The sequence below is a fragment of the Kogia breviceps genome, chromosome 11 (genome assembly GCF_026419965.1).
Source record: "Kogia breviceps isolate mKogBre1 chromosome 11, mKogBre1 haplotype 1, whole genome shotgun sequence".
NCBI lineage: Eukaryota > Metazoa > Chordata > Mammalia > Artiodactyla > Physeteridae > Kogia > Kogia breviceps.
Genome location: NC_081320.1, coordinates 81602911 through 82707981, shown reverse-complemented (window position 1 = coordinate 82707981; position 1105071 = coordinate 81602911). Strand labels below are relative to the sequence as shown.

The window sequence follows — 1105071 nt, the reverse complement described above, 5'->3', positions numbered from 1 at the left end:
CCCCACCACAGAGCAACACTTTTTCAAATTTCTCTCCATCACCCTTCCTCACTCACTCGCTCCAACAAGGTGTTTACCTCCACCACTAAAACTGCCCCCCTTTTGCCAAATTTGATGTTCATTTCTATGGCCTCGTCTTAGTTTCTGTTTGGCTTTGCATCATTTGACCCTTTAGACAACTCTGTCCTTCTTGAAACACTTTTCTTCTCCAGATTCTTTAACCAGCTGTTTCTTCTCAGTCGTCTTCCTGGCTCCTCCTCTGTTCTACTTATAAATATAAAAGTAGCATGGAGAAAACTAGCAAGGCAAAAGTCACTATAAGTAAAGTTAGAAGGCAAATGACAAACTGGACAAAGAATATTTATAGCTCAGGTCATAGACATAGTGATAACATCAGTAATATTCAAAAAGCTCCTAGAAATTTTTAAGAAAAAGACCAACAACCCAACAGAAAAATGGAGAAAGAGTATGAACAGACAGATCTCAGGAGAGCGAATCAAATGCCCTTTAACATACAAAGAGATAGACACACTCATTAATAATAAAGAGAAATAAAGATTAAAACTACAATGAGGGCTTCCCTGGCGGCGCAGTGGTTGAGAATCCGCCTGCCGATGCAGGGGACACGGGTTCGTGCCCCGGTCCGGGAGGATCCCACATGCCGCGGAGCGGCTGGGCCCGTGAGCCATGGTCACTGAGCCTGCGCGTCTGGAGCCTGTGCTCCGCAACGGGAGAGGCCACAACAGTGAGAGGCCCGCGTACCACAAAAAAAAAAAAAAAAAAAAAAAAAAAAACCCTACAATGAAATACCATTTTCAACCATCATACTAACAAAAATCCAAAAGTTTGACAACATGCTCTATGGAAAAACAGATCTCATGTATTTCTGTAACATTAGTGTGAAAAGATCTTTGAGATAGAAATAAATGAAGACAAAGAAAAGTACAAAGCAGCATGTATTTTACTCTCCCAGAATATATATGATTTGTTTGTATTTGCATGAGGAAACACACACACACACACACACACACACACAACAATGAAAAGCAATTACTTGTTGGAGGGGGGACTGAAGTGGATGGGGGACAAGGTGAGAGTGAGTCTTTTAAGGCTACTCCTTTTTAGGTTGTTTGGCTTTTGAACTATATGAATGTATTATTTAATTTTTAAAAAGAGAAACAAAGAACAGTGGTCCGAAGAGTGTCTCAGTGAAATGTTTCTATGCATTGGCTTAAGGAACACAAACAAATGTGTTTCATCTTCAGAGGGAGATAGGGCATTATTATAAGCATGCTGTGTGGATGCTGAGTTGTACTTCAGTCCTGTACCTTTCAGACATAGTCATAATGGCCTGAAATGACATTTATGATGACAGGCAAGAGCATCACCAGGCATATGTTAATCTATTTGAATACTCTGCACTGGCTCCATGACTTTGGCTATGTACAGACTCAAATTTTTACCAGAGCACCATCTAAACACTTATCTTCTTCGATTACCACCTTCACCAGAAGCACTGGCATTCATTGGGTGATCTAGATGCTACAAAGAAAGTGTTCAAACCAAATACCCAAACAATAACTAACATCATTAGTCATTAGGGAAATGCAAATCAATACCACTTCACACCTACTTAGGCCGGCCATAATTAGAAAAAAAGACAAAACAGAAAATAACAAATGTTAATGAGGAAGTGGGGAACACCTGTACATTGCTGGTGGAGATGTAAAATGGTGCAGTCACTGTGAAAAACAGTTTGGTGGTTCCTCAAAAAGTTAAACAGAATTACAATATAACCCAACAATTCCACTCCTTGGTATGTACCCAAAAGAATTAGAAACACGTGTTTAAATAAAAACTTATGAATGAACGTCCATAGCAGCCCTATTCAAAATGGCCCCAAAGTGGAAATGACCCATATGTCCCATCAAATGATGAGTGGGTAAACACAATGTGGTATGTCTACACAATAGAATGTTATTTGGCAACAAAAAAGAATGAAGTAGTGGTACATGCTACCACACAAATGAACCTTGAAAACATGATACAAAGTGAAAGAAGGCAGACACAAAGGCCACATGTTGTATGATACCATTTATATGCTCCCAGCCTTAATCACTGTGTGGTCTTACAGAAAATACAGACCACTTCATCACCCCAGAAATTATGTTGACTATATATCTAGCCAGGGTGAACTGTGCAGACCTACATTCAGGAAGGAGATTCTGTTGTGAAATTTTTACCTGTTTACCTGTTCAATATCTCCTTTCTTCTTGTTCTTTTTGTGTAATCATAAAAATGTCTTTCACTGTTACTGATAAGAACTTTCTTGTAGACATTAGGTATCCAAAAATTTTGTATTATCCATTATAGAGTGCAACTATCAATCTCCTAGACTTGCTAATGAATTATCTTGTAAAATAGCAGTCAGTGTTGGATCTGTACCTCAGCTACTTAGGTTTCTGGATTTTGCTGTTTGCCAGAAAGGTTTTTAGTTTTATTTTGCTGGCTTCTTCTTCCTTTTGCCAAATAAGTATTAATATAATCACTAATGTAGCATATTTGTTGCCTTAGAATGGTGTGTTAAGAAGTTTTTTGTCTATTCGAATATAAAGAGATGCATGGGAGGAAGCACTGCATTTTCCTTTTTGCTGGATGAAGTCATGTCTTCCTGCATTGTCTGCAATTGCTGCAGCCATCTTGAAACCCCAAAGTGGAAGCATCACCAACATGCTGAGGATGGCAAGGCAGAAAGATGGACTTGTTGGTCTATTGGCATCTGCAATGACCTTCTCGAGGCTCTGAGCTGACCTTGGACCACCTAGCCCCCAGACATCTTGTTATGTGAGAAAAATGACTGTCCTTATGGCTGGTCTGTAGTTTTTTGTTTGTTTGTTTTTTAATCTTTTTGGCCACACCACACAGGCTGTGGGATTTTAGTTCCCTGACCAAGGATCCAACCTGCACCCCATGCAGCAGAAGTGTGGAGTCTTAACCACTGGACCCCCAGGGAAGTCCTGGTCTGTAGTTTTATTTTCTTGTGATGTATTTGTTTGAAGGGGACTCACAAACAAACTCTAGACAGGGAAACACTTTCATATTTATTTCTGCTGCCCCAAGTCACAGAAGTATGAAATTAAAGGTGGTAAGAATGTGATCAGAGTACAAGGATTCTTATCTGAATGTTGGATATGGCACCAAAGGTCAGTTTTGACACCTTAAAAGACCCTGTGCTTTTAACCACTGCTCAGTTTGGGAAGCTGAACCAAGCAAAGATAGTTGTGCAACAAAGCAGCATTAGATATGACAAAAGGCAAATTATTATTTATGCTAAAGAGAGAAACTTAAAAAAAAAAAGTATCCAAAAGTTTTGAAATGCACCCTTATGGCTACTGAGTCCTATATGTCCAACTGCAAAAATATTTTGTGTGTCTGTATCCTGTCGTGACCTCCTATTTTAGAGAAAAACTTATTGACAGATAATTTTTTTTTTTACATGAAAAGGGTGATTAAAGAGTCTCTAAGGTGCCAGAAAAAAATCATATGGTGCAATGGCTGTTTGGCAGCCCTTGTATAGGATGTTACAACACATTTCCCAAACATTCTGTTGATGGGAATCCTCCTGACAACACAGAATGACAGTGAGTTTATTTCGTGTGAAATGTGTGAACACAGTGGTTATGGATGACCTGAGAGGCAGAGCAGGGCGTGGAGTTTAAAGTGAAATGCTGTCACTAAACATTTATAGCAGCAGAACTTGTCATCCTTCTCATCCTTCACCATAAACTATGACAGGGCAAGAGAAGCCACACGATCAATTGATTTGCGATGTGGAAATCCCGCAGAAGAGAGAGCTGGAGAAGGGTATCTCTGATTTTGTCTATAAACTGACACAAGTCTGAGGCTCACCCCAGGCTGTTCATGTGCAAGACACACCCAAAGAAGCGTGCAAAGCTTTAGGTATGGAACTACAACATAAACATATTGATAAATCAACATCCAAGTCCCAGACCAACTCCAGAGTAAGACATGAAAGGGTAGATCCAAACAGTATAGCAAGGTCTTTGAAAACTGCACTGAGGCGGGAACTACTTCCCAAGGAAGGTGAACCAGAACTTGCAGTCTGAAACTCGCTGGATTGGTTGCTTGTTAAAACAACAACAAAGTAATCAGCATCATTCAGAGGACTTACCAGGACCCAGAACCTCACTTCTAGGTATTTACCCAAGTGAAATGAAAACCTATGTTGACAGAAAAACTGAGAAACCACTACACAAATGTTTATAGCAGAACCTGGAACCAATCCAACACATTGTGGCACATTTATAAAATGGATCGCTAGGGCTTCCCTGGTGGCGCAGTGGTTGAGAGTCAGCCTGCCGATGCAGGGGACGCGGGTTCGTGCCCCGGTCCGGGAAGATCCCACATGCCACGGAGCGGCTGGGCCTGTGAGCCATGGCCGCTGAGCAGCGTGTCCGGAGCCTGTGCTCCGCAACGGGAGAAGCCACAACAGTGAGAGGGCCCGCGTACCGCAAAAAAAAAAAAAAAATGGATCGCTAGTTAGCAATTAAAAGGAAAAAAGTATTGATACTACAACACAGATGACTTTTAAATATATTATGCTAAATGAAAGAAGCGAGGTTCCAAAGACTACATAATTCCATTTAAGAAAACCCTGGAAAAGGCAAAAATAGAGAGATGAGGAACCGATCAGTGGTTGCGCCTTTCGTTCCTCACACTTTCCTGTGTTCTGCTGAGCCAACTGACTTTCTCTTTATTGCTGCCCTCCACTGCCCCTCTCTATCTGCTGCACCCCTTTCACCAGCTCCCTTCTGTTTAAGTCTCTCCATTCGGCTAAATCAGGTATCAATCGTCCATCTGCTTTCATTTTCCAATATTGTGTTGACGTCTCTTAACTCCTGTCATCATTTCTCCTTTCTCTTTAACCCTATGGGTTTACGGTCTTTTTACTTCTTTACTGTTATTATAGTGGGGATTTAGGAAGAAAAAGATAAAACATATTCAATCTTTCATGTTTGCCCAAGCTCTCCTTTAAGCAAGTCTGCAACATATGGTCTAGGAAAATGATATTATTTTTTTCACCAAAAAATATATATACATATGAAGTTTATTTCTGGCCAACCTCAGAAAACTTAGGTGTTTATCAGACATGATTCCAGTAAGTATCTTGAGGCAAGCCATTGGATTTTTGTATCCCAGAAGAGACACTCTATTTATTTATTTTTTTAGAAATAAATTTCATTTATTTATTTATTTTTTGGCCGTGTTGGGTCTTCGTTTCTGTGCGAGGGCTTTGTCTAGTTGTGGCGAGCGGGGGCCACTCTTCATAGCGGTGCGCGGGCCTCTCACTATCGCGCCTCTCTTGTTGCAGAGCACAGGCTCCAGACGCGCAGGCTCACGGGCCCAGTTGCTCCGCGGCATGTGGGATCTTCCCGGACCAGGGCTCGAACCCGTGTCCCCCGCATCGGCAGGGAGATTCTCCACCACTGCGCCACCAGGGAAGCCCAGAAGGAACACTTTAAAAAGGTTGTCACACTGTTTCCGGTCTGACAGCCAGAATTTCTGAGCTGCCTGGGCTGTAGGCCAGAGTTCACAGGGGTCTGACAAACCAATGGTTTTACACAGGGCTGGGGGAGCTGGGCAGCTGCTAACAGTGTGAAGCTGGTGACTTGCAGAGGAGTTGTGGGTCCATGTTTGTCTTTGTGCGGCCTCCCAGTAGTCACACTTATAATCAGGACCCAGAAATGCCTTTTCATTACTGACATCATAATCACCTCCTTACATAAAAGCATAAAAATAGTGTGGAATGGGCACTGACTCCCATGGGAAACACTCTTGTTCACTCTCATCATTTCTATGGCACCTTGATCTTCAATCCCAAGTGGTCTTTGAAAAAGCAGTGATACTCAAGTCTTCCACACAGAAAACTCCAGGGTCTCAGGAAGCATCTGGGCTGGTGTTTCCTTTTCTTTAGATGCCACAGCAAAGCTGAAGAACACTGAGTGGTGGCTTTTAAAACTCTGGCTCACACAAATGTAAGTTACATGTGGTAACATGCCCTACACACATATTATTTTTAACAAATCTGTCACTCTTCATCTGACCATGCCACCTGACCCTGAAATTTTGGATTTTATTCTGTAATATTATAAAACTATGATCTTGGATCTCCCCCTGCCCAACCCACTCCCCCAACCCTCCAAAACACACACACACACACACACACACACACACACACACACACACATATACACACACAAAAACCCTGGGCTGCATAAACCAGGACTTTCTTTTTATTGATGGTACATGACAAGGTAGAACTCCCTGAGCCCCTCCCCTCCTTCAGGGAGTCTGGGATGGAAACTGTGTCATGAACAGGAGATTCACATTGTGTTGGGGGATAGGACTGGGGCAAGGACTCCCCAGCAGCTAAGACCCTCTCTCTCCCTCTTGTTCTCTCACTGGGGCTGGTGGTCCAGGGGACTTTCACTCCTTGGATGCCATGTGGACCATAAGGTCCACCACCCTGTTGCTATAGGCAAATTCATTGTCATACCAGGAAATGAACTTGACAAAGCAGTCATTGAAGGCAATGCCAGCCCCAGAATTGAAAGTGGCTGTTGGGAATTCCCTGGCGGTCCAGTGGTTAGGACTCCTCGCTTCCAATACAGGGGGCCCAGGTTCAATCCCTGGTTGGGGAACTAAGACCCCACAAACCACAGGGCGTGGCCAAAAAAGAAAAAAAAAGTGGGTGTAACTGTTAAGGTCCAGGAGAAAACCTGGTCCTCAGCACAGCCAATGGGTCACAATGACCCAATACTCCCTTTGTGTGTGCAGATCTGGATTGTGTAAACTGTTTCAAAAACTTATATAATTGTGCTTAGACCTCTAACGGGGGGAGTCGCCCTTAGAGCTTTCCGAAAGACCATCTCTCAGGTTATAATCCTCACATTGGCTTGAATAAAATTATTCCATTTCTTTCTTAGATCAACTATTGATTAATTTTTGGGGTCAACATTAGCATGGCATAGTGGGCAGGATATCAGTGATACCCACCGGAGGACACCTAGAATCTACCCCAAACTGGCACTCAGTACCAGCACAGGCCCAATGAGCCCCACTAGCCTCTCAGTACTCCTCAGGTGTTCTGGTGAATTCTCCTCATATCTGGATCTCATTGTTTCATTTATTTTTTATTTTTTAAAAAACTTTTATTACCAGGCTTCATTTCCTATAAATCCTACTTGATGCTTTTCTCCTGTTTCCCACTCTGTTTTAAATTTATTTATTTATTTATTTATCTATTTATTTGTTTATTTATGGCTGTGTTGGGTCTTCGTTTCTGTGCGAGGGCTTTCTCCAGTTGTGGCAAGCGGGGGCCACTCTTCATTGCAGTGTGCGGGCCTCTCACTAACGGGCCCAGTTGCTCTGCGGCATGTGGGATCTTCCCAGACCAGGGCTTGAACCCCTGTCCCCTGCATTGGCAGGAAGATTCTCAACCACTGGGCAACCAGGGAAGCCCCTGGATCTCATTGTTTTTAAGTGATCATCCTAAAAATGTTATTCAAGCTGTTTTTACTGAAGACTTGGACTCTTAAGGGGTACCAGTACATGTCCTAAGTGGGGACCTAGGGGAATCTGGGCCGTAGGCTTAGGAAAAATATAGGTGGCTGGGTTTTTCTTAAATTTGGCCTAAGTGGAAAAAAAAGGTCAGTGTATGATCTGAACAAACCATTTGCTAGTGAAATGAGAGACAATTATTCATCTCCTAAGAACAAGGGACATTTGCTTCTCTGGCCACAAGGGGTCCTCAGGTGACTGAGAACCCAGCAGAAGTATCTGAGGCTCAATCCTCATGACTGCAGCGGTCCTTCAGAGGAGCCCCACTACAACCGTTAAGTAAACACTGGTACATCAATCCTTTGATATCCTTGAGGTGGCCACCCAATTCTTTGAGGAATTAAAACCAGATGTTTTAATTCCTTAGTCAGCCGAGAGCCCTGACTATAAGACTTCTCCCTATTCCCCAGGGAGGAGTGCACAGTTCTTGAGGCGCTAGCCTGCTATGTTAAGCCACCCTTTCTTTCTCTTCCAAAACCATGTCTCCGTATCTCATTTCAGCATCAGTGTACAGGGAGCCAATATTTTGGCATCAGTATTGTCAAAATTAGTTTGTAAAATATCTCTATATAATAGACCTAGAGGAAATTAGGTGCTTATATAAATACTCAGAAATATAAATGAAACTAACCCAAATGAATTTCAGGATCACATGATTTAGGATTAATTTTTAATGAATGAAAACAAGTTTAAGTTTGTTGGTTTAAATAATACAGACATGTCTTTACAGTCATCAGCATTAAGTGTGATACTTTTATTGTACCTAGGTTTACCAGAAGTCAAATAAGATCTTATTATTCCTGTTACGAAATTTGTCTGCAAGAAAAATAACTTGCTACGATGAAATTTTTAAGTTACATGTAAGTGAGATAAGAGTTTTTTAGGTGAACTCTTTAGGAATAATTACATTTTATTGTGTTTCTACTCAAAAATAATAACTGGGTAAGAAATTAGAGAATTTTAATGGAAAACCTGGTGGCTTCATAAAACTGTTAACAGAAGATTAAGATCAAGCATTAGTCACATAGGACTGAGTGAACTGATGAATATGGTTGTAATTTGGCAAGGGGAGGGGTGCCTGAAATATCGCTGGTTTTTAATCTGTGTTTTCCAGGTATAAAGAAACTCTTCCCCTCAAGCTAAGTATGACTTACAGAAATTTAATAAATTAAAACTTTTGTGTGTGTGTGTGGTACGCAGGCCTCTCACTGTTGTGGCCTCTCCAGTTGCAGAGCACAGGCTCCGGACGCGCAGGCTCAGCGGCCATGGCTCATGGGCCCAGCCGCTCCGTGGCATGTGGGATCTTCCCGGACCGGCGCACGAACCCGTGTCCCCTGCATCGGCAGGCGGACTCTCAACCACTGCGCCACCAGGGAAGCCCTAAATTATAACTTTGTAAGTAGAATTGAAACATTTATCTTTTCTCTACCTGCTCCTTCCAGAAACTAGAAATTCTTAGGTTCCCAAAAGCCTTATCAGGTGAATAAGAAGACCACCTCCTGCCGGTTGCAGGAATTTCAATATATTTCGGGACCTTGAGAAGAGAGGAATCCACCCACATCTATAGATACCTCAGGCAGAATCTGATGGCAGGCCCTTGATGTGGCTTTCCTAGCCTTGAGAGGCCTTTTGAAAGTTCAATTTGAGATTCCTTATAAAAAGTCCCATCATAGCCAATTTTTAAAAGCCTGAAGGATCAATTACACTTATGTAAATAGTCAGGCCAACTTTATTGAAATCAGAATTATTTTTAGACAAATTAGTATTAATTTGGCTATATTTGGTAGATATAAGGGTAATTTTAGAGAGGAAAGAATTATGTTTCAGTGGATATTAAGTTCTAGTGTTGTCTTTGAGGTTTTTAAAATTTACTGCCTAAGACTCACTTCCCTGATGGCTCCTTGTTGCTATGTTACTTTATTGTAAAGTTTAATTGGATTATTAAAAGGACATTCTGAGTTTGTTTCTGAAGTTTATGATAGTAATCTATCTCTGGACAAAGAGCAGCTGCCTCATGACCTATTACCAGGAGATTATGCATAATGACAAGACATTAGATAAAGGACTCTACAGCCACTATGGAAGGGGCCATATCAGTCCTCCTGTCCTGAATGAACTGCAACTCGTGTTTCTGACACCAGACTTCAGCTAAGACCAGCACTACCAGACCAGGACAAGAAGACATAAGAAGTAGACAGTTGACTTGGAGCAGGAATAATTACTTTGATAATTGCCCACACTTTTGCTAACAACAAAATGTATCTCTTCCTTGGGCTCAATTATATGTAAGTTTCAAAAAAAAAAAAAAAAATCAATCCAGTTGCTGGGTTTGTGGTCAATGACCTATGTCCAGTACTCTTCGGTTACCTTGGTGGATTTCTCCTCTCCAAGGCTCTGATTGTTTGGCCCTTAAAAATGTAATTTTAGAAGAAAGAACTTTTAGTACTATGCAAGCTACTGCCAATATAACTAAGTGGAACCCTCTTACCTGGTCAACTAAGAACACCTGTTCAGAACATGGCCATAAATACCCCCTTTGACTAGATGTTAAATATTGGACCACAGTGGATTTATAGAACGTGTTTATGACCTTGGCTCTCCCCAGGTTGTTCAGGAAGATGCACAATTGGTTTCCCTTGGGCTCAAGGTCACCTATGGGTAGCCTTGGAATCAGCCCCGCCAATCTGCCTTTAACGTAAGCACGCTGGGTTCTGTCAGTTTTGCAATGGTATGATCATTTGGCTGTGATATTTGTCCCTTCACTTGGAATACAAGATATCATTACTCGCATAGAGAGTTTAACAAAATTTACTCAGCAAGCCTTGAATGATAGTAGTCAAGCCATTAGCTTGCTCAATTCAGAAGTCTGTCTCCATGAGAAGAAAAGTCATCCTGCAGAATCTCATGGCCCTTGATATTCTAACTGCTTCCCAAGGGGGAACTTGTGCCATAATACATACTGAATGTTGGGGTTTTATACCTGATGTGTCTTCTGATGTAACTCATCTTATGACATATATAAAGAATCAGACTTCTGCTCTGAATGATCCTCTTCCCAGTTAAGGGGAAATACTAGGAAAATGGTTTGGTTTAGCAGGATCTTGGTTTAAACCTTTACTAATGACATTGTCACTCCTATTGGCAATTTTGATTATAATTTGTGTAACTTATAAAGTGATAGTTTCTTGCCTTTTGTGCTGTGTATTACCTACTATTACTAAGATAATATCTAAACAATTGAAACTATTGATCACATTTACAGTTCTCTATAAATTAATGAACATGAACAATACACATGCAAGGTAAAATTGGCATGAGTCCTATTGGACAGTTTGAAATTGATAGTTAGTCCTTGCCAGATATCTTACTAGTACAGTCCCCTAAAAGGAAAAAAAAGAACTGGGCTATTTAAGACCCAACATCGAGGGACATGATGGACCCAGGATAGTTAAGCAACCACCCCCTTGCTTTCTATCAAAAGATTAATAATTAAAAAGGGGGGGGGAGATACTGTCTCCCAGGTTATAATCCTTAGGTTGGCTCATATAAAATTTTCTGGGACTTCCCTTGTGGTCCAGTGGTTAAGAATCTGCCTTTCAATGCAGGGGAAGAGGGTTCAATCCCTGGTCGGGGAACTAAGATCCCACATGCCGTGGGGCAACTAAGCCCGTGCGTCACAACTACTGAGCCTGCACGCTCTGGAGCCCGTACCGCCACAACTAGAGAGGAGCCTGTGCGCCACAACGAAGAGTCCATGCACTGCAATGAAAGATCCCGCATGCCGCAACGAAGATCCCACAACTAAGAGCTGACACAAGGGCTTCCCTGAGGCTTACCTGGTGGTGCAGTGGTTGAGAGTCTGCCTGCCAATGCAGGGGACACGGGTTCGAGCCCTGGTCTGGGAGGATCCCACATGCCGCGGAGCAACTGGGCCCGTGAGCCACAACTACTGAGCCTGCGCGTGTGGAGCCTGTGCTCCGCAACAAGAGAGGCCACGACAGTGAGAGTCCCGGGCACCGCGATGAAGAGTGGCTCCCGCTCGCTGCAACTGGAGAAAGCCCTCGCGCAGAAACGAAGACCCAACACAGCCAAAAATAATAAATTCATTAATTAATTTTTTTAAAAAAAGCTGACACAGCCCCAGATAAAATAAATTTTCCATTTCTTTCTTTGTTCGATTATTAATTTTTTTCAACACTACTTTTAGGCACTACCCTTTTCTTCTTGTTAATGGAACTCTGATTTTAAGTATGGGCTGGCAACATACTCAGGAAAGGTGGGGTTGTCACCCAGTAGGGCTGCCAGATTTGGCAAGTAAAGAGATAGGACATTCAGTTAAAACGTAATCTCAGACAAACAACCAATAGGCAATCCTATCCCCCGTGTTCTGAAGATGAACTGTGATTGGTTAAGCCAAAACATGGCCATCCCTTCCCCCATGCCAGTGATTGGTTTGGGTGGGCATATAACAGAGTTCGACCACAGTTTTCCTCCCTGATTAAAAAAAGAGAGAGAGAGAGAGAGAGAGAAAATGTGGGAAGTCCTTCAAGCTTCCTGCCTTCAACAATCTCCTGTGAAGATGTGGTCCTGGGAACAGCAGCAGTCACTTTGTCACTGTGGAGGAAAAGTCATGAGAAAGTCAGAAAGACTGAGCCAGAGCTCTGATATTGTTGAACTTCTGAATTAGGCAGCTCTGGAATTCTTTTCTCCAGACTTCCTGTTTTGTAAAATAATGAATGTCCTCACTGTTTGAGCCTCATTTAGTTGGGCATTCTGTTTAAGCTGCTTTTCCAGCAGCATTTTGTCACTTTATGTCTGTCACATTTGGGTAATTCTTGCAATATTACACACATTTTCATTATTATTATATTTGTTATGGTGATCCATGATCAGTGATCTTTGATGTTACTATTTTAATTATTTTGGGTTACCACAAACGGAGGCCATAAAAGCGAACTTACTGCATCTATAAATGTGTGTTTTGATTGCTCCACTAACTGGCCATTCTCTTGTCTCACTCCCTTTCCTCAGGCCTATTCCCTGAGACACAACGAAATTGAAATCAGACCAATTAATAACCTTACAGTGGCTCCTAAGGGGTCAAGTGAAAGGAAGAGTTGCATGTCTCTCACTTTAAATCAACAGCTAGGCCTCTTTTCCATAAATGAGATTGCATATAAATTTTTTTTCAATGAAATATTTGATATGTACAAAAGAATATTAGTAACATATATGCAAGCTAAGCATACAACAAAAACTCAAGAAGCCACTGCCCACCCAAAAAGCATGAACCTAAGATCCAAGGAATAGAACATGAAACAATACTGCTGAGATTCTGTATGCTCCTCCTCCTCCCCTTACTTCCACAGGGGCTCTGTGGGGAACCTGGGCTTCTGCTCCCTTCTGACATGGTGATTGTATTTAATTACAATATCAAGTACAACTGGTGAATACACGTTTGAGAAAAAACACAGCTGATTCTTGGCAATTCTACAACCCAACCAATGGGAGCCATGTGCTAGTAGCTTACTAGCTCTGGGATTTTAATGGGTTTTGGCCACTGGTCAATATGTTTTGCAGAGTAAATGGAGGGTATTTCTCAGTCGCTGAGGTGGTTAAGTAGACTAGTTAGGATTACTAGTGCACTTCTGCATGGAAATATTGCAAGTTAAGTGGGCCCTTTGCGTCTAACCCTGCTTGCCACTTTGAACTTACAGTGTCTACCCAGAGACGGAGAGCAGAGCCCACTGTAAGCACCATCCACCGTGTGGATTTTGAAGGCCCCTTGTGGACAATTCAGACAGAGTGATGGCTCCTTGGAATTGCCTGTCAGAATCAAATAAAAATTCACAAGGACACTGCATGGAAACCGCTCGGATCTGGTACTTACACCATCCAGGTAAAGATATTTCTATGCTGCAGGCATCCAGGACAATCAAACTAATCCATAAATTTAATGCAATCCCAACCAAATCTTAACAGGATTTTTAAATTGGAACTTAAGAATTCTGATTCTCTTCTGAAAGATGAAATATTCAATAGAAGCCAAAAGAAGTTGAAAAAGATTATTTCATGGGAATTTTCCCTAAAATATGTGAAAATGTAAATATAAAAATGCATAAAGCTATATTAACATTTTAGAAATAGATCTAGCAGTATAAAATTAAAGGGATAAAAATAGATCAGTGGAATAGAATAAAATGCAGAAACAGCTCCATATGAAGCTTACAACAGAGGCGACCTTTAAAATCTGTGAAGGGGTCAGAATGGCCATCATCAAAAAATCTACAAACAATAAATGCGGGAGAGGGTGTGGAGAAAAGGGAACCCTCTTGCACTGTTGGTGGGAATGTAAATTGATACAGCCACTATGGAAAACAGTATGGAGGTTCCTCAAAAAACTAAAAATACAACTACCGTAGGACCCAGCAATCCCACTACTGGGCATATACCCTGAGAAAACCATAATTCAAAAAGAGCCATGTACCACAATGTTCACTGCAGCTCTACTGACAATAGCCAGGACATGGAAGCAACCTAAGTGTCCATCGACAAATAAATAGATAAAGAAGATATACCACATATACACAATGGAATAATACTCAGCCATAAAAGGAAATGAAACTGAGTTATTTGTTGTGAGGTGGATGGACCTAGAGACTGTCATACAGAGTGAAGTAAGTCAGAAAGAGAAAAACAAATACCGTAAGCTAACACATATATATGGAATCTAAAAAAAAAAAAGGTTCTGAAGAACCTAGAGGCAGGACAGGAATAAAGACATAGACATAGAGAATGGACTTGAGGACACAGGGAGGGAGAAGGGTAAGCTGGGACGAAGTGAGAGAGTGGCATGGACATATATACACTACCAAATGTAAGATAGATAGCTAGTGGGAAACAGCCACATAGCACAGGGAGATCAGCTCGGTGCTTTGTGACCACCTAGAGGGGTGGGATAGGGAAGGTGGGAGGGAGACGCAAGAGGGAGGAGATATGGGGATGTATGTATATGTATAGTTGATTCACTTTGTTATACAGCAGAAACTAACACACCACTGTAAAGCAATTATACTCCAATAAAGATGTTAAAAAAAAAAATAGGGGCTTCCCTGGTGGTGCAGTGCTTAAGAATCCCCCTGCCAGTGCAGGGGACACGGGTTCATGCCCCGGTCCGGGAAGATCCCACATGCTGCGGCCCGTGAGCCACAACTACTGAGCCTGCGCGTCTGGAGCCTGTGCTCCACAACGACAGTGAGAGGCCCGGGCACCCCGATGAAGAGTGGCCCCCGCTCGCCGCAACTGGAGAAAGCCCACACACAGAAACGAAGACCCAACACAGCCAAAAATAAATAAATAAATTTATTTAAAAAAAAAAACCACGAAGAAAGGGTGGCTTTTTTCAATAAATCATGTGAGATAATTGGCTATCCACTGAAGGAAAAATAATTTTAGATTGAACCTCCTGGCCCTGCTGGCCCATCACATCAAACACAGAGGGTACAAATAGTTAAACATTTGGGGGAAAAAGTTAAAATACTTTAAAGGATTTTAAACTATATCTTTAATAATATTGGGGTAGAGAAAGCCTTCCTAAACAAGATACAAAATCCAGAAGCCATAAAAAACTGAGAGATCTGTTCTCACAACATTTAAAATTTCTGTTAAAAGAAATGCTATAATAAAAGTTGAAAGAAAACAGAAAGTGTAGGAGGAAAAAATGTTGCATTAAATGAATATCCAGAATATATACAGAATTTTGACAACAATAATTTAAATTGACAGAGGATATGACCAGGAAATTCACAGAAAAATGCAAATCAAAGAAGAAGAAGAAAGAGGAGAGGAAGGAAAGGAGAAGGGGGAGGAGGAGGAAGAGAAAAGAAAGAGAAAAAAGAAAAGGTGCTCAAACTCAATCAAGAAAAGCAAATTAAATTAGATGTATTTGCCCATCAGATTGTTTAACATTTAAAAGATTTCTTAAAGCCACAGTTTTTGCTATGTAATGCTTGAGTTGCAGTAAGTTTCTAAATGGTTTATAATTTCCAGTACAATTTGTCTTTAATGCAGGTGTTATTTAGAAATATTTTTAAACTTCCAGATGTACAGGGCTTTAAAAATATTTTAGTATAAGTAATTCATGAATTGTTCAAAATCAAAATGTATAAAAAGGTGCAGAAAAATGAAAGAAAAGGCTCCCCTTCCAGCCCGGTCTCCTTATCATCGCGGCCCCTCTCACAGGAGTTCATCACTGTTAGTTTCCTCCATACCCTTCCAGAGATAGTTTGTGCATATACGAACAAGCATTAATATATTCTTTTCCTCATCCTTTTTCCTACAAAAGGTGGCATATTATGTATTATTCTGCATCTTGCTTTTCTTCTTAAGAATATATTGGAAATGAGAGCTATGTTGATGACGATTATACATTAGATTTTTTTTACTTATTGAGAAATATACCTAGAGCATATATTTGTAATGTTTAGAGTGAATCTTTATGATATTCCCATGCAGCGAGGAACTAGAACACAGCTGGTACCTGCAAAGCCCCTCCCTGATTACATCATCCACCCTTTTCCCTCAAGGTAAACAGTCTCCTGGGTTTGAGGTTAATCATTCCCTTGCTTTTCTTTATGGTTTTGCAACCTTTGTATGGGTCCATAAACAATGGGGCTTAAGTTTTCTTCTGCTTTGAACTTTGACAAATGGAATCACAGTGTTTTCTTCTATGACTTGCTTTTTTCTAAAAATCAACACTAGCTTGTTTATGTGTATGGTTGTGGTTAATTTTTTGTCATTGCTGCAAAGCATTCCTGTATGAATGTAACACTAGTTTTTATGAACTTTTGGATTGTCCCCAGTTTGAGGTTATTATGTTGCTATGAAAGTTCTTGTGTGTCTCCTGGTTTAGGGCAACAATTCTCACCCTGTGGTCCATGAACCCCTAGGGGTCCCAGGGACTTTATCAAGGAGTCACTGAAGTTAGAGCTATTTTCTTCTATCATAATACTAAGATGTAATATGCCCTTTTCACTCTGTGGACATTCTCACTTATGGTACAAAAGCAGTGGTGAGTAAAACTGTAGCCATCTTAACACATATCAAGTCAATGTTTCCAATCTATACTTGGATTCATTTTTTGCCAACCTGTTAAGTGTGTAATTGTATCTTGTTTTAATTGGCATATCCCTGATCACTAGTAAGACTGAATTCCTTATAGACCATTTGGATTTCCTTTTTTATAAAATATCATTTCAAATATTTTCCCCATTTTTAATTGGGTGATTTGTCTTTTTCATGTCAATGTTCTTTAAGTCAGTTGTATATGTCACAAATACAGCAGATTTTCTCTCCTTTTTGTATGTTTTCTTTTTCGCTCTTTTAATGGTGTCTTTCATTGAAAAGAATTTTTTAAAAAAATGGTCATGAAGAACCTATGGGCAAGACGGGAATAAAGACGCAGACCTACTAGAGAATGGACTTGAGGATAAGGGAGGGGGAAGGGTAAGCTGGGACGAAGTGAGAGAGTGGCATGGACATATATACACTACCTAAGGTAGGGTGGATAGCTAGTGGGAAGCAGCCGCATAGCACAGGGAGATCAGCTGGGTGCTTTGTGACCACCTAGAGGGGTGGGATATGGAGGGTGGGAGGGAGACACAAGAGGGAGGAGATATGGGAACATGTGTATATGTATAACAGATTCACTTTGTTGTAAAGCAGAAACTAACACACCACTGTAAAGCAATTATACTCCAATAAAGGTGTTAAAAAAAAGAAAAGAAGTTTTTAATTGTAATATGGTCAAATTCATCACTTTTCCTTTCTTTTGAGCTTTTGTGTGACTGCTGACTACAATATTAATTCAATGGTAAGATGAAATTGTAATAGCAGGCATGCTTCTCTTGTTTCCGATTTCAAAGAGAGAGTGTTCAACTTTTACCACTAAATTTTTTTCAGCTGTTTCCCTTTAAAAAAAAATTTGATTACAGTTAAAAGAATTAGTTAAATTATTTTACCTTTAACTTTTTTTGTGGTACGCAGACCTCTCACTGCTGTGTCCTCTCCTGTTGTGGAGCACAGGCTCCGGACGGGCAGGCTCAGCGGCCAGAGCAGCCGGGGTACGAACCCGTGTCCCCTGCATTGGCAGGCAGATTCTTAACCACTGTACCACCAGGGAAGCCCTATACATTCTTTTTCATATTCTTTTCCATTATGGTTTATCACAGGATATTAAATATAGTTCCTTGTGCTACATAGTAGGACCATGTTGTTTGTGCATTCTATATATAATAGCTTGCATCTGCTAATCCCAAACTCCCAATCCATCCCTCTCTCACCATGCCCCTCCCCCTTGGCAACCACAAGTCTATTCTCCGTCCCTGATTCTGTTTCTGTTTCATAGATAGGTTCATTTGTGTCATATTTTAGATTCCACATATAAGTGATATCATATGGTATTTGTCTTTCTCTTTCTGACTTACTTCACTTAGTATGATAATCTCTAGTTGTAATACCTTACCAATTTTCTTGATCATATTTGCCAGAGTTGGTGAATTTTATTATTCTTTTCAAAGTCCCAAATTTTGACTTGTTGAGCAATGTGAAATTGGACCGCAAATCCACAAGTGTTGATTTGTGATTTTACAGAGATTTTTTTTCACGGCTCTGCTTGGCTCTAGAGCAACTATTCCTGGGGCCTGAGGGTATCACCGTTCTGGGCTCCAGCTTCAAGGAGGGAAAGTATCCTTTTAGTCTCCACATGCTGGGCGTCCCCTGGGCTAGACTTCTGTCAAAGCTGAAGCTGTCTAAACTAAAGCTCAATTTCACGGAAATCTGCCAATGCCGCTGGGGACAATAGCAGCCTCAGGGTTCTGCCTACGTCTCTGGATTCCTGCCCTCACTTAGCCTTCAGCCCAATGAAGTCTTACCCTTACCAGCTGTATGATGATTTTCAGAAGTTTTTAAAAACATTTTATCCAGCATTACCACGGCTTTCAACAGGAACATTGGTCCAGATATTTAACCTGCTTTACTATCAGATAAGCAAATTCAGTAATGCTCTTTGTTATAAACAATATGAAACATCATTTTGGATCTGTTTTAATGCCTTATGCCTTGATTCTACTGACATACTATTGTTATTCTATTAAATTCTATTGATGTCTGATATTACTGCTACTACTTCTGCTTTTGTTTTATCATTTGCATGGCAAATTTTTTTCCATACCTTTATTTTCAATTATTTCATGCTGTTTCCTTTTAAGTATATGTTTTATAATAGCAAAAGCTGGATTTCTTTCCTTATTGCCAAATGTATAAATCTATGTCTTTGTTTTCCTTCCATATATTCATAAATATTGAGATGAGTGATATATTTGGACTTATTTTTACCACGTCATTCAGCATTTTTATTTAGAAAAATCCCCCCCCCCAACTCCACCTATGCTTGGAATAATCAGGGGTGTTTTGTTCCATCTGATGTTTTGCTTTAATGGTATGGGAGTGATATATCATATTTCTTTTATTCTATTAGTTACCTTTAAATGTATAACTCATACTTTAATTTTTCTATTATCCAGTGTTGGTCTACATCCTGTTCTCTAAAAAAGAGAAAAGAGAATCTTAGTTCAATTAGCTTAGAGAATCTTAGCTCCTGGATTTTAGTTCCAGATTATATTAATTGTTTGAAAAATAATCCCTGCTTATTTAGATGTAACAATAAATGTTATTGGTTAATTTGGTCATCGTTCTCTCTAACAGTTGACGCCTGTTGATTTTATGTTCCCTTGTATATATGAAAATGTCTTTATTTCATGCTCTTATTTGTATTATGCTTTGATTAAGTGTAAAATTCTAGGTTGGTAAAAATGTTTCTCATATGATAAATCCGAAGAGTTTATTGCTTGGGAGCTAGAACCTCTGCCAATAGCTTAGTGAACACACAGGAATGGTTGGAAGGATTTTTCTCTAAGTGGCAAAAACGGTTAAATGGACCGAAGACCCCACCCACCCACCACCAGCCCTGCCAAGAAGTCATCTGTTTTCTGCTTTGTCAGATGAAGGGGAGCCAAGGCTGGCTCTTGGGACTGGAGGCTGACAGCCCTTTTGCTTCTCACAGGAAGGGGAACAGCCAGAAACGGCTTCTCAGAGGATATGACCACTTTAGGAAAATAGAAAATGCATGGAGGCCTTGGAATTCTGGGACCATCGGTGGTGGGAAGTGCGAAAGAAACCCATTCCGTGTCTGAAAGCTGGGAAGGAAGCCTAGCACTACAGTGTTTTTAGCAGATTGCAACACATCAGTAGATCATGCATGAAGTTAAATTTACTGTGTACTTCCTACTAACGGGAACATTATCCTACATGACCACAACAGAAGCATCAAAGTCAGGAAGTTAATGTTACTTCCATCTAATACTCAGATCCTACTTAATTTTCTGCTATGGTCCCAATAATTACAAGCCAGTTATTTTATAGAATGTCTCTCAATTTTATCTTGTCTGATGTTTTCTTACGATTAGATTCAGGTTATACATTTCTGGCAAGAGAATCACAGAAGTGATTACATGTTCTTCCCTTTGCATCTTATCAGGTGATGCATGACTGATTTATCTCATTACAGATGATTATTTTGATCACTTAAGATGGTGTCTGCCAGGCTTCTCCACTACAGTTCTTCTTCCCTTGTAACTAAGTATTTTGTGCAGAGAGAAGTATTTGAAACTATATAAATATACCATACCCTATCTAATTTCCAACTTACTACTTTTATCAGTATGAATTCATGATTTCCTTTTTTCATTCAATAGCTTATAATCCATTACTAATATTTTAATGCTCAGAATGTTCCAGATTTGGCTAGTGAGAGTCCCTTCAAGCTGACTTCTGTGTCCTTTGATATGATCTTATCTTTCCTTGATAAGTTCTTTGCTTTCTGGCACAAGATGTTCCATGCCTATCTTGTACTTTGGTCCCAGCCCTAGAATCAACTATTTCTCCAAGAAGCCTTGGGTTGTTGTCATTGTTTTTAGTGGAAAATGGTATTTAGAATCCAAGATCTAGGCACAAAGCACTTATTGCTGTCACACTACTCCTGCTCCCAAACCCTCAGCAGACAGAGCTCCTTCCCTCCCTGCTTATTTCTGTATTTACGGAGATCTGTTGAAAACCGTGAACACATGCCAATATCCCTTTCTCCGATCCACCACCAGAGTTCATTCTTGCTTTCTCCCTTTCCATGCATGTAACGCCCTTCTCCACTAGTGAGAAACATGGCTCAGGTTATTCCTAATATACTTATTTGATTAATCTCTCAGCGTGTAGTCAAAGCCCCAACACTCTCTCTCTGGTATATATGCCCTCCTCATCCTACTCAGGCTCTGAGACTGTAATGGGCTGGCCCCTGTGTGGATGTCTTCATCTCCCCACCACTGGCTGCCTCCATGGCAGGTGACCCCCTCACCCTACCTGGACTCCCACCTGAGGACAGATCTTCCTCCTGTATAGATGCCCTCCTCACTGCACTCACACTCTAACAGCCCAGGTTGAGCTACTTGCATGTGTTGCTCGCACGTGTAGATGCCTTCTTCATTCTTTTATTTGGCCGCACAGCATGTAGGATCTTAGTTCCCCGAACAGGGATCGAACCCGCGTCCCCTGCCTTGGAAGCGCGGAATCTAAACCTCTGGACTGCCAGGGAAGTCCTGCCTTCTTCATTCTGATAGGGTTCTGATTCTCCATGTGGGACACACACACACACACCCATATGCACACTGGCTCTGACAAGCCATGCTGAGCCACCTACCTTGTGGATGCCCTCCTCATGCTGACACCCCATGGCAAGCTGTCCCCCCTGATAGGCTCCCACCTCACTCACTCCAGCTGACAACCCACACGTCTTCTTTCCTGTGAGGACTCCTTTCTCTTCCTCCAACCCCACACCAGGCTCCCGACCCCCATGGACACTCTCCTCATGCAGCTTGGGCTCTAACACCGCACAGCGGGCTGCCCTCCGTGTTGTTGCCCCCCTCATCCTGCTCAGGCTCTGACGTTCAAGCTGGGCCACTCCTATGCATGGCCTCCCTCCTTTCACTTGAGCCCTGACACCCAGAACGCTCAGCTCCCAGCATGAATGCCTACCTTGCTCTGCTCCACCTAATGGCTTAAGGACTGAATTATTCAAGGAGGGAAGGGAAAGGGAAAGCTCCAGAAATATTAACTATACCCAGAGACATTTTTTCATGAAATGTTTTAGTAACACAATGCAATATATCAGTGTACTGGGTCATGCTGTGAAAGACATTCTCACCGTGGGTGTCAAGAAAGGTTTGAAGGCCACTGACCTAGAAAGATTCTAGAACGATGGTACAGTAGCATCCCATTTAGTACATCGTTGTTCTCTGGACTGCTATCTCAGGAGAGACCCTGTCACCTGTGTGAGCACCCTATCAAAAAGGACACTGCTTCCAGGCAAGAGATGTGACATTGGTGGGCTAATGGGAGTCACAGACCCGGGTTCTAGCTCTGCTTCAACCCTTCACTAGGCAAGCAATCCAGTTACCTTATACATTAAATATGCAGATGATATGGAATGTACGTCTCTCCCAAAGTATAAAATTAGGTAGCACATGCAAAGTGCTTTGAAAACTACAATAATTATCACAAAAACTGGCATTTAAGGAATGCATCAGTCCTTCACACACAATATAATTCTGAATCTTTAACTCTGACATTCACACCTAATAGATGAAGTAACTGAAGTCAGTATTTGAACCCAGGTCTGGCCATTAGACTGCACCCTCAATCATTAAATGGTACTTTTAAAACACTGCATGGGGCTTCCCTGGTGCAGTGGTTGAGAGTCCGCCTGCCGATGCAGGGGACACGGGTTCGTGCCCCGGTCCGGGAAGATCCCACATGCCGCGGAGCTGCTGGGCCCGTGAGCCACGGCCGCTGAGCCTGCGCGTCCGGAGCCTGTGCTCCGCAGCGGGAGAGGCCGCGACGGTGAGGTGCCCGCGTACCGCAAAAAAAAAATAAATAAATAAAATAAAATAAAATAAAATAAAACACTGCATGAAGATAAAAGTTACTGCATTCGAGACAAAGGAACATCTATGTTCTGTTACAGTTTGAATTATATGGAGAATGAATTTTTTTTTACCATTCCCCTTAAATATAATTCTTGCAAGTTCTGAGTCCTATAGGGTCTCCCCTTTTTCTATGTAAATATAGCCAAAATGCAAGAATTTGAGACAAAAGGGAGCAACTCAAAGGCCAACGGTGGCCCCTGATGCAGAGTCCCTGGGTGGCACAGTCATTTCCTTAGCTCTAAGATGGCAGCCAAGGTGAGGCCCTTGAATGAAGTGGGTGATGGATAAATATGTTGAAGAATGAATAAATGAGAGCCCGCCTAGGTCTACAACTCTGGCAGCTGGCTGGGCTGGGGACGTGGGCTGAGCAGTGGCCCTCAGCCCCAAGGTGGGGGGCTGTCAAGAGGAGGGCAGACCTCAGGGCAGCGTCAACCTGGCATTTTCTGGGACTGGCCACGGATGTGTGCGGGACTTAGTCTCTGCTGAGGGGCCTGGAGAGCTTTGCCCAGAGCTGCTTCTGGGCAGTTGGATGGGGCCAAGCAGAGCTGGAGACCAGGTGTGGGTGGGTATGAGCAAAGTGTTCTTCACAAGACCATTAAAGTCCACCTCGAATGTTCTATTTTTAAAAGCCAAATAGCAGCATTCTTCCTCCTGTCCCAAAGCGAACATTCTCAGAGCGGCAGTGACTGTATTGGTCGAGGATGTGGTGGGTGGGGCGGGGAACAGACTGAGCCGCAGGGGAGCAGGAGCAGCAGAGGGAAAGTGTGCACCTTCCACCCCTAAGCCCAATGCTACCCCTGTAGACACATCAGCCACAGAGACCAGAAACCTCACCGAGCCATCACTGGTCCCCTGTGCCTCTCTCCTCGGCAGAGGAAGACCTGGGCATGGGAAGAGGGGCTCTTTATCTTTGCCAGGGATAGCACTAAGGTGGACAAGAGCAGGTGCAGACAGTACAGGAGCCCAAATTCTAGCCCAACAGCAGTTTTTATTCCTTAGGAACAAAGATATGTGGGGAAGAAACTCCAAAAGGAAACAGCATGAATGACCAAATGTCACTAGGGTGGTGTGGCTCGGGAGTCAGACGGATGGCACGCTCCACAGTGGACATGGTCATGCCCTAGTTTTTTGTTTTTTTGCGGTATGCGGGCCTCTCACCGCTGTGGCCTCTCCCGTTGCGGAGCACAGGCTCCGGACGCGCAGGCTCAGCGGCCATGGCTCACGGGCCCAGCCGCTCCGCGGCATGTGGGATCCTCCCGGACCGGGGCACGAACCTGCGTCCCCTGCACCGGCAGGCGGACTCCCAACCACTGCGCCACCAGGGAAGCCCCCCCTAGTTTCTTAAATTAACATTTTCCCCGTCCCCAAGTACCCATTACAGAGGTGGAAGGTGGGGCAGCGAGGGAAAGGGAAAGCTTCCCTACTCTACACGAGGGAGATGAATATACCTGTATGCTCCGTGACGCCTCTCAGGGACACCAAAACCTCCCTCTCAAGAATGGAGGTTAAAAAAAAAAAAAAAAAAAGAATGGAGGTAGACAGATAATGAGGGGCTTGGGTATCACAGATAACCTGAAAGTAGTGCTACAAGGGCCCTTTGTGGCTGACAGAATGTGTGCTCCGAGAGGACCGCGAGGGAAGCAACAGCTGGCCAAGGCAGCTGAGTTTTAGGGGGAGATGGTCAATCTTGACAAAGTGGGTCCAGCACTGCTATGTCTATTCACTTCAAAGGAGCCTGATGATGCGGAATCAGGGGCCATTATCCTTTTGCCGGAGGATTCACCTGTATCCCTTTCTCTGGCAAAATCCTACCCTCTGCAAGTCTGGTTCTCTAGAGAACAGACTGGCAAGGAACAAGGAAAAACCCTGTCCTATTCTCACACCTCCCGTGACATGACAGCTTCTACCGCAGCACAAACTCCCAAGAACAAGGTCCTCTGGTGTGGGCGAGATCACCCAGTCCTCGATCACCCCTGAGGGTCACCAAGGAACTCATCCCTGTGCTACAGGGTGGTCTCTGGGGCTGGGTCCCGAGTCCAGATCACAGTGAGGTCTCCTGAACGATGAAGGTGGGGCCGACGCCCTGGCCGGCTGGGCCTTCCTCAGGCACATCCATGGCCTCCTCGTCTCTGCTGCCCCTTAGCATACCATTGTTCATCTTCTCCGGAAACACAGCGGTGTCCACAGACAGATCCTGGGGAACACAGAGCAAAGGGGGGGGGGGGCGCGGGGAGTGAACGTAAGGCAAAGGGGAGATGGAGGAACCTCCCCTTTCTCTTGTAGGAAAGGTGACCCTGCTTTGATCCCGGCTACAAAGGAGACCCACGAGGAGCAGGCCCGGGCATGAGCGCGGGGCTGGGAGGAGACAAAAGGCCCGCAGCTGTGGCCTCTCGGGGCCGAGACCCTGCTGCCCACCGAGCCCCCGCTCCCCCGTGGGAAGGAGCCAGGCAGCTGCTGCGGGACAGTCCAGCTCAGGCCCGTCACCAGAGAAAGGGGGGCTGCGAGGAGAAAGAAAAGGGAGGCACAGGAACCCAGGAGGCCCGACAGTAGCCTGAGAGGGAAGGGAGGGGCGATCTGACAACAGAGGTGCTACCGGGCTGTGGGTCTTGCAGTGAAGTCGCTTCTGACAGGACACGGGCAGGAGGGCGACGAGTTTCGGCAACACTGGGTAAATGGTCCGAGGGTTCAGGGTCCGGCCCCGCATTCCGCCTGAAGACAAAGCGCTCCTGAGGCTCCTCCCGTGTAACCAGGGCACACCCACGGCCCCCTGCTCTCCCCCTGCTCTCAGGGCTCCAAACCCCCAGTCCCTGCCCACCTCCTCGAGCTCCACCAGGAAGCGTGACTGTTCCAGGCACCCAGGAGCCCAGGATTGCCTGAGCTCCAGACTCCAGACCCCTGAGCGCCCTCCCTCGGCCGGTCCTTGTTTCCCTGCGCCCCCGTGCCACACCCCCTCACCACTGAGCAGACTGACAGCCAGGCCCACCACAATGACCGTGGTGGAGTTGTGGGCGCTGTACCATAAATACGACAGGGAATAGAGCCGCTGTAGCCCTGTGGGTCTGGGGAGAGCAGAGGGTGAGGACAATTAGCAATTCAGTGACAGGCATTCCTCAGGCACCTGGCTCCACCCTCCTACACGGTCCTAGAATCCTGGGACCCGACACCCGACACCTGGCCCAAGTCCTCTGGTGGCCACCCCTGAGCAAGGCCCCTGGAAAACCCCTCAGAAATGAGCTGTTCTCCACGAGGAGGCGAGTGAGCTCCGACTCACCTGGAGACAGTAGTCGAGGGCATCAGTGTGGCCACGGTGACGGCAGTCAGATTGCTGGGCAGGGACAAGCCGGGCCCATCAGGGGGGGTGGGCACTCTGCCAGAGCCCATGCTGGCCACTGTGCTCCCAACGCCGATCCAGAAGGCCATGGTCAGCCCAGCCAGCAGGCCCATGATGGCGCCCTGCCCAGAGACATGGCACGCTCTCCTGTCTCAGTGCCAGCCCCACCAAGCCCTCACGTAAGTTCCCAGCAGTCACGGTGAGAGCCCTGCCAAGCCGTTCCCCAGGTCCACCCCCGCACATGACCGGGGAGCCAGACGGGTCACTCACAGGAGGATTGGCACAAGGAAAGAACATCCCAAGGCAGAAGAGTCCGAGCAGCGGGCCCCCAACCATACCAAAGATGCTGATTGCTGCCTGTGGAGGACAGGGTTGAGAAAAAGAAAAGCACGCTCAGCCTCAGACATCTCCAGCCTCACCAATGTGGCACCGCTACCACCACTGCCTCAGAGCCCCGCCTGTCAGATCTGTCTGTCTGTTCTACCTGGAATCATCAGAACGCAGGATTTCAGAGGGCAGAAATGGTTAAGGGAATGTGCTCGGGGTTCTCCTGAGGCTGATCCTTAGACATCTCTCAGCCAACGATGACCCTGGGGCTTCTGGCTACTTGAGAATCTGTCACAGCTAAAGGCAGCTCATCAAAGGGGAATTTCTGACACCTGCCCCCTATGTCATTCCTTTCACAATAGCTGTCTTCTTCAATTTCTGGTTTCAATCAGCTCCTTTTCTCCCTTAAAAATTGCTTTCTTCCCTCCACAGTCATTACCTGCAGCACAGGTCCCATCTGGGAGGAAATATAGGCCATTCCCAGACAAAGTAGCCCATAGCCAAAGGCTGGGGAAAAAGAAAGGAGGAAACAAGCAGATGTGAGTTAACAATAAAAGTGGGAAAAGCAGAGCAAAGCTCCTTCCCCAGCCAAACTACTACCCCTGTGTCCCTGGAAACAGGGCATATTACCTCAGGCCCCACCTCCAGGTCTCTCCCATCCCGTCCTCACTCTTATGTGACTCAGAGACCTCCCCAGGAAACTCCCTGACATGTAAACAAGGTTGGTGCTTCATTGGGCAAGTACTAAGCCCAGGCTAAAACTGGCGCTTCAAAGCAGATGGACAACAGTTCTTAGGGTGCATCTTAGAAAGAACACGGCCGAAGAGATGAGGAAGCATGATCCCACCGATGATTCTGGAAAGCATGGTGGCCCGGACTTCAGAGAAATGAGGGAACCAGGGTCGAATCAAGTCTTCCATTGTAACAGTTGCCAGTGAATTAAAAGCAGAGGATATGGTGCTGAAAGAAGAAAGAGAAAGACAAGCCCAGAAGCTGAGAAACGCAAAACAAGGGACCCCACTGAGGGACTAGCACCCTGAAGGCAGGAGAGGACGTGTGCAGCCCCAACGCCATCCTGACAGTTGGCAGACGAGGAGGAGGCCCGGGCGGCAGGGACACCTGGCCTTCTCTGAGTGGGGTACAGGTTTGGTTCAAGTAGATCAATTCCTGGTATCATAAAAGAAGAATCCTTCATCAAAAAGGGGCCTCTCCCAAGAGAGGATACGCTCTGTGCCACACAGATGAGCTGCCCCTTGTCATTCACACGTGAACGAACACGATGAGAGACTTAGAGGGACCCCCGCTCCACCCATCACCTTGTACCAAGGAGGGGTCAGCTGTGTCAAGCCTGATGGAAAAGGTCAAAGAGTGTACCTTAGGGAGCCACTGAAGAGGCAGGCAACAAAGAGCCCAGGCAGGCCTGGCAGGCCTCTCAGGAGATCCATCACAAAGTACAGGACGAACTGCAGGTGGAGCAGAAGCGCACAGCTTTCCTCAGAGAAGCGCATCCCCAGGGCACGCCGCCTTTCCCCAGGGCACGCCGCCCTTCCCCTGCGTAGGTCAGGAAGTGTCTGGAGACTGCGGGCTTTAGGAAGTGGGCCAGGCACTGAGGGCAACCACACAGTAAGTGGAGAGAAAGCAGGCTCTGGAGAGAGAAGGACTCAGTGCCAGGCACTGAGGGCAACCCCACAGTAAGTGGAGAGAAAGCAGGCTCTGGAGAGAGAAGGACTCAGTGCCAGGCACTGAGGGCAACCCCACAGTAAGTGGAGAGAAAGCAGGCTCTGGAGAGAGAAGGACTCAGTGCCAGGCACTGAGGGCAACCCCACAGTAAGTGGAGAGAAAGCAGGCTCTGGAGAGAGAAGGACGCAGCCCACACCCCAGCTCTGCCTTGGCGAGCGGTGTGACTTGAGCATGCTGGCCACCCCGTTGTGCGTCCTTTTCTCCTCTGTAAAATGAGGCTGTGGGGAGGGTTAGATGAGACCAGGCATGTGACGGCTCTCCAAAGGGCGCTGAGTCAGTGAAGGTAGGTCCCCGCCCCAGCAGGGTGGGCACTGTGATTAGCTGGGGGCTGGGATCCTCACATGCTGGATTGTAGATTTCCAGAACAGGAAGGACTTTGCATCCATTTCCCCCCCAGGGTGGGAGTCCCTCCTGCAGCCACCCAGACACTCCCCTTGGGGGGGTCCAGGAGCGGGGGCAGGGAGGCCTTCTCACCTGGTCAGGGGCTGCTTGAGTCTGCTGGGTGCTCATGGGATACTCCTGGTAGTAGGCAAACATGACCAGGCCAATGAGGCAGCCCATGCAGAGGACCACCTGCTGGCAAGGGAAGACGGCGTAGCAGGAGCTGCAAAAGAGACCAGTGCCAAGCAGGGAGACGGCGCTAGCAGGCACGTCCCCAAGCCCCAGAAAGCAGCTCCACGTCCTGCCCAATGGATGCACGTGCGCTCCGGCATCCTGTCCCATCCCAACAGCCTCAGGGGAGCCGGGGCCCACTCTTCCCCCAGCCTGTGCTCCCCGGTCTTCCTGGCCCTGCACTCACAGCACCGCAGCCTTCTCCGTGCGGGAACTGAGGTAGCGCTGCACCTGAGCCTGGTTCACTCCATACAAGGAGAGCATCATGAAGACACCCCCGAAGGCCAGCGTCCAGAAAGTGTGCCGCACAAAAGGGTCCGGATCCAGGCTGCCAGAGACACCAACATGTCACTGTTGCCCCAAAGACTCAGCCTTTCCCACCCTCCTACTACAGGGGGCAGGGCAGAGAGGTGGCTGCCAGGGCAAAGCGGGACTCAAGACAGGGCAGCAGGTTGGGTGGGGAGGGGGTGGCTTCATCCCTCCAACCATAGCCTCATCCCAGGTGCTGAAAACATCCTGACACTCAAACACCGGCCAGAACGCTGTGCTCACCCTCCATCTCCGCAGTGCCAGCCTCCCACTGGCCTCAGTGCTGCACTTCAACTTCCACAGCTTGCCCTCTGCTTACTACAGCCCTAAGCGCAGGCTCTAGATGGGCTCAGCTGTCAGGCACTACAGACCCCAGCCGGGGAAGGGGTGTACTTACTCGATTCCAGAGATAAGTTCATGCTGGGAAGCCACATCCCACACGTGCCCCAAACCGCCCACCTTGGCCGACCCCACAATGATAACCACCAGCTGCCCTAGGAACATAACCAGTGTCTGGAACACATCTGTCCAGATGACTGCCTTCAGTCCACCCTGCAGGGAAAAGACAGCACACCTGCCACAGATGTCTACGAAACCATACCACCAGCGAGGGCACCAGACAGCCGCCAGCAGTGTACAGCTGCTGAGATCCTGCTGACGTCACTCCCAGCCCACCCCCACCTTCATCCCCCACCCCCCACCAGAAGCCCATCCCATTTCCTACATCTCATTTCACAGCACCCTAGAAGGTCATGCCCTCTCCTCACCTATATTCTTATCCCATCTACCACCCACTTATTGATCTTATCCCATCTTTTCCCTTTTCTCCCATCTCCCTCCCAATTTCACCTCTTCTCCTCCCTCCCCTAAGACTAACTGCACTTACCAGAGCAGTGTAGACCGTACAGACAATGCCTAGGGTCAGCACTGACAGCCAGAGATCAAAGCCAGTCACTGTAAACAGATTAAAGTCACATTCCTGTCTCCCGAGGAGGGTTTCCCAGCAGAGAAGCCAGAGAAGCCAGAGAAGCCTTGCTAAGATATGAAGCACTTAGTCATTAAGGATGCTATAAATCATTTACCACAATGGAAAAAAAAAGTTTGCAAAGCTCCACCAAAAGGTGTTGATTAACCAATTCAGATGGGGCATGGTAATGTTTGATTAGCTTTCCACCTCTAGCAGAGACCAGCCAAGGGCCCAGGCAGTGAAATAATACCCTGGTCAAGGTTGGATTCTTTTCTGCACACTCTCCTTTACCTGCCCCTCCCAAAGGTTTTTCCCAGCCTGCTGGGGCTGGGAGTCAGGAGCTGTGACTCCTCACCTGCATTGAGGGCCAATGACGGTGCGTAGAGGACAACCCCCATGTAGATTACCTGTCGGGTATGGAAAAGAGAATGTGAGGGGAAGAGGAGATGAGGGTGTGCAGAGAGAGGAGGAAAGATGGACCTCAGCTCCAATATCACAATGGCCTCCCTTCACCTAGGCTCACCTCCCTCTCCCTTCTTCCAAAGTTTGGCCTGCTGCCACCACAGTATCTGTGCCGGAACTGGCAGGAATGGCTAGCAGGAATTTCAGTCTTGCTAGTCTGAGAGCAAGGAAGACTCCAGCTGCCTCAGCAAGCCTGAGTCCAGTTCCCCCTACCATGCATCAGGCTCAATTTCTATCCTCATTCCACTTACCATCTGAAAGATGAAGGTCACAGTCCCACAAACCCGCACAGCTTTATTGAACCGGAGCTCCAGGTACTAGGTAGGAGTAGATATATATATATTTTTTTTTTTAAAAAGCTAATTCTCTCCACTCCACCCCCAACAATTCACACACAACTTCCCTCAAGAAACCTAGGAGCAGAGGAAATATCCAACTCGTATCCACTCTGGGCCCCACTCTGTACAGTACCCTTCTTCTCCCCCAACTCCCACCCCGCCCAGCTTCAACCAGAGAGAACTTATAAACACACAATGCGTTCCCTGTCCCTCTCATTAGGCAAAGGAGTCCCAGGGGCCCAGATCCCTATGTGGCCTCTTCCTCCCCTCCACCCCGACCCTGGGGGTCCTATGTGCTCCTCCCTCCCTACCTCATAGGCACTGGTGAGATGCAGGCGGTAGAAGACTGGGATGAAGACATGCGCTGGGATCAGCAGCCCCAGGAAATAGGAGCAGCCCAGGAACCAATACTGGGTCCCAAATCGGTAGATCTCGGATGGCACGCCCAGGATGGCCACGGCTGACTGGAAGGTGGCCAGCAAGGACAGCGCCACAGGGAAGCAGCCCATTTTGCGGTCCGCCAACAGCAGCTGTCCAATGGTATGTCGCCCCCAGCCACGATAGGCATGGTAGAGCCCGATGGCGAGGGAGAGAACCAGCAGCAGGACAAAGACCACATAGTCCACCAGGGAGAAGGTGGACGTGAGCATGTTGGTGTCTGAGGCTGGGGGGAGGGGAGCGGAGGTGGTCACCGCCACACTCATAGCCTCTCTGTGGCTGTGACCTGCAGCCACTTGCTGCTCCTGGGCTCTGGGCTGCCCCTCGGCTGGGCAGTGGCAGGCAAGTGGCTACAACCTGACTCCCAGCCACCGTCTCACTGTCCTCCTCTACCACCAGGTGACATCGTCCGGGTGAGCTGCAAAGAAATCGGCTCTTAGTCAGGCCTATCCTGCCTTCATGGCCACCCACCCTTGGGCCTGTGCATCCCACACCCACCAGATTTGGGCCAGCCAGCTCCGTGGCAGCCCTTGAAGGTCTGGAGGTACCGATATGGGTTTGGTAGGGCAGAGAGGGGAAGGAGGAAGCAGCAGACTGAGACGGCCAGGAGACACCTACTTGGCCAAGTCCTTTTTGGGTGTACACAGCTGTGAAACTTAAGAACCTTCTTAGGTCTCCACCCTAGCAGTGAAAGAAAAATCAACTCTAGCCCATGTTTCTTCTCAGAATTCCCGGCCCCCACCTGCAGGCACAGACCCAGTCACTACAATGTACTAAGCCAGCAGAGCCCAGCCTGGTGCTACAAGCCAGCCGGGAGGAAGAAACAGAGACGAATGATAGCATGGCCTCCTCCACTCTCCCAGCCTCAGTACCCACACCCCCGTGACCCTCAGTGTCACCGTCCGAACAGCAGCCCTTCTCAACACTGATCACCAGGGAGGCCACCTCCACGGCAGCGCCAAATTCCATTTCAGGCAACCCCAGGCCAACCACTCTGTTCTCCCAACACTACTAAATAAGGCCGGCCACCCACCTCTCAGCTCCTCCACCTATGATACCGCAGTCAGTAGGAGATCCAGGAAGAGTGGTGCGATTCAAAAGTGAGACGGCAACATGTTGGAGCCAGGGGTTCAGAGTTACAATTGCAGGGGCACTTTGGAAACAAGCAAACCAGCCAGGGAGCTGCGGGCAACAGAAACAGTCAGGGAAAGTGGTACTATCCCACGGGTGCAGACACCTACCTCAAGAAGCAATCCCTGTTCTGAATCAAAGCTGCCTGGAGAAGCTGTGTGTCTGGAGCTGGGCAGAGGCTGAGGATCTGGTCTGTAAGTGGCTCAGGTGAGATGAGGAACTGGGGGTAGAGGGAAGCTCAGCAGCTATTTGTTCTGGACCCTTCAGGGAACCAATCGCTGTGGACCAAATGGCCCTATCACCCTACAGCCCCCAAACTCCAGCTCGGCCCTAGAGGCTCCAGAATGGGGAGCAGGGAGCTCATATTCAATAGCATTCTTAGATGGATTAGGCTTTCACTGTAAGTCACACTTGGCACTGTGTGCAAGGGGGAACTGGAAAAGAGTTGCTGAGAGACGGGAAAGTTACTTTTCTAACTCCTGCACAAGAAATACTAATTCTCAAAGAATACACCTACATTATCGTCAGAACAAGGACAAGATCACAGTATGTCAAAACTTAAAGGAATCTTAAGAGATCACTATTACAACCCCCTCATTCACCAACAAACGCACTGAGGCCCATAAATTTAGATAACCTATTATGATGTTAGTTAACATTTTTTGATCACCTGTTACATAATCCAGCAGTGTGTCACGTACTTTATAAACATTAACAATAAAAGATAAGTAACCATATCTATCACTTTCAAAACACCGTGTCTCAGGTTATGCACTTTATATGAACACTCTCTAGTTCCCTAGGGTTATACAGCACGATATAAAACAAGGGAGAAAAAACAATGCTGTCAGTAGGTATGACAGGTAATTCACCAGGAGCCCCTCCTTCACTACTCCCAGAACCAGGGCTGGAGCAGAGTGTTAACTGTTGTCAGTCACTCCTGAAGCAAAGATTAGATTTTAACTAATCTTTTTTTTGTGTGTATGGTACACGGACCTCTCACTGCTGTGGTCTCTCCCGTAGCGGAGAACAGGCTCCGGACGCACAGGCCCAGCGGCCATGGCTCACGGGCCCAGCCGCTCCGTGACACGCGGGATCCTCCCGGACCGGGGCACGAACCCGCGTCCCCCGCATCAGCAGGCGGACTCTCAATCACTGCGCCACCAGGGAAGCCCTCACTAATCTTAAGAGAGATTAATATAAACTATGTCTTTTGTCCTTGCCCACTAGGAGAAAGATCAGCCTAGCTGTCTTGCGGCTCTCCTACACTGTGTTCTTGGACAGATGTTGCTTGGCTGGCAAGATATGACCTCATGCAAACCAGTCCTGAACTCTGAACCTCCTGGAGCCAATGAAGAGAGGAAGTCAGAGTTGGCAACTCTTGAATCACATGTTCTACTGAGTCACAAATGTTAGTCCCCAGAACAATGTTCCCAACAGGCCGCTCGGGTTTAACCTAAAGAGGCCCTGGGCCTTTGTGCATTGCAACATCTTGAGTTTTCTCACTTCTCTTTGGCAAGTTTTTATTACTGTGAAAGAGGTGACGGGAACTACCAGAGAGTAAGAGGAGAAAAGATGTCTGCTGTGTGCACATAACACTGTGTAGACGTAAAGCGTTAATGATACAGCTAGGCAGGTAGTTGGAGAAAGGAAAAAAGGACCAAGTATAGACAGGAAAACAGATGTACAGAAATGGAGACACTCTACTGCTGGGGTAAACTGGCAGGGTTCCTGTGGATTCTATTTGCATGAGATGCAGAGAACTCTCGTGGATGGCTGAAGAGCCAGGCAAGACAGGAAAAACCTGACCCAGTAACAAAGGCTTCATTAGACATGATTCTAAGAACAGGACAGTGGCCTTCTAAAACTGCTATAGTGGGGACTTCCCTGGCAATCCAGTGGTAAGACTCTGTGCTTCCACTGCAGGGGGCATGGGTCGGATCCCAGGTGGGGGAACTAAGATCCCACGTGCTGTGCGGTGTGGCCAAACAACCACAACAACAACAACAGCAACAACTGTACACTGATCTAAACCCCATGGATTTGCATCTGAGGGGAGTCAAAAGTAAGAGATAACTTGTTTCACTAAAACTCTAACACACAGGGCACAGATAGCTGGCTGTGGGACTCTTTTAAAAAGTCCAAGATACACACAGACAAGAAAGAGAATCATCCTTCACCACCCAAACTCCACTCTCACTTTGGTCACAAAGGGAATTGCTTTGACTCCTACAAAAGGCAAAGGTGCCACTGAAGGATAAACCTTCCCAAAAAGATGCCTTCAAAATCCGTCTTTGTGGACTTCCCTGGTGGTGCAGTGGTTAAGAATCCGCCTGCCAGTGCAGGGGATGTGGGTTCGAGTCCTAGGCCAGGAAGATCCCACATGCCACGGAGCCACGAAGCCCGTGCACCACAACTACTGAGCCTGTGCTCTAGAGCCCGCGAGCCACAACTACCGAGCCCATGCGCCACAACTACTGAAGCCCGTGTGCCTAGAGCCTGTGCTCTGCAATAAGAGAAGTCACTGCAATGAGAAGCCCCTGCTCTCCGCAATTAGAGAAAGCCCGCGCGCAGCAACAGAGACCCAATGCAGCCAAAAATAAATAAAATTAAATTAATTAATTTTTTAAAAAAGATTGCATAGCTCCCAGGGAAATTACTAAAAAAAAAAAAAAAATCTGTCTCTGTGCCTAGAATTCCTCAAGTTCTGAAAGGCTTTAGGGGCCCTCATTAAAACGCTAGTAACAAAAAAAAAAAAAAACAAAAAAACAAAAAAACAACGCTAGTAACTACTAATGCCTTAGAAAATGTGCCAGCCCTCTGAAGGTAAATCCTTTCAGGAGATTCCAGACACCTGGGGGTAGATGGACGGGAACCCAGGCTACTGAAGACAAGCTTTGGTTAGCTTTGATGAGCTTTTGCTAACCCTAACCAAAGCCAACACTCAGTCCCTCCCGGCACGGGGCTCGCTTGGCGCCCTTCGGTCAGGGAGCCGGGCCACCACGGGACAGCGCTCGTCTTTCCCTTACCTCCGCGGCCCAGCCAAGGCTAAGACGGTCCCGTGGTTCTTCCCGAAATCTGCATCGCTCCCTTTTTCTGGGAAGGCAAAGAAATGAGGAGTTAGGAAAGCATCTATCCCGCCCCTACCTCCTCGCCAGAACACAGGACGCCGCGTGGTTTCAGGACTGAGCTGAAGGAGATAGGGTGCTCCGGCTCGTCTCTTCCCGACAGGGCTTTGCCCTTCGCCCTTCACTCCTCCATCACCCTTACCCTCTTTATTTCCTGGCTTCTCTCCTTCCCTCCACACGCGAGGTGGCAGGACCACTACCACCTCGTCGCCGGCACCTCCGATCTTCCCGGGCCCCAATTCTAGGGGCCGGCCCATTCCGCCCCTCACCTCTCTGCTCCTCCCCTCCCCTCCTCGTCCTTTCCCACCCTGACGCCACGCTCCCGAGCCTCTGTGTTCCGGCCCACCCCCTGTCGGCCCGCCCCCGTCCGGCCCTCCTGCCGGGTCTCCACACGTGGGTCCGGCCGCCGCCGGAGAGCCGGCCCCGCAGCGCCAAACCGGTGACAGCGGGGTCCCGCCCCCTGCCCGCCCACGCCGCCGCGCCGCCATGTTTACTGAGGGCAAATGGATTAACCCCTGCCGTGGCAGATACGCGATCCCGGCTCCAAGCGCAAGGAACGCGGGGCTGAGGAAGCAGTGGCGGGGAGGCCTTCGCTTAAGGGGAAAAATGAGAGGCAGGTGGTCAGTCCCCCCGAACGAGGACTGGAGCACATAGAGAATAGCGTTGACCTCCGCGACTAGCAGCAACCCCTAGCCCTCCCCGGACCGACGGGCCCAGCGGACAAGCCTGGCAGACTAGGCCACGCCCCGGCGAGGGCGTGACACGGTGGAAGGCGGGGCCACACGCTCAAGTCTCGCGATCAGCCGAGAAGGATAGAGGGAGCGGAAAATGGCCCCTTGCGGGCTCGACAGTCCTTTGAGCGTGGTGCCCTGGGCTGCAGCCCTACTCCTTGTTCTGAGCGTGGAAAGGGCTTTGGCGCTACCCGAGGTACTGAAGCAAATTAAAGGTTGGGTTGAAACAGAGTTGCTTGCCGGCCCTCGGCTCTCCCCATTCCTCTGCCTCCGCGCAGCCCCGATTTCGTCCCTGGGGCCTCCCTAGACATAGCCCAGCCAGCTCCCACTCCGGGTACTGACGCCGCTGTCTCCCAGCGCCTTCTCCTTGCCGACGTCCAAAGACCTTCTGAATTTGACCTCCTTGCTCCTTAATCGTTGAATAACTTTAAGTCGTTCTTTCTACAAACGAGACCTCTGGCCATTCTGCAAGCTTAACAGCGTACGAATGTCGTGTATCGTGCGTTGGCAGGACTGTATGTTCTGTAATGCTTGATGAGTTCTTTGTGTACCTGCAGTCCTTTTACACCCGCCAAATCGGGGCTGGCAGATTGAGAAGTCATTGGAGAGGGCATAATATATATGTTCGAATAGTAATTCTCAAAGATGAGGTCCTTCCCTGGACAAGATTTGGTACAGAAATTCTCTGGTGCGCTGTTTTGGCGCCTGGTTCCAAGGGGAAGAAATGCGTCTTCTAGTAAACTTGACATAAAGGTAGGACACGTCCATGCCCTGTGTTGGAGGAATTCTGGAGAGTGTACTGGCAGTTAACTTTTGACCTTGTTTTTTTCTTGGCTTTTCTTTCTGGAGTCCTAATAGTTTTCTCTCTTCTGCAGATATGCATCCAGTGTCCAGGGAGTGTGCAAAATTTGTCAGAAGTGGCTCTTTATTGTAACCAGACACCAGGGCTCATGATGCACGCCCGCTGCTGCCTGAATTGGAAGGGCACCGTCGTGGGGTGAGGGAGGAGAAGACATCCCTGGGTACTGGAAAAGAGTTCCCAAACTAAATTCTTCAAGGCTTGCCTGATTGGCTTTTGAGATAAATACTCGTGCCTGTTTTGGAGGCATCTAAACCATGAGTGTCAGACTTTTAAATCTGTTATAGCATTTTTGGCTAAGTAAACAACCCTGTGGTGCTTCCTGGTTGAAATGCATAAAAGTCATAATTTTTAGCATTTTTTAAAGTTTGTTTCTTTTGTTTACTGTCAACTCTTTGGCTTATTTACTGTGTGTCTCCATGAAATGACTCCTTTGGCCTGAAGGACACTATGGAATATGGTTTTCTTCCCCTTCTCATTAATTCATGTTTGTCTTTGAGGCAAATTTATTTTCTTGTCCCCTTATGCAGATTAGTCTCTGCATTGTTTTCCTCTTAAACTCTTGAGAATCCACCTCTTCTTATGGCTTCAACCATTATGCAGGTGTCTCCCAAAACTAGATCTCTTTTAGTTTCCTTTGACCTCTCTCCAAGCTCCAGATACATGTGGGTACCTCTAGATTCCTGTTAAATATTTCCTCTTTCAGAGCACCCTCACTTCAGACTCAAAATGTCACATGCCTTGCTTCCATTCTTCTCTTTCCCTCATCTGCCTAAATACTTCTTTATGTTAAACTTTCTGAAAACCAATTTTTTTCCTTTATTACTCTCTGGCTTTAAAATTATAATTGTCTGTTGCCCTAGGATAAAGTCCAAACCAGAAACTACCATAGACTGGCTCAACCCACCTTTTCAACATTACTTTCAATTATTTGTCCACCCAAACCCTTCATGAGGGTCTGGCAGCAGCCAGACTCTCCTACCTCCAAAAGCATTACACCTTTCTTTCTTTGTTCAAACCTCACTCTTTACCTAAAATTGCCTTCCTCCACCAAATTAGAACATATCTGTCCTTTAATTCCAACATCTTTTGTGAATGTTCCCTACTACTAAAAACCAGAATAATATCTTTTTATTTTTTACTTCCTCTAATCCTTAGTGTCTGTACCAGTGAAATTAATTTTATATACTGTTTATATTGTAATTTAATGTTTACATTGTTTTTATTTTGGGTGATGGTCTTGTTCCCCTACTACATTGTAAGCCACTTGCAAAGTAAGATACTGAATGTTATTTTTAATTCTCCGAAATTTTGCAGTTAGTAGGCAAACAGTAAATATTTGTAGAATAAAGGAACAGACAGCAATAGATATTGAAGAAAAAGCAGTGTGGCATGGACCATAATATCCAGTAATTTACATCCATCCAATCTGTGGTAGAAAATGCACTTGGAAAAAACTTTCATTCATGTGACTTGAATTTTTTTCCCATATGATGGCCTTTTGCGGATCTGAGAATCATAATATTTCAATGTGAATGAGTTTCACTAATCCTGACAAGAAACAGATTTCTTTCAATATATGCATAGATATACGGATAAGAACGGTACTGTCCGGTGGAACTTTCTGCCACGATGAAAATGTTCTGTATCTGTACCTTCCAATACAGTAGCCACTAACCTCCTTAGTGGTTACTGAACACTTGAAATGTGGCTAGTGTAAATGAAAGACTGAATTTTTTAAATTAAGTAGCTGCATGTTGCTAGTGGTGACTTAATTGGACAATGCAGGATTAAAACATCTACCAGAGTACCTAGGTTGTGGCCCCGACACAGCTATGTTCAATTAATATTAGCTGATAAGGGGGTTGTATTAGCTTACCTTGGATGAAGGGGAGAGACACACAGTTTTGCTGATTACCTTATTTCCTCAGGCTGGATCTCCAGAACTGCTCTCTGAAGGACCCTGGTCCATACTTTCCTCAGGCACATACTGCTGTCATCATGTAAGTCGTTAATTATGCTCCTTCCCAAAAGGTGATTATGGCAAAGGGTTGATGGGAAAGTCTTTGAGGATGGACTCCTAAGAGGATGTTTAAATATTGTCTACATTTGGACAACTCAGAATGAGAACTGGATTACCAATCCAGAAACACACTGGATTACCAGTCACACACATTCATGTGTGAATGGAAGTAAGGTGTTTTCCTAGAGCACAGTGCTAACAGTGTGTGCTTTGCAGAGACCTGCAGGCAAACTCCCTCCAGGGTGACTTGGCCAACACCTTCCGTGGCTTTACCCAGCTCCAGACTTTGTAAGTAAGGGGTGTGGGGTGTGGGAGAGAACCAAAGAGAGGCAGTGCTGTGAACCCAGCAACTTCAGGCTGCATATTATGACTGCCTGTTTTGTGTTCAGGATACTGCCACAAGATGTCAACTGTCCTGGAGGTATTAATGCTTGGGATACTGTCACTTTTTATATAAACAACCAAACCTGCCAAGAACAAAGGAACCTTTGCAACAGCACTGGGGACCCAGGTATGCTGTCTCACCTCCACCCCTCCAGAAACTGCCCTTCCTCCCTTGTATTTTCCGATTTAGATCAGAAAGACAGTAAAGTTGCTTAAGTGCCTTTTGTTTGGGTTTCTGAAGCTTTAACCCCTCGGAAAGAAAAGGTCTTAACCTTCTGTTAATATTTTAAAAATAATTTCATGATGATGACAATGTTCTGGTTATCTGTAATCTTTCCACTCGACCTTTAACCTAGAAATAGTTGAGAGAATCTAAGTTGAAGGAGATATTTGGGAAACATACCTAATGAAATCCAGCGATGTTCTTTCTCTCTTTTTCTCTGGCTCCCAGAAATGTGTCCTGAGAATGGATCTTGTGCACCTGTTGGTCCAGGTCTCTTGCAGTGTGTTTGTGCTGAAGGCTTCCATGGCTACAAGTGTATGCGCCAGGTGAGGAATTAGGTCTTCTAATTAGGGATAAGAGAAATGCATAGAGTAAGTACCTCTCTGAAAGAAGAGCCATAAGACCAGGAGCTGATGCAAATCACCAAGAGAAGGAAACTATAAGAGAATTGCCCTGGGTGAGGGGACAGGTATGCTAGGAAAGAACTGGGTGTTAGGTTGTAAGCCCTTGATGTAACCCTGTGTGAAGTTTTTTTGGTCTGTTATTCACAGGGCTCCTTCTCACTGCTCATGTTCTTTGGTATTCTGGGATCCACCACATTATTCATCTCCACCCTCCTTTGGGGGACTCAACGCCGAAAAGCCAAGGCTTCATGAACCACATAGGTCTTCCTACTGACTAAAGATCATCCCCATCTTAGTTCAGCCAGGGAGATTTGCTTCCTAGACATCATTGGTCAGCGGATCCTCCCTCCCAAGGCAGAGGCCGCCGTCGCAAGGAGGATGGAAATTTGCACAACCCTGGGTGTTGTAGTAGACCCAGCCCAGGAGTGGACTAGTACCGGTTCCCATTTGTGCTGTTGACCATAATAAACAGTTTTTCTTTTTTTCTTCTTCGTCTCTTGGTTGGCGTGGGAAAGGCTACTTTGGGAGAACGGGTTTTCTCAGGTATCCCATCACTTCGTGCAGAGTAGAGGAGGTGACCCAACCCTGTCGCTACCCTGGCCCCGCCCCTCACGTTCCTGGCCCCGCCCCTCACGCCGCCAGCTGCCCGCGCCGCCGCAGTTTGCCGCCGCCCAGAGCGCCTGGGCTCCTGCGCGGTCCACGCCGCCCTTGATCCAGACACCGGCGCGGCTAGCCACGTGGACCGACTACGGGCGCGCCGTCCTCACGTGGTTCTAGCATCCGCTGGGGCTTGCTGCGTTTCTCGCTTCTCTGTAATCACCCCGGCCTCTGAGCTCCGCTCCCATGGCGGCCCTGGTGTTGGAGGACGGGTCGGTCCTGCGGGGCCAGCCCTTTGGGGCCGCTGTGTCGACTGCCGGGGAAGTGGGTAAGCAAGTCCGGGCTGGCTGCCGACCTCATCCCACTCTCTGCTGCCCCTCTCTGCCCAGCCTGCCCTGCCCAGACCCCGCCATTTTCCCGCCTGCACACCCCCTCCCCCGCCATTCCCCAGCCCGGCCCCTTGTATCCCCCCTGATGGTCAGGGCAGTCAGCCTCCACTGGGGCATTCTCCTCGCTCGGGGCAGTGCTCCGAAGAGTGCCCAGCCTAAGCCCCAGCTCTGCCTCTTTCTTGCAGTGTTTCAAACCGGTATGGTCGGCTACCCCGAGGCCCTCACTGACCCTTCCTACAAAGCACAGATCTTAGTGCTGACATATCCTCTGATTGGTAACTACGGCATTCCCCCAGATGAAGTGGATGAGTTCGGGCTCAGCAAGGTAGCCACATGCAATGCTTTCTCTACATTCCTTTTCAAATCAGTAATTGTTAACTGTTAGTGAAGACACTGACATTTCGCTAGGCATTCTGGAGGAAGCAGGTACACACTAAAGTGATAGACAAGCACTCTGCAGGGTTTGTTAGGTAACACCTTGAGAAGCACAGAGTGCTGGAGGCGAAGGCAAAGAGTCTGGGATCTAGTAAGGAACCAGTGAAAATTATTTAGCAGCAGAGTGATGTGATGGGAGCAGTGCTTTAAGAGTGCATAAATTAATGGGAAAGAGACTGGAAACTAGGGTCACACCCTTCTCAGTGATGGCGGGTCACAGTTCACCTACCAAACCAATGAAGTTGATTATCATCTTCTAAATCTGCTTTCCTTACCTTGCCTCATTCTTTACCACTTTTCAGTAGAGTTCTTACACGTAGATAAGAAACTCAGTTTCCTTCTCAGTGAGGTTTCTCCTATTCCTCCTCGTCTGGAATTTGGAAACTAAGTTGCCCTCTGAGAGTTGAAGTAATAAAAAAAAAAAAATCAACACAGGTTAATTGTAGAGTAGCCATAGCCACCGGTGCAGTATTCCTCAAAACTCACTTTGTCCTAATTCTAGGGTTACTGAGCCTTTAATTCTTAATATGCTTTCCCAATCACCTTGATACTTGGAAAAGGAAATTCTAGGAAAGAGAGGTGCTTGGTATTCCTGGAAGAACCATTCCTCATCACATAAATTCACTGTATTCTGTATAAATTCACTGCATTCTAGTTTATAATGCACTATCTTGGTTAATTGATGTAAGTCTTCAGCTTTGTCGACTCTAGATACAATGTCAAAGTTGAGTTTATACACTTGCAAAATTGAGGCCCTGACAGAACCAAGGTGAGTAAGGCCTCCTAGAGCCACCAGCCCAACATGGATGCTTCTGCAGCACATATGCTGTAAATGCACTTGTCCGTGTGCAGACACCTAGCCATGGAGGTCTCTGCCAAACTAGCCTTCAGATCCCATTCATCTTTCTTTAAACCTTCCACCACTAAGCAGATGTAGTTTAAATATGCCACTTTCTCCTAGATAAACAATCTGTTTCTCTACTTAATTATTATAAGCTTATCTATCGAGTAGCAAATTTACACTGAGTAGCAAATTTACATTACCTTTTTTTTATATTTTATTTTCGGCTGTGTTGGGTCTTCGTTGTTGCATGCGGGCTTTCTCTAGTTGCGGCGAGCGGGGGCTACTCTTCATTGCGGTGCGCAGGCATCTCATTGTGGTGGCTTCTCTTGTTGCGGAGCACGGGCTCTAGGCGCTCGGGCTTCAGTAGTTGTGGCTCACGGGCTTAGTTGCTCCGTGGCATGTGGAATCTTCCCGGACCAGGGATCGAACCCTTGTCCCCTGCATTGGCAGGTGGATTATTAACCACTGCGCCACCAGGGAAGCCGTACATTACCTTTTTTAAAATGATAATCCCTTATGAAGTGTGTGTGGGGGGTGGGGGGGTGGGGGGGTGGTAGTATAATGCCTAGTATTGCACCCTGAAGCTTTGTTTTTATTTAGTAAGGTATTGTGCCCCTGCCTATTCTACACTATGTTTTTATCGAATCCTGTGATTATGATCTTGTTTTATTTATGTTACTTTGTTAATTTTCTGGTTCCTTAGCTAGCAAATTAACATTCTGAAGGCAGGACCTTGTCTTTTTTTATGCTCATGCTCCTCCCCCAGCATCTATTATAACGCCTGGCACCAAGTGGGCCCTCAGTAAACACTGACTACTATCGTGTGTCAGGTACCTTGCTCTTGAGTTCATAGTTCTCTGATGAAGACATCTGGACACATTTGTGATACAATGGAAATAGCAAGTCAAGTAGAAGCAAAGCAAACTTAGGTGAGCTCTAAGGAGGAGACACAAGCTGCAGTGGGTGAGAATGGGGGTGACTTCATGGACAAGGGGACAGAAGAAAAGGAAGGGAAAAGGAAAATGTCATTTCAATTACTAATCAGGCACCCCAGGCCCATGTGTTCAGTGTTTCATGCGGGGGACAGCATTGCTGATAAAAGGCAAAAGCATATGAGGTGCTTGGCACGTTAAAGGAGTGACAGGTCATTGAGTGTGGCTGGAGTACAGGGCCCATGGCCCTGCAGGGAGGTGTGTGGCCCTGGGCTCCTCACAGTCTCCCCCTCCCATCGACAGTGGTTTGAATCCTCGGGGATCCACGTGGCAGGACTGGTGGTAGGAGAGTGCTGCCCCACACCCAGCCACTGGAGTGCCACCCGTACCCTGCATGAGTGGCTGCAACAGCATGGCATACCCGGCCTGCAAGGTATGGTGCAAGCACAGGGGTGTCTGAGTGGAGCACAGATACCCAGATGGAAAGAATCAAGGACTCTGTGGACTCTTGGGACTTGAGTCCACGACTGTGATACAATGTACCTGATACGAAAGCTTTAGACTGGGGGCCGGAGCTGGGGGAAGGAACTGAGTTCTCACTCAGATGGAAAATTTCAAACGTACAAAAGGAGAGAATAGGACAATGAATCCTCAGCTTCATCAACTCAGGGCTAAAGTTATTTCATCACCACTACTACAACTCCCAGATTATTTTGAAGCAAATCTCAGACATAATATCATTTCATCCACAGATGGTTCAATAGCTATGAAAAAAAAAATCCTTGTAAAAACATGATCACAGTAACATTACCGTAACCTTTAAAAAATTAACAGTAATTCCTTAATATCAAATATACAAGGAATGTTTAAAATTTCTCCAATTTTCTGATTTTTTAAAAACTTTGTTTATTTGAATCTGGGTCTACACAAGGTCTGTACCTTGCATTTGGTTGATAATCTTTACTCTATGGGCCTTGTAACCTATTTGACACAAACAGTTGATTTTCCTTTAGAGTACCCCACGGTCTGCATTTTATTGATTACATTCCTGTATTGTCATTTAGCGTGTTCTTTTGTTCCTTGGTATTATTTTCTGTAAACAGACCTGGAGTGGTGGTTCAATTCATATGTGATATTTGGGGGCAAGAGTACTTCACGGTAGGGTACTTCTAGCAGGATAGCCTGGGATTTTTGATGCCCATAGAACAGTCACAGTGTGTGAGTCAGGCTCTGAAATGGAAGTCTAACGTCATGCGTGACTGCGTTGGGGGAGTGATCTCTCAAGAGTCTGCTGTTTGGGCAGGAGTGGACACTCGGGAGCTGACTAAGAAGTTGCGAGAGCAAGGGTCTCTGCTGGGAAAGCTGGTCCAGGATGGGACGGAGCCTTCAACCCTGCCCTTCTTGGACCCCAATGCCCGCGCCCTGGTGCCGGAGGTCTCCATTAAGGTACATAGGTAGAGTGGGAGAGTATTCCAGACTAAGTACAGTAGTTATATTCTGCCCATACTGGGAGGTGAGCACTTGAGGGAGAACCAGAAGAGGCCTCCAAGGTAGGGATTGGTGTGTGCATATTATATGTACTAATCACAGCTGTCAGCCATTGCCCTTTATTCCTCAGGTTCCACGGGTATTCAATTCAGGGGGTACCCCTCGGATCCTTGCTTTGGACTGTGGCCTCAAGTATAACCAGATCCGATGCTTGTGCCAGCGTGGGGCAGAGGTCACTGTGGTACCCTGGGATCACGCATTAGACAGCCAGGGTGAGTAGCTTAGGTCTGTCTGTACAAGGTCACAGACAAACAGCATGGGTGGAAGATCTGGCCCTTGGTCCAGTTGCTGAAAGTCAACACGAGCTGCAGGGAAGAAGGTGGAGATAAGGGCTTTTGCTCTAGCGGTGTTTCTCTCTAGTTGAACCACGGGTTTTGACATCATCTTTTCTGCCCACTCAGAGTATGAGGGTCTCTTTCTGAGTAATGGCCCTGGCGACCCCGCCTCCTATCCCAGCGTGGTATCCACACTGAGCTGTGTCCTGTCTGAACCGAACCCCCGACCTGTCTTTGGGATCTGCCTGGGACACCAGCTGTTGGCCTTAGCCATTGGGGCCAAGACTTACAAGATGAGGTGGGACTTGTGGGGAGAGGAAGTGCCCGCGCCTCTGACGTGAGGTGTGGGGGGCCTTGGGGATGGGAGCAGAGTCGGTGTTCTTTAGTGTTGAAACTGGAGTGGGGGTTGGTGAGCGTCGTGAGATCAGCAAGAGCTGGGTTTGGTACAGTAGTGAAGGGAGGGTGGAAGGGGCCTGTTGACTCGGTACGTTTCCATCTCCAGATATGGGAACCGAGGCCATAACCAGCCATGCTTGCTGGTGGGCTCTGGGCGCTGCTTTCTAACATCCCAGAACCATGGGTTTGCTGTGGAAACAGACTCACTGCCGGCAAGCTGGCTTCCTCTTTTCACCAACGCCAATGATCACTCCAATGAAGGCATTGTCCATGAGAGCCTGCCCTTCTTCAGGTGAGCCTGGGTGGTTCTGACATGATGACTGGATCTGTACAGCTTTGAAGCCCACTGGGACTGGAAGATCAAAAAGTAAAGCGCAGCAGTGGCCCCCGCCATCTTTCCCACTACCTACCTCCAAGGCTGCCGGTGATGCCGGCCATTTTCGTGATCTACTCTCTTCAACAGTGTCCAGTTTCACCCAGAGCACCAAGCTGGCCCTTCAGATATGGAACTCCTTTTTGATATTTTTCTGGACACTGTGAAAGAAGCCACCACCGGGAACCCTGGGCGCCAGACAGGTAACCACTCAAGTAGAACTGGGTTGTGGATCCAAGAATGGGCTCCAGGAGAGGCATAAGATGGACCTGTCTCGGGAAACTGATAGGTGTTTGGGAGGTTAGGCGGGAGGGGTGGGAAGGCAGTCAGGCCAAGATGATTCATTTATGCTTCTATTCAAAGGAACCCAGAATCACACGTCCTGGCTTCTGGTCCTGCCTCCGCCACTCCTTAGAGGGGCATGCCTTGTTCTTGATTCTTCTGTAAAGTGAGGGGTTAATCTAGATGACCTCTCGGGTCTCATTCAGCTCTAACGTTCTATGACTTTCTTTGCCTCCATAGTTCGAGAGCGGCTGGCTGAGCGCCTCTGTCTCCCTGGGATTCCCACCCCAGGCTCTGGGCTTCCACCACCACGAAAGGTCCTGATTCTGGGCTCAGGGGGCCTCTCCATTGGCCAAGCCGGAGAGTTTGACTACTCAGGCTCTCAGGTAAAGCACGTGTGTCCCTGACCCTCTGGGTGTGTGGCCCTCAGGAGCAGATAGGGCTGAGGCATGCACATTAGTTGTAGGGAGCAGTGACCCAGGAGATCTGGGGAACGTGCAGAAAGGTGAGGTGGTGAGGAACAGACGTGGGTTTTTAGGGACTGAGAGTCCAGGGAGGGGAGAAGAGGAAGAGAAATACTGGTCTAAGACTGAAAATCTTGCTTCTGCATTCAAGGCCGATATGCCCTTTTTGTCCCCCTAGGCGATCAAGGCCCTGAAGGAGGAAAACATCCAGACGTTGCTGATCAACCCCAACATTGCCACCGTGCAGACCTCCCAGGGGCTGGCTGACAAGGTCTATTTCCTCCCAATAACACCTCACTACGTAACCCAGGTATGACTTGGGTGAGGCTAGACTGAGGAGGGGACCCACGTGGGCGGGGGGATCCTGTGTCACTCTGGGTTTTTCCAACTTCTTTGATCCCCTCCCTAACCCCAGGGTCTTAATGCCTATTACTCCTCTCTCCTCCCTCAGGTGATACGCAATGAGCGCCCAGATGGCGTGTTACTGACTTTTGGGGGCCAAACAGCTCTGAACTGTGGTGTGGAGCTGACCAAGGCTGGGGTGCTCGCTCGGTATGGGGTCCGGGTCCTGGGCACACCCGTGGAGACCATTGAGCTGACTGAGGATCGGCGCGCCTTCGCCTCCAGGATGGCCGAGATCGGAGAGCACGTGGCCCCCAGTGAGGCAGCAAGCTCTCTTGAGCAGGTCCGAGGCACGGTTGGGGTGGACGGGTGTCGTCTCCTTGACGTCGTATTCTCTCCGGGTCCAGGAGCCCTCTGTGCGGCACGCAGTCAAGGCCTGATCCGTTTGTTCGTCTCTGCTCATTGCAGGCCCAGGCGGCTGCCGAGAGACTGGAGTACCCCGTGCTGGTGCGTGCAGCCTTTGCCCTGGGGGGCCTGGGCTCTGGCTTTGCCTCGAACAAAGAGGAGCTCTCTGCTCTCGTGGCCCCAGCTTTTGCCCATACCAGCCAAGTGCTGGTAGACAAGTCCCTGAAAGGATGGAAGGAGATTGAGTATGAGGTGGTGAGAGACACCTATGGCAACTGTGTCACGGTGAGTGACGGAGGAGGGGCATAGCATCAGGCGGTATGAGCTCTTGTAAGAGCCGGGGTCCGGCTGGTATCTTTGAGAGTTCAGTGTCCCTCAGACCCAGGGTGGGTGCGTCTCCAGAGGCAACAGAACCCTGGGATGCAGCCTCCTACCTCTCCTGACTCCCTTTGGCAGTGACCACTTTGGGACTGTCCCTTCACAGGTGTGTAACATGGAGAACCTAGATCCACTGGGCATCCACACTGGGGAGTCCATAGTGGTGGCTCCAAGCCAGACGCTGAATGACAGGGAGTACCAGCTACTGCGGCAGACGGCCATCAAGGTGACTCAGCACCTTGGAATTGTTGGGGAGTGCAACGTGCAGTATGCCTTGAATCCTGAGTCTGAGCAGGTGAGACTCTAGGCCGTGGAGCTGATACTGTAGTCATTGGACCACCTTCCATAATTTGGGGGCCTCTAGGCCAAGAGGCCCTTTTACCCTCCAGACCCTGGAGTAGAAGCTGGGATTATCTTCGGTAGGGTTGGGCCTTGGGTTGGAGGATGCTGCTTTATTTTCCTGCCTTTCTGAGACCTTTCCTAGGCGGGCCTTCTAGGCCAGTTATCTCATAACTCTTTCTCTGTTCTCTCTCTTTGCAGTATTACATCATTGAAGTGAATGCCAGGCTCTCTCGCAGCTCTGCCCTGGCCAGTAAGGCCACAGGCTATCCACTGGCCTACGTGGCAGCCAAGCTGGCTTTGGGCATCCCTCTGCCTGAACTCAGGTACAAGGGTTGGGGAGAGATCAGGAAGGAAAGGTGGTGGGGAGCTGAAAAAAAAACATTTATGGGACAGGGAACGTGGAAAGGACATTGGCCGGGATGTGTGGTATGGAGAGAACTACCTGGAAGCTCACCATTTACATCTCCTGCTCTGTCCTTCTGGCACCCTCACCTGATGGCTCCCAGGAACTCGGTGACAGGGGGAACAGCAGCCTTTGAGCCCAGCCTGGATTATTGTGTGGTGAAGATTCCTCGCTGGGACCTCAGCAAGTTCCTCCGCGTCAGCACGAAGATTGGGAGCTGCATGAAGAGTGTCGGTGAGAGACACAGCCCAAGAGACCCCCTCCCCAGATCACCTCATGGGGTCCCACATGTCCCAAGAAGCTAGAATGTCATAGAGTCAGTTCCCTGGCATGATCTTTCAGCTCCTATATGAGCAGCTTCTTGGGAACACGGTTCCTCAGAGCTAACAGGGATATTTCCAACTAAGATAGCAGTCCTCCTCAGGGGCGGGAATTAAAGGCATCTGGAAATCTGTCAGAATACACATGCTACCTCCACCCCCGAGATGGCATGTCAAAAATCTTGGGATGGGGTGATAGCCATTGGACTATCTCATTTCTCTCATGTTACAAATGAGTAAACAGGTGCCCACAGAAGGAAAGTGTGTGCCTGAGTAAAGGGCGGAGCCAAGAACTGAAAACTAGATCTGTTGCTAGTTGCATCTGTTCCTCTGTTTACAGTACATCGCCTGTCACGGGTGAGACCAGTTCCATGAAACTCCATCCAAGGCATTTCATGGCATTGTGCCCATGGCCTCGTCACTGGGCTGTTAATACCAGTGACAGTTTGTTCTCCATGCCCGTTTAAATACTGATTGCTTCAGGGAAACGATGGCTGCTGTTTTCCTATAAACGCTTGTAAGGCCAAGTCAGCGCAGTGGGAGCCATGCTGAGCGTATCTCCTTCTCTGGGCACTTCCTGCCATGGTCACTAAGTGAAATGTCTTTTAATACAATGTCTAAGATCAGAGCAGGACATCAGACACTTTTCTGTAAAAACAGGGACATTTAGTAATGAATAGTGAATGGGCAGGATGGTCAGCCTCCAAGCAGTGGAGAGCATGCTGGGATTGAGTTAGTTTGCTTCCTTTTACTGACCCTTTAAATTGCCTTAGTTTGTCCTGCAAAGCGTTTCCATTAAAACAAGCATGTGCCTGTACCAGAGTGCCACCAGGTAAGGATAATAGCATTGTACTGTGCTCCAGATTTCCATTAAGAGCAAGAGTAGCCTTTAAACACGTAAGTCTAAGCTCAGATATGATTTCAGAAATTTTAGAAATCTTACAAGACTGCCAAGTTGTTCCTTCTGGAGATGAATTTCTGTTATGTAAAAATTATAATAAACATGGGAATGAAGCCATAAATTGTGGCTAAAAGAAGTGGATTGAAAATAGGACAATCAAAAATTGATTTCTAGATGAGACATTTAAGTATCTTACATCTATTTGAGTGTTCTTGGAGTGTGATCTGCCATGGTAACTTTTTGTAACTTTTATTATATAAGTAAGATACATGAATCATTGAGAAATTAGAAAAGATAGTTTAACCAAAGAAGAGTAATCACCTTTAATCTTGTCATACAGAGATTAATTTGGGGATATATATAATTCAAGGATTTTTCTAGGCTTGCATGTCTGAGTGCATTGGGTTTCTCTTTTAACCAAGATAAAAACTTTTGTAATATAACCACATTACAAAGGAATTGAACAAAATCACTCATCCACCTACTTAACATTACTGGTACCATCTTGACGTTTTTAAAAATTTTTTAAAGAAACAAATATTAGGATTGTAAACAGAAAAATACATTTGGTAAGGAATATATGAAGACCTTAGGGTAAATTGTCAGAGGACATGAACAAAACTTTATAGAATAGGAAATCAATAAGCAGAGCTGGGGGCTGGGGGAAGTTCCCTCTTTTTAGTAGTTAGAAATCTAGTTAAAATGAGATAATTATTTTTGCTTACTAGCAAAAATTGTTTTAAATGATTATACACACTTCTTAGAAGATTGGTTAAATTTATACTTTGTATTATAAAGCTCAAACTTCTATAAAGCCACTAGTACTTATCAAGGGCCAGAAAGTTTATCTTACCTATTGCCCATGCACTTCTGGAAATGTATCCTAGGGAGATAACCTAAAGTATGGAAAACATCACAGCCTCACTTAGAATGATAAACACATCAAAGCTAAATGGCTTACAGTAAGTGAGCAGTTACATTATGGTAAATCATACAGGAGTTAAACTGCTGGCAATAAAGTGACATAGAATGTGGGAACAAGCTTACCATGAGGGAAAAAGCAGGATAGAAGTTGTATGTATACTATAATCATGTATAAAACATATTTGACAAAAGTCCAGCAGGAAGTACTCTAAAGTGATAGTTGTAAATGTGATTAGCTCTGGATGGATTCATAGAGTAATGGGATCATCTTCCTGTTATCCAGACTTTTAAAAAGTTTTAAAGGATGAGCCAGATCCCAGATGGTATCATCACAATATGGATAAAGCAAACCGAATAACTGCATAACCCAACAGGGATGGGTGGGGCCTCGGTGATAAAACTGCAACATGTTCCAGTATCCACATGTGCATTGTAGGCATTTTAGTTTCATTTCACTGATAAACACAAAACATGAAAATGGTAGGGAGAAGAGGTGCAAAGTGTAAGATTCTCGATGAAACACCATAAATCCCACCACAGTGGGACTTGACTGTAAACTACAGAAATTCTGGGGACTTCCCTGGCCGTCCAGTGGTTAAGACTCCAAGCTTCCACTGCAGAGGGTGTGGGTTTGATCCCTGGTTAGGCAACTAAGATCCTGCATGCCACAAGCTGAGGCCAAAAAAAAAAACCCAAAACAAACAACTATAGACATTCTGGGCAGCATGCTCCCAGCTGCCTCTGCCCTCTGGCCCTCAGTTCCTCACATGGTATCCCTCCAGGTGAGGTCATGGGCATTGGACGTTCTTTTGAGGAGGCTTTCCAGAAGGCTCTGCGCATGGTGGATGAGAACTGCGTGGGCTTTGATCACACAGTCAAGCCCGTCAGTGATGTGGTAAGCGGCTCCCTTCCCCTGGCAGTACCCTCAGAACGGACCCCGCTTCTCTCTGTCCCCAGCCCCTGAGCTTGTTACCAGTAATACTAGCACCACTCACTTGTGGACCTTTGCTGTGTTTCCACTTTGCTGAGAATTCGGTGACTTCATTTCTCATTTTTCATTATTATGAGGACGTATCACTAGATTTGTTTGTACAGATGAGGAAACGGAGGCTTAGCTTGTCTGCCCTCTCCCCGGTAGGAGTTGGAGACTCCAACAGACAAGCGCATCTTTGTGGTGGCAGCTGCCCTGTGGGCTGGCTACTCGGTGGATCGCCTGTATGAACTTACTCGCATCGACCGCTGGTTTTTGCACCGAATGAAGCGGATCGTAGCACACACCCAGCTGCTGGAGCAACACCGTGGACAGTCTCTGCCCCTACACCTGCTGCAGCAGGCCAAGCGCCTCGGCTTCTCAGACAAGCAGATTGCCCTCGCAGTTCTCAGGTCAGGGATGGCGGGGAGGGTCTCGGGCTGAGAAGTATCGGGCAGAGAACCTTCGTACCAGTGAGGGGTCCTCGGAGGGGAGGGTGTGGGGAGCTTTGGAGGCCTCTGACCTTCATCCCTGGGAATTTTCCTCTCTGATCCCTACCTGGGATCTCCGCCCTCTCCTTGGTCCATACCCCACTCCCAGGGCCTCTGTTTCTGACCCTTCTTCTTTAGCACAGAGCTGGCTGTTCGCAAGCTGCGTCAGGAACTGGGGATCTGCCCAGCGGTGAAGCAGATTGACACAGTTGCAGCTGAATGGCCGGCCCAGACAAATTACTTGTACCTGACATACTGGGGCACCACCCATGACCTCAGCTTTCGAACGCCTCATGTCCTGGTCCTGGGCTCTGGCGTCTACCGTATCGGCTCCAGCGTCGAGTTTGACTGGTGTGCTGTGGGCTGCATCCAGCAGCTCCGAAAGGTCCAAGAGCTAGTCTTTCATATGGTTTCCTCTGCTCTTCTAATCAGCTTTGGCACTGCCTTCCACCCACACTCAGTCCTGGCACCTTCTAGTCATTGCTGCACCTTACATCTGTCACAGGGCTTTGGGTTGGGGGGGGTCCCCTTAGGCCATCCTGTGCCTCACATGTGGTTCCTCTCCAGAACTCTGTATCTGCTTTTCCGATACCTTCGTTGCTGGTCTTACTTCCCCCGCAAGGCAGCCGTCCTGTACAGCAGCTTCAGAGACAGCTGAGGCGGTACTCTCTGAAGTACTGCTTTGGCGTTACTTGCTCGGTGCTCTTCTTCCCGCCTAACTGCTGAATGTCATTCCCCTCGCCGCCACAGATGGGGTATAAAACCATCATGGTGAACTACAACCCAGAAACAGTCAGCACCGACTATGACATGTGTGACCGACTCTACTTCGATGAGATCTCTTTTGAGGTAAGACGGGTGAAGGCTGCCTGTTAGCCTGGGAGGCCAGGCAAGTAGGAGTGGCTGATGGACCTAAGACTCTTTGGGACTTGTGGGGTTTGAGGGGAAGTGGGTGAAGGATGAAGAGCAGTGAGCAGGAAGGCTCAGACCCCTGACCCTGTCTGCCGCCGCCACCTGTTTCTCCTCCTGCACCGTAGGTGGTGATGGACATCTATGAGCTAGAGAACCCTGAAGGCGTGATCCTGTCCATGGGCGGGCAGCTGCCCAACAACATGGCCATGGCTTTGCATCGGCAGCAGTGCCGGGTGCTGGGCACCTCCCCTGAAGCCATTGACTCGGCTGAGAACCGTTTTAAGTTCTCCCGGCTCCTGGACACCATTGGTATCAGCCAGCCTCAGTGGAGGGAGCTCAGTGACCTAGAGGTGGGCTGGGGCCTGGTGGGGGACTGGAGGCTGGATGATGCCACGGGTGAGTGAGCAACCCAGCTAAGCTCCCTTTGCCCTTAGTCTGCTCGCCAGTTCTGCCAGACCGTGGGGTACCCCTGTGTCGTGCGCCCCTCCTATGTGCTGAGTGGTGCTGCTATGAATGTGGCTTACACCGACGGGGACCTGGAGCGCTTCCTGAGCAGCGCGGCAGCTGTCTCCAAGGAGCACCCCGTGGTCATCTCCAAGTTCATCCAGGAGGCCAAGGTGGGAGGCTGCAGACAAGTCTCTGCAGGCAGGCTCCCAGCCTCGGAGGCGACTCCCTTCTCTGGTCCCACAGAAGTTTGTAGGCACAGGGGGCTGGATAGGATGGGTTGTGCCAGGGCTCTTAAAGGAAGGGAAGCTTCCTGCAGGGGCAAGCGGGAGAAGAAAACGGCCCTTGCTCTACATCACATTGCCCTGCACGCCGCCCGCCCCCCCCCATGCCCCCCACTAGGAGATTGATGTGGACGCTGTGGCCTGTGATGGTGTGGTGGCAGCCATCGCCATCTCCGAGCACGTGGAGAACGCAGGTGTGCATTCAGGTGATGCCACGCTGGTGACCCCACCGCAGGACATCACTGCCAAAACCCTGGAGCGGATCAAAGCTATCGTGCACGCCGTGGGCCAGGAGCTGCAGGTCACAGGACCCTTCAATCTGCAGCTCATTGCCAAGGTAGTAAGAGGGGGCTAAAGGCAGGGACCAGAGGTCCGTGGTGCCCCCTTGTTCTGTGCCGGCCCTGGTGCCAGGGAGCCCTCATCGGAGGAGGAGGAAAGCTGGAGGGGCAGGGTCACAGCTCGAGCCCACAGTATTGTCAGGGTTTATAACAGTCACCCTGCCCCCTGTCCCGGGTTGATGACCCACAGAACGAGGAGTGAGGGGAAGAGCCAAGGTCACTGGGGTGGTGTCACTAGCCCACCTGTGGAAGGCCCGACCAATCCCTCTCTGCCCAGGACGACCAGCTGAAGGTCATTGAATGCAACGTGCGTGTCTCTCGCTCCTTCCCCTTCGTCTCCAAGACACTGGGTGTGGACCTAGTAGCCTTGGCCACACGGGTCATCATGGGGGAAGAAGTGGAGCCTGTGGGGCTCATGACTGGCTCTGGAGTCGTGGGGGTAAAGGTAAGGAGGACTGAAGCCCGAGGTTAGCAGTCAGCGGGGAGGCAAATAGCGGAGGGAGTTCATCTCCTGCACAAGCTGTACGTCAGTCGACGTATAAACCAAGCACCTCCTGTGGGCCAGGCCTTCCTGGGCCGTCAGGGCAATAAGATGGTCTTTGTCCCTTAGGAGCTTCCATTCTAGTGATGGGAGGCAAGAGAAGTCAGGTCCAAAAACAGCTTGTTTCTAGAACAGTGTGTGATAAACTTGCACAGTAGAGATAAAAACAAAATGCTAAAGGAGGTGCGACTTCCAGAGAGGGTGGTGACCGTCAAGAAGGCTCAAGAAAAGAAGTGGTATTTGGAATGAGCCTTGGAGGACGGTCAGGATGTGAGATTTGAGATTGGCCAAGCTTGTTGAGGAAGTGTTCCAAAGGCCAGGGAGTAGCCTCGTGGAGCCCGAGGGGAGCCTGAGCATGTTTGGGAAGCAGCCGATGATTGGCAGGTTCACGTGGAGCAGCAAAGGGAAGGCTCACCCCGCTGTCTGGAGGAGGCCAAGAGGGGGGATTGAGGCCACCCCGCTGGTGCAGGATATGGGCCGCTCACACCTGGGCCTCACTCACCTCCTGCTCTCTCAGGTGCCCCAGTTCTCGTTCTCCCGCCTGGCGGGTGCCGACGTGGTGCTGGGTGTGGAGATGACCAGTACCGGGGAAGTGGCTGGCTTTGGGGAGAGCCGCTGTGAGGCCTACCTCAAGGCCATGCTAAGCACTGGCTTTAAGATCCCTAAGAAGAACATCTTGCTTACCATTGGCAGCTATAAGGTACAGAATCTGGCGGGGTGGGGGGGTGCCTGAAGATTGGGGGACAGACGGCCTTGGTTCCCTGGGCCAGGGCTGACCTTAAAGTGGAAGACGGGAGAAACACAGCCTCGTCGTCCTCCTTGGTTCAGAACAAAAGTGAGCTGCTCCCAACTGTGCGACTGCTGGAGAGCCTGGGCTACAGCCTCTACGCCAGTCTGGGCACTGCTGACTTCTATACAGAGCACGGTGTCAAGGTATGGGCTGCTCCCGCCCTCCCCCACGCTGCGCCCTCTCCAAGGCTGTGAGAGCACCCGGGAATTCTCTCCCTGTTCCCCTGCTCTCCTGGTCATTGTACAAATTATATATTCCACGTAGAGCAGTAGAACATACAGAGAAGCAAAGAGAGAGAAAAAATTCCCTCATGATCTCCCCACCATTGTTAACATTTTGGCATGTTTCCTTCCAGAATTTTATCTTTCTGTGTGATGTGTGGGCTCATACCACAGAGTCCTTGGTAACCGTAGCGTAGATACCTTTCCTGTCAAGAAAAATGCTTTGCCTATAGCAAAGAGAGGTAGCCCGGTCCCCATCCTCCTCATGGGCTCCTGGGCCACCTCTCCTCCCTTCAGGCTGGCCTTCCTGGCCCCTACCAGGCTCGGGTTGGCCCCTACCTTGTCTCTGGGCCACAGGTAACAGCTGTGGACTGGCACTTTGAAGAAGCAGTGGATGGAGAGAGTCCGCCACAGCGAAGTATCCTGGAGCAGCTCGCTGAGAAGAACTTCGAGCTAGTGATTAACCTGTCCATGCGTGGGGCCGGGGGCCGGCGGCTCTCTTCCTTCGTCACCAAGGGCTACCGCACCCGGCGCCTGGCCGCTGACTTCTCCGTGCCCCTCATCATCGACATCAAGTGCACCAAACTGTTTGTGGAGGTAACTGACACCTGGGTGCCGAGAAGGGGGCAGCCAGCGTCAGTGGGGGAAGAGGGGGAAGTGAGCGTGCCCTGGGGCTGGGAAATCTCAGTACGAAACAGCCATGCTAATAATCAAGCTTTGTGGCTGCGGAGAGAGAAGGTGGGTATAGAGAGGCAGAAGGCTGGTTTATGGGAAAACCCAATCCCTATCTGCACCTCCCAGGCTGCCCTTAAGTCAAAGCTGACCGTGGTTTCCACCTTGCAGGCCCTAGGACAGATTGGGCCAGCCCCTCCTTTGAAGGTGCATGTTGACTGCATGACCTCCCAGAAGCTCGTGCGGCTACCTGGTAAGTGCATCTCTTGAGAGAACCTGGCTTCTGGACACTGGTAGAAGCTGGCATGGACCCTGGGCGTAGCAAAGGATGGCCGTGGGGCCCACTCTGCCCTGGAGTGTACGGAGTGGGGAGGGCCCAGAATCTTCCTCACCCTAAGCTCTTTTATTTCTCCATCCACGGTGCCCTTGACGAACCTCGCCACCTCTCGCTTATATCAGTCGCTGTTTATTTTCCTGCCACCCCCGTTCACCTCCCTGATGGCCTTCGTGTCTCGGAATCTTCCTCTAACCTGCCGCCTCCGTGTTCTCCCAGGATTGATCGATGTCCACGTGCACCTGCGGGAACCAGGGGGGACACACAAGGAGGACTTTGCCTCAGGCACAGCGGCTGCCCTGGCCGGGGGCATCACCATGGTGTGTGCCATGCCTAATACCCGGCCCCCCATCGTCGATGCCCCTGCTCTGGCCCTGGCACAGAAGGTACGCCCTTGTCCCTGCTTCCTGGTGACCGCCTGCCCCCACCTGCCTCCCCACCTGCCTGAGCCCTGCTCCCTCTGTCCCTCCCCAGGGGCCCAGGCCACTCATGGGTGCCAGGCTGGCACCGGTGCTGAGGGGCCTAATCTCAAATGTACCTCCTCCAGCTGGCAGAGGCCGGCGCCCGCTGTGACTACGCCTTATTCCTCGGAGCTTCGTCGGAAAACGCAGGGACCCTGGGGGCTGTGGCTGGGTCCGCGGCAGGGCTGAAGCTCTACCTCAATGAGACCTTCTCTGAGCTGCGGCTGGACAGTGTGGCGCAGTGGATGGAGGTAGGGGTGGGCAGGTGGGAGGAGGCAGCCAACCGCTACCTCCTGGCTTGAGGGCCCCGCACAGTGGGCTGGCAGCGGTGAATCAGGAGCTCCCTGAGGTCTTGGGCTCTGCATGGTCCCAGAATGTTCTTCGTGCCCCCAGCACTTCGAGACGTGGCCGTCCCACCTCCCCATCGTGGCCCACGCAGAGCGGCAGAGTGTCGCCGCCGTCCTCATGGTGGCCCAGCTGACCCAGCGCTCGGTACACATCTGTCACGTGGCGCGGAAGGAAGAGGTGAGAGCCCAGCAGAGGTGCCCCTCTTGCTTTCCCAGTAACTCCAGGTGACCAGGGTAGTCCTTGGGGGCAGGGGACGAGCAGGGGAGCCTGGAGCCCGTACCCAGCACGTCTGTCCCAGGACTCTCCGAGAGGGGAGGTTGGCTGCGGGGACTTTGCAGGGTGGGGCCTGGAGGGAGGCCTCCTCGAGGTCTCTCTGCTCTCCCCCAGATCCTGCTGATTAAAGCTGCAAAGGCACGGGGGCTGCCGGTGACCTGTGAGGTGGCACCCCACCATCTGTTCCTGAGCCGCGATGACCTGGCGCATCTGGGGCCCGGGAAGGGGGAGGTCCGGCCTGAGCTTGGCTCCCGGCAGGACGTGGAAGCCCTGTGGGAGAACATGGCCATCATCGACTGCTTCGCCTCCGACCATGGTGAGCGGGCCCGGGCCGAACCCCCTCTGCCCAGGCGGGCTCGTGCCCCATCCTCACGGGCAAGGACCTTGGGCTCCATGAAGATTGGGCCTTGATCTGGGTAGGATCCCAGCCTCTAATACGGTTCCTAGTCTGTCACAGGTGCTTGATAAATATTTCCTGAAAGAACGAATGAGCAAATGGGTAAACTGTAAAGGGGAGAATGTGGGTGAAAGGTGCGGGCCCCCAAAGATGACAGCAGTCCCAGTTGCCCTACCTTCTGATTCCCAGAAAAAGCTAGCATCGGGGTTGGTTAGTGAGGCGTCATCCTGGTGGCGTGCGTGACCTCTCGTGTGTGGAGGCGATTGGTCCTGAGGGCCATGCTCTCTCCTCCCAGCCCCCCACGCCGTGGAGGAGAAGTGTGGGCCCCAGCCGCCCCCCGGCTTCCCGGGGCTGGAGACCATGCTGCCCCTACTGCTGACGGCGGTGAGCGAGGGCCGGCTCAGCCTGGATGACCTGCTGCAGCGACTGCACCACAACCCTCGGCGCATCTTCCACCTGCCCCCTCAGGAGGACACCTACGTGGAGGTGTGGGGATGTGGGCCGGGCGGCGGGGGCTCCCCAGCCCTGGGAGCTGTTGCACGCTGCGGCCCGGGCCCGGCATAACCCGTGACTCTGGCAGGTGGATCTGGAGCATGAATGGACGGTCCCCAACCACACGCCCTTCTCCAAGGCCCACTGGACACCCTTTGAAGGGCAGAAGGTGAAGGGCACCGTCCGCCGTGTGGTCCTGCGAGGAGAGGTTGCCTACATTGACGGGCAGGTGTGTGTGTGGCCCGGGCCCGGGCCGGTCGTGACCCGCTCACGCTGTTCTCCTCCCACCCCAGCACGTCTCTGTGGTCCCGCTACCCGTCCAGCTGCCCTGGGTGCGGGTGGGAGCAGGTCCCCGGGGCGTTTTTGTCTTCTTGCTGGCTTCCACCCCTTTAGGACCCCAGTCTGGCTCACTTGCCCGCCCCTGCCTTCCGTCCGCAGGTGCTGGTGCCGCCGGGCTATGGACAGGACGTACGCAAGTGGCCACAGGGGGCAGTTCCCCAGCTCACACCCTCGGCCCCCGCCGCCAGTGAGCTAACAACGGTATCCGTGCTGCTTCGGGCTGGGGGGCGGGGTTGGGGGTGCAGTCAGGGGCGGGGCTGACAGCATAAACATCTCCATTGGTGGTTCGGGGCGGTGGAACGTTCCTCACTTAACACTTAAAATCCTCACCACCTACCCCCTCTACTGCAAAACATAGAATTAACTCTCAGTTTAGGAGTCTTCCCACAGGAAACACAAACCCGTTATTAACCCAAGCAGAGAGACGTCTCGGAGAGGCCAGTGGGCCCGCACCTGTTGAGGGCAGCCCAGTGGGAGGCGGGGCTGAGGGGACATGATGGAGGTAGAATCCTAGCGGACAGGGAGCAGTTTGGCTTTTCTTGAGGGATTGAATTTGAGGAGGGTCAGGTCAGCAGCCAGTGTTGTCTCTCCAGACCCCAGAGAGGCCCCGCCGGGGCATCCCAGCACTTCCCGACGGCCGCTTCCACCTGCCGCCCCGAATCCACCGAGCCTCTGACCCAGGTTTGCCAGGTAAGAGGAATATCCTATGACGTGGAGGGTGGGGCCACCTGGACTTAGAGACGTGTCGGGATGGGCTCCTCTCCCCCGCAGTGTCCCAGGTGGGCTGAGGTTGGGGGGCTCTGTGGCCTAGGAACTGTCCCAGGGCCCCCCAGCACCTCACCTCTGTCCACTTACCTTGTCCTTCCTGCTGCCCTCATCTGACCTGCTGTGTCCCCCTTTGCCTAAATCAGCCCACCCCGCATGAGGGAGGCAGCATCCCACAGCTTCTTCTCACAGGCCCTTTTTTGTTGTGGGCAGCTGTGTTCCTCCGCCTGGGAGCTGGGATCCCATGGCGCAGCAGAGCATGGGGTAAATCCAGGTTGTTGGTTGCTGTGAGCCTGGCCGTTCCCCCTGCCTAGGATCCTTTTGCCAACTGGGAGGGTCCCGGGAGGGCACCACTGATCACACACAGCAGCCCCTGTGGGAAGTCACGTGTCCGTGCCCAGAGCTGCCAGTCCTTCCTGCCCTCACCTAACCTGCTGTAGCTACTGTGGTGTGAGTTGGTCTAACACAGACATTGTGATCCGGAGTCCTTGGGAAGCGGGGGCTCTGCACACACCTCAGCCACAGCTTGCATCTGTCCTGTTGCCCTCTTCGTAGCTGAGGAGCCAAAGGAGAAGACCTCCCGGAAGGCAGCTGAGCCAGGTGAGAGACGCCCCGGGACACGCGCTCACCTTGGGGACCTCTCTGATCTGGCCTGGGTAGGAGGAACCCTCTGACCAGCCTCTTCTGCCCCGTCCCTCACTCTGCAGAGCTGATGGGAACCCTTGATGGCACCTGCTACCCTCCACCACCAGTACCTAGACAGGCGTCGCCCCAGAACCTGGGGACCCCTGGCCTGCTGCACCCCCAGACCTCACCCCTGCTGCACTCATTAGTGGGCCAACATATCCTGTCTGTCCAGCAGTTCACCAAGGATCAGGTGCCTGTGGGAGGGAGGAGGGGGATACCCAGAGCTTTGAGGACCTGGAGAGTCGGGGCTAGGGCCCCTGGGGGCCACCGCCTTTCCAGCTGAGTTGGGATCTTTCTTAGATGTCTCACCTGTTCAACGTGGCACACACGCTGCGCATGATGGTGCAAAAGGAGCGGAGCCTCGACATCCTCAAGGTCAGGGTCAGGGTCAGGGCTGTGGGCTGGGGATCCAGGCCCATGTCAGCAGGGCTGTGCAGTGGTCAGAGGGGTCTCCCTCCCCTGCCATAGGTCCCCTCGTGTGAGTCCACACCCTCCATAGGTAAGCCCTGCTCTGGGAGGTCCTGCTTCTCTAGGCCGCCCCCGTGTTTGCCCTCCGATCAGTATTCAGCTGACTTGCGAGGTCCTGAGCACCAGCACACAGGCCCGCGAATCTGGTCACTTGGTTGGTGCTGACGTATTCGTGGGAGAGAAGTCTAGGGTATTTTCTTCTCTCCCAGAGAATGAATGTCTCGTTCAGACTCTTAACAATGGCTTTTTGGAGGCAGACCTTTAGCTCAGAGTGACACTGTGGTGGAAATGTCAAGGCTACAACAGGTCATGGGAAGGTTTGAGGGACGGGGTTCTCGCGCCCCTCTTGCGTAAGTCGGGGAGGCGGGCATCAGCCCACGCACTCCCCAAGATGAACACGTGTGTGCACGCATGACTCTCACCTCCCCCAGGGGAAGGTGATGGCCTCCATGTTCTACGAGGTGAGCACGCGGACCAGCAGCTCCTTTGCAGCGGCCATGGCCCGGCTCGGGGGCGCCGTGCTCAGCTTCTCAGAAGCCACGTCCTCCGTCCAGAAGGGTGAATCCCTGGCTGACTCGGTGCAGACCATGAGCTGCTACGCCGACGTCGTGGTGCTGCGGCACCCCCAGCCCGGAGCAGTGGAGGTGAGGCCGGCCTGAGTGCCGGGTCAGGATTGATTTGGCTGGACCCGGGGACACGAGGGCCCCCCTGCCCACACTTCCTGTGACTGCAGGTCTCAGTCGGGCCAGATGGGTGCGGGGACGCGGGAGGAGTGGGGGTCCCTGAGACGCAGAAGACAGGATTCTCCTTCCTTGTGCCCGTGTTCACAGCTGGCAGCCAAGCACTGCCGGAGGCCGGTGATCAATGCGGGGGACGGGGTCGGAGAGCATCCCACCCAGGCCTTGCTGGACATCTTCACCATCCGGGAGGAGCTTGGGACAGTCAACGGCATGACGGTGAGGGTGGTGGCAGGGCTTGGAGGCCTGCCTGGGAGGTGGTTTCTGCATTTCAGCACACGTCGCCCGCATTCTGAGGCCTACGTTCTGGTCCTGAGGCCCAGAGCTTTAAAATGGGGGTGGGGGTGGGGGTGTGCTCAGTCTGGGGGCCCTCTTGGTGACCGGCTTCCTCCCCAGATCACAATGGTTGGGGACCTGAAGCACGGACGCACGGTGCATTCACTGGCCTGCCTGCTCACCCAGTATCGCGTCAGCCTGCGCTACGTGGCGCCTCCCAGCCTGCGCATGCCCCCCGACGTGCGGGCTTTCGTGGCGTCCCGCGGCACCAAGCAGGTCAGGCCCTGGGAGCCTGTGGGGGACCTGGGTTGGGCGGTCAGTGCCGTCACCACACTCACCCTGGCCGGGCCTCACCCTCCAGGAGGAATTTGAGAGCATCGAGGAGGCGCTGCCCGACACTGACGTGCTCTACATGACTCGCATCCAGAAGGAGCGCTTCGGCTCTAGCCAGGAGTATGAAGCTGTGAGCACGAGGGCTGAGGAGAACCCCGGTCTGGAGCTGCTGGGCACGCAGACTAGCAGCCAGGAAGGCTGGGTCCCTTGCTTGCGATAACTGAGTGCGAGGACCGGGGGGGTGGAACCCAGGCTCGCGGGCTCATAGCCACCCCTGCCCGGACGTGCTAATGGGGCCCCTCTCTGCCCCACAGTGCTTTGGCCAGTTCATCCTCACTCCCCACATCATGACCCGGGCCAAGAAGAAGATGGTGGTGATGCACCCAATGCCGCGAGTCAACGAGATAAGGTGACATGGCATCAAAATTGAGGACATGCTTGGGGGCGGGGGTCTGGCTCTGGGAGTGCACTCAGTCCTGTTCAGGCTGTCTTGGGCCACATGGTGACTCTTGCTTCTCTTGCAGTGTGGAGGTGGACTCGGACCCCCGAGCAGCCTACTTCCGGCAGGCGGAGAATGGCATGTACATCCGCATGGCTCTGTTAGCCACTGTGCTCGGCCGCTTCTAGGGCCCGACTCCTCAGCCTCTTCTCAGGCCCAGCTGCTGGGCACGGAATCCGGTGCCCTCCACGGAGGCAGCACACTTAAGTAGATGCTCTGGGGCATCCAGATAGGTCATGTGCTTATACGCACACACATGTGGACCACGCTTCAGACGCTGGACTGGACTGGAGCTGTCTCGCATGGGGATGGGGTCTCAGGTGCTGGGGCCCGGTCGGCCCCGTCTCCCTTATTGCACCTGAAATCTGTACTGTTACTTTTCCACTGACTTAGTAAAACAGCTGAGCTGCCTCTGGTTCTTGCTTCCTTGCATGTATCCTGGCTTCAGCAGAGGATGTTGAGTGTAATAGGCAGAGCTTTCTTCTAGAAAACGGGAATAGTTTCCCAAATACGAGAGCAGCCTTGCCGGGCAGGCTCATGTTCTGGCCAGGGGAGCAGCCAGTCCCCCATTTTCAGAGTGGTGGCTCTTTGGGGTTCTGGGCAGGAACGTGCCATTCTGTGGGTGCTCTCTGCGGCCTGCACTACACCGATACGTGTCCAGCCCTCGTTCCTCAATTCAGGTGCATGAGTCGTGGTGAAGGGAGGGCTGAGCATCTGTGTCCTGCCAGTGGTGTCCGTTATCCCGTAGGCCTTTTCTCTCCTCTGGTTAGTCCTCTCCTCGGTGGCTGAGGTGGCCACTGCGTCCTCAAAACCTCGCTTGGAGTTCTCCAGCTGCTGCTGCTGGGAGGAGCCCCTCCTACCTGCTCTCCCTGGGAGACTGCCGCACTGGAGTTTTCAGCCTGGACTAGGGTCAGGGGGGCTGAGGTGGAGCAGCTCAGGTGTCTGCACATTAGCGCTTCTGTGGGTCGTTCAGTGTGTGAGCTATTCCATTTCGTGAACTTCAGCAGCGTTACATTTCTGGATCCAGCAGGCCAACTTACACCCTCTGCGTACAAAGCACCACATGCAGTGGGAGTATAAGGATGAACAAGGTAATTCTCATCCGCAGCTTTGAGGCCTCTTAGGTGGTGAGACATCCAGCGACTTCTGCAGATTAAATTGGCACACGATGGTCCAAACTACTCCAACGTCGTTCAGGAAGAACCTGCTTTGTGCAAAGAGCTGTTAGCTATCGGCAAGTTGCAGGGATGGGAGAAGGAGATGGAGCTCGTTTTTTTTTGAAAACTTAGCGTGAGCGGGCACTTTCCACATATATGTAATCCTATGCCAAACGTCCAACCGTTTTACAGACGCGAAACACTCGGAAGATTACCAGGTGGCTTAACCAGAGTCACATCGCTAGGATTCAAATATCAGGACCGCTTGACTTCACACTCACCTTTCTGTTAAAAAGGAAAAAGTTATTTCAGGCTTCAAGGGCGTTCAAAATCAGTGGGAGAGGCAAGCCACACAAATCTAAACAACCAGAGAACAAGTCTAAGGTGTGTGGGGGGAGCTGGTTCTCAGAAGAGACCAGCATGGGTCTCCTGGTGCCAGAAGGATCCACGGGGTTGGGGTTTGGGCTGGTTCCTGAGGAAAGGGCGAGCTGTGCCAGGTGGATGGGAGGAGGGTGAAGAATCTTGCCTTCCAGCTTGAACATAGGAGTGGTAGTTCTGTGTCTGCAGCACAGTGAGGACATACGCCTAGACCCAGCAGGACCTTTCTGCTCCATATCGTTAGGCATATTGTTAGGCTTGAGAGTCTGATGAGCCAGACCAAGAGGTCTGGATGTAGATTCCAACAGAAATAGGAGTTTATAACCACAGGCACTGTTTGAAGAAGGGTGGGACTAGGTATAACATCATCTGCTCAAATAGGAGTTTATAACCACAGGCACTGTTTGAAGAAGGGTGGGACTAGGTATAACATCATCTGCTCATCGGGGTCGCTGAGCCGTCTCCAACCCCCCTAATGTTAATCCTTTCCAGGCTTTTCAAACCCCTGACCCTGACGAGTTCTCCCTCAGGTACCTGGAGGACCTAGTTGGTTGGAAAGGAGAGTATCATTTCTAGAATGTTTCTACTCCTTTCTAGGACTTCGTTTACCCTTCTTAACGCTATTCAAACAAATCAGATTATTTTCCCAAGCACTAGGAATCTGTCACGCACAGATTCCCACAGAACTCAGGGAGGCTTGTCCTCAGCAGAAGCCGCTTTTGCCACCAAGCGGCACACACATTCCACTCAGCTGCTAAGTGGTGGGAGGTGTCCCCGCCCTGACCCTTTCTTTGGCTCTCCTAATTGTAACACAGCTCTAAGTTGAATAAACTTCTTTCTCCTACAACCAGAAGGGAGATCTCATGACACTGGGAAGTAAAAAGAGACTATCAGCAAGAAATGAAAACAGACCTTTAAAAAAAACACCCGTGTCTGAGACTGTTCCACATTCATTAAGAAGCAACTTCATGTGTGCCATGTGACTATCATTAACCACATACAGTTAAAAAAAATAAAGTTTCCTGGTCTCCCTTCCTCCTGAGATACTTAAGAGATTTGATCTATATTTTTTTTAAGTTAACATGGCTCTAATTACGTGCCAAGCACTGTTCTAGCACTTGTACACATATTAACATTCTTTTTTACTTACTCTTGGATGAACTCTTTAAATATATTCCCCTGTGAAAAGAGGTCTGACCGGGCTTCCCTGGTGGCGCAGTGGTTGAGAGTCCGCCTGCCGATGCACGGGACACGGGTTCGTGCCCCGGTCCGGGAAGATCTCACATGCCGCGGAGCAGCTGGGCCCGTGAGCCATGGCCGCTGAGCCTGTGCGTCCGGGGCCTGCTCTCTGCAACGGGAGAGGCCACAACAGTGAGAGCCCCACGTACCGCAAAAAAAAAAAAAAAAAAAAAGAGGTCTGACCTAATGTATTTTCTTATTTCCTTGCAAAATCATTTCCCCCAACTCTTCACTGCCTATCCTAGTGAAGAAGAAAATCCCCTCAAGATAGGTATTCCAGCCGTGGGCCGGTAAGTCAGTGCACCTGAGGGCTTTAAGTTGAAAGGGTCGAGTTGGAAGTTGCCAGTGTAGCCTCGGTTGGCGTGTATGATTCTGCGATGATATCCTGTAGACTGTGGGCGACCTTGCTGGTGATGGTGCGGGGTCGAGAATGACTGCCAGAAGAGCTGGGGCCAGAAGAGCTGGGGGTAGCAGCCATCCCACCATTAGGGAAGCCACGTTGGATGTTGTTGCACTAAAAGCAGATGATGGCTGAAGAGAAGAGACAAGAATGAATGTTATAAAACACTAAGGATAGGAAAGTGAAGCGTGGCTCTGTGGGGTGGGCTCTTGAGATGAGGAGACGGGGATGGGTACAGACCAGCTGGGGGTGGGAAAGGATGGATTGTTTGGGCAGGATACTGTTCAGCTGCTGTGGGACATCTCTATGGAGACGTCTCGTCGATAACAAAGCTGGGGAATTGAAACAAGTGCAACAGAGGTCAATGTGATATTTATATGTGATAACGGTAAGTGCCATGAGAACAGAGACGTTATTCACTGATGTATCCCAAGCACCTAGAAAAGTATTGAGCACAGAGTTGGTGCTTAATAAGCATCTGTTGACTGAATCATCAATGTAAAGGTAATGAAAGCTCTTTAAAATTCTGCCTCTGTATTATTCACCGAGAGATTGGGAGCAAAAGCAGTCAGCTAAAACCTGAAACTCAGAAAGGGTTGGAGAAGAGTTCAGAAGAAAGCCCTCAGAGAGGCCCAGAATTTCAGATATGTGAGATATGGGGGGAGGTGTGGACAGGCTCAGACCCTGCAGGAGGCCACAGAGAATGCAGTCTGAGGCACAGACTCAGTCTGATGCTTTGTGAGTGGGAAGGTGGACCCCAGGTTCATGGGCTTAGTGAGGTATTGGCTTAGAAGCTGAGGGTTGTTTGCCAAGGAAAAAAGAGGTGTAGGGATTAGAACCTGAAAGTCTAGAAAAGGCTGGGAAAGCTGTGATGGATCCTCAGGAGATTAATAAAAGGATCGCCAAGCAGGGCTCAAAGGGGAAGCTAGACATCATGAGTTTGTGGTAGGGTTAGGCAGGCAATGCCCAGGCAGGGCCATGGCACCTCACCCACCTTGGAGGACCCTCTCTAGAAATATCAATTACTTCCTCCTTGACAGACTCCTGATTAGCTACCACCAAAGGGCGGTGCAGGTTTGCCCTGGGGATTTAGCCCTTAAGGCACTGGCTTGCTGGCCCATGGCTGGGGGCCTGGGGACTAAGATGGCACCTTATGGGCTTGTATTGACCCCACGCCTATTCCTTCCCCATCTTTCCATCCATTCATTCCTTCACCAGCAGTCGTTACTGAGAGTCTGCTAAGTGCCAGGCTGTGAGCTTGGTGCTGGGGAGGCAAACATGAGGAGAGCAGTGCCTTCCTTCACGGGGCATAAGCAATCTGCAGGACCACCTCACCCACTTGCTGTGCCTCCCAGAAGTCTTGTGTGACTGGGTCCTGATCTGAACCCTGCTCTGGTGCAGCAGGTGGGTGAGGTGGACCAGAGCCAGGAGGTGATCTCTGGGCAGACTCCACAGTCAGGGAAAAGGCAAGTTTGCTCTTGTAACGTCTGAGACCTGCTTAGTTTGGTAAGCTTTAAGCTGTCTTTTATTTCCTGGATTTGGTTCCCTTTTGTTTCTCCGTAGGCTTTTTGGCTACAGTCCTTTAAAAATTTATAGCCTATCTTGGTTGAGCCAAAGGGAAGGAGAGAATGGAAATGGATGTTCAGACTGGGTCAGAGAGAAAGGCAGTAAACCCTGCCACCAGGTGCCACGGGCACAGCACCAAACTGGATAGGAAAACTCAAAAGGGGTGCACCTGGAGACCCACCTACACAGAGCTTTCCTGTTCTATTCTGGGAAGATTTTGTTTTCTTTTAAGAATGGAAACTATTCTGTATCAGCAGCCTGCAGCCTTCCCTAGGATCATAGCTCTAGGCTAGGATGGGGGAGGCTATGGATGGCTGCGCGTTTCTTCTCTCCAGTAATGAGGCTTCCACTTAGGAACTGACCATAAAATCTTCCAGAAATGTAATAGGGAAGAACAAATCTGACTCCACATTGGATCTAGCTTTTTAAAAGTTATTTGTTGTTGTTTTTACTTTCTTTTGCTACAAGTTAAGAATGTTGCCTACAGCCTGAAATATACAGGATAGCCCCAGGGCTCTGACCTTTAAAGGTGTAACACTTTTCCATTCATATAGAGATAAAGAGCTGCAGAACAGAGAATAACATTGGTCTTGTTGGAGCTTTGTAGGAACATTGTGACCAGACCTACCTAAACAGCTGCAAGAACAAAGCATTCCCTCACCAAAAAGTTTGCAGCAAACAACCACACCTCCTCTCCTTTTAGTATATAAAAGAAGCCTGAGGGACTTCCCTGGTGATCCAGTGGTGAAGAATCCGCCTTCCAGTACAGGGGGTTTGATCCCTGGTCAGGGAACTAAGATCCCGTATCTTGCATGCCAGCAGTGTAGCCAAATAAGTAAGTAAGTAAAGAAAGAAAGAAGAAAGCCTGAATTCTAACTCCGTTAAGATGGTTCTTTGGGACACCAGTCCACCATCTTCTCAGTATGCTGGCTTTCCAAATAAAGTCACTATTCCTTGACCCAACGACTCATCTCTTGATTTTATCGGCCTGTTGTGCAGTGAGCAGTATCAGCTTGGTAACAGAGGGAGTGGGAGTTCTGGCTCAGGAGGAGAGGTTGGGAATAGCTCATGAGCGGGCTGTGGCGTGCCCTCTGAGTGAGCATCGCCCAGGCCTGGGGCTGCTTCCGGGGGCTTCAGGATGCTATAGCCAGACAGCAGCAGAAGGAGGGTGGGGAATGGGGCACAGGCTCTGGCAACCTTGGGCCCCTCCTCCTCCCCATGCTCCCCACCCACTTTCTCTCATCAGTCCTGGCAACAGGGTCCACTTTGTGGGATCATTTGCGATCGTGGCTGCACGTGCAGCCTCAGGCTCTGCCCCACAGGCATCTGGGAACTGCCCAGCACTCTTTGGAAGGTGTTGACCAGGTGCTGATGGGATGGCTGGGGGGCTCAGAGCAGGGACAGGGAGGCCCAGGGAACTCCCAGAGTTGGGGAGGAAGAGTCCTTCAAGTATAAAAGAAGCTCTAGGGGATTCCCTACCAGTCTAGTGGTGAGGACCTTCACTGCTGGGGCCCAGGTTCAATCCCTGGTAAGGGAACTAAGATCCCACAAGCTGAGCAGCAAGGCCAATCAATCAGTCAATCAATCAATAAATAAAAGAAACTCCTTGGGGCTTCCCTGGTGGCGCAGTGGTTGAGAGTCCGCCTGCCGATGCAGGGGACACGGGTTCGTGCCCCGGTCTGGGAAGATCCCACATGCCGCGGAGCGGCTGGGCCCGTGAGCCATGGCCGCTGAGCCTGCGTGTCCGGAGTCTGTGCTCCGCAACGGGAGAGGCCACAACAGTGAGAGGCCCACGTACGGCAAAAAAAAAAAAAAAAGAAAGAAACTCCCTAAATGCAGTTCTCCGCAGAGGTGGGGGAATCTGCCAGGAATAGGGGCAGGGGTCTTCCCAGCCTGACTCAGGGTCCTGTGATTCCCTCCAGTCTTCCAGCTGCCTGGGCTGCTAGCACGGCACAGCCCTCAGGGGGGCGCTGCTCCCCCTCTGATAGCATGGCTCAAGGCAGCCAGGATGGGCCCACAGCTTAGGGAAGTCCCCAAGGGGTGGCAGGGTCACTGGAGGGAGGAGAACACCGCTTCATCACTCTGAACTTGCTCTTGACCACAGACAGGCTGCTTCCCTGGTCTGCCAGGTCCTCAGCCCTCGCCCCTCAAACAGGAAGGCACGGCCCCCCACCCATGGCCAGCTGGCCCAGCGGCCCCCAGGGTGAGCAGCTCCCTGAGGAGGGCAGGACCTGCCCAGCTGCCCAGATTTTCCCCTTCAGCACCTGCCCTGTCTCCGCAGCATGAGGCCCTCCAATCCACAACCTCCCATTCTGGCTTTTCCGTCTGACTCATCGGTCTCTCTCAAGCACTCCTACAACTGCACTGAGCCCTCCCTCCTGTCCACCTCATCTTCCTCTGGCTTTCCCTTTTTTCTGGTACATCTCCACCTCGAGAGCGGCCCTGTCCCCTCTCCTCCCCTGGTTAACCAGCTGTGTAAAGAGCTGCCAGGGCTGGGCTGATGGATGGGCCCTTCCCCCGCTCTGCTCTTCCTCCGGCCTCCCCTTGTCCCCACGACTCCCAGCCCTTTCTCCTCACCTCTGCCTCCACCACTCATTTTTACCATCAAGGAAGGACACCAAGAGGAAAGGGCCTTCTGGATAAGGAAGTGGAGAGGTGGGTCAGGGAGATAACAGGGGTGTGCAGGCAGCTCCTGCAGATAAGGGTTTCCTGGACTCCCTCGGGAATGCCCTATGAATGGGGGAGAATGCTCCCGATTCTTCTGGGCTTCCCTGTCCCTGACAGAGCAATGCCCAGAGGTGGGGGGGGAAACAGGGTGGTGTTGAAAAGGGCTGGGGACTTAGTGCAGCCAGAACTGAATTTGGATCTCAACTCTGACGGTTACTAGCTGCATGATCTGGGGCAGGTAAGCCTCAGTTTCTCCATCTGTAAAGCACAGACAATACTGTCTGCCTCACAGCGCCTGGCACCAAGTGTAAGCTCAATAAATGTCGGTTCCTGTCCCTGCTCTCAGGGTGCTGGGTCACCCTTTTCCCTCAAATCCCTCACAGATTCCACCCAAAAGGTAACCCTTTCCTACATGCCCTCTGTATACCAGGCACACTTGTACCCACAACGTCATGTAACCCCTGTTTATAATTAGGAAAGCTGGAATGCAGAGGGGTTACCAGTGACCAGAGTATTAGCAGAAGGTGGAGGCAGAGCCAAGGCGCCTGAGCGCAGGGCCCCAGCATGGGCTAGCCAGTAGCAGCAGGTTGCTGGGAAGGAGCCGAGAAGAGTTTTGCTGAGAAACTCAGCTGTGCAAGAGCCTCCCAGGGCCTGGGTGGGAATGAGAGCCCAGGCTCTGCACCTGCCCCTGTCACTTGCTGGGTGACCTTGGGGAAGTTCTTTTCCCTCTCTGAGCCTCATCTTCCTCTTCATTTTGCAGGGGTATGGGACAGAGAGGGACTGCATGCTTTGTGAGGTCTCTCCCTGCCCTGAACCTTCTGTTCCCTCTCCTGCAAAGGGATCCAGCCTTGTGCATATAGGGCAGGGCTGCAGCTTAAGGCTGTTCATAGGGTAAAAATCTAGTCCTCGTTTTCCCCACTCTCTATTTCCTCACTCTTCCCCACCCCCATCCTGTCACTTGAGGCCTGTAATCAATGAGTCGTAAAATGAGAAAGTAGCAGGAACTAGCAAAGCATGGAGAGCAGCTGGGAAAGCCTCGGTGCCAAGCGTGAGGGACTGCAGCCCTTCGCCTGCGCCCAGCCTCCCGTGCTAGACTCAGGCCAGCAGCGACTCACCCATCCTGGTTGAGGGGCCCCCAGCTGAAGATCAGAATGGGGAGGCCTATCTTCAACGGTCCGAAGACCACACCTTAAAACAAGTAATGAAATCTATGTGTATTGACGTGGAAAGACGCACCCAGGATGAATGGCTGAATCATAAAAGCAGGTTACATGTTATCGCCTATAAAATAATCCTCTTATGTTGTTACGTAGAAGTCTTTGTACAGACAAGAAAATATGAGCAGAGAGACTGTGAATAGCAGTTCTCTCTGGGAGTAAGAGTATAGGGGAATTGTTCACTTTCTACTTTATACACTTTCCTTTGATAGGTTTTTATTTATTTATTTTTAGCTTTGGCCACACTGCACAGCTTGTGGGATCTTAGTTCCCCAGCCTGGGATCAAACCCATGCCCTGGCAGTGGAAGCACAGAGTCCTAACCAGTGGACCGCCAGGGAATTCCCTCCTTTGATAGGTTTTTAAAGCGAACATACATTGTCTTTATAATTTTTAAAAAATCAACACAATTTAATAATAAAGATATTTCCATTGTAGGGGAGAAGGCTTGCAGAAATATGCACAAGCTAATGAAAATGCTCCGGGTCTTTGCTTCCTGCTGGAGTTATATCAACCTAGGATGGGAAGGCCAGTGGACTCCTGCACTATATCCAAAACGAAAGCACAAAGGGTTTGATGTTTTCTTAAGAGAAAATGAACAGGGCTTCCCTGGTGGCGCAGTGGTTGAGAGTCCGCCTGCCGATGCAGGGGACACGGGTTCGTGCCCCGGTCTGGGAAGATCCCACATGCCGCGGAGCGGCTGGGCCCGTGAGCCATGGCCGCTGAGCCTGCGCGTCCGGAGCCTGTGCTCCGCGACAGTGAGAGGACCGCGTACCGCAAGAGAAAATGAACAATCCCTTAATGAGATTTGTAAGGTCAATCTGTTGAAATATATGATTCAATGTATATGAGGCAAAGGGAGGATAATTGTAAAAGAGGTCCTTGGTGTCCACAGCTCAAAGCTGGCCTTGGGGTTGGCTGCTGTGAGGCAGGGTTGGGGCAGTCGGGACTGAGGGCTGCTCCCCAGCACCTCACACTGCTTGAGAACAAAGCCAAATCAGCACCGTGATGCAACCCCTCTCTCCCAAAGGACTGCAGCTTCCCGCCAACCAGCCCAAGGCCACCCTGGCCTGCGAGAGCCTTTCAGAATGACTCCAGTATCCCTCAGCTCCTTGCCATCCAGCTTTCTCCTATAACCAAGCCCAGAACGAATGGGCATCTCCCTGCTCGAGCACACTGCGCAGTAGGGGAAGGCAGTAAAGGGACTGGCGGGTTTCAGCCTACATCAGAATGGATATTTGAGGGTGGAGAAGATGGAGAGGCTGGGAAGGGGGTAAGGGAGCTGTGCAAGGTCACTCTGGCTGAGGGATTCTATCCATTCCCAGATGACCGATTCTGTGTCCCCCTCCTGAGGAGTCAGCACAGGGGCTGAAAAGTGCAGTTAGATACAAGTTTATTGGCAGAGCTGCGGCGGAGTCCTCCCTCTCTCTGGGAGAGCCGAGGGCACAGCACCAACAGAGGGATGGCCAGACAGGTCCCCAAACAGACACATGGATGGTGCAGACTCATAGAGACCATAGCACAGCCACACAGGCACAGAGACACACAGGCCACAGCACCAAGACACACACAGACACAAAACCACAGGCTAGAACACACGGACAAAGTGCGGGCTTTGGGGCCCCTGCATAGACAGAGAGAGAGCCATGTGGGGAGGGGGCCCCTGCTGACCTCCCCCAGGCTTAGGCACACCAACAGCACAAAGACAGGCAGATTCCCCCAGCCAGCCAGCCAGCCTGCCACACAGACAAACGAACCGCACGGAAAGGAGGCTGGCGGCCCCCGCGAGCACGGGGAGCAGGGACCGCAGAACTTCTCCACAGCCCGCCTGCCCTGACCTCCCTGTTCAGCCCGACCCTGGCCCCACTCCCCACACACACTTTGGTCTTGCCCATTGGGGCTGGGGGGGTGGGGGGTTGGCAGGTGGAAGCGGGCAGAGAGGAAGGGTACGGACCCAGCTCCGTCCCTTCTCCGTGAGCAGGGAGGCAGTTGCTGAGAGTCCAGGGCTGAGCCTGGGCCTGGCAGTGGGGTGAGGGTGCGGCCGTGGCTCAGGCTTGGGGGGGCTCCCGGCAGCGCAGGCACTGGGCCATCTCAGGCTGGTACTGCTCGACCTGCAGGGTAGAGCTGGAGAATCCAAACCGGGAGTGGAGCCGGGATGTGGCTTCAGCCAGGACGGCTTCAGGGTCAGCCGCGGAGTCTGCCGGGCAGTGATAAGAGGCAGCAGGTTTCCAGGGGAATTGGGAACCAGCCAGGGGCCCAGATAAGGATGCGTGAAGGGGACCCAGCGGTCTGCATGGCATGAAAGCCAAGATTGAAAGGGAAGCTTTATTTTTTCTATCTATTGTATGAACAGTGTAAAACTGTCAAGAAGGTCGGAGAGACTCATCCCTAATCGACTAGGCTAACACACTAGACCGTTGTTTTTCTATTCTCTTCTGCTCTTTGAGTATCAGTATACAGCTGTGTATTTCAGCAGCCATACCACCCGATTTTCCACGACATTCCAGATGTTAAATATTCTGTTCTCATTGTCCCTCTAGAGTTACCATCAAATATCCTACAAAGTATAATATTTTTGGCATCCAAATTGCATGTCTCTGATTGCTTCTTGCATCTGGAAGAAACTCAAAAATTCTTTGTCAGCTTGTGAGTCACCATATATATTTTAAATAGTTGAACCATAATGTAGCTAAAATTTTATATTCCGCTTTCTCTCTTAGCATTATACCATAAACATTTTTCCTAGTTGCCCCACAGTCTTCATAATCATCAATTTTTAAAACTTACATGATACCCCACTGAGTGGAGTAGCCATAATTTACCTAACTGTGCCCCATCACGAGACCTGTAGATACCAGTGACCTTTTAAAGGGTTGCTGGCTCCCCGCACTACTTCAGAGAGAGTGAAACCTCCCCGAGAACACCCTGTCCAGCCAGAGATCCTTGCCTCCAACATACGAGAGAAAGAGAGAGAGGGGGGGAGAGAGGGAGAGAGAGAGAGAGAGAGAGAGAGAGAGAGAGAGAGAGAGAGAGAGAGAGAGAGAGAGAAAGAGAGATAAAAGACAGAGAGGTGGAAACCATTCGCAGTTAATTCAGACCATTTCCTATGTTTGGATGGTGGTACGGGAAGGGAGAAATGTTTTCTGGAAAGTAACTGGCTGGGGTCGGTGTGGACTCACCAATGGCCAGGTGTGCGGAGGCAACATGGTAAGTAAGCGTAAGGGACCACAGGTGCAGCTCGTGGGTTGCCCGAACTCCTGGCACTGACAACAGGGTATCCCGCACAGGTTCAAACCCCACATTTCGGGGGGTACCTGCAAGCAGCACCCACCGTGCCTTATTGCCAGGGCCACTCCTGCCCAGAGGCCAGGACCCCACCTCCCCCACCCTGTACCACTCACCCTGTTGATCCCCACAGTTTACCCCACCCCTGAATCCTCCTTCCACCGATAGGCCTTCTCCCCACACTTTCTCCAGAGAAAACAGAGGCGCCTAGTCCTGGGGTGAGGTCAGAGAGGGCCCCGGGGGGCGGGGAGCAGTGGCGTCTGACTCACCTTCCATGAGGACGCGGAGAACATCTCGGAGGGTGGGAGCGGTGGATCCAAGAGCACAGATGGAGAAGAGAAAGGTGCTGATGGGGTCAGCTGCCTTGTATTGAGGCTGTAGAGAAACAGAGCCCTAAGCCTGGCAATCAGGGACCTTTCAAAGGAAGACCTAGGGGCAACCTGGACAAACAGGACCTGCGAGGCCCCTGAGAACCGTACTGGGGTGAAAGGGACAGTAACTCTGGGCCGGGAGTCCTGGGGAGCTGGGAGGCGGAGTGGGGTGGGTGGGGGTCCAGGGAAGGAGGGGCTGGGGGGTAGAATTGGGGGAGGGAGGCTGGGGCAGGCTTGCACAGACGGTACCTTGAAGTAGATGAGGATGGAGGCGGCCAGCACCCCAAGGCTCTGCAGAAGGTCCCCCAGCACGTGGACAAAGGCCGCCCGGACGCTGGTGTTCCCCAGGGGCAGGGGCTCCCCAGGCCCCTCCTCCAGCGGTGCATACTCTGCCCCCCTGGACCCGTGGCTGTGGTGGGGCCCGGCCTGGTGCAGCACAAAGGCCATTCTGAGGGGGAAGCAGAGCAGCTCAGCCCAGGTGGCCTGCTCCCAGCCTCCTCTGCCCACTTCCACACCTTCTCCTCTCATCTCCCCAGGAGCCCTCTCTCCATCTCTTTTCTCCCTATTTTCCCAGTCCCAGGAAAAAGACAATACGGTCCAAGAGAGACAAGTGATGCAGCCTGGGGGCAAGAATACGTGGTGCCAGAGACGTGGATTCAGATCCTGGCCCTGCTACTAAGGTACCTATGTGGCCTGGGCAAGTCCCCTGGTCACCTCTTGGGATCTCTCTGATTAACTGTATACCAGGAGCGATCCTACCTACCTCATGGGGTGGTTGTGAGCTTTAAATGAGACAGTGCTGATGACAGCCCCCAGCAGGGCGGCCAGTACACAGCAGGCCTTTAACAAAGGTCTTTTGACTCTGAATTTTAGGCCTCTACCCCAGTCCCTTCTCAGGCATCCCTAGAGCGGAGAGATGAGAAGAGCATGTGCGTGCTGCGAGTCCGTCCGGGACAGGAGAGGCTGCTCTCCCGCCCTGGAGGAGGAGTCCTCGCCCTGAACCCCACACGGCGCCTGCTCCACACTGGAACGTACAGCAGATTGGCACAGACTGCGATGCTGGCGGTCAGCAGCATGGCACCCCCCTCGATGTGGTAGTCGCTGTGCAGCAGGCGGATGAAGGCCAGGTACAGGAGGATGCCAGTGACCATCCAGAGGGAGACCACGGAGGCCAAAGCCCCCAGAGTCTCTGCAGGGGAAGACAAGCTATCAGAGAGCTGCCCAGGACCCTGAGAGGTACCTTCTGGCAAGACTGGGGGGGTGGTCATCAGACCATGCGGGGGCCCTACCTGAGCGGTGCCAGCCAAAGGTCATGGTGCGGGTGGCTGGACGGGTAGAGAGCCAGAGGGAGAAGAGGCTGCCCATCATGCTGCCCACATCTGCCAACAGGTGGGCTGCGTCAGTCATAATGGCCAGGCTGTGCGCCAAATACCCTCCTGTAAGGGTAAAGCGATATACGGTCTGGTCCATATAGAAAATATCATGCAGCGTGTGTAGAGGCATGCAAAAGAGACGGGGGGGACGTACACCAAAATGTGAACGGCAATTTTTCTCTGGTAATGGGATTACATGTGGGCTTTTCTTTTTTCCTTTTCATTCATTCATTCACATTTTCTAGTTTTCCTACAATAACATTTTTTTGACCACGCCACGCAGCTTGTGGGATGTTAGCTCCCCGGGCAGGGATTGAACCTGCACCCTCAGCAGTGAAAGCGCAGAGTCCTAACCACTAGACCACTAGGGAATTCCCTACAATAACATATTTTAAGAAGAAGAAAATAGGGCTTTGACAAGACCAGTTCATACTGATGAGACAGCCCTGAATCCCCTTGGTGCTGTCCCTCGCCCTCTCCCACTTCCTGAGTCCTGGGCACCCACCTCCCCCGTCCCAGCCATCCCCACCTTCCCTGCATCTCTACCCAGGAACATTCCTGGGACTCCGGGTGGGCCCGGAGGATGGTGTTGGAGGAACTGCTTTCCGACTTACCGACTACTTCCCCGGCCATGAAGACGCAGCACACAGCACAGGCGGCACACAGCTGCCTCTGCGCCTGCAGCCTCTCAGGGGTGAGACCTGGCTGTGGCAGAGGGTCCCTGTGGCAGTGGTGGAAGGACATCTCCACAGGTTTGGGCTCCTCGGGGAGGGGCTCGGAGGGCTCTGTGAAGAGACTGAGGCAGGCAGCCCAGTTCAAGCTGAGGCCTGATTCAAGGGCTAACCTGCTCCTCACTCCCAGGTCCTGGGTCCCCCAGACTGGCTTCATCAGATATCCCACCTTTCTATCCTTTCCCGAGGCCTTGTGGACAGAGGGCCACAGGAAAGATGGGGCTAAATGGACAACTCAGATTCCAGCCTCCCTTTTCTTTTCACGTACAGAGCCATAGAATCTCAGAGCACACATGGAAAGCACCTTACAGACGTCTAGTCTACCACTTATTAAAGAATTAGAGGGCTTCCCTGGTGGCGCAGTGGTTGGGAGTCCGCCTGACAATGCAGGGGACACAGGCTCGTGCCCCCGGTCTGGGAGGATCCCACATGCCGCGGAGCAGCTAGGCCCATGACCCATGGCCACTGAGCCTGCGCGTCCGGAGCCGGTGCTCCGCAACGGGAGAGGCCACAACAGTGAGAGGCACACGTACCGCCAAAACAAACAAACAAACAAACAAAAAACCAACAAAAAAAAGAATTATAAGTATGAGGTTCAAAGCGGGAGAGGACTTATGGAGGCCACACAGCTAGTTAGTGGTCGAGCTGAAATTAAACTGCAACCAAATCAATTCATTATGATAGGCACCACGAAGAATACAAGATGAGCAGGATATCCTTTCTGATCTCTGGGAGCCTCTGGTGAACAAGACAAATGTGTACCTAAATACTATGAGATGTAGCAAAACGGAGCTATTGCCTTAAGAGCAGTTAAAGTGCTATCAGGGCTCAGAGGGACAGACTGACTCTAATGAGGAAATCAGGGAACCAACTGCAGGAGGCACCTGAGAAGGGCCTAGAAGGATGGGAAGGATTTTGATAAAGAGGAGGTGCACGTGCCCGGGCGAAGGCAATATGAAGGGGAAGTGGTGTGAAAGTGTGGGGTGGGGCTCAGCACGTGGTCCTGGCCTTAGCGCCTCCCTGCTGGCCCTACCTCCTGGTGCCTCCACTCCCAGGTCCTTCACCTTCCCTCTCTAAGACATTCAGCTAGACGTGGCCCTTTAAGAGGAGAGTAGAATGCTGGGACCCAAAAAGCCTGAAGTTCCTGGCACAGAGAGCTGATGGCCAGATTCCAGAGCTGGGTTGTCATGGGGAGGAGAGAGCGCAGACTGGTGTGGCTGGGACTGGTGGCAGTAGGAGAGCTGGGTGTGGAGTCCGCCACACGTTAGCTGGACCTCAGCGCGACCATAAGCACCCAGCAGAAGCCACTTTAACTGCGCAGTGCAGTAAGCCTCCCTGGACAAGTGAATGGGGATGGAGGCCTCACCTGGGGATGCCAGAGGCTGAGCTCAAGCTGACTGAGTTTTCAGTCCGTTCTGGCTTAATTCTCACCCCCATTACTACCCAACCTGAACCCCAGCGAAAACAGAACCTTCCACAGCATAAAGGACCTAAATAGAAAAGTACAGTTCTAGAAATACTCATGGGGGTGTCACAAGAATACCCTTGAGAGAAAATGAAGGCTCCAGATAGAAATGTGATCACAGCAGTAAAGTGGGGAAGGGTGCCTGGGGCCTTGTGGCTGAGGACAGCTCTGCCCAATGGGCGAATTCAGCTGTGAGGGAGATGGGGGCACATTTGGTGCTTCTAGGGAAAATTCAAGTGCTGGCAGGTAGATTAACTTCTTGGAATGCCCTTCCAAGACTTAGAATCTGGGTGTGTATGATTCCAGGTGTGTTTCCAGAGGAGATGGGAGATGAGGGTGGCTTTGAAATCCATCCTCATTCTTCAATGAGACTACCAAGCAGCGTACACGTACTGAAGCTCAGTCGAGTGGGAGAGACAGAAGTGTGGCAAATGACTGACTGTGCAAGGAGAAGCTGAGGCCAGGAGGGTTATGAACAAAGGACTTTGGAGCACAGGGAAAGGAGTGACCAACTCTAAAGGGGATGAGGAGACCCTCACAGAGGAGGAGATGTTTAAGAGAAGCCCTAGGTTGAGAAAGGAGCTCCAGATACATGGGATGACAATGATGAGATATGCAGCTTGGAGCTTAAGTGTGAGGAACCAGGGGCAGGGCTGAGGAGGAAAGTGATGGGCTCAAAGTAACATAAAGGGAGATACACTGATTGATTTCATCTTTCCTGAGCCGTGAGATGGATGACCTTGACGATGTACTAGTCTGGGAGGAAGAGAAGAGAGGAGATGGAGGGGTCCAGAACAGACAAGGCCAGAGGCTCCCTGCGCAGAATCTTAGAGACAGGCAGGCAGGTAGGGAAGAGCCTCTTCCAGAAAATACTGCAGGATTTGGTGACTAATGGTCATATGAGAATGAGGATAAGCTGGGAGTCAGAGATGCAGGTCTGAAGAGCAAACAGAGGGTGAGCGGCCTTGAGGCATTGGGCAAGATGCCTTGCCTGGCCCTGTAGGACACAGCGCGGTCAGGCATCAAGGTATTCACCCATCAACAGGCTGCTCCCTTTTGTTTTGCATTAACTGGGCACTAAAGAAGGCCTCATTGTTGGTGTGTAGGGGTGCGGGGAGCTACCTGCTGTGTGCAGAGAAGGAAAGACGACTTGCTCTCCCTGGCCCTCTGAAACCCCCGACAAACAACAAATAGTACTGAGCGGGGTAGAAGGGAGACTGGCCTGAAGCAGGGTCGAAAGGTACGTGAAGAGATGCCAGGGCCACAGCTGGCCCGTCTGCAGTCCTCCGCGGGAGAGCTCCCGACGGAAGTCTCCCTCCCTTCTCCTCATCCACTCCCCCATCCACCCAGGTTTACGGCCCCCATCCAGGGAAGGAGCGAGAAACCCACAGAGGCACCACATCCGAGACAAAGGGAGAGGGGTTGGGAGGGAAAAGGAAAGATAGGGAGAGATGAGGAAAGAGAAAAAGCCGGAGACCCTGTCAAATTCCCGAGATAAACGGAACGGTGGGCAAACAGACAAAATGGCCAGCGGAGGTGGCCAGGGAGGGCCTGGAGCGGCCGCTCGGAGGGACAAGGCGGGCGCCGGGCGCGGGAGGCCGGCGGGACGCGGAGGCGGTTCTCCGGCCGCCCCCGGCCCGCTGTCCCGACCGCTCCGAGCGCCTCATTTCACACCTCGCCGCCCCCGGCCCCGTCTGTGCGTAGCCGGGAATACCCCCGCCGCCCGGACCGCACCTGCTCCTTCCTCACCGCCCCCTCGCTTCCCAGCGGCCGCCCGCCCCACGGGAGCCCGGAAGACCCGCTGCGGAGCCCGGGCCCATCGTCGGCCCGGGTGCCCACAGCTGGCCGCTCTGGAGGGGGCGCCCCGAGCCCGGGAGCGCGGAGGGTAGGGCCGGGGGCCCGGGCGGCGAGGGGCTCCCACGACCCCGGAGCAATGCGCACATCGGGGCACCTGGCGCGGACTCCGGCCAGACGGAGGGGCGGTCGCTCGCGGGGGAGTCAGACGCGGCGGGGGCGGCGGACGGGTCGGGAAGCTTGGGGGGCGGGCCGAGGAGCGGTTTCCCGGGACCGGGAGAAAGAAGGTAGCCGGGAGGAGGCACATCGGGCTGTTGAGCGGCGGGGGTCGGGGCTGGCTGGGCGGGCCGGGGCTCTCTGTGCAGCCGGAGGGGACAGGACGCAGCGCCACGAAGCCGAGGGGGTCGCGGTGCGCTGGGCCGGCCGGCCGAGAGAGACAACGAAGTGGACGGAAGGCGGAAGGTTGGCGCTCCCCCCCAGCCGAGGGCCGACCCAGGTCAATCCTACCTCTTCAAACGCAGGCCGCCACCAGCGCCGCCGCGGTCTCGGGGGCTCACCAGGCGAGTGGTCTCAGAGCCCCCCGTGGCGGGAGAGGGCTCCATTTCCCCGCGGCCCCGACCGTCTAGGCCGCGCCGAGGTAGGGAGAGGCGTGGCCAACCCCGCGCCAAGTCCGAGCGGCCAGTCGACCCCCAGACTCCCCGCAGGGCCTCGGGGCCACCACAGTGGAGGGAACTGCGGCGACTGTGGCGCCGTCAGTCCGAACTGCAGATCCCGCGGCTGCTGGAGCCCCGCCCCGCGTGGGGCGAGCTCCCCAAGCCCCGCCTCCAGGCTCCCCAGCCTCTCCCCACACGCCCAAGCCCCGCTCCCGGAGCCCCGTCCCCGTAGGCATAGCCCTATTTCCCGGTGCCGGAGCCAGGTGGGGCGGTGGGAGCTCTCTGCGCCCCCGCCGGGTTCTAGAGAACGCCTCATCTCCCTAGCCCACCCCTAGGCAGACCAGCCCCGCCCCTGCCCGAGCCCCGCCTACCAGTTCCCAGCCGAGCTCCTCAAGCCTAGGGACCTACCAACCAATCTTCGCCCAAGGGACGCCGCCCCGTGCAGACCCGCGCCAGGGCATCCCACCCCCTCTCCCCAGCACTCGTCACCTCGTGGCCCCAGCCTCCCCACACGGAGGCAGAAACAGGTGTGGAGGAGAGAACCAGGAAGAGAATGTGGGTAAGCAGTGTGACAAGTCCGGGAGAACTCTAGGGACTCCGGCCAGAAGCCCCTCTGTGGCGGATGTGGGGTCGGAATTCGCGAGCCAAGTCTGCTGCCGAGCACGGTACCGCTCATGATTATTTATTTTTATAGAGACATGGGGCGACAAAAAGCTTCCAACTCTCCTTCAGTCCATTATTATCCCTATTTTTCGGACGAGTAACAGTCCCAGAGGAAGAAGTGTCCGGGGTCATGCGACCAGTGAATAAAGGACTGGGACTGGAACCCCATCCTCTCTCCCTCCCCGGTTCAGGACGCCACAAGGCGACTGGAGAGAGCGCACAGCCGCAGTTTTGTCACTTAGAGGCTTCACTTCTCTGGGGTCACAAGCCCCAGGTTCATGGAGGGAGGCTGCGGTCAGCTTGTCCTTACCTCCAAACCTGTAGCACCTTCCCGGGCATTACTTCATCTTGCCTCATTTAAACTGAAGCCCAGGGGAAGGAGTGACTTACTGCAAAGTCTGTGGCTGAGCCTGGAGCCGAAGCTTCAAATGCTCAATGTTCTGTGCCCCTCACACCTGCCACCAGTGTACAATGAAAAGGGGTGGTGACTGGACTGTGCACTCCAAGCTGTGACACTCTGTGAAGAGAAGGGTCCGTAGGAGGAGGGGAAGGAGTGAGCATGAATGGGGAAGGTGGGTGAGAGTCGTTAGCTAGCCCAGGCAAGAAACCCATCAAACGCACCCTCCAGAATACCCTGGGCTTCAGAATACCCGTCAGAATGAATTTAGGGTTCTGGTGACAGTCATCTAACCCCAACGTTGCTTTTTTCAGACAATGAGACTGCGTGTGTACTTCTAAAAACAGAAAAAAAAAAAACTGGAGGACGTGCCAGCTAAAGTGGTTGGAAGTGATGGGGTTAACCTGGGAGAGCTTCGCGGAGGAGGTGAGGCTTGAACGGATTAGGCAAGCTGGGCGGCGGGCTGGCTGTTCCGGCGGGGAGAGTGCGGCTTGTGCCAAGGTTTGCGGGCGGCGTGTGCTAAGAGACCGTACAGCGCCGGGAGCGCTGCGGCACGGAAGGACGAAAAGGGTCTGCGCGCGCCCTCGGCGCCGCCTCCACCCACGCCCTGCACGGGGCCCGCGCCAGCCTCTTCTCCACACTCTTCCCGCAAGGCCCAGCCCATAGTCCACGCGGGGCAAGGGAGCGAGGGTAGGGGTGGCTTTCGTCCCCCAACCTCCCCTAGAGGCATGGGGCCTCAGCTTCCTCCGTGGGTTATAGCAAGGCGAGAGGGGAAGCCACCAGCAAGGTCACCTTGTTGGTCCGTGTCAGAGCTGGGGTGGAATTCATGTCCCGCTCGCCTATGCCAGGGCCCCGAGCACGTCCCGCCTGGCGCCGTCGGTTTTCGAAGCTCCGTCCGCACTGGGCCTGGGGCATTGCCAATTCGGAGAGCCTTGGAGCTGGGACGTGAGGGCCACTGCTCACTCCAGGGCTCAGATGCGGTAGCCTCGCCCAAAGTGGCGCGGGGCGGGCGGGCGGGCGAGCTCGAAAATGGACAGAAACCGCGGGACCCTATGCGGGATGGAGTGTGGGGGGCGGGCTTCTAGGCACGCCTCGGCGATGACGACAGCAGGGGGACGCGGTAATAACAATGGCTTCCTCCGGGATTTCCTTTCCTGGGCAGCCCGTGGCGCAGGGACAGCAGCCCCGGGTGCCCGGGAGGGGGCGCAGACGCCGGCACGTGCCCGCCCCGCCACCGCCACCCGGCGGGGAGCGAGAAGGCAGGACGGGAAAGGGGCGTCGGAGCAGACGGATAACAGGGCTGCCCTTCGCCTCACCTCCCTGGCCTTGGAACGTGCTGCCGCCAGAAGTCGAGTGCGCAGGGAGAATACCAACAGTTTCTTTTGCTTGGAAAGTTATGCACGAAAAGCCTGGCAGTGAAACAGACAGCTTGCACCTGTTTCTCAAAGAACCATCAAGTGGCCCTATGAAAAGGGCCAAAGGGTCCTCTTGAATTCCAGGTCTGAGGAAGGCATTCTGCACCTGGACAGGAGCTAGGAAAACTGTGCAGGAGTTAGAAGGACAGCTGAGGGCTGGTGCCCTGTATGGAACTCTAGTCTTCATTCAACATTTACTGAACACTTATTCCTGCCATGCGCCCTGCTATCCTAGCTGCGGATTCCTGGTGAACAAGATAGACGTGTTCTCTCCCATCCTGGCTTTAACTTGATTGCAAGAGATTTCTATTCTGTAGATTTTGGTTACTGATTTACCCACATGCTCTTACGCCTTCCTCAGATACCAATTTTCCCTAAGGTGAGTCCTTAGTCTACTCTTAGTTGTGGAGGCAGGAAGGCCTGGATGTTCCCAAGAGGACAAGTCAGTGCCAGCTTCCAGAGCAGAGGGCAACAGAGCAGCTCAGAAGGAGGCTTCAGGGAGACCCAGGCTGGAACAGTTCATATTGAGAGAGAAGGAGAGCAAAGCCCAGTTCTGAGGTCAGGATTTTTTAGGCTGGGCCAGGGATCTCAGGCAAGATTTGGAATCCAAGGCTGTGGGCGAGGGTTAACACTTGAAAGGGCCAAGCCAAGCTGAAGGGTATGCACAGAGGTGTTACCCCTAGAAAGCCTTTCCTGACCCCTCCCACCCCTGGGTGGGTTACGTGCCCTTCCCTGGTGATCTCAAGGCCCACTGTGCCTCGGTGATGTTAGCACTCACCACATTTTAACAAAATCGTTTACTTGTCAGTCTCTTCACTAGAGTACAAGCTCTCTGAAGACAGCTGTTGTCTTTCTCAACACTGTGTCCTCAGCACACCATAGTGCCTGACACATAGTCCTCGATAAGGCCATCCCAGAAAGGAGGAGCTGATTGTCAGAGTGGAAGCAGGATGGAGGAAGCAGGATTTTAGCTGGAGATGTGGAAGATGAGGGAAGGCTGCAGCTTAAGTGTCACATCCTCAGAGAAGCCTTCCTGAACCCCCAAATCAGCCTAGTGCATGTTATGCATTCTCACTGAACACTTCTTTTTCTGCCTTAGCACTTATCCTACTGTAATTAAATTGTTATTTGGAGATTATTTCTTTTTTCACTTGGCTTCCAGGATACCATAATCTAGTTTTCCTCCTATTTCATTGACTGCTTATTTTCAGTCTCCTTTGCTGGTTCCTCCTCATCTTCCCAACCTTTTAATGCTGGAATGTTCTAGGACTTGGTCACCCTCTTCTCTTACCTTCCTACACTTAGTCCCATGGAGATATCATCCAGCCTCAAGCCTTTAAATACTACCTAGAAACAGCAAGAAGCAATGATTGTTGAAGCTGGGTGATGGGTACATGGAGGATCATTGTACTATTCTGTTTCTATATGTGTTTGAAAGTTTCTATTTAAAAAAAACTTAAAAAATAAATGGCAGCTTATATGATGATTCCCAGATCTCTCACTTGAACTCTGAACTCATATACCCAAATGTCAGCTCGACCTCTCCTCTTTAATGTCTAACAGGCATCTCAAGCTTCATCAAAAACTGAGCTCCTGATCACCACCCTTATCCCAAACCTTCTCTTCCAGCAGTCCTCCCATGTCAGAACATGCGAACTCCCATCTTTCCACTTGCTCAGACCAGAAGCCTTAAAGTCATCCTTGACTTCTCTATTTTTACCCCACATCCAATCTGTCAACAAATCCTGCTCCGATCCTTGTCTAAACCACCATCGTCTGCCTTCTTGATTACTGCAGTAGCCTCCTACGTTGTCTTCCTTTTTCTACCTTTGTTGCCCTATAGTCTATCCTCAATCCGGGCTAGGCAACGAGGCCAGATTTCATCAGTCTCTGTCTCAGCATCAGCCAAAGGCCTTCCACTGGCCTGCAAAGCCCTATGCAATCTAGTCCCCTCTTATCTCTTTTTATACTACTCCCACTTCACTCCCCAGCCACTCTGGCCTTTGTGCAAGTGGGTCCTACGACATACCTGGTGTGTTCCACCCCAGGGCCTTTGCATTTACTCATCTCTTTACCTATAATACACTCTGCCAGATGTCTTCACGACTCACCTGAGCATCTGCTTCAGGTCTTGAATCAAATATCACTTTTTACAGGGACTTCCCTGGTGGTCCAGTGGTTAAGAATCTGCCTTCCAATGAAGGGGACACGGGTTTGATCCCTGGTCAGGGAACTAAGATCCCACATGCCACGGGGCAACTAAGCCCGTGCTCCGCAGCTACTGAGCACACGGGCCACAACTAGAGAGCCTGTGAACCACAACTAGAGAGAGAAGCCCGTGCACCGCAATGGGTGCAACTAAGACCCGATGCAGCCATAAATAAATAAATTAATTAAATAAATATTACAAAATATACATATATTTATAACTTTTACAGGCCCTCTCTGCTTATCCTTTTTTTTTTTTTTTGGTGGTATGTGGGCCTCTCACTGTTGTGGCCTCTCCCGTTGCAGAGCACAGGCTCCAGACGCACAGGCTCAGCGGCCATGGCTCATGGGCCCAGCCGCTCCACGGCATGTGGGATCTTCCCAGACCGGGGCACGAAACCGTGTCCCCTACATTGGCAGGCGGATTCTCAACCACTGCGCCACCAGGGAAGCCCGGGAAGCCCTCTGCTTATCCTTTTAAAAAGTGCAGTCGTCCCTCAAATTCTTTCCATCTCCGTCCCTGCTTTATGTTTCTCCATAACAACTATTACCACCTAACATACTGAATATTTTACTTATCTTGTTTACTGTCTATCTCCTCTCACCAGAATTTAAGCTACAGGATGACAGAAGTTTTTGTCTGTTCTGTATGCTGCTATATCCCCAGTACCTAGAACAGAATCTGGCAGAGGATAGCACCTAATAAATATGTGTTGAAAGTATAAATGAATGTCTATCTTCCACACTAAGCTATAATCTATGAGAGCCAATTATCACTGTATCCAAGGTACTAGGCATAGAGCAACGATTAATAGATATTTGTTGAGTAAGCGAACTGATTAATTAAAAGGACAGTTCATGAGGGGAATTGGTGTGAGGGCAATGGTATAGAGGTGAGAAAGAACAGGAATATTTGGGAGGAAAAAAAGACCGATGGTTATGGAAGGTTTACTTCAGGGCAATAGCAGACAAGGCATTTGGAGGGATAACATGGTATCAGATTGTAGATTTCATTGCCATATTTAAAGGGTTGTTTTGCACCCCATAGGCTGTGAGCAAAGGAGTGGTAACGATGGAAACCATGCTTTGCTCTAGGAACATTGATCTGGTAACCAGTATCCAGGATGAGACTGGCTGTAGGGAGAACAGTTAGAAGGCTAGGACAACAGTCAGTGTGACATGGAAATCCTTTCACTGAGGTGCTTCAAAGCTGTGGGAGCTGAAAAGAAGGGGACAATGAAAGAGCAATTTTGAAAAAAGAGATTAGTAAGATTTTTTGGCCCGAATTTGGGGGAAATCATGGTCCACAGCCCACTGATGTTGGGGTTTTGAGCAGCATTATCTTGGAAAGAGTCATAACATTAACGTAAATAGGAGAAGCAAGAGGAAGAACCAGTCTGGGGGCAAGGTCACAAGCTCAGATTTCAGAGTGTGGCTTTGAGGCAATGGGAGATGGCATGCGGATGACACTAAGCTGAGCTAAAGCAGAGTAGGGCCAGCTGAAGCCACGCCCATAGACTGCATCTCCGAAAGACCAAGCCGTATAGAATATCCACAGTGAGGAAAGGAAAGAAGGGAGAGGAGCCAGCAAGGCACAGGAAACTTATCAGAGACGTAGGAGGAGACACAGAATAATGCAGAGCCCCAGAACTGAAAAGACATGAAGTTGGTGGAGCTGAACAGAAAGGAAAGGAGAGATTTAAGGCCCAAAGTCTCTTCCCCAAACAGAGCCTGATATTTTTTCACTTCATTCAGTCACACTGCCCGAAATGCTGCCAGTTATTCCTTTTTTTTTTTTTTTTTTTTTTTTTTTTGTGGTACGCGGGCCTCTCACTGTCGTGGCCTCTCCCGTTGCAGAGCACAGGCTCCGGACGCGCAGGCTCAGCGGCCATGGCTCACGGGCCCAGCCGCTCCGCGGCAGGTGGGATCTTCCCGGACCGGGACACGAACCCGTGTCCCCTGCATCGGCAGGCGGATTCTCAACCACTGCGCCACCAGGGAAGCCCCAGTTATTCCTTTTGTGTTGGTTAAGAATTAAGAGGGTGAAGTATTAATCGTTGTTCTCACTATAAGGTGAATTATAGGGTTTTAATTAGATTGCTTTCCACCTAACCCGTAGGGATGAGATAATTTTATGGAGGTAATCATTTTTATTAGAACTGTTTAAAGGAGAGGAAGTGAGAGAGGTAATTTTGGAGTTTTGACTGCTTGGGGAACACTATGGATATTTTGGAAGGCGGAGGGCACTGGGTAGAGGAATGAGAAAATAGGGTTCTAAGGGGCTGAGAAAAGAATGTAGAGAGGGGATGGAAGGATTCCAATGACAATTTCCAAATCTTCTTAGAGGGAGGACCCTGCTTTACCCCCTTCCTCCCAGAGACAGAATGAAAGCAGTTTCTCTCTTTACAAAATTGGGGGGAGACAGGATAGAAAGAATGATGAGGATGAGGATGCCAATGACATAGCACTTACCACATGCCAAGCACTGTTCAGATTAAATATTTAATCCTCTTAACAACCCTAAAACAACCCTAAGAGGCAGAGACTTAAATTATCTCCATTTTACAGGTAAGGCAGGCGTGCCCTGGTAGCCTGCCCTTAGGTCTGCAGAGTCTGGGGTTGCAGGGCAGAGAGGACAGGGGTATAAAGCAGCTTCTCTAACTGGAAGCCCTCCACCTCCCATCACGAGACGTCTGCCCTGGGGAGGACAGGCAAACAAACGGGGCCAGAGGTATTTTTAGTCACATGTAGTATGTATGCCTTCAGCTGGGGGGAGGGAAAGCAGGATATTACCTGACATCACCATGAAAGGAGGTGAACGTCAACTGCGGATTTGGTCTGTTTCTACACTTAGATTTTAAAGTGGAAAGGGAGCTGGTGTGTTTAAGGGGCAGACACAGTATGGGCACTGAACTTGGAGTTAGAAGACAGGTCTGGACCTCACAGGTTGACCTTGGGCAGGTTAATCCCTTTCTCTGGGCCACACTTTTCTCAATTACAAAAGGAAGACACTGTATGAGAGTTAAGTTTCTGAGGTCCCTTCCAGCTCAAAATCTGTAGGATTCTAGAACCTGGGGGTTGGGTGTGACAAATTATGATCTCTCTCTCCCACTGCATATGTTCGAGAGCATGATATTTTGGGTATAAATATGCGGATGTCTGCCGTCTGTATGTGTATATTCCAGCTATATGACTAAAACTTCAGTTGTTTGTGGATAAATAAGGGATGCTTCTTGGTTTTCGCCAGGAGAGACCAAATGGCTCTGTGACATAGTAAACTTCTAAGATCACTGACTCAAGGTATGACGGGAGGGCAAATGATTCCAGAAAAGGTTTGAGTCTGTCATCATTCTTTAGCATGGTTTTTAAAATTTTTTTCCACTTTTTTTTTACAACCAAATTTAATTGAGTCTTGACCTCAACCCTGTGAAACAGCACAGGATTTTACAGAAGACGAAAGAGACTCCGAGATTAAGTGACTTGTCCAAGATCACACAGCCCGTTAGAGCCAGAGCCAAAACAAAGATCTAGGGCTTCTGACTCCTGGCTTGTATGTTCTTCCTAGTTCTGTGCTGGATGTGAGAAGAGACCCTGTGCATGGAAAATGGAGTCAAAAAGGGTCTGCTTCTAGGTAAAGGCCAAGTGGAGGCCCCTGGCCAGAGGATGCCAGCTGACCTGCTTGCTCTATTCCCATCTCTGCAGCTGCTGGCTGCAGTGTCCTCTCATTCAGAGCAGAGGCACTGGAGGCTTAAAGATAATGGCTATTTCAAGAGTCACTATGATTAGAATTAATTAGAATGTCAGAGGGCTGTGATAAGAAGTAATAACATTCTGGAGCCTCTGGCAAGATGTGAAAGCTGTTTACTAACTCTTCTCGGAGCCTAATTTGCCATCTTTCTTCTTGGGCTCACTTCGGTAAAGCAGGGATGGGCTCATACCACCTCCCAGGGTTGTTGTGAGGACCAAAGGAGACAATGAGGTCAAAAGGCTTCAGAAAAGGTCCACAAAAGCGTGCTTGTTCATTCTATTTAACCAACATTTATTGAGTACCTCCAATATTCCAGATACTGTGTTAGGAACTGGAGGAAAGCTAAGACAAACAAGAAACAAGGAGCCCAGAATCACCATTACTATCTCTCCTAGTGCCTTCTGTCGCTTTACCCCTCATGTCTCTTCTTGTCTCAGATCATATGAGGAAAAGTGGGCTCTGCAGTCCTGTCCAATTCCCCAGCTAACTGCTTCTGTCCCAGGTGATTCTTGCTATGGCCCAAACTCTGAGCCTCCACTGGACCACAGAGGGCTCCCTCTGCTATAGCTCATTCAGCAAATCATTAATTCACTTATCATAAGCCAGGCATGGTTCTAGATGCTGGGGATACGATGGTGAGCAAACATACAAGGTCCCTGCCCTCATGGAGTTCACTGTCTACCGGTGAAGGCAGACCTTCAACAAATCAACGTGAGATAAATATATATTCACAAATCAGGGTGAGGGTGTTAACGAGATGGGGAGAGAGAAGTGGAACTCAATTTAGAAGGACTCTCCGAGGAGGCACGGAGCTGAGAGCCACAAAGGATGAGAAGTCAGCTATGCACGTAGCCTGGGGAGGAGCCCTCCAGGCAGAGGAGTGGGAGGGAACACGTGTCTTCAAAGAACTGACAGAAAAGCAGTGCAGCAGAGACCAGAGCACGCAAGACAGTGGTACTCCGTAGAGCTGGAGTGAGAGGCAGGGGCGGGCCACACTGGGCCTGTAGACTGAGGTGAGACGTTCCCTGTAAACGCACTGCACTTCCAGTGCCTTCTGTTCTCTTCCCAGTGCTGGTAAAGAAATGACTCGGGCTGTTCTAGTTCTGTCCTTCCATGATGGTGACGAAAGGCTGGAGGTTAGTTAGAGAAATTTGGCATAGTACCAACCATCAAAAAATTGTTAGCTTTATCTCCTTTACTTTAGGCGACTAGCGTCTAAACTCACCTAACCCAGAACCTAGGAACTCAGTCAGGGATGCCAAAGATTTTTCACCTCCACCCCTACACTGATCACGGATCTACAGAAATAAACTAGTTCAGAGGTCGTTGTGCCTGTTGTACGTGGACTCTAGTTTGCTCAGATGGCTCACATCTTTGGGGTGCAGTATTTACAACTTAAGACCTAGAAGGGAAGGTATATGTACACAGGTAACAGTAATAAAAGGAAGAGATAATAAGTCACAAGACAGGTAACAGAGAGATAGGATTGAAACAATAAAGTTCTTTCAATTCCATGTTACAGGAGCCACTGAGTGCTCCTTTGTTACGAAAACCAACATCATGAAGTGGTAAATTATAAGGGATGCAAACCTGTAGGAGATCACAGGAATTGAGTAGAAATAGGTGCTCTTATGTCCTGCAAGTAGCATGTAAATTAGGGAAGTAAATTGGTACTTTTGGTAACTTTCTGGAAAGAAAGTTAGCAATATGGATCAAAAGCCTCAAAAAATTCGCTTTGACCCAATAATTCCACTTCCAGGAATCTACTCTAAAGGAAAAAAAGATTTATTTGTAGATTTAAAGATAAGAATTTTCATAATAAGGTCATTATACTATCAAATGATTAGAAACAATTATCCAATCTGGATTATATAATTACATTATGGTACATCCTCGTGATGTAATAGTATTTAAAGGAAGTTTCTGAAGAACAGTAATGACTTTTGGAAATGTTCAAGACATCAATTTAAAGGAAATCTAAATTAAAATATGATAGGATAAATGCTTTTACAGAGGAAGGTGAGAACACTTGAGGGAATGAAGGAAAGTTTCCTAGGAATACTGACATTTGATGTAAGTCTTAAAGCATGTGTAGGAGTTTCCCGGCAGAAGGGAAAAAAAGGACCAAGTGGAGACCCCTAAATTCCGTAAAAGAAGACTGAGAAGGTAATATACCTCTTGAGAAAGGTTTGTAGCAAACTTACCTCTCATACAGCCACGGTCTGCAAGCCCCGTTATCTTTCCTTAGCTGAGTCAATGAGCCACGTCCCTGATCAGAATGAATGAGTCCCCTCCCACCCGAGAAGGGACGGGCCTGCAGGCTGCACCCGCGGGTGGGGCTGGAACTGACACGCCGCAGCCCTTGGCCGCCGGTGCCAGGCAGATTCCCTACGCTCAGGCTCCCGGCGAGAGAAATAAGTCCCTCCCAGACGCACCTGCCGCGCCAAAAAGGGACCCCTAGTGTTGACGCAGCGCGCAGGCGCAGTCCGCCACGGGCCCGCTGCCGTGTGAAGTTTCACACCTTGATGGAGATTGCGTGAGGCCTCCCCGGCTGAAGAGAGTGACTCCGAGGTAGACGCCAGGCCGTGTTGGGGGTCCACACAGAGCCAGAGGGGACCTGGGGAACCAGAGGGTTCCCTCTGAGCTTGTTGCCTTGGTTCTCCCAAGCCACAGCCTCCCAAGCGCTCCCCCGACGCTCTGGGGTCCTGCTCACTGCTACCTCTCTGGTCTGCCCCACAGCTCTTCCTTTATCCCTTGACTCACCCCTCTGTTCTCCCTGAGGGACAGAGGTGGGAGGGTTTGAGAGGGGAGGTTAGGAGGAAGAAAGTCTCTGGCCTAGGTGCAAGCACTGCCTTCTGGCCTGGCTTTTGGACGCCTGACTTCTCTTAGGCAGTGCAGGGCTTGGTCTGACTTGTTTCTCCCTTGGGAATTGGGGATCTCCATGATTCCCCACCCCAGCGGTTCAGGGGCTGGGGCCCTGCTGGTCTTTCAAACCCAGTAATGAGCTTGGACAGGCTTGGGGCTGTTTACTTAAGGTACCACTAGCTCTGGACAAAATCGATCTTTATGCAGGGTTTAGACCTCCCTTGGCTTCACCTCTGTAGAATGTGGGGTGTCTGGAGGTCTGTGTATCTGAAGGACACTGGGAAATGTGAGGAGGAGATGTTTCCTCTTTAAAATTTGAAGGTCTTGTCACCTGCACTCCCCTGCTAGTCACAGATGCTAGTCACTGTTGTCTTACACTTGTCCCATTGTAGCCACTTACCTGCCTGGCCTCTGAAGGCGATGAGCTTCCTGTTACTGGAAGTTCACTTCTCTGTGGCCTCACCTGTGGAAGTTCTCACAAAGGCTGCTTCTCCTCTGACCCAGATCATGGCTCATGTGGACAAAGCAGCCCGCCGGTTGTCCAGAACTGGATCAGCCTTCTATGAAGCTTAAGAGGGGTGCTTCACCTGAAGACGTCAAAAAGGCCTACAGGTTCAGACATCAGCCCCTTATTAAATCCTTCAATTCTCCCCCTTGAACCCTTTTCCCTCTACCTTGCTTTCTGACCCATTTTAAAATCCCCAAGCCTTCACTTTGGGGCCAGGTGGGGCTATCATCCTCTTCAGTGTGACACGGGAAGGAATGTAGACTTGGGCTGCTTGCCTCCATCCTTTGTACCACATCTCATGCGTTCTTTCTTCACCATCTAGAGACCTATCCCTGTCATTCGTCCTAACCCTCCCTCCCCAGCCATTCCCATCCTCTCCCCACCCTCCTTTGGGTATTGCTTGGGTAGGAGACTGGCCTTGAAGTATCATCCAGACAGGCATCCAGGGGACCCTCAAGAAGCAGAAATAGTCAAGGAGATCAACACAGCCCACTCCGTACTGAGTGACCCTAAGAAGCGGCAAATTTACGACCCGCATGGCTCATTGAGAATATATATATACGACCACTTTGGCGAAGAAGGCATCACATACTATTTTACGCTGAATAGTTGTTGGTTCAAGGTACACAATTCTTCCTAGTCTCCTAAGAATAAGGAAGGAGGGGCACCCCTCCTCTCTTAGGACAGCTAATCCTCCTCTCCTAGGACAAATGCTTCTGTTGTTTCATATAGCAGGTGCTGGAAGGATTGAGGGAAGGGAGCTTGAATGGAAATACACAAGAACTGCCGGACTGAAGCCATTCTTTCCCACCTTTTAGATGCTTGTCCTCCTGTGTGCTCTGCTTAGCTGTTGCTGTTGCTGCTGCTGCTTTTGCTGTGGAACACTTTAAGTCCCCACCCGAGGAAGCAGCTAGGAAAAAATATGCGCCGAATGTCCAGAATCAGCCTCCAAGGTCAGGTGAGAACCACAGGCAGGGACTGGGATAAGAGCTGGAATAGGGATGAAGGAAATGGTTGGGGGTGAAACTATGAACTCCCAACTATGGGAGTCTCAAGTCAATATTGGGGCAAAGTGAAGAAAGAGAAGGGGATACACTTGGTTTCTGAGTTTGTTTATGGCGCACACTGACAGTTTGAATGTGATGTTGGCTTCCCATGACTGTTAAGCTTAACGAATGGGGTGGGAGTTAAGGAAAAGAATGGGGTGGGGGACTGTGCCTAGAAAAGGCAGCAGTCGAAGACAAGTTAGAGGATGCAGTTCATTGCATTTACTCAAAAGAAAGGTAAAGTGCCTGAGATTATCCCCTAAAGTGTGGGTTGACTGACGTTCACACCAGTGCCACCTAGTGATGTGAATGCATAACTGCAAGGTAACCGTATTTTTCACCAGTGGACTAAAAACTTGTTACTAAATGTTTACATACGTGTTTTTCAAATTCCATCACAGGACACAGAGAACATTTTAGAAGAGGGGAAGATAATTCTAGTGATGATAATTATTAAAAGATGAAGAAGACTGAGGTATGAAAACTGAAATGCAGCAATAATTAAAGGGTAAGAAAAGGTTAGACACTAACTTCAGATGAGTCATTAGTGAAAAGTGTATATCTTTATAGTATGGACTACAGGTATTTGTATCCTTACCTATAGGGGGTTGGCTTTAAATTCTGGGTGATCGATCATTCCTTCTGGTTAATAAGATGCCATCTTCTTCTGCCCTTAGGTGCCGACCCAGTGAGGGTGCTTTCGGCTGCCCAGTCTGCTGGACTCGGTGAAGAGAAGAGCAAGTAGCCCTGTCCTGACATTGACCCTGATTTTCCCCTCTACTTGTAAGATTCCCATCTTCAGAAGCATCGATGGCATCCATCCCAGTGAGGATGCCATCTTTGTCCTTGATGGCATAACTGACCCTGGCCATACAGGGTCACCCAGCTATTCTTCTTTTTAGCTGCAGTCCCAGTTTTAATCTGTTAGAGAGCAGCCCTCATATCCCTACCCTTGTGAGGTCTTAGGCAGTGATGACAGTCTTTTCCTGAGCATTCTTTTTCCTGCGCTTTCCTTGGGATTTGAGCCAATGTCAGCTGGTAGGGTCAGCCACTTGCGATATCTCCATCAGGATCCTGATAACCAAGCGGGATGGATCCTGTCCTGGAGCTGCTATACCAGCTAACCCTTCTTTGTTGCAGTTCTGTGTACCAGGAACTCTTAGTGTCAGTCACATTCCTAAGCGAGTACACCTTTCTGGGGGTTGGTCTCATCTTCTTCGGTGCCCGTACCTTTGGCCTTGCCAGCCTCATTCCATACCACCATGAGACAACTCAGGAAAAGTATCAATGCATTTGAGGCTTAGGGGTACTTATCCCACCTTTGGATTCTCCCTGGACTGTGGCTGCCAGCATAGCACCTCTTAGCAGGGCGCCTGTGGGTTGACTGAAGTTCACACCTCAGTGCCTGCCTGCCTCCGTCCTTTTGACCACATCTTACGCAAGCTGATCACTCTATGTTTTGTTCTTAAAACTGGGGCATGAAACGTGTGCTTGGGTAAAGACTGCACTTTTACAGACCCTTTCTCCATGTGTGCCTCGTTGCACTGTCTGTTTGGTATCCTCATCACACCATTTCCCGTCTACGCAGGGTCAGAGTCTAGTAACTCCTCAAACTTCTCTCTCCTGACTGGGAGAGGGGCTAAGGGATGTCAGTGAATAAAAGAGCTTTTGTCCAATCCCAGTGCATATGTTGGGCCCCAAAAAGAAAAATTGGGCCTGGGATAGAGACGAAGTAGGAGAAAAAGATAGAGGACCAGTGTGCGTACCTGAGAGCAGCCTGACTTGGGAGAGCAGGTGTCCAGGACAGCTGTGGAGCTGGACCCGAGGCTTCCCAGAGCCTTGTGATGATGATTTTGTCTGTGCTCTACAATTTCCCTGGAGACTGATTCCCCTGGTGCCCGAAATAGGTCCCTGGCATTCCGGTCCTTTCTGCCCAGCTCAGCTACTCTCCATTTCCTAACAAATTTAAAGTCCTTGGAGTGGCTCCCGTGATGTGTTCATGGACCAGAATCCCACACTTTCTCAGGGGCGTGCTCATGAGGTAGTTCCAGGCCCTGGCACACCTGCCAGCTCCAGCCTCCTGGGCTTCTTTTCCTAGGGGGGATATAAGAAAGGTCTGGGCAAAACCAAAAATGGGTCCAGAAATGTTGAACCAGAGCCTCTCTCTCATCTCTGGTGTCCTTGTTCTGAATCGCAGGGTTCAGAGGAAGAGGGCCAAGGTCACTGGCTGAGCCTCGGAGGCAGAAACTTTCGCTGACTGTAGGTCTGGCAGGATCTTTCCTCCCACCCTGAGCCATGGATGGTGCCCCTCATATAGGCCGATTCAGATTCTGTGTCACTGCCCTGGGAAGAGGGGCCCAGGCCAGAGCATGGGGGTCAGGGGCTCACAGGAGGCCCCCGAGTGAGAGCCCGTTTGCTGTCCTACCTTCCACCATAAGCGGTGAAGCTCACCCCGCCTCTTGCTCAAGGGAGTCACCGTTCCTGAGTGAGTCAGGGTCACTCGGTGACAGCTGTGGCTCGCCTTACATGAGCTAAATTGGGAGCTGGAATGTCACACACACATGCCCCTCGTTCCCCACCCCCACGTTAAAAAATAATCTCCTCTCTGGGGAGTGAGAGACAAACCGTGCCGCCCATAGAGTGGACAAGAGTGGTCTGGGAAACAAAAGGAGAAATTTCCAGGGCCAGAGCCATTCAGGGAGGGAGGGATAGAAAAAGCTACGTGTGCCTGGCTGGGGTACAGAGCAGAGACTCAAGAGAGACACAGAAGTGTCTGAAAACAGCTATCTGAGACAAGGCAAATTGTTAGAGGAAGGGACGGAAGAGCTAGCAGAGCTATCTCGGCAGAGAGCAGCTCCCGAAGGGAACGCAAGAATCGCAGGCTGTCAAGTAAACGAGGAAGGGTCCGTGCGGAGGCAGTGAGGGAAGGCCAGGGCCAGGGTCAAGGCCAGGCTAGGCACGATTGCTGAGGGGATGAACTTCACGGTGGGTTTCAAGCCGCTGCTAGGGGATGCGCACAGCATGGACAGCCTGGAGAAGCAGCTCATCTGCCCCATCTGCCTGGAGATGTTCTCCAAACCGGTGGTGATCCTCCCGTGTCAGCACAACCTGTGCCGCAAGTGTGCCAATGACGTCTTCCAGGTGGGCCGGGGCAGGGGCGGGGCCCGGTAAAGCAGTGCAGACTCGTGGGAGACTTCTAATCGGGTCAGCGCTGAGACCCCAGAAGGTGATGGGAGGAGAGTTCCATGAGGTGGGTGGGGGCTGTCCTGGCTGAAGAGCAGAAGAAGAGCCAGGGGTCCTAGCAGACCCCAAAGTACGCGTGAGTCAGCAGCTGCTCTGCAGGCTGGCGAGTACAGCCTGTGCGTGGACAGCCGCTGGGGTGCTGGTATCTACAGAGGAAAGGAGACCCCCTTAGAAACTGGGAGGGACGTGATCCTCCAGCAGGCTGTGGGACAGTCGGTGCTAGACTCTGCATTCCAGTTTGGAGTTTGAGATTTCGAGAACAATATGGAAAATCTGGAGAAAATAGCAGTGAGATAATGAAACATTAAAGACCAAACTCTGTGAGAAAGGTCCATGATGACAGTGAAACTCCTTGTATTCAAAGCAAAGCTGAACGCATCCATCTTTGGGGGGAGGCAGAGTTAGACAGTGGGCAGGAGACTGGGAATCCTCCCCAGCTGAAGTTCACACCTGTGTCCCACCTCAGACTGGTCAGTTAAGGGACCTGCTGGTTAAAATGGATTGAGGTCACTTAAGCAGGGAAAAGGCAGAGAATACATTTTACTTCCCCAAAATGTAACCAGTCTTGGCTTATGTGTGGTCATGGAGCAAAGCATAGTTAATCAAATTCACAGATATCATTTTAGCTCCTGGTTTCAAAAATAAAAGCACATTTCAGAATGGTTTATATAAATGGGTTTTCTTTCTTGCCCCGTGCCCTGGTGTAGGTTCTAGTAACCTATAAAATGAACAAAGATCAGGGAGAGTGAGGGATAAAGGCATGTACACACACACACACACACACACACACACACACACACACACCCTTGCAAATGAAGTAAAGACTCAGAATAGACCAGAGCTGGCTGGCTTAGTAGGCATGGCAGCGATAAGAAACATCACGAGCACATATTCTTCATCTGTATCAGAAATTATGAGGAAATGTGTTGAACACAGTGATTTTCAACTTAACCAAGAAAATGTTTCCCTTTTAAGTTCTTTAGGGGCAGCATGTTTGGGGGAAAATAATGGGCTGGCTAATTGAAGTCATTCCACAGCTATGCCCTGTGACGCACCCTTTGCTGTCTGCAGTTCATCTTCACTGACCTCCATGGTCTCTCCTGCCATCTTCTCATTAAGGCTCGTTCCCATCTCCTGTTCCTCTTCGCGTCCAAACCTGCCATTATTTGGCTCCAGAGAACCTCAGAGCCAGTGATTTTCCCTCTCTGGGATCTGCTTATCCTGGGCACTAAGTCACGTACCAGAGGCTATGCCTTGCCCACTATCTTGGGTTTTCCCTCGGTCTTAGTAACGCTGAACATCCTTCAGGCTGAGATGCCTAGGAGGGAATGACAAAACGATTTTGCCATCCCTTCTCATGAATTTGTGGTGAAATGTCTTTCCATTAGAGCCTGAAATATGTGAAAGCAGAACAGAGTTTTGAAAGTGAAGGTAACGTGTTCTGTAAAAAATTGGTCAGAATATTAGAGTGCATAGCGCACGGTGTCATTGGGTAGAGGACCCAGGGACGGTCCTACATAAGGAGGCTAGAAGATGTTCCAGTCCATCCTCTGTATCTAGACACACTGTTTTGGTTCCTTGAAGCTCTGGAATACTGATCTGGGCCCTGAGAGACTTGGGAATTGTTTGGTACAGAATATTTGGGAGAGAACACGATTCCCAGAGCTTTGGGATGGTTCTGTGCGTCTGGACTACTGTGTATCCTTTAAAGTGCCGGGCACCCCTGGGCCCTCCAAGGAGAGAAGTCGAACAGCTCATTTCCTTGCTGCTTTATTTGGGGTGGCCTGGTGGGAGGCTGACCCAGTTCTTCAGCTGCACTATGTATACACATCTCAGTAGACCTCCCTCTGAAAGATGAGCGTATTTAGTTTCTTCGCACATTGCCTCCACATTTTGACAACTCTCAGCATAATCAGATTGTCTGTTTTCTAAGTCTGGGGACAAGAATAGGACTTGTGGTTTCTCTCTCTTAAAACTACTTAGGAAGAACACCCTTAGAACATTGCCTAGAAAGTTAATAGGACTTAGGAAAGTGATACCAGTATATTATACACCCACCCCCACACACTTTTTTTTTCAAACGCTATAGGAATTTATATCATGAGAAGTGAATCTTCACCTCAGGCCCTATGTAATTCCCTTCTCCAGATGGAGGTAGCCATTACCAACTATCTTGGGTATCCTTCCAGAAATTTTCCATGGGCCGGTACATGTTTCTCTGTGTGTGTGTGTGTGTATACACACATGTTTAAACTAAATTCATCCCATACCTGCCTTTGTTCACTCTCTTGGCCATTGTTTCATATCCACACATTCTGATATGCACCTTCGTTTGGGGGACTTCCCCAGCGGTCCAGTGGTTAAGGCTCTGCACTTCCACTGCAGGGGGCACGGGTTCGACCCCTGGTCAGGGAACTAAGATCCCTCAGGCCTTGTGGCACAGCCAAAAAAAAAAAAAAAAAAGTTAATGCACCTTCCTTTTTCATGGCTGTGCAGTGGTCCAGTGTTGTAGCTGGGCCATAGTCTGTTTAATCTGCGCTCTGCAACATTTAGATGGTGCCAAGTGTCCTGCTATCCTAAAAACTGCTGTGATGGGCAACAAACAAGAATTTGGAGGGCTTATGATCTTATAACATCAGGTTAACAAAAGAGCCAGGAAGCAAAATTTTAGAAGTTAAAATATTTCATTGAGGTAATTCCCTGGCAGTCCAGTGGTTAGGACTCCGAGCTCTCACTGCTGAGGGTCCAGGTTCAATCCCTGGTCGGGGAGCTAAGATCCCACATGCCACACGACATGGCCAAAAAAGAAAAAACAATTTTTTTTCCATTGAAAATGTTGAACTGTATTAAGGGTTTGGGAGGGAAATCATCCATAATCCCACGTCCTCCAACACAATCATTTTCACGTTTGCATATTACTTTCATGTGCTTGTGTCTCATACATATTTTTACATAGTTGCCGTCACAATTTAACTAGTTTTCTTCAGAGCTGTGATACAGCTCTCTCGCTCGCTCGTTCTCTGAATTTAAACAGAATAAAACACCACATTAACCCCCTCTAATTTCTCTCTCTCTCTTTCCCCTCACTTGCACCCACTCAGCTACCAAGCATTTTGACTAGAGGAAAGCTGTCGGTGTGGGAATTTGACACAAACATCTTCCCATGTGTTTCTGAATTTGTAAACTCTATTCACTCCTAAACTACTTTAAAACTGCCTTTGGTTTATTTTTATACCTGCCCCCACTTCACTGTGGGCACTTGTTTATGCGCTGCAACCTGTTGTAATTTAACAGGCAACCAGAAGGCCTTGTTAGAGGTTGATCAGAAAGAGCTTTTCTGGAGGGTGTCCATGTAGGGAGAGATCTACAGAGATGGGAATAGCAAGAAAGGGGCTTCCTTCTCCCATAAAGCGCAGTCAGGGAAGGAGATGACCTCTTTTACTTCATCCCGAATTCCACTTCTTTACTGGCTAATTGTTAGGACCTGCTGTCATCAAGTACAGGCCAGCTGGTGAAAACCCTACACAGCCTGTCTCCTCGGCCACGTCTACCTGCTACTGAGGGCACCAAGACACCCCCTCCCCAGCCCAGCCTTGGGCAGGTCTCCTTTCTGAGAGAGGGAAGAAACTGGGTTGAGTGGGAAACAAAATCATAGACAGAGACTCAGCGTTCCTGGGCTCACGTCCCACCAGCTTCTTCCTTAATTTGTCACGTGATGTAAAGCAGGCTATTTCACCTCTTCAAGCCTGTTTACACATGTATGGATGAAACGGAGGTTTTAAACTGATCTTTAACATCCTTGTAATTCTAACAATCTGATTTCACAAATTCAAGAAATATCATTACGGATTTCCATTTTTTCAGGACTTTGCATTCTGTTACTAGCGTCCTACCTTGGCTCACTCTTCTGCTTACCAGCCCTCCTTTCCGCCAGCCTCCATTCACAAACTCCTGTGCCACACTCATTGCTAGGTTCTGTCGGGCAGAGCTAGCTCACCACCCCAAACCCCTTCTCCACCCACAGCTCAGCTCTTGCTGCCAACACCTGTATTCTTCTAAAGCTCAGAGGAAGAGGGCCAAGGTCACCAGACCAAATGTCTGGTCTTCTGCCACCATTTTCTCAGTGTCTCCAGTGTATTCTGAGGGTCTGGCCCAGAGGATCTGCGTGGTCCACTACTCATCATTGGCCAGGCCAACAGTTTAGGGGAGGTAGCCTCCAACAACCCCTCTTCCATCCTGGGCCAGTATCCCCAATCAGCATCACTCTGGATAGCCAGGAAAGTGGGAAAACATTCTGAGATAAGAATAGATTTGAGAGAGAAACTGCATTCACAGAGCATCTTTCTAGATGGAACATTTCTGTTGGATGCCATGGACCATCACAAAAGAAACAGAAGGCACCATATAGCTCTTATGCCACACAAAACCCCTGACCATGGCCTAGAATTCCATGTATTTATTCCATTCCATTTTATCCTTCACAGTGAAGGAAGAACAGTTATTTCATGTCCTGTGGTTCTATGTGGTCATATATTTTTAAGGTCTAGATTAGGATTTTAAATAACCATTTGTACAGTGCTTTATAATTTATAGAGTACCTTCACATGTGTGATTCCATTTGAGTTAGAATCAATATTATTTCCATTTTACAGGGGAGAACACAGGAAACAGGTTACAGTCACACAAACAAAGGGACAGAGTAGGGACGTAAATCTAGGTGTTCTGCTTCCTAGAGTGATGGAATTTTCTCTACACATCACATTATTGGCCCGTGAAATTTTACTTTATGGGGCTGGCTCCCTTGGGTAAATGTAAGATTCAAGCAAAGTTATTTCTTCGTCTTGAAAGAGAAAGATAAACAGAAGCAGAAGATAGCTTATGCTAACTGGATATTGGTCAGCTGAGAGATCTTTAGCCCAAGGTGGAGACTGTCAGCTATGGAGACGTATTAAGGAAGTTGCCATGCGCACCTCAGAGTGTAAAGTTCCTGTTTGTGATGAGACCATCTGGGGACTCACGATCAGGGCAGAAAGTAATCTCTTTTTGTGCTATAGATCCCTTTTTAGTTTGTGAAGCCTATGGATCCTAAGGACAATGTATGTGTTTTTTTTTTAAGAACAGGGTTTTTAAGTGCATAAATTATAACATATATGATTATAAAGAAAACCAATTGCGTTAGAACACAGCATGCAGTCTCAGTGGGGGTGATATTGCTCTAATTATATCTGTGGTATTAAAAAAGTTTATTGCAATTTTACATTTTATTTTCTGCTCTTATGTAAAACTTTATTCCCCAGCTCTGTTGAGGTATAATTGACAAAGTTATATATATTTAAGGTATACAACATGATAATGTGATATGTCTATACATTGTAAAGTGATTACCGCAATCAAGGTAGGTAATACATTCACCACCTCACAGTTTCCATTTTTGTATGTGAGGGGTCTAGACTCTCTCAGCAGATGCCAAGTACACAATACAGTGTCATTAACTACAGTCACCACGCTGTACATTAGCTCCCAGGAACTTCATTTTATAACTGAAAGCTTGTGCCCTTTGACCAACAGCTACCCATTTCCCCACCTCAAGCCTCTGGCAACTGACTTTCTAATCTCTGCTTCTAGGAGTTTGACATTTTTAAGATTTGTGGTGTTAAAATTTAATTGCGGGGGATAGCAATTGGGGGGAAATGTCTTAAAAAGCTCTTAGAAGAGGCAGGAGTGAAAAAAAGCTTGAGAAACGCTGGAATATAATTACCAAAATAATTAGAACATGTTTTTTGATAGAGTAATATATGTGCTTCTCGGTTAACACATTAAATACTGAGATGGGGGAATTCCCTGGCGGGCCAGTGGTTAGGACTCTGCGCTCCCACTGCACGGGGCACGGGTTCGATCCCTGGTCAGGGAAATAAGATCCCGCATGCCTCGCGGTGCAACCAAAAAAAAAAAAAAGAGAGAGAGAGAAGGAACAGTGGGCCTAATAACTACTATAGTTTAGAAGTAGTGATAAGCATAAATTGTTTTTGGAGATTTGATCAACAACTGTAATGTGATATGAAAATACCCTTGATTTCTGTTGGTGACAAAGTCACAGGTACTGCTAAACCCACGTGGTTTGTCGCTTACCTTCATAATCGAAGAAAGCGCTCAAGTTCTGCTAGGCACGTTAGTGAAAATGAAGATGTAATTGTTTTCCCATCGAGGCTCACAGACCCCGTAAGTTGTAGTTATGGATCTTTTGCGGGCTGTGGCCCCCAGGTTAAGTTCTCCAGCATTTATTCTCCAGCTCTGTTGAGGTATAATTGACAAAATTATACATTTTGTTATACAAAATGTATACAGCATACAGCTTCCGGTGTCTTCCCAAACATCCAGGCTTGAAATGCCCGAATTGTCTTACTCCCTCCTTTCCCCACAGCCCACCCACAGCCAAGTGATTGGCCATATTCCACCTCTGGCATCCCTAGTCTTTGCAGGATTACTGCCACTATCTGAGGGCAAGCCTGTGACCTGCACTGACTATGGCTCTTGCTTCTGATCTGTGCCTTTAGATCAGAAGCAAAAGCCATAGTCTCCTCTCCCATGTATCCAAATCACCTCTGTTAGATTAATATTCTCTCCAATTTTCTCTTGCAGTTTAGAAACCTTGCCTATAAAGTTAAGTTCAGATCTTTACCCTTGGATTCAAAGCCCTCCATTTTTTTAACCACAATTATTTTTAGAAAGCCCTTCTTGGGGGCTTCCCTGGTGGCGCAGTGGTTAAGAATCCGCCTGCCAATGTAGGGGACACGGGTGAGAGCCCTGGTCCGGGAAGATCCCACATGCCGCGGAGCAACTAAGTCCATGCGCCACAACTACTGAGCCCACGTGCCACAACTGCTGAAGCCCACGCGCCTACAGCCCGTGCTCCGCAACAAGAGAAGCCACCGCAACAGAGAGTAGCCCCTGCTCGCCATAACTAGAGAAAGCCCGCGTGCAGCAACGAAGACCCAACGCAGCCAAAAAAAAAAAAAGCCCTTCTTGGTAAAACCTACCTTTTCTAGCTCCTCCCCCACCCCTCAACCCCCCGCCCGTCTCAGGAGTCCGCTGTCTGTAACCTAAACTCCTATAGTATCTCTGGTCTCCTGAAACTCTTTCCTAACGACCATCTCCTGCTTCCTGTCTACCCTGTCTTCAAATGGTATCTTCTTAAACACCTCCTCCCTCGAACTAACATAGTTCCTTACGGTCTCCTAAATAGCGTTTTCACTTGTTAACTAGTCTGGCAGTCTAGCGCCCCCTTTTCATTTACGGCAGGATTGAGCATTGCACTTTTTAAAAGTAAAGGGTTTATTTCTTCCCCCAAACCCAAAGTCCCTGTACAAAATTTGGAAATTATATTAAAAAAGGAATCACCGGGCTTCCCTGGTGGCGCAGTGGTTGAGACTCCGCCTGCCGATGCAGGGGACACGGGTTCGTGCCCCGGTCCGGGAGGATCCCACATGCCGCGGAGCGGCTGGGCCCGTGAGCCATGGCTGCTGAGCCTGCGTGTCCGGAGCCTGTGTTCCGCAACGGGAGAGACCACAACAGTGAGAGGCCCGCGTACGGCAAAAAAAAAAAAAAAAGGAATCACCCACAATTCTATCACTCAATGGAAATGATTACCAAAATGTTTAAGTTTTATTTTATGTATTTTATAAAGTAATTTCATGGTCTATACAAAGATATTTGGTAAATGTAGATGACTACAAAGAAGAAATTTTAAAATCCTGTAAATCCCATCACCCATTTCAAAATTGGGATCCTACTGTCTATATAGACTTATATCCTGCTTTTTTCATGGGTCTCTCCCCATGTTAAGAACTGTTAAAGATAGTTGCATAATAATTCCTCTATAACGCATTTAATCTTTACTATTAAATAACCAGCATGTTAACTATCTGAAAAAGCAATTTTACTGTTCATTCTGGTTACAAAAATAATACAGGTGTATTACGTAAAATTTAAACCTTACAGATAATACAAACTGTAGAATGTATAAATCCATCTAAATACACTAGGGCTGTTTCAGAGGAGATGGGATTTCAGGAAGTGCTGACATCAGGCAGGAAGAGGGCAATCCAGAGACAGCGAGGAACTGGCAAAAACAAGTGAGATACCGGATCACAGGAGCCAAAAGGTTAAACAGGGTGGAATATGGTGGCCTGCAAGGTGTGAGAGGAGAAGGCTGTTATAACCAACAACTCCCTTCCCCCACACCGGTCAGTATTCTTACCATAAATATATCCATTAAGGCTCATTGCTCAGAAAACATCAGCCTTTGAAAGGAGCTAGTGCTAAGTACAAATCCTCTTTTTAGATCGGAGGAAATTTGAGCCCTAAGAGAAATTATTTTCCCAAGGTCATAAATGGCAAATCCCAAACCAGATCTTCAGATCAGTGTTACTTTCCCTACATCATCCTGCATTGAATGCCCTCTGTTAAAATGTTGCCAAGAATGGGTAACAATTGTATCTACAGATCCAGTACAGGTGACTTTCTCAAGGTAGCCACCTAGCATTTGCAAAAGGTTTGGGACACAAGACACACAAGTTTTGATAAGGGGAGGGAGTCAGAAAAGGGTTAGAGCAAACATCCCAAACTTCATTCTCGTTTCACCTTCCTGATGTTTGCCAAAGCTGTGTACCACCTATGCTATGCTTGAGTATTTCTATCTAAAAGAACTCATATTTTAAAAAACTTTTTATTTTACAATATATTGGAGTATAGTTGATTAACAATGTTGTGGAAAAGAACTTTTTTAAAAAAATAAATTTATTTATTTTTGGCTGCATTGGGTCTTCGTTGCTTCACACGGGCTTTCTCCAGTTGCGGCGAGCAGGGTCTACTCTTCGTTGCGGTGAGCGGGCTTCTCATTGCGGTGGCTTCTCTTGCTGAGGAGCACAGGCTCTAGGCACGCGGGCTTCAGTAGTTTTGGCACACATGCTCAGTAGTTGTGGCTCACGGGCTCAGTAGTTGTGGCACGTGGGCTCTAGAGCGCAGGCTCAGTAGTTGTGGCGCACTGGCTTCGTTGCTCCGCGGCACGTGGGATCTTCCCGGACCAGGGCTCGAACCTGTGTCCCCTACATTGGCAGGCGGATTCTTAACCACTGCGCCACCAGGGAAGTCCCAGAACTCACTTTTAAAGCTGAAATATTTATCATTCTAAATGACAAAATCCATGAAAAATCACCAGTGTTATAGGCTGGTTATTTTTTCTAATATGCATTGAGATAAACACATAAAAAATTTAAATGTCCATCCTCGTATCACCTGAAATCTTCACACCTGTCCTCAGTATGTATGCCGTATTTGGGGAAGTACTGAGCACATGGGTAGCACAGTGAGGCCTCTAAGCAACATGTGTGTTGGGCCATAAGCTCGAGGGCCTGGAAAATGCCAAAGAAAAACTTTACTATTTTATTACCAGTCAAATTTAGCCCCAGTACCGAAGGGCATATATATATACACATATATATATATGCTTCAGGGTCTAGCAAAGGAAGTGGGGCGGTGTGGAGTCGGGTGGGGGAAACATTGCCAAAGCCATCACAGAAAGGAAGGGGTGCCCTCGAGGTTAGGAGGAAAGCCAACCAGAGGTATGATATGGCAGGAGGAGTTGAGCTGTGGAAGAGGGAGGGACTCTGGTACCCAGGAATGAATGGCAAAGCTGTGCTCAGCTGTGGCATCTGCTCCAGGGAGCAGCACCACCCTGTGGCCAAAGAGGTGCAACCCTCCTCCTTGCCTGCCCTGTGTGCTCTCCAGCTCCCAAGAAAGGTGGTGTTCTTCAAACAAGGGATTGACGGTTGACTGCCTGAGTACTGATTGCCTCTCAGAGCCTCTGGTCCCAGGAGAATGGTCACGATTAGCCAGTGGGATGAGCTACCACAGAAATTTCTTTGGCAGGTGGGGAAGCGGTGAAGAGGTAGAGTGCCTCGCCAGCCCACCTCAGGCCAATCCCTGAGGTCAGTCCTCATGTTGGGAGTCTGAAGTAGGACCCCTGGCCAAGATAACCCAACAAATCCTAATGACTTTTTCTTTTCTTTTATAATACTGTGGTAAAATCCACATGATATAAATTTACTATTTTGACCAGTCTTTTTTTTGTGTGTGTGTGTGTGTGGTACGCGGGCCTCTCACTGCTGTGGCCTCTCCCGTTGCAGAGCACAGGCTCCGGACGCGCAGGCTCAGTGGCCATGGCTCACGGGCCCAGCCGCTCCGCGGCATGTGGGATCCTCCCGGACCGGGGCATGAACCTGCATCCCCCGCATCGGCAGGCAGACTCTCAACCACTGCGCCACCAGGGAAGCCTGACCAGTCTTCTTAAAAAATTATTTATTTATTTATTTGGCTGGGTCTTAGTTGTGGCATGTGGGATCTTTAGTTGCAGCATGTGGGATCTAGTTCCCTGACCAGGGATTGAACTCGGGCCCCCTGCATTGGAAGCGTGGAGTCTTAACCACTGGACCACCAGGGAAGTCCCTTAACCAGTCTTAAGTGTGCAGTTCAGTGGCATTAAGAACATTCACATTGTCGTTCAGTCATCACCACTATCCATCGCCAGAACTTTCATCGTCCCAAACCGAAACTGTACCCATTAAATAATAACTCCCCATTTCCCCTCGCCCAACCCCTGGCAACCACCCTTCTATTTTCCGTCTCTGTAAATTTGACTATTCTAGGTGCCTCATATAAGAGGGATTATACAGTATTTGTCCTTTTGTGACTGGCTTATTTCACTTAGCACAGCATTTTCAAGGTTGATCCATGTTGTAGCATGTAGTTCTGGTTACTTGTGTCTCTGTTATTTTCTACTAAAATCTATGTGACTTTTTATCAGTATCATATATTCTACTTCTTACTGTGTCAAATGTGAATTTTCTTTCTACGTTGATAACATATTTTACTTTCCTTAATTCTGCCAGCTCACTTTTTTCTTCCAGCTTTGCTCCCTTATATCTCTTCTTTAATTAAGGAGACTATGTTTTCTTCGTTTCTTTAAAAATGTTAGATTGAAATTGAATTGTTTGCTGGAGCAATTCTTCTTCCAGAGGGTTTTCTTCATCTGTCCTTTGCTCATCTTGCTTTCTTTTCCCTTTTCTTTTTGTATTATCTTGGCTTGTATCTCCTGTTAGATCTCTTCTGCTTATCACTCCTCTTTGTATAGGGGTAGCTTTATCTGGTGCTGAGGGTGAATTCTTCACTCAACCCTGTTTACCTTGGCTTCCTTCCTCTGTCCTCTTAAATGCAGACTGGCTAACTGGATGTTGTCATTGGTTTGTAATCTCTGTTTAGCTCTTTGGCTTCTTTGGAGAACAGAGGGTTATGACCTGGATTAGTAGGCAGTTGAGTGTCCCAATTTGGTTATGTTGCCTCAGAATATTTTTCACACAGAATCTGATGAATTATCTACCGTGGGGGCATGTGTAGATCCATCTCCCTTGAGATTTGCGCTATTTCTTCTTTTCACAGACAAGCAGATCATTCTGGTTGCCAGCTGGGCCCTCATAGCGCTCTGTGGCAACGGGATTTTGGTTTGATGGGTCATCTTTTGTTTATTTCTGCTCAAATAACTTCAATCCACAGTTGCAAAGTTGATTTTTAGGCTGTCCTCTCTTTCCTGTGTGACAGGTTGTTGTTTGGTCCTTCATGACTCTTTTACTAAAATGTTTCACCTGAGGCTCAGAGAGACAAATGTTAGCTCTGGGCATCATTCTTCAATTGACCTAAATTTTACTGTATCTGACAATGCAGTATAATGATTATTAGGATGGGCTCTGGGGTCCAAGTGCCTGAGTTCAAATATTGATTCTGCCACCTATTAGCTGATGACCATGTGCAAATTTATTTAACTTTTCTGGGCTACAATTTCCCATGCTTGAAATGGGGCTAATGATATGAGGATGAAATGAGTTAATACAAATAAAAGGACTTAGAGCAAAGCCTGGCATAAACTAAATGTTCAATAGGTGTTAGCCTTGTGGTTCTATTTCTTGTAGTCCAAGTTAGGGGGTAAATGTTCATTTCCTCCACCATCTTTACAAGAAATTCTTGAGGGTTAATTCGGTAATGTCTGGAAAGCCCATAGCACAGTGCTTGACACATAATAGGCCCTCAAAACATGTGTTGACTGTTAAATAATGAGTATAGAGGAAGAGTGCAGTGAGAGAGGGAGGTTAGGAGAGGCTTCTTAGCAATTTGTCTTTGCTCTGGGTCAAGACTTTAGAATATGCCCCCTTTCCTCCCATTCAGACATTTACTGAGTACCTTTATATGCTTGCCACCAGCAAAACAAAGAGAAGTAAGATCCTTCCAGGAGTAAGTCTGCAGGCTTAGAGCTCTCCTAACACCATTTTGCTCACTTGGATTCTAAATATTGAAAGATTATTGTATTAAGCAAACAAAAGCCCAGTGATCTCACACTTTCACCCAGTCTTTAAACTAAACTCAACAATATTCATACAATTCCAGTTATTGAGAAGGACAGATGCACAAACACAGCCTTGAATAATCTCAAGCTAATCCGTTCTAGCTTTATGATGGGCTAAAGTGTTAACTTCTTATAATTCTAAAGAAATTCCCGGACTTCCCTGGTGGCGCAGTGGCTAAGAATCCGCCTGCCAATGCAGGGGACACAGGTTCGAGCCCTGGTCTGGGAAGATCCCACATGCCAGGGAGCAGCTAAGCCCGTGTGCCACAACTACTGAGCCTGCGCTCTAGAGCCTGCGAGCCACAACTACTGAGCCCACATGCCACAGCTACTGAAGCCCACGTGCCTAGAGCCCATGCTCTGCAACAAGAGAAGCCACCGCAATGAAAAGCCTGCATACCGCAATGAAGAGTAGCCCCTGCTTGCCGCAACTAGAGAAAGTCTGCACGCAGCAATGAAGATCCAATGCAGCCAAAAAAAAAAAAAAATCCCCCCAAATGTAATATTTATGATATGCCTGTCACTCTCCCCAAGATAAGTCACCCAATTCATAGTGGGGCCACATTTCCTGCCTTGCCTACATCTCTTGCTACCAAAGGATCAAATAAGACTCTGGACTTGGATATCCTCTATGTGCTATAGGTGCTGCTGCACATCCTTCTGGTTGATGTATAGCATAAGGATTTGGAGAATTTTATGGAATCCAATTGCGGGAAATACATCTGAACATACAAAGTCACAGGTGACTGCTCTCTCCATTACCCTCTAGGAGTGCATGGTGTTCCAGCCAATTAGGATTAGGTTTGGCTATAAAAGACAGAAAACCAAAAATAACAATGGCTTCAAGTAGGTAATACTTTGTTTTTCCTCTCCAGTGAAAGTATGGGTAGGCAGTCCAGGACGGCCTCATAAGAGACTCACTCCTTTTATCTTGTTGCCATTCTCGACATGTGGCTACTTCATGGCTCAAGATTGCTGCTTCAACCTACGCCAGTCCATATCCTTTTTTTAAAAATTTACTTTATTTATTTATTTTTAGCCCTGTTGGGTCTTCGTTGTTGTGTGCAGGCTTTCTCTAGTTGCGGTGAGCGGGGGCTACTCTTCGTTGCAGTGCGCGTGTTTCTCATTGCGGTGGCTTCTCTTGTGGAGCACGGGCTCTAGGCACACAGGCTTCAGTTGTGTGGCACAAGGGCTCAGTAGTTGTGGCTTGCAGGCTCTAGAGCACAGGCTCAGTTGTTGTGGCACACGGGCTTAGTTGCTCTGTGGCATGTGGGATCTTCCGGACCAGGGATGGAACCTGTGTCCCCTGCATTGGCAGGCGGATTCTTAACCCCTGCGCCACCGGGGAAGTCCTGCCAGTTCACCTTTATTCCAGCCAGCAGGAAGGAGAGAAGAGGAGGAGGAGGGCATGCCCTTCCCATTAAAGACACTTCCTAGAAATTGCACAAAACATTTCTATTTATATACCATTGGCCAGAACGCAGTCACCTAGTCACACCCAGCTGGAAGGGAGGCTTGGTCACATGGTCTTAGTTCCATGTGTCTTGCTAAAAACTCAGGGGCTCTATTATTGAAGAAGAAGGGATGAATATCAAGCAACAATAAGCAGTATTTACCAGTCTTTCATCTCTGCTGCTCTCCCCAGATCGACTGTTTCTCTTCCTTGCAGACCAGCCTTCTCTGTTCACAGTGTCTAACCCCTCACACTGTCCACTTGCACAGATTTTGGGGTGGCCACAATGTCAGGTTTTAGCCCAACTTCACAAGTCATTTTTCAGTTCGAAAGCTGCACATGGTGTAGTCACTTCAGCCTCTGTGACTCGATTCCAAGTTCCTAGAGAGAAAATTTGATTGGTCCTGTTGGGTCAGGTGACCACCTCCTCAATTCTCAGCCAAGCATCCGTGGCCTGGGCCATGGCAGGGCTCTCCCTTTTAGGATGGGATGGAGCAAGTTCCCTAAGAGGTGTAAGCAGGAGGAAGTGGTGAGCAGCTCTGGTAAACCCTTCTTCTGAGCTTCCTCCTGTCATAACACGCAGCCCGTTGGATATGGTTGTCGGTTTGCTCTCCCTGAGGGTAATGTGATGTACCTGTTCATGTTTTATCCCCAGAGCCTAGCAATTACCTGACACACTCAATGTTTACGGTAGAATGAATAATCCAATCTTGTCCTTAATTGTACAGAGGTTGAGTGCTTGCCCAAATATGCATAGTAGGGCAGTGTCGGGGCAGCACAAGAACCCAGGACTACTGATTCCCAGTCCCTGGAGTGATTTTCCCCAATTACCCAGCTTGATATGTCTGCCCCATTGTTCAGCACTTGTCTCCGTGCCCCTGACCATGGCTGCAGAGAACGTCCCCCAGATGTGGCCCGTGAGAGCCCCAGGCTGGAGGACTGCAACACTCAGAGTCCATTTCCTACTTTGGCCTTCCTGCTGAGGTCAATGTCTCCCCTCAGCTCCAAGATGGGCCCCTTTGAGGAGAGCCTGCCCTAACTAGGCTTGATCAAGCTAGGCTCTGGATGCAGGGACACTCAAGGAGGTGGGCTGAGTAACAAGGCAAAGGTGGGAAAGTCTCCATGGCCACCCACTGGGAGAGGAGCGCCCAGCCATAGAAAAGAGCTGATGCTTCCTCTTCACCACTCTCCTACTCCCCAGTACCCGTGATATTCCCCCTGCCTCCTCCCAGTTCCCCCATGACTCACTGTGCCTTTCTCTCACGTTCCCCGTCCCCACAGGCCTCAAACCCTCTGTGGCAATCCCGGGGCTCCACCACTGTGTCTTCAGGAGGCCGTTTCCGCTGCCCGTCTTGCAGGCATGAGGTTGTCCTGGACCGACATGGTGTCTACGGCCTGCAGCGGAACCTGCTAGTGGAGAACATTATCGACATTTACAAGCAGGAGTCCTCCCGGTGAGTTGTTAGGGTCTCTTGTTTCTCTAAAGTGCAGGGCCTGGGACACAGGCAGGGAACCCATCAGGTCCAGAAGAGAGGAGCTGAAACGATCAACCTGCCTCTTCAGTTTAATGATGAGAGGACTGGACCTGAGAAGAGGAGGGACTTGCCCCCAGCTCGTCAGGTCACCCAGGTCAGGCAGCCTCTGATTCCTAGTTAGTGCTTCCCCCTCTTCACCTGGCGAGGGGCTGGCCGTCCACCAGCAAGATCCTTGCCAACCGTCCATGACGTCCCGCCCCACGGGACTTCCCTGCCCTGGAATAGAAACTACTCTTGGATCTAGGTCTCCGCTACGCCATAGCTGTATTCCTCAAAGGAAGAGCCCCGTGGAAGTCACTCGCCTGCCCAGCCACAGCACCAGCTGCAGGGGCAGAGAAGGTGGCACTGGGTGGTGGAGGCTGAAGAGAAGGTGTTCATGGAGCCTCACACTCTTGCCCCCCACCCAGCCTGGCCCCTGACCCTCCTACCACCCTGCCCGCTCCCCTCCAGGCCGCTGCATTCCAAGGCTGAGCAGCACCTCATGTGCGAGGAGCATGAAGATGAGAAGATCAATATCTACTGCCTGAGCTGTGAAGTGCCCACTTGCTCTCTCTGCAAGGTCTTCGGTGCCCACAAGGACTGTGAGGTGGCCCCACTGCCCACCATTTACAAACGCCAGAAGGTATCAAGCAGCAGAGGGAGCAGGTGTGTGGGGGTGGGGACATAGGACAGGGTCTCAAACCATAGCCTCTTAGTCCACTTGGTTTCAAAGGCAGGCAGATCAGGGCTGAAGTCCCAAGTCTATGCGTGACTCAGTGTGTGACCTTGGGTAAGTCACTTGACCTCTCTGGCACTCACGTTCCTCACTTGTAAAATGGGGATGAAAATGCTTACCCCTGAGAGCTGTAAGGATAAAATGAGAAGTGGATGCAGTATGGTGGACTCTCAAGGCCATCTCACTGTCACACATCTAGATTCTACATGAAACATAATTTAAAAATTAAATTGGTAGACACGTAGGAAGTAAAGGAAAGCTCCAAGTGCCAGTGAGGTGGGGAGAGGAGGAGGGGAAGTGGGATGAGAAGAGAATCCTGAGTGATAAGCATGGAAAAGGCAGGATTTCCCACAGGGCAAATTATTACTGAATTAGAGAGATGAGATTATGCCTCCAAACTCCTAAAAGGTGGGGGGCCTGCAGTGAGGACCCCCAAGGATCCCAGGTTAAACTGGAATCCCAGGAATCCCTAAAGTGGTCAGTTGTGCCACCTGGCTTTTGACAAAAGCAAATGCAAATTCTGCCTGGAGGAAAAACCCTCAATTTAAGCCTTGGGTTTTTCTCAGTTTAAGTACAACAAAAGATTAGCTCATGATTGAGGATACACAAAGAAATTCAGATACTGGAATTACTGAAGAATGAAAAGTCACTTTGCATAAAATGCTTTAAAATGAAATTTTAAAATAAGCAATAGGGACTTCCCTGCTGGTCCAGTGGTTGAGAATCTGCCTTCCAATGCAGGGACCAGAGTTTGATCCCCGGCCAGGGAACTAGGAGCCTACGTGCTGTGGGGCAACTAAGCCTGCACACCACAATGAAGAGCCCGTGTGCTGCAACAAAGATCCTGCATGCTGTAACTAAGGCCCAATGCAGCCAAAAATAAATAAATAAATATTTTTTAAAAGCAATAATAGACTATCAAAAATGCAGATTTGACAAAGAACCAAATAGAGCTTTTAGAAATGAAAATATAATTGTTGAAATAAAACATTCAAAGGATGAATTAAATGACAGATTTCTCTCAAGAAGAGAGGACTGGGGAATTCCCTGGTGGTGCAGTGGTTAGGACTCCACACTTTCACTGTTGAGGGCCCACGTTCAATCCCTGGTCAGGGAACTAAGATCCCACAAGCCATGGGGCATGGCAAAAACTTTTTTTTTAATTAAAAAAAAAAAGGTGGGGAAGAGGGGACTGAAAAAACAACTTAGAATACAGCACTGGGAGATGAGGAGATTGAGAATGAGAAGGTCTAACATATATCTAATCAGAGTCACAGAACGAGAGAATAAAGAGAATGGAAAAGAGGCTATATTATCCTAATGGATAATCATGAAGAATTTTTCAAAATTGATGGAAGACATGAATCTACAGATAAGGCATCTAGGCCAGTGCCTGGCATTTGGTGGATATTTGGTGAATGTCTCTTCCTTTCTCATTTGGTGGTGGAGGACTTCCTCTCTCCACCTCCTTCCAGAATCCATAGAGTGTGCTTCCACACTTCTTGAATGGCTCCAAACTCTCTAGATCTCTGTCAGAGCTGCCCTGAAGATGCCCTGATGGTGGAAAGGAGGGGGCAGTCCTTTCCTGGGCAGCCTGGCCAGGGTGGGAGGGGCACAGCTCTTGACTAGGTCCTCCAGCCCTAAATGCTGGCCTGTGTGTGTGGCAGAGTGAGCTCAGTGATGGCATCTCGATGCTGGTGGCAGGCAATGACCGTGTGCAAGCAGTGATCACACAGATGGAAGAGGTGTGCCAGACCATTGAGGTGAGCCTGGGATGGGAAGGAGGGAAAGTTTCTGGACTCCTGGAGGTGGATCACAAGTAGTGGGATGTGCTTACCAGGCTGCTGGTTTGAATCCCAGCTCTGTCCCTGACTAGCTCTGTGACTTTGGTCCAGTAACTTAACTTCTTTGTGTTCAGTTTTCCTTGTTTTTAACTATATAAAATAGTGATGAGAGAATATGTTAGCTACCTCATTGGATCTTTCTGAGAATTAAATGAGATAATACAAGTAATATAGACAGCATTCATGAAGCTCCTTTAAAATATAGTGTTATCTGCTGAGAGAGTAGATCTTAAAAGTTCTCATCACAGGAAAAAAAAATTTGTAATCTATGTATGGTGCTGGATGTTAACTAGACATATTGTGGTGATCATTTCACAATATATACAAATATTGAATCATCATGTTGTACACCTGAAGCTAATATAATGTTATATGTCAATTAAACCTTAACAAACTATATATCATTATTATTACTGAAAAGATCTGGGAATCAGCAGCCCTTGGCTGGAGTTCTGTCTCTGCCACTAATTCGTGGTGTAATCGACAGGTCACTTTTCTTCTTGGCTGTCTGTGACTTCCATTAAGTCGGGAGTGCGACAAGTAGCCCCGTGCGCTCCCAGTTATGAGGTCTCATCCTTGCTTCCGGTCTTTTAGGACAACAGCCGGAGGCAGAAGCAGTTGCTCAACCAGAGGTTTGAGGCCCTGTGCGCAGTTCTGGAGGAGCGTAAGGGTGATCTGCTGCAGGCGCTGGCCCGGAAGCAGGAGGAGAAGCTGCAGCGCGTCAGGGGCCTCATCCGCCAGTACGGAGACCACCTGGAGGCCTCCTCTAAGCTGGTGGAGTCCGCCATCCAGTCCATGGAGGAACCGCAGATGGCGCTCTATCTGCAGGTGGGCTTTGTGGGGTGGTGTCAGGCTGCCTAGTGGCTGCAGTGGGGGCCTTGGTACGGGGAGACCGGGTTCAAGTCTTATCTCTGGCACCTACTTGCCCCACGGCCTTGGGCAAATCACCCCCTCTGAGTCCATTATTTCCTTAACGAATTGGGACGCGCATCCCCACCGACCCCGCAGGACTGTGTTGGGCATCAGAAATGGGACTTTGCCAGGGGTTGGCACAATGCTTACTCTCACCCTCTTTTCTTCCCTGCAGCAGGCCAAGGAGCTGATCAATAAGTGAGTAGGTGGAGTGGGAAGGGAAAGGAAGGGGCCGCGGGGGCTCCGCTGCCACCGGGAGTGGGTGAGGGTGCTGGGTGTTTCCAAATGAGCTGCTGCCGCTGCGGTTGCCGCAGGGTCGGGACAATGTCAAAGGTGGAGCTGGCTGGACGGCCGGAGCCGGGCTATGAAAGCATGGAGGAATTCACCGTGAGCGTGGAGCATGTGGCCGAAATGCTGAGGACCATTGACTTCCAGCCAGGTGAGGGAGCGAGGATGGGAGGGGGCGCCGTGCCGCTAGGACTAGGCGTCCAGACCCTCCAGGTTGGGGGTCGGGGGATGAGTGCAGGATGGCCAGAGAATCGGGGACTCTAGCTCACCCAGCCTTCCTTCTGCCCAGGCGCTTCTGGGGAGGAAGAGGAAGAGGAGGTAGCGTTGGACGGGGAAGAGGGCAGCGCAGGGCCAGAGGAAGAGCGACTGGAGGGGCCGGAAGGTGAGTGTGGGCGTCGGCAGGGTCTGGCTGGTACCGCCCCTGCCCAGGCGATCTCCCTCTCTGCTGCATCAGGGATCGCTTGGGGCCCCTACTCCCAACCTCAACCAGGAGGGGTGCGCCCCCTAGCGCGCGTGCTTAAGTACAACTTTCTCTCCCACCATCCATTCCTCTGCGGGGTTGGGAGTCCGAGTTGGGTGGGGAAGTGGAGGAGAAACCCTCCTGGCTGGGGAGAGGGAGTGAGCTGGGCTTCGGAGTTGCCTTGTCTCTTTGGAGCGCCCGCCCACCGAGCTTTCTTTCCCGGGGACAGGCCTGCACTGACTCGCCCCTGTTGGGGAGGCTGCGCACCCGCGTCATGGCGCTCGGGTGGTGAAGGACCTGAGCAGGGACCACCCGCCACCCAGCTCGGAGCGCCGCCGCGGGGGAGGGGCTCAATAAAGGGCTAATGCGTCCCGACCCGCAGCTCCTTTCACTGCTCACTCTCTCAGCCTCGGCTTCGGCGACGATCGCATCACCATCCATCCCAACCTTCTCCTAACCTGGGACCATTTCGGGGGCGGAAGTGGAATGAACCCCTATTGGGCACCTCCTCGATATCAGGCACGGATTCGCAAGCCCAGGGCCAAGAGGGTCGGGCGTGGTGCGGCGGCACCTGGGCTTGAGTTCCTGGGAGGCTTGGGGACGATGGGGACCGCAGGACCCTGGCTGGAAGCCGTTCTCGCGGAGCCCTCCCGCAGCATCTGGTCCCCTCTCGCCGACCTGGGAGCCCCACTTTCCCACGGGTTTACACCGTGCTGTGGTTCCCCGCGCCCCGCAGCAGAGGCCAACGGCTCTTCGGCACTTTTATTAAAAACTAGTAACGCGGAGAGTGCTCAGGGTATCCCTAGGCCGCTCTAGCCCCGCGGGACCGGGTCAGTTCCTGTCGCGCACGTCTCAGCCCGGGGGTGGGGGATGGGGGTCGAGATTTTCGGGGCCCCAGACCCCGCCGATCACTTGCCCACCGAGTCGAATATGATGCGGTTCTGCTCGGCGCGCTCCCTCTGGCTCTGCGTCCGCGCCAGCTCCAGCAGGGTCCGTAGCAGGTGGAAGGTGAGGTCAATGGACAGCGGAGGGTCGTCCCGTCGCGGCCGCTCGCCCGGGATCGCGGATCTCCATCGGCCCTGCCCCGCGCGGCGCGGGAAGCGCTCCGCCAGCAGCAAGAGGAGCGCGCGGGCCCCGCCGCCGTGGCTCCGTGTCCCGGGGCTCCAGCGCAGACTTGGGTCCTGGACCCCGGCCGCCGCCGCCTCCGGGCTCCACTGGCTGCTCCCCGGGCGCAGCTGTGCCAGGAGCAGCAGCGCCGCCAGCAGCGCCGCGCGTCCCGCCGGCCTCATGGTACCACCGGCCCTGGACACACAGGCGCAGCGCAGGGTGAGGTGCGCCAGGGGCAGTCGCAGGGGGAGCCACTCCCCTTCCCGCGCACTTCCAGCGCCCCTGTCGGGCCCCTGCGACTGCTGCCCGGTGCCCACAGCCTTCCCTCCAGCCCCAGCCGCTGCCCAGTCCTGTGCCACCCTTTTCTCCCTCCCTCTCTCCCTCTTGGCGGGTCTCGGTGGGTGAGCTGAGCGCAGTCCTGGTGCTGAGGGAGTCTGGGCGGACGCTGAGAGCCACTCACAGTTTGCCGGAGAGCGTCTGTCCCCTGCAGGAAGGAGCTCCTGTCTCGGTCCCTCGGGGCGGGCTGAGGGCGCCTTGGGGAACACGGGGTCTGTCCCGGGACTGCCGCCAGCCTTATATAGCGCCAGGACAGCTCCGGCTGACGTCAGCGAGGAACATGCACTGATTGTAGAGCAATGACGGCCGCAGCTTCGAGTCCGACCCTTGCGGCTGCAAGACCCCGTGGGGCGCGTCTCTGGAAGTGACACCTGGCTCAAGAGAGGGAGAAGCCTGTTGGGGAGTAAAGATTGCTCCAGCCATGAGAGTCCTTCACCTGCTTAGAACGGCCAGCAGTGACCAGGGGGCTTGTCCCCAGACCAGACTAGTCCAGATCTGCAGTCTTTTCTGGCACATGGAAAGGAAGACTGGACCGTGGGGCTGTCCGTGGTGCTGACCTTGTCCTCCAGCCTCTAGAAGGGGCCAGAGGCCTCTGGAGAAGGCTGTCCGGCTCAGACCCAGTCCCTTGCCCCAGCTATCAGTTCTGTAAACGGAGGCAATCAGGACAGCACTGCTGGCACGCAGCTACCATCATGGTACCCACCCAAGAGGTGTCTGAGGCAGCTTGAGCTGCCAGGATTTTTGATGTCATTCTAGCTCCAGGATCTAAATTCTAGGGCTGTCTGACTGAGGCACCATAAAAAAGAGGGCCTCTGGTCAGGGTGCTTTCAGACAACAAAAGGCTGGTCCATCTGCTCCTAGGTTTGCCCCAAAGCAGGAGTTTAGCCAAGTTAATTTTTCTCCTGGGAATCACAGCAGCAGTATTACTTTATCTTTGACCTCCAGGTTAAGATCACTGCATAGGAAGGAAACTTGGTGTCTTAAGGGTTTGGGCTGCTATAACAAAAATACCATAAACTGGGTGGCTTATAAACAACAAACATTTATTTCTCACAGTTCTGGAGGCTGGGAAGTCCAAGATCATGGTGCCAGTAGGTTTGGTGTCTGGTGAGGACCTGCTTTCTGGTTCACAGATGGCACCTTCCTGCTGTCTCATCACATGGCCTCTTTCGTAAGTGTACTGATCCCATGAGTGCTCTGCCCTCATGACCTAATCACTTCCCAAAGGCCCCACCTCCTAATACCATCACCTTGGGCATTAGGTTTTCATCATATAAATTGGGGAGTATACAAACATTCAAACTATAGCACGTGGGTTCAAGTTTCTACTCTGCCCGTAACTCATGGTGTGGACAGGTCACCTCACTTCTGTCGACCTCAGTGTCCTCATCTGTAAAAGATTGGGCTTAGTGGGCTCCAGGTTCTTTCCAAACTCTAGAAAATGGGACTCCCCAGTCGGTTTCTGCTGGGTCTTATTCATTGCCTCTGCAAGTTCCAGATTACCTACTTAGAAATATATTTATGGAGGCACCATATAAAGAGCTTGAGGGGCTCCCCCAAAATTGGAGCTAGACTAGGGCTGGAAGGGTTAGAAAAACAGATGTGTCTATGTAGAGTGGGGATGAGTGGTACTTGCTGGGATATGGGTGTAAACTGAAGGTGACAAAGTCATATGGTTCAACAAGTATTTATGGAGTGCCTACTATGTGGTGGGTATAAGACCATTACAAAGGCTTTAGTGATTTCAGTAGGAGTCAGGATACATTTGAGAGTGAAACAGCCCACCTCAGAGTGCTAACCCCATTAAGTTCTGACCGGCCACCAAACCCTGTGAAAAGCAGTGTGCCCACTTTGAGGAGGTGGTTTGACCTTTCCAGGGTCAAGCTGCATCACTGCAAGCTTGAAATGATGGAGTGAGGCAGACTTAGAGCCGATGTGCCTTCCAGGACAGGTAGGAGTTCCAGATAACGGCAACACACTGGACGACAGCCAACCTAAGGAACAGGGAGAGCACCATGAAGCAGCAGCAGACTAGGAGCAAGCAAGCGGGGAGAGATGGGAAAGTACAGTGGGAAAAGAGGGATTATTTCCAAGAACGTCCAGATTTAGCTCTCCTTCCTTCAGCCCCCACGGAGGGATGTGTGGCTCAGACGAGAGGAAAACCAGCTCGGGTTCCGGGTTCCGGTGCCGGCCCAGAGCTCTGTCTCCTGGACAAAAGCCCCAAAGTTAAACCACCCCCCCAGCCGCCATCTCGCCATGCGTGGCTCCATTATTCGTACTCCTGCCCAGACTCCTTCTAAATACACATCTGTCCATCTTGTCCAGCTGAGATCTCATCTTCCGAAAAATGTGCCACCTGCCATATAAAGTAGCACCTCCTTCTCTTTATTTTAAATATACCTTGCTGCTCTCGTTTCAAAGAGCACTGCAAGGACCCTAAAGTTTCACTTAGTTCATAAGTCTATACTCCTTTTAGCTATGCTACTCAGGTCCATTTTGACCCTGTCCCCTCTGAAGAGTTTCATGTTTTTTCCCTGTTCCCAAAGCCCCCACACCTCCAATCATTTTAACCACTCATCTTGGTTCCACTATATTTTTTTACTGAGATTTCAGCAACTACCTTTATTATCTAGGATAAAATAATATTTTGCAGTGGACTAACCTGACCACATTCCTACTTGTCTCTTTGGTCGAACTTTCTGCCTAACCTAGGCTGTAGCACTGCCCCTGCAGACATGCCATCAAAGGTAGAGAGCCCAGGTGGGATGGAGACAAGGACTGTGGAGCAAGATCCTCCCTAGGAAGATGAAAGAAGTCAGTGGGCAGACACTCTGGGATGTTCTGTAATAAAATGCTCAGGAGTCTGAGGAGCTCTGACCAGGGCAGAGTGTTCTGGGGGGCCTAAGGTAGTTCAAGGTTAAACTGAGAATCACTTTGTCTCCAACCATTCATAATGTGCATCTTCCTTAAAGTGGGGGTGGGGTGGGGATCTGTCATACCTGTAATGAAGAGGGACCACGTAGAAGTTGGCTAACTGCACAGCAGGCCAGAGCTACAAGAGAGAGAAGGTAAAGGTTGGTGGGCTGTCTCCATCACCTGACCCCAGATTCCCTGCCTTGCCTGGTCTGACTCTAGCTTCTACAGACAAAAATCTGTTGCACAACTGGGTGAGTGCTTCCCCGAGTATGGTGCCCATGTGGGGATGAGAGAGTAATCCCAACTGAGGGACTTCTGTGTCAAGAGGACCCCCAGTCCCTGGCACTTCTGGACTCAGGAAAGAAGAGGCAGCTGAGGTGTCAGCTCTTACATAGTAGTTGGTGATGAGAGCATCAGGATAATCCTGAGGAGACAAGAGAAGGAACACGTGAACATTTGCATTTCTAGGCAGCTCAGACCTCCCGATCAATCTGAGTAGCACATAGAGACTTCTGTTCAGAAGACACCCCTGTACCACTGCCCCTCAGCTCCTCTCCTCCAGAGCTGGGGCCCTGCCTGCACCTGCACCCTTCCCGTCCTCATGAAGCCTGCCTCATTTCCCTGGGCCTGCCGGCCTGCCATCCAGAAATCATCCCCTCACCTGCCCAGCTCACCTGCTGGAGTTTGGCCCAATTGTCCTGGGCTGACAGTCCATTGAGTGTCCCTACCAGTGAGAGGAAACAGCCCAGAAAGCATGGGGCAAAGCCCCCCTGGGGAAGAGAAATGAAAGCACTGTGAGCACCTAAACCCCTGCCCTCTCTCCACACAGCTCGCCCTCCCCAACTCCCTTTTCCTTGCGCTCACCTGATCCAACAGCATCTTCTTTAGTGCGTCCACCTTGGTGGTGCCAGGGATGAGCCGGTCCAAAACCCTGTACCAGCCTCCTACTACAGGGCCCTGAAAGTAACCCCCAAAGAGCGGAGCAGGGATGCAGAGGGGAGCATTAGGCCTTTACATCACAAAGCTCCTCCCCCGAATATTAGAAATCAAACCCCAGGGGGAGCAGACACTCAAGGCTGGCTTAGATGTGGGTCCAAGGGAAACTAAATGATGGCAGGGAACTGAAACCACTGTCCAATCCACCGGCAGCCCTGCTGTGGGCAGAACTTACCACAAAGCCACAGCCCAGGGAGACCATGGTCAGGGTCCGGCCAGTCTTGTGTGCCTGCAGACCTCGCCTCTCCACCAGCTGCTGTGAGATAACATCACCCAGGCCCATCAGAGACCCTGTGCAGGGGACACAGGTGTTGTCAGGACACCTCCCAGGGACAAGCTGCCATCCCAAGGAGGGAGGTAAGTCTGCTCACTGAATGAGGCTCTGGCACTCTGAGGCCAGGGGTTTCATTCTGGGGCAAATGGCCAGTCCTTTCCGGCTGTTTCAAGAATGGTAACACCTCCCCAAGGATGGTGATATTTCATATGTGTCCTGTTAGAAACTGGGATGAGCTGCCTTAAGCAAGCCAGGGCCCAAGAACGCTGCACTGAGCAGTGAAGCAAAGTTGGACTCAGAAACCGCAGGTAGGGGAAGGAGAATCTGTGGTGCCAGGGGCTGAGACGACGCACTGACTGTCGGAATTGGAAAGGCCTTCCAGACGTTTTCGTGCAAACCCCTTACTCTAGAGTTATGGATGGAAATGAAGGTCCGGGACCTCACATAACCAGTAAGTGGTAGAGTCAAGGCCAAGAACCAGGTGGCTTGATTTCCTAGACAGTGTTCTTTCCAGGACGCCTTACTATGAATAGATCATGTGCAGAATGCTAAGGAATCCTGGGGTTGTTCTTCCCCCCAGCCGAAGGCAAGACCCTGGCCAATGTCCTTCACCTTGGTTTTGGGGTCTCTGTTTGTGGAGAACAGCAAGAATAACTCTAAAACATAAGTGTTCAAATGGTTCCAGGCAGGAGGATGACTGGCTGAGCTGGTAAAAGTCCCTGCGAGGAAGGATCCTGTCTCCTCCCAGCACAGTCAGGTACACCCAGACTTCCCATTCACAGCCTCCAACTGAGCTGCCAACAGGTATTAAGGCCATTTCTCCCCCAGGTCTTTACACCCGTTTCCCTTCCCCTCACTTGCACAGACACCCAGCTCCAAGCAGCACTAGTAGGACACCCACACTCAGAAACCAAGACAGAAACCATCACTGTTTGGGCTTTCCTGGTGGTGCAGTGGTTAAGAATCTGCCTGCCGATGCAGGGGGCACGGGTTCGAGCCCTGGTCCGGGAAGATCCCACATGCCACGGAGCAGCTAAGCCCGTGCACCACAACTACTGAGCCTGCGCTCTAGAGCCCGCGTGCCACAACTACTGAGCCCACGTGCCACAACTACTGAAGCCCGTGTGCCTAGAGCCTGTGCTCCGCAGCAAGAGAAGCCACTGCAATGAGAAGCCCGCGCACCGCAATGAAGAGTAGCCCCTGCTCGCCGCAACTAGAGAAAGCCCACGTGCAGCAACGAAGACCCAACGCAGCCAAAAAAAAAAAAAAAAAAAAAAAGAAAGAAACCATCACTGTTTACAGAGCCCCGTCAGTGATGGTGATGTGATGGTTTCTAGCAAACACACACTTCTACTAGGGCCACTTGGGAGTGACCGTATGACCTTCAACTTGCCTGTCCATCACAGTGAGTAATGAGAGTCCCCTCCAGCCCCATAGCCACCACCGTCCCTGTGGCCTCAATTAGCCCTGGGCAAACACATCCTCATCCTTGGCCCGGAGCCGGCTCTGACGTCCGTGCTGGCTGCACACTCATTGCTCTTCGCCCGCGCCCCTGCACAGCCCTGCCCCTGTGCTGCCTCGTCAGAGGCAGCTGAGTAAGGCTGAGAGCTGAGGTTGGGCTGGGGCACCCACAGGTGACCTAGGCTGCTGGCCTCAGCTGCTGGGACCCCCAGCACACCCACCAAGGAAGCCCTGCCTCTCCTCTCCCTGAAACTCCCGAAGTGGTGGAGGTCCTTCCCAGAACACGGCTAGACACGGCCTCTCAGAGGGCAAGGACAGAATCCTAGACGTCTTTGTTCTCTTATCCCCCACCCTACCGAGCCTGGCAGGTGCTCAGAAAATAAACCGGGAGAAATGTCAGAGGTACCAGCCAGACAAGACTGCCCCGGGAAGGGCACAGAGGACGCCAAGTGTAGCCCAAAGGATGCACCCCCAGGCTCAAGGTGTGAGAAGCAGTGGGGCTGAAGGCTTGCCCTCCCTCCACGCAATCAGCACCTAACACCCTATCCCCTCTCCCTAACAACTTGGGGTCACCAGCTGCGTGCCCAGGGAGGGGAGGGAGCTGCTGTGGCCACGCATAACGGGAAGAGTGACCCTGACGAGGCCAGGGGAAGGGGGAACAGAAACACAGTCACTGCTTAAATGAAGGGACTATACAAAAGGGCTCTCACACATTTAATCCTCACAAAAGGTCTGAAAGGTAGAAGTCACACCTCCATTTAATGTCTTTGAGAGATGAGGTGACTTGGTAAGGAGTGGAGCTGGAGCCTGAAACCAGGCCTTCTCTCAAGGGGGTACAGGAGGCCAGGGAATCCCCAGCAGAGGCTGAGACCTGGGCTCAGGGGCCAGTGGGCACCAAGAGGCTCCTGTGGCTGCTACTCACGGGCGGAGGGGTGGGGGCGCGTCCTGCTCAAACAAGGCCCCAAAGGCCCGCATGTCAAAGACACTTCCTGGACTAACGCACTTCCTCTGTCTTTTACTCCCCAGAATGTGACGACCTCTGTTCCTTATCACCTTGTGGGGAGAGCAAGCAGCAGTATTCTTGGGAAGGAAACAGTCACAAAGAGAGGGGTGTTTCCACTCTTCACGGCTTACCGACAGTCACACAACAAGCTAAAGGCAGAGCAGGAGTGAAAACCAAAGTCCCTGACGTGTAGTCCCACAGTCCTGGAAGCCTGCAGCCTTTGAGAAAGATGGATTCCAGGCCCCCAAACCATGCCCATCAGGCCTGAGAGACAACAAAGCAGCAGGAGTGAGCAGGTGGTGAGTAGCCTGTAGCCCTGCCCGTGCTGTCCGTTTCAGACAGAACCACGCCCAGTTCCTCCTCTGGAGGAACACAGATCATCAGGCCCCGTGGGCCTGCAGCAGCTCCAGGGAGCTCGAAGGCTTTGGTCTAAGCACAGAGCAAGGCCTTTTTTGGTCAGAGTGATTGTTTGAGCGGGAAGGGCTGACATCCAGATTCCTCATCCCACCTTCCCCAACCCAGAGCCCAAACAGACCCCAACCACCCTAGGCTCTGGGCGTCCTCTTGGACATATTTGGTTGGCCTGGACCCTCCAGTGCTCTGGGTCCTCTTTCCTCGGACTTGTTTCCAGGGGGCTGGGACTAGAGGCCTGCCGAGACATACTGCGTGAGCCCCGATGGGGCAGGACAAGGGGCTGCTGGGCAGTGATGCCCCAATGCCAGGCTGGGCGCAGAGCCCAGCGGGCAGTCGCTGGCGTGGGTGTGACATCATGCCCCTGGGTAGGTGCCAGTTCTCATGCCGTCACTCGCCACCAGATTCAGCAGAGTGGCGCGGGGGGGTAGGGGTTGGGGAGCGCCTGCATCTGAGCACAGATCTATTTGGGACCACCTTCTGCCCACTAGTGGAAAAGCCCCAACTGCCATGCCCTCATCCTAGGCATGGGTGGGGGTAAGCTCTCTACTTCCCCTATTTTGTTCCTCTCCTGGCTTTTGTGTGTCGAGTCTTAGATGCAAGAAACCAAAGTATTAATGGAAGATGAGAAAACCGAGGGGCAGGAAGTTGCAATGAGGAGCAGGAAACTGTCCTTGACTATGGGAGGCCTGGGTTGGCAGGTATAGCCGCTGGCAGGGGGCCAGGGTGCTGTCTCATTCCTCTCCAGAAGTCTCCAATAATTAAATAGCTGCCTGGGATAGGGGCTTGGTCTGGCAGAGCGTGGAGGGAGCTGAAGCCAGCAGTGAGAGGGGAGCGCCTCCTCTGGGATCAGTCAGCGTGCTCTCCCCACTCCTGGCCTGAACGCTTCCCACTGCTAGAAAGTAAGACAAAACCGGAGGGTTTTGCAGCTTGTCAGGTACCTAAGCCCAGACCAGCTGGAACTATACTCAGCATTCTGAGGTTCCAGGTGTCTCGATTGCAGGGCGGTGCACTGGGAAGTGCCCCAGGTTCTAATGCCAGCTCCACCACTGACCATGAAACCTCATGCACATCACTTCTCCCTCGTGCCTCGGTCTCCTTCTCTGTAGTATCAGGGGCTGGACTGGATGGTCTCTAATGCCTGTTGAGCTCTCACATTCAGACTGCAGGGAAACCAGTGTCTGCAGAAGCTCGGCTGCCTCCACAGCAGGACCAGAGTGGCCTAAGACGGATGGAGCTGGGCCCCCTGGAGACTGGAAGGGCCCTCAAGAAAGGGTGGGAGAAGGCTGACTCAGACTCTGCAGAACACACAGCAGACCTCTGCCCAGGCTGCCCTGTTCCTGATTCTGGCTTGGCCCAAACTGGGCGTACCAGACACTTCTTTTGAACCATATCAGATCTTTTTGATTCACTTATCTCTTACTCCAGCCACCACTGCAGTTCACCTGATGGGTCCTTGTCTCAGGCCTATGCCTTACCTGGGGCTGAGCTACTAATGCTTTACCTGGGGATGATGCATGTGCAGCCTGGTAGAGCACAGAGCACGGGTATCAACATCCCATATGGCAAAAACCTCTGACCAACGTGGGATGGAGCCGGTGGGTAAAGGTTTCTCCTTTTCTCCAGAAAAGACTATTCACACATAAAGTCCTAAGAGGCATTTCAAAGAGCTTCTCAGTCAGTTTTAAGGGATGTTTAAGGGAAGTTTTAAGCCATGTGCCCTAAACAGTGTCCATCTGATAATGCATCCTTCTATTGGCTGTCCCTCTTTCCTCTCTCCCCACCATGGGATTACTTCCTAACAAAGTACCTGCAAAGAAGCTTCAGACTCTACTTTTTGGAGAACCGAGGCTAGATGGTTATCCATGTTCCAAATTTATGGCAAGTGGAACAAACCCAACCCAAACACCACTATAAAAATAAGAGCTTGTTCTTGGGTTGCCAACACTCATATAAAGGGCCAACTCCTGGAGCCTTTAAGTTTCTTGAGCATTTTTTTTTTTGATTTCTAAAGCCTTTGCAGAGATAATCCCTACACTGACTCTGCGAGGTCATGTAACTAAACTCAAATTCCAAATGAGGAAACTGAGGCTCAAAGAGGTTTATTTTCTTGTCCTGATTCACACAGCTACTAAGTGCTATGGCTCTGAGATTCAAACCTTGGTCTTCTAACTCCAAGTCTGAAATCTCTATTCTGTTTTCCAGTGTGATGAGCTATGCCATGGGACCTTAGGAACTACTGTGCTGGGATCTAAAAACAGCTCAGTGAGCTAAGTCCATTTCCCCCCTTTATTTGTAGTTTGATTCGAGTACACTGAGCAGGAGGGAAGGAAAAGTCTGAGAAAAGTGCTACCTAGAGGTTGCTTCAGGGCTGAGATACTGGCACAGCCTCAGGAAGACTGCAGGTGTGGAGCCACAGGGCTCTAGCACTGACAGACCAGCACCCCAGTTCAGCTATGTATCTGCACTTGGACCCCTTGGAGCTCTAGCTCCTTTCTTCATCAGCTGCAGATCCCTTGGGTAAGGAAACACAAGGACCATCCTTCCCTCCCTATTCTTGATGGCCACGAGAGGGAGAGGGGGAAACTTCCTTCCGGCAGTTAGGGTCCCTGAGGGAATCTGAGGCTGGGCAAAGGGCCCAGCGTGTCAGTTCCCATCACAGCCACCCAGTACAGCATGAGTCACCACACACGCAGCCAGGTGAGTCATGCAGGCTGACAGACACTCTGAGGACAGGATGGGGGATAGCTGGGCACAGGAGGCTGGAGAGGGGCCCAGGGAGGGGCAAAAGACTCCTTGGCCAGTTGCTCAATGAAGTTTCTAGTGCTGATGTGGGGCTATTCCACTAACAGGACTACTGTTGCATCCTGGCTTTCAGTAGCATCCCCCCCCCACCCCCTTTTAACAGTCTTCCTCTCAGAAGCCCATGGTCCTCATTAGAATCCTGTTCCCTTCCTCTAAACACAGGCAAGACCTTATCTTAACCGGTCACCCTCTCACTGCCCCAATAGTCATAGGCCTTCCAATCCTTCCCCCTGTAAAACTTATCTCTGTGCCATCTCCTCTCGTATTACCTAATCTGCAAAATGAGATGATAACAAATACAGGTAAGTCACTGGGTTGCCTTTGTGAGGTTGCTACTCAATCACTGGATTTAGAGTAAAAATAAATCCTTGATTAGTATATTGTCTGAGGATACATCCATAGATAGTAAACTATAAGAAAAGTAAAAGAATGATATAGACAAAACTCAGGAAAGTGGTTATTTCTTAGTGTGTATGAATTAGGGACAGGCATTCAAGGGGTCTCAAAGCTGGGTACTGATACAGGAGTATTCAGTTTACTTTTATTTCAATGGTACATACATATCTTAATCATTATTTTGTGTATTAAGATATATTTCACAATAATAACAATACTAAGAAAAATAAACTGGGGTAAGAATCTGATTCCAGCACTTATTAGGTGTGTGATCTAATGTGGACCCAAGTAATCTTAGCCCACTTTGTGTCCCCACCTTTGTGGGACCCTATGAGATAATGTGTGTTGAAAGTGTTTTGCACACTGTGAAATGTTAAAGGAGCCTTCGTTATTCTTCATTTTCTAAGTTAAGGCCTCCTCGAGGCAATGCCTTTCTTATCCTAAGGGGATGACTCCTCAGATTTGTGAGGACTTTCAGATCCTACTTTATAGCCAGCTCATCTATGCATACCCCTTTCCTTAAGAACAGCCTTGGGGACCCTCCCTCCAAAACAGACTGGGGTGAGAGCCAATCCTTCAAGGGGTCTGAATAAAAGCAAAAAATGAGGGCGGGGGGGTGCAGCGAGCTTCTGCCTCCCAGATCAGCCTGCTCTGGTACCACTAGGTCCCACAGGGACACTTACCAGCTGTCAGGACCTGTACTTTCCACGGGTGAGCAGTCAGAGCCCGCTGGTATGCCCGCCAAAGTGCCATGCTTTCTGTCAAGGCGAGAGGAGAGGGGTGTCACCCCCACTGCCCCTCTCCACAGTTAAAGAGATTTTGTCCTCCTTCCCTTGTGCCCACTCCCTCTCCCCCTCCCTATTCTAAATGCGCAGAGGCTTCCTGGACAGCTTCCCGTCACAGGGATCGCCTTAGGTAATCAGGGAAGAGAGGAAGGCCGTGGGCGGCTATGGCATACCGGTGGCCGCCACCCGCCACCCCACCCCCAGCCCTGAAGCAGGTCTATCTGGGGGCCTCTGTCCCGACCGAGACACACAGGAGGACAGGTTTGCTCTGGCTTTCACCCAGAGCCTGGTCGCTCCCCAGATTCAGACTGTCAGATGGAACCAGCCCGCATCCTTCCTGAGCCCAACTCCACCCCAGAAAAGCGGCCTCTGACTCCCTGGGCCTGGAACGGTCACACGCGCTGCTGCCGCTACGGGATCGCTGCGCTTTGAGCCGGTGACCGCGAAGCTCTCACTACTCCGCAGCGCGCGAACTCAGCCCCTCCCACGTGACCTGAGCGGCGGAGGGACTTCCGCCCCAAATCCCGTCCCTTCCGCTAGGCTGACCGCTAGGCTTTCCCTTGCATCCAGGGCGGGAATGGGAGTGGTTTCAGCCACTAATACAGCGGAGAAGGGCTCGGCTCGGTCTGCGCTGAGTCTTGGTGCGGGGCCCGCTTGCCCACCTGGGTCCGACCTCTGTCTGCTTCTGCCCCTTCTCTCCCCGGTGCACGGGCCTCTTAACCTGGATACACTCTCACTGTTCCCGCGTCCCGGAACTGGCCAAGGTCCAGACGCCGTTCTCGGTCTCAGGAATCATAGTTTGGAAACTATTAGCCATAGTTAAATGCGTGCTTGTGTGTTACTTAAAAAAAAAAAAAAAGTCTGTAAGTTCTTCACTAGCCTCAACTGTGAGCTCCTGAATGGGTGGAACTGGGTCTTGTTCGTATTTGTCGTCCTCGTAGCAACTAGTTCAATGCTTTGTCCACAGTAGCCTTTAGAAATGCTGCGTAAAGATGACTGCTCCATGGAAATCATTCGGATTACAGATCCTCTAGTTTAGATACTGGTTTCATAACTAGCGGGTTTGCAGCCTTGGTCATCAGTAGACTTGAAGTTCCTCATCTGTGAAATTAGGGAGTTGAACTTTTTCAAACTGGGCTCCTCAGTTTTAGGGCTTTATAGATGTTTGGGGAAGGGGTATCACAGGTTCTTCTTTACCTAAGCTTTTAAAAAACACATGTACACTTCTAGAAAAAGCCACATTTAAACAAGGGCCCACAACTAAAACTGTTAGGAAACCAATAGATAAGGTGATTTCCTAATCCCTTTCCAGCTCGAACATTCTAAAATTTTGTGAATATACTGCAAATCCTTTCTAGGGTAGTGGAAACATTCACAAGGCTGACAGCCTTTGCTTCATCATCCCTAGGGAGCTCACCCTTCAGGAGGCAACCATATCTGACTCTTTCAGGGTCTTTACCTGGCTAGCTCCAGCCACAGTCTACTCAATTCCTATATGATTAAGGCAGGGAGAATCCTGTAACAGATGACTGGAGAAACACAGTAAGGAAGCAAAGAGAATTCGATGTCACAAACATTTAACTAAAGCTTTCTATATGCAAAACACCATGCTAGAGGAGTGAATTTACACTAGTAATAGGAGACCAAATGTGCTAAGTTGGAAAGTTGTATTCTGAAGTCAGACTGTCTACCACCACTCAGTAGTTATGTGACCTTATTCAGACTGCTTAACCTCTCAGAATCTTTGTCAAGTAAAATGGGGCAATACCAACCTCAAAGGGTTAAATTAAGTAACATATGCTAAAGTACTTGAAATAGATCAAGTGCCTAATAAACTCTCATTTAACCTCTTCTCCTTCCTTTTCTCTTGGGAGCACACGGGAGAATAATTTTTACTGGAGAAATCTGGGAAGCTCCTTGGTGGAGGTGGAATTTGAGCCGGGGCCTTGAACAATGAATAGGACTTAGGTGGAGATGGTGGAAAAGGACACTCCAGGAAGAGGGAAGAGTGTGAGCAAAGGCACAAAGGAAGAAAAGTACAGGAACCCATGGATAGTATAAAGTATATATCAGGAGGAAAGTTTGGAAGGGGAGTGGCCTGGGGCAAAAAGGGCTTACGGCAGAGAAAGAGAGCAAGGGCTGAAAGCATTTTCCTGCTTTTCTTTTGGAGGATGAGATTAGGGCAGAGACCCAGCAGCAGGAGCAGGGCTGCCAACACCAACCTACAGCCTCAATGACATGGGTCCCCAGGCCCCATCTTTTTTTTTTTTTTTTTGTGGTATGCGGGCCTCTCACTGTTGTGGCCTCTCCCGTTGCGGAGCACAGGCTCCGGACGCGCAGGCCTAGCGGCCATGGCTCACGGGCTTAGTTGCTCCGCGGCATGTGGGATCTTCCCGGACCAGGGCATGAACCCGTGTCTCCTGCATCGGCAGGCGGATTCTCAACCACTGCGCCACCAGGGAAGCCCCCCAGGCCCCATCTTTTCTACCATTGCAAGTGGGATTTCCTGAGGCAGTGTCAAGCGGCTGTTGTGTAGAATGAGCAAAGCTCCTCTGCAATGGAAAGCACTTCCCTACCAGTCCTCGCAAAAAGAAAACTGGCATAACCTGAGCTGGCACAATAGGATGGTGCATACTTGGCTGCTTTGCGTTGACATGAGTTGTGGTCTCTCTGCTGCTAATGGTCTGGGTTGCCTCCAAATCTGTTTCCTCTTCTGTACAGGGCAGAAACTGAACTACTTGATTCCTTTCCTCTTAAAGGAGATTTTCTCACATAATGCTAAATTCCCTACACTGAACGGGCAGAAAGCTGTTCCCAGATATTTGGCCAATCAGTCTACAGTGTCAAAGTGTTCTGTTCCAGGTAGGCGCTGAACTAATCTCCACTCCCTTAAATAGGAGCTGGCTTTGTGTTTTTCCGTATTTCCTGAAGTCATCGGACTATACTCCCTGCCCCAAACCTCAGGTTGTACTCTTATACATTCCAAGACTGTTTGCTTATTTCTCCTTGTGGGGACTATCCTTGCTTAAGAGGCAATACTGCAGTCACTGTGAGTCTGCAACATCCCACAAGAGGACTCTAACAAGATGAGCTATAATACACTACTGTGCTTGGGTTTGAAATACCTCCTATAGAGCTGAAATAAAGTGGCTAAATACGTTTAATAAGTCAACAGTGTGACAGTATAATGAAGGATCAAAAATCATGACGTGTAAAAGAATGGTTAAAGTAACTGAAGATATTTAATCTAGAGAAGAAAAAAACTTGGGAAACACATGATAGCTATTTTTAAATACTTAAAAGGGCAATCATAGGGAAGAGTGACTAGATTTCCTAACACCCATGGTAAAATTTATAGAGGTATACTGTTTGACTTGCTATAAAGGAAGATTTTTAAAAAAAGGACTGTCTAGGAGTGCTCAAGAAGGGTCAGATGACCAGTGATTGGGAATATTTCATAAGCCGGAGCAAGTAAGATCTGAGCCACTGTTCTGTTGGCAGGGTGTCTGTGGTGTGTTCCTCAGTTAAGTAAGTACTATAAGCAGCTTCAGTGCAATGAATTACCATCACCCCCTTGTGGGCCTATGTGTTGGGTACTCTAAAGAGGAAGTTAGGAAGGCAGTAATATTGGATCCTGGAATACAGTCAGACAGGAGCCTTCATGCAGATACCCTTTCCAGTTCTCCAAACACCCACTCACATGTGGTCTCAAAAACACCCAGTACCTTTACTTAGTTTTACCCACTTCACAATATGCTCAATATGAGCAATTTGACTCCCAAGCCTAGGTCAGGCCTGAGTGTTTCTCGTGAGTCATAGTTCTATGCTGAGGAGACTTGAGAGTTTGTGGAGGGAGAACCCCCCTGCCCGCGGGGGGCTGTGATGACAGAAGAAGTCTGTGGAAAGAGAGGGATCTAAGGAGTCCTGGGGAGGCAGGTCTAAAGGTCCAGGCCTGGCAGCTTCACTGTCCAGAAAAGCCCCAGTTCCTATGGCTGTGTGCACGGGGCCAGTTGTTCTCGGCAGATTTCATCCTGAGTGTTCTGTGGGGACCACGACTAGGGACCAGGCAGAAGGCGATGGCTGGTTGGAGGGAAGCCAGGCCCTTGAGTGGGGGAGGCCGGCTGGAACATAGCATTGAAGTGGGCTCGGCTTTCAAGCTGCATACGGTGGCCCAGTGGACAGGTGAGTGCCCGGACAAAATGGATCCGAACCAGCCCTGACTGCCCCCCGGAGACCAGCCATCCGTAGGAGTCCAGGTTTGGGCTGAAACGTACCTGTGAAGAGAAAAGAAAACAAAAGAGATGCTCACAGTTGTTGCTTTAGGGTGAGTCTTAGCTGTAAGAGCAGAAAGGAAAAAAAAAAAAAAAAAAAGAGCCACAAACTGAAAGGATAGGAGGACCACGATGGGGTGAGAGGTAGGAATGAGAAGACGATGAATGAGGTATGTCTATCATGCTCTGGAGGATGAGAGTGCCGGAGCTGTTTCCCCCTCTTCACCGTCTCCGTTACCTTTTCATATCCCATTTCACTGCTCACAGGCCCAGAGTTGGGAGGAAATGAGATGAAGGATGGCAAAGATGAGAGATAAGGTTCCTACCTTATGAATAGCTTCCAGCTGTAGCCGGTCCAGGCAGAGCCGCGTTTGCCCCTCGCCCTCCTGCATGCGCAGCATTGGTTCTCTGTGGGGCAGACCGTGGAATGAACCCTGGGGAGGAGGATGTAATAGGAGAGAGAAAGCGAGCAGCATCTTAGTTTTGCATCTTTCTCCTGGAACTCCTTAGGATTCCCTACTATACAAGGACTCAAGTTTTTAACTTTTTCTAATGCCACACCCATTCTCTTGGCCTCAATTTACCAAATCTGTGTCTTGAAACAGCAAGTAGTGATGGTTGACGGTTTCAGCATAAGTTCGAGCCTTGGGAGGGTTGGGGGCCCCGGATGAAGCAGAAGAGTGGTCCTGACCTTGAGGACTGTCCTGGTATGGCATCAGATCTGCTTTATATATAGGCTAGAAAGAAGAATGTTAGATTAGGTTCTATAATACTGAAGACTGAATAAAAGTAAAAGAGAGAAAATTGGTTTGGAGCAGGAAAAGACTGTAAGTAGTATGTTTAAACATATGTTCAGATGCACGAGGGTAGGGGAGATGATGTACAGCTCTATTCTAAGACTACCAGGGAGAATATCAGGGCTGGGAGACCCAGTACTAATTTGTACTCTGCTGCTAATTGGTAGCACTAATTTGAGAGGTCATGTGGATTAGGACGCAACAGATGGTGCTGCTATTAAATATTCATATACGTACGAATCTTCGGTCTACAGGTCGTTTGACATTTATTGGGTTCAGTGCCATATCAGGCAATATAGCTGCAATGAGCTCCCCAGATATATCTCCTGCAGCTATTGTCCCGAGCCAGTCGGATCCAGAAAGACTCTAACAGGAAGAGAGAGATATTTTTCATTCATTCATTCACTCATATTTATTCAGTTCTGTGAACTGGTAACAACTTCACAGTCTGAGGGGGGAGAGACATGTTCGCACAAACAAATATGAGTTTATCATAACCCATATCCCTGAAGATATAATTACCACACACCTATCTTCTCCTTTTATCCAAAACTACTGCCTCTGGGACTTCCCCAGTGGTCCAGTGGTAAAGAATCCGCCTACCAATGCAGGGGATGTGGGTTCGATCTCTGGTCAGGGTACTAAGATCCCACATGGCGCGGGGCAACTAAGCCAACGTGCCACAACTACTGAGCTCGCGCGCCTCAACTAGAGCTCATTTGCCACAAACTACAGAGCTCACGTGCCCTGGAGCCTGCGCACCACAATTAGAGAAGAGAAAACCTGCATGCCAGAACTAGAGAGAAGCGCACGCGCCACAACGAGAAAGATCCCACATGCCTCAGTGAAGATCCTGTGTGTCGCAACTAAGACCTGATGCAGCCAAAAAGAATAAAATAAATTTAAAAATATTAAAACAAAACAAAACAAACAAACAAACCAAAAAACCCACTACTGCCTCTTTCTAACCACCACTAGGTGAGTAAAGGAAACGTTTTCCTGTGTAATGAAGGTTTGGAAGAAAGGGGCTCACCCAGACAGTGCCTTTTCGAGGAGCAGTGAAGTAGGCCTTGAAACCAAGGTAACCAGCATCAATATAATGAATTCCACAGAGTCCATAACTGTAAGAGAAAGAGAAAAGAAAACCTTCCTTTTTCTAAGATTAGATTCATTTATTCCCCCACAATTCAAACTCTCAGTGAAACAACCCTCAACCCTCCTCTCCCCACAACCATCTGGCACAGTGCACCCCAACCCTTAGGGCCTGTCCCCAGAGCTCCTCCTCTCTCCATTCTGCCGTACGAGGCATAGCAGTTGTCCTGAGCCACAGTGACACCATTGTAGGGAAGCAGCCAGGCCAGCTCTGTACTCAAGAAGCGCTTGATAGAGTTTATTGGTTCATAAGGTCGTCGAAGGTCCCAGAATTTGATTTTCCGGTCGCTCCCTGCAGAGACTAGGAAATGACTGTGGAAAGATGGGAGAAGAGGGAGAGGATCAAATCTGAACAAGCCTGGAAGAATCAGGCTGTCCCAGTCTTCACTTCCCACCTCCACAACTCTCCTACTCCATACCTGTTAGCTTTGCACCATTGAAGGGTACGCACAGCCTGGTCATGGGCTAGGAAACACTGGAAGGGGTAGAGCTTCAGGGAGCCATCAGAGAGCCGTATCCGCTGCAGAGGCGAGTTCGTGGGAAGGTTCCAGAAAACCACCATGCCTGAGGTAGGGACAGAATGCGTAGGTATTAGAGCCAGGTTCTCCCTTCTTGTTCTAATTCCTTTCTCTGGCTCCTAGGATCTATGTCTTCTACTCTCAGACCTCTATAGCCTTACGAAAGGCTATAGAGATCATGATTAGCTAGCCAACATTCCCTCCATGGTTTAAAGACTCAACCTGATATTTTTAGTTCCAATTCTCATCAACATAAAAGTAATAGCTTAGTCTGAGATCTGCAGTTGAAAGATAGGTTGGATGAACCCAGTGTCCTCTACTCCCTACTAAATAAAAATAAAGGGATTTTTTTAAAAGCATAAACTTTCCAGGACAAGGGTTGGCAAACTACAGCCCATGGGCCAAATACAGCTTGCTGCCTATTTTGGCAAATAAGTTTGACTGGAACACAATCACACCCATTTGCTTACCTAAGGTCTGTGGCTGCTTTCACTTTATAATTGCAACAATGGCCAAACAGCCCACAAAGCATAAAATACTCACTATCTGAACCTTAAGAGAAATGTTTGCCAACTCTGCTCTAAGGCAAAGAGAACAGGCTAGGAGCCAAAAGCAACAAAATGTAGAGGAATAGAAAACAAATGGACAAATAGAAACTAACTCAGCTGATCCAAAACAAGCTGACCCCTGACCAGGCTGGCAGAGGACAAGGTAATCAAAAGTATAACTTTGATAAAAGTGAAAGACAAATTAAAGAACAATAAGAATTTAATAAACAAAAGTGGGGGGAAGCAGGACTTCCCTGGTGGTGCAGTGGTTAAGAATCCACCTGCCAATGCAGGGCACACGGGTTCGAGCCCTGGTCCGGGAAGATCCCACATGCCGCGGAGCAACGAAGCCCGTGCACCACAACTACTGAGCCTGCGCTCTAGAGCCCGTGAGCCACAGCTACTGAGCCCACATGCCTAGAGTCTGTGCTCCATAATAAGAGAAGCCACCGAAATGAGAAGCCTGCGCACCGAAAGAGTAGCCCCCGCTTGCCACAACTAGAGAAAGCCCGCGCACAGCAATGAAGACCCAATGCAGGCAAAAAATAAATAAATTAATTAATTTTTAAAAAAAAGTTGGGGGAAGCATGTGCAGCTAAAACCCCATTTATACATAAACTCAGGAAATGTAGCATCTATGAGCCTTTTTGAAAAAACTTGACAGTGAATTACAACTAAGCAATATAAGTAATTCGGCAATGGAGGGGGAGACTGAGATGAAAGGACTGGTGGAGACAGGCAATCATTTTCAATACAGAGTTAAGATTAAGTAACTCTGGGAATTAAGATAGCAAAACAGCACTGAGTATCACATACCTTGACAGTGTAAGAACAAGACCACCAAAAGAAACACAATTAGGAGACGGTGAGAAGGACGACAGGAAGTAGGGTTAAGAGTGCTAATTTCCTTATCACCCTAGCAGGAAGTCTACTGGTGTGTCTAAAAGTGAAAGTGTCATTTAAAAACAACAACCTAATAATGCCAATCACTTAAATGTTATTTAGAATTTTTTACTTTTTTCCTTTTTAATCTTAAAAGTATCTTTATGGAACTAATCTCTCTGTGGTGAAGGAACATTTATTGGGAGCTTAGCTAATTTTTCAGTTTCACTTGCCTTTTCCTTCCATAAAGTTAAAGTATAATTAAACTTAATACCTTTTAATTTAAAATAGTATCTAGAGTATGATCCCATTTTTACAGAATTCTTTATCTCTTCATCTAATCTTTTTATCTTTATACATGCATAGAGAGCAGCATGAAATGATGTTTATCTACTCAATTATTTCTTTCTGAGTAGAAAAATTCTAGTGACTTTTTTTCTCTTCTTTGTATTTTTTTACATTTCATGAATAGTTATATAATGTCGAACACTGAATCAAAAAGGAAACAACAACAGAAAAACAAGCATATATAAAAGTTTAAAGAGCGGAAGCTCCTTATGTTCTGCTTTGCTTTTCACCATTGTAATATCCAGCAGCCAGGTGGTGGTGGGGTCGGGTGGGCATCCAAGCCAGGCTAAGGCACTGACCACACTCAGAGGGCTCTGACACTTGCATAGACCCCACCTGAAGGGTTGCCACACATTGGACCTGCAGGGACAGGAGAGACAAGGCTAGGGTTAGGGATAACTACTGTTTGGAACAAAGGCTCCAATCCTCGTTTAATCCAGCAGGAGGTGGGAGATTTTTCAGGTGGAAGGAGACTCGCTGTGGAATCGGTAAGGGAGGCTCAAGAAGATGGAGCCTTGGCTAAGGCAGCAGATTCCTCACTCACCTTATAGATGGCAGGCTTCACTGCATCTGTGAGGGAAGAAGAGCAGTAACTGACACTCTGCATCCAGAGGACTGAGGTCCTAATCAGGCCTTGCTCTTAGACCAGCACCCCCGGCCCTTTGAACCATGCCCTTCCCTCACACTCTCTCTCTCCACCATCAAATGTATGAACCTGGGCTTCCCTGGTGGCGCAGTGGTTGAGAGTCCGCCTGCCAATGCAGAGGACACAGGTTCGTGCCCCGGTCCGGGAAGATCCCACATGCCGCGGAGCGGCTGGGCCCGTGAGCCATGGCCGCTGGGCCTGCGCGTCCGGAGCCTGTGCTCCGCAATGGGAGAGGCCACAGCAGTGAGAGGCCCGCGTACAGCAAAAAAAAAAAAAAAAAAAAAAAAAAAAGTATGAACCTGCCTCTATCTGCCCCCAGATTCTCCTTTCCTCCTGTTCTAGCTGATATTGCCCTTCCTCCTATCAGAATGGCTAATCCCTCCACTCAGCTCTCTTCTCATCCCCTCCTTTTCATGGCTCACTTGGTTACCCTCCCCTTCTCCTGCCCTGTCCACTTTCTCTCTCCCTATTGCGTCACTCTCATACGCACATGTAAACACGCACTCTTGTCTTCTATCTAAATCAAACGAACAAACCAAAGCCTTCCTTTACTCATTTTTCTTTTTTTTTTTTTTTGTGGCCACGCCACACAGCATGTGGGATCTCAGTTCCCTGACCAGGGATTGAACCCACGCCCCTGCATTGGAAGCGTGGAGTCTTAACCACTGGACTACCAGGAAAGTACCCCTTTACCCCTTTTTCACCTCCAGCCACCGCTCTCATTTATATGATCCCCTTCACAACCAAACTTCCTGAAAGAATTGTCTATACATTTCTGTCTTCACTTTCTCACCTCCCACTCCCTCCTCAGCCCACTCCTAACACCAGACCACCGAACAGGGGATTTCTCAGGGTTCAAACCTAGGTGCCCTCTTCTTTAATTACTCAGTGCTGTTGAAAAACAAATAAATTCAATCAAATAGGAGCTGCATTTCCCTGCCCCTTCCTCTTTGTGTTCACCTTCACAAAGGTGAATATAGAGGGAGAACTCTATATTCTCTCCCTCTCTTCACAACAAAGAGAGTGTGTTTACGTGTATGTGTGGTGGTGAGGGCAGGAGAGGTGGAGGACAGGATCTGGGGAGGAAGAGGAATATGGCAGGGGAGACAAGCCCCAGGCGCAAGCCTCAGACTTCAGCAGCTCTTTACACAGCCAATTAACTGTGGTAGCAAGAGGGGGAAGACCTGAGAGCACAGGAGAGCAAGGAAGGCGGGGAGATAAAAGGTAATGTGCTCAAAGAGGGCAGTTACAAGACTGCAAAAGAGAGGACTGCATGCAGGCTGCCAAAGAGAGAGGTTAACAACAACACGTGTGAAGTCAGGATGGGAGGAGCGACTCAGTAAGGCTTTGTACTGGAGAGACTGGGCCTGGAGGAGTTTCAGGCGAGACAGACAGGCCCTGCTAAGCTCTGGCCACAACGCCAGCAGCCACATTCTCCTTGCTGTGCTACTCACCTAGGGGCTGCTGAGCCAGCAGGGCCTCGGGATGGGGCAGACTGAACAGCAGCACCTTCCCGTCTGAGCAGGCAAGAGCCAGGAGACCCAACCGGGGCAAGAGAGGAGCCTAGAGGGTGAGAGCAGATCTGCACTGAGGCTTGCTGCCTTCAGGCACCTTTCAGAAAACTTTTCAGGTTCTGGTCCCTGAAAATATGATATGGAGTTGCTAGAAAAACTCCACCCACCACTCTCTAACCTACCTCCCTCCAACTCTGGGAAGACCCAGGGCCCCTTGGTCCTGGCTCTGAGTCCTAAGGCCATCCCACAATCAACTGGGAGGTACCTTCCGAGGGGTGCCTGGAAGTTCCCATGCTCCACTGGGGCAGAACTTGAGGTCCCAGATGCAGCCGTGGTCACAAGCAATCCCATAGACAAAGTGGGCTCTGTTGCCAGGACTGAGGAGAGAAAGCATGCGGGGAGAATGGGTGGGAAGGAGGGGCCTGGAGCTGCCAGAGCCTGCGCTCCCCTTATCTCAACCCAATCCGAGCCTTGCCCCTTCCCCTGCCCAGCCCCATCCTTCTCTCCTCCTCAACCACCCTCCAATGGTAGTGTCCCAGCCCCACCTCACCAGCTTTCTTGCTGCAAGGTCCCAAGGTCCCAGAGCTGGAGCAGCCCAGGGCCTGAATAAAGCTGGCTCAGTGGGTGTGTCTCATTCATGTCAGGGCTGGAGAAAAGAGCCACATACTGCGAGGCTGCTGCCCCCTCTGGCACTGGGCACCAGTCCAGAGCCCAGAGCGGTCCCCCCGTAAAGAAAGACACATCCAAGCGCTCTGGGTGTGCTGTGATAGAGCTAAATCTAGAGAAAAGTAAAAGATGGGATGAAAAAAAGAGTTAATAAAAGGTAGTAAGGACTTCAGTAGGTGAATGGATAAATAAACTGTAATATACCCAGACAATGGAGTATTATTTCACACTAAAAAGAAATGAGCCATCAAGCCATGAAAAGACATGGAGGAACCTTAAATGCACATTACTAAGTGAAAGAAGCCCACCTGAAAAGGCTATATACTGTATGATTCCAACTATAAAATATTCTGGAAAAGGTAAAACTATGGAGATAGTAAAATGATCAGTGATAACCAGAGGTGGGGGAGGTGGAGGATGAATAGGCAGAACTGAGTGTCTTCAGGGCAGTGAAAATACTCTGTATGATACCATATTGATGGACACATGTCATTATACATTTGTCCAAACCCACAGAATGTACAACACTAAGAGTGCACCCAAAGGTAAACTATGGACTTTGAGCTATTATGATGTGTCAGTGTAGGTTCATCAACTGTAACCAACGTGCCACTCCGGTGAGGGATGTTGATAATGGGGGAGGCTGTGCATGTGGGGGGGCAGGGAGTATATGGGAAAAAAACTCTCAATCTTGTTGTGAACCTAAAACTGCTCTTAAAAAGTGATGCGAACAGAATGGAAGCTCCACCTGGAGCTCCTGTGAACTGTCTTGAGCAAGCACCAGAACATCAGTCACAGTCTCTAAGTGAAACCAGTCCTAGCCCCCATTTGTATTTTCCTCCTTTCCTTCCCAAAGTCTGTCTAGTCCTAGGCTTACCTTCAAAGATGACAGGTTGTGCATTCTGGTTTACTACAGTGTTCTCTCTAGGGCCAGTTTGTTTAGGTCTATCGGAGTAGATGTGACCTTGAAAACTGGTTTTACCTCAACCTCCCTAGGCTCCCTCAGTCTGGCCAGCAGCGATAAGCACTGCAAATCGAGGGGGCCAGCGCTCCTACCCTTGGGACCAACTGGACCAGCATTAAGGGAAGAACAGGGCCAATCTATCATCCCTTTCAACATCCATTTTTCATTTTTCTGTCTCCCAGAATCAGAAAAAGAGGTGTAATCATCACCTGTTTATTCGGTAGAGTGTGCCATCTTCAGGAAGTCCTTCACGTTGTACAGAAAACAGTGGCGACTTCTCCTCCTGGGGCAGATAGTGAGCTGCCTCACTGGGGGAGGGCAAAGGGAAGAGCCTACATTTGGAAAAGTTTCAACCATCCTGGGATTCCCATTACAAATCTAGAGTCCTCGGTTACCCTTCTGTCTCCAGTGGTGTCACCCCCTCCCAGATTTCAAAGCTGTTTCTTCAACTTACAGTTCAGATAACAATTGCCACTTCCAGGCTAAAGGAATCCATTCCGCAAACTCCCAGTATGAATGTTTCTGTTCTCGGCTGAAGAAACAGAAGCATCATGAATGAAGGAAGAGAGAAATTCTAGAGCAGCGCTGCCCAATAGAAGCAGCGCTGCCCAGTAGCAGCTCCCAATGATGGGAGCGATCTGTTATCTGTGTTGTGTAACACTAGCTGCCAGCTGCAAGTAGCTACTGGGCACTTGAAATGTGGCTAATGCAACTGAGAAACTGGACTTTTAATTATATGTAATTAATTGAAAATGAAATTTAAATGGCTTCATGCAGCTAGTGGCTACCATATTGGACAGCATAGCTCAAGGGCTCTTGCCTTGGACTTCCTTGGTGGCACAGTGGTAAAGAATCCGCCTGCCAATGCAGGGGACACGGGTTCGATCCCTGGCCCGGGAAGATCCCAAATGCCGCGAAGCAACAAAGCCCATGTGCCACAACTACTGAGCCTATGTTCTAGAGCCCGCGAGCCACAACTAATGAGCCTGTGTGCTACAACTACTGAAGCCCACGTGTCTACAGCCCGTGCTCCACAAGAGGAGCCACTGCAAGAGAAGCCCGCGCACCGCAACGAAGAGTAGCCCCTGCTCGCCACAACTAGGGAAAGCCTGTGCAGCAACGAAGACCCAAGGCAACCAAAAAATAAAATACAATAAAATTTTTTTAAAAAAGAGCTCTTGCCTTTGGAGCAGTGCCTTTTAGTTATGAATGTCTTCACAGTGTTCTACCCTGTGAGTGCCTTCCGCCCTTCCCACAGCCCCACTGCTAGATGGTCCTTTGCACTCCTCCACCACCCTTTCATCCCCAGCCCCCATTCCCCAAGTCTCACAGGTCCTTGGTGAGATGAAGGCACTTCCAAACAGGAGCCATGATGTGATTTGGTAAGCCATTGGGAGCCACTCCCCGGCAGTGTGGCTTCTGCTTCTGAGGATCAAATTGAAGAAAGTGTAAGGGAGAGAATCTTATAAGCTGGAGAAAGTCCCCAGGAGACCGCTTTCCCAACTTTCACTTTTCTTGGCATTACTTCCTCTCCAACCTTTTACCTATCAGCATCTTAAAAGATTTGGATTTCAACCATTACAATGACTTCTTCACCTTCTGCTCTTATTCCTCCATCAAAACCGCAAAACCTGCTGTTTTCTGTTCATCTTCCTTGGCGTGCCCCCATGGCACTTGATTCAGAGGACTCCTTTTGCTTCTTGAAACTCCCTCCCTATGGGGTAGTCTCTCCTTATTCCTCCCACGTCTCTAATATTCCTTTGCAGGCTCTCCCTCCTCTGATCCATTTGGTCAGTGACAGTATTTCCCAGAGTCCCTCTGTCTCCTCAGCCCTCAATACACGTACTCCTGGTAATTTCATCCTATGTCTCATGGTTTTGACCACCATTTTAATGCCTGATTATCAAGTCTGCATCTTAGTAAATGTAAACTTTACTCAGTCTCAACTTTTCTACCAATTCTAGACTCAGTGTGGTGCTGAACCATATTAGAGCCTGAGGCAAAAGGGAATATCAATTATACAGTTCCTATCTTTATTTAAATTTTTGATATTTTCTTCACCATAGATTTGTTGCATTAATTTTGATTTTTAAAATGTTGCATCGAGATATTTATCTTGATTACTGGGGGTTTTGGTGTTCCCTTAAATGTTGCATCTGGGAGAAGTAAGGCACTGGTCCCATATATCTGACTGGCAAAGAGACGTCTCCAGAAGGATGGCCCTTGATCTACCAGCACCTCCAACTCGACACGTCAGAAAGTAAACTCATCACCTCGCCTTCCCACCTTCCCCCCCCGTGTCCCCCCACTCTTTCTGTGTTCTCAAGTTGAGTGTATGAGAGCACCATCAAAGTTGGAAACTCTTACTCCTTCCTCTCCTTCAACTCCCAACTGCTATTAATTCTCTTATATTATCTCTTTTATCTGCCTCCCCGTCTTCTCTTCCTTCACTGCTTAATTTAGGCCCTTACTAACTCTGGAGAACTGGAGAACTGAAGCTGTCTTCTTTATTGTCGACTGCAAATTAATCTATTTTCCTAACTGATCATGTTATTTTTCTACCTAAAAACCTATGTTGGGGCTTCCCTGGTGGCGCAGTGGTTGAGAGTCCGCCTGCCGATGCAGGGGACACGGGTTCGTGCCCCGGTCCGGGAAGATCCCACATACCGCGGAGCGGTTGGGCCCGTGAGCCATGGCCGCTGAGCCTGCGCGTCTGGAGCCCGTGCTCCGCAACGGGAGAGGCCACAACAGTGAGAGGCCCGCGTACCACACATACACATACAAAAAAACCCCAAAAAACGTCTGTTGTATAGAATTTCTGTTTGGGAATGACAAAAGTTTTGGAAATGGATAGTGGTGATGGTTACACTACATTGTGAATGCACTGAATGCCAATGAATTACACATTTTAAAATGATAAATTTTGTTTTATCTATTTTACCATAATTAAACACACACACACACACACACACACACACACACACACACACACACACACACACACACACACACACACACACACACACCCTTTTGTTGGCTCCTATCAATTTTAGTCCTTTCATCCTCTCTAGTGTAATCTTCCCCATCACTTTACCCCAGGCCCTATTCTGCAGCCACAACCAATTTCTGGGAAAACAATCCTCTCTGGCAAACTCCTATTCCTTTCAAGACCTATAGCTCAAGTATCATTTCTCCATGAAGTCCAAGCAGTTAATTATCCTTCCTCTATATGCCTAAAGCATATTGTTCACTCCTGATGCAGCACTTACTACACTGTGAGCTTTGTAAAGCAGGACCTTGTCTTATTCATGCCTGTGTTTCCTAGCACAGAGTAGATGCTCAATATATGAACGAATAATCTTGTTCAGTTACACCCGCAGCCCCTACAATCTCAACTGTGTCTGAAGTTGCTCTTTTTTCCTTTTACCTGTTTTGGCCATCCTAGTTACTAGGCCAAAGCTTTCCTTCTAGGCATCCTGCTGACCCTCTAATAATCCTGCTATCCCCATTCACTTTGTCTATTCAGGTTACCCCTGAGGTGGATCCTCGTGCGGTGCTTCGGGGCACTGTAGGCTCAGGGTCAGATGAGCTCTCGCTTGGGGCCTCACTTTCTTCTCCATCTTCAGCCTCAACCTGGAGAACAAAGTCTTCGTCCCGTGCGGTGTCATCCTCTTCTTCTCCATAGTGACAGGCTGCTTGCTGCTGGCTCTTCTTGGGTTTGGTGGGGCTGCTCACCTTGGGGCTCTCAGGACAGGTCACTGGAGCAGGCAGGGCTGTTGAGAGCTCTTCAGCCAGTTCCTGAAGATACAGAAGTGCCCTGTAGGATAGGGCAGAGTCAGAGCAATACTCACAGACACTTAACTGAGAGCCCACTTTGCCCGACACTCGGCTGATTCTTATCTCACTAGATCCTCCCAGTGACCATGTGAAGTGGCTATTAATTTCCCTTCCCCTTTGATAGATGTAGAAACAGAAATCCAGGAAAGTTAAGTGACTTGGCCAAGATGATTCAGATCACATATGTGGAATCTGAACCCAGGTCTTCTGACTCCAAGTCTAAAGCACTTTTTACTCTACCACAGTCAGAGATCATTGAGGGCAAAGGGAAAGGATGGAAGGGCACATATATACTGACACATACTGGGCAGTAAAATTGCAATGAAGACTTGGAGGACATTGTGAAAAATGTGATAGGATATGAGGTACAGAAAGGAATCTCCCAGATAGACAAATTTAACCACAGATCAAATTGCTGTGGTGAGAGCCAGAAGATTCCTCAAGTCCCCAGAACCCAGACACCACCCCTGCTTACCTGACACCTCATCACAGTCCACTCATCTCTCCAGCATCTGCCCCACCCTCATCCCTTCACCCAGCCCCCCTCCACCAAGCTGTGCCCCGAAATCCTTACACTTGGGCAGCCCTTCGGCGGGGTCGTTCCCCAGGAGGGGTCTCAAAGTCCTCAGGGGGCCTCTTTGGATGTGGAGACTCTGGCTGATCTAGGCCTTTTGACAACTTCAGCAGTAGCAGATCTGCCTTGGACTTTCGACCTCGTTTCTTAGGCATGGGGGTGGACAGAGGGTTGGATTGATCTAAGAGACCAGGAACCCGAGGGGCTGATGGAGAATTAGGCTGCTGGGGCCTTTTGGGGCCTTTCCGTGTCCTACCACCTCTCTTCGGGCCAGGCTTTGAGGCCCTAGGCTTTGGGACCTTTGACATCTCTGAAGAAAGATCTGTAGAGAAGAATATGGGTCTGTGAGATGGGACCAGAGCTCAAGCCTCTTTGGAACAGATTACACCATACCCAGGTTTGTAAGGTCCTATGAGCTCAACCTGTTCTCGTTCATCTTAAGCTGAGCATAGGGAGATAAAAGGCTGAAAGGTCAGGGACATACCTTGCTGTTCCAGTCTGGAGAGGGTTTCCTGTTCTGGAGGGAGCCTCCTCTCATCAAGAGAATCCTCAAATCCAGGCAAAGGGGTAGGTAATGACGTCTCTATGGAAGCCTCCACACCGGTTGTTTCTGAAGAGGCCTTGACATCAAGCTGGTTTAGCACCTCTTGTCCAGGAGAGTCTACCACAGTCATGTTCCCCACGGGGCCGGCCTCCTCCAGAGCAACACAGCCGACCCCGTAGGGATCCATCAGCACCCCCTAAAATGGCTGTGCCTGCATATAAGAAACATACAAGTGAGTAGAAGGTAAAAGCTATTTGCACTGCCTCAGATTTTTCTACTTTCCTGTCTTTCTCTTCTCACAACCATTTCTCCAACCTCCCCCTACCTTCCCCACCAACCAGAAACCCAAGCTCTCTGATCATTCATTCATTCAGCAATAATTACTAAGCATCTTCTATATGTCAGGCACTATTCTAGGAACTGGTAACATGACTATAAGCAAGACAGACAAGGTCTCTGACCTCATGGAACTCACATGTTAGTGGAGCTGACAATAAACAAACAAACAACAATAAAGTTACCATTTATTAAATGCTTACTATGTGCCAAGTATTGTACTAAGTGCTTTACTTAGATGATTTAAAGTGAGTGAACAATTATTTAACTCCTCTCCCTGAAACCCAATGAAATGAATCATCCCCTCCCCTTCAAAAAAAGAAAGAGAGAGAGAGAGAAAATTACCTGTTATGAATGTAGGAAAGGGCCACAGGTTTCTAGAATAGACTACAAAGAATAGCTGCCAGATAATATAAAGTTTACATCAAATTGAAGGAGGACAGGATGACTAGATCTGACATCCATCTTCGTGAATATTAGTCAAGGTACAGATTTATTTAAGAATAAGTAATTCTCTAGTGTCCTGCTAGCAATCTTTCAGCTGGATGGGGGAGGTGGTAGCCTAAGAGACAATTAAGGAACATCCTACTACATTAAGAGACCATTTCCACACTGAAGAATAGACTAAAAAATGGTCATGAATCTTCATTTTCTTCAAACCCAGGAAACCAGCTGTGCAACCATGGACCAAAGTAAACTGACAGAGATAAACAATACACTGACTACCAAACCAAAAACCTGAGCAGCATAGAACTCTGCAAGGGCCCAGTTTTTGGCCAGAATAACCTACTTGTCTGTAACAAAAGGGAAGAAATAGCTCAGATCCCAGGAGGAACCCCTCCATAGGTCTATATATGTCTTAAGGATAAAGAACTCATTAGCCTCAGTGGAAAAGTGTGCTAATATAAATACCACAAGAAATATCATACAAATTAAAGTTTCCAACTGTCTCTCTTGAGGAAGCTACAGTCTATCATTATAAACTATAACAATAGCCAACTCTTTAACTCAGGTGCGAAGGATACATTATAACATCATATGCTAGGGATATAATATAACACTATCAAGGTAAATAGAGGTCAGTGAGAATCCACCTACATTGTTCTCTGGTAAACAGCAAACCCTGAGAGAACTACTCCATTCAAAATTAGTAATAAGCAAAAAGGATCCAATGGGACCTATGCATAGTTACTATGGAAAGAATAAAAAGGACACAAATGAAAAAGGTGAAAAGTACCCTTTCAAAGAAAGTCTCCAGAAAACAAGAAATTTTCCAACAAAAGCTTCTATTCTTTCAAAAAAGCCAAAGAGACTGTGGAATCCAAGATTTAAGAGACCAAAGAAGAGATAAAACAATGGCAAGGCAAAAAAAAAAATGAGCTGGCAGTCATAAGGAAAGAAACGGAGTAAAAGAATAAAATCAAAGAAATGAAAACCAGAGAAGCAAAATGCTGAAACTATACGTACTACTGAAAAGACAATCAGTGATATGAAAGACATGTTTGAAAAAAAACCACACAGGTTGTAAAGAGATAAAAGTGATTAGTGAGAAGATGATATGGATGAAAAGAGAAAGTGGGAAGCCAACATATGAATAATTGATGTTCCTGAAGAAGAGAGAAGAAAAATGTGAACAGGAAAAAAAATGTTCAAAGACCTAACAAAAGAAAATTTCCTGAAATGAAAACTTAGAAATGTGTACTTTCCTAACATAAAGGAAGATCTCAGTCTACAGATCAAAAGGGCTTATGGTGCAAAAGGGAGACAAAAATCAATAAATACTCATCAAGACCAAGAAATGCAAGTGAAGATACTAAATTTCTCCTACAAAGAGAAAAAAAAAATCAGGTCAGCTTCAGAGTTCTCAGAAACATTTGATGCCAGAAGATAAAGAAACATTAAAAGGATCAAGAGAATTCTTTACTTAACTGTCATTCATGTAAAGGTAATGGGATGACATTCTAAATATGCAAGTTTCTAAAAAGATCCACTTGAAGACCTAATTTAGCCAATGAAAGATAAATCAATATAAAGCACTTTCTAATGGAGAAGTTGTGTTATTAAAAGGCTGGCAATAAGGATTTAACCCAGTGACACATAATTAACTGTGGTAACTACAGGTATAAAACAGACTATATATTAAAAATTTCAATGCCCCACAATGTAAAAATACCAATATTCTGATTGTAGTAGATTGGGGCAAAAGAAGCAGTTCTTAATTTTGCTTCTAAGGTTGACAAATTGAAAAATATAGGTTTACTAATACCATTTTTATGCGGGGGATGGCACCATGTGGCTTACGGGATCTCAGTTCCTGGACCAGGGATTGAACCCCAGCCATGGCAGTGAAAACCTGGAATCCTAACAACTAGGCCACCAGGGAACTCGCTACTAATACCATTTAGATGTTTAATAGAACTAAAAACAGTATACTATATTGCTTCCAAAATACCCAATAGGGCTAAGAAATGGAAGGAATTTTTTAAAAGACCACATAATAAAAGATCATTAAAAATAGTGGAAAACACACACACACAAAGAAAAAAGAAAAAAAACAACACAAGGGTGACAGAAACAAGATAAATAAAAGGGATTTATTACAGGGTATTAAATGGTTCACATAAGTGGTTCTCAAAGGGTGGTCCCAGAACTGGCACATCACTTGTTAGTCAGTTAAGTGCAAACTTCCAGTCCTATCCCAGACCTGCTGAATCAGAAACTCTGGGATGGGGCCAGCACTTCATGTTATAGCAAGCCTTTTAGGTGATTCTGATGCGTACTCAAGTTTGAAAACGACTTGCATAGAAGGGTTGGGGAAAAAACGTTTAGGAACAAGTACTTGTCAAATTGAGAAGTTGCTTACAGCTGCAGGTTCAAGAACCACATGGCTTCTCCTCTGCCATGGTGGGGAGCCAGAAGCTGGATCAAGAAGCCCCTTGTTTATGGAGCTACTCCTGGATGGCTCCATAAACAAGCTGCCTCTGCAATAATCAGAAAATGACCTACTGAGGAAGACTCTTCTCTGGCTCCCAGATCCAGAACCATATGACTGCCACAATCTGCAACAGCAAAATGCATGCCTTTTGGCCTGCCTCCTCTCTAAACTCAAGTCCAAATTTGAGTTCTTCAAGAGCACATTTGATTGGCAAGGCCTAAATCATACTCAGAATCTTGGATGGAAAAATTCCAGGTACTTCTAGCTTTCCAGGCTCTCAAAGGGAGGGTGCTCATTCTCTCACATCCCACTTACCCCAGCGTAGAAAGTAGAATCAGAGTTTTCTCAATTCCTCTCCAGTGCCAATTCTTGACCAATAGTCCTCCCCATCTTGTAAAAAACTTGTTCCTTCCAAGCTCATAACATTTAGCTAAATCACTGCTAGTCACTCCACTGTCACACCTGAACCTTGTCAGCATATAAAACCTTTTAATCTCTAAATCACTAAGACATCCAATCACAACCTCCCATCGTTACAGCTAGATTGCTCAACTACTATCATTACAACTATTCTTTAGCCATATTAATTAATCCATTGATCTCTCCAATTTCTCCCTATGTCAGCCACATACCATCTAGTTTAGACTCCTTTATTTTAATCAGACTCTTGTTGATATTACAAACTTCCTTTCTTTTTGTCTTTTTGTTCCATAGGCCTGGCAAAATTCAAGCCTGGATGAACCAATCACCCATCTTCTCCATGGCAGCATCTAAGCTAGTTGAGCGCTAGCAATCACACGTTCTCTCTAAGCAGCTCCCATATCCTCTCTCCTCCAGTGTCTGATCCCCTCGTCCTCAGCAGATAACTTAGCCTCAGATTTCTGAAACAATCAAAAACCATACTTCAATTTCTTGTCAGATAACCTAACACTCCCTGCCTCTGAGCCCCTCATCCACTTTCTAAGGCCAAACTTTCCACTTGTGTTCTAGCCCCATGCCCCCTCCTGCCCCACCCAAAGAAACTGAAGATGTTTATCCTTTTCGTTTTCATTGACTCCTTCTAAACCCTTTTCCTTTCCATTGACTCCTTCTAAACAGAATTTAAGGGGAATTCCCTAGTGGTCCAGTGGTTAGGGCTCTGCACTTTCACTGCAGGGGGCACAGGTTCAACCCCTAGTGGAGGAACTAAGATCCCACATGATGTATGGTATGCCACACACCCCCGCCAAAATAAATAAATAAAATAAAAATTTAAAAATAAACAACATTTAACTATTTTTAAATTTTCATCTTAACACAAATATAACTATCCTTCAACCCACAGTTCTCCAACTAATATCCTCCTGCCCCTCACAGTAACTTTAACAGTTGTCTGCCCTTGATGTTTTAATTACCCTGCTGCATCCTAACTAGGATATTGCCCTCAACTCATCACTGAAGCTAAAGCGATCAATAACTGTTGTGTCAATTAGTGCAATAAACTCTTCTCAGTCTTGTTTAACTTGACCTCTCAGAAGCACCAAGGCTCCTTACCACTTGTCTCTTGACACATTCTCTTTTCTTGAGAAGCAATTCAAGTCCAGTAACCTTCCAGATGTTTACAAAATTTCCTGTCTTTTACAGTTGTCTTACACCTATTTGGTAGCTTTTTTGCTTGTTTGCAAACTCACCACTTTTGTCTCTCCAAAGTATTCAGTTTAGCTTGCTTTCTTTTCTTTTTTAGAATTGTTTTTATAAAATCTTTAGTTGATACAAAATACTTATAAATAAGTGTAAAATATAAAGAATAACAATAAAACACCTGTATATCTGCCATGTTTCAACTTACTTTAATAGAAACAGTAACTCTTACATACCCAAACTTCCTTAAAATTTAAATGTCATAATTATATAAACATAGTGACAAATCAACTGGTATTAAAAATGTTCGAACCAATAAAATGACTCTTGGCAAGCATTCAGTTCAACTAGTTAGAGTGACCAGGCCTACAGGAAGAAAACCTACAGGCTTCGAGAATTCAGTGTGCCATGGGCATCAGTAAAGTATGCGTTACATAGGAAATGGAGAATGTCAGTTCACGGAGGGAGCTAGTTAAATGGAATCAGTTAAAAGAATTTCTACATGTCTTAAAGATTTTTCCATATCATTTTTCCACATACATCTTTTTCATTCTTCTTAGTTACTATATGGTGTTCCATAGGATTATAGTTTATTTGGATATTTCCCATTTAATGGACAATTGGATTATAATACTATTACAAATAATATTGCAGTGAATATTCTAGTATAGATCTCTTCATTAATGAGAAATTATTTTTCTAGAATAATCATCTGAAGTGGAATTACTGTACTGGGTTAAAGGGTATACACATTTCAAAATTTAATAGATACTGCCAAACAGGTCACCAAGGTGAAAATCAATTTATACTCTTACTAACTGTAAAACTGGGTACACCCATTTTACCACCCCTTGTCAATCTTTGATTTTTGCCAGTCTGATGGGTGAAAGAAATCTTCCCTACTGTATTTATTTGCGTCGTCCTGATAATAATTGAGATTAGCAACTTCTTTTTACATGTTGGACATCTATGTCTTTTATGAATTGCCGATACACATAATTTGCCCATATTTCTATAGGACAAATGTATCATTCCTTATTGATCTGTGCAGTTATTTATGTTGCAAATATTTTCTCGCTGTATCCACCTTTAAAAAAACTTTGCTTATGTTTCTTGCTAAACTGAAGTTAAATTTTATGAGTTAAATTTCTGTCTTCTCCTTTATGGCTTCTGTGTCTTTTTTGTTTTGGCCATGTTGCATGATGCGGGGATCTTGGTTCCCTGACCAGGGATCGAACCTGTGCCCCCTGCCATGGAAGTGCAGAGTCCTAACCACTGGACCACCAGGGAATTCCCCTGTTTGTGTCTTAAAAAGGCATTTCCTACCCCACTGATATAATATCAGAATATAAAATGTCTTCTTTTATTTTCTTCTAATAATTTTTCTAGTTTTGGATTTTACATGTAGCTCTTTAGTCCATCTGGAATTTTCTTATCATAAGAGTTACAGGTATTTACTTATTCCATATCTATCTTCCTTAAAAGTTTCATGAGATAGGGATCTTGTCTATCTGACTCACTATTGTATCTAGAACCTGGTACGTGGTAAGCACAATAATTAACCTTTGTTGATTGAACAACTAACTTCTCAAGGTACAAAAATCTCTATAAGGATTCACTTCTCATAGAAGGCAGAGCATTGGTGGTTAATTTCCATTTTTGACTTCACAATGCAAATTCTGGACACAAGTAAAGGATGTTTAGTAAATGTGTACCAGAGTTTATAAAATTTTACATCTGCACCCCAACTTGTCTGGTTCCCATGCTCCTCCAAGGCTGCCAGCCTGATCTCCCCAGATGTGGAAAATGATTAGATAACACTGCTCCTCAAGTATGGAGTTACTTTACACACACTGTTTGATCTAATACATTGTTTCCCAAAGTGTTCCTATGGTACAACTCGTTGTATGCAAGGTGATTTCTGAGATACAAAAATGAACGATTTTATTTGACTGTTTTTGTTTTAACTTGTATATATATATATAAAACTATAGTCCATGAAACCCATGGTTTCATCTACATTGTTTAGATCAAGACTAAAGCACTTAAATCTTAAAATTAAATCAATTTAAAGAAAATTACTAAGAAAACAATACTACAGTTGATAAGGAGTGGCCAAAAGAGACGAAGGCACAGGAATGACAGGTTTGTGTAACAATATGTCCCTGGGGCTATAAGGCTTGGCCATACCCTGCACCCCTCTAACAAAGTGAGTTACCACGGGTGAAGCTGAAGTTACCACCTCTGCCTTCCCCAACAGAAAGCCAAGTTGCTGCGGGATAAAAGGACTAGATTGGGAAACATAACTGGCCCCTGCCTGCGCCAATGAGGTTGCAGCGCGCGGGGCACAACCCCCAGGGCTAGAAGAGCCTCACCGAGGAAGAGGCTGGAACGCAGCAGAATGAGAAGACCGACCCGCTACCTCTCTAGGGGTGACCGCCTGCCCTTTCTCAGTCCTGGGCGTGGGGTAGCTTTCACCACTAGCCTGTTCGGGAAGCAAGCCCTGAGTTTCGTAAGGCTGAGAACTACGGTAGGTTCGCAGAGTCCGAGGGTTGCAATGTAGGCAGCGCCGCGGCCGGGAAACAGGATGAGGTGTTACGGACGCCGCGTGGGGAAAGAAGGCGAGACCCGAGGAGAGCAGAGATGGGGGATGCACGGTTGCCACCGTGGGTTAGGGAGGTGGGGACCACGACGGTTTCCGGAGGAGTTCAGGGGCTGGAGGTCGCGATGCTGTGCAGAGGCGGAAAAGCGGAGCCGGAGTTGGTTCCCAATATCTTAGTGCTACCGAAAAAGAAGTGGGGTGGGGGGTAGAAATCGTGGGGCCCCGCACATCCCGCTGTGGTACACTCACCCTCACCAAAGTCCTTCCGGAAGTCCAAGTTCGAAGATGGCGCCGCCTGTTTGGTCGCCGTTTTATGACGAAATCTGGTAGCTACTCTTCATTGACGTCCCCCCAGTGCACAAGGTAAACACGTGGGCTTGGTTGGGAGTTTGTGCCCCAGGACGTTTTCTATTAAACTATGTATTCCATAATGCAGTGCGGCGAGCGTCCCCGAGCCCTGTCGCAGCGGGCGCAGCTCCCGGGCCTTAGCGGCGCAGGGGACGCCGCTGCACGGCCTTATGGGAGTTGCAGTGCCCCGAAGGGAAGACTGACGCCTGCGCGGTGACAGTCGTCGCGCCCCCGCCGGTTCCCACGCGGCTTCTACTCGAGCCTCGAGAGTGCGAGTGCCCAGGCCCGAGTTTTACTCCCGAGCGCGGAATCCTGGCTTTCTGTCGAGACTACCGGCCTGTGACGGGCAGCCGGGCTGACGTGAGAGTATTGACCAGCAGCCCCGCCGTCGAGCCGAAGACTGGGAGACAAAGGAATCCTTGCCTCGCGGACGACTCCGGCTTCCCCCTCAGGGCAGCCCCCAGCAGATCCAGCCACTAGTGAAGTCAAGGATGGACCCGACACAGAAACACTGAAAGGGAAGAGCAGTAGAAAAGCCTGGCATGGGGACGCTCTACTCAAGTGATCCTCGGGCTTGGACCCTCCCCTTGGTCGTAGGCCTTGCCCCACTCCCTCCCTGGGAGGTAGGATGCTGATGGAGAAAGAATGTAACAAACTTCCACCCTTTCCTGAGGCATTTAAAGCTGTGTAAATCTCACAGGTCTCCATACACCGAATAGTGGAGCTCAGGATGTATAAACAAACAGGAAAGGGTGGAGTAAACCAATCTTTCTCTTCCCAGGTAATCTCATCTATTAAATTTCCTTGGTTACACAAAATATTTAAGAAAAGCATGGGAGAAGCTAGCTAAGATTTAAAATCTGGAGCAAGGGAACTCCCATCCCATTTGCCCTAAGTGGCCTAAAGACGAGCTAAGGCTGCGCTGTGGCTTAGGACTGACTCCTTTCTGAGAGTGCAAAATCGGGTGCAGTCGAGGCTGCAGTTCCTCTGATACGGGGTATCTACAATGCTTGTCCGATGGACAGGTCTCAACTTGACAACTTCAAGCATTTATTTATTTTTCTATTAAAATTTTTTTTCAAGCATTTATTTCTGTAATGAACAAGTCTGACTCTTCTCCATTCCTGTTGCCTCAGATTAGACTATCTTTGACTTCAACTAAAGCAAAGTCTTTTTTTATACTAATAATTGTATTTATTTTGGGGATAAGACATTCACATGGCTGAAAAGTCAAGATACATAGGGTATAAAGTGAAGAGTACCTTTCACCTCTTGTCTCCAGCCTCCCAGACCACATCCACCCAGGCAGTTTTCTTGTTACAGGTCCAAGATATTTTCTGTATTTATACACATGCAAATACATATATATCTCTCCCCCCCCCCCTTTTTTAAACCTTTTGGCTGTGCTGCGCATGTGGGATCTAGTTCCCCAGCCAGGGAATCTTTCCCGTTTTTAATTCAAACAGCAACTACACACACTGTCCTGCACCTTACTTCTGAGTGCACCTTGGAGACTATTCCATTTCTCTATATAAAAACCTTCCTTATTCTTTGTTATGACTGCTTACTATGTAATTATATGAATGTAGTATAATTAGCCCTTATTATTAATGGATATCCAGGTGGTTTCCAGTCTTTTGCTATTATAAACAATGCTGCTATAAATAACTCTGTATCTGAGCTACTTCAAATGTGCGACTATATGGCTAGCATCAGTTCCTAGAAGCAGAATTGCTGGACCAAAGTTTAGGTGCATTTGTGATTTTGATTGATAGGCAATCTTTTTTTAACTGATCTGGTTCTCTGCCTCTAATCTCTACCAGCTACCTTTCTAAAGCACAAGCTGACCCTGTTGAACCTCTGCTTAATTTTGTTGATTGAGTGGTATGCTCAATATGTAAAAAAAACATGAATTCATCATGATCTTTATAGAGAGAAAGCCCAAAATGCAACAACTTCTCATTGTGTGCCACTGGAAGTAACCAGTGATCAATCCTGAAAACTGGCAATTAAAAGGAAAGAATTAAACATTTATCTTGCCTTTCCAGTATGAATTGTAATTCAGAATAGTAACTGGTGAGAAGGAGTTCTTTATAGAAGATTATCAGCTAGTACATATGGAATGATGTAATTAGGAAAAAAAATTTACCATGTTGCATCCTCTAATGAAATAATTCAGGCAACAGTAAAAGTGGATGAAACCACTAAATGAAAGTTTGTTGGGAAACTTTAAAACACCTGGACCCATTCATCACTGAAAATGGATCAACCAACCTGATGGCAAGGCAGTATGAAACATACTCAACCTGGTTCCTGGCACAAGTCTATGTCATGAGAAAAGAAGGGGGGTTGGAGAGACTGCTTTTGATTACAAAAAATTTAAGACAAAATAACAACATGTAATATATGGATTTGTTTGGATCCTGATTCAACAGTAAAAAGCTGCTTTTGAGACAATCAAGGAAATTGGATTATGGACTGGACAATAAGGAAGAGTTTAATAAGTGTAATGACATGGTAAGCTTCCATATTTTTTAGAGACATACTGATGCTTGGAGGAGTAAAACGATATAATGTCTGGGATTTGCTCTAATACAACTTCAGCAAGGAAAAAAAAGGGAAACAGAAAGCATATGTGGCAAATCTTGATAATTAGTACATTTGGTGATGGGGATTCTTTGTATAGTTCACTGTACTTCTGTGCTGCTTGAAATTTTTCAATAAAACACACACACACACACACACACAATGGATGATTCTAACATTTTTTTTAGGCTAACCACAATGGTTAGACGCTCACAATCTGGACCCAATCCAACCTACGTTAGCAGCTGTATCACTAATTGTCCACATAAGCCGCGGTTCTAGCTTTACCACACTACCTGACACTTTGAAATTGGCCCGTCATTTTAAGGCCTATTCTGTAGTCTAAGTTATTTCCTCTGTTGATCTGCATTCTCATTCTTTCCAACTGGGAAACTTCTTATCCTTCAAGGACTAGGTCAGATGTTACCTGTAAAGTCTTCCCCAACCTCACTAGATCTCCTGGCAACATCCTGGGGTGCTTCCAATGAACTCTGTTCATACTACTAGTAGAATGTATCTCATACTGTAGATATCATCTGTCTTCCTCCGTCATGATGAGTACCCCTTAATGGCAAATAGCGTAAAAATTACAGGCACAGTCTCTAGATCCAGAATGCCGGAGATCACATGCCGGTTTACTTAGTATTACCTTGGGCAAGTAACTTAACCTTTCTGTGCCCCAGTTATCTCATCTATAAAATCGCACTTCATAGAGTGGTATTAACCTTCCTAAATGGATAAGGAAGGGACAGTTTATGACACACAGTAAATACTCAATACTAAGGATACAAAATATTAATATATTAGTGTGTAACTATTTCATATAAATATCAATATATTGGTTTAACTTAAATATTAATGTAATAATAATACTAAAATACTAAGGATAGGACTCTTATTTGTCCTTATTATACTTTTCCTCATATCTAGCTCAGTGTCTGGCACAGAGATGCTCAATAAATGGTTGATGACTTGGATAGTTTTTGGTCTCCATACTGACCTTCACTTTGGCCCCAAAGCACTGGCATGGAGGTTGGTAGCAGGTGCTAAGAGGGGCTGGAGAGTCTGCACTCCTAACCTAAGCGGTGGCGATGCTAAAAGAGATAAAAGGCAGCAGAGTTGCTAAGTGTAGGGAGTATGTCATTTATTGACCCTGTGTTCCCCCACTCACTGGTCACTACTCTTGACTCGCAGCACAACAGGTACAGAACTGCAAGGGATCATGCCCAGCTCCGTGATCACCAGATCCACCAGTTCTGGGGGGGTCACATCATAGACCAGATTCAACAACCGTAGGGACGAGTGGTTCTGCCAGTCAGCCAGGGCCACACGTTCTCCTCGCTCACACAGCAGATCGTCAGGGTCATCTGCAATGGGAGGTGTACCCTTTTACGTACTTTAAAAAACTAAGCTGTGGGCTTCCCTTGTGACACAGTGGTTAAGAATCCACCTGCCAACGCAGGGGACACAGGTTCGAGCCTTGGTCCGGGAAGATCCCACATGCTGCAGAGCAACTAAGCCCGTGCGCTACAACTACTGCGCCTGCGCCCTAGAGCCCGTGAGCCACAACTACTGAAGTCTGCACACCTAGAGCCCGTGTCCGCAGTGAGAAGCCCGCGCACCGCAATGAAGAGTAACCCCCACTCGCCGCAACTAGAGAAAGCCCGCGCACAGCAACGAAGACCCAACGCAGCCAAAAATAAATAAAAGAAATTTATAAAAGAAATAAAAATAAAAAATAAGTTGTACTTCAACCTCCCCTCTCCCTCCCAAATCTTCTCAGGTCCCTGGAACCTTCTCTCCTGCCCTCCTGGGCCTCCTTACCTAGCTCATTAGAGACAAAGGCATCAGTCTGCACACGCTCACAAAACTTGTATGTTTCACAGCAGACCAGCACTGGCACGTTATGGGCCCGTGCCACCAGGGCCAGCTGTGCTGTCCCTACCCGTGACATCACAGACCCGTTGGCCAGGAGTGCATGAGCTCCCAACAGCACCTTAGAAACCTATTTTGGAGAGTAGAGAGGATGAAAAAAAATGTCATGTGTGACCAATGCAGAATAAGATTCCCAGCTCTTACCCAGGACAGCAATATTAAGGCAATGGGTAACAAATCTTAGTAAAGGCTCTTGGAAAACACCTGACCATTGACTCACCACACCACCCACAGGAAAACTAAACTTTTGCCCTGTTCCCTCTCAGCGGCTACTAGTTTTATATAAGGTTCTTGCAATAGTTAGACATGCTGTATAACATGCTGTAGATGCTTCGCCTACTAAATATAAACACAGCTGTGTAATTCTAGTATTTCTAGACAATTGCAATGTTGGGAAGGCGAGACTATGTCTATACTACTATACCCTTTTACTCCAAGTTTGGAGTCCTTTTCCTCTGCCCTCACCTCTGGGAGCACATAGGAAGCTGCAGGAATCAGCAGGTAGGAGGCAGGGACCCCAGCACGGACCAGAAATCGTAGCATGTGCTTTCCCTCCAGCCGTGGCCGGCTGTCCACCACTACCACCCGAAACCGCCGGCCCTTAGCCCAAGCCTCCTGAAGAATTCGTGATACCAGAGATGAGCTGGAGTGAATGGAGAGGAGGATTCAGTTATAAATATCACTGACTGATGGTCAGCTCATTCCTAAAGGGCAAAGGGGCAGTTCCTTCTTCAAATCATTTCACTCCCCAATTTTCTCAGTCATAGGGTCTGGCCCATACCATCCATATACCAGGATCACATCTCCATTACTGATCTTCTCATAAGCAAAGCGTGAGATTGCCTGAGCTGCAAGCACAATCTTCTCTTGCACATATCGATCAATGGCTGCTCGAAGTTCTGACTTGGCCTAAACGGAGCAAGATACTTATGGAACAAGAAATGGATACAACTTACCCTTTGATTATCATGCTGGATGCTTGAATATGCATATAATGACAGGCCTAAAGGGGGCCCAGGTCAGACAGACCCACCACCTCCTTAACCCTTGACCAGGCAGACCAGAGAGTTGCCCCTTCTGGGAGCCCCGAACATGTTTCCAGCTCTATCCCCCAGGTGCATGCCTTGCTCATTCCTCATACTCATCACCTCCTCTTCCCGCTTGGAGCTGCTCACACCCGTGATCTCCTTGTTAAGGAACTTGATGGCGTTGTACATGCTCGCTGACAAGGGACGGCACTGAGTCAGGAAGCTACAACAACAACACCTCGCATCTGTGCAACTCTTCACAGCTCACAAAGCTTTCACATTTAAAAACATTTTTTAAAGAGAAGACAAAGGGCTTCCCTGGTGGCGCAATGGTTGAGAATCTGCCTGCCAATGCAGGGGACATGGGTTCGAGCCCTGGTCTGGGAAGATCCCACATGCCGCGGAGCAACTGGGCCCGTGAGCCACAACTACTGAGCCTGCGCGTCTGGCGCCTGTGCTCCACAACAAGAGAGGCCGCGACAGTGAGAGGCCCGCGCACCATGATGAAGAGTGGCCCCCGCTCACCGCAACTAGAGAAAGCCCTCGCACAGAAACGAAAACCCAACACAGCCAAAAATAAATAAATAAAATTTAAAAAAAAAAAAAAAAGAGAAGACAGAAAAATGAAAATAGAGGTAGAAGAGCAAGAAAAATGATCCAAGAAAAGGACTGAGCAAGGTGGGGTGGGAGTGGATGTGCAGTGGTCATCCTTACCTGAAGTAGGGCTTTAGTTTATTCACTAGGTCCCTTGATAGTTCTTCATTGGGAGGTGTGGTATAATCCTGAATCACCTGTAGGGTACACAAGTTGATCAGCAAAATGCACCCCAACAAAAGTCTCTGGAAGGGGGATAGTGTAAGCTTCTGAGGAAAGTCTTCTGAGGGTGGAGTCATTCCCTCTTCCCCCCAGAGATGACTCTGGGTTGGAGAAGCTGGGGTAGTGCTGGGGAAGGAGAGGCTGGATCATAAGAGCTAACAAGATGGGACATACCTGCTGCAAGGCACGAAGCAAGGCAATGCACCGGGCGTTGGAGCCACTGACCAGGCCCTGGGAGTACTGCAGGCCAAGTCGCACCATGGCTGGGTGGATCACAGAGGATGGGATGCTGATGGGATGGCGGTGTCACACACTTTGCAAGGGAACTTGAGCACCTGCCACCCACCTGCCCTTGATGAAAAGGAACCTCCTTCACTCGCACAGACACCCCCATTTCCTCTGAGTTCTGCCTTGTGTTCATGCTTCTTTCCACAGATCCAACCTCAAGTTTCCAGTCACTTTCAAAACAGAATTACTAAAACTCCCCATGCTTAAAAGTTATGACAATTTCATAAGCTCCTACCTCATAAACTGGGTCAGAGAGTTTTGTCTGCTGTACTGGGGCAGGTGGGAGAAGAGACTGACTTTGGATCCATAATCCTTTCGTGTAGGAACCTTGACAAAACAGGGGAACAGGACCAAGGGCCCAGAGTTTAAAACTGTGAGATAATGCTGGGAAGGAAGAAGATGGTGAGCCAAATACCCATCCTTTTCCAGGGTCTCACTTTGCCCAAAGCACCTTTCCTCCCTCTATTCCATCTCCCTAGGCTCTTTCTGGCCACACACCAAACCCACTTCCTACCTGCTGTCGTTCTGGTTTTTTAACAAGCCTCCTCAGAAGTGTGGGGTCATCAACCTGACTATGCTCGGGTAGACGCTTCACTCCTAGAAGATAACAATCGTGTTTTTCAAGACACTGTAGGTGATAATGAGAAATCTGCTTTCAAGGCATAAGGGACATCGAGAAAGATTTGAGAGAGAGAGAGATGGAAAAAAACAGGAAAAAAGAGTAGAAAAAGAAACAGGGGTAGGATGAGGCTAAGGAGAGAATTGTGAACTCTAGGAACCAAGGTGAAAATTGGGAGCTGTTTTACTGTGGGGAAGCCTGAGCTAACATAGGCATTTGAATCAACAGACGTCTTGAAGTGAAGATACCTGAGGGGGTTTCTCCAGCTGTGCTGGGGCAGGCCTGAGGAGGTGGCCCTCCTTGGTCCCCTTTTCTTGCCTGCTTCAGGGCCCGCTCAGCCTCCTGCTTGGCCCGCCTTTCAGCTCGAAGTTCAGCCTTACTCCGACCTGCTGGAACCTTCTCCTTGGCACTGCCCAACTGACTGTCCAGTCCAGGAAGGTCTTTGGTCGGGCCTACTAAAGGTAGAAGGAAGAGGTGCCCAAGCCCCAGGTAGGTAATAGCTATGCCCCAACCAAAGTTTCTTTTCCTGTTTATCTAAACTTTTTCCCTTTTCACTTGTTCAAACCAACTTTGTCCTGTCTCCCCCTCTTCTCTCCCACCACATCCCTTTACTGGCTCCACACCCTGGCCCTTTTAAGCCCCCGCACCTTGACAATGAGCTGCAGATACAGCAGAGCCAGCTTCTGGTTCTGCCCCCTTTTCCTCTTTCCGTTTCTTCTTCTGCTGTTTCTTTTCCTTCCGAAGCTGCAGCTTTTCTTCTTGGGTCATCTCCCTCCCCCTTGCCTAAGACACAGACATAAAACACTGCTCTTCCCCAACAATTCCCAAAATGAATAAACACCACTGGATACTTACTAGTCTCCCACAGTATCCCTAACCCTTCCTAAGTCTCAGCAGCTACCTGTTACGAGCTTAGAGCCCACAGGGATCGAAGTTTCTCCTGCAGGTCACAGTCACATTACCGTTAGGGCTGAAAAAGCTCTGTAAAATCTCCTGGCTTTACCAAGAAATAAAGTGAAACGGGGATGAAGATTGGGTCGGAATGAAGTTGACACGGCCTCCTGCGTACCGCCTGACAGGCGGCTAGGGAGGGCACCCGCACTTACCCCAGGCCGAGGAACAAGCTCCGCCTTCATCCCAGATCCCGAGTCTGCATCAGAAAACAGGGCACAAAGTGAACCAGAGAGGCTCCGGGAGGGTTTGCGGGGACACGTACTCGGCGCTGCTGGCTGCTGGGTCTGCATGACTACGGGTCCGCCACCAGGCGGGAGGTGAGCCGGGGATCATTGTGGGGGACGCAGTGCGCGGCAGGATCAAAGGGAAGGGGGGCGGGGGGAAGAAGGGAGCACGCACACCTCCCGGAGGAACAAGCCGGTACGCGGAACGGAGTGTGCCCGAGGCAGTGCGGGCCAGAGTCCGGCGTGGCGCGGGAACCGAACGACAGGGCCCAGAGGTACTCAGGGCCCATCAGTAGCCGTCCGGCGCCCGTCCGCTCGCATACCTGTTTGTGCGCTCGGCCCTTCACTCACCCTCACGAACAGCCACGGCCACGGCAGCCATCATCCTCTGTCCTAGGCTCCGCCCGCCTGGGTCACAGGGACTACAGCGCCCCTGGGCCGACAGCCTCGGCGCGCAGCTCCAACCGGACTACAAGTCCCGAAGTGCTCTGGGGCTCTGCCCCTGGCTACGGGTCGCGATAAGGGCCTTCTCAGCTTTGGGCTCCCAATCCCGGCTGTCGGCTCTTGCCCTTTAGACTACAGTTCCCAGGATGCCGGGGGCGCTGCGCCCCAGAGCGGACGTCCCCAGCCCTTCCCACCTCTGATCGCAAGTATCCCCCAAAATGGCGAGCGAGGCTTCGGGGACGCGCTGAGGAGCGGAGGCGAGCGTGCAAAGCCGCTGTGGCCCTCACAGTCCGGACCCGGCCGGGCCCTGCCGCAGGGAACATGCACTTTTCCATTCCTGAAACCGAGTCCCGCAGCGGGGACAGCGGCGGCTCCGCCTACGTGGTGAGGAGCGGCCGGAGCCTGGCAGGGCAGGGGCGGGGATAACGGGCCGGAGCCCTCTCCGAGCGGCCTCCGAAGTCTGGCCGCCACCTTTCGGGCCTGGTCACAGGCCGCCGAGTCCCGACGGCCTCGCTGGGAGCTTATATTACGTCTCAGATTCATCCAAAGGTCGCCCCAGCTCCTGTAGGTCCTTTGTTCGGCCGCATCGCCTCCCCCGGCCGGGCCGCGGCTACTCTTGTGGGCGTCCCTGGCCTCTTGGGGAGGAAGACTGCAGCCTGAGCGCCCGGGTTTCCCCCGACTGGCCCTTCTGCTTTGGGACCTGGCTCTGGGGAAAATCGACTGGCCACCTTTGGAAGATCTCGGCGCGTTGCTCAGGCGGAGCTGTGGCAGGCAACTTCCGGCCAGGGTTCTCAAGCCCCGCCAAAATGGCGAGCGAGGCGAGCAACCCTAAACAAGACCGCGACCCTAAACTGCTTGCCTGCTTTTGTGTCCTCAGGCCTATAACATTCACGTGAATGGAGTCCTGCACTGTCGGGTGCGCTACAGCCAACTCCTGGGGCTGCACGAGCAGGTGGGACTAGCACCCCTGCCTTGAGGCAGCTTCAAGCCCTTTTCTACACCTGGGCATCAGTGTCTCCATTTCCCTCCTCGTCGCTTTCCCGTAGGCTGTAGTTCCCCTTTAGTCACTGCCATAGGGAAGGATTTGGTGCTTTTATCTTATCGTCTGACATTTCCGGGGAACTCCCAGGAAGCTTAATGTCTGCCACTAACTGCTTCTGCCTATACGCACATACTCCCTCCTTTCTTCTCTGTTCCCATCTTACACAGCCTGTACACTGCCTGTGCCTGTGCATGGAGAAAACAACAACCCTTCCCCCTAAGCTGCCAAAGCACTGTCCTTCTGTCTTCTGAGCTGCAACTTGAAATTCTTTTCCCTGCTCATATTGATACAAACCATTCACCAGCTTCTGTCTGTGTTCCTTGACTCACCTGAGCGGGTGTAGCTGTTCCTGTTATCCTTATGTCTCTGTGATGTAATGTTTCTCTGTTCCCCTCACCAAATTCTGAGCTCTGTATTTAACTCGGTACAGAGTCCTGGTTTTACTGATAACTAGTTGTGCAACCCTGAGCAAGTTACCTGATTTCTTTGGGCCTCAGCTTCTACAACTGAAAAATGGAGTCATTGATCTGCAAAGTCCCTTTAAGTCCTAAAGTACTTCGTGAATATATTTAGCTATTACTTAACTGTTTACATAAACTTTCCTTACAAAGCCCTTTGCTTCCTGTGAGGGTTCAGTGAACACAGCCTTGCTAGATAATCAAGGGTCTCCCTAGGCCCTGGCCCTATACAAACCCTTCCCACACTGTGGAGGGACTGACTTGTATATTGTAAGATTGGAAAGAACATATATCTAGGACAGAGGAACGGCTCCCTTGGGATATTGCCCCTGCCAAAGGAATGATTTCCTGGATGACCAGGGGAGCAGGGACTAAAGAAAGGGAAGGGGGGGAGCCCAAGAGAACATTATGAATGTGGATTGCCTCTTCTCATTTGCTGTGTTTATGTGAAGAGTTGTATCTCTTTCTCCAAATAGCTTCGGAAGGAATATGGGGCCAATGTGCTTCCTGCATTTCCCCCAAAGAAGCTTTTCTCCCTGACACCCGCAGAGGTAGAACAGAGGAGAGAGCAGTTAGAGAAGTACATGCAAGCTGGTGAGTGGTTGGAGGGAACTTTAGGCTGACTCTGTTGAGGACTATGGAGAGAGACTCAAAACAGCTGATTTTGTAGAAGGTCCTGAAGGAATCTGTAGATCTGGGAAGCCTATTGTTTTATCCATTATTTAATTAACAAAAGTAAGTAGCATGCAAGGATGCTCTGATATCTAGGTACCAGCAAAGCAATTTGGGCACTGACATCTATGAGAAATACTAATATAGCACTGACTAGTCTTAAAGCAGTTTCGATCGGCAGGGAGAACTTAATTTGTATCTGATGTGCTTTAGATGAACATTATTTTCCCCTAGTTCTATAGACTGGACTCAACTAGATGGTAGCCCAGGGTGGGGAAGGTGAAGAATTTATGCAAACAGTGAGTGAGGTGAGGCCAGTAGGGAGATGTGACAAGCCACCATCAGCCCAGGAAAGGGGACCTGGGGGGCCTGCCAAAAAGAGAACTGGGGGATCCAAGAGGGAATCATAAGTTATTAGAACATCATTCTCTTGTCCCCACAGTTCGACAAGACCCATTGCTTGGGAGCAGTGAGACCTTCAATAGTTTCCTGCGTCGGGCGCAACAGGTAAGGCTTTGGATGGGACCAAGATTTAAGGGAAGCATCTTTCTGCAGGGCCACATCATTTTAATGAGGTGGGTACAGAGGAGCCATCCTGGCACCTTTCTGTACGGAATGGGGCTTCTGCTGTACCAGTGAAATGAAGGAAACCCAGTCTATAATTAAACAGCTGAGAATAAAGTCACCAGAGGGACCTACAGTACAACATAGTTGGGAAGGGTCAGAGCTGGACGCTGGGCATGTTGTTAACAAGGCGCTTCCCATTCCCGTGTATGCTCACAACCAGGAGACACAGCAGGTCCCAACAGAAGAGGTCTCCTTGGAAGTGCTGCTTAGCAACGGGCAGAAAGTTCTGGTCAATGTGCTAACTTCAGATCAGACTGAGGATGTCCTGGAGGTGAGGCGCTTGTTCTGCACTGCCCCTCCTCCCCCTGCACCCCAGGTTCCCAGGCTTGGGGTGATTGGAACGATCCAGCCTGATGAGCTGTATTTCCTTCCCTATTCCTAGGCTGTGGCTGCAAAGCTGGATCTTCCAGATGACTTGATCGGATACTTTAGTCTCTTTCTAGTTCGAGAAAAAGAGGATGGAGCCTTTTCGTGTGAGTTTGTCTGGACTTTACAGCTTCCCTCTGTTTCCACTTGTGAATTTGCCTGTCTCCCCCAAGAATGTGGTATTTCCCCAGGGCTTCTCTCTTGATTTCCCTCCCCTGAGTTTCATGACATTTTCTTTCTTTCTTTTTTTTTTTTTTAAACCCCATAGTTGTACGGAAGTTGCAAGAGTTTGAGCTGCCTTATGTGTCTGTTGCCAGTCTTCGGAGTCAAGAGTATAAGATTGTGCTAAGGAAGAGGTCAGGGCTGGGCTTGGAGGAGGGAGAGGGTGCTGGACTGGATTATGGGGCCACGTTTTGAGACAGAATAATCTGGACAAGGGGGTAGTGCTGTTTCTACCAGGCCTCCCAAGCTTCTTCCAACTGTATCACCATTAGCCCCATAGTTCCAGATTGCTCCGGTTTTGCCCCTTTTCCATTCTGCCTCTTGCCTTCCCCCAGCTTAGCCCCATTACCCCTTTCCACCCCTTGGCCTCACAGTTATTGGGACTCTGCCTATGATGACGATGTCATGGAGAACCGGGTTGGCCTGAACCTGCTTTATGCTCAGGTGAGCTTGGAGCTGCCTCAGAACCCTTCCCCTGAAAATGGCTCTGGTGTCCCTCTGCCAAGAAAACTCCTTTCGTATCTTTACTGCCAGTTCATGGGGAAGTTTCTAGAATACTCTCAGGGCATCTGGCACAACCTCTACTCTTCCTGCTTTGTAAGCTGATATGGTCAAGGACTCAACTGCGAAGAGCTTGCTCAAATGTGGGGCTAGGGGTCAGGCTGGACAGAGGTAACTGGACACTCTTTGGGTCTCTGACTGGGAGCCCCGAACACCCCACCCCTTGTCTCCGCTGTAGACAGTATCAGACATTGAGCGTGGGTGGATCCTAGTTACCAAGGAGCAGCACCGGCAGCTCAAATCACTGCAAGAGAAGGTCTCCAAGAAGGAGGTGAGCCCCGCCTCCCTGTCTCCCTCCAAGGGGTTGCTTCCTCTGGGCTGTCCCACTTCCCCTCCTGACCCGTCCCGCGTGCTGACTGGGTTTCAGTTCCTGCGGCTGGCCCAGACACTGCGGCACTATGGCTACCTGCGTTTCGATGCCTGTGTGGCTGACTTCCCGGAGAAGGACTGTCCCGTGGTGGTGAGCGCAGGCAACAGTGAGCTCAGCCTCCAGCTCCGCCTGCCTGGCCAGCAACTCCGTGAAGGCTCCTTCCGGGTCACCCGCATGCGGTGCTGGCGGGTCACCTCCTCTGTGAGTTGTGGTAGAAGGGGGAGACCTTTGGGATGGAGGCCCAGCAAGCCTTCAGCTTCGGGAATGGGCTGGAGTGGGTCAGGGAGAGGCATATCGGTCAGAATGAGCTCAGCCTAATTCTTACCCTTCCTCTCCCAGGTGCCACTACCCAGTGGAGGCACAAGCAGCCCAGGTCGGGGCCGGGGTGAGGTGCGCCTGGAACTGGCTTTTGAATACCTCATGAGCAAGGACCGGCTACAGTGGGTCACCATCACCAGCCCCCAGGTGTGAGCCCACCCTCAGGCCTCCTCTGGAGCCCATGGCACCGTCTCTCTTAGATACCCAAGTCTAGGGCTTCCAGGACTCCATGTGAGTGGGAGCCCTTGTCTTAGGGGTGCTGGGCTCAGGGTGACCACTCTAGTCAGGCTGAGCTCTCTCCTTGCCCTCAGGCTATCATGATGAGCATCTGCTTGCAGTCCATGGTAGATGAACTGATGGTGAAGAAATCCGGCGGCAGTATCAGGAAGGTAAGCAGCAAGCACAGACCAAGCAGCTGAGTGGTGGGCTCTCCCTGCTTTCTGTCCTAGGGGTGACGCCTCTCCTGAGAGGGAGGGGAAGGGATTGGGATTCCAAAGGGAGTGATCAGCCCTTATCGGCACCTCATGTCTCCATCCCCAGATGCTACGCCGGCGGGTGGGGGGCACCCTGAGACGCTCAGACAGCCAGCAAGCCGTGAAATCCCCACCGCTGCTTGTAAGTACCACTCCCTAGTCAGTCCCCCAGCCCCCAGGCCTTGTGTCACCTCCCCAGTGAGGTCTCTGACACCTCTGCCTCCTCCTCCCCAGGAGTCACCTGATGCCAGCCGGGAGTCCATGGTCAAACTCTCAGTGAGTTTCCCACGAGGGTCGGTGAGGTTGGTGTTTGTAGGGGACCTTAGGGAGGCTTGAGCCCTCTGACTCCGACCCTGCCTTTATTACAGAGCAAGCTGAGTGCCGTGAGCTTGCGGGGGATTGGCACTCCCAGCACAGATGCCAGTGCCAGTGATGTCCACGGCAATTTCGCCTTTGAGGGCATTGGAGACGAGGATCTGTGACCTCCAGAGCTCGGATGTCTGCCCTCTACCCTGGAGGAGTGTTCAGAAACTTGCCCTGTGCCTGTATCCCCCAAACTGGGGTATTTTTCTTCGTATTGTCCCCTTTTCTCCTCGGCCAGGGGCCTCCTAACCTGCCTTCCCTTCCCCTCCCAGGGGCTGGCTATACAAAGGATCGCTCAGAGCTGGCCTTCAATGCCAAATTAGCATTTAGTATTTTGCACAAAGTCCACGGGACCATGGCTACCTGCCTGGGGAGGAACCACAACTCCCCCCAGGCTGCTTCTGGCTTCTCGGGGCCATGAGCCAAGGGGATGGGCAGAGGTCTGTGTATGGTCTGGCCCAGCTCCCCGTCATTAAACTCAGCCTGATTGCTGCCTACCTCTGGTTCCCTCTCACTGCCCCTGCTCCCCCCAGCACAGCATGGACTGCTGTGCTAAGGGTGAGGCCAAGTCGTGCTTGCCACTGCCAACTCAGCATAGTCGTGGCTTTGTTAGTGTTTCCTTTATTATAAAGCACTGAAATAAGTTAAATAAACAGGTGCGAGGCTGGACAGTCCCCCAGCCAGTTCATCCACCGCCCCTGGGAGCAGTGGAGGTGGATACAGGGCCCTTCTCACTGAGCTTATGAAGTCGCATCAGTCAAGGCAAGGCCCCCCTGGTCCATATGGGCCCCCCGCCCATGGGGTTTGGACTGGTCCATATAGTGCCTAGGTTAGTCTGTGTGGAGCCCCTGGCCAGCGGGGGAGGAAGGTAAAGGTGGCTTCTGGTCCATCTGTATAAAACATACAGGAGGGTCAGGGCTAATCCATAGAGCCCTAGGGGAGAAGGACCTAGTTCAGGGTGAGTCTGTATGGAGAGCTCGGCTACCAGTGGCACCCAGGGCTGTTGGGCCCCGAGAGCTCAAAACAGAGGGGGGACTGTGAGGTGGGGCCCAGCCCTCGGACGCAGAGAGGCCAGGCCCTCCTGCCCCACCATGGCCGTGCACCTTTTGGTGGCGTTTGTAGTTGTCCCAGTGGCCCGTGGTATAGGCGCAAGTGGCACAGCGGAAGGGCTTCTCGCCTGTGTGCCGCAGCATGTGGCGTTTGAGGTTCATGCTCTGGTTGCAGCTGTAGTTGCAAAGACTACACCGAAAAGGTTTGTCCCCAGAGTGGATTCGACCGTGACGCTTGAGGTTGGCCAGGTTGCCACAGGCATAGGGGCAGAGGGGGCACTTGTAGGGCTTCTCTCCTGTGTGGACGCGCTGGTGCCGTTTCAGGTTGTCCAGATGAGCAGAGGCGTAAGGACAGCGGGCACAGCGGAAGGGCTTCTCGCCACTGTGCGTCTTCATGTGGCGAGCCAAGTGGTTGGGATAGTGAGTGGCAAAGGGGCAGAGGCTACAGGCAAAGCCTTTGTCACTGGGGCCCTGGGGTCCACCACTGGCACCGCTTCCAGTCTCTCCTCGCATGCAGCGCCCACACGTGGCCGCTCCCAGCCGACTACCCTCCCCCTCTTCCAGCTCTTGTCCACAGTTCCGGCAGGTCCAAGGGAACAGCAGCTCTGGCAGTGGTTCTGATCCAGTCCCACATAGGCCTTCCCCTTCACCCCTCAGCTGCCCACAGTCCGGCAGGAAACTGGCACCACCTGGTGGCACATGGAGGCTCAGATCTGGAAGCAGCAGGGCATCTGTGGAGACAGACCTGGGCTATGAATCCAAGTACCCCTAAGGCCACCCACTCACGTCCCAGGTTCTTTGGTCCCTGGCTTTTTACCTTCAGGTTGCCGGGGCACTGCCCCCTCCTGCTCTGTGGGACTGGGAGGCCGGGCAGGACGTGGAGCACAGCAGCGGAAGCCACAGGTCGGGCAGGGAGGAGTGGGGGGCCCCGCATGGGTGCGCTGATGCCGCCTCAGGTTGCCCAGGCTGCTGCAGGCAAAGGGGCAGTGGGGACAGCGGTAGGGCTTCTCGCCAGTGTGGGTGCGAGTATGTCGCGTCAGGTTGACGAGCTGGGCTGAGGCGTAGGGGCAGCGGCCACAGCGGAACGGCTTCTCCCCGCTGTGTGTCTGCATGTGCCGCTTCAGGTGGCTCGAGTAGTGGGACACGAAGGCGCAGAGGCGGCATGAGTATAGTAGCCGTGGGGGCAGCGGGGGCCCCCCACCCGGCCCTCCTGCCCCACAACACGGCCCCTCACCTGTGGGCCCCCCACACAGCTGGCAGGCTGGGCCTGGCCTCTCACCCCTGGCCTCCCCTGGACCCCTGGCTGGCTCCTCAACTTCACTCTCCGCACTTAGTGCCCGGCCGCCCCCAGACTCGTCGTCGCTCAGCCCATAGGGAAGCCCAGGCCTGGCCCCCAGAGAGTCTCCTGGTGAGACAGACATGAGAAGAGACATCAACACAGGCTAGGAACAGACTCCAAACTCCCTTTCTCACTTGCAGTCTCCCCACTTGCTGGCCTCCACCCTTCTCTTCAATGATCCTAAAAATTCAACACAAATCATCTACCTCCAAGGCTTGACTAACCTAGTGATGACAGAATTGTACATAGGACCAATGAATGGAAAAAGATCAAGGGCTCACAGTGGACCACATACTGAAATGAATTAATAATTAAATAATTAACTGATTCTTGGGATAAGAAAGTAAAAATACACAAGGCAGAGGCCTGATACCTTTTTCCAGTGCCTCCATCAGTAAGGACTCTTAGTTTTTATTTTATAATCACCTCTATACTATCTCAAGAGGCAAAATTTGGAGGGAAGAGGAAACAAAGTAATGCATGTAATACCACTTGTAAACCTAAAAGATGGATTCTCTTTTACATGGATTCCCTCAGTGACTTTTCAAAATCATCCTTCAGAAGTGGCGTTAGTGGATAGGTAGTGCAGCAAACTAGGATGGGGTGATGCTAAGATCACAGGAAAGAGGAATGTGGAAGGATATTTGAGGGCAGAGACTAATACCTCCATACAAGAGGAGTTTGTTCTGCAGGTGAAAGGGAGTTAGATTAGATATAAGTACTAGCTTGAATGAGGTTGCTTCCCTGAACCTCTTAAAAATAAATTCATATAAGGAATGGGCTAGGGAGCGGGATTAAGTTATTAAAAGGGCATTTACTTTTAACCAGCTGTTCTGATTCTTCTACTGTCCTATTCATACCACCTTTGAACCAGGCCCCAGAACTTGACCTCAACAAAGTGATGGACCATCAGGCAAATGAAGAAATCTAGCTCAAATCTTAACTAAAGCAGCCCCAGTGGCAGGAAACGGTGTTTTGCTCACTGGCACTATACTCTAACCCGCCTCCTAAAGGCCGGGGTTCCAGCGGTCACTTCCTTAAGTCCCCCAAACCCACCTTCAGAGTCTCTCTCGAAGCCCATGAGCTGGTCGCTGTTGCCGTCACCTTCCTCCTCTTCCTCTTCTTCCTCAAACTCCAGATCCTGGCCTAGTAGCAAATCACTCTCCAATACCAGGGCCCCGGGTCCTTCATCGAGGGAGTCTTCGGTATCCACTGATGAGGGGAAGAGGCTTGTAGATCCTCCCTCAGGAACCGTGCCCATCATTCGCACCCGGGGAGCCAGCCCTCGCAGACCGTACTTCCCGCACTCATAGACCCTCTCGGGTTCCGTTAGTACCTCGATGGTAAGCTAGGAGTCCAGATCGCCCACCCCATCCCTCAAGAGTCCCCCTCCACCCAGACCTGAACCCACACCACTGACCCCACCCCCGCTCCTCCCCACCTCGCAGCCCCTGACCCCTGACCCCTGACCTTTGACCCCCTCGCATTTCACGGGCTGCGGGTGGCTTTGCTTCCTTCGGGGCATCGTGACCGGCTCCAGCCCGACGCGCCTCCGGCCTGCGGCCGCCCGGCCCCGCCCCTCCCAATCCGGCCTGCCCGCCCTTCCTCTCAGGGCCCGCGGGCCGCCCCCATGCAGCGGCGCGGGCCCCGGGCAGCCCCCGGCCCTGGCCCCGGCGCCCAGCTCAGGCCGCTCCCGCCGCCGCCGCCGCCGCGTCCATTCATGGAGCCCCCTACCCCCGCCCTACGGAGACCAGCTGGTACCTCCGTACTCGCTTCCGCTTCCGCTGTCGCAGAGCCACACGGGACTCGTAGTCCGTGGAAAGCAGAAGCCCCGAAAGCGTCCACAGCGTGACCAGGAAGTGATTGTGACGGAAGCAAGCGGGCGAGCCAATCAGGGATCAGATGAAACCTGGCCGGCAAGGAGGGCAGGTTAAACCATGACCCTGGTTTTAGTCTTAAGGGTCACCTGGCCGGTCCTGACCCCTCCCTGGAGAAACAAGGAAATCGTTCCTAACCCTAGGAGGAGGTGAGGATGCGCCGTGACGCCAACCCAGGCTGCCAGAGGCTCAGGGAGTTACCACACCCGGCCCCCCTCTCCCTGAGTCTCACACATCACAGGCAGGTAGGTGGGCAGGTGCGCGCGCGCGCACCCCCCCCCCGCCACAAACACACACACCCCCACACACACCCCCACACACACCCCACACACACCACCACACCACCCACACACCACCTCACACACCACCCACATACAGGGAAGGGCTAGGTCGATGCTACTGGTGGGGGCCAACTATGGCGCCAGGGCATCCTGGGTGGGTGGTCTGGACAGGATGGCAGCAGAGAAAAAAGGACACCATGGGCACGATTAGGTTTTGGCCTTTAGTCTGAAAAAGTGTTGACTGAAAGTGTACAACAGAGAGCAGGTACAAGCGGCTGGGGGCCATGGAGCCGCCAATAAAAAAGAATGTCCTTAAATAAAGTTCACAGAGTAAAAACCAGAACCACCAGTCCTTCCCTCCAACACAACAGAGCACAGGCACAGAACCGGTGATGAGCCCCAAGGAGCAAGGAGGCGGCTGGGGAGGACAGCAGAGGCTCCCAGGCTGCTGTGTGGAGGGAGAGCCCTCTTTGGAATAGGCTGAGCAAAGCCACCCAGCTCCCCCTGCACACCTCATAACCACTGCTAAGGCTAAAGGAAAAAGACAAAACTCAGTCTCAGTCTGGAGGGCTCAGAAAACAGTCTAGGTGGGCAGGGGTCTGGACAACCGCTAGTCCCGCTTGGCCTTCTTCTTGTCACTGTTGCCATTTTCTTCAGCCTCCTCAGTAGAGAGCACCTCCTCCAGTTTCCGCTTGCCAATCTCTGGCTGAAGTGCTGCTGTGTTTCGGGGCTTGAAGCAAATGATGATGCAGGTCATGTTGTCACATCCTGTACCATCCCCAGAAGTGTCTGGTGCCAGGCACTGATCCAGCAGCTACAAAAGGGATGGGGTAGCTCAGCTTCAGGGTTTGAAAACCTTCCTGGGAACCTAAAGTCTCAAAGGGCTGGCCTTGCTGAGACAGGGTGGCAGAAGGAGGGGAACGGGCAACAGGTGTCACAAAACTGGCCACTTGCTAGTATATGAGGCATAAGGATAAGTCAGGGAAATGAGGGAAAGTGAAACTTTCTCATCAGAGTTTAGGATCTGTCAGTAATTAGTGATACTCACAGGCTCTGGTCTTAACTCAGGCCAAAAGAGAAAACCTTGGATACACAGACCAGACACCCTCTCTCCTCTACCCTGGGACTTACCTCTTCCACGATAGATGACAATAACCGAAGCTCCCCATTTTCATCACGCTGGCTGATCTTTGATTGAATAAAGTCTATAACTTCCTGGCTGCTCATTACATTCCTGGGGTCAAAAACAACAGTAAGAATCTTCTTTAGTCCCAGCAAGGCAGAGTAAAGGATAGAGGTCACAGATGGCTCAGGCCAACGTAAACACCCACAGAGATTTTTCTCAGCTTTGCCTTAGGCTTGGGGGTCTTGACACCAAGCTCCTGCCTATCTAGGCTCTAATTCTAGAGCAGCCTGAGAAAAGGGGCTGACTACAACCATTAGAAGGAAGATAAAGAAGCTCAGAGCCCTAGAAGAGAAGTAATGCTGCAAGGGAAAAAAGGGAATTTTAGGGTGTTCCGCCAGTGCTTACCAGATGCCATCACAGGCAATGACCATGAATTCATGATCGTCAGTGAGAGTCAGCACCTTGATGTCAGGAAGGGCTGAAATCATCTGTTCCTCAGGTGGCAAGTTCTTGTTTCTCTTGTAGAAGTGGTCTCCTGAAGTAAAGGAATGGATGGTTGATGAGTAAGTAGTTTGAGCACTTCGCACAGATTTGTGTTTGAGGCCTGTCAAACCCTGCCATTTATTTCCCTTCTTTACAAAGTTCCATAATCTAGTGGAATGGAGAAGTGAGTTCTAGTTTTTCTGGTTTCAGCCCTGTCTTTGGGTTGCTGAACCTTAGGTCAGTCACTAACCTGTTTTTTCATCATCTAGAAATGATACCTACTTTACCTATTTCATAGAGATGATTGAAGGACATAGGTAGTAGATACAAAAATACTTGGAAAGATAAAAAGGTCGTGAAGATTAAAGTTTGCTATAGGTAGTCTGGAACAGAGAACAAGACCCCAGAAGTTTTCCCCATAGTTTCTTGGCCCTTACCAATGGCTCTGGAGAGGTTGAGGCCACCATTGACTCGCCCATCCATGGTGACCTTGCCACCAGCATTCTTGATGCGTGCTAGCTCCACTTCATCCTCCGGTTTGTGGTCATAGGACATGTCTAAAGCTTTGCCAGCCTCAGACACCACACAGCGGGAGTCTCCTGCATTGGCTACAATCAACTGCTTCCCTCGTATCAGAGCCACCACTGCTGTTGTACCACTGTCAGAGCCAGGCTTAAAAGAAAGAAAGGGACCATCATCGGAGCTTCTGGACACCGGCTCTAATCATTCCCCTATGTCTTCTCATCTCACTAGGACCACCAAGGGCACTTTAACAGACAAGAGGAGCATGGCTTTTAATCTTTCCAGATATAACATGCTGTCCCCCTTTTCTGAGATAACTTCTACCCGAAAGGCCTAATTCCCCTTGCAGAGTAAATCCCTCCATGACTATGACTTCAGTGCTAAGATCGGAAGGGGACCCTTCTCACAAAATCAAAATCAGAGAATTCACACTTGGCCTCTTGGCTTTCCAGACTCATTGCCCTCCTTTCCCCACACACCTCCTCTTTGCCTTCCATCCCAGGCACCATCATCTCCTCTTCTTCCTCATCCTCTTCAGCCTCCTCAGTGTCATCCTCGTCTTCCTCATTCTCTGCCTCTTCACTGCTGTAGCCATCTTCTTCCTCACTGCATTCCTGCCAGAGGGACAATCCCAGGCTACTGAGACTGAGATGACCTCCTTGCTCCTTGCCCCCTCCCCCCAACTCATGCTCAGAACCAAGAGGCCCTGACTGAACACAGATCCTTAGAACACTGAAAGATGTAAATATATGATCATGATGGAAAAATGTGGAGGACGGGAGAGAGGACTAGGATGGATATAACTAATATCCTGAACTAGGTTCAGCGCTCACTAGCAGGAAACCTCGGGGAAGGCCAGAGCTGCTAGCCAAAAGCACCTTCCAGGCAACATGACCAGAAAATAAGTTGCCCAGAAAAAGAAACACCCAAATATCCAAAGTAACAACCACGAACTTCTTGTTCTCTCTCTAGGAGACAGACTCTGAAAGGCCAGAACTAGATCTGTTTGTTATAATGTCAACAAAGGAAGAGGTTAAGAGGACTAATGGTACCTGTGTTGGTGGAGATAATGAATTTTTAAAAAGCTTAGACTGTAGTTGGGGGATGATGTCAAAATAGGAGACAGAAAAGAGCAGAAAGCTATGCACAGTGACCAACCAGGCCCTCTCTACAACATCAACGTCTATCTGCCCCCATTGGGCCCTTACCTCGCTGTCTTCCTCCTCCTCCTCCGCCTCATCTGACTCATCCTCACTGTCCTCAAAGAACTTGGACTTAGCAACTCGAGGCAGCTTGTCGGAGGCTGATGAGCAGGAAGGCCCAGCCTCACCAGTGGGAGTGCCAGGCTCCCCACCTTGGCCTGCCTCAGTCCCACATTCCGAGTTGGAGGAAAGGCCCGTGTGAGCCTTGGCTGTGGGGCCATTTTCCTCTGAAGAAGTTTCCCTAGATGGGTCCCCAGGTCCTGCCTCCCCATTGAGGCCCTGGGACCCTGGTTCCTCGCCTGTCCCAGCTCCAGATTTGCTGTGGGGAGCACCCTTGTGACAGTTCTGCCCGTAGCGTGTCAGCAGCTCTTCAATAGTCATGGTAGCCTCTTCATGTAGCAGTGCAGCCTCCTCATTGTCCACTGCAGGGGAGAGGCTAAATCAGCACCCCATGCCAGACTCCTCATGGAATCAGTCAGTCCCTTACTACCTCCACAGCCCTTGCAACCCGAGTTCCAACTACCCCACCACCTCCCACTCCTAAGGCTCCTCTCACTTATCAAATCTCAGAAGAACAGCCCTTTGCTCCCTTTTCCTCAAGTAACATCAGCCTCCAGAGACTTCCTTTGGACTTTGTCTTGCACTCCCTTCTTAGTCAAAGGAATACTAGTTACTATATGTGTTCCCTATCACCTCTCATTTTTTATTGGTAAGTTGGAAACTCTAATCTGGCTGAGGACCCAGGAAGTCCACAATGCTACTAGTCCAGGCCTAGGGCTCAGGCTTATTGACTGGCTGCTATGGCTAAAGGCAGCTCCAGTCTTAAAAAAAAAAAAAAGATCACATAAACATTAAATGAACCAGAAAGACCCAATCGTAATGACAAAAGATGATGTATATAAAAATGCTTACAACTACAACACTATGAACTCAACAAAGGTTAATCCTCTCCTTTTCATAACCACCTGTAGTACAGGAGATTATTTGACATGAGGATTTCCCAGGTCCCTAGGAAGCCATCTTTCAGAACTGACACACAACTAATATGTATTAAAGAACAGTTCTTTAATATGCTGATTTCCTCTCAAACAAAAGATGCCACACTCACCATCATCTTCATCAGCTACTTTTTCTTTTTCATCCTCATCCTCAGTAGGTCGCCCTGCAATCTGCGCCAGTTCCTTAATGACTTCCTCAGTGGTCAGTTTGGCATCGATAGCCAGGAAGGCATCTTCCAAAGCCTGAATATAATCAAACTAGTATGAGGCAAGTGTAGGAAGAAGTACGCGGATACAAAATGAACTGCCTATACACAAGCCTGAGCATGAGGATGAGATGCAAATTAGAGTGTGATCCACCAAGCTGTGAGACACTCACAGGCAAATAAAAAACAGTTTAGAGACTTAGGAATCAATAAGATAGCTCTAAAAAGGATCAAGTGGGAATAAGCTCATTTTAGGTACAGAATTCTTTAAGAAATACAGTGAGAAGAAGGCTGGGTGGCAATGAAAAAGGAAAAGCCAAGGACTGGGAAAAAAGGGAAAGTCTGCAGAAATGGAGAATGAACAGTGTGGGAAGACAGACCTTCTGTAGCTTGCCTTCTTTGTAGGCCTTCTGATCTTTGATGATATCAGGAAGATATTTGGCACAGTACAAGGCAACTTCCTCCCCTAGAACAAAGGTAAAGTCACCCAGAGCATAGCTTCGCACACATAGAAAGTGATATAATATCAGCACACCAGTCTAGAGTGAATCCCAAGGATTGAGGAGATGAATATCTTAGCACAACTGAAACCTATTTAAAAGACAATGTTTTCGGAAGTTCTAACCAAGAAAATGGATTTCACCATCACCTCTCTCAGGGCTATATTAATATATCCCATGTCTTTTCTCACCTGTATACTTAGTTTTCAGTGAAAAAGAGATAAATGCTAATGTAAGGAAGAGGCTTCTTGGATTAAAACAAGGCCTGGTGAGATTAAGAACCAATACACTATCCTCCTGGGAAGGAAGAATGTCAGAACAGAGAAAAACAGCACTAGGCAGGAAATTATATCCGAGGACCAGAACCCTGGAAAGTAAAAGAACAAAGGACCTGGAAGTGGGGTCCTAGAATGTTACCATATGATCTGCTAAAGTTACCTCCATGTCCATCGTAGACAGAAAACATAGCTGTCTCACTGTCCAGCTCAGGAATACAGTTGTGAGCATCCTAGGAAAAAGAACATAATCAGCATTTCTTAAGGTCAAAGGGTATTCTTCCTTGTGCATCTCAGGTCATTAAGGATTGCCTTCACACCTTAATCTCACTAACCCTTCCCTGGCTGACCTACATGGCCTACAAATAAGAAAGGAAGATGGGATGATAAATAACAGTACACAGGAGGGAGAAAGGAAGGGAGGGGGAAAAAGGAAAAGGAAGGAGGGAGGGAAGAAGGGAAAGAGATGAATCAGGTCACTACCTCTGCAGTCTAGCAGCCTCAGCCTAGGAGATCTCAGTCCAGATGGCAGAATGTTTGGCTGTTGGAACTCTAGACCTGACCCTTTTGGATTTGTGGCAACTATGGGAAGAACCAGAATAAAGGATCTTTAAAGTCACTTCCAGACCCATTCTATGAATCAGTGAACTAGAAGAAAATGTTAGGGAAGATAGCAAAAAGCAACCTGAAGGCATTACCAACCTAAAAAGTTTCTAGGAGAATCCTAAGACAGCCTGAGTGAAAGCACTAGAAATTGGTAAAGCTACATACACCTAATACTCCCCACCCCCCAAAAACCACCATCTAAACAAATTACTCCCCTTTTCTCTTAAAGTTTAACTCATTTAAGAAGTTACCCCCAAGGCTAGGCAGAGGATATATTTACAAAAGAATATCTTTCCAACAAATAGTCATTAAACTACACTTGTGTGTAGTATTTGTTAACTGGAATTTACAATGCCCCATTAAATCAGCAGTCCCATCTCCTATCCCCAGCTGGAACTGAGTTACCATTTAACTCTGAAGGCACAGCACACCTGAAGAGAAATTTGCAATGGTCCTGCTACACTAACATTTTATTTGGAGGCTGGGCTTGATCAAATTCTTCTATTAATAAAACTGCCACCCCAAACTAATATTACTGGCTAAACCAAAGTACAGGCAAGACTGTCACACATAGATAAAAGGGAACCGCTGCTTACCCTGCCCCATCTTGGAAAACAACCCAACCTTCCTTTCAGGTATTCTCTACAGACAAAAAGGATATAATTAGCTACTTACTTTGATTAATTAGTAAAGTTAATAGTTCTCCTTTGTCTTTCAGGTATTAGTATTTAAAAATTTCTAATTATTTTGATAGTCAGGAGACCTGAGTGTAGTATTTCTGTTGTCACTAAAGTAAGACTATTCCTTCATTATACAAGTCTAGAATAGAAAACTTAGGGGGCTTCCCTAGTGGCGCAGTAGCTGAGAATCTGCCTGCCAAGGCAGGGGACACGGGTTTGATCCCTGGGCCAGGAAGATCCCACATGCCGTGGAGCAGCTAAGCCCGTGCACCACAACTACTGAGCCTGTGTGCCGCAACTAGTGAAGTCCACACACCTAGAGACCCTGTTCTGCAACAAGAGAAGCCACCGCAACGAGAAGCCTGTGCACCGCAACTACAGAGAGCCCACGCACAGCAAAGAAGACCCAACTCAGCCAAAAATAAATTAAAAAAACAAAAAACCAAAAAAACATAAAACCAAAAACTTAGGGTTTTAAAGTAGGGAAGGAGAGCACTGAAAAGGAGCTACTCTTTCTTGTATTTCCCTCTGATTGTCTCCAGGAGAAAGTGCCCCAGAAGCTAATGGGCATCCACAGAAGACCTTTGATGGCCTATCTATGGTCACTGATACAACTGCCTCTTAGCCTCATCCCCAGGATCTAGAAGAACACCACACACCAAAGGTCATCTTCTTCCTCTCTCCCTCTTCCAACTGCTCTACCACCAGCTACACTGACCTCCCATCCCTCTAGACCAGGGTTTATCTTACTGGGCCTTCCTCTCCTATCACCAACATCTTAGCACTTTCTTGCCTTTTATGATTGTCTTTTACCACAGCATCCTCTACAGTGGTTCTCAGACTTTAATGTGCCTAAGAATTCATTTGTTCATTCATTCATTCATCAAATATCTGAGTATCTATTATGTGCTACTATGTGTTCTGGGTGCTCAGGATATATCAGTGAACAAAATAAAGAGCCACACTTCACAAAACACTCATATTCTAGTGAGGGATATAGACAACAAACACAATAAATAAGTAAATCATATAGAATGATGGCATAATTCACAGAGAAAGATGGTAGTGCTATGAAATAAAGAAAAAGTGAGAAGGGATGGGTTGGATGACAAAAGCAGTGAGAGAATTGGCATGAGACACAGTATAGCACAGGTATGCTAAACCCATAAGAAACTGTACCTCAGCTATCACTACCTTGGTCATGCTGTGAGTGTGATTAGTTTCAGCAAAATAGTTGTGTCACATTAATGTTGATTTTAATTCTGTTGATTTTGTAGTTTGGTTTGTTGGCATGTAATTTATGTCCAGTTCTGTTTGTACACATATAAGTAACATTACATTAAAATCATTTTAGTGAATACTGGAGATCCACAAATATTGCTTTCCTTAAAAAAAAAAAAAAAAAAAATCCATGGAAGATCTCCAAGATATTTTGTTAACTAAAACAAAGTGCATAATGATATATTTAGTAAGCTGCTTTCTGTATAGGAGGGAGCATAGGAATAGACATTTGTCTTCTCATACTTTAATACTACAAGGACACACAGAAAACTAATAAAAGTAAACTGTGGGAGGGCATGAGGGTGCAGACAGACTGACGGGAGCAAGACTTAACCATGGGAATGTTTAGCTTTTTCAAAAGTAAATGAAATGTCTTTTTAAAAAGACTCAATATATGCTAAAATTTAAGAGGCTGTTCCAACTAATTTCACTTTTTTGGTAGATGAGCGAGGAGCACTCTTCCTGTCCACTGCTTCACAGTGGAACAAGAGTCAATTGGTCTTTCTCTGTCCTGCAACATACTCTAAATCACAGCTGTATCATCTTTTTAAAATAAATCTTTATTGGAGTATAATTGCTTCACAATACTGTGTTAGTTTCTGTTGCACAACAAAGTGAATCAGCCATATGCATACACATGTCCCCATATCCCATCCCTCTTGAGCCTCCCTCCAATCCTCCCTATCCCACCCCTCTAGGTCATCGCAAAGCACCAAGCTGATCCCCCTGTGCTATGCTGCTGCTTACCACCAGCCAACTATTTTACATTCGGTAGTATGTATATGTCGATGCTACTCTCACTTTGCCCCAGCTTCCCCCTCCCACCCCATGTTCCCAAGTCCATTCTCTATGTCTACCTCTTTATTCCTGCCCTGTAACTAGGTTCATCAGTACCGTTTTTTCGTTTTGTTTAGTTTTAGATTCCATATATATATGCATTAGCATACCATATTTGTTTTTCTCTTTCTGACTTACTTCACTCTGTAAGACAGACTCTAGGTCCATCCACCTCACTACAAATAACTCAATTTCGTTTCTTTTCATGGCTGAGTAATATTCCATTGTATATGCGTCACATCTTCTTTATCCATTCATCTGTTGATGGACATTTAGGTTGGTGTACTATTTCTTTTGAACCCACACCTCTATTTAAAAAAATCTTTTTGACTTCTCATCTGTTCCTCACAAGATCATGTGACTTTGAAGCAGATCTAGCAACAGTGAACACAGGAAAAAATATTTAACCTCAATAGTAATCAAAGAAATGAACATTAAAAAAACAAGGAATCATCTTTTTCTAAAATCAGAATGATGAAAAAGATTAATAGTATCCAGTAATAATAAGAGTGAAGATAAAAACACATTCTCATGTACTCTGATCAAACAGGAATATAAATTACTAGTTTTCCCGGAGGACAATTTGGTAATATGTACCACAATGTGCATGTCTTTTGATCTAGTAATTTGACTTCTAAAAGTTTATTTTATGGGACTACTGACACAAGGAAAGAAAGATATGAAGAATGTTCATTACAGCATTACTTATAATAAAAAACAATTATAACCATCTAAATTTCCATGAATAGATTAGATTACAAACAGTACATCCCTCCAATGGAATATATGCAGCTGCTAGAAATGATGAATATGTATTCATTTAGAAATGAGTTCACAATATATTGTGATAAAAAGCAAAAATTAGGGCTTCCCTGGTGGCGCAGTGGTTGGGAGTCCGCCTGCCGGTGCGGAGAGCGCGGGTCCGTGCCCCGGTCAGGGAGGATCCCACATGCCGCGGAGTGGCTGGGCCCGTGAGCCATGGCCAATGAGCCTGTGCGTCCGGAGTCTGTGCTCCGCAATGGGAGAGGCCACAACAGTGAGAGGCCCGCGTACCGCAAAAAATAAAAAAATAAAAATCTTGAAAAGTAGGATATAATTATTACTCAGATTTCACCCTCCACTAAGTTTGATGTGTGATCTTACAGACTTCTAACATATACATAGATACTTTATTTTTTGCTTTATTTATTTATTTATTTATTGTGGTATGCGGGCCTCTCACTGTTGTGGCCTCTCCCTCTGCGGAGCACAGGCTCCAGACGCGCAGGCTCAGCGGCCATGGCTCACAGGCCTAGCCGCTCCACGGCATGTGGGATCTTCCCAGACCACGGCATGAATCCGTGTCCCCTGCATTGGCAGGCGGACTCTCAACCACTGCGCCACCAGGGAAGCCCAAGATTTTTATTTTTATACAATTAGCCATATTGTTCCATTCTGAATAATGACCACAACAAAATAAACCTGTGATTGTCCTTAAGCTGCCAAGCTACCATATACTGTGTGATCTGTGGCCAGCTCTCTATTGGTGTGCCTCAATTTTACCCTCTATAGTATGGAATAAGAATATCTACATTACTCATATCATCACAGGACTATCATGATGGTGATGTAAAACATGTAAATATTCTTTGTAAACTGGAACGTAATATATAAGTATATATATTCTGCTCTGAAATTTAGTACCTGTTTCACATTTGTCTTCTCTACCCTTTTTCTCAAAGAGGAATGCCCACAATAAAGACTCATTGTATGCCTTGAGGTCTCAGTTCCTAGAACCACTCCACATTACCTTCTCCTCCACTTCTTGGTGAGGTTTTGGATCTATGTCACTTGGAACTGCTCTACCTTCTCTAAGCACTTCAATTTTCCCCTTGTATCTTCAATCACAGCTTCCATACCTTTACCGTTGGCTGTCTCTCTGTCCTTTTCTGAGTCAGAGCTAAGTATTGCATATTTCAACTCTGTCTCTTAGCAATCTAGAAAAACTCATCCAACCTTGTATAACCCGACCAAATGCTTTCTTCACACTTGAATCAGAGCCACTAAGTATCGCTAGTCATAAAATGTCATGAAATCATGTTTATTGTGGTGACTACTTCCATTTAGCACTTTTTTCTCTATTCTCCATTGACTCTTAAATATATTAACCAGTCAGTCACAAACCGTTCCCACATTATTCAAGCTCTCAATGTTATTTTCCTTTCACTCACAGCAGGTGAGCTAACCTCTTACTTAGATCAAGGTCTTATTTCAAGATCTACCTCATCTTCCCTATTCTAACTCAAAATTTCTCTATAGCTGTATCTAACATCTCCTTCACTTCTGCCTCAGAAGCAATATTTCTCTCTCTTTTAAAAATAAATAAATTTATTTATTTATGGATACGTTAGGTCTTCGCTGCTGTGCGCAGGCTTTCTCCAGCTGTGTCGAGTGGGCTTCTCACTGTGGTGGCTTCTCTTGCTGCGGAGCACTGGCTCTATGTGTGCAGGCTTCAGTAGCTGTGGCACGTGGGCTCAGTAGTTGTGGCTCACGAGCTCTAGAGTGCAGGATTAGTAGTTGTGGCACACAGGCTTAGCTGCTCCGCGGCATGTGGGATCTTCCTGGCTCAGGGTTTGAACCCGTGTCCCCTGCACTGGCAGGCGGATTCTTAACCACTGCGCCATCAGGGAAGTCCCTCTCCTCTCTTTCTAAATTAACATTTCCTCTTAAACTCAAATGCTTCTCCTCAAAGATCATACTTCACGAAGCAGGCAATCACTATAACAGCAATCCAAATACCCATTTTACAGGCTTCATTCTCCCCAACGGCTGTATGTAATTAAATAGTACAAACCATGTCAGCTTTCTCAAAAGTTCTCTTGGGTTCTGTGAAGAACTGTAGTTCTATACCCCCCAATGCCTGTTTCTACAGGATATCCCTTCTCCACCTCAAACTTAACGTATGTAAACAGGAACTTAGCAGTCTCCAAAAAAATCAGAGCTTCCCCTTCATGTCTTATTTCTGTCAATGGAATCTTAACTCTCCTGGCAACACCTAATATCAGTCCTCCTTGACTTCCTGGCTGTCTTGCACCAACCATTACTGAGTCCTGCTGACTTTTCCCTCATAACTGTGATCCTGGATTACTTTATTCTTTTTTTTTTTTTTTTTTTTTGGTGGTATGCGGGCCTCACTGTTGTGGCCTCTCCCGTTGCGGAGCACAGGCTCCGGACGCACAGGCTCAGCGGCCATGGCTCACGGGCCCAGCCGCTCCGCGGCATGTGGGATTCTCCCAGACCGGGGCACGAACCCGTGTCCCCTGCATTGGCAGGCGGATTCTCAACCACTGCGCCACCAGGGAAGCCCTTACTTTATTCTTAATGGTATTTTAACTCCTCTCCTGTCTCTACTCTCTGCCCCCTGTAATCCAGCCTACATACATCCAGCTGCCAGATTAATCTCCCTAATATAACATTTTATTGCTAGGCCCTTCAATGGACTCTACTGCATTCGATTAATTCCATACAACTTACTGGCAATTTAAGGCACTCAGTAATCATTCCTATTCATCTCCATAACCTAATCTCTTTAACTCATACCATTCCCCCAAAGAAACTACTCTTGACACTCTTGATACTGAACACCCTACCCCAGCAAAGTAGTAAGCATGCCTGCTTCAGTCTTTCCTATCCTTTCTTCTAATACTTTTTCTTCTCCCACTTTCCTCCTCCCCATTTGTTACCATTTATACTCTTTCGTAAAGGTCCAGTTAGTCTCACCATCTCCAAGAGATCTTTCTTCATCACACCAATACTCTGTGATCACTCCCCACCCGAACTCTTTTAATATTTATTGCTTCTACCAATAATTTGGCATTCAGCATATGCTATCTTGTATTGTTATCCAACATTGCATAGGGGAAAAGGGAGTCCTAGGTCCAAAACAGCATGAAAACAGACTGTCTTAAATTTCTTTACAGCGCTGGGGCCTAACAGCCTCCTCCTTCATTTACTACCCAAAACCTAAAGTTGTATCATAACACAATAACCACTGAGATGGTATGAAAGAAATGATGCAGAATACACAGGTCACCTGAATGAGGGCTCTTAGGTCTTGCCTTACTAAATTATGTATCACACAGCGCCTTCTGACCTTCTAGACACCAGTGGATCTGCTATTAATAAAGACCTGGTTATTTTTCCTGATCAATTTCCTAAGGTTACAAATACATCCACAAAGGCTCCTGTGTCACTTGATCAATCATTTAGGTTTATGATACTTAAATGTATCTAAATCTTTGCAATTCAAGATAAAAATTTTGAAGGTGGTTGGAAAGGGAACTACATTTTTGGTTTTAAAAAGTCATGTATTACTGTCTGACTTTTAAAATTATATGCATGTATTACCACTGTGCTTTAGACTGAATGTTTTGTGTCTCCCTAACATTCCTATGTTGAAATTTCATGGCCAAAGTGATGGTATTTGGAGGTAGGGCCTTTGGGAGGTAATTAAGTCATGAGGGAGGAGCCCTCATGAATGAAATTAGTGTCCTTATTATAAAAGACCCCAGAGAGGTCCTCTGCCTTGTGAGGACACAGCTAAAACACAGCCACTATGAACCAAGAAGTGGGCCCTCTCCAGACACCTTGATCTTAAGCTTCCTATTAGGGTCTCAAAGAGATATTTACACACCCATGTTCATAGCAGCTTTGTTCACAAGAGCCAAAAAGTAGAAAAACCCATGTGTTCATCAACAGATGAATGGATAAACAAAATGTGATATATACATACAAAGGAATGTCATTAAGCCTTAAAAAGAAAGGAAATTCTGACACATGCTATAACATGGATGAACGTTGAGGACATTATGCTATGTGAAATAAGCCAGTCGTAAAGACAAATCTGTCTTTATATGAGCTACCCAGAGTAGTCAAATTCATAGAGACAGAGAGTAGAACAGTGGTTGTCAGGGGCTGGGGGAAGGGGGAACGGGGAGTGGTTTAATGGGTATAGAGTTTCAGTTTTGCAAGATGAAAAGAATTCTGGAGACTGGTTGCACAACAATGTGAATTTACTTTACGCTATTGAACTGTATGTTTTAAATGGTTAAGATGGTAAATTTTATGTTATGTGTATTTTACCAAACAAACAAACTTCCTACAAAGAAAAGCCCAGTCTCAGATGGCATCACTGGTGAGTTCTACCAAATATTTAAAGACTAATTAATAGCAATTCTTCACAAACTCTTCCAAAATACAGAAGACGGCGTGACATTTCCCAACTCATTCTATGAGGCCAGTATTATCCAGATACCAAAACCAGACAGACATCACAAGAAAACTATAGACTTAATATCATTAAGATAATAATACTCATCAATACATCTACAAATTCAGAACAATTCCTATCAAAATCCCAGATGCCTTTTGTACTGAAACTGACAAGCTGATCCTAAAGTTCATATAGAAATACGAGGGACCCAGAAAAGAAGAAACAAGAAAAAGAACAAAGCTGGAAGACTCCTACTTCCCAACTTCAAAACCACAAAGCTATAGTAACCAGGACAGTGTGGTACATAGATCAATGGAATGGAATTAAGAGTCCAGAAATAAACCCTCATATTTATGGTCAACTGATCTTAAACAATGATGCCAAGATAATTCAGAAATGGAAAAGAATACGCTTCTTAACAAACGATGGGAACTTCCCTGGTGGTCCAGTGGTTACAAATCTGCCTTCCAATGAAGGGGATGCAGGTTTGATCCCTGGTCAGGGAACTAAGATCCCACACGCCGCAGGACAACTAAGACCTGAGCTGCAACGCCCTCGCACTCTAGAGCCCATGCGCCACAACTAAAGAGAAGCCCGCACACTGCAATGAAGATCCTGCGTGCCGCAACTAAGACCCGATGCAGCCAAATAAATAAATACCTAAAAAAACAAAAATAAACGACGCTGGGACAAACACATATCCAGATGTAAAAGTTTGAACTTGGACCCCTTCTTTACGCTATACACAAAAATTAACTCAAAATGGATCACAGACCTAAATGCAAGAGCCAAAACTATGAAACTCTTAACAGATAAATTGGACTTCATCAAAATTAATAACTTTTGTGCTTCAAAGGACACCAACAGGGGCTTCCCTGGCAGTCCAGTGGTTAAGACTCTGCACTTCTACTACAGCAGAGCACGGGTTCGATCCCTGGTTGGGGAACTAAGATCCCACATGCTGCTCAGCATGCTCCCCCCCCCCCCAAAAAAAGGACAAAGGATCTGAACAGCCATTTCTCCAAGGACACAGAAATGACCAATAAGCACAAAGAAAAATGCTCAAACATAATTAGCCATCACGGAAATACAATAAAAACCACAATGAAACACCATTCCACACCCATCAGAATGGCTATAATGGAAGGGGAAAAAAAAAAGATAACAGGTATAGGGAGGACGTAGAGAAACTGACACCCTCATATACTGCTGGTAGAAATGTAAAATGGCGCAACCGCTTTGGAAAATAGTTAGGCAGTTCCTCAAAATGTTAAACGTGCAGTTACTATATGACCCAGCAATTCTACTCCTAGGAATATACTCAAGAGAATTAAAACATATTTCCACACAAAAATTTGAACATGAATATTCATAGCACCATTATTCATAATATCCAAAAGGTGGAAATCCAAACCATCATCAACTGATGGATGAATAAACAAAATGTGCATACAATGGAAGATTATTCAGCCATAAAAAGGAATGAAGTACGGATTGATTCATGATACAACCTGGATGATCCTTAAAAATGATGCCTTAAAAATGTTGTTTAGGGGTTTCCCTGGCGGTGCAGTGGTTAAGAATCCGCCTGTCAATGCAGGGGACACGGGTTCGAGCCCTGGTCCAGGAAGATCCCACAGGCCATGGAGCAACTAAGCCCACGTGCCACAACTACTGAGCCTGCGGTCTAGAGCCCACGAGCCACAACTATTGAGCCTGCACGCCACAACTACTGAAGCCTGCATGCCTAGAGTCCGTGCTCCGCAACAAGAGAAGCCACCGCAATGAGAAGCCTGTGCACTGCAATAAAGAGTAGCCCCAGCTCACCGCAACTAGAGAAAGCCGGTGCGCAGCAACGAAGACCCAACGCAGCTAAAAATAAATAAATAAATTTAAAAAATATATATAGTTTAGTAAAAAGCAACCAGACATAAAAGGTGACATATTTATATGAAATGTTCAGAATAAACAAATCCATAAGACATTATGTAAATTAGTGGTTGCCAGGGGTTAGAGGAGGGGGGATAGGGAGTGACTAATAATGGCTACAAGATTTCTTTTTTGGGTGATGAAAATATTCTGAAATTAATAGTGGTGATGGCTGCACAACTCTGTGAGTATATTAACTATTGAAATGTACATTTTAAGTGGATATGGTACCTGAATTATATCTCGATACAGTTGTTTAAAAAGGGACCTGTATATACATTTTCAAGTACTATGCATGATTAAAAGTTGACACTCCATCTGTGAACTAGACTTAGAGGGAAACAGAAAACAACTCCACTGGAGCTGGTACTCACTTTACAGTGTGTAATTAAACATCAGTGATGCTTTCAGTTCTAAAGATTTGTGCTTCCAGACAGCACAATTTTAATGGCAGCTAACAGCAGCAAGAACTACTGATCAGATCTGTCAAATTTCTACACTCAAATTCAAGCCCTTACCTCTCAAAGTATAATTCCAAGATGGTAACCCAATAGAGGGTCAGGGGTTCAGAAGCAGTATTAACTGTGAGGGGATTGGGCAACAGAAATAATGTAAAATAATCTTGAAATCTTGAGAAGTAAGTTCTGACTGTAACTTACAGTTGCTTGAAAACTTATAAACAAATAGTATAGTAGAAAACAATTTCTCCATATTAATGGACATACATTTGATATCATTTCATGCTAATTTTGAATTGTAAAGAATAGGAACTGCATGCTGATCAAAAAGAATGCCCTTCTATAAAAGTTGCTTAACTGTATCCTAGACAAAGGAATTCTGATCTGGTTCAGTAAGTAAAAAGTGCTTTAAGCTACAGATGAGACACTAATTTGAGATACAAACAATAAATGCTCTTCAGCCTCAGAGGCCCTCTCTCAAGTGGAACCCCACAGCATGCTTGTGGTATCTCATTTTATATTTCCCCTATTAATATAATGATTGAAACTGTCATGCATGTATCTTTAAGAACCATCTGCTCAACATTATCTACATTCAATTCTAGATGACTCTCTGTGACCACTAATAAGCCAGCTTCTATATGGCAATAAACAGCTAACCTACTCAAATTTATACTTTAGGTATTGATGCTGCCTTTAAAAGGGACAAAGATATATATATGTATATATATATATACACATATACATATACATATATATCTCTCCTAATCCCCCACAGGAAGCAATTTTGTCGCTTCCAGAGAACCTCATAACCCCAAACTAAAAGTACTCTAGTCTCTTTGAGACTACATCAACTAAAACTGTTTTCAGATTGGACTTCTCATTAGACATCAGAAACTCAGAGCCTTTCCATATATATTTCTCAGGCACCCTTCCACAACCTACCTGTTAACCCCCAAAATACATACCTCAACCAGCTTGAGGGTCCCTCCAAACCATGGAGAAGGAAGAAGGGAAGGGAACATCAACTGTGGTATTTTGATTACCCCTCCTCAAAACACCCTGGTTCCACAGCAAGAGGGGCTGGAGAGAGGCAGAAAGTATAAAATGCCAGCTATTGATAGTTGCCATTCTTGCCTCAGGAGAAGGGATAAAACAGTACTCTCTAAGGCTGACTATACATCAGTCAGGATTTCAGCAACCTTTATAATGTGTATGGGTGTGATAAACTTACCTCAACTAAATCATTAGGACCAGGCAAATAAGGTGAATAGAATTAATAAACTGGTGAAATTCAGCCCTAAAGGTTAAGAGGAAAAGGAGTACACTTTCTGAAAAGGTAAGATTCACTCAAGAAGCTAGAAGTCAGTTCTTTTCTTGCCATAGCAAAGAAACTATGTTATACTTCAGGGATAAAGGAAACAAAGCCAGAAGCAAAAGTATCAATGCAGCAGAACAGGATCCCAAACAGGACTTCAAGAAGGTTTGATTGGGTCTACTTAACTATTCAAACAAAGGGAAATTCAGAAACCGCATAATAAGATTTTAAAACTCTAAGTGGTTATCTCTCAGGAGGAAGATTAGGATCTAAGGAATAGTCTGGCAAGATCTCTAAAAACCAAACAGCCCCTGATGAAAACAGTTATGTTCTAATTACCAGAGGAGATACCAAAAATAAAGGGAAATGCCCTGCAGAGAAGAAGCAAACAGTACAGAATCACTGGGCAAAAGAGTTGGAAAATTGATTATCCAAGCAACTCAATTCATAAAGAAAATTAGAAAGAGTAACAAAGAAGTGGAACAACCACAGCAGAGAGGGAAGTGGAAAATATGGAATGAGAAATCCAAAGGAAAAGCCTTATTGTGACCTGAGATAGTCACCTCAAATCTTACAATATTAACAGAAAATGCCATAGAACTGGAACCTCCAAATTACCAACTAACCCAAACCCCAGATTGACAATGAAGCTACATACAGATATTTCTATCAGCTAGACAATTACATTTACCAAGCACCCAGTAAACTCAATACTGTGCACCATAGAGAAATATAAACGCTTTATTTCAGGTTGACACAGATGAGAACAGTGTGTAGTATAGGTCTTGAACAATTTTCATCCTACAGATTCTTTCCACCAACGCACAAGTATCCTAATCTCTCTGGGCGTAGGTTTTTGAGCTGTAAAATGTGGTGAGATGAACTATATAGGATCCTCTCCATTCCTGAGATTTTAAGCATATGATAAAGTCTGCCGTGGGTATAGAATTTGAGTCTGAGAACAAACCATTTAAGTTTATACTGTCATTCCAGAGCTAACCACAGGGAGGAGTGAGGGATTTGAAGAAATTCCCAAGGGAGACTTTTGGCTGTTACCTGAAGCCCACCTAGTCAGTGCATAAACCTTCAATCCCAGACATAATTAGAGCATTTCCCTGGCTCATCTGCCTAGACCTCACAACTCTTCACAAAACCACGTCTTACACGTCTTTCTTTCTTTCCCGCCTACCATAGTTTTCTCTGTTCTCCTTTGTAGTTTCACACCCATTTGCCCAACACTACTCCTTTTTATCCAGAATTTTTCCATTTTTCCCTTTTATCGATAGTAAATTTTTCTATAAAAGAAAAATCAGTTCTCTGCAGGTTAAGAAAAAAAAAGGTTGATGAAATGATTGAAAATCAAGGAAACTATAAGCTACAACAAGCACAGGCAAAATGACAATTACTAAGTTTTAGAGAAATTCCGAGTGAGAAAAAAAATCAGGCATAATTTAAAAAGAAATTATAGTGACTGACACAGTTCAAGGTTTTCAAAGGCCAAGAAAGGCCCTGAAAGAATACAAACGAGTGACAATTCTTGGAGGTCAAGTCAAACCTCTGAAATTAACATGGGGTGCCCAGGGCCAGGCATCTAGGTGTTAAGATTTTGAAGCGGATTATATGCCTGGCTTCCTTTCCTGTCAAACTCCTCGTCAAAAGACGCCTCACGCATCACCTTTTTTTTTAAGTACAGTCATTCACATCTATCCGCCCCTCTCTAGCAAAAGTCAATGGATAAACAGTCCCTCTCTTCATCTTTACTCTCACATTAAACCTCACACCGTTTACGAGCCTGGAGGCTTGGTTTGTCACGAGAGGATGGCGCGAAGGCACGAGGAGGTCGGTCAGTGGGCGGAAGGTGCCTCTCCCCACATGGCCGAGCCCTCGCCGCCAAGCTGGCCACCGTCACACGGTCTCCTAGCACCGGCAGCTCCCTCTCGGCCCCGGCCCCGGCCCCGCTCTCGCTGTCGCCCCCCAATTTGCCGCTGAGGTCACAGGCTCTCGATTCGGACCCTTCCCCAGGGATGACCCCATCCCCCCCAGCTCCCTTTCTCCGTCGGGTTCCCGCCCTACAGCCTATGGGCCCCTCCCGCCTCACCTCCATGGAGACGCGCCAGCCTTGCATGGCGGAGAAGCCGTAGGGCAGCGGCAGCCGCGAGGCGCCGACGCCGTCCCCGGAGCACTTCACCGTGTTGGGCTGGGAGAGGTAGGCACCCATGGCGGCGGCTGACCGGCGGCCTCAGGGGCAGGCGAACGGAGCGCGACCCGTGCCGGCGCCGGAGCCGGAACCCCGGGTGCGCGCGTGGCAGGAGCGGGCCCGGCTGCGCGGCCGACGCAAGGTGCAGGTGAAAGGCGCGAGGCGGCCCAGTAGGCGGTAACGGGACCGGAGCAAGAGGGAGCGGAAGCGGAAACGGCGCCGCTTCAGACCCCGCCCGGCCGGAGCGGCGCTGCGCTGCGGGCAGTCATTTCCTTAGCAACTCGCCCCGCCCACGGGGACAACGGCCCGCCCAACCGCCCTCCCGCGAGATTGGAGCGGCCACGCCCACCAACGGCCGCGGCTTCCCTGGGGCAGCCTGGCAGGTTATTCCTCTGCAGTATCTCTTCCCAGCTGTACCCCACTGTCCCCCGCCTCCGCTCCCCTACCGCGGCCTCTCGCGTTTTGTCTGAAGCTCTTTTGTGCGGGACCTGGCACTTCCGGTTTATCCTCCAGCGTGTCAGCTCACTCTCCATCGCGCCCTCAGACTCCCTCAAACCCCGCCCCGTACGGTTCAATTAAAGTTGACTAGTGTTCTGAGCGCAAGAAGTACCCTGGCCAGGCTTTGTGAGGCCTATGCGAGTAGGATGTGAGAGAGTCTTTCTGACAAAAGAAAATGAAGACCTCGATCTGTGACCCAGTCTATGCTGGTCGAGAAATCTTAAAAGGAGAGTGGAAGAGCTGTTACTTGAGGTCCTCAGGATGCCCCAGGCGTGCGTTATACCAGGGGGAGAAGGGAATAATGTTACAAGGTTGCAGGGGTGAAGAATGAAAGTAAACTGCTTTGGTGAGGGTTTTTGAGGAAGCGATCTGGCCTCGTTGGAAATTGATTTTAAGTGGTAATATTAGGATAGGGATGGTCGCAAGCGCCAAAATGGGTGACTTGGACTTCACTGCTATCCTGGTGTAGCACTTGGAGATTGTTGGTCTAGTCTTCGTGTACAGTGTAGACTGGAGAGAGAGTCTGGAAACTAACTGGTTAAAGGGCTCTTAATCTAAGCATGGGACGAGAAGGGCAAGGACTAAGGTGGGTGGCAATGGGAACAGAGATAAAGGAACAAATTAGACAATAAGAAATGGACAGGATTTAGTAACAGGTTGGATTCAGGGGGTGGAAGAGAAAGGGCAAATTCTCAAAGGATAAGCAGATTAATTCTTTTAAAATACAAAGATCATGGCTTCTTCTTACTCTTCAGATAGTCCAAATTCCTTAACGTAGTTTACCAGACCCTTCATGCTTGAAAGGCTTCTTCCGTGTCTCTCCCATTCCTCTCCGTTTCCGCTACCCAGTGCTTCAGCAATATGTCTTTGGGTTCCTCCATGCTTTCTCTTCCTATGCTTTCACCCATGGAACATACCTCCTCACCCACCCACCCTCATCATTACTACCTTCAGGAAGTCTTCTCTAATATCCCTACAATGGTTTGGGTCCCCACTTGTGTGTCTTTCCTGACAGACTATAAGCCTTTAGGAAGTCGGAAACTCTGTCAAACTTACTGTTGTATACCCCAGCATCCCTAGCACAATTCTTACCTGTGCTCAATAGTATTTAAATACTTGTTGAATGAATGAATATCACCAAGGTTTTGACTCTGAATGACAAAAATGGGCAGAGCCGGCAACAGAAAATGGTGTGATGGGGGTGGGGGGCGGTGGTGAATGCTAGTTTGGGGAGAAAATGGTGCCGTTTGGTTTAAGGTGACAACTAGATATACAAACATTGCAAATATTGGCTTGAAGTTAGGCTATGAAGGTAGGAGGTGTTAAATAGGCCTGTTGGTTATCACGAACCTGGATAAGATCTCTTACCAAGGCAGTGTTAAAGGAGCATGAAATTACTCGGCCTCTTTTTAAATTTTTTTAAAATTTATTTATTTATGTTTTGGCTGTGTTGGGTATTTGTTGCTGTACGCGGGCTTTCTCTCGTTGCGGCGAGCGGGGGCTACTCTTCCTTGCGGTGCGCGGACTTCTCATTGCGGTGGCTTCTCTTGTGGCGGAGCACGAGCTCTAGGTGCGCGGGCTTCACTGGTTGTGGTACATGGGCTCAGTAGTTGTGGCTCGCAGGCTCTAGAACGCAGGCTCGGTAGTTGTGGTGCACGGGCTTAGCTGCCCTGCAGCATGTGGGATCTTCCCATACCAGGGCTCTCACCCGTGTCCCCTGCACTGGCAGGCGGATTCTTAACCATTGTGCCACCAGGGAAGCCCTCAGCCTCTTTTTTTGTTTTCCTTCTAAGAGTGGAATGTGATGTTGTGGAAAAAAAGTGAGAGTTTTGATACATATATATTACCTATGTGGTTTTCACCAAGTTACTTATTCTCTCTCAGACTCAGTTCCTCATCTATAAAACAGACATACAGTATCTACGTTTTTGGATTGCTTTAAGGCTAAGAGGAGCTGAATATAAAATGCCAAGTTTACATAAATGTATTATTATTCTACCAAAAATCTACCATTCACTAGGTATACATATATACAAGCTAAATATGGAATGGAAATAACATTATGTTCACAAAAAATAGAAGAAGGCCTGAAACAAAATGGGAGAAAAACAGATAAGGAAAAAAGTGGGAAATAAAATATTATTCAAAAAAAGAAGTGAGGCACTGGGAGGGCAGTGGTGCCTCTGAGAGAAGAAATGGAGATACTAAGGGGCTTATGGAAAGAGGTGGGTAAGAGACAAAGAATATGAAGGTTATCCTCTCCCTATTCCATCTCCATTTCCCCCAAACCACTACATTACACTTCTGAGGACACAAAGGTTTCATGCTTGGAGCAAAAAAAAAAAATTTTAACTAAAAATACTCTAAAACACTGTTCACAGATTGATTTTCATGAGTCTTTCTGTAAACTATGAGCTTCAGAAATCTGACCTATCACACATAGAAGCAGCTTCTGAACATGTACTTTAGGGGCTGGCCTGAATATAAAAAGGGTCTCTAAAATATATACCAAGTTCACACAACAACTAGGGTTAAAGGCATGGAACTGGTTTGTTGTGGGTAGAAAATAACTAATTCTAAGCATTTGGCGATTCCTATGCATATTCACAATATTGAGGTATTGCCTTTGCCTTATTTTTAAAAATAATATTTATTTATTTGCTGCGCCGCTTACAGGATCTTAGTTCCTGGACCAGGGATAGAACCCGGGTGTCAGTGGTGAAAGCACCAAATCCTTAACCACTGGACTACCAGGGAATTCCTGATTTTTATATTTAAAATTAGATTGCTTATATTTTCTTGTTGCTCAAATTGATCGAATATTGAAAATAAACTGACAAATACTTGTCATTTTTAAAACTTTTTTTGTCTGTTTCAATTAGCCTCTCATGAGTTTCTTTCCAGTTATCTCTCATAAGAGAAAGAAGAAAAGAGAAGAAGGTGGCTTAAGCCAGTGTTTTTCGAGTGTGAGTAATTGTGTACCACTGAGACATACCTGTAGATCCCAAGGGATTTAAGGGACCCTCCTCTGCCCCCCGCCCGGCCCCCCGGGCTGGGCAACATTGCCTAAAAGTTAAATGCTAACTTCAGAGTATAATGTGACACCAGTTAAATTATAAACTTAAACATAAATTCAGGATCACTCAAAAATGTAAAATGTTAATCTAGATGATCCAAAATATGCTGACATGCTTATATTATAAAACTTAAAGCACAATGTTTTAAAATTCTCATAGAAGTGCTCATTTCGGCAGCACATATACTGATCCAGCAATCCCACCCCTGGGCATATATCCAGAGAAAACCACAATCCAAAAGGTTACATGCACCCCACTGTTCATTGCAGCGCTGTTTAAAATAGCCAAAGATATGGAAGCAACCTAAATGTCCATTGACAGAAATGGATAAAGAAGTTGTGTCGGGCTTCCCTGGTGGCGCAGTGGTTGAGAATCCGCCTGCCGATGCAGGGGACACGGGTTCGTGCCCCGGTCCGGGAGGATCCCACATGCCGTGGAGCGGCTGGGCCCATGAGCCATGGCCGCTGAGCCTGCGCGTCCGGAGCCTGTGCTCCGCAACGCGAGAGGCCACAACAGTGAGGCCCGCATACCACAAAAAAAAAAAAAAAAAAAAAGTTGTGGTACATATATACAATGGAATATTACTCCATAAAAAAAACAATGAAATAATGCTATTTGCAGCAACATGGATGGACCTAGAGATTATCATACTAAGTGAAGTCAGAGAAAGACAAATATATGATATCGCTTATATGTGGAATCTAAAAGAGGTACAAATGAACTTATTTACAAAACAGAAACAGAGTCATAGATGTAGAAAACAAACTATGGTTACCCGGGGGTGGGGGGAAGGAGGGGAGGGATAAATTGGGAGATTGGGACTGACATATATACACAATAGGAAACTATTAAGGGGCTTCCCTGGTGGCGCAGTTGTTAATAATCTGCCTGCTAATACAGGGGTCACGGGTACGAGCCCTGGTCCGGGAAGATCCCACATGCCGTGGAGCAACTAAGCCCGTGCACCACAACTACTGAGTCTGCACTCTAGAGCCCATGTGCCACAGCTACTGAAGCCCACGCGCCCAGAGCCCGTGCTCCACAACAAGAGAAGCCATCGCAATGAGAAGCCGGCACACTACAACGAAGAGTAGCCCCTGCTCGCTGCAACTAGAGAAAGCCCTCGAGCAGCAACAAAGACCTAACGCAGCCAAAAATAAATTTTTTAAAAAATGAAAATTAATAAGGACTATTGTATAGCACAAGGAACTCTACTCAATACTCCGTAATGATCTATATGGGAAAAGAATCTAAAAAAGGGTGGACATATGTATGTGTATAACTGATTCACTTTGCTGTACAGCAGAAACTAACACAACATTGTAAATCAACTATACTCCAATAAAAATTTTAAAAAAACAAACAAACAAAAATTCTCATAGAAGACTCAGAGTGCCTTGGAAGTTCAAGACCCCCAGAGGGTAACAGACCGTAGATTGAGAAACCTAACCTGCATGTGGAAGATGTTAAGTGAGGAGAGAATGAGAAAAAGGCAAGAAGTTGAGATGTAAGTCCTCCCAGGCTAACCCCCACCCAGGCTTTTCCTGGGGTTCCTAATTCTGTTTTTGACCATATCCAGTTTCTGATGACATTTTACTATTCATAAAAGATTACCTTTGGAAGCTCAGCAGTTTTTATGCTACATTCCATTCTGTGTGTGATTAAAAGTGAAAGATCGGTCCAGGGAGGGAAAAAAAAGTGGGGGCAAGATTTAGTGCTAAGAAAGAAGGAATATAGATATTTTGAAGTTACTAGAAAAGGGAAGGAGTCCATTTCTGAGGTTCTGTTCTAGCCCCTACTCCTCTTTGTACTCATAAGTTTTAAAGGGTGCCCAATAAATGAAACATTTTCTAAAGTCAGAGAAGTGTTATATTTTACAGTCACAGTTTTATATTTCTAGAAGGCAAGATGGAAATTCATTTTGAAGCAGTCTGCCTTTACTTAGGAAAATCACCAGGATGGACCCACTACACATACATGAAGCAAATACCCACCTTTATCCTAAAGAAAATCATGAAATGACCATTAACCAAAATCCAGATATTTCAGACTGAGATGCTGAGGTTAATTTATTTATTAGTGTTATAAATTGTGTCTTTCACAGGATTGTGCCCTTGCAGGGAGAGAGAGATCCATTTTGCCCCCTAAATAAGAATATAGACTGGAATGTTTCTTAAAATCCTTATTGTTCTTAGGAGACCAATGTTTGTTTGTTTTAATTAATTTATTTTTGGCTGCATTGGGTCTTCGTTGCTGTGCACGGCCTTTCTCTAGTTGCAGCGAGTGGGGGCTGCTCTTCGTTGTGGTGCATGGGCTCCTCATTGCAGTGGCTTCTCTTGTCGTGGAGCACGGGCTCTAGGCACGCGGGCTTCAGTAGTTGTGGAACACGGGCTCAGTAGTTGTGGCTCGCGGGCTCTAGAGCGCAGGCTTAGTAGTTGTGGTGCACGGGCTTAGTTGCTCCACAGCATGTGGGATCTTCCCGGACCAGGGCTCGAACCCATGTCCCCTGCATTGGCAGGCGGATTCTTAACCACTGCGCCACCAGGGAAGCCCCAATGTTTGTTTTCAGTTCAAGTGTTTGCTCACAGGTGATCACAAAACTGGAGCCACCCTGAGATGTGTGCCAGTCTTTTCTCCATACCTCACACCGGACAGACTGGTCTGAACAACTGGTATCTCACAAAGCGGAGTTAGAGCCAGATTATCTGAAGCCTGGAAAGTGTCCACAATTCCTGGGATTGCATCAACCAGGTCAAGGTGGAGGTGAGTTTTCCCCCTAAGGAAAGGGATAGATGTTCTAGAGTGAAAATAAGCAGGCCTTGAACTGGGAAAGAAAGATTCTCTTTGGACTCATGCCTGTTGCTGGCATCAAGACTCCAAGACGTGGCACAGTCTGGAGATTCCTGTTGGGGAAAGTGGGTGGGCTGAGCTGGCTCTGCCTTACCAGGAATCTGAAGAAGAGCCACTTCTAGTGGCAGTTGTGGGCTACTCTTTGTTTTTCATGTCTGTGCCTCTGTGTCTTGTTAAATAGCCTGGACTGAACTGAGCTTTGGGGAATCGAGTGAGGAGATCTATGTCCATTGGGATGGGGCCATGTGGGGAGCCTGAAGGAGGTGGTGACAAAGTTCAAGAGCCACAGTGGTTTGGAGCAGGGACAGCTGGCAAAAGTGATAGTAATTTCCTGCGAGGATCTGTGGCACACTTAACCATTCCTTAGAGATTTCTCAGAATCCTTTAGTAAGAGAACTTTGCTCTGTTAGCTGCTGAGGACACACAAGTTGAGTCTGAGAGATTGGCCCAAGAGAACCAGAGTGTTACTTAGAAGAATCCTGCTGGTTCTTGTAGTCACCAGGTGGGCAAAAGTTCTTAACTGAGGCTCACATTCCAAGTAACAAATGATCTCACATTTGTAATCTCTTGGCTCTTTGATTTGCTAAGGAATAAAGAGCAAACAGTAGTAATAGGAAAACTGCCAGCTGAAATCCTGCTGCCCTGTCCACCAAAATGGCTTTCTTACCACTGGAAGATTGTGCCAACTCCTCCTCTCAAACGGTTCTTTCCTCAACCTTGATAGTTTCATCATGAGTATGTTTAGTCGAGATCTTGAGAGGATCCTTCTGCAGAGCTCCATAGTTCTCTCTGTGTGTATCTCCATCCTTTCTGGCACTCTTCCCTGAAAATGTTAGCCACCTTGGCCTCCCTGAACTCCAAACTCTGTCTTCCCAATGCAGTGAGATTGTCAGGCTCTGTTTAGGTTTTCTCTTTCTACAAGGTGGCCTGAAAACACTTTCTAGGCTGTAAGCTGGGGTGCTCATAGGATTCACTTACTTCATTTGTTTACCTTCTCTCAGGGATCACTATCCTGTGCTGCCTGTTGTCCAATGTCTGAAAATTTTTTCTTCATATATTTTGTCCAGTTTTCTAGATGATTAAGTCAGGAGGGTAAACGTGGTCCCTGTTATACCATCATGGCCAGAAATCGAAGTTTTCCCAAGCAGTTTTATAAATTGTTATTTATAACTATGTTTTTCAGTGAGATTGTATGGGTGGTTTAAACAAATTCCTTAATTGTTTCTGGTATATCAAAATGTACTTTGCCCTCACTCTTTAATGATATTTTGGCTGGGGATAAAATTCTAGGTTTATAGGGAAGTCTTTTATGAGTCTTCACTGTTGTTTCATAGGTAATCTGTTTTTTTCTCTCATCTCTGGTAGCTTTTTACAATTTTCTCTTTATCTTTAATGTTGTGTAAATATTCCAATAATGTGCCTCAGCATGTGTTTATTTTATTAGTACTAAAGGCTTATTTTTAAAATTTGGTGTCTAATGTCTTTCATCAATATTTTAAAATTTTATCTCTTGCATTTTCAAACACTGTTTCACTGTCATTCTGTTTATTTTCTTCTAGAACTCTCATTATACATGTTGGAGCTCTCCATCTATCCTCTCTCTCTCAACTATATATATCCTTGTGTTACTGTGCTGCATTCTGAGTAATTTATTCTCTCTTCAGTTATACCCAGTTTAGAGCTCTTGCTAACATCTTATTTTCACTGTCTTGTTTCTCTTAGTCCCAAACAAAACAGGCAAGGAGTTCCTTTACTTGTTTTTGGAGAGTGTTTTGTCACTTTCTTCCCAAGCTTTCTCCAGTAATAAACAAGTGTCCTTATCAGACTCTCTAGTTTTTGTCACTTGCTCTCTTAAGAATGTTTTTCCTAGAGAGTCTCTTCTCTCCCAGATGTAAAAAACTTTGTGAAAACAAAGATTTCAATTCAGGGAGTTCCCTGTTGGTCCAGTGGTTAAGAATCTGCCTTCGAATGTAGGGGGCGCAGGTTCGATCCCTGGTTGGAGAACTAAGATCCCATATGCTGTGGGGCAACTAAGCCCGCACTCCACAGCTTCAGAGCCCACTTGCCACAACAAAGATCCCGTGTGCCAACTAAGACCTGATGCAGCCAAGTAAATAAATAAACAAACAAATAAAATTTTAAAAATAAAATAAATTCAAACTAAAAAGCCGGAGGTGAAGTGAAGGGAAGAAAAATAACACCTATTTTGGAAATCTTCGACTCTTACTGCTAAAAAATGAGGCATATGTCACAAAACTTGGGGTGCAAAATCATGTTTTAGGTCCAACTTCCTATCTTTTGAGACTGGAGAGTCAGAGAAAAGGAGGGTTCAGTCTTCTTTGGATTGCTCTTGCCTCCCTTAACATTCCTATTCATCCTTTATTTACTTATTTATTTTTATAAATTTATTTATTTTGGCTTCATTGGGTCTTCATTGCTGCGTGCAGGCTTTCTCTTGTTGTGGCGAGCAGGGGTTACTCTTCGTTGAGGTGCGCGGCCTTCTCATTGCAATGGCTTCTCTTGCTGCGAAGCACGGGCTCTAGGCGCACTGGCTTCAGTAGTTGCAGCACATGGGCTCAGTAGTTGTGGCTCGCGGGCTCTAGAGCGCAGGCTCAGTAGTTGTGGCGCACAGGCTTAGTTGCTCCGCGGCATGTGGGATCTTCCCGGACCAGGGCTTGAACCCATGTCTCCTGCGTTGGCAGGTGGATTCTTAACCACTGTGCCAAGCCCCCATTCATCCTTTAAAACCCAGGTCAGGCAGACATCACTCTTGTTCTCTGGGAAGCTTTATGTACTAGTTTCCTATGGGTGCTGTAACAAGTTACCACAAACTTGGTGGATTAAAACCCCACAAATTTATTTTCTTACAGTTCTGGGGGCCAGATGTCTGAAACTGGTTTCACTGGTTTAAAGTTAAGGTGCCAGCAGTCCTGGTTCCTTCTAGGGGCTCTAGGGAAGAATTCCTTTCCTTTCCTTTTCTAGCTACTGGAGGCTGCTTGCATTCCTCGGCATAAAGACAATCTCTTGCTTCAGTGGTTACATTTCTTTCTCTTCTGTAGTCAAATTTCCTTCTGCCTCCCTCTTTTATGTGCACTTGTAATTACATTTAGGGCCTATCCTAATAATCCAGGATAATTTCTCCATCTCAAAATGTTTAATCGCATCTGTAAAGTACCTTTTGCCATAGGAGGTGATATTCACAAATTCCAGGGATTAGGACATGGGTATCTTTGGGACCATTATTCAGCCTATGACAGCTTCCTCTGTATCTTTCTTCTATGAAGTCAATCAGGTCCTTCTCTATTCAGCCTATGGAACTTTATACATACTTCTGTTGTACTTGTTAAGTATTGTCACTCTTTTGTTTACACAGATATCTTCCTAAATAAATATGAGCTCTTTAAGGACAGGAACTTTGTCTTATTGATTTGTCTGCTTAGCATGGTACCTAGCAGGTACTCTTACAAGCCAATAAATATTTGTTTAGTTAAATTGAATTTTGTTCTCTGATTCCAGCCTGGCTGTGAGCTGTGAAATAATGAAATGTTAGACTACTAATGCTACAAGGGATCTCCAAAGGCCTTTCCTTAAAGTCTGAATCTATGTTTTTTCAGGAAATAATTTTAGATTTAGGAAAGTTCTCTCTATTACCTACAACAAAGGTAAATTAAGTAAATGAAGAGAAACAAAAGGTTTACAGTAAGGGGTTTTAGCCCAGAAAAAGCTGTGGAATTACCTGATAATAATTTTAAACTCACAACATCCCTGTGAAATAAAATGGTATTAACTCTATGCCAGTAAAACACAGAGCAAAATAAATAATAAATAAGTTTGATTTGAACATAATTGAATACAGTTGTGGAAATCTAATAATCTAAAAATTAATAAATCTAATTCTTAATTTAGATGAGCTGCTTTTTTTCTTAATTTCCCAGTGCCACTATTTATCTATCATGTTTATTTTAGAAGTTGACTCAATTTCTTATGACATGACATAGAGGTGTAGGGCAAATCATGTTCCCATTTCATAACTTAAACAAAGAAGCTCAGAGGCCTAAGTTATGAGGCAATGTCTGGACAGGAATAAGCATGAGCTATGATGATGGTTACCACCCTTCAGCCTAATGATGAGCCAGGCTACCTGCATCAGCATCACCTGGGCAGAATCTTAGGCATACAGATACTCAAGTCCTCCTCGGCCCCCAGATTCAGATTCAGTTGATTCAGGTAGGATCCTGGGAAGGTGTATGTTTTAAAAGCACCTCTCAGATGATTCACAATTATCACGAAATCTAGGTTTCTCTTAGTTTGAGGTCCTATAGAAATGTAAGTGCCAAGCTTGAGACAAAGCAACATTTTTGTTCCTTTGATTATGTATTCATTCTGAAAAGAGGCTCTTTTGGAAGAAAGAATCCACATCACATCCCTAGAAGAATGATCAGATTGGAGGTGTGACTAGTGAGTCACACACTGAGGAAGAAGAGCTTTGAGCAAAAACCCAATTGATTTTCTAATTGCCCTGATTTATGGAAACCAAGATTTGAAAGATTCTGGACAGTTTTATTGAGGTATGATTTTCACATCATAAGATTCACTCACTGTTAATTCAGTGATTCTTAGTAAATGTATAGAGTTGGGCAACCAGCATGTCACAGTCCAAGCTACAGTCCACTTGGGAGATGAGGTCAGCAGGTCACTTGGGAAGCTTAGAAATTAGTCATATATATATGGGTATTCTAAAAGCATTGCCTTTCTTTATTCTACAATTATTTAATAAATTGTTTCTTTGTTAAATATTGTTTCTTTTTTGAATAAAAAATACGTACATGTGGCACAAAGTACAAAAGGCATAAATGGGCATACAAATAGTTTCCCTTCCACTCTGTCACCCAGCCACCTGGCTTCTATTCCCAATAAATTAGTTCTCAAGGTGGATTACCAACCTGAAATGAAAATCTTCAGGCAAATTAAGTTTGAAGTGAGAGTGGAGCGCCCAATATTATCTTGGAGCTTGGGCAAGAAGTGCTAGAGATAAATATAACTGTCATCCTGGTGATGTATTGGAAGCTCATCAATGGACATATTTTCTAAAGGATGGTGTAGGGAAAACAAAGAATATAACTTTGGACACATTGACAGGCACATTAATAGTTAGGAGGGGGAAATTTCCTGGCTGTCCAGTGGTTAGGACTCGGCGCTCTCACTGCCGGGGCCTCGGGTTTAATTACTGGTCAGGGAACTAATATCTCACAAGCAGCGTGGTGCAGCAAAAAAAAAAAAAAAAAAAAAAAAAAAAAAGGAGGGAAGAACAACATAAAGGAGAAAAAATTAGGAATTGAGAGAAAAATGAAATAAATTTGTATAAGGGAGGAATTTTAAGAACGTGCTGTTCAGTGGTCCCAAATGCTAAAGAGGTCATGGAGAATGGGAAATGAGAAAGGGCTTTTGGAATAGAGGTTTATAATAAACTGAGTGTAAAGTTTCAATAGAAATAGAGATAGGATGGGATTCACAGTGTAGGAGATTGGGAAGACAAAGGGATTTTCCGAATATACAAAGAGCTCTTACAAGCCAATAAGAAAAAGATGATCAACCTAGTTCAAAATATGCAAAGAACATGTACAGGCAAGAAACTGAAGAGGAAATGCAATTGGGCAGTAAACATATGAAAACAATGGTATTGGAGCAACTGGACATCCACATACAAAAAAAAAAAGAATCTAGTCACAGGCTGTATACACTTCACAAAAATTAACTCACAGTGGATCATAGACCTAAATATGAAATGTGGAACTATAAAACTAGAAGGTAACATAGGAGAAAATCTAGATGACCTTGGGTATGGTGATGCCTCTTTAGATGGAACACCACAGACATGATCCATCAAAGAAATAATTGATAAGCTGAACTTCAGTAAAATTAAAAACTTCTGCTCTGTGAAAGACAATGTCAAGAGAATAAGAAGACAGCACAAACTGGGAGAAAATACTTGGTAAACACACATATGATAAAGGACTGTTACCCAAAATACATTAAAAAACCCTTGAAACTCAACAATAAGAAAACAACCCAACTAAAAAATGGGCCAAAGACCTTAACAGACACCTTAGCAAAGAAGATATACAGATGGCAAATAAGCATACGAAAAGATACTCCACATCATATGTCCCAAGGTAATGAAAATTAAAACAATGGGATACCACTATACACCTAGTAGAATGGCCAAAAACAGAAAAAAAAGACAAATGCTGGTGAGAATGTGGAGCAATAGGAACACTCATCCATTGCTGGTGGAAGTGCAAAATGGTACATCCACTTTGGAAGACTGTTCGGTGGTTTCTTATAAAACTAAACATACTGGGCTTCCCTGGTGGCGCAGTGGTTGAGAATCCGCCTGCGGATGCAGGAGACACGGGTTCGTGCCCTGGTCCGGGAAGATCCCACATGCCGCGGAGCAACTAAGCCCGTGAGCCATGGCCGCGGAGCCTGTGCGTCCGGAGCCTGTGCTCCGCAACGGGAGAGGCCACAACAGTGAGAGGCCCGCATACTACAAAAAAAAAAAAAAAAAAAAAAAAAAAAAAAAAAAACTAAACATACTCATAATGTATGATCCAGAAATTGCACTCCTTAGTATTTACCCAAGGTAGATGAAAACTTATGTCCACACAAAAACCTGCACATGGATCTATGTAGGAGCTTTATTCATAATTGCCAGAACTTGGAAGCAACCAAGATGTCTTTCAATAGGTAAATGGGGGCTTCCCTGGTGGCACAGTGGTTGAGAATCCGCCTGCCGATGCAGGGGACACGGGTTCGTGCCCCGGTCCGGGAAGATCCCACATGCCGCGGAGCAACTAAGCCCGTGAGCCATGGCCGCTAGGCCTGCGCGTCCCGAGCCTGTGCTCCACAACGGGAGAGGCCACAACAGTGAGAGGCCCGCATACCGCAAAAAAAAAAAAAAAAAAAAACAAATAGGTAAATGGATAAACTATGGTACATCCAGACAATGGAATATTATTCAGCACTAAAAAGAAATGCTCTATCAAGCCATAAAAAGACATGGAGGAAACTTAAAGGCATATTACTAAGTGAAAGAAGCAAATCTGTAAAGGCTACATACTGTATGATTCTGACATTCTGGAAAAGGCAAAACTATGGAGACAATAACAAGAGTAGTGTTTGCCAGGGATGGGTAGGCAGAGCACAGAGGATTTTTAGGGCAGTAAAAACACTCTGTATGATATTATAATGATGGATATATGCCATTATGCATTTGTCTAAACCCATAGAATGTACGACACCAAGAACCTTAAGGTAAACTATGGACTTGTGTGATTATGATGGGTCAATGTAAGTTCATCCTTGGTAAAACCTATACCATTCCAGTGATTTGGTAATGGGGGAGGCTGTGCAAATGTGGGGGCAGGGGTATGTGGGAAGTCTCTGTACTTTCCTCTCAATTTTGTTGTAAATGTAAAACTGTTCTAAAAAAGTCTTTTTAAAAAAGGATGTTTAACTTCACTACTAATTAAATATATGTAAATTAAAACAGTAGAATATCTTTTTTTCCCTTAATATATCACCCAAAGTGAAAAGATTGGTAATATTCTATGTTGGTAAGGATGTTGGGAAGCAGGAACCCTAACATACTCATGGTGATATGGTTATTTGATATCTTTTTGAAGAGAAATCTGGCAATATCTACTCAAAATGTTCTTAGTCAAAAAAAAAAAAATGTTCTTAGTCTTTGACTTAGCAATTCCACTTTTAAGAATGAGTAAAATCATTTTCACAAGTAGGCAAAGGTGTATGTAGCAGAATGTTCATTACAGCTTTATCTATAATAAATAATGTTGGAAATAACCTCAAAGTTCCCTGGTAGTTATTAAACATTGGCACATTTGGATAATGGAATACTCTACAGTAGTTAAAAAATTATAGTGCTGTATGTGCTGCCGTGGAAAAAAGTGAAAGGAGTAAATTGAAAGATTATGTGGTATACGCTTGCCTTTATTTTAAATTATATATACATATATTAATATATACATAGAAAAAATAAATATGGAGAAATATATATCAAAGTCTTAGTTATTTTGGTGAACTAAGGTAAGAGATTTTCACTTTCTATAGCAATTGTTAATTCACAATATTCGTAGGATTGTTGTGAGGATTAAATGAATTAATATGTCATAAGGCAATTAAAACAGTGGAATATAGCACATACAAGCTACTATATAAAGTTACATTATACTATGTTATTTTTGAAATAGTTTGATTTGTTACAATAGTATGTATTATTTTTAAAGCAGAAAAAAAAATGATGTGGTGAAAATGTAGGCAGTATTTGAGCATTTTATTTTGTTATTTTTTGGCTGCACCGCTGCAGCATGTGGGATCTTAGTTCCCCCACCAGGATTCGAATACACGCCCCCTGCATTGGAAGGGCAGAGTCTTAACCACTAGACTGGCTGGGAAGCCCCTTGAGCATTTTCAACATGAATGAAAAAGGACTTCCCTGGAGATCCAGTGGTTAATACTCCACGCTTCCAGGGCAGGGGGCACGGGGGGGTGGTGGTGGAGGGAACGCGGTGCAGCCAAAAAAACAAACAAAAAACATACAAAAAACCCCCAACCAACCAACTAAACAAACAAAACCCCCAAAAAACATGAATGAAAGGTTATAAACAAAACGAGAACTTGAAGATGTCAATGGGTCCTCTGTGCAGATTTGAAAGGAGCTAGTTGAAAGGTAAAGGTTGATAATACTAAGAACCAGACAGAAGAGAATGGGAAACTGTAATAGTAGTATCAACTGATACTTAATGAATGTTTACCATGCGCCAGGTGTTCAGTTGCTTTGGAGTCTACCTGGTGAAGAGATTAATCTGGACAGGAGGAGGAGCGTCCTTTCCTTGAGATTAGAACAAAGATTCTTAACCTCAACTCCCTGAAATTGTATGCTAAATTTGGTGGGCAAATGCCTTTTTAAAATATCCAAAACAAGGTCCAGATTTCTATAAGAGTGTTTGAGCCCTCTCTTTCAAAGGTGAAAGAATCAAGGAACGATAAGTTTGATTTTAAAAATTTTAAGGTGAAGAGATGGAAAATGAGGGAACTTTTGCCAGATAGCCTTCTATCAGTTAAATAGGATTAGAGATTCCCTTTAAGGACAGTGAGATTTGGTGATTATGACATTTCCAAGTACTGATGATTGATTCATCCTCCTCCCTCCACAATACGTGTCTAGCAGCAGAGTTAACTTCTTCTGGGCTCCGGGTTTGGTTTTCGAAGATCAATGGGCTCACCCACAATCTATCATTTTTTCTTTTCACCTCCTCGCAGTCAACCTAAATTCTTTCCAAACATCTTTTCAAGGAAGTCTTCTTTGATAAATCTTAACTGTTTCGGATTCTAGATATAGTTCTTACCAACTTTCGGTGAATAGTTTAATGCCTCTGATTCAGTATTTTTCCATTTGGCAACTATTACTGAAAGAAAATTTCAATTTCTTACGCGGATCAAAAGATATCTGTGAAAACCTCTTGCAAAGTTTTGGCTAACATCAGTACTATCCAATTACGAAGGGTTAACTATTCATTTTCAGTGTTAATGTGTCCAGTAATTTTTTAAAAGTTTTCTGAAGAATTGGTGTCCTGCGCAGTCTCACCCCCAAATACTGAAAGTGGGTGGGCGCTCCTCTCAGATTGAGGCTACGTCTTTCGCTCCTTTTGTCTTTGAGTCGGACTAGAACTGTCATGGCGCCTTCAAGAAGAGGGGGAAGGCCTTCCCTTCGCCCAGCAGAATCATCGGGGGCACCAGGACCGGACAGAGGGGTGGACAGAGAGACAGGCCCCAGTTGAGACCGAAAACACCGAACCCTCCAAGAGGTCTCAGCCGGACAGGCTCTACGGGAGGAAACCGGGTTGAAGACTACCCCTGCGAGCGACCGTCTGCCCGGGGCACCGCCCACCCTGGCCGCCCTGTCCAATGGAAACCCAACGGCACTGCGGCACCGCCCATCTGTTGGTCCGGACGCCGCGAGGGCGGGGCCCGCAGTTCGGTTGCGCCGCGGAGCGCAGCTGTGAGCGAGTCTTTCTGATCCGGGGCCCCGGAACCCGAGCTGGAGCTGAAGCGCAGACTGCGGGGAGTGGAGTCGGGAGGTGAGCCCCGAGGGGACTGAGAGGGAGGGAAGGTTTCGGCTAAAGGACGAGAGGATAGGCCTCCGCGGCCAGGACGGTGGGACCCCGGCAGGCGGGTGTCTGGAGGCGGCCCTGCTCACTCGGCAGCCAAGGCCCGGCCCGCCGGAGCCGAGAGTACACCTCGGCCCCACAGTCCCTGCCCGGCCCTCCCCGACCGTCCCCGAGCGGCGGCGACAGCGCCCGGAATTTTGCGGGCGCGGGGCGCGAGGCCCCGGCGTTCGTGTCGAACTCGGGCTGACGAGAGGCGGGGCCGGCGGCGGGGGCGGGGGCGGCGGTCGCGGGCCCGGCGGCCTGCGGAAGCGCAGCGTCGGGGCCGCGCCTGCTCGCGGGGTCGGCGCGCCGACTGCGCGGGGGCGTGGCCTGCGCCCCTGACTGCGCCGCGGGGCTGGCCTTTGGTGAGGTGGCTGCGGCTCGCTGCGGGCTGGCCCCGGGGCCCGACGGGTCCCTCGCCGACAGCAGGCTAGGCGACCTGTTGGAGTGTGAAATTCCCCCCGGAGCTTTCTTGTTCTGCAGGTCTCAGGCCTTCTTTGGTCCGCTGAGGGTGAGGGCGGGCGAGAGGCCTGTGAGCTGTTGCTGAGGAGTTGAAATGCTGAGATGCTGCAGTCCAAAAAATGAAAAACTTTGCAGGAAAAAACTTTGCAACGATTTACCTACACTGCACGGAAGTGAACACTAGGCATCTCGGGGTGGTGAGGAGATTCCCTTGAGGGGCGTCAATGGCCTTTTCCATATGTGATGTCATTTAAACCTCTGAACGACCGACCCTGAGAGAAAAACTCCAGTTTTGCCATCAGCGGTGGGAGTGCTGGGAGATCTTGGGCATTGCTTTCAAATTGCGTACGGGGGAGAGATTGGGGAGGGAGAAGACAAGCACATTCGAAGAGCATCTATGACTGGTGAAGGTTTGGCATCTCTTGCGGTGCCTTGCTGTGGATTAATTGTGCCCTGGGCCCAGAAATTTCTTTAGAGCCCATTGGCTACAGGCTTCCTGTATTAGAATTCCACTGGTATTTCTTATAATGTGGCTGGAAACTTTACTTAGCTGTTAGATTCAGGATGCATTCTATAAATAAAGTAACCCATATGAACTTTCTTACCGTTTTTTTAAAGCTACTTTTCAGGTAGATTACTAAGACTGGTTGATTGAAATCTATGCTAGGCAAGGACCGAGAAAAAAACATAGGCGAAATAACATCTTGCCAGATTTTCTCTGTAGTGCTTTGTTTGCCCTCTGATATTTACTGGAATGTCATCTAATAAAATCTCCTGGCTTGGGTTAAACACAGTGTAAGTTGGGGGCAGAGATGGGCAGAAGGGGGCATCTGAGAGTTCTAAAAAGAAATGAGGGCTTTTCAGAAGGTTGGTGTTGATCAGAAGCGTCTGTATTTTGAACTGACTTACAGGAGCAAATGTACTTTACAGGATATCATTTTCATCCTGGTGAGCACTCCCTTGAGCCCAGCACACATCAGGTTCCAGCTCCTTCACGGCCTTCGTTCTTAGAGATATGGGATAACATTCAGGGATTGTCCTGTGATTCTGAAGTTAGTGACACTTAGCTTTTGACGATTCTTTTTCTTTAAGTAGCCATGTCAGTGTATATTACTATACACTAGTTAGTATAAAATGTTATATACTGTATAGTGCTTTTTCCTATAATGGCTGTGTCTTGAGTTATTTGTACTTGAAAGGAATACCTATGTCAGAGGATGGAGGCTTTGAGCCATGTGAGTGAAATGAAAAATGGAAGCTTAAAGTCTTAGCTCTGCCTTAAATTAGCGGCTTTATGAGTGTGGGCATCTTATTTATTTTGTTCACTGTTGTATCTCAAGCACCTAGCTCAGTGCTTGGCCCGCAGTAAGTGCTTAATGAACATTTGTTGAATGAGTGAATGAAAAAAAATGTTGCTAACCAATACCCACCCATTTGCCACACTCACATCACAGGGAGGGTGAGGTCATCAGGGATGAAGTCACTAGCCACTGCCAGTCACCTGGCCCAAGGGTAGCTTCATCATGGACTGGCAGGCTTGTTCTGTGCATAGGAGAGATGGACAATGAATGCCAAGGTTAGTTCAAGTAGAATAAATCAGCTGAGGGTTTCAGCTGAATAAATTGGTTGAGAGTGCTACAGCTCTAGATCTAGAGCTGGTTCAGTGGAACATTTGGGGGTCCGGAGCCATCTGTTCCGAATAGTGCCCATGTACCTTGGTTCTTGAACACAGTGTAAGAGGTAGGTGAGGATTCACAGAGAAGGCTATCGGGTAAGTGTTTGCTGAGAAAGAATGAGGCCCCTGATTTTGCTGTTCATTTGGACCTTATTAAACACGGGTTGTACTACCGTAAATCTTGTGCTTGCCACTCCAGGGTGAGTCATTTTTTTTTAAGTGATAATATATGTTTATTAACAGAATTAAGCATAACAGCATATTCTTTAAGCTTAAAATATACTTCAGTTGCTCACTGACCTGGGTGAGTCATCTTCAACCAAGATAGCTCCCCTTCTCTAGACTAGGAGAGTAGTTAATGTTTAGGGTTCATACAGGACTAATTCTGATTTTGGATTTAAAGGAAACAAGGGAGGTATATGTTTTGTTTTCTTTTTAACACCAGATTACATTATTAGGATGGAATCTGTATAGAATCTATCCCAACCCTCTCTGCCTTCTCCCGTCACCCTTGCTCCAACCAATGCAGGCCTGAGTGTTTGTTCCAGCATGTCGGAGGGGGAGTCCCAGACAGTACTCAGCAGTGGCTCAGACCCAAAGGTAGAATCCTCATCCTCAGCTCCTGGCCTGACGTCAGTGTCACCTCCTGTGACCTCCACGACCTCAGCAGCTTCCCCAGAGGAAGAAGAAGAAAGTGAAGATGAGTCTGAGATCTTGGAAGAGTCACCCTGTGGGCGCTGGCAGAAGAGGCGAGAAGAGGTGAGCTAGTGGTAGTGTTACTCTTGAGAGTGAATCTAAGAGGTAAATAGTGGAGGGGCAGAGTCTCAACGGGGCAGACCAAACTTGAACAGGTCAGAGCCTGGGAGAAGATGATTGTATGGAGTATTAAAATAGAGAGTTCGTATGGTAACTTTAATTCCCTTTCATTTGAATTTCTTCTCAGGTGAATCAGCGGAATGTACCAGGTATTGATAGTGCATACCTGGCCATGGATACAGAGGAGGGTGTAGAGGTTGTGTGGAATGAGGTACAGTTCTCTGAGCGAAAGAACTACAAGCTGCAGGAGGTAAGTAATGGTGAAAGAATGCAGCCTGTGGGATGTTAGAATGCTGGTGTAAAGAGGAATTGGGGTTGGGAAGCTGCTATGAGAAGAGTACATTGGGATTAGATCATTTCTAGGGGGGATAGGGAATGGCTTTTAAGGATGATAATGCTTTCTGAACCCTGTTATCCCAATGTCTCCCTTGCTTCCAGGAAAAGGTCCGTGCTGTGTTTGATAATCTGATTCAGTTGGAACATCTCAACATTGTCAAGTTTCACAAGTATTGGGCTGACATTAAGGAGAACAAGGCCAGGGTAAGAACTTTTTCCTGAGCTTACTGCAAAAAGACTAGCTACACTTATTATTCACTCTATATTCAGAAAAAGATAGTTTTGAAACAGAGCTGGAATCAGCTGCTGTTGAGATGAGAGTAGGGCTATGACCACCACCTGTGCCTTTTGTCTGGTTATAGTCGGGACAGAAATGAGTGAATTTTTGTTTCTTCCTTCCCGTAGCTCATATTGCTCAGTAGTTTTCATTGCCCTATTAAATCTAAGGAAGTGATGCTAAGAACGAAATTTTATGTATATGTTGTATATGTGTTACCTAGATAAGGGATCATTTCTACTATAAGGCTTTATTTGTGTGCTTTGCCTCTCCAGGTCATTTTTATCACAGAATACATGTCATCTGGGAGTCTTAAGCAATTTCTCAAGAAGACCAAAAAGAACCACAAGACTATGAATGAAAAGGTATGGAGGGAGAGCAGAAAAAGCTTTAGGCTGATTTGGAGGTTTAAAAATGATTATGTTAATTATGAAGCTGATCAGGATGGGATGGAGGGAACTGGTTGGAGGGTTAAGAGAGGGGATTACTGCTGACCCTTGGATCAAACTCTGTTCCAGGCTTGGAAGCGTTGGTGCACACAAATCCTCTCTGCCCTAAGGTAAGTAGGATCTGGTTAGTGTCTTTCCCATATTTATTCCTGATTTAGTTCCTCCAAACAGATTTCAGGGCACTACTCTGCCGTTCTTTTCTGCCTCTCCCCACTTTCTTTGAGTCATATACTTCAAGATTAGGCCCCTATCGGTCTTTTAAAGGGTTCATCCTAGTGCCTTGACCACGATGCTGTCTCCCACCTCTTTCTCCTAGCGCTTATCCAGCTATTTAACTCATCAGGCATAATGGAGATTCAGAGTGTGGGAATTATCTTTGTGGTGACCAGCAGGAGACCAGGCCCTTGTTCCTCTTAGCCCTTGGGATCCCCCTGCCCTGATTTCCCAGTGGCCCCTCTAACAGCCCAGTGCCCCCACAGCTACCTGCACTCCTGTGACCCCCCCATCATCCATGGGAACCTGACCTGTGACACCATCTTCATCCAGCACAACGGACTCATCAAGATTGGCTCTGGTGAGGGGAGGGAGAGGTTCTGGGCAGGGGAGCCTCGGGAATTTGGGAACCATGGGGTAAGATGAAAGGAATGGGGGAAGACAGAGCAAAGTTCTGAGGTGTGGGCTGGTGATAAGAAAAAGGACCTTACCGGGGGTAATTTATAGAGAGAGACCAGTCAATTAGTGGAGAAGGCGTAGGGTCTAATCTTGTACCTTTTTGGAGGGAAACTGGGGTTAATACAGAGATCTTGACAGGAGGTTGGGAAAGGGCAAGGGTTGGGTGTAAGGTATGATTTGAGCCCCTGGGGCCAGACCCAACCAAAGGAGGTTCCAGGCTGTGCCTGCTGTGAGTGCTTTCATTTGCTGTGTATACGTGTGCAGTGTTTAACATTTCTGTGTGCCGTGTCTGTGTGTTGTGTGTCCATTTGTCTGGGGCTTGGCTGCTCCATCGCTCACAACTTTTCTCTTGTTTTCCTCCCTCCTGCTTACGGGCTGCTCTGTTCCCAACAGTCTTTCATAGGATTTTTGCTAATGGTGAGAGCTCCCTCTGCCCTACTTGGGGCTCTGTTTGTGCTTCCTTTGCTCCCCTTTGCGGCTGCCCAGTGCATGCAGTCGTGGGAGCAAACACCGTTCCCCTGCCTAATTATGCCTGCTTGGCTTCTGCGCTACCAGCCCTCCACCTGCTTGCCTTTCCATAACCTGCTTGTTTCCTGTGGATTCCGCCTGGCTGGCCACTTACGTCCTGGATTCTTAATCGTCCTCATCATCAGGCTGGTTCCCTAAGTCAGACTGTGCTCCCAGACTCTCTGTGACTTGTAGTCATTGTTTATGATCCGAGTGAGTCCATATTGGGCCTGGCCCTGGTTCCTCGTTCAGCTCTGTGACGGGCAATGTTGAGGAATAGGAGAGTAGAGCAGGGGTCTAAACATTTTGGTGGATTACAAGTGAAACTGATGTAAGGGTATTGGTTCAGTTTTGAGCTGTTTTTGAGTTTCAGTCAGTAAAGGTGGGTAAGAAGGAGGCTGTCTACTTGGTTGTATGTTAATCCTTCTTGTCCATCTTCATCCAAGTTTCTGAGGTCTCTTAATTGTTCCAGATTAGGAAGGGCTGCCTGTGTTTTTACACTGTTTGCAGGGTGGATGAAACAACTAGACCAAACGTTTTCATGTGATCTGGGGTCAGGTGTACCTGGGCTTTGGGGAAGGTTAAGCAGGTCACAAGTGAGTTTTTCCTTAGACTGTGTTGTTCCTTGCCAGCCCAAAGCCCCTGTGTACCTGTTAGTGTAGTGCGGAGCCTTTGCCGCTACTGAGTTAGGGATGTTAGATGAGAAGCGGTAGGCCTGAGAAAGGGGAGATAGGTGGTGTTCATGTTTAGTCTGGAGTTCATGATGGGAAAGGGATAGGTTTGCACCTGTTGAGGGTTAGAGACTTCAGGAGAGAATTTGTCTTTGGGGGGCCTCTGTCTGGAGTGAGGCTGTGCTTTGTTGATGGTGGTCAGATTGTGGGTATCTCCCCTACTCCCAGTGGCTCCTGACACTATCAACAATCATGTGAAGACTTGTCGGGAAGAGCAGAAGAATCTCCACTTCTTTGCACCAGAATATGGAGGTGAGGCATCCCAGTTTCTTTGCCCTGTACCCATACCCCAGGTTTTCCACTTTACAACCTGAGGGTCAGAGGTAACATAACTGAAACTTTCGTCCTTCTCTACTGGCATGCAGAACGTTTTAAGACACCTCTGCCATGCCCTGCCCAGATCCTCTGATTCACCAAAGCTTCTCTGTTTTCCCTAGAAGTCACTAATGTGACAACGGCAGTAGACATCTACTCCTTTGGCATGTGTGCACTGGAGGTGAGGAGACCAGAAGGGTGGGTAGTGGAAAGGGGTCAAATTAGAAGATAGAAGGGAAATGGAGGGTTGACAAGTAAGGTACTGGTCTTGAGGGAGTGATTGTGGGAGCATTGAGGTTCTTAGGTCTCTATTTTTCCTTTTTATTACCCCTCGCTGCAGATGGCAGTGCTAGAGATTCAGGGCAATGGAGAGTCCTCATATGTGCCACAGGAAGCCATCAGCAGTGCCATTCAGCTTCTAGAAGACCCATTACAGAGGGTAAGAATCTTCAGGCTCACTCCTCCTTAACAGACTTTGAAATGTCTTCAGATTTTTCTTCCTTTTACCTACTCTTCTAAGAGTAAGAAAACATAAAGCAGAAAGGGCACTCAAAGTAGTGAACATTTCCCTAGGTGTTTTTGGTACACACACACACACACACACACACACACACACACATTCTCTCTCTCTGTCTTTCTCTCTCTCTCACAGGTTAGGGATTTAAGATGGGTAATGTTGGGACTAAAGTTTGTGTGGTAACTTAGGTTTGTCTATGTGAAGGCAAACTAATTTGATGGTTACCTCGGGTAATTGGTATACACTCTCAGACAACCATCTTGGTATGTATTTTTCTTTCATATAGGCATGACCATTATTGGCACACACCCATTTATTTATTTATTTATTTATTTGGCTGTGCTGGGTCTTAGTTTCAGCACATGGGAATCTTCGTTGCCGCCTGTGGGATCTTTGTTGCATCATGCAGGATCTTTAGTTGCGGCACGTGAACTCTTAGTTGTGGCCTATGGGATCCAGTTCCCTGACCAGGGATCAAACCGGGCTCCCTGCATTGGGAGCGCAGAGCCTTAGCCACTGGACCACCAGGGAAGTCCCAACCATCTTGTTATTTTTGAACAAATCAATCAGTTTGAATTACTCAAACCAGTCATTTGGGGTTTTATATTTATATAGTTTTAGTTAGGGAAAGTGCCCTGAAATAAATGAGCTAAGATTTAAAGGATATAGGGGGGGACTTCGCTGGTGGTGCAGTGGTTAAGATTCTGTGCTCCCAATGCAGGGGGCCTGGGTTCGATCCCTGGTCAGGGAACTAGATCCCACGTGCATGCCGCAACTAAGAGTTCGCATGCTGCAACTAAGACCTGGCACAACCAAATAAAACACAAAACAAAAAATGGAAAAAAAAATTAAAAAAAAAGGATATAGGGGTTATGAATCAGGAAGTAAACTATAGTAAGTAGGGTCTGGACAGGAAGGTCCAAACAAGGTTAGTTTGTAACTCATTAGATGCTTATGAAAGGGAGGAGGATAATATGTATAAAATGGATAACTAATAAGAACCTGCTGTATAAAAAAATAAATAAAATAAAATTCAAAAATTCAAAAAAAAAGTGGGGGGAGGAGAGAAAAGAAGGAAGATTAGTGGGAATTCTTGAGGCTAGTGTGGAATAAGTTTCTATTCAGTGTCAGGGTGGGCTGTTCAAGTAAGATATTAGGTATATGGCCTTGTTGGCCTTCCAGATTGAAAGGAGGAGAGCAGGTTAACTGTCCTGGGACCTGTGGGGTTAGAGGGAGCATGGGGCAATCCAGTGAATTTAATAAATGATGTAGTGGACAAAGGAAATTGTGGTGGTAGGCTTGGGAAATAAAAAGATGGTAACTATTATTGACCACAGTGGGTGAATTTGGAAAGAGAGGTAAATTTGGTGAGGGTTGGAGAAGGTAGGCAGTGAGTGGGCTAATAAAGCAGAGAGATAGAAAAATAAGGAAAAAGAAATCATAAGTTTGAACAGTAAAGAAAAAAAGCTTGCGGTTGGGGAGCAGAAAAATAATTAAAAGCAGAAAGACAATAAATGATACCTTTCATATAATACCTTAACAGTTTTCAAAGTCCTTTCAAATACATTAGCAATTTGTTCCCTCAGCCAGTGCTGAGCACCTAGTATGCACACAGCCTTGTGCTAGATATAATGTGAGAGAGAGAGACGAACACAGTGGAGAGCTTGGCAGATGCCTGCTCCACTCCCTTGTTCCCTTTTCTAGGAGTTCATTCAAAAGTGCCTGCAGTCTGAACCCGCTCGCAGACCAACAGCCAGAGAACTTCTGTTCCACCCAGCACTGTTTGAAGTGCCCTCGCTCAAACTCCTTGCTGCCCACTGCATTGTGGGACACCAGCGTGAGTCCTTTTGACCCTCCTAGGAATTTTTTTTCCAGTCTGGAGCCTTGTAACTCTCACTGGCATGTTTCCTTTCCTCTTCTACTTCCAAAGGGATTCTTTCCGTTCCTCCCCCACCCTCCCCCAGGACCCCTTGTGCCTTCTGTGATATTAATCTGAACTATCCTTCTATAACTTCCCATTCCATCATGCCCTCCAGACATGATCCCAGAGAATGCTCTGGAGGAGATCACCAAAAACATGGATACCAGTGCTGTACTGGCTGAAATCCCTGCAGGACCAGGAAGAGAACCAGTTCAGACGTTGTGAGTAACTAACTGAGAGGTTCTGAAAGGGACAGATTGGTCACTCCCACCCTGAGGTTTCTGTAAACTGTCCATTCTCTGGGAGTGGTCGAATCTGCTGTTTTGCTCATTTCCTTCCTTCCATCTTCCTTCTCGTTTCTTCTCCAGGTACTCTCAGTCACCAGCGCTGGAACTGGATAAATTCCTTGAAGATGTCAGGTGAGAGAAGAATGAGAAAAAAAGCTTCCTTGAGGAGGCAGGGATGGGTGTCCTAAGGCATCCACGGAGCCCATCCGACCTGTCTGATCTCCACTTAGGAACGGGATCTACCCCCTGACGGCCTTTGGGCTGCCTCGGCCCCAGCAGCCACAGCAGGAGGAGGTGACATCACCTGTGGTGCCGCCATCTGTCAAGACTCCAACACCTGAACCGGCTGAGGTGGAGACCCGCAAGGTGGGGTTGTGTGGGTGTGGCTGTCTCTGTGGTCGTGGTGGAAGGGAGAGAGGACATCTCAGATAAGGCTTTGTCCTTTGGAGAGAAGAATGTGTTTCTGCTCCGTGGTGGCGTTCATGTCCCGTGGGCTGGAAAGGCTTCCAGCTCTTGGGGGTTTTTTGCTCACTGGTCCCTACTCTAGTGACCCATTCTGTCCCCTCCTCCCTAGGTGGTGCTGATGCAGTGCAACATCGAGTCGGTGGAGGAGGGCGTCAAACACCATGTAAGGCTCAGGGCCAGGGCTGCATAGGGCTGGGTGGCCAGAGGGTGGGGAAGGGGAGCCTCATTTTCTGACTGTCCTACTCTCCAGCTGACGCTTCTGCTGAAGCTGGAGGACAAACTGAACCGGCACCTGAGCTGTGACCTGATGCCAAGTGAGTCTCTCCTTTCCCTCAGCGGATGGAGAGTCTATGAGCCTTATCTGTGAGGGACACATTCAGGGGTGGGGAAGGTGACAGGGCAGTAACACATTGACTCACATAGAATGAATATCTTCGCCCCTAAAATTGGAGGGTGGATTTGACAGTTTTGCTTGTGTCATTCTTTCCCAGCCAGGCTCACCTGACTGGGGCTGTTCCAAGGGCTCTGTGCCCCTCACTGCTGCACTGTACTCACCCTCTCCCGTTTCTCTGTCAGATGAGAACATCCCCGAGTTGGCGGCCGAGCTGGTGCAGCTGGGCTTCATTAGCGAGGTGAGGTTTCTGCCTCCAGCCACCCCCGCTGCCCCCGCTCTCCTCTGTTGGGTCTCACTGAGCTCCTCCCCTCTAGGCGGACCAGAGCCGACTGACTTCTCTGCTGGAGGAGACCCTGAGCAAGTTCAATTTTGCGAGGAACAGCGCTCTCAACTCAGCCGCTGTCACCGTCTCCTCTTAGAGCTCACTCGGGCCCAGCCCCTAATCTGAGCTGTGGCTGTCACGACTTGTGCTACAGCCTTCCTGCCCCTTCCCCCCAGACAGTATTACCCTGTGAAGCTCCTCTCTCCTTTATTATTCAGGAGGGCTTTGGGGCTCCCTGGTTCTGAGCATCACCCTACCCACCCCTCCCCTTCTCTTCCATCCCTCTGCACTTTGTTTACTTGTTTTGCACAGACGTGGGCCTGGGCCTTCTCAGCAGCCGCCTTCTAGTCGGGGGCTAGTAGCTGATCTGCTGGCTCCCGCCCAGCCTGTGTGGAAAGGAAGCCCACGGGCGCTGGGAGCTGAATTCTACAATCCCGCTGGGGCGGTCGGGGCGGGAGAGAAGGGTGGTGCTGCAGGGGTGGCCCCGGGGGGCCATTCGATTCGCCTCAGTTGCTGCTGTAATAAAAGTCTACTTTTTGCTACGCGCGTCGTGTGGGTATGTGGGTGTGTGGGGGGGGAGGGGGTTGGGGGGCGCCCGCGCCTGCCTCTCCCGCCAGGGGGCGCGGAGGTTGGGCTGCAGGTGCGCAGGGGAGCGAGGGCGGGGCCAGGGCAGGTAGAGCTGTGCCAGGGCAGGTAGAGCTGCCCCGCGGCCCGCGCTGAGGGACCGATGAAGTGCCGCTGCCGCCTCTGCGTTTTCGGTAATTTCTGGCCCCTCCGGTCGCGTTCTCCCCTGAGCGCCCACCCTGGACCCGCCCTACGCCCCGTGGCCGACTGGGGGCGGCAGTGAGGGGCCTCCGCCGCCTCGGCCGGCCGTTTCCTCTCCCGCTCAGGCCTGCCCCTCCCCACCGTGCTTTGCAGACGCGGCCCGGGGGCCCCGGCGGCTCATGCGTGTGGGCCTGGCGCTGATCCTGGTGGGCCACGTGAACCTGCTGCTGGGGGCCGTGCTGCACGGCACTGTCCTGCGGCACGTGGCCAATCCCCGCGGCGCCGTCACCTCGGAGTACACCACCGCCAATGTCATCTCCGTGGGCTCCGGGCTGCTGGTGAGCGGGGCTGGGCCGTGGGGCGGGCGGTTGGCGCTGGAGAGCGGCGCGGGCCTCAGGTTTTGTTTCTTCCAGAGCGTTTCCGTGGGACTTGTGGCCCTTTTGGCATCCAAGAACCTTCTTCAACCACTACTGGTGAGGGGATTTCTGGAGCTTTAATGAGGAGGCCCGGAGTCAGGGAAATGGGTGCTGACTCAGCTTGATCTCTAGTGGGAGGAGGAGCCTCAGATGGAGTAACCGAGGTGTCACTGGGAGAGGCAGCCACCCCCAGGCTGCTCACCCTGACCTTCTGTCCCTGCCAGCACTGGGCCCTGCTGGCACTAGCTCTGGTGAACCTTCTCTTGTCTGCTGCCTGCTCCCTGGGCCTCCTCCTTGCTGTGTCATTCACTGTGGCCAACGGCGGCCGCCGTCTTATTGCTGACTGCCATCCAGGACTGCTGGATCCTTTGTTACCACTGGACCAGGGGCCTGGACACACTGACTGCCCCTTTGACCCCACAAGAATCTATGTGAGTCCTTTCTCTTCCCAGCCTTTTTGTGGTCCACAAAGCCTTGGTCCTGCCCTTTAATCGCCCCTACTTGCCACTCCTGCCCTGCTTCCTCTAGCCTCCCACCCTTCCTTCACCTTTTAGGATACAGCCTTGGCTCTCTGGATCCCTTCTTTGCTCATGTCTGCAGCTGAGGCTGCTCTATCTGGTTACTGCTGTGTGGCTGCGCTCACCCTACGTGGGGTTGGGCCCTGTAGGAACGAAGGGCTACAGGAGCAGGTAAGGAAAGATGCACAGGAAGGGTTCATTCAACACAGATCGTGTTGAAAAGATGCTGAATTATCTACAGGGCTGGAGTACTAACCCCACCCTCTTCTGTAGCTGGAGGAACTGACAGAGCTTGAACTTCCTAAGTTTAAGAGGCAGGAAAATGAGCAGCTACTGGATCAAACTCGAGAAGTCCTAATATCACAGAAAAGTTGTGTTTAGGGACAGGTAATGGGCCAGGAGGATTGTGGCCTGGGAAAGGGTGGTGGCAGGGACCACTCTTAGAACTGGCTTGGGTCGTTTGCTATGCTGCTTGCCCTCTGACGCAAGCTCTTCCCTCTATCAAGCAGGTGCTGATCCGGAGGCTCAGTCCACAAGGATCTTCCACTGACCCCTAGGATATGTTTATATAATAACAGTTGTAATAAAAGAACTTCTACTTGATTATGATTCCTTTTGGGGGAAAGGGGCGCTGGGCTGGTGTTGGGGGTGAACTTGATCAAAGAATACAGTGGTCTCCGTTACTTACAAGACTTTAATGAGGGATGGAACCTACTAACTCTACCAGTTACTGAAAGGAGAAGCTGGTGCTGGGCAGTCCCCCACACCACTGACTGATGAACTTCAGCACATCTTGGCACACAGGGCTGTGGGAGGTCTGTGAGGAAACAGAGAACACGAGAGGAACTCAGCAGCACTGGGAAAAACATTCCTGAGACAAAGAAAACTTGCTCCATCTCAGTGTGGGGAGTAGGGTTCAGGCCAGCACCTCCCCCACCCGGCACGGTTACTAGTGGGTTCTTCAGTGCTGTTCTCCCTACCCCCATCTCTCAAGCCTTCCTCTCTAACCTTGATGGCCATAAGGAACTTATTCCAGTTGTCCTTGTTAGCTGCCTTCCCTGGCCGCTTAAATTCAATTTTGTTCCTCAGAATGGGGTATCCTGGAGGGGTCGGGGGAGAAAAAAAGATGAACTGGAGTTTGCGATGGATTGAGGGAAAGAATGAAGATCAGTTTAGGGGTAGAAAGTAGCATGTTCTTGTCGTCTGCATCCTTCACTAAATCACAGTAAAAGAGTTTCTTGATCCTGCTGTTTTTCCCTCCTTTCCACCCACCACAGAATATGGGGTGCTGTAGGGTTCTGTACCTGTAATGAGGCAGGGCAGTGCCCGAACTCCAGTGCTGGCCGCCACCAGGGAAGCCTCGTAGGCACCGCGCTCATCCTGAGGCAGAACCTGCTCCAACCGCTGGTCCATTGAGATTGTGAGCACCCAGTCTCGAACTTCTTCTCTCTGAGCCTCCTGGGAAGGACAGAGCAGCTTCACGCAGGGCAGGGCAAGTGGAAGGTGGTGGGTAGAGGGTTTGCTGACCCGTCATCCCGTGCGCCACCTTTCACCCACAAACGGCCCTCCTTGGATTGGCGGTCACAGTCACAGCCTTAGCTTTTTCCTCTGCTTCTACTTTCATTGAACGAACAATGAGGGCTGAAGCCCTTCTAGAGACGTTGCTGGCTGATGCCATTACAAAGTGTTGGGAGGACCATCCTAAAGTGTCCTCCCTTTCCAGTGTACTCACACTCGTGAGGCCCCCTGTTCTCCAATCCTGTGCCCTTACCGGGACATGCTGCTTGGCTGGGAGTGGCACCTCAAAGGGAATGTCTGTATCCTGAAAGTCAGAGTGGTCAAGGGCATCCAGAGTCCCTTCTTCGATTGCCTGCGGCAGAGTGGGCAGCCATGAGATAGGCACGGCTTGTGAGAGGCAAAACCTCCCAACCTCTGGGCACAGCTGCCCTACTTACATCGGTCAGATCCAAAAAGCGGTTGAGGAAGATGAAGGCCATGTTCTCCCAGCCAACTGCCTGCACCAGAGAAAAGGTGCAAGTGGGAGTGAGCAGCTGAGTGTGGCTGTGTTTCTCCAGGACGCAGGGGGGAGAACCCAGGAAGATAACAGGAAAATGATCTCCTCCTTAACGTCAGCCCCACGCTCAGCTCTGCTCTACCTGAGCAGCTGGGATTTCCTACTTTCCAACTTTTGATTTCCTTCTCTCCTGGGCCCCGCCCTTGCTTGGCCCCATTGCTCACCTTGGCAGCAATGCCTGCTTCATAGAAGGCCTTGTCTGCAGGTAGTAGCTGGGTGTGACGTAAGAGTGAAACAGAAAGCCTGGCAGCCACGGTTTCCTATGGATTAAAGTCAAAGCATTATGATCCTGGCACTATGTGACTGAGCTGCCAGACCAATGATCTTATAACTAAGGCAGCCATGGAACCAGAAGACCAACAATCAGTATTAAATCGCTCTGGGTCATGCAGTTTGGGGTCTTAGTTTGTTTTTCATCTGCACAAGAGAACTGGACCTAGGTTATTTCTAAATTTCCTCCCACCTCTAGAATTCTATTGTCCAACTCCAGGAAATAAATATACAATATACTATCATGAATAAGCCAAAGGTATGTATATATTATGAGAGGTCAATGCAGAAATCATGGAATTTGAATGTCTGAGCATAATGAGGCTGGAGTTGTGTGGGCAAAGAGCCCTAAGAAGGTCAGAGGAATACAAAGAAAACCATCTCAGCAAGGGTAAAGAGAAACTAGGAGAGCAGTGGGCCAAGCTAGAGACCGTCCAGAACTTGAATTCATTCAACTTCATGCATTTGAAGATGTGTCTGCAAGACTGAGTGCTCCTCCCCACTCTGTCTCACCAGCTGTTTGATGCTCTGGGCCGCAGAGCGAGTGGCGTAGTAATGAGCGATCAGCAGCATGGTCTCGAACTCCTCGTGGGCTGGAGAGTTTGCCTCACTGGACTTCACCAAGTTTTCACACTAGAGCAGGGAGAGTGCACAGCCTGGGTCAGGGGTCAGAGGAGTGCCAGGGCCAGAGTGGTCAACTGATGGCCACCTGGACAGAGGAAGGTAGAGTCCGAGGGTGAAGGTTTATGTGTGTGAAAGAAAAGACGAGGACAGGGACAGGTGGAGTAGCCTTTTCTGCTCTGCTGTCCACCCGACTTCCTCACCAGGTTGAAGAGGACGTCCCGAAGGTCAGCCCAATTGTGATAGGCCTCGGCACTGTTGGTCCCAGGGGAGCTCACCATGTCAGTGAAGATCCTTCTGTAGATGTTGAAGTTCTGGAGGTGGAGGGGGAAGGAGAGCTGAGTGAGAAGAGCACAACTAGAAGAGAAAGTAAAGTCGGGAAGTGGGGCCAAAGAGGAAAACAGGCCGTAAACGTGCGTGCGCGTGGAGGAGCTATGGGACGCTGCTGGAGAAAGTTATTTTAAGAGAAGAAGAAGAAGAAGAAGGGCAAGAAAAAGCGATTTCTTCCTATCTGGCGCTCTGTGGGCATGGGCAAATGTGGGACTGTGAATGTGCAGTCACACTGTTAACGGGGTGACAGTGTCCGGAGAGCTGTGATGCTCAGATAGGAGAGCGGTGCTCACTCTCTGGAGGAAGTTAGTAAGGCCCTAGAGGTGTGTGCGGTTCACCTCTGAAAGACTGCTCCCTGCGTGTTAGCTAAGAGCATGGGGAGGTTGTTGGGTGTTCCTTCAAAGGGTAAATCCTCTAGAGAGGCTGTACATTTCTGAAGAGGCTGGGTGGGGGTCTCTGGGGACAATGCTCTCTAATGAAAGAATCCTTTGAGCAGACAGATCCTGAGGGCGTGACTGGTTCTTGAGGAGAAGGTAAGAATATCCTTGAGAAAAACGTTCACCCCAAGGAGCAGGCTGATACCTGTGGGTTAGCAGGGGCTCCGTGTTGCACATACAGGGCCAGTGCCTGGGCATAGCCACCCTCTCGGATCAGGTGAGTCGCATACAAAGCCACGTACTTGTGCAGAATCTTGTAGTTCTGTCCCAGGGGTGCAGGAAAAAGCAAGGGGAGGTTGGGGTCAGTAAGACCAAGCAGTGAGGGTGGGGTGGTGACTTGAGGCCATGGATTTGTTTAGGCGGCCAACGGCATATGCACACCAGGCCCAGCTAGACTTCTGACCCCACTGTCAGAGTGTGAAGACTGAGCTCTCTTGACGCTGATTAGGGATCTCTGGGGTTTGGGCTTTGGAGGAAGTAAGAGAGACAGCTCTGGGACAGGTGGGGAGTCAGAAAAATACACAGAAGAGCTGGGAGTGGATTGAAGAGAGGAGTACCTGCTTGGTGGCTGTTTCAATGCACTTGTCCCACTGGCCCTGCTCCACATATAGGTCCAAAGCAGCCACCACATCCACACCCACCAGCTACGGATCAGTTGAAAAGACAGAGTTACACGAGGAGAAGGAGAGAGAGAGAATCTCTTGAGCTTGCCTCCTGCTGACTCTGCCAATCTCACCGAGTCCACTTTGCCCTGGTTCTTGAGGAACTCTTTATAATGCTGGTCCACATAGTCTTCATACCTGTGAAGATGTGCAGAGATCTCACACTTCATGGTCCTGGGATGCACACCCTTCCCATGAGAACTTTCTCCCAATCTTTACAAAAGGAAGTAAAAGAATTCCTAGTGAGAAAGGGTCATGAGCTTACCGGGGATCTAACTCCTTAGCCACACGCTTGGCCTTGTTCCATTCCTCACCCTCAATGAAAGCATCGATCGCTTCCTTGACTAGGTCCAGGTTCAGATAGAGCTCTGCAGCCTGCACAGTGGAAAGTCAGAGACTGGAGATCATCTTTCCCCTCCCTCCCCAGTCTCCCCTCTGGGAACTCTCGGGAAACAGAAATGCATGCCATGCCTGCCAGGAGACCCACCTCATACAGCTTCCTGAGTGCAGGTGTCACCTTTCCACCCATCTCTGTGCAATCTATTTCTATTCAGTCCCAGCACGCTACTTACTGCACTGTGCTTTCCAATTCCAATCAGCTGAGGTCCCACAGCCCGAACTACTTCCAGACTGCGTTGGGGAGATAGAAACTTGATGGAGAGTTCAGCTGCCTGAGTGGTTGAACAGAAGATAGAGATGGGTAGGAGAGAGAAATATTGCTGGGGGTCCTCGACCTGCTCTGTTTTTTTCCCTCCAGTTGCCAACTTTCTTGCACTCTCCCTCACTTTCTGCCCTCTTGGGCAAATCCTGCCTCATGGTCCATCAGAGCCTTTAAATAGAGGACCTATCTGTTCCTCTCAACTCATCCTCTTTCAGACACTCATTGCTGTCTGAGATCACTGCATGTGGTCCTGTCACCTTTGACAAACTGGCTTCTCAAGTTCTTTGTCACAAGCATGGTACAGAGAAAGAACCCTTAAAATCGGAGCCCAGGGCATTCTGCAACTATTTGTTTTAGGCTTTTCTGAGCTTCCGTTTCTTCACCCATAAGAGTGATGGTCAGGGCTTCCCTGGTGGCACAGTGGTTAAGAATCCGCCTGCCAATGCAGGGAACACGGGTTCGAGCCCTGTTCCGGGAAGATCCCACATGCCGCGAAGCAACTAAGCCCGTGCGCCACAACTACTGAGCCTATGCTCTAGAGCCTGCAAGCCACAACTACTGAGCCCGCGAGCCACAACTACTGAAGCCTGCGTGCCTAGAGCCCATGCTCCGCAACGAGAAGCCACTGCAGTGAGAATCCCATGCACCGCATCAAAGAGTAGCCCCCACTCGCTGCAATTAGAGGAAGCTCGCGTACGGCAATGAAGACTCAATGCAGCCAAAAATAAATAAATAAAAAATAAAGTATAGAATCTTTAAAAAAAAAAAAAAAAAAGAGTGACGGTCAGTCTAGGTTTGTACTGTCCAGAACAGTAGCCACTAGTCACATGTGGCCTGTCCCAACTGCGATGTGCTGTAACCTTAAATGTTTCAAAGACTTTAGTATAAAAAAGGAATGTAGAATACCTTGATAAATTTTTATATTGATTGCAGTTGAAATAGTAGTTTCTATATATTGGGTTAAATAGAATATAATTTTCACCTGTTTCTTTATACTTATTTGAATGTGGGGCTACTAGAAATTTTTAAATTACATGTATGACTTAAACCTTTGTGACCTGCATTATATTTCTACTGGACAGTGTTGGTCTAGATGACCTTGGAGACCTCTTCTAACCCTAAAACTCAGGAATTCTACAAACCCAAGTGTTCCATGAGTTCACTCTGTTTGCACTGCGATGCTGACATCCTCACCAGATTTTAATTTCCACATGGTCCAGTTTAGCTATAGTCTATGCTAATCCTCCTGGTCTTCCCCCACCTATTCTTGCCTCTCTTTTTTTTTTTAAAGTTTTTTGCCACACCCCACGGCATGTGGGATCTTAGTTCCCCGACCAGGGATCGAACCCATGCCTCCTGCACTGGAAGGCAGAGTCTTAACCATTGGACCGCCAGGGAAGTCCCTTGCCTCTCTTTCTTTATCTGCCAAACCCTTCAAGGCTTAAAATGCTCTCATACAGGAAGCCACCCTCTGACTAATCTGAAAAAGGTGTAGTCATGAACAGACCCGAGTAAACAATGCCCCAGAGTAAGATACAGAAGATGCTTAATACTTGATTAAAACCTGCTAAGCTCTCTTAAACAATCCTCAGTCCTTTCTACTTCCCTCCCCTATAACTTCTAGGGGCTATTCAATTACAAGGCCTCACAAACCTAAGGGAAATTCTGCAGGGGCATCAGCACACCAACATTTTATTCAGGGGCCGATCCATCTCACCCCTTCATAACTCCTAATACCATATTTCCCTGCATCTAAGGCACTTCATTAAAATATACCTGTATCCCCATCTCAAAGACACCAAGAATCTACCATAGAATTGATGAAACATACTAGCTTGGCTTAGTCTGCTAGAGGCTTCTTTTCCGGAGCTGCTGGGTAGAGGAGGGGCCTCTGCTTTTTTCATGGCCTCCATCCGGCCCAGCCCCAGGGTCTGGATTTGCCCTTCCAGCTCTGACCCCAGGCCTACCTCCTCCCTCACAAGGGCTCCCCTACCCCAGCCCACAGAGATCTCACCCTTCTCTGAACTCCACTTGAATCACGCACTCCAGTCTTCACTAAGTTGCGATATTAACTAATTGAGCCACATGTTAGTCTACCTTCCCCCAATTTCTGGCTCTCCAGGTTCTGTGTTATATCCCTTTTTATAGCCTTCATAGGTTCTGGATCTAGCATCTAGCAAGCACTCAGAAGATACCTGCTACCTGACTGAAAACAAAAAGACACAGGAGGAAAAGGATGAATGCCTGAGGAGGAATGCTGGATGTGAATGGAGGCCGGGAAGCATAGGGCCAGGCAGGTGGGGCAGCCTCACCTTCATCCAGCACTTCTCCACCAGGCTGCTGCTTCCTGCATCCCGCACTTTGAGGTAACAGTCGACCGCACGGCTGTATTCTCCAGCCTGCTCCCACTGTCGAGCTTGTTCCACCAGTCCTTCCATGCCCCTGTGCAGATGAGTGCGCTCGTGACCAGGAATGGGGAGGGGCGGCGTGGCCGATTCTGTGCACTCCTTCTCACCACCCGCCCCCAGCCCTGCCGACATTTCCGGGTCCCCTGGCTTCATACCTGGCCCCCTTCTTGGTAGCTTCCCGCTCATACTCTTCCTGCAGTGCCTCCAGCTGGCCAGGTATGTAGTCCTTGCAGATCCGCAGGGCATCGCTCCATAGTCCAGCCTCCTGCTCAGATTTCCAGGTTATCAGGACGGTTAGCGGCAGGCGTGACAGCTTTCCAGTGCCGCTCAGGTGCCATGGCCCACTGATCCCTAGGTCCTTGGACTTCTCTTCCCCTTCCTCTTCGTCTCCTTCCCCCTCCCCAGTGTTAACCTCCTGTATCATTCTCAGTACCAGGGCTCAGTGTAGCGCTCTGTGGGCTCTCACATCCTCTCACCCTCCCCTCATGGCCCTGAATCCACTGACCCACCTTATAGTAATTGAGGGCCAGGCCTGGTCTCTGGGCCCGAAGCAGCAGCCCTTCTGCTTTCTGGAAGTCCTTCTCCTCCAAGGCCCCCCGGGCCTGCCCCACGAGCACCTCAGCGACGCTGTCAGGGTCGTGGGCCTCGGCCACACGCTGAGCTGCCTCCCAATCCTGGTTATGGACAAACCTGCTCCCAGATGAGGACAGAGAGGAGGCCGAGTATAGGAATGAGGCCTCCACGATGAGAGGCAAAAAGCCATGTCACTGAGGGGGTATGAGATTTATTGGTACTAGGTTTAGATGAAGGTGAAGATGACAATGAAAGATCCTGGGGCTGAGTCTGGGAGGACAGGATTAAGGAATTTATGGGGTAACTCACATGAGGACTGCTTCCTTCGGTTTACCAGCCCTGATGAATTCAGCTTCAGCCTCTTCAAACTTTCCCTAGAGGGAGAGAAAGGCAGCCATACATGATGAGACAGAGACTGGCATCACAGGCAGCCATGAGACAGGAGGTTTGAATGCCTGGCAGCAGTGGGCTAGGGAATGGGAAGGAGGGCTCTGTGGTCAGAGTCAAAAGCAATGGAGAAGAATCACATCCATACCTCATCCTCCAGGTACATAGCGTTTCTGAGATGAATCTCAGGGGTTTTGTGCTTGAGGGCCAGCCGAGAGAGTTCAAAAGCAAATTCAAAGGAGCTGAAATGGAAGGTGCAGATAAGGTTTGCCTACTCTATACTTCCTTTTTTTTTTTTTTTTTTTGCGGTACGCGGGCCTCTCACTGCTGTGGCCTCTCCCGTTGAGGAGCACAGGCTCCGGACGCGCAGGCTCAGCGGCCATGGCTCACGGGCCCAGCCGCTCCGCGGCATGTGGGATCCTCCCGGACCGGGGCACGAAGCCGTGTCCCCTGCATCGGCAGGCGGACTCCCAACCACTGCGCCACCAGGGAAGCCCTATACTTCCTTTTATAAGAGGAAAAGAAAAACAGAGGGCAAGGATTGAGGGGAGGAAATGGCACAGATTAAGAAAGACAATCAATATGAAATGATAGAGAAGCACAGAGAGCACAGCACTGACAGGGAGGAAGGACTCCTGGTGCTCTGACCACCTCCTCCTGAGCCACATCTACACTAGCAGAAAAATAATCTTCCCCAAACAAGTAAAACTACCCACAGCAATCTGACTCGATGCAGGATTACTACTGGTGTTCTTAACATTTACTTAAGAAAAGCTCACTTTGGGCAGAAGACCTGAATAGACGTTTTTCAAAAGAGGATACCCAGATGGTCAACATGAAAAGATGCTCTAATCATCAGAGAAACGCAAGTCAAAACCACAATGAGATAACAACTCGCACCTGTAAGAATGGCCATCATCAAAAAAGGTCTACAAATAGCAAATGTGGGTGAGGAAGTGAAGAAAACGGAACCCTCGTACACTGTTGGTGGGAATGGAATTTGGTGCAGCCAATAGGGAAAAGAGTATGGAGCTTCCTCAAAAAATTAAAAAACAGAACTACCATATGATCCAACAATTCCACTCCTGGGTATATATCTGAAGAAAACAAAAACACTAATTAGAAAAGATACATGCACCCCAATGTTCAGAGCAGCACTATTTTCAACAGCCAAGATATGGAAGCAACCTAAGTGTCCATCAACAGATAAATGAATAAGGAAGATGTGGTGCATATATACAATGGAATACTACTCAGCCATAAAAAATGAAATTTTGCCATTTCCAACAACACGGATGGACCTGGAGGGTATTATGCTTAGTGAAATAAGTCAGACAGAGAAAGACAAATACTGTACGTTGTCACTTATATGTGAAATCTAAAAAAAACAAAACAAACAAATGAATATAACAAAACAGAAACAAACTCACAGATATAGAGAACAAACTAGTGGTTACCAGTGGGGAGAGGAAAGGGAGGAAGGTCAAGACAGGGCTAGGAGATTAAGAGGTACAGACTACTATGTATAAAGTAAATAAGCTACAAGAATATGCTATACAGCACAGGGAATATAGCCAATATTTTACAATAACTTTAAATGGAGTATAATTTATAAAAATATTGAATCACCATGTTGGACACCTGAAACTAATATTATAAATCAACTACACTTCAAAAAATTAATAATTTAATTTAACTTAATTTTAAAAAACAAAGAAAAGCTCATTTTAAATTTAATGGAATCACACTTCCATTACTCAGAAGTAAGTTACTGGCTTAGTGCATTTTAGCTTTAAAAGCTGTTCTTAGGCTTCCCTGGTGGTGCAGTGGTTGAGAGTCCGCCTGCCGATGCAGGGGACACGGGTTCGTGCCCCGGTCCGGGTAGATCCCACATGCCGCGGGGCAGCTGGGCCCGTGAGCCACGGCTGCTGGGCCTGCACGCACATCCGGAACCTGTGCTCCGCAACGGGAGAGGCCACAACAGTGAGAGGCCTGTGTACCGCAAAAAAAAAGCTGTTCTCTTTCCACCTTTCTCCTTAGAACAGCCAAAGATTAAACACCATTCTGAGCCTCCTGGGAAACAGGAGCAGAGTTACTAATTCATTCTTGCCTCTCTATCAGGTTCTTCCAAGGATCTCTCCTTACCACATTTCTTCACTCTTGCTTCAGCCTCTAGAAATGTTTTTCAGTTATACATCAATTTGCTTTCTCTATATAGAGGCTCTGTCTGGAATGGGGCCAGCAGAGAGAAGGCTTGGGGCCTCACCAGTTGTCAGCAGCATGGTCAATAGCAGCTTCCAGGAGTCCCAGCTTATTGAGCAGTCTAACTGCAGCCTCACCTCCCAGGCTCTTTGCCCACAGATAGGCCACGTGTTTGTGGGCATTAGCTCCTCCGTGAGCCTTGGCCACCTGAAAAGCAAAGCCACTTGGCAATCCTCCAATACAGGGGTGCATGGCTGCTCCCTTCTCATCTCTGACCTGACCTCAGCTTGGAAAAAGATCAGGTGCCTCTCCTAGAACAGTAGGAAGAGGGCTAAGTTTCAGGGTCTATTAACCTGATTAGGGTCCCAGGATGGATTTCAGGTTGTTCACAAACCATTAAAATTGTATGTGAAATTTTGTGCGTAGGTGTGGACTTCTTTCAAAGACACCCATGACCAGTTTAGAATTAGACAGTTACTTGAGAGTGGGAAAGAGGGATGGATGAACCCTGTACATCCTTACCCAGTAAGGGTAAGAACTCCTTACCCGGTAGGCCTCTTCCCAAAGCCCACTGGACCGGTACATATTCACTGTTGCCTTCCACTCCTGGGCCTCGAGGTAGTGATATTCAGCCTCCTGCAGTCGGCCTTCAGCCTCCAGCTCCTGGGGAGAGGTGGATCAGGATGGAGAGAGGGGGGGATGGAGCCTGTCTGGGGGAGAGATGGGCAGGGGCAGGAGAAGGGCTCACCTTGCCCAGGTGTAGGTGTGTGTCGCTGAGGAGATCTGGGTGGTGCTTCCCTACTAGGCGGATCATATCATCATACAACTTGTGCTTTTTGAACATGGTGATGGCAAGATCAGGCTCTTCCACTGTCACATATAGCCTGGGGATAGGAGATACACCTGCGGCCTCCTAGACCCAGATTCCTGCTGCTAGAGTCGTTCCTAAGGGATTCTGTCACTGCCTTCTGGGCAGAGGGCACATATCAGCAGACCCCATCCCTCCCCCTAGCCCTGAAGCCCCATCTCCTGCTACACCTCCCCTGGGGCCACGGCTCACCTTTCAGCCTCTCGGTACTTGCCCTGCTTCTCCATCTCCTGAGCCTGGGTGATGTACAGCACCGACACATCTTCTGGTCTCATGCACTTCATTGCCAGCTGTGCGGACACACAGAGCCAGGGTAGCCTCAGGCACCAATTCCCAAGGGAAGCAGAGGGAAATGCCGAGCGGACAAGGAAGTGGGGCTTCAAGGGAGCCGGTTTTCTCACGAACTCTGAGCCTTCCCAACAACCACAGGCGTTTGGTTAGCGTCACTCTCCTAGTCAGTTCAGGGAATCCCAAGGCCATAATGAGCACAGAAAGAACTACATTCTGCTAAGGCAGGAGGGTCAGAGACACCCTGCGCTGGGGGCACCTGTTCCCACTACCTTACTCCTACTGTACCCACTGGGCTCTGGGAGCAGGAGCGAGAACGGTTACCAGTGTGGCTAGAGCTTCAGCAGAGGTATTTCAGATTCCCTAGCCCCCAAGCCCATCTGCTGTCTTCAGAATCGCAGGTTTGGGAATGAGAGCCTCTCTTCATCCTTGCCTTTCCCTATGGCTAGGGATCAAAGTTACCCAGACTGTATTTTGGTACTCTTCCTCAGCTTTCAGGGAACCCAGCGAAGTGGGGAGATCACAGACTAAGGAAAGTGGCAACATAACCACAAAGGTGGAATTCCCTTCTCATGAACTCCGCCCATTCCCTACCTTGTGGGCTTGCTCCCAGCGGCCAGCCTGGGTGTACATGTCTATGGCATCTTTCGTCCGGTCTCCCTTAGTGTAGAGCTCCTCAGCAATCTGTGGTTGAGACAGGCAGAGGCAAAAGGTCAGAGCATCAGAGTGAAAGCAGCCTGTAGGAGGAAAGAACCAACCTCAGTTGGGATGGGGCAGAGCCTGGGATACCATTATCCTACAGTCACAGAGAAGACAAGATGACTACAGGTGTTTCAGACTTTCTACTGTTTTGAAAAAAGACAAGCCTGAAACAATATGAGGACAATACAGTGGGAGTTTGAGAGGGACTCACGTTTCTGCAATGCAAGGCAATTCTATACTGTTAACTATGTTGGAGTTATTCTTTTTTTTAAATTAATTAATTTATTTTTGGCTGCGTTAGGTCTTCATTGCTGCACGCGGGCTTCTCGTTGCGGTGGCTTCCTTTGTTGCAGAGCGTGGGCTCTACGTACAGGGGCTTCAGTAGTTGTGGCTCGTGGGCTCTAGAGCGCAGGCTCAGTGGTTGTGGCGCACAGGCTTAGTTGCTCCGCGGCATGTGGGATCTTCCCGGACCAGGGATCGAACCCGTGTCCCCTGCATTGGCAGGTGCATTCTTAACCACTGCACCACCAGGGAAGTGCCTATTCTTTTTTCTTAATTTTAATTAAAAAAAAAATTTTTATTGAAGTATGGCTGATTTACAATGTTGTGTTAATTTCTGCTGTACAGCAAAGTGATTCAGTTATGTGTGTGTATATATATTCTTTTCCATTATGGTTTATCACAGGAAATTGAATATAGTTCCCTGTGCTCTACAGTAGGACCCTGCTGTTTATCCATCCTGTATATACTAGTTTGCACCTGCTAATGCTGGAGTTATCCATGAAGCATCACTCATGCTTGCACAGGAAGACAGCTAGAGACTTGCTTTATATGTCTGGGAGAGGGGTCTACGTTATGTTAGAATGAAATGGGTCTATGTTATGTTAGGAAGAGTAAACCTCTTTCTTCCCATTCAGGGTGGTGACACTGTTGGGTCCCAGGAAGAAGGACTTGGAACACTTCTTGTTCTGGGTTCCCTCCTCCTCATCCTGTACTGCATTGCTTCAGGCTGCAGAAAGGGGCTCTCCCTCACCTCATACTCCTGCAGAGACGCGTAGTGCTGGGCCACACGAGGATAGTATTTGGATGCAGTGTCCTGGTCCTGTAGATCTAATATATAAATTGCCTTCTTCCACTGGCGGGCACCCAGGGCAGCCTCAATTGCCTTAATGGAGCACCTGGCATAGTTGGGAAAGGTGTAAATATGTATGAGGACAGAGGAAAATAGATGGAGGTAAAGGGAAACCTCAGGCATACTCCAGCTTACATTTTGAGATCTCTCTTATTTTAGTAAGGCCCTGGCACCCTTACTTTCCTCACCACCTCTCATCTCATGCCCAGATGTCCTTTGCACCCCCGGACCACCACACCTGGCTTCAATGTAGTGATTAATGGCCGCATCAAGCTGCTTCTGCTGCACCAAGTGGTCCCCCCACGCCTCCTCTAGTCTCACCACCTCCGCTGGGAATGCCAATCGAGCCAGCTCCACCGCTGCCAGAGACAGAGAGGGCACTCAGCTCAGACTTCAGGAAAAGTGAGATAGAGAAATGAGGCGTGGAATACAGGAGAGAAGTGGAGAGACAGAGGAGCACTGAAGCCAGTCAGCCCGAGCAGAGGCACAGAACACATCAGGGGGCTGTTTGGGCCGCAGTCCACAACGCCGAGGGGTGGGCTGTGGGTGGCTAGTACCTTTCATGAATGCGTTGCCTTTACAGTAGCACTCCAGGGCCCGCTGTGGATTTCGAATCTTCTCAAAGAGATCACCTGCCTGTTAACACATTCCATATTACTACAAAGATACCCTTACTACACAAAAATCAAGTATCAGCCCCCAATGGAGGCGAATCAGCCACCAGTCAGGGAGGGCTATGCGCTCCAAGACCCCTCTGGGTAGGAAAGGGGCACTGAGCCCTGGGGGTAAGGGACAGAAATAGGAAGCCAGCCATACCCTTTCGTACAGTTCGCTCTTGATAAGGGCTGCAGTGATGTGCTCTACCAGCTCTGTGGTGGCCAGCAGTTCCTCTCGGGTCAGCACCAGCCGAGCAGCTTTGGCAGGGAGCCCAGCTTTGAGGTAGAGGCTGATGGCTGCTAGCCCATCCCCTTGGCTCTCCTGAAGTTCGCCTGCTCGCTCCTCTTGCTGTGTGTCCATCAGCCACTGGTAGTAACCCCGGCGCAGCTTCTCTAGGGCCGGGTGCCCCTGGACACGCAACAGAGAAGACTAGGAGTCACATCCCTCCTGCCCTGCTGCTTCCCAGGCTTCTCCAATCCCACTGTAACAACAGAAACCCTCCCAGTCACCAACGTCCTAACTCCTCACCACATCAGGTCCTGGCCCCCGCCCTGTTGCAGTTCCTCCAGTCTCCTTGACAAGAGGAGGTTTCTGATATTGGTGGGAATGAGTTCTGAACAACTGTGGGGAAGACAGAACTGGTACCTTGGCCTCAGCCACCGCGATACATTCGTCCCAACGGTGTAGCTCCTGGTACATGTTCATGGCCTCCTCAACAGCGTTCTAGGGGAACCCGGGCAGAGGAAAGAGGGACACCAGGAAGATACGAGAATCAGAAAGCAGCAAGCTCTCCTCAGCCCAGCTAAGATGCCAGCCTATGTGGACTGAAAGCCTCATCCTTTACGTACACACAAGCAGAGGTGAATTTAGTACGAAACTGAAAGAAACTTAAGCTTCAGGGTACCTTATTTGCACAGGTTCCTTCCAAAGCAACTTTTCTTAAAGGGGGCTCCTCGAATTGTATAAGCTTTGGGCCTCACAAAATCTGGATCTACCTCCACACACAAGAATTGCAAAGACAGGCTCTGGAGTATACAGGGAGACAGTAGACTTTTTATGAAAGAAAGAAGTAATTGTAAGAACTAACACAGAGGAGGAAATTATGGAGGAGTGAAATAAACTGTAGAGACCTTCCTGAAAGTTCTCCCCAGACCTTTGGCAGCGCAGCTGACCAGTGCTCATTCTTCCTGAGTTTGCCTATTTCCCCCCTCTGATCCCCTCTTCCGTCCATTTCTTCTGTCCCTATTACCTGTTCTAAGAAGATCATTTCGGCCAGCTTGTAGTTCTTCTCCAGCATGGCTAGACGTGCTCGGACCTGATAAAAGTCTGTTCCTTCTCCACCCTGTGGGCAAAAAGGAGGTTCTGGTTATCCTGCTGGTGCCACAGCAGCCATTCTGTCTGTGTGGCCAGAGAGACATGGAGGCTAAAAGGCTTAGGAAGCTGAAAACCTTCATGGGGCTTAGAGGCTCGAGGTTTGGCAAGCAATTCCAAACTGGTCTGACTTGAAGGTAGAGGTGGAGGGGGCAGGGTAGAGGAAATTACATGGCTGGAAAGCTAAGAGTCGTGGGGCTGAGTACCAGGAGAAATCTCAGCTTGAAAGGCTGAATGAATCAGGAGGAGAATACTTGCATATTCCCGAGACACTTGATCTGCAATCTCATTGGTCTCATGTAGGAATCGAGCTTTTGCTACATGGCCCAAAGCAGAAAAGCACCTGTAGTATGGAAGCAATAACAGTAATATTATTATAGAATCTTCATTAAATTCATTGGTTCAGTAGATATACTGAGCATCTATTATGTGCCAGAAACTGTTCTTGCCACTGGGGACACAAAAGGGATAAGACAGATGAGGGCCCAGCTCTTAGGGAACTTACTTTCTAGTGGAAACAAATAATTAGTAAACAAATAAACACAGATTATTTGAAAGAATGGAAAATAAAACTAAGGGGACTCCTTAAGTTGGCAGTCAGAGAAGACCTGTTTGAGGAGCTGACATCTGAGCTGAGACCTTAATACAAGAAAGAGCCAATCATGACAAGATGGAGAAAAATTATTCCAGGCAGAGAGAAAAGCTAGTGTAAAGGCCCTAAGGCAGGAGTGAGCTTGGCACGTTCAAAGGGACAAAAGGATGCCAGTGCTGCTGGAGACTAATGGGCAAGTACCTGATATGAGAAGAAAGCAGAGGTCAAATCTTGTGGGGCCTTAGGACATGCAAGGAGTTTGGGTTTTATACGAAGTAAGTTACTGGAAGGTTCTGAGCAAGAAAATGATATAATCTAATTTATGTTTTTAAAAAATTACCTCAGCTGCTATGGGGTGAATGGATGGGTATAAGGGGTATAAGAACCATATCAGTGAGACTAATTAAGAGGCTTTGCAACACAGCATGTAGATGGTGGTGGTCTATTCCAAGGTGGACACAGTAGACTTGAAGACATTCAGGATACTTTTTTTTTTTTTTTTTTACAATCACATGGATCACTTTTTATTTTTAACATATAGAATTTGACTTTGTGTTCATATATATATATATATATATGCATTTACACATGTACAAAATACTTGTATCTGTTAGCATTTTCTTTTTTTTATCTTTATTGGAGTATAATTGCTTTACAATGCAGTATTAGTTTATTCTGTACAACAAAGTGAATCAGCTCTATGTATACATGTCTCCATATCCCCTCCCTTTTGAGCCTCCCTCCCGTCCTCCCTATCCCACCCCTCTAGGTAGTCACAAAGCATCAAGCTGATCTCCCTGTGCTATGCAGCAGCTTCCCACTAGCCATCCATTTTACATTTAGTAGTGTATCTATGTCAATGCTACTCTCTCACTTCGCCCCAGCTTCCCCTTCCCCCACCCCTGGGTCCTCAAGTCCATTCTCTGCATATTTATTCCTGCCCTGCCACTAGGTTCATCAGTACGGTTTTTTTTTAGATTCCAAATATGTACGTTAGCATATGGTATTTGTTTTTCTCTTTCTGACTTACTTCACTCTGCATGACAGACTCTATGTCCATCCACCTCATTATAGGTAACTCAGTTTCTTTCCTTTTTATGGCTGAGTAATATTCCATTGTATATAAGTGCCACATCTTCTTTATCCATTCATCTGTCGATGGACATTTAGGTTGCTTCCACATCCTGGCTATTGTAAATAGAGCTGCAATGAACATTGTGGTACATTCATCTTTTTGAATTATGGTTTTCTCAGGGTATATGCCCAATAGTGGGATTGCTGGGTCATATGGTAGTACTATTTTTAGTTTTTAAGGAACCTCCACAGTGACTGTATCAATTTATATTCCCACTAACAGTGCAGGAGGGTTCCCTTTTCTCCATACCTTCTCCAGCATTTACTGTTTCTAGATTTTTTGATGATAGCCATTCTGACCAGTGTGAGGTGATAATACCTCACTGTGGTTTTGATTTGCATTTCTCTAATGATTAGTGATGTTGAGCGTCTTTTCATATGTTTGTTGGCAATCAGTATGTCTTCTTTGGAGAAATGTCTACTTAGGACTTCCACCATTTTTGGATTGGGTTGTTTGTTTTTTTCATATTGAGCTTTATGAGCTACTTGTATATCTTGGAGATTAATCCTTTGTCAGTTGCTTTGTTCACAAATATTTTCTTTCGTGAGGGTTGTCTTTTTGTCTTGTTTACGGTTTCCCCTGCTGTGAAAAAACTTTTAAGTTTCATTAGGTCCCATTTGTTTATTTTTGTTTTTATTTCCATTGCTCTAGGAGGTGGGTCAAAAAGGATCTTGCTGTGATTTATGTCATAGAGTGTTCTGCCTAAGTTTTCCTCTAAGAGTTTTATAGTGTCTGGCCTTACATTTAGGCCTTTAATCTACCTTGAGTTTATTTTTGTGTATGGTGTTAGGAGGTGTTCTAATTTCATTCTTTTACATGTAGCTGTCCAGTTTTCCCAGCACCACTTACTGAAGAGACTGTCTTTTCTCCACTGTATATTCTTGCCTCCTTTGTCAAAGATAAGGTGACCATATGTACGTGGGTTTATCTCTGGGCTTTCTATCCTGTTCCAGTGATCTATGTTTCTGTTTTTGTGCCAGTACCATACTGTCTCGATTACTGTAACTTTGTAGTATAGTCTGAGGTCAGGGAGCCTGATTCCTCCAGCTCCATTTTTCTTTCTGAAGATTGCTTTGGCTATTTGGGGTCTTTTGTGTTCCCATACAAACTGTAAAATTTTTTGTTCTAGCTCTGTGAAAAATGCCATTGGTAGTTTGATATGGATTATATTGAATCTGTAGATTGCTCTGGGTAGTACAGTCATTTTCACAATGTTGATTCTTCCAATTCAGGAACATGGTATATCTCTCCATCTGTCTGTATACTCTTTGATTTCTTTCATCAGTGTCTTACAGTTTTCTGCATACAAGTCTTTCACCTCCTTAGGTAGGTTTACTCCTAAGTATTTTATTCTTTTTGTTGCAGTGGTAAATGGGAGTGTTTCCTTAATTTCTCTTTCTGATTTTTCCCTATCAGTGTATAGGAGTGCAAGAGATTTCTGTGCATTAATTTTCAGGATATGTTTTGAAGACCCTGGATCAGTGTCCCTAGGACTTGCTGAGAGTCTAGCTGTGAGGGAATGGGAAAAAAGGGACCAAGGATGACTCCTCGGCAAAATAGCAGCAGCTGACCTTTAAAGAGCACTCCCAACCTGTGCTCTTCGCACAGGTCCTCTCATTTGCTCTCCACGACCACTGCCATTTTTCTTTACCATCCTGCAAGGTAAATTCTGTTATCATCCCCATTTCATAGAGCAAATGGAGAAACTAAGGCTTGGGAAGGTTAAGTTAACCTCTCTCAAGTTACACAGTTGGTAAATGGAGCCAAGATTTGAAGTCAGAGAGTCTGGAGTCCCATGTTTGTCCTATAAATTACACTCCTATACAACATCTGGAATATACACATCAACATGCGGATTGTAGGGTATGAGTATTAAAAACTATGAAGGGGCACCTGTTACAAGATTGGGGAATGACAACAATAAAAGACACACTCTTATGTGAAGTAACTCAGAAAGAGAAAAACAAATATCGTACAATATCGCTTATATGTGGAATCTAGAAAAATGGTAGAGATGAAATTACTTGCAAAAAAGAAATAGAGTCACAGATGTAGAGAACAAACTTATGATTACCAAGTGGGGAAGGAAGGGTGGGATGAACTGGGAGATTGGGACTGACATATATACACTACTATGTGTAAAATAGATAACTAATGAGAACTTACTGCATAGCACAGGGAACTCTACTCAATGTTCTGTGGTGACCTAAATGGGAAAGAAATCTAAAAGAGTATATATATATGACTGATTCACTTTGCTGTACAGCAAGAAACTAATACAACATTGTAAAGCAACTATACTCCAATAAAAATTAAAAATAAATAAATAAAAGACATACTCATAATCTAGGATAGGAGGATGTTTGGAATAACTGTACCACGGAAGGGTTCTATGACATCTGTTGGCATGGGAAGGGAAGTGCTGCCTTAACACTGGGGAGCAGCAGCCCACGGGGAAGGTACCCGTATGGCCATCCCTCCCTCCTAGCTGCCTGGCACCTTGGTTCTACTGCCCAACTCACCTCTCAGCAATGTGTAGCTGCCTTGCTTCCAGCGACAGCTTACTCAAGGTTTTCCACATTGCCTCTGTTTCTGGGGTCATTTCCAGAGTCTCCAAGAAGGCTACTGCCCTGGAGAGGGAAGGAAGCAAAGCACAAGGAATGAGTCCAGGGTCAGGAAGATACCGAGGAATACTAGCAATGGGGCAGGGGAGGAGGGGGGCAGGCAATTATTTGTCCTCTCTGTCTAATCTCCTCCCAGGATACCACGTTCTTTTTAGACATGGCCAGTTTTACTACCCATCCCAGGTCCTCAGAACCAGAATTTCCCACCACCTTGCTGGTTACCAGTCTAGCCCCTCACCTGGTGTAGTTGCCGTCATCAATAGCTGTTCCAAACTCAATAAGGCCCTCATCCAGTGTGTAGGCAACTGTAGTCACACCTTCAGTCACCATCACCTCGGTCTTTCCCCCGCCCCGCTCCAGACCTACAACATCACCCTGTAAAAATTCAACACCCCCATCCCACCAGAATTCCAAGTTAGCATTTCCACTGACTCAACTGCAAAAAAGACCCACCCTCATTCAACCCTACTGCTCATACACTGAGGGAATTACAGTGGCCCCTGTTTCTCTAACATTTAGTTTCTCTCAGGCACATAAAAATTCCCTATCTGTGGTAAAGTCCTTGGGTTAAAGTACACTCATAGCTATGATGAGTGACAAAGTGTGACATCCACTTCTCCTACTGCCAGCAGTACTGCCAGCAGTACTATGACTATGACTATGACTATACCGGGTACTATGACTCGGTATTCTTAAAGGCCCTCCTGTTAAAATTCAACTTGAACATGCTTCTTAATGTATTGCTGAGTTCAACTGAAGAAGCCACTAGGAATGCTTCCTACTCCCTCCCCCTGTCCCCACAAAAAGAAAGCAAGAGAGAAAGAGGTCAATAAGCTAAAACCGAAAAAACATGAGCAGGAAAAAATGGAAGGTGAGCAAGTAGGAAGAATACAATTGCCCTGAAGGCAAACACAGTATTAGGAGAGTAAATGTTGGGTCCTCCAGCAGGATGGGGAGGCCAAATCTAAGCTTCCCTCATTAAACTGGGGATCCTCTCTTCAGTAAAGGGAACCAAGGGGGTACAGGTCATTAATATGCCTGATTCCTGCAGAGGCAAACACAAATCATCTCTGGAGGAAAACATGCCTATTTGAGGCCCTCAGGATTCCAAAAGATTACATTCAATGTAACATAATAAAAAACTACCTCACAATAAAAAACTACCAAAATATAAGTTAACAAACATTTAATCAAAAAGTTAAATGAGTAAACAATACCTATAAACAACAGTTTTAGAACTCCATGGGTCTCAGATATCAAAAATAATAGTTATGAAAAAAGACAGTTATGAAATATAAAATAATTATGTGTGAGATGTTTAAAGACCTAAAAGATGAAATGGAAAATTAAGCAAGGGACAAAAGACTATCAAAAATGGTCAGTCACTTTGGAGAAAGAACCAAATAAAACCTTATGAAAAATTTAATTTTTGAAGTAAAAAACTCAATAGATGGTTTAAATAGCAGATTAGACAATGATGAAAATGAATTAATGAACTAAAAGATGTATCTTAAGAAATTATCCACAATGTAGCATGGAGTGAGAAGGAGAAAGGAAATATGAAAGACAGGTTAAAAAGGTACAGAAGACAGAACAAGAAATCTAACATATACCTAATTAGAGTTTCGATGGAGAGACTGGAGAATATGATAGAAGAAGCAATGTTTAAAGAGATTATGGTTGGGAAATTTCCAAGACTGATAGAAATATGTGTACTCACAATTACAGGTAGCACAATATATACCAAGCAGGATAGATAAAAAGAAATTTATAGCTAGACACAGTGTAGTAAAATTTCAACACGCCTAAAAAAAGCTTTTAAAAGCAACCAGAGAGAAAAGACAGATCACCTATACAAAAAGGGTTATTAATAAACTTGTCAGAACAAAAGAAGTCAATCAATGGGACAATATTTGCAAAAGGCTAAGAAAAATTAATGGTCAGTCTAGAATTGGGGGGACTTCCCAGTGGCAGAGTGGTTAAGACTCCACTTGCCAATGCAGGGGACATGGGTTCAAGGCCTGGTCTGGGAAGATTTCACATGCCGTGGAGCAACTAAGCCCGTGAGCCACAGCTACTGAGCCCGTCTGCCGCAACTACTGAAGCCCACGTGCCACAACTACTGAAGCCCACGTGTCACAACTACTGCAGCCCACGCACCTAGAGCCCATGCTCCACAACAAATAGAAGCCACTGCAATGAGAGGCCCGCGCATTGCAACGAAGAGTAGCCCCCACTTGCCGGAACTTGAGAAAGCCCGCATGCAGCAACGAAGACCCAACACAGTAAAAAAAAAAAAAAAAAATCTAGAGTTAAGTACTGAGTCCAAGTATCTTTCAAGAGCAAAGCTCTAAATAAAAACATTTTCAGATAATCAAAACCTGAACGTTTATCATCAAAAGACTTTCACTAAAGAAACTTCTAGGATAGCCTCATCCACCAGAGGGCAGACAGTAGAAGCAAGAAGAACTATAATTCCGCAGGAAACTAGAATTTCCTCCTGTGGGAGGAAAACCACATTCACAGAAAGATAGACAAAATGAAAAGGCAGAGGACTTTGTACCAGATGAAGGAACAAGATAAAACCCCAGAAAAACAACTAAATGAAGTGGAGATAGGCAACCTTCCAGAAAAAGGATTCAGAATAATGACAGTGAAATGATCCAGGACCTCAGAAAAAGAATGGAGGCAAAGATCGAGAACATGAAAGAAATGTTTAACAAAGACCTAGAAGAATTAAAGAACAAACAAACAGAGATGAACAATACAATAACTGAAATGAAAAATACACTAGAAGGAAACAATAGTAGAATAACTGAGGCAGAAGAATGGATAAGTGACCTGGAAGACAGAAGGGTGGAATTCACTGCCGCAGAACAGAATAAAGAAAAAAAGAATGAAAAGAAATGAATACAGCCTAAGAGACTTCTGGGACAACATTAAATGCAACAACATTCGCATTATAGGGGTCCCAGAAAGAGAAAAGAGAGAGAAAGGACCCAAGAAAATATTTGAAGAGATTATAGTTGAAAACTTCCCTAACATGGGAAAGGAAATAGCCACCCAAGTCCAGGAAGCGCAGGGAGTCCCAGGCAGATTAAACCCAAGGAGAAACATGCTGAGACACATACTAATCAAACTGACAAAAATTAAAGACAAAGAAAAATTATTGAAAGCAACAAGGGAAAAATGACAAACAACATACAAGGCAACTCCCATAAGGTTAACAGCTGATTTCTCAGCAGAAACTCTACAAGCCAGAAGGGAGTGGCATGATATATTTAAAGTGATGAAAGGGAAGAACCTACAACCAAGATTACTCTACCCAGCAAGGATCTCATTCAGATTTGATGGAGAAATCAAAAGCTTTACAGACAAGCAAAAGCTAAGAGAATTCAGCAACACCAAACCAGCTCTACAACAAATGCTAAAGGAACTTCTCTAAGTGGGACACACAAGAGAAGAAAAGGACCTACAGAAACAAACCCATAACAATTAAGAAAATGGTAATAGGAACATACATATCGATAATTACCTTAAATGTGAATGGTTTAAATGCTCCAACCAAAAGACACAGGCGTGCTGGATGGATACAAAAACAAGACCCATATATTATGCTGTCTACAAGAGACCCACACTTCAGACCTAGGGACACATACAGACTGAAAGTGAGGGGATGGAAAAAGATATTCCACGCAAATGGAAATCAAAAGAAAGCTGGAGTAGCAATACTCATATCAGATAAAATAGACTTTAAAATAAAGAATGTTACAAGAGACAAGGAAGGACACTACATAATGATCAAGGAATCAATCCAAGAAGAAGATATAACAATTATATATGCACCCAACATAGGAGCACCTCAATACATAAGGCAACTGCTAACAGCTATAAAAGAGGACATCAACAGTAACACAGTAACAGTGGGGGACTTTAACAGCTCACTTACACCAATGGACAGATCATACAGACAGAAAATTAACAAGGAAACACAAGCTTTAAATGACACAAGAGACCGATAGATGTAATTAATATTTATAGGACATTACATCCGAAAACAGCAGATGTATGACAAAGGAGGCAAGCATATACAATGGAGAAAAGACAGTCTCTTCAATAAGTGGTGCTGGGAAAACTAGACAGCTACATGTAAAAGAATGAAATTAGAACACTCCCTAACACCATACACAAAAATAAACTCAAAATGGATTAGAGACCTAAATGTAAGACTGGACACTATAAAACTCTTAGAGGAAAACTTAGGAAGAACACTCTTTGATATAAATCACAGCAAGATCTTTTTTGATACATCTCCTAGAGTACTGGAAATAAAACCAAAAAATAAACAAATGGGACCTAATGAAACTTAAAAGCTTTTGCACAGCAAAGGAAAACACAAACAAGATGAAAAGACAACCCTCAGAATGGGAGAAAATATTTGCAAACGAATCAACGGACAAAGGATTAATCTCCAAAATATATAAACAGCTCATGCAGCTCAATATTAAAAAAACAAACAACCCAATCAAAAAATGGGCAGAAGACCTAAATAGACATTTCTCCAAAGAAGACATACAGATGGCCAAAAAGCACATGAAAAGCTGCTCAACATCACTAATTATTAGAGAAATGCAAATCAAAACTACAATGAGGTATCACCTCACACTGGTTAGAATGGGCATCATCAGAAAATCTACAAACAGCAAATGCTGGAGAGGGTGTGGAGAAAAGGGAACCCTCTTGCACTGTTGGTGGGAATGTAAATTGATACAACCACTATGGAGAACAGTATGGAGGTTCTGTAAAAAACTAAAAACAGAATTACCATATAACCCAGCAATCCCACTACTGGGCATATACCCAGAGAAAACAGTAATTCAAAAAGACACATGCACCCCAGTGTTCATTGCAGCACTATTTACAATAGTCAGGTCACGGAAGCAACCCAAACGCCCATCGACAGATGAATGGATAAAGAAGATGTGGTATATATATACAATGGAATATTACTCAGCCATAAAAAGGAATGAAACTGGGTCATTTGTAGAGATGTGGATGGATCTAGAGACTCATACAGAGTGAAGTAAGTCAGAAAGAGAAAAACAAATATTGTACATTGACACATATATGTGGAACCTAGAAAAATGGCACAGATGAACCGGTTTGCAGGGCAGAAACAGACACAGATGTAGAGAAAAAACGTATGGACACCAAGGGGGGAAAGTGTCGGGGTGTGTGTGTGATTAATTGGGAGATTGGGATTGACATGTATACACTAATATGTATAAAATGGATGACTAATAAGAACGTGCTGTATAAAAAATAAAATAAAATTCAAAAAGAAAAAAAATAGAAACTTCTAAATGATATTCTTCAAGAAGAGGAAGAAAAGTAACTCCAGGGGGAAGATCAGCAATGAAAAAGGAAAAGGTGAACAGAGAAACTGGCACTATGACGGTAAGTCTATACAAATTCTGTCTGTATAAAATAATAATGTCTAACTTTGGAGATAACAGAAGGGAACCAAAATACTAGACAACAGTGGCAAAGGGGAGGTAATCCCATTTAATCTTTTATGGTCCTTGTATTGTTTGCATTGCAGGGAGGGGGTTAGATACTGATTAACTTCAGACTTTGCTAATTTAAATACATGGTGAACTTTTCAGGGTAACTGCTATAGAAATAGGATGTATAACATTCAAACCAAAAAAAAGTGAAAAAAAGAGTATTTAGAAAAGGACAACCCCCCTACCCCCCACAGAGACTCAACCTTAATCAGTCTAAAATGAGGCAAAAAAGGAGAAAAAAAGAGATACAGAAAGAACAAAAAGGAAGTATCAAATGCTCTACCCACACCCACACCAGTCATCCTAGCCTACCATAGGGGTCTCTTTTCTCTGTTTGCATAGGCTCTTCCCAGATTTTGGAATATTACTTGTGTGTGTGATGTTGTCATGGGATAGGAGAGAGGGTCTGATCAGCGGTCTTAAAAAAATGGAACTCTGAATGGCTTGTAACAGAGAATCAGCACACAAGGAGGTGATATGGAACTCCTCCTCTTGGGGAATCTTCCAGCCTAAGGGAACTCCATGTTATGACTTGGTGAATTCCCACTATAATAGAGACCCATACTCCAAGGGTCTAATATAATGTCAGGAATCTGAACAAGGATGGCTCTGGGGTCTGGTCCACTGTGGGAAGGAGTCTAAGAGTCACCTGCCAACTCCATTAAAGAGATCATGGGTGGTGGGCAGAGAACCCAAGCAGACTTCAGAGCCTACTCAGCGTTCTAATTCATCAGCGCAACACTATGTCTGAGGTGCCCTGATGTCAACATACCCTGATAGAGGACATGGTGACTCTCTCAGGTGCCTCAACGTTGTACCATACACACAAGTTGTTTCGGTTCTGAGCTACCAGCACATCACTTCCTGGGACCCACTGCACGTAGGAGCAGAAGTTGAGGATCATGGTCTTAGAGCAGCTTTCAATATCGTACAGGTGCAACTGAAGGAGGAAGAAGTAGATAGAACAATTAAAAGGGGATATGGGTGTCTTGCCATCTTGACAATTTTCCTAATGGTGAAATGTGGTGAGCTAACCCACCAGTCAGGTACATGCTGAATTTCAAAGCTTACTGATCTTCAACCATAAACCCTTCAAGTGTATGCGGAGTTGGCATATTCTGACTGGCCAAATAAGAGGTGATCAAAAGAGCAAAGATCTACACCCTAGGAATTTAAGTTAGGTGAAGGTCAGACTTTTTTTTGGCTGCGCTGCAAGGCATGTGGGATCTTAGTTCCTGACCAGGGATCGAACCTGCACCCCCTGCAGTGGAAGTGCGGAGTCTTGCCCAGTGGACCGCCAGGGAAGTCCCAGACTTTCAGCCAGAGTTGCCAGCCTGGATTACAAAAGGGCACCAGACAAATGAAATGGTCTGGAAATGTGTGATGGCTTTCACATCACCATGAAAATGAAACAAAAAGTCACCAGAGAGTCCCTTTTGCCCCCGAGGTTGAACTCTTTGGCGATACCATATTGAGATCAGAATCAATAAGGGCCTGGGGGAGACTGTCCTCAGGCCAGCTTCAGTGCCGTCAGATAAGTGTAGCTGAAGAGCACTGGAGCAGTAGGTGTGGGTTAAGGTCAGCTAGGTGTGAGGAAGAGGAATGCAGCCGTAAGGATGTTTCACGAGGGCACAGATTTGTGAATAGTAAGAGAGACATCAACTCCCAAATTCCTCTCTTGACTTTGGTGCCATCATGACACAGTCTCCTGAAGGGTAAAGTGGGATGGGTGGTGATAGCAGATACAAAGAATGTTGATTCTTCTGTGCCTTTTGCTATGCTAATGGCATAGCTCCAAGAAATTATGTCCTATCCTGCCTCCCACAGTCCCTGCTGGCAGCTAGTACCACATCCTTTATGGACCAGTCCATGGCTAAGGCCTTAGTAACCCTCCTCACACGAAGTTTCCGGTCCCTGAAGAGAAGCTTGTGCCCAGTCTCATTAAGTTCCAGCCAATCCACACGGCTCTCATGGTTGATGGTGCCGATGTTGTAGCCACCAATCAGGTCCACTAGAGAGTAAAGGAAACAGGGTTAATCACATACAAGGCATGAGGTGGCCTGTGAAAGTCTGGCTTTCAGAATGTTGCATTAGTCTAGAGAATGTCACTCAGGAATGGAAATGGGCAGTACACCATAACTTTGCTAAGATGCTGTAGTTCTTCTAAAATTACAGAGGTTTTGTTTAACTCTGCAGTTATTAACTCAAAAGATCCAGACTCATCAAGAAATGTGATTCCTCTCTGGGACTCTTGGAGTTGTCTCAGAGCAGGTCAGAACTATGGAGCAACTGGCTTCTGTTCTCATGATGAACCACAATTAGAGCAAACACACCAGCGAGAGAAGGCTGATGAACGAAATGATCCTGGTGATCATACGTGCTCCAAGGAGTTACGTGCATATTTGAGTGGCAGGGATAGAAGAACACTTAGGGACAAAGAGTGGTGAAGGCACATAGACAAAATAGGAGGAACCTCTAACTAAAGTTAGGCTGGTCAGTGCAGAGGATGAATATTAGTTTGGTCTGAATTTCGTAGGCAATATAAGAAACAATCATGTTTAGAACAGACCACTCAGGGTTGGCTAGGGTGCTTTCAGGGAGTCTCTTGAACAAAGCCCATTCACAGGTCTTATTGATGATATACATTATCAACAAGCAATGTGCCTGCTTTTGTTACCTATGCTTAAGCTAAAGACCAAATGCCAGCGGATGTCCACTACTTGGAAGACCAACTTAAAAATGAATTTTCCTTTAATTAAAAAGCAAAATGATAAATCCAGGTTTTAATGCCCTGATTATAAGTACAACCATAGAATGCTAGAGCTGTGGGGACCCTATTTCTGTGAGCACCCTGAAATTACATACAAAATTATGCGTGTCGATATTTTTCTGGGAAAGGAGCTATGCTTTTAACTAGATACTCAAAGGGGTCGATTATCCAAAATGGTTAAGAGAAAAACTCTGTCAATGTACATTGAAGACAAGACCTACAGAGTGAGGTGACTTGTCCAAAATCTCACAGCTCATTACTGCTGAGAGAACTTAGGCCACTGGAACTTAGAACTTAGGCCACTGGACAGTATTATTATTTCTATTATAGATACTTACATTTCTGAGCTCAGCAACTTCATGTGAAATAGAAAATTCATGAAATGTAAAAATATCTTAAGAACAGACCCATATGTATATGGAAACTTGATTTATGAGAGGTGACATTACATACTAGTGAGTGAAGAATGGACTTCCGAACAACGGTTAAACATATGGAAAAAAAAAAAAATTAGATTCCTACCCACATTATGAACAAAGATAAATTCCAGGTAAAAAGCAAAATTTTAAATGCCAAAATACAGGAGGGAGTAGGGAGGGATTTCTTAAATAAGACCTCAAAACCCACAAACTATTTATTAAAAAGTGATATACAACACTGTAAATTGAACTATACTTCAGTTAAAAAAAAAGTGATGAAATGGACTACATTAAACTTAAAAATGTCTAAATACTAAGAAATGCTGAAAAGGAGAGAAAAGACAAGCCACAAGCTGAGACAATAGCTGCAATGCAAATAACCATCAAAGCCTACACACACACACACACACACACACACACAGAACTCCTTCACGTAAATAAAGAAAAGACAATCTAATTTTAAAAATAGGCAATGGATATGAACTGGCAATTCACAGAAGAAATCCAAATGGCCAATAAACAAATGAACAAAAAAATTAAAACAATGAAATATATTTTCATATACATCAGACTGAGCCAAATAATGAAGTCAGGCAATTTCAAGCATTGGCGAGGAAGTGGAACTGTAACTGCTGGTGGGAATGTAAATTGGTACAATCTCTTCAGAGAGCAATTTGGAAATATTTAGTGAAATTGAAGATGTACCTCTTTTACGATTCAGCAATTCCATGCCGGGTATAAACCTTAGAGAACTGAAATACTGTATCAGTGAAAAACCAACAAATGTCCATCAATAGAGAAGAGAGAAAAGATCCAAGGTAAAATGAAATGTAAGGATTTGACAGAACTGGGTATGGGTATACAAGTAATAATAATATTATTATTATGAATAGCTAACATTTATTAAACACTTATTATATACTAGGTACTAGTCTAAGTGCTTTTCATATGAAGTAGGTCCTATTTTTATCCCCATTTTGTAGATGAGGAAATTGAGATACAGAAAGGTGAAGTAATTTACCTAAGATTACACAGGTAGTAAGTAGAGAAGTGGGGAGGTTTGACTCCAGAGCCCTGTTCTTAATACCTACACTACCTGGATATGTTATTCTCTAAACTTTTTAGAGAATACCATGCTATTCTTTATACTTTTTTCCTATGCTTAAAACATTTCATGATAAAAAATTAACTATTAATATATTCAGTACGATTTATAAATGTGAACATTTGTGAAATGCACATAAAGTTTGTCATCACTACTTATTAAGGACAAACGATACAGAAAGTAAGGCCCCTTCCAGTTCTAAGAATCTGTGATCCTATGAAGTCTAAACAGGAAAATTCTTAAATTTGCTAATGGTTCTTTTCTACAATTCATCATTTTCCAGCCCTGAGATATATACCTAGAGAACATGAATAATTATATGGGCAGGCCTATACATACCAATGCATCTGTATCTAGACTTCTAGATATAGACATACACATATGGATTTAAACATTCACATATCCACTGTAAGAATGAGGTCACACATTTACCCGATGCCTCTCAGATTCCTGGATTCTCCACTGCACACAATCCTGTGACATGCAAGTGCTTTATAAACATCTACTTTATTATTACATTTATGAGAGAGTCTTACTCACCTATAGCAATAGTCTTAATATCAACAAGATAAGCCAATTTCTTATTATCCTCCATTCCTCGCTGGCGCCTCTCATTAATACGGACACTGAAACATGAAGGGTCAGGTGAGGCAAAATGGGCTTAGGTAGCTGGGATGTTTAATGGGAGCTCTGAAATACTATATGGGATGAAGATTTTAGATTAACCTGAGGATATGGGAGTTAGAAGTCAAAAGGAATTCTTTTGTGTTTCAAAAATTTAGGGTTACCTGATGAGATGGGGGTTCATGAATTCAGTACGTACAGAACCCAGGGTATCATTACTCCCATATTCCACCAGGGTTAGCTCTCCAGCATTGAAGATCATGCACACCTGGGGATGAGTGGAATTGTAATACAGTGGAAAGAGTACATGAAGAAAGAGAAAAGCAGTCGAGGGAGGTGTACCATGAGTTCAAAGTGACACCCACCTTTCTGTTTATTCTGTTCCTCTGCCTGTTTCACCCTCCCGCTTTATCTGCTGTTTTCTCAACCCCTTGCCACTTGCCGTCCCGCTACACAGAAGCTAGAAGCAGGCTTATCAGGACAGTGATGGTGAATCAAGCTCTACTCACATTTTCATTTTCAAAGAAATACTTCTCATTGCCACCAGATCCCTGCCAAGCGACCTGTTAAGGGGGGGAAAGACATAAGGAACAATATGGATGACTATCCAAGATGATGCTGAAAGAACAACAGGGTGGGATGCAGAGAGATAGAATTGGGGGAGGCTTTGACTTTGCACAAAAGAGATGCTATGTCAGATTTTACCCTAGTCCCTATGCTTCTGGGAGATGGCGTAAAAACAGTCCAGCAACGGTGATTCATATTCTGGGATTCTAAGTCTCCCGGGTCTCACTCCCTGAAGCCAGGTCCCCAACACCAGAATGTTAGAGCTTCCTATGGAGATCTTCCCCCAGGGACCCTGGCTTGCCTGAGTAGCACCTCAGGGTGCCCCATTCCCCACCTCTCCATTTTTGGTTCCTACCTCACTAAGGCGATTAGTGTTCAGGTCCCCCAGCAACAGTGTGTCTGACGTGTGGGCCACCAGGTAGCGTTCCTTTCCCAGGATTTTCACCTCTTCCACCTCATAGCCATAGTGTGACTTGAGCACCACTCGGGTCCCCGATGAGAGGTTCTTCACGATCACCTTGGTAGGAGATGAGTCTGAGCTCCCCGGGCTTCCCCCAATCAGAAAGAGGGGTGAACGTGCTGTGCCCTTCACCCACCTTCATAGGGCTAAACGAAGTAACATCTTTTTTCCTTGACTGGCCTAGGATATTCTTGGTAAAAGGGACACCTCACATTTACATAATGCTTTACTATTTATGAAATGCTTTAATATATTATCTCTTTTGATGTTTATAATACATATGATTCTGAAAGTTCCACTGGATTAAACCAATCACTCTCCCTATATTCCTGTAGCTCTTTGTATAAACTTTTATGATAACCTTACCACAGTGTGCTGTATTATTTTCTGATATTTCTGTCTCCTTTGCTAGAACGATCTTCTCAAATAAGGGACAATGTATTACAGATAACTATCTTTGAATTCTCAATGCTCAACAGTGCTGACACATAAAGAATGGATAAATATTTCTGGAGAAAATGGAAGACTAAAGGAATCAATGAATACTAAATGAAGGAAAGGAGGGTGGAGGTAGAGAAAAGAGAAAAGTGGGCTCAGAAACTAAGAAATGAGCTTGCAACATCATACACAGTGAGTTCAGACGCCTTAAAACAAAAGAATTCAGAACTATAATCCTATTTATCACCTTCCCCAGTTGCCATCCTACAGGCAGTGAAGTTTTAAACCAGGAAGATGTAAATGGCAATCTCTGTACCCCTTAAACCTGGTGGTTAATCCTTTTCTTACAATAAGCTGTAAGAACTATAGCAGGAAAGTTGCCAGAGCGTTGCCCTGACACATTCTGTTCCTCAGAACAGCTCTGCCAGAGGTTAATTTGACTCTGTGCTGTGGCCAGACGGCAAGGAGGTACTTAAAAGGATGAGTGAGCCATGGCAAAATCTCAGTGTGGCAGGCTATCAGCCGCTTACCTGGCTAGGTCCCACATATGTCAACTCAAACTTATTCTTGTAAATGCTCCTTCGGAGGCAGCAGTCAAACTGTTCCACTCCACCACAGAGTGTGCCCTGGAAGGGAAAGTGACAGCATAAAGGGTAACAAACACAATACGGAGGCATGTAGAGGGTATTTAGAGACACTCTCAAATCCTAGGTTCTAGAATCTACAGAAGAGTTGGCAGTAAAAGGTCTGGTAGTTTTTGGAAGTACCAGCAGGAAAGAGGTGTCAATTGCAGGACTCAAGAGCATCATATAGTGATGTGATATAAGGAGAAATCATCCCTACCTATAATACTCTTGTCCCATTTGGCCTCCAATAAGGTATGCATTTCTCTTTCCTGCCTGTAATGTCAGAGTTTTAGGTTGTGGTCAAAAGGGAAGAGGAGATTCTCTAGTGTCAGGAGAGAGTGCTTTAGGATAAGGTGGGATTTTTCTTAATTGGAAGAAAGTCATCAAAGCAGAAAGGGGTTACTAGTCACACACCGCACAGAGTCGTGAGCCATCCCGCTTCCAGGCCAAGGCAGTGATGGTGTATAAGTTGGCAATCTCCTTGGGCTTTGCCTCCTCCCAGACGCTTCTTCGAGGGCTCCAGTTGAGTACCCGAAGTCTGAAATTAAGTATGTGGCTTTTAGAAGAGTTGGAGGCTGAGAAAAACTGAAAATGGGCCTGTAACAGAAGGAAATTAGTCTTGCTACATCAGAGAACAGAGGAAATAAAAGAGAACAGACAAGTTGGGAGGTCTAGTAGGAGAGGGCAAAAGTGTTCAAAGGAAGTAAATTGGGAAAATCAAGTCAAAAGTAAAATGGAGTAAGAGAGATAGGAGTGGAGAAAATAAAAAGAGATTGTGGCTGGTGAGAAAAATGAGCTGTTAGCAATAGAGAAATATGGAAAAAGAAAAGAGAAATGGTAGGAGTCAGAGAAGAAAGAAAGGAAGAGACACACATGAGACTGAAGGGGACTGAAAGACAGGACTGACAAAGCTGGGATTAAAAGTGCTCCAATGGCCTTCCCTGGTGGCGCAGTGGTTGAGAGTCCGCCTGCTGATGCAGGGGACGCGCGTTCGCGCCCTGGTCCGGGAAGATCCCACGTGCCGCGGAGCGGCTGGGCCCGTGAGCCATGGCCGCTGAGCCTGCGCGTCCGGAGCCTGTGCTCCGCAATGGGAGAGGCCACGGCAGTGAGAGGCCCGCCTACTGCTAAAAAAAAAAAAAAAAAAAAAAAAAAAAGTGCTCCAAGGAAGAGATGGGACCCAGACCCTAGCTATTTATTCACCGTTCCATCATTCATTCATTCATTCATTCATTTACCAAACACTTGAGCATGTATTATATACTAGATGCTAATCTAGGCCCTGGAGACTTAAAAAAAAAAAAAGAATAATAGGCCCTCTTCTCAAGGGCTCTTCAATTTAACCAGTTATATACGAACACCAAACTATAATATAATGTGATAAACACTAAGCCACTGGTCTGAAAAGGGGCAAAGGGAACACAAAGAAAGTGGAGATGAATTCTGCTGTGGAATCCCGGGGAGAGGCAGAGACACAACAGAGCATGGTGCATTTTGGAACTGCCGACATGCCAACGGACTGTGGGAGCAGGAAGAGGAAAGTGCATGAATTAAAACTTAAGAGTCACTTGATTCTGATCTAGTCTCCCGCTCTGGTTGAGAAGCAAAACTGGACTAAAGAAGAGTGTACACAGGGAAAGCAGGCAGAAGCTGCAACTGGAAAGGAGACCCACCTGTCATAACTTCCCAGCACAACAGACTGGCCCCCAGGACTTGCTGCAGCTGTGGTAAACTCCCGTTCCTGAGGGTCACGGCTATAGTCAAAAGTCTGCAGCACGTGGCCTTCCTTTCCGTAGGCCACAATCCTCCGATCACAGCCTGCAGCCACAATGCTGTTGGTTGCCCAAGCCAAGGCATAGGGTGGGCATGGGTGGTTCACCAACTTCCCCTAAGACAGAAGTACAGGGTTTCAATCACTCTGACTCTGAGGACTCCACCTCAGAAATTTCTCATTCCTAGCATCTGACACACTCATTCTGACAATCCTACCCTGCAGAAATCTTTCTCCCAACATTTTCCCACCCTAACACATCTTAATCCAAAGACTTCACAAATTATCTTTCTGTCTGACACTCACACACACATCTTTTATGACATATATACACACTTATTGATCTTGTGTTCAAGAGGGAACCTCAAAATACTTGTGTCTGAAGATCTTTAATATTCACCTACTAAGGCCCCCCAAAGGAAGCTGTCCTACACATTAACCAATACCGTATAGGCCCACAGGGAGCATATGGCCGCTTTATTTCAGGAGGGATACATTTAATGATTACACAAGTAATTCTTAACGTAAATGATTCAAACAATAGAGAATTACATAGATTAAAACACGAACCTTCCTTTAATCCCCCATATTTTCCCTCTTAAGAGTAAACAAGCCTTTTTTTCTATGAATTTATATACATAAATATATATTTTATATAAATGAGAATAATTTTCACTTTTCATTACTCTCGGAGTCTTTATTTCTCTCTGCCTCAAGGTCCCTTCCACCTGATTCATCCTTTCCCATAAATATTAAGCTCTGGGGCTTCCCTGGTGGTGCAGTGGTTGAGAGTTCGCCTGCTGATGCAGGGGACATGGGTTCGTACCCCGGTCCCGGAAGATCCCACATGCCGCGGAGCAGCTGGGCCCGTGAGCCAGGCCACTGAGCCTGCGCATCCGGAGCTCGTGCTCCGCAACGGGGAGAGGCCACAACAGTGAGAGGCCCGTGTACCGCAAAAAAAAAAAAAAAAAATTAAGCTCTGGCCTCCAAAAAACAAATCCTCTCTGTGGCCGCATCCAAGTGTCTCTCTGCCTGAGGTCTCATTCCTCTAGCCTCCTCTCCCAGCACCATGATCTAAATTCCTTAGATGTCCAACCTCCTCTCGGAGAGTTCTTGGGATTTCCTTCTCCCCTATTCCAGAGCATCCTTCATTCATACCTGTGACTCTCCAGAGCCTTCATCATCAAAGAAATACCTAACAATGGTGCCATCTGCATGACCAGAGAGAATTCCTTTCCCAGAGCAACTAAAAAAGGGCAAAAGGAGAAAAGGAGAGAAATACAGGAAGACATTAGAGCATCCTGTCTCACCAAGAAAGTCCCCTTTCTCTGTCAAACACTACCCTGCCTGCGGTTCCTGCTACCAGCCCTCTCCATCTTTCATACTATGGTCCCCCAGTCCACAGTCCCCTAGAGCTTTTCCTACCATTTCCAAGCTTTGGGGATACCGCTCTTCCTTACTCACTTCGTTGTCAGGGACACCATGTAAGAATCTGTCCCATAGATGGTAGATGATTTATTAGTTTTGGTGTTTGCTAAACGAACCTGAAAGTGGGAGAATGGACAAAAGTCTAGTTAGGCTACTTTCCATTTCACCCAGGTCCTAAGGAAAGAAAAAGAAAAAAACAAAAACTGTTCCCTGGGTAGTCTCCCCAGTATACGACTTGACCCTAAGGGAGAAGATAAACCATATACCTCTTTCCAGAACCATTATCCCCATGCACAACCTCTCCTGTGTTTCTCTTCCCTCCTTTACCTTCCCTTCAGCCAGTCCAAAGACAATGATGTATTCTGCTGGCCACTGCAGACAAGTAACAGCACTCTGCAAGAAAGGAAGAATGAAAAAGGATAAAGCTGTCTGTGTATGTTAGCACACTGACAACAACCTGAGCCTGAACAGCCCACGGCATGCCACCACTCCAGCCGCCTGTAGGGAAGGAGAGGAGGGGACACAGCTGGGCCCTAAGGAGGACAGCACAGGGGGATGAGCAGCCAGGCAGTACCACCCATGCAGTAGGAAAAGTCAGAGCCAGATGTTGACAAATGCAACTTCTGGTTGTATTTATGAGCGGATATACTGATACATGCTTGTTCATCCTAATCTCCCAGGGACGGGTTTGAACTTTACCGTCTGGATGAACTTGTTACAGATGACTTTCTTGTCACCCCTGTCAAAAAAAAGGAGGGAGGCATATTACAAAACACTTCCACGAATGAACGGCCACAAATGATGCTGGGGGAGTAGAGGAATTGTAGATACCTTCCCTGGCCCGCTAGTGTTTTCTACCACTCCACAGAAGCCCTCAAAAGAGCCTGAGTAGCTTTGGAAGAATAACAAAGACAAAACATCACTCGGGGCTCCTCAGGATCTCACAGGGCCTCCTTGTTGATCTAAGACTGACTCTTCCAGGGATGGGATCATAGGACACGTGGTGCACGCAAAGGTAGGGAAGCTACAACAACAGACTCCAGAAGGCCTCTGCCTTCCAAGCCCCACTGGCTCCTCATCCTCTCTATTCCCCCTTCCCAGTGAGGCATTTCTTCCTGCCTTTCCCTTCTTCTCTGGGACACCCCATCTCCCAATCTCTATCCTCACCAATCTTCTCCAATCTTGTAGACATAGATGATGTTGTCAGTCTGTCCTATGGCAATCTTGGTGGAATCAGGAGAAAAAGCCATGCCCTTCACCATATAGCTCTTCCTGCCATACTAAGAGTCAAAAAGAAAAAAGGAAAGAAAAAGAAGTAATGAGTGTCCTTAAAAGGGAAGAAAAGGTGGACTTCCCTGGTGGCACAGTGGTTAAGCATCCACCTGGCAATGCAGGGGACGTGGGTTTGAGCCCTGGTCCGGGAAGATCCCACATGCCGCGGAGAATCTAAGCTCGCGAGCCACAACTACTGAAGCCTGTGCACCTAGAGCCCGTGCTCTACAAGAGAAGCCACCACAATGAGAAGCCCACACACTGCAACGAAGAGTATCCCCTGCTCGCCACAACTACAGAAAGTCCTCACGGAGCAACGAAGACCCAACACAGCCACAGATAAATAAATCGTAAATAAATTTATATGTAAAACAAGAATACTATGCTCTAATCTAAAAAAAAGAAGAAAAGGGGCCTGTGTGACTGTAGTGGGCTTGAGGGCTTTACACTGAGAAAAGGAAGGGCGGGCCATTTCCTATGCCTGTGGCTAGGAAGCAGGATAGGAAGTTTTCTAGATTTATAGGGTCCCATCAACAGACTAAGATACACATGAATATTCCCTTCACCTTCATGTCGGCTGGTTTGGTGGAGAATTTATCTCTTCGCTCCCCATGTTCATCATACAGCACCACCACTCGGTCCACTGCGCAGACAGCAAATTTGGCATTGTTCTGGGACCATGCCATGCAGGTGACCTTTGCAGCTCCATCCTGCAGAAGCAAAGGGGCAAAAATAAACCCAGGTGCTGGTCTAGAATGCCAAAAGCATTTCTAGTTCCATTATTTCTAGTGTGACTCTGGTCAATTTTCCTTCTAGCACAGTCCTTAAAACAAAGAGATGCCCATAATCCATCCAGGTCTCCAAGGCCATAGAGCCCTGGATGGTGAGAACAAAGTGCTTCTAGAAACCCATAATGCAAATGCACTAAGAGGTGACATGGTAAATCAACTGTACCAATGTGTCCCTGCAGTGGCCTCCTTATTCCCTCACTCCCCAGGTCTGCTACTGAAATAAATGCAAAGTTTTGGTCTTTAGCCATTCATTCAATTAATGTTTTTTGAGTACCTTAATAAAAAAGGCACTTGGCCAAGGGCTAAGAGAGAGACAAAGAGCAAAACATGGTCCCTGCCCAAGGATCTAATAAGATGGTACAAAAAATGGGAGAAGTCCCATAAGAGAGGCACATATAAAGCACTGTAATAGTTTGGAAAAGCCTGAGATAATTTTCCACTTAAATGATCAACATTAAGCTTTGAAGAATGGATACAGTTAGGTAGGGAAATTACCTGAGGTAGAAGGAATGGCATGAGCAATAGCAAGTTCTGGTCAATAAACAGTAATTTAATTTAGCTGAAACTATATTGTAAATAGCAGCATAGAGGAGGTAAGGCAGGAAAAACAGACAGAGGCCAGTTCAACAAGGGTCTTTGAAGCTAGGCTGAGTTTGGGCTTATTTGGTAGGAAAGGGAGAGACAGTGAAAGTTCTGGAATGGGAAGTAAAATAATCAGAGTTGTGACTTAGGATAAACAATGCCACTTTGGTTTTTGTCTTTATTTTTTCCTTAACAATCCACTTCACAGAAGCCCAAGTTAGAAGCGATCAACTCCCAGTGAATTATTCTTGCCACGTCTGTCCCTTCCACCACCAGCCCTGGTGGTCTGTGGTTCTGCACAAAGGATTTCCCTCCTTGAAATAAAAAATTTAATTTCTGCTCCAATTGTTTAACTACTTGGGCTCTACAGCCCTGGCTTAAAACATTGTTACATTTTACTCCTAACCTACCCACTTCCAAAGTCAGAGGTTAAAAGGCATTTTTCATCAAAATCCTCACCGGAGTCAGAAAATAGCCACACCACCACCTTTAGCCCCCTCCAACTCTTGACTAAATTAGGTTAGGAGGGCTTATCAATTGTTGCCAATCATCTTCCTTAATTATTTTGCCCAATCCTGGGCATTCAGCCCTTACCTGCATCGTGACATCATCTTATTGTGAAAGATTGAAGAAAGATTTCATTTCCAATTATTCCATTAGGGTAAAGGAATTTTAGAAATACAGATTCAGAGAAGAGTTTACTGAGCAATGAGCACACCTCTCTTTTGTTCTAATTTCCTTCTATTCTCTTAAAGCCACATTCTCTGTGAAGCCTTCCTGATTCTCATAATCAATCAATTCTTTCTCTACAATATGTGCCTCACAGGACTGTAGCGGGGATTACATGAGGTAGAGAACAGAATAATAGCTAACCTTTAACAAGCATGGACTAGGCACTTTGCTAAGTGCTTGATATGCATTATCTCATTTATCTCATAACTGAGGTAGTAGCTATTATTATGCATCTTTTACAGATGGGGAAACTGAGGCACAGAAAGGTTAAGTAATTTACTCAAGTTTACAAACACAGTTTAAGTGGCAGAACCAAGATTTAAGTCCATGTGTGTCTGACTCCATAATGCACAACACTAGCTTCTTTACTTATGCTGCCCTGGTACACCTTAAACATTCAGTTATGACAGATATTCTTATTAGCTTTCTATTATTTTGTCCTTTGCATTTTGAATGTCCTTCTCTCTTGTCTATCAGTTTTCACGCTGCTTTTCAGTTTACAACGTTCTCTTGTGTATACTACTTCCTTTAATTCTTCCCCCTAACCCCCTAAGGCTGCGATTATTATTACTCCCGTTTTCCAAATGTAGAAGTGTGGGTGACTGCTCAGAGAGCCTGTGTAATAAAGGCTAAAGTCAGGGGCATCAGGTCATTTATTTAAAGCAGTGGGGCGCTAGGATTTGAATTCTGGCCTCCTGACTCCGAAACCCAGCCTTTCTTCACCATGTTCTAGGGCTCCTCCCCCAGTGTCCAGCCTCTTCTGAATCTGAGATCTTCACCATCAGAACGAACGGTGTGGTCGTCTGCCCTTCTTTAGGTGGGGCTTACACCTAAAGCGCTTATTTGAGAGGTGTAGATTAATGTTCGTTGTTTACACGTCCACCTCTGCCTCTAGTACGAGCCTCTTGAAGGCGGGGGCAACAACTGAGCAAGTTCTGGATTCCCTGGAGCCCCACCATGGGACCTGGTACACAACTGATTCGTTAAATGGAACGAAATGAAAGCTACGGTGCTCAGGACTCCATCTCACCTACTCAACACTCTATGGACGTAGCAGAGTCCGAATCACAACTATAGCCTTCGGTCTTCTGCACACAGTAGGCGCTCAACGTTTTTAAACTTCAGTCCCCCACTTTTCTTGCAACATTAAGGCGGGCGAGGGAGGGAAGAGGCACGCGACTCCTCACCTGAGGGCTCAGCAGGGTCCTCAGGTGCTTCAACTGCATGACGAACACCTGTCTCTCAGATGCCAACAGACAGCGGACAACTCCCGTGGTTACCTGGACAACCCGTCACGCAGCCGCAGCGGCAGCCGCTGACGCAGAAGCGACCCGAGCGCGACACGCGTCGCAAGGTCACCGCGTAGGTTCGCAGCGAAGCAAAACAGAACCCGCGCAGCCGCAGTGAGGTCTAGGGAGGGACCGGAGGGACCCCGCCCCCCTTAGGGGGCTTGATAAATTCTCTCCTCGACCAATCCCATCGTGGCATGCAAACCCAAACTCCAGCCACGCCCACAAGCCTTCCGCAATCTCCGGGGTCCTACGTAATCGTAGTCTCGCTAGCTGTTCGATGTACGTAAGCGTGGCTGAGTGCCTTCTTTTAATCCACACAACCCTGGAGGAAAGCAGGGAAGTTGCTATTATAGGCCTTTCACAGTTGACGGAAATGATCCTAAATAGGTTATGTAACTTGCACAGGATCACAAGGCTGATAACGATGGGTAACAGGGAATACTCAGTATGTGTCTGCCAGGTACCGTGCAAAGTGTTGTACATGCATTGTCTCCTTTAATCCCAAAGCCACCTTTTGAAGGGGATAGCATTATTAGTCCCATTTTACATAACATGAGACTCAGGATTAGAGGGGTCACTTGCCTAAGCTAACATAGTGCGTTAAGGACGGAACTGGGATTCAACCCAGAGCTGGTGTATTTAAACACCCTTTGTATTCCTTCTTAACTTCTAGCTCCCTATCTCCATCCTATGCTACTACATACCCTGTGACACTCCTATCCCCAGAAATGATGATGTATCCAGAGTCTGAGAGATATGTGCTTTGGAAGCAGTGGTCAGAGAGAGGTAAAACACCCTACTTTTGAACTGGAAAATGGTGAGTTTAAGACTGCTGCTTAGATCAGGTTGCTTTTATGGTTTAGGGCAGAGAACAGACCAGAGCTTGGCTCATCTGACAGGTGTAGTCTTGTGAAACCCGGGGTTGAAGCTTGGTTAGGTTTAAAAGATACTGACTGACTTCTTGATCTTTGTTTGGATTGGGGTCCCTTTCAGAATTATTGGTCTAATTTCTTGTAACATACCAGAGAGATCAAGATGCAAAAAAGGAGAGTTATTCATAAGCCACCTCTCGGAGGATCATACGTGGAGAAGACTGTTACCCTCCAGACAGTGTAGCATATGCTGTCCAGACAGATTCTGGGTTCTGAAGTCTTTCCCACAGAGTGCTTGCAAGTGTCAACAGGTGTTTCTTTCACTGGCACCAACCTCCCCGTGGAACTTAGGAAAAAGTAGAGGACAGTCCCTATTTTCACAGGAAACAAGTAGGCCCCAGCGCCCAAATTATAATTATTTTTTTAATACTAATGTATTTTTTAAATTTTATTTATTTTTGGCTGTGTTTTGGGTCTTTGTTTTTGTGTGCAGGCTTTCTCTAGTTGTGGCCAGCGGAGGCTACTCTTCCTTTTCATGCACGGGTTTCTCACTGCAGTGGCTTCTTTTGTTGCGGAACATGGGCTCTAGGCACGCAGGTGTCAGTAGTTGTGGCGCACAAGCTTAGTTGCTCCGTGGCATGTGGGATCTTCCTGGACCAGGGCTCGAACCCATGTCCCCTGCATTGGCAGGCGGATTCTTAACCACTGTGCCACCAGGGAAGTCCCCCAAATTATAATTATTTTGACAAGAGAATTCCAACTCCAGTTTTATTTCCAGAATCCTCCTCTGGATATAATGGCTGAGAGTGAATATAAACTCATTTATTCTTTACAATTATTACTGGCTTTGACCGAATGAACAGAGAGACATACAGACAAAAGGGAAAGCAAGAGCAGGGAAGAATAGGCACAGAAATGCACTTGGCACCCAGGGATCCATTAGTGTAGCTGTTCTTTCATTTGTCCCAAGACCCTGTTCAGTCCTTTTCTGAAAATTAGCTCAGGGTTGATGAAATCAGAGGAATAAATGGTGAGGAGCTGGGCTGCCAATGTGGGCAGTGAAGATAAAAAGGCTACTGGCCCTCTCACGTGCCATAACCTTAGTTTCCACTAGTACATGAAGAATTTATATCCTCCTTTTTTTCCTGTTCCGCCTTCTCACCGAAAAAAGGAAAAGGATCTAGGGCCCTAGTTTTCTTTTCTTTTTTCTTTCTTTTTTTTTTTTTTTTTTTTGCGGTACGCGGGCCTCTCACTGTTGTGGCCTCTGCCGTTGCGGAGCACAGGCTCCGGACGCACAGGCTCAGCGGCCGTGGCTCACGGGCCCAGGTGCTCCACGGCATGTGGGATCTTCCCGGACTGGGGCACAAACCTGTGTCCCCTGCATCGGCAGGCAGACTCCCAACCACTGCGCCACCAGGGAAACCCAGGGCCCTAGTTTTCTATGCCTCTTGCTGGGCTCTGCTCCACCCAATTCCAGGCTGGAGAATCAAAGCAAACACCTTCAAATAAGAGTCTGCTCTTGTCAAGCTGGTGGTGGTGTGAAGGGCCCTTGTAGTCAGGGGAGAGACAGTGGAGAAATGTTTTCAGCATACTAGACAGTATCCCATACAGTCCGCTCCAGTTTGTCCAAGAAACTTTATTGGAAAAAATGTCCAAGGGGTGAGATCACCAGCAGCTGAAGGGGCTGCCAGGTGAGAGGGGGAGCACCTGAGGCTCCATGGAAGACACTGGAGTAGTGCAGTGCAGCATCTGCCTCCAGGCCCAGACAATTCCTTTTATTTGCTGGGGGAGGTGGAGTACCCACAGAAACACTCCTCTCTGAGACCCAGAGGCAAGATGTGGGGGCAGCTGGGGATGCCAAGGGTCCTGATGTGGGTGAAATGGGGCCCCATTTGGGACCTAATGGGATAGGGTTGAACAAGTGACTCTCCTGGACCTGGGGGATGGAAGGACATATCCCATCTGATATCCACTCCCCAGGTCCAGGGGCTCAGACCCTAACAGACCTACCTTCTGGCCCTGCTCACAGTGGAAAGAGAATGGATACCAGGCCTGAGATTGTGGGAGTGTCATTACCCTCTGGGAGACTGTGGGATCCTTCAGTCTTGAGCAAATCACCATCTTGGGCTCCCCCTGACCCCATCCCCATCCCCAAGATGTTAGTGCATCTGTCTTCTGGTTCTGTTTCTTCACTCATACGTCAATGGTGTTGATGGATGGTGAGTTTTTCTGTGAAAGAAGATGGCTTGAGTCTCTAATTTCAGGAAGGCGATAGCCTCCTCCATCCCAAATTTCCATTCTCCCTCTTCTCTTGCTCCTCTGTGGCCCTTCACCCTTTCCCTTACTGCTTCTAGAGGCAAAATCACCCTTCCCTCCCTCTCTGGCCGCACATCACCTGTCTTGTCCCCACTGGCCTTCCCTGAGGACTCTGTTCCGGTCCCTTCCCCTTCTCCTTGGGGTTATTGTTGGAGTCATTGTCCTTGATGATGTCATACTGACGGCAGAAGAGCCCAATTACAGCTGAAACACAACAATACGATCTGAACCTTGATCTTGACCTCCCCACTCACAGCCTTGAAAGGCAGTGAGATACCCACACGGTTTCTAGAAACTCCGAGAAGAAAATCTTTGAATTCCTGGTCCCCAGGCACAAGCACCACCTTCTTCATCCTCCTCTCTGGGCTCCCAAAAGCCTCCTCTCCCTCTCTTCAAACTTTTCCTGCTCATCCTTCTCAGCTAAACGTCTCCCCACGCCACTGCTCTCACCCCCTTTTCTCCCAACAACCTTCACCAACTCCCACCTTCACTGAGCCCCACTCAATCCATGGCCCCCTGTCCAGCTGCTTACTCACCAGCCCACATGAGCAACACCACCACAATGATGGCCACTTCCCCCGTCTGCAGAGGTCGCTCTCCATCCAGACCCTCCACTGTGATGTCGCCTGAGAAGGAAGGAGACAGACCCCAGGTTACAGGGAGCAGCTAGAGAGCTATGTCTGTGCAGACAGTTAAGGTTGGAGATGCTAGGGATTAGAGCCAAGGTAGACCCATCACAGAGTTGCCACTTGGTAGCCCCTCTCTGGGAAGCTGTTGGTGGGCCGGTGGTTAGAGGCCAAAAAGCCGGGGGGCTGCAGGTCAGATACTCACTCATGCAGCCTGCAGCTGCTGTGAACTGAGGCTGGGTAAAAGGAAGCTTAAAAGCCCTTCCCCCAAGGAATTCATTACCAGCCTGTCTATACCCGGTCCCCTGCCAACCTGCTTTCCTTCCTTTCCTGGCAGTACAATGAATTAAATCATCCTTCTATTCCTCTAAGCTAGATGGCTGCTTGCTTTGGGGAAGTAAACAGGAGACCAAAGACCAGGTAAAGAGCCAGAGAATCCAAAGCTTTAGGGAGCGAGGAATACCTGAGACCCTCACCTGGGCTCGAGCTGTTTGAGGGTAGCCGGTCAGAACCCTTGAGAGTTCGGAAGTGCACCCGGGGCCCTGGGGGGCTTTCTCCCCGAAGGCCGATGCTTCTGACCTGCACTGTGTAGTCACTGTCTTCAGCCAGGCCCCAGAGGGCACAGGCCCGAGTGGTGGTGTTGACCTCCCGGATCACACGTTGCCCCGGTCCATTCTGTCGCTGCAGGGAGTTGATGAGAGAGGAGGACAGCCTCACCCTGGTCCCAGGCCACCTCCTGAACCTCCAAGCACTCCAAGGGAGTAAGGGTGAAAAGGGCAGCATGAGCCAGGGAATCCCAGCTCCCAGATTCTCCCACAGCTGGGAGGGGAGCTGGGGTGGGGAGGGAGGTGACAGAAGGAATGTTCAGAGGTCCAAGGACATGGGTTGGGGTAGCCGAAGGGTGATTTCATACTTGCTGGGAAATGGAGTAGCCAATGACGATGTTGCCTTCTGGGACGTCCCAAGACACAGTGGCCGAGTTGGCTCTGAGGTGAGTGACTGTCACATTCACAGGAGAGGGAGGCCGGTCTGCGGGTGCCAGTGCGTTAACCGGTTAACAGGTTCCACCCACAGACTAACTCTGGTTACCTCCCACCCTCTCCCCCTTTACACACCTGCTCGTACAAAGCCCAGGTCACAACTGACCAGCAGGAGAACAGTGGGGCTTAGATATGGGGAGAGGGGCATTAGCGAAGCCATGGTCCCCACCGAGTCCGCTGGGAGGCACTGGGGCATCCGTTTGACATCCAGGCGGGGCTCCTGGAGGTGGCAGGAGTTGTGGGAGGGTCAAGGACTTGCCAGAACGAGCGGGTGGGCAGCAGCTCTCCCGGGCTCCCCACGGCCCACAGCAGCCCCAGAGCCCCCCTTTTCCCCATGCCTTCCTGGCCCCCGCCACATCCCGGCGCCCCTGGTGCGCGGCTCTGCTCTGCCCACACCCACCTCCGCCGGTCCTCGCGGTCGCTCAGGCCTCGGGGGGCTGCTCGGTGCCCAGAGGGCGGCCCATCGCCCGACTCCGTGGCGCTTTCCCTACCCCATCCCGGCGCGGGCCCGGCGAGGCGGGCGGCGCTGGACCGAGCTGTGGGCAGAGGGCGGAGGCGTAGCGGCCGCGGGCCGCGGGGCTGCGAAGCCCCCCGAGCTCCGACCGGCCGCGCAGTCTGTCCGAGAGCAGGGGGCGGTGCCGGCGCGGCCCGGAGGCTGGCCTGGGTCCCCGGGGCGGGAGGCGGTACGGCTGCCTCCGCCGGCCCCTGCAGCAGATGTGACCGTCCCGGCGAGCCAGCCGCCGCCTTCTGCAGAGCTGGCCCCCGTCGCTCCGCCGCAGCCCGGCCGGGACGTGCGGGCCCGCCCCGCCCAGCTGGGGTTCTCGCCGCCGTCATCAACGCCCCCCCCAACCCGGTTCTTTCGGGACTCCTCCCACGACCCTCTCATTGGCGGCCTCTCGGGCCCCCAAAGCTCCGGATCCCGGCTCTGTGTGATAAGCCCCGGCAGGGGCGTGGGGGACGTGGGGGATGTCGGGAGAGGCGCAGGTGCGAGGGTCTCAGGCACCTGGGAGGCCTCTCCCTCCCCAGATGGAATTAGCCGAATTGGGAAGTGGAATTCCACCTCCGGTGCGGGAGGGGACAGAATGATGGAGATAATTATTTTGACATTCTCCTACTTGTAGACTGCGTCAGCTTTTAAGTATCTTCCCCATTCATAATCGGATATTGATTCCCTTCATTCTCTCAGTCATTCTTTCACGTATTAGGCAAATATTTATTGAGCGTTCTCTATGTGGCTGGCATGTTAATAGCTGGAGATACGGCGATTATTAAGAGTGCTGGGTTTATAGGGGAAATTTAAAGAGAGACGACCTGTTTCTTGTCTTAGCTCTGGGACTTAACTGTGTGGCCTTAGACAAAGAGGTTAATCTAAGTCTCAGGTTTCCCACCTGTAAATCAGAGCATCCAAAACCTCACAGGGCTGTTGTGAGGATCAAATGAGACAATATTGGGGAACGATCTTTATAAAGCTTATAACACTGTGTGAATGAGAGATTATTATTAATAGCACCAATTTGTTAGTTACTTCATTTATTCAGTAAACATGTGAATCCTTAAGTTATTTCATGCTTTGGTTGAGCATGAGATCTGGAGTGAGAACCTGGGTGTGAGTCCCAATTCTGTCAGCTGTGTGATCTTCAGCAACTAACTTAACTTCTCTGAGCTTCAGTTTCATCATCTGAAAAATGAGGGTGTCAATATCATCATCTTTAAAAAAAAATTGAACTGTAACTGATTTACAAAGTGTTCGTTTCCGGTGTACAATAAAGTGATTCATATATACATCTATTCTTTTCCAGATTCTCTTCCATTATAGGTTATTACAAGGTATTGAATACAGTTCCCTGTACTCTACAGTAGGTCCTTGTTGTTTATTTTATATATAGTAGTGTGTATCTGTTAATCCCAAACTCCTAATTTATCACCCCCCCCACCTTTCCCCTTTGGTAACCGTAAGTTTGTTTTCTGTGTCTGTGAGTCTATTTCTGTTTTGTAAGTTCATTTGTATCATTTTTTTAGATTCCACATATAAGTGATATCATATGATATCTGTCTTTCTCTGTCTGACTTACTTCACTTAGTATGATAAATTCTAGGTGCAAATGGCATTATTTCATTCTTTTTAATATCTTCTTAATGTATCTAATGAGATACTGTATGTGAAAATGCATTGTTCAGTGTAAATAAATGTTAACTAAACTTGTATTTAGGGCAGATACTTTGGTTTCTAATTCTCATTGCAGTATTTCTATTTCTGTGGCACTTTGCCCTGTAATATCCAGTTCAGTGCGTGCACCCCTGGGGCTCTGAAGCTTCTGTTGCCTTCCTTCTGAGAGGAGAGTGAAATGGGGCAAGTGGGACAGGGAGGACTGTGTGTGCTGAGCATGTGATCAAGCCATGGCCCAGGTCCTCTGACCTCTGCTGACCCTGAGAACCCTGATCTCTGGCCTCCTGATGCATCCTGGTTCCAGAGCACTCGTGCCCAGGGATTCTTTTTGCCCTGGGCCTGGATATTGTCCTTCCGGGCTCCAGGCCCTCCAGAGAAGAGGGCATTGTCCGAAGGGCAAGAGTAATGAAGACCTCGCGTCTTCCTCTTTAGGGACAACCAGAGGCTGAGGAGTCGGGGTGCTTGTAAAGAGGGACCTGGGGAGCCCCCGTGGGGTGACCAGAGGGCTGGGGACCTAGTGACCAGGAAAGGGTGCAGGCAGAGGTGTGCAGAGAGGCCAGGGTACTTGGGTTAATCATCACTGTGGCTCAGATAAGGCCCTGCCAACTGGAAGCAGAGTCAGTGTGACAGAAGGGGCTCTGTGGCTGAAGAGGTAGGCACAACAGTGTGTCCACAGTGTGGGACCATGCCAGGCACAAAACAGTTTTAACGTGTGACTGAGACCCCGGAGCCTGGCAAGTGGGAGGTGAGACCCTTTCTCCCTGTTGGCCTTCTGTGCTGATTCCTAGAATCCTGTCTCATCTGGACTTCCCTGCACCCTGGGTTTCTGCTTTCCCCTTCCTCCTTCCCATCTTCCTTTCTGATTTTCTTTCCTTGATAGGCCCAGAGTACCAAGTGCAGGCTAAATGCTGTGTGTGTGTGTGTGTGTCTGTCTGTCTGTCTGTCTGTCTGTCTGTCCCAACACTGTGCCTGCTGCCACACCCACCTCCAGTTCAGCAGACGTGAATGAGGCTCCCTGCCATTGACCTGGTCCCCCCTTCCCTCTAGTTGTCTGGGTATGAGGCAGCCCTGCCCATCACAGAGAAGTCAAACCCACTGACCCGGGATCTGGACAAAGCAGATGCCAAGCAGATTGTTCAGTTGCTGGGGCAAATGTGATGCTGAGATCTTCCAAGAGGAGGGACAAGTCATGCCACATGCCAGGTGACCCAGAACCATCCCCTGGACACTGCAAGTAACGATGCCCACTGCAGCCACACCCCACCTCAACCTCTGCCCTCTCAGACCATGGTCTGAGAGCCCCTCCACCCCCACCCCAATCCACTGTCCTTTTCTTGGCTGCTGATGCCTGCCTGTTGCCTCCAGTGACTCAACAGTGAGTCAACTCTGACCACCATGGTATAAGTGGCTGGAAAAGTTCAGGAAGTGCTGAAGGTACCAACTCTCCACCTGCTCCCTGCTTAAATTCGTGTTTCCCTCTACTTTTCTCTTTTCTTGGTCTCTATTTTTCCCTTTTCTAAACTTCTATATCCTTATTGTCATCTTATTAATCAATAGTAATTATAATAACTGTTACTGCGTAATACTTTATAATTGACCGTATACTTTCACACCCATTACCTTCACAAAAACCTGTAAAGTTGGTGTTATTGTCTCCGATTTTTTTCGGATGGGAAAACAAAGACTTAAGATAATCACAGTAGCTTGCCCAAATACACCCAGCTAATAATTGCCAGATGATGCTGATTCTTTCTATCTATCTATGACAAAGCTGCTTTCAGTTCTTTCTGGAATAAGGAAGGGTTTTTGGTTTTTTTGTTGTTGTTGCGTTGGATCTTTGTTGCTGAGCGCAAGCTTCCTCTAGTTGTGGCGAGTGGGAGTTTACTCTTCGTTGTGGTGTGCAGGCTTCTCATTGTGGTGGCTTCTCTTGTTGTGGAGCATGGGCTCTATGCATGCAGGCTCAGGAGTGGTGGCTTGCGGGCTTAGTTGCCTCGCGGCATGTGTGATCTTCCTGGACCAGGAATCGAACCCGTGTCCCCTGCACTGGGAGGTGGATTCCTAACCACTGCGCCACCAGGGAAGTCCAGTAAGGGTTTGAATAAGTAGCTAAACCAGAGTTGGGGGGTCAGACTGAAGTTTCTTTCTCAAATCCAAAGTTCTTTCTGCTACACCATATTCTCTATGTTCTGTTCGCTTTGGGGATAAGACGGGGGGTTCTGTTATCAACCAAAAAGAGAATATGCTTCTCCCAACCTGAGCTGGGTCCTGGAGACCTAGGCATTTTTCTTTTCTCAGGAGCCTGAGGGGGGCACTGGTGGGGCTGAGTGGAGGGGTACCTCTGGCAGGATGGCATTCCTCATGTCGGTGAGTACCTTGATCGCCAGTTTTGCTCTCTCTGCCTTCTTGGGGTGAACCTCAAGACCATAAAGCTCTTCATAGCTAAGCTCCTAGGTGGACCGCCTCCAGCTCCGGCTCTTTCTTCTCCAAAAGCTATATCGCAAAATGGAGCCCCATTTCTTCTGAGCCCATCTGAGCCCCACCAGTCTATTGCCACCGTCTCTACATCCCACACACCCCTAATCCATCACCTCCAAGCAGCATATTTTTTGTTTGTTTTTTGTTTTTTTTTTGTTTTTGCGGTATGCGGGCCTCTCACCGCTGTGGCCTCTCCCGCTGCGGAGCACAGGCTCCGGACGCGCAGGCCCAGCAGCCATGGCTCACGGGCCCGGCCACTCCGCGGCATGTGGGATCCTCCCGGACCGGGGCACGAACCCGCTTCCCCTGCATCGGCAGGCGGACTCTCAACCACTGTGCCACCAGGGAAGCCCAAGCAGCATATTTAAGAGTCAGATTCCAAGCAGTACTGGCTTAAGCAATGACCTAAGAGAATCATTATACAGCCTCTACCCTCAAGGTGTTGAAAATCCAAGATAATTGTTCCTTCCCTGTCATTACTACTTCATGTTCTCTCCGACTTGGCAGGTCTCCTTTAACCAGCTGGTGAAAGGTCTAGGACAGAAACCTCTTTACACCTACCTCATTGCAGGAGGTGACAGGTAAGCCAGGTTGGCCTATGAATATTTTTTTTTTTTTTTTTTTTTTTTTTTTGCGGTATGCGGGCCTCTCACTGTCGTGGCTTCTCCCATTGCGGAGCACAGGCTCCGGACGCGCAGGCCTAGCGGCCATGGCTCACGGGCTTAGTTGCTCCGCGGCATGTGGGATCTTCCCGGACCAGGGCACGAACCCGTGTCTCCTGCATCGGCAGGCGGATTCTCAACCACTGCGCCACCGGGGAAGCCCAAGGCCTATGAATATTTTGTTTGGCCTAACTAGTGTCTTTTAGAAACTGAATTTGAATGCTTTCAGGTGGAGATTGTGTCCGGTTTGCTTTCCACTTCACATACTTATGTTGCCTGACCAGCCCTCATAGGAATTTAAGTTTTTCAACCTTACAGAGTGTTTATCATGGTGCCCAACAAATAGTAGGTGCCCATTCAGTGATAGTTTTCTCTTAATTTCCTTCTCTCAAAGCAGCCCTAATAAACCATAGGTTTCTGCTTCCCAAGCAGTACCACTGACCTTGAGTCTGTCCTCTTAGGTCTGAGATGGCCTCTAAGGAGGGGACGGAAGATAGTGCCCTGGATGGGATCGAGGAACTGAAGAAGTCTGTGTTTTCCACTGACAGTCAACCAGAGACCTCTGTCTGTTCCTTCTCGTGGGGACATCAAAAGCCCCAACATCCAGCCAAAGCCCATCCCCTGCCTCCTCCCTGCCCCCCAACTCCCTTCCAGCCACCCCCCCCACCCAATCCTGGCCCTGACATCCCCACACAATATGTTTATACCCTAGGATCCTCTTGGTGGCACTACCTCACCCATCCTCCTCTCCTAGGTGGCTGCTGGGAAGAAGAGGGTGATTGTCATTGGCATTTCAGTGGGACTCTCTGTGAGTGTGAAGACGGGCTGGGTGGATCAATTTTATAGGAAGGCAGGGAGTAGGAGTGGAACAGCATGGAAGACAGATCAACAAGATTTATCTAGATTTAGCTAGAAAACAGAAAGGGCTTGTGTAAGGAATTTTGATTTTACTCTCACTAATTAGGATCCAGTTGCATGAATGTGGGACAAGGGGGAAGGGATCTTATCCCACAATAACTGTGTACGCATCCATTCAACAACCAAAATAGATAGAGTAGTCCAGGGCTCAGCAAACTATGCCGGCAGGTCAATCCAGCTTCTCCCTGTTTTTGCCAATGAAGTTTTACTGGAACTCAGCCATTTGTGTTTACATATTGTCCATGGCTACTTTGACGCTTCAGTGGTAAGGCTGAGTCATTGGACAGAGATCGTAGGACCCACAAGCCTACGATATTTGCCGTCTAGCTCTTTACAGAAAAAGCTGACCCTGGACTAGTCCCTTTGCTACTTAAAGTGTGGTCCTTACACCAGCAACATCAGTGCCACCTGGGATCTGTTAGAAATGCAGAATATCAGGCCTCCCCACACCAGACCTACTGAGTCTGAATCTGCATTTTAGCAAGATTCCCAGGTAGTTTGTTTGAGAAGCACTGGGCTAGATGACCCTGAGTTTCCTCTCAGCTGTGCAGCTCTGACTCTGACTCTCAGAATTCACTGAGCAGGACCTGGACCCCAGCAAGGGCTAGACGTGGACTGAGGCACACAAGGAGAGCAGGACACTGACCTCATGGGGCTTACAGTTTAGTTCTGTATTTTCAGACTTTACCACGCAGACTTCCTTGGGAGAACCTGTTAGAAATGTAGGTCTCGGGGCTTCCCTGGTGGCGCAGTGGTTGAGAATCTGCCTGCCGATGCAGGGGACACGGGTTCGTGCCCCGGCCCGGGAAGATCCCACGTGCCGCGGAGAGGCTGGGCCCGTGAGCCATGGCCGCTGAGGCTGCGCGTCCGGAGCCTGTGCTCCGCAATGGGAGAGGCCACAACAGTGAGAGGCCCGCGTACCGAGAGAAAAAAAAAAAAAAAAAAAAAAAAAAAGAAATGTAGGTCTAGGGAATTCCCTGGTGGTCCAGTGGTTAGGACTCAGCGCTTCCACTGCCAGGGTCCTGGGTTCAATCCCTGGTTGGGGAACTAAGATCCCATAAGCTGCACGGTGTGGTTGATGATAATAATAATAATAATAGTTAATTAATTTTTAAAAATGTAGGTCCATGGGCTCTCCCCTTCAAATTCAGATCCAGCAGATTTTAACTGGGCCCAGAATCTGCACTTAAACAAGCATGTGGGGGGGGGGGATTCTGCTGTACGTGGGCCTCGGGCAGCACTAGAGTAATCCCACTCATCGTACCCTCCTCTCTCACCCTACCACCAGCCTCCCTTTGTGGCAGGCCAGGTGGACTACAGCATGGATAACCCAGCCGTCCTTCTGCCAGTCCTGACTGGTCTCAACCCAGTGAGCGTGGCCAGGTGAGCCTTCTGGCCATGCCTTCTCATGGCCAGGTCATACGCAGACCTTCTGTAATGAAAGGTCATGGCCAGACCCCTGGGGGAGCCTGGGAGGGAACCTGTGAGAATCTACAGGATAGTCACAAAGGAGAGGGCAGGGCAAATATGCTCTTGTTCACCAAATCTCAGAATATTAAAGTAAATAAAGGTGCAAACGAAGCAACTGACAAAGGATTAATCTCTAAAATATACAGGCAGCTCATGCAGCTTAATATCAGAAAGACAAACAACCCAATCCAGAAATGGGCAGAAGATCTAAATAGATATTTCTCCAAAGAAGGTATACAGATTGCCAACAAACACATGAAAGAATGCTCAACATCACTAATCATTAGAGAAATGCAAATCAAAACTACAATGAGGTATCACCTCACATGGTCAGAATGGCCATCATCAAAAAAATCTACAAACAATAAATGCTGGAGAGGGTGTGGAGAAAAGGGAACCCTCTTGCGCTGTTGGTGGGAATGTAAACTGATACAGCCACTATGGAGAACAGTATGGAGGTTCCTTAAAAAACTAAAAATAGAGCTACCATACGACCCAGCAATCCCACTACTGGGCATATACCCTGAGAAAACCATAATTCAAAAAGAGTCATGTACCACAATGTTCATTGCAGCTCTATTTACAATAGCCAGGACATGGAAGCAACCTAAGTGTCCATCGACAGATGAATGGATAAAGAAGATGTGGCACATATATACAATGGCATATTACTCAGCCATAAAACGAAACGAAACTGAGTTATTTGTAGTGAGGTGGATGGACCTAGAGACTGTCATACAGAGTGAAGTAAGTCAGAAAGAGAAAAACGAATACCGTATGCTAACACATATATATGGAATCTAAAAAAAAAGTGGTTCTGAAGATCCTAGGGAAAGGACAGGAATAAAAATGCAGATGTAGAGAATGGGTGTGAGGACACGGGGAGGGGGAAGGGTAAGCTGGGACGAAGTGAGAGAGTGGCATGGAAATATATACACCACCAAATGTAAAATAGATAGCTCATGGGAAGCAGCTGCATAGCACAGGGAGATCAGCTCGGTGCTTTGTGTCCACCTAGAGGGGTGGGATAGAGAGGGTGGGAGGGAGACGCAAGAGGGAGGAGATATGGGAATATATGTTTATGTATAGCTGATTCACTTTGTTATACAGCAGAAACTAACACACCATTGTAAAGCAATTGTACTCCAATAAAGATGTTAAAAAAATAAAGTAAGTAAAGGGTGTTCCTAAGCTTAGGAAGTTTTTTGTTGGTTGGTTAATTTGCTTATTCTCTCATTTCAGACAGGATTTGAAGGCAGCTTATAAAGAATACATAAAATATAAGAAAGCACACATTTAAAACAGGGAATGAAGAGGCAAGGAAAACATGCGTCAGAGGATAGAATGGGCTCAAGAAAATACATACCACAAAGATCTGTGCTTTCAGCTGAGGTGGGTCCCAAGCATCTTTTCTAAGAAGGAATACTGGGTGCTGACTGGCCTCCTAGTCTCCTTTGCCTAGCTCCCTTATTTTAGGCCCTTTCTCCTTCATGCCAGGAGCCCCTTTGGTCCCCTCTGGCTACTCACATCTCCCACCCTGTTCCCCTTTCCTGAGATCCCTGTGCCTCCAAGTCACCTCCCTCTTATTCTCTGTCTAAATGGCCACTTCGATCTCAGAGAAGGCCAGCATATATTTTAAAAATTTTTTATTGGAGTATAGTTGATTTACAATGTTGTGTTACGAAGGCCAGCATATTAAACCAATAATGTTCAGGTGTGATTCTGTGGATGCACTGCCTTGGGAGTGTTAATAAGGAAGATTCTTGTATGAGAGGTCTGATGTTGTAGGTTTGAGGTAATGCCCTGAAATATCTAATTTTTGCAAGCATCCTTGTAGATTCTGATGCACAGCCAAGCTGGGGAAACTCTGCTAAATAAACCATTGGAGGGGGCCACCCAATGAAGCTGAGGGCTTCCTGTCACTGGAGGTATTTCAGTGAAGGCTTGTTGATTACCCAAGAGCAGCTTTGTGTGTATTTAGTGTGGTCTTGGGGAGACAGACAGCTGAGTTCTGAGCGACTTTTTCAGCTCCCAGATTCCAGGCATGTAGTGTAATTCATAAGAAGGTATAAATGATCTCTTTTAATGGAGGGCTTTCCTCACCAAAAATGTATGTGCTGCAGTGGATGCTAATTTCAGGGACTGTGACTAAGTGAAATGAAGGATTTCAAACAATGTAGGCGTGGAGATCTTCCAGTTGTTCCTTAAATCAGTGGCTCCCAAACTTGGCTGATCTTCAGAGTCATCTGGGAAGCTTTTTAAAAATACAGATTTGGGGGCTCCACTCCAGAACTACTGAAGCAGACTCTCAGGGTGGGTGTGGAAACCAGAAATGGGTAGTTATTTTAAAAAAGCAAACCTCCCCAGGTGATTTTGATGACCCGCCAAGTCTAGGGATCTCAGTTTTCAACCACACAATAAACACTGTCGCCTCTCTCTGCAGAGGAGACATGGCAATAGGACCTGTGCAAGGACCAGGACACAAGAAAGTTCTGGTCTCAGGCTGGAACTTTTTACTTGAGTGTTGGCTTTGCTCTGGGCTTAAATTGCTGAATGTTTTATTAACCCTCATCCTTGGGGTTCAGGGACACAGTGCCCCTATGAGCATCAAAGCACATCTCTCTGGGAAATTGTTGACCTCCGACCCCAATCTCAATGTGGTATTTGGCCCCAACTCTCATGTGAGGCCCTTCCTTTAGATCCTCACACATGATCGCCCCTCTGTCTCTCCTTGGGCCCCAGAAATGACCCCGTTGGAGACTGGAGTTCAACACTTCGACAAATAGCAGAGCAGATGCAGAAACCGCCAGAGAAAACAGAAAGCTTTTGTGCTCAATCCTGCAACTGGGGTGAGATCTGCCCCCACCCCTACCCCTCACACCCACCTCTGGATGGCTTTGCCACTTAGGGCCTCTGATTTTAGGTTTTGTTACATCATGTCGAAATTCCTGGTGTTGTGTATCTACTAAAATGTTGTAAATCAAATCCTGTTTTCTTGTTTCGTTTTTCACCTTAAGATGTTTTATTTCCATTCTGACCCTGTCTCTTAAATCAGTAATCATTAAACACCTAAATGGTCTAGGGCAGTTTCTATTTAAAGAAGCTCTTTTGCATCTGTGTGTAGAAAGTATTGCTTTATGTCTCTTTTATATGTTTCCATTTCAAATATGGGCTTTTAAAAAACAATGGGGTGCAGTTTCATTCTTCTGCCTAAGACTCTCCAAAATTGGTGTGGGCCTCCTGAGCCTCCAGTGCTCTCGTTCCTTTTTGCTCTGGATTGTGGCTGCATCTCACTAGCATCAGCTGCCCTTCCTTTGACCTTACAAGGGCCTTAACCACATCCCTGCCCTGCCCCACCCTGCCGGGGATGGACACATCTGTGACATTCTCCTTGATCTTCCTTTTGCAAGATAGGAAGGCAGGAATTCCACATTACACACAAGCTCTGTATCTTTCATCTCCCAGAGGCTCATCTCTCCTCTTCTCTGCAATTATTTACTTTTAATCTCCTTTTCTCAGACACTGCTTTTATCATTCTTTTTGCTGTAATCTTGTTATCTTTTTGGTGTGTCATATTACATATCTGTACCGTTACAATCAATGGCTGCTTCACTGGTCTGTCCAAGGAACATGAAATGTAGTGTTTGGATTAAAAACTGTTATTTAAAAAGTGGGGGATGGGGCTTCCCTGGTGGCGCAGTGGTTGAGAATCCGCCTGCCGATGCAGGAGACATGGGTTTGTGCCCCGGTCTGGGAGGATCCCACATGCCGCGGAGCGGCTGGGCCCGTGAGCCATGACTGCTGAGCCTGCGCGTCCAGAGCCTGTGCTCCGCAACGGGAGAGGTCATAACAGTGGGAGGCCCGCGTACTGCAAGAAAAAAAAAAAAGTGGGGGATGGAGGAGGGGAAAGTACTTGGAAAACAAAACCAAAAACAAAAACAAAAGCTCTCTGAAAAACCCTCATCCCCAGCTAACAGGACACTCAATTATTCTGGCTTCTTCTCCAGAGTCCTGAATGTACCATAGAAATGACCATAAGTGGCCCTTTCCCTCTTCTCTTCTTCTCTTCTCTTCTCTTCCCTGCTCTTCCCTTCCCTTCCCTCCTCTCCTCTCAGTTAAGCCCTCAACCAGCATTCTTCCTCACAGCACACTGGGGGCCACTAGTCCTACAAATGCCTGCCCAGTGGCCACTAACCAGAGCGCATGTCCAAGAGCCACTAACCAGACTGCGTGCACAGTGGTCACTAACTAGTAAACTCCAGGCCATGCAGGGTAGAGGTCGTCCTGCCGTGGGCCTGCTTCCCTCACCAGGGTCTCTCGCCTAGCTTCCACATGGCTCACGTATCCCCTCCTCAACTCTCGGATCCCACCCTCCTCCCAGTGCTCTGGATGCCCTATTCTCAGCTCTGCTCTTTAGTCGTGTTCCCGCTGAAGCCCTCTCTGCCCCTGTTGAATGCAGTCTGGCTCTACTTACCACTCCCCCACGAGGGACCAGTAGAACTTAGTTTCAAGGGAATTGTGCCTTCCCCAGGGCAGGAGGGACTCAGGCTTTCTGAGGGGGCACTGGGCCTGCCCTTGGAGCTGGTAGACTTTCTCCCAGATGCCTTCTGGAAGTCCTGCAGACATTTGAGTGAGCTCATCAGGTGACCTAGAGTCAACGCCTCAAGATCACCGCCCTGATGAAGCAAGTCAGCACCAGGTGTGTAGATGTGTATTTGGAGGGGGGAAGCAGCCTGGATGGGGAATGTCATGAGAGCAGGGGAGACTCTACGAGACACGATAACATGGGGAGGGTAGCGGGTCTGCGTGTTGGAGGGTCAAGGTAGGCTTTTGGTTCGTTTACTCTTGTGCTCTTCTGCGTTCGTCTTTCTCTGATCTCTGGATTTTTTTCACTGTGATCTCTCATGTCCTGACCTCTGACCCACTCTCAGCCTGGAGAAAAAAGGCTGAGTATACCTGGTTGGCTGGCAGAGCCTGGGCATCATTGCCACCATGGATGGACTGGAGTGCATCCACACCTTTGGTGCTGGTGGGACCCCAGTGTTGACTTACTTCCTGATTCCTCCTGATCCAAACCAACTGGTCTGCTCTCCAAATTCTTTCCTACTCCCAACCCATGGAGACTCCTCATTCAATGTCCATCCTGCCCTTTCTAGATAGGCATTTCAGTCAAATGCTCCTTTCTTTGAACCCTCACTCAGTCCTTGATCCCTCAGCTCCCAGCCCCGTGCTTAGCTATAGCCTCCCAAGTGTGTTACTGCTAACCCTGCACCCCACTTGCCACTTTCCTCCCAGCCCACTGACACCTCCCCAAGCCTAAAACCTTCCTCTCCTTTGAAGCCCATCACTCCTCTCTCCCTGTCCTTAACCTTCCCAGATTTCCAAGATGTCCATGGCTTTCTCACTGGTGATCACAGTGACATGTTTAACCAGAAGGCTGAGCTCATCAACCAGGTGGGAAGATAATGGGACTTGGGGAAGTTGGGAAGATAACTGGTGTGCAGAGGGTGGGAGAAAAGAGGAAGGTGGAAATTCCCTTCTAGAGAGGGAATATGGGTGAAAGGTCATGAGGCCTTGGGGCAGCACAGGAACAGTGTGGAAAGCTCTGGATTCACCCCCCAAACTTGGCTCTGCTCCAGTGCTCTTCCGTCAGCATGCTGCACTATCTTGGGCAAAACACTTTACCTCTTTTTTTTTTTTTTTTTTGCGGTAAGCGGGCCTCTCACTGTTGTGGCCTCTCCCGTTGTGGAGCACAGGCTGCAGACACGCAGGCCCAGCAGCCACGGCCCACGGGCCCAGGCGCTCCACGGCATGTGGGATCTTCCCGGACTGGGGCACGAACCCGCGTCCCCTGCATCGGCAGGTGGACCCTCAACCACTGTGCCACCAGGGAGGCCCAACACTTTACCTCTTTGAATCTTGGTTTTTACATCTGTAGATAAAAGCTCTGCATTAGATGTCCTCTAACGGCCTCTTTGGTCTTCAAGTCTATATGCTGGAGTTTTCCATGGGAAGGACTCTCTCCTCTTTTTCTGCTCCAGGGTCCCCATTTCTTCTTCTCCCAGGAACACTTCTTGACTTCCATCCTGCCATCCCTTGCAGAAATTGACACTATGGTCTTCATTTTTACCCTGGATGGTGAGAGGGATGATGGGAGTGGTGGGGTGAGGGGATGGAGGCCGCAGAGTGACTCAGAGGAACTATCACTTTTCTGGGTCTTAGGGTACCTGCTCAGAGGGAGGGACGGGAGTGTGTGTCCTGACTGGACCCCAGGGGAGGAGAAAGAACAGCTGAAGAGCCAGGCTTCCCACTCTGATGCCCTCCCCGTCTCCTAGACAACCTCAAGGAGGTGCAAATGCTGGTGGAGCAGGTGAAAGAGATGACCTCCAACATCCAGGCCTTGGCACACAGCACTGTAGGGCAGTCCCTGCCGGAGAGGGTCCAGCCTTGAGGAGGGGACCCGGGGCAGCAGTTACAGCCAGGGCTTCCTGGAGATGCCATTCCTGTTCCTCTCTCTCTCCAGACCCCTCTGAAGAAGCTCTTTCCCTCGATCATCAGCATCACATGGCCACTGCTTTTCTTCGAATATGACGGGGACTTCATCCAGGTATGGGGAATAAGGAAGTAATATCTGCAGTGAGGGGCACAGAGGAGGAGGGATTCCAGGAATTAGAAAACCCAGGGCCGGAGGTTAGAAAGCTTTGTCTGACTTCCTCAAAGCCAGATGGGCAAGTTCTTGTGTTACCAGGTCACTAGTCAGAGTTTCCAAGTCAGTGGGCTACTGCATTCAGTTCTCTCGAGAAATATGCAAAAGTACAGGATAGACCGCCAATCACCTGACAGATACTCATTTGTCCTTTGTCACAAGTTAATTGTCGAGACTATAGTCATCCTCACTGTCCAAAAGCCTTTAAGACATATTTTTTTGCAAGTTGTCCTATGCTGAGTTCACTGCAGATAATAGTACACTGATACAGTCCCTGCTTACTAATGAAATTATGATCCAGTACAAGCATTGCTAATAACCGTAGAAGTAATGATCCCTTTGGGTGCACTTTGCAGTTTAGCATTTGGAATGAGCAGCAGGACGTCTGGATGCCAGTTCAGTTCTGCTTCGTGGCCGAAGAAAGAAAGCAGTTTTACACATCTCTCGTCCTCAGTTTTCTCACACGACAGCCCTCCATACTCCATGGGGCGGAACCAGGCCCCTGAAGGGTTGCCCTGGAGAGATGTGGCCTCTTCCATTCTTCCCAACTTAACCAGACAACAGCGGGCATGCTCCTTACCTGCCCTCAGAACTCAATGGAATTCTCCTCTCCTCTCCCGCTGAACAGGGGATCCACGCTCCTTTCAATGTGTATCTTTGTCTTTCCTTCCAAATGGTGTTCATTGGTCACATCCCTACTTCTTTTGGCATGCTTTCCACATTTATTGTCCTCTTTGAGATTTCACATCTTCTAAGAAGTCTTTTCCAATGAAACCCACATCGTCTAGACCCCTCCTTTATGTTATATACCCCATCATACTTATAGGTTCCATTGTATACTCATAATACCTAATACACAGAGGCCTTTGCACTTCACACAATATTTCATGAATATTATCTCAGTTCTCTTAACAATCGCCTAAGGAATGTATATTTAGTTTCCCCATTGCCCAGATGAGGAAGATGAAATTAAGAGATTAAGGGATTATAATCATGACCACACAGATAAGACAGGAGTCAGGATTCGAACTCAGGTTTTGGGACTCTAAATCCATGGTTTATTTCACCATACAAGATAAATTTCAACCATATTCATGAGTTGAGCACGATCCATTTATTCATTCATTCAACAAATATTTTTAGAGTACCTGTCACATGCCAGGTACTATCCCAGGGATAGGGGATATAGCAGAGAATGATAATCTGTGATATTTTAAAGAACTGTATTTTTAAAGAAAATTGTAATTACAATAGTAATACATTTTTTTATTGTCAAACTTTAGAAAATACAGAAATCAAAAAAAAGGAAAAAAATCATCCATAATCTACCTTCTTCCAAAACCAAAACCAAAAACCACTCAGACAAATTTTGAGACTGTCCCTCTACTTCTTTATGCATATGTAAATATAGTTATATAAAAATAGGATCATACTTGACATGCTGTTTTTAACTTGCTTCTCTTTATTTAAAATTATGAATATCTTTCTGTACTAATATATCTACATCATCATTTTTAATGTCGTGTTCCACGGTATGTGGACTGTAATTTGTTTACCCTAGCCCCAGTTGTCAAACACTGTAGTTTCAATATTATGGCTTTTATTAAAATGCTGCACAGAATATCCTTATACACACATTTGACTCTCTCATTAGGATAAACCTCCAAAAGTGGAATCACTGGGTCAAAGGGTGTTTAAAATTTTAAGGCTTTTGATGCATGTGGTTACCTCCAAAGAGGTTTATAAACAAAGTGTAAAATTGGTTGTTCCCACAACCTTAAAATACTGGGTAACATTGTTCTTTTTAATCTTCGCTAGTCAACAAAGGAAAAAAAGTGAAACAAAATGAAAGGCATTTCCGTGGTAATTTATATTTAATTACTATGGAGATTGGCTCCTTAAAGATATATATATTCGCCATTGAATTTTTTTCTTTATTGTACTGCTTCTTCATATGTTTTGGGCATATTCGCCCATTCTTTTTAAAAAAAATTTTTTAAAATTAATTAATTAATTTATTTTTGGCTGCGTTGGGTCTTCGTTGCTGCGCGGGCTTTCTCTAGTTGTGGTGAGCGGGGGCTACTCTTTGTTGCAGTGCGCGGGTTTCTCATCGCGGTGTGGTGTCTTCTCCTGTCTCAGAGCACGGGCTCTAGGGTGTGTGGGCTTCAGTAGTTGTGGCTCACGGGCTTTAGAGTGCAGGCTCAGCGGCCATGGCTCATGGGCCTAGCCGCTCCGCGACATGTGGGATCTTCCCGGACCAGGGCTCGAACCCGTGCCCCCTGCTCTGGCAGATGGATTCTTAACCACTGCGCCACCAGAGAAGCCCCTCATTCTTTTTTAGGGTATTTTGTTCTTACTAATTTATAAGAGGGAGTGTATACAGCAAGGACAGTAGCCTTCTTTTCCTGTTCCATGTTTTCCCCCAGTATATTATTTTTAATTTCTATGTTTTTGATGTAGAGACATTTAATTTACATTTTGGCATAGTCAAATCTATCAGTCTTTGTGTGTGTGTGTGCGTGCGTGTGTGTGTGTTTTTCTTGATTCCGGTTTTTATCTTTTTAAATGTACTGAAATTGTTTGAAATACGGAGGCTTCTTTTAGAGCTTACAAATATTTCGTTGTAGAAATAGTTTGATGTAACTCAGCCCACACTTTTATTTTGAAAAATTTCAAATCTGCAGAAAAATTGCAAGAATAGTATCAATGATACTATATTATACTATAGTATACTATACTATACTAATAATACAGTGAACAACCATATGCTTTTTGCTAGATTCACCACTTATTAACATTTTGCCACATCTGCTTCATCTCTCTTTTCCCCCAAATCATTTGAAAGGCAATTGGAGATATGATACTGACACAAATTACTGTGTTCCCTAAGAACAATGGGCATTTGTCTATATAATTATAATTATCACACTTGAGAAAATGACAATTAATACAACACTATTATCTCATATACAGACTATATTCAAATTTCCCCAATTATTCCTGTATTGTTTTTATCTTCCAGATCCAGGATCTGAGCAAGGATAATGCATTGCATTTCGTTATCGTGTTTCTTTAGTTTTCTTTAATCTGGCTGAGTTCCTCAGTCGTTTTTGATGTCTTTCATCAAAACACTGATCTTTTAGAAGTCTAGACCAATTGTTTTACAGAATGTGCCTCACTTTTGATTTGCCTGATTGTTTCTTCATTATATTCACGTTAAATTTTGGGCCAGGAGTCCTGCATAGATGAGGCTGTCTGTGCCTTTATCAGTGTATCACATGTAGAGGCTCCTAATATAGTTTGTCCCTTTATTGATGATGCTGCGTTTGATCATTTGGTCAAGGTGGTGTCTGTTAGATTTCTTTGTATCTTATTCCTCAGCAATCTTTCACCCACGGTTTTAGCATCCACTAATGATTCTTGGTTGAATCAATTATTACTATGATGGTTTTAAAATGGTGATTTTTTCTATTTCTATCCTTCTGTCTCCATTTATTAGTTGGCATTCTTCTGTAAAGAAAATCTCTCTTCTCTCCCCACCTTATCTACATTTGTTTGTTTAGTATTGATATGGACTCATGAATTTTTATTGTTGTTGTTGTGTGTTTTAATCCATTCCTGTCATTATTCATTTTAATGCTCAAAATGAGAGCTCATTCAAGCTGGCCTTTGTGTTCTTGCGACATATCTATCCACATTAGCATTTGAACACTCTGCTGTATTTCTTTTTGCAAAAAAATTTTTTTCTTGTTCTCTTATGCAATATACTCTTGTGCCTTGCATTTTTGCTTAAAAAAATATACTGAAAATCACTCCACTTCAGTTTAAAAATCTCTTCTTCAGGCTTCCCTGGTGGCACAGTGGTTGAGAGTCCGCTTGCCGATGCAGGGGACATGAGTTCGTGCCCCAGTCTGGGAAGATCCCACATGCCGCGGAGCAACTGGGCCCGTGAGCCACAACTACTGAGCCTGCGCGTCTGGAGCCTGTGCTCCGCAACAAGAGAGGCCGCTATAGTGAGAGGCCCGCGCACCGCGATGAAGAGTGGCCCCCGCTCGCCGCAACTAGAGAAAGCCCTCGCGCAGAAGTGAGGACCCAACACAGCCATAAATAAAATAAATAAATAATTTTTTTTTTTCCAGGTACGCGGGCCTCTCACCGTTGTGGCCTCTCCCGTTGCGGAGCACAGGCTCCGGACGCGCAGGCCCAGAGGCCATGGCTCACGGGCCCAGCCGCTCCGCGGCATGTGGGATCCTCCCGGACCGGGGCACGAACCCGTGTCCCCTGCACTGGCAGGCGGACTCCCAACCACTGCGCCACCAGGGAAGCCCAAAAAATAAATTTAAAAAATTAAAAAGTCAGAACTGTATAAAAAGGTGTCCCATTTCCTTCTCTATTCCTTCCATCCCATTCCCACTCATCCCTGCAAGAAACCAATTTCATTACTGACTGACTGATCTCCTGTGTTTCTTTTTACAAAAAAAGTGTGCGTGTGCGTGTATGCTTTGCATTTCTTTCTTTCTTTCTTTTTTTAAAAAATTAATTAATTAATTTGTTTATTTTTCACTGCGTTGGGTCTTCATTGCTGTGCACAGGCTTTCTCTAGTTGCGGAGAGCAGGGGCCACTCTCAGTTGCGGTGCACAGGCTTCTCATTGCAGTGGCTTCTCTTGTTGCGGAGCATGGGCTCTAGGCATGGGGGCATCAGTAGTTGCGGCTCGCAGGCTCTAGAGCGCAGGTCTATGGAACTCTTCCTCATTATTTTTCACATTCGGGTGTGCTCACACATTTGCAAGGGTTATTCGGGCAGTCTCTTACATAGGGCATTTGAACTGTGTGTTCATGTAAATACATGAAATATACTCATTTTCTAATGGTATTGTGGTCTTGATGATCCCTTGATTTTGAGTTCTTTATAAATTAGAGATATTAGTCCTTTATTTCTGCTATACAGTTGACAATTGAACAAGGCGGGGGGTTAGGGCCACTCATCCTCTGCACAGTGGAAAATGGTGTAACTTATGGTTGACCCTCTGTATCCATGATTCCTCCCTATCCACATTCCTGGGATAGGATCATTGTACTACTGTACTATTTACTATTGAAAAAAATCTGCGTATAAGTGGACCCTTGCAGTTCAAACCCGTGTTGTTCAAGGGTCAACTATATATTACATTTTCTTTGGGTTTTAACCATGAAAAAGTCTTTGCTTTAATTTTTCTGGGGTAGAACTTATCAATCTTGTATTGAATTTGGATCTTGATGAACAGAAAGCTCCCCCCACACCACACCCACCCCCAGATTGTAAAGAAACTCCATCTGTGATTTTCTTTTAGTACATGTTTTCTTCTAGTGAAAGTGGTCTTTCTCTTGCTCTCTTATTTTTAAACCATTTTTTAAATTGAAATAGTTAATTTACAATGTTGTTAGTTTCAGGTGTACAGCAAAGTGATTGCTTTATATATATATATATATATATATATATATATATATATATTCCTTTTCAGATTCTTCCATTATAGGTTATTATAAGATATTAAATATAGTTCCCTGTGCTATACAGTAGGTCCCTGTTGTTTATTTTATATATAGTAATGTGTAAATGTTAATTCCAAACTATCATTAAGAGTTTATTCTTGTGTATAGGGTGAGGTATGGACCCAATTTTATATTTTTCTAAATGACTATCCAATGGTCCCAATATATATACTTAAAGTTATTCTTTTCCTGAGTGATTTGAGATGCTACCTGTATCAAATACTCAGTTCCCATGTGCACTGGTTTATTTCTGGACTTTCTTTCTGTCTATTGATGTGCTGGTACCATACTGTTTAATTATAGATGCTTTATGGTAAATTTAATGTCCGATAGAGTTAGTCCTCCCTTCAACACTTTTCTATAGAATTGCTGCCCTTTTTCCACATGAACTTTAAAATGAACGTGTCTAGCTTCAAATTATATAAAATTTAAAGTATTTTTTTTGTTAATGGTAGTTAATGGTATAAATGGTTGGTGGTATAAATGGTTAATGATATAACCCAGATTGGATTGATCTCTCCCCCACAGGGCAGTGTGACATGCAGCCTAGCATCAGTACTGCATACTGGCCAGCTTCATTCTGATTGGTCAGATTTCTATTCTTATACTCAGTGTCTTTGTAGATCACTTGTTAAGTATTTTCAGTATACCCCCTGCTAGGGGTTTGTGTGACCAGCTATTTATAGAGTTGCAGAATAAGGAGGTAGAAGTAGTAGCCTGTTTCCTCAGCCTGGCTAGGACCAAATACTTAACCCCCTCAATTCCTTTACTGGACTCCTGTTGCCCGCAAAGTTTGGTAATAGATATTATAAGTGCAAGATATGAGGGCCAAGAACAGGTGATAGTTATTCCCACAGTACCACGTGTTTGTATAACATTTCAGTTTTCACTGTGCTTTCACATCCATTATCTCATTCATCCAGGAAATGACCGTGGCAAAGTAGGAAATGCCCTCATCACTAAATCAGGAGACCTGGATTTAGGTCCTGATTCTACATCTCATTATCAACTTTACTTCTGACCTCTAGTTTCCACATATGTAGAAACAGGTATAGAAAAAACCTATTTCATAGGGTTGTTATAAGGAGTAAATTGACTTAGTTTTTCAACAAACATGTATTGATCAGTAATTATGTGTCAGCCATTATCAAAATGACTGGAGCTCTTGAGCAAAATAAGACACCATCTCTGCTCTCAAGGAGCCTTTAGTTTAGTGGAATGACTCCCAGGATTTCCACTTCTCCCCTGTCTGGTACCTGAGTAACAAGAGGAAAGTGCTGGTAAGAGCAAAATCCTACTGTGGAAGGACTCAGGGAAGATACCTGTCTACCAAGGGTCGAAAACACAAATATGTGGGGAATTCCCTGGTGGTCCAGTGGTTAGGACTCAACACTTTCACTGCCATGGGTCCAGGTTCAATCCTGGGTTGGAGAACTAAGATCCTGTAAGCTGTGCAGATGACCAAAAAGAAAAAAAAAAAAAGAAAAAACAGAAAAAAGAAAAGAAAGAAAGAAAACCCCACAAATATGTGAAGCTGCTAGGTTTGCCTGTAATTGTCCTGGCTGATGGAGCAAATTATGTCTACTTTTTTGGGGGGGGCCATGCTGAGCAGCATGTGGGCTCAGACCCATGCCCCCTCCATTGGAAGCATGGACCCTTAACCACTGGACTGCCAGGGAAGTCCCTATGTCTGCATTTTTGATCCCTGGATTCCTGTCAGATAATGAGATCCTGTTCACCCTGTTGCTCTAATGTCCCCTAATTTTCAATATCCCCATGTGTCTGCCCTATTTAGAAGTTCCAGCATGAGCTAAGCACCAAGTGGGTGCTGAATACGGTGAGTACAGGGGCCCATGTGCTTCTTGGGAAGATCTCCCAAAACCACATGTTGGACCTCCACATTTGCAACTCCAAGCTCTTCTGGCGGGCTCTGGCCATGCTGCAGCTAGGACATGATGGGATGGGGCTGGGTAGGGCCTGGCTTCAATGCCTAGGCTGCCATAGGAGGGCATATTTCAGAGGTATGTAGAAGTGTAGGGGTAAGTGTTGACTTTTCTCTTGTGCCTCTCCTCCTCCTTCTATCAGGCCCAGCCTCTCCTCTAAGAAGTATACGTGCACACATGGGTGCGTGTTTGTGCAATTATAACTATTAGGCAAGATTCTTTCAGTTACACATATGTGTGACAGAAATCCAATTTGTACTGGTTTAACTAAGCAAGGCAAATGATTGGTTCATGTAACTGAATAGTTCCAGGGTAGCTAGATCCAGAAACGCAAAATGACATGCTCCAGAACTTTCAGCCCTTAGCTCTGCTTTCCTCTGTGTTGCTGTCATTTTCAGGCAGGTTTTCTCCACTAGGTGGCAAATTGGCCACCAGCAGTGCCAGCCTAACATCCTACCAATTTAGCAACTCTGGCAGAAGGAGAGTTTATCTGTCCCTGTGATTCCTGCAAATACCTGGGGGAGGGGCCTCATTGGTTTGTCTTGGGTCACATGCCCATCCCTGAGCCAATCACTGTTCTCCAGGGGAAAGCAGCCCTCTGCCCAGGCATGGGTCACCCATGCTCTCCATTTAAGATGGCAATGGAGGAAGGGGCATGAAGTGAGCCTCAATCAAACAGTGTGGCCTGAGAATGGGGAAGCAATAATTCCCCAGAGGAAAATCAAGGTGCTGATACCAGGAGGAGGAGGCATGGATGCTAAGCAGATAGCACAACAGATGGTCCTGAAAGTAGGGTTGCTAGATATAGCAAAGAAAAATATAGGACACTGGTTAAATTTGAATTTCAGAGAAATAAAGAATAATTTTTTAGTATAAGTATATCCCATGCAATATTTGAGACATACTTATACTAATTTAAAAAAATTATCCATCTGAAATTCCATTTAACTGGGTATCCAATATTTTTGTTTGTTTGTTTTTGTTTTGTTTTGTTTTTGCGGTACACGGGCCTCTCACTGTTGTGGCCTCTCCCGTTGCGGAGCACAGGCTCTGGACGCGCAGGCCCAGCGGCCATGGCTCACGGGCCCAGGCGCTCTGCAGCATGTGGGATCCTCCCGCACCGGGGCATGAACCCATGTCCCCTGCATTGGCAGGCGGACTCTCAACCACTGTGCCACCAGGGAAGCCCCAATATTTTTATTTGCTAAATCTGGCAACTCTACATGAAAGGAACCAATGAATGGGCATTTAGTGAGCAGCCACCAGGGCCCTAAAACAACCTCTCAAATGAGTAAAACCAACCAACCAACTGGGAAAAAAAATCCTTTATGCTTTTCTAGTTCCTGGAGTTGGGGCAGGTAGGGGGAGCCAGAGCTACCTATGACCCAGTCCTTGCCATCCCAGAGTGGCCTATGTAATGGAAGAGAGACAAAACCAACACTTGAAACAGAGAACAATTAAGTGTCAAATTGCATGATCCTTACTGAAGTCCAATAGAACATCAAAGAAGGTAGGATCTATGCACTATAGCAAGCAGAAGACTTCATGGAAGAGGTGATGTTTGAGCTAGGCCTTCTGGTTATGGCTTGGAAAGGTGAAGGACAGAAGGGCACTTTTTTTAGAAGGAATATTAGCCAAGGGCCAGAGCGGGGCTAGGCATGATATGTGAGGGACACAGGTCTGGAGTCATTTTACAGAGTGGTGAGGGAGCAGGAAGTGGAGAAACTGTGGAAGATTAAAAGCCAGAGACAGGAATTTGGACTTGCCAAACAGCACAAACATCTGTGCTGTCCAAGATGGCAGCCAACAGTCACATGTGGCTATTGAGCACTTGAACTGAACTGAACTCCAAATTTTATTTAAAAAGTGACGCATGTAAAATTTTCATTAAATGCAACTTTATTCTTTTGGTAGGACTATATTTCACTTTTGCACTGAAATTCAGCACCTGAATTGAAATGTGCTATAATTGTAAAATAACTGGATTTCAAAGACATGGTACAAAAATATTGTAAAATATCTCACTAATAATTTTTAATACTGTTGACATGTTGAAATGATATTTTGGATATATTGGATGAAATAAAACATGACCAGAATTTATTTCACCTGTTTCTTTTTTAATGCTGTGCTAGAAAATTTTAAATTACATATGTGACTCAATATATTTCTATTGGACAGTGTTGAGCTAGATAGAGAGGAAAAGGGTGGTGAAAAAATAGAAGCAGTGTTTGCAGATGAACTGTCTTACAGCAGTATAAAGGATGGATGTGGTTAGGGAGGAAACCAGAGGGAATGAGTTCAGTTTAATATGACCAACCTTTGGGATTGCGGGGATATGGCCAAAAATACGACCAATTTGCCATTAATTCTCCAGTGTAACCCAGCCAATCAAGGCCCACCACCAACCCTTTTACCCCAGTTTTCCTTTATAACTGGGGATTGTGAGTTTGGGATTGCCTACAGGGACGAATTCTCTACAGCTGGTCTTTGAGATCCCAGACTCTCACTCTCCCTTGACCCCATTCTCAGCTCCTATGGCTTTCTAGCCCAGCATGGACATTACCACTTCTTCCACAGCGGTTCTAGGGACAGCCCAAGGCTCGATGCATCGAGAGCCTCCTCCAGGTGATCCACTTCCCTCAGCCACTGTCGGATGATATTCGAGGAGCTCCCATCTCCTTCCATGTCCAGGTTGCACACGAGAAGGAACAGGTAACTCGCGAACTGCTAGTCATCTAGCAAACACTGAGTACTTACGATGTGTCAGGAACTCGTCTCGTCACTGATTTTACAAAGCTCAGTGACACTCTGCAAGGAGCTCCCCCTGTTCAGGGAGGAGACATGATTGTGACAAGTAGTCAGAGAAGTGTGAAAAAGGTACTACAGGGGTGCTGAAAAGGAGTCTTCAGTTTTGCCTAGGAGGGGAGTCAGGAAAGAGAGGGAGAACTGGGTCACGAACCAGTCTTGATGAATATGAGTTTTCTGGGTCAGGATGAAGCCTACTCTCTGCTCTTGACCCACCTCATTCCAATTTCTGGTCTTTGAAAACTCCCTTCTATTCTTTTTTTTTTAAAAAAAATTGTTTATTATTTTATTTATTTTTGGCTGCGTTGGGTCTTCGTTGCTGAACGCAGGCTTTCTCCAGTTGTGGTGAGTGGGGGCTACTCTTCGTTGCGGTGTGCGGCCTTCTCATCGCGGTGGCTTCGCCTGTTGTGGAGCATGGGCTGTAGGGTGTGCGGGCTTCAGTAGTTGTGGCTCACGGGCTCCAGAGTGCAGACTCAGTAGTTGTGGCGCATGGGCTTAGTTGCTCCGCGGCGTGTGGGATCTTCCGGGACCAGGGCTCGAACCCGTGTCCCCTGAATTGGCGGGCGGGTTCTTAACCACTGCGCCACGAGGGAAGCCCCTCCATTTTATTCTTGCATCCAACCTGGTATCTCTGACTCCCACACTGAATGCCCTAGCTCCTCCAGTGTTCTTCCTCAGACGACCTCACTTTCTTAGGCTTCAGTTCTCTCTGCCTCTTCCCCACAGGCGATCTCCATAGCCTTGCTGAGCCTCCTATTCCGGTGCTCCATCCCTGAGGCCCAGGCATACCTGGCTGCAGCTCCCCCTGTCCGTGAGGCTTTCAGGAGCTCCCTCACCCGGCCAGATTGGAAGCGCAACGCGGACCTCTTGGAGACCCTAGATCATGCTGTGCCGTGAACTGGTGCTTCTTGGGCGCGTGGAGGGGGCCAACCCACCCGACGGGGACTTGTTGGGCCAGCAGCACGTGAAGTGGGAGGAGAGGCCCAGTCTCCAGGAGCACCAGCCGCCCAGGCTGGGGGACAGCGCCTCTCTCCTTTGGGGAGATCTTGCTGTTCACCCAGTGGTATCCACTTTCCCTGGCATATTTCTGATTTCAGAAATAAAACTGAATGTCTTGTTTTGAAAAGTTAGCTTTCTACTGAGATCAGAGTCAATAGATCCAGAGGTGGAACAAAATGAGTGTCATGGCTCGGTCCCAACAGCAGTTTTGTTTCTTTATGTCTCCACCTGCTTCCCAACTCCATTTCAGTGGTCACTGACCCAAACCTTATTCCAGCTTCTTTATATACCCCCATCTGCAACACGTAGGTGCACACGTGCACGCACACACACATACTTCACTCCTACAAAGAATCACACAAGCAAGGAGAGGTGGGAACTTAGATAATTCCAGGGAAAGAGGGAAGAAGTTGTGTCCCCAACATAGGACACCCAGAAAATAACAATCCCAATTAGGCATGACAGGATCCTCATCACTAGAATGAGTGCTACATCCACACACTGGACCATAAAGTGAGTGTTGCATCCCTACCCAGTGTTTGTAAAGGGAACATAAGGAACTCTGAGGGTGCCAGAGTGGGACCCAACACACACTAGAGAACCCACTGTGAACATTTTAGACCCCAGCTGTCACCTGTTTTGACAAATCAAAGGCACCCCCGCTCATCCCAGACCCATGCCAGCTCTTCAGTGCCTATGACTGTGACCATGGTAGTAGAGAGCTGGCTCCCCCTTGTGGTCAAGAAGTACCTAGGTAATAGACACTCAGGAACTCTCTGGGGACAAAACCTCTCTGAAGCTCACTTGAACCTTTCTGCAGGAGGGTGACTGCTAAGGAGCCAAATAGATTTCAGTTTTATGAAGATAGAGTATTCAATCTTTTAAAGACAGCCATAAGTTCCCTCGCTATATCTGTCGGCCTCCAGCCTCTGTCTGAACTCTCTTTTCCTGTTCTATTGATATATCTACATTTACTTTGCTACCTTAGGTCTTTAACCAATGCCCCTTTCCTCAACACCATTCCCGTAGTGCCTTCCGACTGCCATTGATTGGTTTTTATCCTCCACAAACACCTCTTCCTAACTCTACAACTCAAGAGGAGTAAAGTTAGGAAAAGATCCTGCAAAGGCTCTCAGCTTCTCTTTACCCACAACTCTCCCCCATGCACTTCCATTAAGTAAATTCGTCTCTCATCCTGGCATCATAAGCAGGGTCAAGTCAGAGAAGATACACAGCTTTCCAGGGCTGGAGGAGGCAGAGCCAACATGTGCAGTAGCCCTACTCCCACATGTAGAATGGATAGGGTGCAGGGTCAGGTTTCCCCAAGGCTGGATGCAGAAGGACACTAGAAGTCCAGAGGTTCTTTCTTTTTTCTTTCTTTTCTTTTTTTTTTTACTTGCCGAGTACTTGGATGGTGCAACGATATCAAGTGAATTCAATTTGTATACAGTTGCATGTGATACTCAGGTGTTATAAACAAGGCGGTATACTGCTCACCTTGGGAAACTTTAGAGGCTGGGCTACACTCTGGCATTGTAGAGGAGGAAAAGATGACTAAGACCTGATCCCCAGCCCCTAGGAACTCACAAGCAGATATGAGCAATTGCAATACAGGTCAGAGATCATTGAAGTGGATTCCAACAGCAGGCTAGGTACAGAGGACTGCCAGAATTGTTCGCAGGATATTACAGGGTAGGCCAAGAATTCACCAGTAATAAATTATGATTTTTAAATAACAATTAAAAATATATAAAGTAAGAGGGCTTCCCTGGTGGCACAGTGGATAAGAATCTGCCTGACAATGCAGGGGACACCGGTTCGAGCCCTGGTCTGGGAGGATCCCACATGCCACGGAGCAACTAAGCCCGTGCGCCACAATTACTGAGGCTGCATGCCACAACTACTGAAGCCCGCGCTCCTAGAGCCTGTACTCCGCAACAAGAGAAGCCACCACAATGAGAAGCCCATGCACCACAACGAAGAGTAGTTCCCGCTCCCCACAACTAGAGAAAGCCTGCACGCAGCAATGAAGACCCAACACAGCCACACACACACACAAATATATATATATATATATATATATATGGCAAAAATCTACAGTACTCAAAGGAGAAATAAACAAATGCACAATAATAGTGGGAAATTTTACACACTTGTCTTAGTAGTTGGTGGAAAAGAGCAGACAAAAGCTTAGGAATAATATAGACTTGAACATCAAGATTAACAGGATTGGACTTTCCTGGCGGTCCAGTGGTTAAGACTGTGCACTTCCACTGCATGGGGCACAGGTTCCATCCCTGGTTGGGGAACTAAGATCCTGCACGACCAAAAAAAAGATTAGCAGAATTGACCAAATGGACTTAGACTACCATCACCACCTTCCACCCCACCACAGGCAGCAGGGGAAGCTCTGAAGAGACACTATTTTTAAAACTTGCAGAATACGTCTTATCTTTAAGCACAGATAGAATTTTTTAAATTGACCATAAACTGTGAATAAAGTCTTAAAACTATTTCAAAGGATTGAAATTAAAGTATATATTCTGACCACAATGCAACTTTGGTAGAATACTCTATGCAACTAGAAAATCTCCTTATGTCTAGAAAATTTTAAATTTCTACTAAATAATTATGGATCAAAGAAGAAATCATTATGGAAATTAGAAAATAGTTAGAACAGAATGATAACAAAAATTCTATATATCATAACTTGTGGAATGAAGCTAAAGTAGTAATTAGGAGGAAATTTATATCTTCAAATGCACAATTAAGGGAAAAGGGCTAAAAGTGAATGATCAGGCATTCATCTTAAGAAGTTAGAAAAAAACCCAGCACAATAAATCCAAAGAAAGTAGAAGTAGTTATATGTCAATTATATCTCAATAAGCCTGGGGGAGGGGGAAGAAAGTAGAAGTAAGGAAATAATAAAGACAAAAGCATAACTTATTGAAATAGAGTACAAATATACAGAAAAGTTCGTTCTTTGAAGGGATTAATTACAATTGATAAATCTTTACAAAGATAGATAAAGGAAAAGGAAGAGAGAGAGAGAGGGAGGAAAGGCACAAATAATCAATATCAGAAACACAAAGGAGACAGTACTACCTTTGAATAGCTTTATGTCAATACATTTGAAAATGTAGATTAAATAGAAAACTTGCTAGAAAATATAGCTCTCCTAAGCTGACTCAAAAAAAAAACCCGAAACAAAACCAAATTGTCAATAGCATTATAACCTTCAAATAAGTTCAATCTGTAGTCAAAAATCTTCACTCAAAGAAATCTCCAGGCTTGTATGGCTTTGCTGATGAGTTATACCAAATGCTGAAGGATCAAATAGTTCCATCTTCTATAAACTCTTTCGGAGCATAAAAAAAAAAAAAACAGGCAACATTCCCCAACTCATAAGTCTAGTATAACCTTGATACCAAAAGCCTGAAAAGGACAGAGCAAGAGAGGAAAATTACAGGTTGGCTTCACCCATAAAAATAGGTCTCAAAAATCCTAAAAACAATTAGCAACTGGAATGCAGCAATAAATTTAAAGACAAAATGCCCAATTAACTTAGGAAGGTGTGTTCACACATTAGTAATTACTAGTAATCAGAGAAATTTATGTTAAAACCACAATGAAATATCATTACCACATATACCAGGTTGGCTAAAATTAAACAGCCTGACAATACCATGTTGGCATGAAAAAAGAGCAAGAAGAACTGCTATTCACCACTGGTGGAACTATTAATTGGCATAACCACTTAGGAAAGACAGTTTGGCACTGTCTACTAAAGTTTGAGTTACACCTACTCTATAACCTAGCAATTCCACTCTTAGATAGATACTTCGATCAGACATTCTCAAATTGTGATTCCTGACCAACAGTCTCAGCATCATCTGGAAACTTCCTAGAAATGCCAAATTCGTGGCCTCCAGTCCAACTTAATCAGCAATCAGTACCCAGCAATCTGTGTTTTAACAAGCCCTCCAGATGATTCTGATACATGTTAAAGCTTGAAAACCACTGCCATAGAGAAATAGGAATATATGTTCACCAAGACACATGGATAAGCATGTTTTTAATAGCATTGTTGATAATAGCCAAAGATGAAAACAAGACAAATGTCCAACATCATAATGGATAAATTTATTATGAGATAGTTATATAATGCAATGAACCGATAAAAGTGAATGAATCTCAGCTGTACAAAATAGCATGATGACTCTCAAAACAAAATGGTGAGTAAATATTTGAGACCCCCCCAAAATACATTTATATATACATATAGAAAAAGGCTCTTATCCAAGCATATACATGTTTCAAGAGCCCAAAACTGTACCTCCAGCCCTAATCTTCTTTTTAGAACTCCAGGCTGGCATATAACTAGTACCTGCCACATAATGTGTGCTCAGAATGACACGCTTCATTCTTTATAATCTTTATAGTGACTGCAGAGTATTTTATAATATGGACATATCATATTTATTTAACCGGGGCCTTGCTGATGGGCTTTTCAAGAATATTACTTTGGCTGCCCAAATAAACTGAAAATTCTATGAGGTGAGAGAGCATGTCTGTCTTCTTCTAAGTGCCTCCTATTCAATAGTTATTTAATAGAATGGATTTTCCAAATTAATTTTCCTATAAGAAAAAATGGCCTGGCCAGTTTTATTTATCTTTGTTACAGCATAAATCAATTCCTTATAAATTTAGTTTTCAGTGAATTAACTCTAGAAAATCCAGTCAATTCTGGGCGTGATGACAAAATAAATCGTCTACACTTGGAAAATATTCTAGACTTGGAGTAGTGTGATCCTCTAAGGTCATTTAATTTCCCTACGTGATATCTCTTCTCTGTCTCAATGCAACAGCAACTACGAAATGTGTCAAGCATTGGAGTTAGGAAACCATATATCATACATTTTCCGAGAGTACCTACTTAAAGCTTTCTTAAATGTTCTTGACCCTGAATTTTAATGTGTGATTTGGAACATATGACACCATACCTGGACCTCTAGGGAGTGACTGGCTCCAGAGAAGATGCTTATAGGGAAAAACAGGCCATTTGGAAAGCCTGCTCCTTTGAAACCTTGCCTCCATAATCTCTGGTTTATAACAGTTGATTCTTCTTCAATCCTAGAAGAATCATAAAGGAGCTTCCTTGAGCATTGGCTGTCAGAGCAGGGCACAAGGGCAGCTGCAGGAAAGGGCAGCAGGTGTGTGGCTCAGAGAAGAGGCTTAAGCAGCAAGCACATTGGCTGTACCCTTGGAATGCCCACTGTGATGTCATATGGAGTCATGAGGGATAAAACTTCGGCTGAGAGGGGCATGGGGTTGACTAATGGCTCTGGTCTGGGGGCTAACCATCCCACTGCCACAATATGTCAGCCTTCTACTATTACTTGGGTTCTTTGTCTGGGGGCTTTGGGTGAGGTTTTCTGGGAAGCAGAGTAGGGAGCAGGTGGCAGCCAAGACACACTCAGAGGTATGTAATGCAAAACTCTCTTGAAACTCACTGCTCCCTGTCCCTGGAGACATAGAAACTCCTAATCTTGGGTAGTGGGAGGAATTGATGGTGGGGTGAGGGGAGTTGAGGTAGTGCCTATGGATGTTGTCCTGCAAGTCACTCTCAGTCCTTTTCCCTTCAATACATTTCAACAAACTTTGAGCACCTATTATATATGGCAGCATACTAGACATTGAAGAAGAATAAAACACCACCTCCACCTTTTCGAGGTATAGTGGGGGAGAAAGTCAGACATATATACATATATATATATAAATATATACACATACATATATATATAAAACCCAAGACATATATATATGTATATATATATATATATACCAAGGAAAGAGAAAGGGATGAGTTAATAGAGGTGAAAATATTGCTGAAGAGATGGGAGGTAAAGAGTATTCTAGGATCTATAAAATGCGTTTGCGGGGAGCTTAGGTTTGAGCTGTGCTTCAGAGGAAGGGTAGGATTTTGAAGGTGGATAGGATGGGCGGAGGAGAGTAGTGGAAGAATTTCTGAACAGAAGGAATTGATCGGGGGAAAGCATGGGAAGCAGAAGAGCGTTGGATGTGTTCAAGGAGAGGTGAAGACACCTATCAGGAATGGAGTGTACAAGTGTAGGGAACTGGTTGGCGAAAAGTGAGAGAAAATGTCGCACAGTGGTTAGAGGTCCCATTGTAAAGGGCTTCAAACGCCAGACTGAATACTTTGTATAAATATTATTCTGTCTGCAATTGAAGGGCATCAAAGATTTTAAAGCCAGGTGAAAATGTGCTTAGATCTGTGCTTTAGAGCACAGAATTTAAACTTTAAAAAGTTTACACTCTAAACTTTTTTTTCTCAAACATACCACTTGGGAGTCTAATTAAAAAACAGATTCTGATTCAGCAGCAGATTCTGAATCAGTAGAATTCTGATTCTAATTCAGGAAGGGATTGAGATTTTGCAATTCTAATGAGCTCCCAGGCGATCTTATTGCTATTGAACTGAGCACCATACTTTATTTTGACTTTTGTTTTGACGTGCTGCGTCGCGTGGGTTGCGGGATCTTGGTTCCCCAACCAGGGATTGAACCTGCAGCCATGACAGTGAAAGCACCAAGTCCTAACCACTGTACCACCAGGGAAGTCCCAAGCACCATGCTTTGAATGTGAGGCTTTAAATAACTCCAGTGAGTGCATATGGTGGTTTTCTGGTGTAGCTAATCCAATAGGAGGCTACTTTAAAGACTTAGTGGGAAGGAGGGGGGAGGAAGTGAAAGAATCAGAGCAGTAAGATGGAAAAGAGGACACTGATTCATTCCCCCGGTGTTTATCACCCACTGCACCACCATGTACAAGGCACTCCTCTGGGCACTATGGATGCAGCAGTAAATGGAAGGGACAGAAATCTCTGCCCTCGGTGCTGTGAGAGAGGAGGAGGGTCCTGAGGTGAAAGTTTGGCTATAGGAAGTGAGGCAGAAAGAGAGTAAAGGGATTGAGTCCTTGTTTTCCTGATTGGGCTTCAAATATAAAGAGTTAATTATAAACATTGTCATCATTTTCCTATGAGGACTATATTCATCTTTGTATTCCCTATGCCTGGTATACTGCCTGGTATATAGTAAGTGCTCCACAGGTGCTTGTGAAATGAAAGGATGACTTCTCAGTTTTAACCCTGAATGATGGAAGAGATGGCATTTTAAGCAACATAAGAAACACCTGACAGAAGGTGTGAGCGTAGCAGGAGGTGGAAAATGTATGTGGACATATTCGTCAAGCAGCTCAAATTAATAGTCTAGACATGTGTTGTCCAATCTAGTATCCACTGGCCACATGTGGCCTTTTACACCTAAATTAATCAAAACTAAATAAAATGTAAAATTCCTTAATTGCACTACCTACATTTCAAGTGTTCAGATATGATGATTTCCATCATCATAGAAAATTCTATTGGGTAGCACTAACCTAGACTCTACATCTTGGAAATAGATAGAGGTTATCCATACATTTGGCAACAAAATCCTTTTAAAAATTTCCTCAGAAACATCTCTCAAATGTAGCAATCCAGATTCAGTGTAATTGTCTTAACTAAAACTCCTCTTGAACTATTTTCAGTTGCTAAGTGGTCTCCTACAAACGTTTTCCAGCCTAGAGCATAGACCCTAGCTCTACAAAACAAAGCTACAGGGCTTCTGTGGTGGTGCAGTGGTTAAGAATCCGCCTGCCAATGCAGGGGACACGGGTTCGAGCCCTGGTCCGGGAAGATCCCACATGCCGCGGAGCAAGTAAGCCCGTGTGCCACCACTACTGAGCCTGCGCTCTAGAGCCTAGGAGCCACAACTACTGAAGCCTGCATGACTAGAGCCCGAGCTCCGTAGCAGGAGAAGCCACCGCAATGAGAAGCCCGCACAACTGCAACAAAGAGTAGCCCCCGCTTACCGCAACTAGAGAAAGCCCACGTGCAGCAACGGAGACCCAACACAGCCAAAAATATAATAAATAAATAACGTTAAAAAAAAAAAAATGGGGCTTCCCTGGTGGCGCAGTGGTTGAGAGTCCACATGCCGACGCAGGGGACATGGGTTCGTGCCCCGGTCTGGGAGGGTCTCACATGCCGCGGAGCGGCTGGACCCGTGAGCCATGGCCGCTGAACCTGCGTGTCCGGAGCCTGTGCTCCGCAACGGGAGAGGCCACAACAGTGAGAGGCCCCCGTACCGCAAAAAACAAACAAAAAACCGAAAAAATACAGTACACACAAAACCTCCCAAAGCTGATTGTGTCACTCTGCTAAAAGTAACTAAAGAAAAAGAAACTAACAAAAATCTCTCAGCGTTCCACTGCCTGCAGCAGCATTTCTCATCTTTAAAAAAAATTTTTATTTATTTTAAAATTTATTTTATTTTTGGCTGCTTTGGGTCTTTGTTGCTGCGCGTGGGCTTTTCTCTAGTTGCGGTAAGCGGGGGCTACTCTTTGTTGCAGTTGTGCGGGCTTCTCATTGCGGTGGCTTCTCCTGCTACGGAGCTCGGGCTCTAGGCATGCGGGCTTCAGTAGTTGTGGCACGTGGGCTCAGTAGTTGTGGCTCATGGGCTCCAGAGCGCGGGCTCAATAGTTGTGTGCGCACCGGCTTAGCTGCTCTGTGGCACGTGAGCTCTTCCCAGATCAGGGCTCAAACCCATGTCCACTGCATTGGCAGGCAGATTCTTAACCACTGCACCACCAGGGAAGCCCTTCTAATCCTTTCTGACTCTCAAACTTTCATTGCTAAAATTTGTCAACCACCTTAAGAATTTAAAAATCATTTTGTCCCTTTTTCATAATATATGATAAGTGATTTTAGGTAAATATTTCATTTTACAACAGCGTTTTCTTAAAATTTCAAAGTTCATTTTAATATCATCTGTAAGAGACAAATGTTCACTTTTTCCCATGTAACAAGTGATGCATGATATTTAATTGACTTTGTAACAGATATGAATTTTCCCCAACACTTAGGTATGAGAAATGGCAAATATATTTCTTTGTCTACATCCAGTATAATCCAGCTTAAACTTCCTATCACCTAGGTTGGCAAAAAGTCTAGTATCTGTTTTTCTTCCCCAATCTTTGCGCTGTGTAAGAACTCTGGACTGGGGGCAATTTATCCAAAATAGCAGGGGGCAGGTCCTTAGCCATCGGAATAGCTGTTGCTTTTCCTCTTTGCCATCTGAAGGCAAAAATTGTGGCTGTGTATCAAGTTTGGTCACAGAGACCTTTGCCAAGGCCCCCAGTCCACTATATCTGAGCTCTTAAGACCAGGAGGAATAAATTTCATCAGGCTCAGGGCCCACTACACAGCAAACCTGCAGCGTCAGTGTTGTTTCCCAGTTTCAGGGAGTCAGCTGACCTCTTCTTAACTCTAGAAGCACCAAACACTAAACCTCTGGCACAATTCAGCTTAAAATCCTCCACAGGCCTAGTCTTACATGAGCGTTGTCTCATATATTGAGACATATCATATATTGGAGGTTCCAGCCAGCCATTTCAGCACCAAAAAACTAACTCCCTACTGTGGATTAGGAGAACCAAGACTATAAGAACAAAGTCTTGGCTACCTTCTTTGGTGAGGGGAAACATTAGTCTCTTTCCCAAAAGGATGCAGCGATAAAAACAAAGTAGAGTGTAAATTATGCAATGTCACTTTCTACATAAAATGAAAATATTTCTCACTACATATTTAGGTAAGAAGAAGTTTTTTGTCAACAATTCTACTTTTTATTCAGGTATACTGGTTCCCCCGGCTATCCAAAAGTAGAGCGAGCCTGTGAAACCTTTTGTAAGCCAAAACGACACAAAGAGAAGGAGCAATTACCTTAGGACACATCTTGCTAATGGCTGCACAAAGTAAATTGAGATAAAGCACAGATGCTCCCAGACACAGCTCAAAGCTATGATGGCTAGGTGCTGAGATGCTGAGTGTAGTTCCCAGGGAAGCTGCTTGGCAGTGCCATTCTCACTGCTGGGGTGTGCGCTGCCTCTTTAACAGCTTGCTGTGAAACAAATGAATGCTGAATGCTTTTTGCCTTTTTTTTCCGTAAAAACAAAAATCCTCTCGGATTTCTTTCAGTTAACAAAAACAGGTACTAATGTAGGTCTTTCTTAAAATGGAACTGGCATAAAGCAAATTTGCAAAAAGTGGAGGATACCTGTAATTATAGGCAGTAAAATGCACAGAAATCAAGTGTACAGTTTGATGAGTTTTGATAAATTTATACACCCATTAACTAACACCTCAATCAAGGTACAGCATTGCCATAATCCTGGAAAGTTCCCTAGTGTACTTTTCTAGTTTGTTTTTTTCCACTCAAAGGCAACATCTTGTCTGGTTTCTGTTGTCATGGATTAGTTTTGTTTATTCTTGAAACTTGTAAAACTACAATAATATAGTGTATGTTCTTTTGTATCTGGCTTCTTTTGCTGAGCATGTTTTTGAGATTCATGTATATGGTCGACAATGAATTTCAAAGTGACACTTCTCTACACTTCCTTTTTCTCTGAGATCTTAGCTCCTCTCATCCTTGATGCCTTGATAGCTCTCCAATGACTTCAAACAGATGTTAAAAAAAATTTTTTTTTTGTCCATCTTTTCTAGTTGTTTTCATTCACAGGATTCAAATCATTATCATGAACAGAAATCCTACATTCGTTTTTTTCTCTCCATTTTTTCCCTTCATATACTTTCTTTCTATTATTTTAGTGGTTACTCCAGAAATTTCAGTATGCATACTTATCCAATTCTCTATTCAGAAGAATTTCATCAACACTGTTCTACTCATTCACTGTGGTTTTAATTTCAGTACTGCATTCTTAATAATCTAGAATAACATTTGATTATTTTTCAAATCTGCTACATCACTTTTTATGGTTTTCTGTTCCTTACAAATATATTTAAGCTTGTCTTTTATTTCTTTAAATATAATATGCATTGTTGTTTTCTAATCTAGATCTGATAATTCCAATACCTGACATATCTGTAGGTTTGTTTCTGCTTTCTGTTGTTTCTGCACATGTGCTTATTTTAAAATATTTAACCTTTCTGAAATTGGGATATGGCTTGCAATTGATGTTGTTTTATAACTGGCAGGGTTTAAAAAAATTCTCAGTGGCATGTAGAATATAGTACATTTTATAATTGGTAGTATCTTAGATGTTTAATGAAATGCAATATTCATGGTAGTTTTTTGAAGCTTAGGATGAAGATCTTCCTCAGAGAGTATCTCCTTTGCTTTAGACTATGGCACCATCAATCCAGGACCACTTCAAAATCATGGCTTGGGGGACCATGCAGATGATGTGAACTTAAGCTGCAAATTACACAAAAGTCAACCTGTAGTTACAACTTCTCAGGAACTTTCCTCCAGTCCTCTGAACTTCTCAGTGTCAAGGCAACTTTCCTTGTAGTTCCCTGAGGTTAGGAGTAAGGGGCAGATTTGTGATTTTTGAGGTTCCAGCTGCATATGATAGAGTCTTCTACTGGATTTTTTCCCCCTTCTGGTTTGTATTTTTGAAGTTTTCTTTAAGAAGTTATCCTGTGCCCTAGGTCACAAAGATTTTCTCCTACTTTTTTTCTGATGTTCCAGTCTTACCTTTCACATTTTAGTTTTTAATACATGTAGAGTCCCCCTCTATATGTAATATTAGAAAGTGATCCAATTTTATTTTTCTCTTTATATTGAGGCAGTTTTCTCATCACTATTTGCTAAAGAATCTTTCCCATTCATTTATGGAACTCCCTTTACCATATTAAGTTGCTGTATATACAAGAGTCCCTCTTTGAGTTCTCTATTCTGTTCCATTCACTTATTTGTTCCCGTTTCTATTACCATAGATTTGTAGTGTGTCTTAGGTTTTGGTACAGCAAGTCCTTCTTTGCTCTTCTTTTTAAGCTTGACTTAGCTGTTAGTGGACCTTTATTTTGCCATATAAATTTTAGAGAGTTTTACAAGTCCTTGAAACATTCCAATTGAAAGAATTACACTTAATGCATTGGGAATGCGTTAAGTATAATTTAATTGGGGGACTACTGACATCCTCATAATTTAAAATTATTCCAACCAGAGCCAAGAATGTCTCTCCATTTTTTCAGATTATGCTCTGTCCTTTAATAGAGTTCTACAGTCTTCTACATGATGGTCTTCTCTCTTTTTGGTTACTAATTTGATACTTTATCATTTTTATTGCTATTGTGGAAAATATCTTTCATATTTAAAATTATATTTTTCTAGTTTTTTTGCTTCAGTAGAGAAATGCTATAGACATTTATAAGTTTTTCTGGTATTCAGAAACCTTGGTGAATTCTTTCATTACCTCTGATGGATAATGTCTTTGATTATCATTTCAATTGCTTTCATGCTTATTGGTCTACTCAAATGATCTATCTCTTTTTGCCCAATTTTTATATTTTTTCTAAGAATTTAACCATTGCATTAGGCATTTCACATTTATTAATATAGTTATTCAAACTATTTTTCGTCTCTTTCCTCTTCTACTTCAATTTTCAAGATTTATATTTACTTTTGCCTTTTGCCCTAGGGGCATTATCAGCCCAGGACCACATTTATTTTCAGTTTGAGGGTTCCTGACTACACAAGGAATATAAATTAGAATTTCAAACCAGTAGGAGGATAGACTCTTGGTTAAAAATTTCAGAGAAGGCTTTTTTTCCGGCCCAGAGTTCAAGTTTCCTTGTCTGGTGAGCAGATTTTTTTCTAGCCACCTTTTTACCAAGTGTGTAGCAATTTGACAAGCCTGGCTTTTTTTCCTGGGGTCTCATTTAAATACCCACTTCACATGGGCCTTATCTTTGTCCCCACCTTACTGTTAACCTAAGTCCCTCAGTGTCTGACACTGCAAATGACCTAGGGCATTGAAGTCTCAACTAGTTTCCACTCTTGTTTTTCAGTTTTCTTCTGATTTTTGACCTGGAGATTTCCCTTACTTTCTTGTAAGGAGCTACATTCTGCATTTAAAAAGATGTTTGTTGTATTTCATTCAGCATTCCCAAGTGTTTTCTAGTGGGAGATTATTTAGGTCTATGATATGTAGAGATCATTTTGAGATAAATATATAGAAAGATCATTTGTAAATACATCAACCTGTATTTCAACATCAGTTTTCCTTTTGCTTATGTTTTTAATCAACAGTCCATTATGGACATAAATTAAATAATATATGACTAACTATAAAATCAATTTAAAACTGTCCAAAGTTCAAAACTACCACTGCAGCTAGGGTTATTCTACTACTGGCCTACTGCCTCATGAGCATGTTCATGAATTCCCTACTAACTGTTGTGTAGGCTCTTTTAATATACCTTTGGAGACTGATGTCCTAATATAAAGGGAAGAAATAAAAAAAGTTTTATTTGAAATTGTAACAAATGTCATTTATGCCTTTAAAATGACCTGGAACACCCTTACAGAAACCCCAGGAGTTTAACTACTGGATGGGAAATTCTGACCTGCAGGATAAAATAAAAATCCCAGGGCTTCCCTGGTGGCGCAGTGGTTGAGAGTCCGCCTGCCGATGTGGGGGACGTGGGTTCGTGCCCCGGTCTGGGAGGATCCCACATGCCGCGGAGCGGCTGGGCCCGTGAGCCATGGCTGCTGAGCCTGCGCGTCCGGAGCCTGTGCCCTGCAAGGGGAGAAGGCCACAGCAGTGAGAGGCCCGCGTACCGCAAAAAACAAAAAACAAACAAACAAACAAACAAAAAATCCCACATAATCTGGCATAAAGTGGCTTCCACCTATGTTTTTAGCTTCATCTCTCACTACTTAGCAAAAGTGCATCTAACAATCATAATGCTCTAATCTTCTCAGTGATGTTCCCACTTGCCTGGAATGCCCTTTCTTCACCTAAAAACCTTCTGTTGATTCTTCCTATTCCAGTACATATGGCAACTTTTTGAGGAATTCTTCCCTTCTCTCCCAGGCAGTTAATCACTGTTCTCTTTATTTCCTCACACTTACATTTCTTTTTTGTTTAATAGATTAATTAATTAATTTATTTATGGCTGCATTGGGTCTTCGTTGCTGCACACAGGCTTTCTCTAGTTGTGGCTAGCAGGGGCTACTCTTTGTTGTGGTGCGCGGACTTCTCTGCGGTGGCTTCCCTTGTTGCGGGGCAGGGGCTCTAGGCATGCGGGCTTCAGTAGTTGTGGCACATGGGCTTCAGTAGTTGTGGAGCATAGGCTTAGTTGTTCTGCGCCATGTGGGATCTTCCCGGGCCATGGATCGAACCCGTGTCCCCTGCATTGGCAGGCGGATTCTTAACCACTGCGCCACCAGGGAAGCTCCACACTTATATTTCTGTTACAGCATTTACCACATGGTATTGTAATTTATCTGTTTAGACATCTATTTTCCCTACTAGTGTAAGTTCCTAGAACACAGGGATCATATTTATCTCTACAGTTCCAGCACCCTACACAATACTGCGAACTTAGTAAGTATTCAATAAATGATTCATGAGTAAATGAATGACATAACTGTTGCTGTGGTTATGGATGCCAACAGTATCAATATTTATGTCTATGAGATGAAGTGTGCTGTCAATAAAGTCTCTAACCTAGAGTATTACCTGATTTTATTTTTGCTTTTTGTTCCTTTCTAGACTTCAAAGCAGCATAAATTGGAAAAGATCCAGAAATTCACAGGTCAGAAAGATCCTATTCTTCAGTTCAAGGCTAACGACAAATCAACTGTGGGGTCTGCTTTAAGACTCTAACCTTTAATAGTAGGTGGAAGGAAGAAGGTTGAAACGACAATGTAAATGAAAGAAATAGTCTTACTCTTTCTAGCATCTCTACTTCCAAAGAAATGTAAATGGCTCCATAATTCTTTCCATGCTCCTATCCTTATACTTCCTTTCCTAATCTCTTTTTGTGCGAAGCTCAAAGTATCAGGAAAGAAACATGGTGAGACTGAAGAACAAAGAAGGGGTAACACTACCAAGAGTTTGGTGCGGGAAGTTTTGGTACCTTTTTTCTCTAGCATAGACACTGGATAATACATATCTTTTCCTCCAAAGATAGGTATTCCTCTGTTTACCCCACTCCATCTCCCTATCATGATTATTCCTGCTCTTTCCAATGGCTTACATCTACTACATGCTGAAGACAGCATACTACAGCTTAAAAAAACAAACAAACAAAATGAGAGCTAGGTTAAATCTGAGCTCTACCACTAATTAGCTTTATGATCTTAGGCATGGCTTTGTCTTTGTTTCCTTATTTGCAAAATGAAGGGGTTGAACTAAGGTGATGTCAATAGTCATAACGCTAATAGATTCTTTACCTCTACTCCCAGATCCACAGTGGGAAGAAAATCTCAGGATGGGTTGCACTGAAGCTAACCTGACATGGTGAGTAAAGTCCATCTTCACTGTGTCTATTCTTTCTCTCTTCAGCCTACCCTACTGATAAATTCTATGAAAGTTAGGAGTAAGATACCTGGGACTCTGTTTTACTTCCCTCGCTATGATAGCTGTCTCCTTTCTAAGTCTCTCTTCTTACTGTTTTCCTTACCAGTACTTTAATATCACTTCAATTACACTGACATACTCTGTTGTATCCAGCTTTTCAGGACTCCCTATGGGGTGGTCCCAGGAATATGCAGGCTGCTTAATGGACAGGACTCTTCAACAGAGCGTCCAACACCTGGAAAGTGAAAGGTGAAGTAGTTTCTGGGTTGGGGTTGAAGGTGGTAGAGCTTTTAAGAGGGAGGAAGGAAGAGAGTGAAGGAGGGGGGGAGGGAGAAGGAGAGGGAGAAGAAAGATGGTTAGTTAGTTAATTAGTTTTGGTAGTGGGGGAAGTTCTGTCTTCGAACAAAGTTTAAGAACCACTGGTCTATGAATCATTTCTGATTGGAATGGGGACAAATGCCTCCCTTTGTCCTGGTGGAGGAATTCTTTCCATAAATAAATAACTGATGTTGGGGAAAGCAACATTTTTTGTTTGTTTGTTTCCCTCAGTCCACATTATTTTGCATTTGAAATGGCCATTATCTTTCCCTTTTCCTACTTTTCCTTTTCCTGTTTCAAAACAAATAGAAAATTTTCTCTTTATTTCTTAGATCAAGTCTTATGGAATTGGGTTTGTCTGAATCACAGGATAGTTCTTCTTCCACCTCCTCTGTTTTTGTGGCTCAGGGGCCTGTTCTACCCTGTTGTGACTGTAAGAAGGCAAAACATTCTTCTGACAGTAGCATCTCCTCTGGATCATTCTACAATTCCAGCCTGTCTCACCTTCCTGTCTTTTCTGAAGGAATAACTTGGCAACTCCGGAGCCACATTTTACCTATTTTACCCCCAAATCAACCTCCTGTGTTCAGGAACCAAGGCACATCCCTGCCTTATTTTAGGCTCTCAGAGCTTGGGAAATCACAACTTTTTCAGAATTTGGAAGCTCTTTCATCCTTAAGACCTCAAAGCACTTTTATCAACTCTCTTTTTCAATCCCCAAATCTCCACAAACAAGAAGAGAAAACAAAGGATGAGAGAAGGAGCAATAGTCATTTGACATCAGATCATAGGCCAAATGCTATTTTCAAAGAGAGACCACTATTGTCAGGGTCAGCTCCAATCCAGCTCTCTCCTTTGCCTAGGCAAGAGTTAGAGGGACATATGGCTTGGAAGGTTTGTACTTTGCGGGAACAAACAGTGCCTCTGCCTGTGAGGGAATCATGGGCAAAGCTGAATTATTTAACTGAGGTACAAGGAGGAGTCCCTGAACCAGAGAAACCCCAAATCCACTTATCTATGCCCATTCATCAAAGCACTGAGCAGAATATCAACAATGAATCCCAAGACCTTCCATCATTTCAGCTCCACGTGAACGTTGGAGTGGAATCTGGATTAAACAGAACAGAAACAAAAATTTCACAGACTCTTATCCCAGGTAAGCAGTCACAACCTGGGGATGGCTCCCAAATCCTTGGATCCAGGCCCTTAATGACATCAATGGGCACTCCACCTCCCAAAAGTTTAGGAGTTGACATAGCTCAAGAGGAAACGACTTTACTGCAGAAGGACCCAAGACGTGTGTTAGAGCTTAGTGTAGAGCAGAGGGTCACAGATCTTCCAGAAAAAAGGATACAGCAGCATAAGACCCAAGTGACTAATGTGGAGCTGACCCCACAGCTACCATATCAAGTCAGAGATCACATAAAGGTTACTCCAGTGGCATTACTTCAAGTCATGGATTCAATGGGGATGATTCCAGAATCACATTCAGAAGTGATAGAATCTGTGGGTTTGTTACGACGGCCACCAAATGAAGTCGTGAAACCAATGGAAGCCATGGAAACAGTGAGTGTAAGCCAAAACCCATCATATCAAGTCATTAAATCAGTGGAGGTAACCCCAAGATCTCAGCAGCAAGTTATGGAATCAAGGAAGATGACCTCAACACAGCGGAATAAAGTCATAGGCAATGTGAAGGTAACTCCTATAGAATTGCTTCAAGTCATGGATCCTATGGGGATGATTAAAAAATCACATCCGCCTATCATACAGTCAATGGGAATGACCCCAAGGATGAAATATCAAGTCATGGAGTCAGTGAAAAGGACCACATTGTTGGACCATCAAGTCATACCACCAGGAAAGATGAGTCCAAGCCTACGACATGCAGCCATGGAAATTGTGGAAATGACGTCAGGGCCACAGCATAAAGTTATGGAATCAGTGGACATAACATCAAGGCCACAAAGTCAAGTCACAGAACCACTGAAGATTACTCCAGGGCCAATATGTCAAAATACAAAATCACCTGAAATGATCACCAGGCCATTGCACCAAGTGATGGATTACCTGGAAGTAACTCCAGCGACACTATTACAAGCTATGGATGTCATGGGGATAAGTCCATCAACACAGTCACATGTTATAAAATCTGGGGGCTTGACTCCAGACACACAGTCTCAAATTGCAAATTTGACCCCAAGGGCAACTCAATCAGATGGTTTGACTTCTTCTAGCTCTCCTGCTACTATTGGTGCACATGTAGTGGTAGAATCTGTGGGTTTACCTCCAAAGCTACCACCTAAAATCATGGAATTGGTAGGATTGATTCCAATGCCATCGCAACAATCCATACATTCTCTAAAGGTAACTCCAACAGCACTGGGGTCACCCATGGGAATGATCATAGCACCACAGTCACAAGTTGTAGAAACTCAGGATTTGACCCCAAGGCTAATATCTCAAGCCAAGGAATCTCTGGAGTCAACTCCTGAGTCATGCATTCAAGTGCTAGACTCTGAGGGGATGACTCCACAACCACATCATCAAAGCACAGAATCTACGGCATTAATCCCAGGACCACCTCATCAAGTCATGGAGTCTTCAAGGTTGACGCCAAGGCATCAAATTCTGGAGTATTCAGAGATGAGTCCAAGGCAAAGCCATCACATCACAGAAACTATGGGTTTGACATCTGACACGTGGCTACAAATGGAGAAATCTGTAGAGGTGGAGAAATCTGTAGAGGTGACACAGTCACATCATCAAATGATGGAATCTTTAGGGACAATCCCAAGGTCACTGGGTCAAGGTACAGAATCTATGGGAATGAGCCAACAGCCACTGCCTCAAGTCACAGAATCTACAGAAATGCTACAAGAAATGCTACAAGATTCATCACTGCTTCAAGATGTGAAGTGTATAGGGATGAAGCCAATGCTACAATTTAATGTTATGGATTCTATGAAGTTATCCCCAGGATTGCAAAATTTGAAATCTGGGAAACTGATCTTGGGACCAGAGTTGCAAAATACAAAATCTATAGACATAACCACAGGTTCAATTCCACAAATGGTAAAACGTGGACAGCTGATCCCAACTGTGAACTCTACAGAATTGGCCCCAGAACTACAACTGCAGAGTATAAAACCTGATGAGTTGGCCTCCATACCACAGCTGCAAAGTGAGAAATCTGTGCAGTCAGCCCCAGGGTCTCAGCTTCATGGTGTGAAATCTATCCAATTGACCCTGGGACCACAACAACAAAATGAAAAATCTGCTGAGTTAGTCCCAGCACCACAGTTGCAAAGTAGGGAATCTATAGATTTGGCCCCCAGTTCACAGTTGCAAGGTATGGAATATGTTCATTTGACCCTACCATCAGAGTTTCCAGATATAAAAACCATGGAGTTGACTCTAAGACCAGTACAAGAAGATATGAAATCTGTGGAGTTTGCCCCAAAGCCATGGTTACAAAATATAAGATCTGAGGAGACAACTCCAGTACCATTGCTTGAAGATGTGAAAACTCCTCAAATGGTAGAAAGTAGGAGGTTGATTCCTGAGACACAGGTAGAAGATATGAAATATGAGGAACTGATCCCAAGAGCACACATTCAAGAAGTAAAATCTGTAGAGTTGAACCTCAAACCGAATCATCAAGTCACAGAACCTGGAGGATTGACCCCATGGCATCAAGCTTCAGAATCTTTAAGGATGATCTCAGAGCCAGGATATCCAGAAACAGAAGCAAAGTTTACCTCTGACACTTGTCACCATGCAAAAGAATCTAGGGGGTTGATACAATCATCTTTAGGAAATACCCCAGGGCCACTGAGCCAAGCTTCAGAATTTATGCAGATGAACTCAATGTCATTCCAAGGTACTCTTGAGTCAATGTTCCAAAGTGTAAAAGCCATGGGGGATACTCCAGTGTCACAGCACACAATACAAGAATCTTTAGAGTTGGTACCAGGATCAGAGACGCAAGGTATGAAATCAAGGATGTTGACCGCAGAGTCCCAAGGTATGAAGTTTGTTCATCTGAATCTAGGACCATTTTCAGAAGTTATGAACTATGAGGAGTTGATCTTGGAACCACAATTTCAAAATGTGAAATCTGTTCCATTGACCTCAGAACCACAGTCCAAAAGTATAAAATCTGAGGAGTTGACTCTAGGGCCATTAATGCATGATAATAATTTTGTGGATTTACATGTGCCACTGGAAGAATCTAGTAGGTTAATTCCTGAGACACAGTTACAGCATGTTGAATCAAGGAAAGTAATCATGGAACCACATTTACAAGGATTGAAATCTGTGGGTCTAACTTCCAGACCAAGGCATCAAGACACAGAGCCTGCAGAGTTAGCTGCTGAGATCTGCCCACAAGAGGAAGAATCTGTGAAACTGATTCCACAGCTAGTCTTGAAAACTGCTGGGGTGATGCCTAAGCCACATTTTCAAAAATTTTCAGAGATAACTCTAGGTCAAGGCTATCAAGATACAGAAACTGTGAGGCTGACTTCTGAGGCTTTGTCCCAAGTAGCATTAACACAAAAAACAACAGGTCAAGTTAGAGAATCTACAGGAATGACTTCTCTAAGGCCACATCTTCAAGTTACAGAGTCATCAGAGATACTCCTAAGGTCAGAATATGAAAACACAAAAACTGTGGGGTTAGCAACATTTCCAGTTGAAAACATCCAGGAGGTAATACCAGTACTACCATATTCAGAAAAAGGATCTCCAGAGTTGACTTTAGGACGAGGGATGCAATATGAGATATCAGAGCCACTACTGCAAAATTTGAAATATGTGAGGTTAACCTCTGAGTCATCCCCATTAGTGGTAGGATCTAAGCAGTTTATTACAGGACCAAAACCACATGTTATGGAGTTGACTCCAGAGCCACAGCTCCAGGGAGTAAAGTCTAGGCAGTTGGAGCCAGAGCCAAAATTACAAGATGTGAAATATGTTAATTTAATTCAACAGTCAACTACTACCAGAGTGGTAGAATCAGAGAAGCCAATACAAGAGCCAGTGCTACAAAGCATGATATCAGAGGAATTGACTAAGGAGGCACAGTTCCAAGGGCCACAGCTGCATAGTGCAAGATTTTCAGAGTTATGTCCAGAGCTGCCACTTCAAGGAGAAAGACCTATAGATTTAATCTCAGGGTCTCCACATCATGGTGTGAAATCTGATGAATTGACCCCAGGTTCCCCAGTGCAAGAAATAAAATTGTCAGATTTTAGCCCAGGACCAAAACATCAAAGTGTTGAATCTGTACAGTTGACTGCAGAATCACAACCTCAAAGTATGAAATTTATGGAACTAAACTCAGGACCATGCTTGCAAGATATCAGCTTTTCTGATTTGACCCCAGAACCAAAGCATCAAGATTTCAAACATGTGCAGTTTATACCAGGAACACAGCTTCAAGATATAAAGTCTGTAGGGCTTGTAACAGAGTCATCTTTGCAGTTAAGTCAAGGGCTACCAGTTGAAAATATGAAATCTGTTCTGCCTATTGAAGGATCACAGTTTCACAGCTTGAAATCTGTCGAACTGACCTCAAAACTACAATTTCAAGATGTGAAATCTGAGGAACTGAACCTAGGGCCAAGGCAGCAAGACGTCAAATTTTCTGAATTGACTTCAGGGCCAAAGCTTCAAGGTGTCAAATCTGGGGAGCAAACCCCAGGACCACTGTTTCATAGTGTGACTTCTGTGGAGATGACTCTAGAGTTAGGGCTTCAAGATTCTAAATCAGCAAAGATGTCTCCAGGGCTTCAAGGTGTGAAACAGGTGGGGCCATGGCTACAAGACGTCAAATTTTGTGATCTGACATCAGGAACTCAACCTCAAGGTGTGAAATCTTCAGAGTTAAACTCAGGGCAACAACAACAATATGTGAATTCTTTTGAGTTCACTCCAGAGCCAAAGATGCAAGGAGTAAAATCTATGAAGTTGACCCCAGGACCTGAGCAGCAAGGGGTTAAGCCTGAGAGGTTAGTACCAGAGCCACTGTTTCAAGGTGTAAAATGTGTGGCAGTAGACCAAATGTCAAGCTTTGAAGGTGACATTTCATATAAATTAGTCTCAGAGCCACAGATACCAGATGCAAAATCTATGGAGTTGACTCCTGGATCACAGTTGCCAAGTGTAAACTATTCTGAGTTGACCAGAAGACCGTGGTTACAAGTTGTGAAATCCTCTGAATTGATCCAAAGACCACAGTTGCAAGATGTAAAACCTGTAGAGTGGACCCCAATCTCAAAGCTTCAAAGCTTACATTCTGAGGCGCTAAAAACAGAGCCACAGCTGGAAGATACGAAATCTGTGGAGTTAACACCAGGGCCACATTTGGGAAGTATGAAATCTATGCAGTTAACATCAAAGCCACAACTGGGAAATGTCAAATCTACAGTGTTAACCCTTGGGCCACAGGTGGGAGATGTGAAACTGGTAGAGGTGACCCCAGGCTCAAAACTTCATGATTTGAAATCTGAATTGTTGATCTCAGAGTCAGAGTTGAAAGATGTGAACTCTGTGGCCTTAACTCCAGGACAATGTCCAAGAGGTATGAAATCTACGTTGCTAACCCCAAGTCCACAGCTGGAAGTTAAGAAATCTGTGGAGATAACCTCAGGGCCACAAATAGAAGACGTCATATCTGTGAAATTCACCTCAGATTCCAAGCTTCAAGGTGTGGAATCTGATGAGTTGGCTCTGTGTTCAAGAAATCAAGGATTAAAAACTGTGATGTTGGTCCCAAGAATACAACTGCAAGATGTGACAGCTGTGGAATTGAAACTTGGACAAAGGATGCAAGATAAGAATTCTGTGTTTTTTGCACCAAGGTCATTGCTCCAAGGGCCTCAACTGCAAGGTATGAAACCTCAGGAATTGACTACTGAGCCACAAATGCAAGATGTGAAAATTTTGGAGATAACCCCACGTTCAAATCCTCAAAGTTTAAAACCTGTAGAGAAGACTCCAGATCCAGAGCTGCAATTTATAAAATCTGTGAAGTTGACCCCAAGGCTAAAGAAGCAGGTAGTCAAATCTGTGGATGCAACCAGAAGACAAAAGTTTCAAGGAGTAAAATCTGTGGATTTAGCCCCGAGGCAACAGTTCCAAGAGATGGCACTTGTGAATTTAACTCCTGGGCCAAAACAGGTTGGTGAGATGTCTGTAATATCAACAGAGCAGCAATGTGTGAATTCAGAGCCACTGAAGAGAGGGTCTAAGTCAGAAGATGGGATGTCTTGGGTGTTAACTCCAGAGCTAAAATTTAAAGAGAGAAAATTAGTAGATTCCAACTTTGAGTTAGAGTTGAAAGGTAGGAAATCATTTGAATTGACTCCAGAATCAAATATTCAAGATGTAAAATCTAAAGGGTTCAAACTTGAACCACAGTTGCAAAGTATAAAGTCTCCCAAGTTGACCCCAGGACCACAGCTGCAACAAGTGAAATCCTCAGAGTCAACTTCAGAGCCACAGCTTCAAGGTGTAAAAACTGTTGAGCTAAAACAAGAGCCACGGCCTGAAAGTATGAGATGTATTCAGTGGATACCAGGACCTGAGTTCCAAGGTGTGAAATCTGTAGGGTTAAATCTTGAGTCACAATCTCAAGGTGTCAAATCTGTAGAGTTGAAATCTTCAATACAGTTAAGAGACGTGAAGTCATCTGAATTGCCTCTGGGGCCAAAAATTCAAGGTACAACATATATGAAGTTCAACCCTGGGCCACAGTTGCAGAGTTTGAAAACTCCTGAGTTATCCCCAGGACCACAGCTGCAAGAAGGAAACGTTTTGGCGTCAACCTCAGAGCCACAGCTTCAAGGTATGAAAACTGTGGAGTTACACCAAAAGCCACAGCTTGAAAGTATGAGAACTGTTCAGTGGATGTCTGCGTCAGTGTTTCAAGGTGTGAAATCTCTGCTAAATCTTGGGTTGCAATCTCAATGTGTCAAACCAGCAGAGTTGAAACCTTTGATACAGTTAAGAGATATAAAGTCATCTGTATTGACTCGAAGGCCAAAGCTCCAAGGTATACAATCTTTCGCATCACTCCAAGAACCTCAGCCTCAAGGTCTCAATTTGAAACCTTGTCTACAGTTTAGAAGTAAGAAATCATGTGACCTGACTTCCAAGTCAAAGCTCTGTGATATAAAACCCATGATGTTCAAATCTAGGCTTCACTTGCATGATGGAAAATCTCCTAAGCTGATCCCTGGACCATGGTTTCAAGAAGTGAAACCATTACCGTCATCCCCAGGAACACAGCTTCAAGGTGTGAAGTCTGTATTGCTTACACAAGAGCCACAGTTTCCTGAGGTGAAATCTAGGGTATTAAGCCAGGAGTCACAATTACAAAGTGATAAAACTATAGAGCTGAACTCCCCACTACACTTGAAAAGTATGAAGTCATCTGAGTTGACTCTTCAGACAGAGCTTCAAGGTGTGAAATCTGAGGATTTCAACAGTGGGCCACAATGGCAAGGTCTAAAATCTAAGTCACCACTTGAGACAAAGTCCCAAGATAAGAAATTTACTGAGTTAATCTCTGACTCACAGTTGCAGGGTACTAAATTGACTGTGGGGACAAAGATTCAAGGTGTCAAATCTACAGATTTCAACCCTGGGTCATTGTTACAAGGTGTGAAATCTTCTGGATGGACCTCAAAGATAAAGCTTCAAGATGTAAAACATAAAGGATTCAGCCCCAGTCCTCAGTTGCAAGTTCTGAAATCTTCTGAGCTGATTCTGGGATCAAAGCTTCAGAATGTGAAATTCATGTTCAACTGTGAGCCACAATTGCAAAGAGTGAAATCTTCTAAATTAATCTCAGACTCAAAGTATCAAGATGTGGAATCTGTGAAGTCCAAATCTGGGCCACCATTGCAAGGTGTGAAATCAGAATCTGGGTTGATACTGGGGACAAAGCTTCAAAAAGTGAAATCAGTGGAATTCAAGTCGGGTCCAAAGTTGATAGATATGAAAACTTCCAAATTAATCACAGGTATAAAGCTTCAAGATGTAAAATCTATGAATGTCAGGTCTGGACCAAACTTGCAGGGTATGAAATCGTTTGAAGTTATCCCAAGGGAAAAGCTTCAAGGTGTGAAGTCTGCAGAACTGAAACCTAGTCCAAAGTTACAAGGTGAGAAATCTTCTGATTTGACTCAGGGGAGGAAGTTTCCAGGTGTGAAATCTGTAGAGTTGGACTCAGGCCCACACTTACAAGATATGAAATGTTCTGAGCTGATCGTGGGTATAAAGCTTCCAGATGTAAAATCTAAGCAGTTAAGTTCTAGACCACACTTTCAAGGTATGAAATCTTCTGAAGTGATCCCAGGGACAAAGCTTCAGGAAGTGAAATCAGTGTTCAACTCTGGACCACAGACACAAAGTAAAAAATTTTCTGAGTTGATTCAAGGGACAAAGCTTCAAGATGTGAAATCCTTAGAGTTTAACTGTGGACTGAAGTTACAAGGTGGGAAATCTGATTTAACCCAGAGGAGGAAACTTCAAGGTGTGAAATCAGTGGAGTTCAACCCTGGACCACAGAGACAGGGTGAGAAATCTGATTTGATGCTAGAGTGGAGGCGTCAAGATTTGAAATCTGTTGTTCCATGGTTGCAAGGTGTGACATCTTCAGAGTTAACACCAGAGACAAAGCAACACGTTGTGCAGTCTGTGTTCACTTTGGGCCCTCAGTTAAATGGTATGAAACCTATGTTATTTTTACCAGAGCAACTGCTTGAAGATATAAAGTCTGTGAAGATGAGCAAAGAGCCATTGCTTTGTGGTACAAATTCTACGAAACTGATTTCAGACTTTGAGCTGCAGAACTTGAAATGGAACGTGTCTGCACTAGAGCCATGTTTTCAAAAAGTGAAATCTGTGGAGTTAAATCCAGAGCCACATCCTCATGGTATGAATTCTGAGGAGTTGCCCTCACATCTCAGGCAGCAGAGTGTAAGATCTGTGGTGTCTGCACCAGAGCCATGTTTTCAAGATGGGAAATCTCTGGAGTTGAAACCGGAGCCACAACCTCAAGATGTGAATTCTAAGAAATTGATTTCTTGCCTCAGGCAGAAATCTGTAGTGTCTGTATCAGCACCATGTTCTCAAGATGTGAAATCTATGAAGTCAAATCTATTGCTACAACCTCAAAGTGTGAATTCCTTAGGGTCATCATCATGCCTCAGGTCACAATGTGTTAAATCTGAGGTCTTCGCACCACAGCCATGTCTTCAAAATGTGAAACCTGTAGAGTTGACACCAGGGTCCCAACAACAAGGTATGAATTGCCAAGAGTTGACTTCAGGATTGCAAGGTATGAAATCAGTAGTGTCAGTAGCAGAGTCAACTAAGAAGTGCATACCAGGACCAATGTTGACTAGTGTCAAATTTTCAAATTTATCTCCAGAATCACAGCAACAAGGTGTGAAATATATGGAATCTACTCCAGAACCAAAGTTGCAAAGCATACAACATGTAAAATCGTCTTCAGTGTCTCTGCAACAAGCTATAAAATCTGTGGAGTTAGCACCAGAGTCACTGTTTCAGAGAGTGAAATCTGAGGATCTAACCCCAAGAACAAGCTTTCAAATGACAGACACTTCTGAGATAATCCCTAGGCCAGGGCATCAGTTTGTAGAACATGAAGAGATGATTGCAAAGCCAAGGCAACAAGTCCCTAAATCTGTGAGGTTGATTTCAGTACCAACCTATCAAGTCACAGATTCTTCAAAAATGGCACAAAGGTTGGCACATGAAGGCAAAGAAACTGTAGAGAAATCTGTGAATTTGACCCCAAAGCCAAAAGGTAAAGCCATGAAAATTTCAAGAATGCCTCTGGAGCTAGATCTTCAAGTACCACAGTTTGTTGATCTGACTCCAGTGCTATGGAATCAATGTTCAAAATCCTTAGAATTAACCCCAAAGGAAAGCTACCAAATCCCAGAAACTCTGGAGTTGCTCTCTCAGTCAGGGCCTCAAGTTAAGGACTTGGGGGAGTTACATACAGGGCCACTGCAGCAAGTTGTGGAATCTAAAGGGATGACCCCTGAGCCTAAGCATCACATTACAGAAACTATGGGGTTGACCTTCAAGACAAAGCTGCATGGGGAGGAGTTTCTTGGAATGACCCCCAAACCAATAAGTAAAGCCACTGATGCAGAGAGATCTTCAAGGCGCTATCCTCCAGCCCGAGAATCTGTGGATGTGATCTCTGAGAAAAGACTGCAAAGGGATGAATCTATAGCACTGATTACAAAGTCATTACATGATGTCCCAGAATCTTTGGAGATGACAGAAGGGCTAAGATATCAAGTTCCTGGATCTGTGAGTTTGACCTCTAAGCGATTTCTAGGACAGGAATCTTTAGAGTTGCCCCCAAAGCGAACACGTCAAGTTGCGGGACATGCGGAATCTGTAGAGGTCACCACTGAGACATGGCAGCAAGGGGAGGGATCAATGAGGCTAACACAGTCACAGAATCAATGTATGAAATATTCAGAAACAGCCCCAGGACCACTGGGTCAAATTACAGAATTTACAAGGATTAGTCCAAAGCCACTAGATCAAGTCACAACATTTACAAAGACACAGCTTCATGTTGCTCAAGCAATAGGGGTAAACCCAGTAGCTCCCTTCAAAGTTGCTGAATCTGTGGAAGTGACTCCTGGGCCACCACTTCAAGCTGTGAAGTCTGTGACATTAACATTGGGGCCCACCTCTCAAATGGTAGACTGTGTTGAGTTGACTTCAAAACCACAAGATAGGAGACCTTCAGAGTTTACCTCAGGTCTAAGGTTGCAAAATGCAAAATCTAAGAAATTAAGCACAGAACCAAAGCACCAAACTTTAGAAAGAATGGATTTGACAGGGTTTCAAATTGTAAAGACTGTGGGGCCACCCCTTCAAATTGTAAAATCTGAGGAATTAGCACCAGGGCCAATTCCTCAGATTGTAGAACCAATAAGAGTAGCCCTAGGATTGGGGGTTAAAGGAACAGAATGTTTGGATTTACTCCCAATGCCACATCTTCAAGAACCAGTAGAACCTGTAGAATTAACTCCAAGGCCAAGTGCTGAAGTGAAGTATGCAGAATTAACCTCACAGCTAACATCTACACTCAAGGAACCTACAGTGTTGACTCATAAACAAGGGCTTCAGGCTGTGAAATCTATAGGGATAAAAACAGGGCCTCCTCAAGTCATGGAATCTGAGGATTTGAATCTAGGACAGGTGTGTCAGAATAAGGACTCTGAGGAGAGATCATCAGGAGAAGGGTTACAAATAGGGAATTATTTCTCTAGCTTTCTACACAACTCTTCAGACTCACTCATCTCAAGCTCTGTCAGAACATCTGAATTAGGTCTTTGGGATTCTGAGATGCCAGAAGTATCAAGAGTGTTGGATATAAAAAACCTTGGGACAGATATTTTGCATCCTGAGGAGTCTTTTATAGAACTTGCTATGATACAATCTCCAACCCTTCCCTTATCCCTTCATAACCAACCCTCTGATGAGACAGCTAACACTGTAAAAAACCCAAATTCTGAGATCCCAGGAGTGGATGTCATATCTAACGAAAGGATTAAGAGGAAACAGGTGGAGGAGACAGGGAGCTCACTCCGGAGCCTTTCCCGCCATCCACCACAAAACTGGAGATCACTATCTAGGATCTTCCAGGCAGGATCAGGGGCTCGAAGAGGCCTTACCTGGCCTGTCCTGGGCAGGCGACGGAACGTCTGGGAGAGTCGCTCCTGGTGGCAGCGACTACCTCGAAAATACCTCTCCAGTATGCTAACGCTGGGGAATGTCTTGGGGACCAGCATGGAGAGGAAGCTTTATTCTCAAACATCTTTAACAGAAAGAGCCACTACAGATACCTGTCAATCTATTCAGAATTTATTTGGGGTTCCAGTTGAATTGATGGAATTTTCCCAGAATCTGCTTGAGAAGGGTCAAGGTACTATTTCTCAGCCTTCAATGGTCAAAAACTACATTCAGAGACATACTTCATGCCATGGTCATGAGAAAAGAATGGCCTTAAGGATGTGGACACGTGGCTCCATGTCCTCCATAATACAGCACTACTCTGGCACTAGAGTGAGAATAAAGAAAACAAACTCAAAGCCCTGTGATATATCCCAGGAAGTCATTCAGCACATGCCTGTTTCATGTACAGGGAGTCAGCTTCCTGAACCAGCAAAGTCAGAGTCTTCCTTCAACGTAATTTTTGCTAGGAGAGATTCTGTTCCAGTGGAAGAGAGTGAGAACTCACAGAGTGATTCACAGACAAGGATTTTTGAGTCCCAACACTCCCTCGAGCCAAGTTATCTTCCCCAGGCCAAGTCTGATTTCTCAGAACAGTTCCAGCTTCTACAAGATCTGCAGCTAAAAATAGCAGCAAAACTGTTAAGGAGTCAAATACCCCCCAACGTACCTCCACCTTTATCTTCAGGTCTGGTTCTAAAATACCCTATCTGCCTACAGTGTGGCCGATGTTCAGGATTTAATTGCTGTCATAAATTACAGTCCACTTTTGGAACTTACCTTCTTATCTATCCACAGCTTCACCTTGTAAGCACTCCTGAAGGCCATGGAGAGATCAAGTTGCATCTTGGCTTTAGGTTGCAAACTGGGAAAAGACCCCAAGTCCCAAAGTATCATAGAAGAGATAGACCCATCACACCAAGGAGCCTTAGCTCAACATCACTAAGGAAAGCTAAAGGCTATACTCAAGCTTCCAAGAGTCCTACTTCTACAGTAGATTTCCAGTCTGTGTCTTCCCAGTGTCCTGCTCCTATACAAGTCCACATCAGGCGAAGGCAAGGTGGCAGACCTGGCCTAGTAGAAAAGACAGAAATTAGAGAGCCTGGACACTATGAATTCACTGAAGTTCACTCTCTATCAGAGAGTGACTCTGAAAGCAATCAGGATGAAAAGTGGGCTAAAGTGAGAACAAAAAAGACCCATGATTCAAAACATCCAATGAAAAGAATCCCCAGGGAAGTCAGAACACAAAACACAAAGTTCTACACAAATAGTACAGCCATAATACAGAAGTCCTCTGAGGAATTACCAAGCCAGTTAAGAAGGAAGAGGAGTGGAGTGTCCCAGACAACTACCCCCTCTTTAAAAAGACAACCTAAGAAATTCTCCCAACCAAAATTCATTCAACTCCTTTTTCGGGGCCTAAAGCAGGCATTCCAAACAGCACACAGAATTATGGCTTTGGTTGGGCAGAAGCCTGAGGACAGGACAAGGCCAGACCATTTCTGGTCAAGCAAAAACTACCTTCCAAAACAAAAAGCCAGAGCCTATTGCTTATCAAGAGATATCAAAAGACACAGGATGCCAACTCTCAAGCTAAGGCCAACAGACCCAACCATTAAGGAGGAGAGCACATTGTGGGGAGAAACAGATCAATTCAGATCAGCTCAACAACCAACAGGAAATAGCTCTTTCCAACCCAGACCTATACAACTGCCCAAGCCCACAGTTTCCCAAAGAAGTACCACTCTCAAAAACACCTCAAGCAGCCAGTCTTTGGGTCCTGTTCAAAATGAGAGTAATAGCAGAGCTAAGAAAAACTTTTACAGAAATGAAGTCTCTAGCCAGGAGTCCAAGAACTCCAAACCAGGAACCAGAGTTCATGCTGGAGGGAGACTCTTACATGGTTCCTCTATGAAGAGAACCTCACACGGTCACCTTAAAGAAAATCCCACACACAAGGAACGAAACCACCGCAGCTTCTGTAGGGAAAGAACCTCATGGAATTTTTCTGGAAGCAGCCAATATACTCCCTCTGACAGGAGCCACCACAGGGCCTCTGAGAAGGGCCACCGAAGTCCCTCTGAGAGGAGAGGACACAGCACTTCTGAGAGAAAACGGTACAGGCCCTCTGAAAGGGGCAGACACAGTCATTCTGAAAGGAGTGGACACAGTCCCTCTGAGAGGAGCCATCAAAATCCCCTCAAGGAGAGACTGAAGCACAGCTCACCTAGAGAGAGGCCCAGATATAGTTTGGGTAAAGATTTCAGGAGTAACTCAAACATGTCTCCTAGAGACCACACCAAAAAATCCCCAAAGAGGGCAAGTTTGGAGGCCTGACGCTAGAAGATGGGAAGAGACTCGCCCTAGTTATTCATTGCCTCGCTCAAGTCTCCCCCAAGCTGCCTTTTCCTGGCTTCTTTCCTGCTCGGCCACTGGCTTCCACTTTCTGCGACCTCAGCAATGAAAGAGCTTCTACTTCTCTCTACCTGAGGGGAGGGAGGGAGGGAAGGCGGGAATGGCTCTGTCATTTCCCTAAGATAAATAAACGGGTAATAATTGACCTTCCTGTGCACCTAGAAAGACCACTCCTCGTGCCCGGTGTAGCATGGGGGCGTGGAGGGGCAGGAGAGGTAGTGCAAACGGAGGGAATGAGACGGAGAGACTCCGAGGCCAAGCAGAGGCTCCAACCCCCAACTTCCAGTTTCCCGGGTCCCAAAGAGCACTCCCGGGGCGGGGTCTCAGAGGAAGTGTGTGTGGGGCGGGGGTGTCGGGGGGTTGGTCACGTGACTCGCCCTGCTGCAGCCCCCTCGGAAGCTGAGAGGCGGAAGTAGACGTTCGGCACCGGGCTCGCGGCGCCGACTCCACATCCGGGAGCGGAGAGGAGAGCGGAAGTGGCGTTGATCTGGCCGGAGCCCTTGGGTGAATTTGTTAGGCGTGGAGAGGGAGTGATGTCTTCCAGACTCGGTGCAGTGCCCGCCGTGAGTTTATCGGTTTGACCGTTACGCTTTAGGGGTAGCGCTGTCGAGCCCGCCACACGCGGTCCCTCGCTTTTGTCCCCTGCTCAGAGTTGGTTTTATCAGAGCCCATCGCAGGCCCCACCCTTTTAGGTCAGATATACCAGCCCCCTCGTTTTTTCCCCCCACTTCTGCTGCCCGAACCCCACCCCCTTGGACTCAGTTCCTCGTCAGATTGCCGTTAGTCTCTTTCCTTTTACATTCCCAGTGCCTCCCATATCCGTTGTCCTCGCTTTCTGTCTCCCTTTTAGAGCCTCTTTCTAGGACGGGGCTTTGAGAATGGGGGAGATGAAGGCTCCAGTGTTGTCACCTGTCTTGACCCTGTAGGAAGATAGGGCGGCACATTTTTCGTAAAAAGTCTTGCCTTCTTCCGTTTGAGAGAGTAGCCCCGGGAGAGCTTCATTTCTTGGCACAGGGGGATTCGTCTTTTTGTGGTCAAGGTTCAGAGGCCCCTAGCATTTACTCATGTGCTTGCAATTTGCTAGACCCCGGGACCCACATCCTTTAAGCAGCAGAGGAGCACGAGGATCGTGGGAGCTAAGAAGTAAGTGAGGTTTTGTGCGATCCATTTATAATTGTGTCGCCAGCGCTGTCCAATAGGACTTCCCGTGATGATGAAAATGTGTGTATCCGCACTGTCCAGTACTGTAGCCACTAGCCACGTATGACTGTTGAGCGCTTGAAATGTGGCTTATGTCAGTGAGGAGCTGAATTTTCAATTGTATTTTAATTAATTTAAATAGCCACCTGTGACTAGTGGCCACCTGATTGGACAGTGCAAGTCTAATCCTAGTGTGGAGGAGGAAAACTTCTTTTGAAAAAAAAAAAGTACGAATTATAATAAAAATGGAATGTGTGACTCAGTGTAGCCCTGCATTTCTTTAGACATCAAATATGTACTCATGAATACATTGATGAACTTGGGAAGGACTGATAAAAATGACTTAAGAAATGCTTATATTTTGAAACTACTTGGCTTCAAGACTGGTTTATTATATTGTTTACTGAATGTGCTAAGCTTTTCCATATTAATACAAAAAAGGTTCTTGTTAAGGAGATACTCATTGGAAGGGATTAATTCATTCATACAGTATTTACTAAATATCTGCTTTGTGCCAGCTCTGTGGTAGGTTAGATACACAGACATGAAAAACACACAACTAAACAGTCTAACCAATTTAGGCAAGGAGATCCACACAATACAGTGTAATGAAATGTTTTTAAACAGGAATTTAGTATAGCCTTTGGGGAAGGGGAGTGATATTTGGAAGGGAAGGGTTGCCAGAGCAAATCACCCCTAAACAGACTTGAAAGTCAAGGAATAATACAGTTAGCCAGAAGGAAAAGGGTTTTGTTTTGTTTTTTTGTTTTTTGTTTTTGTTTTTCAGAAGAACAGAATGTGAATGGGTAAAAGGATTTAATGGAATAGCAAGTGGGTAATTGTTCAGAAATGTAAAGATTAATGGGCCCTCATCTATTAATCAGAATCAGAATCATTGGGGTTAGGGCATCAGAATCCTTATTTTTAACTGGCCTCCTAGGACATTGTGAAGTTTGAGAATCCTCCATGAGAAATGAGACTAGAAGAGAGTAGAGGATGAAACCGTGGAAAACACCAGTATTTAAGGATTGAGTAGAATAAAAAAAAGGCTGCAAAGGATACTGAGATGAACATAAAATACTTTTCTAATGATATCTAAATATTTGCACCTAGAGAGTGAACTAGGGGCTCTTAAAAATTCTTGGTAGATCAAAAAGGAGTTGAAAATAGGTTAAACTTCTCATCTTTGTGATCAGAAGCTGAGACTGAAAGATAGCACCACACACAACAGGTTATTTTAAAGTCACTACAATTATGATAGTTATTGTATGAGCCAAAAGCTTTTTCTTGTCATATTTATGGAAAGAGAAGTTTGAGATTAATCTGGTTTTTAACAAATAATCAAATACCCTGAGTTGATAGGTAGTGAAAAATACTTGAGAATTGTTTTTGTTGAGTCCTTTAAAAATAAAAGAGAGCTGGAGGGAGGGATTCCCTATCTACGTTGACTTAATCCCCAAGATTTTAAAACTGTTGATTTTTTTTTCACTGTACTCGTGCTTATTCATGAGCAGGGAGGTTGGTATATCCGAGTCCTACATTGACAGCAAAGAAATTTCTTTGAGGACAGTTTCCTAAGAGGAGTCAGATGGGACTTGACTCTTAAGGGCCTGTTGATACTATCAAGTCTTTCTAGTAGAGATTGTTCCCATTGTTTGGGATGGTGGATTTTGGCCCTAGAGGACTGCCAGTTCCCACTAAAAATTTTTTTATACCTTCATTGAAGTAGAATTGAAGTACAATAGACTGCATATATTTATACAATAAGTATGTTGTATAAATATATAGATATACATATACAATATCTTCAGCTTTGACATATGTAAGTACCCGTGAAACTGTCACCACAATCAAGATAACATTTCCATCTCTCCCAGAAGTTTTTTCACATCCCTTTGCAATTCATTACTCCCTCCACTCCTGTCCCCAGACACCCCCCTGACCTGTTTTCTGTCACTGTACAGTGGTTTGCATGTTCTAGGGTTTTCTATAAATGAAATCAGACATTGTGTCCTCTTTTTGCATGATTTCTTTCACTCAGAATAATGATTTTGAATGAAGAATAGTTTTTGTTGCTAAACAGAATTCCATTATGGATATAACATAGTTTGTTTAGCCATCTATCTTGAGGGACATTTGGGTTATTCTCAGTGTGGAAGTATTACAGTAAAACTGCTGTGAACATTCATGGGCAAGTCTCTGTGGAAAAATATTTTTGTTTCTTTTGATAAATACTTAACACAGTATTTATTTATTAAGATGGAATTTACCATCTTAGGTTGATTGGGTCCTATGTCAGGAGTATGTTTAACTTTTTAAGAAATTGTCAGTCTTCCAAACTAGTGGTATTATTTTACATTCCTACCAGCAGGGTAGGAGAGTAAGTCTCTAATTTTAGCTGATTTAATGGGTGTACAATTGTGTTTCATTGTGGTTTTAATGAGCATTTTCCTGATGAATAGTGGTGTAAAACATCTGTTCATGTGCTTATTGGCCATTCATATATCTTCTTTTGTCAACTGTCTGTTGACGTCTTTTGCCACCCCCCCCCAAAAAAATTGTGTTTTGTCTCACCATTAAATTGTATAATTTAATTAAAAAAATATTTTCTGAACACAGTTCTTTTGTTATATGTGTCTTGAATATTTCCTCATCAGTGGTTTGCATTTCATTTTCTTAATGGTGTCTTTTGAAGAGCCAAAGTTTTAAATTTATCATTAAAAATAATAAAAATTTTATCATTTTTTCCTTTTATGTTTCATGCTATTTGTATTCTATTTAAGAAAACTTTGCCATCCCTAATTGCAAAGATTTTTTCCTTTGCTTTCTTCCAGAAGTTTTATAGGTTTTACATTCAGGTCTATGGCTCATTTAGAGTTAATTTTTATGTATGGTGTGTTATAAAGGTCAATATTAATTTCTTTCCATTTGTATATCCCGTTGTTGAAAAGACTATCCTTTCCCTGTTCAGTTGCCTTGGCATCTTTGTTAAAAATCAGTTGAACATGTATAGGTGTGGGTCTGTTTCTGGACTTTCATTATTCTCTTCCATTAATGTGTATGTCTGTCTTTTTGCCAATACTAAATTGTTTTGATACTGTAGCATTAGAGTAAGTCCTGAAATCAGATAAGGTAAGTCATCTAACTTTGTTGTTTTTTTCAAGATTCTTTCAGCTATTGTATTTTCTTGGCCTTTTAATATAAATTCTACAATCAGTTTGTTATTTCTATAAAAAGAAGCATGCTGGAGTATTGGTATATGTATTGAATCTATAGGTCGATTTAGGGAGAATTGCCGTTTTAACAATATTGAATTTTCTGATTTATGAGCATGTTATATTTTTCCATTTATTTAGGTCTTCAATTTCTTTCACCAGTGTGTTGTAGTTTTCATTATAAAATTCTTGGATGGCTTTTGTTAGATTTGTTTCTAGGTTCCTAGATTTGTTCCTAGGTTCCTGTGTTTTTTGTTATTGTAAATGCTATTATTTTTATAAGTTCATCTTCTAGTTGCTTGTTGCTAGTAGCTAAGAATACACTTTTTTTAAACATCTTTATTGGAGTATAATTGCTTTACAATGGTGTGTTAGTTTCTGCTTTACAAGAAAGTGAATCAGTTATACACATACATATGTTCCCATATCTCTTCCCTCTTGCGTCTACCTCCCTCCCACCCTCCCTGTCTCACCCCTCTAGGTGGTCACAAACCACCTGGCTGATCTCCCTGTGCCATGCAGCTGCTTCCCACTAGCTATCCACCCTACTTTTGGTAGTGTATATATGTCCATGCCACTCTCTCACTTCGTCACAGCTTACCCTTCCCCCTCCCCATATCCTCAAGTCCATGCTCTAGTAGGTCTGTGTTTTATTCCCGTCCTACCCCTAGGCTCTTCATGACATTTATTTTCTTAGATTCCATATATATGTGTTAGCATACGGTATTTGTTTTTCTCCTTCTGACTTACTTCACTCTGTATGACAGACTCCAGGTCCATCCACCTCACTATAAATAACTCAATTTCGTTTCGTTTTATGGCTGAGTAATATGCCATTGTATATATGTGCCACATCTTCTTTATCCATTCATCTGTTGATGGACACCTAGGTTGCTTCCATGTCCTGGCTATTGTAAATAGAGCTGCAATGAACATTTTGGTACATGACTCTTTTTGAATTATGGTTTTCTCAGGGTATATGCCCAGTAGTGGGATTGCTGGGTCGTATGGTAGTTCTAGTTTTAGTTTTTTAAGGAACCTCCATACTGTTTTCCATAGTGGCTGTATCAATTTACATTCCCACCAACAGTGCAAGAGGGTTCCCTTTTCTTCACACCCTCTCCAGCATTTATTGTTTCTAGATTTTTTGATGATGGCCATTTTGACCGGTGTGAGGTGATACCTCATTGTAGTTTTGATTTGCACTTCTCTAATGATTAGCAATGTTGAGCATTCTTTCATGTGTTTGTTGGCAATCTGTATATCTTCTCTGGAGAAATGTCTGTTTACGTCTTCTGACCATTTTTGGATTGGGTTGTTTGTTTTTTTGTTATTGAGCTGCATGAGTTGCTTGTAAATTTTGGAGATTAATCCTTTGTCAGTTGCTTCATTTGCAACTATTTTCTCCCATTCTGAGGGTTGTCTTTTGGTCTTGTTTATGGTATCCTTTGCTGTGCAAAAGCTTTTACGTTTCATTAGGTCCCATTTGTTTATTTTTGTTTTTATTTCCATTGCTCTAGGAGGTGGGTCAAAAAGGATCTTGCTGTGATTGATGTCATAGAGTGTTCTGCCTATGTTTTCCTCTAAGAGTTTGATAGTGTCTGGCCTTACATTTAGGTCTTTAACCCATTTTGAGTTTATTTTTGTGTATGGTGTTAGGGAGTGTTCTAATTTCATTCTTTTACATGTACCTGTCCAGTTTTCCCAGCACCACTTATTGAAGAGGATGTCTTTTCTCCACTGTATATTCTTGCCTCCTTTATCAAAGATAAGGTGACCATATGTGTGTGGGTTTATCTCTGGGCTTTCTATCCTGTTCCATTGATCTATATTTCTGTTTTTGTGCCGGTACCATACTGTCTTGATTACTGTAGCTTTGTAGTATAGTCTGAAGTCAGGGAGCCTGATTCCTCCAGCTCCGTTTTTCGTTCTCAAGATTGCTTTGGCTATTGGGGGTCTTTTGTGTTTTCATACAAATTGTGAAATTTTTTGTTCTAGTTCTGTAAAAAATGCCAGTGGTAGTTTGATAGGGATTGCATTGAATCTGTAGATTGCTTTGGGTAATAGAGTCATTTTCTCAATGTTGATTCTTCCAATCCAAGAACATGGTATATCTCTCCATCTATTTGTATCATCTTTAATTTCTTTCATCAGTGTCTTATAATTTTCTGCATATAGGTCTTTGTCTCCTTAGGTAGGTTTATTCCTAGATATTTCATTCTTTTTGTTGCAATGGAAATGGGAGTGTTTTCTTAATTTCACTCTCAGATTTTTCATCATTAGTGTATAAGAATGCCAGAGATTTCTGTGCATTAATTTTGTATCCTGCTACTTTACCAAATTCATTGATTAGCTCTAGTAGTTTTTTGGTAGCATCCTTAGGATTCTCTGTGTATAGTATCATGTCATCTGCAAACAGTGACAGCTTTACTTTTTCTTTTCCTATTTGGATTCCTTTTATTTCTTTTTCTTCTCTGATTGCTGTGGCTAGAACTTCGAAAACTATGTTGAATAAGAGTGGTGAGAATGGGCAACCTTGTCTTGTTCCTGATCTTAGTGGAAATGGTTTCAGTTTTTCACCATTGAGGACGATGTTGGCTGTGGGTTTGTCATATATGGCCTTTATTATGTTGAGGAAAGTTCCCTCTGTGCCTACTTTCTGCAGGGTTTTTATCATAAATGGGTGTTGAATTTTGTCAAAAGCTTTCTCTGCATCTATTGAGATGATCATATGGTTTTTCTCCTTCAGTTTGTTGATATGGTGTATCACGTTGATTGATTTGCGTATATTGAAGAATCCTTGCATTCCTGGAATAAACCCCACTTGATCATGGTGTATGATCCTTTTAATGTGCTGTTGGATTTTGTTTGCTAGTAATTGTTGAGGATTTTTGCATCTGTGTTCATCAGTGATATTGGCCTGTGGTTTTCTTTCTTTGTGACGTCTTTGTCTGGTTTTGGTATCAGGGTGATGGTGGCCTCATAGAATGAGTTTGGGAGTGTTCCTCCCCCTGCTATCTTTTGGAAGAGTTTGAAAAGGATAGGTGTTAGCTCTTCTCTAAATGTTTGGTAGAATTCACCTGTGAAGCCTTCTGGTCCTGGGCTTTTGTTTGTTGGAAGATTTTTAATCACAGTTTCAATTTCAGTGCTTGTGATTGGTCTGTTCATATTTTCTATTTCTTCCTGGTTCAGTCTTGGCAGGTTGTGCATTTCTAAGAATTTGTCCATTTCTTCCAGGTTGTCCATTTTATTGGCATAGAGTTGCTTGTAGTAATCTCTAATAATCTTTTGTATTTCTGCAGTGTCAGTTGTTACGTCTCCTTTTTCATTTCTAATTCTATTGATTTGAGTCTTCCTTTTTTTCTTGATGAGTCTGGCTAATGGTTTATCAATTTTGTTTATCTTCTCAAAGAACCAGCTTTTAGTTTTATTGATCTTTGCTGTTGTTTCCTTCATTTCATTTTCATTTATTTCTCATCTGATCTTTATGATTTCTTTCCTTCTGCTAAATTTGGGATTTTTTTGTTCTTCTTTCTCTAATTGCTTTAGGTGCAAGGTTAGGTTGTTTATTTGAGATGTTTCTTGTTTCTTAAGGTAGGATTGTATTGCTATAAACTTCCCTCTTAGAACTGCTTTTGCTGCATCCCATAGGTTTTGGGTCGTCATGTCTCCATTGTCATTTGTTTCTAGGTATTTTTTTTTGTTTTGTGGTACGCGGGCCTCTCACTGTCGTGGCCTCTCCTGTTGCGGAGCACAGGCTCTGGACGAGCAGGCTCAGCAGCCATGGCTCACGGGCCCAGCCGCTCTGTGGCATGTGGGATCCTCCTGGACCGGGACATGAACCCGTATCCCCTGCATCGGCAGGCGGACTCTCAACCACTGCGCCGCCAGGGAAGCCCCTGTTTCTAGGTATTTTTTGATTTCCTCTTCGATTTCTTTAGTGATCACTTTGTTATTAAGTAGTGTATTGTTTAGCCTCCATGTGTTTGTATTTTTTACAGATCTTTTCCTGTAATTGATATCTAGTCTCATAGCGTTGTGGTCAGAAAAGATACTTGATACGATTTCAGTTTTCTTAAATTTACCAAGGCTAGATTTGTGACCCAAGATACGATCTATCCTGGAGAATGTTCCATGAGCACTTGAGAAAAATGTGTATTCTGTTGTTTTTGGATTGAATATAAATATCAATTAAATATAAATTTATAAATATAAATACTTAAATGTCAGTTAAATATAAATAAATATCAATTAAGTCTATCTTGTTTAATGTATCATTTAAAACTTGTGTTTCCTTATTTATTTTCATTTTGGATGATCTGTCCATTGGTGAAAGTGGGGTGTTAAAGTCCCCTACTATGAAGTCCCCTACAACTAGAAGTTGTATTTTTTAAGAAATTTGTTCATCTTAATTTGTCAGTTTTTTTGGCATAAAGTTTTTCGAAGTATTCTCGTTATTTTAATGTCTGTATGATGTATAATAATAACCCCTCTTTAATTTCTGACATTGGTTATTTGTGGTATCTTTGGTATCTTTTTTTCTTGATCAGTCTAGCTACAGTGTTGCCAATTTTGTGATCTTTTCAAAGAACCAGATTTTCTGTAAAGTCTGTTTCCTAATTTGTGAATTTCTTCTTTTTATTATGTTGTTCCTTCTATTTCTTTGGGCTTACTTTGATCTTCTTTTTAAGGTACCTTAAGATGAAATGTTAACTCATTGATTTTAGATCTTCTTTTCTTTCTTTTTAAGAAGATGTTTGGGGTAAGAGTTTATTAATTAATTAATTAATTTTTGCTGTGTTGGGTCTTCGTTTCTGTACGAAGCTATCTCTAGTTGTGGCAAGAGGGGGCCACTCTTCATCGTGGTGCGCAGGCCTCTCAGTATCGTGGCCTCTCTTGTTGCGGAGCACAAGCTCCAAATGCGCAGGCTCAGTAGTTGTGGCTCATGGGCCTAGTTGCTCCGCAGCATGTGGGATCCTCCCAGACCAGGGCTCGAACACGTGTCCCCTGCATTAGCAGGCAGACTCTCAACCACTGCACCACCAGGGAACCCCCTAGATCTTCTTTTCTAACATAAGCATTTACAGCTTTAAGTTTCCTTCTAAGTACTGCTTTAGTTGCATCCCACAAATTTTGATATGTATATTTTTGTTGTTATTCACTTAAAATGTTTTTGAATTTCCTTTGTGATTTCTTTTTTTTTTTTTTTTTCGGTACGCGGGCTTCTCACTGTTGTGGCCTCTCCCGTTGCAGAGCACAGGCTCTGGACGCACAGGCTCAGCGGCCATGGCTCACGGTCCCAGCCACTCCACAGCATGTGGGATCTTCCCAGACCAGGGCATGAACCCGTGTCTCCTGTATCGGCAGGCGGACTCTCAACCACTGCGCCACCAAGGAAGCCCATGTGATTTCATTTTTGACCCATGAATTATTTAGAATTGGATTCTTTAATTGCCAGATTTATTTTTTATTTTAGATACCTTGCTATTCTTGGTTTCTAATTTAATTCTGATGTGGTCAGGGAACACATGTATGATTTTCATCTTTTTAAGTTTAAAGTTTATAGCCCAGTATATGACCTATCTTGTGAATGTACAGTGTGCTCTTGAAAAGAAAGTATATCCCATAGTGTTGGATGTAGTGTTCTATAAATGTCAACTACAGCAAGTTGGCTAACAGTGTAGTTCAGATCTTCTGTGTCTTTACTCAATTTTTGTCTAGTCTGTCAGTTCCTAAGAGGAGGAGGACTTAAGATTTCTGGTAAGATTGTAGAATTGTCTACGTTTCTTTTTCTATCAGTTTTGCTTTGTGTACTTTGAGCCTCTATTGTTAGACACATGCAATGAGTAATTATGTTTTCCTGATGATTTGTCATTTTAATTATTATGAAATGTCCCTTTTTATCTCTGGTAATACTCTTTGTCTTGAAGTCTATTTTATCTGATATTAAAATGGCCACTCCAGCCTTCTTGTGTTTGCTGATGGCATGGTATAATTTTTTCATCCTTTTACTTCCAATCTATATATGTCTTTATATTTAAATAAAGTGTGCCTCTGTAGGCAGCATATACTAGGATATTGCTTCTTTGTTTATTCTCTCAATCTCTGACTTTTAACTGGAGTATTTAGACCATGAACATTTAAATTAATTATTGCATGATTGGATTTAGGTCTACCGTTTAATTATTTTTTCTCTCTACTCTGTTTTTTGTTCCTCTGTACCCTCTTTTGGATTATTTAAATGTTTAGTGTGCCATTTTAATTTATCTATTTGATTTTAGTTCTCTCTCCTGCTACCCCCACCTTTTTTTTCCTTTGAGGGGGAGGTTTGGTAGTGGTTGCTCTAGGAATTACAATATATACCTACCCTTTCATCATCTACTTAGAGTTAAAATACTACTTCTTTGCTTAAATGTAGAAGCCTTAGACCATATAGATTCCTTTAACCCCCTACCTGCTGACCACTAAATTATAGCTGTCATATATATTACATCTACATTTATTGAAAACCTTACCAGATAATGCTAAAATTTTGCTTTAAAGAGTTTTTAATATTTACCTGGCTGTTTGCCATTTCTCTTGATCTTTCTTCATTCTTAAAAACCCAAATTTCTCTCTGGTGTCATTTTTCCTTCAGCTGGAATTATTTCCTAGCATTTTTCATAGAGCGCGGTCTGCTGACAACAAATTTTCTTAGTTTTTCTTCATCTGAAGAAATATTCCTAAAGGCTGTTTTCACTGAATATGGAATTTTGGATTGATAAATCTTTTCTCTCAGGATTTTAAATATGTTGTTGTGCTGTCTTGTCCTTGGTTTCTGTTGAGAAATTCACAATCATTTGAATCATTGTTCTCTGTATGTAATATGTCATTTTTTTCTAGCTGCTTTCTGGATTTTTAAAAAATCTTCAGTTTTAAACAGTTTCATTAAGATATATCTAGGTGTGTTTTTCTATTGAGTGTTTATTGAGCTCCTTAAATCTGTAAATTTAAGTTTTTCATTAAATTTGGGGGATTTTTCCACCATTATTTTTTTCAAAAAGTTTTCCTCAATCTCTCTTTCCTCTTCTTCTGGGATTACAACTATGCTTAAGTTAGATCTTTTGATATTGACACCACAGGTTGTTGGGGCTCTGTTGACTGTTTTTCAGTCTTTTGTCCTCTTTGTTCTTCAGATTGGATAATTTCTATTGATCTGTCTTCAAGTTCATAGATTTTTTCCTCTGCCATCTCCATTCTATTACTAGCCCATCCAGTGAGTTTTAATTTTATTTGTTACTTTTCAGTTTTAAAATTAATTTTCTCCTTTTTATGATTTCTGTTTTTCTGCTGATAATTCCTACATTTTCCTTCATTTCCAGTGTGTTTTCTTTTCTATCGTGGAGCATAGTTATAATAGCTGCTTTAAAGGCTTTGATAGTTCCAACATCTGCATCATCTTCCAACATCTGTTTATCATCTGTCCTTTGAGAATTGCTCACATTTTCCTGGTTCTTTGTGAATTGCATAATTTTGGAATTTATTCTCAAGACTGTGAATGTTATTTGTGTATACTGTGGGTCTTTTAGGATCTTCTGGGGATTGTTGCTGTTTTTATTTTAGCAGGTAACCTGTTTAGGTTCAGACCATAAATTCTGTCCTACTTTCTGAAGGCATTGGTTCAGTGGAACTGAGGTTCCATTCTTTTGAGTCTTTTCTGTGATGGTTTAGAGCTCAGGGGTTAGTTTGAGACTTTTTCAGGTTTTTCAAATCTTGTTTCAGTTCTCCAAGCTTTTGATACATTGGTTTGGCTCTGTCTCAGAATAGTAACTCAGGAGTTAGGCTGAGACTTGTGTAGTTTATTTAAATCTTATTTCACTTTCAAAGTCTTTGCTAAGCTGGTTTGGGTATGCTCCACACATACATAGCTCAGGTTAAGCTGTGATTTGTGTGGATTTGTACACAGAAATATGAGGTCATCTTCTTTGCCTGTCTCTTCTCCATGATTCCCCCACATTCTCTAGTCTATAGAGACCCCTTTTCCTGGTTTCTAAGACCAGAAAGATGGAGTTTCTATGAGAATTTAGTCTGCCCATGCTGGTCTGTGAGTGGGGGCCACCCTTGTTGCAAAGCTGCAGCTGAGAGAAAAAAAAAAAACTGGGAAACATACCCCATGTGGCTCACTTCTCCCAGTTTTAACTCTTCTCCACAATCCATCTGCTTTTGTTTACTTTTTGAGGTCCAGAGTTTTTAGTTGTAATCAGCAAGAGGGATGGGCTGTAGTGGGTATATGCCACTGTGCTGGAACCAGGACATCTCTGTATTAAATTTGTAATATTGGACCTCATGTACAGAACTGAGAATCATTTTTCCCTTTTTATAGCATACTGACTTTGTAAGTCCCTGTTATTTTTTGTTTTCCCTATCCCCACATCCATCCCCTTCCTCCCAGAGACAACCATACAAACAAGTTTGATATTTGTCCTTAAATATTTATGAGTCCTTATAAAATAGCTAGTGCTGTTTGCTTGTGTAATTGTTTTTAACTTACTGACTTGACATTGTACTGTACATCTTGTTCTTTTTTTTTATTGAACAGTATGCTTTTTAGTTATGTTCGTATCTCTAGATGTGTAGAAATGGTTTATTGCTTCTAACAGCTACATAATATTCCGTAGCAGGCATCTATCACATTTTACCTTTATTTACTCCTAAGAATGGTCACCTTTGTTACTTCCATCTACCTGCTACCACAAACCTCTATGTATAATTGTTACCAACTGTACCTCTAAAGTGTTGTCTTGAATCTGTCAGTTTATCATCTCTACTATGAAACCTTAGTTCAAGTTCAAGCTTTCATCATCTCTTATCCATACTATTGCAATAAGCTGCTAACTCTTCTCCTTTCTTTCACTCATCCTCCATGGGTCATCTTTCATACAGCATCCAGAGTGACCTTTCTAAACCGTAAATCTAAGGCAGGCCTCACACAGTTAAGTTAGCTGGAAGAGGAATGTCTCAGAGATCCTTGGACTACACTTTGAGAACTGCTGCTCTACCACACTTTGAGCCATCTAGAAGATACTTTGTCACTACTCAGGAATGTTTGTTGACTACATACTGACTGGTCTTAGATTTAGAAATTTGGATCCAGCTATATACCAGACTTCTGTCCAGCTTAACTCAGACAAGATAGCACCCTTCCTTTAGCTATGGGATCTTAAGTATCAAGTTGCCTAAGCAAGACAGGGTGCCCTGACATCAAGGTGTAGTGGTTACTGTCCCTCTGCCAGAGAAATAGGGAGGCCTGGACACACCTGCTTATAGATCCAGGGGATCTTCTGAAGGGTCATGGAACACCCTATTTTACTACTTTCTTTTCATTGATGGATTTAGGAAGGAATGCCGACTTGGGCTATAGAATGATCATTTATGTGGACTGCTTATGCTTTCTGATTATAGTGAAGTATAATAATAATTATATGTATTGTACTAGGTCAACTATTTTAATTGTTAGAAAATTACAATCTAAATTGTTTTTATTATCAGGCTTCTTAGTTTTTTGCACAGGTAACCAACTTGGTTATCTTCTTATGATGTAATATAAGTAATAGAAACTTTACTCCAGACCCTCCTTTGTGGTATTTATCTTTGTGTCATGTTAGTAGCAGGACCCAGTGCTCCATAAAGGATAATAGTTTCCAGTACACTATCCCTCATGATGACTCCTTAAGCGGCTCATCATCTGCTTCTTCGTGTGAACCGGTGAGTGATTTCCCAGCCTCCTTCCGAAAGTCTACCTACTGGATGAAGATGAGAAGGATCAAGCCAGCTGCTACTTCCCGTGTTGAAGGTATCAGTATTAGTATCTTATTCCAAAGACAGGGAACTCTCTATAAAGTTATATTTGAGGTAGCTGTTGTAAATGGCTCTTAAAGTATTTAGTACCACATATGTGTTGCTTAATAGTGGTTGAATTTTTTTTTTTTTTTTGGCCATGCCACTTGGCTTGTGGGATCTTAGTTCCCCAACCAGGGATTGAGCCTGGGCCATGGCAGTGAAAGCGCCAAGTCCTAACCAGTGGACCGCCAGGGAAGTCCCCTGAAATTTTTTTTTAAGGTGTTAGGCTGTCATATACTCTTAGCTTCATGAACTGTCCCTCTGTTTTACTGAGTGAAATTCTGCTGATCTTATTGTCTAAGGTTATGTGGTATAGCCTTTCCTCTTCATACGAATTGAACTTTCTTTCCCGTTGTTCTAGTTTGATCCTCTGTTGAGGATTTAGGGGCTAGTGTAAGGATTATTCTAAGTGGAATTTCTTAGTGGTTATAGTATGAAGGATTCTTAGTAGCCCTCTATCTTGAACAGTTAGCCTCAAATTAGGATCAAACAAATCACACTGCCTGAAGGATCTTATTTTTCATAGGGAACAATTGATAACTTGGGATGGAGAACAGTACAAAAGGAAAAGGGGAGGTTGAGTCAGTTAATGAAAAGTTATACTAACTTCCCTAAAAATGTTACAGACACTTCAGTAAGACCTGTGCTTGCTGATAATCTTTCCCTGGTGGTCTTGTGATCGATGATTTGAAGGCGGGCGTAGATGTTCTCATATAAACCATACTGAGATTTTGTTTTGTTTTCCTATGTTATTTCAGGGTCAGGTGGAGTATCAGCCAAAGGAAAAAGGAAACCCAGGCAGGAAGAAGATGAAGACTATCGAGAATTTCCTCAGAAGAAGCATAAGCTTTATGGTAAGGGAGTAACTTTGCTAATTCTTTTTCACTCCGTGCCTGGGCTTTATTCTCTGAAGGTGAAAGGGAGAGGGACCTTAGATTTTGGCCCTTAAGCACTTTTGAGCCCTTTGAATTTTTTGGCAAGGAATGGCCTCCATCCTGCCTTTTTTTTTTTTTAATTTTGGCTGCGCTGGATCTTCATTGTGGCGCACGGGCTTCTCTAGTTGTGGCATGTGGGCTCTCTAGTTGTGGCGCATGGGCTTCTCTGGTTGAGGCTCGAGGGCTCTAGAGCTCACAGGCTCAGTAGTTGTAGCGCGTGGGCTCTCTAGTTGCAGCATGTGGGATCTTAGTTCCCTGACCAGCGATTGAACCCAGGCCCCTTGCATTGGGAGCACGGAGTCTTAAACACTGGACCACCAGGGAAGCCCCCCCATCCTGCCTTATTTTATTGTTTTCTTCTGTCATGACTTAAGGGAGTCATTTGGTTGAGGGAGTGGGGCCTAGGGTGTTGAGAAGAGGAGGAAAGAGATTTTGGTGCTAGAGAGGGGTCAGCAAAGGTGATGTGTTGGGCTTCAAGTTTCTGTCTTGCGTCAGGGAGGAAGCAACGGCCTAAAACTCAGCCTAATCCCAAAACCCAGGCTCGTCGTATTCGGAAGGAACCACCAGCTTATGCAGCAGGTATGCTTTCTGTCGGAAGCTTTGTGAGATCTAGTTCTCTCCTTCTGTCTTTTTTGTTGTTGTTGGTAAAGGAATGATGTACCAAAGCATTTTTTTTAGGGAGGCAGTTATTAAGCGCATGGCTTTGGAGGTCAGTCATGTTTGTTCAAGTTTTGGCTCTTCATTAATTTTTCAACCTGCCTCTTAATTTCTGCAAACTTCAGTTTCCTTGTCTCTAAATAGGAATAATAAAGGCAGTCAGAATTGTTGTGAAAATTAAATGGGATAAAAACATTGAACAAAGTCTCAGGCACATAGGAAACACTTAGCAAACTGATTGTTATATATCTCAGTATCCCATTCTTATATGCTACTATGAAAAATATTACCCACTGACAGTTATACGTCAGTAAAACTGGGAAAAAAATTATTGCTCATTTCTTTAAGCCACTGGGCTTTGGAGTGGTTGTTGGATGGTTTTGATGGTGGGGAATTGAGTAGGAGTTTCAGAAACTCTTCACTGTCTGAAAAAATTATTTCTAGAAGTTATATATAGCAAGAGTCTTTCCCCCAGGAAGAGGAAAAGCCACCTTATGATACTTTTCCTAAAATCTGGGATTGTGCTTTTCATTTCTGGAGAATACTGCAAATTGTAAGTGTTCCTTTCTCTCCTTTGTAGGCAGTTTAGAGGAGCAGTGGTACTTAGAAATTGTGGATAAAGGCAGTGTCTCCTGTCCTACCTGCCAGGCAGTGGGGAGAAAGACCATAGAGGGCTTAAAGAAACACATGGAAAACTGCAAACAGGTTAGATATTTTGTGGCATTTCATAACTGTTATGACTTTTTACCCAAACTTTAAACCTCTGGCACTGTGTTAGATATGCTGATTATTGTGGAGAAGAGGCAGCATTGTGTCATAGAGGAAACATAGACTCTGGAGTCTGACAGACTTGAGTTTGATTCTTCATTCAGCTACTTACTGGTTGTGTCATTTAGCTTTTTATGTGTGGACCTCAGTTTTCTCATTTATAAAGTAGAGATAGTTACTACCTTGTGTAGTCCATGAGAGGATAAAAAAGAAATATTACATGCTAAGTGCCTACCCCATTACTTGGCAAATACTGGCACTCAGTAAACGGTAGTTCTTATTATTTTGAAAATGAATAGCCTTTACCTCTTTGCCCTTGAGGACATGACAATGAGCTTTTGGGATTTTGAGATTCATTGACTATTACAGAATTTGGGAAATAAAGGAGATGCAGACCAGAGCAGTTGAATAGGACTTTGTGACATTCTGTTTCTCTGTTGAACAGCCTGGCCCTGAGCAGTATTTTTTCCTTGTAGGAAATGTTCACTTGTCATCATTGTGGGAAACAACTTCGTTCACTGGCAGGGATGAAGTATCATGTCATGGCAAATCATAATAGCTTGGTAAGAGTGTCTTCTGTGCTGTATGAGCCTATGTGGTATTTGGATGCCTTTACTTGGATGAGTGTACATAAATCAGTGGAGATGGCTAAGGCTCTGGGACTTCATGGGGAGTTAAGAAAGAAGACCCTTTAGATAGAAGAGTTACACACAGTGAAATGTGGATACACAGGTATTTGTGTTTAGGTTAGCCCAAAGGTTCGTATCCTGGGAGGTAGAGGCTTTGAACTCTTAGTTCCTTTACATTCACTTCACTGTTTAGGAGAAGATGGAGAAAGCCAGGAGTCAGATAACTTAGACTTCATAGGCATCAGCTTAGGTATTAGTCCAGTCCTTGATTCTCCTATGATAGAATTTTTTTTCTGTATCTGTCTTGTCCATGAGTCATTTGCCTGTTTGCTTCTCTTGCTTTCTAGCCCATCTTGAAGGCTGGAGATGAAATAGATGAGCCAAGTGAGAGGGAACGTCTTCGAACAGTTCTCAAGAGACTGGGAAAGCTGAGGTGCATGCGTGAGGTAAGAGCCCAAAGACAGCAACTCCTTCTGCCTGGAGTCTCAGGTCAATGTCTTTCTGTTACTCGCTTCCATGTCTCCTGCTTCTCCCTTACAGACCTGGTTTTGTGTCATCTTCCAGCATAAGAGCGACTTCTGTTTTTCAGGGTCTCCTGAACTCATTAACAGTTCTTTATTTTCTTTCTCATCTCCAGAAATTTGTTCTCCCTTTTCCCTTTGTTTGAAGGAGTTTCTTTGGCATCCTTTCTTTAGTGTGATAAAGAGGATTGTAGTAACCTCATGTGAGGAACTTTGATATTGCTGGCTGTTTGATATTGGGGTGGAGTTGGATCATAGACCAAGGAGGAAGCTGTGACACAGACGAGGTATACAGTTCTAGTTTACTGATTGCTGACTAAGTTGATTGAATATCATACTTGGTGGTAGATAGGACAGCAGTTGGGCCAGGGACAAGGAAGGGTTGTACGAATGGGAAATGCTGGAGAGGGTCTAGTGATATATAAGAGCGTCTGTTTGTATGATGTGGTTGTTTAGAAGTTTAGAAATCGTATAAAAATAATTAAGATTATAACATAGGCCTCTCTCCTTTGTTCAGAGTTGCTCTAGTAGCTTCACCAGCATCATGGGATATCTGTATCATGTAAGAAAATGTGGCAAAGGGGCTGCAGAGCTAGAGAAGATGACCCTGAAGTGTCACCACTGTGGAAAGCCATATAGATCGAAGGCTGGACTTGCGTATCATCTGAGGTCAGAGCATGGGCCTGTGAGTACTGATTGCTTTCCAGACCCTGTTTGGGGATCTGTTCTGCGGTGACTGCGTGCCCCTGCATCTTTCCTACATCCTTGGTTCCTCATTTGTAGTCTCTTTTAATCTGAATGTTTTTGTTCTCTCTCTTCCTTGTTCTTTTGTGCTCTCCTGTCTGCTGTTTGATCATTATTAGGTTAAAGAAATCAAAGTTCATTGTATAGTCTGGGCAGAAGTAAACTCATTACTATATATATATGTGTATGTATATATATATATATATATATTTTTTTTTTTTTTTTTTTTCTTTTTTCTTTTTTCGGTACGCGGGCCTCTCACTGTTGTGGCCTCTCCCACTGCGGAGCACAGGCTCCGGAAGCGCAGGCTCAGCGGCCATGGCTCACGGGCCCAGCTGCTCTGCGGCATGTGGGATCCTCCCGGAACGGGGCATGAACCCGTGTCCCCTGCATCGGCAGGCGGACTCCCAACCACTGCGCCACCAGGGAAGCCCAGAAGTAAACTCATTACTATATTTTTAAAGCTTAAGGCATTCTCCCTAAGCGAGAAATTTTGCGGGATTCTATCCAGCCGATCCCTCTATTCCAATTTTTTTGTCTTGACTTTTTCTTTTCCTGATTACATTTCTAGGCTCCCCCACCTCGTTTTTTGTTTTTTTTTTTAGCGTTAAGTTTCAAGATATAACTTACATATGGTAATTAATATTCACTCTTTTTAGTATACAGTTATAAGAGTTTTGACAAAACCATACAGTCATGTAATTACCACCATGATCAAGATATAGAACAATTTGATCACGCCCCCCAGATTCTTTTGTGTCCCTTTGTAGTCAGTTGTTCTTCCCATCCCCAGCCCCTGGCAACCACTGATCTATCTCCTGTCCCTATAGTTTTGCCTTTTTTGGAATGTCATATAAATAGAATCATACAGTATATACCCTCTTGAGTCTGGCTTCTTTCACTTAGCATAGTGCACTTGTGATTCATTCATGTATTGCATGGATCATTAGTTTATTCCTTTTTGTTTCTGTCTAGGATTCTATTGTATGGATATTTCACAATTTATCCATTCACCAGTTGAAGAGCATTTGTGTCATTTCTAGTTTTGGGCAGTTTTGAGTAAGCTGCTATAAACATTTACCTAAAGGTTTTTGTGTGTTAATTTCTCTTGGGTAAATACTTAGGAATGGGATTGTTAGGTCATATGATAAGTGTATGTTTAACTTTGTAAGAAACTGCCAAACTGTTTTCCTAAGTGGCTGTGCCATTTTGCATTCTCACCAGCAAAGTATGAGAATTCCAGGAGCTTTGCGTCTTTATCAGCACTTGCCCTTGTCATGTTCATTTTTTAAATCCATTCTGATAGGTATGTAGTGGTATTTTACTGCAGTTTAAATGTGCATTTCCCTAATGACTAATGATATTGACCATCTTTTCATCTGCTTATTGGCAATGTCAGTCTTTAGTGAAGTTTCTTCTTTAGTGAAGTGTCTGTTGAAATCCTGTGTTCATTTTATTGCAGTTTTTGTTGTCTTGCTATTACGTTTTAAATATATTTTGAGTTTTTTATATATTCTGGAAACAAGTCTTTTATCTATTTATTTTTATTATTATTTTTTGCTGCGCTGTGCGGAAGGCAACATCTGAATTCCCTGACTGGGGATCGAACCCGTGCCCCTTGCATTGGGAGCACAGTCTTAACCACTGGACCAACAGGGAAGTCCCTGGACACGGGTCTTTTAGCACATACATGTTTTGCAAATGTTTTCTCCCAGTCTGTAGCTTGTTTTTGCATTTTTATAGTGTTTTTCAAAGGGCAGAATTCTTAATTTTCATAAAGTTCAGTTTATCTTTTTTTTCCTTTTATGGATAATGCTTTTGTTGTTGTATCTAAGATATCTTTGCCCAATCCAGTGTATAATTTTCTTTTGCTGCGTTATAACAGTCACCATAAAATTAATGGCTTAAACAACACAACTGTATTATCTCACAGTTTATTAGGCCAGAAGTCCAGGTTACAGCATGGCTCAGCTGGTTCCCCTGTATAGAGCCTCACAAGACTGGAATCAAAGTGTCGGTAGGGCTATTCCTTTCTGGAGGCTTGAGGAGAGGATCTGTTTCCAGGCTCATTAAGATGGTTCAAGAATTCAGTTCCATTCAGGCATAGTACCTCATTTCCGTGTTTGCTGGGAGATGTGCTCAACTTCTAAAGGCTATCTGCAATCCCTGGCTCATGGTCCATTTATCTTCGAGTCAGCAAGAGTATTGAGTCTCTCTCATGCTTGAAATGTCTCCTGCCTCTTTTTTCTGTCACACCTCTCCTACTTAAAGTCAGCTGATTATGGACATGTATTAGATTTACAAGAATACCTTCACATCAGCATTTAGATTAATGTTTGGTTGGTTAACTGATGACGGTAGCCTCACCAAGTTGACACATCAAAAAAACATCATGCCCAGGATCACAAAACGTTCTCCCTAGGTTTCTTCTAGAATTTTTATACTTTTATGGTTTACATTTACGTCTATGATCCATTTTGAATTAATTTTTGTATATGGGTTGATGTTTATTTCTTTGTATATGGGTATATCTTGACTTTTAACCACTTTCACTTATTCCAACACAACAGATTTTATCCTCCTAAGAAACTTTTTACCAGTAAAATATGCATTAAGATGGTAGAGCTTTATACTAGTGGTTAGCAAGCTAGTAAGTCGCTTTCTTTTCTTTCTTTTTATTTTTCAATAGCTCTTTCAATATTGAGAGCAGGAAAGACAGCCTTTAATCACTGGATCTGATGGCAGCCATTTCTCAGGCCTGTGTTTTACTGTGTCTTATTCTTGCAGATATCCTTCTTTCCAGAGTCAGGACAGCCAGAGTGCTTGAAGGACATGAGCTTGGAGCCAAAGAGTGGGGGCCGAGTTCAGAGGCGTTCTGCCAAGATAGCTGTATACCACCTGCAGGAGCTGGCCTCTGCTGAACTGGCCAAGGAGTGGCCTAAGAGAAAGGTGCTTCAGGATCTGGTACCTGATGATCGGAAGGTGAGGCAGAAAGTAGTATTAATTTTGAACCATTATGGCTGATACTGGGCTTACTACATACAGAAAAGTAAACACACTTGAGTGAGTACATGATAGACAATATTTTGCTCCTTTATCCTTGGAGATGGAGTATATCTGATCCAGCTTCAGTGTTTGGATTCATGTAGGTCCTAGAGTGACAGTCTTTTTCAGAAGTTCTTTAAGGAGCCCTCTTAATTTTAGGCTACTTCCAGGGTGAACCTGAATTCCCAGGGCACTTTTTTGTTTGGTCTTTGCCCAGTATGTTTCCACTTTGTTAGTTCATATGTAATAGTTTAATATTTAGTTTAGGTAGGTGTTTTCAGTTTGTTTTTATAGCAGTAGAACCCCTTTCCCCACCTACTTTTTTTTCCAAATAATAAAAGCTTATGCAAAACACCAGTATATAAAATAACTGAAAATGGAGCTGCTCTGAGTAACTAGGGGTGGTGAGCCCAAAGGCTTGTCTACTTAGCCTTCTCCTTAATACTTTTATCATTCCCCTCCTTGGCCCCAAATGTACTTCTGAGGGGTGCAGAACCCAGCTTGGAAGCCTTTGGTTTAGAATAAACAGATCATAGAAGGAAGGAGGCATATTGGGCCAAGAGGAGACAAGGAGTATATGACAGTGGAGTAGTCATGGGAAGGGGTTGGAGGGCTATACAGTAAGGACTAAGATCAGAGTTAAGGGTCTGTTACTCTCCAGGGTGTCTAGAAGAATAGCTTAGATTTGGCCTAGTGCTTTGACCCATGTGAGAGGAATGTTATGTGTTATAAAAAAATAGGTCAAATCTAGAAGTTAACACTTTTTCTTATTTGGTCTAAAAATCAGTCCTACTGGTGTCTAAGAAGTTGGATCCTGTTTTTTAATATCAGAACATCCTTTCTTGTTTCAGACTTATTGCCACTTTTTTTCATGCCACAGGCTAAAGTACATGGTTATCTAAATTCAGTTTAGATGTGAATTTTGCACAGTGATATATATCTTGTGGTATTGCAGTCCAGTTGTTTTCATTTTGCATGGTATGAGTTAGAGAGTTTGTTAGCTCACTGATAAGTTTTGGTAGTGTTACCTAGCAGATACTTTCTCAAAATCATCAAACAGTTTTATTTTTATTTTTTTATTTTTTTTTGCGGTATGTGGGCCTCTCACTGTTGTGGAACAGTTTTATATTTTGACCGTGTATGGGTTTTAAGGCATAATTTTTTTTTAAACATAAAAACTTAATTTTTTGGATTGTGTTTCAAAAGTCAAAATGATGACAAACATTGAGATATCTCACTCTCATTTGTCTTTTTCCTCTCCTGTATCTATGATTAACCATTCTTATTAGTTTCTTGTGTGTCCTTCTGGTGTTTCTTGATGCAAACACAAGCAATTTGTTTAGGAAAACCTCCTGTGTTTTCCTTTACTCTCACACTACTACACACTCACAGCACTTCTAATACCAGATGTGTGGGGTTTTCCCACATTGGCCAATTCTCCAACACCAGCTGGGTATCCTACAATTTAGTATAGTTCTGACACTATCTACTTGGAGTTAATATCAGATCATATAAGTTAAGGGCTCAATCCCACAAGATTGCTTCAACTTCAGATTCCAGTCATAAGTCCCAGGTTGTCAACTTGTACTCTGATGGATTGGCTATAAATTGGGGTTCTCATGACCCCCTCCTTGGGTTTGATAATTTGCTCAAATGATTCACAGAACTCAGGGAAACACATTTACTGGTTTATTATAAAGGATGTAATGAAGGGTACAGATGAACAACCAGATGAAGAGATACATAAGGTGAGGTCTGGAAGAGTCCCGAGCATCAGAGCTCTTGTCCTGTGGAGTTGGGGGGTGTGTCACTCTCCTGGCACATAGATATGTTCACCAGCCCAGTAGTTCTCTGAACCCTGTTATTTGGGGATTTTTATAGAGGGTTCATCGCATAGGCATAATTGATTATTAACTCCATTTGCATACCCTCTCTGCTTGCCAGAGAATGGGAGGTGGGCCTGAAAGTTCCAAACTTCTAATCATTGCTTTGTCTTTCTGGTGACCAGCCCCCTTCTAGGAGTCCACCAAGAGTCAACTCATTAGAACAAAAGATGCTTCTGTCACCCAGGAACTTCCAAGAGATTTAGGAGCTCTGTGTCAGATATTCCTATAACTGAGAGAATTACAAATTTTAGGAGCTCTGTGTCAAGTACAAGGGTCAAAGACTTAAGTATTAGCAGGATCTAGGGTGCAGAGACCAATAGATATTTCTTACTATTTTACAAATATATATTCCTTTTTTAAAAAACCTTTGTATTGAAATAATTTTAGACTTACAAAATCATTGCAAAATTAGTACAGAGTTTCCATGTGCTCTTTACCCAGCTTCCTCTAATGCCAATATCTTACATGCAAGTGTAACAGGATCCCATCAGCATCCCATCAGGATTCCACATTTAATTTTGTTCACTGTGTCTCTTTAGTCTTCTCCAATCTGTTACAGTTCTTTGGGCATTCTTTGTCTTTTGTGTCCTTGACACTTTTGAAGAGACTATCTGGTTATTTTGTAGAATATCCCTAATGTGGGAGTGCCTGGTATTTTCTCAAGATTAGATTGAAGCTCCCGCTGCGGAGCACAGGCTCAGGACGTGCAGGCTCAGCGGCCATGGCTCATGGGCCTAGCCACTCCACGGCATGTGGGGTCTTTCCGGACCAGAGCACGAACGCATGTCCCCTGCATCGGCAGGCGGACTCTCAACCACTGTGCCACCAGGGAAGCCCAGGTTTTATGTTTTTGGCAAAAATGCCTTCAAAGCAATGTTGGCCCTTCACAATGTACCATATTAGGAGGTATATGTATCTTTTTACTGATGATAATAACCTTGGTCACTTGATTAGGTGTCCAGCTTTCTCCATGGCAAAATTACAGTTTTCCCCTTTGTAATTAATAAATATTTTGTGGGGAGATTGAGACATTCAACTAATCTGTCTTATTGTACTTCTGCCCACTTACTTTAGCATCCATCAGTGATTCTTGCCTACAACAATTTCTATTGTGTTTTAATCTAATGATGATTTTCTGTTTCCATCATTTCTTATTCAATTGTTAATTGGAATTCTACTGTGAGAAAGATCTTTTTCTTCTATTAATTTATTTATGTAAGTATGGAGTCATGGATACTTATTTTATTCTAGGGTTATAATCCAATGCTATAATTATTTTGCTGCTCAAATTGTCCCAGATTTGGCCATCAAGGGCTCTTTCAAGTGGGCTTCTGTGTCTTTTCAGCATGTCCCTATCACTTTTTGAGCACTTTTTAATTCTCTGACACCATGAGTTACTGTAGGTGCATTTGTATTTTTCTTGCCCCAGCCCTGGAACCAACCGTTCCTCTAAGGAATCCTGCTTTCTTTTATTGGAGAATATATTTAGAAACAAAGATTTGAGTGCTAGGTGTACTCATTCCTACTGGGATGTCATTGCTTCTGGGCCCTCTTGATGGATAGAAATATGACATTTATGTATAAATATCCATGCACACATACACATACTAGTATTTATTCTATATCTGTCTGTTTAAAGCTGTGATTCATCTCCAGTCCAACACTACAGGTTTCATTCGTACCTTATTTTTTCCTTACTTGTAACTCCTTTCTCTAGTAGTGAGAATCCTGGCTGTCACTGTCTACAGTATATTTATTTATTTGCTCAATCCTACTATAACATGAAGTAGTTTCAGAATTGTTAACCCATACCTCTGTAAAAAACAAATTTACTAACTAGAGACTAATATTTGTATATAGTTTTTTAAATCTTTAGCCTTAGCATATATAGTCAAAGCACTGTTTTCCAAAGTTTCTTAGGTTGGTTCCCACCTCCCCCACTCCTTTCATTATGTTTCTCATTTGTAATAATTATATTTCTCGTTTGTAATAGTAAGGTTCATGTGTTACTCTTATTATATTTGGGGTTCCCCCTACATCCTATTTAATTTAAACCATTCATGGGGGAGTAGCCAAAATGGTAGACTAGTACAACTGTGAGCTCACCTCCTCCCATGGACAGACCTGTTTACAGAGCAGCTATCTTTGAGAATGAGGTGAAGACTAGCAGAAAATAGCAGTTATATCCACAACTAAAGATGTAAAGAGGAACTACAACAAGATGGGTAGGAGGGGCAGAGACATGGTAGTCAAGACCCATATCCCTGGATAGGTGACCCCAAAATGGAAGAATATTCACAACTGCAGCAGTTCTTTCCAAGCTGTGAGGGGTCTGAGCCCCATATCTGACTCCTCCCCAGCCTGGGGGTCCTGCACTGGGAAGATGAGCACCCAGAATGTCTGACTTTGAAGGCCAGCAGGGCTTGCATACAGGAGAGCCAGAGGGCTGTAGGAAACAGAGACTCTCCTCTTAGAGAGCACACCAAAAAACCTCACACACTTCAAGACCCATTACAGAGACAGTAATTGGAAAGAAGCCTGAGTCAGACCCACTTGCTGGTTTTGGGAGCCTCCCAGAGAGGCAGGAGGCAACTGTGACTCCCCCAGGGGAAACAGTCACTGGTGGCAGCCATTTGGGGGAGCTTGTTTGACTGCGAGGACACCGGTGCTGGCAAATGCCATTTCGGAGTCCTCCCTCTAGCCTATGAGCACCAGGGGCTTACCACCCACCAGCCAGTCAGCACCAGTCCCAGGACCAGCTCAGGTTGAGCAGCTACCACATTGGGACCCAGCTGCCTCCACCACTGGGCCCAGGACCTGGCCCCACCCACCAGCAGGCTTGCACCAGCCCTGACACCCCCTAGAGCCTAGCCCTGCTCACCAGTGGGCCAGCACCAGCACTAAGAGCCCCAGCCTGCACAGGCAGCTTTTCTGGGACCTGGACCTGCCCAACAGTGGGTTGGCACCAGCCCCAGGACCCCCTGGGCTATGCAGTCAGCCTTACTGGACTTGTCCCACCCACCATCAGGCCTGGGTGCCTCCAAGCCTGGTAGCCAGCCACCCTAGGACCCAGTTCTGCCCACCAGCAGGTCACCACCAGTCCCAGGACCCCCCGGGGACCTGCTGTCAGCCACACTGGGACCCAGTCTTGCCCACCAGTGGGCTGGCAGCCACTGCATGAGTCAGGGCCTAGCAGCCAGGTAGACCAGGTGCCAGCCCCGCCTACCAGTGTGCCCGCAGTAGCAAGCCCCGCCACAAAAGAAGGGCTCACATAGCCCACATAGGGGGGAAATCCCTAGAGCATATTGTTCTGGTGACCAGAGGGGAGTGTGCTACTAGGTGCCACAGGATACATAAGGCCACTTCTCCAAGATGGGGAACTGTAACTGACCTGTCTAATATATGGAAATAAACAGAGAATTAGGCAAAATGAGGACAAAGAGGACTATGTTCCAGACAAAGGAACAAGACAAAGTCCTGGAAGAAGAACTAAACAAAGAGTAGATAAGCCTTCTACCTGATAGAGTTCAAGGTGATGCTCATAAAGATACTCAATGAAATCAGGAAAAGAATGAACGAATACAGTGAGAAGTTTAACAAAGAGTTAAAAAATATAAAGAAGAACTGAAGAATACAGTAACTGAAATAAAATATACACTAGAAGGAATCAACAGTAGATTAGATGTTACAGAAGAACAGAAGAGTGACCTGGAGGACAAAATAGTAGAAATCACCCAGGCTGAGTAGAAAAAAGAAAAAGGAATTTTAAAAAATGAAGATAGTTTATGAGAACTAACATTCACATTATAGGGGTCCCAGAAGGGGAAGAGAGAGAAAAGGGGGCAGAGAATTTATTTGAAAAAATAATAGCTGAAAACTTCCCTAACTTGGGGAAGGAAACACATATCCAGGTCTAGGAAGCACAAAGAGTCCCAAACAAGATGAACCGAAAGAGGTCTGTACCAAGACACATTGTAATTAAAATGGCAAAAATTAAAGACAGAAGATCTTAAAAGCAGTAAAGCAACTAGATGTGTACAAGAGAACTCCCACAAGACTATCAACTGACTTTTCAGCTGAGACTGCAGACGAGAAGGGGGTGGCACAATATATTTAAAGTGATGAAAGGAAAAAACCTACAGTCAAGTACTCTTCCCAGTAAAGCTATCATTCAGATTTGAAGGAGAGTTAAAAGGTTTTACAGATAAGTAAAAGCTACAAGATTTCAGCACCACTAAACCAGCTTTATAAGAAATGTTAAAGGGACTTCTCTAATCGGAAAACAGAAGACCACAGCAAGAAATACGAAAATTACAAAAGGAAAAAATGTCGTTGGTAAAGGCAAATATACAGTAAAAATAGGAAATCAACCACTTATAAAGCTAGAAGGAAGGTTAACAGACGAACTAGTAAAATCATCTATGTGCATAAGGGATATACAAAACAAAAAGATGTAAAATATGTCAAAAACATTTGAGGGTGCACAGCAAAGGAAATCATAAACAAGACCAAAAGACAACCCTCATAATGGGAGAAAATATTTGCAAATGAAGCAACTGACAAAGGATTAATCTCCAAAATTTATAAGCAACTCATGCAGCTCAATAACAAAAAAACAAACAACCCAATCCAAAAACGGGCAGAAGAACTAAATAGACATTTCTCCAAAGAAGATATACAGATTGCTAACAAACACATGAAAGAATGCTCAACATCATTAATCATTAGAGAAATGCAAATCAAAACTACAATGAGATATCATCTCACACCAGTCAGATTGACCATCATCAAAAACTCTAGAAACAATAAATGCTGGAGAGGGTGTGGAGAAAAGGGAATCCTCTTGCACTGCTGGTGGGAATGTAAATTGATACAGCCACTATGGAGAACAGTATGGAGGTTCCTTAAAAACTACAAATAGAACTACCATACGACCCAGCAATCCCACTACTGGGCATATATCCTGAGAAAACCATAATTCAAAAAGAGTCATGTACCAAAATGTTCATTGCAGCTCTATTTACGATAGCCAGGACATGGAAGCAACCTAAGTGCCCATCAACAGATGAATGGATAAAGAAGATGTGGCACATATATACAATGGAATATTACTCAGCCATAAAAAGAAATGAAACTGAGTTATTTGTAATGAGGTGGATAGACCTGGAGTCTGTCATACAGAGTGAAGTAAGTCAGAAGGAGAAAAACAAATACCGTATGCTAACACATATATATGGACTCTAAGAAAAAAAAATGTCATGAAGAGTTTAGTGGTAGGATGGGAATAAAACACAGACTTACTAGAGCATGGACTTGAGGATATGGGGAGGGGGAGGGGGAAGGGTAAGCTGTGACGAAGTGAGAGAATGGCAGGGACATATATACACTACCAAATGTAAATTAGATAGCTAGTGGGAAGCTGCTGCATAGCACAGGGAGATCACCTCTGTGCTTTGTGACCACCTAGAGGGGTGGGATAGGGAGGGTGGGAGAGAGGGTGATGCAAGAGGGAAGAGATATGGGAGCATATGTTTATGTATAACTGATTCACTTTGTTGTAAAGGAAAAACTAACACACTATTGTAAAACAGTTATACTCCAATAAAGATGTTTAAAAAAAAAACATTTGAGGGAGAGAGTAAAAATGCATGGTTGTTAGAATGCCTTCAAACTTAAGAGAACATCAACTTAAAAGAAAAAAACATATATAAGGTTTGCTGTATATAAACCTCATGGTAACCACAAACCAAAAATCTGCAATAGAAAAAAGAGAAAGGAGTCCAAAACTATCACTAAAGATAGTTATCAAATTACAAGGGAAGAGAGCAAAAGAAGAAAAAGGAACAAAAAAGAGCAACAAATATCCAGAGAACAGTTACCTAAATGGCCATTAAGTACATATCTATCAATAATTACTTTAGCTGTAAATGGACTAAGTACTCCAATCAAAAGACATAGAGTAGCTGAATGGATACGAAAACAAAACCTGTATACATGCTGTCTAAAAGAGACTCACTTCAGATCTGACTGACTGAAAGTGAGGGGGTGAAGAAAGGTATTCCATGCAAATGGAAACAAAAAGAAAGGTGGGGTAGCAATATTTATATCAGATAAAATAGATCTTAAAACAAAGGCCGTAACAAGAGACAAAGGACATTACATAATGATAAAGGGATCAATCCAAAAAGATATAACAGTTGTAAATATATGTGCACTCAATGTAGAAGCTCCTAAATACGTAAAGCAAATGTTAACAAACAAAAAGGGAGAGGGACTTCCCTGGTGGTCCAGTGGTTAAGACTCTGTGCTCCCAGTGCAGGGGATGTGGGTTCAATCCCTGGTTGGGAAACTAAGATCTCACATGCTGTGTGCTATGGCAAAAAAAAAAAAAAAAAAAAAAAAAGGGAGGGTGAGAAATCAACAGTAACACAATATTAGTATGGGACTTTAACACCCCATTTACATCAATAGACAGATCATCCAGACAGAAAGTCAATAAGGAAACACTGGCATTAAATGACACATTAGATCAGATGGACTTTATATGTTTTATATATATAACATTCCATCCAAAAGCAGCATTATTTTCAAGTGTACATGGAACATTCTCCAGGATAGGTCACGTGCTAAGCCACAAAGCAAGTCTCAGTTTAAGAAGATTGAAATCATATCAAGCATCTTTTCCAACCAGCAGGGTATGACACATGGAGGCTAAGCAATATGCTACTCAGCAACCAGTGGGTCACTAAAGAAATGAGAGGAAACTGAAAAATATCTGGAGATGAATGAAAATGGAAACACAACAATTCAAAATCTATGGGATGCAGCAAAAGCAGTTCTTGGAGGGAACTGCTAGATTCTAGTGATACAAGCCTACCTCAGGAAACAGGAAAAATCCCAAATAAACAACCTCACCTTATATCTGAAGGAACTAGAAAAAGAAGAACAAGCAAAACCCAAAGTTAGTAGAAGGAAAGAAAGAATAAAAATCAGAGCAGAAGTAAATGAAATAGACACTAAAAATAAATAAAAAGGAAACATCAATGAAACTAAAAGCTGGTTCTATGAAAAGTTTAAAAAAATTGATAAACCTTTAGCCACACTCATCAAGAAAAAAGAGAGTGACCAAATAAATAAAATCAAAAGGAAAAAGGAAAAGTTACCACTAACAACACAGAAATACAAATGATCATAAGAGACTACTATGAATAATTACAGTATATGCCAATAAAAAGGACAACCTAGAAGAAATGGATAAATTCCTAGAAACATCCAATCTCCCAAGACTGAATCAGGAAGAAATAGAAAATATGAACAGACCAGATTGAATCAGTAATTTAAAAGCTCCCTACAAACAGATGTTCAGGACCAGATGGCTTCATAGGTCAATTCTACAAAATGTATAAAGAGTGAACACTGGTCCTTCTCAAACTGTTTCAAAAAATTGAAGAGGAAGGAACACTTCTGAACTCATTCTATGAAGCCAGCATCACCCTGATACCAAAACCTGACAAAGACACCACAAAAAAAGAAAATTACAGGTGAGTATCACTGATGAACATAAAGCAAAATCCTCAATAAAGTATTAGCAAATCTAATTCAACAATACGTTAAAAGGATCATACACCATGATCATTATCCCAGGGATGCAATGATGGTTCAATATCCACAAATCAATCAGTGTGATATACCACATTAACAAACTAAAGAATGGAAAGTATGTGGTTATCTGAATAGATACAAAAAAACTTTTGACAAAATGCTATCCATCTATGATAAAAATTCTCAATGAAGTGGTTACAGAGGCAACATACGTCAACATAATAAAGGCCATCTGTTACAAGCCTGCCAGTAACATCCTACTTAATAGTGAAAAGCTAAAATCATTTCTTCTAAGATCAAGAAGATAAGGATGCCCACTTTTATTAAACATAGTATTGGAAGTCCTAGCAACAGCAATCAGACAAGAAAATAAAATCAATGGCATCCAAATTGGAAAGAAGTAAAATTGTCACTTTTCAGATGACATAATACAATACAGAGAAAATCCAAAGGATACCACAAAAAGCTATTAGAACTGATCAATGAACTCAGGAAAGAAATCAGAATTAAGAAAACAGTCCCATTAACAATTACATCAAAAAGAATGAAATACCTAGGAATAAATCTCACAAAGGAGGTAAAAGACCTATACTTAGAAAACTATAAGACACTGATGAAAGAAATTGCAGACAACAGAAACAAATGGAAAGATATACCATGCTCATGGATTGGAAGAGTTAATATTATTAAAATGACTAAGAAAGAGGAAATGCTTATAAATAAAACCAGTTTTGTACTGTGATTTACCAAAGGTTCTTTAGGTTATCTTTCTTACTTCCTCCATTAACCTCTATGGGCTTGGATCTGTTCTTCTGTCTCAGAGAATCAGTTTCCTTTCAGATGCTTCCATTTTTCAAGCAGGAGGACTGTGTATTACCAATGGTGAACTTTGCAAGAACTGTCTCTACAGGTGTTAACTCTTCTGGAAACTAGTTATAGTTGTAAGAAGACAGTAACTGGTGTCAAAGCATGTGAAAGGAAGTTCTAGGAATAATTTACTTTTGCAGTATAAGCAAAGAATAGATGTTCTATTCCCTGAGTTTTCTCACATTCTTTCAGGTTGAACCTTAATTTTTTTGTGTTAGAATTTTTAAAATATCAAAAATTAACATGATGTCATTGAATAAAAATGATAAATGCAGATAAGCAGAAAAAAAATGAAAATCACTCAAAATTCTAGCACCCAGAGAATACCACTGTTAACATTTTGATTTATAGCCTTTGACCCATATCCATATATTTCTATTGAATATGTAATATATATGTTCCTGGAGTATAATATGTACATATTATATAAATATATATAGAGAGGGAAAATTTATATTGCTTTCTCTTTTGTAACAAATATTTTAACCTTATAATGCTCTGTCACTAGCTTTTTTTTTCAACTTTAGATGACGTGTTATATCTGAAAGTCTCCTGTCCTCTGTTAAAAATCAAACTATTTTAAGACAGAACAATAGGCAATTTACTTACGTGTTTCAGGAACTTTAAAGGATCTTACATATTATCATTTTTGTGTATGAAAATATACTTTTGCAACTCTACAATTATATGAACCTGAAGAGTTATGTAATTCTGTTACTTTTGGGGTATTTTGGTTGAAAGTTGGATTCCTCCAATAAAATGTTTCTTGTCTTGTAGTTAAAATATACTCGTCCTGGGCTACCGACCTTCAGCCAGGAAGTACTGCACAAATGGAAGTCAGATATCAAGAAGTATCATCGCATTCAGTGTCCTAACCAGGTGGTTCTTTCTCATTCATTTATTCACTAAATGTTGATCAAGCATCTGCTGTTGTTTCAGTTATTTATTCCTTTGTGACAAAGCACCTGAACTTTAGAGGCTTAAAACATCAATTACTTTGTTAACGATTCTGTAAATCAACAATTCTGTCAAGGCTCAGAGGGCAGTTGTATATGGCACCAGTTGGAATCATTCATGGGTTGCATTCTGCTGGAAGCTCTGATGGGGCCTGAATGTCAGGTGGCTTCTAAGCAGCTACTTCAGCTGGGAGATTGATTGTCCATATGGCCTCTCTCTCTTGCATGGTAGTTAGGTTACCAGTGGGGTACATGGTGACTGAATTCTCAGACAGAGTATTCCAAGAACATAAATGCAACAGCTCAGATCTCTTAGCCCTAGCTTCAGAATTTGTTCAGCCTCATTTCCATAGCATTCTGTTGGTCAAAAAAATCATAGGACTTATCCAGTTTCAAAGGGAGGATAAATGACTCACTTCTTGATGGGAAGAGTGGCAGAGAATTTCCAGCCATCATTAATCTACTACAGCTGTATATGCAGTACTTTGGGGAGGAGTAGATATATAAGAAGTAAGAGACACATTTGCACTAAAGAAAGCTGATTTTTGGAAAAATTTGAGCGTACAATTTTTTGTATTTTTGTAAGTATCAGAAAAGTACTAGGGAACAGAGCGTTTTAAGCTTTTGTAAACAACTTATTTACCTCTTTTTCTTTTACCTTTCCTTGGTTTTCTTTTTGTTCTTTGGCTTATGTATTTTTCTGTGTGGTTTGTGGTGCAATTTATTGGTCTTCTTCCCCCCTCCCTACCCCCCGCAAGGGTACAGTGGGTTAGTGTAAATGGCCAGATTGCTAAGAAAAGGATGCTGTTTGGTGTAGTCTTCATATGATTTCTTTTTCTCTTTTTCAGGGCTGTGAGGCTGTCTACAGTAGTGTATCTGGCCTTAAAGCTCACCTGGGCTCTTGTACATTGGTTTGTAACATTCTGAACTATTTATCTTAATGTGACCTCTAAAATAGTCTGACATGGAAGAGAATTCAGATTCGGTGAACAGCTAGTTGTCCTGTTTGCTGTTATCTTCAAAGGCTGGTTTAGTTCAGTTTTGGGGGTTTTTTGTGCCAAAGATCCTCAGTCTGTTAATTGGGTGGGATGCCAGGGTATGTCCAAGATGCAGAATGGGCCAAAATAGCCATAAGTCATATCAGTGAAAAAATTTGGAGAAAAATATATAGTTCTGAGTCCCTACCAGGGATTTAACTTCTTCCACCTGAGCGTCTACCACACTGGGCCTGCCCTGTCTTATTGGGTCTTCAGCTTCCTAGAATCAACTTACATTGTGCTTATCTGGATTGGTGAAGATCCTCAAACCCATCTGAATTATTCTGGCTTCTGGGGATGGCAGGTGTGATCCCTGGGTGTTAGGCTAACAGCCATTCACCTCACTGAATCTTTTCCATGTTGACCCCGGTGCCCTGCAACCTACAAGTCGTGGGGATTGCTGCCACTTTCCATTCCCATTCAGAAGTATCTCCTCACACAAAATAAGCACCATGGAAACCCGAAGCTTCAGGAGCGGAGAGAAGTCTCAGTCAAGGCAACAAGGGAGTTGGAGGCATCCAAACCAGATCTGTCCAGGAATGCTTAGGAGTCTGTCATCTTGCTCCTAGTTTCTGAGTCATTCAGCTAGATCTTATGGAGGGTACTCTTCTAATTCTGGATTCCTAAGGCACTCTTTGCAGCAGTGGATTGATTCTAGTGGGAAGAATTGCACATTGGTGCCTCGTTGAACTTAAGGAGTTTGATCATTTGAGGGGAGGAACCAAGAGAACCTGGAAGTGAAGTGGAAGACATAAGGGAAGATAGAAAAATGTGACGTTACATAATAAAATTAGGGGAACTTCAGGTTGTGTTGGGGAGGGTCAGTGGGGTCAGTGTTTGGTATAGAATTGCGTTAGGATAGATGTATTATGGTGATAGTATGCCCAAACTTGTTTTCCTAAATATAGTGATGTTTCGGATTTTCTTTCTTCTTCATTTTGCTGAAGTAGTATCTCCTCTTTTCATCTCTGACAGTCCCTACCCATTGCCCAGGTATGTGTTCCTGAATTTACCATTCTCTTTCTTTCTTTCTTGAAAATAGGGAACCTTTGTGGCTGGAAAATACAAGTGTCTTCTATGTCAAAAAGAATTTGTGTCAGAGAGTGGTGTCAAGTATCATATCAACTCTGTCCACGCTGAGGTGAGGTTTCTCCTTTTCCACAGTGTTTTTTTTTGTTTTTTTTGTTTTTTTGTGGGTTTTTTTGTGGTATGCGGGCCTCTCACTGTTGTGGCCCCTCCCGTTGCGGAGCACAGGCTCCAGACGCGCAGGCTCAGCAGCCATGGCTCACGGGCCCAGCCGCTCCATGGCATGTGGGATCCTTCCGGACTGGTGCACGAACCCGTGTTCCCTGCATCCGCAGGTGGACTCTCAACTACTCTGCCACCAGGGAAGCCCTCCCACAGTGTTTTTATAATCTTATGGACCCCATGAATATGCCACAAGGGATGTGAATTTTGTGCCTGTTATTATAGGCTGACTGTCAGAGAGACTAAAGGGTCTATATTAGATTAGAGTTTAAAAACTTCCTAAAATTAGACATGTTATAGTATTTTTCTGTGAAAGCATTTAAAATCACTGTGGGTGTGAGCATCCCTGACTCTTCTAATTATCTTAAGTCCAATTAAATCAGACATTTGGGAACCAGGCTGCATTTACACCTTTGTAATTCTTGTTTCACAGCAATGCTATGCTCCTGTTTTCTGGTATTCCAACATCTTTGAGCAACCTGTTTTGAATATTGTTGAAATACCATATAGAAACAATGTAAAAGATGTTACTGAGACAATTTGAATACTAGCTATACTACTAAGTAATAGTAATGTGTCAATGTTAATATTCCAAAATGTGATAATTGTATTGTAGTTATGCAGGGGAATGCGCTTGTTCTTAGGCAGATACATGATGATGTTTTTAGGGATGAAATATCATGTCTGTAGCTACATTGTGAATGGTTCAGAGGAAGGGAGGGAGGGAGGGAAGAAGGGAGAGAAGGAGGGGAAGAGAGATTAACAATGGTCAATCTAGGTGTTCATTGAACTACTGTAACTTTTCTGGAAAGTTTGTAAATTTTCAAAATTAAAAAATTCTGTTAAAAATGCTTTAAGTTCAGAACGTCAAGAGTTTTCTCTTGGGGAAAGATTTTAGGAGTACAGGTGAACAGCGCAATTGTCTGCTATATAATTAAATACCCTTATTGTAAAAGCTCAAGGAGTAGAGTGTGCATTCTCTTGGAATGTTTTACTGCAGATACTGTTGTTGCCTGGTGAGGAAAAGTAGCAAGCGCCTGCGGCTGTCCTCTGCCCTCAGATGCAATAGTTCTTAGCAGTGTGGGCTTTAGTTAGTCATCCATTGTGGTTCCTGTTGCTTTACTGGTTGAAGCTTTGGGAATCCCTTTCTATATCTGAGATTTATTCAGGAAGGCAGTCTTTTTTTTTTTTTTTTTTTAATAATATTACCTTTTTATGCTTTGGGAAGTATCTGAAAGATAGTTATCTCCTGACAAAATCTGGCCTTTGTATATATATAGTTCACTTGTTTCTCCAGTTTCTGTTTCAAAAGTTGGAACCAACAAATTTTACTTAGTTTGGGACTTGCTCCCAAGTATTTGTTCAATAATTTATGCCTGTATTTATGAAATCCTTGTGGTGTTAAACATGTTTATCTCGTTCCTCCCTTTCTGCCTCACTTAAAAAAAAAAATTTATTTATTTTTTTGGCTACATTCAGTCTTCATTGCTGCACACTGGCTTTCTCTTGTTGCAGAGAGCTGTGTGTGGGCTTCTCATTGCGGTGGCTTCTCTTGTTGCGGAGCACGGGCTCTAGGCTCCTGGGCTTCAGTAGTTGCAGCATGTGGGCTCAGTAGTTATGGCACACGGGCTCAGTAGTTGTGGCTCGCAGGCTCTAGAGTGCAGGCTCAGTAGTTGTGGCACAAGGGCTTAGTTGCTCCGCAGCATGTGGGATCTTCCCGGACCAAGGCTTGAACCCATGTCCCCTGCCTTGGCAGGTGGATTCTTAACCACTGTGCCACCAGGGAAGTCCCTAACCCTTAATTTTTAAAACTGAGACTCAGGTTAAGTAATTTTCTCATGGTCACGGGGCTAGAAACAGAGCTAGGATTTGCACCCAGCTGGTCTGGCTGCAAAATTCATGCTGTTAACCACTACACTGTCATGAAATAAAAATCTCCTATGGCTCAGTGCTTTACATCTCATGAGAAGATTTTTAAAAGGAGAGGAGTGGGTGGGATCATGCTCAGTAATCAGACTTCCTAGGTCACTTACTGTAGTACCTGAAGTCATGTCTTACACAAGAAATGCTTGTAATGACTGTACTGAATTTCTCCAGTTTGAAAGACACAATTCTAAGCTCTGGTTCCATATCTGTTTCCTCTTTACTGTGTTCTGTCCTAATCATGCCTTAAAAAAAAATCTTCCCATACCACTTCCTAGTGCACTGTATTTTGACTGGATGATGTTTCTGTTTTGCCTCTGTAGGATTGGTTTGTTGTAAACCCAACAACGACCAAAAGCTTTGAGAAGCTGATGAAGATAAAACAGCGGCAGCAAGAAGAAGAAAAGCGGAGGCAGCAGCACAGGAGCCGAAGGTCTCTAAGAAGGCGGCAGCAGCCTGGCATTGAGCTTCCTGAGACAGAGCTGAGTCTTAGAGTAGGGAAGGATCAGAGGAGGAGTCATGAGGAACTGCTCGTGGCAACGTCCTATAAAGAACCAGAGCAGGAGCCAGTGCCAACACAGTTCCAGAAAGTCAAGCCCCCAAAGACGAATCATAAACGAGGAAAGAAATAGGCAGTGAGTGTGAAAGCACTCCTGGGAGAGTGGATGGGATGCTGTGGTCACGGGGACCTGTGTGGAGAGGCCTGAGTCACGGGGGCCAGTGAAGAGAAATGTACTCTTTCAGCTGTTTGTGTAAGGCTGTGGCACTCTCAGCTCCTTCCTCCTGTGTAAATTTCAGTGTTTTCCCTATTGATTCACGTGGACCCTCCACCACCCCCACCCCCACCCCCATCTCCTTTTTGGTAGATTTTCCTGCTATTCTCATTGGAGTCCTCCTGTTTTTCTCTTATCTTGCCCAAAGAGCTCCTCCTTAAGGCCCACTATAGGCCCTTCTTGCCCCGTACAAGACTAAGAAACCTGTTTGATTATCCTTTCCATACGGGGGTGTAGAATGTTCTTGGAAGCTCCATTGATTTCGTAGTCACTCCATCATCTTATAAAACAATTCCAAACTAACTTTTTAAAACCATACTGATTTATCATTTTGTATTTGTGATATAACAAGCCTAGAACCTAGAACTGTTGTCACTCCTTTAATAAGGTTCCTCCGTCTGCTTGGGTGACAGAATTTATGGAGGCTGTTTGTTGTCTCAATATGGTTTTAGGATTGAAAGTGAGAAAATAGATTTAGAATAAAAAAGCTAGACCCTCCAGACACAGGTTTTCCTAGGAAATGCTTTATTTGTCCCAGGTGGCAGTAAGTAACTAGACCCACACACATGACATGCAGCCTTAGGAGGAATGTGTCCCACACATAAAATGACTGGAAAGAAGAAAGTAGCGGCAAAAATAAATACCGCCTCAACTTCCCTGGGTGTGAGGCCTCATCTGTTGCTATGACCAGTGCCCTCCTGCAGCTTGTCTTGCTCCTGAAGTTTTGAGGATTGAGAGAGAAATAAACCCTTTTGCTCCTGATGTTTGACACAGAACCCTAATATTGCTGGTACTCCTGTGAAGATTGGTAGCCAAGGTGCACATTCCTTCTCCCCTGGACTTGACCTGACTTGTTAGTCTGCACTCTGTTAAGTCCTTGTATCTCCCTTTAGCCAAAGTCTGTCTCTTTGAATTTTCTGAGAATATTGTCCTCTACCTTCTTTTTTAGATGTTGTGTTCTGTCCTTTTTATAACCTGAGACTTTGACAACAGGTGTAGATATTTATCTGGAGTTGGAAAGAAAAGTTCTTTTTCTGAACCTTATGCCTACCTGATAGTATCTGTTAGGCTGTTTCTCTTTGAGGCTGGCTTTCCCTGGAGCATTGGTTAGAGCAGCTCTGTTGTCGTGTTCCTGGATTCTCTTCTCCTTTCCCATAAATATTGGTCTTGTGTATTCTTGCCAATTTTTGTGGCTTACGCCACATAAAAAGCCAGGGACCCTTAACCCTAATATGGACCAATACTGCCTTTTCAAATTCTGAAAGGCTGTTACTACTTTTAACTCTGTTCTCTGTGCTCCTCCATATAGCCTTAAAATGTGGGCTTTTGTGAAGACCACTTTCAAACATGGGAGCATTGAAACTTGATTAGGATACTCCCAGAATGGGTAGTTTTGCAACAAGGGAAGGACATGGTCTGTCCACTCGACATTGTCATTAGGCAGTTGCTCCCTTAAAGCCCTTTCCGTCATGAGGATTGTCAGGGAGGAAAATAGAGAAGTTCTGTTAATTTCTGGTGAGTAAGACTTGGGGAATGTTTGGCAATGGCAAGAAAAATAAATGATTCTGTGTTAGAATTATGTTTTCCATTGTTCATTGACTCCAGTGTGCTACCTGTCTCCTTGCTGACACAGTGTCTGGGGAAGATAACCACTAGAGATGGGAATGAGTTTGGAAGAAGTAACACGTACAGTTGTGTCAATAGTTCTTTAGGCCCTGAAATATGCTGGTTCAAATGAATCCACTCATACCTTGCTTTATTGCTCTTCCCTTTACAGATACCGATTTTAATTAAAGTATGTACATTGTTGCTTTAGACATAATGGTATTGCACACTTTAAATAGACTACAATATAATATAAACATACCTTTTATATGCACTGGGAAACTGAAAAATTCATGTGACTTCCTTTATTGTGAAATTTACTTTATTGTGGTGGTCTACACCCAAACCCCCAATAACAGATGTGTGCCTATAATTGGTTTGAGATTAAACTTGTCCAATCTCATCCAGGGCCCTTGCAGGTGATCCTTTTATTTTTCCTATCTGAGCCAGGGATCGGCAGGACTCACTAGAGATGATCCTAAATATATTAATTGAATTTTTAAGTTTTTTAACCAGATTCATTAGAATAATATTTATTGAAGTTGAACGGTATCAGGTCTAGCTAGATTTTGGAGCAGTGTGAACTCCCTGCACTTCGGAATGGACATTGGTACAATCAATTTAAAAACTAATTGGCAGGATCTCTTAAAATTGAAGATATGCCCGGAGACTCAGTAATTTCACTCCTATGGCTATACAAACTACTCCTGGTCAGGTGTTCTACTAGACATCTACAAGAATGATGTTGCAGTCTGATTTCCAGTATGTACTGGAAACATCCTGTACCAGAGACTACTGGCTGTCCAGCAAAATTGGCTTTACCTTGCAGAGTTATAGGATTATAGGAGAAATGGCTAGACTACACTTCCAGCCCTCTAGGCAATTCCCCTGTAGTGATGGGGTAGCCAACTAACTTCTCTCTGGTGGAATGTGAGTACAAGTGATGTGTGTCAATTCCATGCCAGGACTTTTAAGAGAGTGAGTGTACCTCCATGCTTGCTTTCCCCTTCTTCTGGCTAGATGCAGTTGATAAGGCAGCTCTAGGGCAGGTAGACCATAACATGGAAGATATCGATTCCCTGAATGACCCCAAGGAAGACTGTTTGGCAATCAGGATGATCTATCTATCTGAGACTATTGTATGAGCAAAAAATAAATGTCTTTTCTTTGAGTCATGATATAATCTTGGGTCTCTTCCTGAGCCTAGTCTCTTACATAACCTAGTTGTCCATTATCAGGAGAAAATGGGTAAGTTGTGGTAGTCATCCTGAGGAATACTATACAGCTGTCAAAAGAACCAGGTCTTCTTTTTTAAAAAAATTAGATATGTTTAATAGCAGGTTTTAAAGCACTTTTCCCCTCACATCTCTTTAAAACAACTGATTCATTCAACCAAGAGACACAGAAAACCTTTACGTGACTCAGTAGGTAAGTCATTGGGGGAGAGGATCTGGGTCTCTGCATGCCACTCGAGGTAATGGATTTCTTCGTAAGGCAACGGGGACAGCTAGGGGAGTGTCAGGTGGGGGGTTATACCACCAGGTGTGAACTGAGATGATGGATGGGGCTGCCCCTCTGCAGCACCATGCAGGACGGGCTGGATTTTCCATTTCAGTCAGGTAACCTTACCCCTTTAACACTATCCCAAGAACCAGGTCTTCTTGTATCATCATGAATACAGCTCCAAAATAAAGTCTGGGAAAAGCAAGTTATAGAATACATCAAGAGTCCCATCTGTGGAAGGTTTAAAAACATGGAAAAACAATGCTCTATTTATGGATATATAGAAATAAAAGTATATAGACTATATAAATATAGTACCTATAAATATATTTTAATAAACTATAAAAAAGAGCAGAAAAACATGCACAGGCGTGATAAACATCAACTTTAGATAATGCTTCTGGGATCCAAAGGGACAAGTGAATGGTAAGTTCTTATTTTTTAAATGGACAGTGAGGTTTTTTTTTTTTTTTTTTTTTTTTGTGGTAGGCGGGCCTCTCACTGTTGTGGTCTCTCCCTCTGTGGAGCACAGGCTCCGGACGCGCAGGCTCAGCAGCCATGGCTCACGGGCCCAGCCGCTCCGCGGCATGTGGGATCTTCGCGGACCGGGGCACGAACCCGCGTCCCCTGCATCGGCAGGCGGACTCCCAACCACTGCGCCACCAGGGAAGCCCTGGACAGTGAGTTTTATACTTTGCTATATTTTTTGCTATGTCTGAAATTCATTTTTTTTTTTTTTTTTGCAGTACGTGGGCCTCACTGCTGTGGCTTCTCCCGCTGCGGAGCACAGGCTCCGGACGCACAGGCTCAGCGGCCATGGCTCACAGGCCCAGCCGCTCTGCCGCATGTGGGATCCTCTCGGACCGGGGCACGAACCCGTGTCCCCTGCATAGGCAGGCAGACTCCCAACCACTGCGCCACCAGGGAAACCCTGAAATTCTTCATTTTAAACATCAGTTCAGGCACTTCCCTGGTGGTCCAGTGGTTAAGACTCTGTGCTTCCACAGCAGGGGGCATGGGTTCCATCCCTGGTCTGGGAAGAAAGATCCTGCAAGCCGCATGTTGTGGCCAAAAAGAAAAAGTTCACACAAACAAGAAAGAAAAAATACTCTGCCCACCTCCTTCTTCAAAAGGAACAGTTTAGAAATTTTACTTCTGCTTCCTCTTCCCCTCGCACTAAGACTCAGCTCTCCCCCATGTCTTCTGTTCACCTCCACGTTTGCCATTCCATTCCGAACAGTCATCACCTCTTGCCTTTTCAAGAGCTTCCTGACTGGATTCCTTCAGCTTTTCACTGGCTTGGCACACTCTGCATACTGCTGTAGTGAGTTTTTATACTGTAAATCAACCTCGTTCACTTGCTTAAGGCCTAGTGATTTCCCAATGCACTTAGAATAAAAGTCATCTCCTTTACCTGGTCCTACAAGGCCTGCGTGCTCTATTAACCTTTTTAGCCTCATCTGCCTCTGCTCTGTCCGTGTTTGCTGCAATTCCCCAACTACACTTAGCCACACGGACTCTTCTGTTCCTTAATCCTCCTGAACTCCTTCCCATCTTAAGGCCTTTGCATTCACTGTTCCCTCTCTCTGGAATGTCTTCTTCCCCAATTTTTGTACACGAGGCTTCATGTCATCGTTCAAGTCTAAACCTAAATTTCACCTCAGAGGTCTTTTCCATCTAAATGCACTGTGTGTAACATCACCCTGTCCTTTCCAGCATAGGAAAGCAGACAAAAAAGAGACTGAGATCCTAGTTGGCCAGCCTACTGCTGGCTTGCTGACGGGAATTTCTAAGGGCCTTTATCAACAGGAGTCCCCACCCCCTGGGCTGCAGAGCGGTCCATGGCCTGTTAGGAACTGGGCCGCACAGCAGGTGAGCAGCGAAGCTTCCTCTGCCGCTGCCCATCGCTTCCCATCGCTCACATTACCGCCTGAACTCTCCCCTCCACCCCCCAACCCCACCCCCGTCCGTGGAAAAACTGTCTTCCACGAAACCGGTCCCTCATGCCGAAAAGGTTGGTGACCACTGCTTTATCAGATGACTCACCCTTTAAGGACTTCAAGCCCTCAGAGGCCTCACAAAGGGACAGCCAGAAGCAGTACACCAGATCAGATCCATTATCTGGGATGAGGAGTTCAAAATAAACTGAGACAGGGTGGAAGTTATTCACTCCTAAATTAATTCATCGGGACAGCACTGGCAGGAGGGGGAATTAACAGCAGAATAATATTACCCATCCCTCTTGCTTTCCAGCTTCTTATCCTTAGTTTTATGTCTTCCTGTGGTTTTTGCATCGACAGAGAATAACGGTTTCGAATGCGTCTTGGATACCATGTTTTTAAACAGGCTCTCTGTATTTTCAGCTCCACTGAATAGAACTATTCAGGTTAAGGCAACTGTGTGCTACCTAACATTCTACTTTGTGCACTAAAACTGCATTTTCATTATGTGCACACTAGTATGAAGAAGACATGCAGAATTGGCAAGATGTGAGAAGAGAGGTAAGTAGAAGGTACATTACATTGGAAAAATAATGAAATCAATGGGTATATTATAATCTGAGTGTATTTTCAATAACAACAAAATTTTAAGAACTGAGACATTACACATTTAACAGAAAAGTTGTTAAAGCTAGAAGTTAAGGCACATTGAGGCAGAATCCTTTCCTGAATCTAATTGTACAAGAATTCATTTTACATATGAATAAAACTGAAATCTGGGAAAACCATTATGAACTTTTACATCACTGACAACTTCTTGAAAACACTAAGTTGTTTCTGTTTTTCCATAAAGGAGCAACATTAAAATATAAGGCTATATTTCTGTACCAGGATTCAGCATTCAAAGAAATCCCTGGTCTAACCATCAGTATGTCCTAGGTGCCAAAAATATAACTACCCTAAAAGTTTATATTAATTTAAAATACTATTCCTAGTTCTACCGAAGGGGCATAAATAGGGTACACAAGAATAACGAAACGCATTTCAAGGACTAGGAAGTGCTTATGCAGTAATAACGTAATAAGTGAGCTAAAGTGCTCACTCTATCGAAACTTCAGTCATCTTTGTCATCTTAGAAATTGAGGATGTTGCCTGGGAAAGAGATGGCAAAAGCCTCTTTAGAAAGTTCTCCAAATACATGAAAATTTTCTTTTGATACCTTTTCCTAAAACAGGCAGAAGCACTCAGTCACCTCATTCAGGCTAGAGGTATTTCTCCACAGAAAACTGACCAGGTATACATACCCTCTATCTTCTCTTCCCTTCACACAGTTTACACAAAGCAAAAATGGTATGTGCTGAGCATCAGACAGAAGGTTACTCTACCTAAGGCTTATTACACTTGCTGTTAAGAGTTTTTCAATCATGAGAAAACTGTAGAAGCAGCTACCTGATCACCAGCACAAACTTTACAAAGAGCTTAAAAGCACTGTGTGCTAAGGTGGCCAAAGAAGTGAGGATACATGGACACTGGTTGTTTACAGAGCAGAAAGCAGAATATAACAATCTGAAATGCTATTCTTCAGGGGGCTTTTTCTATAAAGAAACCTAACTTAGCTAGGTGAAACACACCACACAACTATTTTCCTGTCACTTCCTCAAGGTGGTTTTCTTGAGGTAGTTTCACATCTGGGTTTTTGGCAAACGGTACTGAGTTACCTGGAGGTGTGAGGAACAGCCCATTTATTACCAAGAGCTAATTAAAGAAAAACCTAACTTTAAGGAAAGCCAGTCCCACAGATAATCTAGCAGTACTGCTGGAGAAAAGCACCTAATCCTTCACACTAACACATCATGATGGATATTTAACCACAGCACCCTGAGATCCCAAAGCCTTCCTAACCTGGTTTATGTTACGTAGCACCTAAGAACACTTGCTCCATTCCTGACTTCGTGTTATTTTAGGAATTACTTTGGATGCGTCCTTGATTTGGTGACTAGGGCAGGATTCAGTGTGGTCTTTGGAGCACCTTGTCCTTTTGGGCACGGATTACGCCTTTCTTGCAGCCGTTGCCTCCCCCGGCTTAAGCACTCTAGGTACCACTGCTCCTGCTGCAGCTGCTGCTGCTTCTTTTTTAAACGGCTGTGAGTAGCCTCCAACTTCTGGCATTTCTGAATTAGCTGTGGTAGTTCCTTCTGTAACTGCTGGTGCTGTCTGTCGATGCTACTGTGGAACTCGGAAGTGTACTGCTTTGCTGCCCTCTCCAAGGCCTCGTTCTTGCTGTTCACCTCCTTTGTTGGTCTCTTTCCCAACTGCCTTGCATCTAGCTCACTCAGTTGTGCCTTCAGTAATGCTTTATCCTGGAAGAACTGGACCAGCATGGCCTGTTTCTTTGCAGCTGTCTCAGCGTGGGTTTTCCTTATCTCCTGCTGTAGTGTCTGAATTTCTTTCTCCCGTTTCTCCTTTACTATCGAAACGTCCTTCATTGCCTCCAACTGCTTATTCAACTTGCATAGGATATTTTCTTTCTGCAAGAGCTCTGTTTTAAGCGCTGTATTTTTTTCCGCATATTTGGAGGTTAATTCTTGTCTCCTTTGTTCAATCTGCCCACTTTGTTGTAAATAGTCGTTCCACAGCTTCTCGGTTCGCTGTCTAGACCATTCTGTTCGCTTGGTCAGGTATTCCAGAAAGAACTGGTTTTCCTCCTCGACACGTAAGTTTTCTGCCAGCAGCTGCCTGTTTTCCTCCACTAACGGTTCTAGTCGGATTTGAGTTTCTTTGATTTGCTTGTCTAGCTTCATCATTTCCACTACTGCCTTCTTTTTAAACCTCTTCTCTGCCTTTGTTAGCTTCTCTGGCTTGAGAAAACTACTTATGAAACTAAGATCCGGTTGAAGGGAATTACTGGAGTCCTCAGCCAACCTGAAGGAAGAACAAGAGAGACATCCCCCCATGTTTTTCATGAAAAATTAAGAAATAATTTTAAAAATGCACACGTACTTTAATTCATATCCCAACTATTTGGGAGCACCTACGATGTTCCTCACACAAGGCACGGGGGACAGAGCTATGGGTAAAGACGAGGGGGTGTAGTTTACAACTGACAATATGCCATCTCTGCAACCCTGCGAGGTAGTATTTCGAGGGTAAAGAGGGGAAAACAGGTTCAGAGAACTGAAGTGACTTGGCCACGATGCACACCGCCAGCGGGTGGCAGAGCCTGGGTGTAAAACCCAGATCTCACGGCTTACTGAACACTACAGCTGCTCCAAAGGGGCACCGCTGCCAACTGGGCGGTCGGGAGTAGGAGTGTATACTTGGCTCGGCTCTTTCACCACCTTTCCGGGTACCGAGGGCGCCTGGGTAGAGAGAAGCGCCCCCTCAGTACCTACTTGACAAACTTGGCAACCAAACGTTCCTCCCCAAAGTCACGGTGCAACTTTGCGGAGGCCGCCAGGGACACAGCCCTACGGTCGGGGGCTAGCGACACGCGGAAACGGCGTCCCCGTGCGGAGGGTTTATCCAGTTTCTCCGGGGTGGTCTCCGCGGCTCTTGGCGCGGCCCAGCAACTCCGGCGCTCGCATCCCGCCTGGGTCCCGGCACGTCCAGCCCTGAGCCGCTTAACCTCCTCGGCTGCCGGACGAGCCCTAGCGGCCGGTTCTCCGGCGGCTCGGTTCCCCGCTCTCGGGGGGCCGACAGGAAAAGGCACTCTCTTCACTTTCGTAGTGTGGGAGCCCGGGGGTCCCTTGTCGTCCTGCCCGCCCGGGGTCCAGAGCTTTGCCCTTCCCAGGCCCTGCCCGACGACGGTGAGCGGCTCTTTAGGTGGCCTACTCCAGTCGTCCTCCCAGTGCCTCCACTTCCTCGCCTCTGTCCCTCGTTGGGGCCCCATCCGGGTCAGGACGGACAGAGCTAAGGCGCACGCCTAGCCCCTTGGCCCTGCCTTCTCTGGTCAGTGTGGTTCGGTTCGGTTTGGTTTGCTCCGTTCTAGTCTCATTCAGAGTTCCGAACATCGCGGGAGCCACTCTAGCGACGAGCGTCTCTATGGTCGAGTGGGCGGAGCCAGGAGCAAGATGGCCGCGCTCGCAGCTGACCCGGAGCCGCAAGCTTCCGGGGGTCCCCGGCCCCCAGTGTGTCTGTTGGTGTTGGGAATGGCGGGGTCTGGGAAAACCACCTTTGTACAGGTGATTTACACGGCGCGGGCGTAGTAGGAGCGCGCGAGAAGTTGTCTGTGACAGGCGTAAGGCCAGGGGAGAAAGGGAGGTCTCTCTGGGGAGTTGGAGGGTACCGGCGCCTGGCTTTCAGGGACTTGCCAGCAACTCCTGTTTCTTCCTCCGCGAAGCCGTCTCAGATCCTAGCCTGGGTTCATTCAGCCTCTCTTCTGCGCACCCTCAGTGCCTATTTGTGACGACCGTACTTGGTATTGGAATTGCTTTGCTAGTGCCAACTCCTCGAAGGCAGAGGCTTAACAAGTAATTCTGGCTGTTAATAGAGTGCTTGCACACAGGCTTTCGGTGTAGATTCCTAAATAATTCCTGCTGGGGTGCCTACCATGTTTCAGGCACTGGGGATATAGCGGAAATGACAAGATTCCCGCTTAAATGGAGCTAATGTTTTTTGTGGGGGAGATAGAAACCCCCGCTCCCCGCTACCCCCCAAGTCAATAAGTGATGGAGTGTAGAGGAGGCTCTGTTGGATGTGTGATGAAGAAAGGTAGCATTTCAACTGAGAGTGAATGTTGGAGGTGGAGATCAGAAACGAATATTTAAGGTAGAGGGAAATGGAAGTGCAGAATTCTGGTAAATTGGATTAAGGGGTGGAAGTTCTCTCTTTTTCCTTTATCATGCCTCTTGGTCTCAGTCCATCCTTCTCCCCATATGTCTGCAGAGGCTCACAGGATATCTGCATAGTCAAGGGTGTCCACCTTATGTGATCAACCTGGACCCAGCTGTGCATGAAGTTCCCTTTCCTGCCAATATTGGTGAGTAAACTGTGCCAGAACTTGTGTGAAGTTTCTCAGACAGTGGAAAGCTGTCAGCCTACCTTATGAGTCTTCAATGCTTCCATTTTTAATGTTTTCTAAACTGCCTAATTTCATTTCCCTTGGATTTGCTAGCATCCTGAAACAGGCTTCTTCCTGATTCCCTTTTTCTCTTTGTTTACTCCTTCCCTCTTCCTAAATTTCCTTTTTTTCCTTACCACTACCATTCTCTCTACCTCTTTTGACCCAAGGGTGTCAGACTATGGTTCTTTGGGAAAATGAAGTGACAGAAAGTCAGTCCTCTGGCTTTTAAGCCGTAAACCCTTCAGCAGGCTCTGTTACATAAACTTTGTTTATATAGTTTTTTTTTTTTTTCTTCAAGTTAAGAGCATGTGGGATTTGTGCAGAGTTTGCTTACTCATCTGTAGGAATCTTGCAAAGTTACATGGGAAAATGTGTATATATGCCTGTGTGCATTGTCTTGGAGAGGGGTTCCTTCCCTCTTATCATCAGACTTGTAGAGGAGTCCCTGACTACTGTATAAAAACGATGAAGAATGGATGGGATCCAGTGTCCTGATTCTTGATAGGATCTAGGCTTCCTGATTTTCAGACTATTCCTTGATGTTAGTCTTTTCCCTCCTGGTCTCTTTTTAATCCTATTAAGCTTGTATTCCAAACATACTAATTAAGGAAGATCTTGTATTAAGAAGCAGAAATCATTGTGGGAAGAATTTTGAAAAACAAAATTTCCATCTTTTCACTTAAAGGCTGGATCTCTAATAGTTGATGGGATATAGGTCTACTGACTGCTGTATAGGTTTAGTTAGATATTACTGGACAGACCAGTTTCCTTTTTATTTAAAATTCCATCCAAATAATTTTTTTTCTAGTTTTATTGAGATAATTGACATATAGCATTATATTTGATTAAGTTGTATAGCATAATGATTTGATTTACAAACCCATGAAATGATTACTATGAGTAAGTTTAGTGAACATCTATCATTTCATATAGATACAAAATTAAAGAAATAGAGAAAAATTTTTTTCCTTGTTATGAGAACTCTCAACTTTCACATATAACGTGTAGCAGTGCTCATTACATTTATAATGTTGTATATTACATCCGTAGTATTTATTCACTGGAAGTTAGTACCTTTTGACTACCTTCATCCAATTGTCCCTCCCTCCACACCCTCTTGAAATACATGTACATTTCAAAATGATCACTGTGATGAGTCTAGTTAATATCTGTCACCATACAACGGTATTATATAATTTTTGACTGTATTCCCCACACTGTACATCTCACCCCATGACTCATTTATTTTGTAACTGAAAATTTGTATCTCTTAATCTCCATCACCTATTTCTCTCCCCACCCATCCACTTCCCAAGTTAATGCCTTTATAAAAATGTTATCTGCATTACCTTTATTACCAGTAAGCAAGGAGTAAGAAATAAACCTTTTTTCTTGATTTAGCTCCCTTTTTCTATGTGTATGGTCACTGAGAAGGTATTTAAGTTGTATAAAACTTTTCTCTTTGTCTCAGACATCCCTACCATAACTTGAGAGCTCCTCGCCTAACATTCTTCTTGGGTTACTTGGCAGTTGTCCTTGGCCAGTGTGAAGCTGGAGAAATTACTAGAAGACATTGCTGACAGTAGAAGCCTCGAAAGCTAGTTTCAGTTTCTTGCTGGGAGGGAAGGTACTTGCAGGGTACCTTTTGTCCTCCTAGTCTCTTCCTGAACTTGCTTCTTTTGCTGTTGCAATTCAGTGATCTTAGCTTGAAAATTTAGAAAACAGATTTGAAAAGTACCTTGGATGCTAAGAGAGAAACTGATTTGTTTGCTCAGAGGAAGCAGAGATGACTTGAGAGGTCTGTTGGCTTAGATATTATAGGTGGAGAGCCTCAAACTGTATTGCTTCTTACATGTTAAATTCCATTTTATTCTCTCTTTTTTTCCCTCCAGATATTCGTGACACTGTGAAGTATAAAGAAGTCATGAAACAGTATCCTTCTGCACATCTGCTTTGGTTGTTGGCTCATCCCTGGCTACTTACTGTGTGTATTGTGTAGCTTTGAAAAAGTGTTTGTGCCTTCCCTTGTGAAATATACTAGCAAAAGCATTCGATTGCTTTCAGGTAATTTTATGAAGAGGAGGGAAGATGAATGTGGGGAGAAGCATTGTAGGTGATTAGAAATCCTATTTCAGCTTGTGAGTTCCGTTTTCTGCCTTTGTCCCGAACTGCAGGCTGGCTGTTGTAATTAGCACAGAGAAGGAGAGGCTAGCTGGTGGCGTGCCTGGGTCCCACAAGGTAGTATCGCCATCCCCTTAGACTGGGAAGCTCAAAGATTAGTAAGATCAGCTCTTAGTACATTGCTGTGTGAAATGTGTACTTTCCCTATAGTTAAGTCTAGGTAGGAAGACTAATTCTAATCCTCAGGTGGCTTGATGAGTGAGGATCAGAGCAAAGAGTGGTATATAAATGATCTTCATGGCTAATGCCATCAGGCTGTCAATGCCTGATACATCTGTCTGTTCCATTTTGGCCCCATTTCGCCTGGCCATTTCTAAAGGATGAATGAGGTAGACATCGATGGTGAATGTTTCCCTTTGAGGTTAAGATTGTGTGATACATACTAGTCAACTGAACACTAATGTTATGCTGTTTTTGCGAGGGATTGTCTAGATAATAAACTTTATCATCTAAATTGATCTATAAGCTATTTAAATCCTCAACTTGGTGTCTAGGTATGGACTTGGACCCAATGGTGGCATAGTGACCTCACTCAATCTCTTTGCTACCAGATTTGATCAGGTATGTCTGTCTCTATTTACATAGACATGGCTGTGTCAAAACCTGTGACTCTTAAATGCCTTAGCTTGATCACACTGGGAAAGGAGTGCAATCAACCTCAATGTCAATACAGAATATAAGGAGGCATTTTGGTGGACAAAGAAGTAGGCTATGAGAGGATAATCAACGTGGTGAGAGACTTCACATTGAATGTTTTGGCGGACAATAAAACAAAGACCTAAGAGACCTGGGTTCTCTTCTTGATCTGTTATTGGCTTGCAGTGTTACCCTGAGGATGGGGCGGAGGGTTGTGGAGTGGGATGGACTACCAGGCAGGGAATGGGACAATTATGGGGCTTTTCACTTATGACAAATTGTTGTCATCTGTCATGTTTTCTCTGTCACATTCCACTTCCTTAAGAGTGTTTGGCAATCACTGATTTTTACGCCGGTTTCACTCCATGATTCAGGCTGTTAACGCTTTACTGAAGCACCAAGAGAGAGACTTGGCAGTGACAGATTCAGCTCCTTAGGCCTTGCCCTGTGCTCCAGGGTGTTGTGGTAACAGCAGGTGTGGCTATGTTTCTTTGGCTCCATGAGCACGTTAGTTGGTGTCCTCAGACAGAGAACATAGAGATTCAGTCGTTAATGGTGCCTGCGAGGTGAGCCACTCTCGAGAGGGCCCTGTGATTTTTTTTGTTGAACTTGGATTCTGTTGTAATTGGCGTCTTTTTCTTTTAGGTGATGAAATTTATTGAGAAGGCCCAGAACATGTCTAAGTAAGTGATTTCAGTCTAATGCCTATTTATTACTCTGTAGTTGACATGTTTCTAGGTTTTTTAAGGATTTTGGGTTCCTACAAGTTCTGAGAGGGTGTACTTTGAGATGAAACCATGATAAGTGAAAAAATTGTTGGCAAGAAGACAATCATTAAGATGCTGTACATGGTTGGGGACTAAGATCCCACAAGCCATGGCGTGGCCAAAAAAAAGCGACAAGATGCTCTACAGTGTAGAGCTCAGTTTAATAGTAGCCCACCCCCAATCACTTTGGTATATGTTCCCAGCTTCTTAGGAGGTATTTTGAGAATTTGAGTCCACATTCACTTGTCCACTTGCCTTCTCTTGCTTGTTGGCATTAAAGTCTATGAGATACCTTTCTAATCCTTGTTTAAATTAATATAATTTACATGATTCAGAGGGAATATTTTTTAATTTAAAAAGTATCAAAATATAAAATAGGAGATTCTTATTATCATTACCCACAATGAACTGTTGTTAAATTTTTAATAGGTTTGCTTTTTTAAAAGAAAGGAAGATAATTTATTATTTTTGTAAAAAGGATATAGGCTTATTACTGTAAATAATTCCTACCATGCATAGTATTTAAAAGATGAAACTATCACCCTTCTTGTCACTAGAAATAGCTGTCATTATTATCATTATTGCTATCAGTGACTGTCATCCCAAGCGTTTCTATTCGTGTGTACATAGGTAGAAGGATGGATGCATAAGGTGTTTTTACAAAAATAGGATCATACTAGAGTAGATTTTTAAAGTAACAGCTTTATTGCAATATGAATTCACAGACCATAAAGTGCACTCTTTTAAAGTATACAGTTTAGTGGTTTTTAGTATATTCACAAAGTTGTGCATTGACCAGAAGTACCTAATTTCAGGGACTTCTCTGGTGGTCCAGTGGTAAAGAATCTGCCATACAATGCAGGGGACTCGGGTTTGATCCCTGGTCAGGGAACTAAGATCCCACATGCCACGGGGCAACTAAGCTCACGAGCCACAACTACTGAGCTCTTGTGCCTCAACTAGAGAGCCCGCATGCCGCAAACTACAGAGCCTGCGCCACAACTAGAGAAGAGAAAACCCATTCGCGACGGCTAGAGAGAATCCCGCGTGCCACAAACTACAGAGCCTGCACCACAACTAGAGAAGAGAAAACCTGTTCGCCATGGCTAGAGAGAATCCTGCGTGCCACAACGAAAAATCCCTCATGCCTCAACGAAGATCCCGTGGTGCTGCAACTAAGACCTGGCACAGCCAAAAATAAATAAATAAAAAATAAATCTTAAAAAAAAAAAAAAAAGAGCTACCTAATTTCAGAACATTTTCATCTCCAAAAGAAACCCCATACTCATTAGCAGTCACTCTTCCCCATTCCTCCAAGCTCCTGCAGGCTTCACGCACCATTTTACATTCTCACCAGCAATGTATGGAGGGTTCCATTTTCTGTACATCTTGGTCACTACTTGTAATTGTTTTTGTCTTAATAAATTTATTTATTTATTTATTTTTTGGCTGCGTTGGGTCTTTGTTGCTATGTACAGGCTTTCTCTAGTTGCGGCATGTGGGCTTCTCACTGCACTTGCTTCTCTTTGTTGCAGAGCACAGGCTCTAGGCACACGGGCTGCAGTTGTTGTGGCATGTAGGCTCAGTAGTTGTGGCTCACAGGCTCTGGAGCTCAGGCTCAGTAGTTGTGGTGCACGGGCTTAGTTGCTCCCCAGCATGTGGGATCTTCCCAGACCAGGGCTTGAACCCGTGTCCCCGGCATTGGCAGGCAGATTCTTAACCACTGCACCACCAGGAAGTCCAGATGTTGAGCATCTTTTAGTGTACTTCTTGGCCATTGGTATATATTTGGAGAAATGTCTATTCAAATTTTTTGCCTTTTTAAAAAGTTTCAGGTACGCATTATAATTTAACGTGTACACTGCAAAGTGATCACCCCCTAAAAGTCCAGTTACCATCTGTCACCATACAGTCGATCCCCTTCACCCCTTTTGCCCACTCACAACCCCTTTTTCCTCTGGTAACCACTGATTTGTTCTCTGTATCTGTGAGCTTGCTTTTGGTTGGTTGGTTTCCTTCCCTTCCCCTTCCCTTTCCCTTCACTTTCTCTCCCCTTTCCCTTACCCTCCCTCCCTCCCTTCCTTCTTTCCTTCCTCCAGATTATTCCACATGTGAGTGAAATCATATGGCAGTTGTCTTTTTCCTTCTGACTTACTTTACTTAGCATAATACCCTCATGTTGTTCATCCATGTTGTCACAAATGACAAGATTTCAGTCTTTTTTATGGTTGAATAGTATTCCACTGTGTATATACCACAGCTTCTTTATCCATTCATCCGTTGGTGGACACTTTTGTTGCTTCCATATCTTGGCTATTGTACATAATGCTGCAATGAACATAAGGGTGCATATATTTTTTCTATTTAGTGTTTTTATATTTTTGGGATAAATACCCAGAAGTGGAATCACTGGATCATATGGTTAGCTCTATCCTTCATTTTTTGAGGAATCTTTCTACTGTTTTTCATAGTAGCTGCACCAGTTTATATTCCCACCAACAGTTTACGAGGGTTTCCTCTTCTGTACATCCTTTTCAGCACTTGTTATCTGTTTGATAAGAGCCATTCTAACAGGTGTGAGGTGATACTCCATTGTGGTTTTGATTTGCATTTCCCTAATAATTAGTGATGCTGAACATCTTTTCATGTGCCTTTTGGCCATCTGTGTGTCTTTGGAGAAATGTCTGCGTAACCGGATCCTCTGCCCATTTTTGAATCGAGTTGTTTGTTATGGGGTTGTATGTGTTCTTTATATATTTTGGATACCAATCCCTAATCAGAGATATGATTTGCAATTTCTGCTGTTCAGTAGCTTGCCTTTTAGTTTTTTGTTTTTGGCAATGCCCGGCAGCTTGCAGGATCTTAGTTCCCCGACCAGGGATTAAAGCTGGGCCACTGTGGTGAAAGTGCTGAGTCCTAACCAGTGGACCACCTGGGAATTCCCGCCTTTTAGTTTTGATGATGTTTTCCTTTGCTGTGCAGAAGCTTTTTAGTTTGATGTAGTCTCATTTGTTTATTATTGCTTTTGATTTCCTTGCCTTTGGAGTCAGATCCACAGAAACTTCACTAAGACAGATGTCAGTGAGGTTACTGCCAGTGTTTGCCTCCAGGAATTTATTTAATGTTTTCAGGTGTTACATTCAAGTCTTTCATCCATTTTGAGTTAATTTTTGTGTATGGAGTGGTCTAGTTTCATTCTCTTGCATGTGACTGTTTTTCCCAACACCATTTCTTGAAGAGACTTTCCTTTCTCCATTGTATGTTCTTGGCTCCTTTGTTGTCAATTAATTGTCCATGTATGTGTGGATCTTTGCTTTTTTAAAAACAGCTTTATTGAGATATAGTTCATAGGCCATACAATTTACCCATTTAAATTGTACAATTCTGTGGCTTTTAGTGTAGTTACAGAATTATATAGCCATCATCACAATCAATTTTAGAACATTTCATCCCCTCAAGAAGAGACCCTCTTCTTTAGTTATCACTTTCTTATTCTTTTTCTCCCTCCCTCCATTTTCCTCCAACCCCACCCCTAAGTAACCAGATGGTTTCCCAAGAGATTTACACTCTGGTTTTGCTTATCTCTCATTTTTAATGCAGTGTGTTTCTAAAACTGTCAGTTTTCTCTGTGATCATTTGCAGCAGTGATGTATTGCTGCTCCTGCCAATGAGCCTGAATACTGGACATTGAACCAAACCCAGGGGAATGTGGTATGCACTTTAAGGGCAATGGGAAGAAGTGAGACTTGGCAGTGTGAAGAGGTTATTTCAGTCTTGAGTGACCAGACGTTAATGTTTTGTGGGATGGAATATCTTTCAGAATGCATAAGTAAAAACTTCTTTAATGGTCTTTTTTGACACAGGTATGTCCTGATTGACACACCTGGACAGATTGAGGTATTCACCTGGTCAGCTTCTGGGACAATCATCACTGAGGCCCTGGTGAGTATTCTAGGACTTGTTACTCAGGGTAAGTAGAGAGCCAGACAAGAAAAGCTTCTTATTGCTTGGGATCTTACGTGGGATAGAGTCATAGAGCTCTGCACACCTGCCTAAAGTGGTTCTTCTTTGCCACAGAAGGTAGGAGAAGAGTTTGGGGACAGTTCAAGAACCCTCTGACTAAAGCTTTGATTATTTTGTGGCTTTAGGCATCCTCGTTTCCAACGATTGTCATTTATGTAATGGACACATCTCGAAGTATCAACCCAGTGACCTTCATGTCCAATATGCTCTATGCCTGCAGGTAATGCGTTACTGTTGGGCATAGTATTATGTCAAGGTATGAAGTCTCCACTTCTTCTCCATCATTTTTGAGTCCTGAGTGCTTACCCCTAGGTTTTCATTCAGGCTTGCCACTCACTTTAGTGGCTCTGGGTTAGGGAGGGGCTCTGGGTTAGGGTGGGAAAAGAAGCCCATATACTGTTGGCATTCTCTATCAGCCACTTCTCATCTTCCTCCCTTGCTTGTTACAGAATAGGTGATGAACGAATATGAACCTTCTGGCAGTTGCCCCAAGTTGAATGAAATCCAATTCTGAATAGAATAGAGCCCCTGGTCTAAATGCCTTTCTTCTGTGTTGTGATAGGAAGAGTGAAATTATAACATGAGGAGAGACTGAATAAAAAGATCCATCCGTGATTCTAAATGCACGTGTTAAGTGTGGTGCCATTAGGAGAGGAAGGACATGCCTCACTAGGCTATATTAGTGCATTAGACCTAGGAGCAAGGTGGACCATTATTAATGCTGAATTTTATTTTGGGGGTATGCAAAAACAATCACCCCGATTTGTCTCTTCTGTTATGACTAGGGATGTCCCTTCCTGTTAAACACAAGAAATCCTAGTCCAAATAGAAATCTGATGTTTGATAGCATGATTTTGTCTTCATATTAATTGTTTAAAAGACAGTTAATTTGGTGAAACACACACACACACACACACACACACACACACACACAGACACACACACACACCCAGGATCAGTACCAAAGCATTATTACTCTGAGAAAAGGAGAGAGTGTGTATGTGTGTTGTTTGCTTGATGGTAGTGGTGGTTTCATGCTTGGGAGGGGAGAATATGTGAGTGCTGTGTAAGAATGGATACCTGAATTTAGAGTCTGAAACCATCTCCCTTTTTATTACTCAGTTCCATCAGATAACAGGCAAGCAGGCGCTTAAGTGCTTTTACTAATAATGCCTCAATGTTTGATTTTCAGCATCTTGTACAAAACCAAGCTGCCTTTTATTGTGGTCATGAATAAAGTAAGTGGATTCTTCCTGTTGTGACTGAATATTTCTTTTTCATCAGAACCTTGTGTTTGGGTAGGTGAGAAGGATTATTTCAGATGCTGGAGAGCAGATTTAAGCTAACCTGAAGCAAAGTCATGAGCACTTCTAGGAAATGGATTCAATCAAATTGAATGAATATATATCGCTGATTCTTTTCCAAAGTATTTTTAGGCTAGATAGAGTAGCCCTTGGTCCACAGCGTATGGGTTATCCCTTAGGATCGGGACTATGTAAATGGGGGAAGGACTGCTAGTCTATTGGAAGTGGCAGTTAAACAAAACCAAAACTTCTCTGTTGTTGGCTAGGATGCAAGAGACTATGTACTTGACTTCAGAGCCTGGAGGGTGCTGGCCTCCACTGTGGCCATGGTCACGTGGCAGTGGATAGTGAAGGGTCTGTTCTAACCTGGAATATACAGATCTTCATTTAATTATTTATACTGCACAGCAGTCTTGGCTCTTTGTGATTTGTTGCAGTGGAGGAGGAAATGGGGGAAGCAGAGAAAGAAAATACATGAATTATTGCTCTTTGCTGTCAGTACTTAATTTAAAAAATTTTTTTTGCCATTGTTTGATGTCTGACCTCATCTCTGGTTGCTGATAGTTGACTTCTGTCTGGTACAGACTGACATCATTGATCACAGCTTTGCAGTGGAATGGATGCAGGATTTTGAGGCTTTCCAAGATGCCTTGAATCAAGAGACTACATACGTCAGTAACCTGACTCGTTCAATGAGCCTGGTGTTAGATGAGTTTTACAGCTCCCTCCGGGTAAACTTTCTCTCTTGCTTATGCTGTTGGTCTCTCCAGATAACCTCATAACCCAAAGGGCTGGCTTTGAACCTATTTTGGAATGGAAGTTCATTACCTTCTGAAAAGTAATTTTTAAGGCATAGCTTATTAAAAACTGGAGACTTAAAAGAGAAATATGATAGGGACCCTACCCTCAGAGAGTTTATGGTCTAGTTAGGAGAGAAGGCTAAACGCAGAGTTGAAACATGATGTATTGTAGTAACTTATGTTGTGATATCTTAAGAAAGATTAAAAGTTGGGCCTGATAGTGGTGAGGGGGTAGATCACTTTTGAAATGAGAGATTTTTTGAGGATATAGCCAATATAGGTGTGCTTTGAAGGATGGGTAAGATTTGTATAAGCAAAAGTGGGCGTGGGTAGCAGCAAGTATGTTAATTGCCCAAGTGAAGACGTTGAGATACTAATTTTTATAGAGAACAGACTGTGGTTTGATTTGATAGGGAATAGATGAACTGCTGCTTGTTTGATCCTAATTATCTTTCTCAGTTCTCTATTTTCCATAGACTTATGTCCATCACTTTTGAGTAGGTATGCCATTTTGTCTTGTTTTAGCTTCATTCTTTGCCAGAGACTTCTTAAAGTAGCCAAACCTCTTCTAGGAAGACTGTATGAAATTTGAGCCAAATAATGTATGCCATTTAAAAATATACAGTTGTTTCCTCAGTGGCATTAATGATGCTTTTGGCAGGTGGTGGGTGTGTCTGCTGTTCTGGGTACAGGCTTAGATGAACTCTTCGTGCAAGTTGCCAGTGCCACAGAAGAATATGAAAGGTGAGGATAAAGGAACATTCTATTGATGGCACTCTTAGTTACCCACAAGTCTGATACGATAGCTGTTTTGTCAGGCAAAACATTTTGGTTTTCATAGTGTTTGTATTATATTTGCCATGCAGCTGTGTACTGGATCTGACCACACTTAGGGTTAACAAGTAGCTGTTAACTTTTTTTAAAAAAGAATAGGAGTATAAAATCTTCACTGTAGGGCTTTCCTGGTGGCGCAGTGGTTGAGAGTCCGCCTGCCGATGCAGGGGATACGGGTTCGTGCCCCGTTCCGGGAGGATCCCACATGCCGCGGAGCGGCTGGGCCCGTGAGCCATGGCTGCTGAGCCTGCGCGTCCGGAGCCTGTGCTCTGCAACGGGAGAGGCCACAACAGTGAGAGGCCTGCGTACCACAAAAACAACAACAACAACAAAAATCTTCACTGTATTGAATGATGAAGAACAGGTGTCATCAGACATTGTTTGTAAAAAGCCAGATGTTAAAATATTTTAGGCTTTGTGGGTCGTATTATCTGTTGAAACTCCTCAACTCTCATTCTGGTGCAAAAGCAGCTATAGACAATTCCTAAACAAATGGGCGTGGCTGTGTTCCAATAAAACTTAAATTTATAAAAATAGGCAGTGGGCTGGATTTGTCCTGTTTGCCACATTGGTTGACCCCTGATGAAGAACATAGACTTTGGAGTCAGATAGACATGGTTTAGGTTTCTTTTTCCTCCAGTTAATAAGTGTGTAACCTTAGCAAGTTTTCCTCATTTATAGATGAGGGATAATAGCATTTATTGTTAAGGTCGTTGTGGGGATTATTTGAGATAATATATCTAAAGCACCTAACACAATTGCTGACATGTAGTAAGCATATTTCTTAATAAATGATTGTTATAACTATTTTCTTGGTTAATACTGGAGTTCCATTTATCTAAAGGAAAGTGGAGTCTTAGCACCCATACACTTTGCTTAGGCCTGATAATTGGCTGCTTTCTAGCAAGCTTCATACTTAGCAAGAGCCTAATAGCCACATTTTGGTTTTCAGAAACATTATTTTGATTTTTATTCATCAGACAAGGTTTGTTTTTTTGTTTGCTTTGTTTTGTTTTTTTGCATGTGTTATCAAAGCCTCAGGATAGACTCTTTTCTGTATCCTTTCATGGTTGCCCAGATAAATGACATAATTATATATTGGGCTTCCTGAGCCCAGTAGGCCTAGCTTCTTTTACTCATCATTTAAACATCTTTTACTCATGTTTATCCAAGTGAATGGTGAACTCATTGGTCATGGTCTCCCCAGAGTTGATCTTCCCAGATCAGCAGTCTTTTGTCTTGTTGCTGATTTCAGGGAGGGGGCAGGCACCATGGCTTTTAATTCCTTAGGGATAGAATCTCAGTGACTAAAACTTGTTACATCTCATGTACGGTGACATAAGATCTTTTGTTATTATCAAAGTACTAGGAAAATAGAAGTGATGTGGAGGGGGGGGGACAGGATAGATTATTAATCAAAGAGATTTAGAAAGTGTTTCTCTTTCCAGAGAGTATCGTCCTGAATATGAACGTCTCAAGAAATCGCTGGTAAGGAAAGAGGCTGTCTGTGTATTTTAGGGCCACTGAATAAACAATCTCAAACTATGTACTAATCCTTCTGCCATAAATGCTTTTGTTTTGGTTCTCACTGTATCCTTTAGATACTTGTTAATTTAAACCTGTAAATTTGCATGTATGCTGTCTGGATGCAGAAAGGCCCCTTAATTATTTTTCTTCTCTATACTTGAAGTAATAAAAATCAGTAATTTTTCCTTTTATATATGCTGAGCCCTTCTTGTGCCATACCCCCACCCCTACTCCAAGGTCCATTTAAAGGCTACTTGTAGAATTTTGTTTAAGAACAGAGAGGTAGGGCTTCCCTGGTGGCGCAGTGGTTGAGAGTCCGCCTGCCGATACAGGGGACATGGGTTCGTGCCCCGGTCCGGGAAGATCCCACATGCCGCAGAGTGGCTAGGCCCATGAGCCATGGCCACTGAGCCTGTGCGTCTGGAGCCTGCGCTCCGCAACGGGAGAGGCCACAACAGTGAGAGGCCCACGTACCACAAAAAAAAAAAAAAAAAAAAAAAAGAACAGAGAGGTAGTTCACAACTCTTATCCCAAATGATCAAGTGTCCTGTCCCCATCGGCTACATTGGACATCTTATCACTGAGCCTTCCGATGTGTCCGTTTGAGGGTTCTTTTGATGATTTTGTGTCTAATTTCTGAAACCTCTAATACAGTCTGCAGAGCCCTCCGGAATGAACTTCTGCTAATCTGGGCCCACACTGCTCAATGTTTCTGTCATCAGCCATCCCTTATCTGCCTCTAGTATTTGTATAATTTGTCATCTCCAGTTAGAAGTCTGGCATCTAACTTGGGCCTCCTTTTTTAATAAGACAACATTTTCCTCTGTGTATATAGGCCAGTGCACAGAGCCAGCAGCAGAAAGAACAACTGGAACGACTTCGGAAAGATATGGGCTCTATAGCCTTGGACACCGGGACTGCCACAGGTACTGGAGGGTCTTCTGGTGTTAGGAACTAAGAGTGGGGTACACTTACCTCCACTTAGTAGGTAGGTATTTATGTTTAAGGGAGAGAAAGAGAAAAGGATAAAGTAAATGTTGTATAGTGTATCTATCTATCTGTTACTCAGTCAATTTAGATAAATCCTAGATCTGCATTGTGTTTAGTTGTCTCTTAGTCTCCTTTAATCGTGAATGGATCCTTTGTTTTTGTATTTCATGACATTGACATTTTTGAAGTGTACAGATGTAGATACATACCTACGGACATACCTATATCTAACATCTATGTTAAAGAGGAATCCACTGTCTATGTCTCTCATACCACATTTATCTTATCTGTGTTTATATTTTTATACATATGTATATGATGATTCTCTTCAGGTAGTTTTTGGTTTACTTTGGCAAGATACTTGATGTCTACTTTTTTTTTTAATTACTTTTTAATCCTCCCCCTCTTTTACTGTTTATTTTGACCTAATTTTAGATTTACAGAAGAGTTTCATGAATTGCAAAGAATTGCCATATACCCTTCAGCTAGATTCGCCAAATGTTAACATTTTACTACATTTACTTTATTCTTTGTGTTATATATGTTTGGCTTTACATTTTATATAAATATATAAGTATACTTATAAAATATTTGTATATTATATATAACTTTTTTCTGAATCATTTAAGAGTAAGTTGCAGACATGATGCACCTTTATCCCTGAGTTTTTCTTAAAAATAGGGGCATTATTTTATATACCCTCATTGTAGTTATCAAAAACTAGGAAATTAACATTGACACATTCCTATTATCTCAGATCATTTATTTAGATGTAGCCATTTGCCCTTTATAGCAGGAGAAGATTCTGGATCTGTGTTGCATTTAGTTGTCACGTCTCTTATTTTCTTTTAATCTGGAATGGCTCCTTAGTCTTTCTTTGCATTTCATGACATTGATATTTTTGAAGTGTATGGTACTTATATTTTTGTAGAATTTTCTTTAATTTGGGTTTGTCTGATGTTTCCTCATGGTTCAATTCAGGTGGCTCCTTTTTAGCAGAAGTTAACAGATGTGAAGTGTTTTTTCCATGTTTCATATCACAAGGTACATGATGATGAGTTGTCTTTGATCACTTATTTAAAGTGGTGTCTGCCAGGTTTTTTCATCATAAAGTTATTTTTCCCTTCATAATAAGTATTTTGTGGGGTGATGCTTTGATTAGATAAATGTACTTTTAATTTTCAAATGTTCACCCACTAGTTTTTTTTTTTTTTTTTTTTTTTTTTTTTTTTTGCGTTATGCGGACCTCTCACTGCTGTGGCCTCTCCCGCTGCGGAGCACAGGCCCCGGACGCGCAGGCCCAGCGGCCACGGCTCACGGGCCCAGCCGCTCCGCGGCATGTGGGATCCTCCCGGACCGGGGCACGAACCCGTGTCCCCTGCATCGGCAGGCGGACCCCCAACCACCGCACCACCAGGGAAGCCCCACCCACTAGTTTTAATATACATTAATCTAGGTAGGGATAGTCTTCATTTTCCTGTGATACATGTTGCAGATATTTTCTCCCCATTTGTCAGTTGCCCTTTGACTTTGTTCATGGTGTTATTTTGCCATGCAGAAGTTTCTGTTTTGTTTTGTATAAATTTGATGTAGTCAAATCTATTTATCTTTTATTGCACATGGTTTTGAGTCATAGTTGGGAATCCTTTACCTACACCTGTGTTAAAGAGGCATTCACTCATGTTTTACTGTGTTAAAGAGGCATTCACTCATGTTTTACTGTAGTACTTGTATGGTTTTATTTTCTACATTTGGAACCCTGATCCATTTAGGGTTTATTCCTGGGTATGGTGTGAGGTATAGGTCTGTGTTACCTTTTTCATAAATGGCTGTACCCACATGATTTATTAAAAAGTCTACCTTTGTCCCAGTGATGAGATGCTACCTGTATCATATACTAAAGTTTCATATGTACTTGGGTGTATTTCTGGATTACCTATTTTATTCCTCTAGACTGCGTGCCTGTAGTGAGTGGCTTTAATTACATATAGAGGCTATATAGTATGTTTTAATATCTGCTAGGGCTAGTCCTCCTCAAAGTTTTCTTTTTTAGTGTTTCCCTGACTATTCTTGCTTGTTTATTTTCCCAAATGACCTTTAGTACCAACTTAATGTAGCTTACTAAAAAAGCTCTTTGATATTTTTATTGGGATTGTGTTATATTAAATAATTAATTAATTGACATCTCTTTGCTGTTGCTCTTCCTAAGAACAAGGAATATGTTTGTATTTGTCAAGTCTACTTTTGTGTCTTCCAGGAGTGTTTTCCTCGTGTAGGTTTTGTTAAATTTGTTAAACTTTTCCCAGGGATTGTATCTTCGTTAGTGTTGGGAATGGGATTTTTCTTCTAACTGGTTATGTTTGTGTTTATGAAGACTTTTCATTTCTGTATTTTAGTCTTTTTATTCTGCTACTTTACTGACATTTTTTATTGTTTGAGTTAGTTTTGTCATTAATTCTCTAGGGGTTCCTAGGTTGGTGCTCAGATTTAACTATATACACACTCACCCACCCACACTCATTGGTGGACTGGCCTTTAAAGGAGTAAAGTTCTGTTCATGACACAGCTGTTGCTATCGGTCTAGTAGAGAACAGCACAGCCACTTGGTGGAGGAAGTGCTGGAACCTGGCTGCGTTTACCACTTAAGAGAGCTCCACACTCCACACTTTTACTCTTGACTTATCAGCACACTGGATCTGCTCAAATGTCTTTAGCCTTCATAGGAAAAACCATAGCCTCTTCCAAGCTGAGAGCTAGTACAAACAAATGACATTACTATTACTATGAAGACAAGCTACTTGAGAGTTATTTTCCTCAACTTAAAAATGAGACTTCTTGGGTTACTGGCCTCATGAAAGCACTTTGTGAAATAAACTGGTGTAGAAATGTTAAGTGGTATTAAATGTACATTTAGAAGAGATAAGATCTTGCATTTTACCATGATCACTTTCATCCTGCCAGTTTTTAATCATAGTTACTTATTGATTCAAAATCACTTTTTTGAGGAGGCCTATGTTCAAGACATGCTACTGATAGATGTTTTCTATGTAGGCAGCTTACCTCCTGTGCTGGAGCCTTCTGACTTGATCCTGACTCGGGGAACCTTGGATGAAGAGGATGAGGAAGCAGACAGTGATACTGAAGATATTGACCACAGAGGTGAGAGGTGGCTGAGGTGGCTCATGAGAACAGAACAGCCGCTTAGTTTTTCATTGTTTGCCCGGGAGCTTCCTGCTACTGAGAGAACACCTTGAGCATGAAGCCAGTAACAGGGGAGAGAGGACATGCGAAAGGATGCAGCACCAGGAAGGAGTTCCATATATTGAAAGTTCCTGGCCTTCCTACTGAGTGGTTAATATTGAGCTTGGTTACGGCCTTTTATTAGTCTTGTGTCTTCTCATCTTTAGGTCCTAACTCAATTTTGAGGAATCCAGGATTGTTTATTGTAATCGTTGTTTTAAGAATACAGAAGGAGGCCTCAGCAGACCTAAACCAGTCGGAAGGGACTGTAGCATTGAAGATGGAATGGCTCTGGAAACCCAAAATTGTTCCACTTTTTATAGTTTTATGGACTGTGGACAGAATTTATTTCTTGAAACAACGCTTTTAGGTCCTAGCTGTGCCCAAGAGCAAACTTCTCTTTATTCCAGTGTGCTGGATGCTAACATGTAAATTGCATCATTTAATAAGATTTATTGAGGTATAATTTACAAACAATGAATCCCACCCTTTTATTAAAGTGTATAGCTTGATGAATTTTAATACATATATATAGTTTTGTAATTACCATTATAATCAAGAAACAGAACACTTCCATCACCCTAAAAGTTTGCTCATGCTCGTTTTTATTCAGTCCCTTCCCCACACCAGTTCCTGGCAACTGCTTATCTGATTTTTGTTCCTATATTTTGCCTTTTCCAGAATATTGTGTAACTGGAATCACAGTGTTTAACTTGCATTTGACTTTTTTCATTCAGTGTAATGCTCTTGTGATCCATCCATGTTATTGCATGTATCAGTAATATGTTCTTTTTTATTGCTGAGTAATAGTTCTATTATGTGGATGTACCTTTGTTTATCCATTCACCAGCTGATTGACATTGGGGTTGTTGCCAGGTTTTAGTTGTCACGAATAAAGATGCTCTAAACATTCATTAACAGGTCTTGTGGACAGAGGTCTTCATTTCTCTCAGTTAAAAATATGTAGGAGTGGGACCTCATTTTAGTTACTTTATGAAGGAGGCGTTCTCCCCACTTACAGGTCAAAGAAATTGTACATTTTGGGCAACATGATAAATAAGAGCCTGCTTCTAGGAGATATTTCCTTACTGGGAGAAGTGAGTGAACATACAATGTCTTAGAAATAGAGTATAGTTGACTCTTCAACTTGGAGACTAGGGGTACCCACCCTCCTCGTAGTTTAAAATCCCCGTATAACTAACTTATAGTTGGCCCTCCATATCTGTGGTTCCACATTCGTGGATTTCACCACCTGTGGATCGTGTGGTACTGTAGTATTTATGATTGAAAAAAATTCGTGTATACATGGACCTACGCAGTTCAAACCCGTGTTGTTCAAGGGTCAAAGGTACTATTTCTGATGGATGGGTGACAACAGCTCTAATCGACCTGTCTAATGGGAGAGTTTGAAAAGAATTAACTTTCTTTTTTCCTTGCAGTTACAGAGGAAAGCCGTGAAGAGCCAGCATTCCAGAATTTTATGCAAGAATCAATGGCACAGTACTGGAAGAGAAACAACAAATAGTTTCTAAAGTCCAAAATTTTGGAACTCTGTGTGAAGGGACTATCCTTATCTCTGATTGGGGGCTACTATAAAGGACACTTTTGCTCAGGATAGCAGTTTCTCTTATTAGTGAAATCTCCTGACTCAGATGAAGCCAGGGATAGAATACATTTGGACCTGGCAGGTAGACGCTGATTCCCCTTGGCATTTTCCTTGGATTTATGCAAGGAAGGATATTCTGGTTTTGGATGCTGATATCCCTTCAAGCCTAAAACTGCAAGTTTTATCATTTGAACGCACATACTTTTGCTGCTGATGGACAGAACAGAGAGAGAACTTAGTAGGCTGGATCTGTAGCCTCTACTTCTCCAGCATCTTGCCTTTGAACCTGCACCATGAGTTCCCCTCCTTTTAGCAGAAAGAGAGAGGGGAAACAGGAGCTTGTCCAGAGTGGCAGTGGAGTCTCCTTGGCAACCAATCAATCTTGGTAGGAAATGTGCCTCACACTGGGTAGCTCATTGTAGAACACCAGGTTCATTGAAGAAAGTGGGCAAAACATTGTTAACGAATAAGAATTCTACTTTAGATGGTGACTTGGATAAAGAGTTTTTAACTTTGTTGTAAGCCTGCTTGTCACAATTTCAAATAAGAAAATTATCACAAATAGTCACTGCAGTTCAGAAGAGAGGTTTAAATCCACATGTTGTTTACTAAAGTTCCATGTACATACCATACCTAGTAACCAGGTACAAAGCCAGGCCCTGTTTGTATTGTACTTTAACTTAATGCAGTGTATCCTTAGTGATTTACTCAAAGGCCACGGATTTGAGTCAGTTGCATATTCCATATATAACAGCCCTGGTAAGGGTTTGCTTTGCCTCCACATTCTTCACAGTATCTTAAAACATTATATATTTCTCTTAAGGAATTTTATCCCTCCCTGCCTAACCTGTATTCCAGATCAGTGGTTCTCAGAGTGTGGTCTCTGGACAAGAAGCAGGAGCATCATCTGGGAAGTTACTAAAAATGGGACATTCAAGCCCTGTATCAGAAACTGGGGGGGTGGGGGGGTGGGGACTAGCAGTCCGTTTTACTAAGGCCTCCAGGGGATTCTGATGCATGCTAAGTTCAGAACAATATTCTAACTCAAACAGCCTATGACGTAATTCTAGGCCAGGTGAATCTCATATCAATGTGCTTATGACCTGCTTTATCAGAGTACCTTGACCATCTTGTGCCTATTCTCCAATCTAACATTCTAAAAATAAATAAAAGTGTTTTGTTTTACATGAAGTATTAATTTCAGTATTCTATAACTAATGGGAACCACTGGTCTAAAAACTTGAACCTGTTCTTGAAGAGGAAAGCATTTGCACAGCAAAACTCTGAACATACCTGATTTTTTCCCTTAGTGCCTTTGTATACTTTTTTCTTAAAGAGGAACTTGTCCGGCCTATGCTATAAGCTCCATAAGGGCAGAGACAGTCTTACCCATCTGTGTATCCCTTGCAGAGGACCCAGTACATAATAGGTACTCAATAAATGTTTGCTAAGTGAATAAATTAAATACTAGGTGGCTACTTTATGGAAACTGACCACCTGATGTGTACTTTCATCAATAAATAAGCAAAAATGAAGCTAAGCCTGGAACAGGAAGGGTTTAGATAAATGTGCCAAGGATGTACAACTAGCAAACTTATAAATGATCTGGTAAGTTTAAATTATAACCTCATTTTGTTGCTATTGCATTCATATTTATTGTCGGTGCTGGACATTTAAGGCACTCAGTGGTGTGGGCCTTGATTTCTGGTCTCCACTAAAGGAGTGCTCTAGCTTTCACAAGACTTGTATCCTGCACCCCCAAACCAAACTTCAGCAGTATTTAACATGCATACATTTGCTAATTACTCCTGATTATTCCAGTGCTACATCATTTACTTAATAAATACTGATTGAGGCTAGCAGATGCCAAGCAGGGCAGATACTGCTATGGATGAGTAACAGCAGTAAAGTTGTTCAAGACGTGATGTAAAGCAGAAAGGTGCATACTGTTATCCCTTTAGAGGCTGCCCATCCAGCAGAAACAATGTGCAGACAGAATTCTGGCAAAGGAATGGACTGTTCTCTGATGCCCAAGCAGGTGCCACAAATGAAATAGGCACAAGGCTGTCCTTGGACAGGTCCTGTTTGCTTCATTCACAAAGGAGAAAAATGAAAGGAGCAATCAAAAAGTGTACATGGTGAAAATATAAAAAATATCTGAATGGAAATAAGAAAAAGATGGTGGAACTACAGGGAATAAGTCTAGAGAAGGAAGAAGAAAATGTGTGGCTGAGATAGTCGAGGGCCGTCTGAATCAGCAAAAAGGCTGTTTACCACAGACCGCTCTGACTATAGGCAACCTCGTGGGCAGCAAAAACAGTTTGAAAACAAGACTACTGACAGATAAGCTATGCAATGTTTAGCTATTTCCTATTAGGTATCAGCACTGGATTCCCAAGGACTTCGACCAAAAGTGAAGCAAGTTAAAAAAAATTGACATCATGGGCTTCCCTGGTGGCGCAGTGGTTGAGAATCCGCCTGCCGATGCAGGAGACACGGGTTCGTGCCCTGGTCCGGGAAGATCCCACATGCCGCGGAGCAACTAAGCCCGTGAGCCATGGCCTAGCCGGAGCCTGTGCCCCGCAACGGGAGAGGCCACAACAGTGAGAGGCCCGCATACCGCAAAAAAAAAAAAAAATTGACATCTGATACCAGCATATATTTACTTGTGAGTCTATTCAAGTACAGCTTTGAGGCTTAACAACATCTCCATCCTCATAATATCTCTGCAAGGTAGGTCAAAGCAGTATGTATGGGTCTTCTCAGTTGTGCAAGAGAAACAGCTCTAGAGAAGCTAAGTCACTTGTCTACTCACACAATAGATGTCAGGGACAGTGCTTTGATCTCTGGATTACCATCCCACTGTCATGATGTTTGTGAAAGGTAGCTTGGTTGTTGTGGAAAACTATAAAAACTGAATGCAAAAGGAAAAAGCAGACTTATTTGGTTAAATCCAGTTCCACTGATATCAGGAAAGTCCACTGCGTTTAAGAATAAAAGTCAAATCACTGTTTATGGAAGTGAATTAGAATACATCAAGGTTTTCTGTTGGGTCTTGTAGGTCTGGAGAGAAACTCTCCCTCTTTGCCTTATATTTTCCTCATCCTCTTTTTACAGCGCTGGTTGAAAACAGGGGAGGACCCCATGAGGCTGTCAGTGGAGTGGGAGCCATAGCTGCTGTCTGAGTCATCAGGGCTTTGGGGGATCCCAGCTTCACTCATGCCCGACATGGGCTCCTCGAACACGTCGCTGCCCAGCACGCCATGCCCAGAGACGTTGCCTTCTTCACTCTCTTGCGGCTCCATTTTCACGTGGGCCAAGTTCCAAAGAGGGGAAGCATTTACTTCTGTACCTGGGAATGGAAGAAGAACGCAGAACTAACTAGCAGTAAGAAAGGCTGGAACAGGGCTTTCCTGGTGGCACAGTGGTTAAGAATCTGCCTGCCAGTGCTGGGGACACGGTTTCGAGCCCTGGTCCGGGAAGATCCCACATGCCGCAGAGCACCTAAGCCCGTGAGCCACAACTACTGAGGCTGTGGGCCTACAGCCTGTGCTCCGCAATGAGAAACCGCCGCAATGAGAAGCCCGCACACCACAACGAAGAGTAGCCCCCTGCTCGCCGCAACTAGAGAAAGCCTGCACGCAGCAACGAAGACCCAACACAGCCAAAATTAAATAAATAAAATAAATTTGTTTAAAAAACTCTATTAAAAAAAAAAAAAGGCTGGAACAAAGTAGGAGGCATGCACCACCCAGGGCCAACTGATGACCTTTGAGATCAGTTTTCACTCTGATTCTCTACTTGGCTGGAGAATATGGTGGTTATTCTCTACTCAAACAGTTACCAACTCTAAATATCTTCTGTCCCACTTCCTCACCCTCCTTTACCCCACCTCATCCACCTCCATTTTCCCTAAACCAGGGAAGTAAAACTATGCTCGTGGAAAGATTCATGGTTCAAAGGCAGGCACAACTGGGGGCTCTTGGTCAGGTGTTACATTGGCCTGTCCTTTTATGGGGCTGTCTTGTTTTCCTGCCTTGCGTTTGGGTCCCTGGTCCTCTCTCACATTATGAAAAGTTAATGACCAGTACAAAATGCTGGCAGCTGTTCCCAGACTGCTGAAAAGAGACATGACCCCTACATCTGCAACAATTTCTTTTTGGCTCTCCTGCCTCTGTGTCTTCTAGCAACAATGTTCTGTGGTTATTACGTCTTCCTTGGTGAAAGGCTCTCTGCCCAATACTTTAAAAAATGTGGCCTAATTCTGTTTAGGCTACACTGGAGGACTGGCTATTTGCATCATTTGTGCATTGATGACATGACAGTTTATATTTGTAAAGAACTGAGCGTCTAGACTAATTTGCAATCTAACTGACTTAGGGATCAAGTCAACTGGTTCTGAACGTAATCACAGGGTCTGTCTGGAAGAAGCGGCCAGCTGCCTGTAACTGGGTTGCCCTATTTTAATTCCTTTCAGTTCCAACTTGTTGGGGGGTACTTTAGCAAGGAACCCCAACTATTCAAACATCCCTGAGCAATTAACATTACTCCATCTATCTGGAAGTTGCTTTAATCAATTCAGTACAAGCATCAGGAAAGACCAGAATACAGAGGACAGGAGGCCATCTGCCCACCCAGCTGGGTCAGCTGAATTAACTCTGGTAATCACTTATTGCATCTACATCCTAACTAGAAATAAGTTTAAAGAATGTCTGTAAGGCTCTGCTAGTCCTTTCTTCCTTAATTACAAAGAGAATGTTGGTGTCTGTAGATCAGTGAAGCTATATTTGTTTTCAGACTTGCCATTCTCCTGCCCATCCCCACTTTTGTTCTTCCATCTCCAGAGTTTGAGTCCAAAATGCAAGAAGTACTGAGGTTGGCAGATCTCCCAGAATCAAAATGGGTAAGTAGTTTTCTCTTACTTGAAGCCTGTGGTGAAGCCTCGACCTCCAGGTTAGATGGGAAGCGTTCACTCTGAGCCCCAAGGACTCCCATGGGCAGTGGCTGGTCTCCAGAAGCAAGGTCAGCCTCCAGTTCCTCACTGACAGGGAAGGTGATGTCACTCACAGGTTCCTCCTTGATCTTTACGGGTTTAGTGTCCTCTGTGGCCTTCTCAGGATTGACAATCCTTTCATACTCTTCAGAGAGCTGCTTACTAATCTGTTGGCAAGCAAGAGTCAATTTTCCAAGTTAAAAGCAAGTTGGGGGCTTCCCTGGTGCCGCAGTGGTTGAGAGTCTGCCTGCCGATGCAGGGGACATGGGTTCGTGCCCCGGTCTGGGAGGATCCCACATGCTGCGGAGCGGATAGGCCATGGCCACAACAGTGAGAGGCCCGCATACCACAAAAAAAAAAAAAAAAAGCAAGTTGGATAGTCAGCTTGTGGCATCCATGGAAAAGCCAACAGAATATGAATATGCATAAAGCATCACTGCCAAAGGAAGGAATGTGAGTTTGAAATTCGTAAATGACAGAGACATGTGAAGAATATCTGTTTAGCAGAGAATGTTCATGTCATTAATTAAAAGGTACATAAAGGTGAAAAATATTTAGACTGTATTATTATATCAGAACTGGGACAAAAGATCACATTTTTAGCTATAAAAACTAATATTTGACGTAGGTACCACAGGTGGATAATGAACACAGTAGGAAATCTGGATCGCTTAGCAAAGACGACTGGGTGTTAAGAATTCCTTACCATATTTTAGATTTGGGGAAACTGAAACAGTGAACAAAATGCCTCAGGCCACAAGAGTTGAAGAGCTTAGATATTTGTTTCTAACCAAAAATGGTGTCTCCCCCACCACACTCCACCCTTGGGCAGCATCACCTCACTCTGTTTTGTTTCTTGCTCATAGCACTTAACGCCATCTGAAATTATTTTGATCATTATTTGTTTACTTGTTTTTGTTTCCCTCTCAACAAGAGTGCAAGCTCAAGGAACTTGTTAACTGCTGAATCCCACAGTGCCTGACTCACAATAGGCACTCAATAAATATTCGTTGAATAAAAGCATGCTAACCACATGCTATGATTTCACTGACTAAAGGAAACCCCTGAGTCTGGCCAGGTCAGTGGTGAGGCCAGTGGAACACAGCCAGGGCCGAGAGGAAAGCAGGATAAGTCCGCTCTGTTCCAAGACCCTGTGCTCTGCACCCTAGAGCAAGTGTTAGGGATCCTGCTGGACACCCCTAGATTACACATCTTTACCCACTTCTCCTCAGGGTCCTCTCACCTGCAGCATGTAACTGTGATAGTCCTTGATGCGGTGCTGCCAGAACTTCTGGAGGGAGAGCACGCTGCCAATGCCCACTTCATGGAAAACCTGCTCCATCACGTCGGGGAAGGGAGTCTGCCCCAGCCGGGCCTCCTGATCCACAGCAAAGCGCAGCAACTTGGTGAACTTCAGACAATACTCGTGTGCCACATCAGTTAGGGTCTCCAGGACACTTTCGTTTGCACACTCAAAGCCTGCGTGGGCTAGGATCGTGGCCACTGCCTGGTAGAGGAGCTGCCGGCAGGAGTGCCAGCTGAGTTCAGTCACAGGTTCCCCTTTCCCACTGAAAGCGGAGACATGCTAGTGTTATTAGTGCTCTTGCAAAGGAGTGACCTGTCCTGTCTCCCTAGGAGGTTTACAATCCCAGTCAAACCACCGGCTCAGCTTTCCAGGGCAATTCTAGGCAGGTTACATAGCCCAGTGTCATCTTGTTGCTGTCAGGGCATGTCTCAACAACCCACAGTCATATCCCTGAGCTGCTCCAATTACATAAAGTTTGAACAGGCAATAGATGCCTGTAGTAAACAGTATAAAAGGGTATCTAGTGAAAAGGAAGTTTCCTTCTCATATCAACTGCTGGATTTTGATCACTTTTAGGATCTGATTAATTTTAAGAGTATAGCTCAGATACTGCTCAGTGGTGCTCTATTTCACCAGAACATAGGTTCCTCACATTCTGGGCAATATATGGACTTCTGGAAATTCACAGTCCCAATTAGGAGATTCTTATCTAACTACAACAGACCATTTGTAAAGCTGGGAAAGGAACTCAATTTTATAAAAGCAATTTAAAATATATATAGCTTACAAAGCATTTTTATCCTGTTTTATGCTGTGAAGTGGGTAGGGGCCCATATTTCTTCACATTCCTATCCGGCAGGTGAAGAAACTGAAGTTCAGAAGGGCGACTTGCCAAAAGATTTTTGTATTATTAAGTGATAGAGCTTCTGCCTTTAGATCCCATGTTCTTAATAATACACTGTTTTGCACCTAATCACTATGACAAAGATCCTAAGCTTTCCAAAACAAAACAAAAAACCTCAAAAAACTGTCTGGTCTCCTAAAAATAACTTTTAATGAGCTCCTAATAATTTACCCACTCTCCTGAAATTTCCTATCTTCTGCCTCCCTCTGACAAAGTAAATAGATAAACATAAGATAGGGTACAGAAAATTACTTTTCCCTGGTCCATACTTGGCATGTGTCACCCTGTGCTTGCTGTACAGAGTGCCTGAGGAGCTGAACACCCATGCTGCTGTTATCTGCTCAGTAGCAACTACTGTAATTCACATAATAATTGGAACATAAGAAAACCAACTGCCGAATAACTTTTCATGCACTGTTTACATCATCATTTCCCGTGGCCGGTCTCTCTGGACCAAAAGCTAAAGGCTTCAGAAGTGCCTAATAAACAGAGCTAAATCAGCATTGCTTTGCTTAATATGTGGACCCATTTCAAAGGAAAATAATTCTTCCCGTACCCCCATAGCTGATGCAAATTATTTTTGTACGCAGTTTCTTAAATATGTATAAAACAAACTACGTTTAAACTTCTGATGTTCACAGAATCTTCCTAACAATAAAAATTAGAAAATTGACACGAAACTACAAATTCTAAATAATAGCATCAATTTAATATGAAGGACAATATTATTTTGTTAAAGGTAAATTGCTCTCAAAATGTAAACTTGGTACCGATTCCCACAGAGTGTGTTGAAGTTGGGCACATCTGTACTAACACAGGGCAAGCATGTAACGACACAGTTCTCCCTCCCTTTTTCACTGTTCCAGTGTCTTCAGAGCCTTCGATTAGACAATACACCATGACATTTTCTGGCCTTCATCTGGCCCAACTGCAAGCCTTACTTAATAAGTCTATTTCTGTTCTTTTCTTATTAGTTTGGGATGATTAAAATAGTAGCAACTATTATCATCAATAGGCAGATGCACTAAGTGATATACAATATTACCTATGTAGTATTTTTTGCCAAACATTTCATTTGAATCTAATCTTGAGGAAATAATCAGCAAATCCAGTCTGATTTGGGACAGCCTACAAGACAAGTGACCTAAACTCTTAAAAAAGATTAGTATCATGTATTATAAAAGGGGGAAGCTATTCTGGCTTAAAAGACACTAAAGAGGCAGAGAAAGACAAATACTGTATGATATCATTTTTATGTGGAGTCTAAAACAAACTAGTGAATATAACAAAAAAGAAATAGACTCAGATATAGAGAACAAACTAGTGGTTACCAGGGCGGAGTGGGAAGAGGGGTGGGGCAAGATAGGAGAAGGGGATGAAGAGGTAAAAACTACTATGTATCAAATAAATAAGCTACAAGGATATATTGTACAGCACAGAGAATATAGCCAATATTTTATAATAACTTTAAAAGGAGTATAATCTATAAAAATATTGAATCATGATGATGTACATCTGAAACTAATATAGTATTGTAAATCAACTATACCTCAAAAAAAAAAAAAAAAGACGCTAAAGAGGTATAACAACCAAATGCAATGCGTGAATCTTTGTTAGGTCCAGGATTGGGGACAAACATAACTACAAAAGATATTTTGGAGACAACTGAATACAGTTGTCTGAATACAGATGTTGGAGAAATCAGAATACAGACATATTAAATGATAGTATTTAATTAGTGTTCATTTACTTTGATGTGATAGTGGTTATTGGGATTGTGTAGGAAATTTCCTTATTCTTAGGATAAGGTGAAGAATTTAGGGGTGAAAGAATGCTGAAGAATTTAGGGGTGATATATTGCAATGTCTGCAACTTTAAAATATTCGGCAAAAATGTCTTATGTGTATATGTATACACATATGTTTGTATATTTGTGTGTAAATGTGTGTACACACACTTACACATACATGAGAGAAAGTAAATGTGGCAAAATGTTAACAATTGGTGAATCCAGGTGAAGGGTATTTGGGTGTGTGTCATACTATTATTTAAACTTTTCTATAGGTCTGACAAAGTTCAAAATGAAAAGGAAAAAGTAATTATTTGGCACCAAATGCATACTTGCACACTGAACCTAGTAGTAGCACTAGGTTATAAGGCAGTCATTCAGAGGATCTGGAGCAGGTCTTCTCAAACTGAAATATACTTATGAATATTCTGGAGGTCTTGTTAAAATGAAAATTTTAAGCAGGTCTGGGTGGGTCTGAGACTCTGTATTTCTAACAAGCTCCTAGGTGATGTTGATGTTGCTGATCTTGGACCAGATTTTTAGTAGCAAGGATCAAGAATATTTTTCTATTATTATTTCTTAAACTATGTTATCAAAATGAAAATACACAATTAAAAATTATTGTATAGTATTTGGAGATTCCTAATAGTATGAGAATAAGTTCATGAATCTCATGTTGAGGACACTGAGCTAAACCCATATTATACCTTTTAATTAAACAGAAGGACTAGACTCTGAGGACTATGAGGCCATGGTCTGTTTTACAAACTAGTGTAGTACCTGCTCCTAGTAAAGTGCTTGGCACATATTAGGCACTCAATAAATATTTGTTGCATCAGAAAATAAAAAAATAACAGACTCTGGATTCGGAAGATCAGGGTTCAAGTCTTAGACTTCCCACTAATTATCTGAGCAACTTTGGCCAAGGCAATTACTCTCATCCTCAGTTTCCTCATGGAAATGTGATTACCTGCTTAACACGGTTGTTGGGAAGATTTTTTGAGAAAAGTAAGATATAGCAAAGCCTTGCCTTACCGATAAAAGTCACTCTCTGGGTCACTGTGCCGGATGTGGAATGGTGTGCTGGGATTCTTACAATCTAAAGGAAGGAGGTCATCAGGAAGAGGAGGTGACCCAGGGCAGGACGGAAGAGGCTCACTCTCTTCAGTCTTTACACCTTCTGTCTGTTGCTGATTCTGGGCCTGAGCTGTGGCAATGAGGTTACGCAGACGTCGGTTGTGCTGGATCAGCTGAATGGTATGGATGGTGAGGCTGCACGGCTCTGAGGGGATGTCCAACATAGTGGGGGGCTTGGGCTTGTTGGCTGAGGGTTGGTGCAGGGGTGGGTCATGGACTTCTACCAGTCGGAACTCCCGAGGGAGCAAGTCAAAGGAACTTCTGTTGGTCTGGCTTGATGAGATTGGTATCTCTCCCCAGTATCTCAACATTTTGGAATAAGACAGGAAGAGCTTTCAAGTTAAATGTAGATGATATCCTAAAAGTAGTGTTTTAAGATCTCTAGCAACTGCAGGTTATGGGCTTCTGTAGTGAAAAATATGAAGTCTAGCCAGTTATTTACATAAAAAGTAGGCAGTTCAAGACAACTTAGAAAAATGTCAGTGTCAGCAACAATGTAGGACCAAGGATGTTCTCCCTGAAGAAATTAAGAGAAATATAACTGTTAGATGCCAGTCATCACAATCACACACTAGGACAATTCCTACTGGACTGAACCACAAGGTAGAGTTTGGGTCCTCAGTAGATTAATAGCTGCAAGAGTATCTGGGGCTATAGTGTCCATGTTTTCCATCTCACCCTAACTCATTACCAGAACTGCCATCATACCCAGTCCTGAACGATCTGCAAGGCAAGATGCTTAGATGAGATGTGGACTACTTCTCAGAGTATCTTGACACATCTGTACTGGATCAGTAGGTGAAAAGGGAATAGAGAAAGATAGGAAAAGGTGGTTCTTTTTTTCTTTTTCTTTTTGGCTGTGCCATGCAGCTTGTGGGATTTTAGTTCCCCCGACTAGGGATAGAACCCAGGCCTGGGCAGTGAAAGTGCCAAGTCCTAACCATTGGACCACCAGGGAATTCCCGAGGTGGTTCTTAATTTGTAAATGCCAGACATGGGAACCTTTAACTGGTCCTGGTGGAAAAATTTATGAACCACTAACCTAAACGGTCTTATGCATTCAACTTCTGACGTATACAGGGAAGAATCTGAGATATCTGCTGTCTCCTAACGAATATCCCTTCCTTCAGTCTCTCCTTATATCTAATCTACTCTCTACAGTAATGCTAGACGTAATATTTTAAACTCATTGCCTATTGGAAAAAAAGTCAGTCAAAATTTTTTTGGTTTACCATTCAACAACGTTTACAGTCTGGCTTCAACTCACCCTTCCAGATTCATTGCCCATATGTCTCTTCAAATTCAACAAACATTTACCGAATGCCAGGTATCATGGGAAGAGATAAAGACTAATGCAAGATCCTTGCCCTGAAGTGAGGGAGAAAAACATAAAAAGAACATTTCAATATTAAAGTGTGTAGTAAGAGCTGTTCGAGAGACAGACCTGGTGCAGTGAGAAAACACAAAGGAGGAACTTCCTGGAGAAAATGACCACTTTAGATCTACCAGTATCAGACTACTCAGGTTGAGAATGCCATGCATTTTCACATCTTAAAGATGTGATCTCTGCCAGAAATGCCCTGACACCCACCACATCCCTGGCAGACTTGTATTCATTCTTAAGTACCGCTTAAGTCACCACCCTCTATCACCTCCCCAGTACATCTCCCTTCATTATATTCTCACAGCACTTTGCATGTCTCCATCACAGCATTTATCCCTATATTTAAACTAGTACTTATCTCAATTTTATTCTTCCATCTATCTCTCACAACTGTGATCTTAGTACAGTGAGTGCCTACTACATGCCGGGCTTTGCCTTTACTGTTAATTCAATTCTCCCAACCTCTCTATGAAGTAGATACTATTATTAGTATCTTTTCAGATGTGGAAGCTGAGGCCTACTGTCTTGCCTAATGTCAGAAATGGCTGAGAGGGAAAATCAACACGGCCAGGCTCCAGGGCCTGCACTCTTAACAACTACACTATGCTGCCTCATTAATTGGTTTCGGAAAGAATAAAAAGAACGAACGAATAAATAAATGTACCAAGTGACAACAAAAATCGCCCTCTCCCTTAGCTTCACCGAAAGGAGCACGAAGGACAGACACCAAGCACAAGCAATGCCCAAGTCTTTAGGGGGGCTCCTCCGTCACCGTCAGCAGGCGCAGGCGCCAATCACAGGGTCCTGGGGTCGCCTAATGCTGGGGCAGCCCGGACACAGGGACATCTGGACCTGGACCTGGACCGAGGCAAGGAGGCTCCACTATGGACTTCCACGTCGCAGGTTTGGTACTGGGCGGCTGTACGACTCCGAGAGGCCTGAGATGAGGGTCGCGTCAGGCCCGGAAGGCTGGTGTGTTGATTACTGATTCAAGGCTGCCGGAAGCGCTTCTTCTCAATCAGGCGCTGCCACAGGAAGTCGTTATAACCCAGTTGCAACCTCTAAACATGTCCCCACTCGGACAATACCTCGACCGCCTTTTTGCTTTCTTCTTCTTATAACTTCCCAGGATACTCACTGCTTCATAATGCTCTAGGTCGTGAAGGAGCAACTCCACTGTCGCTGCCAGAGAAGCCGCTGGGGGCTAGGGAGACGGAGGCGTGGAGAGGAAAGTAGAGACCGAGGGGGTGAGGTTTCCCAGGAACAGATTTCGAGGCTGCACGCCTTTGATGATGGCTGCTAGTCCCTCTCAGTCCGAGCCGCTGGCTTCGCAGGAACTTAATGGCGACTTCAAGAAGCCAGGCCTGCCCTTGCCCCCGGCGGTGCGGGGCAAAGCCCCGGCCACCAATCCTTCAAACCCTGAGGAGATAAAGAAGGAAAGGCCCACGGCGCTGCCGGACTCCGATTCTGCGGAGCCCGAAGTCCCGCCAGCCCTGCTGGACAGCGGGGAGACTAGGGGTCCGGCGGAGGAGCAGCCGCGGCCTCCCACAGCGGCTCCTTCCACTGGCGGCCCGACCCGCGCTCCCCCTTACCGAGAGCCTCCGTGGGGCGGCCCCGCCACGGCCCCCTACATCCTAGAGACACTGAAGGGCGGTACCATCCTTGGCACCCGGAGTTTGAAAGGGATGAGTTGCTGTCTTTTTGGGAGGCTCGCTAGCTGCGACGTGTGCCTGGAGCATCCTTCGGTGTCTCGCTACCACGCTGTGCTGCAGCACAGGGTATCCGGTCCCGAGGCAGAATGCGACGGCCAAGGGCCTGGCTTCTACCTCTACGATTTGGGAAGCACGCACGGCACTTTTCTTAACAAAACCCGCATCCCACCCCGCACCTATTGTCGGGTCCACGTTGGGCATGTTCTTCGCTTTGGAGGCAGCACTCGGCTCTTTCTTTTTCAGGTAAGTAGAAAAACCTAGAATTGCAGTCTCTGGAGTGCACCCGGCTGCGTTCCTGAGCTCGTTAAGTTTTCACTAAGGAAGGAGATTGTCTCAGTCAGCGATTACAAAAGTGGAGGAATCTGGCCCTTCATCTCCAGACCTCTGTACACATTGCCATATTTCTGAAAGTGACTTCAACAATCAACTGTAAAAGAATTCTTTTGCTCGACAGGGACCAGAGGAAGATCGAGAGGCAGAATCCGAGTTGACAGTAACGCAATTGAAGGAATTGCGCAAGCAGCAACAAATGATGTTGGAGAAGAAGATGCTGGGAGAAGACTCGGATGAAGAAGAGGAAACGGATACAGCTGAAAGAAAGAGAAATACTAGTAGTCAAGATGATGAAATGGGCTGCACCTGGGGAATGGGTAAGGAATCAAAATTGCTGCCAGAGGTTAATATTTTAAATTCATTTCTACTAGTATGCTTAAATGTGTTTTTTTGGTGTTGTTTTTGTTTGGGTTTTTTTGTTTTTCTTTTTATCATACAGCTTTCACGACTCTTTGAGATAGATAGGACAAATACAGTTTGCACATTAGGTTACCCAAACTCAGATTTATTAACTTTTCTGATGCCCAAAAATTGAATTATGGGCACTATTGCTTTATTTTAATGTGTTTTACAGTGCACTCCTTTGTTCAAAAGTTCCTCAGCTTATAGTTTATTATTTTTAACCATTAAAATGTATTTAATTAAGTACTGATTATTGCTAAAGGGGGTGAAACTACATTCAATCAAATAAAACAGAATGTTATTCAGTATAGGAGTTCTTTTGAATTTTTCATACTTTGTGTAAATACCCTGAAATGTGAAAATATCTAATCAAAGGAATAAATTGAATTTTCCATAACACCAGACATTTTAGAGGGTGGGTATTCAGGAGCTAGGATTTTGAAAAGCTAGAAGATGGCCTTACTGTGTTGTTGGGAAGACAGATAAATATTATGAAATTACTTGTGGTAAGTGCCAAACAAAAGCTAGAAACCATGAGTATGCTAGGGTAAAGGGTTCAGAGAAGGGAGCAGTCACTGAGGACCTAGACCTGCACTATCCAATATGGTAGTCATCAGCCACATTGGGAACTTACCGTGTGGCTAGTCCAAATTGACATGTGCTGTAAATGTAAAATACTGGGTTTCAAAGACTTAGTGTGAAAAAAGAATGTTAAATATTCATAATATTTTTATGTAGATTCCTTGATAATAATTTCACCTGTTTCTCTTTTTTGATGTGGCTACTAGAAAATGTAAATTGCATGTATGGCTTTCATTATATTTCTGTTGGGCAGCACTAACAGATCTTTGGGACAGTTTATAAGTTTATAAACAGAAGGGTTTTGAGCTGGGACTTGAAGGAAAGGAAAAGAAGCCCTTAAGAAGCTGAGCATTGAGGTGGTATTTGGGGCAGGGATTGATGATTGTAATGGAGTACTAAATAGACCAGTCTGTTGGTGGATATGATAAGTATTGGGAAACTATACTGAAGACAGAGTATTAGACCTGGGTGTGAGAGAGAGAGAATGCTGGGCTGAGGAACTTCATTTTTTTTAATATAGAGAATGTGGTAGGTAATTTTGCTTTTAAAATATCCATACATATAGTGATGGAGAACAAAAATAAGGTGCCATGAAAACAAGTTTTAACTTGTCACACAGTTTAGAAAACCTGAAGATGTTCATACTGATGGTCTTGTGGTTGTCCTCCTCCCCCCCCCCCGCCCCCACCTTTCTTTTCATCACTGATAACTGTATCTTTATTCACCCTCAAGGGATAATGGGTGTCATTCAGATGGTCTCTTATGTCTGATTGTCTTTTCTTTCTTTCCCATATCCTGTAGGAGAAGATGCTGTAGAGGATGAGGCTGAAGAGAACCCCATTGTCTTAGAGTTTCAGCAGGAAAGAGAGGCCTTTTATATCAAGGATCCAAAAAAGGCTCTCCAAGGTTTTTTTGACCGAGAAGGTATGTAAACAGACTCTGACACTGCCAGTATAATGTATCCACAACAGGGTGGTTTTCCAGATCTTCAGGTACTTAGAAATGCTGTAATTTATCTGCTCTCCTCCTTGTTCAGTTCTTGCCTGTGTGGTCAGTTGCTTCAGGTTTATTTTGAAAATAGTAAGAATTTTGTTATTTTTTCACATCTTGGAAAAAAGGAAGTACTTTTGCCTGACTTCATCCCCTTCTTTTCAAAAGATCCAGGACTGGGGTGGTGGGGAGATTGACCCAACTTCTTGTCATTTTTTTGTTTCTAATTCACCTGATCTTTTGTAACTCTTAACATGGATTTTCACTTTGTATGATTTAAAGAATGTTTCCGCAGAGAATAGTTTCAGTAGAAATGCTTTGAGAGAACATCTATGTGTATCTGTGCGCATGTATGAGTGTAAATATATATATGAACTGCTTGCATTCTGCACTTAATATTTATGCTTCTAAAAACTAGGCAAGCATGAGAAATTAACACTAAGTCTTCAACTTATAAGTGTGAAAGCTCATATATAGGGGACAAACCTGTGTATGGAGAGTTGTTTTGATTTGAGTTTGGGCTTTTCTGTGCCTCAGGCTCATTCTAATTTTATTATCAGATAATAGTTCCTAGGAATAGGAAGTGAAATGCTTTGAAATTTAGTATTCAATGTGGTATGAGAACTTTATATTCTTACTTAACCTTTGCTGTCTTTTCCCTTTGTATCAACTAGTAACTTTCAGATGCTATTAAAATTGTTTTGTCTTTCTTCCTCCCACAGGAGAAGAATTAGAATATGAATTTGATGAACAGGGTCATAGCACTTGGCTTTGCAGGGTGAGGTATGTTCTTTTCTCTTAACATCCATTTATGGAAAGTGGTCAATTTCAGGTTTAATTTATGGTTAGAGACAACAACCCAAAGAGCAACTTTAATCTTAATTTTAGCCTATTCCTGAATTTGGACCTTGATAGTTTAGTAACATGTTGGGGTTAGGGTGGGATGAGTAAAAGGTGGAAGGAAAAGATTTGAAGTCCAACTTTGGCAAGATAGAACAAAATGAACTGACAGATTAAAAAGCCATCTCAAAAAATATGACTATTATCATAAAATATTAATTTTTTTCATGAGAATTGGAGCTTAGTGCTGTGCTATAATTCCCCCCAAACCAATGCAGATTACCCGTGGATGATTCAACTGGAAAACAGCTAGTGGCTGAGGCTATTCACTCAGGAAAGAAAAAAGAGGCAATGATCCAGTGCTCACTGGAAGCTTGTCGAATCCTTGATACTTTGGGATTGCTGCGTCAGGAGGCAGGTGAGTACATGGGAACACTTTTCTTTAAAAAAAAAAAAAAACACAAAAAGAAGGAAAGAAGGAGGGGAAATTTAACACATAAGGTTACAAAACCTCTTTTTAGGGGGAAAATGTAAATCGTACAGAATTCTATGAAGTGAAAAGAAAAAATTCCCTATCTCCATACCCCAAAATAACCATTGTTTATTTGTATTCTCCCAGACATTTTCTATAGATGTGTGTTCAGAAGTAGAGCCTTTAACAAAAAAAACCATGCATACACAAATGCATTTATGTTACTTATAGTATTCTTTTGTGACATTTTAACATAAGAATGTATCATGGACATTACCCATGTCATTGCATTAAATTTACCTTATTTTTAAAAAATCTGTCTGGGTATATAATTATTTTTTATTTATTCTAAAATTAATTTTATTGCAAAGTAACTTACATATAATTTAAAACTACCAAAGGCTTATAACTAAATATACCTGTTCTTTGTCCAGCCCCTCCCCAGTCTTCATCCCTAGAAGGCTTTTAACTCTTTCAATTATTTCTTCTGGCCTTTAAAAATATCCATATTTCTAATCCAGTATCTTACAATAACATGTAATGGAATATAACCTGCAAAAAAACCCAAAACAAAAATGGAATCACTGTGCTGTACACCTGAAACTAATGCAGAATTATAAATCAACTATACTTCAATAAAAAAAGAATAAATGTTAAAAACATATTTCTAAAAAACATGAATATGCTATTATATTTTGAATCATTTAAACATTATCTATTGACTTAAATTAGTATTTGATATTTACATGGTTACGTTTATGCAAATATTAGTCACAACTGAGCAGTTTTATTTTTTTGTTGTTTTTCTAAAGTTAATAATTGTGTATGTGTTTCATGTGTTTGATTTTTTTGGTACCTCTTACTCATTCTGCCCACACCTTTCAGTATGTTTTTCCATATGGTCAATCACATTAAGTAATTTATCAGTTCTGACTCTTTGGGAGACATTTCTCCTGAAGAGGACTCTTCTCATTCTTTTAAGGATGACCACTCTCTAGACCTGCTGCAGAACAGTCATTTGGGACTTCATTTGCTGTCTTCCTTGAGATTTCCTTTCTCATTCTCCAGGGATGGATTTTCTGTTTTGTGATTCTCAGATTCTCATATTTCTTGGTTTATTCCCTTGTTTTAGTGGAGCACATCTTTCTGTAGTTTAGGCAGGATAGAAAGCTGGTACAACAATAGGAGGCATGGATATAATCTTCAATGGAGTTCACATCTTCCATTTTTCTTGGTCTACTGTTGTTTTGGTGGACATCCTCTAGTGGATTCCTAAGAAAGGATATATAGCAAGTCAACTTTATTAAACCCTCCACTCTGAAAATATAATTGTTCTAGCTTTACTTTTGGTTAATAGGTTGGCTGGGAATAGAATTGTAAATTGGAAGTAATTTTCCTTCACAACTTTGAGGGCATTGCTCTTACCTGACGTCCAATGTTGCTATCAAAGTTGTAAACTATTCAGATTCCTGATCTCTAGTATGTCATCTTTTTTCCCCCCTCTCACTAGAAGTTTGTAAGTTTCCCTTTGTTCTCAAGGCCCTGAAACTTAACTGTGATGTACCTTTCTGTGGGTATATTTTCATCCATTTCCCTTGGGTACTTGTTGGGTCCATTTGATCTGGAAATCAGTTTAGGAACATTTCTGGAATTGTGCCATTCCATCATTTCATCCCTCTGTTTTCTCTGTTTTCTGGAATTTTGTTATTTTAGATATTGAACCTCTTGGACCGATCATCTAAGTTTCTTATCTTTTTTTCCCTTCTCTTTTCTATTTGTATTTTTTGTTCTTTCTGGGATATTTCTGCAACTTTATCTTTCTGTCTTCATTTTGCTATCAAGATTTTAATTTCCAAAGCTCATTTTTGTTCTTTGAATATTCATTTTAAAAACATAGTATCCTGTTGTTGTTCATGGATTATTAATGTCTCATCTCTCTGCTAATCTGTTTTCTCCAGGTTGTTTTTTCTTTTTGTTTATTTGATATCTATCGTGCATGGTAGAGGTTTTTCTCAGATGTCATGTACTTCTTGGTTGTAGGTACTTATATAGGGACAAAAAATGTGGTTGGCAGCTTGGAATATATAGGTGGGGCTTGTTAAGTTTGAGGGACACTATACAATGCTGTGGGTGGGCCTTTTGCTGGGGAACTCTCCATGTAAGTATCCTTAGATTTTCCTTCTTCTGCTGGCAAGATTCCCCAGAGAGTACTCTTCCAGTCTCCCGCATGAAGGGAGAGGACTGGCTGCCAGCATTCCTAGCGCTGCATGGTGGAGATGGCTGAGTGTGTTCTCAACGTCCAGCTATTTTCAGGAGAGTACTGTTTTTCGAACATAGTTACCCATGCCCTCAATTGTACTAGTCAACCCATAGTTCAAAGACTTTCTGTCTTAAACTCTGTGTTTTTCCTGGGCGTGGGAAGGAGCTGAGTAGCCAGGGAGAAGTATATTTTTCTCAATCAGCTTTTACTCAGTCCTCTTTATTTTAGCACTACTATCCAGCCCCAGTTCCAGATCCTTTTGAGGATTCTGTAGTATAATCAGTTTGGTTCTCAGCTTTCCCCACTGTTGGTTTAGGATCCATTTTTTATTTTTTATTTCTGCGAAGTTAGTTTCCATTTATCTGTCTGCTTTTTAATTTCCAAAAATTTGGTGTTACTGTCCCCACTACTATTCTCCCTGTCTTTGTAGATGAATGTCTTTAAAAAAAGATCTCTTTGCTGCAGTTTTTTGGGGTATGGGGAGAGAACAAAATTAGATATGTGTGTTCAGTGTATCATCTTAACCTGGAAATAATCAGGTTTATATTAATAAGGACTGTTTTGGTTGCAAATAATAGAAACCTAATTCAAACTAGCTTAGGGGAAAAGGTTATTGGCTGCAGAAGCTGGGAAGAGTACCTCACAGGACTGAAGGAAGAACTGCATGAACCAGGACCTCAAGTTCTGGAAGCAGAACTTAGTGCTCCAAAACCGGAACTCAGTATCACCAGGACACATACAACTTATATATGTGTATCTGTGAGTGAGTCTGTCTCATGAATGCATGGTTTTATTTTGCAGACAGATTCTTACCCCATGTGGAAAAGAGGGATGCTTACAGCTCTGGATTTATATCTTCTCTCTTTAATAACCTCACTGGAAAGAGAGCCTCTTTTTCCCTGTATCTAAGTATAACTATGAGGGAAAGAGTCTTATTGATCTGGCTCTGGTCACATGACTACCCCTAATCCAGATGGAATGGGGGAGGAATTTTCTAGAGGAAAGGGGGTACTTTTACCAGAACAAGGGGAGTAAGATGACAAAGCACAGACAAAAAGTAATAGCTACCATAGTCCCCTGTTGATGGGCTTTCTAGATTTTCATGGTTACAATGTTTCATTGATATGTATAGGATAAATTCCTTTAAGTGGAATTGCTGGATTAATTGCATCTTTAATGTTGACAGCTGTTGTAAGATTGACCGTCAGAAAGATGGTGTCAATATGCATTCCAGCCAACTGTTTGAGAGTCAATTTCCCCATATCCTTACCAAATTAGGCATTATTAATCTTTTTATGTTTTTTCTAGTCTAATAGGTAAGAAGTGGTATCTCATTATTTTAGTTTGTGTTTTTTAATTGTTAAAAAATGTTTAACATCTTTTCAAATGTTTGTTGGGCGTTTGTATTTCATTTTTTGGGAACTGTTTTTATTAAATTTTTCTTTTGGATTATTGGCCCTTTCCTCATTTATCTTTTTCCTTTTTTGCTAATTGATTTTTGAGAGCTTTTGCTCATTAAATAAATTGGCCCTTTGGCTCTCTCTCCTCATAATTTCTCTCTCTCTCCTCATTGTCTCCCTCTCTCTCCTCATAATCTCTCTCTCTCCTCATGGTTTCTCTCTCTCTCCTCATAATCTCTCTCTCCTCATAATCTCTCTCTCTTCATAATCTCTCTCTCTCCTCACAATCTCTCTCTCCTCATAATCTCTCTCTCCTCATAATCTCTCTCTCCTCATAATCCCTCTCTCCTCATAATCTCTCTCTCTCTCCTCATAATCTCTCTCACTCTCCTCAAAATCTCTCTCTCTCCTCATAATCTCTCTCTACTCATAATCTCTCTCTCTCCTCAAAATCTCTCTCTCTCTCCTCATAATCTCTCTCTCCTCATAATCTCTCTCTCCTCATAATCTCTCTCTCCTCATAAACTCTCTCTCTCTCCTCATAAACTCTCTCTCTCTCCTCATAATCTCTCTCTCCTCATAAACTCTCTCTCTCTCCTCATAAACTCTCTCTCTCTCCTCATAATCTCTCTCTCTCTCCTCATAATCTCTCTCTCTCTCCTCATAATCTCTCTCTCTCCTCATAATTTCTCTCTCTCTCCTCATAAACTCTCTCTCTCTCCTCATAATCTCTCTCTCTCTCCTCATAATCTCTCTCTCTCCTCATAATTTCTCTCTCTTTCCTCATTGTCTCCCTCTCTCTCCTCATAATCTCTCTCTCTCTCCTCATAAACTCTCTCTCTCTCCTCATAATCTCTCTCTCTCTCCTCATAATCTCTCTCTCTCTTCATAATCTCTCTCTCTCCTCACAATCTCTCTCTCCTCATAATCTCTCTCTCCTCATAATCCCTCTCTCCTCATAATCTCTCTCTCTCTCCTCATAATCTCTCTCACTCTCCTCAAAATCTCTCTCTCTCTCCTCATAATCTCTCTCTACTCATAATCTCTCTCTCCTCATAAACTCTCTCTCTCTCCTCATAATCTCTCTCTCTCTCCTCATAATCTCTCTCTCTCCTCATAATCTCTCTCCTCATAATTTCTCTCTCTCTCCTCATAAACTCTCTCTCTCTCCTCATAATCTCTCTCTCTCTCCTCATAATCTCTCTCTCTCCTCATAATCTCTCTCTCTCTCCTCATTATCTCCCTCTCTCTCCTCATAATCTCTCTCTCTCATAATCTCTCTCTCCTCATAATCTCTCTCTCCTCATAATCTCTCTCTCCTCATAATCCCTCTCTCCTCATAATCTCTCTCTCTCTCCTCATAATCTCTCTCTCTCCTCATAATCTCTCTCTCCTCATAATCTCTCTCACTCTCCTCATAATCTCTCTCTCTCTCCTCATAATCTCTCTCACTCTCCTCACAATCTCTCTCTCTCTCCTCATAATCTCTCTCTCTCCTCACAATCTCTCTCTCTCTCCTCATAATCTCTCTCTCTCCTCATAATCTCTCTCTTCTCATAATCTCTCTCTCCTCATAATCTCTCTCTCCTCATAAACTCTCTCTCTCCTCATAATCTCTCTCTCTCTCTCCTCATAATCTCTCTCCTCATTATCTCTCTCCTCATAATCTCTCTCTCTCCTCATAATCTCTCTCTCTCTCCTCATAATCTCTCTCACTCTCCTCACAATCTCTCTCTTTCTCCTCATAATCTCTCCTCATAATTTCTCTCTCTCCTCATAATCTCTCTCTCTCTCCTCATAATCTCTTTCTCATAAACTCTCTCTCTCTCCTCATAATCTCTCTCTCTCTCCTCATTATCTCCCTCTCTCTCCTCATAATCTCTCTCTCTCATAATCTCTCTCTCCTCATAATCTCTCTCTCCTCATAATCTCTCTCTCCTCATAATCCCTCTCTCCTCATAATCTCTCTCTCTCTCCTCATAATCTCTCTCTCTCCTCATAATCTCTCTCTCTCCTCATAATCTCTCTCACTCTCCTCATAATCTCTCTCTCTCTCCTCATAATCTCTCTCACTCTCCTCACAATCTCTCTCTCTCTCCTCATAATCTCTATCTCTCCTCACAATCTCTCTCTCTCTCCTCATAATCTCTCTCTCTCCTCATAATCTCTCTCTTCTCATAATCTCTCTCTCCTCATAATCTCTCTCTCCTCATAAACTCTCTCTCTCCTCATAATCTCTCTCTCTCTCTCCTCATAATCTCTCTCCTCATTATCTCTCTCCTCATAATCTCTCTCTCTCCTCATAATCTCTCTCTCTCCTCATAATCTCTCTCACTCTCCTCACAATCTCTCTCTTTCTCCTCATAATCTCTCCTCATAATTTCTCTCTCTCCTCATAATCTCTCTCTCTCTCCTCATAATCTCTCTCTCATAAACTCTCTCTCTCTCCTCATAATCTCTCTCTCTCCTCATAATCTCTCTCTCCTCATAATCTCTCTCTCTCTTCATAATCTCTCTCTCTCTTCATAATCTCTCTCTCTCTCCTCATAATCTCTCTCTCTCCTCATAATTTCTCTCTCTCTCCTCATTATCTCCCTCTCTCTCCTCACAATCTCTCTCTCTCTCCTCATAATCTCTCTCTCTCTTCATAATCTCTCTCTCTCTCCTCATAATCTCTCTCTCCTCATAATTTCTCTCTCTCCTCATAATCTCTCTCTCTCCTCATAATCTCTCTCTCTCCTCACAATCTCTCTCTGTCTCCTCATAATCTCTCTCTCCTCATAATCTCTCTCTCTCCTCATAATCTCTCTCTCTCTCCTCATAATCCCTCTCTCTCTCCTCATAATCTCTCTCTCTCCTCATAATCTCTCTCTCTCTCCTCATAATCTCTCTCTCTCTCCTCATAATCTCTCTCTCTCTCCTCATAATCCCTCTCTCCTCATAATCTCTCTCTCTCCTCATAATCTCTCTCTCTCTCCTCATAATCTCTCTCTCTTCATAATCTCTCTCTCTCCTCATAATCTCTCTCTCCTCATAATCTCTCTCTCCTCATAATCCCTCTCTCCTCATAATCTCTCTCTCTCCTCATAATCTCTCTCACTCTCCTCAAAATCTCTCTCTCTCCTCATAATCTCTCTCTACTCATAATCTCTCTCTCCCCTCAAAATCTCTCTCTCTCTCCTCATAATCTCTCTCTCCTCATAATCTCTCTCTCCTCATAAACTCTCTCTCTCTCCTCATAATCTCTCTCTCTCTCCTCATAATCTCTCTCTCTCCTCATAATTTCTCTCTCTCTCCTCATTATCTCCCTCTCTCTCCTCATTATCTCCCCCTCTCTCCTCATTATCTCCCTCTCTCTCCTCGTAATCTCTCTCTCTCCTCATAATCTCTCTCTCCTCATAATCCCTCTCTCCTCATAATCTCTCTCTCTCCTCATAATCTCTCTCTCTCCTCATAATCTCTCTCTCCTCATAATCTCTCTCTCTCTCCTCATAATCTCTCTCTCCTCATAATCTCTGTCACTCTCCTCACAATCTCTCTCTCTCTCCTCATAATCTCTCTCTCTCCTCATAATCTCTGTCACTCTCCTCACAATCTCTCTCTCTCTCCTCATAATCTCTGTCACTCTCCTCATCTCTCTCTCTCCTCATAATCTCTCTCTCCTCAAAATCTCTCTCTCTCTCCTCATAATCTCTCTCTCCTCATAATCTCTCTCTCTCCTCATAAACTCGCTCTCTCTCCTCATAATCTCTCTCTCCTCATAATCTCTCTCTCCTCAAAATCTCTCTCTCTCCTCATAAACTCTCTCTCTCTCCTCATAATCTCTCTCTCCTCAAAATCTCTCTCTCTCCTCAAAATCTCTCTCTCTCTCCTCATAATCTCTCTCTCCTCATAATCTCTCTCTCTCCTCATAAACTCGCTCTCTCTCCTCATAATCTCTCTCCTCATTATCTCTCTCCTCATAATCTCTCTCTCTCCTCATAATCTCTCTCTCTCTCCTCATAATCTCTCTCTCTCCTCATAATTTCTCTCTCTCTCCTCATAATCTCTCTCTCCTCATAATCTCTCTCTCCTCATTATCTCCCTCTCTCTCCTCATAATCTCTCTCTCTCTCTCCTCATAATCTCTCTCTCCTCATAATCTCTCTCTCTCCTCATAATTTCTCTCTCTCTCCTCATTATCTCCCTCTCTCTCCTCATTATCTCCCTCTCTCTCCTCATAATCTCTCTCTCTCCTCATAATCTCTCTCTCTCTCCTCATAATCTCTCTCTCTCCTCATAATCTCTCTCTCTCCTCATAATCTCTCTCTCTCTCTCCTCATAATCTCTCACTCTCCTCATAATTCTCTCTCTCTCCTCATTATCTCCCTCTCTCTTCTCATAATCTCTCTCTCTCCTCATAATCTCTCTCTCTCCTCATAATCTCTCTCTCCTCATAATCCCTCTCTCCTCATAATCTCTCTCTCTCCTCATAATCCCTCTCTCCTCATAATCTCTCTCTCTCTCCTCATAATCTCTCTCTCTCCTCATAATCTCTCTCCTCATAATCTCTCTCACTCTCCTCATAATCTCTCTCTCTCCTCATAATCTCTCTCACTCTCCTCACAATCTCTCTCTCTCTCCTCATAATCTCTCTCTCCTCATAATCTCTCTCTCCTCATAAACTCTCTCTCTCTCCTCATAATCTCTCTCTCTCTCCTCATAATCTCTCTCTCCGAATAATCTCTCTCTCTCCTCATAAACTCGCTCTCTCTCCTCATAATCTCTCTCTCCTCATAATCTCTCTCTCCTCATAATCTCTCTCCTCATAAACTCTCTCTCTCTCCTCATAATCTCTCTCTCCGAATAATCTCTCTGTCTCCTCATAAACTCGCTCTCTCTCCTCATAATCTCTCTCTCCTCATAATCTCTCTCTCCTCATAATCTCTCTCCTCATAAACTCTCTCTCTCTCCTCATAATCTCTCTCTCCAAATAATCTCTCTGTCTCCTCATAAACTCTCTCTCTCTCCTCATAATCTCTCTCTCCTCATAATCTCTCTCTCCTCATAAACTCTCTCTCTCTCCTCATAATCTCTCTCTCTCTCCTCATAATCTCTCTCTCTCTCCTCATAATCTCTCTCTCTCCTCATTATCTCCCTCTCTCTCCTCATTATCTCCCTCTCTCTCCTCATAATCTCTCTCTCCTCATAATCTCTCTCTCCTCATAATCTCTCTCCTCATAATCTCTCTCTCTCCTCATAATTTCTCTCTCTCTCCTCATTGTCTCCCTCTCTCTCCTCATAATCTCTCTCTCATAATCTCTCTCTCTCTCCTCATAATCTCTCTCTCTCTTCATAATCTCTCTCTCTCCTCACAATCTCTCTCTAAAAAAAAAAAAAAATTAGCCCTTTGTTTTAACTTTTTTTTCTTGTGGTAAAATATACATAACATAAAATTTACCATTCTAAGCATTAAAAAAAAATTTTTTTTTAAATTTATTTTTTGGCCATGCCACGCGGCATGTAGGGTCTAAGTTCCCTAACCAGGGAGTGAACCCATGCCCCCTGCAGTGGAAGCATGGAGTCTTACCACTGGACCACCAGGGAAGTTCCTAAGCATTTATTTTTATTTTTATTTTTATTTTTTTTTGCGGTTTGCAGGCCTCTCCCGTTGCGGAGCACAGGCTCCAAACGTGCAGGCTCAGCGGCCATGGCTCACGGGCCTAGCCGCTCCGCGGCATGTGGGATCTTCCCGGACCGGGGCATGAACCCGTGTCCTCTGCATTGGCAGTTGGACTCTCAACCACTGCGCCACCAGGGAAGCCCCTAAGCATTTTTAAGTATATAGTTCAGTGGCATTAAATATGTTCATGTTGTGCAACCATCACTACTGTCCATCTCAGAACTTTTTCGTCATCCCATTCTGAAGCCTTGTACCCATTAAACAGTAACTTCCTGTTCTTCCTGCCCCCAGCCCCTGGTAACCAGTGTTCTGCTTTCTGTCTCTCTGAATTTGACTATTTTAGGTACCTCATGTAAGTGGAATCAAGCAATATGTGTCTTTGTGTCTGGCTCGTTTCACTTGTAATAATGTCTTCAAGGTTTAGCCCTTTGTTTTTATATGTAGTTTGGCAGCGTGTTGAATCCTCTCTTTTAATAACTGATGGTGGTATTTTAAGCTGCTTGTCTACTTGCCTTCTTTCTTTTTCTTTTTTTTAAACTGATTCATTATCATTTATTTTATCTACCTCTAGTATCTCGGAAAAGGAAAGCCAAGAACTGGGAAGATGAAGACTTTTATGATAGTGATGATGACACATTTCTTGATCGGACTGGCCTGGTTGAAAAGAAGCGTCTGAACCGAATGAAGAAGGCTGGGAAGATTGATGAGAAACCAGAGACCTTCGAATCATTGGCAAGTTTTATTTATAGAAGTAGCTGTGGTAGTTTAATTTTTTAAATAAAATAATGTATTATTTAAATTTGTTTTGTAATTATAATTTTTAAAGCAGTAGCATTGAAATCTAGTACTGAAGTATAATTTTTGTGATCTGTAAATTTGGTGCTAACAAACAACTAGCCTTATCCAAGTGGGAAAAAAGTTTGGCTTGTTGCTAGAGACTGTATCTATCTCTAGGTGGGTAGTGATCCATTAATGAGCATTCTTTGGATATGATCTTACCCCCCAAAAAAGAAAGGAAAAAGTTCCAAATTGGGTCATTCTGAGGTGAAATTGACTCTAGGCTTTTGGCAGCCAAGAATCATGAAAGGAATTTTGAGGAGTGTAGTTTGGTAATACAGGCACACCTCAGAGATACTGCAGGTTTAATTCCAGACCACTGCAATAAAGTGAAAATTGTAATAAAGTGAGTCACACGAACTTTTTGGTTTCCCAGTGCATATAAAAGGTATGCTATAGTCTATTAAAAGTGTGCAATAGCACTATCTCTAAAAAGACAATGTATATTTTAAATATACTTTATTGCTAAAAAATGTTAACCATCTTTCTGTCAATGCAGGGTTGTCACAAATCTCCAGTTTGTAAAAATGCAATATCTGCAAGGTGCAAGTAAAGTAAAACTCCGTAAAATGAGCTATGCCTGTAGTTTTAAACAGTGTATCCTTCATGAAATTATCATAAGATGACCTGTATTTTCACTATATTAAGTAGTATTCGAGCTTAAAACATTATCTAACATCTGTTGTTTTGATTCATCAATGAAAACAAACGCCTTGAGTTCTTTCTTTTTTTAAAAAAAAAAATTTATTTATTTATTTATTGGCTGCGTTGGGTCTTAGTTGCGGCACGTGGGCGCTCTAGTTGTGGCATGCGGGCTCAGTTGCCCCGAAGCATGTGGGATCTTAGTTCCCCTACCAGGGGTCGAACTGGCGTCCCCTGCATTGCAAGATTGATTCTTAACCATTGGACCACTAGGGAAGTCCTTTGGGTTCTTTCTTTTGAGTAAAATAAGATCTGTGTTCTGTACATTCCTTCTGTTTAATTCTTGATTCTTTAATTCAGATATTTATTAAATTAGATTTAAATAAACAAATGAAAAATGTTAACTCCATGAGGAGCAGATTTAAATGGACTTCTGAATTAATCCTCTTAAAACTTGTCACAATAATTAAAATAAGAGGAGGAAGAAGAGGAAAGCTACCACATTTTGAAAGAAGAAAAACATTTGCTAACCATGTTAATTTGGGTGTTACAGGTTGCAAAGTTAAATGATGCTGAAAAGGAACTCTCTGAAATTTCTGAGAGACTGAAAGCCTCCGGCAAAGGTAAGGCAATGACTCGATAAACAAATATTTATTGAGCACGTACTGTGTGTAGTGCACTTTGCGAGGTACTAAGGCTACATTGGCTAGTAAGATTTACAGGATATGGAGCCTTTCTAAGGAGCAGCATAGCATTTTAGAACTAGAAAGAACATTATAAATTATTTAGTTCAACCTCTTTATTTAATAGATAAGGGGAATGAAGCCCATTAAGGCAAAGTGACTGTCTAAGATTTCCCAGGTATAACCAGTTTCCTTATTCCTAATATCAGTAATGTCCTCTATCCAGCTTTAAGTTAGTGACTTTTCTATGGAAACTTGGGCTGAATTTTAAAATATTTGGTGCCATCTTTCTAAACATGTATTATCCCTTTCTTGGACAGCTCTATCGGAGTCACCATCTCAGGACTCTTTAGATGCGTTCATGTCAGAAATGAAATCAGGGAATGCATTAGATGGTGTGTCCCGGAAGAAACTTCACCTGAGAACTTTTGAACTGAGAAAAGAACAGCAGAGACTTAAAGGGTTGATAAAAATTGTAAAGCCAGCAGAGATTCCAGAACTAAAAAAGTAAGTCTTAGTTATACTTGGGATTTTAAATAAGCATATTCACTAAGATAACATTTTGAATTATATCTTTATTTTTTTAGGTAATCACTATGGACTAGAAACACACTATAAGAAACTCTTTAAAGCACAGAAGGCAGTGGTTTCATGGAGTAACTAAAAACCCAGTTTATTTGTGAAATTTAGACCACTACAGGATTTTTTTTTTTTTTTGCGGTATGCGGGCCTCTCACTGCCGTGGCCTCTCCCGCTGCGGAGCACAGGCTCCGGACGCGCAGGCTCAGCGGCCATGGCTCACGGGCCCAACCGCTCCACGGCATGTGGGATCCTCCCGGACCGAGGCACGAACCCATGTTCCCTGCATCGGCAGGCAGACTCTCAACCACTGTGCCACCAGGGAAGCCCCACTACAGGATTTTGAAGGAAAACTGTATTGATTCCTGTTTCATTGGAGGGCTCTAAATTTTTACTTAATACTTTTAGTGCAGAGTAAACTTCTTTAAAGAGCAACATGCTCAAAAGGTTAATTTCCCTAATATATAAAGACCCATTCACCAGAGACAAATGGGCAAAGGATGTCAACTGAAAGGCCACTGAAAAAGAAATACGAATAACTCTTAACTATATAAACTCAACCTCAGTCATAATAAGAGAAATACAAATACTACAATGTAATACCGTTTTTATCTATGACTTTAAAACCACAGATGAAAAGATATGAGTACAGATAGTCATTTTAATGCCTATATCTGTCATTCTTAAGAACTAGTTGATAACTCTTCAATATATTTAAATAATTTTTGAAAGTGGAATCTCTTAAAAAGGGGAAAAAGCATAATCCCCCGAAGTTGATCTTATTGTTAACTTTGATTTGGGGGAAATTATTGGAAGAGATTAACCCAAATCCATTTGCAGACATCCAGAAGATTTTTGAGTAATTTGTAAACAAAATTTTAAGAATAATTTTTCCCAGACGTGGCTAGTATTTATGAGTGAGTGAGTGAGTGTGTGTGCATATGTGTGTGTGTGTGTGTGTGTGTGTGTGTGTGTGTGTGTGAGAGAGAGAGAGAGAGAGAGAGAGAGAGAGAGAGAGAGAGAGAGAGAGAGAGATCCAGTCTTTCAACTTGACAATATTTTAAAATTGTCTTCTATGTGGTGTCAACAGATTTTGAAAATGTTGAGTAGGTGGTTGTAGAAGTAAGCAACCCTCAGTAAACATAATCCAGATGGGCATCTCAAAAAGTGGTACTACCTAGGTACGTTCACTCACTTATGAAGGTAGTTAAATATAGAAGGTTTCTTGTTTTCTTTAGGTCCGTGCTGTTCAGGACAGCACCCAGTCGTCACATGTGATATTAAAATTAAGCAAAATTAAAAGTTCAATTCTTTAGTCACATCAGCCACATTTCAAGTGCTCTATAGCCACATGTGGCCAGTGGCTACTGTATTGGACAGCACAGACAGAGAACATTTCCATCATTCCAGAAAGTTCTGTTGGACAGTACTGCTTTAGGTTGTCAGTAAGCGTCTATTCAGCCCCTCACCCCTGTGTACAAAACCTGTAACTTGATGCTGGGGGCATTGCATAGATGAGTATCTATCAATTGAGAGGCACCTCTGTTTACAAAAATGTAATGGCCAGCCGTTTCTGGAGCTCTTGATCATCTGCACAGAAGATGTATCCCCAAATTACTAGCAGGTTTGTTCAAAGATTTATATGTAGTTTGGATATTTAATACAGTGATGCATAGATCAGTCTGCAGAAGTCTATTTGCCGCAAATGATGTTTGAGTTACCTTACTGACAGTGAGGAGGTAGATTAGCACTAGAGTTAGACTTACTGGGTTTCATTCTCAGCTCTGTCAATTAGTCTTTGAGAATTTTAAGGCAAGTTACGTAACTTTTTTGATCTTCACTTTCCTCATCTGTAAATTAGAATAATGATGTTGCAAAGATTAACTGCACTTAATAAAGTGCTGACATATGTATTATCATTGTCATAATTTTTACTATCATTGATATACTTAGCAACTATTTGTGACATCGTTTTTGTGGAGAAAAGGTGAAAACTCAGGAGCCATAGCCCAGGTTAGACCAATTAACAGTGAGTTTTAATTCCAACTCTGTAATCCTTTAATTTGCTAAGTCAGCCCTAAGAGGTGTTCTGAGCTAGAAGACATGCATCAGCTTCCTCCAGAGCCTCCCCTCCTGCTGTCTGTGTGTCTGCCCTGTTCCTCCTCCCTTTCTTACTTTGTATACTGGCCTTCAGGTGCTGTGTATCTTCTCCCTCCTCTTTTCGCTTGAGGGTTGAACTTCTAAACTTCCTACCTAAGTCCACCCCTGCTCCACCCACAAGCAACTCTTGATTGTGATCCCATCTTCTACTTTTTCTTCTCCTCTGGGAGTCTTTGCATGTCCTCCAGGCCAGCCAAGCTATTTAATGGATCTGAAAAATATCTGTGTTGCTCTTGCCTTTGCCTTTCCACATTTCCTGACACTTGTGGGGGAAGGGATGTGAGGGATGTTTGACAGAGCATCTTTAAGGCCAGGCAGGCAGGATTTCCTCTGATGGCCTCAGCAAGGCAGTGGGTCTGTCTCTGGTACAGAAGGGGGGTGAGCCTAGGCTCAAGAGCACCACCAAGGGGGTAAGACTTAGGTAAAAGAAGGCAGGAGTGGAAATGGGGCTTCAGGGTTGAGCAGCGTAGTCAGTTTCTTGTATGGGCCCCTGTGAGCCAGGGGGGCCAGTGCTGTCCTTATATTCCAGAAGGCAGTGTTGTCCTGTAGTCAATGTGAAGAAAGCATAGGGCTTTCTCCCCTCTTTCTCCTCATGCTATCTTGTCATTGTCACCTCTGCCTACTCTCTGAGTGTCGTGTCAACTCAACTGCCATCCTTTTTGTTTTGCTTTTGCTTTGTTCTTTTTTCCCTTGCTCTTTTCTAATTTCTACAATCTCTTCTCTTTGCTCTTCCTCAGCTTTACCCTCATATGCTTAGCTTTTATAACTATATTCAGCCACTGAGAACATTGACAAGCTCGCCAGTTGTGGGGTCTCTCATTAAGTCTTTGGTGTTACTCACTACACAGGGTATCCTGCCTCCCGCACCCTTTACACATACGTTTTTTTTTTTTTAAACTTCTGTGCTCAGAGCTGTTGTGTGTGGTTATGATAAGTGTGGCCTCCAGGTAAGTAAGTAAAGCACTGAGTCCTCTTCAGAGGTTGATGGCAAATAGGGCTTTACACCATGGATCCATCTCCTGCCATTTAGTGGGGATGGAGCATGCCTGTGTATTCTCCTTTGCCAGCGACCTGTGTACCGTAGGCATCATTTTATGAATGTGAAGTCATGTAGCATGTTGTAAATTGCTAGACTAAGGTAGTATCCTTATCTTGCCCTTAATACTCTGTGTCTGTGACAATCAGCAGTGTTGTCCATTCAAACTTTGCTGGCCTGAATGCCTCTTTCTTACTCGTGTATGCATAAATGTTCACTTTGTGGAAAGCTTTATGGTGCCCAAAGTTTGTTTACCATGGTATTTTTAGATAAAACCTTGGCCTCACTGGAATAGATAATTATTCTTTCTTCCTAGAACTGAAAGTCAGGCTACAGATGGAGAAAACAAAGCTAAAAAGCTTACACTGCCTCTCTTTGGTGCCATGAAAGGAGGAAGCAAATTCAAATTAAAAACTGGAACAATAGGGGTAAGTTGTGGGTCAAGGTGTTAAACTTTGAGCTCTTGAGTTATCCTGAGCTAATTTATCTCTTTTCTTTTCAAAACTCAGATGACTCATCCCACAGTCATGTAAAAAGGGGCTGTGGGCTTGGTATGATCACATCTTTCCCAGGACCTGGTTCTTGGATTTTTCTCTTCAGCCTAAGCTTATTAAGAATTGATGAATCGATTCATGTGAATCAATTTGCATGTAACCAATTTGTGAATTAGAATACCAGTTTATTAATTTGTGATCAATGTTGCATTTAAGAAAGGGTCTCCTGTGGTTTCTGGGTTTGTTTGGGTTTCTTTGCTTTTTTTCCTGGTGGTTAGACGTTGTAATATTCAGAGTCAACTAACACTTGGTAGTAACATAATCTCTACACCTGGTTTGCCATATGGTTTTTCTTACTTTGCTTAATCCTTCCAACACCTTATGATGTGTGGGAATTATTACCTCCCACAGTTGAGGAGCAGGGTCAGAGAGGTTAGATTCAAGATCACACCATCATTAAGTAACTAGATGCAATCAAATCCAGGTCTTATATCTCTTGAGTTGTGATCTTTCTACTATCCTCTAATACTTCACTGACGTATGTTTTTGCTCTTTGTACATCCTTATTTATAGATTCAGTTTTTAAAAGGTTTTCATCACCCCAAAGAGCATAACCTTATGTATTAATGTGCTAGGGCTGCCATAACAAAATACCACACACTAGGTGGCTTAAACAAAAGAAATCTATTCTCTCACAGTTCTGGAGGCTAGGAGTCCATGATTAACATGCCAGCAGGGTTAGTTTCCTCTGAGGGCGATTTCCTTGGCTTGCAGATGGCTGCCCTCTTGTTACCTTGATGACCTCTTAACATGGTCATCCCTCTGTGCACTTGCAACTCTGGCGGCTTTCCTTCTTCTTATAAGGACACCAGTCATATTGGATTAGGGCCCCATCCTAACAGCCTTATTTTAACTTAATCAACTCTTTAAAGACCTTATCTCCAAATAAGTAACATTCTGAGGTAGTGGTGGTTAGGACTTCAACATGAATTTGGGGGGGACACAGTTCAGTCCATAACACCTTGAATTAGGGTAAACTGTCCTCTGGTGGCAGAGGTCTGAAGTCCCAACCATGTGTCCTGAGTGAGTACCATGTGGTTTACCTGTAATGGAGGCTTTTCTCTGAGGTGGGGAGAGGGTATTTTAGTCAGAAGAAAAACTCTTTACTAAAAAGCTTCCTTAGGATTACTGAGCTAAATCCTATATTTAAAAAATGATATACCTAACATATACTTTGGTACCTTCTTCCTATTCTTTAAGCGTGATCAACTTTTTCTAATAATTACTTTTATTGAAAGGTCTTGATTAGAATATTTGACCTTATTCAAGAAATTTCTTTTTCTTCAGGATCTGTTTTACTGATGTACATATCTTGTTTCCTTGAAATTGTGTTAAATCTAAAATGAAAAAGCTGCACAAATGATTTATTTTTTAGAAATGTGTGCCTGATTTACTCCCTAGGAGATTTTGTAATGAATTAAGATTTGTAATGAATTTAATATCATGAGGGGTAACAGGACAGAATTCCTACAGCTGGTACTCAGCAAATCGTACCTGGAATAAATGTTTCTGTTGCCTACAAGATGTTTCAAGTGTTTCATACTTAATGTTCTTTTGACCCTAGAAATTAACAAACATACTTGTTAAGGATTCATAGATGGATAATATTTCACGTGAAAGTCCTCCTTCCAACAAACTTCGGCAGAGTTGATGCGCCTAGAGAAGTTAGACATTCTGCTCATTTAGCTTAACCCCCTTGAAAAGATGTGTCTCTGTCATATTGTAGAACTGCTTGTTCATGGTTTTTTTTTCCCTCATAGAAGTTACCCCCCAAGCGTCCAGAACTCCCTCCAACTCTAATGAGAATGAAGGATGAGCCTGAAGTAGAAGAGGAGGAGGAGGAGGAGGAGGAGGAGGAGGAGGAAGAGCAAGAGAAGAAAGAAAAGGAGGAGCATGAAAAGGAGAAAATGGAGGCAGGAAGCAGTAGGCTACAGCAGGAGATAGAGCCAGAAGGAGCAGTGCAGGAAGCAGGTCCTCCCACAGATTTCACATGTTCTAAAGAAACAAAAAATCATGGTAATGTCTTCTTTCCCCTTCCTGTGCTATTCAGTGGGCATATGCATTCATCGTGGATAGGTTTGAAAAAGCAAAGCCAGTTCTTGCCTGTGCATTTTGGCTTTGTGACACTTTGTGATGTGTGATACAGCTGACTGTGGAAACATACTTTCCTGGTCTTTCTTTGATTGCCAGTCATTATTTATCCTCATTGTAAAGTAAGGGCAGGTATTTCCAGTGTATTCCAGAATTATGGAAAGTTGAAAGCTGTGGAATCTGAAACCACAGCAGCTGTGGAACAGTCCTGAACTGCTGCCACTCTGTGATTGGAGGGCAGTGGAACAGGGCAGATGATGGGGTCTGATTAGGTGGTCTCGGGGTAAGCCTCCCCTTATTCATTTTTCCCCCATCCGCAAAACAGAGGCTAAACATAATTGTACCCACTGGATGTACTTCTCAGAAAGCATCATGCCTTATTCATCTTTTTGCCCATGGTACCTAGCAGAGAACCTGACATGTCGTATTCACCCACCTCAACAAAGGGCTGATGAAAAATATAAAAGAGGGAATTGATTAGTTTTTAAATATGTTTTCTTCTGATTATGAAAGGCATATATGTTCAGTTTTAGAAATTTTGGATCATACATAAAAGTCCAAAGAAGAAAAGGGGAATCTCCCATGCCCAGAGATTATTGTTTATCTTTTTAGTATCCTCTTAACCCTTGTCAGCTGCAGGGGTTATTTTCCTGCAGGTTGGCCAAACTGCATAGCAAAATTAAGACTGCACAGAAAATAGGGAGCAGGAGGAAAAGCAAAAAACACTGGCATTAAACGTGTGTGAGAATGTGTGCATATGGACTTCCAAAACAAACCAGGCAAGTCCATGTAAAAACACCAGGCCTGGTATGTAGACCTCTCCTGAGTCACCTTCAGCTGTTTCAGACACAGAAAAGTTATTGTTTCCTCATCTGTGAGAAGTAAATCTTTTGTTTTTGCATTTTCCTTTGTTATTGGCACAATGCTTGGCCTTTTCAAAAAAGGTACTACACATACTTTTTTCAGAGTCTAATCTTTGATCCACCCATTGTAAGGGTGTCACATAAACAGGTCAGTGGGGAGGTGAGCAGTAAGTATTGTATTTTTTTGTTTAAGGGACCGAAGTAAATATGTGTGTCTAAAAATAGCAGATTTAAAATTTTGGTTTATTAATTTTGGTTATTAATTAGTAAATCTGCAGCTGATTAGGGATTACTCCAGGCATTCATTTATTTATTAATTTGTTTATTTATAAAATAACATTGGGATTGTATTGTACATGCTATTTTAATAGCATATTTTTTTCTATGTCTTAAAATAGTCTTTTAAAATGTGGTTTTAATAAGGGGCAAAGTGGTCCATCACATGAATGTGCCATAATTTACTTAACTCCACATTATTATACATGTAAGTTATTTGTTAATTTTTGCTATTATAAACATACTTGTATATAATAAATCTTGGTGCTCATCTCTGATTATTTTCTTCGAATATGTTCCTTGAAGTAGAATTTCTAGGTCGAGGAATATGTACATTTTTAAGGGTTTGATAAGTATTGCTAAAAAGTTTTGCCTCAGAGTTGGCCAGTTTTTGAAGTGGAAAATTGGTGGTTCTCTGTTAGACCTCTGGAGACACATTTATTGAAAACCTTATTAAGGTTAGTTGAAGCTAATGATAGTAAAACTGGATGATTATGTAGGTACTTAGCTTTTTTTGCTTTTGACTTGTTTTCTTCATTCCCCACCATGAATTAAGTAATACAATGTGCTTTGGTTCTGCATTTTTATAGAAAACATGTCTCAACTCGGCCAAGTGGAACAGAATAAAGGTTACCAAGAGATCAGAGAGACAGCCGCATCGTGCGAGGAACCGTCAGGCAAGTAGCACAGCGACTCCACTGCTGTACCGCACACGGGCAGCCGACTGGTGTCAGAGAGGAGGGGGTGGCAGCTGGCGCAGACACTGGGTAGATGCTGCTGCCAGGGCTGTGGACAGAATTGGAATATATGAGAGGTTCATGTTTAGTGCCGTTCTGTTTGCCTTTCTTTTCCTCCTCTGTCTCCCGGGTTTCCCCCGCCCCGACCCCCAGAGCACCTAATGCCTTCATGTTTCCCTCTGGCCATGCAAAGCTCTCTACAAGTTTACATCTCCCAGAGTTGAATATGTGCCTATCATGGGGGTGATTCCAGCATTATTAAAATAAATTGGTTGAAAGGTTGGGCTATTAAAAGGACTGTTTTTTTCCGGTTTTCTACTGCTTTTAACTGTGATGATTAAATTGTAAAATAGTAAAGTCAGCCCCATTTTCCTTTACCTTTTCAAAAGGTGTGATTAAATTTAAGCTTAGGATTTGGAAACTAAGGTTATTAATGAAGGGACAGTTCTCTCTGTATAGTCTTTACAGTAGTAGAAGGAATTTTTGAGAATTAGACTGTGATGTTTTCTTCAATAATTATAATGCTCTTTAGGGAGGAATTTTTCTTTTCCATTTTATTTTTCTGAAATAGCTGTTGCCTATTTTTTTTCTTTTTCATAAATTAGCATCAAAAACTGAATATGAGAAAAGCAGAGATGAATTGAAGAAAAAGAAGGCTCCTGGTCTAGGCAAAGTAAGTGCTTTAGTCATAATCTTCATTTCTCTGGAAGTAAAAATGAACCCCTTTGCCATGGGCCATGTCCAGAAGAGTGAATCCAGGGATTATTTTAGCAGAATTCCCAGCTGCCTTCTACCCCCTCTTCTAGAAATCTGGGCTCTTTTATTTTTATTTTTGAATTTTTATTTTTTGGATTCTCTATTCTTGTCTGTCTAATCTGTTCTTTATAATTGCTCACATACCTCTTTTATTAATTTGTGAATCTTTCTTCATATCCTAATATGCCATACAAAGACATTTGAATAATACATTATTTTCCTCCTTTTATTACACAAAAGGTAGAATGTAATATACTGCATGCTACACTGTGATTTTTTTTTTTTTTTTTTAAACCTGTGGTGGAAATCATTGTATATCAGTGCACTGAGAGCTTCCCACTGTGTGGGTGTACTCTATCAGTGCACACTTGGGTTCTTTCTAGTCTTTTATTATAACAGTGCTATAACGAATAACCTTATGTGTATATAATTTGTATGGATACTGTAAGTTCCCAGAAGTGGAATTGGTGTCGGGAGGTCCCTAAGACCACCCTTAGGCTAGGTACTTCACAAGAAGCCTCACAGGACTCAACATGTGGTGGAACTTACAGTTGTGATTTATTACATCACAAGAATGATAAGCAAAACCAGCAAAGGGAAAAGGAACATGGAGTGAAGTCCAGGGAACCAGGTACAAGTTTCCAAGGGTCCTTTTCCAGTGAAGTCACATAGGATGTGCTTAATTCCCCTCACAAAGAGTGACAACTTGTGAAACCAGGAAAGCTCATTAGAGACTTAGTACCCAGGATTTATACTGGGGACTGATCACATAGGTATCCCCTGCCTGGCATCTACCCAAGTTCCATTGTCCTAGAAGGAAAGCAGGTGTTCAGCATAAACCACATTGTTTTTACAAATAGTTTTGGCCCAGTGGGCCACTCTTTGTCAGTTAGGGTAGTGGGAACCCTCTTGAAATCCAAGTTCCCAGATGGCCACCAACAAGCCTTTCAAACGGGCCTTTCAAAGGATAGCAGTCAGGCTTGCTTTGTTAACTTTTCTGCACCTGGATCAAAGGCAAATGTCACATTTTCCTCTGTGGAGGTTATATCATTTAGAGCTCACACCTGTCTTGACTGCCTCTTTTAGAAAAAACATCACTCTCACTGGCTGAAAATCAGCTTGTTGAGACTTTGTGGAAAAAAATCAAGATTCAGAGAGAGAATGCTTCCCCATTTTTGGTTACTTATGTCAAGATCATTAGTGGAAACTGTTCTCTCTTAATTTTTGTTTCCTCACGGGGATAGGGACAATAATTCTTGGAGTTAAAATTCTTTTGAATAAGATAACCTGTCTGGGGCTTCCCTGGTGGCGCAGTGGTTGAGAATCCGCCTGCCGATGCAGGGGACACGGGTTCGTGCCCCGGTCCGGGAAGATCCCACATGCCGCGGAGCAACTAAGCCCGTGAGCCATGGCCGCTAGGCCTGCGCGTCCGGAGCCTGTGCTCCGCAACGGGAGAGGCCACAACAGTGAGAGGCCCGCATACCGCAAAAAAAAAAAAAAAAAAAAAAAAAAAAAAGATAACCTGTCTGTTTTTGCAGCTTCCCCTGACACCTTCCTCCAACTATCCAGAAGATGATCCAGATTACTGTGTGTGGGTCCCACCTGAAGGTAGATGGTCTTTACTTTTCTTTTCCTCTAATATTTATTTATTTAGGTTTCTGAATAGGTAATATATATTTAAGGTTCAGTATAAGAACATTGCAAGAGTATGTAGTGGAAAAGTCTCCCTTCTGGGTAGATTAAAGGATCTAAAGAGACATATCAACCAAATATAATTTGTGTATTCTGTTTGGATCTTTATTCAAACAAACAATTACTAAAAAAAAATTATAAGCCAGTCAGATAATTTTGAACACTAGCTAGATATGTGATGATACCAGGAAATTATTGTTAAGTTTTTTAAAGTGTGAGTGATATTGAGTTATGTTTTTTAGAAAAAGTCCTTGTCTTCCAGGAATATGTACAGAAGTGTTCACAGAGGGAATGCTACCTGGGATTTCCCTTAAAATAGTCCAGTGGTGGGGGATGAGGGAAGACAGAGGAGGGGCAAGAGATAAAGCAGGATTTGCCACATGTCGATCATGGTTAACACTGGGTGCTGGGTACATGGAGGTTCATTATATTTTTCTCTTTACTTTTGCATGTATTTTAAATTTTCTCTAAAGTGGGAAAAATAAATCTTCTAGCTGTGCTTTAGCTACTCAGTTTCTTTCTAAAGACAACCAAATATCAGTTTCTGATGACTTCTTATATATATATAATGTAAAATGCCTATGGAAGCAATGAAATACATAATATTTCATCACTTTTTTTACACAAATGGAAGCATATTCTATACCTTACTGTTTTGCACTTAATAATATATGGACATCCTTCCATAGCTACTTAGAGATTTCTTTTTTTTTTTGTAATGTTAGCATAGTTCTTTTTTATAGTATGGATATACCTTTATTTATGTAACCAGTTTCCTCATTGAATATTTACTGTGTTTCCAGTCTTTTGCCATTACAAACAAGTCTGCAATAAGTAACCTCTCTAATATGTGTAATTTTGCAAGTGTAAAGGTATACTTGTAGAAGAAAATTCTTAAACGTCAACATGCTGGATCAGAGGCTACAAACATTTTTAAGAGACTATAAATTGCATTCTGTAGGGATTATACTAGTTTATGTTCCTACTACACCCTTAAAGCAATATATGAGATGCTTGTTTTCCCATATGCTTATCACAGGTTGCTTTTTCTATGGATTGGGTTTCTAATATACTAATAATTAATAGAAATTTAGGTACTAAAATGCTTGCTTTTTGTCTGCTTTTTACTCTGATCTAGGCCAAAGTGGAGATGGCAGGACCCATCTTAATGATAAGTATGGCTATTGATTGCTTCCGAATCCTAAAGGAAGACCTTGTGGACCATGTGACATGGGATATTTAGGATAATATATCAAGTTGAATGTCCAGAGAAGGAGTTCAGATGATCATTTGTAAAATCTGGTGACTGGCCTTTTCTTCTGTGCTCTTGGCTTCCTAAATTTATCTACCCATCTGATTCTCTAGAATTTGGTATTTATGTTTAAAAGTGTTTGTGTATGTATGTAAAAAGGAACGATATATTTTGAGAATTAGTAAAGTGAGAGACACGACTCTGTTAAATAAGAAGGTGAAGATGTCTCATGTTTATTTAAGGCTACAGTGTCTGTCTTAAGCTTTAGTGACTATGCTTTTACTGAGCAATAGGGTGCTTGTGGCAGTTAGGCTTTAGGATTCACTGGTAATTGCCTCCTTAAATAAGTGTTGAAATATGAGGCCATGCCAGGGTGTAACCCTGAGTGTCTCTGTCATTCTTGGAACTAAAAATGTATCTACACAGTGGGGGCTTCCTATTCCCTCTCACTATAATCCTCCTGCCAGGTTTGAGAAGAGACCCTGACTTGTGAGGACACAGTTCAGGACCACAGCACACCTGTGCACTTAGGCGCTGATGCTGATAAAAACTCAGCCCTTTGAATATCCTGGACTCTGACCAATTAGGTTAGTCACTCCTCCTCTTGTGGAAAGGTGCAAATAGGGTCACAGAATGAAAAGCTGGATGTGTTCTGCCCACTATAGGGTTTCTCACCTCTGTAGAGAGGGAAGTAAAAGTTCCTTCCCCTCTGGAAACATGAAGAAATGCACGAATATGTCCTATTCCCACCCTGCCCCCCACTTCCCATCATCGGTGCCTCACTCCCCCAGGAAAGGAAAGCCTAAGAGTGGAAGCAAGGTGGAAAACCAGTGGATTATGCTGGAGGCAGACATAGTGAGCAGGCAGGAGAACGGCTGTGGCCCAGCGAGAGGGAGTGGATGAGGATGATGCTTTCCCAATATGGCTTATATGGGATGCATGAGGTGGGCAGGAAGCAGTAACAAGAAACTTCAGTTACCCTAACAGATGTCTGTTCTACTAAAAATAAGTCTGATTTCTCAAAAACCAATACCAATATTGGCATTATGAGAAACTATTATTTTGGACTTCATTTAGACCAACAGGGAAGAACTTGATGATGTAAGAAGTGACAGGAATTCGGGGGCAGTGTCTGTGCCACCTTGGATTGAAACTGCGGACTAAGGTCCGAGCCAGATCAGTGGTCTTCAAGGGTGAAACTGCTGATTCAAACAGAATTGTATGTGGAACCCTAATACTTGAACAGGTAAAAAATATGCCTGCTCTGGTTGAATTGAGGTGGGGATGGATGGGGATTGGATGTACACACACATACCTGCATGTGTACAATCCTCTCCTCCTCACTCTACCCTCACAGTGACCTTGAGGAATCCTGGGGACTCCACAGAACATCATCTGCTTTAGGAAGGCAGATATCTAAATGTTCTGGGAAGGGTAGGTATGGTCCTATGTCTTGAGAGCATGAAAGCAAGTAGGACTCCATTGGCCAAAATAAAATATAAATATGTAACTTGTACAATTAATATCAGTGGTCAGTGGACTTGTTTCAAAAGACCTGCACGTGAGTGTTGGCTTCTCTTTACTAAATAGGAGATTTGGGGATGTGACTTTTCCCTGAGCCTGAATTCTGTCATGTGTGAAGCAAGGACAGTAATGGTTTTTGCTCTTTGGCCCTCGGATTTGTTCTAGGATCAAATGAGACCATGTAGATGGATGTGCTTTACAGGGATTTGTAGATATTAGTAGTTGTTATTCATTACAACAAAGAGACATATCCTGACATCTGGGCCGACTTACCTGTGAGAGGAGACTGGATTATATCAGTGATTCTCCACTGTAGCTGCATATTAGAATTACCCAGGGAAATTTTTGAAGTTTTTGATTCTAATACTAGGATCCCATGTCAGATCAATTTAATCAGAATCTCTGAGTTGGTCCCTTTTAAAAGCACTCCAGGTGATTTTAATGTGCGGCCCGTAATGGAGAACCTCTAGAGCAGAGTCAGCAAACCATTTTTTTTTTTTTTTTTTTTGCGTTACGCGGGCCTCTCCCGTTGCGGAACACAGGCTCCGGACGCGCAGGCCCAGCGGCCACGGCTCACGGGCCCAGCCGCTCCGCGGCACGCGGGATCCCCCCGGACCGGGGCACAAACCCGCGCTCCCCGCATCAGCAGGCGGACTCCCAACCACCGCGCCACCAGGGAAGCCCCAGCAAACCATTTTTATTAATGGCCAGGTATTTGAAGCTTTGCAAGCCATATAATCTGTCGCAACTACTCAGCTCTGCCATTGGAGTGCAAATGGCATAGGCGGTATACAAATGAATAAGTGTGACTGTGTTCCAATAAATACTTGCTTATAAAAACAGGTGGCAGGACTTCCCTGGTGTTCCAGTGGCTAAGACTCCATGCTCCCAATGTAGAGGGCCCGGGCTCCATCCCTGGTCAGGGAACTAGATCCCACATGCCGTAACTGAAGATCCCGCACGCCACAACTAAGACCCAGCACAGTCAAATAAATAAATAAATATTTTAAAAACAAAAACAGGTTGCAGGCCAGGTTTGGCCCACTCTGCTCTAGGCTAATTCATCTTGGGGGTCTCACCTGACTCAAGATGTTCATTACAGTGTCTTTAGGATATTTGAAAAGTTTCTATTCAGAAGGCTAATTACCCCCTCCTGAACTGTATGGGTTGTAGTTTTTTGGTGACCAGAAATTAAAGTGATCTAGTCTCCTTTTCACAGAAACGAAAGCAAGGTTATTAGTCATTACAAAAAATATTGTTACAGCAAGAACGCAACAGGTTATCTGTAAGCAGGGTGTCCCTGGTCTCTCCTGGCCTCACCAGGAATTCTGTATCATATCTGCCTCTGTATTTAAAGAGCAATGGGAAGCCACTGGGATGTTAGTGATAGTGAAATGGTCAGATTTGGGTCTTGAGAAGAACACTTAAGCTACAGGTTGGAGGAAGGATGGAAGAGGGCAAGAGGATGCAGGAAGACCAGTCAAAAGTCTGCTGCAGAGATCCAGGTGAAAGATGGTGGCAGCTTGACCTAAGTGGAGATCGAGATACAAAGATAGAAAGGGGTCCCTGCAATATTTTAACAAGTAGAATGGCTGAGACTGAGTGATGGATTGTCTGGGAGTGAAGGGAGAAGGAGGCTGGAGGGTAATTCCTAGATCGCTGGCTTATACATCTGAATGGCGGATGGCGTCATTTGCTGAGATGAGGGGACACTGGAGGAGGACCAGGTGGAGGTGGAGGAGATCGTGAATTCCATTTGGACAAGTTGAACTTGATATCCCTTTAAGACATCTAAGTAAAGGTGTCCAGAAAGCAGTTGAATATAGAGGTCTGGATCTCAGGAGAGGGCTAGAGAACAGTTTCAGTCTTCTACCAGATGAGCCTAAGATTCAGGTGATTTTGAAGACCAGGTGGCAGGCATGAATTTTGCAGGCAGACCCCAGTCTTGGACAACTAGTCTCCATATTTTTGGTATTGGGAACAGTTTTTCTTGGCTATGGGTACTCATTTATTTGGGGAAAAAGTAAAGTAAGTGGTAGAGTGAACAACATTCTGGAAAGAAAGGTCGAGGGTGTGAGTGTAACTTTAAAACAAATCTCTTTGTCTGCTTTAGGACATTTCTAAGGATTTTGCATAGTGCCTGGTATATGCAATAAATGTTTGTTGAGTGCCTGCTATAAATATTTTCCCTGGAATTGTCCCAATCTAGCATAGGAAGTATGAAGTCCCATTATTTCCTTATAGCCCATTACAAGCCTTTACCCATTACTACTTCACTGTAGCTGGATGGAGTTAACTCTTTGGGAAATAATGACACAATTCCTGTCAAACTTTGAAGTCGTTAGCCACAGCCTGGGGATCTGTTGCTTTACCATTGAAATGCTGCCACCTCCCGGATAGGGTGTGATGAGTGACCAGCAGCTGTGGACAGCTTCCTGAGAGAGGGAGCCAGAGGGAAGGAAGCCCTCCAGCCCTGTGGCAATCAAAAGCAGGAATGCAAACCCCTGGCACGGCTGAGTTCCCATACAAGGTCTGGTCCATCCCTGTTTGGACCAAACCAGGTTTGACAAACTGCTGGGAAATGACGTAAAACTCTCCTTGACCTTTGTGGAGGGTGGGTCACGGCATCAAACTGGTATCATGTCTTGCGACAGGCTGCTTGTGAGATTCCTCATTTGATGCGGGCATTGAGAACCATTTTCAAGATTTCTTCTCAGCAATCTGAGAGGACTGTGTCCTGCTTTGGTTTTAGAGGTTTGTCACTACGACAGTCCAGGTTGGGACTGAGACCTCTATTCCACGGGAGACCAGAAGTCTTTCTCCCCGCAAGAGGACCTGGCACTGATGACAGGTTTGAGGGCTCAGCATGTGAGGGGACAGTGGTTCCCACTGAATGTAGCTCCACCTTCTTCATCCTCCAAATCAATCTTTTTTTAAAAAAATTTCAAGTCTTCATAGAATTTATTTGTAACACATTTTAATGAAGTATCAATAAAATTGATGATATGATGGAACAGATTTCTATTTCATTTGGAAAGTGTGAGAAATATGTAGTGTGAAATTTTTATAGATTTAATAATAACTCTCTCTCTGCACTTAGTCTACATTCTTGGTTCTGACCATACTAATTGCCAATTTCATAGGAATTTTAAGTGTAGCGTTTACGCGGGCCTCTCACTGTTGTGGCCTCTCCCGTTGCAGAGCACAGGCTCCGGACGCACAGGCTCAGCGGCCATGGCTCACGGGCCTAGCCGCTCCGCGGCATGTGGGATCTTCCCGGACCAGGGCACGAACCCGCGTCCCCTGCATCGGCAGGCGGACTCTCAACCACTGCGCCACCAGGGAAGCCCTAGAGTCTTCTTTTATCCTTAAAAGTAAAAGTCTGTTTATCTCCTATAGAGGACAACTTTTCTTGCCACCTAACCCGTGAAAGAACATCTTATAAATCAATGCATATCTTTTATCTCTTGAGGAAGCATTTCTGCAGGCTTCATAAGACCTTTACTGGAAGAGGATTCTATAACCATTGTGTGTAAATGTTTGTAGTTGAGGGTTGTATAACATGAAGCATAACTTAAATCTCTTGAGGTCTTTGAAGCCAAACACTGTAACTGTTTTGCTCAGCCATTTAAAGTGCATTCTTTTTTTTTTTTAACCACTTTTTAAAAATCGAAGTACCCCAAGTCAATCTCAACAATTTCTCTGTGTAGAGGTTTTAGGATTCATTCCTCTGCATTGCCCACTGCCCTGACCCAAGGTCCCCTCGCCTCATGACTCCTCGCAGATCTCCCTCCCTTTTGTCTCCGCCTCATCAAGCTCTCCTCCACACATCTGAGTTATCCTAAAGTACATCACTGAGCAGAATCCTTGGCTCTGAAACCTCAAAACGTTCTCCATTATCCAAAGGGTGAGGTCCAAATTCATTTGAGGCTTTAAAGTCCCATATCATAGGGTTCCTGTACTTTGTGATCATCATAACTCATCCCCATATGCTCTTGTCCCTTTCTGCTACCCGCCAAGTATAACCCATACTCTAGTAATAATAGGTTATTTGCCCCAAACACAACTTTTGCTTCTACTTCTTCATATATTTTCCATCACGCCTTGCCATACATGGCCTTGAGCCTCGGTTTCCTTGTCTGTTAAATGGAGAAAGTAATAGCTACCTCATAGTACTGTTGTGGAGATTAAATAACTGAGCTATCTATAAAACCTTTAGCCATGCTTGACATGTAATCAGCTCCCCAAAATGTAGTTATTAGTATCATTGTGGACTTCCTTGCTCATGTCTACTAGGTAAGTGAGACTCAAGTTCAGCTTGAGTCTCACTATCTTCAGGAGACCCTGATTCCCCCTGGTTGTCACTAATCTCACTTTTCCCACCAGCCCTACAGCACTTTATTTCTACTTCTGTGATACCCCTTGCTCGGATGACCTGACATCTGCTAATTATATGTGTGCTTGGGTCATTTATGTTTGTAAACTTTCTGAGTTGGGGATGGGAACTATCTTATTTTGTACCCCAACTGCACCTCATGGCACCTGCCAGTTCACAAAATATGTGCTCAGTTAACTGTTGCTTTACAGGTGTGAAGGTTGCAGGGCAAGTTCTAATCCTGGCCCTTCCTGCCCTTGGGTTTTCCAGGCAGAGAAGGGACCTTAGAGCTGCCTTCATTTCCAGAACTTGTTCCAGACAAGCTGGACAACCTAAGCACTAACCATTTTAGCAGGGTTAATGCAGGCACAGGCCTGGATTCCTGAACTATTGGGGGCAAAATCAGGCGGAACTACCCCTTCCCATCAAGGAGCTCCGGATTATGGTAGCTGGCTTTAATTTGGGCTTTAAGCCCTCTGCTGGCCCTGGAAAATCTTGATCTTGAAGGTTGTCTCTGGTTTCCTCAGGCTGTCATGCACACCCCTTCAAAAGTCAATGCAACTATGACAGGGAGTGATCACAAGAGGGCAGTAAAGACCCATCACTGTACAGCAACTTTCACTTGGAGCTGAAAGCCAGAAGACAAATGTTTCAAAGGAGAAGAAAGAGTAAGAAGCACATCCTGAACTCTTTCAGAATCAGGGTTCTGAAAGACCTCAGGGCAGCAGGCTGGTTCAGGTCACAAATGTCTTCCCAGATCCAAGACCTGAAAGCAGCAAATTAGGGACACTGACAAGGTCCAAACAGTGTATCCTAAATCTCTTCCCAGCCTGTTGTTTTCTGGTGCTTAGTTTCACCCGGAGAGAGTCATTCTCCAGTCATAATGCACATATTCTATGGAGGAGTTTAGGCATTGCCTGTTTATTATTTACACACTGTATTACAGAGCATTTTTTCACACCAACCACCCCCCCCACCTGCCCTGCTGTCTTTATTGAGGAATAATTGACAAAAATTGTATATAATTAAGGTGTACAACTTGATATTTTGATATATCACACTCATTTCAAAAATCTGAATCTCCTATCTCTCTTAAAATGTAAAAAGAGGAGATGTTATCACCTCTGTTTAAGGAAGCTGAGGCTCAGAAAATGAAGTGACTTGTTCAAAGGCATGCCAAGTTCATGGTGGAACCATAATTCCAGATCCTTTGCTTATTCCTCCTAGTTTTCAGTTGTTTATGTTTGTAAGGTTTGTGAGTTTCAAGAGCAAAGACTATATCTCATTCCTCTTTTTGTCTCTGAACGGTGCTCCCTTAACCTTTAGGACTATGAGTGGGTGTGTTGTATAAGGCTCTCTACGCTAGGAGCTGGATTCCATGATGTCTCTCTTATCGCCCCTGATTCAGTAATTCTGTGATTTGGAGGCACAGCGCTAACAACGACAGTGGTCTGGCCCTGAGTGTTCCTACTGGCTGAGCATTTCAACAAGGGCAGCCTCTTGGCTGGCAGCCTGTGACAGTCCATCATTAGTAATGCAGGGAGGGCGGAGGACAGTTGGACAGTTTCTGAAAGTGTGCAGTAGTATCCCTGGCATTATGAGAGTTGACTTTAGGGGAGGAGGATGAAAATGTTTAATTTCTGCAGTTACGCATATAAATACATTATTATTTATACACATGCACACACACATACATATTGTTGCATAGAATGAGGTCAGTTTTTAAAGTGAGTTTATTTAAAGAAGAACATTAAGTAAGTAACAGTAGGGTGGGATGCAACAAGGGACAAAGCATGAGACAGGTATACCAATGAGTGAAGTTCAAGGGACTGTGGTGAGGTGGGAAGATGGTTGTAACTCGAGTCACAAAACTCTTTCATGTCTGGCTCTGTGACCCTTAAGCCATGTTACCCTGATTAAGTTGCTGACCTTAAACAAGTCTCAGTTTTCTCATCTGTGAAGTCAGAAAAGAATTCTTGTCCTCCTTAACTCAAATGAGAATAAATGAAAGTACACTGAAGCCTGGAAAACTGTGCAAGTGTCTGGTGGTGCCAATATCACAATTCCCAGTTCCACCAAGGTCTATCCAGGACCTCCTCTTTTCCACCACGGAGGATGCCTCCCAACTAGTGTCCATTTCCCAGATCCCAAGGACCGAGTCCAGTTCTGTTTGTTGTCCACACCTGGGTCTGCCATTCTGAGGAGGAGGAGGAGGAGGAGGAGGGAGGGACTGGGGAAACCCTGGAATCAGTCCAGGAACAAGTCCTAGCATGTCACTGTTTGCTTTGTCATCCTGATTCAATGACCTCATACAAGGAAGGGAGGGTGCAGAGGAGCTGTTCTCTTCCCGATACCTAAGGAGGCTTCTGACATCTCCTGTTTTCCTCGTCATGAGAAGAGCAGGCGCCAGGCTGTGATTTTTAAGGTCTGAGCTAATCTTGGAAGTGAAGGAGAGCAGCGCCTCCCACAACTGGTCAGATTCAAGCTTCTTGGGGAGCTGCCTGGAGCAAAGGGGCAGAGGGGGCTGCAACAGGCATCAGAATCCAGGCTGTTGCCCCTGCTTCCTGGCGGGGCTCCAGAATACGCAGCCTCGTCCCCAGGTTCTGACTAATCTCAGTGCTACTTGGGTGAACAGTAAGGATTGGCAGTTAGGGGAAAAGGGCCTGAGGCTAGGACAGCTCCTGCATTGGTTATTAGTCTAGTCCCCAAGGGACAGCCACTAGGGTTGACAGAGGCTTCAGTGACTCTAGTCATCATCCTTGCATACTCCTACACTTTCACATACGGTATTCGATGAATACTTTCTGAGCACCCACTGTGTACCAAGCCTTTGGGGAAATGAGGCAGCCATGTGTATCAAAAGGCTGCAGAGAACCTTCGAGTCACCTTTTTACCACCAGGATTCCTTTTGTCATCCTTACTTCATCCCCTCTACCACCTGGCCTTAATTAATACTTAAGTAAATTATTTTGTCAGCCTTACAAATTGCATTTTTTTACCTTCTTTTTTTTTTTTTGGTAGGGGGAGCCGAGCGGCATGTGGGATCTTTGTTCCCTGACCAGAGATCGAACCCATAACCCCCAGAAGCGGAAGCGCAGAGTAGTAGCCACCGGACTGCCAGGGAAATCCCACAGATTGCATTTTTAAGGTGTTCATTTCAAGTTTTTTTTTTTTTAAATTTTATTTGTTTATTTATTTATGGCTGTGTTGGGTCTTCGTTTCTGTGCGAGGGCTTTCTCTAGTTGTGGCGAGCGGGGGCCACTCTTCATCGCGGTGCGCGGGCCTCTCACTATCGTGGCCTCTCTTGTTGCGGAGCACAGGCTCCAGACGCGCAAGCTCAGTAGTTGTGGCTCACGGGCCCAGTTGCTTCGTGGCATGTGGGATCTTCCCAGACCAGGGCTCGAACCCGTGTCCCCTGCACTGGCAGGCAGATTCTCAACCACTGCGCCGCCAGGGAAGCCCCTCAAGTTTTTTTTGTAATCAAACATTTATGTAACTGCAAATAAGTGCTTCTGATCAACACGAGGTAATAACTAACATTATGACACTGAGTTAGTATCTAGTTACACAAAAGCAAAGAAATCCAGCATTTTAGCTATCCTGTTTATCCTGGTTGGGCTTTTTAAAATTTAAAGAGTAGCTGGCGGACTACCCAGGGAGTCAGTTCAAGGTTTTACATGACAGCTGGGTTTTGAAGGATAAGCAAGAGTTCACAAGCAGGGAGAAAGAGGTCGATGCAGGCAGAGGGGGGCAGAGCGGGCCAGGTGCTGGGCCAGCACCTCCATCCCAGGGCTGGTCAAGTGGATCAGGCTGGGGCTTGAACTTGGTGGGTGGAAGCTGGGGTTCGGGATGGAACTAATGAGCGTGGAGATGAGAACCAGGGATCTTAACAGTTGAAAGTTCTAGGCTGGCCACATCACGGTCCTGGAGAAACAGGACAGAGAGACAGGCAATCCCACTGGAGTCCCTTTGGTTCTCAAGGGCAGGAGGGAAAAAGACAGCAGAGGACAAGCCAAAACTCTGCCCCAGAGCTGGCCTGATCCCTGTCTCCCACCTTGGCTGCCCCACCCCTTAGCTCTAAGAGCAAACCATTTTTCTGTGATTTTTTGGCTCATCTCTTAAATGTTCCAGAGTCAAATCAGGCTGTGCCATGGTTGAACAAACCTGTTGAACAAATAAACAAGGCAGGCTGTGGGGCTGGGAAAGCACCAGACGTGGGCCCCCAACCAGATCCATGGGTTCTGGCAAGTCTGTCCCAAGCCTGGGCCTTGGCTTCTTCCTTCTACCATGAGAGGTGGGAGCGTGGAACTTTTGGGGTCCTTCCCGGCTCTGTGATCTAAGCAAGTTGCCCACAGAGAGGAAAACTCCAGAGCTGCCAGTTCAGAAGAAGTCTCCTTTCTTTTCACTACATAGTGCAGCTAAGGGCAGAGAGAGAGGAGATCTCCTCATGGCAAATATTGAAACCAAAGAACACCCATTCGCTTATTCACTCATCAAACACTGAGTGTCCAATCTGTGCTCGGTGCTATGCTGCCCCTTCCCTCACAGAACATACAGGAGTTATAAATGCTCTAGCTGAGGAGAGAGGGTCACATTTCTCGTATATACCAAGTTCTCACCCACCTCAGGGCCTTTGCTCCTGCTGTTCCCACCACCTAGACTGCCAACCCTTTCCTCTTCCTCCTTCTGCAGGCTCCACTTAAATGGCATTTCCTCTGACCACCCTGTAAGTGGTAGACTTCCCCATCTCTCCCCATTTCTCCGGCCACACTCCATCACCCTCGCAGAATTTATGGCAGTTTGTAATTATATGTCTGCCCTTCATTTAGTCATTTATTTTCCACCTTTTTGACTTGAGTATGAGCTACCTGAGGGCAAGAATTCTGTTCGTATTTTTCACTTCTGGACACTTAGCAGCATATACTTGTAGAATACATGAATAATATTTTGGCACGTGTTGATTTTTTACATCGACTCCCTAATTTAGTCCTCTTGACAACCCTAAGGGAGAGGCATTACTATTATTCTCTACATTTTGGAGTGAAGAGACAGACATCCAGAGATATTAAGTATCTTGCAGTTGGCAGGGCTGGGCTTGAACCTCGTCTCCAAGTCAGGGCTCTTTCTACTTCACCGCGCTGCAGGCTAAGTGATGTGAGGCTTTGTGCCTGGCTCTAACTAACCCCTGGCTCAGACTTTTTCTTCCTTTTTTCCCTTTTTCTTTTGAAATAATTTCAGCTTACCAAAAGGTTGCAAGACTAGTACAAAGTACAAAGAATTCCTCTGTACTCTTCACTCAAGTTCACCAGATGTGAACATTTTGCTGCATTTGTCTAAATATTCTCTTTCTCCTTGTACGTGTTTTTACATGTTTATACTTTTCTTTTTTTCGACTATTTTAGAGTAAATTGCAGACATTATACCTCTTTGTCCTTAAATACTTCAGTGTGAATTTCTCAAGAGCAAGGATGTTCTTTTCCATAAAATCGAAATCAGGGAATTTAAAATCTATATAATACTATTATTTAATGTACAATCCATATTAAAACTTACCTAATTATTCCAATAATGTTCTTTATAAGGATATTTTTTCTAGTCCGGGATCCAATCCAGAGCATACATTCTTTTTAATTTTAATTCTTTTTAATTGTTATATATCTTTATTTTTTTAATGTAAAACAGTTCCTCAGCTTTTCTTCCTCTTTCATGGCACTGATATTTCTCAAGAATCTAGGCCAGTCATTTTGTAAACTCCCTCAGCTTGGGTTGGTCTGATGTTTGTTCGTGATCAGATTAAAGTTAGGCGTTTGTTGGCAGGAATCTTACAGAAGTGATGCTGTGCATCTCAGTGCATCACATCAGGAGCCACAACATAATGTCTGTGTGTCCTAGGATTGGTGATGTTAACTTCATCAGTGGAGCTGAAGGTGTCTGCCGGGTTTCTCCATGGTAAAGTTACTGTTTTTTCCCTTTGTAATTAATAAGTAATTTAAGAGGAGATACTTTAAGCCTGTGAATACTCTGCCTTCATCAAACTTTACCATCCATTGATGATGCTTGACTGAATCAATGATTAGCATAATGGTTGCAAAATCAAGATCTCGGTTCTGATTTTAAGGCTGGTGTCTGTATTTCAGAATAATAGCGTAGGATGGAAGGGAGGAGGCAACAAGAAACAACTTCCGATTCTGTAAACAGTTCCTCAAATATCTATCATGGAAAGTGGAAGTCTATCATGGAAGGTGACTGGTATTGACTTTCTAACCCTATTAAGAAAAAAGACTGGAAAATCAGACTGGATTTTATTTAAGCCGTAAAAGCTGTTACTTTCTATCGGAAGAAGAATTTCCTCTTATCTAGCACTTAGTAAATCCCTAACAGTACACCAGCCATTTAGCAGACGATTTCATTTAGTCCTCATAACCACTCTTTGAAAGAGTATTGTTATCTGCAATTTATAGATGAGGAAACTAAGACTCAGAAAGCTTGAGGCATTTGCCTAAAGTCATACATCTAGGAAGTGGAAGAGTCTAGATTCCAACTAAGATCTGTTGGGCTCCAAACTCTTACTCTTTTCAGAGGGAAGGAGCTGTGGGTTGTTTTATGACCTTCAGCCTCAACACACATCTCCACCAGTGCCAGTTTTCAATGAATTCCCAGCTTACGAGTGAGGTGATTCCCACTCCCAGCGTGGATGTTAAGCCCTGGGGGGCAAGTTCTGCAAAGAGGCTGATGAGGTCCCAGTGCAGTGATCTTCTGGCCCCAGCCAGCTGGTCCTTGATCCCTAGCAGCCGCCCTGGCTGAGAGTGGCCTGAGAGGACCTCCCGTGGCTCTGCTGCCACCCCTTCAGCCCAGGTGGCAGGGCCATCCAGACATTGACTCACCAGTTCCCCTCGCCTGCCCAGCACTGCTGCATCTCCTGTGCTTAGAAAGGCAGGAAACTGAACTCTGGTATTTTGGAAAGTCTTTCAACAATAAGCTTGATTAAAAGGGGATTTTTCCAGTTAACCCTGGAGAATTTCAGTTAACCAATGACTTATTGTATTCTAGTTCTTTGAAATGTGGTTAGCTATGTTCATTGTGTATTTAGAGTAAATCTCATTTACCAGACGATTCAATTAAACAGGATTTCCCTCTTTAGGGAAATCCTAAAATTACCATTTGGTATAAGCCACAGAACCAGAGAATAACCATGTTAAAAGGCATTAGGGATCATTTAATAGGATTGTTTATTGTTCAGATGAGGAATCTGAGGCCCAGAGAGGGATGTAACTTACCCAAGATCACACAGCTCATTACTGACATAACCATTAACTAGGAACCTCCCATCCAGAGTGCTTTGTGCCACATCAAGAATAATTACAAGGCTAGAAACCTTTATGTTCAGGGTTACCTGCAGGCTGAATTTAGCTTGTAGTGTGTTTTCTGTTTAGCCTGCACAGTGTTTTAGAAGTTGGGAAGTTTCCTGTAAAAATGCAAATTTGGTGTTTGTTTTGAAAACCTGGGAAATCTGGCCACACTGGGCCCAATGGCAATGAAGGGGGACTGAGTAGCAGCAACCCCTCTGGACTGGGGACACGGGATCTACATCCCACCACTCCCTGTCAGCACACACCTGGCCCGCCTCACCCACTTCATGATCTGCTGGTCCCTGCAGGCACTGGAATTTGGGTTCTCTGCTTTCTGGTGGAGGGCACTCCTTGGTTAATTAAAAAGGGGGCTGAAGTGGCCAGACTGAAAAACATGGGCGACAATGAGGAATCAGAAGTACTCGTGTTCCATGCCAGCGTGCAGCGCCAGGGATGCTGGCTGGTCCTGGGCAAGCTCAGATCAGGGGCTAGAAAGAGCTCCAAGAGCTTCTCATTTAGGTGCAAAATGTGAAAAGCTAAACAGCAATAGGAGAGATGGCACTTGGCAAGATAAGATGTGCTGACAAAGTGAATGGAGCAGGCAAGATGTGCTAAAGTAGTTCAGATGGTCAAGGAAGTTATAGTGGAGGTGGGTCCTGACTCAGAAGTTGACTTATTCTAAAGAATGGCAAGACTGTGGGCAGAAAAACCAGCCAGGAAGCTATTTCAGCCATCAGAGCTAAGAGCTAGGGTTAGGTGAATGGAGGTGGGAAAGGGAAGGAAGAGATGGATGCCAGAGAGACATCCCAAAGGGGGGATGGACCGGATTTAGTGTCTGCACAGAGGTGGGAGGAGAGGGAAAAAGAAGAGTCAAAGCTGACGGAGCCTTTGTCCCTGGGTGACCAGGAGAATGTCATGCCCCAAACAGAGGAGGGAAGCCAGGAGGGAAAGCTGGGTGGGGGAAAATGAAGAATTTATTTCTAGATACGTTGATTTTGAGACGATAACAGGGCTTACCGTCGTCCAATGGGCAGTTGAAATTGGGAGTGGGACTCAAAGAGAGGTCAGAGCTGGTGGCCTGGAGGAGATAGCTGAAACCACCAAGATGGATGAGATTCCCTCCCACAGGGCAGAGGACAGGGAACCAAGCGCAATGTGATGAACCCTGGGTAACAGCCACCCTTAAAAAGATAACAGAGGAGGGAGAGGAGGCAACAAAAGAGACAGATCAATCAGAGAGGCAGGAAGAGAACCAGGATAGAGTATCACTGTAGGAGCTCAGGAGAGGCTTAGAAGAGCCCTCTACAGTGTCAGAAAGTGCATCCAAAGTCAAGGGAGTGGGGACTGAGAAAAGGCCCCTGAGCTGGACCATTAGGGCATCATGCTGAGAATACACTCAGCACTCTAGAGACATCTCACAGGGCAGGGAGAAAGAACTAAGACATAACCAGAGGGCACCCTAGAGAGAGCATGGAGGGTGGGAGGGAGGTGTATCTGGGAGGTGGGAGGGGAGGCGTCAGTGGAGAGGAAGGGATGGAGGGTCCCCTTGTAGCACCTGTGAAAAAGGCAGAGATTCTGAATCAAGATCTGCCAGACTTCAAAGGCAGATTCCCATGTCATCTGCTCTGTATTTGTCTGGCGATTTGACTTCTCACTCATCTTTCTGGAGTTAGCTCACATCACTTTCTTATTTGGGACTCATTTTACCTATTTGGATTTAGAAAACAACCACCACAAAACTTTATTGGGTGCTTCCCACTCTTAGGGTCAACAGGCAAGGTCTAAGTGATTCAAAAGAAGTAAACTAGCCCCTTCCCTTGACCGAGAAGGTCTTTAAAAGGTGCCTCTGCTTGCACCACCTCGTTTAGCCCTATGAGGGAAGCTTTATTATCAGAGTTCCCTTCGTGCGAGTGAAACGGAGGCTCAGGAAGGTCAATGTACCAAAGCTACTGACAGTTGAATCTGAACCCATGTCTCTCCGAATCCAAGTGCAGTGTCCTTTCCACTGCCAGGGTCATGCAGGCCCAGGTAAGGAATCAGAATGGAGACCCAGGGGCATGTTCCCAACCCCCAGTAAGCACTTTACCATCTGACCTCCCTTTGCCCATTTGGGGGTGAAATCCTTGCATGTACAGACACATTGATTAAATATAATGAGGCCTACCCTGGGGGAGGGGAAAAGAAAAAGGGAGTAGTGAGTCTGGTTGGGAGGAGTCTGGCAAGAGGAGACCATCTATGGATACCCAGGGCCTTTGAGCTGGAGCTTTTATCCTGGGGTCTTGCGACACCTCTGGTCTCATGCAGAACCCTGACATTAGAAGCAGAGTCAAAGTGTGTTGTGGTGGGGTGGGGGGTTGCCTGTGGACACTTCTGGGGAGAGGGTGCATAACTTTCATCAGACTCTCAAAGGGGACTTGTCCCCCGCAAAACTGAAAACCACTGATGCGGAAGCATCAGCAGTCCCCTTGGTGCATCTGGGACACACTGGTATAATTTATACCCAGTCCCTGTCTTTTTTCTAAATCCTTGCCTAGAAATGTATTCTAGCTGGGCTCTTTCACCCTGCACAGGGGGAATGTCCCTCCTCCTAAAAGCCTGGGTGTGGCTGAGTGAATCCCTGAAGTCCCAGGAGTGCAGCTGACAAGGGTCGAGGCGCAGCTTCCAGGGGGCGGGAGGGGGAGGCTGCGGGAGCCAGAGCGGATGTCACGGCTTACCTCAGAGCCCGAATTAGAAGGCTGAAAAAATCACAGCAGGAAATAATGTGGTGCCTAAAATAGAAGCATCAACTGGGAGAGAGGCCGGGGAGTAGGTGGCATTTGAGGCTCCCGCCGCGTCCTCCCCAGTGGCTGCCTGACAAGTGCGTCGGAGGCGTGTGGATGAGCAACGGGGCCAGAAAAGGCCAGAAAGGCCGAGGCTGCATTTCTGCTGCGGAAGGAGGGGTGCTCGGAAAACAGCCACACTCTGAGGGGTGGAGGGGCCCTGCCGCCCTTGTCGTCCCCTAACCTCCCCCTCCCCCTTCCTTTTCACACTCCCCCCACTCCTCCCCGAAAGCCCCCTCTCCTCTTCCTCCTCCTTCCTCCACTTTTGGTCTCTCACCTTCCTCACTGCCTCTGCCTCGCCATCCACCCCCTACCTTCCCAACTCCTCTCCCTCCCCAAAAGTCCCCTCGTGCGTTGTCACCTCCACTTCCACCCCCTCCCATCAGGCCCTGCCCCTCTGCTCCGAGCTTCTGACTGCAAGGCCTTGGTCTCCAGATAGGAAGCTGCCTGGAGGCCCTTGCTGCCTTTCCAGGCCATGTAATCAAAGGTCATTCTAGGAGCAGCTGCCCTCAAGGTCAGCCTCCCTTCGCCTGACTGCAGTAACCCTGCCACCACCCCTGACCCTGGCACCATCCCCACCTCTGTGAGACTGCCGTGGCCTGGTGCCTACAGAAAGACCAGCAGGCAGGGGTTCCTTCACCCCGGCCCTTGCCTCAGGAGGGATTGAGAGGAAGCAAAAGCTTTGCCTGCAGACCTGGGCTGGCCCTCCTTCCAAGGCTATGTCTGTAGTGGGGGACCCTCAGCAAGGTTCCTTGACTGGCTGTGAGGGTTGCCCAGCACATACCCGCTGAAAGCAAACAGCCACATACAAAAATAGTTACAGCCAGTACTCACAGAGCACTTATACCTGCATATTAACTAACTTAATTCTCACAACCCCATAAAGTAGGAACTTTTATTATCCCCGTTTTACCGATGATGAAACTGAGACACAAAAAGACGAATTAACTTGGCCATATTCACAGAGCTAGTCAAGGGGAAGGGCCAGGATTTGGGCCCAGGCTGTCTGACTGTAGGTCTTACTGAATTTCACACCCCATTGCCTCTCAGCTTAGTGTGCTTCTACTTAGCTTTTCTAAAGAGTGATTTCTGTTTTATTTTGTTTTCTCTTTTCTGAAAATAAGCATAAGGTATTTGAGATTCTAAGCATTTACAGGTGCTTGGAGATTTCAATTTTTAAAAAAATCAGATATTCTTATTTTTACTTCTCTGGGTGTTTTTCCCCCAGCTGTTGCTGAAAACAAGCTCTCTCATTTTTGCCAGTCTCAAATGCTGTGCGTCCTTGCCACTTACTGGAAAGGAAGGGGTATTCATTGGTGCTCAAGTGCACTACCCACACACGTACCTGTGCCACTAGCTCCCTCCTGAATCACGCCTTTGTGTCACTCTGGGGTTAATGGATTATGATTTGTCAAACAGAATTCTCAAGAAAGGTATGTGGCTAATGTGGCTTCACACAAGCTTTGTTCCCTGGAAGCTGGGAGTTAGTGAATTCGTGGTAAGAAATAGTGGCTAAGATTGTGGGTAGGGGACTAAAACAAATGTCAGAATGAAATAATTATGTAGTTAACATTTATTAATAGTTACTAAATGCAAGGCTTTGTGCTAAACATTTTACAGGAATGATCTCATTTAAGTGACACAATAACCCTGTGACATTAGTAGTATCATTACTATTTGACAGAAAATTCGAGGTCATGTAAGGCTTAGGGGCAGGGGTTCTGATGCATTGAAGCAGCACTAACTGCAAATGAAAACTTGCTGGTTTCTGCAAGGTTTTTTTTTCCTCCAATATGGAAATATCTTTGTCATTTTGCTAATTATAAAAGTAATACATGCTCATGGAAGAATTAAGACGACACAGAAGTGTATAAAGTAAAATATTGACATCTTTCCACATAATACCCCTCTGCACAGACTTTAGCATGCCTCTCCATTTTAAGATACCTGGTATCCCACTGTCATACTCTTCAGTGGACGACTTTGCATGTGTCAGTACACACTAGATTATTTCCATAATTCTAACACGGGAATTGGTGAGTCAGAAGGTATAAACATTTACATTTTCGTCACTTTTTGATATGGACGAGTTATTTAATTTTTGAATTTTATTTTTTGAATTTTATTTTTTTATACAGCAGGTTCTTTTTTTTTTAGTTTATTTATTAATTTATTATTTATTTTTGGTTGCATTGGGCCTTCGTTGCTGCACGCGGGCTTTCTCTAGTTACGGCGAGTGGGGGCTACTCTTCGTTGCAGTGTGTGGGCTTCTCATTGAGGTGGCCTCTCTTGTTGTGGAGCATGGGCTCTAGGTGCGCAGGCTTCCGTAGTTGTGGCACGTGGGCTCAGTAGCTGTGGCTCGTGGACTCTTGAACACAGGCTCAGTAGTTGTGGCACACGGGCTTAGTTGCTGCGTGAGATGTGGGATCTTCCCAGACCAGGGCTCGAACCCATGTCCCTTGCATTGGCAGGCATGTTCTTAACCACTGCGCCACCAGGGAAGCCCTACAGCAGGTTCTTATTAGTTATCTATTTTATTTTATTTTTATAAATTTATTTATTTATTTATTTATTTTGGCTGTGCTGGTCTTTGTTGCTGCGTGCAGGCTTTTTCTCTAGTTGCAGGGAGCAGGGGCTACTCTTCATTGTGGTGCACTGGCTTCTCATTGTGGTAGCTTCTCTTGTTGCAGAGCATGGCCTCTCAGCATGCAGGCTTGCTTCAGTAGTTGTGTCTCGCGGGCTCCAGAGTGCAGGCTCAGTAGTTGTGGTGCATGGGCTTAGTTGCTCTGCAACATGTGGAATCTTCCTGGACGAGGGCACAAACCCGTGTCCCCTGCATTGGCAGGCGGATTCTTAACCACTGTGCCACCAGGGAAGCCCTAGTTATCTATTTTATATATATTAGTGTATATATGTCAATCCCAATCTCCCCATTCATCCCACCACCACCAGCACCTCCCCCCACCGCCCTTCCACCCTTGGTGTCCATACGTTTGTTCTCTACATCTGTGTCTCTATTTCTGCCTTGCAAACTGGTTCATCTGTAGCATTGTCTAGATTCCACATACATGCATTAATATACGATATTTGTTCTTCTCTTTCTGACTTACTTCACTCTGTATGACACTCTCTATGTCCATCCACATCTCTACAAATGACCCAATTTCATTCCTTTTTATGGCTGAGTAATATTCCATTGTATATATGTACCACATCTTCTTTATCCATTCATCTGTCGATAGGCATTTAGGTTGCTTCCATGGCCTGGCTATTGTAAATAGTGCTGCAATGAACATTGGGGTGCATGTGTCTTTTTGAATTATGGTTTTCTCTGGGTATATGCCCAGTAGTGAAATTGCTGGGTCATATGGCAATTCTATTTTTAGTGTTTAAGGAACCTCCATACTGTTCTCCATAGTGACTGTATCAATTTCCATTCCCACCAACAGTGCAAGAGGGTTCCCTTTTCTCCACACCCTCTCCAGCATTTATTGTTTGTAGATTTTCTGATGATGCCCATTCTAACTGGTGTGAGATGATACCTCATTGTAGTTTTGATTTGCATTTCTCTAATAATTAGTGATGTTGAGCAGCTTTCCATGTGCCTCTTGGCCATCTATATGTCTCCTTTGGGGAAATGTCTATTTAGGTCTTCTGCCCATTTTTGGATTGAGTTGTTTGTTTTTTTAATATTGAGCTGCATGAGCTGCTTGTATATCTTGGAGATTAATCCTTTGTTGATTCATTTGCAAATATTTTCTCCCATTCTGAGGGTTGTCTTTTCGTCTTGTTTATAGTTTCCTTTGCTGTGCAAAAGCGTTTAAGTTTCATTAGGTCCCATTTGTTTATTTTTGGTTTTATTTCCATTACTCTAGGAGATGTATCAAAAAAGATCTTGCTGTGATTTATGTCAAAGAGTGTTCTCCCTATGTTTCCCTCTAAGAGTTTTGTGGTGTCCAGTCTTACATTTAGGTCTCTAATCCATTTTGAGTTTATTTTTGTGTATGGTGGTAGGGAGTGTTCTAGTTTCATTCTTTTACATGTACCTGTCCAGTTTTCCCAGCACCACTTATTGAAGAGACTGTCTTTTCTCCATTGTATGTCCTTGCCTCCTTTGTCATAGATTAGTTGACCATAGGTGCGTGGGGTTATCTCTGGGCTTTCTATCCTGTTCCATTGATCTATATTTCTGTTTTTGTGCCAGTACCATATTGTCTTGATTACTGTAGCTTTGTAGTTTAGTCTGAAGTCAGGGAGTCTGATTCCTCCAGCTCCTTTATTTCCCCTCAAGACTGCTTTGGCTATTCGGAGTCTTTTGTGTCTCCATACAAGTTTTAAGACTTTTTGTTCTACTTCTGTAAAAAATGCCAGTAATAATTTGATAGGGATTGCATTGAATCTGTAGTTTGCTTTGGGTAGAATAGTCATTTTCACGGTATTGATTCTTCCAATCCAAGAACGTGGTATATCTCTCCATCTGTTTGTGTCATCTTTGATTTCTTTCATCAGTGTCTTATAGTTTTCTGAGTACAGGTCTTTTACCTCCTTAGGTAGGTTTATTCCTAGGTATTTTATTCTTTTTTTTTTCAGTGGTGAATGGGATTGTTTCCTTAATTTCTCTTTCTGATCTTTCGTTGTTAGTGTGTAGTAATGCAAGAGATTTCTGTACATTAATTTTGTATCCTGCAACTTTACTAAATTCATCGATTAACTCTAGTAGTTTCCTGGTGGCATCTTTAGGATTCTCTACGTACTGTATCATGTCATCTGCAAACAGTGACAGTTTTACTTTCTTTTCCAATTTGTATTCCTTTTATTTCTCTTTCTTCTTTGATTGCTGTGGCTAGGACTTCCAAGATGATGTTGAATAAGAGTGGCGAGAGTGGACATCCTTGTCTTGTTCCTGATCTTGGAGGAAATGCTTTCAGTTTTTCACCATTGAGAATGATGTTTGCTGTGGCTTTGTTGTATATGGCCTTTATTATGTTGAGGTAGGTTCCCTCTATGCCCACTTTCTGGAGAGTTTTTATCATAAATGGGTGTTGAATTTTGTCAAGAACTTTTTCTGCATCCATTGAGATGATCATATGGTTTTTATTCTTCAATTTGTTAATATGATGTATCACATTGATTGATTTGTGTATAATTGAAGACTCCTTGCATCCCTGGAATAAATCCCACTTGGTCATGGTGTTTGATCCTTTTAATGTATTGTTGGAGTCTGTTTGCTAATATTTTGTTGAGGATTTTTGCATCTATATTCATCAGTGATATTGGTCTGTAATTTTCTTTTTTTGTAGTATCCTTGTCTGGTTTTGGTATCAGGGTGATGGTGGCCTCGTAGAATGAGTTTGGGAGTGTTCCTTCCTCTGCAATTTTTTGGGAGGGTTTGAGAAGGATGGGTGTTAGCTCTTCTCTAAATGTTCGATAGAATTCACCTGTGAAGCCATCTGGTCCTGGACTTTAGTTTGTTGGAAGATTCTTAATATCACAGTTTCAGTTTCATTACTTGTGATTGCTCTGTTCATATTTTCTATTTCTCCCTGGTTCAGTCTTAGAAGGTTATACCTTTCTAAGAATCTGTCCATTTCTTCCAGGTTTTCCATTTTATTGACATAGAGTTGCTTGTAGTAGTCTCTTATGACGCTTTGTATTTCTGTGGTGTCCGTTGTAACTTCTCCTTTTTCATTTCTAATTTTATTGATTTGAGTACTCTCCTCTTTTTCTTGATGAGTCTAGCTAAAGGTTTATCAATTTTGTTTATCTTCTCAAAGAACCAGCTTTTAGTTTTATTGATCTTTGCTATTGTTTTCTTTGTTTCTATTTCATTTATTTCTGCTCTCTGATCTTTATGATTTCTTTCCTTCTACTAACTTTGGTTTTGTTTGTTCTTCTTTCTCGAGTTCCTTTAGGTGTAAGGTTAGATTGTTTATTTGAGATTTTTCTTGTTTCTTAAGGTAGGATTGTATTGCTATAAACTTCCCTCTTAGAACAGCTTTTGCTGCATCCAATAGGTTTTGGATCATCTTGTTTTCATTGTCATTTCTCTCTAGGTATTTTTTAATTTTCTCTTTGATTTCCTCAGTGATCTCTTGGTTATTTAGTAGTGTATTGTTTAGCCTCCATGTGTTTGTTTTTCACGTTTTTTCCCTGTAATTTATTTCTAATCTCATAGTGTTGTAGTAGGAAAAGATGCTTGATATGATTTCAATTTTCTTAAATTTACCAAGGCTTTATTTGTGACCCAAGATGTCATCTGCCCTGGAGAGTGTTCCGTGTGCACTTGAGAAGAAAGTGTAATCTGTTTTCGGATGGAATGTCCTATAAATATCAATTAAATCTATCTGGTCTATTTTGTCATTTAAAGCTTGTGTTTCCTTATTAATTTTCTGTCTGGATGATCTGTCCTTTGGTGTAAGTGAGGTGTTGAAGTCCCCCACTATTATTGTGTTACTGTCGACTTCTTCTTTTATAGCTGTTAGCAATTGCCTTATGCATTGAGGTGCTTCTTTGTTGGGTGCATATATATTTATAGTTGTTATATCTTCTTCTTAGATTGATCCCTTGATCATTATGTAGTGTCCTTCCTGTCTCTTGTAACAGTCTTTATTTTAAAGTCTATTTTGTCTGATATGAGTATTGCTACTCCAGCTTTCTTCTGATTTCCATTTGCATGGAATATCTTTTTCCATCCCCTCACTTTCAGTCTGTATGTGTCCCCAGGTCTGAAGTGGGTTTCTTTTAGACAGCATATATATGGGTTTTGTTTTTGTATCCATTCAGTGAGCCTGTGTCTTTTGGTTGGAGCATTTAATCCCTCACAAGTAAGGTAATTATCGATATGTATGCTCCTATTACCATTTTTGTAATTGTTTTGGGTTTGTTTTTGTAGGTCTTTTTCTTCTCTGTGTTTCCCACTTAGAGAAGTTCCTTTAGCATTTGTTGTAGAGCTGGTTTGATGGTGCTGAATTCTCTTAGCTTTTGCTTGTCTGTAAAGTTTTTGATTTCTCCATTGAATCTGAGTGAGATCCTTGCCAGGTAGAGTAATCTTGCTTGTAGTTTATTCCCTTTCATCACTTTAAATATATTGTGCCACTCCCTTCTTGCTTGTAGAGTTTCTGCTGAGAAATCAGCTCTGTTAACCTTATGGGAGTTCCCTTGTATGTTATTTGTCATATTTCCCTTGTTGCTTTCAATAACTTTTCTTTGTCTTTAATTTTTGTCAGTTTGATTACTATGTGTTTCTCCTTGGGTTTATCCTGCTTGGGACTCCGCACTTCCTAGACTTGGGTGGCTATTTCATTTCCCATGTTAGGGAAGTTTTCGTTTATAATCTGTTCAAATGTTTTCTTGGGTCCTTTTTCTCTCTCTTCTCCTTCTGGGACCCCTATATGTGAATGCTGTGTGTTTAATGTTGTCCCAGAGGTCTCTTAGGCTGTCTTAATTTCTTTGCATTCTTTTCTCTTTATTCTGTTCCTTGGCAGTGAATTCCACCATTCTGTCTTCCAGGTCACTTATCCATTCTTCTGCCTCAGTTATTCTACTGTTGTTTCCTTCTGGTGTATTTTTCATTTCAGTCATTTTATTATTCATCTCTGTTTGTTTGTTCTTTAATTCTTCTAGGTGTTTGTTCTTTAATTCTTCTAGGTCTTTGTTAAACATTTTTTGCATCTTCTCGATCTTTTCCTCCATTCTTTTTCCGAGGTCCTAGATCATCTTCACTTTCATTATTTTGAATTCTTTTTCTGGAAGGTTGCCTATCTCCACTTCGTTTAGTTGTTTTTCTAGGGTTTTATCTTGTTTCTTCATCTGGTACATTGTCCTCTGCCTTTTCATTTTGTCTATCTTTCTGTGAAAGTGGTTTTCGTTCCACAGGCTGCGGGATTGTAGTTCTTTTTGCTTCTGCTGTCTGCCCTCTGGTGGATGAGACTATCCGAGTTATTTTATTTTAAGCCGTGGTATGCAGTGGAGGATAAAGATGCAGTGAATATAGGCCTTTGTACTGCTGGCAACAGTTTAATTAGTACAGTCATAAAGAAAGCTATTTGTTAACATATGTCAAGAGACGTAAAAATGTTCACTCTTTTTACCTTAGAGCAATTCCCCTTTGGGAGTCTAACCCAAGGAAATAAATGAAAAAATAATATTTAACATTATGATAGGCAAAATTTGGGCATGACTTAAATGTCTGTCAATAAGGGAATGGTTAAATAAGTCATGAAAAAAATTATGACCTTCCCCATGCTGGAATACTATATAGTCATTAAAAATGATGGTTATAAAGACTCTCATAACATGGTGGAAACGCTGAGAAGTTTAAGTAGAATGAAAAAAGTAATGTACAAAATTATATGCATGGGATTTCCCTGGCGGTCCAGTGGTTAAGACTCCACACTTCTGGGCTTCCCTGGTGGCGCAGTGGTTAAGAGTCCACCTGCTGATGCAAGGGACATGGGTTCATGCCCCAGTCCGGGAAGATCCCACATGCCGTGGAGCGGCTAGGCCCATGAGCCATGGCCGCTGAGCCTGTGCATCCGGAGCCTGTGCTCCGCAACGGGAGAGGCCACAACAGTGAGAGGCCCGCATACCGCAAAAAAAAAAAAAAAAAAAAAAAAACCACTCTGCACTTCTGCTGCAGGGGGCATGGGTTCGATCTCTGGTTGGGGAACTAAGATCCTGCATGCCGTGTGGTGCAGCCAAAAACAAAAAACAAAATTATATGCCTGTAGGATTACAATTGTACAAAAAGAAACCATAAAGAAATAGTAGCAAAATGATATCAATGGTTATGTTGGAGTGTTGGGATTAATGTGGTTTTTCTTTTTTATTCTTTTTGTAATATGGTTTATTTTTGTAGTAAATGTTATATTTCTTTAAGAACTGCAAAATCGTTGGAAATTATCAAAAGACTCTGCTTTCTTTCTCCTGTCTGGATTTGAGTTTCTACCTCTATAAATGAAGCAGTTAGACTAGAAGTTGATGACTTCTAAGTCATCCCAGTTCTGATGTTGTATATTCTCTGATACAAGCAAGTGGCTCTTTCTGTTATAGATTCAGAGCCAGAATTCAGTATTCATGCTGAAAATGGAGAGATCAGACTAGAACCTGTTTTATGACCATGAGCTCAGGTTATGCTTATGTGTATCAAAGCTTCCATATTAACTTGAAGAAGAAGAAAACAGAATGTTGTTTGAATCTGCATAGACACACACCTTTAGGCTCAATGTTCCCACCAAGACTTGGGGTCCTGGTGCTGGATGTTTGAGCAGTGACTTCCCAACTCATCCCAGTGTTGAGGGGCTGTGTCTTGGACCCGCTCCCTCATTCTCCCTGCTATGAACTACACTGGAGACCCAGTAGGATTTCACTGACCCTGGGATACAAGTAGGCTAGCAGTCAGGGGAAGCATGTTGTGAGTCCACTGATCTGGAGAATGTGTGTGTGTGTGTGTGTGTGTGTGTGTGTGTGTGTGTGTGTGTGTCTGAAGGGGCAAGGCTGGAAGAATGCCACTCTGCTGGCACAGCCTTCGTCAGAGCCCTGAAAAGGGCTGAGTGGGCTCTGACTCAGCTCTGTGACTCATTCTCTGCGCTGCCGTCTCCATGCTCTGGGCACATCCTCTGGACCATTTCAGCTCAGCCTCCAGCGGAGGAAGGCGAGATTTGGGCCTGTACTCCTGGATGACTCACCCTGCTGAGCTGGAAGGAAGGGGCCAAAGCCCCCTCTCCTGCACACCTCATCGCCAACCTGCCTCCCCAGGGGTTCCTGTGCAGCCCTGGACCCCATTCGGAGGTTATGGCTGCTCCATTTGAGACCCCCACCCCGGTGCTACCCACCCACCCACACCTCCCTGCTCAAATGCCATAATTTCCTTAGTCCCTTCACTTGATTGTCCCCTGAGCTTCTTGTGGGCATTTGAGGTCAGCTTATAAGGAGACTTGTAAGGCTCTCCTGGATTGCCTGTCATTCAGTTCTTCACCTCTCACAAAACTTTACAGCTTAGGAAATAGTTTTACATCTCTTTTCTCATTTGATTCTCTCTGAGACCCTAAGAAGCCTGGCAGGGCAGCAAATATCACCATTCGACAGGGAAGGACGCAGAAGATCAAAGACGCGAAGGAACTGTTAAAGAGATTCATGAAGTGTATTGAGGGCCAGGCTGGACAGAGGCTTGCCGGGGAAGGGCACAGCTGTCAGGGGAACTGCAGGGCTTTTGGTTGGACAATGGGCTGGGCACGAGGGACAGTGCTGGCCAGTTTGTGACATGACGAGAAATATGCCTGCCTGAGGGCAGAAGACAGATGAGGTGTTTTGACTTTATCCCAAGACCAGCGTGAACCCATTGAGGAGTTTTAAGCAGGGGACTTGGGGGTGGCATGGCAGGGAACCAGAGCCGGGCGCGCCGAGAGGCTGTTTCCGTGGTGCACATGAGAGTGGATGGAATGCCTGTGTGCAGTGGCTCCTAGGACGGTGTCAACCCTGAGAACGTTGTATATGTTTGTTCCTGTAAAGGGGGCTGGATTTCTCTGGAGGTGGTGACTGGAGCCAGGCAGTGGGTGAGACGGCTGGGGGAAGAGGGAGGGGCACTGGGGACACCAACACTTAAGAGCTGAGCAAAGGCAGGTGTGGCCCCTGCGACAATACCCTCACAGGAGGAGGGCACGTTGTAAGTTAAAGCACCTGCCCGCCGTGACTGCCTTCCATGTGGACAAGGCCCCATGAAGGAGACGGGTTACTCTCACCTCACAGAGGCTCAAGGGTGAAATGACCTGAGGGGACCCCTAGTTCTCCCTCTGTCATGGTCCCTCTCCTTCTACCCAATGCGGGGCTGCACGGGTCACCAACTGAGAACATAGCCTTGGCAGGCTGCCAGGAAGTGGCCTCTTGGGAGAGTTCCCAGAACCTCCCCGTGAGCTGTGGCTTCAGGCTCTGGGCTCCTTGAGCCCTTTGAGCCTTGGGGCGTGCTGGAGGGCGTAGGGTTTCCAGATAAAGTATAGGATGTCCAGTTAAATTTGCATTTCAGATCAACAACAAATACGTTTTAGTATAAGTATATCCCAAACATCCCATGGGCTATACTTATATTTTTATAAAGTATTTGATGCTTATCTGCAATTCAAGTCCAACTGGGTGTCTGTCCTGTATTTTTATTCGCTAAATATAGGGCAGACACCCATGGGGTACCTCACTGCCCCCTGCATACCAGGGCCTGTGGGATTTTCCTTTGTCTGAGGCCATGTTAAGACCTAGCCTCTGCAGCCCTCAGCATGTGGGGCTCAGGGTCACATGGGGAGACATGCCCTGTCCCTGATGGCCTTCCAGCTTCTGGTTAGCTGGCATCTAACCCAAGCTACTGTGGCCTTCCACATGCCTGTGGCTCCCCGCCTGGATGGATAGCCCTCTGCCTCTGATCGTGAGGCCTAACAAGTAAGGGCACCAGGACTCTCCTGCTCCAGCCAGCAGCATCTACCAGGGTGTTGCATCCAGGCCCAGTAAGTGGCCCAGGAGCCTGCAGCCCTCGGCCAGCCAGCAGCTTGTACTGTGGCACCCAGGCTGAGGACTGCAGGAAAAGGGAGGTGTAAGCTCTGCACATAGGGTAGTGGAGTGTGTGTTTGTTCAGAGGCCTATGTTAGAAAATGGCAGCGCCACACCTGGCCTGGGCTTTATATAGCTCAAGGCACTTTCAAGTGTCTGAGCTCGTTTGACCCTCACCAAGTCGCAGTCAGGTGAGCAGGGAGGGAGCTGCCTCCTCCTTTATGGATGAGCCACCTGGGGCTGAGAGAGGTTAGGTCTTTGCTCGGAGTGACCAATCCTAACACATGTGAGAGTGGCGGCTCCACCCTTGCACAGAGCAAAGTGATAAAATGTGCTGCAGCTCCAAGGAGCCTGGGAGTTGAAGTTCTGGGTGAAGTTCCTCCATTCTCACAGTAGGGGGCAGACCTGAGGCCTTGCTTTGAGAACCAGGTGGACAAGTCTGCCACCCCACCCTGGCCATAGACGAAAAGGAGGCCAGTCGCTCTCACTGGCAGAGCTTGAAGAGCTTCCTCAGGATGCATCTTATCTCCATCCTTCCTAGACAAGGGTGGCGGGGAGAGATCTTGGCGAGGACCTCCGTGGAGCAGCAGGGCAGGGTGCTGAGTGCTGTGAGTGAGGATCTGGGTCAATCAGAGCAGAGTCTTGGTGAATGCTGAACAAACTTTGAAGGAGGAAGACACAGCGACATGCGTGGCCGAAACTGCACACATGAAGAGTTGTGTATATTTATTCCACAAGTATTTTCTGAGCATCCACTACATGCCAGTCACTGTTCTAGGTACTGGGGATACGGCAGGAAAAGAACAAATATGCACACACAGATGCCTCACAGATTGTCTTCTCTTGCTAGTGAGCTGACTGTCTTGACCCCAGCAAATGGAATGTAAAATTCAGCCCCTTTGCCAGTTTCTAGAAAAAAACTTTTCCCTCCAAACAGGGGGTGGGGTAGGGCATGCGTGTATGGGGCAGGGGGTATTTTGCTAAAGATTTACGGGGCCATGATGAGAGGCCATCACCCCTCTCACAGCCTCTCACTCTGTGAATCAATCCTCAGTGTACATGACCCTTCTCCTAGGTCCCCCTTTGGCCCTGCAGCCATCCTGGGGGTGCACTTCCCTCCCTTCATCTCCCACCATGAGGTCCCAGCCCAGCCAGCCTTTCTCCAGCAGTTTTCTCACAGACATCCAATCTTGGGAGTGAAGGCTTTTGTGTCATTCCACTGTCACTGTTTGGTCTTGAAGGACACAGTCTGTTACTGGGAGGCCCCTACTTTCTGACATGGGGTTGTTGTCGCTCTCCCATTTCTACTTCTCAGAATTATTCCAGGGTGAAATGACCTCGTATCTGAAAAGAACTGTACTCAGAACTCTCCAGCACTGTAGGTCATGTCAACCAGAAACACACTTGACAGTGACTTGCTCTCAGCGTTAGGTCAGCCAGCGGAAGACCAAGCACAGTGTGTTTACAGGAGGAAAGGTTGAGCTGCTCGCCTTTATTTTGAATTGGATGTAATTTAGCACCTTGTCCTCACCCTTTTGTTAATAAAATAAAACAATAACACATACTATCGTCAAAAGAACATTGACAGCCTGTGTTTATGTGTTTATGTTGTGTCTGGCTCTATTGCAACTGCTCTGTAGATTTTTAACAAAATGAGTTTTCACTCAGTGTTGGGGGGTATGATAATTAAAACAAAGAGGGAGGGCTGATTATTTTACTGTCTTTCATTCTTGCTCTTTCTCTTCCTTTTCTTTTTGTTTTTTTTCTCCCATAAAACAGAGATACTGACCCTTCCATTAACAATGACTTTGGCCATCTCTGACAAGGCCAAAGCAGAGAAATTGGGTTCTAAGGATGTCTGTGTTCACTCTGCAAAGACTCCAGTCAGGAGTCAGGCAAATGCTCTTTCCGTCTACTGTTCCCAGGGGCTTTATTTGCTGCTCTGCCCTACCCTTCCTGAAAAGGACCTTCCGGGGTGATCTGGACATAAGAATATGTTGCCTAGGACGAGAGATGTGTGAATGAGGAGAGCAAGGAGAGAGGAAAGGAAAGGAAATGAAAAGAAAAGAAAAGAGCATAGAAGAGGAGAGGAGAAGAGAAGAAAAGAAGAAGAAAAGAAAAAAGAAAAAAAAGGAACAATGAGAGAGGCTAGAGAATCAGTGTAAACCTTGTGACAAGGATCACAGACACAATGGTCATTTGTACCTTTTAATTAGGAGTTAGATCTTTTGGCTGAAAGTAACAGAAACACAGCTGTGGTTAGTTTGGGCCCCAAAGGAGGTGCTGGCTCACATGAGCTGACTGTGGAGACAGAGAGGGAACAACTAGGTTCATGGACACCCTCGGGACTCGCCCTCCCTCCCCTCTTGGGTGTTGGTTCCCCTGCAGCTCTCAGGGCTATGCCAGAGCACAGAGAGCTCCTCCCACCAGCTCCAGTACTGACATACTGAGATATCTTGGCAAACAGCAACATACCATTTTTCAGTCGTCAGATTTCAAAAATATTAAACTCCGATACTCTCAGCTATCAGTGAAGGAATGGGAAAATGGAGACGCTAATTTTAATTAAGGCCGGGAGAGGCCAATGTAGAAACCAGTGTATATTTCTAGGCAGAGGAGTGGATGATGCTGCAGGGTGAAGGAGTTCAGCCAAGAGTCCAAGTGGGGCCATGAGGGAGGGTGCTGAGGTGGCAGGGCTGGAGGTGTCCTGGACGAGGAGACAGATTGCCCCCTGCTTTACTTTCACTCCTGCTCCAGTGACCCTCAAGAGACCAGGCAGTGAGCCTACGTTTAGGTTCGATGGATTTTCTGGTTGGAGAAACTTGAGAATTTTAATTGTGGCAACCAAACCGATTTACTTACAGAATGCTGGGCTGAGTCTGGCTTGGCTGAGTCTTCTGTAAGAAAGCAAGAGGAGCTAGAGGTGTGCGTGTCTGGTGGAGACGAGAAACCCAAGCCAGGTAGCCCACGAACTGTGCAGATTCCAGGATGGGTTTTCAGATCACTTTCCTTCACTTCCCACCAGCTTGTCCCCTCCCCAGCCTTGTCACCGCTGGCCACCTCAACTCCCACAGCTGAGAGTCTGCACTGATGAGCACCTCCATCCTTTGCTGCCATCATTACCCAGTATTTGATGAGTGTCATTCATTCATTCAAAATATTTATTGAGCAGCTCCTGTCTGTCAGATACCAGGTTATGCTGTTGTTATAAGACACATCCTTGTCCTCAAGAAGCTTCCATCTATCCAGCAGTCAGATCAAGGGACCACAGAGATCACCCAACCTTTTGTCTGACTAACAGGAACCACCCCGCCCCTGCCACGGTGAACTGATGACAGCTTTGCACGCTTCCCTAGAAAAATACACACATGCAAAGAGATTTGCATACAATTGAGGGCAGCACCAACTTCCTGGACCCATTTGTGATTTAAGGGTCTATGTTCAAGCAAACACTTGATCTGATTTAACCAACTTATTTTATAGATCAGGAAACTTAAGACCTAGAGAGAGAAATGACTTGTCCATAGTGGATTAGGGACTGAGTCAGCCCTAGAAGCCAGGATTACTGGCTCCTCAGACACTGCTCCACTAGACCTTCTCTCTCTTCCCTGTTGGCTGGAGGAAACTGGCTGGAGAGGGGATGTGGGCCAAGCCCAGGGGTGCCCAGCCTATAGGTTCTCATCTTCACCAGCCCTCTGGCTTCTGGGGGATACGGGCTGGTAGTCAGGAGCTCCCTGAACAGTTGCTCTGACCCTGATCACCCCAACAGGTTCCCCCCAGACGTCAAGGGAAATGTTGTGGAGGGAACAGGATGTGTTTTCCTGCAAAATCATTTGTCTCACAAGATGATTTGCATACTGGTGGGGACACAAATGTCATTCCCTGCCCATTTCCTCCCTAGAGAAAAGCATTCCCATCATAGCTTTCCCTTCAAGGGAGGAGACAGCTGTGGGGGCCCAGTCTCAGCCCCAAGGGACTACTTCCCGATAGAGGGGAATCAGATGTTAGTGAGCGCTCCTGGAAGTAAGGAGGCTCCTTTATTTGACCTCTTCCCACTCCCAGGGCTTGGCTGGAAGGGGCTCTTGGCTCCAGCTCTGGCAAACAGTCTGCTTCTGTGATCCCTGGAGCCCTGGGCATCCCACCTTGCTCTATATTATTGGAGTTAAATTACTGGAGAGTCAGCTACTAGAAGAGAGGGTTGAGGTGATGATAGGTGAAAAATAATAACAAATACTTAGTGCTTAGTCTGTGCCGGACATTACTCTAAGCTTGTTACATGTATTGTAAATTGATTTAATCTTCACAACAATCCAGTGAACTTGGGTCTGTTATTTTTCCCATTGTCTACATGAGAAATCAAAGTTCAGAGAGGTTAAGTCCCTTGCCCAAGGTCACACAGCTGGTAAGCTACACAACCAGGATATGTACTCAGCCAATCTGCTTCCTAACTAGGGACTCTAAACACTGTGTTATAAGAGGGAGAGTTAGAAGGCTGAAGGATTATTCTAACCCTTGAGGGCTGTGCTATAGTCCAGAAATATGGGCATGGCATTCAAGGCCCCTTAAGATCTGGTTCCAGCCACACTGCTCCTATTGTGATCCATTACAAAATACTCCATGAACCTGCCCCAGCTGGTCTGCACTTACTGTTTCCCCTGTCCAGACAGCACTTCCCCATTTCTCTGTCTGAAATGTCTATCTGAAACCATGCAACTTAGATTGGGACTTGAACCCACAGTCTTTGAACTGAGATCACACACCTGGTCTCAGGACTTAATGAAACTCAGATTCTTGATGTCTTATCACAGAAAGAATTCAGTGAGAGACAAAGTGATAGGTAAGAAGTGGATTTATTTAGAGGGAAACACACTCCACAGAGTGTGGGCCATCTCAGAAGGTGAGAGTGGTACCAGGGCATGGGGTTGTCAGTTTTTATAGGGGTGGGTAATTTCATAGTGGGAGGAGTACTCCAGCTATTTTAGGGAAGGGGCGGGATTTCCAGGAATTAGGCCACCACCCACTTGTTGACCTTTTATGGTTGGCCTTGGAAATGTCATGGCGCCTGTGGGTGTGTCATTTAGCATGCTGATGCGTTACAGTGAGTGTGTACTGAGGCTCAAGGTCTAGTGGCAGTCTTTTTTTTTTTACATTTTATTTTATTATTTTATTTATTTATTATTTATTTTTAACATCTTTTTTGGAGTATAATTTGCTTTACAATGGTATGTTAGTTTCTGCTGTATAACAAAGTGAATCAGTTATACATATACATATGTTCCCATATCTCTTCCCTCTTGCATCTCCCTCCCTCCCACCCTCCCTATCCCACCCCTCTAGGTGGTCACAAATCACCGAGCTGATCTCCCTGTGCTATGCACCTGCTTCCCACTAGCTATCTATTTTATGTTTGGTAGTGTATATATGTCCAAGCCACTCTCTCACTTTGTCCCAGCTTACCCTTCCCCCACCCCATATCCTCAAGTCCATGCTCTAGTAGGTCTTTGTCTTTGTTCCCGTCTTAATCCTTGGTTCTTCATGACCGTTTTTTTTTTTCTTAGATTCCATATATATGTGTTAGCATACGGTATTTGTTTTTCTCTTTCTGACTTACTTCACTCTGTTTGACAGACTCTAGGTCCATCCACCTCACTACAAATAACTCAGTTTCTCTAGTGGAAGTCTCGTCCGCCATCTTGGACCTAGTTGGTTGTAACCATTTATGTCGTGTCCTATGGCTATGCCATTCTTTTAAAGGTTGTGCCCTGCCCCCTTCCCTCCTATTTCATATCCACTGAGAACCTCTGAAAAGCCCTTCCATCTGTAGGCCGAGTCAGGCAGACCCTTTTCTTTCTTTTTTTTTCAATGTGAGTGACTCTCATCAAATTGTCCTCTAATTATTGGCTAATGAGTCTTTCTTACTTCTAGATTTTGCTCCTAAGGGCTGATATCTGTTTTATTCATTTCAGACTCCTCAACATTTAACCCAGTACTTGGTAAATACTCAGCAGATGTCTGTTATGTACAGTGAACAAAGCATGTTGCAAAATAATATGTACAATTTGCTAAATATTGTATTATGTACACTGTAAATGTATCACAATCCAGTTATATCCCAAAATGTTAACAATGATTTTCACAGAATTTGGGCTTTACAGGTGATTTTTATTTCTTTGTTTGTATATCTGCATTTTCCAAAACTTCCATAATGAACAGGTATTACTTTTGTAATACCAAAGGCAAACTAAATTTAAATTATTTTTAAATTGTTTTGGAATGAGTAATAATGCTAATAATTTTTGAGCACTTACCACATAAAAAAATTAAGGACTTTATATGTACTGTCTCTAATGCTCACAACAATTCTCTTTGGTAATAATATTGGCATTATTACCATTTTACAGATGAGGAAACTGAGGTCCAGAGTGACCAAGTAACTCACTCAAGGTGACACAATTAGTAAATAGTGGGGTTGAACTTGGAGCCCACCTTGTCAGACTCAAGAGCCTGTACTACAGCCTCTCTGCAACCACCCTTTAGATGGAAGATGGGTAAAAGGAAAATTTCTCCTTTTAAAAAATCGACCTTTTATTTTGAAATAATTTCAAACTCAGAATAGTATAATGAACTTATGAATATCCTTCTCCAGGATTTAGCAGTCGTTAATGTTTTGCCACATTTGCTTTATCATTCACTTTCTCTCTCTCTCTTCATATATATGTATTATTATTTTTTATAACAGCTCTATTGAAGTATTACGTCCCATACAATTCACCCATTTAATGTGTACAATTCAATGGTTTTTAGTGTATCCACAGATATGTGCAACTATCACCACAGTCAATTTTAGAACATTTTTGTCACCTCAAAAAAGAAATCCTATATCCTTTAGATATCTCCCCCATAAACCCCACTCCCCCCAGCCCTAAGAAATCATGAATCTGCTCTCTATTTCTATAGATTTACCTATTCTGGTCAACACATTTTGGACATGGAATTATATATGTCATTTTTGTGACTCGCTCTTTCACTTAGCATAATGTTTTCAAGATTTATCCTTTCATACTGCATTCCTTTTTATAGCCAAATAACATTCCAGTATATAGATATATGCTATATTTTATTTATTCATTCATTAGTTGATGGACATTTGCGTTTTTTCTACATTTTGGCTATTATGAATAATGCTGCTATGAACATTTGTGTACAAGTGTGTGGACATAAGTTTTCATTTCTCTTGGGTATATACCTAGGAATGGAATTGCTGGGTCACATGATAATCGTATGCTTAGCTCCTTGAGGAATATTAATGTGCATATTATTACTTCTGGACCATTTGAGAGTTAAGTTGCATACATGCCCCTTTATCCCTAAATACTTCAGAGAAAACAGACCAAGGACATTCTTTTTCATAACTACATTTCAATGATCAAATTTAGGAAATTTAACATGGATATAATATTACCACCTATTATATGATCTATATTTAAATTTTGCCAGTTATGTCCTTTAAAAGTGGCAATTTTTTTTTCCTGATCCAAGACGCAACCCAGGATCACGCGTTGCATTTAGTTGTCTTTGTCTCTTCCAGTTTAGAACTGTTCTCAGCCTTTCTTTATCCTTCTGTGGCTTTGTAAAATGCCCCTCAGTTTAGGTTTATCTGATGTCTGGCTGGCTGAGCTTCCAGTGTCCATCTGGTGGACGCTGAGGTCAGGTCAGGCAGCTGCAGACCGGAGGAGCCCGGCCAGGGCACAGCCTCGGGGGAGGAGCTTAGGGGAAACTGAAGGAACCAGGGAGGGGACACCGTGGTGGAAGATTCCCCACCTGGAGGATTTCCTGGGAAGTGCCCCAAGAAAGACTGGCTCTGTGGAGACGTATCCCTCACCCTTTCCTGGGAACTGCCAAAAGGGAACGAGAGGGTGTGTCTCGGGGCCAAGTGCTTCCTGTTGTGGCTTCACAGAGGACTCCTGAGGCCTCGACCAGCCTGAGCCCCGCCTGGGAAAGGCTGCAAAGAGAGACGTGGGGATGTCCGGGAAAGGGCGGGTGGGGGAGACCAGCAGACCCAGTGCTAGGAAGGAGCTGCCCCTTTCTGGGAAGGACTTTGATGCAAGAGCCCACCCCTACACCCCTCCCTCCCCCGTGCCCTGCCCTCGAGCTTCCGGCAGCCCCAGCTCAGTTCTCTGGAAGGCACTGGAGGGAGGAGGCTGCCGCTGATTCTAATCAGAGGCAGGAGATGCAGATGGGGAGCTGGAAAGCATCTTGCTTCACTTGGCCCTGAGCCTGTTTGTTCCGCAAGGACTCCCAGCCCAAGGCCCCGCCAGCCTCTGCAAGAGGCCTTCTAGGAGTTCCGTCAACGTGATGGAGAGGAGCAGAATCTTGCATCCTGATCCCCAGCTGCCAGGCAAAGTTCTGGCTGAGGCAGCAGTGGCTTGGCCATTTGTTCATTCATTCATTCATTCATTTTGTGGCTGGAGATCCCTCTTCCTCAACCTTCTCTCTCCCTCTTGGGGAAGAGGCTCTGTGGGGCTCCCAGGTGGCCATCCTGTACCCAGCTTGCTTCTGCTGAGGACACCTGTCCTCAGAGCCCCAGAGGACCTGGCCTCCCTCAGCTCCAGGGCCTTGGCTTCAAGCCACGCCAGGGCTGAGCTGACCCCAGCTCAGTTTACGATGTGGTAACCGACACCACCTGGGAAGGGCAGAGCCTTAGGGAGCCAACCAGAAAGGAGTAAAGCAGGGAGAGGAGGAAGGACACTAACACTGTGAGCACAGAGTGAGCCCAGAGACCAGCAGGCACGTGGCCATCACCTGAGTTCACTCTCTGACCACCAGCAGTCAAGCTCTGTTCTGTCCTCACAGGCTGTTGACAATTGGAAGAGTTCACGTAAAAATCCAGACTTCTGATTCTTCTTGACAAATGAAAAGATCTGGCAACACCGAGGCTGCATTCTGTGTGGCAGCCATGGTAAGTCAGGAAACCTTATTGTTGAAGTTCTCTTCACTCCTTCTATTACCTGCCTATTCCCCAAGGGCACCTGTGATCTCTTTCAGGCCTCACCATCACCTTGTGAGGCCAGGGACATTAACCCCACTTTATACATGAAGAAAGCAAGGGGAGAGGTCAATAGCCTTGCCTAAGGTCCTGGCCAGGGAGAGGCAGAGCTGGGCTTCTCACCCAGGTAATCTGCTTCCCGGTCCATGCTCTCTGCATTCCCCTCAACTTATTCCTGGTCAGAGAGCTGGTACTCCCAGCAGCAGCTGGATGGACTGCAGATGCAGACAGCAAATGAAAACCCTCTGGCTGCCCGGGTCTGGGGTTTCGTAGGCCTCAGCAGAGTCCAGCTCTCAGCGGAGGCTCTGGGGAGGCAATTCTTTACCCACGCATGGAGCGGGAAGTGACCAGGCAATGTTCCCACCACCACTCCGGCAGGCGAGAGGACCCGGGCACCTCTGGCCAGTCTAGGTGGTGTCTCCCTTCCTGGCTTCTCTCCCCTTCGCTGGAAGCAGGCTCCCTCTGGCAGCATCTTGCTCCATTTGGCCTTTCCGCCACACCCGGTGCAAACTGATGGCGCAAAAGGGCCCAAACCATCGCAGTCTGCAAATCACAGCGCAGTCCAGACCAGTCAGGCTTCCTCGAGCAAAGCACTCTTTCTGGTCAGTGGTGCGTTCTCTTCCTGGAGAGGCTGGCTGACCCTTTTCCTGGAAGGGCTTGTCCAGTATTCCCCAGCGGTTTCTAGGAATGAATGGAGGAGCAGTGCCTGAGGATTACAGGGTGCCAGAGGGAGCAGGGTAACTGCTTTAGAAAAATAGCTCAGCTGTGTATGGCACCTTACAGTTTATAAATCCTTTCACATCCATTATTATGTGTATTATTTGGTTCTCAAAACTTGATGAGCCAGATAGAGCAGTAATTGGCAAAGATAGATCATCTAGGAAAGGGCACGGAATTCTAAGTTCCATTCTCAATCCTGCCACTTACCTTGAGCAAGTTCACGCCCTCTTTTTTAGCTTTTATTTCCTCATTCACTAAAAAAGGTAACAAATTTTTTTATAACGGGTGAACTGTGGGGTTTCTTTTAGTTTAAATAAATTTAATTTAAAAAGATAATAACCTCCCCCAGCAAGGCTACTCTGCTTTATAGCTCCAGGGGATGCTATTTACATGGAATACCATGTGATGGGTCCCCTTGAAATTGTGCCACAGGTGGAACTCCTCATATGCATGTCATGAGGATTAAATGACATAATTTATGTGCTAGCACACAGTCTGGGAGATAGTAGGTGATTAACAAATGCTTGCCAAGTGAATGAACTGCTCACTCAGTCACGATGGATTTTGAGGGGCGCTCACAGGAAGAAGGAAGTAGTACTGGCTCCCTGTGGCTGGTGTTGCATTTCCTGCCCATTCTTCGGTAGCTCTTGCCAATTTGCCCTTTGTCCTAGGCCTCTGGGCTCCCAGCCGGCTGGAGGCACAGACTTATCTGTGGGGACTGGAGAGTTGGGCCTGGGCTGGGTAATGACCAGCCTTCCGCTCACTTGAAGTTTCCGCTGGGGGGCTGGAAGCCACAGCATCCAGATGGCTAATTGCTTTGTGCCTGTTTCTGCAAATCACAGTGATTCACTGTCCCTGCTGAAAACACGCTCTCTTTTCAAAGATTTAATGGTTTCCAAAATTAATTTAGCCTCATCTGTTATCCTCCTGCCCTTCTGCACTGTCCCCTCCCCCCCAATATCCTCCCCTGTCCCAGGATGGAGCTTTCTGCTCCAGAAAGCCGGCTTTCACTCTGCTAGGCATAGTGGAGAAGGTTGGGGAGCACAGACCCCTTTCCAGGGTCACCTGAGCACACACTTAGTGTGGATTTTGGGGGAAGAAGCCTAGGAGGGAAGGGCTGATGTCAGGGACACACTTATCTCTCAGCATCCTACATGGTTTTGGCCACCCAACCCACTGACACTCCTAGACGAAGAACTCCAAGGAGCTCCCGTTTGCACTGCTTTGCTTATCAAACTCCTAAAGATCATCTGTTTTTTACATGTGAGGGACATGGTCAGCTTTGTTTGTTGTAGACAGCTCATTATGGGTCCATGAGACCTTGGGACCAGATCCCTGGCTAAGAGGCCAGAGTTTAAGGAGTTTACCTCCATCAGATTCTGTATTGTTTCTTGACCATCTTTAGGCTTCTGTGCTTCCCCAGTAACATAAAGGTGATAGAATCCCTACCTCTGCCCACTGTTCATTTATTTAATAAATAGTTACTGAGTCTCTCTGTATATCAGACATGTGCTAGGGATTGAGGGCACAGTAGCAAAAAAAGGCTCCACAATCCTGGCCCTTCCAGAACTCAGCTTGCAGTCTAGAGTGGAGAAAGGAAAGGCCCGTGGCCAGCAGGCTGATATATTCTCTGTGAGGGAACATCGGGGGCTAAGGGAGCACCCCATCTTGTGGAGCCAGGAAAGGCTCCCTGGAGGAGGTCATGCCTGAACTGAGTCCTAAGTGATTAGAAGGTGTTCTCTTGAAAAAGAAGGAAAAGAAAAAAAGAGGAGAAGAGGAAAGATGAGCAGTGTCCAGGTAGAGGAAAGAGCATATGCAGAAGCGCAAGGCAGGAGAACTGTTCATACCGAGGATCTGCAAACCAGTGCAGCGTGACTGTCAGGAAGACAGGGAGAGCAGGAGTGGTGAGAAGGGTGGCTGGAGACAAACGGAGCTGGAGCAGCAAAGGCCTTTTAGCACCTAATGGAATCACTGTGGTGTTTTAAGCATGGTTCAACGTGTGCTCTGGAGAAATCGCTCTGGCTGCAGCGTGGAGAATGGATTGGATGGGGTAAGACTGGAAGTAGGAAGGTCAGGTGTGCAATGGCTGCATCTCAAAAGCATTCTGAGACCCTGGGTGAGACACTGCTAACCATTTTTTATGATACAAGTCAAGAACATATCTTTATGGATTTGTAAAATTATCTCTGTAACTCTTTTGGATTTTGCTTCATATGTGTCAAGGCTGTGTTGTTGAAAACATCCAAATTCCCAGTTATTACATCTTCTTGGTGAATTGTTCCTTTTATCAGTATGAAATGTCCCACTTTGACCCTTATAATGTTTTTACCTTAAATTCTATTTTATTTTGTCCATCAGTAAGGGACTAGTCGGATTGATCATGGTATATCTATACAAAGGAGTACTATGAAGTTGTGAGAAAGAATGAGGGGCATCTCTGTACATTCCTATTGCGTGATTTCTAGCACATATGAAATATAAGATGAAAAAAGCAGGGTGGAGAAAACAAGTATTGTATGCTACTGTTTATTTGGGAAAAAAACATTCATCTACATATGTGTGTTTGTTTATATTTTAAAAAGGAGAAGAATAAACCATAACATTAAAAAAAAAAAAGTTTCTGTCTGGGAGAGAGACCGAGCACAGAGGTCATTGACAGAAGCTAGATTTCTCTGAGTAAACAATCTTATGGACTTGACTTTTGAGCCATATAACACAATTACAAAATACTTAACATAGAAAAAAACAATTCTTAAAAAGAAAAAGAAATGATACTAACTACGTGTCAAATTGGTGGCAAAACTCAAGGAACTATTTCAAGAGACTTAGAAACACAGTAATTTGAGTATGTGACCATAGAGGAACATACCTTATGAGATGATTACAAAAAACCCTGTAAAAATATGAAACTTCTTTTTGTAATCATATTGTTAGTAATATTGTGAATATTACTATATATAGGTAGAGTGATGCAAATAAGAAATTATGTTAACATCGTTAGGATCCAAGGTTTCCAGTGGATGAGAAAAGAGAGACAAATATAAAACTCAACTAAATTAAGTAAAATCCTGAATTTGAATTGAAAATATAAGTATGGACTTACAATCAGTAAAATAAGCTGCTTTCTAGTGACGTCAACTGAAAAGGTCTAGAAACCATAGCCAGCCTGGTGACAATGAGCACCTCTAGACCTAGACTGTGATTTGTAACTACCATGTGCCATTAAAAGGACCAGGGCTCCTTAGGGGAAATAACTGATTACAGGATAGGATAATGTACAAGATGACTGTGGAAGTATCTAAAATAGTCAAATTCATAGAGACAGAAAATAAGAGTGGTGTTACCAGGGATGAGGTGTTGTTTAATGGGTATAGAATTTCTGTTTTGCAAGGTGAAAAAGTTCTGGACATCTGTTTATAACAATATGAAAATAACACTGCTGAACTGTATGCTTAAAAACAGTTAAGATAGTAAATTTTATGTTATGTACTTTCTTACCACAATTTTAAAAAAGAATAGGGTTCGAGGCAAAAAAAAATTGTGTGATAACAACATTGTGTTTATTTTTAAAGAGAGTCCTTAGCTGTTATGGACACATCCTGAAATATTCACAGTTTAAATGATAAGATATCTTGGACTTGCTTCAAAATAATCAAAGACAAAGAGGGGGGAGGGGAGTAAGTGGGGTTAGAGTTGCAATAACATTACCTACATGCCGATAATTATTGAACTTTCCATAATGAGTATGTGGAGCATCATTATACTATTTTCAATATTTTGCTCATGTTAGAACATTTCCATAATGTATTAGTCAGCTTTTCTGTGCTAACAATCCTTTAAATCTCATTAACAAAGTTTAGGGAGGCACTCACTCTTGGGTGTGGGATTGGGGCTCAAAGGTCTTTTCACATCTCAAACTGTCACTGTTTCCTTTGTACAGGTTGGTGGTTCTTTTGATGATGTGATTCTCTCAAAAACTTTGTCTTTTTTTTTTTTTTAACTATTTGATTTCAGTCAACTCTGTGTGTCTATCACTGTACCCATAATTCTTTTGGAGACTTGCCTCTCATTCTAGATTTCATCATAGATATGTTGAGTTAATCTGCTTCTGTGGAATCCTGCCCATAATCTCTTTTTTATCCAACTCAAAGGATTTACTGGGGGACCACCTCATTCTATTTAGAGTTGTTTTTTTTTTAAAAAAAAAACAAGTTAGTTGCTTTAGTGGTGTTTCTTCCTTTCCTACTTTCCTAGATTCTAAAAGGAATAACTGATGTTATTCATCTCATCCGTTTCCAACATGCTGCCTGACCCATGGGAGTGTCTCAGGAAATACATGCTGTTGTTGAATTAATGACCAGATAAATGAAAACCTGTTCAGGTAACCAATTTTACCCTTAGATCGTGAATTTATTGGTACTTTTGAAATGAAAATGTCCATGTAATCAGCTCAGTATTTCGTGAGCACCCCTTAACCCAAGTCTTTGTTTTACATGGCAATTTTGGTGGAACAAGATGGGTGGGGATGTGGGATCTGACGGTGAAAACATGGCAAATAACTTATTGCCTTTGTTTTCCTCTACTAGTGTTGAAATTATATATTCTATTTCCCAACATAACAGCAAATTTATGTTTTTTCTAACAAAGCCTAAATTAATTCCTACTTCTAGCCTGCTCTCAAGTCAGACAAGGATCTAAGCTTGATGTACACTCCCTTAGAACTCTTTTTTTTTTTTTTTTTTTTTTTTTTTTGCGGTATGCGGGCCTCTCACTGTTGTGGCCTCTCCTGTTGCGGAGCACAGGCTCCGGACGCACAGGCTCAGCGGCCATGGCTCACGGGCCCAGCCGCTCCGCGGCATGTGGGATCCTCCCAGACCAGGGCACACACACCCGTGTCCCCTGCATTGGCAGGCGGACTCTCAACCACTGCACCACCAGGGAAGCCCCAGGCTTCTCTATCTATTCTCTCTATCTGTGTGTATTCTTATGCTATCGTCACCTGCTCCTGTTTCATATGTAGTATTCCCGAGTGTTCCTTATCTAATTCCTGAGTGTGTGTTCTCCAACTTTTGAGGTTGTAGAATGTCCTTCATGGTGCTGCACTTCCTATATGTTCTGTGATTCTTGTGTTTTGGTTCATATTCTCTAGAAATTCTTTTCTATGGGAGTTTTCTTCTTAATATGCTCTGGATTGGAGAGGCCTCCTTATGGACAATTTAGCGATTATCTTTGCCCAAATACTACTGTATACACTGATTCTGGACACTGTGTCTTATTTTATTGTTTAGGTTTATAGTTTTACACTGTTTGGAAAGTACCAATTTAGAACCCTCATCTGTGTACAAGGCACAAACTTCAGGTTTCATTCTTCTACAAGCAACTCTGATTCTACCCCAAGCCATGGGAGGAGATATTGTGGTTCTAATTTGTGGATGGGTCATGTGTTCCTGGATCCTGCCTTTATGCAAAGAGATCAGCTTCCTAAGAGAATGTTCTTGGGAGGTAAATATTTTGAATATTTGCAAGTATTAAAAATGTCTTTATTCTTCCTTTGCATTTATTTGATAGTTTGAATGGGAGCAGAATTTTGGGGTAAAATCATCTTCCCTCAGAATTTTGGAGTCATTGTCTTCCGGGATACAGTATTGCTTTGTAGTGTCAACTGTAATTCTGATTCCTAGGACTTTTTAAACTCACTTTTTTCTTTCTGAAAGTTTAAGGATCTCCTCTTTTCCCTGTTGCTATGAAACTTCATGATACTTCAGTGAGTGTTTTCATCCTTTATTTTGCCAGGCTGGAGTTTCAGGACTTCCACTTCTAGGGGAGTAAGTTTTAGGCTTTGGTAAGTGAGAAGGATGAGATGGGGTATGAACCTTCATGAGCTGTAGCTTGAGACGTCCAACAACACGTACCAGGTGGTAGGTCAAAGATTCAAGGGGCCAGTGACCTATCCCTGTATCTACTACCTCTTTAAAAAAAACTAACTTCTATTTTTATCAAAGTATATAGAGAAGAATCAAATAGAACCTTCTATATTAAAATCTTTTATATAAAAGCATCAGCCCTCTGCCCCTCCCTCCCTGTTTGTAGTCTGCCTCTGAAGAGATAGTTACTTCCAACTCTTTTAGCTGTTTTCTTCTGATGATTTCTGCTTTTTTTTAAAAAAAAATAGGCTTATACTGATATTTCTTGATACTGCATGGACCAACTCTGCCATGGCACCCTTGTGACCTTGCACATATCCAAATAGGCCACGAAGGCAAAAGGTTGAACCACAGCTAGTGTAAGTCTTGGTGGAATGCCTTGTGATCCTCCCAGAAGATGCGAGGATGGGAGACTTGTAAGGAGTTACTAAGAAGCTATCTCCACTCACCTCCCTATCTTCCCTCGAAGGCTGTCATGAGACAGGTTCTCATTGCCTTTGGGTTTTGATGAGATATAGGGTTTTCTACCCTGCCCCCATACCCCCAGGCTTTAGGTAATCAGTTCTTTTTCTCTCTTGGCTTTAAAACTTTAAAATTTATTCTTGATGTTCTCTAGTTTCACTATAATGTTTTTAATATTATCTCATTTCTAGAAAATTCTCACATATTCTTTGAAAAAAATTACTTTTTGTCACCCTTTTCACTTTCTCCCAGAATTCTTATTATAGGACTCTTGCCACTTCTTTCTTATCCCATTTTTCCATCTCTTTGATCTTTCTGGTTATGACTTAGGAGACTTCCTTACTTCTGTTTTCCAAATCATTAAAGCCCCATACCTCAGAATAGAGCTGCAGAATACAAAACTGCTTAGCCACAGTCTAGAACGGCTCTGCAGTAACATGTATCCCACAACTCATGTTTCAGTCATCCAGCCCCTTTTGTTTCAGTGTATTTGTTTGTTTGTTTTTTGGTGTATGGGACAGGATCACAGGGAGCTGGCATCTTTGGCTTCTTCCTTTTGCTACCTATGTGAGTAAAAAATTGTCTAAGTCTAAAGGTGGCTAATTGTATCTTTACTGGTTAAATCAGTTAGACCTTGACTTTGCTTTGCCTTGTATGCATGAGCTTGACAGATATTTTCTGTTGATTTCCTCCATGGTAATTGAGGTTTTAGTTTTCTTAACATTTCCCCTTTTCTCATGTTCCCATGTAAGTGTAGCATGATATAAAAAAATTAAATCAATAGTCAATGCTTATTTTATTATGACTCTGTAAATATTGTTTACTGCTAAACAATGGTATTGCATAGTTATATTCCCTCTGACTTTGTGATTTTCTTGCAGTTAACAGATGCCATAGTTTTTCTTTTGCTTATTTCTTTTTAATAACTATTGCTAATATTCAAAATGTTCTCTACATATCTGTTAAATATCTAACAATGGTTTTTTCCAAATATTCAAATGTATCCAATAATCTGTCACTGTCCTCTCTGCCTACCACCCCCCACCCCCCATACCCTCTGTCTTCTTGCTTCATTTTGAATGAGTTGCTCTCTACACCTGGAGCTCAGGTGTCATTTTAGGACTTCCTTTTATCAGTCTTCTCCTTTGAATTGCTCCTCTGTTTTCTGGAATTTCTTTGTTCCTCCTTCTTGGCTTAGTTCTTTCATTTCACTGAATCACACCCTTCACTATCTTCCTAAGAAAAGGCATGTGGGAGGTAAAATTTTTGAGTTCTTACATATCTGGAAACGTCTTTATTCAACACTTACACTTACCCTTTATTTGGATAAGTACAGAATTCTAGGATTAAAATAATTTTCACTCAGAACTTTGGGTTCCCAACACTATCCTCCAGTATCCTATATTGCTGTTGAGATGTCTGATGCCACAGCTTCTTACTCCTTCACATATTATGTGATTTTTCTCTCTAGAAGCTATGCTGTTATTTCTTTTATCTGGTTATTCTGAAATTCAAAATTATTGCCTTGGTATTTTCCCTCCACTCTACTGGACATTTAGTGGGTACTTTCAATTTTTTTTTTTTGTACTTTCAATTTTGATATTTATGTCCTTCATTTCTGGGAAATTTTCTTACATTGTTATTATTTTAAAATAGTTTTCTATCCTTTGCTTTCTCTGTTTTCTGAAACTGCATATAGATGTTGGAACTTGAATAATCCTCTAACACTCTTTTCTCTCTTAATTTTCATCTATCTTTCTATTCTACTTTCTGGGAGATATCTTCAAGTTTATTTTCCTACTCTTTTGTTGAATCTTTTATTTTAGCTGTCACATTTTAAATTTCTAATTGCTCTTGCTCATTCTCTGATTATTCCTTTTTTACACCATCCTATTCTTTTTCATGGATATGCATCTTCTTTTAGCTCTCTGAGGCTATTAAATATATACATAAAATTTTAAAAATGGTTTTCTTCTTATATTATCTCTGCTTCCTCTGAGTTCCTTTTTTTTTTAAAAAAAAAATGTTTGTTTGCTTTGGTCTCTCTCTTTCATGTAGGATACTTTCTGCAAATTCCTGGTGATTCTGGGCTATCCAGTCCTATGTAACAGTGAGCATCAACATGATTGGCAGCTCTGTGTGTGGGCAGGGATTTGACTGGCGGGCCTCACTCTCAGGCCATTTCATTGGGAAACCATGAAAAGCCAACACTTAGAGGACTTCTCTCAGGGGCTAGTACATTTTTTTCCAGTGAATCTTCTATCCAGGGAACATATGCCTGAAAGTTCCTTTCTGGGAGTTCGGTAAGGGAAGAGTCCTGCAGAGGGCCCTACTGTTATCATGTGTACTTACACTTAATCAGGCATCTGCCCTCTAATCTTGCTGGAATCCCTGAATTCAGGGATGCTCTGATTCAACTTCTCTAAAGAAAAAACTGCCACTCTGTGGTGGGGGCATGGTTGCCTGACTGTGTGAGATTGGAAGGGGATCTAGAGTTGTAATTTTTCCATATATCTCTTTCAACCAGTTCCCTAGAGTTTAATCCCATGCTTCAAGCTCACTTCTTGCAGAACCTGCTGCCTCCAAGTCCCCTGCCTCTCTGGGCCCTATGGGGAGAATGTGCTCACTCCTCACCATCAGTTTCCTCTCCAGGTCCTTCAGGTCTTGGTTTCCTCTGCTCTAATAACTCTGTTACTGTTCTTTCAGCCACTTTCAATCGTCCAAAAATTACTGAACTCAATCTTGTCCATTGATGTCCTCACTTCCACCCTCTGTATTCTCATGGGTCCATACTTTAAAAAGAATTTTGTGGGGTCTGTGGAGGAAGAGGAGATAAAGATACGTGATCAGTTTGTTATCTCCAACTGGAAGTTCATACCTACTTAAAAAAATGTTTCCAGATTATATAAATAGTACCTTGTAGAAAATTTGAGCAGTTCTTTAAAGCAAACTCTTATGATCCTACCATCCAAAAATAATCAATATTAACATTTTGGTGTATGACGCTTTTTTAAAAATAACCTTTTTATTTTAGTAGAGTTGTAGATTACAGAAAAATTACAATGATGGTACAGAGTTTTCATATACCCCACTCCCAATTCTTTCTATTATTAACATCTTACATTAGTATGGCACATTTGTCACGATTAATGAACCAATACTGGTACACCATTATTAGTTAAGTCCAATCTTTATTCAGTTTTCCTCAGGTTTTTTCATTTCCTTTTTCTGTTGCAGTTTTACATCCAGGATACTACGTTATCTAGTTGTCATGCTCCTTTAGGCTCCTCTTGACTGTGATAGTTTCTCAGATTTTTCTTGTTTTTGATCACTTTAATAGTGTGGGAGAGTACTGGTCAGATATTTTGTAGACTGACCTTCAGCTGGGATTTGTCTGCTGTTTTTCTCATGATCTGACTTGGAGTATGGATGTTTGGGGGAGGAAGACCACAGAGGTGAAGCACTATTCTCATCACATCATATCAAGAGTATGTATATCGACATGACTTGTTACTGTTGATGTTGACCTGATGACCTGGCTAAGGTAGTATTTGACAGGTTTCTGCACTGTAAAGTTCCTCCCCCCACTCCTTTGCATACTGTTCTCTTTGGAAGGCAGTCACTGTGGGCAATCTATAACTTAAGGATTGAGGAATTATGCACCACCTCCTTGAAGGCAGGGAGTATCTACACATGTTATTTGGAATTCTTCTATATGGGAGATTTATCTATTTTCCCTCATTTATCTAATTATTCAATTATTTATTCATATTAGTATGTGCTCATGAATATTCATTTTATACTTTGGGTTATAATATGATAATATCTTATTTTCTTGTTCAAATTGTTACAGCTTTAGCCATTAGGAGCTCTTTCAATTTGCTCCTGTGTTCCTTTGTGTTCTCTACCGCACCACTTCCCCCCATCGTTGTGGAGTTTTGAGTACTTCCTTACTTTCTGGCATTATAAGATGCTTCTGGACCATCCTGTATATTTCCTGCCCCAGTTCTAGAATCAACCATTTCTCCAAGGTGACCTAGTCCTTTTATTGGAGAATGGTATTAGAAACCAAGATCTGTGTGCTAGGTGTGCTCATTGCTACTGGGATGTCATTGCTTCTACATCCTCTCAGCTGACATAGCAAGGAAATAGATGTGTATACTAACCCATGTATGTACGTATATCTATAAATATTTCCATATATAACCATCTGTATCGATATTAAGTTAAGCATGATTTCCCACTTATGTCTTCAATTCTAATTCATTACCACATAGCCTTCTCTTATTTGTCTGTAAACATCTACTCCAACAGTAAGAAACCTGGCTCCCACCATCTGCCATTCATTTACTTAATTATTCAATTCCAATGTACATGTGTTGTCAACCACCCACTTTTTAAAGTAGGAATTTAGTTATTCCCAAACTACTTATTTCACATATCCAAGATTTCATAAAGGACTTTATGATACTCTGTCCTTACAGTCCCTGACCTGTGCCAACCTTCAGTTTGCCAAACTAAAATGCCAATTCTCACATCGATGTCCTCTCCAGGATTTGGGTTGATTGTTTTTTTCTGGTCTCTCTCCAGCTGAAATGTCCTTCTGTAGGTCTACTGACAGGAATACATCATCCAGAGATTCCCTGAGTAACAAACTCTTATTCTACCAAATCTATGCCTAAATGGTTGACCAGGTGGTGTAAAAGGTAGAGCTTGTCTCTGCTGGGGAGGAGAGTGCATTCTCTACATTCTTCCTCACCATGGACAAAGTTCTCAGAAGCCGCTTTGGCTGTAATGAGAGATAGAAGTATCCCTTAATGGTGTGTTCCCATATCACCACACACCACACCACCCGAGGAAACACCGCTGTAAATAGCACTTGGTCTTCTTACTAGTCCACCACAGCCGAGTTAACCCAGACATGATGGAGATTTGGTGGGAAGAGGTAAAAGCAGAAAAACAGATAAAGCAAGAAGAGGAGAGGAAAAAGGACAATGGAGAAAGGGCAGTGATGATATTAATAACATATATAATTAATGATTTTAATAATTACTTACATTTGTAAAAAACTTGCACATGCATGGTTTCATTTATTTCATTAAGTATAATGACTCATAAAAGTATATATTTAGTTTTAACCTATATCTTATAGGTTATTGGCTTTTGTGTGTTCTAGATTTAGGGATAGGTACATGATCCAAGCTGGGCCAATGAGAGTTGGCCCTGGGACTATTGCTAGAACTGTTGGAAAAGAAGCGTGTTCTCCTTCCATTGGGATTATACAGTAAGTGTGAATGGATGGTCAATATACCTAGTTTTTTGTTTGCTTATTTATTTCTTTATATGCATAGAAGAAGATCTGAAGACAGTATCCCAAAATGTTAACATCAATTAATTTTTGGTGATAGGGTAATTGTTGATATTTATGGTTTTTACACATGTATGTATTATTTATATTTTCTATAAAGTCATATATTACATTTATATTAAGAGATTTTTCCTGTTATAAATTATTGTTTTTAATTATTTTATAATATACTTATGTTACAAAATATAAGTACATAGTAATAGTTTATAATATATTGTTATTTAAATAATAGATTAGTGTAATTTTTACACTACTATAAGACAGAAGTCCTTTACCCCCTAAGGTCTATTTATTCTTTCCCTTGGTTACTGACCCAAACCCAGTTCCCTATGCCTGGTAGGACATGCATCCTTAATCGCAGGATGAACCAGCGTCCTAGAACAACTTTTTTCAAAATAAAGGTTTTTATCTTTTCAAAGTAAAGTATTTATGAAAAAGGTAATTTTCAAAATAAAATACAATATTTAGGAACTGAGAAGTTCTATTGGTTTTGTCCACATCCCATCAGATGCTAGGCCTCATCAAAGAACAGGCCGTGTTCTCGGCTGGCAGTGGCCTGAGGACCAGGGATAGAGGGACCAGTTTTGCTTGACTTTGTAGTCATTTTAGAAGGAGCTCAGTAGGTTTTTCCCATAGCCCTGCCAGAGAGGGGAACAGCTCCCGCCCCCCCACCCCCCAACAAAGGAGAAACAGCTCCAGTGGCAGCCCTGTTCTTCCTGGGTTCCTTCCTCCAGTGTTTACGGGAACTCCTGGGAATTCTCCACCGACTGGGCTGCCCTTCCTACCAGTCGCCCCCCCGCTCAATCCTGCTCTCTCCCACTGTGGACACAGGCCCCACCCTCAACTCCCCAAAGCACAGCCAAGGCCAGGCTGCAGCATTAACAAAACTCCCTTTAACCCCTGAAGAGATGCCAGTCATTCCAAAAGAAAACCACCTCTTTAAATAACGACGCAGAGCCTGTAGTTTCACATTGTTCTGAATTGCATTGTCTCTTTTCCAGAACAGGTTTAAGTTTTATCCCTGTGTAACGCGAAGTCCTATTAAAATATTTTCCTAAAAACAAAAGGGGTTATTCCCACAAGAGCAATTTGCTTCCACCTCCACAGAAGATAGAGGAACTGGGATTAAAAACCCAAACCCACGCAGTTTAGCATAGCAATTTGTCCTCTTTTCTCACCATTGCAGTTTTCAAAAACAGGAGAGACCACTTTCTACACATTTTTGTCTCTACCTATTTGGAAACAAAAGCCTGAGTCTGACAGAGGGTCAGGGGCTTGGCTGGGGGTGGGGAATGGGGGTGGGGAGTGGGGGCATGGGGTGTGGGGTGTGGGAGAGACTCAGGAGGAGGGTGGGAGGTCAGTGGACACAGAAAGCACCAGGTTCCCAGAGGCTGGCACTTTACATCTTGGAGTCAGATATGGGGAGAGAGGGACAGACAGCAATCACAGGCAGTTTGCCTGACCACTGAGTGTTTGTTATTTCATCTTCAAAGGAGGCACCTGGGAGAGCCAGCCTCTCAGGCCCCTTCCAGCTCCGGAACTCTCCATACCTCAGCCAGGTCAGTGAGGTAAGGGGCCACTTCCCCAGCTGTAGGTCTCCACAGACCTTTTTCCGGGATTGCATCAGCGCTCATTCTTCCACCTCCAAGGGTGCCTACACCTCCCTGCTCCCCTTCCAAAACTTCTTAGGTTGAGATAACACGCTTTTGTTCTCTCGATGACTCCACACCCATGGGGAGAGGGAATGAGAAAACCTCGGCCTATCTGATGAAGGTAAGAGGTAGGAGGCTGCCCCGTTTACTCCTCACGCCTTCCAGGTTCCCGAGGGCCCCCGCCCAATTCAGGAGGTGTTTCTGGGCTTGGCTTCCTGGCAGGCGTGGCTTGCAGGCACTGGGGGTGCTCAGGAGGGTGGTGAAGGCCCTTGGCTCATCTCATCTTGGGGATTCATTAGGGATTTTTTCCCAAGGACTCCACCAAGGAGGAGGTGGGTGTCTTCTAATGGCTTCTCATCAGACTCATGATTAGGTCCAAACTTCTCGGCCTGCCATCCTGGATTCTGCAGAATCTTGCCTTGGCTTTCCTTGCCAACCCCCTCTTCTGCTATTCTTCCTAGACCCACTGAGCTGTAGCTACATAGAACTACACTATTCCCCTGGACATGTTATACATGTTCGTGCCTCTGTGGCTACTTTGCATATTCTGTTTCCTCTGTCTGGAGTGCCCACTGCCACTTCTTTTCTTAAAGAACTCCTATTCATCCTTCAAAAGCCTACTCAAAAGTCATCTGCCGGGCTTCCCTGGTGGCGCAGTGGTTGAGAAACCGCCTGCCAATGCAGCGGACAGGGGTTCGAGCCCTGGCCCGGGAGGATCCCACATGCCGCGGAGCAACTGAGCCTGCGCTCTGGAGCCTGTGTGCTCTGCAGCGGGAGAGGCCAAGACAGTGAGAAGCCCGTGTACCGCAGCGAAGAGTGGCCCCCGCTTGCCTCAACTAGAGAAGGCCCATGAGCAGCGACAAAGACCCAATACAGCCAAAAATTAAAAACAAATTAATAAATAAATTAAAAAAAAAAAATAGTCATCTGCCTCTTCAAAGCCTTACTTGACTCCTCAGGGTTGGTTGCTCTGTGCTCCAAGGCATAGGGTTCCTTCCCTGGCTCACTCCCCAGTAGGGTAATTATTAGGATTTGCATGCTTAAATTCCTCCTCGTTGCTCCTCTGGGGCAGAGACTGTGTCATTCACCTTTGTAAACCAGTGCTGGGCCCTAATAATTCCTCAGGCAACATTTGTGTAAGAATGAACATCATTTCTGCTGGATTTGTGGTATTTCTGAGCAGTATTAAGAGAATGCTTCATTTACGATGGACATTTCCTGGCCCACAGCGCTATGTCTCCAGACAAGGGTCGTATATCTGTGAGTCTACGTATTCACACAGCATCAGTATGGTACTCCTCAGATAGTTTTACATGTGTTTTATTTATTTTACACATTTACGTGATGGGTGGTTATTACAGTTACCATCAGAAGATGAAGAGACTGAGATGCCAAGAGATTAAGCAACATCATGTTCAATGTTACAGTACACGCATGGCAAAGCTAGAACTTGAGGGCTTCCCTGGTGGCGCAGTGATTGAGAATCTGCCAGCCGATGCAGGGGACACGGGTTCGTGCCCCGGTCTGGGAAGATCCCACATGCCGCGGAGCGGCTGGGCCCGTGAGCCATGGCCACTGAGCCTGCGTGTCTGGAGCCTGTGCTCCGCAACGGGAGAGGCCGCAGTGGTGAGAGGCCCGCATACCACCAAAAAAAAAAAAAAAAAAAAGCTGGAACTTGAACCCAGGTATTTTTGCTGCAAGAGCCACAAGATCTCTGCCTACACCAGAGATTCTCAATAATGAGTCTTTGAATCAGCAGATCAGCCTCACCTGGGAACTTGTTAGACATGCAAATTATTGGGCCCACCCCAGACCTACTGAACCAGAAACTTCTAGGGTGAGCTCAGCAATGCCTGTTTTGACCACCTGCAGGTGATTCTGTTGCATGCTCAAGTCCAAGAACTCAGGCCTACATCATCGTAGCTACTCCAGTGGCTGCGCAGAGCCAGAGGAGGGCGCTCCAAGGCAAACCTTTATCCCTGAATAGTCATGGCAGCTGGAATGGAAACCTAGCCCTAGGCAGAAGGGAAGAAAGCCCGTGGACTGGGAGTTAGGAGCCAGAGTTGTAGTCTCACCGGTTCTGCAACTACTGACGGTGGTTTTGAGCACCTCTCTGGGCCTCAGTTTTCTCATCTGTAAAATGAGGATGTTGACGAAATGATCTCATCTCTAATTTCCCTTTAATGCTCTGTTACTCAGCTCTGCTTTGGAATGTGTTGTCCATGCCAGGAGTGGAATGAAGATGGGGTATGAGTGCTCATTTGACATGAATTTTTCCCATACTTGGAAATTGACCATTTCCAAATGCCAAATCCTTGGACGAGCTATCCTCGACCATCTTCTCCCTTGAGGGCAGGGAGTGGGAGCAAACATTTGAGTTGACTCATGAAACTTTATTAGGCAAAAAATAGAAAACCGTTGGATGACACTGCTTTGGACCCCCTTCTGTTGCCCGATGCTCCTCCCCGGGGCCTTTTACCTGATTCCTCTCCTGTCTCCTGCTTCCCCACTGTGACTATGCCAGACCCTCTTGCTCACAGGACCATCTCCTTGTCCTCCCTGTGAGCTCATGTGTGTTCCCTGCCCCTCGACACGGGGTTGCCCAATTCACAGGCCTTGCTTACTCACCATCCTTCCGAGGAAGGGGAGGGATGATGTGTCAGGGTGACTTCCTAGGTGCACCAGGGGCTCAGTGGCCGAATGGGGGAGCCCATGGACACCATGAAGCCCTATCCTGCTGTTTTCATGTGGACCTGAGGGCTCTCCCAGGAGTGCACCTACTAGTGGGTGGGGCTGTGCCTCCTGGTGGGGCTCAGCATTTAACTGGCAGCTGGATAACCTCCTGTGTACAGCAGGCTGAAAAGAAGGAAGAATGCTTCCTGCCCCTTTGAGATGATGGACATTCAAGACAAGTAAGTGCATTGTAAAAGTAGAGCCCTGAATCCGAAAGGTGGGTTGAAGAATTGTAATCACTCAGGACCTGGGTGTCAGCAGGAGAACATGGCTGAGAGCTCAAGTCCTGAGAGGCTGTGAGAATGTGGGTAGTTCTAGAAGTCAGTCAAGGGGGATATCGCCTTCAGGAAAACCACACGTGCCAGATAAACAGCCAGAGTATCTGTCAAATCAGCATCATCCTCAGAGACAGACTTTCAGCCTGAGGTTTCCAGAGTCCAGGAAAAGCCTAAAAACTGCAGGACATCACGTGTTGCCGGCAGCCCTTGGGTTAAAAGCCAAAGAAGGTGGTTCTTAAACAAGGTCCCAGGAAGAGCAGGAGCCAATGTTGATTCTTCATCAGCTTAAGCTCAGTGAGGCTGCACGTGTCAGCTGCAAGTGACCCAGGGAAGCTGGATACCTCTTGGACTGAGCATCGGTGGAACTACACATTAATAAAGAATATGTGTATATTCCAAACTCATCAAATTGTGTACATTAAATATCTTCAGCTTTTTGTATGTCAATCATACCTCAATAAAATGATTTTTTTAAAAAAATATTTACATGGATTTGTGTGTAGGCTATAGCTTCTAATATACCCTTTAAATCAACATGCATTGTTAGTGGTTATTGATTTCAACTCAGTACCCTGGATTCCCATGTTAATACCTTTGGTTGATGGCTGCTCTCTTTGTCCATCCTGAGCCCCCCACAGTGGGCCTGGTAGTTGAGTTTAACCTGGAACCTGATGACCTGCCTCAGTGGCCCTGGGACTTCCCAGGATCCAGGGGGCTTGAAGGCCTGGGGAAGAGCCAGGCATCAGTTAAACTTTCTGGCACTGCTCCAGGCTGAGTCCCTCCCCTCTTCCGTCTCCCGAGTCTGTTTCTGTCCCAGCTCAGCCTGAAATTGGTCTGCTCTCCTGCAAGACTTCGATTGAAGGAGTCTTCTGCATATGTTCAGAATGGATTTCAACCTCACTCCTTAGAATCTCCTAAACATCCTACCCTCCAGCTTATATGACTTCACAGACCGCAGAGCACTCATTTCTGGTGTTGTCTTCCATTCAAAGACTGGCCAAGTCCAGAACTTTTGTCCTTTGTTGCTGAGGTTGTGCAGGAGAGAGGAGATGTGAGCTATAGTCTGAACAAGCTGATGCAATCCAGCTGTGGGCTCTTTGGCAAGTCATTTTGCTTCTCTGGGCCTCAATTTTATCATCTGTAAAAATGGGGATGCTGTTTCAGATGCCCTCTGAAGTCTTCCAGCCCTAACATTCTGAGATCCTGGAGCCCGCTTTGGCCAAAAGAGGAGGCTCAGAGGTCCTGTTCGTCACCCCACAATGCCCAGGTGGAGGTAGAAAGGGATGCGTGCAGTGTCAGGACAGCAGGGAGGACCCTGGGCCCGAGGAGTGCTTTCCCTTCTTGGACTTGGATTAGAGGAGTGCCTGTTGGGTGGGGCCTGGCTGGAAGGAGTGAGACAGTCTCTCCCAGACCTCCCCCTGCCTGAGTGGTTGCCTCACAGGCTATTACGTAGCTCTCCTTACCGCTTTCCAGGGTGGGGCAGGGAAGGGCAGCTGGGGAGCAGCTGATGCAATAGGCAGGCACAAGCCTGTATTCTTCGAAGACTAAGCAAAAGTTGGCTGGGCTGGGCCGGGCCAACCTGGGCTGCAGTTGCAAGGCCCTGCTCTTTGCAGAGCTTCAGCTTCCTCTTCTCTCCTTATAGCTGAGATGGGGTTCACTGACTGGTCATCAGAGCCAGTAATTGATACTTTGTCCATTTACTCCTGGTGCTCTTTAACCTGTAGCTGAAGAGAATGTCCTTGAGCGCTAGGAATGTGGACATGCGTGAGAATACACACACACCACACACATACCATGCCCCCGCCACACACAGTGGGGTCATCCAGAGGTAAGGTAGTTGTTTTGAGAATCTGCTCCCACCAGACCATGCTTCCCATGAGCTCTTCCAGGAGGAGGTGGATCCAGTCAGAAGGATCAGAGAGTGTCAGAAGATCTGGAAATTTCCTCTATATAGCCAAAGCCTCAAAACATGCCCTTGGGAATGCCATTTCTATTCAAGGCCCCATCTATCAAATATAAATGAGACTCTGGGCTACTTTTCATATCCCAGGGACCTGGACGCCCAGAACACAATAACTCTTATAATCTTTTAAGTTTTAAAAAAAATAGTCTGAGAGGGAAAAAAGAGAAGGTGCATCAAGTCTTTGACAAAGGAAAATTGCTAAATATTGCACTCACACTAGCTTGATGATGAGCAACTATACCTCCATCATAAATTGCAAAGAACTTTGTCTGACTAAACCTATGTTTAAGGGCTCTACATTCCCTGCAAAAGGCTCAAGAAGGAAAGTCAAAGTACAATTAGGCCCTACGTCACTCATAATCATCATGATTTACTTTGTACTTACTGTGTTCCAGGTCCTGTGCTAAATGATTTACATGAGTTTTCACATTTCATTCTCATGAAAACCCTATGAGAGAGTCTATTATAATCCCCATTTTACAGGTGCAGAAACTGAGGCACAGAAATTTAAGTAACTTGCCCAAGGACAGAGGGCTAGTAAGTGGTAGAGCCAAGGTGTTAACCTGGTTCTCCTGAGTCTGGAGCCTAGGCTCATAACCATCTGAAAAACCCACATTTACAAATAGAGAGTTCAAGAGGGATAGAATCCTTCAAATCACAAAAGGATTCATCAGAATGTTCTCTACACCCCCAAATTCCTTTATAGCTTCAGTCAATAAAATCCATAATTTTATTTTCTGGAGTTTATGTCCAAATTTTAAGGAACATATTTTTTTAACATAACAGATAGACTTTTGCTCTTTGGGAAGGGTCACTCCTAGAACGTTCATCAAATCTGTTCATTCTGTTAATAGTTAACAGCTGACTTACTGTCTTATTGGTACTGAATACATTTAGAAAGGAGGTTTGGGCAAGGTAGTTATACTTTAAGTATGAATTTTATAATTATACATTTGTATATATTCACACATAATCAAATTTAATCACATGGACAGCCTGAAAGAGTGAAATTGTAGTGTTTTCATCGTGGTACAGGAGTTGGGGGCTTTCTTCTTGAATTGGCCGTCAACTTGATTTATAGATGTTTTATCTCATTAACCTTAATGTCATGGAGCTAATTAGTAACTCTGGAAACTGCAAAACACACTAGAAGCAGTGCCGTAGCTCTTTAACTTCACCGTGTGCCAGATTAAACTGGACCCAATTATTCCCAATCACAGAAGACATCTTTTGAAAGGCTTTGCCTCCTTCCTTTGGAATGGCTTACTGGAATGAAAATCAAGCTTGATGTGGATCCTGATTTTCCTTTTGGCCGCACACCATGTTATATCAAAACAGTCTGAATCCTTCAAAAGCTCTTGTTTCACAGAGAGACAGGCATATGCACATTGCAGTGATTGCCCCTGTTTGGGTAAAGTCGTCCAAGGACCCTGTGGAGGGTCCCGAGGATCTCACTGCCTGTGTTCTGCCTGCTGGAGCATCAGGGCAACACGTTGGCCCAGACCTGTTCAGGAGGCTGCTGTCTTGAGGATAGTGAGAAGGTCTCTCAGGTACTAACAGTGCTATGGGCATCCTTTTCCTTCCCTTTCCCTCTTCTTACTTCTGGGGCCAAGACGCTGAGGCAGAGGTTGTTACAGCCTTTCTTCCCTTCTAGCTTTCTATGGGAGGATTCTGAGCTGCTTGCCTTCCCAGCACCCCCCACTCCCCCGTGCCTCACCCCTCCCCCACCCCCATTTCTTATGGCTGAATTAGATGGTGGCTAGGATGCCAGGATGATAGACATCAAAGAGGCTAAGTTAATCTACATAAGAAAAAGGGAGAAGCTACTCTCTGGAGAGAGAATGGGCTGGGTACGCTGTTGAGTGGGACATTGGGTGAGAAAAATGGCCATTTTTTCAAGAAATTTCTCAAAGATTTACATGCTTTTTAAGGCATTTGGAGCTTAACTTACCTTTCTTTTGATTGGATCCCATGTGAAGATGGAACTTCAAAAGGGAGAAAGAAGGCTCAGTTTGTTTGTTTTTTTGTTTTGTTTTGGTCTTTTTGGCCACAGGCAGCTTGTGGGATCTTAGTTCCCTAACCAGGGACTGAACCCGTGCCCTTGGCAGTAAAAGCGTGGAGTCCTAACCACTGGACTGCCAGGGAATTCCCTTTTTTTTTTTTTTTAAGAAGACTCATTTTATTCAAGTTACATGTCAAATAATTTTCTGAGAAAGGAGAGCGATTTGGGTAGAAAAATTCAAGCTGATGACTCGCAATGAGGTTTTTTGAATTTGCATGGTCCTTGACCAGGACTGTGAAGTGTAGGAGTAGTAGAGAGCGGCCTGTGATGAAATATTATCAGGTGCAGATCCTTGGATTTGTGGGTGAAGCTGAGGTTTCCTTTGGGGTGATTTCACATGACCAAACTCCAATGCTGGAATAGGTGATACACAACTTTAATCTCTTTCCTTGGTTTAGTTTGAAAATGGACTAGATTGTTAACATACAGACAAATTTTTGTGTGGGGACTCGCTCCTTAAGTGCCAAACTGATGTTCTAATGCCGTTTCACATGTCTCCTGGCTGAGTGACTCAGCCCTGGCCTCATGAACCCTTCACAGGCTCTCCCTCCCTCAGGGGTGCAGGTGTGTCCCCACCTGGGTCAGAGGCCAGGAAACTAACCACAATATCCTGGCTAGAGACATAGGCTTCTGCCTTGGAGGCAAAACAGGGTGAAACACAGGCAGGCAGGATCCCAAACCACAGAAGCTCAAGTTAGGTCATCTTTGTGAACATGACAATTCACTGTCTCTCTTGGTCAACAAAAAGAAACACAGACCCATTCAAAAATGGTTCTAAAAGACTGAGAAAATGCATAACCATGGCAACTTGACATTGAATGCTATTCCAAAGCAACTGAGAAAGTTAATTAGCCTTTCTTTTCACAAGCCAAGAAAGGTGCAATGATACATGCACACCCATCTGTAGCAGGACAGTCACGTACAGGAGTTTAAATCACTTTTCTGGCAGGCTATGAGTACAATGTTTGAGTTCATGTTCCCTCCTCACATGCACCTGGCAACTCGGGGGACTGCATGCTGGGCAGGAACCATCCTTCTGGGAGATACTGCAGACATTCACAGGATTGTCCCTCTGTGGGACCCGCCTCTCTGGGACAGTTAGAAATTATGTTGAGGATCAGGTTGGGGGGAGGAAGCCATGATGGAAAATTATTGTTCCTTTGAAAGTAGTTATTCATGGAAACTTTGCCATGACTGGTATGGCCATTACCGTGGTCATATCATTTCACCTTAAACGTGGACCCCAGTCCAAGGTGGAGGTAGATAAGCCCTTGGGAATGCACAATTACTACTTGGTTCGCTTGCAGGAATCAAGCAAATGAAATTGATGATAAAAATGACACTGCTTTAGAAGGCATTCTCTCATGTTCACAGTACCTTTAAAATAATCATTAGGAAAAAGGGCCTGTTGTTTTGAAGAGTCTGTCAGAAATCTTCAGCCCACTTTGCTCCTAGGACAGGATGAGAATGGATTTACTTCGGTTGAAATCCTAACTTCTATTGTCAGGATTATGCAGAAAGTCTGGATAATGCTACACATAGGAAAAACAAAGAGAAACACTTTCCCTTCTAGACTGGCACCCCTGAAGACTAGGAATAAAATCACTTCAACTATGAATTACTGATCTGTTCCTCTAAGGCTAGTTAATAACAAACACTGTTTGTCCTTTGGAGGATTTAATATTTCCCCAACCCACAGGAGGCATACTGGTTGCCTTTGATCCGGGGCTAGGTCTTACTGACATCTGTTTTCGTTTTTTTTTTTTTTTTTTTTTTAATTTATTTATTTATTTTTGGCTGCATTGGGTCTTTGTTGCTGTGCGTGGGCTTTCTCTAGTTGCGGCGAGCGGGGGCTACTCTTCATCGCGGTGCTCGGGCTTCTCCTTGCAGTGGCTTCTCTTGTTGTGTGCAGAGCACAGGCTCTAGGTGCACGGGCTCAGCAGTTGTGACTCGTGGGCTTAGTTGTTCTGTGGCATGTGGCATCTTCCCAGACCAGGGCTCGAACCTGTGTTCCCTGCATTGGCAGGCGGTTTCTTAACCACTGCGCCACCAGGGAAGCCCCTGACATCTGTTTTAAACAGAGGAAAAGAGGGGAGTATTAGAATTGATGCTGACTGTATTCAATTCTACCCCTTATGTACATGCTTGAGGCAGCTTCATGGAATCCCTCCTCCAGACCAGATGAGTTATTTCTGGAGCTGGAACTCCTTTGGCCATCCATACCCCACTGGTTGGCTCAGCCCCTGCTTCTTGTAGCAGACCTACTTGAGAACACCAGTGTATTTCTTGGCTACATTTCCATATAGCCTTTTAATCTTCACAGATCAGACAATTTAATACACTCCTACCTCACATGGCCATGAGTTCTACTCTGAGCCAGCATCAGGACCAATCCTGTCCTGGGCAGAGGGCTAGAAAGACCTTGATCCCAGAAGTTGGCATCTAGTCATGATGGTTACTGGCCCCACTCTAGCCTCATACCCTGGCCCTAGAAACTGGACTCTTACCTCATCCATTCACTTGACAAATATTTATTGAGCACTTATGGGCCAGGCCCACAAATATGATAGTAACTAAAACAATACAATACTCACCTTTCTCTAACTTATCCTCTGTTTTAAGGAACCGAGTCTTGTCTTACCATTCCCAAGTTTCAACCTTGGTTCCCTGATCAGGAAGTCACTTCTAGAACAATCTTTCTTAAACTTCAATATGCATACGAATTACTTGGAGCTGCAGATTCTGATTCAGTGGGTCTAGGGTGGGCCCTGAGATTCTGAATTACTAACAAGCTCCCAAATATTACTGTTGCAGCTGCTGGGGATGTTGCCTGGATTACGCTTTGAGTGGCAAGGGTGTACAGCCAGTAGCACCATCGGTGAGTCTGTTAGAAACACAGAATCTCAGGCCTCACTTCAGACCTCCCGGCTGGGAATCTGTCCCTTGACAAGATCCCCAGGAGTTGAGAAACCACGATCTAGAACAGTGATTCCCAAAGCACAAGCATCAGAAGCACCGGGTGAGAATTATAAATTACCTGGGGACAGCCCCCCCCATCCCTCACCGAGTTGTATTATTGGGTGGTGAGCACCCCAGGTGATTCTGATGGATACCAGGTTTGAAAACCTCAAAGAGCATTTTCAGAGGGCACTTTCCTAGCCTCATGGGACCTCACAGTGAAAAAAGCCTTAGAGTTGATCTGACGATAATCATCCGAGATTGCGGGCTCCTCTGAGGTGACTGTCACACAAGTCCCAGGTAAGAAACTGAGGCCAGGTCCTTGTGCAGGGTCCGTGGCTAGTACACGGTGGGGCCGGGCCTTGCTCCAAGTTCTTCTTCCACCGCAGCCCCGCCCACCCCAGGACGGCCTCTCCTTGACCACGCCTCCAATCTTCCTCTCCTCCAGCCCCTTACCGCCAAACCTCCACACCGTCACAGCCGCTTTATTTTCAGCACCCACGGTTGCCACCGTCTCCCCACCCGTGTCACCCATCAACCAGACCACACGTTTAACTGGTTGACTTTCCCCAAAGACTGATTCTGCGAGCCCCTCGATAATGTTTTCAGCTCTTTGGGGGAGGTGCAGTGCGTGGGTGGGAAGGGTGTTGTCCGCTGGCCTTCCATCCATCTTTCAGGAAGGCAATTAAGTTTCCTGCTCTCTGTCTTCTGTTCCAGCCCCTCTTTTGCTAAGTGTCCTGCAGCCTTCTGGAATGTATGTGAGCACCTCCTCTCTTTGCTTACAGCTTCAAGACCGCCCTGTTCTTTCAAACTGGCTACGGTTCTCCCCTCCCCTGCCTACTACGCAGGTAGGTGCTACTCGCCGTCAAAGTTAAATGGACACACCTGGAACTTATGGTCTAAGGTAGGGGCCTTCTTTCGGAGTCCACAGATCCCTAGCCCAATAATGTAAAATCCTGAGTGTACACTAGAATCTCCTAGGGAGTTTAGAAATCCAGTCTGTACTCAATTAAATGAAAACAATTAAATGAAAAACAATTAAATCAATTAAATGAAAACCTCTGGTGGTAGGAGGCAGGCACCAGTGGCTGACAGCTCTCCCCAGGTGATTCTGATGTGCAGCCAAGGTTGAGAACCACTGGAAAGTCCAGGTAAAATTGTTTCTGGATGGGCATATGTGCATTTGGTGGAAAAGCTAAGCCATAGCCTTTAGCAGATTCTCAAAGTCTGCAATGATACTTTTCTCCTTACCTTTCTCCCCCTCAAAAAAGGCGTAGTGACTGGTCTAAGATAACAAACAAGAAGAACTTACCAGTTATTACAGAAACACCAAATACATGTGTTAACTAAATAAACAGGCACTAACATGTAGAGCAGCAAAAGTGCCTATTGTTGCTTCACATGTGAAGGGGACTTGGGAATGTTGTGTTTGGTGGGACGGGAGAGTCCCTGCCTCTCTCCCAGTTAGCCAGGAAAACAGTGTGATTTCAGATGCTGCCACTACAGAGATCTGATCACATCACTTAACTCTCCTGCTGCCCACAGAACCAAGGCCAACCCCCCCGACGATAACATCCTGGTTCCTTCCTTCCTGGTTACCCAGCCCCAAGCATCCTTTCTAGTCATTCCGCTCATTCCTTCACACACTCTAGCCCCAGAAGGATGCTCACTGCTCATTTTTTCCGACACCTCTCTGCCTTTGCTTCTGTTCTTCTCCTGGTTCCTCCCACTCTCCCTGTCTCAAGTAGACATGGGAGGGGAGGTAGGATTGAAGAGACGGAGAATGGCTGGAGCAGGGTTCCCTAGTATAGAAGGTGCTCAGTTCATATTTGTCAAAGTGAGTGGGGCAGCTGCCTTGTGTTAGGAGCTCCTGCTGGTGGTGGGAGGGATGGCGGGGGGCCGGGGGATATACAGAGATTCAGAAGCCCTGGCCCTCAGGGGACTTAGATGCCAGCAGGGAGGCAGACCAGTGATCCGGGTGCAGGGAACATAATAGGTGCTCTTAAGGGAATCTGTGGAAGGGAGAAGTGGGGTAGGATGGGGAGTGTAGGGTCAGGAGAGACTTTATCCAAAAAGTAACTGATACGCTTCCAGAAAGGGCAGGCCCCAGTGAAGAGAGATGGGGCTGAGTTAGGAGAGCGAGGCCAGACTATGGAAGGCTCTGAATGCCAACCCGAGGATGCCCACTGCTCACAGATTGAATCTGGTTGGTGCCCCCAGGTCTTGCCAGCTTTTAGTCTTGCTCCCTCAGGAAGTTTTTGCTGTAATACTAAGCTGTTGAAGCAGAGGACCCAATTTTGAAGCTGTCCCATCTGCCTGGAGGTGTCTGAGCTTGTGAAGGTACCAGCTTTTTGCAGCCTTCTCCGGCAGAGTCTCCCTCCCTCAAATGCCCATGTTCTCAGGCCCCTGGGACACGTCAGGGAGCCAGAATCACTGACACTGTAGACAAGAATGGTGGCTGTACTTCCCAACTGTAAGTCAGGCAGGACATAGGTAGGACAGTGGGCTGGACAGTGGGTAGTCAGGGACCTCTTAACACAACAGAGGAGGAGGGGAACAGCCTTCAGGTCCTTGGGGTTGAATCCCAGTGCTAAGAGCTGGGAATGTGGTGTTGACCAATGCAACATAGACACAGTGGCTAAAGCCCTGCGAGAGTAGATATTTAATAGATTTGTTCCTTTCCTCCATCTACTTCCCTGGGTTAAGAATCTAGGTTAAACGGCTGTACCTTCTCCCAGCTGCAGAAAGAGGATGAGTGCCCCTCCCATAAGGACTATACCCTTTCCATTTGGGCTTCCAGGATGATCTAATTGTTCTTCACTTTAGTAAGGCACAGAGGGCTCATTACATAACTTCAGGCAAACATACACACCCCAGATCATGAATTACATCTGTATTAATAAACATTTTAATTAACATGAAGTGTGAGGTGTAAATAACACGTGGATGCAGGTTGAAGAAATGAGACTAGAAAGCCACTGCTTCCTTTCTACTCATTCTAGAATTTCAAGAAACAGTGTACATGCTCTCTCTTTTAAAAAGTAATCATAAGTTCTGAAGCCTGAAACAATCAAAAATACACAAATACTTACCATTGTTTGCCATTTAAATGTAAATATTTATTAATAATTTAACATTTGTTTTTTGTTTGTTTGTTTTGTCTTTGGCTATGCCTCGTGGCTTGTGGGATCTTAGTTTCCCATTAGACCGCCAGGGAATTCCCAGTAATTTAGCATTTGTATGGTGCCTCTCTTATCAGATTTATTTATTCATTTATTCAACAGATATTTAATAGAGGCAGCAGGCATTGTTCTAGGCACCAGAATACAGCAGTGAGTGAATAAGACAAAATTCCTGATCTTAAGATGTTTACATTCTGGTGAACGAAGATTGACAATAAGGAAATCAACAAGTACACAAATAATATTAAATGGTGATAAGTGCTGTAGGAAAATATAAAGTGGAGTAAGGAGAATAGGGACTGTGTGTTGCTTTTTTACATAGAGTGGCCTCACTGATTAGGTGACATTTGAGTGACAGGATTTGTTGATGGATTAGATATAGGGTGTAGGAGAAAGAGGTGTCAAGTTGGCCGCCGGGGTTTTAATTTGAGCAACTGGAAAACTGGAATTGTCACATACTGATTTAGAGGAAGCCTGTGGGGTGCAGCAGAAGTTTGGGAATTTGATTTTGGACGTGTGATGTCAAGTAGGCAGTTAAATACACTAATCTGAAGTTCGGAGGAAAGGTTGGGACTGGAGACATAAATTTGAAAGTGTTCAGCTTCTAGATTTTTAAAAACAAACCAGATGTGACCATCAAGGGGATGAGTGTAGACAGAGATGAGATCCAAGGACTGCATCTGCCTTCATGACCTCATCACCTCCCAAAGGCCCCACCTGCAAACACCATCACACCAGGGATGAGGTTTCAACACATGAATTTCGTGTGGGGCTGGGGGCTGGGTGTACACAAACATTCAGTCTATGGCAGATACTCTGTAACTGTGGTCCCGAATTGTTTCTGAAGTGTTGTTTCCTATCTCTGAGGCAGCAGAGGTCTAAAGTGGTCTTCTGCTCCAGGCTGTTCCTGCTGCTGCCAAGGTGTCTCCAGGGCTCTCTCCTAGCTGCCAGTCCTCTGCACGTCAGACAGTGTGAGAAGGAAGTACCTAATGGGAAGTATGGCAAAAGGCTGCAGGGCCTGTGGGTGGGGTTTGAAACCTCAAACTGGAATCCAGAGCAACAGCTCTGGAAGAGAATGTGGCCATTCCATAGTCCAGAGTTTCTGTGACCTGTGGAGTCTAAGATTCAGAGGACATCCCTCAAGAGATGAAGCTTTATTTTACACTGTGAGCTCCGGAGACAGATTTCATTTGAATGAAGATTCTGTGGTTTAAAATAAAGCTTGAAATCCACTAAAATCTAGTCCAGTGGCTGTGCATCAGATTGTGGCTTCTACAAAAAGGAATCAGAGTACCTTGGAGAAACGGCTGATTCCAGGTTTGGGCCAGGGAAAGTACAAGGTTAACCTGAGACAGCTGGTGACAGAAAGCAAGGAAGGAAGTGTGTCAAAAGAACATTGGAGACTTCCCTGTTGACGCAGTGCTTAAGAATCCTCCTGCCAAGGCAGTGGACGTGGGTTCGAGCCCTGGTCCGGGAAGGTCCCACATGCCACGGAGCAACTAAGCCCGTGTGCCACAAATACTGAGCCTGCGCTCTAGAGCCCGTGAGCCACAAGGACTGAGCCCACGTGCCACAACTACTGAAGCCCACGCACCTAGAGCCCAGGCTGTGCAACAAGAGAAGCCCATGCACCACAATGAAGAGTATGCCCTGCTTGCTGCAACTAGAGAAAGCCTGGGCAAAGCAACGAAGACCCAACACAGAAAAAAAAAAAAAAAAATTAACACAGAAAAAAACACACATACACACAAAAAAAATTAATTAATTTTTTTAAAAAAAGAAAACATTGGACCAACTTGAAGGGAAGCCTAATGACCTACTTTGGGAAAATTCAAACATCAAAAATAATAATGACCATGTTTGATTATAAAACAATGAATAAAAATCCATTAAAGTGATACTAAAAAGTTAAAGAAAATTACAGAAAGGGGAAAACCTCTTTGTCACCACTGGAAGTGGCTCATGCTAAGTTCTTACTCTGAATGTTAGTAATTAAAGAGGAAATAATTAGCATTTACCCTGACTTTTTAGGAGGAACTATAATTCAGCCTCAACTGGTTATAGAAAGCTCTGCTTTTATTTATTTAATGAATTAAAAATTTTTTTTGGTCGCGCTGCACAGGCATGCAAAATGCAGGATCTTAGTTCCCCGAGCAGGGATCAAACCAGAATCCCCTGTAGTGGGAGCACAGAGTTTTAACCACTGGACCACCAGGGAAGTCCCTAGAAAGCTCCTCTTCATAGAAGAAAACTAGCAAATGAATAAGAAATGAAACGTTAGAAAAATTACCATTGTGTACCCCCAAATGTAATTCCTGAGTCAAAAAAAAGATCATCAATGGATGCTAAAACCATGAGGAAAAGTTCTTCGGGAGCAGGATATTCTCATATGCCAAAGTACCGCCCTACAGAAAACTGCAAAGAGAAACAAAATCTACTTTTACAACGGAGAGATCCAGAGATCAGTCAACCTAGCACTAGCAGCGGGACAACCTGACATTCTGGACCCTCCTGATATGTTGGGATGTGAAGCTGAGAGCATCATGTCCTCTCGCCAAAAGTGTTTTAAATGAACTCTCCTCAAGCCTTTAGATTTACCTTCCCATTTACAGGAAATACAGGGGATAGAAGAATAAATAAAATGACCGCATAAGAAAACAGTCAGACAAATCCAGTATACGAGACACTCCACAGAAACTAGCTCAGTCTCTTTCAAAATTCAATATCAAGGGGGCTTCCCTCGTGGCGCAGTGGTTGAGAGTCCACCTGCCGATGCAGGGGACACGGGTTCATGCCCCGGTCCGGGAGGATCCCACATGCCGCGGAGCATTCACTATCACGAAAAAGAAAAAGTGAGGGGTTTTGTTTTAGATTTGAAAGAGATTAAAGATTTATGACAACTAAAGGTAATGTATGAACTGTGACTGGATTTTTTTTTTTTTGCAATTTTATTTTTTTAAATTTTTGGCCGTGCCACATGGCATGCAGGATCTTAATTCCCCAACCAGGGATTGAACCTGCATCCCCTGCATTGGAAGCATGGAGTCTTAACCACTGGATGGCCAGGGAAGTCCCAGACTGGACACTGTTTTGGAAGAAACCAGCCATTAAAAGACAATTTGTCTATGGCTTAGAGATTAGGAAACTATAAATTTTTTTTGAGAGGTTGTGCAAAACTACTGTATTTACAAAAATGGCACAAAAGTGAATTCAACAGTCGATGCACATGCACACTTTATTCACATCTTCAACAACAAAAGGTATTCTAACACTACAGAACTGAATAGGAATACTAGCTTCAACAGCAGCTGTTAAGCACTAGAGTCACATAAGTTACACCAGAATGGGCAAATACTGCCCAAGTAAAATTCTGTTGTTAAAGCTGAAACAGATTTAAAGCCATTGAAGTTCAAGCACAGGATACAAATCTTTTGAAGCCCCATCTGTTTGTGTTTGAAATATGTGACCTTTCTTCTAACTTGTGGTCTTAAACTTCTGTTTTACAAAATCCAAAAGGAAAATACAGAGGAAATCAATACAATAGAGGTTATATTAAATAAGAGTAACAGGGCTTCCCTGGTGGCGCAGTGGTTGAGAATCCGCCTGCCAATGCAGGGGACACGGGTTTGTGCCCCGGTACGGGAAGATCCCACATGCCACGGAGCAGCTAGGCCAGTGAACCATGGCCACTGAACCTGTGCGTCTGGAGCCTGTGCTCCGCAACGGGAGAGGCCACAACAGTGAGAGGCCCGCGTATCGGAAAAAAAAAAAAAAAATAAATAAATAAATAAATAAGAGTAACATACAAAGCTATAATTAAGATGAATTAAAGAAAGCTAAAACATTAAAATTGTAAAACTTGCTTGTCACTTGTTGGAGCCAGCCCTACACTAGGAGTTAGGTAATATATACAATTATTTTCAAGTAGACTACTTTATGTTGCTCTAACATGTTCTTTTTATCAGTGCACTGTTAAGCTAATCAAAACTCTACACATGTATATTCCCTTACATACACACTACCACTACCTGCAAAGCCATAATTCTCAAATGACTTAGTGAGTGAAAGGAAATAAAAAGCAGAGAAGTAACATATTAAGGAGAAATAATGGGAATTAGAAGATTCATGCAGTTCAGCTCTTTTAATCAGCCAGCCAGCTTGCTAGCAACAAGAGATAGTTTCCCTTGAGGAAGGTCCTGTGGAGTGGGAATGTGGTCACCAGTCACCTCTGTCTGATCCGGGGCTGCAGTAGGAACTTGCTTGTTCATTTTTGTTTTAGCCATGTTGTAATCCCCAATCAAAATATTTTTGCCCTTTCTGCAATCTTTCCTTAAAAAATCTGAACCTCCAGGCTTTTGTCCCAGATGAGGGTATCTTGCTTTTAATTTTGCTTCTTCAGCTTTCTCTGAACTAGTCACTTTGTCTTCCATTTCCTTTTGCTCCTCCGCGGAGGCTGGAAGTCCTCGGGGACTTCCGCAGACATACTGCTCCCTCTTACCCGGCTTCTCCCCCAAACTATTAATTGTTTAAGGAATAAAAACACTATTGTAGTTATAATGATCTTATTCTTGAGAGATATATACTTAAATATTTAGGAGTGAAAGGTTATGTCTCCAATTTGCTTTTACACAGCTTAGCCAAAAACCCTAACCATATATATACGCATATACATATGCATATTTTAAAAAATTCTGTATACATCAACATACATAGCATAATCTTAACATTTGTTGAATTGGGTATATAGTTTGTTCATTCTACTATCCTTTCTACTTTTTGATGTATTCGAAATGCTTCTTCATAGAAAATTGGTGAGGGGGAAGAAATACTGTACAGACTCTGGGCCTCTCCTCTGGCATCCAGGTCTTTTAAAGGACCCTAGATGACTGATATACCTTCAGGAATGAGAATCACTGATCCAGTGCCCACACTGAGCCTGAAACTGAGGTCTGAAGAGTTGAAATGACTTTCTAAGGGACAGAACAAAGACTAGAATTCACGTTCCTTGGCTTCCAGTCCTGTGTTCCTTTCTTATAGATCCCCAAAAGGAATTTCCTAAATAAGAAACCTTACTTTCTTGAACACCTGAAGCTCCTGTTTGTCAGCAGCTGAACTGCACAAGGTAAGGAAGGGTTTGGGCACCTAGAGGGTGCTCAGTTGCTGGAATTAAGTTATGGGGGAGAAAAAAAACATTAGAGGTACTAAGGGCAAGGACAGTCCTAATTTTAAAAATTGTGTTGTATTGGAGACCTACATTTTCTCTTTTTAATAATTTTATTACTTGCAGTGAGGATGATCCATGAGAACAAATCTTTCGCGTTTGTAAAATTTAATATATAGGTAAAATCACAGATTAGAAAAAAATCCTGAAGTCCTGATTATTGGGAAATGAGGTTTTCGGCTGAAGTACCTGGTGTTGAAGGAGCCCAGGTTCGTTGCAGAGAGGTGAAGATTGGAAGATGGCAAAGTGGTTAGGTCTCAATGTCTAGAGGGAAAGGCATGAGTCTTTGCAGTCAGACAAAATCTGGGTTCAAATTCTGACTCTGCCGTTTACTAGTTTTGTGACATTAAGCAAGTTATGTCAGCGCTCCCAATCTCAGCTATTCGGTCCCTATTGCCACGCAGGTGTTTAGATACAGCGGTTAACAAGATGCATAGGGCCCTGCCCTCCTAGAAATCCAACATATAATTAAGGAATCGGGATATTCAGGTGGAGGTCTCAATTCTGGAGGGACTGAGAGTAGATGTTAACTAGGTGGAGATGGAGATGGGCCAGAGGAGGCAAAAGAAGGCAAAAAATTTAAGAAAATAACGCGGGAGCCTGATAGCCTGAAGTGGCTGAGGAACATAGGGAGTTCCTGGTGGCTTTAACGTAGGCGGCTGCGATTATTTATGAAACATATAAGGAAAGTACCTAACTCTGACCCAGAAGTAGGAGCCAGGGTCTGGCGCGCGAACCCCGAACGATAACGAAGTCCCTCTCCAAAAGGGGAGGTGACTTCACACTCCAGCACCACGAAAGAGACACCTGGAGCGTAAATATCATGGGATGTATGCACTTTCAGCCCTGAGATTTACGCAGGGGGCGTGGCTTCTGCGCACTTCCGGAATCCTCTTCCGGAACAGGCCTGTGCCCCGGAAGCAGTTATTTGTTGAGGGAATTTGGACCTGTTTCCGAGGTTGCTTTCGCCATGTTCCTGTCCGCGGTCACCTGTAAGTGGGGCTGCAGGCGGCGGCAGGGCCTGCAACGGGGGCGGGAGGCTGTGACAGGCGAGCCCCGGGATGTTGCGGGGTGGGGTGCGCGCGCGGGTCGGGAAGCTGCCGCTGCGACTTCCCAGGCCTTCAGGACTACAGCGCCCGGCATGCCCCGCGCCGCGCTCACTGCGGGGCTAGTGGGTCTCGGGGGTCTGCGGCGCTGGTTCTGGGTGAGTTGCGGTTCGTTCGGACTGTAGAGTCAGCCCGGTAGGAGTGGGGCGCTTTCCCCCGCCCTCTGTAGCGGTGTGTCAGCAGAATCTCCGGACGTGCTAACTGGGGAAAACCTCTAGTTCAGTCGTTTAGAACTCTAAAGATGAGGAGCAGTGATTGACTCTAGGTCTTACAGCTGGGCTGGGAAAGAAGGCCTCTGGCTCCCAAGACAGTGTTCTTCCATGCACCAGGCCGACTTCCCGGTTAGAGTTAGTTTCACTTCTCCACCTGATGTGATGGTTGTTGGAGTTTGCACAGGTTAACTTATCAAACAAGAGGCTTGTTCTAGTGCAAATGTTTGCACCTTAGAAGAGGAGCAGGTGGAGCAGGTCTTAGTTTAGGAAGATTTAAAAGGAAACCAGTCCAACTGAAAAGAGACTGCATAGCATTACATCCAGAACTGTGGTGGTCTGATTGGATTTTTAAAAAGCTTCTGTAAAATCCTAACGGGATCCCTAATAGCTAGGGAGTAGTTACTTGAGTGACAATTTATGGCCTACTTCATGATTTAAATAATTTTGATTATCCTGACGTTATATGAGCTTTGCATAAGCAAGATAATAAATCATTATTTTTCTTTTCTCTTTCCTCCCTACAAATAAGTTGCCAAGAACAAGTCAAAGTAAGTAAAAGTTTTTCTCTTTTTTTTTTGTTTTGTTTTGTTGTTTTTGTGTTACGCGGGCCTCTCACTGCTGTGGCCTCTCCTGTTGCGGGGCACAGGCTCCGTACGGACGCGCAGGCTCAGCGGCCATGGCTCACGGGTCCAGCCGCTCCGCGGCATGTGGGATTTTCCCGGACCGGGGCACGAACCGGTGTCCCCTGCATCAGCAGGTGGACTCTCAACCACTGCGCCACCAGGGAAGCCCAGTTTTTCTCTTTTTAAATTTCACTTGTTTATGTTAGATTCATCAGTCCCACTGCTGCCAATGAATCCTTATGTTAAATTAAGCATTTGGCTTCAATTTCCTAAAAGTTGATTTGAGGATTAGTTACTTGATGAATTATTTTGGCCCTATGAACTATTTCAAAAAATATTTTCCCTCCTTCCCAACTGACCTACTTAAGTGAACATTCAAATAATTTACTAAAAGTTGCACTCGCTGTCTTGTTGCTAAACAAATCATCAGGGTCCCCGTGCTCTCTTTGGACGACCACTGCAATTCTGTTTCCTCAAATTGAGGATCAAGGGACGTTTGTCTGGAGCCCAGTACAGGAATCTAGCAGAACAAGCTGTGATTTGACTAATCGACAGAGCCTGTTTTATTGAGTTTTGTAATCCTTTGCCTTCATGGTATAAGCATTTCAAAAATAGCAAAGGCTAAAGAGTCCATGCTGTACCAGGGAGACTATAAATACCAAACTGGTATTTCAAAATAAACTTTGTAGATAATAACCGAAGTAAGATTTTCTGTGTTAAAAATAGAAGAATTCTAAAGCAGCCTTTGTTTACAACCCAAGACACATCACAAATCCTTAAAACTAGGTTTTTTGGATTAAAGTTAATGAAAAACATGTATGTTAGTGTTTTACCCTCAATATTTTTTATTGATTAATATAGTTTTTCCCACAATCCAGTTATTTATTTCCCACCTTCAGGTTCTGTAGGAATCTCCCATGCCTTCAGTTTCTTTAGAGATGCTCCCTGCCTGTAATGTTCTTTGAATCATTGTGTCATTTGCCTTACAGACCTTGTGTACACAAGTCACCTTCCATACTATTACTGTTAGTTCTCCAAGGTGCAGATGTGGACTTACAGGGCTTTGCATTTCCTATAGTGCTTTCCACAGAGTAAGCACTTAATAGATATTTGTTGAATCTTTTTGAATGAATAATTATTGTCTATCTTAATCAACAGATATTATATCCCTCTTAGTATGAGGCACTGTGCTGTACATTGAAAGGGATGCAAAGATGTGTAATATATCTTAGATATATTGTATATTTGAATGCTTCAAATTCTTTTTTGGAATTAAATGAGAAATCAAATAGCATGATCTACATAGGGAGACAAGACATGTGCAAGAGTAACAAATAGTATGAGGTATTAAAAGGTCCAGTGAGGCAAAACATGAACTTTAATGCTTTGGATGACTAGAACTTAAACAAAATATGAAGGGGAACAAGGTTTTGCGCATTGTCAATGTAAAAGTTCCAATACCTTTATTCTGTCCTTTCCTGATTTTACTCTTATTACTCATCCCTGGAAGATAGGGCTCTTCTGAGACAGCCATCTTCCTGACTGGCCAGCTAGGGTTACCAGTACTTTTTACAGTATTTTTCCCACTCCTGACTTCTGCTCTTTCTAAAAGGTGGGTGTCTGAGTCTATTCCCACAGTGTGGTTTGATTGTTCTTGTTGCTTTGGTTAGGTCATTACCAAGGCACCCTGTGTAATGGAACAAACCTTGGGAATCAGAACCATTCAGGCTGTGATTTATGGAAAAATAAGCTGTCTTAGAACTGAATTTAAGGCTTAAGTGATGTCTCACAAGTAATACTGCTGTGTAGGGTTCTCAAAATGTGCCATCCCCCCATGACTGATTTTATTCTGTTTCCTCAGCTTGTAACAACTTGCTTTTAAATTTTAGAACAATTCTGGTGAAAATGCTGAGCCAAGCTGGAACAGGTTTTTCCTTCAACACTAAGAGAAGCCGACTGCGGGAGAAACTGACTCTCTTGCATTATGATCCAGTAGGTAAGATTCAGAGAAGTTACTCCATAATAAATTCAAATGCTTTCAAGGCCTGGTGCCCTTTTGAGACGGATGCTGAACATCTTTGGCAGTTTTGTGGCCCCTTTGTCGTTATAGCATTCCAAGTACATATTGAAAGTTTACTGTGGTGCTAGTTAGAATCCCAGGTGCTGGGATATACAAAGACACAAGATAGACTCAGTACCTGTGGTTTTGGCACTTACAGTCTGGTTTTGGAAGGGAGAGAAAGGAAAAATGACAAATTATGCTAAGTGCTATGAGAGAAACAAGCAGGATGCTGAGATACAGGATGAAGTTGCGGGGAGGTGGATCTTACCTTAATCCTTTAGATAGGATAGTTGAGGGAAAGTCTATGCAGTAGGAGATAGTTAACCAGAGATTTGAAGGTGAGAAAGCAGCCATGTAAATAGAATAGGGGATATTGTTCTGGAAACAGAGAAGAGTGTCTTGAAAAAGGGAGGGAATGTTCTGCTGGGGTCATCTGCCCAACAGTGGCAAGTAATTAGGTCTAGATTCGAGTTAAAGGAGTATGCTGTCTATATATTAGAGCAGGAGGGTAGGAAATTTCATTTTCTGTTTTGTACCATCTGCTAAAACGCCATAGTAAGTGACAACTTTAAATGACCTTAGTGGATAGAAACATTTTTCTGAAAGAGACAAATGTTCCAAAGTCCAGATAAAAAGGGTCAGCACCCCGATTACTGTTGGTGGTAGCCTATCCTGTTTTTGGATTTCATGAGCCAATTTATGCAAAATTAACTAGCAAACAAAACTGCAGGCCATTCATCTCATTTTTGTGCCTTGGCTTCTAAACAGCCCCTTTATAATTGTTTCTTAATAATGGCTGTGCCGGAGCTTCTGGGTTGGTAATCACGTGGGGATTCTGGGAGACTGGCATGCTCAGAGAGGGCATGGAAGCTTCACTCCCCTTCCCCGTACTTTGCCCTGTGCGTCACTTCCATCTGGCTGTTCCTGAGTTACTATCTCCAGGCGGATAGTGTCGGAGTTGAGTTGAATTGTGAGACACCTCGTTGGTGATCAGAGTTGAAATCGGTGCTAGAATCTTATTTCTCCAAATTAATCCATTATATAATGAAAGGTAGGCACTTAATGTCATAATCAACATTTTCTTTAAGAACAAGACCTGATAGACTCACTTGTGGCCAAGATTGAGCAATGGGACCGAATTTACTTTCCCACTTGAAACTCAGCAACAACAAAAGGACAATATAGGCAACGAAAGACGGTGATCCTTGAGAGAAAGGAAACCAACTAGTGCTTGTGAATAACCAGACCAAATGGAAAATTCTGTCTTCTTTGTTTACCTACACAAGTCTTCAGGTCTTCAGATATGTGAATGCATAGTAACAGAAGCACCCATACTCTCCAGGCAATCTGAACCCCATTTTATAGGTTAGGAATCTGGTACCAAGGATCTTAATCAAGGACACACAGCTAAAATATGTGACAAAATACAAATTTGAACTCAGGACTGTCTGACTCCAAGTCTAGGCCCTGAATCACTCTACGTATGGATCTGTTGTCGAGAGATTTCATAGGAGGCTAAAACTCACTTACTGGTGCATGAACTGTGGTTGGGCATTAATGCGAATCTGACTGACAGCTACCTTACTAACTGCTTTCGGAGTTTGTAGGGAAGGTCTCACAACCACTGTTCATTATGCTGCATTCGTCAATGTCTAAGAAAAACAAAAATAATACCACCTTAAAAAAAACACAAGGGCTGTACCAATGTAAGGAGGCATTTAAAAAAGTCTCTGAGGGCTTTCCTGGTGGCGCAGTGGTTGAGAGTTTGCCTGCTGATGCAGGGGACATGGGTTCATGCCCCAGTCCGGGAAGATCCCACATGCCACGGAGCGGCTGGGCCCATGAGCCATGGCCGCTGAGCCTGTGCATCCGGAGCCTGTGCTCCGCAATGGGGGAGGCCACAACAGTGAGAGGCCCCATGTACCGCAAAAAAAAAAAAAAAAAAGGCTCTGAGAAGCCCAGTTGTCAGCCTAAAATAGGTATAAATTCCATTCTTTAACAGAAATAAAATTTCCTCCTGTTTTTTTGGTGTTAAAATTTCTGGTCATTCTTTATTATAAAAAGGGGATTGTAGGTTTGTACCTGATAATTAGGAGTCTGAATTTCAGGATGATATCTCATATGGTGGAAAAATTATTAGAATGATAAGGTATGTGTTTTAGTCTGGGTTGATATAACAAAGTACCACAGACTGGGTGACTCATAAACAACAGATCTTTCTCAGAGTTCTGGGACCTGGGACGTCTGAGATCAAGGTGCCAGTATGGTCGCTTTCTGGCAAGGGCCCTCTTCTAGTTCATAGGAGGGGGTTCTTCTTGGTGTGGTCTCACATGGTGGAGGGGCAGGCAAGCTCTGGAGTCTCTTTTATAAGAGAATGAATCACATTCATGAAGGCTCCACCCTCATGACCAAAGCACCTCCCCAAGGCCCTACCTCCTAATACCATCATCTTTGGAGGTTAGGATTTCAACGTAAATTTGGGGGAACGCAAACATTCAGACCATAGCAATGTGATATTGGATTGGTGTGGTGGTTTTCTCCCTCTGATTTCTTTGTATCAGCTGGTGAAAACCCAAAGTGATGAACTTTACAATAAAGTAGTTGTTTTTCTAACATTTTAGCTCCTTCAGAGTTTTTTAGGAACTTGTACAACATTAATAAATGTTGATTGAATAACCTTCTCTGATACTTTTAAGTGTGAAAATGTATTGGAATTTTCACTGTTAGTGTGGAGGTGTTAGGAACTTATTATTTGTCAGACTGATTTTAAGTTTTGAGATTGGGAAAGGATTCAGCCATAAACAGTTCTGACTGTAAGTTGAAAGCGGAAGAAAAGATTCATATATAAATTTCAAACAGATGATTAGAGCTTTTCTGATAAGGAATGGTCGGAGCCATGACAGCACAACTTTGTCTCTTCTGAAGAAGAGAATGTTCTGGGATAGCAGAGCACTTGGCTTTCTGCCCACTTACTGAATGCCGTGGAGGCTTGTGTGATGTTTGCCTTGCGGCCTGCCCCATTGCCCAGGGTACCAAATAGCTTGGCAGTTCTCCCAGCATATTTTACTGCAGTGAATAAATGGTTGGTTTAAGGGTAATGTTTTGCTTGTCTGCTTTATGAAGGAAATCAGGCAAGGAAACATGGAAAAATTCCCAATTATTTGAGTACTTTATGGTATACTCTATGGTTAGAACCAGCCTAAGTCCTTTCAAACTCCTTTTCCTCATATGAAACTAGATGCAAATTTCCCAGGTGGAAGGATTAAAGGCTGAGGCATAAGCTTATTAAACTTTGTTAAATATATGAAGGTTTATTATAAAGAAAATGAAAACTTGTCAGATTTAATTCCTTGGATGACTAAACAAGACAATAGACTTTAATTGAGGCAGAATAGATTTAGGTTAGATGTAGGGAAAGAACTTGACAGATTCATCTGTGAATTAAGCAGCAAATATTTTGACAGAAAATTAATTTATGTTTATGATTGTGGATAGCAGTGTGTCATTTCAGCTCATCTGGTACATACTGAGTGCTTGCTGTCTGGCAACCTGTGAGGGAGATGGCGTTATCCCTCTCAGGGAAGAAAACGGAAGGAAGAGTATTTTGAGAAATTTGCCCACGGACTCGCAGTAGATAAATGGTGGAGCTAAGGTTTGAAGCCAATCTTTTTGACTCCACACCCCATATTTTTTTCTGTTACATGGAGCCAAGTTAGTCTGTTTTCTTCTTCTTCTTTTTTAATCAGGACCTTCCCCTGCGGTCAACACTGTCATTCTTACCTCCTATCACCATTTCTACACACTGTATGCCCGGTCCTGTTTTAGCTCAGCCAGGTGCTGCTGCTGCTTCAGAGGCTAAACTTGACCCTCTCTGTGAGGCGTTTCCCTCACCATTCCAGTCCCCTTTGATCTTTCGGTTCCTGTGGGGCTTACTGGACATCCATACAGGCACCTCATGATACACTGCTATTAAATCAGGGGCTTTTACGCTTTCATAAATTCCACTTTGCCTAGCACAGTTCTGTGAACTTAAAATATTTATTCTTTGAATTAAGGGAAGGAATGTAGCAAGTAAATCAAAATTTTTATGAATAAAGCCTTGCTTTACTAATATTCATCAGTTACTTCTGTTCAAGGTCATTTAAATAATCTCCTGACTGGTTATCCATGAGACAAATTCTTTTTTTTTTTTATCCATTTTTTAGTTCCATGTAGAAAAACATGGGGGAAATATTTCTTGCAGTGAATAACATTGTCTGGTGGGAAGCTGTTTGGGTTTTTTTTTTTTTTTTTTTTGCAGTACGCGGGTCTCTCACCGCTGCAGCCTCTCCCGTTGCGGAGCGCAGGCTCCGGACGCGCAGGCTCAGCGGCCATGGCTCACGGGCCCAGCCGCTCCGCGGCATGTGGGATCCTCCCGGACCGGGGCACGAACCCGTGTCCCCTGCATTGGCAGGCGGATTCTCAACCACTGCGCCACCAGGGAAGCCCTAAAATATGTATTTTAAATTAACTTTATAGATAAAATTCTGTTGACTGGTTAATGGTTATTAATTTCAGCTGCCCATCAGAATCATCTGAGGGTTTTGAAAAAATACAGACTTCCAGTCCCCCTCTAGTTCTGCAGAATCAGAATTGGGGTAGAGGTGGAGGTAAGAAGTAGGAGTGTATTTAAATAAGCTCTCTAGCTAATTCTTAGTCATAGACAGCTTGGGAATCTCATATACAGGGTATCCATATTGATACAGAAGAATAACAAAAAAAGCTAAAATCTCTTTACGTGGTAGGCACAAGTGAGTTGCTGTTGTGTCTTAGTCTTTTGAGTTCCTGGATCTTCCTGGATGCACTATTTTTGTTTTTTTTTGGCAAAGAATTCAGGTGGTGTGTGTGTGTGTGTGTGTGTGACACAGAGAGAGAGAGAGAGAGAGAGAGAGAGAGAGAGAGAGAGAGATGTGTGATGTTAATGGAGTGCTATAATAGGGCATTACAGGAACTATGAAAACCTTATTGCCTAGCATCTAGTCTCTAATCTTTTATCCAGGCAGTTAGCATTTTTGTTTTGGGTGTTTCAGAGAACTGTTCTCTGTTATGATGTTTAAAATAATAAGATTTGGGTTATGATGTTAAATCTATTACCAAACTTGAAAATTTTTATTTGGGTATATGAAACCATTTCTGAAAAGTACAAGGTTTAATGTGTATTTACTCTTTCAGCCAGGCTTCCTTTTCTTCTGTGGTCTACTCAGTTTTTACTGCTCTTTTTCTGGAGTCTAGCTCTTGCTTTACTTCCTACAAGAGTGAACATTAGCTGGGTGAAGATGTTGTTTTTCATTTTTTTGCTTGTAATTTTCTTTTTTTAAATTTGATTATTTCACATTGGTTGAAATGTGACCTTGTGGGGTACCAAGGATGCCACTGATTGGCTGGTGCACCTTCCCTTGTTTTCTCCAGTCTTCTCTGATCTCTGGGATTGAGGAACTGAGTTAGCAAGCCAGCTCCATCCTCATGACAAAGGAAAGTAAAAGAAGAGAGGGCTCATGGTCTGATATGTATTTTTATTAAAAAATGGTGACGATACTTTTTAGTTTTCTGCTACAATCCTTTTTTCTCCTCCTACAGTGAAAAAAAAAGTCCTCTTTGTGGAACAGAAAAAAATACGCTCCCTCTAAACAATGGATTGAAAATGAATTTGATTTATAAATGAGAAGACTGAGGGCGGGATACTGATTCAGAAATTCTGCAGCATGTAATGAAAGAAGAGGAAATGGCATGGAATCACTGCCTCCTGTGATTTGAAGGCCATTGTGAAGGAAAACAATGCAGTGAAAGAAAGTTCTTCATATTAGGACATATATCATTGCATCACATTTATTTATCTTTCTGGATATTTTTATAGCCCTTAATAAAAATATTAAAATAGCCTGTACTATTGTCTCCTAGTGGTGTTTTCCCCCACTATTTGAAATTTTAAAAACTACATTTCTAAAAAATAACCATTGTTTCATATAAGAAAAGAAAATTTTCCATAGTGAGATTTGTGCAAGAGTTTCCAGTCTGTTCTTTCTTGTACTTCACAGAAAAGGCAGAGCCACAGTCCAGAGTGATCTTGAAAGAACTCCCATGCAATAAGAGATGGCAGCCGTGAGCAGGAATGGTAAGAAGGGAGCCAGCTGTAACACAGAAGAAACCAAGAGAACTGCTATTTTTGGTTTGTGCTTATATAATTATAAAAATGCCATTGGTCCATATTCTCAAACTCTTGTCTCCAAAGTAGTATCTAGGATTTTTAGGACAGCTTTGGACTGCTTTAACTCCTAGATTTTTTTAAAATAAGAGGCACTATCGTGTATTTCCATAAAGCTAATGGTTAGGGCTTCTGGGGCAGTGGTACCACACAGCTAATCAGCTTGGAAATCCTAGCAGATAAGGACTCCTGCCCTACCCAGATCTGTACACTTTCCCACTCAAGCTGTTGTTTACTACAGATTTTCAAAATTGCCCATTTTCTCCTTTACTTGTCAAATTTCTGGTTGAAGGTAAGGATCAGCTCACATTTTGAGCTCTGCTGGTATGTATCCTACTGCATTTATAGGGGAGAACGATAAAGTGTTCACCATGACCACAAGCATTAAGAAACCAATGTTGTTCCAAAATAACAGGTGTTCCTCCCTGTGGCCCAGTCTGTCTCCTGAGGAGATGTGAGTGCAGCTCTCTGGAAATGAAATTAGACAGTTGTTGAATCTTAGAGGCTTGTGGCATTATAGTCAATCAGCTATTTTTCTGGCATCTTTTGTTAAAGCTCTAATTCAAAGCAATACTGGGTGAGATCTTGGCTGATTTTAGATTGAAACTCTACATTGTGGTCTTGGGTTACAAGAAAAATCCTTCACCTGATCCTACCTAAGCCCAGTGTAAAGGGTCTGTGACATGCATGAATCACCTTTTTTTTCAAAAAACTTAGAATCTGGCTTAGCAAATGACTTGTGTATTCAGCACATGGGCTGAAAGCAGCCCACAGGTGGTATTTACAATTTAAAAAACTCAGTTGCTGATACCTAAATGTTGAAAGATTTCAATACACATCCAAACTTTGGCTTCCCTTGCAAAACCAGAAGCTTTGACAACACTAAAGGCAAAGCTGAATGTCAGCCGCCCCTCTTAGGAACTGCTTGCGTGGCCCAATTCATATGCCTCCTTCCCTTATTTAACATTCTCTGCTCTGACTCTAGACACCGTTGTATGCAACCTCTGCTCTGTGGTGCACATTATAACATCATGATGTGTTGGCAGTAGAGCTTGCTGGTTCCTGAATAGTGGTATTGTTTGTACAAGTCTTCGTTGTGGAATCCTTAATTCTGTCTAGTTGACTTTTGCATGAAAAGCAAAGAAATCATCATTATAAAGAAATAAATGAAGGCTTGAGGATGACTTAGTAAATGAATGTAGTATTTGCAAAGAAAGGAGAAGATGGCATAGTAAGTTGCTAGTTACGAGTGGCCATCCCCAAGTACACTTTATTTCCAGGTATATTTATTTTGGAGTTAATAGCAATCAAAACAGATCAAGGGGCAGGTCTTTTTTGTATGGATAAGATGACTTGTGTTCCTATAGCCTGGACACTGACTGCTGCGATGAAATTGGATCTCTTGAGCATTTCTTCCAAGGACAGATTAGGGTAGTAAGCCAGGTAGAAGGCCAGCGCTCCCACAAAACTGTCACCAGCGCCCTGTAATTAAAAGCACAGTTGTAGAGAAAAGCATGTAGCCATCTGTCGCCCAAACTGTATTTTCAAAATATTTAAGTACACTTTTTATTTTAAAATAGTTTTAGATGTACAGAAAAGGTACAAGGATAGTAGAGAATTTCCATATACCCCACATCTAGTTCTGTAAACATCTTATATTATTATGGTACATTTGTCACCACTAACGAAATAACAGCATTATCATATTAACTGAATTACATACTTGATTCAGATTTCACTAGTTTTGCTTAATGTGTTTTTTTCTGTTCCAAGATCTCATCCAGGATACCTGGATTACATTTAGTTGTCATATCTCCTTCGACTGCTGTAGGCTGTGACAGTTCCTTAGACATTCTTTGTTTTTGATGACCTTGATAGTTTTGAGGACTGGTTGAGTATTTTGTAGAATGTACCTCAATTTGGATTTGTCTGTTTTTCTCATGATTAAGCTGTGTTTACGGTGTTGGGGAGGAAGACCACAAAGGTGAAGTGTCATTCTCATCATGTCACATCAAGGGTACCTACTGTCAACATGACTTATCACTGATGATGTTAATCTTGAGCACCTGGCTGAGGTAGTCTTTGCCAGGTTTCACCATTGTAAAGTTACCTTCTCTTTTTATACTTGCTCTTTGGAAGCAAATCACTGAGTATAGTCCACACTTAAGGGGTGGGGAGTTATGCTCTACCTCCCTGAGGGTGGAGTATCTCCATAAATTATTTGGAATTCTTCTCTATGGGAGATTTGTTTCTTCTCCCTCATTTATTTATTCAGCTGCTCATTTATATAAGTATGAACTCAGGGATATTTATTTTATTCCTTAGGCTATAATCCACCACTACATTATTTATTTTGCTGCTCAAATTGTTCCAGCTTTGGCAGTTGGGAGTTCTTTCAGTTGGTACTTGTGTCCCTTTGACATACTTCCATCGTTTTATTTTTTGAGCACTTTCTTATTTTCTGACATCATAAGATGCTCCAGGCTCATCTTGTATATTCTCTGCCCTAGCCCTAGAATTAGCTGTTTCTCCATTAAAAATTCATGCAGAACGTGGTGAGAGCCATTCAGATGTTATTTTCAAACTAAATGTAGGGTCACATAAGGCTTAGTCCCATTTCCCCTGAATCTCCAAAGGCCCAAGTTGGTGAAGGCCATATAGGGACCCATGGAAATAGAAAATGCCAAACAAAGTCTGTTGACCTCTGCCTTCAGGTAGGGCAGTACCTAGTCATGTGTTCATCCAACACATGTATTTAAAATAAATATGACGATACAATTTCACTTGAAAAATCATTCTGGTATTTAACAGCTTTCAGGGTCACTTTCCAGTTTTTCCCAGTTTGTTGCCTCCTTAGTCCCAAGAGCTTTCATAACAAATCTTGAGGCTATACCTTGGTATGCACGATTGTTTCAGTGGCAGTTTAAGTATTTACTAAGCTGTGTGCCTAGCACAGTGATGGGTACTTGAAAAAGAATAAAAGCAATTGTGGATTAAATGCTAAATAGTATGGCAGAGTTTATAAATACTGTTGAATTTTAAGGAATGGTTGAAGAAAGCCTGCCTAAGGGGAATCCTTAGGAAATGAGACAGATTTATAGAGAGAAGGAAAGCCTCAAAGAACAAAGATATAGGAGGAGGAAGGAACAGAGTGAGCTCATGAGACGGTGAATGGCTTTAAGGAGAATGACGTTTCCCCTTGTTTACACAGATAAGCAGTCATATTCAACTTGCCAGGGAGTCACAGTAACTCAGGTGTGAATTCAACACTTTCCTTCCTCCCATGAATGTTTTCTGAGTACCTAAAATATGTCAAGCTCTATGCTAGGTGACTTACGACTGTTTATTAAGTGTTTCCTGAGGGAAACAATGGAGAAAGAAAGAGACAGACATGCCCTCCCTCAGTTTACAACACAGCAATGTGACAAGAGAAAGGTCTGAAACCAGAGAAATTATGAGCTGGGTGGAGGGTGTATTATGAAAACATGGAAAATACTACAACATATGAAGAGTTATGGCAAACTCTAAGATTTCAAGTCTTGATTCCTCCTTACATCATACACAAAATTAAATTCCAGGTAGGTTAAAGGCTTGAATGTAAAAAATAAAACAGTAACATAGTATGAAAATTTAGATGAATATTTGAATAATTGCAGGCAGGGAAACCACGAGCCAGTCAGTAAACCCAAAAGCCATAATGAAAAAAAAGATTAGATTTTAATTTTAAAAAATTAAAAAATATATGTCCAAAGACACTGTAAATAAAGCCAAATGGACTTCCCTGGCGGTCCAGTGGTTAAGACTCCATGCTTCTGCTGCAGTGGGTGCGTGTATAGGCCCTGGTCAGGGAACCAATATCCCGCATGCCGCGCTGTGCGGCAAAAAAAAAAAAAGATCCAAGTTAAAAAGCACAAATTTGGTGAAAATTCTTGTAATACATATGACATGTTCCTGATACTCAAAGAACACCTTGAAATTGCTGGGAAAAAGACAAATGCAGGATACAAATGGACAAAGTATATAGGTCTGCAATTTCAGAAAAGGAAATGTAAATGGCCAGTAAACAAACATGAAAAGATACTGAGTTATCAGCTGTTAAGTAAAATGCAAATTAAAATAATATTTTTTACCCATCAGATTGATAAAATAGTAAGATTGATAGCAAGAGCAGCAAGATGAAGATGGAGAGGACAATGATAGTCTCATATATTGTTGGTAGGAATGTGGAAGAGTTATACAGTATTTGTTAAAAAATGTGTGTGTCCTTTGATTTAGCAGTCCTGCTTCTGGAAATCTACGGAAGTGAAAACTCCTATAATATTGGGATATGTGCTCAAAGATGCTTATTGCTGTATTGTTTCCAAAGGCAAAACACTGGAAATAATGTGATTTTCTATCAAATAGGAGAATAATCTCGTACATTTGTATTATGGAAAAATATGCAGCTATTAATACGAAAAGGTTAGCAATACATGCACATACCTGGAGAAATGTCCATTAGTTAAGCCAAAAAAAGATTTCAGCATCATGATCTATAGGAGGTTGCGGGGGTGGTGGGGGAAATGGAAGAGAGAGGAAAGAAAACACCTGTGTTTATGAGTATGTGTGTATTTTTTTTAAGAATACAGAGAAAAATGAAGAAGGATTTGTATCAAATTGTTTTTTTAATTAGCTAATTTATTTGGCCGCGTTGGGTCTCAGTTGCAGCACGCGGTCTCTTCGTTGCGGCATGCAGTCTTCTCTCTAGTTGTGGCGTGCAGGTTTTCTCTTCTCTAGCTGTGGTGCACGGGTCCAGGGCCCGTGGGCTCTGTGGTTGTGGTGTGCGGGTTCCAGAGGGCGTGGGCCCTGTAGTTTGCGGCACGCAGGCTCTCTCCTTGAGGCGCGCGAGCTCGGTAGTTGTGTCGTGCGGGCTTAGTCGCCCCGTGGCATGTGGGATCTTAGTTCCCTGACCAGGGATTGAACCCATGTCCCCTGCATTGTAAGGCGGATTCTTTACCACTGGACCACCAGGGAAGTCCCGAGAAGTTTTTAACAAAGGAAATTTTACCAAAGAAGTTAAAAAAAAAAAATCAGGATCCGTCACTGTGTGCATTTGCAAATGGGCCAATTTCAGCCTCTGCATGATTTCCCTCTTTTTCTTAGTTAAGTGGACATCTACTACAAGTCAGGGTGAACTGAATTGGGAGAACCTCTTTCCTGCATTTGGAAATACCCCATCTCATTGAGGCAATTTCCTTTGCAACTAAGGACTAGGCAGTGACACCCTCCTGAGAGTCCAGGGGCCTGGGAGGAACATTTTCTGGCTGTGACAGTGACTGCAGAAAAACTGAATTCTGGGATGTTAGTGGCAGCGTTGTGATGGTGTCCAGTGCCCCATGTCAGTAACACAGCTGGTCGAGTTTTCAACCAAGAACCTTGATTGAGGCAATCCCGTGTATTAAACTCCTCTGAGAGGCCAGAAATCTTGTCTAGTTCTTTCCTATCTGATGACTCCCCAGAGCTATACAGTCCTTAAAAGTAGTATGTGCTCAATTAATGACTGCTGATGGGCCAACAGCCGCCCCAGTCTCCACCTTCTCACCGGAAGTGAGATGGTGGGGGTAGGGGTGGTGGTCCATATTCTTCTTCACAAAGAGGGCAGCAGTCTCGCCTCATTCCCAAAACACAAGGAAGTAGGGAGACTCCTGGGGCCATCAGCTCAAAGATGTGAAGTCCGGTGAATACTATTTTAAAAGTCATATTACATCCAATAGTGGAAAAGCTCTTTGAAATTTAAGAGTGAAAAGGTAGAAAAGTACTACTTAACTTTCACCAGAGAGTGTAAGGGAAAGAAAGGGAGTGGGCCTACAGTCTGGTACATCCTGAAAACTGTGAGGGCAGAGACCATGTCTCTGTCCCCTGTGTCTCTTCCACTGCCTCACCCAGCGTTTCGAGCTGGCCTGACTCATGGCCCTGGTTCCATCGTGTTTTTCTCTTCCAGTGATCTCTTCCAAGGGGGCCAGATGTCCCTTGCTGAACTCCATGTGACTTTCTTTTGTGTCAGTGAAAATGGAGGTTAGGTTGCCACAGCCCAGAGTTACTTGATAGTCTCATTGTTGAATCTATTTATACCACAGGGCTTTCAAATGCCAATAAATTACTCGGCTGTTGATTCACATCTTCAGTATAACTATTTTTATACACGGGTTATAACTTTTTTTTTTAATGGAAAGTGCTTTAAAAGTAGAAGCTGTATTGTATCACTGTGATTTTCCTGTAAGTAAAGTACTTTCCAATCAATCATTCTTGGAATAATGGAATAGTTCTTATTGATACAACATGATGGATTTAACCTTTTACTGAAAATTATTTTTGTGCCAAAAGGGGTGATGGCATAATTCATCTTTCTTCAATAAAAATACCCACGTGGCTACTATTCATTGCCTTCTCACAATAATTGCCTCTTAAGGAAGAGCCGCTCTTAGAGAATGGATGTGGCATTCTGAAATTCCTGCTCTCCTGAGGGCCTGCACACTCCTGGGTCCTGTCCTGAGGGGTTCTGGCCTGTGGGACCCAGGAGGCAGATGGATTAACAGTGAAGTGGAAGGAGCAAAACACACCCTATGGAATACCCGAGCCCTCTGGTGGGGGCCTGGGCGAGGGCGAGGCACCCTGCAGGGCTGGTGGCGTAGGGATGACACGGCGGTGGCAGGTAGCGGGGAGCCTGGTGGGTTTAAAGCAGCTGGTGAGAGGACCCCAGGGGGAGAATCTGAGAGGTGGGTGCTCCGAAGGACAGCACCTAGAGCCGGGGTGTGGGGTTGTGGGGAGGCAGTGTGGCCCTGGGGAGGCTGGCTGCTCATTTCCCTTCTCCTCCCTTTCAGACCATCCTGTCTGTCCAGCTGCCTGCACTCCCTGCCCCCTCCCACAGCCCCTTGCCTGCCTGAGCCCTTGACCGTGACCCCGGTCTGCTCTCTCACTGAACTTAGCAGCTCATGTCCCAGTCTCTCAGGGCTCTGCTCTCTGAGGAGAGAGGGAAGCACAGTGATAAACCTCTTGGAGCTGGCAGGCAACGCCTGAAGATGGCTGCAGCTGCCACCCCAGCAGAACATACCTACATGCTGAGTCAAGTCCAGGTGGTCCGCAAGGGCTCTTCTGGCTGAGGTTCTGCTGAGAGTCATCCTCTCTGCTGGGCACTGTGCCGCTTATCGCCTTTGTTCCCTAAGAACCCTGTGGAGGTGGGCGTAGCTGGGCCTGCAGTGTCTGGTCATACAAGGTGGCTCTGCACGAGGGTGCCCCAGTGATGGGGTGACTGTGGGTCTGCAGGCCGTGCTCAGCTCCCCAGGCTGTGCCTATTCAGAGAGGCGCCTTCTAATTTGCACAGAGTGCCATGGGGGCTGGCAGCAAGCCTGGGGATCCTTATTTTAAAGCTGAGGAAACTAGGATTTAAGGAGGTTATTAAGTAACTTGCCCAAGGTAAGACTAAAGGTGGTAAATGGCAGTCAAGATTGTACCAAGGACATCTGTGTGGAAATCTAGCAATAGAGCAGGTGGAGAAGCTATTTTGGGAGAAAGATTGGGCTTCTGGCTACTGCTCAATTTTTCCTGTTTCCCCACGGGAAGGGCTTATGTTTTCTATAGCGATGAAGAATTACAGGGATGAGAGTGAAGACGGTGAATCTTTAATGGTGTCCCTCTGTATGGGATCCCGTGTCCCTCTGTGTGCTTGGGGCAGGAGCAGAGAAGAGAATGGGAACCAGAGTTGCCCTGGGCAGGTGTGGGGGAAGAGGGAAGATACAAAGGGAGTAAAGATTTCAGGAAAGAATTACCAGATGGGGCTTCCCTGGTGGCGCAGTGGATAAGAATCTGCCTGCCAGTGCAGGGGACACGGGTTCGATCCCTGGTCCGGGAAGATCCCACATGCCGCGGAGCAACTAAGCCCATGTGCCACAACTACTGAGCCTGCGCTCTAGAGCCCGCGAGCCACAACTATGGAGCCCACATGCCACAACTACTGAGCCCACGTGCCACAACTACTGAGCCCACGTGCCTAGAGCCCGTGCACCGCAAAACGAAGAGTAGCCCCCGCTCGCAGCAACTAGAGGAAGCCCGCGCGCAGCAAAGACCCAACACAGCCAAAAATAAAAAAATAAATAAATGAATTTATTAAAAAAAAAAAGAAGAAGAATCAGATGAATAACCAGAGAGTCTAACCCTGGGTGAAGAAGGAAGAGAGGTCAGGAGGGAGTCAGCAGGTCAGAAGAAAATGGAGGGAACTAAGGAAAGTGAGAACACAAGTGTAGGAGAAGAGGTGAGAGAGCTGGTTGTGGTTAGAGTGGGATGTGAGGTTTATTCCCACAGGACTGAAGCCGTGCCAGGTACTAACCATTTCCTGGGAGTCGTCATGGGAACAGGAGGCTGGAGTGGAGGTGAAGAGTACCTGGAGGTGGGGGCACCTTGGAACTGTGAGTCTTGGTGATGGTTCATCCTCATGGTACTCAGGTCGTCCTATGATGGTCGCACTGGGGGGATGTGTGGGGAGAGAAATGGTGATGTAGATGCCAGGCTTAGATAAAGAGAGAATGACCAGGAAAGGAGCTTGAGGCTTTATAACTGAATTGTATGAGCCACGAAGATGCAGGAATCTCTTCAGCAGGGTAGAGGAGGGATGGCTGGAAGCTGCAAGAATGTGCTTTGGATCAGGGGCAGCTTTCACCTATAAGAGCTGTATGGGGAGGTAAGGATGTAAAAGAGCTGACTTATGAGGAGCAGGACAGGTTTCGAGGGGAGAGAAGCACAGAGCGGTAAGGCACCTCCCGGGTCCCTGTGTCTCTCTGACCCTCCTTCTTTGTCTCTGCCACGGTCTCTCTTCCTTCTCCCCCACCATCTGTATTGGCATTGCCTCAGGTTCTGTCCTTCACCCACTTTCCCCTCATTTCCTGGGTGTGTCACATACTGTGCTGTTATGGTTCTGACTGCTCTGAATATGAGGAGTCCTAAGTCACTGTCTTTAGCCCACACTCTCCTCTATCTTGGGATCCGTTTATCTTAACTACCGTGAGTCACCTCGACCTGCCACAGGTCTCTTGCAGGCAGTTCTAACTCAACATACCCGAATCGAACTCATAACTCTGGCTGAACATGGGCCTCTTCTTATCTTTTCAGTTTGTGGCAACTCCACCCTGAAAATCTGGGGGGTCTTCTGGATAATCACCAGTTGCCGAGTTTAAATTCTAAATATTTTGCTAATCTGTCCTCTCATTTCATCCTTACCCCATTGCCCTACTTCATGCTCACATCACCTCTAAAGGACCATGTTAACTTCCTAACTAGTCTCTCTGTCTCCAGTCTGGCCCCTTCCACTCCATCCTCCTTACTGCTGTAAGTCAGGCCACCTTACTTCCATGCCCAAAGCCCTTTGATCATTTCTCATCTTTCTTAGGGTAACATTTTAGCTCCTTAGCACAGCACGTGAGGCGGCTCCTGCCCACCTACCCAGTTTCAGCTCTTACTTTTTCCTACTCATGCCTGTAACCACGGGTCTTCATTGAGATATCTCCCCTTGAACTCATCCTTAGACTAACTCCTACTCCTCTCCTAAAACTCAGCTCAGTTATTAACTTCATATATTTGCTGACTGGCACCATAATCAAAGCACTGTGTTTTCCCTGATCCCACGAGTCTGGATTAGGTGCCCTCCTAGATGCCCCTGCTCTCCTCTGTGGCCTTCATCACGTCCACACCCTCAGACCAGTGCGAGGCCAGGCTCGCCGCTGAAATACAGGCTGACTGAATCGAGGGCTATCAGGAGGCAGGGTGCTGAGTGATTAGGTGAGAAGCACAGGTGTCCCAAGAATGCCCTGGAGGAGGGAGGATAATGAGACAGACTTGTGAAAGTCCTAGTCTGCCAAATTCCAGTTGATAGAAAAGTGGGTGAATTGTAAGGCATGATTGGTATTAATTGTGGCTGCGGGGAAAAAAAAAAAAAAAAAAAACAAACGCCATGTGGTCAAAGTCCCCAAGGTAAGAACTTGTCAGGCGCCTACAACAGAAACCCAGATGATTTTGCAAGAATGATGTCATCGTGAGGCTTCAGTTGTTAGGAATCCTTACCCACGCTGGATGATTCATCACCCAAACTGCCAAGGGACCCTAACAGTTAAAGTCCTTGCATTCCTCCCTGATTTGTTAACATATTCCATCTGACAAGTAGATACCACTTTCCTTTCTTTTCAAAACCTCTCCCTACACAAAGCTGTTCAAAGCCTACACTGTGGACCTGAATTCCTCAGCCAGGCTCGTGGTTTTCGGGGCCAGGGAAAAGGCAAATGGGATGAATGAAATATGACTAAATCCCAAGTCAATGTGCTATTTCTTCTTTATAAAAAAGAATATTGCAAGGGGTTCAGGAAAGGGACAGCGATCAGTGTAAACCCACCAGGCTCCCCGCTACCTGCCACCCCCCCGTGCAGGCAGGGCCGCTGAGGTGGCTTTTGCCCTCAGGCTAACCTGGTGGCAGTTTCTGCTTTGCTCCTGCTTCCAAGTTCTAAGACTGGGGCTTCTGCCTCTTTCCCGTTTGCAGGAGGTTGAGGCATGAACACCTGGTGGGTCCTGGGAGAGGAAAAGTCATACTTTGTCCTTAAAGGGCTAATCATGGACGGGCCGGAGACATGGATCTTGGGGCAGAAGCACGGAGGGAACAGACACCTAGAATTAAATCCCACCTTCTTCCCTTTTAACTGTGTCATCTTTTGAGAATGGTAAACTACAGTGAAGCCTCTCTGTACACAGCTGGGAAAAATGTTTTTCTCAAGTGGGAACGTGTTTTCTCCCCTGTGACAATGCAGTAAGTGGTGTGGAGTTAAACGGGCCTGACTTTAAGCCCTGATTTCACCACTTAGGCAAGTAACTCAGCCTCTTGTGTGACCTCTCTTGTGACTATCTGTAATATGGGAACCTACCTCATATGTGAAAAGGCCTAGCACAGTGCCTGGAGCAGAGCAGGTGTTTAACAAAGGTGGGGGAGACTCGATGGTACCATCTTAGAGGCCCCTTAACTTGCTAACTTTTTTGGAAATAAAAGCCCATGATCTAAGTCAGAGGGTTCTAAGGAACAAAGAGGGTCATGATCCTGCGGATCCCAGGGCCAGGGGTTTATCCTGTGCCTGGCTTCATGTTCCCAGCTCCAAGTAGAAGAGGGCATTAGGAATGCTTCATAGTCTGGAAAGGCAGAGGCGGCAGAAGTATGTCCTGTGGCTCTTAATTACAAGGAAGCCAGGTTCTAGAGAGTTCTAGCAGTGGCCATCTCTATGTGCTGGGGTCTCTGAAATCCATTTCTCTGTGAGGGCAGGGGAGATACTTTGAGAACTTTAAAGAGTTTGTGAACAGGGTATTAAAGAAATGTGAAGTGAAGAGTATAAAGGTCAGTGCAAGACTGGGGAATGTGATAAATCTCACGCTTTCATTTGGGTGAGGGAACAGAGGGAGAACAGGGAGTGAGGGTTTGGGGAGAGGCCTAGAGCTGGGGAGGGCTGGAGGACAGCATGGGAAGGAAGTGACCTGCTGGCAGGGAAAGCTGTGCACCTCTACCTGTGCTGCTGCTCTGATGGAGGACCCTGCTTTCCATCACAGTCAGCCAGCCACTGGGCAGAGGGCTCCTGCCCAGGAGAGGAGGTAGTGGCGGAGCCCGGAGGATGGCAGGCAGGCTGAACGGATGGTGTGGCGACAATGTGACTTGAGGGGACACTCCTCTAGCCGCGCTGGAACCTGAAGTCAGGGCTTCTCACGGTTAGTGATGGGCTTGGGCCACCCTGTCCACCTGCTCCGTGTGACTGACCTCACTGCTCACTCCAAATGTGAGCAGAAAGAGAAAGGCCCGGCCTAGAGCCTTCATTGCCAGGGGATGCATTCTCGGGGGTGAAAATCATTCTTGTGTGTAGGGGAGGACTGCAGTCTGTAAACAGCCAGATACACACACACACACACACACACACACACACACACAATGAATGAATATCTGTGGTATGAAAATTTCATGGAAGAAGAGGACAATTAGGAAAAAAATCTCTTAAAAGTCTCCTTGAGGTGGGTGGGTGGGTGGTGATTAATGAAAAAACGGTGTGTCAGAAACACCACCAAAGTAAGGCCTCTTGCCGCAAAGAACTGCCAGTGGCCCAGTCAGGGTCTTCTGGTGCATTAAGAAGCCCTAACCAGCAGCCACCAAATTGCAAGGCTCCCTAGGCAGGTGTTGGTAGCTCCCTGCTTTCTTTCCACTGAGCCAGAAATTCCTACATCTCCCAGCCAGTTCCCTTCCTGTTTACTTCAATCTACAGTCTCCATGGCCACCAGTGAGCCGTAGGCAAGCCCCAAGCCCTGGAGCCAGGACTTTAACCAGGAGATTAGAGCTAGCTGGCCTGGCCTATCTTGCCGAGGCAGGAAAGGGCAAAGGTTCTCTCCTGGGCAGACAAAACTGGGTAGTCCGTCTGATAAACATACCACGAGATAGGATGCTGCTTATACAAGAGCCCCATTTCACAGCTTGAATCTGAATATTTCTATCTTCTCTTATCAGTGCATATTCACATCATAAGGATGAGATCATATCCTTTCCAACTTCAACCTTCCAGCCTTCCCTAACCAGATCAGTTTAGGGCGACATGATGGACAGTGAGAACCCAGTTTTCTTATCATTACTGTGTAAGCGCTGCTGATTTTTATTCTAAATAAATCTGTAGGGAACATAGACTACTCATTATGTCATAAATGTCCATGACTTTGGCTTCAACTATTAACCACCTTAATTTATTACATTTAAATTTCAGTTATTTGGCTGACATAGTCTGCTTTTAAAATACTCTGACTAAAACAAAGCAAATATTTTCTGCCTTAATATATTTCTTTTTTTTTTTTTTTTTTTTTTTTTGTGGTACGCGGGCCTCTCACTGTTGTGGCCTCTCCCATTGCGGAGCACAGGCTCCGGACGCGCAGGCTCAGCGGCCATGGCTCACGGGCCCAGCCGCTCCGCGGCATGTGGGATCCTCCCGGACCGGGGCACGAACCCGTGTCCCCTACATCGGCAGGCGGATTCTCAACCACTGCGCCACCAGGGAAGCCCGGCCTTAATATATTTCAAATGATCACTAATTCATATCGATCCGAAACCACATGTAGCAAAGTTTTGATTGATTTTTATTTGTCTTTTAAACAGGCATAATGTTTTCCTTGGCTCTACAGTTTATTAGCAATTTGACTTTTTAAAAAAACAGCTTGAGATGTAATTCATGTGCCAAATAATCTGCCCATTTAAAGTATACAGTTCAGTGTTCTTTAGTATATTCACAGGGTTGAGCAACCATCACCACAGTCTAATTTTAGGAAATTTCACCCCCCCTAAAAGAAACCTCGGACCCATTAACAGTTACTCCTCATGCCTCCCCACTCCCCCCAGGCCTAGGAACCACTAATCTACTTTATGTCTCTACAGATTTGTTTAATAGGCACACATTTTGAGCAAAATCATTTCCTATTCTAATTCCATAATTAACCAACAGCTTATTTTCCCATAATTAACCAATAATTTAATCATAATTAACCAATTAGATTCTTATTGAATCTCTTGATTTTAGCTGCCACTTTGTGTGAAAAGTGAAGTTGATGTTGGCCTAGTGGGAACCGTTTTCTGTGTTACTAAAACTGCATTCCCAATAAGCACTAAGGCAACAGATTTAGCTTCCTTCCTGCCCAGATATGTTCACTCAACAGTCTGTAAAGCTTTAAAGTTAAGTTACAAATGCACCAGGAGCTTGGTGTTTTAAGAATTCCTATGGTGAAGTTGTTTGTAAAGCGTAACCTCTGAGGGAAAATCCACCCACATTCTTCTCAAGCACAGACACATTAACTGGTCTGTTTTAAAATCTCAGTTTCTATAGATTCGGTTTGCTCGAGGGATTTTCTTCTGGGGCCTCTCTGCTATGACTAGTATGTGGCAATGAACACTCGCTTCCGTGCTGAAGGTCATGACTCCCTTGCACAGGGCTGAAATGGGTGGTTTCAGTACAGACCCTCTCACTGCTAGTGTGTGACAAGTTCTGGGCACGAGAGTACAGTGCCCACACACACAGTCCATCCTTACTCACCATCACTAAGCCTTCCCTAGAAAGTAGCATGTCTGAAAATGAATGCATCTTCCTAGCCCCTTGTAGCCACCAGTCAGGCAATGGTTTTCCTCTCTTAGCACCAAATAAATTGGTGCTAAGGGCTGAAATGGCAGAATCTTAACACACATCCATCAAGGTGATGAATCGGTCATTATATAGACAAAAAGGTGGATCTGGCCAAAGGAATGATAAATACAGGCCTTTCTCCAACTCTCTGCCCTGACGTAATGCTCAGACTACCAGAATCCCGTCTGCAGAATGACATGACTTTCACTTTTCACTTTTTTCAGTACTTTCTGGTTTACAGAGCACATTTGTAGATGTGACTCACTTTGAATCTCATTACAATTCTGTGAGGTAGGTAAGGGTGGGTCTTTCATTTTCCAGATGAGAAACCAAGTGTAAGAACTTGCTCAAGGTCAAATGGCTAGGTGGCAGGACCGGGATGTCTCCGTGGAAGGCCAGTCTCTCTTAAAGCGGTCCGCCGGGGAGGCCATACATGTACTCCAACTTTGCTCAAAAACTTTTGGAAACTTGTTCTTTGGAATGTCTTAAAAATCAGTAGCACATCTTTGAATATCCTCAATGAAGGCAATATTTCATCTTCTAAGTCAGTGGTTCTCAAACTAATTGCACCTCAGAATTGCCTGGAGGGCTTGTTAAATGCACATTGCTGGGCTCCACCCCCAAAGTTTCTGATCCATTAAATCTGGGGTGGGGCCCAGGATTTGTGTTTCTAAAGAGTCCCCAGGTGATCTTGATGTTACTGGTCCCTGGCCACACTTTGAGAACCACTATCCTAAGAAATTTATTTCTGGAAAGAGTGAATCATTTAAAACCATCTAGTGATTAAGGTGGGGGCATCAAACTAGGAAATTCCACCAGTGGCCAAAACAATGGGTGACAATCAAGAACAACACTGGCTCTGGGGGAAATCTGAATAAAGAGCTCCAAAAAGGTTCTATATAATGGCAGTTGATCAGACCAATCCCTTTGGATGCAGTGCTCAAGAACGCTTCTCCTGAGTGTTTAGGAACACCTTGTGCAGCCTTACATGTCTGAGATGTTCATTATCAACCTTTTGTTTCCCAGCTTTAGAAAAACAAAAGAAACCATGTAGGTGACATCCACACATTACAGAGAATCAATATTAAGGAAGGATTAATAGCTATTTACAGCAGCTGGACTAGTCAGACTGGTAGAGTGGGGTCCTTTCTGTGCTGCAAACATGATGGGTGTGGAAGATGAGGGGAAATTTTGACTCTTCCTACCCTGACTTTTCTGTTGAGATTAGAATGGAAAAAGTGAAGAGATCTAATTTTGGATGCCAAAGATAAACATGCAACATTTTATGGGGAAAAAAAATTCTAGCAGAAAAGAAAAATGAACTACATTAGGTACTTAAGCTGGGAGTCAATCCTTCATGTCACAGTGGGGAAAAAAGAGGTGGAGAACTGCCTAAATATTGGTTCTAATTTTATTTTCAATTCGACATTACATTAAACTCTCCGTGTAGTCCTTTAATTTGTAGCAACTGCTGACACAAATTGGTGTGCCTTCTCTTCTTTGACATCAGTATTTCTCTTGAATTATGCATTTCCACCTGGAATGAGGTTTATGGGGCCAAAGCCTTCTTTCATTTAGATGGATGAAAACAGAGAGGGATCAATGGGGAGTCGAGTGCAAAGTCCAAGTAAGGTTGGGAGATATATGTTCAAGGCAGCATATTACTGCCCCCAAAGATTGTTAAGGGGTATTAAAAAATGACTCTAGTCTTCCAATTTTCAACATACTGATTAAAATTAAACTACTAAAGAACAAGAAAAACTCTACCAACCTTCATCCCAGAACTGCTAGATTTTTAATTTATTGGTACCCTACTAGTATTTAATAACAATTTGCAAGAGTACTGCGATCATAATAACTGCATCACCTTGATTTGACCTAAAATTGAATCAAAGGCAAAAGAAGTTGCCAGCCTGATGCCACGTTTCACCTATCCCAGCCTTGCCACCTGAACGTACATGGTTGAGGTGTTCTACCTCAGAACTTAGCACCGTGAACTGGTCTGGCTCCATTATTGGTGACAAATTCCTGGTCTAAGTCAGCCAGTGGCCCATACTGACAGGTCATTTGCTGGCTCCATCTGGGGCCCAACTCAGTGTCTCAGAGTCCATTCTCAGCTTCTGGTTTTTGATGGGTTCTGGGTTGGCCAGTCACACCAGTATTGAAATGGACATTCTGATGAAGCTGTTTTGAGCTAGTTTTATCCTATAAGCAATCCTCAGCCATTTCTGAAAACCCTCCATTTTTAATCTTTACCCATCACCCAACTCCATCCCAAGAGTGGGAATTGGGAGTACAGTGAAAGTCTTTGCTCTATACATTGCTTGACAGTTTAGAAAAGAGAATTTTATGTTTTAGTGATAATAATTTCATGTGAAAAATGTTCCTGAGTCCATACGGCCTCATGAAAGCAGCTCGGTCATGTTCTCTGGCAGAAAACGGCTATGCCCAGTAGCTATGTCAGGATGTCACTTCCTCTCCAGCAGAGCCCTCGTTTGACAGTGGCCGGCCAGCCTGAAGAACCTGTGAGGGTCTGCTGTCAGCCTGCGGTTCATCCCTGCTCTAGCAGCCTGGGAGTGGGTGGGCCAGAAGCCCAGGAGCCCAGCGGGCTGCCTCGGTGCCTCTTCAGGGACAGGGCCCGCATGCGCTCAGCAGGCTAGCCACACAGAATGGCCTGTGGAGACTTAAGACTGGTTAAAAACCCCATTCTGCCCCAAATGTCTGTGGTGTATTAATTTATTCTGTAATTTAAAGAATTCCATTATTAATGAAAGAGAAGTAGAATCCTGAGTATGAGCTAAAACTGGAATAAAAAAGGCCCATTCTTCGGGCGCTATTAATGGAAGCTTTGTATATAAATAACTTTATATATTGGTGAATAAATGGCACTTAAAACTAAAATGTCCGTTAGTGATTCACTGGGTTCTAAAGACTGCCCTTGCCTTCTGTGGTCAGCGATCTTTTTGCTTTGTGACTCCACTATTCTAGACAGAAAACAGTTAATCCAATATGATTTAGTATCTCACGAAAGATTCCACTAGAACATTTTCTGCCAAATGTTCATCTTCTAACAGCTGCTTTTTTATTTCAGTGAGAGGTACTTGAAATAAAATCATTGTTCTCTGTGAAAACTGAACGCTAAATGATACAGAGCTACCAGATTATTAGACAGCAAAGGCGTCTGATAATATCAGCACCAACCACAGGTCCCACTTCTGCTGATGCACAGCATTCTGAGTGATCAGTCATTGCACAATATTATATTTATATCCTTTTTTGCTTGAGCTGTTAGGCCACAAAATCAGCAGGCAGTTGCTGTTATAAAAGGGTTCTCTAGGTTATTTATAATGCTTCTGCTTCCTTACAGTTGCTGCTTCACTCTTGGGTCTTGGGCCAGGTCTACACTGTGAAGATGAAGGAAGGAACTGAGCAATTGTTCTGCTAATCTAACTGCTGAAAGCTGGTGGGGATGATTCACAGCACACTGTGTGTGCCTTGGCTGGAATACCTGGTATTTTTGTCTACACAACCGAAATTCATCACATACTGGCTGATTTGTCACTTCATCAGGGGGAGAGTGTGTAGTTACGTGAAGGCTGTGTCTCTATCAGGGAGTAAGCTAGTGTCTAGGGTACAGGTGGTAGGGCGAGATATCTGAACTAGTGCTATGTTGCAAAAGAGTTTCCTTCAAATGTTATTTACTTTACATGAAGGATAAATTTCTGCTCCAGATGTTTCTCTGTTGCATAGATCAGTGCTTCCCCCAAACGGTGGCAGGCAGCCCGGCATGCCCAATAGAAGGGCACATAGGAATCATGAGGGTATTTCATTCCATTTTCTCTTTTGTAAATTGCACAGGCATCTTCCTGTTCCACCTGCAGAGAATAACTGATGATGTGAACTGTTTCTAATGGGAGTAGGTCTTAGCTCTTAGGTGAGTCAGGGCTCAAAAAAATGCTGAAAACCATGAAGACTGATAGAATGAGCTATTTGTTTTGACTATGAAATAAGCATCTAACTTAGGCTCCCCCTCCAATTTTTTAAAAAAGGAAATGGATTACCATTATGTCCTCTGAATTCTTTTTTTTTGATGGGGGGTGGTCGGGTGTCTTCTGAATTCTTAAGAATTCTTAAAGCCACTTCTCCACATCCCTGTTGCCATGTTCCTAGTCCAGGCTGCCATAATCTCTCAGATCAATGTAACATTTTTTTTTAACATCTTTATTGGAGTATAATTGCTTTACAGTGTGCAGGCTTCTCATTGTGGTGGCTTCTCTTGTTGCAGAGCACAGGCTCTTAGGTGTGTGGCCATCAGTAGTTGCGGCACGCGGGCTCAGTAGTTGCGGCACGCGGACTCAGTAGTTGCGGCTCATGGGCTCAGTAGTTGCGGCTCACAGGCTCTAGAGCACAGGCTCAGCAGTTGTGGTGCATGGACTTAGTTGCTCCACGGCATGTGGGATCTTCCCAGACCAGGGCTCAAACCCTTGTCTCCTGCACTGGCAGGTGGATTCTTAACCATTATACCACCAGGGAAGCCCCTCTAGTAATTTAAAAAAATGCAAGATATGGAAAACAGAAGGTCTAAGATATACCTTATAGGGGTTCCAGAAGGAGAGGATTGAGAAAATAGAGGAGAGGCAGTAATAAAAGAGAGAATGGTTGAGGATTTTTCAGAATTGATGAAAAACACAAATACTGAGATTCAAGAGGAACAAAGAGTCATGAGCAGTATAAATAAGAATAAATTCAGATCTGAATTCACTGCAGTAAAACTGCAGAATGGCAAAGATCAAGAGAAATTCTTACAAAATATTACTATTCTTCTGTTCAAATGTGTTTCTAATTAGATTCCCACGTGCTAAACCTAAAAGTTGAAGTCTCAGTAAAGAGGATTTTCCTAACTGGGAACAGGACAGTCACAGGGAAGTCATCTAGCAAATGTAACCATGATCTTTCTTCTCCCAATTTTGGTTTGTTTTGACCAAGGATGGAAAAGGATATAAAACTTCCCGTTTTTAGAGAATCTTTCAGGAAGATGTAATTCACCTAACTTCTGGTCCCAAATCACATAGCTTTTTCAGGGGTTGTCCCATCGTATGGCACCCTGCTGTAGATTTTAAAGGAATGGAAGTACGAGGAGGAAGGTGAGAGTGACTAGTTAGCCCTTGAAACTCTGTCCCCCTGTAGTGCATTTACTCACCCACATATGCATGCACGAACACATGGCATTCTTGCCACTCATAGATCATTCACATGGAGCACACATTATCCACACTGAAATTACACAAAGTACACACCACTAACCTAACACACACATACTCATACTTCCACGCAAAGGGCAGGCAGATGTTCAGCAATGACCCACACAGCTGTTTTCTCACTTCCTTGTCCACCTCTATCAGCAGCAATGGGCACTGAGGGCAACGGGCAAGGCTCTAACTCACGGGGCTCTACACTTTGGCTCCAAACGTTTTTTCACCTCCATATAATTCTAGGCCTGCCCAAGAATCATCTTCATGCAATGGAAACCACTTAGGAGACCTACAGTACAGTCCTGGCAGCTCTGCTCCTGAGGACACTATTGCAGCATCCTAGGAAGAAGGGCAAGGAGTAGACTACCAGCTCACTGCCATGTCATCACACTGATGTCCAGGACACTGAAGGAGTGGGAAGAAGAGGAGCTTAGGTGTAGGAAGCTGTAGATGGGTAAGCAATCTCCCACAACCTCATACCATCCCTTCTTACTGGGAGAGGAACTGTTTCCTGTCCCTTCAATTAGGTGCCTTCTAGGCCCACAGAACACTCTAAATCTAGATTTTGCTCTCCTGACTTTTTTTTTTTTTTTAATTTTAATTTTAATTTTTTGTACACGGGCCTCTCACTGTTGTGGCCTCTCCCTTTGCGGAGCACAGGCTCCGGACACGCAGGCTCAGTGGCCATGGCTCACGGGCCCAGCCGCTCTGTGGCATGTGGGATCTTCCCGGCCCGGGGCACAAACCCATGTCCCCTGCATCAGCAGGCGGACTCTCAACCACTGCGCCACCAGGGAAGCCCTGCTCTCCTGACTTTTGCTAAGGTTTTTTTTTTTTTTTGGGCTGTGTTGGGTCTTTGTTGCTGTGCGTGGACTTCCTCTAGTTGCCGCAAGCGGGGGCTCCTCTTCATTGCAGTGTGTGGGCTTCTCATTGCAGTGCCTTCTCTTGCCATGGAGCACAGGCTCTAGGCACGTGGGCTTCAGTAGTTGTAGCATGCGGGCTCAGTAGTCATGGCTCGTGGGCTCTAGAGCGCAGCCTCAGTAGTTGTGGCACACAGACTTAGCTGCTCCGCGGCAAGTGGGATCTTCCCGGACCAGGGCTCGAACCTGAGTCCCCTGCACTGGCAGGCGGATTCTTAGCTACTGCGCCACCAGGGAAGTCCCTTGCTAAGGTTTTAACAGTTGTTTTTTCCTCTCCATCCTCCCTCCACCCCCATGCCCCCCTTCTCCCCTACCATTGCTCTTCTTTTAGTCTCTGGCCATTATGAGTTCTGAAGCAAGGCCAGGTCCCCTTGGGAGCCCCTAATATGCCCGGCACTAGGCAGATGTACATGCAAGTCCAGTTCTGGCCATGGGACGGTACTTTAGGAAAACGGAAAAAAAACAGTCTTGTATCTGGCCCTGCTTCAGTTTCTCAAAGTGAAGATGACATTTCTGGTAAGCAGTTACAATTAGATTTTTGGAGCCCTGGGTTTTCAAATGATCACATGCAGGATTAAGAAAGATAATTTAAAATGTTTAATTCTGCCTGATTAGCTGGTAATTGAGGTGATCTGCTGATGTGGAAGTAATGTAATAGAGTTAATATGCCCCCCCCCCCCCCCCCGGCATGACAGATGCCTTGTACCTTGTCCTCTGTCCTTTTTTTTTTTTTTTTTAATAGTCAGTGAACTTCTTTTTGTCATCTTCACCCTTTCTGGCAGCCACAGTCAGCAGACTTTGCACAGACATCATGCCCATTTATTGGTATCATTCCTAAGTTTTAGATGGCTATTTCAGGGCTTCCCTGGTGGCGCAGTGGTTAAGAATCCGCCTGCCAATGCAGGGGACACGGGTTCGAGCCCTGGTCCGGGAAGATCCCACATGCCGCGGAGCAACTAAGCCTGTGCACCACAACTACTGAGGCTGCTCTCTAGAGCCCATGAACCACAACTACTGAGCCTGCGTGCCACAACTACTGAAGCCTTTGCTCCTAGAGCCTGTGCTTCGCAACAAGAGAAGCCACTGCAATGAGCAGCCTGCACACTGCAATGAAGAGTAGCCCCTGCTCGCTGCAACTAGAGAAAGCCCGCGTGCAGCAACAAAGACCCAATGCAGCACCCCCCCGCCAAGAAAGATGGCTATTTCAGAGCCTCATTTGGATATGGATTTTCTTTATTCTATGATGCCAATTTCAGAGATGTCATCTACCCTCTGTAACTTTTCTTTTTTTTTCTGGCCTCGCCTTTCTATGACTCCAGGGAAAACAATCCTAGGATATGTTTTAAAATGGGAAACTGGGTAAAAGTGCCTGTGTGACCCTTTGTAATCCAAAACTTCCTCCCCCAATCCTGCTCTGTCCCTAGGCAGTCAGTGGCTTGCTTCTGTTCAGTATAGATAAATTTGTGTTCCCTAGACTTTTATATGAATGGAATCATGGTACGTGTACTCTTTATTGCCCGGCTCCTCCTGCTCGGGGTAACTATTTTGAATTCATCTGTTTTATTGCTATATAAATAGTTGTTCCTGTTTATTGTTGAGTAGTGTTCCATTGTATGGACATAGCACAATTGTTTTATCCATTCACTTGGATGGACATTTGGGTTATTTTTTGTTTTACAAATTAACTGTTTGTAAATATTACAAATAAAGATACTATGAACAACTGTAAAAAAAATGGGAAACTGGGTAATTATTTTGTTTGCAAATCTTTAAAAAAGAACATTTGTATGTGAGATTGATTGTTTCCCGTGGCACTGAAGGAATCCTGTAGATCTTCTAGTGCCCTGAGAACACTGGAGCTCAGTGAGGCTGAGTGACTGTAACACACATACTAGTTACTTTCCCAGAAGGAACTGGAACTCTTTCGTTATTTCGGGAGGACCTGTTATTATACGCCAAGCACTGTATTAAGCATTGGGGTTGCCCAAAAAGAACTCTCTGAGCTGGACCTTGAGGATGGGTAGGAGTTTGTTAGGCAGGGAAAGAGTAGTGTTTTTTCTTTCCTTAAACTGGAGAACTAGTTTGGGAAGATTAAAAAAGAATTACGTTTTCCTTAGCCTCTCTAGTTAGCAGTTCAGACCCTTACTTAAAGAAGTTTAATGAAAAGATATTTTGGTTACAGACTCTAGGAGTGGTGCACCTCTCCTCCTTGATCGTTCAAAGACAAGAATGAAGGAAGTGATCTGTGCCTGAACCTTTGATATCTGGCCTGGCACCATCCTGCCGCATTGCCGTCCGTGCAATCCTGCTCCTTGCCCTGTACAGGAGGGGCTGGGGTGAATGGAAGTGAGACCTGGGTTTCTCTCCAGTAACGTACAGAGCCAAGGACAGACCCCGCTGTGCGATGGTGAGTAGCGCAGGCTCCTGGTACGTGCTACCTGGTTATGCCCCCCCCCCCGATATCCAGGTAAAGTGAACATTTAGGCACATAGGGACCTACTAATGAGCGCTAAGATGTACTGAGTGCTTACATGAGTCAGGCACTGTTCTTAGACTATACATGAGTTACTGCATTTAAGTGAGGCTGCACTGTACTGCACAAAGCAAGAGTGGAAGCTTCTGAAAACCTAGAGAAATGAAGCAACTTACAGAAGCCTATAGCATGACAAGTGGCAAGGAGTCGGTGCTGGAATGCCAAGTAGCAGCGACTGGACGCTAGGCAGACTGCCACCAGATCAAGAGGGTGTGGTAAGGAGGACATGGATGTCAGGGTCAGGCAGACAGACCTAGAATCAATTCCTGGCTCTGCCGATTTACCAGCCGGATGACTCCGGGCAGGTTGTTTACCGTTGGGGGTATAACTTCCTCCTCTCTAACGTGGGCATCAGCCTGTCTTGCAGGCTTGTACTGAGTGTGCGAGAAAATGCATACAGAGTCCAGCACAATGCCTGGCCTAGAGTAGTGCCCTGCTTTTCATTAGTAGCCAAAGGATCCTTATGTCCCCGAGAATGTGTAAGAATCAAGGAATTTCAGAGGTTGAAGGCAACTCAGAGGTCACCCACTCCAGACACATCATGCTTGGATGCACTACCTGAGCCCCACACATAATGCGTCATTTGCCCCACACTGTCTGCTAGTTATTAGTTAACTCAGGATTAGAACCCAGGACATCATCTGCCCTTAGCCACCAGGACCAATGCTTACAGTTGAACCATATGAAAAACTCTTGACATATTTCACTAAAAAGGTGATTTAGGCTGATCCTGTTAGTTTGCCTCAGCTGATTTCCTCACCGAACAGCTGATTTTTCAGCATTTACTGTAGGTCACTTCTGAAGCATGCTGATTTGCTTTCTCGCATGTGTTAGTCTACCTGGGCCACCATAACAAAATACCACAGACTAGGTGGCTTAAACAACAGAAATGTATTCCTCACAGTCCTGGAGGCTAGAAGTCCAAGATCGAGGTGCTGGCAAGATAAGTTTCATTCTGAGGCCTCTTCTCCTGGCTTGCAGGAGGCCACTGCCTTGCTACGTGCTCCCATGAACTTTCTGAATGCACCTGCAGAGAGACTGAACTCGCTGCTGTCTCTTCTTATAAGGACACTAATCCTGTTGGGATCAGGGCTTCACCCTTATAACCTCATTTAATCTTAATTACCTCCTTATAGGTCCTATCTCCAAATACAGTAACTTTGGGGGATAGGGCTTCAACATATAACTTTTAGGAGGAGCACGATTCAAGTCGTCCAAGGGCTTGTGTTACATATGTTCCTCCATCCCTCATGAGCCCTTCCATTCAGGTCTGTTTCAAATCAGAGGTATATGAACGATGAAGTACATGAATTACTAAGTACCTCAACATGAGGCATCTCCCGTGGCCTGGCCCCTTTTATAGCTCCTCCAGGTCATTCATTAGCCAAAGACCAAGAAATGTGGCAAAGCCAAAGTCTAGATCATTCATTCTGTTATCAGTTGAGAGAAGGAGGGTTGAAGAGTTAAACCGAGATATATAAACAGACTCATTCAGAAAGAAAACTTGAACATGAGTGAAGTTTCTCTGAAGACCTGCCGTGCATTTGAGTGATGAACAGAAACAGTGCAGCTTTGACATTTATTCTGATATTTCCAAAGGAAACTGTATAAAATAACATGTTTTTGAGGGAAATTTTTTCTTTCGAAAGATTAAGAAAAAAACTGTCAAAAGTGTGTAGTGAAATATCCAGATTTACAGAGGCTGAAGTGCTGTAGATCTGAAAGGCATGGTGGATCTGTTTCTCTGGCATCAGGACTCTATCCATTCAGAGGTCATCCTAAGTCAAAGGGCTACTCAGCCTCCACATATAGAGATTTGGGAAAGCTTGAGAGGTTTTTTATGAGATCAAAAGTGAACAGTGGCTAATTCGGCTCCTTTGTGAAAATAATGCCCAGTTTGCCCTTTGAGAAAGGATATCACCTATCTTACTTGCTAGATGTGGCTCCAAATAGTTTTTTGCTATGTCCCCAAATCATCTTTACTCCAAATTTCAAAGTAATACGTGAAAAATACAAGTTTATGGAAAAATGCAAACAATTCAGAAGCATATGGAGCAGAACGTAGAGGTCCTCCTTTATAACACTTTCCTATCCCCTGTCCTGTTCCCCTTCCCATGAGTAACGGGGAAGTTTGGTGGTTTTGTTTGTTTGTTTTGGATTTTAAATTATACTTTTACTTACAGATAGCTAGAGTTATTTTATTTTATTTAGAGTGATTTTTAAATCAGTGGCACCATACTATTATCATTTGACCTTCTCCTACTGATGATTATGTAGACCTGTCCAATCGATTTTTTGGTTATTACAGACAAAGCTGAAACAAACATTCTTGTACAAATATTTATATATGTGAACACTTCTGTAGGACAGATTCTTAGAAAGAGATATACTGGGTCAAAGGGAAAACATATTTTAAAAATTGGTATTGTCAAATTGCCTTCCAAAAACATTCTATGAATTTATACTCCCACCAGAATTATATGAGAGCATGTGTTTTTCCAATTTATTTGGACTTTGACATTATCAGTCTTTAATTTTTGTTGACCTGATGGGCAATGAAGGGAATCTCACTGTTATTTTGATTTGCATATTCCTGATTTCTTGTAGGGTTGAACAGTGGCTCATTTCTTTATCTTTCATATTTCTTCTTCAGTGAATTGCCTACTTACTTTATTCTAAAGAAATGTTTCATTTATTTTTGGGGATGTAGAGCCTTCCCATAACGACACACATTAATCCTCTGCTGTTGCAAATATTCAAGTTTGCTGTTAACAGATATTCAAAAGTACAGACATTCAAAATGGTGCATAGAAAAATCTAGGCGGGTTTACACTAAAATGTTAACAGTGGTTACATCTAAGTGATAGGATCATGAATATCTGACTTTTTTATACCTTTCTGTGTTGTCTGCTCTTTTCTCCTCTTGAACACTAAGCATGTATTAATTTCATGAGTAGAAAGTAAAAAAAAATAATAGAATGACTGATGGGGTAAAGGTGATGAAGGCTCTCAAAGCAATTCTAAAAGAGCATTTCCCAAGGTACTTTGATTATTGGCAGTATCAATGTATACTTAATTCTCCTAAGGCCAAAATTTGAAGGAAACAACAGTCACTTCTTGGATAATAAATCGATATAGAGATACAGGTAGTCTTATTATTTTATAGTTACCTCTTTAGCACCCAAGATTCTATCATTCTTTACCCACTGTATTTTATGGCCCAACCCTTTCTGAAGCATTGGCAATCAACAGTGAGGGGCCCTCAAACATTTTGGCTATAACAGAAGCTTCTGGACAGAAATGTGCCAAGTCTCTATTCAAGGACAAAATGTCTACTGAGCTACAAAGTCCCCTCAGCGACTCCACCAGTTATTAACAAATGCAAGGAATGTCCATGTTGATCAGAAAGAAGGAGGTGCGAGAAAGAAAGAATGGTTTGCCGGGGAACCACAGTTTAAGGAGCGTCAGAAAGACTACCACTGGCAGTGCCCCGGGAGGCGTGGCGAGCACTCAGTCCTCTCAGCAAGACGGGCTCAGCAGGAAACAGTGTCTGAGTTTGCCGGAGTTGAGAAACATCTCTCGAGATCACCTAAATTCAATCGTTCTACTTACATCTGACAAAATTAGTTTGGCTTTCCAGTGGCCAGGCGGCTGGGGATGGGAAGAGGGTGTAGGCTCGGGGGAAGGTCACACCAAGATGGAAATAACGGCCCTTTAGATGTTGGATGACTGAACTGTCATTCTGGATGGTACCTCAGAAGTGGATTAATGGGAGCCTGTGCTTGTGAGCAGCCTGGATGGCAGAAGGCCAGACCCCAGGGTGGGGGGAGTACACCCAGGAGGAGTTACCTCGGAAGACTGTGGGTAATCCACCAGCCCCAGCAATCACCCCGCCCTCAGGAGCGCTTCCACGCCGGCTGTAACAGAAATGATCCCACTTCCTGCTGGCGCAGAGTCTCTAGTTTGGAGCTGCTTCTCCGGCCCCGAGTCGTCCCTCGGGGGCACCCATGCAGCTGGGCTGACGCTGCCTCGTGCCTCACCAATAACCGTGGACACTACAGGACTCAAATGCAGTGGGTAGAAAGAAAGAGGAATAAAAGTCAGGGAAGATGAGGCCCCCCTGCCCCTCGCCTTTGCTTACTGGCTTACGTACATATCCTGAATTATGATGATTTATTACAAAGTGAGTGATTCTTGAGAAGACAGATTTAGCTTAAGGGCTGAATTCTTGAAATTAAGAGTGTCGATGCAGACTTTAGGACTTAACCATTTACATGAGGAAATTTATAAATCAGGAATTTTACAGAGCTTATAGGCCAAGGATAATTAAGGTTACAATATATCACACTATCACAGTAATCGTAAAGTGTCAGCATGCTTATATGTGTGTGACTCTGACTACGGAGCGAATATTCAGTGCAGTCATGGACACAAGAAGGCAAAGCCCCTGACCTTCAGGTTGGAAGGACCTGAGTGAGGACATGAGCGCTAGAGATGGGAAAAGAGACACATCTATCATGTCTTCCAAACTGAGCCGAGGACATCTGCAGCTACTGCCACCATCTCACTTTAGTACAAGGTGAAAACCAGATGTAAAAATAGAGGCGATATATCCAACTGTTCACACTGAGGCAAAACTGGACATAGCAGTCTGCAGAGGCACAGCGTAGAGCAGGCGATGGCCCCTGCTAGGGCAGGCTGTCTCCAGTGGACCATGTGCCAACTAACTAAAGAGGTTTCCATCATCCATGCCATTATGACTGGCAAATAAAAACTGGCTATATTTCGGTTGCACAGCAGGATTTTTTTTTGTTAAGGTGTAACATCGTAAGGGATGAGGAGGAGAAGAAAAGAGAGAAGGTTACAAACTGCCTGAGAGCAAGTAATACTCTCCTGACAGGAAAGGGAAGGAGCCCATTTGTTCAGAAGAAAATGCCTCCCTGGGAGTTCCTCACCTCACCAGGTGAATTAGCTCCTCTTTACCAGACTTATGAAGAAGCTGAACAGTTGTGTGCAGGACAGGCAAGAATTTTAATAATGAATGCTGGATGAGAGGAGAAAGACAGCATGAAAAAGCTGAGGGAGACTCTACACCCAGAAAATAACTACCCTTGTTTCCTGTGTCACCTCGGTTCCACTGGGGGGATGTTAAGCGCCTAGTCAGTAGATTCAGTGCAGCAATTAAGTGGAAGATTCTTGATCGGAAGAGTATCCCACTCATTAGTGAAGTGCCTTTTTGTTTTTGTTTGTTCTTTGTCTTCTCAATTGAGATATCATACACATACCCTAAAATTCACCCTTAAAAAAGTGCATAATTCAGTGCTTCTGAGTATATCTGCAAGGTTGTAATGATCACCACTATCTAATTCTAGGACATTTTCATCACCCCAAAGAGGAACCCTGTGTACATTAGCAGTCACTCCTCATTCTGTCCTCGCTCCAGCCTCTGCTGTCAATTTACTTTCTGTTTCGATAGATTTACCTACTCTGGATATTTCATATAAATGGAAGCATACGATATGTGCCTTTTATGTCCGACTTCTTTCACCTAGTATAATGTTTTGGATGTTCATCCATGCCGTATCATGTATCAGTATTCCTTTTTATGGCTGAATTACGTTCTATCATATGTATATACCACAATTTGCTTCTCAGTTTATCTGTTGATGAAACTTTGGTTTGTTTTCAATGTGGGGCTATTATGAATAATGCTGTGTGAACATTTGTGTATAAGGTTTTGTGTAACATGTTTTTTTAAATTTCTCTTGGCTATATACCTGGAAGTAGAAGTGCTGAGTCTGTTGTAACTCTAAATTTAACTTTTTGAAGCACTTCCAGAGCATTCTGCAAAGTGGCTACACCATCTTACATTCCTATCAGCAGTGTTTGAGGGTTCTGATTTCTCCACATCCTAGTCAACAGTATCTGTTTTTGATTATAGCCATTCTAGTGGGTGTGAAATGGTATCTCATTGTGTTTTGCCTTTAAAAAAAAAATCCAAGCCATCTGTATTCATAGTTTAAAAAGACAAAGCTTAAAGTGTAAATGCCCCATCCCTCTCCACTCCTATTTCTATGAGGCAAATACTTTAAATTCTTTTACTGGTTTCTTCTGATTTTATCTTCTATTTCTGGTAGTATGCTTGTACTGTTGTCTTTAAAAAAAATCTGTTTTAGATATTATCTCTTGAGTTCCAACAACGGAAGATGAGCATTTAATTCTCTTATTTTCCCCTATGTGCACACAAATACACACTCACTTTAGCTTTCCATTTTCACAGTATGATTATAATCTCTATTTTTGGTTAAATCAATAATTGGCACTTACATTGTTATGACTATGCATTCATAGCCATGTAGTGTACAAAATTTATATTTACTTAATCATACCTTTTCCCCTTAGACTCCAGATGACCTAGAGGAAAAGATTTGTTTTTTTTTTTCATTTCCTCAGTTTTCTACATATTAATGACTACTTCATCCTCAAATTCTACAAGAGCTAAAAATCTTTGTGCATATTCAAACACACTGGATATCTGAATATTCCACTATTTCTTTCTTTGTCCTTTTTTCTTTTTTGTTTCTGGGAGACGTTCCTTTCAGAGCCCGCCGTGCTCCTGCTCTAATCTGAACTAACTGGGCACGGGCTTCCTGCATAGCCATTGTCCTGGAACTTTCCTTCATCGTCACTGACTTCTCTCTTAAGTTGCATCACCTGTTTCCTGGATCTCACATCTTCCTGTCTTAGTTTTATCCCAGTTTACAATAGCATATCTTCCAGTAGCTTCTTTATTCCTCTACTCCTCCATTACCGTCTTGTTTTTGTTAAATATTTTCTAGTGTACCATTTTAATCGTCTTGTTTCTTTTAGGTGTTTTTTTTTTTTTTTTTTTTTGGTTCTTTTCTTAGTGATTGCACTGGTGATTCCAATGAACACCTTAATCTAGTTTAGATTAATACTAACTTAATTTCAATAGCATACAAAGTTGTTTATGGATGCTTTCATGCTACCACGGTAGAGCTGAGTAGTTGTAACAGAGCATGTATGCATATGGTCTGTAAAGCCTAAAACTTTACCATCTGGCCCTTTACAGAAAAAACTTGCTGCTCCTGGTCCAGCGTCCTGATCTTCCCGACCCCATTTTCTCTCTCCTGCCTCCAAGCATTAAGCAATCTGTTCTACCTGAACTCTCACTGTGTTTCACCTTTCCTGAAACCTAGAGATTAACTGCAAGTGCTAAGAAACCAAATGAAAGAGCACAAAACTGTATCAACAAAGTGTGAAAACCTCCTTGGTGCACATCGCTGTACTTAAGATGCTCAAAGTTATAATCCGTCATGATCTGTGAAATCCAGTCCTTCAACATGAAATTATTGAGGATTATTACTATTGATTCAAATCTGAACAGTTCCAAGGCTAGTTTCTCCATCATTTAATCCTATGCCCAAGCAGTGCATTTCTGCATGAGTGTTTCATGGTGGGCATGGGTGGTTTTACTCTGATCGGTATCCATTTCCCATCCTCTTATAAGAGTTCTTTGATTTTTATTTGACACTGGGGATGGGGACACGATGTGAGGCACAGCGTGAGTAGGGCGCTGCCAGGGACCACCACCTGGAGGGCACCTGTCTGAGCTCAAAGCCCACCAAAAGGCAAGCAGAGCTGACAGGGAGAGGGTGAGCAAGTGAGTCTTGATGACACGGTTTGGCTTCTGCATTCTGCCGTACCTTCGAACCTTCCACTTACGTGCACCAAATAAATGCCTTGTTCTGTGTAAGCCGTTTGAGTTGTGTTCCTGGTGCTTATGAGCAAAAGGAGTCGTGACTGACACAGACTTTGAAAGTAGCGGCTGAGCCACTTCTGGGCGGTCACAGAGGTCCAATAGCTTCATGAGGACCCTTCATTTTTTTTTTGTTTTTTTGTTTTTTAAAAAAATATATTTATTTAGTTTTGGCTGTGTCGGGTCTTCGTTTCTGTGCGTGGGCTTTCTCTAGTTGGCGGCGAGCGGGGGCCACTCTTCATCGCTGTGTGCGGGCCTCTCACTATCGCGGCCTCTCTCGTTGCGGAGCACAGGCTCCGGAAGCGCAGGCTCAGTAGTTGTGGCTCACGGGCCTAGTTGCTCTGCGGCATGTGGGATCTTCCCAGACCGGGGCTCGAACCCGTGTCCCCTGCATTGGCAGGCAGATTCTCAACCACTGCGCCACCAGGGAAGCCCGACCCTTCGTTTTATTTTTAGCAAAAGAAGAACAAACTCTTCTGCTTTAGTTCAGGACCTGGAATAGTTTTAGTCTAATGCAGGATTGACTTCAGAAGTAATAAGGAATCTCTCAAATTCAGGTTACTGTCCTTGACAAAACAGAAAAACTAATGGTTTCAGAAATAAGTAAATATGATGAGAATAACATCGCCAAGTATAGTTTATCAAATTCCTGATACAACACATTTTAAAAGGCACTCGGGGCTTCCCTGGTGGTGCAGTGGTTAAGAATCTGCCTGCCAATGCAGGGAACACGGGTTCGAGCCTGGGCCGGGAAGATCCCACATGTCATGGAGCAACTCAACCTGTGTGCCACAACTACTGAAGCCCACGCGCCTAGAGCGTGTGCTTCGCAACAAGAGAAGCCACCGCAGTGAGAAGCCTGTGCGCTGCAACGAAGAGTAGCCCCCGCTCGCCTCAACTAGGGTAAGCCTGCATGCAGCAGCGGAGACCCAATGCAGCCAAAATAAATAAATAAGTAAGTACGTAACTTACACACACACACACACACACACACAAAGGCAATCAGGATGTAATTTCATGTAATAGAAGCATTCCTTGCACTTATCTATTTCAATGCATATTCTTAACTAGAACTTCATCAGATGCCCTTAGGCTTCTTTTTTTGATAAATGACCCACATTTTAAAGTCTTTTCTAAGCAAAGAAATAAACAAACATATTTTATAAACAATAATATGTCAGTTTCTTATAGGTAAAAACCCTAAAATTTTTATTCTTCCTCAACTCTAATTTCTTGTCCTTGACGTTTACTTACTTTTCTAGTCTAGGCCATAAGCAAATAATTTTTATTTCCCCAGCTTTAGAGAAACCCTGAGCCTTTTTCTAACTTGTTTCCTTTTCATCCCTGCTCTGTAGCCGTGACTTGTCCACTTAACCTGCTTGTCCTTAACATAGCACCTCACATAAGTGTCTTAGTTTTGAACCTCCAGCTCTGTTACTTCCTTGCATTAGGCTCTAGAGCAAGTTTCTAAATCTGTAAAATGAGGATAATAATAGTACCTGCCTCATATGGTTGTTGTAAAGATTAAATGTGAGGTATGTGAAAGAGACACAGTAAGCACGTAGTAATGCTATTATTACTACAATATAATAACCAGTGGTCCTTGTGATTTCATTCCATACAAGAGGCTTGTAAGACCCGGCGATGTGTTTATTGTTTAAAATCTAGGCCCCATGAGGGCAGAGACTTTGTCTTGTTCATCACTATATATATGCACCTAATATATGACTGGCATATAATAGGTATTTAATAAATACTTATTTAATGAACGAACGAATGACTATAGGTAATATGGGTACAATTTTACTGATATTCCAATTTTATGGATGAGAAAGCTGACTCAGAGAGGTTAAGTGACTTGTATGAAGTCCTACAGTGGGTTAGAAAAGGCTAAGACACAGTTCTCCTGCCTGATGGTCCTCTTTCCCCATATTACCTCTAAGGGCCTCCACCGTGTGACCCAAAAATTCAGGTGCAGTATCTTAGTTACTAAATGAGGATTTTCAAGGGCCAAAAAGGACTCTGAAGTTGAAAAACCTACCGTGGTATCCACAGCCTTGACATTCTCCGTGGGAATGTGCTTTGGGACAGGTTCTGTCTGTGACAGCACCACACATCCTTTAGCACCTAAGGTGATGATTACAACCTGGCAGCCCCTGTCCATGAGCGCCAGTGCAGCCTTGCCAGCATCCGAGGGGCTGCTGACCTCAAGGCTGGTCAGAATCTCAGCCTGAAATACACACAAAAAGAAAAGAAAGTGTGGTGAGAATAAGTAACTGGGTCTGCTTCTAGATTAGCTCTGTTTTTCTAGGCGATGTCTCCCTTCTTTTTCATAACCGCCAATGCAGTGGGGAACTTTGGTAGGTACTGGCTCAGGAAAATAAATAAAACAATAATAACAACGACAACAAAAAAGCTGTAAAAGACATTCTTGGGACAACTGGGGAAATTTGAATGTGGCCTGAATATCAGATGACAGTATAGGATTACTGATAATTTTCCTCGGTGTGATAATGGTATTGTGGTTCCTCTTAGGAGATGCAAGCTGAAGTATTTAGGGGTGAGGGATCATGCCTGCAACTTTCAAATAATTCAGCCAAAAGAAAAATAAGTACACACAGGGGAGAGGGGAAGCCAGTGCAGCAAAACGTTAGCAGCTGTTTGGGTGGAGAGGATATGAGTATTCACTGTATTGCCCATTCAGCTTTTCCTTATTTGTGATGATTTTCATAATAAAGAGTTGGGAGGAACAAAGAGAGTTTTACAAAAGAAATAAGGGAAGTGGGGAGGGAGGAAAAGAAGAAAGGAAGGGGCCACTGCCAATGATTTTTGGTATAAATCATACCCATAAATTTCACACCTAAATTCTTTTACGCTTCTCTTGGGCCATAATGCCTTTTGCATATTACTAGTTTGCAGACCACTCATTTCTTTTGTTCGTTTCGCTTGAGCAAATGGAAGCAGAGTAGGAGAGGCTCTGATACACAGCAGAAAAAGCAATGTGCTGATGTTCAGAGACCTCCACTACTCACTAACGCTGGAAACTTCCCCAAGTCACATAAAGTCTGTAAAATGTAGGGCTTGGACAGGATCAGTAGTTTCCTCCTAGAATATAAAAAGTCCTCTGGATGAGGTAGGGGTGAGGGGCTGCAGCCCTGCTTCCTCATACCCCAGGTACCTGCCCAGCATCTCCAGGGAACCTTTATGGTTCTGGGATTGGCAGCTGAAAATTCACTGGACTAGATGAATTATATGATACTTTTTGACTTAGAAAGTTTATAACCAAATTTTGTCTTTTCTCTATTACGGTGTAATCATATACTATCTCTTCCTAAGAATGGGTATATCCCTTCCTGTGCTTGCCCTGAATGTGCCCAGACTAAGCCTTCTTGGTGCCTGCAAATCATCCCACAGTCTCTGCTCATTCTTGGTGTCCGTCTTCCCAGGAGCATGTGTTTCATGAACTTGACCATGTACCCCCCCAGCCCCCCTTACCATCTTCTCCGTAGACCCTTTCTTTCAGTCTGTGTGGGTTATACTGTGAGGCCACTTTCTTTTTTCTTTTTATAAGTTTTGCACTGATCTTCATTACTGGGATATTTGTGTTGAGCTGGATAGTTTATTTTCAGAAATATCGATTTCTTATGGTTTTAAAAAACGTTTTAAACAGCTATTCTTTAATGAAAAATCTTGAACATGAAAAATAATGCACAAACACTCATGTACCTACCACCCACCTTTAATACATTTTACTTTATTAAATTTTACTTTATTTGCTTCCAATATTTTTCTTTAAAGAAGTTAAATGATATCTTCCATATATATGATTTAGCACTGTACTTTTCACCTTAACATTTTAAAATTTGTGTTGATATATGTAGCTTTCTAAAAAAAACTGCACTGTATTCCATACTGCAGATATATGCTACAGTTTAAACAAAATCTGTTTCTCTTTTTCATGGACACTTTGGTATTTTCCATTTTCCCCTTTTACAAGCCTGTAATCCTTTTTCCTCTGGCTATTTAAAAATATTTTTATCTTTATTAAACCCCTTGATTTGATGCAGTTCCACTAAAACGTATGTTAGTAGAAAGTTATATTTATTTATCTTATGCGGTACTTTTAACACACTTCTGATCTCTTGAGGGCTCATGCCTTTTCTCAGTTCTAGAAAACACCTTGTCGTTTATCCTTTAACATAGCTTCTCTTCAGTTCCCTCCATTCTCTTTATTTTTGAATTTTATTTTTTTATACAGCAGGTTCTTATTAGTTATCATTTTATACATATTAGTGCATACATGTCAATCTCAATCTCCCAGTTCATCCCCCAACCGCGCCCCCTCCCCCCTGCCGCTTTCCCCCCTTGATGTCCATACGTTTGTTCTCTACATCTGTGCCTCTATTTCTACCCTGCAAACCGGTTCATCCGTACCATTTTTCTAGATTCCACATGTATGCGTTAATATATGGTATTTGTTTTTCTCTTTCTGACTTACTTCACTCTGTATGACAGTCTCTAGATCCAGACACGTCTCTACAAATGACCCAATTTCATTTCTTTTTATGGCTGAGTAGTATTCCATTGTATATATGTGCCACATCTTTTTTTTTTTTCTAACATCTTTATTGGAGTATAATTGCTTTACAATGGTGTGTTAGCCTCTGTTTTACAACAAAGTGAATCAGTTATACATATACATATGTTCCCATATCTCTTCCCTCTTGCATCTCCCTCCCTCCCACCCTCCCTGTCCCACCCCTCTAGGTGGTCACAAACCACCTGGCTGATCTCCCTGTGCCATGCGGCTGCTTCCCACTAGCTATCCACCCTACTTTTGGTAGTGTATATATGTCCATGCCACTCTCTCACTTCGTCACAGCTTACCCATCCCCCTCCCCATATCCTCAAGTCCATGCTCTAGTAGGTCTGTGTTTTATTCCCGTCCTACCACTAATCTCTTCATGACATTTTTTTTTCTTAGATTCCATATATATGTGTTAGCATACGGTATTTGTCTTTCCTCTTCTGACTTACTTCACTCTGTATAACAGACTCCAGGTCCATCCACCTCACTACAAATAACTCAGTTTCCTTTCTTTTTATAGCTGAGTAATATTCCATTGTATATATGTGCCACATCTTCTTTATCCATTCATCTGTTGATGGACACTTAGGTTGCTTCCATGTCCTGGCTATTGTAAATACAGCGGCAATGAACATTTTGGTACATGACTCTTTTTGAATTATGGTTTTCTCAGGGTATATGCCCAGTAGTGGGATTGCTGGGTCATATGGTACTTCTATTTGTAGTTTTTTTTTTTTTTAAATGAATTTCTCACATTATTATTATTTTTATTATTTTTTTAAAGAAGATGTTGGAGGTAGGAGTTAATTAACTAATTTATTTTTGCTGTGTTGGGTCTTCATTTCTGTGCGAGGGCTTTCTCTAGTTGTGGCAAGCGGGGGCCACTCTTCATCGCAGTGCGCGGGCCTCTCACTGTTGCGGCCTCTCTTGTTGCGGAGCACAGGCTCCAGACGCGCAGGCTCAGTAGTTGTGGCTCACGGCCCTAGTTGCTCCGTGGCATGTGGGATCCTCCCAGACCAGGGCTCGAACCCATGTCCCCTGCATTAGCAGGCAGATTCTCAACCACTGCGCCACCAGGGAAGCCCTATTTGTAGTTTTTAAAGGAACCTCCATACTGTTCTCCATAATGGCTGTATCAATTTACATTCCCACCAACAGTGCAAGAGTGTTCCCTTTTCTCCACACCCTCTCCAGCATTTATTGTTTCTAGATATTTTGCTGATGGCCATTCTGACGGGTGTGAGATGATATCTCATTGTAGTTTTGATTTGCATTTCTCTAATGATTAATGATGTTGAGCATTCTTTGATGTGTTTGTTGGCAATCTATATATCTTCTTTGGAGAAATGTCTATGTAGGTCTTCTGCCCATTTTTGGATTGGGTTGTTTGTTTTTTTGTTATTGAGCTGCATGAGTTGCTTGTAAATTTTGGAGATTAATCCTTTGTCAGTTGCTTCATTTGCAACTATTTTCTCCCATTCTGAGGGTTGTCTTTTGGTCTTGTTTATGGTAACCTTTGCTGTGCAAAAGCTTTTAAGTTTCATTAGGTCCCATTTGTTTATTTTTGTTTTTATTTCCATTTCTCTAGGAGATGGGTCAAAAAGGATCTTGCTGTGATTTATGTCGTAGAGTGTTCTGCCTATGTTTTCCTCTAAGAGTTTGATAGTGTCTGGCCTTACATTTAGGTCTTTAATCCATTTTGAGTTTATTTTTGTGTATGGTGTTAGGGAGTGTTCTAATTTCATACTTTTACATGTACCTGTCCAGTTTTCCCAGCACCACTTATTGAAGAGGATGTCTTTTCTCTACTGTATATTCTTTTTTTTTTTTTTTTTTTTTTTTTGTGGTACGCGGGCCTCTCACTGTTGTGGCCTCTCCCGTTGCGGAGCACAGGCTCCTGATGCGCAGGCTCAGCGGCCATGGCTCACGGGCCCAGCCGCTCCGCGGCACGTGGGATCTTCCCGGACCCGGGCACGAACCCGTGTCTCCTGCATCGGCAGGCGGATTCTCAACCACTGCGCCACCAGGGAAGCCCCTCTACTGTATATTCTTGCCTCCTTTATCAAAGATAAGGTGACCATATGTGTGTGGGTTTACCTCTGGGCTTTCTATCCTGTTCCATTGATCTATATTTCTGTTTGTAGTATAGTTTGAAGTCAGGGAGCCTGATTCCTCCAGCTCCATTTTTCGTTCTCAAGATTGCTTTGGCTATTTGGGGTCTTCTGTGTTTCCATACAAATTGTGAAATTTTTTGTTCTAGTTTTGTAAAAAATGCCAGTGGTAGTTTGATAGGGATTGCATTGAATCTGTAGATTGCTTTGGGTAGTAGAGTCATTTTCACAATGTCGATTCTTCCAATCCAAGAACATGGTATATCTCTCCATCTATTTGTATCATCTTTAATTTCTTTCATCAGTGTCTTATAATTTTCTGCATACAGGTCTTTTGTCTCCTTAGGTAGGTTTATTCCTAGATATTTTATTCTTTTTGTTGGAATGGTAAATGGGAGTGTTTTCTTAATTTCACTCTCAGATTTTTCATCATTAGTGTATAAGAATGCCAGAGATTTCTGTGCATTAATTTTGTATCCTGCTACTTTACCAAATTCATTGATTAGCTCTAGTAGTTTTCTGCTAGCATCCTTAGGATTCTCTATGTATAGTATCATGTCATCTGCAAACAGTGACAGCTTTACTTCTTCTTTTCCTATTTGGATTCCTTTTATTTCTTTTTCTTCTCTGATTGCTGTGGCTAGAATTCGAAAACTATGTTGAATAAGAGTGGTGAGAGGGCTTCCCTGGTGGCGCAGTGGTTGAGAATCCGCCTGCCAATGCAGGGGACACGGGTTCGTGCCCCGGTCTGGGAAGATCCCACATGCCATGGAGCAGATGGGCCCGTGAGCCATGGCCACTGAGCCTGTGCTTCCGGAGCCTGCGCTCTGCAATGGGAGAGGCCACAACAGTGTGAGGCCCGCATACCGAAAAAAAAAAAAAAAAAAAAAAAAGTGGTGAGAGTGGGCAACCTTGTCTTGTTCCTGATTTTAGTGGAAATGGTTTCAGTTTTTCACCATTGAGGACGATGTTGGCTGTGGGTTTGTCATATATGGCCTTTATTATGTTGAGGAAAGTTCCCTCTGTGCCTACTTTCTGCAGGGTTTTTATCATAAATGGGTGTTGAATTTTGTCAAAAGCTTTCTCTGCATCTATTGAGATGATCATATGGTTTTTCTCCTTCAGTTTGTTGATATGGAGTATCACACTGATTGATTTGCATATATTGAAGAATCCTTGCATCCCTGGAATAAACCCCACTTGATCATGGTGTATGATCCTTTTAATGTGCTGTTGGATTCTGTTTGCTAGTATTTTGTTGAGGATTTTTACATCTATGTTCATCAGTGATATTGGCCTGTAGTTTTCTTTCTTTGTGACGTCTTTGGTTTTGGTATCAGGGTGATGGTGGCCTCATAGAATGAGTTTGGGAGTGTTCCTCCCTCTGCTATCTTTTGGAAGAGTTTGAGAAGGATAGGTGTTAGCTCTTCTCTAAGTGTTTGATAGAATAGCCTGTGAAGCCATCTGGCCCTGGGCTTTTGTTTGTTGGAAGATTTAAAATCACAGTCTCAATTTCAGTGCTTGTGATTGGTCTGTTCATATTTTCTATTTCTTCCTGGTTCAGTCTCGGTACGTTGTGCATTTCTAAGAATTTGTCCATTTCTTCCAGATTGTCCATTTTAATGGCATACAGTTGCTTGTAGTAATCTCTAATAATTTGTATTTCTGCAGTGTCCATTGTTACTTCTCCTTTTTCATTTCTATTTGAGTCTTCTCCCTTTTTTTCTTGATGAGTCTGGCTAATGGTTTATCAATTTTGTTTATCTTCTCAAAGAACCAGCTTTTAGTTTTATTGATCTTTGCTATCGTTTCCTTCATTTCTTTTTCATTTATTTCTGATCTGATCTTTATGACTTCTTTCCTTCTGCTAAATTTGGGGGGGGGGTTTGTTCTTCTTTCTCTAATTGCTTTAGGTGCAAGGTTAGGTTGTTTATTCAAGATGTTTCCTGTTTCTTAAGGTAGGATTGTATTGCTAAAAACTTCCCTCTTAGAACTGCTTTTGCTGCATCCCATAGGTTTTGGGTCGTCGTGTCTCCATTGTCATTTGTTTCTAAGTATTTTTTTATTTCCTCTTTGATTTCTTCAGTGATCACTTCATTATTAAGTAGTGTATTGTTTAGCCTCCATGTGTTTGTATTTTTTACAGATCTTTTCCTGTAATTGATATCTAGTCTCATAGCGTTGTGGTCGGAAAAGATACTTGACACGATTTCAATTTTCTTAAATTTACCAAGGCTAGATTTGTGACCCAAGATATAATCTATCCTGGAGAATGTTCCATGAGCACTTGAGAAAAATGTGTATTCTGTTGTTTTTGGATGGAATGTCCTATAAATATCAATTAAGTCCATCTTGTTTAATGTATTATGTAAAACTTGTGTTTCCTTATTTATTTTCATTTTGGATTATCTGTCCATTGGTGAAAGTGGGGTGTTAAAGTCCCCTACTATGATTGTGTTACTGTCGATTTCCCATTTTATGACTGTTAGTATTTGCCTTATGTATTGAGGTGCTCCTATGTTGGGTGCATAAATATTTACAATTGTTATATCTTCTTCATGGATCGAACCCTTGATCATTATGTAGTGTCCTTGTCTCTTGTAATAGTCCTTATTTTAAAGTCTATTTTGTCTGATACGAGAATTGCTACTCCAGCTTTCTTCTGATTTCCATTTGCATGGAATATCTTTTTTCCATCCCCTCACTTTCAGTCTGTCTGTGTCCCTAGGTCTGAAGTGGGTCTCTTGTAGACAGCATATATATGGGTCTTGTTTTTGTATCCATTCAGCCAGTCTGTGTCTTTTGGTGGGAGCATTTAATCCATTTACATTTAAGGTAATTATCGATATGTATGTTCCTATTACCACTTACTTAATTGTTTCGGGTTTGTTCTTGTAGGTCTTTTCCTTCTCTTATGTTTCTTGCCTAGAGAAGTTCCTTTAGCATTTGTTGTAAAGGTGGTTTGGTGGTGCTGAACTCTCTCAGCTTTTGCTTGTCTGTAAAGGTTTTAATTTCTCCATCAAATCTGAATGAGATCCTTGCTGGGTAGAGTAATCTTGGTTGTAGGTTTTTCTCCTTCATCACTTTAAATATGTCCTGCCACTCCCTTCTGGCTTGCAGAGTTTCTGCTGAAAGATCAGCTGTTAACCTTATGGGGATTCCCTTTTGTGTTATTTGTTGTTTTTCCCTTCCTGCTTTTAATATGTTTTCTTTGTATTTAATTTTTGACAGTTTGATTAATATGTGTCTTGGCATGTTTCTCCTTGGATTTATCCTGTATGGGACTCTGTGCTTCCTGGACTTGATAAACTATTTCCTTTCCCATATTAAGGAAGTTTTCAACTATAATCTCTTCAAATATTTTCTCAGTCCCTTTCTTTTTCCCTTCTTCTTCTGGGACCCCTATAATTCGAATGTTGGTGCGTTTAATGTTGTCCCAGAGGTCTCTGAGACTGTCCTCAGTTCTTTTCATTCTTTTTTCTTTATTCTGCTCTGCAGTAGTTATTTCCACTATTTTATCTTCCAGGTCACTTATCCGTTCTTCTGCCTCAGTTATTCTGCTATTAATCCCATCTAGAGTATTTTTAATTTCATTTATTGTGTTGCTCATCGTTGCTTGCTTCCTCTTTAGTTCTTCCAGGTCCTTGTTAAATGTTTCTTGCATTTTGTCTATTCTATTTCCAAGATTTTGGATCATCTTTACTATCATTATTCTGAATTCTTTTTCAGGTAGACTGCCTATTTCCTCTTCATTTGTTAGGTCTGGTGGGTTTTTACTTTGCTCCTTCATCTGCTGTGTGTTTTTCTGTCTTTTCATTTTGCTTACTGTGTTTGGGGTCTCCTTTTTGCAGGCTGCAGGTTTGTAGTTCCCGTTGTTTTTGGTGTCTGTCCCCAGTGGCTAAGGTTGGTTCAGTGGGTTGAGTAGGTTTCCTGGTTGGGGGGACTAATGCCTGTGTTCTGGTGGATGAGGCTGGATCTTGTCTTTCTGGTGGGCAGGTCCACGTCTGGTGGTGTGTTTTGGGATGTTTGTAGCCTTATTATGATTTTAGGCAGCCTCTCTGCTAATGGATGGGGTTGTGGTCCTGTCTTGCTAGTTGTTGGGCATAGGGTGTCCAGCACTGTAGCTTGCTGGTCGTTGAGTGGAGCTGGGTCTTGGTGTTGAGATGGAGATCTCTGGGAGATTTTTGCCATTTGATATTATGTGGAGCTGGGAGGTCTCTTGTGGACCAGTGTCCTGAAGTTGGTTCTGCTACCTCACAGACACAACCCTGATGCCTGGCTGGAGCACCAAAAGCCTTAAATCCACACGGCTCGAATAAATGGGAGAAAAAATAGAAAGGAAAGAAAGGAAGGAAGGAAGAAAGGGAGGAAGGGAGGGAGAAAGGGAGGGACGAAGGGAAGGAGGAAGGAAGGGAGGGAGGAAGAAAGGGAGGAAGAAAGGAAGGAAGAAAGGAAGGAAGGAAGAAAGGATGAAAGAAAAGATAAAGTAAAGCAGGATAAAATAAAGTTATTGAAATAAAAAATAATTATTAAGAAGAAAAATTTTAAAAAGTGAAACAAACAAACAAACACAATAAATGGGTCGGTCAGAACCCTAGGACAGATGGTGAAAGCAAAGCTATACAGACAAAATCTCACACAGCAGCACACACATACACACTCACAAAAAGATAAAAAGGGGAAAATAATAATATATCTTGCTCCCAAAGTCCACCTCCTCAAATTGGGATGATTTGCTGTCTATTCAGGTATTCCACAGATGCAGGTCACTTCAAGTTGATTGTGGAGTTTTAATCCGCTGCTTCTGAGGCTGCTGGGAGAGACCTCCCCCTCTCCTCTTTGTTCGCACAGCTCCTGGGGTTCAGCTTTGGACTTGGCCCCGCCTCTGTGCGTAGGTCGCCCGAGGGCGTCTGCTCTTCACTCACACAGGACGGGGTTAAAGGAGCAGCTGATTCGGGGGCTGTGCCTCAGGCTGGGGGGAGGGAGGGGTACGGATGCGGGGCGAGCCTGCGGCGGCAGAGACCAGTGTGATGTTGCACCAGCCCGAGGTGCGCCGTGCATTCTCCCGGGGAAGTTGTCCCTGGATCACGGGACCCTGGCAGTGGCGAGCTGCACAGGCTCCCGGGAGGGGAGGTGTGGAGAGTGACCTGTGCTCGCACACAGGCTTCTTGGTGGCGGCGGCAGCAGCCTTAGCGTCTCATGCCCGTCTCTGGTGTACGCACTGATAGCCGCGGCTCGCGCCCGTCTCTGGAGCTCCTTTACACGGCACGCTTAATCCCCTCTCCTCACGCACCAGGAAACAGAGGCAAGAAAGTCTCTTGTCTTTTCGGCAGCTTCTAGCCCATCTCTGGTGCTCCTTTAAACGGCGCGCTTAATCTCCTCTCCTCGCGCCCCAGGAAGCAAAGGGGGAAGAAAAGGTCTCTTGCCTCTTCAGCAGCTCCAGACTTCTCCCGGACTCCCGCCCGGCTTGCCGTGGTGCACTCCATTCTCTTCTTCCTTCATTCCAATTTGACTCATGTTGAAGCCTCTCAAGCTGCTAACTTCCTCTTTAACAGTTAAAACAATTTTTCTTCCCATGCTATTTTCTAGGTGAATTGAGTTTTCTACCTCCAGGTGAATTGATCAGGATTCTCTTTCAGTTCATGAATTCTTCATTCCAGTTTATCTTTCTAATGAGTGCTTTAAAAATTTTTCAATGACCATTTTTCATTTTCAGGACTTGTAATTGGTTGGTTTTCATATTCACAGACTGTTGCTTTGATTCTGTTTTTCTTTCACAATTTCTTCTTTTTAAAAGAATGAGAATCTTAATCACACTTATTTTAAAGTCTTTTTGCATTGTTTTATTATTTGAATTTCATCTTGGGCATGTTTCTCTTCAGATTGTTGATCTCGCTGGGTCTCTAGCAGCAGGACTCTTCTTCATCTGCACGCTCACTCTTCTCGCAGTGAGTTGGAGTCTGCACATTTCACTCCCATCAGGTTTATCCCTGCCTTTCTAGTGGTTTTACAGCTGCATCCACTAGGTCCCCAAGGGTCTCTAAACCAGAGCCAGGTGTTAGGTCGGCAACAGAGAGTTCCTGTCCTGGAGGTATTGGCACTAACTGCCAATCCAGTCACTGAGTTATCAGTTGGCTTGGCTTTCTTCCTGATCAGAGGCAGCTCTCTCTGTCCTCCTGTCTCTGCAGGTTAGGAGCTCTCTATATGTTGTAGCCTCAAGCAGCAGGCATAGCAGCTTCCTCCACTCTTTTTCCTTAGCAGGGAAGCCTTAGCCCCTCACCTCTCTTTTCTAGCCTGGGCACTGCTCCAGTCTCCCATGAGTGGCACACTTTCAGTGCCCATTACCCATGGGAAGCAAACTTCAACACACCTATGCCAGCTTCTGGGACTGGAGTACAGCACACCCAAGGCTGAATCTCTGTGATTCTGTTCCATTTCTGATCTGTGGAGTTATTTATCTTGTTTTTGAGCTTGTGAGTATATCTTCATTGTGTCTTTTTGTATTTATATATCAATGGTTTGTGTGTGGCACAGAGGGAATATCTTAAAGCATGAATTTACCTTGTTATCATGATTAGAAGTCATCTATGAGAATGTTAAGCTTTAAAACATTTTCTTTTTTCTATTAAGTTTTTTAAAATTAATTTTTATTGGAGTATAGTTGATTCACAATGCTGTTTCAGTTTCTGCTGTACAGCAAGTGAATCAGCCACATATACAATTATCCACTATTTTTTAGATTCTATTCCCATATAGGTCATCACAGAGTATTGAATAGAGTTCCCTTTGAGATCAATTTCCTTAAAGACCAGAGTTCATTTCATTTATTCATTCATTCAATAAGCATTTACTAGGTGCCAACTCTGTGCCGAGTACAATATAACAGATGATAATTTCTAAAGATAACTATCAATATATATCACATCATACATGCTCTTTTCACACTGTGACAATGACAACCTTCTATTGAGAGGTGGGGTACCAGGGTGGACTTTCCTATGTCAGTCAATAGAATGGGCCAGAAGAGATGCTGTGTGACTTCCAAAGCTAAGTCATAAAAGCCACCATGTCTTTTGCCAGGCTCTTGTGCTTGCTCTCCCTCGCCCTTTCTCAGGAGACTGGATCTTGTTGGAACCCAGCTTCCATATTGTGAGGAAGCCCAGGCCACAAGGAGAAGCCATGTGTAAGTGTTCTGGCCAATGGCCAGCATCAACTAGCAAGCATGTGAGTGAAAGAGGTTCAGATGATTCCAGTCTTTGAGTCTTCCAGCTGAGACCCCAGATATCGTAGAGGAGAAACAAGCCAGTTGTGTCCTGTCTCAATTCCTGATGCACAGATACCATGACAGACAATAAGTAATTCCTGTTGTTGTAAGCTACTAGATTTGGGGGTAATTTATTATGCATCAATAGATAGCCATTGGGATACAATAGTGAATAAGAGATGTCTATTCTCTCCCAGGAGAAGACAGAGGTATTGAACAAGCAGTCCGAGCTCTGATGAGTGTTTGAAGAATCATTAGAGATGCTCTGTAAGTATCTAGCAGGGAAATCTAAGCCAGTTTGGCAGTTGAGGGTAATCTAACTTCTTATTGTGAAATGGTTACTCTCTCCCACAATTCCCTTTTCCTAGCACAATGCCTGGCCATGGTGGTTGCTCAAAAATATTGCATAACCTATTGTGGCTTCTTAAAATTAGCTTCCTTATTGCAGTCTTCTTTCTTATTTCCTTTATGTTCTGAGAGATGAAGTTAATAAAAAGGCAGGTCAGAAATCCTAGAAACCTTCATTCAGCCTTTGCACCAAATGAAGAACTAATAGTTCGTTAATTATAAACTTTCTTTCTCTGTATGTTGCATTGTATGATAAGTCTTGCCTCCCAATGTTGGAGGAGAGTGCTGGTCTAATACTGTTTGGCCTATAAGAGGGAAAATATTGAAATTTTCTTCCTAAAATGCTTTAGAATGGCACAGTATGAATATATTGATAGAGATTTTATGCAGATATATACATTATGACCCTCAGGTGGACTGAGATGGTGCTCCCCTAACGGAGTGGCCACCAGGGCTTCCTGTGGCATCAACGGAGAACCTCTGTCTGTCCACCAGTGCAATCACAGGGTCTTCACAACAGAATGCAAATGCTCCAGGGTTGTACATTAGTTAGCATTGCTTGATAAAATATAGGACTCTCAGTTAAACTTGACTTTCAGATAAACAACAAATAATTTTATGGTATGTTTAGTATATTATTCCTTATTTACCTGAAAGTCAAGTTTAACTGGGCATCCTGTATTTTTGTTTGCTATCTCTGGCAACTCTAATACTAACAGTAATTAGTCCATAGAATATGGAATGATTAAAAAAGAAAACAGAAACTAATAGTATGAGGGCAGGGTGGGGACTAAAATTAGCTGAGGTTTGATAAATGCCCAATTATGGACATGACTCAGGGAATCCTTTTTCTTCTAGGACTCACTAGTTTCCTTTTCTGTACATCCCAGTCATCCAAAAAAATCTGTTTCATTATGCCCAAGAATTCACATGCAATCAAGTTGATGAGGTAAGTCCTGATTCTTTGCTTTATCCATGTACATGAAAGTCTTTTGGTTTCTCAAGGAATGAGCAAAACCTTCCATCCTTACCTCACTTTCATTGCAGCAGAACACATCTGAGAGAGTGTAGAACTGGGGGTCTAGGTCAGCAATGGCAGGCGCTGGGTTGAACAGTGTTTTTACTACAAAGGAGTGAAAAAGGGGTTCAGTGGTTATCGTTTTTAACATGGTGCATTTATGGACATTGAGTAAGGGAAGTCCCCAAGTACAACCATTTTCCCCATTAGATTAAAAATCAACTTAGTTACAGATGTAGAAAGTCTGGAATCTCAATCTCCATGACAGCCTAGGAGCAATTCCTTGTTATGTCCATTTGCTCTACTTTTTACTTTACAACATTTCAGCTTCAAGGGCAAGCATCAATATTTACAACTAAGGTGATTACAAAGTTATGGCAAAGGACAACAAGAACATTAAAGAAAAGTTTGAATGTTGTGGCATGAAAGGACATGTATAAATGTGAACATGCAGGCTGGTGAATGTTTTTGTGGGTTACTGTGAGTGCTTAGATGCAAGGCTAGTTCATAAATCCATTTTCCAGGAAAGTAAAAAAGAGATGATAGAAAGGAAACAATGAAGAGCTTAAAAATTTCCTGGTAAGAATGGTAAGAAGGAAGTTCATGTACATATCCACGTTTTGAACACCTATGTATGTCTTCCAAATATGTTGCACTTACTCATGCAAACATACACATTCACACAAAAGCTTACAGTCTTGGCTTCTGTGGGCAATCTGGGAACGTAAAGGAAAGGTTGATGAAGGAGGAGAAATTCAATCAGAGGCTAAGAGCTAGCTCAGACTACAAGAGGAGGATGGATGGGTACAGCAGAAAGAGGAACAATGAGAATGTCACGGCCATCACAGTGTTAGACGAAGTACATTTTTCAGAGGAGGAAAGTGAACCTCAGAGAGATGAGGTCAGTCTAAGGTCCTAACACTGGGAGATGGTTAAGCTGGGTCCCTACCCAGGGTCCTCCAGCTTGAAGTCCAGGGTTTGATCATTTCTAAAGTGGTTGCCTCTCTAGGCCAGGACTTTGTCCATAGCAACACAAGCCCCCCCCCCCATGCCAATTCACAATATTTAAAAACAGCCTTTGTTCTGGAACTTTGTAAATTGTTTTTTAAAGTATTTAGAAATTATAGTCATAGGAAGCTCTCCCTCTGTCAAAACACTTATCCACCAGAGTACCCAACTAGATTGGTTGGTTTTCTTTCTTCTACCCAAGTCCACTGACTTATGTGTGTTTAGTAACCTTAACTTACTATAGACTCATAGAGTAAAACTCTCTAGCTGCAGTCCCAGAGACTCTTCTAGAACAGTGGTTCACAAACTTGGCTGCATATCAGCCTCACTAGGACAGCTTATTAACATGCCTGACTTCTGGGCTCCACCTCAAACCCACTGAATCAGAATCTCTGGGGGTAAGGTCAGTGAGTGTGCACATTGACAAGTTCTCCACGTGGCTCTTCCATGGCTAGTTTGGTGCTGATGCATTCCACGTTCCTAGGGAGATGTCTATCAGCATGTGGCTAGTGGAAGCTGTCCACTACTTCTGCCTGGGGAGGCTAGCTAATCTACTGCTGCACCTTCTTTGGTCTTAACATTTTGGTTCGGTCAGTGGATCTCGTCCAGTGGTTTATAGGCTAACACTATTCCCATATTTTCATTATCTTAGAATCCAGAATGTCCACCCACAGAAATTCTATGGTATATTTTTGGCTGCTTATATTTTTGCACAGGGTTATTGTGAGGCTTAAATTAGAAAATGGATATAAGGGCCCTGTGTAAGCTGTGAAGTGCTGTACAAAAGTAAAGGATTATTACTGTTATTATATTGTCCTTTACCCATAGCCCAACACCCCCGCCCGTCCACCCATCTCTTCTGCCTTCTGATGGAGTTTTTAGCTTGGAAAAAATCTCTCTTATTGGTTTTCCCACTTCTGCAAGGTCTCAGAGATGTCAATTATGCATAAAAGCCATCAATGCCCAGCATTCTAACACACCCATTTAGTTTTTAGGTTTTTAAAATAAATATGTTGTTCCCTATTTTCCTCAAGCATTAAATTGAAACATCATTGCTCACCTAATCTGATCCTCAAAGCTGCACTCAGCAGCTCTGAGCACAGGTTAGAGCAAGCTATCAGTATGCAACAATAGGGGAGAGCCATTCTTCTTATAAAAGTTCCATTTTATCCTAAAAGATCCTTGATCCAGCAATTCCTTTTCTAACCCTGTCCTACAGACATACACAGGCCTGCAAAGATGAGATACAGTGACGTTCATTCAGCTCTGCTTGTAACAGAAAAAAACCCAAAGAAACCTAAGTATCTATCAGAGTGGATAAAAAATTATGACACATACGTCCAATGGAATGCCCTGCTGCTGTTCAAAAGAATGAAGCAGATCTCTGTTTTGTCACAGAAAGACTTCTATGATTTATTTTTAAGTGAAAAAGGTAGTTTTATAATAAAGTCTATGGTAGGATCTCCTTTTATGAACAAAACAAATAAAACATAACTATATGTCTATTTATATTTATACACTTACATAGAAGAGAAAAAAATCTGAGAGGTTACTCATTCAACTAATAAATGATTAGTTACAAAAGGCTGAGAATAAATCTGACCACAAATTAACTGCTGTACATCATGCAAAGATATAATTCTTAAAAAATATATAATATCTCACATCAAAAAACGAGTACATGGGCTTCCCTGGTTGCACAGTGGTTAAGGATCTTCCTGCCAATGCAGGGGACATGGGTTCAATCAATGGTCCGAGAAGATCTCACATGCCACAGAGCAGCTAAGCCCATGTGCCACAACTACTGAAGCTCGCGTGCTTAGAGCCCGTGCTCTGCAATAAGAGAAGCCACCGCAATGAGAAGCCTGTGCACCGCAACAAAGGGTAAGCCCTCGTTCGCCGCAACTAGAGAAAGCCGGCGTGCAGCAACAAAGACCCAACGCAGCCAAAAATTAATAAATAAATTCATTAATTAAAAAAAAAGAATTGCTAGTGTATAGATACACAACAGATTAAGAAAAAGAAAAAATGAGTACACTGTGAGTGAAATGATGTAATGTCTGGGTTTTGCTTCAGAATAATCCAAGGTTGCAATGGGGGATGGGAGTAATAAGTTGGGGTATAGATGAAATAAGATTGGCCAAGTGTTGATAATTGTTGAAGCTAAATGAGAGTATATGTTAATTTACCATATTTAAAATTTTTCACAATAAAAACAAAATTTTTAAAAAAATTTATTTTATTTATTTATTTTTGGCTGTGCTGGGTCTTAGTTGCTGCACGTGGGCTTTCTCTAGTTGTGGCGAGTGGGGGCTACTCTTCATTGCGGTGCACAGGCTTCTCATTGCAGTGGCTCCTCTTGTTGAGGAGCACGGGCTCTAGATGCGTGGGCTTCAGTAGTTGTGGCACACGGGCTCCACAGTTGTGGCTCGCCGGCTCTAGAGTGCAGGCTCAGTAGTTGTGGCACACGGGCTTAGTTGCTCCGTAGCATGTGGGATCTTCCCAGACCAGGGCTCGAACCCATGTCTCCTGCATTGGCAGGAGGATTCTTAACCACTGCACCACCAGGGAAGTCCCAAAAACAAATTTTAAAGAAACAATGACATTGAATTTTAAGCAACAATTGCTGGATTGAGAAATTCTACACTTTAATTTGACTGTAAATACTGTATAAAAATCAATCAAATTTTATTTGCCTGTATCTTACCAAGGGAAAGCATTCTTACCAAAAGAAACTGGATACAGGATACATAGGCTTAGAGTCTAATAACTAAATTTAGGGGAAAAGTGAAAATACCATAAAGAAAGGAGTTTCTTTGGCTCCTGCTACCATAAATAAGCATGAATACTTTACCATGATGAAAAAAAAGTGAAGAATTAGTAGATGTAGTTCATCAAAGAAGAATGCAAATTTGTAATAGTCAAGATGAAAAAAAAACTGATGTCATCCTGGAACCATGCAAAACTAGAGAACACAGGATGTACCATGGAGTAACTTGTAGTTGCAGAGGTGACTGACAGCACCCAACAGTAATTATTATTCATTACAATGTATGACGGACTAAACTCCCAGTTGTCTTAACAGCATGTCAATGGCTGGTGCAATAATGTCAGTGAGGAACTGGTGAGGCCCAGGGAGGCAGTTGTACAGGCGCAAAGACAGGAAAACGAGGTGGAAGCTCTTAATGATGTCACCATGGAGGGCAGGGGGCTGGACAGTGAAGAAGGCCCTAATAACGAGCTCAGAGAAACAGGGGAAGAAAATCACCCTAAGAAACCATAGGAAGGTTGGGCTCCACCCTAGAGGTTCTTCTCTGTGACTTGAGCAGCAAAAACACAAAGCTTGGGCTATGTGCTGGACCATGTTATTGTGAAAGTCAAGGTGGGCAGCCAAGAAATTTTGTTTGCCAAATGGAAAAGGACTAAAGTGGCATTAAAAGATATTTTGTATCCTACCTAGAATTTAATCTTGGCGATCTTACAATCTCAATTATTTATAATTGTTCCTGTAATGTCCCATTTGCTTTGAAATGGATACAAAGACCAGAACCAACAGGCATAATTTCATCACAAGCAGCTGTACCACCAGCTCTGCCGTAGGCCTACCTCACACCACTGTGACCTAGAGAGGAGGGGGCTGTAGAGGGCTCCCAAGTCATTTTTGGTGTTGCAGGTGCTGTTTAAAACCAATGCTTTCATTTTGGCAAAGAGAGAGATTTCTGAGACAGTATATTCAAAGATGAAGGCGGGGGGGTCTTTTTCCTCTGTATTTTAACAACTGATATATAATCCAATTATACAATGTGTTTAATTCAAAGGTCACTGCTTGTAAGTATACAGATAAGGGAGTTGTGATAATGAACCCATAGATGATGATGATGACAAGGATTTTACCATCTTTCTTGTAGATGGAATAATGCTGATGAGCACATATGCAGCCTTGTGGGGTAATGGACAGGACACTCAGCACTCAGCAGGTCTTTATGCTCTGCCGGGCCTGCTCTGTGATCAGCCTCTTCTCACACTGTGACACTGAAGAACTGTGAGAGCTCTCAGTCCGATTCCCTTGTTTCACAGAAGAAAATGAGGCTCAGTGCAAGGAACTGACTTACTTGCATGAGGTCCCCCATTTGGTAAGTGACTGATTCTGAATTCAAAGCCATACTTCATGACTCCCAAACCAATGCTCCTTTCATTGTACCACTCTTCTCTCAGGTGAGAATGAAGACGCATTAAATTCAAACACACACACACACACACACCACTCATAGTATAAAATCTAAGCTGTGTCTGACTGGTAACTACCAAATGGGGACCAGCTGAGTTCTAGACAGAGGCTCCTGTGTGCATGGGTGCTTGCATGTGTGTTTTATGAGGCAGATGGGGACACATTGTTGAGAACACTCTAGGGTCTTGTCTCTGTGACTCGAGCAGTAATAACACTCAAATCTTAGGCTACATGTTGGACATTGTTACAATTCATGGATTTCACTTTTCTAGAGATACTCTTCATAAAGGCTCAGTTCCTTGATATCAACGGGATGTGGCAGTTTCTTTATTTAAAGTGTGCTCTAGGACACAGAATTTGGGTCTTGGAGTCTGGAATCCTGGTTTCTATAGTGACCTTGGTTGAGCTAATTACGTAACCTCTCCGAGTCTGTCTTCTCCCCTTCAATCTGGGAGAATAATGCCTGCCATATTTTTGTCATAAGGTTTTTCTGAGGATCAAATATATATGAAAATGCTTTATAAACTGTAAAGTACATATAAGTGCAGGAATTACTACTTCCAATATTACTGTATAAGAAAGATCACGCAGAATCACTACTTAGGCATGCTTGCTCTCTGTAAAAATGTGAAGTAGGCTAGGTGATCTTTGGCCCTCCATCAGCTACCTCCACCCATTCCTGATAACCCAGATCCTCCAGCTCCTTAACTAGAAGAACTGCCTGGCAGGTGATGGAGGAGGTATTGCTGGACACCCCCCCAACCCCACCACCAAATGACAGCCCGAGTCAGACTGCCTGTCCATCCGGGTAACCCTAGCCCCACCTGTGAGAAGTTAGCTCCTCAACTGTGGTTCCTGTACCTTTCTCTCTGCCACAAGCTGGGTAGGTAACAGGCCATTAGACTAGGACAGAGGGAACAGTCATCTCCGAGAAGCAAGGGATAGTAAAAAAAAGAGAAGTTACATGAGAATATACTTTGACCTGTACAAGGAAAGACAGGAGCATGAATGAAGTGGCACGGTGTACTCACATCACCTGATTATGATGAGTGCAGTCAGTGCAGAGAATGCTCACCATAAGCCTTAGACTTTATCTGTGACACCCTGAGAAAATGTAACCAAATGGGTTTTGGCTTAAAATTCTTTCTGACAGCTTCGAGTCCATTAAAAATACATTAAATGTCAGTGAGAATTTGCCACAGCATGTTGTTTTGCCAAGAGGAAATTTGTTAAATCAGGACATACATTTTAAAATTCTCCACAAAATCATTTCAGTAACTTATTTTCCATTTATTGCTATGTAGAACACTATACACTTTGAGAGAATCACTTATATAAACACACAGATACATACACACACTTACTGTTCTTTTTCTTCTTTTTTTTGGTTTTGTATCTTGATGAGAAAGTTTTATCTGGAAAAGTCAACGTGGTTCTCTCCCTATTTTCTTCTTAGTATAATTCACAGAACTATGGCCACAATATCAAGGAGAAGCCACTGTCTTAGAGTGGCTACTTTTTATTTTGATTTTTCTGACCAAAGGGTGCTGAGATCAGGATATTATCCTAATTTTAATTTAAAGAGAGAAGTGAAAGAGAAAAGAAAATTGGTGTTTACTGAGAAGTACTACACTATACTTGGCATCATATTTTATTTCATTCTTAGACCAATTCTGTAGGGGAGTATTTCTGTATGCATTTAACAGACAAGGCTCAGAAAAGATAATTCTGCTAAGACCACAAAGCTAACAAGTAACAGAAATGGGATTCTAATTCAGAAGATGCTTTCCCCACTAGTCAGTGGTAAAAAAGAAGCAAACAGCTTTCTGTTTCTTTAAACTATCTGGAGTTTTAAAAAGTTGGTTATGTGCTGGGGTTGAGAGAAGGGGAGTGGGTGGGAGAACAGATGAATCAAGATTAGCCACGAGTTGATGACTGTTGAAGCTGGGTGATGGGTTTCCTTATACAATTCTGCCTGCTTTTGTGTATGTGAAAATTTCCAAAGTCAAAGATCAAACAAAACAAAAAGAGCTGCTTAAAGGACACTGACAACATAGAAAATATTACATATAAATAATCTTTTGTTGTTTATAGAAAAGACAATAAAGCTTTACAAAAAGGAGAAAGAACAAATCTTCAGTTCCTTGAGATGTTTATCCAAATGTACCTGGGCAGTGATTATACATGACCTGTACCTTAACCTCTGCTTGTCAGAATGGAAGTCATTCTACTCCTTAAGGTGTATCTTGGACAATGGGCTGCTTCAAAGATTCTAGTTACTACTTGAATTATTTCTGCTAACTAGATTGGAGATTTGTATTTCAGAATATCAGAAACGCTACTCATGTTATTTTTTCACCATTTTTAAGGTTTTCTAACATTATCGAGAACTACAGGAAGACAGTGAATTTCACAGATGGGAGAAAGAATATTTTACTGCAGAAAAAGTATGGCTTTGCTTAACTTGAAAGGTTAACTTTCACTGAGACAGTGATAAAAGCTTTTACAGAAAGAAGGACAAATGTGTAGAATTACCTCCACTGCTGTGGGCTATTCTCAGGGCTTCCAAAGAAGCTGCTGGAGTTACTTCTAGCTGGCAGATCATTACTTTGGCTCTGCTAATGGCACTGGCAGCTTCCCTCAGGTCCTCAGTATTCAACAGTAAATTTGCTCCAGCCACTATAACGATGATATTCTGGCCTATAAAGAATTTCTACATGTTTATATTAAAAATCAAGCAAAACCAAGCAACAACATCCTGCGATGTTACAATCACCCTTAGAAAGTCATTATATATAAAATGTGCTGTAAGTATTAATTCTAGCATTTCTAAGCCATTCAGGTTAAATTTCGTATTCCTAATGGATCTTCCTTTACATCTCTGTAGGAATCACATTATTCCGATCATCTTGAGAAAAATCTAAAAAAAAAGATTTCCCTTATCAATATTCTTATATATTTACAAAGAATATTAGCTGATGAATTATATATAACATACTTAAAATTTTTCTCTTATGGGAAATGGCTGGTACAATATATGTGGTAAAGATGCTGAATCCTAAATGACAGAGGTCATAATGATGAGGATAAATAGCAATCAGCTTGCTTAATGCTAAAAACTAATGCTCTTTAGCATGCAGTCAGTTCATGTGTGTACCCCAGGGTATTCAGAAAAGTGGTTTTGTAAATCAAAACACATTTTATGATATCAAACATGAAAACCTATACGAGATAACTTAAGGTAGGGAGAGAGTGATATTTGGCCTATATTGTACTAGATCAAACAGAAGCAGGACTAAGGAATCTTGTATGCTTATCACTTGGACCCACTCTCTACAGTCCCACGCAAGTGAGGGAGGAGTGGTGGCGCATGTTATCTGTCAGGTGAACTCTCAGGAGCTGTGCTGTCCAGTACGGCAGTCATGAGCACAAGCTACACGTGGCGACCGAGCACTTGAAATGTGGCTTGTCTAGACTGCGAAGTGCTTCAATCGTACAATACACAGCAGATTTCAAAGACTGAGTTGTAAGAAAAGAAGGTAAAATATCTCATTAATTTTATTTATTTATTTAAATTGATTAATTAAGTTATTTTTGGTTGCATTGGGTCTTCGTTGCTGCACGTGGGATTTGTCTAGTTACGGCGAGTGGGGGCTACTCTTTGTTGCAGTGTGTGGGCTTCTCATTGCAGTGGCTTCTCTTGCTGTGGAGCACGGGCTCTAGGTGCGCGGGCTTCAGTAGTTGTGGCGCGCAGGCTTCAGTAGTTGTGGCTCGTGGGCTCTAGAGTGCAGGCTCAGTAGATGTAGCGCACAGGTTTAGTTGCTCTGTGGCATGTGGGATCTTCCTGGACCAGGGCTTGAACCCGTGTCCCCTACATTGGCGGGCGGATTCTTAACCATTGCACCACCAGGGAAGTCCCTCATTAATTTTTTTTTTTTTTTTTGCGCTACGCGGGCCTCTCACTGTTGTGGCCTCTCCCGCTGCGGAGCACAGGCTCCGGATGCGTGGGCTCAGCGGCCACGGCTCACGGGCCCAGCAGCTCCGCAGCATGTGGGATCTTCCCGGACCAGGGCATGAACCCGTGTCCCCTGCATCGGCAGGCGGACTCTCAACCACTGCGCCACCAGGGAAGCCCCCTCATTAATTTTAAAGAACGTTTTGATTACATGTTGAAAGGACAATATTTTGGATATATTGAGTTAAGTGAATATATTAAGATTAATTTTACCAGTTCCTTTTTGCTTTTTAAAATGTGGCTAATGGAAAATGTAAAATTATGGACGTGGCTTGCATTATATTCTATAGGACAGCCTGACCTAGAGGGATGAGTTGCATCAGTCTTTTCTGAGCTCTAGGCTGCTTGTGCTGATCTTGTAGAGACGTGACCTAAAATTACCTCTGACCGCAGAACACATGCTGGCCGATCATCTTACCACAGATGTGTCTGTTGGCCAAGGAGGACTTAATAAAGTGGGGATGGTTCAGCATAAACCCGATCTTAGTACTGGAAAAATTCAAAGTACCCGCACACTGAAAGACAGCATACCTCCTCGCCTTTCTCCTTCAGTGACCTCATTCTCTCTGCTACAGTCAACTGCTGCTCTGTGTTGCTGACTCCTGGTTAGACATTTCTGGCCTGGCCTTGGCTGATAAGTGACAAAGCCCAAGACGAAAGCTGTCTGGTGGACACTGCCATATGGTGAGCTCGTTCATGCCTCAAATTAAACTTGTCAAAACTGCTACTCATCCCTTCATTTAAAGATGCTGATTGTTGCCTCTCTGGGTATTTGTGTTAGCTCTTCTACTACAATCTATACTCTCGAGGGCATTACCATACACTATAAACCAGACAGAGTCTACCATAACAGGCACCCCATACACAATATTAAATATCTTTGCATGGAAAATGCAGTATTTTGTTACACAGATATGAAAGAAACAGAACTCGATATCCCTAGAACACAAAAAAGAGGTTTAAGACAGGGAATGAGCTGCTGTTAACAGCAATAATTACTTAAATGTAGCTTAAAATAATGGACACAGACTGTTGTTAGAATGAAATCTTTTGTCTTTAAGTGGAATATATTTTTTGGGGGGTTGTTATTGCAACTTTGAGATCGCTAAAGTAGAACTAAAAATACCATAACTTCATGATAAATGATTTTGTGAAACTGCATTATAAATAAAAGACATATTGTGACAAATCCTAATTTAAAACAATGCACTCTGACTTCTCACAATGCAGTAGGTTCTTCTGTCCTGGGTGCTCCATGAAATGTTTGGTCCTTCTGAATGTTAATTCTAACTTAAAAAAATCTTATGTAGGTGTTTTTTTTTTTTTTAAAGAAGATGTTGGGGGTAGGAATTAATTAATTAATTTATTTATTTTTGCTGTGTTGGGTCTTCGTTTCTGTGCGAGGGCTTTCTCTAGTTGTGGCAAGCGGGGGCCACTCTTCATTGCGGTGCACGGGCCTCTCACTATCGCGGCCTCTCTTGTTGCAGAGCACAGGCTCCAGACGTGCAGGCTCAGTAGTTGTGGCTCACGGGCCTAGTTGCTCCACGGCATGTGGGATCCTCCTGGACCAGGGCTCGAACCCATGTCCCCTGCATTAGCAGGCAGATTCTCAACCACTGCTCCACCAGGGAAGCCCCATATGTAGGTGTTTTTATACTTAAAATAGTTGGCAGCAATTATAAAGTTTACTTGAGGGTAAAGGGAAGTTACTGTTCTCCCCCCCACCGCATAAATTTATTTATTTATTTATTTTTGGCTGTGTTGGGTCTTCGTTGCTGTGCGCGGGCTTTCTCTAGTTGCAGTGAGTGGGGGCTACTCTTTGTTGTGGTGCCTGGGCTTCTCATCACGGTGGCTTCTCTTGTTGCAGAGCATGGGCTCTAGGTGTGTGGGATTCAGTAGTTGTGGCACGTGGGCTCAGTAGCAGTGGCGCAAGGGCTTAGTTGCTCTGTGGCATGTGGGATCTTTCCGGACTAGGGAACGAACCTGTGTCCCCTGCATTGGTAGGTGGATTCTTAACCACTGCGCCACTAGTGAAGTCCTGGAAGTTACTGTTTTTAAAAGACAAATGTTTCAACTATTGCAAGGCCTTGTGACAGGCATAGTTGTATATACAGACTTTTGAGATTTGGTTGCTGTTTAAAGAGCAGACAAAATTGAACACTAACAATAAGTTAGAAGTAATTGGTTGCTGCCATTTGCTCAGTAAATATTCTATAAATATGATTCATCAACTTTCTTTTGCACCTATCTATTTACATTTATTTACTTAGTGTAACTGAAATGACAGATGAATACTTAACTACTTTAGAGAGAAATATCAATTCTAGGTTCACATGAAGGGTAATGGGATGCTACAGAATATAAGTATAATTTTGAGGCAACTACACCACTTCATATGTATTGGATGGACAATTCTGTATTTGAACGATCAACTAGGGAAGTATAAGTAAAGGGCAACATATATATTTAGATTGGAAAGACCACACATTAGAACTTGGAGTGGTGGCTATGGTAAGAGATCCATAGGAATAGGGTAAAAATGGATGCTTCTGCTCTAGTTCTGGAAATGATACTCCAATATGTGAAACACATACCTTCATTACTGACAATTATAGAAGCAGTTCCTGTCGCAGCATCTTTAGTCTGATATGTAAATTCTAAAAGAAAAAGGAAATCATAGTCACGTATGTACAGCCTGGCAAGGATAATCTATTTTAACAATTTCAATGCACCACTAATCCTTAGAAAAACTTTTTAACCTTTAACCATCTGGAATGATAAAAAAGAAATAAGTAATTAGTGCTAATTTATACCCATCACCTATACAATGAGGAAAATACAAGTCTTCACACTTAGCTGCGCCTTTTTTCTACATTAGTGGCAACCCAGCAAACCACCCCCGCTTCCAATGCCTTCAAATTATTCACAGTTGTACACATATGCATTTTTCTAGACCACCATATTTCTTTTCTTCAGTGAAAGAAACGACAGACTTGAGATGAAAGACTAAAGGTCAAACTCATAAAATGAGATTGTTTGATTTTCTTCATTTTCATACGCTTCGCATCTCATCAAGAACTATGGTCTGGCATGTAAATGGAAATGTTGATCAGGCAGCCTTTGGCAGCAGCAAAGAGCCTTGAACTGGAGCCAAAGACCTGCACTCCAGTCCTGGCTCTGGCTCCAGCTAACTGTGTGCTCTTGGACAAATTCAGAACCAATCTGGCCTTCAGTTTCCTCTTTTGTGAAATGATGGTATCAGCATCAGTGGTTTCTAAGATCATTTCCAGCTATGACATTTAATGACTTTTCTTAAGATATCTTTTGTGAATGCAGCACCTGTTTTCTTTTGTCACCTACTTTTGAAACATTTCTATGAGATGAATGCTTGTAACCTCCTATCATTTTATTCCTGTCTGGAGAAACATACATGAAAGAATTAACCAAAGGATATTTAAGCAAGACTAGACAAAGCTGTGCATAAAAATTCTCTGGCCACCAGGGGAGGATCTAATGATTCTATTGTATTTTCAAATTGTAACCAGATTCCAGAAGAAAGTTATAAAAACTAACTTTAAGAAAGATGAAATTTTACCTGTAGAAATATCATTCTGTTTCAAGTTTTCTATATAATCATTGCCAAAGGAATCTTCGCCAACCTGTACCAAAGAAATGATGAACGTTAGATTTTTTTACATTTAGTAAAATGCTACAATGTAGTTTTTAGAATACTTAGCATTTTAAAAGGGCATATCTGCATGGTACTTTGTAAACATTAACTAATTAATCTTCTTAATGTAAGATGCTATACTTGATTTCAGCCCAAAGAATTGTTATATATTAATGTTCCATTTGTATCCTGCCTAAAACGTGAAACATTTAATGACTGTCACGAGTTCTGTAGCTTCACTCTCATTTTGAGCTTTTCACGTGGAAATTGCCATTGAGACAGAGCTGTCCACCATCAACAATCCTCAATATTTATGAAGAATCTCAGCTGTTCATAACTTCAGTATAAATGAAGGCATCTTTGTAATGACCTGTCTGGTGTTTTAGAATCTTATCTTCCCCACTGACCCTGACATGGGGCAAAGAGGAGGGAATTTAGAAAGTCCTGGCTAACTTGGGTAAGTTGGTGTAGTGAAATTCTGTTGTTTTGCAACCTAGCATCCATTCTGGTAATGATACTTCGATTTTTCCTTTGGACTCTTCCATTCACAGAAAACATGATTAGGGTTGCACATTTTTTACAATCAATGAATCTATACTGACACATCATTATCACACAAACTCCATACTTACATCTGGGTCCACTCTGGGATTGTACATTCTTTGGGTTTTGACAAACGTATAGACATGTATCCACCATTATAGTCTCATACAGAAGAGTTTCACTGCCCTAAAATTCCTCCGTGCTCGGCCTATTCATCCCTCCCTCCTCTTATCCCCTGGAAACTACTGATCTTTTCACTGTCTCCATAGTTTTGTCTTTTCCAGAATGCCATATAATTGGAATCATACACCATGTAGACTTTTCAGAATGGCTTTCACTTAGTAATATGCGTCTAAGGTTCCTCCATGTCTTTTTGTGGCCTGATTACTCATTTCTTTTTAGTGCTGAATGATATTCCATGGCATGGATGTACCAGTTTACTTCCCCATTCACCCACTGAAGGACATCTTGGTTGCTTCCAAGTTTTGGCAATTGTGAATTAAGCTGCTATAAACATCCATGTGCTGGTTTTTGTGTGGATCTCCTCCTATTTTTACTTTTAACCAGCTTGTCACCATTTAAATATCAGGAGACTCCACAAAAACAAACATGTTTCTGGGAAGTCCTGAAAATTTAGAGGTCCTGGTAAACACCAGGACTACATTCTTACAAGACAACAGAACTGAACTTGTCTCATTAGTGAGCACATGCTCTCTAGTTCACCATAGCCCCCACCTGGCCTACTGCAATGTATGTTACCTCTTTGGCCCCATAGGCTTTTAGGCTTGCCACACCTGAACTATACTTCTATTTTTCTGTCCTGCAGATAAGCACTTTGTCAGTGGATAACGTCTCTATCTAGGTATCAGCACTCCTGGTATATTCTGCTCCTCTTTGGACATATCAACAGAAAGAAACCTAGAGGTTTACTTGATCAAGAACCTCAATGAGTGATGATAACATTTCCTGGTAGGCTTTTAGACTGTCTAGGTTAAGGGTCAGAAAATTTTTTCTGTCAAGGGCCAGACAGGTAGTAACGATTTAGACACTGCAGGCCAGATGGTCTCTCCTGCACCTATTCGGCTCTGCTACTGTAGTGTGAAAACAGCCAAAGACAATCTGTAAACAAATGGGTATGGCTGTGTTCCAATAAAACTTCACTTACAAAAGTACATGGTGACCAAGATTTGCCCCATGGGACATAGTTTGCTGACCTCTGATTTAAATGCCACCTCTGACGCCTTCTTCCTCAAGGAATACTTTTCCCTGTGCTCCTTTTCTACTGGAAATGCTGATTAGGCAATAATCTCAAATAATATATAAGTTGTTATTAGCAGAATTGCTATCTCTACAATGAAGTACAGAGGGTTGCTGTGGGGAGAGTCCCCTGGTAGAAGGAGGTCATCAACTAAAGGTTTCCTTTACGGAAGGCTGGCCATTTTCTACCAGGTAAGAGCCAAGGCATCCTGTTTCTTAGGTCAAAGACTCATACCAGAAAACAAAATCTTTATCTCATCTTTTTTTAAAAAAAGAATTTATTTACATTATTTAACTCTATCCCATGGGTAATCAAAAGTGTTGTATAGTTGTGAAAGTATCATTATAAGAATGCTGTAGGAATTAAGAAAGGCCATCCCCAGACATGTGGAGCCTGATACAAACTAGAGCAAAGGAACTTCTCTACCCTTCCCTGTCAGTTTTATACAGGCAAACTCTGTTTAAGGTGAATACCACGGGCAGGCTTGATAAATGCTGCTGATATTACAAATATTAGGAAGTGCCAGGCTTCGGAAGAATTGTTGGAGGGGAGGAAGAAACCAAAACATGGAGTTTTGCCCTCAAGAAACTGATAATACTGGAGGGAAAATGAGACATGGAGACACAACTATAACACCAGGTGGAATATCATGTGCATCAGAGGCCTAATTAGGAAGGGATTTCATGCTCAGGGTGTGCAAGCTTTTGCAGGCTTGCTGCAGCTGTACTTTAGAGGCTGCAGTAGCTGCCTGTCTTCTTCCTGCCCAGAGAATTACCTGATTGGCTACATCCCTCAGTGATTGTTATGGTTCCAGATTTATTCTAGTAGTGATTTCCTGGCAAATCTGTTGGCTGGCCTTCTAAGTTCTACACGAGAAGTGGAATAAAATCCTTTGTTTTTGCCTTCTTTGGTATTCTCTTGTCAAAAGGAAATGGAGAAACAGCAACACTGTTGAGGACTAGAAGAAGTGGACTCTGTAGCTCCATTAACTTTGCATGGAGGTTGTAGTGATACATTACAAAGTAAAAGTAGTGAAAAAAGCCTAAGAATAGGAAGACAATATTTTCATTGGTGTCATGGAAGTCAGAAGCCCCTTCACATTAGCTGTGTGATCTGGGACAAGCCACTTTAACCTCTATAGGCTTCAGTTTCCTTATCTGGAAAGACCCAGCCAGTTTGCTGTGAGGGTAAAATAAAATAATATGCATGAAAGGACATTTAAAACTTTAAAGGATTAAGTAATATGACTTGGTGTTATCATCCTCCTCATCATCATGGCTGTACTGCTGCTACTATGGCTGCTTCTCTTGGCGTAGGGGCAGGGCTACTGCTGCTTGGAGTCAACTTATAAACTACTTTCCTGCCCATCTAGTTCTCCCAGACACTTCTAATTCTTCCTGTTGCCACCTACCTTCAACAGAAAAGCAATTGATCATGGAAGCAGGCAGGTGGGTGCATTATTTTAAAAATGAGACTGTATTACTATTATTATTTTAATAAAAACATAACAGCTCCATTAATGGTTTGGTGTAAATAATGCTGTTTAATATAACCATGTATCTTGGGAATTCCCTGGTGGTACAATGGTTAGGACTTCACGCTTTCACTGCCAAGGGTGTGGGTTCAATCCCTGGTTGGGGAGCTAAGATCCCACAAGCTGCCTGGTGTGGCCAAAAAAAAAAAAAAAAAAAAAAAAAATATATATATATATATATATATATATATATATATATATATAGGCATACACACACACACACACACACACACACACACACACACACACACATATATATAACCATGGATCTTATTCCTTTTATAAGAACAATATAGCCAACTGGGAGCACATCTATGCCCAGGGTTACAATATTTATTGTATTGAAACGGGGACAAAAAGCAATGGAGATCTGAGTCCTATTTAAAAAGTCCTTTACAAAGTGAGAGAGTAGCACTGACATATATACACTACCAAATGTACAACAGATAGCTAGTGGGAAGCTGCTGCACAGCACAGCGAGGGCAGCTTGATGCTCTGTGACCACGTAGTGGGGTGGGACAGGGAGGGTGGGGCTCCCTATCCCTGTGATCCTTGGACTGTGGCCTTGGCCCGTGATTCAGCTGAGTACTGACTACACAACTCTTAACTACTTGAAGTCTTTCATTACACGTGTCACTGTACGCATCTTGATGGATTCCTGCTTAATAGCCCTCATCACAATGTCCTGACGAATATCTCCCCTTAGCTCAGTATCAGATGTTGTGCCTGTGCCAGTGCTCCTCCATCACAGCTTGACTGAGCTTGTTGCAGGGCAGTAGAAACTTAAGGTTGCTAAGAAAATTTTCTACCTGTTTTTCCTTTGCTCCATCTGTTCATTTTTATCTTGAGTAATTTCATGATTTTGGTTATCTACTTGGAATTTGTTATCTTTAAGAAACCTGCTATAAGGCAGTTTGGCTAATTTGCTAAATAAAAATATACTTCATAATTGAATGAAATATCATGATTAATGGATAACAATAACTCATATTATAAAAGATATTTTTCTTTTTAAGAAGTCTAAGAATACGATGCAATTTGTTTAAGCTTAAATAAATCCATGTCTAAAGGTCCCAGGGTATCTAAGCAAAGTAACCTTGTATAGGTTTTAGCTGAAGCCATGTTTCCATGTCCTTTCTGTACAGACATCCAGGCTAAATTCCACTGTGGGGCTAAACAACAGATGACTAAATCAGTCACAGTAGATATAAAGAACTTTCAAAATTGTACAGGTGCTCAAATAACCATCATACACAGACCAGAATAAAACAAATAGCACCTCTGTTTAATCAGCCTCCTTACTCGAACATTTCCCAAAATGCAAAATAGAAATATTTGAATTGTGAAACTGAACTTGGGAAATGAATCACGAAACCATAGGAGTGGATGTGAGAGGAATAGAAGGCGTGCGGGCTCAGTAGTTGTGGTGCGTGGGCTCAGTAGTTGCGGCTCGCAGGTTCTACAGTGTGTGGGCTCAGCAGTTGTGGTGCACCGGCTTTGTTGCTCCGCGGCATGTGGGATCTTCCTGGACCAGGGACGGAACTTGTGTCCCCTGCATTGGCAGGTGGATTCTTAACCACTGCACCACCAGAGAAGTCCCCCAGATTCCTTTCTGATCCAAGATACAGCATTAGCAGAAAATAGCTTAGAGATGAGTACATCATCAGTTATTAGACCAAGTTTCCAAGAGCTGTGTTGCTGGAGTGAAACCTGCTAAAAAAAGGATGATTTATGCTGTTGTTTAGCAGCTGGACCACAGAAACCCACTGGAGTAGGCTAATTCCCCTCACTTCACTTCTTACACTCCAGTTATAAACTCATTAAATTCAGGGAATGCAGCATTAAGTTATTTGAGGACTGCTACTTCCCAGAGGATTCAGTGAGGTAGAAACTAATATGAAGGACAAGGAAGATTACTCTCTCCTATTTAAATCTTTAAAAACAACGAACCTGGGCTTCCCTGGTGGCGCAGTGGTTAAGGATCTGCGGGGACACGGGTTCGATCTCGAGTCTGTGAAGATCCCACATGCCATGGAGCAACTAAGCCCGTGCACCACAACTGCTGAGCCTGTACTCTAGAGCCTGCGAGCCACAACTACTGAAGCCCGCGTGCCTAGAGCCTGTGCACCGCAACAAGTGAAGCCACCGCAATGAAAAGCTTGTGCACTGCAACGAAGAGTAGCTCCCGCTCGCTGCAACTAGAGAAAGCCTGCATGCAGCGATGAAGACCCAATACAGCCAAAAATAAATAAAAATAAAAAAATAAAAAAATCCCCCACGAACCTCTCAAAGACTCATACAGATACATAAACATGCACGTACATGTACTTGTTTATAGCAGCACTGTTCACAACAGCCAAAAGGTGGGAACAGCCCATCAGCACATAAACAAATTGTGGTATATACAATGGAATATTATTCAGCCACAAAAGGAATAAAGTACTAATACATGCTATAAGGTAGATGAACCTTGAAAACATTATGCTAAGTGAAAAAAGCCAGACACAAAATGTCACATATCATATAATTCCATTTATAGGAAATATCCAGAATAGATAAATCCATAGAGACAGAAGGCAGATTGGTGGTTGTCAGGGGCTGAGGGGAGGGGGGAATGGGGAGAAACTGCTTAATGGGCAAGGAGTTTTTACTTTAGAATGATGGAAATGTTCTGGAACTAGATAGAAATGGTGGTTGTACAACATTGTGAATGTACTAAATGCCACTGAATTGTTCACTTTAAACTAGTTAAAAAAAATGAGCTCATGTCTTAAACCGGGTTCTCGCCTCTAGAACCCTCTCCACCATACTTTACACTTACCTTGCACACCATAGATGTCTTTGCTCCAAGCCTAGCAGCTTGGACACACTGGTTGGCACCTTTCCCTCCAAAGCCAATAAAAAACTTATGACCGTGGATGGTTTCACCAGGTTTTGGCAGACGAGAAGTAAGGCTGTCATAATTTTAAAAGAGGAGAAAAAAAAAAAAAGCACATTGGTAACTGCAATCAATTTAAGCTCTTCAGAAGACAGAGGGAAGTTTATCTGATGGAGCTCTAGTCTTAGCAGCCAGAACTGCAGGCAGAAGCAGGAAAGATTACCTTTCCCTCGAAGATAACATTCAGTAGTTTGCATCACTGTCAAGAACGCATCTGCTTGACAAAACTCTTCTCTCCCCCACTGCCCCATAGCCATACTGCTGTAGCTCTACTTCAGATGACAGCTCTTAGAGTCTGTACTGCATCAGGGTTGTTAATGGGTGCTGCTGTTTTCCATCTTGGGAAACTCCTGGAGGGAAGTAACTTCATATTCCCCCCCCTTCCCAATGCCCAGCACAGAACTGTATTCACAGTGGGACTTAATAAATGGGACCAAGTTATTGTGCATTTCTGTACAGGTTTATCTGGTCATTTACAAGAAGCAGGAAGTGCGCCAGGATTCTGGTAGTCCTGTTCGGGAGCCAAGGGGAAGAGGGAAGTTGCAATTCCGGGCACTAAAGAATCTTATTTGTTTCCTTGGGGGTGGGGTGGGAGTGGGGTATTTAGATGGCAGGATTAGGTTTTAGTCCGAGTCCATCCTGTATACCACCCATTTCACGCACTGACTCAAAAAGAGCATACATATATATATAATATATAATGTGTATATATATATATATATATATATATATATACATTAAGCATTCTAAAGATCTAAGTTTAGTTTAAAAATTTTACTATGGAAAATTCCAAACATATAAAACTAGAGGAAATGCTATATTGACTTCCCCTATCCCCATGTACCCATCACCCAGATTCAACTATTGTCAACTCGTAGCCAATCCTGTTTCAGTCTATACCTTCACTGACTTCTCCAAGTGCTAAGGATTTTTACTGACATTACTGTCTAATGAAGATAATATTAAACGAGGCAAAAAGCGTAAAAGACTTGCTCCAGGGTATGATTTTCATAACACTGAAGGTGGAAGATGCGAGGAAACAAAATCTTTGAAGAACAGATGACTTTAAATGGAAAAGGAGTTCTGGGTATAGGGGCAAGTGGAGAAGATTGGCCACAAAGAGGACCAAGGGCCAGATGGAGCCAATGGAGAGATGGCAGGTGTGCCCCAAAGGTTAATTAGCTTTAGACAGGAAAGAAAGACCAAGAGAGAAGTTCACAATAACTCATTTGAGAACCTACTCTGTTTTGGCAGATTAGAAATTTACATTCATTTCCCACCTAGGCTGTGATCTAACTGAAAACAGCCTGTCTGCAATGGAATGACATATGACTGGTGCCAAGAACACATGATCATGTCAATAAAAACAAAGTTTGACCTATGAACCTCCTTTAAGTATTTCTAAAAGTCTCAATAAATTGGGCCAAAACTACTCCATTCCCTAGCAGTGCCCTGTCAAATATGGTTATTTGAGATTCAAAAGAGACTCATCAATAATTTGAAAACATCCCACTCTGCTCCTCCCCTTTTCAATTCTATTTTTATCTTGGATTCTAAATGCATTTATAGTACTGATGAAAAAAATATACATCTACAAGGTTCACTTCTGAAAAAGGTACTCAATCAAGAGAAAAATGGTTTTAATGTAATGTTATTATCCTGTCATTTAATTTAGCAATGACAAGTGATGATGAGATTTTGATTTGCATCAGAAATCTTAAACATTTTAGGATTCTGTTATGAACAGGCAATGATGAGTAATCTGTGTGATTGAGTAACTATATGAATTCTTGGCTTATTGATGCTGCTGCAAACAACATTCAGAGCAACCTTAAAAAGAAAAAATATCCAATGTGGCTAAAAACAGGCCAAAATAATTAGTAAGACTGTCACTAAAGAAACTTATGACTTCCACTATATTTATACTTAGATCTGGGTCATAACTTACTGGTTTGAATTAAGTGTAGTTTTTATTATCAACTGTGGGAAACCATGAAAAATATATCACCAGATTATTATTGGGATGTACGTGTATGTGGGGGAGGAGTGAAATCAGGGGTACTGCGTGTATGTGTTTGATGTGGGAGCAGATGGCTGGGATTTAAACTCATTTCTAAACAACTTATATTAACACAAGCACTGTACTAAGTTAGCCATCACTGAAATTCCTCACTCCTTTGGAACGCTACTATTTTCTTTTCCTTCTACATCTTCGTCCTATTCTTATTTCCTTCCTCCCTCAGTTGTCGCCTTGCCCTGCATGAGGATAGGGACCAATGTCTGCACCATCTTATCCCCATTTGCTGACTGAACGAACCTTTGTAAGAGTCTCCTGTTTTCTCTGAAGGGTAGCAGAATACGCTACTCCAAAATATGACTGGAGAAGGACGTGTTACTGCAAAATATGCTGCTTTGGTATATTGATTATCTTGACTGTAGGCACGTGAAAAACAGCAACTGCAGGGAGAGGCTTTCTCTGAACTCCCCTTTTCTGCCTACGGACAGATCCTCCCAAAGGAACTCAACTGCCATAAATCCCCTTCCTGGGAGTTTCATCAACCAGAGAGGATTGACTCTTGTCACAGGAGAGACTAGAAGTCAATACCACGCCTAGACAGACATTGTCACAGACTGTCACAACTCCCATCTATTCTTCTAAGGGGCCATTCACCTGTCCTAAAAATCATTCACTCTCCCCTAAGAGACCTACCACTCCCCTCCCCCTTCCCTATTAAGATGTTATTTAATCCCAAATTCTAAGTCACCTTGGGGATTCATTTTTCCCCTGGGTAACTCCCGTGTATACCTGAGGGATACATTAATAAATTTGTTTGTTTTTCTCTTATTAATCTGTTTTTCATTACGGGGGTCTCAGCCAAGAACTTAGAAAGGTAGAGGGAAGATGATTTCCACCCCTACATCTCTTTTCCATGTCTCCCCTGTATGGCATCCGTTCTTTCCTCTGAATTGAAGATGTGGAGGTGTTGACGAATGAGGGCTGGGATGACTGTTCAATCGTCTGGCAATAAAAATTCCATGTTTTACAAGACCTTGCCCACTGCATTCCCAATACCGGCAGCATTCCTTTCTATGAGCAAGAACTGTAACTAGAACTCATACTGTCATTCCTTCATTCACACGTTAATTCAACAAGTGTTAAATCAGTGTTTTCCAATGAACCTCCTAAGGGCAAAATAAGCTTGCTGACAGTGAGATAAAACCTAACCATGATGCTAATAACACATGAGTGAAAAAAACATGTCACAGAATAAGATTAGTATGACCTGATTCATGTGTCTTAAAAGGAAAAAGATACATGTTCTCATATGATATGTAAATGCATAGGAAATGAAATGTTAATGACAGATACCCATGAGAAGGATGGGAGTGGGGGGCAAAAGTACGCGGAAGTACAGTAAGTCCCCTACTTACGAACGAGTTCTGTTCCGAGAACGCATTCGTAAGTCTAATTTGTTCATAAGTCCAACAAAGTTAGCTTAGGTACCCAACTAACACAATCGGCTATATGGTACTGTACTGTAATAATAGGTTTACAATACTTTTCATACAAATAATACATAGAAAACAAGCAAACACAAAAAATAAAACATTTTAATCTTACAGTACAGTACCTTGAAAAGTACAGTAGTACAGCACAACAGCTGGCATCCAGGGGCTGGCACTGAGTGAACAGGCAAGAAGCGTTACTGACTGCAGCAGGAAGAGGAGGTAGGAGATGGTAGAGATGAAGGATTGTCAGCAATAGGAGACGGAGGGTAAGCTGCAATTTCACTCATGCCTGACGTTGATGGAACGCACGTTCGCATCTTGGAAAGTTCACAACTTGAAGTTTCGTATGTAGGGGACCTACTATATTCAATAAGAATATCTTTGTGTTTTATGGGAAGGCACTTGTTACTACTTCAGATGCATCTGGCCTCGCCGCATCTTTTTCTAGCCGCCAGTTGCCTCCGCTGGCTTCTTGCAGGCGCAGCCGAATAGAGCCTTGCCCAGGGCCATCCTCTCCCCACGCCAGGATTTCTGTTTCTGTTCTGGGCTGTTCTGCAGGACAGAGCAACCTGTTAAACACATCAAGTATCTTGGTATAAGCTCTTCTGCTTCCCGGCTTCACTTTCCCTGGCCCTCACTCTTGCTCCCTGGATTACAGTCCAGCACAGAGGATGTGCACTCAAGCCTTTGTCTCATTGCCCTGCTTTCTGTTGAAAGATAGTTTATTGCTGATTTATTATTTTTTTAAAAGTGAATGAATTAAAGAGTGGAAAGTGAACTGGAGGGCAACTAGAACATCAGTTACAAACGGGCAGAAGCATTTCTGAATTATAGATCCTAATTTACTTTGAATTAGGTTTTTCTATCTTTTTTTTCTTTATTAAAATCATGAAATTAAGGTCAGGTTGAGGAAAGGACCTGCACAAAGCACCATCCGCTGTATGAAAGCATCACCATAATTCTTCCCAATTCAAACATGAGCTCTTAGTAGGGTGTCAAAGACAGACCAATTAAGTGCTCAAAGGAAAAAAAAAAAAGGGGGGGGGGAAGCAGTACTGGCAGAAATATACCATTGCTACCATTTAAAATTTTTAAATAGTGTAAATTTCTGAATGAAGGAGAAAACCAGTCATAAGAAATATATTTGAATTTAAAACAAATCGTAACTTTAAAATGTCATGATATTTTATTTATTAAAAAATTTTTTTAAAAAAAATTTTATGATATTTTAAAGTTGGACAGAAGGAAGCACCGATAAATGTCCAGGTGGCCCCCCCAGTCTTCTGGGCCATGAGAGGTCATGCAGTTAGAGTTTGGTTGTATGAGGAAGGAGGCCTGAGCCACTTACAGATTGCATTACCTTTGACAGCTTTTCCCTCTTTGAACCAGCTTCTTCTCTTGCAAAACAGGTTTAATAATACTTGTCAACTCCTTAAATGCCTGGGTTTTGTACTCTGAGTTATTTCACTGACAGGTGTTACCAGAACAACTTATCAATTGCTTTTAACTTCTTGACAATGATGTGCCTGTTACAGGTTCTCAGAGATGATTCATATCAAAGGAAGGAATGACCTGGTGAAACAGGGATAAGAAGCGTTTTGACCAAAGAGGTTACACTGATACTGGCTCCAGCCAAAAGTCAAGGAATATGCTGCTTTTTGGCTTTTGAATTCCATCCTTTCTTCTTCTGGCTGTAAGCTTCTGACACTGTACACCCCTGTAACAGGGGATTGTACCATTAGTTATCACCCAGTTAACATTCATTATGCTCATTTATTATTCCTACTGCCTGTATTTTTCAACCATATCTATTCTTCCCAGCATTTGTGTATGTCACATTTACAAGCATGGGGTAATTCCCAAACCAAGCCAGTGATAACTATTTCTACCTCTGTAAAAAGAACTTAGCCTTGCAGCTAAAACTTCATTTTGTGGTTCCTAACCCTAAATTTGCATATGTACACGTATGATTTATTTAAGGAAATGAAATATGAATTATGCTTTAGATGGTTCTTAACTGATTTTGATTTCTAACTCATATCTTTGCCTAGCTAACAAGCCTGTGGCTAAAGTCATTCTGTCTGAAGATGCAGCTACTTTTGAATTTATAGAAGAGATAAATAATACTCTAGTGAGAAGTGGCCAGCCTTTCAGAGTGTCATATACTTGACCCTTATTTATTTAAATTTTGCTTATGTGTGAGAAAGTGTGCTAGGCATTGGGAGAGCCTGTAAAGCCAAGCATGTTATGGTTTTCTCCCATGTTATGGTCTTACATGGCTTTTCATTCACATCTCTGTTCAAATGTTACCTCCTTGGAGAGGCCTTCCCAGACCACCTTACAGGTGAGATACCCCTTCCTAATTGAATTTTTGTAAAGTATTTATTCATTCATTCATTCTGACAAATAACACTAGGTTTGTGGATCAGATCCAGCCTTTTAATTACTCTTAATTGTGTTAGTTCTCCATATCCCAGTCCCCTGTAGGGTGACATGATGAGAGAAACCGTTAAATCATGAATTTTGGGAGTTGATGTAGGACAGCTGACACAGCTGCTCCTTCCCCTCCCCTCTAGGGTGGGGTGGGGCAGAGAGAGAGAGGGAGGGAGGGAGGGAGGGAGGGGGGAGAAGAATATGACCTACTGACTTTTGCTCTGTAATGTAAACAAATCCACTTAGGGGAAAGGAGGGGGGGGGTCTTTAGGTTTACAATCCCTAGAATGTAAATAAATGTATCCAAGGAAAAAGTCTCTAAATCTCTCCAGAGGTCTCTGACTTGTACAGTTTGTTTGCCATTCAAACATTCTTTAATCCAAGTGCCAACAGTCTTTCTCAGAAAGTCATGATCATGCACAAACATGAAAACATTCATGGAGCATCGCATCCCAACAATTTTCTTCACGGCAATATCACTGCCCAACGTTACAACACTCACTTATTTCTTTCCTCTTGCCCTAGCTTCTTTTGGATTAATTGTATTCCATTTCTTCTTCACTATTGATGAGTTATTAACTCCACCTCTTTTTTTCTATTTTTTAAAAGTGATTGATCTAGGGTTTACAATAAGCACTTTAGTTTATTTCCAAATATTACTAAACTACTTTACTTATAAATGTAATCTACTTTACGGTAGTATTCGTCCATTACCCCTTCCTAACCTTTGTGTTATTATTGGCATACATTTTACTTCTACATAATATAAACCATACAACACTGTGTTATTATTTTTATTTAAATTGTCAATTGCCTTTTAAAGAAATTAAGAAATGAAGAAAAGAACGCTTTGCATTTATCCATAGATTTACCATTTCTGGGACTTTTCATGCCTTTGAGTGGATCTGAGTTTCCATCTAGTACTATTTTGGTTTCACCTACAAAACTTCCTTCAGTATTTATTGTAGTGCAATTTTCTAGTAATAAATTCTCTTGGCTATTGTTTTCCTGTCTTTATTTCCCCATCATATTTGAAGGATATAGAATTTTATGTTGACAGTTTATTTTTCCAGTACTTTAAAGATTTCATTTTTTTTTTCTGGCTTGCATTGTTTCTAATGAGAAATCTGCAGTCAATCTTTGCTCCCCTTATGTAATGTGTATTTTCCCCTCTGGTTGCTTTTAAGAGTTTCTGTTTATAATTGGTTTGCAGGAATTTGATTACAGTGTGCTTTGCTATGGTTTACATTATGTTTATCCTACTTGGGGCTCATTGAAATTCTTAGATCTATGTGTTTATATTTTTCATAGCATTTGAAAAAAATTCAGCCATTGTTTCTTCAAATAGTTTTTGTGCCTCTCCCACTCTTTTTTTCTTCTTAGATTCCATTTATACATGATAGACTGCTTGTCTCATATCACAGAGGCTCTGTGCATTTTGCTCAGTCATTTTTTCCCTCTACACTTCAATTTAGATAATCTCTATTCACTGTCTTCAAGTACAGTGATCCTTTCTTCTCTAATGTCTACTCTGCTGATAAGCCCATCAAATGAATTTTTCATTTCAAATACTGCACCTTTCATTTCTTAAATCTCTATTTGGTTCTTTTATACGTCTTCCACTTTTCTCCTCATTATGTTCAAGTTCTTCTTTAAATCACTGAGCATTTACAAGGGCTCTTCTAAAATCCCTTTCTGTGAATTCCATCATCCCTGTCATTTCTGTGTTGGTTTGGACTTTTTATTTTCTTGGTTATGGATAACATTTTCTTGGTTCTTTGCTTGTCTAATGACTTTTGATTGAATGCGGAACATTGCAAATATTACATCAGGTGTCTTAATTCTATTGTATTTTTCCAAAGGATTGAACTTTTTCAGGCAGTTAATTTGTGGGTCTGTTTGATCCTTTGAGGAATGTTTTTGAGAGTTGTTACAGTGAGTTTAGAGTACCTTTACTTTAGGGCAAGTTTACCCCTTCTAACTAAATTGTGATCCTTCTTGGATCTCCACTGAATGCTCCAGGGGTTCAACAATGTCTCTGGCTGGACAGAACTCAACACCTCCCATTCCTGTACAATTTCTGGGACATGTTCAGCTTAGAGCTCTCCAGTAGTCGCCCAGCTTTGTGGAGTTTCTATGTATGTCCATTTAGCATTTAGCAACAGAGTCAAGGGGACCCCTTTGCAGATTTCTGGACCTTCCCCTGATTAGCTCCTTCTCTTCCAGTATATGTTCCCATAAATCCTAGCCACCATAGTCTTCCTAAGTTATGAACGCAGTTTTCTCAACTCACTGATGCTGCCATGCTTCCTTTGAGTTCCTCCTCTCTGCGCGATGGTCAGTAATGTGCCTCCAGGACTTACCTTGTTTGTTTCCTTTCTCTTCTGGATAACACTCCTGTTGTCCAATATCAGAAACAGTTGCTTCATATGTTTTGTCCCATTTTCTAGTTGTTTGTGGTGGGAAGGTAAGTCTTATACTAGTTATTCTAATATGGTCAGAAGTAAACATTTTTGAATGAATGTTCTACACCTTAAAAGACACTTAGTTGGGATAACAGAATCCCACATACATAATAAATCATACAGGGACTTCCTTGGTGGTGCAGTGGTTAAGACTCCGTTCTCCCAATGTAGGGGGCCCGGGTTCTATCCCTGGTCAGGGAACTAGATCCCACATGCATGCTGTAACTAAGAGTTCACATGCCACAACTAAGGAGCTGGCAAGCCGCAACTAAGGTGCCCACCTGCTGCAACTAAGAAGACTGCCTGCTGCAAATAAGACCCAGCACAACCAAAAAAAAAAAAAAAAAAAGCAAAAAAGCATATGGCTCCACATTAAAAAAAAAAATCATACAATGAGGCAAAAGTGCTATGTATGACTGTAGCCCAAGTAGAATGCTTATTAAACAAATGTGGTCAGAATAACAGGGACAAAACAGGCTCATATCCTTCTTCAGTCTTCCAATGTGGGATAGAGGACTGAGTACAGAAGGTACCAGAGGCGTACAGGTCAAAGTATTAAAAATATATTGGGCTTCCCTGGTGGCGCAGTGGTTGAGAGTCCGCCTGCCGATGCAGGGGACACGGGTTCGTGCCCCGGTCCGGGAAGATCCCATATGCCGTGGAGCGGCTAGGCCCGTGAGCCATGGCCGCTGAGCCTGCGCGTCCAGAGAACGGGAGAGGCCACACAATGAGAAGCCCGCATAAGGCAAAAATATATATATATCTATATCTATCTATCTATCTATATATATATCTAAAAACTAAAACACCATCTAATGTCAACTAATCTTTTTGAATAATTATATATATATATATATATACTTCCTTACTCCCAGCTGAGGAAAGTTCTGGAGAAAGAATAAAAGCTTGGATAGGGAGGTGCTGAATGAGCTAATTTTGGAACTACAAGGTGCAAGAGGAGAGAGCAGGAGAAATACATATATGTATGTGTATGGGGGGTTAGCGAGTGGGGATTGGACAACTACAGGATGGCATAAAGTTATGTGGGACAATCAGGATGCAGAAAAAAAGGAGCAGAAAGAATTGTTGAGACATTTATCAAAGTTCCTGATGAAAAATGTTTTAATTCATTGAAGAAGATAAGCAAAGTATGATAATGTCAAATAACTATAAACCAATATTTTTCTATTTTGCCAATTAATTATAGTAAATTTTAAATTTCAAAATGACTCCTGTCACCACATTGCAATTATCTCTAGGCTAGTTCTTCCTGCCATCTGCTGGTGTAGGTAAAAGAAATATAAATGGAATTAATTTTATTGTAAGCAAAATATGATTAGAAGGCTAAATCACACAAAAATAATGTATTCTGGAATCAGTTATTAAAAACGTTAATTTACCTACTATGTTTGGTTTTTAGTGCTCATGCTTCTTTCACATTCCCATCATCACGAATAATCAAGAACTGATTATATTGTATATGAGCGTCACAATACATTTGTAGGATGGGTCAGGATAGGTATTATCATCTTTTCTGTCTTAGGAAGGAAGTGAGAACTCAAAAAAGTAATGGCTTATCAAAATGTACATAGCTATTAGGTAGATGAACCTAAATCTTAATTCTGGACTTAGGATTCCACTGCCATGGTCTTTATTTTTTATTTTATTTTTTTTGCGGTACGCGGGCCTCTCACTGTTGTGGCCTCTCCCGTTGCGGAGCACAGGCTCCGGACGCGCAGGCTCAGCGGCCATGGCTCACGGGCCCAGCCGCTCCGCGGCATGTGGGATCCTCCCGGACCGGGGCACGAACCCGTGTCCCCTGCACTGGCAGGCGGACTCGCAACCACTGCGCCACCAGGGAAGCCCTGCCATGGTCTTTAAATCATTCTATGCTACTTTCTTTGACAATCAACTTTCTCTCAATTTTTTTAAACGAAAACTTTAAAAAATCTACTCTCTTAGCAATATTGTATTATTAACTATAGTTACGCTGTTGTACATTACATCCCTGTGACCTATTTATTTTATGACTGGGAGTTTGTTCCTTTTGAGCCCCTACCCGTTTCACTCACCCCCACCCCCACCTCTGGCCACCACCCATCTGTTCTTTGTATCTATGAGCTTAGTTTTTAAATTAAATAATTTTTTTTTAAGATCCCACATATTAGTGATCTCAATCGGTATTTGTCTGACTTATTCCACTTAGCATAATGCCCTCCAGGTCTATCTATATTGGTGCAAATTTTTCTTTTTTTCTTATGGCTGAATAATATCCCATTGTGTATATACATACACCACATTTTCTTTATCCATTCATTCATCAGTGGACCCTTAGATTGTTAGTTCAATTTTTAACTTTTTGAGGAAGCTCCATTCTATTTTTCATAGTGGCTGTACAATTTGCACTCCCACCAACAGTACACAATGGTTCCCTTTTCTCCAACACTTATTTCTTGTCTTTTTGATAACAGCCACTCTAAACAGGTGTGAGATGATAATACATTGTGGTTTTGATTTGCATTTCCCTGATGATTAGTGATGTTGAGCATCTCTTCATGTGACTCTTGGGCATCTATATGTCTTCTTAGGAAAAATGTCTATTCAGAACTTCTGCCCATTAAAAAAAAAATTTATTTATTTATTTATTTTTTGCTGTGTTGGGTCTTCGTTTCTGTGCGAGGGCTTTCTCTAGTTGCAGCGAGGGGGGGCCACTCTACATCGCGGTGCATGGGCCTCTCGCTATCGTGGCCTCTCGTTGTGGAGCACATGCTCCAGATGCACAGGCTCAGTAGTTGTGGCTCACGGGCCCAGTTGCTCTGCGGCATGTGGGATCCTCCCAGACCAGGGCTCGAACCCGTGTCCTAGATTAGTATTAGCAGGCAGATTCTCAACCACTGCGCCACCAGGGAAGCCCATTTTTTTTTTTTTTTTTTTTTGCAGTATGCGGGCCTCTCACTGTTGTGGCCTCTCCCGTTGCGGAGCACAGGCTCCGGACGCGCAGGCCTAGCAGCCATGGCTCACGGGCTTAGTTGCTCCGCGGCATGTGGGATCTTCCCGGACCAGGGCACGAACCCGTGTCTCCTGCATCGGCAGGCGGATTCTCAACCACTGCGCCACCAGGGAAGCCCGGAAGCCCATTTTTTAACTGGATTTTTTTTTGCTCTTGAGTTGCAGGAGTTCTTTATATATTTTAGATATTTTTTCTCAATTTTGACTATAATATTGGACATTCAGTAGATATAAGAAACACTTGTTTAACATTATTTTTATGAGCATAAAAAATAGCAAATTCTGTACTGAAAAAGACTTACAGTTCATTGCATCTCTCTACTTCTTTTGACTGACACTAAGTGATGTTACAGGGGAGAGTGGTGGCCTCCAATACGCTGTCATAATAGTTAAGTGTTCATTCTTAAAATCTTATTTGTATTTCAAATCTCTTTGCATAACCTATTCCCTATGATTGGAAATTTCTTTCCCCTTCTTCTTTTTGGAGCTAATCTATATGTGTCCTTTAAAATTCAACTCAGATATTACTTCGTTTAGGACTCCGAATGTAACCGTGTGGGTTAGTTGCCCTGCCTCTACTCCCTAGCAATCTATGCATGTTTGTCTCATAGCCTGTATCACATTCGCTTCTGTATCACTATGGCCTAAGACTGTGCCTATACACATCAAGTGTCCAATAAACAGTTGTTAAAATATACATACATTAATAGTGCCAGATACCATTTCTTGAGTGCTTATCATAAGACAAATACTGCACTAAGCACCTATGACCACTAAATCACTTAATCCTTACAATAATCCCAAGACAAGGTTATTATTTTCATCTCCATTTCACAGATAAGAAGAATGAGAATTAGATGAAAAAACGTATCCAAGCTCACCCAGTAAAAGATGGCAGAGCCAGGATTCAAACCAAGGCTGGTCTGACTACAAAACCCATTATAAGGTATTATGTACAAATGTACTTAATGTCCCTTGGAATTATTTATATTTCATGTTTTTATAATTTCTCATGTAATTTCTGGTAGCTGTACTTTTGAAGAATATTGGAGTTTGGCAAGCTGAACCAAGATGGTAAGGTGGAAAGACCAAATAGTGTTCCTTTCCTTAGAGTTCAGGAGGCATTAAGTTGATGGATCAAAGAAGACATAATAATGGTATTTAGAAAGTAATGAAAACTAAATTATAACAACAACAACAAAAAGTACAAGTACACCTCAGAGATATTGCTGGTTCAGTTCCAGACCAGCACAAAAAAGCGAATATCACAAGAAAGTGAGTCACATGAATTTTTTGGTTTCCCAGTGTATATAAGTTATGTTTATACTATAGTGTAGTCTAAGAATGTGCAATAGCATTACGTCAAAAAAACAATGTACCTGCCTTATTTAAAAAATACTTTATTGCTAAAAAATGCTAACCATCATCTGAGCCTTCAGCAAGTCATAATCATTTAGCTGGTGGAGTGTGTTGTCTCGAAGTTGACGGCTGCTGACTGATCAGGGTAAAAAGGTGTCCATGGCAATTTCTTACAATAGGACAGTGAAGTCTGCCACATCAATTGACTCTTCCTTTCATGAACCATCTCTCTATGTAGTGTGCAATGCTGTTTGATAGCATTTTACCCACAGTAGAACTTCTTTCAAAATCTGAGTCAATCCTTTCAAACCCTGCTGCTGCTGTATCAACTAAGTTTATGTAATGCTCTAAATCCTTTGTTATCATTTCAACAATCTTCACAGCATCTTCACCAGGAGTAGATTCCATCTCAAGAAACCACTTTCTTTGCTCATCCCTAAGAAGCAGCTCCTCATTTGTTCAAGTTTTGTCATGAGACGACAGCACTTCAGTCACACCTTCAGGCTCCATTTCTAGCTCTCTTGCTATTTCTACCACATCTGCAGGTATTTCCTCCACCGAAGTTGTGAACTCCTCAGAGTCATCCATGAGGGTTGCAATCAGCTTCTTCCAAGCTCCTGTTAATGTTAATATTTTGACCTCTTCCCATGAATCACAAATGTTCTTAATAGCATCTAGAATGGTGAATCCTTTCCAGAAGGTTTGCAATTAACTTTGCCCAAATCCATCAGAGGACTCACTCTGTGGCACGTTTAGCCTTTTGGAATGTATTTCTAAAATAGTAAGATGTGAAAGTTGAAATTACTCCTTGATTCATGGGCCGCAAAATGGAGGTTGTGTTAGCAGGCATGTAAACAACATTTATCTCATTGAACATCTCCACTAGAGCTCTTGGGTGACCAGGAACATTGTCAATGAACAGTAATATTCTGAAAGGATTTTTTTTTTTTTCTGAGCAGTAGGTCTCAACAATGAGCTTAAAGTATTCAGAAAACCATGTTGTAAGCAGAAGTGCTGTCATCCAGGTTTTGTTCTTCCATTTACAGAGCACAGGCAGAACAGATTTAGCCTAATTCTTAAGGGCCCTAGGATTTTCAGAATGGTAAATGAGCACTGGCTTCAACTTTAAGTTGCCAGCTGCATTAGCCCCTAACAAGAGAGTCAGCCTGTCCTTTGAAGCCAGGCATTGACTTCTCCTCTTGAGCTATGCAAGTCCTAGATAGTATCTTCTAATAGGAGGCTGTTTTGTCTGCATTTGATAACCTTTTGTTTAGTGGAGCCACCTTCATTAATGATTTTAGCTAGACCTTCTGGATAACTTGCTGCAGCTTCTACGTAAGCACTTGCTGCTTCACCTTGCACTCTGATGTTATGGAGACGGCTTCTTTCCTTAAACCTCATGAACCAACCTCTGCTGGCTTCAAACATTCCTTCTGCAGCTTCTCACCTCTCTCAGCCTTCACAGAATTGAAAAGAGTTAGGGCCTTTGCTCTGGATTAGGCTTTGGTTTAAAGGAATATTGTAACTGGTTTGATCTTCCATCCAGACCACTAAAACTTTCTCCATATCAGCAATAAGACTGTTTTCTTTCTTACCATTTATGTGTTCACTGGAGTGAACTTTTAATTTCCTTCAAGAACTTTTCCTTTGCATTCACAGCTTGGGTAACTGACGCAAGAGGACCAGCTTTCCACCTGTCTCTGCTTTTGACATGCCTTCCTCACTAAGCTTAATCATTTTTAGCTTTTGATTTAAACTGAGAGATGTGTGACTCATTCACTTGAACGCTTGGAGGCCACTGTAGGGTTATTAATTGGCCTAATATCAATATTGTTGTGTCTCAGGAAATAGGGAGGCCCAAGGAGAGGGAGAGAGATGGGGGAACAGCCAGTCAGTGGAGCAATCAGAACACACAAAACATTAAGTTTGAAGTCTTATATGCGTGCCATTCATGGTGCCCCAAAACAATTACAATAGTAACATCAAAGATCACTGATCACAGATCACCATAACAAATACAATAATAATGAAAAAGTTTGAAATAATCCAAGAATTACCAAAATGTGACACAGAGACATGAAATGAGCAAATGCTGTTGAAAAAATGGCACCGATAGACTTTCTCAATGCAGGGTTGACACAAACCTTCCATTTGTGAAAAACGTATCTGTGAAGCACCATAAAGTGAGGTACACCTGTACCAAAGAACTGCTTATAATTTTTATCAAGACAGCCTAAAGGACTTGGGAGTTGAGTTTCTTTAAGATTTTTGGCAGAGTACAGTTGACCCTCGAACAACTTCCTTGAACTGTGTGTATAGCCAGATTTTTTTCACTAATTACACACTATAGTGCTACCAGACCCATGGTGGGTTGAATCCACGGATGTGGAACCGTGGATATGAAGGGCAACTGTAAAGTTCTTCGTGAATTTTTGACTGTGTAGGGGTTGGCACCCCCCCAACCCCTGCATTATTCAAGGGTCAACTATACTTCTTTGAAAACAGGTAACTGAAAATTTAGATTTGTTATTTCTCACTTGAAAATGAAGACTTCTAATTTAGAAAAAAATAATATCATTGCTACCACAGTCTATGGATTATAATATTTTAAACCAGTGGTAAAAATCCAGATGTAATATATAATATGTAAAAGTCACTTAAAAACTGTTGCACAAGTTAGTTTCTGCAATATTATGGAAGAACTGCATTAGAAAACATTTTTGACCACAGAGGAAAAGCCAGTATCTAATATGTGATATATCTGGGAAACAAACTAAGAACAAAACAAAACACCTCCAAACAAAAAAATCCAAACTCCAAACAAAACCCCCAAGTTTCATTTAGAAAGCAAGTCAACCATATACATACAAAGAAATTTATATCTGCCTTCTGCAGATATACAAGAAATGCCCCAAGTCAAGCTAGTATTAAAAAAATTGTGAAGAAAGTAAAGAAAGATAGATGGAGATTATTTAAAATGTTCATAAGAAAATTTTAAGACCACAGTCAGTTGTCATAAGAACTTTACACAATTTCAAGAAATCTTCCTTTATGACTTTTGTTGTATGTTCCTTAAAGATCATACAACAAAAGGGTAACGCATCACTATGTGGATACTACTAACAAGTGATTAAACTTATATCCAATGAGGCAAATTTTGACTTAGTATAACTATGGAAGAAATATATTGGCGTCATCTCAGACCCTTTTCGGGATACTCAGTCCACTGTCAGCACACATTTATTGCGTTACTATATTCCAGGCTTTGTTTTGAGGTTCTGAGGACATCCAGACCCTGTCCTCACTGAGCTTACACTCAAGTGTTAACACTGTATGCTCACTGTCAAAACGGAGGAAGATCCAGCCACTTAACTAGGAGATACCTATCCTGAGCAGAACTCACGTAATTCAAGAACTGATATCCATTGGACAGTGTCACGTGATACAATGTGTCAGGAGTTAACACTTTGTATTATCACCGCTGACAGACTGTATAACCAGGTATGGTGCCACTTAAAAACCGATGTGCTCATCTGTGCCAAGTATGCCTCCCCGGGGTCAGGAATAACCCTATCCCCATTCTCTCAAAGGGTAATTTCTCCAAATTTCTACAGGATTTTGCCACATTCACACTACTTCATAGCTCCTGCTTTTACTGATAAAATTGCTTGTTCCCCACCCTGGTGGCACATTAAAATCTATGGGAGGAATTTACTTCAAAAAATATTGATGCCTGGGCCCTAACCCTGGAAGTTTGGTTTAATTGATTCTAATTGGCAGCCAGTGTTGAGACCTTTTTCTTTCTCATTTCCACAACATTTTGTGCTGGCTGGGGTCAACGGTATGGCTCCACTTTCATTTTTACACTATTAGTTCCTTTGCTTCAGAAAGAACTCTCTTTCATGCTAGAATCCTCACGGTTTTTTTCCCCCTCTGAACACTCTCATTTAAAATCTTAAGGGGTGGCCAACAGAAAAATGGACAAAGGACACATGCACGGGCAATTCTCGAAAGAAGAAATACAAACCAACAAACATCTGAGAAAAAACTCAACCTCACTAGTAGTAAAACAGGAGATAACATTTATCACCTTTCAAACCGGCAGTGTGTTGGTTAGTTTTCTAGGAAATAGGCGTTTCTCACATTGCTAGTGGGAGTGTAGTTTAGAACACTTTTTTATGAAGGCAAATTGGCAATATGTTACAAAAATTTTTTTTTTATTTTTTTTTATTTTTTTTTTATTTATTTTTTTTTTTATTTTTTTTTTTTACAAAAATTTTTAAAAATGTTATTTCCCGTGACATAGAAAATTCTACCTCTCCGAATTTCCCGAAGGGAAAAGACACAGTCCAAAAGGTAAGTGTTCAAAGAAGTTCGTCACAGCAAACGGAATCAACTTACAGGTATCAATTTAGGACACTGAATTACTTACCCCCGGGTAATACAGTGGTGATGACAATGCTGTGGCTGACTGTGGTGGCAGGGGAGGAGGCAGGGGGTTACTGAGCTCCTCTTCTGCAGTCATCCCCCCGCCCCCCAAAAGCATGTACTGAGAACACGTCTGCATGCGCTGGGGATGCATAATTGCGTAAGAGGACATAAAAGAGGGGTTACTAGCAGGAGCCAAAGATAAGAGACAAAACAAAACAATCTCACACAATAAACTAGAATAGGAAAAGGAGGGTAAGATGAAGAGTAGGTAGTTTAAAAAGAAATGCAAGATATGGAAAGGAAAAGTGGGACAACTGTTATGGAAAATAATATGGTGGTTCCCCAGAAAATTAGAATTACCATATGATCCAGCAATTCTACTTCTAGGTATATATGCAAAAGAGATGAAAACAAGGACTTGAACAGATATTTGTACACCCATGTTTTGTAGCAGTTATTATTTACAATAGAGCAAAGGTGGAAGCAACCCAGTGTCCATCGATGGGTGAATGGATAAACAAAATGTGGTACCTACACACAGTGGAATGTTACTCAGCCTTAAAAAGGAAGGAAATTCTGACACATGCTACAACGTAGATAAACCTTGAAGTATTATGCTAAGTGAAATAGGTCAGTCACAAAAGGACAAATACTGTATGATTCCACTTACATGAGGTAGCTAGAGAAGTCAAATTCATAGAGAAAAAGTAGAATGGTGGTTGCCAGGGGCAAGGGGGAGGGGGGACAGGGAGTTATTGTTTAAATGGGTACAGAGTTTCAGTTTGGGAAGATGGAAAATTTAAAATTACGGTCCTTTTGAGTTAGCGGTTCTCAACCCTGATGTATATTAAATTTAGAAAGTGATCCAAAAAAACCCCAAAGGGGACTCTGTCCAGCTGGAAGAAACTGACCAGGTGGGGCGGGGCCCCTACTTTTAATTTTTATTTATTTTTTAAAATTAATTTTTATTGGAGTAGAGTTGCTTTACAATGTTGTGTTAGCTTCTACTGCACAGCAAAATGAATCAGCCATACATATAAATATATCCCCTCCCTTTTGTATTTCCCTCCCATTTAGGACACCACAGTGCATTAAGTAGAGTTCCCTGCACTATACAGTATTTTCCCTGCACGGGGTCCCTACTTTTAAATGTTCCCTGCTGCAGCCAGGGTGGCAAAGACCAGCTGTAGGCAAGAGGAGATAAAAGATTTTGATTTTTCTATATCTTAAAAAAAAAAAAAGTTCTGTAAATGGATGGTGATGATGGTTGTATAATACCAATGGTTGTATAATACTTGATACCACTGAATTGTACACTAAAAAAATAGTTAAAATAATAAAATTTATGTTTAGTGTATTTTATCATAGTAAAAAATTGAAAAAAAAAAACCCTCTAAAGGACAATATGAAGTCCTCTGATACAGATAACTGCATAATTTGCTTTTTCTCCCCCCAAGGAAAATGCTCCCTAGTAGCACCTTTGAATACCTTCTTGTCTCTTGAAAATATATGTCAAACTTCTGAAATGCTACTCTAACCTTCACAATAATGTTGTTAGTATTTGAGAGTCAAGAGATACAATTTTTTTTTTTTTTTTTTTTTTTTTTTTGCGGTACGCGGGCCTCTCACCGCTGTGGCCTCTCCCGCCGTGGAATGCTCCGGCCGCGCAGGCCCAGCGGCCACGGCTCACGGGCCCAGCTGCTCCGCGGCACGTGGGATCTTCCCGGACCAGGGCACGAACCCACGTCCCGTGCATCGTCAGGCGGACTCTCAACCACTGCGCCACCAGGGAAGCCCAAGAGATACAATTTTAATCCTGACTCCAACGTATTTCCTGGGGGAGAATCCCTTAATTCTTCCCAGCCTTGTTTCCAATAATTAAAATGAACAGTGTGGAACACAAAAATGAACTCAAGGTTCTTCTTTCCTACTCTAAAAGTCTCTAGTTTCACGGTATTTCTTTAAGTTCCCCAAACATACCTTTGCTACATTATAAATATCTTTGTTACATGGGTGGTAGAGTTTGTGTAGTTTCTGTTTTTAGGTAATACTGGTATACTTAATATCTTCTTAGTTTCATTATCTCCAATAAATAGTTGTGAATTTCCTGAGCTAAATTTGTCATTAATTTCTCCATTACAATTATAAAAGCAAATCAATATTTCTTCTTAAATCTCAAAACCAATTTTGGACTTCTCCCAATTGGGGATTTGACTGCCTTTTAATTATTTGATAATACATATTTTGATTTTTAAGGAATATAATCTTTTTCCCCTGCTAAAAAACATGAAGCGCAGAATTCTTTTGTTCCACAAAATGATATTCTTTCCAAGAACTCCAGTTTCCAGGTCTTATCAATTTGGGAAAGCTGTCAGTAACAGGGTTTGCTCATAAAGGATCAGAGAGCAGATGCTTGACTTATGCCCATTTTGCTTAACAGATGTTTTCAACACTTTTACTCCCTAAGTATTTCTTTAACCTTTAACCTCTTCTTTATCTCTATTACTACTATCCTAGTTCAGGTCTTCACAAACTCTTGTGAAGACCATTGCTTTACCTTTCCAAATGGGTCTCTTGGTCTTCAAGGAGAATGTCTTTGATGCCTTCAAAACATTGCCTTCTTTTACATCTGCCTTGGGCACTGAGAGAGCTATGTGAAATACAAATCTGACCATGTCATTCCTATACTTTGAACACTTCACTGGCTCCCAGGGCCTACAAAATAAAGCCCAAGCACCTTAGCATGGCTGATGAGGTCTTCCATGGACACCTTCCGATGATCAGTGTGCAGTGTGCAGACCCAGGGGTCGCTGTCCCTGGCACACCCTGGCACACCCACATCCATGACTTCGCTCCGCGTGTTCATCCCAACTGGCCAGAATGATTCCTCTTCTTCTTCTTCTTCTTTTTTTTCCCCCCTGGATTAGCACCTGCTTATTTTTCAGGACTTGGCTCAGGAGGCATCTTATCCAGGAACTTTCCCCTGTTCTCCCACAGAACCTGCAGGTACTCAGCACACCATACTACAACGATCTATCTTTGTGTCTGCCTTCTTTGGACTGTAAGTTCCTCAAGAGCAATGACCATGTTATACTAACTGCAGTATCCCTAGCACTTAGCACACTCTCAGTATTTCAGTATTACATACAAGTAATCAAAATACTGGAGCAACGTTCATCACAAAGCTCACTTCACCTTGCTCTCCCTAGAGTGCAGACACTAGGGCACGAAGAGCTGGCCAGGTAATGGATTGCAAAAGGGACTGCTTAGTAATACCAAACAATAGGTGCTCTTTCTTTGTCATACGTAATTTACCTTTTAACATATATTTTCTTTGAAGGGACCAAAATTAGCAAATTTCCCATGAATGATTTCATTTGAATTTAGGGAATTAAGTTGACAGAAACATGTTTAATGAAACATTAAAGATTGATTGGTAACTGATAAGCAACTTTGAAGACCAATTTAAGGAGCAGAAAGAATAATGAAGGATGATATTATATTCCTCTACTATTGGGAGTGCACTGATACTTCTTAGACCAACATTCCTCTGGCTTTTACTTTCCTGAAAAAGTGACTGCCAAAAAGATTTTTCTGTTCTAAATTTGACAAGTCAAGAAGCTTCTGGTGGAAGGCAGGTTAGAGGGTACCGTAATACGTCAAACACATGTAACCTTTTCTAGGTATAGTATAAAATTTTGGCTTTTTTTTTTTAAAAGTAACCTAGGTCCAACATTTCATCCACTTTGGATCGAAAATCTTCTAAATTCACTTATGCCACCTTCCAATTAAAATCTTTTGAGAATTAAGCAATCATTTCCTGACTTGCCAAGGATTAAATTTAGATGCTTGTTTGAACATGAGCCTTACCTCTCCAGCCATCACTTTTAATTGGAGCACGTAAAAAGGATAACACAGGGTTTTAGTTGACATCATAGTCTATTGCCATGGAACTGTAAACATGGGTTTGTATTAAGCTTGTCTCAAAGCAAGTTTTAGGGGTACAGAGAGATGGGAGACAGGAGATAAATTATGTAAAATGGATCCTCTCAATGTTGCAGTGCCCTCAGAGCACAGACCTCAGTGATCTCATCCTGTCTCATGGCTTTAAATACCATCTATACACTGATGACTCTCAAATTCATATCTCCAGCTAGATCTCTCCTCTGAACTCCAAACTCATATATCTGTCTTCTTGACCCCTTCAGCTGGATGTCTAACAGGCATCTCAAATCTCACATGTCCAGCCTGAGCTCCTGATACTGCTCTCTCCCTATGCAACTTGCTCTGTCACAATCTTCTACATCTCAGCACACATCAATTTCCCCTTCCACTTGCAGAGGGCATAGAACTTGGGGTAATCCTTGATCTATCTCATACTCCTCAGCAAATCCTGTCAGCTCTACCCTCAAAATATAATCAGAAGATGCCCACTTCTCCCCACTTGCACTGTTTTCAAGCTACCATCATTTCTTGCCTGGATTATTGTAATTAACTCTGATCTGGTCTCCCTGTTTCTGCCCTTGCAGGTCATATTATGTCACTTGTCTGCTCAAACCCTCCACTGGCCTTTCATTTCATCCAGGGTAGGACCCAATGTCCTTTAACCATCAATTGCCCTCCCTTCTCCCTTATTTTCTTCTTCAGCTACACTGGACTCCTTGTAATCCACTGATAATAAGAGGTCTGCTCCTGCCTCAGGGCCTTTGCATATGCTCTTCTTCTGGTTCTCTGTATGGCTTGCTTCCTTTCTTCCTTTAGGTCTTTACTCAAATCACCTTCTCAGTGAGGCTTTCTGTGGCCAATGATCTAAAATTACTACTTTCATCCCCCTTTCATGCTTTATTCTCCTCAGCATTTATCTAACAGAGTACGTATTTTACTTATTTCTAACTGATACTGTCTGTCTCTTCCACTAGAATGTAAGCTCCATGAGGCAAGGATTTTTTGCTGTGTTCTTCATTGCTGTATCCTCTGCACCTTGGCAAGTCCAGAGGCACATGGTATAAAATCAATAAATATTTGCTGAATGAATAATTTAAAAAATGGGTGACACATGTCATAAGAAATAAAGATTAGTGAAAGCATGATTAACCAAGGTCTAGGAGCCTAACGTCTAAAAAGTCTCATCTGTTGTTGGGTTCTCATGGGAATCTGTCTTTGGAGGAACTTTGACTTAATTTTCCACAAGAACAGACTTGATTTCTCTTATCTTTGCAATGTGGAAATTCGGAGATGATTGTTCAAGGAGGAAGAGAATAATGATAAAATACAGGTGGGTATTAAATAATGTTCATTGTTTGACATGTTGGATGAGCTAATGATTTTTAAAAATTATTAGTACATAGAGCTTACTATTCATAGTGGACTGAAATTAGAAATGAAGAAAGTTGCTCATTGATTGAATTAGCAGTGTCTGGCACACAGTAATGTAATATATAAAGTGAGCTGGACTTGGATGCCATCCAAGAGGGCTTAGTTACTGAAGCAGTTTTATTTCTAAAGTGATTTTACACTATAGGCATGGGTGTCCAGGCTGGTTATGGATAAACTTAGACAGGAAGTAAGGAACAGTAATGACGATACTATCTTTAGACCTGAACATTATAAACCCTTAGCTGTTATTCCTTGCCAGGTTACAAAATAAACACTTAATGAATGCACAGACTATAAGCCCTTAAATGAACTGTACACGAAAAGGGCAATAAATATGAGCCAGAGTTAGAGGTACAATGATATAATGGAAAGATAAAGGTTGAGAAATCTGGGTTCCCACTAACTGGCTGTATGATTTGGGTTCAGTCATTTAACCTCTCTTAATTACCTCATCTGTAAAACGTGGAGGATGGACTGATAGGCTTCAGTGATTCTCCAAGCTCTGTATTATAAGATTTTTTGACTTTAATCACTGTGGTATGCAGAATTATGCCCCACCCCGAGACCAACCCTGACTCAAAGATGTCCACATCCTAATGCCTGGAACTTGTGAATATGTAATGTCACTTGGCAAGGGGGGAATAAAGGCTACTAATAAGCTACCTTAAAATAACGAGATTATCCTGAATTATCCATTTGGGCCCAATGAAATCACAAGGGTTCTTAAAATGTAGAAGAGGGAGGCTGAAGAGTGAGTGTCGGAATGGTGCCATTGCTGGCTTTGAACATGGAGGAAGAGGCCATGACCTAGAATGTGCGCAGCCTCTAGAAGCTAGAAAAGGCAAGAAAAAGATTTCCCTTAGAGCCTCCAGAAAGGAACACAGTCCTACAACTTGATTTTAGCTCAGTGAGACTTGTGTCAGACTTCTGACTTGCAGAATTATAAGTATTAAATTTGTACTGTTTAAGCCATTAAGTTTGTGGTAATTTGTTACAGAAGCAATAGAAAAATAATACAATCATGATATGTACCATAACCAGTGAAGTTGGACCCAAGTTTATCACAGAAGCAGGCTTTTAAATAAAAATCCTATACTCAGGTATTTTGTAAAGATCTTCAGAGGCAGAAGTCATCAGAAAAGAAATCATGAAAAGTTTGTTAGCAAAGTCGTGGGAGAGAATCTATAGGGGAATAAAAGTTTTAATAGTGACTCATATGAAGAATAGAAACCTGGATATCTTATAAAGGAAAGAAAATGGCAAGAGAAGAGAAATTAGAAACGTTATCCAGGGACTTCCCTGGTGGCGCAGTGGTTAAGAATCCGCCTGCAAAAGCAGGGGTCACAGGTTTGAACCCTGGTCTGGGAAGATCCCACATGCCACGGAGCAACTAAGCCCCTGAGCCACAACTACTGAGCCTGCACTCTAGAGCCCGCGAGCCACAAGTAATGAAGCCCACACGCCTAGACCCCGTGCTCCACAAGAGAAGCCACTGCAATGAGAAGCCCGCGCAATGCTACGAAGAGTAGCCCTTGCTCACCCCAACTAGAGAAAGCCTGCATAGCAACAAAGACCCAGTGCAGCCAAAAATAAATAAACAAAATAAATTTATTTTTTAAAAAAAGAAAGGTTATCCACAATGTAAGAGTTTCTTCTCTGGACCTCACTTTACTCATCTATAAACTGAAGAGATTTAGAGATTATAAATAATCTCTAAATTCCTCTACGAAATAAGCTTTTAAATCCTGACAGATGCTAACATGGGCATTTGAGACCCTGCCCTCCCCAGAGTTTGAAGAGTATTCATCTTAGAAAGTACTATAATTATCATTAATGTGTGATGGTCAAGCTTCACAGAAAGCTCTGACTTAGTTTAACAAGAAGGTGACTCTGAATTCTAACCCTGGCATTCTTATTCAGGTAGGGTGCATGGGAAAATTATTTAGCTTTCTTTCTCTTCTGTACTTCACGTATAGAATTATGGTAAAATTTTAGTTAGATGGATTTTCTAAGGAATGAATCATTTTAGATATCTGAAGGTTTATTCCTTTATGTAACTAAACTTTAAGTATATTTGATGGAACTATTTCTAAAATAAAACACGTGCCCCATTTGTATATAAAATTTAATGATTACCGTATTTCCTTTTCTTGAAAAGAGTCATCGCTAGTGACATCAATTACTACAGTGAGCTGTCAGACAGTGATGCTCTAGACAGCAGTCAGCAAACTATGGCCTGCAGGCTGATTTTGTAAGGTATAGTTTTTACATTCTGTACCTGTTAAAAAAATAAAATAAAAAACAATATGTGACCTAGACCAAATGTGGCCCAGAAAGCCTAAAATAATTACTATCTGGCCCTTTGAAGAAAGGTTGGTTGACTCTAGCTCTAGAGAAAGATGTGTAGGCCTCTTCACCAAATGTCCAAAACTGGATTGGACTTTATGTTCTGTCACTAAAGGAAGCACATCTATCTTGGCACAATGTAGCTCAAATATTTGTGGGAAAAAAAAAAGGCTCTTGGTGTTTTTGGGGTTTTTTTGGCCACACTGGCACACCTGTGGGATCTTAGTTCCCTGATCAAGGATTGAACCTGGGCCCGCATCAGTGGAAGTGCAGAGTCCTAAACACTGGACCGCCAGGGAATTCCCCAGGCTCTTGGCATTTAAAACTCTTTTGTTGATACACTCTCCTCACTTCCAAGTTTTTGGTGATTACTAAACCTGCCCCTTGCAGTCTCTCCCCCTTTCTAATTTCCACCTTTCTAATCTCGGTCTGGAAATGAGATAACCTAGTTTATAAACATTTTAAGCAATGTAAGATTAAGTTGGTTATGTGAAGCCCCTAAAACTATTTTCTAAGTAAAAGACAAGTGGTTTCGTGCAGGGATTTGGTGACTTATTCTGATTGTCCCAAGGCCTTTTAATTTAATATTTCCAGGTTCTCGGCTATCCTTTGGAAAAGCAAGGTTGCAGGAGAGATGAAGTCTTACTGTAGTACGATCATTTTTTATTTTTATAATACAAAAATAGCATTATATCTAAAATGCCACTCACCAAAAAATTAAACTGAAGCAACCTGAATTCTTGGGATTTTTTTTCTTTATAATAAATAAACATTGCTTTTACAATCAAAAAAGCCATTTTCATTAAAAAAAAAGATAAATTGGGAAGATCTCTTCATCCAATCTCACTGACCTAACTCAACTATTTTCATCTAGCATATTTTGTTTATTTGATCACTTTTTTTTAATGGTTGTAAATACTATGTTTACGGGTTTTTATTTTGACTCACACTTGGTTTGCCATAGGTAACCTATGGTTACTCTAATACTGAAAAATAAGCGGTAAAGATGAAATGCGGGAAAGCCAACAATCGATACGGTGAAAGATGACCGCCTAAAATTTTGACCTCTGCTCCACTCATTTTATACACGTCCACACGAATAATACCCTATCTGGATAATATTACAGCTCAAAACACTTTAGTTCATTTAGTCTTCAAAACAACGCTGTGAGGAGGGCACATTCTCGGGGGTAAAATGACGTGGCCAAAGTCACTCGGCTAGCCAGAGGAGAGTTCAGCAGCCTGGTCAAGAAAACAGGAGCAGGTCTTTGGAGGTGCTGCTAGTTACACTACAGCTTTCCCTACACCCCAGCCTTTATGTTCCCTCATCTGACAGTTAACGTTTACAAACTCAAACCCTGCCTCTTCTACCCTATCGAGGCACGCTGCGGGCTGGGAAAACCTGGAGCTCACACAAGTCAACACTCTCCATCCCCAAAGCCCCAGTGCCAAGGCAGTGAGAAGAGAGAGTGCAGTCCGCCCTTCGCTCCAGCCGCAGACGCTGCGTGAGGGCCCCGGACTAACCTGACCAGGTCGGTCATGCAGGAGCCCACCACCACCACCGCCGCCGCCGCCACCTTCTCCTGCCACTGCCTCCTGGGTTCCCCAGACGTGGCCATTGCGCAAAGTCGGCGCTCTCCCACCTGGAGGCTGCCCTTTAACCTTTGCCCGACCCTGTAACCAGAGACTCCGCTCCCACACTCCCTAACGACGCGGGCCTTCTGGATGCCCACGCGGGTCGCCCACCTGGATGCCCGAAATAACCCCGCCCACCTACTGCCCCCAGTTCTCCCAGGAATTGTCTCCCTGCACAGCCTCTCGTTACAGAGCCCTCCTAATCGTTCCACGCTCCACGCAGCTCGCCGCGCACGAGGCAGGCGCGGAGGAAGGAACTTTCAGGCACTGCAGGGACGCCCTTCCGAGCGCCAGGCCTGGCGCGGCCGGGGACGCGCACGCCGCCCGGCTCCTGGGCCGCAGAGGGGGCGGGGCGGGGCGGGGCGGGACGTCCGGGGACGCGCACGCATCTGGCCCGCAGTGCGCGCGCAGATTGGTGCGTCGGTCGGGGGCGCGCTCGGGTAACCTGTACCCCCACGTAGTCGCCGGTTACCGATCGGACTAAGTTCCAGGTACCTGGACTGGGGCTGGTGCGGGGAGGTTGGATCCCGAGTCGCACAGGTGGCGCTGAGGACCGTGGTTTAAATATGCCCAGGGCTCGCCTTCTCTTCCTATAGAGAAGGCCCCTGTTCCAAAGATGCCCTGCTCATCTCCATCACGCTGGTCCCCTCAAGAAGGAGCCCCCAAGGCCAGAGGTTGCGCTCTCCACACTTAGCCCGCCCCCTGGTCCCTGAATAAGCTCAGATCCCTCCTTCCCGCCTGATGAGGGAATCATACAGTTTGGGGGAAGGAAGAGCGTCCCCTTTTCGATGTCCCCTTTTAGAGCGGGGTGGTCATTCTTTGGGTTCGAGCCGACTTGTTTTTCTTGAATGTTGCCCCTTGGAGAAATTGCTTCCCCAGTGTAACTCCCCTCGTGCGCTGTATGACGTCGACGTGACGCAGCAGGACGCCACCCCTTTCCGTTCCATGACGTAAGCTGGGCACATGTTTCCGTGTTTGTCATCCCATCTTAATTGCAAGAAACTAGGCGATGCTTTAGACGTCTTTGTATTCCCCAGACTACCCATCAAAGGACCTCATGTGACCCTATCTTGAGGCAGCAGACCCCTGTAAAAATTGTATTTCTGCATTTTCCTTCTGTATGTTATACGTCAAAATCAGGAAATAGAAAATGCACAACTAGCATTCAAGGGAGGCTGGCCACCGTAAAATTTTGACTATCTGGGATCTGTTATTGTGCTTTGATGTGTAAAAGCTACTTCTGGGGGGTGATCTCTCATCCGTGTTCCTGGCTCAAAAGCCAAAGAGCCATCATTTTTAGCTGTTTGGTGACCTCTGATTTTGGAGTCACGTTTTTTTTTTTTTCCTCAGAGAAGTCACAACAGCTACGGTTGAAACATTTTAATGCTGCATGAAATCTTGCACTGTCAAAATATAGTATTATGACTGTTCTGGAAACAAAGACAAATTCATTCCTTCAGGTGTCATTCTAAGGTCATGACAGTTGCTGAATTGGATGGGGTGTTGTCACCTGAAGTATAGTTTGGTTTCTGGAGCAGGTTTGTTCCCTTTAGCATCTGCCTAGTGAATCACTCAGGCCAACTTCAGCAGTAGGCCAACAGTAGTCTAATTTGTTTCTAGTTGTCAAGCAGCCATTAGTTTAAATTCATGACTTTTTGTTCATTTTACTAGATGTATGCATTAAAAGAAACATAAATTCACTTTGATGCTTTTCTCTTTGGTGATTGAAGTTATGTATATTTGAGAAGAAGATGAGTATAGTGGACTTTGAGAGAGATCTGAATTTGAATTCCAGTCCTTCTGCTTGCTAGGTTTGTGACTTTGAACAAGTTACTTAGTCTTGCTGAGCATTAGTTTTCTTATCTGTGAAATGGGAACAATAATAGTAGTCAGAGAACAAGGTAGTTATTGGGAAGTAAATGAAGTTACAGATAGAGATGGATAATATAGTGCCTGATACTAAGTAGATTTTCAGAATGTGTTGGTTCTGTTTCCCTTTTTCATAGAAATGAGAGATAAAATAATAATAGGTATTGTGGGGAAATACATGGAAGAATAATTTTGTAATGTAGATAAGGTCCTTTTGCTTTTTCCAAGATGAGTATTTCTGTTTTGCATATGATCTAGATAAGCATCCTTTCAAGAACTGTGACATCAGTGGGTAGAAATAAAAGTGGAAATGTTGCAGAATAGGAAAAAAATAGACTTCAAAGTGATAATATGGTCTAGTATACTATTCAAAGACAAATTATAAAAGTTATCCATATCATCTTTAAAATGGGAATTCTAATATATGCCTTACCGTCCAGAGTTGTGAAGGTCCACTGCACTAATGTATATGGAAGCTCTTTATAAGTGATAAAGTGTTATGAAAATGTACATGATTTTAATGACTGAATACAGTGCATTAGATGTTTATTCTTATTTTGTGATGAAATATTGCAATGGTGGAGGGAGATCACCTGTTAAGTAGTTGGAAGAGGAGGTCGTTTTATATTTGCAGAAAGTATGATTTGAGTACTAAAGTATAAAGCTTTTTCTGCTTCAGAGGTACTTCTGGGTGTCATCACTATGTAGGGTCACAGTGTTATTATTTTTTGAAAGGTCACTGCAGTCCTACCCTTAATTACTACTCTGAAGTGATTAAAACAGGTACTAGTTTTCAGCGTTTAGCGGGGAGCTGTAAATCCTCATATGGCATAATATATGAAAACTAGAACATCATTTACTTGTAATTGTAACTTACAGGAAATTAATTTGCTTTTGATGTGGGATTATCCTTTCAGATCGAGGAAGAAAATGATCATTTAAATTGACTTATTCACCTCTGAAAGTGGAGGCTTTCATTTAGAAATCTATTAAGAGGAATTCAGGTACTCCCTCCTCCAGCCCCGTGGGTTTCCAAGTAATTTAGAGATGATTTATTGGTTTTACTTTTGTATTTTCAAGTCTAAGAACTTCTTAGTGCCTTAAAGTCAAAAACTTTTAGATCCATGTTAGTTTGTGTTGCTTACTCTCTGGATAGGTGTGTGCTTTCATGATTTAATTGTTAAGTAGATTTTTGCCACATCTCAGGTATGCTATCTTCTACCAAATTTTTTGAGGGCATAATGTCTTCTCTTCATACCTAAATATTTCTCTAGCTTTTGTCTCCTTATTCACATAGTTATTAAAAGATGTTTATTGGGTGCTTAGTGTGTGCCAGGTACTTTTGTTAAACACTAGGGATTCAAGATAGTTCTGCAGGGGACTTCCCTAGTGGTGCAGTGGTTAAGAATCCTCCTGCCAATGCAGGTGACATGGGTTCAAGCCCTGGTCGAGGAAGATCCCACATACTGCGGAGCAACTAAGCCCATGCACCACAACTACTGAGCCTGCACTCTAGAGCCCGTGCTCCGCAATAAGCGAAGCCACTGCAATGAGAATCCCGTGCACCGCAGCAAAGGGTAGCCCCCTCTCGCCGCAACTAGAGAAAGCCCGTACGCAGCAACCAAGACCCAACACAGCCTAAATAAATAAACAAATAATTTATCTTAAAAAAAAAGTTCTGCAGGGGAGAGATCACTAAGCAGGGAATTATAATACACTGTGGAGGGGGAGTAATTAAGAGAGGTATAGCAGAAGTAAATAATTTCTAGTAAGTAACAATTGCAAGTAGGATATGCTTCTTCTAGAATTTTACATAGTTTTATCAGTCAAGTTTTTACTCTTTGTGAGGACACAGAGGGAGGGATTCCTAACCTAGTGGTGTGTGTGTTTTGTATGATGTGGAAGAGGATTGTCAGTGAAGACTTCTTGAGGCTTCAACTAAAGTAGGACCTGCCAGTTGTAAGATAGAGTGGGACAGCTTTTAAGTACAGTGAGGCAACGTAGAAATTGGCTTTGGGAAGGGGGAGGAAATTGGATTTCTGGGGTTGCTGCTGCTCCTGAAAAGTCTTGAGTCCCGAGTAGGTGAGCAGTAGGGAGATGGGTTCTTCCATCTCCCTACTTCATTGGAAGAGGCTGCTCTAAGACAGGAAACGAGGTATCATGCAAGAGATACTTCTGTGTGCTGTGCCAGTTTCCAGGAGGCTTGTTATATCTTGTTCCTTTGGATATCCTGATCATCATTCTTTCCTTCTCCTTTCAGTGGTGATTTGCAAGTCAAGTTAAAATGTCTCCGGAAGTGGCCTTGAACCGAATTTCTCCAATGCTCTCCCCATTCATATCTAGCGTGGTCCGCAATGGGAAAGTGGGACTGGATGCTACAAACTGTTTGAGGATAACTGACTTGAAATCGGGGTATGTACCAGAACCAATCCAAGCTTTACCTAACAGCAAACCTTTCTCACCAGGCTTGTAAAAATTGAACACCACAGAAATTCATCAAGTCATGACCTTATCACGTGTTGACTGGTTTTGTCCAGTTCTTGACATTTTATGTTTCAGGTTGTTTTAGCTGTGCTGTGGGCCATTGCTTTATGATCAGAATGTTCTTTTGTTTTTTAAAGGCATATCTCTTTGTTAACAGTGTGCTGTGTGGTTTTTAGCAAGTGTGTTTTTTTCGTCATTGACTTGTTTTCTTGCTGTGTCTTCCACAATTCAGTATGCACTGTAAGAGCTGGGATTTGAGATTGTGAATCTGACATTATTTGATAGTCTCTCCTAATAGGAAAATTATAATAGCTAGCCCAAAATGAGTCATTTTTCACAACTGAGTTGAAACAGTACTATCTCAGGCCAGAAATGTTGCATTAAAATCCCAACTTTTTCCAAGGGGGGAAAGTAGGGGGTGGGGACTGGGATGAATTGGGAGATTGGGATTGACATATATATACTAATATGTATAAAATAGATAACTACTAAGAACCTGCTGTATAGCACGGGGAACTCCATTTCTCTGCACAGTAGAAACTAACACAACATTGTAAAACAACTGTACCCCAATTAAAAAAAAAACAAACCCAACTTTTTATTTTGAAATACATTTACTTAAAGAAAAGTTACAAAAATGCTACAGAAAATTAGCATCCTTACATGCTGATAATTACTCTGTAAGCCTTATCTGAATTTTGCCAATTTTCCCATTAATGTCCTCTTTTGGTCCAGGATCCAATCCAAGATACCAATTGCATTTAGTTGCCATGTCTTCCTAGTCTTCCCAGCCTGTGACAGTTCCTGTCTTTCTTTGTCTTTCATGATTTTGAAGCTTTTAAAAGTGGCACTGGGGCTTCCCTGGTGGCGCAGTGGTTGAGAATCCGCCTGCCAATGCAGGGGACATGGATTCGTGCCCCGGTCCGGGAAGATCCCACATGCCGCGGAGCGGCTGGGCCTGTGAGCCATGACCCCTGAGCCTGTGTGTCCGGAACCTGTGCTCCGCAACGGGAGAGGCCCATGCACCACCAAAAACAAACCAAAACAAAACAAAACAAAACAAAAAGTGGCACTGGTTAGTTACTTTGTAAAATGTTGCTCAGTACAGGTTTGCCTAATGCCTTCCCTTTATTAGAGTGAGAAACATTATTTTTCCACCCAAGATTACTACAGAAGAGATGTTGTACCATTTTCAGTGCATCAAATCAGGGAGTACATGATGTTCATAAGTCTAGTTATTGGTATATTAACTTTGACCACTTGGTTAAGATTGTGTGTACCAGGTTTCTCTACTGTAAAGTTAACTGACTTTCCCTTTGTAATTCGTGAGTGTCTTGTGGAGTGACATTTTGAGACTGTGCAGATGTTCTGTTTATCATCATACTTTTGTCCATTAATTTCAGCATTCATTAATTGTTCTTGCCTGCAGTAATTGTTACTATGGTTCTTGTATAAGGGTGATTTTTAATGTCCCTATTTCTCCCACATTTAGTAATTTGAATTCTGTAAAGAAGCACTATTCCTTCCCACCCCCCAATTGTTTATTTATTCTGTCATTTATTTATGTCAATATGCATTTTTAGGTATTTATTTTATCCTTTTGGTTATAATCCAAATACTATATTCATTTATTTTTTTGGCTCAATTGTTCTAGCCTTTGTCATTGACAGCCCTGTCAGGTTGGCTTTTGAGCATATCCCCATCATTTTTTGAGCATTTTCTTACTAGAAACATTACATTCTTGATTCTCTTTTAGCTTTTGTTTTTTAAGCTCTTTTGTTTTTGCCTTCTGCAAATCTTGCTATTTTCAGACTAAGCTGAAGACCTGGATATAAGGTAGTAAGTTAGAGAAGACTAGGTTAGTTGGACATTTTATTGGAATGGTAGGCTGCTTTTTAAAAGATCTGGTATTACCTTCAATTTAATTAATGAGCAGGCCTGGGGTTTCCTTTAGGGGTGATGAAAATGTTCTAAAATTAGTTAGTGGTGATGGTTACACAACTCTGTAAATATATCAAAAATGATGGATTTATGCACCTATAAGGGTGAATTTTATAGTTTGTGAATTATATCTCATTAACGTTGTCATTAAAAAAACACATCTGTGTACCAGGGATGTTTACTGGCTTGAATGGCTAGGACACGCAAAAAGGTCTTTTTTCTTTAGTTTGTCACAAACATTCTTTTCAGAGGTATTGAAGACCTGAGAGGGGACTGATGGCCAGAGGACTGGGGACTGGTTTATGTAAGATGATATAAACATGTAAACCTGAACTTCCTACTCTTTTACTGGTAGTCTGAGAGAACAGTTGGATTCATCAATATAAGGTCACTTTACTTCTTTTTTGTAGACTCCCTTTTCGGTGCTTCCCAAATCCTGAATGTTTAGTTGAGTGTTTAAATGCAAATAGTGGATCTGATGATCAATTTGAAATGAATCCACCAAACCTGGCTCTGTCTGGACTAGCTCTGTGAAAAATGTTTGAAACAGTGTTTGATGACATGTAGTATTTATGGAATTTACTTTCTTTCGATTTAAAAAAAGAATAAAAATACCTTTACCTACATTAACGAAGCTGCTACACATAAAATGATGTGAAAAGCCTTATTAATCTAGAGCATTATTGATGCCTTTTATGTAGTACTTGGCTGAAAGATTCATGAAAGTTCTTTCGAAGCCCATTAACAATTCCTTCCTCAATCCTTCCATCAACCAAAGTGTGAATTCTCAAGTTTCTATAGCAAAACAATGGCAGAGTTAGAGAAGAGAATTTTTTTCTTTTGGTGTGTCACTTTTGGCATTTCCCTTCCTTTTAGATCAGCAGCTCTCAGTTATGAGAATTGGGATTAACATTTGGAATTTCTATTAACTCAAATGGCGCATACCCTGTAGGACACAGTGTACATGGAAGGTATAAAATGAGGAGACTGATTTTTAGAGGTCATAAGAACCAGTCTTGTTACTATATATAGCTACTTGCCCTTGAAGAGATGAGGTACTAGAGTATCTATATTCTAGGTCTGACTCACAGAAGGAATAGATAGGCAAGAATCTATGCAAAGTAAGTTTTTTTTTTTTTAATCTCAATTCATCTTTATTTCTCTTATGGCAACTAAATATTTCTACCTTATCTAAGATTATGTGTGTTTCTAAACTCCATTGCTAGGCTGTCAATATTAAGGCCAGGATTCTTGTTTAATTAATTAATTTTTTTATACTTAAAAAAATTTTTTTTTTATTTGTTTTTGGCTGCGTTGGGTCTTCATTGCTGCACGCGGGCTTTCTCTAGTTGCGGTGATGGGGGGCTACTCTTTGTTGTGGTGCGTGGGCTTCTCATTGTGGTGGCTTCTCTTGTTGCGGAGCACAGGCTCTAGGAACATGGGCTTCAGTAGCTGTGGCACGCAGGCTCAGTAGTTGTGGCTCCCGGGCTCTAGAGCACAGGCTCAGTAGTTGTGGCGCACAGGCTTAGTTGCTCCGTGGCATGTGGGATCTTCCCAGACCAGGGAGCGAACCTGTGTCCCCTGCATTGGCAGGCGGATTCTTAACTACTGTGCCACCAGGGAAGCCCTGCCCGTCTTTTAAGTGGATTGTTTATATATATTTTTATTGATCTTAAAATATCATTTATGTATTTTGGATACTAATCTTTTGGCAGTTACATATATTACAAATATTTGCATTTAGTTTGTGGCTTATGTTCTTAATTTGGTGCTACTGATGTCCAGAAGTTTTAATTTAATGAAGTCAGATTCATCAATATTTTCCTTTTTAGATTTGTGCCCGTGTGTGTGTGTGTGTGTGTGTGTGTGTGTGTGTGTGTGTGTGTGTATTTGTAAGAGAGAGAAAGGGACCACTTCAGGAAATTCTGTCCTACACAAAAGTAATATATCTTTCTCCAAGAATTTTAAAGTTTTCCTTTTTTGGTCTTTAAATAGGAATTTATTTTTTCTGTAAAATATATTGTGAGATAGGAGTATAGTTTTTTTCCCCCGATGGATAATTGGTTGTCCCAGCATCATTTATTGAAAAGGTCATCCTTTGCCTGTGGCTCTGCAATGCTACCTCTCTTATTAAGTCAAGTTTACATCACTCATGGATCTGTTTCTAGGCTTTCTGTCCTGATCAGTCAGCCTCCTTGTCCTGTGCCACTTGCCACTGTATTAACCATTATAACTTTATAGTATGTCATGAAAGCTGGTAGAAAAATTTCTCCTCATCCATCTTATTCTAATACTTAAAACTTGTCTTGGGCTTCCCTGGTGGAGCAGGGGTTGAGAATCTGCCTGCCGATGCAGGGGACACGGGTTTGTGCCCCGGTCTGGGAGGATCCCACAAGCCGTGGAGCGGCTGCGCCCATGAGCCACGGCCACTGAGCCTGCGCGTCCGTAGCCTGTGCTTCGCAACGGGGGAGACCACAACAGCGAGAGGCCTGCGTACCACAAAAAACAAAAGAAAGCAAAACAAAAAAAATTGTCTTTCTTAACCATATATCCTAAATACTTTTTTATAACCTCATTTATTTTATTATATATATTTTTGACCATGCCACGTGGCATGTGGGATCTTAGTAACCTGACCAGGGATTGAACCCTGGGCCATGGCAGTGAAAGTGCTGAGTCCTAACCACTGGACCACCAGGGAAGTCTCAGCAACTTCATTTAAATGGTTGCATACTGTTCTATTATGATGTACTGTAATTCATTGAACAAAACCCCCTCTTTTTAACTCATGGAAGAAAGGAAATGAAGGGAAACTGACCTGGTGAGGGGCTAGTTGAGAATTGATGGTTAGAAAAGCTCTCTATGAGGAAATGACATTTAAAGGTGAATCATGAAAGATGAGGATAATTCAATGAAGTGCTGGGGAATTTGCTGTAAAAAGGCAATACCATGTTCAGAGGCAGGAGAAAGCTTACCATGTTCAAGGATATGCAAGGCCACTGTGGTTGGACTATAGGGAGGGAGTGTGAGAGGGAAATGAGATTCTAAGGATAGTCAGGGGCCAGATTATACAGAGCCTGGTGGGCCATATTTGGGAGCTTGGATTTTATTCTGGGTGGAATGAGAAGCTATTGAAGGATTTTAAGCAGAGTGACATGATCTTATTTATATTAAAAAAAATCACTGGTTGTTATATGGAAAATGGCTTGTGCAGGATAAGGTAGACTAGATGTCCATTACAGTAGACCAGGTGAGAGATGGTGGAGTCTTGGAATATGGTGATGGCAATGGAGATGGAAAGAAGTGAATGTATTTATAAGCTGTTTAGAAGGTAAAATGATGAGTATGTTAAATTTGGGTTTTGAGAGCAAATCAAGAATGACTTCTTTGTTAGCTTGAGTGAGTGGGTAGGTAGATGGTCATGCCATCTGCTGACATGGGAAGGTGAGAAGATTGATGGAGGAACTGCTTTAATCTGGATTGACTGTTGTCTAGGTCTGCCAGGCAGCTCTCATTGTATCACTGTATCATTCCCTTTGCCTCTCTCCTGTGTTGAATCTCATATCTTACTTTCTTGTTTTACCCTCTAGCTTTGTTGGAGCATGTACTCCAATAGCAACCTAAGAAAAGGAGAAGAGGAGGTTCATATTTGAGTTCCTGAAAGTCTGAAAATATCTTTATTCTACTTTAAACTTGGTTGATAATTTGGGCAGGTGCAAAAGTGTAGGTTGCAAATTATCTTCCATTTGAATTTTGGAGGCCTTGAACTGTAAGCTTGGGAACCCCCAACACATATTGTTGTTTTATGGATGCAGTATTTTCTTTTCTGTAGGATACTAATTGTAGTTTTGTTTATTTTTCAGTTGAGGTATAATTGACTAAATGTTTAAATATTTCTTCTATACCTTGCATTATCTCTGTTTTGCTCTCTGTCTTTCATGTTGGTGGCTTTCCTTAAACTGATGATTCTTGGCTGTCCATGTCTATTAAAGGCTGAGGTTCTAAAACGTGAATTTGAAGCTCTTTGAGCATAGGTGGGCTTGTCAACTACTGGGCCTTACTGCATTGTGATCAAGCAGTGTGGTGTTGTGATTTATATTTATCTCATATATATTTGGTCTTCAAGCCACAGTTCTAGGCTCATAGCTCCCCAAACCCTTCAAATTTCCTGAATGACAAGAGCGGTGAAGTAATATTTGGTCTCTTTGTCCTCAGTTCCTGAAAATGCTTTTGGGAAGGTGACTTTTGGATCCCACCCAAGGGTGGGAGCTGGTTGTCAGGAGAACAAACCCTGTGCTTGGAGGGTTGGAACTTTCAGTCCCACCCCTTGACCTTTGGGGAGGGAAGAGGTGCTAGAGGTTGAATCAGTCACTAATGGCCAGTGATTTAATCAATCATGCCTATGTAATGCAGCTGCCATAAAAACTCAGAAGTTCTGGCTGTTGATTCGATCCTTTAATGTCCCTTTATAGTGAGTCAGTAATCTAGTGAGTAAATGGGTTTTCCTGAGTTCTGTGAGCTGTCCTTGCAAATTAGTAGAACCTGAGGAGAGGGTGGTGGGAACCTCTGATTTATAGCCAGTGGGTCCCTGGCATCTGAAGTGGAGGTGGTCTTATGGGACTGAGCCCTTTAACTGTGGAATCTGATTTTATCTCTGGATAGATAGTGTCAGAATTGAGTTGAATTGTCAGAAACCAGTAGGGTGAGAATTGCTGTTGGTATGGGGAAGCCGCCACACGTACATTGGAACTGGGTCCGGGAACTGTTTTTCAGGCAGTAAAAAACCTGGCCTTTTTATTAGGTGATTGTCAGTTTCATTATCTGGAGATCTTTTCTCTGGGGCTATAAAAAGTTAAAGTGCCTATATGGATGTATATATTTCTATGTGTCAGCAAAATTTCAGTTATTAGACCAAAGAGTAGGTAAATTTTAAGGCTTTTGTTGTATTTAATATATTGGTTTATTGTATTGATATGTAAGGATATGTAAATATACACATACTTGTTTTCAGAAATGTATTATCAATTTATACTCCCACTAGTAGTATATGAGGATGCTGGTTCCTCTAGTTTTGATAATATCAGTATTATAAATTTTGTAATATTACTTGCTAATTCAATAGATGAAAATGGTATTTGCTCTTTCATTTTGCTTCATTTATTGGCATGTGTTTGTGTGTGTGTGTGTGTGTGTGTGTGTGTGTGAAAATTATGAATTCATGACATTTGTCCATTTTTTTGGTGGAGTATTTGTCTTTTTCTTATTGATTTGTAAACTTTTCATATATTATGAAGATTAACCTTTTGTCACAGGTATTACAGATGGTTTTCCCCAAAGTTTTCAGTGTCATTCAATTAAATTAATTTATTCAATATGCAGAATATCTTAAATAGCATTCATTTTTGAGGCAGTAATAAATGTACAGCACACAAAAAATAAAAGATACAAAAAATAAAAGATACAAAAGGGTATTAAGCAGAAGATAAGTCTCCTTTCTATTCCTTTCCCCAAATTTTCTTCTCTGGAGGAACCTACTGCTTACCAGCTTCTTTTACTTCTTTTTAGAGGTGTTCTTTGTAGATGTAAGCCCTCTTTTTTTTTTTTTTATTTCTATATAAACAATAGCTGTGGTAAATTATTACAGTAATGGCTCCTGATAAAGCCTGCCTATCTTTATTTACCTCTTCTCCTTTGACTATGATTTTGTCCTTCCTTTCATCAGCATGTAGAGTCTACTTCCTCACCCCTTGAATCTGGGCTGGCTTTGTGACTTGCTTTTACCAGTAGAGTGTGGTGAAAATGATGGTGTGTGGCTTCTTAGTTGAGGCCCTAAGAGGCCGTGTGTTCTGTTTCACTCTCATGGAAGAGCCCCACCACCATGTTCAGGAGTGTCCTAGTCCAGTTTCCTTTAGAAAGAATGGCTCAGGTATCCCAGCTGTCCCAGCTGTGCTCAGCTCCACAGCCAACCCATCAGCTGAGTGCCGCTGAGTGGGTGAGCCAGGGAGAGACCAGCAGAACTGACTGGCCAACCCACAGATTGATGAGAAATAAAAATTGTTTTCTTAAGCCGCTAAGTTTTGGGATGGCTTGTTATGTAGAAATAGATAACTGATATAGTAACATAGTAAACATTCATATTAACTTGATATTTTGAAGATTATTTCATATTAGTACTTACAGAGCTGCTGCCTCCTTTTTAATATCTGTATAATATTCCAGTGTGTGAATGTACTATAATCAGTTATTATTGATAGCTGTTCAGTATGTATCTATCTTTTGCTATAACATGGGGTTGTAAAGAATCTCCTTTTGTATTTATCTTTGAAATGCCAAAACTTTTACTTTGTAAGTTGTCATCAAATCTATTTCCTTCATGGATTCTTTTAACATTTTGCACAATTAATGCCTTTTCTACCTTGAGACCACCTATATTTTCTTCTGTAATAGTTTCATTTTTATTGAAAAGTAGTCAATTAATCTGGAATTTATTTTGGTGTATAATACATTGTAGAAATGGGATTTTATTACTTTTATAAATAATTATCTAGTTATTCCAGCACTGTTTATAAAATAAATCCTTTACTCAGTCACTATTTTGAAATGCCATCTTATATGCTAAATTCTTATATTTATTTCTGACCTTCTGTTTCTTTTCAGTGGTCTGTATTTGCCTTGTACAATGATATAGCTTTTCAATTATTATAGCTTTATAATATGTTCGAGTACTTGCGGTCTCACCTGCTGGGAGTTTGACATTGCATAAAACTTCTTTTTTATTTGGAGAGAATGGACATCTTTACAACAAGGGTCAGCAAACTTTCTGTAAAGGGTCAGATAGTAAATATTTTAGGTATTAAAATATTTACCATCTTACTGTTTGTGTTGCAGCTATTTAGCTGAGCCTTACTGTTTGTGTTGCAACTACTTAGCTTTGCCATTGTAGCACAAAATCTATGACGATACAAAAATGAATAAATGTGTTCTAACAAAATTTTATTTAAAATATAGGTAAGTGGCCCTTGGATCATAGTCTTACAATATTGAGTATCCCTGCTTTATAATATTGAGTATACATCTTTAGGAATATGGTCAATTTCTCTTATTCACATCCATTTTTGTGTATGTGAATAAAGGTTTGTGTTTTCTTCATTTTGTTCCTGCACGTGTACTGTTAACTTCCTAGGTGTTTATTCTTTGGCTGCTATCATATAGAAATTCTTAGTGGTTTATTGGCATATATGAAAGCCATTATAGAATTTAAAGTAGAATCAGGAGACATATTGGAAAATTTAATAATTCAGTAATCTCTTATCAGAATACTTAAGAGTACTTAAGAATTTGGAGAAAAGAAACATAGCCAGGACCAGAAGAGCTCAAGCAAGGCTGGGGAGAGGGGCTGGGTAGGCACAAGCCAGAAGTCAAGGTGGATGGGGCTGGAGCCCAGTGAGCCATCTTTAGAGGTGTTGGATCACAGCATGATATAATGGTGAGCATGTAGGTTTTTCAGCCAATGAGGTCTGAGTTTAAATCCTGATTTTACTGCTTAGTAGCTTATGGCCTTTGGCAAGTTACATACCCCTTCTGTGCTTTCTCTTAAATGGGGATGATATTAATAATTATCTTATTAAGTAGTTATGGGGGTGAGAGACATTGCAGAGCCCAAAAGTGCTGCTATGGCTTCCAGTGGGGTTGACATGAACACTGCTGGCTCGGCAAATGAAGCTCCTGAAATTCCCGACGACATGGGATATTGGCTTCAGGGTGTCTACCGCTTCGCCACTGATAGGAATGATTTCTGGAAGAACTTGATCCGCAGTTTGGGACTTTTTGCTGCGGGAGTTTGGCTGGCCAGGAATTTGAGTGACATTAAACTAATGGCCCCTCAGCCTGGCGTGTAGCCAAAAAAGACAGAATCCCTGTGCTGTACTTGAACCTTCCAGAAACAGAGCCTCCAGTCTGTGACCATCATCAGACTTGCCCAGAGGGGCACCTTTCCTTCCCTGCCTGATTTCCTTTCTTCGCTGAGTCCACTCAGGACACCACCAATCACTGGTGAGCAGTCAGGCTTCAGCTAAAGTGTTGTTTTCTGTTCTGTAAAGTTCTGTACATAGTTCCTAAGTTTCTGCAGGGGATGATCTTTGCTGTTGTCCTGAGGAATAACCTAATGGTATTTTAACAAATACTTGAAATAAAGACTGCACATAAAGACAAAATAAAAAGTAGTTATGGAGATGAAATGAAATAACTTATATAAAGCGCTTAGAATAGCTTGGTCATAGTGCTCAGTAAATGGTAGCTACTATTATATTATTATTATAACATTATGTATAATGTATATATAATATATTTTCATAGTTTATATGTATATTATATATATTTATTATTTCACTGTATTATTGTTGTTAGTTGGTAGAATCACATTGGCATTCCAGAATCAGGGATTGTATAAAGAATGAGTGTCTATGCAAGCGATATAAAGGAGCTGTCTAATAAGTCCCAGGCGACCAGGGCAAGGTAAGAGCTCACACATGGGGGCTTCCCTGGTGGTGCGGTGGTTAAGAATCCTCCTGCCAATCCAGGGGGCACAGGTTTGAGCCCTGGTCCGGGAAGATCCCACATGCTGTCGAGCAACTAAGCCTGTGTGCCACAGCTACTGAGCCTGCGCTCTACAGCCCTCAAGCCACAACTACTGAAGCCCGTGCACCTAGAGCCCGTGCTCTGCAATAAGAGAAGCCACCGCAATGAGAAGCCCATGCACCGCAACAAAGAGTAGCCCCTGCTCGCTGCAACTAGAGAAAGCCCTCGCAGCCAAAAATAAATAAAATTAAATCTTTAAAAAAAAAAAGAGCTCACACATGTGTTACAAAGGTCAGAAATCATAGAGCAGAAAAGGACAGGAGAGTCAGAGATTTTTGTTTCCAGGGTAACTTTCTATCCTGTTCATTGCTTTTTGGAGACCTATGGAGACAGGAAAAAGTTAATGTGGCTAACTTAGACCCTGCAGGTAGATATAATTTGGAATATTTGATTGGAATATTTGATTAGGTTGAAGAATGAATGGGCATGGAGGTACCAACTTTTTTTTTTTTTTCCAGCAGATGGAACCTAACAGTTTTTAACAGCTATTAGAGATTGAACATTGTTTGTCTTGGGCAGAGGCATGCAGCGGTTCTTAGCAGAAGGTTGAAGAAGAGTGCCTGGCAAGGCACGGGAAGATGGTGTGCAGGCTAGATTAGGGAGCTCTGTTGGAAGGTGGAGAGCTAGTGAGGGCAGTGGTGGGTGGGGTTGTGGATATTTTGTACTTACGGTTTTTTTTTGGGAAAAGTCAACGTGGTGGTATTGGCCTTGACTCAGTGAACCCTGCAGTCACTGGCCTTGGGAACTTTTGCTAGGATTCCACAGTGTTCACACACAGTCTGGGGTGGTGAATGCTAGGATAAATCTGAGTCCAGAGTTTTATTTTATTTTTTATTTTTATTTATTTATTTATTTTTTTGTGTGGTATGCAGGCCTCTCACTGCTGTGGCCTCTCCCATTGTGGAGCAGAGGCTCCGGACGCCCAGGCTCAGCGGCCATGGCTCACGGGCCCAGCCGCTCCGCGGCACGTGGGGTCTTCCCGGACCGGGGCACGAACCCGTGTCCCCTGCATCGGCAGGTGGATTGTCAACCACTGCGCCACCAGGGAAGCCCCAGAGTTTTAGATGTTTGTCAATCTTGGGCTTTTCATGCCCTGCAGTGACTTAATTTCAGGGTGACTTCACTTGGTATGGAAGTTGGGGAAGGGGAAGAGGTGAAGGGAAGTAGCCAGTCTAATGTGTAAAGGAAAGGGGTATAAGATTAATTTAGTCTGTTCCTAGCTCTACTTTGCATTGTTAAAGAGAACAAAAAAAAAATCATTCCTACTGTTATCTTTTGTCCTCTCTATTCTGTGCAATTTTAAGGTAGTACTTTTTGACTACTTTTTAATTAGAATGACAAATTTGCAAAATTCTTTAAGATTAAAGCGGGGCTCCTTTAATACATGTTGATAGGTACATAAATCTGTTTCAGGGCTCCAAATTAACTGTCCTGTGCCATCAGTCGTATGTTAAAGGACTCCTTATGCGCATGTAACACAGCCCCCTTTTTAGCTTCCATGTTGCTTGAATAATCTTGCTTTTTGGTGCCATGGTCTTGAGAAATAATTTCGTAATTTTCCTTTTCAGGGCCACATTTCCTGAGTCATTTGGTTATCTTTCTAATGGCATGTTATGAAAGCTGTTTTTCCCATTGACCTTGCTTCTCTTGACTTTTTGAAAAACGTATCCTTTTTGTTTTCTGAAAAGGTTTTTTATCTCAGCCTTTGCTCTTGCCAACTTATTGATGAGATCTGGAATCAAGTGGAAGTCTTGGGAAACATCTTGATATTCTACTGTTAAGTAGGTATAATGCCCTCAGAACAATTGCTTTTTTCATCTGTAGACTCCTAAGACTTTTTCAGTTAAAAAGCATTATTTAACAATTTTTGTGGTTCGGTAAATTATTAACATGGAGGTTCCGTTTTGGGCTTAGCACATACTTTTTTTTTTTTTTTTTTTTCGGTATGCGGGCCTCTCACTGCTGTGGCCTCTCCCGTTGCGGAGCACAGGCTCCGGACGCGCAGGCCCAGCGGCCATGGCTCACGGGCTTAGTTGCTCCGCGGCATGTGGGATCTTCCCGGACCAGGGCACGAACCCGTGTCCCCTGCATCGGCAGGCGGATTCTCAACCACTGCGCCACCAGGGAAGCCCACATACTTTGTTTTTAATGTGGTAAAATATATGTAACACAAATTTACCATTTTCACCATTTTTAAGTGTACAGTTCAGTGTCATTAAGTACATTCACAGTGTTGTGCAGCCATCACCACCATCCATCTCCAGAACATTTTTAATCTTGCAAAACTGAAACTCCTTGCGCATTAAAAACAATAACTCCCCATTCCTCCCTTCCCTCAGCCCTTGGCAATCACCATTTTATTTTTTGTCTATGAATCTTACTACCTTAAGTACCTCATATAAGTAGAATTATGCAGAATGTCTTTTTGTAACTGGCTTATTTCACTTAGTGTAATATCTTCAAGTTTTATCCACATTGTAGCATGTGCCCAAATTCTCTTCATTTTTTTTTTTTTTAAATTTATTTATTTATTTATTTTTGTGCTAGGCGGGCCTCTCACTGTTGTGGCCTCTCCCGTTGCGGAGCACAGGCTCAGCGGCCATGGCTCACGGGCCCAGCCGCTCCGTGGCATGTGGGATCCTCCCAGACCAGGGCACAAACCCGTGTCCCTTGCATCGGCAGGTGTACTCCCAACCACTGCGCCGCCAGGGAAGCCCTGTCTTCATTTTTAAGGCTGAATAATATTCCATTGCATGTATATGCCACATTTTGTTTATCCATTCATCCACTGATGGACACTTAGTTTGCTTCACCTTTTGGCTATTGTGAGTAATGCTGCTATAAACACGGATGTGCAAACATCTTTCTGAGTCCGTTTTCAGTTCTTTTAGGAACATACTCAGAAGTGGAATTGCTGGATCATATGGTAATTTTATGTTTAAGTTTTTTGAGATATCACCATACTGTTTTCCACAGTGGCTGCCCCATTTTACATTGCCACCAGCAATGCACAAGGGTTCTAATTTTTCCATATCCTCACCAACACATGTTGGTTTTTAATTTTTCAAAAAAATAATAGCCATCCTAATGAATATGAAGTGGTATCTCGTTATGGTTTTGATTTGCATCTCCCTAAAGTTGTTGAGCATCTTTTCATGTGCTTATTGGTCATTTGTGTATCTTCTTTGGAGACATGTCTATTCAAGTCCTTTGCCTATTTAAGTTTTTTTGTTGATGTTTTCTAGTTGTAGGAGTTTTTATATATTCTGGATATCAAATCCCTTATCAGATATATGATTTGCGAATACCTTCTCCCATTTCATGGGTTGCCTTTTCACTTGGTTGACAGTATCCTTTGATGCACAGAGTTTTTACTTTTGATGAAATCTAGCTTATCTAGTTTTTCTTTTGTTGCCTGTCCTCTTGGTGTCATGTCCAAGAAATTAGTGCTGAATCCAATGTCATAAAGCTTTCCCCCTATGTTTTCTTCTAAGAGCTTTATCATTTTAGGTCTTATTGTTAGGTCTTTGATCCATTTTCAGTTTTTAATTAAAAATTTTGGGGTATGGTGTAAGATAAGGGTTCAACTTCATTTTTTTTTGCACATGGATATCCAGTTTTCCCATCACTATTTGTTGAAAAGACAATCTTTTTGCCATTACATGCTTTTGATATTGTTGTTGAAAATCATTTGATCATATATGTGAGGGCTTATTTCTGGGCTCTCTATTCTATTCAGTTGGTCTGTCTTTATGCCAGTACCACACTCTTTTGAATACCATAGCTTTGTATTAAGTTTTGAAGTTGGGAAGTATGAGACCTCCAACTTTGTTCTTCTTTTTCAGGATTGTGTTGGATATTAGGGAATCCCTTGAGCTTTCATTTGAATTTTAGGATGGCTTTTTCTATTTCTGCAAAAAATGTCATTGAGCTTTTGATAGAGATTGCATTGACTCTGTAGATCACTTTGGGTAATATCAACATTTTAACAGTCTTCAGTGAACACAGAATGTCTTTCCATCTGTCTGTGCCTTCTTTAATCTCTTTCAGCAATGTTCTGTAGTTTTGAGTGTCCAAGTCTTTTGCCTCCTTGGTTAAGTTTATTCCTAAGTATTTTATTCTTTTTGATTCTGTTGTAAATGGGATTGTTTTTGTAATTTCCTTTCCAAATTGTTTATTGTTAGTATATGGAACTGCCACTGAATTTTGTGTGTTAATTATGTATCCTGCAACTTTGGTAAATTTGTTTATTAGTTCTAACAGTTTTTTTCTGGTGGAATCTTTAGCGTTTTCTGCATGTAAGATCATGTCATCTGTAAACAGAGGTAGTTTTACTTCTTCTTTTTCGACATGGATGCCTTTTATATCTCTTTCTTGCCTAATTTCTCTTGTTAGGATTTCCAGTACTATTTTGAGTAGAAGTGGTGAAAGCAGGCATCCTTGTCTTATTCCTGACCTTACAGAAAAGGCTATCAGTCTTTCACCATTGTTTATTTTTTTTCCTTCAATTTATGCTTTGATTCAAGCCTTTGGCTGAGAAGGCAAACTAAATTAAGTACTGTGAGGAAAGCTAAAACAGTGCTGAAATTGTGAACTTATTCTTGAACTGTAAATTCTTATGAGAATAGCTCTGTAAAGGAGGCTGCCCCAAGATTTAAGCCAGAATAAGTAGCAGGGAGAGCATCCTCATAGTTTTAGAAGCAGCTGAGGTTCTGAAAACTCAAAGAGGCTTTTTTTACCTTTTCAGTCTGTGCAAGCACATAGATTTATGTTCACACTGTATTTTTAGCCTTATAGTGTAAATGTATCTGCGTACATACTGCTCCATCTAGGACTGAGGGAATGCAGTCAGAAAGAATAGAGGGAACCAATGTGTAGACACTTTGGGCTGCATACTAGTGGCTTTTAGTGGAATTCTGCCTATAAAATAATCACGATGATGGTAGCAGTAATAGTAGCTGCTACACTACATCGTGTCCTAGGCACATTAGCTACACTGCCTTCTGCAACATCACTGCACAAGGTGTAGGTGTTGGCATCCTCTTGTTACAAGGAAGGAAGCAGTCCTGAGAGGTCAAGGTGAGGGTCCCAAGCTGCTGCTACATGGCAGAACCAGGATTTGATACTAAGTCTCTGATTGCTCAGTCCTTTTGCTTTCCCCTAAATGTGTTGTCTTTGTTTGATTTTAGTTCTGATACCATATCTTAAGCTCCTTTAAGTGTGGACCTTGATTCATTGTGGTACCAAGAAAGTGCTGGTCAGATAATGAATGAAGGTACTGCATATATGTTCTTTGGTTGGTTAATTTGATCTCTGAGAAGCTGATATCACTTCTCTAGCCTGGCCCTCTCTTAGCTCCATCTTTCTGTGCTTGCTTCTCTTTAAAGGCTGGAGAGGGCTGTGCTGAAATTGAGTCAGACCTTTGTGTCATTAGCACCCCTCTAGAGGGAGTGGAGAGCTGTTTATCAATACACCTGCTTCTACCCAGAGTAGAAACCTCTTAATCGAGAATTAACGACCCCCCAAATATTATTCCTTGTTATTGTTACTGTATTAGTGTGTAGACCAGGCTGACATTGGTTAACTCAAGCAACTCTATATTGAGCAGTAAGGACAATAATGTAATAAGAGCTGTTATCATTAATAATGCTATCATTATGGGTGCTTTGAAAGATACTATCACATTTGACCCTTATAATAATCCCTTAAGGCAGATGAGGTAACTGAGACTCAAGTAAGTTAAGTGACTTGTTCAGGATTGTCTAGCTAGACCATTCCATCAAAAGCAGGTCTCCCCTGTTTTTCTCCATTACGGGATCCAGCTTCTTGCCAATTTCAAGCATATATTGCCTCAAAGAAGGCAGGGGTCTCATCTGGCATAACGGCTGTGTCCTCAGTGCCTAGAGTAGGACATGGCACAGTAGAAGAACAATAAGTATAAAGCTGGGAATCTGAGAGTAGATTTCGTGGTTCCAAGTTCAGGCCTATATCACAGTGGTCTCCTGGGGTAAAAAAGGTCATTAGAGGGCATCATGGATCAAAAACGTGGTTAGTTGTTGCTACTGCCCCCTTCCTCTGGACATTAAAGGTCTAAACTCATTGATTGTAAAAAAACTTTTTTTGAAGTACAGAATACATTCAGAAAAGTACACTTAATCATATGTTATATAACTGTGAATTTTCACAAACTGAACACGTTTGTGCAACGAGCACCCTGCAAAACGTGTTACCAGCTCCTCACACATCCTCCCGGTGCTCTTCCTCCCCCACCCCACATGCAAGGATAACTACTGTCCTGCCTTCTGAAAGCATAGGTTAGTTTTCCCTTAAAAAAAAAAAAAACTTAATGTAAGTAGAATTTATAGTCCACAAAATGCCGTTTGGTGTCTGGCTTCTTTTTTTCAACATTATGTTTGTGAGATTTTATATTGTCGTGGATATATTGATTCTCCTGCTTGAGTAAGGAGTATTCCATTATTTGAACATAGCAGTTTATCTCTTCAGCTGTTGGAGGGCATTTGGGTAGCTCCTAGTTTTTGTCTTTTATGAATAGTGCTGATGCGAACATTCTAGTACATATCTTTCGGTGAACGTATATATACATGTTTGAATCCTTTGGATTTTAAATTAAGAACTATTCATTAAGTAGAGTAAACATTTAAAAATTATTTCAGTTTCATATTGTATCTAAGTAAGGGAGAAGGTTATGGAGGGAAAAAAGAAGCGATGGTGGGAGGCAGAGGGGCAATATGGGGAGATAAAATTGGGACAGGAAAAGATTGTAGAGAAGAAAGGGTGAAGGAAACCAGAGGCAAGCGTGCAGCCACTGAGAGGGACTCCTCAGTAAAGTGAGCTACTGAAACGGAATCCTGTCCCAATCTTGAGTGTGGACTTCAAGATATCATTACTTCTTGAAATGCACATGTCTCTTTAGCCTCATCAGCTCCTCTCAGAGGCTCTTTGGCCTCCAGTCCAGCCATTTCCCTCCGTCTGCGCTGTCAGCACCACTAACTGTTTGTTGTCTAACTAGTCTCTTCGTAAGTGTTCTAGCTCTTCTCTAATCTGTTTTCTACCTAGCAGCCATTTATATTATTTTCAGGAAATCTAATAAATGTAAGTTAAAAATCAAAAGTAGATCTTGTGACTCATTCAGAGCTATTGAATGACTTCCCTTTGCTCTTAGAATAAAATCTCCAAATGCTCAATGATTTGCCATGTGATTGGGCACCTCTCCCCTGTTCAGCCTTATATGTATTGTGTTGCTTTCCACGTCGTTTACTTCCCTAAAGCTTCACTGACCTTCTCTTTGTTACCGGAAGGCCCCAAGCCCTTTTCCAGTGGGGGCTTTTGCTCACCTTCTTCCTTTTCCTGGATCATTCTTTCTCCTCCTGTTATGAACTGTCTGATTTATACAATGCTTCAGATTTAGCTTGAATGTAATTTTTTCAGAGTTTCAGAGGGCTCTCCTAGCCCCCATCTAAATTAGATTTCCTGGTTGTGTTCTCCTATAACATCTTTTTTTTTTTAACTTTTTATTTTATATTGAAGTATAGTTGATCAGTAATGTTGTGTTAGTTTCAGGTGTACAGCAAAGTGATTCAGTGATACATATACATGTATCTATTCTTTTTCAAATTCTTTTCCCATTTAGGTTGCTCCTGTAACATCTTATTTTAGCACTTCTGCCATTTGAAATTATGTTCACAGCTGATCAGTTATTTAATGCCGTGTCTTACGCCAGACTTTCAGCTCCATGAAGGCAGGCACCATGCCTGTTTTGTTCAGGACCTTACACCCTGTATGTGGCACAAAGTAGGCACTCAGTAAATACTTGTTGAAGCTCTAAGAAACTGTGCTGTGAGTGGAATGATCTCAGTGACCCACCACTGGGAAGTATTGTCTGTGTTGCCAAAGTGCCACTAGAGTGTTGATCAGGACTGAATGGCAAGTAGGTTAAGTGTCAATCTACAGTGTAACAGGTATTGTATGACTGTATCTCTGTGTACAAAAGTCTTCTATACATGTGTACATATGTATATCTAAATGTATGGAGGGAGGTTTGGAAGGATATTTAAAAACCTCAATTCAGGGCTTCCCTGGTGGAGCAGTGGTTGAGAGTCCGCCTGCCGATGCAGGGGACGCAGGTTCATGCCCTGGTCCGGGAAGATCCCACATGCCGCGGAGCGGCTGGGCCCGTGAGCCATGGCCGCTGAGCCTGTGCGTCCGGAGCCTGTGCTCCACAAAGGGAGAGGCCACAACAGTGAGAGGCCCGCGTACCGCAAAAAAACCCACAAAAAACCAAAAACCTCAATTCAGTGGTTAACTTGGGCGAGGGAAGGAGTATGAGCTGTGAAGGGATACTTGGTACTTTGATTTCCATATTATTATAATTTTTTTTATAGTGAAATGTTTTTACTTGTGTAATTCATTTTAAAAAAGGTAGATCTGGCTTAAAAACAGTTTCTGCTGTAGGAGCCCAGGGGGATGAGACAGCATCAGGGGAAATTTTTATTAGTATTGGGAGAAAACACAGACATTGGGATGGAAGATTGAAGAAACGGACTTGAGAAAGAATGAAATTCAAAAGAGAGCATCTTTGTCACTTCGTGCTTTTCCCGGTATAGGTTTATCATCAGGACTCTTTGTGTGAGTATATACTTTATATTGTAGGAATGACAGAACTTTCAATAGCATTCCTGGGAAAGAATATAAAATTTATTTTACTGTGAATTGGATAGTGGATACTGACCATGGCCAACAGTGGATTCAGAGCTCTAAATAGACAATATCTATCTATCTGTCTCTCTATCTATTTATCTATCTTCTTTTTACCATAAAGAAATGGGCAATAAATGTATTTAGCATTTGTGAATAGTATAAAGCTCTTTTTTCCTTGGCTCTTTCTTGCCCTCAGTAAATCTGTGAGGAATGTTTTTATAATCATCCCTTAAAATTTTTTTTTAAAACATGTGAGGACATAAGTTTCAGAGAGATTAAGCAACTCATTCAGGGTTACTTAGCTGATAAGTGGTGGAGAACAGGACTGGATCCCAGGTCTTCTCTACCAGATATTATTTATTTATTTTTCAAGAAAGCATTGGCCAGAAAAAAGATAGGAATCACTTATTAATATAGTATACTGTGAAACAGGTGTTTTGGCCATCTACATTTGTGAAACGTCTTTAGATATGGTAGTAAGAAAACCCATTTACTGGATAGATTTCAGAAATTTCTTAGGCAGTTGAGACTAAAACTTAAACATCAGGAAGAGGTCAGTACTAGAAGTCATTCAGAAAAAGTAGCTATCTAAAATAACAATATTTTCTAGGCAATAAGTTACTACAAATGAGCTGGCTCTCAGTGTTGTAGATAATTTGACAAGAGTTTGTAGATGTCTACAAATTAAAGACTAAACAATTTCATAGTTGGAACTGGGGCAGAAGTTAAACACATAGTTTTTTTATTGTCTGTCACTGATTCATTCTTTGACCTAAATTCTCAGACTCCTTCATATTGTTTTTGCTTTTTTCCATTATTCAAGTTATTGAACGGTTGGAAGCTTAAGTGATGTTGCAAATTTTAACTAAAAGTATGTAATTATTGGCATTCTGGAATAATTTCTTATAGCACAGCCCTGTGTATTTATTTAATTTTTCCTAAGAGTAGTATTGATTATATTTTTGGATAATAAAAATGCCTTTAGGAGTTGTTTGTTATTGGCAGGTTTTTATAAATGCACTAGTCCCCCTTTATCCATGGGAGATATGTTCCAAGAACCCCCAGTGGTGCTTGAAACCACAGATAGTACTGAGCTCCGTATATAATTATGATAAAGTTTAATTTATAAATTAGGCACAGTAAGAGATTAACAGCAACAATAATAAAATAGAACAGTTATAACAATAGATGGTAAAAAAGTTATGTGACTGTGGTCTCTCTTTCAAAATATCTTGTACTGGAAGCACCCTTTTTCTTCTTAAGATGATGGGAGATGATCAAATGCCTACGTGATTAGGTGAAGTGAGGTAAATGGTACAGGAATTGTGACCTGGTGTTAGGCTACTAATGACCTGCCGGTTGGTCAGGAGGAGGATCGTCTGCTTCAGGTGATCCCGGATCATTGAGCCCTGATGATGTCAGCAGTTGGATGTCAGGAAAAGACTATGCTGTGGGTGGGGATTCCTGATGGGACAGCCTGAGATCTCAGAAAGGGCATGAAACTGAAAACTTATGAGCTGTTTATTTCTGGAATTTCCCATGTACTATTTTCAGACTTTGACCGTTGGTAACTGAAATCTTGGAAAGGAAAACTGCATTTAAGGGGGGACTACTATATATTTATTATATCCATCTTTGTACATATTTGTGTAAGAAATAAAAGAATGTGTAATCAGAAGGGATTCTGGGGACCGAATAGTTCAAATGGAGAATTGAGAGTGCAGGTAGATTGGCAGAATTGCAGAGATATCAGGTCTTTAATCATGAGTTCAGGACGCAGCAGGCCACTACTTTAGGTGTGGAGGCCTAGGATCTAGAACTGAGCTATACTATCTTTAGACTTTCTAAAAAATTACGACTTACTGCCACAGATTATGCCAGCAGTCATATTATAAGATTGGGTGACCCCTCCAAACTGGATCATCCAATTAGTTAATATCTTCTTAAAAGGAATGAATCCAAGAACATGTCGGAGCTACATCTGGATGCAAATGAAGTAGTGTTACAAATTCTAAGCAGGCAGATAGATAATCCAATGATAAATTTTAAGCAGTGAGCTATATTGATATTACTGTCAACTTAGCACGGATATCAAAAGAACACTTGGCAAGGAGTAAATAGTGTTTGTTACTGTAGTGGGAAAACCAAAGGGAATAGAGAGATTGGGGGACATCAAAGTAAAGCAGTTTATCTTTATGGTCAAGGACCTTCAGCATTTAAAGGATATTTAGATAAATGTTTCTCAAACTGTCTTTGGTGAAGGGCTAGAGTTTTAAAACACTTCCAGGGCTTCCCTGGTGGCGCAGTGGTTGAGAGTCTGCCTGCCGATGCAGGGGACACGGGTTTGTGCCCCGGTCCGGGAAGATCCCACGTGTCGCGGAGCGGCTGGGCCCATGAGCCATGGCCGCTGAGCCTGTGCGTCCGGAGCCTGTGCTCCGCAACCGGAGAGGCCACAATAGTGAGAGGCCCGCGTACTGCAAAAAAAAAAAAAAAAAACAAACTTCCAGTCTGTCACCAACTGATATTTTTCTAAAATATAATAAGAAAGAATTACTAGAAAAATGAAATATTTATATTAGATTCTTCTTTATATTAGATTCATCAGAATTAAAACTACTCTTATAAATTGCTCTAAAAGTTTCTAAATTCTTACTCTCAGTATCTGTGCTTGTCTCATCATGGATTAGTAATAGTTTATAGTCTAGTACTGGTTCATGGGCCCCACTTTGAGTGGCACTGTTCAGAGGATTTCTACATTCTGACAGTCCCGGAGTTGGCCTTTTTGAGAATTCTATCTGAGGGGTGAGACAGTGTAATACATTAGTGATAAGTAATTCCTAGCTACACGTTGGATAACCTGAGATACTGGTTTCTTTTTCTTTTGAAACAAATAGAGTAGAACAAATATGGTAGAAGGTTATAAGAATGAAGACTTCTCTCAAAACTTTCAGTTATGGGCTTCCCTGGTGGCGCAGTGGTTGAGAGTCCGCCTGCCGATGCAGGGGACACGGGTTCGTGCCCCGGTCCGGGAGGATCCCACATGATGCGGAGCGGCTGGGCCCGTGAGCCATGGCCGCTGAGCCTGCGCGTCCGGAGCCTGTGCTTCGCAACGGAGAGGCCACGACAGTGAGAGGCCCGTGTACCGCCAAAAAAAAAAAAAAAAAAGTTCAGTTAGTTGGTTCAGTAAAAATTCAGACAGAGCATCATTACTTTGTTTATGTATTCTACATATAGACCAAAGAAGCATGACTTTCGAGTAAGGAGAGAATGTTTACAATATAGTCTTTTTGGGGGAAACCTTCTTCCTTTATTACTGTGCATTAAAGATCAAACATTTTAGGACTTCCCTGGCGGCCCAGTGGTTAGGACTCTGCGCTTCCACTGCAGGGGACGCAGGTTTGAGCCCTGGTGGGGCAACTAAGAGCCCATATGCTGTGCGGCAAGGCACCCCACCCCCACCAAAAAAAAAAAAAAAAGATCAAACATTTTTTGCTATTTGCTTGTTAAAGCTATATATGGATTTATATTTTCTAAGTTGATAACCATCTTAACACTATGCCAGTGACTTGGGTGGCATTTCAGTTTTTCTGCCGAAACTGATGATTTTTATTGACTGGGCTGGGCCCATTAAGTCAATTTTTATTATACTGTTTTTTGTTAAAATGTCAACATTTGCCATTTCAGGTTGTTTAATGTAGTTCATGGTAGAATTCATTTCTTTATAAAAACTTAATAAAGAACTGGTGTTGGCTTTTTAAGTCGTGTTATAGTATAATATTGTCTTAATCTAGTCCAGAGTTAACAGAATTTCGGGATGGATCGGAAGGCATTAAACCCTAACAACCACCGTGTGATATATTAGCCCCTTCTAATGTTTCCCTGCTAAGCGCCTGTCCAGGCTGTGCCTGAGTATCTCCAGTCACAGGGAAACTGCATGAGTCCCAAGGCCACTTATTGGGCAGCTGTGCTGTTCGAAAGTCCTCTTGTGTCACTTCTACGTCTTGACACAGTATGGAACAGACAGTCAATCCTCGATGCGACAGCACTTCACATACATGAAGATAGCTGTCATGTTTTGCATTTTTCTCTGCTGCAGGCTGACATGTAGCCTTTGCTTATACCATGTGACTTGTGTCCTTTTACCATTCTTGTTGGCTTTTCTGCCTGTGATCCAGTTAGTCTGTCTGCTTTTCAGAGTGTAATACCTAGAGCTGAATGACGTGTTTGAAGGATGGTTTTAACCAGTGTGGAGTACAGTACTGTTATCTTCATTTTTCTGGAAGTTATATTCTCTGAGGTTGTATTGGACAGAGCTTTGTGTTGCAAACCATTGGCAGGTTGTAACCCATTGGTGTGTTATAAAATCATTTTAGTGGGTCTCGATCCACATTAAAAAAATATGAAATAGGATAGAATTGAATAAAGAATATCAGTGCATTTCATGTAGTAGAGCTAAGTATTACAGAAAAATGTTTCAATTTGTATATGTAGACACGAAGACACTCGTGTATACACACGTACCCGTATATGTACATATATACTCAGCGCGTGTGTGTGTAGTGAGTGGTGGTATATAAGTTTCTTACTGTGTATCAGGAAGGTGTGAAAGCCTCTGGTCTAGACTAGAGGCTTTTCCCCTCCTTGCTCTTCTCGGATGGCTCCTTCTGTTCTCTTCCGGCTCTGCCACCACTTAGACCCTCCAGCTGATATTCTTCTCCTTGTTCCCCTGTGGGTCCTGCTGTGCAGCAGGAGGGGCATCCTGGCCTCCATTAGATTTGACCTGGGACCTGGGAAAATCATTTTACTGCTCTGATTCAACTTCTGCACGATGGGACCCTCTCTGATAATTTTTGTCTATGGAATAAAGAAGGCACAGTAATGAGGTGAGGGGGTCAATTGAAGATTTTTGTTTGTTTGTTTGTTTTCTTTAAATTCTGAAAATTATTACCCAAGCAAAATTAAGGCTTAATGAATACAGTGTTTGAGATAGACTTTCCTTCTCCATATTTCTGGTTTTGCAATCTGTGCTTTTGAATACTCCTAACAGTAATTACGTACTCTGTGCCAGGCCCTGATCTAAGCACTTGATATGTATCAAGTCGGTGGATCCTCATAACAGCTCCATGGAGTGAGACTATCATCCCCATTTTACAGATGAGGAAACCAAGGAAGAGACCGATTATTTAACATGCACGAGGCTTTAAAATTCATAGTGTATAACAATTGTATCTCAAATGGCAATCTAAGAAAACCACCTACACCTAAAATCCGTGGATGGCACATTTGTCCCATTATCTTGTAGTTCCAGATATGCTCATATAGCAGATGCTAAGTGTTTTCATAATCACTTAAAGAGAAGAATTTGAGAATTTCAAAAACTTGTCTTTCATTTTCGGAAAGCACCTCTCACCAACAGGAAAGGGAATCCTTTAATGACACTTCAGAATTATTAACTCTCCCTCTTGCCTCCATTCTCCCATTTTCTCTCCCCTTCTCCATTGTTACCTCCACCTTGTCTGTTTCCACTGCAGTTCACTCTTCTGCTTTTTCTTGTTGTTTTTTCTTCTCTCTGTCCTCCCCTGTCCCCTACCAGTTTTCCATTTATTCTTTTCTGTACCCTGCCTTTGCACTGTTCATGTTCACTCAAATTTATTTATTTATTGAAATTTTTATTTTATACTGGAGTATAGTTGATCAACAGTGTTGTGTTAATTTCAGTTGTACAGCGAAGTGATTCAGTTATACATATCATGTATGTATTCTTTTTCAAATTCTTTTGCCATTTGGGTTATTAAAGAATATTGAGCAGAGTTCCCTGTGCTATACAGTAGGTCCTTGTTGGTTATCTATTTTAAATATAGCTGTGTTCAAATTTATTTTTTATAAGAAGAAATATACTGAGCACCTAGTAAGTGTGAGGCACTGTGGAGATACAAACAAATAAAACGAATATCATGAAAATCAGTAAGAGAAGGATCAAAGCTCTGCTAGTTCATTCCCTTGAGAACGTGAGCCACTGGGAGCATGCCAAGATAAATACTCTCCAGTCCTTTCCTATAAGGAGCAGGAATTGAGATTGGGTTTTAGCATATAGGTTATAAATGGTATAAAATACAAAGCAGGGTTCAGAGAATAGGGAATACATCCATTTAGGTCATGTTTGGGGTCAAGGAATGAAAATGGTGGCCTAAAACTGTTACAGGAATATTTTTAACAAATTAAGTGTTTGATATAAAAATTGCTTTTTCTAAAATTATGTTGTACATTAATTGCAAAATATAGTATGTAAGTTGGCCTTGTCCCTGGGGATTTCTAGAATATTTTTTAATGTAAGAATCACCAGCATTCCCACAGTTGGAATAGGAATCCGTCCGGGACATTTATGTAGTTTGTTTCAACTTTGATATGACCTTGGAGTACACTTGTCCTCTCCGGCTGCACTTGCTCACCTGTACTATATATGCAGTAGTTTTCAGGTGCCTCCTGTGTGCCACCAGGTAGGCTGCTGAGCACTAAGGGATACAAGGTTTAATGTACTCTAGTTTATTATAGAGCTTTTGTTTTAGCAGAGCATCTGTCTCCTTGGTTTTGCCCTATTTAAGGACACTTGCAGGTACTTATTTTTCCTTCCTCTCTCTTGATCAGATCCAACTAATTCTTAGAGCCCGGGTTCCAGTGAACCTTCCTTGACTACCTGCTGAAAGTGGTTTCTCTGCTCTCTCAACTCCTGTTGTGCTTATTGTCTTTAACCGCTAATTTGGCAATTAATCATGTTAATTGCTTTGTGACTTGTATCTATTGTTGTCTTGAATTGTTACTTAAATTGTGCCTTGTTTGACTTTCACAGTTTTGATTACAGTTCAAGGTTCTTGAGAATAGAGACTCCTTTCTGTAATTCTTATAGCAGTGATCTTTTTTTTTTTTTACGCGCAGGCTCAGCGGCCATGGCTCACGGGCCCAGCCGCCTGGCGGCATGTGGGATCTTCCCGGACCGGGGCACGACCCCGTGTCCCCTGCATCGGCAGGCGGACTCTCAACCACTGCGCCACCAGGGAAGCCCTATAGCAGTGATCTTTTTTGATCTTGTACCTCAAATAATTTGATTATGAACCCCTAATACATGCATATTTATTTAATTATAAAACATACTTGTATATTATAAAACATATGACATATATTAAAAAAAATGATATACACACTATTACTGTATATAAAGTAGATAATCAACAAGGACCTACTGTATAGCACAGGCAACTCTATTCAGTATTCTGTAATAACCTATATGGGAAAGAATCTGAAAAAAGATATATGTATATGTATAACTGAATCACTTTGCTGTACACCTGAAACTAGCACAACATTGTTAATCAACTATACTCCAATATAAAATAAAAATTTAAAAAATTATATAAAATGAAATAAGCATTACTGTAAACATAATTTACATAATTTTAATATGGTATTTTCACTTGTCATACCTGAAAAAGTAATCTTTTTAAACTCAGGGCACTTGAACAACTACGTGGGAACTGAAAGAGAGTGCCAGGGTCAATCTGTATATTACACATTGGTAAGGATTAATTTCTCTCTCTCTGTCCATATATATATATATATATATATATATATGTATACACACACATGTACATATACATATATATGCATACACACACACACACACCACACACACACACACACACACACACACACACACACACACACACACACTCTTCGCCTAAGTTTTTCTTCCTGCATCCTAGTGCATTGTCTTACATACTCACATGAAGACAGACCATGGACCATTGACCTGTTAGGTGTAACACTTTATATAGTCATCTTAGTAATAATGTTCAACAAATACTGATAAATTGATTTTGAGTAAAGAAATGTATATCCCCAATCAGTTTCCATAAGAGTTAAAAAAAATTCAATTAAAGAAGAGATGAAGATCATGAAAACAACTGTTTCAAAATGATTTAGTATTATGGGAAAGGAAAATGTGAACTTGCATAAGCAGTTTTTCATAAGTTTATTGACCATTTGGATCTCCTTTTATGAAGTGCTCCTTTGGGTCTGCTAACTTAGTTATCTTTTTCTTATTAACACTACAGGAGTTCTTTATATGGTCTGGATATGAGCCCTTAATCAATTTTATATGTTGCAGATATCATCTCTCACTCTGTGGCTTGTCTTTCACTCCCTTAATGGTGTTTTTTGATGAACAGGAGATCTAATATTAAGGTGATCCTATTTACCCATCTTTTCCCTTATAGTTAGTGCTTTTGGGGAATTTTTGTTCACCGCAAGTTCTTGAAGATATTCTTACATTATCTCTCTCCATCCCAAGTTATCTTCTAAAAATATTTTTCTTCACTGTTTACATTCAGAGCTTCAATCCACTTAGACTTGATTTTTGTGGAATATTACAAGGATAGGGATCAGGTTTCATATTTTTCACTGTAAGTATACCCAGTTGACCCAGCACCATTTATCGAAAACAATTTCCTTTCCTTACTTCTGTGTAAAGATGCCTTTGTCATAAATCAAGTGTCCAGATATGTGAGGATTTTTCTCTGGACTCTCTAGTCTGTTCCCACTGTTTTATTTGTCTGTCTTTGTACCAATGTCATTATTTTAATGATTTATAGTAATTTTTGATATTCAATAGAGCAAGTTCTCCTACTGAGTTTTTTTCCTTATTATGGTAAAATATAACATAAAATTTACTGTTTTGTCCATTTTTAAGTTTACAGTTCAGTGGCATTAAGTATATTCAGATTGTTGTGCAGTCATTATCACCATCCATCTCTAGAACTTTTTCATCTTGCAAAACTGAAACTCTGTACCCAGTAAACACTATTTCTCCTTTCCCCTCAGCCCCTGGCAACCATCATTCTATTTTCTGTCTTTTTGAGTTTGACTACTCTAGGTACCTCATATAAATGGAATCATACAGTATTTGTCCTTTTGTGACTGGCGTATTTCACTTAGTATAATATCTTCAAGGTTTATCCATGTTGTAGCATATGTCAGAATTTCCTTCCTTTTTATTGATTGATTGATTTTGGCTGCATCGGGTCTTAGTTGTGGCACGCGGGATCTTTCGTTGCGGTGGGCAGGCTCTTTGTTGTGGCACACAGGCTTCTCTCTAGTTGTGGTGCGTGGGATTCAGAGCATGTGGGCTCAGTAGTTGTAGCACGCAGACTCTCTAGTTGTGGCACGAGGACTCAGTTGCCCCGTGGCGTGTGGGATCTTAGTTCCCTGACCAGGGTTCGAAACCCTCTGCATTGGAAGGCAGATTCTTAACCACTGGACCACCAGGGAAGTCCCAAAATTTCCTTTCTTTTTAAGGCTATTGAATAACCTTCCATTATACATATACTACCTTTTGTTTATCTATTCATCAGTCGGTGCATACTTGGGTTGCTTCCACCTTTTGGTTATTGTAAATAATTCTCTCAAGGTTTCTTCTTCAAGAGAATCTGGTCTATTCTTGGTTCTTAACATTCCATTTAGAATCTGCCTTTCAGGTTTCAGATCACCCTAAGGAGAACTATCATCTTTTCATTATGTTTCTTTTAATCTGTTAACACGTTATCTATGTTCATTTTTTTGTTTATTTTCTTCTGAATAAAAGCTTTCTAAATAGTGTTCTTGTGCATCTTTTGTGACATTTGTTTCTATGTATTTGATTGATGTTATTTTCGATGGCATCTTTCTAAAAGTTTTTATTTTTTAACTGATTTGTTGATGGTATATAGAAGTACATATACAGTATACAGTTGATTTTTGTTGTATGTTCTTTGTCTAGCAACTTTACTAAACTCACATATTATTTCCAATGATGCAGATGAAGATTTTAAAAGCTTTCTACATGCAGTCATATTAAGTATAGAAATAAAACTATACTGCAAATAAGTATAGTCTTATTTATCTTCCTTTCCAATATTTATACCCTTATTTCCCCATGCTACATACTGTGTACTAGCCAGGACCTCCAGTACAATGTTAAGTAAAAGTAGTAAGAAAGGATATCCTTGTCTCATTCTCTATCTCAAATGGAAAAATTTAACATTTTGTTACTAAGTATGATGTTGCTATAGGTTTTTGGTAGATGGCCTTTATCATATTAAGGAAGTTTCTTTTTTAAAATATTTATTTATTTTATTTATTTTTATTTTTGTCTGCATGGGGTCTCCGTTGCCGCACGTGGGCTTTCTTTAGTTGCGGTGAGCAGGGGCTACTCTTCATTGTGGTGCTCAGGCTTCTCATTGCAGTGGCTTCTCTTGCTGTGGAGCACGGGCTCTAGGCACACGGGCTTCAGTAGTTGTGGCACACAGGCTCAGTAGTTGTGGCTCTTAGGCTCTAGAGCACAGGCTTAATAGTTGTGGCGCACGGGCTTAGTTGCTCCGCAGCACGTGGGATCTTCCCGAACCAGGGCTCGAACCTGTGTTCCCTGCATTGGCAGGTGTATTCTTTTTTTTTTTTTTTTTTAAATTTATTTTTATTTTTTATTTATTTTATTTTTGGCTGCATTGGGTCTTCGTTGCTGCACACGGGCTTTCTCTAGTTGCGGCGAGCAGGGGCTACTCTTCATTTGCGGTGCGCGGGCTTCTCATCACGGTGGCTTCTCTTGTTTCGGAGCACGAGCTCTAGGCATGCGGGCTTCAGTAGTTGTGGCACGCGGGCTTCAGTAGTTGTGGCTCACGGGCTCTAGAGCGCAGGCTCAGTAGTTGTGGCGCACGGGCTTACTTGCTCCGTGGCATGTGGGATCTTCCCGGACCAGGGCTTGAACCCGTGTCCCCTGCATTGGCAGGCGGATTCTTAACCACTGCGCCACCAGGGAAGCCTGGCAGGTGTATTCTTAACCACTGTGCCACCAGGGAAGCCCCAGAAGTTTCTTTTTTTCCTTGTTTTCAAGGAGTTTTAAAAATCATAAATGGATATTTAATTTTATCAAACACTTATCCTGCACTTATTGAGATAATCCTCTTAATTTTCTTTTTTATCCTGTTAGCAGAGTGAATTAAATGCACATATTAGGAAAGAAGAAAGGTTGGACAGTAATGAGCTAAGCATCTATCTCAGAAAGTTAAAGGATTCCCCCCCTCCTAGTTAACTGCTAAAAATAGTATTTGAGCCCATCATTCCTACTGAAATCACATTGCAATTTAAAGCACATTTTTGCTATAAGAACACCTACTAAGATTTAAAAATACTCCCTACTCTAAAGTAGAGTTGAAATCTCTCATTTATAAATGGAGATATAGCATGGAAACTGAGAATAACAGTTGATGCCACATGAACTGGCAAACACATATTTTTGAATATTTTAATTTTATAATTTTTAAAACATTCTGGGCTGACTCACTTATTCTGGTAATGGCATTTTGGATTCCTATGCTAAGAATTAAATCTATCACTTTCTAGTAGGGCCCAGAAATAGATTTTAGGCTTTAGAGATGTAGAGGATGTATTTGGTATATCAGGAACATCATATGTCATCAAGTAGGTAGTTCCATTCTCCTGGATAATGATTTAAAACAGCGGTCCCCAACCTTTTTGGCCTCAGGGACCAGTTTCATGGAAGACAGTTTTTCCAGGGACGGGGGTGGGGGGATGGTTCAGGTGGTAATGCAAGCCATGGGGAGCGGCAAATAAAGCTTCTCTCGCTCAACCACTGCTCACCTCCTGCTGTGAGGCCCGGCTCCTAACAGGCTGCAGACTGGTACTGATCCGCAGCCCGGGGGTTGGGGGCCCCTGATCTAAAACATCTACTTCAGTGTGATTTTGCTGCCTCCTTTTACCAATTTTAATTCATGAGTCTCCTTGTAGAAAGGCCTAACACTTGACCTAGTGGGTTTTGATATAGTCAACTTAGATGGACCATAATTCCCTTCCAAGACTGAGGGTGGAAGATTCTGTGAATCAGAGGTTCAGATGCCTTCACAGATAAAATGCCCCTTTTATAGATTATTTAGATAGCTGTAAAGATATCCTACTTCCGTCTTCTAGCTTCTTTACTGCTGAATTTCAGTCTAGAAACTGTGATAATTTTGAAACTGATTTAGTCTGAGTGGAATTATTGATGTTAGATTTAGTTCAGAGAAAATAAATTAATTCTGTAAAATGGAAATGTGCTGAATATCAACTAACAATAATTCACTCTAATTTATAGCTTAATAGTTATTTAAAATGCAGTTATTGGTCTTTGAGACTGTTTTTTCTTTATACTCACCTGTTATTTTAGGTTGCCAAAGCTGAAGACTTCCTTCTTAGCTGCTGTTAAATATTGTTGGTTAAGCACAAACGTCATTATCAAGAAAACAGGAAGCTATGTCGGAGAACATGCCAAATGGTGAATTAATAGTCAGGGTAAAGGAAACTGACGTAGACTCAGGGAAGGAACCCTAGACACATCTACTTTGTTCTTTTTAGGTGGCTTGAAGAATAGAAATGGTTTGTCATTATTTTTTCCAGAAAGTATATCAAATACTAGGTTTAGCATTAAACTAGAAAGCATATATTTTACATTGTCTTGAAAATGCTGATGTCTTAAATGTTGTAGAATATCTTCATGTAACTTTGTTAATCAAGATTAATTCTTGGGCTTCCCTGGTGGCGCAGTGGTTGGGAGTCCGCCTGCCGATGCGGGGGACGTGGGTTCGTGCCCTGGTCCGGGAGGATCCCACGTGCCGCGGAGCGGCTGGACCCGTGAGCCGTGGCTGCTGAGCCTGCGCGTCCGGAGCCTGGGCTCCGCAACGGGAGAGGCCACAGCAGTGAGAGGCCTGCGTACCACAAAAAAAATAAATAAATTTAAAAAAAAAAAAAAAAAAAAAAAAAAAAAAAAAAAAAAAGATTAATTCTTAGTTGTCACTCAAATCATATAAAGTGTTGTGAAATTGCCTACCTTTTCCTCTTTAGAGTGAAACTCTACTAATTTGATTTCGATCTCAGTAATTAGGAACAAATAATAATTTAAAGAGGATTCAAATCCAAATTTATGTTTCACTATTTAAAGAGTTTGCTGAATAAATCAAGAGTGTCAACATTGTAGCGCCTATTTAATCAAGTTATAAGGGCCTTGTTCCCCCTTTTGCATCATTGATTTACATGTATACAGTTCTTATTACTGAGAAATCATTTTCTTTTCATTAAAGCACATGTGGTTGAACACTTTTTGGCAACTTATTGTCAGCTTTTACTTTCCGTTATTATAAATACTTAATAAAAACACATTTGTTGAAGAGTTATAATTCACATTTTTCAGTAAGTCTGATGGTTTCCCCTTTAATTATTGAGAGATGATTTAGTTTGGTGGTTAAGAAAATGGGCCCTGGAGCTAGACATCCTGGGCTTGTATCCCAGCTCTGTCACTAGCAAGTTGCATGTCTTCTGTTTGCCTCAGTTTCCTCATCTGTAAAATGGAGATAATAATAGCATCCATTTCTGAAGGTTGCCATGGGCTTAAATAGTTTAATCTAATTAAAGAACTTAGAACAGTGCTCGCCACATAGTAAATGCCCAACAAATGTTAGCTGTTGTTGTTATTATTATTTATTGTGAAAATAGAGTAATTTTAGGTAATGACTTTAAGTTTAAATTCTGAGTTGCATGTACAACTCTACAAAGGGAGGACCTTCCACAAATAGTCACACTTTTAGCTTTCTCAGAGGTGAGGATGAGAGCGCCTTCCCAATTCCAGTTCAATCGTCAGTTTTTTTCAGGAGAAAAGCACTAGACCGGGAATCAAGTTATGCAAACCTTTCATTCAGCAAACCTTTATCTCTATACATAGTCGGTGGAGTAGTCACGTTCTGGACACCAGTGCTGCTGGATTCTAGAGATTTAAAGATGATTTAAAGATGCTTAGGCTTGGGCTTCCCTGGGGGCACAGTGGACAAGAATCTGCCTGCCAGTGCAGGGAACACAGGTTTGATCCCTGGTCCGGGAATATCCCACATGCCGCGGAGCAGCTAAGCCCATGCACCACAACTACTGAGCCTGCGCATAAGAACCCGCGAGCCGCAACTCCTGAAGCCTGCGCACCTGGCGCCTGTGCTCCGCAACAAGAGAAGCCACTGCAATGAGAAGCCTGTGCACCGCAATGAAGATTATTAGCCCCCGCTCACCACAACTAGAGAAAGCCTGCGCGCAGCAATGAAGACCCGACGCAGCCAAAAAGAAAGAAAAATTAAAAAGAAAAATTAAAAAAAAAAAAAGAAAAGATGCTTAGGCCCAGGAGACTAAGATGTGGTCAGAAGTGGAAGTGGTTTCTAATCTGTTGTCATTTGTAAAATGACAGTTTTTGAGTTTAGCTGATGATTACAATCATACAGTAAAATTTCATCAGTGCTGGGTGCTTAGCACTGTGCTAGATGCTGTCCTAAGACATTTTTAAAACTGTAAAGCAATTCTTGGCACCAAGAATCTTAGATCTGGTAGGAAAAACAAACCACAATTAGAAAATAGATCAATAATAATATTGAGAGTCGTGATTCGATGTAAAATAAGAGATCATAGGAATGAGAGTATAAGAAGGTTATTATGCTTAGCATTTCAGCGTGCCGATGGTTAGCTGCAAATTCTGTAATAAAGAACCAGAGTAAACTGCCTGATTTGTTGTTAACCTGAATCCCCACTTGAGAATTCCCACTTGCATAATCTTTTTAAAAGGGACCTCAACCCACTTTGTTCTCCCACATGTTAAACTTTAAAATCTTGAGTCCCCAGTATATTGAGGTAATTAGAATTTAGTGAAAGATACATTTTTAGAGCATAGTTCATCCAAAAATCCTTTTTATGTTATAATGCCAAGATATGTGTTTTGTTCTTGTCACTGCTGTATTCCCAGCGCTCAGCACACTGCCTGACCTATAGTAAGCACTCAAGAAGTATAGTTGAGAGGGAATTCCCTGGCGGTCTAGTGGTTAGGACTCCGTGCTTTCACTGATGAGGGCGTGGGTTCAGTCCCTGATCAGGGAACTAAGATCCCACAAGCCTCTGCTTGGCGTGGCAAAAAAAATAAAAATAAAAAAAAATAAACAAAAAAATATAGTTGAGAGACAAATTTGAAATTACATTTAAATTGTCGGCAATTTCTAAATCATTTAAAAATTATTTTACTATTAAAAGATACTCAGTTTGGAATATTGGTTTTTTTTTTTTTTTTTTTTGCGTTACGTGGGCCTCTCACTGTTGTGGCCTTTCCCGTAGCGGAGCACAGGCTCCGGACGCGCAGGCTCAACGGCCATGGCTCACGGGTCCAGCCGCTCCGCGACATGTGGGATCTTCCCAGACCGGGGCACGAACCCGCGTCCTCTGCATCGGCAGGCGGACTCTCAACCACTGCGCCACCAGGGAAGCCCTGGAATATTGGTTTTTTAAACCTTAGATCTAACTGTGTGTTAGGACAGGTTGCCATTATACAAATATAATTTTAATGAAGTTGGTAGCTTTTTATTTACTAGCATTTTCATACTTGTGTAAGGAAATGCCTTTCTAGGAGAGTGAACTTTCCCACTGTATTAGTTCTCTGTAACTGCATTTGACTGCAGCTTCATGGGAGACCTTACACCAGAACTGCCCTGCCAAGCCATTCCCAAACCCTGCCACATAAGAAACTGTGAGAGATAGTAAATATTAGACATGTGACATTTTGTGATATCACAATATAAAGACTTTCATATACTTTACCTGAAGACTCTTTATAGGTAGATCATCCTGCCTTCTTTCCTTTTGAAAAGGAGTGAAGCACTTTAGAAGAAAAAGATAAATCAAGCCATCATAGCCAAGTTTCCTGAGGCAAATATAAAAAGAATGTATTTAGCTTTAAAATATTTATATAATTGTAGAATCGTTCATGTTCATTATTAATCAAAACAGTGCAGAAAGGTAGTTGAAGAACATTCTAAAAATCACCCTCAATCCTGCTACATTTTGGTGACGATCCTCTTGTAATCTGTTATGTACATAGACATACAGACACATTGATCTATCTTTTCCGTACACGGAGCCATACTATCCATATGTGGTTTTCAGTATTTTTTAACCCATGCCCTTTTTTGATTAACAGAAAAACACTCTTTGAGTGTGATTTGAAATTTCATGGTATATTAAATAACATGACCAAAACCAGTTTTATTTTATTTTTTATGTTTTTTAATAAATGTGTTTATTTAATTTATTTACTTTTGGCTGTATTGGGTCTTCGTTGCTGCTCGTGGCCTTTCTCTACTTGCGACGAGCAGGGGCTACTCTTCTCCGCGGTGTGCAGGCTTCTCATTGCGGTGGCTTCTCTTGTCGTGGAGCATGGGCTCTAGGCTCTTGGGCTTCAGTAGTTGTGGCACATGGGCTCAGTAGTTGTGGATCTAGAGCACAGGCTCAGTAGTTGTGATGCACAGGCTTTGTTGCTCCGCGGCGTGTGGGATCTTCCTGGACCAGGGCTCGAACCCGTGTCTCCTACATTGGCAAGCGGATTCTTAACCACTGTGCCACCAGGGAAGTGCATCCAAAACCAGTTTTAGACAGAGGTAATTTAAAAAGGGGAAACATTTTAGTTTAAACTTTAGGTAACATGACATTCGTTTGTTTCCCGTAAAGCTATTTATCCTAGGTAATATGAAAGACAGAGCATAACAAGATATTTTAAATAATTTTCTCAGTATTTAATTAGAGGAGAAGCTGACTACTTTTTAGGAGAGAGAGACCAGCTTAGCCTTTCTTGCCTCTGTTCCCTTGAACAGTTCAGTTCTTGGCCCCAAATTTGTGTATACCTCTCAGCAAAACAGAACCCCTACAGTTCACTGGAGATTAGTGACATAACCTGTGTATACTCCTGTTGAGGAGTATTACCCCTGCCACAGTCCCCACATCAAGTAAGTGATCTTTCCAACAACCAACAGGACTCTTCTAAGGTGAGTTTTTCTTCCATCTTTTCTTCTTTTTCGTGCTGTGTTAGTGGCCTGTATAGATTGGCTGGCCCACCCATGGATCTCCCTCTGTGTCCATGTGAGATTTGGCTGTCATTGCACACTTTCAGCTCTTGACTTCCCTTCTCCCTAAACGTGTGCTTCTCTGCTAGTTGTCCCTGTTGAATAAATCTTGTCTCCCTTGCCACTGCTGTTTCCCTCATCCAAGTACCTAGCATCATTCTTGGCCTGAAATGGACTCATTTCTGGTCTCCTCATTTCTGTTTTGCCTCTTTACAGTTCCCTTTTCCATACAGTATACTGGGTAATCTTTCAAAAGCTTAGAATCAGATAATATTACTCTTCCTAAAACCTTCCTTTGTGCTTAGAGTAAAACCTGAATCAACTGCTACCACTTCCAAGGCTCTGCATGGTCTGTCCCTTGCTTAATCTCTTGTCCTAATCTTCTGCTGTTTTCTCTCTCAGTCACTCTGCTCTAGCCTCATTGCCCAGACTTAGCAAGATTCCTTCCCCCAGAAATATCGAACTTGTTCCTGCCTTCACGCCTTTGCACCAGCTGTTTCCTCTGGCTGGAACGCTCTTCCCCAGAGCTTTGAATGGTTGGCCCCTTCGCGTTTTTCAGGTTTCGGATTTCACTTCCTCCAGGGGTCTTCCCCAGTCTTTCAGTGTAATGTGGCTCCTGTTTTATTGCAGCTTGCTGTTTTATTTTCTTCATCACATTTAGCAATCTTAAACCATCTTTGTGTGTTTGTCTCTCTTTTTTTTTTTTTATCATTTCTCCGTCCCTTGCTAGAATTTAATTATCGTGAGACTGTAGCTCTTGTCTGTCTTTGACTCAGAAGATTATTAGAGATACCTTACAAAGTAAATCTCTGTAAAGAACAAAGAGTATTGTATAACTTTGTGAAGTAATAGATTAAAAAAAAAAAACAAGCTGTTGAGACCTGGGTGACTAACTCACCCCCCTTTTATATTTGCATTTTATCTGAAACTGAGTGCAGTGCATTGTGCTCTGCTACAGATGTAAGTTATGGGGTGCCAAATCTAGAGGAAGCGCCTTATTTTCGGGAAAAGAGAGAAAACCATCTGGTACCAGAAAAAGACCAAAAGTGGGCTCTTTTTAGTACTAACTGAGTGAAAACTAAGAGTCTATATTTAAAATATGACCATAAAACTACTCTTCTTTTGCAGTTCTTGGCATCAAAGACTACAGACCTGTTTTGGATCATATACCTGTTTTCAAAGTCAAGATACACTTCTTTGAGAGAAGTAGTTGAAGCAGTGTTGGTATTTATTGTTAGAAGGCATATAGGTTTTATTGTGGGATAAATGAATTATTTGTTTGAGTGCAGGTCTTGTTGTGTCTTGGCCTCCATGACTATTAAGGGCTTTTATTTTGTTCTATAAGCCAGTGTTTTAATCATTTGTCTTTAAGGATCACTTTTTATTAACTTATTAAATATTGTAAATATGCGGGATTTTAAGAAATTCTTTTCTTCTCTTTCTTTTTTTTTAAAGCTGCACGTCATTGACTCCTGGACCCAACTGTGACCGATTTAAATTGCACATACCATATGCTGGAGAGACATTAAAATGTAAGTAAATGATGACTCTTTTACTGAAAAATGTAGATTACAGTGCTAGCTATTGGATTTTGTGCTTTAGTTTTTATTTCTGGCTTTTAGGTGTTATCTCCTAAGATACTGATCAGAAGGATTTACCACTTTTTGAAAATTTGTCTTTCAGTCCTAGTTCTAGTCAAAGTAAGGCGTGCAGCTCAATATCAAAGAAACAAACAACCCAATCCAAAAATGGGCAGAAGACCTAAATAGACATTTCTCCAAAGAAGATACACAGATGCCAACAAACACATGAAAGAATGCTCAACATCATTAACCATTAGAGAAATGCAAATCAAAACTACATTGAGGTATCACCTCACACCGGTCAAAATGGCCATCATCAAAAAAATCTACAAACAATAAATGCTGGAGAGGGTGTGGAGAAAAGGGAACCCTCTTGCACTGCTGGTGGGAATGTAAATTGATACAGCCACTATGGAGAACAGTATGGAGGTTCCTTAAAAAACTAAAAATAGAACTACCATAGGACCCAGCAATCCCACTACTGGGCGTATACCCTGAGAAAACCATAATTCACAAAGAGTCATGTACCACAATGTTCATTGCAGCTCTATTTACAATAGCCAGGACATGGAAGCAACCTAAGTGTCCATCGACAGATGAATGGATAAAGAAGATGTGGCAAATATATACAATGCAATATTACTCAGCCATAAAAAGAAATGAAATTGAGTTATTTGTAGTGAGGTGGATGAACCTAGAGTCTGTCCTACAGAGTGAAGTAAGTCAGAAAGAGAAAAACAAATACCGTATGCTAACGCATATATATGAAATCTTAAAAAAAAAAAAAGGTCATGAAGAACCGAGGGGCAAGACGGGAATAAAGATGCAGACCTACTAGAGAATGGACTTCAGGATATGGGGAGAGGGAAGGGTAAGCTGGGACAAAGTGAGAGAGTGGCATGGACATATATACACTACCAAATATAAAATAGATAGCTAGTGGGAAGCAGCCGCACAGCACAGGGAGATCAGCTCAGTGCTTTGTGACCACCTAGAGGGGTGGGATAGGGAGGGCGCGAGGGAGGGAGACGCAAGAGGGAAGAGATATGGGGATATATGTATATGTATAGCTGATTCACTTTGTTATAAAGCAGAAACTAACACACCATTGTAAAGCAATTATACTCCAATAAAGATGTTAACAAAAAAAAACAAAACCAAAAACAAAGTAAGGCAGTTGGAAGGGAGTAAGTTGTGGTCAAGTGGGCATGCACACATTTTATCTTTTATAGCAAAGGTCAGAAATACAAATGGCTACAAGGCCAGAGTGGTAACATGAATGAGGGAAGCAGGCTAGGTGTGGCAAATTGAGCCACTCCTACCCAGTTTCGAGGGGTTTCCCTTACTGATTTATTGAGAAATGGCAGAAATCTGAATTTTTATTTGAATTCTCAGTTTTAGATATAGGCCACTTCTTCAAAATTACAATGGGGGCCAGCATTATGCAGGCCAAACCAATGTGTGTGGGGGCTGGCTTGAGCTCTTGGACCACTGGTTTGTGACCTCCATGAATAGTATGCAAGACCTATTGTAGGAGTTAGTCCACCATCTACAGCATCCGCCTAGGTTGCATCAGCCCTTCTCTGCCATAATTACCAGTACTGAAGCTCCAGCCTAGTGTGGAAATGATGATAGCTTTGGTTGGTTAGTATCAATAATCTCATCAGGAATTTTCTTTCTTGAAACTGTACTAGTGAATGGGGTATGAAAGTCTCTCAATTCTTATACAGAGGAATAAAGAACAAAGATGTTGAAGGTGGGACAGGTGGGTAAGCAGTGCCTTTCAGACCACTCACTATAGGCTAGGAAAGGCCACATCTTAGTATTTGTAGAATCACTTTATATTAATTTACCAAATGCAATATGAACCAAAAAATTTGTGACATGGTGACTTGCTAACCTTCTATTGTTAGATCATTTTCTGGAAACCATTAAAATACAAAAGAATTTCACCTGTCTGAGGTAGTAGGACAGACTAGGTTGCTACTTTTTTTGGGGAAAAATATTGTTGACTAAATTTGAAGAAAATGATCAAAGTAAATCATTCACATTTACTAAAAACGTAAATAATTCAAACATTTTTTAATACATGAAAACAGTAGTCCTCTGTTCCATTTCTCCCCAACCCTAGTCCTCTTTCTCAAGGGAACCACTTAAAATATTTTAAAAAATTGTTTCAGTGTTTAGTTCTCCTGGGGATGATTGCCACATATCTAAGTAATATGCTTACGCCTCTATTTCTTGGCGTATCAATTTTAGATATTACTATCTTTCGATTTCCTGCTCTGTTGCATAAGGTATCAGCCTATTTTCACTGCACCCTTTATCTCTCTCTTCTCCTCTGTAGTGTAATTTTACCACCACTATTGGTTCCTGTGTTGGTTACCCTGTAGCTTCAAATTTTTTCTTTTCTTTTCTTTTAAATGATCATTTAAAGCATTGTATTGTATAGTTAAATGAACAACTCCTAAAATTTCTTAGTAAGTACCTGGCACACAGTTATCACTGTTATTACTTAAGCAAAATCTCTGTGCCGTAATCATGACCACGTAGTATGCTTTTATTTAGTTTCCCGTTAACCATAGACAGTGTCTTTTGGCTCCCCACTTTAGAAGATGAAGATATTAGCCCCTGCCCTTCCTTCCATTCCTCTTCCTCACCTCCCAACTTCTGTCTTCTGTTATTTTCCTTTTGCATTGTCAAGGGTGATAACTTAGTGTCCGTTCTAAATGTACAGTTGCCATCTGTGCTTTGTCTACAAATGGCTTGAATGATTACTCTGCAGGCCTGCTCCTGCAGTTATCACTATGGGATTTACCTTGATTATTCTCTTGGATTTGACCTTGTAGTGTAGAATCTGTGTATTGAAAATTCCGTGTTTTTATTATTATGCCTTGGTAAACAGGTTACCTTGTTACTTTGCTGGACCACAGTCTCAAACAACTTGCTCAGATTCCACTCCTCCCTCCATCCTTCCACCTTTCCTGTAACTCCTCTGATAATTTTTTATTACCATAGTCATAATTAGGTATCTTAATTTAAAAAAAAAAATTATTTATTTGTTTATTTATTTTGGGTGCATTGGGTCTTCGTTGCTGTGCTCGAGCTTTCTCTAGTTGTGGTGAGCGGGGGCTACTCTTTGTTGTGGTGTGGGAGCTTCTCATTGCAGTGGCTTCTCTTCTTGCTGAGTACAGGCTCTGGGCGCATGGGCTTCAGTTGGTGTGGCTCATGGGCTCAGTAGTTATGGCTTGTGGGCTCTAGAGCACAGGCTCAGTAGTTGTGGCACACGGGCTTAGTTGTTCCACGGCACGTGGGATCTTCCCAGACCAGGGCTCGAACCCATGTCCCCTGCATTGGCAGGCGGATTCTTAACCACTGCGCCACCAGGGGAGCCCAGGTATCTTAATTTTTAAGAGCTCTAAGAGCTCTGTTCCTCTTTTGCAACATCTTGTTCTTATTTTTTGAATATAGTTTCTTAAAAGTTTTCGAAGGATATAGTTTTTTTTTTCTGTTTTCTGAATTATTTTGATTTTCCCCAGGGATTATATTTTTATCATTTTTTTTTAACCTCTGTTATTCTATAGCCTTTCCTCAAATAAAAGATGGGTTTTGGTTGTCCATTTATATTTAAAACATGATAAAACTCTGATTGGGACTTCAGTGTAGGCAGGACTTAATTGAGTATGTGGGTTAATGGTGGGCAGGCTGTTAATATGAGCACCCCTATGTGTCATATTTGGAGTTCAGCTGTTCTAGCTCTCCCCCAAATAGTTTATTCTGTTTTTTAAGAGAGTCTTCTATATTTTTTTCCTGGGGATACATATCTGTCCACCATGCCATTTTTGGGAGATGGGTATATAGATTATTGCCTGTGGAACCTTTAGTCAGTCTCCCTGTTCTTAGTCCCTTGTCTCATTCTTGCCTCTCCTTACACCGGATAACTACAAGTTTTTATGGCTTTACCAGGACAGATGGCTTCCTCCTCATCAGTAGCCTCTTCCTCTCATTATTGCAGCCAAAGCGTTCTCTGCCCTATCTCTTCAAGTACTGCTCTTCCATCTGCATTCTGCCTTCTAGGAATTTGTGGAAATGTTGCTACTGTTTTCCCTTCCTCTTCACTCTCCTGTTGTTTTTGATTTTTATCTTTCTGTTCCTCCATTATCATTTAATGAGAGGGTGGGTCTTAGAAGAGAGAGGAAATAAATGTTTGTGGTCAGTCCACAGTCTTGAGCCAGAAATAATGTGACTTCACAAAGATCTTTCTAGCTGTATGAGTTTATGTTAGGAAGCATTTACTAGTATCCTGTATCCTCTCACTACTGTAAGCTTTTATAACATTAGTGATAAGGGTATTTGGACTGGTATTTACCATATCTTGTAGTTATGTCCTATTAAGTTATTGCTTGATATCATCATTATATGCTAGAGACTTAGTTTAGCCTGTAGAATGCTCTATAATAATTGAGTAGTAAATGAACTTTATATACTGAGATTTCTTGCACGTTAAGGTGAGTCAGACTCCTAGCCTTAAGCAGCGCATAGCCAAATAAAAGGAAAAGACAGTTGATTATGGAAACTGTATTTACAAAAGTTTATTGAATTGGAAAAATAAGAATGTGACATTGTGTTACTTGTATCAGTCTTTTGCCAACAGAAATTCAATCTTCAGAAGTTATGTATTGTACAAGGAATTTGTAATTGGAACATTACTCTTAACAATTCAGAAAACAGGAAGGACATAGAGTACTTTGTAGATTTGGAGTCTTTCTGTTTTGTCTTTATGTATTTTACTCTGCCTTCTCAAAGCAGATTAATGACAATATTATATAACCAAATTTTATATTTTGAGATACTTTATATACTAGGAAACAGTTCTTCTGTAAATTTTGCAGTTAATGATAGTGAGAATGAAAGACAAAGGAGAAGGCACATTTCTACTCATGAATTCATGAATTTATTCCTGTAGAATTACCCACATGTAAAATGAAATAAATGAAGTTAAAAAGACCAGAAGATTACAGTACATTAGGAATGACGTTATTGTCTCCTCAGCTCTTTTCAATGTGAAGAGAAAACTGTTGGGCATTGAAAGCATTGCCAATTTGTGTAAGATTCTCATGGAAAATATCAAAGGATATCTGAATTAAAGAGAAGTCCTTCTAACACAACATCGTAAAGCAACCATACTCCAATAAAAATTAATTTTAAAAAAAGTCATTGAATTTCATGATTGTAGAAGAGACAACTGGGACTTACTTAAAGAGGATTGGAAAAGTGAATCATCAGTGATCAAGTTGATTTAAATAAAACAAATGTTAAGATCTAGGATGGTGCCACTAAAATGAGTGAAAATATGCCCATTACAGCAAAATTCACAGAGGAAGATCAGCGAGATTTTTATAAATGCATATTTGTAAAAATAGTCACGTGCTATAGCACTTAACTCTTGAAGAAATTATTGTGTTTGTGGTTTTTTGTGTCCTATTTAAATAGGGTGGGTGTGAAGCTGTTTTGCTCATATTTTATTACTAACCTGTACCTTAATAGCCTGATATTTAGAGGGGAATTTGTGTTTGTGGAATGAATGGACCATGTTCATTCTTTGGATATGATAATGAAGAGGTTTGATGAGGAAGTGACAGAACTCTGAAATATTCTCAATTTTACAAGTTTTTTTTTTGAGTAACACTATTATGTAACTATAAAGAGAGATAATTGAAATAGTTTAAGTTATATCCAGCAATTCTGCAGCCGAAATCAAATGGTTTCCTAACACTGGTTTCAAATTTGAAATGATCTTATGTTTAAAATTTCTATTTTTCATACTAACGATTTATTTTAATCAGGGACTGTTTGGTTATAAGAAAGCCATTGGACCAAACGTAAACTAAAGAGTTTGTTTGTTTGTCTTTATAAGGAATTAAGTGAACTCCATGGTGCCCAAGGGCAGGAAGTATAGCCAGGCCTCATAGGGACTGAAAGGATGGCAGACACGATAGTAGCTGGTCAGCATCTGTGTTCTTGTATGTCTTTGTCTTTCTCCTGAAACATATTTTCTTGTCACCATATTCACTTTATTCTTCCCCCCCCCCAGATTTCCGTTCTCCTCATGTAGAGCAGAAATGGCTTCCTGAGCCCCCTAGGACATGGTGACTAAGTTCAAGGCCACGAGAGACAGTCTATGGTCTTCGAGTGAGAGGATCTGGTTGGCATCTTGGGCTGGGTGTCCACTTGGGATCCAGTCATATAGCCAAGAGCTCTGGTTCATGTATTATCATGGTTACTAGAGGCCAGTTTAACACAAAGTGAGCATGGGCTGGGCAGGTACACAGAGAGGTATCTATTACACTGTTTCAGGAGTTCTTTCTAGAGATTCCACGTGAAACTAGAGGCATTTTCCCTTTGTCTTTGGCAACAGTGCCATTGTTTATCATCTGAGAGGAATGATGACTATTTCAAAGCCATTTGTGACAGAGTCAGGAAGGCATGCCAAAAAATTATCTCCAAAGCTTTTGAAGTTGAAAGACTTTCCCAAAGGAAAAGCCTTTCTTTCAGAGGAAAAAGTGGGAAAAAAAAAAAAAAGATTATGATTTGAATAATATGTTACGTCTCCTTGTCTTCAGGGGAGCAGTATAAAATCGAAGCATTTCCAAGCCTTCGATACTATGTCACTAAATTTAAATTTGTATTTTTTGGAGAATGATTACACCAAAAGGAAACCAATCTCGGAACTGCTGTTTAAATGGAATGTATCATTTAATTAAACAGTAGTCAAATATACACAAAGATTTTTATAGACAAATTGTAAATAGTGTTCCAGAACTTCTGCTTTACTGAATGTTGAAATTCGACTTCATTTTTATCCTATCTCAAGTGGTTTGACTGCTCTGTGTGTGTGCGTGTGTGTGTGTGTCTGTGTGTGTGTGTGCGTGTGTGTGTCTGTGTGTGTGTGTGTGTGTGTATGCATTGACGCAGTGCTTCTTGCATCTCAGGTCTATTATATATTACTTTGTCTTAGCCAGTCAGCATAGTAAACTCAGAAAGCTCTTTTTTTCTGCTCTTTGTCCTTTAAAGACTTCACTTACGTAGCAGTGTGTAGAGACACTCAAGGGCTTTGCCTAATGGCTGCCATACATAAACTAAACCCCAAACTGGTGGCACCAGAAGGTCCCAGTGGTGTTTTGGAGAAGTTTGTTGCATCAGCTGAAAGAGATATTAAGGTTCTGTTGATTTAATCTTATCTGTAAGAATTTTGCACTTTGCTTGGTTTGTTCTTATACCTTATATTCTAAACTTTGGTCAGTAGGTCCAAAGGTTGGCTGCTGTGGCTGTAGCTGTTGGCAGTTTTGTGGGGATGACAGTGTTATTTTATGAAAAGTTTCTTGTATTGTTTAAAATGAATAATCTATTTGGAAAATGTTAACCGAGTAATCTTTCTGCTTTAGCCTTTTCGCCCTTCCCTTCAGTATTTTAGCGACGGAATCCCACAGCCTAGCATTCAAGGCTGTCACAGTCTGCCCTTCCAGCCTCTCCTTGGGCCCACTCGGTGGAGCTCAGCTGACGACAGTCCAAGTCAAAAGCCTATATACATTGTACTGGTTGAAGTAGCTTTTTTTAATAGTAGCTTTTATTAAGATATATTTTGCATACCATAAAATTCGGTCTTTTTTAAAAAAATTATTAATTAATTTATTTTTGGCTGCGTTGGGTCTTCGTTGCTGCCCGCGGGCTTTCTCTAGTTGCGGCGAGCAGGGGTTACTCTTCGTTGCACGGGCTTCTCATTGCGGTGGCTTCTCTTGTTGTGGAGCACGGGCTCTAGGCGCACGGGCTTCAGTAGTTGTGGCTCACAGGCTCAGCAAAGTAGCTTCTATGTAAAGAAAACAACCTAGAAACCAATAATCACATTCAAAGTTACTATTAAATTGTTTACAAAATATAGATGATTACCTCATTAAAGGTTCTCTCTGATCTCACATCAGCCTCATTGTAACTTCACAAGCTCTTCGAAAAAGACCTTCTGTTCCCATAGGACCCATTCCCTTAACCATATTATGAGTCAGGCGAAGTGGAACAATTTCTGGGACCTCAAAGGTTTCTCCCTTAAAACAATGAATTTCATTAAAAAGTAAAAATTTTGGAATTTTAAAATATTTATGCAAAAAATTTAGAGCTTTTAGCAAAGAGCAAACATACCCTCAAAATATTTGTATTTGCAACTTCTGTTAGAGGCCTACATCCTGAAGGAGCCATATGACTCTACCTTTGCTTTTGAGGAACTGAAACACAACTCCTTGGATAAGATCTAGAGGATGGATGGATTCATCTTTCACTGAATTACTAAAGTGAATGGCATTATAGAACAATATTTATGCATTCAATATTTAGCCTTATATTAACTCCTTTAATGTCCTTCTTCAATAGTATAAAGTACAAACAAAAATACTCTCATAATTTTCTTCTTTTTTTTTTAAGACTTTCACTTTAAAACAGGAGGGGAAAAGAAATAGTCAAGTGTTAGATGGTCACAATCCCTGAGACAGGAAATGTAACGTGTAATATAATGAAGTCCAGTTCATTTATTTTCTGCCATTCTCTAACACCTGCCTCTCCTAGGGCTTTTTCATCCGTCCAGTCAGTTTCCCTAAATTCCTCTTTGGTATGAATCCCCTGTACCAGTGGTTTCAGTTGGGTCTGTGGCCTTTCTTGGTTTCCTGTGACAGCAGACAGCAACCCATAGAGAATGAGGGTGAAGGAAAAAGTGGGTTTAATTATTAGTCTGCCTTTCAGGATCATAACGTTGGAAAATTAGAGGGGGGCCTTAAGGAGAGTCCAACAACCTTATTTTATTTCCAGACCCCAGTCTGGACCTACAGAATCTGAATTTCCTGTGGTGTTTCCTAGGTATCTGCATTAAAAAAAAAAAAACAAAAAAAATTCTTAGGTGCTGCTGCCAGGTTTGGAAACAATCACATCAAACTACTCTGTCTGTCTAAAAAAAAAAAAAAAGCCTATATACAAATGATTTGCTTGTTGTACTTCTCAAATATCCTGCCTTTCCTCTTTCTACTTTTGTTCACACTGTTTAGTCTTCAGTAGGACGGACCAAGGCAATAGTAAAATGGCCAGACCGTTCTGTGACATATTTGGTTCTTCACTGGCACTTGCCAAGCTGCTGCTCTGATGGCTGTGCTCTCTGTGAGGCTCCTTGGCTGGGACTCCAGGATCACCTGCAAGGAGTGGAGGATTGGACCAATTTTACTAGGACTTGTAACAGTTGCACTAAGTAAAAATTTGGACACGGAAGTCCAGGGATTTAGTTTGGCATCATGCCAAGAGGCATTATAATTTTTCTTAGTAGTATATTTCATTTTACTTTATTTTTATCTTTTTAAAAGATTCATTTACTTAAAGATTATTATTATCGGGCTTCCCTGGTGGCGCAGTGGTTGAGAATCCGCCTGCCGATGCGAGGGGCGCGGGTTCGTGCCCCGGTCCGGGAAGATCCCACATGCCGCGGAGCGGCTGGGCCCGTGAGCCATGGCCGCTGAGCCTGCGCGTCCGGAGCCTGTGCTCCGCAACGGGAGAGGCCACAGCAGTGAGAGGCCCGCGTACCGCAAAAAAAAAAAAAAAAAAAAGATTATTATTATCTAGTGTTCAGGATATTTTTAGAGGCTAATTAGCGAGGCAGGTCACCTTTGATTTAATGAATGTTCTAAAAAATGCTCATTGAAAGTCAAGTAAGAAGTGATAATTTTGTGGATTAGACATTAACCCTCCCGTAGATTTTGAGGATTCCTTTGTCCTGATATTTCAGAATGTTTCTTCTTGGAATTCATGGAATGTTGGAAGAATTTTTAATAATAGCACCTAACATTATTAAAAATTTGTAAAGTCAGAAGTCAGCTTAGTTATAGGCTAACTATGTATGTATGAAATCTGGCTTTGATGCTGATTATAGTTTATTAAAAAATGACTGATAAAATTGCTATGACTAACTTATTGAGCATATATTTTTTAGAGAGTTAGGCTTATTTATATACATGTTCTCATTTAATCACACAGTAACTTTGAGGTAGAAATTTATATCCCACTTTTTTATATTAACTTTATGGAGGTATAATTTACATAAAATGTACCCATTTTAATGAACAATTCCATACATTTTGGCAGCTATAAATAGCTATTTAACTACACCACAGTCAAGACATAGAACATTTTCATCCTCCAAAGATATAGAACATTTTCTTTCCTCCACAAGTCAGTTCCTTCCACCACCATCCCCCAACCCTTGATCCTTATCTTCTCTCTGAAATTGTAAATGGTTTTGCCTGTTTTAGAATTTCATATAAATGGAATCGTATACTATGTAGTTTTGGGTATATGGCTTCTTTCATTCAGCTTAATGTTTTTGAGATTCATCTATACTATTCCTTTTTTTGTGTGTGCTACGCGGGCCTCTCACTGTTGCGGCCTCTCCCGTTGCGGGGCACAGGTTCCGGACGCGCAGGCTCAGCGGCCACGGCTCACGGGCCCAGCCGCTCCACGGCACGCGGGATCCTCCTGGACCGGGGCACGAACCCGTGTCCCCTGAATCGGCAGGCGGACTCTTAACCACTGCGCCACCAGGGAAGCCCCTATACTATTCCTTATATCAATGCTTTGTTCCTTTTATTGCCAATAGTAGAACATTGTATGGATATACCACAGTTAAAAGAAAATTCATTCATCTGTTGAAGGGCATCTGAGTTATTTCCAGGTTTTGGCTTGTATGAATAAAGCTGCTGTTAAATTTTTGTACATGTCTTTTTGTGGAGATATGTTCTCATTTTCTTGGGTAAATACCTGGGAATGGTACTGCTGTGTTGTAAGCTAAGTGTATGTTAATCATTAAACTGTTTTCCAAAGTGGTTGTACTATTTTACATTCCTACTAGCGATTTATGAGCTCTCTAGTTATTCCATATTCTTACCAACATTTGATATTGTTGGTCTTTTAAATTATATTTATTCTAGTGGATGTGTAGTGGTATCTCATTGTAGTTTTGATTTGCATTCTCATGCTTATTGGCTATTCATATATCTTTTGTTAAGTGTTCAAATGTTTTTGCTCAATGTTTTGATTGGATTGTTGGTTTTTTGTTGAGTTATAAGTGTTCTTTATATAGTCTGGAAAGAAGTTGTTTGTCAGTGTGTCAATATTTTCTCATAGTCTATGGCTTCTCTTTTCATGTTCGTAACGGTGTCTTTCCAAGAGCAAGACTTTTTAACTTTGATGAAGTCAAACTTAACATTTTCTTTGTTGTTTATGCTTTTGGCTTCTTGTTTAAGAAATCTTTGCCTATCCGAAGGTCTTAAAGATTTTCTCCTAGAAGTTTTATATTTTTTACCTTTAGCATTTTGGTCTATGATCCAATTTGAGTTAACTTTGACCATATGCATATGTTAATTAACCATTTAAGTGTGGGCCTGTTTCTGGACTTTACATTGTATTCCACTGATATGTCTATCATTATGTGAGTATAACCCTGCCTTGAATATTATAGCTTTGTAGTAAATCTTTAAGTCAGGGACTATAAGTCCTACTACTTCTACTATTTCTATTTCCATAGAAATTTTAGAATTAGCTTGTTAATGTCTGCAAAAATCCTGCTGAGACTGCATTGAATCTGGAGGTCAATTTGCGTATAATTAAGATCTTAATAACATCGAGGCTTCCAATGGATGAAAATGATAACCTCTCCATTTATTTAGGTCTTCTTTAATTTCTTTAAGTATTTTTTAGTTTTTAGTGAACAGGTCTTGTACAAATTTTGTTAAATCTACCTCTAAATATTTCATATTTTTTGATGCTAATTTATAGTATATCTATTTTCAACTTTCTTTTTCTAACTCTTTGTTGCTAATATATTGAGAATATAATCCCCCCATATTTCTTTCTCTTGCCTTAGGGCACTGACTAGAGTCTCCTACATGTTGTTGGATTCAAGTGATGAGAGCAGACATTCTTGCCTTGTCCAGATTTTAGGGGAAAATGTACAGTCTTTCACCATTAAGTATAATATTGGCTGTATATTTTTCACAGACACCCTTTATCAGTTTGAGGACATTTCCTTCTATTCCTAGTTAATTGAGAATTTTTTGTTTTGTGTTAAAATCAGGAATGGATGTTGTATTTTGGCAAATACTTTCTTCATCTATTCATATGATCATGTGGTTTTTAAAAACTTTTATTAGTATGATGGATTGACTTTTGAATGTTCAGCTTACCTTGCATTTCTGATGTAAACTCCAGTTGGTCATGATGTATTAGCCTTTTTATATGTTGTTGGATTCAATTTGCTAAATAAAATAGTTTAGAATTTTGCATTTATGTTCAAGGATGATATTGGTTTGTAGTTTCCTTTTATGCTTGTTACTGGTTTTAGCATCATGGCAAAACTGACTTCAGAACAGAATGAATTGTGAAATGAGAACCATTTTCCTTAGTTTTGGGGAACAGTTTGTGAAGAATTCGTATTATTTCTTCCTTGAATGTTTGGTGGAATTCTCCAGTGAAACCACTTTAAAGTACAGATTAAATTTCTTTAATAGATATAGAACTTAAGTCATCTACTTCTTCTCAAGTGTCAGTAGCTTGTATCTTTAAAGGGATTTGTCCATTTCATCCAAGTTGCTGAATTTATTGGCATAATGTTTTTCATAATGTTCTCTTTTTTTTTTTTTAATATGTAAAATCTGTAATGTTGTCACATCTGTTTTTCCTGATATTGCTAATTTGTTTCTTCTTTTTTCTTTTTACCAGTCTGGCTAATTTTTTAATTTTATCTTTTCAAAGAACCATCTTTTGACTTTATCCATCTTCTCTGTTGTATTTCTGTTTTCTATCTTATTGATTTCTATTCTGATCTTTGATATTTCTTTCTTCTCTTACTTTGGGTTTTCTTGTTCTTCTTTTTCTAGTTTATTAAGTGGAAGCTGAGGTCATTGAGTTCAGATCTTTCTTTTATGATATTGGTGTTTAATGCTATAAATTCCTATCTAAGTACTGCTTTAACTCTGTCCCTCAAATCTGGATATGTTATATTTTCATTGTAGTTCATCATATTTCTTATTTCCCTTTTGATTTCTTTTTTGACCCATGGGTTATTTAGAAACGTCATTTAGTTTCCAGAATTTTCTAGATTTTTCAGATATCTTTCTTTTAGTGATTTTGAATTTAGTTCCGTTATGGTCAAAGAACATACTTTGTACGATTTACATCTTTTAAAATTTATTGTGACTTGTTTTATGGGTTCTGGTATGGACTGTCTTAGTAAATGTATAGCATCTTGTGAGAGTACAAAGTTGGTGTCAGTACATGCCTACATTTCTGTTAATTAACTTTGTATCTTTGGATGATTCCCTTTTTTTCCCAAGATTATGGTACTGGCAATAGTGACTTCATATCAGAAAAGAGGGACTAACAATTTTTCAGAATAGGTAAAGCAGAGACCTTAAAATTCTGGTCTGACCTAAGAATTAAAGGTATTTAGGAAACCAGGTTCTTAATGGAAGTGTATGGAGGGCCTAGATGTGCTTCTCTTTCTTTTGAACTAGTCCTTTTTCTTTATTATTTTTGGCCCTTAAGGACATTGAGCTGCTCTCACCTCCAGGATATTTCAACAGAAGTTTGCATAAGACCTTTTGGGACATTTGATGGGCATTCCAGATGGCACAGGCACTCCCGATCACTTGTGGTTGCACGGCAGGCTTTTATGTGGCATTTTCTGATTGCTGATCTCCATTGATTTTCACTGGATCATTAGTCTGCTTTAGGGGAAATAATTGAGATTGCATATTTCCATTCTCCCAAAGGATATTGAACCATGTCTAAATTTCCTAGTATATGACGTCATTCATATTAACTTGTATATGTTGATTCTTAATAAATCAGTCTCTCTTTATATTTATTTGTGTGGCAGATATGGCTTTCTGTTTCTATCAAAATAAAAAGTGAGACTTCTATTTGATATAAGCAGCCTAACTCTTCATAGAACAGTTCTTTTAATACTTTTCCCAGGCTGCTGACAAACCTCCAATTTATTGAAATCCTTCTTCACATTTCCAGAGTTAGGCGGAGAGATCTTTTGATTCTTCTGCTGGTTCTATGTCAGCATATAAAAAACAAAACCCGCAATGACTTTACCTTTCCCATTTCCCTTTTGATGCCATTCACATTAATACCATTAGTAACAACCCCACCAAAACCCAAATCAGTCAATAAATAAGCTTCTTGTTTTTCTTCTGCCTTTGGCTACAGGGCTTGGTTGTAAAAGGAAGAGAACAAAGTGTTTTAGTAGGATCATGTCTTTAGTGGTGGGGAATTAGAGCCATTAAAAAAAAATAAGCAAGTTAAAAATTGTGGCAAAATAGGAAGGTGGATGTGAAGGGATTTAGGAACTTCCAGGGAGGTCTCTAGACTTCAGATGAAGTCCACATACATCTAACTTGTGGGGGAGGTGAAGGGACAAAGGAAGAGAGAGAGTTAACTTGAGGAGAAGGAGAAAGAAATTTTAAAAAATGTGTTCATGCAGTCTGAATAAGATTTCTATTTCTCCCCTCCTTGGGCCTTAGAAATTAGACTCTCTTCCTATTATTGTTGCTCTATATGGGAAACCCTGTTTGATCGTGGTGCTGTAAACCTAAATTGATGTGGTTGCATTCAGCGTATAGAAAAGTTCCAACTCCATCTCTAGTTAGTTCTTCCTTTGTACTTATGCCTAAACCTCTCCATCTGGAGAAGTGCCAATTTGCCACTAAATTTAAATAAATAAGAACATTTCTCATCAATAGGGGTGGCAAATTTAGCCCCTCTTCAGAGCACTGAGCAATTTATGACCATATGTTAAATACCATAAAACAGCTTTAAAGACTTGGTCCCTGGCCATTGCCAGATTGCACCGTAGGAGTAGGCAGCGCTGTGAGGGGCTGGGAATGTTTCCTCCGGCCCTTGGAGGCCTCAGTAACTCCCTGATGTCACAGCCAAAGAAGCCTGTTTTCAAACATTCCCTTTGTAAAGGTGAAATACTAAAAGATTCCATTTTGGCATTTGGGTGCAAAGAAGGCAAGGCTTCTTTTTGATTTTTAAGGGTCAAAATTAGTATGGAAAGTGTTGTGTGGGAGAATGAGTAACTTGGCAGCAGTGAGTCCAGAAGGCAGGTCTAGGAATAGGTAATAGATATCCTACTCATTCTTTTTCTTGGAGCGTGAACTGGACTTTTATAAGGCATAAGCAAACCAAATGTCACATGTTTCTCAATCGTTTTCATTTTGCCAACTTTTATGGAATTAATATTAATGTTAAAAACAATTTTTAAAATTTTGTCCTATAGGGCTGCCAGTTCTAAGGATTTCTTTTCTTCCAGGAGTATGACTCATTATTTGGTGAACTCCAAATATTAGTTTTTCTTCTTACCATCATCACAGTCTGTGAATCATTTATGGCATTCAGTGGGCTTGTGGCTGAGAAAATGAAGGTGTGTGCCAGCAAACATGTGATTTTTGGTCACGTAAGTGCTGTAGGACCTTAGATGGACTTCTAACATGTGAGGAAACCGCTGGTTCAGGCAGGGGGGGCAGTGTTATTAAATAGGAATAGGCACCAAGAAGCTTTGTACAAGATGTTTCTGACTGTTCTCTCTGAAGGATAACTCTTCCTACAAAGGAAAATGATGAAATTTGGCTGTCAAAGGTCCAGGATTCCTAGCCTTTTTAAATGTGTAAGTGCCAGCCCGAGGGCTGATTTCTTGTCAGTTCCTGTGTGGTCTGCACTACATCCTCCTTGCAGCAGATCAGTATTTTAGGTCATCTATCATAACTGCTATCCTGTAAATTCTTGGAAATTTGATCTCAGTTTGCAAACGGCAGCTGGCATACTTCTCTAGGAAGTGCAGCTGCAGAGCTCCCGTCTCCCTCTTCCTCAGGCCAGGAAGTACCCTATTGTTATTCATCGTTGCTTTCTTCCTTTGAAAGAACAAAAATCTTCAAACTTTGGCAACTGCTGAAAGTGCTGGGTAGCAGTTTGAAATTACCCTTTCCATTTTGTTGGTCTAGGGCAAAAACTTCAGTGATCTTTGACATCATTTGTAAATCTTGTCTGTTTTTTTCCTAACACATGTATATGCATTAGTGGAAGTTTCCCCCCCATTGCATATGAGTCATGCTGAAGTCTTCAGGGTCACATGGGGTGCTTCGTTTTATTTCAGGCTTCGATTTTCAAGGATATTCTAATGACTTAGGCCATGTTGTTGCCCAGTTATTTCTTCTCTGTGTGTCTTCCTCTTAACAGTGGGAATTTTCAATTCCTGTTACCAGCCTCCATTAAGACTGTTCACCTTGGATGTGACTTCAGTATTTGCATTGGATTTTCACTCTTTGGAAAGCAGAGATAATTTAAAGCACATGTCTTCACTACTTAATGTGAAGATAAATGTCATCTTAGTTCTAATCTGTCATGCCATAGTGGGTGAACTATGTTGTGGGACTTAGAAAAGAGCAATTTTCTTACTTTCTTATGACTTGGAGGTCACATTTTGACAACTTGATTTTATTCATGTAGAATAGGAGTTACCTTTAGCCCGGTTCATCTGAGAGAAGAACCTGTTTATAAGGAGAATACAGACCCATGCATGAGTTATTTTAAGTGGCATCCTGAACAGTCTGTCCTGGCACACATCATTTCTACTTCTGACTCTTCTTTTCATATTTATGAAAACCCCATCTTCTGTAAGGTTCAACATCACTAGCGTAGCTCTCGGTTTCTTTTGTGTTCTGGTTCTTAAGATGAGAGGAGAGGAAAGAGAAATTGTGCTGCTTTACAGAAAAAGTGAACCTTCTGAAGGTGGATTTTATGTCAGATTTATGGACATCAGGCAGTATCATCATAGAAACAGACTGAATCCTGATAATGCACTAAGGAGAGCATGAAGGAAGAAATTTGGATTCCAAGACATGGGAGAATTTGTTATCCAGATTATTTATATCCAATCAAATCTGTGGTTCCTGAAATAGCATATTGCTAAACTCTAGGGGGCAGAATCCCTGGGATCTCTAAGGTCTATATGCCCCACATAGTAGCTGATCAGGAAATGCTTATTTATTAAATGAGTGAGACCAGCGCACTAAAAGATTATACCTTATGTGGAAAGTCTCAATTGGAAGGATACTAATTTTCAGTGGGACAAGGGCGTATCTAAAGATTTGAGAAAGAGCATGATGGTTTTTGTACTGAAGACAGGGAAAGAGAGCTCTGAAAGTTTATATAAATCTACCAGGTTGATATGCATATTTAGAAGGAACCAGGGAAAAGACTCACAAAAGTAGTTTTGCCAACACTTGGCTACAATAGGACTAAATGACTTTACTTTGTAAAGAACAACTCTTAATTGATGAATCTCATATTTTAAAATGATGAGTATAATACATTGGGAAGAAAAGAGTAAGTTGAATTTATCCTGAGAGTAGCAGCGCTTTTGATTCTGTCTTCAGGATGGGTCCAGTAAGCAGATCATGAAATGATTAGTTAGACATGAAATACGTTGCTTGACAGTATGCCTAAAGACTGTCACGATTGAAGAATGAATGCTACCTTATGTTGAAATCAGACAATTTGGTCATCGTAATGTAGAGCAAATTGCAAAATGTTTTCTTCTCCAGTTAATTTTTTTTTTTTACTGTTCTTATCTTCCTGTTTCTTCTTTTCTGTTTTTCTAAGTGTAATTTCATTCCTCTTGGGTAAGACAAGTTACAGGCAGTCACCCTCAAACATCAGATTGTTTACTTGCTTTCTCAGCGTTGGCCATCTCCTATAGAAAGGAAAGACTTCACGAATCTCAAAGCACTTTCTCCCATCCACGCATCCAGTCATTACTCAGCACCTCCTCAGTCCAAATTCTGAAGCCCAGTATTTGAGGGCCTCCATTGTTTGGCACTATCATAGCCTTGCCAGCACTCTCTCTTCTCTTTACCCCCTTCTTTACTCTAAACCAGACAACTTGGATAATCTGTCCCTAGCCTTCATTTTCAACTCTATCTGCCCTCTCCCTTCTGAACATCTTGTTCTTACCAGTGTAGTCTGCTCATCATCCCCTGGGCACATAATTTGCTTTCTACCCCCCAACTTTTGCTAATTCTCTTACCCTTGCCTACAATTACCTTCTCAAATTTCTTTGTTTATCTAAGCCTACTATGGACAGCACTAATAGTAGACATTTTAAGAAAGAATTGATTAGACTGAGCATGATTTTAAACTGAAACAAAGCAGTGAAGTAGGAGACTGTGGTAGACTGTTCAAAGATGGTCATGACAATATCTCCTGTCCTGCACGCTCTTCTGTACTGAGTGTGACCTTGCCATTCCTCCTTCAAGAATTGGAGTATAATTTTCCTCCCCTTGAATCTGTGTGGGCTTGTGATTATTTTGACCAATAGAGTATGATGCAAGTAATGTTGCTTGACCTCTGAGGCTGGGTCATCAAAGGCAATTCAGTGTTTGTCTCATTAGCAGGAGCACTTGGGTTTGTGGAGCTTTGAGCCACCGCATGAGAAGTCTGACTGTTTTGAGGTCGCCATGCTGTCAAGTAGCCAAGCTACGTGAAGAGTTCACATGTAGGCACTGCAGTTGGCAGTTCTTGCCTTGGGGTTATCCCAGCCCAGGCGCCAAAGATGTGAGCGGAACCATATTGGACCCTTCCAACTAGTCTGTCCACCAGCTGAATTCCACTGAGTGATCTCAGGCAATGCTGTGAAGAGCAAAAGAATCACCCACCTACATTCTACCCGGATTTCTAACCCACAGAATCTGTGACCATAATAAAATGGTTGTTATTTTAAGCCTCTGAGTTTGGGGGTAGTTTGTTCAGTAGCGTTAGTAATTAGAATACAGACCCTGAAGAATAGCTGTGGAACAAGAGCCTGTAGGAGGCTGGCAGAGGTGGGATCAAGAGCAGAGACCAGAGGTTAAGTCTCCAGAGGGGGGAGGAAAAGACAAAAGGATTAGGAAGGAAATGGGTAAATTTTGAGGAGGAAGGGTGGGGAATTCACACTGATGATCTATTATATTAATTATGTATGTGTGTGTATGTATATATATATATACATATATATATATATATATATGAATATATGTTATTTATTTTCATATTTGGATGAGGTTGGAGTTGAAGTCTCCTTCCAAGAGGTGGAAGGTCTGGAGAGGGCTTGGCTGCCTGGTGGAGAGTATTCAAGACAGTGCAGATAACTGACCATCAGGTCCTGGCCTTTGACAAATACTCTTGTGAGGAAAGAGAGAGGCTTGGCGTTGAGTCATTAAGGTGTGCCTTCCTTGAGTAAGCTTTGTGCGTAGTGTATACTGTCAGTGTGAAGTACTGGGAACCCTTGGAAGAAGTACAGGGGACTCTCTCCAGAGGAGTGCCTTGGACCACTATGACTCTGTGTGAGCTCTGAACCTCAACATGGCTCTTCAGGATTTCGAATAACCCAAAGATGCTAGTGGTTTTGGGGAATGGAAGGGATCCTACCTTTGGAGTGGGGCATTGATTATAAGTAGCAGCTTTCTTGAGAGAAGAGGGGAACAAATCTACAGTTTTAGTTATGGAGCTTCAGAGGGCTTTTGTCCGCATTGAAGACTCAGTGCGTGTTGTGATTGAGTGGTGGAATTGCTTCTATAAAATAATTGTTTTCTGTAGCCATCCAGCAGTCTGGCCACCAGCCACATGCAAGCCACTTTGTTTCTGTGAAGGATTACAAGCTCCATGTCTAAGTGTACTCTTAAGAGTCTGGGAATCCTGTAGTTTTAGATAGTTTTCCATTCGGTAAAATATTTAATTTGTTGAAATCTTTTAATTAATGTTGTAAGAAGAGGGATGCTGTAGCCTCATTGAAATACTATTACTGGATAAAAGAGCGCTACTTTCATGACAGGGTAACCATGATGTATCAACCCTTTACTTCACGTATTGTGGTCAAGATAGAATTTGCCCCTGTGTTATAAGGAATTCTACTGTATTTCACTTGGTCTCTGTTACATGCTTTTAGATTATACCATTTCTTAATGTCTTTTCTTTTCCCCACTCTGTTGGAATGACCTTGGCACTTCTGAGATGTTGTGACTTGTTTTGCTTATTTCTCCACCCTTTCCCTGAAAATTGTGATACATGTAGATAACTTGCTCTTACAGACCCTGCTTGATTTGTTTCTTTCTGACTTGCGTAATTTTCCTGGCTGGAGCTTGACTGTCTCTGTCCTTTGTTATCATCAACTTAAATTATCAAACAGAAAAACTGTCATCGTGATAGCATTGCTTTTAAAAAACTGTTCATTTTATGTTGCTTTCTTTTTCTTTCTTTTTTTTTTTTTGAATGTTGGCCAGAGCTTTAACTGTTTTTACTTTGGTAGTGGTTTTATTTTTTTAAATGTTATCATTCCTTGTTTCTGTAAAGCATTTTCTTTTATCTACTTTTGAAGAATTTTAATCTATTCATCCTTATTTTTCAGCATCCTAAATTTTCATTCAATTCAGTAGATTTCCCCCCACTTTAGCTTCTGTGGATTATGGGACTTGGCTTTTGTTCATTGTTAGACTTGTTTGACTCTGTCGTGTGTGAACTCAAAGGATCTTTCATACTATTTTTTTTTTTTTTTTTAATCTTTCTTGGTTCAGCTGCTGGGCATTTCAGAGTTATTTGACAGTAGGAAGTATTATTCAGTTTTTTTTTTTCATGAATTCCATAGGCTAGTGCTTGGTTTTCACAAAGTTTCTGAAAGTTTATGAGTGGGCTTTTGCACAATCTTCCAAGCCTTGTTTTGTGGGAGCTGAAGTAAAAGGCCCAGGCTGAGATTGTTCTTTGTGTGCTCGTTTGATTCTGCTGCTGGTGTTCTGGTTTGTGCCAGTGGATGCAGTCAGCAAAAGACACATTGCTAAACAATGAACTCAGAATTGAAAGAAAGATTGGTGTGGTTTTTTTTTTTTTTTACCCCATTTAGCATTCTGTGGTTATTTCTCCTGATTTTTTGGCAAGTGTTACTCGTCTGTGTCAAGCTGTGGCCACAGCAGCTTTAAATTTTTGCTTTGTATAATTCATCTAGGAATTAGAAAGAAGTATTTGCAATCATATAGCATTCCATATTTTCCAAAGTATTTTTACTTAAATGATCTCACTGTAATTGCCCAACAGCTTTCAAGAGGGCCAGTTGCCCTGTTTTACATACAAGGGAGGACTCACAAAGTCCATGTGACTAGGTCTCATAACTGGGAAATTAGGGAGCCAAATCCAAGACTTCTGAGTACAAGCCCGATGCTTCTCCAACTGTAACATGCTGGGAAAGAATTATTGTGTTTATTACCGTGCACACTCACAATTGGCTTCTTAGTAGAAGCAGATAAGAGCAAATCAACGTGGTGAGAAAGTTACGTAGGGAATAAGAGCAAGCAGTGGCATTGCTGAAAAGGCAGTAAACACAACATCAAATGTTAATGCTTCAGTCATACATCAGCTGGGAAGGGTGGTGATCAGTTTGACTAGTACCTGACTGGGAAACCAACTGACAGACTTCCACTTGGTGTGTGGATCTCTCTTGGACACTTGAGGAGTAACAACTCATAGTTGGTTATTTTTGTTTTGTTTCTGAGGGCAAAAATCACAAGCAGAAGTTGCTGAAACAGGATGAGAAGTTAATCAGGTTTATGAGAGATAAAGGCTTAGTTTCAACTTTTGAGTTGTAGAGAATAGTCTGAAATGCTGATTTTACTGTGTGTGTCTTTACTCCTGTGATCTTCAGTTATCTTTTAGACCCTAACTTAGCAACATAGCTTTATGATTCAGATCTATTATCTGGCCTAATACATCTTTCATTGTCTTAATTATATCTTTGTGATATAGGAAAATCTGTTGTTTAATTTGCAATCAGATCACAAATTAGACAGCAGTTTCGAGCAACTTTCTAAAATCACTTGGATGGTTTTGCTTTAATGTGGGAAAGATGAGGGAAGAAAACTTAAAGGTCAAGATAACTTAGAGGTCAAGATAATAAGGTGGACCAGATATGTAGAGCTAAACTTTTTGGGCATTTTTGAGTTGAAAAAATTGGCTTTTCATTTAAAAATGTACTTAACATTTATTTAGAAATGAAATTATGAAAAGATTTTGACCTTAGCATAAGCTTTAAATATCAAATACTCAGTTTTATTTTATGAAACAGACGGAATCTGAAAGAAATTAGACATGATCAAAAGCAAATTTAATTAAAATAGAATATTCTACCTTCAACCTATTAGTCTTGCTACAATTCCTCTTAAGAGACATGGATTTGTTAGAATTTATGTCATCCTAATAATTAACTGAAGTGAAAGAATTTTATTTTTAGAGCTACAGACTCTTTGATGTCATCTAATCCACTACTGATTGTAGCAATTTCTTTAGTAGTGTCCTTGGTAAATGGATATATAGCTACTATCATTAATAGGAATCTTATTATTCATGAGACAGCATTACAGTGCTCTTCAAAAAATATTTTTTTCCCAGAGACAAAACAGCTTTATTTTGTCATCTGCATGACAGTTTTATGGTACTGAAAGGAGCACTCAGTGGAATTCCTGTTTGAATTAATTAGCCAAGCCGATATTCCTTTTATAGTGGTGATCTTTTTGAAAAAATGGAATTATTGGAATTGTTAGAATTGCCAAGTAATTATTGGGGTTGAGAAATTGTGGATAATGGTAGCAGACTGTAATGAAGAAGAAACATGGTCCTAATATTTAAAGAAACGGAAGGAGAGATATATTCTTAAAGTGACAGTTTAATTTTTATATTGATGTTGGGTAAACTTCAAGAGTTGGTTATTAAACAAATGGTTTGAGAGCATTTAAAACATGTTATATCTTTAGTAGCCAACATAGCTTTACTTAGAAGCAAGTTATGCCTATGCCAAACTAACCTTATTTCTTTTTTGATGGTAGATCAGCTGACATAGCAAATCATTTCAGCAGAAAGCTTTTTAATGTTGCTGTTTTTAAAAAAATATTTATTTATTTATTTATTTGGTTGCGCCGGGTCTTCATTGCGGCAGGTGGGCTCCCTAGTTGCAGCTCACGGGCTCCTTAGTTGCAGCACATGGGCTCCTTAGTTGTGGCATGAGAACTCTTAGTTGCAGCATGCATGTGGGATCTAGTTCCCTGACCAGGGATCAAACCTGGGTCCCCTGCACTGGGAGCGTGGAGTCTTAACCACTGCGCCACCAGGGAAGTCCATCAGCAGAAAGTTTGACCACTTTCCTGTGATGTCTTTCTGGATATGTGTGCTATTAAATCAAAAAAATGGTTAAGTAGTTTCACAGTAAATTGTACAGTCATTGGAAAGTCTCTGAATGAAGTACTCTAAGGTTGTATTTTTGACTATGTTTTGTTCAAGATTTTTGTGAGTGATATGGACGTATTTGCTCAACTTGTGGAGAACACAAGTTTAAAGAGACTGATACAATGATGCGTGACAGACAAATCCCAGTAGGCTGATATGTTGGTTCAAAAACAACAGGATGAAATTTAACTGTGTAAAGTCCCTTATTTAGATTTCAGAAATTAGTTGTGTAGGTAGAGGAAACCAGTTACATGAAAAACAGTCTGGGATATATAGTATGAACCAATAACGTGATGTGACTACTGAAAAAGCTAATGCAGTCTTTTGCTGTATTAACAGAGACATTGGGTCCCCAGCTTGGAATGAGGTTCTTCTGCTGTGTCTGTGACATAGTGGACTATACATGAGTATGGTATTGATAGTTGGGCACCACAGTGTAGGAGAAATGTTATCAAGCTAGTGTGTGTATGACAGGAATCACAACACATAGGCAATGCTTGAAGAAACCAGGAGTGCTAGTTTTTAAAGATAAAAAGGACTGGAAGTGGAGGCTGAGAGAGGTTAAGTAAATTGTCCAAGATGGTATCATTGGTTAATGGCGGATCCCATTCTCTACTCTTAGTTCAGGGTTCTTTCTACTCATCACAGTCTGTTCTCCCAGAAAGTATTAAAACCAATACTACCAGGGACAGGTTATTAGGAAGAGGATTTGGGCTCTGCAAAAGAGCTTTTAGTGATTGGTGTTGTCCACTAATATGCTGAGTTCTTTGTTCCTGGAAGAATTAAAATAGATTCCATATAACTTGTTTATTAGAGACATTGTGTATTTTAAGGGATATCTGTGAGCTGTCAGAAACTGAGCTGGTTATCATATGTGGAGGGCGATCAACTATATTCCTTTTTACATCTCTTGTCCTGGTTAATTATTAATAACGCCCTCTTTCCCACTCTAGGGTGTCCCAGTTTGGATGATAAATTGTATGATTGCCTTCATTATAAGGTCCCTTCCAACTCTGTGTCTGCTGAATGAAGATTATTTCAACATAGATTATATTGTTTGTCATCAGAGATCAACTCTGTTGTCAATATGTGGAGGCTTTGAGAAAGTCACTTAACTTTTTTTTTGGAAAATTTCAAATGCAAAAGTAGGGAGAGGGGTATAATGAATTCCTAGGTACCTGTCACCTAGCTTCACAATGATCAGTTCATGGTCCAGCATGTTTGATGGGTCCTCCGTCAGCTGTTTCCCGGATTATTTTGAAGTAAATCCAGAGTGTCATATCACATCATCTATAAATATTTCAGATGTATTGCTATGAGATAATGACTCTTTTTTAAAACATAACTTTACTATCATTGTAACACTTTAAAAAGTTGATACTAATTCTAAAATCTTTCATTACCAGGTAGTATTCAAATTTCCCTGGGTCAATGAATACATACACACACACACACGTAAACAAAATGTGTGTGTGTGTTACACACATATGTAAACAAAATGTGTGTGTGTGTTTTACAGTTTGTTTGGATACTGAGAGTGTATATATTGCAATAGACTGATGTAGTATTTACAGTCATCTCATCCCTGGTCCCTCCCTCTTTCTCCTGTTTTTCCTTTTCCTCTTCATGGTGTTTTTCTTTCCTATTCTCTTTCCTCCTCCTTCAGTCTTTTTTCTCTCTTCTTTTTTTTTTTTTTTTTTTTCATTTTCAATTTATTTGTGAAGAAACTGGGGCATTTGTCCTATAGAGTTTTCCCCCGTCTGAATTTTGATGATCTCAGCCATGTCATTTGCTCCTGTGTTTCCTGGATGAATCAGTTTTCAAAATAATGAGTAGTTTCCTTCACATCTTCCAAAGATAACTTGGTATTTTTTTTTTAGTGTATCATGATTAACTCATGGTTAATTGGTTATTGATGTGTTTTAGCCCATAACACTTATTGTTGTTGACGCTTGAAGTGACCCATCTTTGGCCAGTGAGAGCCTCTTCGTGATGTTCCTGAGTCTTGTCAATATGACCCTCAAAGCCTTTGATGGCTTTCTTGCTTTCTGGCATGACCAGATATTCCAGGCTCATATTGTACTTTTTTCACTCAGGCCTCAGGCCAGCGTTTTCACTCTTCCTCTCCCTCCAGGGAACAACTGCGGGAAGCAATTTCTTGTAAGAAATTGTTGCACTTTGCAAAGTTGTGTGTCTGTCTCTAGTGAGTTGCTGAGCCAGATTCTCTCAGGTCTCAAGTTACCCCTTGTTTTGATGAAGTTGGTAGATCAGGCAGCTTTGATAGTTTGAAACCATTCTCCTCTCTTTGAAGTAACTTGGTTTGTTTGTTCAGTGTTTATTCCTTTCTTTGCCTTTTGAGTACAGGCATGCTGCGTTCCATTTGTGCTTGTGAAATAGAAGTGGAAGGACCAAAGCCTTGTCTCATGATGCTGAACTTTAGTGGCTCAGACCAAGTGCTGAGCAAAACTCTCAGAGGTGTGATTTTGGAAAGTCCCACCTAGTCATGGTTAGATATTAAACATTTCATTTCTCCAGGAGGAACGTACATTTCTTCTCTGAACAGCCAAATTTTCTGCCTTAAGTTTGGATACTTAGAACAACAGAGCCTGAGACAAGGATTTGGGTACATGTAGTTTATTTGGAAGGTGATCCCTGGAAACACAGTGAGGGAGTGGGGAAGAGAGACAAGGGAGGGGGAAAAGCCAAAAAAGGGTGTATAAATGAGTGGGTTATTGCCGTGGGTAGATGGGGTTAAAGCCTATTTCCAGCCTCCCAACCGTGTAGAACTCCTCTATATTGTCCCAAGGAAGGGCAAAGAAGTTCTTTAGACATCCATGCTCATCCTTTGGTCTTAGTATCATTCACTTTCAGGCACTTGTAGCCTTTTTGTCTGTTTGGTTTGTTTTTTTTTTGCCAAGCTCTCTTTTAGGCCAGAGAATGCCCTTAGGCAGACAGGTGAAATTACCTGAGCTGGGTGGCCACTGGTTTATAGTATATGTGGGGGGTAGCAGATGAGGAGGGGAGGTAGGAAAATGGGGAGTGGGGTTTGGGGTGGGGAAGTTGTTTTGCTCCCCAGAGACCATTTGGCCATATCTGGAGATACTTTTGGTTGTCACAACTGAGGGAGGAGGAGAGTGTTACTGGCTGGCATCTAGTGGGTAGAGGCCAGGCATATTGCTAAACATCCTACTTATAGAGTGGCCCCCTACAACAAAGAATTATCCAGCCCTAAATGTCAGGGGGACTGAGGTTGAGAAGCTTCGGTGTACAGGAATCCAGAGCTGCAGTGAGTGCTGAGGTGGGTGGACCAGGGGGATATGGGTGGGGCAACAGTAGCATCTGCTACACTTCTCTAGATGTACTTTGGGTTTCCTACAACTCTGCTTTTGCTGAAGGTGTTCCCTTCATAACTTCATTTCTAAATCCTTTGCATTCTTTAATTTCTTTGTATATGTTCTGTATTGTTTCACTTTAAAAAAAAATTTTATTTATTTATTTTTGGCTGTGTTGGGTCTTAATTTCTGTGTGAGGGCTTTCCCCAGTTGCGGCGAGCAGGGGCCACTCTTTTTTTTTTCTTTTTTTGTTGGTACGCGGGCCTCTCACTGCTGTGGCCTCTCCCGTTGTGGAGCACAGGCTCCGGACGCGCAGGCCCAGAGGCCATGGCTCACGGGCCCAGCTACTCCGTGGCATGTGGGATCCTCCCGGACCGGGGCACAAACCTGTGTCCCCTGCATCGGCAGGCGGACTCTCAACCACTGCGCCACCAGGGGAGCCCTGGGGACGCGGGGCCACTCTTCATTGTGGTGCGCGGGCCTCTCACTGTCGCGGCCTCACCCGTTGCGGAGCACAGGCTCCAGACGCGCAGGCTCAGTAGTTGTGCCTTACGGGCCTAGCCGCTCCTTGGTATGTGGGATCTTCCCAGACCAGGGCTTGAACCCATGTCCCCTTCATTGGCAGGCAGATTCTTAACCACTGCACCACCAGGGAAGCCCCTTGTTTCACTTTTTATGAAAGGATGTATTAATGTATTTTGTAAATTGTTTTTCTTTTAGAGTTGTTTTTGTTATCTAACACCCAGCTCAAGTGCCACTTCTCTGATGAAGCCATCTCTTATATTCCTTACTAATACCTCCATTTTCAGAATTTCCATGGCATGTTATTTTGTCCATTTAATGTGACACTAATCAGTTTTAACCTTATACTGTTTTTTCTTTCAAACTGTTATTTTTAAAAATAACATCTATCCTATAAAAATTTTGAAAGAATTGTATGATGAACATCTGTAAACCCTTTATCTAATTTGTCAGTTGTTAACATTTTATCATATTTATTTCTCTCTTTACTCACACACGTGTGCATACATAAGCAGATATAGATTATATTTATATCTGTATATCTAAATCTTTTTGCAGAGCCATTTTAAAGTAAGTTGCAAACATTTTGATACTTCACCTCTAGTACCTCAGTATATATCTCTCATTAAAAGGACATTTTTCTTCTATAGAATCTCAATGCTGTTATTACACTCAAGAAATTTAACATTGATGCAATAATATTATCTAATATGTGGCTCATATTTATATTTACAGTTGTCCATTAATGTCCTTTTAGCTTTTTTCCCCTGATCTGTGGTCCAGGGAAGGATCATCACTGTATTTACTGCTCATACCTCTTTTATTTTCTTTAATCTACAATAGTTCTCTTACCATTTTTTTTTCCCTTCACTCATGATATCTATGGTTCTGAAGACTCCAGGCCTGTTGTTTTGTAGAATGTCCCACAGTTTGGTTTGTCTGATTATCTCTTCATGATTGCATTTAGCTTAAACATGTTTGGCAAGCTTTCTAAACAGGTGGTGTTATATCCTTCTCAGTGCAGTCATCGTAAGGTCCATGATGCCTGTTTGTTCCATTGTTGGTGTTGCTAAGTTTGACCACGTGATCTGCCAGATTTCTCCATTATAAAGATACCTTTTTTTATATTGTAATTTATTATTTATCTGTGGGCTGATATTTGAGACTATCCTGTTCCCCAACAAGTTTTTGTCCAATGGTTTTAGTATCCATTGGTTGATGCTATTCTGAATCAATAATTTATTAGTGTTTACAGTTATTTTCATAAATGTCTTACCTCTAAGATCATACCTCCTAGATTGCAAGCTTATTTGGAGTAGAATCTCTTAATTCTTATTCTGTTACTGACATGACGTAGAATATTGTATATGCTCAATATTTTTTGAGGTATTGAGTGAATTAACAAGTAAAGATTATCTCTCTAAAAATGAGAAAAAATGCCTTCTTTTATCCTGCCAGTTCAACCTAAATCTTCACAGTTACATACTCTTTTTTCTTAAGCTTCTTCAAGTATAGAATAATCAGTTACCTTTTTTTGTGTGTGTGTATTGTTTCACATACAATACTATGATTTTTTCCATAGTATCCTCCAAATGACAATGTCTCTTCTCTGTAAATGCAAATTTACTTACTCTGTACATTTAAATCAACTTTCTTATCCATCTCACTATGATATTTAGTTCACAGAAAATGAAATGTAAGCACATAGTAGTGTAGAGGCTATATACCTAAATTAATTAATTAACATCAGTTTCACTATGTCATGACAGTCATTATTACTGATTTGTTTAAAAATTATATTTGATACCTAACTACTTTTTAAAACTACAAAAAACAATCATAGAAAGGTTGAGAAAGCTTACTTTCTTTTTATGGTTTCAGATGCATTTTAGTCATTAAAAAAAGTTGGTAACAAATTGTATTAATGAAACATTTTGTGAATATGCATCAGAAAATTATTAAGATTAAAATTATCTACAGTAGAATATTTATTACTCAATAAAGTAATGCTAATTCATAGCGTTTGACTTAAGATATTGTTATTTTATGCGCTGAAATAAGGATACAAAAATTCAAGGTTAAAGGTTCATTTAAAGCATAGCATCTGAAGATGGGACATTATACCCCTTTCCTAATTAGCCTACGTTTCTAAGAATCAGCAACATAGCAAATTCCCTTTGACATACCTAAGAATTATGTAGCTTAATTTCCTGACAACTGTCTCTTTTTATAAACCACTGAAACAACTGACATGTTTTATCTGGAGAAAAGAAGACTAAAAGAAGAAGTCATGGGCTTCCCTGGTGGTGCAGTGGTTGAGAGTCCACCTGCCGATGCAGGGGACACGAGTTCGTGCCCCGGTCCGGGAAAATCCCACATGCAGTGGAGCGGCTAGGCCCATGAGCCATGGCCGCTGAGCCTGTGCGTCCTGAGCCTGTGCTCTGCAACAGGAGAGGCCACAACAGTGAGAGGCCCGCGTACTGCAAAAAAAGAAAAAAAAAAAAAAAAAGAACTCATTTGCAGATGATTTAGGTACTGCCATGTAGGATAATGCTTAGGGTAGGACTTCCATGAATAGGTAAAAGTGATCTGTAGACATTTTTTTTTTTTCTGTACAAGATAGTACTTTATCCATCGACTAATGACTGCCCAGCAACAGAATCTGCTGCCTTTGAAATAGTGAGCACATTTTGCCTGGAAAGTGGTCATGGAAGGTTGGGTGACCTTCTTACTTTCCCTTCATTCCCTTTGTTCTCTTCTTTCATTTGTTCCTCTAGCTCTGTGCCGCCCAGCGTGGTCACTGCTAGCGACAAGTGGCAATGGAGTATTTAAAATATGGGTAATCTGAATTTGAGATGTGCTGTAAATGTGACACAACAGATTCTGAAATCTTAGTACTAAAAATAATGTAAAATATCTCATTAATTACCTTTATATTCATTGTGTGTTGAAATGATACTATTTTGTGTCTATTGGCTAAATAAATAATTAAGATTAATTAATTTTAGTTAATTGTTTTGTTTATGATTATTTATTAAATATTTATTTATTATGATTAATTATCAGTTCCAGATAAGAAGGAATATTCTCCACCCTATCTCTCTCAGTGGTTATAATTAAAAACCCTAGAATACCTAAAGAATATAAACAGCAACTACCTGAGGACTCAGAAAAATAAATAATAGCAGACATAATAAGAATAGCAGACATACTAATAACAGCATATAATATAATAGCATATAATATAATAATAAGCCCCCCTACCCCATTTTTCCTTTAGACCCTAGAGTACCCTGGTTTAGACCCTAGAGTACCCTGGATCCTGGAACTATGCAATGGACATGGACAGATTCTAGAAGCTGCAAGGAAAACCCTTTCTCTCGGGTTAGAAGATCAAAAGAGTGGGGTGGGGGGCCTTCAGGATGGAACTTTTTTTTTTTTTTTTTTTTTAGGATGGAACTTTTTAAACTCTCCTAGCCTTAATTCAGGTAAGCTCCAGTGGTGAAACTGGACTCCTGCAGCAGCCTCTCTAACTCTTTTCTTTTGCTGCTTCACCTTTAGGTGGACACAGTCATGGGAAGCACACGAGAACTTGGGAAGGCTAAAACTCCTGCTTTCTAGCTGGAACACCAGGAAAAGGCACCTCTGTGGGTCAGAGAGTATAGAGGGATATCACGAAGAGGAAGGAGCTGGAGAAAAACATCCTTTAATTTGTGTATGGAATCTTCAGGCTTATTTTTGAGCTGCACATGTATGGACCTGGACAGAATCAATATAGCAAAGGCTTTGAGAATTAAACTGTGGTGTAGACTCTTGCCCAGGTCCCTGACTGGTCTCTGGGTAACATACACTTGGGGAAAACCAGGATAGCATTAAAGGCTTTGAAAACTCTACTGCCATTTGAACCAAGTCCATAGAACATAGTTTAGCACTTTCAGTCTGAACCTAACTTTATATCAACTTATTTGACAACTTAAATGAACAAACTCCTTGAAAGACATAAATTATCAAAACTCACTCAAGAAGAAATACTCTGAATAATATTATATCTGTTAAAACAGTTGAATTCATAGCTTAAAAAAAGCAATCTTTCAAAAATAAAACTCCAGGTCCAGATCATCTCAGGCGAATTCTACTAAACATTTAAGGAAGAAATAGCACCAGTTCTACACAGTCTCTTCCAGAAGTTGAAGTGGACACAAAATTTGCCCACTCATTTTATAAGGCCACGTTCTCTGGGTATAAAAACCAGTCAAAGAAATACAAGAAAAACAAAACAAAGTTTAGACCAGTATCCATCATTTGAAGAGAGAAGCAACTCTTCAACAAATATCAGCAGATTGAATCTAGCAGAACAAAAAAATGTATTATGACCAGATGGGCTTTATCCTAGGAATAAATAACATGTTCAACATTTGAAAATCAATCAATGTTATTCTCATTATTTATAGACTAGTACAAGATAAACTGTATGATCATATCAATAGATGCAGAAAAAACATTGGACAAAATTCAAAATCTGTTCATAACAATTACTTTTAGCAGACTAGAAATATAAGGGAATTTCCTCAACCTGAACCTGAAAAGACATCTACACAAAACCTACAACTAACATCATACATGGTAAAAAAAAAAAAACTAAATGCTTTCCTCCTAAGATTGAGAACAAGGCAAGGATGTTCACTTTCTCCACTCCTGTATAACTTTATACTAGAAATTGTAGACAGAGTAGTAAGGCAAGAAAAAGAAATAAAAGGCATGCAGATTGGAAAGGAAGAGATAACACTGCCTCTGTTTGCCTCTGTTTGTGTTCTAGTGGGAAGTGACACAGGAAACTGTTACAGAGTAGAAGAATCTCAACCCTTTGATATGACATGATTGTTTATGTAGAAAATCCCAAGGAATTTCTAGAAAACTCCTAGAACTAATAAGTGAGTTTTCTGTGGTTGTAGGATACAAGGTCAACACAGGAAAATCAATCATATTTTTAATGCTAGGAAGAACAATTGGAAACAAAATTTAAAAACAGTGCCATTATAATAGCTACTCTCTCTCAAAATAAAATATAATAAATAAAACAGAAAGAAAAAAGAAATAGTTATAAATTTAATAAGATATGTTCAGGATCTATATGCAGATGAAAGGAATCAAAGACCTTGGGACTTCCCTGGCGGTGCTGTGGTTAAGACTCCATGCTTCCACTGCAGGGGGCACGGATTCCATCCCTGGTTGGGGAACTAAAATCCTGCATGCCATGTGGCATGGCCAAAAAAAAAAGAAAAAAAAGGAATCAAAGACCTCAATAAATGGAAAGATGTATCATATTGATGGATTGGAAGACTCAATATAGTTAAGTCATTTTTCCCTAAATTAATCTATAGTTTTAGTGTAATTCCCATCAAAATCCCAGCAGGATTTTGTAGATATTGATAAGATGATGTTAAAATTTATTTGGAAAGGCAAAGGAATTAGAATATTAAAATAATTTTGGAAAGAGGAACAAAGTTGGAGGAGTCAGACTACTAAATTTTAAGACTTATCATCAGGGTGGTGCCGTATTGACAAAAGAATAGACATGAATCATTAAAATAAAATACAAAGTACAATAATGGAACCACGTAAATATGGTCAGTTTATTTTTCACAATTATGAAACTAACACTTCAGTGGAAAAAAGGGATAGTCTTCTTAACAAATGGTGCTAGAGTGATTGGGCATCTCTATGCCAAGGGAAAAAAAATAACCTCCATCTATATCTTAAACCATGTACAAAAAATAATGAATCACGTTCTGAAATGTACAATTTCAAACTATAAAACTCTAAGAATAAAACATAGGTAGGAAGACTTTGTAACTTGAGTTAGGCAATGAATTCTTAGATATAGCATCAAAAACACAATCTGTAAAAGAAAAATGTTGATGAATTGGATTTCACCAGAATTAAAACCTTTGTTCTGCTGAAGATGCTGTTAAGAGAGTGAAAAGATAAGACACAGTGGGAGAAAATATTTGTAAATCACATATCTAACAGAGGACAAATTTCAAGAACATATAAAGTGCTCTCAAAAGTCAATGATAAGAAAACAAACAACTGAATAATAAGCAATGAGCAATAGATTTGAAGTCAACCAAAGAAGATATACAGATAGCAAATAAGCATGTAAAAAGATGCTTAACTTAGTCATTAGGTAAATGTAAATTAAAACCATAATGAGGTGCCATGACACACCTGTTAGAAGGACTAAAAACAACAAGGACAATGAGAACAACAAACTGACCATGTCAGTTGGTGAGCATGTGTATCAGTTGGAACTCTCATGCATTGTTTGTGTGACTATTAAATGAAACAGCCATTCTGGAAAAGAGTTTGGCAATTTGTTTTAAGGTTAAAGATACACTTTTTCATATGACCTAGCAGTTCCACTCCTAAGTATTTACTAGAAATTATAATCATTTTTCTAGAGATGGAAATTTTGTATTCATACAAAAGCCTGTACATGGATGTTTGTAGCTGCATTATAAGACTGGAAGTAACCCAAGTGTCCTTCATTGGGTAAATGGATAAACAAACCGTGGTACATCCATACGATGAAACACTAGTCAGCCAAGGAGAGGAACAGACTATTCATACATGCATTTAAATGTATCAATACATTTGGCTGGATTTTAAATACCTTACTATATGATTCTAAATATGACATTCTGGAAAATGTGAAACTGAAGGGACAGAGAACAGATCAGAGGTTGCCAGGGATGAGGGATGGTGGGAAAGTTCAGTGACAAAGGCATAGCATGAAGAGATTTTGGAGGGTGATAGAATTGTTTTGTATCCTAATTTTGGTAGCATTTATACAAATCTATGCATGTGAATCTACACACATGATAAAACTCATTTAATTCTACACAAAAAAGGTACATTTTACTGTATATAAAATTTTTAAAAATAGTTAAAAATTTAATTTCATTCTTTTCTTTTTACTCTTTTCAAGTTGCTACTAATAATTTTAAAATTATGTATATGGCTTGTATTATATTTCTGTTGCACAGCGCAGCTTAGATACTGGAAATGCAAATAAGGAGTACATGTGGTCTCAGTCTAGAGACAGGAATCTGATAGAAGGAAGTCTCATAAGGAAAGGAGGGAAATTTAAATGATCTCAGTTTAATCTACCCCCACTTTCATCCTTTCCCTACATATAATTTTTGAGGGCCTGTTTCATGCAAATTATAACAACTCTCAGACATAATTCTTTATAGTCTCTTTTTCTTAATATAGGAAAAGAAATTTTACCTCTTAAGACAAAAAATGTTCTGTACAATGGAATCATTGGTGGTATCTCTGAATTTGTAGGGAAAACAGAGTGTATGTTTGAGGCATTTGATAAGTTTCTTCATCATATCCTTGTGATGGATGTTCAGGTTTGTAGGGGGTTTTTTTGTAAAATTTTAAGATTTATTAATTATTGATGCTGTGTAACTGAGCATTTTTATTTTTATATTTTTCTGCATTTAAAATATTTCTACATATTTGAAATGCTTCATGTTTTTAAAAGATATCAATCAATTAAAAAAATAATGGACATATAGATGGTAGATAGACAAAAATTATAGATAAATGGATAGTGATATGGGCATAGACTAGATCCTAGTACTTCATTCAGCCTTTTACTAGTCCTAAGCATTAGGGACTCCTATAAACTTCAAATAAATAATCCACAAGTGTACAAATGTTGTAAGTTACAAAGTGCTTTCGAACCTGTTATTTCATTAGAACTAGACAGCATCCCATAAGTTATGAAGAACAATGATTTTCATGACTTACATTTTTTTTCAGATGAGGGAAATGAGGTTCAATGAGTTTCAGTGATTTATAGAAGGTTACACAGATAATACACTGTGAAAACGTTACTCAAATCTAACCTATTCCCTTGCCAATCTACCCTATAGGAAGGAGTATGAGGGGGTAGGGGAAGTCTTTACTACCCTGTCCTGCTGTCACCCAATGGATTGGGGAAGAAAGGGGAGAAGAGAACTGGGTACACACACTGAACCTCAGAGGTGGGCATCTGCTTCGTGCATGGGATACACTCTTGATCCTGCAGGCCTCCAGTACGTGTCTTTTGGTAGAACCTGGGCAGACAGTCCCCACAGACGGCATTAGAGGTAGCTGTACAGTTAGCCTTCTGGATACAATTTATGACAGCACAGGTGATGCAAGTCTGACATCTTTGGTGGCCCCAGCTGCTTTTGTACCTAAGGGGAGGGCAGGCTGTGCAGTATGCATCTCCACTTTCTCCATAACCACAATCCTGCTAGTACTGGAAGGGTCCCTTGCAGAGGTGGGGAGGCGGCTGTGGCTCACCGTGGGGACAGAGAAAATGGCGGCGGCAGTTCTGGGGAGGACTCATTGGCGCGAGCCCTCCCGGAGGCTGCCGTCAGTCCCACCCAACAGCCTGTTGGCTCTAGTGCTGCAGGTTTGTAGTATTTAGGGGTAAATATTATTGTTTGAATGATTGCACCCAAGAGGTCCTGATAATTGAACTGTGGCTGCCAGAGAGGGAGTTTCCCAGAAGCATGGTTAGCCAGTCTGTGTATAAGTTGAAAGTGAGGGTGCCAACCTTAAATTGGAATAGAACCTAAGAATATTCTGATGGGTTGTAAATAGAGAGGTGAATCTAACAAGATTGAAATGTAACAGGGATAAATTTAAACTCCTGAAATGGCTTCCGAAATTCAGGTATCCAAGTTAGGAATGAGGGATATATGGCTTAGCATTAGTGTATATGTAAAATTTGGGGGCTTTTAGTTGATAGGACTCATAATATGAGTTACCATTGATATGGCTGCCAAAAAAGCTACTTCAATTTGCAGTGGTATTTATTAATAGAAGTTTAGTATCTAAAATGAAGGCATGGATTTTTTTTTTTTTTACTTGATTCTGTGTTCTTTAGAGCACACCTGGAATCTTGTGTTTGGTTCTGGGTATTACCCTCTAAGAGGACTGTTGACAAACTGGTACACATGCAGAGAAGAGAGAGGAGACAGCGATAAAGGAAATGGAGACCAAGTCATAAGAGGAATAGTGAAAGAAACTGGGATATTTAACCTGGTCAAGAGGTGACTCATGGTGGGGTTGAAAGAGAGGTCACAAGAACTGCCTGCAAATAATTGAAGGGTTCTGATACTAAAGTGAAACTACACTTGTTCCATAAATTCCTAAGAACCAGTAGGTGAAATTTTCAGAGAAAGATAGGTTGCATTTCAGTGTAAGGAAACACTATCAAGAGTTAGAACTAACTTTTGGAAATAAGTTAACCTCTCCAAAATCTTTTGTAAAACTGTTGCTTAAACCTGCTTTTCTGTTGAAAATCTCCTTCAGCCTAGCATTTCCACAAGACTCTTGTCTGACCCTTACTTCCCATAATTGGGAGTTTCAGTAAATAATCATTTTATGTAGCCACTGATAGGAATACTTCTTCCATCATTGGCAAAATACCAGTTATTTGCCATTTGAATTGCTTCTTTGAAACTGTGTTTTCCTGGCAGTTATTTAAGCTTAAGATAGACAAAATAGCAATATACTATAAGAATAAGGAAAGGAGCTTGTGGACAAGCTGTGTTCCTTCTGTAACGGGGGAGCAGGACATGTGGCCTGCTCTGTGGATCTGGTGATTGGGCCTTCCTGAGATGGTGCTGATATGCCCTGAAGAGTGTCAGCTGCCAAGGCACAGCATGTAAATAAAAACTTTCTAGCACCGATTGTGTGAAGAATTGTAGATGTGTATTTTCGAAGAGAAGTTTTCCTGCCCCATTGGTCCTACAGTGGTAGTCTGTCAACTTTCAGGGAATCATGAAAAATAAGACTTGAAACTGCCATTTTGTTGTTAGGTGTTTGTTATACTTCTAACCATTCTAGGTGTTTTGTTTCTTTACTTTCTTTTCTTTCTTTGTTTCTTTCTTTCTTTCTTAACCTCACCTTATATCACCTCTGATCCTATTTTTATTTCTTTGTTCTCTTGCCTGCTCTTCCTTTTTATGAAAAGTTGGAGTAAGCAGTATCCAAGTGATCTGTACTCTGTGTTTGTATCATCTTCTCCGGGGTGAAATAAAGGAAATGCGACGTTATTGCTCTTCTCCATGATTTGTGTTGGTCTTTTTCCACCATCTCTGCCTTGAGGTCAGGGACTATGTTTTCTACTTCCTAGATAACTCCCCAGGTGTCTAATATGTGCATCTGTGCATGGTGGGTTTTTAATAAATGTTCTCTTCTGATTTACTGACCATTCTCCCTAGCAAGAAAACATTGCTGCATTTTATTCCCAGGAGGCTATAGAGTATTAAGGTAGAGTGTTTTAGGAGTTCTTTGAGGTTGAAAGTAAGATTTTGAGAAATTCTGAAATGTAAGAGTGTGAAATTCTGAAAGATATTTATTTCTTTGTTTTGAAAATTATTTGTATAATATTTTTACTATGTGTAATATGGTAATCTTTCTCTTTTCTTTCTCTCTAAAAGGATCCTTTCAGTTGAGAGTGTAATAATTGGTATACATTGTTTCCTTTAAAAAATGTATTGCATATTTAAATAATTTTGGCAGCTTTAAAAATTTTTTTTAAATCAATGAAAATTAAAAAAAAAATTAACACTCCCCAGTACTCTCCTTTAAAAGGACCCATTTGGGGAACTTCTTGAAAAATAAAGGTCTTTGTAAGTATTCATCTTATTAAAAAACATTCTTTGCTTTTAAAAAGGACTCATTGCAGAGTTTCTTTAAATGGAGAACTCTCCAGTTTTGCATTTTCAAGACGATTTTATTTATAAAAAATAATTTACTCATAACCATTGAGTAAACACTTTCTAATTTATTTGTGTTTAAGTTTGGATTAACATGGGATGAATTTTTGCATCAGATTAAAAAAACAATGGTTTTGTTGAGATATAATTCACATACCATGCAATTCACTCTTCGAAATGTACAATTTAGTGGTTTTTAATACATTCACGAAGTTGTGCAACCATCAACACAAATTCCAGAACATTTTCATCTCCACAGAAAGAAACTTTGTGCTTGTTAGCAGTAACTCCCCACTCCTGCCTTTCCAGGCCCCTGGCAACCATTAATCTACTTTCTGTCACTATGGATTTACATATTCTGGACATTTCATAGAAGTGGAATTACACAACAATCATACAATATGTGGCCTTTTGTGTCCAGCTGTTTTCACTTAGCATAAAGTTTTCAAGGTTTATCCACATGGTAGCATATATCAGTACTTCTTTTTTTTTTAATAGTTGAATAATATTCTATTCTATGTATATACCACATTTTATTTATCAATTTATCAGTTGATGAACACTGAGTTGTTTCTTTTTGGCTATTGTGAATAATGCTGCTACAAACATTCACGTGTAAGTCTTTTTGTGGACATACATTTCCATTTTTCTTGGGTATATACCTAGGAATGGAATTGGTGGGTCCTGAAGTAACTCTATGTTTAGCATTCTGAGGATTGCCAAACTATTTTCCAAAGTGATGGCACTGTTTTATATTCTCACCAGCACTGTATGAGGGTTCCAGTTTCTCCACAGCCTCACCAACACTTGTCATTATTTGTCTTTTTGATTGTAGCCATCACAGTGGGTCTGAAATGGTATCTTTTTGTGGTTTTGATTTTCATTTCCTTAATGACAAATGATGTTGAGCATCTTTTCATACATTTATTGACCATTTCTGTATCTTCTCTGGAGAAATGTCTATTCAAATCCTTTGCTCGTTTTTAAATTGGGTTGTTTGCCTTTGATTGTTGAAGTAAAAGGGTTCTTTATATTCTGGGTACGAGTCCTCTATCAGATATGTGATTTGCCAAATCCTAAATCCAAATTTTTTCCCATTCTGTGGGTTGTCTTTTCACTTTCTAGATATTGTTCTTTGAAGGACAAAAGTTTTAAATTTTTATGAAGTCCAGTTTACCTACTTTTGTTGCTTGTGCTTTTGATTTATCATCTAAGAAAACATTGCCTAGTTATGAAGATTTACTCGTATGTTTTCTTTGAAGATTTTTATAGTTTTTGCTCATACACTTAGGTCTTAGATCCACTTTGAGTTAATTTTTGTATATGGTAAGAGTTGGGACTCAAGTTCATTCTTTTGCATGTGGCTATCCAGTTCTCCCAACACCATTTGTTGAAAAGACTCTGTCTTAGTCTGTTCAGGCTGCTATAACAGATTACCATACACTGGGTGGCTTAAACAACAGATGTTTATTTATCACAGTTCTGGAGGCTGGGAAGTCTGAGATGAAGGTGCTGGCAGAGTCAGTGGTGAGGGTCTTCTTCCTGGTTCATAAACAGTCTGTCTTTTTGTTATAACCTCACATGGCAGAAGTGGGAGGGGCCTTCTCTTGGGTCTCTTTTATAAGGGCACTAATCCCATTCATGAGGGCTCTGCCCTTATGACTTAATCACCCACAAAGGCCCACCTACAAGTACTGTCATACTGGGGATTAGGTTTCAACATATGAATTTTAAAGGGGCACAAACATTCAGTCTATAACAGACTCTTTTATTTAAAATTTTTTTTAATTGTGTAAAATATATATAACAAACATCTCAGTAGTGTTAAGTTCATTCATATTGTTGTACAATCTCCATAACTATTTTCATCTTACAAAACTGAAACTCTATACCCTTTAAACAACAACTTCCCATTCTCCCCTTCTTCCAGCTCCTGCTAACCACCATTCTCCTTTCAGCCTCTGTGAATTTGACTAGTCTGGGTACCTCATATAAGTGAATTGTACAGTATTTGTGTTTTTTATGACTGGCTTATTTCACTTTCCATAACATCCTCAAGGTTCATCCATATTATACCATGTGTCAAAATGTCTTTGTGTCTGTGTGTGTGCGTGTGCGTGTGTGTGTGTGTGTGTGTGTGTGTGTGTGGACCATTTTTAAAGTCTTTATTGAATTTGTTACAATATTGCTTCTGTTTTATGTTTTGGTTTTTTGGCCGCAAGGCATGTGAGATCTTAGCTCCCCGACCAGGGTGTGGGTGTGAACCCACACCCCCTGCATTGGAAGGCAAAGTCTTAACCACTGGTCTGCCAGGGAAGTCCCAGAATGTCCTTTTTTAAAGCTGATTAATATTCCATTGTATTTGTACACTGCATTTTGTTTATCCATTCATCTGTCAAGGGACACTTGTGTTGTTTTCATTGGTCTATTGTGAATAATGCTGCTGTGAACCTGAGTATGAAAATATTTGTTTGAGATGCTAACACTGATTTCACTTCTTTTGAATATAGACCCAGAGTAGAATTGCTGGATCATATGGTAATTATATTTTTAAATGTTTGAGGTACTGCCATATTGTTTTCCATAGCAGCTGCATCGTTTTACATTTCCACCAGTGGTGCACAGGGGTTCCAGTTTCTCCACAACCTCTCCAACTCTTGTTATATTCTCTCTCTCTTTTTTCTTTAATAGTCATCCTTATGGGTGTCAAACAATGAAAATCTCTTTTTGCCCCACTGAATTGTCTTGACACCCTTGGCAAAAATCAGTTGACTATAAATATGAAAGTTTATTTACAGAGTCTGAATTCTGTTCCATTGATCTGTATGTCTGTCCTTATTTCATTACCACACTGTGGCTTTGTAATAAATTTTGAAATTGGGACTTTGCTCTTTTTCAGGATTACTTTTTGGCCATGGTGGATCCCTTGCATTTCCATATGACTTTCAGGATTGGTTTGTCAATTTCTGCAAAAAAAAAAAAAAAAAAAAAAGCCAGCAGGATTGCATGAAATCTGTAGATTAATTTAGGTAGTATTGCCATCTTAACAATATTAAGGCTTCTGATCCATGAACATGAGTTGTTCATCTCCCATATATGTAGGCTTTCTTTAAAGTCTTTCAACAATGTTTTGTAGTTTTTAGAGTACAAGTCTTAACACTTCTTTCGTTAAGTTTATTCCTAAGTATTTCATTCTTTTTGATGTTGTAAATGGAATTATATTCTTAACTTTATGTTTGGATTGTTTGTTAGTAGTGTATGGAAAAGCAGTTGATTTTATACATCTATCTATCTATCTTGCAACCTTGTGAAACTTGTTTATTAGTTCTCATAGTTTTTTTTTTTTTTGTGTGTGTGTGTGTGTGTGTGTGTGAATTCTTTAGGGTTTTCTATATGCAAGATCATGTCATCTGTGGATAGAGATAAGTTTATTTTTTCTTTCCAATCTAGATGCAATTCATTTCTTTTTCTTGCCTAATTGCCTTGGCTAGAACCTCTAGTACAATGTTGAATAGAATTGGTAAGAGTAGATATCCTTGGATCAGATTTCTAATGTTTAGTGGTTTGGAAATATGTATTACTGACAGTGCTCCTTTGAGAACTTGAAAATCCAGCTTTGTGTCCTCCTGTAATAACAAAAGTAATAAAATTTCTTCTATTGGAATTTAGCATGCTATTTATTTTTTGAGCATTAAGGCACAATAGATTCTAGCTCGGCTTTTTCCAAAACTTTAATGCCTCTGTTCTATTAACTTATGGGTATAGTTGAGTAAGAATGAGTAATCAGTACATTTATATTGTCTTTGCCTCTTAGTCTTGGCTTGGGGTAATGCTTTATAGTTAGAACACTGGAAGGAGGTTTATAATTTGTAATAGATATAGTTAAAAACCAGGGTTAGTGATTGTGGTAGGGTGAAGGAGAGGTAGTGATTGTACTACTTTTGATAATTTAATTCCACATCCAACTTCTGAAGAGTATATTTTCTTGTTTAGATTTATTCCCTACAGAAAGTGGAGGAAGAAACTCTTCCATACTTTATTCTTTAAGATTTATTTATTTATTTTTGGCTGAGTTGGGTGTTCGTTGCTGCGCACGGGTTTTCTCTATTTGTGGTGAACAGGGGCTACTCTTCATTGCGTTGCGCGGGCTTCTCATTGCAGTGGCTTCTCTTGTTATGGAGCATGGGCTGTAAGCTCACGGGCTTCAGTAGTTGTGACACGCAGGCTCAGTAGTTGTGGCTTGCGGGCTCTAGAATGCAGGCTCAGTAGTTATGGAGCATGGGCTTCGTTGCTTAGCAGCATATGGGATCTTCCTGGACCAGGGCTTGAACCCGTGTCCCCTGCATTGGCAGGCAGATTATTAACCACTGCACCACCAGGGAAGCCCTATTCTTTACCAATTCAGAGAACAGAATTTCTTTCCTATATTGAGCATTTCTTGAATATATTCTGTATCTATTGTACTTTGCCCTGTCGGAGAAGACATGAAATAAGTATAAGAGCATATTTATTCTCTGAATGCTTACAAGATATTTAGGAAGATCAAGTATATGTACTTACTTTGTAGTGCTGTGTATTTGTGCTGCAGTGTATATGTTCTGTCCCCCTCACTAAATGTAAGCTCCTTGAGGATAACAATCTTTGTATTGACATGGTATGTATCATAGTGCCTCACATGTACTATGTGTTTATTATGAATTTTTAAAATTAATGGAGCTACGAAACCAATATAAGACTACAGTTAAATACTCACTGAATGGCATAACCAATCAATATTGTTGAATTTCAGAAGTAACAATGATCAGTGTGTACTGGATTTATTAGGGAAGGCTTCATGCAAGAGAAGGTAATTAAGAGGGCTCATACAGGATGAGTAAAACTGAGCAAGGGGAAAGAGCACTTCAACTAGGTGTCATAGTTTGGAGGTCAGCAAGTGCATCATGTTGATTGGAATAGAAAATTGGTATCAGCTTGTAGATAGAGAGAAGGGTGGATAAATAAGGAACATTGTGTTTTGGAGGCCTTAAATGCCAGTTTGAAAAGTTTGCTCTTACTCCATTTGACATTAGAGAACCATTGAAATTTTTTGAGCTAGGATGTTTTGGGGCAAAGCAGTACTTTAAGATTTACTTTATGATAATATGTATTATGGGCTGGATGTATTGAGAGACCATTTAAGAGGGTATGGTAGTAATTCTAGTCTGTTGAGTCCTTGAAAACAGTTGTTTGATCTTTCATGCCCAGCATAGTGACTAGAGCAGAGTTCAAATTTTTGTTCTTTGGATACATAACTGTATGGACTAAGTCATCTGGGCCTGGGTTGAGCTGTTAACAGTAGGAAATATGCATATGAGAAGCATTTTGGGGAAAAAATTGAGATGACTTGTTTTCTAAGAGTATAAAGGGTGTGGGTCAGTTCAAAGATGACATTGAAGTTTCAGCATGGGTGATTAAGGAGTAGCAGTGCCATCCCTAGAAATGGGGAAGTCAGGGGAAGAAGGGAGTGAGAAAAGGGATAGTCATGAGCATGTTTTTAGACTTGTTGAGTTTGAAGTAGAAATACATAGTACACAGGGTCAGAAAGGCTCAAATGAAAACTGAATTCTGAATGTTTGAATTTAGATGTCACTATGAAGATATTATTCTTTGAACAATGAAAATGACTGGACTGATACAACACTATGTGTGTGCATGTATATAAGTATACACACGCTTATACACTACAACCCCGTATGTGTGTTAGATTGTGGGTATACTAATCTGCTCGTTGGTGTTAGTGGAATGATGAGGGCTGATTCTTGGGGTGAGCAGAGGGGAAAAAAAGGAAGCTAAAGAAGGAGAAAGGAGAGGAACAGAGAGGTAGAAGAACTTATAGTACAGATTTGCCAAGGAGCTTTTGTAATTTATCTTATGCTTCAATATAATACTTTCAATAGTATTAACACTATTACTAACAATAGTGGTACTCCTGTATGACTTGTTGAGTGCTTACCATATGCCAGACACCTAGCTAGACATGCTATCTCTTTTTACCCTCACAACAAATCTGTGATGTCAGTACTATTATATCCCCTTTTTACTGATGAGGAAACTGAACTCTAAAGAAGTTAAAACTTGCTCAAGATGACTTGAACTAATAAATAATTAGGAGATCCTGTGGTTTTACATCTGACTTTTTGGACTCCAAGCCAAATGTTCTTTCCATTATACCAAAGGTTTGTGTGTTTAATTTCTTCAAGGCAAGGACTTTATCTTTAGAAAATCAGTCCTTGACAAAGGCTTATTAATTAGCAGGCAGTGATTGGACAGTAATGTTTCCTATTAACAAAATCTGCATGTACTTTGGATGTCGTTGCTTCTACTTTTCTACATGGGTATTTATATTTATAGTGTATTAGGAGGTAACACTTTCTGATTGCATGCTGTGGATGTTAATTTAAAAGAAGATACCAGTTCTTTTGTTTCTGAAAGTGCTTTTCAGTATTTTTGTTAAAATAATATAAACTTCTTTTAGAAGTTTTTCTGATGCACTCCTCAGATCATTCATACATTTGCAAGGAAATAAGAAGGGCCTGACATTTTCTTTTATTTCAGGGGATATCATTTTCAATGCCCAGTACCCAGAGCTGCCTCCCGACTTTATCTTTGGAGAAGATGCTGAGTTTCTGCCAGACCCCTCGGCTCTGCATGTGAGTATTTCAGGCCTGTTTGGATGATCTCTGTTTTCTGAAAGGAGAATAAAGTTAGCTTTTGACAATTCTTTAACAGATACATTTGCTGAACATATGGATTTTTTCCACCCCTTTTTTCTCTGTCCTATGAGATAAGTGTAACTCGTTATGTGCCAAAATAGTTATAATAAGAGATTTTTTTTCATTGCAGTTTTATTTTCAGACTATTTTGAATTAATGAAAACCTCTAGCATATTGGTTAAAATATATTTACTTCAGCTGAAGGAGACATGTTGAAAACATTTTCTTTGTTTTAACTTAATATTTCATGCCTGCAATCAATTTTCTAATGTTTACTAACACTTCATCACAGGGCTTGTTAGGGGAGTGTTTCTTGGCTCTTCAGGAGGCCTTTTTTTGTATAGAAGTGAAAGTGGCAAATTCGGACTTACATCTGCATTTTCTCAGTATTATTATCAGAAGGGTAAAGACCAGATTAAGTGTCTTTATTAAGCAAGACCAAAAACTTTGTAGTTGAAGTAAAATGTTTCTGGATTTAAAGCAGAGAAAAGGGTGGTAGTACTTGTCAGAGCACATGTGGTTTGTATAAAAGTGTTTTTTTAATGGCTAGTGGAGAAAAGCATGTGCCATTTTGTTTAAAAGGTCTGACCAGACAAAATGTCTCTCTCTTTCCCTTCTCAAGTTTGATTTTGCTATGATGCCTATACCATAAGAGGTTCTATTATTGTTCAAAAACTATGATCTTAGTTTTGTTTTTTGCAATTTTTTTTTGTCTCATTGAAGTTTTGTAATTAAAAGTTTGTGGACTTGCTTTGAAATCTTGTCCCCCCTCCCTTTTTTAAAAGGGAAGTATTAAACAGGAAGTACTAACCCAAACCTAAAGAATTATCTTAAATTTTGGAACACAGCTGTAAAAATACAGTTGGAAAGAGTAGGATGGGTTTGTTGCAAAATATCTAATAATTGCACATAAACTGTTAACTTTAGTTGTCTTTAAAAAAAAATTGTAGTTTAAGTATGGTCCCTTTAGATGCTTTGTGTTACAAATTCACCCCATATTGAAGCTGAAGGCCTTATTACCTGGAGAAAATAAGGCAGAAGTACACCTACAGATCTGTCCTGTATTAAATCTGCCCAGTGGAAGGTAGCATATGCTAAATGCCAAAGATATATTACAGGCTAAGAGCTCCAGAAGTTGAAAGAAGCTTGTCAGAAAAGGCTTTGTTGCGGAGGTGAAACTTATAATAATACTTGAAGAATGGAGCAAAAGTGGGGAGTGTGGCAGAGAGTATTTCAAGAAAGGAGAATGAAACAAATGATATGTATAATATATTGTAGAAGAAGGTACTTGACAGGTTTGGTGAAGAGTAAGTTAATATAAGGAAGGGCTAGAAAAGGTTAGAAAGATAACTTGGGATAAGATTGTGGAATGCATTGAATGCTAGGTTAAGAGTCACTGAAGGAAATGATACGTGGAGAATTATCTAACAGCAGTGTGGCCAGTATAATGGATTAAGAGAGACTGAGGACTGTTGTAAAAATCTATGGTGGGGGGAAGGGGCTTTGAGCTAGGATGATGCAAGAGGGAGCACTGTGATGGAAAGGATAAGAAATATATGTTTACAATTTCTCTTTTACTAATTGCCTGTAAAATTTACAAGGCACATCTTCAATATTGGCAAGGATTGTGAGTATAGACATTATCTTTCTATCTATCTGTCTATCTATGCATTTTGGTGAGAGTATAGACTTTAAAAGCTAGAAAGGACCTTCAGTTTTATCTTATTCCACTTTTCTGTTTTAATATTCAGGAAATCGACCTAGATTTATTTTATTTTTTTTAACATCTTTATTGGAGTATAATTGCTTTACAATGGTGTGTTAGTTTCTGCTGTATGACAAAGTGAATCAGCTATACGTATACATATATTCCCATATCTCCTCCCTCTTGTATCTCCCTCCCACCCTCCCTGTCCCACCCCTCTAGGTGGACACAAAGCACCGAGGAGGTGATCTCCCTGTGCTATGGGGCTGCTTCCCACTAGCTATCTATTTTACATTTGTTAGTGTATATATGTCCATGCCATTCTCTCACTTCATCCCAGCTTACCCTTCTCCCTCCCCGTGTCCTCAAGTCCATTCTCTACATCTTCGTCTTTATTCCTGTCCTGCCCCTAGGTTCTTCAGAACCTTTTTTTTTTTTTTTAAGATTCCATATATATGTATTAGCATATGGTATTTGTTTTTCTCTTTCTGACTTACTCCACTCTGTATGACAGTCTCTAGGTCCATCCACCTCACTACAAATAACTCAATTTCGTTTCTTTTTATGGTGGAGTAATATTCTATTGTATATATGTGCCACATCTTTATCCATTCATCTGGGAAATTGACCATATTGTTGTGTTGGAGTTGATATTATAACTTCACTCTTCTGATGTTTAGTGTTTTTTTTTTCTTTTTTTTATAAGTGTAACCTTTTTATTACTTATTTATTTATTTAATGGTGTATATGTTATTTTATTTTTATTTATTTATTTATATGATTGCTCCATGTCTTAGTTGCGGCAGGTGGGCTCCCCATTTGCGGCTCGTGGGCTTCTTAGTTGTGACTCACCAACCTCTTAGTTGCGGCACACAGGCTCCCTAGCTGTGGCATGTGAACTCTTAGTTGCGGCATGCATGTGGGATCTCGTTCCCTGACCGGCTATTGAACCTTGGCTGCCTGCATTAGGAGCGTGGAGTCTTAACCACTGTGCCACCGGGGAAGTCCCCTGATGTTTAGTTTTGAGTGAAGTTATCATAAATGTTTTTGAGAAATTAGCTGAAAAAGAACAGCCAAAAAAATAAAGCACTATATCTAAAAGAAAGATTACAAATCTAGGGGAACACCTCTCTTTAGCTATAGTTTATCTAAGGCCTCAGTCAGGTTACCCAGTGCTTCTTTATGGACCAGTCAGCTGGACAAGCCTAGATAAGCAACCAGGATACACCCTGCCCTAGCTGGGTGAGGTCTACACAGCTCTGGAGGGTGCCCTGTATCTTTGCAAAAATTGGTTTGAGGTAGCTTAAAGGATACACATAAGGTTAATAAAAATATATGAGGTGCTCTAATCCATCTGATGAAGCCACTTTTTTCTAAACACAGACTCTTCATTCAGGAAGGTGGATTTCATTATGGACTTTGAGATTCTCAGCTGAATGGAAAGTACTAGATAGATACCAGATCTAGAGATAGGTATCTCATAGATATCAGGGAATCATAAAATTGTTAGGATCTTAATGGTACAGTTGGTCCCACTTCTGGCTATATGCTAGAATAATTTAGGAAGCCTGTTAAAAATACAAATTTTGAACCTCACTGGACATACTGAATTAGATAGATGCTTTAGGGAGCCACAGAGTCATTAAGTTCCTTGGGTGATTTTTATGTGTTAGTCTGTGAACTGCTATTGGGAACCACGAATTGAATCTGTCTCTTACAGTAATATCTCCAATAGAAGGCCATTTGCCTTTGCTTGACATTATTTCCAGTGAGGTATCATTTTCCGTTTTGGGAATAGCTCTGATTTTTTAAAAATAACTTCTTTATTGAGACATAATTTATATGCCATACAATTCACCTATTTAAAGGGTATAATTTAGTGGGTTTTTTTAACATCTTTATTGGAGTATAATTGCTTTACAATGGTGTGTTAATTTCTGCTTTATAACAAAGTGAATCAGCTATACACATACATATATCCCCATATCTCCTCCCTGTTGTGTCTCTCTCCCACCCTCCCTATCCCACCCCTCTAGGTGGACACAAAACACCGAGCTGATCTCCCTGTGCTATGTGCTGCTTCCCACTAGCTATCTATTTTACATTTGGTAGTGTATATATGTCCATGCCACTCTCTCACTTTGTCCCAGCTTACCCTTCCCACTCCCTGTGTCCTCAAGTCCATTCTCTACGTCTGCGTCTTTATTCCTGTCCTGCCCCTAGGTTCTTCAGGACCTTTTTTTTTTTTTTTTTAAGATTCCATATATATGTATTAGCATATGGTATTTGTTTTTCTCTTTCTGACTTACTTCACTCTGTAGGACAGACTCTAGGTCCATCCACCTCACTACAAATAACTCAATTTCGTTTCTTTTTATGGCAGAATAATATTCTATTGTATATATGTGCCACATCTTCTTTATCCATTCATCTGTTGATGGACACTTAGGTTGCTTCCACGTCCTGGCTATTGTAAATAGAGCTTCAATGAACATTGTGGTACATGACTCTTTTTGAATTATGGTTTTCTCAGGTTATACGCCCGGTAGTGGGATTGCTGGGTCATATGGTAGTTCTATTTTTAGTTTTTTAAGGGACCTCCATACTGTTCTCCACAGTGGCTATATCAATTTCCATTCCCACCAACAGTGCAAGAGGGTTCCCTTTTCTCCACACTCTCTCCAGCATTTATTGTTTGTAGATTTTTTTAATGATGGCCATTCTGACTGGCCATCATTAAAATGATGTGATACCTCATTGTAGTTTTGATTTGCATTTCTCTAATGATTAGTGATGTTGAGCATCTTTTCATGTGTTTGTTGGCAATCTGTATATCTGTTTTGGAGAAATGTCTATTTAGGTCTTCTGCCCATTTTTGGATTGGGTTGGTTTTTTTTTTTTTTTTTTGATATTGAGCTGCATGAGCTGCTTGTATATTTTGGAGATTAATCCTTTGTCAGTTGCTTCATTTGCAAATATGTTCTCCCATTCTGAGGGTTGTCTTTTCGCCTTGTTTATGGTTTCCTTTGCTGTGCAAAAGCTTTTAAGTTTCATTAGGTCCCATTTGTTTATTTTTGTTTTTATTTGCATTTCTCTAGGAGTTGGGCCAAAAAGGATCTTGCTGTGATTTATGTCATAGAGGTGTTCTGCCTATGTTTTCCTCTAAGAATTTTAAAGTGTCTGGCCTTACATTTAGGTCTTTAATCCATTTTGAGCTTATTTTTGTGTATGGTGTTAGGGAGTGTTCTAATTTCATTCTTTTACACGTAGCTGTCCAGTTTTCCCAGCACCACTTATTGAAGAGGTTTTCTTTTCTCCATTGTATATTCTTGCCTCCTTTATCGAATATAAGGTGATCATATGTGTATGGGTTTATCTCTGGGCTTTCTATCCTGTTCTATTGATCTATATTTCTGTTTTTGTGCCAGTACCATACTGTCTTGATTACAGTAGCTTTGTAGTATAGTCTGAAGCCCGGGAGCCTGATTCCTCCAGCTCCGTTTTTCTTTCTCAAGATTGCTTTGGCTCTTTGGCGTCTTTTGTGTTTCCATACAAATTGTGAAATTTTTTGTTCTAGTATTGTGAAAAATGCCATTGGTAGTTTGTTAGGGATTGCATTGAATGTGTAGATTGCTTTGGGTAGTATAGTCATTTTCACAATGTTGATTCTTCCAATCCAAGAACATGGTATATCTCTCCATCTGTTTGTATCATGTTTAATTTCTTTCATCAGTGTCTTATAGTTTTCTGCCTACAGGTCTTTTGTCTCCTTGGTAGGTTTATTCCTAGGTATTTTATTCTTTTCTTTGCAATGGTAAGTGGGAGTGTTTCCTTAATTTCTCTTTCAGATTTTTCATCATTAGTGTATAGGAATGCAAGAGATTTCTGTGCATTAATTTTGTATCTTGCTACTTTACCAAATTCATTGATTAGCTCTAGTAGTTTTCTGGTAGCATCTTTAGGATTGTCTATGTATAGTATCATGTCATCTGCAAACAGTGACAGCTTTACTTCTTCTTTTCCGATTTGGATTCCTTTTATTTCTGTTTCTTCTCTAATTGCTGTGGCTAAAACTTCCAAATCTATGTTAAATAATGGTGGTGAGAGTGGACAACCTTGTCTTGTTCCTGATCTTAGAGGAAATGGTTTCAGTTTTTCACCATTGAGAGCGATGTTGGTTGTGTGTTTGTCATATATGACCTTTATTATGTTGCGGCACGTTCCCTCTATGCCTACTTTCAGGAGCATTTTTATCATAAATGGGTGTTGAATTTTGTCAAAAGCTCTTTCTGCATCTATTGAGATAATCATATGTTTTTTCTCCTTCAATTTGTTTATATGGTTTATGACATTGATTGATTTGCATATATTGAAGAATCCTTGCATTCCTGGGATAAACCCCACTTAATCATGGTGTATGATCCTTTTAATGTGCTATTGGATTCTGTTTGCTTGTATTTGGTTGAGGATTTTTGCATCTATTTTCATCAGTGATATTGGCCTGTAGTTTTCTTTCTTTGTGACATCTTTGTCTGGTTTTGGTATCAGGGTGATGGTGGCCAGAGACCATATCTTACTCATCTTTAATTTCCCTAATACTTACTTATGGTATAGGCATTTAGTAAGTACCCACTACTGAGGTTTGTTTTGTTTTGTTTTGTTTTTAAATGAATGAATATGCTAAGTACCACATTAATGGTACAGGAATTCTGATGAAGTGTTGATTATTGCACCTTTATGGTCATCTGAGGCTTTATGGGGGAGGAAGCGTTTTAGCTGGGTCTTTAAGCAGCGGTAGGATTTAGAAAATGACAGAAGTAATGGCACTGTAGTCAGGAAGACAAGGCTACAACGAAGTATCACAAACCAAGTATGGCATGTTGGGAGCATTGAGCAAGCAAAAATTTTTCTTTTCTTTTTTTTTTTTTTAATTGAAGTATAGTTAATTTACAGTGTTGTGTTAGTTTCAGATTACATCAAAATGATTCAGTTGTGTGTGTGTGTGTATGATATTAAATATAGTTCCCTATGCTATATAGTAGGTCCTTGTCATTTATCTGCTTTATATACAGTAGTGTGTGTATGTTAATCCCAAACTCCTAATTTATCTCCCCCACAGCGCTGTCCTTTTTGGTTATCATAAGTTTGTTTTCTGTCTGTGAGTCTATTTCTGTTTTATAAATAAGTTCATTTCTATCACTTTTTTAGCTTCCACATATAAGTGATATCATATATTTTCTTTTTATGCCTGACTTACTTAGTATGATAATTTCTAGGCCCATCCATGTTGCTGCAAATGGCATTATTTTGTTCTTTTTTATAGCTGAGTAGTATTCCATTGTATGTATCTACCACATCTTCTTTACCCATTTATCTGTTGATGGACTCTTAGGTTGCTTCCATCTCTTGGCTATTGTAAATAGTGCTGCAGTGAATATTGGGATGCATGTATCTTTTCAAATTAGAGTTTTCTCTGTTTATATGCTCTGGAGTGGGATTGCAGGATCATATGGTAACTCTATTTTTAGTTTTTTAAGAAACCTCCATACTGTTCTCTACCATGGCTGTACCAAATTACATTCCCACCAACAGTGTAGGAGGGTTCCTTTTTCTCCATATCCTCTCCAGCATTTATTATTTGTAGACTTTTTAAATGATGGCCATTCTGACTGGTGTGAGGTGATACCACATTGTAGTTTTGATTTGCATTTCTCTAATAATTGGTGATATTGAGCATCTTTTCATGTTCCTGTTGGCTATCTGTTTGCCTTCTTTGGAGAAATGTCTATTTAGGTCTTCTACCCTTTTTTTGATTGGGTTGTTGTTTTTGTGTTTTTGATATTAAGCTCTATGAGTTGTTTGTATATTTTGGAGATTAATACCTTGTCAGTCACATCATTTGCAAATATATTCTCCCAGTCTGTAGGTTGTCTTTTTGTTTTGTTGATGCAAACCAGTTTTCTTGGAGTAGAGTTTGCATAGGTAAAGAATAGAAAGTATAGTTATAGAAGTAGATGGAAGCAAAATTGTTAGGGGTTTAGGATACAAATGATTATTCATTACAGATTTAGGCTGTGATTTTAAGAAACTGCTGCAGTCTTAGGTTTTGTTTTCCTTTTTAAAAAAATATGGTTTATCAAGACATGCTTTTGTGAGATATTCATGATCTGAAGATATTTTTTCCCCTGTGGTATTAAGGATTCCAGAAATTTTTGATGCCTTTATTTTTTAGCCACCTGTTGGTGAGTACATTTCTGGAAATAGTTATGAACTTTATATGTGTACATTAGTTTTTCAGAGGAGTCAAATTTTATTCTACATTTTTAAAGAAAAATGTATACTTGATTGTTGATGATGTTCCCTCAGAATGTCTAAATTGATTATTTCCCATTCTCTACTTGTTTCAAAGGCTAGTCTTACAGCTTGCTTACCTTGTGTGCTTTTGGTATTCAGGGCCTTATGAGTGAAGGGCTATTTATTTTTTTAATAAACTTGTAATTTTTAGAACTTTTAGTTTTAGAACTTTTAGTTTTAGATTTACAGAATAATTGCAAAGATAGTACAGAGAGTTCCTGTGTACCGCATATTGTTTTGCCTATCACTAACATCTAACATTACTATGATACATTTGTACAATTAATGAACCAATATTGATACATCATTATTAACTAAAGTCCACACTTTATTCAGATTTTCTTTGTTTTCTCCTAATGTCCTTTTTCTATCTAGGATCCTACCCAAGATACCACATTACATTTAGTTCTTTTGTCTGTTTAGGTTCCTGTAGTTGTGACAGTTTGTAAGACTTTCCTTGTTTATGATGACCTTGACAGTTTTGTGGAGTACTGGTAAGGTATTTTATAGAATTTCTGTCAACTGGGATTTGTCTAATATTTTTCTCATGGTTAGACTGCAGTTATGGGCTTTTGGTAGGAGGACCTCAGAGGTAATGTGCCATTTTCATCACATCATATCTAGGGTGCATACTATCAATATGACTTATCATATTGATGAGTTGTTATTAACCTTAATTACTTGGCTGGAGAGAGTGTTTGTCAGTTCTTTACTGCAAAGTTACTCTTTTCTCCTCCTTTCCATACTGTCCTCCCTAGAAGGGAGTCACTGTGTGCAGGCCACACTTAAGGATTGGGAGGTATGATATACCTCTTTAACGGCAGAATATCTACATAATTTATTTGGAGTTCTTCTGCATGGGAGATTTGTGTGTCCTCCCACATCACTTATTTATATCAGTATGGAATTATTTATTTTATACTTTGGGTTACAATCCAATACTACATTATTTATTTTGCTGCTGAAATTGTTCCAGCTTTGGCCACTGGAAGCTATTCAGTTGGCTCCTGTATCCTTTTAACATGCCCCCATTATTATAGGTTTGTTTGTTGGATCACTTTCTTACTTTATAGCATGACAAGATGCTGAGGCCCATCTTATCTCTTTCTGCTCTAGTCTTAGAATCAGCCATTTCCCCAAGAAGCCCTAGTTCTTTTAATTTTATTGGAGAAAGGTATTAGAAACCAAGATCTGAGTGCTAAGTGTGCTTGTTGCTACTGGGGTGTCATTCCTTTTGGGTCCTCTGAGCTAACAGAGCAAGGAAACACACATATCTATAAATGTTTGTATATATTAAACATTTGTATCTATATTAAGTGAAACATGATTTTACACTGATGTCTCCAACTCTAATCCACGACCACATGGATCATTCTAGCCTCTGGAAAGGGTTACTTTAAGATATTGTTTGTGTGTCCTGATCTCTGCTCTATTGTAATACTATTTCCAGCTGCTTATTTGTTAGTTAATTCCTCCTACAAGCATGTATTGAATCTGTACTATATTTAAGCCTTTATACTAGGTGTTAGGAATACAAAGATGAGTGATTGATGTAGTTACAGTTTCTTCAGTACATGTTTATCAAATACCTCTGTGTCAGCCCCTGTGCTCCATGCGCATAGTTCAATAGTAGAGAAAATGTGGCTGCAGATAATTATGATATAAGGTAAAAAAGAAAGGTAATAACAAAATTCAGATGGAGAAATGCTTCAAGAAGGGAAATCACACAATGAATTGTATCAATTAGAACCTGGTAGCATTCAAGTGCCAGAAAATGTCACCTAACTGGCTTAAGTGAAAAGAGGATTTATTGGTCCACATAACCGAAAAGACCAGGGAAAAGCTAGCTTGGGGCATGACTGGTTTTAGGATCAAACAGTGGCATCAGGGCTTTGCTCTGCCTCCTGCTTTGCCGACATTGTTCTCACACCCTCCATAGCATCTCCTAATACCTCTAGGTCAACATCACAATACCAGAAGAAGAGCAAATCTGACATCATGACCAAAAGTCTTAGAATTGAGACTTGTTAGTCTTGATTAGCCTCACTTGGGTCATCATGTCCATGAACATTGTTGCCTGGGGGATAGAAGGTGATGGTCAGCCTAGCTTTGTACATGTGCTCCATTCCTTTCACAGGTGTTAGTTTTATGATTATTAATTAAGCTATACATTTTTGTTTTGTGACATTGTCTAAATATTTGTTATATTTTACAATAAAACATTTAAAAAATAATTGAATACATTCAGCATTCAAAAGTTAACGTAATTGCTCAGATTCAGGAAGTCCAGTTAATCCTAAGAAGGTAATATAAAGAAAGGCACTTCTAGATACATCCTGGCAAAATTACAGAAAGCCAGACAGTAAGAAAAATCTAAAAATAGCCAGAGATAACAAAAGAGAAAATGTTAGACTGTTAGTTGACTTCTTATGGCAACATGGAAGATAGCAGACAGTTTAATGATATCTTTAATATGATGAAAGAAAACCACAACCATTTAAAATTTGTATCTAGCAAAAATATTCTTCAAGAATTTAAGTGAAATAATTACATTTTTAGGTAACAAAAGCAGAGTTCATCATCAGCAAACCTTTACTAATTCTTCAGGGAGAAGAAAAGATTTCAGTTGGAAGATTAGAGATGCAGAAAGGAATGAAGAACAACAAAATCAGTGAAGGGAGATAGCAGTAAAGAGGGGATAAAATTATAAATCATCCAGAAGGTATTTCAACTACACCTCTCTTATACATTTTGGTGGATGTTAGCACTTATGTTCCCAATAAAATTTATGTAGGCAAATATTAAAATTAAGTGACTTTTTCTTGGTGTTTACTTGAGAGTGGGGATGTGGGTGTCTATAGGGTGAGGAAAAAAATAGCATGAGAGCTTGGCTTTACGCGTGGTCAACTTAATATTGACCATGTCTGCCATTCTTCCTTCTACTCTTCTGTTCTTGTATTGCTTTATTTAATACTGAGATTCTTTCATTCGGACCACTGGAAATATACTGAGCCTCCTATCTCCTGAAGATTCTAATTTAGGTATTTAGTCTAGGTTAGAGCCTGGGCACCAGTGGTTTTATTATTTTTTTAAAATAAATTTTATTTATTTATTTTTGGCTGTGTTGGGTCTTCGTTGCTGTGTGTGGGCTTTCTCTAGTTGCAGCAAGTGGGGGCTACTCTTTGTTGTGGTGCGCAGGCTTCTCATTGCGGTGGCTTCTCTTGTTGCAGAGCACAGGCTCTAGGTGCGTGCGCTTCAGTAGTTGTGGCTCGCAGGCTCAGTAGTTGTGGCTCGTGGGCTCTAGAGCACAGGCTCAATAGTTGTGGCGCACGAGTTTAGTTGCCCCAGGACATGTGGGATCTTCCTGGACCAGGGCTCGAACCTGTGTCCCCTGCATTGGCAGGTGGATTCTTAACCACTATGCCACCAGGGAAACCCCACCAGTGGTTTTAGAAAGCCAATTCTAGTGTACAACCAGGACTGAGACCTAAGGGTACTGAAAACAAATATGGTTGAGATAGACCTGAATTCTAGTTTTAGCTGTGTTGATTACTGTGTGGGTTATGCTGACCAAGGTACTTAGCATCTATACATTTATTTATTTATTAATAAAACTGCTAATATTAGTACCTTTATCTCACAAGGCTGTTAATGTGAAGAATAAAGAAAGTTACATTTGAGTGGAAAAACGGAAATAAAACCTAGAGGTGTAGAAGCCAAAATGACCAAGGGCAGTGTATAATCTGAGCTATAGAAGGTTTAGGAGATGTTTGTATTTTCTGAGAAGTCCTCTGGTTTCCCTTTATAACTCAAAGCAATTTATACTGATCTTTGTTTTTGCATTTCAACTCATATAGAAGTGAGGTTTTGTACTTATTGAAAGTCTAGGGTTGGGATTATTTTGCTATACTTGGATTATCTACGGGGATGGGAACGTTAAAAACAAAAAGAATATTATAAAATTTGAAATTGTGTGCTTTCTCCAGCATTTTTAAAAAGCAAATAAAAAAAATAAAACCCTTAGCCATTTAAAACAGTTTTTCAGATAAATTATCTGTATCCGGCTGAGAATTTTATGCCAAACTGCGGCCCCCACACAATCTTTGGAGAGCCAAGATAGTTAAACCTGCAAAGTAAAGTGCCAGCTCAACCCTTACAGTGGTCTGATGTAATCACTTAACCACAGAATGGTTTGTAGCCTTGAATTGACAATGACTCAGTAGACCCTGTATACATTTTTTAAATGTTTTTAAGTTATTGGGATTATGAAAATACCATAGAAGCACAATATTATTATAAGCAAAACATTCAGCATGTTTAATGCAGTTTCTTGAATATGTTTCAAGAACATTTGTGAAGAAGACAGATTGAAAAGTAAAAAGTCTGGATTATTATAGATTTTTAAAAGGACAGCTAATTACTTACAGTATCTAAAATATAGTGTACCAGAAATGATCAGTCACATTTTTAAATCAAAGGAGTCCTTTAGAAGATTTGACAAAATTAATTGGTAAGAATAGTAATTAATATAACAATTGTAGATAATTTGTATGTTTAAAGGTATATTTTAAAAGGATTTATTTCTTTTATTACTTTGGAGATGTTTGCAAGGTTAACATGAACTTTTAGCAGAGTCAGCTTCCATGGGAATTATTTTAAAAATGTAAAATTTGTCTCAATGAAACTCGATTTAATGAAAAAATTAGTTTATTATATTAAAAGTGTAAGTTAACTACTTGTTTTACTTTCAACCCCTACCTAGGTAATACTACTAAACCCAAATTCACAAAATCCACCCACATTAAATTTAAAAGCATTTTAGGGTCAGGAGAAGATGAAATAACTGTTTCCAACGTTTGAGTTTGTATGTTTGTCTTGATATATGAAATAATTTAGTTATTAGTTATAGACTTATGTTATAAATGTATCTTTTATAACTCATAGTGAATAAATCATAGGCACCCTTAATTATATTTTTACCAAATCAGAAAATCCGTATTAGTAATTATCAAACTTTTAAGGCTAAAAATAAACAGCTGAAATCCTATCCATGAACCTAATGACTTCCACTTCCTGAAGAGAGAGCCTAGGAGCCATTTCTCAGTTTTTTTGTTAGTACTTTTTTATACCTTTTTATTTATAACTATTAAAATTGTGATCTAAATTTTTGCGCTATTCTGCAACATGCCATGTGAGAATTTTTTTTTTTTTTTTTTTTTTTTTTTTTTTTTTTTTTTTTTTTTTTTTTGCGTTACGCGGGCCTCTCACTGCCGTGGCCTCTCCCGTTGCGGAGCGCAGGCTCTGGACGCGCAGGCTCAGCGGCCATGGCTCACGGGCCCAGCCGCTCCGTGGCATGTGGGATCCTCCCGGACCGGGGCACGAACCCGCGTCCCCTGCATCGTCAGGCGGACCCCCAACCACTGCGCCACCAGGGAAGCCCCCCCGTGAGAAAATAATGCAGTGTGAGACGTTAATAACATTTAAGATAAAGGATAAATGGAGATTTTGAAAATTGAGAAACTCTTTTAGCTAGATTAAAAAATTACGATTAGTTTAATGATATAGCTTTTTTAACTTTTAGCATAAATTTAACTAGCGATTTTTAGAAATCAAAGCATAACCTTATATATAATTTTTAGAAATCAAAGCAAAACAAAATTCTTTATAGAATTGCCTCATTTTAAAAAAACTTTGTATTGTGGAAAATTTCAAACATATACAAAAGTAGAAAGTATTATATAGTGAATCCTCATGTGTCTGTCACCCATAATAAATGTCAGCTCATAATCAATCTTGTTTTATCTGTACCCTCATCCACTTACTCCCTAGCATACTATTATTTTTTTAACATCTTTATTGGAGTATAATTGCTTTACAATGGTGTGTTAGTTTCTGCTGTATAACAAAGTGAATCAGCTATACAGATACATTTATCCCCATTTCTCCTCCCTCTTGCATCTCCCTCCCACCTTCCCTATCCCACCCCTCTAGGTGGACAAATCCTGTACATTTTGTCATTTCATCTGTGAATATTTTGGTATGTTACTAAAAAAGATAAGGAATCTTTTAAAAAGCATAACCAAAATACCATTATCTTGTCTAAAAAAATGAACAGGAATTCTGTAGCATTGTGAAATAACCAGTGTTCAAATTTCAAATTGTCTGAATCAAAATCTATGCATTATAATTAATTGTTTTGTCTTTTAAATATCTTTTAACTTGTAAGTTTTCTCTGTCTTTTTTCCCCCATTTGCAATTTATGATTGAAGAAGCAGAGCTGTTTGTCTTATAAAATCACCACAGACTAGGTTCTGTTGATTGTATTCCCACGGCACAGTTTAACGTGTTCCTCTGCATTTCCTATGAATTGGTGGGCGGGAATATGTACCAGATTCTGTGCATCTTCAACCACCTGGTATGTAGTCACAAACCAAAAATAACCCCCACCCTCCCAAAAAAAGGTTCTTAATTTTGTGGTAGGAACTACATGCTGTATTATTGTATACATGAGCTATAGAGGCATCTTTAGTTTTTATTCAGATAATTGTAAATAATGCATGACTGAAGATTAAAATTTACAATGACACTGGTTATAGCAAAATGAGACAAATGTTTGTATAGTAGATAGAAAAGAACTATCAAAAGCAACAAGGATTGTTAAGGTAAAGTATCCTGGACTCATTCACCTTAAGGATAGCCTCTTCACTTAAAAACCTCTAATGATCCACTGTATATATGTACCACATCTTTATCCATTCCTCTGTTGATGGACACTTAGGTTGCTTCCATGTCCTGGCTATTGTAAATAGAGCTGCAGTGAACATTGGGGTGCATGTGTCTTTTTTTTTTTTTTTTTTTTTTTTTTTTTTTTTGGTACGCGGGCCTCTCACTGTTGTGGCCTCTCCTGTTGCGGAGCACAGGCTCCGGACACGCAGGCTCAGCGGCCATGGCTCACGGGCCCAACCGCTCCGCGGCATGTGGGATCTTTCCGGATCGGGGCACGAACCCGTGTCCCCTGCATCGGCAGGCGGACTCTCAACCACCGCGCCACCAGGGAAGACCCGCATGTGTCGTTTTGAATTATGGTTTTCTCTGGGTATATGCCCAGTAGTGCGATTGCTAGGTCATATGGTAGTTCTGTTTTTAGTTTTTTAAGGAACCTCCATACTCAGCCATAAAAAGGAACAAATTTGAATCATTTGTAGAGACGTGGATGGACCTAGACTGTCATACAGAGTGAAGTAAGTCAGAAAGAGAAAAACAAATATCGTATATTAACACATATATGTGGAATCTAGAAAAATGGTATAGATCTTATTTGCAAAGCAGAAATAGAGACACAGATGTAGAGAACAAAGGTATAGATACCAAGGGGGAAGGCAGGAGTGGGAGGAATTGGGTGATTGGGATTGACACATGTACACTATTGATACTATGTATAAAATAGATAACTAATGAGAATATACTGTATACCATAGGGAAACTCTACTTGATGCACTGTGGTGACCTAAATGGGAAGGAAATCCAAAAAAAGAGGGGATATATGTATGTGTATAGCTGATTCATTTTGCTGTACAGTAGAAAATAACACAACATTGTAAAGTAACTATACTCCAATAAAATTTAACTAAAAATATTCATTTTTCTCTAAAAAAAAACCACCTCTAATGATATCACTGTTTTTAAAAACATACTGGCAGTGTAATACGCTCCCATTAAAATGGCCTTGATTCATCGGGAAAGGTGAATTATATTTAATATGGCTTATTTTTAAAGAATAACAACAACTAGAGATCAACAGTTTGGCACTTAAAGGATTGAAGAATTATATATAATAGCCGTAAAATATGGTGTTGTGATTAATCTGCAATTCTTGTTAATAATATATGTAAATATGTACATTTTAAAGATGGGAGTCATATATAAAAATTATAGAAGTTCTGCTTTATCAATAATAACTGGGAAATAAGGTATACTGGTTAACCAAATATTCAGACTCATAAAAATTTACTGTGCAAGTTATGTATAGATCACCAATTCTTTTAAAATAATTGATTTTTGATAAAATACCCTTTACACTAAAACTAGAACATAATTTGATCTTTTTTTGATGATTCAGAAGCTTTTAAGGGGCTGTTTATAGCATCAGAATTATTATTAAGCTTGATTGTCATGATGTTGTAGCTGTGTAGTAGAGTTGATTAATGCAGATTTCCAAAGTAATATTAACTCCCAGAGAATTATCACTGGATTAGGAAAGCCCAAATGGGCTTTGTGACTGTGGTGTTCATAGAGAGCCAAGCAAAGAGACTTATAGGAACCAGTATGCATGGATATATGTGTGTGGCTACAGACATAGATATATGTTTACATGTGTGCACATGTGCACTTATTACTGTTAAATTTGTAATGAATATTGTTAAACACATAACACATATATACTGACTTGTGACATGTGCAGCCATTACCAGTACTGAGGAAATTGCAAATTGAAGGAATTTGATCAAAATTTACCAAGAGGAAATTGGCTCTGAAGCATAATGATTTTGGCTGGAGAAGATAGTGATCCTGGCACAGTACACTCTCTATTTCCTTGTGAGGGCTCCAAGATGACAAGAATTAGCTACATAGAGGCAGATGCTTGGTAGTTTTCTGGAAGCACAATTATAAGGTTTATGAAAAACAGGAAGATCAACAGCTCATGCAGGTTTTTTGAACAGGGAACTGATTTAATGTGCTGTTTTGTACCCCTTGGACCTTGTCTGTTGAGCCATGATAATCTGATTTTGTTTTTAATAATTTTTTAATTCTTATTTTAAGTGTGCCAACTTTTGGAAAGATATGATATCTTAAAATGCTTTTAAGATAATATTTTTCAGACTGTTCAAACTTTTAATGATTGATGACTATAATTAGTCATATTGCAATATTGTATTTTCAGAATTGCTGTCCCGTTTTCTTTTGTCTACTTCTGCTCTTAACCGCGGATTAGCTTGGCTCCCAAAAGCCAGTATCTTTATTGACCCTGAAAAATTTTCGGATCCTTTAATATATTTAACTTAGTTTATGATGAATTGAATAGTAATGATCATTCATTTGACAAATAAGTTGAGTGCCCGCATTGAATAGCCTATGATGTCTAGTACATCCCTTGTGCAAAGATCAATAAGATACTGTCCCTATTCTCAGATAGCTTATAGTCTAATAGAGGGAAGATAATATGAAAGAACTGGATCACCCAGACAGTCATTCTTCGCGAACATTAGTGGGTGCATTGAATAGGAGAATTTTCTTTTTACCTTTAATTTTCAATGCCTGAGGAACTTTAGCCATTCGTTTTGCATTTTGCTTATGTGACACCAATAAACACCTTATGTATCTACCGTAAGTGAAGGAAGCAAGGAAGGAACTGAAAAATATCTTGGTAAATTCCCTAAAGTCTTAATTCAGGTGTTGCAAACTCAGATACCTAAAGGAGCCAGCCAGGTAATACAAATGAGTGAAAAAGATCAGTGTATAGCAGGTCACAATCACCACAATTGGTGGTGATTGTGACCTGCTGACGTGTGTATGTTTTGTCTAAAGATTTTCAAATAAAAATTTTGTGTGGGTCAGAGAAAGCATGTCTGCAGGCTGAGGCTGCCAGTTTGCAACCCTTCTGTAATTCCTTAATATAAATGGAACCATCATAAAAGCATTTGAGAGGAAAGATGTGATTTAAAATTAAACACAAATAAATACTCCCACTTTAAGAATGATGACACCATTTGGTAAGCTATTTGGTTTTTTTTTTTCTGAGGCATAGATGACATTGGATTAGGAATGATGGGATCCCAGGAGGAGCCGCCTGGAAGATATAGATCTAGGCAGGTGAGGGGATCAAGTTTAGTAGATTCTACTACTGTAGGAGACATAGGAATTCACAAGAATGATCTTGGCTCTCCATCATTGAAGATTTTTTTCTTTCAGAGTATGGATAGCCCTGGATTTCAGGTGTTAATTATTGTTAGAATCAGGTCACAGGTCTGGAGACACATTCTGTTACTTCCTGAGAAATATGCAGGGCAACTTGAATGGAAAGTTCTAGTGGATGGAGTCTTTAGCCATAATTTAAACAGTGGATCTCATGTGAAAGCCTAATGAGTTTATGTGAAGTTATTTGGGTCTTTGATCACAATAAGAAAATTTGTCAGAAAGATGATCAAACTTCTGGGTTTCTAACCTTGCTATCAGAATGTCTGAACGTGACTTCAAAAATCATGAAACAGATTCTCTAGGGCCAAGGAGTGGGTATCGCTCCAGGCTTACTGAATCAGTGTCTCAGAGTGTAAGATCTGAGAATCTGTCTTTTTGAAAGATACTTTTACCTTTTTTTTCTTTTTTTTTTTTTTGCGGTACGCGGGCCTCTCACTGTTGCGGCCTCTCCCATTGTGGAGCACAGGCTCCGGAAGCGCAGGCCCAGCAGCCATGGCCCATGGGCCCAGCCACTCCGCGGCATGTGGGATCTTCCCGGACCGGAGCACGAACCCGTGTCCCCCGCATCAGCAGGCAGACTCTCAACCACTGTGCCACCAGGGTAACCCTGGAAGATACTTTTACAGTTATTCTGATGATAGCCAGGATGGGAACTACAGCTGTAGGTAGACAAGGTTTCATATACTTGCTGGATGATATCAGGTTTCTTTGGTCCATGAAGACTGCATATTGATAGCCCTCTATCGAAGATTCTTTTTAAAAGTGGTGTTTATTGATAGAACTGCATTCTGTTTGATAAAAGTGTGTTGATGGTAATAAATATTGGTGGCTTAGGATGTAAGGGCATTGTTAAGGTTCTTGAGGCATTTCATTAGAGGGCTTTGTATCTGATTATTCACCCTAACTGAGATCCAGGAAGGCTGTTTGGGTGGCACAATTTGAAATAGATGCTTTTGTTTAGTTGGCTGTGAGGAGCACCGCAGTTTTGAAACAACTGAGGAATGGCTTTGGGGGCTAGAGAGGGATGGTGAGGTTAAGGAAGTAAAAATTCATGAAACCGAGTAATCACTGTGTATTGCTAAGTCGACAGATGGTTTGAGGCCGTCCCTGTGGCTGCTTTGTGGGGGCCTATTTTCACTCTCTCTGGAGAGAGAATTTGTGCAAAAGATATAAAGGTTTACTCGTCAAAGCTACACACTTCAAACTTGGCATGGAGCCAGCATTGATAAGACACCATAGTACAGTTTGTCCATGCTGATTGTTTCACTCAAGTGGAGGAAAGGTAAAAATATCTCCTGTTTACAGGACCATGAAGCCAGTAAAGACCTCCTCTCTAAGCTCAGTGCTAATGAAGGGCTGGGCTGCAGCTTGTTGTGACTTCCCAAGACACGTGCCAGTAATCAAAGTGTTCTTATCTAGACTGGAAATGTTGTTCACTTTTCTCCTTTGTATCCTTCAACAGGACTATTGGCTTTTTCAGAAGTCTCGCTTTATTACCCACTGAATCAATTACCTTACTGATGTTTGAAAAGCTCTGGGATGGGGAACATCTCAGATACCTATTTCAGATCCATTTTAACTAAAAGTGCATTGAATGAGTTGTAATATTAATATATAGGGCTGGACTCTTCCTTCCTTCCTCCCTCCCTTCCTTCCTTTTAATTTACTTTTTCCTTAAGAGTGATGATTTTAATCATGGTTGGGTTAGTGGAAATAGATTAATTCTCTGTGTAGATTTTCCTGCAGATAATATAAGAAGCTGTCTAACTTTTTTCTCTAGCAGAAAACATAAGGACCCACGTCAAATCTATACTTTAGATTAAAGGGATTTTAAATAGTTATGAATTTATGCATGTCTCCCTCTATTCTGTGTCTTAGAGGAGGTAAAATAGTGATATGGTGTATCAGTACTCTTTTATTTCTTCTTTCTTTCTTCTCCTTCTCCTCCTTACTCTTCTTCTTCTGACAGAAAACCTGATTCAAACTGGCTTAAACAATAGAGGGGGTTCATTGGTTTACAGAACTTAAAAGACCAGAGGTGGGCTTCAGATAAGGCTTGGTCCAGTGGCTACAACCTTGTCATTTAAAGACCTAGTTTCTATTTCTTTTCTTCTCTGCTCTACCTTCCACTGTGTTGACTTTATTCTCAGTCTCCATATCCACCCAGTGGCTCAAGTCTCTTCCTTTGTGAATATAAAATTGTTACTCCAATTCAGACTTTGTATTCTCCTATCATGGGAGGAAGGAACACTTATTTCTCAGAAGTCCCAGCTGATGTCTTTCATTTTTCTCATTGGGTTTGATTGGATATGTGCACGTAGCTGTCCTAGGTGCGTAGGAAATGTTGATGGGATTAGGTAGTCAGGACCTGTGGAGCTTGAAGTGGAGATTCTTACTCAAAACCTATGCCTGAGAATGGGGAGGGGTGGTTTCCCAAAGGACATTTGGAATTGTGTTACCAGAAGAGAAATGGGTGTTGGAAATCAAACAATAGATGTCTACAAATGTGGGTTTAGACCAAGAGATATTATATGGACCTAGGGTGAGGTAGAGTTTTTAGGGGGAAGGATAAAGACACTGAAAGCTCTTACTACCTTGTGTATTGCATTTAGCGGATGTCTTTTCCTTTAGTTCCCCTTTAGTTCCTTTAGTTTACATGGCTTTTCCTTCCTTGCTCTTATAGCTGCCTGTGTCTGGGGCAACAAGAAGAGCTTGAGGCAGCTTCCTTTTCAGTTGGAGTTTCCCCTGATCATTCACACACAGACTGTGTTACTAGGACACTGGTTGCTCTAAGCCCACTGGCCAGGAAGGCCCAGGACTAGGATTTTGGCTAAGAGGAAGAGGGTCTGGCAAATACTGCAGGCCTAGAATTAAGTCCAGGGAGCTCAGCTAAGGTGAGGAGAAGCAGTTGTACAGTGTAAATCATTGCAGCCCAGGGGCCAGATCTAGCTAGGGAAGTCATCTAGGGCAGGGGTCAGAAACCAGGGGTCAAAGCTTGCAGGTGTTCGGTTAAAAAATAACAACTTGGTTGAAGCTGTTTGTTCTCTGTCTTGTTCCATACTGCTCATTCCTATAGGTCTTTTTGTGATTATCTTTGTGATTAGTTGGAAAGAAATGAGAATCTACCCTGAGGTCTGGTCCTAACTGAGGCAGAAAAAAAGTTGTTGTCTTGTTTTGTTTTTGTTTTTTGTGTAGTACGCGGGCCTCTCACTGTTGTGGCCTCTCCCATTGCGGAGCACAGGCTCCGGACGCGCAGGCTCAGCGGCCATGGCTCACGGGCCCAGCCGCTCCGCGGCACGTGGGATCCTCCCGGACCGGGGCACGAACCCGTGTGCCCTGCATCGGCAGGCGGGCCCTCAACCACTGCACCACCAGGGAAGCCCAAAGTTGTTGTCTTGATAGGGGAGAATGGATAGGACTCCTGTGGTGTTATGACTCACCTGTGGCTATAAAACACTCAAAGCCAATGGAGGATCACTTCAGTCATCTTTTGCCATGATTTAAATAATTTACTCCAAGCTTAAAATCTCTGTGCAGATGGGATTCTTCATTTTCTAAGTTTAAAAGACTCCTGAAGACATTTTCTAATGAAAAGTGAAACCCTAACAAAGTGTTTGCTTTAACTAAATGATTGCAGTTAATTTCTTGTAAAGAAACATAGAAGCACACTTTAACTTAAAATAAGCTCACACTGTTGTTTCTTGTAGTACAGCCAGGAAAACCAGTAACAAGCTGTTTCCTTCAAAATCACATCCCTGGATGATATTCGAGCAACCTGGACAATTTAAATGCATCCCCAGGAAAAACAATTTGAATTAAGTTGGAAATCATATTTGCTAATTTCCTTTCTGCCATTGCAATGTTGCCTTTTATTCTCAGAGTCTGAGTAGCCTTGATTGAGAAGGTGTGTGGCATCAGCGTCTCAAGTAAATAGTAACTTTCATTTCAGAGCCACAGCCAATCTTAGGTCACAGAAGGATTTTTTTTTTGTAATTGTTGGGGTCTTGGTAAACTGGATGCATGCACAACTTAAAGGAATTTAAATTTCTTTAAAACACTTGGCCAGACAGAAGGATTTCTAATGTTTAGGGTTCATTAATCAAATTTTAGTCTACACTGGCATTTTATCCAAAATTGAACTTAATAATATTATTTTTCATACTTTTTTTGAGAAACAGTAGGTGTAAAACTTGAGCATTTTGGCCCCAAATAGATTTGATTTTGTATTTGAAAGATAGCACCTTAAAGTTGTGTGGACAAAGACAACATCTTAGGGAAGAAATAGAGTGGATTTAGTTGTTATTAAATGCAGCACTCAGTGATTTTAGTGTTTCCAGTCTTAGTTTTTTAATACACATTTTGTAAAAGATACCATTCCTATTCTCTAAGTGGTTGTACTGTTAAGAGAAGAAAGGCAAGTAAAGGCTCTGGGAAGGGTACTCTTTCTTTTCAAGTATGTTTCATGTGGGGAGGTGGGTTTCAAGTTAGAAAAGAATCTGCTCTTTACTCTCTTCCTCTTAATACACAAGGAAGGCTGGATCAAGAGATGTGGTTTGAGATTCCTTTCTTCTTCTGCTCCCTTCCACCTCCCTCCTTGCTTCCATCTCTCCACCCCCAATTCCAAAGAAAGAAACAGAACTTAGAAAATGTGCTGAGTGATCCTAGAGACCTATTTGAAGTGGTAGTTCAGCATGTCATGAGGCTGCATGCTGGTCACTTTCTTTTTAAAGGAGCTGACAGGTAATCTGTAGAGCAACTTCTGATGGACAAGAAGGGATATGACAATTTTTTGAGTTTTTTAAATGGAGCCAAAGCTATAATTTTTAGATACTTTTGTATATTTTAGATTAAAAGCATCGTTGACTGTGGAAGAAAGCAAACAAGTATGTCAGTTCCAATGAGTCTGTCACCCTAGCACAAAATTGGGGTGGTAGAGAAATTCTGGTGTGATGCACCAGTAGGTCATCTCTTGGTAGATATTTGAAGATTCCCCAGAACTCCTCTGTTAATTGGAAGTCTCGCTTACCTAGCACCTGTCGGTGAGGCTGCCTACTGAATGGCATTTCAAAAAATTCAGATTTAAAATTCTTTATTTTGCTTTTTCTTCCTGATGAGCCTGTTGGTTCTATCATAAAATCATGTGGGAAAGTGATTTTTCATAAACTAAGCTATTTGTGTATTTTGATTGATTGTAAGCCAGGGAATGGACTGCTGTATTTTTTTTTTTTTCTGCAAGACAATAAAAAAGACTTTTTAGAAAAGCCTAGATCACAAAAAGGTTTAAAAAAAGAAAGAAAGAAAAAATCCCGGGAAGTTGGTTGTTGTTTGAGAGGGAGGTCAGAACCTTGGAGAGCGCTAGAGAAAGCAGGGGCAGAACCACAGCGAAAGCTGCCATGACTGGCCCCAGATTAGATTTTTTTGAGAAGATGGCAGTTCCACTTTGCTTATTGTCAAGATATGTTTGATTTAAGGAGATAGATCCCTTTTACTCCAAGCATGAGCTGTATACATAGACTAATTTGGTGACTTGGGACAATAGTCTTAAAAACTAGAGAAAATGCTTTTCTTCAGCACATCTTGAAGGTCCTCCAGGCCATTTTATAATTCTGGATTCCTCCTAGGAGGGCCTCCAGGGTCAAGATGAAGATGGTCACAAATAGGAAGGGTAAAAGAAGCATAAGATTTCAGAGAAGTATTCACTACTTATTAGACTAGCCCCATTTTTCCAAAAAACAAATTTTTCTTTTTTTCAAATGACATCTTAGGTAAAACTTCAACAAAACCCAAACCCAAATCCAACCCAACCCAACCCAACCCAACCAAAACCAAAAGCAGAATGGCAGAGGCGTCCTGGTTAAAACAGATTAAGAGGTCGGAGTGCCTTCTACTCACATTACTTCAGTAGCAGCCGCTGAACACAGGCTGCAAATTGCCACATTTTACCAGAATACATTCAGTTTACTGGTCAGACATAGTTCTTAAATAAGTGTGAGAATTTAACTTAACTGTACTTTCAGGAATGCTTTTACTAGCCTGTATTAATCCCAGAAGTGGCCTTATATTGGTTGCCTTCTTAGCTATTCATTTGGATGTCACAGATTTGCATCTCTTTCTAATTAGCTTCTGTGCTTCCAAGAAGCCACTGAGTTTTCAAGACTGTAATTAACAACAACTTCAAAGAACATGGCAACATTCTCACATCTCAGACTCAATCAGCTCTGCTTACAAGAATGAAGAGAATTATTAGAATATTTGAAAATAAAGCCACTGAGGATTATAAAACTAAATTTTTGCCTTACCAATATTTATTTCTGTGAGTACTCTACAAATTGTATTAGAGCAGAATACAACTATGATGTGCTTTTCCCTTCCACATGCCCCATTTTGTTTTTAATAGTTGACTCTTCTCAAATATAAAATGCCAATACATTAACTACAAGTTAATTATAACTATAAGGGATATGATTGGGAGTGCTGTGTTGTCTTTTTTGTTAGCTACATGACTATAAATATATGAAGGGAAGTTATACGGAAAAGGAAATAGACTTGCTCTGTATAGTCCCAAAGTTAGTTTCTCTTAATCCAACTTTCCTCTCACCCACTCCCAAATTTATGTTATGTTAACTCTACTTTAAGAAGTTAAGAAGTTGGTATATTTTAAGAGAGTATGAAAAAATGTTTAAAGTAATTTCACTTAACTTATTTCAGATGCTATATTAGAGGAGTTATAAATACTCAACCCTGTTCTAATGTGTAGTATAGACATTCATTTCTGATAATACTTGGTCCTCTTAAAAACAGATCAAATAGAAAATTTATTTTTGTTATCTTTTGTATTCTCTGGATGAAGTGACCTCTTAAAAATTCATGCTGTTCAGTTATAGTTCTGTTAGAAATGTAAGATGTCAATTGGTCATTTCCTGAGACTTTCCACTTGAGGAGTATAATACAAAAGAGTTTTGGTTGAGAGAAGAATACATTCCTACAACTGTGACTGTTACATTATAGCATATTGCATTAGCTTTCTGGAAATGTTCTGTGAGGCTTGGAACTTAAGAAGCACCAGGTTCAAGGTTACTTGAAGCATATTTATTTAGAAAGATTTATTCTCCAGAAGGCTGTGGAACTAACTTTTAGTTGATCAGAAGAGATGATTGAAGTCTCATAAAATATGTAGATGGCAAGTGGAATTTCTTAAACTTTGAAATTGAGAAGCAGGTTGAAGTGAAATGTCTGAAGTATGCTATTTTATTTAAAATTTATCTTTTTTCCATTATGGTATATGCATGTGTTTTGCATGTGCACGTATACACATATACATACATATCTGTAGACACATACTCAGAAAATTTGGAAAATATAGAAAATTAGGAAGAAGGAAAAAGAAAAACTCTTCTAAACAGCTCCCAACTATAGATATCATCAGTTGTTAACATTTTTTATAGTAATTTTTCTGTGGATAGATGGTTTTTGCTGTGGAGGGTTGGAGGGATAGGGGTAGTCAAAAGTTGTGATCATAATGTATATATAGTTTTATATCTGTCTTCATTTAATATTTTAATGAAAGTATTTCCTATGCTGTTACATAGTATTTGTGAATATATTGGCTGCATATTATTCCTTTGAACGACTATAACAGTTTTTCAACTGTTTCTTATTATCAGGCTTTTTAGGTTATTTGCAATTTGCAATTTTATGATATTATAAATGACTCAAAGTATATTTTTTGTCTATGAAGATTTTTCCCCCCTTAGTTTTGTTGTTTTCTTAGATAGATTCCCAGAAATAGGATTTCTAAGGGTATTGAGATTTTGAGAATGAACGTTTTTAAGACTCTTGATAAATAGGATTTCTAGGGGTTATTGAGGTTTTGAGAATGAACATATTTAAGATTCCTTTTTTAAAAAAATTGGAGTGTAGTTGCTTTGCAGTGTTATGTTAGTTTCTGCTGTACAATGAAGTGAACCAACTCTATGTATACATCTATCCCCTCCCTCTTGGGCCTCCGCTGACCCCATCCCCCCCATCTAGGTCCTTACAGAGCACTGAGCTGAGCTCTCTGTGCTGTACAGCAGGTTCCCACTAGTTATCAATTTTACACATGGTAGTGTGTGTATGTGTGTGTGCATGTATATATATGGGAAAAAAATCTTCCTAAAAAAATCATATATATAAAATGCTTGTACCAGTCTGTGCTCTTATGTGTAAAGTGTCTGTTAAACTACATCCTCACCAGCATTAGTTATTTGTTTACAGAAAGAACTTGGCTAATTTAAGATGTAAATTTTGTTTCTAATAATTATTGCTTGATTTTCTTCTCTTGCGGGGAATGCTAGGTGAGGGGCAGGCCAAATTAGTAAGTCCCAGGGGAACAAGAAACAACTTGTGGGTCTGAGGCCCTGTCTTGGAGTTAAAGTCAGGCTAATGAGTTCAAACTAAGACCTGATCCAAGGGAGCCAGTTGAACCATGGGAAGCAGTTCATGGAGCTTCAAAGAGGAGAGGAGGAAGCTCCGAGTGAGCACAGCCAGAGGTCATATGTAGGAATACCCAAGAAGGGCCAAACATTGGTACTTTACGAAGTTCTAGGGTGGCTCCTTCTGGGAGATAAGAGTAGTCTTCTTGGAGAGTGGTGGAGGGGGATCTGATAGTATAGGTTGGGAGGGAGACTTACCTTTATTCTTTATACTCTTTCATGCTATTGGAAAAAAATGCTATTACTTTTACCATGTATATATTACTATTTCAATGAAATATTAGTTTATGAAAAAGAAGAGATCAGGAAAATCACATTTGTTTGCTTATTAATAAGTTTACATACTATTCATATATTGTTTTTTAACTTTTTATTGAGATGTAATTGACATATAATATTGTATTAGTTTTAGGTGTACAACATTTTGATTTGATATGTATATGAATTACGAAATGAATACCACAATAAATTTAACTTTCATCACCACACATAGTTATAGATTTCTTTTTCTTGTGATGAGAACTTTTAAGATTAACTATCTTAGCAACTTACAATTTTACATGGTAAATTGACTTTAAAAATATGTTCTTTCTAAATCCTTCTGCTGTCTTAACTCTTGGAGTAATATAGGTAGAAGGCCTACTTAGTGCTATATAGTACAGTATTTTGTGTTGTATACAATGCTAGAGAGTTGTGTGAAATTTTATAGTAAGACATTCCAGACAATTTTAAAGAAGTATTTCTAATTTATGCCTGTACTTTATCCTTTTATTAATTGAAAATTTTTATTATAAGCTTTATTTTTTAAAAGAAACATTTTTTCCCGTAGTAGATTTTTTTCCCCTTCATTATTAGGCAGTGATGGTCCCGGGGCTCGTTTGCTAATTTGCTTATTTCCCTTCTTCATCTCCCCAGCGCTCTGAACCTAGTACATTGTTTCCCAGCTTTTTTCATATATTGGTGTCATTGTGAATGAATTTGCTTCAGTATGGCTGAGAAGCCTTGTTTTGAATAAGTGAGATGTGATTTGCGGGTGGAGTTAGGCATCTGAAAAAGTTATCCTTCGCTATGTTTCTCACATAAGGAAGCTCACATAAGGAGCTGAGGATTGGTTGTGCTTTTTCAAGTCTGTGGGGCCATTGATTGGGGAGTGTAATGTGCATGATGGAGTGTATTGATGAGAGAGATGTGGGAAGGTTGAGGGTCACATGAACGGGAGCACCCCTCAAGTCAGGCAGCCTGGACAGGGAGCCAAAGTGAGGAATCAAGAATTATTGGTAGATGGGAGACAGATTGTGACTACAAAGAGGCAGATGCCAATTCTTTGGTTAGAAACGGATATTTTAGTGACCTGAATGGGGGAAGGTTGTCAGGTTTACATTCTACACTCTCAGTTCTACACTTGAGTATCCTCAGAGTTATTCAACCTCTCTAGTTAACCAGTCTTGGAAAAAGCACTGCTGTGATACCTTCCCCTGAACTGCTTCATAGGTGTCTGGTGAGAATGAATAAAGTTTCATAATAGTAATTAATTCTTTTGCTTTTGTCTCTTTTCTCGTATTATATCACTTTCTCCTAATGCATTTTCATTACTCTGTTCTGTGTTAGTATATTATGTGTCCTATGCCTATTCTTCTTGACCATCCACATTTCAGATTTCCTCTTTCACGTATTACCAAAAACAAGCAGAATAAGAACTTTGTGCATAGAGAGAGAAACTTATTTTTCTTTTTTTCATAAAGAGGCCTCTTAATTTATGCTCCCTCACCCTTTCCTTGAGGAAGCTTTGGGTATTTTTCTCTATCTCCTACTCAAGAGAGTGGGAAAACCCCAGTGTCCTGCATTGTTAGACTTGTTTTTAAAACATGCTTGAGTCTTAGGAAGTGACCAAAAAAATCTTGTATATCTTCAGGGTTCTCGCCTTTTAGGCCAAGTAGTTCAAAGCACAAATTACTCAATATGTAAAAGTGGTCAAGTAGCAGTAGTAGAGGAATTTTTATCACTGTAAGCATGTCTCTGCTTCCCTTGATGGGAATGTTTCTCAGCTAAATCATTTCCCAGTGAAGTCTGCATTGAATGGCCAAAGAGGTCAAATGCATTTCCATGTATTGGGAGGTTGTATTTAATGGAAAGGGACTGCTTGGCATGTCTTTGCTATGCATTTAACAATTAGATTGAATCACTTGAAATGATTTCAGATTGGTAAGAGGTGTTTGCCAGCTTCTATGCTTTCATAATTAAAAAAAAAAATTTGTGGTTGTAAGCTTGTAACTTGCCAAATAGCTAAAGAGAAATGATACAATTAAGAGTTTAAATTGAGGCAACTAAAGCTTTTTCTTTTTGTACTGGAACAAGGACTTGAAAGGATTACTTGACCAGGAAATGGAAGATTGTGTATTTTTCCTATTTATCAGTGTTTAATGATGATCTCTGAAGGAAATGCATAGCCAGCTATATAATGATCACTTTAAGTTCTATACTGTGTTGTTATATCCTTCTGTGGTCTTGAGTAGCCCCAAAGGACCTCAGGCTTTTGAGGTCCAGAGGTTTGCCTGTGAGGACTTTGTACTCTTTCTGTCAAATCGCTTCATAGCAAGGGCCCTCTGTCCTTCAATGTAGGATGCTGAAGCTCTTACTTTTTCCTCTGTTCATCAAGTCTTCATTTGGATATCCCTTAAGACCTATCTTTCCTATAAGTTTAATGGTGTCTCCATTGACATTTAGTCCCTAAATCAACCCATGCAGTGGAGCAAAGTAATTACCATCCTTTTAGAGGGTGCATTTATTTACCTTTTGTTTGTTTTCTTTTGATAGAAGACTTTTCTGGTGAGATTGGTCATGATATTAATGAATGTGGTTTTTTGAAATTATATAAATGAAATATGTAAACATTTGGAAGATCTGTATAACTCAGTGAATCAGTATTTTCTAAATGATCAATGCATGATACAAAGTCATACATGAGTAAAAGCTTCATTTAAAGTGTAGGATAGACAAATGGAGTTTAGGGTAAGAGTATGAAGTGTTTATTAATATAGTTTTATCCTACTGTATAACACAGGGAACTATATTCAATATCCTGTAATAAACCATAATGGAAAAGAAAAATAGTTTTAGATTCCACATTGCAACTAACCTTTAAGAAACTGCCACTTGTTGAGTTTTGGTGTAGTATCAAAGAAGAAGATCCAGAATTATTTGAAAAGGCTATTAAAATACTCCTCTTTTTTCAAAGTACATATTTGAATGAGGTTGGATTTTCTTCATATACTTCAGCCAAAACAACATATTGTGACTCACTGAATGTAAAAGCACATATGAGAATCCAGCTCTTTAATTAAACCAGACATTAAAGAGATTTGCAAGAATATGAAACAATGCCATGTGTCTCATGAGTTTTTGGGAAAATACAGTTTTTTCATTAAAAAATGTTTTTATGTTAACATGTAGTAGGATTGTTATTTTAAAATGAATTAATAAATATTAAAAACATTTCTCAGTTTTCATTTTTAATATAGTAAATTTAACCCATATAATTCATATATATAGAAGCTCCTTGGGGTCCTCAATACTGGGTAAGAGTGTAAAAGGTTCCTGAGACCAAAATGTGTAAGAACCTCTGCTGTGGTGCTTAAGCAGGGACTTGGAGTCAAATTGCTTAGGTTTGAACCTAGTTTTATTGTTTAATAGCTCTGTGACCTTGGATGAGATACCAAACTACATTTGGCCTCAGTTTCCTCACCTATAAAATGGTATAATAATATAACATAGGTTGTCATAAAGATTAATTTGAATATACGAAAAGTTCTTAGAACTTCTATAGTACTCAGCAAGCTATATAATTACTACCTGTTGAACATTTGTAATGTATTGCTGTTTTCCTTTATAGGTGCTAAATTTCTAGATTTCTAGAGATTGGGTGTTTTGGGGTATTGACCTGGTCTGTTATCAGTGAAGTCCCTGATATCCTTAACTTCTCTACCCCTTTTTCTTCTAAGTCAGTGGTTCTCAACCTTTGCTGCATGTTGAATCACCTGGGGAGCTTTACAAAACAAACAAACAAACCTCATTACCCAAGACATACTCCAGATTAACTCAGTTAAACCAGAGTCTGGAGGTGGGCGTAGGGCCCAAGCATTAGTATTTCTAGGTGATTCCAGTTTGAAGATCGATGACCACCACTCTAAAGCCTGAGTATTCAGACCCTGTACCCTGAGATTCTGTCTTTCCCTGCATGTTCTCAAGCATATTGTAGCTGATTTCTCTCTCACCTCTTATATCACTATACTTGGAGGGGTGGTAGGTGTTCTTGCTCCTCAGTGCTGCTGCCAAGGAAAGGTCATTTCCTTTTCCCTGACCCCACCCCCAGCCTTGAAACTCAGGCCCTCAGGCAATGGGACCCACCACCCCCTCCTTGTTATCTAGAGACATTCTTTGAAGATTTTAGCACATGACTCACTGTCATTTTCTTAGCACTATTGCTCTTGCCGTGATTCCAGGTGATTTAATATTCATACAAATGCTCCATCCAACACGCAGGCCTCTCAGTCCCTGACTTCCTTTCCTCTAGTGGTCTCGTCCTTCACCTCCTCAGCCACACACATGCTCAGCCAGGCCTCATCATTACCGCTATAGATCACCTCCATCATCTCAGTTGCAAACATCCCATTCCCTGACCACGCCTCGTGTCTTTCCGATTTCCTCTTTTTAGCATCTCAACTCCAACAGTTCTTCCAGCTCACCAGGACCATGGGTCCTACCACCTTTTCACTAACTCTCACTTCCCTTATGAACTTACTTTGCTTTTTCCTGGCTTAACGTCAGTGTTCCATGATTATGATCATTCTTTTGCAAACCCTCTAAGATCTCCTGCCCCTCTTTCTTTCTTTTGTACTTACCTGGCAAAATCCCAACCTTTGTTAAATCCAGATTCCTCCCACTCCACACTGCACCCAGGCAAGGGAATTTATGCTAATTGGTCTCACTTAAAAATCATACCTCAAGCTCAATGGGTCTTTTGGTGCTAATTGGAACGCCTCCTCCATTTCCCCAGTCCATTTACTGTTTATTGCTCTAAATGACTATTTCACACCTTCTTCTTAAACTTCCCATATCCCCTCCTTCTTCCTCACTCTCAGCTGATGACCTTATTTCAAGGAGAAACCTTAAGCTCCCAGCAGAGAACCGCCACAAGCTCTTATCAGCACTTAGGGCAGCCTGCCTGCATTTGTACTCCTAAGCTGGCCTCTTCTCCTGTACCTATGGATGGACACCCTGTGCTCATTGCTAGAGCAACCCTCTTGGAGATCCCATCCCTACCTCCCTAATCGTTAGCTTCTCTGGTGGAACCTTGCCCCACCTCCCTTTACATCAGCACGTTCCCCCCTCTATGGGGATATTCCATCAAGCTGTAAACATCTGAGCACAACTTTTTCTTGACCCCTCATCTACCTCTGGTTACCAGTTTGAATTGTCTGTATTAGCTGTCTGCAGTTTCTTTCTACTCATCCTGTCTTTAAACCTCCATAGTCAAGCTTCTATTTCACCAAAGTAGCACTTGCTGAGCAAACTTGACCTGTGTCAATAGACTCAGCAGTCAATTGCCAAGCCTCATGTTACTCTCAACACCATTTGACCCAGCTGATCACTTCTGTTTTGAAGCCCTTCCTTCATCACTTTTCAGGGATGCGTGTGCTTTATTTTTCTCTGTAGCATTTACTACCATCTGATATCGTTTATTATTTATTTTGACCCACAAAAATGTTATCTCCTTTAGCAAGGACTTGGCTTGTTCCTGTCACTGCCTAGAACAGTGGCTGATACAAAATAGGTACTTGATAAGTATTTGTTGAATGAATGAGAGCTTAACAGCTACTATATACTTACCAGATCTTTCCCAGCTCCTTTCCTGGTCATAAGCTATCAGAGCCATTCCCTTCCTCTTTTTCTTTGAACTTTGCATTTCCTAATTGTATTTTCCCTCATCTCTACTCCATTCCTATCTTTTTCAGGCTGAACCACCACCATTGTGCTTATATTTCTGTGGGGTGCTAATGTTTACAGAGCATTTATTTATGTCTGGTATTACAGATGGAGATGGTGTGTGGATCTGAGTTGAATGACATTAGCTTTTAATGCTGAATTTAGGTGCAGAGGGAAAAAAAATTAAAATTATGAAAGACTGTGAAACAAATTCAGTCTTCCAGGGCTAAAATTATGGTCTTCTAGGATGTTTAGATTTCTTGTTTTGTTACTACCCTACTTTACACTTTACTGTTTCTGCCTACCCACGGTGGAATTCTCCTTGATTTTCTGCAAGAATTTTTAGAAGGCAGGAAAAATCACCAAGCTCAAAAGACCCTTCTCACTTCAGCTCTGAGTTTATCATAAATTAAGAGTAGTCTGTTTCCCTATTAGACTATTGGTGGGAATGTAAATTGGTTCAGCCACTATGGAAAACAGGATAGAGGTTCCTTAAAAAAACTAAAAATAGAGTTGCCATATCATTCAGCAATCCCACACGTGGGCATATATCCAGAGAAAACTCTAATTTGAAAAGATAAATGCACCCCAGTGTTCATAGCATAGCCGAGACGTGGAAGCAGCCTAAGTGTCCATTGGTAGATGAATGGCTAAAGAAGATGTGGTACATGTATATAATGGAATACTACTCAGCCATAAAGAAGAATGAAATAATGCCATTTGCAGCTACATGGATGGACTTAGAGATTATCATACTAAGTGAAGTAAATCAGAAAGAGAAAGACAACAAATACCATGTGATATCATTTACATGTGGAATCTAAAATATGATACAAAGAAACTTTTTTACAAAACAGAAACAGAGACTTCCCTGGTGGCGCAGTGGTTAAGAATCCGCCTGCCAATGCAGGGGACATGGGTTCGTGCCCCGGTCCAGGAAGATCCCACATGCCGTGGAGCAGCTAAGCCCATGTGCCACAACTACTGAGCCTGCGCTCTAGAGCCCGTGTGCCACAACTACTGAAGCCCGCGCGCCCAGAGCCCCTGTTCCGCAACAAGAGAAGCCACGGCAATGAGAAACCTGCGCACCACAACAAAGAGTACACCCCACTCACTGCAACTAGAGAAAGCCAGCGTGCAGCAACGAAGACCCAACACAGCCAAATAAATAAATAATTTCAAAACAAAACAAAACAAAACAGAAACAGACTCACAAACATAGAAAACAAACTTATGGTTAACAAAGGGAGAAGGGGGTGGGGGAGGGATAAATTAGAAGTTTGGGATTAGCAGATATATTTTATATATATATTATATATATATAAAATAGATAAACAACAATCCTACTGTATAGCACAGGGAACTATATTCAACATCCTGTAATAAACCATATGGAAAAGAATATGAAAAAGATTATATATACATATATGTTTAGCTGAATTACTTTGCTGTACAGCAGAAACTAGCACAACATTGTAAATCAACTATACTTCAATAGAAAAAAGAGTAGTCTGTTTCTCTTAGATTGTCATTACTCTTTTTCTCTATATTGATGTGCTAGTGTGATATTGGATTTGTGTGAAAATGCATTTGTTACTGGTCTTTTATTTTTGGCTTCTGCAGAACCTTGCCTCCTGGAATCCATCAAATCCTGAATGTCTGTTACTTGTGGTGAAGGAACTTGTGCAACAATATCACCAATTTCAATGCAGCCGCCTCCGTGAGAGTTCCCGCCTCATGTTTGAATACCAGACGTTACTGGAAGAGCCGCAGTATGGAGAGAACATGGAAATTTATGCCGGGAAAAAAAACAACTGGGTAAGGTTTTTTGAGAATGGGAGAAAAAAGGTCACTTTATCTGTAATTGAATAAAATAATAAATTCAGACATTCATTTATCATAAATCCTGGCCATTTCCTTAGATAAACATGATTTAGGTCGCCCGTGTACTTTCTCAGTCTCACATCCGCAGCCCCTGACTTCTGAGTATATGCGGCTGCGGATGTGAGACTCCAAATTTTACAAACTTCCCAGGCGATATCCTTGAGAAACCAGATAAACATTAATGTCTTTTCAAAACTCTGAATTATGAGAAAGTATATAGTATCCCAGTCAGATGAGAGGGGTCAGTAACTCTGGAGGTAGCCAGCTTATATGGATCCTTTTCTAATTTCTTTACATTGTATGATCCTTTAAAAATGCAAGTCAGAGTGCATCACTCCTTTTCCCGGCACTTTCTTTCTTTTTTTTTTTTAAACATCTTTATTTGAGTATAACTGTTTTACAATAGTGTGTTAGTTTCTCCTTTACAACAAAGTGAATCAGTTATACATATACATATGTTCCCATATCTCTTCCCTCTTGCATCACCCTCCCTCCCACCCTCCCTATCCCACCCCTCTAGGTGGTCACAAAGCACAGAGGTGAACTCCCTGTGCTATGCGGCAGCTTCCCACTAGCTATCTAATTTACATTTGGTAGTGTGTCTATGTCCCTGCCACTCTCTCACATCGTCACAGCTTACCCTTCCCTCCCAGCATTTTCATATCCCTCTCTTCTCTCATAGTAAAAGCCGCAGTCTTTCCAGTGGTGTAAAAAAGCTCTACGTGATTCCTGTCACCACCATCCTCCATCCGTCATTCCTTCTCTCTCTCGGTCTCCCACTTTCCTGTCTAAAACATCATCAGCTCCAGCCTCTCCAGCACCCTTGCTGTGCTGCAGACACACAAGATATTCTCCTGCCCTAGGGTCTTTGCATAGCTTTCCCGTTGTCTGGCATATTTTCCCTGGATATTCACAAGGCTAATATCCTTCCTCCTTAACGTTTTTACGCATGTGTTATGTTCTCAGCAGTGCCTATATTAATACCCCCATTATTTTTAAACAACTTTTTTTGGGTATAATTTTGACACCATAAATTCACCTGTTTTAAGTGTAAAGTTTAATGGTTTTTAATAAATTTGCCAAGTTGAGCAACCACTATCAATCCAGTTTTCGAGTGGTTCCATCACCCCAATAATATCCCTCATGCCCAGTTATAGTTAATCCTATTCCCACCCCCAGCCTCAGGCAACCACTAAACTAGTTTCTGTCTGTATAGATTTTCTTTTCTGAACATTCATGCACAGGCATACTTGGGAAGTATTGCGGGTTTGGTTCCAGACCACTGCAGATAAGCAAATATCACAATAAAGTGAGTTACACGAATTTTTTGGTTTCCTAATACATATAAAAGTTATGTTTACACTACACTGTAGTCTATTAAGTGTGCAATAGCATTATTTCTATTAAAAAAAACAATGTACATACCTTAATTAAAAAGTACTTTATTGCTAAAAAATGCCAACTATCATCTAACAACACAGAAGGTTTACAAACCTCCAATTTATAAAAAATGCAATATCTGAGAAGGGCAGTAAAACGAAGCCCAATAAAATGAGGTACACCTGTGGTGGGATCATACAATATGTGGTCTTTTGTGACTGGATTCTTTTACCTTACATAATATGTATGAGGTTCGTCCATGTTGTAGCATGTGTCAGTACTGCATTTCTTTTTGTGGCTGAGTAATAGTCCATTTGATGGGCATACCACATATCCATTCACCAATTGATGGGCATTTGGGTTGTTTCTGCTTCTCGACTGTTATGAATAATGCTGTGTAAACATTCATGTGCAGGTCTTTCTAACATCTCTTTTTAAAATCGTAACTTGTACACCCTCCCCCGACCCTGACCCTGCTCTACATTTTTTTTGGGGGCATCTCTTTTTTTTTTTTTTTTTTTTTTTTGCGGTATGCGGGCCTCTCACTGTTGTGGCCTCTCCCGTTGCGGAGCACAGGCTCCGGACGCGCAGGCCTAGCGGCCATGGCTCACGGGCTTAGTTGCTCCGCGGCATGTGGGATCTTCCCAGACCGGGGCACGAACCCGTGTCTCCTGCATCGGCAGGCGGACTCTCAACCACTGTGCCACCAGGGAAGCCCCTGGCATCTCTTTTTAACAAACTATATAATTAAGATATTGTATTAGTTATATGTTGCTATATAAAATAATCGTCCCAGAATTTAGTGACTTAAAGCAAGAGCATTTATTATGATAATTTTTGTTTGCCAGGAATCTGTGTAGACCCTCTGTTTGAGGGTCTCTCACAGGCTGCACTCAAGGTACTGGCCATGGCCAGGGCTGTAGTCACTCAAGGCTCAACTGGAGAGGGATCCATTCTAAGTTCATTTGTGTATTTCTTGGTACCGTTCAATTCCTTGTGGGCTGTTGACCTGAGGGTCTCAGTGTAGTGCTGCCTGTTGGCTGGAGGCCGCCCTCAGTTCCTTGCCTCTTCTTAGGGCCTCTCCACAGGGCAGTTCATAAAATGGCAGCTGGCTTCACCGGAACGAGTAAGCAGGAGTGAGTATGTGAGCAAGACAGAAGTCACAGTCTTCGTAACCTAATCTCAGAAGTGACAGCTTATCAATTTTGATGTATTCTGCTTGTTAAGTCCAGTCTACATGCAGGGGAGACATTACGTAAGAGTGTGAATACCAGAGATCACTGGGAGCCTACCACACTTACTTATTATGTTTATTGTTTGTTTGTCTCTCCCCAGCGGAATATAAAATTCCACCAAGGCCAAGATCTTTGTTCCATTCACTGGAAATATAGTAAACACCTAGAACAGTGCCTGCCATATTGTTTACATTCCGTAAACATTTGTTGAATGAATTAATTAATAAGCTCTAGTTTATTTAAGCACAGAATAAGTTTAGGTTCCCTTCTCTGTGTTAATTCTTTCAGATTTCACTTAGTCTTTCTTTTCATAGGTTAAATATGCCTTTCCCCTTTTGTTCTTCAGCTCCTTCTCAAAGGACATGTTTTCCAAGGTTTTATACATGATTAATGCCTTTGAATCAGTAGGACTGAAATTCATCCTTGTTACAAATCATCTTGTGTGCAGTTCAAGGTTTTTTTGTTATTTTGTAAATTTATTTTGCTTATTTTACTGTGGTAAAAGACAAAATTAAATTTACCGTCAACCATTTGTAAGTACACAGTTTAGTAGTGTTAAGTGTGTTCACATTGTTGTGCAATAGATCTCTAGAGCTTTTGCATCTTGTAAAACTGAAACTCTACCAATTTAAATACTAATTCCTCTTCCCTCCAGCCCTTGGCAACTACCTTTCTACATCCTGTTTCTATGATTTTTTGACTCCTTTGGAGACCTCATATAAGTGTAATCGAACAGCATTTGTCTTTTTGTGATTGGCTTATTTCGCTTAGCATAATGTCTTTGAGGTTCATCCATGTCATAGCATGTGACAGGATTTCTGTCCTTTTTAAGACTGCCTGGTGTTCCATTGCATGCATATGCCACATTTTGTTTATCCATTCATCCATCAGTGGACATTTGCATTGCTTCCACCTCTTGGCTATTGTGAATGGTGCTGACTACACATGGGTATGTACAAAGATCTTGCTTTGAATTCCTTTGAATATATCCTCCAAAGTAGGATTGCTAGATCATATTGCTAATTCTATTTTTAATTTTTTTTGTGGAATCTCTGTACTGTTTTCCATAATGGCTGCACCATTTTACATTTCTACCAGTAGTGCAGAGTTCAAGGTTCTAAACTATTGTTTTGAAACTTTAATCTGTTCGTATGGATAGTAAGGAAAACTTTATTAAACTTAGTGTATCCTCTAATCCCAACATTTTTCTTATTAAAAAATCAACTTAGTTGTCCTCTCAAAAGAGGTATTAGGTTAATTTGACGTGACTTCTTGGTGAACCTGTCTGTGTTGTCTTTAGTGCCAATAGAGTCCTTTAAAGACATGATTGGAATCACCGTCAAACTAATTGGTCTTTAGTTTTTAGGATTTTCCTTCCCTCCTAATTCCCCCTTTTAATATTAAGGCTGAATTTAAGTATATCCAGTTTTATGGTACCATTTCTGATCTAAGAATTTTTAAAATTATGTTCATTGGCTCAGCTAATACTTGAGATATAGTTCTTCTGAGTGTAGAAGTTTAAATTCATTTAAAATAGCTAGGTAGTTTGAATTTATAGTCTATTTGAAACTTCTCATTTAATGTTATTGATTCTCTATTCTTTAAACCTACTACTGCTACATTTGCCCCAGTGTATTTTGATATACTTTTGAGTCATTTGTAAGCTTTAGGGCCATGATTATGGACTTAGGGGAAGTAAAGAAACTGAGAATCCTGTAACAAGGCAAGGTGGACAATTAGAGGTTAAGCTTGCAGCTGACCAGCCCTAGGGAGGGCCCAGTGGAAGTAGGAGCCGAGACTCTAGAAGTAAAAATATAGGCATGTGAGTTAGTTCCTGGTCTAGAAACAGGGCATAAAGGTGAGTCTTGCAGGATGAAACACATTTGAGCATGGCATGCTGGTTCAGGAATATGTTAAAGGACAGCTTGCTAATGGAATACAAATCCAGGCCAAGAATTTGGGTGACAAACATGGGACCCTAGCAGAAAGAAAGCAGTTTGGTTTTGAGCCAAGATTTTTTGAATCAGGGACTGTAATAGTTTCCTATTGCTGCTGTAACAAATTGCCACAAACTTGGTAGCTTAAAACAACACAGATTTTTTATCTTACAGTTCTGGTGGTCAGAAGTCCGAAATGGGTCTCCCTGGACTAAAATCAAATTGTCGTCAAGTCTGTGTTCCTTCTGGAGGCTCTAGGTGGGACTCTTTCAGGGCACTGAAGAAACTGGCTGATGTGCTTCAGAGGTATTATCTTTGAGAAACTGTGGGGAAGCAGAAAGGTCCTAGGGATTGTAGAAAGCAAAAACATTCTGGAGATGTTTGAAAGAAATTACACTCAGGTCTTTAGGTGGATGATTTGCAGACATTTAAATAAGAATGCAATAGTCAATTGGAACAACATTGGGTAACTAAGAAACAGTCATGGCAAACTAACTTTATCCTTTTAAGGAGGGTGAATATTATTGACTTAGATTATCTAATTTTCAGTAAAGCATTCAGTTGTTCTCCCTTAGTATTCTGCTGACTGTGGGCTCCTTTCTTAGTTGTCTGAATCTATGGAAGAGCTCCACGTAAAAGATTGGATATACCTTTTGTCAGCCATCAGGTGTTTGTGGAATGTCACAGGGCTTCTCCTTTGACGCTGTTTCATTGTTTTATTAGGTTATTGAAAGGCATGCTTTTCAGTTTTTCTGATAACACAGAGCTTGAAAAGATAATTATTACGAAGAACTACAGAATCAATATTTAAAATTATTTTTACAGTTATACGCACTGGAATGCTGCACCATACCTATAAGATATAATTTAGTAGGGCTAAGCCGGTATAGGACTGATATGGAAAGTCTGCTATGCTAGTGTGAGTAAAAAAAAGCGGTCCTGGCTTTTGCTCTTGAAGGTGTTAGAATCCAGTTAAGTCTCAACACATATTTGTAAAAGATGAAATAGCAATGCTGAACAGATTATCTCAGATGGAATGGACAGCCTGTACATGAATTCAGAAGAAGAGCCAATCACTGAGAAATGGAGTGACTAAGGAAAGTCTTCACTGATGAACCAGGACTGACCTAGGTCCTAAAGGAAGGTGGACATAGACAGCACTATAGGAAGAGGAGGTCAGGGGGTTATATGGTTGCAGAAAAACTTAGAGGCATAACATATGTGGGGAACAAGAATTATAAGCATACATATGACTGTTTTACTGATTAGTAAATCATATCTATTATGTCTTTTTGGAATAGTGAAGCAAGAGGACATTTTAATATGAAAGAAATTGATATAGGAAATGAAATATGAAAATTAATATTTTCTCTAAATAAAATTATTAGAAGAGTCAATATGTTCTTCCTGGGCTAAATGTGAATCCATGTATTTTGGTTCTCCTGATTCCACTAGTCCATCTGATAAATATTTTCTGTAGTGAATCCAAGACTGTGCATAATTATTGAATACCTTTGGATTACAACATCCTGTGTTCATTTGAGAGGATGGTGACTTTTTGTTTTCGTCTTTGCATCACGGAGTTTTTCTTTCTGGAACGTGTGTTTACCTTCTTAACCTTCCATTTCTGCTCTAAAAGTAAGAGGCTCTTAAAAACCTGAGATGCCTCTTCCATTTTACTGTCAGCTGGCAAAAGGAAAAATTTAAAAACCATGTAGTAGAAAGAGGGAAGGGGCTCTGATCTCTTGTCAGCCTCCTGACAAGCATATTAATTTGAAATATAGTGCTCCCTCCACACCACTTCAGACACTCTTCTTTTTCCTCCTCAATTTCCAGTTAGAGGATTTCAGCAAGTGCACATTTGAAAGTAAACATTAAAAAAACAAACAAACAAAAAACCAACACAAACTCTTTATTAATTCTTTACTGTGGTCTTTTTATGAAGTCATCTCTCTTATTGCCTTGTCCATCTCCTTTAGTAAGTAGAGTTTATTCTTAGTCTGTGCTGGTTTTATAATTTTTAGTAAGCACCAATTTTTTTTTTAGTTGGGAGAAAACAGATGATACATTGGGATGCAAGCTTACCTGTTCAGAATGAACAATTCTAATGTTCCTGCATGATCAGAATCATTTTTAAAAGATATATTAAAATATTTAATTTTGAAAGATATATTAAACAGTTATAGATTCACAAGAAGTTGCAAAATAGTACAGAGGGGTCTTGTATACCCTAACCTCGTTTTCCCCAGTGGTTATTTTTTACATAACCAAGAGATTGACATTGGTACAATGTATATGTATGCCATTTTATCACATGAGTAATTTCCTGTAACTACCACTTCAATCAAGATACAGATTACCACAAAGCTCTTCCTCCTGCTACTTTGAGCAGAGTTATTAAGATTAGAATTTTAATTTCAGTGAATGTCACAATGTAAGCTATAGGTGTTAAAATTGTATATACTATTTTGCTACAACATATCAAAATAAAGGTACATTATAAGTTTTCTCAATGGGTGAAACCTAAGGTCTCACTTTATATTGTATCTGTCAACTGCCTTGTCAGCATTTCCTGCATGTGTCTGTTATAGCTAAAGAACCAGAGTCTGTTAATGGTTACAGAGCACGGTAAGCAAATTTGTGAATTTTTCTTTGGCTTTTGTTTTAATTCCCAGAACTCAAAGTTAGTTTATCATCCCTAATATTTTGATTAAAGGCATTTGTCTTTCCTGCTGTGAAACGAAGGTTTTGAGATGTTCTAAAACCACGTATTTTCACATATTTTACATGTTAAAGATCACCAGTAGGTAATCTGTGAGATAAAACATTTTCTTAGCAACCAATTTTTTCCTTTTGTGGGTATTTTCTTAATAATGATATATGTTGGAGAATGTGAAACAATTACCCTTTTTTGTTGTACCTGACCACAAAGCCCAGTAAGATTTTCAAAATTTATGGTTTATAAATTAAACTCTGGCAACATTTAAAAATATGAAAGGAGCCATTTCATGATAGCTCCTCATTTGAGTTAATGACTTGATGCTTCTGTCACCCCATCTTGCTGTGATATTACATTTGAAGGGAAAGTATATGAGCACTGTTAAAAGATAAACTGAGACATATTAACATTTTTAAGAGTTTATTTGAGCAAACACTGATGCAAGGTGGTTAGGAGTGTTCTACTGATAAGAGTTACGGGCAAGGTTTTTACAGAGAGGAGTTGGACGCAAAGCGAGGAAATTGATTGGCTAGAGCTGAAGTGGTTGCATTTTTGGGGAAAGACTCGTTGGCTGTTTGGGATTGGCTGTTCTTCTTAACCTTGAGGCATTTACAGGAATTGATTCTGGCTTAAGTTGGCTACCAAGGCATTAGAGCCTCCTCATTCTTATGGCCTCTTTGCTTGATTACTTTTAGAGCAGTGTGCTTAGAGTGTAAGCTCCTCTAGGGCAGAGGCCATCTAGAAATGTGTTGGAGAGACAAGTGATCTGGGAGGTGGGAGCTTTGGATTCTGATTCTGTCATTAGTTGTATTTTTAAAATATTTATTTATTTATTTTGGCTGTGCTAGGTCTTAGTTGCGGCATGCATGCGGGATCTAGTTCCCCAACCAGGGATCGAACCTGTGCCGCTTGCATTGGGAGTGCGGAGTCTTACCCACTGGACACCAGGGAAGCCCCTGTCATTAGTTTTTGTGTGTGTGTGACTAAAGCTTTTCCCGGTGTCACTGTGTTGGAGATAACTACTCTGTCACCGCAACCTTGACACAAAGATTAAATTAGATCCCCTGTGTACGAAGCAAACAAAATTAAGCCAATGGTGGAGTTGTGTAATACAAAGTATTATTGTTATCATTATTTGCCTTCTTTTGTATATATTTGAAGTAACTTATTATAGTAGTTGCTCAGTAAATTGTAGTTCAGTGATTGTTCCTGTCTTATCTCTGAAAACGCTGTTAATCATAAAGTACCATATGTGGACCAGTAGAAGTTGATATCACCAAGGTGCAGATTAAGTATGGAAAGCAAGGGGAAAGGGAGAGTTACTTTTTAAGAAGGAGAGTGTTGCTTATCTTTCCAGGAGTAGTTTTGGTCGGGTTCTGAGGCTGGGGGAACAGATTTCAGGTGGTGAAGACAAAGTAAAGGCAGTAAGTTCAGATAGTATTTGGAGGAAGAAGGAAAAATCATATTAGCTGCAAGAGGCATGGGTCCCATGTTCATTCCCACTAACCAGGTGACATTTACCAACCTTCCTGTCAGGAGTGTTCCAGGTTCATAGCATTTGGTAGTTCAGGTAGCTCTTCAGGTATTTGTGATAGGGAATAACTAACTTAACATAGGAATTCATGTTAATGGAAAAATATCTTGAACTGTGCTGTCCAAAACGGGAACCCCTGACTATACATGTGACTGTTGAGCACTTGAAATGTGGCTGGTCTGAATTGAGATGTATGCAAGTGTGAAATACACAGCAGAGTTCAAAGAATTGGCACAAAAAATGATCTTGTTAATAATTTTTTAATGTTGATAACATGTGGAAATGATAATATTCTGGATATATTGGGACATATTATTAAAATTAATTTCACCTGTTTTTATTTAACTTTTTATTTTATTCTTTTTAAAGACTTATTTATTGTTTATTTATTTATTTAAGTTTTACTTCTGGCTACGTTGGGTCTTAGTTGTGGCACACGGGATCTTCATTCAGGCGTGCGGGATCTTTCTTTGTGGCACGTGGGTTTTCTCTTCTCTAGTTGTGGCGCGCAGGCTCCAGGGTACGTGGGCTCTGTAGTTTGCAGCACATAGGCTCTCCAGTTGTGGCACGTGAGCTCAGTAGTTGTGGCGTGCAGGCTTAGTTGGGATCTTATTTCCCCGACCAGTGGATTGAGCCCAGGCCGCTGCTGCATTGGAAGGCAGATCCTTTACCACTGGGCCACCAGGGAAGTCCCTCTTTATCTTTTTACGTGTGGCTGTTAGAAAATGTTAAATAATCTCCAATGGCATATGTATATATGGCTCACATTTGTGTATTGCATTCCTTCTCTCTATCTCTCTGTCTGTGGGGCAGCACTGGTCTAGAATGGTGGGAGAGGAGGGCAAGAGTGCTCAGAGAGGGGTCAGAATAGCTGGAGGGGGTCTGGAAGTGGACGGCCTTTTCACCGCTGGCCACGAAGATGGAGTAGGTGTTCAGTGACGCCAGTCAGCCACAGGGAGCAGGGGATACAGGGGGCTTCTCATCATCTCCCCTTAATTTATGCTACTTGGGAGTTATGCTCTGATGGCATTTGACCTGTGGCAGGGATAAACTTGTGGCTCTCCTTTGGAAAGAGTGTAGCATGGCAGTCAGATCTATAATAGTCACTTCTTGGAACTGTCCAGATTTGTTTGTTTTTTTTTTTTTTTTTTTTTTTTTTTGCGGTATGCGGGCCTCTCACTGCTGTGGCCTCTCCCGTTGCGGAGCACAGGCTCCGGACGCGCAGGCCCAGCGGCCATGGCTCACGGGCTTAGTTGCTCCGCGGCATGTGGGATCCTCCCGGACCAGGGCACGAACCCGTGACCCCTGCATCGGCAGGCGGACTCCCAACCACTGCGCCACCAGGGAAGCCCTGTTTTTGTTTTTAACCACATGGGACTATTATGAGTTGAGCATTATTTAAAATAAAAGATCCCATGGCAGAGGCTCTCACAATTTTATTGTTTGCATAATGGAATTTGTTATACTGGATTTTGACCTGTATGTCTGTAGGAGAACTTAGGATCTTGGTCACAGTAGTTTATAGCTCAGTTTTTTAGTTTATTCACTAAAAGTTGTGTGTGTGTGTGTGTGTGTGTGTGTGTGTATGTATGTGTACCTAAATTACTTTATATCTCCAGACATTTATTTTATTTTTTTTATTTTTTTTTTTTTGCGGTATGCGGGCCTCTCACTGTTGTGGCCTCTCCCGTTGCGGAGCACAGGCTCCGGACGCACAGGCTCAGCGGCCATGGCTCACGGGCTTAGTTGCTCCGCGGCATGTGGGATCTTCCCGGACCAGGGCACGAACCCGTGTCTCCTGCATCGGCAGGCGGATTCTCAACCACTGCGCCACCAGGGAAGCCCTCTCCAGACATTTAAAGTAAACATGATAGCTTTTCCAATCTTACTGACTTTTAAAAGGACCTTTATTACTGTTTGTTTGTTTTTTTAATATAATACAAGCATCAGTAGAAAATTCAAGTTTCCTTTAGCAGCAGGGCCAGTCAAGTGGAAAAGACCTGGTTTTACGGAAACATTATGAAACACAGAGGGAATCCTTTGCCTGCACCTTGCACAGCAGCGTGTGAGGGAGGGCTGGAATGGTGCCGCTTACTTGCGTTTGTGAAGCCACTTGTTTGTTCTGAGTCTTGGGTGCCCCATTTTCGATGGTATTAGATGTTGGGAGCACCCCTGGCACAATTTCCTCAGCGTGATGAGAACCTACGAGTATCTCCAAAGGATCGGCTGAGTCTACTTTTTAAAGTCTTCTCTCCACGTAGTAAAAGGAAAAAGATGAAGAATCTTGTTTTTGATGTGTTCTGTAAGAAAGCCCCTCATACTTTTTTAGGACTTTTGGGAAATGTACATATAACTCAGCCCTGCTTCCCCCGAAGAGTTTCCTAGTTTTTCAGTTATTTTCAATGAATTTATGGTAACATTAACTTTTTCACTGTAAAAACTGTGGGAATAGTGTTGATTAGATCAGGAGGCATCTAAGCCAAACAGAATTCTTCCTTGGGAGTTTAGAGTTAGTTCTGAGAGTGAGATTGGTTTTGTTATGGGTAGCTGGTCTGTAACATGTAACTCTAGGACCTTTTTTTTCTCATATTATTTAGTCAAAAGAATCAGAAAGTGGTAAATAGAAAGTAAGACGAAGCACAGAGAGAGCAGAGATAAGAGACAGAGAGAAAATTCTGGGAGCATTAGAGTCCTTTGAACTGAGGCTGGGCTGCTTTTTTTTTTTTTTTAACATCTTTATTGGAGTATAATTGCTTTACACTGGTGTGTTAGTTTCTGCTGTATAACAAAGTGAATCAGCTGTATGTATACATACATCCCCACATCTCCTCCCTCTTGCATCTCCCCCCCACCCTCCCTATCCAACCCCTCTAGGTGTGGGCTGCTTATTTAATCTTAGATTCCCTGAGATACCGCATATCTTTTAAATAAATTCTCTTTTATTTGCTCAAGTTAGTTTGAATTAGAATTCTGTCACCTGACACTGAGAGTTTTAACTTAGTTACCTCCACATCCTGTAAATATCTCTCTCCAAGCATCACACTGTAATATTTTGTTTGTCTAGTCAAGATAGACAGACTGTATTTTGTTGGTCTTAAAATCTCCATTACCCAGCCTGGGACTTGGCATGGTATGTGCTCAATAAATGTTTGTTGAATAAATGAATGAGTGCATGAATTATGAGCATCTCATTATACACACTTTTAATTTTACTTTTCAAATCCTTAAAATTTCTTTGAGTGGGTAATATGTTCATAGTTTTCAAAAATCAAAATGTATTAAAAGATATATAGTGAAAAGTCTCCCTCCCATCTGTCTTGTGTCCACCCAAATCAAACCACCTTCCTTTGCTTCTCCCACCCCAAATAAGCACTGGTGTAGCTTTTACCTACTGTAGTTTTTCAGAGTTTCTTTATGCACATATAAGCAAATGGTAACATATAGTACATACTTTTTATGCAAATGGTAACATATATACTCTGTTTTGCCCCTTACTTTTGACTTAATATAGCTCAGATTTTTTTCCATATAAGCGTTCTTTTAAAAAAATAATTGTATATTATTACACTGAATAATTGAACCATAATTTATTTAATCTGAATTCTATTGTTGGGCATTAAAGTTGTTTTGAATCTTTTGCTGTTACAAATAAGACTGGAATAAATAATCTTGTACATGTCACTTTGCATGTGATCCAGTATGTCTGTAAGACAAATAACTAGAAGTGGAATTGCTGGATCAAAGATTATGTGTGTTTATAATTTTATCACCAGAATGCCTTCATAATGTTTATACCAATTTATTAACCCAGCAGCAATATATGAGAGTGGTTGTTTCTCCACAGCAGTGCCAATCATAAATCAAACATATTTGCAGGTTTCTGTCAGGTTCCACTTTGCATAATGGCCGGGTAGCTCCTATTAGACTAACCCATCCGCAGATATAAAGCCATGTGCCTCAAGGCACTGGAGAGTGATCAAAAGCAGCAGATACTAGATGGGGGTTGATACTTAGAAGGGAAGGCAGAGCTTATGGGACAAAATCCAAATGTTTAATATGCGTGAAAGAAAGCAGGAAAATATTTGATTAAATAATGCCCAGATATTTCCAAATATGGTGGAAGACATACATTTACAGATTCAAGAATCTCAACAAACCCCAACCAAGACAAATGCAAGAAAACAACAAGGCACATCATAGTCAAAATACTGAAAATCAAACATAAAGAGAAAATTTTAAGTGACCACAGAAAATAACACTTTATATGTAGGTGAAAATTATTTGTGTCACCACTAACTGTTCATCAAAAACAGTGGAGGTGAGAAGACAGTATAGTGATATCTTTAAAATGCTGATAGATTTCTGCCAATCTGTTTGGTGGAAAATGATGTTCAATTTAGTTTTAATTTGTATATTTTTTGATATGAATGAGGTTAAGAATATTTTCAAATGTTTAAGAGTCATTTGTATTTCTTTTCTGTTTATCCTTTCCTGTTATTCTCTTGGGTTTTAAATCTCTTTTTCATTAAAAGCATTAGCTCTTTGTGATGGAGTTGAAAATATACTTTCCTCAGTTTGCCAGTTGTCTTTTAACATTGCTGATGGTGTTTTTTTGCCATCCAGAAAATTTTTATGTTCAAGTAGTCAAGTTTATCTATCTTTTCCTTTGTGGCTTCTGAATTAGAAAGTCATTCTCCACTGCAAGGTTTTATAAAGACATTCGTCAATGTTTGCTTCTTTACAGTTTTAGTTTTTACACTGAAATTCTTAATCCACTTGGACTTTTTCCTTATACATGATGTGAAAATATGGATCTAAGTTTTATTTACTCCTTTATGGCTCCAGTTGTCCCACACTATCAATCACACACTGAATCTTTTTGGGCTTGTTTCTGGACTTACTTCCTGTTCCATTAGTCTGTCTGTTGATTTAACACCAGTACTATGCTGCTGTAATTACTGTGTGTTTATATGATGCTTTGTTACCTGGCGTAACTAGCCTCCTCTCATTGCTTTTCTTCTTCACAGTTTTCCTGGCTGGTATTGATTGTTTATTTTTTCCACATGGTCTTTTGACTCAGCTTTTTAAAGTTCCCTCAAGTAACAAGCCCCAAAGCCTGAACAGGCCAGGTCTTCCTGAAAATGCTCTCAGAGCACTCTGCCCTTTCATGGATAGTATTTTTCACAGGTTGTAATTTATAGGAGTGTTGTTTTGGATTAATGTCTGACTCACTCACTAGACCATAAGCTCCAGGAGGGCAGGGATCGTGTCTCTTTTACTCACTATATTTGCAGTGCCTCGTATAGGGCCTGGCAGATTTTAGGCTCTTAATCTACAGTAATGAATGGATGAATAAATTTTAAGTCTTGAGGTTGAGTTCTGACTCTTTATTACTCTCTCAGTGACTGCAGGCAGGTTTCTTGACTAAGCCTCAGTTTTCTCATTTCTAAAATAGGTATAAATGAATTATATCTGCTGAACAGGGTTTGGGAGTAATTAAATGATATATCTTAGAAAACATTTTTGTGAAGTGTGAGATGTTCTAATCAGACTAACTTTGGCTTTCCTTCTCACATGTGGTAGATAATTACGCATTTAACAAGGAACAACCTCCAGATTAAGGCTATTGGTTGTCAGAGTCTATTTAAAGAATCTTCCTTACCAGGCTGTCACCAGCTAAAGTTATAGCCACTGTGTTGAGTATTTCTTAGCTTTCAGCTACCTAAGCAGTAAGAGCAGTCAATTTCAGATGACAGCTTGTTTGTTGACAGCGAACAGTCTCTAAGAAAGGAAATAAAATTTCCCTTTGCAGAGCAACCTGGGTTTGGAATCCATTCTGCACAAGATGTCTACCTGTCACTTCTGAAAGGAGAAGAGAACTATGACACAGCTGCTATTACCAGAAGAAAGGCTTAGACTTAATAAATTGCCAAAACTCCATGTTGTTAGTTTAAGTTACTTGCCAAGGTACTATAACTTGAAAAAAGGAAGGATGCACATATTTACTGCTAATGCTGGGAAAATTGCCATTAAGACAGTTGGCAGAACAGCTGACATTTTAACAGTCATAGGTCAGATAATCTTCTATGTCTATCCAAGAGAAGATTTGACCAAGGATTGACAAAAAGAAAATCAAGTGATTATGTTGACTTGGCTGCATCTAAATGTCTCATTTTCGGCTTACAGGAAAGATTGCTATGGAAGCAATCTTTGACGTTGCAACAGAGTGGCAGTAAATTGCTTGAATAACTGTTGGAACTTCAAATATAAAAACACAGGAAGAGTCACTGTCTGAGGTAGAACTCCAGGAGGATTTTTCACTTGTGTTTTGCTCCTTATATAATGTTTATGGCTCAAATTTTACATTAAGACATGTTTTAAATCACCATTTACTCAGTTTCACAAGAAAAGATTAGCTTGTAGGTCACAAGGAAAATCAGTGGCAGAACTGAAAACTGAATTCTAGAACGTTGGTCTCCAACATTTCCAATGCTGTTGGAAACAAGTACTAAGTTTTCTTTATTCTCTCAAAGGCAAAATAAAGAATGTATAGTAGGCTTGAAAGTTGGAGATCATAAAGCACTTTTTATGGTTTCCAGTAGACCAAATTCTTTTCACACTCTTAAGTTTCTATTTTGAATTTAGTTGTGTAAATCAGCCCATTGCTGATAAACACAAATTAATACTAGTCCTGAAATCAGCATTTCTTTTATTATAAATTTAGCTGTATAAATCAGTCTTTTGCCAATAAACATAAATTTATATTAGTCCTAGGATCAACATTTTGAGAAGGGATAAAGTAGGGATCGTCTGAGCATTTTTAAAAGAATGTTGGTTTAAAATAGCCAGTAGAATAAAAATACATTGTACAAACTAAAATAGGGCAAAAGAGCTACAGTGCAGTGCATGGACTAAAATAACTAGCAGTTCAAATGAGTCCAAGTGCTAAATATGTAATTATCTTTCCGACTACCTTATATGTACAAGAGTTGTTTTAATTTTTTAAACCTCACATTTCACTCCTTTTGTTGTTGTTTTCAAAAATACACATTTTTTTGTGTATTTTTCACACCCTTTTCACATCTTTGCTCAATTGTTACCTTGTCAGACTCCTCTGTGAAGGAGCTAAGTCCCTACCACTTGAGACTTTTGAGCAAGGGAGGAACACAATCCGATGAGTGTGTTGAAAAGACCTCTCTGCCCATGGTGACGGGACTCAGCTGCAAGGGAGCCAGGGCAGAAGGAGTCTGGGGTGGCTGCAGTCATCCAGGCTGGGGATAATAATGGCACAGATCAGGTGGTTGTGGGGGCTGAGAAGTGGCTGCACTGAGGGTAGCAATTGACAGTGGGGTCAGTAGGATTTGCTGCCATTTGGAATGTGGAAGCAAGAGAAAGATAGGAATCAAGGATGACGCTGAAGTTTTTGGCTTGAGAGACAGACAGAATGAAATTGCCATTCACTGAAATGAGGAATAAATATCAAAGGAAAAGCACAAAATCAGGATTTTGGTTTTCATCATGGTAGTTGAATAAATGAAACTCAAATTAGGAAGAGGTCTGAGATGGAGATGAAATAGTTGGGAATCATCAGCATATAAATGGTATTTAAAGTCAAGAACCCGGATGAGCTCACCTGGGGGAGTGTAGATAAAGAAAAGAGGTCTTGGGGTTAAGCGCTGCTACACTTCAGCGTTTAGAGGTTAGGGAGACCTGAGGGAGGGCCAGTGGAGAGGCAGAGAAGAGCCAAGGGAGACTCGGATCCTGGAAGTCAAGTAAAGAATGTTCCAGCAAAAAAGTGATCAGCTGTGTCGGAATGCTGCTGATAGAACAGTAGTGAGATGAGGACTGAGAAATGACCATTGGATTTGGCAATGGTGTGATCACTGGTGACCTCGATGAGCTGTTTTGGTAGAGAGGTGTGGAGGAAAGGCTGACTGGGAGACTGTTCTGGAGAGAATAATAAAAGAGGAAACGTAGACCTCGAATATAGACTAATTCTTTACAGGAGATTATTTTGTAAAGTAGAACAGAGAAATGAGATGGGACCTGAAGAGGGATATGAAGTCAAGAAAGACCTTTTTAATGATGTTTGCATGCTGATGGGAGTGAGTGGATAAACAGGAAAAAATAGAGAATATAGGAGAAGGAATGGGGAGAATTGTTGGGAACATGTATTCTTTTGTGAGGGTTCCTCCCTCTATAGTAATGTATGCAGCACTTAAGGAAAACATTTCTGTCCTTCTTCCCAAACTCCTACTGAGCTAGATGCTCCTTTTAAGTTCCCATATATCTCTGTTGCTCCTATACTTAACCCTTTCAAAGTATGACTTCTTGTACTTAGGGCCAAAGAATCACACTTCACAGGATATGTTAGTCCTCTAGGAGCTTAACATTACACTAAAACCACAACTTTCTAGCAATTTTGGACTATAACAGAAGGTAAGAATTTTATTAGGATCTTTCACAAACCTTCTCCTCCCGTCCACGATGACGAGCTGTTTATAGATCCTTAAATAGCTCTTAACTATTCTCTCAAGTGTTGAGTTGCAAGTAGCCTGCACGATTAGGGTTCCATACTGTGTCAAGAATGATTCTGAGGTTTCTGGTCTGAGAGACTGAAAGAATGGAATTACCATTTACTGAAATGAGGAATAAATATCAAAGGAGGAGCAGAGCTGCTCGGCTCTAAGGAGTATTGCTCTTTCTCACCTTTGGCATTCCTGGTGACACGGTGACTTCCGGGACCTCGTCTTTGATTCTGTCCATTTGGTTCTCTCTTTTCTGCCTTTTCTGTCATGGGGTTAGGCTTGTGGTGATGAAGAAGTGCTCTGTCCTTAGCCAGAGGTTGAGGTAAGTTAAAAGATGTTGTACGCAGTAAAACAGCACACAACTATGCAAATTGTAGTTATCATTTTTATCTTTTGAGCTCAAGGTTTATATTTCTGTTTGCATTTTCAAGGTTTTAGGTCAGTTCTATTTTTTTTTTTTTTTTTTTTTGCAATACGCGGGCCTCTCACCGTTGTGGCCTCTCCCGTTGCGGAGCACAGGCTCCGGACGCGCAGCCTCAGCGGCCACGGCTCACGGGCCCAGCCGCTCCGCGGCATGTGGGATCTTCCCGGACCGGGGCACGAACCCGTGTCCCCTGCATCGGCAGGCGGCCTCTCAACCACTGCGCCACCAGGGAAGCCCTAGGTCAGTTCTAAAATTAGGGCCAGGACCTTGAAGCCAGTTGCTTGGGTGTTTGTAGAAAAGAGTGGTGGCTCTTGTGGCATCTTCTGTAAGAGGTGTGCATGCCTCCTTATGTGCGTTCATCCACCCATCCATAAAAAATATTTGTAAATGCCCTGCTGTGTTTAAAGATGTGTTAGGGAGTTTAGGATGCTCATTTGTTTAAGGAGGGTAGACAGTGGAGATCCAGAGAGCTGTCTAGTGGTCATAATATGAAAAAGGTGGAGACCCAGTCTTCAGAGTAGCTCTAGATCATCCCCAGAGTTCTTTATTCAAACAGAATTTCATAATGCAACCCAAGACGTCAAAATCCCAAGCTGCACTGCAGGCTTGCTGTCAGAGAGGCTGGAGGACTCAGGACCCCACCAGCTCAGCACCCCTCTTTGTTGCCTTCGCAGAGGTTTCTTAGAACCCCTAGGTGTCTGCATAGCCCACTTGGAAAAACCCCTTCTCTAGACTATGCCAAACTTCTTTTTAAAAATGTGATTCCTTAGCCTTTCCCATCATAAAAAAGAAAAAATATTATTATGATTTCCTATTGTCATAAATTGAGAGGGAAACTCTTTTCTTTTATATGAGTTTTCTCTTTTAGAAAAAAATAGAAACTATTATTTAAGCTTAGTTAAGTGTTTTAAATCACCAAACCTCTGCATGTCTTTCCTATAGAGACTAGTTCATGGAAAGAATTACTGAAAAATTTTAGTTGATGATAGTGATATTAACAGATTGTCAAGTGATTAGAGTCTTATTTGGGGTACCCACTGATGTACTGCTTTATATGCGTGGGTCGAAGTTTGACCTTTGTTTTTACTTCTAGACATACTATAAAGGATGGTGATTTATGTCATTAGCTTATGGGTTATAAATATTAGTGAAGTGGTCTGAATGCTTTAGTAAAGTCAGATGAATAAAATGGGCAGGTCTGTGCCTATTGTTTGGATTAAAAAACATTATCACACAATCATGTATTCTTTTCATCCTTTTAAAAAACAAAAAGATAATACTACTGCATTATAATTCTATTGCACATTTAAAATGCAGCTTTAAAAAAATTCTAATTGTGCTTTTCAGTAACTAATAATTTAATAGTGCTTTTTGATCCTCCCCTACTTTTTCAACCTTCTTTTCTTGCTTGATGTTAGGAAACCCAAACCGAAGATACCTGCAGTTCAAACAGGTTGAACTTGTGGCCTTGGCTGTAATTGTCACTTCATAATCTATTTTTTATTTTAATCTTATTATTAAACCTTTTTGTTCCCTGCAGACTGGTGAATTTTCAGCTCGTTTCCTTTTGAAGTTGCCGGTGGATTTCAGCAATATTCCCACATACCTGCTCAAGGTAAAAGTATATGATTATCAGTATGAGAATGTAAATGAGCTTTTTAAGTCATTATTTAACTCTGAATATTTGCATGGTTTGCCAGCATTTTGTTCGGATGATGAATTATATTAAAAGATATATTACATGAAGATCCACTGAGTTACTGTTACCTAAAAGCTAAAATAGTAGCCCTAAAAATCACTTCAAAATGGATTTTTCCTTATAAGACAAAATTAGTAAAAGCAAATTAAACATGGGAGAAAAACCTGCCTCTGGTTAGTAATCTTTTGGGGATGAAAGACTCTCTTAGAAATTATCCTGATATGCATTCTGTCTTTAAGTAGGATTGCATATTAACTATGCTGTGCTAAAGGATGTTTCATTTTCTTTATTTATGTCACAGTTGATCCCAGGCACCTTGAAAGTTGGACTGTCTTGGAGAGACCTAGAATTGAGTTAGGCCAGTGTATATGGCATTCTTTAAAATATCATGCAGGCAACTTGTGGCTTGGGAGCAGCTACTTTGGGAAGGGGTCTACAAAATGCTTTGTAGAGGAAATCCAGATCCACACTAGGCTGTGGTTAGTGTGAAAAAAAACTAAATGGACCCCGGAACCAGCAAGTTCTGAACAGGAAGCCTTAAGACAAAGGCCTAAGTTTATCATAGATGTAGATTTGGGTCGTGATTTAAGGTATCGCCTCAGCCATCTTCAGCCTATGGTGATATAGCTTTGCTCTAATGTAAGAAAAATTTCTGCCTTCCAAATTTGATGTTGTTCAGAGAGTTAATGGTATTTATTACAGTGTAGCGAGAAGACGAAAATCCTTGTGCAAGTGTTCCTGCATATTATAGTAGTCATGAATAACATTAAATCTTAATCTTGATAACGACTGGAAATACAGTATAGTCTGGTATGTAAACTATAGACCATCAGAAAGATTAGGTAGCACTTTTTTTTTTTTTAAACATTCTACCCAAGGGACTTATTAGTTTCTTTTCCCCTAAGTAAAACATGGGATTGTTGTGCCTCATTAAACTTTCATTTTTAGTTTCTAGTTGACTGTTTTCCCACTGTGTATCCAAGAGTTGTGACCTGTGATTACCAAGCATAATTAATTTGGTTTTAGCAATTACTTTGCTCTATTACAATAGCAAGCAGTCTCTTTGGAAACTCTTAGATCACAGACTCATTGACCTCTATATGTCCAGTTAAAACTCTATTTCTGCTCATTTAAAAGAAAATTCAGTAGTATATGAGAGTATATTATTCATATAATCACTTTAATCCATAATTTACAGTTATAGTTCCTTTGTTTTGATCTGTTGGGCCTTTTCAGTTTGAATGATTGTCCTGTTTGTTTGAACTTAGTGTTGTCTCTGCTCATGTTCTTGAAGGTCAAAGGAAAAACCATACTTCTTGGATCATAATCTATGTATTTTTTCCTCTTCAAAACCAAACTTCCATATTTTCTATTCTGAGACTCCTAACTTTATATTGTTTTACCCTAACTTTCCTTGCCAGTCAGATAGGAGAAAGGTGGAACCTCTTTGGCAAAATTGGAAAGCATTTTTCCCTTCCCAAAGTACAATGAAGTGATTTTTCTACTATAGATTAAATGCCTACCTTGCAGCACTAATGTCTTTCTGGATCTTTAGTTCCTGCAGAGAGTAAAAAAACCAACAAGGATAAAAAAAAAGAGAAACTCTTGTATAACACAAAACAACGGCAAAAAAATACCTAGCTGCATACCAGAAGTAATCTAGAATACCTATTGAGGGTTTTAAGATCTAAGTTCCTAAAGTTGTTGTATCGTAATCTTGGGACATTTGGCTATATGCTTAAAACTAAGTTTGCATTAGGAACTGTTCTGCATGTTATTTGCATTTGGATGCTCCTAATTTAATTACCTGCCTGCTGTCTGATAGTCTAAGTCCAAAGGTAAATTCCTCAAATTCCTAGGGTTAGGATACTCTTCACAGCATCAGTGTAGTTTCGCCTCACCATCTCAAAGAAATGAAAGGTAAAGTAGAACTTTTAAATACTGAGATATCATGGAGTTTGACTACATATCCCACAATTTGCTACAGTGACATTTTATCACCTTATGATGAAGCCATCATTCACTCATAAGTTTATATTTCCAAGTGTACATGTTTTATCCACTAATGAAATTTTTTGATGTTAGAATGAAAAAGCCATTAACTATTCAGTGATATGATTTTGCCTTATACTATACTCCAAGCATATATGGTTCCTTTTTTTTTTATTTTTATTTTTTGGCTGCGTTGGGTCTTTGTTGCTGTGTGTGGGCTTTCTCTAGTTGTGGTGAGCAGGGACTGCTCTTCATTGTGGTGCATGGACTTCTCATTTCGGTGGCTTCTCTTGTTGTGGAGCACGGGCTCTAGACATGCTGGCTTCAATAGTTGTGGCACGTGGGCTCACTAGTTGTGGCTCATGAGCTCTAGAGCACAAGCTCAGTAGTTGTGGCACACGGGCTTAGTTGCTCCACAGCATGTGGGATCTTCCTGGACCAGGGCTCGAACCTGTGTCCCCTGCATTGGCGGGCAGATTCTTAACCATTGTGCCACCACGGAAGTCCACGTATATGGTTGTTACATGGGATAGAATGTATTTATTCTGGAAATGAGTCCTGACTTTAGTGTCTGAGTTTTATTCTTAGCTGTGGTAAGTCAAAGGGTTAGATAAATCATTTACATAAAAACTCAGTCAGTAAAAAAAAAACTGTATTGATTAGGATTCTTTATTTCTGGGTGATAGGACTCCAGCACAAACTAGTTAGTATAAATGAAATGGTAAATGTGGTACAAATCCTCTGCTTCCATCATCCATGTAGCAGGAAATAAATTACAGGTAGGCATAGACTGACTTTCCCATGTCTGTCCTACTTGGGCCTAGGTGTGCACCCCTGAACTTCTCAACTGAAGAGAATATGCTCCATCCATGTTGTTGCAAATGGCAAAATTTCATTCTTTTTTATGACTGAGTAATATTCCATTATATATAAGTACATCTTATTTATCCATTCATCTGTTGATGGACATTTAGGTTGCTTCCATATCTTGGTTATTATAAATAGTGCTGCTATGAACATGGGGGTGCATGTATCTTTTTGAATTAGTGTTTTTGTTTTCTTTTGGTAAATACCCAGGAGTGGAATTGCTGGATCATGTGGTAGTTCTATTTTTAGTTTTTTGAGGCACCTTCATTCTGTTTTCCACAGTGGCTGCACCAATTTACATTCCCACCAACAGTGTACCAGGGCTCCCTTTTCTCTGCAGCTTTGCCAACATTTGTTGTTTGTGACCTTTTTGATGATAGCCATTCTGACAGGTGTGACGTGATATCTCATTGTGGTTTTGACTTGCATTTCTCTGATGATTATTGATGTTGAACATATTTTCATGTGCCTGTTGGCCATAGGTATGTTTTGTTTTATTTTTTGGAAAATGTTTATTTCAGTTCTGCCCATTTTAAAATCAGGTTGTTTATTTATTTATTATTTTATTTTTAAAAAAAATTTTTCATTGAAGTATAGTTGATTTACAGTATTGTGTGTACATCAAAGTGATTCAGTTATACATACATATATTCTTTTTCAGATTCTTTTCCATTGTAGGTTATTACAAGGTACTGAATATAGTTTCCTGTACTATACAGTAGGTCCTTATTGTTTATCTATTTTATGTATAGTAGTGTGTATCTGTTAATCCCAAACTCCTAATTTATTCCCGCCCCCCTCCCCCATTCCCCTTTGGTAACCATAAGTTTGTTTTCTATGTCTGTGAGGCTATATCTCTTTTGTAAATAAGTTCATTTTTTATCATTTTTTTTTAGATTCCACATATAAGTGATATCATATGATATTTGTCTTTGTCTGACTTACTTAGTATGATAATCTCTAGGTCCATCCATGTTGCTGCAGATGGAATTATTTCATCCTTTTTTATGGCTGAGTAATTTCAAATTAGAGTTTTCATCTTTTCCAGATATATGCCCAGCAGTGGGATTGCTGAATCATATGGTAACTCTACTTTTAATTTTTTAAGGAACCTCCATAATGTTCTCCATAGTGGCTGCACCAATTTACATTCCCACCAACAGTGTAGGCAGGTGCTTTTTTCTCCACACCCTCTCCAGCGTTTATTATTTGTAGACTTTTTGATGATGGCCATTCTGTCTGGTGGGAGGTGATACCTCATTGTAGTTTTGATTTATTTCTCTAATAGTTAGCAGTGTTGAGCATCTTTTCATGTGCCTATTGGCCATCTGTATGTCTCCTTTGGAGAAATGTCTATTTAGGTCTTCTGCCCACTTTTTGATTGGGTTGTTTGTTTTTTTGATACTGAGCTGTATGAGCTGTTTATTTTTTTGATATTGAGTTGTATGAGCTGTTTATATATTTTGGATAGTACCCCCTTATTGGTCATATCATTTGCAAATATTTTCTCCCATTTGATAGGTTGCCTTTTCATTTTGTCGATGATTTCCTTTGCTGTGCAAAAGCTTTTAAGTTTAATAGGTCCTGTTTGTTTATTTTTCCTTTCGTTTTCTCTGCCTTAGGAGACAGATCTGAAAAATATTGCTGTGATTTTTGTAAAAGAGTGTTCTGCCTATGTTTTCTTCTAGGAGTTTTATGGTTTCAGAACTTACATTCAGGTCTTTAATCCATTTTGAGCTTATTTTTGTATATGGTGTGAGAAAATGTTCATATTTCATTCTTTTACATGTAGCTGTCCAGTTTTCCCAGCACCGCTTATTGAAGAGATTGTCTTTTCTCCATTGTATATTCTTGCCTCTTTTGTCATAGATTATTTGACCATAGGTGTGTGGGTTTATTTCTGGGCTCTCTATTCTGTTCCATTGATCTATGTGTCTGTTTTTGTGCCAGTACCATACTGTTTTGATTACTATAGCTCTGTGGCATAGTCTGAAGTCAGGGCATGTGATACCTCCAGCTTTGTTCTTCTTTCTCAAAATTCTTTTGGCTATTAGGGGTCTTTTGTGTTTCCATATGAATTTTAGAATTATTTGTTCTACTTCAGTGAAAAAATGCCATTGATATTTTGATAGGGGTTGTATTGAATCTGTAGCTTGCCTCGTGTTGTGTGCTCATTTTAACAAAATTAATTCTTCCAGTCTGTGAACATGTTATATCTTTCCATCTGTTATGTCATCTTCAGTTTCTTTCATCACTGTCTTATAGTTTTCTGAATACAGGTCTTTTACTTCCTTAGGTAAGTTTATACCTAGCTATTTTATTTTACTTTTTTGGATGTGATTGTAAATGGGATTGTTTCCTTAATTTCTCTTTCTAATAGTTCTTTGTTAATTTATAGAGATGCAACAGATTTCTGTATATGAGTTTTGTATCCTGCAACTTTACTGAATTTATTGATGAGCTCTAGTAGTCTTTTGGTGGCATCTTTAGGATTTTCTATGTATAGTAGTGTCATGTCATCTGCAAACAGTGACAGTTTTACTTCTTCCTTTCCAACTTGGATTCCTTTTATTTCTTTTTCTTGTCTGTTTGCTGTGGCTGGGACGGCCAGTACTATGTTGAATAAAAGTGGTGAGAGTGGGGTGCTATCATTCTTTCATATAGTAGGGGAAAATAGGTAGTAGCATGACTGTTTAAAAAGTGTGTGTATGACAGTCACAAAATGTGACTTGTCATCAAAGATTGAGTTTTAGTAAATTTTCAGTTTTAAAATTCCTCACTCTCCTCACCTTTCCTTAGGAACAGGGGAGGATTTTGCATTCTGTGCAGCCGGAGGAAGAGAATTAGGCTGATTAATCTCCCTGGATTTTTTTTTGATGAATTCTTGCATTGTCCTTTATTATTTGGAATTGTTTGAAAGTCCATTTATTTTTACATATTTGCTAGGAAGGAAACTGATAACTTCCCCCAAATATTCTCTCTTTTAAAATATAGCAAACTTGTTAGAGTGATATGTATTGATTATAGTTGTTTCTCAGCAAGCATAAGGTAGCAAACATTAAAAAGCCCTCTGATCCTGATAAATGAATATAAATTCAAACACTATGCATTACAAAATTTTTTCTCTAAACCACACATTTTAAAAGATGCTTCAGAATTTGATACCTTTTAGAGGCAAGAATATACAGTGGAGAAAAGACAGTCTCTTCAATAAGTGGTGCTGGGAAAACTGGACAGCTACGTGTAAAAGAATGAAATTAGAACACTCCCTAACACCATACACAAAAATAAGCTCAAAATGGATTAAAGACCTAAATGTAAGGCCAGACACTTTAAAATTCTTAGAGGAAAACATAGGCAGAACACCTCTATGACATAAATCACAGCAAGATCCTTTTTGGCCCACTTCCTAGAGAAATGGAAATAAAAACAAAAATAAACAAATGGGACCTAATGAAAATTAAAAGCTTTTGCACAGCAAAGGATACCATAAACAAGACAAAAAGACAACCCTCAGAATGGGAGAAAATATTTGCAAATGAAGCAACTGACAGAGGATTAATCTCCAAAATATACAAGCAACTCATGCAGCTCAATATCAAAAAAACAAACAACCCAGTCCAAAAATGGGCAGAAGACCTAGATAGACATTTCTCCAAAGAAGATATACAGATTGCTAACAAACACATGAAAGAATGCTCAACATCATTAATCATTAGAGAAATGCAAATCAAAACTACAATGAGGTATCACCTCACACCAGTCAGAATGGCCATCATACAAACACTAAATGCTGGAGAGGGTGTGGAGAAAAGGGAACCCTCTTGCACTGTTGGTGGGAATGTAAATTGATACAGCCACTATAGAGAACAGTATGGAGGTTCCTTAAAAAACTAAAAATAGAACTACTGTACGACCCAGCAATCCCACTACTGGACATGTACCCTAAGAAAACCATAATTCAAAATGAGTCATGTACCACAATGTTCACTGCAGAACTGTTTACAATAGCCAGGACATGGAAGCAACCTAAGTGTCCATCGACAGATGAATGGATAAAGAGGATGTAGCACATACATACAATGCAATATTACTCAACCATAAAAAGAAACGAAATTGAGTTATTTGTAGTGACGTGGATGGACCTAGAGTCTGTCATACAGAGTGAAGTCAGAAAGAGAAAAACAAATACCATATGCTAACACATATTTATGGAATCTAAGAAAAATGGTTCTGAAGAACCTAAGGGCAGGACAGGAATAAAGACACAAAGAGAATGGACTTGAGGACACGGGGAGTGGGAAGGGCAAGCTGGGATGAAGTGAGAGAGTATCATGGACATATATACACTAGCAGCTGTAAATAAAATAGAGAGCTAGTTTGAAGCAGCTGCTAGCACAGGGAGATCAGCTCGGTGCTTTGTGACCACCTAGAGGGGTGGGATGGGGAGGGTGGGAGGGAGATGCAAGAGGGAGGAGATATGGGGATTTATGTATATGTATAGCTGATTCACTTTGTTATAAAGCAGAAACTAACACACCACTGTAAAGCAATTATACTCCAATAAAGATGTTAAAAAGAAAAAAAAAGAATTTGATACCTTTTAGTTTAGGGAATTTTTTGGATTCAATAAAGTCACACTTAATAAGCAGCTTTTAGAAATAAAGACTGCTTTAACTCACTCTTGTGAAATCTGGTTTTAAACAAAACAGTTGTCTGGTGCTTGAAAGACCATAAAGAATTCACAGGAAACCCTCATCTTATCTTAAAGGAAATAGTTTCTGTCTAATCAAATAGGAGTAGGCATACTTTTATAAAGTAGGAATATGTACCTGGAAGAACGTGCCATAAAAGTAGAGTGCTTTTTATTCCAGTAATAAGTCTGCTTTAACATTGCTAAAATTGAGCCAAAATCTGCATTTGAGGCTTAATCACAAGATAGTAAAATTTTAGGCTTGTAGGCCATGTGGTCTCCATCACAACTACTTAACTTTGCTGTCACAGCATGAAAGCAGCTACGGACAATATCTAAATCAATGATTGTGTCTGAATCTCGGTAAAACTTTATTAAAAAAATAGACATTGGACTGGCTTTGGAGTGCAGGCAATTGTTTGCTGGTCCATTTCCTAAATTATGGGATGGAGGGTGGGGGAAATTCTTCACAAAGGCACCTGGGGCATCATAGAAAGATGAGAAAAAAAGCATTTGGTTCAGTGAGTTTAAGTGGATTTTAATACCATGGTCTCTTCGTTTTTATTTTACTGGCACCTTCAGCTTGGTTGAAGTCTCCCTCCCTCTTTTCTTCCCTCTTCTCTTCCTTTCCTTCCTTGTTTTCTTCCTTTCTTTATTCCATCTTCTCTCTTATTTTTAAATAATCTGTTAGCAGCATACAGTTTACTAACTTTTCTTCCAAGTCTTAGTTTCCCCAACTGTTAAAATGTTGTTAGGCTATAGCACAACACATTGGGTTGTTGGGAATATCAATGAGATGATGAATATGATGGTACTTAATACATTTTTGAGCTTGGAGTAAATGCAGAATAGAAATGGTTTTGATTTTATTTAGTCATTAATTTATATTTCAAAGTATTGAATTTATTGTGGTCTAGGAAGAAAGTAAGCATTTCATTGAAATTAAGATAGAGTTATGTTTACTACTTCTTTTTTCTTCTGTCCTGTTCTTCCCCCATCTAGAATTCAAAACCCAAATTTTCACTTGCCCCAAATTTTCAGATATAATTTATGGTAATTCTGACAGTAGTAATTTTCTCTACTGAAAATGAAGAATACTCACAGGCAGCTTCTGTGAACTTCCTCCTTTCGGTTTTCTTTTGCTTTTATATTTTTATGGTGTACTTGTGTTTTTATCTTCTAAAGTATAGTTTTAGAATGGAGCTGTGTCTCAAATCACTATCAGTTGACCTGCTTTGCTACCCTGTCCCCATATATCTTGATAGTTCTTCAAGTACAGTGTATTCTGTTACATACAATGCTTTAGTAACGTGGATTAGTTCACGCACGATTGATAAATAGTGGAAGTATGTCAGTATAAGGCAGAGGTTGCCACGGTTTAGTTAATAGTTTGAGCACTGAATAACAGCAGCTGGATGAAAGTACACTAATGCAGATGAACTAACAAGCTGTGGAGGGTTTTTGTATGGCACACAATGTCCATTCACTCCATTCCTTTCACGTGGCTCAGTTTGCTGTACACTCTGTATTTAAGTATTTATCGCATGGTTTCCCCCCATCTTTGTGGAAAAGAAACAAACACAAGACAATAAGCCAGAGCTTTCCCTCTCTGGCATCATTACATTTTGTCCAAAACCTGCTGCTCTGCTGTAACTTCTAATGATGATATCCCTCTACTCTTTCCCATAACTCAGCAGTTTCAACCTTTCCTTGTAGCCCCTTTCATTAAGTTATCTTCAGCTTTTTAAAAGTCCTATATTTAGTATAATAATTCTTTGTTTATTACGAATATAGCATGTCATTTTAAGTATATTAGAGTTTTATTGGATTTGCTTTGGTTTTTGTTAATGCTATGGTTACAAAGTTGTACAAGCGACTAACTGTAAAGTAAGGTCTAGCCTTGCCATGTTTTTCTCATAAGCCTCTTATTCTTAATGTGTAGTTTACTAAAATGCAGTTTTTTAAAGGAAGGCATTTTCACATCACAGCAAAAACAATTGTATTCAAAAAACCAGAGATTCTGTTCTTTTATAGGCTAGGCAGCTTTAGTCCTTTATACTTACATGTCATAAGATTTTAAAACCTTCTCTATCCTCATACTTCTCTTCAGGAGGTATCCCAGATTGCCAGCATCTCTCTTAAACTGTGGTGTCCAGAAATAAGCACAAAATTTCAGATAGTATTGATCAGGTCAGTGTTCATTAGAACTTTGAACTTCACCATTTATTGAGTATTTATTGAGTTTGTAAAAAAAACCTAAACTTCCTTGTTTTTCTAATCCTGTTTTATGCAGTTGGTTTTTTAAGGCAAAGTATAGACTAATCCCTTCATACTGTCTTTTTGAATTTGCCCTTTTTGTTCAGCCTGTTTATGGGGGAGGTATTGCCACCTATAATTCAGAAAGGGAAGTATGGATTGGAACCTAGTAGCACAGTGAGGGTAACAGGAATTACGGGCTGTGACCATTACAGGTTTACCATTTTTTATACGGAGCTGTTTTCTCAATGGTGACATTTCCTCTCGCCACATCATACGGTTACCACCTGGCACATGACAGGGCTAGTGTCAGTTTATCAGTGTCATCTGTTAACCATTAATCCATTTTCATCAATCAGCAGACCTACAATTCAAATAAAAGTAAAATCTGGTTTGGGGCATAAGATGATTGCATAGTCAATAGTAATGCAAGTCATAATAATTTCAGTACCATAAGAGAAGTACAAAGTTCTTCAATGGGTTGGTGAGAGATTACATCTAGTTAGAAAAGACCTTTATAAAGGAGGTGACATTTGAAATGGGCCTGAAAGACTCGTATTGGTAGAGAGCAGCTAGAGAAAATATGAGCGTGGTTTTAGGTGGCAATGAAAGATCATTTGAAGAACAGCAGAAAAGTCTAGTTTGCCTAAATCACAGAACATGTATACAGACTAGTGGGAGATAAGAAAAGAAAGGCATTTTAAAGATATAATGATATAGACAGAGCCTTAAATATTCAACTAGGGAGTTTAGAGATTGTTTTGAGTGATTGCTTTGAGTAGTACTATGATTAGGATTGTATTTAGGAAGAGAAGTCTGCCAGGAGACATATATAAAATGATTGCGGAGAAGGAAGAGGGAAATGAGGCTGATAGGGTTCAAGGGATGTAAACTGAATATTAAGTCTCTAGGTGACCACGTTTCAGACTTGCTGAAGTTTTCATACCTGTTAGCTGACGTGCTTACTCACCTAACTCAATGATCAACCTGAGAAAATGAAGGAGAGGAAAGGGTGCAGTCAGAACGTTCTAGTCAGTGCTACCCAGAGTGTATGTTTTGGTTCGTGATGAGATAAGTACAGAATTGATAGTCTTTAGAAACATTTAAAGCAATTTGACAGAATAATCATGTCTGTTGACTGTAATGATAAAAATATTGGGTTTGCATTTTGACGTTTAAAATTTTTTTCTTTTTATAAGAATTAATTTTTAATGTGTTTTATGAAGCCGTCAATCTGTGAAGGATTAGGAAAAACAAAACAAAATGAACAGTAACAGGTCCTTCATTGTAGATATTTTGAGGAGCCCTGTTCTAGCTCACACCTTGTGTCCTAGGGCCCCTGGCTGCCATTGCCTCTCTTATCCTGAGACACAGCAGCCTTTTGAAGTATCCTTGGGGATTTTCAGTTTTGTTCTTTTTGCTTAGCTAGGTTTTGTATTCACTGTTACACAATGTTCCACTCTCCTTCTTTTCTTTATAAACACACCGCCAGGATTTGGAGTCGGAGAAGGGAACTGCAGCCCTTGATTAGAATGGCATCTAATATAGAACTGGAAGAGAAGGATTTTTTTTCTTTATAAAATATTTTAAAACAAATTTTAACCAGCACACTTATATTTTGATCTAGTTTCATAACAAAATAATGTCACAGTGATAACCTGCCCTCTTTCTACCATTTTTCTGAAGATCCCTTTCCTTTCTTGAATCCATTTACTGCAGCTTTGTTTTTACATGATGACCATATTGTTGGAATGGGTGACACTCAGAAACAATGGGTGGCACAAGAAACAAATAATGGGTGTCATTATTTGTTCCAAGAGTGCTTATGAAAAGCTTTGACTTTCTTGAAGCAGGATAGACAATGGTTTAGGTTTTTCAAGCTTTGTGCTAACTCTACAGAGTAGTCTATACATCCTGAATGTCTATTCATTATGTGGGTACTTCATGAAAATAGTCTCGAACATAAAAGCCTGGAATATTGATGGTGATGGTATTCTTAGTCTCTATTCCATAGACCAAGCACTTCACAAAGTGTGGTCTTGGGGCTCCTGGTATTGCCAAGACCATTTCAGAGGGTCCATAAAGTAAAAACTGTGTTCAAAATAAAATTAAGAATTCATTTACCTGATGATGGAGTAGTGGAATTTCCCAGAGGCTACATGGTGTGTTAGTTAGTATGTAATCATCACTCTGATGGCTAGTGGTGTGTCTGCTAATGTTTTCTTGTATTTTAAAAATTTCTTAGTGTTTACCAAAACATATTCAAAAAGAAATAGATAACTTGAATAGTCTTATGTCTACCATAGTTAAATAGCTAAATACCTTCCCATAAAGGAAACTGCAGGCACAGATGACTTCACTGGTAAGGTTTATCAATCATTTAAGGAAAAATAGTACACAAATTCTACACATTCGTTTGGAAAAATTGGAAAGGAGGGAATGCTTTCTGACTGATTCTGTGAGGACAGCATTACCTGATAACAAAAACCAGACAAAGATATTACAAGAAAAGTAAACTACAAATGAATCTCTCTCATGAATATAGATGTAAAATTCAAAATGAAATTTTGTATTATACTGAAATTCAGTACAATAATATATAAAAAAGATGATATATCATGACAAAGTGGAGTTTGTCCCAGGGATGCAAGGTAGGCTGCATATTTTAAAAATCAACAGTATGATTAACCATATTAACAAACTAAAAACGAAAGACTGTATGATCATCTTAATAGGCACAGAAAGAACATTTGACAGAACCAAACATCCAATCCTGATAAAAGCTCTCAGCAAACTAGGATCAGAAAGGGACTTCCTCACCTGATAACTTGTATCTATGAAAAGTCTATAGCTAATATTATACTTAATGGTGAAAGACCACTGTTTTCTCCCTAAGGTTAATAGCAAGGCAAGGATGCTTACTTTCACCAGTACTATTCAATACTGGAGTTTCTAGCCAGCGCAGTAAGGTGAGAAAAATGAATAAAAGTCACTCAGAGTAGAAAGGAAGAAGCAACATTTTTTTTTTTTTTTGCGGTATGTGGGCCTCTCACTGTTGTGGCCTTTCCTGTTGTGGAGCACAGGCTCCGGACGTACAGACTCAGCGGCCATGGCTCATGGGCCTAGCCACTCCGCAGCATGTGGGATCTTCCCAGACTGGGGCACGAACCCGTGTCCCCTGCATCGGCAGGTGGACTCTCAACCACTGCGCCACCAGGGAAGCCTGAAGCAACTGTCTTTATGCACAGATGCTAAGATTATTATGTAGAAAAACCTAAGGAATCTACAAAAAAGCTTCTATAACTAATAAGTGAATTTTGTCATGTTGCAAGATACAAGATCAGTATATAAAAATCAATCATATTTCTACATACTAACCAGAAATAATCTGATATTAAATTTTAAAAAATATAATTTATAATATAAAAATATGAAATATTTAGGGATAAATATAACAAAAGATATGAAATACCTGTGTGTTAAAAAGTATAAAACACTGCTGAGGGACACTAAAGAAGACCTAAGCTAAAATATATACCATGTTCATATATTGGGAGACTCAATATTGTGAGATGTCAGTTTTTCCCAAGTGAATATATAGATCTGTCTCAATCCTATCAGGTCAAAACCCAGTAGCTTTTTTGTAGAGATCATCAATCTGATTCTAAAATTTATTTTGAAATACCAAAGGCCTAGAATAGCCAAAACAATATCCTGAAAAGAACAAAATTGGAAGACTTAGACTCCCTGATTTAAAGACTTGTTATAAGGCTACAGTAATTAAGAAAGTATGGTGATGGTTTTAAAAAGGCAGATAGATCAATATAGATAAGTGGAACAGAAGAGTATCCAGATATAGACCCATACATACAGAGACAAATGATTTTTGACAAATGTGGAAAGATAATTCAGAAGAGAAAGTATGATCTTTTCTACAAATGTTGCTAGAACAACTGGATGTCTATACCCCCCCATAAAAAAAGAAAAAAAGAAACGTTAATCCATACCTTAAAATCCATAATTTAACTCAAATGGATTATGAACTGGAAGATTGTACCCCGTTATCTCCCTCACCTATTTCTTCACCCTCCTCCCCTTTGGTAACCACCAGTTATTCTCTGTATGTTTCTGTTTTGTGTTTGTTTATTTATTTTGATTTTTAGATTCCAAATATAGGTGAAATTGTACAATATTTGTCTTTCTCTGACTTATTTCACTTAGCATAGTACTCTCTAGGTCCATCCACGTTGTCCCAAATAGCAAGATTTCATTCATTTTTTTTGGTATGGCTGTGTAATATTCCATTGTGTATATCACATCTTCTTTATCCATTCATCTATGGAAGGACATTAGGTTGCTTACATATCCTAGCTGTTGTAAATGATGCTGCACCAAACATAGGGGTACACATATCTTTTCAAAGTAGTGTTTTTGTTTTCTTTGGAAAAATACCCAGAAGTGGAATTGCTGGATGGTATGATAGTTTTATTTTTAACTTTTTGTGGCACCTCCATACTGTTTTCCATAGTGGCGGCACCAACTTACATTCCCACCAACAGTGCAGGAGGGTTCCATTTTCTACACATCCTCACCAGCACTTGTTTTTTGTTGTGTTTGTGTTTTTGATTATAGCCATTCTGACAGATGTGAGGTGATATCTCATTGTAGTTTTGATTTGCATTTCTCTGATGATTAGTGATGTAAAACATCTTTCCATGTGTCTGTTAGACATCTAACAGCTTTTTTGTTTGTTTGTTTCCATTTGCATAGAAGACCTTTTTCCATTCCCTCACTTTCAATGTGTGTGTGCCTTTAGATCTTAAGTGGGTCTATTATATGCAGCTTATATAGAAGTGTGTTTTTTTTTAACAGTTCAGCCATTTGGTGCATTTAGTTTGTTAACATTTAATGTAATTATTGATAAGTGTGTACTTACTGTCATTTTGTTAATTGTTTTCTGGTTGTTTTTGTAGTCTTTTGGTAGCACTGCCCAGTAGAAGTATAATGCAAGTCACCTGTATGAGCTATGTATGTAATTTCTAGTTGCCATGTAAAGAACGAAGAAGAAACAGGTGGAAATAGTTTTAATAATATATTTTATTTAATCCATCATTATTCAAAATATTATTTCAATATATAATCAAAATGAAAATTATTGGGCTTTTCTGGTGGCGCAGTGGTTGAGAGTCTGCCTGCCGATGCAGGGGACATGGGTTTGTGCCCCGGTCCAGGAAGATCCCACATGCCGCGGAGTGGCTAGGCCCGTGAGCCATGGCCGCTGAGCCTGTGCGTCTGGAGCTTGTGCTCCGCAACAGGAGAGGCCACAGCAGTGAGAGGCACGCGTACCGCAAAAAAAAAAAAAAAAAAAATTAATGAGACATATTATATATATATTTTTGTACTAAGCCTTTTAAGCCTGGTAGGTATATTACTCTTTACCACCTCTTAGTTCAAACTAGTCATATTCCAAATGCTCAATAGTCACATTTGGTTAATGGCTACTATATTGGACAGTACACCTCTACACAGTGGGAATGAAGAAAGCCAGTGTGGAAAAAGAAGTACAGAGGAGAGAGAGAGAAACAGTACTGTCAGTGGTGAGGTTTTTGGTTTCATTCTTTGAGGTCTGAGGACCTGTCTTGGCTCTAACTCCTATGACCAGCTGTTCTTTGGAGTTTTTGAGCCTTTCCAATAGTTTTCCAATAAATAATCTTTTTTGCTTAAGTCAGTATCTTTTGGGTTTCTGTCATTTATGATCAGAAAAGTCTTGACTTGTACATGAAGACATTATTGTCTCCATTTTTTTTAGATGAGGAAACTAAAGCTGAGAGAAGTTAACTGGGTTACGTGGGTTACCTTATTTATATGTGGCAGGGCACAGGGTTTCAGTTCAGGTTTTTCTCACTTGAAAGCCCAGGCTCCTTCCACCACAAGTAATTATCATGGAAGCTAGTGGTAGAGCAGACCTGTTTCTTCACATAAAGGGGTGGAACTTTATTCTTACATATTCAAAGGTCAACAAGTTCTTTCTAGCCTCTTATAGTAGAATTATGAAAATACTTCTTTTTTTGGCAGGAACTTTTTGGTGGGAAAGTATTCCACCTCCACCCCTCTCTAAAAAGTTACTTCAGCAAGTCACTTGTCTGTGAATGGAACCTGCTTCAGTCCTCCATATCTTGTGGTCACATATGTGCTGCCTTGTATACAGGTGGAGTCATCCAAACTTGTTTCATTTCAAAGCTTTTACAGCCTCTCCAGGCAGCTTTATTAGCACCTCTAAACAATTACGTCATTATAGAGCATGACTTATGAGCCCTGTTAAGGCTGCATAAGATCTGTTTTCCACCCTGAATATAGTTAAGCAAGATCTCACAATAATTGTAGAATGATTCAGTCTTTTCTCAGTGCCATAACTGATGTTACAAAAAACTGGAAATCAACATGAGGCTATTCTTTTTTGTTTTTCAGTCCAGTACTCTGCTGTTCAGTTGATAGTTGATCCATTTTAGGAAATTGTCCTAATCCCATGCGTTGATAATTAACATGCACAGAGCTGGGGCTTTATGCTAGAACACTTAGGCAATCCATAAACTGAGTAAAAATATTTATATTTGATGGCACAGAGCTAGAAATTCAACTTAATTTATTTACCTTGTTAGCACACTATCAGATGTTTCATTATTAGACAGTAACATAACAGTTCAAGGCAGTTTAACTTTAGTGGATAATGTGACATAAAGCTCCCCCAAATTAAAATCTACAAAGCAAGAGTGCTGTCGTATTTACAAGTGTGAAGTCTGAACCTGCTACCACCATCACATCTCTCATTCAGAAATTCCATCCATGCCTCTTTTACGCCATGAATTAAAATTTTAAGAAAAAAAGATAATATGTTCACATTAAGGGTCTTCCCATTCATGATCCTGTCATACAGCTCTTGCTTCACTCTCAGAGTTTCTACAGTTGGCAGCCAGTTCTTAGTGCTGTGGGAATTCTGCTCACGAGATTCTGGCCATGATGAGAGTCACCGCCTTGGATCTGGTTCTTCTTTCATCTCCTCTCTATTTTCCAAGCCTAAGTCGTCTGGATCTTTCCTTTCTTAGGTGTAGGATGTAAGAAAGGAAACTACATCTGCACACACACTCAGTTTGGAGGGGCTCCTGGGGTAGCTGGCAAAGCTCTATTTCTTGACCTGGTTGGTTCTTTTGAGGGTGTTTGCCTTTTAGTAATTCACTAAGCTATAGATACTTTTTGGTGTCAGTTTCAGTATTTGTAGTTGTATTTTTCAATAAGAAGGTAAAATAATAAAACTTAAAACAATATATTGAACGTAGACAGTTTTTTTCTTCATTTACATATCCATGTTGTATTTTATTGCTTTGGCACAAAGACTATTGCAAAGTGCACAAGGAAAGATCAGCTATGATGTAATTTTCACTTAAAATGAGTTTCTGCTTATAACATAGACAATTGTCTGGAGGGCATTAAAAAAACAATTATCTGAGTCATATAAGAGCATTTGATTAACTTTTAAATTAACCAACATTGCCTTTTAAGTAGCTAGTGAGAAATAAGAATGATACAATTTACATATATGTCAATGTCTACTGTAAGTACATTGTATTTTTCTAGACTTGATATTTAGAGAATAATAATACTAACATTAGTATTTAATTATTGGGTGCCTGCTATGCCTTGAACGGTTCCAGATGATTTAAATATTTCATTTAAATAACATACCAGGTCTGTGTGCTAAGTAGTACTATTAATGTCAGAGTCAAATATTTTCAGGAAGGTGAAATCAGTTTCTCAAGGTCTCTAAAATGGTAAGCCAAAGAGGAACACTTTGGTCAGAGGTGAATGTAGACAGTTTTAAGGAATTATATTTTATCTCCATTTATCCTGCCTAGTCTTGTCTTTTGCTAAGAAACTCAAGGCTGTGAAATCTATTATATTGTAAGGAAATCTCCTTCAGAGCCATCCTTGGGAAGGGGCCCATCCATTCAGCAAATATTATTGAATTGTTACTGCGTTAGGCACTGTACTTGATGCTGAGGAGATACGTGGTGGAAAACATGATACCTGTGGCCTGTATCCTCACTGTGCTTTCTAATCATCTGAGAGGACACCACAGGTTAAAAGGCTATTTATTCTTTAGTATACTGTTTGGGAATATTGTCATAAAGATTTATATTTATATCTGAAGTCATTCTTCTTGGTAGACATTTATCCCATAGGTAGCATAGCAGTAATTTACTATTGCCTAATAAATTATTCCAAAACTGAGTGCCTTGAACCAGTGAACATTCATTATGTCATAGCTTCTCTGGGTTAGGAATTTAGGAGTCACTTAGCTGTGAGTTTCCAGCTCAGAGTCTTTCATGTGGTTGCTGTCAGGATGTTGGCAGTGATGTAGTCATCTGAAGGTTTATCTGGGCCTGGAGCATCCGCTTCCAAGATGGCTCACTCTCAGGGCTGTTGGCGGGAGGGCTTGATTCCCTATCACATGGGCCTCTCTATAGGCTGCTTGAGTGTCCTCACAACATGGCACCTGACTTTCTCCAGGGTAAGCAATCTGAGAGAGTAAGGAAGAAGCTTCGGACCTAGTGTCTGAAGTCACACAGTGTCACTTCCCTTCATTCACTTCGTTAGTAGTGGCTTAAGTCCAGCCCATACTTAAGAAAAAGAGAATTCGGCTCTAATTCTTGAAGGCAGGAGTTTCAAGGAATTTGTGAACATATTTGAAAACCACCACAGGAAGTAAGTAGGTAAATGGGGAGATAGAAAGACAGATAAATACTAGGACCTGAACGCTTATAAGCATTATGTTATCCCTGTATCCCTCTACTTACTTACATCAATCTTACATTCCAACCATACCAAACAATTAGCTTGAACGTTTGTCACTCTTCCTTGGTTTTGTGTCTTCTTCAGTCTGGAATCCTCTATGTTACAGTTTCTACCTGTTGAAATCTTACCCATCTGACGTGGCCTTATACCACTGTTACTTCTAGGAGGAGTGAAAGTTTGAGGAAAGGCCTAAAGGTAGACAAGTTTGAATTCTGTTCAACGAAGAACAAGATTGCTGAGTGTGGAGTGCCAGACTAAAGGGTTTGAAGTTCATTTAGTACGTGCTCGAAAGTCAGTGGCAAGTTACAGTCAAGGTGGTGCCTTAAGATTTCACTGCGGATGGCACACGGAGGCAAGGAGCATAGGTTAGAGGAGACAGCAACGGTCTAGAAGGGAAGTGATACACTGGTAGTGGTACATAGGAAGGAAAGGATGTTTGTGAGTTTAAGCTCCTTATGGCAGACTTAGTCTAATTCACCTTTGTATTTCCCTGCATTCTGGTGTACCATCCTGAACACAGTATATACTCAGGAAGAATTTGCTTTTAAAGAAAAATCACATATGTGTAGGTATATAGTATCTGTAGAATGATTTCATGGCAATGTAGATGAATATTCACTTGTATATTATTCAAGTGAACGCTCCCCTTTCTACTGATTTTTTAAAAAAGAAACATTATGATCCACATTATAGCAGTTAAAATCTTAAATCTAAAGAAAACATGAAAAAGGAAATATAATTCTAGAACTCATTCTATTTTTATTTGGTATATATAGTTTACTTGGTGTGATGAGACTAGCCTAATAAAGGATAGAAACAGACTTCTGATTATGTAATAGCCTGCAATTATTTTTATGACTATTGCATTCCAGTCTTCTTATGCAATATTTACAATGTACATGTGTGGCAAGGGCACAAAATACAAGTTCTAACAATCTTAACCATAAATCAGAATCAAGTCACGCAATGTAACATTTGTGAACTTACTTGACTGAGGCAGACAACCTTTGTTAAGAATGCATAAAATTCTAAGTTTACAACTCTGTGGTAGATTTGAGGTTTTAAGTTCTAAAATTTAATTACCCTTCCCACCCTATAATTAATTCTGCCAAGACATTTTGATATTGGTTTAATTGTGAAGATGGGGGAAAACTCGTATATTACATTTTGGAAAAAAAATGAAATGTTTTAAATATTGTATGCATGTGATGAGAATTTCAGCAGATTATGGCTACAAAAGATTATGATTCAGCCTGAAAACATAACCTATGGAAAATCATCAACTGTGCAGAATGAGCTCTTCCAGATGACAGATCTTACTAGGAAAACCTGCCAGTAAAAGAGAGAATGCTAGAAGAAAAAGAATCCTGTTGACTTTCAACATATGGCCTCGACACTGACATTCTTATAGCTTTTAGTTTATAGCAACCCAAAATAACTGGGTTGATAAAAACCCAAAAAATGAATGCATGAAAAAAAACAACAACTCTGTTCTGCTTTTTTTTGCTTTTATTTCAGAGGACTTTTTTTTAATCTTCTGTTTTGTATGGGAGTATAGTTGATTAACAATGTTGCAACAGTTTCAGGTGTACAGCAGAGGGAATCACTTATACATATACATGTATTCTTTTTCAAATTCTTTTCCCATTTAGGTTATTACAGAGTATTGAGCAGAGTTCCCTGTGCTATACAGTAGGTCCTTGTTGGTTATCTGTTTTAAATGTAGCAGTGTGGGGACTTTCCTGGTGGTCCAATGGTTAAGAATCCGCCTTCCAATGCAGTGGATGTGGGTTCGATCCCTGGTTGGAGAACTAAGATCCCACATGCCACGGGACAACTGAGCCTGCGTGCTGCAACTAAGACCCAACGCAGCCAAATAAATAAATAAATAATTTTTAAAAATCAATAGGCCTAATGCTTTAAGTAAATAAATAAGTAAATATAGCGATGTGTACATGTCAATCCCAAATTCCCAATCTATCCCTTCCCCCACCCTTCCCCCCTAGTGACCATAAGTATTTTCTCTAAGGCAGAGGATGTTTTTAATGGAGTAAGTATGTATGTGGCTGTGTATGATGGTGATGAAGGGGTACATCTTCATTATATTTTCATCTTTCAGGATAATAGAGACTCCTAGCAAACTGAAAATAAAGACAAATATCCATATAAATTTATGCATTCGTGAGAAAACTTGAATCGTTGCCTACTATCCTCTTTATTGGTTCTCTCAGCTACATACTCCCTGCATTGGTCCTTTTCTTCCCCTCTCTTCTTTCCAGGGATCTCGCTTTTTATCCCTTTCTTTAGTTCAACTTTTCGACACTGCTTAAAAAGAAAGAGGCCACTTGAGACGATCGGTTTACTTCCTTGGTACTCTACAGATTATACAATATGTCTAAAAGTTCTGTGATTGTTAGCTCATGTATTCGTTTTCACTGTCATTCAATATTGAGTACCTACTGTGTGCCAACCACTGTAGTAGAGAAACCCATAGTTTGTAGGATAAATCCTGTCTGATGTATTGATATTTCCAGATATCTTTGGAATATAATGGATCAAAGAGTTAGTTACAGAAAGTTAAAAGTATAGGTCAAGTTTACCTCCAATATTTCCTTCCCTGAAATGGAACAAACTCAGGTAGTCATTTCCTCTAGAGAGCTCTTAGTTTCTCCTAAGTTCCATTAAGGTTGCCCACCAGCATGGGGATTGTGGTGCTAATTTAGAGCAGGATTGGCCCAACGAGAAGATTAACTGCCAAGTAACTGCAAAGCAGTGGATAAATGCAAACACACAAAAGTGTCAGTGTTCCAGCTCTGCTGCTTACTAGTTGTTTGCCTTGGTACATCCACAGTTATAACCTACTTCAGAGAGTGGCTCTGAAGATTAAATGAGTTCATACCTGTAACTGGTTAGTTCAGGGACCACCACAGAGCATCTAGGCATGTTACTTATTATCATTCCTATTACTATGATTGTTACAAAAAAGAATTCTTAAAATAACAGGACAAATATTTACTAACTACTATGATTTACAAACAAATCCAAGCCTAGATGTTACAATAAATAAACTCAAAAGAGTTAGACCTACTTTAAGGCACAGTTTCAAATAGCTTCATTAAACCTAACCGTAATCAAAGTACTTTTTCACTCTGTTTTCTTTAGGAAAATCTTGCTTTAAGAAAATCTTTTAATTTGCACGAAGCTTTCTCGTGTCTTTTTCTGATTGCTCCGGGGTGCTATGAAAGCTTTGTTAGCTAACCTGAAACTTTGTATTTATGGTAGCTCCTATTCTGATGCCCCACTCATGTCTCTGTTTTCCTATGGAGAGAAAATACTTTGTTATCTCTTACTTCCAATGCCCATACCTTGGCTGTCTTCAAAAATCCCCAGAGAATTATTAATTTTGACCAGTAAAAAAAGAAAACTAAAACATTAGATCACATAGGAAGCATCATCCTGTTTTATCCCCAGTTCCAGGAAAAACTCACTTACTACTGTAGTCTCTGAAGTACCTTCCTTATTAATCTTAAATTGTCAACAACTTAGCTTTGCACTGGCAAAGATATTTGCTTAAAGAGATTATGCATTCCTCTATTTTTATGGATATTAAGAAGCAAGTGGTGTTTCAAATGTAAAGTTCATTGGACTTTACTCTCAAGTAAAAGTTACACTCAGTATGGGTGCACTTTAGTTTTTGTAAATTATACCTTTAAAATTAAAAGAAAGGTGCTAAATCTAGGTAGGCCCTAGACAAGAGCTCAAGCTTGTAGTCAGATAGCCTGTGTCAGAACTACAGCTACACACCACCACTTACTGTGGAACCTTGGTGAATTACTCAGGCCCATTAAACTTCAGTTTCCTTGATTATAAAGTAGTAATATCTGTCTGAAATGTCACCTATTAGAGCACTCTCCCGTGACTTCCCGTGCCCCATCCCAATCACACCTCGTTCCTCACTTCAAAAGTAAGCACTGCCCAGACTTTTTAGGAAGAAACCCTTGAGATTCCTTATGGTTTCATCACCCAAGTGTGTATCCCTCAACTATAGTTGTGTCTTACCTGTTGTTTTAAATTGGATGTGTCTTTTAAGTCTTTCTTTGTCTACAGGTTCCTCCTTTATTCTTTACTTTTTTTGTTGTTGTTGTCAAGAACCCAGGTCACTTACTTGTAGAGTTTCCCACAGTCTAGATTTTGCTGATTGCAGACTCATTGTGCTGTGAAGCATGTTCCTATGTATTTCCTGCAAATCGGCAGCTGAATCGAAAGGCTTAATCAGATCTGGGTTTCATTCCTTTGGCAAGACTATAGGTGGTAGTGTGTTCTTTTATCAAGAGGCACGTAAATGTCTGGTTGCCATTCTTTTTGTGACAGTAGCAGCCATTGGTGCTTAATGCTTAGATCCATTAATTCATTGGTGGTTGCAAATGGTGATGCTGTAATTTTATCATTCTATGTATTAGCTGGAATAATTGAATAAGGAGATGCTTTCTCTCATCTACTATTTGGTCATCCAGTGATACAGTTCATATGGGAAAGGCAGGTTCAGAATCACTGAATTCCAACCCCCCCCCCCCAGTTTTGTTTCTATAATGCAACTCTGTTCGTTTAAATTTAATTCTTAGTCTCTTCATACCAATTTACATAATGATTAAATTCCTGAGAAGTAGTTAACATTTTCTCATGTTATGTTACAGTGGTTTGAGGAGGAAAACAGCTTGGGTTTAGTTCCTTTGGTAAAACTATAGGTGTTCTTGCCTTATTCCTTGAACAATAAAGACAATTTGTGGGAAACAGACTATGTTGAAAACTTGTTGATGCAACACAGTGATTTACAGTGTTCAGTTTTGCTCAGTCTCAACCTGACGCGTCTGTAAACTGGGCGGTGCTGTCTGGCTGGGTTGTGCCCGTGCTCTCTCTCTGTGGAGCTGGTGGCAGCACTGGTCACCCTCCCTTTGTCTTCAGTGCATCTGAGGACCACCACCACACACACCCCCCCCGCCAGTTTTACTTAGTGGTGATGGCCCTTTGCTGCTTCCTATGTGGCCATGATTTCACTTAGGAGTTTAACACTCCCCCATCCACTAAACCACAAATGAATTCAAAGAGCGTAATCCTGAAATTTTATTTCAGCTAGACAGTTGCGTATGTGGTGTTTCCATTGGAGCTGAAGCTGGTGAAGGTGATAGAGACCAGACCTTGAATGTTGTAGAGAGCAGACTGCATTTCGTCAGTTTTACTTTTCAGAAATGTTTGAAGTGGTATGTAAAGAATTATCTGTTACCACAGCTTTTCTCTTGTGACAAGAGCCATGTCAGCCAAGAGTCCTTCTCTGACCCTGAACTCAGTTCCCATCTAAGATTTAGGATTGCAAAAGCATTATCTAACAAAGAGTCAGTTATATGCTTAGGGAGATGCTTGAAGTGGGTGCCACTTGACCTTCAGATTTCTTCATTGCACTCATTTAGGAAAAGTTGATAGTCTGCTGCACCTTGAAGTCTCCCTTTGTCTCTATTTATTCACATGTAAGCTCAAGTTTAGAACTCTTTTTGGTTGTTCAGATTAACATCTCTTAGGGCCATATGGAGTTCTCTCTAATCTCTCGTCAAGTATCAGGTACCACTGGTACCACTTACATTTCTTTATTCAGCAGATGCAGAGCACCTTATTTCTGAGAGAAGAGTCTAGGACCAACACTTATGGGACAAAATTCAAATTTAGCCCTTTGTAGATTTGTGTGTGTATCTATAAAGAAAACAGGATTTTTACTTCCCTAACCCTTCCTAAGCGTCATTATACTACTGGTAAATCTCCAGTAGACTGATTTCCCTTTCTGTGGACTTTCACATTCTCTCTTCTTTGCTGCCCTCCATGGCTTTAGTAGGGGTGAGGAAAGATGAAAAGTGTGGAGTATTTATTGGAGGGAATGGTCACCCAAGCAGACAAGGGCCAGTGGATGGCACTTGTTTACCATCCGTAGACAGCCCATTGATTTGGATAAATTTGGATTTTCAAGCTCTTGTTTAAGATGTAAAATTTCCTTGAGAATAGTGAACTTTATACTTTTAGGGTACATTTAACTAAATAAGTATTTGAGATCATGCTTCTGCCAAAACTTTTTGAGGAAGGGAGGTTTGGTATAGACCGGGAAAAGGGGGGCAGTTTTTTAAGAAGTTCCCCTAGGGCATACCTAAGATAGTCACAGATTTTCCCAGTTCATGGACCCTCGGGACCACATCTGTATCGAACCTTGAAGATTTTTCCATACTACTTAGTTAAGAAGTCAGCTGTTGCCTTTGCCTGCTTCCAGTTTTAATACAAAGTACACCCAGTACAGCTAATACAAGTTCTGACAAGCAAGCTTTTTTCTTGATCACAATGGAAACTATTTGGATCTAGCAGAATATGCTGGGACACACAATTGTCTGGATTGGACCACACCTCTGTTAAAAGCTGAGAGGGCTGCTTTAAAAAAAATTTTTTTTTTTTAATGCAGATTAACTTGGCCTTCAGGCTCCTAACAAGTTAGTGAGGGAGCTGTACAGCTGTGGGGCCCCACCTCTGCAGTAAACAGGGGCTTCCGTGGTTGGTTGAATCTATGGATGCAGAACCCTTGGATACAAGGACCAACTGTAAGGTTGAGTTTGAAAAAGCATTACACCTTCCTATTACTGTTTCAAATTAGGGTTACCATAAAAACAAAGTGTGTGTGTGTGTGTGTGTGTGTGTGTGTGTGTGTGTATGCACGTACAAGCCCAGGGTATCTTTTTTCAGGGTCGTCACCTGCTTTTGTCTACCATGTAAGTCTTTGTGTTCTACAGTTTTTGACAGATACGGAAAGTCATTTTAACTAATTGTTCAAATGCAGTATACAGTATTTGCTATTGTATACTTCAGAAGTTACTGCAGTAGGCAGCTAACTCAAATTGAGTGTTCTTTGGCATGTGATTCCTATAACTATAATACAATTATTATTTTCACTTCATTTGAATAAGACTCTCTACTTCCTCATTGTCTCATGGATTTTTCCTCATTTATTGTATACATTTTATATTGTATAAATTATATACTACAGATTTTTAGATTTAATTAAAATCTCGAGGTAGAAAATTTCATCCCTGTTTTTATAAAATTTTACATTTAAAACGTTTATGGAAGTAACTCCTGTTTCAGTAATTTAACATACAGTTTAACTGAGGTTGTTTAATCCTAGATGACCACTTAACATTTTTAATAAAGAATCTTATCATTTCACTTTTTTTCATACTGTATTTCTGTATTTCTGTACCATGAGCTCTTAAAAGACAGACTCAGTGCCTTATTCATCGTGTATCATCAGTACCTAATTTAGGTGATCAGCAGTGTTTTCCAGCTCAACATATTCTTTCATTAATTGTAAATTGGCAGGGGGAGTAAATGACTTGGAAAATATATAAGAATTCTCTCAAATACTATCATCTTTCATTTTCAGAAGCTGAGCAAACCTTTTAGCCTTTAGGTTTTGGAGACAAACACTAACATTGCCCAAAGCTTTGTCTACTTACTGACAATAGAATTAAATATAATTAAAGGGAGTGGAGAGACTAGTTAGTTATAAAAGTACATAAATGTTTGTAACAACAAAGCACAACTTTCTATATTTAAATATCTTCTTACAGCAGATATAAGTAAACTTTTTGCTCCTTAAGGACTAAAGTTTTAAGAGAAGACTGCAGCTCTTTGTTCCTATATGTTTTATGAATTTAAAATATTTTTATAGAGTGTATAAGATGCTATTGAAATTGTAGTAACTTTTGGCTTTTATGCTGTAGTATAATTATTCGTGATTACAGACTTCAGAAGAGGTAGTGTATGGAAGAGCTGTTCATCTCACAAAAAATTTCACTAAGATTCTAAAACTTACATTCTAAGAACAAAGGCTCTCTTCTTTTTGAGGTAATTTAAACCCAAATAAATGTTATTTCAGAGAAAGATGAAGGTTTTTGTTTTTTTTTAAAGAGACAACTGTCTTTGGTTTTGAAGAACAAATATTCTTTAGCATGGATTGTTGTGAACACCCAGTATGTTCCCAATACCTAGTTTGATCATATCGCTTCAATTTTTTTCCTAACCTCCCTCCCCCTCTCTCAGTCCCACCCTAAAGAAAATGGCACCAGATCATGTTATCAGACTTCCTTTCTTTAGTTCACTAGAGTTTCAGTGTCTTGGGGAGGTAGGACGATGTTAAATGTCGTTTTCGTGAAATCCATTATGTTGAGACAATTAAATACTAGCAGAGAGGAAGCAAAGATGACCACTAGGTTTCTGGCTTGGGTAACTGGGTAGATAGTGGTGCCATTTATTTAGATGGGGAGGATAGAGATAGGAGAGAGTACGAGTTTGGGGTGGGGTGAAGAGGTTGAATGGTTGATTAAGAATTCCAGTTTTGGCGTGTTAATTTGGAGTTGCCTAGTAGATGTCTAGACAGAGATGTCCAGTAGATAGGATCTGTAAGTCTGGAATTTGGAAGAGAGGTTGAGGTGGAGATATAAACTTGGAAGTATTTAGCATGGAGACATTGCTTAGATGCATTGGAATGCCTCTGGTCACCGAAGAGAAAGTGTAGAGATAGAAGAGCCCAAGCCCTGAGGGTTATCTAGAGGTCTTGTAGAGGAGAAGCAGTCAATAAAGGAGACTGACAAGGGTGGTTACTGAAATGGTAGAAAAACGAGGAGAGAGTGGCATCGCAGAAGCCAAGAGAGGAGATGTTCCAGAAGAAAGCTTGGTCACCTGTGTCTAATGCTGCTGAGCACTGACTGAGAGGAAGACAGTGTTAAAATATGTTGGCTAGATTGTTTGTTCTTCATTCATTCATTCATTCATTAGTTATTCATTAAAGAAGTGATTCTCAACTCAGATCTTAAAGTTATTCATATTTTCAGCTTGAACCAGTTTTTCATCTCCTATTTTTGTGTTAATGAGCATACAAATTAACATATACTCTCAAATAAATTGGGGACTGTTGATCTCAACTTCTCTAGCAAATTACTTCCTAAGTAAGGGAAATTTACAGAGGGAAAAATGACAATAAAAACCATTTCTCAAAAAGCCATCAGGTGTGCCAAAGTAGTCTCAAAAAATTTCAGGGTGGTGGATAATTGGGAAAGGTGATAGGGAAGGCTATGTAAAAAGGTAGGGAATACACAGGCAATTCTTTGGATTTCATGTGTTTCTTTACCTGCATGATGGGTAGATTGGCATTAATTATACCTGTCTGGACTCTTTCATTAAAGGAAAAAAAGCTCTCGCACATATATCTAGAGAAAGTCTTCAGAATTTGATGACTCCAATGACAGTGTTTCTTCATTTTCTTTTTGTTGTCATACAAATAAGGTAGGAATTAGAAAAAAAGGTAAATAAAGGCTCTTTGCTTCCTTTATTAGGAAATATAGCTTACTACAGAAAAGCTTTATAATTAATTATTGAATTGCAGTATTATTTTGTTTATGTATCGGAAGTACATTATTTCACTGTTGATAAAGTATGACCATTGTATTTGTTTGTTATTTTAACAGGATAAAATCACAAAAAATTCAATACATGAACATGGGAGAGACCCAGGAAAACTGAGTAACTCCCATTGTATATGTTTTTAGACAAAATTTTGAGCTCTAGGGCCTTGGTCAGGTATCCTTCCTTCATAATTCTTTTCATGGGAAATTCAGAGTTTAATTACATTATTTGGATTTACAGTGCTTATTAAGGAATATGATCCTCTGTAATAAATGCACCACCTTTAATTTGAAGTAAAGGGGGGTGGATTTCATTTTATTGATTAAAACAGTGTCAAAGACATGAGAAGATTTACTTTTTTTGTTCTCAGATGGACCATTTTTGAAGAAGGCAGAATTATCCCAATGTTTTATTGATAGCATAAACAGTGAAAGTTATTTTATACTATTTTACAAATATGTTACCTCAAAATCAGTCATGAATCTTGGCTCATAGTTAACTTTCTACTATAGATATATTTCTACAGATTTAGTGTACATTTATTTTGCATAGTGAATTCTTAAAAAGGAACTACAGGAGCTCATTGTTTAAGGAACCCTTCAGCCAATCCTTTTATAAAATGAATAACTACTTTGTAAGTTCAAATTTTCAGATTAGATTTTTCAAAGGAGTTAACATTGGGTAACCCTTTATCTTATTTGTCCTTAATTATTGGTGTGACTCTGGGGAAGTTAAGAAACCTCTCTGAGTTTCAGCCTTCTTATCTCTAATTCCAAAATTAGACTAGATAATCTCTGAGGTTCAGCCTTAAAATTCTGTGATGCTCATTTTAAAAACAACTGTACCATACAGCATTTAAAAAATTGTTAAGAACCTGTGTATTCTTAAATGAAAGTGGTATTAGAACATTGAAAAAAAAAAGTGAGCTTGATCTCAGTAACGTAGGTTTGTCTGTTGGGCAGACTACTTGGAAGAGGCAGAAGAATCCGTAAACTACCTGCCTCATCTAAGAGGAAAAAAACTCTCCAGAAATAACGGGAGAGATGGTACTGCTTTAGATGAGCTATCTATCAGCGGATGGCTTTTTTTTTTTTTACTGCGGTAAAATATATGTAAAAAAATTTACCATCTTAATTATTTTAAGTAGTATACAGTTCAGTGGTTTTAATACATTCATATTGTTGTGCAACTATCACCACTATCCATCATCATAACTCTTTTCAACTTGTAAAACTGAAACTGTATGTCCACTGAACAGTAACTTCCCATTCTCCCCTCCCTTCAGCTCCTGGAAATCACGATCACACTTTCTGTCTGTATGATTTTGACTACTCCAAGTACCTTGTATAATTGGAATCATATAATATTTGTCTTTTTGTAACTAGCTTATTTTACTTAGCATAATGTCCTTAAAGAAAGTTCATCTATGTTGTAGCATATTGCAGAATTTCCTTCCTTTTTAAGGTTGAATAATATATATATATATATATACACACATACCACATTTTGCTTATCCATTCATTTTTCAATGGACCCTTGGGTTGCTTCCACGTTTTAGCTATTGTGAATATTAAAATAGGTGTACAAATATCTCTTCAAGACCCTGCTTTCAGTTCTTTGGGGTATATACCCAGAAGTGAAATTGCTGGATCATTTGGTATTTCTATGTTTAATTTTTTGAGGAACCATCATACTGTTTTCCATAGCAGCTTTACCATTTTACATTCCTCCAGTGGTGCACAGAGTTTCAATTTATCTACATCCTTGCCAACACTTGTTGTTTTCTGGTTTTTTTTGAGACTAGCTGTCCTAATGAGTGTGAGGTGGTATCTCATTGGTTTGATTTACATTTCCATAATAATGAGTGATGTTGAGCATCTTTTCGTGTGCTTATTGGTCATTCATATATCTTTGGAAAAATGTCTGTTTAAGTCCTTTGCCCATTTTCGAATTGGGTTTTTTTGTTGTTGTTGAGTTTTAGGCGTTCTCTATATATTCTAGACACTAATCCCTTATCAGATGTATGCTTTGTAAACATTTTCTCCCATTCTGTGGGTTTGCATTGTCATTCAGTTGATACTATCTCTTGATGCACAAAGTTTTTAAATTTTCATGAAGTCAAATTTATGTTATTTCTTTCGTTACCTGTGCCTTTGGTATCATATCCAAGAAATCATTGCCAAATCTAGTGTGAAGCTTTTGTCCTGTGTTTTCATCTAAGAGTTTTATTATTTTAGTTCTTACATTTAGGTTAATTTTTCATTTTGAGTTAATTTTTGTATATGGTGTTAGGTAAGGGTTCAATTTCATTCTTTTTCATGTGGATATTCAGTTTTTCTAGCACCTTCTGTGGTGATGGTTGTTGAATAACAGTGAACAAAAACAAGCGATCCTGTTATGAGAGACCAATTGTGCCCTTGGTTTTCGGTGCCCTGTAGACCACACTGTTCAGATCATGGTTCAAATAGAAGAAAATTGCTTTTAAAAGCACGTAAAATTACCTTGGCATTCTCATTTTTAGTAGCCCTCTACAAGCATATTAGTTTTATTATTTCATTGAACTCCCTGTTTGATTAACTGATGACTTGATTTAGTAAACATCTGTAAGGGTATGTCTTCCCTGGAGATATATTAAGCTTGGAGTATGTAAGGCATCTTTTCCCCTTCAAACAGTGTTAAGTTAGGAAAGTATTGTGGTAATATTATGAGTACAATTGTCTAAGAACATTAAGAACCTTAGTCTGGATCTTTATAACCATAAAAGGCAATGTGTCATGCTTTCCTGTTTTGCATGGATGAGAAGGGAGTAAAAAACACCAAAAGAATTTTTATTGCATAGAAATATTTCCTTCCTAGCAAGCAGTGTGTGAAGCAATAATGAGCCTAAAAAACAATCTTATATAGTAGGGGGAGAGGAAGGCAGAGAAACACAGTGCAGCAACACAGACTTGAGGGCTGGTCATGAAGCTGCTGATTCCAGCCAGAGTCCCTTCTCCCTTCCTGCACAGCTCTTTACTTTAACATGGGTCTTCCCACAGCCCTCCAAGACAGGCTGGACAAGTTGTAGCTTCCTCTCTCTAGAAGAGGAACTTGTCAAAGTCTGTGGTACAGATAATTGGTGAAGACAGGCTAGAACCACACTTGCCTAATTGCCGGTGTATGGCTAAGACTAGGGAGGTATCCTGGTGTTAAGTTGTTTTCCATGAGGCAAATTACTCAGTGCAGAAAATGTCACTTTTAGTGCATCCAGTGGCAGCTTAACCATTGTAGACCATCACCACTAAATACCATCAGTCCACCTGAACTGCAGGTTGGAGAGGAGCTTAAAGTGGCCATCACACTTCAACACATCTTGAGAGTGCACATTTTCTACCAGCCTGATTTACACTGGGCCCCTCTCACATTTTTAAGCCATGCTGCTCTCACTTCTTTTACTACCATTTCCTTCATTTCATCCATTAAAGAATTTAAGTTGCTGAGCAGAAATGACAATCTCTTTTTGCACCAAATTAGAAGAGACCCACGGTTTCCTTAGTTTGCTTCAGACCCATTGCCTTTCAGTAGACCAAACCTGCTTCGTTCTCTTGGTGTGGAAATGAGACAGCTACCGAAAAGGCACAGGAATAAGTTTCTATCAGATGCTCTTCTAAAGATGTGTTTACATGCAGTTTATTTTTTAAACAATTCTGTACTATATATAAGAATTGAGGTAATAATACCTTAATATATATTCGTATAGATTATTATATAATAATAATATGTATGTCCTGTAACTTTTTAGTAATGAGTTAATAGTAACAAAGTGAGGACAACCTAAAGTTGTTTATTTTCTTTGGAGGTGAGGAAATAAATCCTTAGACGAAACAGTCAGAGAGCTGCCTAACATTTCTTTGGTGTGACTGTGATGGGATTGTGGGACATTGTCGTGGGGGAGAAAAAAAACAACAAGCCATTCACTCTGATGCCAGTAATTTGGAAGTGAAGAGCAACTGTTCTTCAGCATAGTGCATTTTTCTGTTTTAGGTTAGAAGTGTTGCATTCCCGGGAAGACACTACAATGCATTCTCAGTGCAGTGCAAATATGTGGTGTTAGTTCTCTGATGTGGTTGAGAATTGGCATTGCATAGCTTTAAAAGACATATTTTAAAGATGAAAGAATGAGGACCAGAAATATGGGACGGGGGAATACTTTATACCATCTGAATTCTGTTAGTGGTTAAAAACAGCAAAGGCTCAGTTACCCCCGCGCTCCAGTCCCAGCCTTATCACTGACTCTGGCCATGGGCGAGTTATTTAGCTTATTTATGCCTTTGTATCCTCTTCACTAAAAGGAGTGTAATACCTGTCTCATAGTCTCATAGTAAGGATGAAAGTAAATAATGCATGTCCACTTCATATAGTCTCTTGCATATAAATCCTCAGAAAATGACAGTAGTTGAGGTAGTTGTTATTTTTGTGGTACCTTAGTTCAAAGGCTTTCAGAGTATTTTACTAAGAGACTCTAAGCTGGATTAATCCAGTCAACATTACAGTGACTAGAAATGTTCTTTCACCTGGAGACGTACGCCTTCATTCTTGAGTCATTTCTCCTCTCCTTTATGTACCTTCCCTCCTGCTCTAAGTGAAAATTGATTCTTCCCTCTTTTGTGGCGGCCTCATTTTTTTTCCCCACTTATCCTGATTTGTTGAGAAAGTATTAAAATGTAATCATTTGTCCACCTGTACCAGTCACCTCAAGTAATCATGCTGACTTTGTCCATCTAGGACTCATTCCCACCTTTTTAGGCAACCTCAGTACCTAGGTCATGTCTCTTTTCCATCCTCTGCCGTCCTCCTTACCAACTTTGGCATGTGAGATGGTGGTGCGTTCATCATTCTTCAGCCCGCTAGACTCTTTGCACCTCTGCCTCTGCTCCCCACCTCCCCTTTCTGCTGCACCTTGTACTCCACCATCGCTGCTCCACTTCTAAGATCTCAGTTCTCTCCTCTGTCTGCAGAGTCATGAGCTGCTGCCTCTTCCATCCAGGTGTGTGGAGCTGTATCCTTGCCTCGATCCATTCACTCCCAGATGCTGCTGATTCCCTGCCCACCCTTGTCCCAGAGACCTGCTGCTTCAGTAACACCTCTGTGGCCCGCCTAGCCACGCGCTTGGTCCACTGTGTTAGTTGCTGTGTGCGTTCCCCCTTTTTGCAATCTGATGGTAGAACATTATAGAAGAAATTCCCAGAACCATGCCGATTTGGTCCACTACAAATTCGTGATTCTGATTTCATTTTAGGCCCTTATTGTGGCTCGACAGTAATTTCTTATCAATTCTGTAGCACATTCTCTTCACTGACTAAAAATATGTATTCCATTCTCCCTGTGCGTCTGGTTCTAAACTAGCCCACCCTTCCTCTTGGGAGATGATCTTGCCTCTTACTTTACTGAGATTATTGATGTTTCTTGCTACTGTGTATGTACTCTCATTGTCCCTGGGAGATTGATGACAAAATGTTACCTGGCAGCATTGTATCTCTGAGGTCTGATTGAGCCTTTAAGTAAGCAGGTATCTAACTCTTGCCTTTGTCCCAGCTTTAGAAAGTGGCCATCTTTGAAATAGATGATGTTTCTTTTATTTATTTATTTATTTATTTATTTATTTATTTATTTATTTATTTAGGGCTGTGCTGGGTCTTCGTTGTTGCGCACGGGCTTTCTCTAGTTGCAGCGAGCAGGAGCTACACTTTGTTGCGGTGTGCGGGCTTCTCATTGCAGTGGCTTCTCTTTGTTGTGGATTACGGGCTCTAGGTGCGCGGGCTTCAGTAGTTTTGACACGTGGGCTCAGTAGTTGTGGCTCATGGGCTCTAGAGCGCAGGCTCAGTAGTTGTGGCTCACGGGCTTAGTTGCTCCGCGGCACGTGGGATCTTCCCGGACCAGGGATCGAACCCGTGTCCCCTGCATTGGCATGGCAGGCGGATTCTCAACCACTGCGCCACCAGGGAAGCCCCCGATGATGTTTCTTTACTTTTATGTGTGTGTTCGATTTATTCAGTGATCTGTATTTATTGAGTATAGTGTCCTGTGTTAGGTAGGTAGTAAGGAAAATTAGAAAGAGAGTAATACACATAGCCCGCCCTCTGTTTCTCTGAATTGATAATGAGGGAGACATACCCACCTAATTTAAGTAAAATTTCATTATTATGCACTTGGTTCTAACCATGAATTTGGTCACCTCAAAAGTGTCCTGCCCTTTCTTGTGGTGCAGGGTGGAGCAAGATGCCACTTGATGGGTAGCATAGCTGTCTTTTCCTTCTGACTCCAGGTCTGCGGCAGCTGTTATTATACACATGAGCGATGGAGACATAGCAGCAACCATACAGAATTTTTACAATTGCGCTAAACACTTGGAGAGGGTCTAAAGTAGTAGGAGCTACCAAATTGATTAGAATAATGGGTCTGAAACGGCCTCTCTGTAGGGTGTGTGTTGGCTTTTTAAAATTTTTATTTATTTAATTTTTATTGGAGTATAGTTGCTTTACAATGTTTTGTTAGTTTCTGCTGTACAGAAAAGTGAATCAGTTATACAGATATATATATCCACTCATTTTTAGATTTCCTTCCCATTTAGGTCATCACAGATCACTGAGTAGCGTTCCCTGTGCTATACAGTAGGTTCTCATTAGTTATCTATTTTATACATAGTGTATATATGTCAATCCCAATCTCCCAGTTTGTCCCATCTCCCCTTCCCCCCTTGGTAACCATAAGTTTGTTTTCTACGTCTGTGACTCTGTTTCTGCTTTGCAAATAAGTTCATCGGTACCATTTTTCTAGATTCCACATAGAAGCGATATTATATGATATTTTTCTCTTTCTGACCTATTTCACTCTGTATGACAATCTCTAGGTCCATCCACGTCTTTGCAAATGGCACTATTTTATTCCTTTTTATGGCTGAGTAATATTCCATTGTATATATGTAGCACATCTTCTTTATCCAATCCTCTGTCTATGGACATTTAGATTGCTTCCATGTCCTGGCTATTGTAAATAGTGCTGCAATGAACATCGGGGTGCATGCATCCTTTCAAATTGTGGTTTTCTCTGGATATATGCCTAAGAGTGGGATTGCAGGATCATATGGTAGCTCTGTTTTTAGTTTTTTAAGGAACCTCCATACTGTTCTCCATAGTGGCTGTACCAATTTACATTCTCACCAACAGTGTAGGAGGGTTCCCTTTTCTCCACACCTATAGGGTGTTTTAAGAGGGAAATTAGAGCTGGGCTTGGAAAGAAGATGTGTCATTTGATGAGGTGGTGTGCAGAGGACATCTCAGGGGTGTGAGTGGCAATCTTGGCTGGAACCGCCTGAGAGCAGGCCTCGACTCTGTTGAGAGATGTGCCCAGATAGGGCATTTCTCTAGAGGACGATGTATACATAAACCATTGTAGAAACTTATTCGTGGAATCTGCCCATCATTGTGTGTGTGTGTGTGTGTGTGTGTGTGTGTGTGTGTGTGTGTGTGTGTGTTGAATTATATTTGAAAGTGGAACTTGGGTGAGCTCTATAACCCAGGCAGTTCCTTTTCTCCTTTCTAGAGTTATAGGTCTTGAGGGAGCCAAGGGGTATGTGGAAGGAAAGATGTTTATTTTGCAAGTGCCCTTGGGTGTCTTCATTTTGGGTGGTTTCCTGAAGAGATAGTATCAATGCCTTTTCATGTGCTATTGACATTTTAGCCTGTTGCTGGCAAGAGTAATCCTAAAGATTTGATCCATTGGAGGAATCCAAGGAGCCTAAGTTGTGGACTCTGACAACTGGTCTAGGACAGTAGTTCAGGGGCTATGGTCTATGGTCCATGAAAACGAGGCCTGAGAAGCCCTTCTTTCTTCTCATAGTCTGTTAGGAAACCATGGTAAAGAAAGAAACCCAAGGTAACCTTAAGTGTACCCATTTTTGACACTTTCCTAGTCCTGTGTAATTTATTTTAAACGATAGAATGTGTATTCAGGCACTGTGAGTGTCATTTTACTTATTGTAGTGTTAGAAGCAAACCAAACTAATATCTTTTTTATTTTTGTTTAAAAAAATAAAAAGAAGATTGCTCTTACAGAATGAAGAGTAATAAATAGTACTAGGACTAATAAAAGGAAGGCATTACCAATCCATTTTTACAAGAAATAACACTTTCAACCTCTCTATTTTGTGCATTTCCTAAGTTGAATACTGCTCTTAAATGTCATTTATAATCAGATATAACATAGGGAATGTTTTAAATATCACATTTCGGTTGGGGATGAATAGAACATTACTTGTATTGTGTTAGCATACGTTGTTTTAAGGTGCATATTAAGCTTTATTGGGCAAAGAGATAAATATATTTTGTCTCTGTTAATGTTTAACTCAAGTCACAGTAAATCTCTCAAGTCTACCAAAACATGAAGCCATTGCACAATACATTGTACATTATAAATGTATTCTTCAGAAGTGATTTGTGCATCTGACTTTTATGGCACTGAATTTCAAAACCTCATAAAGAAATCATTTTAGAGAAATGTCATGCTGACCTGTGTTGAGGGAGAGGTAAGATTTGCCTATGTGATCAACTTCATACCAACTTCATTTTCAGAATTACAGATGTAGTTGAAAAACTGAATATTGCAGATATTCAATAAATATTTGTTAAATGACTGAATTACTTGAGTTGTGTATTAATGATCCCTCTAAAATTCGAGATTTTTAGCCCCAATAACTGAAAGTTTATTTCTTGTGTATCATGTTATCATTCCTTCCTGTTGGGCAACCCAGAGAGAATCTTAGTGCCTCTGGGACGTTGCCTCAGGATCATCACAAACTACTTGTATGTGCTTTAAAAATTCACATCATAGCATCTTTAATATATGGCAGTTTTAATATTTTGGCATCTCCTACACATTGACTTATCAGGGAAAATTGTGTCTTTATTTTACTTTAAATGAAGTACTGTTTTCAGAGATGATTTTCTTAAATCCATCTGCACTGAAAAAATGTAATTAATCTGACATTTTGTAAAGGTTTCATTGAATTATATTCTTGTCTTATGCTGTACAAGGATAAGTAAGTATACATTTTCAGCTAAGATTGGCTTTAGGATGTGTTAAGGAAAAAAGATAACAGTATGTATTTTATAATCAATATATTTTAATTAGTCAATTTTCAAATGAGCTTGTCCATCTGTAAATTGTAGATAGGAAATTCCCTAGTGCAGAAAAAAGGTATGATTAGAGCTTAGACAAATAGAAGACAGAATTTTCAATATATCTGTGTAAAGCTCATATCCAAGAATAGGCTGGTTTGTATATGATCCAGTGTACTAACACATTGACACAGTCCCCAGTACAGGGAAAAACTTGACTTGGGCTTTAAAACACAAATACCCTTTGAGTTCATAAAGCAGGTTTTTTTCTTTCTAACTAAATTAAGTTAATTTAATTACTTATTAACCACAGTGAGTTAATTTAGACCCCAAAGTAAACATGCCTCCATCTTGGAGAAGATTACATTTTCACTTTACAGATGAACAGGTTTATCAGTAAATACTTGTTTAATGCATGTGGATACCTGTTTCAGGGTTAACAATTTTTTTCTTAAAGTTTAGCGTGGCATATAGTTCCTTTTGTGATTGATTGAGGTATTTTTTTGCCTCAGGAAGGAAGGAAGGCAAATGTTGAAATATGCTTTCAAGGGCCTTATCTATTTTTCTAGTCCTATGATTTTATAATTTACCTACTGTAAAACTTCATTTAGAAATAGCAATACAAGAACTTATTTAAGGTGTACTTTTCCCCTCTTCAGTTTAATAATTTCAAAAAAGTTCTTATGGTAAGCACAAAAGAGCTCCTGTAAGTCTCCAATAAATGTATCCTCCTTGATTCCTACATGGTTTCTTAAATTGTCTCTAATGGCTTCATATATTTCAAAATATCTACATAGTCAACCTACCTTCCAAACTGGGAGAAAACAAATGTTTACCTTGACTTGGTTTTCCTCTGCTGTGCCACTATACTTTAGCAGCCTCTTGATATATTTTTGTTTAAAGAATGCAAAATTAATTTTAAAATCAGTTTAAGCAAATCTTAATTAGCACAGAAGCCACCCTGTTGTTTAAACAAAACAAAACAAAAATCTACTCATGTGATTTGTTATAGTATATCTGCCTGTTCATTTTTTTCTTTCTTTAATGTAGATAAACAAAAGGTGACTGTGTAGGCAGTTTGGACCCTTTCAGTGTGGAGACTCTTATCTTTCAGTTCTAGGAAATTATCTTATGTTTCTCCTTTGAAAGTTTACTCCATTTTCTTTGTTGTCTTTCTCTCCAACTCCAGTTTGTTGGAAATTAGACTTCTGGATTAGATTTCTTTCCTTTTGTTTTATTATGCCTCCCCTGGTTCTCTTTGCTTTTTTCATTCTACTTTCTGGGAGATTTTTTTGTCTTTATCTTCAGTTTTTCCACTGAATTTAAAATTTTGCTATCATATTTTTAGGATATTAATTCTGTGGGGTTTTTTAATTTCACTTTTTCTCTGAATTCCTTCTTTTTTATGTTGGAAGCTTTCCTCGAAAGCCTGGTGGTTCTTTTATACTTAAGAATGAGAGGGGGGCTTCCCTGGTGGCGCAGTGGTTGAGAATCCACCTGCTGATGCAGGGGACACGGGTTCGTGCCCCGGTCCGGGAAGATCCCACTTGCCACGGAGCGGCTGGGCCCGTGAGCCATGGCCGCGGAGCCTGTGCTCCGCAACGGGAGAGACCACAACAGTGAGAGGCCCGCCTAGCACAAAAAAAAAAAAAAAAAGAATGAGAGGGCTTCCTTGGTGGCGCAGTGGTTGAGAATCTGCCTGCTGATGCAGGGGACACGGGTTTGTGCCCCGGTCCGGGAAGATCCCACATGCCGCAGAGCAGCTAGGCCCATGAGCCATGGCCGCTGAGCCTGCGCTCCGCAACAGGAGAGGCCACAACAGTAAGAAATGGAATAAAGAGAGTACATATACTTGAAAAAAAAGAATGAGATACTAAAAGTCTAAATAGAAGCTGTGTGTGTGTGTATGTGAGAGAGACAGAGGAAGAAGAGAGATTGATTGTGTATTTGTTGGTGTGTAGGGAGTGCTTGTTGATTGAGGGCTCAGCTGTGGAAAAGATTCAGGCAGTGAGCTATCTTTTTCATTGGGAGATCCTCAAATGCCAGTATCAGTAGGTATTTCTGGTGGAATTTTTAACTTCTCCAGAGAATAAATTTTTTGTCTCTTGCCTGGAGATGGAGGAGAGGTGTGAGAACGTAGAGGCCTGGCTGCTGACATTCTAGGAGTGAATTTCCACTTTCAGCTCTGTGATGTAAAGAGCTAGAACAACCTAAGTCCCATCCTTACCACAAGAAAAAAAGCTGGACAGACAGATTTTCATGAAACCATCACAGAACCAAGGGCACAGAACAAATGACCATCCCCAAACCTGGAAAGAGACTGGGGCCTTCAGTAGATGCAGGACATAAGCATTCCCTTACCTGAGGTAGAAGTCACTGGATGCTTGTAGGATTATGAAACTAGAAATTTTGATGAATTGCTGGAAGCCAAGGCTGTTGAGAACCTGAAGTTTCTGGGGCCCGCAGTCATAGAACGGGCTCGCTTCCTTTTTTGCAATCTTATACACACCTTGAATCAATACCGCTCTTTTCAGCCCTGCCTCTGACCTCAGCTCCCACAGAACCTAGTACCTCTGTCCTGCCCTTTGGGACTTTCTCAGTGTGAAGAAACAAATGGGAATTTACTTCTCATCACCATGGCCTTCTGCAATTTAAAACTGTCATCTTAACTGGAAGTCTTCTTCCAAATATATTGTTGACTGAAAATAGCCTGTTACAAAAAACGAGTGTGCAGTATAAACCTCTTTTGTGGGTAATATTTTTCTTCTATATGTATTTTCTCTATAATGTTACAAATAAAAAATGTTTAACAGAATTTTCAGAAAGCAGAAATATACCTGTAATTATTCACTACTACTTAGAAGATTCTCTTTGTTTTCTTTCAGCTTGTTCTCATCTAGATGTTTAGGATAATACTAGTGTTCTACTGAAACTTACCATTTGGGTGCATAAGGTGGTGACTAGCATAGTTCTTTATAGCTGGACCCCAGTGATTGCCTTAAAGCTCACTGTTAGGATCCCCTCCCTGACCCGAGGGCTTTAAGTTGAACTGCTCTGGAGCTGCAGGCGTGGAAGATGGCCCATGGACTTCTGCAATTATTCTCTTCTCCCAGGTGAGGAAACTTTAGAGGACAGGGTGGCTATTTAATTCCCAGGAAATTCTGAGCTGCTCGAGGACAGTGGTGCTCAACCTTGGCTACCTGGAGAGCTTTCACAACTCTCAGGGCTTAGTCTCATCCCAGACCAATTAAATCAGAATCTCTGGGGCGGGGACCCAGGCATCTATAGTTTTTAAAGCTCTCCAGATGATTTCAGAGTCACTTCTCTAAAGGACAAATTAAATGTTTTCATTTCTAAGTAGCCCTCTGGATCTTCAGGAACAATCTGGAAAAAACAATCCCTGAACTCACTATATCTCAATACGCAGCTGGCAGGATTCTGTAGCCACTTCATACCCTTTGACTAACAGGCCGTGCTCATTGTGTGTGTGTGTGTGTGTGTGTGTGTATCTGCCTTGATGTGACAAATCTTTAGCAGTAAGAGGAAAGGCAGTCTCTTCTGTTTTTTATTGTATCCCGAGTGTCTGGAACAGTCTAATAGGTTATCAAAGATATTTGCAAAATTAATGATTTCAGATTTTTATCTAAAAGGGGGCAAAGACTGTTTAAATGGTCAAAACATCATTACACATTCTTGATTTTCAAGGGCTGTACCAGCCCGGAGTGTGTGGGATTCAGTGAGGAAAGACCTCCTTTTCCTATAATGTGTGTATTGAATACCCATGGTTTGCACAGGGCTATGACGGCTATGATCAAACACACACCTCTGATATTGTGCCGAGGAAGAACTACAGCTCAGAGAGCCAAACCTTTGGAGAAATAACAAACATCTCAATACAAAAGTAAAAATCACTGTGAACCAGATTCACGTTTCCATTTAGCAACTATGTCTTGGCCATCTCTATCTTCTAGTTATTTTTCTAAATGCAGGAGGCCCTGAGGTGAGTCTAACAAATTTCCTGATATTGGTAAGTAATTTTAAAATACACCTTTAAGGCCTGATTTTCATTCTTTTCACAGTTAGATTTTGGGCCAGAGCCCAAATGATAGATTTCTGAGTATTATAATAGATGATGAAATTCATAATTACATTTGAAACTTATAGTAAACAACCTGATGAGAAAAAAATTAATAGTTATTTTTATTGTCCTTATTTTACAGAAGAGGAAATACTTTTCATGCACTTTAAGTAACTTGCCCAAGTTCATAACAAGTAGTAGCTCATTTGGGACTTCAATCTAGGTCCTCTATCTTCAAATCTTAAGAGTAAGAGGCTTAATACTCTACTTGTTACATTATGGCAGATTGGATTGACTTTGTACTTGGTGTAGTGAAATTAAATACGGTTAAAAAATTTATTCACCAAAAATAAGTTTCAATGCCATTGATATTTGTTTTGAAATTACCTAGTAGCTATCACTGTTAAGCTCTGTGGTGGTGTTTTGGCTTGTGTGCGTGCATGCATGTTTGTACGTGTGTGTGTGTGTGTGTGTGTGTGTGTGTGCGCGTGCGTGCGTGCATGTGTTTAATGAGTTAGCGTTATTTTACAGAAAGATGTGGGCATTTGAAGGTGCCCTCAGATGAGTTGGCAGAGCCACTCATTACACTTAGGCAGGGTTTTTCAGTCGCCAGTGTTCAGATAATCTTGGAATAATTTTTACCTGTCTTCGTTAACAGGGATTATATTTATAACTTCTTAACTCCTAATACATGAGTAAAAGGTAGTAATCAAGAGATGGCCAAATGACAGAGAGCTTGTATCTGGCACAAAGAACTTAGGTCATTGAGAAAAGTAAATTACCTCTTGTAGTTTCTATTCTAGCTGTTGTTTTCATGTCCTCATATGTCTTTCCTGGAGGTATCACCTATCAGTCCTATTTTGGACTTGAAATAGATAGAAATGCTTCTAGCTCAGGGTCACTCCAAGGCGGTTATACTTATTTAAAATCTCTATTCTTTACGATAGATTTATCTTCTGGTTTACCTCTGGAAGATATTCATGTGTAAATTATACAGGTAGCCAAACAAAGGGCCCATGGCCAAGTAGAGTGATTTTGTTTCTGGAATTAGAGGACAAGGGTTAAAGCCCAGACTTGCCATTTGCTGTGAGTGTAGCCTTGAGCAAGTTGCTTAGCTTTCTGAACCTGTTTTCTCACCATGAAAATTAGGATAGTACTATTTAGGTTTCTATTTTCCTGGATTTTGGAAGAATCAAATGAGACGTGTAAAACACATTCTTAACTACCAAGTGCTATGTAATAGATATCATTTAAAAAAATCTACTGTGGTGATAATGTTATTTTCCTCACTCCTTAGCCTTAATAATATATTTTCCCCTTGTAATACTAGCCTTCTAAATTTAATTTTTCAATTTCACGTTTCATATAAAGGTAGGAAAGTAGTCAATTTGTTTTCACATTAGCTCTGATCTCCATCAGAACCTCTTGTTTTCCAGCTCTAAAACAATTAAAATGCATCCTAATGTCAATTAGGATCTTGTTTTAATTAATAACGGTGTGACAGAAAAATACTAGCTCCTTTGAGAGTTTTTTAACCAAATGGGTACATGATACTTGGGTGTTATTTGCTCAGAGTTGCAGTGTTTTCTGTTGAACTTGCATGGGAAAGTAGGGGTGCCCTTCCTGGTGTGGGGGGGAGGTCGGAGGGGCAGGGGGAGTAGAGTGTGTATTTGGATGACTGTAGGGATGGGAAGGAGTAGCGTTCCATCTCTACCTATGGTGTGAATGGAGCAGTTTTCTTTCTCAGAGTCAGGGAAGTAAGTATAAAGATATAAGCAGTAAATAAATACAAATCTCTGATGTCTAACATCATCCAAAATAACCTCCTTGTCTCTGAAAGGTAAATTGTTAGAACCAGGGAATATGGAGTTAAAGTGAAATATGGCTTAGTTTTCTCCTTATGCTAACTTGGGGAAATAATTTTGTCAATAAATTGTGTATAATATGCTTATATGATAATTTCTCTAATTGTCTTATACATAAAATTTAGCAACCATTCTCTGGGTTTGCCATTTTCAGTCTATGCATTGCTAAAATCAGCTGTAAATTTCAGCCCATCAGTGTGGTTCAGTAGAACTGGTTATTACGAGGTCAGAGTAACCCTAATACCAAAACCTATCTAGGTTACTGCAAGAATAGTAAGTTACAAACCATTATCCTTCATGTGTGAACATAGATACAGAAAGCTTTAACAAAATATTAGCAAATAGATTTTAGTATTATATTTTAAATGGTAATAATACATCACAACCAAATGGAGTTCCCTCTGGAATACGAGGTTGGTTTAACTTTCAAAAATCAATGTAATTGGGCTTCCCTGGTGGCGCAGTGGTTGAGAGTCCGCCTGCCGATGCAGGAGACACGGGTTCATGCCCTGGTCCGGGAAGATCCCACATGCCGTGGAGCGGCTGGGCCCGTGAGCCATGGCCACTGAGCCTGTGCGTCAGGAGCCTGTGCTCCGCAACGGGAGAGACCACAACAGCGAGAGGCCCACGTACCACCAAAAAAAAAAAAAAAAAAAAAAAAAAAAAAATCAATGCAATTAACTGTATTAATAAAATAAAGAAGAAAAATCACATGATCACCTCAGTAGAAACTAGAAAAACATTTGACAAAATTCAACACCCATTCATAATGAAAGTAAAGAAAAACTCTCAGCACACTATGAGTAGAAGGGAACGTCTTCAATCTGATTAAGGGCATCTGTAGTAAACCTGTAACTAACGTCATACTTAATGATGAAATGTTGAATGTGTTCTCCCTAAGATCAGGAAAAAGTCAAGGATGTCTGCTCTCACTACTTGTATTCAACATTGTACTGGATGTGCTAATCTGTGCAATAAGGCAAGAAAAATAAATAAAAGACATAATGATGGGAAAGAAAGAAGCAAAACTGTCTTTGCAGACATTACAATTGTGTGTGTAGAAAATCCAATAAAATCTACAAAAAGGCTGCTAGAACAAAGGATGAATTTAGCAAGAGCACAGGATACCAGGTTAATATTAGAAATAGTTTAGTATAAATACTAAGAGAAAAACTAGAAAATGTAATTACAAACAATAACATTTAAAGTAGCATCAAAAACATAAAATACTTAGGAATAAATTTAATTAAAGATGTGGAAGATGTCTACACTGAAATCTACAGAATATTACTGAGGTAAAATACAGACCTAAAAAAATGGAAAGATAAACCATGGGTGGAGCCCAGGAATCTTCAAAATACCCTGGGATGCCTGGAAACAGGGGCCTGGGTAAAGAATAGGTTAGAATGGGTTCGTAAATCTCCCATAGTACTTTGTACCTAACCAGCCAATCTTAATCATTATATCCAATTTCCCTTTGCCTCACTCCCTCCTTCCTTTCTTCCCTTTCACACACACACACACACACACACACACACACACACACACACCCATAGTACCCTGATCACTTGTACTTATTTCTGCCACTCTCAATGGACTGTGAGCCCTTATAGGTTCAGGATCATAGGATCATATCTTCTTTGTCTTCATATTCTCAACATCTGGCTTAGTCTCTCTCTGGCACACGTGCACTGAGTGAGCTGTGCAAAATACCTTTTGCTGGTATTATCTTCAGGCCATTCTCTGTGTTTTCTAGTGAAGTATAAAATGGCAGTTTTTGAGGAACTTACAGTTTAGTTAAGATGCGATTTGTCCCTATTATGTTTAGTCTTATTGAGTTTTTAGTCCTTAACAAGTTTTTGAGTTATTTTGACCCAGAGTTGAAGAGTATTCATTCTGTCCTTTAAGTTTGTATACCACTTTACCATCACAAAACTCTCGTGAAGAGTGTTTTATGTGCTCATGCCAACAATTCCATGTGGTAGACAGGACAGATACTACTTTTATCCATTCTCAGAGGAGGAAATTGAGTCAGAAAGGTTAAGCAACTTGCACAGGGTTTCCTAGCTAGTAAGTAGTAATGCTGGGGCCTGAACCCATGTCTTTTTATTTTCTTTACTGCACCACACCACTCACCACCATCTGGGCTGAGACATTTGCCTCTCTTTTGCAGAAGACAGCATGTCATCCGTATAGCGTCTGCACTCTGCTACCTTTATTCTCTGTGTACCCATACCTTGCCTTTGGGGCCTAGAGCCAGCTACTATGTTTACTTGTAATGAGAATAAATATAGAACATTAATTTCCCTGTGGTTTTTTTGGTTCCTTTTCAATTTTTAACTTATCCTTAATTTAGTTTTGTTGTTATTTAACCATTCCTTTGTTTTTTTACTTGTTCATTCTTTTATCCATCCAGCAAATGTTTATTGACCATCTACTAGGTATTTCAGGCACTGAATAAGACTGGGGCTGAGCCCTCAAAATGCTCACAGTTAGTGGGGGAACAGATAAGAAATCAATTATTATAACAATTAAGAGAGAAGTACAGATTATCTTGTGAAATATTTGAACCCAATATGAGAATCAAACACTAATACTGTTGTGAGAGATTGGTGGAATGAATATATGGGAAACCAGGGGTCTGGAGGGGGCTAATTTATGAAATGATAACCAAATTCTTATCTGTCCTGAGCCAGGTTGAGGAACACATTGAAATAGCCAAGAGTATTTTCTAGGCTGTTCAGGGCAGGGCCAGGGTAGATTAACAGAACAATGAGCTGGCCCCTCCTCAAATTTAATTTAAAAGTTTTAAATTAGATTTGAGAAAGTTTTCCATAAAAAGATTAAAAACAACACAAATATCTATACGTGGAGAAAGAGATGGCAAAATTATGTTTAAATTCAGTGTTAACATCTGTAATGAGTATGACTTATGGTCAGTATAATAAATGCTTTATTAATTCAGAGACCTTTTTAGTCTTGTTCATGGCTGTGCCTGGCCCAGGGTAGGTACTCAATCAGTCTTTATTAAATTTCAATAAATTTAGAGGCATTAAAAAAAAAAAAAAATCTAGGGCTTCCCTGGTGGCGCAGTGGTTGAGAATCCGCCTGCCGATGCAGGAGACACGGGTTCGTGCCCTGGTCCGGGAAGATCCCACATGCCGCGGAGCAACTAAGCCCGTGAGCCATGGCCGCTGGGCCTGCGCGTCCGGAGCCTGTGCTCCGCAATGGGAGAGGCCACAACAGTGAGAGGCCCGCGTACCGCAAAAAAAAAAAAAAAAAAAAAAAAATCTAAATATAGGTAGAAAGAGAAGACTGTGTTAGTCACAGAATACAGAGTTTGAAGATACTCCTCTTGGTCTGACCTAAGTATTCAATTTTTTAAAATTATAAACTTCAGCATCCTTACTAATAAGGAATCTGATGAATATTGGGCTATATTATTACAAGTTAAATGTAGATTCAGTCATATAATTATAGAATGTTAAGAGTAGAAGAGCTTTAGAAATCATCTAGTTCAGACTTAAAATTAATGTAAATAAGTAGGTTTTTAGTCATTTATATGGCTCAGAAATTGAAATATATAAACAGGTATACATTGAAAAAACTCACTTCCATCCCATTTTCATGTGCTCCGTTCTGCTTCCAGGCCCCGGTAATCACTTTTATTACTTATCCTTATATATTCTTCCAGGATTTCTTTATGCAAGTACGTGTGTGTGTGTGTGTGTGTGTGTGTGTGTGTGTCTGTGTGTGTGTGTGTATTCTTATTTATCCTCTTCCTTATACAGAAGGCGGCATACTACATACACTACTCTGCATTTGGGTTTTTTTACTTAGCAAATGTATCTTGGCAATCTTTTCATGCTGTTATATAGCTCCCTCTTTTGTTTCTATTTTTTTTCACAAATGCCTAGTAGTCTATTATGTGGACGTATCATGGCTTCTTTAATCATCCTCTACAGACAAAGTTGGGTTGTTTCCAAACTTTGTCTATTATAAATAAAGCTGCAGGTGAGTAACCTTGTATATGCATTATTTCCCTACGTTTGCAGGTATATTTGTAGGCCAAATTCCCAGAAGTAGGATTGCCAGGTCAGAGGGTAATGCATTTGTAATTTTGATGTGGATTGGCAAGTTTCCTCCATAGCAGTCCTCTCATTTTACAGGTGAGGAAACTGAGGCTTTGGGAGTTAAATCACCCATTAGGAGTGATGGAGGGCGGACATTTCTCCAGGAGGCCTTTCTAGACCAAATTTGGGTCAGGTGCATGTCCTCCATGGTTCCATAATACCCTTTGCCTCCCCTATCAAAGCCTTTATCAGATGTACAGTAATCGTGGATTTACTTTCCTGCCTTCCTGACTACATGTTCATCACTATAGTTCTGATACCCAGCACAACACAGGGCCTGATGCAGAGTGGGTGCTCGATAAATATATGTTGAACAGATGAATGGAAACACGTTAAGTCTTCTCATTCATAGTCCAGAGATCATTCTATTCCGTTTCTCACTCTAACACTCAACTTAAAAAACATATTAGCTACACAGATAAATGCAAGATATAGGGAGATGTATTTAGAATTGTTCATGTGAAAAAGATTTAGGGTATTCAGGAGTCATATGAAAAGAATTGGGAATCAGCTGTTAACATTCTCATGTAATATAAGACTTCATTAGCGGAAGTGCCATTTCCAGGACGAAGGAGGTGATAGTTCCCAAAGCTGCCTCTGGGGTTTTAAGTAGTAGTATACTTCTGGGTGCTGCATCCTAAGAGGCGTGTAGGTGAAGAAGAGGGCCAACAGCAGAAGGTGATTAGGAGAGTGAGGATCTGAATTTCTACCAAGTATGTTAAAAGAACTATAGGGCTATTTGTGCAGAAGAGACAATTTAAGGAAGATGTTCTGCTTTTAGATATTTTGAAGGGCTTTACATAGAGTAGAAGATTTTTCTCTGTAGTTTCAGAGGGGCTAACTGGAACTCTTAAGTCAGATTTACAGATTTTAACTCAATGTAATTAAATCCAGAAGTGAATGCGCGGCCTCGTGAAATGTCGTAAATGGTTTGGCTTTTGGGGTTCTCTTCATGAGGAAAACAAAGCAAGTCAAGACTTGTGCGGAGTAGGAACTAGCCCACCTAACACAAGTACCGCCCCCCCAGGAGAGACCTCTTTTCCAGGGAGAGACCACTAGAGAAGTTGATTTCTGTGGAGTCCGTTCCAAGGGGTTGCAATGTCAGGAAGGAGTTATCTGAGGAAACGCGAGAGACATCGGAAATAGGGTCAAGTCCTGAGAGTGAGGAATTCTGCTCCCTCGTCAAGTGCCCTGAGGTTCAGAACAAAATTTTAGTTTCAGTAGGTAACCAGCATGAGAACGAGTCTTGCTCTTAGCCACATATGCTAAAGGCTCCGTAGAGCGAGTGCAGTCTGACGCCCGTGTGGATAGCTCAAGGGCCACATCCGTATTGCACACTGGCTTGAACCTAGCAGTAGTCCTTACAGCTGGGTGAGCAGGGTAAGTGGGGCCTAACAGGAAGGAATTTAGGCAAAACAAAGGTTGAATGGCTGATATCTGTCAGAAGTGTTGTTCTGAAAATTGAAATGTACGCAAGTTGTGCAAAGCTTGGAAACCTATTGACATATGTTTAGACACTCATTTAGAAAAAGAGAGGTTGCAACAATTTGGGAGTATTATTGATCTGAAAAAAAATCAAGCTATGGTGGAAAAACTAAAGGAAAACTTTTTTTTCCTCAGTGGGGGTGGGAGGTGGGGGAAGAAGGTACAGAAAGAATACTAGATAGTCTAGGCTTTGGGGTGAGCATGGGGGTTCAGGCCAACAATTTCCCAGTCCTTTCATTTCCAGTGTCACCGAACCATGCCCCAGCTATTTCCATGTATATATGGTATACGTAGTTACCATTTTTCAGTAGTTATAGAATATTCCATTATGTTAATATTTCAGGGTATTATTAGCCATTCTCCTCATACCATTAGATATTTAAATTCTCTCTCCGTCCTCCCTCCTTCCCCTCCTTCCCTGCCTCCCTCCCTCCCTTCCTTCCTTCCTTCCTCTCTCCTCTTATTTCTAATAACACTGCCATGAACATCTTGTACTAATTCCTGCTATTTACTCTTGGATTATTTCCTTGGAATAATTCCCCCAAATACAATTATTGGGTCAAAGGATAAGCACAGTTATTACACATTTCCAGGTTGTGTTCAGGAAAGATTTACACCAGTTTGTTTATTCCCAACAATGTGAAAATTATCTCCGTGATTAATTAAAGCTCTGTATTCTGTGGGATGCAAGAACCTTGCCTTGGAAACTAAACCCATCCGTTGGCGAGGATGGTCACTCTCGGAAGGTAACTAGATAAAGGCAAGGCATTCAGGCTGGCAGAAGGAGAGACCGGTTGCAGTAATTGATATTTTATTTCAGTCTCTAAGAGCATGAACAGGAACAAGGTGGGATACAGTTGTAGGAGATCTGTGATGCCTGGCAGCCAAGCACCTAGGAACAGGAAAATAAGGCCCAGATTCTTTTATTGGAATGCATAGAAAGTAAGTTTTTGGCCATATGTAATCAGGCTAGACCCATAAAACATAACCAGAAAATCTGGGACTAGCTGGGGAGATGGCTGAGGAGGTGGGAGCAGGAGGCAAAGCTTTGTGTACTCCAACCCTGGCCTAATTGGATTTTTGTCATTTTAATTTATTTTGCTAAGTTAATAGTTACAGTTATTATACCTTAAAATGGTCTTTCATTGCCTTATTAAGCTGTACATCTTTCCAGGGTTTATGTTTCTTGGACTGCTTTTTCAATTAAAGTCTGGTTATTGGGCTTCCCTGGTGGCGCAGTGGTTGCGAGTCCTCCTGCCGATGTAGGGGACACGGGTTCGTGCCCCGGTCCGGGAGGATCCCACATGCCGCGGAGCGGCTGGGCCCGTGAGCCATGGCCGCTGGGCCTGTGCGTCCGGAGCCTGTGCTCCGCAACGGGAGAGGCCACGACAGTGAGAAAGTCTGGTTATTGACTCTTTTTTTTTTAATGTTCTATGGATAGTAACCTTTTATCACGTTTTTCACGTTTCAGTATTCTTCTCTCTCTGTCCTTTAGCTATCTAAAATTATTATATTATATTGGTATGTTTGACAGTTGATATATTTGGGGGAGCAGAAATTTTTTTATAATTGAAAATATCTTGTCTGTGATATTTTACTTTTGGGGAGCAGTTTTAAAGTTCTGTCTCTTCCATAGTTGGAGTAAATAATGCTGTTCTGGTATCTTCTACATATAATTTCACTCTTTAGCCTGCACGTATGGTATGAGTTTAAGGCTCTGAGTTAGTTCTTTGCCTTTCTGTTCACTTCTTAGTTAGTCACTAGCACCTTTTCCTCTAATAGGATTGCTTCTGGCTGATCGTGTACTAACCTTTATATTTATTTATGAATACTATTTTGAGTTTTTTCTACTTCAACTAATACCCTATCTTTCTTAAAAAGATAATAGTTTTTCTTTTGTAACAGTTTAAAATTTGATAGTTTGAAACCACTATCATAACTTCAGTGTTTTTCCTTTGGTATTTTTCCTACTTTTCAAACACATGTGTTTTAGTACTAATATCAAGTTCTGTAAAATCAGTATTTTATTTAATCTACATAATAATTTAGGGAATGTTGTCATCTTTACTATATTTAGTTTTCCCAGCATGGATCAAATTATGTTTCTCCTTTTATCCATCTTTATTTCTGCCGTCAGACTTCATTCATGTCATATTTGATTAAGATGTCTCTAATTTTCTGATTTAAATTAATACACACTTAATGAATTTTTTTGTCAGCATTATAAATGGGGTCTCTTCCACTGCATTTTCTAGCTGTGGCCCATGATACATAGGCCTGTAGTAGTTTCAAATGGCTTTTTATCCTGCAACTTTGCTGAAGTCATTATTTTAAATAATGACTTAGTTATTTTAGCGGTATGCGGGCCTCTCACTGCTGTGGCCTCTCCCGCTGCGGAGCACAGGCTCCGGACGCGCAGGCCCAGCGGCCATGGCTCACGGGCCCAGGCGCTCCGCGGCATGTGGGATCCCCCCGGACCAGGGCACGAACCCGTGTCCCCTGCATTGGCAGGCGGATTCCCAACCACTGCGCCACCAGGGAAGCCCGACTTAGTTATTTTAAATGACTGGTTATTTCAATATGACTGGTTATTGAGTTATATAATCATATAACTTTATAACTTGGTGATACTGAATTATGTCATATATAAAATGTATTTTTTCTTACCATTCTATGTTTATACTTTTAAATCCTTTTCTTCTCTAGTACCTAATGGCCCATTCAGTGAAGTAACTACCTTTTTGCTTCCCTAAGAACTAGGAAGTAGGGGAATCAAATTACCCCGTGAAAGTTGCAGCCAGCACATAAATGGATAAAGATATTAACATGTGATATTGTCTCTGGGAGATGAAATGGATCTCAGGTGAACAATATTAGACCTGTTTGAATGTGATCATGTATCTGGAGGAAGAACGTATCAAACAAAAACTAAGGAAAGAACAGGAAAAAAAGATTGTTATAGAGTCAGTTTGGCAGTAACTGCTCCAGTGTTATCCAGAATACAGGATGGGTGAATTTTGAATAATCTGAAAGTAGAGTTGGATGCAGGAGGATGTAACTCACAGACTAAGCACTCCAAGTGTCCCATTGGCCCCACTGACAAGGTTATTCCTAGGGTGAGATTGATGTATCAGGCTTTATTAAAATGCAGTTCCTCTATCTCACCTGGCTCATCGAGCAACCCACATGGGTCTTCCTCATTCTCTTCCTCACAGGAAGAGAATGGCTTGAAATATTCCATTCCCTGTGACTGTGATTTATCATTACAAAGCAATGGACTGACGTAATGGGGAAAGAACGCACTCAGCATACGAACTTAGAATTATTTTAGTACCTAATTTCCCATGGTAAACTAACAAGTTAGCATTCTGGCTGTATGTCACCTACCCCTGAGCGATGGTTCTGCAGTTGGTGTGCAAACAGAATCGAGTTTCTGAGCCCAGAAGGCCCAGAAACTCAAATTTATATTCTCACTAAGAATATAAATTTGCTCCTGAGGCCTCTGGGAGAGAGCCCGACAACCTAGGGGTGGTGTTTGCATTGGCAAAAGGCTGAGAACGGGTATTTTAGTTTTCTACGGGCACTTACTGCAATGATGCTGTGATTCTTACTACTTTCCTCTCTTCATGTGACAAATTACATTATTTTCCTTGTGTCCAGTCATGCAGTCCAAGTATAAACTTTGCTTGTTCATAATGGAAAGTTATTTTAATGTGGTCTTGTATTTTAGTTATTAAGATTTTTATTTAGTTACTAGAGCCATACTCATAAAAAACCATTGTGAATATCTTGTCTGTTTATGGAGAATAAAACTATCTTTGTCTTCATCTCATAATGTATATAAATGTTGAATCACTATGTTGTGAAACTAATATAATGTATGTCAGTTAAAAAAACCTGTATTTGTGAAACTAATGTAATGTATGTCAGTTAAAAAAAACTATATTTGCCTTGTGAAGTAGATTGAAAAGCATAACATTCTTATCTATTTTTTGGAAAATTTAGAAACATTCTTACCAAACTCATTGGCCATAAGCATTTTTAAAATGGTAATTTCTAATAACTTTTTGTTGTTGTAAATTGTGCATTCCAGTTTGCTATTTCTGGATATCTCCTTTTTGTTCTCTTGTTATTTTGAATTTTTATCCATTACCATTTAATTACTACATTTATTACTAGGTGACTGAAATTTTATATTGCCCTAATTTTTATTTTTATTTATTTATTTATTTATTTATTTTTTTTTTGGACATGGACCATTTCCAAAGTCGTCATTGAATTTGCTACAACATTGCTTCTGTTCCATGCCTTGGTGTTTGTTTTTGTTTTTGTTTTTTTGCCACAAGGCATGCGGGATCCCAGCTCCCTGACTTCCCCGACCAGGGATCGAACCTGCACCCCCTACACTGGAAGACAAAGTCTCAACCACTGGACCGCCAGGGAAGTCCCATGCCCTCATGTTTTTTTAAAAAGTATTTTCTAACTAGTAATCTTGATTTGATAATATGAATTTTTCTCTGGATTAATGTTATGTTTTGTTTGTTATGTTTTTTCTGCTTTTGATATCACTTCTTTTCTGTTTTCCTAAATTCTTTTAGATAGATTCTTAATTGTTTTTATTTCTTTCCTTAGTAATCTAGACAGTTGGAAAATCTTTTAAGAGGCCCAATCTTCCTTAAGATGGCTGCCTGACTTGTAAAAGTCCTATTCGTTGAAATACTCTCTTTATGGATATACGTGTATAGCCATGAGTAGCTTATTTGAGAACTGTCTTGTAATCTTCACACTCAAGTGATTTTATTACATTTTATTTGAATAGTGATAGGAAGCACAAAGAAGATGACACTGGAAAGGAGGCTATGACTGAAAGAGAGAAGTTATTGGCTGTTGAGGTTTTTTTTGTGTGTCAACAGAGAGAAAACAGCCAGGAAGTGAGCTGCCAAATGAAAAGGCAGGTGAAAGCTGCTGGTCCATGAGGTGTAACCCTGAATTCAAAGTCAGGGGGCTGCCTGTAGGCCAAGCCAAGCAAGTGGCTTTAATATGATCAGTTGTGGTGCCAACTCATTTATTATGGTCAGGAGGGGCCAAACAAGAAACTGATTCTGCACAGACAGGCCAGGGTTTGCCAACAAAGAGTTTACACACACTGAAGGCGACCGACAGGTATCGTTTCCAGGGACATGGGCCAAGCTCAGTGTGCATGGATAGCAAGGAACAGGTGGGTCAGGTATTCCAAGGTGATCTGGGGTAACGGTGACAATGATGTTGGCCGTAGTGCTGGCTACCCTTTACAGATCTTGTTATTGATATAATAGCTTTATAACTCTTCCCATTTTACAGTTGAGGAAACAGAGGCTCGTCCAGGTTTTAAATAACTTATCCAGCCACGTTGACATAGCGAGTAAGCTGTGGAGCCATGATTCTCAGTAGCCTGTCTAATCCCGAAGCCTGTGCTCTTTCTACTGTATCACATGGCCTGGCATCTAGCATGCACAGAAGCGTTCACACATGATTCAGACGGCTGACACGACAGGGTTACAGCTGCTGAACCTAGGATGGAGGTTATATGTCTTTCAAGTCTGGCTTTTCCATACTTAGTTTATGTCAACAAGAGCTGGCAGGTTATGTGTTGGCAGGTAGAGTGAAGCAAGGTCTCCTAAATTCCTGCCACTGAGATTATAGTTCTCATGCTCGCTCCTCTGCCTACTTCTCCCACCTGTGCCAGAAATGATATTTGTGTAAGTTTATGGAGCAGGGTGAGGGCTGAGGTAGAGTCTGTCTTCCCAGGCTGTGAATCAAAGGGCTTCACCTCTGGTTGCCCCGCTCCCCGGTCTGCGAGAGGAACCTGCAGGCCTCGTGAGGTGCCCCACCTTGTAAGCTAAAGCCTGTGCAGGCAGCCACCTAGGTTGGGGGAAAATATTTGTTCATATTTATTTTTATCTCGCCTTCCTAGAATTTCTACTGTTCGTGCATGTTTTATGATGTTCATAATGTATTGGCACAGTGGTTCATGTATCTAGCTTACAAGTAAATACATATAAGACATATTGATGTGGAGCCCAAACATTTTTTACTGACAGCTTATGATTTTAAATGTTTAGAGGTCAGTACTCTAGGGCAATAGACCCCAAACCTGGATGTGCAGTTCAGTCCCTTGGTAAATTGAAAAAAAAAAAAAAAAAAAAAAGTCCAGATTTCCTTGGCCCAAACACACTCACTGAATCATATTCACCAGGGGTAGGATCCAGGAGTGTGTTTTTAAACAAGGACCAGAATTGGAACCACTGCTCTAGGGTATGGTCCCTAAAAACCATCTTACTGCTTACAGTTGCTGGAAAAAAAATCTTAGTGCCAATGGTAACGAATATACTATTGGAAACCTGTAGTGCTTTCAAGACTGTTTATGAATTGGCTTGCTTGTTTATTATTTGTTAACCCCTGTTGAAAGGTAAGCTCCAAGAGGTGGGCCATTATCTAGCCTATTCCCCTCTTGTTCCTAGAACAGTGCCTGACACGTAGAAGTGTTCAGCAAGTATTCGTTCGATGAATGAATAAATAATGAAACCCTTTCCCCACTGCGTTTCGGTAATACGTGTCCCTTCTTTCTTCAAATACCAAAGAAAGAATTGGTTTCAGCTGGGCTGCTGTCAACTTGAATGATTTGGTAAAGTCCTTGGTTATTCCACTGAGCTGATTGCCATTTTTTAATGGTCAAAAGTTATGTTAATTCTCATATTTTATTGTATTTTTAATGCCACCAAAGAAAACAGTGGAGGTTGGAAGGTGACGTAGAGATCTGCTTCTATTTCATTTCTCATTTCAGATCCCTGTGTCTTTAAGGAAAGGGCTAAGCTACAGCTTGGTCATTCTCCAGATCCAAGAGGAAATGAATTGTAGCAGTTGTGCCTTTGTAGAGCAGATGTTTTGGTTGGAAAAGCTGCCAGCCATCTGACTCATAATAAATCCTCAATTCCAGTAAATTCCCAGTTTTCAGTTACAGTAGGTAGGATGCAAGAAAACAATGTCTTCCACTTTGGGATCTTTGAACTTGTTTCACATATTAGCACCGCTCCCTGTGCATTACTGTGTGTGGAAGGACGAAATACTAGGGGAGGTTAGAGCAATTCCAGGAATAGACTCAGTCAGTTGGTGTTTGTGAGGGAGACCACTGGAGTTGAACCAAAGCCACTGGCTTGCCTGACACAGCACTAATGACGAGAAGTGTAACAGCATTGAGATTTCTGACATGTTCCCCTATTAAAACCATTTTTTTCTAAATTATGTTAATTTGAATAATCTGTAAACAAGCTTATAGTTTTCTGTTTTATGGTCTCCTTCCTTTTTTCTCCATAAAATTTTGAAAGTGATTATATGGTTCCTTACATGATAGCTTGAATTTTAGAAAATTTGTTTTATGGGGAAATCTGCTCAATACATATAAGCTTCTCAAAATTCTACCAAGACCTATATCCAGTGTTCCATATGGATAAATCAGGATTAGATAAATAATATTAAACGTATCAGATTTTGTATTATGAGATCGGTGGAGGGAATTCATTATTGACGTAGTAACGCGCCATCTCATTGTCCTCCCTCTGCTTTTATCGAGCAGTCAGTTTCTTTTTAACCATCACTGAAGTAAGAAGAATACCATAATCTTCGCAGAGATAATTGAAGAATTCAAGGTCCCATTGCTTCTTCATAGAGCGACAGTCCCATTGCTCTAGTCAGAGGCCTAGCTTTGACTTCTGAGACCTTCTTAGGTGACCTCTTCTACCAAATGAAACATTAATATTTGGGAGTAAGCAGTTCATTTGTCCAGAACTCCTGACATTTCCTGGGTTGGTCTTTGGCTTTCTTATCCAGCATCAAATTATTCAGAAGTGATACTATTTTCTTTACACTCCTTCTGTATCATTTTGTTATTTCCAGTTTTAGCTGATTAAGTGGTCATTATATACTCAGAAAAACTCAGTTAACACAGTACATTTAGAGAGCATTTTTTGGCCTTTATATTCTAAGGCATGTTTGTACATCTTCAGAATTGCTGTTGCATCTCTTCAGTGATGGAAAAGGTAGATAAAACTGTGTCCCTGCATTCACCCGCTGATAAAAACTGGTATGTGGGTGAGTCATACCTGGCAAGAGGTAAGAGGCAGACGATTCTGACTACAGCATAAAGGGGAGAAAGCAGAAGTGGTCAGTTCCATGAGAACATGTCTAATTCATCTTGTCTCTCCCGTGGTGAATAGCATGTGATGCCTTGCACGTAACGAGCCTACTGGATTGTAGTGGGAAAAGCATGTGCTATGAGTTAGAAAAGACTGAATTTATTTCCTGATGCTCCACTTACTAGTAGAAGATTTGGGATATTTTGCTTAATCTCTTTGAGAAATTTTTTTTTTTTTTTTTTTTTTTTTGGTACGCAGGCCTCTCACTGTTGTGGCCTCTCCCGTTGCGGAGCACAGGTTCCGGAATCACAGGCTCAGCGGCCATGGCTCACGGGCCTAGCCGCTCCGCAGCATGTGGGATCTTCCCGGACTGGGGCACGAAGCCGTGTTCCCTGCATCGGCAGGCGGACTCTCAACCACTGCGCCACCAGGGAAGCCCTGAGAAATTTTTAAATCTGCAAAATAGAGATGACTGTATCTATCTTACAGGGTTGTTGGTGATGTAAGTTCAGGTGTGCTGTATGGCACCCAGACAGAAATCAGCCTTATTAAGTGATTTTCCATAAGAAGCACAGCTAACCCAGGTTTGACTACTTTAGGCGTCAAATCTTGACTCCAGGATCAGGTGGAGGTCAGCCATTCCACATAGATAGCTATAACCAAACCTGGTAAGGTTCCTTAATTGGGGGAAAATGGCAATATTTGGGGAGATTACTTAACCTGTGTTATGATTTGACAATTATACATATTTTATTACGCAATTAAGCATAAATATGTACCATAAAACTTTGAAGCCTGTGTATGTAATGGGTTTCTGATTTAAGATTTCAACTTCTCTCTTCCTTTTTTTTTTTTTGTTGTTGTTGTTGTTTTATGGCTCTTTCCACTTTCTCTTCCTTTTTGTTCCTAAGAGAACAGTGTCTTTGTATGGCCTGGTCTGGATTTTATCATCTTTTCATTCTTTTCTTTGTTTATATTTGGAAGAATCTCAAATTTATAATAGAAATGGAAGAACAATACAGAGCATTTGGGTTTTTTTAACCATTTGAGAGTAAGTTGCTATGTGATGCCCTTTTTACTTTCATGTACTTTAGCCATTTCTTATAAATAAGTACAGTCTCCTACACAATCACAGTATAATCATAAAAATCAGGAAATTAACACTGATGCAATACAACCATCCAAATCTAAGACTTCATTCAAATTTCACCAATTATCCCAGTGATTTCCTAACAGCAGAAGAATTCTATTTAGAATCATGGATTATATTCAGTTGACATGTCTCTTCAATCTGTAATAGTTCCTCAGTTTCTCCTTGACATTCACAACCTTTTTGAAGATTGTAGACCAGTTTTTAAAAATGTCTCTCAGTTTGGGTTGTCTGACGTTCCATCATGATTGGATTCTGTTTATGCGTCTGTAGCAGGAATATCACAGAAGTGATGCTGTGTTCTTCTCACTGCCCTCTCTCACGTGGCACACCCTGTCCGACTCATTGCCAATGTTGTGTTCACCTTCATGACTTGTTTAAGGTGGTGTCTGTAAGGCTCTCTCCTGCAAAGTTAACTTTTTTTCTTTTGTAATTGGTAAATATTTGGTGGGGAGGTCCTTTGAAACCATACAAATGTCTCATTTTTCATGAAACTTTATTTTTAGAAGTATGGACTCATGATTTCCCATTTGACTTAATGGATTATAGTCAGTTACCATCATTGTTTATTTATTTATTTATATATTTTTAAACATCTTTATTGGAGTATAATTGCTTTACAATGGTGTGTTAGTTTCTGCTGTATAACAAGGTGAATCAGCTGTACATATACATACGTCCCCATATCTCTTCCCTCTTGCATCTCCCTCCCTCCCACCCTCCCTATCCCACCCCTCTAGGTGGTCACAGAGCACCGAGCTGATCTCCCTGTGCTATACGGCTGCTTCCCACTAGGTATCTACTTTACGTTTCGTAGTATATATATGTCCATGCCACTCTCTCACTTTGTCCCAGCTTACCTTTCCCCCTCCCCGTATCCTCAAGTCCATTCTCTAGTAGGTCTGCATCTTTATTCCCGTCTTGCCCCTAGGTTCTTCTTACCACTTTTTTTTTTCTTTTTTAGATTCCATATATATCTGTTAGCATACGGTATTTGTTTTTCTCTTTCTGACTTACATTGCTGTTTATTTTGATGCTCAATATTATTTCTATATCTATCCGTGTATATTGAACAACTATGTTCATACGGATACTTCCAATACCAATTTAATATGCTGGATTTGTCCTGTTTTCCTCTTTGTACACATTTGTAACTTCCTTCTTTGAAAGTGATAAATCCAGTTCCCATTCTCCATAATATAATTTGGATATATTACCCAGCGATAAATCCCATTCCCGTTCTCCATAATATATTATGGATATATTATTACCCAGCGATAAATCCTGTTCCCGTTCTCCGTAATATATTATGGATATATTATCCAGTGATAAATCCCATTCCTGTTCTCCGTAATATATTATGGATATATTACCCAGTGATAAATTCCGTTCCCACGTTCCATAATATATGGATATATTACCCAGCGATAAATCCGTTCCCGTTCTCTGTAATATATTATGGATATATTCCATTGGTTACACAGCCCCACCCCCACCCCCGCATGTGACCAGCCTCCCATTGTTGCTGCTGTCTCTCCCTCGTGTGGGCACCCTCCACACTCCGCTTGGGCTCTGACACCCTACACCAAGTTGCCTTTCTATGGGGACATCCTTCTCGTTCTGCTCTGGACCACTGTAGACCTCCCACCCCCACCCCACATTCAGCCTTGCTCTCCAGTCCATCTTTCCCAAGCTGTTAGAATACTCTTTCTAAAGCAATCTGATCATTTCATTACCTTGTTTGTAATCCCTTTTTGTGTTGCCCTTAAAAAAACTCCTGGCTGAAATGCATCGGTTGGGTCGCTTAGACTTGTCCAGCTTCATCTGTCACCCCTCCTTACTAGTGTCCTCTGTTTCAGCCTTCCTGAACACTGCCCTGAATGTGCCATGTACCTCTGTACCCCCATGTCTTTCTATGCACTGTTCTTTCTTTGTTTCACTCCCTTATACTTTTTATTCCTTTAGAGCACTGGGATTCCTTCCAACTAAAAATGTTATCTCCTTGAAAAGCCGTATGTGACAGCCAGTTTTACCCTTTCTTTAACACCTCTCCTTCTTCCTGCCATAGATTCACACCTCTCTTATAATACACCTTTATTCTAACAGTTTTAATCAGGTGGTCAGTTATTATTTTCTTTATTGTTTATTTAGTTTTCCTACTTATTTGTAAAGGCTTTGAGGGCATGTGTCCCTAGCACCTTCTAGGTAGTGCTTAACACAGAATAGGGTATTAATACATGTTCGTAGAATGAATGAATGCATGAATCCTGAGGTCAGTCCCAAAGGTATACTCAGTATAGAAGGAGAATGGAAATAATTGAAGACAGAAGAAAATAAAAGAAATCTGCAATATATTTTTCCCAGGATGCATAGGCTTAGTGGGTCCAGCCATGGTTTATCTGGGGGAAAAGCCCTGTTTTGTTTGCTGAGGCACTGGGAAGGTTTTCTGCCCGTGTATGTTTTTCAATGTGGTTTGCTTGTTTGTTTTTTAACATAGTTTGTGAAACCTGTTTTGGATTGTTGTGCAGATTTTCACGTACACTTACCAACATTTGATTCAGTAAGTAACGGACCCAAGAGACCCAAGAGCTAAAGAGTTCAACCTAGTCTGCTATCTTAATTGCATTCTTTCATGTTTATTTGATATAAACTTTTTTCAGTAAGTTGAATCCACATTCTAATGTGAACAAGAAATGTTAAGCTGTTAGTAGCTTCCCTGGAGAATTGTAACTTGCTAGGATGCTTCAGTACTTTCATCATCATTTATGTATCGTGAAATGTCACAATATCTGTTCATAAGCACAGAACTGCAAATGTTCGTCAATTAGTCTATCTTAGACCTGTTATTAGCTTAGAAATTAAAGAAATATTCTTTTCTAACCCAAGCCAAGGATAAAGTCTAACTCAATTTATAGTTCTTCTAAATCTGGTTATCAGCACCTCTATAATTAGTAAAGTTCTAAATAACAAAGCCACCTACTCAATAGTTAATGTATGCTAAGTCCAACATTTAGAGTTTTTCATTTTGGGAACTTTTTAGTATAATATGTTCTTCATATGAAAATTTCTACTTTTAATAATTTCCTCCTGTTTGGGGGAGTCTTACATTTCCTTTTTTTTTTTTTTTTTTTTGATTCACACAGACCTCATTTAGTAAGCGACATAGAGTTTTCAAAGCAGATTTGGATACAGTAGATTGACATACTGAAACAAAACATTGATGCAGGAGTCGGCAGTCATGGGTTTTGGTTTCAACCCTGTGACTGATCAACTCTGCACATTAGACAAGTCACTTTCCTTATCTCGGTTTCTCCATCTGTAAATCTATGAAGTGTGGGTATTAAATCAATGACTACAAACTTTATTTTTAATATAATAGAAACCTTTTTACAAATGAAATCTTTCTCCCAGTGCCTGGTATACAAAATGCCCAGTATATGTCTTAAGACATATACTCTCAGGTACACATGATCCCAAGTTTTCCCCAGAACACAGGATAAAACCCGCTGGCCCAGATCTCGAAGGGGTCTTTTTTACTTTTAACATTCTCTGATTTTATTTACCCTTCACTCATGTCATTTCACCTTTGGCACATTTCCAACATCATTGACCCGGTAGTGTTCACAACGCCAGCTCTCTTGACCTGGCCCCTTTCTCTGGCTCCTCCATAGCTTATGGATGTGGCCGGTTAGAAGAATATTTGAAGAGTACCTTACTGTACTTTTCAGCTTCTACCATGATTCTTTCCTCCATTTAACTCTGAGGTTTTGGAATATACCACAGATACTTATTTCTAAATCCTAAACTTTGTCTCAGATACCTTCCACAGTCTTCCACAGCCCCGTTCAGCCTCACAGTTCATCTGTGTTCTCCTGTTTAATCACAGGATGGATATGTCAGCCCATTGCTTTTCAGTTCTCTCTTTATTTTGGGACCTATTTTCTCTCCCTTAAGGGTCAGTTCTCTAAACCGGTGCTTCTCAAACTTTAATGTTCTACAGATCATGTAGGCATTTGTTAAGTATCCCCGAGGTGAAGCTGGTGCTGTTGGTCTGATTCGCAGGACTCCATCCACACAGGCTTCATTCAGCTGCGGGCAGTTCACAAACGTAATGCCACATCTGCATTTGGGGTCTGTTACTGGGCCCCTGTCTCTACACATTTTGAACTAGATAGTCTGGAGTAAGGAAGTGGTAGGACTGTCTTCCCTGAAAAACATCCAAAGCTTGCTATTTAACGTCATACAGGCTGGGAAAGTCAGAGTTTCCTTTCGCTGCCTTCTACCACCTCTAGAAGTTTTGCTTTTTTCCTCTTAGGATGCCCATTACTCTCCTGCTTTATCTCCTCTCTTATAAGAGTCTAATGCCAGGAAAAGAGTCTGATGAATTCACTCTCAATACATAGAAGAAACTGATGAGTTTTCAGCCTTACCTTTAAGGATTAATCATGTCCTATCTTATCGGATCTCTTATTGAAGAAGAAAAAAAGAGCATTTCTCATCTTCACGTGTTTACATCTGCCTCTTTGAGTTGGGAGATGGATTCTTGCAATTCTTTTTTTCCTTATTGTTTCCATCCAAATGTCTTGCCGATGGTAGTCAAATCATAAATGAGTATTGACTTAGTGATAGATAGCACATGGTGTGTTGTTTGGAAGTTGATTAGAAATGGCAAAAAGATGGCTCTTGCTTTTTTGTCTTGTAGGGTTTGCTCTCTCAGTCAAGTGTTTGAACTTGAATTTTCCTCTTATTCTAGGGGATGACCTGAACCCAAGGGATAATGGCTCACTCTGCGCCAAATTACACCTACTGATTTATATTGGAAAGTCAAGTTAATAAGATACGTAGACCTCTGCTGTGTCTGCTAGGGAAGTCTGCTTGTGGAACCCATTTTGGGATCAGCAGTTTACTGGCAAGCATATGTGGTCATTCTTTCATACACATATTCATACATTTGTTCATCAAATACTTATTGGGGGCCTATTTTTGTAGTAGGCACCATTCTAGGCAATGGGAGCATGGCAGTGAATGAACCACTCTGCTCTTAAGGAAACTCAACCAGATACGTGATAAGAGCACATATCTAAGTAACTTCAGAATGCAGAGGAAACAATGAAATGTTACCATATGAAGGGTGTAGCTAAATACCTGTAGGATTTCAGAGGAGAAACCATGACATCAGAGGGAGGGATCAGGAAGTCTTTTGAGAGGACATGACATCTGAGTGGCACTTTAAAGAACAGATAGAATTGGGAGATTTGGGGTTCGGGGAATGCAGGGCTGGAAGAAGGCATTTTAGGATTGAGTGGCAGGATGGAGTTCGGGCAGCTGCTGCAGTTAGGGTGTGTCAGCGGCGGAGTGGGAAAATGAAGTTGGAAGGATACCTTGGAGGGGCTGGAATGGCAGGCCACTGTAGGGCCAGGGTGCACTTTTGAATCTGAGAGAAATGCAGTATTTACTTCTCAGAGCTCTTTTTCTGCTCTGGAATCATTCCTCCAGCCAGGTCCAGAGGGATATGGCTCTAAGCCTCTAGGTCTTTTCAGAGCTCCTATCTGCCCTTTAGGTTCTGCAGATAACATCAATATGCAAATCAAAAGATCTCTGATTACTTCAAGGAGAGAGTGTCTAGTAGGCTCCCGTTCTCTGTTTTAACACCTGTGGCTTGTGATTGTCGCCAGTTAATGAGGGTGGCAGAGTGTGGAAGTAACCAATTGCCTAGTTGCCATGGGCACCAGACTGTTAGAGCCAAATGATTCTCTGGGTGGGTGGGTGCAAAGGTGTTCTGCACTTCTAGGGTACCATTCCCTTCTGTCCTCACGCACACAACCACCCAGGAAGAATCTCTAAAGCCCATAACTCAAAGCTACCTAGCATGGAAAGGATAGGGTGGAGCTTTAACAGTAGAAAGAATAGCATGGTAATGGAAATGATGTCAGACTAAGAGTCGGGGAGGAAGGAGGAAGAGAAATGAAACTTAACATTTACCAAGCACATTCTTCATGCCTGGTTCTGTGCTTGGCTACTTTCATATACATTTGCCAAAGCCTTGCAAACCTGTTGCTTTCCATAATGCCCACATTTAGCATGTCATATGGAAAATATATAAAAACATGCAAACTCTTAGCAAAATTTTTTTATTTCTGTAGCTAAAAGATCACCATTTCTGTGCAGTTGTTAAATTGTATGAGGAACTTGCAAAACGTTGTATGTGTTCAAACGGCTTGCTGCTGCGGCTTGTCCGCCTTTAGCGTTTGCGCCTCCAATACCTTTTCATTCGCTGGGTGAGGTTGAGGGTGGCTATAGAGCGGGGAGTGCAGGCTGTTCCATCCAAGGCCCAGGATGGCTTACTGTGCTGTTTCAGGTCCACCAGGATGAGAAGCAGTAAGTGCAGGAAAATAGCCTAGCTGCAGCCGGAGCCTGACGCTGCAGCAGATTGCTCTAGCAAAGCTTTCTTCTGGCTTGTGCGGAGGCATGCCGCTCACCTTTGTCCTAAAAGCCCTTTCCAGGCTCTGGTTAGGGCCTGGCACTCCATAGCATGTATCAAGTATTCAGATAACTCAGGAACAAAAGTCTCTTCTTAGCACTTAGTTCTGTAAATTTCAATTTGCCATGGTTATCGTCTGTATTAGTAAGTTTACTAATTTACAAGAGAAAATGCTGGTTATGAGTGAAGGAAAACCACTTCAAACCAGCATAAAGCACGTGGGGCAATATATTGGCTTTCCAAAGCTGGGAGAAGGTTGAAAAGCCAAACAACAGTAGGAGCAGGACACAGCTGGACCAAAGCACCACGGGAGCTCAGGGTGTGTGAGTGCTGCCCAGGGCTCTTTTCTCTCTCACCGCTGCTTCTCTAGGGTGCAGGCTTTATTCTCTCACCCTACAGCCTGGCCTCCTCCATGAATGGGAAATATGGCTACTGACAGTTTCTTTTGCCTGCGCAAAAGGACTGGACTCTTCCGGGACCCGTCAGCTGTTCTCAGGGGGTTGGAACTGGCATCTCTGCCATGAGCTGTAAGGCTCGGGGCTTACGGGTGGGGGCTAGAAGAGAGAGGGGCTTCCCAGGAGAAGAGAAGGTGTCAGGCAGGTAGCATCACAGATATCCACCGTATCAGCTACCCTTTCAAATGTCTTTTTCTATCCCTTGCAAAGAGCTGTATGAACTACTTACATAAAAGCTTTATCTACCTTTTCCTTAAGTTATGGAACCATACTGGGGATGTGGTAAATGGGGTTGTATTTATTCCATATGCGCTTAAAGAGAACGCACTATTATTTTAACTTGTGTTGGGCTCCTGGATGACAGTCTGGCACAAGGTTTGTATCTGTAGGTGTGCATAAAATCACAACTCAGATGCCTGAGGATGTGGTTTAGTTTGATTTGTAAAACAGTTACAAAACGGATGTTTATATAAATAAGCTTAGCTTCTTATCAGACTCATTAAGAACACGTTGTTAGGGTAATAGGGGAAACCCCACACTCCAGATTCTTTCTCTGGAAACACTGGTGGGTAGAGAAGGTGGTGGAAGCCGGGAAACATCCTGTGCTTCCAATGAGGACCCTGGCTGTACCGCAACGCCCACCCCCAACCTCTAACCCTCTGGAGAGAAGGCTCCATTTTACACACCTTTTAGTCAATGCTGTGATTATTCAAAGAAAGTTGGTGGTTCTCAAGGCTATGTCTGTTAGGTATAGTCACCGTTGGGACAGTAGTTGACCAATGAAATCTTGATCATCATTATTTTAAAAGAGCCAGGAATTTTTTTCCCCAGAGTTGTTTGCACAACATGTGTTTCAATTTAGTTTTATAAGCAGAAGCTATAACCAACATATTAAGGTTAAGTACAGCTTCACAAGCAGATTCCTGCACAAATGAGAGCAGTGAAATGGTTTTTGTCTATGAAACTAGTAAGCAAGATATTAAAAAAAAAAAAAAACCAGCCCTAACCCCATACTGTATCGTGACATCTCATAGTAATGAACTCAAGATGTCACTTTTAGAAAACACGGGTAGGTGACAGCAGCTCTCTTGCTACCCTGGACTCCCCTTCTAAGAGCTGGCTGTTTCAAGAACATTGTACTTATCCTTTCCCGACCCGACAGTCAGCTCTTCCTATTTCCACTGGGTACAGTTAGTTACTCATAGAGTGTGCCTAATCGTACAGAATTGAAGGAAAATTGATGTTATGGCTTAGAACTCCACACCCCTCATCAGTGTTCCTGGGGAAGCCATCCTCTTTCCTTCACGGAGTCTGTGTGAAGATGTCAAACAAATACATTTTATTTGGCTTGGTGACCTTTACAGCTTTTAGTCTTCATACTCTTAAAATTGTAAATTTCTTGCTCCACAGTTTCTAAAAGTAAACATTAAAACACATAAAGCGGGCTTCCCTGGTGGCGCAGTGGTTGGGAGTCCGCCTGCCGATGCAGGAGACACGGGTTCGTGCCCTGGTCCGGGAGGATCCCACGTGCCGCGGAGCAACTAAGCCCGTGAGCCATGGCCGCTGGGCCTGTGCGTCCGGAGCCTGTGCTCCGCAACGGGAGAGGCCGCAACAGTGAGAGGCCCGCATACCGCAAAAAAAAAAAAAAAAAAAAACACATAAAGCCATATACTCCTCAATTAGTTTTGAATACCCATTGGTGCGGGCTGGATAGTCTATTTGGGATAAAAAGGGAATAAGAAATGGCTCCTTTAAGTTTGCTCATGGTGGTTTGGAGCGCACAGGATTTAGACACTAAATGGAGGACAAGTATGTGTATAGTAAATCTCTGCTACCTTTTCTGCATGTAGATTTCCAAGTTTTTTATACCTTTCTTCGAGCGCCGATACTGAGTCTTTTCTTTGTGCCCAACAGCATGCCAGTGGGTATAGCATCGTGGCTAAGAGTCCAGGTTCTGGGTCAACATACATGGGTTCAAAATTCATTTTCACCATTTAATCACTTTCAAGCCTCAGTTTCTTCATCTGCAAATGTACAATAATAGTACCTACCTTACAAGGCTGTTATGGCAATTGTATGAGATAATGCATAGAAAGCACTAAGCAAAGTGACTACTGAATAAACACTGAATAAATGTCAGCTGTTGTTATTAGACATAATAGGAAGTGGGAAATCTCTGCCCTGCCCTCAAGAAATTCACAGTCTGTTTGGAATTTAAAATATACACTGCTTAAACAGCATGGGGAATTCATGAGGCAACATGTAAAGACTACCAAGGGCAGACATAGATCACACTGCAGTCGAAAGGAATCTTCATGGAGTAAGTGAATTTACGATCAGAGTTAAAGAAATTAAAGTCACTGGGACTTCCCTGGTGGTCCTGTGGTTAAGATGTCACCTTCCAGTGCAGGAGGTGCGGGTTCGATCCCTGGTCGGGGAGCTAAGATCCCACATGCCTCTCGGCCAAAAAACCAAAAAAACAAAGCGGAAGCAATATTGTAACAAACTCAATAAAGCCTTTAAAAAATGGACCACATTTTAAAAAATCTTTAAAAAGAAAAAAGAAATTGAAGTCACACCAATTAAGAAAAGGAGAGAAAGAGCATTTTTAAATTGTGCTTTATTTTTTTAATTGAAATATAGTTGATGTACAATATTATGTTACCTTCAAGTGTACTACATAGTGACTTGACATCTGCATACGTTATGAAATGATCACCACAATATTATTGACCATATTCCTTATGCTGTATATTATATCCCTGTGGCTTATTTATTTTATAACTGGAGGTTTGTACCTCTTAATCCCCTTCACCTATTCTGCCCTTCCCAACCCCCTCAAGAGAAAGAGCTTTTTGATAAGGGAAATGGCAAGTGCAAAAGTGTTAGTCAAGATCTAGTAAAATATATGGGGAGTGGCCCAGTTTGTCTGGACTAAGCAGAGGGCATCTTTTTATTCCCATTTCTATTTGGAGAAACCAAATCAGACATAACTCTCTTAAAAGCTACCTTCACAAGATATAGCAATATATCAACATAATTTTTAGGCAAGAACTTAGTATGTGGTGAGATAAGCAGTAACTAGGCCTTCAGAACCCCAACCCCAGTCCTGCAACCCCTGCTACATGGAAAGGAGGGTCCCAGGGCCAGGAGCCACACCAGCAGGCAAAAGGGCCTGACATGTCCCGTTGCCCACTGATTCCTTACTCTTGTGTCCATTTTGCTTTCCGACTACACCGCCTTTCCTTGCACTTGTACATTTCCCAGCACTTTGATGAAGAGGAAATGACCTGATTTCAAAAGAAATGACCAGTGTCTTTACTGGACAGAGACCCCTTAGCAGTGAGACCAAGGTCTTCTGTTAGGTACATCGTTTTCCTTGTTCTTCCATATTTCTTTTGCTTAGATTTAATTCCATTCCCTAGCATGTTCATTGTCATGTCTTAAAGCTAGTAGAATACAAATTCAAATTTGGACCGGGACTGCTTATGCTGATATATAACACAGTGAGTCAAGAGGACTTTTTATCCTAAATCTCCTGTCTCAAGTAATGAGAGGCCACTGCTGAGTCTCCATAAGCTGTCTTTGACCACTCTCTTGAAACTTCCATTCCCTCCTCACTCCTTGCCCCCTTCCCCTGCTTTCATTTTTCTCCATAATATTTGTAACATGTTATCAATTTTCCTTACTTTGTTAAATGTTTGTTAAATGAACAGTAGTATCATGAGAGTTTTATTCTCTTACTTGAAAAAACTTGACTTTGAAAAATCTAAATTTATGTAGTTTGATGACGAATCTGTAATATCAAAATACTGGGCCTCTCAAGTACAAACCTCACTTAGTATATTTTTAAGTACGTTTCTGTTTGGGGAATTTTTAATTTGCTTACATCTTTTCAAAAGCTCATAGCTTTTGTATAATGAGGTGCTTACTCAGACCTAGTTTTGTCACCCTAGGAATCATGATTAATCCTGGGTCTTGTTTAATATCATTTTAAATGTAACTCAAAATGGTTCTTACTCTATTTTTGACAGACAATATAATAGCTTCCTTATAGTCTTTATGTCCACAAACTGGTTTTGCTAGTAATGGTTATAGCTTTGTTGTAAGCCTTTTTGAATTGAGAAATACAATGGCTTTTTTACAGTCTTCCTATGTGACATGTGGTTTGTAATATACATTGTCCAGCTAATGTCTGTCAGCAATTAGTTAATTGATAGTTTGTTCCTGTATTGGCACTCAACATATAGGGGCTTGTTTAATGGCTGCTTTCCTCACTTGGAAAATTAGCATATCCAAAAGGTACAACATAATGATAAATTGTACTTGTGTTTGCTTTCATCTCCAAGGCTAATTGTTGTCTTTCTACACCCTTTTGATATTTGCAATGAGCGGAGATTGAGAATAGATGTATAGGTAAACCATTATGACCCAAGCAGAATGTTAACTTTTATTAGTAGGTATATCCTTTGCTTACCTGTGGTTCAGCTTTGAGTTTTCTTTGATAAAATCTTAAGTAGTCATAGATTTAAGGAACTAAAGAGATAAATATTGAGAATCTTTTTAGCAAAAAGCATTTTCTGTTTAACTCCATTATTTCCTCATTCTTACTACAGTCATTCCTGCATTAATTCAGTTTTTTTCAACCAATTTGCTATATATTTACTATGTTCCAGACACTGGGGATACAAAAATGAACAGGAAAAACTCCCAGCCTGCAAGGAACTCACCATCTAGTGACTATTCACTGCAACCTGTAGGAACCCCTTTGTGCTACAGCCAAGTGCCGAGCCAAATCCATAGTTAGTTTTCAGCAAAATATCATGGCCATTATTGCCTCACCCTATGTATATCAGTGCCTGACATGCTTTTATAAAGGTAGGAGTCAGTATTTTTTTTTTTTTTTTTTTTTTTTTTTTTAGCTTCAGCAGATTCCGCGTCTTTCCCCCATTTTAACTTGTTGCAGTTTCAAATGGCACAGATAGAAAGCCCTGAAAATGTATACTTATACATTTTTAAATGTCCCCTACTACACTGTAACCACCCCCTGTTTTCCAAATGCTGCCATTAGTGGTTACAATAATCATCTGTAATGTTAGCTTCTAAGAGCCATGGTACAAGAGCTTCTTTTATAATTTCCCAGATGGAAAGGAACACATGTACAAGCCTGTTAGAGTTGCAGAAACTGGAAACAGCTCTGTGTGGATTTGTATTTTTGGAATTCTTTGGGCTTATTTAAGCTCTCAAAGTCAAACTTACGTATCCATTAGGAATCAAATACCAGCTCGGGGAAAACTCACGTGCCACACCAAGGGGAATAAATCATATTAAAGTAGTTCGTGAAAGGAACTCCTGGAAACAACTATTTTCATATTCAGAGTAATGTTTCGTGTACTTTTTGCAGGATGCCAGATAATAAATGTTGATTATATAAACCAGGGTCATTCTGGTTGTTTGGAGGACTGTCTCTGAGCATTTCTGTTCTTTGCTTAAATAGTAGTGAAATGAGAAGTTAAAAAGCAGGAAAGGGAAATAATTATAAATTATCCATAGGCATATGGAATGAAGTTGTTAATTAAAAGGGTTTTTAGTGGCCCCAGGTTTTGCAGTGTTTTTTTATTTTTACAGAATTTTGTGACTTGAGGTCAGAGCCTTGACCTTTAACAAGGACACTTAGTCATTGGGGAAAGGTATCTGAAAGTCAATTCAATGTTAGTTCTTTTTTTATTGTCTCTCAAGATGACTAGCCTAACTCGAAAGGGGGACTACTTCTACACGTAGATTATAAAATGAATTTATCCCGGGACTTCCCTGGTGGCGCAGTGGTTAAGAATCCATCTGCCAATGCAGGGGACACCGGTTCAAGCCCTGATCCTGGAAGATCCCACATGCCGTGGAGCAGCTAAGCCCGTGAGCCACAACTACTGAGCCTGCACTCTAGAGCCCGCAAGCCACAACTACTGAGCCTGCGCACCACAACTACTGAAGGCTGCATGCTCTAGGGCCTGTGCTCTGCAACAAGAGAAGCCGCCGCAGTAAGAAGCCCATGCACCGCAACAAAGAGTAGTAGCCTCCTCTCGCTCTAGCTAGAGAAAGCCCACGCACAGCAACGAAGACCCAATGCAGACAAAAATAAATAAGTAAAATAAATAAATTTATTTAAAAATAATAAAATAAAATGAATCTGTCCCTCTGAATGTGAATTTTTTCAAGCTCAGCTTCAACCTTATTTTAGATATTTTATGAGTTTTAGAGTCATATAATTACATAGTTTCTATTTGTTGAGACTATAAGTATTTAAAAAATTTTCCATCCTTACTTTGCAGTAAGGAATATTCAAGGTTGGATTCTTCATCATCTATAAAAGAGCAAAAAGTGATAGATCAACTCAGACTCCCAATCTTGGCTTTCCTTTTAAAACCACTAGTTCTAGGGACCTTGGTGTATCTGGGGGAGGGGGGTGTGCAGGGGGAGAACAGGAGCAAGGAGCCAGTACTTAGTTTCCAGACATCACTGGTGACAGCAACTTTTGTGAAGCAGGTTGCTGAAAATCACTAGGAGTGGAGAAAAACAGTTAGGAATTAACATTAAATTGTTTATTGATTTATCCATTCAGCAAACATTGAGTGGTTTCTGTGTTCCAGGCACTGTACTAAGATCATCCTTGTATGTACTTCCTGTGTCATACCACCTAAAAATATATTCCAGATATACATGTGTATTGCAAATCTACATGTAAAAATAAAATTGTAACAATTTTAGATGAAAAACAAGGAAAATGGTTAAACAACCCCTGAGTTGTTAACCAGATCTAACTCTATAGAAATCTAAATTTTCTTCTGATGTCAGAAGAGCCCCTGGACAAAGTCAGAAGTCAAAAAGAGAAAATATTTATAATACACAAGATAGACAAGGGTTAGTAAATCTAATAAACAACAATAACAAAAAAAGTCTAAGAACCTTTAAGCAAAATGGGTAAAGGATTTGTTGGGAAAATTTACAGGAGAAACGTAAATGACCAGTAAACAAGTGCAAAAAATTGCCCAGCTTCATTCATTGAGTCTAAATTGAGATACCATTTTCCAGCTATCAGATTGCCAACATTAAATTAAAGAGTGACAACAGCCAGTGTTATCCAGTGACTCAGGATGAACGGAAAGAGGCTCTCTCTCATACTGATGCAAATTCATGGGTCCAAATGTGAACTGCTGCAAAATTTTTAGAAAAACAATCTATTAAAATGTAAAATATTTATAAGCTTTGACCCAACAGCTGAGTTTTAGTTATCTCCTAAGAAATATAAATCCCACTAGTAAAGGGTATATATACAAGGATATTTATTGTAGCATGATCAAGTAGCTAAGAACTACAAACAACCTGAATGTCTGTTGCTAGGGGAATGGTTAAATAAAATAAATCCATGCCGTGGAATATTATGTGGCTATTTAGAAAGCAGTTGGTAGAGTCCTGTGTATAATATGACTCCATTAGGGAAAACAAGACACAGGGTTAAAGAGTTATTTATATGCAAGTGTGTGTGTGTTTTTATGATCATAGAAAAAGCTGTTTAAGGCCACATACACGGTTACTATTGGTTACCTTGAAAAGTGAGGGTGGAAATGCTTTTTCTTTTAAAAACTTCTGTATCATTTGACTAGTTACAACAAGCCTAAATTTTGTAATGTAAAACGAAAAGACAATTGAGAAGTTATAAAAGAGAGAATGAAAAGGGAAGGGTAAGTGGCCAAGAGACAGAAGACCAGGAGAGTATAGTTTCTTAGAAACAAGAAAGAGAATTTCCCCGAGGAGGGAGATTTCTCTGTCAAATACTGTTTAGAGATCAAGTAAGGTAAGGACCGAGAGGCATTTGCTGTGTTTAGTGGCTGCCTGTGGGAAGAAGTAGGGTCAGAAGGCTACTCTAGTGGGCTAAGGGGAGGCTAAGAGGAGGGGAGGGAGTGAGGCAGGGGGTGTGGACCACTCTTTCAGCAGTCTGTGCAGGGGAGGAGAGAGAGAACCCAGGGAACTAGGTAGAGACCAGCATGATTCTTTTCTTTCTTTTTAAAATTTTTATATTTTAAGATGGGAGAGACTTCCGGTCCTTGTCCCTATGTATACTTGCCACACTTGTGCATCCTATAGACACAATAGAAGGCAGAGCAAGGATACTGAAGATGCTAGAGGTGAGCAGGTGAGCATGATGTCCAGCTTCCTAGGATGCAGGAGAAACAGGGCTGAGGTTAGTTTTAGATCAAAGGAAGGACTTCATATCTGAGATTCTCACAGCTCACGGGCAGTGATTCTTAAAGTCTGGGTTGGGACCCTCCTAGGATGGCTGCTGAGCCCTCCTGAGGACCTGTGAACTGATTCGGAAATGTGGGTCAATTCTTACTGGTCCTTCGGGGTGAAAGATGCACGATGCTATTAAGTTTTTTTAAAAAAACCTACATTTGACTTGGAGCCACTATCAACCAGAAATAAATTATTAAGGGTTATTAAAACTTGCTTTTCGCAAATTGAAATCAACATGCTACGAGAATTTATTCTAATTTGGTATTTTCTTCTGGCAGTCTGGCAAATACTCAGTGCTTGGCAGTAATCGTAAAGCACGTGCACATAGTTGTAAATCCCACAATTTTAATTCAGGACAATTCAGTGTATCATCCATGTTGGTTTGGGTTGGTTATGACATTCGATTGTTGCTATTCTTGCTTTTTAATTATAAGTTACAGTAAGTTTAGCTTTATCATTATCAGTCTAGTTTATTATGGGTCGTTTGGTTAACCTCTCAATGTTTCTTGATACATATTTGGATCAACAATGCTTTTGTCATAATATTCTTATAACTAGCCTTTTAAGATACATATGTCTTGTGGTTCACATATGAATCATCCATAATCTTCTTGCTAAAGCAGATATGTACATTAACGCCCTGCCATTTGCATGTACAGTGGAATACTTCATAGTGATATGCTTCCTGGTAATGTTTGCCATTTAAATAATTTATATTATCAAGGTAGATATAATAAAATTACTGGGTATTTTAAGATTTTGTTGTTGTTTAGTGATATAAATCATGTTTATAATGCATCTTCATCCTAGGAAAAGTAAATTTTAAGCCATTTGTATGTATTATGTAAATTATAAGCCATTATATATCTTGCTAGCAACATGTTTACTGTAATTTGTTAACTATGTTTTTGTCTAATTCTTTGTTATCACCAGATTCACTTTTCCTCTCTTGGAATGTGGGAACAAGTGAAATTGGTGGCAGTCTTTTTCTCACTGTGGTAGGCTTTGGTCAGAAAGTTTGAAAGCTATCATTCTAAAAGAGTGACTAGGTAGGTGGCAAAGGATGTGTGGCGTCTTGAATCCAGGTAACTCACACCTCTGGTCTCATTGCTAGTGGGCTGTAAGCTGGTCACCAGAAAGATGTCATGAGAGAAGGAACTGATGGCATTGTGTTTTTCACTAACTGTTTAAGGATGTGAATGAAGACCCGGGAGAAGATGTGGCCCTCCTTTCTGTCAGTTTTGAGGATACTGAAGCCACTCAGGTGTATCCTAAGCTGTACTTGTCACCCCGAATTGAACAGTAAGTATCCGTGTCGTTTATGTTATGTAGCCTGATGCTTCTCCTTGTTAATCAAACATGCTTGCTACTTCTTTTGCCACTCATAAACTCTTAAAATGACTTCTCTTTATTGACTTTTGTTTTTTAAAAAATGAATTATATTCAGTGTTTAGATTTCAGAGTAAATGCAGATAGTATTTGCCACTGTGATCTTTGGATGAGACTTAGTTGTGCAGTTTGTGATGTGAATACTGTGCCTGGTAGACTGGGCTCACAATTGAGACTCCTTCCAAATGCCCCTGAGTATGTATGGTTACCCAAAAGAGGACTGCTTAACACCATCCTATGCAATTTCTTGCGTATTTGTAATGTTTCCAGTTGTTTGCAAAAATGTAACCAGTATCCTGACAGTATTAACTTATTCAGATTAGTGAAGGGAATAGAATAAGCAGATAGCTTAAAACGATGACATGTCCGAATTATTTTTCTGTGTTGAAATGGTTCTGTATAACTTTACACAACATACAGGCTAAATGGTACAAGTAGTTTATTTTATTATATTTTTTAACATTTTTATTGGAGTATAATTGCTTTAGAATTATGTTGTGTTAGTTTCTGCTGAATAACAAAGTGAATCAGCTATACATATACATATATCCCCATATCCCCTTCCTCTTGCGTCTCCCTCCCAGCCTCCCTATCCCACCCCTCTAGGTGGTCACAAAGCACCGAGCTGATCTCCCTGTTCTATGTGGCTACTTCCCACTATCTATCTATTTTACATTTGATAGTGTATATATGTCAATGCCACTCTCTCACTTTGTCCCAGCTTACCCTTCCCCCTCCCCATGTCCTCAAGTCCATTCTCTCCATCTGCATCTTTATTCCTAGGTTCTTCAGAAACTTTTTTTTTTTTTTTTTTAGATTCCATATATATGTGTTAGCATATGGTATTTGTTCTTCATTTCTGACTTACTTCAACCTGTAGGACAGACTCTAGGTCCATCCACCTCACTACAAATAACTCAATTTCGTTTCTTTTTATGGCTGAGTAATATTCCATTGTATATATGTGCCACATCTTCTTTATCCATTCATCTGTCGATGGACACTTAGGTTGCTTCCATGTCCTGGCTATTGTAAATAGAGCTGCAATGAACATTGTGGTACATGACTCTTTTTGAATTATGGTTTTCTCAGGGTATACGCCCAGTAGTAGGATTGCTGGGTCGTATGGTAGTTCTATTTGTAGTTTTTTAAGGAACCTCCATACTGTTCTCCATAGTGGCTGTACCAATTTACATTCCCACCAACAATGCAAGAGGGTTCCCTCTTCTCCACACCCTCTCCAGCATTTATCGTTTGCAGATTTTTTGATGCTGGCCATTCTGACTGGTGTGAGGTGACACCTCATTATAGTTTTGATTTGCATTTCTCTAATGATTAGTGATGCTGAGCATCCTTTCATTTGTTTGTTGGCAATCTGTATATCTTCCTTGGAGAAATGTCTATTTAGGTCTTCTGCCCATTTTTGGATTGAGTTGTTTGTTTTTTTGATATTGAGCTGCATGAGCTGCTTGTATATTTTGGAGATTAATCCTTTGTCAGTTGCCTTGTTTACAAATATTTTCTCCCATTCTGGGGGTTTTCTTTTCGTCTTGTGTATGGCTTCTTTTGCTGTGCAAAAGCTTTTAAGTTTATTAGGTCCCATTTGTTTATTTTTGTTTTTATTTCCATTTCTCTAGGAGGTGGGTCAAAAAGGATCTTGCTGTGATTTATGTCATAGAGTGTTCTGCCTATGTTTTCCTCTAAGAGTTTGATATGTCTGGCCTTACTTCTAGGTCTTTAATGCATTTTGAGTTTATTTTTGTGTATGGTGTTACAGACTGTTCTAATTTCATTCTTTTACATGTAGCTGTCCAGTTTTCCCAGCACCACTTATTGAAGAGGCTGTCTTTTCTCCATTGTATATTCTTACCTCCTTTATCAAAGATAAGGTGACCATATGTGTATGGGTTTAACTCTGGACTTTCTATCCTGTTCCATTTATCTGTGTTTCTGTTTTTGTGCCAGTACCATATGGTCTTGAGTACTGTAGCTTTGTAGTATAGTCTGAACTCAGGGAGCCTGATTGCTCCAGCTCCGTTTTTCTTTCTCAAGATTGCTTTGGCTATTTGGGGTCTTTTGTGTTTCCATACAAATCGTGCAATTTTTTGTTCTAGTTCTGTGAAAAATGCCATTGACAGTTTCATAGAGATTGCATTGAATTGGTAGATTGCTTTGCATAGTGTAGTCATTTTCACAATGTTGATTCCTCCAATCCAAGAATATGGTATATCTCTCCATCTGTTTGTATCATGTTTCATTTCTTTCATCAGTGTCTTATAGTTTTCTGCAAACAGGTCTTTGGTCTCCTTAGGTAAGTTTATTCCTAGGTATTTTATTCTTTTTGTTGCAGCGGTAAATGGGAGTGTTTCCTTAATTTCTCTTTCAGATTTTTCGTCATTAGTGTATAGGAATGCAAGAGATTTCTGTGCATTAATTTTGTATCCTGCTAGTTTACCAAAAGCATTGATTAGCGCTAATAGTTTTCTGGTGGCATCTTTAGGATTGTCTATGTATAGTATCATGTCATCTGCAAACAGTGACAGTTTTACTTCTTCTTTTCTGATTTGGATTCCTTTTATTTCTTTTTCTTCTCTGATTGCTGTGGCTAAAACTTCCAAAACTATGTTGAATAATAGTGGTGAGAGTGTGCAACCTTGTGTTGTTCCTGATCTTAGTGGAAATTGTTTCAGTTTTTCACCATCGAGAATGACGTTGACTGCGGGTTTGTCATGTATAGCCTTAATTATGTTGAGGTAATTTCCCTCTATGCCTACTTTCAGGAGGGTTTTTTTTATCATAAATGGGTGTTGAATTTTGTCAAAAGCTTTTTCTTCATCTATTGAGATTATCTTATGGTTTTTATCCTTCAGTTTGTTTAAATGATGTATCACATTGATTTATTTGCATATATTGAAGAATCCTTGCGTTCCTGGGATAAACCCCACTTGATCATGGTGTATGATCCTTTTCATGTGCTGTTGGATTCCATTCGCTAGTATATTGTTGAGGATTTTTGCATCTATGTTCATCAGTGATGTTGGCCTTTAGTTTCCTTTTTTTGTGACATTTTGTCTGGTTTTGGTATCAGGGTGATGGTGGCCTTATAGAATGAGTTTGGGAGTGTTCCTCTGTCTGCTATATTTTGGAAGAGTTTGAGAAGGATAGGTGTTAGTTCTTCTCTAAATGTTGGATAGAATTCGCCTGGAAGCCATCTGGTCCTGGGCCTTTGTTGGTTGGAAGATATTTAATCAAGTGTCAGTTTCAGTGCTTGTGATTGGTCAGTTCATATTTTCTGTTTCTTCTTGGTTCAGTCTTAAAAGGTGGTGCTTTTCTAAGAATTTGTGCATTTCTTCCAGGTTGTTCACTTTATTGGAGTATAGTTGCCTGTAGTAATCTCTCATGATCCTTTGTATTTCTGCAGTGTCAGTTGTTACTTCTCCTTTTTCATTTCTGATTCTATTGATTTGAGTCTCATCCCTTTTTTTCTTGATGATTCTGGCTAATGTTTTATCTATCTTCTCAAAGAACCAGCTTTTAGTTTTATTGATCTTTGCTACTGTTTCCTTCATTTCTTTTTCATTTATTTCTGATCTGATCTTTATGATTTCTTTCCTTCTGCTAACTTTGGGGTTTTTTTGTTCTTCTTTCTCTAATTGCTTTAGGTGTAAGGTTGGGTTGTTTGAGATTTTTCTTGTTTCTTGTGGTAGGATTGTATTGCTATACACTTCCCTCTTTGAACTGCTTTCACTGCATCCCATAGGTTTGGGGTCATTGTGTTTTCATTGTCATTTGTTTCTAGTTATTTTTTGATTTCCTCTTTGATTTCTTCAGTGATCTCTTGGTTATTTAGTAGTGTATTGTTTAGCCTCCATGTGTTTGTATTTTTTACAGTTATTTTCCTGTAATTGATATCTAGTCTCATAGCATTTTGTTTAGAAAAGATATGTGATATGATTTCAGTTTTCTTAAATTTACCAAGGCTTGATTTGTGACCCAAGATATGATCTGTCCTGGAGAATGTTCCATGAGCCCTTGACAAGAAAGTGTTATCTGCTGTTTGTGGATGGAATGTCCCATAAATATCAGTTAAGTCCATCTTGTTTAATGTGTCATTTAAAGCTTGTGTTTCCTTATTTATTTTCATTTTGGATGATCTGTCCATTGGTGAAAGTAGGGTGTTAAAGTCCCCTACTATTATTGTGTTACTGTTGATTTCCCCTTTTATGGCTGTTGGCATTTGCCTTGCATATTGATGTGCTCCTATGTTGGGTACATATATATTTTTAATTGTTATATCTTCTTCTTGGATCAATCCCTTGATCATTATGTAGTGTCCTTCTTTGTCTCTTGTAATAGTCTTTATTTTAAAGTCTATTTTGTCTGATATGAGAGTTGCTACTCCAGCTTTCTTCTGATTTCCATTTACATGGAATATCTTTTTCCATCCCCTCACTTTCAGTCTGTATATGTCCCTAGGTCTGAAGTGGGTCTCTTGTAGGTAGCATATATATGGGTCTTGTTGTTGTATCCATTCAGCCAGTCTGTGTCTTTTGGTGGGAGCATTTAATCCATTTACATTGAAGGTAATTATCGATATGTATGTTCCTATTACCATTTTCTTAATTGTTTTGAGTTTGTTATTGTAAGTCTTTTCCTTCTCTTGTGTTTCCTGCCTAGAGAAGTTCCTTTAGCATTTGTTGTAAAGCTGGTCTGGTGGTGCTGAATTCTGTTCGCTTTTGCTTGTCTGTAAAGGTTTTAATTTCTCTGTCAACTCTGGATGAGATCCTTGCCAGGTAGAGTCATCTTGGTTGTAGGTTTTTCCCTTTCATCACTTTCAATAAGTCCTGCTACTCCCTTCTGGCTTGCAGAGTTCCTGCTGAAACGTCAGCTGTTAACCCTATGGGGATTCCCTTGTATGTTAATTGTTGCTTTTCCCGTGCTGCTTTTAATATTTTTCTTTGCATTTAATTTTTGATAGTTTGATTACTATGTGTCTTGGTGTGTTTCTCCTTGGATTTATCCTGTATGGGACTCTCTGCGTTTTCATACTTGATTGACTATTTCCTTTCCCATATTAGGGAAAGGAACTATAATCTCTTCAAATGTTTTCTCAGTCCCTCTCTTTTTCTCTTCTTCTTCTTCTGGGACCCCTATAATTCGACTCTTGGTGCATTTAATGTTGTCCCAGAGGTCTCTTAGACTGTCCTTAATTCTTTTCATTCTATTTTCTTTATTCTGCTATGTGGTAGTTATTTCCTTCTTTTATCTTCCTGGTCACTTATCCGTTCTTTGCCTCAGTTATTCTGCTATTGATTCCTTCTAGAGAATTTTAAATTTCATTTATTTCGTTGTTCATCATTGTTTGTTTGCTCTTTAGTTCTTCTAGGTCCTTGTTAAACGTTTCTTGTAATTTCTCCATTCTATTTCCATTATTCTGGATCATCTTTACTATCATTACTCTGAATTTTTTTTCAGGTAGACTGCTACTTCATTTGTTTGGTCTGGTGGGTGTTTACTTCTTCATCTGTTGAGTGTTTCTCTGTCTTCTCATTTTGCTTAACTTACTGTGTTTAGGGTCTTCTTTACACAGGCTGCAGGTTTGTAGTTCCTGTTGTTTTTGTGTCTTCCCCCAGTGGATGAGGTTGTTTCAGTGGGTTGTGTAGGCTTTCTGGTGGAGGGGATTGGTGCCTGTGTTCTGGTGGATGAGGCTGGATCTTGTCTTTCTGGTGGGCAGGACTGCGTCTGGTAGTGTGTTTTGGGGTGTCTGTGAACGTATTATGATTTTAGGCAGCCTCTCTGCCAATGTGTGGGGTTGTATTCCTGTCTTGCTAGTTGTTTGGCATGGGGTGACCAGCACTGGAGCTTGCTCATTGTTGAGTGGAGCTGATTCTTAGTGTTGTGACAGAGATCTCTGAGAGAGTTCTTGCTGATTGATATTACATGGGGCTGGGAGGTCTCTGGTGGCCAAATGTCCTGAACTCGGCTCTCCCACCTCAGAGCCTCAGGCCTGACACCCGGCCAGAGTGCCAAGACGCTGTCAGCCACACGGCTGAGAAGAAAAGGGAGGAAAAAAAGAGAGAAAGAAAAATAAATAAGTAAAATAAAATAATTAAAATAAAAATAAAGAAGTATTATTACAAAAATTTTTTAATTAAAAAAATTTTTTTAAGTAAGAAAAAAAAGGAAGAGAGCAACCAAACCAATAAACAAATCCACCAATGATAACAAGTGCTAAGAACTATACTGAGATAAACATAAAAATCAGAAACTAGTCAGTTGCACACAGCCAACCCCAAGTCTACAGTTGCTCCCAAAGTTCACCACCTCAGTTTTGGGATGATTTGTTGTCTATTCAGGTATTCTACAGTTGCAGGGTACATCGAGCTGATTGTGGAGATTTAATCCCCTGTTTCTGAGGCTGCTGGGAGAGATTTCCCTTTCTCTTCTTCGTTCACACAGCTCCCGGGGTTCAGCCTTGGATATGGCCCCGCCTCTGCATGTAGGTCACCCTCTGGCATCTGTTCTTCACCCAGACAGGAGGGGGTTAAAGGGGCAGCTGATTAGGGGACTCTGGCTCACTCAGGCTGGGGGGAGGGAGGGGTACGGAATGCAGGGTGAGCCTGTGGCAGCAGAGGCCAGTGTGACATTGCACCAGCCTGAGGTGCGCTGTGTGTTCTCCCGGGGAAGTTGTCCCTGGATCACAGGACCCTGGCAGTGGCGGGCTGCACAGGCTCCCGGGAGGGGAGGTGTGGAGAGTGACCTGTGCTCGCACACAGGCTTCTTGGTGGCGGCAGTAGCAGCCTTAGTATCTCATGCCCGTCTCTGGTGTCCATGCTGATAGTCACGGCTCACACCCGTCGCTGCAACTCGTTTAGGCAGTGCTCGAAACCCCCTCCTTGCGCACCCCGAAACAATGGTCTCTTGCCTCTTAGGCAGTTCCAAACTTTTTCCCAGACTCCCTCCCGCTAGCTGTGGCGCACCAGCCCCCTTCAGGCTGTGTTCACGCAGCCAACCCCGGTCCTCCCCCTGGGATCTGACCTCTGAAGCCCGAGCCACAGCTCTCAGCCCCCACCCATAGCGGCAAGTGAGCAGACAAGCCTCTTGGGCTGGTGAGTGCAGGTCGGCACCGATCCTCTGTGCGGGCATCCCTCCGCTTTGCCCTCCGCACCCCTGTTGCTACGCTCTCCTCATGGCTCCAAAGCTTCCCCCTCCGCCACCCTCAGTCTCCACCCGCGAAGGGGCTTCCTAGTGTGTGGAAACCTATCCTCCTTCACAGCTCCCTCCCAGAGGGTCAGGTCCCGTCCCTATGCTTTTGTCTCTGATTTTTCTGTTTTCTTTTGCCCGACCCAGGTACGTAGGGAGTTTCTTGCCTTTTGGGAAGTCTGAGGTCTTCTGCCAGCGTTCAGTAGCTGTTCTGTAGGAGTTGTTCCACATGTAGATGTATTTCTGATCTATTTGTGGGGAGGAAGGTGATCTCCATGTCTTACTCCACTGCCATCTTGAAGGCCCTGTGGTACAAGTTTGTGTTTCAACATGTTTGTGTTTTAACTCAATAACTTTATTCATCAGTAATGAATCTTATAAGGACTAGCCTCGCAACATGCTTATTGTTGGCTAAAATGCTTTACTAGCTTATTCCACTTCAAAGGAAGTTGAGGTTCTTCGAAAATGGATTGTAAGCAGATTTGGTTGGGAACTTCTGACAGGACAGATTTTTCATCAGCAGAGAGAGTTTTTATAGACCAGTTGAAATGTATTATTAAAATTCTCTGTAAGTCATTTAGTCAGAGTTGGCTGATTTCTGTCTGAGATGTGGTCACCATCCACATTCATGTACTAAGCTGTTTTCACCCCCTCTGTCCTTAGTTGCTTTAATTCATGAATCATGGACATACCATCTTACACACTGATAAAAGACATGGCTGTTTATCCTCAGATATGGAAGATTATGAGCATTAATAACCCACAGGCATTCTCTCCTCTGTTTATATACATGACAGCACCTAGGACAGGATCTTACAGTAACAGGCGCTCAATGAACGTTTTCATTTATAACTGAAAATACTGACCAATAGCAGTAAGAGGCCAAAGGGTGTTGAAGGCAGTACAGTGAAGTGGTAACAGGCAGGGGTTCCAGGGTTAAGCATATCTGGTTTAAACCTGGGTTCTGTCACTTAGCAGCTGGCAAAATAGGTAACATCTTTGAACTTGTTTCCTCATCCGTAAAATAGGGGTAATAATACCTATTTCATAGTGTTGTTTTGAGCATTCTATTAAATACTGTTCATAAAGCATTAACTGCAGTGCCTGGCACTATAGCAAGTAGTAGCTATTAATGTTATTATCACCGATATAGTTTACAGGAGAAGAGTGAGTGGGTTAGTGGTTAGTAGGACAAGTTGGGGCGGAAAAGGAGAGGATGAGTAAACAGGTGAGTGAATACTAGTTCTGGAGTAGCCACTCGGTACATACATAATGAGTGAAATTAAGAAGGTATTTTGGTGATGACAAAAAAGAGTTATCAATAAAACATCACAAGATGTGGGTAATAAGAATGTATCAGTTAAGCTGCAGCCAAGAATTTGCCAGCTCAGAAGAGCCATGTTGCCAGCATCCACATTAATTTTCTTTGAAGTGATTGCACCTACTTTGCAAGTAAACTTGCTAGTAAAATATTTCTCACTCTAAAAGTCAAAGATATGAGGGGAAAAATTAGTGGTGAAGGGATGATTTTTTTGTTTGGTTTTTTTTTTTTTTTTTTTTTTTTTTTTTGCGGGAGGCGGGCCTCTCACTGTTGTGGCCTCTCCCGTTGCGGAGCACAGGCTCCGGACACTCAGGCTCAGCGTCCGTGGCTCACGGGCCCAGCCGCTCCGCGGCACGTGGGATCCTCCCGGACCGGGGCACAAACCTGTGTGCCTTGCATCGGCAGGCGGACTCTCAACCACTACGCCACCAGGGAAGCCCGGTGAAGGGAATATTTTAAAAGCGATTTCCTATTTCTAAAATCTAACTTTCTACATTTATCCCCCTCTTTTTATGTTAAGAACTGGCCACAGCTCCCTTTTCCAGATCATCAGTTTCTGGTCATTTCCCCTTCTGTAGCCTGTCCTTCACTTGAAGTTTTCTTAATTCACATGTACTCTCTTGCCTCCATGCCTTTGCTAAAGCTGTTACCTCCATGTAAAATCCCTTCTCTAATGCCCTCTTTGCATCGAAATATTATACATTTTCTAAGGCCTGAATCAGATGCCATCTACCACCCATTTTCCCTGAGCACAATTAGTCTAGCCTTCCCCTGAGTTCTTATAACACTGAATTTATATCACTCTTATACTCTGCCCACCATAGATTTAGTTAGTGGTGTGCTTTTTTTTTCCTTTTTTTTTCATCGTTTAACTATGAAGCAACTCAAGGGCAAGGAACACGTCTTTTCATTCCTTTAATGCTTTTACGAATGCAGTACACAGTAAATAATAGCAAATGATAGTAAATAATTGTCAGTGTTCTAGGTCAGTAAGTAATTCTCACAAGAAAATGTGAAGATGCTGCACTGAGAAGTTGTACAATTTTCCTGCTTGATACAAGTTCACTTAGTAGAACTGCATTTGTAATACCAAAGAAAAATGAACAAAAGTTCTTATGCCCTTCAGTAGAAGCTGTAAAAATGAGGTTTTAGAGAAAGGTTAACATGGAAAGTGGCCAAATTGTGGTATGACCTCCTAAGGGCCTACATAGTTGCTAAAGTTATTAATAAATCTTTGGTTAACTCTTGCAGAGTTCAGAGCATAGGAAAGAAGTAATGTCATTTCATTCAGGCCAAGGTCATAGGATAGATTATAGGAACTGAGTGAAGAGAGGTTGGTACTACCTTTGATATTGTGTTAAGCTCTCATTTGTTTTCTGCGTTTCATGCTATCCTGTCAACTTTTAACTATCGAGGCGTTGATTATAGAGTCAGACTTAGAGAGCTCTTTCAGGAGTCACGGGAAGAGCATCTCCCATGCGGGTCCCCCCGAAGCTGATGCCAGAAGCTTGCCCTAACCGAGGCTTATACTCTTTTTGGCTTCTGCTGGGGCTCTTTCTAGGAAGTTCCAAGCCCCATGCAGTGTATTTTTGATAGGCAAGGCCCAGGAGACCAATAGCCTGATCCACATTAGGTAAAAATTGTCAAGAAAAGACTCTCCATGGGCATGGAAGGATATCTTGAGCTTGGGAGATACCCCATTTTAGTCTGGCTGATATATCTCTGCAGTAGACAAGGGTACTGTGCTCACATTAACTAGTCTCAGAAACAGGAGAAGGCTACTTTGGGGTCTTGTCATCACGTGTAAGGAAAGGGATCATTTACTGTACCCTAAAGATTTCTAGAGACATGGATACCAACTGCCCCCAAATTAGAGACTGCCACAGAAAGGAACATCTGTCAGAGACATTGGGTAGAAAACTCCCAAGTGTATTATAATTTACGAAGCTCTGCAAAGCAATCCCACTTCAGAAGTCTGTCCTGGAATTGTTGTCTTGTGTTTCTGGCAGCGCTGGAAAGCACGACTGACTGGTTGCCTTTATAGTGTTTAGATGCGTGTTGTTTCCTGGTCTCCCGCTGTGTGCGTATATGGCTTGCAAAGTAAACGCTTCTGAGAACTTTGTGTTCTTCTCCAACAAGGGACATTTATGAAATGCACATATTTCAGGGTCCATACATTTGTTTTCCAAGGAACCAAAACAAGTCAGTTGAATTAGACACAAAGGACTATTCATTAAATCAAAAAAAGTTAATGGTAAAGTATGCAAAAAAAGCTAGTGGTAAGTTATGAAAATTAAATTTTGGTTGGATAATAGGAGTGGGGGGGAACTAGATTCCAAACCAGTTGCCTTTTTTTCCTGGCATAAAAGCTAGAATCGTAGGATAACGTCATCAGAGCTGGCACTAAACCTGCTCTACCTTCCCCTCCTCCCCAGGCTGCTGGCAGTTCTGGTGGTGACACCAGAGGTTAAATGGGCAGCAGAGGCTGCACAGTTCTCTTCCCCAAAAGGTGTGGGCCCTTTCCTTGGCTTGAGCTGGTTTGTGGGAGTAGTTTGAAGAAAACCAATTTATCACTCCCTGTGTTGTTCCCACTCTGTGCATAAAAAGAGGACTTCAGCCCCTGAGGCGGACCAGGTGGCATCTTTCACAAGTACAGAATTTGTTTTTAGAACTTTGTGTTGTTGAGTTCCAGCCCCGCCTTGGAAATAAATACTCAAAGCCTACCAGCCCACAGACACTCACCATTAGAGAGGCCTGTGCGCCTGCATTCATTCTTTCAGGCAAAAAAATGCAGTGGAAAGTGACCAAGTGTAAGGCCCTTTGTTAGATGCTTCAAAATGAGATATGGCTTATGCCCTTAGTTTGCTTATAATCAGTAAGGGAGATAAGAACAAATATGACACGTTCCAACTTGTATGTAGAAAAAGCGCGATTAGATTTGGCATTAGAAGCCCTCTGTTCCTCCACTTGCGAGCTGGCAGTCTTGCTCAAGATACTTAACCTTTCTGAGCCTCATTTCTTCTTCTGTAAAGGGGGATAAATCTTAGGCTTCAGTTTCATCCACTGCAAGGTGGGATATATATGAAAGTGCCTGCTGTAGTGTTTGACTCATGGTTGATGTTCAGTTAGTGCTTCTTGAGTTGTATAAACACCTAAGAAAAGACATTACTGAAAGACTTCAAGGGAAGAGGAGGAGATCACGTTTCCAATCAATTTGTGAGGAGGGGACTTTGGAAAACTTTGGAAGTGTGGCACTTCCAATGCAGTGTGGCTTTTCTGGAGATTAAATATGTAATACTGTAACAATAAAAATGTATTTGTTTTGTGCTTTGAAATGTTCAAATTGCTTTAAGATTTACCATCCCATCTGATCTTCACGATAATATTCCTAGCATGAGTATTTTTTTTAATTGAAGTATATTGATTTACAATGTTGTGTTAATTTCTGCTGTACAGCAGAGTGACTCAGTTATACATATATATATACATTCTTTTTTTATATTATTTTCCATTATGGTTTTTCATAGGATATTGAATATAGTTTCCTGTGCTATACAGTAGGTCCTTGTTGTTTATCCATTCTGTATATAAAAACTCACATCTGCTAACCCCCAACCTCCCACTCCATCCCTCCCCTAACCCCCTCCCCCTTGGCAACCACAAGTCTGTTCTCTATGTCCGTGAGTCTGTTTCTGTTTTGTAGATAGGCTCATTTGTGTCATATTCTAGATTCCACATATAAGTGATATCATATGGTATTTGTCTTTCTCCTTCTGACTTACTTCACTTAGTAGGATAATCTGTAGGTCCATCCATGTTGCTGCAAATGGCCTTATTTCATTCCTTTTTATTGCTGAGTAGTATTCCATTGTATATGTGTACAACAATTTCTTTATCCATGCATCTGTCAATGAACATTTAGGTTGTTTCCATGTCTTGGCTGTTGGGAATAGTCTAGCATGAGTTTTATAATACATCTTTTTCCCTCTAAAGCCTGGAATTCTTAGACCCTTCCTAGCATCCTTCACTGCCTTTGCTTCCTTTTCCAACGCATTAAATTATGCTAAGTTATGTTTCCCGTGATTCCACCCCTAGGCCTCTTTCGTGGCCTCATCTCTTTGTGGATGACCCTCAAATCCCTATTTCTCATCCCAGCTTTTCTCCCTGTTTACAGATCTGCATTTCTAGCCACTTGATAGATACATCCTTTTGTGTGTTCAGATGACACCTCAAAGTGTCTGAAACCAAGCTCATCGTTCCTCCAGTAGATGAGTGTTTTCTGCTCCACGGCCTTCTTTCTGTTCACAGCACTCTCATGGTCTTCAGTGCCCAGGTGCTGCATCTCAAGGGCAATAGCCAGCCCCCACTGTTTTATACTAGAAACCCTATCTCCACAATATCTCTATTTTTGTCATTCTTCCTGTCATTTCACTTCAGTCCTTCAATTGCCGTGTCTCCTGATGGCCTTGTAACTTCTCCTCCTATCTCCGTTTATTTTGCACAAAACTCTCACTGTCTTCTTGAAGTAAGTTCCGGTCATGTAGTGTCCTTTCCTTGTTCCACACCACCGGTGCCTCCCTGTTACCAACTGAATTAAGCACAGCTCTCTCATCATCCCAAGTATTCTCTGTTTTAATCCCAGCTTGCCTTTCCACCCTGATCTGGCTTCTATATATTTCCTGTTGTTCAGCCAAACTGGTTTTTTGTGTGTGATTTCCTGTGAACACCCTTTGTACTTTTTTCATTGTTGTATCTTTGCTTGGACTGCTTCTTATACTAGAACATTGAATTTGTTTTCCTCTCCTATAGGGTCTGTCCTCTTTATTCTTCTCCATCACCACCTTCTCCGTGGAACTCTTCTGCCCACCACCACCTGCCTCTCCAGCGTGACTGCACTCTCCCCTCCTGTGCTTATGCCTCTATTATTATACTGTTTCCCTGGATTATAAACTCTATAAGGCCGGGCTTCTTTTTCCAACAGTTGAGGGTTGGTGAGCCACAGCCCACCTCCTGCCACGCTGGCCCTGCCCTTGGGTCCCACGTGAGCTCAGCCACGGTCGCCACCTATTGGACTCCGTGGTGGCGCAGAAAACTCTGGACCTGTTGGATCCCTGTGCTTGCAAAGGCAAGTGGTTTCCATTGTCGTTTCTTGTTGCTGTGCTTTGTGGCTAGCCAGCAGGCTTGCTTCCCTGTGAACCCTGGCCTTGTTTCTGAGAGGTGGAGCTTTATTTTGTAGGAGTGGCTTATTGGCTGAATCCTGGAAGTGGTACATATGCTTCTGATCTCATGTGACCTGTCATCTACTCCTACTGTGGCCTTTCCAACCTCTCTTTCCCTGCCTTTACCCCCACAATGTGCCTGGCCACAGACATGGCCACTTGGAACATTTGGATAGCCTGTAATCCACAAGGACTGGGATAAGCGGAAATTTGACTAAAGGGCCTAGAGAAAGGGGGTGGGGAGAACTGAATATTAAAGTAATACTTGGAATTATGGGTGAGATTTCATGAGATTATGGAGATTAAATTCAGATAAATCAGATAAAATAAGTTTTTTAAAAGCAATAAGCAAATTTAATATTTTGTGATTTTATTTAAATTTGATACTGAATGCAACATCTTAACAGGATGGGGGATTTTCATTTTAGATGCTCAAAAGATTTTTTAGGATAATTAGAGAAATTGTGCGACTAAACACAGGTAGATTTAAAAGAAAAGTAAATCTTGCCTTTTATTTTTAAATCTGTATCAACTGTCTCAAGAAATGAGACCCCAGATCTCTTGGGATGATTTTGTGTCAGGATTTAAGTAATAGAACATCATAGTAAACATGGTTTAATTTAGCCTTACTTATGTTTGCTTGAGTCACTGAGATAATCCTATAATAAATATTGTGCTCCTGGAGTGGTTTTTTTTTTTTCTCTTTGATAAATATATAGTCCAGAGTATGCTAAGACAACCAGCTGTCAGGAAAGATGTGTATTTGGTTTTAGTGGAGTGAGCTATCTTAGTCTCTAGGGACTTGAGATGTTCATTTTACTAGTCCGGGAGCAGGGCCAGAAGGGTTCTTCGTGACTTCGAATGGAATTCTGAAGAGTAAGTTCAGCAAGTTTTCATTAGTGAGTTTGGCCTTTTGTCTTGCCTGTGCCTCCCGAAAGATCAAGAGCTCAGCCTGCACTTGGAAACATTACAAAAAAGACCAGAATGGAATTTAGTTTGAGGAAAAAAATCGATCAGTCCCCAAATACCATATTTTTGGAAACATTCTGGTGCAGAACTCCTGTCCCCCCAGCCGCCTAAGTTAGTGATAGATTAATGTTTTTATCTAGCTTTCTTTTTAGGCAGACAATAGACATTTAGAAAGAAGATGCATGTAAGTCTGTGATACCTTAAATCTCACTGGTACATGCTTCTTAAACTTGTTAGACCCTTAAGCTCTGTCTTAGATTTATTTTGTGTCTTTGGGCAGTTCTGTGTCTAGTCTCTTTCAAATGCTGTTCTCTCTACAGCATAATGATTAGCTTAAAGCTGTTAAGATATAATGTGTCCTCATTTAAAGGCTGAGGCCTAGCACCTTTCTACTAAACATCTTAAGGATTTTGTGCAGAGTTTTTTCTGTAATGAAGACGAGAACCTTATGATTTTCAATTTAACAGTATATCTCAACAGCGAAGCTCTGAGCACTGATCATTACATGCAGTCAGTGTTCATTTATATTTACTCACAAGTAGGAAAATATTCCTCAGTGAAAGGTCTGAGATAAAGAGTGGGTAGTTCATGAAAACATTAAGCTGTGTTATAGGTGGGAACAGAGAAATAAGAAAGCAAAAGAGAAAATAGTCTAGAATGTTCCAGAACTGATGGAAGGCACCAAATAGAAGAAGTACAAGGAACCTCAAACAGGCTAAATAAAAAGAAATTGACACCTAGATACATCATCTGAACGGCAAAGAGGAAAAGTATCTGAAATTGACACATTATGTGTAAAGGGATAGCAGATTGGCACCAACCTCGTTGACAATCTTGGAGAGTCATGGACTTTACCCCAGAAAAATGTACAGACACAGAAAGTTCAAATAAAGTTCTGAAGCCAATTCATAAACTTCATTTAAGGATCCTTGTTCTAGATTTCATTTCTTTATTGTTAATTGCCTTCTATACTATCTCATGCTGAAACAATCATGGAAGCTTCAGATTTAATATCTAAAGTGCAAATTATCATCTAACATTGCCTATCTCCCCTTCCTCAAAATCTACTCTTCTCCTATGTTCTTATTTTCATTAATGACTTAACTGTCCTTCTACTGACCACAGCCACGAAACCTACGCATCCTATTTTTGACCTTCCTCCCGCCATTGTTTCCTGTATCTAAACAACTGCCACTTGATGTTGCCTCGATGGTGTCTCTCACATTTATCTCCTCACCCTTCCCCCCAGCCCTATTTCAAGCCTCTATGTTCCTAGCTCTTTGCAGATTAATCTTTCAAAAGCAGAACTCCATCCATGTCACTGCCTTGCTTAAACACTCTTAGTGTCTCTTTACTGAACAGGCGAGAAAACTGCCTGCTACATTGTCCTGTGTGAGAAGCTCAGCACCCACCATACTCCCAGCCCCTGGGTACCACATATCCCAGACACGTGACCCACAGGCAGTGCAACCAGGGACAGGTACTTCTGGGGATTCTCCTTAATTTTTTTTAATAAGTGTAGCTGTATTTGTTTAAAACTTTTTATCCAACACTTTTAGGTGTGTTGTAGCAAGAGGACTCTTTAGGTTATCTAGGTGGCCATATTGCCAAGATGTTCTTCTGCCTTGTGTCTTGATTGTTCTAGTTTCCACAGGGTCGACTATGATTGTAGATGTGCTCTGGATGATATTCCACTGATATTCTGCTGTGCAGCTGTTGAAACTCTTTCCTGTTTTTCTTTACTTCTTGTGTATTTTAGTAAACCTCTATCCTTTCAGATAACTTAGCTGAGCCATTGTCATCTCTCCATCAGACTATTGAAATACTGTTCTAAATGGTCTCCTGTACCCACTCCTTCCCCTTTTCCATCTAGTTGCCACGCTGCAGGCAGAGTGGACTTCCGAGAACAAATCTGCTCTCGTCATTCTCTTGCTTAAAAGCCAAGTTCATCCCCTTTCCTCATAAATGATCACTCACCAGCTTTATACAACTTGTTGCTTTTCCCCGTATCTCCCAGGCATATTCCTTTTTTTTTAAACTACCTAATCTAGTATATCCTCAAGTTCTAGCATTTTTTTCTTCATACTGTCTTGAAGTCTGAACTCCTCCAAGTCTATTTCTTCCTATCTTGTTGTTTCAGTTAACTTCCTTTTTAATCCTTTTTGTCAATAACTGGGTGGAAGTAGAAACTAGTGTGTAAAAAATGAAATTATGAAAAAGATGGTCATCAGTGCTATGAGGCACTTATCCCCATTCCTTCCAAGTGTGAAGAACGATCTTTAATGTCGAAACCTTTTACATGAGGGTGGAAGGAAGGCTTAACTACAAGGAGTCAGCACAGGAGAATTTTTTAGGATGATGGAATTGTTCTGTATCATGACTGTGGTGATGGATATACGACTCTATGCATTAGTCAAAACTCATAGAACTGTGCATCACAAAGACTGAACTTTACTGTGAGTAGAAAATAAACTAAAAAAACATTTCACAGACCTATGCAGATAGAAGTAATACTTTTAGCATTTCATGTTAATAAGTGATGAATTAAATGCCTTTTTTTTTTTTTGGTGGTACGCGGGCCTCTCACTGTCGTGGCCTCTCCCGTTGCAGAGCACAGGCTCTGGACGTGCAGGCTTAGCGGCCATGGCTCACGGGCCCAGCCGCTCCGCGGCATGTGGGATCTTCCTGGACCGGGGCACGAACCCGCGTCCCCTGCATCGGCAGGCAGACTGTCAACCACTGCGCCACCAGGGAAGCTCCTAAATGCCTTTTAAATGAACTTATATATTTTTAATCACAACAGGTTGTATATATATTTGAACAATGGATACATATATACACTTGTATATGCTGTATATTTGTGGATATATATTTATATGTTCATGTAGGTGTGTGTATACATATATGTATATACACATACGTATCTTTATGTATGTGATATCTCTCTCTCATATACACACACACACACACACACACACACACACACACACACACACACACAGCATTTATTTGGTCCTCAGATGCTTGGTGTCCAATAAATCAGTAAACCTGTAAGTCTAAGGCCGTGTAGTGTCATGAAGCCAACAGATTGGAAACGTTCGCTTTAAGGGATATATAATGAATGACCATTTTTCTAAGAATTCTGTTGTTCTTGTTGATTGATACTTGCTTCAGTAAGAGCACATTTTAACTGCTTTCTTGCTCTCAAAATAGCTAACATAATCACTATGTTAGGAAGCACCTTTTAACCTTATTATTTTGGCTCACAGTGGAATGACTGATTCATGAAGACCCTGCCACTTGCACTTCTCTCTGCCCAACACAAACACCTAGGTTTCTTAATTTAGCTCACGGTGGGGACAGAGGTACTCCAGGAGCAAGGATCCAGGGTACTGAGCCCTGACACTTAGGAGCTTTCCTCTTGTGTTTGGGGCTTTACCTCCGTGCAGCTCATGTGGTTCATAGCACTTCTGTCCCGGTGCTTCTAGCTCTCAGACGTTCCACTGGTTCTCATGTTTCTCAATACGTTTCTATCTCCATGATCTGTGGATTGTTCTATTACATTAATATATCTTTTACTTAGTTTACAGAGCAGAGTGTGGATGTCGATGGGGAGATAAGTCAGTTGGGTTTTAAAAATAAAGTCATTCTATCTCGTCTTCTCCCTGAAAATGTGTATGGTTTGTTATATCCACAACATGATTTCAAAGGGTAATTATTTAGTACCAAAAGGTAATGGCATGGTTCTTGATTACAAGTGTTTGGCGTGAGTAGGTAATGACTAAGGTTCTTAGTGTATAAAATTTATATATAAAGTGGAACCCCTTACACTGTTCTTGGAAGAAAGGTCTAACACCATGTTTCAGATTTTACTTTGTGACCTTTTATTAAAGAGCATGTGATTTGATCGTGATATGTCTGATTTTGAATCTCATAATACAGGGCTAATAATTTTATTGGATTTTTTCTGGACTTTTAAAAATTCAGACACACTGTCTTTCACTAGCAGCACTAATGACTTTAATGAATGGAGAAGCCTTTAGTTTCAAACAAAACAAATGATGAGTTAACATAATATCATAAATAGGACCATAACAGCGAATGGACATCTTCTCTGTGAACATTATCTTTTATAGAGGGCTTCAACAAAATAGAGCTCATTCTTTTTTTTTTGAACATTTTTATTGGAGTATAATTGCTTTAAAGTGGTGAGTTATTTTCTGCTTTATAACAAAGTGAATCAGCTGTACATATACATATATCCCCAAATCTCCTCCCTCTTGCGTCTCCCTCCCATCCTCCCTACCCCACCCCTCTAGGTGGTCACAAAGCACTGAGCTGATCTCCCTGTGCTATGCGGCTGCTTCCCACTAGCTGTCTGTTTTACATTTGGTAGTGTGTATATGTCCATGCCACTCTCTCAGTTCGTCCCAGCTTACCCTTCCTCCTCTCCATGTCCTCAAGTCCATTCACTACTTCTGTGTTATTCCTGTCCTGCCCCTAGGTTCTTCAGACCCATTTTTTTTTTTTAGATTCCATATATATGTGTTAGCATACGGTATTTGTTCTTTTCTTTCTGACTTACTTCACTCTGTATGACAGTCTCTAGGTTCATCCACCTCACTACAAATAACTCAATTTCATTTCTTTTTATGGCTTAGTAATATTCCATTGTATATATGTGCCACATCTTCTTTATCCATTCATCTGTCGATGGACACTTAGGTTGCTTCCATGTCCTGGCTATTTTACATAGTGCTGCAATAAACATTGTGGTACATGACTCTTTTCGAATTATTGTTTTCTCAGGGTATACGCCCGGTAGTGGGATTGCTGGGTTGTATGGTAGTTCTATTTGTAGTTTTTTAAGGAACCTCCATACTGTTCTCCATAGTGGCTGTGTCAGTTTACATTCCCACCAACAGTTCAAGAGGGTTCCCTTTTCTCCACACCCTCTCCAGCATTTACTGTTTGTAGATTTTTTGATGGTGGCCATTCTGACCGTGTGAGGTGATACCTCATTGTAGTTTTGATTTGAATTTCTCTAATGATTAATGATGTTGAGCAGCCCTTCTTGTGTTTGTTGGCAATCTGTATATCTTCTTTGGAGAAATGTCTATTTAGGTCTTCTGCCCATTTTTGGATTGGGTTGTTTGTTTTTTTGATATTGAGCTGCATGAGCTACTTGTATATTTTGGAGATTAATCCTTTGTCAGTTGCTTCATTTGCAAATATTTTCTCCCATTCTGAGGGTTGTCTTTTCATCTTGTTTATGGTTTCTTTTGCTGTGCAAAAGCTTTTAAGTTTCATTAGGTCCCATTTGTTTATTTTTGTTTTTATTTCCATTTCTCTAGGAGGTGGGTCAAAAAGGATCTTGCTGTGATTTATGTCATGGAGTGTTCTGCCTTTCTTTTCCTCTAAGAGTTTTATAGTGTCTGGCCTTACATTTAGGTCTTTAATCCATTTTGAGTTTATTTTTGTGTATGGTGTTAGGGAGTGTTCTAATTTCATACTTTTACATGTACCTGTCCAGTTTTCCCAGCACCACTTATTGAAGAGGCTGTCTTTTCTCCATTGTATATTCTTGCATCCTTTATCAAAGATAAGCTGACCATGTGGGCGTGGGTTTATCACTGGACTTTCTCTTGTTCCATTGATCTATATTTCTGTTTTTGTGCCAGTACCATGCAGTCTTGATCACTGTAACTTTGTAGTACCGTCTGAAGTCCAGGAGCCTGATTCCTCCAGCTCCATTTTTCTTTCTCAAGATTGCTTTGGCTTCAGGGTCTTTTGTGTTTCCATACAAATCGTGCAAGTTTTGGTTCTAGTTCTCTGAAAAATGTCATTGGTAGTTTGATAGGGATTGCATTGTAGATTGTTTTGGGTAGTATAGTCATTTTCACAGTGTTGATTCGTCCAGTCCAAGAATGTGCTGTATCTCTCCATCTGTTTGTATCGTGTGTCATTTCTTTCATCATTGTCTTATAGTTTTCTGCATACAGGTCTTTTGTCTCCTTAGGTAGGTTTATTCCTAGGTATTTTATTCTTTTTGTTGCAGTGGTAAATGGGAGTGTTTCCTAAATTTCTCTTTCAGATTTTTTCATCATTAGTATATAGGAATGCAAGAGATTTCTGTGCATTAATTATGTATCCTGCTACTTTATCAAATGCATTGATTAGCTCTAGTAGTTTTCTGGTAGCATCTTTAGGATTCTCTATGTATAGTATCATGTCATCTGCAAACATGTGACACTCTTACTTCTTCTTTTCTGATTTAGATTCCTTTTATTTCTTTTTCTTCTCTGATTGCTGTGGCTAAAACTTCCAAAACTGTGTTGAATAACAGTAGTGAGAGTGAGCAACCTTGTCTTGTTCCTGATCTTAGTGGAAATGATTTCAGTTTTTCACCATTGAGAACAACGTTGGCTGTGAGTTTGTCATATATGGCCTTTATTATGTTGAGGTAACTTCCCTCTATGCCTACTTTCAGGAGGGTTTTTATCATAAATTGGTGTTGAATTTTGTCAAAAGCTTTTTCTGCATCTATTGAGATGATCATATGGTTTTTCTCCTTCAATTTGTTAATATGGTGTGTCACATTGATTGAGTTGAGTATATTGAAGAATCCTTGCATTCCTGGGATAAATCCCACTTGATCATGGTGTATGATCCTTTTAATGTTCTGTTCGATTCTGTTTGCTAGTATTTTGTTGAGGATTTTTGCATCTGTGTTCATCAGTGATAATTGGCCTGTAGTTTTCTCTCTTTGTGACATCTTTGTCTGGTTTTGGTATCAGGGTGATGGTGGCCTTGTAGAAGGAGTTTGGGAGTGTTTCTCCCTCTGCTGTATCTTTGGAAGAGTTTGAGAAAGATAGGTGTTAGCTCTTCTCTAAATGTTTGATAAAATTCGCCTGTGAAGCCATCTGGTCCTGGGCTTTTGTTTGTTGGAAGATTTTAAATCACAGTTTCAATTTCACTGCTTGTGATTGGCCAGTTTATATTTCCTATTTCTTCCTGGTTCAGTCTCAGAAGATTGTGCTTTTCTAAGAATTTGTCCATTTCTTTCAGGTTGTCCATTTTATTGGTTATAGCTGCTTGTAGTAATCTCTCATGATCCTTTGTATTTCTGCAGTGTCAGTTGTTACTTCTCCTTTTTCATTTCTAATTCTATTGATTTGAGTCTTGTCCCTTTTTTTCTTGATGAGTCTGGCTAATGTTTTATCAGTTTTGTTTATCTTCTCAAAGAACCAGCTTTTAGTTTTATTGATCTTTGCTATCGTTTCCTTCATTTCTTTTTCATTTATTTCTGATCTGATCTTTATGATTTCTTTCCTTCTGCTAACTTTGGGGTTTTTCGTTCTTCTTTCTCTAATTGCTTTAGGTGTAAACTTAGGATGTTTATTTGAGATGTTTGTTGTTTCTTGAGGTAGGATTGTATTGCTATTCACTTCCCTCTTAGAACTGCATTTGCTGCATCCCATAGGTTTGGAGTCGTCATGTTTTCATTTGTTTCTTGGTATTTTTTGATTTCCTCTTTGATTTCTTCAGTGATCTCTTGGTTATTTAGCAGCGTATTGTTTAGCCTCCATGTGTTTGTATTTTTTAGTTATTTTCCTGTAATTGATATTTAGTCTCATAACGTTTTGTTTGGAAAGGATACTTGATATGATTTCAGTTTTCTTAAATTTACCAAGGCTTGATTTGTGACCCAAGATATGATCTGTCCTGGAGAATGTTCCATGAGCCCTTGACAAGAAAGTGTTATCTGCTGTTTGTGGATGGAATGTCCCATAAATATCAGTTAAGTCCATCTTGTTTAATGTGTCATTTAAAGCTTGTGTTTCCTTATTTATTTTCATTTTGGATGATCTGTCCATTGGCGAAAGTAGGGTGTTAAAGTCCCCTACTATTATTGTGTTACTGTTGATTTCCCCTTTTATGGCTGTTAGCATTTGCCTTATGTATTGAGGTGCCCCTATGTTGGGTGCATAAATATTTACAATTGTTATATCTTCTTCTTGGATCAGTCCCTTGCTCATTATGTAGTGTCCTTCTTTGTCCTTTGTAATAGTCTTTATTTTAAAGTCTATTTTGTCTGATACAAGAATTGCTACTCCAGCTTTCTTTTGATATCTATTTGCATGGAATGTCTTTTTCCATCCCCTCACTTTCATTTTGTATGTGTCCCTAGGTCTGAAGTGGGTCTCTTGTAGATAGCATATGTATGGGTCTTGTTTTTGTATCCATTCAGCCAGTCTCTGTCTTTTGGTTGGAGCATTTAATCCATTTACATTTAAGGTAGTTATTGATATGTATGTTCCTATTACTATTTTCTTAATTGTTTTGGGTTTGTTATTTTAAGTCTTTTCCTTCTCGTGTTTTCTGCCTAGAGAAGTTCCTTTAGCATTTGTTGTAAAGCTGGTCTGGTGGTGCTGAATTCTCTTCACTTTTGCTTGTCTGTAAAGGTTTTAATTTCTCTGTCAACTCTGGATGAGATCCTTGCTGGGTAGAATCATCTTGGTTGTAAGTTTTTCCCTTTCATCACTTTCAGTATGTCCTGCCACTCCTTTCATTCTTGCAGAGTTTCTGCTGAAAGATCAGCTGATAACCTTATGGGGATTCCCGTGTGTTAATTGTTGCTTTCCCCTTGCTGCTTTCAGTATTTTTTCTTTGCATTTACTTTTTGATAATTTGATTACTATGTGTCTTTGCGTGTTTCTCCTTGGATTTATCCTGTATGGGACTCTCTGCATTTTCATACTTGATTGACTATTTCCTTTCCCATATTAGGGCAGTTTTCAACTATAATCTCTTCAAATATTTTCTCAGTTCCTATTTTGTTCTCTTCTTCTTCTGGGACCCCTATTATTCAGATGTTGGTGCATTTAATGTTGTCCCAGAGGTCTCTTAGATTGTCCTCAATTATTTTCATTGTTTTTTCTTTATTCTGCTCTGTGGTAGTTATTTCCACTATTTTATCTTCCAGGTCACTTATCCGTTCTTCTGCCTCAATTATTCTGCTATTGATTCCTTCTAGAGAATTTTAATTTAATTTATTGTGTTGTTCATCATTGTTTGCTCTTTAGTTCTTCTAGGTCCTTGTTAAATGTTTCTTGTACACTCTCCATTCTATTTCCAAGATTTTGGATCATCTTTTTTTTTAACATCTTTATTGGAGTATTATTGCTTTACAATGGTATGTTATTTTCTGCTTTATAACAATGTGAATCAGTTATACATATACATATGTCCCCATATCTCTTCCCTCTTGCATCTCCCTCCCTCCCACTCTCCCTATCCCACCCCTCTCGGTGGTCACAAAGCACCGGGCTGATCTCCCTGTGCTATGCAGCTGCTTCCCACTAGCTATCTATTTTACATTTGGTAATATATGTAAGTCCATGCCACTCTCTCACTTTGTCCTAGCTTACCCTTCCCCCTCCCCACATCCTCAAGTCCATTGTCTAGTAGGTCTGCATCTTTATTCCCATCTTTCCCCAAGGTTCTTCTGACCATTTTTTTCTGGTTTTTTTTTTTTTTTTTAGATTCTACATATATATATGTCAGCATACGGTATTTGTTTTTCTCTTTCTGACTTACTTCACTCTGTGTGACAGTCTCTAGGTCCATCCACCTCACTACAAATAACTCAGTTTCGTTCCGTTTTCTGGCTGAGTAATATTCCATTGTATATATGTGCCACATCTTCTTTATCCCTTCATCTGTGGATGGACACTTAGGTTGCTTCCATATCCTGGCTATTGTAAATAGAGCTGCAATGAACATTGTGGTACATGACTCTTTTTGAATTATGGTTTTCTCAGGGTGTATGTCCAGTAGTGGGGTTGCTGGGTCATATGGTAGTTCTATTTGTAGTTTTTTAAGGAACCTCCATAGTGGCTGTATCAATTTACATTCCCACCAACAGTGCAAGAGGGTTCCATTTTCTCCACACCCTCTTCAGCATTTATTGTTTGTAGATTTTTTGATGATGGCCATTCTGACCGTGTGAGGTGATACCTCATTGTAGTTTTGATTTGCATTTCTCTAATGATTAATGATGTTGAGCATTCTTTCATGTGTTTTTTGGCAATCTGAATATTGTCTTTGGAGAAATGTCTATTTAGGTCTTCTGCCCATTTTTGGATTGGGTTGTTTGTTTTTTTGATATTGAGCTGCATGAGCTGCTTGTATGTTTTGGAGATTAATCCTTTGTCAGTTGCTTCATTTGCAAATATTTTCTCCCATTCTGAGGGTTGTCTTTTTTTCTTGTTTATGGTTTCCTTTGCTGTGCAAAAGCTTTTAAGTTTCATTAGGTCCCTTTTGTTTATTTTTGTTTTTATTTCCATTTCTCTAGAAGATGGGTCAAAAAGGATCTTGCTGTGATTTGTGTCATGGAGTGTTCTGCCTATGTTTTCCTCTGAGAGTTTGATGGTGTCTGGCCTTACATTTAGGTCTTTAATCCATTTTGAGTTTATTTTTGCGTATGGTGTTACGCACTGTTCTAATTTCATTCTTTTACATGTAGCTGTCCAGTTTTCCCAGCACCGCTTATTGACGGGGCTGTCTTTTCTCCACTATATGGATCATCTTTACTACCATTACCTTGAATTCTTTTTCAGTTAGAATGCCTATTTCCTCTTCCTTTTTTTGGTCTGGTGGGTTTTTACCTTGCTCCTTCATCTTCTGCATATTTCTGTCTTCTCATTTTGCTTAAGTTACTGTGTTTGGGGTCTCCTTTTCACAGGCTGTAGGTTCATAGTTCCCGTTGTTTTTGGTGTCTGCTCCCAGAGGGTAACGTTGGTTCATTGGGTTGTGTAGGCTTCCTGGTGGAGGGGACTGGTGCCTGTGTTCTGGTTGAAGAAGCTGGATCTTGTCTTTCTGGTGGGCAGGAACACGTCCAGTGGTATGTTTGGGGGTGTCTGTGACCTTATTATGATTTTAGGCAGACTCTGCTAATCAGTGGCATTGTGTTCCTGTCTTGCTAGTTGTTTGGCATAGGGTATCCAGCACTGTAGCTTGCTGGTCATTGAGTGGAGCTGGTTCTTAGCTTTGAGATTGAGATCTCTGAGAGAGCTTTCCCCATTTGATATTACTTGGGGCTGGGAGGTCTCTGGTGGACGAATGTCCTGAACTCGGCTCTCCCACCTCAGAGGCTCAAGCCTGACACCTGGCCAGAGCACCAAGAGCCTGTCAGCTGCACAGCTTTTGGGATGTCTGAGCCAGCGTTCAGTAGGTGTTCTGTAGGAGTTTTTCCACATGTAGATGTAGTTTTGATGTATTTGTTGGGAGGAAGGTGATCTCCATGTCTTTTTCCTTCGCCATCTTGAAGGCACCTCCCCATTCCTGAAAAAGACTAAAATCTGTTACCTTGCTAAATTTCAGCTAAACCAAACCATTCATTTAAAGAAGTTGTACATCAGTGGAAAGTTTATTTTACCGACAATCCTTTTCTTTCCTACATGCAAAGAGCTTTCCCCTCCCACTTTTTAATCCTTCCTTTCCCTACTCCACCCCAATCTTTAAAAAGGATGATGTAAGATTGGGTTGTTTTGTGCCAAGTTTTCATCCTGGAACACATTTTTATAGCTGTGTTTCTCTGAGAAAAGTTTATTACAAAATGGTGATAACACTTCCACGTTTCCATGTCCTCCTCTCACCTAGTGCTTTTTTCCTAACTTCGATTTTGTCAGAGTTTGATGTGACCAATATAATATGTGTGCTAAAGCCAAAGAAAATTATTTTGAAAGCTTTTGAGGATTTATTAATTATACTATCATATAGGATTCCTTGGGAAAAAAACAAATTGTAGAGTATATTATTATTTTTTAATCTTAGATTTTTCTGTTCATACAATAAGGAAACCCTTCAAAATATTTGTTGGTAGGTATCATTTGTTTTGGTGATTGGCTTTTGTTATTTCTACTCTGTTAGTGACCGTTCATTTGCTTTTTGCACACTCTTTCTTAAGGGTACAAATAAACTTGGCCCTGTTTGTTCTCACTCAGTGGAGAATTTAACATTAAGGGTCCAAACGGTAGAAACAGCTGAAATGGTCAACAGTAGGGAAATGACTTAAAATACTTTGGCATAGAATGAAGCAGTAAAGAACTAGGTTGATTTCTATGTACTCACATGGAAAGTTTTCTGAGTTGAAAAAAAAGAGCAAATATCAGAAAGATGAGCAGAATCGTACATATTTTTTTTAAAAAAGCTAAACATGAAAATCATAGTGTATGTTCGCTACAAGTGAGTGTGTGTGTATGTGGGTGTGGGTGTGTCCTGGATACTAATGATAGCTGATGCTTCATGAGTACTTATGTCACAAGTTTTTAGTGTGCTATACTCATTAACTCATTCGGTCCTTACAACATCCCTATAAAGTTGGCTACTACTGTTGTCCCCATCTTCTAGATGATGAAACTGGAATTCAGAGAGGGTCAGAACCTTTCTGAGTCACCTGCCTAGCAAGTGGTGGGACTGTGGTTTGAGACTAGGCAGTTTGACTCTAACAGGACTGAGGGTACAGATCAAAGGGAACTTTAGACTGTTGGTAATGCTTTAATTTTCTTCAGGGTGAATCTAAACATTTCAATTATGAAATTAAAATTAATTTTTTAAAAAGTGGAAAAGAATCATATTGGAAGAAATCTACCATATATTTGATGATTTATTTACTTTTTGGTGGAGCCTGTGTTCTGCATGTAATAAGTGCTATTTTTGCTGGGCTCTGAACATTTGGTAATTGTCTGAAGTACTTTGCTTAATCCCTCTCATCTTCTAGAGTTTCCCAACCTTAGCACTGTTGATATTTGGAGCTGGATAATTCTTTTCTGTGAGGGGCTTTCCTGTTCAATGAAAGACGTTTAGCAGCATCCCTGACCTCTACACAGTCAATGTCAGTAGCTCCCACCAATCCCCCAGTCATGACATCAATAACGTCTATAGTGTCCCCTGGGTGAGGGACGGCAGGAGATGCAAAATCACTCCCAGTTGAGAACCACCAGTCTACTATTATCGTCCTTCAGGAACCTACAAGAGTCTATTTGTACCTGTGCTAAGCCTTAGAAATATCTTTCATTCACAGTATTGAACTGTTTTCCTTTATTATATATTGATATGAAGGTTGTGATGCCTAGGTCATGCACAGCGGTTAGAAACTGAAATAAACTCTTGGACCCTATAGTACTCTCCAGTTATTACCCTTTTTATGTCTTATTCACAACCTCTAGTAGTTACATGCCATGGGTGCTGTATAGCGAGCTCGCTTCTAGAGTCTCACCAGTTCACTGTCTGTCCACTTCCTATCCTCCCGTACTCTCAGGAAGAAAGACCACGGTCTCCACTTGGTACCATATTTAAATTGTGTTTCTCCATTTGTAGCTCTGGTCTTTTTTCTACTTTCCATTCCACAGACACATGTTTCCTAGTCAGTCTTCAGTCTCCTCACAGACTTTGTTGAGCAGAGCAGTTTTGCATGTTTACATTTCTGGGCTGATTTTTATAGACTTTTTTGGAAGGGTCCCCCAGCAGTTTAGTTCCAAGGACTAACATAGCTCGAAGACCACCAGGGCCCAAGGTCTGATTCTGCCTTTTGCCCTCCTTCTCAGTTCTCGGGAGATAAAAGTAGTTGAGTCAAAAGCAGAATCTTCTCCTCTGCTCTCCATAGCTGCTTTACCTCTCTTCTGGCCCACCTACCTCTCCCATCGGGATTAAGTCTCTAGTGAAATATAAAGGCAGGCACTGGTGAAGAGCACTGCTTCACAATAAGACAGATTAGGGTTTGCTGCCTGACTGCGACGCTCTGGTTATGTGAACTAGTGTAACTTATTTCTCTGTAACTCGGTTTCTTTATCTGTAATCCTCGTAGAATTTTTGTTAGGATTGAATGAGAGAATGTATATAAAGGGTTTAGCATAGTGTACACTAGATACGTAGTAAATTCCTGTTTTACTACTACTTATTTATTATTTTATTATTACAGTCAGCAGCATCACGTGCCTCCTCCTCTTGAAATGTTTGGAGACCCCAGTTTTTGAAAATTCCACTCCAGATACTATCCACCAGGACCATAGGTACTATCAGTCTCCTGAGTTCATTTAGGGTAAGCTAGTGGGGGAAATATAAGAATAGACATGAGAATGTCATGATAACTGTGACAGCCATTACCATCAGTGGACCACCTTAGACTCCTGACAGGCTAGAACTATTGAGTGACTCTGGATGCTGCTCGGCCTCTGAGATCTTAAGGCTGAACTGGGCTTTTGATTGGAACTAGGCTGGGAAGTCTTCAGCCCTCTAGTGCATTCATTCTGATCCTAGCTTGGCTCTTAATCTTAAGAACTCTTATATGGATCAGATTCCCAGAACTTCTAGGAATTTTAAGAAAAGCCAATACGGGCTTTTCAGTTCAGCCCAGACTTAAAGGTGTCCAGGATTCCCAAAGGGAGTCCTGGAACTAAGGAAGTCTTCTGATTTCAGCCGATTGTCTTGGCCCTGAAATTGGACTCGTTGCAGAATGAAGTAGGATCTGGAGGCTCTGCCCATCATTTGAAGCCTTTCTGGAGATCTGAAAGGAGGATTTTGCACTTAATCGCTGTTCTTCTACACAATCATTGTTGCTTGCATACCAGACAACTAGAGATGTTCAGTTAGTTGCAGAGTGAAGAGAAGGCCTATATAGACCCCGACCTTGGGCTGAAGGGTTCTGAACTCAAAGATTACAATAGGCCCCAGGGAAGCTTTACGTTACCAAGCCTGGCACGGAGCCTCTATTCCCACCAGCTTTTTGGAGCCCTGTCCTTTCTCAGAAATTAAAGTTGCTTACTTCTTCATTTTAACGAGTCATTTTTACCTTTCTTTTACATCATTTGCGTAAGTTCACATCTCTGTGATATATAACACCCTCATCAAACAGATTAAGAACTTCAAAAATATTATTTAGGGGCTTCCCTGGTGGCTCAGTGGTTGAGAGTCTGCCTGCTAATGCAGGGGACAGGGGTTCGAGCCCTGGTCTGGGAAGATCCCACATACCGCGGAGCGGCTAGGCCCATGAGCCATGGCCGCTGAGCCTGCGCGTCCAGAGCCTGTGCTCTGCAACGGGAGAGGCCACAGGGGTGAGAGGTCTGCGCACGGCGATGAAGAGTGGTCCCCGCTTGCCGCAACTAGAGAAAGCCCTCACCTCACACAGAGACGAAGACCCAACACAGCAAAAATTTAAAAAAAAAATTATTTAGATTTGCCCCCTCTCTTTTTATCTTTTGTTTCTTGTTGTTTTTTTTTTTTTTTTTTGCGGTATGCGGGCCTCTCACTGTTGTGGCCTCTCCCGTTGCGGAGCACAGGCTCCGGACGCACAGGCTCAGCGGCCATGGCTCACGGGCTTAGTTGCTCCGCGGTATGTGGGATCCTCCCGGACCAGGGCACAAACCCGTGTTCCCTGCATGAGCAGGCGGATTCTCAACCACTGCGCCACCAGGGAAGCTCTATCTTTTGTTTTTAAAGGAGAAAATACAAATGCTAAGAAATTGATCATTTTTCCCATCAGGAAATTCTTTTGGTAACAGGACACATTTTCTAATGTGGATGTTATACTCGTTTTGTTTTATGGTCCTGTCCTGTGCAGGGCAAGCCATTTAGCATCCTTAGCCCTGCCTGCTGCATGAATAACCCCTCAGACATTGAGACCACTTAATATGTCCCCGTATATTTCCATGTACCCCCTAAGGGGGTGCTATCATCCCAGTTGAGAAGGAAAGTAAGAACCTTTTTCCTTTGAGTTCCAGATTATAAAATGAACACTTTGTTAGATTGCTTATCTGAGACTCTTATCCCTGTTCTTAGCAGAGATTTCCAGGAGTCCCAGAAGTACTTTACTCTCATTCTGTGGTTGTCTAGCCTGCTACTTTCAGGTCAGGCTCTCATCTCTTGGGGCGTAGCATCCACAGAGACAATGTCACATAGCTCAGGCTGGCACATGGTAGTTTGGCTCTCCCCTTCCCTGACACGGTGCCCCCTTCGAATCGGGCGGCACAGAGACATCTGCTTTGGTGCCACAGCAAGGCCGTCGTGACTGGTTTTTAAGCTTACTAATTTTTCAAGTGTGGGAAGCCCCCCAGGTATAAGTTACGTTTCAAGTTATATGCATATGTTGATTATTTGGACTCTGGGACATGTTCTGCCATAGAAACCATTCAATACATAGTTAGGTTACCAAGGAAACTGGATGTACTCAAGGCATAGTGCCTGCCATGTAGAGTGCCACATTTTGAGGGATAGGACCCAATCCTTTTTCTTTCTCTTCCGTGGCTGCCACTTGTACAGCTTGCCTTGCTGGGCGATGGCAGGGAGCCCGCAGTGATCCAGTCACAGCAGACTGTGCAGGCTCAGTTCAGCCAATAGAAGTCCATCCACCAAGAGGCCTCCAAAGCTCAGGCATATCTTCCCTCTACAAAGTACAAACGCAGGGCAAACAGCAGTTGAGCTGTCACTCCGTTCTGGATTGTTATCTGGAATCGTAGTAAGCGACTTTCCTTTACTGCCTGCGAAACCCCTCCACATCCCAGAGCCAAGGGAACCGGAGCCAGAAAGAACGCAGAGCCGATGGAGTCCTTTCTTTTCTTCCTTATGTTATCAAGTGTCCTTGCAATAAATGACCGTCTCTGTAAGTCGTCCATGTGGACCCTGCGTCACCCAGAGAAAGCCAACCAGCTCAAACCAGACAGGGGGGGGCCTGTCCACAGAAGCTTATTACCCCCTAGTCTAGGTTCTTGAGTATGCATCACATTTCCCTGTCATTTGTCACTTACTACAGTAAAGATAGGAACTGAACAACCTCTAGACCCATTGTACTGTTCTAAAGACAGGCATGGTAAGAGTATTATTGTTGTCGTGTTTTTATTGCCTGTTTTGAAATTAAGCTGAATTGGGGCTTAAATGTTTATAGTGCCTATTTGCCACCTGCCCTGTCCCCTGGCACGGTGGGTTATAGTCGGCCTGCCAAGCACTGGGCACGTAGCGCTCAGCCCTTCCGTGTTAATTCCTCAGCATCTTCACTTGGTGTCCTCTAGTCAGGGCGATGGGTACCATCCTACTGTCTTGTCATCACCCTTCGGGGCTTCCTTGTTTTAGTCTTTTATTTCCTATCTTGGTATGCAGGCTTAGTACCAATATTTTCACTTTACATGTATGTTGCGCTTCCGACTTTACAAGTGTGTTCTCCATTGTTATCTTTGCAGGCTAGATAGGACAGGTATGGCCATCTCCATTTTCCAAAGTGAAAATCAATACTCAGATGCCTTAAAGGGCTTGCCCAGCTCTCACACCCTCTCCCGGCAGGTCTGGAGCCAGAACTCGGGGCTTCCGGGGCCCAGGCTTCTCGTGCTTTTCCCACTACGACACTGTATGCCTGTGCTGTTGCTGTTTCCTGTAGCTCTGCTTATTCCGTGCTGTTTTCCTTCTTTGGATCTTTACTTTGGCACTAACCATTCCTGCTAGAAAACTAAGCTTCCTTCTCTAGCTGCTCTAGTCAGTGTTCTTGGCACTTTGGCCCTGGCATCCTCTTACTTCAGCAAATTGGCACCCTAGGACAAGCTCCTGCCATAGCATATTTATTAGTGAATTGGTACCTTTGCGCATTTTATAAAGTGAATGAATGCCTTCAGGTAGTCATCTTGATGGTTAATAATCATATTTTGTTTTATATGGTCTTTTCATCAGAAGCATATATTATCTTCCATTATGTAGGGGAGGTTAACTAGTTAAATTACTTGTCTAACATCTTAATAATAAGAGCAGAAGAGGGGAGGAGGGAACTCATTTCTTTGAGGAGCTCACGTGAACCAGACACCTAACTAGGAGCTTCAAGTATGGGATCTCATTTCATCCTTGCAAAAGCCCTATGATGTTTTATATTTTACAGGTGAAGAAACTAGGTCAGACAAGCTAGGTAACTTACGCTGCAAGGAAAAAGTAGAGTGAATATTAAAACCTAGACTTCTCTGTTCTGAGGCTCATGTTCTGTCTACTCTCCCACATACCTTCATCTTGGGCAAAGGGCACCGTTTGCAGGGCTTATAGTAACAAACAAAAGAATGCCCTGGACACAGGGTGACACAGCAGGGAAGGAGGGAAGCTGGAGGACAGCTATTTCTTGTTCCTGACAACCCCCAGAAAGGAGCGAACTCATTCCTTTCTCTTTCCTCTAAAGATCATAGATCTATTGACAAATGCTACTATGTATGAGCTTGTCGCTTTAGTTGAACTAAGGTAAACTAACCAAGAGCAATGTGTCAGTGTTTTAGTAGCTGTTCAAGGTGGGCCCGATCAAAGACACCACCCATGCTGAGCAGTTAGAAAGCTGCTTGGGAAGAGCGCTGTTTCTCTCTCAGAAAGGCAGTGAGACCTGGGGAAGGAGGACCAGCCCGGAAGGCAGGAGTACCGTGCTGTAGCCACGTGACCCTAGGTTAGTAAGTCACCTCACCTGGCTGGGTTCCAGTTCCCTTACCTGTAAAACATGGGAACTGAACTGGACGGCCCTCCCAGCAACTGCAATTTTATTATCATAAAATTTTCTTTATGGTATTGGTAGGAAAAGAATCTTTAGAAAACAAGACTGTGAGAATGATGAAAAACCTCTTGCTACTCAAGTCCTTGCCAATTACAGTTTTTTGTGGTGTTAATAGCTCCCAGGTGTCTGACTTTTCTAAAGAAAATAGGGGGCCACAGGAGGTAGTGCTCTTATGGAACTTGTGGGTGAGATAGTTATTGATTAGCGAATGACCGGAGCATAGTGTTTAGGGTCTTTAAAGATACCTGTGATTTGGGGTTTTGCTTTGTAGGTTTTAAAGAAAACATATCTAAGGTTTTAAAATTTCTCTCGGACACTGTGTTTGCAGCTCTTCTCACTGACTTAAGATGACTTGTGACGCCTTGTTTATGCGTACATGCTCCAGGCAGATAGGCTGCTCTTGAGGTGTAGAATAACTAAGAAAGGAGGATAATGGCATACTTTTTCACTGGACAGTCCGATTTTTCTACAACAATTCTTAAATAGTGAGCTAAAACTAATAGCTAATTACTAATACTTATATAATAAATATGAAGAAAACTATAATTTAGAACAAGATAGTTAAAAATACTTTTGTACAATTTGGTCTCTTCCTTAACAAACTAAACATTTTAACATTTGCTGTTTAAACTACCTCTGGCTTTCCCTAAGTAGGAAATTCAATTCAAATCCTTTCTTGGAGAGGACAATTTCCAGAGCTTTCTTGGGTCATCAGACCCCTTTTGGTGTCAGTGATCTTCCTCACTTCTCACAAGCATGAATACTCACCAGAGGGTGGGAGGGTTTGCACGGTAAGACAGCCAGATTACTGACCGCCGCTGCACCGTGCGAGATAACCTAATCCTTCCAGGCGCTGCTTTTATTTTAAAGGAATGATTTTTAAAGGAGTAATCCAAATGAATATATCATGGAATATGTAAGAGAAAACTTACTGGGTAGTTATATTTTCCTGAGGCGTTTTGGCTACAGTAAATGGCCCACAGCATCACTCTGCTGCATGCTCAAAAAGCCACTCTTATGTTTAGCAACACGTCTCCTTTTAAAGGTTTAAAACTCTTGCTTTAAAAAAATGTAGAATGAAGATCCATGGACCCCTAACGGTTTGGACCTCAGCCCTCTGCCCTGGCATCCTAGAATTGCAACAGGGCTTTGGAGCTTTCTTGCCACATTTCAGATGCTTTCCCAGGTCAGGCTTTCAGGACATTGGGCGGCTTCTCAGCTCTGGCCAATGGCCTCAATACAGCTTCGATTTCTCTCTGGGCCAACCCTTGCCCAGTCAACTTCAGGAGATCTTCCCCCTTCCCCAAGTCTAGTGTGGGCATTTGTTTGTTTGTTTGTTTGTTTTGGCGGGGAGAAGGGACCTTGCAGGAGCTGAGTGGTAAGGGGAAGCTGAGAGGCTTCCCTGCTTTACTGTGAAGGTGTCTGGGGTGAGTGGTTGGCCAGGAAGGATGGGACAGGAAGAATTGGAGAGAAACAGCAATTGGAAAGAGCCCAGGACAAACAAAGCTGCCTACCCATTATGAATTCATGCTCTAACACCAACAGAAATATCAGTGTTTTGGTTTGTAAAAATAGTGTGAAACCAGAATACCGAAAACCAGCATGGTAATCACTAGTAAATTTCTCTTGCTGGGGTAAGGAAGGGAAGGCTTCACAGAAGAGGTGTGATTTGAGCTGAGTCTTAAAGGACAGTCACCAGCTACTAGTCATTGAGCCCTAATTACAGATCAGTTGATTTGGCTAGTGACTGTACCAGGAGTTTCATGTAAAGTTACACAATGCTGCTCCTTGCCGGTAGTTCAGTCTGCAATTTAGTTGGGGGGAGCGGGGGAGGGGGTGTGTAGACAGTTCTGTTGTTCTCCAAAGCCATCCTCTGCTTTATTCAGCTGTGTCTCTTCTACCTCTTCTCGTCTTTGTAATAAAAGCTTCCAGTAATCACTTGAGCAGTTTTGTGTGTTATTCTTAGTGGGTAACACTTTGATACATTAACACCTCATAACATTTCACATAGAGTTGTTTTTTTTCTCCCCCATGACTTTAGCATTTAAGAATGTAAAGACACATTAGGATTTTGGATCCTGTTTCTCGGATGCTCCTCTTTTCAGAGGCTTATTCACAAATGGCTTTTTTTTTTTTTTTTTTTGCACATACTTTTTCTTTAATGGGCATTAAATTGGCCCATTGTTTGTCACACCTGTTCTCTAAGCTGCTAGTTGGTGTATTTGAAAATGCAAACCGTGTAACAATCACTTTTTCTATCTAAAAGGCTTTTTTCTTCTGCTTTATTCTGTTCCTTATACATGTGGATTTCTTGATACTGCATTTTTGGAACGGCTTTTCAGTTCAGCTTCTTTTTGGTCAACTTTGGAAATACTAGTGCAAAATCTTAGCCACTTAAGTTGCTGCTTAAGGGAAACTATGTTAAAAAGTAATTAATTCGTTTCACTTGGTTTTGCTGTCTTTGAGCTCTCTCTGTCTTTGCTGAACGTGTTGAATCAGAATTTTGCTGTTTTATTAGATGGTTTTCTGGAACCCCAAAGCAGTGCTTCTGAAAAGTGTGATCAGGAGACCACTTGTTTATAGGATAGATCACTTGAATCCATCCCAGACCTACCAAATCAGAATTTTGAGGGCTCAGAAATCTGGATTTTTAAAAGCTTCATAGGTGGTGGTGTGCACATAAAGTTTGGGAAGCTGTGCCTTGAGCATTTATTTACTGGGGATTTATTACCTAATTTTCTCCAGGACATGCGTGAGTGAGTTTTGGTCTTTCTTTCTGTGGACTCTCTTTGATTGGAATTATGTGACGCATACTCCGCAGAAAGAGTAGGGTCACACTTTTCCTGGTATTCAATAGTGTTACAGAGAAAATTAAGCACCAACAGTATTATCTAAACCCTAGTCACTGGACCCTCTTGGGCCTCTTGTTTGTGTGGCGCTTTAGAAATACACAAGGGCAGCAGACCTACACGTGATACTTGGAAATCACCTTCCTGGGTCACAGAGGACTACATAGTACATTAGACATCAGGATATAGCTAGTCTAAGCTCTGGAGCCTTATAATAATAGTAATTAACATAATGATACTTTGTATTTCTCAAGTGTCTTTAAGCCAAGGCCTTCAAGTGCCACATTAAACATGGTATGCAATGCCCTGGCAAGAGAGGTCAGTGTTAAGTTTCTCATGTTAGAGATTTAGAACCCGAAGCTGAATAAGAAAGTTAAGCTTCAACACTCTTCTGGGATAAAAGACACATTCAACTTGGAGAAACGGGATTATTTCAAAGGAAATGTTTGTGATTTGTGGGGAGTTGGGAGAGTGGTAGTGGTAGGGTATTTTGGAATTCCAGAGTATATCCTGAGTGAAAACAACCATTTTTGGTTACTTTAATTAATGCCTTTAGTAACTAGAGGTGTTTACCTGGAAAACACCATCATTTTATTAGAATTTCTGTGCATTTTATAAATCTCATTATTCCCTCAGTCTCCTTCATCTGCCTTTCCTTTACTGGGCCTTCTTTATTTTTCAATCATTTATAGAGTCAGAGAATATTAAAAATAAAAACAAAACCTTAAAGATCATATCATCAGGCCCCTTTGTTTTACAGGACAAGATACTTGGGACTAGAAAGATTAAGTAAAAGACTCACCCAAAATGGCCCACAAAGTTTGGGTATGAAAGATTTGAACGTTTAAATTGTAGTCTTCGCAAATATCAATTCTGCCACTACAGTGTTATCAGCTGTAGTCACCATGTTTTACATTAGACCCTCAGACCTTATTGGCTTAGAGCTGAAAGTTTGTATCCTTTTACCAGCCTCTCCCTAATCCCCCTACCTCCAGACCCTGGCAACCACTTTTCTGCTCTGTTTCCAGAGTTGTTTTTTTTTTTTAATAGATCTTTTTTGGAGTATAATTGCTTCACAGTGCTGTGTTAGTTTCTGTTGCACAACCGAGGGAATCAGCCATATGCATATACATGTCCCCATATCCCCTCCCTCTTGAGCCTCCCTCCCATCCTCCCTGTCCCACCCCTCTAGTGTTTTATTATATATCTTCTCTTAAATGAGCTAGAATATATATTAAATGAATACAGTTTAATGTTGAGAATCAGTTCAGGTCCTTCAGAGACCCTGTGTGGTTATCACCATATTTTCTTCCCCTTTTTCTTTCTTGAATATTCTTTTTTTAACTTTAACTTTTGAGCCTACAGTTTCCTTGCTATTACTACCTTTTAAATTTTCTCCCATTTCCTTTTCCTGTATTCTTCGTATCATCTCCCTTCTCTCTCTTGTGCTTCTATAAACTAATACTATCGCATCCTAAGTAATTAAATATCCCAGAAAAATAAGATTGAATACGTTTTTTTTTTAAATTCTGAAGATCTTTAGGATTTAGAAAAAGCAGACTTAAAGAAAAAATAAAAAGTACTTGGAGACTTCTGGAATATTTGAGTTTTTTTTTTTTTAAGCACTTCAACAGCTGTGGAAATAAATCATTCTTTATTATCTCAGTTTTCAGCCTCCATTAGCTCAGCTGCAAGTGTATACACAACTAGCACTGATCTTATGGGTGATTTCTGGTGACTTTTGCCTTACAAATAAAATGAAGAACAGCTCCTAAGATAACAGATTAAGAATTTGAAGAGAAGAAGATAGGAAATGTATTCACTTATTCATCAAATAATTGATTGATAGGGATCATCTCTTTATAGAGTACATTGTATTTTAATGCAAGCCGATGAGAATCCTGGTGACTTACGCAACAGAGTTCTTCATCTTCATACCAAGGTAACTGAGCTAAACGTACACAGTAAAAGTACTTGGGAAAAAATGGAAAGGGCCATACAAAAGCCATGAATTAGGGACTTCTTTGAAACAGTTCAGCTCTGTAAATATTTATTGGGAATCTAAAAAATAAATATTAGTGTACTAAAGGCCAGGTGCTGGAGATACTGAGTTATAGGGAGAAAAGTAGGAACAGTGAGGGAACATAGTGTTTATTCTTCCCTCTGGGGAAGGAAAACAGAGGGGCAGAAATACTGACCACATAGTTCCCGATCCTGACCACCAGATGGGGCTGTCAACCATAGGCAGCTCCGTTGCTGTTCCATCAGGCTTCCAATTGGATAGCAAGGAGGTGGAAGAAGTGTGGAACTAGTTGTGGTATATGCGGATAATTCATAACATGAGATACCTGTTGTTAGGCACAGTATTTACCTGAATTCTCTAGATCAGTTTACTGGTTTTACCTCCTCTCTCTAAGAAGAAAATTAGAGTAATCTGATGTGGTTTGTTTATGAAATAATGCTAGTTATTATTAGCTCTTCCTTTTCTGATGTTTACAAATTTAGTTTGGGTGCAAGTACAGATAGCTTTTTCTAAGTATATGTACCCACACTTAAGAGACAGCGTGAGAACACTTATTTCCTCCTTTTTCTGCCTGTAATCTTGCTTTCCTAGTTAGTTTTTACTCTTCCTTCAAGATTCAGATCAAATGTCATCTCCTCGCCAGAACCTTTCTTGGCACTATTCTACCAGACAGAGTTAAGAGTGGTCTCTTTCATACTCCTACATGACTGCTTATGCTCTATAATAGTTTTTGTCGCATTGAATTAAATTTTTTTCAATTTATCTTTGTCACTAATTGGAAGATTCTACAGACCATATAGTATTTATATTTCTATACCCACTGCTGAGTACAAAACCAAATACAAAACCTGGTGAGTATCCATCACAGAATAAGTAAGTTTTAAATATTTGTGAATTATAGTTCTTCATAGACTATTTAAAGAATATTATATTATTAGTAGTTATGGTATGGATTCTTTCCCAGAATTATAAATAAGCTATCAGGAGTCATCTTACAAAATAACTGATTTTAGAAGACTTTTAGAAAGAAGCATTTATCTTAAAAGGGGAAGGGTTATAGGATTAGTTCCAAGGACCATGCCATATATATGGCTTAACTTTTCTTACTATAGTTTGCTCCCATGCAGCCGACTTACGGAATTTTAAGACTTATTTGGAATTTTCATTTTGGGACTTAATTGGAATGCATTTTTTATGACTTTGATTGAAGAGAAATAAATATTTTCTTTAAATGAGTTTAAGTAGTCTAGGGACATCTTTGAGTAGTAGGCCAAAATTGATTCAATATTATGAATTTTTAAGTGGAACTGAATAAGAAAATGTGATTCACTCCATTCAATTCAATTGATAGAAATCTTTTTCATAGCCAACTTTTCTTGAAAGTGAATTATGTGTTTCTGTTTAGAAAACAAACGCATTTGTCTATAATTCTTAGACTTCTGTGAGGATGAAAATAGTAAGCTCTTTAACTTAAAGAAAATTGTAAGACTTTTTTTATCTTATAAAAATGACATCCCAGGGCTTCCCTGGTGGCTCAGTGGTTGAGAGTCCGCCTGCCGATGCAGGGGACACTGGTTCGTGCCCCGGTCCGGGAGGATCCCACATGCCGCGGAGCGGCTGGGCCCGTGAGCCATGGCCGCTGAGCCTGCGCGTCTGGAGCCTGTGCTCCGTCCGCGGCAGGAGAGGCCACAACAGTAAGAGGCCCGAGTACCACCAAAAAAAAAAAAAAAAAAAAAAAAGACATCCCAGTTATTTCCCTGTGTATGGAAAATTTCTGTTTCTCTAATCTTGACTGGAAACGTTTCTCCTGGGCAATTAGGACTCTAAAGAAAAGTATTTCATCATCTTCAATGAACATTTATCAGGTGATTGCTATGGGAAGGTCATATTGCAGTCCCTTGGAAAAAACCCACTTATCCAAAGGTGTGAGACTCCTGGCAACCCCCTGGAAAAGAGCCTTGCTCCCTGGACTCAGAGAGGGGGGTTTGAGTACTGAAGAGCCTATTTTAAAGACACGCTCTGATTTCGTTTTATACTGACCCGACAAACTTGCTTAGCCTATTTTTACACCCATAGCATATATGAAGCAACGTATGAGAAGGTAGGTCGGCTGCTCTGAGTATACTTTTGGTAGCAGGAGAAAATACAGCTTTAAAAAGCAGCTGTTCAGCAGATTATTTAAGGACGTGAGCTGGGGGAACAGATAGGCCTGGGTTCTGACCTCAGCTGCAGTACCTACTAATGATAAAATCATGAGTGATTTACCCAACCATTCAAGCTGAACTTTTCTTCCATGTCAGGAATGTGATGAAAACAATTTAAAAACAAACCAGAAGGTTATCTGTCACAAATGTGGCAAAAGTTGACATCATTTCTGTATAGATTGATCAGAACACTTAAGATCTCTTTGCAAAAGGACAAAGAGTAATGTCCTTCAGTTTACAAAAGAAGAAGACAACTAACAAATATGGAACCACATTCATTGGCACCTAATAATCCAAAAATTCAAAATAAAAACAGCACAATACCTGCAGCAGGTTTAAGTCAGCAGGACAGTAAAACTATACAAATAAACTCAAAATGAAGAAGCTAACACAGGGAGAAAAGATAGAGATCCAAAGGAAAAACAACAGTGTCTGCTTATATAACGTTCTTCGTAACAGGAAAGTTAAAAAATGCTGATATACACGCTGTTTTCCTAATAAGGTAGCTCCCGCTTTATGCCTTACTATGTGGTCCTAAAACTATCAGTAGCAAAGGTAGTTTTGCTAAGGGACTCCCTGTCCCCACTCTGGATCTCTGTGCTATCACTGTTTGACCCCACTAAGAGGGTTCATCCCTTAGGACTAGCAATATTCACACTTACATTTGCATTTTCCGTTCCTTAGACCTTCCTGCTCTGTCTCCTTCGTTATTTGGAAGCCAAGTTCTTAACCTTTCAACAGTAGAAAAAGGCAGTGTAACACAGCTTGAGACTTCTACCTTACTTCTTGATCCTACGTGCCTAATGCAGCTTTTTCCTGCATTATTTTTATTTATGATTGCATGACTGACACTTTGACTCTTTACATAGGGATTGTGGGAGGTTTTTTTAAATAGAAAAGAAGTTAACGTTGGCAGAGTAGGAAATTTTTGTTTATTCTCATTCAGGCCTTTGTCCCTTCTTTCTCTGTTTCAAGTTATCACCTGTGGTTTAAGCTATCCGGCAGCCTCAATTCTGCTTTAGTTCATGCCTGGAAATTTCACCGGTATGGAAAGCACATTTGGGAGCTCTGGTATCATCCACAAAATTCTCTTTTCGTTTGAGTGGGTGAGGGAGAAAACATTTGATCTGAAATCCCTATGTTCTGAGTGAATTGGTTTATGTCAGAGCATTTCAGGAGTTTGTTTGTTTGTAGAAGCAAAAAGTATAGTCCTCTCTTCATTCAACCAGTTTTTTGGATGGGGGTGGGAGTTGTGGAATAAAGGTGAAGATGTCACAGCCTCAAGAGTAACAGCCTACTGGTGGAGAGGAGCACGGCAGCAAGCAGCTGGTACACTGTAGCAATCCTGTGCTGGAGGTGGGCACACAGAACCACGGGAACCTAGCCAAGAGAGCATTGCACTCGGTCTGCTGGAGGCCCCAGGACTCCAGAAGGGGTGGCTCCTGACTAGGACACTGGGGGAAGAATAACATCTTTCCAGGAGGGGAAGGAGAGGAAGAGCAGTCCAGACAGAAGGGACTTGTGAACTAGGCCCCGGAGGTGAGAGTGTGCCTGGCATTCGGGGGCACTGTGAGGGGACCAGTACACGTGTTTAATCATGTGTCATCCTAGCTGTAGCTCAATCATGTGCCAGAATTTAGTTAGGTAATGCAGGTACCTAACTGAAAGGTAACGATCCAGTAGGGTTCCACACCCTCGAAAAACAACCCCCAAATTATTGTTGTTTAGAATGTTCTTTTTGGCTGGGCCCTATGCACATAGCTTACCGATGTGTTCAGGCTGGAGCCGATGTCCCTTCAGGTCCCTCAGCCACCTAGCCTGCTGGGTTAGTGTCTCTCTTCACACATAATGTTGACAGCATTTCCCTCGTTCGCTCGGCCACAGTGCCGGGCTGGAGAAGCAACAATTTAAAGGAGGCCACACACGTGCCCCTACACGTAAGCACCACACACACAGTCACACAAATATGCTTTTTTGTATTCCCTTTCATTATTCCTAATAAAAAATTGAGTTCCCAGGAGGTGCTTTCTAAATATTTGGTGGCTTTCTTTTTGGGGGGGGGGGGGGTGGCACAAACACTAGCATCTAGCACCTGCAAATATCATATACAGATTTATCCAGAGAACTGAATTAAGTGAACTGGAAAGGGACACAATAAATTGTTTTAAAAAAAAAAAAAACAGGGGGGCTTCCCTGGTGGCGCAGTGGTTGAGAATCCGCCTGCCGGTGCAGGAGACACGGGTTCGTGCCCTGGTCCGGGAGGATCCCACATGCCGCGGAGCGGCTGGGCCCGTGAGCCATGGCCGCTGAGCCTGCGCGTCCGGAGCCTGTGCTCCGCAACGGGAGAGGCCACAACAGTGAGAGGCCCGCATACCGAAAAAAAAAAAAAAAAAAAAAAAAAAAAAAAACAGTGGTAGGTGGGACTTTATAATGAATAGTGAGTGTGGGCAAATGAGCAAAGGATGTGATTTGGTGGGTGTTAGTGACAGTAGTGAATAGGAGAGTTTGGAAAGTACAGAAACTTATGGTCTAAGCATTGTCAGAATCTGGTACATGAAAGATTTCTACTATTCATGTTTTTCTTTTCTTTTAATTCAATGCTATTTAGTCAAATTTCTGGAGACTACCACAAGGTTAAAACTGTCAGGTGTGGTTTTCTGTGAATTTATTAGTGGTGGTTTATAATCGTGGTGATCCCATTTTTCACTTGTGAAGAGTCAGCTTTCCAACAGATTCCCCTTAGAGGAAATGCTCATATAACTGAGGAATTATTTGAACCTGCCAGACATCTTCAGGGAATCATGGGTAAGCAGTTTTCTTTTCAAGTGGCTTATAAAGCATTTGAAAAATGGCATCGTGGGGCAAAGAGCACATGTCCAACCGCGCTCTCGTCTTGAGTTGCCTGAACCCCAGGGCTACTTTGTGACCCCTAGGGCTCTTGGGGGTGGCTCCAGAGCTTGGGGTTGGCGCTGGAGGAAGCCGACGATCCGCCCAGGGCTTGAGCAGGTCTCAGTAGTGCAAACGACCCCAGAGCTTGTCATGGGCATGGGGACAAGAGTTGGGCTCGGAGTAGGTGGAAAGCGGAAATTAGATATAGATTAGATGAGGATATGCCAATTTATTTTCCCCGTTTTCAAAGAGTGTCTCTTTTGGTCCAACCTCTTAATGTCTCAGAGCTATTAGCTCTTTCTTCCTTTTATTCTGGAACTACTCAGAACCAAACTCTCCTTCCACTTTTCAAACAAGGGTCAGCCAGAGCTCTGCAGCAGACCTGTCCCGGATATTATCCTGAAACCCCTTGAGCAATGCTGAGCCCTGCATTCATAATGTAAAAGGAAACAGAAGTGGGTGTGTCCTTTCTGGCACTTGTCCCCCTCCAGTTTGTTCTTTTGCGGTCAAAAAATCTTGCACAGCAGTTACTCAATGCCAGGCTGGCACAGCTGCAGCTAATTTAACCACTCTTCTGTTGGGTTAGGTGCTATTTCCATTTTGCAGTTGGGGTAGACTGAGGGATGAGATAGTTAATTGTTTAATTTAAAGCCAGAGATAGACTCTGGTGGATCTAGGACCAAACATTTGGACATCCTTTTGTTGCTTTCAATTTCAAACATAATTCACTAGATTATACTGTTTGCTATGCCTTAATTAGTGTAAGTTTAAAGTTTAACTATTGTAACCATCTCTTCACATCAAATACTCATTCGTAAAGTGAATACCAGTGGTTTCAGATGAAGCCTTTTGAATTTATGCTCAGGTGGCTAGGGGTTGGCAGTTGTTTAGACCGGAAATTTAGAAATTTGAAATGTTGTACTTTTATCGTTTACATGCCGCTTCCAGTGGGTGTTTAGCGCAAGCTGAAGAACGTACCATCTCTGAACTCTTGAGTGCAGGGCTCACACCTGGGCAGTAAAGATAAAGGGCACTTGAAATGTATACCACTTTCTGCAGAAGGACACTGTGAGAAGCTAGAACTTGCATAATGGTTAAAGTACAGACTCCGGAGTCAGACCAGGGTTTGAATCCCACCTTCAGTACTTACTAGCTGGGTAATACTGGACTCGTTTCTTGTGAGTCAGTTTTGTCGCCTGTGAACTGGGCATAAGGACAGTTGTGGGGATTGAGTAAAACGTGTAAAGCACTGAGAGTAGCGTCTGGCATACACAACCGCACCCAGAAAGCACCATGCAGGAGAGCTCTTAGCGGCACGGCCTCCTCTGTGCCAGGCTCCTTACTGAGTGCTGTTATGCTCATTAACTCATTTCATCTTCCACATCAGCCACCCAGGTAATCCTCTTCCTTCCACAGTTAGAACAGTGCTAGTTGAACATTTGCATTTTGAAGCATCTTGACTGAATATGACACTGCATTGGTGACATTTTGATAGTTGTCACTGCATGGTTTAGTTCCAACATCTTTCAGCACATTCCGAAGCATCAACCTTTACATGTTGGGGCGTCTCCAGCAGCAATTATAGCCACAAATGAAGAAAAGCTATACATGTTCCCATAAAATATCGAGATTTGTGTCACAGGCCTCTGGTGACAAAGACTTGTTGAACTGCTAGATGTCAGCTTTTTTTTTCCCCCTTCAGATAAAATTAAACTGTGGAGTAACCATTCCAATCCATAAGAATAAATTGGTTTTTTCAATCACAGTGCTATAGAAAATCAAAACTGGTACCAAACATCTTTACATATAAGCATTTTTTATTGTATATGGAGAGATAGAGTGGGGTGCAAAGGAGAGAGGTTGGAATTGTGTTCGGGGGCTGGCTTCTGGCATTTCCCCCCATGAGATCCTTGCTCTTCCCACACGCCTTTCCAGCCTGCAGCTACTCTGCTTTCTCCATGACCTTCTTCTGAATGTGAAGCTCTGAGTTCTGGTACTTGTTCCAGCCAACTCAGTAGGTGGACTCTGGTAAGTTTTATAATTAGTTTTCTTAACAGCCCCAACTGGCTACTTTCAAAGTATTTCTGTTAAATGTGGCCTCTTGTGTTAAATGGGGGTAAGTCAGTAGCTGGCTCTACCGGGAGGCTTTAGAGATGTAGAAAGCTATATGCCTATGGGGAAAAAAAAGCGTTTTTTTCTGGACTTGAGGCAGGTCACAGAAAATGGATATCTGAAAAAAAGTCCCATATGACTTAGATGATCAGGGCACCACGGTTATCACAAGTTAAACTCCTTATGTAAATAACATAGAGCTAGGAACAAAGGTCTAGGAAAGAAGAATAAGGCAGTCACCACTGCCTGGTACTTAACAAAATGCCAGATTTAGACATGAATGCCATAATGTAAGAGAATCATGAAAAAACTGTGCTTACCAGGCCTTAGAAAGAGAAAAGGGAAATAAATAGGAAGTCAGAGCAAGAGAAGTTTTGACTACAGCCAGAAAGCAAGATGAAGGGTGAGGCAAAGCCTGTCCCCATCTCGACAGTGCGTACTCCTAAGAGTGAAACTTGTGTAAGAAGGGCTGGGCTGATGGCACTGGGTCAGAGGGCACAGAAGTGGATCCACGTGGCCCAAGACTCTAAGGTGAGGTCACCGTGCATCATGAGAATGGGAAATTAAGGCCACCCACCCTTGGGGGGGGTGTTTCCCTGAGGGTGCTGCCCGCTGAAAACTGCTAGCGTATTCCCGTCTGGGTTTCACCTCTAGGCCCACAGCTACTCACCTCTACTCAGTTGGGGAGGCAGAAACTAACAGGTGATCCTGGAGGCTGGAGAAGAATTTTCCTATGGACCTTTCTTCTCAACAGGCACTCCCAGCCTCGGTGACTGATTGCAAGGGGCACAAGGAAACACTCTTTCAACTTATTGTACTTAATATCTTGATACCAGGGACCATAGGGATGGAAAACAAATGCTTATCCCTCTAAATGTGACATGTCTGGTCACTTTAATGCAAGCAGTAAAAATATAGTGTTGGTGGAAACCTGTACAAATAGAGCAAGGCAGTTCTGCACGTGCACACGATTGGTATTTGCTCTTCCCTTCTATGTGGTGCTGTGTTTTTTTTTTGTTGTTGTTGTTGTTTTTGCGGTACGCGGGCCTCTCACCGTTGTGGCCTCTCCCGTTGCGGAGCGCAGGCTCCGGACGTGCAGGCTCAGCGGCCATGGCTCACGGGCCCAGCCGCTCCGCGGCATGTGGGATCTTCCCAGACCAGGGCTCGAACCCGTGTCCCCTGCATCGGCAGTCGGGCTCTCAACCACTGTGCCACCAGGGAAGCCCTCTATGTGGTTTTTGTCGTGTCAGACACAACTGAGTGGGAGCTCCCCCCACCGCCACCAGCCCTAGCTGGAGTTAGTGGAGTGTGTCCCGGCCTGGAATAGGCCTCTTGCTAGGCTGTCACAACAGAGAGAGCACAAATATAAACCTCGGGCACGTAAGGACACACACAGGCCACAGAGCCTTGAAAGGGCTCTGTCGTGTTCCCAATGGACAGATGTTTATCCCACAGCATTCTTCTTGGGGTTTGTCCAGTGCATTAAAACAACAACAACAACAAAAAGAAACTGTTTAATTATTCCCTTTTGCTGCCTTTGCTTGTTTTGTTTTGCTCTTTTCTTTTCCCATACATTAAGAACTATTCGTGTGAGGAAATTCTGCCCAGCTGCTTTCTGGAACAGACCCTTCCCATAGCTTAAACCAGGAACCCTTTGTTCTTGGATCGGAGTGGAGCTCAGATTGCCTTGTCACATGTATCTTGGCGCTTCTTCCCTGAAGTTTATAAGCTTTTAAAAATCCATTTCCTTTTTACCCCAAAGACGATCAGCTTTCATAACTTTTCTTAAAGTGAATTAATCCAGAGCCCTTCATTGTTGCAGGTTTTCTTCTATGGTTCAGTCAGTATTTTAGTCTGCAATCGTGTATTAAGCACGTACTAAGTCTGGTGACTACCATACCACTATACTAGGTATCAAAAGAGAAATTCAGGGCTTCCCTGGTGGCGCAGTGGTTGAGAGTCCATCTGCCGATGCGGGGGACACGGGTTCGTGCCCCGGTCCGGGAAGATCCCACATGCCGCGGAGCAGCTGGGCCCGTGAGCCATGGCCGCTGAGCCTGTGCTCCGCAGTGGGAGAGGCCACAGCAGTGAGAGGCCCGCGTACCGCAAAAAAAAAAAAAAAAAAAAGAAAAAAAAAAGAAATACTTTTTTAGCTTCTAGTGTCCACCAGGTCTGCACTGGGTGCAGAAGAATCAGTAAAGAGCAAAACCAGATGTGGTCCTTGCCTTCAAGGAATTCTCAGTAGAGTGGTGGAAAAAGACATGGAAAGAATTAATTGCAGTTCAGGGTGATACATGCTATAATAGCAGGGTGTTCAAGATTCTTTGAGGAGTGGGAAGAATGTAATGGGCTCTGCCTCAGGCATCAAAAATAACTTCACAGAGTACCTAACATGGGAGAGTATTCTAGACAGAGAGAACAGTATATCCAGAGACAAGGAGGTATGAAAGAGTACGTTTGGAAAATGATAATTGGCTCAGTGGGGTCAGTATCTAGGGTACAAAACCAGGAGATACAGGAGATGAAGCTGGAAAAGTAAGATAGGCAGCCGGGTTGGTAAGGTCATTTCACATGCCAAGTTTAAAAATCTAGGGTATGTTGTATAGAAAATGCAGCGAGGGGGGGAGGGGGGAGGGGGCGGGCAGTAAAGGCTCTTAAGCAGAGAAAATACATACTCCGTGTTATGCGATGAATTGTGTTCCCCCAAACTTAATATGTCGAAGCCCTAAACGACACCACCGAGTATGTCAGAATGTGACTATATTTGGAAATAGGGTTTTTAAAGAGGTAATTAAGTGAAAATGAGGTCATTAGTGTGGGCCCTAATCCGTATGGCTGGTGTCTTTATAAAAAGAGGAGAGTAGGGCACAGACACATACAGAGGGAAGACCATGTGAAGACACAGGGAGAAGACCCTCTACAAGTCAGGGAAGGAAACCTCAGAAAAAACCCCAGCCCTGCTGACCCCTTCATCTTGTACCTCTCGTCTCTAGAACTGTGAGAAAATAAAGTTCTGTCGTTTAAGGCAATGACTAGTGAAACACTCTCAAAGAGAATATTTAAGTAGCTTAACAAAGGAAAACATTTTGGAGAATCCTTAAGGATTTCAGAAATATATTTATTTGTAAGTACAGTTGGCCCTCCATATCCACAGGTCCTGCATCTGTGGATTCAACCAACCAGGGATTGGAATATTCCGGGAAAAAATTCCAGGAAGTTCCGAAAAGCAAAACTTGAATCTACTGTGCTCAGGCAACTATTTACATTGTATTTAAGCTATTTACATAGCATTTACATTATATTAGGTATTATAAGTAATCTAGAGATGATTTAAAGTATTTGGGAGGATGTGCATAGGTTATATGCAAATACTACACCATTTTATATAAGGGACTTGAGCATCCATGGATTGGGGTATCTGCTGGGGTCCTGGAACCAATCTCTGATGATTACCGAGGGACAACTATAATCCGTGTATTTAATGACAGGTCATTTTTATCTAGTTGTTAAAGCAGTGTGAGTCCGTTTAGTAGACAACACTTTGTTGGCTGAGATTTAGTTACTCTGTATATTCCAAAGTAGTTAATCTATGGTACCTGTAAAATCGAGAAGATAATAATGTTCAGATGCGAATTGTTTTTCCCATGCTGTCATATTTAACCTGCATTTCTACCCCATGAGGTGGATACCATTAATATCTTTCTTATTACTGATGATGAAATAAAGTCTTAGAGAAGTTAGTAACTTTCCCAAGATCACACCACTAGTAAATTCAGTCAGAACCAAATTCTTCTATTTATCTGACTAAATGAGGGTTTTCAGTAATGCTTGGAAAGACTTTCTTGGACCCCATCCAAGTGCTTTTTGTTACAGAAGAACTCAAGGAACCCAGTGTAACGCACTTTCACATAAAAGGCGTTCCTGTGGGCTAGACTTGGAAAATACTTTTAAAGAAGGTCCAGCACAGAGATGAACCATTTTATTATAAAGGGCCGGAATTTCCTGTGTTGGATGGATAAAAAAGTGCATCTTTTCTATCTTTGGCTATTATAAAAGTTTTATCCTTTTTACCAAATTTTAAAATTTCGCCAGAATCTGATTTTCTCGGAAGGTCGTCACTCATAGCCTTGCATACTATAATCAGAGTATGTTTGTGACTTTTAGAAGCCATGGCCTGCTACTTCTGGAAGTCTGCTTGTGGCCTGGTGTGGTATGTTGGGGGTTCGCCAGTCTGCTTTGTATGGGCAATAATCACTCCTAGTGGCCATGAATTTTCTCCTTTCATTTATTCCAAATTCTCCCCCCATTTTGAGGTTTTGGAAGGTGGGGGCGTGCAAAAAATGAAATGGCTTGGTTTTATGACCCAAGGTCCTTTGAACCTTTTCTGTCCAATGCATTGTTGAAAGTTATCAGTGTGTTTATAATTCTCGGAGGACAGGAAGATTCGTTCTGAGCAAGGTTCTAATCTCTGAAACTTGTCTCTTAAATGGATTTGAACGACCTGCCTGAAAGTCGAATGGCTTCAAGTCAGACTTGAAATGCAGATAAGAAGATATTAGTATCTTCACATTTTTGTCCTTTGTGTCCTATCTGGGCACAGATCTGGTAACTTCCCCTGTGGTGTGAGATAGTTTAGTCTCACTTCTCCCCAAATCAGTTAATTCAACCAAACTTTCAGAAAGACAGAGACACTATAAGTAAGGGTTCTGTCTTATTACTCAGTCAATTATTGGTTTGACACTAATACCCGTGTTTTCTTCCTCATGGTGTGGTAGGGCTTCTGAGCAAACTGATGAAAGATGTAGCTTACCTCCAGTGTGTGGGCTTCTGACTATCTTCCTGCTCACACTGAAGACCTGATAACTGAATTTTATTACGGGTTTATTTAGACCTTTACTTCTATTTAAACCCCAGTAAAGGACTATGGGTCAGTCTTTTTTTTTTTTTTTTTTTTTTTTTTCTGTATGCGGGCCTCTCACTGTTGTGGCCTCTCCCTTTGCGGAGCGCAGGCTCCAGATGTGCAGGCTCAGCGGCCATGGCTCACGGGCCCAGCCGCTCCGTGATATGTGGGATCTTCCCAGACCGGGGCACGAACCCGTGTCCCCTGCATCGGCAGGCGGATTCTTAACCACTGCGCCACCAGGGAAGCCCTGGGTCAGTCTTTAAGAGCTGTTTTGAGCCCTGTATTGGAATTTTATTTCAAGCTGTGGTAACAAAGCTTGAAACATATTACTTTAATTATTGTTGTAGGTGTCTTTGGTTAAGGGAGAAAAAAATCACTTATACTTTAAAAACATTTTTATTTTACTCTAAGTATGTCCAATAGTGATGACGTGGTTGCTTATTACCTATTCTGGACGATGATTTGACAATATGTGTTAAAAACTTTTAAAAGGTTCATATCAGTTTTTCCAGGATTTCAGTATGTTGGTATAATTCTAACCTGGGTCTAACCTAACCTAACCTGAGGCCTTTTTAGCTGACATCTTTATGTTCTTTGTGACCTCTTCAAAGACACAATCTAAATATCCAGTAATAAGGGGTTAGCTAAGTATATTGTGACATATCAGTATAACAGAATCCTGTCAGCCATTTCAAAAATAATTAATGGCATGAAAATATATTTATAATACAGGGCATTCCAAAAGCCTTAAGTGCAGTTTTAAGTTTTAGTAACTTCAGAAGTACAAATGCTTCAAATTTCCAAAACCATTCTTTGAAAGTTTAATTATTTAAATTTATTTTCCACTTATTTCACTTTGTGAATTTTGAGAATTTTGAGTCATTTAAAGTTTTTTGTTTCAGGTAACATTTGTCAGAGAGACTAGAACAAAAAAGTAAAATCAAAAATTTATCTGTTTGAAATTTTACAAGTAATGCGTATTTTATCATCTTAAGCACTAAAACTATAAAACAAAAGATAAGTAGAGGTGATAATTTATTAAAGTAGACTTCTTAAGCAATATGTGCAGCTTGATTCCAATTATGTAAAAAATATATTCTTGCATGTGTTGGAAATTAAAAAGGAAGGCTATTTTCCTGGGATAATAGGATAATGAATTGTTTTAATTTTCCTCTGTGCTTTTCTCTGTTTTTGAAGTTTTCTACAATGAACATGCACTACTTTTTTAATTCAGAAAAAATGTTATTTAAATACTTGAAGGAATAGAACTAATATTTTGACTTCTCTGAAACCCAAAGATCACAAGTAGTGTGTGTAAAAAGCTAGGAATATTAACTCCATCCACCAATTGCCATTAAAGTAATTAACTTAGCTATTAACTCTGAAAATAAAGAACAATTATAAAGTATAAGAAAGATTCTTCCCTAAAATAGCTAAAAGCTATGTTACATATCTTTATGTTTGATTGAAAGTATCACATTTTTAAAAGTTATTTTTAGGTGTTTGTGAACTACAACAGAATCATACAACTGTAAAAGGGAGATTAGAGGGCATTTTGGTTATTATTGTTTTGTATTTTATGGTTCTAAGAGATTATACAAAGATAAATGGGTAGAAGCTATAAAAGAAAAGAATTTAACTTTGCAAGAAATTAATTTCTCTCTCACATTTTAAAGCATTTTTAAAAGAAAAATCAAACAGTATATCCATAAAAGGATATACAAATTTTAAAAACTTTTAAGTGAAGAAACGATATAAAAGGATATACAACGCAAAGTACATTTCCTCCATTCCCAGACCCACTCGGCTTCCAGGTCCTCTCCCCCAGGATAGCCAGTTACAAGTCTGTGTGTTCTTCAGGAGTATAAAAGTGTTTATGAATGTAACTTTTCTGTCACTTGTACGATATTGAACTATACAAAGTATGCTGCAGCCTTTTTTTTTTTTTAACTTCAAAGTATATCACAGAGATTGTTCTATATTAAGCCAGGTGGGTCCATTGGATGTTTGTAACATAATTCATTTAATCAAATCCTCGTTGATGGGCATATGAGTTTTTGTTTTCAGTTTTTGATCTTTTGCTATTATCACTAACAATGAATATCTTTATATATACCCTGTGGAGTACTGTTAATACAGTCACATCTATCAAATGATGAGAGATGGTGGTGATATTCTCATATCCCTATAGCACTTAATAGTTTTGAAGGCTTTTCCCCTATATCTCCTTATTTGCCTCATTTGTTTGCCTTTTGAAATGGTTAGCTCTCCACTGCTGGAAGTGGGCTACCATCAGGTGCATTTCCAAGGTTGCTATGGAGAGAGGATCATTCATTTAATGGTTGGGGGGTGCCCTCTGGTTAGGGAGTCAAGAAATGAGGCAATCCATTCTTGTTTTCCTGTCCAATAGGTCTTCCCAAAATAAAGGCTTTTTTTTTTTTTTTTAGCAGTTGGTGTTTTCTTACTACTACCAACTGAAGACAGGGGAAAGAAGGAGGGCGATCTCGTTGTGCTCTAATTGTTTTTCATGTTTAGTGCCCTGTGCTCATTTTTAATTGGACTGCTGTGGGTGAGAATTTCATTTACCCCTTGCTTGAGGTACCGCTTAATTCAGTATTACTTAATAAATTATGTCATTGATACCAGGGCCGACTCTTCCAGGGTTTGTGTAACACCTGGAGTGTTTAGTGACTTGTAAGAGACATGTCAAAGAAGGTTATAGATTTGGACCTTATTTTCTTCAGATTTGAAAATTAATGTCATTTCCTTCTGTTCAGCTAACTTAGAAACAATGGCTACTTGATTTCTTTGTGTGTACATTTTAGAGCAAAGGACTTTCTTAGCAGGGTATATGTTCTTCAGAGTTTAGTTCAGGGATATGATTAAAATGGACCAAAAAAGTCAGAGGAACTCGGGAAATGTAACTGTGCTGAAGATTACCTACCTCTGTTGTGTTTTGTTTTCTTCTGAGGGGTGCATGTGTGTGTTTACATTATTCAACATACTATCCTTAATAGAAATGACCAGTCCTTTTTTTCCGGCATCTGATGGCATGATCAGATGAGTGCATTTGTTCAGGGCTTTGAAGAACCACATCTACAATAATATGAATGGGTTTGTCTCCCTATTTCTAATTGTTGGACATTCATTGTGTTAATTTTTCCTATCAAAAAGGCAAGAACAGGTTCTTGTAAGCCTTTGGAGAATCTCCGCTGAATGGTTACAGAGCAGGGAAGATGCACCTGTGTTTCATTCTCCCCCCACATTTAGGCCCAGGACACCTACCCTGCATGCATTTGCTTCCCTGTTCTGCTTCTGGCTCCTTTGGACAAGAAGAGCACTGAAAGGGGAGGGGGCCAGAAGTCCAGGGCTGTGGGACTCTGCCTTGACATGTCTTTTTTTCCCCTGGACATTCTGGAAATGTTCTTTCTATCAGCTTATAGTTCCCTGCACAGAAGACTTGTCTCAGCAAGATGTGGCTGATCTCAGAGTAGTGTGTGTGTGAGATAAGTAAGTAAGGAGAAACGTATTCCTGTATTCTCTTGTTGAATAGAAAAAGAAATCAAATTTAGAGTATCGTCAACAGAGCATTCCAAATATGCTTTCTGGGACTTGGCAATTTAAAGCAACTTTTAAAATCTAAAACCTCGTGCATTAGTCAGCTCAGGCTACCATAACAAAACACCATAGACTGGGTGACTTAAACAACAGAATTTTATTTCTCACAGTTCTGGAGGCTGGGAAGTCCAAATTCAAGGTCCCAGTCTGGTCAGTTTGTGGTGAGGGCTCTATTCCTGGCTTGCAGAGAGCTGCCTTCTCACTGTCTTCCCCACATGGCAGAGAGAGCAAGCTCTGCAGTTCTCCTCTTATAAGGGCACTAATCCCATTGGACCAGGGCCTTACCCTCATGACTTCATCTCACCTAATTACCTCCCAAAAGCCCCATCTCGAAATACCATCACATTGAGAGTTAGAGCTTCAATATATGCATTTGAGGAGGGCACAAACATTCAGTCCTTGCCTGAGTTAGTCTTGTGGGGGTTGCCCTGGTACAGGTTACCATCTACTTTTGACAGACCCTAATTGAGCAAAAACTGACTAATGATATATAAATAAGTGACTCTATTTACTTTTCCCCCCTTTAGTGTGTACAGTTCAGAGTGCAGCCCAAGCCTGTAGGCCTCATAAGACTTCAGGCAAGGACCAAGTAGGCTGCCAGATCCCTCAGACCCACACAGGCCCAGGAAGGGGTGAGGAGGGTTTTCTTTTTTAATTAGCTATCTGGGATGTCCTAGGGCTCAGAGCACCAGGAGGGTGTGTACTTGAAGTCATTAAAAGCGGCTACAGTGACCCAAGCCAGCTCCAGTGATCTGGCTCCCGGGTTTCGGAGTGCAGCAAGGGCAAGACTTTGGATCACACTGAATGTGGCTTTAATGTGTGCAGACTGCCTTCATGCCAGGATCACAGTGTCCCTGATTTTTCCTTGCTGTTTTTAGATTTTTAACTCAGTCAAGTCCAGTTGTTGGATTAACGTGACGTTGTCCTTTCTTTTTGATTTATCAGTGCATCACTTAATGATGTACTGCCCAGAAATCAATGACAGCTCTGTATTGCCAATGAAAGTTTCTGGCAGCTGAAAGCATTCTGTGGTACAGGTTGATACATGACCTCTGGGTTTGCAAGCCTTGGACATAATCCAGGAGAAAACGAAAAATGAAGATGAGATTGAGAAATCGGATTTACAAAGTTTAAGAGAATTAGGAGGATGAAGAGAAAATAAAGATTAACCGAAAACCCCTTTAGTATACAGGTATTTGAGTAAAGCACAAATTATTAAGGGGCAGGATCCCTTGCTCTAGAGTAGAATGGTACTTTCCAGCCACTTTATCTGTGAAGCGTCTTTCACTAAGGAGTTTTAATTTTCCCATTAATCTTTGTAATAAAATCAGAAATGTAGTTTTCAGTAGGACTGTGCTGTAAACCCTTGGGATGGCCTATTAGCCCATTCATTCACTCATTAAACCAATATTTATTGGGTACTTACTGTGTACCCGGCAGTGTTCCAGGCACTTGGGGGTACAGCAGTGAGCAGAACGGACAAAAATTCCTGCCCTCGTGAAGATTACGCTGTAGCTGGTGGGGACAGAATAAAATAAACAAGAAATATGCAGAAAAATAAAGCAGGGAAATGGGGTAGGGTGTGTAGGTGGGGGTAGGGGTGAGAGATGAAGTTGGTTGGGGGGGAAAGCCTCCCCGGGAAAGCGACATTTGAACAGAAGGAAGTGCAGGAGCGAGCCCTGCGCAGATCTGGGCGAGGAGCATTGTGGGGAGGAGCGTCAGCAAGCACAAAGGCCTGTGATGGGGGCTTCCCTGGTGGCGCAGTGGTTGAGAGTCCGCCTGCCGATGCAGGGGACGCGGGTTCGTGCCCCGGTCCGGGAAGGTCCCACATGCCACGGAGCGGCTGGGCCCGTGAGCCATGGCCGCTGAGCCTGCGCGTCCGGAGCCTGTGCTCCGCAACGGGAGAGGCCACAGCGGTGAGACGCCCGCGTACCGCAAAAAAAAAAAAAAAAAAAAAAGGCCTGCGATGGGAGGTTACTGACGGTGATCAAGGATCGGCAAGGATCCCAGTGTGGCTGGAGCACAGCGTGGCAGCGGGGAAGATGAATGATGTGACCTGTCGTTTTATCAAGATCACTCTGACTGCTGTTATGTGAATGGATGAAAGGGACAAGGGTAGAAGTCAGGAGACCAATTAAGAGGCTTCTGCAAGAATCCAGGAGAGAGGTGACGGTAGCTTTGAGTAGAATGATAGCAGCAGAAGTGATGGTGAGTGGCAGGCTTCTGAATATACTGAGAGAGTTGAGGATTTCCTGATAGACCGGATGTGGAGTGAGAGTGGAATTAGGGGTAATTCCAGGGTTTTTGTTTGGTTGGTTAGTTTTTATTGGTTTAACTGAAGAATTGAATTGCCCATTACTGAAATCAGAAACACTGGGTAAAGCAGGTTTTCGGGAGAAGATCAGGAGTTAGGTTTTGGATGCATTAAGCTTGAGATGTCTATTAGATCTCTAAGTGGATGTGTCAGTTACAGTTGGGTATGTGAATCTGGAGCTCAGGAGAGAAGTCTGGCCTGGAGATACGTATTTGAGAGTTGTTGATAGATAGGTGGTATTTAAAGTCTTGAAACTGGCTGAGCTCATGTAACAAGCAAGGGTAAGATGGAGGAGAGAAAACTGAATCTGAGCCCTGGAGCTCCAACATGAACCAGCCCAGGGGCAAAGGTGAAAGTCTAAGTCCGTGTCAGCAAACTTTTCCTGGAAAGGGCCATAGAGTAAAGAGTTTATGCTTTGTGGGCCAACAGTTCAACTCTGCCCAATGTATCACAGAAGCAACCATAGACAATATGTAAAGTAAGGAACAAGGCTGTGTTCAATAAAACTTTACAAAAACAAGCAGCAGCCTGGATCTGGCCCATGGACCATAATTTGTACCATAATTTGTACATCCCCGCACTTGTCTCTATGCCAGGAGTTTCCCTTCTTCTTTCTTTCTTAGACTCTGGGACTTTCTTTTATTCCAGGAGTCCCTTTTGAGTAGATAGCCATAGTGTGCAATAGGGCCAAGAGAAGTCCTAAATTCAAGATTTTACTTTAAGTTCTGTGCCTTATTATTTTTTAATTCACTTATATGAGGAGAATTACATAAGAATTACTGATGATGCGATGATGGGTAATCAATAGAGGTCAGTTACAGAGAAGGAGGCAGATTTGCAGCAGGAAAGATTTAGGCTGCATGTAAGTGAAAACTTTTTGATGGTAAAGGTTGTTCAATATTTTACCCAATACCGTTTATGGGATAACTGTCTTAAAAGGTGTTAGTTTTCTTTTGATTTTGTTTTTTAATGTTATTTCTACAATTTGGAGTAATCTGTGTACATTTCATAGCCTGAGGACAAAGGTGTAAATGCATGGCATTGAGTTTTCTTTTTGACCATTGGTAGTCATTAACTGTTCAGTGAGTAATGTGCGTTTAAGATTCCTTCATGTCTTTTTATGGCATGATAGATCATTTCGTTTTAGTGCCGAATAATATCCCACTGTCTGGATTTACCACAGTTTATTTATCCATTCATCTACTGAATGACATCTGGGTTGCTTCCAAGTTTTGGACATTATGAATAAAGCTACTATAAACATCCATGTGCAGGTTTTCGTATAGACATAAGTTTTCAACTCTTTTGGGTGAATGAATACCAAGGAGCATAATGGCTGAATTATATGGTAATAGTATGTTTAGTTTTGTAAGAAACTGCCAAACTCTCTCCCAAAGTGGCTGTACCAGTTTGCATTCCTACCAGCAATGAATGAGAGTCTCTGTTGCTCCACATTCCTCACCAGCATTTGATGTTGTCAGTGTTCTAGATTTGGGGCATTCCAATAGGTGTGTAGCGGTTTCTCTTTCCCTGATGACATGTGATGTGGAACATCTTTTCACATGCTTATTTTCCATCTGCGTATCTTCTTTGGTGTGGCGACTGTTAAGGTCTTTGGCCCATTTTTTATTTTAGTTGTTTGTGTAATTATCCCTTCGTGGGACTTGGTTGGCTGGCTGGCTGAGGAGGCGGAATTAAAAGTGTACTTCCAAAGAATTGTCACTGGTGTGTAAACGGTCCTTATAACCATCTAAAGAGACTAGGACTATGAAGAGTCAGCGTCAGAAAGGATTTGGGGTGTTTGTACTGTAGTTCAGGGTTCTCAGCCTTTAAACAGAAGACCAAGTTGGGGTGGGGGGAATCTGCTGTGGAATTATGGCAAAGACTGCAAATTCATATGTACACCAACTGTTGTTTGCAGACTAAATAAATAATGTCTAACATCTGTATACCATTCCTTTACAAATGAATACAGCCTCTGCTGTGATTAATAACTTGGAATTTTATTTTCAACTGTCACTGCACTGAAAGTCTCTTTTTATCATTATTTATTTTCTAGTTGCACAGATTCTTGAAGTATAACTGCTGCCATTCGATTAGTCCAAGAGGGTTTTTTTTTTTTTTTTTTTTTTTTTTTTTTTTTTGTGGTATGCGGCCCTCTCACTGTTGTGGCCTCTCCCGTTGCGGAGCACAGGCTCCGGACGCGCAGGCCTAGCGGACATGGCTCACGGGCTTAGTTGCTCCGCGGCATGTGGGATCCTCCCGGACCAGGGCACGAACCCGTGTCTCCTGCATCGGCAGGCGGATTCTCAACCACTGCGCCACCAGGGAAGCCCTGAGAGGGGTTTTGATGTGTTAAAATGTCCCTCATGCCTGAAAAGTTTGGGAAATGCGTATCTAGTCCAACCACCCAACTTCCTTTACAGCCCAGGACACTGAAATCCAGAGGAGTTACCCGACAGTCTTGGGGTGGTGGAGACTGTAAGTAATAAAGTAGGGACTAGATCCTAGTTCTTTTGGATCCAAAAGTGAGGTTTTTTTTTTTTTAAGTATGTCATTATGGTTCCCATCAGTCCACAGCATCTGTTTGAATCAGGAAAATTCACAAAAATACGCTTCTTCCCTCAATGTAAGTGAAGGCCATCTAATAATAAGGCATGAAGGAAGCAAGCCATAGCAACACAGTGTGACACATGAGGGTACCTGGGTTCACTTGAGAAAAGGCAGAACATTTCTCCAGCCCAGCAGCCATCTTACCGTGGAGCCAGTCACCAGTGCAGACAACATCTGAACAAGCCTGGCAGCTGTTCACTCCATTACCATTCTTACACAGGTTCTGCAGACACACTGTCAAACGAGCCACACAGCTTTGCCCTTTACTTTTGGAGAGAAGATGCTACACAAAAATAAAGTGCATTGATCTGTTTGTGAGAGCTGAGGGCAGACACCAACATCTGGTAACCAAATGGCGATCGTGTACAAAATGCATCTTCTGTTTATGTTTGTGTGTGTGTGTGTTTTTTTAATAGTTTTTTTTTAAAGAAAGGATTTATTTCTCTTGGGAAATCTTCATATCAGAGAGCCACGACGTAGTTATTTGCTCACAAAGATACATGCATAACTCTTTCCTTTGGGCTCTTATTCACACAAAACTTAACTCCTAGTCTGTTGAGCAATAAAGTTTGCATTTGGGCACAGGAGATAAGTGTATACTTGCTCAGTTGTGTCAGCAACTCCTTTACTATTGTTAGCTTTCTTTTGTAAGTGAAATAAATCTCGGGCTTTCTGTGAACCTTAACCAAAGATCCAGGGCTGTGACTTGAGAAGATTATTTTCACTGTCTTCTATTCAATTCTCTCCCTCCAAGTAGTTTTACAACTCATGAAACAGTTACTGTATACTGCCTTACATACAGGACATATTTCATATTAAATGCATCATTGGATGACATGCACACACTACTTTGTGAGGTGGCTTTAATTAAGTCACTTATTTTCTTGAGACTTTATCTTGATCATTTTCTCCCTTGGTTCATAATAAGATGGAAAAGAGTTCTGCCTCCACCGTTCCGAGATTTTGTGCTCCTCTCTCATGTTTACTGAGGCTGAAAAAAATCATGGGTGACTGACTGTAACCCATTTATGTTGAGAAACTGGGTCTTTGAATAGGTTAAAAAGCACATAAAGGCAGGTGTAGAAGGTGCTCGTCAGCTGAAAAGACCCACCCAGTTTGGAGTAGTATTAATGTATCAAAACCTCATTTCTTATCAGAACACAATTATATGAGAACAAACTCCAGAGATAAATTCATCTGCCTGCAGACAGAGCCATACACCTGAACCCCTGGTGGGTGTTTGTGTTTGGGTGTGTTTCTAGGTAGAATGATCTCATGTTCTGCCCTTGCCGCAGAATTGTGCAACACTGACACACACCTGTGTTTTGATCTTTAAAATCTCTCGTGGTTACGTATCAGGCACTTTTCAAAACCTTCATGGATGATCCAGAATGCACACCTGCCAGAAACATCACTGGGCACAGTTTTGGAACCGGCTTGGACTTCTGTAATGTTAAACTTCAGTTATGTTGAAAATAAACTAGGCCTCAAGTTCCAGTCTTCAGCCTGGGACTCTTGTCTGCATACACATTGGTCCCCAGGTGGTCCCCAGGGCAGGGGTCAGTGTGTGAAAGCTTTCCAGTTTACTCTTTTTTTTTTTTTTTTTTTTTTTGCGGTACGCGGGCCTCTCGCTGCTGTGGCCTCTCCTGTTGCGGAGCACAGGCTCCGGACGCGCAGGCCCAGCGGCCACGGCTCACGGGCCCAGCCGCTCCGCGGCACGTGGGATCCTCCCGGACCGGGGCGCGAACCCGCGTCCCCTGCATCGGCAGGCGGACTCTCAACCACTGCGCCACCAGGGAAGCCCGCAGTTTACTCTTAGAGAAGAGTGGGGACAAACTATACCTAGAAAGTAAAGCAGGTTACCTTGATCACCACCTTTCTTTTAGTTTCATTATTTATCTTAAATACTTAAGGTATTTTTTTTGCCCTTTTAAATACATCTTTTTCATAAAAGTTATTAGTTATTTATTTACTTACTTACTTATTTATTTATTTATGGCTGCGTTGGGTCTTCGTTGCTGCGCGCGGGCTTTCTCTAGTTGCGGCGAGCCGGGGCTCCTCTTCGTTGTGGTGGGCGGGCTAAAAGTTATTTTTAAATGTGACAAAGCACTTCCTAAAAGAATTGGTCTTATGTGGAATATCACTGATTGCTTTCTGTAAAAGCTGGTGAATACCCAAAGGTAGGATTTAGTGTGGGAAATGGTAAAAAGAAGAGTGAAAGAGAGAGAGCCGAAAACAGGGCTTGCTTATTTAAAAGAGAATAACTCATGAATGCAAATTAATGCATTTCTGTTATGTCTGCGAATCCGTGGTTAAGTCCTACCTTAGCCTACCACCATATTTTCAGGGCAAAATGTTGATGTTGGTAAGTTTTTTAAAAAATTATTTAATTTTAACTTTTTATGGGCCATTTCAAAAATATACAAAAGCAGAATAGTATAATGAACCTCAGGTAGCCATCACCACCCTTCCTTTATCTGTGGTCAGTGTTGTACCCCACTCACTTCCCAGTCCCAGATGTGCCCCCCACCACCCCCCCACACACATACACTGGATTGTTTTGGAAACAAATCCAAAAATGCGTGGTAAGAATTTTCACCCTTATGGGGAAATTTTCGAGGACATTACTGTCAAAAGGGAGGTGAGAAGTATGGTCTAAAGGAGAAAACAGAGGAGAAGAGAGGCAAGTCATATTGGACAATACTGAGGAAAGGCTGTAGCCTAGCTCATTATTCTGTACTATTTATTGTAACACTGTGGATCATGAGGAATTCAACATTTTTAATAATGGAGAAATAGGTTTTGATTGTACCCATTACTGGCTCTGTGGTATGTAAACCTTGGTTGCTGACTTTTTTCTGTCGCATGCAGTCACCTCTCTCTCCTGAGCACCTCTGTACTCAGCCCTGGTCTTGCCTAGGAAAGTGACAGTAGCAAGATATTGAGCTCCTAGAGACCCGTAGAGAAAAGCCACTAGATGAGCATCTTGAGGGCAGGAGCCATGTCTGTTTTGTGTCTGTTTCGTTGTGGCTTCCACAGTGACTGGCAAATATTTGTTGAATAAGTGTATTCTTCCGTCTCGAAAGCTCTCACCTGAGTAAGTGGAGGAGGAATTGCAGAGGCCTTTTCGCCTGCAGTTCTGCTCTACAGTGCTTTAAAGACAAAGCAGAGTCATAGGAACAGTTCAGGGGATTCTTTGTACTTTGAGTCTTTTAATGTAAAATTTTATCTATTCTGTCAATTTATCTGTATATTTGAAATCTAAAGAAAAACCTTGATAATGGCCTCTGGCTTTTACTAACAGAATTGGAACAAACACACACATACATATACACACATAATATTGTTATTACTGTTCTCCTATAAGAGAACCATTGGGATTACTTTTTAAAGATGCTTCTTTACTACTTTTGTAATTTACAAGGGCATGCTTCCCCTTATCCCACCCCCAGTCCAGGCAGTAGATATGAAGGAATTCTCTGGAATTGAACCTGAGGGTTGCTGGGCATCAGAAATACAACGCAAATCCACCATTGGTTGTTAATGTCTTTGGGTCCATAAATATCAGCAAACTTTATATGAGGCATGGTGGATTCTGAACTAATGTTTCTTAATTAACTGTGCTATGATGACACAGTTTATTTTCCCCAAATACACCTGTCCCTTACAAATTATTCCTGTTTTTGTTTCTAAGAGAATACTGGGTGGGGTACCCTTAGCACTCTCTGTAGTGAGTTTGGGTTAAGCAGCTACCTGTTAAATACAGCATTACATATGACTCTCACAGCCATTCGCTTACACAGTCTCTGTTATCTGTAGCCTGCAATGTGGATTGAGATGGTTGACATGGAGGAACTCAGAAAAGTTGAGACTTGCATGAGATGATAAATTGCAAACATAGGCTAGATCCTAGGTATCTTATTTGCAAGTTTGCTGTTTTAAGCTCTAGACTAGGTAAACCCTGAGACATTGCCGCCATATGATCTGCGACACAATGCCAGCCTCGCATATTTGCTCCTGTTGCCTCTCGTGTTCTCCTTTCTGGGCATATATCACTTTCTTCATCCTACCTACACATTCACCTATGTGACAATGGCATAACATCCCAACCATCTAACTCGCTTGCCACTTAAAAAACTCTGTTGATGACCTCCTTAAACTTTGTGGTGAATAAGCTTGACACTGATTTATTATGTGGGTCAGGGGGACCCTGCAGTTCAAGGGCTTGAAAACAAGTTGGTTACAGTCTTGAACTATGCTGAGAAATAGTTAGGGCGAGAATCCAGAATCCAATAATGGGCCCGAAATCACTGAAAATAATTCTTGGGTATCAAAGGGTAGAATTTGGCCTGTGTCTTATAAACAACTGCCTGTATCTTGTAAACACACTCAATCAGATAGTAACGGGTATTTGTCAGAACTGCATATACCAGAGACTGAAATGGAAAAGTGGAAAGAAGCCATCATGAAACTGGGTTTCCCCCAACAGCAGGCCTTGGGGCCCTTTTAGAACTGACATCTAGGTACGTAGTGGGATGGTCTCTGCCGTCTAGGTGTGCAATGGGATGCTTTCCTTCCTTGTGAGCTCCCTAAGGACAGGAAGGCAAATCCACACTTCCTTGAACCCCTTAGTCTCTAGCCTACAGTTGAATACAGCAAACATATTTTTAATATTTGGGTTTTTATCTGCTTAATTCTAAGTTAGTACTGAATACAGATAGACTATAGAGTTTTAGACAAGGTTTGCTGAATTTATGAGTCCCTTCATTAAAAAAAAAAGATTTATTTCCTGTTGCCTATCAATATTCCAAGCATTGTAGATTTATAATTAAGTATAAATTATAGTTTTACTCCCGAGGGGCTTGCAATTTAGTTGGGCAGAGAAGACATATACAAGAAACAATAAAGAACACAACAGTATACACCCACTGTAATGGCTAAAATTAAAAACAGCGACCAAACCAAGTGTTGGCAAGGATATAGAGAAACTAGAACTTTCATGGGACTATAAAATAGTACATCTACCTTGAAAAGCAGTTTGGCAGTTTCTTACAGAGTGAAACATACACCTGCCAAATGACCCACTCATTCTACCCCCAGGTATTTAGCAGAAGAAATAAAAGCATTGTCCACACACATATTTGCAGATGAATTTTCGTAGCAGCTTTATTTATAATAGCTAAAAGGTGGAAACAGCTCAAATGTCCATCAACAGGTGACTGGATAAATACAATGTGGTATACCTATACAGTGGAATATTCCTCAGCGATAAAAATGAATATACTATCGAAACATCCAACAATGGATAAATCTCAAAATAATCATTCTGAGTGGGGGAAAAAAAGAAAACTAGACAAAGAAGAGTACATACTGTATGATTCCATTTATATAAAATTCTAGAGAATTCCAACAAGTCTACAATGACAGAAGGCCAATCAGTGGTTGCCTGGGGGTAGGAGTGATGTAGTTGCAGGAGGGAGAGATTTCAAGTGCAAGAAACTCTGAGGGATGATGAATCTGTTCATTATCTTGATAGTGATGATAGTTTCTCGGGTGTAGGGTATACATATGTCAAAAGTCACTAACATTGTATACTTTGAAAATGTGTGGATTATTTTATGTCAGTTTTTCCTCAAAACTGTAGGAAAAAAAAATTGATTGCTTAATATGATCATTTTCATTTAACTGATGACATCAATCAAAGAGATGTTTCCGACAGGAGCTCAGTGTCCTACTGATGTTGGCAGGAGATTATACGTGATGCCGGGTAGAAAAGCTAAAGCAATCACAATTTGTGGGTCTTTGTCAACTGGACTGGGTTTCTAGCGCCTGTTCTTAGCTTGTATTTGCATTTGTTTCAAAGAAACTGTTCTTGAGCAGTAGTTCTGTACCTATGAGGAATAAATCAGGCACATCATAAAATTACATTTTGGTTAGATTTTAATTTGTTCGAGTTAGAGGCTGATAATTCTGCACCCCTGAGCCCTTCCTCCTCAGGCATTAGGCAAGACGCTAGATTTATGCACTGCACTGAGTGAACCCAAGTCAACCCTCAGCGAGGAGTCTGCAGGCCTGGTCTCTGGCTGTGTCTGTGCCACTTAATAAACACTTGACATCGGCAAGTCATGTCGCACAGTCCCAGTTTCCTCATGTGTAAAGTGAGAGTAATAATAATACCCGTCCTGCCTGCCTCCCAGAATTGATATGAGAGTCATATGACCATTCTTTAAAAACTGTAAAATGGCATAAAAATGCAAGGGGTTATTGCCACTTCTGTTGTTATCTTGCCTGGGATTTCATTGCCTGCTTGTTCGTTGCTCAAGAAAACCCAAGGTAGGTAATCTTCGCAGCTTACGAGAAGGAAAAGAAGGCTATGTCATGAAACTTCTATGTAGAAACAGATGATGTCACTAAAACTTATGACATTATTGCCGTGGACACCCCACCCTGCTCCTTCAAAAGCAGTTCTCTCTGCCCTTTTTTCTCTTCCCTTCTCTGCTTCCTCATTTTTGCTTCATTCACTTAGTCAGCAGATATTCCCCGAGCACCTGCCAGGTGTCAGGTGCTGTAGGCAATAGAAATAAAACAAGGAAGAAAACAGATGAGTCACTGCCTTTGAGAAGCTGCCCTTAAAGTGGGGAGCGGGGGTAAGGTGGGGTGTGGTCGAGTTTGATAAGCGTTATGAGGGGGAAAGGAGGAGGCGCTCTGGAGCACTTGGTCCCCCTAACCCAGATGTGGGGAGTCGGGAGAAGGAGACATTTAAACTGAGACCTGAGGATAAGGAAGGGTTAGCCACGCAAAGCGTGGGAGCGAACGTTCCACTCAAAAGAAACAGCCTATGCAAAGGCAGAGAGGAGAGCTTAGTATGACCAGAGGTTACAATGGAAGGCAGGTGGGCGAGAGACAGATGAGGATGTTTTCTGGGGACAGATCATGTTGGGGCTCGTGTTAAGAGCAGGGGAAGCCATGGGTCAGTTTGTCGGCTCCCTGTCTCTGCGGTAGGTGTTCTGCTCTCAGCTCCCAAAGGTCCTTGTGAAGTCCTGTTGGTGGCCCTCAAGATTAAGAAGCTTGCTAGGCAAGATTTTCTTGGATGGAACCAAGCTTATGGTGACCAAACTGACTTTGTTTGCATTGTTTTTCTGCCAAGAAAACAGAAACCTCTCCAAATAAACAGTGACTGTCACTTATGCTCGTTAGTAAAACCGTACTTCTCAGTGTTTCCCTCACAACTTGTTGTATAGTTGCAACATAGGCATTTGAAATGGGAATCCTATACCAGAGAGAAAATTGTGCTCTAGCAGGGAAAACCAGAAAGGTTTGAGTACAGGGGAAGCTCTCTGAGGTTAAATGCAATGAGTTTTTTTTTTCTAATAGTGGGATAATTAATTTCTGTTTCTCCTTTTCCCAAATGTCACATTGGTGTTTTTAAACACCTTGGGGAAGGTATGCTAACTTTTGCAAGTTGCAAGAATGCTGTTAAGAACACATCTGCAGTTTTTGCTTATTTGTACTTGTGTTGGTCTTCCCTTTATCTTTCTATTTTATAGCTTTAGATGTGTTTGGACAGGGTTTCTTCTATACTTTTCAGATTTCTTAGTCTCTTATAGATAGTAATACGATATAACCTTTACAGAATTTTCCCCAGGTGTCAGGATAGTTTATTGGTTATTTGTTTTTATATCCGGATTTCTGTCTGGGAAAAAAAAATTCCTATGACATGAGAATTCCAAAGGGCAGAGGGCATGGACCCCATGGATTCATACTTCAGCAACCAAGGGAACACAGTTTCCTTCCTTTTAAGTGGGGGGGTGTCTTAGAAGGCCAGAGTCTCTAGGTACACTAGTGAATCATTATTGAGCAAAAAAAAATGTGTTGTCTGTTCACATTACATATGTGTGTGTGAACAACCTGTGTGTGTAAAAAGTGGCTCTCATCGGACGTAAGGTCTCATTCAGTGTATTTGACACAGACCATTAGTCAACTTACCAGCAGAAATGAGTGTGCCAGTTTGAACATAACACATTTTTCACACAAAATAGTTAAAAATTCAAGTCTGTCTAATACAGAAGTAGCTTTGGGCAAGTCTAACACACACATAAAGTATTAATTATTGGGCTTCCCTGCTGGCGCAGTGGTTGAGAGTCCGCCTGCCGATGCAGGAGACACGGGTTCGTGCCCCGGTCCGGGAGGATCCCACATGCCGCGGAGCGGCTGGACCCGTGAGCCATGGCCTCTGGGCCTGCGCGTCTGGAGCCTGTGCTCCGCAACGGGAGAGGCCACAACAGTGAGAGGCCCGCGTACCGCAAAAAAAAAAAAAAAAAAAAGTATTAATTTGAGCAAGCAAAGACAGAATCCCATCCCAGGGGCACTGGGGCTGTGACTAGTGCCAACAAGTTAGAAGGTATTGCACTGTGAGCCGCCATACTTCAGAAGCGCCAGCTTCCACCATGGTGAGCATCGTGCCTCTCAAAATAGTGCATAATTAATCCAAAGTTAAAGGCTTTTTTCGGAATTTTTTTAAAAATGTTTTTTTAAGCTAAGCTTGGTGTTTGGAACCAGGGACTCAGCAAACAGTGTCTGCTCTGCCATTCACTTGGCCTGTGTCTGTATGCTTGTCACTGATTTTTTTTTTTTTTTTTTTTTTTTTTTGCGTTACGCGGGCCTCTCCCGTTGCGGAGCACAGGCTCCGGACGCTCAGGCTCAGTGGCCATGGCTCACGGGCCCAGCCGCTCCGCGGCATGTGGGATCCTCCCGGACCGGGGCACGAACCCGTGTCCCCTGCATCGGCAGGCGGACTCTCAACCACTGCACCACCAGGGAAGCCCACTGATCTTTTTTTTTAACCTCAGTTTCTTCATCTCTGAATTGACGCACCAGTTTACCAATGAAAATGTCAGCTCCAGGAGGACATGAGCCCTTATTTTCTACTGAGGAACAACATTATGGGTAGAGGAAAAATACGTTCTTTTGAGTCACGCCGACTCTTGGTTCAAAGCTTCAGTGCATGTGTGTCCTTGACCAATTTATTTAGTCTCTCTGAGCTTACTCCTCTATCTGTAAAGAAGCAGCTCATAATACTTACTAGGCTGAAAGAAGAAGTAAAAAGAAATAGTGTATGTGAAATCACAAAACAGAGGACTTCTATGCTTTGTGAGTGCCCAGAATGTGCTTTTCTCCTGTTTACAAGTACCACAAATACTCGCTATGGAAAATGGGCATGGTGAATTAGCTTAGAGTGTTTCCTCTTTACAATTATCTATATGTCCTACCCTTAAACCTAGATGGAAGATGAAGACGGTAAAAGAGATTAGCTAGATAACGGCTATTTTTGTTCGAAGGAAGCAGGAAATTATGTCTACTACAGCTATGCTTTGGAGCCCTAGTAACCACACCTGAATCATCGGAATCATCTGGGGAACTTTCTGACAAAATATACGTCCCAGCTTCTGTTTCTCCCATAAGTAAAATTAAGTACCTGAACAACTCTCTGACTAAAAGCTCTGGAAATGAAATAACATAAAATAAAACTGCAAGAAAGTAACATAACCTCAAAAGCCAGAAATAGTGTTTAAGCGGGAATCCAGCAGAGTAGGTTAGCACTCCAGTCAGCTTTCACCCAGAGACATCTACCTAACCATGATGCCCTTGGACTTGGGTTCTGATAACTTGTTGGGTGTAGGGGACAGGAGCTAAATCCAAGGTTTTGCCCAAGGTGAGGAGTCTAATAAGAGGGACCCCTATAAAATCGGGGCCCCAGAGTGCAATACCCTCCATGTAAAGATAAATGAGAAAAGGAATCTGTAATACAGAAGGGGACAGCAAGGAAACATGCCTGCCATGACCTTGGTATTCGATAGAAGGGAGCAAAAGCTCTTTCCTGGGGATTCACAACTACAGGCAGCCCTCAAGCAAGTTTGCAGCCTGCATTTATACTGTCAGAGGGTCTGAAAACCTTTAACCAAAGACTTTCTTTTAACATAGTTTTGGGTTGTTGGTAGCCAAGCTGCCTTCCTGCTTTACATTCAAAGCACCTGCCCCCTCCGTACCTTCCTTGCCTTTAGCTCCAGTGACTAAATACCAGGAGACTGGGTCTTCTTCCAGTCTTCAGATGTTAGAGCCTTTAGTTGGCTGCAGTATTCTTTGTTAATATCAGTCTTTCCTCAGGCCTTTAGGTAAGCAGAGACCCCCCCTGAGATATCCATAATCTTGGGTCTTGACCTGCACGATGCAAGTGGGAGGGGGAAAAAAAGAGAGAAAAGAAGAGAGCTTTCTAACTATGCCCTAACTATATTAAAAGTCAATTCTGGTCTTAATAACCCTCCCCAAATAAAACAACCCTAAAGCAGGCTCTTTGTGGGCTTTAGGGATGGAGGCCAGGGGGGTGTGGATTAAAAGTGTGGTCATTTGGGCAGCAGGACAGAGAGGGGAGCATTCTGACCAGAGCAAGACCCCCTAGGGCAGTCAGAGAAGGAGAAAGTGGGTGACTGGGCCTTAGGGCCCCTAGGGCCGCTCCCACTAAGCAGCCTGGCAAGGCAGGATCAGGAGTGCCCACTGTTGAGGTGCGATTACTAAAAGCTAGAATTTGGGATTTGTTGGCTCGAATTTGTGTACCTGTTCCCATGGTTCTGTCCCAGCATACCTTTTAGTGCCTTCCTTGTCTTTGCAGTTCTTGGACTCGTTTTCATAATGCAGTGCTAATCCCTTTGCTGGGTCAGCACTGAGGACAGACAATTGATTTTGGAAGCATCGTGCCAGTTGGTGTAATCCCAGAAGCAAGGTGGCATTTGTTACATTGCATGCTGAATTGAGTTCTTGGCCGACTCACGGCCTCTGCTCTTTCATTACCTACTTGTAGCAAGTTGCCTGTTTTACGTGCATATTCTTGGCTAGGCTGGCACAGGTTAGTGCCACCCAGCTCTTCCTGTTCCTGGCCTGTATATGCTGCTCGGGCGGCTGTGGGTTTTTCTAGCAGATTACCGTCTTTGTTTCTCAGTGTAAAATTTTCACAAGTGACTTTCTTCCCTACCATACACCCAACTCCTAGAATTGTGCTTGGCAAATAGTGAGTGCTCAATAAATTCTCTGAATGAATTCTTATTTTGTATAGACTGCAGTTAAAGTCCAGAGGATAAAACTTAGAATAGGTATTAGCCAAGGAGATGAGGAACTAGTGTCCTAAGGCAAGACTGGAGAAGAGCTCAGGAGTTGTGTTCTCCCTTAATTTGGCAGTAAAGCAGGTGAGGAGGAGAGAAGCAGCTAGTGTGCTGGGTCAAGGTTGGCAGACTGGGTTCTAGGAAAGTAGCAGCATGCAGCAACTGAAGTTTCAAGAGCCTATAAGTTTCTGGCCAAAATTTGGGAACCACAGTCAGGTATAGAAAGAAATACCCTGGACAGTAAGACAAAGTAAGTGCTCCATAATTGACAGTAAAGCAGGGCATTGGTAGAGCTGGGCAGTCCCCAACACCCTGTTATTTTGTAAAGTGAATATTAGGAAACCCCTCTTCATTCTGTGCCTGTTAATAAAAATGAACTGCTAATCACAGTTAGCACTGCTGTCTTCTCCACTAAATGTATGAAATGTGCCTTTTAGGGAAATAACACATTTTACTCTTGTTTACCTTCTTCAGGGTTGATTTAGAACCTACTTTCTGAACAAGGCTTCCTATCTATTAGGCTATTGACAGCTGCACTAAAAGGAGAAGGCAGGACGAAAGGTTGAGCCTTTGCACTAAATTCCTTTCCCTCATCAGTCATTGCTGAGTCTTCGGTGTTCATTTTTCACAGATCATCATTCACCATTTGCCTCTCACTAGGTCCAAGTGTCTCTCTGCTGAATATTTTTGTACATTATTACCATCTACTAATGGAAGGCTGCAAAGGCTAATGATTTGTTAGAGAAGTGAATGAAATATAATGTTATCTATAGATACTAACCCTCTTTTTCACTCCCTGTTAATAAAAGCAGCGCATCATTTCAGATGGAAAAAAGGACCATGAACTATCCATCTGTAACCATCCTGTGCGCACACACTCAATTAGCCACAGGGGTCAAGTGCATATTAGTAGGCAGCTGGGAGTTTGCAGAAGCAATTAATTGGCCTCTTCATCTAGAAATAATAGTTTAAGTAACTTCCTCCTCTTGCTTACTTGACTGAAACAGCCAATCAAATTCAAACAATAGGTAGCATCATTGACCTTTCCAAAAATAGACTAGAACTACAAGGTTTGGCTTTTGTAATGAAAAAACTCTAGGCCATTTACAAGTTTACCAAGTTTTTTAATGGGGTGGGGGGGCGGTAAATTTCACTAATAACCAAAGAGTTATATCCTGTGTAGAAAACAAATATGGTTACCAAAGGGGAAAGGGGGTGAGGGCAGAGGGGAGAGGGATAAATTAGGAGTATGGGATTAACAGAGACACACCACTGTATATAAAATAGACAAACAACAAGGACCTACTGTATAGCACAGGGAACTATATTCAATATCCTATAATAAACCATAATGGAAAAGAATATGAAAAAGAATATATGTATGTAACTGAATCACTTTGCTGTACACCTGAAACTAACACAATATTGTAAATCAACTACAGTTCAGGTTTTTTTTTTAAGTAGGGAAAAAAAATGTAGAAAAAAAAAGTTATGTCCTGTGTTTCATTAAAAATAACCAGTATGCTATTCTATATTAAAATGTCTTTTTTGTTGTTGTTTTCAAGGATTTAACTATAAGGAAAGACAGAATCCTAGTATTATACAACGAGGATAGCAGAAATAAACAAGATGCCAGATTTTAGAGATGAATCTGAATTTCATATTCTTTGGTCTTAATATCACATAATGATTGTTTTTACCCAAAAATACCATATGGCTAATGTGGACCCTCAATCTCCTCAACATTTGTTTGCTGCTTTATGCACACATTTTCATTTATATTTATTTTTTATATGCGGGGCTTCGAGTAGGATGCCAAGAGAGATGATATTTTTGAGGAAGCCAGTGCCCACTCAAAGAGTCTGTGATGTTGGCCGAGGTGCCACACGGCGCTCTAAATCTCCATGTGCATAAGGAGCACCCTTTGGCTTGTGGCTTTAGTTGACACCAAGAGACAGTTCATTGTTAATTTTGCTTCAAAGCTCTTCTGTTGTGTTTAGGTGGGTTTTTAATATGAAGGGAAGGAAAGAAAAAAAATCAAGAACAAGCGTAGCCAAACTCTTAAGATTTGGCTCTTATCAGGAGTCTCATCTCCATTTTGTAGCCTCATCTAATCCTCCACAGCTTCTTGCCAGGGATTTCTTAAGTCTTGAGACTTACAAGGATGCTGGCAAGAAACTGCAGTGCATCAGCAGGAACAGGTTGCAAAATGAAGACAAAGCCTCTGGCAAGACGCAAAGACTGGTAGAGGCCTGGCCACGAAGCGGAGCTGAGGCTCCGGATGGTGAAAGATCACCATGGTCCCAGTACAGATGCAAAGACGGGATGTTCCTCCCTCAGGGGAGTCACGTGGGGTGAGCCACTGGGATGGTTGGCCAGGGGAGCAATTGCGAACAGCAGGCCAGGGGCATCCTTCCCCAGAGGAAGTTGAAAGCTTTAGAACCGAGAGTGCTCCGAGGTCTCAGAACGATCTCGGGATGCAGTTCACTCCTCCACTCTGATAAGGAGTGTGCAACCAGCTGGAAAAGCACTGCTGGGTCAGAGAAGGAAAATAAACCCTAGGGAAGATACCAGAAAGATTGGGTTAAACACTGCTTCACGGAGGACAACTCCTGACTGGGGTGCCTACCGTGTTCCCAATATTGGATTACTTTAGCCTTGCTCTGTTAGTTGTCCTCAACTTTGACCTTCCTCTCCCCCTCCCTGGCTCCTCCCCCACCCCACCTGTCCCCTGCTTCCTGTTGCCTCCCCTCCCTCCTTCCTTCCCTTCTCCTTTGGTGCCCTTTCCCTCCCTTTCTTTCTCCATCCTTATCCCCTTTCCCTTCTCCCCCTCAGATTTAAGAATTGACCTTTCTCTCAGTAACTTTATCAAGGACTGCTTATATTCCTACCGTGTTAAGAAGCTCCTCGGGACTTCCCTGGTGGCGCAGTGGTTGGGAATCCGCCCTCCCGTGCGGGGAACACGGGTTCAAGCCCTGGTCCGGGAAGATCCCACATGCCGCAGAGCAGCTAAGCCCGTGTGCCACGACTACTGAGCCTGCCCGCCGAGAGCCCGTGCTCCGCAACTAGAGAAGCCACCACAATGAGAAGCCCGCGCACTGCAATGGAGAGTAGCCCCCGCTCGCTGCAACTAGAGAAAGCCCGCGCGCAGCTGTGAAGACCCAATGCAGCCAAAAATAAATAAATAAATAAAATTAAAAAAAAAAAAAAAGTTCCTCAAAGGATAGAAAATGCTACTTTAATTCCAGCATCTAGTTGTTTCAGAAACAGCAGGGTGAATTGGACCTGACAAAGCTGGACTTAGTATTATTGCTCTAGTTTACGTGTTGGGAACATGTTAGCTGGGGCTTTTGTTAATTTAATACGTGCAGCTCGGGGAAGAGCATGTTATGGCATTATTTAACTTGTCTATAACATTATCTTTAAATATCCAAAAGAAAAAATTGAACCTATGAGTACAAATAATCAGAACTCTCGTCTTTGCTTTAGATGTACTGAAAAAGAGAGAGAAAATAAAAGCAAAAAGGAAAAGAGACTTAAATATAATAAAAATTTTCAACAAGTAGTACAAAATAAAGCCTGTAAAACACAATACAAATATGTGCCTTTAGTGCTTCAAAAATTATCTTCGTACCTCAGTCAGTAGTTTTAGGGAGAACTTCATGGATAAGTGTCAGCTAATTCATGCCCATGATTTTCTACTTTTTTTGTGTGGGTGTGAGTATCTATGGAACCTCAGGGTGGAGAGTTGAATTTGTCCTGCTGGTTAGTTAATATAGCACAGTATCATGACCACCAGTCTGTTCAAGGGCTGTTTATTTTCTTTTATTACTTCTTAACCCTCATCTCCATTCGATTCCCATTTCCATTAATAATGTTTTTGATATGCCCTTAAAATAGGCATAGTGTAGTTTTGTGGACTTTACGTAAGTGATGCTTTTCATTTACATAGGTGATATACTAAAGTTCTCATTCTGTTTCTTACATTTGCTAGGCTTTATGCTTTTCAGATCTTTCCTTTCATATGTACGTTGTTGAACCTGATTGCCACGTGGGGTTCCATACCAGGCATCCACCACATTTTGCTTTTCATCCCCGTAGTGACAAACAGCTAAGTTGTCTGAGCGTGCTGCAGGGAACATTCTTACAGCAGGGCCGGATTGCCCTTCCGGAAGGGCTGTGCCGATTGACGATCTCATCAGCAACCCTGGAGGATGCTTATGCTCCCACATCCTCGCCAACACTTTGTATCCTATGAATTTATAATTTTTGCCGATCTTCATGGCATCTTGCTTTAATTTTTATTTCTCTGATTACTAGGAGACTAATCATCACTTTGCTTTTACCCATTTAAGTTTCCCCTTCTGTGAATTGCCTGTTCATATTCTTTGCCCATTTTTACATTATTTCATGTTGATTCCCTGGAGTTCCTTACATATTTTACTTATTAATCCCTTGTTTCAGTCTTTGCCGTTATCTTCTCCCTGTGTGTTACCTATCTGTTCATTTTGTCTGTTAACGTCCGTCTTTGAACAGCTATCATTATTTATCCTATTTAAATTTTTGTAGCTATCCAGGAAAAATATAATTTTTTAAATAAATTTATTGATTTTATTTATTTTTGGCTGTGTTGGGTCTTCATTGCTCACGCAGGCTTTCTCTAGTTGTGGCGAGCGGGGGCTACTCTTCGTTGCAGTGTGTGGTCTTCTCTTTGAGGTGGCTTCTCTTGTTGCGGGACATAGGCTCCAGGCACGTGGGCTTCAGTAGTTGTGGTGCGAGGGCTTCAGTAGTTGTGGCACGCAGGCTCAGTAGTTGTGGCGCACGGGCTTAGTTGCTCCTCGGCATGTGGGATCTTCCTGGACCAGGGATCAAACCCATGTCCCCTGCATTGGCAGGCGGATTCTTAACCACTGCGCCACCAGGGAAGTCCAGAAGTATAATTTTGTATTGGCATTGAACTAGAGATTGGCAGTAGATGATATGAAAATTATGACTGTTATTAGGCCATGGCCTTAGAGATTTAAGAAGTAGCCTGGTCTCTGAGACAGAAGCAGCGTGCAGAATGTTACCTAGGAACTTTTAGGGACGCATAAGCACAGAGGCCCTACAGTTACCTGCAGTGTGAACCAGTGCTTGAGTCACTTGTGGGGCTTGTACTGGCTCTTTGGAATATCTTTTCTCAGTCTCTATAGGAATAGGGTCACTGCGACAGTGCCACTTCCACACTGGGTTGGTCAAAAGGCTCTTTTACTAGATTCTCTAGTCACTGTCTTCTTCAGCCAACCTGGATCACTGAGCCATTGAATTGAGGACAGCTGCCCAGGACAGTCGCTTGTGCATGCAGCCGACTTTCCATGAGCTTTTGCTGTGATAAGACACTGATGTGTGGGGAGCTATTTGTTACTGCAGCATTGCCTAACCTATCCTAACTAATAAAGTAGGTACTGTTATCATCCCCCACTTTACAGTTGAAGAAGGCACGGAGAGATTAACTTGCCCAGGTTTCTGACTTTCTGACCCCAGAGTCCACCATTTTAGCTTCAATGCAGTTTTTCCTGTGAAATTAATGAGATCTAAAATTTCAGCTGGCCTAGGTCCCAGCTCTTTTGTAGAGTATGGATTGAAGCTAAGTAACTTACTTTGCTTGTTTTAATTAAATAGACATTAGCAATCTGTGGCATTTATATGTATGTACCTGACTTATAGCTATAATGGATAAATATAAATTTATTCCTCCCAAAGGGCACTAGAGTAGTTTGGCTACTTCTAGAGGAGTATATAATTTTACCAATACTTCAACTTTTAAAATTATAAAAGTTACATTGCTGACTTTCTTTTCAAATTGGGCAGTTTTCTCTGATTATTCCATGGAAAATGTATTAGGACTCAGGGAAGCTTTTGTGTCGAACAGAGATAGGAGGAAAGATAAAATTTTGAAGGCTGGAAGGGTTTCAAGGTGAAAGGGTCTGAAATGAGCAAATGTATTTATTTTCCAATATTTGTTGAGCACCCACTCTTCTGGGTGCTACATAGTTGAGCAATATAGGCAAAAATCTATGTCCTCATGGTGCTTATATTCTAGGAAAGAGTAAGGCAGGTATTCACAAAGCTTCCAGATTATAAAGCTCAGAGGTAGATAGGGAACCTTGAATGCCAGCCTTAGGTATGTGTATGTAATTCAGCTAGAAGGAGAGAGGGCCAAGAGTCTCCCATCAGGATGACCTGATCAGAGCTATAGACCAAGACTCCATTAGACAGGTGGAATTCAGGAATATTTGATCAGGAATGGAGAGTAACCAGAGCTGTTGACATCTTTTCTGAGTCTTCATTTTTCTTTTTGGTTCTTGATGATAATGATGATGATGATGATACTGATCCATGAGACGGTGATTGGGGCCTGAAATCCCACCAGTGTTCCACTTGCGCAGCTGCTCTTGTTGCCAAGCCCGTGCCCTTTGTCATGTTCCTCAATCCAAAGGAAGGGGCATCTTTTTGTCATTTATCTTTGAGGGAGGGGTATATCTTTTAATAAAGATTCCTTATAGGCCTACAGCAGCCCTGATTAAGTGGCAGTGCTAGGATTCGACTGCAGCCCTACCTAACTACAAACTCTGTGTGATTTTGCCACTATTTACCACTATTACGACAACTACCCCTATTACTACTGCTACTACGACTCCTACGATTACTACTGCTACTACAAGAGGGAGGAGAGGGAGAGGATAGCATCTGATATTTCTCGAGTGCTTGCCCTACGCCAAGCACAGCGTTCAGTGACATACACGCGTTATTCCATTTGATCTTCACAGTCTCCCTGTGAGCTGAGGACTGATACTAGCTGTCTAAGTGGCGGAATGGGGATTGAAGCCAATCTTCCTGACTCCAAATCTGAGGGCTTTACCCACTTTAGTAGTAGCTCCCCTGAATACTTAAGGATGAAGTATCTCAGAAAACAGAATTGCTGCACTATTAGAAATCAAATAAAAAACAATAACAAATTTTTAAAGCAACAAACTTGACCAGGGGATAGCATTAGTTCAGTATTCTGTCAATAAATGTTTCACATGATCTGTATATACAACCATCTTGAATGCTGGCACTTGAGGGAAAAATGTAAGGTTAAATGAGAAGACACTGTAAAAATAGATAAAGGTTGTTGTGAAAACAATGATGGCGATTTGGGGATATTTCAGAGAGTTTAAATTTGGTGGTATAGGCTGACTGTTAATCAGGTCTAATTTCATTTCCTTTTCCATATATGTCTGGTTCACTGCTAAGTCCTGGTAGCTTCTCCTCTGTGACTTAGGTCCCTGGTTTCTGCTGCTATTGTTTGCATTTTGTTTCTTTGCTTCATAAATGGAACAAAGAGAGAGAATACATTTTTCCTGAGCAATTCATAAAGAATTGTGAGTGAGGGGGGAGGTGTTAAAGGGTGTGTGTGTGTGTGTGTGAGTGTGTGTGTGTGTGTACACACCTGTGAGAATGCGATTGCCCACCTGCAGCAGATTTCACTGAGCTGTGATAGAAGATTCTTGTCCAGGTAGTTAGCTCTGGGTACCACTCTCCAGAGTTCATGCTGGTCCAGAACAGCCCTACTGCGATCAGAACAGATTCAGGGTGGGACAGAGAGAAGAGCCCAGCCCCAGATGTTGTGTCTGTAGCAGGCCATTCATGTTTATGGAACATTTCTTAACTGGGTGTTGTTATTTTTTTTTTAAAAAAAAGCTGAATTGTTGAGTTTGGTTTATAAGTACTGTAAGACAGTGGTTTTTGAGAACTTAAACAGTTTTTTTTAAGTTAGCAGAAATACCCCCTTTTCCAACCCCAATATTTACCACTTAGAATCAGGACCCACCCTCGTGGGACTCTGCTTATTCAGTCTTTCCCATGTCCAAAAGGGGCCCCTGAGGCACTGCCTTCTAGACAAATTCTTCTTTTATTGTACCTTTCCCACAATTTCGGTTTCCTTTTCTTTTGTTCTTGCATACCTGCTTGAGTGTTCACCCTCTTCTCCTATTCTTCAGACCTTTACGTAAGTTCCTTACATAAAGGAACTTATGTTCCTACTAACAATTTTCTCCTCTACCTGTTTAGGTAGGATTTGACAAACCTACCAGGTGAGCAAGGGCTCTGGAGTTGACAAATGTGGTGATGGGGGGTAAGCAACCTCTAAGAGAGTGTCAGATGAACTGATTGATGATAGGTTTCACCCTCTTTCTTCTTTGATCCTTGGTCCCCTTTCTCCACTGGGAGGCCAGAAGCACGGGCAGGTGCTTCTAGTCACCACGCTGCCTCTACCGGCTCTGTGTTCTCAGGCAAGTCTTTTCACATGTCTGAGGCTCAGTTTCCTGAAATGTACAGTGAGGCTAAATTAGGTCTGAGGGTCCCTCATAAGTTATTTGCAGTAATAAGTTGGGAGATTCACAGCCAGCTGAGTTGGTCATAGTTGCTGTCACACCCGATTCCCACAGCTCAGAGATCCTTTACTGGCTAAATGCAGGCCCCCGGGCTGTGTGTGTCCATGGCAAGAAGTCAACAGCTCTCCCTCCTGATTCCTCCTCAGAGTGGAGGTGGAGTTGGGGTGATGATTACTTTGTTTATCTCTGAGGCAATGTTTTCTGTCACGGCTGCATTAGGTGGAGAAGGTTCTGATTACCTATTCGAGATCTGTTAGGTTTGGCATCCCACAGATTGGGGTGGAGACTTGGCCAGTAATAGAAACTTTGGACTTTAGCCTGATCTTCAGATTCCCTGTAGAAGGTGTGGCCTGGGGGAAAAGGGTTACCTTGATAAGGAACAGAAAAAAAATGTTTTTAAGTTTCTAGACCCTGACTTAGAAGCATTGCCAACTGAGAGGAGGGAAGGCCTGCCAGGTTAGTAGAAGATGATGTACGTGCTGTAATCGTGCTGTTATTGTTGTCACATTACTCATTCATTCATTCAACATACATTCACTGAACAGCCATGTGTCAGATGCTTGTCCGGCCACTGAGGGTTCTTTATTCCTCGGGGCCAGTCCTGAGGACTGTTTTTACTTAGACATTTCGCCTGCAGTTAGGGTTTCCTGCCATTAGGAGGTAGTGCTTTTTTTGATCATGCTGCAAATCCAATCTTAGGGATTGAGATATAGGCATGGTTTACTTGAGATAGAGATTCTTGTATGATTTTCCTTTTTAGAAACAAAATTATTCCATAAAATAGGTAACTTTAAACTCTAAAGCTAGATGTCTATAATTTCAAGTAATTGGTATAGAGACAAAGCAGAAGTCTAGGTATAATCATGTACCTTGTTCACATACCTTTAACTGTTCTAACTGTTAACCCTGTGGTTCCATTTCCATAGTGTCTAAAAGAGGAACTTTCCATTCTTTTCTTACGCCTCCTTCCTTAAATGTAGAAATCCCAGGGCTCATTGGCTCCATGGCTTTGAGTAATGTCGTTCCGTCTCTTCAACACGTCAGCCTCTTGAAAAAGAAAAGCCTGAAGGGGGAGCAGGGGTCGGGGAGAGGGCTTTCTTCTGTGGCTCTCCTCCCCTGCTTTCCTGCCTTGTGTTAACTTATAAGATATCTGGTACCTCTCGCGCGTCTGGGATGGAGCCAGGTCCCATAGCTACAAAGATAAATAAGAAAGATGTGTTTCCACCCTTGAGCTGCTCACAGTCTACGAGGAAGAACAACATAAGAAATAGTAAATTATGCTACAGCATAGAAAGTACTGGGTTTTTAAAAAATTTTTTTAAATTGTTTTTAAATTTTTAAATTTTGTATTGTTAAAATTGTTCTTTGTTGTCATCTTTTAAAAATTTTTATTGAACTATAGCTGATTTACAATGTTGTATTGGTTTCAGGTGCACAGCAAAGTGATTCCGTTATATACATATACGTATATAGCTATTCTTTTTTAGATTCTTTTCCATTATAGGTCACTGCAAGATACTGAGTAGAGTTCCCTGTGCTATACAGTAGGTCCTTGTTGGTTATCTATTTTATATCTAGTAGTGTATCTATTTTAATGCCAAACTCCTAATTTTAGAGCACTTTTAATGCATGTAAAGAATTACCGTAACACTTGGCACTATGGTGCTATTCGAAATATTTACCAATCAGTATAGCTCTGGCAGTGATCAATCAGAATTTATGGAACTCCATCATCAGGATGGAGCCAGCTGGTGCTATTGCTCTGGTGTGTACAGGCTGAATGTCTGTGATGCCCGGCACACGCAAACTATGACTGTGGTGCACTGACTAATCAAATCCAGTCTTTATCCCATTTCCCTAGTAGAAAGTGCTGTGTTTGCATTATGAATGACGTATACTAGAATAGTAGAGAGTGCTGGTAACTTCCTGAAAGACTAAGGAGTAAGCGTTTCACCAAGGTTTGATAATGGTTAGGCTGGATATTAAAGAAGGCCTTGGAATGCGCCCAGTGGCAAAGGTGGTAGCAGGAGATAGTATTTCACCTTCACGTCTCAAGAAAAGAGAAAGATGTCAAAAGCATGTGCTCCAGTGACTTTTTTTTTTTTCCAATGAAAAAGGAATTATTTTCTGTTTTTCCCCTTGAGAGAAAGTTATAAAGTGCAAGAGAAAGGAAAAGCAAGGGCAATCAAACCTTCCTCCTCCTAATAGTGCCAGTAGAAACTCCTGGATTAGGTGTTCCTTGAAAGTGAAGTACAGTAGTCATTAAAGCTTAGTCATTAAATACTTTTGGCCAGTCCCTTAGAAATGAATCTCCAAAAAGGTAGAAAAAAAGTAGTTCCTTGGAGAAGATTCCTTGAAATGATTATATTTCTTTTAAACAAAACATTTAAAACATTTAAGCAGAATACAGAGATTTTGGAACAGAGACATAAAGTGATTTCATATCAGGGTTAACTCTTAATTCCTTATGCAAATGAAGACAGAGGTAAAGACAATTCAAACGTTTTAAATCTGGTTTCAGAATGAGACGTATATGATTTGGTTCTCCAGGTTTATCATGACACTTTTCTTGGCTCAATAATAAAGTGAGTTTGCATTCCCTGAGCGTATAGCAGCCAAAACCTTCAGAGGGTACCACAGAATTTCATTCTAATGTTGTCTGAATCTCCTATTAGTCACCACAAAAGAGAATAGTAAGGTTGGTTTTGGAAACTGATTAACTGTTGTCTTTACATTGAGTTAGATTGGTACTTAAAAATATTTTTTTAAGAAAGTTTTCGAACATCCTCAAAACCAGAGAATGTAGTATAGTGGACTCCAGGTAATTATCCTCCGTTTTTAACATTTTGTCATACTTCAGCTATCCTCTCTTCGTCACTTTTTTTTTTTTTTTTTTTTGCGGTACGCGGGCCTCTCACTGTTGTGGCCTCTCCTGTGGCGGAGCACAGGCTCCGGACGCGCAGGCTCAGCGGCCATGGCTCACGGGCCCAGCCACTCTGCAGCACGTGGGATCCTCCCGGACCGGGGCACGAACCCGCGCCCCCTGCATTGGCAGGCGGACCCCTCAACCACTGCGCCACCAGGGAAGCCCTCTTCATCACTTTTTAAACCTGCATTCATTTGTGTGTATGTATGCACATGTGTGTGTAGCTCTGTGCAATTTTATCTGATGTATAGTTTCATGTAACTATCTCCACAATCATGATCTAGAACTGTTACATCACCACAGAAGAACTCCTTTGTGCTATTTTACATTTGCATTATAGTTAGAGATTTATTTATCTGTCTATTTTTGGAGCACAATTACAAAAGGTACTATGCTTTTAATTTTGGTTTCCATATGTTCATTACTAGTATATATAGTAATATGATTAATTTTTATATGGTAATCTTATATTCTACAACCTTGCTGATTTTGTTTATTAGTTCTATGAGCTTTTAGTAGATTCCTTGGGATTTTCTACATAGGCAATCATGTCATCTGCAAATAAGGACGGTTTTATCTTTCCTTTCTGATCCGTATGCCTTTTATTTTATTTTCTCACCTTACTGCACTGGCTAGGACCTCCAGTACTATTGAATCAGGGTGGTGAGAGCAGACATTCATGCCTTGTTCCTGATCCTAGGTGGGGAAGCTTTCAGTCTTTTACTATTAAGTATGATGTTTGCTGTAGGATTTGTATAGAGGTTCTTGATCAAAATGAGGACGCTCTTCTTTATTCCTAATTTACTGAGAGTTTTTGTCATGAATGGCTGTTGGATTTTATCATATTTTTTCTGCATCTGTTGGTATGCTTATATGATTTGGCAAATGCCATCTATCCTGTAACTGCTGTCTTCCCCAAGTACTCATTGCAGGTCTCATATTGCCAGTGGTAAAATATGTTAATCTAAAGAAGAGGAAGATTCTAGAGAAAGCAGTTTGGCGTATGAATTCATGTCACTGTTAATTCTACATCTATGAATGCTAAGAAGAATTGGTCAAATACTTGTTGGAGGTCTGACTTTGAGGTTCGTTCCTTTCTTAGCATTGTTGTAATATTTACTGAGGCAGGTATAGAGCAGAGAAGTTAAGATAATGCACTTTGGAATCAGATTTTGTTCTAATATGGCCTTCGTCATTTACTAGCTTGTGTGACCTTAGGCAGACTACTTAACTTGTCTAAGCCTCAGTTTCCTCATCTGTAAATGGGGCTAATAACTATCTCATGTTGTTGTGAGGATTAAATGAGATAATAAATATATATATAATGCTTAACAGGTAACAGACATTTAATAAGTGCTCGCTGTTGTTGTTATTTTGTTGCTACAACAAAACACAATATATTTTTTGTATAGAAAAAATATACAAGTGTTTGTATATTTAACAGTAATTTATTAAACTCTCTTTAATATGCAACAGAGTTATATTAAGTGCAAATTCAGTCTTAGAAGAATGTACCATTTAATTTTCAAATATCCCATATATTTGAATAAAAGAATGAAAACTCTCGTCTCTTCCATCCATCTAAGACCAGTCAGTGGTTGGTCCTTACCCTCCCACTCCTTCCCTTTGCACCTGTCCTCTTTTTCTTCCTTTCTCCTTCCTCTTCATTTCCCTGTTTTTTTGGTAACAATCAAGCTGTCCTAGGTGACCCAATTTCTACCCCTCCACTCTTGCCTACTCTCATGGGAATTTCCTCTTTCCCTTTTTCCTTCATTTTACTCTTTCAGTTTCTCATAGTTCCCATAATTGTATTTTAGACTATCTTTCTCTTTAATCTCTTCCATTTCCTTGGAGAACCTCAAGACAGCCCAGAAACCTCAGGACAGCCACTCCTCATGGTTTGTTTGCTCTTCTATTTCTGAGCCAAAAACGACCACAATCATGACTAAGCTATCTGAGAGACACCTGAATCCAAAGTAATAATAATAAAAAATTAGTGACATTAATGTCTAAAAGCCTGATGGTGCCCAGAATTCCTTAATAGAATTTCTACTAAATTTTCTACTTCTCTCCTCATTTTCTTTTAATTAACACTTCTTTTCCTCAAATGACAGTGTGAAGAAAAATTAAAAGCTCCAACTTAATTTTTGGTTAATTGCTACATTTCAAAAGAATTCACTTCTACTATTTTCTCAATGTAAATTTATGGTATTCCTGCCACTTTATGAATTTGAAAAAGCTTTAGTGGATTGGCCTGAGTCTAACCTCCTTTATAACATTCTTTCTAAAGGAAAATGCTTTCCCCAAACTCCTCACAAACAAGCTAACTTGAGGAACCCACTCTGTTGGTAAATTGGGCCCTCCCTGTACTAAATGTTCCAACTTGTAGAGGATTGCAATTCTGATTTCAGGTATTTTAGAGAACCAGACCAGCCTGTAAGTGTAGTACTTGGTTCATCCTCCTTGGAAAGAAACCCATCTAATTAGAGTTGCCATGACAATTCTGTTTTCATGCAATGTAACGGACTTATTGACCTGAAGTCAAGGTTGATGGAGCACAGGTACAAGTTGGTGACAGAAACCATCATCCATGACCTTAGAGTACTGGCTCCATGTCCCTCCTAGATGCTTTTCTAATTTATGCCCCTAACAAGCATGTATTAAGCACCTACTGTGTGGAAAGCTTATATAAGCCCATGAAATATCTACCGTAAGAAGAAAGAGACAATGTAAAACCCTCTCATGGGCATAGAATAAAATCCAAATACCTCACCATCACCTTCATAATCCAGCCCCTGCCAGCACATTTGACCTTCTCCCACCCTCCCCTGTGCCCTGCACTTTGGCCTCATTTGTTGACCTCTTTCTGTGCTTCTAGCACTCCAGGTTCTTTACCTACCATTTGAGCTTTTGCACTTGCTCTTCCCTCTGCCAGAAAGACTCTTTTCCCCCAGATGTTCACTTGCTTGGCTCCACTTTACCATATGGGTGTTAGTTTAAATTTATTTCCTCAGAAAGGCTTTCCTTGATTGCACTGAAGTTGCCTCCCACATAAACAGTCATGCTCTTTAACGTTATGATATTTTATTTCCTTCTTTGTGCTTTCTGTTCTCCTCAGTTATTTTATTATCGTTTATTATTATATTGCTTGTCCCTTAGTAGAATGTAAACTCTGTAAGAGAAAGAACAATTGTCCTGTTCCTTGCCGTGTCTATAAATATATGTTGAATGAATACATTGAGTGAGTGAATGAAGAAGAATTTCATGATCGTCAAGAAAGGCTCCATGGGTTGCTGCTTATTTATTTTGGAAAAGGTGATGGATATGATTGGACAAACATAATGGCCAGAAGGCATTTTATGTGTGAGGAATGATCTGTACTAATAAGTGCTGTGTGGAGGTCAAAAATCATTTGTTCAGTAAGAGCATTTTTTGAGTATCCAGATGAACTGCAGTGAAGGGACCACTTGGAAGGTGAAGGTGAAGGAAGCTGGATCAATGGATTACAGAATGTTAAGGAAGTAGTTCAGGTTTGACCTGAGAGGTACAGGGACTCATTCCAGATTCAAGAAAATAAACAGTGGGCCTACAGTAGAAACAGCAGAAAGCCTAACATGCTTAAGCATTTCTCTATTTGAAGAAACATGTCTAAAGTTGTAGAGTCTCAGGGGAGAGGAGAGAACGAGGGGCCAGTGAGATTAGTGACCTAGAAGGTTTAAAAGGAACCTTTAGCTACGCTTTCCTCCAGGATACGTTGGTTTTTGAAGTTCATTGAAAGTGTGATTTTTTTCAAACACTCGACAGTGGATACCACTAAACGAATTTATTTTTTAGTTTGGTTTGAATGTTGATTCTCTTTCCTATGAAAGAAACAGTCAAGTACAGAAGCATTAGAACTCATCAGATAGTAATAATAAATAACATTTTAAACTATGTCTGAGACACAGGATTCTTTCATTCACTTTTCACAGTAAGCCCGTGAGCTTTATGATTATCTCCATTTTACAGATGAGCAAAACTGAGGCTTAGGGAAGTTTTAAACAACTTGCCCTAAGGTCAGTATACTAAGTGGATGTTGGATTTCAAATCCTTGAGCCCATCAATTCCAGAGCAAGAGCTCTTAACCTCCTCATTTTTCTGGCTCATTCACACTTTAAGCTAATTTTTAAAAAGTTTTTATTTCATATCATGTATGTATGTCCATGCTTTTATTTGAGATGCTGACTTTCCTACTAAAAATAAATTACTTCTTTTTAGCCCACAGGTACATATTGCTTGCCTACTGTATTCAAGGTATTAAATAGCATATTAACATTAATTGAAAAATCACCTAGCCACTTATATATTGTATTACACTACAGAAAATTAAGTTTATTGAACTCATATTTCCTTTCCCTAAAATTCTCTTTGTGTGTCATATAACAGTAGATCTAATATAAACATAAGAATTGAAAGCATAATTTATATGGTTTGGGAATAGGGTTTTTTATGTTGATATTTAAAAAGAGAAAAAAGTTACTAGAATGAGGAACTGCCTTATATCTTTTACCTAGTTTCACCGATCGTTTATATTTTGCCCCATTTGCCTTAGTATTCTGTGTATCTGTATTTATATATTATGATTTTTATTATTATTATTTTTTTTTTGCGGTACGTGGGCCTCTCACTGCTGTGTCCTCTCCCTTTGCGGAGCACAGGCTCCGGACGCGCAGGCTCGGCTGCCATGGCTCACGGGCCGCGGCATGTGGGATCCTCCCGGACCGGGGCACGAACCCGTGTCCCCTGCATCGGCAGGCGGACTCTCAACCACTGCGCCACCAGGGAAGCCCTATTATGATTATTTTTAACTCAGCCATTTGAGTGTAACTTGGGGACATGGACGTTACCCTAAATGCTTCAAATTGTATTTCCTAAGAACATGGGCCTTCTCTTAACATAGCCACAGTGCAGTTATCAAGTCAGGAAACGTATCACCGACACAGCGCTATTATCTAATCCGCAGTCCATATTCTAATTTTGTCAGTTGTTCCCATAATATCTCTGTTAGCTACTCTTTACTCTGGTCCAGGATCCAGTCCAGGATCACACGTTGCCTTTAGTTGTCATGTCTCTTTGTTTTCCTTTCGTCTGGAATGGTTTCTCAGTCTGTCTTTATCTTTCTTGACCTTGACAGTTTCGAAGGGTACAGGCCAGTTATTCTGTTCCTCAATTTGGGTTCATTTGGTACTTCCTCGTGATTAGATTCAGATTATGAAATTTGGCAGCAGCGCTGCAGACATGGTGTGCGTCCTGAGTGCATCGTACCGAGATGTACCTGAAGTCAGTTTGTCCCTGGATTGGTGACGTCAGCTTTGATCGCTTGGTTAAGGCGATGTCCACAAGGTTTCTTCACTGTAATGTTACTAATTTTCTCTCTGTGATTAATAAGAAATTCATGGAGACAAGTGTTGAGACTATGTAAGTGTCCTCATCAGACTTAACCCACTAGTTTTAACATCCACTGATGATTTGCTAGCTTCATCTTTCCTTCTACATTTATTAGTTGGCTTTTTCTACTGTAAAAAAAGAGCCTTCCTCATTTATCTATTTATCCATTCATCTGTCAATAAAGGACTTAATGATTCTGTTTTATTCCACAGAATCTACACCACTACTGTCATTATTTATCTTGTTGCATAAAGAAAGATCAATTCATCTCATTGTATTTGCTTTAGAAAATAGTTGTATTTTGAGTGCTGTGTAGATTTCTATGGCTGCTGTAACATATTGCCACACCTTTAGCAGCTTAAAACAACATAAATTTATTACCTTACAGTTCTATAGGTCACAAGTCCAGTGCAGTTCTCACTGGCCTAAAATCAAGGTGTTAGCAGGCTGTATTCCTTTTTTGGAGGCTCTAGTGGAGAATCTGTTCCCTTGTTCCCTTGGGATATTAGAAGAATCCAGTGCCTTGCAGTCATAGACGTGACACCCACGTCCTTGCTGGAGGTCGGCTGAGGGCCTTCCTAGCTTTTAGGGGCTGCCCGCATTCATCGGCTCACGGCCCTCTTCCTCCATCTTCAAAAGCAGCATATCCCGTCCCTCTCACACTTCACATCTTTTCTGTCTCTTCTTCTGTTGTCACATCTCTCTTACCTACTCTTCTGTTGCCTCTTCCACTTTTAAGGACTCTGTGGACAGACTGGGCCCACTCAGGTAATCCAGGATAATTGTGTCAAGGTCCTTAACCTTTATCGCGTTGCAAGGTCCCTTTTGCCATGTAAGGTGCCACGTCCACAGCTTCTGGCGATAGAGCTCGGACATCTTTGGGGAGCCGTCATTCTGCCCACCACCAATGCTTATCCTTGTTCAAGGCTTGTGCTCGGAGCTTGCTTCTATTTAACCAGACAGAACGCCAGGCAGAGGATTACAAGCAAAGAAACTGTTCAGTGAGAGATTATTTCATGGTTAGTTAAAAGGAATAGGCTTGTCGTCGCAAGTGGGACCGGAGAAAAATAGGTAGTAGTAACAGGGCCTCAACAACTGTACTTGAAAGGTTGAACAAACCATTGAGGAGTCCAGCGAGCATGTAGGGCTTCACGTCCAAGTGTCCCTGTTGCAAAATAAAACTGTGGTGCTACCGTCTGCAGGGGCTTCGCTGGACCCAGGCTGGTGAGCGGAATCATGTCGGACAGTAATGGCTCAGTGTTCCTGTTCCCTGGATTTAGTACCTGCCCTCTTTACAGCGTCTAGACCTTCTGCTTCTGAATAATGTGCTTTCAGCAACTAGTCACTATTTCTTAATTTTGTGCCAGAGAAGTTTGTACATTAAGATCGGATCTTTCAGGTGTTATAGGATTTCTCGTAAAGCTTCTTTAATGAGAGATACTCCCAGCTTTCTGAATCCAAATAGCTACCTATCTGTCCACACCACTGCATTAGACCAGAGTGGAATGATGGAACCGAAAGAGTTCTGAGAGTTAGTTGGCCCCATCCTCATCGTGCGTGTAAGGAAACTGGACAACAGAAAAGCTAAGTGATCGCTAAGGCCCCACCGCCAGAGGGTCTGTGGTGGGAGGCCAGGGGTTGGGTGGTGGTGCAATGTGTGGCTTTAGGAATTAAATGTCCTGGCTCAATCCGCTGTCCATGATTTACCAGATGAGTTAATTGAGTCAGTTACTTAACCTGCCAAGCCTTACTGTTTATCTGTGAAATATATCAACCTTACAGGCCTTTCGTAAGGATTAAATAAACATAATAAATGAGAGTTCTCAGTACAATGCGTGGCTCCCAGAAAGTGTTCAATATGTGTTAGCTGTTATGACTGTTCTTCCAAAATAACGGTGGGAATCAGATCAGTAATATGGAGTCCCCACGTCCTCGGGAATTTTAGGTTCCCAACCCCAGGAGCAAACTGTACTACTCTGCTCACCACTCAGGCGCTCCATTCATTGGGTCCTTGCCCTTCCCTTTCCACCCTCACCTGCCAAGTTCAGGACCTTCTATTCTTTACATTCACTTCTGTTTATACCCTGGTCGCCCTCATCCACACACAGGTAATAAATGGCAACTGTAACTTTCCAGTGGTACCAAAGAACAGAGTATACAGGGTAAAATGTCATAGTTGTGTCCGACCGTAGCTCCCCCTTAGTCTGAAGCACGATCTCCTCAGCCCCTGTTTTCTCTGATTCTCTCCCTTTCCTGCCTCTGTTTCTTTCCATTCCCATCTGCGGGCTGCGCTATAGCTATCTCCTTCCCTATGTTTGGGGCTTCTCTGGCCTGGGTGGTACCACCCTCTTCCTTAGGACAATCAATGAGCCTCAAGTCTTCACGTCAGTGAAAAGAGGGGAAATATGATTTACTGGGAAATGCAAAGTAGGTAGATTTCGTGTTTTCACAATGTTGTTCCTTCTAGCTCTTTTTGGGTTTTTGTAGTTACTGTTGCTTTAGTTTAGTCACAGAAATGGTATGACACATTGCATACCGGTCTGCAACTTGCTTTTTTCTCCTTTAGCAACGCATCACGGCCAGTTTCCTAACTCAGGACCTGTAAGTCACTGTCATTCTCTCGTGGCTGCATCAGATTTTACTCTAATGGATTCAACTCTGCAATTGACAGATACTTCAGTTGTTTGAAATTTCTTGGTTACGTTTGTGATTTGGTCCTGCCCATACGAACCTGTCATTTATTCTCTAGGAATTGGCTTTCAGTCCTCACCCTACTGAGGAGGCTCCAGTCTCTCAGAATGTGCCCGATAGCATATGTTGAGTCTGGAGGACAGTTGGTGTGTTTGCTGCTCAGGCAACGAGCATGGCTGCAGCTTTATAGTTGGAGGATATGATGTGAGTGAGTGTGAGGGCTCCTCTGGCTCTGAAGAGAACCTGATCCCATGTTAGTGCCCAGTAAAATGAGACAGTACTCAGAAGAGACAGTTGTCCTGAGTTTGCCATCACCTGTATTGAGAAGCAGTCTCGGTCCGACTGGGAAAGAGAGGTGCTGATATGAGCCCAGCCCCCTCCTGAGGGGCTGTAAGCTCTGAGTTGGACCACTGAGCCCTGAATACTTTGATTCTCAGAATTTGCCAGGTGGCCCCGAAATTGTGGATCCCTCCTTTGCCTTTCTCCTCGAAGATTATCCACGTGGACTTCTATGGGATTGTTATTTTTGGAGAGTACTCAGGACTCCTGAGAGCTATAGAGTGTCTTAAATTGAACCCTTAAATCAAGGGGTCCATTCAGCATGTTCTTTTGTGTGAATGGGTGAAATTGACGCCACTGATGCCATATTGACACACTCACTACTGCAGGGTCAGGATTCAATAGCTATGGTTCAGTCATACGTTTTGTTTATTTATTTTTAAAGTATTTATTTATTTGGCCCTATCTGGTCTTAGTTGCAGCACGCAGGATCTTCGTTGCGGCGTGCGGGATCTCCATTGAGGCGTGCAGGCTCTTTAGTTGCAGCACGTGGTCTTAGTTGCCCCGCGGCATGTGGGATCTTAGTTCCCCGACCAGGGATCAAACCCGTGTCCCTTGCATTGGAAGGCGGATTCTTAACCACTGGACCACCAGGGAAGTTCCAGTCATACTTTTTAAATAAGTCATGTTGACAGCTCCCTCTGTGCTATTAGTATTGCTCTGTTAGTAAATTTTGAGTGTTGTTTTGGTTTTAAAAGCTTAAGAAAATAATAGTAGTCAAAATTCTGAAGCAACCAAGAAAGTGAGTTGCAAAGAAGTTATTAGGCCAATTTCAATTCTATGTGACCAATTAAATTGGCATCATCCTTGTCTACATTTACCAGAGCTCATTTCCTTCCTGACTCAAACTTTCTCCTTCTGTTGCATCTTGTGTCACTGGGTTAAAGAAAGAAAACACACCTGCCTTCTGCAGTTGTCACGTTCCCCGCAAACCCAGATTTCCCTGAGCTGCCTGGACCAATGTGCTCTCCTGGGCCTCCTCCTGTTTCTCACCAGGCCTGCCCTGCAGTCTTTGTCTGGGAGTATGTAGACCTGTGTTTACTGTTGTGGCTGTTTTGAATCATCTATTTTAGAGAACTGGATAAAATAGCATTTAAACCGATGGAGGTATTTTTAAAGTAAGAGATACAGATATATAAATTACGATATTCAGAAGCAGTCTCCAGTTTTGCACAGATGGGTGTTAACAGAACTGAACTCCTACTTCCTTCATTAGTAAGTAAACAATTTATTTAGTAAAATAAAATGTTTTTTTAAATGACAGGAATCTACTCAGTACATGTTGTTTTTGTTAAAATTCTGACTACTCTGATAGCCTCTTCAGTCCCTCGCCTCTTCAGACTCCCAGATGTCCTTTTTCATCATCTTTTCCCTCAATTCCTTCTCCCCAGTGTCTCCAGAAAATGGGTCCTCCCGCTTTCCGGGTGGGTTTTGGAGCATGCCGCGGAGGACTGGGGCTTCTGTGGAGGGGAGCAGCGCCCCCATGCAGCAGACGTGTGGTGTTCTGGTAGAATGATGACGTCTGTACTCACATTTGTGGTCCTTTCTTGGGGCCGTAGCTGGGGCAGGGACCAGGCACCTCAGCTACAGCAGCAGAATGTGGGGCCGAGGCGGGGCTTCTGCGCAGGCGCTAGCCTGCGGTCCCCGCTTCCCTTCACTGCCTTGCCCGGGTCCTCCTCTCTGTCCTGTTGGGCAGCATGGCGATGTGGTGGCGACGAGGGGCAGGACGACGGGTAGCTGTAATGACATGGATGACTTGACTTTTACAGGCGGAGCTGGGGCCAGACTGAATGTTGCTCAAGTTGGCAGGCCAGCCATCTTGCCCGTTAGCCGATGAAGGTCGTTAACTCCTAAGGATCAAAGACTCCTCCTTCTGTATGTTTGACGTGGTAATTCTTCTGCTGGGGCCGGCGCAGTTGAAAACCTGCCCTATTTGTTCACATCAGAACCGGCTACAGGGTTTTTTGTTTTCTTTAATCACGCAGTTTTCCATCGTAAGATTCTAATACGTTACCCTAGAACAGGGATGGGAGGAGAGAGATTTCTTCTCCTCCCCCTTCTCCTCTCCCCAAGAGAATCTCTGGAGGGTATCACATCACTTGGGTGTTCTGGGACAGCTGAAGGTGGCCGGTCACTGCCTAGTGGCTTGTCTGTGTCCCGCTCATGTCTGCTTGTATCTGCTAGAGATGATGTTCAAGAGAAGACTGACTTCCAACATTAACCAGAATCGCATGTGACTATCGCCGTGTGAACCAGACCAAAACGACAACAAAAGTTCTTCCCTTCATGCCCTGAACAGTTGGGTTTACCACGCTAGTCACAAACGATAACATCACTACATCAAAAGTGCTCAACCTCTAACTGGTGTTTTCATTTACGAGGATTATTGGCCGGCTGTTGTTAAACATTAACGATAACACATATATCCTGAGGACAGGGAGTAGTGACTTCCCAACGTTTGGGGGTTTGTGGCACCTTATCGTTGTCTCTGAATGGTTTGGATGTTGGGCACATGTTTTTAATTTAAAAAAAAACAAACAAACAAACCGCTTTACACAAACCCTTTTGTGATAAGTACAGACATCATCAGAGCCAGACCCGAGAGCTGCTGTCTCCTGTAAGCTGAACGTGTCTTTTCAACGTCTGCACGCAGATTCATTCTGAACTTTCTCTGGCTTGCTAAAATTTGGGGTGCTTCGTGCTCCAGTCAGTGGTACTTGGAGTGATTGCACCTCTCGACTGCAGAAGTACGCCTGAATAATGCTTCAGGCCTCTGCTGACAACCCCGAGCTCTCACAGAACTTTGAAGGTTTGGCCCACATACCATCAGGAAGCCGACATCCCCATCTTAAGTACAGGCCTAGCTTAAGGTTAACAGTAAGACCAACATTTTATTGCTTCATTTTCCTATTAAGCTCTGGGTCGCTGATTGAAGCAGAATTCCAGTGTATTGACACACCACCGCATTGTTAACACGATAGGGAGGATTTGATTATGGGAGAACAAATCCAAAAACGGTAAATTGGCAAAAAAAAAAAAAAAAAAAAAAAATCTGGGGCCTTGCTTCTCAAGGCAGCTTTTGTGGTTGCATTCCTTTATTTGATGTGGCTCCCTCCTTCTCCTGTGCCAAACGGTGCAATGTGGGAAAAATGATGAAGTTGCAAAAAAGGGAGGGCAGGGGGTAGGGGCACAGGAGGAAATAGGGAGTGTACTGTTTAGTGACAGGAGAAAGAAGACAGAGCTTAGGGATCAAAGACAACAATACCTGTCTCTCCAAGCAGGAAGCAGAAAGCAACACAGGAGTCCTTTCCCTGTGCCCAGGTAAAGACTGAGCCACTGTCAGCTGGCACCTTTCAGGCCAACCCGGCTGAGTGCAGTAGACAGAGCAGCCGAGAGCTGCCTGCAGGTGAAAAGAACAGCTTGAGAAGGTCAAGGCTGAGTGCTGTGCATTACCAAGAACAGCGAGGTTAGCCTGGGAGGGCCCGGGGGAAGAGGGCTGGGGAACAAAGGCCGCCTCCCATCAGCAGCTTATGGGAACCTAACAGGTTTTAAGAGCAGCCAACCTTGGAGGCAACTCCCAGGGCAGCATTGGAACCTAAATGAGGAAAAAGGTTTCCATGCAGGAACAGGATTTTATTTATTTACAATTTTCAGGCTGGGCAGCTTTTCTACTGTGTGGTTTGTGACTACCCAAAGTGACATTTTCTGAATTTTAAAATTATCTCCTTTTGCACTGTGAAAAGAGCATATATGATTCATCCTAATATTTCTGAGGATCAGTCGCCAGCGAACAGCTAGTATTTCGGGTGGGAGGAAGGCTTTTGTAGGCAGCTTTTTCACCTAGCATAGAAGTAAAAGCACCAGAACATGCCTCAAGCGTCATTTGAGATCATATAAATAGCTCTCTCTTGCACAGTTCTAATCCAGTCCCGTTATGAGAACTCCCACAGTCCACGAGCTGCCTAATGTTCACCTCACGCTTGCCTGGAAAAGGCCAATGCTTGTGGTTTACCTGCTGATCGAATACAGTTTCTAAGAGGTTTGACCCAAGGGCCCACTTTTCATTTTGGCTAATCTAATCTAGGTCTTTTGGCCTATATTTCTTCCTGGATATTTTTCCTACCTTCAGCATCTGTAGAACTTTCAAGTGATCCTTTAATCCTAGATCAAGAGTCAGAAAACTGCAGCCCGCTGGTTGGATCTGTCCTGCAGCCTGTTTTGTATGGCTTGCGAGCACAGAATGATTTTTACATTTTTTAAATGGTTAGAAAAACATTTAAAGAATAATATTTTGTGACTTGTAAAAATCGTGTGAAATTCACATTTCAGCTTTCATACATAGAATTTTATGGGAACACGGCCATGCACACTCGTTTACATATTGTGTATGGCTGCCTTTCTGTTACAGCATCAGAGGTTAGTAGTTCCGACAGAAACCGTAGGGCTGCAAAGCCAACAATACTTACTACCTGGCCCGTTACTGAAAAAGTTTGCCAGCCCCTGTCCTAGACCCTAAAAACCTTCTTTTTCACAGTGACTGTTTCAGAAAAGATAATATACATTTACTGACTTCTAATGTCCATTTTGGAAATTGATCACATCTTTCCTTACCTACTCTTTCAACTTTAATACCACAAATAGTTATTGAGTGCCTACAATGAACTTGGCCTTATTCTTATTTCTGGTGTTTTAGCAGTAAACAGAACAAAATCCCCATTCTGGAGGAGTTTACATTGTAGTGAAGGGTGATGGGGGGAGACAATAAACAAATACAATATGTAGAATGTTTTATGGAGACATACGCCATTTATACGCCATTAAAAAAAGTAAGACAAGGAAGAGAGGTTACTGGAAAAGGTGGGTTGTTTTAAATAGGTTGTTGAGGAAGCCTTACTGAGAAGGTGGTATTTGAGTAAGACCTGAGGCAGGGGAGGAAGCCCAGTGGATGGCTGGGAAGAGAGCTGCAGGCAGAGGGAACAGCAGAACTGAGCCAGTACCCTGAGGCGGGGCAGCCCCAGCTTATCCTTGGAAGCCCGAATCCAGAGGAGGGCTTCCCTGGTGGCGCAGTGGTTGCGAGTCCGCCTGCCGATGCAGGGGACGCGGGTTCATGCCCCGGTCCGGGAAGATCCCACATGCCGCAGAGCATCTAGGCCCGTGAGCCATGTCCACTGAGCCTGTGCGTCCGGAGCCTGTGCTCCGCAACGGGAGAGGCCACAGCGGTGAGAGGCCCGCGTACCACAAAAAAAAAAAAAGAATCCAGGGGAGAAGTCATGTTAGATCGGACTGGGCCTAAGGAACCAATCGGTTGGAGCTACTTGTGGGCTGAAATGGGATGAAAGCAGGAGCAGTAGGTTTTGCAGGCAGAGTTTGCTGGTGAGCAGGTTAAGTTCGATGTGCGTTTTAGACATCCAAGTGGACGCGTTCAGTAGGCAGCTGGCCATATGAGTCCTGAGTTCAGGAAAGGTCTGAGCGAGAATATAAATTTAGAAGTTGTCAGTATAAAAGAGGTATGTTAAGCAAGGAAACTGGCTGAGATTCAGGCTCAAACCCCAGACCTTTCCTTCTCTCCAGGACATCTCTCACTCTGACTAAACAGAACTTCTTTTTTAACCTTGAATTTTCTTTCCTGCCCACTTCACCATTGGCATGCATCAGGATGGACCATCATAGCTTCTTATTCCTTCTCCAGGCAGATGCCCTTTTACCAGTAGATATCCCAGGCAGCCCAAAGTATGAAATAGGCTTTTCTCAGATTGGGGCAAAAAGCTGCTCACTGTGGTCCAGGACCCACGGTCTGCTGTCTGCAGATTTCCTGGCCTACGGTTATTTGCCTTGCCTTGTTGAGGAGTCTCTGTGCCCTCCTCTCTTCCAGCCCCAGTCTTGTTTTACTGCTCTTTGCCTTGCCTTCTGGTTGCCTGCATGTGACTAGACTTCATTTTGCCCATGTACACACTTAGCAGTTATCATCTTTTTTCTAGTTGTTTCCATGAATGTCTCATCTCCCGTACTAAGGCCTTGAGCTCCTTAAGAGCATATCTCTGCTTTCTTCATCTCCTGTTTTTGTCCACAGTGCCTTTCAACTAGTCAGTGACCTAATGCCTCGGGGATGGGAGGCACATTTGCTTTTACCACACACCTTGCCGTCCTCAGTCCCTGTTGTGCATCCTCGGGGTGAGGTACAGAGCAGGGTGTGGGGACCACCTGCACCTGCATCCGCTAGGGAAGCAGGTCCCACCTCAGACCCGATTGAACTTTAATCAGTCGGCTTCTCTGGGGTGGGGCCTGGGTATCTGAGCTTTTAATAGGCTCCCTAGATCATTCTTACGCAATCATGAAAAGAGTGCAGAGGAAAGATGCCAATCCCACTTTGACTGTTGCCAGCCTGAAACCTTGGACAAGGCATCCATGTCAAGCCTCAGTCTTCTCCTCTCTGTAGTGAGTGTATTAATACTTGTTACCTACTGTGTAAGGCTGTTGTAAAAATCCAAATGAGGAGCACTTTGGAAACAAATTGTAAAGCGCTGTGTACCAGTAGTCTGGCTAACTGCATCTGGTATCTTTTCATTTCTTCATGTGTGCAAGCCAGCCTCCAGCTACCTATAGATTAGCTCTTTGAGCGCAGAGACCAGTGATGTGTGTGTGAAGTTGCCTCAGGCTGTTCATAGGCTTGAACTTTAGTAAATGCCAACAAACAGGAATCAGGTGGGTACACTTCTCTACCCGGTCAGACAGAGGGAGTTTTTTCTCTGCCTCTTCTTTTGACCATCTTTAAAACCTGTGTGCAATGAGGAGGAGGGAGTCAAAAAATGCTTGTGGGTTTAGTCTAGGGTAACTATTGTATGCATTGATTTTTCCCCGCCAGCTTTATTGAAGTATAATCGACAAATTAAAATGTAAGATATCTACAGTGTACAATGTAATGATTTGATATATGCATGTATTGGTTTTTTTTTTTCAGTAAGTATGTTTCAAAAGTAATTCATAGGAAAAATAACCTCTACCTGTGCAGTAGCAGAGCAGTAAAGCCATTCATTGGGTCCTCAAAGTTGTAACAAACTCAGAATAAATTCACTCATTCCTAAAGACTAGTATTTGAAAATGGTTTCTCTTCTTAAAGAAACTGTGGTGGAATCGTACTGCAGGTAACAGGCCAGGGATCAAGATACAACGAGAGGAAAACAGTTTTTCTTTCCCTTTGCCTGTTCATGTCTTGCATGACCAGGAATCATTATAAGTAGTTCATACCAAATCCTTTTTTTTTTTTTAACATCTTTATTGGAATATAATAGCTTTACAGTATTGTGTTAGTTTCTGCTGTATAACAAAGTGAATCAGCTATATGCATACGTATATCCCCATATCCCCTTGCTCTTGCATCTCCCTCCCACCCTCCTTATCCCACCCCTCTAGGTGGTCACAAAGCACCGAGCTGATCTCCCTGTGCCATGCGGCTGCTCCCCACTAGCTATCTATTTTACATTTGGTGGTGTGTATATGTCCATGCCACTCTCTCACTTCGTCCCAGCTTACCCTTCCCCCTCCTCGTGTCCTCAAGTACATCCTCTACATCTGTGTCTTTATCCCTGTCCTGCCCCTGGGTTCATCAGAACTTTTTTTTTTTTAGATTCCATATATATGTGTTAGCATACGGTGTTTGTTTTTCTCTTTCTGACTTCACTCTGTATGACAGACTCTAGGTTTAACGACTTCACTACAAATAACTCTATTTCGTTTCTTTTTGTGGCTGAGAAATATTCCAGTGTATATATGTGCCACATCTTCTGTATCCATTCATCTGTCGATGGAGACTTAGGTTGCTTCCATGTCTGGCTATTGCAAATAGTGCTGCAGTGAACATTGTGGTACATGACTCTTTTTTTTTTTTTTTTTTTTTTTTTTGCGGTACGCGGGCCTCTCACTGTTGCGGCCTCTCCCTTTGCGGAGCACAGGCTCCAGACGCGCAGGCTCAGCAACCATGGCTCACGGGCCCAGCCGCTCCGCGGCATGTGGGATCCTCCCGGACCAGGGCACGAACCCGTGTCCCCTGCATCGGCAGGCGGGCTCCCAACCACTGCGCCATCAGGGAAGCCCGTACATGACTCTTTGTGTGTGTGTGTGTGTGTGTGTGTGTGTGTGTGTGTGTGTGTGTGTGTGTGTGTGTGTGTGTGTGTGTTATGTGGGCCTCTCACTGCTGTGGCCTCTCCCATTGCGGAGCACAGGCTCCAGACGCGCAGGCTCAGCGGCCATGGGTCACGGGCCCAGCCGCTCCGCGGCATGTGGGATCTTCCCGGACCGGGGCACGAACCTGTGTCCCCTGCGTCGGCAGGCGGACTCTCAACCACTGCGCCACCAGGGAAGCCCCATGACTCATTTTGAATTTTGGTTTTCTCAGGGTATATGCCCAGTAGTGGGATTGCTGGGTCATACGGTAGTTCTATTTTTAATTTTTTAAGGAACCTCCATACTGTTCTCCATAGTGGCTCTGTCAATTTACATTCCCACCAACAGTGCAAGAGGGTTCCCTTTCCTCCACACCCTCTCCAGCATTTATTATTTGTAGATTTTTTGATGATGGCCCTTCTGACTGGTGTGAGGTGATACCTCATTGTAGTTTTGATTTGCATTTCTCTAATGATTAGTGATGTTGAACATCTTTTCATGTGCTTGTTGGCAATCTGTATATCTTTTTTGGAGAAATGTCTATTTAGGTCTTCTGCCCATTTTTGGATTGGGTTGTTTGTTTTTTTGTTATTGAGCTGCATGAGCTGCTTGTATATCTTGGAGATTAATCCTTTGTCAGTTGCTTCATTTGCAAATATTTTCTCCCATTCTGAGGGTTGTCTTTTCGTCTTGTTTATGGTTTCCTTTGCTGTGCAAAAGCTTTTAAGTTTCATTAGGTCCCATTTGTTTATTTTTGGTTTTATTTCCATTTCTCTAGGAGGTGGGTCAAAAAGGATCTTGCTGTGATTTATATCATAGAGTGTTCTGCCTATGTTTTCCTCTAAGAGTTTGATAGTGCCTGGCCTTACACTTAGGTCTTTAACCCATTTTGAGTTTATTTTTGTGTATGGTGTTAGGGAGTGTTCTGATTTCAATCTTTTACATGTAGCTGTCCAGTTTTCCCAGCACCACTTATTGAAGAGGCTGTCTTTTCTCCACTGTGTACTCTTGCCTCCTTTATCAAAGATAAGGTGACTATATGTGCATGGGTTTATCTCTGGGCTTTCTATCCTGTTCCATTGATGTATATTTCTGTTTTTGTGCCAGTACCATACTGTCTTGATTACTGTAGCTTTGTAGTATAGTCTGAAGTCCAGGATCCTGATTCATACCAAATCCTAATAGAACATCTGCTAAGTTCATTTGTTGTTTTTCAGGGCTTTAAAAGCTTTAAATGCTTTTCCATATGCTAGCAGAATCCTGATGGTAGACATCTGTTAAGATTGTCCCTCAAAGGCTTTTCTGAGATGTTAACAAACTTAAACACATTTCTGAACAAAAACTTGGTTAGTGCTCATGTCATTAGACAGACTCTGTTTGCAATTACAATACTCTCATCTTTTGTATTTAAGTATAAAGTTTCCTTGCTTGCATTTTACCTCCTCTCTCCTGGAAAGTGTCCATCAAGTCCTCTGGCCCTCAGAGTTTCCAGGGGTTCATTTGCCTAGAATGAAAATGTCCCTAACCACTTCAGTTCAGGTACCTAAATAAGTTTAATTAATATTCCTGGAAACAGCCTTATGGGCTCAGTCAACCCAGGCATCTGCCTGAAACACCCAAACCAGGAGGAGCCTGATGGATCTGACACATGTGGAACCAGATGTCACAAAAGTGATCATTGAAGACTTGAGAGTGGGGTAGATTTATGTCAGAGAGACCTGGACTTAGATGCCCTTCTACCATTTTACCACCTATGTGACTTCAGAGATGGTTATGTAGCTTCTCTAAGCTCTAGCCTTCTCATCTGTACAATGGGATAGCACCTCTCTCAGAGATTGATGTGAAGAGGAGAGGATATCATATAGGAAAAGCACTTGGTATGGTGCCTAATACATAGTACTTCATAAATGGAGCTATTATTTACTACTCCATTCTGTGGAGAATTCATTTTACCAACTAAATCCCTCATATTGCCTTTTAAACTCTCTATATTTATACTGTGACTAAGCAAAGAATACCTGATTCAAATTATCCATATAGTATACCTTCACATTTTTAAATTACTCTATTTCATAATTCCATAACCTAAGTAATTTAACTTAGCAATTTCAACTTCTTTAGACTTTGCTCCAAATAGGAACGTTTTCTGAGTGTTTAATCATACTTATCATTGTCTCAGAACATTTCCTTATTTTTTTGCGGTAAGCAGCCCTCTCATTGTTGTGGCCCTCTCCCGTTGCAGAGCACAGGCTCCGGACATGCAGGCTCAGCAGCCATGGCTCATGGGCCTAGCCACTCTGCAGCATGTGGGATCTTCCCGGACCGGGGCATGAACTCGTGTCTCCTTCATCGGCAGGTGGACTCTCAACCACTGCGCCACCAGGGAAGCCCGACATTTCCATTTTTATATGTCCCTCTAAAAATGGGAAACAAGAAATGGAATACAGTGCTCTAAGAAGACCTGATTTTATGCTGTGAAGTGTGTTTAGTGGAAATATTAGATCAGGTGCATAAATGTAATACAGCCAGGCCCACACTGATGCTTCAGTGAACCTCTCATGCAGTGTGACTCCCCAAATTTTCTCCTACTTGTAAACTTAACTTGTCATTCTGATATTTTATTTTCTTCTCCTGTTATATTCATTGAGTTTTTTTTTTTTTTTTCCATTTTGAATTACACCCTGATTTTGTTTAACTGAGTGGTGGAGAGACTCTTAAGATGGCTCCAAGTTGAATCTATAAAATGAGACAAGGGCTAACAGCAGCTCTAGAAAATGCTTTACTAGGAAAAAGAAAATCCAGTTAGGAAAAAACAAAAACAAAAAGCAGACTCTTTCCATGGTGTAGTGTTTATGTACTTTTGGGTTTCCAGAACCTACATATGATTTTTTTTAATTCTACCCAGTTAACTTCTTGTGACAGATGATATCTTAAGAAAAAGTGAGATGACAAGGTGATGAATTTCATGGATGAAGGCTTCTTGAGGATAATTTCAGCCACTTATACTACTGTTTCAGTATGGACGTAGGGATTACTAGGGGTAAGAGTTTTAGAAATTCCACACCATCCTTCTTATGAAAGAATTTCTAAAGAAGAAGGACACAGGCTTTGGAACCAGAAAGACTGGGATTCAAGCCTATCTCTACAACTTACTTGCTGGGTAATCTTGGACAAGATACTTAGACTCTTAGAACCTCAGTTTCCTCATCTGTAAATTGGGCTAATTAGGTCTATCTGGCAGAGTTCTTGGGAGGTTCAGAGGTAACGAAATACCTATTAGAGTGCCTGGCAAAAGTGGATACTCAATAAATAACAGTGACTTTTGTTTTATTGTAATGGCTTTCCTGGCAAGCCACCAGGAAACATACTCTGTTATTATAGAGTGCCCTAGATTCTTGAGGTCCCTGGCATTTCTCTACCTTGAAAGGAATTAACAGTGGTGCCCTAGTCACATGTTCAGAATGGAAAACTCAAGTCCTTAAACAGGTTTAGGCATACAGTTCGTGTTTGTTGGATTGAATTGAAGGCTCACCTTTCTTTAGATTTCTCTTAGCTTGGGGCCTAGTGGCCACAGGTGTCCATCTATCATCCTTAAAGTTCCCCATTTCCATGCTTCACCCTCCGACACTCCCCTGAATCATACTATGGAGGAAGAACCAGGGCAACTTCCTCTCCCTCAGAACCCAGTTCAAAGGCAGAAGGGGACACTAAGGCCGATTCAAGCATCTCTGACCTAACCCTGGACATAGAACACTCACACAAGAGGCATTCTTGAATAACATCTCTCTTGGAGTGCATGGTGCTATTTTAATATTAGTGTAACTCTAATTGTTATTTAACCCTTGAGAGAGATGGGTCCTTTTGAGAGTAGTGTTATCCCTGCTGCACTCATGGGAAAGTTGAGTAAGACCAAAGAGAGCAAACTTGGCAGCAGCAAGAGCTACAGTTGAAAATCATTGGCCCTTCTCGTTTTCTCCAGTGCCAAATCATGTTTTCTTCATTTTATTTGGCCAGTAAGGTAAAGCCCAACATGGGGAGAAGGGAGTTATTATTCCATAATGAGTTAAAACCCTATTGTCCCAAGTCAAGCTTGCAGACAGGCTGACTGCCTTCATTTTTGCATGTCAGAATGCTCAAAAATATTTCCTTTATGCTGTTGACTGTAGCCAATCCAAGTCTTCAATATTAGAGACGCTCTGAATATTTGCTGACACAGCAAGGTCCACAAGGGCTCAATTAGCTGTATTTGCACGGAAACAATAGTATTAGTACATAGACAGTTCTTATATTTGACTTTTAGAGCCAAGGAGACAGACCTGGAAACGTTTTTCTGGCTAACTTTCGGTCTGTTCAACTCCACTGTTGGAAAGGTTTCTCGAGCTCTGGCCTTGTCCTTCTAATTTCTATCCACAGATTCAGTTTCAGTCCTAAGAATTATCAGGCAGTTTCATGTTTCGTTACAGTCCATAAAGAGATTGACGGTGCTTTCTCATCAAAGCAGCCCTTTTCACCCGTTTCTTCTCCCAAGTTCAGCCTGAGACCCTGCCACACCAATTTTGGTTCCCCACCTTTTAGCCCTGCTTTCTCCCTGCACCGCTCCAGAGATCAGAAGAGTCTACAGCCAGTGGTCCCTTTCATCTCCCCCTCACCCCTTCCCCAGCCCCAACTCAGGCACTTAGTGAGTTAGTGAGGCCCTGCTTCTCGCCAGCCAGCCCTGCATTCCTGGGAATGGCTGAGTGAGGCCAGGCATCCCTGCACAGGGTGAGTTTTCTGTTGTACATGCTCAGCACAGTATTTTTTGATTCATGAATATTAAAGCATTGGAGATCACAAGGCCTTACCTCCTCCATCTTGCACACTTTGAAAACATAATAGCTCTTTTATTTCAAGGCACTTGACTTTGTTTATTCAGCACGATCAGGGCAGCATTCAGGCTATAGCAAGCCTGTTAAATATTTACCAGTGAGGCGGATATTTATACATGAATCAGCGGCACTTATCAGCGTGTGATGCTGGAAGTCAGGTTCAGAACCCTCACAGGCAGAGAAACTGCTGAGTTAAATAAAGCGTGCAGCGAGTGTCCTTTAAAAAAATCAGCTCTCATTTAAAACTATCCTTGCTGGTATCTAAAGTGCTTCACACACTGAGGCTTCCCCTGCACAGCTAAGTCATTCACAATTGGACATGACAGAGTGGTCGGTCCCTCACATCCAAGAGGCAGTGAATCCGGTTGTTTGATGGTTGGGGTGGGAGAGTACTGAGGTGTGAACAAAATCGGGAGGAATACTTGTCCTGCTGCCTTGTGGAAAGTTGTAAGGGGGGATGGGCTGTACAGCACAGTGCCTGCTTCGGTGGTGGTCTGAGTGCTTCTAGAAGCCCTTTAGCCTCACTGGAATCCTGACCCTGCTCACTTACCAGCCATACCCACTGTGTCTTTCCATCCCTGTAGCCCTTTTTTTTTTTCCTAAGATTTAATTTTTTATTTATTTTTGTCTGCCTTGGGTCTTCATTGCTGTGTGCAGGCTTTCTCTAGTTGTGGCGAGCTGGGGCTACTCTTTGTTGTGCTGCGCGGGCTTCTCATTGCGGTGGCTTCTCTTCTTGCAGAGCACAGGTTCTAGGCGCACGAGCTTCAGTAGTTGTGGCACGCAGGCTCAGTAGTTGTGGCTTGTGGGCTCTAGAGCGCAGGCTCAGTAGTTGTGGCGCACGGGCTTAGTTGCTCTGTGGCATGTGGGATCTTCCCGGACCAGGGATCAAACCCACGTCACCTGCACTGGCAGGTGGATTCTTATCCACTGCGCCACCAGGAAGTCCCCTTGTAGCCCTTTCAAGATTAAAATCCCCCCTGCTCTCAGGGAGGCACGTAATTCAGCAGTAACAGCAGCCTGGACTCTGGTGCAACAGGCTTCCCTGAGTTCAGATCCTGGCTTTACCATTTCCTAGTTGTGTGAACCCAGGGAAATTTCTTCTGCTCTTTGAGCCTCAATTCCTTCACTTGTAAAATCACAGTGATAATTCCCACCTCGTTGAATTGTGGAGAGGATTAAATTAGATAATGAGAAGGCACCTGGCAACAAGGGTTAGTTCTTGATAATCACAGAAGCAGAGTGCAGAGAGATGGGCCTGGCAGCAGAGCAGCTGGTCTTTGGATTTCTCCATACCTCTGCTTCTTTCTATTATTATAGGTAATTTTTGTTTAATGGCTGTATTTCAGAGGCAGAGAGAGAGTTTCAAGTTGAGAGCATTACCCATACGCTGTTTTCACTCCTTGTATTCAATTTAGTGAATGATGAAGAACTTATCCTGTAATACTATTTACAGGTCAAAGGCCATTACTATCAATTCTAGAGAACTGTTCAAATTTTTTTTTTTTTTTTTATGTTAAGGATTGTTCCTGTAAGCAACCTATGAGAAGCCTGGATCTTGGTATTCTCTGTTATGCAGATATTCCAAGAACCACAGGCTGTAAATACTGGATTTATTTTTCTTGTACTATAGAATTTTCTTCTTAATCCGTTTTCCATCCTAATGGAACCATTAGACACTTCCAGTGAGATGTGTGCCCTCTGTGTACTTTTGCATGAAAAGAGGGGACAGAAAGCCTTCCTCTCGTTCACAGAAAGTTATAGGAATTTTCCTAACCTTCTTCAGAGTTGAGGCTAAATCTCATCCAATGTCTACTCTGAGAGTAGCAAATGGAAATGATGTTCTTGCTGATTCTGTGCAGTTGCAGGGTGTACATGATATATTAATGTCATACTTAGTCAACGCTGCCTCAGAATTTTCTCAGTTGTCAGTTATTTGCTTTTTAATTACCATCTGAGTAGGATAAGTCAACAGTGAATACTTGCACTCCATATTGAGTTGCTCACACCACCTGGAATTTTATTTGTTTCTTGGGATTTCTCATTCCTGTAAATAAATAAACATAGTATTCATTTTTACTGGAAAAATTAATTTCAGAAATCTGTAGTCGATAGGGAGACAGGCTGGATCTGGAGTCCTTTGAGTAGTTACATATGTTGTTCCTTGTACCACAAACTCTAGACTGAGTCAATCTGCTCTACACTATTTGAGAATGATTTTCTAGACTGTTACTGTTATGAAATGTTTTGCTTCCATTTACAACCTCGTTACTATGGGGACTTGGATAATGAATAATCACAACATTAAGAGATTTTAGGGGTCTTTTTATATCCCGTTGTCTTACAGAGAGGCTTTAAGAGGCTTACAGAAATATATACATTAAAATAAAATTCAAATAAGAAAAACGAATTAGGACTGAAGGAAAGTGAGAGTAGGAAAGAAGATGAAATCAAGATTAAGGATGATATACAAAATGCATGCTATAAGGTTCTGAACAATTTTTTAAAAATAACCTTACGCAGGTTAATTAAACTGAAAAGAGAATCTCCAGGAAAGTTCTGGAAAATGTTTCTGCATCAACAGTGTCTTAGTGTTTGGATTGATGATTTTTGACTGTACCTTCTTGTTTAGATGAATTGAATATCAGTGTTTACTGGGATTAGTTGCACACTTCCTACCCATATTGACCCACAGACACGGGACCCCGGTGTTTCAGAAAATGTTTAATTAATTGCCACCGTTTAAAAATTGAGAGATTAAATCATCTGGATTTCTGGCTTCACTTGCAACATTAGGATCTGGTAAGACCAGGCTTGTATTCCTACATGTCAGAGATAGCTGGGGCTGATCACTGAGGGCCCTTCCCACTGTGCACAAAACCCCCAGTTCCTTCGAGAGTCCCCACCTGGTTCTCTCCACTCATTTACAAAACCTGCCTGGCCTGGGTAGACCCCAGGCTTTTGCATCCCCTGCCCTAGACCACCTGCCTCACACTATGAATGAGGAAGCTAAAGCCCAAGAAGGCTGCCCAAGGCAACAAAGCCTGTGAGCTGCAGAACTAGTCCCTTTGGTACACTATTACACCGTTGTGTCAGTTCAGTTTTGTTCAGTTTAATGAATGACGTACCTTTGCTCAGGCCAATTATGAACTGGGCATACATAGTCAAGAGTATAAAAGTCTTGTGTTTCAGTAACAGGTACAATCCATTAATGTTGGTAAGACATTTACCCATGCCAATCAAAATTTGCTAATTTGTACTGTTGTGTGATAGGATCAGGAGTTGTCGTTAATCATTAGTTGTTAGTCATGTGTAACATGAACCTGTTGTTTTAACAAAATGGATTAAATATATGTGGAAATGTAGTCGTAAAGTGAAGCCCCTGTAACCATCATCATTATTTCAGGCAGTTGGTGGGCAGAGTTGGACACGAGAAGCCAAGTCTGTTTGGGGTGTCACTTAAACTGCCTGAGCCCTAAGAGAAGTGTCCATTGTACTCTTGTCCTTTCAGCGCACTTGGCGGCTCCTCAGCTCTTCATATCCCAGCTTTTCCAGGAGGCGGATGTCTCATTGATTATGTTCCTCAAGTGTGCCACCTGCTCACCAACAAGGTAAAAGCAAGTCCTCTGCCTCCCCCACCTGTGAGGCTCCTTCCTCCAGCGTCATCTACCCAGAATCATGGTGCACACACCATCCTCTCCACCCCATCCTCTTAGTTTCAACCTCCGTCTGACATCGACCTTTCCTACTTTGAATTACATCTCATCAGTTTCTCTCCTGATTTCTTTGCCCTCCTTCCTTTTCTGAGGATTCTGACCTCCTGTTCCAGTCTTATCTTCATCTTTTAAATGTATATCTCCTCTTTCTTTTCTTTTTTTTTTCTTTTCTTTTTTTTTTTTTTTTTTGCGGTACGCGGGCCTCTCACTGTTGTGGCCTCTCCCGTTGCGGAGCACAGGCTCCGGACGCGCAGGCTCAGCGGCCACGGCTCACGGGCCCAGCCGCTCCGCGACATGTGGGATCTTCCCGGACCGGGTCACGAACCCGCGTCCCCTGTGTCGGCAGGCGGACTCTCAACCACTGTGCCACCAGGGAAGCCCTATCTCCTCTTTCTTGAATTTCCTTTACGCCCTAAGTTTTTGCTAGATCTTACACCTTCTTACAGTTTAAAATTTTTGAACTCTTTCATTTCGCAATTATCTGTTGCATGCGTGTGTGTGTGTGTGTGTGTGTGTGCCACTAGTTAATATCACACTAATTCTGTCGAGCTGCTTTTATCTCTTCCTGCTTTTCTGTACTGCACTTCTTAATAGTTGGTTCTTGATTCTCCCTGTCATGTCTAGGAGCAGTTTGCCAGAGTCCTGCTTCCAGGGGCAGGATTTCCAGGTCAGCTTGTCTTGTAGTCAGGCACATCAGATTATCTAAAGCCGTCTCTTATCTGTGTTAATGAGCCCTTACATTGGCAAGTAGCTGAGTTTCCACTAATGGTTGCTGTCAGCTATTTCTACAAAGTATAGAATATGCTTGTTAATGTCCAGCCAGTGTATTTAGCTAAAAACCGGAGATATTAATCCGCAAGCAATACTGACTTTGTTTCTTCTCCCACGTGGGCTCAGTTTGCTTAACTCCCCAAATCCTATTTTCTTTGCTCCTGTTGACTTGTTCACAATGGCTTGGAAAATAAATCTTTTGTTTGTCTCTTTCATTCAAAAGACAGCTCATCTCTATATAGAAAATATTTTAGAAATATAATAATATTTCAAAGGCTTCAGTGTTATTTTTTAAATGTCAGAGAAACTGAAATCTGCCAACTGCACAGTCTGCGGGCTCGGCATAGATTCCAGGGTATTTAACTCTCACGGAGTGGTTGCTGCTCATTGGACCAAATTTCCCCAGCCACTGCCCTCCTACAAAACTGATCAGAGGACAGAGTTCTTATTTACACGGGGGGACTTTGCACTGCCTTCAAATCTGTATCCCAGTATTATAGAGAAAAATGTAAATTTGGTCTTCCAGAACCAAGAAGAAAAGCCTTTTTAAAGCTCTCCAATTGAGATTAATTTCTAGTCATACATTTTCCTCAAAAAAAATTATAATACCATTTTCCCAGAAATACAAGAATCAGTCAGTTTTTCTTATCTGGTTCCCTTTCATTAATTTTGCTTGTCTTTTAAAATTGATGTTCTTGCCACAAACGAGGACAGTATGGGCTGCTTTTAGAAACAATCTCTTCAAATGAATTTCCATAATTACATTGGAATCTATCTTTATAGCCAGTTTTGTTGTGGGTTTCTGTTAGAATGGTTTTCTGTTTTTAAAATCAAGTATACAGAACTGTTTTCATCCCCTTTTTAAACAAAGCCACTTAAGCAAACTTATCATCTGTTTTTCTTTTCCCAAAATAACATTTCTGATCCTGCATTAAGCCTGCAAAGCAAGCACTGTTTTTATAAATTGACATAAAACCCCTGTTATATAAATAGAATTGTTTTACTTTTAAAGGGTACAAATGGCTATCAGTACCGATTGTGTCAAGGTTATTTCAAGCACTTTATCTCGAGCTTTTGTTATCCATGGAAACTCAGTATGACTACAGAGAATATAAACAGTTTGGGGGGTCTTTTTCTCCCACTGTTTCTTTCAGCCATTATGAAGGCATTGCATAAGGAATGTATTTTTGTGTTAGAAGCTGATGGGTAAATGACTAACTTTCAGATGCCTAGCTTAATGAGTTCACAAATTTTTTTTTTTATAGAAACTGTCATTTGGTGATAACAAGGAAATATAAAAAGGCAAAATAAAATCTTCGGTTGTAACACTCCTTATTCTGAATGTTATGAGCTTAAAAAGAAAGAATTGAGCATCACTGTGCCTTTTCAATAGGCGTTGTAGTTCAAGATAACCAGATAGACCCATTTGATGAGAGGAAGCTCTTCTTTACAGGGAATTCCAGCTGATAAATGCAGATGGATGAGAGAATACAAAAATCACCATTCTTTCAGGCCCTAGTGAAGTAATCGATTCAGACAAAGGATCTCCAGCAGATATTAAAACCATTAAGTAAAAGGTTCATGGGAACTAGACCTTCCCATGCTTTGAGGGGTGTACCCCTGGATTACTCAATATGGCAGAGGGAAAACATCCCCTTACAGTAGCGTGGTCTGGCTGGCGTCACCTTAACCAATGATCAAACTCAGTATTACCTATAGGAAGTTTTCTTGCCCAAAATATTTAACCTGAATCTAGTCACACCTTTAGCTCTAACTTCCAATTTTAGGTAATACAGAAGGTAGAGAAAAAGGGAAGGAAGCAATCAGATAATCGAGAATACAGAATAAGACAACTAGCCCAGTCTCTTTGGAGAGTCAGTATTATATACACACATCCACACCCCCGGAGGTACTATTATTCTATAGTAAAAGACTTTCTAAATCGAATGCCTGATCCCTGTTTACACCCTGCTTTTTTCAAAACTGTTTTGGGGACAACTGGGAAGTTTTGAAAGTGGACAGCATGCTAAATGAATTCAGAGAATGATTACTAAATTTGGTATGATAACAGTATTGTGGATATGCAGGAAAATGTCTTGTTTTTCGGAGATGCATATGCTGAAGTGCTTAGGGGCAACCTGTCATGATGTCTCTAATTTCCTTTGAAACGTTTCAGCAAGATTGACTGACAGGTTGATAGGTAGGTAGATGGCTGGATAAAGCAACTAGACAAAATATTCACAGTTGTTGAATATAGGTGTGGGGATATGGGTGTTCAGTTTGCTATTCTTTCTACTTCTCTGAATCTTTGAAATTTTACATAATAAAATGTGTAATGTTTTCCTACTCCACTTCTCAGCTTTGGGTTCCTATTCCAGGTGCAGTATGTGATTCAAGGATATCACAAAAGAAGAGAGTATATTGCTGCTTTTCTCAGTCACTTTGGCACGTAAGTTCTTTGTTTAAACCACAAATCAGTGACGCACTCACGTCCTGATGACCCTAATATAAGGTCTTGACTAAGAAAATAGTGGTTCTTCCATATGATACCTCTGAATGCCATTCTGACTCTTCTTGGTGTGTTGCCTACACTGAAGCTCCCAGGAAGACTTTTTTTCTTTAGCAAATAGTAGAATCAGATATCTTCCCTAGAGCAGCATGACTAGCCCCACACAGTGCAGCAACAGTGGGCGTCAGGCCTGCTTCTTCTCGGGCTCTTTACAGTCTGCACAGCACTTTCCCCTCCGTCATCACAGCGCAGTCATGAGGTGAAGCAGGCAGGCATGGCTGGCACATTCTACCGAAGAGAGCCCCGAAACCTTGGCCAGTTCAGGCACCCGGTGGAAGTCACACACCTCGGGGAGGGAAAGCCAGGCTGGGATCCTGTTCCCAGGACTCAAGTCTCCTGCTAGGACCACCACTCCCCACAGGGCCACAGAGATTCGGGAAGGAAGTCTGCCATTAGACACCATCTCGATGACTCACCCTTGGGATTAGGAGTTGGAAGAAGGCCCCACAAGGGAGGAGGGAAGTGTGTAGCTGCAGTTCCAGGGTAGGCGTCTCCTCCCGCCCTCCCTGGGCTCTGGCCCTTTCCTTTGCCCGTGGCGTGGCGGGCTGCTCTGCAGCTGTTTCCTTAATGATGGTAGAGCCTTTATTAACCTTCCCCTCAGGGCTCCGTTGGGGAATGGACTTTCCTCACAGTCTTCTTTAAAAGGTGGGTCACTCTACCTACCTTGGGGGACTAAGCCTTAAGGGTTTTAGTGGCCTAGTTATCTCCCACCTTATTCCAGAGAAGGGGTGTGTGTGGGGTGTGTGTGTAGGGGGGTGTGTGGGGGGGGCGTGTATTAAAATTTTAAATAAGTAAACGAATAAATTAGGGCAAAAGGAATAAGAAAGAGAAGATGAGGTCAAGAATAAGGTTGAGGGGACTTCCCTGGCAGCCCAGTGGTTAGGATTTCACTTTCCAGTGCAGGGGGTATGGGTTCGATCCCTGGTCGGGGAGCTAAGATCCCACATGCCTCGAGGCCAGAAAAACCAAACCATAAAACAGAAACAATTTTAAGAAAGACTTTAAAAATGGTCCACATCAAAAAATTCTTAAAAAAAATAAGGTTGGGATATAATTTTACAAATGTGGCATAATTATAAGCAAAATTTCTGACTCCTCAAAACAATTTCAAGAAATTTTCTCATTATCCACAGTGGAATTTGTCATATCCCCAAAATAGAAGTATCAATATCTAAACAGTATGACTGTCTCTCACGTGAGTCTCTAATACTTAAGATTTTTTTCAGCTTTATTTATGAGCATTTTGAGGAAGTGCTTATGATACCAACAGTGGTTAATAAATGACACCGTTAGCCTTCTCATTTTTGAGTAAGACTGTCTTTCTTATATATAATCGAAAAATGCAGACGTTAACACAATGACCTCCAAAGCAGGGTGCACATACCTCAGGGGTGTGTGCCCCAGCTCACACCATTGGCATTCACGAAAAGGGTGAAAATCGAATTTACACTTGTTTTTAAATCTCATTCGGTTTATGTACGTTTTTGTGGGGTTTTTTATACATATAATATCGTAGTACTTGTATACAATTACGAAGTCATGTACAAATACTACCATATACTGTACTATATGCGTAATGAAAAGGATTCTGTGCTTGTTTTTGCTTACGGGATGCAGGATCTAAGATATCAATGTTATAATGTTGAGTAAATTACATATCCTTAAAAGAGATACAAACTGGTGAACAGAGTTGTTGACTTAAGTCAGCAGATCTTAGTGATGTATCAACAGTCTTTGAGCAAATCACTAAGCCTTCAGTGCCTTAGTTCCCTTACCTTCCCAATGAGTTCAACTGTTCCTTCCTGCTGAAACCTGGAGGCCATCAGTATTAATGGTCTGGCTGGCCTGACTCAGCCAGGATGAAGGCATTTCTAAGGACAACAAAGGCCTCCTTGTATGGACAAGAGAGAACATTATCCTTGTCCTCACTGTGTGGTTAGTATTGGCACATTATGGTAACACCCCCCAAGCACTTAGCTTTTGAGGGAAATGGGGGAGGTGAGCCTATCAGAATTCTCTCCAGGCCCTTCCGTGCTCAGAGGCTGTTCGCCATTGACGCGTGAAGCGTGCATCTCCCATCTGAACCCGGTGTCCACCCAGCTAACATTGCTACTTTGTCTTGAGCCTGGTGGGGAGGATAGGGGGACACAAGAGAAAGGATTCCAAATACTTTGGAAGAAAGTAGTATATAATCCTGTAGTTAGTAATATTGTCACTGCTTGTTACTGTTCAGTGTCTAAGTGAAAATGAGGCTTCACTATCACTGGTCCTTCACTATCAAGGGTCCTTGTTGCCCTGATTTCTTCATTTGTCCTTTTGCTCATCACTAGTAACTAACATTTGCATAACATTTTATGGTTTACTTTACTTGTTTTTCACAACTCCATGATGAAGTGTACACATACGATTATATTTGTTTTACAGATGAGGAAACTGAGGCTCCAAAGGTTAAGTGATTTGCCCGAGGTTGTAACAGATAGTAAAATGGCAAAGCTGTAACTTAAACCTAGCTGCTTTCATTCCAAATCCCACATCCTTCCTGTGGTAACACTCACTTGTCTTAAATGCATCTCGGATTCAATAACCCTGACTTTATGAGTATATTCTTTACTTGTTTCCCTCTCCTTTATACCTTGTTTTTATGAGGGTTTTTTGTTTGTGTGTATGTTTTTATTACTTAGGGGTGTCGTGGAATACGATGCAGAAGGCTTTACAAAACTCACTCTGTTGCTGATGTGGAAAGATTTTTGTTTTCTTGTACACAGTGAGTATACTTTTGCTATTAGCATGTCAGCCTACACTGAAAATGTACTAAGCCACATGTAACAATGAATATGACAAACTTTAGTGTCCTGATTTGGTTCCTTTTACTTTAGCATAAGTATATTTACTGTGTGGTCTGCAAGAGAAAATATCTCTAGATCAGTGGTTCTCAACCAGGTATCATTTGCTGCTCAGGGGACATTTGGTAATGTCTGGAAACATTTTTGTTTGTCGCGACGGGTAGGGGACCAGGGCTGGCGGTTGTTGTTACTGGCATTAGTGGGTAGAGGTCAGAGATGCAGCTAAACATCCTACAATGCAAAGGACAGGTCCCTGAAACAAAAAGCTATCGAGTCCACAATGTCAGTAGTGCTTAAGTTTAAGAAACCCTACCCTAGAGAGATTTCTGTTTTCAAGGTATCTTTCCAGATTCAGGCCTCAAAGCTTTCAAGATTACTCAAAACATATTGCTTTGATCATTTGGTTATCATTCTTATTAAGTGAAAAAAATCTGTAACTTTGGTAATATATAATATATATCTTAAAGGTGGTACTCTGTTTTAATGAATTCCTGACATGACTTCTCAGTGTTTTCCACACAGTAGGCATATTTAAATTCCTGTTGTATTATATTAATCAGTCAGTAAACATTGCTCCAGCTTTCGCTCAATGGATCATTTAGAGTCTCTTTTGTATATTTCTTTGTTATATAAGAACCAGCGACCCATGGTGCCAGGTTTGAGTTGCAAGTCAGCTACGAGCTTTATTCTTTAGTAATTTGATATGCAACGTGTCCAGACCTCAAGCCAAAGGCACAGAAGTTTCAGCTCTCCCGAGTCCAGTTACAGAAAAGCAGTGGGTTTGGGTTGACTTCACTCAGTATATGGAACTACCCTAGGCTTTAATAAACTATTTCAGGATGCACAGCTTTGGCCCTGTTTAGCCAAGCTGTCAGTGTAAAGATAATGTCTTGAGGGGATTTTTCTTCCCCAGCAGTTTTACTTTCTTGGTTATGATTTGCTTAGGCTAAAATAGTTCTTAATTTGTCTTACCTGACGTCACATCAACAGCTAGTAGGGGAAGAAACCCAAAAATGTCCGTAGTGGTAGAGGGAAAAAAGCTCAAATGAAAACCTTACCACGGTATAATCTACATAGAGATAATTGAGCGTTGGCCGTACGTACTTCTAAGAAGTTGGTTATCCCTATCGTTTAAGGTATTTCCCAGTGATAACCACCTTGTCATGCAGTCTTCATATGGAGCTCCTACTCGGTAACTAGTCTTACATTGGGACCATCTTTTCAAATGCATCTGAAAAATGCAAGCATGTTGTTCTGTATTAATTATGCGTACAGATAAGCAGAGAGTTGGAGAGGTGAAGACGTTCATCTTGGGTGTGCCTCCAACTAATTATATGACCTTGTTCAAATCACTAGGACAAGCCTCCCTCTGTTGTAGTTCCCTCTTACGTCACGGGGGATTTGGTTGGTAAGTCCTGTGGAGACATCAGTAGGTGGAGCTTAACCTACAGTACAGGGCCAGGTGGAAGAGGAAGTCCCACAGTCAAGGCCTCCTGGCACTCTCCTCTTTGCTCACCACCTTCTGTGGCTCTACTGATCTGAACCTCGTGCTGCTGCTTCCAGCTCTCACTTTAAATTCTGACCTTATCACGGCTTTGGTGTTCTGCTCTGAGTGTTCATTGCTTTCTGAGATCTCACTTCCTATTGGCTCTGTCCACTTTGCCCCACCACCTTGATCCCAGTGATTCTGTTTCTAGCCTGGTAACCTGACCCCAGATCCTGACTGTATGCTTGGTTTGTGTCTCATGCCCCCGGACAGCTGCCTGGGGGATTAGTCTGGTGTGTTTCCTCCAGCCCAGCTCAGCAATAGGGACCTGTACCCTGCCGTGAATGGTGGTGGCTATGGTCTGAGGCCTCCCAGAGTAGCTGTGAGAGAAGGACGCAGAAGGAAGGACACACAGAAGGACAGTTACAAACAGTAAATTAGATGACTGCTTCAACCAATTGCTTCATCCCAAAGTGGCATGAAATCTCAACAGTTTGTCCTGAAACTTACTTTGGTCTCCTAGCCATGATTGCATTTTCAAAAAAGATGATGTCAGATCATATCAGATATAAGGGGAAAAAAGATATCCTTGGCACTGATCTTTCTCACCTGTGTTTTCCACATGCAACTCAAGGATGCCTGTTCTGGCACGGCCTGGCAGGAGAGCTGTTCAGGGATAAAAGAGCATCCACCTCTCAGCTCCTGCCAGCTGTCCTCTCAGTGTGTTCAGTGTTTTGGCAGTTCTTGTTCCTTTGGAAGGTCTATTCCCCAAAGAATGTTTTCCCCACAGTACTGTGTATCCACTAATTCTTACAGCCCCTTCTCTACCTTCCTCTGTCACATGCAAAATTAAGTCCTGGGCTTCCCTGGTGGCGCAGTGGTTGAGAGTCCGCCTGCCGATGCAGGGGTCACGGGTTCGTGCCCCGGTCCGGGAAGATCCCACATGCTGTGGAGCGGCTGGGCCCGTGAGCCATGGCCGCTGAGCCTGCGCGTCCAGAGCCTGTGCTCCGCAACGGGAGAGGCCACAGCAGTGAGAGGCCCGCATACTGAAAAAAAAAAAAAAATTAAGTCCTAAAGTCATATTTTCACTTAGTTTTGATTACCTTCTTCAGAAACATAGAACCCCCAGACACTCATTAGAACGGGAAGAGGGACCTCGAGATTTGTTTCATTTACTTTTTCCGAAGTGTTTCCTTAGGCTCTTACTCCTTCCCTCGCCAGGCCATTTGCTCTCCCCTCTTAGCGTCACGGCCCACGTTCTCGGCTCTTTGGCAGATAAGACCTTGTCTGTGAATCAAGGGACTTTGATGCTGTTTCCTGCTCCATCATTAACTCACAGCCTGTCTTTAAATAAATTATTTCCACCCTTTTGCTTCTTTCTTATATCTAAAATGTAGGACTTGTAACATCATAGTGAAGCTTGGTTAGGTAATGCATTTTATTCAATCATACAGTTAAGCATCTGAAACTTATCTTCTTTTGGAAGCATCTGCTTGCTTGGTTACAGCCCCCATGGGACCACTTATTCCTTTTTTTTCTTGTCATGAAGATGGGAGTTGAATATGGGGTGGCAGAGACTTAATGACTGAACATTGCCTTGAATTATTCTGAGATCTCAAGAACAAGAAAAAGGAAGAAGGAAGCGCCTAGAGATGGAGCCAGTCTTCTGTGGCTGGTTCACTGCTCCGTGCGGATTGAAGACCTGGCAGGACACGGGATAACGTCTCTGCTCTCCCCCACCCTCTGTTCTGCCCAGACCTGGGAAGAGGTTTGTCGAGAGGGCAGGTGCTGGCAATAATTCTGAGCATTCTGGATGCTAGAGGAAAGAGGCACTCCTCTCTTGAGGCTGATGGCTGTGACCTCAGACCTTGCCTGAGTGTTCAGAAGTAAGAATGCCCTAGGGGAGAAAGAACATTGTACATATTCTGGGATCTCTCAGGAGACACTGCAACTTCCTGGCATTCTGGCAGTTCCAGGAGTGGGAGCTCTGGCCATGGAGAATTTTCATACATTTATTCCTTCTTTCTTTCCTTCATCCATATCAACATGTCGCAAGAGTTGGAACCACAGCAGGATCAGGGACTTGCTTTCATTCAGAAACTTTTCAGAAAGGTTTCCTGGCCATCATCTAAGAATTATCTGTAGTGGTTATGTAGGTAATTCTGTATTTGCCAAGCTGTATTTACCTCTGTAGGTAGATGCTATCTTTAAGGCAGCAGCTTTTCAGAATACTGGATGACAAGAGAACCAGATAGCAAGGCACAGTAACAGAATAAAAGCAACCACTGGGGAAAATTGGCGGTTTTTCATGGGCCCCCGTCAGCTGCACTATAAGAAATGCAGCTGCCTAAGGTCACAGGGTTGCTGCTTGGAAGGAGAGGGTATTGAGATCTTTTCCGGTTACCTGTAACTCCTTGGTAAATGACCCTTTGAGTCATCCAGCCTGGACCGTAGGCCTTATCTCCCTGGCAAAATACATATTAGACCAAATCTGACCATTCATTTTAGGTGTTCCATTTCATTTCTTCTCTTCTCGACGCCTAACCCAATCAATTTAATCCAATTCACCTGAGTTCTGAGTTGATTGAGAACCTGCTGTGTGCTCAGTATTGTGCTAGGTCCCAGGCGATATAAGTACATAACTCAGGCTTGACCTTAAGACACTTAGAGTCTCGCGCAAGGGTTGGTTGGCCACAGCCTATGGGCCAAACTCCACCCTGAGTCTATTTTTATATGGCCCTTGAGTTAAGAATGGTTTTAATGTTTTTAAAGAGTTGTTAGGGGAAAGAAAAGAAGAATATGCAAGAAAAATGGTGCAGCCTAAAATATTTCCTCTTTGACTCTTTACGAAAGAAGTTTGCCAACCCCTGATCTAGTCAATGAGAAAAGAGATCAGATAAAGGTGTGGTACACTGATACGCATTTTTAAAAACAAATATTCTCTCAGCTCGCTTACTGTATGCAAGGCACAAAGTGATGAGTGACACAGAGAAAACTTCATATGTTATATATATGAGAGAATTAGAAAGAGAGACACTGTCTCTAATGGAGTCTAATGAGAGAGACAGACAATAAAGAAGCAAAGTAACAAATATATGTTACAGATGGTGACAAATACCATAATGGAACAAAACAGAGGGCTTTGAAAGAGGCTAAGAGGGGAGCTGTTGTTAGGATGGTCAGGGAAGCCTTCTCATAGGAGCTGACATTTCAGCTGAGACCTTAATAAGCAGCCATTCAGATTCAGGGAAGAGATTTCAGGGGAAAGAAAGTCCTCTTGTGCAAAGAGCTACAAAAGGTAGCAAAGGGCTTTGCATGAGCCAGTGTGACTGGAGCACAGTGAGCAAAGAGAGTCACACAAGAGAGAGAATAGAAAGAGAGTCAGGGCCCGATAAGATAGTGCCTCACAGGCCATGTGTATCAGGATGGAGTGGTAATAAACTCTTGAAAAACAATGGTTTAAGCAAGATAGAAGTGTATTTCTTTCTTGTGTATAAGGAAGCAGTCCAGGGCTGGAATGACATATCCAGAGGTCACATGGAACCCAGATTCCTTCAAGCTTTATACTCCATCATCCCTTGGGTGTGACTTTCTTGCATATAGGCCATAAAAGCTGTTGGAGCTCCAGCTGTCACAATCCAAGCAAGAGAATAGAAAAAAGATGGAAGGAGGGTACAAACCTTCTTATTTACTGAAACTTTGAAGGAGTCTCACACACCACTTCCAATTACATGTCATCGTTCTAGAACTTAGTTCCTAAGGCCTCAGCATGTGTGCTAGGGCAGACTGGGAAATGTAGTTCTTTTTCTGGGGCAGCAAATGCCCAACTAAAAATAAGAGTTCTTTTAACTTGAGTGAGAAAGAGAGAATGCGTATTTAGTAAGAAACTACTAGTCTCTTTCAAATCAAGGAGAGGAGTTTAGATATAGGTCAAGTTTCCATCAGAAAACAGATGGCACATCACACAGGTAACTAGGGAGAATTCAATGGAAGGACTGTGTTCAAAGATGTGGACAAAGTTAAAGAAAACCAAAAGGGATCGTTAGCAGCAGCAGCGAGTCTTTACCTTCCCTAGGACTGCATGGGCAAGAGGAGAGTGTGGTTACCAGAAGCTGGAAAGAGTTATAGCTGTAGCTGTAGGAAAGGATTTCCTGGCAGAAACTGGGGAAAGCCTTTGGTTGAGGAAGGTAGCTACTACTAACAAATGCAGGAAGGATTATTTCTCCTTTCAGTTCTATCCGTTTTGTTCTTAGGTACATGTATGTTTATAATTGTTATATCTTCTGACGTATTGACCCTTCTATTGTTATGGAATGTTCCCTTTTGTCTCTAGATATTTATTGTCTTAAAGTCTGTTTCATCTGATATTAATAACCCATCCCAGTGCGATTTTGTTTATTGTTTGCTTGGTATACCTTTTCCAGCCCACTGCTTTCAACCTTTTTTTTTTTAATTCCTTTAAATCTAAAGTGTGTCTCTTGTAGAAGCATATGGTTGGGTTTTGCTTTTGTGTACATTTAAACAAACTCTGCTGTTTTATTAGAGAGTTTAATCCATTGACATTTAATGTAATTATTGGTATAGTTGGATTGGAGCCTGCCATTTTGATATTGTTTGTTGTTTGTCTCATTCCCTTTTTGTTTCTCTTTTACTGCCTCATTCTGTGTCAAACAAATGTTTTTAGTGTACCATCTGAATTTCTTTGTTGATGTTTTAGCTATCTTTTTTTTTAAATTTTCTTAGTAGTTTGTTCTAGAGATTGCAGTATACATCTTTAACTTAACACAGTCTACTTCAGTTTAATAGTGGCTTAATTCTGGTAAAATATAACAACTTGGCTCCTCCTTTTCCCCCTTGTTTGTGCTATTATTGTTATATATGTTATATCTATATATGTCATCATGTAAATACAACAATACAGCTTTTTCTGTTAGTTATAGACAATCTTATATTTTCAAAAGAAATTAAGGGCTTCCCTGGTGGCGCAGTGGACACGGGTTTGTGCCCCGGTCCGGGAAGATCCCACATGCCGTGGAGTGGCTGGGCCCGTGAGCCATGGCCGCTGAGCCTGCACGTCTGGAGCCTGTGCTCCGTGACGGGAGAGGCCACAGCAGTGAGAGGCCCACCTACCGCAAAAAACAAAACAAAACAAAAAAAAAGAAATTAAAAGAAGAAAATAATTTTCATTGTATTTTGCTCTGTCCATTATTTCAGGTAGGTCTTAGTAGGACTTTGAATGCTCTGTTACTCCATTTCACAGTTGTTATAGTAGAGGCAGAAGGAGGTGGCAGGGTTTCTTTGTTCTAGCAGATGATGAGTTTCTTACTCTGATTTCTTTTCTTTATTTTCAATAATTAAAGTTCACACCGATTCCCTAATATACTTCTTTTGGTATTTGTCCTTATCTGTCTCTCTTTCCACTCATTTGGTCATTCATTAGTTTTAAGCTTACATTAGTCCAGAAAACAGTAATTTTGCTTTTCAGAGAGCTCAGTTTCTGGTAAGACTTTTTTTTTTCTTTTTTTTTTCTTTTGAAAGCTAGAGGAAATTGACAACTGCAGACTAATTCTGCTAGTCATTTAAATAATTCTTTCCTCATAGGCCTGTAATCAAGGCCAATAAGCTAGAAATCAGGACAGCTTTTGAAATTTTAAGGAAAAATCAGAGCCTTCTGTTTATTGTTGCAAATGCCCCTTCCAAGCTCTGATTGTGTCAGGCTGTGTGATTGCTAGTATAACCAAGGAAATTATTTGCATTGATGTGTCACTGTCGTTTCACCACTCAAAGCAAAGCTGTGAAATTGACAGCCACTCAGATCCTGAGCAAAGTGGTGTGAACTCATCTCTTTGCCACAGAAACAATGTCTTGTAGAATATTTAGCAACAACAAACAAGATGGCTGGCTACTAGATAATTCGGTAAAACCAAAACTGTGTGGTTTCCCAAACCTGCTTGCTTTTTGGATACAGATCTCATTTTTGTATAAATAAATAGATTTGAAGAGTAAATCAGAATCAACAAAGTGATTAAAATTAGAAGCTGCAATGATATGCATTCGAATTCATTTCAAGCCAGATTTATAAAAAGTGTGATATTATTTTAGAATTAATATATTTACCTCAGATCAGGAATATGTAAAGCTTTGTGACTTAATTTTATCATTTTAGTAGTAATAATAACTATCAAAGCAACAGGAACTAAAATTGATTGTGAACAAAAAGTGAAACCAATCAGTTCTCTGTACTGTTCAAAATGATTTAAAAATATAGAAAAAGAGCTTTGATTAAGAGAACTATGGGTATTTTAGATACTTTAAACATTTGGGTTAATTTTTACCCTGGACTTCCTTGAAAGTGGTTAGCTCTGCTGGGCAAAGTGGTTTTCATCTTTTGATTACACACACAAACACACCCTCTTCAAGGTTTACAGCTCAAATAGCTCCAGTCCTTTAGCAACCACTGTGACTATTTTGATTCAAATTGAGACTTCTGTTTCATGTTTAGAGTCTACTTCCAGAAAGTCTTTTTTTTGTAATTTCTGACCCTGGTTTGAGAATTCATTTCATTAATTTTCATTGGGAATATTCTCTTCATTCTAATACCTTGTGAGACCTTTTCAGTGACCTTAAAGGACTTCTTGTAAGGAAAGAGGTTGTAAATCAGATACACAATACCAAATGCCCTCTTATATGTGTTATATTATTCTTTTCAACTGTAACTATTGGATTAAAGTAATTGCTAAAGTGAGTTTATCTGATTAAAGAAAGGTCATGAATACTCAGTGATTTTAACTTAAAAACATATGTAGCATCTTTGAAATTAACAAATTGTAACCCAAGAAGGCACTTCACTCAATGAAAGAAAGGAAGCTGTTTACAAAGAGTAGCTTTTATAATATCAATCTCATTCAGTATAACCTTTTCTTAGAATTAATTTTAAAGTATTATTGAAACATGGGCATTATTTTGGTTGTAAAACTTTTGCTGTTGTTGAAGATAATAGTTATAGTAACAATAGTTGACAAATATTAAGTGTATACCATGCTCTAGAAGTTGTTCTCGGTACCTTGCGTCTATATATTGTTATTCTTCCTCACAACATCCTTCTGAGGATAATTACTAGTAGTGCCCCATTTTACAAATGACAAAACTGTGGCACAGAAAGAGTAAATGTATTCACTGTGACAGAGTTAGGATTTAAATCCAGGAACTGATTCCAGAGCCTATGTGCTAATAAGCGATATTACTATAATGCTTCAGGTCATTGGTTGGCAGTATCCCCACATATGTGATGAATGTCAAAAGCCTTTGGAGTTTCACAGAGAACTGTAAGTCCCAGGAGCAAACATAAAGGGTCAGTGACCATCCATGCACTGGGAGATATGCATATACCGTCTCATCTCCCAGGAATGTAAGTGGACATCTCACCAAAGACATTACTGATCTGAAGGCAGTGAGGCATGAAGCTAGTGTCACTCCTCAGTGATGGTGACAGTTTGTCTAGCTGTGATCCCCTGTCCAGTGGCACAAATATATTGGCTCAAGTAGGGTTTCACTCTGTGGCCATAGAAAGAGAAAAATAAGTGGCTTAATTAAGGAATTATCAGCTCCTGCAGCCACTATAGAAAACAGTATGGAAGTTCCTTAAAAAACTAAAAATGGAGTTACCATATGATCCAGCAATCCCATTCCTGGGCATATATCCAGAAAAGACAAAAACTCTTATTTCCAAAAGATACATGCACCCCAATGTTCATAGCAGTGCTATTTACAATAGCCAAGACAGGGAAGCAACCTAGGTGGCCATCAGCAGATTCATGGATAAAGAAGATATGGTATACATATACAATGGAATATTACTCAGCCATAAAAAAGAATGAAATATTGCCATTTGCAGCAACATGGAGGGACCTAGAGATTATCATACTAAGTGAAGTAAGTCAGACAGAGAAAGACAAATATTATATGATATCACTTATATGTGGAATCTAAAAAACTTATTTACAAACAGAAACAGACTCACAGACACAGAATACAAACTTGTGGTTACCAAAGGGGAAAGAGGGGGAGGGAGAAATTAGAAGTATGGGATCAACAGATACACACCATTATATATAAAATAGATGAACAAGGATTTTTACTGTATAGCACAGGGAACTATATTCAATATCTTGTAATAACCTATAATGGAAAAGAATGTAAAAAAGAATATATATATATATATATATATATATATATATATCTGAATCACTTTTCTATAAACCTGAAACTAACACAATATTGTAAATCAACTATAGTTCAGTTTTTTTTAAATGAAGATTGGGGATAAAAACAAAAAACAATAACAAAACAAACAGAAAAGAATTACCAGTCCTGATTATCAAAAACTAGATTTAACCTGTTTAGACATAGTAATGTGGTCAGTTATAATGGTTCCTTATACAAAGTCCATGCAAACCTACAGCCAAAGAGGCAACATAGATGTGGGGTAGCCCAGGTTCTAAGACAAGTGGGAATGGTAGGAACTGTGGCAAGCTGCATGCTCCTTTACATGATTTTGATTTTTTTTTTTTTTTTATACAGAGTACAGTCCAAGCATTTCTGTGGGCTGGATCTATCCTGATGGCCTATGAATCTTTTTTAAAAAATACTTTTTATTATAAAAATTTCAAACAAACACAAAAGTAGAGAGAAAAATATAATGAACCCCCATGTACCCATCACCCATATTGTAGTTTTGTCTACCTTATTTCTTTTTTAAAAAATGTTCTGGAATATTTTGAAGCAAATGTGAAGTATTATTTCACTTGTAAGTAATTCAACCTGCATCTCTAACAGATAAGATTTTTTTAAAAGAGCTGTATCCAAAATAACATTATTATATCTAATTCTTTAATATTATCTAATACCCAGTCTATGTTCAAATTTCCCTGTTTGTCTCAAACATGTTTTTTTACAATTGGTTTGTTCAAAGCAGGATCCAAATAAGTCAAGACCCATAAATCTTGAAAATCTTTTAGAAAAGAAATGTGGATGCAAATAATGGATATCACCACCCATTTTCCTTCCCCATAATTTAGTTAAGAAAGTAAGGGGTGAAATCCTTGAAAACATCGCTTCACCCATGGGCCTATAGAAGACAACCTCTTACATTAGTATACCACCTTACAGTTTTAGAGTGCTTTTAATTATCTCATTTACAATATGAGCTATCTGTCTCTATGCCAGTTTTGAATAGAATTCTTAGCAGTTAATTGAATGGTTAGAGGTCATCTTGCCCAGGGGTTTTTAACATTTTTTTGTGCCAAAGACCCCTTTGGTGAACCCTATGGATCCTTTCTTCAGTGTTTTAAAATGCATAAAATAAATTATATAGTACTACAAGGAAGCCAATTATATTAAAATACTATTATCAAATCTTTAAAAAGTAATAACAGAGATATAAGAGCTTCTTTGTAAATACCTTAAATAGCAATATCCATGGCAAATCTAATAACCACTGCAATTTTGAAATAGTGGTGAGCATAAAGAATATTTGAAGATATGAGGAACAACCACAATGTGATATAAAAATATCTGTGATTTCTCTTGATAACAAAGTCAAGGTACCGCTAACACTGCTACAGTTGGTTGCCTGCATTCATAATTCGAGGAAATGCTAAATTTCAGTTAAAAGTAGTGAATATAAAGACACACATTTTTCCCATGCAAGTTCCCAGATGCCCTGAATTTTATCCAAGGATCATTGTGGAGGGGGAGGAGGTGAAGGGGGATGCATGGACCTCAGATTAAGAATCTCTGAAAACTTCTCTGTATTACAGGAATAGGATGTGGCTGAATGCCTGGACCAAGGCCATGCATGATGTTAGGGGAAGAATAGGACTAGAAACCAGGTTTCTTAAATCCAATCGGTTTTCCTATGTTTGAATGGCTCAGTTCTAAGATACTAAGACAGGTGAGTACTTTTACAACAGCATGTGCTCAGTATTGTACTGCTGACATCTTAACACTAGCTTGAAGAACTGAGTAATGTTCAGCATAAGGAAAAAGCCAGAAAATAATGCTCAGATTTAAGGTTTAATGACTTTTCCATTTGCATACTGTATGCTTCCTAAATGTACAAATTCAACTTTCGTAAGTCCACGAAGCATATTTTTTTCCATCTTTTTTGAGGTATAATTTCCATATAGTAAAATTCACCCATTTTAAGTGAACACTTAAATGAATGTTGGCAACCACGTACGGTCATAGAACTAGCATCGCAATCAAGACATGGAACATTTTCATCACCCTGAAAAGTTTCTCTTGTGGCTTTGCAGTTAATCCCCTCCCTTGACCTCTGGCCCCAGGGAGCCGCTGATCATATTTTCCATTACTATAGTTTATTCTGTTATAGAATTTCACAAAAATGGAATCATAAAGAGTATAGTCTTCTATATTTCCTTTCTTTCACAAGTCTTTGTGTGGACATATGTTTTTATTTCTCTTCGGTAAAAACCTAGGAATGGGGATGCTGGATCATATAGTAAATATATGTTTAACTCAGTAGCATACTGCCATACTGTTTTCCAGAAGGCTGTAAGTTGTTACATTCTTACTAACAGTGTATGGGACTTCAGTTCCTTCACATCCTCTCCAACAGTCACTATTATCAGTCCTTTTCAGTTGTTATAGGGTGTGTAGTAGTGTCTCATTGTGGTTTTAATTTACAATTCCCTAATGGCTAGTTGAGCATCTTTTCATGTGCTTATTTGCCAAGTAAGTTATTTTGTGAAATGTCTGTTCAAATCTTTTTTCTGTGTTTAATTGGATTGTTGTCTTATTTTTGAGTTATGAATTCTTTATATATTTTGGATACAGGCCCCTTTTCAGTTATATCTTCTGCAGATCTTTTTTCCCAATCTGTGGCTTGCCTTTTCATTTTCCTAACTATGTATTTCAAAGAGCAAAAAAATTAAATTTTGATTAAGTCCATTTTATTACTTTTTTATTTTAAGGGCCATGCTTTTTGTGTCCTGCTTAAGAAATTCTTGCCTAATCTAGTTCAGCAAGAATTTCTGCCTTGTCTATTCTAAAAAGATTATAGTTTTAGCTCTTAAATGTAAGTCTGTGATCCATTTCAAGTTAATTTTTGTGTATAGTGTGAGGTAAGGGGCATGGTTCTTTTTTTTTTTTTTTTGTAAACTAATAACCATTTGTTCCAGCACCATTTGTTGAAAAGACTGTCCATTCCTCATTGAATTACCTTGGCACTTTTGCCAAAAATCAGTTGACCAAATAAGTGTATATCTATTTCTGTAATCTCTAGTCTGTTCCATTGATCTATATATCTATACTTTCATTTTATAGTAAGCCTTGAAATCGGGTAGGATAAGTCTTTAACCTTGTGTTTCTTTTTTCAAATTGTTTAGGCTGTTTAGATCTTTTACCTTTTCCTATACATTTTAGAATTAGCTTGTCAGTTTCTTCACAAAAAAATGATTGTGATTGCACTGAATATATAGCTCAATTTGGGGAGAATTGCCAACTTAGAAATACTGAATCTTCTGATTCATGAACATGGTGTATGTTTTCATTTATTTACATCTTCTTTCATTTCCATTAGCAGTGTTTTATAGTTTTCAGTATACAGGTCTTGTACATCTTTTGTTAAATTAATTCCTAAGTCTTTTAAGCTAATGTGAATGGAGTATTTTTTAAATTTTCTAATAGTCTAATTGCTCATTGTTAATATATATAGGGGTACAATTGGCTTTTGTATGTTGACCTTCAGTAGATTTCTTAGAATATTATGTACACTCTATATGTCACCTTCAAATAAAGACACTTTTACTTCTTCTTTTCCAATGTGTATTCCTTTCCTTCCTTCCTTCCTTCCTTCCTTCCTTCCTTCCTTCCTTCCTTCCTTCCTTCCTTCCTTCCTTCCAGTGGCATCCAGACCTGACCTGTGCCATAGTTATTCTCATTTGTTTGTTGATTTAGTCCTTTATTCACCACATATTGAACATCTGCTTTGGTTCAGGCACTTGCAAGACTAGGGATACCGGATGAATGCTGCCTGTTCTGGAATGGCTCAGTCTAGTGAGGAAGATAAACATATAAAAACAACAGTGAAACATTTAAAGTGCAATGCTAGGTGTACACCAGATGTTTGGGGAATGCAGAGAAGGGGCACCCAACCCGGTAGGACAGGAGGGCTGTAAGAACATTTCAGACAGAGAGGCTAGCATAAGCAAAAGCACTGTGGGAGGACACAGAGTATATGTGAGGAACTGTAAGTGGCTTAGAATTCTTCTAATGTATCAATATAATAGAGCCTGAAGAGTGTCAGATTGAGCTAGTGAGTGTGTAAGAGCCCAGAACTCAGAGAGCATCGTATACCAGTCTGACGGATATGGACTTTGTCCTGAGGCTAGCAAGAAGGTACTGAAGAAGGCTCAGTAGAGAAGGGGCATATATTTGCTTTTTATAAAAAGAGATTATTCTGATATTATGTAAAAGATGATTTGAAATGTGAACCTAGAAACCTAAAAAGATCGTTTAGGGAAAAGATGATTAGACCTGAACTAGAGCAGTCATGATAGAGACGAAGGGAAAGAAAACATTTCAAGAATGGAAGTAAAACTGGCAAAACTTAGTAGCTGATCCCAGTCAAGGACTAAGAAGAAGTAGGATGACTCCCAGATTTCTTCCATAGGCATCTAGACAGCCGATGATGCCATCATTTGAAGCAAGGATTGTGTTAGGAGGAGCAGATTTGGAAATGTTGAGCCCAGTTTGGGATATGTTGAATTTTATGAGCCACTGGATATCCAGGTGGAGTCAACGAGTGAACCTTTACATGAAACAAATGCATGGTGGAGGCTCTCATCAGCTTCCCCTGGAATCTATCCCAAGCTAGAAACCCCTGGTCATCCCCAGTTTGGATGATTCAGAACTCTTTGGCCTGACTGAACCCTTAACAAAAAGATTCAGTCATACTTCACACTGAATGGGGTTCTGGTTTGGAACTTGAAACCTTGTTGGTAACTTTTCCTCCCATAGAGGTGGTCCAAATTCTTGACATGGTCTGGCCTCGAATGTACTGAAAGAGGCTTTGGGGAGTGACTTCTGGACTGAGAATGACCCTTGGCTAGATTTAAACCCTTGTATTCAGATAGGTGAGGGTGAAGGGAATGTCAAAACACAATTAAAAGGACAAATACTGTGTGATTGCACTTATATGAGGTACCTAGAGTGGTCAATTTCACAGAGACGGAAAGCAGAATAGAGGTTACAAGGGAATGGGAAGACAGGGAGTGGGGAGTTGTCGTTTCATAGGTAGAGTTTCAGTTTGGGAAGATGAGAAAAGTCCTGGATAGATGGTGGTGATGTTTGTCCAACAATGTGAGTATACTTAATGCTACTGAACTGTACACTTAAACATGGCTAAAATGGGCTTCCCTGGTGGCGCAGTGGTTGAGAGTCCGCCTGCCGATGCAGGGGATGCAGGTTCGTGACCCGGTCCGGGAGGATCCCATGTGCCGCGGAGCGGCTGGGCCCGTGAGCCACGGCAGCTGAGCCTGCGCGTCTGGAGCCTGTGCTCCGCAACGGAAGAGGCCACAACAGTGAGAGGCCCGCGTACCACCAAAAAAAAAAAAAAAAAAATGGCTAAAATGGTAAGTTTATGTTCTGTATGTTTTACCACAATTTTAAAAATGAACATATAAAAAATTCATTAGTAGGCAGGCATCTTATTCACATTTCATCAGTCTCACTCAACCTGGTATTTTTTCTTTATCTAATTCATTCTCAATCAGAGGTTACCAAGATGATAAGAAGTGACCTCTAATGATAGGTGGTGACGATGAAGATGATAATGCCATTGTTTTGTATAAACAGTGTCACTTATTACTGAATGCTTATTATGTGCAAAGTACTGTACTAAGTACTTTACATTCCTAATTCCATATAATTCTCTCAACAGCCCTGTAAGATGGCTGCTTATGCCCCATGCTACAGTAGAGGAAACTAAAGCACCTAGAAATGAAGTAATTTGCTAGAAGTCGCACAGCTAGTAGTAGAAGGGAACAGCATTTGAACTAAGACCTTTCCAGAACTCTTGTTCTCAACAGTTCACTAAAGCTTCCCAGCCCACGTGCTAGGACATACTGCTGGGTTGCGGACAGACTAAAGATAGGCTACTGATCGTTTCAGTCCTTGGAGAAGCTGGACCCTATGGTCAGTGACCTCTGCCAGCCTCATAACTTTTTCCCATAGTGCCATAAAATCATAGCACTTTCTGAGTACATGCTATGATTTGAAAGAGGCTGGGTAGCACAATACATATACTATATAACACTATTTACGTAATATAGTATATATGTATTACCACTTCTATAGCACTTAAAAGACTCTAGGTATGTATATCATCAGGAGAGTCCCTACCCCAGTGTACATGGTGGGTACAAATCCTAAGTCTTAGTTCTTTTCTGTAAATGAGTTACTTCTCCCAGTGCTACTTCTGATGCTCCCAACTATGAATCTGTCTCTTGGTACTGTGAGTCTTTTGAACTCTGTCAAGCGTTGAAAAGGTGGATTAAGGATTCCCTGTCTCCAGGGAAACCATAGTACCTGCCAGTGATCAGCAAACTTTGCATACAGGTGAGTCTAGTGAAGATAATTACAAAACGAATCTATCCATGAGGCAAGGGAATTAGCAAACTACATTCACTTTTTTTTTTTTTTTTTTTTTTGGCGGTACGCGGGCCTCTCACCGCTGTGGCCTCTCCCGTCGCGGAGCACAGGCTCCGGACGCGCAGGCTCAGCGTGCACGGCTCACGGGCCCAGCCGCTCCGCGGCACGTGGGATCCTCCCGGACCGGGTCACGAACCCGCGTCCCCTGCATCGGCAGGCGGGCTCTCAGCCACTGCGCCGCCAGGGAAGCCCTACATTCACATTTTAAATGCCAGGCACCCAGCAATCTCTGACCTAAACCCCTGTCACCCCTCAGTTTGTTTCCCAGTAAAGATACAAATTTATTTCTGTGCATTTTTCCAGTTAGTCTGTCAGGTTAGACATAGGGTCTCATTTAGCTTTATAGGCCCTAACATTTGTAGAAATGGGGTTTGTCTTTTTATGTTCTCCCAGGTGGCAGCTGCACTTAACTAACTCCATGCGTGTTTAAGCGTATTCTTTGTGACAGGTACCATAGTGAATACTAAAGATGTAGGGCTGACTGGGACATGTTCATTTTCTAAAGGAGCTCACAGTCTGCTGTACTCAGATTCCCCGAGGCTTCTCCCAATGAACAGTCTTCTTTTAAAACCTCTTTGGCTATGCTAATATTTCTTATTTTTTCATTTGGCTGTAGCCTGGAAACCTCATATGTTTTGTAAACTGTCTCCTGTGTCAGACAAATTAAAAGAATTTGCAAAGTTAATCCTTCAGCTCGTGTTTGGTTGAGACCTCAGGAATGAATTGTGGTCTCAGCAAAGCATCTCCCAGTGGCATAACCTTTGTTTTATGTTGGAAGAATGGAATTGGCCAAACCTTCAGTTCAAATCATGCCACCACAGTCAGTCAGTGAGAAGGTAGAACCCATTTCGATGGGACAGTGCTTGAACACTGTGTTTACAAGAAGATGAAAGCATGTGCAGTTGGCCTCCGACCAAGACGACAGCATACTTCAAAAGACCCATTCTTCTGGGAGGTGGGCAGCCCAAGATTGCAGGCTTAGTGGACTCTGCAGAGAGTCGACAAAAAGAGACTCTACACTCAAAGGTTCAAAGACGGTTTACTCCAACATGGTTCATTGTTTCCATTATGGCCGAGATTGTGGAGGCTGCAGAAAACCAACACAATCGGAAAGAATTGCTTCTTGATGTCAGCTTTTCAGATTTAATTCTTGTAACAACTAGAAAGTCCTTAGAGACAACCTGGGTTTAACTTCAGTACCCTGAGGGCATTTGCGTTTTAAGCCACGTAAGACCCAAGGGGTTATTGACTAGTGATTATAGTGCAGAAGTGGGAGGAAAGACCTCAGCTGCTATTTCTAATCCCATTTTGTCTGGTAAAGTAAGTTAGGTCAGCCTCAGTTTCCCCATGTAAAGTGATAATATAATTAAATCAATTGGTGTTCTTAAACATAGTAATAAGGTAAGGGGCAGAAAATTGAAAATCAGGGGTTGCTGCTCCAGTGGTCCCCACTCCATGACTGCTGGGTATTTCCAATGTGGGGAGACATGAAGGATGTAAGACCTTGTCCAAAATTCTCCAGCATATGCAGACTTGTACTAACACACACACACACACACACACACACGGGAACACACAAATACACACCCCGGTGATAACACTCAGCAAACTTCATCCTCCTGGAACTAAGTAAGGCCGTGAGAAAAACAAAAGTAACTGTCTCACACACACACACACACACACACACACACACACACAATATAGGAACCATCCCTAAGAATGTCCCTTAAATTTTGCATTTTATTGTTTGAATAGGCAATATATTCACCTAGCTAAAAAAAATGCACACCATGAAAAGTCTCACCCTCACCCCTGCTCAATCCACCCTGTTCCTCTTCTTGTCACTTTTATTAGTTTTTCAGTTCTGGCTTGCAGAGTTTCTTTATGTGAATAAAATAAATATAAATCTATATTCTTGATTCTTTTCTTTCTTCCATTAGAAGTAGCATATTTCACACTCTGCACCTGGAACAAGTACTTTTATCTTGTTACCCCGGATGTACAATCCCTAACATCCCCTCAATCTTGGTTGCTGAGTTAACACAAAGACTCAGAGCCCGCAGCTTTCCAGCTCTTAAAAATGTAGGTGGGATTTGTATTATGCTTTGTCATTCCCAAGTTGTTACTAGAAATGTGTCTTCAACATCCTGTATAAAACTTTTCAATATTTCAAACTACTTTCCTATTTATCATCTCATGTAATTTGTATATCCCCAAGCCCCGTGCAGTTTTAGGGCAGGTATTGTCCTTGTTTTAAGGTGAAGAAACCAAGGGCAAAGTCACGTGCATTGGGGCACACACCTGGGTCTCAGGGCCATCCTCTGTACCTAATGCCACTTTACTTTTCTGTTTTCCAAAAACAAGGGAGAAATTGCCTTCCTCCTTTTGTTAATACTTCTCCATATTTACCATACCGTCTTTTGTAGTCTTTTAAAAACTTTTTCCTTTGAGTTAATTGTACATTTACATGTGAGTGTAACAGATAACACAGAGGAATCCTGGGTGCCCTTTACCCAGTTTCCTCCAGCAGCAGTAACATCTTGAACAACTGTGGTACATTCTCAACAACCAGGATATTGACAGTGACACAACCAAGACGCACAACGTCTCCATCACCCCAAGGATCCCTGGTGCCATTTTATAGGCACACCTCCCTCCTTCTGTCCTCACCCCCAGCCCTGACCTGACCCCTTCTTACATACATACCCACACTCTAATCTATTTTAATGGAGGTTGTAGTAGTCAGGAAAGCCTAACATACTACAAGTAACCCCCATCTCTGTGGCTAACAGTAAAGGGTTTTTTTGTGTGTGCTGTCACTTCACCAACGGTCATTAGGGAGTGGGGGAGGGCTCTGCTTCATGCAGGCATCCTGGGACCTGGCTGCTTCTATTCAGTGGCTGCACCATTCCCTGGGGCCTCAGCATCCTCCACAGCATCTTCTGCCTCAGACCAGCACGTCCAGGGTTGTAGGGGCCAGGTCTAGAAGTGGCATTTATCCCTCCCGCACACAGTCCACGGGTCAGAATTCAGCCATGTGACTCTACCTCACTGCAGGAAGGCTGAGAAATTGGTTTGACTTTGCCCAGGAGGAAAAGTGTTTGAGGAACACGTGTACAAGAATAGTCATGGTGGCATTGTTAGTCGTGGTACAAACTAATGGGGGAGCAGATAAATAAATAGTGTTAAACTCACCCCATGGAACATTACACCGTTGTGGAAATGACAAAACGATATCTGCACACAGTAAAGATGAAATCTTAGAAACCCAATGTTGACTGAAAGAAGCAAGTCACAGGAGACATACTATGTGATAGAATTTGTATAGAAAAAGCTCAAAAACAAGCAGAACCAGATAAAATATTATTTAGGGATACAGAAATAGGCATTAAAACCGTGTTTTTAAAAAAACGAAAGAATGGCAAGCAGATATTTGAGGACAGTGGTTATCTCTGGGGAGAGAGGTAGAGGGGGATTGAGTGGAGGAGGGGAGCACACAAGGGGCTTCGACCTGTGGGTAGAGTCTTTGTTCAGAGTGGGAGTGTGGATTCATTCACGTTGTATTTTTTCACTATGTTAAATGCGCATTACAAGTACTCTTTGACATGTATCAAACATTGCATAGTAATTTTTTAAAAGGACTGGAACACTGTCATCAGGAGTAATACAAAGAAATCTTTATTAGTTCTAAGACTGTGACAAGGAACAGACCCATCACTTGAAAAGGTGACTCTCAGTTTGTGTTCCTCATGCTGTGAAAGTGACTCACTTTGGGGCTGGGTCCCCCTGAGATCACAAACGTTGTTGGCCGCCATGGTTTTGATCAGCCCCAGTGCCCTGGTCAGGATCCTGTCTGGTTCTCCTATATGGATCAGTGGTCTTCATACTCTCAGTGTGTAGTGTGACTTGATGTGTGCCAAGGGGATTATTCCTTGCAGAGAAATCCCGCAAAGCTATATTGTGATCCTTCCCAGTGAAAGGCAAGCTCTGTGTATCTAAATTTCCTAAAAACCATCCCTTTAAAAGTATCTCCTACCTACAAAGATGCAACTAAATCCCACATTTCAGCAAACAAAAGCTGAGGCTTTTAACAGACAGGAGTCATTGCTAGACAGTTATCACCACAGGCACAGGTCCAACTTCCAGGGCAACCAAATGACTTACTAAACACATCAAATCTTCTTTATCGTGAAGTGAAAGACCTAAAAGAAGCAGCACGGTAACAGTCACCAGCCAGGATCCATCCCTTATCTGGCTGCTGGCAAACTAGCTTGTAAATAATCAATCCAGCCCTCTGGCTTGCTGTTCTCTCCATCCCACCCCCTTCCCCCTTCTCCTCCTCCTCCTCCTCCTCCGAAGTTTCACCCTCTGCAGTCTCCACCCTCTGTAGGGGATTCTGTGCTCTCTGCACCCAGAATGAGTCAGCTTATGGATACATATCCACGTTTTCAGGGGAGTGGACTGAGGTTATCAGAAAACGCAATCCCTCTAACCATAGATAAAAATCAAGGCATTCACGGCAGCCTGGAGAGTTAGTTCAGCAGGCGCAGCACGCACTCTGGAACAGACAGTACAACTCCTTTGGGAAATACCTTGCTGGGGAGTGACTTTTGGTCTCCTGGGTAAAATGTTCACTTCTCAGACAGCAAACCCTTTGTAAAAGGGAAACAGACTCCGTCAAAACTGGGTGGCGACGAGATAAAGTCAGGCCACTCCTGTTTGAATGTTTGTCCTATTGGTGGGGATTTTGTTTAACAAGGTGCCTACCTTATCTGTCTTCTTTAAGATTTATAGCTTCAGAGCCCATAAAAGGGAGGCTACAGATATGAACATGGGCTGTAGAAAGGGTAAAAACAAACCCAGACTGTTCAATAAAAATAATCTGAAGATATTTTGGATTTTGTTCTTGTCGTTGTTCTTACACTGAAGATCACATCAGAGGCTCCAACAGTACTTGACTAATAGTACTTAGCAGTACTTGGCTAACATACATATTATGAAAATGCTGGAAGGAATATTGCCTTGGCACTGTTTATAGTACATGTGCTATTTTTTCTCTACTCTGGCCTGGAAGACAGGGTTAAGGCCACTACTTTAATTCCATTAAAAATTATTTTTTGAAGCCCCGTCTTGAGCCAGGCAGTATATCAGGTACACAGATAAGATATGGTCCTTCCCTCAAGGAACTTAAAATTAGAAAATCATCAGTCTGGCCCACTGCTCCAGAAAATTATATTAAAATTGTCTCTTAAGAAAGGACCAGATCTAAGAACAAGCCCGTTTAGTGCTGATGTCTGGTACCTGTGTTGCCACTTTGTGGGCTTGATGCTTTGGAGAGGGTTTTGGCCACTGCTGCTATTGGTCATGGATTTGATCGAACCTAAACTGGAAACCACCTTCATCTTCTCACTCCTGAGCCACGAGTCCTGTTCAGCCCCATGGCAAGATTCTTCCTTCAGTCTGTTGATATCTTCTGCTGTTTCTATGGAAGAGAAAGTATCTGGGCCCTCAATCTACATCACACTAATAGTTGTCGTTTAAAGACCACTCACTATGGGACAATCACTGTGTTAGCTACTTTATGGGAATTGTCTCATAATCCTTACAACAATCCTGCCAGATAAAAATCACGATTGCCTTTCTCCAGATGGAAAGGTAGAAAGCAGAGAGGTTCAGTAACGTGCCTAAGATCCCACAGGTGGTAAATGCAGAATGATTAAATCAGGTCCCAAATGTTTAAATTCAAACGCTGAGCTCTTTCAGCTCTGCCTTGCCTCATCTTACTCACACAATGATGTAATGCTATTATTTCTTGATTCTTAATAATGATATGATCTTGCCCTGTTGGCCTGGGATGCGGGCGTCAGTTATGCAGGGGGTACGTGAACACCAAGTTGACATGTACAGATTATGTGCCAGAGCCTCGGAGACAAAAAGGATGTACAGCATCTTATTTGGTTTTCCCGATTTAGAAGATGATAGCCGTCCATGAACACACAGCTAAAGCTCTGTGGAATGCTTTACTTGTCTGGCAGTGTCGGAGATAAAGGGAGGCAGCTGCTTCACATGTATGGAATTCTTCAGAAGAACACAGACCCAGAGTCTTAGAGTTTTCACCTCTCATTCAAATAGAAGAGGTTTTTGTAAACGCAAGGTGGTTGGGTGTGTTTGATTTGGTTGGGCCTCAAGCTGGACCAGAGCCACCACCTGCCACTAGGGCTACTTCCTGCTGCATCAGGGACATTGTTCCTTCAAGGTCTCGCCCGCCCAGGGAGTGAACCAGCATAACCTCCTCTCCTCACAACACGGGCCCTCACGGGCACCACCGTGCCTCCAGCTGCAGGGACGTGACTCAGCCAGTCTTCAAATAGTTCCTGGTGTTCTTGTTCAAAGAAAGAAATTCTGAGAGATCAACCTGTCAACGTATTGTGAAGGAAAGAAGGCTCTTAAATATCCATGCCACTCTTTTTTTCAGCTTTTTTGAGGTATAATTGACAAATAAAAATGGTATATATTTAAGGTGTACAGCTAGATGTTATGATATATACTGTGAAATGGTCAACACCGTCAAGCAAATTCACATATGCATCACCTCACATAGTCACCTGGTTTTTTTTCCTTTTCTTATTTTTGTATGCGGTGACAACATTTAAGATCTACTCTCTTAGCAGATTTCAAGTATACAATGCAGTGTTGTTGACTGCAGTCACCGTGCTGTACATTAGATCTTCAGAACTTATCCATCTGGCATAATTGAAACTTGGTACCCTTGGACCAACATCTCCCCATTTCTTCCTCCCCCACAACTCTGGCAACCACCGTCCTACTCTCTGTTTCCAAGAGTTTGACTATAACATTCCACATAGAAGTGAGATCGTGCAATATTTGTCTTTCTGTGTCTGACTTATTTCACACAGCACAGTGCCCTCCAGGTTTATCCATTTTGTCACAAATGGTAAGATTTCCTTCTTTTTTAAGGCTGATTAATACTCCATTGTCTATGTAAACCACATTATCTTGATCCATTCATCCATCGATGGACGTGTAGGTTGTTTTCGTATCTTGGCTCTTGCGAATAATGCTACAGTAAATACGGGAATGCAGATACCTCTTCAAGATACTGATTTCATTTCCTTGGATATATACCCGGAAGCGAGATTGCTGGATTATTTGGTAGTTCTATTTTTAATTTACTGAGGAATCTCTATACTATTTTTCATAATTAGTGAACCAGTTTACATTCCCATCAGTAGTTCCCTTTTCTCCATATCCTTGGTAACATTTGTTATCTTTTGTCTTTCTGCTAAGAGCCATTCTAACAGTGTGAGGTGATATCTCATTGTGGTTCTGATGAATAGTGATGTTGAGCACCTGTTGGCCCTTTGTGTGTCTACTTTTGAGAAATGTCTCTTCAGATCCTTTGCCTGATTTTTAATTGGGTTACTTGTTTTTTTGCTATTGAGTATGAGTTTCATAAATATTTTGGATATTAACCCTTTATCGGATATATGGTTTGCAAATATTTTCTTCTGTCACATAGGTTGTCTTTTCACTCTGTTGATTGTTTCCTTTGCTGTGCAGTAACTTTTTAGTTTGATACAATCCCATTTGTCAATTTTTGCTTTTGTTACCTGTGCTTTCGGTATTATATCCAAGAAATCTTTACCCAGACCAATGTCAAGAAGCTTTTTCTCTGTGTTTTCCTCTAGTAGTTTTATAGTTTGGGGTCTTACGTTCAAGTCTTCAATCCATTTTATGTTGATTTTTTATATGGTGTGAGGTAAGTATCCAGTTTCATTCCTCTGCATGTGGATATCCAGTTTTCTGAACACCATTTATTGATGAGACTATCCTTTTTCCGTTGTGTGTTCTTGGTAATCTTGTCAAAGATCAGTTGACTGTAAATGTGTAGATTTATTTCTGGGCTCTCTATTCTGCTCCCTTGGTCTCTGTGTCTGTTTTTATGCCAGTACCATACTGTTTTGATTACTGTGGCTGTGTGATATATTTTGTAATCAAGAAGTATGATGCCTCTAGGTTTGTTCTTCTGGCTCAAGATTGCTTTGGCTATTTGGGGTCTTCTGTGGTGTCATATGAATTTTAGGATTTTAAAAAATTTCTGTAAAGAATGCCATTGGGATTTTGATAGGAATTGCATTGAATCCATACATTGCTTTTGGCAGTATGGTAAATGTCCATGCTCTTCACAGTAAGGGTTCCATTAACATATAGAAACTGAAGCAATACCATAATACTGGGAAAGATTTTAGATACATACAGAAAGCAGGTATCACCCCCACATTCATCCTTTATAGAGCCATTAGTTAAAAGGGAAAGGGCCAACCAGGAAGGTTAACTGTACAATGTAACATTGGAAGACTCTGCCTATCAGTTTGAAATTGACAAGTTTAAAATGGATTTTGAAGTTTCATAGACGTGTGCTTAAGCTTGGTAATTACCCTCAGCTTATGAAATTTATGCTAATTAGTAACATTTAATAATTTCAAATGATTACTCATTTAGTTCTAGGGACATGGTAGATTTTAGAGGTGGTTTCTACTGTTAAGGGCATTAACTTTTGGTTGGCATGTTTGTAGAAAGTACAGATAAAGTGGGTACAAATACCTTTTAAGAGGAGAGGAGAAGGGAGAGTTAATATTAGCTGGTAGAGAATTGGGAAAATTCTTTTGGGAAAGCATCCAAAAGGTTTTAAGATTCTACTTTGAAGGTGGGGTATGATAAACAGGAGATAAGAGATTCTTTCTAGTATTTATTCCAGTTTAACTATTCACAAAAGCAGCAATGGCGGTCCATGACCGAACTATGTTCAGAGCTGTAATTCAAAAAGCCTAATAGAAATCAAACACTTATCCATGATAAAGTCATATCATGGCTAAATGAAATACTAAGTGTTTTGCTTTGGTTTGAAATTGTGTCAGTTTGGTTTAGTAATGTGGCTATTTCATGAGGAAATGATTGTTAAGGCAAAGGCAAAATCTCTTAAAACCTGTAGCTTCCGGGAGGGAGATAGAGTGGAGGATGAACCCCATATAATAAAAGGGGCAACCTATTGCTTGGACAAAGGCTCAAAATAAGGGGAAGGCCGACATGGCCCAACTCTGGGATTCCAACCTCAGTGTAACTCAGAACAGTCTAGTGAACGTGTGCCTTCATAGAAGTTCATATTTGCTCCAAAGGGTGGTGGGGCGGAACAGAAAGCTGAGAACTGGACAGAAGTTTATTCAGTTTGTCTCAGATTCAGAGGTTACCACACAAGGTAAACCAATAGTCACTGAGCCTCTCCCGTGTCAGAAAAACAAGCTGGTTCCAGACAGTGCCTGCCAGCAAGTTGCTCAGTGCCTAGCACGGAAGTCTGTGAGACCAAGAAAGCCCACAGCAGGGTAGGGATTTCCAGAGTTCTGTGGAACTGGAGAAGGCTTCCCTAAGACTCCATGTGAACTGGGAACTGACAGGGCTGAAGTAGCAGGTGGAGTGAAGAGCGAAGGGAGATGGGGAGGCTGGGGCCCAGCAGCACCCGTGCTCACTCAGACCTGGGAGGATGCGGAGCCCTCCAACACAGGAGGTGGTCTTCACAGCCGCTGCTCTCCGCCAGTCTCCTGGAATCCACAGAACTCTTTTTTTTTTTTTTTTCGCGGTATGCGGGCCTCTCACTGCTGTGGCCTCTCCCGTTGTGGAGCACAGGCTCCGGACGCGCAGGCTCAGCGGCCATGGCTCACGGGCCCAGCCACTCCGCGGCATGTGGGATCTTCCCGGACCGGGGCACGAACCCGCGTCCCCTGCATCAGCAGGCGGACTCCCAACCACTGCACCACCACCAGGGAAGCCCTCACAGAACTCTTTTTACTCTGGCTAGTGGAGATAAAAAGATAAGAGCTAAGACAGACACATGGAGCTGAAACAGCATCCCAGGCTAGGAGACAGTTTCCACCAGACTCCCTGGGATTGAGCAGCTTCTGTTCCACCCAGCATTTAATGGCAGGACCAGACTCCATGACCTGAGGCTCGACATCTTGGAATGGAGGGTAATTGCTCCTCTTCTTGTACCCCCTTTGTCCACTTGGGCCCCAGAAGGTTCCAGCCCCGATCCTACATCAGGACCCCTTAAAGCCTTGAAAAAGCCCGACACCTGGACACCAACCTCCCTGCCTCTCTCCTCTCCCCGCCCCCCTCTATTACTGAATCAGAATCCAGAATGGGCGGGGCAGAGGGCGGGCGTTGCTGAACTTGCGTGTTTTAAAAACAGCTTCCTGGGTAAGCCTGATGCGTAGCTAGTCTTGAGAACCACGCACATAGTAGAAGGAACACTCACAGTCAGAAAACCTGGGTTGAGTTTCCAACCTCACCATACACTGGCCCTGAGACTGTCTCCTCACCTGTAAAATGGTATTGTTGTTTATCCTGCCGACTTCACAGGGTTTTGTGAAGATTAAATCACGTGAAAGCCAACGGGAAACCCTCACGTGCTCTGGAAATGCAGGTGCTACTTATCCCTGTTGGCCACTCCCCTGCCTCCGCCCCAGTTTAGAGCCAATCACCTCACTCCTGGATTGTTTCTTGGCTGCTGGTTGGTTTGTCGCTCCTGCGCCCTGCCACCAAGTTAATGGTCTTGAAACACCACTTCCATTGTGTTTCTCCTCTGCTGGGAAGTGCCCCCGCCGGCCTCTCTCAGGACACAGGCTCCCATTGCCCCCCTGGCTTTCTCTCTCACTCAACTTTGGCCTCTTTGCTGTCTCTCCTTGACCTCCATATATTTCTTGCACCATTTCTTAAAACCTATCTCCAGTTTTCTAACCTGATCACCTCCATCTCAATCTGATTAACGTAATTGTGAGACTTTAACGTGTATTATATTGAATGGTTCTTTAATTGTCATGCGTATTTGCTTCATTATTCCCGTTAATTTGCTTGCCAAGGTCCAGGATTGCTAGGGCTAGTTGATCTTTTAAATTATGTTATTCTTATGTGCAGTGCCCCCCACGGTGTTAGGCACTTGGCAGGAGCCCAGGGACCCCCCACACTGAGCTGGGAGGGTGCGCTGCTCAGAGCACACTTGCAGTCTATAAAGCAATTTCCTTTACATGTGTCTCCTCGTCATCTCAACCCTGAGAGGTAGATAGTTGTTCTCCCCGTTTTGCAAGTGAGGAAAGAGGCTTGGGGAGGTTGAGTAACATCAAACTTGCGAGAATGACAGGGAGACAACGGGACACTGCGTCCTGAGGGAAACCAGAGTGCGGCAGAGCCCACAGTGGGGTGTAGATGTGAGCGACAGCTCCTGCAGGTAGGAGCTCCTGCTCAGGCCACGGCAGGTGCCCGGGACTGAGGCTGAATCAGTGAAGTCCGAGCGGAAAGGACCAGACCCCACAGGCTGCCATAGGCTCCCCTTCAGGGACAGCTGCTCCCCAGGGTGAGGCGCTGAGGCCAGGTGACTCCAGCTGGCCGCCTCCTTGGGACAAGTCACGTGAGCGGGAGATGGGAAGGATTTAAGGTGACTCAGCCTCTACCCAGGTCGAAGCCATGCAGTGGGCTTTGTAGGCCATTTCCTGGGGAATTTTCAGATGGACCAGTGGTTTCATCTTGCTATTCTAAAGCACCCCTGTGCCCTGGGGGAGGCTGATCATCTGCCCATCCGATTATGGCCAAGTGGTCTGATCTCTTAAAGGAGAAGCTGAAACAGCAGTGAAAACTTCCTAGGTTTGGAGGTATCAGTAAGTCCATTCCTGACCAAACGCTGATGAGAAAGAAACCCTTCCAGTCTTCTGGCTTCAGCCAGAGTGTAGATTAACAGTGCTTTGATTATTTCAGTATTGCTACCTAATTTATGAAGGTATAAGCTCCTTGCAGGTAACCTGCTCCTGCCTCAGGTTGCATTCATTGTACTTATTGACTAACTGGAACAGGCCTGGGGTGGGGCTGCTGAGAGCTGGCAACACCAGGCCCAGAAAGGCAAGCAAGCTAAAGACCAGCAGGCAGGCCTGAGGGCTGGACAGCTACTCAGCAAACGGGTAGAGTACCAAAGCTTAGTTGTGTGGCTAGAGAATCCAGGGCACGGTGAGGGAATCGGCTACTGGGACAATAAAGATTAATGTCTAATACTTATGCATTTATTAGTGTGGCTGGGTCTTTTGTCAAAAATGTCATAAATTCACAGTTCATGATTTTTTTTATTTTTTTTATTTTTTTATTTTTTTTTTTGCGGTACGCGGGCCTCTCACTGTTGTGGCCTCTCCCGTTGCGGAGCACAGGCTCCGGATGCGCAGGCTCAGCGACCATGGCTCACGGGCCCAGCCGCTCCGCGGCATGTGGGATCTTCCCAGACCGGGGCATGAACCCATGTCCCCTGCATCAGCAGGCAGACTCTCAACCACTGCGCCACCAGAGTAGCCCACAGTTCAGGATTTTAGAGTAAATAAGATTACTGATATTTCTCCTTCAACAGCCAGTAAGCACCCCTTACTGAAAGTTCAGAGTCTTTGATTAATCTTCAACTTGAAGTATTAAAATTCTGGTTTCCAGAATTTTGAAAGTTGTTAGAAACAGCTTTCAGAGGATTTCTTCCCCCACCTCCACCCCAAAGCCCTGCCCATATCAAAGGTTAGGAGTAAACCGTGTTTTCCTTAAAACATTTAATGAAACCCTCCTCCCTTCCCCAACCAAGTCTACCAAATTTTGATCTTAAAAAAATAAAATGGGGCTAATATGACCGTAAGATTTGTACCTTCACAAGTAAATATTACAGTTTAGCTGGGTAGCTTGTGGAAGCTTGTCAGGTCGCAGTGACTCACTTGCATAGATGAAGTTATTTTTAGAGATGTAATTTGTACTGTTTAGAAAAGAATAAAGCGATGGTAAAAGGCTAGATCGCTCATTATAGTTTACAGAGCTCATGAACCCGGCATCCATGCAAAAGATGACTAAGCAACGGGTCGGTTGGTACTTTCTCTCAGAATTCTACAGACATGAGTCACCCACTTGAGACTGCAGACACAGCACCGAGGTAGCTGTGACTCAGCTCCCATTTAGGATGAGCACTAGAATTCAATTCTGATACACTTTCGTAGTTAAGGACTGAGGAGATTACATAGCAAAGCAAATACGCCTTTCTGCCCCAAAGCCATCAGACGTTTTTAGCAAGGACTGAATTATCCTCATCTCTGGCCTTTGAAAGACTCTACCTGTGATTCGTGCTGGCTGATACGACCATTCGGTCTGCTGCTGTCCATGGCAGTGCCACCTGACCCTAGGGTACAGCTGTCCTCAGTGGAAATCTCAGCTGCCCCCTTTCTGCACTAAGCTGCCCAGCATTCAGGCCCACTTCCTTTAACCAAATGTGTGTGTGTGTGTGTGTGTGTGTGTGTGTGTGTGTGTGTGTGTGAAACTCTTCAGCCTAACATTAAAATTCTAGTTTTCTTAAGCTGGGAGAAATAGCTTTCAAAGGCTTGCTCCCTCCACACTGTGCCCAGGTCGGGGAGTAGAAGAAACAAAAGGATATTTTCTTAAAGTATTTCTGTATGTTTTTTTAAAAGCCATATACACAAACATACATACCCACGTGTATGAACACACATTGGTAAGAATGATCTGTGTACATAAGCAGACTTGTCGAAGCAAATGCATTATTCTCTCTGCGGGGCTGCTGCTTTGTTCTCAGGCGCAGGGCTCTGCTGGCCAAGTGACCCCTGAGGTACAGCCTCCCGCTAGGATTGCTCCCTGGTCATCGGCACACGCTCATTATGCAGCCCCTTTGGAGTTAAGCCCACACAGAAAATGGTCCTTTGCAGTTTGTAGACATATCGATAGATTATTCATAACCAACAAAGCATTTTTTTCTTTTCTTTTTTTTTTTTTTTTTTTTTTTAGCATTTGACTTCTTTCTTTCTTTGTTTCTTTGTATTTATTTTTTGGCTGCGTCGGGTCTTAGTTGCAGCAGGCAGTATCTTCATGGAGGCGCCCGGGCTCAGTAGTTGTGACGCGCGGGCTTAGTTGCCCCGTGGCACGTGGGATCTTAGTTCCCCGACCTGGTATCGAACCTGCATTCATTCCCTGCATTGGAAGGCAAATTCTTTACCACTGGACCACCAGGGAAGTACCCAAAGAATTTTATATTTTTTACTTTTATCAAAGGAACATGAACTTGGTTACAAAACCAAATACTCCACAAAGAAATTCAGTGAAAAGCGAAAGTACTCTGCCCCACACCACTCACAGACAATCACTTCTTTTTTTTTTTTTAACATCTTTATTGGAGTATAATTGCTTTACAATGGTGTGTTAGTTTCTGCTTTACAACAAAGTGAATCAGTTATACATATACATATGTTCCCACTTCTGTCACCCAGCAGTTACCTGTGAAACCATTGCATTCCTCACCTGCTGTGCCTCTGTAGCACTATTACTAAGAACGTCAGGGCATGAAGAGGGTAAAAACTTGGTCCTGTTGTCAAAGAGAAAAGCCTGTGTCCGTTCAACTCAGACATTTGTGAACCTCCTACAGACGCAGCCCTCTGTTGGGAGCGGTGGCCACAGAAATGGGGAGGTGCACTAGAGTTTGCCTTGCGGTGCGGGAGGCGGATATGCAGATACAGTAATACAACCCTGTGCGGAGAGCCATAACACAGGCGTAAAATACACGTGTATAAAACCCCTTCTGTGGGGTTTTACGGAAACGCCCTAGAGCTGCGTCTTCAAGTGCTAACAGAACTATGCTGTGGAGATAACCAGGAGAGGACATCCCAGAGAGAGTAGAGTGCTCGTGGACTGATGAGGTGCATTCAGAAGATTGGGAATAATTCATAAAGTCGCACGTTTAGGGTATGTGAGTTAAGGGAGTAATGGGAGATGAGGCGGGAAAGAAATGTGCCTGAGAGTGAAGAGCCTTGCATGTAAAGAGTTCAGAGTATGTCCTATTACTCATGGAGAGTCTTGAAAGAATGCCAAACAGAGCTGTGACATTATCTCACTTATGCCATAGGTCTGATGGCAGAGTGGAGGATGAATTCAAGTGGGAAGAAGCCGGGGGTAGGAAAACCACTTGATAACTAGTCCGGGCAAGATAATATAAGGCACTGAAACAGCGGAACTAGGGAGGGGGAGGAAAGGACAGATTCTAGAACTACTTCAGACACGGTGGAACTACTTCACCAGCAGGCCTTTGTGAACACTGGGATTTAGGAAGTAAGGGAGAGTTGCAGATTGCTGTGTAATTCATGGCTGGGATAGCTGAGTAGAGAGTGGAAACAAGAAGGGGCCCAGGGGGGGAAAGGGGGCGGGCAGGGGGGAATGAAATGGGGGATTGGGATTGACATACATACACTAATATGTATAAAATAGATAACTAATAAGAGCCTGCTGTATAAAAAAATAAAATTAAATTTAAAAAAAAAAAATGAAGGGGACCAGAGTTGAGGGGAAAGACAATGAGTTTGAATATATTGAGTCTGAGGTGTTTAGGTGGTAAGTAGGTGGAGATAGTCAATAAATAGCCAAAAATGTGAGGCTGAAGCTTAGGGAGAGCCATCCTAGTTGATGCAGATCTGTGATCCATGCAGCATGGGACTGGGGGAGTGGCCACAGGATGAGCCTGTAACATGAGAGGACTGAAAACAGCTCTGGGGACGGTGGCAGCTGGTGGCAGTCAGGAGACAGATGGAGACAAAGAAGCAGCAGCGAGGAAAGATGAGAACCAGGAGAGAGGGACACCAGGAAGGCAGGAGTGGCAAGTGAGGTGAGAGTGAAAAGCCTTTGCTTTGGTAGTTACTGTGCGCCATGTTAGAGTGGGAAAAGCAGTGAAAGAAACATCCATGCGTTAGAGCTGGGGGAGGCCAGGTGTGAGTGGGTTATGGAATTAATTGACAATGAAGAAGGTGAGCCAGACCTCTTTATGGGGTTTAGAGAATTAAAGGAAGAGCTGATGGGAAATAGCTAGTAGGGGTGGTGGTCAAGATGGGTCCTTATGGGAAGAAGAGATTCTTCAGCAGGATGAGAAGGAACTAGTGGAGGAGAAGTTACAATTTAGAGGGAAAAGAGAGAGAGAGAGATCATTGAAAGAGCAAAATCCTAGAAGTGGCTTAAGAGTATGGAACCTGGAACACAGGTCAGGGAAAGAGCTTTGGACAAGAAGGAACCCCACCTCCTCTGAGACAGAAGGAAAGAATGCATAAATGAGAGGTGGGGAGGGATGAAGTGCCAGGAAAGGAAGATAATTCGCCCTCGAGTGTCCATTTTCTCTGAGCAGTTTGGAAGCTGGATTATCTCCTGAGTGAAAATGTCAGGGATAGGATTTGGCTTTTTAAAGAGACAGAAAGTTTTGGCATAGTCATCAGAGCTGGCACAGCAAACTAAGAGTAGTTTCCTTCATTTCTATAGTACCAGCACCTAACAGTGCCTGGAGTATAGCCAGCACTCAAAAATGTCTCTGAATCAATGAATTTTAAAATTATGGTCACAGAGTAGTATTTTAGAAGTTATTATTTTGCGGCTGAGCGTGAACAGATGATAAGGTTGGGGGTGTGGCCCCGGGGAAGTGGGTGCTGGATAGGTTGCCCTTGTAGATGCTGAAGTTACCCTGGCTGGTTACAGAAAACAGAGTGGAGAGGAGGACTTGAGGCCAGTGTAGACGTTCTCAAGAAGTTAGTGTGTAACCAGAACACTGAGTAGATAACAGCAAAGAGGATCAACACAAGTGATCTAGCCAAATGGTAGAAGCTTCAAATGGGGATGCTTTTCTTGGGGGGGAGGCTGAATGTGTAGGTGAGTCTGGGAAAACAGGTGGCTTCTACTCAAGGGAGTGGCCAAGGGAAAAAGCCAGGTTTCACGTGAGACAAAGAGGTAGCAGGAACATTCTGAGAAGCAACAAGAAGGCGTCTCTCGGAGTAGGAGCAGAAGTAACCAGAGTGCGGTACAGGCTGGGCGTTTATCCTGAGAGGACCCAGAGTGACAGAGGACATCAGGAAGAGACAGGAAGATGGATTTTCTTTTCTGGTTTGTTGTTGTTGTTGTTGTTTTACAAAAGATGAGCCTCAGACTTCCCTGGAGGCACAGTGGTTAAGAATCCTCCTGCCAATGCAGGGGACACAGGTTCAAGCCCTGGCCCGGGAAGATCCCACATGCCGCGGAGCAACTAAGCCCGTGCGCCACAACTGCTGAGCCTGCACTCTAGAACCCGCGAGCCACAACTACTGAAACCCGTGCACCTAGAGCCCGTGCTCTGCAACAAGAGAAGCCCCCGCAATGAGAGGCCTGTGCACTGCAACAAGAGTAGCCCCCACTCGCCACAACTAGAGAAAGCCCGCACAGCAACAAAGACCCAATGCGACCAAAAATAAATAAATAAAATACATAAATTGAAAAAAAAAAAATAAGTCTCACTGAAAGTGAGATACTAATTAGCTAGGGAGAAGGTGGCTGAGAAAAGAGATATCTAGGGGTCTGCACAGGGACAGTGAGTAAGAAGGCAGCCCCAGCAGCAGAGAAAGCCATGGTGAGAACTTGACACTGTCTTCAATTCTGCAAACCCTCAGAGAGCCACAGTTAACTGGTGGTCAGATTGTCCAGGATGCCACCTCCACTAGCACATGTATTCCAGGAGAGCTACTCCAGAGGCCTGGACTGTCACAGCTCCAGAACCCAATCAGGATAGATCATATCTTGGGTCACAAATCAAGCCTTGGTAAATTTAAGAAAATTGAAATTGTATCAAGTATGTTTTCCAACCACAACACTGTGAGATGAGATATCAGTTACAGGAAAAAATCTGTAAAAAATACAAACACATGGAGGCTAAACATACACTACTAAATAACCAAGAGATCACTGAAGAAATCAAAGAGGAAATTAAAAAATAACTAGAAACAAATGACAATGAAAACATGACTATCCAAAACCTATGGGATGCAGCAAAAGCTTCCCTTCTAAGAGGGAAGTTTATAGCAATACAATCCTACCTCAAGAAACAAGAAACACCTCAAATAAACAACCTAACCTTATACCTAAAGCAATTAGAGAAAGAAGAACAAAAAACCCCAAAGTTAGCAAAAGAAAAGAAATCATAAAGATCAGACCAGAAATAAAAAGAAATGAAGGAAATGATAGCAAAGATCAATAAAACTGAAAGGTGGTTCTTTGAGAAGATAAACAAAATTGATAAACCATTAGCCAGACTCATCAAGAAAAAAAGGGAGAAGACTCAAATCAATAGAATTAGAAATGAAAAAGGAAAACAACTGACACTGCAGAAATACAAAGGATCATGAGAGATTACTACAAGCAACTGTATGCCAATAAAATGGACAACCTGGAAGAAATGGACAAATTCTTTAAAAAGCACAATCTTCCAAGACTGAACCAAGAAGAAATAGAAAATATAAACAGACCAGTCACAAGTGCTGAAATTGAAACTGTGATTAAAAATCTTCCAACAAACAAAAGCCCAGGACTGGATAGCTTCACAGGTGAATTCTATCAAACATTTAGAGAAGAGCTAACACCTATCCTTCTCAAACTCTTCCAAAATATAGCAGAGGGAGGAACACTCCCAAACTCATTCTATGAGGCCACCATCACCCTGATACCAAAACCAGAAAAAGATGTCACAAAAAAAGAAAAATCAGGTCAATATCACTGATAAACATAGATGCAAAAATCCTCAGCAAAATACTAGCAAACAGAATCCAACAGCACATTAAAAGAGTCATGCACCATGATCAAGTGGGATTTATCCTGGGAATGCAAGGATTCTTCAGTATACACAAATCAATGTGATGAACCACAATAACATATTGAAGGAGAAAAACCATATGATCATTTCAATAGATGCAGAAAAAGCTTTCGACAGAATTCAACACCCATTTATGATAAAAACCCTCCAGAAAGCAGGCATAAAGGGAACTTACCTCAACATAATAAAGGCCATATATGACAAACCCACAGCCAACATCATTCTCAATGGTGAAAAACTGAAACCATTTCCACTAAGATCAGGAACAAGACAAGGTTGCCCACTCTCACCACTGTTATTCAACATAGTTTTGGAAGTTTTAGCCACAGCAATCAGAAAAGAAAAAGAAATAAAAGGAATCCAAATTGGAAAAGAAGAAGTAAAACTGTCACTGTTTGCAGATGACATGATACTCTACATAGAGAAACCTGACGATGCTACCAGAAAACTACTAGAGCTAATCAATGAATTTGGAAAGTAGCAGGATACAAAATTAGTGCACAGAAATCTCTTGCATTCCTATACACTAATGATGAAAAATCTGAAAGAGAAATTAAGGAAACACTGCAACAAAAAGAATAAAATACCTAGGAATAAACCTGCCTAAGGAGAGAAAAGACCTGTATGCAGAAAACTATAAGACACTGATGAAAGAAATTAAAGATGATACATACAGATGGAGAGATATAGCATGTTCTTGGGTTGGAAGAATCAACATTGTGAAAATGACTATACCAGTCAAAGCAATCTACAGATTCAATGCAACCCCTATCAAACTACCAGTGGCATTTTTCAGAGAACTAGAACAAAAAATTGCACATTTGTGTGGAAACACAAAAGACCCCGAATAGCCAAAGCAATCTTGAGAAAGAAAAAAAAAACGGAGCTGGAGGAGTCAGGCTCCCAGACTTCAGACTGTACTACAAAGCTACAGTTATCAAGACAGTATGGTACTGGCACAAACACAGAAATATAGATCAATGGAACAGGATAGAAAGCCCAGAGATAAACCCACGCACATATCTTTGATAAAGGAGGCAAGAGTATACAATGGAGAAAAGACAACCTCCTCAATAAATGGTGCTGGGAAAACTGGACAGGTACATGTAAAAGTATGAAATTAGAACACTCCCTAACACCATACACAAAAATAACTCAAAATGGGTTAAAGACCTAAATGTACGGCCAGACACTATCAAACTCTTAGAGGAAAACACAGGCAGAACACTCTATGACATAAATCACATCAAGATCCTTTTTGACCCACCTCCTAGAGAAATGGAAATAAAACCAAAAATAAACAAATGGGATCTAATGAAACTTAAAAGCTTTTGCACAGCAAAGGAAACCATAAACAGACGAAAAGACAACCCTCAGAATGGTAGAAAATATTTGCAAACGAAGCAACTGACAAAGGATTAATCTCCAAAATATATAAGCAGCTCATACAGCTCAATATCAAAAAAACAAACAACCCAGTCCAAAAATGGGCAGAAGACATTTAGACATTTCTCCAAGGAAGATATATGGGTTGTCAACAAACACATGAATGGATGCTCAACATCATTAATCATTAGAGAAATGCAAATCAAAACTGCAATGAGGTATCACCTCACACCAGTCAGAATGGCCATCATCAAAAAATCTACAAACAGGGATTCCCTGGTGGCGCAGTGGTTGAGAGTCTGCCTGCCGATGCAGGGGACACGGGTTCGTGCCCTGGCCTGGGAAGATCCCACATGCCGCGGAGCAGCTGGGCCCATGAGCCATGGCCTCTGAGCCTGTGCTCCGCAACAGGAGAGGCCACAACAGTGAGAGGCCCGCGTACCACAAAAAAAAAAAAAAAAAAAATCTACAAACAATAAATGCTGGAGAGGGTGTGGAGAAAAGGGAACCCTCCTGCACTGTTGGTGGGAATGTAAATTGATACAGCCACTATGGAGAACAGTATGGAGGTTCCTTAAAAAGCTACAAATAGAACTACCATACGACCCAGCAATCCCACTACTGGGCATATATCCTGAGAAAACCGTAATTCAAAAGGAGTCATAGGGGCTTCCCTGGTGGCGCAGTGATTGAGAATCCACCTGCCGATGCAAGGGACGCGGGTTCGTGCCCCGGCCCGGGAAGATCCCACATGCCGCGGAGTGGCTGGGTTCGTGAGCCATGACCACTGAGGCTGTGCGTCCGGAGCCTGTGCTCCACAACGGGAGAGGCCACAACAGTGAGAGGCCTGCGTACCACAAAAAAAAAAAAAAAAAAAAGAGGAGTCATGTACCACAATGTCCATTGCAGCTCTATTTACAAGAGCCAGGACGTGGAAGCAACCTAAGTGTCCATAGACAGTGAATGGATAAAGAAGATGTGGCACATATATACAATGGAATATTAGCCTTAAAAAGCAACGAAATTGAGTTATTTGTAGTGAGGTGAATGGACCTAAAGAATGTCTTACAGAGTGAAGTAAGTCAGAAAGAGAAAAACAAATACCGTATTCTAACACATACGTATGGAATCTAAAAAGAAAAAAAAGAAAAGGTTCTGAAGAACCTAGGGGCAGGACAGGAATAAAGACACAGATGTAGAGAATGGACTTGAGGACACAGGGAGAGGGAAGTGTAAGCTGGGACGAAGTGAGAGAGTGGCATGGACATATATACACTACCACATGTAAAATAGATAGCTAGTGGGAAGCAGCCACATAGCACGGGGAGATGAGCTCAGTGCTTTGTGTCTACCTAGAGGGGTGGGATAGGGAGGGTGGGAGGGAGACGCAAGAGGGAGGAGATATGGGGATATATGTATGTGTAGAGCTGATTCACTTTGTTATAGAGCAGAAACTAACACACCATTGTAAAGCAGTTATACTCCAATAAAGATGTTTATGAAAGGGGGAAAAAAAATCTGCCTCAGGCACATCTTGCGGCTCCCCTGACCAGAGGCTCAAAGTGCAGGCTGCAGCTGATTACCTGACCGTGAAGAGGCACGGAGATGCTGAGAGTAAACACTTCGAAACTTTTACAGCAATTTGACATTGCTCTGGCATCCAAGCATGATTGTTTTTCTGGTCACTCAGTTTTATTTTATCAGTCTGTGACAGATTGGAAGTTAAAATAAAACACAACAGAAGTAGCCCTTCACCTCAGAGCCTTTGCGACCCCCTCTACAGTGTGTCCACTTCCGCCGGAGGCCTTAACACAGGAACCCCCGCTCCTCAGACGGCGCCCAGCGGCCTGTCACCCTGCTCTGGTCCTGCAGTCCCAGGGGGCCAGCACGGCCTGTCCAACCACAGTATTTCTTGGCCGTAGAGCTCGGCTCCTAGCGAGCAAACCATGGAAGAGGGTGAAACATCAGCTGGCGCCACTAACTGGCCTGCCTGAGCGGCCCCTCGGAACCACGTGGTGTCTGCACGCTGCTTTCTCTGCCACACGCAGGTGAACGTGGCGGCAAAGTAGGTGTCCCTGGACGTGAGAGTTAGTCAGCCAGAAACCTCAGGACAGTTCAGCAGTGGTGCACATCAGCAAAGCAAGGCCATTGATCTCACTATCTACTTTTTATTATCCAAAGAAAAATGGCATATTATGAAACGCAAAGGAAGAAAATAAAGTCTGATTAGTAGCTAGGCAGACTCTCTTCCTCTGAACCCCAGTGCGTTTAATGCACCCTCCCACTTCAGGACTTCTCATTCTATAGTGTGATTATCCTGTTTACTGACTTTCCCCAGTGATGAGCTCTTTAGGGCAGAGTACATTTTTGCTTCATCTCGAAATCCCCTGCCCTTTGCACAGGGTTAGTGCAGGAAGGGCAAGTCGGAGCCTTTATAACTAAATGCACAAACTCGCAGACTCTTTTCTTATTTGACTTATAATAATGCATGTGGTCCTACTCTCGTACCAAATCATAACTGATGTTTTTTTTTCATAACTGATTTTTAAATAGTTAAAAACCCCATAGGTCATTCTGTGCTGTGCTAAAAGATGCCTTAACTCTCACCAGTCAAGAGTCCCATGGTCGGGAATGCTCATGGCCACCATCTCTGAGTTTCAGACAAGCAGCTCTCTTTTCTCTTTTGTACAAGTCTGAAAACTTCCATGCACTTTAAACCAAATACATACACATGTACATACATATATTTAGATAGAGTTGTGTGTGTGTACACATATAAAAAATGGCACCTCTTGGTAAAGCATTCCACTAGACCTGGGGTTCCCACACCTTTCCTCTGGATCCATATCGGTGCCTACTCAGGGCACCCCTTTGCAGATTCTAGTTTAGTTTTTCCATGAGCCAAGGGTAAGTGATGACTTAGCAAGTTGAACATTTAAACCAAAAAGCTTGTATTATAACATTCACCAGGCCTCTGGAATTATCAGACCGCAAAGGTGAGCAGTCAGAGAAGGATGTGGAGATTTTGAAGGCATCAGAGGATATTGAGAGACTGGGATTTCTGGAACTTTCTAAAGGAGGAAGGCTGAGGGCCCAAGCCTCTAGGGTTAATAGTCCCTCACCTGAGCTTTGTGAGGGGCTGTTACCCGGATGGAGAAAAGAAGACAGTAAACATTTTAAAAGGAAGGGAAGTACAGATCAATACGGTGTCATGGAAATCATGGGAGAACAGAAGTGAGCAACAGCATCAAATGCCATTAAAACCCCATAGATATGACCATAAAATATTTTACCAATCAAGAGGAAGAAAACAAGGAAATCAAAGCATCAAAAATAAAAATTCTTAAAAGTCTGAGCTCATTGTACCCAGGGGAATAACTCGTAAGTTCTGGACAAACAACACATCCTATCCCTCCTCTTGGTCTATCATGGCTGCGTGGGTCAGTCTCAGACCTCTGTGCACTTTCTGATTCATGGCCAGAGAACGTTGCTTGCCCGTAGCAACCCCTGGCTGAGATGGCAGATGAGCCAAAATGCCCCTGAGTAAAAACTCCTTCCAGAATGTCAGAGACAAGCAGTAAATCTAATTTGCAGCACTTGTGGTAGAAAGAACACGGGCTTCAGACCCAGACGGCCCAGGGCTAAGCCTGGCCCCATCTCTTCTTCATGGCTGCCGGAAAGCGCTTGGGCTTGCCACGCGCATGGCCTTACTCGCTAGGAAAAAGGGGCAAGAGAAAACCATGTGGCAGGAAGCAGCCAGCACATTGCAGGTATTCAGTAAATGTTTGTTGATTTCCTTCCCTTTTCTTAGCATTTAAAAAAAAAAAGGAAGAAAGAAAAAAACCAATGAATGGAACACAAAAATTAAAACCACCATGCCTAATTTTTAGCAAGAGATTTTTCATAGTTGGGTTAAGAGAGAACCCAAAGTCATACTGTAAAAGCAGCTTTGGTAGCTGCGGTTACTTTCCTCCTACAGGGAGATTTGCCAAGTCACAAGGAGCATCAGACAGTGAGTCTCGCTGGATGTGGGGTCAAGACCTGGGGTTCTCTGTCAGCTGCCCAAGCCGCTCACCACTCTATACCACAGGCTCCTCAGTTCCCAGATGGATAGATGATTTCCAAGGCCCCTTTCTGAATTGTGATTTAACAAGTATGTCCTCTGTTGTGATAAGACATGGAGATTTTTAAGTATCTCACCTGCCTAGCTCAGCTCTGCCCTGAAAGCATATCTGTCAAAAAACACAGCCAAAAGGAAGGGAATAGACCAAAAAGGTGTCGCTTAGTCCATGTGTTTCACTCACAGGGACCTCAGGCCTGACTCTTACACCTGCTAATAAGTTTGGTGCACTAGTTCCATAGTTCCTAGCAGCTTAACTGTCCAGAGAAGGTTTGTGGTATATAGGTATAGCCTAACCTGTATCCTGAGCTGAGAGGTGGGGGTGGAGGGAGCCAAGAAACTATAGATAGCAGACTCTAGACACTTAGACACACTTGCCTCGTTCAGCCTGATGTCATGGCTGTATGGCCCACTCTGAGAGCTAATATTCATAATTGCGACTTTGAGTCATTTAAAGGGGGATATGGGGCTTTGCTGGTGGCACAGAGGTTAAGAATCCTCCTGCCAAAGCAGGGGACACGGGTTCGAGCCCCAGTCCAGGAAGATCCCACATGCTGCGGAGCGGCTAGGCCCGTGAGCCATGGCTGCTGAGCCTGCGCGTCCGGAGCCTGTGCTCCGCAACGGGAGAGGCCACAACAGTGAGAGGCCCGCGTACCGCAAAAAAAATTAAAAATGAAAAATAAAATAAAGGGGGATATGGAAGAAGTAAATGTGAAGGCTGCTTTAGAAAGATTTCAATCAAAAACAATCAAAAGGAAGAAAAAAGGTTTGGAGCTTCCAGTTATTGAGTGCAAATATGCTTCTCTTAGGAGAACGGTGATCCAATACCTTTGCTTGAAAATGATCTTATTCCTTTACATCTGGATGTACAAGTCAAGCAACTCAAGTCAAGGGTTTGCCTCAACATGCTCACCTTGTGTTTCACCATGTGTTCTTTTTAATTCAAGTTAGGAGAATATGACAGTTTAAAAACATCATTTTAGACAGCGATCATACTTTCATCGGAAGTGAAATTTCTAAGTGGAGTTGCTATCAAAGGAGAACATGAATTAATTTCCATTCTCCTACTGTATCCCCCAGCCCTTCTCACAGAAGAAACAATGACTAAGGAGATGGCCAGAAAACAACTAAACAAAAACTTGGATAATTCACGGACCAAATAGGAATCTTGAAATATACAAAGATTGATTACATTTCTGGTCTTTTTTCTCCAAGCACAAAGGAAAACTGACCAAGTTTTCATCAGGCTTCCCCTCTGTTCAGATGTTTTCTGGTCTCTGGTCAACTTTTGCTGCAAAACCCATTTGACCTTACATTCTCCAGAGCTATGATTTTTTTTTTTTAATTTGAAGGAAGAAGATTATAGAATTAAAAATTAAGAGTTCCTAAAGACTCCTGAGTTTGTCCCACATAAAATGATGAGCAGAACTAGCTTGGAAGCTTAATTGAAAGAACCTGGCTACCTTTAATCTATGGGTTGTATTTTCTCAGCTGGAAGTCAGGTTAGAAAAAGAAATTATATAGACTCAGGTTTGTTTGTTTTAATTGCTTCTAAGAGAAAAGTGAGTAATAGTAAGTATCATTTATGAATATCTTCTATGTGCCAGGTATTCTACATATATTCGTTATGTCATGTAAACCACCCAACAGTCTTGCAAGGTAGGTATTATCCCATTTTAAAGATGAGAAAACCTAGACTCAGAGAGTTTAATAAATTGCCTGAGGTCACTCAGGTCATAACCAGTAGAGTAGGAATCAAGCCCAGATCTGTCAAATTCCAAAGATCGTATTCTTTCCACTGTACCATCATGTTCTTACATTCCTTTAGGCTCCAACCTTTATTTATTGAGCACTTTCTATGTGCCAGATGTTGTACCACCTGCTTTACTTTCAACCTGGAGGTTGGAGTTTTTCCAGTTTTATGGATGAGGAAAGAAGCTCAGTTAACCTACCAACGTGATACAACCTCTAAGTGGAACCTAGGTTGCCACCTCCAGAGCACATGTTCTTCACGTGACAATTCAGCCGCACGGAGATAAGCTCTTTCCTGTCCATCTCACCAGATGGAACTGAACCTAAAGCAACCAAAGAATGGAATGGCTTATCTTTGAACGTTTCCATAACCACCTAATCTAGCGGGTCAGACATTTTCCTGTAATTTTGATACCCCAGCACAGTATAAATCTGGAGTGGGGGATGTTTGGCATGTGTAATACACAAATAAAAAATAAGTTCATGCAGGTTTCTGCATAGGGGAATGACATGGTGACCAGAATTTTAACCCTGTCTTATGAGGAAACACAAAATCACTCTTGAGGGGCCTGGTTTCCAAGCACTGCCACGTATTTGACCTAAGCTGTGTGCCACCCCAATCTTTTTGTGGTACGCGGGCCTCTCACCGCCGCGGCCTCTCCCGTTGCGGAGCGCAGGCTCCGGACGCGCAGGCGCAGCGGCCATGGCTCACGGGCCCAGCCGCTCCGCGGCACGTGGGATCCTCCCGGACCGGGGCACGAACCCGCGTCCCCTGCATCGGCAGGCGGATTCTCAACCACTGCGCCACCAGCGAAGCCCCTTGTCCCACCCCAATCTTACACTCAATCCCAAATCTCAGGCCCTACGGTAAGGATTGTCCGCCTAGGAAGGTAGAGTTGTTTGAGAGAAAACGGAAGCCTCCTGTAAACTGGTTATAGGCCATCCTCAGGCTTGCCACGCAGGGCCTCCCTTTGACTGTAAGGGACGCACTAGTAGGTCTTAGGGGATGTTTTGTAAAGAGGAATCGGTTCCCAAACTGAAACGTGAATGACTGTGCTCCTCTAATAATAAATAATAACATTTTTGATCTATCTGTTATACCTTCCAAAACATTCTCCATTCTAGAAGATTTGTACCATGTTGGGGGTATTTAAATTGCAGGAAAATTTCTGGCCCACCAGAGTGGGTGGTATGGGATATCCCCCTAGAAATGTTCAAGGGTAACAGTGCCGATGGAAGAAAATCCACACTCCTTTGCTTTGTGCTCACGACTTTGCACAGTGTGGCATCTTTTTCCAGGGCCTCTCTGCACCGGCATGCTGTCCTCTGGGCCGGTGTTCCCTCTACCCTGATCGCCCCGCATTCCCTCACTCTCCTCTGCTCTGACGGCTCCACACTGTTCTCTCTGCCTGGAATTCCCTCACCTTTCCTTCTCCCTTCCCCGTCACAGCCCTCCCACGGCAGCTGCCTGTCGGAATCCTGGTCGTCCCTCAAGACCCTGCTTATCTAACAAGCCTTCTAGAAGCCCTTAGATGGATTATCTTTCCACCCCACACCCCAGGCAGTTACTATCTCTATTATAACCCTCACCATCGCTTCCCTGCCTGAGAACAGTGACGGTCAAGTGCATGCTGGCACTGTCCTGTCAGGGGGAGGGAGGGCCGGGCTTTGGTCAGCTTGGCCTCCCTAGAGCCGGCTCATAGTAGATGCTCCACGAATGCTCGTCAAATTAGATACTTGTTGCTGTTTTCTCCAGGATATAAAGCTCGTAACCAGACCCTTTCAAAAATAAAAATAACTAGATTCGTTTCAAAACTTTTTTTCTTCATAAAACCAAGTTAGCTGTCCTTCACTTTGGAGTAGTCTCAGTATTTGCAAATTTGTGCCTGGTAGGATGTTCTAATTTTTAAAGACTGGAATTTAAACTGACCAGTGTCGGTCCTGCTACTTTAAAAAATGTTGTCCTTTCCTTCTAATCATTTGCATTTGGTACATCATCCATGAATTTTTGAAATTAAAAGCTGATGACTCTTTAAAGACTTTGCCCAGCTTTTAAATACCAAGGATTTTGCATTTGAATATATTTTAATTTATTTAAGGATTATTTTAATCAAATTCTTCCTTAATTTAGCCAGATTTCTGTTTTAATCCTCCCAGGGCAGGACTTTATTTATTGTGACTACATTCTAAAGACAGAAGTTTAAACGGTATTAAATGCTGTTTATGGTGTTCTCTCTTGCTAGATTTTTTTCTGCATCTCATAGAAACATGTTTCCTTTTTTACATGTCTAGTGCAGTCAGCATCTCCTCACTTTTATGATCTCTGCCAGTCAGTCCCTAGATACATAGCGACTGCTTGCTGTGTGTCTAGCCCAGCGTTCACATGTGGAGGATATAAAATAACAAGAGCACTTCATTGTTAGCAGTTCAGCCGAGGCTGGATTATGGGGATGTGGAGGATGGAGGACGCAGTGAGTGACAGAGCAGGCAAGAGAGGTGTCCTGGAAGAAGGTCACAGAAGCAAGAGCAGGTTGAAGGGACTGAGCAAGAAGCCAGGACCGAGGAAATACCAGGATCCACAGGATCCAAACGGGATGCAACCGCAGGGGACGCAGAAAGCAGGTGGCATTGCAGGAAGCACCAAGTGTAGCCCACCATCCATTTCCAGGAAGCATGAGTCCTCAGGTGTAGCATGGGGCCTGCAACATGGGATGTGCTCACAGAACGTGTGATGGATGAGGGAATGGACGAACCAGGGAAAGCAGACAGAGAAGCACTGGGGTAGGGAGGGTTCCTCTTGCTGGGGACCCCTCGGTCCTGGCCTCAGCCACTGGTTTTCTCCTTTTCTCCTGGTGAGGACAGCCCCGACTGGGCCTTGTTCAGGAGTACGAGTTGGACGCATGCAGAGTTCTAGGACAGAGGCATTTCCTACAAGTTGAGTCTTGATGAGAAGAAACCCAGATAAACCCAGAAAAGGAAGGAGGGCCCTCCAGGAAGGGAGAGCAGCTTGGCCACGAGCTTCCAAGGCCAGCGTCAGCTCCCTTCATCTTTGCATCACCCGTTGCTCTCCGCATGTACCAAGGTGAGGGCAGTGGTGGAAAAGAAAGCGTGATTGATAAAAGAGGGCAGGTTATGGCTTTTCTAAATTGAATATATACAATACCAAAAGAGCCAAATAAAAAAGGAAAATTGGGGCTTCCCTGGTGGCGCAGTGGTTGAGAGTCCTCCTGCCGATGCAGGGGACGCGGGTTCATGCTCCGGTCCGGGAGGATCCCGCATGCCGCGGAGCGGCTGGGCCCGTGAGCCGTGGCCGCTGAGCCTGCGCGTCCGGAGCCTGTGCTCCGCAACGGGAGAGTCCACAACAGTGAGAGGCCCGCTTAACGGGAAAAAAAAAAAAAAAAAGGAAAATTGTTATGTCTACACAGTATCGAAGCTTTATCGACTTCTTTCCTGTCTATGGAGTATCCTCCAGACTCCCATTCTGATTCAGCTTTTAACCTTCTAGAACCAACTCAAAGTCCATGTCGTCTGCAGAGCTTCCACCTCAAGCAGGGTCCCCCTTCCTCTGCATGGACACCATGTTCATGCCTCAGCCGTTGTCCGATGTGCTTCACTGTGGGAGCTTCTCCCCCTTTCTCTGGCCTCCTGTTCCCGCCCATGCTTAGGGCATGGACGCCTTCGTTCTCCCTGGCACCCTACCTTCCACTCAGTAAATTTGGGAGAAAAGAAGGGACCCAGCTGACCAGCTGATTTTGCCAACCTGACAGTGTTCTCATGAGAGAATGTACGTCTTCTTAGTGCCTGTAGAAGCTGTAGTCCAGTTTTTATGCACCGTTTTCTTCTATGCTTTTTATTTTTCTTTACAACTTTGGTGTTTTTTTTTTCCCGTGAAGACCATTCAGCCTTCCTGACCCTCTTAGTTTTATAAATGCTCTCATTTTTTAAAATAGTATTTATTTGAATATATATATATATGGAACATATAATACATACCTATATACTTTAGAGACTAATAATAAAACACCACCAGGACTTCCCTGGTGACGCAGTGGTTAAGAAGCCGCCTGCCAATGCAGGGGACACGGGTTCGATCCCTGGTCCGGGAAGATCCCACCTGCCACGTAGCAACTAAGCCCGTGCGCCACAACTACTGAGCCTGCGCTCTAGAGCCTGCACGCCACAACTACTGAAGCCCGGGTGCCTAGAGGCCATGCTCTGCAACAAGAGAAGCCACCACAATGAGAAGCCCGCGCACCACAACGAAGAGTAGCCCCCGCTCGCTGCAACTAGAGAAAGCCCACGTGCAGCAACGAAGACCCAACGCAGCCAAAAATAAATAAAATTAAATCTTTAAAAAAAAAAACACCACCGACTTCAGAAATGGAACATAACGTCAGTATCCTAGAAGCCCTAAGCGTGTCCTTCTCAGAAGTAACCACTACCCTGCATTTTGTCAACTGTGCCCTTGATTTCCTTAATAGTTCTATCACCTAACATATGTCCATAAACAATATATCATGAATTTTTCCTGTTTTTGAACTTTATGTAAATGGAATCATTTGACTGTTTTCTGCTGCTATGAATATGTCTTTGCTTTTTGAAAAACTTTTAAAAATCGTAAATATTTAAAGCCTCCTCAAGTATATAAAAAGTACAGAAACAAATACTATGTATCCACCTTAGCCAAACCTCAATATTTTGCTATAAGTGCTTCTGGTTTTGTTTTGTTTGGTTTTTAAAGAAAGAGCACATTATCAAATTGGTTGCAGCCCCCTGAGTACCCCTCCCTGACGCATTCCTGTCCCTCTCTCCTTCCCCATGACTCCTAGAGGGAACTACTATCTTTAATTTGGCGTTTACCATTCCTGTGCACGTTTTTATGCTTTTTACTACATAGACATTCATAAACAGTGCGTAATAATGTATGTATGTTTTTTGGACTTTGTAAGTACATACTTAACGATGTTCATCTATAACTTGCTTTTTTCACTGAACATTATGTTCTCGAGGTTTATCTGTGCTGATACACGTAGCCCTAGCTCATTCGTTTAAACTGCTATAAGGTATTCCACTGAGGAATGCACCACAGTCTCCAGTTGATGGACATTTGAAGATGTTTCCAATCTTTGTTATCACAAACATCACAACAGCAAACCTTCTCCTAACTACCTTCTTATGCACATGCGGCAGTATTTTAGGAGTGGGAATGCTGGGTTATGAAGTATGGACATCTTCGCTTTTACTGTACAAGAGGTTATAGAAATCTACATTTGCGTCATCAGTGATGAGAAATCCCCGTGTTCCACTTCCTTGACAACGCTTGAGGATTGTTGGGTTTTTTAATTTTTGCCAACCCAATGGGTATGAAGTGGAATCTCCTTGAGGCTTTAATTTTGCACTTCCCTTAAATGCTCCTTTCCTTTAGTTCAACAAGCCTTTAGCAATGTGTCATGCTGTGTGCTAAGTGCTAATTCATGGCCCCGATCCTTAGGAGTGCTCAGTCTTTGCAGTGATTCCTACCTGGCGAGGCACATCAGAGTCACTTCAGGTGCATTTTCAGGAGCCAGAGGTCTGAGGTGCGGCCCGGGCATCTGCAACGTTAATTCCAGGTGATGCCAATGCTCACTTCCAGTTGAGAACCTCTGAGCTCGTGGCGGGGGAATCCTAGCTAATTCAGCCTGGGTTCCTTTGTGTGGGCAGGTGGGAGAACTTGGCTCTTCCTGGGCCAATGCTATGGCATCCCTTTCATCTTGAGATTCTTCTTACAGTTTTATTTGATTGGCTCATTGGGTGTTGGAACGATTAATTTGTATCTATTGATAGAAAGTACCTCAAAAGCAAATGCTAAACACGATGTAAGCAGAGGCCGGATTTCCTATAACTTCACCTATCTGGGGCAGCTGTAAACTCGGAAGGAAACAAACAACAGCAAGAGAAGGAGGAGGAGGAGACAGCCTCTGAACTCAGAACAGTGCCTGAGGAAAGCGACCCAGAGCTCACACAGCCTCACTTCATATCGTGCAGCCCCTGAGCCACGCTGGGTCCTGGTCCTAGGGATGGATAGTCAGCCGTACCTGACTCTTCAGAAGCTGAGATACATGCGGGATGAAGTAGACAAAAGGCAAAGAGAAGAGGCAAGAAAGAGAGACCATATTGAGACCGAGTTGGCCTTGGCGAGAAGTGGCAAAGGAAAAAGAGCTGGCTGGGAAAAGGCAACAGAAATAAATAGAGAAAGTTCATGGTCGGGGGCAAACAGCATGCACATCCCAGTAGCCCTGGGGACCTCGGTACCACACTAAAGGCACATCGACTCTTTAACAGAGGATGGTTTGGGGGGTCTGGTAGGAAGTATTTGTGAAAGAGCAAGCGAAGTCTTCTTAACACTTGAGACTCTTGTGTATAATGGTCTTTTCATGTGTTCTCTGTCATCAAGAAAAGGCTAAATTATTTTCAGTATGTTATATTTACTGAGATGTGAAAGTCTGTACAAAGTTTAGAAAGATATCCATCAAAATAGTTAAAATTAAACACTGTGAAAATGTATGCTGTAGTTAGAAATTTCACATATATGGAAGAGTGTATAAAGCCGGATTAACAAAAAAATACAAACTAAGGAAAAGGACGAGCAGGGGGAGAGAAGGAATGTTTATTTAGCACCTGCTCTTTTTTTGTTCAGTTCTTTCAACAATGCTATAAGAATTATTATCCTCATTTTGCAGATGAGACAATCAAGATTCAAAGAGATGAAATATTTTGCCTATGGTCTCACCGCTAATAAATGAATGAGGCTAGGAAGTGAACCCATTTTTATCTGACTCCAAAGGCTGTAGGTACCTTTTTCCATCATACCGTGCTGTCACCTCCCATATTAGGATTTTTAGCGATTACAGCAAAATTCAAGAAACTTCAGGCTTTAGTTTGGTAATACTAGTAAAACCCCAAAGGTAATCTGTTTACATGATCAGATCACAAAAAGACAGTGAAAAATTGAAACCAGTTTAATAAAATGTGGTTAATATTTAGTCTCCTTGGTCACTTAAATGTAAGGCAGTGATAGTAAAAGGAGACACCATTTGCTTTTTAATGCCTTGAGTAGGGACACTTCTGAATTGGAAAACTTGACTTTTATATTTCTTGTAGGCAATGTATGGTATTTAACTTTCTAGTGGTTAGAATCTGTGTGTCTCCGAGGTTTAGCGTGTGGTTAGTAAGATCAGGGGTGGTCAGTAAATAAATGGCAGCTTCCCTAATTGGTTGTGTGCCCACTGTGGGGGCAGCCTGAGAATGAGACGTGTACGAACTGCTTTTAGGAAGAATTGACCTCGGTGGGAATCGTCTTTGGAAGGGAAGTTTACAGCCATTCAACGTGGGGTTAAAACTATCTCCTAATGAGGGTTCGAGGAACCAGAGGGGCCTGGGAGGACTAGAAGTGGAAATGGGACCATCACCACCACAGAGTGAGTCCGTGAGCATCTTCCCTGCTAACCCGAGAACACAAGAATATAGAGTTTGGAAGGTTTGGAGCAATGAAATAATGGCTGACTTGTGAATAATGACGAAAATATTTGATGATGTGACTCCCAGGGAAGCAATTATGGTTAACCCCTCGTTTGTATGGCATTTTCAAGGATTGAACAGTCCCACATAACTGAATTTTCCAGACAACTAAAAACTTTCCTATTTATGCACCTTGAATGTTTTTAACCATGCTTGGTGGAAATGTTTCTGAAATAGATTATACAATTATCCTGCCTCCTTGAACGGAAGCTGCAAGAAATAACATTTCCTTTAGTTGCCTTTGACTGCAGGTCTGAGAAGACCTGATTAAATAGATTTAAATACATAGGGCTTGTAATCGTCTCACATAACGAGAAACCCAGAGCTGGGCAGTACCAGAGAATGATGAATTCTCAGCTCAGTCACGTCAGGCTGACTTTCCGCTCATGGTCACAAGATGGGTGCACAGCTCCAAGTCCCAAGATCTCACATGATAAGATCTAGGCAAGAATGAAATGGGGGCTTCTCGGTACATGTGTCTTTAATTAGAGAGGAAAATATTTCTCAGAAGACCCCTGGCCAACTTCCCCTCAGGTCCCATTGGCAGGACTGAGTCACATTTCTATACCTTGGTTTTATGGGAAGTCTAAGGGAGTGGATACCCAGCGCTCTCCGACTATGGGGTGGGAGGAGGGCTCTGCCTGTAAAAAAAGAAGGATGGAGAATGGCTGTTGGGTAGGCAACCAAGAGTGATGGCCATGTTACTGAGATTGGGAGTGAACGTCGCTATGTATGGTTATAGCTTGAGGGATGGTCGAGCTTTTTGCTTCTACACTGAATCACCCCAGACTGGGCTGCTTTCTGATTTCCTAAGTCTGCTTTTATTTAGTATTCTCTCTGCTTGCTTTATGCCAGACTGCTAATTAGCACTACTTGCTGTTAATGTCCCTTGCCCTAATCTTGCCATAACTCGATTTTTTTTTTTTTCCTGGAAAAACCTTATGATCAAACTTGTCAGAACTATGCCTGAAACGTTGAGCGAGTATCTGGCAGCTTTCCTGTGGATCGGATACATAGTGTGGCATTTCTTTTGGCTGTTCAGTGTCACTTTTCCATTGTTGAGGTTTGGGGGGAAGTGAGCAGTTTTTAGAGAGTCTTCTGAACTTAGATAAAACTAATGAAGTCTTCTTCTGGCGCAAGGATGAGCACGTAGGGGCAGTTACGCTCATTTACTAGAGAAGGTAAAAAGTGTCAGGACTTCAGCATGGTTTAGAGAGAGGCAGCAAAGTTTATCAGTGCATTCAGCTCCCTCTCTAAGCTGCACGGAGGGTGGTTGCTTGGACAGCACCACCAGCTCTGGGACTGTGACCAGTGGAACCTGTCACTGCAGCCACTGTCCAGTATGCGGCAAGCTGATGCAGAGCGTAACTATTCCTGCTTTCTGCCAGGGTATCAGAGCCCTGTGAGTGACGCCTGTGAAATGCCCAGCTTGAACAGAATTAGCAGTGTTTGGATGTGACTTGTTTCAACAAGTTCTTGAGGAAAGTAATGCTTCGGAAACGGTTACTGAAATTATACTGAACAAGTGGGGACCATGCCTTCTGTGGCTCGAGAGCTGACCAAAATTCAGTCTCTGTATACAGAAAGAAGGAAATAGGAAACAGTTGTGAACATAATACCGACAGTGAGTAACTGAACTGAATGGAATGATTCTACTCTGGGAATCAAACCCGAGCTAGTAGACAGGTTGGGTTCTAAGGAAGCAAATGTTAAAATGTTCAGATTTGACATGGCTGAGATGATGGGCCCAAACTGCTTAGAACCTTGGGAGCTCCATAAAGCAAGTTAGCTGTTTGAAGGCCCACCGATCATTATTTTACTATGCATCAGAAAATCATGACTGAGCCTATCGGCAAAATGTGAAGTGTCAGAAACACTCGGGGATAAGGAAAGCAAGTTTTAGTTTTTTAAAAAAATTCTGACTAATTTGTACCATTCAAATCATTCTTCTAAGAAAAATGCAAAGTATTTCTCATAAATAGTTTATTTATTCACTCCTTCTTATGTATAGAACATTCTTAAAGAAGCCATCCTTTTAGTGACTGCTGACTGATCCAGGCAGGATACACCCTAGTTAAGCTGAGCAAGATATCTATATTTTTCTAATTTTATTTTCTCATATGTGAATTAATATGTGGATTACCAATTTTACCTTTGAAGGACTCTGACCAGTCCTGCCCCCCTAATAATGTAGCCACTGTGTTTGAATTTTAATATTGGCTTCAAAAAAGCTTCCAGCAACTCATTTTCTAGAAAACAAAATAACAGGAACAAAAAATATAATGCATGTCAAAGCTCCCAAAAGCTGGTAGCTTGAGAATCATGAAGCCTATGGTATTATCTGTATCACTGGGATACTGAATGGTGACTGTACTTACTTTGAATTTGTAAGTTATTGCCATTGAATTTTATTATTTGAAATTATTGCTGTTTTGAAGGGAAGCTTGCATGTTAAATACTTTTCACCAGTGCTATTGCTATTGCTTTGGGGGTTAATCTGAATCTCATTTTAATGTGTGGAAACATATATACTATAAACATAGTTGAAATCAAAGGAAAGAATATGTGAATAGGCATTTTTCTAAAATTAATCAGAGGAAATGAAATGAGTAATCAGAAAAGAGATAAACAATTTTAGAAAACAATATTTATTCAGAGTGACTGAAGACGGGACTTCCCTGGTGGTCCAGTGGCTAAGACTCCATGCTTCCAATCCAAGGGGTGCGGGTTTGATCCCTGGTCGGGGAACTAAGATCCCACATGCCGCATGGCGCAGCCAAGAAAATGTGAAAAAAAAAAGAAAAAACAAAAAACAAAAAAAACCCCAGAAAGACCGAAGACATTACAGATGAAGCTCTGTAAGACGAAGGGATTCCAAAGGGTTTTCTGAATCCAATTACTTATCATTTGAATTGGTCTGTTTTTCATGTTTTGTATTATTCCTATATGTTACCAAATCTTTGCTTTGGCACAAGTAGACATGTATTGAAACTGCACTGAGGCACTTGGAAAATGTGATTAAAGAGTGGACATTCAAAATCTTGCCACTTTTCTTTGGTCGTGGTGTGATTCATTTGTCAGAAACCCCCTGCAGCACTGAGTCAGAGTCAGATATACTTAGATGTCTAAGAAGCCTTACCAACTGGACAGTTTTTTAAGTTTGCTGCAAGCCTAACTTCCTTCAAGAAATCATTTTGGGTACTTAGTGGGCCTAATCCAAGTCAAATGTCACCCTAACTGACATGGTGATACATGTATAACTACCTAGTATGTATTTTTTTTTGTCATGTATTTGCCTCATGGAGCCGAAAAGTTGAACCCAATACATCCTTCACAGTGGAGACCTTAGCTTACTAAATTGTAATTTTGACGTAGTGAGTATGTTGTGAGCAGGTGATACCAGTAAACCCAAGAGCAGGTGGCAATGTGACCAGTAGAAGGGGCTTAGGATCTAAATCATAGGGACTAGATTTGAGTCCTGTGTCTGCGTAGCTATGGCCTGAGCAAGTTAATAAACCTCTCGGAGTCTGTTCATCTGTTAAATGCAGCTGGTAAAAATAATGTCTGCTTCAAGGAGTTATAAGTATCGAATCAGTTAAAGTATATAAAGTACTCTGCAAAGCTATCAAAGTCTATACACATTTTTCTTATTATTTTTTGTAAATTACTGTGCCTGTTCTGTGTCCTTCAAGTAGGTAACATTTACAGAAATACACGTTATATGCCTTAAGGAATGTGCCATTGAAACAGTCTGCATTTTTAAGGATGGTTTGCCTCACCTGAAAGCAGGAAAGTCATTTTTTAAAATTTATTTATTTATTTGGCTGCGCCAGGTCTTAGTTGCAGCACACGGGGTCTTCATTGCTACGTGTAGGATCTTTAGTTGCAGCGTGCAGGATCCCCAGTGATCCAGTGGTTAAGACTCCATGCTCCCAATGCAGGGTGCCTGGGTTCGATCCCTGGTTGGGGAACTAGATCCCGCATACATGCCACAACTAAAGATCCCACATGCCGCAACTAAAGGAAGTCACTTTATTTTTAAAAATTGAGTTAAAGGATCCCAAAATGAACAAATAAAGCACGTAATACTTGTTAACAGCAAATATTAGAAGCAGCCTATACTACAACAGAAGACATATGTGGTCCCTGTTGCATTCCATTAAGGAGCTCCTACTGGTTTAGGAGACATATATGGTAACACATATGGAAAAATGTAAAACTTGCTGATTATCAAAATTCACTGCTTGAATGGAAGTAAGTGATAACTTTATTTTTTTTCTGGTGGCCTAGTTGCCATATCCTATAAAAAAAAGAAAGATTATCACTTGCCCTCCGGATCCCCTTTCCAAATCCATTCTTTAAAGATGGTCTCCATCCTACCTCCTCCATCGAATTCTAGATGAGGAAGACAGTGCCTAGCCTTTGAGGAGTTTCTGATATAATGGAGACTTAAAGCAGATATACAACTAACTCCTCTATGGAATAGTGGACAAGGTATGTGCCACAGCAGGTCAGGTGGCTGGGGGTGGCCAGCTTCTGTAACCATTTCCTAGTATTCCTTCAGCAGCTGCACATCAGGCCTCATATTGGTTGAATTTTTATTTATGGGTGATTTGCCTCTCTACCTAGATTGTAAACTCCATGAAGACAGGGAAGGCACCTTGTATTTCTTGGTCTCTCTCTCCATACCTTTTACCTAAGCCTCAACCAGTATTTCAACTGGTTCAACCTCAACCAGTGGTTCAAATAGTCTTGTACCCAACATTCAGGTTTAGCCAAAAAAGTGTATCAAAAGGCATTTAAGCCCTAACTTTCTTTTCCTTTCTTCTGTCTTTGCAGTTGACCTGCCCCTCTTTTTTCCTCGAGACCAGCCGACTCTCACATTCCAGTCCGTCTATCACTTTACCAACAGTGGACAGCTTTATTCCCAGGCCCAGAAAAATTATCCATACAGCCCCAGATGGGATGGAAATGAAATGGCTAAAAGAGCAAAGTAAGTGAATCAATTGTTATTTCTTTCAAATAGAAACATTTTGTTTATCTAGTCCAGGAGTTGGGCAAGCTACTGCCTGCAGGCTAAATCCTGCCCTGTGCCTGTTTTTGTAAATAAAGTTTTATTGAAACAGCCACACCCATTTTTAAACTTATTTTCTGTGGCTGCTTTCATGTAACCATAGCAGAATGAGGAATTGAAACAGACCACGTATGGCCTGGAAAGCGAAAAATACTTGCTATTTGGCCCTTTATAGAAAAAGTTAGCCAACTCCTCATCTAGCCTCATCAGGTAGATTGCCTTTTTTTCTTTTTAAATGGGTTATATGATTTTTCTGAAATCTACCTTTCTATTTATTTTATTTCTATTTTTAAGATTTATTTATTTTTGGCTGCGTTGGGTCTTAGTTGCGGTGCACAGGCTCCTCTAGAGTTGTGGCGCGAGGGTTTTCTCTTCTCTAGTTGTGGCACGCAGGCTCCAGGGCATGTGGCCTCTGTACCTGTGGCAAGCAGGTTCCAGAGCGCTTGGGCTCTGTAGTTTGCGGCACTCAGGCTCTCTAGTTGAGAAGCGCGAGTTCAGTAGTTGTGGCACACGGGTTTAGCTGCCCCGCGGCATGTGGGATCTTAGCTCCATGACCAGGGATCCAGCCCGCGTCCCCTGCATTGTAAGGCGGATTCTTTACCAATGGACCACTGGGGAAGTCCCTCTACCTTTCTATTTAGATTAGAGAATAAGTACTAGGTAGAAATTGGAGTTAAGGAATAACTGGTGTCAATGAAGAAAATATTGGCAGCTACTTTCATTTTTTTTTAATGGAAAACTTCCGCTGACAGTAAACAAATAGAATTTTTGCCTAGTAGTCAACACATGGATCCAGTACCTAGTTTTTCATATGGAACTATAATGTCTTTGAAGGAACAGAGTGAATTATATATCCCATTGCATCTCTGCAGCCATTACCCAAAGTAGGGCCTATGTCTTCTTTGATTGAATAAATGGCTACACAAATAGCTTAGGACTGTTAAAATCCTTATGGAAATAAGTTGGGAATTTGATAAAGGTTGAAGTTAGCTGGAGCTTGGAATTTAGAGATACAACTATTGCACATGAATCTCCCTGTAGAAAGCTTTCACCAGTCATATGGAATACATAAATGTAAATGCAGAGAGTTTTTTTATAGGTAAGACTTTAGTATCTGGAACACCAGTCTTCACAAACCATGGCCTTCCTAGATTGAAAGCAACAGTGGATCAACACCATAGTTTCCAAAAGTAAATCATAAGAGTGGCAGGTGGTTATTACTTTATCACTCTGTACAGCCATATGCTCACACCTGTGATCCCAGCTGAAGGATGATCAGATCCAAAGAATCACAGAAATGAAGACTATCAATTCAGCATCGTCTTTAATGCTCATCCAGTATTTACTGAGCATCTACCATGATCCAGGCAATGTGCCCCTTGCTGGGAATAAAATGATAAATAAATTAGAAATTGTCCGTGTCTTCATGGAATTTATAGCCCAGCAGGAGAGATCAAAGCCTTTATCATATCAAACGTGTGACGGTTTTAAAGTACCTACTAGTGAAACCTGGCCTTCCAGACCTAGAATGCTCTTGATTGGTAAGACTTCTTGCTCTTTCCTTCCCCTCCCTGGGTCCTATTTCCATCCCCAGGTACCCACTGGCATCTATACTTTCTGTAGTACAAGGCCTCCACTCATAGCAGGGTTGGGGCTCTTTTAAATAATGACCGGGTAGCTTTCTCTAGAAATCCAGGCCTCCCCAGGTTCACATGTGGAATCCAGAGCTGCCGTTACCTGATCCTTTAGCATACCCTTCCTCTCTGTATTCCTTTTTGTCTGTGATGCCCAAGTCTGAAATTCTATTTAAGGAAAAAAACAAACATATGCAAATGTAACTAATAACAATGAGTAAGACGGACTTATCTTGAAATAAACTTGAAAAGGGGGATTATGATGTAAGTTTTACATTTGAGGGATTGCAGTTGTTTCATTCTCCGGGCTTTCCCTGTGTATACATAGGATCTGCCCTTAGAAGATGGGCTGTTATTTGTGGTATGTGCTGTGGAGTCTGAACCAGATGTGTTTTTGTGGTTTCCATGGCAAAGCGATCTCGGTGTGTGTGTGTGTGTGTGTGTGTGTCTGTGTGTCTGTATACGCACACACGCGCTTCTTAAGTAGACATTTTAGAATGTATGAATTGAGTCTTTAAAGAGTTGCAGACTACAAGCCTATGATTTCAGCATAGGAATATCGTAAGCGAAGCCTGTTTATCTTAACAGATTGGTTCAGAGTTGCAAGAGACATTTGCTTTACTTTACCAGCCTAAAGAAAACATCCGAAGTAATGTTCAAAAAGTCTGCTTTCCACTGTAGTGAAGATGGATCCATTTTAAATGTAATGAAAGAGAAAGCCAGCAGCTCATGCTAGGAAGAAGAAATAGTTTTAAAACTCCTTCTTAAATTGACCTGAGTAACTTCCCTGAGCTGTGTCAGAAGGCCAGGTATTGGATAAGCACAACCAGAGAACTGTCCTGCAGTACAGACCAGAGTTTGGTGGAGAAGGTGGAGAGACAGGACAGAAAGAGAGAAAGGTCAGCTGCAGCATTCCTTACACCCCCTGCTGAAAGTATTGTATGTACACAGTGCGTAAAAGGCTATAATTCACTTGGAGAGCTCTGCCCAGGACATAAACACTCTCACGGTTTATGAACAGCGCTAGAGCCCTTTGAGTGGAGTCAGCTGTTTATTCCCTCCTGCAGAGCAAAATTCTAAGCATGTGATTTCAGAAAGGACACTTTCTGGCCAGGGCTCTTCCTATGACATGTACTTCTTGCTTGTGGCTGTTCAGCAAATTCTGTCCTCACAAGTGAATTACCCTCTGCTGGGTAAGCACAGGCTTCAGGGTCATGTGTGCCCCAGTTCCTATCACAAGTTCTAATCTATAAGCTCTGTGGCCTTGGGCAGGGCTATTAACCTTCCCGAACTTCATCGTGTAAAACAAGACTGTACTCCTCCCTACTGATGGGCTTGATATGAAGGGTCAGTCAGTGGGTGGACATGTGAAAGACCCTTGGGTTTAGCTACTGCTTTGTCCCACAGGAGGAAAGCACAAGCATGTGCCCACTGCTTTCCTCCTGCTGTCTTTCTGCTCCTGCAGGTCTACCCTTCCTTCCACGTTCTTCCTTATGATTTTCCCATCCATGCTAACTTGCAGGCATCTCTTTCTCCTCTTTCCAGTTTTGGTTGACTGTTGGTCATATACTGCTTTGAAACAAATCTCTTTTGTATTATTCTTTGATTTTTTCACATCTTTGTATATATCTCATTTCCTTAATCGACCTGTGAGTCCTTTGAAGGCAAGGGTTTTGCATATATCTTTTAAAGATATCTTTATCTTTTAAAGATATTTATTGTCGTGTAATTTAGTGTAATTTATATACACTTATAATTTACATACAATGAAGTGGACAGATTTCCCCCCCCCCCACGCCCCGTACACGGGCCTCTCACTGTTGTGGCCTCTACCGTTGCAGAGCGCAGACTCCGGATGTGCAGGCTCAGCAGCCATGGCTCACGGGCCTAGTCGCTCCGCGGCATGTGGGATCTTCCCGGACCGGGGCACGAACCCGCGTCCCCTGCTTCAAAAAACCACTGCGCCGCCACCAGGGAAGCCCAAAGTGGACAGATTTAAGTGTATCTTTTTTAAAAATATATATATATATTTATTTATTTATTTTTGGCTGCACTGGGTCTTAGTTGCAGCATGCGGGATCTTCATTGCGGCATGTGGGATCTTTGTTTTTCAGTTGCAGCAGGTGGGCTCACAGTTGCGGTATGCAGACTCTTAGTTGCAGCATGCATGTGGGATTTAGTTCCCCAACCAGGAATTGAACTTGGGCCCCTGCATTGGGAATGCAGAGTCTTACCCACTGGACCACCAGGGAAGTCCCTAAGTGTATCTTTTGATGGAGTTTTGACAAAGTTACCTTCTACCCCTTTCCAATTAGTCTCCTCACTCCCAAGACAATGCTGTCTGATTTCTATCACCATGTCTTAGTTTTTCCTCTTCTAGATACTTCTTATAAATGGAATAATACAGATTGTACTCTTTTGTATCTTTTGTATTCAGCATAATTATTTTAGAGTTATCTGTTATGGCATTCCTTTTTTTTTTTTTTTTTTTACTGCTGAGCAATATTTCATTATATGAATATGGTATAATGTACTAATCCATTCATCTGCATATTATATTTAGGTTGTTTCCAATTTGGGGATTTTTATGAATAGAGCTGGTATGAACTTTCTTATATAAGCTTTTTAATTGACATATGTTTTCAATTCTGTGGGTAGATACCTGGGAGTATGTGTATGATTAACTTTATAAGAAACTGAGAACCTTTTGAGAAGTCGTGCCAGTTTATACTCCCACCGGCAATATGCTGGGTTCCAGTTGTTCCATATCCTCTCCAACACTTGGTATTATCAGTCTTTTTCATTTTAGCTATTCTATAGAGGATGAAGTGATATCGCATTGTTTTTAATTTTGATTTCCTGATGATTAATGATGAGCATATTTTCATGTGCTTATTGGTATGTCTTCTTTTATGAAAGGTCTGTTCAAATTTTGCCTATTTTTAATTAGGTTGTTGGTCTATTTATTATTGAGTTTTAGAAGTTCTTTATATATTTGTCAGAAATATGTATTAGAGATATTTTCTCCTAATCTATGGCTTGCCTTTTCATTTTCTAACAGTATCTTTTGATGAGCAGAAATTTTTTATTTTTAATGAAATCTATTTTGGCAGTGTTTTAGTGTTTTATTTAATTATTTTATTTTATTTATTTATTTTTGGCTGTGTTGGGTCTTTGTTGCTGCACGCAGGCTTTCTGTAGTTTTGGTGAGCAAGGGCTACTCTTCATTGTGGTGTGTGGGCTTCTCATTGCGGTGGCTTCTCTTGTTGCAGAGCACGGGCTCTAGGTGCCCAGGCTTCAGGAGTTGTGGCTCACTGGCTCTGGAGAGTAGGTTCAGTAGTTGTGGTGCACGGGCTTAGTTGCTCCGCTGCATGTAGGATCTTCCCAGACCAGGGCTTGAACCCGTGTCCCCTGCATTGGCAGGCAGATTCTTAACCACTGTGCCACCAGGGAAGCCCTATCAGTGTTTTATTTTTATGTTACTATTTTTGTATCCTCATAATTATTTACCTTCCACAGGGTCCTGAAGAGATTCTCCTATGTCTTTCTCTAGAAGCTTTGGTTTTGGTTTGACATTTAGGTCTATGATCCATGTCAAATTAATTTGGGGGTATGGTATGAGGTAGAGGCTAAAGTTAATTTTTTGGTTTATATATCTCCAGGTATTTAAGCAACATTTGTTGAAAAAACCTTTCTTTCCCCGTTGAATTACCTTCATGCCTTTGTCAAAATAAATAGACCATATATGAGTGGGTCTATTTCTGGATATTCTATTTCATCTATCTATTTTGCTGTTTATATACCAATACCAGTGGTTCTTAAAATCAGGAAATGTAAATTCTCCAACTTTATTCTTTTTAAAGATTGTTTTGGCTGTCCTAGGTCCTATGTTTTTCTGTATACATTTTAGAATCAGTTTGCCACTTCCAACCCCAACCTGCAAAAGAAAAGCCTGCTGAGATTTTGATTGGGATGGCATTGAATCTGTAGGCCAACAAGGGAAGAATCGACATTTTAACAATACCGAATTCTTCCTATCAGTAAGCATGGTTTTATTTAGATCTTCTATAATTTACCTCAGAAATGTCTTAAGATTTCAGTGTAGAAGTCTTGGATATTTTTTAATGTTTTTGCTTTTATTGTGAATGATAGCTTTTCAGATTTCATTTTCCAGTTGTTGCTAGTGTATAGAAATAGAAATGATTTTTCTGTATTGACCTTGTGAACTGTGACATTGCTAAATTTACAATCCTACTAAGTTCTAGTAGCTTTTTTGTAGATTTCTTGGAATTTTTTACATAAATAGTCATATCATCTGTTAACAGCTTTACTTCTTTCTTTCTAGTGTTTAAATCTTTACACTTTTTAGTTTCTTTCTTTTTTTTTTTTTCTTTTTAACCTACTTGCACTGCCTGGGACCTCTAGTCCAGTGTTGTACACAAGTGCTGTGAGCAGACATCTGGCCTTATATTTCCACATTAAAATTGATGTTAGCAGTAGGTTTTACATAGACGTCTTTAGCAGATTGAAGAAATTCCCTTATATTCCTACTTTGCTAAGAGTTTTTTATCATGAGTGAGTGTTGAATTCTGTAGAATGCTTTTTCTGCCTCTATTGACATGATCCTGTGGCTTCTCTTTTTCTATTAAAGTGGTGAATTACATTAATTAGGTTTTGACTGTTAGGCCAACCTTGCATTCCAGGGATAAATAAACCCTTCTGAGTCATGATATTTTATCCTTTTTTATATTATTAGATTTGATTTGCTAAAATTATGTTAAGAGTTTTACATCTGTGTTCATGGATGAAAGTAGTCTGAAATTTCCTTTCTTGTGTTGTCCTTGTTAGACTTTGATAATAGCACTACACTGGCTTCATAAAATGAATTGGCAAGTTTTCCTTCCTTATCTGTTTTCTGAAAGAGTTTATGTAGGTTTGGCATTATTTTTTTCTAAATGTTTGGTAGAGTTTATTTGTGGGGAAAAATATTCAATGTCTATACTAAATATAGGGATATTCTGATTTTTAAAAATTTCTTCTTGTGTTAGTTGTAGCAAGGTGTGGGTTTTTTTTTTTTTTTTTTTGTGGTACGCGGGCCTCTCACTGTTGTGGCCTCTCCCGTTGCGGGGCACAGGCTCCGGACGCGCAGGCTCAGCGGCCATGGCTCACGGGCCCAGCCGCTCCGCGGCATGTGGGATCTTCCCGTACCGGGGCACGAACCCGTATCCCCTGCATCGGCAGGCGGATTCTCAACCACTGCACCACCAGGGAAGCCCTGTGGGGTTTTTTAAAGAAATTTATCCATCATATTTAAGTTGTTGAATGGATTGGCATAGAATTGTTTATAGTATTGTCTTATTTTCCTTTTAATATCTATGGGGGCTATAGTGATATAACTTGTTTTATTCCTTACAGAGAAAATTTGCATCTTTTTTCTCTCCTTTTTTTTTAAAACAGTCTACCTAGGGATTTATCAATTTTTCTAATCTTCTCAAAGAAACAAGCTTTTACTTTGTTGATTTTATCCATGGTTTTTTCCATTTTATTAATCTATGCTTTTATCTTTATTATTTCCTTCAACTTATTTTCAGTTTAATATCCTCTTCTTTTTCAGTTTTTTCAAAATAGAAGCTTAGATCATTGATTTTAATCCTTTCTTCCTTTTTAATATAAGCCTTTAAAGGTATAAATTTCTCTCTAAAGTTTGCTTTAGTTGTATCCCGCAAAATTAGCCATCCATTTTATACACATCAGTGTATACTTGTTAATCCCAATCTCCCAATTCATCCCACCACCACCACCACCCACCACCGCTTTCCCCCCTTGGTGTCCATATGTTTGTTCTCTACATATGTGTCTCTATTTCTTCCCTGCAAACCAGTTCATCTGTACCATTTTTCTAGGTTCCACATATATCCCTTAATATACGATATTTGTTTTTCTCTTTCTGACTTACTTCACTCTGTATGACAGTCTCTAGATCCATCCACATCTCAGCAAATGACCCAATTTCGTTCCTTTGATGGCTGAGTAATATTCCATTGTATATATATATATACCACATCTTCTTTATCCATTCATCTGTTGATGGGCATTTAGGTTGCTTCCATGACCTGGCTATTGTAAATAGCGCTGCAGTGAACATGTGTCTTTTTGAATTATGGTTTTCTCTGGGTATGTGCCCAGTAGTGGGATTGCTGGATCATATGATAATTCTATTTTTAGATTTTTAAGGAACCTCCATACTGTTCTCCATAGTGGCTGTATTAATTTACATTCCCACCAACAGTGCAAGAGGGTTCCCTTTTCTCCACACCCTCTCCAGCATTTCTTGTTTGTAGATTTTCTGATGATGCCCATTCTAACTGATGTGAGGTGATACCTCACTGTAGTTTTGATTTGCATTTCTCTAATAATTAGTGATGTTGAGCAGCTTTTCATGTGCTTCTTGGCCATCTGTATGTCTTTTCCATTATCATTTTGTTAGAAAAAAATTTTTACTTTGTGATTTCTTTTTTGAACCATGAGTTATTTATAATTGTGCTGCTTGAATTTCAAGTGTTTGGGGATTTTTCTAGATGTCTTATTGTTACTGATGTTTAATTTCTGTTTTGGTCAGAGATTATAATCTGTATGATTTTAATCCTTTGAAATTTGTTGATACTTGTTTTATGGCCCAACATATAGTCTATCTTGATAAATAATTCATGTGAACTTGAAAAGAATGTGTGTCCTGCATTTCTGAGGTATAGTGTTCTATATACATATTAAGTCAAATTACTTGTTAGTGTTATTCAAATCTTCTATATCCTTACTATTATTTTTTTTGTGTTTATTATTATAACAGTTACTGAAAGGAGGTGGTAAAATTTCCACTTATGATTTGTCTATTTCTCCTTTTAGTTCTGTCATTCTTTGCTTTTTGCATTTTGAAGTTTTGTTATTTAAGTACATATGTATTTGGAATTGTTATGTCTTCTTGATGAATTGGCCATTCTATCGTTATGAAATGATTCTCTCTATTTATGATAATACTACTTCACTTGAATTCTGCTTTGTCTGATATTAATATAGTTACACCAGCTTTCTTTTTCTTTTTTAATTTTTATTTTTTAACATCTTTATTGGAATATAATTGTTTTACAGTGGTGTGTTAGTTTCTGCTTTACAACAAAGTGAATCAGCTATACATATATCCCCATAGCTCCTCCCTCTTGCGTCTCCCTCCCACCCCTCTAGGTGGTCACAAAGCACCGGTATGATCTCCTTGTGCTATGCAGCTGCTTCCCACTAGCTATCTATTTTGGTAGTAGTATAAGTCCATGCCACTCTGTCACTTCGTCCCAGCTTACCCTTCCCCCTCCCCGTGTCCTCAAGTCCATTCTCTACATCTGCGTCTTTATTCCTGCTTTCTTGTGCCTATTTTTTGCTTGGTATATCTTTTTTCATCTTTTTGCTTTCATCCTCTGTGTGCCTTTATATGTCAAGGAAACCTTTTATAACTTGGTTTTTTAAATCTAGTCTGATAATCTCTGCCTTTTAATTGGAGTATTTCATTCATTTACATTTCATATAATTAATGAGCTGGTTGGGTATAAGTCTGTCTTTTTACTATTTGTTGTTTAATTTCCCCTGTTCTTTATCCCTTTGTTCTTCCCTTCCAAATCTTCCATTTGATTTATCTGAGTATTTTTTAGTATACCATTCTCTCTTCTATTGGTCTTTTAGTTATAGCTCTGTGTATCATATTTTAGTTATTAACACACTAAAATATATTCTTAATTTATCTCAGTCTACCATGAATTAATATTACAACAGTTCAAGTATAATGTAGAAACCTAAAACAATGTAATTCTTTTGTGCTATTATATTCAGATGTTTCACTTCTTAATATATTATGAATCCCACAATACATTGTTATTACTTTGGCTTTTAATAGTCAGTTGACTTCTAAAGAATTTTAGAAAAGAAAGAAAAATTATGCTCCATTTAATTCTGGCTTTCTGCACATCTACACCCTGGCAGATAGATAAAGTTTCCCATTCTCTTTACTACTTGTCTGAGCCTCCCTCCTCAGAGGCCTGGCATTTGAGTAACATAAATACAGAGAGGAAATGCATGTGGCAGTTAAGAGCACTGACCCTAAAGTCAAGAGAGAGTTGAGTTTAAACCTGTCTCTGCTATCACTAGCTGCGTGACTTTAGGCAAATTCATAGTCTGAGTCTGTCTGCTTATCTATAAAATAGTGAAGCTAGTTTAGAATATCAAATGGGGTGTGTGATTTTCTATTGTTGATTCCACAAATTTTATATCTTAAAACAACACAAATTATTACCTCACACTCTCTGTGGATCCAACACAGCTTTCCTGGCTTCTCTGTTTAGGGTCCCAAAAGACTAAAATCAAAGTGTTGTCTGGGGCCGTTACCACATCTGAGGCCCAGGGCCTCTTCCAAGCTCATTCAGGTTGTTGGCAGAGTTCAGATCCTTGTGGTTGTAAGACTGTGGTCCCTGCTTCCTTGCTGGCTGTCAGGTGGAGGCCATTCCCTGCCACGTGGGCCCCTCCATCATCAAGCTTGCAGTAGTACATCACACACTCATGTTTCCAATTTCTGACTTCTGTGTCACTGACATCTAGTCTCTGATTTAAAGGGTTCATTTGATTAGGTCAGGCCTACCAGTTAATCTCCCTACCTTAAAGTCACCCATCGGTTCTATGTAACATAACCCACTTACAGGAATGAAATTCATCATTTTCACAGTCCTGGGGATTATACAGGGAGTGTACGCCAGGGGGTGAGAAGTCTTAGGAGCTATCTTAGAATTCTGCCTACTACACAGGGTAATGTAGGTGAATTGTCCAGCATAGGATCTGGCATGTCATAAGCATTCAGTAAATGTTAGAATTCAGCGTCATCATACCTGGAGGAAAAACAGATTTTTAATTAAAAGATAGCGGAGTCATAACACAGTGTGGAAATCCCAGTCGTAAGAGGGCACTTGACAGTATGGTTGCAGGAGCCCTGAGGCCTGAGAATTCTTTAGAGACCAGGGTAGGGCTGGTGCGGGGAGGGGTGATCTTGAAGCATAAGTGGTTATAATGTGAGCCTGCTCACATCTTCTGGTAAGATTTAATTGTGGCATCAGGCCTCTCTCTTCAGTCCCTGTGCTTGGTAAGCTGGCCAGAGGGAACCCTGACTGAGCCAGCTTTGGGGCCCAGGTATCCAGTCATCGCTCTGTGTTAGGGAAAACCCTGACGGGGACTTTGCAGCCCTCTCCCTCTCCCAGGACCACTAACCCCCTCCCCCATCCCTCCCCTTTATATCTGTAGTTTTGGAACTCCCATCTGGTACCCATGGGCAGGGGTTGAACGGGAAGGTAAGACTTGTGGCCACTGTGACTGCTCACCCTCATGGCCTTTCTGCGAGGGGAACAGCTGCAGAACTGAGCCGTTCTGGGCAGGAAGCGTCCTGGGAGTGGAAGGGAGAGCCCCGAGCTAGGCAGAGCAACCAGGCTGGGGCTCCCAGAAAGCTCGGCCACAGGGGGCCCATCAGGGCTCAGACCTCAGTGGCAGAGCCTGCAAGCCCAGCTGCTGCTATGATTCATGGGTTTTCTTTCTTTTTTCTTTTCTTTTTTTTTTTTTTGCCTTGCATTTCCTAGGAATAGTTCCCTTTAAAAACTCCCAACCTCATCTCAGCTGAACTCCCCTCAAGAGAGAAGAGGGAATTTTCCAGGCCCAGGCCAGCCTCGCTTGGGGGATGAGAGCACCCGTAGAAGACAGGAGAGGAACCAGTGATGGTGCCTTCCGAGAAACTGGGGAAGGCTAAGGGCGCCAAACCTTCCTCTCCCCCACGCGCCCCGGGTTCCTGTGTTCACAAGCTGACCCATCCCTCCTAGGGTTTAAAGAGAGAGAAGTTGTGAGGAGAAAACTAAAGCAAATAAATATCATGAAATTCTTGGATCTTTGAACTCTCACAGAGAATCATTTTGAAAAGTATCTGCAAGGGATTTGGTTTGCTTTTTCTTTCAGAAGAGAGAGCAACACAGACGGAGAGGAATCCAGATCTGCCTGGCCTCCAGGCATCCTCTCCAAATTGCGTAGGTCAGAGAGAACATGTTATTTATTAGAACCTGACATCTGTTGCTGTGAAGTGATAAGCTCCATTAAAAAGCCCGGCCATCAGTTACTGCTAATACAGCCCTCCTCCTGGAGTGGGCCGCTCAGCACACTTCCAGCCTGTGCAGACCGGGCTGTACCAGGCACGGAGCATTCGCAGCCTCGCGCGGCCTCCCTAGGACCTCTCAGGCCATCTCTCCCAGGCCCTCCATCTGGGTTCCTGGCTTCCTTTGATTCCACTCTTTGGCCGCTCTGAGGGCTGTTTTCAGGACTGAACCCCCTGTCCATGCTGCTTTCTCAGTGGGAAACAGGGTGAGGCTTTACTCTCTGGTCTCAGTCACGCAAGCCGGAAGGAGCTGCACACAAAAGAGTAACTGGGAGATGAACACATCGTAGTTGGGGGAATTCACTTAGCTGTGCTGTTGTGAGAGCAACTGATCAGCTCAGGCTTGGGTTCTGATTATCCCTCCCAGGATGGGAAAACTTTCATGATAACCAAGTACACCTACTTCCTTGTTTGTGAGTTACAACCCTACATTTTCTTGGAAAAATAGACAGATGTCCTATAAAGTCAGAAAGGAAGGAATAGGGGAGTTGGTTTTGGATTTTTTTTTTTTTTTTTTTTTTTGCGGTATGCGGGCCTCTCACTGTTGTGGCCTCTCCCGTTGCGGAGCACAGGCTCCGGACGCGCAGGCCTAGCGGCCATGGCTCACGGGCTCAGTCGCTCCGCGGCATGTGGGATCTTCCCGGACCAGGGCACGAACCCGTGTCTCCTGCATCGGCAGGCGGATTCTCAACCACTGCGCCACCAGGGAAGCCCGGTTTTGGATTTTTATAGTCTACCAAAGTAGAAACACACGCTTATTCATGGAATCGGAGTTGCCTTTGAACGGTTGGAAGGAAAAACGTACAGTAAGTAAAAGACAATGCAAAGAATAACAGCCTGGGAGTTAGGAGCCCTGTGTCTCATTTGGACACCATTATTAATTTCCTGTGTGAACTTGGAAAAGACACTTGACCTCTCGGGGCCTCAGTACCCTCATCTGAAAGCGCTGGGCTAGTAGCTGATGATCAGTAAGCTCTAACATATTTCTGGGATTTTAAGTGAAAATTGTGTGTAAGGTAGTTTGGCATACTTTTTTTTTTCGTGTTGACAAAATTCCATCTGTGTTGCCAGAGGTCAGACACAAATTGAAAACATTGCTAAATGGAATTAAGTACACTCCGTACGTGATGGTTTTTTGTACAACCCGTATCTAATATTTATAGAACACTTCAGCTGTGGGACGTGCACACATATGCCCTGAACACACACACACCCAGTAAAATACTTCTAGATGTAATACTTTTTCAGATGTCAAGTTAAAACAGCTTCTCGGGAATTAGGCTTGACTGTTCAGATGTGCGTGTTGGTTTCTGACAGGTGCCGCCGGGCTGCTCAGGGCTTATGATGTGGAGTCCAGCCAAGGCGGGAGGGCCAAGCCGCATGGTTCTATCATTTCTCATTAAGGCATGCATTCTAGAAATAGGGGAAGCATCAAAGAACGACCATCCAATCTGTGCACATCATTAGTGACAAGCAGAGGCCTCGCTTCTGCAGAAACGGGATTCTGTCTCGTCTGTGGTCAGCTCCTTCGGCACAGGGGCCACCTGTGAAAATGAACGAGATTCGTGACTCGTTAAAAATCTCAGCTTTATAGAGGTGAGCGAAAACAGGGAGCAGATATTGGGGTAGTAACCACTATGCCAGTGACCTCCAAACTCCACAGCCAATAGCAGACCTAGGTTGGGTGACCAGGCAGGGATGCATTTAGGAAGGTAAGTGGGACAGTAGGGGCCAGTCTCAGGATGTGGAACATGGAAGGAACCTTAGGCATCATCTAGTGCCACCAAAATTGAGTATGGTCAGCAGTGACCATTGTGGTGGAAATTAAATGGAGTGATTGGCATAGACTTGACCTTCGCTTCATCGTTGTCATTTCCTGGAAGAACTTGTTCAAGGCCGTACAGTACAAAGATTAGAACCCTTTTACCCGATCACTGGTCCAGGGCCGGCCCAAGCCGCCTCTGACCTCTCCCCTTCACTCTGCCTGTTTCCTGCTCCCTTGCTCACAGGAGAGCACAGTGGAGTCAAGCGCTGGAGGGCAGCATGCCTGCATCCGCGTACCCACCACCTTCCCTTGGGGTGGCCGGGCATCGAACCCTCTTCCTAGTGGCTCACCCAGCAGGCTGAGGGACACTGTGGCCACGGGGAAAGCCCAAGGTATTCTTGAGCAGAACTAGCTCTCCTAAGAGTATGGAGACCTGACACTGAGTACCTTTAAGGGAAGGTGAACATTCCTGGGGCTGAACTTATTACTGTAATCAGTGGGCAAAAGAAGAAAAGGGGTATGAGAATGGAGCAGGCCAAGGGAAAGACACTGCTTCACAGCTGCCTCCAAACCAGCAGGAAGGCTGCACATCAAGACGAGGGCAAAAAATTCCAGTGACTCCTATCTTCCCAGACAGAACTTCTGGCACTTAGTCATGCCTAATGGAAAATGGAAGCCAAGAAAGCAGAAGTGAGGCCGGAGTGATCTAGGGTAGTTCTTATCCAGAGTCACTTCTGAGGAGAAAAAGTGCCCTGGATGGTCAGGGCTGAGTTGCCAGGCAGAAGTGCCATGGCCACGGGGAGAACAGGCTGTAGAGCAGCCGTGATTGTAAGAATCAAGTGTAACGATGGCTTCTGCAGTGAAGTTATTGCCAGTAATTCATTCAGCAAACAGTTAAGAGCTATATACACTACCGTTGACCCTCAAACAATGCGAGGGTTAATCCACATATAACATACAGTCGACCCTCTGTATCCAGAGTTTCTCCACATCCGCGGATTCAACCAGTCATGGACTGTGTAGTACTGTAGTATTTACAGCTGAAAAATATCCATGGTTAAGTAGACCCATGCAGTTCAAACCCATGTAGTTCAAGGGTCAACTGTCTATACAGAGTATGTGCAAAGCACTGGGGACCACAACACACGTGCACACGCGCGCGCCCGCGCACACACACACACACACACACACACACACACACACGTGCTAAAACTCATCCACCTGTTGTGAAGAGTCCCAACTACAAAGCCCACTGATTGATTTTTGGAACCGTCCATCACTGGTTGAGATTCTGTTCCAATGATAGGGCATCCGTGACATTAACTACTCAGTACACTGAGTACAAGTCAAAATTGCAAAGTGGGAAGCTCTGTAGCTCTTCTAAAAATCAGATTTAGAAGACCAGAATTTTCCATTATTGATCACTTTGGGGATCGGATAATCTTTATCTTTTTTTTTTTTTTTTCGGATAATCTTTAAATTGTCATTATTTCAGTTGCCCAAAAAAGTGAAATTTATGGGAACGTATATGTAAAGGCAAGACTATGTCATTTCTTTCTGAGAATAAGTGATAATGGCTCAACCAGTCTCTCCTGATCATCTTACAGACAATAATAATAATAAATATGCATTGAGGGCTTTCACTGCACCAGCACAGCTGTAAATGCTTTATATATTTTAATTCCTGTGATTCTTGTAACAACCCTATGAGACAGGTACTGCCATTACACCTGTTTTACAGATGATGAAGCTGAGGCCCCACAAAGTGAAGTGACTTGTCCAAGGTCACGGTGTAACTTAGTGTAGGAACTGAGGATATACCTTGGGTTTCCCAACTTTTAGACTGGCATTCTGCTCTTCTAATGCCCTGCCACTCTTCCTCAGACTGACTGCCTGCGTCATCCCCAAATTGCCAGGCAACTGAGCTCAGCTGTCTGTCTGTAACTGCAGAGTCTCTGGGCGCTCTGCCTCGGTCGACACTCACGTCTGGCGAGCCCTAGTATGGATTTGTAGTGGCAGTCATTTTGATTAGGTCCTGCCCAGATCACCAGCATTTTTCCCATTCTTTTATTCATTCATTCAGCAAATATTTATTGAATTCAAAGTAGGTATCAGGCACCATGTTAAGTGACGCGTGGGACACAGTCTGCCTTCACTGGACCAGAGGTGAGGTGAAAATTCTACATAAATTACTTATAAGGCAGCAGCATGTGCAACATGCAGGTGAAATGCAGTCGGAGTCCCGAGCAGAGGTGATGATGTCTGTTTCCTGAGATTGGGGTGGCTGACGCTGGAGGGTGGGTAGGAACTGATGTGCAGAGATGGAGGGAGGACCCTCCTGCCAGAAGGAACAGAGGCTCAGAGGCCGGGAACCATGGGGTTCCAGGTAAGCCAGTCTCCTTTGAAGAAGGCAGCAGTAGATGAAGCAGGAGAGAAGGAAAGAAAAGAGGCAGGTACCAGAGTTCTACATGGTAGAAGGAATGATGCTGTGGCATCAGACCAGCCAGAATTCAAATCCTGGTTCTACCACTTTCTAGAAGTATTTTGTTACCTCTGTGGATGTTGGTTTTCTCATCTGTACATGAGGATAACAGTCCTTTCTCACAGTGGACTGTGAATGTTAAGTGGGACAGTGATTGTAAAATGTCTGGGTTATTGTTGGTGTTCAATTAATGGTGACTTGTTATTAACTGCTGTGCTAAGACACGTCATCTTCTTTTCTGTAGGCAATAAGGTTTTTCTTAAATTAGCAGATTACATATTGATACAGTGGCCTGCCTTGGCATAGACATATAAAGCAGAATAGAGCCTTCTTGCCTTGGAAATATTAAGGAAGGCAGTAAAAACTGAGATCTGTGGTCACACTTGTGCACCAGTATAAAGGAACGCTTGTCTTGGGCCCTTTCACCTTTTCTTTGCCACCTCAATGCCCAAGAGACCGGCTCTTATTCTCCAGAGTTAGGGTTTCCAGTTTTAGCAATTAAAAATACAAGTTGCGGGCTTCCCTGGTGGCGCAGTGGTTGAGAATCCACCTGCCGATGCAGGGGACATGGGTTCGTGCCCCGGTCCGGGAAGATCCCACGTGCCGCAGAGCGGCTGGGCCCGTGAGCCATGGCCGCTGAGCCTGCGCGTCCGGAGCCTGCGCTCCGCAACGGGAGAGGCCACAACAGTGAGAGGCCCGCGTACCACAAAAAAAAAATAAATAAATAAAAATAAAAATAAAAAAAATAAAAAGCAAGTTGCCCCGTTAAATTTGAATTCCATATAAACAACAAATAATTTTAGTATAAGTATATCCCATGCAAAATTTAGGACATACTTATACTGAAATGTTATTTGAAGTTTATTTGAAATTTAAATTGATATGGGCCTCCTTTGTGGAGGGACAGCTCAGGGATCTGTCAGAACAATCTGTCCGTCTCCCTGGGGAGGGGGACCCACCCGTCTTCTAGTCTTGTCCCTCAGGTAATAAAGGCTCTGCTCAACAGACTTTGGCAGTGCCTTCAAATCACTTCCTGGGTAGAGACAGTAAATGCTGATGGGTCCCGCTGTGTGTGTAACTTGTCTCACGGAATAAGTGCAAGCCCCCTTTCACAGAGCTTCCTCCAGGAACATTGCTAAAAGTGGCGACTTTAGCTGTCCCTGTGGCGTGAGTGACTTGAGACGGCCAGAGCAGGCACGGTGGTAACTGCCCACATGCCCCCTGCTCTGAGGAGGCTGGGGACCACAGTACTGGAGCTGGGAGGACAGTCCAGCTGCCTCACTATGCAAGTGAAACAAAGAAGACCCAGAGAAGGGAAGTGCTTTGCCCAAGGTCACACAGCTATCCAGAATTTGAGTCTGAACTTCAGCCTGGGTCTACTACCTTGAGCTCTTCTGTAGTAATTCAGGGGGTCTGAGAATTCCCAACACACTTGTTTGGGTGACTTGTGAACATTTTCTCTGGACTACTTGACAGCTGTCATCTCCAGATCTCCACTCGGCTGCACGTCCTTCAGCGCTGTCACTCTCAGCTTCACGCTTGCCGCCCCTAAGAGCAAGATCATTACTGGTGCGGAGTTCACGGCACTTTCTAGACCAGCTTGATCTTAGCCCTCCTCCCCAACAGTGCCTCCTTGCTGATCCCTCCTCCCCACCCTGACCAAGTGTTCTGCGGTTGAGATGGAAAAAATCCATCTCAAAGCAGAGGGCTTTCAACCTCGCTTTCAGAGGAGTAATTTGTCCACGTAACAGGGGGTGAACATTAAAACAAAGCAGGGCGTGGGTTGGGGCAGTATAGCACCCTTGGGTTTAAGAGTGCCTTTGACCGGTTCCCCTCAGACTAGAATGATTATCTGGATGCCAGTGAGTTCTTAGAGGAGCCCTTTACTCAGTGGTGTCACTGGCGAGGTGACATTAGCCCTAAGCCCAGCTTTATATGCACTCTCAGAAAGCGAAGCTGGCCGTGCGGGCAGAGCCGGCCCACGTGGAAGCCCGGAGCGGCCATCAGGGGGTCTTCCACTCTTCTTTATTTGCTTGTTCTTGCCACAGGCTGTCATGAGACCAAGGAAACTTGTTTTGAAAATGCTTGACAGCCGAAACAACCTGTTCTCGGCTCTGGACGAGAGGGTCTGTCCTTTCTGACCATTTCTGTACTGCTTGATGTTTGACTAGCTGCTGACTGGAAAAAAATGAAGTTGCTGTTTTCTTCTCATATTGTTCACAGGCAAGTGCCGGTGGCTTGCCAGGTCCTTGTTTCCCGTTTTTTTCCAGCCCTTCACCAGAGACATTTTAAGACAGTGCCTGAGTTTAGCTGGTGAATAAACATTAGCAATATATACTTATGAGGATATAACCGATGGTTACATCTCTGCAAGCCGAGCTCTGTATGTGGGTTGTCTTTCCCAATCCCATTAGATTTCAACCTGTGATTTTCCACTCGTAGTTTGGTCCTCTCTGGAGAACTTGAATGTGTCAGAGTCAAAATCTCCAGTTATCCCAGTGGCTACTTTGGCCTTCCGCACTGGTGGCTCTGAGTCCTGCAGCAGCATCTCTGTTCCTCCCCCGGGGTCTTGGTCTTGGGTGGTCTCAGGTGGGTCCTGTGACTGGGAAGGAGCCATTTCACTTCTTTTCTGCAAATAGAGGGGTTGGACAGGTAAAGAATTGACAAACAGTAGCCCCAGGGCAAGTTGAGCCAGCTGCTTGTTTTTATAAATAAAGTTTTATTGGAACACAGCCCCACCCATTCATTTACATATCGCACATGGCTGCCATCACTCCAAGGGCAGAGTTGAATTGCAGAGACAGGGTATATGGCCTGCAAAGCTTAAAATACTTGCTGTCTGGCCCTTTACAGGAAAACATTGCCGACCCCTGGATTAGATGACCTTCAGGGTTTTCAAATCCAACTTTCTGTGACTTTTGAACTCGTGCAGTTCTTTTACAGCACAGGCTCCTGAAGCACCTAATAAGGGGCTAACTAGACGGGGGCCTCTCTCTTCCCTGCAGTAGTTACAATGCAAAGCACGCCTTGAGGTTGCTGAAATCTACAAAGGGAGGGGGCTTATTCTGCTGTGTTTTTATAGTTTATTTTGCTGTATGTCTGTATTCGTTTATTGGTCTGAGGGCTCTGGCGTCCTTGGTGTCCACCAATTTTGGTAAAAAGATGCCCCAGCTGTATAAGTCTGACTGAATTCAGTGGCATGGTTCAAGGTGGGACACCCGTCTGTACCCACGTGGAGGAGAACACTGATTCATCTGCTTGATAACTATGGTAGGGAAGGGAGCCAAATGCTGCCTTGAGAACCTGTGTGGCTGCCTGGACCCACCCCACCCGCTGTTTGTGTTTGCCAGTTTCTGAGTCTGAGCGGTGAGATGGGGCAGGATAGCTCAAAGTGGCAAGGTAGGTTGGTGACCATGGTGAGAAAAACAGGAAGAAGCCTTGAAAAATGCAGAGACTAGGGAAGAACTAATCTTTTTAATCTTCTTCCCCTGGTGCCAGTCCAAACAAGATTCTAACATAAAATTTGCATCCCAGTGACATGCATCCCATACCCACGTTCCAAGGGCATAATAGGGGATCCAAAGCACAGAACTGCATGGTCCTCCGGTCAAGACCACCCTGGCCTATAAAGAACTTTCGTGCAGACTAGAAAAAGGTGCCCCTTTGGGTTGGTGCAGACTTGGCTAATAGCTTTGGGTAAGAAAAACCTCCCCCTTTCTCTAGGCATCTAGCCCCGGGCAAGCACACAGCTGAGTTTAAGTGCGCAGGGACTGGATTTCAGCCCCCACTTGCTCGTTTGGCCAGACTCCTTGGTGCGGAACAGATGCTGCCCTCCCCAGTGGAGCAGCCACTCCTGCTACCTGGCATCTTAGAAGTCTGGTGGGGGGCTCCTCTCACAGGGCCTTGCTGACCAACAACAGGTTAACTCTGCTTGGCCTTGGTTTCTGAGACCACAGCAGCCTGGGCTGGTCCCCCGCACGCCCAGTAATACCCATCCCCTCAGCAGTGCCACAGTGCAGGGTGGCTCAGAGCCCCGGGGCTGGGAGCACAAAAACATGGTCCTCCCCCAGCTGCACCAAGGGCCCTGATCTAGTTGAGGTGCTTATTTTGGAGAGCCCACGTACTGGCTCTTCTTTGCCAACTTCTGACCTAAAACTGGCTCCGCTTAAGGAATGCACATAATTTTCCACAGAGTTAGATCTCAGAGGTAGTATGCTAACAGCACAAAGAAATGTGCTAAGAGGGCCAGAGCAGACGAGCTCACGACGGCGGGGACTGACCTCACTCCTCAGGCGCTGGGTTGCTCGTCGCCCAGTGTGCGCGGTGACGACATTCTGCCAGGACACCCTCCTCTGCAGGGCGTGTTGTCAGCATGGTTTTGAGAAGGCTGTTATGAACACTCCGTGGGTGAGACAGCTTTGTGGTCAGATCTGGTTTCCACCTCTCAACTCACATTGGAAATTGTACTGGGGCCGGCCGGCCATGTGGGCAAATTTTGAAAGATTCCGAACCTACCCTTTTCATTCTGCATCTATCAGCGGTTCCCAGCAGGCCAGAGGCCAGAGGATTGGGAAGAAAAAGAGGCTGGGAGCCCGGAGTAGCCGAGGATTCAGTATCTACTTCCTGTTCCCTTTCTTGGATCTTAAAAGGCTCCTGGGAATAAGAAGGAATGTAGTTTGTCACTGTTCTGAGCCCCTTAACCGTGCAGGGCGCTGTGCTAAGGAGCAGCTGGAGTCCTGTGGACTAGAGCACTTCTCTCTGTGCCCTAGAAAGATGCGAGCGGGAGGAGAGTGGGTGGAGTGTGGGCGTCAGTGTGGCTGCACCCGTGGGAAGGGTGGTGGGAAGCCGAGAAGCCGACATTGGGGGACAGCCCTGCACACTAGTTTCACACCAGAGCCCCAGGGCCTGAGAGAAAGAAATCTCCCAGTTAGCAAATCTTCCCAATTTAAAAATTTTACTGTTCCAAGTCACCAGACGCATATGATGCCTGCCCCACACCTTTAGCTGCAGAGGTTATGGCCAGATATGGGGTGGGGAGCAGCACTCAGAAGGACCCTTCTAGTGGAACGTGGGTGCACCAAAGCCATGCCTTTCCTGCTCCAAGCCCGTGGCCACAGAAGGCCCTCCGGGGCTGGCAGTGTGCTGTCGCAGGGCGCTGGCTCATATCTGAACCCCACTCTGCCTTTACCACGCACCTGACCTTGGGTAGGTTACCTACTCTCTCCAAGCCTGTTTCTTCATGTGCACAGTGGAAGGAGAGTAATGCTATCTATTTCACACATGACTATTGCTTGCACTAAAATGAAGTTGTGTTGTTTTTTTTAACATCTATATTGGAGTATAATTGCTTTACAATGGTGTGTTAGTTTCTGCTTTATAACAAAGTGAATCAGTTATACATATACATATGTTCCCATATCTCCTCCCTCTTGCGTCTCCCTCCCACCCTCCCTATCCCACCCCTCTAGTTGGTCACAAAGCACCAAGCTGATCTCCCTGTGCTATGCGGCTGCTTCCCACTAGCTATTTTACATTAGGTAGTGTATATATGTCCATGCCACTCTCTCACTTCGTCCCAGCTTACCCTTCCCCCACCGTGTCCTTAAGTCCATTCTCTACATCTGTGTCTTTATTCCTGTCCTGCCCCTAGGTTCTTCAGAACCGTTTTTTTTTTTTTTTTTAGATTCCATATATATGTGTTAGCATACGGTATTTGTTTTTCTCTTTCTGACTTACTTCACTCTGTATGACTTACTCTAGGTCCATCCACCTCAGTACAAATAACTCAATTTTGTTTATTTTTATGGCTGAGTACTATTCCATTGTATATATGTGACCCATCTTCTTTATCCATTCATCTGTCAATGGACACTTAGGTTGCTTCCATGTCCTGGCTATTGTCAATAGAGCTGCAATGAACATTGGGGTGCATGTGTCTTTTTGAATTATGGTTTTCTCTGGGTATATGCCCAGTAGTGGGATTGCTGGGTTGTATGGTAGTTCTATTTTTAGTTTTCTAAGGAACCTCCAGACTGTTCTCCATAGTGGCTGTATCAGTCTACATTCCCACCAACAGTGCAGGAGGGTTCCCTTTTCAAAATGAGGTTATTTTTTAAAGCATATTATAAACTGTAAAATACCAAGGCTCAAGTTAGTTCATTTACTTATCCAACAACTATTAAATGCCTACTAGATGCAGGTACTTTCAGGCCCTCCTGTAAACAGGAGCTATTCTATAAATGTGTGTTAAATTAAAGTGAGACAGGAGTTCCTCAGCTAGGCGATGGGAGGGGAGGGTGGGAGGAAAGGAAGCTACTCTGGTTTGAGTTCCTACTGTGTGCCTGGCGCTGTTGCCTGACAACCACTGCACGGGTCCTCTGGACCCATCAGAGAGAAATACATGGAGACTCGGGGAGGATAAGTGTGACTTCCCCGGGACACACAGCCACCAACTGACAGAGCCATGTTTGAGTTCAGTTCCCTCTGATTCCAAGTGTTCCCTTGCCACAGAAGGACACTAGCAGATTTCCTCTCTAGCCCACTTTTCTCCTCCCAAGCCTCCCCCAGGTCAATAAGCCAGGCCAAATCCAAGCCAAAAATGATCACCCCTGATTCTAGGCCAGTAAGTGGGAATCATGTGAAATCAGAGCAACATGAGGCTCTATCACCACAAGCCAAACCTCATGTTCACAAGGGCGCAGGTTTTAGGAGAACAACGGCCTTTGATGCATGCTCGGAATTCCTTCCATGGCAAGCCACTGTGAGAAAAATCTCACCCAAACAATGTACTCTTGGCCGAGGGAGGGCCGGTGTCTTTTCAGGCATAAAGCTACCAGCAAGGACCCAGAAGTCACTCAAGGGAGTTGTTGGTTTCCCCAGGTCTAGCTTTTTGAAATCAACTTAGCAAAGGATTCCATTCACCCCTCTGCCCCCGCTCACCAACCCCCCAACCCACCCACCCACCTGCAGGTGCTGAGTCCTCCCTTGTCTCTAACCCCTGGGAGAGGAGGAGGGGCATGGAGCTTCTGTCCTTATGTGGGTTTCCAGCTCAGCAATCAATGAATCCTTTTCTCAGGTGTAGCACCAAGTATTTATTCTGATAAAGGATTAAAAAAAAGTTTTTTTTAAGAAAAGAGAAGAAGTAAAGAGGTTGTTGTCTGGCTTGGTCTCCAAAAACCAGTCCTTAACAATTGACAGTTATTGCCTAGACTTAAGATGATCGATTTAGGAAAGAAGGATATTCATTCATTGTCATTCAGCCATTCAACAGAAATTTAGGGTATTTCTGGGTCACTGAGGTGCAGCCCCCAGAAATGAACGCAGAAAGCCTCCTGTGTCTACACAGAGGGGAAAACATCTAAAGAGCTGCCTTTAAAGATGGGCAGACCCACAGCTCCAGAGCCAGTAACACCCGGGGAACTCCTGCCCAGGAAGGCAGCCTGGCCCTGGAGCTCAGAGCACACGGTGGAGGCCTCAGCTTCTCCCACCATTCAGTTCACAAGGCCTCACTGAACCTCGGCGTGGCTGATCCACAAAGCTCCGCCTAAGGGTGACTGCAGCGGTAGACAACGTGTGTACAAGGGACGCCAACCAGCAAGCCCAGGCAGTTAAGGTAGGATTGTTTTGTCCCAGGAGGCAAAAGGAGGCCCCATGGGTAGGGGTTCCCAGGGGACAAATTCCAGTTCAGGAGAAGGAAAGACATTATAACTCTTACAGGTTCTGCAGGCTCTGTGGAGGGCCTGAGGCTTATGCCAGGCCTTGAATGTGGGTAGGTTTTGGGTAGATAGGGAGACCCCCCCAAATGTTGCATGGTTCAGGAAAGTACCCTTTACCTGCAAAGCAAAGGAACTCCTACATAGCTGGCTCCCAGAATTGCCAAGGAGAATTAATTATTGTTTGTGAAACACGTTACGATTCCCCGATGAAAGACCTTGTATAAATGCAAATTATTATTATTGTCATTAAAAGTGCTAGACGTCTGGCCTGCTGGATAATGGCCTGGCAGAGCTCTGAGCAGAAACGAAAGCCAACTCCAGGCAGAAAGTTTGTTCTGGTTGTTCCAGAGCAACAGCAGAAAGGATACGGCGGAGGAGGGCTTGGCCCGTGACTGTGAAGTGAAGCCATCCAACTCCCAGCCAGGGTGAACAGGCAGCAGTCTGTCTGGGAGTCCAGGTCCTGTGTGTCCCCTGAGGGCCAGGCCTTACTCACATTCATCCCTTGCCCCCTGCAGAAACCAGCCCTTGTCTAGCTCAGGAGCTCAGCCTGAATGAGTGAATGTCTGGCTGTCTGCTGGTCTGAAGGATGGATGCTGGCCTCCATTCTTGGGGTCCTAAGTCAGATCCGGAGACAAAAGGGAGATAGATAGAAACCTCTTGCCATGCCTTTGATGGTGCTTATTAAGGAGGGAACCCCTTTAGCACAGCACAGGGAGAGGTCATTTATTAAACTACTGCTTCCACTAAAGAAACTGTCTCTGGCTAAAGTGGTTAAATGGATCCCAAAGCAATAATATTAATAATGGATAATGATACAGTCGGCTCTCCATGTCTTGTGAGTTCCACATCCGGAAAATATTTCAAAAATATTCAAAGAAAAAAATTCCAAGAAGTTCCAAAAAGCAAAGTTTTAACTTGCCAAACACAGCAGCTATATACGGAGCATTTACATCGTATTTACAACTATTTACATAGTATTTACATTGTATTAGGTATTTAAGTAACCTAGAGATGATTTAAAGTATATGGGAGATGTGCATAGGTCATGTGCAAGTACAGTCGGATCTCCGTATCTGCATGTTCCATATCCGCGGAGTCAACCAACGGAGGATCAAAAACCAGAGTTGTTTGAATCCAAGGCTGCAGAATCCAAAGATATGGAGGCCAACTACTGTGCCATTTCTTTTTAATATGAATTTATTTTATTTATTTATTTTTGGCTGCGTTGGGTCTTCGTTGCCATCACGGGCTTTCTCTAGTTGCGGCGAGAGGGGGCTACTCTTCGTTGCGGTGCGGGGGCTTCTCTTTGTTGTGGAGCACAGGCTCTAGGCACACGGGCTTCAGTAGTTGTGGCACGTGGGCTCAGTAGTTGTGGCTTGCGGACTGTAGAGCGCAGGCTCAGTAGTTGTGGTGCACAGGCTTAGTTGCTCCGCGGCATGTGGGATCTTCCCGGACCAGGGCTCGAACCCGTGTCCCCTGCACTGGCAGGCAGGTTCTTAGCCACTGTGCCACTGGGGAAGCCCTACTATGCCATTTTATATAAGGGACTTGAGCATCCTTAAATTTCGGTATCCGCGAGGATCCTGGAACCAGTCTCCTGCAAATATCAGGGGGGGATGACTGTATGTTAGACCTGGAAGTAAGCTCAGAAGTAAGCTCATCCCCTCACTTTACAGATGAGGCATTTGGGGTACAGAGAGGTGAAGTGGCCCATCCAAGGTCACATAGCAAGTGAGAAGCAGAGCCAGGATCACGACTCAGGCTTGATTATGTCAGAGTAATAATACCTCCCATTTTATAGTACTTTACAGACATGGTACTTCTCAACAACCATGGAGAGTTTTAAGATGACACATGACTTTACTGTTAAAGGAACCTTCCGGGTATCCTTTGCTCTTCTGGGGCTCGTTATTTAGAGAACATGTATGGTGCCTCCAATGTGCACTTGTGTGAATTGCATGTGCCCTTCTTTTCCTTCTCCCAGACATTCAGACTAGGCCTTGTTCTGCTGTAAGGTGCATTCATACTTCCAGGAACCAGGTGGACAAGTGAGAGGGAGGTCAAGTTCATCGCTTTCATCCTTTGTTATCATAGTCATAATTCTACTGAAAAGTCACCCAATGCAGGTCCCTAAATGAGAGCTAAAGATACCAGTCACCACCTCTGGACACAGAGCTACAAGAGGGAGGGCCATTTAGGGGGGGTTGTAAGAACAAACGTAGGTGTAATGGGAGTTGGCAGTAAGGAGCCCTCAACATTCATTACTGGGCCATTGGCAATTCTAGTTTTATGGAGTTTTTTTGGTTTTGTTTTTTAAAAACATAAACACTTTTGTTTTTTTAATTAATTAATTTATTTATTTATTTATATTTTTGGCTGCGCTGGGTCTTCGTCGCCATGCACGGGCTTTGCGGCGAGAGGGGGCTACTATTCGTTGCGGTGCGGGGGCTTCTCATTGCGGTGGCTTCTCTTTGTTGTGGAGCACGGGCTCTAGGCGCACGGGCTTCAGTAGTTGTGGCTCATAGGCTCTAGAGCGCAAGCTCAGTAGTTGTGGCGCACGGGCTTAGTTGCTCTGCAGCATGTGGGATCTTACAGGACCAGGGCTCGAACCCATGTCTCCTACATTGGCAGGCGGATTCTTAACCACTGCACCACCAGGGAAGTCCAATTTTACGGAGTTTTAATGAAGGAGAATGAGATATACCTAAAATGATGTTTGGGAGGAGGAGGATCACCAAATCAAAGAAGTTTAGAAATCACCTCTCCCATGCCTTCGTTGTGTGGATGAGGAAACAGAGGAGTGATTCAGTGTCACACAGCAGATCCCGAGGGGGAGACCTAGTCTCTGCACTCAGCTGCCAGCACCTTTTCCACTGGAAATCATGGCATTGTGGAAAGAATGTGCTTTTTGGAGTCAAGCAGCTCTGGAATCATAAATAGCATTGCCACCTATTAGCTGCGTGGTCTTAGAAAAGTGACATGGCATCTCTGAATTGTAGATTTCTCATTGGCAAAAATAAAGATATAGGTGTCCCCCGCTTTTTGAAAGTTCGCTTTATGCCACTTTGCTTTTACAAAAGACCTACATTCGTACCTGTTTTCGGTAACTAAAAGACATCCAAAGAGGATTTTCGCTTTTATCAAAAAAGGCAAAAGCAGAAATAGCATTCAGCGTCTGTTCTGCGGCAAGCCCTTGCAGAGGCAGCGTGCACCCCGAGCAGCCAGAGTGGCGCCGCCAAGCTCCTTCCCCAGGAACCACACTCGGCATCTCAGCGTCCGGCCACCATAGCTTTGAACTGTGTCTGTGAGCATCTTGCTTTGTCTCACTTTATTTTCGCATCCGTTAGCAAGATGTGTCCTAAGTTAATTGCTTCTTCGCTTTGTGCCATTTCAAAAGGTTTCATAGGAATGCTCTACTTTCAGATGGTGGGGGGAACCTGTACTAACACCTGCGTGGTAGTAGGCCCATTAGGAGGAGTAAACGTAAAATAGTACAGATGAAAACAAATAGCGTGAAGTCTAGCATGTAGTAGGCACCTCCCTTCCTTTACACTCCTGGCTTCCAGACTTTTTTTTTTTTTTTACCACAATCCACAGGAAGACATTTATTTTACATCCTCAAAAGTTTCACACGCCAAAAAATTCTACTTGCCACATGTGATGTACTCTGATTTTGATTTCATTTTATTTTAATGCTGGTCAGGACCCTCGAGGTTGATTTCACAGCCCACTAATGGATTACACCTATCGTTTGAACAAGCCTGTTTCATACCACATGTGGATATCATTTATCCACGTTGTACGTACGTCCTTCCTTTCCTTCCAGGCCTTTCCCCGCTCCCTCCCTCTCTGTAACTGGCACGCGGCCACACAGCCAGCTGTCGCCAGCACGTGCCGGGCCCTGTGCTCGTGCAGAAGGTGCAGTGAGCCCTGCGGGCCTGCAGGGCAAGTGAGCTCTGCTTCTGCGGCCCTCCCCATCTTGGCCATGAACCTCAACATGGCTGAGAGGTCCCATAGGGCCCTCCACCTGCAGAAGTTCTGCCTCCTGCCAGCCTGCTGTGGAACTTGCCCACACTCCCAGCCCAGGAGCCCACCTGAAGTTCCCATTGAGGCCATTGCACCCCAGCAGGGAGGGTAGGCCTCGGATGTCCTCTCCCATCCAGTAGTTTCTTCTTTTGGAATTGCTGCTTTTCCGTCTGTAAGCCCAGAGAGCCAGGCATCTGGGAACATCGTTCCAGCTGCAGGGCAGGGGGGTTAGACTGAAGAGGGACCACGGCCATCCTTGCTGCCCCTCCCCCAGGTCTTCAAGGGGTATCTGTGAGCACCCAGCTAGGAGGGCGAACACCCAGGGTGTGGGCGTGACCAGGGGGTGCGCTCAGAAGGCAGCAGGCGGGGGCCTGAGCCGCGCTGGGAGACAGAGCTTCGGCCTCTAGATGCTGAGAGTCTGTTGGGAGAAACCCAGCTTACAGCCAGGCAAGCAATACTTAAAAGCCCCAGAGAGACTCTCTGGAGGGGAGAAGATTGTTTCATATGCTCCAAAGAGTTGATCTCCTAAGCGTTCTCTAAGCCCTTTGGGGGTCCGGCACCGTCCTGTGCAGGCCGGTGCCTGGCGATGCTGAGCGGAAGCCCGGAGGCACCATCCCCGCGGGGGCGTGACCAGGCCCCGCACTACGCATGGTCAGCTCGCCTGGCCCCCCGAGCACTTCCCCTTTGAGGGCCATCCTTTGGTTTTTCCCCTGTTGCTGATTAAGGGGGGAGGGTAATCTGTGATTTTGACGGTGACTCACCGCCATCAGGCAGGCGGCAGCTTCTCCCCAGCAGTCCAGCGCAGGTGAGCTGCGTGAGCAGGACCCTCCACAGGCATCTGCACGGCCACCAGCGGAGCCAGGGCTGAGCTCCCACCCGTGCGGCCCTGGGCAGAGCCAGCAGAGAACATGAGATGCCCGTTGCCAAGGCACCTGCCATCCGAGGCACACCAGGCAGGCGCAGATGGTGAGACAAGGTGGGCAAAGGGTGGTGGCTCTGCTCTGGGGTCCCAGGCCTCAGGCAGCACCGTATCCCTTAGCCCCACCTACCCGCTCTCTGCCCTGGCCTCAGCCCAGCCAGGTGCACTGCATCATCTCAGCGGACACACACCCCCGGGGGAGAGGGGGGCTGGCCTTTCTCAGTGGCCACGCCGCTGCCCCCTCCTCCCAGCTTCTCATCAGGCAGGTTCACGACGGAAAGAGCATCAGCCTGAGAGTAAGGAGGTAGGGAGGATGGGCTCAGATTCTGCCTACTAGCTCTGGGGCCTTCGGGCAGCCCCTTGGGACAGCCACACATTCATTCATCCATTCATTCATTCCTGCGGTCAGGCCCTAAGGAAGGTGAGCACCGTAGGGCACTAAGGGTGAACCACCACCAAATTCTGCCCTCAAGGGGCTTCCAGAGAAGAGCTCGGCCATATGAGAGGGACCATCAACTTCTCCAGCCCTTGCTTTTCCCTTCCCTGTAATGATCAGACTATATGGCCGCTAAGGTTTCTTTCTGTTATAAAATTTCGTAGTTCTAAAGTACATCTTTAAATACGCCAAGCGTTCACAGTCGTTCGAGAAATGTTTGTTGAATTGCTGTGCGTCGGGCTCTAGACTTGAAGCTGGGCCGCAGAGATGTCTGAATATGAGCAGCGGGGCTGGCCGTGAAGGAGCTTCCAGTGGGACGTCGGGGGGGCGGCTGGACCGTGACAGGCGCTTGCAGACAGAGCTGGGAGCCCAGGGGAGGAAGGCAGCCCTGCGGCCGGGGGAGCCCACGAGGACTACCCTGCCCCTCCCTCGCATTTGGCCAGTTGGCCCACGTGGCCTCCTCCCCTCAGACGCTGCAGCAGATGGTGCCCGGGGAGCAAAGGCGACTACAGCCCCCCCGACCCCGACTCCTGAGCAAGGCCTGGCCCTGCAGTTGCAGAAGCTGGCTGCACGCTGCTCAAGCCGCAGAGGAACTGGCCCGGCTCCAGGAGGCCTCCTTGGAGAGTCTCAGAAGGAGAAAGAACCACTAGGTAATTGTGATCATTTCAGTACGCATTGACAAATACCCTATGATTTAGAAGGAGCCGGATTTCATCCCAATACTTTGATGTCTAGAAATGGATCCCAGTTGCTTGTTTGTTGAAGTCCTCCTAAAACAGCATTTTTATTTAATTCAACACATACTGAGACTACGGTCTCAGCCTTCTCACGGGCGAGGAGCCCCAGCTGTGTAAGACAGAGCCTCGACACCAGTCTAACATCTCAAACTCACGGCGGACCGTGGCTGGGCCTGAGGTTGGAGGCCACTGTGCCATGGAACCCAGCAGAGGGGAGATTGATTCCAGCCGAGGGCGAGGGCCTCTGCCCGAAGCTGTGAGCGTGTGATACTGTGTTCTCGGTATGATATCAAGCCTTTGTTTGCATCTCAAGTGTGTTAGTTTCCTTGTCTTGCGATCTTGGACCCCCTAAAAATGAACCAGGCCTGCTCAAGAGTTGGCACATTTAGGGAGACTGTGTATATGAACCAGTTACAACCACTTATTTGTTCCTAAAGCCCATAGCAGCAGCCAGGCTGACATCGCTCAGGGCACAGCTACAAAATAAGCTCCCATCGTGCCGGGCACTTGCTTACCAAGGCGCCCAGAGTTGGATGGGCCGTCTTCACAGTGGCCTTTGGAGGGTTTGGGGTGACGGGCATTGAGGCAGAACCAGGTCTCTCTATAGAGATTCTATTGTAAGGATGACCCCTTTGCCACGGGGACAGTAACCGCAAATGAGTCAGTATTTACAGTGGCCGTTCGGGACAATGAGGACAAGGCAAGACCACAAGGGTGATTAGCAGGACTTGTCTTACACTATTTACAGGACTGCTTTGATTTTCAGACCACAGTCGGCTTGCTTATGACTGATTAAAAACATGTGCCCGCTGAAGTCACAGCTGCAGAAGAAAACTGGAAAAAGAAAGGAGCCTTACATCTTCGGGAACTTGCCTCTATTTGCAAAAATGAATTCTGACTTGATTTGTGTGTCCTTGATTTCCTGACGAGGAGGTTCGTGTCCCCGAACCTCTCCTCCCACCCTGCCCTGTCCACCGCCACCCTGGCCTGACTCAGCGAGCCCCGTAAGGCTCATCTTCCGATTGCCCAGAGAAAAGCATTTGGGAATTCCAGAAGGAGACTACTGAGTCCAGTTTGGGAAAAGATCAGTTGTTTAGGCTCCTGCCAAATGAAAGGCCCCAAGTGTATGAGGCTAAAGGCGGCAAGATCACAGGGTCTCCTCCTTGAAGTCGTGCTCCCGCAGCAAGGCGAGCTCCGGTGACACTGGGGTCAGGGTGTAGCTTAACTAAACTCTCTCAGCGTCTGTTTTCTCACCTGCAGAATGGGACCTTGACTCCTGCCCCACGTGACAGTGTTGTGAGTGCCACCTGTGCGATGTTTAATCTGCTTTATGGGCTTCCTTCCTCTTCCCCCGGAGTCCCCAACCTCTTAGGGCTTTTTATTCTCTGTTTTTGTTTTCATTTTCTTAAAGCCGTGCTGATTGAATTGTTCAGATGTTGATTGCATGGATTTTGGTTCTTTTGAAAAGGTCCATTGAATAAATCAAGACCTATAATTCCAGCGGGGAAAATCCCTTTTGATGAGACTTGTTGAAGAAAGTTTCCTAACCACCTTCATCTCAAGGCCTCCGAAGATCTTCCTGACAGCTCCCTGTCACCACTCTCTTTAGTGCCCCCAGAGCCCCTTCCCCAGAACACACAGATGATTGGATTTTCCAGGCATTGTTTCCCCTGACAACTTAGTTTGAGCTCCCTGACTCTGGACCTCCTCTCAGTTGGAGGGCAGACATGGCCAAGAGGAACAGGCCTTCCTTCCCTCTCACCAGCTGCCTGTGGTTCCCTGCACATCTGCTCGGAGCTCTGCCATGTTTGTGAAAAAGCATCCCAGATAAGGCGACCACCGTCTCCCCTCACCACCGTCACCTACAGTGCGTCGGGGCCTGGGCTTGGCTGGTGCCTCCACTGAACAGGTGAAGAGTCAAGACACAAAGAGGTTAAGCGGCTTGCTCAAGGTCACGTGGGTATCTCAGAACCATAACCGGGTGGCACTTAGAGATTGCCAAGTATCTATCTTCCTGTTAGAGGTGAGGAAACGGAGGCCCAGCTCCCGATGACCCAACAAGCCAGGGCCTGGACCAGAGCCCGTGTCTTCTGCCTCACGGCTCAGTGCTCTTTTCCCTTTTGCCCCACCTCCCCGCCCCCCTTTATAATGCTTGCTGACCTGGACAGAAAAAGGTCCGTTTGAGGACTGGGCCCACTTCAGTACCCGCACCTGGGGTAGCCAGAGCCACATGATTCTTAAACATCCATCTAGTCCACGGCTGCGACCTCCCCCCGACCAGGCTTTTGACCAGAGCCACACACAGGAGCACACGCAGCAGCTCAAGCAGAAGCCGGCCGGGGCGCAGGTGCCTCCCGCCGGTACCACGAGCACGTCTCCAGCAGCTCCGGGCTGCATTTCAAGAGGTGCACGGTGTCCCGGCGACTTTGGCTGGGTGTCCCATCCTGAGACTGACCACCTCTGTGCCTCCAGCTGCCAGCTCAATACGATATGTGAAAAGGGATCCAAGAAGGCCCAGGGGAAAGGATGAACCTGGAGCAAGGACCACAGGACCTCTCCATCCACACAGGGGTTTTCTCTTCTGCAGCCACACGCGCCCTGGCTGTCCGCCTCTCCCCCTCAGACCCAGCTGGGTCCCCACGGTAACAGTTGACACCTATTGATCAACTAGTTTGCCGGGTACCAGGCCAAGTGCTTACATGGACCATCTCATTTAATGCTCATGAGGATTATTCTCTAAGGTAGGCATCATGGCCCACCTCTTACAGTTGAGGAAAGTAAAGCTAAACCGGTGAGTCACTTGCCCAGGTGGTACAGCCAGTAAAGAGCAGGGCCAGGCCTTGAGTCCACACCGCCTGTCCTTCACAGCCTCCAGCCTGCAGGGCCTTGGAGATCATCAGGCACAGCTCCCTGCCTTGAAGATGAGGGACCTGGTGCCCAGAGAAGGCAAGAGACTTACTCCTGGACCCAAGGCCCAGAAAAGTAGGCCTGCTGAGCAGCCCAGCACCCTGATTCCTGGCCTCAGGGATCTGTCTACTCTGCCCATGCTGCGCCTGTGAGCTGAGGCCAGGAGCCAGTCCTGCTTCCAATTCACGGAAAACCTACCTGGCCTCAGCCTGGGGTCAGTTCTTTAAGTTTTATTCTGCTAACCTGAGACTCTGGGATTGGATGGAGTTGTGATCTTATAAAACCCAGAGTGAAGGGCCTTCCCCGGCGGTCCAGTGGTTAAGACTCCGTGCTCCCAGAGCAGGGGGCACGGCTTCAATCCCTGGTCGGGGAACTAAGATCCTGCATGCTACACAGCGCGGGCAAAAAAAATAAAGAAAGCCCGGGGCAAAGGGACTGAGATCAGTGAAGAGGGTCAGAACCTTATGCTGTCCTAAGGCATATTTAGCTCTAATTTGGCCTAAAGATAATTTCTCTTCCAGTGGGAGGAGAATGAGGAGCTTGACTGACTCAAGGCCTCTCTCCCTGAGGACCCTTTTGGCCAGTTAAGGGGGACGTGAGAAGACCGTCCCCCAACCCCCTGTAACACGCTTATGCTTGTAAAGCTTACCACACACTTTGTCTTTGGGTGAAAGCGTTTTTTAAAAGGTGACAGACATCTAGTGCCATTGGCAAGCAATAGACTCTGGGCAGCTCTCCATCTCCTCTGATAAAAACTGAAATAAATGAAAACAGCACTTCAAAAGAAAACCTATAAACGGATGGGAGCCTGTTGTCATTCTCCCCTTCCTCCTCGCCTCCCTGAGCTGACTTGGTGAGGACCCGCGTTGAGAAGCACTCGCTGACAACAGCTGGTAGCATCGTGCCTTTAAATAGCCCGTCTCCGCACTGCTTCCCCTTGGCGTCACACCCTTTGCCCTGGCAGGGAAAGCCCAGGACACAACAGGAAACTTCAGAACTTTCTGAAGAAGGAAAGAGCTTGCTATAAAGCTTGCTCCCCCACCGCCCCACCAAAAAAAAAAAGCTTGCTCCCTCTTGCCAAGACCTTTCGGTCCAAGGAGCTTGCACTGGTGTGGCCCCTCCCCCAGAAGTTTCCAAGGAAAAACGGAGCTGATGAGATTTGCCCAGTGTGAGGCCGGGCCTGAGGAGGGAGAGCGGGGGAGAGATGGGCCCGTCCCAGCAGCAGCCAGCAACCACTCCCCCATCGGGCACCTAACTTGGAGCCAACAGCCTGTGCCCCTGGTGTCCTCCCCTGTGACTTGGGACAGGGACGCCACCCTGCCCAGTGGTGCTGGGGTACATCACACCCCACGGTGTCCCTCAGGCAGCGAAGCAGATGCAGCAGAGAAGGGCAGCAGCCTGTCAATGTCTGACCCTCTGAAGAAGGGCCACCAGGCTCCCCTCCAGCAGACACAAATATCGCCGGGGAAATAGCAGCAGGTGAAACGCAGGGAAGCAACGAACGGCCCTCACATCCGAGTGGCGGCAGCCAGTTGACAAGGTGCCTTCCCGCGCGTCTCGCGTGTGAGCTGCACCTCAGGGTGGGCTTGGTGCCCCTCCTCACTGCGCAGATGTAGGAAGGTGTTTATCCTTCTCACCGACTGTCAGCATAGGATGAACTTTGAGAATGGACGACAGTTTTATAGTTTTCTTCCTCAGAACCTGCACGTTGCATTTGGGTGCTTTGTGGGGTTGCTGTCTCTCAACTTGCCTCGACAGCGTGCAAGGGACGTGCTCTCGCAAACCCGGTGGCCATCGGTAGCTACCTTAATTACAGCCATGAAGTCCACACTGGGCCCTCTGTATGGGCAGGCCTGTGGGGTCACCGAGAAGGGGACCTGCCCCCTGCTTTCCAGGTCTGGCAGCGCAGCCCGGCCAGCAAGCCGTGTGCACACGTGACACGTGCCCCAGCGGAAGCACAGAGAGAGCGTCTGCCAGCAGGGAGAGAACCTTCTGGTGACCGGGGAAGCCTTGATGGTGGTAAGGGCGTTTGGCCTGAGCGTGACTAAAGCCCCGAGGTGGAAATGGCACGTGTGAGGGAGAGCAGGTGGCCAGACTGGAGGGAGCGGGAGTTCAGGCCGGCGTCCCGGGCCGTGCGTGGGCTTCACGGGGCTTACAACGTCGCCCGACTGCATGTGACATCACAGCCAGGAGACTTACCTGCAGTTTTTCTGGGAGAGGATCCTTAGCTTTCTCAGCTTCTCAAAGGTGCGGGGAGGCACGATCCCAAAAACGTAACCGAGGAAAAGTGCAAAGAGTAAAAATCATGGCATGCCAGGCCGCAAGTTTGGGCAGACGAAGGGTCTCGGTTGGGGTAGTGACAGAGACCCACATTCAAAGAGAATTGATTTAGCTGCAACAGAAAAGCGAAGTAAGCCTTTTGTCCCCGGGGAGAAACAGCGGTTTTTGTGAAAGGTACCAAGACAGGGAGCCCAGGTGTTGGGACACCGGGGAGGAAGAGGAAGAAACTTCAGGATGAACTCACCGCAGGGGTTTAGGGAGAAGTGGAAACTGAGGGTTCTGTTACAGAAGGACCAGGGGGCCGAAGCACTTTCAAATGCGTAACAGTGATGAAGAAGTGCATTTGGAACACACTGGCTTGAGTTATAGAGAGACGCCCAGGTCACAGTGTCCTGCGGGGGGGGGGGTTGGAAACGTGGGCCTGGAAGTTTGGGAGAGAAATCAGGGCTGGAGACCCAGATTGGGGCGGTGGGGGCAGATTCTCTGCTGAGGGTGTTTCGAGCCTGAGAGGAAGCGAGGGGAGTGGTGCACAGGACAGAAAGAGTTGCCAAGGAGAGGTTTCGTATGGGGGTGGGGCAGGTGGGAGGGAGAGGAGGAAGGACGGACGGGGTCTAGATGTGTAATGTCCCAGGGAGAGAGAGCTTCCAGACACAGGGGCCCACGCGTGAATGTGGCCGAGAGGCTGCAGAGAGACTGGGACTGAAACAATTCAGCAGAGCACGGAAATTTGAAAGAGGGTTTCCGGTGACTTGGCATTAGGGGAGGGGATCAGACAGGTGTCATCAATGGCTGGCCTTAGCAGCAATTTAGTGGCGAGCCCGGGGCTGCTGAATTGTGTGGGGCTCTTCGCCCGACGCTGAACCACCCATTTGACACTGAACCGCCGACACTGAACCACCTGTTTGAGTTTCATGACTGCTGAGCAGTTCTCTGCTCTCCTCTCACAGATGGGTTTCGCCTTGTCGCCTCTCGCAGCTTCAGCAGCTCTGCCCTCTGCCTTTGAGTCAGCTCCCCGCCTCCTAGTGTGGGGCTGCTGACCTCCTGGGAGCCTGGAGCGCCAAGCTCATTAGAACCATATCCCAAATAACATAGACGTGGGTGAGGTACTGAGGCCTTTGTGGTACTGATGGTGACAGGTGTCTGGGTAGCCCTTCCTAGCTCAAGTCACAGGTCCAGGTGAGCCACTTCTGGATAAGTCCGGGGTGACTGCTCTGATCTCACGGGCATCAGGGGTGCGGGAGGGAGGACTGGGAGGCACACGCGGTGCCCACCGCAACCTCTGCGGCTTCCTCTCCCTCTGCTTTGTACCTCCCCCTTTCTCTTCCGGAAGAGTGTTTAGTTCCCAGCTCCTGACAAGCCATCCCATGCCCCCAGGCCTCTGCACCTGCTGTGTCTTTTGCCTCGAACACCTGTAAAATGGCTACTTCGCCGCCTCCTTCACTGGTTGCCCGAGGCTGGTGCCTCACGGCATTGCCATAAATGCCCTCAGCACCGCAGTTGGTATTTCTTATGTGTCTGCTCCTTCTCTAAACTGAGATCACCTGCATGGTAGGCGCCACATCTGGGTCATCTCACAACCCTTAGCACCTCAGGCAGTGCCTGGCACAGTCAGCGTGGCATGTGCCCCTCTCCTGCTGTTGGACAGAGAGCCTGCTTCTCCAGATTCGAACCTGGTTGCCGGAAAAGCCAAAGGGTCTGCCCCAGACCCTGTCACTAGTCTGTGGCTGACCAGGGAACGTTCTCCTGATACCCAGCCTGGCTTTCTTTCCAGCAGATCGAACTACAGATACGTCTGCCAACAAATGGAGGCCGTGGATCACTCAGAAATCCCTCTTATTAGACCCTCTCTGTCTATATGAAGTCAAAGATCCACTTGAGTAAAAATGCAACCTTGTTGATATTTCAGATCACGAAAACGACTGGGTGGTCGGCTTGATCACTCCCTGGCTTGTAGCTTGGACCCTTGGCTTTGACCTGGGGAAGGGCCGACAGAACCCGAGTCCTGATGTCTAATAGTTGGCAGCCAGGAAGGTCCGAGCACAGGCCCTTTAAATATCCATGAGAGATAGCACGGTAGTGAACTGTATGGACCTCCCTTGGAAAAATCCAGAGGGCTTTGCATCAGCAGGGAAGGAAAATCCAATCCAAGATGCATGAACAATAAATAACAACTGTTCCGAGTTAGGTTGAAAGCCCTGAGTTGCACTTTTTTTTTTTTCAAGATGTTTGCGCTAACCACAATTTTTTTTCTCCCCCTTTCCCACCAGGGCTTATTTCAAAACCTTTGTCCCTCAGTTCCAGGAGGCAGCGTTTGCCAACGGAAAGCTCTAGGAAACACCAGTCTTGAGAGGTGGCCAGCCAGACTGCTGTGTCCACATGCGTGTCAGCACATATGGCCGCTTCCTGGAAGCCATTGGAATGTCTTCACGGCAGCATTTCGCTCACACAGCAGCTTTGCACCCCGACTGGAACCCAAACTTGAGCTGGCTGGTGGGAACCTGGGTCCCAGAGACCCCCACCTCTGGTTGCTCCCTCTTTGTTTCCTTCAGTATACTTCTTAGTTGGAAGAAATAAAGTCACAAATCAGGATGCTGTTATTTTTCCAGGGAACGTAAGACACCATAAATGCACACACCCTGATTCCAAAGCCTTTGTCTCTGAGACCTCCTTTAAGTTTTCAGATAAAACACCCATTTGCTTTTTTCTTTCCCCCTGGAACTAGCGCCTTGTGCGTGTGTGTTTCACACCCAGCCTTTCCCATTTGGACAGGCCCTCATTGGAAAGGTGCTGCCTGAATGAGTCTGACCAGCTGGCAAGGTTTCAGCCACCTACCCGGCTGGGCCCTAGGCCAGCGCTCGGGAACAATTGGGTGCCAGCGTCAAACGCCGCTCCCCCATCCATCTCCAGGCCCCTGTGTGTGTGCCGTGTACAAAGCCCATCCTGACCCACGAGGCAGTCGTTAAAGGTTGCTGAATGCATCAAGGAATCCATCCCTCCTCCCGAGGCTGATGGGAGCGTTATTTGGGCTGACAAACCACTGTGCGAATTATACCCGAAAGACACAGGTTGGGTCCCGTGGGGCTCAGGCCTGGGCTCAGGCCTGCCAGCTCCGCAGCCGTCCGGGAACGGAGCCGGGGAAGGTACCCTGGGCAAGCTCCACCTTCCCTGCATTTGTGGATTATCAGAGCCAGGCGGGGTTTCAGAAGTCATCTTGTTTCCACCCCCAGCCCCTCTCCCCTGCTACTCCCTTCAGTGTCAGAGGCAAGAACTAAGGCCCACGAGCTAAAGAAACTCTCCCAGCAAATTAGGGCAAACCTGGGAGTCGGGAGCCATCACACGACTTCCCTCAACTTACACCCAGGCTGGCCACAGCCGACTTGCCCGCTTGACAAGGTCTCGTTTAGTTTAGCGGCGTTCCACCCTGAGGGCTTTCGACACAGTGAAGTGGGACCTCGGCACGGAGGCGAGAGAAACCTGCAGGCTGAGTGGCCTGTGCTCTTCCTTCAGCCCGCACTGCAGGGCCCACACAGGTGGAACCCAGCCTCTCATCCTTCCTCAGCTCCTCTCGTGGTTAGTGGAGCTCAGTTTCACCACGTCAGCCTGAAAGGGAGCCAGCTCGGGGCCCTTTTGGGGGCCAGTGAGGGTACCCCTCCATCCTGTTTTCTCCAGCACCCAGGAATGTTCTCAGGAGGTGGGAGAACAGGTAGAACAGACCTCCCAGCTTGGCTTCCAGCTGAACGGTTGCCCAGCTCTGGGATCTTTGACCACTGGAGTACTTTGCCTTGAAACCTTGGGAATTCCCATGACAGAGAGCAGTCCAGTGTCCTGCGTCGGCGCCGTAGCTTTGCCGTCGGCCAGCAGTGTGACCCTGAGTAAGTCACTTCTCCATGTAGTCAAAACCACCCGGCGAGCTTTTCTTTTTTCTTTTTTTTTTTTGCGGTACACGGGCCTCTCACCGTTGCGGTCTCTCCCGTTGCAGAGCACAGGCTCCGGACGCGCAGGCTCAGCGGCCATGGCTCACGGGCCCAGCCGCTCCGCAGCACGTGGGATCCTCCCGGACCGGGGCACGAACCCATGTCCCCTGCGTCGGCAGGCGGACTCTCGACCACTGCGCCACCAGGGAAGCCCCCCCCCCCCCGGTGAGCTTTTTAAAGAGCTGCTGCTCAGGGCCTCCGCTGCAGGCCCGCTGAATCATATCTCATAAGCTGGGGCTTGGGCGTCCGGATTTTGATAAAACTCCGCAGGTGATTCTGTTGAGCACGTGGTCGCAACCATGCTGGAGTCTCTTCTGACCCTGGCCTGTTGCCTACCTCCTCTGCCTCAGGGCACCTGTGTGCAGTTTCCACTCTCCTGCACCGTGACACTGTCACTTAGGATGGAGGGGCCTGGATTGGGCTCGCTGCCCACAGAGCCTAGAGTAGACAGACTCAGGGTTTGCTTCAGACCCAGTAAGGGTTTCCAGCTCCAGTTCTAGCCGGGGGTGGTTGGCAGCTGTGGGGCGGGGTGAGGTCACGTGGCCTGGACCCCTTGGCATTTCAAATCACCAGTCCACAGTGACGGCAGCCAGTATTGGGCAGTGTGACCTGGGAGTGGCCCTCCTTCCCCTGCCAGTCTCTTGGGGTCCAGATGGCTCAGGCTGGCCAGATTGTCGACAGTAGCCCGCACGTCTGGGAAGCAGGCCCAATCCAACCAGAAGCGCTGTCCTGCACTTTATCTCAGCACATCTCTGCAGCAGACCTGTGAAGTAAGCAAGTGAGGAGGGTCACCCCTGTTCCACAGATGAGGAAGCAAGATCAGAGAGGTTAAGTGAGTTACCCATGATCACCAGCCAGTCGGTGCCAGAGTCAGGACTCAGCCCGGGCTCCCAGCTCCAGATCCAGTACCGCTTCTCACATTCGTCCATGACTCTAGTAAACAAACTGAGACTTCTTTCTTCCCCAGCGAAGGATGATGCACTCACTATGTGTCGTTTGTGAGCATGGAGATTATATGATTGTTAAAAGGAATTTCAGCCCCCTTAGCACAGGGGGAAGATTTGGGCTCATTTTCTTATGCAGAACCAAAGAACAGAAGGTGACAATAGCCACTTCATATTTCAAATGCCAGGGACTCAGAACCAGTGTTTGTGAGATTTTTATCTCTACCCACAACAGCAACAGAAGCAAGTGGCACTTGTAAATGGGTGACAGTCGCCTGTGTATTTTTTGAACACTCCTTGCTAGTTCAGCCCATCACTGAACATTGTACCTGCGCACAGAGTGCAGCCCAGGACGAATTAGTAAATGGCTATAAAATGCTTTGAAGATCAAAAGTGCCGTATACGACAGCACATTATTATTACCTTGTAAATCCTGTCTCCAGTTTACTCGGCCCTTGTAATTTCAGTTGAATCTTTAGCTCAGCACAGACGAGGAAAAGGACTCAGATGTTATGAGTGTTTACTACTAATGGCTGCATCAGGGCATCTCCTGGGGTGCCGGGGAGGAGACATAAGAGACCGGGGCAGCCAGTGTTCAGCCTTCTCCCAGCCTCTCAGTTTCCTGAGGACCCACCTACTATAGGGAGACAGTGCTTTGTTAGAGAGAGAGAGAGCTCGTTTTCTCCTGGAGATGAACTGGAAAGAGGGTGGGCTTGAGGAGGAGAGATACTTGTATTTGAATCCTGGTTCTGCCCACTTAGTGGCTGGTAAATATTTAATGAGTTCTTCAGCAGTTTAAAAAAGAAGAGAAATAAAAGGAGGGGGCTGGTTTGTATCGTTGGCCGATTTCTATGGTGTAAATGCTCCCACCATGACCGATTCCAAGCTCCCAACATGAGGTCACTGGACGCAGGCTTGCGAAGAGCAGGGAGAGTCGAGTGGTGGGAGCCTCTGTTGGGGTGAGCGGGCTCCAGTGTGGATCTTTACTTAATCTCACTGAGTTTTGTTTTCCTCATCTGTAAAATGGGAATAAATACCATCTGCCTCCCGGGGTTGTGAGAATTAAATAACAAAAGTATATAAAGCACAAAGCACAGAGCTTGGCGCATAGAAATGTTTGCTAAACAGTGGCTGTTATTATTGCAGACCAGAAAAAGGATTTTCTGATGTTGACTTTGGCCTTTTCCTAAAACGTCAGAATGCCCCTGTTAAAAAGTCCTGCCAATGAATATGCCCCCTTTGGAAGAGTGACCCTGTCTGTGTGACTAAGAAGACAAAATGATGTCATCTTGATTTTCACGAAGGAGGGGTTAGATGTATCCGTGAGAGTTCCCTCCACCTCTGCCCCCCCGCTCGTCTTGCTTGAACTCTCGGCAGGTCCTCAGCCTCTCACAGTGACCTGCTTCTTTGTCCGGCCTCCCGCCTCCCCATAGGCAGGAAAATCTAGAGCCGCACAAGCCACTTTTGCTTCTGACTCAGTTTCAGTTCCTGACAGCTACAGACCCTTGTTTTGGAGTCACAGCCTAGCCAGAGAAATGACCACATTCGGGTTTGCCTCTTGCTTGGGCCTATAAATAGAACAAGCCCAGAACCTGCCCCAGTTCGTGGGGGCCGGCCTGTGCCACAGTTCTTAACGTGAATGTTAAGAACAGCATCTAATGGTAACGTGACATCGAGTTCTGTTAATGGCATCATGATTAATTCATTGGTGCTTTTTAAAATGAAAACAAGAGAAGAAATGCCACCATTATGTTTCTGCATCTTTGGTGCTCAGAGCACTGCTTGGAGAGTAAAAGTCAGGAGAGTAGACCAGACGTGTAACAGACGCAGCGTACTGAGTGGTGTTAACAGTGATCCCTGCCCTTAGTGAGCTATGAATGACATTCCATACTAGCTACTTTTCTAACCCTGGTAACAACTAAATGAGGTAGGTGTTATTATCCCCATCTTACAGATAAAGAAACTAAGCCTGAAAGAAGTTAAATAACTTACCCACGCACAGGGAATGGGTATATTTCCTTATTCATCCGTCATAGCTCCTTTCCCTCCCTTCCCCTCTATCTCTCCCTTTCCATCCCCTTCCTTATTACACAAAGGAAGTGAACTCGGGTCCCTCCGTTTCTTTCTACTTCCTTTACCCAGCTCCTCCAAATGAAGAGATATTTATTGAGCATCTACTGTATACAGAGCCCCGTATAAGACATTCATATACTTGTTTTTACTATTTTCCCCAGGAGGAGAGGGGCTTGGGGTGGTTAGGACTGGCCGAGGTCAGATGCTGGTTCCAAGACCAGGCTTCACACAGCAGTTCTGTGTGTCTGTGTCCCCAGCTAAGATACTTTGAAGCAGTCTTTGTAGATGCGGATAGGTCTAGCTATGTGGCTGTCTAAATATACATAAATACCAGTTGATTTCCAGATGGTCGAGCCAGGGCCAGCCCACAGTTTTAAAACAAATCTGACTTCAAAGCTCGTGCCATATTCTCAGGTTAAAGTCCAACACGCGCTTGGTTGAAATCGTGGCCTGACATCTGGGAAAAACAAGATGAAAATAGTTGTTCTGATCATTAAGGAAAATTACCAAAGGAAGGTATTTCCAAAGACAGCAGGATCCACGACTGACTCCAGGTTAAATATGCAGTAACTCCAAAGGTTATTTCCTAACGTAACTCATGTTTTCCTTCTCCAGGGTTCCCACGTTGGCTCTTTCATTCTCTGATCCCCTTCACAGAGCCACACTTTACAAGCCTGCAAGGTCATGCTTGGGGTCATGATAAATTATGACTAATGATGGCAGTAAAAGTAGCCCCACAAGCAACCCAGGAATGACCAGCATGGCCCTCCCTGCTCTGGGCCAGCTGCCTTGGTACCATCTTGGAATGAGCCAAATGGCGTGGGACGGACACTTGCTCCTCCAAAGCAGAGCCCACCGTCCCCTTCTTTGAGGCCCCCAGAGAGCAGAGTCCCTCTACAGAAGTCTCCTCATTCCAGGTTCTCTTTGGAATCTGCCCTTCAAGCTGGTTTAGGAGCCACTCATAAAAATTCATCCCTTTCGACTCCATGATCACATTTCTGCCACAGAATGGGACTCCCAGCTCCCGGAGACCTGTGGCTGTTCGGGCAGATGCCGAAAGAGTAGAAGCTAGGAGGGTACCAGGCGCCTCTAGAAATTAGGTGGTGGGTGGGTGTTAATAGTGACGGCTGCCCTCTTGAGCACCGCGAGTGATATTCCAGGCCCTGTTCCAGGTCCTTTGCATCCATTCCCTTCTTGGTCCCCTGACCCTTCAGAGAACTAGGACAGGCCACCGCTGCAGAGAGAGAGCCAAAGGGAGGCCTCGGTGCTCTCATGGCAGTTCCTGAGAAGTACAAAATCATTTGAGGAAGGCAATGTCGTCCACCCCCCCCCCAGGGGAAATTTTGAAGGGATTTCAAGTCATTCGGGTGCATAAGTTGGAGTAGGTTCGTGGAGGGGGTTTTACCTTGGGTTCACTTTATAGCCCAGCTGAATGAAGGCTGGTGTCATGCCTGGGGACACGAGATCTGGGGCAGGGGTCACTGACACGGCCAGCTTGCCCCGAGAGGAGACGCATTCCACCTCGAAGCACATGCGCACCGACACACGCACACAGGGGGGCTTTAGATGACCTGATGCTGCTTAGCCTGCCTCGGTGCCCACTCCCGGGACTCAGCGCAGGCACAGGTTGGGAGAGGACGCCTCACCGCAACTCTGCACCACAGCTCTCGGCCTGCATGGGCCGGCGGGTTGCCCAGTCCAGCCCTCTCCCCGCTTTCCACCCTCACGGAGACCCAGGCTGCCCTCTGGCGCCTGCTGTCACCCCAGCCTCCCAGGACTGGTGGCCCGCACCCTCGCGCACTCCAGCTGCTGGCCGATCAGCAGCCGGCAGCCACCGGGGAGCAGCCCCGTCCAGAGCACTCTCCAGGCTGGAGTCTCATGCAGATGAAACCGAGCCCTGGGCTAATTGGCTTGTTGTCAGGAGTTGAGGCCCCGCGGGCTCTGGAGCCAGCTGGCCTGGGTCAAGTCCCACCTCCACCACTTACTGGAGGCGTGAAGTTGAACAAGCCGCTTGACCTCAGTTTCCTACCCTGCAAGCAAATGGGGCAACTACCTGCGTCCTGCGCCTGGCAGAGGACTCGGTGAATCCAGACGTGCGAGGTGCTTAGACCAGCGCTGGCAGAGTAAGTGCTCAGGCAAGGCTGTCTTTGATGCTAGTGCCTTTTAGGTCTGATGCAAGCTGCTCCTTGCCTTATTTTTACTGCTTCCTTTCCTTTCATATCCCTACCCTTAAGCTTCACCTGACCAAAAAAAGAACCCTTTTCTGCCCCTGGCTTCCAGTCCCGTAGATGCTACTCCCTCCTAGAGCATCTGCGACACCCCTGCTGCCAGCTGCCCCTCCTCCACCAGCCCCAGCAGGCCCACGGCCCCTCCCCCCTCCCGGGGTCCTCAGTGAGCCTGTGCTGAGTGGGCAGCTTGACCTGAGGTCCCCAACTTGTCACTTCCATCAAGCTCCTAAGACCCCCTTGTTCCAAAATTTTTGCTTATTAAACTGCATTTCTTAAGTAATCATTTATTTCCTCTTTGAAACCAAGGACTTACATACTTGCTTACATTCCGGTGAGCGCCGGAGACTGGAAGTTACCTCACTGAGTAGGCATGTTTCCAGTCAAAACTAGAACCCTTTACTAGCTGGAGTTCTTTCTTGCTGGTAAACATTAGCCTTCCTTAAAATCTTGACTGTCAATGACGAACCCTTTTCCTGCCTTTCGGAACCCCTGTTAGAAAACCTAGTCTGCCTGGGCCAGGCCCACAGGCTAACTGGAGAAACAGGAGGAGCTCCCAGTGCAACCATCACAGCTCCCTCTCCAGCACCCCATCTCCCACGCGTTCACAGGTGAGCCTCCCTGGTCTCGACAGGGCATCCAGAGAGTGAGAAGCAGGTTTCCAGGTCTGGAGAGGGTAGCGTCATCCAGAAATCATGAGGGGAGTCCCACACCCAAGGAAGGGTGGGCAGGCCTGCAGAGGCTGTAGGAAGAGGTGCCAGGGCCATCCCGGAGCCCAAAGATGGGCTGAGTTCAAGGAGGACACAGGTGAGCCCAGGCTGACAGATTAGGATAAACAAATGTAAATTAGAACAGAAATCGGTGCCCAGCCAGGCAGCCCTCCATCTGCTCCACACTTGTTTGCTAAGCACTTTCAATGTGCCCAGAGCGGGGAGTTGCTTCTGGGCAGAAGTAGGAATTGAATCCCATTGATGCATTAGACAGACATCTGTCAGCATCCCCACTGATCCTGGCACTGAGGCTGTACTGATGATAAGATCAGCCCTGCCCACCAAGAGCCAGGGAGATAAGGCAAGTATCCCCTCCCCTGCTGCTGATAAGCTATGGAGGCAGTGATAAGCTGTGTGGTGAGAGCAGCAGATTCACACTTCTTACGTTCAGGCCATGCAAATCAGGGCGGGCTTCCTGAAAGAGGGGCCAGCTAAGCACAGATTCAGCCTCCTGGCCGCACCAATATTTTATCTCTTTACCTCACCGTTGATGTTTCAACTTCCTGGCAAGTTCCACAACTGGTCTGAGGAGCACATGATGCTTAGTTCAGATGCATTCGATTATTTCTTGAGCATCTACTTGGTGCCCAGCACTGTTCTAGACACTGGAGATAACAGTGGTGAATAGAGCATAACAATCCTTGCCCTTGTGGAGCTTCCAGCCCCATCAGGGGTGACGGAGCATGAACAAGATAAGTAGGAAATTGTGCACATGGTAGAAGATAAGAGAGGAGAAGAAAAATAAAGCAGGGACAGTGGGAGTGTGCTTTTAACCAGGGTGGTCAGGGAAGGCCTCACTGAGGAGGTGACATTTGAGCCAAGACCTAAAGTAGGAAAGTGGAAGGAGCAGGGCACTGCCCTCCGCCTTCCTCTCCTGGAACCTGCCCCATTCCCAGGCCCCAGTATGGGCTTGCCTCGGGTACCCAAGGAACCCACCCAGAAAGTCAGTCCTGGAACCCAGAACATCCAGAGGTGGCAGGCAAAGAGCAGCGAAGCAAGAAGCCTGGGCTGAGTCCTGGCTGGCTGCTCTCTGAGCCTCAGGTCCCTCATCTATAAAATAATGAGCCCTTTAAAGCTGACCGGGCCTGGGGAACCTTTGGGAACCGTGAGATGTAGCAGCTATGTAAGCAGTTTGCCTCTGCCACCACTTGAGATAGAGGCCCTCCTGCTGCCCGGCCGGGGCCTGGTAGAGGTGCCTGAGGACGCAGTGAAGGTACCACCAACTGCAGAGGACGTGTGTGCTGATGCCCGTCCTGCCTGCCCTCCCCTGCCGGCCCAGCGGAGGGTGGAGGGGAGAACGGGGGGCAGGTGCGCCGGCAGCGGGCCGCCTTTCCCCCCACTCAGCTCTAGAGAACCCGATGTGGGTGAACAGGGTCCCCTGGGGTGCTGAGGAGGGCCCACAGGAGTCCTGCCTGAAAGCTCTGCTTATTATTGGGTCCTGGATCAGCCCGAGGTGGGTGTGACCTGGAAGGTGGGCACCTGGGCAGGTGTCACAGCCAGCGAGCAACAAGCTCCCAACCCTCCACGTCATTACCATCAACACTGTCAGTATCCTAGTCTTTTTCTCAACGTGAAAGGAGCAGAGGACAGAAGCCACACGTGAGCCATCCTCCTAACATGACGGTGTTTGGCGGCGGGGTGTTAAACAGTGTGCAGCAAATTCTTTGTACCTATTCCATGGAGGGAAATGATAGCCCAGCTGAGGCCTGAGGAATAAGAGCATTTCCTTCCAGTCTTTCTTTCTATTCTTTTTTAACGTGTTTCAAAACAGTACAAAACAATTTTGTATCCTGTTTTTCTTTCTACTTAACATGATTTCATAAGGGTTTGCCATCTTGCTACAGTCAGCACAACCATCTTTGAAAGATCTACCTCGTATCTCTCCAAAGTTCCTACGCCACGTCCTTTATTTGGGGCCATTTAAATTATTGCTTGATTTTCCCTATTATAAATATATTCCACAAATAATTACTTAAATCTACCGTAGGAAAGGCACTAGGGCAACACTAATCTGGGGCGATTCCGTTAGCAAGCAGTAGGGGAGTGAGTGTGGCGGTGGACCAGCTCACGCCTCAGAGACTCCAGGGCAGGGGGGGATGGGGGAAGGTGCTGGAATATTCTGGTAGGGTAGCGGAGGAAGCACTGAGATGGGTGCCTTGGGTGAGACCCCAAGGAGGCTGTTGTGTCTCCAGGCTGAGCAGAGGGGGGCGGTGAGGAGAACGGAGGCAGTCAAGTCACAAGAACACTTGGCTTCTGAAGGCCTTCCCGCGAAGGCTGAGGTGTGCAGCCGCCGCAGGTGGACACAGAGAGCCCTGAAGGCTTGTGAGCAGGGGAGGGACAGAATCAAAGTGATACTTAAGGCGGGTTCATCTGTGTGGTGACTGGAAGTCAGCCGGCAAAGGGGCACAGGAGCCCAGGGCCAGCAGCTGCTGAAGGAATCTCACCTTGAGGTGAGGCTGGGGCGGGCGCCCTGGAGCAGGGGAGGTCCTGGGAAGGGGAGAACAGGACGAGACGGGAATGAGACAGCATGCGAGGACAGCACCTGGGCTTTGAGACCGGCAGGCACAGAGCACAAGCAAGGCAACCTGCTGGCAGCCAGGCCGGGCAGCGGAAGCCTGAGTCCTCTGCCTCCAGGTCCCAGGCGTGGAAGCAGCCGGGGGGGTGGGGGGGGGCGGCGGGGAGCCTACCTGGGGGCAGGCCCAGGCGGAGGCCCCCGGAAGTCCCTGAAACCTGGCCTGTACAGACCTGAGGGCATCAATGCGGGAGGAGCTCTGAGACCAAAGGGAAGGCCTCAGAGCCTCGGAGAATAGTGGGATGCCCTCCTCTGCCAGCCTCTTGCCAGCCAGGGCCTATGGGAGGCCCAGGGGCTTGACCTGAACACAGCCCAGAACCCCCAGGCTGGAGGGAAGGCAGCAAACAGTCTGGAACCAAAGAGACAAAAGTCCTCACTGAGCCACTCACTGGCCACCTGACCTTCACATCTCTGAACCTCAGCTTCTTTGTCGATCAAGTGGGATGATAATAGTACCCACCTAACGGGCTGGTTGTGCTGATTGGGCAAGAGAATGGACATAACACACCTGGGACGTAACAAGCAGGCGGTGGATGGGAGCTGCTGCTACCATTACTGTTATGAAGGAGCCCTCAGCCCACCCCCAGCTCTACCCCAGCCACACCTGGCCAGCCTAGGGGGCTTTGGGGGCAGCGGCTGCGGAGGGGACGGCCTGAGCCCCCAGCACCCGCCTGGCACCCGTCACAGGCCAGCACATCGCAGAGGTTTCCCTGAGCTTCCCCTGTGAAGGCCCCGGCCGGCAGCCTCAGTGTTGGAGCACCACACACCCTCTTCTAGGAAACCTACTGTGTGCCAGGCTCTGCTGGGCACTGAGAGATCAGCTCCAAGAGACATCCGATCTGGGCTGCCCCCAAGGCCTCCCACAGAGAAGCAACTACATTCCAAGGAGATCGGGAAGAGGAGGAGTCTATGGTGGAGGTGAAAAAGGGCTCTTGAGATAGATTCCAGCTAGGGGATCATAAAATGTAACTTGGGAGAGGTGGCACTTGTCTGTCCCATGGGCTCTGATGGATGGGAGCTGGGAAAGAACATCCCAGAAGGAGGGAGCTGCAGGGCAGTCGGCTGGGCCAAAGGTGGGATGGATGACAATTCCCATCTGTCTACCCCGTGCCGGCCCCGGGGTCACACCCTTCGCCACATCATCTCTCACCCTCACAACGACCCTAAGAGGTAAAAGTTTTTTTGTTTTTTTTTTTTGTGTGTGGTACGCGGGCCTCTCACTGTTGTGGCCTCTCCCATTGCGGAGCACAGGCTCCGGACGCACAGGCTCAGCGGCCATGGCTCACGGGCCCAGCCGCTCCGCGGCATGTGGGATCTTCCCGGACCAGGGCACGAACCCGTGTCCCCTGCATCGGCAGGCGGATTCTCAACCACTGCGCCACCAGGGAAGCCCGAGGTAAAAGTTTTTATCCCCGTTCTACAGACAAGAAAGTGGAGTCCCCATAGCGTGACCACACGGCTCATAACAGGCATTGCTAGGAGGAGAACGCAGGTCTCCAGGCTCCCTCTCCCAGGCTGCAGGCCGTGGGGTCTGAGTGGAGGCAGAGGGGAGCCGAGCAGGGAGGCGTGTGACCACACCCACACGAGCCAGGGTGTCATCCACTCTAGGAAAAGCCACGGTGTCCCCCCAGCACGAGCCCTCTCGGAGGCACCTCCCTGGGACACAGGAGACCCAGGCAGTGGGGAAAGACCCAGAATCCAGGCCTTCCCACGCTGCTCGCGCCGTCAACCCCCATCTCTGCCTCTACTCCTGCCACTTTGTGGGAAAGGCGGGGGGCAGGGGGCCTTACCCAGGCAATGGGTGACCTTTACTCAGGCACTTAGCAATGCATCACCAATGTCCAGGCTTCTGAAGACCATCAAGACCATCTGGGCCAACGCTAACACAGATGGGCAAACTGAGGCCCGGAGAGGGGCAGGGACCCAGCATGAGGCTAAAACCCAATCTGACTCCCAGTTCAGTGCTTTTTCACCTGCCTCTTCGACTCAGCTGAGGCAGGGACCAAGCAGGCTGGTCCCCAGCATCACGGGGCGGTGCAGGGATAAGGTGGGAAGGGAGACCTCAGGGGCCCCGTGGAAGGCAGGCGGGTGCTGATCTGAAGGGGGCCTTCCAGCTCAGACCCACCTTGTACAGGGAGAGGGGAGGAGCTGAAAGTACAGCTCCCGCCTCCCAGCTACTCAGCAAACCCTGGAGCTGGGCCTGGGGCTGCAGCAGCCCAGAAGGCGCACCTTTTTCCAATTTGCCCTCAGGCCCTGTAGAGACCGCCCACAGCCCGGATTAGTGTCACCTGGCCCATTCTGGAAAGGATCCCTGGCCCGCCGAGGTGGTGGCTGCAGCTCCCTGGTGGAGAGCCCCTAGGCTTGAGCGAGGGCAGGAGGGGGCAGTGGCGCGTGCAGCGCTGGCCTGGCCCTGGGCTGATTGCCTCTTTTCTCCTGCGCCGTCTGGGAGCCACGATTCTGCGTCTGTTTCCAGGTACTGTTTGCTCGCATTGTGCCCATGCCTGTCAGGGCCACGGGCATCTGCTTCGGCCTCCTGCCTCTTCCCGCCCCGGCCCCTGGCCTCAGCCCCTGGCCCCCGCAGAGCCTCACTGGAGCTGCCCTTACCCCGCGTGGGGGGCTGCCACACCTGTCCAGCTGCAGTAGGCCAGCGCTCAGTTCTCAGGGCCCCTGGCCTGGCTTTGAGCCCCTAGGGGCCTGGCAGCCTCCCCACCTGTGCTGAACGTCAATCCCGTCCGGGGGGCCCCGAGGCTCGCGAGGCCTCCCACACGTGGGCCAGAGCTGACCTCCCTCTGCCTTGTGGGCTGTGGGGCTGCGTGATCTCAGCAAGACTGTCCCGTTGAGTCTGGGTGTGGGTGTCTATCCCCCTTCCTCACAGGATGCCCTGAGCTGTGGACTCCCACCCCTCGCCCACGCCTTCCCTCTCCATCGTGAGGCTCAGAGCTGCCCAACAGTGACCCAAGGCTGGGGAAGGGAGCTTTGTGTTTGGTGTCTCCTCTCTTCCAGAGGCTCAAAGCACTTTTATAAGCATTAATCTCCTTTATCCACCCCGGCTGTTGTTTTGTTTGCTCTTTGTATTTTATTGTTAGCTGAGGTTTTGCGTTTAACCCTTGGGCACCCAGCAAGGCCTAATTCCTCAAGCCCAAGGTGGAGCAGTCACTGGCCGCCTCCTGGCCAGCATGACTAGAACCCGGGGGGCCAGGTGCCACCCGACTGCTGCCCAGCTCCTTCTCCCGTACCTGCCTTTGATTGGGTATCTGTCCACGGCATCCGCCCAGGCAGCAGGGAAGATGTCCCTGTGAGGCCACTGCCGGACGAGCTGTGAGGTGATGGCCCCAGAGGCCACGAGTTGTGGGAAAGAGAGCGCTAGAAGGGGAGGTGGGAAGCCTAGGTTCCGCCAACTGCTGCTGTATGACCTTGGGCCAGTCACTTCGTCTCTGAACCTGGTTTTATTGAGATATACGACAGGGGGTAATGAGACCCTTGTGGCTATCAAATCGGAGTCTGTGACAGTGATCTGTAAATGCTTCTGCTCTGGGCAAACATCCAGGACAGTGCACTCCACCGTCGGGACATACTTCAGTTGAGATGAACCCCGTGAGGATGTCAGCCCTAGTTCCCACTTGGATTCTAAGATGAAAGGAGCTTGTTCCCTTCTCCCCACATAGCCCTGCGCCTGTGCTCCTGGGCCCAAGTGGCCAGAGCAGAGGGCAGGGGAGGGAGGTGGGTCAGAAATCAGCCTCAGGTGCCCCCAGATAGACGTCCTGACCTGAAGGGGCTCCTTCCACTGCTCTGCGCCATGGGAAGCTTCTGTAATTCGTGACTCTCAGACCAAGGTGAGGCGTCACACTGCGTCCACATGAGGTGAGGGTGATACCAGCCCCTCCAGCGCCCGTCGGTACAGGACCACCCTGTCGGTCTGTGTGGTTTGCTGACGTGCTGCTGGCCTGCCCAGAGGAAGGGATGCGTTCTCTGCAGACAAGGCCGCCGTCTGCTGACTGGGTCTCACCCCCATGAGTGCTGAGCCTGCACGGAGGGGTGCTTTATTCTAATTCACACAGAGGTGCCCAGTTTCTGGTGGAGGCCCTGCATGACTGGGCCCAGCGAGGGCAGGCCACGGTGGGCGGGCCACGGTGGGCAGGAGGAGTTGGCCCTCCACCCTCCTCGACTGCGGGCTCACCTTGCCCTCCCCGTCCATGGCCCTGGAGCCACCCCAGATCAGTGGAAAGCATTTCAGCATTTCCTCCTAAACGGACCAGTATAATACCAATACACCTTCCCCAATGCCTTGTTTGAAATTCCAAACTCCCCAAAGCTCTGAAAACCCAAAGTTTTTTTCATAACTTATATGGCAGCGAAACCTGGCCTGATCAAACATGAGGCTACCTATAATTTTCCCACTTAGGGTGACTGTTCATGGGTGTTACTGAGGAAATATTAATGTGTTTCATCACGGGGTACTGCCCAGACCTCACTGGGTTATGTGAGGTATTGGACTATGCATTATATTACCTTCCTAAAAATGCAAACACATATGAACTCTGAAACACAAGTGGCCAAAGGTTCCAGATAAGAAATTCCAGCTCTGTAATAAGCAGCACTTGGTGTAGGCCTTGCCGTCTCCCAGACACTGTGCTGAGCACTTCTCTCATGTAATCCCAACAGCTCAGCTTATTTCCATTTTATGGAGAAACTGAAGCCCAGGAGGTTCTGTAACTTTGCCATTCACACAGTTAACTAAGGGTGGTGCCAGGATTTGAACCCAGGCAGTCGGGCTCCCTGCTATTAACCCTATGCTGTAAAGATGAGAAGACTGCAGTCCAGAAGGCAGAGGGTCTTGCTTGAGGTCATCCAGGGGGTCCAGAGTGGAGCTGGGCCTCGATCCTAGAGCCCCCCAGCCACGCCTGCTTCTGCTGATGGGGGGGTGCAGCCGGTGGTGGCAAGTCCCCCAGCAGTTACCCAAGGGCTCACAGCCTGCTTGGGCTGAGTTTGTCCAGCCCATCCGGGAGAGTTTAAAATAGAACATGTTCCCATGGAAAGTTTGAAGATTTCACTGGATTGAAACCAGATGACCCTGTGTAATCAGACCCTACCAGCAGGCGCAGGGTCTGGGTGCGCGCTGAGCCCCGCGCCGGTTCCCAGGCCGCCCCAGGGAGAGAAACTGCCTGGGGGCCTCCAAGGATCCAGTGACACAGGACACCGGGCAGGACGGCCAGGCCTTGGCGGACGGGCAGGGGCAGGAGACCTTCTTTCCGGCCGGCAGAGAAGCATCCCCACACTTTCACTGGCTCCATCTGTTTTCCAGTTTCTGAAGATGGACAGAGAATCTGGAAGAGCATTTCCCCATTGCCACATGCTTCCAGTCGTTGCTCTACTCCACTGACTTGTTCTCCTGCAAATTCACTCCTTTATTTGCACACCAGCAGTCATGCAGCAAACATACAGAGAGCATCCCTGGTGAGGAGGCCTGGCTGCGTGTGAAACTCTCAGGACACAGTCCTGCCTTTCAGAGAGCCCCGGACACACTGAACTGTCATCACAACAGGGCTGGGGGTTTAGGCTGTGGGTTTAGGCTGTGGGCACAGGAGCAACCCCAGGCTGGTCAGGGAGGGCTTCTCAGAGGAGATGACGAGCAGGAGCCTGGAGGCAGAGAGAAGGGGTGTTCTGGGCCAGGAGACAGGCCTGGTCACTCCAGCACAGGTGCATAGAGAGGACAAAGGGTGAGAAAGGGGCTGGAGGTAGGTGTAGGCCCCATTAAGGGGCTTCCCAACCCCATTGAGTTGATCCTGAGGATGCTGGGGAGGCAGGAGAGGATTCCACATCTTCCTGGATCCAGGCTGGTCTAGGAAGACTCATCTCCTGGCAGTGGCCACGTGGAAGTGACTGGAGCAGTTTCCACGTCAGTCTCCTTTGGGGCAGGGCCTGCCCCTGTCACCTCTGTAACCCAGCTCCTGACACAGTTCTTTAGGGAGAGATTACTGAGCCGAGGTGACCCAAGGGCCATGATTTCTAGGTCATAGAAATTAGACCTAGAGATTGTCACAGGAGGATGGCCTAGAGATTGTCATACAGCACACAGGTCACATCATGGCTCTTGGATCACCTCAGCTCAGTGACCTCTCCCTAAAGAACCATGCCAGGAGCTGGGCTACAGAGGTGACAGGGGCAGACCCTGCCCCAAAGGAGACTGATGTGGAAACTGCTCAGGTCACTTCCACGTGGCCACTGCCAGGAGACGAGAAATATTTATGGGTAATAATATGATGTCTAGCATAGAGAATGGACTTGAGGACACAGGGAGAGGGAAGGGTAAGCTGGGACAAAGTGAGAGAGTGGCTTGGACATATATACACTACCAAATGTAAAAGAGATGGCTAGTGGGAAGCAGCCGCATAGCACAGGGAGATCAGCTCGGTGCTTTGTGACCACCTAGAGGGGTGGGATAGGGAGGGTGGGAGGGAGACGCAAGAGGGAGGAGATATGGGGATGTATGTATACATACATCTGATTCACTTTGTTATACAGCAGATACTAACACACCATTGTAAAGCAATTATACTCCAATAAAGATGTTAAAAAAATAATATGTCTAGGATTCTTTTCAAATATTTTTTTAAAGTGCAATGGGAAGTGAGAGAGATTAGAAAATGTTGATGAGTGTTGAAGCTGAGTGGTGGGCTCACGGGAGTGGGGGCTTGTCATGATACTCCTTTTTCCTTCTTTTGAGTGTATTTAGGTTACTTCATGATTTTTGTTACAAGTAGAGAGAAGATTGTGTGAGTTTCCAGAACGCTGACTCCACAGAGCGACCGGAGCTGGGCAGTCGTGACCTCAGTCTTCCCTCCTTGGAAGTGGGTAAGATGGGAGATCCTCTGGATTTAGGAGACCCAGAGGGGCCTCGGGCCTCTGGCTCAGATGACGGCACCCCAAGTTGCCCAAGAGACCACCCCCAACTCTCTCTAATCCCCTCATCCAACCAGTCACTGGCCCGTCTTACTCTGCCTCCGAAGTTGAAACAGAGAGCAGTGCCCAGGGATGCGGGTCCGCCCAGGCGGGCGTCGTGCTCTTTGAGAGCAGAGGTCCGGGCCGATGGCTGCCAGAGAGATCAAGGGGCTGGTCATCGGTGGCCGGCCCTCACCATCCCGGCCACCCGCAGAGGTCATCGGGCCACAGCCGCCACTGCGCACAAGGCTGCCTGAGGGCCCGGGGTGGCCACATTTCTGCGCCCTGTTTCACCCAAGCTTGGCCTTTGAGTGGGCCTCAGCAGGCCCACTGTGGGGATGGCAGCTACATCCTGGGGACCTTGCTTCTCCCGGGTTCCAGAGCCAGAGGCCTCGGCTGGGAAGCTGGATGGCAGAGCAGCACGGAAAAATGCTACTCACCTCTCAGAGAGGCCCCAGTTAATTACCATGACAGGAAGGAGAGCAGGAGCCTCTAAGGCCCCAAAGAGGCAAACCTGCTTCTCCCGGGGCCCCGGCTGCCAGCCCAAGTCTGAATAATTTGAAAAGCCTTCCTGCTGATTCCTTCAATCTCCACCCAGATGCTTAATGAAGACAACGGTTTTTCCGCGCTGCTCGAGCCGCTGCACTCGGCCTGGGCCAGCCCCACGCGGCCCGACAACTTGACTTTCCCAGGCTCCTCCCACCCGGAGCAGGGCCCAGGAGGCAGCCTCTCAGTCACGAATCAGCCTGTGAGGCTGGCTCTGAGCCTGGGCCTCCTGCCAGGAGCGTGAGCAGGGGGAGCTGGGCCCAGACTCTGTCCCAGGCCTTCGCTCGGGGCTTGCCTGCTCTGGGGCCCCAAAGAGTGACTCCTGTTGATGGGGGAGCAGAGGACGGGCTGGCGAGAGAATGCGGTGGCCAAGGGCAGAGGGCAGAGAGGAGCTGTCAGGGCTCCAGCTGTGAAATGAACCCCCCCCCCCGCCCGAGTGCAGGAAAGATCTCCCCACCCCCATCAGGGCCTGCAGGCGGAGTGGGCAGGCAGGCAGCTGTGGCCACCTAGCAGTGACTCGTGATGGCCAGCCATGATTTGGGGTATAGAATCCGAGGGGTCTGGAGGCCCCGCAGCCAGCCCAGCCTGCAGCATGGCCACATTTGTTCCAAATGAGCTCTGTGAGCCCAGGCCAAGGACAGAGGCGCCCTGCCTGCTTTCCTCCCAGGCTCTCCCGGAGACCACCCACGTGGGCTCTATGAGCTCGCATTATTGTCCCGACCTCCAGCTCAGCCCACAAACCCAGCCATCTCGGAGCTGCTCAGGCTTTCCTCTTGGGGACAGCTTAGTCCCAACAGCTGACCCGGGAAGGCATCTGGGCCACAGGGAGTGAGGCAGGAGGTTGACATGGAGCAGAGGAGGGTGGCCCAGCCCTGGAGAAGCTCCCTCCTGGACTGACCATTGACCCCAAGGACACAACCTTCTGAGAGGAGCCCAGGCTGCACCAGGGTGGAGGCTATCACCCAGCCTCTGCTCTGCCCTGCAGATGGCCTTGATCTCTCTTCCCAAAGGCTCCCCCCTTCCCGGGCCCGGGGCTCTGCCCTGATGGAACTCTTTGCTGCTCACGTGTGCACCGTGAAACTCGACTCATGCCGGCCCCTCTTGAGGGCGCCGTTTGCCTCCTCTGTTCCCTTCACGGGGCCCCGGCTGCCCTGCGTCCCTTCCTCTGCACACTCAGTATATCTTTCTGCAACATGGGTCCTGCCTCGGGTCAGAGTCGTTGGAGCGTTGTGATCAGGACCACAGTCCTACGGTCTGACAGCCCCAAATCCAAATCCCAGCTCTGTCACTTCCTGCCTGGGGGACCTTGGGTGAGAGACTGAGGCTCAGTTGCCTCATCTATAAAATGGGAATAATGGCCACTTCACAGGTTGTTTTTTAACGGGGATTCAATGAGACAAGTGTGTGACATGCTAAGTGTGGGGCGAGGCGCGTAGTAACACGGTAACTATGAACACTGTGGCGGTGGCGCTGGCCCCTGTCCCTGTCATGATCCCTGCCGAGAGTGTAGGTTCCCTGAGGACCAGAACCATGTCTTCCTGTTTCTGTGTTCTCCCCCCTCCCTATGTTCCCTGTCACACCCTGTGGACTGAGTGGGGCTCTGGCACAGGGTGGAGGCCCAGTAAGAATTTGGATCGAGTAGAAGGAGATGGGGCCCCACTCGGAAGACAGAAGGGCCATCAAGCTCCCCAGCAGAGGCCAGGTCTGAAATGAGATGAGTCTGGGTTGCTCTGGCTACCCCCAGCCCCAGCCCGAGGTCCAAGGTCCTTCTGAGGAGGCCCCACTCAGCCAGGACCCCTCTGGCCGTGGGTACGAGTGCCCTCGGAAGGGAAATGGTCTTGTCCTGGAAACCCTGGAGACCCCTGCTTCGCCGAGGGAAGGTAGCATCTGGGCTCCTTTCTATGCAGCGGACATTCCTGAACACTGACTGTGTGCCAGGCCCATTGCTAACTGGGGCCTTGGGCGAACCTCTCTGAGCTTTGGGTCTGTCATCTGTCACTGAGCACTCTATAAGTTATCTACTTCAAAGGGCTGTTAGAACATTAAATGAGATAATAAAGCGCAGAGCCTGGGATAAGGTGGGTATTCAACAGACGTAAGCGGTCCCTTCCCCGTACCCCAGCCCCGGTATACCCCCACCCTTTGTGTGGTTGGCAGGGGGCAGGGAGGGGGGTTGTGCCCCGGTCTGAGGAAGGTGAGAGGTCCCCGGGCTCAGGCTGCTACTGTCTTCCTGCCTTCTGTGGATGGCGGCTCAGGGCCCGGTGCTCTGTCAGCTGGGGCCCAGGAGGTCCCAGCCCTTCCTTACCAGCCTCAGGGGCCCCAGCTCCTGCCCTGAGCCTGATTCCTACATTTAGAGAGCCCCGTCCAAGCCAGTAGGGACCCAGGTTCTCGGTGCTAGAAAACCCCCTTTGGCCATCCCAGGTCAGCCTGACCCTGGGCCAGGCCTGGGGACGCCTTCCTCTGCCCTCTCTGAACCTTCAAAGGACGAGTCAGTGCAGGCCCCATTTTCCAGGACCAGCCGAGAGACTTTGACTTGTTAAGTCTCTTCTGGTTTATCTGGAGGAAGGAAGATGACGTCATGAGGTAAACCGCACAGCCTGAAACCACGAGGCTGGGTGCCCCAATGATGTTTGCTTTTCAGCAAAAGTCACTCATGTGCACAGAGGGACAGAGGGCCTGGGCCATTCTGGTTAGAGGAGAGCTGGGAAAACAGAGGGAGATTTTCAAACATGGAACCACAAGAAAGGAGAGGGCTCCCAGACAGGACAGACGTCAGAGGCCAGGCAGGGTGGCTTCCTGGGGCGCTGCGGGGAGGGCCCCCCTGGGCGGCGTGGCTCCTTGGTACCTGAGGATCGTGCTCACTGCGGTGGGTGTCATGAGTAACAATTATCATCATAACGTTGGCAATAAATGTCACGTACGTGGGTCCATTACCCTGTTACCTCCACGACTGCACCCCATGAGGCCGGTGCGATCCCCATGCAGGGATGAGGGAGAAGAGGCTGGTGGGCCTCTGCTCTGTGCTTTCAACCTTGAAACGACACTGAGGCCGCTGTGGAGGCTTCCCGGGTTCAAATCCCATGGTCCCCGCCTACTTACTGAGTCACCCTCCGCGATCCTCAGTTTCTTCATTTGTTCCACGTCCTGCCTCGTAAGCGAAGAGATTTCCTAAAACAAACCCTGCTCTTGAGTCTCATTCCATTCCTTTCTCAATGTTTTGAGCAGGTTCCTCTGGAGAAACTGGCTCTGAGGGGCAGGCCCGACACTGGTCCTCGTGGAGGTGGAGGGAGTGAACTCTGTGTAGCAGGGGGGTCCCCGTGGACAGCTTGCCTGAGGACAGAAAGCTGTGCGGGGAGACCGGGAGGGGCCTGCACACCCCCGCTCCTCCGGGGCTGCATGAGTTGGGGGTGGGCGGTGCCTAAGGGAGTTTTCGGTGGGTCTGGGTGGGAGTGTAAGGGAAGGTGTGATGCCCACAGGGGTGGGTGAGATCCCTAATTCTACGGCCAAGACTCTCCAAGGGCACTGACCTGCCCCAGGCCCCAGGCCCCGGCCCTGTGCTACGGGGAGGGCCCCCCCGCCCCCCCGCGCCCGCTTAGACCTGCTCTGGGGGCTGCAGGGGCCGCTGTGTCAGGCAGGGGACGGGAGGGCTCGGTGCGGGAAGGTGGCCAACATTTCTTCGCTGGGGTCGCAGCTATTTGGGCTGAAGCTCACCCTTTTCAGTTCTTTTCCTTATAATGCAGATACCCCGTGAGAGGGACAGCACCCCATCCTCCTCCAAGGCCAGCGTGCGGAACGATATACCGACACCCAGAACAAGCTCTCGTTTTATAGAGGAGAAAACTGAGACCAGAGAGGGGACAGAATTTGTCCGCAAGCACATGATTAGCTGTCAGCAGCGTGGGAGCCAGAACCCAGTCCTCTCTCCCCCTCTCTCTCCCTCTGTCTCCCTCCCTCTCCCTCTCTCTCCCTCTCTCTTGCTGTGGGGCTTTCCCTCCCCGTTACCGTCCTACTATGAATTACCCATCGTATTCTTTCCAAGGTACCCCCAGCTGCGAGCAGACAGCAAGCTTGGGGTTGAGGAGCCCTGGCATGTAGATGTGGAGCTGAGGGAGGGTCCAGGGGCAGGGGAGGCTGCCAGAAAGAGATTCAGCCTCCTTTGCCACTTTCCCAGGGCCAGCTCAGCACCTTAAGTGTGAGGTTAGCCCTCAGCAACTGCTTGACCTCAAAAGTCATAGTTCACTGGGTTGGTGTCACAAAGATGCTTCCCTGACTCATGGCCCAGGGTGACACAAAGGCCGGAGATCCCACTGGCCCAGCCAGACGCTCTGGGGTCTCTCCTGCCTGCAGCCCTCTTGCCTGGCGACTGGAGCTTTAAGGAAAGAGAGCCGTGGGCAGTGGAAGGTGGGCGGAGAGACAGGCAGCTGGGGTCTAGCCCTGCATCTGCCGCCTGCGGCTTAGTCGGGGGTCCCAGGGAGTTCCTTTCCCCAGGATCAGTTTCCTGGTCTGTAAAATGAAAGGTCAGATTAGATGGTCTCTGGGTTTCTTCCCAGCTCTGAGAACCCAGCAGTTTTCAGGGAGGACAGGGTGGTTTGGGCCTGAGGACTGTGGCCCCCAAGAGCTGCCAGAGCTTGGAGCCCTCCCACCCTCTCCAGGTCCCACCGGGGCCAGGCTGCCTGACCCTCAGAGCTCACCCTCTGCCCCGGCTCCATCCATGGGAAGAGCCGTGCTGTGTCTTGGCTAAAAGGCCTCCCGGATCCCTGAATCCAGCTGTCTCCCAAATGGGCAGGGTGAGGCCAAGAGAGGGTGAGGAACTTATCCAAGGCCACAGCAAGCCGGGGACCAGCTTCCCACAGTGTCAGCTGCCTTGTGTTTGCACCTGAAGGAACCCTCTCATGGGAGAGCTGGAAGCAGCCAGGTGAGAAGGATTCCTCAGCAGCCCTACCTCCATCACTCCCACCACCGGCATTTCCAGCATCGGCTCTGACCCTCCAGCACCAGCACCATCACTTGCCCTCCCCCGTCCCCTTCCCCTTCCTTCACCAGTACCTATGGGCTCTTTTCACTCACTCAGGATATTGCCAGTAGGAAGCAGGATGCAGAGCCAGGCAGCCTTGACCTGGGGTAAGCTTTTATTCTCACTGTGCTTTAGTCCCTTGGCTGTGAAACGGGCATATGCTAAAAATATCTTCTCAGAGGGTTGTCGGGAGGTTTAAATAAGTCGATACCATAAAGTGCTTAGAACAGAGCCTGGCACATTTACTCGGTAAAGATTACCATTCATTCATTCATTCATGCACGCATGCAAGCATTCACTCACTCTGTCCTGTTTCCAAATAGGTTAGAGATGACTCACAGTGGAAAACACAGATATACGAGGCCTTTAAAGTCAGGTTAAAAGAATACAAGGCTGGGGTAGAGGAGGAGAGAGTTGGCCCAGAACTGTGGGCTGAACTGCCGTCGCATCTGAGCACAGCTTGCAGGGAATCTCGTCCAAAAGGTAGTGCTGTTGGTGTCAAGCTCTCCTTTTCTGATAAAAAGAAGTGTAGCAGCTTTTCAGGAGAATAGATTTTTGTGGTTCATCGTTATAAATGACAATGTATTGGGAAGAGCCCACCCACCCCCGCCCCGGCCTCCCCCATCCCATCTTTTTGAATCCACCTTTGAGAAACTCGGGGCTCCTTTTCATGCCATTCTGGGGAACTGGGAGGCCAGGACCGCTGCCCTAAAGCGAAGGCCTCCACCGCCCCAGGACAAGGTGCTCGGGGAGCGGAGCTGGCAGCTTCTGATGCCAGGGGGAGCTCTGGGAAAAGCCAAGTCGGTGAGACACGAAGGGCCTTCCCTCTGATGCAGAGCGAGCCCCCTCCTGCAGGCTGCTTCCCAGCAGCCGGAGCCGTAAGTGCCCCCGGCAGGGGACCGGGAACGGTCACCGAGAAATCCCAGAGCTGCCCACGCACTTCCCCTTCTCTCAAATGCCAGGAGGTGAGGGGAAGGTGAGCAAGGCGCTCTATACTGAGTCACTGGAAAGACTGGGGGACCCACTGGGGAAGGGTCTCATTCCATCTCCTCCAGGATCCCTGAGAGGAAGTGCAGTCCTAGGTGTGGCCTGAGACCATCTCCACAGACTTAGCACCAGGGGAGGATGGAGACTGCGGAGCCTCCCTCTCCCCTGCCACCCCCCACTCTACGCATGTTGTACACACACACACACGCGTGCACACACACGCACACACACTTCACGAGAGGGCGCTGGGGACAATGGGAACCTCTCTCCCGTCCTGTGAGGCTCTGCCTCATTTGTGAAAGATTCACGGAGCCCTCAGCTCTCGAGGAGTCCACCTGAGCGGTCCCCCAACTCCCCTTCCTAAGCCGGGCCCCGGGGGTGGCTTCCCAGCAGCCCGTGGGCTTCCAGCCTCAGCTGCGGGCCTCTGTGCAGCAGGAGACATGCCCCTGCTCGCATTCCTCCCTGCAGAGAGCCCGCAGGGCAGCCCATCGCAAAGGGCACCGGCTCCTGGGGCCCCAGGGAGCAGCCGACCCCCATCCCCCACCCCCGTTCCCCTGAGTCTGCGGGAGGAAGCAGGGGAGCTGGCCCAGCAGCTGGCCTCGCTGCCCTCCCTCTCGGTTGGGGAAATGCCTTTGGTGCCCGAACATAACCATCCAGGACGAAATGATTCGCCCACATCGAGGTCTGCACTAGCATGGTTTGTCCGGAGGGGTTTTTGAGGGCCGACACTAGACATGAGTGTGAGGGAAGTCCCAGCCGGGCCTTGGTCCTCTCCTACAATTTACAGCTGGAATCAAGAGGCAGAGAGCAACAGGGGCGGGTGGGGGCCTGGGCTGGGACAGGGTTGCCTTTCGGCTTGGGGGCCAGTGAGGTGGCCGCGGGTCGAGGTGCCTCGTCTCCAGCCCCACTTGGTGCTTATCGCCTCCCACCTGGGCTGTGGCGACAGCCTCCACACGGTCCTGGCCCAAACCTCGCCCCCCTAACTGATGCCCCTCTGAGAATGCGCCCTGTGAGCCGATCAAGGGCCTCGTCTCTTCCTGGTTCCGAAATCTTCAGTGGCTCCGCACCGCCCATGGGAAACAGAAGAGAGTCAGGGCCTCGCAGTGGGCTTCAGCCACATGTCCAGCCCCTTCCCCGCCGCTCTAAGAGAACTCTCTGCCCCAAGCCAAGGCCTTGCGCTCTTCGGGCTCCAGGCCTCTGCTTCTCCTGGCCGCTCCTCCTCTCCCTCCCCTCAAGGCACAGCCCAAGCTTCACCTCCTCCAAGAGGCTTTGCCTGACTGTCTCGAGGGGGAACGTCCTAGGAACTCTTGGCATTCACCTCTTGGGGACAGAACCCAGTTTTGGAGCCAGATAGACCTGGGTTCGTGTCTTAGCTCAGTTCTAATCCCATTCACTCGTTGTGAGTCACTTGGCTTTTCCAAGCTTCCATCTCCCACTCGGTAAATTGGAATAAGTCCCACCCTGCAGGGTACTTGGGAGTACGGAGACTGAGAAGCATTTGCTATTTTGGTCTTTCCGGGGTCCATTCCTCTCTCTTTGGGTGATATCAGGGATTTGTACTTGGCTATGTGGTCCAGGTAGGGCTGATCTTACTTCCTGGTTCCAGTGTGAGCACATGATCCAGGCCCAGCCCATAAGAATATTGCTTTGCCCTGGCCACAGAGATAGGTTCCCAGGGATGGACATGTGACTCACACCAAGCCAATGGGAAGCATACTTGGGACTTTAGCTGGAGTTACTGAGACTTGATTTCCATTGAAGTTACTAGGCTTATAGAAGGAAAGCTGGAGCCTTTAGCCATTGTTAAGGGTTGAATGGTATCTCCCAAAAAGATACATTCAAGTCCTAACTGCCTCCGAAGGTGATCCTATTTGGACATAGGGTCTTTGCAGATGTAAGCAAGTAGAGATAAAGCCATTCTGAAGGAGGGTGGACCCTAATCCAATGATTGTATCTTTATAAGAAGAGGGAAACTTAGACCTGGAGACACACAGGGAAAAGGCCACATGGCAACAGAGGCAGAGATGGGAGTGATGCAGCTACAAGCCAAGGAACACAAGGATTGCCAGTAACCACCAGCAGCTGGGAGAGAGGCCTGGGACAATTTTCCGCTCAGCACCTCCAGAAGGGACAGACCTCGCCAACACTGTGCTTTCAGACTTCTGACCTCCACAACTGGAAGAGAGTAACTATCTGTGTGTAAAGCCACCCACGTTTGTGACAGCAGCCACAGGAAACTAATACAGCCACCAAATGAGAGGCTGTGCCTGAGACTGAAGCCAACCCTGGAGACGGGGCCTCGGACGCACACTCCTGGCACCATGGCAACACTCGGATCCGACAGGAGCTGAATCAAGAGGTTTAGGGGACTTCTCAGTTGCATGAGCCAATGTATTCCCTATTTTACTTACGTTGCTTCAGCTGAGCTCCTATCTCTTTCAACTGAGAGAGGCCTGGCTGATGTACAGTGGATCTAAAATGCACAGCACAGTGACCGGCCGATAGGAAGCTCTGTGTGGTTACTATTACCGCTGTTGTTGGTGTTTCTATCCCCAACTAGACTGAGCGCTCTCCAGAGCAAGGGCCACATCTCTTGTCTGTGTTGCTGGCTGAGTTCCCTGGAAGCAGGCTCTCAGACTGTGTGCAGGATGTTTCTTAGGGAGCGGACTCGGGATCAACCCCTGGGGTCAAGGGGACAAGGAAGCAGGACTGGGTAGAGGGAAGCCGAGCAGAGATGCCCAGTGACAGCCTCAGCCAGCCCTGTGGGGGTTCTGGAACTAGAACCGCTCTCCAGAGTCCTTCCAAATGGGCCCTTGGTACCCTCGAATCCATCCGTCATCAATCTGTGCTGCCCTGGGAAAGGCGAGATCTTGGGAGAGGCCGCTCCCTATAGCTGAGGGCGTGCCTGAAGGGGCAGATGACTGGCTGGGCCCCCCCAGGAACTGGGGCAATGAGTCCTCACCAAAGGGGATTGGGCTGGGCCATCAAGATGCCCAGCACACTCGGGGCATAACTCAGAGCCTGGCACCCAGTAATTAGTCATTGTCGAAAACGTCCCTTCATTCATCCAAACCCAAGGTTGATGGGGCAAACTCAGGTGTCCTGGTGGTCTGAGACGGAGTCCTTCAGGAGAGGGACCCCGGTGGTGGTTGGACCTTAAGGGAACACCACGACGGGGCTGGCGAGGATGTGGTCAGGGTGCATGTGACCAGGATTGGTGGTTCGGCCTTGCCTGGCACAAAGTAGGTCAAGGGACTCTGCTGAAGGATCAGGGCGCTGAGGCAACGTTTCAGGTACTTCTCTTTAGCACTTTAGGCTCCTGGGGCTATACACTAGCTCTTCCTTTCTTGCGTTGACTTCTGTGTGTTCGGGTGGAGTCTGGAGGCTGGCTAAGTCTTTAAAGTTTCCTTTCTTGTGTCTCTCTTGCCTCTGCAGGCAGCTCTTCCGATAGCTGGGGTGTCCCCCAATCCCAGCCCCAAAGAGCAGCCTCCTGCACAGGCTCCAAAGGCCCAGGGCCTAGTGATCTGTGCTGGCTGGGCCAGGCCCTCCTTATCAGATGAGAAACCAAGACTCAGAGAGAGGAAGCTCGCTGTTCAAAGTAACAGTCAGTGGTTGAGACAGGAAGCAGGACCCACTTCTCCCTGCTCAGCCTTCCTGGTGCGCAGTGCAAACCGCAGCTCAAGCCACAGTCCTCTGTCCGTGGAGCATCCAGCCCCTCTGCCTGCAGCTGCTTTGTGCACAGGGCTGCCTCCCCGGCACAGTGTTTAGGGACAGGGGCTGCCAGGCTGCACGTGCCACAGGGGTTAGCCCGGTGCCTTGGCTGAGGGTCAAGCGGGTGTCACACCTCCCAAAGCTTCTCCAGGATGCAGGGAGCAGCCAGAAGGCCCTCTGGGGCCACCTTGTCCTGCCCCGTCCCCTTCCCCTGTCACAGGTGAATGGAAAGTCTGGAGGTGAGGCCTTCCTGAGGCCACACAGTGAGTCGTCCTGTCTTCCCTACAGTTACTCCCCGCCCTGAGTTTACTTAGAACCCTTAACTCTATCTTATTTCCAAATGGTCTTAACGGAGAACACAAGAATTGTTTTTTTGCACCGACTAGACCATACACCTCTTAAGGGCGGGTTGCCAGCAGGGAAGGATGCTGGTGATGGAAAAGGCAAACCACTTCACCTGTGTGCCCCTGCCCTGCTTAAGTAACCTAGCCTGCTGTCTAAGAAGGCGGCTCCGTGAGCTGAAGGTCATTTTGCTCTGTGAGCACCTGGCTGGCTTGGACGTGCAGAGAAGGGTCTAGAAGGAGTCAGGCAGGAGGGGATGGGGAAAGCTGAGTGGACTGCCTGACAGAGCGAGAAAACTGGAGAAGGCACACAGGGAGGGGAGGTGGGGGGAGAGCAGGGGAGGCCAGAGCCCATGAGAAGCTGAGGCCTGGGACTTTGGGGCCCTGCAGGAAGAGGGCAGATGGAAGTCTCGCGACTGAAGGGCATTTGAAGAACCCGAGCATGCTGTGTCCATTCGGAAGCTCTTTGCTTCTCTGTCCTGCCCGTCCACTGGCTGGTGAAGACCTCTACCTCTGCGTGTGGGAGACCTGGCTTTTGACGCAGAGAGAGGAAGGGACAGATAGCCTGGGCTTTCACAGGGCGGCATGGAGAGAGAAACGCAGAGGTGGGGCCCAGAGGCTAGAGGACCCTGAACCTAAGCGCCCCCATCTCACCCCCACTCTGGGTGATCTGCAAAAATCCTGGGGAGGGCCCTGGGTTCCTCGGAGCCTGGTGTGGGGTTTCACACTGATCGTGTGAGACCTCAGCCAACTGGGTTACAACTACATTTTCTGATTTGCTCTTTCCCACGCCTCTCTATGGGAGCTACTGTTATGCCCATTTTCCACCAGAGGCACCTGGGGCCCAGAGAGGTTGAGTAACTCACACCTGATCCCACTCTTGGCTGATTGCTGAGCTCCACCCAGCTCTCTAAATACTCACGCACTGCACATGGAGGGGATGGAAGCACAAGCCCTGGCGCTCCATAGATGTGGTTCGAGTTCTGCCCTGACACTGACCAGCTCTGTTACTTTAGGTAAGTCAAACTCTCTTCTGAGTTTCAGTTTTCTCATCTGTAAAGTGCGGGTTCTGATTCAGGTACGTGTTACATGCCGAATGAGTATTAATATCATCTTCATTATTACTCAGCAACCAGAGCCCCGGATGGAAGCCCTCCCCCGGGAGAGGCTTCTCCTGCTGAGGGAGTCGCATCTTTCCTGCCCTTCTTCCCTCTTCCTCCCTGGCTCTGTGATAAGGTGCTTTTAGGACAAGGCTCCAAGTTCACCCAGGCTTTTCCAGCATGCCCTGTCCCTTGAGTAGCGAGGGTCCTACCCAGGAAAGAGGCGGCCCGAGCAGTGACCCTGGGAAGGACCTGTGACCACACAGGCTCCAGGAGGGGACTTGGGGACCAGGAGCGTGGCCGGAAATGGGCGGGATGGAGGCGTGTGGTAGAGGCTGGTTGCTTGGTTCCCAGCTTAAATGCAGAACTGCAGAGACTACCCACCGAACCACAGGCCGAGGACCCGCACCCTTCCCTGCCTTTCCATGCTCTCCTGCCGCAGAGTTCCCAGAGTTCCTGGATCCTGTTCCTAGATTTCAGGCTTGACAGATTAGTGCCTGTCTGGACCGGAAAACCTGTTCTTGACATCCCCGCCACCACCACCCCCCACCACCACCCGCCTTTCTCTCCTCAGTCTGAGCTGCAGGAATCCAGGCCCTGGCTGGGGCTCCCTCTCTCGTTCCCCTTTCTACCCCCGGATCTGCTCAGCCTCTGAGCAGCCACCAAACCTGCAGCTCTAGGCAGTCCTGGGCTCAGGGTGCTGCAAGATTCAGTGGTCCCTGTGGCACTGGTGCCCTGTGTCAACTTCAGGAGGTGTTATTACCCATATTCCAGATGAGGCCCGAGTTTCCTCAAGTCCATGCAACTTGCCATTGGGCCGCTGGCATTTGAGTCGGGGGACTGGCTGATGCCAAAGGCTGTCTGGAAATGAGAAAGGGAAAGGGAGGTTGGGGCGGGGGTGTGGGGAAGGTAACCATTTCTGCCTGTAAATAGAATGTGTCAATCGCATTTCTTGGGCAATGTCTGCAAATGCCTCTTAGCATCACTTAAAGACATTTAATTACTTAATACAAATAATAATAATGATAGTGATTCTGCTGGGCTTCCTTTGTGCCAGGCACATCCCTTAACTCATTCAATTGAATTGGTCCTCAAGTTGAGATTAGAAAAGCCTCCCCTCCCTCAACAGCAGTTCTGGCCAACCGAATTCTGCTTGCCCTGATGCCTGGCCTCCCAGGCTGTCAACTCCCCTCTCTCACCTCTTCACCTGAGCCCAGGAGAGGACAGGACAGCACTCCCCCAGCTCTGAACTGCTGGTCATGTGTCAAGCCATTTCACCCTTATTAAAAAGAAAAAGAAGTCACCTCCCCCTTGGGGTCTTCTTAGCCAGCCAGGCCACCTGCCCCTCTGCACTGTGGCAATCTCCATCAGCCTCCGGGTCAGGACCCCACTGGCTTTGTCACTGACTCTGCCAGCTTCTTGGCTTGCACTTGGGGAGATTTCGACAGCCAGGTGCGCAGTCCATTCAGATCCTTGCCTCACAGCTTCTTGACTTTTCCAAGCCCCATGACTTATAGCTTTTCTTCAGCAAGCCACCCCCTGGCCAAAATCTGAGACTTGACTTCACTGGAAAGGGCTCCATTCTTTCAAATTCCCATTCAGAATGCATTTCAACTTGCTGTGCATCTATGTCTCCTGTATGCCTTCCAGGGACCCCCTCTACCTTCTTTTCTCCCACTTACCCGCCTTCCTTTCCTCCCTAACACTCCAGGAGCCCTCATTTCTGTTGCACATTCACCTGCATCCTGTTTCCACCCCACCAAGACATCCAACCAAGACAAGTAAAAAAGGGAATGCCGGGCTCTTCTCACTTATGAATATTGATATACAATTCTGAAATAAAATATTAACACATTGAATCAAGCATTATATTCTAAAAAGTACATCCTGACCAAATAGACTTTATTCAGAGAAAGAGGTGTAGTTTAATACTGCTAAATTTTATACAATAACTCATATTAATATATCAAAAGAGGAAAAACAATTTGGCCATTTAGATGGGTGCCAAAAAATATATTTTATAAAATTCAATATCCATACCTGCTTTAAAAAAATAAACTCCTAGTAAAATTGAAATAGAAGGATCCTTCTTTAATGTGGTTTTAAAATATCTATGTCAAACCAATAGACAGTGCCATGCATGATACTGAAACATCAGGGATATTACTATTAAAGTCAGGCCTAAGAAGAGGGTGCCAGGATTTGCCACTGCTCTTTAACATTATTCTGGAACAGACAATCAATGCTATCGGTTAGAGGCAATTGCCTAGAGGCAATGATAACCCAGTAGCAATTAGCCATCAAGAGCCCACTTCTTAGTTTTAAAAAAATATCATTCTCCACTAAAAGGAACCAGAGTTAATAGCTGATCCCAGGGCTAGAACAGGAAAAATACAAGATGAGTTTAAAACATCTTTTTGTGCCAGAAACTAAGGGAACAGTCAAAGAATAATGGGGACGTGTCAAAATGACACAGGAATCTGCCTGAAGGCTAAATCTGGGACAATTTGAGCATCAAAATAAATAGTGATGGTAACAGATTACAACCTTTTGATTAAAATAAGAATCCGTGAGTCTATACTGATATAAGGGAATAAATGAATAAATGATGGAGAACAGAAAACTCTTCCTTCCAGTAGAATGCCAACTATATGTATAGAACGAGTGATGGAAATAGATATTCACCATTTGGCAACCTTCCTAGTTGTTGAGTAAGGCTGGAGTCATCAAAGGATGCTAAGGCTGGTGGGCGGAGATTTGACGAGAAACAGGATATTCATGTAGTCTTGGAGTATCTCCCCACCACATACTTATCAGAGACAGAGAAAAAGATGGTGAGTTGATGATGGAGAGACCTGGCAGCCACCGACCTGACCTGGTGATCAAGGTTAACATCACTGTTGGTGGGACAGGTCAGTAACACATGCCCAGATGTCCTGGCATGAGCACAGCATCATTTCCGTGGTATTCTTGTCAAGAGTGCATATCCTGAGAGTGAACACAAGGAAACACTGGAAAGATTCACACTGGGGGACACCCTCAGACTGAATGGCCTGTACTCTTTAAGACTGTCAAGGTCGTGAAAGACAGGGAAGGATGGACCTGTTCCAGATTGAAGGAAACTAATGAGACATGACAACTAAATGCTGCTCAGAATCCTGACTTGGATCCTGGACCAGAAAGGCAAATGAGGCGTTGTTGGGACAGTTGGAGAAACTTGGATGGGGTCCGTGGATTAAAGGATAGCTTTAAACTAATTTTGATTTCCTAATTTGGAGGCTTGAATGATAGTAATGTGGAGAGGGTGTTGTCTGGGGGAAGTACAAACTGGAGAATCTTGGGGTCATGGGGCAACCTGTCTACAAGTTCTTATCAAGTGGTTCAGGGGGGAAAAGGCAGATCTATATATATGTATGAAGAGAGAGGGAGAGAGAGACAGAGGCACAGATAGAGCACAAATGTGGTAAAATGTTTATCAGAGAATCTGGATGAAGGGGATATAGAAGTTCTTTGTATTGTTCTTGGAATGTTTCTATACGTTTGAAGTTTTTTCAAAGTAAATGATCAGTGAATAAATCGCACACCCAGTCGTGGTGCAGACAGCTCCCACACGGCTCTACTGCCAGGTGCAAATGTGTGGTACCCGATGCTCAGAAGCATTTTTGCTCCTGGTTAACTGCCCCCTTCATTCCTGACACAGAATCTCTAAACTTTCGCCGTCGGCTCAGGCCCTCATCTGTCTCTCTCTCCCTCTCTTTTTGTCAGATGACCTAACTCTGGTTTTTCAGAGAAATTATAGGACATCATGAAGGGCCTCTCTTAATTCCCCTAACATCTTTTCATGCATCCTTTGTGTTTATTCTTAACCCACTGCAATATGGTTCATCTAACCTTGAGACAGAGAGTAAGACCCCCCTCACTACAGTGCAGTGGGTAACAGGTCAGGTCTGTGATTTGTCACCCATGGGACAGACACCCCTCCTAGAGGCCTTAGGCTCTGGTCTGGATAGATTGTTCTCCACGACTGTGACACAGCTATCATCTGAGATGTCTCTTCACCACTCACCTGTTTCCATTCCTGGTTTCCTAGCTCTTCCCCTTTTCCCCTTGTTTTGGGGGAAAGTACCTCAAATAACAGCTTCCAGTGAAAGGATTCATGGGAGGTAAACTTTTTTTGAGATTCTGCATGTCTGAAGATTTTGCGTATCTAGTTTTTGTATATATTTTTCTATCCTCACACTTAGTTTAACCATGTATTGGTTAAAGATTGTTTTCCTTCATAATTTTAAAAACATAGCTCCCTTGTCGTTTTGCTTTGTTGAGAAGTCTGGTTTCATTTGAATTCCTGATCCTCTGCACGTGACCTGCTTTTTTTTTCCACTCTGGACGTCTTTAGGTTCTTTTATTTCTCTCCATTCTGAAATTTGACAACGATCGTCCTTGGTGTAGGTCTTTTCTCAACTATCATGTTAGGCATTTGGTAGGTCCTTTCAAATTGGTCACCCATTTTATCAGTGCTGGGAAATTTTTTTGTATTGTTATTTCTTTGATTATTTCTCCCCTTAAATTTCTCCATTATCTTTTTCTGAGGTTATTTACAAGCAAATGTTGGAACTCTTGGATACACTCTCTAACTCTCTTTATCTTTTACTTTTCCTCTTTCCTATTTTTTTGCCTTTTTACTCAGTTTTCTGGGAAAGTTTCTCACCTTTATCTTCAGACTTTTCTGTTAGATTTTTTTAAGGTTTCCTATCAGATTAATTTCAAAGAGCTCTTTTATTTTCCAATGTTACCTTTTAAAATATCATCTTGCTCTTATTTCATGGATGCAGTAGCTTCTCTCATTTCTTTGAATAGTATAGGTCCTTTCAAAAGGCTTCTTGTGCCCCTTATTGTTTAGTTGGAGGCAGGGGAGTCTCAAAATTGCTATGCTTCAGGTCCCCAGCCAGACCTTCTATCCTGAGTCCTCTCACTTTGACAATTACCTGTACCCCTTATAATTCCATCCCTTCACAAAACCTGCCCATTTCCTTAGCAGCTTGCTGCCACTTCTCAAGGAAACACCCAGGGAACGAGTCCTACAAATACAGTCCCCGGAGCACCTCAGTCCTCCTCCTCTCCATCTGTGTCAGGGCTCTATTGGAACTGAAGGTTTCATAGGAATTTCTGGTGACAAAACAATCAATGAAGGAACTACTTTGGGTGAGAGGGACCTCCCAGTTCCCTCCCTATGGTACCAATTAGCTCCCTCTCTCCTCGGGGAAATGGTCTCAAGGGATGGCAGTGTGCATCTTAAGCTGGCGTGAACCAGCTTAAGAGAGCCGACTGTCAGAGTTTCGAGAATTGGGTAAGCTGGTCGATGTCACATCAGTAGCTTGAAGTCAGCCATAGTATTTATACGACTGAAATTGGCAAACACTGCATGTCAAGTTTTTTGGTTTTGTTTTGTTTACTGAGAGCTTGTTGTTAAACATTTACAGCATGTCCCTGAATATCAGTGTCCCTCATTCGATGCTCTGTTTCCTAGGGAGTGGGGTTCAGGAGCAGGACAAGTGCCTGCAGTTGTGCAACATGGCAGCCCTGTTGGGGATTCATGCTCTGAGTCTGGGTTTGCTGTGGAATGCCTCTGTAGCTTGCTACATTAAAGCACTGATTTTACTTTATGTACTTAAAATCATGGCTTATTCTGCAAACGAGTGCAACTTGCCTTCAAACTACCAGCTCTGGGACACTTTAGAAAAAAACAAAATTTACCATATCCACGTAGCAGGGCACCAGGGAGCCAACCCCAAGCACGGGGGCCTCCTGATTGTCTCTAGGAAACAAATGGGCCTCCCCCAGAAAAGGCAGGCGGGGGCTCTCTAGTCCAACGAGTCCTCAATGGACTGACAGCCCAGAAGCACCCACCTCGTCAGTCTTAGAGCCTCATGCTTCTCCACCTTCTCGAACGCCCTTGGAGAGAGAGCTTGGAAGGCTGGACTGGCGTTGGTTCACCGGAACTTGATACCATCCCACCCTCAAGGTGACAAGAGGAGTTCGGGGAGCTAAGCATGAAAGGGAACATCTGTGCCCAGCACCCCAAAGCAGTGGGCTGCCCTGGGTCTCCACTCGCCCCGTCCTGTCGTGCCCCCTGCCTTCATATCCTGCTGCGGCTTTTCTTCCAGGGCCCTCAGCGCCAGCCTCTGCCCCCCAGCCAGAGTGGGGATGGGCTTCCCTGAGGGAAGAATCAGGGGAACAGGTGAGGAGGCACCTCACCAGCCTCTCGTGGACCCTGGCTGATTGGTCCTAAGGAATATGCTCAAGTGTACCCTGGGGGCTGAGGATACAAGAGCCAGGGTGGCAATAGATTCTAGGAATGCTGGGCCAGCTCTTCCCTTTTCCATCCTGCTCTGACTTAACTTCTCTCTGTGCCTTGGTTTTCCCAAATGTGAAATGGGATGAATCACCCTCGAAACACCCCTGCAAGGTACTAATTACCACCTGTAAGAGACTGTGGGATCTTTGGATGGAATATAACAGTACTAATACCGGATAATAACAGTCTGCCCTTCTCCAGGGCCTTTCATCCATGGATCTCAAAGCCTCTTACAAACCTTAATTAATTCTCACTCCACTCCAGTGCAGGAGGCTGATGGTCATTAGCCTGATTTTACTGATGGGGAAACTGAGAGAATCCAGGAGGTTAGCTTGAGGCCACACAGTAAGTTGGCGGCGCCACGAGGGCTAGAACTCACAGGCCCCGGCCCCTGGGAAAGGCTCAGAAAACGTGGGCTCCAGCCCAGCCCAGCCCTGCAACGAGGCTGATGGGACAGCGGCAGAGCCTCCCACCTGCCAGGGCCCTGGAGTGGCTGCCAGGGGAGTCTGGACCACTGAGTTCTGGGGACACTTGGGAACATAGGAGGAGGTCCCTAGGCATGGGTTTTGGTAGCTTGGTCCAGTGATTTGGGAAGAGAAGTAACATTGACAGGGCGCCTGGTGTGTGCCAAGGCCCTATACGAGGCACCTGTGTCATTTGATCACACCCCACCTGTGAGGTAGGCGCATTGCTCCCATTTCCCAAGTGAGAAAACTGGCTTGTTGAAGAAGCCACCATTTATGCTCACCTGCCATGGACCAAGCAACACGCTTGTGCCTTCATTGTCAACAATATGGGCCACAACGGGTCGGGGGCAGGGTGCGGGGTGGGGAGAGGACCGTGGAGTGATATTTGGCGAGGCTGCGGGGTGGAGGCGGGAATGCAGCTCCAGCAGTGGTTTTGCTCACTGCCTGCTTAATGTTGATAGAAATACTGCCTAACATTTGTACAGCCTTTTACCCAAGTTAACAAAATGCTTTCTCTCCCGTGTTGTCTCTTTCAATTCCCCTCCCCACCTGTGGGAGAGGTATATGAGCACTCCCAATCTACAGATGAGGAAACTGAGGCTCAGAAAGAGGAAGTAATCTCAAGGACACCTAAGTAGTAAGGGGCAGACCCAGGCCTCTCCCTGAGACACACTTCTCTAGAAAGTTCCATACCACAGAGTCTCTCCTGGAACCAGTGTTGGGCAAGCCCGACCTGGGTTGAGGGCCTGGGTCACAGAGCCCACTCGCTGGGCCCTTTTCCTCTTCCCGAGGCCCCTTGGATTGGGGGTGGGGCGCTGGCCCCGAGGGAGGAATCTCGGATGGTGAGTCCAGGGTGCGGCCAGCAGTGGGCGGGAGGCGCTGGAGGCTGCTGCTGGCTGGGCAGGGCAGGGCGGGCATGGGAACAGTGTGACCTGGACAGTGTGACCTGCGATAACTGAGTCCTGCACGCAATGGCTGCTGCGGAGGTAGCGAGGCCCCCCGCCCTGCCTGGGGGCGGCCTCACTGCCAAGGCTGGGGCCTCCCTGCCTCCCACCTCCTGCCCTGCTGGTTCCCCTTTGGCCACAGCTCCGCAGCTTCTAGGAGGCGATGTTCTTTCTCTCACCAGGCAGATCTTCCCCTGAGAGCCTGCTCAGACCTGCCTTCCTCACAAAGCTCGGTAGCAACTCCCTGGGGCAGAAAATGTCTCTTCTGAAAGCAAGACAAGAGTTTAATTAAGCCCTAAACGTGCACAGTTGAGCCTGAAATTAGGGTGGTGACAGGAGGGGTAGAAGGCAATCGAGGACAGGGTGGGGTGCTGCGGGGGTGGCCTCAGCCCATCCCTGGCCCAACTGAGCAAAACAAGCCTGCAAGCAAACATTTACAGAGCCCGCGGGCGCAGTTACCAAAACGTCTCTGACCTAGAGTGGGGAGAAAGCCATGTTCCCTCTCGTGTTTGGGGTAAGTCTGTGGAGGATTTGGAAAGTGGAAAGAGGGAACCCGAAAGTAAAGCGGGGCCACCTCCGAGACCAGATCCCGGGTCCCTGGGTGTGTGTGGGGTGGGAGCCTGGGGGGAGCCGTGAGTCCTGTTGTGACTGCAACTGGGCAAGGGGGAACCGTCCTCACCCCCACGGCCAGCTGGGCTCTGCGTGAGCCAGGCTGCCACACTCACAGGTGTGCCAGGGTTGCGGCTCCTGCCCGGCACCCAGCCTGGCTCGCCCAGGTGGGCAAAGCTTCTCCTGCTCCCCAAGGAGGCAGGCAGCAGCCAGCCAGGAGGTGCCCGACGGGCTGGGCTCCCGGCTATAGGGGTAAAGCAGCCGACACTGGCTTTGCAGATGGCTGCAGGTCTTGGGGGCAGTCAGGTGCTTTGAGGAGGGGCACTGGCCTCAGTCTCCCTCTCTCCCGTCCCCAGGTCTCCCCAGATCGTTGCTGAGACAGTCAAACCACAGCCTCCTCCTTTACCTGGCAATTAATCCTGCTGTGCCCTGCAACTTGGGTTGGGTCTTCCTCTGCCAGGGACTGAAGCAAGAAGAAATGGGCCGGTAGGCATGTTATCACTTGTCTCGGGAGCAGAGTGTCAGTTGCCACAGGGCCCCTGCGTGCGTGTAGACGTGCATACGTGGAGCAGTGAGGGAACAGGCTGTCCTCGGAGTACGTGCCTGGCCCTCCTTCCGTGCGTGCGTGCGTGCGTGTGTGTGTGTGTGTGTGTGTGTGTGTGTGTGTGTGTTGGGGGGAACTGATTTCTGTCACTGAGGCAAAGGACCCAAGGGCAGATCCTGCTTGGTTGGTGCAGAAGCTCCCGTGGGCCCCCATCTGACAGGCCATCTGATCACTTGGTAGAGATGCTGGTAGTCTCTTTGAATTTAAGGGACACTCTGCTGAAGACACCAAAGTGGGGGCCTTTGCTGGGGGCCGTGGGGGACACCAGCCAGGGTTCGGCCACTAAGCTGTCCCCACTGGCTTTTCCTAACTCAGGCCTTAGACCCTGTTGGCTTCCCCTTCCCAGGACAGATGGGAAATGCTGGCACAGCTTTCCAGTCCCTGAATCATAGGTGTCCTGGAGGCGTGATGAGCACTGGGCAGCGGGTCAGGAGAGGCCCGAGGGTCACCCGGGGAAGCCTCCCTCGCCCGTGTGTGCTTATCTCCCCCTTGCCAGCATCCCTAACCCTTATCCTGTGGCTGCTGTAACAAATTACCGCAAACCTGCTGGCCTAAAATGACAGAAATTTATTCTCTCACAGTTCTGGAGCCCTGAAGTCCAAAATCAAGGTGTGGGCAGGGCCTGGCGGCTGCCGTGTTCTATAGCCTTAGCGCATCTGTCTCTGCTCTGTCTTCACGTCGGCTTCTCCTCTGTGTGTGTGATCTCCCTCTGCCTCACTCTTGTAAGGACACTTGTCACTGGATTTAGGGTCCATCCAGATAATCTAGGATGACCTCGTCGTGTTGAAATCCTTAATTTTGTCACATCTGCAAAGACCCTTTCTCCAAATAAGACCACGTTCCTAGGTTCCGGGGATGTGGACCTGGATGTATCTTTTGGGAGCCATCCGTTACCCCACCCAGTGGTCAGTCAGCCATGGGTTGGACCCCTCCAGTGATGGGAAACTCGTTACCTCATGGGTTGGCTCAGTTCGCGTCCAGACAGGTCTAATTATTTTAAAGTTCTTAACTTGGGTGGAGTTGAAATTCCACTCAACAGGAACCTCTACCCACTGGCCCTAGTTCTGTCCTTCAGAGCACATAAAATACACCTAAATAAATAAACTCTATTCCCACTACCTCCTGCCCCCGATTACAATGCAAAAACAAAATCAGAAAAAGATGAGCCAGCTTAATCCTGCTGTCAGAGACAGTGCATAGACCCCGAGATCAGGAGAACTTGACTCACTGGTGGCTCTGTCCCTAGAACCTTGTGCCTTGGTTTCCTCACCATTAATGCCAAAGGGCTGGCTGAATCACTATTTCCAAGGGACGCTTTTGGAAAATGCATCCTGGATATTCATAATTTGCACTGGTCTACAAAAGCCTGTGAGAAGTCCTGAGTAGAGAAACCCACGGAAGCCAGTCTTTTCCAAATGTATTTGAAAATAGAGTCGTTTTATCAACTACCATTTTCTTTGTCACCCCGCAGAACTTCTGTGCTGCTTTGGAAGGAGGACCGGTCTCTGTGATGCCTGGGCCTCCTTTCCAGCTTCCACAGTCTGTTGAGGTCAAACCAAACAGCTGAGTTCGAGTCTTTGGTTCCCATCCCCAGAGCTGTTGCCAGGCATTTTGCTGGAAGTAACAAATGATCCATTACAAGATGAGAGTCAAGAATCTGGAAAATGAGAAGCCCTTCCCCCAAGCCGCAGACAGCCTGGGCGAGGCTGCGGGTGAAGGCCTCCTCCCAAGTGCCCCGGGCCTGCTGGGGGGCCCTTGGGAGGAAGCCACGGAGGAAAGAGCATTTCCGCTGCTCTGCCCCACAGGACCTGCTCACCACATCCCTCGGATCCAAACTTCACCTCCACCTCAGACTCCACCTGTTCGGCCCTCCCTCGTTAGATGAAGCTACCTCAGAACTTGCCTCTCCCAAAGCTTGCTTTCTGCTGAAGGTCCCAACGAAATCCCTCCTACCTTTGCTGGGGGAAAAAAAAAATCCCAGAGAAGTTGGATCTTCTGAAATGGGAGCAAGAAGAAACCTGGACCTCCCAAGGGAAAGACAGGGCTGGCGGGGGAAGAGAAGGGCCTGAAGGTGTGTCCCAAGGGGAGAGGAGAGAGAGAGCCTGAGGACGGGATGGGTGGAGGTGCAGGGCTCCAACTCTGGGCCCAAAAGAAAGATGGGAATGTTGACACGAAAGCTAAATAAGGAGACTGGTATAGACTGAGAAGGCCACCAGGTTTATTTCCCTGGTGCCAAGCTAGATTACGGCCAGGCTACTATCCTCCCCCAGAAGGGGCAACCCAGCTCAGATCCACCTTGTAACGTATGGCGCCGCTGTGGCCTGACAGTTTCATCTGCGGATACGGGTTCACCATGCTCTCAGACACAGATCCAGGACTGTTTATTGAGCACTCATGTATCACGCACTATGCTGGCTGCTTTCACGTGGATTCTGTTTAATCCTTACAGCCCCTAATATTTTACAGGTGCGAACACCAAGCCGGAGGTTTAGTATCTTGCCAAAAGTTGAGAGGCAAAGTGAGGAAGAGAAAAAGCTCTGGCTCCCAATCCCACCCCTCAGCTTTTGGTGGTATTTAGCGATGCAGCTTCTGGATCCTGATGGTGTGGGCAGTTCTCCCGTAGGTTGGGCCTGAGTCCCTCCTACCCTTGCCTGAATTGGATCGGATGGAAAGACCATGTAAGTAGGTTCGTTCTGCTCCCAGCCCAGCCTCAAGAGACATCAGCCATCCTCTGGTACACGTAGTAGCCTTCCAGTTACTGGGGTGGGAAATGTTTGCCTTCTGTTGATGAAAAGAAATAGATGTGATAATAAATAAGTGCCCAACCCAGTGCAGCAATCAGTGTCCCTAACAATAAGGCCCTATGTTTGCTCTTGGCTGTGGGTTATATTCATTGGCTATAGTCACTGCTCAGGAGCCCCTGGGTGTGTCATCCGCGTGGGGCTCCAGGCACACTTACCAGGGGAGGGAGCAAACCTTCCTGCCTTAAGCTACCAGACTTCACCCCAGGAAGTGAGGCTCCTGCAGACCTGCTTCGGAGTGCCCCAGACCAGAGTGAGGAGAAACGTACCAGGTTCAGGGGGCAGTGGAAATGGTGCTCTGCACTTTGCATCAGGAAATGAATCTGCTGCCTTGGACCATCTGAGACAAGCCCGTTTCCCTCTCTGAGCCTCGGTTCCCACGTGTGTAAAATGGGGTAGGGAGGTGGGGTTGTACCCTATGATCTCTCACGTTCCTTCTGGCTCTGACATTACAGGACCCTGTAGCCACGGCTCCTCCTAGAGTTGCTTTATGTATTAAGCACATGGTGGGTGGGCACCCTCAGTGCTCCAAGAACCCAAGCTCTTCCTCTGTGAGGTGGCTGGATGTCCATTCCTGCCTCAGCTTCCCCAAATCCTTCCTTCCTTTTCCACTTTCTCTAGCTGTCGTGTGTATCGAACTCCCTAGTTTGCAAGACATTTGCAGAAACACTATCCCACTGGAGCCTCAACCCAACCCAACCCTGTGAGATAGGCAGAGAAAGGGATGCAGTGCTCTCAGCCAACCACGTGTCAGGCCCTTCCTGTGTTGTTTCACTGAATCTTCCCCATAGCTACAGAAATCCTTTTGGGAATAAGCAGAGTATAAATAAATAGACAGTGGACGGATATTTAGATGAATGCATACATGCATAATCCTCACCATGGCCCTGAGGTCTTGGTGTTATTATCGTCACCACATCACAAGGGAGGAAAGTGAGGCTTGGAGAGGTTCAATAACTGCCCAAGGTCCCCTGGCTCTCAGGCAGCAGAGGCAGGATTGGAACCCAGGCCTCTCTCATCTAAGCCCATGGCCCTTTCTGAGCATTGAGCTGTGCACAAATCAGCATTCTCTGCCCCACTTTGCAGATGAGTGAACGAGGTGTATAGAGATGAAATGATTTTGTCAAGGGTTTGCAGCTCTGAGCTGCAGAGCCAGAACTCAAACCTTGTCTTTCGCCTGCACACCTAGGGCTGTTGAAACATCTCAGTTGCCTCAAAAGAAAAACCAGTGGTGTCCCTTCTTCCCTGCCTCCTTCCTTTCTTCCTTCCTTCTTTCCTCCCTCTTTCCCTCCCTGTCTCCCTCCCTCCCATTCTTCCTTCCTCTCTCCCTCCCTCCCTTCCTTCCTTCCGGGAACACCCCCTACCTCTCACGTGCTTCCTCGTCCGAGGCGGGCAATCCCACGATGTGATCATTGTGCAGATAACAGGGCCACCGCTCCTTGGGCTCTGTGTGTCTTTAGGGGTGCGGGTCCCCGCGGCAGCCCATGCGCTCAGTGACCCACAGTAGCTGATCCACAGGGGTGCCGGGGTGGGATGTGCTGACACCCAGGGGGCGCTCAGTAGGGGTTCTGGCAGCGCCTGCCCCCTCTGTGTGTGTCGTACTTGGGGTGTCTGTGAGTCTGTGCACATCTGCCCTCTCCACATGAGCACGCCCCAGACGGTTGGTGTGCTGGGGACTGGCCGGCGGGGGTGGGGGTGGGAGCATTGAACATGGACGCTGCCCTCCGAGGCCCTCGCCCACTGAGGTCCCCCCACCTCTCTCCTCTCAGTCTCCACGCTGGGCTCTTCCCCCTCCCTCCCATCCTCTACCAGGGTGATCAGCTTAAAGCTAGATTTTAATTCTCTGGCTGTAGCCCATGATTTGTGTCTCCTGAGTAAGGCAAATACAAACAAACAACTTCCCCCTGAGGGTAGCATTCAAACTTGTTTGGAAAACTCAGGCTTGAGGCCGTAGCTCACATTGCGTCTTCTAAGAAATTATCGGTGGAGGATCATATGGGCTTCAGATCATTCTCCCTCTCACATATATATCACAGTTCAGATCTCTCTCCTGCCCATGAACACGTGCGTGTGTGTGGGCATGTGTGTAGGGGTGGCATTTTAGGGTAAATTTATTGACGTATAAAACATACGTCCAGTCAAGTATACAAATTTGTGTGCACAACTCACTGAGTTTTCACAACGTGAACACACCTGTAAGCCTGACCCAGCCAAGAAACAGAACTCAGCCCTCACGCCCTCCACTCTGCCTGACCTTCAGTGACTTCTAACATCATAGATTCGTTTTGCCTTTTAAAAATTATATAGTGGAACAACACAATCAGTATCACTTTGTGTCTGGCATCTTTTGTTCATTATATTTGCTAACTTTGTATATGTGTCTAGTATACATAGACACACAGATACATATATGTGTGTGAAAAAATACATATGCTTCCCCTCTTGCTTAAATATTCTAAATCAAAATGCACACGTTATGTCATTTAATCCCCATGTTTTTCAGTATGCATCTTAAAAATATGGCTATTATCTTACATGAGTGAATGCCAGTATCTTACCTAACCAAAAAAAAAAAAAAAAACAGAAACATTCCTGGGCATCACCTACAATCCCATCCATACTAAAATTTCCCAAATTGTGTGTTTATAAAAGAAATTCATAGATACAGGTGTAGTTCTGACCCCATCAACGCACCTGTATCCTTTTCTTACTCCTCAAGTTGGTGTGTATTAGCGTTGCCTTTGGAATGAATTCCAAACCCCTCCGATGTTAGCCACAGATTTCCAAGTCTGGCTCAGCACTCACAGAACGGTCAGTGTCAGCTGATTCAGACTCCCCTCTGGTTTTGGAATCCCCTTTATAACAGCTACCAGGTTCTGGCCTCTTTTTGAACATTTTCCCCAAACTTCCCATGAAATGGACATGATATTGCCTTCCTTAGGCTGAGGTCAACTCTGCCTCCCCCCAGTACCAGTATCCCCCCTTTAGCCCTAACCTCGTCCTTTGGGGGCCATACCAAGTAGGCTTAGCTCTTTTTCCACAGGGAATGCCTTCAGGTATTTGAAATAGCTCAGGACTGTTCTCTCCTCACCCCCACCCACCCAGACTATAAAATTTAGGCCATCCCCCTGGACTCAGTCAACCCCATCACTTGATTCTTGCCCCTACATACGCCAACTTCCCTGAACCCGGGCTCTTCCTAATGCCGTCTGCTCTGCAACCTCCCCCACCTTCACGTGTCAGCATCTCATCAGACTCCCGAGGCCAATGTCACTGCCACCACCTTCGTGAGGCCTTTTCTCAGGTGTTCCACCTGATAAGTTCTCACCCCCCGCATTAGCCAGAGAACGCTGGTGGCTGCCTTGTGGCGTTTAGGGGTGCCTTGTGCTCTGACTTGTTTTAAAGTTGTTTGAGAATCTTTCTCATCTCTCACCAGACTCCAAATTCTCTGAGGCCAGCCACTTTCTTACTTGGCATCGTTTATTTTTGAAATGTCGAGCAAACGGTAAGTGCTAACAGTAGGTGCGTGCTCTTTATGGGCTCACTGGTGGCCTCTTTTATTTGCAATTGACAGAAACCCAACTCAGACTGGCTCCAGCAGAAAAGGGGATCTCTTGCCATAGGATGGGAAGTCCAGGAACACAACCACTTTAGACAAGCTGGGGTCCAGGAGAGCCAACAAAGTCATCAGAAACGTATTGTTCTCTGTCGCTTGGCCCTGCTGCCCTCTGGTTTGTGTTTACGCCTCACAGTCTCTCTCCTGGGAAGAGCATGGTCTCCCAGTCGGAAACAGAGTATGTCTTACCCAAGGGTTCCAGCCAAAGCCTCAGGTCTGACTCTCAAAAGCCAGTCTTGGGACATCAGCACACCCTGAAACAGTAACTGTGGCCAGGGAAGTGGGTGTTTGGTTTGGCCAGGACTGGATCATGTATCCTGAGTCTATCCCTAGAGCTCAAAGGTTAGGATCAATGGGGAAGTAGAGGTTCCCCTAAAGGAAAATCAGAGTGCTCCTACCAGAACGGGGAGTGGGTGCTAGGCCTGTCAAACGACAGAGATTCAACAGTGCTGGAAGGAGACCTGGATCAAACAACGAGGCCTCCCGCTCTTGGTCATTCTCTGATCTCCTCTCCTTTCTGCTTCGGACCCAGTGTGTGACGGAGAAAAGCAAAGGCCTGGCACGTGGGAGTCTGAAGACTTGGATGCACCCTGCTCTGCATGCAAGGTGGGTGTGACCTTCAGCCCGAGGCTTACCTTTCCTGAACCTCAGTTTCTTTATCAGGAAAATAGGGCCAATAACGTGGGTCCTGGCTACTGCATAGGCTGTTGAGAGGACCAGATGACACCCTGGTGGGTGGGGTGTCTAAGTGTGTAAAGATGGTTTCTCATGATTCCACGCAGAGCTAGGGGGAAGATTCATTAGTGCCTTCTATACCAGGAGTCTGGGGCCTGAATACACGTGTTCAAATTCCAACTGTTTCTCTTTTGCTCTGGAATCTTGGGTGAATTTACCTCTCTTGACTTCAGTTTTCCCCATCTGTTGAATGGGGATGATTGTAACTACCTCATAGGGTTGCTGTGAATACTAACCGAGTTAATATATACGACAATTAAAACACTGTCTGGTACAGGGGAAGCCCTATGAAAGGTTTTTATAGGTGTCACCATTGTTGTTGCTTCATGGCCCCACTATTATGTGTGTTCTCTTTATTTTTCTCAGCTAGATTGCGAGCTGCCTGAGGGCAGCGTCCATCCAGGCTTCAGGCTTCTCCTCCCCCTTCCTCTACATGCTGGGCAAATCATAGGGCCAGGCTGATGGGTCCCACGCTCTGACCAGACTAGAAGAGGAGGAAGCCTGCCTAGAGCCTCTGGCCTGGGGTGGGGCAGGAGGGGGAAAGCTCATGCTGGGTTTCTGGGTCCTCAGGATAGGAGGGTGGGAGAGACGTGTTTTCATGTGGGACTTGAAGAAGATGCCTGGCAGGAGACTTGTGCCGGGTAGAGGAGTGGTGGGGAAAGAGTTTCCCCCTTTAGGGCTTCTGTGTATCCCTTGCCCTATGACAGGGCCTATGTTCAGTCCAGCCTTTTGGTGGCACATAAGAAAGCAGGGGCCTGGAGATATCAAGGGACTTGGCCCAGGTCACAGAGCCGGCCATAGCAGGGCCATCCTTGGACCTCTGTTTCTCAACTCAAAGCCCAATCTGAGCTGCCTCTCCTCATGCCGATCTTAGACCCAGAAGAGGAAGTGAGCAAAGCTGTCCTGTTCCTCCTTTCCAGACCCAACTAACATTCCTACCAGAGGTAACTTCTGTTCTGACTCATAAAGATATTTCTGAATAATAGCACTGGTCAACTTATCTCTGGAATGTATCCGGCTTAAACACACACACACACACACGCACACGCACACGCACACGCGCACGCACACACACACATGCAACTGGGGAAGTACCTTCTTTCTGCCTGAGTCTTTCTAGGGCAGTCACTACTCAGAGTCTCCTAGGGCCATAAGTGGGGACCAGAAAGGCCTCATTTGCATATGCTTTCTGAGAAGTCTTGCACAGACTTCAATATAACGCTAAATGTGGTCTAAGGCAATCAAAAGGGCTTGTTGTTGTCTGCTTGTATTCTTTAAATTGAAGGTAACATACAGTAAAGTAAATAGATGCCCTAATCCGAGGGTAGAACTTGATGGGTTTTTCACTTATGTACATATGTAACCACCACCCAGATGCAGAACATTCAGTTTTAATATTATTATTAGGTCAGCCTCTAGAGCAATAGTTTCTGGACTTCCTTGTTTTCACATCTCCTCCTTGGTGTGAATCCCATACATGAAATGGGAATCACGGTGGGTGAGGGCCCACGTCACGCCTCAGAATACTGAAGCCGGTGGGCCCCTCTTGGAATGTAACGGAGGTTGTGTAAGGCCACAGGGAGGAGTCAACATTGCTTATTCATCCAGCTCTTTCCTCCAGATGCTGATCTCTTCTGATCCGTGGTTCCCAGCCTTTCTTTCTGCCCCACACCTGAACGATACAACACATTCCCTCTGGATTAGTGGCTGAATGTATCAGTGACGTTTAAAGGGAAGGGAGGTGCAGCTTGAAAAGCTGTGCGTGTTCTTCTCATGTTTACCCCGACTTGGGGTGAGATGTGAGACTTACTGATTGACTGTATTTCCCCCATCCTGAAATGCCACCCATGAGAAGATACATCTGGGTTTAATAGCATCTTTGCTGGTTATTCCTCATTTGCTGAGTGTGCCTTTCCCACCCCCACCAGATCCACTGCTCGCCCTTCCTTGCCCTCCGCTGTGCCAGGGAGGCTGACAGGGGATGGGAGAGATGGTCTGGGATCCTTTCCTCCATCCTCTTCAGTGTCTTTCTGGCATGGGTTGCTTCTCTTTATCCTGCTGGATGGCCTTCTTCCGTGGTCCCAGTGTGCAGTAGGTTCTAATAACACTATTTTCTTCCCTTTTGAATCCTGGGCGTGGTCACAGTTTCCAGCTGTTACTAGGCCCTGGGTGCGGCAAGACCCCTTGCTGCTCTCTTAGCCCTGCTCACACTTCTCTTTGGAGATGCTCCATTTTTAAAGCCTCTTCCTTTGAGCCATCTGGGTTGAGATCTGCTTCCTGATGGACTCCTGAGTGATCCAGAGATCTTGGGACAAACAGAAACGCTTCCGTATTAAATAGCCACTGATGATAACAGGTACCTGGCTTTCAGAAATGTTCAAACATCATCAACATGTTACAATAGAGAAATGATGGCAGATTCGCTCATGCATGGTGGATAAAGGACCATTTATTGTTAAGCCATGGACTTTGCTTCTGACCTGTCAAGCCTGGGAGCATGGATAACAGGCAGAGCACGGGGTGTAAAGTCAGGTGAGATGGGTTTGAGTTCACGCTCTGGCAACCGTGGGTTAGGAAATCTTGAGGAGGCTGCCTTGCCTCTCTCTCTGCTCCTCGGCCTCCACTTTGGCAATCCAGAGTCACCCTGACCGCTGTTACATCCCTGGCGCAGACGTTCATGTGAGGAAAAACGAGGCCATGTATGTGAAAGGGCTTCATGAACTGTCCAGCACTCAGATGTGCAGGCCAGAGCAGGCAACCATTTCAGGGCCAAACACTGGACAGGAGGGACAGAGGAGGAAACACCTAACTTCAGTGCAGGGATGTCCCAAGACCCAAAAAGGCAATGAGAAGGCGGCACAAGCTACCTTTTTCTCCCCATCCCAGCTTACCGCCTCCTCTTCCCTCACATGACATAACCTTTCCTTACCCCGAGTGATAGTGCTGAGCAGAGAATTAAGGAGAACCTCTAAGTGGAGGAAAAGTCATGCACCAGAGGAAGTCCACGCTTTCTGGAGACCAGTAAGAGAGAAACAAAGACATTCCAGTAGGAGGCAGGTCACACATGTCCTAGGTAAGAGGAAGAGCCTGGAGTCATAGAGGCCCAGCTGCACTTCCAACTGGGTCACTAACCCTCTAACTAATTCTCCTGGTCAAGTTACTTAATCTCCCTTGCTTGATCTGCAACCCACCTCAAACGTTTGCTCAGAGGCTTGCATGAGACAATCCCCGTAAAGTATTCAGCCTGGTGCCTGACTATTGGTAAGTGCTCAATAAAGATTGGCCCCTATTCTTCTTAGTATCCTGTTCCTGGGAGTCGGAGGTCCCTTCTAACTGGGTGATCCTGGAATGATTCCCCCGGAGGGGGCAATGAACTGGGCTTGGAAGCTATATTCTCGGTTTGGCATTCACAGTTAGTCCGAGGCACCAGCTGCACCAGCCGGTCGGTGCCCATAGCACCAGGGCGCAGCTCTGTGTCTGGTGCTCCAGGACTGAGGGGCGAAGGCAGGCTGCAGAACGCAGGCCTCCCGGCGGCCAGAGGGAGCCAACACAAGTTCTGGAGCCGGGGAAGGCCGGGATCAAAGCGCTCCGAGGCAGGCCGGGGCGTACCAAAGGGAGGCTAGCGACTTGCATCAGCACAGATTCCGTGATGCTCTGCAGACGTCTCGGGGCTGCTGGGCTTTACGGGAACCCACAAGAAAGGAAAGGGCTGGGGAGAAGGCAGGGCGGGGGCGGGTGAGGGCGCGAGGGTGCGCTCGCCTGCCCGCGCGCTCCCGGCGGCGCCTGCCCGGGCCTGGACGCGCCCGGGACGGCGGAGGCCACCGAGGAAGATCCCGCTCCCTTTCCCCCTCCTTTCCCCCCGAATTACTGGAAGTACTGTGTGGGAGAGACCCAGAAGCATCCGGATTTTCAAGCGCGGTGGGGGAGGCCCGGGCAGCCGCTGCCTCTCAAAGAAAAACTAAAAGTGCGTCTGTTCGCGCCGCTTCGACACGCGGCTGCTCCCGGGAGGGCCCTGGACGCCCACACCGCGACTCCCTTTGTAGCCCCCTAAGAGCTCGCCAAGGCGGTCGGGGGCCGTGTGGCGCGGGAGGGGACGGAGAGGCGAGGAAGAAAGTGTCACGATTTCTTCTCCTGCGCTCCACCCGCCCCACCGTCCCCACCCCCAGTTTTCTGGGTTTTGCCGCTGCCGCTGGGGAAAGGGCTGAACGGTTTTGCGTCAAAGGACTGCATTTACACAGTCCTGCTGAGAGAGGAGCGTAAACACACCCAGGCAGGCAGGACGCAGGATTTAAAAGTTAAAAACAAAAACGCCAAGCCCCCGCGCTGGGTGCGCGCATCCGTCTGCCCAACACTTCTCGCCCTGACCGGGGGAGTTGGGGACTCTGCCAGGCAGGCGGCGGCGGAGGTGCGAGGGGCCCGGCCAGCCTCGCCTGCCTCTTCGCGCGCGTCCTTGGGGATGGAGCTCAGTACAGAATGTGTTTTATAGTTGTAAACAATGACCCCGAGTATTGTTTGGGATTACCGTATCTTGGGGCCATTGGGGCTGCCAGATGCCGCCAGCCGTCCCGGAAACGCCAGCGCTTTATATAGAGCCCCGGGAAAGCTTTGAGTTCCCGGCTCTATTTTTCTTTCCTAGCAACACCCCCACTTTACAGATAAGGAAACTGAGGACCGAAACCGTGATGTGTTACAATGCATAACGCTTCACACATCTTCCCGTTGGGTCCTCACAAGGACCCTGTGGGGGTACAGATGGTACACGTAAGAGTTGGGTAAACCGAGACTAAGGCAGAGCCTGGACCAGAACCCAATTTCCTTGACTCCTAGTACAGTGCTCCTCCGGATCATCTCTGCAGAAGGAGTGAAGTTCCAGAGCTGACAAGGGCCTTAGAAGGTCATGTCTCAACCCCTTCGTTTGATAGGAAGAAGCTGAAGCCCAGAGAGGTTAAGGGAGTCGCCCAAAGTCTCACAGCTCGTAAACAGCACAGCCTGGCGTTCATACTCCAGGGCCTGTGCTCTTTACCCCGCACCCCGCCCAGCGAGGCGGGAGAACCTAGGAATCCGCACTACCTACTGCCTGAACTTCGCTCCAAAACAGCTGAAGACAACGTTGGGGCACACCCTCTCCCGGGCCTCCCTCTTCCCTATTTTTTAATTTTCTTCCAAATTCGTAACAGTCAAGGTTGCTTATAATGCCCGATTACTCCTATTAGATGCGTCCTAATTGCCCAGCGTAGAGGGCGGCCGGAATGTCTTGACTGTTTAATTTCGTCTTCAAGGCTACTCCTAACAAATTAATTTCAGGGCCGAAGAAACGGGGCGGGGGGAGGGAAGGGGCGGGAAGCAGTGGGCAGCCAGCCACGGAGGAGAAAATAGGCAGGCCGGCCCCGCCCGGCGGCGCGTCGCCCCGCCGAGGCCCGGCCTCAGGGAGGTGCGGATATCCAGCGCGCCCAGGGCGCCCGCTGCTTCAGGCGGCGCCGCGGAGGACGCCGACGACCATGCGCGGCCGCGCCCTCCCTGCGAGCGGCTCTGCGCGCCCGGCTCCCAGCCTCGCGGTGGCGCCGCACTGAACCGCCCGTCTCGCTCTTCGGGACTGTGATTATTTTCTAAAACACGGCGCCGAGGCCCCTGCGGCCGCTGTCGGGGGCCCCGCCCCGCGCCCCTTCCCAGGGTGGTGGAAGGCGGGGAGGCCGTAGAGCGCTGGGGAGCCGGCGAGGGAATCCCTCTCCCTCCACGTCACCCGAAAGCGAGGGAACCCGCACTCGCGTCCTCTAACGCAAATGACCATCTTTGGCAACATGCGCCAGTGGAGCAGACCAAGGGCGCGGGGCCGGGGGTGGGTGCGTGGGGGAAGGGCCAGGAGCCCCAGCTCCCCCAAACCGCGCCGGCGGTCCGCTCCCACACCCGCCACCCCCTTCCTTCCTCGCGCTGGGTGTGTGGCTGGCGTCAGCGGGGCCGGGAGCCGGGGCACGGAGGGTGGCGCTGCGCCCGCCTCCTCCCGCGCTTCTTCCTCCTCCTCCTCCTCCTCGGCCTTCTCCCTCCGCCTCCCCGCGCGCTCCTCCCTGCAAGGTGGAGTCTGGGGTTGACGTGAGGTACAGGGGCTGGAGAATAAAGAGTGTGGAGTTGAACTCGTGCCATTGTAGTGACTCATCTCGGGCAGAGCGCTGGGGCTCCAAGCAAACCAGCGAGCAAGCGAACGGCGTTCGGCGGGGACAGAGAGAGGGAGTGAGAGAGGCGCGGACGGGCGACGCGGGCCCGTCCGGGAGCGGGCACCGGGGAAGGGGTGCAGGTCCGGGCGCCGCAGCTGTGGCACGGGGAGCGGGGCCGCATCCCTCTCTGCGTCGGCTCAATTGGAACCCCACCGGCCGCGGGCCGCCTTCTTCTAGTCAAGTGTCCGAACCGCTCTGAACTCCGGCGGCGAGTCGGCCACAGGAAGTTTATTCTCAGCTCCTTTTCTAAAAGGAGGAAATAGAAGTTTCTCCAAGCGGGCAGCCTTTCTTTTCGCCTTTTTTTGCCCTGTCTGAAATCGGGGTTCCCCAGACCTGGCAGGCTTGACTCGCCGGGCTCCTATTCTTTTTTACTTTCCAATTTTTGATTGAGCCGGCGGTCCGGGCTAAGCTCCGGTTGCGCGCGGGGGCGGGAGGGCGCGCGCAGGGGAGGGACTGAGGGACGCGCGGACTTTTTAGTGGGAGGGACCGGGTGGACAGCCGGACCCGCAGCGCTCGTAGAGCAGAAAAGAAGTGCAGCGCTCGGCGCTTGGGGGGCACTGTTCCCGGGGTGTCGCCGCCGAGGGGGAGAAGCCCGGGAGCGAAGGAAGACTAGAGCCCGAGGCGCGGCCCGCAGAGAGCCAGCGCTCAGCAGCCGGTGCGCGGCCTCGGCGAGGGCGGGGGAAGAAAAACACCCTGTTTCCTCTCGGGCCCCCACCGCGGATCATGTACCAAGATTATCCCGGGAACTTTGATACCTCATCCCGGGGCAGCAGCGGCTCTCCTGCGCACGCCGAGTCCTACTCCAGTGGCGGCGGCGGCCAGCAGGTAGGTGCGGGGCCCGGGTGCACCTGGCGGCGCGGGCGGATCCCCGCCTTCCTCTCACCGCCACTGCCTCTCTTGCTTTCTTTTCCATTTCTTGGTTTGGCGAGAAAATTCCTACGGGCCACCATTGTAAGTTCTGGATTTTCGTCTTGTCCTGCCCACACCTCCTTTCATCCCCTCTACCCGCCGCCAACACTTTTTTTTTTTTTTTTAAACTGGAGCGGCGAGCGGGCTGGAACAGCCAGCCAGCAAACCCTATCCTTCACACTACATCTTATCCAGACCAGCTCCTGGAATAGCAGGTCCCCTTCCCAGGAGCCTGTACCTCCTCTCCCAGGAATCCAACTCCATTCTCCTCTCTTTCCGTGGTGGACCAAAAAAAAAAAAAAAAAAAAAAATCTTTGCACCCACGGGCCCCTCCCTACATCTCGGGACCTTATTCTTGCGAAAAACCCTCCCCTTCTCTCCCCTGGCCCCCATCGGTTTTAATTTCTGAAAAATGTTGGGGACTCGGGAACATGGTTGGGCTCCTTCAAGTAATCCGGAGTGGGCGCGGGTTGGCGCTCTGGGAATCAGGTGCGAAGGTCAGGAAGGAGGAGGTCAGCCTTGATTGGCTCGGCTGCGCCTAGGTGCCCGGCGCCCATCCATCTCCTGTTAGGGTCGGAGAAGGAGTCTGCACTGCCACCAGAAGGGGCGCCTTGTGGGTCCGGGAGTACCTTGGGGCAAGGACGCCTGCAGAGAGAAAGGGGGGGAGGGTGGAGAGACCTCGCTTGGGCTCCTGAGTGGCTCTGGAAGCCGAAAAACAACTTGTTTCTAAAGCAGGCGGACTGGTTTGCACTGGAGGAATTGTGCGTGCGATCTGTCTATAAATACCAGAATAAATAAATACCAGACCGGTGCTGCTGGGTTGGTGGTGCTGGTGGGGTGCCTGTCGTCGGCAGCAGCCACCCCCCACCCCGAGGCTTGTGAGGGAGCTGGCTTAACAAACAAGGCCGCTAGAACCTGAAAGCCGCCTCAGTCAGGATCTGCAGAGTCTGTAGCCAAATTGGCTGCAGCAAGAGTTGCTCCGGTAAGGCGGTGGCCTTGGCCTTGGCCTCTATACGCCAGCCAACCAGAAGGGGTTGGGGTGGGCTTCCAGGGAGGAGGGACCCTGATGGAGAATAAAATGGAAACACGGTTCTCTTTGGTAACTGAAGAGGGGTATCTTATTCCAGAGTGGCTCCCCGTACCTGGTGAGTCCTCAAAACGGCGTTTCTGTGTCTTCCTTCTACCTGCCCTGGTGTCCCCATAAGCACCACTGTAGAGAGCCTAGTCTGTGCATTGAGGGTGCAGTCAGTGCACCCCTAATGACGAATACCAAGGTGATGAGTTTCAAATCTTGTTCCAAAGCGTTTGATTTTGTTTGCTTTCCAGCCCCATTGATGGTTTGTATTGAATACAGCTATCGTTAGGCAATGGGTTAGAGTCATTTATAACCCATTCGCTCATTCTCCAGTTCAACAGCCCCCCAAAAGTCCCTCTCTGCCTCTCCGAACCAGGAAGGGATCTTTTGATTTCTCATCTGCTCCTTTGGCTGCCGTTTCTGTGGCACTCATCATTGAAATGTTACAACCTCGCTGCCTGGCTTTTCTCAGACCCTGGGGCCTAGATGGGAAGTCAGACCGGACATCAGTGCCCCAACTGAATAATCTGTGTCACTAGGGCTGTGAGCCCAGGATGTGAGTGGAGGCAATTCCCTGTTTTGGAAGAAAATCAGACAGGAAACCAGTGCTAGGAAGAAGGAAGAGAACTCAGTCCAGCAGAGTGTAATGGGGCCTCATTACCGAAGCAAAAAGCAGCTGTTGGCTAATTCCTAGCATGCTGTAACACATGAGGATTTTGCAATTAGTAATAACTGGTGCACAGGGTTCTTGCATATACGCCTGCCCATTCGGCCCAGCAGCTTGAGTGAGGCGCCTTTCAAACCAGAGTGATTGGCAAGGTAACATAGCTTTGGACAAGTTTCTCAGCCTGTCCACTCCTGAGGGGGTGGGGTGGGGGAGGGGTGGGGGGGAGGGAGGCAGGGTTTTTTCCTATCATCTCTGTGACTTTGAGCAGAGCTGTTCTGTGGTCCTAAGGACTGACGCGAGAAGCTTTTGTTACTTCACAAGTCTGTGACCCCACTCTGGCTCAAGGTAACTTTATTGCATACCAGATAAAACTGTAATCACTTTATTTCTCTTAGCTTCCTTTACGGGGAGACTTGCCTGGCAGTTAGTGATGGGCCTTCTTCCTTTTGTGGCATCTCAGTGGACCAGTCAGTGTAAGAACATTCCCTGGTTTCACCCTGGGCAAGCGAATATTATTTTTTTCTGCTCTCTTTGTTTGTGGGGTCTGATATTCCTGAGAAGTTTGTTACTGTTTACTCAACCTAGAACTTTCCTCTCCTCTCTCGCTTCATAAAGCTTGATCTTAACACATGGCCATGAGTTTCAGTGACTTGGGAAAGGTGGCGGGGGGGCAGATAACTGTTGAAACCTCTGTTCTTGTATATGGCAGGAACTTGAAGCATGAAAAATATTTCCTGTTCCAGTTATAGTTTTAATCTCACAGGTTGGTCATTGGTGATTTGATTTGTCACTAATTGTTGCACACACCTCCCCCTCCTGGCTTTTTCTTTTTATTGTTGTTGTTTTTGTTGTTTTCTCTCTCTCTCCTAACTTTCCTAGGAAAACACCTCCCAGATATATGCGCTGCCTGGCTGCGAGACTCTTAAACGGTTTCAGGCCCTGAGCATTACGCAATTCAGCCAGTTACACAAACATAGGTCATTTCATAACTTGTTTTCATCAGCTGGGCCCCCTTTTAATGAAAAACAAAACAAAAACAAGATCCAGAACTTTTCCAAGGCTGCCATTTGTCTGTTCCTCAGATAACTTGTGAAAATAAATCAAGGGGGACAGTTCAAGGAATACCAGACTAGCTCTCTTCTTTGGCAACCATCCTTTTCCAAGACACACATACACACACACACACACACACACACACACACACACACACACACACACACACACACACACACACACAAAATTCCCCAGAGTGAACTTTTGCCAACTGTACCCAGGCTGGGACATTCCTCACATCAAAGAACTTTTACCAGAAATGACTGTGATTCCCAAGTCAGCCCCAATCATACCTCTCTGGTGCCCCCTACAGGACATTCTTAGAAGAACTATCTGGGGAATGTATTTTTCCAGCCCCAGAGAGTGTTAACTTGGTGAGTTTTTGGAATTCTTAGGATTTTTTTCTTTTTAATCCAGGACAAATAAATGCCATATATTTAACAGTGGTTAACTAAGAGCTGCTTAACTTCGAAATGCAGTTTCTTTTCTGATTTTGTTCTGAATAAAACGTAGTTGAAAAAGGAGTGCTTTTTTTCTTTCCCTATTTTGCTATCTGTCAGCACAATGTCTTCAAATTCCCAAGGCTTGTTTTCTTGATATTGTTTGTATTAGGACATTGGGAATTTTTGGGGGGGAGGTTGTCTTCAGAATTGGTGGGAAGGTGGGAGGTGTATATTAAGGGTCTGGTGCCTTTTTTTTTTTTTTGCCTTGATCTCACAGATGTTGTAGATTAGGATCAAACGAAATGTTATCCCAGGAATTTGTCTGTTCCGCTGATTCTTGATGGTGGAAGTCAGTGTCACTGTTTCATCAAAGTGAATGGGGTGAAACAGCAGTCATGTATTGTCTGAGTGGCAGTTGAATTTTCCTATCCAAACTCCTGAGTGCATTTCCATTACTTTATTTCTGCCTGCCTCATTATGCAAGGTGAGTGTAAAGTTAGGAGCCTCTGTTTTTTTCTTTTCTGTCTTGTTACAAACACACCCGAACTTATGCATCCAAATCCAAACTGTTGTCCCCTTCATTATTGTTCCTTGAGAAGACTAAATACTTATTTGAATGCTGTGGCTATTAGTCAGATTCAGAAAGGTTTTACAACATCCCTCTCTGGGATTGCCTTCAGCAAATGCTTTAGAAAACCCTCCCTCCTAACATATCTTTGTCTGTTGAGGGTGAATTTGATATTTGGAAGTTATCAAAAGATCTGACATATAAAGAACCAAATGTGATGTATGAGTTCTGGGTGATCTGTCTGGGTCCAAAGCAGGGTGTGACCCCAAATCCTTTTGGTCTCCATCTCAGGAGTCTTCCTGGGACAGCAGTCACCAAGACAAAGCATACCCAAAGCAGGCACCTTTGCCACCTCTACCTTACATTTCCCTACTCTTTTCTTATACAGGAATAAAGGTACTGATTTTGAGAATTTGGGAGCCTAACTTTCTGGTCTATTCGTTGAAAGAAAGAAAAATAATTCGTGTTTTATGGATATGTCTCATCTGTGTTGTATGTGGTATCTTTTGATGGCCACAGCATTTCAAAATGACGGCAGCTGCCCTGGTTGAGGCAAATATATCTGTTCCAAACCCCATTCGGTAACTCTGTCCCTCTTGGACTCACTGGGCTGGACAGGGAAGGTGTAAGACTCCTCTTGCCCACTGCTGTCTCACACCCTGTCACGTGGCAGTGACTTGGCCATGCTCACCTGCTGTGGTTGTAGAGAAGATGAGATGGCATCCCCTTCCCGTGGAGTGCACAGCTGTCCCAGGATTGGTGGAGGTACAAAAGCGATCCACAGAATGCTGGAGAGAATCCTCTCATGCTTTGGAGTGGAATTTCTGTCCAGAAGGGCCCTGGGAGAAAAGACACTGGGGAACCTGGTGGAAACGCTGTGCTGGTCACCTTATTTTCCTTGCTTTTTTCTTTTCTTCTTTGCTGTTCTTCACCCTGGCAGTTAGGTGAAGGAAGATAGCAGGATTCTTTCAAGTGAACCTGACAGGAGGCAGATCACCTGAGATAGTGTTTGTATACTGTAAAATTTGGGGAAATCACGAGTTATTAGGACCATTTCCATGGTGAGCTAAGTGGCGTTCCTCAGAGAGGAACGAAAGATCAAAGGTCAAAGTGATGTCCACTGCAGAATCTGTGAAAATTGGTTGAATTCCATATAGAAGGCTTTGGAGAACACCCCACGTTTGGTAAAACTACAGAGCATTTGAGTCAAACTGGACCTCAACAGGGTTATTCTGGGGCATTTGAGGCAGCATTTGCCCTGCCCTCTCCTCTTCCCCAAGCCAGTCTCCTGGGATGTTGGAATTTTCCTTTTCCTGTGCTGGGAAACTAAAAAAAGGGGGTTCTTAAGAGAAAGAACCCAGTCTCTTCCCATATATGCATAATCATTTATGCCTGCCGAGGCAGGTCACAGGTATTCATGGGGTTTGTGGCTCGAGTGCTTTGTGGCCCAGTCAACAATCAATCTGATGGAGAAATGCCTGGCTGAGGGGATGGAGCAAAACACCAACTCTGACTTCCATCTCAAGTGCCATTTCTGCCCAGCCCAGGAGTTTCTGGGATAAGCCCTGCCCCATCCACGTCTGCAGGAAATAGGAACCCAAACCCTACTTCCTAGATCTTTCTGCAAAAGGCCGTGGTTGTGACCCTTATTTCTGAATCCAAGACCCTGCAGAGTTCAGAAAGGTCATTTTCCCAAATTAGCAACTGCTGGGCTACAGGGACCTCTCTGACCTGATGAAGTTGGGTGGCCCTAGGGGCCCTGTGTTCTGAGCTGTCTTTCTCATAGGCAGTGGGAGGACACACGTACTTACTGAGCGGCCCCACAGCTCCCTTAAATTCAGGATGCTTCAGGATAAGGAGATTCTGCTGCCCAAAGACCTGCGGCAAGGCTTGTAAGGGCTCGAACTTTGGCTTCAGGTTCTGGAGATTCAAGCTGTCTAGTGAGAGTCCATCCCATGACTCCCTGGGTTAGAAGAATAGTTGTGATTTTTCTGCTTTCTCACTTCCTCTCTTTATTCTTTTTCCACCAACCTGAGCATGAGAGATGAGAATGATCCTCTAGGACAGGGGTTGCCAAACTATGGCCCGAGTATCTTTGTAAATAGGGCTTAAGAGAGCACAGGCACGCCTATTTGTTTACTTCTTGTCTGTGGCTGCACTCACGCTACTATGGCCGAGTTGAGTAGTTGCAACAGAGACCTTATGGCCCTCAGAGTCTAAAATATTTACTCTCCGGCCTTTTACAGCGAAAGTTTGCCAAACTGCTCTAGGAGGTCGGTGGGGGTGAGGGGCAGTTTGTCCTTTTATAGGCATTCTTGCCCACCCAGAAGTCAGCAGGATGACACAGGGAAGGAAAGCATTTGGAGGCTCTGCCAGGCTGGAATACCACACAGCCATCCATCATCTTCGATTCTGTCCCTATAGGAGGAGCTTCCAGGGGGGCTGGAGAGCCCCAGGGGAGTCAAGTGAGGGTCCTGGGTTACCTCCTGTAGCCCCCCACTCCCAGCACACACCTGGCGCTGCATCAGGGATCAAACCACCCTAATGCCCGCAGCTGGGAAACCCCATCTTGGTTTCTGTTCAGTGTTAACCCGTTCGTAGGGAACCACGGTTTCTCCGCAGCACGACACTTGACTGATTCTTGGGTCTGTTGTCAGAGAAGAATGCCAGGCTACCTTCTGGGATCACAGACTCCTAGGCCCACCTCTTCTCTCCGACCCCAGTGTCGCTTTCTGAAAAATACCTTTGGAGCTGAGACAAGACACATCTGCCAGATCTCACTTAAACTTTTGTGTGTGTCTCAGAGAGCCTCCACCTGCAGACAAAAGCCTTCTTGATCAGAGCCCTAGTCCCCTCAGGGGCTAGGACGTGTTTTCCTTGCAGTTTAGAGCCAGTGTGTCATCCAGATGGCTTTACCCCGCTCCGAAACAAGTTGTACGTGCATTTAGAGGCAGTCATTACCTACTGCCTTGTTTTTGTTGCTGTCTTGTTTTGTCTAGACCAAGCCGTTGCTGCGAGGAATCTGGCTGATGGCTGGGCACGGCCTTCTGTAGACCTGCCATCAGAGTGAGTGGACTGGAGGGCCCCGAGACGGGCTGAGAGTCAGCTACTTAGTCCTGAGGGATCTTAGTCTCTCAGCTTTGCTTCAGGTTTTTGGCTTCCCTCTCCCAGCCTGAAATGGGAGCTCTTTTGTTTGTTTCTTTGGAATGAGGACTGAATTTCTTGGGTGCTTTCCTGAAAGGAAAGCTGACAGTTCCCCCACCGAAGTGGAAGGTCACATTAAACCATCCTGCTGGATGCCTCGGTTGTCTTCAAACCCAGAACCGGACTTGGGGAGAGAAACAATAAAAATGTTGGGTGCTTCCCAGGAACGAGAAGCTGGCAGTTCTCCCTGGAGCCACCCCTTCTGCACTGCGAGTGCACAGACACTTTACAATGATGATGCGTGATGGTGGTGATGGTGGTCGTGATGATGACGATGCCACCTTCCACTTATTTGGAGCAGCATTTCTCGACCCTGGCTGCACGTTAGAACCTCCTCAGGCATTTTGTTAAAAACACCTTATCAGAACCCCACCCCAAAGCAATGATTTTAGAACTGTAATGGTGAGGCTGGCTCCGGCATTGGTGTTTTTAAAAAGCCCCTCAGAATATTCTCATGTGCAGCCGGGGTTGAGAGCCGCTGGTGTGCTTTTATAGCCTGTGACTACGAGTAGCTACTTATTTAATCCTCATGATGGTGCAGTGGGTTTGGTGTTACTACTCCCCTTTCCAGATGGGGAAACTGGGTCCTCAGTGATTGACCAAGGCCTCAAATCCAGGCCTTCTGACTCAGACTACTTACTCCCCATTCTCCCTCCCAATCCAGCAGCCCAAGAGAAACACAGCTGCCTGGGCTTTAGTGCTTCCGAACACACTCAGCCGCTCACGTGTTCTCACCGCCCTGCCTCCTCACAGCCAGCCCTGGTTGTCTGTTTTTCCTCCTTGAAGATCATTTCCCACTTGTATCCTTCCGTGTTCACTGCACCCTGCCCTCCTTCACGCACACATACCCAGATACACCTGTTACTTTTCCGTGAGCTCCGGATAAAAAGTCCAGTTGTCTTTGCCTTGGGAGGTGACTCAGAATCCATTCATTGCACTGGGCAGCTCTCCTCACGGACTCCCCGAATCCATTGCGCTGGTAACTTCACAGAATCCCACAATCCACTGCACTGGGCAGCTCTCTTCATGGACTCCCAGAATCCATTGTGCTGGTAACTTCACAGAATCCCAGAATCCACTGCACTGGGCAGCTCTCTTCATGGACTCCCAGAATCCATTGTGCTGGTAACTTCACAGAATCCTAGAATCCATTGCACTGGGCAGCTCTCCTCACGGACTCCCAGAATCCATTGCGCTGGTAACGTCACAGAATCCCAGAATCCATTGCACTGGGTCACTCTCTTCACTGAATGCCCCTGACCTGGGGCCTCAGGGCAGTCTGGGAGGGGAGACAGCCACATTCCACCACCCAGACTGGGGTCAGGCAGCTGGCAGGGGAGTGAGCAAGGAAGGGTCCACAGCTCCCTCAGCTGCAGTGAAGTACTCTAAGCTTCACTTTATTTACACAAAGGAAACCGGCTGTCGTCACCAGGGGCAAAGATCATGGTGGTGGCAGCTGCCGTTGCTGCTGACACTTCTAATCCTGGTTGGTATGATTGGGCCAATATAGGGGAGATGCTATAGCATCCATGCTAATGGCAGTGGGATTTCATCTGGGGTCAGCCAGACCTGTGGGGAGACCTGGGTGAGGGAAGGTCTGTAGGGACCCTCAGTGGGGATGACCCTGATACTCTGTCCGAGGGCAGTGGGGATGGATGCCGGCACTTGGGGCCGGAGTTTGAGGCAGGAATAAAACAATGCTACAGAAGCTTGTGTTGCACTGTAATTGAGAGACCTGGCCTCTTTGTCAGGCTGAACTGGGTTTGAATCCTGACCCCACTGCTTATTAGAATGTGGCCTTGGAAAAGTCACTTAATCTCTCTAAGCCTGAATTTTCTGCCTCTGAAATGGAGATAATGGTAGTTCTTACCTCAGAGGGAAAATGAATGGGATAATCTAGGTTAAACATTACCATGGTGCCTGTCATTTAATAAGTGCTCAGTAAGTGTTAGTTGTTATTGTTGCCATTATTTCATCCGGATTCGCAGAATCTTTTTGTGGAAACAGGAATCATCCGAAGCTGAGGGTTTCAGGAGGGGAGCTTTCTCCCGAAAATCTGGAAGTAGGGGATCTTTCCCTTCTCCCTCCTTCTCGCTTTCTAGTAGCTGCCCTGAAGGAAGGTCAAGCCCAGCTGCTGAGGAGCATGGCCCATTTTAGCTTTTGTACTCTGTCATCATCTTATATTTTAAATAGAATGCTTCCTGCAGCATATTCCACAGAGCTCTGCAACGTGGTCTGGGCATAAATTAAGTGACGGAGAGAAAACTCAGAGCTAGCAGCAAAGTTTCGCACAGACACGCCTGTGAGCACAGATAGACAGACATGTAGATAGATAAAGAGAGACACAGTGTGTCTGCCCCAAGCAAGATGGGGGTGAAGGTCAAGGAGGACAAGGACAGCAAGGGGAAGTCTGGCAGCAGACGCTACCACTTTCAGTCTCATGGGTCAGAGGACATCTTTTCATGGACCTGGTCTCACCGTGATGGGGTCACAACCCCATCATGAACCTGTTTGGAAAGTAACAAAAGCAGACATAATATCCTTCCTGGTGATCTTCGTTGCTGCAAAGCAGTTGGTTGGCAAATCTCCTCCAGGGATCCTAAGCTGGTACCCTGAGGAATAATGGCAAGTGACCCAGAAGCTCAGGAGGCCCGGATGGAAGGCCTGCTCTCCTGCAGATGGGGGCCTAGCTGGCCTGGAGGGCTTCAGATGAGGCCCTGCTGAGTGTGAGCTGCTAGGGACCACATCTATCCTAGAAGCCATTGGGGATATGACCACATCCTTGCTGAGCCAGTTGGGGATGGAGTTTCCAGGACCTCAGTCAGGGAGCAGATCTGACATGAGGGTCCCAGGAATAGTTAAGATCCCCTTGATTCTTGGATGTGCAGGAAGTCCACCCAGTGTCTTGACTTTGGCTTCCCAGGTTCTGACTCTCCTTTCTGCCAGTTTTGGCCTACTGGCTCTGCGTGTCCTGTTCTGCAGTATTTATTGGCTCAATCCTACTTTTCTTCTCATTTCAGAAATTCCGGGTAGATATGCCTGGCTCAGGCAGCGCCTTCATCCCCACCATCAACGCCATCACGACCAGCCAGGACCTGCAGTGGATGGTGCAGCCCACGGTGATCACCTCCATGTCCAACCCGTACCCCCGTTCGCACCCCTATAGCCCCCTGCCGGGCCTGGCCTCTGTCCCCGGGCACATGGCCCTCCCAAGACCCGGCGTGATCAAGACCATTGGCACCACTGTGGGCCGCAGGAGGAGAGACGAGCAGGTACCGTTGCAATCAGGAGCCACGTCGGTGGCTTTCCTTTTCACACGGTGTTTTTCCTAAAGACTGGCAGGGAGCAGGGTCGATGTCCTAGGAGCACTGGGGAGATGAAGGAGCTCAGGACCAATGGAGGCAGAGCTAGAGACCTGAGAGTCAGGCATTTCACCTGTGTCCCTTAGACTCTCTGAGTCTTAGTTTCCTCAGCTGCAAAATGGAGATAGGCTCTTGCTGGCCAGGACTTGCTGCCACCCGAATGAGATCATGGTGGGAAAGACCATAGTGAGTGGTGAGGCGTCAGCATGTGGGCAGGACGTAGGCCCTGCCTACAGCAGTATCATTCTCTGATCCTTGGTACAGGGGCCACAGGACAAGCAGCCAGTGAACCCTGGCTGGGAGCTTTTGGGGGAGTCCTTCACTGTCCCCCAGTATCCGGTAGATGCCCCGCGGTCCTAAAGCCCCCCCCCCCCCTTCTAGACCAGTACGGCCCACACCACTTCCATTCTCCCTCCATGTCTCAGGCCTCCAGCTCAAGGCAGGAGCCTGTTTCAGGTGCCTGCGATGCCCATTCCGGAAGTGGAGGGACTCTGGGGTCTTTGGAGTCTGCACAGCTGCTTGAGGTCCCAGGGCTGGGGGTGGAGGTGGTCAGATATCATCGGCCCTTTTGTTTTCCTCAAGGGGCTCAGCTTTGAGCAGGAGTCAACCTGGCTGAGAGAGACACCAGAAAAGGGTGGGGCCTCTGCTCTCTAGGTAGCATCTACCCAACACTCAAAAGGCCCATCGTCTGTATTAACAAGATTACCAGGGCGGCGATGGCCCCCTGCTTCCCAAAAGAGAAATCAGAGTCATGCATAATTCCAGAAAGGAGGGAATGAGCCTTCCAAGAGCCCCATCTGTCCCCCTTCACAGATGACCCAGCCAAGGCCTGGACACAGCTACCTGGGGCTACTTGGCAAGTGAGTGGGGAAGCGTGGGCTAGAACCAGGCCCCTGGACCCCTGTGCGATGCTCTTTCTACAACGCCATGCCACCACAAGTCCAAGGAAGGGAGATACTTTGGCAGTAGAATCCCTTTTTCAAATGAAATGTTAGCTTGAAGAGTTACTGCAGTTACAGCTTTGGAACCCCTCCCCATTTCAACCACTGTCCACCTCCGCTCCTTGTTCCAATACAAGGACCTTTGAAACGTGGTGCCCAGTGGATAATTGCAGATCCAGTGCCACTACTCCCCAGGACACCTAGAATCACAAGGGTCACTGCCCTGAGGAACCGGAAGCTTTCACAGGAGCCCCGTTCCTCTGAGGACAAAGCTGGGCCTTTTATCCATTACATGTTGGTTTGTTCTATTAGTGGCAGGGCCCCGTGCAGGGGCAACGTGGAGGGGTGTGTGTCATAGACAGTAACAGACACAGCTCCCGGGTGCCGTCGGGCTTCTGCTGCTGGGGCAAGTGGCCAATATCCCCCCCCCTCACTACTGCTTTCCACACCTGTAGTTATAAATATTGCAGTAGCAGTGATCCTGAGGTCCTCTATAAATGTGCTTCCTTCAGGGAGCCCAGGGTGCTAAGCTTTATAGACACTGATGATTTGGATTCTCTCTGTACGTAAGGGACCCCTGAATGAGAGCCAGGCTTGTGAGGGACTCTTGGGTTAGCAGGACAACAAAGCAAGATGTGCCGAATACCCTTCATCCTTTTCTGGACCTAGCTCACACCAAATTTAGAAGTTTATATCTGGAAGAGACTTTGGAGACCAGCTTTTCTATAATTTTCAGTAATTACAGAAAATTCAATAATTTCCCCTCTGCACCTGTTTTACAGATGAGGAAACTGAGGCCCAGAAAGAAGGGCCTTGCCCAGGCTCACACAGTGAGTTAGTAACAGAGCCAGGACTGGAATCCACCTCTTTTGACCCTCAGCCCTGTGGTTTTACCACCACACCACCTAGGCGTGTGCCCTAAGACAATTTGGAGAATTTCCTTCCTTTTTTGAGAGGGAAGGAGAGAGCCAGAAGTGTTTTATCCCATGTCAGTGAGGAGTTCAGATAATCATCTGGCAGCTTGGAGGAAGCCTAGGTGGTAGCATCCTAGAACCTTGGCTCTTTGGGTTCCTAGCCCTAGGGTCTTTCCTCAGAGGCTCAGTTCCGCCTTCCCAGCCTCCCCCAGGGGGAGGAACCTGTTACCAGGGGCTGGCCTGGTGCCCCACTGCCCTCCTCCGTAACCTGCCCCAGAGGCTCCCTCTGAGGCCAGCAGTGGCGGGGAGGGGCGGGTGTGTGTGGCTTGTGGATGGGTACATGGTGGTGCCGACACACTCAAGTTGTAATCGTGTTGTCACCACCCCTGAACACTTCCTAAGCCAAGAGCTCCCACAAGTCGCCCCACACCTCACCAGATAGGGCCGAGACTTCTAGGGCAGCTGGGAGGCCAACATTTGTCCAGAAGCAGCCAAGGGGGAACAGAGGCCAAAGTGGACCAGGACCAGCTCTCTATCTTTTCTGCCCCTCCTCAGTGAAGGAGGAGGGGAGCTAGCTGGGCCTCAAGGGGAACCCTGGTAGCCTTTCAGTGCTGAGCCCTGAACCCACGACTGTAGCAGGGTTACCCTCTTGGACTCAGGTTGAGACAGGGTTAGGAGTAGCAAGTATTCAGGGCCTTGGCCAAGTGGCCTTGTGACCTCAGCGAATCCCCACAGAGAACAGGGTGCCTGAATCTGTGGACTCTGGGTCTCCAGTTGATTTGCTGCTCAGTGAGTGCAGAAAAGGCATCAGAGAGGAGACCTCTGAATTGCATCTTCTTCTTTCTAGCACTTTCTAGTTTAGAGAGGACTCTCACACTGCATCTCATCTGATCATTGCAGAAACTTTGTGGAAGGCAGGGCAGATCCTATTAACCCCATTTTACAAATGGGGCTCTCAGGCTCAGAAGGGTCAGTAATCTGTCCAAGTCCACCCAGAAGTGCCACATCTGTGTTTGGCTCCCAGCTGCCTGACGCCTCTCAGAAGAGAGACCGTGGAGCCGTTGGCTTTCCTGGGGAGGCGGAGGAGGGGGCTTAAGGAGGGAAGTGGAGCCAGGACTCCAGTGTGGACTCCCAAGACCGGGTCCCTGGAAGGGGCCTGAAGACTAAAAGAGATGCTACCGGCTGGATGGGCTCAGGTCAGTGCGCACCCCCTGGAGGCTGCTGCAGGGGCTGAGGGACACAGTGATGCTGTGCCCTGTTCAGGACGTCACAGCCACACACCTTCAAGGCTGCAGGGAGCGTCCTGGGGACTCTGGCCTGGGCCCAGCCCGGGCAGTGGCTCCCTCCCTCACAGGATGGCTGGGGGTCCAGGCAGCATCCATCAGAGGGGTGGCTTCTCTCTTAGCCCCTCCAAAAGGGGCCCTGGCCCTTTCCCCATGTGTCCCTTGAGGGTAGGACTCGGGTCTTATTCCCCCAGAATCTTCTAAGCCCCAAGTACTGTACTTGGCATCTTGTAGGTGTGCCGTCAGTCTGATGACTGAAGGGGTGGTCCGTCCTTTTTGAACTGCTTTCTGCCTTGGCCCCTAGCCATCTCCTCACATCACCTCTGCGAGGGGCTGGTGGCCCTTCTCTGGAAGGGGGAGCTCTAGGTAAACAGCGTGTCAGCCCTGATGGGGGAGCAGCGTTCTTGCCCTCTGGCCTGAGCCGCGGGCCCCTAACCAACCTTACTTTGAGGACCTGCGGGGGGATTTGTGTTCATTTGGTTCGTTGGCAAATCTCCAACCCCTCGGGCTGTGCCTGGCATATGCAGAAGGGCTCGTGGGTTGAACGGGTGGATGTGGTGGGCAGCAGGGTTTAACCTGCCTAAGGGCCCCTCCTCCTTTTGCTGGGCCCGTCCAGCCCAGCACCCACCGTGCCAGGCACACTGGGGAGTCCTCGGGGTTGAAGTGTGAGCAGCCAGCACTCGAGGGCTGACAGAGGGACTTGGGAGGGGGGCCCCCCCTCCGGCAACAGAACATGCCCCCCTGGGTGGTTCTTACTCTGGGCCGGCGACTTAATCGAATGGAGATGATGAGGCTTGCGGAGCAGGCGGAGCGGTGGGGAGGAGTAATTAAGCAGAGTGGAGGAAGCTGCTTAAGTGGGTGGGGGCAGGCCTGGTACCAGGGGACTCTGGGGGAAGCAGTCCCAGCTCATTCTCTCGGACCCTGGCACCGAATCGGGGCTGACCTGATACGTGCTGCCATCACGCCTGGGCTGTTGAGTCCCTGACCCATGGCTACCCTGTTCTCCCTTCAAACACGTGACATCCCCTTTCGGGGGGCGAGGTTCAGCTGTAAGTGCCCTCCCAGGCGTCCAAACAGCAGTGAGCCACATGTTCTTGGCCTCTGAGCCCTGCTCCTCTTGCCTTCAGCCCTCCCCTCCCCAGTTCCAGAAGGGCTTCTTCCCCTACTTAAAATGCAGTTAAAAGCCAAAAAGATGGTGAGCCAGTTATCCGAGCCTAACCATCCTTGACCTTGGCGTCTAGCTGTCCCCTGAAGAGGAGGAGAAGCGTCGAATCCGGAGGGAGAGGAACAAGCTGGCCGCGGCCAAGTGCCGGAACCGCCGCCGGGAGCTGACGGAGAAGCTGCAGGCGGTGAGGAGCTCCGCGTGGGATGGGCGCACTTCTGGGTGGGCCAAGCAGGGACCCCAGGGCTCCCGGCCCTCCCCCCTCCTCCTTGCCCCTAGTGGCTGACATGTGAGTCAGTGCAGACAGAAACATTCCTTCCTTTTAGCACATGGGTCAGCACTGCCCTGATTAAAGGAGAGGGCTGGGGAGAGGCAGCTGGCCTTTAGCACCAGCCTGGGCCCAGAGAGAACTGGACAGGCTTCTTGGGCCTGGAACCCTTTCTCATTCAGCACCTCAGCGATCCCCGCACTGAGACCCGCTGGGGCTCCTGGGTGAGGGATGGCAGAGGGTGTTGGCATTGCCGGGCCTGGGAGCCAAGGCAAGCCCAGACCTGCCTTCTCTGGGGCTCCTCTTCCCAGGGTGCCTGCCACCAGCAGGAGTGGCCCGGCCTAGCTTCAGCCATCTAGTTTGGGCGGGCGAGCATTGTGGGCAACTGCTCTCTGGGCTCCTTCACCTCTGCAGGGGTCGTGACGCTCTCTAGGTCCCGTGGAGATGGGTCACGTGCAGCTGAGTTGTACCGTCTTGGGGTTTTCTCATGTGCTTCGTGACTGGGAGGCTTCCCTGCCTCTGCCCTGAGCCTGAAGCTGTCACCTTGGTACCTCATTCTGTCCTTGTGAGTCATTCTCCCCTGCTGCCTAATTGCCCACACTTGGGGGCCCATGGCCCTACCCCTCCCTCTCAAAAGCTTGACCGATGTCACACGACTCCCTCCAGAGCCCCGCCCTCCAGGATGGGCCGTATGCCACGTGGAGGAAACCCAAAGCCAGGACTAACTCCTGGGTGGAATGTGTTCCAAGTGAGGAGATGAGGGAGACTCTGTTGGCAATCCTTGCAATGAATGACCAGCCAGGAGGGTGCTTTGGAAATCGTTGCCTTGCACATCCTATTACTTTATTTCATCTTCCCAGTTACCATTCACCTGCTCCTGCCTCCCTTTGTCCGTCCTGGAGCTCTCGCTCGTGGGTCTTGAGTGTGCACTGTGTGAATTCCGTGGTGCCTGTAGTAGTGCCCTGCGGAGGTGTTAGAGTCGGGGAGGAGTAGTGGGAGTGCTCCCGTGTCGCGTGAAGCGGATCCACTAGTGATCTGCACTCCCCGGGGAGACGCCCCCAGCAGAGTCCTCCCTACCACTAACCTTTCAAGGAGCCATGCCCCCTGGGTCTACCCCAGGTGCTTCTGCCACCAGCCCCAGAAGAGCCTGCCCCCTGAGGCCCCTCAGCTTCCCCCCCACCTCCCTAGAAGCCTCACACCCTACTCCCCGGCGCCTCCCCACCTACGACCGAGCCACCCAGGCCCAGAGCCACATCCTCCACAGGAAGCCTCTCATAAGCTCATGACGTTCATCAGACCCTTGAGACAGATGGAAACTTTTTTTCACTTCGGAATGTGCTGTACTCCGCTTAGCGAAGCTCTGGCCCATGTCATCTCGTTCTCAAACAGGAATCTGTGTTCAGGAAAAGTGGGGAAGAGGCTGGTGACACATGCCTTTCCGTATTCCAGAACGACCCCCCTGCATGTGCATCTGTTGGGTCTCTGGCTTGGTGTGAAAGGAAGGGCTGAGGTCCATGCCAGCCTCACGTGCCCGCTCAGGCTGGCAGGGGTCTCATCTGTTAAAGCACGGGCGCTGAACTGAATGTTCTCCCGTGGCTCTGTGAGTCCTGAAACATATGCTCGCTACTTAGAGCAGAGAGGGGAAGAGGGACGGTGAAGATGCAGACGGGATGGAGCACTTCCTATAAGCCAGGCGCCGTCCCAGGCTTGTGTGCACAGGCAGAAATCTCCGCCGTCACGCAGCTGAGGATTTAGTGTCGATGTGTCCACGGCGAGCTGGATGGGGTTGAGGAGGCACGAGGAGACAGGGGTGGAGCTGCATGCTGTGCTCCCCTCCCCCACCGGATCTCACTATTACTCACCCCTTAGGGGTACCGGGGGGGGGGCGGTCCTGGCACCAAGGCTGTAGAGCGTAGTAACGTGGACTCTGGAGTCAGCTACATTGGGGTCAAATCTGGGCTACCCTACCCGCTCGCTCTGTGGCCTTGGGCAAATGATTAAACCTCTTGGAAACTCAGTTTCATCTGCAAAATGGGTCTGCTGATAACCTGCTTCAAAAAACTGCTAGGTTGATTGAGATAATGCCTGTGAAATGCTTAACACGGTGCCTGGCACAAAGTAAGTGCTCGATCGTGACAGCTACAGTTGTTAATTCACCCTTCCTCCAAGCTGACTTTCCTCTTCTCTCGGTCTGGAGCTTTGGATACAAAAGGAAATCTTAAATGTGCAGGTGGCTCAGAAGCAGTGGGGTGTGAGCTTGCCGCCTTCATGGTCTGTCCTCTGAGCACGTGGCTGGCTTTCCCTTTCTCACCCAGATTTGACAACCCCCCAGCGCACGCCCTGCTGTCCCTCACATACCCCTCTTCCCCTGCAGGAGACGGAGGAGCTGGAGGAGGAGAAGTCAGGCCTGCAGAAGGAGATCGCCGAGCTGCAGAAGGAGAAGGAGAAGCTGGAGTTCATGCTGGTGGCCCACGGGCCTGTGTGCAAGATCAGCCCCGAGGAACGCCGGTCACCCCCGGCCTCCGGGCTGCAGGCCCTGCGCGGTGGGGGCAGTGGAGGGGTAGGCGCCGTGGTGGTGAAGCAGGAGCCCCTGGAAGAGGACAGCCCCTCGTCCTCATCGGCGGGGCTGGACAAGGCCCAGCGCTCCGTGATCAAGCCCATCAGCATCGCTGGGGGCTTCTATGGGGAGGAGCCCCTGCACACCCCCATAGTGGTGACCTCCACTCCTGCCATCACTCCAGGCACCTCGAACCTCGTCTTCACCTACCCCAGCGTCCTGGAGCAGGAGTCACCTGCGTCGCCCTCCGAGTCCTGCTCCAAGGCTCACCGCAGAAGCAGTAGCAGTGGGGACCAGTCATCAGACTCCTTGAACTCCCCGACTCTGCTGGCTCTGTAACCCAGCTCCCAGGGGGGTCCTCGTCACTGCCTCCTTCCCAGGGACCAGCACCTTTCAGCACTCCAGGGCCATGAGGGTAAGAAGGGGACCCTGCCCAGAGAGCTTCCTGGTTCTCGGGAGACCCAGGTGAGATTTGGCAGTGGGGCATTGGAGGACTTGGATGATCTCTTGGAAGTCACGGGACCTCCTCCCTCGTTCATCTTGCAAAGCAAATCCTGTTTCTTGAAAAACGTTGGAGAACTTGGTTTGGTGGACCCGGGCATCTCTCTGGCTTCTGAAGAGCCTGAAGCTGGTGTGGACCGTTCCCATCCCTTTGTCACCATATGTCTGTGGAGTGATGGTGTCTTTCTCTGCCCCACCAAGCATGCTTAGTGCCTTTTGGTTTCACCTGCCCACTATTTGCCCCTTCCTTCCCCCAGTGTCAATTTCACTTCCTCTTGGTTTTTATCAAATTTGCCATGACATTTCATCTGGGTGGTCTGAATATTAAAGCTCTTCATTTCTGGAGATGGGGCAGCAGGTGACTCTTCTGCTGCGGCTGACTTGTCCAGAAGGGGACAGTCAATGTGCAATACAGAGCCGTTCCTCCCCTGACACTCCCGGTCTACCACCATCTCCAGAACCGCAAGCAGGGCTCCCTGAGCTCTCGAGGAGATGCCGCCGTCGCTGGGAGGCTTGGAGGACACTTCCTCCCCATCCTCGGAGACGGCTTTTGGAGGAGCGGCTTGGCCAAGAGACAGGGTGTGAGTGAGACAGCCGGGGCACAGATTGGGTTTGCCAAAAGCCTAATTACCGGGCCAGAAATAGTGCTAACAAGCCACATGGGTGTCTTGAGCAGGACGTCTCCTGTAATTACTGCCTCGCCGTTCTGCCCCGGACCCTTCTCTCCAGACCAGGGAGGCATCCCTCCCTAGGAGCCGCAAATCACTCCAAGTCCCTGCCGGCTCTGCCCCACCCTGCGTCTCAGGGTGATGCCACCCACGGAGGTTTAATGGGCCTGGCCCCTCCCCAAGCCTCAAAAGCGCCTCTGCTGTGGACAGACATGCAGGGGGAGGAAGGAGGGAGGCAGTCGGAGTGGGGTTCGCCTCGCAGCAGCCCCAGCACCTGCTTCTCACCTCTCATCCCGGTGCCTGTTCAACCCCCTGCGGTCATCTGCTACCTAGTGGATCTAGTGCTTTTTCTTTACACTCCCCCGCCCCCCACCCCAGTGTGCTCCTCAGATCCATCAGCCAGTTGTGAACAGCTGGCCCAGAGCTGTCACCGTGGCTTACAGCACACATGCCATTCTTGGGGGGGCTGCTGAAATCAGAGATGAGATGTGTTGCTTCCCGCTGCAAGCTAGCTGCTCCCTTCCCATGGGTGGGGGGCAGGGAAGGGGTCCTCCAGCCTCGCCAAGAGCACAACTCAGCAGAGCTCGGTGTGGTCCCCACCTCCCACCCCTCAAAGCCTTTTTCTCCCCAGAGTTGATCTTCCAGAATGAGCTTCTGCTGGGCTAGTGCTCTGAGGGAGACCCCGCTATTGTGATTCAGCTCTAGAGATCATTGTATGATAATTTAAAACTATATAGATATTATTTAAATCAACCCAGTGGGGGTTAGAACTCAAAGTTGGACTCCGGGGGGAGAGAGAGAGAGAGAGAGAGAGAGAGAGCAGTGACATGGTTCCCTGTTCCCTATTCCCTTCACGTACCCAGGCCTGGCACGCTGGCGGGTATTTAATGTCCATTATCCACTTGCCATGCACCAGACACACAGAACGGAACAGCCGAATGCCTAAAATACACAGACCGCTGTGACTGGGAGTGACGTGTGGAGAGATAGGGCACGAAGAGAGAGGAGATTGAAAGAAAAAGTATTTTGTCCCCAAATGCTTTAAAAATGTTATTTCCCACATTCCTTGGCTGTGACACTGCCCTCCCAGTTCCCCGGAGGTTCTGGGAGGGGCGCTCCTCATAATATTGGGCCACTGGGTTTCTCTGGCTTCAGATTAATCAAGGACGCAGAAGTCAGCAAGGGGTAGCAGGAGACGGGCAAAGAGAGCTGGGCTGTGCTCAGCTCTGAAAGGCGTAATCATCTCAAGTGGGATTTGTGGCCAATTGGGAGCTATTTGCTTCTTTTTGCATATATCTATATATTTCTTAAATGAAGCTGCTCTCTGGTGTTTTATTTCTAAAAGTCTCTTTGTGCCCCACTTTGCACAGTCCTGATCCCAAGGCAGGTCCCGGTATGTGACTTGGGGCCGGGCTGGACGTGCCTGAGACAGTGTCTGGCTTTCGTTCCGATTTCAAGCTGCGTTGGCTTTGGGACCAGCAGAAAGCAAAACCCCAGCCGCCCCTCAGGATCTTGAGGCCTCCGAGCTGTGTTTCTATTCAGGACCCTCTAGCTTTGTTCTGAGAGGTAGTCTGGCTTCCCCAAAGCCAGAGGTTATTTGGAGAAGGCTGAATATTCACACCTAATGCACTAGTTTATCCTCAGTCACTTCCTCCTGGCTGTTCTCCAAGTTCACACCAGACCCAGGCCTGCCTCCTCCTCCTCCTCCCTTCCTTCCTTCCTTCCCCCTCCTCCTCCTCAGGGAGCAGCTGCAGGGGGGAGGCCTTTGTGCTTGGGCAGGGAACCCTGTGCTCCCCCTGTGTCCCCAGCCGTGAGGCAGCTGGTGTGGACTCCAGTTGGGCTGCAGGCAGCTCTGGGATGGCATAGGGCAGGCACCCCTTGACAGGCTGGTGTGAAACACACCGTCCCCTTGGCCACCTGGCTGGCCTCTCTGGGAACAGTCCTCTTCCTGGCTGGGTGGATGGGGACAGCTGCTGACACAGGAGAGAGAGGAGATCCCAGGTGAAGTTTAGGCAATTGCCAGAGCCAGCTCAAAGCAGAGAGTTCACTGAGGAAGTTTTCAGAAAGAAATCATTGTTCTGCCTGTGAGACGGGCTAGGTGTTTTCACTGTGCCCAATAACACAAGGATCTCAATGCCAAGAACCATCAGAGGCTACTGGTTCCCTTTCTCAGGCTTTGGGGAAAGGAGTCTCCTCTCTGCTCCCACATGGCTCCATTGTAAGGATGAGCTCAACTTATAGGCATTGGGACTTTTCTCCCATTTCCTTGATGGACCACCAGTGCTTCTCGCAGTCTCATCTTGTAACTTTCAGGTTGATTTCCTCCTCTGATGAGACATCCACGTGGCCTCTTTAAGAAGGAAAAGAATAACACCTACTATGTGCCAGATGCTGTGTTAGGCACACACACACATATATATATACCTTCTTTAGGATAAGACTGAGCGATGAGGACTTCTCTTATTAAAAGCCCACAAGTAATGAATAAACAAAAACACTTGGAGGTGAGAAGGTCTTTCTCCAAAGATCCAAGGCAAGATTGCCTTCAGTCCGAGGTTTGTTCTCAAAGACCCACCCCCTACAATATCCTTCCACCTCTAAACTTGTTTTCCCTGTGTTGTGCTCCTATGCACTCTTCAGATGGTTGACCTGAGTTTTATAGAATTTGTGGACCAATAGGATACGTGGTGTGTGTAACTTTCTTTTAAAAACTTAAGTAAAGGGGTCTTGCTATTTTCTGCTTGTTGAGTCTTCTTGGCATTCATCTTAAAAGCCAGCATCTCACTATTTATTGACAGGTCGTGTGTGTGTGTGTGTGTGTGTGTGTTCATGTGTACATTTCTAAGTGTGCCCATGTCCTCCTGCACCTTTTAAAAAGGAAACCCAGTCACCCCACTACCTATATGACATCTTTTCATGCTTCTAGTATTTTGGTCGTACATCAAAAAGGGTTTTAATTTTTTAATGCTGACATGTTCAGGAGGAGCTGGGTCAAATTTTGAGCGGGGCATGGGAAGGGGAGGGGGAGAAGAAATTGACATTTATTTTATTATTTATTTTAAATGTTTACATCTTTGTGTTGTACCAAGCCTGAATAGAAACAGATAGCATTAAAATGCTCAGTTCCTCTCTCCCTCTCTTTCTTCTTTATAATTTTTTTTTAAAAATTTAGGCTAATGATTCTTTTTTTGTTTCTAAAATGATTTGTGACTTGTGCTATATAAACTGTATAAAAAAAGGTCTGTTTTCAAAGATGGACTGTCATTCCTCTAGGGACAGTGGTCACCAAGAAGTCTACGTTGTAAGAGAACACAAGGAAAGATGCTGCCCTGTTCCTCAAAAAGTTATTTTCTCTGTATGATTAAAAGTTTATTCCATTTATTTTAGTTTGTGGTTACTTGATATTGAGGAAGAAAATCTTCGCCTTTGTATAAAGAATAGGTATCAGGGTGTCTTTTCTGCAGTGAGAGATGTATATATAGTATTTTGGATATAGTGGACAATCATAAGCTTTGTGCATCTGTATTTGAGGTATGTCAATGATGTGGAGTAAAGACTGCTATAAGATCCTGGAGGCCAAAAAAAGTTGTACAAGATTCCTACAGCTTGATGAGGAATTTAATTATCTTTCTGAGCACCTTGTTTTCTTTCTTTTTTTAAGTATTGGTGAAATGGTCCCATTGGAAAGGCTTCTAAATAGGCCTCTCCAGGCAGGACTGTGAGCTCAAAAATCTTTGTATACTTTTGAAAATTGAGGAGTAGCTCTGCCCTAAAGCATCTCTGGTGGTGTTTTGTTGTTCTGTTTTGTTATATTACTGTAATACAAGCCTACAGTATTTGCACTAAAGAAAGCTTGTTAGGAAAAGCTTGCTGCTATGGAAGAGAGAACATATTACAACTTTATTTCCTTTTTTTTTTTTTTTTTTGGTTAGCTTCTCCACTTTCAATTGAGTAGCATTTTGTAGAATAAAATGAATTAAGATTGAAGAACCTCTGATGGTTGGTTTATTCTGTGTTTTCTTCCCATCCCTCCTGTCACGTCTCCTTTTTTCTTCTAGACTTTTCTATCTTTGGCTCCGTGGGCAGAGTTGGTCTCTCTGGTGGGAGTGGGGAAGCAAGGAATGGCTCCCCGGGAACCCCTTTCTGCAAAACTGGGAGGTGAGCTGCTGGGAGGGGCTTAGACCTTCCCCACCTCCTCTCTCTTGATTGTTTCTCTTCTTGACCCTGTCCAAACCCTCCCAGTCCTGTTTCCCACTTCTCAGGGCCTGATTCTCAGCTGGCTGCCAAGTGCAAGTCACTAATGGTTCACAGTGCCGTCCCTTCCCGGGGGTACTTTGGATTGTATTTCAACAAGGTTGACGCTGGAAACTCCAGGATCTTCAAAAAACCAATTTAAGGTATCACTCAGATGGTCCAGGTGGTCACGTGAGGTCACGTGCAGGAAAGGCCTCTGGAAACAACCAAGGTGTGCAAATAAGTAGGATGATCACACCTCTGGACTTCCTTTTTGAATAGACCCAGTGTGTTGGGTGTGGCACACGGAGAAGTGTCAGCCAGATCCCATTGTCCTGTAGACCAGGAAACCCCGGGGGAAATGGGGAAGCATCTCTCCTGGGTGCTCTCTCCCTGCAGTATAAACAGTAGGGAGGCACACCTGTCATTAGTTAGCGCTCGTGATGGTTGGCAGCTGCTGAGAGTCAGGCCCTGAGATGACACCACTTGCTCCTAATCTGCGTAAGATGAGCCCAGGGTGTAGGCCTCGTTTCCTGGAGGAGCCAAGAGCACCGGACTGTGAGTCACAGGGGCCCTGAATCCTAGGCCTGCCCCCATTACTCATGACCTCTCTGAGCCTTAGTTTCCTCTCTGTAGATGGGGAGGGTAACAATAATACTATGAGAGTACCCGCATGGGAAGAATTCCCGTATCTCCTTTCCCTTTCGAGAGGGCCTGGAATATAAGGGAACGGGGCCCTCAGAACTCTCAGCACCGGGCCTCCAAGCCACTTCTTCTGCCTGAGTAGACAAAAAGGAAGGGGTCTGGGGTGTCTCAGTGGTTCCTGTATTTTCCTGAGCGACTGATGTGTCTCTTTGTGAGTGTCAAGGAGGCAGGTGCTGGGAACGTTCACGTCGGCTTCTGTTGGCTTTCGGGATTATGCTGTCCTGAGAGAAGCAGGCGTCTCTGCTCTCCTCTCGTGGCTAGGCGCTTCTGTCACATTTTTCGTCTTCCAGTAACACTTCAAAATCGACTTCGTTTGTTAAAATTCCCACCTCTTGGTCTTCCCTGGTGGCGCACTGGTTGAGAGTCCGCCTGCCGATGCAGGGGACGCGGGTTCGTGCCCCGGTCCGGGAGGATCCCACATGCCGCGGAGCGGCTGGGCCCGTGAGCCATGGCCGCTGGGCCTGCGCGTCCGGAGCCTGTGCTCCGCAACGGGAGAAGCCACGACAGTGAGAGGCCCGCGTACCGCAAAAAATAAAATAAAATAAAAATTCCCACCTCTTCACTCACATGGCAGTTAGAGAGGTTGATGGTTGCCAGGTGCTTATTAGATGGAGTCATAAGCAGTCCTGTTTCTTTGGGTGGCTGTCAATGCCTTCAAAGCATGTAGACAGCTTTTTGGTCTTTTATTGAGAAAAACAGTAAGGGCCCACCTCCACTGGGCTGTAACAGGGTCTGTTGGGGAATTTGCAATTCCTGCTGAGTCTAGGCTGTCTTGAACCAAACTGGTTCAGTGACCTGGGTTGATGGTAAACTCTGTTGATTACATTTCCAAAAAAGTTGGAGTTCTAAAGATTAAGCGGGGGGCTTCCCTGGTGGCGCAGTGGTTGAGAATCCGCCTGCCGATGCAGGGGACACGGGTTCGTGCCCCGGTCCGGGAGGATCCCACATGCCGCGGAGCGGCTGGGCCCGTGAGCTATGGCCGCTGAGTCTGCGCGTCCGGAGCCTGTGCTCCGCAACGGGAGAGGCCACAGCAGTGAGAGGCCCGCGTACCGCAAAAAAAAAAAAAAAAAAAAAAAAAGATTAAGCGGGGTTCTCTCCCTCAGGAAAGACGACTTGGTGAGCGACTCCTGGGATTATCCCCTCTTGCCGGATCTAGAGTTTCCCAAGTGAACACAACTTTGTCACCGGGCTTTCTTTGTTCACTGGACTGCCACTGAATAAGGGAAAAGGAATTTCTCCTGGAGCTGCTATTTTCCAAGGCCGTCAGCAGTGTTTTGTCTCTTGGGTTACCGAATGAGACACGTATGTGAAGGCATAGGAGAACGTAGGAAGTGCTGAAAAAAAAAAAAGGAGGAGACTTGGTTATAAAGTTGACTGATGCAACTTGATTATAGCACGGCCACTGGGCTCTGGGCTCCCGGGCCATGTTTGAAATGAAAGGGTATGATTTCACTTGGGGTCCTGTGTCTTTAAAAGATGGACGGGTACTGGTATGTGGTCAGCCCAGCCCCACCGCTGGTCCAGGGCCCCGCCAGGCCTGCACACAGCAGGCCCCAGTGAGGAGGGCTGATGGCCTCCAGGCCTCCCGTCCCCACCAGCCTGGCACTTGATCCAGGATGCTGCTTTAGCACCTGCCCTTGCTCTCTCTGACAGAGTCTGTTCCCCCGTGACAAGATGACAAAAGGACGGTTTCCTGAGAAGCTGTGAGCTGTTAGGACAAGTTCACCTGCCATTCTTTTTTTTTTTTATACTTTTTTTTTTTTTTTTTTGCGGTACGCGGGCCTCTCACTGCTGTGGCCTCTCCCGTTGCGGAGCACAGGCTCCCGACGCGCAGGCTCAGAGGCCATGGCTCACGGGCCCAGCCGCTCCGCGGCATGTGGGTTCTTCCCGGACCGGGGCACGAACCCACGTCCCCTGCGTCGGCAGGCGGATTCTCAACCACTGCGCCACCAGGGAAGCCCAGTTCACCCACCATTCTTTACAACCAGCCTTCACCTTTGCGGGACCTGCCTGGAGTGGAGAGAAACTGTAGCCTGTGACTCTGCTCTTTGGGGCAGGATCGCCCTCCTCCCACTGGGCCCTGACGAACAGACGGCCCAGCAAAGCGTCTGGGGCGCCATCCACAGCCTGCGAGTTGTTGTCTCAGGGAGGTTCCCCTGGTTTAAAGGAAAAGATAAAACCTGCTCCAGGCTCCACCTCTGGAACTAGAAAGTCCTTAATCAAACGAAACACCTTAACAAGTCCTTGTTAAGGACTCAGCCAACAGAGTAACAAACCAAAATACACACATTCAACTGGTTTGTAATGGTGCTCAGCTGAATGTCTCTGAGGACACTTTGGAGGACCCCAGTCCTGATCCAAAGGTGAAAGGCAATTTTTTAAATTGAGGTGAAACTTACATAACATAAAAGTAACCATGTTAAAGTGAACAATTCAGTGGCATTGGGTATCTTTACAATGTTGTGCAACTACCACTTCTATCTAGTTCCAAAACATTTTCATCACTCCTAAAGGAAACCCTGACCCATTAAGCAGTCACTCCCCACCCCCCCTGCCTCCAGTCTCTGGCAACCACCAATATGTTTTCTGTCTCTGTGGATTTAAATTTAGGTAGTATTTTTGAGAATCCCAATGACTCTATTTTCTTAACTGAAAACAATCATGAAACATTAACATGGAAAATAATAGCTATGAATAGTGATGTAGTTTCCTCCTTATTTTAGTGCTTTGTAGATTTCATATCCTTTACATTGGTGGTCTTGTTCAGAAGCCCAAGAGACAAATGTTGCTGAACCTGTTGGAAATTGTCAGCTCCAGGAGAAATTCCTTTGCCTTTATGCAGTGGTGGATCTGGTACACTGGCAAAGACAGTCACCACCTTGATCTGCTACATAAGACATGCCTTTGTTTCTCAAGTAAAGACGGAATAAATCTGAAAAGACAGACTTTGTTCATGGATGAAAACAGGCACCTTTTCTATGTTGTAAACATAGGAGAACCACATTTAAATTAATTAAAAGCAATGTGCAGATGGAGACTGTCACCATCGTAGTCTTGCAGGTATGAGGGAGAAAATATTCATTCAGAAATATTTTTGTGTCCCTACTAAGTGCATGACACTCTAAAGCCACCACTGGGGACACAGATGTATAAGACTCTATTTACCCAAGTGTTATATAAGGTGTCTCTTTGCCTCACAGTCAAATTTTTCATTTGAAATAACAATTAATTATGAAGTAGAAGCTTCCCTCAAGGAGGTTACGATCTGATGGGAGTGAAGGGACAGGGAAAACAGACATTCACAGTGGAAGATGTCAAGTGGCTAAGCCTGTGGCAGGTGAGGGTTTCAGAGAAGATTCTGCAGTAGAAGAGGCCCTGGGCTGGGAGGAGAAGTGGAGTCTGTACAGGACAGAGTGGAGAGCAGGCATTCCTGGCACAGGGGACAGTCTGAGCAAAGACCCAGTGTGGGAGGAAAGTGTGGGACAGCTTTGGGGACCAGGAAGTAGTCCCCAACATCTGGAGCATGAGCAGGTTTAAGGGATGCTGGAGATTGAACCTGAGATCTCGAGAGCCTCAATGACAGCCTTGAATCTTCTCATCAGTCGGTCTTTCAGCCCAATGTAGCGCCTATTGGTGCCAGGTCCTGTCCTTTGTGCTGGGGAGATAGAGGTGATAAGGAAGCACACACATGCGTGCGCTCATACACGCACACACACACACACACACACACGCACACACCTGCCATCGTCTGATGGGAGTACGATCAAGTAATTACAAGTTCACTGGGAATCTCAAAGAAGACACATAAGCTGTCATGGGTGCAGTTATCACTGGGACTTTCCCTAATCTGTGGGGCTTCCCAGAACTAGTGGCATTTAAGCTGAGACCCCAAATGTAGGCAGAAATGAGAATTTTGTTTTGAGGTATTGGGAGCTGTAGGCAGGGGGGTGGCGGGTATGGACGTGGCTTCCGTCTCGCACTAGGAATATTGAGGCAGCAGATGTGCAGGATGGGGAGGTGGGAGCGAGTGGCAGGGAGGCCAGGGGCTCTGTCCACAGCTCGGGAGAGAGACAGCGTGTCTCCTGCCTGCCCTCCTTTGCCTGCTTTAACAGAGAAGGGTCCCTCCTGCTCCCCAATCCTCATTCCTCCCACCTTCTTCTCGGGGACCTTCGTCAAGCAGCTTATACTTCTTCTTATTCCGTCGTTGACCTCTGCCTCTCTAAGGGCTCTTCCCATTAAATGTGGTCCAGTCTTGCTCATCTTAAAAAGGATAAGAGCCCTCCCTTGACTCCATCCTTATTTCAGCCTCGGGGGAGTTATCTTTACTTGCTGGGCCCACTTCCTCACCTCCCACTCTTTCCTCAACCCTCTCAAGTCTGCTTCCACCTCCACTGCCCTGAGACTACTTCCCAGTGACCAAATCCTACAGATATATCTCAGCCCGTGTCTTCCGTGACCATGGCACAGCAGCTGGCTCTGCTCACTGCTCCTTCCTTGCAATGCCATTTTCTCTGGCTTCCCTCTTCCTGCCCTGGACTCTCATCTCTCCCTCACCACCACCAACTCCTGTCTCACTTCCTAAATATGCTTCAAATCTGAATGTGCTATCCAACCCTACCATCACCATCCTCGTACAAACCCCTGTCTTCCCTCACCTGGGATGTCACCTCCAATCCCCATTCTGTAGCCATAGCACCAACATTTTGTGTGTTCACAGTCTGCAGGTTCTGAGATCCAACCACTAAATTGATTATGTAAGTCTCCCACTCAAAGCCTGTCGTAGAGATATATCCATGAGCATTACATTCAGCTGCCGGTGACAGAAAACCCAATTAAACAGAACCTCGAACACACAGAGCTTTAGTCTCTCCTATAAAAGTCTGGAACCAGAGCTTGAGGGCTGGTCTGGTGGTTTCATGAAGTTGTCGGGGGCCAAAATCCTCTAGCTTTTCTTTCCTGTCCATTCCCAAGATATGGCCCTAATTTCCATGATCCATGTTCTACCAAACTCTAGCCATCATATTTGCTTTCCAAGAAGCAGTATGGTGGAATGGGAGAGAGGCTTCCCCTCCCCCTCTTTTATTTCAACTCCTTCCCTCTTACAGAGAGTTTCCTGAAAAACCTTATAACACTTCTGTTTATATGTTATTAGCTAGAAGTTACACCCGTGGTCAGAGCTAGCTGCAAGGGAGTCTGAGAAATGTAATCTTAAATACGGCCTTAGTGATATACAGCCTTGGTCATAAAACTGGGGGTTGTGTTATTGAGGAAGAAGGGAAGAATGGGTACTGGAGTAACCAACGGGCAGTTTCTGCCATAGTCTGCCCTTTGGCCACCCCAAAATTTATATGCCTCCCTCTTCTCATACACTGAATTATTTCCTTTCCTCCCCCGGGGAGACAACTCCAAAGCCTCAGGCAGATCAAGGACCCAGGATCATCAGGCGATGTGCAGCCCTCTCCGTGGGCTTCAGATGAAGCTCTGTTTGGTCTGAACACATCTGAGTGAAAACACCCCACCCCATACTTACTTGCCAGGTGGAATAGGAATAGGATAACTGCAGTGAAGACTCCCATTCAGAAAAGGGAATCAAGGGGGAACACATCCGACACTGGTTCATGGCAACGATCAGAAACTGATAGACTGGAGGAGGGAACCCCCTCCCCGGCAGTGGAGCTTTGTCCACTGTCTGTGTCTCTGGGCTTCTCCTTCTGCGAGGCCCTTCTTGGTGCATTATCCCCCATGGCTACACCTGAAGCAGGCATTAGTGAGCAGGCCCCCTGGAAGCTTCAGAGTGTTCACCGTCTACTTCCTGCTACTGCAGGTTCTGGGACCCAGGGATTGTATAAGGAAGTAACTATTAAATGACAGGCCATAGTCAATACTTTTTGTTGTTGTTTGTTCAATGCATTAAAAAAATGCTTAGCAGGATTTCAATCTATCTGCTTCTTGTCTATTTCTTATATAAAACCCACAGCTACAGATAGAATGCAGCCATCATTTTAACACAGCATGGGAACCCAGGGTGGCTTCAGAAAGTTAAATTCAAACCTTCCCTGTGCCTAACCACCCTGCAATTTACTTTGACGTGAAGAGCTCTAGAGAGATATTTAAGGAAATCTCCTCCCAGGCTCCCCTCCCTCCCTCATCTAACACACCTTTGCTATCTGGGACTTCAACTGGAGGATGGACCACCAGGGTACACACCTGACTTCCTTCCACATTTGCTTCTTCTCTTACCTCCTCCCCAACATCCTCCAGACTAGAGATCGAGCCTCTCTCTTCCTCTTCATTTTTTTTTCTTTTTTGTAGCTTGCACGCTTATTTATTTATTTGGCCGCACCATGTGGCATGCGGGATCTTAGTTCCCCGACCAGGGATCGAACCTGTGCCCCCTGAAGTGGAAGTGCGGAGTCCTAACCACTGGGCAGCCAGGGAAGTCCCTGTTTTCTTCTTTAGATAAAGCCCTAAGATCAATTCTGTCAGGTTAGCTTCTTGAAATCTTAAAGAAAAAGTTAAAGACATCCAGAACATCATTTTTCTTGATAGAGACTGTCTTTCAAGACTATTGCCTGGCTGAAAAATCTTATTTTCAATGTCAGAAGCTAAATACTACTTATCTCCTTCTCTGAATTTTTTTTCTTTGATAATTCTGACACCACTTTCAAGGCAAGCCGACGAATGCTCTGATCAGGAAGGAGGTCACATGCACAGAAATGCAAAAGAGAAATGCAAGTGATCCTATGTTGAAAAATAGGATCCTGCTTACATCACTAAAAACTTCCTGTTTTGCTGAGGGTAATTTCAAAATGTGTAAGCGGGTTCTTTGGGGTTTGATTCCTTCTTCCTCCTCAGCCTCATCTGGTCAAACTCCCAGCCTCACATTTTCTCAACAACCACACTGGACTCTTCTCAGTTCCTTCAACACGTTTTGCTCAGGACCTTCATAACGGCTTTAGTGTAGCCTGGAAATCTCTTTGCCTCTCTCTCTGACCATCTCCTGTTCATTTCTCAGGTCTCAATTTAAAGGTCACTGAAATTTAAAGATTTCCCTGCCACGGCATCCCTCAGATCATCTTGTACCTTTGGGACGATTTAATTATTATTATTATTATTATTTTAACATCTTTATTGGAGTATAATTGCTTTACAATGGTGTGTTAGCTTCTGCCCTACGACAAAGTGAGTCAGTTATACATATACATATGTTCCCATATCTCTTCCCTCTTAAACGGCATATTAAGTATCTCTGTTCCCCACTGGAACATCAGCTTCAGGAGGGCAAGAATGATCTCTCTTCTGTCCGCCTGACACATCCTTAGGTCATCATCATTTCTAACCTAGATTAGAATGATGAGTTCCTAAAATGCAAACCTTCTTGAAGTCCTTCCTCTTTTCACTCAAGTTAAAGTCAGTCTCCTTTGTGCAGCTTCCAAGGCCTTGTGTGATCTGGCCCCATCACTTCCCACTTGACTCCCCATCCCCTTCCATGTTGATCTAGATTGAAACGTCTTTCAGGGCATTATAGGGGCTGAACCTTTGCCTACAAGTCTTCGGGTAAGTTATGCCCAATTTATGGTATAAACAACTTCATCCTTCAGCTCTTAGCCAAGAGCTGCTTTGATTGACGGATGGAGTTGTCATTCATCCTGTTCTAGGTGCCAGGAACTGTGCTAAGTGCTGAGGAAACAAGCGGCATGAA

General features: G+C 43.7%; 28 protein-coding genes and 2 pseudogenes across 86 annotated transcripts; 16 read left to right on the top strand and 14 right to left on the bottom strand.

The window, feature by feature from the left end:
• Positions 1–23701: 23701 nt before the first annotated feature.
• On the bottom strand, positions 23702–36641 carry SLC5A6 (solute carrier family 5 member 6). 6 transcript variants are annotated; one of them, XM_067007902.1, is made up of 19 exons: positions 36590–36641; positions 35418–35484; positions 32291–32439; positions 31756–31938; positions 31131–31675; positions 30733–30798; positions 30375–30426; positions 29939–30006; positions 29450–29604; positions 28931–29071; positions 28606–28735; positions 27766–27854; positions 27239–27351; positions 26831–26898; positions 26335–26421; positions 26005–26186; positions 25689–25792; positions 25327–25442; positions 23702–24927 (listed from the first exon to the last, which is right to left on the bottom strand). In XM_067007902.1, exons 5-19 carry the CDS (start codon positions 31521–31523, stop codon positions 24775–24777), a joined length of 1917 nt encoding a protein of 638 aa, XP_066864003.1. In that variant the 5' UTR covers positions 31524–31675; positions 31756–31938; positions 32291–32439; positions 35418–35484; positions 36590–36641; the 3' UTR covers positions 23702–24774. The 6 variants fall into 6 exon arrangements, with proteins under 6 accessions (XP_066864003.1, XP_066864000.1, XP_066864002.1 ...); XM_067007899.1 differs by lacking the exon at positions 36590–36641 and adding an exon at positions 35659–35927; XM_067007901.1 differs by lacking the exon at positions 36590–36641 and adding an exon at positions 35659–35854 and having other exon boundaries at positions 31876–31938.
• On the top strand, positions 36034–40625 carry ATRAID (all-trans retinoic acid induced differentiation factor). 2 transcript variants are annotated; one of them, XM_059079952.2, is made up of 7 exons: positions 36034–36443; positions 37123–37244; positions 39038–39109; positions 39346–39417; positions 39519–39640; positions 39965–40062; positions 40288–40625. In XM_059079952.2, exons 1-7 carry the CDS (start codon positions 36345–36347, stop codon positions 40390–40392), a joined length of 690 nt encoding a protein of 229 aa, XP_058935935.1. In that variant the 5' UTR covers positions 36034–36344; the 3' UTR covers positions 40393–40625. The 2 variants fall into 2 exon arrangements, with proteins under 2 accessions (XP_058935935.1, XP_066864017.1); XM_067007916.1 differs by lacking the exon at positions 36034–36443 and adding an exon at positions 36878–37000 and having other exon boundaries at positions 40288–40622.
• Positions 40626–40796: 171 nt separating this feature from the next.
• On the top strand, positions 40797–63173 carry CAD (carbamoyl-phosphate synthetase 2, aspartate transcarbamylase, and dihydroorotase). Of its 4 annotated transcripts, XM_059079918.2 has the most exons (45): positions 40799–41065; positions 41312–41451; positions 43641–43770; positions 44641–44783; positions 44956–45097; positions 45287–45458; positions 45663–45848; positions 46020–46132; positions 46452–46597; positions 46854–46985; positions 47127–47360; positions 47486–47707; positions 47907–48095; positions 48341–48465; positions 48649–48779; positions 51473–51585; positions 51829–52073; positions 52290–52536; positions 52902–53000; positions 53189–53413; positions 53498–53680; positions 53910–54128; positions 54407–54574; positions 55188–55370; positions 55499–55603; positions 56039–56278; positions 56525–56606; positions 56907–57073; positions 57235–57399; positions 57542–57673; positions 57884–58085; positions 58462–58652; positions 58747–58887; positions 59097–59198; positions 59591–59687; positions 59976–60026; positions 60318–60362; positions 60470–60639; positions 60750–60824; positions 61349–61561; positions 61748–61873; positions 62051–62206; positions 62292–62393; positions 62578–62672; positions 62788–63173. In XM_059079918.2, exons 1-45 carry the CDS (start codon positions 40984–40986, stop codon positions 62888–62890), a joined length of 6729 nt encoding a protein of 2242 aa, XP_058935901.1. In that variant the 5' UTR covers positions 40799–40983; the 3' UTR covers positions 62891–63173. The 4 variants fall into 4 exon arrangements, 2 of the variants coding, with proteins under 2 accessions (XP_058935902.1, XP_058935901.1); XM_059079919.2 differs by lacking the exon at positions 59976–60026 and having other exon boundaries at positions 40797–41065; XR_010835601.1 differs by lacking the exon at positions 60470–60639.
• SLC30A3 (solute carrier family 30 member 3) lies at positions 60759–81399 on the bottom strand. 10 transcript variants are annotated; one of them, XR_010835604.1, is made up of 9 exons: positions 80912–81143; positions 77029–77210; positions 76331–76477; positions 76077–76230; positions 75291–75489; positions 74940–75045; positions 65841–66067; positions 65448–65645; positions 60759–64204 (listed from the first exon to the last, which is right to left on the bottom strand). XR_010835604.1 is itself a non-coding variant. In XM_067007908.1 (9 exons), the coding sequence occupies exons 1-9, from the start codon at positions 81004–81006 to the stop codon at positions 64168–64170; spliced, it is 1269 nt and encodes a 422-aa protein (XP_066864009.1). In that variant the 5' UTR covers positions 81007–81141; the 3' UTR covers positions 64089–64167. The 10 variants fall into 10 exon arrangements, 8 of the variants coding, with proteins under 8 accessions (XP_066864010.1, XP_066864011.1, XP_066864009.1 ...); XR_010835603.1 differs by lacking the exon at positions 65448–65645 and adding an exon at positions 74565–74699 and having other exon boundaries at positions 61181–63966; positions 80912–81397; XM_067007908.1 differs by lacking the exon at positions 76077–76230 and adding an exon at positions 74565–74699 and having other exon boundaries at positions 64089–64204; positions 76331–76420; positions 80912–81141.
• A 1035-nt stretch (positions 81400–82434) lies between these two features.
• Positions 82435–94731, top strand: DNAJC5G (DnaJ heat shock protein family (Hsp40) member C5 gamma). Its single transcript, XM_067007917.1, is given in 8 exon segments — positions 82435–82543; positions 92858–92916; positions 92918–92965; positions 93224–93241; positions 93243–93483; positions 93680–93748; positions 93750–93819; positions 94585–94731. Coding segments are annotated over 8 exon segments (606 nt in total). The 5' UTR covers positions 82435–82510; the 3' UTR covers positions 94653–94731.
• A 1737-nt stretch (positions 94732–96468) lies between these two features.
• TRIM54 (tripartite motif containing 54) lies at positions 96469–117183 on the top strand. The gene is made up of 9 exons (XM_059079951.2): positions 96469–97048; positions 112336–112508; positions 113040–113211; positions 114972–115067; positions 115743–115976; positions 116236–116258; positions 116375–116499; positions 116638–116730; positions 117038–117183. The coding sequence occupies exons 1-9, from the start codon at positions 96881–96883 to the stop codon at positions 117046–117048; spliced, it is 1095 nt and encodes a 364-aa protein (XP_058935934.1). The 5' UTR covers positions 96469–96880; the 3' UTR covers positions 117049–117183.
• Positions 117184–117555: 372 nt separating this feature from the next.
• On the bottom strand, positions 117556–118622 carry UCN (urocortin). The gene is made up of 2 exons (XM_059079960.2): positions 118376–118622; positions 117556–118110 (listed from the first exon to the last, which is right to left on the bottom strand). The coding sequence occupies exon 2, from the start codon at positions 118095–118097 to the stop codon at positions 117717–117719; it is 381 nt and encodes a 126-aa protein (XP_058935943.1). The 5' UTR covers positions 118098–118110; positions 118376–118622; the 3' UTR covers positions 117556–117716.
• Positions 118623–119273: 651 nt separating this feature from the next.
• On the bottom strand, positions 119274–129793 carry MPV17 (mitochondrial inner membrane protein MPV17). Of its 8 annotated transcripts, none has more exons than XM_067007918.1 (9): positions 129652–129781; positions 129197–129271; positions 122339–122454; positions 122032–122124; positions 121842–121937; positions 121559–121591; positions 121251–121303; positions 120914–121048; positions 119274–120245 (listed from the first exon to the last, which is right to left on the bottom strand). In XM_067007918.1, exons 2-8 carry the CDS (start codon positions 129264–129266, stop codon positions 120955–120957), a joined length of 555 nt encoding a protein of 184 aa, XP_066864019.1. In that variant the 5' UTR covers positions 129267–129271; positions 129652–129781; the 3' UTR covers positions 119274–120245; positions 120914–120954. The 8 variants fall into 8 exon arrangements, with proteins under 8 accessions (XP_066864019.1, XP_066864020.1, XP_066864021.1 ...); XM_067007919.1 differs by having other exon boundaries at positions 129682–129780; XM_067007920.1 differs by lacking the exon at positions 129652–129781 and adding an exon at positions 129540–129560.
• A 3208-nt stretch (positions 129794–133001) lies between these two features.
• GTF3C2 (general transcription factor IIIC subunit 2) lies at positions 133002–154572 on the bottom strand. Its single transcript, XM_059079926.2, has 19 exons — positions 154302–154572; positions 146500–146770; positions 146016–146337; positions 145136–145421; positions 142935–143029; positions 142059–142136; positions 141814–141912; positions 140525–140752; positions 140240–140351; positions 139915–140023; positions 138359–138384; positions 138045–138174; positions 135938–136082; positions 135669–135830; positions 135400–135487; positions 134604–134732; positions 134154–134306; positions 133896–134003; positions 133002–133572 (listed from the first exon to the last, which is right to left on the bottom strand). The coding sequence occupies exons 2-19, from the start codon at positions 146744–146746 to the stop codon at positions 133354–133356; spliced, it is 2736 nt and encodes a 911-aa protein (XP_058935909.1). The 5' UTR covers positions 146747–146770; positions 154302–154572; the 3' UTR covers positions 133002–133353.
• Positions 154573–158109: 3537 nt separating this feature from the next.
• Positions 158110–163423, bottom strand: EIF2B4 (eukaryotic translation initiation factor 2B subunit delta). Of its 6 annotated transcripts, none has more exons than XM_059079930.2 (13): positions 163202–163423; positions 162779–162822; positions 162320–162455; positions 161921–162124; positions 161568–161650; positions 161289–161380; positions 160940–161054; positions 160664–160740; positions 160070–160172; positions 159703–159830; positions 159387–159564; positions 158811–158991; positions 158110–158353 (listed from the first exon to the last, which is right to left on the bottom strand). In XM_059079930.2, the coding sequence occupies exons 1-13, from the start codon at positions 163233–163235 to the stop codon at positions 158154–158156; spliced, it is 1575 nt and encodes a 524-aa protein (XP_058935913.1). In that variant the 5' UTR covers positions 163236–163423; the 3' UTR covers positions 158110–158153. The 6 variants fall into 6 exon arrangements, with proteins under 6 accessions (XP_058935913.1, XP_058935912.1, XP_058935914.1 ...); XM_059079929.2 differs by having other exon boundaries at positions 161921–162127; positions 163202–163326; XM_059079931.2 differs by having other exon boundaries at positions 161921–162127; positions 163174–163268.
• On the top strand, positions 162832–169263 carry SNX17 (sorting nexin 17). Its single transcript, XM_059079937.2, has 15 exons — positions 162832–163678; positions 164172–164246; positions 165271–165388; positions 165909–165973; positions 166254–166364; positions 166476–166566; positions 166728–166815; positions 167056–167125; positions 167421–167513; positions 167610–167813; positions 167952–168077; positions 168242–168319; positions 168471–168545; positions 168638–168679; positions 168772–169263. Exons 1-15 carry the CDS (start codon positions 163616–163618, stop codon positions 168883–168885), a joined length of 1413 nt encoding a protein of 470 aa, XP_058935920.1. The 5' UTR covers positions 162832–163615; the 3' UTR covers positions 168886–169263.
• A 108-nt stretch (positions 169264–169371) lies between these two features.
• Positions 169372–173010, bottom strand: ZNF513 (zinc finger protein 513). 2 transcript variants are annotated; one of them, XM_059079936.2, is made up of 4 exons: positions 172916–173010; positions 172211–172366; positions 170633–171220; positions 169372–170546 (listed from the first exon to the last, which is right to left on the bottom strand). In XM_059079936.2, exons 2-4 carry the CDS (start codon positions 172233–172235, stop codon positions 169720–169722), a joined length of 1440 nt encoding a protein of 479 aa, XP_058935919.1. In that variant the 5' UTR covers positions 172236–172366; positions 172916–173010; the 3' UTR covers positions 169372–169719. The 2 variants fall into 2 exon arrangements, with proteins under 2 accessions (XP_058935919.1, XP_058935917.1); XM_059079934.2 differs by lacking the exon at positions 172916–173010 and adding an exon at positions 172625–172777.
• A 504-nt stretch (positions 173011–173514) lies between these two features.
• On the bottom strand, positions 173515–193491 carry PPM1G (protein phosphatase, Mg2+/Mn2+ dependent 1G). Its single transcript, XM_059079932.2, has 10 exons — positions 193083–193491; positions 178788–178857; positions 178230–178315; positions 177754–177886; positions 176652–177067; positions 175923–176057; positions 175359–175593; positions 174844–174973; positions 174444–174546; positions 173515–174126 (listed from the first exon to the last, which is right to left on the bottom strand). Exons 1-10 carry the CDS (start codon positions 193200–193202, stop codon positions 173923–173925), a joined length of 1632 nt encoding a protein of 543 aa, XP_058935915.1. The 5' UTR covers positions 193203–193491; the 3' UTR covers positions 173515–173922.
• A 15846-nt stretch (positions 193492–209337) lies between these two features.
• NRBP1 (nuclear receptor binding protein 1) lies at positions 209338–220523 on the top strand. Of its 3 annotated transcripts, XM_067007897.1 has the most exons (19): positions 209638–209766; positions 212502–212731; positions 212916–213038; positions 213227–213328; positions 213677–213766; positions 213920–213960; positions 214330–214424; positions 214916–214939; positions 215929–216012; positions 216198–216256; positions 216416–216514; positions 218297–218429; positions 218629–218734; positions 218882–218932; positions 219031–219166; positions 219375–219428; positions 219516–219579; positions 219842–219897; positions 219974–220523. In XM_067007897.1, exons 2-19 carry the CDS (start codon positions 212522–212524, stop codon positions 220076–220078), a joined length of 1632 nt encoding a protein of 543 aa, XP_066863998.1. In that variant the 5' UTR covers positions 209638–209766; positions 212502–212521; the 3' UTR covers positions 220079–220523. The 3 variants fall into 3 exon arrangements, with proteins under 3 accessions (XP_058935483.1, XP_066863998.1, XP_066863997.1); XM_059079500.2 differs by lacking the exon at positions 214916–214939 and having other exon boundaries at positions 209338–209766; XM_067007896.1 differs by lacking the exons at positions 209638–209766; positions 214916–214939 and adding an exon at positions 211811–211873.
• A 259-nt stretch (positions 220524–220782) lies between these two features.
• Positions 220783–222283, top strand: KRTCAP3 (keratinocyte associated protein 3). Of its 2 annotated transcripts, none has more exons than XM_059079515.2 (6): positions 220783–221084; positions 221160–221219; positions 221387–221593; positions 221717–221851; positions 221954–222067; positions 222190–222283. In XM_059079515.2, exons 1-5 carry the CDS (start codon positions 220926–220928, stop codon positions 222059–222061), a joined length of 669 nt encoding a protein of 222 aa, XP_058935498.2. In that variant the 5' UTR covers positions 220783–220925; the 3' UTR covers positions 222062–222067; positions 222190–222283. The 2 variants fall into 2 exon arrangements, with proteins under 2 accessions (XP_058935498.2, XP_066863999.1); XM_067007898.1 differs by having other exon boundaries at positions 220828–221084; positions 222187–222283.
• Positions 222284–222356: 73 nt separating this feature from the next.
• On the bottom strand, positions 222357–262231 carry IFT172 (intraflagellar transport 172). Of its 2 annotated transcripts, XM_059079494.2 has the most exons (48): positions 262011–262231; positions 259285–259428; positions 258614–258726; positions 258146–258185; positions 257774–257839; positions 257483–257562; positions 257177–257264; positions 255921–256135; positions 254665–254788; positions 254155–254250; positions 253082–253243; positions 252669–252722; positions 252324–252427; positions 252076–252161; positions 249140–249252; positions 248014–248181; positions 241913–242049; positions 241573–241680; positions 237582–237666; positions 237202–237294; positions 236598–236675; positions 236112–236360; positions 235853–235931; positions 235534–235654; positions 235197–235341; positions 234056–234145; positions 233366–233463; positions 233054–233189; positions 232852–232968; positions 232370–232512; positions 230252–230345; positions 230026–230090; positions 229653–229833; positions 229299–229408; positions 229048–229177; positions 226647–226745; positions 226340–226449; positions 226149–226212; positions 225970–226056; positions 225558–225674; positions 224849–224959; positions 224538–224657; positions 223919–224014; positions 223636–223695; positions 223452–223550; positions 222985–223138; positions 222689–222780; positions 222357–222497 (listed from the first exon to the last, which is right to left on the bottom strand). In XM_059079494.2, exons 1-48 carry the CDS (start codon positions 262047–262049, stop codon positions 222408–222410), a joined length of 5250 nt encoding a protein of 1749 aa, XP_058935477.1. In that variant the 5' UTR covers positions 262050–262231; the 3' UTR covers positions 222357–222407. The 2 variants fall into 2 exon arrangements, with proteins under 2 accessions (XP_058935477.1, XP_066863996.1); XM_067007895.1 differs by lacking the exon at positions 225558–225674 and having other exon boundaries at positions 262011–262183.
• A 2372-nt stretch (positions 262232–264603) lies between these two features.
• On the bottom strand, positions 264604–267841 carry FNDC4 (fibronectin type III domain containing 4). 2 transcript variants are annotated; one of them, XM_059079518.2, is made up of 7 exons: positions 267370–267762; positions 267045–267189; positions 266843–266958; positions 266406–266610; positions 265840–265929; positions 265383–265507; positions 264604–265216 (listed from the first exon to the last, which is right to left on the bottom strand). In XM_059079518.2, exons 2-7 carry the CDS (start codon positions 267163–267165, stop codon positions 265181–265183), a joined length of 693 nt encoding a protein of 230 aa, XP_058935501.1. In that variant the 5' UTR covers positions 267166–267189; positions 267370–267762; the 3' UTR covers positions 264604–265180. The 2 variants fall into 2 exon arrangements, 1 of the variants encoding a protein (XP_058935501.1); XR_010835255.1 differs by lacking the exon at positions 267045–267189 and having other exon boundaries at positions 267370–267841.
• A 1980-nt stretch (positions 267842–269821) lies between these two features.
• On the top strand, positions 269822–292548 carry GCKR (glucokinase regulator). Its single transcript, XM_059078672.1, is given in 20 exon segments — positions 269822–269881; positions 270184–270288; positions 270290–270370; positions 270502–270570; positions 271432–271500; positions 272119–272192; positions 272735–272804; positions 273028–273081; positions 274480–274574; positions 277404–277464; positions 277466–277584; positions 279262–279360; positions 279593–279690; positions 280039–280115; positions 280703–280799; positions 280997–281100; positions 281185–281268; positions 288696–288841; positions 291420–291558; positions 292378–292548. Coding segments are annotated over 20 exon segments (1872 nt in total).
• Positions 292549–297988: 5440 nt separating this feature from the next.
• Positions 297989–323559, top strand: SPATA31H1 (SPATA31 subfamily H member 1). Its single transcript, XM_059078671.1, has 6 exons — positions 297989–298132; positions 307291–307367; positions 307984–308040; positions 308254–308349; positions 308751–310595; positions 311757–323559. The coding sequence occupies exons 1-6, from the start codon at positions 297989–297991 to the stop codon at positions 323557–323559; spliced, it is 14022 nt and encodes a 4673-aa protein (XP_058934654.1).
• A 480-nt stretch (positions 323560–324039) lies between these two features.
• Positions 324040–363098, top strand: ZNF512 (zinc finger protein 512). Of its 4 annotated transcripts, none has more exons than XM_059079498.2 (14): positions 324040–324200; positions 324722–324780; positions 337700–337884; positions 338690–338785; positions 339362–339445; positions 340104–340228; positions 340768–340854; positions 341268–341366; positions 341959–342126; positions 344973–345167; positions 356363–356464; positions 357390–357452; positions 358621–358719; positions 361073–363098. In XM_059079498.2, the coding sequence occupies exons 1-14, from the start codon at positions 324171–324173 to the stop codon at positions 361379–361381; spliced, it is 1701 nt and encodes a 566-aa protein (XP_058935481.1). In that variant the 5' UTR covers positions 324040–324170; the 3' UTR covers positions 361382–363098. The 4 variants fall into 4 exon arrangements, with proteins under 4 accessions (XP_058935481.1, XP_058935480.1, XP_066863995.1 ...); XM_059079497.2 differs by having other exon boundaries at positions 324046–324200; positions 337697–337884; XM_067007894.1 differs by lacking the exon at positions 339362–339445 and having other exon boundaries at positions 324087–324200.
• Positions 363099–365373: 2275 nt separating this feature from the next.
• On the bottom strand, positions 365374–370632 carry CCDC121 (coiled-coil domain containing 121). The gene is made up of 2 exons (XM_059078670.2): positions 369963–370632; positions 365374–369492 (listed from the first exon to the last, which is right to left on the bottom strand). Exons 1-2 carry the CDS (start codon positions 370457–370459, stop codon positions 368538–368540), a joined length of 1452 nt encoding a protein of 483 aa, XP_058934653.1. The 5' UTR covers positions 370460–370632; the 3' UTR covers positions 365374–368537.
• GPN1 (GPN-loop GTPase 1) lies at positions 370609–390731 on the top strand. The gene is made up of 14 exons (XM_059079513.2): positions 370609–370751; positions 371455–371548; positions 373525–373564; positions 374308–374374; positions 375095–375132; positions 379080–379158; positions 379365–379459; positions 380432–380477; positions 381128–381274; positions 382005–382087; positions 383626–383665; positions 384540–384630; positions 387746–387853; positions 389374–390731. The coding sequence occupies exons 1-14, from the start codon at positions 370641–370643 to the stop codon at positions 389457–389459; spliced, it is 1125 nt and encodes a 374-aa protein (XP_058935496.1). The 5' UTR covers positions 370609–370640; the 3' UTR covers positions 389460–390731.
• A 1445-nt stretch (positions 390732–392176) lies between these two features.
• SUPT7L (SPT7 like, STAGA complex subunit gamma) lies at positions 392177–402091 on the bottom strand. 3 transcript variants are annotated; one of them, XM_059079502.2, is made up of 6 exons: positions 401718–402091; positions 400937–401037; positions 399568–400186; positions 395777–396101; positions 394463–394700; positions 392177–392892 (listed from the first exon to the last, which is right to left on the bottom strand). In XM_059079502.2, exons 3-6 carry the CDS (start codon positions 399978–399980, stop codon positions 392630–392632), a joined length of 1239 nt encoding a protein of 412 aa, XP_058935485.1. In that variant the 5' UTR covers positions 399981–400186; positions 400937–401037; positions 401718–402091; the 3' UTR covers positions 392177–392629. The 3 variants fall into 3 exon arrangements, with proteins under 3 accessions (XP_058935485.1, XP_058935484.1, XP_066863993.1); XM_059079501.2 differs by having other exon boundaries at positions 401826–402076; XM_067007892.1 differs by having other exon boundaries at positions 401912–402076.
• Positions 402092–402093: 2 nt separating this feature from the next.
• Positions 402094–491682, top strand: SLC4A1AP (solute carrier family 4 member 1 adaptor protein). 4 transcript variants are annotated; one of them, XR_010835599.1, is made up of 16 exons: positions 402097–403008; positions 403220–403415; positions 404884–405006; positions 405795–405855; positions 406191–406330; positions 416277–416437; positions 417738–417807; positions 418188–418374; positions 421959–422070; positions 423957–424212; positions 426017–426103; positions 426769–426836; positions 428458–428527; positions 471483–471609; positions 490485–490548; positions 491346–491682. XR_010835599.1 is itself a non-coding variant. In XM_059079522.2 (14 exons), the coding sequence occupies exons 1-14, from the start codon at positions 402343–402345 to the stop codon at positions 429797–429799; spliced, it is 2247 nt and encodes a 748-aa protein (XP_058935505.1). In that variant the 5' UTR covers positions 402094–402342; the 3' UTR covers positions 429800–430242. The 4 variants fall into 4 exon arrangements, 2 of the variants coding, with proteins under 2 accessions (XP_058935505.1, XP_066863992.1); XR_010835600.1 differs by lacking the exons at positions 490485–490548; positions 491346–491682 and adding an exon at positions 472517–472777; XM_059079522.2 differs by lacking the exons at positions 471483–471609; positions 490485–490548; positions 491346–491682 and adding an exon at positions 429750–430242 and having other exon boundaries at positions 402094–403008.
• Positions 491683–497899: 6217 nt separating this feature from the next.
• LOC131765675 (cAMP-regulated phosphoprotein 19 pseudogene) lies at positions 497900–498293 on the bottom strand (annotated as a pseudogene).
• A 1642-nt stretch (positions 498294–499935) lies between these two features.
• On the top strand, positions 499936–508957 carry MRPL33 (mitochondrial ribosomal protein L33). Its single transcript, XM_067007890.1, has 4 exons — positions 499936–500023; positions 500879–500897; positions 502862–502968; positions 508651–508957. The coding sequence occupies exons 1-4, from the start codon at positions 500002–500004 to the stop codon at positions 508698–508700; spliced, it is 198 nt and encodes a 65-aa protein (XP_066863991.1). The 5' UTR covers positions 499936–500001; the 3' UTR covers positions 508701–508957.
• A 156-nt stretch (positions 508958–509113) lies between these two features.
• BABAM2 (BRISC and BRCA1 A complex member 2) lies at positions 509114–1021907 on the top strand. Of its 7 annotated transcripts, XM_067007880.1 has the most exons (17): positions 509114–509185; positions 528969–529179; positions 531828–532052; positions 554119–554188; positions 555128–555218; positions 560204–560428; positions 605175–605326; positions 643141–643217; positions 687895–687989; positions 722166–722360; positions 741724–741798; positions 816484–816593; positions 922969–923068; positions 926323–926393; positions 929195–929277; positions 983963–984116; positions 1021588–1021907. In XM_067007880.1, exons 7-17 carry the CDS (start codon positions 605199–605201, stop codon positions 1021649–1021651), a joined length of 1152 nt encoding a protein of 383 aa, XP_066863981.1. In that variant the 5' UTR covers positions 509114–509185; positions 528969–529179; positions 531828–532052; positions 554119–554188; positions 555128–555218; positions 560204–560428; positions 605175–605198; the 3' UTR covers positions 1021652–1021907. The 7 variants fall into 7 exon arrangements, with proteins under 7 accessions (XP_066863981.1, XP_066863982.1, XP_058935486.1 ...); XM_067007881.1 differs by lacking the exon at positions 528969–529179; XM_059079503.2 differs by lacking the exons at positions 509114–509185; positions 528969–529179; positions 531828–532052; ... (1 more) ...; positions 555128–555218; positions 560204–560428 and adding an exon at positions 601368–601536.
• RBKS (ribokinase) lies at positions 510512–601149 on the bottom strand. 9 transcript variants are annotated; one of them, XM_067007888.1, is made up of 10 exons: positions 600935–601144; positions 579352–579563; positions 578114–578543; positions 574365–574497; positions 568134–568197; positions 567133–567195; positions 563059–563223; positions 555301–555392; positions 542000–542188; positions 510512–510757 (listed from the first exon to the last, which is right to left on the bottom strand). In XM_067007888.1, exons 4-10 carry the CDS (start codon positions 574374–574376, stop codon positions 510593–510595), a joined length of 750 nt encoding a protein of 249 aa, XP_066863989.1. In that variant the 5' UTR covers positions 574377–574497; positions 578114–578543; positions 579352–579563; positions 600935–601144; the 3' UTR covers positions 510512–510592. The 9 variants fall into 9 exon arrangements, 7 of the variants coding, with proteins under 7 accessions (XP_066863989.1, XP_066863988.1, XP_058935490.1 ...); XM_067007887.1 differs by having other exon boundaries at positions 578114–578560; positions 600935–601021; XR_010835598.1 differs by lacking the exons at positions 578114–578543; positions 579352–579563 and adding an exon at positions 517638–517773 and having other exon boundaries at positions 600935–601146.
• Positions 615013–615237, top strand: LOC131765676 (mitochondrial import receptor subunit TOM6 homolog pseudogene; annotated as a pseudogene).
• Positions 1021908–1072096: 50189 nt separating the features above from the next.
• Positions 1072097–1096428, top strand: FOSL2 (FOS like 2, AP-1 transcription factor subunit). The gene is made up of 4 exons (XM_059078778.2): positions 1072097–1073681; positions 1083796–1084047; positions 1088517–1088624; positions 1091080–1096428. The coding sequence occupies exons 1-4, from the start codon at positions 1073580–1073582 to the stop codon at positions 1091599–1091601; spliced, it is 984 nt and encodes a 327-aa protein (XP_058934761.1). The 5' UTR covers positions 1072097–1073579; the 3' UTR covers positions 1091602–1096428.
• Positions 1096429–1105071: the final 8643 nt, after the last annotated feature.

What these genes read in the sequence shown, in the direction of transcription:
- SLC5A6 (XM_067007902.1), bottom strand. Translation starts at nt 31,523, where the DNA reads ATGAGTGTGGCGGTGACCACCTCCGCTCCCCTCCCCCCAGCCTCAGAC. An exon ending in TGACCTTCATCTTTCAGATG is followed by an intron (nt 30,427 to 30,732) that starts GTAAGTGGAATG and finishes CATACCCGACAG; the next exon opens with GTAATCTACATGGGGGTTGT. An exon ending in GTACGGTCTACACTGCTCTG is followed by an intron (nt 29,605 to 29,938) that starts GTAAGTGCAGTT and finishes TTTTCCCTGCAG; the next exon opens with GGTGGACTGAAGGCAGTCAT.
- ATRAID (XM_067007916.1), top strand. Translation starts at nt 36,893, where the DNA reads ATGAGGTCCTTCCCTGGACAAGATTTGGTACAGAAATTCTCTGGTGCG. An exon ending in TTTACCCAGCTCCAGACTTT is followed by an intron (nt 39,418 to 39,518) that starts GTAAGTAAGGGG and finishes TTTTGTGTTCAG; the next exon opens with GATACTGCCACAAGATGTCA. An exon ending in GCTACAAGTGTATGCGCCAG is followed by an intron (nt 40,063 to 40,287) that starts GTGAGGAATTAG and finishes TGTTATTCACAG; the next exon opens with GGCTCCTTCTCACTGCTCAT.
- CAD (XM_059079918.2), top strand. Translation starts at nt 40,984, where the DNA reads ATGGCGGCCCTGGTGTTGGAGGACGGGTCGGTCCTGCGGGGCCAGCCC. An exon ending in CCTATGGCAACTGTGTCACG is followed by an intron (nt 47,708 to 47,906) that starts GTGAGTGACGGA and finishes GTCCCTTCACAG; the next exon opens with GTGTGTAACATGGAGAACCT. An exon ending in CTAGCCAGGAGTATGAAGCT is followed by an intron (nt 62,394 to 62,577) that starts GTGAGCACGAGG and finishes TCTGCCCCACAG; the next exon opens with TGCTTTGGCCAGTTCATCCT.
- SLC30A3 (XM_067007914.1), bottom strand. Translation starts at nt 81,006, where the DNA reads ATGGAGCCCTCTCCCGCCACGGGGGGCTCTGAGACCACTCGCCTGGTG. An exon ending in CTTTGGCTGGCACCGCTCAG is followed by an intron (nt 75,490 to 76,330) that starts GTAGGGCCCCCG and finishes CTTCCCCCTCAG; the next exon opens with AATGGCCTTTGTGCTGCACC. An exon ending in CCATCCTCATCTACTTCAAG is followed by an intron (nt 75,046 to 75,290) that starts GTACCGTCTGTG and finishes GTTTCTCTACAG; the next exon opens with CCTCAATACAAGGCAGCTGA.
- TRIM54 (XM_059079951.2), top strand. Translation starts at nt 96,881, where the DNA reads ATGAACTTCACGGTGGGTTTCAAGCCGCTGCTAGGGGATGCGCACAGC. An exon ending in CCATTTACAAACGCCAGAAG is followed by an intron (nt 113,212 to 114,971) that starts GTATCAAGCAGC and finishes TGTGTGTGGCAG; the next exon opens with AGTGAGCTCAGTGATGGCAT. An exon ending in AGATGGCGCTCTATCTGCAG is followed by an intron (nt 115,977 to 116,235) that starts GTGGGCTTTGTG and finishes TCTTCCCTGCAG; the next exon opens with CAGGCCAAGGAGCTGATCAA.
- UCN (XM_059079960.2), bottom strand. Translation starts at nt 118,097, where the DNA reads ATGAGGCCGGCGGGACGCGCGGCGCTGCTGGCGGCGCTGCTGCTCCTG.
- MPV17 (XM_067007918.1), bottom strand. Translation starts at nt 129,266, where the DNA reads ATGGCACTTTGGCGGGCATACCAGCGGGCTCTGACTGCTCACCCGTGG. An exon ending in AGTACAGGTCCTGACAGCTG is followed by an intron (nt 122,455 to 129,196) that starts GTAAGTGTCCCT and finishes TCCCCTGCACAG; the next exon opens with GGTCTCTGATGGGCCTGGGT. An exon ending in CTCTCATCACCAACTACTAT is followed by an intron (nt 121,304 to 121,558) that starts GTAAGAGCTGAC and finishes TCTCTCTTGTAG; the next exon opens with CTCTGGCCTGCTGTGCAGTT.
- GTF3C2 (XM_059079926.2), bottom strand. Translation starts at nt 146,746, where the DNA reads ATGGATCCCTACGGGGTCGGCTGTGTTGCTCTGGAGGAGGCCGGCCCC. An exon ending in GCTGGCTCAGCAGCCCCTAG is followed by an intron (nt 138,385 to 139,914) that starts GTGAGTAGCACA and finishes CTTCCCTCACAG; the next exon opens with ATGCAGTGAAGCCTGCCATC. An exon ending in CAGGACAACTGCTATGCCTC is followed by an intron (nt 135,488 to 135,668) that starts GTACGGCAGAAT and finishes TTTCTCTTACAG; the next exon opens with TTATGGACTCTGTGGAATTC.
- EIF2B4 (XM_059079927.2), bottom strand. Translation starts at nt 162,916, where the DNA reads ATGCAGACCCAGCAGCCAGCAGCGCCGAGTACGTGTCCCCGCAAACCC. An exon ending in AGCTTGTTCCTCGGCCTGGG is followed by an intron (nt 162,456 to 162,778) that starts GTAAGTGCGGGT and finishes TCTGTGTCTTAG; the next exon opens with GCAAGGGGGAGGGAGATGAC. An exon ending in TCTCTGACCCAGTTTATGAG is followed by an intron (nt 161,055 to 161,288) that starts GTAGGAGCTTAT and finishes CCATCCCATCAG; the next exon opens with CATCCCATCCTCTGTGATCC.
- SNX17 (XM_059079937.2), top strand. Translation starts at nt 163,616, where the DNA reads ATGCACTTTTCCATTCCTGAAACCGAGTCCCGCAGCGGGGACAGCGGC. An exon ending in AGAGAAGTACATGCAAGCTG is followed by an intron (nt 165,389 to 165,908) that starts GTGAGTGGTTGG and finishes TTGTCCCCACAG; the next exon opens with TTCGACAAGACCCATTGCTT. An exon ending in AAGATTGTGCTAAGGAAGAG is followed by an intron (nt 166,816 to 167,055) that starts GTCAGGGCTGGG and finishes TTGGCCTCACAG; the next exon opens with TTATTGGGACTCTGCCTATG.
- ZNF513 (XM_059079934.2), bottom strand. Translation starts at nt 172,679, where the DNA reads ATGCCCCGAAGGAAGCAAAGCCACCCGCAGCCCGTGAAATGCGAGGGG. An exon ending in CTTCGAGAGAGACTCTGAAG is followed by an intron (nt 171,221 to 172,210) that starts GTGGGTTTGGGG and finishes CTGTCTCACCAG; the next exon opens with GAGACTCTCTGGGGGCCAGG. An exon ending in AGTGCCCCGGCAACCTGAAG is followed by an intron (nt 170,547 to 170,632) that starts GTAAAAAGCCAG and finishes CTGTCTCCACAG; the next exon opens with ATGCCCTGCTGCTTCCAGAT.
- PPM1G (XM_059079932.2), bottom strand. Translation starts at nt 193,202, where the DNA reads ATGGGTGCCTACCTCTCCCAGCCCAACACGGTGAAGTGCTCCGGGGAC. An exon ending in AGTAGCTGATGAAGATGATG is followed by an intron (nt 177,068 to 177,753) that starts GTGAGTGTGGCA and finishes TCTCCCCTGCAG; the next exon opens with TGGACAATGAGGAGGCTGCA. An exon ending in CAACCTCTCCAGAGCCATTG is followed by an intron (nt 174,974 to 175,358) that starts GTAAGGGCCAAG and finishes CCTTTACTTCAG; the next exon opens with GAGACCACTTCTACAAGAGA.
- NRBP1 (XM_067007896.1), top strand. An exon ending in AGAGAACCAGTTCAGACGTT is followed by an intron (nt 218,735 to 218,881) that starts GTGAGTAACTAA and finishes TTTCTTCTCCAG; the next exon opens with GTACTCTCAGTCACCAGCGC. An exon ending in AGGAGGGCGTCAAACACCAT is followed by an intron (nt 219,429 to 219,515) that starts GTAAGGCTCAGG and finishes CCTACTCTCCAG; the next exon opens with CTGACGCTTCTGCTGAAGCT.
- KRTCAP3 (XM_059079515.2), top strand. Translation starts at nt 220,926, where the DNA reads ATGCGTGTGGGCCTGGCGCTGATCCTGGTGGGCCACGTGAACCTGCTG. An exon ending in TTGACCCCACAAGAATCTAT is followed by an intron (nt 221,594 to 221,716) that starts GTGAGTCCTTTC and finishes TTCACCTTTTAG; the next exon opens with GATACAGCCTTGGCTCTCTG. An exon ending in ACGAAGGGCTACAGGAGCAG is followed by an intron (nt 221,852 to 221,953) that starts GTAAGGAAAGAT and finishes CCTCTTCTGTAG; the next exon opens with CTGGAGGAACTGACAGAGCT.
- IFT172 (XM_059079494.2), bottom strand. Translation starts at nt 262,049, where the DNA reads ATGCAGTTGAAGCACCTGAGGACCCTGCTGAGCCCTCAG. An exon ending in CCAAACCAGCCGACATGAAG is followed by an intron (nt 258,727 to 259,284) that starts GTGAAGGGAATA and finishes TTTGACTCTTAG; the next exon opens with TATGGCAGGAAGAGCTATAT. An exon ending in TACAAGATTGGAGAAGATTG is followed by an intron (nt 258,186 to 258,613) that starts GTGAGGATAGAG and finishes TTTTTTTGACAG; the next exon opens with GGGTGACAAGAAAGTCATCT.
- FNDC4 (XM_059079518.2), bottom strand. Translation starts at nt 267,165, where the DNA reads ATGCCCCAGTGCCTCCCAGCGGACTCGGTGGGGACCATGGCTTCGCTA. An exon ending in CCTGGGCTTTGTACGAGCAG is followed by an intron (nt 266,959 to 267,044) that starts GTGTGTAAAGGG and finishes TGGCACCCGCAG; the next exon opens with ACCGGCCTCCCTCTCCTGTG. An exon ending in CTCAAACAGCTCGAGCCCAG is followed by an intron (nt 265,930 to 266,405) that starts GTGAGGGTCTCA and finishes CTTCCTTCTCAG; the next exon opens with GCGACATCACAGTGGAGGGT.
- SPATA31H1 (XM_059078671.1), top strand. Translation starts at nt 297,989, where the DNA reads ATGGCTCTGGTCTGGGGGCTAACCATCCCACTGCCACAATATGTCAGC. An exon ending in ACTGAAGCTAACCTGACATG is followed by an intron (nt 308,041 to 308,253) that starts GTGAGTAAAGTC and finishes TGTTGTATCCAG; the next exon opens with CTTTTCAGGACTCCCTATGG. An exon ending in CAACACCTGGAAAGTGAAAG is followed by an intron (nt 308,350 to 308,750) that starts GTGAAGTAGTTT and finishes TTTATTTCTTAG; the next exon opens with ATCAAGTCTTATGGAATTGG.
- ZNF512 (XM_059079497.2), top strand. Translation starts at nt 324,171, where the DNA reads ATGTCTTCCAGACTCGGTGCAGTGCCCGCC. An exon ending in GACTCGGTGCAGTGCCCGCC is followed by an intron (nt 324,201 to 324,721) that starts GTGAGTTTATCG and finishes GCAATTTGCTAG; the next exon opens with ACCCCGGGACCCACATCCTT. An exon ending in TGCTACTTCCCGTGTTGAAG is followed by an intron (nt 337,885 to 338,689) that starts GTATCAGTATTA and finishes ATGTTATTTCAG; the next exon opens with GGTCAGGTGGAGTATCAGCC.
- CCDC121 (XM_059078670.2), bottom strand. Translation starts at nt 370,459, where the DNA reads ATGGGGCCCCAACGAGGGACAGAGGCGAGGAAGTGGAGGCACTGGGAG. An exon ending in TTGGTTGCCAAGTTTGTCAA is followed by an intron (nt 369,493 to 369,962) that starts GTAGGTACTGAG and finishes TTCTTCCTTCAG; the next exon opens with GTTGGCTGAGGACTCCAGTA.
- GPN1 (XM_059079513.2), top strand. Translation starts at nt 370,641, where the DNA reads ATGGCCGCGCTCGCAGCTGACCCGGAGCCGCAAGCTTCCGGGGGTCCC. An exon ending in TATAAAGAAGTCATGAAACA is followed by an intron (nt 373,565 to 374,307) that starts GTATCCTTCTGC and finishes CTTGGTGTCTAG; the next exon opens with GTATGGACTTGGACCCAATG. An exon ending in GGACACCGGGACTGCCACAG is followed by an intron (nt 384,631 to 387,745) that starts GTACTGGAGGGT and finishes TTTTCTATGTAG; the next exon opens with GCAGCTTACCTCCTGTGCTG.
- SUPT7L (XM_059079502.2), bottom strand. Translation starts at nt 399,980, where the DNA reads ATGTTGAGATACTGGGGAGAGATACCAATCTCATCAAGCCAGACCAAC. An exon ending in ATCACAGTTACATGCTGCAG is followed by an intron (nt 394,701 to 395,776) that starts GTGAGAGGACCC and finishes GCTTGCCAACAG; the next exon opens with ATTAGTAAGCAGCTCTCTGA. An exon ending in GGCTTCACCACAGGCTTCAA is followed by an intron (nt 392,893 to 394,462) that starts GTAAGAGAAAAC and finishes TTCCATTCCCAG; the next exon opens with GTACAGAAGTAAATGCTTCC.
- SLC4A1AP (XM_059079522.2), top strand. Translation starts at nt 402,343, where the DNA reads ATGATGGCTGCTAGTCCCTCTCAGTCCGAGCCGCTGGCTTCGCAGGAA. An exon ending in TAAAGAAACAAAAAATCATG is followed by an intron (nt 424,213 to 426,016) that starts GTAATGTCTTCT and finishes GCATTTTTATAG; the next exon opens with AAAACATGTCTCAACTCGGC. An exon ending in AGGCTCCTGGTCTAGGCAAA is followed by an intron (nt 426,837 to 428,457) that starts GTAAGTGCTTTA and finishes CTGTTTTTGCAG; the next exon opens with CTTCCCCTGACACCTTCCTC.
- MRPL33 (XM_067007890.1), top strand. Translation starts at nt 500,002, where the DNA reads ATGTTCCTGTCCGCGGTCACCT. An exon ending in CTTGCATTATGATCCAGTAG is followed by an intron (nt 502,969 to 508,650) that starts GTAAGATTCAGA and finishes CTCCTCCTACAG; the next exon opens with TGAAAAAAAAAGTCCTCTTT.
- RBKS (XM_059079507.2), bottom strand. Translation starts at nt 601,029, where the DNA reads ATGGCCACGTCTGGGGAACCCAGGAGGCAGTGGCAGGAGAAGGTGGCG. An exon ending in AGACATCTATGGTGTGCAAG is followed by an intron (nt 568,198 to 574,364) that starts GTAAGTGTAAAG and finishes TCTTTGGTACAG; the next exon opens with GTTGGCGAAGATTCCTTTGG. An exon ending in TATAATTGTCAGTAATGAAG is followed by an intron (nt 563,224 to 567,132) that starts GTATGTGTTTCA and finishes AATTCTTTATAG; the next exon opens with GCCAGAATATCATCGTTATA.
- BABAM2 (XM_067007881.1), top strand. Translation starts at nt 605,199, where the DNA reads ATGTCTCCGGAAGTGGCCTTGAACCGAATTTCTCCAATGCTCTCCCCA. An exon ending in GCCACCTGCTCACCAACAAG is followed by an intron (nt 923,069 to 926,322) that starts GTAAAAGCAAGT and finishes TTCCTATTCCAG; the next exon opens with GTGCAGTATGTGATTCAAGG. An exon ending in GAAATGGCTAAAAGAGCAAA is followed by an intron (nt 984,117 to 1,021,587) that starts GTAAGTGAATCA and finishes CTTTCCCACCAG; the next exon opens with GGCTTATTTCAAAACCTTTG.
- FOSL2 (XM_059078778.2), top strand. Translation starts at nt 1,073,580, where the DNA reads ATGTACCAAGATTATCCCGGGAACTTTGATACCTCATCCCGGGGCAGC. An exon ending in GTGGCGGCGGCGGCCAGCAG is followed by an intron (nt 1,073,682 to 1,083,795) that starts GTAGGTGCGGGG and finishes TTCTCATTTCAG; the next exon opens with AAATTCCGGGTAGATATGCC. An exon ending in GCAGGAGGAGAGACGAGCAG is followed by an intron (nt 1,084,048 to 1,088,516) that starts GTACCGTTGCAA and finishes CTTGGCGTCTAG; the next exon opens with CTGTCCCCTGAAGAGGAGGA.